Below are 1153096 nucleotides of genomic sequence, written 5' to 3'. Positions count from 1 at the left end.
AGGTGCTCTGATGTGTGTGTGTGTGTGTGTGTGTGTGTGTGTGTGTTAAAGCGTCCTTGACTGTCTTCTAATGCAGTGGTTCTTAACTCTGGATAAACTTATGAGTCACCTGGGGGTATTAAAAGTCCTGATGCCCAGACCGATGAAGTAAAAATCTTGAGGGGGAGAAGGATACATTTTTTCTAACTTCCAGGTGATTCCAGTGTGACCTCAGGTTGGAAACCACAATCTATGTTTAATATCCTGATATATTGATCTCAGATCCTTGAGTTGCCAATGCCGGGGCCTTGGGCTGCTGAAACCCAGAAGCCTTTTCCATTTATCCCCAAATGCCATGCAAATGACTTTTTTTTCCTCTGAGCCAAAACATGTAAAAGATTGAGAAGCCCAGAATAATGGGTTTGCTTACAATGCCATTTTCTTCAGATTTTTATTATGTTTAGTATAGCTTTAGGGTGATAGTTGTATTTTACGGGATAATTTCTAGTTTGCCCGTTTGTTTCACTGATTCAAGCACAAATTAAACATCTAGTTTTGAAGAATTGCTTTACCGAAGTGATAACAAAATATATTTGGATTTATTATAATTTACATGATCTGTTAGCAATCCCAAATTATTTTATTGACACATGGAATATGTTAGTAGTCCTCAGTTGGTGTCACTGAAGGACTAAGTAAGGTTTGCTATTTCTAATGAAAAGTTCTTTTTTGCTTTGGCATATGCCGGAAGCCGGTCCATCCTTGCTGCTTGACACAGTCGCTGCAGGGAAGAAACATCTGCACAGCATATGTTTCAAGGGACCTGGCGTATATGGCATACTGTTCTTTTTTTTTTTTTTAATATATTTTATTGATTTTTTACAGAGAGGAAGGGAGAGAGAGAGAGAGTCAGAAACATCGATGAGAGAGAAACGTCGATTAGCTGCCTCCTGCACATCTCCTACTGGGGATGTGCCCGCAACCCAGGTACATGCCCTTGACCGGAATCGAACCTGGGACCTTTCAGTCCGCAGGCCGACGCTCCATCCACTGAGCCAAACCGGTTTTGGCCTGGCATACTGTTCTTAATACGTTTGCTCCCCTTCTTAGCGCTATGTGTTTTAACCAGAATCACCTCCCCGAGAAAGGTTGTTTCCCCAGGTGGGGATGTTTCCCTGGAGTTAGGGATTAACAGGACTAAGGAAGGGACTAAATAAATCAGTAAAACCCCTTAACTAAGTGCCAGGCGGGTAGTTAATCACCTTAACTACGAACAATCAAGGCTTAAGCTACATAATCTTTACGTAGGCCATTCTCCTTCAGTTACTGCCTTGTAGCTTAACAGAACAGTAGAGTAGTGACCTTGGAATGGAGATAACAAACTAGCCCTAACCTTTGGAATAGAATGGATAGGATTAAAATCAACAGAGCTAGATAGAGATAAGATTTTTATCAAAGGCCAGATAAGAAACTATAAACATAAAACAAGGAACTGTAGAAGGTCAAGGGAGGACCCAAAACATACCATGAAATAGAGGCATGCTTATAGAATCGAGAAGTATAAAATACGGCTGTAACAGGACAATCGAGAGAACCTGGCTATGCTGATCATCTGAACGCTGTCATCAGTCTTCACCGACTCCGTCCACACCTTTGGGAACCCCTGGACCACTGGGGCTGGACCCCGGCAGGCATAAGCTGAGCATTAAGATAAGACACATCTTAGATCCACTGACCTTAAATCTGATTTTGAATAAACTGAAGACCTCAGTAGATATTCTTGAATATATACATACACAATGAGAGAGAAGTGGGAATTTTTTTTTTTAAATCTCCACCGAAAATAATAATGTGATTAGTCATGTAAAATACAAAACGCTTTGAAAGCTGAAGTGGGAGGCTGAAAAAAACTACCTTTCTCCACTTCTGAGACTCAGGTCTACAAACACACGCACACACACATGCAGCGTAGGCATGCTCATGAATTAAAAGCAGGAGCCCATAAAGTCCATTTGAAAGTCATTACAGTTCAGAATAAAATTCATGATTCGTACTGTCATTTTACTTTTCTCCTCCCCCTCTCCCTTCCCTTTTTTTTTTTTTCTTTGTTCCAGCTAGTGTAGGCACAGCTCCCACGAAGGTGTACCTGAGGCCATTTAGAGGCACTTCCTTCCTAACTTTCATTCTTTCCTTCCCTACTAGTGACACCTAGTGGTAGCGGCTGGCATGAGTTTTGTTACCTACGGCAGAAAACTGGCTTTTCTTCTGTGATCTGGCCCCTCAATATCTTTGCAGATAGTTTCACTTGTCCCTTCTCACCTTTGAGCCCCGTTCTTCTGCTCTGAGCATGGGGCTGTTTCTAGGCAGGGTTTTCCAGGACTAAGTCTTTCCTCTCAGAAAGGTTCAAAAACTGCCTTCAGTCCTAAGCCAGTATGTCTTGTGAGCTAGTGAAAAAATCTGTGTGCTGCTAGTTTCACCACAGGGAAGTTTGAAGAATATCCATCAATCTGGATTTCCTATTCCTTCAAACCAGAAAAAGATGATAACATGGCCCTTATTAGTCCCTGGGGATTCAGATTATGAGCAAGTGAGGGTGGCTCTAAATGCCACCTATCTGCTTATGACTTGTAGATGGAAGTCTGCACAATATTCATACCTGCCTGATATTCCAACCTGGATATTGTGGCAGAAAGAGTGGTGCTCACCAAACATCCCATCTACTACCCCATGTTTCCCAACCCCACTTACAGGTGAATGAGACCTGATGGCTAGTTTTGGCCAATGGACTGTGAGTGAAAGTGCAATGTCACTCCTAGACTTAAGCATAGCAGAACTGATATGAGACTTCTCCACTCACCTCTTTTTTCTGTCACAACAATTGACATTCTAGACCAGCACTAGACCAGTTTTTTTCAGTCGGATCTCACGGACCACCGTGAGACTGCTGTTCTAGAGGGTAGAGCCTCCACCAGCCTGAGTCCCTGAGTGACTATGTGGGAAGGAGACTACCCACTCCCTCCCCCAACTCACCAACTTCTACCAAGCTATAAATGACATGTAACTTAAGTGCAAAATAAACATTTATGGTGTTAAGCCACTGAAATTTTAAGATTTCAGTTTATTATTGCAACATAGCATATTTAATCTATCTCATACATAACTGTCTCAAATTTTATGTGTTCAGAATTGAAATAATTTCCTCCCATAAACATACCTATACTTCCTTTGTCCCTGCCATCTCCATAAGTGACAACATTGTCCATCTTTGTTGGTTTTGTTTTTAACTGTTCCCTTTTAACCCTAATAGGGGATAGAGTCCTAGAGTGTTAGTCCAATTGAAATTCCTTTACATGAGACCACAGGGTAAGGCATGTGAGTTCCTGTCTAATACTCCACAGAGCCTGGTGTTTCTGGTCTGGGTGTGCTGCATTGAGGGAGGGTCTAGAGAGTGCCAAAGTCTCCACAGCTGCTGCGAGGGGCATTTTAAGTCTTGAACACAGAGGCTGATTTCAGCTCCTCTTGTTATGGAATGAATTAGTTTTATGCAACTTGCTTGCAGAGGTGATTCTCCAGTATTCCTCACCTTTGTGCCACCTGGGTATCACCTGTGCACATTTTTGACTCTGCTGTTGCTATTGCTCCATCTGGTTTCCTCTGGTCATAGGGAGCAAGAATACCTCTGCCTCATGCTTTTACAGACAGTGCTTTTCTTCTTCTTTTTAAAAAATATTGTTGAAAGTATTAGATCATTCTTTTTCCCCCATTAATCTCTTCTAGCCAGCTTCTGTCCCCACCCCACCCCATTAGGCCCTCACCACACTATTGCCTGTGTCCACAGGTTATGCATACAAGTTCATTGGTTGGTCTCTTCCCATCTGCCCTTCCCTGCCTTCCCTCTGAGGTCCAACAGTCTGTTCATGCTTCTATGACTCTGGGTCTATTTTTTTTTTTTCTGGGTCTATTTTTGATCATCAGTTTATTTGGTTCATTAGATTGTACATATGAGTGAGATCATGTGATATTTATCTTTCTCTGACTGGCTTATTTCGCTCAGCATAATACTCTCTAGGACCATCCATGCTGTTGCAAATGGTAAGAGCTTTTTCTTTTTTATTCCTGCATAGTATTCCATTGTGTAAATGTACCATAGTTTTTTTATCCACTCATCTGCTGATGGGCACTTAGGCTGTTTCCAAATCTTAGCTATTGTAAATTGTGCTGCTATGAACATAGGGGTACATATATCCTTTCTGATTGGTGTGTCTGTTTTCTTGGGATATATTCCTAGAAGTGGGATCACTGGGTCAAATGGGAGTTCCTTTTTTAATTTTTTGAGGAAACTTCATACTGTTTTCCACAGTGGCTGCATTCCGACCAGCAAGGGACTAGGGTTCCCTTTTCTCTACAACCTCGCTGACACTGCCTTTCTTTGGTTCTGGGATTTGCATGATGCAATATGCCTTCAGAGCTTCAGGCCCCTCTGCTGTGTCCTGTTCCTCCTGGGAAGGCTCAGCTGTTTCTGACAGGTTAACTTGCTTCTTTCATTGATCTCTTTCTCTGCCACATGCACTGTGTGCCAAAACTGAATGCCTTCCTTGCTTCCTTTTATTTTCCACTTTTTTCTAGCCCAGATTTTTTTCTGAGTCTGCATAAATAATGCACTGTGCAAAAACAATTCTTCCTAAAGTTGGATCGTACCAATAAGAGATAACCTTCCATCAGGCCAACATCTGAGCCAGACCTGTACTTGCTCTGGTATTGTCCAGCCGACTTTACTTTAGTGTGTGTCATCTTGGTTGTATCTTTTCTAGGACCTAACTCAACACAATTCTCTTACCTGTTCCCTCAGGTATAGGCATTACAACTACAATAACTATCACTTTCAAACTCACCTATAAACACTGGGTATTTAATCCTGGTTTTCCTCGTCTTCTTCCATAAAACTGTCCAAATTTCTGTAACCACTTATATCTGCACTCGTCTTCAAGGAAGTGTTTCCAGTGGGCTAGCCCCAAAGGTGGGGTTACATAGTCGAAATGTGATTGCTAGAGGCTTGTGTATATGTGTGTATGTTTTCTGTTTGGAGATGAGGACAATTCCCAAAGAAAAGGTTATTGTGAAGAGGGCAGAGGCTCCTAAAAGATATCCACTTGGAGAGTCATTTTGTATAGTAACATATTGACTCTGAGAGGTACTTCTGTAAAGAAACCTGTTGGGAAAAGATGAATAAGTTAGAAGATACCATAAGGAAATATTAAGAAAAATTAATAATGTGGGATATTCTGCCAGATAACTGGCTTGGTCTCTTCAAAACACAATACCTTTTTAAAAAGGTCATGGAGGGAAGATGGTGGGTTCTCCCTGAGGAGGGTGTTTGTGCTTTAAAACTGATGCTCTCCATCCACCTTCCAGGCGTTGAAGTCCTTGTTGAAGTCCCTGCTCAGAGCCTCTCACAGCGGAGTTTTTGGATGTCTTTGGGAGGAGAGACAACATGAAGACGAAATAAAACACCTCACAGTGTGGTCTCCATGTAGGAGCTCATTGTTCCTGACTCTCTCCTGTGACAAAGGACAGAAGGGAGTGGCCTTTTCCTCATTTCCAGCTCCTTCTGACTGTGAGTGTGAGGTGAGCTGATTAACAGGCTGTGCGGACTCCTTTGAAGGCACATTCTGGGACTCCTCAACATATTGTCACCTGAGAAAACAACACAGATCCCTATCAGGAGCAGGACCAAATGGCTGCTTCTCAGGAACCGTTGACCTTCATGGATGTGGCCATAGATTTCTCTCAGGAGGAGTGGGAATGCCTGGACCCAGTTCAGCGGAAATTGTACGTGGATGTGATGTTGGAGAACTACAGCAACCTGGCCTCCCTGGCTATACCACCTAAAGATAACCAGGCCTTTATGCCAAAGCCCGGAATACAAGATTTATTCTCTGAAATAATACTCAGTACACATAATGGAAATAGCATTTATCAATGGATTGAACATTGGAAAAACTTTAAGCAAGAGTCACATCTCAGTCATCATTCAATTGAGCTTGCACAGGACCATTATAAAAGTGGAGAAGTCTTGGACCAAATGTCCAATCACAATATACTTCAGGTTATTCCTATTGTGAAGAAGACACACAAAAGAAGTAAATGTGTCCAGTCTTTTCAGCAATCACCAAATTACAATGAACAAGAGCATATTCATACTGGAGAGAAGCCTTACAAATGTAAAGCATGTGGCAAAGCCTTTAAGTGTCATTCATCTCTCATTGTTCATAAGGGAAGAATTCATACTATTGCAAAATTTTACAAACTCACGGCAAATGGAAAAGGTTTTAGTCAGTCCTCAAGACATACTCGGCATCATAGAAATCATACGGGAGAAAAGTCTTATAAATGCTCAGAATGTGGCAAAGCCTTTACCCAGCACTCAACCCTTAGTATTCATCTGAGAATTCACACTGGAGAGAAACCTTATGAATGTAAGGAATCTGGCAAAGCCTCTAGACGGTCCTCACACCTTACTTACCATCAGAGAGTTCACACACGAAAGAAGTCTTATAAATGTAGAGATTGTGGCAAAGCCTGTTGTAGCTTCTCAGATCTTACTAAGCATCAGAGAGTTCATACTGGCGAGAAGCCTTATAAATGTAGAGAATGTGGCAAAGTCTTTAGATGGCCCTCAAACCTTACAACCCATCAGAGAGTTCATACTGGACAGAAGCCTTATAAATGTAGAGAATGTGGCAAAGCTTTTATTGATTCCTCCAACCTGAAAAATCATCAGATTGTTCATACTGGAGAAAAGCCTTATAAATGTAGAGAATGTGGCAAAGCATTCAGTACATCCGCAAAACTTAATCATCATCACAGAGTTCATACTGGCGAGAAACCTTATAAATGTAGAGAATGTGACAAAGTCTTTAGCTGGCTCTCAAACCTTATTACCCATCAGAGAGTTCATACTGGACAGAAACCTTATAAATGTAGAGAATGTGGCAAAGCTTTTATCGATCCCTCTAACCTTAAAAGTCATCAGACTGTTCATACTGGAGAAAAGCCTTATAAATGTAGAGAATGTGGCAAAGCATTCAGTACGTCCACAAAACTTAATCAACATCACAGAGTTCATACTGGAGAGAAACCTTATAAATGTAGAGAATGTAGTAAAGTCTTTAGCCATTCCTTCACCCTTAATCGTCATCAGAGAGTTCATACTGGAGAGAAGCCTCATAAATGTAGAGAATGTGGCAAAGCCTTTAGAAGTCCCTACTCCCTTAATATACATCAGAGAGTTCATACTGGAGAGAAGCCTTATAAATGTAGAGAATGTGGCAAAGCCTTCAGTGAGTCCTCAACACTTAATCGCCATCAGAAAATTCATACTGGAGATAAGGCTTATAAATGTAGAAAATGTGGCAAAGCCTTTAGATGGTCCTCAAATCTTACTGCGCATCAGAGAGTTCATGCTGGAGAGAAGCCACATGAATGAAGAGAATGTGGTACATCCATTGGCAGCTCCTCAAACCTTACTGCACATCAGAGAGGTCATACTGGAGAGGAGCCTTATGAATGTAAAAATGGAACAAAGCTTTTCACCAGTGTTCCTGCCTTATTGTACAGCAGAGCTCATACTTGAGAGAAGTATTACAAATAGGAGGAGTGTCATAAGTCCTTGACCAGCAGTGAGAACTTACTGAACATTACAGAATTCTGCCTGGGAACAAGCCTTATGAATGTGAAATATGTAGTAAAGTCTTTAAAAGCCGTTCATGTATTACTGTACATGAGAGACTTCATACTGAAGAGAAATCTTTCAAATGTAGAGCATGTGCAAGATCCTGTACCTGTAGCCCAAAATTTACTGGATATCAGAGACTTTTATAGTGGAGGAAAGCCTTACACTGTAGAAAATGTGAGAAAGCACTGGCTGGCTTGCCTGAGTGGTTTAGCTTGGATGTATGAACCAGGAGGCCAGGGTGCCATTCCTGGTCAGGGCACAGGCCCCGGATGGGGACTCAATTCCAGGTATGGCTCTTGCAGGAGCCAGCTGATTAGTAATTCCCTCTCATCATTGATGTTTCTATAGCCCCCTCTCCTTTCCTCTCTGTGCTATAACAATGCCATCTAAACCTCTTCCTCCTCCACATCAGCCCTTCAGGCCCCTATAGCTTCTGTTCAGTAGTTTGGAATTTTATTAATGCTATAACTGACATCAGAATTTGGCAAATATATTGCTTTATATTCATGAAGTAGGAAGCCCACCATTCAATTTTTATGCTGGATTCTAAAGTTTTGAATGTTATTAATTTTTGGAATATAATAAATTGGCTTCTGTGTACTTTATAAAAAAATAAATAAAAATAAAAAGGTCAGGGAGGCTGTTTTAGAATAAAAGAGACTAAAGAATTTTAACAATCAAATGTAATGTATGGACTGTAATTATATTTTAGTCCAAAAGAAAAAAATCTTTACAAATTATATTGAGGACAAAAGATAAAATTTGAATTTGAACTGGGTATTGTGATATTAGGAAATTAATGCTAATTTTCCTAAGAGTGATAATACTTTTGTGGTTATGCAAGCATGTCTTAGGAGGTACATGCTCAAGTTTTCAGAGGTGAAGTGTAAGCATATGATGTCTGCAACTAATTTTCAAGTTATTAAAAAACAACTAAATATATTTAACAATGTTAACATTTTAAAATGTTAACTGTTGAAACTCAGTGGTGACTGTGTGGGTATTCTTTTGTATTATTCTTCAACTTTTCTGTATATTTTGTAATAAGTTAAAAAAGGAGAGAAGGGCTATTTAACCTACTGTTCCAAATACTCAACTATAAAACTATTTTTTCTTTTATAATGTATTAATATGGAAGCCTCTGCTGCTTCACAAAATATTCTGTAGGACACATTGGTTTAGGGTAGGCTCTTAGTACATTTAAGAAATATAGAATAATAATAAAGATTTCAGTGAAGAAGGAAATCTTAAAAAAATTCAAAATACACTTAAAAATCTCCATCCAGCTAGCTGAGGAAATGTTTACTGTATCATTTGCAAGGAAGCCTCTCTAAGGAGTTTCAAGCTTAACAGTGGCGTGACTTCACTGGCTAGATGAATGAAGGTTGCAGGTTGCAAAGTGGCTCTTGAATGTCCAGTATCCAAATCTTTTCTCTTAGTGTAACCTTATGGATGATGGCATAGGCTAAATTTTCAATCACCTGTATCCTTTGGTCCTTACTTAGAGCACTTTCAGAAAGAGAGAAAAATAAAAATGTATAGGCATTTGACACTTCCCATTAGGGATGAAGTTATAAGGACACCTAACAGTTTTCTGTGGCGGTAAATTTGATGTGCTAATTTGGGCTACAGATGCCCAGGTATTTGATTAAATGTTATTCCTGGGTGTGCCTGGAGGGTGTTGATGGGAGAGATTTGTATTTGAACAGAGACTGAGTAAATCAGATTGCCCTCCCCAGTTTGAGAGACTGAATAAAAGCAAAGGTGGAGGGAGAGGTACTCTCTTACTGACTACTGAACTGGGCAAGGGACCTGAACAGACACTTCTCCCAAGACATACAAATGGCCAACAGATATACGAAAAGATGCTCAACTTCACTAGCTTATTAGGGAAATGCAAATCAAAACTACCAGATATGATCTCACACCTGTTAGAATGGCTATTCTCAACAAGCCAAGAATAACAAGTGCAAAGGTTGTGAAGAAAAAGGAACCCTATTCATTGCTGATATGAATGTAAACTGGTACAGCCACCATGGAAACCAATATGGAGTTTTAAGCATAACGAATATTTCTTTTTGTAAATCTCTCCATATGCCGAACTCATATGATGAATTATTCAATAAATATGTGTTGAATGCCTACTCTGTGTTGTAAGAGTTTGGAATATATAGGGTGGGGCAAAAGTAGGTTTATAGTTGTGAGTGTGAAACAAGTGTATTGTATTATTATTTATTAATCATTGTATTTTCTGTAGAAACAACTGTAAACCTACTTTTGCCCTCCCCTGTATCAGTGAAACAAAGACCTGAGAGAGCATTGACTCTGCAAGTGAATTTTACCAATCTTTGCCCCCTTCTGCATCTTAGTTTTGCGTTTGTGCATGTACAGGAAACACTATAATGGAAAGCTTTCAGATTCTCAGCTGAAGGACACTGGCAAACAAGTGGACATATTGCTCATAAACGCTGTAGAACCAAGGACAGTTAATGAGGAGGGTACCAATGAAATCTCCTTGACCTTGTTCTCAGCAATCCACACCAATAGACACTGCTTTCATTTTTTAAAAAGTAGTTTTACATGTACATGCAGCATTCTGAGGCTTCAGCTTCCTTCCTAGCTGCAAATCTTGAGGCTCCCCAACCTGGGACAGTGAGCCCTGCCCAGACCCACCACTTGGTACTTCTTTCCTCCACCTTAGAGGCTGGTCTGAGCTCAGGGATAAATGCCTTCTGAAAGTCGGCATTTTTGAAAGGGACTAAGGGAAGCTTTTATGTCTCCCTCTGACAAGTCCAGCTTCTAATGAAGTGGAAGCTAGGTTGTAAACAAAGACCCACACTTGCCGAAACCGGTTTGGCTCAGTGGATAGAGCATCGGCCTGCGGACTGAGGGGTCCCAGGTTCGATTCCGGTCAAGGGCATGTACCTGGGTTGCGGGCACATCCCCAGTAGGAGATGTGCAGGAGGCAGCTGATCGATGTTTCTATCTCTCTCCCTTCCTCTCTGTAAAAAATCAATAAAATATATTTTAAAAAAAGAAAAGGAAAAAGACCCACACTGATTTTCTTCTGAGAAAACACACCATCCCCCACCTCACCAAAACAAAAACAGCACTAATTGTGTTATTTTACGAATACTCCGTGGCTGTGAAGTAACCGCACAATTACATTTCTCACAGTACCACTGGTACAATTTCCGGGCTCCTGGGGAGAGCAACGTGGGGATTTTCCTCCTGGAAAGAAAGGCAAATTGGTCCCCAAGGTATACTTGGTAGAAACACAACTCAAAATAAGTAAAAACAGATGATAACCCAGCAAATAAAAGCTTGGCAGTTCAGCTAAAACAGACGATGTTATCCAGAAACCTATGGGAGCGTAAAAGAACTTAAATTTCCCAAAGTCTTGCTCCCTCGTTTCCAAGTCGGAAAATGTGAACAGGAACTGAAAGGTACCGGAAGAATGTAGGGAAATGTAAACATTACAAATATATATCAGGAGAATGGAGAAAGTGGACAGCTTCGGTGTCCCTCTCTCAGAGACCCTCCAGTCCGCTGTGATCAGAGGCGGTGCCGCGGCGACAGATGGCCCGTCTCTGGCCACGGACCCCCTAGAACGCGCTTTCGCAGGAGCAGGGCAGCGGCCAGGGGGGTGGCGGCGGGGGGCGCAAGCAGCCCTTCTCCAGCTGCTCCCGCCGAGCGTGGTGATAATGGGGATGGGGCCAGCGGTGGCGGTGGAGCACCTGGTGGCCTTGGGGCCCCTCATCGTCCTCCGAGACTCCCCCCCGCACGCAGCAGTCCGCGCCCAGGCGCTTCCGAAGCCGCCGCCCGAGCTGGCAGTCTCCCGCCTGGAAGAAGAGGTAGACGAAGGGATTGAGGGCGCTGTTCGCCACCCCGACGAGGCGCAGGGCCACCGCCAAGTCCTCAGCATCCCACTCTCCCACCGGTCCCGACGACCACGCAGCTGCCAGCCGGGCAGCAAAGTAGGGCAGTCCGCAGCCCACGAACAGCAGCGCTAGAACCAGGCTCATCTTCAAGCTCTGCACTTTGGCGCGCGGTAGCGCGCTGTGGACCGGGGCTTGGCCAGGACTTGACGCGGGCGCCGCGGCAGATGGGGCCGGAGGCGGGCGCTGCCACCAGGCGCAGATCAGGCGGCTGCAAGCGACGCCCAGGACCGCGACCGGCGCCGCGAATCCCGCGGTGGCCTCATAGAGCGCGTAGACCTGCAGGTGCCAGCGCGGCAGGGGCGCGAAGATGCCGCGGCAGCGATGCTCTCCGGGCCCGGCGCGGGCGGCGGGGGGCGCCGAGGGGGCTGCCCCGCGCACCACGAAGACCGAGGGCAGCGCCAGCAGCAGCGCCAGCAGCCAGCCCAGGGCGGAGAGGGCGCGCGCGGCCAGCGGCGGGCCCTGGGGACGGCGCACGGCGCGCTGGCGCTGGAGGGCAATGAGCACCACCAGGTGGGCCGAGGCACCCCGGCCGGACACCTGCAGTAGCCGCACGAAGCGGCACTCGAGGTCGCTCGCGGCCCGATGCGACGCGCCCAGCAGGTCCCAGGCCAGCTGCGGCAGCGCGGTGCCCCCGCACGCGTACAGGTCGGCCAGGGCCAGTTGCACCAGCAGGAAGTCCATCTGGCGACGCTTGGGACCCGCCCAGGGCCCACCGCGGCCGCACAGGCGGCACAGTACCTTGGCGTTGCCGGCCACGGCCACCACCAGGATGGCCCCCAGGTAGACCAGGCGGCTAGGCGGGCCGGGCGGCGGTGGCCCCGGAGCGGGGACTTCCCGTCCGGAAGTCAGGTTGAGACCCCAGCCCAGAGAGAGGGGTGCGGAGTGGTTGGGCGCCGGCGACCGAGTTGGGAGGCTGAAGGAATGATGCTCCATTCTTACCTTGGAGGAAGAGCAGGGATCGAAAACCTTAGGCAGGGCGAAGGAAACCGAGGGGGAGGCGAGGCTGCGCGCGGCGCGATGCCGGATCTGTCAGTTCCCAAAGTTAGTTGAAGACCCACCTGCACAGAGGGGCAGCTGGATTCCGGTATATTTGTGCTGAGATGTTTTTTCATAGGTTGCCTTCGTCACTTGTCACTCGAATGTGGGTTGTACACTCGAGGAACACACATGATTCCTATTCTCCACCTTCTCCGTGTCTGCCCTCCCAGTCCTTCTCCCCTTCCCATCTCCGCCAACGCCCCCAAGGTGCCCTCGCAGGAGCCTCACACCACTGGGCTCTGGAACCTCCCGGGTTCCCCATTTACCTGTAGAGCCCATCTGGACAGAAGGTCGTTTTGCCGGGGCCGTTGTAAAGGCTCACCAACACACAAAAGATAAGCTCCTGACTGAGATTGTACCCCTCAAAATGGTTCCATGATTGCCAGTAGGAAAAAAGAAAAGAAACAAGAAACCAGTTTTGATGAAAAAAATTAAAAAAGGTTTGAGATGTTGTGGATCTGTACTAGCAGGAGAAAAACAAACACAAGAAACCTAACAGCATTTTGAGCAAAGAGGATCCCATCCTTAAATAAAGATGTATCTTTGGCCAACAATGAGAGAATTTACTTGGACTAAAGTCAGTGCCGTTTGGCAATTAGCAGTTGAAGTGGTTTGCAGATACCTAGTTTCAAATACTCATTACAAGAAGCAGAGGATCACAGCTGCTCTCTGGGTTTTATAAAATTCATTTCATTAGTCTGAAGAGGGCATCGACAGGTTTTATGCAAATGGTAGTACATTTGTTACTTTCCCCCTAATATTTTCATTCAGCGATGATGTGTCATCATGGCTTCTCCTCTTGATTCTGTCTTCCAGCAGGTGGGAGGTAGCTAGGAGGGACTACGCTTCCAATAAGCTTAGAGAAAAGGTGACTAAGAAAATAAGGCAGCCAAGTTTTAAAAAAGAAATTCAAGTTACAGGAAATGGTTTAGGATAAATGCTGCCTCTTATTTTAGCCCTCTATCTTCACAAATTTTAGTTTTCTTGTTAGAAGCATCTATTTGTCTTTTGTGCACCCTCCTTATTAGTCACCCTGAAAGTAGAATTCCTGCACTTCCTGATCTGGGAGTCTGCTGGGCTCACATTCCCAGGCTGAGAAATCATTTGGCACTTCAAGGTGCATGGGGTAGGAGGGCTTGGTTGGTGCAGGTGACAATCTTGCCATTTGCTGTAGTAATCCAATTTCCTGAGCTATTGTCCTTTGGCCAGAGACTTTATAATTTTCATCATCATATCACTAGTGCTTAGCACTGGGCCTGACACATGGTAGGTTTCAGGAAATATGTTTTGAGTTAATGAATTAATAGATATGCATTTGTTTTCATCCATTGTGCTGGGCACAATCAAGGATCATGAGTTGTATTTCATTTTATAACTTCTCCATTGGCCTTTAATCTAGAAGTTTCTTCTCCTTTTTCCTTTCATGACACTGATGGGTCTGAAGGGTCCATGGCACATGTTTTGTAGACTGTCTCTAAAGTTGTATTTGTTTCCACATAATTAAATCTGGATTAGACTTTTTGGGCAGAAATACTACATAGGTGATACTTTGTCCTCAGTGTAATCATTTCAGGGCACATAATGCTAGTTTTTCTAAATATTGGTGATGCATGACGTATAGGTTTCAAAATTAAGTATTTATTTTATTATAAAAGTAGTACATATTAATTGCAGAAAAATTAGACAATACAGATTAGCAACAAAACACTTAACATACCATGCAGATAATATTAATACTCAAGTTATATATTCTTGAGACTATAATGACTAGATATATATATATTTACAAAAATATGTAACATTTTGTATCCTTTTTTCATTTAAAATTATATTTGGACAGCTTTCTATGCCTATCAGTAAAAAATGTGGCATAATTATGTTTAATGTGAAATGAATTGCAATGATTTAAATAACCCCCTATTTTTGGACAAATGTTTTCCAGTTTTCACTTTAGAAATAATTCCCTTCAGATACATTCTTCCATTCAGTTATTGGTATTCAGTTATTCCCTTAAGATAAAGCCTAGCATGGGAATTGCTAGGGTAGAGCACATGCATTTTTACAGCAATTTAATACATGGTGCACAAGCAATCTATGTGTCTTTTTCCCTGTGATCCCACCAATAATGAGTCCCATCGTTGTTAATTTTTGTCATTCTCTTATATGAAAAAATAGTGTTTGTTATTTCTTCATTCTTAAAGAAATAAAACTCTCCATGCTTGGAAGTGAGAGCCAGGCATTGATAGTCTTTAAACATACTCAGGTGATTCTAATTTGCAGCAAAGTTGTGAACCATTGTTATAGATTGGCGGTTAACAAATTATGGCCCACAGATCGAATCCTGTGTTTTTGTAAACAGTTTCCTGGGTACACAGCCAAGCTCATTTGTTTACTATTGTCTGTTGCTGCTTTCATGCTTCTAGGGCAGAACTGAGTAGTTGTCAGAGACCATATGGCTCACAAAGCTTAAAATAGTATCTGGATTTTTTCATAGAAAAAGATAAAACAAAGAGGGATAGAGTTTCTTTGTCCACTGTCCTGTGCAGAATTTTGCTAGAATTTACTGTTTCTAGAAGGTTCTGCTTTATTGTGAAGGCTACTCCCTTTCACCCCCTGCCCTGCCATGACCTAATGTGTTAGTTTTCTCCTCCAATGTGATATTTGAAAAACTCTAACTCATATTAATTCAACAAGTACTAAGCTTCTACTATGTGTCAGGCACTTGGGCTACTTGAGGAAACAAGCAGGACAAAAGGCCATTCCTGTATGGAGCTTTCATCCTAGTGGGGAAGGAGGTGTGGGAGATACTATAAACAAATTAAATGTGCAAAACATACACCAAATTGGGTGGTGATGTTTTCCATGGAGAAAAATAAAGCAGGGAAGCCCTATGAGAAGGTAGAATTTGAGCAGTGACCTGAAGGTGGTAACAAAGTGAGCCGTGTGGAAATCTGAGGGCAGAACTGCGTTCCAAGAGCATTGACAAGCACAAAGGTCTTGAGATGGTGCATGCCTGGTGTGCCAGAAAACAACAGAGAGGTCAGTGTGGCTGGAGCAGAGGGAACAACGTGGCAGTGTGCCGGAGATAGCATCTGGCAGATCATTGGGACCTTATAGGCCATTCTGTTGGCTTTGGCTTTTACAGAGTAAGATGGGAAACCAGTGGAGCGTTTTGAGTATCCAGGGATGTGATTGGATGTATTTTAATAGAATCAGCCATGGGAAGACTCAGGGAGACCTCTTAGGAGGCTACTGCAAAATTCTAAACAACTGAGTGTGGTAGATTGTAATAGGATGATAGCAGTACAGTTAGTTAAAAATGAAGCCCAAATATTGTCTTCAATCCAGTTTATAGTTTGTGTTGATTTCACTGTTTCTGGCATTACGTAATTGGTCTTGGTCTTCCAAGTTTTTCTGGTTGTTAGATGCCATTTTGAATTAGATATTGTCCTTAAAATTAAATATACCTAATTATGATCCTGTACCTAACATACTTAAAATATTACGAATGCTTGGTAAATTCTAACAAGGGGTGCATATTAAAGGGTTTGGATAGAACAAGTGGATTATATTTATCTTTACATGCCTGTTTGTTCAGAACCACATTTCTATGATTATTGTTTTATTTTTTCCTAAAATTAGCACATACATCCACACCTTAGCTATTTTATGTTCTTTAGTTTTAATCAGGAGATGGAAAGTAGATTTGCATATTTTACTTTTAACCTTAATAATATAAGACTGAGATGTTTTTCTTAAGGGTTTTACATTAGAATATACCTGAAGTGAAATTTATTTCTCAGCAATTCATATATAACTACAAAGGTAATCTCAGACAAACTCACTGAAGACCATTAAGTCATTGTATACAGGGTAGCTTTTGTATCTGGAAAACATAAGATACCAACTGAAAAACTGCGAACAATAGGATGGTTTGGTACAAAATATAGAGAAATAAGAGTTTGCACAAATAAGCAACAACCAGTTAGAAGATATAATGGAAGAAAGATCCACTTAAAAATAGCACCACCACCATCAAATGGTAAAATAACTAGGAGTAAGCTCACCTCTGGCTATATGTTAGGATCATCAGCTGGAGAGCTTAATAAACAAAACGTAAGAACAAAACAGTGCCCAGCTGCCACCCTAAGAATTCTAATTCAATTGGTGTGGAGTGGGACCTAGGTGGTATTTTTTTTAAAGGTCCCTACTTTGCAAATATCTCTATGAAGATACTGATCTATTTTAGGAAAACTTAGAATACTACTGAATGTTATCATAGAAGATGTGAAGAAAGGGAAAAGCATACTCTATTCTTTGGAATAACTGAGTATCATAAAGAATTCAATTCTCCCTAAAGTTGGCTATGAATTTAATATGATTTCATGAAAAGACTAACAAGATTTTTCATTTTTCAAACTAGACACTCATTCTAAATTTGTATGGGAAATATAAGTTAGAAAGAGTAGCCAGGACAGTTCGATTTGTGTGGCTCAGTGGTTCAGCATTGACGCATGAACTAGGAGATTAAGGTTTGATTCCCATTCACATGCCCAGTAGGGGGTATGCAGGAGGCAGCCAATCGATGCTTCTCTTTCATCATCGATGTTTCCGTCTCTCTTTCCCTCTCCCTTCCTCTCTGAAATCAATAAAAACATTATTAAAAAAAAAAAAAAGATTAGCCAGGACAATTCTGAAAAACAAAATTGTTGCAAACTAGTCTGACCAGATATTGACTATCACACAAATTAGAACGGTCCATTGAAAAATGAAAAAATGTTCTGAAAGACCTCAAATGGCATTTCAAATCAATAGAGGGGAAGATAATTTATTCAATAAAAGATGTTATATAATGAAGTGGCATTTTCTAACCAATGGGATTAATGTTAGTTTACTCAGTGAAAGGTCAATTGGATAGCCATCTTATAAAACAAACTAAAGTTAGATCTCTAAATGATAACCATTCCAGATGGGTCAAGAAGGATGAAAAATAAAACTCTAAAAGAAGATAAGTGGGGAAGACCATTCTAAATATATGTGACACAAAATCCCAAAGCTACAAAAGCAAATATTCATAAATTTGATTGCATGAAAATACCAATTTCTACATGTCAAAAACACCACAACAAAGTCAAAAGATAAATTACAAAAGGAAAAAAAAACCTTTCCGCTTTTCTTACAAAGATCTAATATCTAAAGCATAGCTGTAATAAAGAAGGCCAACCATCAAAAGAAAAATGGGCAAAGAATAGAAAAATAGTACAGGTCATGGTAAAAGAAATTCCAATGGCTAGTAAGCATATGAAAATATACCTTACTCATAAAAATAAAAGTACTAATATATTTTTAATTTATCAGGTTGGCAAAGGATGTGAGGGCATTTCATTGCCGGATGAGAATTTAAGTTGGTATAATTTCTTAGGGGTAATTTGGTAGTATTTTGTGTAGTTTTGCTAGACATAGGTCTTGTACCAGCAATTTCACTTCTAGGTACCTAATGTTAAGTGGGGAAAGAAAAAGCAAGATGCAGAATACTTTTGTATAGTATGCTACCATTTGTGTGTGTGTGTGTGTGTAAGAGTATAAAATTTGTAGATGCATGGCCTGTCTCTAAAAGAATACATAGGAAGGTGGTTATAGTAGTGGCTCCTGGAAGGGGGACTGGGTGGCTGGGGGATGGGGAAAGAAGGGAAACTTCATGTTCACTGTTAACTCCTTTGTACCTTTTATATATAACACCTATTTTCTAAAAAAGCAATAATAAAGCTAGTCATATCCAGGGTCTATATCCCATCAATTATTTCAAATACTTGCACCACATAAACATATACTCCATGTCCCATCAAATACAAATAATTCATCAGATACCACCAAATACTCACAAATTACTATTTTATGGTTCATAAGTAATAATCAATAATAAAGTTATTCTACACCTTATATTATTCAGATCAATGTAATTTTATATTCTATTTGATTTTATCCTTAAAAGAGATTTTTTAAAAATATATATTTTATTGATTTTTTACAGAGGAAGGGAGAGGGAGAAGGATAGAGTTAGAAACATCGATCAGTTGCCTTCTGCAAACCTCCTACTGGGGATATGCCTGCAACCAAGGTACATGCCCTTGACTGGAATAGAACCTGTGACCCTTCAGTCCGCAGGCCGACGCTCTATCCATATCCTTTAAATACTTCCATTATATTGTAAGAAGTTGCTAAGAATGAGATGTTAATAGTAATCATTTTTGAAAATATATACTATAATTCTATAATGATTTTTTATTTAAAATAATATACATTCTTTACAAGTAAAAATACCTATAATGAAAGTTTACATTTAAAACTAACATGTAAAACACATAATTAATCACTATCTTTTAACATATTTCTATATAGCTCCAGAACATTATTTTCTTATTTTTGTTGAGATATTTTTTGGAGGAGTGTGGGTTTTAAGCCACTGATCAATTGCACTTTCATACTTTCTCGGTTCTTTCAGCCAGTCTTGATGCCACCTAAGATTTGCTATAACATTTGAATAGTTTTGCCCTATACTTTGTTTCCACTTGATAAACTGCTCTTTATTATATTGGTGGACAGAAGCAGAAACTTTAGGGTAGTTTATAATGGAACGAAGCTTCTGATCCAAAGAATAAGTAATTTCTGGAAACTTTGTAGCAATATTTGTTAGTTCATCTGGATCTGAGGTAATATCTGAAAGAAAAAAATTAAATACCTGTCAAAAGAATTACCTGAAACAAGAACATTTTTTAGAATGCCATTACTCTGTGACAGATGATGTTTTAGAATTTATTTTTATTTTCTGTTCCTCTTAGTATATATAGTACAATTATGGCCAGTATAAGTGGTAAATAATATACCAAAAGTTAAACACCTCTCTGAATGTTTGTTCAAATTATCTTCCTACCATTGTCCCACTATCCCATGTTTTTCTTATCCATCCTTTGATGGCATAAACAGCAAATCCTTATCACTAGTGAGCTGGCTTAGCTCTAATTCTTCCAGACTTTGATGCCTTGCTTACTTTGACAGGCCGAGAAAAAAAAATAGTATGCTTTTATTGTCCCATATCAATAACACAAACTAAAGAATTATTTTGAGTTAATAATTTTGACATTTGTAACAAGGAAGGAAATGTAGGGAGAAATGAATATTAATAATGGCATTTGCAAATAGTATATGCAAAAAGGAGGCAAGGGATAAATAAAACCTTAATTCTAATAATGCTGCTTTAAAATTAATTCACAAAATAGTGAAGCTAGGAGGCATTTTGCAGGATTATGCTATCATCTAGTAGTGTTGTAAAGCTCTCTAAGATACCAGTGGGGTCCCTCAGCCTGGCCTGTGCCCTCTTGAAATCCAGGACCCCTTGGGGGGTGTCAGACTGCCAGTTGGTAGTGCTGCCACGGAGGCGGGAGAGGCTCATGCAACCACAGCTGCGCTCGTGAGCCCGGCATCTGGCACCCATCGGTTAGCTGTGTGATGCTCCTGCTGTTGGAGCGCACTGACCACCAGGGGGCAGCTCCTGCATTGAGCATCTGCCCCTGGTGGTCAGTGTGTCATAGCAACCGGTCAACCAGTCAAACGGTCGACCAGTCACTTAGGCTTTTATATATATAGACTAGGGGCCCGGTGCACGAAATTCATGCACTGGGTGTGTGTGGGGGGGGTAGTGTCCCTCAGCCCAGCCTGTCCCTTGCCCAGGCCTGAGGCCTCCGGCAGAGGTGTCAGGCCTGGGCAGGGGATCCCCAGCTCCCCGCAGTTGCAGGCTCCGCCCCTGCCCAGGCCTAACGCCTCTGGCCGAGGCATTAGGCCTGGGCAGGGGACTCCCAGCTCCCCGCGATCTCCCGCTCTGCCCCTGCCCAGCTCCCCGCGATCTCCCGCTCTGCCCCTGCCCAGGCCTAACGCCTCTGGCCAAGGCATTAGGCCTGGGCAGGGGACTCGCAGCTCCCTGTGATCTCCCGCTCTGCCCCTGCCCAGGCCTAATGCCTCTGGCCTAGGCGTCTGGCCCGGGCAGCGGGGACCCGCAGCTGCAGCAGCCCCGCGATGGTGGGCTCCGCTTTAGGCCCAGGCAAGGGACCCCTAGCTCCCAGGACTGCCAGCTTCGACCGTGCCCAGCTCCCATCGCTGGCTCCAACCCTACTTCCTGCTATCACTGGCCAGGGCGGCAAAGGCGCCTGATTCTCCGATCATGGCTGGGGGGCAGGGCAAAGGCGGCCCCAGGGTTTCCGATCACTGTCAGTGGCAGGGGGCTTCTTCCTGCTTTCCCTTCCGCCTCCCTGCATTGTGTCTACATATGCAAATTAGCCGCCATCTTTGTTGGCAGTTAACTGCCATCTTAGTTGGCAGTTAATTTGCATATAGCCCTGATTAGCCAATGAAAAGGGTAGCGCCGTATGCCAATTACCATTTTTCTCTTTTATTAGTGTAGATAGGTAATAATCCTCTAGAACAGCTGAAAGCATGGTATAATGAGAGGGTGTTAACTACTGACTGGGAAAGATAACCATGAGTATCAGAAGACACCTTGATCAGAGAAAAACAGTGGTTTCGATCTTGAGTCTCAGATCAAAAGCTTTAGGGCACTAGCTCTGGAATACAGATGGTGATTTGCAAAGGATCTGCACCTCTCATGGGAAATCTTTTGTAGACTGTCCCATCATGAGAAGCAGCAGATATTCATGTAACAATAATTACTGGATCTGTTAGGCAACACTATGTAGGTCAGCTCATCACACATCATACTACACTTATGAAATATATGAACAAATTTACCGAATAGTTGAGGAGATACTGAAGCACCATCAGAGTAGGCTATATACTTCCACTGGTTAGTTCGAAGCATGTAGGTGGACGCATTCACATTGCATCCATGGAATTCACTCAGAATCCAGGGTGGATGTAGGCTTTTAAATTTATGTTCATTCTCAAACATTTCTGATGATAATGGCAACAAAGAGTATCCACTTATGTTCTGAGGCAAAGGAATCCCAGCAATGTCTATAACACAAATAATACAATCTTTTAAAATAACTCATTTTTTATCAGTTGGACATTCATTAATGACATCACTAAAGGTCACAGAGGCTGTATATGTATTTTATAAGTATTTTGCCTGCATCCAAGTGCTTATTCCAATAACCATGCCTGGGCATGTTAACTACTTTGAATCTTAGTTTCCTCATTTGTAAAGGGAATAATAATAATACCTGCATTTCATAGGCTTATTTTAGGTTTCAATATGATAATTTATATAAAATTCAGAGACCAGTACCTGGCACACAGGAAACCCCTAACAAATATTAATTTATATCATCAGTCCTTTATTTCTGAATGATTAAATAATCACAGTTGTTTCTCACATTTGTTCCATGAGATACTAATAACACCTATATAAGAAGGGGTTTATTAGTCACACATGTTTGCAAACAATGGTTAAAATTACATAGGTGAATTTACTGTAAATGTAAATTTATTGCTGATACATATCATAAACCTTCAGAGGTGGCATATAGTATTCCATGTGTCCCAAAGTTATTTGATGACAAAACTTTTTTTACCCCCAAGTAGTACCTTGAGAAATAGTATTTTGCAGAACATATGTTGATAAATCCCAGATTATACTGATTTGAGGAAAACTAATTTATTTTTTTCCTCATCAAATATAGGCATATAAACAATAGCACAAAAATGTCTAACTTAAAAAGAGGTAGTAAAAAGAGAGGTATTTATAATATAACATAATGTAAAAATTGCTTCTAAGGTGTCTTTTTAAAATTCAAACTATCTTTTTCCTATAGAAAAATTATTAATTATGGCCAGGTACTCAGGATAGTTCCAAAATGAGTCTGTAGTTGCCCTCTCCACCTTTTTTCTGGTTTCAATGTTCTGTGTTTTTAGGTCTAATTAAATACTTCTAATAAAACATAGAAAGTAATAAGTAGTATATCTGTATTGCTAGAAATTAAACAATCGTATCTATGAAATTATGAACCTGAATATCTTAAGTGGCTTATTTGATAGTCATATCCTGATTGTGAATCTCTGGAAGGAAAAATGACTACAAGGGAGTAAAGGCCAAAGGAACCTGAGGAATATTATCCTCATATTTCAGATATGGATTGACTCACAGAGGAGTTGCTCAAGATTATAAACAAGTCAGCAGGGCCTCTGACTACTTTGCTTACTCATGCTCCAGCATTATTACAAATAAATATTTATCGACTTACATTACTTACCAAGCATAGTAGGGTAAATATCCACAAGAGAAACCACATCTGGTATTTGTAGGTTGGCCTCAATTCCCGGTCCCATTATCAAGAGTGGAACATGGGCACTAGCTTCGTACATACTCATTTTATAAAACTGACGATGTTCCATGGCCAGCTCTCCATGGTCTGAGGTGTATATGACAATAGTTTTCTCAAGAAGATTTAACTGGCGAAGAGCCAAAATAATTTCACCTACAATATAATCAAGATAAATCTTAATTAGTTAATGCTTTATTCTATCATAATAAGCTCATCACAACTCTAGTAAGAGTTTGTCAGGATGCTACTTAACATCTGAATATTATCTACTGCTCCTAAGTAATACTGTTTCATGTGCCTGTTCCTCAGTGGACAGACGAGAGAGGAAGGAGAAAATATAATACCTATAGTATAGTTTCTTTATTTGAAGATCACACTGGCATGCTTTTTATGTCTCTACTAGAGGCCTGATGCATGAAGTTTGTGTAAGGGTGGGCCCTCGCAGCCGCCCTGGCTGCTGCCTCGGCCCTCGAAGCCCCGGCTTTGTCCAGAAGGTCATATGGACAGTCGTTCTGCTGTTCGGTCTAATTAGCATATTAGCTCTTTATTATATAGGATTAGAGAATAGGGGGAAATTTTTCCCTTTAGTGACTGTAATGAAAAAAAGACAGGTCTGGATATCAGCACTCTATATATGTCAAATAGTGAAAGAATTGATATCACACTGACCCATAATTACTCCCCAATGGGAGGAGGTAAGAGGGGTCAGAACTCCTCTTCCCTGCAACCCTTTTCCTAAATCCCCAATCTCCAGATCGTGCCCATGAAGGTGGTGGAGGGTTACGGAATTCCATTGTTGAAGAAGGACTGAAGTAGTATAGATAGTATATGAATGTGATGTAGCATATTCTTGGAAGGGGAATACCTGGACAGTAACATTCTCTGACCAGTCCCTGTTTCTTAGTGTCCTGAAACTTCCTCCTCATTATAATTAAGAATTACAGCAAGGCACAGTCCAGAGAGAGGAGTCATCCCTATTCTGGCAGTTCCTTTATCTGGGATACAGGGTTCTCTGTTTTATTTTTAAACACACACACACACACACACACACACACACACACACACACACACCAAAAACAATCACAGGTGATTCAGAGGTCCAGTCAGAACTGAGACCAGGGCTCCATGGAGTTATTTACAGAGTTCAGACAATCAGGATCTTTTATCTGGACAACTGTAATTTAACTGATCTTGCTTGCACTCCTGCTTCCTTTCCACAGTATTCCTTGTACCATTCTGGTGGATAGCTTTCTAAAATATCTGATCATGTCACACCCAGTTTATACCTTTTCCACAGTGTTCTATTGTTTAATTCTTTAGTACAACACACAAAGCCCCTGTCCACCCTCCAAGCTCAGTCCCCTCAGCTTCCCCTAACACCTGTAACTTTCACAACCCTCCCAACTTAGAATTCCCTGAACTAATAATAGTTTAGACTTTCTTGCCTCTGGACATATTCTGCCTTCTATTATTGAATGCCTTTTCTTCCACCATCTACTTGCTAAATTGCCATTCTTCCTTTCTGACCCAGCTCAAGCCTTTCCCCCCTGGTGAAGCAGTCCCCACTCCCCCAGGTAGAGTGAATCACTCTGTCCTCCAAGACTACAAATATAAAAAAGTAGTACCTTACTGTAGTTACAACAATATATTATCATTGCTGGTAAATGTTTACTGAGTTCTTACCATGTGGCAGGCACTATGGTTGCAAAGCTAGGCACTTAAAAATACAACGTTGAATAAGACTGAATGTCCCTGCCTTCATGAAGCTCATATTCTTCAAGGGAAATGGACAGTAGACAAGTAAATCAACAAAATAATTAAAAGTTATGATGTAAGCAAACAAGAGTAAGTAGGATGATGGGGCTGGTATACTAACTTAGAGTGGTTGGGAAGATATCCCTGAGCTGCCAGCTAAAGACTGACAATAGCTGTCAGCTATGTAAAAAGCAAAGGGAAGGCATCCCAGGGAGAGGGAACAGTGAATATAAGGCCCTCGGGTAGAGTACATGCCTAAAGGGTTTTTAATTAATACATGACTGTTTTTATAATATTCAACTTAATACTCCCAGTGCCCAACAGTGCCTGATTACTAGGGGTCACTAAATGTTTGTTGAACAAGCATTGTGAACAGTAATACCATAAATACTCTTTGGTAACAAAATCAGTTAGAGATTTAACAAGGATACAATATATTTCATAACCTTTGTAACTTGAAGTGAGCTGCTGCCTTTTTTTTTTTTTTGCCTGAAGAGACTTCAAGAGTTGTATTCCCACACTCCCTGCAGCAACATTACATCCTATTTCACTTTAGTAGACATGGAAGAATGGATAGCAGCAAACATTCAAAAGAGATTTCCAAGGTGCAAATGGGTGACTATCACTAACATCAGAAATTATATAGATATAATTCAACATTTGTGTGGATTTAAGGATTAAAGAAACTGACTCAAAATCTTGTATTTTAGAGTAAGCAATTGGAAGGTCCTTTAGACTCTTAATACTAATTATAAATGATTTATCCATATGGCTGTTTTGCTTTCTGTTTTATACTTTTTAAAATTTTCCCAATAAACGCTTTTTAAGAAACAGCCATTCACTTGTTCACACCTCAAGTTTACTTTGTACAGAAAAGGTGCTACCCATACTTCACTAATGCAATTACATTCTACTCCAATGTGCAGCAGAATAAATGATACTGTATTGTGAAAAGAACTTGTTATAAAAAGGTGTATTTTTTTTTTAAACCAGGGTTTCTCCACATGAACTGGAAACCGCCATAACTCTACAAGTGAGTAGGCAAAACACTTTCTTGACAATCACCTTATAGAGACAGGTTTGGTTTTGATCTGAATTAGAGAAGGAACTTCAAACTGATTCTGTACCAGAATACACTTGGGGAAGCTGCCTTGGCCTTTAGGTAAGTTTGCTCTGAGGGGCCTGGGAGAACGGATTTGTTCTGCAGCTATCAGTCTGGGCAAAGTCACAAGATGCTACAACTACACTGTCTAAGCTCCTACAACCTACGCTGCCTTACAATGACCTGTCACACGTGTATCTGTGTCTGGCTGAATATGGGCAAACTGCAGAAATGTTTAGGGTTTGGTTCCAGATCAGCACAATAAAACGAGTATCACAATAAAGTTGTAATCTTTTTGATGGTGGAGGGTCTTCCCTTTAATTTGTAAAAATGTTATCTGTGAAGCACAATAAAAAGAGGTATGCCTGTACTGATTACTGATTAAAGCTGGTAAAAGGTTTTGTTTCAAGCAGATTGTATAGCCTTCTATGACCTTTTCTTTGCATATGAAAAAATCTAAGCATTTATTAATTTATAAATAATTAAAATAGAAAAGGCTTTTATTCTACTATTAATAATGCAAATTATCCAATTTTTATATGTGAGTCTTATAATCCTAAGTTTGAAATATCTAAGCAACTGATATAAGAAATCATCTCAGGATATTCATTCAAGTCACCAACTAGCATAATCATGGTTTGTTGGCAAAATATTATACTTTTTTTTCATGTAATTGCTAATTATTATACCACCTACCAAGCATGGCATCTGTCTCAGCACACATAGCATAATAAAATGCTCTAATATTCTTAATTTCTCTTTCTGTAAACTTTCCAGTGCAGTTTTTTGTGTAAGAAGAGTAATAATCTATAGGGTGCATTTCTGACAGAGGCGACCACTTTGGGATTTTGATGGCATCATAAGACACCTAAAAAGGGGAGAAAAACAAAGTAGTAATGTTCCTCTCATCCACCAAGTATGTGTGGTGAACTAGACATACATACTTTAATTATTCAGGATAATAGAAAAGAATGATTATGAATCATGTACTGAAAATAGTAAAACAAATAAATTAGAAACAAATTGTCAATATTCCCACTAATAATAAAACAGATATATTAATATCTATATATAGTGAGATGAAAATTATTTTAAAAATTATACATGTCAATGAAAATGACATGAGCTATATTAGACAGTATTCTATTACAGAAAAAGGGTCTGAGAACTTTAAGATAGTTGTATAATCACTTCAAATTTCAGATTAACACCCTAAGATTGTAGACTTCTTTTCTCTAATAGTTCACTAGTAAAAATGGCAGTATCTAGTGAGATAGCAAAATATCTGATAAACAAATACAACTTTTTCATATATATAAATGCTTACAGTTTTGGTGAAAATGATTAAGATTTAAGTCATATATTTAAGTAACTTAAAAAAATTCAAATATCTACTTACTATTTATTTAAAAGTTATTTGACTCATTTCATTAGGCTAGTACTAACTCCAGACGACTTTTTTTTAAAGATGGAGCCAGTTAGAACTTTTTAAGAAGACATGATGTATTTGCAACTTGGACAGTATTTCCTTTAAAATAGGGTGCACTAAATAGTGTTTCTGATTAGAGTTGCTTAAGCAACTTAAATTCGATTTAAGAAGACATGTTTCAAAACACAGACAGTCCTCCCTCTGCAGGGTTCAGATATACACAGATTGCAGTTACCACAGTTTAGTGAGACACCAGTCTCCCAATAACGGGATTCAAATTTTAGTTACTATAGATATTAACTGTGAATCAGTGCATACAGTACAAACCTTCAGTCATGTGCTGCTAGCTACTTAGTCTACAAATCACTATATGAATGAAAGATGTGTATCAGGGACTAATCAGACCATTTCTTTCAAAGCCTGTCACTGACTGATCACTGCACGTCTTTTATCCACACACACAGACAGCACACTGTGCAGTTGTGCTGCCTCCCTGCCTCTTAGTGAGAAATCCATGGGACAGTGCATAGAAATGGATAATCAAAAGAGGGAGTTGGTTAACAAAGATGAATGTACAATAAATTAATAAAAAGTGGTACCACTGGAAGTCATAGAAGAAATAGCTGGCGTGGGAAGGCTGACACTGCTAGACAGGCAGTCCGAGGAACTCAGTGAACACACACTCATTGATGTAAATGAGGAAGGTCCTTGCAAAGAAAGGACAAACGTCCTAGCGGTAGTGACAGTGGCAAAAATCGTCACAGGAAAGGAACTCTCAGAAATAGATCACAGCATTGAAAGAGCAAAGGGGAAGATGTTGGAAGGCAATCCAAATTTAGTTATGAATCTGACAATATGCCACGATATAGAGAAGATGTTTGCTCGTATCTAAATTATACAATGAGAAGGCAAGCACTGTTCAAACTACTCTTGATATGTTTGTTTTTTTTTAACAAAAAGGCAAACACTTTAATTCTCAATGTTTCTAGTTACAATGCATTGAATAAATATTGATTTCACTGTTTTTCATTTCCCTATACATTTTTAACCCCAAATAAGAGAGTTTTAAATGTTTTGACAAATGAGTTGAGTCCTAGAAAAAATGGTCACTCTCCCAGTTGATTATGAAGATCTCTTTGAGCAGTTTCATCTGGCAGGGTCATTTTTTTCGATCCTGAACTGTGCACAGTGAATATTGCCTGCACTTAGAGAACATCTTTCAGTTTCTCTTTTAATAGACATATTATGTGCAAATGTATTCAATTCAGCAGTAGGTTTCTAAGTTTTAACACTTATCTTATTTCTATAAAATTGCCCCTTCAGCTTTTGTCAACCAGCTATTGGTCAATATGATTTAATGAGAATACTCAATATTTAAGTTTTTCTTTAAAAGTGATAATAAAAGAAACTGTGCGTAAATACCAGTGACATACAGATAGAATGTTAACTTCTAGTTTTGAGCACACGTAGTGTACTTACTTTCTTAAGCCAATAAAGAGATGTGTGAAATGTTGACGATCCAAAATTCTCTCCTGAAGATGGTGAAGGATAAGGGTGTGGTAAATTTAATCCCAAATATAGGACAAATGGTTGAGTGTGATTAACTGCTGCGTTTCTTAACCAGCTTACTGCTGTGTCTGTAGTCTTCCAGTCCCCTTCCATCACTCTTACTTTAGTCTTGTTAGGGATAAGATTAACCATAGGTCTGCCTTCTTGTCTGAGTAAAAAAGGGACATCCCTTGTCCATGCCTCCACACGATTGCTGGGGAGTCAAAAAGACAGGTATGCTGTAAGGTATGTATAAAGCTTTAAAAACTAAGCATAAACATAAGAAAGCAACATGGAAAATGATTTTCTTTTTTTTTTTTAACTTGACAAAGGAAACTTTGGTTTAACATTTGAAATTGAATCAACATATTTCACCTTATTAACAAAAAAAGGAGATACAATACCCATCCATGCATGGGAAAACTGCTACAAAGTAAGAGTAAAAGAACCCTTTCTTAACCAGATAAAAATATCTCTAAAAAGCTTAGAGCAAATGTTACACTTGATATTTGTTGAAATCTTTTCTCTGAGATTGGGCATGGCATGAAAAACAATTTTTAGACTCAGTCTTGTAAATGTTCAGATTAATAGATCTCACTAATAAAGTTATTGAGCATTACAAATTCAAAAACCAAGAAAAAAAAAGAATAAGATATTCATTCATCTATGTGTTCTTTAAAACTTAGCTTATTTAGAAAGGTTACTTTTTTTATAATAAGATATTTAGTAAAATAAAAGATGTTTTGGATTCCTATAACTTTTTAATTTTCTAGCATTTTGTCTTTTTGTTGTTGTTAGAAGGAGATAGAGAGTATTTCTAGCCAAAGCTACTATAATTTTCTCCTGCCACTAAATCTTTATATTTTTAAAATCCTACCTCCCAGGTGTACCTTATGTGTTTATGAAGTTTAATGTTTTAAATTGTTTCTAGCTTTATCCTTCTCATTATAAGAACAATTTTAACTATGATCTAAGCTGTCTAAACTAATAGTGATACAAATTTCTTATCCATTTGAAACTAAATATACTTTTATTAGCTGATATAAAAGATAAATGATTCAATCAATTCAATTTTTCTAAATATTTAGTCTGTTTTATCTAACTACTTGGAAAGCTAAGTAGCAATAGTTACTACTACTTGCTCTCAATACATGTGTAAGAATACTTAGCTGGCATAATTGTTTAGGAAGCAGTCATGGACATTTCTAAGAAGCTTGTTTTTATAAGTTTCGATTGAGGCAAGCCCCTGTGAAGTAACCTATCCATTAAGAGAATAGTTTTTAAAAAGTCAGATAACAATGTAGAACCAAAGAATATTTTATATCAAAACATAAACCCCCATATTAGGGGAATTTCAAACTACTTAAAATGACTGATGGCCCATAGATGAGCTAAAATAGAACTGTTATCTGCCTTTTGAAGACAAGAAATGTAAGCAGCCACAATAAAAATATAATTTTTTAGCAGGTATGCAATATATTTTGATAAATATAATGAAAAGTAGGATTCTGGTGGAATTATATCTAACAGTTTCTAATCAACTCTATCTAGCATATAGAAAGCCCTAAATAGTAAATTCTATAAAATTTATCATAACTATGAAAATAATATAGCATTGGTTTCTCAGTAAGTCGTTCTGCCATTCAGTCACTGGGCTTTTATTATATAGGATAATATTTTTATAATATCAATATACTTTATAATATTATTATACTTAACACATTATACATTAGTTATACATTAATTATACTGATTATATATTTTGTTATATATTTGTTATAAATATTTATGCAATTACATAATGCAAAATACTATATAATAACAGCAAATACATTTTAAGCAAAAAGTTTTATTTTGCATGAGTGTGGTGGTGGGTATGGAGGGATTTAATGGACTTAGGTTGTGAACTCCAACCTAGCCATTTCTAGTCTTCTAGTGAATTCATGACTATGGGAGCATCAATATTTATAACTTCAAATTCTGACATGATTATAGCCCTTAACAGAAATGTTTACTGCAGGTTAGGCTTACTTAAACAAAGGCAGCCTTTTTTATTCATGTCAAGAAAAATTTGTGGAATGCTTACCATGTGCCTAAATTCTGTAAGAGTTCTAGGCAGGAGTTTGAGGTGACTTCTTAACTACCAAAACGATATTACCACCTTGTATCTACTCAGGCATAAAACCCTTCTAACACTATACTTTTTTTTAAAAAAGGGCCTTATTCTACCTTGTGGAAAAAGCAACTGTGATAAAATAGTTTGGCTATGACTAACTCTAATGGTTTACTAGTAAATCTATTCACTACTTTTATATCAAAAAAGGGGAAGATTTCTTTTATACTCTCAATTTAACATACAACTGGAACAACTCTAACATTTAAGATTTTTGTAAGTTTTTGTTTTTTAATATCATACAGAAAATATAACCGGGACAAAATTCCATCAAATCTGAAAGATAAAGCAGGTAGATTGTTCCCCAGTAAATCTGTCATTAAGAATTTGCCAAGACGTCACTGCATAAGACATGTCACCATGTCTATAGCTCTTGGTAAAGGGGGACCCAAATGACCGCATTGTATTGTGTAGGATTGAACTCCTCTGTCCTGTCAACTGGTTGGGGGTGGGCACTCACCTAAGGACCACATCCTTAGGTCCTTCACCTGGTCAGCAATTTTGATGGGCTCTGGGATGAAATATGAGTTGGGCCTATCATTCTTATTTACAAAATTTGAATTTGGGAAGCAAAGTCCGGCAACTGGCAATTATCCATGAGTTGAGTAAAAGTCACAACAAAGGAGATAGAGCTTGAATAAAAAAGGGTCATGCAGGTCAACGTTATGGTAGGAAATGATGTAAGTGAGAAAAGACTAAGAGCCAATGAGAGAAACAAGTTATAAATCATGACTAATATGAAATAATACTGAACTCATACACTTTACAAAGTATACTTTACAATCATATACTTTATAAAGTGTTCCCCCTGATATTGCCAGTACCCACCTGGCACCACACATAGTTATTATAATACTAGAGGCCTGTTACACGAAGAGATTCGTGCAATAGGCATTCTCTTCCCCTGGCTGCCGGCACTGGTTTTCCTCCCGCACCCAGGACCCAGGCCTTCGCTCCTCCGGCCGGAGTCTTTAGTCTTTGCTGCTCCGGCTGGAGCCTTCAGTCTTCACTTTGCCGCTTCGTCCCTACATATGCAAATTAACTGCCATCTTTGTTGGATTAATTTGCATACTCTCCGGATTGGCTGGTGAGCGTAGCGGAGGGACGGTCAATTTACATGTTTGTCTATTATTAGGTAAGATTATTGACTGTATTCCCTATGCTGTACTTTACATGCCCATGACTATTTTGTAACTGCCAATCTGCACTTCTCAATCCCTTCACTTTTTTCACCCAGTCCCCTTACCACCCTCCCCTCTGGCAATCATCAGTGTGTTCTCCGTATCTATGAGTCTGTTTCTATTTTGCTTGTTCATTTATATTGTTCTTTGAATACCACATAGGTGAAGTCATAAGGTATTTGTCTGTCTCTGACTTATTTCACTTAGCTTAATATCCTCTAGGCCCACCCATATTGTCACAAATGGTTTTTTTTTTAATGTTTTATGTATTTACTAGAGGCATGTTGCACGAAGAGATTCCCCTTCCCTTGGCTGCTGGCACCGGTTTGCCTTTGGCACCCAGGACCCAGGCCTTCGCTCTGGCTGGGCTCCAGCTGGAGCCGGCCCCAGGACCATCAGGCTTCGCTCCGCCGCTTGGGGCCTATGTATGCAAATTAACCGCCATCTCTGTTGGGCTAATTTGCATACTCTCCTGATTGCCTGGTTAGTGTGGCAAAGGTATAGTCAATTTACATGTTTGTCTATTATTAGGTAAGATTAATCTTGTTTTTAATATAACTTATTTGTAAGTTCATATACAAATGGTAAGTTTTAATTATTTTTGGGCATATATTAAATTACCATATTTTATTTTATTTATTTATTTTTATTGATTAAAGTATTACATATGTGTCCTTATCCCCACTATGTCCCCCCACTCCCCTAACTCATGCCCTCACCCCTGGTGTCTGTGTCCATTGGTTAGGCTTATATGCATACATACAAGTCCTTTGGTTGATCTCTTCCCCTTACCCCCACCCTCCCCTACCTTCCCTCTGAGGTTTGACGGTCTGATCGATGCTTCTCTGTCTCTGGATCTGTTTTTGTTCATCAGTTTATGTTCTTCATTATATTCCACAAATGAGTGAGATCATGCAATATTTATCTTTCTCTGACTGGCTTATTTCGCTTAGCATAATGCTCTCTAGTTCCATCCATGCTGTGGCAAATGATAAGAATTCCTTCTTTTTTACTGCAGTGTAATATTCCATTGTGTAGATGTACCACAACTATTTTATCCACTCATCTATTGATGGGCACTGGGGTTGCTTTCATAGTTTGGCTATTGTAAATGCTGCATTGAACATACGGGTGCATATATTCTTTCAGGTTAGTGTTTTGGGTTTCTTTGGATATATACCCAGAAATGGAATTGCTGGGTCATAAGGCAGTTCCATTTTTTAATTTTTTTGAGAAATTTCAGTACTGTTTTCCATAGGGGCTGCATTAATCTGCATTCTCACCAAGAGTGCATGGGGATTGAAGTGGAAATTAAAAAAAAAATTTACCCAGAACTGCTAGAAAAAAATCAATTTACAGAAATAGCAGTCCAACTAAAAATAGAGAAAGTGCTAATTTGGGGGAGATCCAAGCAACTTTGTGTAAATATTCTGAGACAGTTTTGCTGTCATAATGGTCCATTTCTTCTGAGGCCTGACACCTTAAGTAACTTTATTCTACTACTATAAATACTGTTGGCATTTTCTCCAGAGAAAAAGGGCACTTTTAAGAGTCTATACAAGGTTACAGGGGAAGGGTTTGGATTTATAAAAGGCATCTTTCAAAGATTGAAAAACCTGGGTTCTGATTGGAGCTTTCATATACAAAAAAAGTACTGGGTAAAATAATGAGAATTATAAGGAAAAAAATTTAGTTAGATGGGGTTTTATATGATCTCAGACTAAAGTATGTATATTACAGGAATTTCAATTTGAAGATATGTTTTCCAAGTAAAGAGACCTTAAATTTTCAACAATTTAAACTTAAGGGTCTTTCATAAGCTGAATGTCCAACCAATATTAAGCTTTCTCATTTTGGTCTTCATTAACTGTAACTAAAATTTTACAGAGCTAAATAATATCTATCATGATTTTATAGGAATTGAAACCTCTTTAAGGTTTAATTACAAAATTTAAATTGTCTTGTCCCTGAAACAGTCACATTCAGGTTTATTTTCAGGCCGATCCTAAAAAATACAAAAAATTCACATTCCACCCTTCAGTATCTTCCAACTGGTAAACCCAGATATCTCTCTACAGTCATGGGAGGTTACTTTTAGTCAATTTTTAAAAGAATTTATTCAATCCCTATAATCTTCCTTCCTCTATATCTCCTTCTGCAATAGTTATTTTAAAAGTTAATTAGGAAATCTAGAAAAAAACAGATTAGCCAGAAGGAAATTTAATATCCTCAAATGGCTAACACTGGTAAAAGTAGGAGATAAACTCCATTATGGGCAGCTAAACATCATAAATTAAACTTTAGTAATTAAATGGAAAAAAAATCCAAGAATTGGAATGAGTTTGTAGGCACAGAACTATCACTCGTGCTACAGGAACCTGAGTAGGAGTCATGGTAGACAGCAATCTGAAGACAGCCCCAGAAGCTGCTTCTGCCAAGAATTTGCTAGTCATCAGAAGGGAGTTCTGGAATAACAAAACTAAACAAAACCAACAGCAGGCTCTTCCACTCATAAAATATCATGCTGAGATTGCACCCAGAATTATGCAAGCTGTTCTAGATACTGAATATCAATAAAGATAATAAGGTGTGTAGGTGGGTGGGAAGAGGGTCTAAAAGAGCTTCTAAAATGACCAAAGGAATGGATGTCTTTCTCCACTGTAAGGGAAAGAATAAAATTAAATCATCCTCAATATGGACAAAACTGACCTAAAGTTATAGATGATATCAGATTATAAAATAATAGTGGATATGGTTAGGTAAACACAGACTTATTCCCTAGCCTGCAGAGTTCTGAGGACCGAGAGAGGGCCCTGTGGTTGCTGTTCTTGACTTCTCTCCCTCTCCTCTTGTTCTCTTCGGTTTTATTTACAAAGCCTGTGATCCTGTTGGTCTGCGGGCCTGACAGGGATAGGAAGAGTGTTGTTAGCAGCCTATGATTTGATTCCTTTTGCTAGAAGCTCTCGCTTAAGAGTTTTTCCAAAGCCATCCTCTCACTCTGCAAGTAGGTCTTTTATTTTTTCATTTGTTTGAGGGGATTAAAATCGCCTCTTGTGAATTTGTGTGAGGAAAACATAAGCTATATGAATTGAGAACATATATAATTACAATGATGGTAAGATGAAATAAAAAAGAATTGGATTTTAGGTTTTAAACTTTTAGCTAGGAATGATAAGACAGTAGCTTGTTTAAATTCTCTTCTAATGCCACAAGAATGTAACTTCCATGAGGGTGGAGATTTTTGTGTTTTGATTACTACTATATTCCCATCATCTAAAAATAGTGTCTGGTACATAGTAGGTGGTTCAATAAATATATTAGCAGAAACCTTGATCTACTTGTCGGCCATATGACTGTGTGGGTACATACAGTACCCATGTAAGTAGAGTCCTGATTATTTATTTCAATTTCCTAAGCTCTGGTGGGAGAGTGAGCACAATGAAAATATGCTGCAACCTATTATTATTCTAAAAACCATCTCTGACCTCTGAAATACCAACTTTTCCTTTTTCTAATTTTAGAATTTCACATGAGAAAGACCTTAGGAAAATTAAGGATACTTAAAATATTAAAAAACTGAAAAACAGGATATATTCCATTAGTTGAAGATATATACAAAACAGTAATAATGGACGGGTGCTATGATCCTGGGTTAAATAGAACATCAATGCTAATCAAGTATTAAGCCATAGGTAGACAATGTAACTTTATTCCATTTACTCATTCAACAAACATTTAATTGTGTGCCTATAATGCACTAGCACTACTGGCGATGGGAATAAAGCAATGAAAAGGCAGGGTCCTTGCCTCCTCCAAGCATTATTATCACAAGAAGAATAACATTCAGATCATATTTTAACCATTTCACACAGAATTATGATAACAGGGAGTTCAAGTCCAGATTCTTTTTATTATTGGATTGATTGAAGGAACAAAGAGGAAGAATTTCAAATAAGATAAAATGAATAGTTGCATTTTACTTTGGATTAGCCTTATTTTATAAAAAGGAGTATTTTAAAGATAAATTTGTGAAACAATAAAATAACAGCAATGTAATGAACTTTAGAAAAAGAAAAAGTTATGTAAGTATTAAACTACAATTCTGGTTAAGCCATTTCTATAACAACACTATTTTACCTTGATTAAATGCTTACTTTGTGCCAGGAACTGTTTTGTATTATCTCATTTAATTTTTAAATATAATCTTATTAATTCCTTTTAAAATGGCAGTTATCCAATGAGGTGGGTATTATTAGTTCCAGTTACAGATAAGAACACCAACACTTAGAGAAGTCAAGTAACTTAAGGCCACAAGGAGGATAGGCAGGCAGCTGGGCATCTAACAGTTCTGACAGATTCAAAGCCTATACTCCTCCCACCACACTTACCTCCCTTCCCACCCTTTCTTTCTGCTGTGCTAGCCAGGCAGAGTAGGGGAAGAGCATTTTGCACGGAAGAACTATCTTGTCAACTGTCCAGAGGTAGTCAAACGAATTTTAAAGGATTAAAGGAAGACCAAATACACACTGAGGGAGAAAGTGAGTGGTTCTAAATGAGACTGGAGGTAGGCAGGGGCTAGGTTATTGTAGGGTCTTATAAACAATGTTGTGGATTTGGGATTTTAGCCAACCTGCCAAGATAAAAACCATTGAAAAATTTTAAGCAGGCAAGTCATTTGATCAAATGTATATTTTAAAAAGATCACTCTGACTGCCTTATAGAAAATTAGTCAGAAGAAAAGTTGGAAGGCCATTTCAGTAGTTTAGGCAAGAGATGATAGTACTTGGTGGAGATAATGAGAAGTGAATAAACTGGAGAAATATTTAAGAAGTAGAGCTGACAATATTTGGTGATGGATTAGAAGACAGTGGTGGGGAAAAGGAATCAGGATTACTTCTGGGATTCCAGTCTTGATATCTTGTAGATTTTGGGAGACAGAGAAGGAAAGAAATTTAACATTAACCAGAGAGCAAGATTAATACAGTTAAGTCCTCCCTTAACATCATTGATGGTTTCTGTGACTTTAGTGAAATGACATAAAACAAAACCAGTTTTACCACTGGCCAATTGATACAAAAAAGCATTATGTTCCTATGGCATCTCATCAACATCATGATGAAATGAGGAGTTTAACAAAAGGACATTATTGGAAGACCTGCTCTACTTAGTCCTTCTAGATTATTTTAGTATCTGTTTACCCAAAAGTCATTGTATTAGTTTCCTTGGGCTGCTCTAACAAACTACTACAAATGGCGTAGATTAAGACAACAGAAATTTATTCCCTCCCAGTTCTGGAGGCTAGAAATTCTGCAGCACACCAAAAAATACATTATTTGTCCAACTGACAAAAAGTAGGTACACTTTTGATTCATTCACACCAGATGGCTATTGTTGGGTTGGCTGTTGTCATTTCTTAAAATTTGATAATCTAAGGGAGAACAGGCCAGTGCCCATGAGTAAGTAGTCAAGTATTGCATGCTTTAAAAATTCTTGCAGCATACCAGTGTGCCTGTTGAGAACCGTAGCTCATAGGTTCTAGGAAAGAATATCCCCTTGCTTCTTCCTAGCCCCTGGTAACTCTTGGCAAGCTTTAGCATTCTTTGGCTTGTGATCTTTTAGCATTCTTTGAGTTTAGATGCGATCACTTCCAAATATGTCTCTTGTCTCCGCACCGTCTTCTCTGTGTGTGTCCTTCCCTCTTCTGATAGGACTAGGATTCACTCTAAATCCAGGATGATTTCACCTCCAATTGAATCTACAAACTGGATCTGTTTCCACATAAGGTCACATTCTGAAACTTCAGGTGGATGTGAATTTTTGGGGAACACTATTTATCTCATGACATGTTCTATTACTTTTATTGAATATATTTCTCTGGCTCTTATTGTAGTCATTAGCATCATCCTCATCACGACTATATTTACCATAGCCCTCAATTAGCACCTGTTAGGCAAGAGGTACTGCTCTGAGGTCTTAACATAAATTTGTGCCAGGAGTCACAGTGTTGGGAGACCCGAAGATTACACCTAAGTTCACTAGGAGGACTCATGGGGCCAGCAAAGAGTTTTACTCACTTATGATTTATTACAGCAAAAGGACACAATGCAATAGCAGCAAAGGGAAAATATGCTTAGGGTAATTCCACAGGAAACAAGGTATAAGTTGCCAAGTGGAGTCACAAAGGACACACCTAATTCATCCAGCATCTGTTTACGACAATATGTGTAAAGTGTTGTCTATCGGAAAGCTCATTAGAGACTTAATACCCAAGTTGTCATTGTGGCTGATTATGTAGACACCCTCTGCCGAGAACATACCAAAACTGCAGACTCCCAGAGCGAAATCAGTGTTCAGAATGAACCACATTGTACAAACACTCTAGGTACACAGTAATTCATTTGATCAGTTAGGGAATATAGAACACTCCTGAAATTCAAGTTTCCAGATGTCAGCCAAAGGCCAACTTTGAAAGCAGGTCTTTCTAAGGTTACAAGTTTCGGACCTACTGTGTTAGCTCTTTTCTGCATATATTATTTCATTTTATCCTTACAACAAAGAAATTAAAGTTCCTGAGCTTAGATAATGTTTCCAAGATTATACTACCACAGGTTAGTAGTAGACAGAGAAACTAGAATTCAAAAGTAGTTAATCTGTTTCTAGATCTCTACTATTATCAACCAGGCTTGACTACCTGGTTTTGAGAACTTAGTAAAATGAAAGAAAAAAAAAAGGAAGTTATAATAGACTCACATTAGAATGAACTCACAAAAACAAGTAGCAAGAAAACTGTAAAGTAATTAATAAAGTAGCCATTATATAACAAAATTTCAGTAAAAATAAACCATGGGCTAAACAAATTAATAGATATCTTAATGACCTTTAATATTTAAGAAAAAATTATCAGCATATTAGCAAATTTAATATTTTAGGAAGATTAAAGAAAGCTAATGTTTTAACCAATTAACACAATTGAGGGATTAAGAGATTTAATTTTACCTTATTAGAGAAATTTTTAAAAAGTCAAAAAGGGTACATTTTTGTGATCTAGCAGAGAAAAGCCTATGAGGACTATTTTTTGTTTTATTTTTTACCTAATGGAATGATGTCCTGAAGTATAGTCCAGCTTTCCAAATTTTTGTGTTTGGTAACCGTGCTTCTCCATGATATCCATCCATGTTGTATAATTTGGATCTAGGCCCTTAAAGTTATTCCAAGATTCTGTTAAGTGAGTGAAGAGGCCACTCCACATTGCTGGAGGGAAAAGAAGAAATAGAGATCAGTGTAAGCTTAAAAAATTGTGTTAACTATTAAGACAATTACTGCAAGAGAGAATAGAGTCTACTAGTTTAGAGCGCGTGCTCTGGAATAAAACATATCTGCATTAGATGCTTCACCTAACATTTCTGATTACCTCGGAAACTCTGCAAGGAGTTACTATTTCCATTTTACAGGTGAGTCTCTAATGCTTATAGTTTAAGTTGCTTAAGGTAAATACAGCTGGAATTAAATATAAGGCCTGTCTGATTCTAGAGTCATCTTTCAATCACAAAATAATCACTAAGTAGTTCATGATTAATTATCTCATTTTCTACAACTATTTATTCAATAAATCCTTCTTCAAATATTAACAGACCTAAAGAGAAAAACAGACAGCAATACAATCGTACTAGGGTACTGCAATACCCCACTTTCAACAACAGATAGAAAATCAGTAAGGAAACACTGGACTTAAACTACCTGTAATACCAGATACACTTAACAGACATTTAAAGAACATTCCACTCAAAAGCAACAGAAAAAATATATTCTTCTCAAGTACACATGGAACATTTCAGGATAGATCATATCTGAGGCTACAAAACAAGTCTTAATATATTTAAGAAGATTGAAATCATATCAAGCAATTTTCTGACTACAATAAAGAAAACTGGAAAATTCATAAATATGTGGAAATTAAGCAACATGCTACTGAACAACCAATGGGTCAAAGAAAACATCAAAAGAGAAGTCAAAATATATCTTTAAACAATTGAAATGAAAATACAACATTCCAAAATTAATGGGATGCATAAAAAGTAGTTCTACTAGTATGAAGGAATTTCATAATGATGAACATTTTTTTAAAAAATATATTTTATTGATTTTTTTACAGAGAGGAAGGGAGAGAGATAGAGAGTTAGAAACATCGATGAGAGAGAAACATCGATCAGCTGCCTCCTGCACATCTCCTACTGGGGATGTGCCCGCAACCCAGGTACATGCTCTTGACCGGAATCAAACCCAGGACCTTTCAGTCCGCAGGCCGACGCTCTATCCACTGAGCCAAACCGGTTTCGGCCATAATGATGAACATTAAGAAAAAAGAAAGAGCTCAAATAAACAATAACTGTATATCTTTAAGAACTAGAAAAAAAAAAAAAAAGCCCAAAGTTAGTAAGAGAAAGGAATAACAAAGATCAGAGTTGAAATAAATGAAATACAGACTGGAAAGACTGATAAAACTAAGAGTTGGTTTTTAAAAAGACAAACAAAATAAACCTTAGCTAGACTTTCCTAGAAAAAGAAAGGACTGAAATAAATACTATTAGAAATTAAAGGTAGATGTTACATCTGATACCACACAAATACAAAGGATTATAAGAGACTACAATGAAGTTATATGCCAAGAAATTTGATAACCTAGAAGAAATGGAAAAATTCCTAGAAACATACAACCAAACAATACTGAATCATGAAGAAATAGAAAATCTGAACAGCCCAATTATGAGTAATGAAATTGACTCAGTAATAAAAAACCTCACAACAAAGAAAAGTCCAGGAACAAAACTTAAAAAGAGAATACCAGTCATTTTCAAACTCTTCAAAAAAAAAAAAAAAGAGGGAACACTTCCAAACTCATTTTACGAGGCCAGCATTACCCTTGTACTAAAACCATACAAGAACAATACAAAAAAATATTACAGGCCAATATCCCTGATGAACAGAGATGCAAAAATTCTCAACAAAATATTAGCAAACTGAATTCAACAGTACATTAAAAGGATCATACACCATGATCAACTGGACTTTATTCCAGGAATATAAAGATGGTTTAAAATCCACAAATCAATGGATTGTCAGAAAGAAAAATTAAGAAAAAAATACCATTTATAATTGCATCAAAAAGAATAAAATACCTAGAAATAAATTTAACCAAGGAGGTGAAAGATATGTACATTAAAAACTGCAAAATATGGTTTAAAGAAATTGAAGAAGACACAAATAAATGGAAAGATAATATGTGCTCATGGACTGAAAGAAATATTCTTATAATGCCCACACTATCTGAAACAATCTACAGATTCAATGCAATACCTATCAAAACTTCAATGGCATTTTTCACAGAAATAGAATAAACCAGTGGTTCTCAACCTATGGGTCGCGACCCCTTTGGGGGTCGAACGACCCTTTCACAGGGGTCGCCTAAGACCATCGGAAAACACATATATAATTACATTTTGTTTTTGTGATTAATCACTATGCTTTAATTATGTTCAATTTGTAATAATGAAAATACATCCTGCATATCAGATATTTACATTATGATTCATAACAGTAGCAAAATTACAGTTATGAAGTAGCAACGAAAATAATTTATGGTTGGGGGTCACCACAACATGAGGAACTGTATTAAAGGGCCGCGGCATTAGGAAGGTTGAGAACCACTGGAATAAACAGTTCTGAAATTTGTATGCAACCATATAAGACCCCGAATAGCCACAGCAATCTTGAGAAAGAAGAACAAAGTTAGAGGCATTACACTTCCTGATTTCAAACTATATTACAAATCTATAATCATCAAACTAGTATGTTATTGTTATGGAACAGACACATAGATCAATGAAACAGAATAGAGAGCCCAGAAATAAACCCATGCATATTTCATCAATTAATTTATGACAAAGGAGCCAAAAATATACAATGGGGAAGGGCTAGTCTTTTCAATAAATGGTGTTGGGGAAAGTGAACCTTTATCTTACACCATACACAAAAATCAACTCAAAATGGATTAAACACATGGACATAAAGCCTGAAACTATGAAATTTCTAGAAAACATAGTAGGTAAGGTCCTTGACACTGATCTTGACAGTAAGTTTTTGGATTTGACACCAAAAGCAAAGGCAAGAAAAGCTGAAATAAATAAATGGGACTATATAAAATTAAAAGCTTCTGTTCAGCAAAGAAAACCATCAATAAAATGAAAAGGCAACCCAGGATTGGGAAAAATTATTTTTAAATCATCTGTTGAATAGGGGTCAATATTCAAAAAATATAAAGAACTCATACAACTCAATAGCAAAAAACAAGAAACAAACAAAAAAACACACTGATTACAAAATGGGCAGAGGATCTGAATAAACATTTTTCTATTGAAAACTTAGAAATGGCCAACAGGTACATGAAAACATTTTCAATATTACTAATCATGATGGAAATGCAAATCAAAACTACAATGAGATATTACCTTGTGCCTGTTAGAATGGTTACTATCAAAAGACAAGAGATAACAAGTATTGGCTAGGATATGGAGAAAAGAATACCCAGAAAACCCTCATGCATGGAGATGGGAATCTAAATTGGTGAAACCCCTATGGAAAACTGAGGAAGTTACTATGGAGGTTCCTAAAAAAATTACACCAGAAAAATCATATAATCAATCCAACAACTCCACTTCTGGGTATACATCTGGAGCAAATTAAGTCACTAGCTCAGAGAAATACCTGCACCCCCACGATCACTGCATTATTTTCAATAGCCAAGACAGAAACAACCTAAGTGCCCATCAAGAGATGAATAAAATCAATGTGATATCTATCTATCTATCTATCTATCTATCTATCTATCATCTATCTATCTATCTATCTATCTATCTATCTATCTAATATTCAGCTATAAAAGATCAGGAAATCCTGCCTTTTTGCGACAATGGATGCACCTTGAGGGCATTATAGTAAATGAAGTAAGTTAGGTAAAGTACTGAATACTGTACCATCTCACATATATGTGGAATCTAAAAAGAACCAAATTCAACTGCCTATGGTTGCCAGAAGTGGGTGTTGAGGATGGTGGGGGAGGAGGGGTGCGGGGGAGAGGAGTGAAAACATGTAAATTTTTAGTTAAATATGTTCTGGATATGTAAAAAAGTAACAACACTGTTTTTTAACATATCTGGCCCTTCATCATTGAAATGTAATTTATAATATAGTTCAGGATTCCTTTAATCATTGGTGATTATATAGTTGATAGTACTGAAAATGTAGGCAAAGAAACTTGTGACTCAAATCGCAGAGAATATCATGCTGGGAACTTACAGTCAAAAACAAATTGTTGAATGCTATTTATGAGTTCCAAAGCAACCAATCATGTATTAGAATGAGGAAAACAACCGTCAGAGAAGAGACAAAAGATATAGTATAAGAATGGCAGTGTTTTCCCCATTTCCCAGTTATTCATGGCTTAATGTCACAGAAACAAGTTTTGCCATTAAAATCATACCTATTTGTTAAGTTACTATAATAAAATGATTAGATTGGGATAGAAGTGAATTGAGCCTGAAGAGATGTAATCTGAAATAACATGGAAAACTTCAGATAAACCTGATTTATGACAAGTTCTAACTACTTTATGGTATACTCTGAAGTCCCCACCCAACTCCTTGTACTCTTACTGAAAAACTTCCTTGGAAATATAACTCTTCCAAGAAATATGAATATTTCCTCATTTGCTTGGTCAAAAGATTCTTAGTCACTCAATCATTAAGAAATGAAATAGTAACACATGAACTAAACACCCTTTTAAATGATAAAAATTCCTATTCTGGAAAAATAAATTAGAAAATCTAACCCCAATACCCAATACATACCTTAAAACCCAAAACACTTAAAATGTTTTTATTAAATGCCAAATATTACTTGCTATACTACTTTTGGGAATAATTTTAAATTGTAAAATCATTTTCAGTGTCGGGCCACTTTCTTCCATTAATATTAAGCATGTTCATACCTGCACGTGATGGGCAGCAGATTGGAGAATTTGTGTAGGCATTCAGAAAGGAAGTGCCATGTGCTTTCATGAAGTTGATAAAAGGAAGTTTCACTACCTGACTTCCTGGATAAAATGTTAGCCTTCCATCCTGGAATGAAGAAATGTAATTAACAACGATCGCATCACGAAACAAGAAAATTGTTTCCTTTAATTTTAACCTTAAAACTTATAAACATCAAAGGACTTCAATATGACCCTAAAATCCTCAACAGCTAAAAACAAGTATAGAAGGGTTATCAGTATCTGGCTCAAAATCCAGAGAATTTAATGCAGTGGTCCACTTAGATTCATTAGACTATAGTAAATAAATTAAAGGACTTTCTGAAAAAGCTCTTTTGGAGGATGATGGACTGATTGAACCAGTATTTACTGAGTATTTACTGTGTGCCAGGGACTATGAAAGATCAGGAGATACAATCTGGAGATAAAACAGAATCCCTGGTGCCTTTCAAGTTTAATCTGGTGGGGGAGGCTAAAGTATACTGGAAAATAAAATATGAATAATTACAAATTGTGGTATGTGCTTTGAAAAAAAAACCCGAGACACAGAATAACAAGGGAGACCTCCTCCAGATAGAGTGGACAGGGAAGGTTTTTCTGGGAAGTATGAGACCTAAATAATGAGAAGGACCCAGCCATCAATGGAAGTTTCTGGGTATGTTGTGATGCACCACCCATATTTCCTTTTAGAATCAGAAGACTGCCTCTGCTAAAGAGTTTCCTTGCCCAAGACCATGCCCCACCCTGGGAGCAGCCCCTAACTAATGGCCATCCAACATGCGGGTACACAGGCCTGGCGCCTCCCCCGACGGGAATTAGCTCTGAGGTATCATACTAGTGTGAGAACTACCCATACAGTCAACCCAGGCCTCCATATCTACAGCAAAAAGACCCAACTTTGCTCTGCACAATCCTGCGTCCTTCCTTTCCCTCTGATCTCAAGAGCACTCTCTTACATGTTACTCTCCAATACTGCCAGTTCCGTAAGTTTAGGTAACCATAAAGATTACTTTAGTAATATTCTCAAGTCCGATGGGCATATCCAGATTATGTAACTTTAATCATCATGGGTCAGTCCAGGAGAAAGGCCATACAACAATGGTGATGAAAAGCACTCTAGCCCAGCCGGGTGTAGCTCAGCGGTTGAGCATCGACCCAGGAACCAAGAGGTCACGGGTTCGATTCCTGGTCAGGGCATATGCCCAGGTTTCAGGCTTGATCCCCAGTGGGGAGCATGCAGGAGGCAGCCAATCAATGATTCTCTCTCATCATTGATGTTTCTCTCTCTCTTTCCCTCTCCCTTCCTCTCTGACATCAATAAAAATATATTTAAAAAAAGGAAAAAAAAGAAAAGCACTCTAGTACCAGACAAGCTTAACACCAACTCTCTATGTAACCACACTAACTCCCAGGGATAATGAACAAATGTCATAATTAGTAACCAAACATCTGTCCAGGCATTGGTTTTAAAATCATGGAATAATACTAAGTATCAGGTAATATTGATAGTAACATTCTGTTGATTGATGGCTTGGGGAAAGTTTCAAAAACTGTTCAAGTTTAGGATTCCACAACACTCACACAATTTCCCTGGAATATCATCAGGGAGTGAATCAAAGTATATCAGCTAATGAATTTAAATCAGCACTAACAGGATTATCAGATACCTGGGCAAAAAACAACAACAAAAAACAACACGTTCATTTTCTTCAATTCTCACGCAAACACAAATTCCTGCAAACTTGCGGTGAATTGGGAAATGACCGCTGGAAAACTAACAAGCTTTTGTGGAGATGCAGAATGTTATTTTCTCTACTATTAAATCAAACGGGTTATAGACTGATCGTTCATTAATAGTGGTAAAATGAAAAATAATAAATAGTGGTAAAATAATTTAATGAATCGAGGCTAGCAATAAAAAAATCAAAAGGTTTGCAAAGACGCTATCAGAGCACATGTTATTCACTAAAGCATTGTTTTATATGTATTATATGCATATCTATGTGGTGTGCTGTACGTGTGTGTATACGGGGCCTCAAGAGAAAATGCACTTTTTACTTTTCATCAGGGTAAAAAGTTTGCAAGTTTCAGATTCTGCTCCCCAAAGCCTGAAGCACAAGAAAGGCTGTGGGCGGGTAGCGGATCCCCGCCCTCCCCCGCCCCGCCCCCGCCGCCCCGCCCTCCCCCGCCGCCCCGCCGCCCCGCCGCCCCGCCGCCCCGCCCCCAGCCCCCCGTCCCCCGCCGCCCCGCCCTCCCCCGCCCCGCCCCGCCGCCCCCAGTCCCCTGCCCCCCGCCGCCCCGCCCCGCCGCCCCCAGCCCCCTGCCCCCCGCCGCCCCGCCCTCCCCCGCCCCGCCCCCTGCCGCCCCTCTCGGTACTTACAAAGGAGTCGCTCACCACTAGCACCACGTTAGGCGCATCGGGCCGCTCCTGAGCAGCTCCCCGCTCCTCCCCGTTAGTCCCGGGAGCTGGTGCTGCCAGCGCGGAGGCTGCGACCACCGACACGCACAGCAGCAGCATCGCAGAGAGAAGTTGGGAGTCCAGCCCCCGGGCGCCGGGCCCGCTTCCTCCCGCAGGGAAGAGGTGGGCGGGGATCGCAGTTTGGTTTCCTCCCTGCGCTGCAGCCGCAAAACTACAACTCCCATCGGGGTCAGAGTGAGCACATGCGCACAGGTGGACTTCTCCGCCCTGACTCATGTTAAGCCCTTTTAATCAAATACCGAGCAAACTATGCAAGTCACTGCCAGTCACGTGAGCCATGCCTGGGGAAATGCGCATGCGCTCGGTCTCCAGCCTAGTTTGTAGGAGGAGCAGCTGACCCAGGTGGGTTCGGGTCGCTGTCGCTTTGGCAGAAGTTAGGTTTGGTGGGCGGTGGAAATGGTTGAAATGAAAACGTAGAGAGAGCAAGGGTCAGGGGCTGAGGGTGCTCGTTTTGCGCTGAACAAGCGTGGCTGAGTTGTCAGCGGGACCGTGAAGTGGGAGGTGATGAGGTGGCGGCGCGTCTGTCACTTAGGTTGGCTCGGTGGCTCTTTGGGGGACCTGGGACTGGACCGCTGCAGGTGCGATCTGGTACCGTGGGGCCCTCGAGTCCATTCCCCCAGGGAAATCTGCAGTACTCCTGCCATCGCCGGTGCAGCTGGGATTTACTGAACTCGGGTGGGTGAGGAGCGGGGCCGGGGACAGGGAAAAGCTTCGGTGCGCCTCGCTTTCCGAGTGCAAAGGAGAGAAGCGAGCAGCTGTCTCGTGGCGGAAGAGGTGTGGTTCTGTGTGACGGGAGCGATTCACTGACGTAGGTTCGGAACCCCTTGTTTTGCTGCAGAAGAATCACAGATCCTTCTTGACTGTTGAAGTCCTTTGGGAAAATCTGGAAGAAACGGATTTCGGTCCCAGAGCCAAGTCCCTGATTTCATTGTCATAGTTGCAGGTATATAATTTGTCTTCATGTTAATCGCATCAGTATGACGGAAAGGAGGAGTTGCAGTACTTAGTTAACGTAAAACCAACTGTAAATACTAACATCTGTTTTTGCACAAAATAATGGTAGTAAGGGACAGACCTTATTTAATACATAACACTTATTCCGTTCTGAGGATTATACTAAACATTTATTGAGCACTTACTGTGTGGCAAGTCCTTTTACAAGGAACATTTCCCATCATCCTCACTTTCACCATTTTGCAGATGGGAAAACAGGCTTGGCCAGGTGAAATGACTTGCCCAGGGTTACCCAGGGAGCCAGTCTAGTAGGACTTGCATCCGAGGAATCTGTACCCTAACTCGCTGCGGTACTCTGTCTCTAGTTAGTTACAAAATGTCATGACATTCTCCTGGGCTTACTCACTGTTAGTGAAGCAGAATTATTAACTAAGCAGCATGCCAAAGATCTGGTAAATGCAGATATATACACAATAGTCTCTGTCCACAAGGAACGCTAAGGAAAAAAAAGTGAAATAATATTAGTACAACATGGAAGGTGATACAGGTATGTTCTTTCATGATCGGGATGTGTTTAAAATTTTTTTCTAAGTTAATTTGGAATGTTGAACACATGTTACCATCGGAACGATGTTGGCTGACATTTAGATTAATCAAAAATGTACTTTACTAGTATGGCACATTACTGATTCTGTGACCTGTATTTACTCTCTGTGACCTTGTCTTCATAGGACGTGTATTCTGAATTCCCAGTCAGGATGACAGGAATACATCTTTTTCTTTCTTTTTTTTAAAAAAAAATATTTTTAATTGACTTTAGAGAGAGAGGAAGGGAGAGCGGTAGGGAGATAGAAACATTGATGACAGAAAAACATCAACCTGCTGTCTCCTGGGGATCGAGTCTGCAATCCCGGCATGCACCCTGACTGGGAATTGATCTGGTGACTTCTTGGTTCATGGGTCTGCACTCAACCATTGAGCCACACCAGCCGGACGGAATACATCTTTTTCCCCCATTTTCTTCCCTTGACAATGTCAGTGGGGGCAAGGGTTGAATTGGACTGGAGTGAGATGAGTGTTTTCGGTCCCCAGACACATACGCTGGAAGACTCTAAGAGGCTTCTAGTCTAACTTCTCATCTGCCATTCAATTTGCCCTACATATTACTGCCAGTGGGTTGTCCAGTCTGCTTTTTCATTCCCAGTGATGGGAAACACTTCCTATGAGCAGCCATTCCACATTTGTACTGGTCTGATTTTAAAAGTTCTTATTTTGAGCTGAAGTTAGCCTTTCTCTACTTTTAACCATACATTCATCCATTTCTCTTCACTTTACATGAATAATCTCTCCTTTTAAACTACCCTTCTCACCTTTTCCCCCACCTGTTCCTCTCACCCCCAAAATCTTCCCCAGTTCCTTCAACTAGTTATTATAACTTCAGGTTTCTTCATTATTTTCATCACTCTCTTCTGCACACAGAGCATTTTTGCTAATCGTAACTTACTCTATCAGAAAAGGAACTTTTGAGATGTGAGTGTGCATCTCTGTGTGTGTACATGTATGTATATGTGTGTTTCAATGAGGGTAGGGGCTGCATTACATGTCTAAGTCATCAGTTAAAGTGGGGGAGGGAGGGAATGTCTGCCCTGGAACCATATAAGGCCCAGGAAATCATTTGGTCTGGCCCTGCCAAGGCATTAGGGGTAAGTTAATTAAATGTTTGACCAAATATAGCAGGCTAATTTTTTAAAAATATATTTTTATTGATTTCAGAGAGGAAGGGAGAGGGAGAGAGATAGAAGCATCAGTAATAAGAGAGAATCATAACCATCTGCCTCCTGCACACTCCCTACTGGGCACAAAGCCCACAACCCGGGCATGTTCCCTGACTGGGAATTGAACCATAACCCCCTGGTTCATAAGTCATTGCTCAACCACCAAGCCTCACAGGCTGGGCATCAGGCTAATTTTTTAGTTGATAATTTTGTCTGGCTTGTGAATAATGTTATAATTATCCAAATAGCCCTTAACAGAGAAAAAGGTTCTCCACCACTGATTTAGAGGGTGGCAGTAGAGAAGGAGTACAGGCATTATATATGTTGTGTTCAGGCACTTATCAGGTAACTGATGTAATCCTTACTTTACCAATGAAGAACTAGGCATAGAGTTATGAAATAAGATGCCCAGCGTTTAATGGCACTTGAACCCAGATCCATCTGGTTCCTAGGCCCCTTCTCAACCAGGTTATGACTTGCTTTGGTGGGTGGATATGGCAGAATGAAGGGACTGAAAAATCGGGTATTTTGTAAGAACAGAGTTGAAGTGACTGAGTAATAAAATAGGTTGGATGAGAACAATAATCAAGTGTAGCTGGAAGAGGGCTTAAAGAAGTTAGTGATGTGAAGAGTCAAGTTTTAACATTTATTTTACCTTCCCACCCCTTGTTTTAATGTTTACTTTCCTGAACATTGTTTGGATCACAAATTTTTGTTTTCTTTACAGTAGGATGCTTTTCTGTGGAACTAATCATTCAATTTAAGTATATTGATAGTATGTTTAGTCCAAAAACTCACTTTGTTCATCCCCACCTGCTTCATCTAAATTTTGTTCATTTCGTAGTTTTCAAGTAGCATATATATATATATTTTTTTTTTATTATTTTTTATTTTTTTTATTTTTTAAAACAACTCTGTTCAGCCCTAGCTGGTTTGGCTCAGTTGATAGAGTGTCGGCCTGTGGACTGAAGGGTCCTGGGTTTGATTCCAGTCAAGGGCATATGCCTGGTTGCGAGCTTGATTCCCAGTAGGGGGCGTGCAGGAGGCAGCCAGTCAATGATTTTTCTCTCATCATTGATGTTTCTCTCTCTCTCTCTCTCTCTCTCTCTCTCTCTCTCTCTCCCCCCACCCCTGTTCCTTCCTCTCTGAAATTAATAAAAAAATATTTTTTAAAATCTGTTCAGTTTTTCAAAACCACTCTATTCTCTCCATGAAGCATTCTGGATTAATTTTGTTTGACAAAATTTATTCCAGGGACGTCATAAAAAATACTTAGAATTTATAGTCATGTAGAAATTGTGTCAATATTTTACATGGCTATTTAGATGGATTTTTAATCTTAAAAAAAGTGATCTCTATTTTCATTAACTTATGAACTACAGTAATCTAATTGCATGATGTGGGCATCATTCAAAAATATTTAAAATCTTTATATGGCTTAGAACAAGGATCACTTTGGTGTAGTTGGAGGCTGCAAATTGGGTGTAACTATAGTAAGTGCTCTTAATTGTCCTGAATTCAAAACAAAGTAGTGCAGAAAGACAATTTTCTCCTTTGGCTCAGTTTTTATATTGAAGTTAGTGTATTTTGTGTTCCTGGAGTATTTTTTCAGAACTTGATTGTTTTTGGAAGTTCCTTTTATCTCCTGAGGCTACGGGAACATGGTTTAGACCAGCCGTGGGCAAACTACAGCCCGCGGCGTTTGAAATGAATAAAACTAAAAAAAAAAAAAAAAAAAGACCGTACCCTTTTATGTAATGATGTTTACTTTGAATTTATATTAGTTCACACAAACACTCCATCCATGCTTTTGTTCCGGCCCTCCGGTCCAGTTTAAGAACCCATTGTGGCCCTCGAGTCAAAAAGTTTGCCCACCCCTGGTTAGACTAATTTTGAAAGTTGGAGATTAAGATTAATGTCTCTTTGGGGAAAAAAGGAGGAAAAATTGTACATAATTATTTCTTATGTTTTAAGTTATTTATGAAAATTGAACTTGAATCTAATATATTTTTAAAAGTTCACGTTTTGGGTGTGTCCTACTTTTTATGTGCCTAACTGTTTCATATTTTACTAATTTAGATGGATAACGGTTAAGGAACAATCTGAAATTCAATGCAGAAGAAGGTAGAGCTAGTGATAATAGGTAAAAGGTAAGTGCTTAGAATGCTCAATAATAGGTAATTGGAGTCTACTTTTACTAAACGATTGTTTTTACCAATTCCTTCTATAAGAAAAGTCATCACAAAATACATTTAGACTTTTATTACATTTAAAGGTATCAGTTTTGCTTTTCTGTAATTACTTTCATTGTCATTATTGTTACTATTATTTATAAATGTTATTATTTTTGCTTTGTGGAATCTTTGTAGCTGCATAACTGAATATAGCTTAAGGTTCCATAGCTTTAAGTCGTGTGTATAGGATATATTATTCCATCTATTTATATTTATTAGTTTTGAGGTATATCATTGTCTGTTTGGCATGGTTGTCACTTTCTAACTTTTTGAAAGTGAAGTTGTTGCTACTTTTTATGCTTGGTATGTTGAGTGAAAACCTTTGCAATTGGTAGTAGAGAACTTTTATTGAGTGAAAATGTGCAAAATGAATGCTCTTATTTTTAAAAAGTCAGTTGAAATTGAGAAAAAGTAGAAGGAGAGGTATAAGGGGAAAGTGTGTGGGGCTGAGGAAGAAGATTAGACACTTGTAAGAGAGCTAGATTTTTCTTTAACGTGTTGGAAATGCCCAGAATGGAGGTAAGTATCCCAAATAGAGGAGTATGGGATTACCTGGAATTCTTTTGGATAGTAGGTTTTTACTTTGTGACAGGAAATGGGTTTGATGGTACCTAGTAGATAGTTGGTGCCCAGTGAAGCTTTGTTTGGAAAATGAGTGAATGAGCCTCTCCCTTCTCCACCCCACTTCCCCAAAAGAGGAAGATGTTTTCAGGGCTAGAAAGTAGCAGATTTTTTTTTGTCTTTAAAAAAGTTACTTAAACCCCTGAAACATACATATATGTGTTTATTTATTTATTTATTTTAGGTGAAGAGAGAGCCTCATTGCTAGCATATTATGCTAAATGCCAAATCAATGAAGAAGGAATAGGAACAGAAGAAAGCAGGATTCCACTAAAGCAAGAATAATTTTATTTACATAAGTAATTGTAGCTACAGATGGAGACATATAGGGATATGAAAAGGTATTGAACGTTAGTATTGGTTACCAGGAGAAGGATTGAGTTTGTCTCTAGTGGACTTGAAAAATAGCCTACTTAGAAACATTTAACAGCTCTGTGTTTGCTGCTATATTCAAGTCTAAGCTTGTCTGACTATGAAGGTCTGTAATCTGGTGCTCTCCTTTATCCAAGCTCAAGTCCTGTCTTCGCCATCTGGTAGCTGTTAATTACTTCACACCATACTTTCCTTTGAATTCCTGTTGCACTTGCAGTCATTAGTCCTAGTTTAGCATTTGATTCACTAATGACTCACATGCTTTAGCTCTTTCTCTTGGTTTAGAGAGGCCTTCTTTGCTATTTCTTTTATGTCATATGCTATGTTTACCTTGAAAGTGTTGGTTGGTTCTACTTTGTTCAATGTTGGGTGATAGAAAAGATGATGATATCTGTCCTGGAAAAGTTGTATTCTTCTGTTTGTTTTTGCTTGGCCTTATCTTGAAACTGTTTTTGTCCTTTTTTAGTTTGAAGTTTTTGTTATTGGATGTCTTTTTATTAGTTTAGATTAGATGTTATCATAATTGATGTTCTTTTCTTTTTAGTCTGTAGGTTTACCCACCAAAGATAACTTTGGCATGAAAAAACTTACTGTAAAATCAGCATTGAAATTTGTTGCCTGCTCCAATCAAGATTTGTAACTACGGGAAAAATCCTTCCAAAGTTTCCAGCTATAAATTTATACCAAGATAATTGCAAGTAAGAGGGCAGTTTCTAAAATAATAGCATATGAAATATGTTGCTTTACTTACATAATTATTGTAATTAGGTGAAAAGTCACTTTTATGTCAATTAAGGGAATTTGATTCTGGCTGTAGATAAATTGATTTTATGATACCTTAACTTTTATATTATTTTTAATGTAACATTCTTAAGTCAAAGGATTTTTTAAAATTCTATAACTTCTTTGATCTTGTGCTTCTACCTCAGCCTCTTTTGGATATAAAGGACTGTTGGTGTACCATGTCATCAAGCCATCTTCCTGATTCATTTTGCTGCCTTGAACATCTTTAGTCTATAATGACTTAACATTTATGCAGCTTTGTTTTACCTTCCTGATGATATTAGAGTTCAGTGGAGTTGGCAAAAATATAAATGTTTCTTCTTTTCAACATCAAATTGTAATTAAATTTGCCCTGTTTACTGGTAAATCAGAATAAGTTGTGAAATATCAGATATGTTAGTTTACTTAAAATTAAGCACTGTATCTTAAATGAAAAAATTAAATGAAGAAATACTTTGTCTACCAATTGATATCTTTTTATGACTGAAGTTCATGTACTTGCATATTCATCACCTTCATTTAAGTGTAAACATTGCATTTACTTCTTTTCAAAGATTACTATATTACTATAATCCTAAGTAACCCTTATTATGAAGAAAGTTAATATCCTGATTTATATATTAAAAAGACTTAGCTTAAAACAGAATGCTCTCTTAAACTCTTACATCAGAGTTACTGAAATTTGTGTTAGTGTTCATACTCTATGACTTGGGCTTATTCTGCTAATTCTTGCTTAGTGTAGAATTTAATTGAAATTGGTATGTGTTTTGAGTCCTGGGCCATAGGATCATCTGTGTTTTAGCCTACTATGTGGAGAGTAAGTATAATTCAGATGCAACTGAGCTTCAACAAATATTTATTAATATGTACACTTTGTCGGTCAAAAATCCCTGCGTATGTGAAAATTATGTTCTGAGGGGGTTGGGAAACAGATAATAAATAATATAATTAAGTAAAATATATAGTGTATAAAATATAAGTATATAAGATGATGATAAATGCTTTGAAGAAAAATAAATGCATTGTTAGAGAGAAGGTTAAGGGAATATTGGGTAGTTGTGAGTGGGATAAGGCAGGGTTGACATTTTAAATAAGGTGGCCAGTGAAGGTTTCACTGAGGAAGTGATATTTGAGTGGAAATCTGAAAGGTGTGGGAATAAGCTGTGTGTATATGAAAGGGGGAAAGAGTGTTCCTGGTAGAAGGAATCACATGTGCCTTTTTCAGATGGTTAAGTTTGCTGGAGCTGTGATAGGCAGGTTATTATTGTACATTCAGTCAGGCTTTTTATTTTGACAGAATGTCTAGCAAGGAAGTGAAGACTGCTCTGAAAAGTGCTAGAGATGCAATCAGAAACAAAGAATACAAAGAAGCTTTGAAACATTGTAAGGTAACTGATGTTTTGTTCTTCCACAATGAAAGTGTGTTACCTCTTTTTAAGCATTATCAATTCATGATATGTGAATCATTTACTGTTTATATATAACAAAGGTAGTAAGGTTATTTAGTAGAACGGTTAGAGTGGTTATGCTAGGATAAGCTGATCTGTTGCACTTAATTTTGTCTTTCTCTGTATTGGTAACTTATCAAAGCCAAGTTCTTAAAACCTGAATATCTCTTAGGTATCTTTTGATGTGTTTACTGTGGGACTCTACTGTATCTTACAGTTGTCATTCTTTAATAGTGTGTTGACATTTTAATTCTATTTGGTTTGTGGATTCTAAAGTGCCTTTGTATGCTGATGGGAATGTTCCAGCCCAGAAGGAGAAATTGAATGTGCAGGAGAGATAGAGGGAGTGGTAGGAGTGAAGTCCTTGGGAAGGTGAGAGAGGATGGAGTCCTGAGCTTAAGAGGAGGTTCTTTGAAACTTCTTCCATCTTAAAAGGAGGGAAAGTCGATGGAGACCCATACGCTGTCAAGATTAGAGATTTGGGGATGGGAAGATGAGGGTGATCTCCTCTGATGACTTCTATTTTCTTAATGAAATATAAGGTGGAAGTGGAAGAGGAGTTGATAGGAGGTTTGAGACAAAAGAGGTATAAAATAAATATTGTCAATAATATTGTGATCAATTTACACTGTGAGAGATGATTACTAGAATTAGTGGGGTGATTACATTGTAAGGCATAAAAATGTCAAAACACGATATTGTACACCTAAAACTAATGTAACCAATATAAGATTGTATACCATAAAAATAAATTTAGAAAAAAAGAGGTATGAAGTAGTTTTTATTCATAGTGGGAAAACAAACACATCATTTAATCCTAAACGATATGGAAAACAAGTTTGTGAATTAACTAGCACTTGGAATAGAGGCAGGCAGGATGGTTGGGTGTTAAGAACAGTCTTATTGTTCTTTTTATACCCAGTATTCTTAAGGGACAAGGGGATGCATTTGGTGGAAACATTAGTATTATTTGGGCAGCTTTAAAAAAATATACCTCATATTTATGACCCCTTAAAATTACTGATCCCGTCTAACTCCCTCTCTTGCTGAGGAAACTGAAGACCCGAGGTTGAGTGACATTTTAAAGATTGTCTAGATAGTGGTAGATCCAGATTTTCTGACCTTCAGGTAGACTGTCTTTTTTTGTTTGTCCATTACTTCCAAAATTTAATGACCTGCTCTTTTATTTTTTTAATCAGACAGTGTTAAAACAAGAGAAAAATAACTATAATGCCTGGGTATTTATCGGTGTGGCTGCAGCCGAGCTAGAACAACCTGATCAGGCCCAGGGTGCCTATAAGAAAGCAGCTGAACTAGAGCCAGACCAATTGCTAGCTTGGCAGGTATGTAAAAATATTTTTCCTCATATTATAAGAAAGAGTTATTTTCTCATTTTTAAAATTGCAGATAACAGCTTTATTTAAAAAAAATTAAACCTCCACTTAATTCCACATGAGAAAAAAATTGAAATTTATTGGTTTTTTTAAACCTGAAGATTACTTTTCAAAATAATGGTGCCAACGATGCTATTTTACCACTATTTACCACAATCCAATGAATTATTTACAAATGATGTTTTCTAAAACTAAAATAACATAGAAAATTTGCAATTCTCTATCTTTGAGTACAGGTTAAATTCTTTTTCTTATTTAATGGTCTTTATGGGTTTTTTTCTTACTTAATGGTCTCGAAATTTTTCATATTTAATCACTTTGTTTCATATCTTAGAAACTGTGATTAAAAGGAAGTGGTAGGCTCTGGAGTGCATGAACCCATTTGTCTCAGGTTTACATGAACAAGAGCATGAATGAGGGTATCTGATAACATGTTTATATAGGTGCTTGTTTTATTATGTACTGATTGGTATAAGATATCTAATCTTTATTGAAACAAATATGGCAATTTCTACAGACTACTTGGATTTTGTATTTGTTTTACCATATAAAAGTAGTGTTATATGGTAATGTCTTAGAGGTTAAGATTGTATAATAACCATTAAAATATATTTTTTTGTTGTGAAACATTTCAAATTTCAAAAGAAAAGACAATGGTATGAGCCCTTCTATGCCCATCATCTAGCTTCAATAAAAATCCTCTCAGCCAATTTTTTAAAATCTAAACTTTCCCCTACTCCCTTCTATTCCAAAGTATTTGTAGGCAAATCCCAGACATATTTCATTTATTAATTATAATTATCTTTATTATGAATAACCTTTATAGATTGTCACTTTAGCAAAATAAATGCAAGAACATTAGATGTTTTTGGAAGAGTAATCTCTACTACTTCCTCTTTTAGGGGTTAGCAAGCCTGTATGAGAAATGTAATCAGATAAATGCTAAGGATGACTTACCTGGTGTTTACCAAAAGCTCCTGGATCTTTATGAAAGGTAATCAGTATGTGGGGAAAGGCCAGTTTCTTTAAAAGCATGAATTAGAAAATCTGATTAAAAATATATAGAAATACTCTAAACATGTACTAGGAATTGGGAAACATTTTTCTTTCAGACTGTTATAGCAGAATCTCTTGATTGTGATAAGAATAGAATAAAAATACTCATAGTAAGAGGATTAACTAATTTGGGAATTTTCATGTTATTTTCAGTCAGTGTAATTGAAGATAATGTTTCTTAAATCTTTTCTTTTTATGAGAGTCTCATTTTATAAAATTTTACTGTAATATAAAAGCTGTAGTATGTACTGATTTAAAATAGTAACCGACAATATTATTGGGGTATTTAATTTTGGTGTTCTAAGCCTTTGATTGTTTTTATTAATTAGATTCAAAATCTTTTTTTTTTTTTATTCTAAGTGTTGACAAACAGAAGTGGTGTGATGTCTGTAAGAAACTTGTGGATCTGAATTATCAAGAAAAGAAACACATAGAGGTTGGCTAGTGATTTTCTGGGGTAGTATATTTCTTTTTAATAAAACCATTACTAGAAGAAAGCTTTCATTTAGCTTATGGGAAAATTTTAAAAATTGTTATGTAGTATGGTATTAAAATAATTTAGGGGATAATATAAATTACAGTGATTTGAAACTGTAAATTAGAATTCAAATTAAAGGTATTATAACTTCCAAACCTTTTTGAAACTGCAGGAATTAATAAAATAAGTAAAAGCATTATCAATAGAATACAGTGGCCTATTTGTTGGGTCTCTATAGCTGATACTATAAGTTACGATGATTGGGACATGTTGTCATTATTCCTGTGTCTACTCTGGTAGCTCAGTAATATTTCTAATATGAGGACTATGTAAATTTACCCAATCAACTTATTTTTTATGGAGTTCATAATAGGTGGAGTTCTGTGCTTTTGTTATTTTTATATATTAGCAGATAAAAATATTTTTATTTGTAGATTTTATTTTTCTATTGACATTTTTAGTATTTAAGATAAAATAACAATTTTAAATTTCCTCAATAGGTGGCTCAAACATGGCACAAATTGATAAAGATACGGCAAGAAGCAGGTGCAGACAACCAAGAGCTTCATCAGCTATGGAGGAAATTGACTCATTTGCTGGCTGAGAGTACTGAGGATCAGACTAATGAGACACAGCAATTGGTATTGACCTGTTTATTCCCCTAAATTTAGAAAATGCAAGCATAATGATATATTTACTTATTTATTTATATTTTATTTATTTTTTTGTTAAGCCTCACCCAAGGATATTTTTTCCATTGATTTTGAGAGAGTGGAAGGGAGGGAGGGGAGAAGAGAGAGAGAGAGAGAGAATGTGAGAGCGAGAGAGAGCGAGCGAGAGAGAGAGAGCGAGAGAGAGAGAGAGAGAGAGAGAGAGAGAGAGACGTCAATGTGAGAAAGACACATCAATTGGTTGCCTCCTCCTGGGCCAGATATCAAACCTGTAACCCTGTTAGGTGCACTTGACGGGAATAGAATTTGTGACCCTTGGTTGCAGGGGCTGACACTCTAACCATTGAGCACGCCATCCAGGGAAAGGGTAATAGATAAATGTAGAATATAGAAAAGTACTTTATGTCAGACTAGATGTTTTGTAAGTGTTTAATTTTAAATTTAGAGGCTCTTCCTGATAAAGTCAGAATTATTGGCCTACAGTCTCATATTAAGTCTGGACAGATTGAAATTGGTATTCAGGGTATCAGAATTTTACTCCCTTATAGGAATCCAAACTAGATCAATTATTTTTTCACTGTAAAAAAGAGACTATGAAATTGGCTTTCACAAATTGCTATAATTTCTAAAAAGTTGTGCCTTAAAGGCATGTTATGAACTAAGAGTACTAAATCACTGAGATTTAACAATTCAAGCAGAGTATTTTATTTAGAGTATTTATAATTCCATTTTGAATACTAAATAATTGAAAATAATTTTTAAGAGACTTAAAAAATGGGTTTTGAACCATAATTGGGAATATCTCCATTCTATTATTTTATATTTGTAAGTTTAAAAATACACATAGCTTCTTATAGTATGTAGCCACTCAGTGCACACTTTTTAAATTGGATTGAAATTTTAAATGTAAGCAATGATGGGCTCTGTATAGGGTGGGAAGCTCATTTCTTTGTAAATTGTTTCTTTGTTTGCTCATTAATTTGTTCTTTTATTCAAAAAATGTTTATCAAGTAAAAAACAAACAAACACAGAAAACAAAACAAAACAAAACAAAATGTTTCTCAAGAGCCTACTGTGTCGGGTGGGTATCCTAAGAGCTGGGGATAAGAATGTGAGAACAAGTTTTGCAGTTGTTTGTGTGTTGGTTTATCTGTGTATAGATTTAGTTGTGGAAAAAATTGAGTAGTGACAAAATTAGGTGATTTACCAACTTCTCTTAAATTATATCTTCATATTATGACATCATTATTTTCCTTGAAATAGCATAGGTTACCGGAAAATCAAACATGTACCAAAATAAGTAAAATGTTTTTGTGAATTGTTTATACTGTATCTCTTTAAGAAAGAGAATTATACTTATCCTAAAAATTGGCTTCTAACTATTAAAAATACAATAATCGAGTGTTTGAGGGTTATTCTCCACTTGGATGCTAATGATAACTGCTTCATTTAAGTGTGTTCAGAAGCAAGTGTGTCATCTAGTTTCCACGTGGATTGTTTACACGACCTTTTTTAATTTTATAAACCCTTGTGCTTGACTAAGTTAGCAGTAAAATTCTACTTTATTTATATGGTCTTTATACCGTGCTTTATAAAGAAAATTTTAGAAAGTAAACTGTATTATGAGTTTTCATTATAGAGGCATAGGAAATATTTTTAAAACTGTAGAACTTATATAACCAAATGAATGGCATCTTTTAAAGTGTTTGCCTTGGATCCTCGTATTGCTCTTCTGGCTCAAAACATTTAGGATTCTTCTTTTGGAATTTTTTTCAAAGTCAGTTAATGATACTGTATAAAAAATATTTTATTATTGTATAGTCAGTCATATTTTTGGTATTCTTTTACCAAAAGTATAACTTAACTTCATAAAACATACTTTAAGATTAAAAATTTGCTTCCATTAAAGATGTTCTAAAGAACATGCTGGTGATTTCAGAAGAGATTGTTTTAAAAATAATCTGAGCAGTAGCAGTTACATTATCCTATAAGGCTCTACTTCTCTGGTTGACTAGTTTGTAGGGAACAGCAGACTTATAAGAATGTTTCGTTAAATTAATGTTGCCAATTTATAGTTATTTCGTATTAGTTCAGTGCAGTCCACTGGCTAGTGGAGTTAGATTGTATTCCAAAACTTATAAATACATGTTTTTCCTCATTGAAATGATCAGGGCCATACCATAAAATGCAATTGCAGTTAATTGAGTGTATAGCTTGTGTGAGTCTTATAAGTTCAACTGTTTTACATTGTCATTTAAATATGCTACAGATAATAGTTTTTTTGTTTATTTGTTTCAGCTTTTAACTGCTTTTGAGAATGCACTGGATTTATCAGATAAGATTCCTAGTGAAGATCATCAAGTACTTTATAGACATTTCATTCAGTGTTTATCCAAAGTAAGTTGATTTTTAAAATCTCTAATGTGAGTTTTCTATTCTAAATAGGAAAGTGTCCAGAAGTATATTTTATTGCTACTTAAGTTAATTTTACTTTTATATTTTCAAGTTTCCTCATGAGACTGCTAGGTTGAAGAAGGCCTGCGAAGGAATGATAAACATCTACCCTACTGTGCAATATCCATTAGAAGTGCTTTGTTTGCATTTAATTGAATCAGGTAATTTCTTCTTTATTATAGTGTGTGTCCTAGAGGTGTGTGAATGTGTTGAGTTATGTTACTATGGATGTTACTAAAATTGTTTTAGTGCCTACCAGGTATAAGGTATTATTTCAAAATTTCTGGACATAAAAAGAAGTACAATGTAATCTTTGTGCACATGGAAAGACTGATACATATAAGAAAGTGTAGTGATGCATAGGAATTATGAGTTGTTGATCAGTGAAGTATTTTTGAAGGTGGGGATTGAAGAAGGTCTTGAATTTTCAATAGGAAGTAGATAAATAGGAGGAGGTAAAATGTACTCCTGATAGTTAGAGGACAGAAAAGAGGAGAGGTCAGGAAGGAAGGTTGGGAACCTGCAAAACAACACAGAAGGCAACCAAAGAGCATTTCTCCAGAAAGGAGATTTGCAACTGATGGTTAGGAAGCACTATCTTTTAAAATCTGAGTTATTGAATGGAACTTAGATTACAGTAATGGAATAAAACTAGGAAGAAGTGGTTAGCAGGTATAAAAAGAAGCAATCCAGGGACTTGACTGGCTGCATTTAAGGGAAGGAAGTGGAAGCATGTAAAGGGAAGGTAAGCTTTTAGAGGGGGAGGAGAAGGATAGCAGTAGTGTCACCTGGCAGGAGGGTTTTAAGAAAGGGCTAGTTAACATGAACAATGAACTGAGGTCAAGAAAGATGAGGCATGCTGAGACTTTCAGTACAAAGAGTATGATTGTGTGTGTGTGTGTTTCGCTAATAGGAAGCTTAGTTCCAAAATTACCGTTTCTTCAAATTTTTACAGAAGTCCCAAGGTATCTACACTAATAAAAGAGAAAAATGGTAATTGGTGTACGGCGATACCGTTTTCATTGGCTAATCAGGGCTATATGCAAATTAACTGCCAAGTAAGATTGGCAGTTAACTGCCAACAAGATGGCGGCTAATTTGCATATGTAGGCACAATGCAGGGAGGCGAAAGGGAAAGCAGGAAGAAGCCCCCTGCCACTGACAGTGATCGGAAACCCTTTGCCCTGCCCCCCAGCCATGATCGGAGAATCAGGCGCCTTTGCCGCCCTGGCCAGTGATAGCAGGAAGTAGGGGTGGAGCCAGCGATGGGAGCTGGGCACGGTCGAAGCTGGCAGTCCCAGAAGCTAGGGGTCCCTTGCCTGGGCCTAAAGCGAAGCCCACGATCGTGGCGCCCCCTGCTGCCACTGCAGGTCCCCGCTGCCCGGGCCGGACACCTAGGCCAGAGGCGTTAGGCCTGGGCAGGGGCGGAGCCTGCAACCACGGGGAGCTGGGGGTCCCCTGCCCAGGCCTGACACCTCTGCCAGAGGCCTCAGGCCTGGTCAAGGGGCCGATCCGGTGATTGGTGATCGGAGGGTGATGAGGGTCAACTCCTCTGGCCGAGGCATCAGGCCTGGGTGGGGGGCGGAGCCAGTGATCGGGGGGAGATGGGGGTCCCCTGTCCAAGCCTGACACCTCTGGCGGAGGCATCAGGCCTGGGCAAGGGGCCGATCAGGCGATCGGAGGGTGATGGGGGTCAACGCCTGAGGGCTCCCAGTATGTGAGAGGGGGCAGGCTGGGCTGAGGGACACTCTCCCCCCCCCCCCCCACACACACACCCAGTGCACGAATTTCGTGCACCGGGCCCCTAGTTTCCAATATAAGTAGACTGATTTTCTTTATTGTGTTGGCTCTGGTACCCATCCCTATCCCTTTTTCTGCTGTAAAAATTGCTGCTAAGAAAATAATGGCTATTTGGGTGGTGGACACATGGTGCAATAGATGGATCTTGTAACATAGAAACCCACACCTGAAACCTATATGGTCATGTTGACCAATGTGACCCTAATAAATTTAATAAAAATAGAGAAATTGATGGCGAATATTCACTCTTTTCTCTCTATGCCTGCTCAGCTATTTGTGGTTTGTACCTTTTCTTCATTCTTGACCTTTTCTTCATATGCCAGTGGCACAAGAGGATACTTTGAAATTTCTTCCAGAATTGAATGCTTTCTCAATAAGCACATTTATGCCTGTAATGTTGATTTGTCAAGTAAATGCATATATTCCAAAATCCAACAAAAATATAGAAGAAATAAGATCAACAAATATTCTGTAGACTTTTGCACCTAAATTCAGTATTTGACAAAGTTCTCTAGTAAAGAGATAGCAAAGGGATTATGCTGACTGATTAGAGAGTTAGAGAGTGTGTTGATTTATGTGAAAAAAAATTCTTAAAGAGGGTTTGGGGTGGGTATTTTGCAGAATTGAAGGAGAGTTCTGTATCCTGGCAAAGGGGAAGTGGGTTGGGTGGATATTTACACATATGGTACACCAAGGTAGAGTGCTTTTCCTGCTCAATATTTGGTTGTAAGAATCTGTGGAATGTAGCAGTGTAGGCTTAAGTTCGTTCTAATGTAAATCAGTATTCTGGAGTGGAAGTTTAATAGTTAATGCAGGAGAGTAGGAAACTGCTTAATGTTTCCTTTTTCCTTTTTATTGCAAACTTTTAATACAAACTTTCTGTGTATTAAGAACTTGTGAAAATCTCCAAGGTCTCTATCCTTCTCCAGAGTACTTTAGTATCTGGAATTTGCTACTTGATAGCAGCAGTGACTCACTGACTTCTCTTCTACCGGGGACAAATATATTTCATTCTTATTTGTCCTCCTTTGCATGTGGAAACTTATAGATTGATTTTCAAAATGCCTCAGTTAATAAAGCTTCACAAAACAAATAGTGAATGGCATTCACAGTAGTCATCTGATGAATGTTATTTCATGCTAAATGACCTTTTTGATTTATTTTATTTTGCTTTATTCCTGAAATGGGGGAGGATAAGAAAGCTTGGTTCTTTAGTCTGAAGAGCTTAAGATTTTGTGTTCTAGAAATATTAGAAAATCCAGGTGAAAATAAAGAAATGAATACATGCTAGTTTTCCCCCTCTAATTAGGTTTATTTAAAATAAAAATTCTATAGTAGTGATCAATTTCTTTGGGGTGTGAGAAATGAATTCGTTATTTTAAAAAGCTCACTTTTTTTTTTTTGGTAGTAAACTTTAGGAAACAGAATTTTCATAGGTATTACTTAGTATCTACCTTGAAACTCTTCAGAGTACCTTTATCCTTGGAGATTTAGTATTCATCAGCCCCAAGTCTGGCTTGTCTTATTGAGAAATAAAATTGTCAGTCTGTTTTAAAGCCATTAAATCTAGAATCTTGGAATCTTTTAACTGTTAAAAAGAGCAGATAAGTTAAATAAATGATGTCTTATCAGTTGTCATCCTCTACATTTATTTAGCTAGTATTTTCAACAGGAATTAATATGGAGAAGAGGAGGATTAAGGGTTGAAGCTGGAATATTCCTTATCTCTTTTTTAGTTCAATTTAATTTCACTTTCTTAAATTTATAGAAAGTAAAATGGATTTTTTAAATATACAGTTTGATTCCTTATCTCTCTACACAAAATCAGTTGTGTTATTGTTGCCGATGGTTTTCGGGAACACTATAGAGAATTCCTCTAAGTGCCATCTGGTCATATGTAAAGAATATCTTACACGGGGCTAAACATGAAAGTAATCCTTCCAAATCTCTTTTTGTTTCTATAATTGTACTCCCAGATATTAACAAAGGGGGACATGGTAGGAAAGTCTGCCTTGTTTTAAAAGTTTTTGTGTTCCTCCTAGGCTTTTGGAAACTATTTTCAAGTACCTATCTACACTTTGCTTACCTGTGTGCATTTTGTGCGCGCACGCACAGTTTTGGTACCTTAAATATGGATGAACATGGAAAGATGCACTTTTTATCCCAGGGTTTTTTCCAATAAGAACAGTTAGTTTAGCCAAGATATTAATAGTCTGTCATGAAGTATGTTTTTGTGGAGTAAGAGAGTTTTGACTCAGATGGGTGAAATTTTAATAGCCATTTCGTTTTCTTTTTTAAGACAGCTTTTGAGATTTAAGTTTTGTAGGTTTTGGTGCTTACAAATTTGGTATATGTATACTAATAACTTTTTCTTTTAATACCAGGAAGTCTTACTGAAGAGGGACAACAGTATTGTTGTAGACTAGTGGAAATGGATTCAAAAAGTGGTCCAGGCCTCATTGGTTTAGGCATTAAAGCATTACAAGACAAAAAGTATGAAGATGCTGAAAGGAACTTAAGAGAAGGTAAGTATACAGTGGATAGCTTGTAACATGAGGTACTAGTCAGTAGGTATTTATCTTTGGCCCTTTCTTTAAGGAATGTATATTTCAGATAGGAATGAAAAACAATGAACTTACATACTGGGGAATATGCTTAAGTTTGAATTCCAACTCTGCCACTTATAATTTCAACACCTGGGGAACTTAATTAAACTCTCTGTGTCTCAGTGTCTTCATTTATAATAATATCTCCAGCCGTACATTCAAATTGAGATCTGAATGACACATACAAGCCTGGCATTGGAAGGAGCATTTCAGGTCAAGAAATGAAATAGCCTGAGGGTAGAGGAAAGCTGGGCTTCAGGAAACTGCTTGTGGTTTGGCCAGGTTTGCGAATGAAGTATGGGAGCAGGAAGGGGCAAGAATTGAGGCTGAAGAGGGGCTTACAAACCTTGTTAAGCACCCTAGGGCAGTAGGGAACCAGTGGAAGGTTTTAAGCAGAGGAATTTCATAGTGACATTTGTATTTTTAGAAATATTCTCACCACAGTGTAGAAGATGCAGTGATCTGGGATAAAGATGATGGAGGTGTGATTAGTCCGGTGGTAGAGAAATGGATAGGTGCCTGGAAGCAGTGTGGCTTTGTGACTGGTTAGATGTGAGAGATACGGGAGAGGTGGGGTGGGGGTCTGATTTGTTTTTTGTTTTGTTTTATTATTGTTAATCCTCACTCCTGAATATTTTTCCATTGATTTTTAGAGAGAGTGAAAGAGGGAGGGGCTGGGGGAGAGAGAGAAATAGAAACATTGATGTGACAGGGACACATCGATTTGTTGCCTCCCGCACAGTCCCAGACCAGAGCAAGGGAAGGAACCTGCAACCCAGGTATGTTCCCTTGACTGGGAATAGAACCCAAGACCTTTCAGTGCGTGAAGCAAATGCTCTACCCTTGAGCAACATCAGACAAGGTGGGAGGAGTCTGATTTGTTGAGTAGATGGTGGTGCCATTCATCTCAGTAGTTACGGCAAACTTGGATTTTGTGCTTGCTTTTATCCTTTTAGGGTTAAAAGAAAGCCCTCTCTGCACAACTGGATGGTATCATCTGGCAGAAGCCCAAGTCAAAATGCATAGACCAATGGAAGCTGTTCTTTCATGCAATCAAGGTATTCTTGACATGTTTAAGTGTGGCCACCCTGTTTCTTTTCATGTTAAAGGAGAAAGATAGTGGTTTTAAAAAAACAGGTATAGCCTGGTGTGTCCTAGGGCCTTCACTAGTTCTTGATTCCTCTGATGTAGATAAGGAAAGGCATCTTGGAGCCTATCTGAATGGCATGGGGTAGAAAATCACAAAAAGTGATTCACTGCTCTGATACAGCTGGAGGCCCAGCCTCTGTAGTTGAGAAACAATTCACCCTGGTCCATTCTAATTCAGCCTCTTTTCCTTCCAGTATCCTTGATTTGCTTCTTATAGATGCATTGGCTAAGTGCTAACCTTTGGTATATAGCAGATAGGGATAGCCATTGTTGTGTTTCAGGATGTTCAGTTTTATCATGTTATGTGAAGATAAAGGTTTTAAATTTAGATCTGTTCTGTTTTAAATTCAAATATTTTCATATAGAGATCAGGGAAGAATTTATACTTAGCTTTAAATTATTCTTCATGTATATTGCTTTGGCAATTTATTCTTATTGTAATGGTAATCCTATCTAATAAAAGAGAAACATGGTAATTAGCCGTACGTCCGCTACCCTTCCCATTGGCTAATCGGGGTGATATGCAAATTAACTGCCAGCCAAGATGGCGGCCGGCAGCCAGGCTACTGACACGAACAGGAGGCTTGCTTGCTTCAGTGACGGAGGACTCCAACGTTCCCCAACTGCTGCTGCTGGGCTCTGAGCTGCTAAGAAACATTGTTACAAATATAGAAGCTAAACAAAACCCCAGCAACCTGTTTTCAGTCAGCCGGGATCTCAGAGCTGGAGTCACAACAAAGTTTCAAATACAGAAAGTAAACAAAGCCAGAAACCTGCTTTCAGCAGCGAGGTCTCACAGCTATAGCCGGCTCTCAGCTCCAGTGACAGCCATAAATCCAAGAATAAAAAAAAAAGGAAAAAAGGAGTGGTTGGGAGCTTCAGTCACCCGCCAGCCTGAAAATGGACCTCAGCCCCTCACCCAGACTGGCCAGGCACCCCAGTGGGGACCCCCACCCTGAAAGGGGTGTGACCAGATGCAAACAGCCATCATCGCCTCATCCAGGCTGGCCAGGCACCCAAGCAGGACCCCCACCCTGATCCAGGACACCCTTCAGGGCAAACCAGCCGGCCCCCACACGTGCACCAGGCCTCTATCCTATATAGTAAAAGGGTAATATGCCTCCCAGCACCGGGATCAGCGGAGCCATGAGGCCTCCTGGCCCCTGGAGCAACATGACAGGGGGCAGCGCCCAAACCCCCTGATTGCCCTGCGGCTCTGTGTGTGACAGGGGGTGGGGCCACAACCTCCCTATCCGCCATGCTCTGTTCGTGACAGGGGAAGGCGCCCCAACCCCCTGATCGGCCCTGCTCTGTGCCTGATGGGGGAGCTCCCCAACCCCCTGATCGGCCCTGCTCTGTGTGTGACAGGGTGTGGCCCCCCAAACCCCCCATGGGCCCTGCTCTGTGTGTGACAGGGTGGAGCCGCAACCTCCCCATCGGCCCTACTCTGTGGGTGACGGGGCGGTGCCCCAACCTCCCCATCGACCATGCCTTGAGTGTGACAGGAGGCGGCACCCCAACCCCCCAATTGGCCCTACCCTGAGTGTGACTGAGGGTGGCATCACAACCCCCTGATCGGCCCTGCTCTGTGCGTGACAGGGGGGAGCTCCCCAACCCCCTGATCGGCCCTGCTCTGTACGTGATAGGGGGGAACTCCCCAAACCCCTGATCGGCCCTGCTCTGTGCATGACAGGGTACGGAGCCCTAACCCCCCTGATAGGCCCTGCTCTGTGTGTGACAGGGTGCAGAGTCCCAACCCCCCTGATGGGCCCTGCTCTGTGTGTGACGGGGTGCGGAGCCACAACCCCCCTGATGGGCCCTGCTCTGTGTGTGACAGGGGGCAGTGTCCCAACCCCCTGATCGGCCAGCTCCGTATGTGACAGGGGTGGCACCACAACCCCCTGATCTGCCCTGCTCTGTGCATGACGGGGTGGCGCCCCAACCTCCCCATCGACCCTGCCTTGAATGTGACAGGGGGCGGCACCCCAAACCCCCAATCGGCCCTACCCTGAGCGTGGCTGAGGGTGGCATCGCAACCTCCTGATCCGCCCTGCTCTGTGCATGACAGGGGGCAGCGCCCCAACTCCCCAATCGGCCCTGCTCTGAGCCCGACCAGGGGCTGCGGGGCAGGCACCTAGGGATTGGGCTTGCCCTCTGCCACCCGGGAGTGGGCCTAAGCCAGCAGGTCGTTATCTCCTGAGGGGTCCCAGACTGTGAGAGGGCACAAGTGGGGCTGAGGGACACCTCCCCCCTCCCCCGCCAGTGCACAAATTTTTGTGCACCGGGACTCTAGTTAATTATATGTCTCTTAAAAAGAAAAAAAATGTGAAGTGATATGGTTGTCTTCATTCAGATGTCCTTAATTTTGTCAGCTCTGAAGAACATAGATAATGTTGGTGTGTCTGGTGGCAGTCTTCATCAGAAGAATCTTTGTCTTCGTTTGAAAGCAGAGGCTTTGATTAAACTCCCAGATAATGAATCTGCAGAGGAAGCAATTTGTACTCTTGACCAGGTAGATTCATCATCAAATTTCGCCCTTCAACTTACTTAGTTTCCAATCAATGAGGCATCAATCACTTTTTCCTTATTACAAGTATTTACTTACATAATTTTGTGTGAGAGGTATGCATTCACTTTTGTAAATCATTCACGTAATTGGAAACTCTTCAAGCTACATATTGGCTTCTTGGTTAAGTACTTACAATTCTTTTCATATGATACAGTTTCTCTCTAGTTCTTGCTCTTATTATTCTCTTCTATATTTTCCCTGTTATGTTACTACTTAATTATTGCTAATTTGGGATTTTAAATTTTTTCTTACAGAAAATATTTTATCAGTTACAAGAATAATTAAGGAGGCTAGTAGATTCATGGTAGAGAATGTTATTTCCTGGTTTTACTCAATAAAACAATTAAATAAAATTTATATTTTAATATTTTTGGTTCAAGCAATTTATAATTCCCTGGCAAAAAAACCTAACTAGTAAATTATGAATTATAACAACATAGTGTCTTTAAAGATTTTTGTCAGATAAAAGCACTTTTTAATCTAAAAATTACTTTACTCAGTATTTGCAAGGTTTGGACTTTTAAAAAGTCATTTTTTATATATTTCAAAGGGCTTTGCATTTCATATTATTTCTTTAGATTTGGCCCAGTCGTCAGCATCCTTTAAGAACTAATATCTTATTTTCTACTTGCCTTCCAACCAACTGTGTTTTGTGTGAATGCTCTGTAGAGGTCTTTCCAATATTATTTTATTACAAGGAAAACAAAAGTTTCTTTGGAGAACTGGTAGAGTCCAGGTCCGAGATAGAGGATGTACAAGATGAGCCCAGAACATCTTATAATGCTAGAAAGCAAGGAAACCTTAACAGGATCCCAGCACTGTGTCAGAAGAGCTCAGGAACTAGCATGAAGGATTCTCAGTGGCTGAAGAGTGGATAGTTTGAGTACAAGTAACTGCAGTGAATTGAAAGGCATAAAATCTGTTTAAATCCATGTGTTCATGATAATACCAAAAAAAAAAAAAAATCAAAGCATCTCCAGTAAAATAAGTCTTTGAAGGAACCAATTGAAAAGAAAGAATTAAAGCAGTTATCTTGCTTTCCCTATATGAACTGTTCCTAAGAATAATCAAATAGATAATGAGAGAAGGGAAAATTTCTCTTTGTTGAAGTATTCCACAAAGGAATGATAGGATGAGAAAAATAATCATCATTTTTGCAATCTGTAATGAATGACTAGATCTAGGCATCAAGTATTGATGGCTGCTAGCATCATGAAAAGACAGACAAGTAAACATAACCAAGTGCAAGTCCATGTGAGGTATTCTTGCCAAAACATCAAGCCTAACTCAGGTCAAGCTTCTAAACCTAAATACAGAAGATACAGGAGACAAAGGGACAGGTCAATGCCATGACAGTATCTTCTGCAAAAAAACAGATTACGAGAAGCTGACAAATGGCCCATATTTTTCAACAGTTAAATTGTAATGGAGGGGGAAAAAAGAGATGGAAGGGAATCCTAGAGATTAAAAGACACTTACGAGACCTATTAGCTACTTGAAATATTTGTACCTTGTTTAGATTTTGATTAAAATAAATAAATTACTCTAATGGACAATCGAGAACTTTAAATACTGACTAATTATTTGATGTTATGATGTATTGGTTTTGTTTAAATGTTTATAATGGTAGAATGATTATGTTATTCAAAAACGAACTTAATTTTTAGTTATAGATGCTGAAATATCAGATAAAAAGTTAAAATATGTGGAAACAATCTAAATAAGAGTGTGATGAAATGGGTGGAGGTACAGAGAAGAAAAGATTGGCTTTGAGCTAAGAATTTTGAAGTTGGATGATGAGTACATGTGGTTTTATTATACTCTTCTCTAATTTTTTATGTATTTGAAATTTTCCCTAATAAGTTTATAGATAATGAAAGTGTTAATAGCGATAGAATTCCGGACCTCGGTGTCTTTATTCTATGCTCTTCTATGGCCATTCTTTAATTAAAGCAAATATTGCTGCATTCTGTTGAAGGAGATGTGTGTAGCAATTCTTTGCAATTACTTTCCAGGTTTCTGATGCAAATAATATCCCAGGACTTTTGGTTCTCAAAAGCTTGGCCTATCTGAACAAAGGCTCATTAGAGGAAGCTTCAAAGGTCAGTTTTTTTCGTTCAAGGTGAGATTCTTTTAAAAAGTCGCCAAAACCGGTTTGGCTCAGTGGATAGAGCGTCGGCCTGCGGACTGAGGGGTCCCGGGTTCGATTCCGGTCAAGGGCACGTACCTGGGTTGCGGGCACATCCCCAATAGGAGATGTGCAGAAGGCAGCTGATCGATGTTTCTCTCTCATCGATGTTTCTGACTCTCTATCTCTCTCCCTTCCTCTCTGTAAAAAATCAATAAAATATATTAAAAAAAAAAAAAAAAAAAAAAAAAAAAAAAAAAAAAAAAAAAAAAAAAATAAAAAGTTGTTATTTTTATTTGGAAATGGAATTGACAGATATCTACTTCATAGATTATGGAAGACGTTCTCTCTTCTTACCCTGACCTAGCTGAAGCTCATGCCCTGGAGGCCTTTATTCATTTTACCAAAAAGGACTATCTACAAGCTGAAAAATGGTAAGGATATATAGATTGCTCGTAGATCAAGCCATATCTTAGTTTTTTACATTTTTCAAAAATTCAAAATAAATGGGCTTGATAAACATCTAGTTTTGTATAAATTTGATCTTTGTAAGCTTTATTAGTATTTTTAAGAAATGTATTTAGCATATAACTCAGTAACTATAAAAATTTCCATGATGAGTTTGAAATGTGATCAGCTGATTAGCATGTTCAGTAAGCAACATGATGTTTGGTGTGAACACTTGGCACATTGGCAGTGCTAAAGGCCATTGTGCTTTTTAAAGTGGGTTTTTTTTCATTATAATCTGAATCCTGAAGTAGTGACTTGTTTCAAAATCAGCATCCTTGAATCATTCAAACTTTGATTGCTTCAACTAGGAGTCTGCTATATCATACATATTTTAATATTCCTTTTTACTTCCTTTTGGTGATTTAGTTTTCAGAGAGCTCTTGAGAAAGATGCTGAAGTTGCTGAATATCATTACCAACTTGGGTTAACATATTGGTTCATGGGTGAAGAAACAAGAAAAGATAAAACAAAGGCTCTTACCCACTTTTTAAAGGTAAAGTAAGTGCTACTTTCAATTCTTAATTGAAATGGATTCATTATAAATTCAAAAATAATAATTATATAAGGTACTTAAAATTACTACTGAACTCTTTTTCATGCTTCATCTTTCACACATAAGGTTTTGTGAGAATGTTATATGGATTTTCAGGGAGAAAATTGAACCATAATAGTTACTTATTTAAGAATCCTGAGTTATAGAAATAAGACACTATTATCTCTGGAAAACATAGTTTTTAGGTAATTCTCACTGTAGTTTTATGGGCATATGAGCCTTATGTAACTCTAGATGTTAAAGTCTTATTTTGACTAATAAAAGCAGATTCATATAATAATTCAAATTTCACATTTCTTTAAACAAAGATAACATTTTTACACTTATAAGCAGTGACGGCCAGTTTTCATGTCTGTTTTAAATCTTATATTAGAGGGTGTTTTGGCATATTTTTATATATGTTTAATAAACCTGTTTTTTTTTCTTTAATCTGTGTATTTATATTTTGTGCTTTTAAAGGGACCCCTTCAAACAAACTTTAATATTCTATTATTATCAATTTTTAATTGGAAGGCTGCCAGACTGGATACATACATGGGCAAAGCCTTCTGCTATTTAGGTCATTATTACAGAGATGTAGCAGGAGATAAAAACAGAGCCCGTGGATGTTATAGGAAAGCTTTCGAATTGGATGACACTGATGCTGAATCTGGAGCTGCAGCTGTTGATTTAAGCGTGGAGCTTGAAGAGATGGTATGTCTAATAACAAAAACGCTTTTGTCTTTTGTTTTTATGTGAAGTGTAGAAATAGAAACATTTTTATATATATACGAGAGCAGGGGTCCTCAAAACTATGGCCCACGGGCCACATGCAAATACAAATATTGTATTTGTTCCCATTTTGTTTTTTTACTTCAAAATAAGATATGTGCAGTGTGCATAGAAATTTGTTCATAGTTTTTTTTTAAACTATAGTCCGGCCCTCCAATGATCTGAGGGATAGTGAACTGGCCCCCTGTTTAAAAAGTTTGAGGACCACTGTACTAGAGGCTCGATGCACGGAATTCGTGCAAGGGGCTTGGCCCTCACAGCTGCAGCGGCTTGCCTCAGCTCTCGCAGCCCCAGCTTTGTCCAGAAGGTCGTCCAGGAGGACGTCCGGAAGGTTGTTCGGCAGTCTGGTCTAATTAGCATATTACACTTTTATTATTATAGATACTTACACGTTATTATTTTTATTCTATTTTGTAGATGCAATGGAAATTTTTTTGTCACTGTTTGTAGAGTTAATTTTTTTCCTTTGGCAGACATTAAAATCCTCATCATTTATTGTTGAAACCATAGTTTAGTGTATACCAGTGTAAGTTTAAAAAATCAAGTGGTAAATGAAAATATATTTGAGTACTTTACATAAGTGTTCTGTATTTTTGTGATATTTGATATTTCTAATATTAGCCCTTTCTTCTTATTAGGAAACTGCCTTAGCTATCCTAACAACAGTAACTCAGAAGGCAAGTGCTGGAACTGCCAAATGGGCCTGGCTTAGGCGAGGACTGTACTATTTGAAAGCTGGTCAACATTCTCAAGCAGTGGCTGAGTAAGGCACCTTATTGTATTTAAACTCTGTTAAACAGCCTAATGGTTTCTTAAACTCCATTTGTACCCCAAATGAACTTTACAGGTTGCCTCTTGCCAGGTTGTGTTTTGAGGGAAGAAATAATAAAATTTAAGGTTGATCGGTTCTTACTATCTTCAAGGCACTGGAGTTGCAAAAATGGATTAAATGATGTCCTGTTGCTAAGGAGATAGCCAATCTAGTGAAGTCTAATAGTAGCATACATAGAGTAGGTTCTCCATAGAAATTCAAGGAATGATGAAAGGTGAGGTTATTACCTTTGTTCTCCCAAAGACATACATTTTTTTGGGCAGTGGAGACATTGGCAGCTTGAATGGCATTTGGAGCAGCTCATTTTTAGTCATTTGGTTTGAAGTACACTTAAGGGTAAATACAGTATGTATATTTGCATAAAGATAAAGTTGCTTCTGATTTATGTTAATATCTATAATATAGGCGTTTAAAAATTTTCCTGGAAATGGAATTTAATCAGAAATTTAAAGCATTATTCCTGTTTTCTAACTGTGATTATTTCTGTTTTGGTAGGATTGGTGTGGTTTGGAGATGAGGCATACTAAGATATATAGCTATTCTGGTAGGATAGGATGAAATTTTTCCAGATAGTCAAAAAAAGAAATTCTGATTAGCACTTCTTAAAAAAAGTTACTTTGTTCTTACTTATTTTGAAATTGTAACAAAATTTCTTAGTATTAAGAAATATTCAAAGCTATGAAAGGAACAGGTATACCTGCATTTAATAGCACTTTTACAAATAGAAGGAAGCATGGATATGTGTGATTCAGTTGAATTATTTATTTTATATTTTCCTTTCAGATGTGGAAGTAGTTCTATTACTTTGAGTTCTCTTATTGTTTCTTGAAATTTTAGTTTACAGGCAGCATTAAGGGCAGACCCAAAGGACTTCAATTGTTGGGAATCATTAGGAGAGGCATACTTAAGCAGAGGTGGTTATACAACAGCCTTGAAATCCTTCACAAAGGCCAGTGAACTGAACCCAGAATCCACATACAGTGTGTTTAAGGTGGCAGCAATACAGCAAATCCTAGGCAAATATAAGGAGGCTGTAGCTCAATACCAGCTGATCATTAAAACGAAAGAAGATTATGTACCTGCTTTGAAAGGTAATTTTTTTAATAGCTCCTTTGACTTTTGTGGTACTAAAGTACAAAATCCTTGGGTGAATTTCCTAAATGTATTCAGTAACTTTCAAAAAGGACTTCTTGCCCGGCCAGTGTGACTCAGTGGTTGAGCTTCGACCCATGAACCAGGAGGTCACTTTTCGATTTCCTCAGGGCACAGGCCTGGGCTTGATCCCCAGTAGGGGGTGTGCAAGAGGCAGCTGATCAGTGATTCTCTCCTGATGTTTCCATCTCTCTCCTCCCTTCCTCTCTGAAATCAATAAAAATATATTTAAAAGAAAAAAAAGTGCCCAGTCAGCGTGGCTCAGCGGTTGAGCATTGACCTATGAACCAGGAGGTCATGGTTCGATTCCAGGGCAAGGGCGGGCACATGCCCAGGTTGTGGACTCGATCCCCAGTGTGGGACGTGCAGGAGGCAGCCAGTCAGTGATTCTCTCATCATTGATGTTTCTATCTCTCTCTCCTACCTTCCTCTCTGAAATCAATAATATATATATATATTTATATATATATATATATATATAAATATATATATATATATTTTTTTTTAAATATGTTTTTATTGATTTTTTTACAGAGAGGAAGGGAGAGAGATAGAGAGTTAGAAACATCGAGTTAGAAACAGCTGCCTCCTACACACCTCCTATTGGGGATGTTTCCGCAACCAAGGTACATGCCCTTGACCGGAATCGAACCTGGGACCCTTGAGTCTGCAGGCCGATGCTCTATCCACTGAGCCAAACCTGTCAGGGCAATAAAATATATATTTTAAAAGAAGTAAGAAAAAAGGACTTGTTTAGTCAACAGTAAGCATACAATATGAACCTCTTATAGTGTTGCTTGTTATATAGATTTGACTTGTTTTATAACAGTGAGTAAATAGTAATATGAAAGAGATTTAACATTTAGACAAATATGATTGATATTGGATCTAAAATGGATTCTAAAACAAGAGTTTTCTATTATATTTTGGTAATTCACTATATCCTCAGTATATTATAATAACTAACCAAAACCATTACATATGCTTTTCTTATTTCCCTTTCCTTCTTGAAGAAACAGTTGAGGTTTAAATCAGAAATAGTGTTGGGAATCATTAGGAGAGGCATACTTAAGCAGAGGTAGCTATATAATAGCCTTGAAAATGTTTTAAGTGACATGAAATTTAAGCCTTGAAAACCTTTTTCTCAATTCATTAAAACTCAAGGAGAACTGACATTAATTAAATGTTTACTAGGCACTTAAGGAAATTGCTATTTCATCTAATCCTTATGGTATAGTTATATAGTTTTGAACATTTAAAAAATAAGATTTTGTTTTACAACGTTAATAAGTAATAAAATGATAGAGAGTGGCATTTAGGTAATATCCCCATTTTCAAAACTGAGGTTTTAAGTGGTAACTTGCCCAAAGTCAAGGAAATTCTTAGGTTCCATATGTAGTTTTTATTTTTTTAGTACGTGTTTACTCTAGTAGAGCCCTGTCATTTAAATTCCTTACTAAATATATGCAAGACCATGCTTTAAAATAATTTTTATAAAATACTATTCAGTTTTGTTTTCTGGAAAGTGTCTTTAATATGCTAAGTTTATTTTTTACATGTTTTTAACAACTACAAACTTATCTGGTTTTAGGTTTGGGTGAGTGCCATCTCATGATGGCAAAAGCAGCTCTAGTCGATTATCTTGATGGGAAAGCTGTTGACTACATAGAAAAAGCACTGGAATATTTTACTTGGTTAGTATTAATCTTATTATTCATTGGGTTTATTTTCTTAATATTATAATAAAGCCAAATTTAGAATAAATTCTATTTAGAATAAACATTCTATGTTTATTTTGTTATAGTGTTCATTATTCAGAGTATTAAGCATAAAGAATAACAGACAAACCAATTAATTCTACAACATATTCTAATACATATTGTATTAACTTAGCGCTGGAGAACAGGTGTAATTTCTTGCTCTCAAGTAGGTGACATGCTGGACACATAGGGAAAGGTGGGAAGGAAGAAGCTATCTGCTAGTGGAGCAGCAGTTCTGATAACTCTGGGTTAGTGTTCTTTCAGGAGGCCTGGCAATGTGAGTATCTAGAATTGGAATGAGCGGGAAATAGGGCTTCAGATGCACAATGTGCTTTCTTTCAGTTGTAAGGGCCTATTTTAGGCCTACTGGTAGGTCTAGAGGTAAAGGGAAATGGATAATCTGATTGCTCCTGGAGAGAACCTGTGCAGGAAAAATGTGGCGCCTAATAACAAGAAAGGAATCAGAGAAATTTGAGTAAATCTGATATTTTATTGAACTGAGCTGAGTAGAAGTGTTATTTGTGGTAAATGGCTTTAAAAGGTCTGCAAGTTAGACAAACATTTGAAGTGTTTTGCTCTTAAACGTCTTTCTGTGTGTCCCTTCCTTTCATTTCCTACTTGCCTTCTCTGCTCCTTCTTGATTTGGTTTCTCCAAGGTTGCTTTGCTTTGAATATGAACCAAATATGAAATGAAAACCTTAGCCTTTTTTCTCCCACTGATTTTTATTGCTACCTTTGAAGTCTCACATGAAATAGCTCTTTCCAAAGAGGGAGGTATTGTGAAGAAGGCATGCTTTGTTGGAACTATATTTAAGAGTACATGGTGAACCTTTGAATGATGATACTTGAGCTAAAAATACTGCCTTTCTTAGCTTGGGAAATTTTGTTCCGGGAAGCAGGTAGCACTCACAACCAATTATAAGGTGGCACATAAAACTTTTAAAGTGATAACCCCACCCTGGCTGGGTGCTCGGTGATTAGAGTGTCCCTTTGGAGTTCAAGAGCACATACCTGGGTTGCAGGTTCCTCACCCTGGTTGGAGTGGTTGCAGGAGGCAACCAGTTGATGTCGCTTTCTCACATCAGTGTTCTCCTCTCTTCCCTCTCTTTCATTCTCTCTAAAATCAATGGAAAAAATACCCTCCAGTGAGGATTTACAAAAATAAAAATAAATGATAATCCCCAAATTTATATTTACTTCTAAATTTAAAAATTCACACTAACACAATTCTTATGTAAGGGTGATAGAAGTTATTTCAGGTCACAGATATTTTTTATTGAACTTAAAAAGAGAGAAGTGTATAGACTGTTAAAATTGTTTCTCTTCATTTGTATCTATTTTCTTTTTTCATGCTGTCAATTTTAGAAATTATGCTAAGATATTTAGGCAAAGGAACTAGAAATAGTGTTGTCCTTCTTCCTGGTCATCGCAGGGGTTTTCAGTGATAACTGCAATAATTATTCCTACTTCCTTGGAAGATACTAGAAAATGATTTTTGGCTGGATGCCATGAATAGAAAAGGCTATGAAAAATGTTCCATCTGCTTGTCCATCTGCCAGTAATATAGCTGTTTGTGATAGCTGATTATCAAAATTTGGCTTAAATGAAATTGCTGTGTTTTATTTATAAGATCTCAAGAAGAGAAAAATGAAGAGAAATGTATAGCTGAGATTTTTCTCTTTCTAAAAAGAACTCCCCTTTATCATCATAATTAATATTGCTGTTTACTTTTTGAGCTTGTCTACTTGCTTCAGTAAATATGAGTTTTCACATTTTTATGTTTTGACTTTTGGAATTGGTCTCAGAGCGTAAAAGTCCTTTGGACTACCAAATATATTTGGTATGTCATACATTTACTAGTCGTCTTTTTTTTTTTTTTTGGAAGATCTGAAAGCATACACTTGAGTTTACAATAATCCACTGTGAAAAGACAGTTAACAGCTTTACTGCTTGGTTATTAAGCAAACAAACAAACACAAAGAACATAGTTTTTAAAAAGTCAATATTAAATATAAATTGGTTCTGAAAAACTTATTGATTTATCAATGTGATTTCTGCTACTTCTAACAAAAATAGTGAAGAGTACCAAAGAAATGTTTGTAAAGTTTCTGGTTCTTAACTTAAAACAATCAATTCTTTGCCTGGCCAATGTGGCTCAGCTGATTGAGTGTCATACACCAAGAGATCACAGGTTAGATTCCGGTCAGGGCATATGCCCAGGTTGTGGGCTTGATCTCCACTGGGGAGCCGGTGTTTCTCTCTCATCCATGTTTCTATGTCTCTTTTCCTTCCTCTCTCTCTCTCTAAAAAAATCAATAAAAACATTTTTAAAAATACACAAAACAATCAGTTCCTTCTCTTCCCTCTACCCTTCTTCCTATTACGGAGGTGATAAGGTATAATTCAGTTAGAAGGAATTTAGTAAATCATTCACTGCACTTAATTAAGGAAGTAGATTTTAATCAGGATTGTATGTATAATTTTTCTTTTTTAATTGTAAGTAATAATGAGGGAGATAGCCTATACTTTTTGGAAATAATTTAAAGGAATTATGCTTTTTTTTTCTCTCCAGGGCTCTGCACCATCGAGATGATGTGTCTTGCCTTTGGAAGCTAGTTGGGGATGCTTGTACCAGTCTGCATGCTGTCTCGCCATCTAAAGTGAATGTTAATGTTTTAGGAGTCCTTCTAGGCCAGAAAGAAGGAAAACAAGTATTAAAGAAAAATGAGCTCCTCCATCTAGGAGGAAGGTAATTTACAAAGATTGCCAGATAATGACATTCAAATTGAATAAGGGCATGATATCCAAACATAACATCCACTTTTATATTTCCATAGGTGTTACGGGCGTGCTTTAAAACTGATGTCTACATCTAGTACATGGTGTGATCTTGGAATTAATTATTATCGTCAAGCACAACATCTAGCAGAAACTGGCAGCAACATGAATGATCTTAAAGACTTGTTGGAGAAATCATTACATGTATGATTTTGATAATTTTTTCATAAACTTAAAAAAAAGTGCTCTGAAAAATGTTATTGATAAAGAAAATAACTTTAGTGTTTTTACATTAACCACATTTATCTTGATATATGTGCTGACATTCAAAGAGTTAAAAAAATAATTTAACTTTATTTTTCAGTGTCTGAAAAAGGCAGTGAGACTCAACAGTAATAGTCACTTATACTGGAATGCTCTTGGTGTGGTTTCATGTTATAGTGGTAAGAATTAATAACACTTCAATAATTTTAGAAGATTGCTCATTTCAGGTAATAAAGTTCAGTTCCATTAAATTCTCTATTTTTCAGCTATTAAAAATTATGCCCTGGCTCAGCATTGTTTCATCAAATCAATCCAGTCGGAGCAAATTGTGAGTGTTCTATGTGTCTGTCAATGAAAAAGGACTTTGAAATTTAGTGTGAATAATTTTCTGAGACTTCCCTGGAGACAAGAGACCTAATTTTTATACATATGTATGTATTTTAGAATCCTGTTGCATGGACCAACTTGGGAGTGTTATACCTTGCAAATGAAAACATTGAGGTAACTGTGCTGACTGCTTTGTCATATTAAAAGTAACGAACATTTCCTATACATGATCTCTTCATAATAGCACAATTTCTTGTGGAGAAATACTTCACACCTTGTTATCTATCCAGTATGCTCTCTAATATGCTAGATAATTAATGACATTCGGTTTATGTTATTGAATAATGAATGTGTAAGATTTATTTTCCTTTCCATACCACTCAAGAAATTTATGGTTTTATAATTATTTTGGTTTTCCATTTAGAGATTAAAACAATTCTATGAATTATTTGGGTATTTATTTTTTTTGTTTTTTGTTTTTATTTGTACACATGTAAGAGGAGTCCCATGTAGGTGATGTTGAGGGTAGGGTGATGAAATAAGGGAGACGATTAGTACTCTCTAGCAGCTTAAATTTAACATTTTTGGGGGGTGATTTATATTTGGTTTTAGCTGATATTAATCCCTTTATAAACCACAGTGTAATTTGTCATACTCAAACAGTTAGAAAATTGGGCATGTGTTTGTAGGTGATGTTTAGAAGTTTCTACAAACCCACAGACAACATCTGTACTGTTTTGTTTCAGTCAGCATATTGAAAATCACTGTTTTAAAGTAGTGTTAGTAATATTCTTAGGAATACATTAAGTCACAGCAGAGATTGCTTTAGAAGATTGTAAATAGAACAAAGAAAAATATTAATGTGTATCTTATTTGAAAAAATACATTATTTTTAATTTAAACAAAGCAAGATCTTAGTTAATAAACCATGGATGTGGTTTTGCGATAACATGACACATTAGCCCGCTAGCTTACTTTTTTAGAGGAAAAATAAGACTGTTTTCTGTCACACATAGATTATTGAGAAAGTGATATAAAGTAGCATATAATGTTATTTTTTGTATCAGGAAAAAAAAATGACATGCAACTTAATGTGCCCAAGTACAGTATCTTTAAAGTTTCCTGACTGCTTAGCACAGATTATGTCAACCACTCTTGTTGTCTAGTAGCAGTTACGTATCTCAGACTTTGTTGGTTGTTAGTTTTTATCCTCCCAGCTAAGCTCAAAGAGAGGGGAATAGATACAGCCTTACTTACTTTCTGCAAACCTAGGAAATATATGGGTAATTTGTTAAAAGTTCTACCAAATGTAAAGTGAACATCTATATGCCCTTTCACTGGGACGAGAATCCCTAAACCTGTAGAGAAATCTGATGTAGCCAGGAGTGTTCTGGTGGAACACTGATTTAAGTGTTGCTAATTGTGTTTAAGCAATTTTAAGTTCATACATGTATTTATGTTGATAAGTCTCGGTTTTCTTATTCTCTTACTTTATGATTTTTAAACATAAACAATTTAATATTAAATGTATAAAATGACTTGATGTATTAATTTTTGTTTTTCTGTTTCCTAGCAAGCTCATGAAGCTTTCAAAACTGCTCAGTCCCTTGACCCATCTTATTTAATGTGCTGGATTGGACAAGTAAGACAGCATTTAGTTATTAATAATTATGTTGACATAAATAACCTATTAATATAAAGTGGTATAAATAACCTATTAATATAAATAACAGTGATCATAATAATAACAGGCCCTTTGTTCACATTACTTCAATTGAACTTTTATCAGTCCTTTGAGTTGGTGGTAGTTGTTAAACTTTTTGTAGATGTGGAATTGAAGCTTAGAGATGCTAAGTATTGTGCCCAAAGTCATACAGCTTGTAATGATTAAGCATTGATTTGGGAGGCTTTTAACCCCATCAGTCTGACATTATTATGCTTAAAGAATAAACCAAGCGCTATATAATGCACATTTACCCCTCCCCCAAGTGAAAATTTACAATATCATTTTGATTGTTTTCTCATTTTCTGTAAAGTTTTCATAATTTTATTTGGTACTTGTTTATATGAGTCTGCCAACCCCCCCAAATTTAGACTTTTGTACTGCCAAATAGGAATCAGGATACTTGGTTGTGATCTGAGTCTATCACTGACTAATTTTTTTTTTTTTTACCTTAACAAAATTGCTGGATTCAGTGTTCTCACCTGAAAAAGAAGGGGATTATAAAGGGTAGCCTCTAAATCCTGTGTAGTTGAGAAATTAGTAAGTTGTTGATTTTATCTTATTTTTTGTTCAGCGAATACTAGAGGCATCACCCATATCAGAAAATCATTAATCTGGGTTTTGATAATTTTTATTGTACTTTTAACTTTTGGGTCTAATTCTAGCTAATTGGTGAAGAAGCAGAGTTAGCAAGGCAGACTTCCTGTTCCCGTTAACTGTGGTAGCATCTGGGAGCAATGGCATTACTATACTAATTTCTATGTAATTATTGGACACAAGGGGCTAAAGAATTTTCATTTCTAACTGTTCCAAGGGATGCTGCTGCTGCTGATCCAAATGTAGCACTGCTCTAGGTTCATTCATCTTAGATGTTGTCAGAAAAGCGTATATTTTTTATTTTTCAGATATTTTTAGCTCTTAAAAATAATTTATTTCAGGAAATAACTAGTAAATTTAATTAAAATATTAACAATAGAAGTGAAACTTAATATTAATTTTTTAATAATATTAGTAATAAATGATAACTAAAAAAACCCTGATTTCTTTAAAAGATAGATGGTCTTGAAAATAATTCTAAGATATTACATAGTCTCATAAAATCAATAGCATAGGTATACTATTTAAAATCCTGAGGCGGTTTTAAAAATGAACATGTGTGACTCTCCCCCGTATCTATGGAAACTAGGGGAGAGGACCTTCTTTTAAAAAAGCTACCCGGGTGAATCTGAGCTGACCATGTGATTAAGAATCCTATTCCAGACAAATACCAGTATGAATCAGTCAAGGGTGAGAGGAGAGGAAGGAGGTTGCAGGTGGCATTCTGAAAGCATTTGTCTGCTTAAGGTCCAATTTAATAAGTCATTCTTGTTCTCTGAGCCATGGGAATATGGTAGCGAAGACTGAACTAGAAATTAACTTTACTTTTAAGCACAGCTTTTTAACCTTTGTTTTTTACAGTTTCATTGATGATAATGATGATGATGGTGATGATTGATGATGATGATTTCTCCTTTTAAACACATTCAGAACCTCTTTTTTCTTTATAGGCCCTTATTGCAGAGACAGTTGGAAGTTACGACACCATGGATCTTTTCAGGCACACCACAGAACTCAGTATGCACGTAAGAATTTGAGCATTCTTCTTAGGATTCACTAATGAGAAAAGTATTATCCTTGTTGAGAAAATGGATACTTAGTGGTATCATGTTAATGACAGCACTTGTCTCTACTGTTCATTCTTTCTCAAAGGCAGATAAGCTATCTTTAATTAGAGACATCAAGATCTGATGAAATGACATTGGTATTCAGTAGATACAGTAGTAGTCATGTAAAGTAGAAACCGAGACTCTAGAAAAAATAAACATAAGATAAGGACTAACTTGGTTGATATTTCTAGATTATTTATGAAAGTGTTTTACGATTCTTTTGATTGGTAATTATTACTTTGACCTATGAGAATGGTGCTGAAAAGCAGCAAACTAAACCATCAGGCGGAGCTCTATTTTCTGCACTTAATTTATCCCATTTGATTCTTCTACTTAGGGTTGAAGCAAGTGATTTAAATATGTTCTTAGCTGTGTTATATCATAGTGAACCTGTAAAGGCACTTAACAGTGACTTAAAGAAAACTAAGGTGTGCTATTTATTGTATTGAATGCATTGTTTCATTTCTTCATTTTGTATTGGAATATTTATTACCCTATGTCCACTTGTTAACTTCGGCTTTTTTAAAGACTGAGGGAGCAATCGGTTATGCATACTGGGTCTGTACTACATTGCAAGATAAAAGCAACAGAGAAACAGAGCTGTACCGGTACAACATCCTCCAGATGAATGCTATCCCAGCAGCACAAGTTGTTTTGAGTAAATACATAGGTAAGGCACCTGTTATAGAATGGCAAGATATTTTAATAACTGTTGAAATAATTTAATGAATTTTTAAAATTAGTTAATTCCAAATTAAATATTAGTATTTCTTAAGACATGAATTTGCCTTTTCTACCCCCAGTGGCCAAGGAATCTACTTTTTAAACTTTAGTAAGGACTTTGAAGAGTGATGAAATGTTAGCTAATGATTCAAGATAAAAGTGATTTCCATGGCCCTAACCGGTTTGGCTCAGTGGATAGAGCGTCGGCCTGCGGACTCAAGGGTCCCAGGTTTGATTCCGGTCAAGGGCATGTACCTGGGTTGCGGGCACATCCCCAGTAGGGGATGTGCAAGAGGCAGCTGATCGATGTTTCTCGCTCATCGATGTTTCTAACTCTCTATCCCTCTCCCCTCCTCTCTGTAAAAAATCAATAAAATATTTTTTTTTTTAAAAAGTGATTTCCATGTTGCAGTGGAAACATTTTGGAGCCTAAAGGGCCCAAGTTGCTTCTATTCTAGCTCTGCCATTTACTTTTGCTACAGTCTTAGGCCATGTATTTTACTTCCCTTAACTTCTTTTAACCTTGGAAAGTAGAGATAACAGCACCTAGGCTGTAGAGATGTGAGAATTAAATGAGATAATGTGCTTTAAGTTTCAAACCCAGTGCCTTTAACCTCCCACTTTAATACCTGATTTTTCTTTAAGATACTGGAAAAATGTGTTTAGAAAAAGGATAGAATGGTGAAGTTTTATTAACCATCTATGATAATAATTTCCTTTCCTTAATAAAACTACTATTGAATTTTAATCTCCCCTCTATCATTTAGTAGCCATAATAAAACCCTGGGCATGTTACCAAATTTAATTTTAGTTTTCCTACCTGTAAACCCTACAAAATGTGCAGAGTAACTGGCATACTTTACATGCTCAAGAAATGTTAGTTTTGCTAGTATTTTTTAAAATCTTTTGACAAAATTAGAATAAATAAACAAGGCATTTTAATATAAAGAATCAAATAAATTGTGAAAAGCTGAAGAGAAAATGCCTCATCATAGATATTGAAGGATAGTAATACTCCTCCTGCATTGAGCCTGGGGCCCTTGAGGAGAATGCAGTTATTTTAAAGTCAGCACTTTGGGGCATCCACATGTTATTAGTATGCCAAAATGAATGACTCTAATGAATACCTAGAGCCTCTGTGAAAGCGTATGATCAGAAATTTCATTGAAAGGTTTCCTTACAGAATGGGTAACATTTATGAAGGATTTTCATAAAGGGTAAATCTTGAGTTTTCTGCGAAATTCCAATTCCTAGAGCAACAAACAAATTATTTCCTGACAGTTTTACACAGTTACATTTTTAACTCGATAGTGGAGTCATAGTGATAAAAAATTATTTAACAAATTCAACTACATGTGCTTAGCCAAAAATGAATAAATTAGGAGAGAAAAGAGGGAGAGCACAGTGTCTTCGTCTGTCCTGCTAGGTGCTTCAGGACGAGTGGATGGTAGGCACGGTCTCCGTTTACTCAGTTTGGCTCCATTTTGGTGCTCCTCTCCTTGTGTGGTAACTTGAGGATTTATCAAGAATAACTTGACTGTGATTTTCGCCTTATGCTTTGATGTTAGAATCTAACCATCGTATAAAGTATGATATGATTTGCTAGGGCTGACCAGCAGACCCTGAACAACAGATGAACAAATTGCTCCGACACAGTTTCGCTGTGAAAGAGAGAGCTATGGGATTGTCTGGCCAAAGGGACCAGGCAGCCTCAATTGTCTGCCTCATTAACCTTTTATTGCAGTTTTTAAAGGGTGTCCCAAAATTCACGCAAGAAGTAATTTTGATAGAAAACACAGGTTTATAATTAAAAATTGTAAATTTTTTATTGATTCATAAAGTGTACAGTATATGGGTTATGTATGGAATAGCATATCGGGTAAATGGCCTCCACGGCTTTGCTGGCACATATGCACTCTTTTGTTGAAATTTTGCATGACTGTTTTGCATAAATGTGGCTGAATTTCGATGAGGCTCTTTTTCATCTTGATGGCTTGGTTAATCGACAGAATTGTCGCATTTGGGGTTCAGAAAATCCATGAGTGATTGTTGAGAAACAAATGCATTCACACCGTGTCACTGTTTGGTGCGGATTTTGGGCTGGAGGCATCATCAGTCCATTCTTCGAAAATGCGGCTGCTCAGGCAATAACAAAAGAGTGCATATGTGCCAGCAAAGCCGTGGAGGCCATTTACCCGATATGCTATTCCATACATAACCCTATACTGTATACTTTATGAATCAAAAAAAAATTACAATTTTTAATTATAAACCTGTGTTTTCTATCAAAATTACTTCTTGTGTGAATTTTGGGATACCCTTTATCTTTAGATACTGAGCAATCTTGGGGGGACACGTGTTTACATTGTCCTCTAGGTAAGGATATCCAGGGATTAAGCATAAGGATTCCAGTCAGCACCCGGGGGTCTGCATGTGCAAAGACTTGTTTGGGAAGGTCAGGAATAATTAGGGGTGCTGCCTTCGACACTCCCCTAAGTCTCCCCTAAGTCAGAATTCTCATAAACAGGGCAGGCGGCCTTCCACACACTTCCCTTTTCTCAGAATGTCCTCCCTACAAACTTTCCAACCAAGTCTTGTGTGCTCCCCAACAATGATTATACCTTATTCTTTGATGTTAGAATATAACCATCACATAAGCTATGATATGATTACACTATATTTTGTTAAACACGAGGGATATGAAGGCTTGCTTCCCAATACAGCTTTTAATTAGATCAGATGTTTTCTTTGTACATAATCAGATGCGTGATTTCTTTAGACATGAAAATTTCAAAATGCTGCATTGGCAATACCAAAGTCATTCTCTGTTTCTAGTGTATGATACTGAGTTATTTAAAAAAAAAAAACATACATAGAAATTGGAACACAACCCCCAAGAAAAATTAATCCTGGGAAGGTTTACATGATTAGCTAAAGAACTGAATTTTCCTTATAAATCAAATGCATAGTTTTAACATGAGGTGCATTTTCAAGTTATTTTACCATTAGGGATAAAAATGTTTAAACTTTAAAACATTTAAAGTATGTAGTAACTGTAAATGTTACTGAATAATTTGGAAGAATTATAATTTGTAGTAACTATAAATGTTACTGAAAAATGTGGAAGAATTATAAAATGATTACTGGTATTTTATAGTCAAGATAATCAGACTGCTATTCTTAACAATGCCAAAGATTTCAAGATATACTCTGTTGTTTAAAATATTAAAGAATTGAAAATAAAACTAATTTCTCATAAACACAACCATTATGTACATGCAAAGAACAGATATTTTTGATTTCCAGAAAGAATTCCAAACTATGCTCCAGCTCTCACAATGTTGAGTTATTTAAACGAACATCTACAGCTGAAAAAGGAAGCAGCAGATGCACTCCACAGGTAAACTCCGCCTTTAACCGAAATGCTGTCCTTATATGTTAGTGGCCTTTTTTTTTATTTAGTCTCTCATGAAGAAGGTACTAAATAAATGTTTTCATTTTTTCCTAATCTTTTGTTATCTGTTATTACTACATCTATGAAGGTGAAAATACGCAGTTCAAATTTTCAGCTATATTTTGGTTTCTGTTCCTTAATCTGAGGGAGGGAGGGGTGTGGGAGGGTGAGAGGGAGAGAGAGAGAGGAAAAGGGAAAACCAAACTAAAAAACCCTCAGATTCTAATTTTAGAAAAATCCATCCCTTTAGACTTTGTCTAGCTTTATTAAATACATATTTATTCAGAGAAGAAATCAGAACATTATGTATCTGTTTGAGCCACTTTAATCTTCTCTGTATGTACCCATCAGTAAGTGTTTGTTGAACTGCTTTGGATCCAGCAGTGTCCTGGGCTCTGGCAGCTTAGCAGTGAGTTAAAACGGGACACAGGCCCTTTTTTCATGGAGCTCCTGTTCAGGTCGGGGAGACCCATGTAGGTCATCTGTGATGGTAGTAATTGCTAAGAAAGAACATCAAAGTAGAGGACCAGAAATTACAGAGGCAGGCAATGAATTTGAGATAGATTTTAAGAAGGGTGGGTTTAAAAGGAGGCAAATGAGGCCTGGCCTTAATGAAGTGAAGCCACAAGCCATTTGGATGTCAGAGCGCTCCAGGCAGAAGGAACAGCAAGAGCAAGTGCTCTGAGTCAGGGGTGCACTTAACATGTGGAAGAAACAAGGACATGTGCTCAAGTGCAATGACTAGACAGGAGAACAGTAGGAAAGGAAATAAACTTGAAGTTTTATTCTCTGCAAATTGATTCGTGAATAAGAAAATAACTTGATCTTGTGAGGACCAGATGAAAAGTTTAAAAGACCTGGTTGCATTCTTGCCCTCAATTTAAATAAATAGATTTTTAGAAGAGGCCTTGTTAGATTAAAAAAAAAAAAAATTGAGGTTTCCTAAATACTTTGCCATTTTTTTATGGATCTCTCTGTAGTTCAAAGGAGTAATCACTAGATGGTACTGGAGGTTATATAATAAAGTTATTTTTCCAGGTGTAAGTGGAGAGGATTATGAAAAACCACAATTATATTTCTTTCACTGTCACAATAAACTTACCAGTAAACAAACTGTATAACTATGATAGAATACAACAGTGAGCAGGATTTTTAAACAGAAAGCTAGAAATCTTTAGAGTGCTCACTACTTTTTTGGGGTACATATTATAATCACACATTATGAATCTGGTACTGGTTATACCTTCAGCCTAAAATGGCAACTCCACAGTCACTTGAATATGTACCACTCTTTCTTACCTGTTTACCACTGTGGTTTTTGCCTTAAACAGGTTTTTGAGGCTTGAAACTACAAATTAGGTATTAAATCTAACCAGAAGTATAGTTTTTAATACAGTACTGTCTCTATAATACTCTCTCTTAGACTTCTCTGGCTAATTTTTGTTTTTCATGTAACATCAGGGGGAGTAGAAGCTTTTCTTGGATGTTTCTTCCTGGCTAATCCCCTTTAAACAGAAAATAAAATAAAATGAAATATTACTAAGTATTTCATTCCATTTAGTTGTTAAACATTTCCCTGGTTGCCCAAAAGGGACTGAGCAGGAGAAGGTAAAAATCTGGGCTTTCAGCATGTTGGTGAATTAATTCTAAGCCTCTGAGGATTCCTTGTAACGCCTTCCTTTCTCTGAACTCAGTGTTGCTCACATATATTTCTGTATGTAACTGGTAAAGGCACATGAAAGCAATCAATTTCCTGATGTCCTAACTCAAACTACTATTACATAAATATTCTAGAGTGCTTTCTATGTAGTTCAAATATGTCAAAACTTAAAACATCAACATAGTTGTTTTTCCATTCTTAGATTAAAATTTTTGGAATATTTTAAAACTCACACATGATAAATAATTTCACTTATAAGATTCACTTTGTTAAAGTAATTTTCCTGACAATCTAAAATCTAAGTATTAAGTATTCTTTTGTGGTACCAGTTTAATAAAGTTTGAATAGGTGTTATAACTTAGCATTAATGAATTAGTAGAATTAAACAAAAGCAAAAATCTGTAGATTCAGTTAATGAAGAAGGGTGAAAAAATGCTATTGCATATAGACAACTTAAAATGCCTTTTTTTTTTTTTTAGGGCAATTTTGTTGTTACAGAATGCAGAAGACCAAGTTAATTATCATGATGCAATTAGAAATTATGGCAGATTGCTATGGTAAGCATGTTTTTCCCCCATTAATTCTGTGACCTACATGATATTTCTGGTGAAAGCTATGGAACTAGTGAGGTGATGACAAGTTTCGAGAGTAGTGGGCTGCTGACATTCCGCCAGGTATATAATTCCCATAAAGGCAGGCAGTGTTAACAGTTTTCTGTACCTCGGACAATACCTAACTCCAGTGTGCTTTATGAGGAGCAGGTTTAGAACTGATGGCTGTGGACTACATAAGAGAACATTTGGAAGAGAGGCAGTTGCTGTCTCTAAAGTAGAAGCCTAATTAATTGGAAGAATTGGGTTTATTCTGATTTTCTGTATATTTTAAACTGGGGATGGACATTAGGAATTCAGAAACATTCTGAATTCTTTTGAAATAGTACATAAAAATGTCTGTGTGTGTGCATTTGGTGAGTTGGGAGAGAGCCATATAGCTTCCTTCAGATTCTCAAAGACTTCTTACTTCAAAAAATATTGTTTTTTAAAGATTAAAAATGATTCCAGTTGTTTTAGAGGATAGAACTAGGACCAGAGAATAGGTGTTATGGGGGTAAGGTTTTAGTTGAAGCTAAGGAAGCATTCCTCAAGTTAAGAGCCGCCCCCAAATTGAATGTATTTATTCATAAACAGTCTAAAGTAGCTCTTTCCTTTATCAAAATATTTATCAAATTTGATTTTATTGATTTTAAAATTCTTTCACCTTTGTAAAATGAATTTTAGAAGCAAAGATTGCTTGTATTTTTAGTTCCCACCCACTCCCAAGATTAAAAAAGTTTTATGAAAAGATTTCCAATAACACATTAAAAATAGAAATGGCTTCTGGTTATTGTGATGGATACTAAGAATATCAAATATACAGTGTTTCTATTCCAGGTGATGGCAGTTTCTCTTCATTTTTAAATAAGCAAAACAAGTTATTTTTCTGTTATTAAGAAGTATTACATTTAGCATCAGATATAACAGATTTTTACTTTTATATCAATAAGTACAGAAAAGAGCATCTATAGTTTTATCTGTGGAATTTTAATGTTTCTATGTGCCCTCCAAACAAAGGCTAGCTTTGATTCTGACTAAGGAATTTTTTGACTTGTTTGGCTTGTCCAAGGTGCTGGAACAATACTTATGGGAGTAATATTTAATGTGTTAAGCTTAAAAATGTAGATTTCTGTATAAAAGAACTTGGAATTATTTTTATAATTTTGGATTTTAATTCAAGTTTGTTTTTTAAAAACACTTTGCACTTTAGCAAAACTAGTTATTTTCACATATTATTTAAAAGAAGCCAAGTGTGAAGTTAAATCCCCTTAGTATATCCTATGTGAAATAAGCGATACGCCTTTTATTTTAAGTTCTTTCTACAGCTTTAACTCTGATAGATGAAGTAAAGTTATTAGAAGAAACGTGGTATAATAATGTCTCTATATTTTGATGATGTAAGCCCAAATTATTTTTTATATTAAAAATAAATTTTGTTTTGCTTCTTAGTTCCATTGGTGAATATGATAAAGCTATCCAGGCTTTTAAGTCAACACCCCTTGAAGAGTTAGAAGACATCATAGGGTTTGCACTGGCTTTGTTTATGAAGGGTCTCTATAAAGAGAGCAGCAAAGGTGAGTATGTTGCTTAAAGCTGAAGATCACATCTTACTTTTCCAGGGTTCAGAGGAATTTGATCACAATGACCTTACATGAAGAAAGATGTAATATTGAGATGGGGTACAGGTTGCAATGTTTATGAACATCTGACTAGGAGTCAGGAACAATACCAGGAACTTGTTATCTGTTTGTCAGTTAGTAGGTTATTATGATGAATAGTCCTTATAGCAGTGTTATTATCTGTGTTTTATTTTCATTATTTAGACAAGGAAACTGAGCCCCAAGATCACTTATGGTTGACATGAGTTAGCATTTGAAAGCAGGTCTTTACTACTTCACAGTGCTTAAATGTAAATTTCTGATAAATGAAGATCTCAACCATTGTTAATAATAGTATATTTTGGGTTCTGCAAAAGTGATAATTGAGTACATTTTCACATATATGGGCCTAAACTCTTTGTGTGCAGCTCATTGTAAGGATCTATTTGATGGAGTTGCTGGTCTGCACATGGAATTTGGTGCTATCTCTGTGGCTGCCGGCCTCCACTTGTTTTGAAGATGGTGACTAAGAACTCTCTCAAGATTCTGAAGATAGATATTAGGGAACATCATATAATAATCCCAATGTTAGCCCCAGAATCACCTTGGAACAGCTAAACCAGTTAGATTATTACACATTTTTATTTCATCTGCTTGAAAATAAGGGAACAATAAGATACAATTTTAGTTAGATCTTTTGAAAAATAGAATTAGGAAAGGAAAAATCTGATAGATTGTCAATCAGGATTTCTTTTATATTGTTTCTGTTTGTTTTCAACCCTATATAACAGCCTATGAGAGAGCCTTGTCTGTTGTTGAATCAGAGCAAGACAAAGCCCACATCTTGACAGCTCTGGCAATAACGGAGTATAAACAAGGAAAAATGGATGTAGCCAAGACATTGCTGTTTAAATGGTATGTGTGGTTGATGTAAACAGTTAACATGACTAAATACTTAAATAATGGTTTCAAATTTGGAGCCATGTAAACTGAAGTTCGCAATGCTTTAGGAACTGTTTGGTGAACAAAAGAGATTAGACCCACCTGGTTCTGAACTGATGGTCACAGGTGGAACTAGAGATTGTGGCTTAAATCTTAGTCCTGGATCCATCCAGTCCTTCAAAATCATCCTGTGCACTGTGTTTTATTCATTCATTCATTTATTTATTTATTTATTTTTTAAATATATTTTATTGATTTTTTACAGAGAAGAAGGGAGAGGGATAGGGAGTTAGAAACATCGATGAGAGAAAAACATTGATCAGCTGCCTCCTGCACACTTCCTACTGGGTATGTGCCCACAACCAAGATACATGCCCTTGACCGAATCGAACCTGGGACCCTTGAGTCCGCAGGCCGACACTCTATCCACTGAGCCAAACCGGTTAGGGCTACTTATTTATTTTTTAAAAGAGTAATTTATCACCTGATCTAGTAGGATCTTAAAATTTTAATGAAGGCAGTTGTAACTGTCTTGTTTTTGGCCTTTTGCATCCCCAAAGAGATTTTTTCCTTTTTCAAGTTAACATGATAAAGTTAATTTAAAGTTGAGTCTTTTTTTAAAAAATGCTACCAATATAACTTGTATCTATTTCTATATTTTGAGCATAAATTGAAAATAACAGCCGATGATATATGTGGTTATTCATATAGTATTTTTTGACTTCTGGATTTTTTTTTTTTAGAAAGTTAATCTTAATTTTTTCAAAAGCAATAGATGATTAAGATAATGCTATTGGACAGTGGTTATCAACTAAGTGCTTTATTGGCATTTTCAGTGGTACAAATACTCACAGTACAGAATGGTTTCCCCATTGCAGGAAGAGTGCATCTCCTTCCCCCACCCATTATATGCTAATGACGCTCCTCTATCATTGTAAAAACACAGAATTACCTCTCTGCGTTATTTTGTAACGTTTTGAATATTTCTATTACATTTTAATAAACTGTTCAAAAAGTTTTTAGATGTTCTCCTTTTTTTATGGTACAACATTCGTAATCATTATTAGAAATATTAAGTTTTTTCTGAAATTTAGATATAATGACCAAAAAGTAAATTTGGCTATTGCTGCTTTGTGAAAGGCCAGATAGTCAGGGAAATTGCTGTTACAAGAAGTCAACCAGTTTGTTCTTATATTTATCTCAAAGCTGGGCTTAGTTTGGTGAATCATTAAGTAAATTGCTTTTCCTACTAGATGTTAAATATGTTGTAATAGATAGGTACAGACTACTGTATTTATAACTAATCAGCATTTAAAAAATATATTTACAGCTCTGTCTTAAAGGAGCCAACCATAGAGAGCCTTCAAGCCCTGTGTGCCTTGGGATTGGCAATGCAGGATGCTACACTGTCAAAAGCAGCACTTAATGAGTTATTGAAGCACGTCAAACAGAAAGACGATGATTATCAGAGGTGCCTTCTTACTTCAGCGATTTATGCGCTGCAAGGCCGCAGTGTGGCAGTGCAGAGACAAGCATCTAAAGCTGTTCACAGGTAAATTCTGTGCTTATAAACTCGGGGTTGAATTATACTTGATGAGGTGGTCTCTGGCATTTGGATCTTATTAGGAATATAAAATGAGGTGGTGCACATATACATTTGGAAACCAAAATGTGTTTTTTATGAAATTGCCCATAAACTCATATTATTTCATCTATGAAGTTTTTTTTTAAAGTCAGTTAATAGAGAGAGAGAGAGAGAGAGAGAGAGAGAGAGAGAGAACAGAAATTTTGCCCTTCTCAACTTTTAGTATGAAAGCCCTTACTAATTCTCAAGTTTGTGATGTCAGGTTGTTATAAGATACTGTCCATTTTGATGGCATTAAGAATATTTTGGCCACATAAGCATTCATTAACGCATTCAAAGTTTGGAATATAGAAACCTGTTCTCAGTAGCAGCAGTGGTATTTATCTTCAGCAGTAAAGTGTTATATCATGAGTTTGTTTTTTTTCCATAGCTCTCATCTCTTTATGTTTTCTTTGGACACATATATTACATTTCCTTAACCTTCCTTAATTAGATCTTATGGCTTTATAATCATTACATTGCTGTTTTTTTTTTCTTATTTTCATAAGGATTGTTGTATGAAAGATATATAAAATATGTTTTCTAAAAATTAAGACACTTTCAACCACACATAGACAATTATATCAAACTAGAGGCCCAGTGCACGAAATTTGTGCACCAGAGGAGGGAGGGTCCCTCAGCCCGGCCTTGTACCCTCTCACAATCTGAGACCCCTCCGGGGATGTCCAACTGCCAGTTTAGGCCCAATCCCGCAGGAATCCCTGCAGGATTGGGCCTAAACTGGCAGTCAGACATCCCTCTCGCAATCCGGGACCACTGGCTCCTAATTGCTTGCCTGCCTGATTGCCCCTAACCACCTCTGCTTGTCTGCCTCATCGCCCCTAACTGCTCTCCTGCCTGCCTGACTGCCCCAGCTGCTCGCCTATCTGCCTGATGGCCCCTAACTGCCTCTGCCTCTGCCTCTGCCCCCGCCGCTGCAGCTTCGTCTGGAAGGATGTCCAGAATGACATCCAGAAGGTCTTTTGGCTTTCCGTTCTAATTAGCACATTACACTTTTATTATTATAGATTGTTTCAGTTGTCTAAAGGATTTTAAGCTTAGGTACTAGATAAAATGCTGGTCGCTTGGACTTTTTTGTGGTTAAAGTAACTCCCATCTCTAAGCCCTCTGCTTTTGATGATCTCTGTAGTAACCCAGCTGATCCTGCTCTTTGGTCTCTGTTGTCCCGAGTGGTTGCTCAGTATGCACAACGTAATGCAAAGGTGAGTAATGTTCTAAATTCTGGCAAAAAGATTAACTAGCCTGTGATGTGGTAAATAATATAATTTTAAAGTATTAGCATTATAATTCTGCAAAAAAATTAACTAATGCAGCAAGGGAGTTCTGTTATTTAACCATAATTTCCAATAGTTAAGAAGAGTACATTGAGTTTCTTCCATGTACTCTTGTACTGCTTTGGGTGTTATGGATGATGCAGAGAATTAGATGGACTCTTGAACACATACAGATTATGTTAATGACTATGTGGTAAGATTATGCTTATAATGTTGCCACTTAATAAGCATTAGCTATTGTGTTTTGAATCCCCTAAGATAAATTTATTTGAAAGCTCCTTAAATATAAGAATACAAGAATTAGAACACTGCCAGTGTTTAAAAATGTAAATCTAAACAGGATTATCAATGTTCTATACAGGGTATTACAGACTGTACTTTAATTCATAAAAGCCAGATATTTTCCAGGAGTCAATGAAATATTTTATTAACTTCTATAGTTAATATGAGCTTTCATTATTTATTTAACTAGTTGGTAAACATAATGATAGTAGCTAATATGTTTTGAACACTTACTACATCTAAAAATTCCAATATCTGAAGTCTGTGTGGGCCTGTTCATTTGTTGTTCCTACTGGCTTTCGCACACAGTGACTTTGTTTACTTGATTGTGTATACTTGAAAATAATTAGCAGCCTAGAATTAATTTCTGTAGATAGAAATTGCACTTATTTCTGCCAGGTGCTTGAGAGCTCCACCAATCTGGAACCACCTTAAACAAAGTTGAGAACTTGAGGTTTCTGGACCAACTAGACTACTCTGTGCCTGGATTTCAAGGTCATTTGAAACCTGGTTTACTTCTGATTCAGCTTCACCTGAGGGATCTCAGCTTATTTTTATATAGGTTTCCTAATACTCCCCCTTTTTATGTGATTACTGGGCTTTGATTTCTGTCCCACTAGCCCACGAGTCCTTCAAAATGAAAATTCAGATTTGGTAGGATCTGCAAATGGCAGAAGACCATCATTATTAGACACTGAAAGGAATTAGTTATTATGTTCCAGCTACTGTGCTAGTCATTTTTGTGTGTTTTGTCGTTGAATCACAACCACCATATGAAAGTAGGTCCAATGAATGTCCATTGTATAAAGGAGGACACTTGAAGATAGAGATTAAATAACTTGTGCAAAATCACAGTTAGTGGCTATGGTAATGTGTAATCTCAGATATAACTCCTGAATCCTCCTCCTCTGCTGTGTTGTCATTCTTGTTTTTAACCCATCTTCTATTTGTTTTATATTGACATTTTTAAAAGTTTAGTTTTAGCATTCTTTATGTGTTAAAATACTGTTTTAAAACATTTCTGACACACTTATACACTTCTGATATTAAGTGACGATTATAGTATACTTCTGACTTAAAATGAAACCATCCTTATTTTTTTCCAGGTAAAATATGTAACTGAATTTTAAAAAATGAAGGATTTCAAGTCAACTTTATGAAAACTATTATGCATATGTTTGTTTTTTTTTAGTATATTTTTATTGATTTCAGAGAGGAAAGGAGAGGGACAGAGAGAGAGAAACATTAATGATGAAAGAGAATCATTGATTGGCTGCCTCCTGCAACTCCCCACACTGGGGATGGAGCCCGCAACCTGGGCATATGTGCCCTGATCTGGAGTCAAACCATGACCTCCGGGTTCATAGGTCGACTCTCAACCACTTAGCCATGCTGACCTGGCTGCATATGTTTTTCTCATTTTAGTATTGAGTTGATTATTGAAGCAATGATGAACTTCATTAACTTTATTCCTCTGAACTTTATTCATTTTACTAGGGAATATAGAAGTTTTTAAAATACTATATTTTTGTGAAGAAACCATGTTAGTTTATTTTATAATAGGTTTTATGGTCTCTCACCCCCATTCTTTTTTTCTCTTTCAGTCTTCCTTTTACAGTCTTTTATATTGTTAGAAAATGTGTATATTCATTTAGTATTATGTAAAATCATATAACTTTTAGATCTTTAATGAGCAGAGTTGAAATGATTATAGTAAAAAAAGAATTTTTAAATAAAAATATTAATCTGGTCTTTTAAAACAATAATAAGTTGATACTTAAAGGAGTTTAAAAGTTGTGAGTGTGATAAAACTGAACCTTTCACATACTTTAATGGAGATTTTTATCAGTTTTAAGTTTTATTTTAAAAAATTAATTCTTTTTTATTATAGGGAGGTGCTGTAGCAGGAAATGTGGCTCATATTCTGGACTCAAATCATGGAAAGGTTAGTTTGTCCTAGTAAAGGAAATGTTGTACTTGTTAAATAATATATTTGATAAAAGAATAATTCTTCTTCCTAGGCTTAGAGGTCACATCATATTCAATAAAGTCATACTTTTAGTCACTTTGAATGCAGGTAGCTTTGAAGAAAATTGGTTAACACCTTTCTTTTCTCTTGTGTAGAAGGCATTATTGTACACTGCAGTAAATCAGTTGGCTATGGGAAGCAGTTCAGCAGAAGATGAAAAAAATATTGCACTAAAGACCATTCAGAAGGCAACTCTCCTTTCTCCAGGTGAATATAATGCAGCCCACTTCATTAATTAGGATTCTGTTCATCTTTCACTTGTGATTTATAGGAGCAAAGTTTGTATTTTTATGAAATAAGACAAGGAAATTTTAAGAAAATATTTGAATATTTTGCATATAAATATTTGATTATCTACATTTGGCTAGTGGTAATTAAGAGGTAATCAATTATTGAAGCAGGCTCAAGAGAATGTTTGCTTGAAGGTAGTTTATTATCTGTTATTGAACATCTGAATTACATATTTTCAAGTAGTTTTTATTTCCTATCAGGCTTTAATAAGGTTTACCAATAGTAATAAATTACTTAATAAACATATTTAGTAATTTTTATGTGTAGTTACCTCCTTGAAGATTGGAAATATGTCTTCTGTGGTTTGAAATGCCAAAGTGCTAGCCTCACCCAAGCTAGCTCTTAGTTCTAACCAGCTGTGTCATGTATACCCCATCTATCACAAAAGGCACTAAGGAACTGCATGTGGACTGCATCAGCATTCTTCCACTGCCGCTAGAGGACTAGAATGTGCAGCAGTGTAGGGTTATGAGACATATTTTTATATATTATTTTTAATATGAAATGCAGCATTAAACAATTTATTTCCTTAGAGCACTTCAAACAGTTATTAGATCAGAATGCTATTGCTTTTGGCTAGGTACTGATGGGAAACAAGTATACAAAGAACAGGTTCAATGTTATCTTCACAATACATTGTAAAGATTCTAACTAAACTGCAAATATTAAATATTTCAGAGAATTTTTATAAAATAACCAGACCAATATCTTATTGTTTATTATGTCTTTTGTTTTTGAAATAATCAGAATGAAAAGAGACCCTAAACTTTTGAGTTTATTTATATTACACATTGGGTATGTTTCTGATTTTTGGAAGTGTTATCAAGCAAGTGTTAGATAGAATTACTCTCAATAATTCTTACTGTGGATCCGCAGTTACAGAAGATCTCTTAGCCTTTGATTGTGTTAAGTGGCATAAACTTTAGAAAGGTAAGAGTGCCCAAATAAGGTCCTCTCTAATGATGTTTTCTGATTTTCCTATATTATCTAGAGAAATATGTACCCAAGGAAGCAGAGTCATCATATAAGGTGCTTAAAGTAGGGACTGAATAATAAAGATGAGTACCTGTTTGAGATATGTCCTTGGAGTCCAATGAAAGTGAATATAATTGTAATTATATATAGTAATGCTACACCTTCTTGTAGATCTTTAGGTGAAATAAATACAAGGGATCTTTTCAGAACTTTAAATATAATCTCAAGAATTTAGAATTAAATGGGAGGAAATCCAGTTTCTGCTAGATTACTGTGATATTAAGAGGTATTTTTTAGCAAATTATATTTAAAAATTTATATATATATATATAATATTTAAAGTATTTATATTATTACTTTGTTTCCAAGGGAATTTGAGTTGCCGATTATCTATGAAAGAGTTAATGAAAACAGCAATTCTTTTGAATTAAGATAGAAGAAATATCTAGCAACTAATGTCAATTTGCACCACCAAAATCTAAATACTAGAAAGCCCTAAAGGAATTTGTTTTTCAGTATCTTAGTAAATCAATATTCAGAAATTGAATCCATATCAGTTGGTAGTACTGTAAACCTAATAGCATGTTCAGTTGCCTTGTTTTATAGAAAAATGAGTCTGAAAGGAAAAGCTGCCAAATAGTTAAGTGTCAATGTTAGACCTAAACCCGAAGCTAATACTAAGCCACATTATAAATTCTAGGGAATGGTCCCCATTTCCTTATTCTGGAATTTGAATATGTCTTATGTTATTTAAAATAAGGTAGTTATTATCTGGGACAGAAATTATTTTGTAATATGGAGATATGTAATTTTTTTGCAAAAGGTTTTCATCTGTATAAGATTCCTAATGTTTCTTGTACTATTAGCAGTAATACTAATAATCTATAAATGAAATAGATATAGATTTCAGACATTTGATAGGAAACATGCTAAATGGGGCAGTTAGATATGAAAAAAATGTATGCTTAAATGACTGTATTGTTAACTAGCACCCCCTTGTGGAAAATTTAAATTATTTATTTGCTTTTCAAGAGTAGCAAGACTAAAATATTAACCACTGAATTGAACTGCGAAATGTTCTTTATAAAATAAAAAATTATACAAATTTTAAAAACCTAAGTTCCTAGCTTCTTTTTTCACAACTACTTTTGTTATAAAGAGGAGTTTATACTCATAATCTCTTTCTAGGTATTATTACCTCCTTAACCTGCTTCTATCAGTCTTTCCCCTAATGCCATGAAGCTTCTATCAAGGTGTGGAGGAAGAAAGGAAAGATCAAATGAATGAAAAGATATATAATACTATAATTGCTTTCCTTGGAATGTTAAAGTGACTTTCATGCTTGGCTGTTAGAACATAGGTAAAATATAGTTGTCTTGAGCTTTTATTTTGGCTCAAACTTTTCTTAAGAACTGAGAAATTGTTACCTTGCTTTACCTATGACTAAGCCTTTAAAATGGACTGATTGATGAAATTGCGTGCTTGTATGAGACTTGTTCAGTGAAAGTGAATATAATTGAGCTTTCCACAGTAATATAGCAGTCTAGGCAACTGAACTAGCCTTGGAAGAAAAGCTTAATAGGACATTTCTCATCCTCTGATATGTTTGATAACAATGGCAAATGTTGAAGGATGAATATAGTAATGCATCTTCTGAAAACAAGTATAATTTAATTTTCTTTTAAGAAAATGGAATTTTTATAGATAAAAATAATTTTTGTGTGTGTTTGTAAACTATCTTTTGGTATTTTTTTTTAGTAACATGTTAATATTAACAAGGCCTCTAACTCTATTTTCTATGTTTAGGTGATCCTGCTATCTGGGCTGGGCTAATGGCAGCTTGTTATGCTGATGATAAACTGGCTCTAGTGAACAACACTCAGCCAAAAAGGATGGATTTGTATTTGGCACTGTTATCTGCTGTTTCTGCTTCCAGTAAGTTTAAAACAGCATTTTGTAATGATAAATTCAGGATAAAGTACTCAGAAGAATATCACCAATAGGTAGTGGGAACAATTATCTCTACACTAAAGGCTGTTATGATCTTATCTAACAAAGTTTAAAATAAGCCTTGAAAAGATTAAATTATTTTTAAGAAGCAGAATTGCTTACAGGACAAAACTTAAGAACATTATAGTAATACAAAAATATCTAGCATTCAACAAGGTAAAATTTGCATAGGTGTGTATCCAGTTAAAATTTAATAGGTGTGCAAAGAAGCAGAAAAATACCACCCAGAATAAGGGGGAAAATCCATCAGTAGAAACATATATACAAATGACACATGATAAAAATCTCTTTAGAATGTAATGGATTATTTAAAGCATGTATAGTAACAATACCACAAAGGGCAAGAGGGGAAAATAGAAGTATTTTGTTGTAAAATTTTGGTACTATCAGTAAAGTAGTGTAATATTTTTTGTAACTGGTGAAAGATGAATACTCTAAACCTTAAAATAGACACTAAAAAAATAGAGTTATAGCTAATAAACCACCAACGCAGATAAGCTGGAATAATAAAAACTCATCCAAAAGAAGAGGAAAAGGGAACAAAGAATAGATTAAGCAAATATAAAGCTCAGCGCACGAAATCACGCGGCCCCGCCTTCCCGCACTCATCTCCTAGTGAGTCTGGTAGTGGTTGTTCTGCGTTACGGCATGACGACCACAGGCCTTTTATGATATAGATAATAACACATTGAGTTAAACACAGCCATCTTACTAATCAAATTCAATATAAATGGCCTAAATACCCCACTTAAAAGGCAGAGATTGTCAAATTGTATAAAAAAGCAGGAGCCAACTACTGCCAAAAAGAAACATATAGACAAAATATAAATCTGTATTTAATATAAAGGTAAAAAGAGCCTAAAAAGTAAAAGGATGGAAAAAGATACATGCACCATTCCAACACTAATCAAAAGAAAATTGGAGTGGCCATGTTAATTTTGGACAAATTAGAATTCAGTGCAAAGAATATTTCAGTGATAACGAGGGTCATTTCACAATGGAATCAGTTCATCAAGAGGACATAACAAGATAGGTCTAATCTCCTTTCATTGCACTTTGTTTTATAGCACTTGCAGATACTGTGTTCTTTTCAAATGGAAGGTTCGAAGCAAACCTGTGTTGAGCAAGTCTTTCTGCACCATTTTTCCAACAGCATTTGCTCACTTCATGTCTCTGTCACATTTTGGTAATTCTCACAACATTTCAAACTTTTTCATTATAACTATATGTGTTGGTGATCTGTGATACTGTAATTGTTTTGTGGCACCGCCAACCACACCCATATAAGATGACAAACTTAATAAATGTTGTATGTGTTCTGACTACTCCACCGGCCCTCCATTTCCCCATCTCTCTCCTTCTCCTTGGGCCTCCCTATTTCCTGAAATAAATATTGAAATTAGACTATTAATAACCCTACAATGGCCTCTAAGTGTTAAGTAAAAGGAAGAGTCAATCAGTATGACAAACTTTATTATTGTCTTATTTTAAAAAATTGTCACAGCCACCCTAATCTTTAGCAACCACCATTCTGATCTGTCAGTAGTCATCAATATTGAGGCAAGACCTCTACCAGCAAAAAGATTACAACTCACTGAAGGCTCAGAAGCTGATTAGCAGTTTTAGAAAAGTATTTTTTAATTAATGTATGTACATTTTTTTTAGACATAATGCTATTGCACACTTAATAGACTACACTATAGTATATACATAACTTTTATATTCATTGGGAAACCAGAAAATTTATGAGACTCACTTTATTGCAGTAGTTTGTAAATGAACCCGCAGTATCTCTGAGAATGCCTGTAGTAAACATTTAGGCACTGAATAACAGAACTTTAAAAGACATAAAATATGCATGGTATTTCATAGTAAAATAGTAAAAAAAAAAATTTTTTGAAAAAAAAAATGCATGGAGCAGAAACTTACAAGTAAACCAAAAGGAGAGATAGACAAATCCACAATTATAGTTAAAAGTTCCAATACTCTTGATAATTGATAGAACAATTGGACAGAAAAATCAGTAAAGACATAATAAAGACTTGAACAAGACTGTCAACTAATTTTACTTAACTGATGTTTGTAAAACACTTCTAACCACAGTAGAATGCATATTGTTGTCAATTGTACAAAGAATATTTATCCAAATATATCGTATTATGGGCCAGGAAACAGGTGTAAATAATTGAAAAGGATTCAGATCTTACAAAGTATATTATTTAATACAATGAAATTAAATTGGACATCAGTAACAAAACATATCTGGAAAATTACCAAATAGTAGGAAACTAACATACTTCTAAATAATCTAGGTCAAAGAATAAATCAGAAGGGAAATTAGAAAATGTTTTGAATTGAATGAAAATTTAAAAACAGCGTATCAAAATTCTACAATGCTACTAAAGCACTGTTTTTAGGGGAATTTATAACATTACATGACTACATTGTAAAACAAGAAAGGCTTCTAATCAGTGACCTCACATTTACCTTAAGAAACTAGAAAAAGGAAGAGAAAATTAATCCCAAAGTAAGCAGACAAAAAGAAATAATGAAGAGCAGAAATCAATGAAATAAAAACAGAAAATCAACAGAAGCAAAAATTACGTCTTTGAGAAGATCAATATAATTGATAAACCTCTAGGCAGACATCAGGGAAAAAAAAAGATACTACCAATGTCAGGAATGAAAGGGTACATTACTATAGCCATTAAAAGGCTTTTGAACAACTTTATGCCATTAAATTTGGCAACTTAGATGAAATAGACAAATTCCCTAAAAGACACAAAGCTTACTTAAGAAGAGAGAAACTGTATAGCTTTACCCTATATAATAAAAGGCTAATATGCAAATTGTCCCCTTGACCAGGAGTTTGACCAGGTGTTGGGGCCAACCAGCCAACCGCCCGCGGTCGTTCCCCGTTGCCTGCCCTGCCCAATTGGCCCTGATGGGGTGGGCCAGCCAGACCCCACCTGTGCACGAATTCATGCACCAGGTCTCTAGTATCTGATAAAGACACGGAATTTATAGTTAAAAAATCCTCTCACAAAGAAAACTCCAGGACCACTAATGAATTCTACCAAACATTTAAGGAAGAAGTAATACCAGAAAGTTGAATGGTAACACTTTCTAACTTCTTCTGAGACAAAATTACCATGATAGCAAACCGGACAAAGACATTACATCATGATCAAGGGCAGTTTGTCTTAGGAATGCAGTGTTGCTTGACATTTGAGAATGAATGTCATTTACTATGTTAACAATTGTGAAGGATGCTAGACCAGTGGTTCTCAACCTTCCTAATGCGACGACTCTTTAATACAGTTCCTCATGTTGTGGTAACCCCCAATTTCATTGTTACAAATTGAACATAATTAAAGCATAGTGATTAATCACAAAAACAATATGTAATTATATATGTGCTTTCCGATGGACTTAGGCGACCCTTGTGAAAGGGTGATTCGACCCCAAAAGGGGTTGCGACCCACAGGTTGAGAACCGCTGTGCTAGACAAAGAGTATATATGCTTTTTTATTTTGTAAGAAATTTTAGAATATGAAAACTGATCTATTTTGACTGAAAATGATTAGTGGTTGTTTATGGACATAGGACAGGAGACTTTTGATAATGATGAGTATATGTTCATTGTCTTGATTGTGTGATGGTTCACAGATGTTTACTTATGTCAAAACTGATCAAATTGTACAATTTGAATATGTGCATATGTGCAACTTATTGTATGGCAGTTATATTGCAGTCTTTAATTTTTTCAATGAATTATTTTTACTTTTACTATGGATGTAGTGATTTTTAATATGTCACAAGTATGTGAGTTATCACAAATATTCCTACCATGAAACTTTTCAGAAACCTATTTCATGATAGGATAGTTTATGGTATTCCAGTGGTTCATATAAGTTTAAAAAATTTACCTAAGTCTTATTGTGATCCTTATTAGCAACTATTTACTTCTCTGTGAACACAATATAAATTGCAGAAAAGGTAACACTGACATTTTTTGTTTATAGTTAAAGACAAAGAATTCTTTGAAAGTTACAACAAATCTCTGGAAAAGTGGTCTCTTTCCCAAGCTGTCACAGGCCTAGTAGACACAGGAAGAATATCAGAAGCTGAAGCCCTTTGCACAAAGGTATTGTTATGGAATTGACCATTGAGTTTTATAGATTCTTATCCTATTTGGAAAATAACTTTAGATAGAGTACATGGTATTTAAAGAGCACATGGTAGTGTGGTGGTGGTGGTGGTGATGGTGGTGGTGGTGGTGATGATGATAATCATGATGATAGCCCCTAACATTTATTATTGATAGCACCCAACATTTATTGAGTATTTACCACAAGCCAGTCACTACATTTAGTAGTTTGTATTTGAATTTCACAATAATCCTATGGCAAAGGTATTTATAATTATCCCCATTTTTACAAATGGAAAAAATAGGGCTCAGAGAGGAATTTGCACAGAAGCTCACAGCTACAAATTGATGGAGTTGCCATTTGAACTCGCATTTGTTTGACTCTAGGATCCAAGCTCTTAATAGATTTTTTCCTTGGTACCTTTAGGGGGGCAATATTTTTATTTTATTTCTGCTTACTCTTTTCAGAGTGTAGTTTTTACATTCCTGAATAATAGGCTCTGTGAGTAAATTCTTAGCACCGTACCTAGCACATACTAAGGGCACAATAAATAATTACTGAATGAATAGATCAGTTTTATACATCCACTCAGAAATAATATAATGGGTTAGGAGAGTTTTAAGCATCACTTTTCCTGAAAATATTATGTTTCACAAATGTTTACCAGGGAGATTGTGTTGTCTTCCTAGAAATTTTTTTGAAAGAGCAATATAAATTTTTCAGAGAAAGAAGAATGGGTCTTTGAAGACCTCTTTGGCCCTTGAATTCTCTGAAAAGCAGAATAATAAATTTTCTCTTTTACTTAAGAAATTCCATCTCTGTTCAGTACAGGTTAGTATTTTATAGTGAGAGTTTAATAATCATAAATTGACAGTTGGCTATGCTCTGACAGAATAAGAAGTACTTTTATGAACCTTTCCTGTCATTTTGTTGTTCCAGTCTCTTACTTAGAAAAAAAAAGCAATCAAGTACATTTTAGAAATAAATACATTTAAGACTATGACCTAATTAGTAAAAAAAAATAGAAAGAAACATGTTACTGAGAGACAAGCTATAAAGGAAGAAATATTTAAAACAACAGTGGAAGGATTTTGGTAGAGAACTTTCTTTAAGTTCTTCCATATGTATGTATGGAAGGAGATACATATACATGTATACAACACACTTATGTATGTATGTACATGCTTGGTAAATTGGTAAATGGGTCATTTCTCTTACTCCCAATGTGTATGAAGTCTGTGCCTGATGGAAGGGCATGCAATGAATACCTAGAGGTTCAAGAAGATAAAAAATTATACCTCTTCCTTTTTTACATAGGATTGTTTTTTCCAGTAAGGTGTAGTGTTAGCCTTCACTGTTAATTTTATACTAGGGGCCCGGTGCACGAAATTCATGCACTGGGTGTGTGTGTGTGGGGGGGAGTGTCCCTCAGCCCAGCCTGCCCCCTCTCACATACTGGGAGCCCTCAGGCGTTGACCCCCATCACCCTCCGATCGCCTGATCGGCCCCTTGCCCAGGCCTGATGCCTCTGCCAGAGGTGTCAGGCTTGGACAGGGGACCCCCATCTCCCCCCGATCACTGGCTCTGGCCCCCGCCCAGGCCTGAGGCCTCTGGCCCAGGAATCATGCCTGGGCAGGGGACCCCCATCTCCCTCTGATCGCTTGCTCCACCCCCCGCCCAAGCCTGACGCCTCTGACCCAGGCTTCAGGCCTGGGCAAGGGGACCATCATATCCCCCCAATCCCCGGCTCCGCCCCCCACCCAGGCCTGATGCCTCAGCCAGAGGAGTTGACCCTCATCACCCTCCGATCACCAATCACCGGATCGGCCCCTTGACCAGGCCTGAGGCCTCCGGCAGAGGTGTCAGGCCTGGGCAGGGGACCCCCAGCTCCTTGCGGTTGCAGGCTCCACTCCTGCCCAGGCCTAACGCCTCTGGCCTAGGCGTCCGGCCCAGGCAGCGGGGACCTGCAGTGGCAGCCGGGGCCGCCGCGATCGTGGGCTTCACTTTAGGCCCAGGCAAGGGACCCCTAGTTCCTGGGACTGCCAGCTTCGACCTTGCCCAGCTCCCATTGCTGGCTCCACTCCTACTTCCTGCTATCACTGGCCAGGGCGGCAAAGGCGCCTGATTCTCTGATCATGGCTGGGGGGCAGGGCAAAGGCGGCCCTAGGGCCGCCTTTGCCCTGCCCCCCAGCTCTTAGCTCCCCCCTGGGTTTCTGATCACTGTCAGTGGCAGGGGGCTTCTTCCTGCTTTCCCTTTCGCCTCCCTGCATTGTGCCTACATATGCAAATTAGCCGCCATCTTGTTGGCAATTAATTTGCATATAGCCCTGATTAGCCAATGAAAACGGTATCGCTGTACGCCAATTACCATTTTTCTCTTTTATTAGTGTAGATATTCTTAGTTCTGTCATTTACATTCAGAACTTAAAGTTCTTAGGCTATCTCCTGAGAATAAACCAAGTGAAGGTAACATAAATCTATAATACATGACTTATAAATTACAATAATAGCATTATCAATTTTAAAGATTATTTATATGTAGAGTTTGATATTCCCAAGATGTTCAGTGTTTTATTTATTTTACTTTTTCAGTTATTTATAATTTTAATAAGTAAAAAGTCAAATTTAGATCCCCCCCCCCCCCCCAATATGGGGAATAGCTTAATTGCCTGTTACATTTAACATTTAACCTATTTTATGTATTTCTATCTGGGGTTTACATTTAGAATTTAAAAAGCAACCCTGATCAGCCAGCTGTTATCTTACTTTTGAGACAAGTGCAGTGTAAACCACTCCTGGAATCACAAAAGCCTCTCCCTGATGCTGTCCTTGAAGAGCTGCAAAAAACTGTTATGTCCAACTCAACCTCCGTTCCAGCATGGCAGGTACATCCTCTCCTTTCTTACAATGATCGCTGAATTAAAATACTCTGAATTAGCTGAGGTCAAGGATATGCTCCATTTTTAGTTGTTTTGCCTTTGAACTCACCATAAATTTCTCATTTTCAAGACTTAAAGGGTGCTGTGATTAAAGGCACTAAGGAAGTTGAATACTAATTTTGGATTTGTTGCTATAAGACTTTAAAGCTTTCTTAATTGTTGATTATAAGTTTTCTTAGTATTTTCAGCATTATTTTAAATTATCTTTTGAATGGGGTTTATGTAAGAGAGTTAAAGAAGTATTACAAACATTTTCACAATGTTACTATAATGATGTTTAATTCTGCCTCGAGAGGGCATATGTATTTTTTCCTTAGCTACTTTACAATTCACCCATGTCCAAGATTTCAATGGTAATTTAGTGCTTTTAGAAATAGTTATTTTCAGGAATGATGTCTGGATGAACAGATTGTCTGCCCTTTTAGCTGACTCTGGTTATCCACAATGACAAATACACAATGATGAGTATGTGCTTTATTCTTAATGATTTTAAAATATAAAAAGCACATGATTACTTTATTCAATTGATTATATTTCCCTCTGCATCCCAGAGGAAGTTTCAAAAGGGCTTTTTTATGTAGATTTTATAGAAGTTTATTTTACTACAATAGTTTTATATTCCAATCTATGAAAGATTGAACTTTTTCTTGTCCCTGCTTAAAAAGATTATCTAATGGCATTTTTCATGCTAGCTAAGTCTCCTCTTTAATCCTTGAAGAAAAATGGTGCTTCTTTTCTTCCCTTAGAGTAAGTTTGCCATGTGAGAGTTAAGCTACTTTAATTAAGGTCAACTGGATATTGATGACCTCACCCATATTCTTTTTCAAAGGTAAAAATGCCTTGTCAAATAAAGAGATAGTGTGTGCGTGTTATCATATAATTCACAAAGAACGAAGTGAAAACAATATTTAAGATACCACTCATTACATTTTTACATATGTATACCTTTTTTGTTGTTGTGTTCCTCACTGGAGGATATTATTCCATTGATTTTTAGAGAGGGTGGAAGGGAGGGAGGAAGAGAGAGAAACTTCTATGTCAGAGAGAAACATTGATTAGTTGCCTCCCACATGGCCCTGGGGGATTGAGCCTGCAATGCCCTTGACTGGAATCAAACCCAAGACTCTTCAGTGGGTGGGCTGACACTCTATTCACTGAGCCAAACTGGCTAGGGCTGTCCTACCTATATCAAGATACAGGGCATTTCCATCAACCTGCCTGCCTCTCCCATGCCTCACCTTTGGTTTCCCCCATTTCAAAGCAAGAGGAGGGCCTACTATTCTAGCACTTTTATCTAGTTTTGTCTGTTTTTGAATTTCATATAAACGGAACATTCTTTTGTATATGGTTACTTTCATTCAACATCATATTTAGGAGATTAGTTGTTCATGTGGCTATAGGTTTTTTTATTTCATTTTATAAATATACTATAATATATATTCCTTTTACTGTTGACATTTGGATTATTTGCAACTTTTGGCTATTCTGATTAATACTGGCTGTGTCCATCCTTGGATGCATCTTTTGTTGAGTCATAGGGTATATGTTCCTTTTACATATTGCTGGGGTCAATTTGTTAATACATTTGTTTAGAATTTTTGTACTTCTATTCATGAGAGTGTTTGCCTTATAATTTTTCATTCTCTTAAAGTTCTTGCAAATATGTATTCTGCAGTTATTGAGTATAGTCTTCTGAATATTTCATTTAATCAAGCTGGTTCATTATATTTAAACTAGAGACCCGGTACATGGATTTGTGCACCGGTGGGGTCCCTCAGCCTGGCCTGTAGGGATCAGGCCGAAACTGGCTCTCTGACAATCCCCCTAGGGGTCCCGGGTTGCGAGAGGGTGCAGGCCAGGTCAAGGGACCCCACTGGTGCACAATCGGGGCCTGGGAGGGACCTGTCTTGCCTAGTCCTGATCAGGGCCAATCTGGGCCGGCTGGCCAGGTAGGGACTGCAGGAGGTTGGCTGGCTGGGGAGGGACCGCGGGAGGGCTCCAGGGCATGTCCAGCCAGTCTCACCCAGTCCCGATTGGCTGGACCCCAGCAGCAACCTAACCTACTGGTTGGAGCGTCTGCCCCCTGGTGGTCAGAGTGCGTCATAGCGACTGGTCGAAGGATCTAACAGTTGGACACTTAGCATATTAGGCTTTTATTATGTAAGATATTCTATACACTTACTAATTTTTGTCTTTTTAAAAAAATCATTGTTGAGATAGGTGTGTTCAAATCTCCAACTGTGATTAAGGATTTGTCTATTTTTCCTTTTATTTCTGTCAATTTTTGTTTCATAAATTCTGTGTTATTAGGTGTATACAAATGTAGGAGTGTTATTTCTTCCTGTTGAATGCTATTCCCTCTCTTAACCTGGGATTTTTGGGTTTTGGGCACAAAACTTACCAATAATTTTAAAAAAGTAACTTCATCAAAGTTTATTGAATCTGTTGAAAGTAGAATATCACATTGTGTACTAAACTAAAACCCTTTGGGTGCTCCTTTTTTCTGTTTCTCAGTGGTTGGCACACATATATCAGTCTCAAGGAATGATGAGTGCTGCAGAGATGTGTTATAGGAAGAGTCTACAAGTCGCATCCCAGCAGGGCAGTTGGAATGGGAAGCTGTCGAGTCTGTTGAGGCTAGCACTGCTTGCATTAGAAGTCTGCATGGTAAGGCCTTATTATAATTGTGATCATGAAAATTGATTCTTTTATTTTTCTTTCAGGTGAAAGCTTTTTCTATAGTGATATCCTAGTGAGTTCCTGTTGTTTCATTGCCTTCTAGTGTGGTCTCCTGATAAATTTTGTATTTGGGCTCTTGGTGTCCATAAGAGTAACATAAACCCATAGACTCTAGCCAAACCTTCTCAGTGTTTGGAGGAAAAAAAACAAAGATTCCAATTTTAAGTTGGATTATGGTAGAATATACATTTTTGTTTCTTGGTGATTTAAGTTAGAATTAACCCAGTCACTCATATGTGGCAAAGATGCCAATAATTAACATTTTCACTCATTTCTCGGTTTAATTTGACATTCTGTAAAAGGGATATCTGGTAATTTTTGACTTGACATCCTACTTAAGGCTTATTAATCTAAAAGTATTATATGCTAACGTGGAAAACTCTCCAAGATAAATGTTTACGTTGATGTGTGGGGATGCAAACTGCAAAACAAGGTGTCTGGTATTTTATTTGGGTGTGGTATATATTTTTAAGAGTACATATCTCTGCATTTTGTGTATGTATGTACATATTTTTATATAAAAGATATGAAAGATACTTTGGATGATAAAGCACCCCCCTTTGGGGGGTCTTTAAGGAATGGTAGAGGATTTATTTTTTCTTTTATTTCCTTTGATAGTGTTTGAATTTTTTCTCATATGCATGTTACTTCTGTAATTAAAAAGTAAACTATCATTTTTTTTTGTTTTAAAAGATTAGAAGAAATTGTCGTAGACAGGCCTGAATTCACTCATACTTTCACAATAGTAATCCACTGTCAATATTGTTTACTTATTTTAACCAGACAATTGGCAAAGAAATATAAGAATTAGGACATTTTTAGCTTTGGTGCTATAGAGCAGATTTGGGGGTTCCTTAGGTCAGGGGACATGTTTTGGTCATCTTTGCATCCTTGCTTTACCACTCTGCCTTGTACCTAAAAGCTCTTCAATAAATGGTTTTTGAATAAATGCACAAGTAATAATGGTAGTCAATTTGAGGTGATTTGGGTGGAAAGAAATCATGGTTAATGGTAATTGCATACCACTAAATGTTTTGTTTTGTTTGTCCCACATTTATATTTAACAAAGGTCTTTGTGACGTCGGTAGCTGGTGAGCTGTGGAAGCCACACAGAGCACCTATAAATACTCTTAAATATGTGAACTGGAGAAGTACATATTCTTTTAGTCTAACATTATTTTTAGTTAACAAATTATTTAGTGTTGTGCTTGTTTTATTTGTTTGTTCTGAATGCTTGGAAATTAAATCTGACCTGGAATAAAACAATAATAACAAACATATCTAACACTTAGCTTGTGCTAGACACTGTTATAGTGCTTCACACATATTAACTAACTTAATATGTACAATAACCCTATTTTACAGATGAGGAAATTAGCTTGCAGTTTGTAATAACCTTATATACCTGCCCTAACCCCCAACTACCACCACAAAAGTGCTTTTTCTAAAAACCTGGCTCCTGGTTTTCACTACCTGCGAAACATTCAGCCAATTAAGCTGTTTAGAGTCTGCCCCCTTCACTTTTTTCTTTTTGTAATAGTGGAGATAATAACTGCTTCGCTTTCTTATAGAGTTATTATGAATATCAAATAACATAACATTTACAAATGTATTTGTGAACCTTAAGGCACTATCTAAATCAAGCACACCACTAAATAATTTTTATTAATTTACAAAAAATAAGTGAGACTAAAAGAGTGTAAGTTATACCAGTAAGATTAGACACCCAACAATTATTATAAGGAGATGCCATATTTCTATGGTGGCTAGATGCAGTGTGCAGAAGGGGTATATTAAAATCAGACTGTTTTATAAGCGCCTACTGTATGTGTGGTAATATATGAATAGGATATTAAACTGAAAGGTGTAGACTAGAAGATTGCAGCTGGAGAAGGATTGTGAAGACATTTCCTTAGAGGCCTGATGCCTTCACCATCTTCTCTCTGGCACATTTCCACACAGAAAAAAATGCCCACCAAGACGAGGAAGGAAGGGTTTTCAGGGAGAGGGAGGCCTTGGTGTGTTACCTTTGAGGTCCTGGAGGCACATGTCTAAAAGCACATGGACAGGTATCTGACGCCTTCCTCAGAAGCCATGGCTCTCCATCTGCTGTGGTAGCACAGAGAAAAAGAGTTGCTCGTGTTTTGGGAAGTGACTGCATGCTTCTGGGAGAGAGTGAATGGCAGTGAGTGAATCCCAGAGGTGGGAAGGAGCATATGTTCAGGTACAGGATGGAGGCAGTGAAGGAGCAGCATGGGACCAGCTGTGCTCCTGGCATTTCTCAGAGCCAGGAATGAGTGATGCCAAGGATGAGAGTAGAGTGGAGTTCTCTTCGATCCTGTCCAGTAGGGCCACCTAGAGGAGTGATGAGATCTCAGGAGAAAGGAAGCTAGAGGTTTCCAGATTGTAAAGATGTGAAAGGATTAAGTGGAATAACATACATTCACCCAAGTCAGAGGAACTTCAGATTAGCAGGACTGTTTCGTGGGTGTGTGTCCTGTGCAGTTGCACAGGGCTCCACACTTGGTTTAATTTTAATGTTCCACAGTTGCCTTCTTGAAAATCTTAATCATTTCTTAACAAAAGGCCCTGCTTTTTTATTTTGCACTGGGCCCCGGAGGTTACATAACTGTCCTGCAGGTAAGAAACTACTCATGAAGTTGGGAATCTCTGATAAAGCCAAGAAAGTCTGGATGAGAAAAGGTGCCGGGAGCTGGTCCATCCTTGCTGTTTCAAGGGACCTGGCATATATGGCATACTGTTCTTAATATGTTTGCTCACCTTCTTGGCACTATGTGTTTTAACCAAGGTCACCTCTCTGAGAAAGGTTGTTTCCCCAGGTAGGGATTTTCCCCTGAAGTTAGGGAGGGAATAAAACCCCTTAACTAAGTGCCAGGTGGGTAATTAGTCACTTTAACTACAAACAATCATGCTTAAGCTACATAATCTTTACTCCCTGGAATGGAGATAAGAAACGCCCTAACCTTTGGAATAGAGATTGATAGGATTGGAATCAACTGGTATAAATACAGATGTAACAAGACAACAGCTCTACAGAACCCAGACAGAACCTAGAAACAGAACCTAGACACAGAACCTACACAGAACCTAGAGACAGAAGAACTTCGCTGGAGAGAACATGGCAAAAGATCCTGGACAGAAACTGGAGACAGAACCTAGAGGCAGAACCTAGCGAGAGAACATGGCAAAAGATCCTGGACAGAAACTGGCCTCAGAACCTAGAGACTGAACCTAGCGAGAGAACCTGGCTGAAGAACCTAGAGACAGAACCTGGCTATAGGACCTGGATAGAACATGGCAAGAGAACCTGACTAGAAAACTGGTGACTGAACCTGGCTGGAGAACCTGGAGAACCTGGCTGGAGAACCTAGCAAGAGAACATGGACACAGAACCTGGCTGGAGATCCTAACCAGAACTTCGCTGGAGATCCTGAACAGAACTTGGCTGGAGATCCTGGCTAGAGATCCTGGCTAGGCTGCTGATCAACTGAACGCTGTCTCCGTGTCATTCCTTCTTCGCCGACTCCGTCCACACCTTTGGGGACCCCTGGACCTGCTGTGGTTGGACCCCATTAAAAAGGCTTTAATTATTTGTGAGGCCTAGAGAACTAAACATCTTACAATGGCACCAGTCAAATGCAGACTTCTGGTATTTTATTATATGGGCCTGAAACCACAATTAGCAAGAAAAAGTGGGACCTTTGGGAAGACGAACAAGCAATCTACTGCTGCCTGTAACCATATCCTAGCTGGGCGCTGAGGAAATGGGAGTGGGGTGCAAATATTACCTTTACTAGTAAATGAAGATTGAAGTATTGAAAGGAAGAGGACATTCTAATTATGACTGTGTTTATAAATCAATGTAAGAAAAATGGTTGTAGGAGTTATGGGGCCTACTGAAATTTATATCTAGGAACAGAGGAAAAATCTTCCTTATATAATAAATTCTAAAGACATAATGGGAGACAAGAATAAATGCATTCTAATCACATTGTTTAGCATACCAGTTACCTTATATAGTAATCTTTGGGCTAACTTTACAGAATTCTTTATATGTGGTCTTGGAATGTATAGGGTGTATTATAAAAGTAGCCAGTGAATTTGTGTTTTTTGTTTAAAAAAATATATTCAGAATAATTACATTAGTATGGTTTTGACATTTTTTTTTGCCAGGTGTGTCCAAAGTCTCATTGCTCCTGCCTTTATAGATTATGCCTCACAACCTCTGTTCTTTATTTTCAAATTCATTACCTTTATAGCTTCCTCTTTCTTAATTGCACAGATTACTATTGCCTGAAGTACCTTCAAAGTTTATTGCTCTTTTTCTTTTATCATTTAGTTTTTTTAAAGGATTATGCATTGACTCATTATTTTAACTTTATTAAAATGTGTATTCTAGCTACCTGTAATTATGAAATCGTGGTTACAATTTGAGTTTTTTAATGAAAGTTTTTAAATGCATTTTTCTTCCTGCATAATTCAGTAGTGTGTTCAAGTATTTCATTTCAGCCTTTCCTCTTGCCTTAGATAATTTTTGAAATGTGGAACTTTATGTTTATCACTTGTTAAATTTAGCTTTGTATATTTGTTGACCATAGACTTAGTAAGTGATAGATTTTATTCACTTATATAATAGAATAGTGCATTTTCTTTTAACAAATATTTTAGCATTTTTAAGTGATATCTCCTGGTTGAAACTTTCCTTTATTCCACTCTACTCTGTTATGTGGCTCCTTTAAGGGCAGGATCAGATCTCAATTGTTTTGTAGAATTATGCTCCCTATAGCATTTACATGGCAACTTGGACAAATAGGCATTCAATAAGTGAGAGTTGAGTTGCATTCGTTTAAGGTAAACATGTCAAAAGCTTTGATTTGATATTTGTCTTTTATTTTTACAGGCCAACATTTCAAATGATCACTGGCCATCCTTGGTTCAGGAAGCTACAACTGAGGCCTTGAAGCTTTGCTTTTGTCCACTGGCTATCCTTTTACAAGCTTTGTTACAGTTCAACCGCAAAATGGGGGCAAGGTGTGGGGAATCTTTAACTTTTATCCCTTGGAAATATTTCTTTACTTTTAATCCTGCTGGGAAGCAAAGATTTAGAATGAGTTTAACAACTTTGTCATTACTCATATATTTGCATCTACTTTAGAAAGGCTATTTCTAGTAACCCAATAAGGAAGAAAATAAAGCTTTACATTTGTTTTTTTAAAAATAGTTTGGTACACAAATATAGAATATGAGATTTGGCATGACAGTATTTTCAAGTGAAGAAGGCCTGGGAATTTGCTCTTTACTGTCTTAGGTTGAGCCATTTGTGTAATGTGGATGCTAAAAACAAAACTGAAAAGACCCAAGTTCAAGGCTGATTGAGATAAGTCCTTGTAGGCAATACACTATGAAAAAGGTAATACATGTTGAAAAGGCAGAGACATAAATAATGTGAGTTTTATATCTAGAAAATTCAAAAGTTTCTCAGATTTAAAAAAAATTAGCACTCTTTTTATTGGAGGGTGGGGATGGGGTCAGAAATAAATTTTTAAAAAGTTACTTAGTCCAGCCAGTGTGGCTCAGTGGTTGAGTGTCAACCCATGAACCAAGAGGTCCCTGGTTCGATTCCTTGTCAAGGCACAAGCCCAGGTTGCGGGCTCATTTCCCAGTAGGAGGCATGCAGGAGGCAGCCGATTGATTTTTCTCTCATCAACATTTTCATCTCTCTATCCCTCTCCCTTCCTCTTTTTCTAAAAAAATCGATAAAAACATATTTTTTTAAAAAAAAGGTAACATTAAATAAAAAAGAAACTTCAAGGTGATATGGATGATAAATCAGGCAAGAATGTTTCAAAATACTAAGAATAGTATCTAGCTCTAATCGATATCACACATAACCCACGGCAGCCATAAGTAAAACCATGGTTTAGAACAGTGATGGCGAACCTATGACACGCACGTCAGAGGGGACACGCGAATTCATTTTTTTGGTTGATTTTTCTTTGTTAAATGGCATTTAAATATATAAAATAAATATCAAAAATATAAGTCTTTGTTTTACTATGGTTGCAGATATCAAAAAATTTCTATATGTGACACGGCACCAGAGTTAAGTTAGGGTTTTTCAAAATGCTGACACACCGAGCTCAAAAGGTTCGCCATCACTGGTTTAGAAGCATACACTATTGGCACAGAATAGGTAGTGTAGACATAGATAGCGCTTAATGCATATAGATATATGGCAGAGACATTCAACATCACAGAATAGGAGTGAAGGAAGAATTAAGACATACAGCTAATCAGCAATTTCGTCACCATTTATTAATATTTATTTATGGCCAATTTTTATATAACTGATTTTACCAAAATGTTTTAGATTAGAATTTAAATTTCCTAATGAACTCCCTCTGATTGTGCTCAGCGTGGGTGACTTAGAGGGCCTTAACCCCCTTTCCCTCATAATACCTGTTAGTACCTCTCATAATTTTTATCGCCACTAAAATTATCCCAGATAAACATACAGTCTAAGAAAACAGTGTGCTCACTATGTGGTTTCTATGTAAGAGCATCGTCAAGACAAATTCTTTAGCTCCTGCTTCAAACCAGTGCTACTTAGAAGATCCTCCTGTTCAGCGGCTCTGAGTTACCACTGTTTATGTTGCTTCTACCAGTACAGAAGTCTTTGGAGTCATAGATGTTGGTAAATTAGGAAAGAAAAAAAATTAGAACACAGCTGTAAATCATTCTGTTATTACGTGAGTTCCCACATTGTACACATCCTGGAAAACATAAACTAAAAGCCTGATACTATACATTTAGGCTCTAGTATAGATGTTGAGTATTTTTTCTTATTCCACTCTACACTACGTATAATTTATTGATTTATTTATCTTCTTCCTATTTTCAAAAAAGATTAGAGGTAGAGCACTCTGAAGTGCTCATAAAATAGGGACCTTTTCTTTTTCTTTTTTTAAAAATATATTTTATTGATTTTTTACAGAGAGGAAGGGAGAGGGATAGAGAGTTAGAAACATCGATGAGAGAAAAACATCAATCAGCTGCCTCCTGCACACCCCCTACTGGGGATGTGCCCACAACCAAGGTACATGCCCTTGACTGATATCGAACCTGGTACCCTTCAGTCCGCAGGCCGACGCTCTATCCACTAAGCCAAACCAGTTAGGGCATAGGGACCTTTTCTTTATTCTATTTGGAATGAGCCTTAATGGGAATAATAACAGCAATCTGCTCTATAAGGTTGTGAATATTAAATGTGACCATATTTGTAAAACACTAGGCATACATAGCACGTAATAAGCACTGTATAAATGTTAACCATTATTATTAACTTTATTGTTATAAGTATAAGAAATTCATAATTAGCACCAGGTCTACAAAAGAATAAAAAAGATAATGTGTGTGAGAGACTAGTATATGAAATATTTTATATTAATTTGTATGCTTTGGACTAAATGTGAATATCTTCTTCCCAGAGAGACACGGCGACTTTTGGAGAGACTGGTGTATCAGCCTGGCTATCCCAAATCTATTGTATCAACTGCACGTTGGTACCTACTGAGGCACTTACATGCCAAAAATGATGGCGAGCTCATTGATGTAAGGCATTTATTTTATTCAGAATATATCATCTTGGACCTTTGTTGGAAGAGGGGTGAGGGTTGCTGTCCTCTGCATTGTAGGATTTTGGCAGCATCCCTAACCACTCTAACCACTGCATCCCAGTAACACTGTCCTCCTTCCTCCACCCAACTTGTGACAACCAAGATTGTCTTCTAGACATTGCAAGTATCCCTGAGCTGAAATTATCCCTGTCTGAGAACTACTGTTTTAACCTGTAGAAAGTATATCCTCCTCATGTGCTATGTAGCAGAAGAGAAGATAGACAGTTGTGCTCGGTGCTGGTTGGGGTATTTCTTGTGATTATTGCCGTGGAAGCAAATAGGTAGACAAGATTCATTCAGAAGTAGCAACATTTAATGATATATTCATATTATCTTTAGAAAAGTTATTTTACTACATCTTGTTTTTTCTATAAAATGCATGGAACAATTTCTGCTCTACTTCTTATGGGGTGACTCTGGTATCTATGTAAACATATATGCATGTATCTAAAATTCTTTTTAAAAATATAGTTTATATAATACATACATGTATTGGGTTCAGATTCTCATAACTTCAGCCAGCAATTTTTAAAACACAATAAAAATTAATGAGAAGCTTATAAAAAAATATCTACAGCATTTGAAATACTGTTTGCCTTTTAGTGAAACATATAATATTAAAGAAATATTAATGAAAACAATGTTAGGCAGAAGGCATTATAATCAAACATATTGCAAACCAGAAAGGAAGAACTTACATGAATCTTGGGAGACAGTTCACCATGCCTGGGTCTGTTGCATGCCTAAACATCCTATGAGCAGAGGGCCTGACTGCCCTTCGTTCCAGACTATCTTTTCAAGGGTGTATGTGTAGTGACAGCCATGGGAGACAGAGATGTGTCTCCCACCAGAGCAAAGGACAGGCCTGCTTACTGCCTGTTATAAAAGACTCAAGTCTCCTAGGCTCAGGGTTCCCCTCTTGTAATACACCCCAGGATGTATGGGGAAAATTATATGTGTCCATTCATGTCACCCCCGTGAGACTTCAAGGGCAAGGAGAACAGGTGCAAGTATGTTGATGCTCATGTCGGCTGTACCATGAGTAATATCATGGCAGGCTAACTTGTTACCTTGCGAGTAGGGCAAAATCTCGGTCTCTTCAGTGTTTGAAAATGAACAACCAAAAACTGTTAATAGTAGAATGATCAACTGAAATTAAATCTTCTAGTTTGTGGAATTGCTAAAAATCATCGAAAGCTTCTTAATAGAACCTAGAACTTGGATCCTGGATCCTAAACTGTGGTTTTAAAGGAGAACAATGTCATTTGTACAGTTTTATGCATAAAATGGTCTTTGGGGGCTAAGCATTTAGAGGTGACAGTATTGTAAACAAAGCTGCCAAACATAACCTTTAATTTTATACAGTGCTCATAGTGGTAACAATCAAAATATTGGCATCTGCACGAATTAAGCATTTGAATAAATTGTGCTTATCTCTGATGTTTGCTCTGGTTGAGCACTTTGTTTCAGCAAAAATGACTGAAAGATTGCACACAGTCACATTTTTTGTATAATTTAATATTGCCTGCTACTCTTAGGCATATTTGGCTTCTGTAAATCTAAATATAGATACTGTTAATGAATAAAATACTAATGTTCTTGTTTGTGATTTCCTACAGGTGCTGGTAAACAATGCCAAAACTCATGGAGATACAAGAGTGCTGGACCTGAATCAAAAACTGTCCTCACAATAACAATGTATTTTTTATATAAAGCAAGCAAAAAAAAGCTGTTAGAGTGAAACAATGAATCAATACTCTTCCCCAAAGCAACATTTTTTTTTAAAACTATGTGTTATTCATTGCTTTTTTAAAATCTAAAGATGTTTAAGTTCTTAAACTAGGGCTGTAATTTTCCACGAACTCTAATGTAACTTTAATCTGAAAAACAGCTTTGATTTTGAGAAGTCTGTAATAAGAGGAAAAACCATGATTCCCTTAGTTATTCAACACTTATTTGTAAAGCATTATTTTTTTCCATTTTCGCATGATGCACAATAGGATCTTTTTTGTGTGATCCCTTACAATAAAGCCTTAATAGCTGTTTCTAAATAATATGCAAAAGCAAATTAGCACACTATAGAATTTAGTTTCTTTTATGAATTTTTAGAGTTTAGCTCATCATAAAATCCAAATAATCTTATGACCTATTTTACTAGTAGTTCACCTCAGAATTTGTCCATAAAGCATGATATAAGTGTTGGTGAGTCTTAAATTGCTAATGGACTTGTCTATATAATTCAAGACATTCAGGTGTATGACTGCATTTAAAAAAGATGAATGGAAAATTTTGGAATATAATGCTGACAGTATTTAATCATGTAATTCCTTCAATTATGAAAATACTTGAATTTTCTGAAATAAAAAAATATAGTGTCTTATTTTCTTTATACTATCAATATCAGATATAATTTTTAAATTTCAAATTTTTGAGAGAACATTTACTTATTTTATTTCAGTTTTTCAAAAAGCCATTTATATATTTTTGAAAAAACTATATGTCACTTACTCTGAATTAGTGTTTTAAAAATGTTTTTAGACATTTACATATATTATTTATTGTACAAAAATGTGTGGTTGTATTTTATGTATGTAGTTTTTTCAAGCCAGCACCTTCACAATGTTACTTTGTGAGATAAGTTGATGATATTCTGTAATTAAATTTTACTTCGGAGGTTAATCTGTTGAACTACTTTTAATTTGATGAATTCCCAACTTTGGCTGAATATTCCATCATTCAGACCTAAGCAATTAGAATATTTAAGGATGGGGCCTAGGTCTCTGCATTTTAAGGGCATGCCTAAGAGATTCGTATGCCCATTCAGGTTTGTGCACCACTAGATTAATCCAATAATGATTCTCCCCTTTATTTCTTCTTTTAACAAGATTAGACAACTTGCCATTCTGCCCCCATTTATTTCTTATCCTCACGTGTGTCAAACTGATTCTGTGCTTTTAGCAGCCTGGCCTGTAGACTTAGCCCAGTTGTGCTGCGAGATGCCAGTGCAGCCAGTGCCCGAGCCCTCCTGCTCCCTCAGGACAGCACTCAGCCTTTACCTCCGGAGCAGGCTGTTCTCATCTGCTTAAATGCTTGGAATTCTAGGTCTCCATCCGCTTCCTGGGGATCACTTCACAAGGTAACTTTACCCATGGTGTGGAGTGGTTAGCCTTAGCTCCAGGCCTAAAATCAAACTGTTTCCTAGTTCTGGCCTCCAGGGGCCTCAGACCCAGGTTTTCTAGAGGGCAAGACTGGAAAAAAAACCTTATCAAACCTATCTCAGGTGATTCTTTTTGATATAGATGTACATACATCCTCTTCTTGTTTATTGCCTTCGTTTCAAATTATTGTCCAGTTACTATGAACCTTAAATCACTGTATAATTTTTACAGAGCTTACTTCATGCAGACATATGCTAAGTGTTTTAAACATTGCCATTTAAACCTAGTTAGCAAAGGAGAGTGATGCTAAACAGTATGCTTAAAGCAAAGGAAATTCCCAGGGAATCAGTACTATTAGATTATAGGAATTTTAAAAGTAGCTGAAATTTCCCTTCAGAGTTTAAACATAAGCTTAGAGAACTTACATTAAATCTTATTTCCTGAAGCACCAATATTTAGCATTTATATTATTTCATTGTTTTTGTTAGATTTTTTTTTTTTTTTGGAATTATAGTGCTTTTTCTGCTCATTTTTACCTACCATTTGGCTATTACTGATTAGACGTTTATAAACTAGGTTGGCATCTGATAATCATTTTCTGTGGTAGAAATACAGTTTAGCTTATGAGTAAACTTTTGGAACACAACCTGGGATCATATATTTTTTAAGGTGTATCGCATTAATTTCTGGTTAGGATAAAAATACAACCTTAGTTTAAAATGCTATACTCTTTCACTTTATAGAGTTGATAAACTTCCTTCAACTTGGTAATCTACATAGAATAGCATTGGACAGAAATACTCAAGTTACTGTACATTAAGGGAGTTAAAAGATGTACATTAAGGAACTAAAACAGTATGAAACATTAGGAAAATATTCACTGATAAGTAATATGTGGATATGAAATGATACATTTTGGTTGTCCCATAGTTCGATGTCTGCTTTGGGGAAATTGTATAGGCACAACCAAAGGAAGTATAATTTATGTATCAATCATTGTGACTTGCAGATCCATTTCAATTTTTGCACATTAAAAATGTGGAAGCGTCGTTTTGGCAGAGTAGACCCTTATCTCTCCAGGTCTTCCTTTCTCACACTTAATTGGCTGATGGGTGAAAACATCTTGGGCTCCCATGCTGCTTGTTTCCAGGTGTAACAGCTGTTGCTTATAAACTGACCTTCACTTTGAAAGAGAAGGTTTTTTTGTATGTTTTGTATTTTAAAAAGATACAGTGTATGTAAGATACAAGTACAGTAATCTTCCCACATATATATACTAATAAAAGGGTAATATGCTAATTAGACTGGGAGACCTTCTGGACATCCTTCCGGACAAATCCATGGTGGCGGGGCCAGGGCAGAGGCGGTTAGGGGCGAGTAGGCCAGAAGGGGAGAGCAGTTGGGGGCAAGCAGGCCGGTGCGGGGTGGTAAGTTGGGGGAGAGCAGGCTGGCAGTTGGGGCAATCAGGCTGGCAGGGGGGCAGTTGGGGGTGAGCAGGCCAGCAGGGGGTGCAGTTGGCGAGCAGGCTGGCGGGGGGGGGGGGGGCAGGTGGGGGGGGGCAGTTGAGGGCAAGTAGGCCGGCAGGCAAGTGGTTAGGAACCAGTGGTCCCGGATTGCGAGAGGGATGTCCGACTGCCAGCAGTCAGACATCCCCCGAGGGGTCCCAGATTGGAGAGGGTGCAGGCCAGGCTGAAGGACACCCTCTCCCCGTGCACAAATTTTGTGCAGTGGGCCACTAGTTGTGTGTGTGTGTGTGTGTGTGTATGTGTGTGTGTATATATATGTGTGTATGTATGTGTGTGTGTGTATATATATATGACTTTATACATACAGATAAAGCAAAAAGTCAGAAAATTTTCTTAACTAGAGTATATGCCTTATTTTTGGTTTAGAAAATATAGTCTCTTGCTCTGTTGCACTTAGAGACTATTCAGTTCCTAGCTGTCCCTGTCGCTATGTAATAATGGGTTTTTCCTTTCTTTGGCTGATTAGAATAGGAACTTTTTGAGTTGCAGTGTTTTAAATTCTAATGTACCTAAACAACCCACACAACTAAATTTTTTTTATAATTGCTAAATTGTCTTTAGACCTCAAAATGTTTTGAAAAAACCTAAGAATAGCATCTCTAATAAAGAGCTGTTATGAAACATTTGATATTTTTTATCTTATATTTTGAACTTAGAATTGAAAATACCTATTTGTTTTAGTGAAGGGAAATGATACCAGGAAAGGGATAATTAAAATTGGTATATTTGTTGAAAAAAGGAGTTGGATTCTACATTACATCACTGGACTCTTGAAATAATTTGCATGTTGATCTCTTCCCAGTTTGAATCAGTACAAAAGTTCATTTGGGCTTCATGCTTCACCACATACTTTCCCTATATATAATCCTATATAATAAAAGGCTAATATGCAAATTGTCCCCTCGGGAGTTTGGCCGACCAGGAGTTCAACCGGGTGCTATGACATGTGCTGACCACCAGGGGGTGGCGTGGAACAAAGGAAGGCCCTGTCTGACAGCCCGGGGAAGGAAGCAGCTGGAAGGCCCCAATCAACCCTGATTGCCAACCAGGCCTAGCAACCCTACCCATGCACAAATTTCGTGCACTGGGCCTCTAGTACCTATTACAAAAACGTGTTTAAATTACATTTTTCTGGAGAGAAGATGGATAATGAAAGAAATGCTTATTTTGACATTTCTGCTTGTGGTAGACAGACTAATAGCCCTCAAAGGTATCCATGCCCTAATCCTATAACGTGTAAATGCATGGCACAAGGGGTTATGCGGGTGTGATTGAGGGTAGGGACCTTGAAAGGGGGAGATTCTGAGTTATCCTGGTAAGTCCCTTTTAATTAAGAGACCTTAAAAATGTAGAGAAGTGAAAACAGAAGCCAGAGAGATTTCCCTTGCTGACCTTGAAGATGTAAAATAAGGGCAGCCTCTGGAAACTGGAAAAATCAAGGAAACTTTCTCCTGTGGAGTTCCCAGGAAGGAATGCCGCCCTGCTGGCACCTCGATGATAGCCTGGTGAGACCCATGTGGGACTTCTGTAGATAATCCATTTATGTTGGTTTTAAGCCACTAAGTTTGTGATCATTTGTTTTGGCAGCAATAGAAAGTTAATACATTGCTCATTGCATATACTGTTAAATGAATATGCATTCCATTGAATTTCAATTTCACCAGATCACTGAATTGGGGATCATCATCTAAATTGTTGCCAAAAGGGGGGTCATCAGATAAATATGAGACCTCTACTGTACAAAGGTAATTTATTAAAAGCGGTTACTGTGAAAATATAAATGTCAAAAGTAGTTGACTAAGAATATGTGGCTGTTCATTTCTGTAATACTATCTATTCTCACTCAACATGCTGCTTACGGCCCAGTATCACCAACACAGTTGATTAAGTATGTCATTCTCATTTTTCTTAAAAGAAACTGCATTAAATTAAACAAAACCTAAGTGGTATGTTTTAAATTTTAAATATTGAATGAGCATGTGACTAAATCAGTCTTATCTCTTGGCCTTTCATTTTAATGTGAATTTGTAAAAAGCCAAAAAAGTGAGCTACACTTCCAATGGCTGCATTCTGTTGTTCTAGTTACCAAAATTTCCTAAGTCCTAAGTGAGCTGAATGAAGCAAAATCCTATATAATCCTATATAATAAAAGCCAAATGCTAAGTGTCCGCTCATCCATTCAACCAATCATAGTGTAATATACTAATGATATGCTAAGGCTGCTCAACCTCTCACTATGACGTTCACTGACCACCAGGGGGCAGACACTCCAACCAGTAGGTTAGCTTGCTGCTGGGGTCCGGCAGATCAGGACTGAGCTAGACGGGTTGGACACACCCCGGAGCCCTCCCCGGCCCCAATCGTGCACTGGTGGGGTCCCTCGACCTGGTTTTCACCCTCTCACAATCCGGGACCCCTTGGGGAATGTTGGAGAGCCAGCTTCAGCCCGATCCTGCAGGCCAGGCCGAGGGACCCCACTGGTGCACAAATTTGTGCACCAGGACACTAGTACTGAAATAAACTGCTTGGTGCAGAACCTAAGAAGCATCAACTTTGGTTTTCATTGAACGGGGGCACCCCTGTGCTTACAAAACTTAGACTAGAGCCCCTTTCCAATGAGACCTCTACTGTACAAAGGCAATCAGCTCTAGGAACTAAGACCCTGGGAAAAAAAGTAGACCTATACTCAGTATTTTAATGGAAGCCAGCATGTGTAAATGTTTGAATGTAATTGCCTGTGCCTGCTACATGCCAAATAGGCTATACTTCCTTCAGAAAGATCACCCACATTCAGTAACATATGCCCATTGTTTGACTATCTGACTCCCAGATGGCTTAAATAACCTGAGTCTCTAAGAAAGCCATGTTTTTAATGCCAGTGTCTCCCTTATCAAACAAAATATGGTCATTGCTCAATCTCTATGGAGAAAAAAAAAATGCAGCATAGTTTAGTATTAGGCAATCAGGAGGTGTTTGGTTTTTTTTTTTTTTTTTGAAAACCAGTATAAACTGGTTTAAAAGTTCTCATCTTAATTGTCCTGGTCATTTTAATAAATTAAGAAAGGGAAAATAAGGTACACTTAATCTGTACAAGGACTATTTCCTGGCATCAGAAGTTTTGAAAACAGCCTGAAAAGAAGTATAGGGCACAGGGAAAAAGCCAGATGGAGCAGAAGTTTCCTTATGTGGAAAAAAAGATTAGAGAGAAAACACACAGCTGAGAAGGGAAATTTATATTTCCACAAACAGCTTCAATAAGGTGGAAATAAATGCATTTCTGACTTGCCTGAAGCTAGCACTGTAGTGCCTCAGAACAAGTATGGTTGGAAGACGACTTCTGTCTAGAACAAGGCTCAGAATAAAGTACTTATTAGCTCACTTAAACTGCATATACTAGTATACTTGTGCACATGGGAAATAAGCAGGCAGCAGTTTTGTGCACGTCAAGGAGGTTCTAAGAAAACCCACGTAAGAGGTAGCATTGTAGAGTATCTTGGTATGTCCCACTTGCCTCAGCAGAGGAGCCTTTTGTGCTTATGAGGTGGTAATCATTACCTACCAGGTTCCTGGTGCCACTGAGTTCTAGGAAGAAGCTCAGGAAAAAGGGAACCCTCCTCCTAAGGACTAACTTTGCAAATTTATAATTTCCCCAGCTTCATTTGCAAATTTAAACCTATGTAGGATAAGGAATTCTCTGTCTTCATTAGATTTTGAACTTTATGAAAGCTGAAGCCAGCAGTGAACGAATTGTTTTGGTGAATCCTTGATAACATCTAAAGTGCTTGCTGGCCCTTGCTTTTCTCTTTGGCTTTTCTAGCCCTTTCTCCCTCCCATGTCTTGACTACTTAGCACTTCCTTGGTTTTGAAAGACCTTGCCCTCCAATTAATCCCTATGAAGGTTAAAAAAAAAAAATATCCTCATAAAAGCTCATGGGTGTGTGTTTGTTTCTGAGGATTTTATATTGATGATGTGAATACTTAAAAGCCTTTAAGTACTAGGCGATGGAATATAGGCATAAAGACTAGCTAGATCCCTTTGGTGTAGGAGTGGTTTTGGGTTGCAGGGGTCGGTGGTCCAGCACCATTCACATGCCTCCTTGTTGGCACCTCCCACTTGAAGTCCATGTCTGATGGTTTCCCTTGTGAACAGAGAGCATTACTCTCCGAGAGGCAGCTGGGAATTGGATACTAATGGTTTTTACCTGACATCAGCACCTTGCCCATCTCCAGTCAATGACCATAATGTTTCATCGGCTGTTAGTCTCCCTTCTCAGAGACAATAGGAAGAAGTGCTTTTAAAGTAGAAGGATATTTCCTCATTTTAATTTTGTTCCAGGAGAAATCTGTATTTTGCACTTTCTGCTTTGCTCCACTCCTAGAATTACTGCAAGCCAAGATATTTCTTCTCATATATAGTAAAAGGACCTTTTGAACTCAAATATTTGTAGATACTGATCTTAATCAGAGTTGGACAAAGAGTACCATGGAACTTGTCTTTCCCATAAAACTCAAAAGCTTTATTTATTACTAGAGGCCCTAAGCATGAAATTTGTGCAAAAGTAGACCTTCACAGCCCTGGCTACCTCAGCCCTCACAGCCCTGGCTTTGTCCAGAAGGTTGTCCAGAAGGATGTCCGGACGGTCGTTCCACTGTTCAGCTGTTTGGTCGATTTGCATATTATGCTTTTATTATTATAGATTATTAATCAGTATAATTTATCAAGAGCAATAGCTACTAGGTATCAGACACTGCATTAGATGCTGTGCACGTATTTTGAGAAACAATATAGCAGAATGTTCACCAGCAAGAGTAGTTCTCTGAATTGCTAAATCCAAATCCTGGCTCCATCTCCGACCAGCAGTGAAACCCTGCATGGTTACCTAATGTCTCTGTCTCTAACGTCTGTCTGGAGTATTAAATGAGTTCATCCAATGCTCAGAAATAGCTCAACAAATGTTTTCTTAATTCTTCCAATAATGTACAAGGTAGGTATTTTTATCCCCACATTTTTTAAATCCTCACCCAAGGATATTTTTTTTATTATTGATTTTAGAGAGAGAGGAAGGGGGGAGGGGAAGGAGAGAGAAACATTGATGTGAGAGAGAAACATCAGCTGCCTCCTGCATTCGACCCAACCAGGGATCAAACCCATAACGTAGGTATGTGTCCCGACTGGGAATCAAACCCACAATCTTTTGGGGTATGGGATGATGCTCTAACCAACTAAGTACCTGACCAGGGCACTGCCTCCCCTCCCCCATTTTAAGATGAGGAAACTAAGACTCTGAAAGAACATATCGAAGTCACAGATAGTGACTGGGTGGCCCTGGTTTTAAATTCAAGTCTTTCATACCTCAAGTCTCTTTCAAAACTTCCAAGCACAGAAGTTTAGTTTATTTTTCTGTTTTCTCAGTTTGTCTACTGGACTGTAAAAGAAAACCTGGTTTATGACATACTGCTGCGCACATCAGTTTTTACTCACACCATTTATCTTAGGTAAATACCTTCTGAAAATGAAGTCGCAGAACTCTGCCAAGGATGGAGGGGGTGTTATGGAAATTTAGTCCATGGAGTTAGAAAATTTCATAACTGCGTATTCAGAGAAAGATCTGAAATAACAGACCTTGACCACAAATGTGTGTGACTCGACTCTCCTGGGGAGGGAGATGCCAAGCTGGGTAGTGGCCAAAACCACCTAATATTTTTCCTGGCAATGGTCCTGCTTCTCCCGGGAGGGCTCGCTACCCTCTCTTTGTGGGAGGAGATGCCCTTGTTTTATGGCTTGGAAAGGCACTCAGGAAGGTATTACAACCATTGCCCGCTGAGTTGTGTGGTTTACCCAACTTTTCCAGTTTACAGGGTCAGTAGGTTTTAAAGTATCACTGGTAGAACTCCAAGTCGATTGTTGGCATCATCAGGTAGCAGAAACTCCCACGGAAGACTGACACCCTCAAACGCCGCTGCTCCCTCTCCAGTGCTGCCTCCACACGCTCACCTAGGGGCTTCACGGTTCCTTTTCGGCCTGTCCTTTCAGTGCTTGGTGTTCCCAGAGTTCTCCCCGAGTCTCGGTTGTTCACTGAAGTCTTCATGTCCCCTTCCTTCACTCAACCCCAGACCATCCCTTCCTCACTCATAACCCAACAAGCATTTCTGTGCTAAATCCTCAGTTCAAATCTTTCTCTCATGCTTCTGGTGTTTATCTCTCACTCACCACTAGACATATCCACTTAGACATCCCATAGGCACTTCAAAGTCAATTAGTTGAAAACTGAGCTCATTATCCTCTTCCTCCTGTATCACCTCCCTCCTTCCCCACCAGATTTGCTTCTCCCAGTGTCTGTAATTTATTCTTCACGTTACAACCAGAGAGAGCTCTCTAAAATGCAAATCTGCCTTCATCCTCCTATTGGAAATCCTTTAGAGCCTAGTCTGGGCTCTGAAGAAAAAGGTCCATGTTCTTCAACATGAGTTATAAGGCCTGTTGTGATAGACACCCCACCCCCACCTCCAACGCCACAGCCTTCTCTTTCACTGTTTACTTCTCCACTCCTCTTCCCCAACCTTCACCACACACACTTTACCCTCTGACCCTTACAGGGTACCCACCAACATTGCATACACACTGTAACAGCTGATAGCTCAATTTTGAAAATGAAAAGTATTTTAATAAACACTGCCCTTATTATATTCCAAGGGTGTGTATACAGTTTTGCGGACACCCTATCTTCCTGTGTGCCCTTCTCTTGGTCTCCAGGTCTTTGCTCAGGCTGCTCCATCTGAGCCCCCACGTCTACCGATATCTAGCCCCTTTCCCTGGGCTAATGCCTACATATACATTAGAGCTTTCCATTTAGATCCCTTTCTTGGGGAATCTGCCTGATTCCCCATGTTTATGCCAAATGACTCTTCCAGGTGTTCCCATTACACCCATTATGTGCCCACATATCTGGAAGCAGAGGTCCCCTTGCCAAGGTTACGAAAAACTTTGAGGTTAGAAATTATTCCTTGTTCTAGAGCAGTGATGGCGAGCCTTTTGAGCTCGGCATGTCAGCATTTTGAAAAACCCTAACTTAACTCTGGTGCCGTGTCACATATAGAAATTTTTTGATATTTGCAACCATAGTAAAACAAAGACTTATAGTTCTTATAGTTTTGATATTTATTTTATATATTTAATGCCATTTAACAAAGAAAAATCAACCAAAAAAAATGAGTTTGCGTGTCACCTCTGACACACGTGTCATAGGTTCGCCATCACTGTTCTAGAGAATAGTGCAGAACATGAACAGTCAATTTTATTGTTATCAATTTTACTGCCTAATACCAGGCTCTACATTTAACATATCTAGAAGTTATACATGACTCAATTTTGTAGGAAACTAATTAGTGTTTTTGAAGTGCTTTTAAATATAGCACCTAGATTAAATCATGCTGGATGTCATTCATGGGAATTGTTGTATTCTTTTTTTTTTTGAATGAGTTAGCTCTTAGTTGCTCATAATTCTGACACATATTGAGTAAAATGAATCAATATTACCTGCTACAAATACGGGGATTGCTAGAAAACAAAAATCTCTGTGTCAGAAGTCGCAAACTGACAGCCCATGGACTGTATCTATCCACAGACATTCCCTCCTAGTTTAGGAACTATAATTATCCCTCAATACCCTCGGGGTGGGAAGGGTGGGTTGGATCCACGACCACCCTCCTAGCCCCCCAGCCCTGAGGTTACTAAAATTCAAGGATACTCAAGTCCCTTAAATACAATGGTGTAGTATTTGCATATAACCTATATTTGCATATAGACTACAGTAGGGTATGCCTACACATTACTTTATTCTCATGGATTCAGCATAGTGATTGGTGCATGGAACATTCAAGTTTTGCTCTTTTGGAACATTTTGGGAAATTTCTTTTTTGGGGGGCTATTTTCCACCCATAGTTCAGTTGAATCCACCAATGCAAAACCCATGGATGTGGAGGGCCAACTGTTGTTAATGCTTATAAAGGCAGTGGTTCCATATTGTCAGGGGCAAGCTCCTCAGCCAGGGACTTGACTCTTCTGGGTGTGGGAAACGGAAAGAACAAGCGGGTACAAGCAGGCAAATGGGACATGCTTCATTACAAACAAAGCAACCAACAACAGGCTGGTCAGTGGCAACTTATAGACAAGCTCAAAACAAGCGCAAATAAAAGAAGCTTTGTGCCAAATGCAGAAAGGCACGCTTGCGCAGTGCATAGCTTGCCGGGTCCTTGCTTTTGCACCTGTGTATAGCAAATTAGCCTGGAACATCCTGACTAGGATTCCCACGCTCAGAGAGGCCTGTTGCCTCTAGACCAGTGGTTCTCAGCCTTGGCTGCACATTAGAATCACCTGGCAATCTTTTTAAAATCCTGATTTCTGGGTCTCATCCTCCGGAAATTCTGTTTCTTTGTTGCTAATGTTGTGGCCTCACCCCATAACAAACAAACAATTTCCAGAGGATGAGGCCCAGAAATCAGGATTTTAAAAAGATTGCCAGGTGATTCTAATGTGCAGCCAAGGCTGAGAACCACTGCTCTAGACAGGGCGCCCACGTCGATAAAACCCAGATTGCTGGTTTCTCTTGAAAAATGAAATCTGGGGCAGTAATGGATTATATATATGCTAATAATGACAAGGAACTGCATAGTGGCTATTCTTTTTAGACAGGGCGAGTGGTCTCCAATTTGCCACAGTTCTTGTCATTCTTTAATGTATTACACCTGCCCTACTTCACCCGGTTACATTATGTAGATTGCTCTTTTTTATTTGTAGGTAAATAAAAGTGCATGTATGTAAAAAATTCATTAAGTTTTTAATTAATAAATTAATGAAAACCTCAGAAAACTTCTTTGCTTTATTGGATTTTTTAATACAGTCATCTCCTTTAAAAAGGTGGTAAGAAATACAGAGGCAGAGGAAGCAATAAACATCTCAGATATTAACTTTCTTCTTCTCAGCTTTTACCAACAACCCACTCCATTGGCTGGTGAAAAAGAAGACTGGAAAGTTTCACACTTCCTGGAGATCAACTATCTTACGGTGTAATTTCTTTAGGTCTTTCTGTACTTTATGTATCTCTAAATCCATCTTTGTTTTCTGTATTTGTTGGAGGGAGGTGAGAGAGTCATGAATTGATTTAAAACCTGAAAGAAGGTATGAGTATACTTGAACAATGCATTGGAACGTTTGTTTTTCACAGAAGTTGTTAATCAGCAGTCCATAAATGATCATCTTTTAATTCAAAGCACATTACATTTTATTAAGACCAGTCTAAAAATGTGTAACCGTTTCTTGTATGTCATGAAGATGCATTAGCAATAGTGTTTCAACTTGTATCTGCTTCATTGTGGAATTTTAATTCAATTCCTTTCTTTTCTTCCCCCCAAATATATTGCAGAATGAAATGATTCTATATTTCAAGAGAGAAATTTAAAATAGCTTTTTTTCTGTATACTTTGACAAGAGATTTGGATGATCTCTCTCTCTCTCTTTTTTTTATTCTTGTTACCAAATTGAAGGTAAAGACTTTTGAAATCTCAGATGAGATTTTAAACTTTCTCTAACATCAACTTGTTTGAGGGACCTAAAGAGTGGCCACCGGCTGCTGCACACTCCCCTCCCCCAGGACTTTGTAGCTCTCATTAAAGTCTAATTTTTCATGGTCATTACCTACCAGATATCAAGCTTCTTGGGTATAGCCCATTTCTTATTCACCGGAGCCTTTCACATAATCATTTCTCAACACATTTTTATTAAAGGCATAAAGGAGCAAACCATTAATTCAGAGTCCCTGTTTTCTAAACTCCCACTTAATAACATGCAGAGATTGCAAACTCCTCTTGAGCTCATGCTGTGGTTGTACTACTGGAATGAATAAAATTAAACCTCTGGTAGTGAAGTAGGAAGCACGGCCCTAAAGAAGGGTCAGGTATGTTTGGGACATGATTTCTGGCCAGATATTTCATTATTCTGATTTGGCAGTGGGAGTTGGGGGTAGAGGTGGTGAGGGTCAGATTTCCAGGCAAAGAATTTCACTTATATGCCAGCCACATCTGGCTGAATGAGACCATGATGGTTTTCTATGATACCTTCAAGGCACCTCTAGACAGGATCAAAATTAGGTAGACTTGACATACACTTTTCTGAGATCTAGAGGACAGAAAATGAGTGGGGCTTTCTCTAATGAAACTTCTGGATCCTGGTAATTCCCTCAGAATTGTGGCTGGAGGCAGATGGCTGCTCCACAGCACCTATCCACGTCCTGGGCTTTGACAAATTAGATGAGCCTTTCAAATTAATGCTCTTTGAAGTTAGCTCAGCTTGACACTGCTGCCTCCTTAAGAAGAAAGACAGCCATTATTCCGGACACTGTTAATGTATCTTTTTTTCTTATGTCTAAATGTCAGGGCTCCGGCCTGACATCTGTCCAGGCTTATTACCTGCAAGTTCAAGGTGGGGCATTGGATTTAGGCTCCTTGTTTTATGATACACCCACAAGCCATGTCTTGATGATCCCCCAAGGACCTTCCAGGTCCAACAATTCTATGAGTCTCTGATCTCAGAGAGAGAAACAAAACAAAACAAACAAAAAACCCCCTCAATTTATATACCTTCCCATGAGATGTTGACATTCTATGGCATATTTAGAAAGTTGGGTTAAATACAAAAGGATGTCACTAATGACGCGATCAGTTGCCAGCCATTAGCGCAACATAGAAAACTTAGGGGTTGGCTAGGAAAGGGTTGTTGTTCTTAATCAAAGGTACCACTCACCTGATTGACATTCACTCTGCATTTTCTCTAATTCATCCCAGATGTGCTTTTCCAGTTGGCTCATCTTTTTACACAGTTTATTTTCTATGTGCTTAACTTTGCTTAGTGCTGCATCCTGTGTGTGTGCGTTAATGAAATTCTCTAATTTGCTTGAAAGCTGCAGTAATTTTTCTCCCATTTTATTTTCAGAGTTTTCCTAGAAAAGATAACACATGATAAAACTGCAAACAAGAAAATCTTTGCGGCTTTGTAGTTCAGCTTAGAGAATGTTTTTAACAATATCACTTTTCCATGTTAAACATGAACATTCGAACAAAGTTCCCGTGTATCTAAAACTATGTTCCCAAGTATGAGAGTTCATCCCTTTGTCTGGCCTGGATCCTTTGTAGTTTCTGCAATTCCCTCCATTATGGAGGAAAAGGAGAGAAAGAGCTGTGGCCTTGCTGAGACGCCTGGAGGATTTGGAATTTCAGTCTAGTGTTAAAGGAAGGCATTTTAGATTCTGCTTGACACGCTCCTGGGACCTGCTCCTAAATGTTAGAGGCCTTATGCCTGAGCATCACTTCTCCCGCAGACAGCCTTCAGCTAGATCAGTGATTCTCCACCCGCTGTCCATTAGAATCACCTGGACCACACCTACCCCCACATTCTGGTTAACTTGGTCTCTGATGGAGCCCCCAAAGGATCCAGGGGAAGAGAGCTCCAGGTGATGCTAATTAGCTTCTCTGCTCCTCCCTCTGCCCCGAGGGAATGTGGGAGCAGGAACGGGCTGGACTGACTGGCTTGGCCCCTTTGGTTCTCCTGCCTCAGGAAGTGGAGTCCAGAGCTTCTGCCTGCAGCTGATCCTGTGGCCACCCAGTGCCGTAGGACTGGTGGAGGCATCTGCCTGACTCAGGTAGGACAACTGCGGGCCCACCGGGCTGCAGGAGTGGCCGCGCATGGCTAAAGCCCTTCTACCCAAGTTCCAGAAACACCTGATTTGAAAGGCTTGCCAGACTGGCAGCCGCTGAGGACCCTGGTGGCCGGCGCTGCTCTCCTGTGGGCGCAGCAGCGTGGACACCCCGCTGGCCGGAGCGGGAGAAGGGAGCCCTGCGGTGGTGTCCCCCAGACTGCAGCCTCCTCCCCCCACAGCCCGGGGGTGGGGGGACGGGTGGTCTGCGCAAGGTCTGAGCTGGAAAAGGAGTTCGGAAAACCTTCCATCGGCTCAGGCTCTCGGGAGAGGTGAAACGGCTGGTCTCAGGTACAAGGTCTCAGGCTTCGCTGTGCTTAAGCATCGCCAGGGCGCTGGCGGGGAGGCCTTGCAAGGCCTGTCTGACGCCTGGGCTCTGCCTTGGGACCCGGAATCTGGGTTTTTAAACCGTCTTTTGGTCCCTTGACTAGCGGTAGAGCACTTTCTGAGCAGCAAACAGGAGGGGAAGACAGGCGTCTGGATTCCTAGCCTGGGGCCCCACAGAGCAGTACTGACACTCAGGAGAAGCGCCTGGGCCCGGGGGCACCCTGGCGGTGCTGACCAGGCAGCGGCCAGCAGCCCCCGGGCAGAAGGGCTCCTCACCTGTTTCTCCTGCAGGAGCTTCAGACAGGAGTTCATGTGGCCCAGCTGGTCCTTGTCGTATTTGATGAGCTGGCTTTCTGTCCTTTTTTGATTTTTCTCAACTTCCTCGTACAGATTATTTGCAAGTGAGTTCAGTCTAAGGGAAGAATTGTGTTATATTTTAGTAAGTACACTTTAGTGTTGAAGAAAATCTGTAGGTTGTTTTCTTTTGTGTGTGTGTGTTTTCAGATGATGAGGGCCAATGTGGGTAGCAAGTACTTAGGGGTGATGTGCGGCCGAGGGAGCACACTGTGGATCCTGGCTGAGCGCGTGTTCCGCCCGGCTGCTGCCAGTACCCTCCATGTGCCCTAAAACACAGGACACAGAAACCCGTGCCACCAGGCAGGTTCCTCCCGGAGCCCTGGGCCATGCGTGTGTCTGGAAGCAATACTTGGCTGAGGCACCTGGGCTGGGAGTAGGGCTTGCCAGCTTCTGTAAAGGGTCACAGTAAATAGCTTAGGCTTTGGAGTCGGTCTCTTTTGCAACCACTGAGCTCTTGCTGCTGCCATTGCAGCCAGAAAGCAGCCACGGATGACACAGATCGGCATGGCTTAGTTATAAACAAGAAACGAACAAAGGAGCATGCTTGTCGTCCATCTAACTTTACATATGCTGAAACAGAAATGTCTTATTCTCTTCACATGTCATTAATGTAATTTTTTATTTAAAATTTATTAGAAAGTGTGGGAAACAGTCTTAGCTGTGGGCACATTGGCTAGGGAACCACTGCTCTACCCAGGCCGCCAGGAGGCTGGGAGAGGAGCTGGGCCAGACAGGACCTTCATTGTTTAAATGAGCAGAGAAAAGGCGGAGGTAGGAAGGGGGAAGGGGGAAGGGAGAAGGAGCAGAGCCCCAAAGGACTTTGGGGAAGCAGAGTGTTCCTTGGTTGTCTTTTCTGTCTCGGGTGAAATCATCAGTAAAGTGCCCATTGCCACCCATGGGTCCCTGTGAGTGGATTCTTTCGGGGCAGGGCTTGAAGAGGTGCTGAGTTACTCATGGGGGGCACACACAGAAGAAATAGGCAAAGGTGCAAGAAGGGACTGCTGGCATCCGGGTGATGTGCCAGAGGGATATTAAATAACAGAGAATGGAGGATTTAAAAAAAAAAATGGAAGTGGCAAAAGGGTTGGAATCATATATCATCAATTTGAAAAGCTACTGTAGAGTGGCTGAGGGTGTGAACAGAAAGGGGAGCCACAACTGGAATGACTAGGAAATACAGGACTGAGAAGAGGTGGGATGAGGGATGGGGACTGGCGAGTGGGTCCTGTATGTGTTTTCTGCATGTGACTTGCTCTTGGTGAGATGTCAGTTTCAAATTCCCTTTTAGACTAGGCAAAATATCAGATGGGTAGGAATAATGCATGTTGATATTGGAAATATTCATATTACTGTGGCTTGAAATAATAGTTGCTTTAAGAAAAAATTTACACAGATAATTTAGTGTGTGATATTTATCAATGAAAATTGCTTAAAACATGCTGGACATATACTGCATGTATATGCCTCTCTAGCTCTCCTGAAAAAGACCTTAGAACAGGGGTGGGCAAACTTTTTGACTCAAGGGCCACAATGGGTTCTTAAACTGGACTGGAGGGCCGGAACAAAAGCATGGATGGAGTGTTTGTGTGAACTAATATAAATTCAAAGTAAACATCATTACATAAAAGGGCTCGGTCTTTTATTTCAATAGTTTTATTCATTTCGGCCCGCGGGCCGTAGTTTGCCCACGGCTGCCTTAGAACCTAGCTAAGTTCCATGAGGGCAAGGATTTTACTTTGTTCATGGCTGTGAACAATGGCTAGAATATAGAAAGTTCTCATAAAGAGTTGCTAAATAAATGAACAAATGAGTAATTTTTCCTCATTCAATACCTTTTATTAGGGCTGTTCACAAATAAATCATAGACTTGCCAAGCTATTTAAAGATCTAATCTTTGATTTTCATCTTTCCCTCCCTGTTTCTGTTGGAAATATTAATAGTGATGGTTAAGGAGGGGTTGTTAAATCCTCAGATAACCCAGAGGTAGCTTTACAATTGAGAATTCAGCCATCACTGCTCACCTTTAGTGTGAAAATAAAATGAAAGCATTTACTCTCATCACAGATACAATATTAAAATCCCTCTGAAAACCAATGTGCCCAAGTAATATCTCTGGAAGGGCATGCCAGTAATTGAAATTCTGAAATTTAAATAAAGCCATAAAGAATGAATCATTACTTATGATTCTTTCATTACAAGGTTTTGCCTGTGATTGGAGACTCATTTTCCTGGTAACAATCAGAAGTCAGACTCTGTTGGTAGTTTATGAAGGCATTATATAAATAGCATTCTCCTTGAAAGACAAAAAGGATAAAAGTTTATGTAACTCTTGTTCTTTCCTTAGACTTTTCCCTAACATAACGGACATGATTTACCATGTGGAAATGACTATTCTGTAATTGTAGAACTTACAGTTAAAGTCAACAAGATGAATTATCTTGGTTTTCACATTTTAGTTCCCAAGGCCTCTATTCCAGTGGTTACGGGGATATTTCTACTAGATGTAGACATATATACATAGATAGGTGGATAGATGTATGTATGTATAGATAGATATTTAGACAGATAGACAGACAGCTTTTTCTTTATTTGTTCTCAAAACACAAAAGTCCAATTTTTAAATTATGGTCAGAAACCTCACTAGGATAATGTTGGCTAGGTGTGTGTTTTTTTTTCCCCTTAATTTTTATACAGGTTAAAATACACACCAAAGGTAATTATAAGGGGGAAGTTACAAAAGAGTAAAAGAAAATGTAATGGGATCCATAGGCACTGCAGAGCCCAGGGCAGAGCTGTGTGGAGAGTGAATGAATGATGAGGGCAGAGTGTGAGGCTTGGAGCAAACATCCTAGTGATCACCCCGGTATGGTTGGCATACACAAATGAGGACATGTCAGAAGCAAGGAATTAATTTCCAGAAACAATTTTTCTGCTAAGTGTATACTTATGCACCTTAAAGTAATTTCTTATTAATATTCTGTGATTTCTTATTAGTACATTAATTAAAAAGTAAGTCCAACTCTGCTCTGATAGCAGACTTGTTTCCTGGTAATTATTCCAAATTGTACTTGAGCTTAAGTCCCAGTATGTTCACAACATCATACCTTTCTGGTTCCAAGCAGATGTGATCTTTTATTTCCCTAAATTTTCATACAGGATTAGTTTACTAATAAGGGGAATCATGAGATGGAAGCATCAAAGTTTAACAAAATTAACCTGAAATTTGTCATCAGACGCTGTTCTAGCTGCATGACTGGGTAAATTTCTTAATCTCTTTAATTATAAGTTTCCTCATCTTTGAAATGGGGTGGGACCCACTCTACAGAGTTGGGTGAACATTTCTGTCTGCTGATATATTTCATTTAACATTATCTTAACTTTTGTTTTACCTGTATTTAGCTTGTTACTATGCATTTTCTCCCCAATTGTATGTGGCTATGATTATGTCTTTGGATATTCCAAAACACATATTATAGGTGCTCAAAACGATTCATTCATTCATTCATTCATTTATTCATTCATTCATTGGCTTCTATTTGTGCTGAGGATACAAAGATGAATGAGACAAGTCCTTGCCTTGTAGTTTGTTAGCATTTTCAAAGTTGTACAATAAAATTCAAGTCTATGCATTTGTTTCATTGACCAAATACTGTTTCTTTTTTTTTAAATTATCTTTATTGTTGAAAGTATTACAGATGTCCGCCTTTTTCCCCAATGACCCTTTCTAGCCCTCGCCTGCATCCCTGCCCCAGGCCTTCACCACACTGTTATCTGTGTCCATGGGTTATGCATATATTAGTATGCATACAAGTTCTTTGGTTGATCTCTTCCCACCCACCCACCCCTGCCTTCCCTCTGAGATTCGACAGTCAAATACTATTTATTTTCTTATAAATCACTATCACCTAGACAGCATCAGCAGTAGGAGCCATGTAAACGAGTGACTGGTAGGTGCCGCCTCTGCCAAACCTGCACTAAGAGACAGCTGTGTTTCATGAGGGCCCAACTTGCTCTATAAGCACTAAGCTGTTGGCTTAGGTCATTACTTAGCTGACCATCTAAGACCCTTCTGGAAGAAAAGAGGCTCAATGCAGGGTTCGAATTACAGAGCCTGTGTGTCACCTTTGTTAGGTCTAGTGATCAGTGCCAAAGTCCCAGGAATTCACTAGCAAACCCTTAGACAATACTGTGACCTAAATTCAATATAAAATATATTTAGTTGACCATTAAACTTGAATTTGTTATTAAATTTTCTAAATGGGAAAATTAAATTTACCCTTCAATGTTATTAAAATGCTTTTAATCTCTTTGATCAGAAACACATTAAAAAAAGAAAAACAAATTTTATGCACCATCTACTTTGATTTGACAAGTGCTCTGATTGAAAAAAAATAAAAAAGAGGCCTATCTCTGTCTTACATTCTCATTGAGGAAAATGCATTTGCAATATATACCTTGGTTAAAGGTGAATATCCCTGATGTAAATGAACCCTATAAATTGATTTAAAAATGATAATCACAATACAAAATTTGACAAATGATAAGAATGGGTAATTCATAAAGAAAATTCAAATGGTGAAGAGAATGCAAATGAAACAGAAGATGCTATTTTCTATTCTTTAATTGGCAAATATTAAAAAGAGAGAAATTCCAGTGTTGGTAAGAATGTTGAGAATGATCTGCTCATACTCTGCTGGTGGGAGTATAAATTGGTACATTTTTATAAAAAGTGATAAATACTATCTTTGATCTGGGAATCTTGCCTGTAGAAACAAAAGCACCTATATCTAAGGTTATCTTAGGATATATATACATGATAATTTTCTGTTTGTTTATGGTAACCATAAATTGAAAAAATCTATCAATAAAATAAATGATTGAATTAATTATGGCATATCTGTAAGTTAAAATATTATGCAGTTTTGAAAAATAGTATTCATTGATCTAGAGAGATATCCAAGCTGTACTGGAAGAGAGTAAATTATTGAGTAATGTGTATAGAATTAATTTTTTTAAAAAAACATACTTTTGCCTGGCTAGTGTGGCTTAGTGGTTGAGCGTCGACCTATGAACTGATTCCAGGTCAGGGCACATGCCCAGGTATCAGGCTCAATCCCCAGTAGGGGGCCTGCAGGAGGCAGCTGATCAATGATTCTCTCTCATCATTGATGTTGCTATCTCTCCCTCTCCCTTCCTTTGCAAATCAATAAAAATATATTTAAAAACAAACAAAAAAACTCCATGCTTTCTCTCTATATATGAGTAATTTATATACATATAATATACATGTTATACATAAATATAAATACACACAAAATATCCTCTTTCTGTTATATACAGGGTGTCCCAAAAAGTGTATATACACTTAACAGATGATAGCTCAATTGATGCTTCTTTCTTTTCAGATTTAACCCATTGGAATGAATAATTATTCAAAGTGTGTATACATTTCTTGGGACATCTTGTATTTATATTAAAAAGGAAGAAGGTATGTTAGCATTGATTACATTAAGAAGCTGAAATGGTGAATTTTTATTTCATTTTTGTTTCATTGTGTTTGTTACAATGAATGCATATTACTTTTTTATTGTTTAAAGCAGGGGTCCTCAAACTTTTTAAACAGGGGGCTAGTTCACTGTCTCTCAGACCGTTGGAGGGCCAGACTATAGTTTTAAAAAAAAAAAACTATGAACAAATTCCTATGCATACTGCACATATCTTATTTTGAAGTAAAAAAACAAAACGGGAACAAATACAATATTTGTATTTGCATGTGGCCCGGAGGCCGTAGTTTGAGGACCCCTGGTTTAAAGTATTACATATGTCTCTTTTTTCCCTGATTGACACTCCCCCCCCCCCCACTCCCACCCCCCGGACAAGCCCCCACCAGTGTTCGTGTCCATTTCTTATGCTAATATGTATACATACAAGTCATTTGGTTGATCTCTTACCACCCCCTCCTACTCCCTGCCTTCTCTCTGAGGTTGGATGATCTGTTCAGTGTTTCTTTGTCTCTGGATCTACTTTTGCTCATCAGTTTATGTTGTTCATTATATCCCACATATGAGTGAGATCAAGTGATATTTATCTTTCTCCGACTGGCTTATTTCATTTAGCATAGTGTTCTCCAGTTTCATCCATGCTGTTGCAGATGGTAAGAGTTCCTTCTTTCTTACAGCAGCGTAGTATTCCATCGTGTAGATGTACCACAGTTTTTTAATCCACTCATCTGCTGATGGGCACTTAGGCTGTTTGAAAATCTTAGCTAATGTAAATTGTGCTACTATGAACATATGGGTGCATATGTCCTTTCTGATTGGTGTTTCTGGTTTCTTGGGATATATTCCCAGAAGTGGGATTACTGGGTTGAATGGGGTTACTTTTTAATTTAAAAATGATGGGAAAAAAGTTTAAATAAAAAAGAGTCAATTGTGTAATTGACTCATTAGAACTCATAGATATTTGCTGGGGAAAAAAATCTGGTTTATAAACTTACTATAACCTACAGTAATACTAATGAAATTTTAAAACTTCATTATTTCAAGTGAGAGATTCAAGTTTATGCTATTACAAAAACTGCCTACATTCAGATTTAACTACTTAGATTATTTGTCTATAAGTCAGTTTCCCACAAGACTAAAGACAGAAAAAGGACACAGCATCACCAGCACAGCAGTTAGCCCTAGATCCTAAACATTGCCTTTCCCCCCCTTTCCTAGTTGTTAATACACTTCATCTCTTTAAGCCAGTCTTCCATTTCAGATTGTAAGTCCCATTCTCCCCCAGTAAAGTCAGTTCATAAACTGTACTTCTAGAAATGGTTTACTTTTCTTTGGTCATTTTTCTCTATCTTAATTCACAGCTAAATGAATTAGATGAAGCACCACACAGATATTTATTGAGCATTATCATTGTGCTAGGTCTTAAGAACATAATATGCTTTTTTTGAGTCTGAATAAAGTGGGTGTTTTCTCTTTATTCAAGACATTTTCTTCTCTGAGCTTTAGTTATGAGTACTGTTCCTAGGACACATTTCCCAATTTAACATCTCTAAAATTGGGAGGTGTCTTAAAGTTAGGTGTACTATGGTTTAATTGTTAGCTTCATGTCACAGAGGTGCAAAACTATATGGTACATCTATAGTCAGTGGCATGTAGATTTCTTGAAATATGGTAGAGATGGGGCGGGAAAATGGAGAAAGCTGAGTATTATTAGAATACCAGATTTGGTCAAGGCATTAAATCCAAGTGATGTGAGAGAGACAGGAAAAAAAACAAGGGTAGGGAGGGGCTGCGAGGCAGCATCAGCCGAGTGACTAGAATGCTCCTTTGTCTGCACCAGAGTCCCAGGAAATGTGGCCATTTAAACAAGCAAAGATTTGAGGATAAGGAGGCCAGAAATGTGAATATTTGTGGGTTCTTGTCTCCTTTACTGCTTTCTCCATTATATACGGCAAAAACTCAATTTAAGATGGGGTAGAGACCAGCCTTCAAAAGGGATAATGTAAAGGAGCAAGTCGAAGGTCTTAGAAAAAAATCTTAGAAAAGTATTTTTAAAAAGCTTTTGTAATCAAAGTTGTTTTAAAAATTAATTGATAATCGTGTGCAATTGATGTCTATTCAATAGTACTTTATGTTGAGGCATTTTAATACACAATTGATGATAAGTTAAAATTCCTCTATGGGAAAGATCTGAGTGAGTATATTAATTCAGTTGAGATATGATGCAAACAAAGAGAATGATGAAATTAATATTTTTTTCTTTTATTATGAATATTGCATAAGCTACTTTAGTGAGATATTCTCTGTATCAGTTTCGTTGCTTTATTTCTAGAACAGGTTTATGTTTTGGGATAGGTTTTTATTTAATGCCAATGCTTTCATTAGGCAAAACACTTTGGAATGCATTTAACAGAATTAAATATCTTCCATTTACTTACTTGAACTCCAAAAGGTTCATTTCAAGGCGATAATCCCCTTGGACCATCTTTAAATTTGAGGTTTGTTCAGAATTGGAAGCCTCTATCTTTCCTAAGAGCTGCATTACCTAATGAAAGTACAAAAAGGAACTTTTTGTGTGTGTGAGCAAAACCACTAGCCCTTACATTAATCATACTTCATTCCTAAAGGAGCCAGGAAGCAGACTTGAGTCTAAAACACATTTTCATTTGAAAATGATTTTTTTCAAAGGAAATGATTCAATAATTATAGAACCATCTCCAGGGAAAGAAAAGTGGAGTATTCATTCTGCTGTCTTTTAATATTTTTTTGATAATAGGCTGCCTAAGGATACACAGAAGCATACTATTGACATTAGTTTGTTTAGCTATTTGTTGCTTTTTTAAAATAATGTTTTTATTGACTTTTAGAGAGAGAGAGGAAGGGAGAAGGGTATATATAGAGAGACATCATTGATCAGTATGCTCCCTACTAGGGATCATAACTTGCAACCTGAGCATGTGCCCTGACTGGGAATCGAACTGGTGACCTCTTGGTTCCTGTGTTGGTGCTCAACCACTGATGCACACTGACTAGCTATTTGTTAATTTGATTATTTCTTTACTTTGTCTTCCCAGTTACAATGCAAACCACTATGTCCTCTACCACCACTATATCCTCAGTGCACATTGGATGGCCAACAGTAAATATTCACAAAATACTTATTGAATACTTGTTTAAATGTACAATCAGGGTCTGAGGAAAACACACATGAGTGGCCTAAGATGAGGCCTCAGGAATTTCCCGGAGGGATTCTGACATGAGCACAAGTGAATCCCAAGTGAAATGACTGTAGGGCACATCCAGCTAGGATGGGAGTGCCTTCTACTATGTCAGAAACATTGAGGACATTCCTTTAGGTAAAAAGATTGGATTGGAAAATCTAGACATAATCATGCCTGAAAGAATCACTGCTAAGGGGAATGAAGCTCCATGATTGGCTTTGGCCACACAGACTTCGCTCCTGCAACAGAGGGTCACCTGGAGGAGAGTAGCCACTTAACAAATCAGAGTTCTCTCAGAAGAGAAAGGGGGGAGCTATGGGAGGGTTGGAAGAGATAAATGGTGGGTGGGAAACCAATAGCACATGGATGGCTATTTATAGGAGACACATTTAAAACAGGCTTTTGATAGGAGGCACACTAAAAGGCAGTATTGCTTTAACAGTAAAAATAATATGCAAGTACATGCCTGGCAAACGCAAAGAAAAAGAAAGCAGGCCAGGCAATATTGTTAGATAAAATATGATTCAAGGCAAAATATGTTAAATCAACAAAGATGGTCACTTTTATAGATTAAAAGTAGAATCCACAGTGAAAAATAAAGTTTTGAACCTATATTTACCTTACACTTTGAACTAAAAACTAGCAGTTGAAGAATTACAAGGATAAACTAACACAAATGATATACTAGTGATCTTAAATGACTTTTCTTGACTCTTTACTGGTCAAATAAGTACAATATAAATAAGGATATAGAAAGATATGAAAAACAAAAAGTTTATTTAGTAGATTTACATACCAATCTGACTTGCAAACATTTATTCTTTCCCAGTGCTGACTGAATATTAGCAATAACCAAGCACACGTGGCTATAAAGAAACTTTCAAATTATTCCAAAAGAAGAAAAGCACAGACATTAACTTTAACTATACTGCCCTGAAACTAGAACTGAATAAGTAAAAGAAAAACATTCTGATCATCTGAATAAAACCCCCCACTTAGTTATGTTGTTAAATTCCAGTGTTTCACATGAAAATGTGCCTCTCGGATCTCCTATTACAAGGAGCATAATTGGCCAATGACCTTGACTGCTGAGCCTAAAACTCATCACCATGTACGCTTCCCACTGGCCGCTCCAGCCAATGCCTGAGTAGTATTCCTTTGATGAGTGACTGGCTCAAGGAACCTGATGAAACTTGGTTAACAGGGGGTTTCAGTCTAAGGCAGCGGTTCTCAACCTGTGGGTCGCGACCCCTTTGGGGGTCGAACAACCCTTTCACAGGGGTGCCCTAAGACCATCAGAAAACACATATATAATTACATATTGTTTTTGTGATTAATCACTATGCTTTAATTATGTTCAATTTGTAACAATGAAAATAAATCCTGCATATCAGATATTTACATTACAATTCATTACAGTAGCAAAATTACAGTTATGAGGTAGCAACGAAAATAATTTTATGGTTGGGGGTCACCACAACATGAGGAACTGTATTAAAGGGCATTAGGAAGGTTGAGAACCACTGATCTAAGGCCTTCCTTCCCCGTCTTTTTCACAGAAGTTGGACCTGTATTGCAGTCTGATATCTATCTCCATCTCCTCCTGCTCCCTCCCCATTTCCCTTCAGTTTTTTTCCCTCTCAATAAATCTCTTGCACATGTAATTCCTTAATGGTATTTACTTCTCACAGGACTAACACAAGTGTCAAAGTATAAATCAACCCTGCAATTGTAATTTAGGAAAGAATAATGAGAACATTACATATCAAAAGGACACAGAACATCTATAGAGGTAAATTTGTGGTATTTAAGGTTTCCATAATTATACAAGGCAGAATGAAGCTATATAAACGAATCGTTCAGTCCACAAAATTAAAAGGAGGATAATAAACTTAACCAAAGGAAAGCAGGAGGAAGAAGCTGACAAACTGTGGAAGGCAGAATGTCTCACAAAGACATCCATGCCCTCTCTGTGGGCCCTGTGACTATGTCATGTCAGATGGCCAAAGGGGATTGCAGCTGTGGTTAAGGTTGCAGACCTTGAAATGGGGAGACTATACTGTCTTCTCTAAGTGGCCCAATCTAACCACCTAAGCCCCTTAAAAGCAGATATTGTTTTCTACTTGGAGTCAGAGATTTGAAGTGTGAGTTGAATTTGATCTGCTATTGTTGGAGAGAGACGACATTGAAAACACCAGAAGGTAGGCAGGTAGCTGGAGGAAGATCAGTCCCCAACTGAGAGCCAGCAAGGACCCTCAGACCTACAACTTCAAGGAATGGAATTGGGACAAACACTTTTGAATGAGCCTAGAAGAGGGCTCATCCCCAGAGCCTTCCCGAAAGGAACACAGCCCTGCTGACACGTCCGTTTCAGCCTGTGCGCTCCTCGGAGAGAAGCCACCCTAGTCCTCCCAGACCTTTGACCTACAAAAACGGAGATAATGTATTTGTTTTATTATAAACCACTAGGCGTGTGGTTGATTTCTTATGGCAGCAATATAAAATGAATATACAAACATTTAAAAAATTAAGGAACAAAAAATTATAGGATTAATGTGTAAATTCAAGGGCTGTTTTTTTTTGAAAATGTAATAGGAAAAGTTTGTTATATTCTAAACATGAAGAAAAGAGAAAACAAAAATATTAAAATTAGGAATAAGAAAAGATGAAGTAGTTATAAATATCCATCATCCAAATAACATAGCAAACACATTTATAAAGCTGAAATTATAGATGAAATGGAAACTCAATAATTATAAGATACTTTAATTCTCCTTTCTCAATTTGAGACAGAAAAAGGAGGTACAAAAAAAATAGGATAAAAAGACCTAACGAATAAGGTATTTTTTATAGATTTCAACTGAACTTTGTACCCTAAAAGTACTGAGCATACATTCTTTTTATAACATGTACAAAATTTTACTCTCCAGCTATACACACACACAAAACTCTCAAAATATTCCAAAAACTAAAGCCAGCATATAACAAATTTTAATTACAACGAAATAAAATTAAAAATGAGTACTAGCATAACAAAACAGAAAATTCTTTACTGGGGGGGGGGGGAACAATAATAACTCCTCTAAACTATTCAATAAAAAGCACAATATGCAATTGCAAACTTTCTAGGAAACAATAATGAGAACATTACATAACAAACCAGAGGGGATATAGGAATGAATGAATGCTCAGGGAACATTTGCAGTCATAAATGATTATATCGGTAAAAAAAGAAAGAATGTAAATACACTAAGGCAAAAAGTCAGGAAATGAACAGCAAAGCAAACTGCAGGAAAGGAAAAAAATATTTTTATAAAGTCAGTACAACATTAATTACAAAAATCTGAAAATACTGCACAAAACCCCCAGAGACTAATCTCATTTATAAACATTGATCAAGATTTTTACTTTTTTTCTCCTAACTTAAATATTTATTAGTCTGGAAAAAGGACTCAGCCTGCATTCCACCCCTTCCCAAACCACTTCCCGAATCAAGGGACAGGACTCAGAGGAGTTGTTTCAAATAAGCCAGAATGTATCTGGGGAAGAACAATCATTCATTCCTGAGACCTGACATTACAAACATGTGTTTGCCAAGGAGAGAGGAGGGGGCCAGTGAGAATGGTAGATGGACTAGATGAGGGGAAACAGGATGAGCCCTTCTTTGTCACAGTTTGGGCTCAGGGAAGGGTTGAGATAAACAGGTATTTTTGAAAGAGGGGAGATAGAAGGAGAGGTAAAGGAAGGTCAAGGGCTGGTTCACCCTGACCACCTCGCAAGGTAGAAAGAAAAAGGGAGTTGAGGACTCAGCACCTGAGAGAGGAGAATCCCAGGGCTTCTTTTTCAACCCCACTGTGAATAGAGGCAAAAAGCTCTGCTTCCTTTCCCTTCAGGGAATTCAGAAAGGTCTGCCTGAAGGCAAGAAGGCATGGTGACAGACCTATAGTTCCAGCCCAGGCTAAGTTTCTCCTCATTCACTTCCAAAGGCCCCGCCCAAGAGAACCACTGAAATAAGAGTACAAGATTCTGTCCCTGCTCTCCAGGATCAAGAAAGGGGAGTGGAGACAAGGCACAAAGACCCTGGGTACAACGGTGAACATCAGTGTGGCCAACTAGAACAAGGGATGCCTTCCTTCACCTGGTAGCAGCTGGGCCTTTGCTAGCAGCAGGAACCACATCAAAAGGGCTCACAGAAATGGCCTGCAGAGCAGATCTTATTCCTAGAAAGTCGGGGGGAAAGCCTCAGTTGGTATGGCACCATCTTGGGTGGGATGACAGGGCAGCGGGCAGGCCACTCCCAGGACAGCACTTCTGCCTCAGCTCCCGGTGGTTCTCCAGACTAACCCATGGCTGGCAATCAGGGAGGAAACGTGGTGTGTTTCACATGATCAGACACTGTTTGCCATCGGCACCTGGTGGGCCTGACAGATTGAGGGCATCCAGGTCAAAGTTGAGGCCAGGAGGCATCTCCCCAGCCAGCGCTTTTGGAGGAGGGCCCAAATCCTGTAGCTGCTGCATCAGGTCCAGCACCGTCTCAGAACGAGCCTTCTGAGAGGCCTCACTGCCTTTGGGGGTCTCTGCTTCAAACTGCTCACACATCTTGCCCATGACACTGCGCTGTTCCTGATATTTTCCAAACTGTTCTGGAGGTCGAGATTCCCGGTGACTGCAACCATTCTGGATACTTTTCTGTGATCTCCTTCAGTGGTGGGTACAGCACCTCCCTGGACAGTAGGTTCTGCAGGATACCCTGCATGATGGGGAGGATGTTTCCTTCACCACCGCCTTCCTCCATGCCCAGCCCTTCGATGGCCTTGGCCAGCTCCTCTTCTGACATGCCTGAGTTCTGCATCAGTGGCGTTTTTGGCCAGTCCACTTCGTGTCTCCTTTAGCAAGAAGTGAATTCTTGTTGGGAAGTTACATCACTATCACTCTTCCAGCAGCCTGAGAGCTTTTGGAACTGCTCCACCAGGTGGGGCTCTTCCTCAGCCAACTCCTTCATTGCCTTTTCTACCTCTGCAGGGGCTTGGGAAGCCAGCTCACTGTCGAATGGTTCCTGGAAAAACTGCTCTGGGGAGGCGAAGAGGGCATCTTTGGCAGTGTCTCCTGGTGAGCATCAGGGGCCATGGTGGGAGGAGGGGGTCCTGCGGAGGGTCTGGCCTTATCGAAATCATCAAGAGCACTTTCCAGAAGTTCTTCAATTCCCGGCCTGCATCGGCCCCTACCCCACAATCCCCCGAGATTTTTAAATAAAATATCAGCAAACAGTATCCAGCAGCAGAATAAAAAAATATAATCAAGTACAATTCATTTTTTTAAAAAGTAAAGATGGTTTAATAATAGGAAATATATTAATGTGAATAATTATGCTAGTAAAACTGAGGAGAAACCTCTTGTGATTATCTCCACAAATGCTGAAAAGGCCATTAACAACATTTATAATTCTTAATTAAAAAATAAACAACCTTAATAAAATAGGAATAGTTGTGTATTAAGCATGTTTATGGAGAAAACTTACTTCCCCTTCATAAAGGAAACAGACGAGTAATTTCCGTTAAAATCAGGAACAAAAGCAGTAAGCCCACCACCCCTGCTCTATGATAAATATTGTACTGGAGTTATTAATAAAAGCAGTTATGAAAAGGTGAAACATTATTTGTAGGAAAATAGAAAAAGATGAGGTAAATTTCTTTAAAAATTATATGATTGTGTCTGGGAAAACAAAAAACAACTGAAAAATTACTAATATCAAGAAGAGAATTCACTAAGTTGAGAATAAAATCAATATATCCTTCAAATATAAAATTAACAACTAGTCAGAAGATATAATGAAACCCCATTACAATAAACTAAAATAAGATCTTGAAATATATTTAACAAGAAATGATACCAAAATCATATGAGGAAGATTTGAAACCCCTCTGTTAGGTTGGAGAGAGCCCAGGATCGGACACATGCAGACATGTGATGAGATAATGGACTCCCCCTGGCATTTCTAACAGATCAGCGTGCCAGACACAGATACTGAGTTCTTCCTGAATCAACACGACCCCCACACAGATACTGACTCCTTCCTGAATACCTTGCTGACCCCCTGCAACTGAAACTTCCTCAACTGAATACCTCAGCTCATGTCCCCGCCCCTCACCCAACCGCAGTATAAAAAAAGTGCCCCCCTCCCTGTTGGTGTGAATCCATGTGCCTTGTCTTTGGGGTCCGTGGGTCTCCCGGGGATGCAGTAAACCTTTCCTTTTCTTTTCTGATTCACTCGACTCTTTATTTCTTACGCCGCCTCCTGAGCCACCTAACCTAATACCTTCCTGACGGGTATAAGAGCAAACGGGAAACATTCTATATTTTTAGATAAAACACTCAGCATTATGACTATGTCAATGCTGAAGTTAATTTATAAATTTAATATGATTCAATAAAATTAAAGCAGAATGTATTTGTTGATCTATTTGCTGGAATTAGGTTGTTTTTAAAATTATGTGCAAAAACAATTATCACCAAGAAAAGGGAAAAAAGAAAGCAATGGAAGGGACTAGCCCTATCAGACATTAAAAATACTATAAGGTTTCAATAATTAAAATAATAAAGACACATCCTATTAGTAAGAAAAATAAGAAAAATTCGAATCAAGTATTTAAATGAAAACAATAAAACATTGAAAGTGCTAGGAGAAAATATGAGCAATCCTTTCAAGCCTTTGTGTAGGCAAACTCTTTTTGTGACTTGAAATTCCAGAAGCCACAATAGAGAAGATGGATAAATTCAGCTACAGATAGAGATCATATGCATGTCAAAAGACAAATAACAAACTGGGAAAATCTATTTGCAGCTCACATAAAAAAGCAAAAAAACAAAAACCTCCTAGAAATTTAGAAGAAAACTAGGCCAATAGGGAAATGGATAAAAGACACGAACAGACTGCTTACTGAAAACAAACAAAAAAACCAACACAAAACAAACCAGACAAATAGCTCTTAAATATGAAAAGATGCTCAATCTCATTCATAATAAGAAAAGCCAATTAAAACACAGAGATGCTCTCTTTTTCCTATGAGAATGGCAAAATTTAAAAGTCAAACAATAGTCATTGGTAAGCCAATGAAGATATAAAACATTTTACTTATTGCTGGTGGGTGTGCAATAGGGTAAAACTCCTGCAGGGAACAAGATCTTTCAAAATAGCAAGCACATGTACCTTTCACCCAGCAATCCCACTTCTGATATTTATCTTTCAGACATACCTACATATACACACAATGCCTTAAGTGCCATGTTAAATGTTCCAGCATTGTTTCAAAATATTGAAACAAACCAATGTCCCTGATGAGAGAGAGTGAAATGAACTGTTATATACAAAGGAAGAGTATGCATTTGTGTAAAAAGAATGAGTAAGCTCTCCATGTCCTGATATGGTGGACTTCCAAGATATATTTATTCAGGGGGAAAAAAGAGATGTTGCATTATAATATTTATAATATGCTATCTCTTGTGTAATAAAGGGGAAACAAAGAATGTATATTTTCATTTGCTTGTATCTGCATAAAGGCACATTGAGAGGATCCAAACAGACTGGTAAAAATGATTACCTATGAGAGGCATGAAAGAATGTGATAATTGGTAACAGAGGTAGGAGTGAAAATTCTCAGGATACATTATCTTATATAGTTTTGATTTTTGGACCATGTGTATGCATTACCTGTTTAAAAAAAAAACTAAGGAGAGAAACTACAGTCCAGGGTCACTTTGCTTTTGAATTTAGATACAGAATCAAATACTATACAGGGACTGCATCGATTTTATTACAGAAATGCAAGAATGTGTTTTACTATTGGGAAATGTAATGACACAGCACATGAGAAGTCCAAAAAAATAAACAAACCCAAACTGAAAAACAGTCAATATGGGGATTTAGACATTTGTTGATGTCTAAAAGGCATTTGGTAAAATTAAATGTTCAGTCCTAATGAAAACAAAGTAGGAATTGAGGGATATTTTCTTAACACAGTTAAAAATATATCAAATCAACAGCTAACAGCAAACAGCAAAAATCTTTCCAATATAATCAGGAACCAAATAAGTTTGCCTTCTATAACAACATTTATTTAACGATGTTCTAGAAGTTTTGGTCAAGCCTTAAGAAAAAAGTAATTAGGTATTAAATCAGAAAACCAGAGATAAATTTGTCATATTTGTTGTTAACAGAATTGAGTACCTTGAAAAATGAAGAGAGTACACAAAAAACGATTAGGAATAATTAGATGGGTGCATAGTGGGGTGGACAAGTGGCCCCAGAGGACTGGAGTAAATGTTGACATAGACCTAATGCTGTGTACTCCTGTGAACCTTCTGCTCTTGATAAGTCAGCTCCCAGAAGCAAAGAAGCAAATAATCAAACACCAAACTTTCATCATCCCCAATTTCCAAAGGACTTCCACTTCGTTCTGCTCAAACAACTTTAGAAGAGATGTGCTTGTTTCACATCAGGCATGTGACAAAGTGGGGCACAGAGACTTTGCACTGGCTCCTTTAGTGAAACCACTAACTGCAGGAGAAAGGGGAGAGACATTTTAGGCAGAAACAAACAAGGAGATAGAGGCCGTGCAGTACTGGAATGGGGACCTCCTTGCAGGTAGGTCAGTATCACTGGGTATAAAAGGTGAACCAGGAGGCACAGAGGGTGAGCTGAAGAGATAAGCAGGGGTCAGTGTAGAGGTGGCCTTTAACATCCACGCCAGTGATCTTGTATATTATTTTGTAAGAGGTAATACCCATTGCAGGGATGTAACGTAATCAACTCACATTTATGTTGGAACTTGAATAATAATAGCTGCCATGGGAAATTCTTTTGTTTATGATTCTCAGTTCTACAGTGTTTGAGGGAAACCCAGAGCGGAAGGAAGAAATGGCAATAGGAGAATCGAGTGGCGTACTTGATGGGGGGATGCGGTGATACATAGGGGACACTCATTAAATGCTTGTTGATTGAACTGACAGTACTCATGGTGTGTGGTCACGAGCTGTCATATTTAAACCCTTTGGAAGTAAAGAGTTCTTTTGAACAATTACCACTTGACTGAGCATTTTGATAAACTATAATGATCTTTAGGCAGTAACACATAATATAAGAATTCCATCATTTTCAGTTACCTTCATATCCAAGTTCTTAGAAACAGTTTCTAGGGAAGATATGAGCTCTTGAATTGTTTTTTCAATTTGCCGGTACTCGTGCCTGATGAAATGAATGTCTCCAGAAAGCTTCACAATGCTGGCGTCACATCTGGTGGCAAGATGGACATTGGTCATAACATTTTAAATACTACAATAGGATCTGTGCAGTCATTTGATGGCAAAAGTTCTAAAGTTCTTTGAATAATGAGTTGGTAGATGTAGGACCATAAATAGGACTGTTCTTAATTTTCTTCTTCTCTTCTTGATGAGATAGAAACCTGGCTGGATAATAATACCCTGGGCCAAACCAGAGAATTGAGTTGGACTAGGTGAAGACATTGGTGTTAATTGGGGAGAAATTTTAGATTTTTCAGCCTGTTGTTAACTCAGTCATAGGAGTGTCAACAGGTTTTTATATTTGGGGAATATTTCCTATATCCCCCCCCCACCCCCCCCCCCCCACAGAAGAAAGATAGAAATTCTATAAGTCAAATAAATTTTGAATATATTATGTATATATGCTAATTTTAGTTAAAATATTATGTTCAATTTTAATTTAATGTAAGAAAAGGTAACTAGTAAAAAATTTAAAAATTGCTGAGTTTAAGAGATATATATACATACACACACTGAGTGGCCAGATTATTATGACTGGCCAGATTATTATGACCACCCCATCAGTACAATGAAGTTAATTAGTTATGAAAATAATAATAATAATAATAATAATAATAATAATAAAACCTTTAGAGTATTTGCTTAGGAAGTTTTCAATATTCAGTATTTTTGGAAGTGTCAATGAAGTACTGATGGGGTGGTCATAATAATCTGGCTGGTCATAATAATCTGGCCACTCAGTATATGTGTGTGTGTGTGTATGTATGTGTGTGTATGTATGTGTATATATATATATATATATATGTATATATATATATATATTTATATATATTTTTTTATATTTTTTATTTTTTTTCACCTTATCCCTGAGTCATTAGTCTACCTATCTCCTTTTGTTATCTGATCATTTATTTTGGGGGAAACCCTTTTACCTCATATTTTTATCAAAGTAAAATATGCCTAAAGTTTAAAAGCCGGGGAAACCAAGATGGCGGCATAGGTAAACACCGGAGTTAGCTGCCTCGAACAACCACTTCAAAAATACAACTAAAAGATGGAACGGACATCGTCCAGAACCACAGGAAGACTGGCTGAGGGGAAATTCTTCAACTAGAAGGAAAGAGAACAGCATACGAGACTCAGAGGAGGCGCAGTGCGGAAAATACAAAGGTGCAAAGGTACGCGCGGAGTGGGCTGGTAGCTGAGGGCCCGGTTGTCGTTTTCAATTGGGAGGGAGTCTCAGATTCTGAGCTCCAGTTCTGGGTGAGTCTCTAGGGACCCAGACTCAAACGGGAGAAGCGGGACTGTCTGGCATCGGTCGGAACTCGAGTGCAGCTTTCTCTCCGAGGTTTGCAGCGGTTGCTGAGACTGTGAGAGGCAGAGCCTCTGGGGACGGGACTGAGAGCAGCCATAACTGCTCCCTCCACCCAGTCTGTTGATCCCGTTCGACCCGCCCCACCCAAGCTCTGCGCAGAGCCATTTGCCAGATAGCCTCAGGCAAAGGCTAGATTAGCACCTCCCTAGAGGACAGAAGTTTTCCCACTGCAGACACAGCTGATTCTCACAGCCAGTTGGCCTGGAGGTCAAATCCCCCTAGTATTAACTACAACAATCAAGGCTTAACTACAAAAAGACTGTGCACAAAGACTACTATGGGGTGCACCAAGAAAGCATAAAAAATGCAGAGACAAAGAAACAGGACAAAACTGTCAATGGAGGATATTGAGTTCAGAACCACACTTTTAAGGTCTCTCAAGAACTGTCTAGAAGCCGCCGATAAAGTTATTGAGATCTACAAGAAATCTAATGAGACCCTCGATGTTATGATAAAGAACCAACTAGAAATTAAGCATACACAGACTGAAATAATGAATATTATACAGACTCCCAACAGCAGACCAGAGGAACGCAAGAATCAAGGCAAAGATTTGAAATGTGAAGAAGCAAAAAACACCCAACCAGAAAAGCAAAATGAAAAAAGAATCCGAAAATACGAAGATAGTGTAAGGAGCCTCTGGGACAGCTTCAAGCGTACCAACATCAGAATTATAGGGGTGCCAGAAGATGAGAGAGAGCAAGATATTGAAAACCTATTTGAAGAAATAATGACAGAAAACTTCCCCTACCTGGTCAAAGAAATAGACTTACAAGTCCAGGAAGCGCAGAGAACCCCAAACAAAAGGAATCTAAAGAGGACCACACCAAGACACATCATAATTAAAATGCCAACAGCAAAAGACAAAGAGAGAATCTTAAAAGCAGCAAGAGAAAGAAACTCAGTTACCTACAAGGGAATACCCATACGACTGTCAGCTGATTTCTCAACAGAAACTTTGCAGGCCAGAAGGGAGTGGCAAGAAATATTCAAAGTGATGAATGCCAGGAACCTACAACCAAGATTACTTTATCCAGCAAAGCTATCATTCAGAATTGAAGGTCAGATAAAGAGCTTCACAGATAACGAAAAGTTAAAGGAGTTCATCACCACCAAACCAGTATTATATGAAATGCTGAAAGGTATCCTTTAAGAAGAGGAAGAAGAAGAAAAAGGTAAAGATACTAATTATGAACAACAAATATGCATCTATCAACAAGTGAATCTAAGAATCAAGTGAATAAATAATCTGATGAACAGAATGAACTGGTGAATATAATAGAATCAGGGACATAGAAAGGGAATGGACTCACTATTCTTGCGGGGGGAAAAGGGGTGTGGGAGATGCGGGAAGAGACTGGACAAAAATTGTGCACCTATGGATGAGGACAGTGGGAGGGGGGAGTAAGGGCAGAGGGTGGGGTGGGAACTGGGTGGAGGGGAGCTATGCGGGGGGTGGGGGGGCGGAAAGAGGAACAGATGTAATAATCTGAACAATAAAGATTTAATAAAAAAAAAGTTTAAAAGTCAATAATAACTAACAGGCTAATAATTTTAGTGGTTTCTTGCTCTGCCTTTCAATCCTGCTCCCTAGAGGCAAGTGCCGCCTTTACTCCTAGTTTCAGAGGCTCCTGGGACAGCCAACTCCTAAACCTTTTTGGAATTCTGTGGTGTAAAACTAAGTCATTTTCAGCTTATCACACAGCTTTAAAATTGGTTTTATTATGTCTCAGTTTTCACATGTCCATCTGTTTTCGAGGTTCTAATATTTCTATGCTGATATCTCCAGTCTTTGTGAATTGATGTTTTAAAGAGAAAATCTTTTTACTATAGATTTGTGGGGCTTTTGGAAGAAGCAAAATTACATGTAACTGTTCAGTCTGCAATCTGTTATGTTTCTTTTGGTCTTAATTTCTTTGAAACCTTGAACTCTTCCTGTGTTTTTCTGGGTAATTCCTCTTATAAGATATATTCATCAGTCTTATAGTTTTTTAAACCAATCTTTATTATCTATCTGTCTATCATCTATATATCATCGATGTTGTTGGTGGTGATTTTTTATGCCCAGACTAGATTCTTCCTAACTACCACTCTTACTTTTTATTTTTTAAAAAAATTATATTTTATTGATTTTTTACAGAGAGGAAGGGAGAGGGATAGAGAGTTAGAAACATTGATGAGAGAGAAACATCAATCAGCTGCCTCCTGCACACCCCCTACTGGGGATATGCCTGCAACCAAGGTACATGCTCTTGACCGGAATCGAACCTGGGACCCTTCAGTCTGTAGGCCGATGCTGTATCCACTGAACCAAACCAGTTAGAGCCACTCTTTTTAAAACGATTCTGGCTACCTGCAGATTAGCGAGTATGTGGTTTGATGGAGAGCAGATGATCATATCCTCTATGCAGGATCATATCCTTTCCCTAGTCAGGTGTGTGTGTGTGTGTGCGGGGGCGGGGGGGGGGCACATCTCCCCATTTTCTCCTCAAAAACCAGATTGTGTATCTCACAGCAGATCATTATCATAGATTCTGGGTTGTGACACTAGCCTCCTCTCCTTCCTCATCCTGTTGCACTTCAGCCAGTTTCTCTCAGGTATAAATTGGAGAGGAGGGAGGGAGGTCCTAGATGACGAGTAGTATGCTTACGTCTTCAGCTGCACCTCCCCAGTGTTCTGTGCTGCTGACCTGAATCTCGATAGGGACATCTCTTACCTCTCCTGTGAGCCACCCAAGCCCCTCAGTAATGGTGCTCTCTTCAAATTATTTGGCCTGCACTTTTCAAGATTATGAGCCTTGTTTTGAAGGAAATCATCGTATTTAAGGTATGAGGAGGACTTACAGTATTTGGTAAGTGTGTTCTGCTTGGGGTCATCGGTTGTGGCAACTTCCATACTAAATTAAAGATGCAGATTTTGCTTTCCTTTTATTTTTAACTTGAATGGAGACATCTCAAGTGAGAAGAGTGGAGTAAACATATCTGTACTATCTTTAATTAGAAGTCCCCACTCTTTACCTTTGAAAAGTTGACAATATCCATAATATCATTATTATTTCTTCAAAGGGGGTGCCTTTTGCTTTCAATCTCACATAAACACAATTTGTCATTTTTTAAAAAATATGTGGATTTGTCTTGGGATCCCAAGTAGTCAAAGGTGGCCAGAGGGTTGGCCTCCTCTGGCTGCTGCTGCAGAGGGTAAGTCAGAACCATCTCTGCGGTGCCCTTTACATGCTCGCCTTTTCCTCTTCTGTATATAGCTAATCTACTGAATAGAGGAGAGGGCTTCAGAAGCAGGGCAGACAACTCTGAGAACACCATCTCACTGGAAGTACTGGCTTTTAGACTGCCACTTTACTGGGATGGAAAATATGGTGTCAAATGTAAAACATAGTTATTCAATATGGAATTTGATTTATGAATCAATAAAATGTTTGCTAAGAATTAGGTTATAAAATCAACGTAATTTCACTTATGCCAAAATGTTAACTGAAATTAATGTGGAAAGACAGTAATTAATCTGCCTCAGTTTGTCCATTAGTCAATTGCATGTCAAAAATACAGACAAGGAAGAGGAGAGGAAAAGTGAATTTAAGTCTTAGGGCTTTCACCCAGGTTCTGTTGAAGACAGAACCAAATAGATTCTGACCAAATAGACATGACCAAATAGATTGAAGAAACTTTCATAAAAGGAAGACATTTCAAGGAAAAATAAGATCTTGTCTTCAAACCACTGCTTAAGGGCAAGGTAAGTAAGCAATTGTGTGGGAAGGTAAAGGAATAGGAGCCTCTTGGTTTTCACTCTTCCCTCAGACACACCAAATAAACTGCTGCTTGTGGATCAATTCCCTCAGAAGGAAAATATGGAAATTAGTTTAGGGACTCTTTACATATGGGATGAGTAAGAAAATATCTACATTGAAATGGATACGAAAAGCTGAGACACACTAATGCCACCAACTCCATCCCTAGCACAGTGCCTTGCAATTGGAAGGGAACCCCCAAACCCCAACTTCTTCCTGAGGAGTGAAGGGTTTGAACTACACATCAAACACTCCCAACTTTTGTAGCTGCCACCTGGAAGACTGGTTCCCAATTCTCTGAGAGCTAATGGGGTTCACGTGGGCATTCCCTGGGGCCACGGAAAACAAAGAGGTGCTTTTAAATGGCCACATTATTTTAAAAAATGGGCAAAGGGCCTAGCTGGTGTGACTCAGAGGTTGAGCATTGACCTATGAACCAAGAGGTCTCCAGTTTGATTCCCAGTCAGGGCACATGCCCAGGTGGCAGGCTTGATCCCCAGGAGGAAGCATGCAGGAGGCAGCCAGTCAATGATTCTCTCTCATCATTGATGTTTCTATCTCTGTTTCCCTCCCCCTTCCTCTCTGAAATCAATACAAATATATTTTGAAAAAATGGGCAAAGGACCCGAATAGACATTTATCCAAAGACAACATACAAATGGTCAACAGGTACATGAAAAGATAGATACTCAACATCACTAATCACCAGGGAAATGAAAATCAAAACCATGATGAGATATCACCTCAAACCTGTTAGGATGGCTATTATATAAAATAGAGAGAAAAATGTTGTAGAGTATATGAGCAAAGGGAACCTTTGTACACTATGGGCAGGAACATAAATTGGGACAGCCATTATAGAAAACAGTACGTAGGTTCCTCAAAAAACTAAAAATAGATAACACCCAGCAATCCCTCTTTTGAATATATCCCCAAAGGAAATGTATTCAGTACCTGGAAGACATATCTGTACTTTCATGTTCATTGTAGCAATATTCACAATAGCCAAGCTATGCAAACAGCCTAAGTGTCTGACGATGGATGAATGGAACGAAATTGTTACATACACACACACACACACACACACACATACACACACGAATATTTTCAGTCTCAAAAAAGAAGGAGATAGTAGCAGTTGAAGCATGTATTAACCTGAAGGGAATTATAAGTAAAATATGCTAGACACAGAAAGACAAAAACTCCATGATCTCACTTATGTGTGAAATCTAAAGAAGTCAAATATTCTTCAAAAAGTTAAAAATGGAACTCCCATTTGACCCAGTGATCCTACTTCTAGGAATATATCCCAAGAAACCAGAAACACCAATCAGAAAGGATATATGCATCCCTATGTTCATAGCAGCACAATTTACCATAGTGAAGATCTGGAAACAGTCTAAGTGCCCACCAGCAGATGAATGGATTAGAAAACTGTGGTACATCTACACAATGGAATACTATGCTGCTGTAAAAAAGAAGGAATTCTTACCGTTTGTAACAGCATGGATGGAACTGGAGAGTATTATGCTAAGTGAAATAAGCCAGTCAATGAAGGAAAAATACCACATGATCTCACTCATTTATTGATAATAAAGACCATCATGAACTGATGAACAAAAATAGATACAGAGGCAGAGCAACATCAAACAGACTGTCAAACTGCAGCGGGAAGGCTGGGGAGGGTTGGGGGGCAGGAATGGGGGTAAGAGATCAACCGAAGGACTTGTATGCATGCATATAAGCATAACCAATGGACATAAGACACTGGGGGGTAGGGGAGGCCGGGGGCATGTCAAGAGGGGAAAAAAAGGAGACATATGTAATACTCTTTGTAATACTTTAAGCAATAAAACAAAATTAAAAGAAGTCAAATACACAGAGGCACAGAGTGGAACGTGGTTATCAGGGATGAAAGGTGGGAAAAATGGGAAGATGTTGGTCAAAGTGTACAAAGTTTCAGTTAAGGGTGAATCAGTCTAGAGACCTATAGTCTACAGCAGTGATGGCGAACCTGAGACACGCGTGTCAGAGGTGACACGCGAACTCATTTTTTTGGTTGATATATCTTTGTGAAATGGCATTTAAATATATAAAATAAATGTCAAAAATGTAAGTCTTTGTTTTACTATGGTTGCAAATATCAAAAAATTTCTGTATGTGACACGGCACCAGAGTTAAGTTAGGGTTTTTCAAAATGCTGACATGCCGAGCTCAAAAGTTTCGCCATCACTGGTCTACAGCATCGTAACTATCTATATAATCTATCTGTATAAAAGGCTAATATGCTAAGTGTCTGACCATCTGTGTAATGACGTCGAGCAGCAACACCTGGCTTCCTCTCCCTAGTGATTACTAGCCTCAGGTGGAAACACTTTACACTTTAACCCAGTGGTTGGCAAACTGCTGCTCGAGAGCCACATGTGGCTCTTTGGCCCCTTGAGTGTGGCTCTTCCACAAAATACCACGTGTGGGTGCACACGTACAGTGCGATTGAAACTTTGTGGCCCATGCGCAGAAGTCAGTATTTTGTGGAAGAGCCACACTCAAGGGGCCAAAGAGCCCTATGTGGCTCGCAAGCCGCAGTTTGCCGACCACTGGTTTAACCAAATGTTTGGGAAGCGTTTTACTGTGCCTCATCTCATTTGATCCTCGCAGAAGTCCTGGAGTAGGTAGGTCAGAGACTCGGTGGAATCCTATTTTCTTTTCATTAGCTGGAAAATGGAGATTTAGAAAGCTTAGAAACTTGACCTGACTGAAAATAAGTAAGAAATGGTGGACCTTAAAAATGACTTCAGGTTTTCTCACTGTGCAGAATATAGTCAAACACTGCTGCAGTTAAATATTTTACCCTTTGTTCTCTCTGCTGATCTACAATAATAATGTGCTTTGTGTTGACATTTACTGCTGTGTTGCTGACAATTACCTGAAAGAGAAGTTGGGGTGCTTCACTGGGCTGGAAAAAGTTTACATCAGAAAGCAGGTCTAATTAAGCAAGTTTGTTTTACATCTATAAAAGGCTGAGTTGATTCGCGCATGCACAATACATGTAAAACTCTCGCTGGCGCCAATTGCACATGTGTGTTTCAATCTGTCAGTGTCGATTGTGAATTTGGTTGACACTTCTGTTATAGAGAAAGGGCGAATAGCAATATTAAAATATTTCTTCTAATTAATTTCCTTTCAATGTGCGTAAATTTGTGCACCGGGCCACTAGAATTTAATATTGAAGAGTCGAAATATGCTAAGAGTAAATTTCAGTGGCTCTGTTCACAAAAAAAAGCACTATGTGAGAAGAAAGTTAATTAGCTTGACTGTAGTAATTATTTTATGATGGATAAGTATATTATATCATCAGATTATACACCTTAAATATACGCACTTTTTATTTAAAAAAAAAAACAAAACTCAGAAGAATGAGCAAAGAAAGTTGTACATCTTCTCCTTGATATTATTTCATTCCTCTCTTGGCTTTAATTAAATCTGTTTGTTATTTTTGTCTTGTATTTAAGACAGGATTTATAAGAGTAAAATAAGAGTTTTGTAAATAGTTTGCAGAAGGAAATAAATGGTTGGAGTGTCATCAGTACACCACCAAATGGAGCCAAATCCCAAGTTTCATTCAAAACAGATTTTTGGCGTTTATCTTCTTTGCAAAATCATGGCACATCTAAGTTGAATATTTGTTGGTGTTTGTTTTATTATCTTGCTTCATAACTTACATAAAAATGATAAATTCTTTTGTATGTATTAAATATATATAATAAAGTAGGAATTTAAGATATTTTAAAAATATCCTATATAATAAAAGGCTGATATACAAATTGTCGCCTCAACTGGGAGTTTGACCAGGAGTTCAACCAGGGGGTGGGGCTGGCTGGCCAATTGCCTGCCATCCCTCCTCCTGGCCGGTCCTGCCCCTGATTGATCCTGATCAGAGCAGACCGGCCAGGTTCTACCTGTGCACAAATTCATGCACCGGGCCTTTAGTAAAATGTATTTATACATAGTATAGTTAATGATATATGCATATATGTATATATATATATAATGTATATATACAATGTGTATATATAATGTGTACATATTGTGTGTGTGTATCTATCTATCTATCTATCTATCTATCTATCTATCTATCTATTATCTACAGGTATTATCCTGTAGATTCTGTTTCCCTAAAGTCTGTGTTGTGTTACCTGCCCTGAACTTTCATGGCTAGAGCTTAGTTTAGGCCCTTAACATTTTTTACCTTTTTTTGCTGCCATAGGCTTCCTTCTTCCTGTACCCCATCAATTAAGTTACACTAGAATGTCACTACAAATTATGTCATCCATTTACTTAAAATTTTCCCATGGCTATATATAACCTTCTACATAAAATTCAAACTCTTTAGCTTGGCCCATGAGGCCCCTCATCATCTAATTCTGAACCACTTCTCTAGCTTTATCTCCTAATCTCCCATCTCTCCCTAAATGCAAATCCCAAAATATCAGAACTAAAATACCCTTCTCACAGGTAGGCCCTTGAACATGGCAGAATAAGTCATGCTTGGTTCTTTTGAACCTATTATACCTCCTATGTGAAGTACCTTTCCCACCCTTCTTTGTCTAGCTGACCGCTACCCAAATCATTCACAACTCATCTCAAGTGTCACCTCCTCCAGGAAGCCTCCTGTGCACCCCAATCTAATTTGGATATTCCCAGAGCACCCAGGTTTTCATTATAATGCTCACCTCATTACTTATATTTGTGGCTCTGTTTTCCCAAGTAGACTGTAAACAGCTATAGGAATGGGGACTGTGTTGTTGAATTCCTAACTCCTGTCACACTGCCTGGCATATAAGTGCTTAATATATTTTTGTTGAGTTGGATGGAGAAGTTTGTCTTAGGTATTAATCACCTAATTCTTATTTGGTCATTAACACTTCAGAGTTATTAACAAGATGGAGGTAGGGGTAATCCAGGAGTGAGGAAAGAGTTGCTGGCAGAAGAAGTAGAGATGGGAAGGTGTTCATGGTCAGCCATTTTTGATGTTTCTACCAGAGTGGTCCTGCCATTGTAAATGCCTAAAGGTATTTACTGAATGTATACCATTAGTTCTTTTGATTTAGAAATCTCATACATGAGGTTCAAAATTGTATGCATTGGCAGTAGATGCCTTTCGTTAGATTTTACATGTAATTCTTATATATTTTAAATGTTTAATGAGAATTTGATACCTTTGGGGATTTTATATGTGGTTATGAGGGTCTGTCTTTGGATGTTGGCATTTGGACATGAGGGCTGTAAAGACAAGAATTGAACTAGACATTGTGTATAAGGGTGCTTTTATAGAAACCTTGGATCTCACAGGAAGCATGAGGTTTTCAAATTCTATGACACACTTTTACAACTATCATCTCATAAGTCAAGCTTAATATAAAGACAGTACCTTGTTTGGCACCACATGGAACTTATTTGGGAATGAGAACTCAAGTGGCCAAGAACTGACTGCTAAACATTAATTAGTTAATGTGCTGCTTCTCACCTGGCTACTCTTCCTCGAAGGTCTCCAACTCCTTGAAGGTGTCTGCTGTTTAGCTCCTGTACTGCAAAATTAGTCCCTGTGGCCGCCTGGTCTCGGGCTCTTATTTGGTCTTCTAAAATCTGTAAGTTTGAGTCAAAATTCCTATTAATTTCTCTTCACACATGATAAGAAAATATCATTTAAAGCAAAGGTTAAACAATGGAATGCATTTCCTAGTTAGGCTGATAGTGACAGTACAATGTCAGAGAGAAGCAATCCCTACTTTATCACAGGGAGGCAGCGACGGCTTGATTCCGGCTGATTGTTGCCAGGAGGGAATGATGGTTTCACAGTGTTTAAACAGAAGCCAGAACTCCAGATTTTATGTTAAATCTCTCAGTGTTTAAATATTGACATGTTACTCAGACTCCGTCCTTAGTCACGTCTTCATTATGTCGTGATGTTCTGAAGTGGAGCTGACTGCTCTATACCACCAGGTTGGAGGTCCCAAGAATAGAATTTTTGAAATTTTTTGCACTAATAATATAAATATTAATTTAATAATTGAAAAAATTTTGCTTGCCCATAGAAAATAAAATGATGCCACTTAAACAAATTCCAGTGTAAAGTCAGGATATATAAAAATAGTTTATATTTAGTCAGAAAAAAACTGAGAATATACAGTGAGAATATGGGACTTTGGAAAACAAATTTGTGGTATGGAAAAGCATCCAAGTTTAGCTGCTGTGTATGACCAAGGCCTGAACTATATTTAAACTTGTATTTATGAATTTTTGGAGGAAAAGAAGACATTTTATAGCAAACAAATTATAGAAATTTCAAAGACCATATACAGAATCATAAGTTGGCAGATCAAGACAATTTGAGAGCAAATAAAGCTTTAATTAAAAACATAAAAGTGTCAAGAACACTAGCTAGAATTTTTTATTTTTGGTTTTTATTTGTTTTTGCATGTGTGTAGATGTGTTAGTCTGGGTTGCTATACATATTAAAAATACCACAAGTGGGGTAGCTTATAAAAACAGAAATGTATTTCTCACAGTTCTTGAGGTTGAAGTCCAAGACCTGGGTGCCAGCATGGCCAGGTTTTGGTGAGAGCCCTCTTCTGGTTGCAGACTACCAACTCCCTAGGGAGCTGTGTGGCATCTCTCTAATAGGGATACTGATCCCACTCACCAACATTCCACTCCCACAACCTAAGCAGGTCCCCAAGACCCACCTCCTAATACCACCACATTGGACATTAGGATTTCAAAATATGAATTTGGGGGGCACAAACATTCAGATCATAAGAGTAGGTGTTGTTATGCTTTATTTTGGTAGAGAACAGTGATGAAAGGGAACTTGCCCTACTAAATTTTATAAAATAAGGATAACTAAATCAGTGTAGCTAAAGAGATATGTATAGCTAAATAGATAAATGTAATGAAGTCGCTGGTAAATTTACAGAAGAAATAGGCTATACATGAGACTCAAAAATCAGTGGGGAAGGAATTTCACAAATGGTATTGACTCTCTGGTAACTTATTCAGAAAACAATCCATTTAGATCCTTATGTCATAACATCAATGTAGATTTTAGAAAAAATAGATTATAAATAAAATGTTAAACCATAAAAATGACAGATAATAGAGGAGATTATTTCATCTTTGAATAAAGAAATTTCTATTTTTAAAAGTAATGAGAGCAACCACAAAACCAAATATTGGAATGTTTAAGTTTATAAAAAGCTTATGAAACATTATAAATATAATTAAGATAAAAACAACCAGCTGGAAAAACATAACAGTCACTGCGGAAGGTTTCAGTGCTGTGCTACAGTCAGCATGCACCTGTTGCGAGAGCCAACCGCATTTACCTCTTCTCATCTTTGTGTTCAGTAACATACTGTTGGTATTCGAAATCAATCATAGTGAGAGTATTTACACCATGCAAACAGGCAAACACTGAAAATCATATTTTTATCACCCAGAAAGAAATTGATCACTGATTGTTAAACACTTACCAACGTACCACTGGTAATTATTCTTAACTAATGAAAAAGCACATCAAGTCAATAAGAATAAAAAAGCACTAACTACTCCCCCAAATAAATTCACTAAAGACATTAACAGACTATCAACAGAGAAAATGCAAATAATTATGTCACTTTTAAGAAATGAAAAAAAAAATCTCATTTCTGTCCCATCATATTAGCAAAGATTGAAACAATAAATCTCAATGTTGGCATCAGCACAGTGAAGAAAGCACATTCATATAATGCTAATGGAAGTATAAATAATGATAAACTTTCTGGAAACCAACTTAGAAAAACGCGTCAAAAGTTTTCACATCCCTTGATAATTCTATTTCTAAGAATATGTAGTATAGAAATAATCCAAATGCTGACACATATCTATGCACAAAGATATTTCAACATTAGGAGAATAATTAGGCAAGTTGTGGTGTATGTAGCATGCAAAGAGCTTTTAATGACATATAAAAGAGTTTATGACATAATTTTATATTCAAGATTGTGCTTACAAAAGTATTCTCAGCTTCCCGAATGAAATGTCTGGAAGGACTAGAGGGAGATACATCTGAATGTAGAGATTACAATTTGTTGCTGGAATTATGAGAATTTTTTCCCAGGTTTTAAATTTTTTCTGTTAAACGTTCAGAATAATTACAATGAACAAGTATTACTTTTGTAAGTTGGGGAAAAACACAATAAGGCAATGTTACACATAAAATTCTTTCCTTGAATTAAAACTTTTAAATTAATTAAAAAACTTAAAATGAGTTCATTTAAAACATAATTAGCTGGCAGGTTAAAAAAATAACTTGATTTTAAAAAGGAACAAGCAACTTAACTGTTGCAATTATGGTTGATTATAAAATTTTTTCATTCATTCTTAGATCTATCTTGCTGGCCAATTTGCAAATAGGCTGAGCTGGTTTAGATCCTTTTAAAATACTTGAAGCCCTAACCGGTTTGGCTCAGTGGATAGAGCGTCAGCCTGTGGACTCAAGGGTCCCAGGTTCAATTTCGGTCAAGGGCATGTACCTTGGTTGCAGGCACATCCCCAGTAGGGAGTGTGCAGGAGGCAGCCAATCGATGTTTCTCTCTCATCGATGTTTCTAACTCTCTATCCCTCTCCCTTCCTCTCTATAAAAAAAATCAATAAAATATATATTTTAAAAAATAAAATACTTGAAGAGTATTCATTCTTCTGCAAAATGCTTATCACTTGATAGTTATTTACTAAAGGTAGCCTAATTTCTTCTTCATAATATTTTAAAAACATATTTTTATTGATTTTAGAGAGGAATGAAGAGGGAGAGAGGTAGAAACATTAATGATGAGAGAGTCATTAATCTGCCTCCTGCGCACCCCCCACTGGGGATTGAGCCCACAACCTAGGAATGTACCCTGACCAGGAATCAAACTGAGACCTGGTTCATAGGTCGATGCTCAACCACTGAGCCATGAAGGCTGGGTTCTTCTTCACAATATTTTAACTAGATTGTCTTCAGCCTTTAAAACATGTTCTAATTCAGTTTTCTGCACAATCAGACCAGTCCTCCTCGTTTTTCTTATATATGCCAAACCTTTAATAGGATTATAAATATTTTGAGATTTCATAATTTTTGGAAAATGTTTCAGCTTTGTCTTTTTTCAGAGCTAATCTAAAATGATTATTATAGAAAAAGAAGCTCTTAGCAAAACTTCTAGAGATCTGGGAACATTTCTTCTCTTAATGCTAAGATTTTTTATTGGGGTATAATTAATATGTATTAAAATGTACAAATCAAAGTGTACATATGAAGATAATTTGATGAATATAATTCATCAAATAATTTCGAGGAATATAATCAACTATGTAACAACTACTCAGATCAAAATATAGAATATTCTATAAGCATTTTGATATTTCTGAGAATGCTGTTCTCTTTCCAATTACCAAGAAGTTTTGACTGCTAAGTTGGGATCTTATATGAGTACTTACCTGATTTTCTCATCATCTCAAAGGCACTGTTTCTCTTGTCACTTTCATGACCCTTTATTATGCCTGGAAACAGCTTCCAGGGATTTTACAAGTGGCATTGACTTTTAGGCCCTGGGGTCAATTCAGTATGTGCTCAGTACCAATAAAGTGCCTTTTAAAAGTTCACTAAGATTTTAAAAATTCCTACACTTCCTCAAGCGCACTATGGGGTTTTCCACACCCTGGAGATTAAAAGTAAATGAATAAACACAGTATTCTTAGCCTTAAATACAATGTCATAAGGAAGTCATTGATGGGTCAATCTCATTTTTGTTTAGTCCATTTGCTCTGATAAAAGGACATATGGGAGGGAATTGTTACCAATTATCATGATAATTCCACAGTTTGGCCAGCTTTCTCAACTGTATTTTATGAAACCCTTGTTTGGAAGTTGCTACCCCAGATTAGTCAAGCCCATCAGCACTTTAAAAACAGGGCTGAAATATCTGTAGTTAAAACCTGTCTATCATGGTTTAACCCAAGCATTTTCTTTTTTGAAACTCAAGTTTTCCTTCAGTAGCTTAAACTTCATTCATTCATTCATCTATTCAGGAGATATTTATAGTGCTGACTACCTATCAGCACTCTTATTACCTGGTGTGGGATTTAGCAGTGGACACAACAAAGTCCCTGCCCTCATAGACATTATATTTTAGAAGGAGAAAAGCAACAATAAACAAATATAAACTGTGGTAGTTTGCAATAAGTGCTACAAATAAAAATAATGAAGGGTTTAAGGGAGATGGTGACTGTTGGGATTGGGCGGGGGATGGGTGCTATTTCATAGCATGTCAAAGAAATCCTTTCTGATGAGGAGATATTTGAGCAGGGACCTGAAGGGAATAAAGAACATTTCATAGGAATTTCGAGGGGATGATGATTGAGCCAGAGTGAATAAGTAGCAAGTGCAAATGCCACGAAGCCAGAGTGTTTGGTATGTTCTAGGAAGAGCAGGGAGGCAGTATGGGCAGAGCGAAGGGGAGAGCAGTGGGAGATGGGGTCAGAGAGGTTTGGGCGGTCAGATTGTAATGGGTCTATGAACCAGCATTAACAATACACTATAAAAACCTCTATTTGAAATGACTGCATTAATATAATCTTGGAGATTTACACTAAGTTAAATACCTTAGTGCAATATTTGACATAATGTTAAAAACAGTTGTATTTGTTGTCACATAGATGTTCAACAAACATTTTTTTGAATATAATTTCTTGTAATTTTTGGCATAAATGAGCAGTTGGAATATTGAACTGTTTTCCTCAGAAGTAATTAAATTGTAATCACTTAAACTTAAAAAATAGCAACTCATTTCTATAGCTGAAAAATGACATTAATGGTTGATAGTCTTTGACAAGCAATGGGAACATATGGGAAATAAAGAGCTACCTCAATGTTTTGGCTGAGATTTTTGACGATGCTGGTGATGGTCTGGATATGATTTTCCAGTAACTTCCTGGCAAGCAGCTCCTCTTTTTGAAAGCCTTGGGTCCCCTGAAGACAAGCAGAGATGTCCTCTTTGATGCGGAAAGCTTGCTGAAGGAGGAAAGCTATGGTGCGCTCCTGGCTGTGCAGCTTGTCTTCTATCTGACTTCTCTGGGTGTTTGGAATGACAGGAAGGAAAGAATGACCCCTGGTCGGGAAAGGGAAACAACACAGGGCTGTTACAAGAATGAGTGTGGAGGAGCCAGCACCAGTACTCTGTATGCTCGCTTCTGTATTTTCTCACCTCTGTGAAGTCTGGTAGGACTTGAGCACCTGCATGGTTAGAATCTTGGTTTATATCTCATCTAAGAAGCAGTTCTGACCTACTCCTTGATCTTGTGGCATGCATTTTTCATGTTTTAAGCAGGAATTGTTCTATATCTTACCTATACTAATTCTGTACTGTGAGCAGGGCTGCTTCCTTATAGCTGTAAGAAATGAGAGCTCAAAGGCAAAGATTAACACATGAATCAGAAGTTCAATGAAGAGTAAAAGGAAAATACAAAAGGTAGGGCTATCTATCTATCTATCTATCTATCTATCTATCTATCTATCTATCTGGCTAAATGACCATCTGACTGGTAGCTATGATGCGCAATGACCAACAGGGGGTAGATGCTTTGACCAGTAGCTATGATGTGCACTAACCACCAGGGGGCAGACACTCAACACAGGAGTTGCCAAGCTGGGGTGACTTGGCAGTGGCAGTTCTTGGGTGATGTACCCTGGAACCAGAGGAGGGAGCCTGATTCTGGGGTGCGTCACCCGAGAACCACCTTCTCACAATCCGGGACCCCTTGGGGGATGTCAGAGAAAAGGTTTCGGTCCAATCCCCGCAGGCCAGGCCGAGGGACCCCATCTGCCAGACGGACCCTGCTCACTCTGCAGATTCCCTTCGAGCCGCAGAGCCACCCCAGGTGCAGCTGGCCAGGGAGGGACCATGGGACTTTGGCTCCAGGGCCTGTCTGGCCCGTCTTGCCCAGTCCTGCCCCACTGGCCACCTTCTAATTAATTTCCTTTCAATGTGCATGAATCCGTGCACCAGGGCACTAGTTTAGTAATAAGGTAAAGAGCAGAAGATCCTGATTGCCCCCATTGGCATTAGCATGTTACTCCTTCCTTTCACAGATAAACTTCTTGAAGGACTAGCTACTTTTGTTGTGTCTTTTTTCTTTAATTTACCTAGCTTAGTTTTGTGACCTAGTCTCTGAAGTCATACACCTGCATTTTTGCTTTGGTGTGTTCCTTAGAAGCAGGTCATTAAGTTCAGCTTACACGCTTGGGTAGGGGCAGTGGTAGAATTGGTCTTAACCTTTTAAAAAATGGATTTGTGGACATTTAAAACCAACACTGTCACCATCATGTAAATGGCTTCTGTCTCTAGCTGTTCCTTTCCCTGTACTCTGTTCTCCCTTTGCCATCAGTACAATGTTGCTAGAAAGCAAATCTGGAGTCATTCTGAGGTGAGGGTCTAGGGCCTGAGAAGTGATGGGGGTTCTGTGGGGCTCACAGGACAAACTTGGGGCCCATGGAAAGTGCTGCTGTCCGCCATGGCCAGGTCTACCTGTGACAGCCACAGGGCATCTCTGCTCAGCCCTGTTTGGTTCTTGGGGGGTCCTCTTAGCTCCAGCTCCCCAGGAAAAATCAAAGCTTTTAGCAAGCGAGAGCTGAGATCTAGAGTGAACAAGTCAGTAAAGCGAATCTGCCCCTGAACAACATGACAGCTGGTGAGGCAGAGCACAGGAAGAAAGGAAATGGGTTCCAGCTCCTGGGGAGTTTTAGTTCCTGGACTCGCCCTGGTCCTGACCAAATTGCTGAACTTGCATGACCACTGTCTCCCATTTTCCCTCCCTCTTCAAACCTCAGAGGTCCTAGAAGTGGGGGAATGAGAAAACGGGGAAACCGCCCGCGGGCAGTGGGCGGTAGTTTATACTGGTGACTGTGGGGAGATGTAGTGGGTACTGTCACATGCCAGGAATGAAGGACTTACTCCCCAGCTTCTGGGAGCACTGTCAGCCGACAGCTCTCAGCTATTAGCCTTCTCTGGAAGCTGCCTTGGTGAAGAAGACACTGTGCCAAAGGCCATGCCCACTTCCTACGGTGGGTCTATCTCAGAACAACTTTGAGGACCATCCCAGCTCCAGAGCTCCTGGGATCAGCTGATACTTTCTTGTATTCCATCACATCACTTTTCTTTCTTCCCAATTGTTTCCCTTCCTTCACTTCCACACATATGCATCCCAGAGCACTCCATAGTAAACCACTCTCTGCCTCTGAGCCTGTTTTCTGGGCAGCCCAACCTCAGTCAGGTGGGGAAGAGGGGCCACTGTAGTTCTGCTTTTGCTTCTCCCCTTATGGCCTTGGGACAAATTTCAGACTCTGACTAAAATCAGGCAGGGCAGAGACCTGTGTTGGTAAGAAGCTGAGACAATAATAACAACCAATTTGGGGAACAACTGACCTTGGGCTGTTGTTTCTACACTGTTCTACCTCCACATGCCCCAAGGTGGGAAAGCAGCTGCTCACTGGAGCTGACAATACTCCATTGGAGACCAGCATCCAGCTGAAATCTCTGGGAGCAAATGAACTCTCAGGCCAGAAAATCAGTACATTTGAGGAGCACAGTGTTTTAAAAAACTGGCCAACAGTGAAACAAGGTACTGGACATCAGATTCCTACAGAAGAGAAATAAAAATATATATACAATAAGAAAATATTAAAAAGGCTAATAAATGTATTAAAAGAAAAGAGACGATATTAGCAAAATAAAAATAAAAAACTAGAAAACATAAAAAAGTAAGCCAGTGGAAATATTTGGCATGAAAAACATAATAACTGAAATAAAGAAAAATTAAACATGGGGACAGAGGGATTAGCTGAAGAATAAACTAGAGATTTGGGAGACCAGATGAAGGAAATGTCTGAGGCAGAAAAAGGAATGGTTAAACAGTTTGGAGATAGCAAGGTCAGAGTTTGAAACTCATGTCTGTCTGACTCCAAAATCAAATGTTAACCTTATGTCTCATGTGTTCCTATCTTTCTAGGAGATAATCAGCAGCAGGGGACATAATTTGATTAACAGTACTCATGTGACCTAATAGAGTGGTAGCAGAATGACAGACAGATGTGTCCCCAGGCTCCATATCCACTCTTTCTTCTTCTTTTTTTGGTCTTGGCAGCTATTATCTCCTCTACTTTCCCTCCTAACAAAGACTGCATCCTCCACACATCAGCGAAAGGGGTCTTTCTTAAAGTGCAAATGACAGCACTTGCCTACGTAAAACCCTCTGATGTCTCACCCATTCTCTGAGAATAAAATCTTTGCCTGTCTTTCCAACCTCATCTCCTCCCACTATTGCCTCCATTCCCATTCATTCAACCACACAGGCCCTCTTTCTGTTCCTCACACAACAAGCTAGTTCCAAGCTCAAAGCTTTGGCACCTGCTGTTTCTTCTGCTTGGAAGGCTTTTCTCTGCAGTCACTCCTGGCTGCCTCCTCATTGTGTAGGTCTCACCTCCAGTGTCCTCTCCTGAGACAAGTCTTCCCCTCAGTCAGTTTCTATCATAATATCCCATTTCATCCTCTTCATAGCATTTGTCATTACCCAAACTTATCTTCTTTACTTATTTGTGTTTATATTCTTCCCTCCATTACACTAGAATGAAAGCTCCCTTTGGGCAGGCACTCTGACTTGTTCCACAACACTAAAAAGAGTGCCTGACACATAGGTGGTCAGTGAGTATTTGTTGACTGCCTTACTTCTCTAGCTGGACTGTTTGTTCTCTTAAGGCTCAGTTGCTGGAAAATTGGAGGAAAATGGTTTCATAAAGATATGGGTTCTAAGAGCTTCAAGGATTACAGTTTCCTCTCTTAAGCAGCATAAAATACCTTTGCCTGGGTGAGATTCCTCTTCCCTATCACTTGCACATCTGAGCAATGAAGAAGGCTTTGCTAAGGGGTTTCGTTAATCAGATTTGGCTCAAAATGTTCTTCTGGAAAATTACCAAATGGAGCCTCATCTAGATAAAATCCATTCTCTTAAAAACCCCAGAGTGCTGACAGTGCTGCCCTGGATGTATGAGTCACAGGCAGAGGGAGGAGGATGTCGGGCCCTGTTGATGGTGACACATAGCTTAGTGGTGGACTGCAAATTTGCTCATTATTTTTCTTGAGCTAGTGCTTCTTTCTCGCCTCTAGACAATCTGCAGCCTGAATTTTCCAGTGAAAGTGTATTTGATCTTCAGCCTCCAGTTCTATACAGAGACTTGTAAATTATGCTGCATTCTTCTCATTTAGATTTTCTCTGAGGAGTTCCCAGTGTGGCAGACACTGTAGGTTACCTTGCCGATAGTCATCCTTCCCTTCTGCCTGATTTGCTTCATCCTCCTGCCCCCTGTGTCTTTCAAGGGAGGCAAGCTAATCATGATGGTCCTGTTGTTCTGGGCTGGGATGCAGTTGGTTTAGGTAGGAGTATGTGAAGCAACTCTAGCCAGTGAGACTCCAGGAGAAGCCTGCCTTAGGGCTTCTGGGTAAGGTTTCTTTGCCTTCAAGAAGAGACGCACAGGAGGAAACTGTCCTCTTTGCTGGATGTTGTCATGTCAGTGCTGGATAACTGGAACTCTGAAAGCCACTTGGTCATGAGGGAAAGAGGATGGCAGGGAGGAAGGATAGACAACACTTGGGTTCTTTTTTTTTTTTTTAATATATTTTATTGACTTTTTACAGAGAGGAAGGGAGAGAGATAGAGAGTTAGAAACATCGATGAGAGATAAACATCGATCAGCTGCCTCCTGCACATCCCCCGCTGGGGATATGCCCGCAACCCAGGTACATGCCCTTGACCGGAATCGAACCTGGGACCTTTCAGTCCGCAGGCCGACGCTTTATCCACTGAGCCAAACCGGTTTCGGCAACACTTGGGTTCTTGATGATGTTGCTAAACCTTTAAATTAATCAAGCTCTAGATTTTTTTGTGTGAACTAATCAATGTCATTACATTTAAGCCATTTTGGTTGGAGGTTTTTTTTTTTTTTTTTTTTTTTATGTGCAGCTGAAAACACTGTATATCAAATAACTTACCAATAACAACTTTAGTTGCAATAGAAATATATCAGTTAGTCAGAATTTACTAAATGTCTACTCTAGTCCATACACAATATACAGTAGTTTCATCCCTCAAGGAAATTAGTCTAATTCAGTGTTTCTTATAAAGAAACTTGAATTAATATTGTGGGAATGGAGGGATGCTCTTAAAATGCAGATTTATTGGCTCCTCCATAGACCTACTAAATCATAATCTTGTGAGTGTGAAGGGGAGAGCAAGAATATGTATTTTAAATAAGCACTACTGCTCTGCTGTCCAGGGTTATGTGCCCTGACCAGGTGGCTCCAATGGTTGGAGTATTGTCCCATACACCAAAAGGTTGCTGGTTCAATCCCTGGTTGGGCACATGTGGGAGGCAACTGATTGACGTTTCTCTCTCACATTGTTATATCTCTCTTTCCCTCCCTCCCCCCTTCTATAAAAAATAAATAAGTTTTTAGGTGATTCTAATGTATTCTGAAGACTGAACAGCACTGGTGTAAGGCTGGTCATTGTGTGAATCAGTGAATAAAAAAAGGCAGGGTATATAATAAACTGCTGAAGTGTGAAATATGGAATATGAGCTCTCAAATTATATAGCTACTAGAGGCCTGGTGCATGAAAATTCGTGTACTCAGGAGATCCCTCAGCCTGGCCTGTGCCCTCTCGAAGTCCAGGACCCCTCGGGGGATGTCCACCTGCTGGCTTAGGCCTACTCCCTGGGGGATCGTGCCTTAGCTGTTAGACATCCTTAGCACTGCCATGAGGAGGCTCCCGCTACCACCGCTGAGCTAGCCAGCCATGAGTCAGCTTCTGGCTGAGCAGCGCTCCCCCTGTGGAAGTGCACTGACCTCAAGGCAGCTCCTGTGTTGAGTGTCTGCCCCCTGGTGGTCAGTGTGGATCATAGCGACTGGTTGTTCCCAGTTGTTCAGCCGTTAGGATCAATTTGCATATTACCCTTTTATTATATAGGATTCAGAAGCAGCCTGGCATGTTGGAAGGCAAGATAGACTGAGGGTAGAATATAGGTTCTACCACTTACCAACCAAGTGTTTCAGTTACTTCATCTTAAACCAGGGCCAACAGGGCCTACTTCACTGTATAGTTGTAAATTCTGAGATGACATGTGAGAAGCATGTGCCACACAGCTGTTCTGCTGTCCAGGGTTATGAGGGACCCATGTGCACTCACTGTTCCAGTGTGCTGTTGGCTGGCATCAAGATTGTACTAGAAAGAGATAAGGAAGGAGACCTAAGGCAGCAGAAGGGTCAGTGAAGAAGGCATGCCAGTCTGAGGTCCTGCCTGTCATGCTGGTTCAATGTTGTTGCTGTTGGGCACCCTGAAGACAGCCGCTAAGGAGGGCACACCGAGTGCTATGTAAATGTATTTGCCTGCAACCATGAGGACATTAAGTGACATATAAATTCTGGACTGTGGTTATTTCTTTTCCTAAACATTTGTATTATAAAGTTATCTTATTTAAGTGGAGGGTGTTTCGTTCTGAAATTTCTTTTTATACCTAAGATTTACTATTAGTTGGAGTGTTATTACCACTTACTATTGATGCTTAATGAAGCATCTAATGATGCTCTGTTTAGTTCTATCTACATGATTCCTACAAGAGGAACACAGCTTATTCCAGGTGTACCGGTTAATAATGGCAGATTTTGTAATCAAAGAAAACACGATTATGTCAAGAGAAACACAAAAAGTGGTTTATTCAAAGTAATGTCCATCGCTAGCTATACATTTCCTCCATCTTTAGGTAATTTGTGGATACTGTCCCAATAGAACTTTTCTTGTTTTGAGGCAAACCATTCAGAGACCCAATTTTCCACTTCTTCATACATTTTGAAGATCTCAGAAAGTGCATGTGCCATCAATCAGAACAAGTGGTAATCTGAAGGAGCAAGGTCTGGTGAATACAGCGGGTGGGTTAATACTCACAGGCAAGATCTTTTAATGTGTCTTTAACTGGTTTTGAAGTGTGTGATGGTGCGTCATCATGAAGCAAAATTACTTTGCCATGTCTTCTGGCCCATTTTGGTCATTTCATGATCAAAGCGTGGTTCAAATTGATTATTTTTTGTCAGTAGCGATCAGTATTAACAGTTTCACCTGGTTTTAGAAGCTCATAATACACCACTCCTTCCTGATCCCACCAAACGCAGAGCATTGTCTTCTTTCTGAATGATTTGGCCTGGCAGTCAATGTTGATGGTTGACCTGGATCAACCCATGATTTTGTGCATTTGGGATTCTCAAAATAAATCCACTTTTCATCACCTTTCACAATTCGATGCAAAAAAGACTTTCTTTTGTGCTGGTGAAGCAACATTTTACTGATGACTTTTCGGTTTTCCATTTGTCTTTGTTCAGTTGACATGGCACCCATTTTCCTTCCTTTAAAATATTTCCCGTTGCTTGTAAATGATTGGAAATTGTTTGCTGAGCAACGTTTAATCTTTCTGCAAGTTGTTTTTGAGTTTGACATGCATCTTCCTGCAATAATGCTTGTAATTGTTGGTCTTCAAACCTTTTCGGTTGACCTGGACGTTCTTTGTCTTTCACATCGAAATCATCACTTTTAAAGCGTTTAAACCAGCGTTCACAAGCATCTTGAGATGGAGCATGTTCACCATAAGCTTCCTGAAATATACAATAACTTTTTCTTCAAAATAAAGTAATGAATTAAAACTTCCCACAAATGCTTTTTTTTGGCACGAAATTCGACATTATTAAGCATAAAAATATCTATAATGTTAACACCTTCAGCAAATTTGACATGTGAAGTTTTGAAGCTTGCTGTCAATACAACAAGCTAGCATACATATCAAATTGCATATATATAACATATGTGTAACTCCACCTATTGAAAAAAATGCACATTATTAACCGGTACACCTGGTATTTCCCCCTGTTTCCATTTACCAGAAGAAAAGAGAATGTTGTTTTCCAGTCGGTTTTTCTAAATCAACAACTGGAAGCACACACGTGTGAAGTCTGTTTCCTCAGAGAGATTCCCAATGATACCATTGTCCAAATCATCAGATCACCCAAAGGTTAAAACTGAGGCCTTTTGCTGCCCCACAATGTGGCCACCATGATTCTTTCCCAAATAAAAACCATTCACTGCTTCATTCCTTCATATATGTGTTACATCAGTGGGACTTAATATGTAACTTTAACTGTGAAAGGAAACTTAACTGAATATTCCAGACGAGTCCAGATGGAGTTACTAACCACAGGAGGAAGAATTCCTGGGGGACTTTCAGAGAGAGACTTGGGAATTACATAAATCATTGATGATGCAGCTGGCAACTGAATCTGCACAGATTTTCTGCAAACTCTGAATTCTGTTTCTCAGCAGCTCGGTGTGACTTGCACGAGCTGTGCTGTTGCTGGCAGATGCGCCGGTGCATATAGCCTCTCACTTCTTTGCCTGTTCTGTTCTTGCGAATAGAGACTAAATTTACTTAGATGATTCTGAGAACCATTTTGGCAACCCGTAATTCTCAAAATACAAAAATTTGACAATTTAACCCCTTTTCCAGAACACAAAAGGGCATAATAACTTAAGAAAATTTTCATTTTTGTGAGATCTAATATATGATTAGTTACATGAGCAGTGCAGAGTCCTGCCATATATAAAGTCTATATAGTATAAATCTCTATCATCTATCTATCTATCTATCATCTATCTATCTATCATCTATCATCTTCCTATCATCTATCTCAGTGGTCAGCAGACTGCAGCTCACGAGCCACATGCGGCTCTTTGGCCCCTTGAGTGTGGCTCTTCCACAAAATACCACGTGCGGGCGCGCATGTACAGTGCGATTGAAACTTCGTGGCCCATGCGCAGAAGTCGGTATTTTGTGGAAGAGCCACATTCAAGGAGTCAAAGAGCCGCATGTGGCTCGTGAGCTGCAGTTTGCCGACCACTGATCTATCTAGCTATCTATCTAGAGAGTGTTCCCCAAAATGTATACACACTTAACAGCTGATAGCTCACATGATGGTTCTTTCTTTTCAGATTTATCCCATTGGAATGAATAATTATTCAAAGTGTGTATACATTTTTTGAGACACCCTGTGTGTGTGTGTGTGTAGTGAAATCTTACAGAACATTTTGATGCCTTACATATATAATTTAAGAGTGTGTGTATGTGTGTGTGTGTGTGTGTGTGTGTGTGTAGCAATGAAATTGAAAATATATTTTAAAAAGTTTCTCCACTGCTTATTTATAACCCCCTGGCAGATGGATTTTGGTGGCTACAGCAGCCTTCATTGCTTAGTTTTACAGAGGGCTGAATGCTCTAGGGAGGTGAGGGAGGCAATTCGTGTTTCTGTGGGTGAAGTCCGGGGGGGAAGTAGACCAAGGTCGGTAGGGTTAGGCCAGGACCAGGATTTGCATGGAAGGGCTTGGGAAGGAGAGGACTCCAAACTGTGGTCAGGCCAGGAGGAGACTGGATAAGGAGACTGATTGGGGGTGTTTTATGGAGAAAAGTTGTGAGGCTAACTCCTCTTGTTCAGTCCATTTAAAGTATAAAATTACAGAATTAATGATGTACCTGTTGTGATTTGCTTTCTTATGGAGGCAAGCAGGTTGGCGCGTGTTCCAGAGTCCTGTGTGACGGAGGGTGTGTGGACATCTGGGTTTCACTTACAGGTGAAATGAATGTGAACGGCAGCAGCAAATTGTTTTGGTGACTTTTGGAGTTCCTATGGCATTTTGTAGCACTCTTGAGACACTTTCCCATATTATCTTGCTATTGTGGAGGGTGTGTGTTATTTATGTGAGTCTGTAGGGCAAAGGACACTGTAGTTGGAGTCAGAAGACCTGGGTTCAAGTTCTGCTTCTGCCACTGACTACATGGAACCTTTTTTAGGTTTCCCAGAGGAGAGCGCCTTGTCGGTCCTATGGAGATAATGACTCCTGCCCTACCCAGTTGGCCCAGAGAATCAATTTATACAAGTGCTTTGTAAAGTCTACAAGTTTTATAGACATGCATTCTTATTATAGTTATTAGTAACTAGAGGCCCAACGCACAAAATTCGTGCAAGGCACTTGCCCCTCACAGCCCCGGCTTCATCCGGAAGGTCATCTGGATGGTCATTCTGCTGTTCGGCTGTCCGGTCTAATTAGCATATTATGCTTTTACTATTATAGCTTATTATTTGGTGTTATGGGCTGAATTGTCTCCCCCCTCACCCCCGCCATCCCAACAAGATATGTCAAAGTCCTAATGCCTCAGAATGTGATGTAATTTGGAAATAGGGTTGTTGCAGATACTATTAGTTAAGATAAGGTCATACTGGAGTCGCATGGGCCCCTAATGCAAAATGACCAATGTTCTTATAAGAATGGCCATGTGAAGACAGGGACCCACGGGAAGAACACTATGTGAAGACAGAGGTTGGAGTGATGCATCCACAAGCCAAGGAATGCCAGGGGTTGCCAGCTGTCACCAGAAGCCAGGGCAGAGACTGGAACAGACGCCCCCTAGGTCCTTCAGAAGGAACCAACCCTGTTGACACCTTGTTGGGCTTCTAGCCTCCAGAATGGTGAGGCGATAAGTTTCCGTTGTTTTAAGCCACCCAGGTGTGGCACTGTGTTTAGGCAGCCCTAGGAAACGAATACAGACGGTACACGATTTGAGGGGAGTTCCGGAGGAAATACAAGGAATGTATTATTGCACTCTCTTTTTTCTATATAGTGCGTCTAGTCAATATATCACTGTCATAAACACTATTTCTTTGTATCCCCACAACTAACCTGTGGCATAAGTGAAAGTTTTTCAATTTAGGTAAAAACCAAGGCTTAGAAATGATCAGTAACTCAACTGGGAAACATTGTAACCTGCCTCTTTGACTCTCCTATATCACATCAGCTTTGTTTAGACCAATTAGTAGATCTTCCTTTTGTATTTGCATTTTTTCTCAGATATAAGAGGTATTTATTATTCTGATTTTTAATATGTAACTTGCTCCCAGCATTGTTTAATTTTCACCCTCTGCTTGGCCCACATGTCTCATTGGAGTCCTAAGGATCCTCTCTGCTCTAGGGAACCGAGGCTGGCTTCAGCCTGACACGGCAGAGTTCTCACATTGAGCAGAAGCTCTTAGCTGTGGCAAGAGTCCAGAGAGGCTCCTGGGTCAGGGAGACTGAGCTTCACCTGGGCAGCACCTGCCCCGACTGATTTGGGGGAAGGTGTTGTGAGTAATGGCTTGTTCCTGCAGCCATGCCCTCCCATAGCCAGAGTCTTGCCCTTCACAGATGGGGTCAGTGAGGAGATGCAAGAGTGTGAAGAATAAAGGACAGCAGCATGGCTAATATCAGTGCCTTTGAGGTGCAGCTAAAATGCACTGAGACTAGGGGAGGGGCACCCATGGAGGAAGATCAGAAATCCATGACTGCATCACATCTCTGCTGCAAAGGAGGGGTTGGCGGTAACATGCCCCACAGTGTGTGTGCAGCTCGTAGGGAGTGTGGATAGAGGAGTGATTAAGAAAATAAGTTTTGAAGTAACATAGACATAGATTTCTGGGTTATCATCTTGGTTCTATCATATCGTGTGACCTTGGGCACATATTTGTCTCCTCTGAACCCCAGTGTCTTGTCTTCATCTTTAAAACAGTAGCATTATTCACCTCCTAGGGTTATTGTCAGGATTAAATAAGATGATTAACCCTGAGTAAGAGCTATAACAATATATGTGGTCAGTGGGGCCATGGGACTATTCAGTGGGAGAGGGTCCACCAAGTAATAATAAACTAACAACCCAAAGTGCCCCATGTATTCCTTTCTTCATAAGCTGTGTAGGCTATTTTGAGCTTTCTCACGTGGGAGCTAATTGTTCTCAAAGAAGGATATGATATTGCAAAACGAAACCGGAAAGATCTCCAACCTAACATGACTTATCCCATAGAAAGCTCAAACAACAGCGTTTTGTCTTCCTTTCTTGTGTACTGTAATGTGAAATATCCATCTCCATCGTGTAGCAACAAAAGCAATACATCACGGTCTAATAAAATATCTGCCATGGTACTAAGAAGAAGACCTTGATGATGAATACTTTTCAGACCCTGAATGCCATATTCTACCACAAAGAGAATCATTAATCATGGATTATTTTGCCCATTTGACTTACTGATAGTTTTATGTATCTAAATTTTAAATGCCATTCTTTGGATGTCAGCCAGACCTTCATCTTCCCAAAATGTACTACTGAGGGAATACCTGAGGTATATATTGGCGAAAGCCCAGCGCAGACAGCTCCTCATTACAAAGCAATTTCATTTCCCTCATCAAGTTAGCATCATAGTTCAAGTTTATACTTCTCTCCTTTTAATTCCAGCCCTCTTTGCCTCATTGATGTTTCTGCCACACTACAGGAATGTTCCTGCCTTAGAAACTTTTCTCTTCCTTAAGATGTCCACATGGCCAACTTCCTCATCTGGTCCCTACTCAAATGTCAACTTCTCAATGAGGCCTACCCTTGTCAGACTTTCTACAATGTGTGCCCCTTCTTCCTGCTAGAACAGAAGCTCCATGAGGGCAGGGATCTTCATCTCTTTTGTTCACTGATGGCTCTCCAAGTGCCCAGCATAGTGCCTGGCACTTAGTAGATACTCAATAAATATTTGTTAAGTGAATAAATGGTGATAACCAATTTTTGAAGACCAAAGAATCTTAGGGATGGAAGAGACCTTATAAATTATTTGATTCAATAGTAAGAAAAGTTTTAAGGAGTGTCGATTAAAAAAATTAAAAAAAAATTATGGGTGGAATTTGTTTTCCATTCAAAATTAAATCCCATGGGAAAATAATGTATGTTCTTAAATCTTAGCCATTTACTTTACTACATAAAATAATATTTATGAGAAATTGTGGGCAGAGTTGAGAAACAGAAACTAGAGGCATCTTTCTAATCTGCATCCTGGAAATGAAATCTGGGTCTTATCTTGAATAAAAAAGCCCTGGGGCTCAGGCTGCTCATCATCTACCACTTAAATCCTCACTCCATTTTATAGAGGGAGCAGAGATTGCCCAGAAAAGAGAAGACCTTTTACTTTTCTCAAGGTCACCTGTTGTTTGATGTATATTTTTAGAGCCAGAATTATTTTAAAGCTGCAGTGGGTCCTAGAGAACTTCTCATCTAACCTCTTCATTTGGCAAATGAAAGCGCCAAAGCCCAGAGACATTGTGGGACTGACTGAGGTCACACAGAAAATCTCAGAAAGCCCAATACTAAATCCCAAGTTCTCTGCAAACATTAACTGATGTACAAGAATAAATCCTCCTCTGACCAATGGAATGGAAAACAACAAAATTAATAGGCATTGCCTGTTGTGATCTCACCTTTTCAAACTGGAATTCTAGCATCTTTTGGACATTGCACATGTATCAATAGCACGTTATGTTTCCATGTCCCCAGAGTTGTCCCTCTTCTGTAGGCCTCCCCTGGATGAGCTCCAGGTGAGGCACTGTAAACAGCTCAATCAAAATTTTCTGATGATTAATTTAATATATTTCAAATTTTTCTGACTTTTGATCATGAAATGTTAAAAGATTTATTTGGTTTATTTGTAAAGTCATAATGAACTATGTCAGAACTTGTAGTAGTATGCCACTTATTGCCTATGCTGTATTATCTATCTATCTATCTATCTATCTATCTATCTATCTATCTATCTATCATCCATCTATCGATCTATCTATCTATCTAAAAGCCTAATATGCAAAGTGTCCCCTCGGGAGTTTGACCAGGAGTTTGATCGCTTGCTATGATGTGCACTGACCATTAGGGGGTGGCGCGGAATGAAGGAAAGCCCCAGACAGCAGCTGGCAGCCGGGGAAGGAAGGCCCTGGCTGGCAGCTGGCAGCTGCTAGGGACCCTACCTATGCACAAATTTCGTGCACTGGGCCTCTAGTTTCATTCATAAATATATGGGACCCTATGCAGGTTATTAAAGAGCAGACAGTAAAATCAGCTTGCCCTGTCAATCAGAAAGGAATAGGATAGAAAGGCTTGTCTTTCTCAGATTGTTTAATGTAGTCTCTTTCAAAAGCAGAGACTAGTTTGGATGAACTAAAGATCTTTTTCAACCCCTTTAGTCTCTAACTGAATCATTAAATACAGTAAGTAGTTAAAACTATAATTTACAGACTTACTTGTCAACATATTCAACTAGATCTGTAGAGTTCTTGGTTGACATTTTGACTGGAGATAATCTTACCTAAAAACAAAGGTCATGGCTTTAAAATGTACCATCGGGGAAATTCCTATCTATCTTATCCTTACATAAATTTTTAAATTTTAAACAAAACAAAAACTATAGATCATAGACCATCAGCCCAGTTAATCTTGCACAGGCCCCTTTTGTATTGCTGGAGACTAAAACTAAAGTCAAGTTCTGGGAGGCATCAGGGAGCTGCATTTCACAGATTTGGTATCATAGGAAAAACTTTTGGGAAAGGTCAAAGTCATAGATTATTCTTAGATAAATTTTAAATGAAATATCCTGTGATTATAATTATACGAGAGATGCAAATCAAAACGACAATGCGTTATCATCTCACACCTGTCAGAATGGCTATCATCAACAAATCAACAAACAACAAGTGTTGGAGAGGATGTGGAGAAAAAGGAACCCTTCTGCACTGCTGGTGGGAATGCAGACTGGTGCAGCCACTGTGGAGAACAGTATGGAGCTACATCAGAAGACTAAAAATGGAACTCCCATTTGACCCTGTGATCCCACTCCTAGGAATATATCCCAAGAAACCAGAAATGCCAATTAGAAAGGATATATGCACCCCTATGTTCATAGCAGCACAATTCACCATAGCTAAGATTTGGAAACAGCCTAAGTGCCCATCAGCAGATGAGTGGATTAGAAAACTGTGGTACATATACACAATGGAATACTATGCTGCGGTAAAAAAAAAGGAACTCTTGCCTTTTGCAACAGCATGGATGGAACTGAAGAGCATTATGCTAAGTGAAATAATCTTGTCAGAGAAAGATAAATGCCACATGATCTCACTCATTTGTGGATTATAGAGAACAACATAGACTGATGAAAAAGGACAGACCCAAAGACTGAGAAACAGCGATCAGGCTATCAATCCCCAGAAGGAAAATAGGGGAGGGCGGGGGTAAGGGGAAGAGATCAACAGAAGGACTTGTATACATGTATATAAGCCAAACCAATGGACATGGACAACGGGGGGATGGGAGCATGAGTTTGTGTGTGGGGGGGAGGTTGGGGGTTAAAGGGGGGGATGAGGACACATTTGTAATACCTTAACTAATAATAATAATAAAAAAAAGAAATATCCTGTGATTATTGGCTGCATTACTAAAGAAGTCCTTACAGAGTGAATTGTTCCTGATATGCTGAATTCCAAGGGAAATCAGCTAATTTTCTAAAAAAAAAAAAAAAAAAGCCCATACTAGAAAACTAGTCTATCAAAGTAGTTTTGTTTTCTAATAAAGCTGGGTGCCAGTTTATTATAGCCAATGAGAAATAAAAGTCAGAGCACAGTTATGTACATAACTTACTACTAAACATAGTTGACCATATGAATGCTTATCTATTTTTAAAAAATGGCATCTCTAGAAAGTTCTATTTGCATTAAAGTTCATAATTTTGCAGCATTTGTTGGAAGAAAGAGGATCAAAATGTACTTACTGTGCTTGCATATGCTATGAAACTGTTTTCAATTCTAATGCTCTTTTATTTTAAGTTTAAGAACAGGACACATTTTTATCTTCATTTTAATAACCTGTCACTGAACTAGATTCAATAGGAGAGAAGAGTGGAATTCCATCTCATTTTAAAACTTAAACAAGATATCTCCCTAGGATATTTTTTCTTGCTTTATGTTATTGTATACTGCGATGGTGAGCAGAATATGTTGAGACCCACATACCGAAATCGTTCGTTTTGCAAATGCTTAAGGAATTACCACTTCTTCTTAATTTAAGGCCTAAGAAACATAATTGGAAATCTAGCTCCTCCAGTGAAACTAAAAATAAAAAATATAAAAAAAGTAAAAGTCAATTACTGCCCTGACCGGTTTGGCTCAGTGGATGGAGCGTTGGCCTACGGACTGAAGGGTCCCAGGTTTGATTCCGGTCAAGGCCATGTACCCTGGTTGCGGGCACATCCCCAGTGGGGGGTGTGCAGGAGGCGGCTGATTGATGTTTCTCTCTCATCGATGTTTCTAACTCTCTGTCCCTCTCCCTTCCTCTCTGTGGAAAATCAATAAAATTTATATTAAAAAAAAAGTCAATTACCAACGAAGCTAACAACAGAAAGGCTCTCCTGGCCGGGCCGGGCCGGGCCTGGCAAGCAGAACAGGCTGGAGTTGCCATGGGCTTTAGACCTCTCCGCATTGCTGAGTGGCATCTGCTGCTCTGAAGCCTGGTCTTTCCCTACAGAAGGAATATAATGATCCACTGGGCCCAGGTCCATGTTGTGAAAACCACCCTCACTCCCTAGAGACCACGACTGGCCTGCTCTCGCTCTTGTTTTCACTGCAGTTTTCTGCTGAAACAGTGCTGGCCTGGGTTCCTCACTTTCTAATGCCAGCTGTTTCCTCCTCCCCCCTCCGCTGCTGCCCCTGGCCTGCAGGGGTCTGTGGTATTTCCTCAGCAGCTGGCTGGTCCCTGTAAGCGCGGCACCTAGTAGCCCTTTGTGTTTGTGGAATGAGGGAGCAATGATGACTATGTTGTCCGAGGACACTAAATTACTGGGTGGTTGTCGTCCTTTTTCCTTCTCAAGTGAAACAATTGGCTGCATATGTTTTATTTTTATTTTATTAATTTAAGTCTTATTTTGAAAACCATAAGTAGCATCCTCTTAACACACCTACAAGTCATACACTTTTAAACAAATGTTAAACCCAATAAAGGAGGAAATTTTTAAGCATATAGAAAAATGAAAGATGCAGAAAAAAATGTTTTCACTTATAATTCTGCTTTGAGCACAAGTCATTAACATTATGGCATATATATTTCCTCTATTTCTGTGCAACTTTTCATATATATAACACAGTAAATTTAATAACTTTGCTAATTGCATATAGGAGTTTCTGTTTCATCCCTATTCCTACAAGCTAGAATGTAATTACATAAAAATGCTCACAAACAATTTGATGCTTATTATGGGAATTTTTACATGCATCAGTTTTCACCTGTTTCAGAATAATACTTGAAAACGTTGTTGTTCTTCAGGGTTTAATTGCCTATAAAATATGTTCACATGTGTCATGTGATTTTATCAAAAGAATAACAGTTATTTTAAGTAACTGAAATCCTTTATTACAGAAAGAATTTAAGATGAATATTTTCATAGGTGATGAATCTGAGGATCAGAAGTAATGGATTTATTCAAGATCATATGAATAATGATAATAATTATATTACAGCTATTGACTGAGTCCTTCCTATATGCTAAGCTCTTTACCATAGTGGCCCATTCAAACTCCACTTCTTTGAATGACAGGCTTAATTAGCCCACTTCACAGAAAAAGAAACAGAGAGGTTAAGTCATTGCTGAAAGTCACACAGCAAGTGTGTGGTACAGCCACCAGATACAAAATATCAGTGCTTGACATTGTGCTAGCTTTCCAGTGCTCTTTCCATCACAAGAAGCTGCACCTGCCGGTCAGGTGTCATAGGAATTAAAAAGAAAAGCCTGAAAACACTTCCTTTTTTTGGATGTTCTTTTTTATTAATGGGGAAGCTATGACAAGTACCAGTAAAAGAAACATTCCATTTAGCTGATCTCTTTTTCATGTTACAGATACCATCTATACCTTGACTTTATCATAGTTTCTTTTGTATCTAACTAAAAAATAATCAATTTTGTTAATTTTTAGCATACATATTAAATGTCAGTGTAATGAATGTATTCGAAAGTTGAGCCTTTTTTGCTTTTTCAGAGTGTGTTGCCATTAGTCACTTTGTCAAAGCAGAAAAAAAACAAACCCAACAGGAAATGTGGGTAGAGTGAAAATAAAAACAACTTTTCCAGGATTCCTTAGAAGTCTCTAAGCAATGCTGAGCTTTAAAGAAGCTGAACAAAATATTCTGTCTTTAATAAGAATAGCTAAAAGTACTTACTTTGTTTTTCTGGTCACTGGTCGAGCCAGGCAAGGGGCCATCAGGTTCATCTGGCTGTTCCTCGGCAGTCGGGGAGACACTTTTGTTTATATCTGTATCTAGGCAACCAGAATTCTGAATCAGATCAGGAACTATGGCACATGAATTTCTGCAGTGGTGATTTTTTAAAAATTGTATTATTGTACATATGGCAATGGTTAAAGGGAGCCTTCCAATTTGGTTTGTACGCCCCTCTTCCCTGCTTACCTACCCCATTCGCCCCATCCCAGGACCCTCCAATCACACCTATAATCAGCTAGAAGAGCTTATCATCTCAGGTACTTCCATTATACATTTAGAAAACTTGGCTGAAATGCACTCATTTAGATCAAACTGTTCTAAAATAATATGGAATGATTTCTCACCCTAATGTGCCCAAACCATCCAATGGTTTTCTTTGGGATTTATTACCTTGTTTATGTATAACATGAAATATAAGTCAGATAGTAAAGTATGAGAAATTCAGAGACCTTGAGTAATCCATGAGATAAATACTTGAACTCATGGTGCTTGATTTCCTGGCTTTATTTTTTTATTGATTTGTTACTTTGAGACTTTAAAAAATTTTCTTTCTTTGAAAGCCAGAGTACTAAGGAATATTGATTGAATCCTGACTAAAGTCTTTCTATTTCTGGAGTATTTTCCAGGGTGGCTCAGCAGCATTGTGACTGCAGGAAGAATCTGTGATGTCAATGGGGTTGGCCCTCACTCTTAAAGTCAGTAAATTTCTGAAAGTTAGGAACTTGAAGGGTCTTCCTTAATGCTCATTGTCATAAAAATCACTGGGTCCTTCACTTCTTTGTCTCATTGGGTGGGATGTGGCCATTTAAAAACTGATATGTCATACTCTCTTTCTGATTTCACCTTCACAGTTTAGTAAGAGAATAGTTTCCATCAAAGTAGACAAAGAAAATTGGTAGTTACAAAATAGTCCGGGGGTGTAAGTTCAGCATAAGGAATAGTCAATAATGTAATAATTAGGTATGATGCCAAGTGGGTCCTTGAATTATCAGGGGAGGGGGAATCACTTTGTAAATTATATAATTATCTAACCACTATGTACACCTGAAACTAATAAAAAACACTTTGAATATCCACTGTAACTGAAAAATAAAACAAAATAATGAGCTAGAGGGATTAAAGAAAAAAAAAGTAGACAAAGAAAACGAATTGCTACAGTACATCCGAATCTTCCTCTCGTATGCTAGTTAAGGAAGTTAACAATTCTAGGCCACTAGGGGAGTTTCTAAAAGAATGCAGGAATGACAGGTGAGCTGGGACAGGGCTTTAAATAAATTAAACTGTTGAAGGGCATTGTAGGGGAAATTTTGTTCAGTTATTTGACCAAAAAAAGATTTGAATTATTTCAGCTCTGAAATATTTTCTTTAAATGAGTTACTTTTCAAATTATGTTGCTCTGTTTGGCTTGCTCTGAGACTATATGGTGCTTAGGATACTGAATTACAAACTTTTATTCCACAGATAAATACCACCCATAGGTTTTGGCTTCAATGGTATGTCTTCTAGTGCTAAACTAGGCCCTTAAAACTTAAGAAATACAGTATTTAATGATTCTTGAAGCAGTCCAAAAGGCTCATTTAATCATCCTAATAATAATTTAATCAAGTGTCAAGAGAGACTGACACACTTGTGACAGAGAACAGGTGGCTATGGATACCAAGAGAGTGAGACCTTGACTCCTGGTATTTACTTTGGGCAAGATTACCTCTTCAAGTTTCAGTTTTCTCATCTGTAAGGTGAGGTAATCACAGTGATCTCATAAGGTGGTTGATAGGATTCAGTGCAATAATACACGTAAACTTCCCAGCTGAGTACCAGGCCAGGAATCCACTAAGCTGGATCTATTACTAGTGATTATTTCACAAGGTGGCAATTATCCAAGAAATAGATACAAAGTCTGTGTGAGAAAGGAAAAACTGGATTTGACCTTGCTGAACCGCTTTCCTTAAATTCAGCTTCTAATCCATATGATTTGACTAGGAAAATGGACCCAAATGAAATGAGTCTAGCGAGCCTGTTTGTCTTTTAAATGGTTGCTTAGTTTTTAACAGAACAGTGCACATAATATATACCAGTATGTACCATTAAATTCCCACCTGCTGGAATGTACATGTTAAAATTCTTTCTGGAAGTCAGTGATCTCCAAAGATCATTTCTAATCCAGGCACACTAAGAGTATATGTGTGTGTGTGTGTGTGTGTGTGTGTGTGTGTGTGTGTATTCATATTATTCTAAGGCACAAAAACCAATAATGTTTAATTTTGATTTTAAAAACATTATATTTTATATATAGACATGAAGGATTCTTCGTGAGGTGGTGTACAGTGAAGGGGTTGGTTAGTGTTGAAGGTCAACCAAGACAGAACTGCTGTGTGGTGTTGTACACTACTCAACCCTAGGGGGCACCATTCACACAGTAACACTAGATTTCCACATTTGTTTCAACAATTTTTCAGGAATATATCAAGAAAATATCTTATTCTAAGAAAGTAGGTATTTCAGGACAAGTTTTTGACCAGTGGAAGGAAGGGGCACCCATTTCTAACTCACGAAAAGGGTGTATAGGGCCAGTGGCAGCCCCCTCTTTAACTTCCTTTTCTTTCTCTTTTCCTTTTGATGTCCCTTCCCACCTATTGCTCCAAATGGCTTTATGCCATTCTTTCTGGAAAGACCTCATTTCGACCTGGGAACTCCATAGGGCCTCACACCTTTTTGTGCTGTTCTAATTGTATCCACTCTAGTTTCCAAGTGAGCCTGATGTGTTTAGCAATTAACATTTTAGAAGATATCCCTCATGTTCCACCTCATGATTTTTCTGAGGAAGGCAGTGCAGATGTAAATATCCTGACTTTACAGATACAAGGAGATTCAGAGAAGTTAAGGGACTCGCATAAGTAAATGGTGAAAATCTGACCCAAGATCCCAAGTCTTCCGATCCTCTTTGTGCAACTTCCTTCCAGGGATGCATCATAATGAATTGTGCTAAGGTGCCAGTGTTTGACTTCCATTCGAAAGGGGTGCTCGCTGCTCAGTGGGTCCCTAATGCTCTCTAGCACTTACATTTCATTCCCTGGGTCCACCACTCTCCTACTCTCCTAGCAGACTCTGACCTCAAATTCCCCTCAGCTCCTCTCATCATCATCACTCGTAGCTGATGACCTTTCTTTTCTATTTCACCAAGAAAACCGAAGTAATTGGAAGGGAGTTACTACATCTGTGGACCTATATGAATTTGTGTCCATACAGTTTGCATCTTCTCCTGTTTCAGAAGATGAACCGTCTTTGCTCCTCGTTCAGTCCATCCCAGATGTCCTTAGGTCCCACTCCCTCGTACCTAATTAGGGACCCCGTTGCCCCTTCACCAGATTATTCCCATCACCATAACCATACCTTTCCCCCTTCTACCCACCTTAAGGCAGATAACAACCTTCTTTTGATCCTATATACCCTTCAGCTACCACTCACTTTTTTCCTTTTCTGCGCAGGAAAACTTCCCGAGGGTGTTGTTTGCTCTTCCCAATTTCTCCCTTTGCTATAGTCTGAATTGTGTCCCTCCCCAGATCCATATGTTGAAGCCCTCACCTGGGATGTGACTGTATTTGGAGATAGGATCTTTAGGAGGCAATTAAGGTTAGGTGAGATTTTAAGAGTGGGGTTCTAATCTTACAGGATTGAGGATTGGTGTCCTTATAAGAAGAAAAAGCAATCTTAATCTCTCTCTCTCTCTCTCTCTCTCTCTCTCTCTCTCACACACACACACACACACACACACACACACACACACACACACTGAAGGAAGTGTGAGGACACAGTAAGATGATAGTTGTCTATAAGCCAGAAGGAGGACTCTCACCAGGAACTGAATCTGTTGGCACCTTGATCTTGGACTTCCCACCTCCAGAACTGTGAGAATACATTTCTGTTGTTTAAGCTACACAGTCTATGGTATTTTTGCTAGAGCAGCCTGAGCTGACTAGAATAGTCTCGAAGCACTAAAATCAGGTTTTCAGTCTCACTCCTTTCATTCAGACTGCTCTTGGCAAGGTCCCCTGTGACCTCTCTGTTGCCAAATCCAGTGGTCAACTCTCAGCCCCTATCTTACTGCCCCATCAGCAACACCTGACAGAGTGGAGAGCTGGCTTCTGCTTGAAACTTGTTATTCACTTGGCTCCCAGGGCAACATGTCTCCTGTGGCTCTGCTGTTCCTTTTCACCGGTTTCTCCTTCATCTCCCTGACCTCTGAGCAGGTGGTCTGTCATCTCAGTCAGCTTCACGCTTTCTCAGAAGTCCTGTGTGCTGGGAACCCTCAGCCCCAGGCAAACCAGCAGAGCTGCTCACTCTACCTCTGAGCCTTTCCCCCAAAGCTGTTCTCCATACAGCCTTTCCCACAGCAGTAAATGACAACAGCCCTTCTCCAGTCGCTCAGGCCCCAGACCTTAGAGTTCTTCCGCATGCCTCTTGTGCTCTCTTACACTACTTGTTGGCCAGACTTTCAAAATATATTCAGAGTGGGTCATCTCTCACCACCTTCTCTGCTGCCACACTGGTCCAAGCCACCATTGTTTCTCCCTTGGATGATTGCAATAGCTTTTGAAAACTAGTCTTCTGTCAAACTTTCCCCCCATCAGTTATTCTCAACAAAATAACCAGGGATGTTGTCAATGTGAATAAAACTCACCAGCTCAAAATTCTTCAACAATTTCCATCTTATAAAGGACTAGAGGCCTGGTGCATGAAATTTGTGCACTCAGCGGGGGTGGGGGGGTGAGGGGGATCCCTCAGCCCAGCCTGCACCCTCTCGCTGTCCCGGAGCCCTCAGGAATGTCCGACTGATGGCTTAGGCCTTCAGTTGGACATCCTTAGGGCTGCCGTGGAGGCAGGAGAGGCTCCCGCCAATACCGCTGTGCTCGCCTGCCGTAAGCCCGGCTTCTGGCTGAGCGGCGCTCCCCCTGTGGGAGCACACTGACCACCAGGGGGAAGCTCCTGCATTGAGCGTCTGCCCCCTGGTGGTCAGTGCGTATCATAGCGACTGGTCATTCTGCCGTTTAGTCAATTTGCATATTAGCCTTTTCTTATAAAGGATAACGTGTTTCTAAAATCTACAAAAGCTTTCTGAGGCCCAGGCAATGGGTCCGCTCAGAGCCATCTGACCTCATCTCCTAGGGCTCTCCCTTGCCTGCTGTTCTCCAGCCGCAAAGGCCACCTTGGTACTGGGGAGATACTGGCAGGCCTTGCCTCAGGGCCTTTAATCTTGCTATTGCCTCTGCTTAAATGCACTTTCTCTGGGTAGTCCCTCTGCTCACTTCCGTTAGTCCTTCTGGTCTTTATTTAAACATCACTTTCTCAAAGAGGTCTTGCAGGGCTATCTACAATTACAGCTTCCTTTATATTCACACACTTCCTAGTACTATTTCCTACTGTATTTCCCCCTTAGCATTTATTTAATATGTATTTATTTTTCTTACAAAATGTTTCCCCTGTTGGAATCTAAGCTCCACAGGGCAGACCTTTTTGTCTACTTTGTTCATGGCTCTGCCCTAGTGCCTACAACTGTGCCTGGCACAGGATAAGTGCTCAATAAGCATTTGTTAAATGAATGAGTAGGTGAAGTCCATAAAGATGTGTAGACAAAATTCTACACATCAGAAGCACAGGTGACTTCTCTCTGGGGTTAGATGGGCGAATGTGACATGAGTTGTGAAGGAGTGGGCACTTTATTTGAACCTTGGAAAATATATTAGTCCATAACACCCAGGTGGCACTCAGGGTAATTTGACTTTTCTCTCCCCCCATAACAACCCTGAGGATACTTCCAGGCGTTCTTACTGCTTCGGACCCTCCACTGACACTTAGAAAGGCCCTTTTCTCCACCAGAAAATATTTATTATCTTACTCTCTTCCTGTCTGACTTTTAGCCAGTGGTCCATTAAAAAGGATCTGATGTCGTCATGGACTTCACACCCACAAAGGATGCTGCTGTAGTCCAGGCATTTCAAACATCAGTATGTCTAACACTTACCTGGAGAGTTTCTTGAACTGCAGATTCTTAGTCCCCTCTCCCACGAGTTTCTAAACAAGCTCATTTTGATCCAGAGATCAAAGGACCACACACTGAACAACGAAGAGGAAAGAATTTGTAAGGGTGGCATCCCTGAAGGCCCACAGCAAACGTAATTTTGGTCAGGGTCCTCTTTGGTGTTCCTCAAATTGCTACTGTCTTCCTATAAACAATCATCTGTTTGTCTGTCTGCCCACCCATCCATCCAGCACCCAGCCATCCAGCCGTGTCTCAGTGTCTTAGATTCCATGCGGATGTGAATTTTCCCACAGGGTAGCAGTGCTGGAGGAGCTTTCTCCTTTCAAACCACCTCCTCTCTCCTAATTACCATCTGCGCCTCCCCCAAAGCCAAACCGCAGCCTATGGGCAGTCTCTCCTAAGGTGCCAAGCAGCAATTTGCAGCCATTCCTACCTTGTGTTTATACCTGGCTGCTCCTCCTCCCCCACTGTCAGCCGGCTCTGTTTCCATTCTCTCCTTCCCTGTTACCACTTCTCTCTCTCTCACCTCTGAACAAACAGCCTGTCCCCAGACACCTAATTGTAGCCAAGCTACTGTGGTGAATTCCCACCTCCCTTAGCTGTGTCGTGTTTCCTGCCTCCCACGCCCACTGCTCTTTATCTGGCTTTGGTTAATGTCAGCCAAATACATTGACTAACCAAATTAAGAAGAGCGATGCATTAAAATATAATAACGTTGATAATTTACAATGAAATAAAATGCCGAAGGAAAAAATACACAGTAGAAAGGTGGACCCACCTTTGAACACAGTCTGTCATGCATATCCATATGGGCAAAGTCCAAAATAAGCAAAATACAACAACTAACAACACTGACAAAATTCCACCTGCCAGATAATACCATACAACGGTAGGTAAGCTAATAATTCAAAGACAATGACAATTCCAGTAGAGATTGATCGTGTTGCCACCAGATAGAAGAGCCATGAGATTCTGTGGAGGCAATAAAAGCTTGTGCTTGTTAAATTAGTTCATAGAGTCTCTATGCTACTGGCAGCAGGAATATTTATTTTAGCTGTTCCCGTCCCATGACTTATTTCCCTCATTTCTCTGCAAAAGAAGGGGAGGTTCCTTGCTCTGCCAGCGAGGCCGCGAGTGAGCCTGTGGATCCAGCAGGCTGCTCTAAAAACCCTACCTTCCTCATCCTTGAGCATGTCAGCTCGCCAGGCACAGGCCGGTCTATTTTTGTGCGTAGTAAGACCAGTGCCCCCAGCCATCCAGCCTAACACAAGCACAAGTGCTTCAAGGTGAACAGAAGTATCTGTTTGAAAAGCATATAAATAGATCTTAATCCCCAAATCAATGGATGTATTTTTGGCCCTAGGCATCCACACATTTAGCCAAGTGGCTCTAGGACAGAATTTAATATTGTATGTGTTTGTCCCATCAAGAGAAAGGGTAATGAAATCCATAAGAGAGAAGGTTTTCCTTGCTCTGAGAATAACTTTATGTCTCACCATTAAAATATGTGAGATTCTGTGCCATACAAAACTCACCCCTGAAACCCCCTCTGGGGCCCATTACTTCAGCATGTGCTACACACCCACATCTATTGGCCAGGAGGCCTGACCTTGCAGGAGTTTGGGTACCTTCCCTTTCCCCTTCTAGCATGGTTTATCTTTTAAAAATAAAAATTAAAAATAATTTAGTTAAAAATAATTTTGTCCAGTACATTTTTTCCCTAGAAATTTGTGATCAGCTTTACACAGGTATAGAAATAACCAGACCAAACTATAACACAAGGGGATAAAAAAGTCAAGCATTTACTGAATGCCTACTATCCACAGAGCACTGTGTGCATGTATTTGTATATTTATGGTTCAGGTAATTCTCACAATAACCGAAGCAGCTGAGTATCCCAGTTTACAAGTACCCGTTGAGGAACCGTCTTAGAATCACACAGCAGTGTGTCTGACAGAAGTCTGTGCTCTTTCTCCCTTCCCAGGCTACCTGTGTTTGAAGTCTCTGTAAAATGTCATGCTCTTCTGTCCCTTCCTCTTGGCATCACTTCTCCCCCTGGCCAGGCACCTTGTGTGTTAGATGCTCAAGTTCTCTGCTGAATTCACACAATCACTCACTCACTCATTTATTCTGGCAGTCAGTCTTACACACTTCCAAACTTTTATTGGCTGCTTTCTAAGTACTTTTCTGGGCACCGGGCATATAGCAATGAGTAAAACAGGAAAAAGCCTCTGCCTTCTCTGACATTCTACAAGGGAATTAAAATAAGCATGCGGGCTTTCATGATGAAGTGTGATAAAAGCAGTTTAGAGAAAGCAAAGACTCTGTGGCAGTCCAGAGGAGAGCAGGCGGCAGCCTATAGCGGAGGAGGAAAAGGGAGGACGAAAGGAAAAAGACTTCTTGGAAGAGGTGACCTGAGGGGAGTCCCATGACTCTGTGGGAATTGTCCCCCATAGAATAGAGGAAGCTCGTTTTCACTCAGTGAATGCCCCTCCTCATGGCAAGTAGAGCAGAGTGGCAGGAACAGGAGGGTTGATAATCAGATGAGGCTGTTCAAGTGAGTAGAAGCCAGACTCAAAAGGGGCTTGAGTCTTGTTTAGACAAACTAAGGACTTTAGAATTTACACTGCAGGTGGCCAAGAGCTGAGTGGCTGGGTCCTTGAGTCCCGTGGTTGTGCTGATGGGTTAGAACAAAGCCCCCAAAGAGGCTGGTGAAATGTAAACACAGGCGGACATGTAAATGCTGTTTCTGCTTCCTTGTGGAGGAACTCTTTTTTAAACCTTAAGACAATAATGTAAAACTACGATTGCTCTACCCGGTTTGGCTCAGTGGATAGAGCCTTGGCCTGCGGACTGAAGGGTCCCAGGTTTGATTCCGGTCAAGGGCATGTGTCTTGGTTGCGGGCACATCCCCAGTAGCGAGTGTGCAGGAGGCAGCTGATCGTTGTTTCTAACTCTCTATCCCTCTCCCTTCCTCTCTGTAAAAAAATCAATAAAATATATTAAAAATAAAACAAAAACTATGATTAAAATCTTGTGGAAAACTCCATTGAATTTTTTTTCTTTTTGTGTCTAAAATTGCATTGTATAAACCATTTGAACTATTTGGAATCTTGAGCCGCCGATTCCACATTATTGCTAAAGCCTTTAATTGGCACTTTGTTAAAGGGACTCTTAGCATGGTGATTTTGTTTTTGTAACATGAAAAATTATGCATGTAAAGTGATAAACTTCTCTGTCCAAAACAAAATAAAGACACAAAAAATAAACTCTGAAAAATTATTTTATATGAATTGGGGTTTCTCTGTAATTACTTTTATGTTTAAAATGTTATATTCAATTTCCATTTATATACTAGTACGTAGGTATGTGACTTTACGTAAGTGCATAAATATATATTGTAGAAATATCATAAAGGATTAATATACTGAATATGTAAATATATAACAAAGCATACAGGCAGAAACACTTAAAATCATCCCCTCTGAAATTATCACTGAAATAATCATTGTACATATTACAATGTGTTTTTAGCTTTTTTTATGAACATATACATATATATGTATATATGAGATCATATATATATATAATTCTACATACTGACCTTTTTATTTAAACTTAATGATATGCTGTATTTTGACATTTCACCTGTTGTTATGTATTTTTTGAAAATAGGATTTTAATGGTTGTAAAATGTACATTCTAGGGCTACCATAATATTATTTAATTGCTTTTTAATTTTTGGACATTTAGAATGTGGCCAAATATTTTAGTAGTGGAAATAATGATATAATATTGTGCACAAAATGTTATATATTTTTGTACACAAAAATTTTATATATCTCTGATTGTTTTCTAAGAAAGTAATGGGTCAAAGAGTAGGAATATTTGTAAGCATCTTGACACACACTGCTAAGTTGCCTTAAAAATTATTGTATTTTTGCAAAGTAAATTGAAAATATGTAGCAACAGACATAAAATTTTTATACCCAAATGCAAAAATTGCACATATTGAAATATGTTCTAGAGAAATATCCCAAAATACAGAGGAAGACATACAAACATGTTTATCATAGTGCTAAAATAACCAAAAAGTGATTGTCTTAATTGTTCAACACTAGGGAAATGCTGAGTATTATTTTGTATGATTTAATTATTATAAACATTAATAATGACGTTTATTGATAATTATTTATCCTATTTAAAATTTGGGTAATTAAGTGGATAACTGGGATGCAAAATGTAACATACAGTTTGATTTCAAATATGTTAAGAAACATTACAAAAGGATTTTTATCAAACTTTAATTATTTTGGGAAGGTAGGATTCTGAATAACTTTTTCTTCTTTCCAATTTACCATGATTTCCTTACCAATGTCCATTTGTGATTAAACTTCAGCCACATTTTCATGTTCTAATGCTGTGTACCACTTCTTACATTTTTTGAAAGAAATGATACTGGAATTCATAAGCGTTTGCTAGCTGCAAGCTGCTTTGAAGTAAGCAGGCTGAACGTGCCTGCTAATTCCAGAATGTTTCACAGATTCCACCCGACAGATGGACATGGGTTTAGGAAGGGAATCTTGGTTGGGTTCCTTACTTGCCGGAACCTCCGCTCCTCTTAGAAAGTAGTGGCAGGGGAAGTTCTTGTCTGATCTATTATTGATCAATGGATAAGTAGGCGGCAAAGCACTCCTGGAGCAAAATGTTCAGCTTCAGGCTGACAAAGCACTTTTCACTTCAAATCTCAAACTCAATTTCCATCAGTCAATAATCTGCTTTAGATTTTAGTTTGCTTTTATTTTTTAAGATGGGAGGGAAAATTATTTGATGAGACATGAAACAAGAAATGTTTTGAAGGGGATTCACTTGGAGACTTTAAACATTTTTGTACGAGATGAGGTGTCTCTGTAATTATTTTTTACATTTTATTTATTTTTGTTAATCCTCACCCTAGGATATTTTCTCATTGATTTTTAGAGAGAGTAGAAGTGAGGGGGAGAGACAGAGAGAGAAACATCTATGTGAGAGAGACACATTGATTGGTTGCCTCCCATACACTCTTTGACTAGGGCCGGGGATCAAACTTGAAACCGTGGTAGGTCCCCTTGACCAGAATTGAACCCAGACCCTTCAGTCCACGGGCTGATGTTCTATCCACTGAGCCAAACCCGCTAGGGCTTATGTTTTACATTTTTAAACTCAATTTACACATATATACATGTATCATTTTACATAAGTGCATAAATGGGATATCACATTTTTAACTGAGTCTTTTTTTTTCCTTTCCATTTTTGCTTCTTCCTCCCGCTAGCCCTTCACCCATGTTAACTACCTACCATGTAGCCTTAGTAGGAGACCTTTATAACTTCAGAATATGTCAGAGGTTTAAACACCCTTTTCCACTCAGATTTTTGGGTGAAGGTTACACTTCAACTGTAGCCAGGTTTGCAAGCTCCGTGGCAACGGCTCCTTATTAGTAGCTGGTCTGTGTGAAAACTGTACTCAGAGAAGTGTTATCCAATTTTAGGTTAAGAATTGAAGATCTAAATGTTTCTGGCAAGTAACCAGATTCATTGCTTCTTCAATTTAAAAATGTTCAAATAAATGTTCTATGACTTAAAAAATATCTTCCTGTGGGCATTTACATGGAAGGGCACAGGGAACTTTCTGGAGTGATAGAAATATTTTGTATTTTGACTGTAATGGTGATTACAGAGGTTTGTGTAGTCAAATCCTATTGAATTATATACTTAAAATGGGTGTATTTTGTGGCAGGTAAACTCTACCCAAAAAAATTCACTTAAACTCCGGGTTTTTAGAATTTGCTGTGAAGACATTGTGATTTCTCACTATAGTCTGCACCCCTCCCCCATCTGGATTGACATGTGGATTTTAAATGATGTTTTTTCCATGGGACTGTTTAAGGGCTGAAAAGTGATGGAGAAGCAAAGGTGGCTCCGCAGGTGTAAGGGTGTCACTCAAACAAGTGACATCAGCGCTGCTTGCATCACGCCTACATGGTGCCGCAGAAGCCACTCAGCTCTTTCCTCTTCTACGAGCAGCTCCCAAGTGGTGGCGAAAGATGTAGAACAGTGGTTCTCAACCTTCTGGCCCTTTAAATACAGTTCCTCACGTTGTGACCCAACCATAAATTTATTTTCGTTGCTACTTCATAACTGTAATGTTGCTACTGTTATGAATCGTAATGTAAATATCTGATATGCAGGATGGTCTTAGGCGACCCTGTGAAAGGGTCATTGGACCGCCAAAGGGGTCGCGACCCACAGGTTGAGAACTGCTGATGTAGAAGGAGGCAGTCCTTGTTTTGGTGTCATGGAGACAGAATCCAATTCTTTGTCTTAATATTTCTTTTTTTATTTTTATTTTATTTTTTTAAATATATTCCACTGACTTTTCACAGAGAGGAAGGGAGAGAGATAGAGAGTCAGAAACATCGATGAGAGAGAAACATCGATCAGCCGCCCCCCCGCACATCTCCCACTGGGGATGTGCCCGCAACCCAGGCACACACCCCTGACCGGAATCGAACCTGGGACCCTTCAGTCCGCAGGCTGACGCTCTATCCACTGAGCCAAACCGGTTTCGGCATGTCTTAATATTTCTATCTTCTCTCTCTCTCTCATGACTATATAAGCATAGATCAGCAGAGAAATAGGTAGTAGTTAATAAAACAAATACAATGATTTCTGAGCCAAGCATCTCTCAAACTGGTTGCTACAGTATCTCTTAAGGCAGTTTTACCTAAACTTAATTATGCTTTTTATTCTATTTAATCATGGTGAAAAATATACTATTTTTCAAGGAATGGCTTTATAATGCATCTCACTCTAAAGTGCTCTGTTAGAAACAGTGAAATTTTTATTTTTTATTTTTTAGTATTTTTATTGATTTCTGAGAGAGGAAGGGAGAGGGAGAGGGAGAGAGAAACATCAATGATGAGAGAGAATCATTGATTGGCTGCCTCCTGCATGCCCTACACTGGGGATTGAGCCTGAAACCCAGGCATGTTCCCTGACCAGGAATCAAACTGTGACCTCCTGGTTCATAAGTAGATGCTCAACCACTAAGCCATGCAGGCCAGCAGAAACAGTGAAATTTAGACTATAAAATGGATGAAACAATCTCATTTTCCCTACTCCCCAACATTTTGTCTAATACTGGACACTGTTCTTGAAGTTGTATGTTGTCGGGGAGACCCTGCCTTCCATCTTGGCTCTTGTCAAAAGCAACAGAGATGTGGTTCCCTGTATTCTTCATTGTTGCTAAATCACACAGAGGGTCCACTCATTCTGGCTTCAGGCAAAGCTAAGGAGCAGAGCAGTGTTCACTGGAAAGGAGATCCTGTGGGCCTGGGAAGTGCAGAAGGCAGGGGAAGAGTGTGGCCGCCAGTGGTCTGAAGGGGAGCTGGGCTGGGAGTTGTAAGGTATGTGGGAGCACCTGGGGGAATGTGGAAAGCCAGCTACCTATCAAATGTCTCTAGTCACCTCTCAACCATGTTTCATAATTAATTTTTATTATTTGTAAGTTCAGTTTTAAAATGTCAGTTTTGAGAAACAATGCAAAAATGTAATCTAATATTGGGTGTTTAACATAGAATAAGTAAATTTATGTAAATAACACTGAGTAAATCTTGACTAACTTAAATGTATTTAGTAGAATCTGGAATATGGGGGTTAGTTGAAGTTTTTTTTTTTCTTTTTTTAATATATTTTATTGATTTTTTACAGAGAGGAAAGGAGAGAGATAGAGAGTTAGAAACATCGATCAGCTGCCTCCTGCACATCTCCCACTGGGATGTGCCCGCAACCCAGGTACATGCCCTTGACCGGAATCGAACCTGGGACCCTTCAGTCCTCAGGGCGATGCTCTATCCACTGAGCCAAACCGGTTTTGGCTGGTTGAAGTTTTTGCTAATATTTTTGGTAAGTTCTTTTTAAAAAGCTCAAGAGTTTAGATAATTTAGCAAGTAAGTAAAATTAAAGGGGGCTATTGAAGATACTTATGAGAAAATACTTCAACTATTTTGAAGAAAGTAAGAAGAATTGATTTGTGTATGTATGTCTGGTACATGTATACATATATATTTACTTATTTATTTTTAAATCTCTTCAACAAAATCCTTGGGCATTCCACTGGATAATTTCTTATAAACCTAGTATGCTTAAGTAATAAATAATAAATAAAAAAAAAGATGTTTAGGTAACAAAATAAAATTATTCAATAATGCAGAGTTTCAATTTGTCCAAATTGAGTGAAAGATAATAAAAGATATTTACATTGTAACACTTAAATATATACTAGTATAACTGGGGACCCAGTGCACAAATTTGTGCACCTTGAAAGGAGCTGTGGGCCCTGAGGCTGCGGTAGGCACAGGGGCGGGTCTCGGCCCATCCTCTGTGCCCCCACCTGGCCATTCCTGCCATGGCCCCTGGTCCCCTATCTGCTGGCAGTCCCGCTCCTGCTGCTGCCACTCCCACATGCTGACAATGTGGAGCCATTAGGGCTGGCACCAGAAGCAGTGTGAGTGGGGCTGGCGCTGTCAGTGGGTGCAAGTGGTGGCTGCTGCCCCGATCACCCTCAGGAGCAGGGGGAGGTAGAGAAGCCCTCAGGGATGATCAGGGCTGGCAGCCGTAGCTTGCAACCACTGATAGCGCCAAGCAATTGGGACTGGTGCCGGGGATCAGCAGTGGGTGGGAGCGGGGCTGGTGCTGGCAGCAGGTGCGAGTACCGGACAGGACCACAGCACATGGGAGCAAAGAATTTTCAGTAACCACCAAAGGCTTGTCCCGATGACAGCGACTGGTGCCCTGCTTTGGTCTGGCACTCCCACTCACCTGCTCCACCATCCCATCATGGCTATGCCCGCCATGTTCCGCACACCCTTCCCCGGTGGTCAGCGCACGTCATAGTGACTGGTCGTTCGGTTGTTCCACCGTTCGGTCTATTTGCATATTAGCCTTTTATTATATAGGATAATAGTACTGACCAAATGATGAATACTGTCAAAAGTCATCCAAATATCCAATTCGAGTTTGTTCTTTCCCATCTCTCTGGGCAGCATGCTCTGGCTGAAGGGCCTAGAACCTGCTGACACACAGCAGGAGCTTGGGGCATGATATTGTGCCTCTCCAGGTCGCGGTCCCTGCAGGGGCCCTTCCCCTAGATGACTAGTGTGGTGGGTGTGCCTCCAGATGGAGCCAGTCATTTTTTAAAGGGCAATGCCTTCATGAACCACTGGGGAGTGTGCTTGGTAGTGACCTGGATTCTGAGAGGATGGTGGGGAAAGCCACTCTACTGGAAGCTGGGGAGGACTCATTTGCTCCTCAGAGTGAAGAGAACAGCTGGAATGTGTGCTAAAGATTGAGGAGAGAGCATCCAGGCATCGACCCGTTAGGGCTTGAGGTGACCCCACCTTTGACTTCACATCTTGGTTTCTAGATTCATTAATTACTTGGAGAGAATGGTATTTCTGTCTGTCTGTTTTGGAAACCAGTGAACAGTCATGGTTTTGTGCCTGGTTGATGTGGTGAGGCAGAGATCCAAGCACATGGATGTAGGTGCTGGACACAAGAGAGGAGCATGAGGAAGGAAGCCGCATCCACCTTTTTGTGTGTTTTTTTTTCTTTTTCTTTTCCTCCTTTTTGTAAAAAACCTTTGTGGGGTAATGACTCCAGTCTTACAATAAAGCAAAACCTGGAAAAGCGGAGCAGACAATGAAAACAATGTTAGAGCCTCGGTGGCTTCACTGTGTACTAAGTCAGATAACGTCCGGAAACTTCTCTATTTTAGACTTTCAAGTTTTATGAAACAGTGCATTTCCTTTATTGTACGATCAGTTGGAATAGGATTGTCTGTCACTTGCAATAGAAACATCCTAATTGATATAATAAAAAGTGTATTATTACCATATATGTAGATCATACTGTTTAGATCTTAGGTGTACAAATAAGTAAATGGCATATTTAGTTTTAAAAGCTTTGGTTAAGCGAGTCAAGGTATAAAACAGCCCACTGACTTTACTTGTGATATAGGCATTGAATCACTTGATGTGGACTAGTTTTTAATGTTTTAAATATCTTTTATGAATGGTTAGTTGTACATTAGAAAGTATAAAAAATTACCTCATCTTAGCAATACTTTTAGGTCTCAATTCCAAATTTATTTTTATATATTCACAGATTTTTTTCATATACTGATAAAGCATGATAAATGTAGTCTTGGATAAACTTCAATTAACTTCTCTCTCTGCAGTAGAAAATTCATTTCAGAATTACTCATAGTTACTCATGGACTTGTGGTGTTTAAGAGATGTGGATTAATTTCCCCAAAGTGCAAACTTAATCATTTTTCATGTACCTTTTATAATGATTCAGGTTTTTAAAGCTTCCGGAATGAAATGTTCCTAGTAACAAAAGTATTATTGGGCTGAGAACATAGGTAAAACCTTGCCATTTCAAGTACAACTTAATTACAGACCATTTGAACATTAGAAAGCTTAAATTTTCACCTCCCAACGGGAAGCAGTCCTGGGTATTTGAGCCCAGATCCATTTTCCCTACCGAAACTTTCATTAACCTTTAAGATTTGTTTTCTCATTTACTGAATAGCTGTGGCTTGTCCTATTGGAATCATACTTTTGCAGTATGATTCTCTGTTAGGCACTTGCTGTAAGAGAGAAAGAAATGGGTAGAGAGAAATTGACACATATGCATTCAGTGTTCTCTATTCAGTATTCTCCATTCAGTATGCACCTGTCCATAGAACATACGTATTTCTCTCTGTATACATGAGGAAGGATGGATTCAGGAAGCAGTGAGTCAGCCAGGCAGTTCTGGGAGGAACTGTACCAGAACAGGAGAGTTAATAAGCCCCACTGGTCACAAATGACAGCTAGGAAGAAAGAGCATCAGCTTTACTGCAAGGAGATGGAAGTGCCAGCTGACCCCAAGGGACATCTTACTGCACAGACTCTATGTGTCGCACTCCAAGGAGAGTCTCTAGCTGACTCTTCTGATTAGAGTGACATGTTTATGACATGACACAGGAAGAATAAACTAAGATGGGGCATTCTGTGACCAATATGTAAAGGACATAGGGATGGAAAGAAGAGGTTTCGGGGGCGGGGAGTTTAGAGGTGCTGAAAGGGAGATGTAAAGGAGGCGAGGAGCCAGACTCCGCACTGAGTTACGGTCTTGGCCTGGCTCCAGCTGGTTCCTAGCTCCCTGGAAGCAAGAATTTCAAGTAGGAATCTCATGAAAAGAATTCTGCCCTAATTTTGTACTTTTACTAGGAAAGACCCTGTCAAAGGTGGTTGGTTTAAGAACAGAGTGGCCAATTCCAGTTTGTCCAGGGCTTTTCTCGGCTTTTTGTATGGAGAGTCCCAAGTCTTGGGAAACCCCTCAGAGGTTGGTCACCCTAGAGTCCTGTGGAATGTGATGTGGGGCTGGTGGTTCAGGCCTTACAGACAGGTGCTCTCTCGGCAGAATTACTGGCCAGGTCAGGTCAAAGGAGGAGCAATGGGGGCAAGTGTGACAGCATGGTTCACGTAGGAGATTTACTTTTCCTCATTTCAATTTGAGTTTCTAGATTCCTTGATCCAAAGAAAGGACAAAGCCATGCTGTTGAGGTTTCAGACCACACTTAGGTAGCAGGAAGCCAACAGGCCTGTGCTTTGGTTCAGGGGACAGAGATGAGGGGATTAGAAATATGAGATGTGGGGGGTAGTAGTAAAGGCTTGGCTATGAAGTTTTTTATACCCCCACCTCTGACATGGAGTGAAGCTGGCTGTTGTCCAACTTCACTCTTTCTCCTGACAGGAAGCAAAACACATTTCATAGCTCCTGCTGAAAGAAGCCATCACTATTGAAACATGGACATGGATGAGACCGTCAAATTAAGAGAGGAAAAATTCCACTGATTTCAGCCAAGACATGTGTGTGCATGGGAAAGTCACCTGGAGGAAGTACATAAGGAGATAAAGTGGTGCCACAGAGCATGTTAGAAGCAGCTACCGGTCCTTTTAGAGAATAAAACAATTACACTCTTTCACTAAGAAAAGGCTTTGCAATGCCTAGGGTTAGCGCCTGGTGATGCAAATCCAGGCAGGATACACAGCTAAGGGAAAGGGAATCTGGAGAATTGCCAGTAAGCAGTGGTGCAGTAATAGTGGGGCGGGGGTATTGGGAGTGGAGTAGGACATAGAAGAAGAGCCAATTTACCTTTGAAGCTGTCTTGGTGGCTTAAAATTCTTCATTGGGACATGTAATAGTTTTTCTTTGAAAGAAGAGTTTTGTAGTCAAATATGGTTAGGAAACACCATTTCCCTTAGCTCCCTCTTCAGCATGTACTTTAGCATGTCAAACTGCTTAACTTTATTTTCAAAAGTTACATAACCACCTAATTTTAGTTTATTTTAAATTGAGAAAGAATTATCACCCCAGGGAAATAGCGAGCCATAGAACATACTTTCAGAAATACTGCCTTAGAGAATTTGTTTCTGAGAATAATCTCAGTGAATAGCTCAGAAAGGAATTTTCTGGAAATTCTCTTACGGATCAATGGCATCTTCATCAGTGGACTTCCACCATGGGACCCTCTCCCCAACCAGAGATACAGGACCAGCATCAATACCAACTGCTGGGGGGCTTGGTCTCTCTGCTAGACTCAAGTTTGACACCGGAATATCTGTCTGGTCTTTTAGAAAGGAAGGCTTGGTGCTCTGCATGACTGAATCTGTGTGCATCTTCTCTTTGAACAGACATTCAGAATCCAAATTCTAAAAGCACTAATCTAAATCTACACACACATATATATTCTACATGAGTGTTTTAGAAATGCTGCAAACAAGAGAGGAGTGAAAAAGGCAAACATAAAAATTGAAGATCAGAATAGTATTTAAAATTAAAAACATTATTACTTAAAACAGGTGTAAAAGTTCTTTCTAAAATTTGGATGGAATTAAAAACATGATGTTGGGAAAAGGCCCATGAGGAAAAGGTTGCTATTTACTTGGGAAAATGGCTGAATTAGTAAAATACAAATGTAGTTCCTACACAAAACAATAATCTTTATAATTGCTAACCTGTTGAAAGGGCAAAACATAGGAAAATTACTTTTATAAATATTTTATAACTAGAGAACTCTTTAGCTGAGCAGCTTAGACATAGTCTTTTAGGCTAGAAGCAATATACTCTTATTTTCTTATGATATAAGTAGGTTGTCCATCATTATTTGAGAATACTTTTTTTGTACTGAATTAAAAAAAGAGGAGGCTTTATCCAGATGAAAGTTATCAATAGATATTGATTAAGAATATTTAGGAGGAAAAATGTGTACTATTTTTCAAGAATTCTGAAGACTTATCTTGACTGAATTGTCTATTTCAAGATAAATGAAACACTGAAGAGGTTTCTTATCACTTGACTCAAGTATTCTGGAAAAATAGCTTCTGTCTAAGGGTAATGAGACAGAGGGGAGTTGGGGAACCTATGTGCTATTTATGGGATTGTCACATTCATACACAGGACATGCCCAGGAAAACTGTGAATGGTTGGTTGGTCTTGGGGATTTCCTTCTCCCCATCTTAGTATCTCCTAGGGGTCCAGTCTTTCAGTTCTCCAGCTGCCAAGGGTCCCTTCTTTGGTACTGCATGCTGGCCTGCTTATATAATGCACATTTCCTGAAACTTCACATTTTACCCTCTTTCCTATTTACAAGAGCAAAACATTGGAAAAAACACGCCAATATGAAACAGTAAGAAGATTTAAAAAATAGATTCTGGTGAAATACAAATAAATCATTAAAATGGTGATTTTGTTTACTGAAGAAATGTTAAGTGAAAAAAGATATAAATTATATGTATTGCATAATCCATATATAAAAATTCTCTATATACATTCTCTACACACACATATATTCTACATGAGTACTCTCTATACACAGTTACACATGCATGCACACACACACACTAAAATGTTAAGGCACTTATCTTGGTATAATTATAGTTGATTTTTGTCTTCTGTATGTATTTTATTCCAAATTTCCTACAATGAACACACATCACTTTCCTAATAAGAAAATAAACTGTTTAAAATAATAGAACTATCGGTCCATTTCTTTGAGTCCCTGTTTTTTGCTGGAGGAACTGAATTTATTTGTGCAATTACGTTAATATTTGTGGCGTAGACCTTGATTTTCCTGTCAAAAAGTCTGGAGACTGGCCCTTGCCCTCTGTGGTCAGCTGCGACCTTGTACAAGTTCCCTGGCCTCTCTGGGTCTCAGTCTTCTCATCAATGAAAGAAGTTTGGAGGCAACGGATGACCCCTGAGGAGCCTATTGCTATGACTCCCTCAAATAAGATACGGTCACTTTAACAGGCTTGGACATTTATCGCAAGGAATATATATAAATGATAAACATTTTTGTAACGTAAGTGGCAGTCTTGTATGAGAAAATCTGTGGGTTTGTGAGCTTTTCCAGGCCCTTTCTTAATACTTTGGTACAATGGGTCTCTAACGTGAGCCTGCCTTATAATCACCTGGAGCCTTGTTAGACCACTGGGCCCAGCCCACAAGTTTCTGATTCAGTGGGGCTGGGATGGGGCTGGAGAAATTGTGTTTCTAACAAGTTCTAGCTAATGCTGGTGGTCTGGAAGAAGCCAACCTAAAGAAAATATCCTGGTTAGGGGAAGGAATTTCTAAAACCTGTGTCTTTTTTTTTTTCCTTTCCCCAAATTATTAGGTAAGTGTTCTGAAGATTACTCAAGGATATCTTCAAAGCCCCTTTTAAATTTTAAAAATAAGTTTATTTGAAACATTATTCCTCTGGATGCTCTTAGTAGGACAAATGAAGAGATTAATGAGAGGCCTGTGTCTGAGGGTGGGGCAGGGACCAGAAAGTGCGTTGCTTCAGTTGACTAGAGTCTCTTGCATGTAGCAAACACCCAGTCTTTGATGAATTAGAAAGAAAGTGAGATGACTTTTTTGTGGAGTGGAGCACATTTAACCTGAACACCAGGATGGTTTCAGGATGTCACAGTTACTTGATTGGTACTGGGTAAAACCCTCACAGACATTTCCTCTTGCTTATTACTCAACTTAGGAAATCAATGTCAGCCTGTAGGTGTGAACATGAGTTGGCAAACCCAGACAGGGATGCTGATGAGGCAGCCTCCTCTGCCTGAGGGACTAGTTCCCATTCCAGAAATGACTCATGTGTTGCCACTTCCCATGTCTTTTGCACACACCACTCCGTCTGCCTGAAGTGCCTTGGACTAAGCCACTTTCCTTTGTTCTTGTTCCAAGAGCCCCCTCTAAGTGACTTTCACTTACCTATGTTACTGTCATTTTTCAATGGTGTGCTGTTTCTTCCAGGGAACGGGAAATATCGTGAATGTGCAGCTGGTCTTGGATTCAGCTGTGTATCTCCAGAACCTATTAGAGTATCTGGGAGTTGTTTTCTGTTCAAAATAGGGTCATGGATATTCAAAGACAAAATTTCACCTTTAATATACGTAAAAGGATCTATCAAACAAGACCATAACTCAAAAGTGGGCAAGCCAAGTGTGAAAGAGCAAATACCTTTGTACTTCCTTCTTGTTCAAACTAACAGGCCTGCAGGCCTCCTCTATTTCCACACGTTCTCAGCCCTCAGCTTCCCACAGTCTCTGGCTGCTCCAGGATCTGCCAGTGCTCTGTGGAAGTTTCAGGAACCACCTTGGGTTTCTCACCTGACTGCTCCCATGCAATCTCTGAAAGGGGATTTCATTGTCATTTTGTTCTCAGAGACAAACAGAGCCCCAAATTTTCACAAATAAATAGAATGGTGGGTAAAGTACTTGGTGCTTAAAGGAAGCTTGGAGATGTTTGATACTACGTTAAATTTTATTCTTGCTTTTAAAAGAAAGAATGAATATTTCCATGTATCTATGTAGCTATCTATTCTTACATTTGTATGTTATGTATAGAAAAGTATTTGAAATGATGTTTACCTCTTGTTAGTCACCAATAGTTTAGAAAGTTGGATTCAAAAGACTTTTTAAACACTGTTCTTTATCCTGGTCAGTATTGATTCTTATGTATTGTTTTTATAATTTCTATTTCAAAATTATGAAAGAGTGCACTGCCCCTGTAAGTGTTTAGAAGATCACATGCCTCATCAGATGTCAATATGGATTTATCTGTCCTGTTACTCAGATTCCCAAACATAGAAATGCATAGATGCAAATTACCAAGCCACAGAGTAGAAAGGCGGCTTGTATTTATTTATAGCAGTTTGACTCTGGAATTCCTGCTGAGCCGAACCTGGGTGCCCTCTCAGTCTGCAGTACATGGAGCCTCTGTGGGGAGGAAATCTGACACTTACAGGTGGACCGAGACGGGAATTATTTCAGTCAGTCAAGGTGGTTCTGTCTTTAGAATGAGTCCAAAGCAATGTTCTTTGTCAAACTTTCCCCCCAAAAGGCATGTGACCTCGTGGATGAGAAATAGAGCACAAGGTGGTCAGGACCCGACTTCTTTAGGTAAGACATGATGAAGGGTTGTTGTTCTAAATGTGCATGGAAAAGAATCTTTTACATTTTTATCTGCATGACTTTATGGGGTTTTGATGCTGCTCAGATAACAATATGAGTTGTGAGATAGAGCATCCTATAGGAATTTCCAAGTGAATATCCAAAAATTATAAGCTTATTTTATATAAATCAAGTTTGTTTAGAAAGTATAACTGAATTTGGTAGATTTTCAGTTCCAACTAGAAATTGTTTATAAAGAACCAGGAAAGAATGGCCGTCTGTTGACATGATATTTGAGAAGACAAGACTTAAATCAGCCATTACATTGTGACAAATAGTTTCAGAACAGTTACTATAAGTTAAATATAAACTTATTCTATATCTTGTCATCATAAAATTGAATATTTGTCTCTGTTTGCTATGAAGTGCATTCAGCTTCCTTAAAATATATGAGATACCAATTTGAGTAATTTCAATAATTGTTTTATAAGTTTCAAATGTGACTATTGTACAAATAGAAACCCAATTTATTAGAATGCTGCAAAAACTGTGTCTTTCCACTTAAAACTGTAAACTGTTTTTCATGGAAGGTTGATTTACTATACGAGGTTGACTGTTAATGATAATTAATGGATGGTATTATTAATCTATCTCAAATTAATTCAATTAGCAAAGAAGGACTGTAGATTTTCTTAAAATTAGACACAATGGAAGATATAACTCTTCTTTGTTTACAAGTACAATCAGGAGTCTAAGACATTAACTTTGACACACTATGAGAATCTCAATTTCTTTTGTATAGCATATAGTAACTTATACCCCTATTGAGTCAACAATACTCATTCGTATCAGATCTGACCCTGAAACCCAAGGATTTTACTGACCCATTTTGGTCTCATTACTTGTCTATGATTCAGAATTCTTTTTTGTTGTAATTTTATAGATAATTCCACTCAAAATGACTCAAGCAAAAGAGCTTATTAGCTCCCAGAACTATAAAGTCTAGGCAACATGCTAGGCAAGAGCCAGTGGTCATAGGATGGTGTTAGGTTTGGCTCTCTCCATCCTGGTTCCGCTTCCTCTGGGATGGCTTCATTCTCAGGCAGCTCCTCCCATCGGTGGTCAGATGGCCACTTAGAGGTCTAGACGATCATCTTATCAGTTCAGCAATCTCAGTGGAAACAGAGCTTCTATCCCAACAGTTCCAGGGAAAGTTCTGGATCTGAAGGTTATTGGTTCTGATTGGTTGAGTTTGGTTCAGCCCAATCCTGCCACAGGATTGAATTGTCATTGCTTTGCTCTCAAGAAGCAAGTTGTGTATTTTCTGTTACATGAATCATTATAAACAACAGCTTTGGGAAGGCACTCTAAGGCCAGTAATTATATGGATGAAACAGAAAGACTGTATTCCAAGTGAGGCTAATTTTAGCAGAAGTCAGATAAAAATGTTGTCAACAGCAAATGTGCTGGCAATAGAGCCAAAATTCCTGTTGCCAATGACTGGTTGATTGGGCTAGTCACTAGCCGCTAGTGGTTCGCAGGGTGGTCACAGAAAGCCAGACTGGACCTCCTGGCCATCCCAAAGATGCTTTAAAGTCTGAAGTAAGTGTATGGGGCTTAGTACATAATAACCTGAGACATCACAAGGAGAACTTGTGTAATCCTGAATTAGAAATTAACTTTAGAAATTAAAGTTGTGTGTGTGTCTGTGTGTCTGTGTGTCTATGTCTGTGTCTGTGAGTGTTCTAGGGAGAGGAGGGCTCAGGAACCTACATTGATAACTGACCCAAACTTCAATTTATTTTCTCATGGAGTAAGCTATTCTGTGAAGAAAAATCTCTAAATAGAAGGAGGAAATGTTGATTCTTACTATGAAAGCAATTTAGATGCTTTTAAAAAAAAATCCATGTTTAAATTTTGTTCAGGGTTCTGTTTTCTACAAAGGATACAGTATTTTTAGAAAATCACTTAGGCTCCTTGTAGATAGTGTCTCAACTCAGTTTACTGAAATGAATGTTACTGGATAATTAAACAAATGAGTTATTCTGGAAAAAGAAATTAAGGCTAAAAATGCAAAGGTAATTGGAAAAGAAATCTGCTACTGAAGAGAACTTTGGCATAAGAAGGAAAGGTGCAGCTAAATTCTCATTGCAAAGATGCCACATGTAGCTTTTTCTTTTTTTCCTTATGTGAAGAAAAGCAGAAATTCTGATCACAAAAAGTGTGAGTACAAAATAAGGTTTCCTCTATGAATCAGTTAAACCAGGATAATATAATAACCTGGCATCTGATTTATAAATTAGAGATAAGTTGACAGATAAACAATTTCATTAGTAAGCAAAAATATCAAAAAATCAAATTAGCCTAAAGAGAGTGAATCGACCTGTGATGGCAGTGAGATGAGTCTGCCTTAGTCTCTATCCATGGTCAGGCAAGACGGCCATTCACAGTGTGTTAGACAAACAACAATGGTAGAAAGAGATTAAATTTCTCAACATCCGCATGCCAATTTTAGAAATTCCCATAATTGTCTCTGATAGGGCTATATTCTCATGCTTGAAAAATCTCTGTGGTCAGGGGAATTAGTACTCAGATTGATCTACTATAGTGGACTGAATATCTGCAATCTGTGACTATGCTACCATACAACGTAAAAGGGACTTTGCAGATATGATTAAGGACTTTCATTATTATTATACTAGAGGCCCGATGCACAAAATTTGTGCAAGGGGCTTGGCCCTTGCAGCCCCAGCTGCCTCGGCCCTCATAGCCCTGGCTTTGTCTGGACGGTCATTCTGCTGTTTGGTTTAATTAGCATATTAGCTCTTTATTATATAGGATTTTTTATCCTTATCTGAGTATATGTTTATCAATTTCATTGATTTTAGAGAAGGGATAAAGAGAGAAACATCAATGTGAGAGAGAAACGTTGATTGGTTGCTTTCCATATGCGTGCTACCAAGGATCGAACCTGCAGCCTAAGTATGTGCCCTGACTGGGAAGTGAACCCACAACCTTTTGGTGCACAGGATGATGCTCCAACCAACTGAGCCACCTGATCAAGGAAAGTGAAGGATTTTGAAATGGAGATTATCCTGGATTATTTTGGCAGGCCCAATATTGTCACAAGTGTTCTTATAACAGAGAGGCCAGATGTTTTAAAGTTAGGGCCCAAGATGAACAATTAATTTATATTTAGAATAAAGCCAAGAAGAGTCTCTCTCACACTTCTATAATTGCCCACAATTATTTTTTAAGTTCAATGTTTTCAAGCTGCAGTTACTTGTGAATGAGATCAGTGATTTTTGCCACATTCAAGCTCCATCTTTTTTCCCATTAATTTTTTTGGCAACTAATTTTTTAACTTTACACGAAGGAAAGGCAATTATAAAAATCGATACATACATATTAAAATTTAAAAGTTTGCCGCCTAAAGTCATTTCAGGTATTACTAAGTTTTTTCAGATTTAAAACTTTTGAATACTCTTAGTTCACAGAGAGAATAGCTTTAATTAACTTTTGCCCTAACTATGCTGGTAATCTAAAAGCATAGACATCATGCGTTAGCTTCTAATAAAGGCAGAATGGTAAAATTTCCATTAAGAACAACAAAAAAGTTTGAACAAAATATGAAAATCATCTTTTGAAAGCATCAGAGAGCTACCAAGGCTGCAAAGAATTATGGGCCTAAGATCCAGGGTAGGTAAACCCAGAGAGGTGAGCTTGGAATTTTGGGCTGCTTTTCCAAAATTACCTACAAAATCCAGAAACGGGTGAGAACCTGAAGAGCTGAAGAGATAGTTCAACAGACTCTCGTGGCTGGGAGAAAAATGGAAGGAAGCAGGTCTCTGATAAACCTGTATGCATTGAATTGGCACTTCACAGATCCATCCACTGCCCAAGTAAGGTGTGTAGAAATTAGGCCAGTGCTCTCAGGTGCTGAAGCCCAGGTTCAAATAATTTCAACCCCTTATTGTTTTAAGCGAATCCTTCATGGTGCTAACCAGAAGTAAAGGTAAATTCTTTTTGGAGAAAGATAATGATATCATAGGGCTCAAGTTACATCTATTATTTTAAATTTGTGATAGCTGGCATTCAATAAAAAAGGTATAAAAGGAAACTAGAGAATTTGATAAAAAAAAATACTAACTAAAACAGATCCTCACTGGATCTAGATAATAAAATTCAAAACTATATAATTTCATTAAGGAAATAAAACACAAGGTTACAAACTTTTGCAAAGACCTAAAAATAAAATGAAATGAGAAATACAGTGGTCTCACTTATATATGGAATCTAATGAACAAAATAAATTGACGAACAAAATAAATTGACGAACAAATAGAAACAGAGGCATGGACACAAGGAACAGACTTGTCAGCTGTCAGAGGAGAGGCAGGAGGGGACTGGGTGAAAGAAGGCGAAGGGATTAGCCAAAGAACATATATGCATAACCCATAGACACCACAGTGGGGTGATGGCCAGAGGGAAAGGGGCAGGGGGCAGGGTGGAGGTGGGCAAAGGGGTGGAAATGGGGATATCTATAAAAATAAAGTTAAAAAGATAAAATCAATGGCTCCAAGGTTGTACTTTACAGAAGAACAGATACCACTGAAGGGAGAATTAATGAATAGTGCTAGATCAGAAGAAAATATTAGAATGAAGTACAAAGGAACAAAAGGTTGGAAATAAGGAAGAGAGTGAAAGACACAGAGAAGATACAGAGAAAGGTAATATATGTTCCACTGAAGTTCCAGGAGAAGGAGAAAAAGAGTGGAGCAGAGGAATTATTTGAAGATGCAATGCTTGAAAAATTTGCCAAAACTGATGAAAGACATTAAGCCTTAGTTTTGAGAAGCATTACGCCTCAAACAAGTTAAATACAAAGAAAATCAGACCTAAAGAATTCATGGTAAAACTGCTGAAAAATAAATGATGACGATATAGACTGGGATGTGTTCTTTATACAAGAAAAATCTGCAAGTTTTGGTGGATCAGAAATCATAAAAGCAATGAAATGATTCTAGAAAGCAAGCCATGGCTGGGAAACAAGAGGCAGTTTCTCAGATGAGGAGAGACTACCACTCCACTGACCGAACGCAAGCACTGGCTACTTTTTTATGCGCTGAAATTTCAATATTACTAGTAGCTTCCAGCTGAAAGCAGAGGAACATAAATTAACCCGTCTGTGCAGCATGTGTTTAAGTGTCTACATATGCCAGAGACATTTCTAGGTATTGGGGATCCATGGTCAAGGGTACACATAGCCTCTGCCCTTATGAACTTACAGTCTAAAAAGATGTGGAACGGGGGAAATAGGCCCCCTCAAAAGTAATCTAATTAATTCATTAATATTTAAAATTGTGATAGATGCTATAAAGAAAATAAAAAGGAACTGAAAGAATAGCTAGACATGATGACTTCAAGGATGATGAGCTGGCCATGTGAAGAGCAGACGAAAAAGCAGGGCCAGCGGTTGGGGTGTAAGCCCTGTGCATTTGCTCAGGGCACCGAACCTGAACAAAGGGTCCTAAGCCTTGTGTGAAGGCTGCTGTCTCTATCTTTAAGTTCTTGATAAGGTTGGAAGAAAAATGCCTGCATTTTAAGTTTGCACTGGATCCTGCAAAGAATGTGCTGGTTCTGGGCAAAGCATTCCAACGAGAAAAAAACAGTATGTTCCCAGACTTGAGGCAGGGAGGAGCTGGTTGTGTGAGAAGAATTGAAAGAAGGCCAGGAAGGCTGAGTGAGGAACAGAGTGGCAGGAGGTGAGGGCAGAGGGAGGCAGAAGCTCTGGCAGCTGTGGGAGTGGACTCTCTGTCACTGCCATGTACTCAAGTGTTTCCCGTGGCACAGGGATGACTCCCTTAAGAGGTTCTTCGGTGGAGGGCTTTCCAGATAATCCATCACTAAAATGGGGCTAAAGCCTTGGGTCACAGGCCAAGAGGAGATCACAAGCGGTTGGAAGAGAGCTAGCGCCTCAAAGCTTCCTGTCGATGTTCGCATCACCAGGTAGAGGCAGCTGGATCTGGATGCGGAGCCCACTGGGGCCATTGCTGGGATCCTAGCCTTTGGAAGCCCATTATCAGTGGTCGAGGAAGGTGCCAGCACCAAGTAGAGGGATCTTCAGAATTGACTGGGAATTGTTTTTCTCTAGGTTGTTGCTTTAAAGTAATGTTTCAAGTCCTGAATTCTTTCTTTATAGGCAACTTGGCATTTTAACAGAGCCTGTTTTGATTCGAAGAAACAGAGTGGTTCATAAGCTGATTGGCTGTTACTAAGTTATGGGTAGCAGGTTGTGCTATCAAGTGATGAGTATCTGAAATCACTTGTAAGTTTCAAGTGTTTCCCTCTATATCCAGGGTAGAACGTTCTAGATCATGTGTGAGAAGCAGCTATTTTTTAAAAAAATTCTTTAGCCAAAACCGGTTTGGCTCAGTGGATAGAGCGTCGGCCTGCGGACTGAAAGGTCCCAGGTTCGATTCCGGTCAAGGGCATGTACCTGGGTTGCCGGCATATCCCCAGTGGGAGATGTGCAGGAGGCAGCTGATCGATGTTTCTCTCTCATGGATGTTTCTGACTCTCTATCTCTCTCCCTTCCTCTCTGTAAAAAATCAATAAAAAAATATTAAAAAAAATTCTTTATTGTTGAAAGTATTACATAGGTCTTCTTTTCCCCCCATAAACCTCTTCTAGCTCTCTCCCATTGTCCCCTCCCCAACCCTCCCCCACAGGCGCTCACCACCCCATTGTCTGTGTCCATGGGTTATGCATATATGCATACAACTTAATTGGTTGATCTCTTCCCACCCATCCTCCCCTGCTTTCCCTCTGAGGTTCAACAATCTGTTCAGAGAAGCAGCTATTTCTAATTTCTCTCAAACTTGAGATCACCAGATATTCAGGAGACAGTGCTTTAATGGAGCTGTGTTAGAACTGGTGAGTAAAGAGAAGTTGCTACCCACTGCTAATTTCTCCACTTGGGAATCCAGGTGACCCTTGGAGAGAAGGCACAGGGCAGTAAGAAGGTCATGTTGGAATCACCTTGCAGGGCATTTCTCTAAAGTGTCTACATCTGAGGCCCCTCATCATTGGGGGCCCCTAGGTGAGTGGCCCTTCTGAGGTCCCTAGCCTTCAGGTGGATGTAGCAATTGAACTGGTGCAAGGAAGCCTTGGTAAGTTGGTGGACTTATATACCCTCAACACCTGCTGTTTCTCTATGAGGATGGGAAATTGCTTAGCAGGTATTCCTCTACTCATCTGAAGAATACAATTTATTATCAAGACTAATAAAAATGATACCTGCTATTGTTCACCACCCAGTGCCACATACTTTATGTACATTCTTGCACTTAATTTTCACAACAAATCAAATCCGTAGTTACTATCCTTCTACAGTTGCCAGAAGTGAATCTTGGAGAAGTCAGGTAAGTTACCTGAGTTCTCAATGCCAGTGAGTGCCAGCCTAGAATTTGCACCAGAGTCTCCCTGATGTCAAAGTTCATCCTCTCAATGATTATTCCATTCCTTGCCCAGGAAGTATCTTCTCCCGGTTGCTACAGAACTGGAGCAGAGCTGGGGAAGCAGTCAGCATTTGTCCTCTTCAAACTGGCTGATTCCTGATTGGCCCAGTACTTATAGGAAGCAGATGGAGCAGACACTAGGATCCTGCTGAGCTCAAAAGAGACAGTCAAGCCCTGCTCATTTAGTCTTTTGTACATGACATTTTGCTAGAATGGAATGGTATTAAAACCAGGGCACTTAAAGTCTTGGTTGAATGGATGTGTGCATTTGAAACCTAGATTGGTTGTATTATGTTTTTAAAATATTGGCCAGTTCTGCACAATGCGATTTGTTTTAAATACCAGATGGCGACAAATACCCAGGCAGATTGTCTCACGGTATATAGGATTTCTTGGCAGTAAACTGGGCATTTTGGGAGGTGTATTAACTCTTTCTGACCACTGAAGTGGTAGCTGATGCTTTTAAAAGGTTGACTCTCAAAAGGCTTCTCTAGAGTTAAAGACAGACTCAATCAGAGAATTCAGAGCCACTTCACTGTGTAAGTCATTATTAAAGTTAAGGAGTAAGTTACTTTCCAGGAAATTAAAACGATGTAATCGATATAAGAAAAGTATTTTTAACTTGGACTTCATGGTGATCATGGAGATGAGTGAAGATGATCTAGCCACACTGGCTTTCTGTCCCCTGACTTTGGTGAACCCTTTCCAGCCTCTAGACTTTTGTTCAAGTGTTTTCTCTGCCTAGAAGGTAGTCCCCTCCAGTTCCATAGTGTGGCTGTCTTTTTCTCATCCCCTTGGTCTCAGCTCAGATGTTATGTCCCTGGAGAGGACTTCCTTAGGTATTCCCCATCACTTACTCTTAACCTCTTTACCCAGTTTGTTTCTCACAAAACAACATTTTGTTGTGGTTGTTTATGTGTTTACTTCCTGCTTCCTTTTCTAGAATATAATTTCTATGAGGGCAGGATCTAGTGTTTGGCGTAGTGCTGTGTCTTCAGCTTTTTGACCGTAATGCCTGGCACGATCAGGGGCTCAAAAACATATTTGCTAAAAGAATGAATAACTGATTAATTCAGAGTACTTTAAAAATGTCAAATATCTTAGGAAAATCTGCAAATTTTATCTTTATATTTGATCATCATAGTTAATAATTATGAATACTCAACTTCCAAAACAGGTTGATGTTTTGATAGATTAGAAATAGCAAGCAGATGTGTAGTACTATAGATTTATTTTCTCTTTTTTGAGGAAAAATATAAAAGTGCATGCCGAAACCGGTTTGGCTCAGTGGATAGAGCGTCGGCCTGCAGACTGAAAGGTCCCAGGTTCGATTCCAGTCAAGGGCATGTACCTGGGTTGCGGGCACACCCCCAGTAGGAGATGTGCAGGAGGCAGCTGATCGATGTTTCTCTCTCATCGATGTTTCTAACTCTCTATCTCTCTCCCTTCCTCTCTGTAAAAAATCAATAAAATATATTAAAAAAATAAAAAAATAAATAAATAAAAGTGCAATGTCACATGTGATTCAGGGCAGAGAGTCTTGAAGCAATAAAGACAAGAGTTAGCCTTTATATTTGCCTGGGAGAAAAGAGTATGAACAGAAGAAGAAAAGTATGAACAGAAGCAGAAAAATATTACTACATTGAGCACTTGTATTGAAGGACTCTTGACTGAATTCTGACAGCAGAGATGAAAAGAAAAAAATAGCCTGAAGAACAGCAGTGAATGGAGAATAATATTGTAGTTTTTATCTGAACTAGATTTGAAAATTCTTCATTGTCTAATTATTTCTGGCAGATATGTACTGGGTTACATTTTATGAGTCCAGGCTAGACTGTTAGAAATAGGAAAATAAATCCAGTATCCTAGTGTGATTAGAGTGAAAGAAACAAAAATGATAGTGCAGGTCTTTCAAAGGAATTGGAGAGATATTAAATTCTATTGGACTTGAATTGAAAGCCTGAAACTCTATACTAATCTGGGTAAAGAAAAAGAACATTTAATTATACCAAGAATCACCAAGTTAAGAATGAAGAAAGGAAACAGATTTCAGGAGAGAAAACAATTATGTGGACTCGGTAATACAAAGTATTGCATATCTTTAGCTTGAATCTTTTTTCACAGTTGGTATGACACTAATAGTATGTAAAAATATTATGATAGATGGAGAAACTGTGTTTTTAACTATCCCAAATTTATCTCATTTGTTTCTATGCTTTTAAGACTAAACAACACTCACATTTTACATTAATGAGCCCAAGAATTTGGCATCTACATCTATCTTGGTACGGAGAAGAACACATTTTATTTGAAATATATTGCTTGCTTGATTACTATACATTTGCCCCTCATCTTCAAAGTGCTTCATTGCAAACTAAAATTCTCCTCCCACACTTTGTTTTAAATCCCACTGAAAAGCCAGGCAGAATCTTCACTGAAGGTCTTCTGCGCATTATGGCGCCAACTGTGAGGAATCCCATATGGTACTGTGATCTTCTCTCAGCTTCTCCAAGTCAGATTGCCCCAGCCACAAGCAGGACTTTAGCACTGGAAGGGCACTGGGAACTGTAGTGGGGAGCTGCTGTTTTGGCCCCAGGGGGCTCATTCTCCTTTCTTTGGGTAACAGAACACACTCATTTTCTATGGGGAATCAGCCCTGGACATGACCCAGGCCTGGCCACACGGCACCTCCTGTCCTGCTGGCTGCAGTGTTTGGTTAGGGTGAACACTCACTGACCTGGGACTTCTCAAGGAGCTATGCTTATGTTAGCCTGGAGGCTGGAAGCTACCATGTAAACAGAGCCTGCTGGAAATGAAGCAACACAGAGACAGAGAGAGGCTGTCCCCTGGCAACTTTACTTGAGCAGGTGAATTCAGCCTGTCACTTGAGTTCTGACTGAATGGAGAGTCACGTGTCCCACAGGTTCAGTGTTGGTTCATGGACCAATGATTGTCTGCAATGAAGTTATCACTCATTCATGGTGAAATAAGAAAAATCAGATTCAAGGCAATGAGTTTTTCAGAGAACTAGCTTTTCAATCTGAAGGACTGCTCCTGTTTCTAGAGTTTGGATGCTTCCTTCAATTTTTATTTAAAAATGTCCTTTCTTTGTGATAGCAGATGGTATCTTTTTTAAGTGTCCTCACTTGGTATATATGTTACGGTAAATAATGACAACTGCTGTAATTCTTAAATATCCATGGATTAACCCAACAAATTTCTTGTTTTCCTCAAGTGAAATCTGAATACAGGGAATATTACTTATGTTCACTCAGAGAACCAGCCTCGTTCCACCTTGTGGCTCTGCCCTCACCTAGGTCCCCAAAGTCTTCTGCATTCAGCCAGCAAGGGTAGCAAAAGAAGGAAGATTTAAGGAGGGAGCATTTTATTGGTAATGGCTGGAAGTGGAGCACATCACTTCTATTCCCATTTCATTGGCCAGAATTCACCATGTGGCCAAACTTAATAGCAAAGGAGGCTGAGACATACAGGTTAGCTGTGTGCTCAGGTGGAAGGAGAAGCAGGATTAGTGATAAATTACCTGATCCCTGCCATATTTGGAAATACTAACCTTTAGGCCTTTCAGCATATCTTCTTTTGTTCTTTGAAAATTTAGTACTGCATAAGATCCACAAACATTTGGTAACCACTGACCCAGTTCATTTTCTTCATTTTATGAATTACTACTGACCGTTTTTCCTCCAAGACAACTCACTTTTAAAATTGAAATAAATTTACTATCCTGAGTCTTTTGCCAAATAGCTGAACCCCTCCATGGTCCCATATCTTCAGTCTGGGTGACAGCCCCCACCTGGCCTTCCCAGGCAGAGTACAATGTGGGTAGTGGGTCTCCAGTAATGGGGGAAACGTACAATGGTTGCTCTAGTCCTGAGATTCGTTTATTGCTGCACTCCATCAGAATGTCCTTGGTCCTGGAATTTACATGGGTGCTGAGGACTCTGGGAGACTTCCTGAGGAACCTGAGGTGTCAGATGTAGTGCTGACTAAAGGCGGGAACTCACAAATGGGATTCCTTACCTCTGTTTGTTTTAGATAAGTCTAGCCTCTCTTTATATGTATGGTTTTCAACTATTAAAATATGAAACAGCCCTGGCCAGGTAGCTCAGTTGGTTAGAGCATTGTCCCCAATATTCCAAGGTTGCAGGTTCGATCCCTGGTCAGGACACATACAAGAATCAACCAATGAATGCATAAATAAGTGGAGCAGCAAATTGATGATATATTCATTCATTCTCTCTCTCTCTCTCTCTCTCTCTCTCTCTCTCTCTCTCTCTCTCTAAATCAATAAAGAAAAAATATGAAATAATTTTCCTTGTATCAATTAACATCATTTAGTACCTCTCATGTTACATGGTCCGCACCTTGGGAAATATTGCCTCAAGCTGACAGCTCCTGGCTGAATGGTGCTTAGACTTTTCCATTCTCCATACATTTACCCACCCTGAATCTCCTACCTGGGAAGTTCTCTTCTCTTCATTCCTTTATCCAAATTCTTTAGCTCCCAGCAAGGCCTTTTCCTTAACAAAACCTATCCAGCCCCCTCCGACCACAGGAGCTTCCTCCTCTTCTGGCCCCACAGATCCTCCTCATCTCCCCATGCATGTGCCTCCTGTAGCAAGACTGCACTGCTTCACCTTCAGTATCCTTGTCTATGGTTATTATTGACTTTTCATTGTCTCATATCATATAATCTCTATATCTGCACACATTTTGTTGATTAAATATTTATCAAGCAGCATGATAGAAGTGATAAATGAAGTTAAAAGGAAATAAAAACAGTGATATCTCAATCTATTTATTTTTGTTAATCCTCACATGAGGATACGTCTTCTGTTGCTTCTCAGAGAGTGAAGGGAGGGAGGTGGGGAGAGAGAAACATCAATGTGAGAGACACATCAACTGCTTGCCTCCTGCACCCACCCTGAGCAGGGTGGGAGTGAACTTATAACCCAGGTATGTGCCCTTTACTGGGAATCTAACCTGTGACCGTTTGGTGTGCAGGCCGACATCCTAATCACTGAATAGCACCGGCCAGTGCTCAATCTACTTTTTAAAAAAGAACCAACACTCATAAAGATGGAAAATACTAAGGAGGCAGATAACCCGAGAGTAGAAATAGGAAATACCAAATGGCTCAAACCTATTCCAGCATATTAACAATCTAAAAATGATCTAGGAAACAGAGTGAAAAATGGTAAGTCATAGCTAAAGGGTGATTGCCTTAATCCAGGGGTCCTCAAACTTTTTAAACAGGGGGCCAGTTCACTGTCCCTCAGTCTGTTGGAGGGCCGGACTATAGTTTTTTTTTAAAAAAAACTATGAACAAATTCCTATGCACACTGCACATATCTTATTTTGAAGTAAAAAAACAAAATGGGAACAAATACAATATTTGTATTTGCATGTGGCCCGCGGGCCATAGTTTGAGGACCCCTGCCTTAATCCAATAGAAAAATTGGAGGAAAAATTAAAAATACAATAAAGTTGAATTATTCTGTCCATACTCCCAACTGCTTGGATTACTGGATTTGTAGCATTGTTGGCCTCTTCCCTTTCCTGGAACATTTTCTTGTTTGTTGGCTCTTCAATTAAAGAAATTTCTGTGCTGCTCGAAGGTGGCCATAAAGGTCAGATGGGGAGAGGAGGCTGAATCCAAATGATGACGTGGCTGGGCTCTGCAGGCAGAGAGTTCACCTTGTTCCCTTTTGGGAAGTACAGAGGTGTCTTGAGCTTGTTCTCTCATTTCTAATGTCCTTGAGTTCAGTTTGGGTTTGAAATGGGCTATATATCTATACTAATAATAGCCTAGGTGGTCGGTAGGCCCTCATGCCGTCACAAGGAGGCTGTGTGTGCAGTGGGCACACACAGGTGGGTGGGACTGCGTGTGTGATGAGGCGCATTGGTGGGCAAGGACTTGATGCTGCATGTGTGCTGTGGAGGTGGGACCCCCAGCTCCGGCCTACCTCTTTGGGACAATCCATCGAGGAGCCCCGGGGTCCCAGGTCTCACGCAATTTCACGTGCCGGGTCACTAGTGTGTGTGTGTGTGTGTGTGTGTGTGTGTGTGTGTGTGTGTATTCAGAACCTGCCGAAAGGTACAGGATTCTATTTTATTTTCTGCAATTGATACCGTAGGAAAATATGGATTTAAAAAACTGGCAGATTTCCTGTTTATTTTATTTTTTTTATTATTTTTAATCCTTACCCAAGGATATTTTTCCATTGATTTTTAGAGAGAGTGGAAGAGAGAGGAAAAGACAGAGAGAAATATCAATGTGAGAGAAACACATCAATTGGTTGCCTCCTGCACATGCCCTGACCAGGGCCCGGGCCAGGGAAGAGCCTGCAACTGAGGTATGTGCCCTTGACAGGAATCAAACCCGGGACCCTGGGGTCTGCAAGCTGATGATCTATCCACTGAGCCAAACTGGCTAGGGCTACTGTTTATTTTGTTTAAAGGAGGAAATCAAATATTTGAAATTATTGGAGAAATTAGTAAGGGTTAAAATGTGTATATTTAGTTTTAAAATAATTTAGATGGGGTTGGCAAAGAATAAAAACTAAGAATTTTTGTTTGCTTGATTTTTAGAGAGGAAAGATAGGAGAGGGAGAGAGAGAAACACATCTACGTGAGAGAGATACACCTGTTGATCATCCTGACCAGCGATTGAACCAAAATCCAGATATGTGCCCTGACTGGGAATCAAATCTATAACCTTCTGGTGCACAGGAACAGGCTCTAACCAAGTAAGTCACACCAGCCAGGGATGAAAGCTATGCATTTTTGAACACTTATTTTATGCCAGATATTGTGATTCATTCATCCATCTATTCTTTCTTTATCAAATAGGAGATATGTTTGGTGGTTCAAAATTTGAAAGGTACAGAATGGTTCCCAGGGAATCTCCCTCTGTCTTTGAGTCTCCCACTTTCCCTCCTCAAATGTCACCAGAATAATAGATCCTGTGAGTCCTTATAGTAATATTTCATATATATATATATATATATATATATATATATATATATATATATATCAGACAACAGTATTCCTCGAGGGAAGCAGGGTGGAAGGTGGTAAAGGGAGCCAAATATATGATGACAGAAGATGATTTGACTTTGGGTGGTGGGCACACAGTGTAGTATACAAATCATGTGTCATAGAGATGCACACCTGAAACCTATTTAGCCTTATTAACCAATGTCACTGCAACATATTAAATAATATAAACAAACAAACAAATAAATAAAATACAGAGAATTTTGTTGCTTACATAAGGTCATGCAATGACTTACTACTAGAACTGGGTTTAGAAACTTGACTTTCAACTATTTCACACTATATTATACATGAAATGTGCTGGGGCTGACTCTACCTGGCCTTAACCTCAACTAGCAGGAAACGGGAAGGAAACAAGCAAGTATACCCATTGTTCTTCTCATTAGACAGTGATGATCCTCAGGCCTTTGAATATGGACAAGCAATCACATGTAAGTTCATAATAATGTTAATCAAGGATTTAAAAAAAATTAGGTGTATATAGCTTTTGTTTTCCCTAAAGAAAGAGGCAACGCTCCTAAGAATTGAGGGCTGAAAGGCCATGGTTACAGTGCAAAACATAAGAAATAGTTGAGTTGTGGAGAGCATACAAGACTACAACCTCCTTAAGTCATAAACTGGTTGTTCCATTTTAAAATGAATATTTGACTGTAAATAAAGTGTATGTATAATATAAAAGATTATAATAGAACCAACATCTGAAGAATTACCACCCAACACTGCCCACACCATTGCAGCTACCTGCATATTCTTTTCCCAGCCCACCTCTCTACCTTCCCCAGAGGCAGCACTATTGTGAATTTTGTGGGTTTTAAAATCAATTAGAATATATATATATATATATATATATATATATATATATATATTCCTAAACAATACATGATTTATTTTTGAAGGAGTTTCATAATTCCTAGAACATTACACAGCTTAATATTTGTTGAAAGAATGAATAAATCAATGAGTGAGTGGCACATAAGGAAGCTCAATCTATTCTCTTTCGTCAGCGATGGGAACTAGTACAGATGTGGTGAGTTACTAAAACCTCTTTTCTAAACAGTGCTCTTTTATACTTTCAAATGTATGTTGCTTTCAGTAACAATAGAAGACATTTCTATTATTAATAACTATTGAGAGTATAGTTATTAATAATATAGGACTCTTCACTCTTTATAGGCATAAAGATGAATATTGCTTAGATTTGGGGTATCTCAGAGGATCCCAGAACCTATTAAAAATAAAAAAGACTTTATGTTTTATGTGTCTAACAAAACTTTTCTCTTGTGAAAATGTAAATTATTTAAGTTAATCAAATACTGCAAACACTTATTACACTTCCCAAATAAAATGGCTAGATGTACCATAAACACACCAAATATAGCCAACACAATACGTTTCAGAAAGAAAGGTTCAGAAAAGGCCACATCTGTACTAAGTATGAGGTCATTGGCAAGTGTGACTAATTTTATCCCATTGTCACGGCCTTGCCGACAAGCTAATCAGAGAATGCACTTTCACTCAGTTGTATCAAGAACTGAAATGACTGTGTTTATTTCAAGGTCTTAGTTTACAATGCAGACTCATCAACCAGCAGCACTGTAATTAAGTCCTCAAGAAGTAAAAACGTTCTTTTAAAAAATGGTGTAGAATAGCTTGTCCTAGCAAGTTAGAAATAAGCAAGATGATTTAGGTGTTCAAAGCTAAAAACAAAACATCCTAAGAAGGTACTCCAGGCAGTTCAGGACTTTAAAGCTATTAAAAGTTAGCAAGCGTTTTTCTTGTGCTGCTTAAATGAATTTTTAAAAACCCCATACATTTCACATACAGTTCTTAGGTCAAATCATGATAAACATCAAAGAGGAAGGTAAATACAAAACAACAATAACATTACAATAACAGCATTTAACATTTATTGAGTACTTAATATGCATCTGGCATTGTTTTAAATATTATTTCACCCTCAAGTAGATAATATTACTAATCTCATTTTACAAATAAATAAATAGGAATAGAAATGTTAAGTAATTTTCTCAAACTCCCACCAGTGCTGAATGATAGTCAGAAATTGACCCATGTAATTTCCTATTGCTGCCAAAGCAAATGGTCACAAATTTAGCATCTTAACCAACAAAAATTTAGTATCTGATGTTTCTAGAGGTCACAAGTCTGACAAAGGTTTCCCTGGGTTAAAGTCAAGGTAGAGCAGGGCTGTATTCCTTTCTGGAAGCTCAAGGGGAGAATCCATTTCCTTGCCTTTTCCAGCTAGAGGCTGCCTGCCTTCCGGACTCCTGACCCCCTTCCTCCACCTTCAAAGCCAGCAAAGGCAAGCGGAGTCCTTTTCATGGTGTTGCATCACTCTCACCTCCCCACTTGCCTCACTTGTATACTTAAGGGACCCTTTTGATAACATAATTCAGGATGATCTCTGTATTGTAAGGTCAGCTCATGAGCAAAGTTAATTCCCATCAGCAATTTTTTTGGGGGGTGGGGGGGGGGTGGGGCACAATTCTGGATACCACACAGTCTTATTCCAAAGATCATGCCCTTAACAATTTCACCCTATAAGTAGAATATAGAAATGTTAGTATTCATAATTTTTGAAAACATGGTTTGCAGATTTTTGGTTATATATGGTCCAAAGTGAATATATCTTAAGAGAAAAATCATTGGAAATAATTAACTCAGTATTGTTAACTCATTGTTGCTTTAGTTGGAAATGTTGGTTTGTTGTAGGCATCTAAGCATGAACTATTTTCAGAATGTAGTCCATTAAGTAGACAGATGGCGCCCTCGCCACTGAATGGAAAGCCTGGGGGGCCAGCCACGTTCTGCTGTGAGAGAACGGCCTGTTTGTTCACCTGAGCAAGAGAAACTGTGCTTGACAGAGTTATAGGGGATCCTGCTGTGGACCTGGGCTGAATCCTCTCACTGTGGCGCCCCTGGGACTCTGATCCAGCCTGTTCAGCATATTTCTCCATCCGGATTTGTTCTCTCCCTCACTCTGCTATGACTTCATGGCATGTTCCCCTCTTCATTTTTCCCACTTCGCTGTGGAAGGGCAGGCCAGGCCAAGCATAAAGAATAAATGGTCTATTGGGTGCAGTCCAGGAGTTTGTGAGTCGTCAGGGGCTCTGAGTATAGGTCAGTTTTCTTCTCCATGTTCTTTTCGTTCTGTTCCCATAGTCTCATGACCTGTTTTTTCTTCCAGTAATGGATCTTGGCCTTCTCCTTCCTCTTCTCTTCTAGGGTGGCTGTCACCAACTGATACTTTCAGCCAACCTTGTGGCTTCCCAGATATGCAAATTTTTACATAGTGTTTAGGTACACAACCTTGAGGACACCAGAATGCACCACCTGCTTTTTTTTCCATCATAGGGCAACAGGATCCCATCAGACCTGCAGGGGGTCCAGGGCAGCCTGGCTTCCCTTGGTCTTGAGGGGCAGCGCACCTTGAATGGTCTGCCTTTGTTTTTGTAGAGGTTGCCAGAAACATTGATACCCTTATAGTACACGGCCACCATCTTCTGGCCCAGAAGTACCTGCTTGCTCATGATGGTCCCTGGTGGCCAGGAGATGGCATTAGTCATTGAGCAGCGGGACCTACCTCTCTGCCATCTTTGGCAGCCACCTGGGAAAGTCACATATTTATTATCTTACAGTGCAAGAGGTCAGAAGTCTGAGCTAAATTTTATGGGGCTATACTCAAAGTATCTGCAGGGCTGTGTTTCTTCTGGAGGATCCAGGGGGAGAATTTGCATCCTTGCTTTTTCCATCTTCTCGCAAACACCTACACTGTTTGGCTCGTGACCCCTTCCTTCATCTTCAAAGCACACCACTCCATCTCTTTGCTTCTGTTGTCACATCTTTTCTTTTGTCCCTTAGGTCCACTTGGCTAATCCAAGATAATCTCCCAATTTTAAGACTTTTAACTTGTTTTCTTTTTTTAAAAATATTTTATTGATTATTTTACAGAGAGGAAGTGAGAGGGATAGAAGAGTTAGAAACATCAATGAGAGAGAAACATCGATCAGCTGCCTCCTGCACAGTCCATACTGGGGATGCACTCATAACCAAGGTACATGCCCTTGACCAGAATCTAACCTGGGACCCTTCAGTCCGCAGGCCTATGCTCTATCCTCTGAGCCAAACCGGTTTGGCAAGACTTTTAACTTAATCACACTTGAAAGTAAGGCCACATATTCCCAGATTCTGGGGGTTGGGATGTGAGCATCTTTGTGGGGGCATTATTCTGTCTGTAGAAACTTTACATATGTAATTCTTCCAGTAGATAAAAGTTGTGAAATCTCTCCAATAAAATTAAACACGGCAACAGTAATGGCAGAGAAAGTAAATTGTTGAAAAGATCCAAGTTTAGGGACTGTTAGGGTAGGGTTAAGGTACAAGGTCAAGTAGGTAAGTACATTTTGGAAGCTGGAAGATATCATTGAGTTGATTGACTGAGGGGTCTTGTAGGAAGGGAAGGAAATCCAGGAGGGGCTTCATAGCTTGAGAGAAGAGTGAGATTTTCCTTCAACTCCTTACGTCTGTTTTCTCTTTAATATGGCTTATACATTTCATTAGCTCTCCCTCCCCCCACCAAATAAGTTTCAAAATGACTGCAATAAAAGGGCTTTATTTGATTTCTATTACTGAATCTTTTCCTCTGTGTTGGTAACACTACAAAATTGTTGTATTCAGGTCATAGCAGCCAGTGTTTGAACTCAGGGGAAATATCTGTGAGAGGTTGTCTACTCAGTACAGATTTCATGGCATCCCAAGAAAACTAATGGCATCAGACAGAGGAATATAAGTTCTTTTGCTGAACATGAGGTTAACTCTGCCCATAAATTTTTCCTGAATAATTAAGTGTTTTTATTCCTCTTAAAAAGAAATCCAGTGAAATTAAACCACTTTGACAGATGTTTTGTAAGTTGTAAAAAAAAATAAAAATCAGTTTGCTGTTGTTTTCTCATAGGCCTTAACAAAGATGGCCTTAAAGTTCCCTTAGCTTGACTAAATGTTAGACAGGCTTCTTCCTGACTCTAGGCCTCTGACCTCCCTATTTCTAGAGCATTTACTGTAGAAAATGTGTCATTGTAAATTCTTCCTCTGTCCCTTTGACACGTAAATCTTTTAAAAAGCCTCTTGAAGGTTTTATGCCCAGGAATGCCTTTCTCAAGAACCTGGGAGCCTTCCCTCTGAAATGTAATTGCTGAAGGCGACAGACCCCATCTCTCCCAGTCTCTGTAGGAGGGCAGGAGCCTAACTTTCTCTGGCATCTTGCTCCAATTTTGAAGGTGTGAGAAAAGTTTGCTTTTCCTTTGGGTAAGGCCAATTAGCAAACACAGGTGGCCTATGACCCCCCCCCACCCCCCACCCCATCCCATCCCAGCTCCTAAGAACTCTTCAGCCCTTTGTTTGGAGCTGGGCATCCACATGTGGTCTCTGCTCCCTCCCCTCTAGTATCAGAAGAACACAAACTCTCTGCTCATCTTGTAGGGTGAGATTTTTCTCTCTAACAATCTCCTGAGAAAGTCAATTGAATAATCATAAAGGAAGCGGGTATGAAGAGAGTGTGTTGGGTTAGCTGTAAGTAAAGAGAAAGTAGTAAAGAGCTATCATTTGATTTCTAATTTAAGTCACAGACAACTGCACTTGGATTTATTTCACCTAGTCCAAGGGCAGGTGGAATATTGTGCTACCTTATGAGCACAGGCTTTACTAGGGAAGGAATACCCCAGGAATGTTTTATTTTGTTGGGATTTTGGGGAAGGTGGATTTATTTAGCAGGGTGGTATTTCAGTTAGAACCTTAGTTGCAAATGACTGAAATCAGACTTCAAATGGCTTAGTCATTAAAAAAAATGATTGGCCCATGTAATTGAAAAGTCTAGGGATAATGCTGTGTCTGAAGCCCAAATATTTACCAAGTGCCTCCTATGTGTTGGACATTGTTATAGGCACAGGTGATAAAATACTTGTCAGTAAAACAGGTAGCATTCTGTAGAGTCTAGTGTCCATGTCATCAAGGCCTTTTCACTATCCGCTTGCTGGGTGGGTTCTGGGTTGCCTTCTGCTGGTGTGTGAGAGATCGAGAAGCTGGCCTGTGCAGAATGGGGAAAGCGAGGACCACGAGCTTTAACTTCCTAAGGAGACTTCCAGGCAGTCTTTCTCTGGCCAGGGTCCCATTCATCTATTCCAGAAGTGCCGGTGCTGTTAATTCCTGAGACTGTAAGAATCTGTGATATAAATCTCGTTTTAATCTCCAGAGCAACCTCCTGAAGTAGGTAGGACAGATTATTCTGTCATTCCCATTTTACAAATGGGGGTCATGTAGGACCAGGGCTAAGGAGCTCATTTCTCCAGCTAGAAAGAAGCAGGAGAAGGATTTTAATCTGAATCTTCTAGTTTCAAAAGTCACGGCTATTTCTCCCATGCAATATGTGCTCTATCTTGCCTAGCACCATCCTTCAGATAATAATATTTGAATGAATAAATTTGAATGGTCCTGGAGTCAGAACTGATGTTCAAAAAGCAATAACCATAACGGGGAAGACTGACAAACATTGTACAATGTTTTTCTTCACTTCTTTGTTCCAATCAATTGCCCATAATGACACCAGGAATAATGTATCTCTTAATAAATGGCTGAAGTTCTAATTATTGTAAATTTTATGCAGCATATTGCTCCAAATAGTAAAAGGAGTGCATGTTTTCTTTTTTGATTATATTTGCCCTAAGTTGTTTGGAAAGTAAATCCATTTTTATAGAAACTAACTGCTGAATTGGATTTGATTTGCTGAACAACTTTTATAGTTGTTTACCAATTCCTGAAAAGTGAGAATGTACCAAGGCTGTCCTTACCTTTGAGTATACGTAGATTGCAAAATATTTTTCATTCTTTATTACTGACTAATAGATTAATAGGTAATTAGTGGCAATGGATAAATGTCTGAAATGCTACTATTCATGGTGAGATTGGGCCCAAGCTCACTGTCATGGAGCTTCTCAGGAATCCTATATAAATAAAGCGTAATATGCTAAGTGTCCAACCTATCAGTCGACTGTTCAATCGACTGCTCGACCAGTTGCTATGACGCACACTGACCAGCAGGGGGCAGATGCTCCAACTGGTAGGTTAGCTTGCTGCTGGGGTCTGGCTGATTGGGACTGGGCGAGAGGGCTGGACACACCCTGGAGCCTTCCCGCAGTTCCTCCCCGGCTAGCCAGACAACCTCCCACAGTCCCTCCCCGGCTGGCCGACCCCCATCAGCCCCCATCAGAACTGGGCGAGACGACCCCCATCGGCCCTCAACTCCAGCCAGGCCGAGGGACCCCACCCATGCACAAATTTGTGCACCAGGCTTCTAGTATAGTTATAAAAATCTTAAAAACCTTTGGGTATTTCTCATGGATGATTATTTATTTAATTGATTTGGATCTAGTACACCTTGACCAATTTGATCAATTTCTCAAAATATATTAGTACTACCCAATTCTTAGCCATATACCATGTCATACATCATGCCTAGAGTTTTTTGTTTGTTTGTTTTTAAATATCCTATATAAATAAAAGCCTAATATGCTAAGTGTCTGGTCATTGTTGGCCATTCAACCAATCAAAGCATAACATGCTAATGATATGCTAAGGCCTCTCAGCTGCTCGCTATGACTTGCACTGACCACCAAGGGGCAGGCAGTCAACTGGTCGACCAGTCACTATGACATGCACTGACTACCAGTGGGCAGACACTCCAAACAGTAGGTTAGCTTGCTGCTGGGGTCCAGCTGATCGGGACTGGGCGAGAGGGTCAGACATGCCCTGGAGCCCTCCTGTGGTCCCTAGCTGGCTGGCGGGCCCTGATCAACCCCCATCAGGGCTGGCGGGCCAACCTCCCTTGGTCCCAATCAGGACTGAGTGAGACAGCCCTGATCAGCCCTGATCGCTGGCCAGGCCAAGGAACCCCATCTGTGCACAAATTTGTGCACTGGGCCTCTAGTATATATATTTTTTTATTGATTTCAGAGAGGAAGGGAGAGGGAGAGAGAGAGAGAGAAACATCAATGATGAGAGAGAATAATAGATCGGCTGCTTCCTGCATGCACCACACTGGGGATTGAGCCCACAACCTGGGCATGTGCCCTGATTGGGAATCAAACTGTGACCTCCTGGTTCATAGGTTGACGTTCAACCACTGAGCCACGTCAGCCGGACATGTCTGGAGTTTTAATAACAAAAAAAGAGGACCCAGTTCTTTTGTTTTGATATTAGTTGATGGTACTTTTTTGTTTTTATCAGTTTCAAATAAACATTAGTTGCATTAGGCTCGGAGTGCATTTCTCCTCAAGGCAAGTATCCTTGGATAAGTGAGTTACTGTGTAAATAGAGCAGTGTCTAGAAATCATTTCTGAAGACTTTTAAAATTTTTATTGTAATAAAATACACATAGCATATAATTTATCATTTTAACCACTTTAAAATGTACAATTCAGCGGCATTTAGTACATTTATAATGTTGTGTACCCATCAGCACTATCTAGTTCCAGAACATTTTCATCACCCCAAAAGGAAACTCAATACCCATTAAGCAGCCACTCTCCATTCCCCTGATCCTAGCCCCTGGAAACCACTAATCTGGTATTTGTCTCTATGGATTTGCTTATTCCAGACATTTCATATAAATTAAATAATTAAATACATGGCCTTTCATGCCTGGCTTATTATAATAAGTGTAATGCTTTTATTATTTATTTATTTATTTTTCTTTATTGATTAAGATAAGTGTAATGATTTTAAAGTGTATCCATGTTGTAGCACAAATTTCATTCTTTCTTATGGCTGACTCCCATTGTTTGTATATACCACATTTTGTTTATTCATTCATTTATTGATGGATATTTGGTTGTTTCCACCATTTGGCTATTGTGAGTAATGCTGCTATGAATGTTTGTATACAGATATCTGTTCAAGTCCCTCCTTTCAACTAGTTTATATATATATTTCAGAGTAAAATTTCTGAATCACATGGTAGTTTTATGTTTAACCATTTGAAAAACCACCACACTGTTTTCGTAGTGGCTATACCATTTTACTTTCCTGCTAGCAATGCATGAGGGCTCCAGTTTCTCTGTATCCTTGCCAATACTTGTTATTTACCATTTTTTGTTATAGCCACCCTAGTAGGAATAAGTGGTGTCTCATTGTGGTAACTTTCTGTTGCTTTTTATTGAAGATAAATGTACTCTCCATGCCACTCTGAACTGAGACATTCATTATAAATTGTAGAGCAAAGGTCATGTGAGTGGCACCTTGAATGGTTTCACTTGACTGAAAAGCTATCCAGGTGTGGGGGCTGGTGGAAGATGAAGCTGAAATATTGCACTGGGACTAGATTGTACATGGCCTTGAATGTTAAGCAGAGGCACTTCAGAGGGATAAAGGTAATTTTTAAGGCATGAAATGGAGTAGGGAATTAAAACAGTAAAAGGCACCATGATGTAGGCTGAACTGGAAAGAACAGAGGCTGGGAATGATTGATTACTCCATTGCTGAAGTAGTTCCTAGGACTCTAAATATGTCAATTGCCCATGTAGTACCAGATAGCACCTTACAACATCAAATCAGCCAGAATTGGTGGATTATTCCAGCATTCCACAAGAATGCCACATTATCCCCAGTTAGGTAGAGATGAATGTATTTGGAAATACATGTAGACTGTGAACAATTTCATACTCAGAAGTGTAGAATTCTTTCATTATAAGTAGGAATCTCTGAGCTGATGTACGCTGATGTACATTCATTGTAAATTGTAGAGCAAAGGCTCAGGTCATGCCAGCCTCTGGTGTTCTAGAGAATGTGCCGAAAACCAGGAGACTTGACTTGGACCCTGCTCAAGTACCTTACCTTCTCTGAGTATGTCTTCTGTCTTTAAAATGAGTAGACCATTTAGCTCATTGTGTTGCTGGGGAAGAAATTGAGATGATGCATGTAAAGTGATGATGCATGTAAAGCACTCAGCAGAGAGCCTGGCATGTAGCGGGTGCCCAGGACAGTGCCACAAAGCCAAAGATACTTAGGTCATCTCCCTTTTAAGTCAGTGCCTATGTTATGGTTCAGAGGAAGGCCTGTAAGAATAAAAATCATCCTGGAATGTATGAAAAAGATATGAGAGAGAGAGAGGGAGTTAAAGAAGAAAAAGGAGAAGAGGAGGGAGAGAAGGGGGAGAAGGGAGAGAACGACATCTTTGTCCAAAGAAAACCTTGGGTCACTGTGATGTGAGGATAACCTTGGAACAAAGAGCAGGTTGATGGGACCTGATTCAAGTCCCTATTATTCACCTTAAATTTGGCTCCTTTTTTATTGACATTAACTGACATGAACTAATCTGTCAGCGGAGATGATTTGCAGATTGTCTATGGTATAGCTTTTGTTTCATTGGGAAATTAAAATCCTTGTTAAACTGTGACTGCAGTTTATTCTCAGAGCAGACATACAATGGTAGGCAGGGGATTGCAGAAGCGTGTAGCACATAGCTGGGCCTCTATCCAGCTTGGTTCTCTTCTCTGAGAGAAAGAAGTAAACAACACAAGCAAGACAGAACACCATCCCTGCTGTTGGGTGGTGGTGATATTTATAGTTCTTGAAAGTGCCGATTTGCCTAAAATTTCTAACTAGGTATTTGCCAGAAAATGTGACATCCAAGGGACCAGGAAATGCAGTTCCTGGTGCCAGAGTGTGGCACGTCAGCTCCTGGCTGGGGGTGTTGGCTAATACTGTTCAGGTGGTTCCATTATTAATTACCCTTTCCAAGGGAAATTCCCAATGACTAATAATGTTAGCAGCTATCACTTGGCAAGTGTCAGGCTGGGCTTTTACATTTAATTGTCATAACAACTAAATGAAGTAGGAAAAGAAACTGAGGCTCAGAAAAATTAATTGGCTTGCACACAATCATGTGGCTATGATCATGGAAAAAAAATACTGTTCAAAAAGATGACTACAGTCATTGCATTAACATTCCAAGACAGCAATATATTTCATTTCCAGGGAAGAGAGCTTGTTCTGTTGTAAAGGAACCAACCACCAGTCTAAGATGAATTTTTACTGATTGTAAAGGAACTAACAGCTAGTCTAAGATGAATTTTGAGAAATGGAATGGCTCTGCATAATAAAGTAACAAATTTTTAGGTTGATCCTAGTGACTGGAGAGGAAGACAGGATTTCTGGATGACAGAGGAGTGAAGAGAAAGGAGAGACTGCAGGGAGACCAAATATGGCCAGGCACCTAGTAGCAAATCAGAATCTGAGGAAGAAAAGATCATCTGATTGGTCAAAGCATGTGAGATATGCATTAAATTCAAAGCTGTATTTTGCACTATGTTGGATTATTCTTGGTTGCAGTCGAAACGTAGTAAAACCTTGTTACACTTAAGAGTCTTGTGTTGCTAGGACTTTGGTTGTGTGGCTCATGTTTAGGGTGAACTAAGGAAGAGAAAGAAGAGCAGTTACAGGAGAGAAGGTATGAGGCGGGGTTGAAAATTGAACTCAGAGCAAGAATTTAAAGCAAGAAAGAATGGAAACTTGAAGATCTCTCCTAAAATTCTCAGAAATATTGGAGAGGTATTGGACCTCTCTTGGAGTATGTCATTGTATTTAAATAGTCAAAGAAAGCCTAATCCCAGAAAGTGAGAGTCTTGGACTTTTTTTGATCACATTAGTGTGTGACAGAAGCTACCTTAAGCTCTGCCTGTCCCCAAAGCCTAGTTCTGTCCACGTTGCTCAGTTGCCTGCACTGTGCCGACAGGATGAAAGGCAGGTGATTGATTTGCCCAGTCTCATACTCTGTCTTGATGTCTCAGGCTGGAGTGGACCCAACACTGGGGAATCTAAACGTTGAGCCACTGTCCTATCAACACTCTGCTAAGTGATGTCTATACCACGGTGAACAAAATAGACATGGTCCCTGCCCTCCTGGTTCTGGCCTCCTGAAAATTAAACTCTAACAAAACCTTTAAAATTATAACATTTAGAAGAATAATAATGAATTCAACCTGCGCTTTTATACAGAGGCTAGAAATTAAACCATAGATTTCTCATAAGCATTTTTCATATTAACCATTGTAGACATCATATATTTAAAATGTCATGGAAAGGAAGACTGTTAATCTGATGCCAGAAAAAAAAAGCCCCTTAAAAGACAAGAAAAAAAAAAAAAGGGATAGTCTACAATTGAAAAAGTCCAGGAAACTCAAGCAGATATAAATGGTTAACAGGTTGGTATTCAGGGATATTCCTGAGACTGGTATCAGTGAATTCATTCTCCTGTGGTGTTTGTGATTTAGAAATGAACTGCAAGGGATGCTGGTTGGGGATTGTCATCAGGCAGACTGGACCATCTTACATTGGCCGGTTGACCTCTAGCTGAATGGGGCCATACCTGTGCTTCCTGTCTTTCCTGCTGGGTTCGCTCTCTGAAGTCCTTGTTTGGACCTGAGTCACTGCTGCCCTCCTTTCTTTGTTGCTTCCTTGGCATCAGAGGATTTATGTATGGAAGATGCTGAACTTTCTCACTGGCCTTTGTTCTCTCCTCAGGCCCCCCAGGAGCCAAACTGGCTTCTACAAAGAAAAAAGATACTAATTTATTAAAAGCAAGAAACAAACCTGAGGGGACTTAGTGATCTTGTAGATAGTTAAATATATTAGAAGCTTTGAGTCATTTTCTTCTCGTACTTAATTTGACTAAAATGCAATTAGTATGGAATATATGCCAAGTTGTAGTGATATATATTTTAGTCTCACTTTTCTGGAACCCTTTCATTGGGTTAAAGTGCTTTGCTGAGGTATTGAGGATTCTAGTTTCTTAAGAGCTAAAAACATTTATTTCCTGTTAGTTGTTTTGGATTATTCAGATAAATTTAGCACTTAATGTGATTTGCTGAGACAATTGTTATTTACCTGTAAATGTGCTGTGCTTTGTTAGAATCAGGAAAAGCTTGTTTCAGCAATGGGGGAATAATTATCTCCAAAGTACAAAGCAGACACTAATCATAATTGAGAACTTTTAAAAAATCCTCACCTGAAGCTATTTTTCCTATTGATTTTTTAGAGAGACTAGAAGGGAGGGAGGAGAGAAAGAAAGAGAGAGAGACAGAGAGAGAGAGAGAGAGAGAGAGAGAGAGAGAGAGAGAGAGAGAGACAGAGAGAGAGGCATTGATGAGAGACACATCAATTGGTTGCTTCCCACTAACACCCTGACCAGGGCCAGGGATTGAAGCTGCAATCAAGGAATGTGCCCTTGATAGGGAATCGAACCCAAGACCCTTTAGTCCACAGGCCAACGCACTAACCACAGAGCCAAACTGACCAGGCCTAGAGCTTGTTTTTTTCTTTTGTTTTTAAGAGAGGAGGACAGGAGTAGTGTTTTATGTAATATATTGGATTCTCATGTTTGTTTAATTTATATTGATTGAATTTACATGAAAAAAGAAGGGACCAACTCCCAAAGAATCATGCTTACAACAATGTCCTTAGTTTTCTGATATTCAAAGAATATTCCCCAGAAACACTAGTCCTATGAGCTCAGAGCACATCTTTTATCTCAGAGAAACAACTTCCTTCATAAAGCTATTTGGGGCATTTTCCATGAACTGTGCCTGAAAAATATTTAAAAAAATATATATTTTATTGACTTTTTACAGAGAGGAAGGGAGAGAGATAGAGAGTTAGAAACATCGATGAGAGAGAAACATCGATCAGCTGCCTCCTGCACACTCCCCACTGGGGATGTGCCCACAACCCAGGTACATGCCCTTGATCAGAATTGAACCCGGGACCCTTCAGTGACAGGCTGACGCTCTATCCACTGAGCCAAACCAGTCAGGGCTGAAAAATATTTTTATTTTGCACTTGACTTTACTGAAAAAAAAACCTCAGGGAACATAACACTTTATTTCATTAATTAACTTCTGAATTTCATTAGCTTAGATATTAATGTTTTTCATAGTTATAATTTATTTCCTTTTACTTTTAAAATTTCTTCTAATTTATATTTCATGTTATGTTTTATATATCCTTCAAAGTGACCAAATGTATTTTGATGAAAGCAGACTTCAAATAAATAAACTAATAATTTTAAACAGATGCACATTATATTTTGCAGTCACTTTTAAAATGAACACCATTTTGTTACATATTTCCATATACAATATTAACAGTTTACCGACTTTTTATTTTAATGAAATACTGCATTTCATTGGTTGATGTATCATTATTTGTTTAACCATCTTCTTCCATCCCATGGTAAAGCACAGGTTTGGGGAAAAGAATGATGATCATCACCATTAACAGTATAATCAGGCATGTTTAATCCAGAATTGTGTACTTGAACATCTTTTCATGATGTCCTTAAAAGTAGAGCCACCATCTCTGTGAAGCATTTTCCCATCTCTCATCTCATTTGATCCTCACAGAAGTCCTGGAGTAGATAGATATGAGACTTGGTGGAATCCTGTTTTCTTTTCATTAGCCGGAAAGTAGAGATTTAGAAAGTTTAAAAACTTGACCCAACTGAAAAGAAGTAAGAAATGGTGGACCTTGAAAATGACTTTAGGTTTTCTCACTGCACAGAATATAGTCAAACACTGCAGTTAAATATTTTACCCTTTGTTCTCCCTGCGTGATCTACAATAATAATGTGCTTTGTGTTGATATTTACTGCTGTGTTGCTGACAATTACCTGAAAGAGAAATTGGGGTGTTTCACTGGGATGGGTAAAGTTTAGCTACATCAGAAAGCAGGTCTAATTAAGCAAGTTTATTCTATATATATAAATGGCTAAGTTGACTCGTGCATGCACGATACATATAAAGCTCTCACTGGCGCCAATCACATGCTTGTGTTTCAACCTGTTATTGTTGATCGTGAATTGGTTGACATTTCTATTAGAGAGAAAGGACAAATAGCCATATTAAAATATTTCTTCTAATTAATTTCCTTCCAATGTGTATGAATTCATGCACCGGCCACTAGTTGCTTTAATAACTGTTCTTTTTAAAGTCATAGTAACTTTTGAATATAGCCACCAAACCTAGATACTAGTTGTGGTTCTTTTTCTCCTCTACTATTTGCTCTCCTTGACACTGTGAAAACCCCCTTATTTATGAAAATTTCTTCTCTCTATTAAGTTGCATGCTCCTGATTTCTGAGCCTCTCCATCTATCTGTTGCTGGAGTCTGTTTTTCCCAAGACTCATCAGTAGTTGACTTTCTTTGCCTTTGTGAATTTTCTTCGCCCCAGTATTACATATATTTCCACAATTTCAGCTATTAAAATTATTCTGGTGACTTTGAAATATATTTTTAACATTTTTTTCTGAGCTCCAGATCTACTCTGAATCTTGAATATACTAAATACTCACTAAATATTTCTTGAATTAAATGTCTGTTTAAAAAAATCTCATTTATTCAATGGCTATTTACCGATTATCTAGTAAGTACCAAGCAGTGTTGTAGGTGCTTGGGATGCATCAGCTAATAAAATAAAATGACCAGCTCCCATGGCTTTTATGTTTTAATGGCAGTAGACAGACAATAAACCTTAAAAAAATAGAGTGTATGTGAGAAGCACTATGAAAAAGAAAAGATGAAAGAGGATGAAGGGAATTCTTTTTTATTCATGAAGTTAGCAGGAGTGGTGATGGGAAGAAAATACTTATAAAAGCCTTAAATAATGTAATATGGCTATTTGCCCTTTCTCTCTAATAGAAGTGTCAACCAATTCACGACCAACAATGACAGGCTGAAACACAAGCATGTGATTGGTGCCAGTGAGAGCTTTATATGTATCGCGCATGCACGAGTCAACTTAGCCATTTATATATATAGAATAAACTTGCTTAATTAGACCTGCTTTCTGATGTAGCTAAACTTTACCCATCCCAGTGAAACACCCCAATTTCTCTTTCAGGTAATTGTCAGCAACACAGCAGTAAATATCAACACAAAGCACATTATTATTGTAGATCACGCAGGGAGAACAAAGGGTAAAATATGGGAGAAATGCATTTTGGGTAGAGGAATAGCCATTGCAAAGATTTTAAGGCACAGAGTGCCTGGTTTATCCAAGGAATAGTGGTAGGAGAGAAGGTCACAAAGAAAATGAGAAATTAGGTTGTGTAGGATCTTGTCAGTCCCTGTAGAGACTTTGGCTTTTATTCTTAATGTGGGAACTATTAGAGAGTTTTGAACAAAGAATGACATAATGTATTTTACATGTTTAAAGGATCATTCTGGCTACTGTGCTGAGAATAGGCTATAGAGAAAAGGGTAGCACTGAGAGCCAACTGTAAAGCTATTGTAGTAATCTGGGCAGGGCATGATAGTGGCTTGGACCAGAATGGTAGAAGTAGTGTTGATGAGAGGTGGCCAGTTTGTGGATATATTTTGAAGAGAGAACCTAGAATTTCCTGATATATTAGATAGGTTTAGCCTGAGCAACTAGAAGGATGGAGTTGCCATCAGTAGAGGCTGGGAAGGCTGCAGGTAAAACAGGTTTGATGGGAAAGATCAGGAGGTTACATGTGGACACATTAAATTTGAGGCATCTATTAGATGTTTAAGTGGAGATGCTGGATAGGGGGTTGAATTATAGGAGTCTGGAACTTAGGAGTGATATTAGAATAGAAATAAAAACATGACCATTGGTGGCACATAGATAGTATTTAAAGCCACGACTCTGGATGAGATGACCAAGAGGATGAGCATGGATAGAAGAGACAAAAGGACTGAGGACTGAGCCCTGGGGCACTACAACTTTACAAGTTTGGGGAGGAGAGGATGGACCAGCAAAGAAGACTAAGACATTTATCTGTGAGGTAGAAGGAAAAGCAAGAGAGCACAATATCTTAAAAATGAAAACAAAAATTATCAGGGAGGAGAGAGCACAGTTGCATCAAATACTGTTGATAATTTGAGAGTGAGTAGAGAATTGGCCATTGGCTTTAACTGGGAGGTGGTCATTGGTGACCTTCACAGGAGCAGTTTTGGTGAAATTGTAGGGATGAAAGCCTGATTTGAGTGAGTGAATAACAGTGGGTGGCAGAAATTAGATACAATGAATATAAAAAAAAACTTTTGAATTGATGCAAACTCAGAGTGTGTAAAACTGGACTATCATCCACATCCTAAATCTATTTTTTCTCTAGAAATTATGTATATATATAAAACTTTCTTAATTAGACCTGCTTTCTGATTTAGCTAAACTTTTTCCAGCTTAGTGAAGAACCCCAACTTCTCTTTCAACCTCCAACCTCTCTGTCACTCATAGTCAAAGCCAGAGAGTCATCCTTTACTCACATCTCTCACTTGTTACACAAAATTAATCAATGAGCAAGTCCTGTCAATTTTACTGAAGAAGGCAGAAGGTACATTAGAAAAAATATGCACTTTCAATTCAGACATACTTAACAAGTTATTAATCTCTCTTAGCCTCTATTAAGAAGGATAATATTATTTAAATCCTAGGATTCTTGGGAGAATTACAAAAACTCATATATAAAGACCTACAATAAAATAAGATCTCAATATGTGTTAGTTTCACTTGCCCTTGGGTTTTAAGACTCTTCCTTTTTGTCACAACCTGAATCCAAGGCTCTAAGACCCTTGTTACTCATCTCCTTGTCATTGCAATTCATATCCATTCTCTCATCTTCTAGTTTTACCCTTTAAGTGTAATCTCTAAATCACAGCTCTAACCATGTCACTTCTACACCTAAAAATGACTCTAGTGACTCTCCATTACTTGGACATGCTGTATAAATTGAGCATACAGTATAAATTAAGTATGGCAATATCCTGCTTCTACATAATATATGGCTCATCCATCCCCAAACATTTGCCAAAGTACACTAGACAAACTAGATCATTTGCTGATTCTTGTTCATGACCTTACTTTTCTACTATTGTGCTTTTACTTCTTTTCTTTCCTCTCTTCTCCATTTTGCATTCCTGCTCCTCATCTCCACTGGTCAAACAAAATCTTATCAAATTTTCAAGGCTTAGCTTAAGAGCTATACTGGTTGTGGAAGCTTCCTGACCCATATCACCCCTGCCCCCAATCTGCCAGCCAAAAATTCTTCCTTTTCTATCCCTCCACCATCTTTTATTTCCCTTAAAGAAAATGAATCATTCTTTATTATTTAATAGTTATTTGTGCGTGTGTCATAGTTCCCTTTCTGCAAGGTCAAAGATCAGGTCTGACTCATCTTTGTGTCTACTTAGGACAATCTTTGTACTCTGGAAGTACTTATAATGTGTATGCTGAATTGATTTATTGGGTCCTTTTACTGCATTTTAAAATTTGAAATAGTCTTAAAAGTTACTCATGTCACTCAGTCTTCCTAGTTGTTCAGTTTACTACCAGAGAGAATAAATGATAAGAACAATCAAAAAACACTAAAAAAATAAAAGCTTTGGTTGAGGTAAATGCAATCCTACATCACGAAGTCTACTACAGTAAAATAGCAGAGTCACCTCTAATCAAGTTGACCAACTGATTTCCAAACTAAAATTCTTTTTTATTCATTGCATGTAAAAGTTATATTGGTAAAACAATTGTATTTACTGTTTTCAATGTGTTCAACATAAGTAGTACCTATTCTCTCTTCCTCTTTACCTCTTATTGATTTCATCTCTTTTCACTGTAAAGTTAAGTTAGTTAAGCAAAGCAATAAAAAATAGTTGCTTCAAAATAATTGGCACAGTATCATAAACAAAGATTGTTAAAATGCATTTAAAATTAATATTTTAAAACCAAACTTAGGTTAGTCAGTATTTGACAAAGTTATATAATACCAGTTTTACCATCTTTTATTTATAGATTTAAGCTGCGAATTCCAGGATGTGAGTCTGGCAATAACCAGCAAATCCAAACTCATCTCAAGAGCTTTTTATTTTTATTAATTGTTTGTCACATGGTCACTGAAAAGTTCATTCAAATTAAATAATATTTACTCATCTTGGCTGATTCTCAGGAGGAAGCAATATCTTCTCATGCAATGAATATGTAAATATTGGTATCTTTGTCTTTCCCCAAATTCATATGTTGAAATCCTAGCCCCCACCCTGGTATTTGGGGGTAAGTAGATTGGGAGATAATTAGGTTTAGATGAGGTCTTGAGGGGTAGGACCTTTGTGTTGGGATTAGTGTCCGTATAAGCAGAGGAAGAGACCAGATCTCTCTCTCTCTCTCTCTCTCTCTCTCTCTCTCTCTCTCTCTCTCTCTCTTCTCTTTCTCTTTCTCTCTCCCCCCTCCACCTCCCACCTCCCCAACCCCCGCCCCCTCTCTACTTGCCCTGTGAGGACACAGCCAGAAGGTGGCCATCTATAAGCCAGGAAGAGATCTCTTATGAGGAAAGGAATCTGCAGACACCTTGATCTTGGACCTCCCAGGGTTCAGAACTGTGATAAATAAATTTCTGTTGTTTAATCCACTCAGTCTATGATATTTTGTTTTACCAGCCTGAGGTGAGTAAGATAGTATCTATCATTTATTTTCCAAACAAAAATAGAAACACAACTTTTGTTTTTACTATTTTTACTAAAAACCTAGGCTAGTGAAGTTAACTGTGACTGCGCACACTGATTGACATTCAGGAAATGTTTCCTACGTGTTTAACATATTCCAGGCACTGGACAGATACTTTCACAGGCATTAACTCATCTGCTTTTCATGGTAACCTAAGAGGTGAGCATTGGTACTCCTGTTTTAATGATGGCAAAACTGTAGTTCAGATAGGTTAGTGATACAACTAGTCAATGGGATTGTTGACTCCATATGGAAAGCTCTGTTCTCTTGCATTAGTTGCTAGAATTCTAGTAGTCAGCACAGAGGTACTAGTATATCAGTAAATACATTGAGAGTAAGTAAGGGATAAAGCTGAATTCACACAAGGTCTTCTAATGCCCACTACATTATTTCCTGTATCAATGTATAGTTGATATTAATTAACATTAATATAGGTTATGTCCTACATTCAATTCTTTATTATTAAAAATGTTAAGGCTTTTCCAAATTGTCTTAAAATTTTAGACTGTTTATAGAAGGTTTTTATTATAAAGCCAACAAATGGATGTAAAGATCTGGCAGTTCAAAATTATGTGATGTGAGAAATCCTCTGTGCCTCATACCAGAAGTAAGAGTTAGGTGTGTTTTCTTCCAGGTGCCCTAAGTACACATATGTGGTGTACATATACCTACCTATACACTTTTAAGATAAAAATAGCATTCTCATGTTCTGTGATTTTTAAAATTTAAGTATATAGTATAGTTACTTGTCATATCTTGCAGATTTATTTTAATGGCTATGTGCTATTCCCTTGTTTTTAACACTGCTATTTGACTAGATCCCTACTGATGAATATTTAGTTTCCAAATTCTACTACTATAAACATATTGTAATAAATATACATCTGCGAATATTTGTCACAACTATCTGTGGGACAAATTCTTAGAAAAACTTCCTATTTAAGGAGACCAACAAGAAGATATAACCTTTGGTTGACCCGATAACTAAGCCCCTCCCCAGCCCTTGCAATGTAGTTCTGTCGACTATTCCTATACAAGCAGCTCTTTCAAGGAGGTCACCTTGCTGGTGTAAGGCATTGTTGAGACCAGCTGAACTCAATATGTGATTGAACCTAGTGAAGGCCTCTATGTAGACATACAAGATTCTAGTGGGCTGGTGCAGAGATGGACTTGTCCTGTGGCCACCACAAGACAAGCTTCATACATAAATTCCCTGCTTATTAAACCTTGTGAGGGGGCCAGGTTTAAAATACTAGAGGAACTCAGAGGATGTGAACCAACACTTCCTGGATCAAATGGTAAGCATTTTCAGCATCCTATATAATAAAAGGCTAATATGCAAATAGATCAAATGGCGGAACAACCAGAACAACTGAACAATTGGTCGCTATGATGTGCGCTGACCACCAGGGGGCATGTGTGGTACATGGCGGCTGTTGGCTGCAGCAGGATGGTGGAACAGGTGAGTGGGGGGTGCCAGACCAAGGTGGGGCACTGGTCACTGTCATTGGGGTGAGTCTCTGGTGGTTACTGAAAATTCTTTGCTCCCGTGCACTATGGTACCGCCTGGTGCTCGCAGCTGCTGCCAGTGCTGGAGCTGCCACTGGCAACCACTGTTGGTGCCCAGCACTGGCCCCGATTGCTCAGTGTCATCAGTGGGTGTGAGCGGCAGCTGCCAGCCCTGATCGCCCCTGAGGGCTTCTTCACCTCTCCCTGCTCCTGAGGCTGGCAGCTGCCTCTTGCACCCATTGCCAGCGACGGCCCCACTCACACCTGCAACCAGCGCCAGAGCTGCCACTCCTACCCACTGCTGGTGCCTGGTGCTGGTCCCAATTGCTTGGTGCCATCAGCAGGTGAAAGTGGCGGCTGCCAGCCCTGATTGCCCCTGAAGGCTTCTCTACCTCCTCCTGCTCCTGAGGGGCAATTGGGACAGCAACTGCTGCTCACACCTGCTGACGGCCCTGGCCACGCTCACATCCACTGCTGCCGCCGGCCCCAATTGCTCCGCACCTTCAGTGGGTGAGAGTGGGGCATGGTGGTGGCAGGAGCGGGGCTGCAGGCAGACAGGGGACTGGAGGCTGCGGCAGGAGGGGCTGGGCAGGGGCGCAGAGGGTGGACTGAGACCTGCCCCTGTGCCTATTGCAGTCTTGCAGCCCACAGTTCCTTTCAAGGTGCACAAATTTGTGCACTGGGGCCCTTTTGTGTGTGTGTGTGTGTGTGTGTGTGTGTAATATATATATATTTTAGAAGCCCAGTGCACAAAATTCATGCTCTGGGGTTGGGGGGGACTCTCAACCTGGCCTGCGCCCTCTTGCAGTTTGGGACACCTCAGAGGATGTCTGCCTGCTGGGTTAGGCCTGCTCCCACGGGAAGTGAGCCTAAGTCAGCAGGCGGACATCTCTCTCGCAGTCCGGGACCCCTTGTTCCTTACCACCTGCCTTCTCACTGCTCCTTACTGCTCGATTCGCTGCTCCTTAGTGCTGCCACGGAGGCAGGGGAGGTTCCTGCCACTGCCGCTGCCGCTGCACTCACCAGCCGTGAGCCCGGCTTCCTGCTGAGTGGCGCTCCCCCTGTGGGAACGCATTGATCACCAGGGGGCAGCTCCTGCATTGAGTGTCTGCCCCCTGTTGGTCAGTGCGTGTCATAGAGACTGGTCGTTCTGCTGTTCGGTTGACTTGCATATTAGGCTTTTATTATATAGGATATATACATATATATTAAGAGGGTAATATGCTAATTAGACCGGGCATCTTCCGGACGTTCTTCCTGACGAAGCCGGGGCCCGAGGGAAGCCAGCCCAGGTCCCAGATGCCTGGGGGAAGCCGGTGCCAGCAGCCGGGGGAAGGCCTACTCTTACATGAATTTTTGTGCATCAGGTCTCTAGTATATAACGTATATATTATAGCTAATTTACCTTTACAAATGTGTTGCTGTTTGTATTTTCACTACTAGCGCACGACAGTTCCTTTTGTAAAAAGCAACACATGAACAATGTAGAATCCATTTAATTTATCTTTCCCAATATTATAGGTGAGACTATGTGGTGTTTAAAAATTTTTGTATTATTGAAGTTGTTACCCATCTGTACTTTTTTTAATCTGTATATAGCTTATTTTCTATTCACTCATTTCTGCTAAATTTTCTATTGAGTTGTTGGTGTTTTATCATTAATTAGTACATTCTTTTTGAATGTTAAGAAGGTTTTGTTTTTTGCCTCTCATGTATGTTTTTGATATATGAGAATTTTGTGGGAGTGAAGTTTAATTTTCATTTGACCAGACTTGGTGCTTCCCAATTTCTTTTTTCTCCTCATTGATTTCTAGGTTTTCTATTGTAATAAAAAAGATCTGAATTCAAAGATTTTTAAAAAAATTATTCGTATTTTCTACTATAGTTTTAATCTTTAATAATGTTTTGGTCTATGATTCATGCATTCATCAAACAAATTTGTTGTACACCCACTGTATCAGACATCATATATTAGTGAACAAAACAGAAAAATGTCTGCATTCACTGAATGAGTTTGATTCACTTAGATACTCCCTTAATATATTCAATTTGATTTGCTATGCTCTTGTTAATTATTTTAGCATTGGATTATAGCTGAGCTGTTCAAAATTTATTTTGATAAAAGGATGAGATAGGAATCTATTTTTGTTCTGTTTTTCTCCATAGGATTGTCTATTTATCTCAACTAAATATTTTATCTTTTACTATTGGTTTTCAAGTAGCACCCTTTTAAAAAACTAAATACCTATAGGTACCTGGGTTTTTTTCTACACTCCATTCTGAACATTGAATGGTTGTGTCTGTTCCTGCACCGGAGTTATACATTTAGTTACTGTAGCTTTATAATGAACTCTGATTTCTGAATAAACTCATTTCCCTTTGATATCCTTCTTTAACACATTCAATCTTCCAAATAAACTTTGTAAGGATTTACTCATATTTTTTAAATTCTTGGTATTATGATTGGGATCATAGTGATTTTAAGGATTCATTTAAGTAGAAATGATTGCTATTCAATAGTGAATGTCCTCACCCAGGTGTTTTAATTTAGTTATCTTTCATGTCCCACAGTAGGGTTTTAAAGTGTTTCCTTGTGTTGCTCTTGGGTTTATCTTATTTTGTTCACTTGGTTTTTATTTTTTGTTTATTATATTTAACAATATGATTTTTTCTATTTTATTTTATACTTTCTTTCTGTAGAAAGCAAAACTATTGATTTTTGTAGATCAATTTTATGGTTTACTCCATTACTGGCTTTTATTGTTTTCATGTTTTTTCCTTCAGTTTTTCAAGTACACAATTATATTATCTATAAATAAAGAATATAAAGATTCTTTTCAATATTTGCACATTTACTCCATTTTCTTTTAAAAATACATATATTTTTATTTCAGAGAGGAAGGGTGAGGGAGAGAGAGATGAAAACATCAATGATGACAGAGAATCATTGATTGGCTACCTCCTGAACGCCCCACACCAGAGATTGAGCCTGCAAACAGGGCTTGTGCCCTAACTGGAATCAAACCATGATCTCCTGATTCATAGGTGGACACTCAAGCCGCTGAGCCACGCTGGCTGGGATATTTCATTTTCTTTTTGAAATACACTGTTTCACTTTTGCAGAGCATGTAAGCAGCTGTGTTCTTATTTGGGGTCCTTGCCTTTTCTTGACTTGCAGAGGATTGTCTCTATTATTGCTTTGCTCTAAGGCAGTGGTTGGCAAACTGCAGCTCTTTAGCCCCTTGAGTGTGGCTCTTCCACAAAATACCACGTGCGGGCGCACACGTACAGTGCGATTGAAACTTCGTGGCCCGTGTGCAGAAGTCGTGGGAGAGCCACACTCAAGGGGCCAAAGAGCCTCATGTGGTTCTCGAGCTGCAGTTTGCCAACCACTGGCCTATCTCATCCCTTGGGTTGTGGGTGTTGAGCTGAGAGCCAGGGGGCTGGATGAGGAAAATGGCAGATAGATGTCAGGGATCCTGACACTGGGAGCCAAGGGAGGCTGAGTCATCTGGGACCTTCTCTGGGCTCAGATTCGGGTGGGAGACCAGGTCGTGTGAGTGCTGACTTGCTTGTGAATGTCAGCAGGCAAACCAGGTCACAAGGGGCAGCTCCCTCAGAGCAGATGGGGCAGATGGCACTGCCTGTCCTCAGACCCTTTTATCTTTTATCCACATACAAATTTCTAAATTCAGAATTTCTAAATTTCTAAATTCTGAATTTAGAAATTTGCATGTGGATGTGACCTTGTCACAAACATGAAAAGGTCACATCGTCTTCCCATCCACCCAGATTCCTTCTTAGGAAGAGTAACAAGGGAAGAGAAAGCTACTTGAGGGACAGACATATTGTCCCAGGAAGACTGCAGGCATTTTCTAAAGTTGTCGTCTAAATAACTAAATCTCAATGAATGTTAAAATTTTATGTGTTTTTTTTCTCTCCACTAACCTCTGGTTGATTAGTGTTACTTTAAAAGGAAACCAGATTCATTACAAAAAACATAAAGGAGATGTATTTTTTCTGCACATCTGCATAAAAGTTAATAGGATGGATTTTTTTTTTCTCCCAATACACTGCTTATTTGCAATGTGAAACCAGCCCTACAGGTCCCTGGTCTTCTTCGGCTGAATTGTGGAACTGAATGAGAAGTAGATTCGCAAACACTGAGCATCATAGTGAATAAGGATGGCTCAAACCTAAGGCCCCTTAAAAGATGTTGCTGCCTATAATTACCTCATTGATCCCACCACTGACTTTAGAAGAGATCTGGGCCCAAGTTCCCTTGTATCTTGGGTTCTTAGGTGTTCTAGCAAAGGCAGGCTACAGTAGCTGTACTATCTATATAATTTCATGGCCAGAATTTAGAAATTTGCATGTGGATGATGGTAGAAGTCAAGGTTAAGAATAAACCTGGGGAATGGACTTACAGGCTGTAAATCAAGGTCTGAGAAACCTATTTCAGCCAATGTAGTTTCATTCAAGGTAATTTTCTTCATAAAAGACATTATACTTGATTTTATCTTCCCAAGGATGCTTTTATACACATTTAGGTACTCCATCTTTCCTTCCACTTCCTATTTTTCACATGAGATTCAGAGAGAAGTTCATCTCAGAATAAAACTCTACAAGAGTTACTTCTAACTAGTTCTTACTTGTGTATTTTCTAGGCAGGCATTTTTAAAACAGGGCTTGCCAGAAACGCAGCTACATTTTCAGGCACTGGTTTGAAATCAATCATGTATATTTCTTAAATAACCATTTTATCTCACTCAGAGAAAAATGTGTGAGTTAGGGGATTGGATTTGAAAAAAAGGAAACTCCAATTGGAACCTGGAAAACATCATGTGAGGAAGAAATAGAGGAGCAGTATGATTCTAATTAGCAAAATGGGCAGATTCAAAATAACTGAGCAAAGAGGAAGGGTCTGCCCGGTTTAGCCAGTCTCTCACTGTTCTCATCGTTAATGAGTGTTGGTCTGTCTTAATGCTGTTACTTTGCAACACTGAGCCAGGTTTGGGTTTAACTCTGTGAATGAGGCAGTCTGGGAAGATGTGTCTTTCTTTTGGTCTACAACAAGGACATGCCAGTCATGATGCTTTGGGCTCAAGGGAACTTGTGGTAAGCAGAACACCAAAGACATGCCTCCCGAAGACTCCTGTCTCCTAGCTACTCAATCAAATGCTAGTATAGTTACAGATGTAAAGGGGCTTTGTACATGTAGTTATGCTTCCTTTTTTTTTTAAAAAAAATATATTTTATTGATTTTTTATAGAGAGGAAGGGAGAGGGATAGAAGAGTTAGAAACATCTATGAAAGAGAAACATTGATCAGCTGCCTCCTGTACACCCGCTACTGGGGATGCACCCACAACCAAGGTACATGCCCTTGACCGGAATCTAACCTGGGACCCTTCAGTCTTCAGGCCTATGCTCTATCCACTGAGCCAAATTGGTTAAGGCTGTAGTTATGTTTTCTAATCAACTGACCTTAACCCCTAGAGTGCTGGGGAGCGCTATCGTGCTCCTCCTGCAGTGTCACTATTAGATGCTAGTAGCTCACTCTTTATTGACAGATGGCACCTAAGTGCAGATTACTTATGATGCCGAATGTTTGTAGTTCTAAAATTGGCCACTGGCATTTATCTGCCTAATTTTTTACAGGTACTAAGATTTTATGAAGTTTACTCAGATTTTGTAGCCCTAAAGCTTCGAAATGGCGTCCAGTTCTAAGTCTGCTTTTATTAGTGATGATGATATTGCTAAATATGTCAATTCTTGCTGTGAAGATGACGATTTTGTGGAAGATATTGGAGAAGGGTGTCCCTCTATTTTAACATTATATGTTTTGTTCAAATTTTTTTTCTACTAGTATTTTATAATACAATCAGCAAACAATATATGTCAAAGATGAAAACAAATGTAGTAAAGGTTTCCTTAAGTTCTTGAATATGTAACTTCATTTACTTGCGATTCATAATTTTTTTCCTAAACTGCTGTAAAATCACCAAAAATGCCTTGGCAATTTTAGCATAGTTCCTAGGATATTGGTTGGCACTCAAAGGGTTAAAATAGGAACATTATGCTGGATTATCCCGGTGGGCCCAATGTGATCACATGAGCCGGTAAAATTAGAAGAAAGTTGAAGAGTCAGTAAGAGATATGAGGCAGAAGAAGAGGTCTGGGAGAATTGAAGTGTGAGAAGGACTCAATCTGCCTTTGTTGGTTTTGAAGACTAGGAAGGGGGCCATGAGCCAAGGAATGCAGGCAGCCTCTGGAAGCTAAATGTGCCTCTCCCTCCCCCCATTCCTGGAAACCAGCGAGGAAAGAGGGATCTCAGTCCCCCCGAGGGCAGGGAAGTTAATTTTGCCGGCAATCTGAATGAGTTTCGAAGCAGATTCTTCTCCAGAGCCTCCAAAGAGGAGCAGAGCCCTCCCAGCACGTTGCTTTTTGTCTTGTGAGGCCTGAAACACAGGAGCCAGCTAAGCCACGCTGCACCCAGACTTCTGACTCACAGACATGGTAAGACACTAAATGGATGTTGCTTTAAGCAGTTAAATTTGTGGTAATTTGTCTTGACAGCAATGAAAGACTCATAAAAGTCAGCTAAAAATCTAGATCAATTAATTTTCTAATTAATAGTTAACAGATAACTACATGATGATAGGATCAGAGTTAAGGAAGGCTGATTCTGTAGCTCAATGACATCATCAAGAACTGGGGCTGTTCCCATCTCTTTTTTGCCAACCTTGGTGTTCACTTCATCCTCACGCTTATAAGGAGAAGACAGCCGCAGTTCCGTGCATTTCACCAAATGCCAAAACATGCAGACTTAAAAAGAAATCCTTTCGTGGTGCTTTTTCTTTATGAGTGAAGAAGTCATCACATGACTACAGGTCTGTGTCAGAGTCTCCTTGTTGTTCCCAATACCCACCTTCCTCTTGTTCCTCAGGAGCAAAACCCAGATTTTTAGCGGGACACAGGACTGCCCAGAAGAAAGCTTTTTATGACTAAGCATGGCCATAACCCTTGGATGTAAGAAGAGTTGGGAAGTAACCTTAAAGTAGCGGTTCTCAACCTGTGGGTCACGACCCCTTTGGGGGTCGAATGACCCTTTCACAGGGGTCACCTAAGACCATCGGAAAACACATATAGCATATCAGATATTTACATTACGATTCATAACAGTAGCAAAATTACAGTTATGAAGTAGCAACAAAAATAATTTTATGGTTGGGGGTCACTACAACATGAGGAACTGTATTAAAGGGTCGCGGCATTAGGAAAGTTGAGAACCACTGCCTTAAAGGAAGGTAGTTTTATTTATTTTTTTAAAATAATAAAGTGATAAAAACATCTCTCTTGAGGACAAGCTTAACTCATTGAAAATGCTGCCTACATTTGACTTTTTAAAAAATTTCTTTATTGATTAAGGTATTACATATGTGTCCTTATCCCCCATTACCCCTCCAAACCACCCACTCATGCCCTCACCTCCCTGTTATCTGTATCCATTGGTTAGGTTTATATGCATGCATACAAGTCCTTTGGTTGATCTCTCCCCCTTACCTCCACCCTCCCATACCTTCCCTCTGAGGTTTGACAGTATAATAGATGCTTCTGTCTCTGGATCTGTTTTTGTTCATCAGTTTATGTTGTTCATTATATTCCACAAATGAGTGAGATCATGTGATATTTATCTTTCTCTGACTGGCTTATTTTACTTAGCATAATGTTCTCCAGTTCCATCCATGCTATTGAAAATGGTAAGAATTCCTTCTTTTTTACCGCAGTGTAGTATTCCATTGTGTAGATGTATCAGTTTTTTAATCCACTCATATGCTGATGGGTACTTAGGCTGTTTCCAAATCTTAGCTATTATAAATTGTGCTGCTATGAACATACGGGTGCATATATCCTTTCTGATTGTTGTTGCTAGTTTCTTGAGATATATTCCTAGAAGTGGGATCACTGGGTCAAATGGGAGTTCCATTTTTAGTTTTTTGAGGAAACTCCATACTGTTCTCCACAGTGGCTGTACCAGTCTGCATTCCCACCAGCAGTGAAGGAGGGTTCCTTTTTCTCCACATCCTCACCAGCACTTGTCGCTTGTTGATTTGTTGATGATAGCCATTCTGGCAGGTGTGAGATGGTACCGCATTGTCATTTTGATTTGCATCTCTCAGATGATTAGTGACTTCGAGCATATTTTCATATGTCTCTTGGCCTTCCTTCTGTCTTCTTTTGAAAAATGTCTATTTAGGTCCTTTGCCCATTTTTTGATTGGATTGTTTATCTTCCTTTTGTTAAGTTGTATGAGTTCCCTGTAAATGTTGGAGATTAAACCCTTATCGGTGATAACATTGGCAAATATGTTCTCCCATGCAGTGGGCTTTCATGGATTGGTACAATCAACATCATCAAAATGTCCATACTACCCAAAGCAATCTATAGATTCAATGCACTCCCCATTAAAATACCAACGGCATATTTCACAGACCTACAGCAAACTTTCCAAAAATTCATCTGGAATAAAAAAAAAATAAACCCCGAATAGCTGTGGCAATCCTGAGAAAGAAGAAAAAAGTAGGTGGGATCTCAATACCAGATATCAAGCTGTATTACAAAGCCACTGTTCTCATAACAGCCTGGTACTGGTACAAGAACAGACATATAGATCCATGGAATAGAATAGAGAACCCAGAAATCGACCCAAACCACTATGCTCAATTAATATTCGACAAAGGAGGCAAGAGCATACAATGGAGTCAAGACAGTCTCTTCAATAAATGGTGTTAGGAAAATTGGACAGATACATGCAAAAAAAAAAAAAAAAAAGAAAAGAAAATAAACTAGACCATCAACTTACACCATACACAAAAATAAACTCAAAATGGATAAAGGACTTAAACATAAGATGGGAAACCATAAAAATACTAGAGGAATCCACAGGCAGCAAAGTCTCAGACATATGAGGAAGCAATTTCTTCACTGATACTGATCCTAGGGCAATGGAAACTAAAGAGAAAATAAACAAATGGGACTACATAAAAATAAAAAGCTTTTGCACAGCAAAAGAAACCATCAACAATACATTTGACTTGTAATTGGGTCCATGTAGGGTGTGGTCAGCCCAGTTGATGTTATTATCCCTATTTTAGAGAGAGGAAATGAGGTCCTGAAGACATCTGGCCTGCATTGGGAGCTGGGATGGCAGCCAGGCTCCACTGAGAAGAGGACCCCTGAAGTGCCATTTAGTTGGCACTTTAACTCAAATAGTCCCATAAATGTTGTTTTCGTGCTTGCATTTATGTCCTTGAACTCATCAAGTGGACGTCGTGGTTCTGTTCACAACAGTCTTGTTGCTCGCCCAGGGCAAGGGCATAGATCGGTGCGTCTTTGAAGTTTCTTTCAATTATTTTATTCTATTTATTCATGCATTTTAAAACTAGGAAGCTGTGTGTTTTTGGAATCCTGTGGACCTGGGATCTGTTAATTATACAAGAAGTGACCTTGCAAGATCACTTAATATGCCTCAAAGCCAGTTCCTTTATCTATAAAATGAGGTTGCTGTGAGAATTACATATGTTAAAGGAGGCGAACCATTTAGCATCATGCTTGCGTACCCCATGTCCTAACTATGTCTAGTCCTGCCAGTTCTATCTTCAAAACATTGCCTGTCTAGAATTTAACCAGTTTCACCACTTCTCACCTGCCCACTCACTCAAAGCCATCACTGCCCCTCACAGGTAGTAGCAGCTGCTGTCTAAACTATGTTCCCACCCAGTCCTCTCCTCCACTTTATTGTCAACATAGAGGCTAGAGTGAAACTTTAAAATGCAAGTTAGATTATAAAGAAACTCTGCTCAAAGCCCTCCAGTGGCTTTCCATCCCACCCAAGTCCAGAGTCCTCACTGTCGCCTACAGAGCCCTGCAATGATCGCCTCCTTAGCCATCTCTGCAGTATCTTCTCCTCCCATCCTGTTTCTCTGTTCCATATACTTTGTTTTCCTTATCATTCCTCACGCTGAGCAAGTTCCTGCTTCAGCCCCTTTGCATTTAATGTTCCCTCTTCTTGGAAAAACTTTCCTTCAGATTCACGACTTTGTTCCCTCCCTCACTTCCTTTGGGTTTCTGCTCAGATATTGCATTATCCATCACCTTCCCAACTTCCTCTATTTCAATATGTGATGCACATATTAATTTCATATTAAGTCAATCAATAGGTGTTCTGTCAATGTTTAAGATGGATAGTAAATCGTAATAAATAGAAGAGGTAACATTTATTGAAGTCTTGCTATGTGCCATGAATTTTGCTTGCCTTTGCAGGTGGCCATCTATCTTGTTAGTGTACTCTGTCGCCTGCAATAGGTCTTACCTCAGATGATACCTCCAACAAGAAACCTTTTATTAGTCAAGGCAGAAGTGACCTTCACACCTCTTTATTCCCCACAGGGATCAGATTGTACTATTCAGCTTCCCCTTGTGTTGTAGAGTTTTTATAAGTATCTTCTCTTAAATACAATAAGACATTTAATGACAGAGATCGTATCTAGTACAAATTTATATAATGCACAATTTGTAGGACAGCCTCACATTTTATAATCCATCTCAGATGTTTAGAAAGAGTTAAATATGCTCTCAAGTTGTGTAAATGAATTCACATGGATGGAGAAATGTGATTTGGGATCACAGATTTCAGAACCTGAAATCTCAGAGATAGTATAGTCAAGAAAAAATTTGGTAAAGAGAAAAGTGGAAATATTGAGGTATAAAAGACAAATAAATGCATCAGTATGAGACTAAAGGTTGAATTGTGTAGAGTTATCTCCATGGGTCCATGGGCCCTTATCATATAAATATGACAAAATTGACATATTTATAAAGAGTTCTGGAAGAAGTAGTGGTCATTTCTTCTCACTTTTCTACAGTAATTCTATATTTCTTTACTTTTCTTCTTTATACTTTGTTTACATGTCCTAGAAAAACTAATAACAAAATACTTTCCCTATGTTAACGAGAAGAACACTTCTGGATATTTGCTGTTTCCTTTTGGGCTATCAGAGAATCTCTATATTCAGGTAATTTTTTGTGGTTGTCATACTTTCAACTTGCCCTTGTGAAAAAGTCTGAGGCACTGAGCTAAGTCCTCAGGGAGACTTTCTCTATATACATAAGGTAAGAAAAAGTAACAATAAAATAGCAAAACCCCAAAACCCTTCCTATTGTGTTGCCAGATTTATCAAATAAAAATACAAAACAGGCGGAGAACCAAGATGGCGGCATAGGTTAACGCCGGAGTTTGCTGCTTTGAACAACTACTTCAAAAGTGAAACTAAAAGACAGAGGGACATCACCCAGAACCACTGGAACGCTGGCTGAGTGGAAGTCCTACAACTAGGAGTAAAGAGAAACGCACACGGACACTCAGAGGAGGCGCAGTGCTGAAGTCAAATTCTGAGGTGCGGAGTGCGCGCGCGGAGCGGGCTGGCGGCGGAGGGCGCGGTTGGCGTTTTCAATCGGGAGGGAGTCGCAGACTCTGAGCTCCAGATCCGGGCGAGTCTTTAGGGACCCAGACTCAAACGGGAGAAGCGGGACTGCCTGGCTTTGGTCAGAGCGAGTGCAGCTTTCCCTCCGAGCTTTGCAGCGGGTGCTGGGACTCAGAGAGGCAGAGCCCCTGGGGACAGGACTGAGAGCCGCCATAACTGCTCTCTCTGGCCCACCCTGTTGATCCTGTGCGACCAGCCCCGCCCAAGCCCTGCACAGAGGCATTTGCCGGATAGCCTCAGGCAAAGGCTAGATTAGCACCTCCCTAGAGGACAGAAGTTCTCTCACTGCTGACACAGCTGATTCTCATAGCCACTTGGCCTGGAGGGCAAACCCTCCCTGGAATTAGCTACAAGACTGCACACAAAGGCCACTAGGGGGTGCACCAAGGAAGCATAACAAAATGCGGAGACAAAGAAACAGGACAAAATTGTCAATGGAAGATCTAGAGTTCAGAACCACACTTTTAAGGTCTCTCAAGAACTGTTTAGAAGCCGCCGATAAACTTAATGAGATCTACAAGAAAACTAATGAGACCCTCGATGTTATATTGGGGAACCAACTAGAAATTAAGCATACACTGACTGAAATAAAGAATATTATACAGACTCCCGGCAGCAGAACAGAGGAGCGCAAGAATCAAGTCAATGATTTGAAATGCGAGGAAGCAAAAAACACCCAACCGGAAAAGCAAAATGAAAAAAGAATCCAAAAATGCGAGGATAGTGTAAGGAGCCTCTGGGACAGCTTCAAGCGTACCAACATCAGAATTATAGGGGTGCCAGAAGATGAGAGAGAGCAAGATATTGAAAACCTATTTGAAGAAATAATGACAGAAAACTTCCCTCACCTGGTGAAAGAAATGGACTTACAGGTCCAAGAAGCGCGGAGAACCCCAAACAAAAGGAATCCAAAGAGGACCACACCAAGACACATCATAATTAAAATGCCAAGAGCAAAAGACAAAGAGAGAATCTTAAAAACAGCAAGAGAAAGAAACTCAGTTACCTACAAGGGAATACCCATACGACTGTCAGCTGATTTCTCAACAGAAACTTTGCAGGCCAGAAGGGAGTGGCAAGAAATATTCAAAGTGATGAACACCAAGAACCTACAACCAAGATTACTTTATCCAGCAAAGCTATCATTCAGAATTGAAGGTCAGATAAAGAGCTTCACAGATAAGGAAAAGCTAAAGGAGTTCATCACCACCAAACCAGGATTATATGAAATGCTGAAAGGTATCCTTTAAGAAGAGGAAGAGGAAGAAAAAGGTAAAGATACAAATTATGAACAACAAATATGCATCTATCAACAAGTGAATCTAAGAATCAAGTGAATAAATAATCCGATGAACAGAATGAACTGTTGATTATAATAGAATCAGGGACATAGAAAGGGAATGGACTGACTATTCTTGGGGGGGAAAGGGGTGTGGGAGATGCGGGAAGAGACTGGACAAAAATCGTGCACCTATGGATGAGGACAGTGGGTGGGGAGTGAGGGTGGAGGGTGGGGCGGGAACTGGGAGGAGGGGAGCTATGGGGGGGAAAAAAGAGGAACAAATGTAATAATCTGAACAATAAAGATTTAATTAAAAAAAAAAAATACAAAACACTACGTTAAATTTGACTTTCAGATAGACAACAGATAGCATTTTAGCATGTCTCATGCAATATCTGGGACATATGTACACTAAAAAAAATTCATTGTTTATTTGAAATTCAGAATCCCAGCAACAACACAGCGCTGGTAACTAACTATTACGCAGCCAGCTCCGGGCAGTGAACTTCCACTGGACAGAAAGGCCCTATAGCCTCAGAGGCCAACCCCAAAACACTGCCACCCAGAGGCTGACCCACAAACTGACTCTTTGCTAAACACAAAATAAGGCAGTCTGGGAAACAAAAGCGGTCTGCTTTAAAATAAGGACTGTGGTTTACAACACAGAGGAACAGTGTATTGCAGGGAAACTCAACACTCTCCTGAATACCTGGCAGGTCTAAGGCGAGCCACACTGAAGAATAGAAGAACCAAGGGACCTTCACTACTGCAATTTTTTTTTTTTTTTCCCACCTTTTAACTAAGAAACCAATTTTTTTTTTTCTTCTTTTTTTTTCTTTTTTTTTTTTCTTTTCTTCTTTTTCCATCACCTGATTTTACCCTTTTAATTACTACCTTCTTATTTTTAACCAGTATTACTACTGCTACCATTTTACCATTTTTTAAAGTGCCATTTTATTTTCTCTTTATTTTATTTTGGGATTAGTGTTCTCCATTCTATTTTCATCGTTATATTATTGGTTGTTTCTAGTTTGCATTCATCTCCAGGGAGCTGTTGCTGGAATTTGTTGGGATTAATGGCTGTTCTATAGGAGTATTCTCCTCATATAAAAAGTCTCTCCCCCTCTTCCACTTCATTCTCTCTTTTCGCTCTTTTTTTTTTCTTTTCTTTTCTCGCTTTTATTTTCCCCCCTTCTTTTTCCAGATTTCATTTTTGCACTCCTTTTTTTTTGGTCCCTACTTTTCTTTTCTTTTTCTCTTTTATCTTTTTCTCTTTCTTCTTCCTTGTTCCCTAATTCTCTTAATTCGGTTGATCACCTTTATTTGGGGTTATTAATATCGTGAATATATTTGTGTATAGTGCCTGGTACGTGGTGCCTTGTTGTGTTGTATTTTGTGCCTTTAAATCAACGCAGCAGGTCCAAGCAACAGCAACCTCCTGAGCAACACACCCTCTGCCGAGGAACAGCAGCTGTACGTGAAACCTCGCCCCACCAGCCAGAAGAGCCACCACAGCTGTGAACAGAACCCACCAGAGGAGCTGCTGCCAACTGAAGAGCAGCTGCTACCGCAACCGCCCGAAGAGCAACCACAGATCAAGGAGTCACTGCCACCAAGGGAGCAACCACTGAACGACTCAACGTCTAGATATGTCAGTGAGATCAAACATGGGTAGACAAAGAAACCCCCAAAGGAAAGAGAAGGAGGACTCTCCAGAAAAGCAGCTAAGCAATACAGAGGCATGCAACATGACAGAAAAAGAATTCAGAATAAGGGTCCTAGAGTGCATAAACCGGATGGAGGAAAAAATCGACAACCTCTGCAAGAAGCAAGACGAAACAGATGAAAAAATCGATAACATATGGAAGAAGCTAGAAGAAACAGATGAAAAAATCAACAACTTAAGTAAGACCCAAGAAGAAATGAAGAGTGATATAGCTGCAATGAAAAACTCCATTGAAAGTATCAACAGTAGACTAGGAGAAGCGGAGGACCGAATTAGTGAATTAGAAGACAAGGAAGCAAAACACACCCAAAATGTACTGCAATTGGAGAAAAAAATTAAAAGACAGGAGGACAGCTTAAGGGAGCTTTGGGACAACATGAAACGAAACAACATACGAATAATAGGAGTACCAGAACAACAAAAGGATGAACAAGGATTAGAAAACCTATTAGAAGAAATAATATCAGAAAACTTCCCTGAGGTGGGGAAGAAAAAAGTCACACATGCCCAGAGAGTCCCAAACAAGGTGAACCCGAAAAGACCCACACCAAGACACATCATAATTACCATGGCAAATGTTCAGGACAAAGAGAAAATCTTACAGGCTGCAAGAGAGAGACGGAAAGTTACATACAAGGGCTCTCCCATTAGATTGTCAAATGATTTCTCAACAGAAACACATCAGGCCAGAAAAGAATGGACTGAAATTTACAAAGTGATGCAAAGCAAAGGACTGAATCCAAGAATACTCTATCCAGCAAGGCTATCATTCAAACTTGAAGGGGAAATAAGAAGCTTCACAGACAAAAAAAGGCTAAGGGAGTTTATCACCACCAAGCCAGCAATGCAAGGAATGCTAAAGGGACTGGTATAAAAATAAGAAATAAAAAGCTCAGAAAGAAAACAGCCACACAAAAACAGAAATGGCTACAAACAAGTACCTTTCAATAATAACTTTAAACGTAAACGGACTAAATGCTCCAAACAAAAGACATCGAGTGGCTGAATGGATAAAAAAACATGACCCATACATCTGCTGTCTACAAGAAACCCACCTCATTAGAAGGGACTCACACAGACTGAAAGTGAAAGGATGGAAAAATATCTTTCAGGCAAATGGAAAGGAAAAGAAAGCTGGGGTAGCAATACTTATATCGGACAAAATAGACCTCAAAGTGAAGGCCATAACAAGAGATAAGGAAGGCCACTTCATAATACTAAAGGGATCAATACAACAAGAAGATATAACTCTGGTAAACATATATGCACCCAATGCAGGAGCACCCAAATTCATAAAAAAACTCCTGGAAGATATCAAAGGAGAGATCGACAACAATACAATCATAGTAGGGGACTTTAATACACCACTGACAGCACTGGATAAGCCCTCTAGACAAACAATCAGCAAAGATACAGCAATCCTAAATGACTCACTAGATCAGATGGACTTAATAGACATTTTCAGAACACTCCACCCCAAAGCCAGGGAATATACATTCTACTCAAATGCTCATAAGACATATTCAAAAATAGACCATATATTGGGTCACAAGCAAAGTATCCCCAAATTCAAGAAGATTGAAATCATAAAAAGCATCTTCACAGACCACGATGGCATAATATTAGAAATAAACTACAATAAAAACAACCAAAAATACTCAAACACCTGGAAGCTGAATAGCATGCTATTAAATATTGATTGGGTTACCAATGAGATCAAAGAAGAAATTAAAAACATCCTGGAAACTAATGACAATGAAAACACAACAATCCAAAACCTATGGGACACAATGAAAGCAGTCTTGAGAGGGAAGTTTATAGCTCTACAGGCCTATCTCAAAAAACAAGAAAACATGGTAGTAAATCATCTAACTCTACAACTCAAAGAATTAGAAAGAGAGCAACAAGAAAACCCCAGAGTGAACAGAAGGAAGGAAATAATAAAGATTAGAGCAGAAATAAATGACATAGAGACCAAAAAAACAATACAGAAAATCAATGAAACCAAGAGCTGGTTCTTTGAAAGAATAAACAAGATTGACAAACCTCTAGCCAGACTCACCAAGAAGCAAAGAGAGAGGACCCAAATAAACAAAATCAGAAACGATAGAGGCGAAATAACAACAGACCCCACAGAAATACAAATGATCATTAAAAAATACTATGGACAGCTCTACTCCAACAAACTAGACAACCTGGAGGAAATGGACAAATTCCTAGAAAAATGCAACATTCCAAAACTCAATCAGGAAGAATCTAAAAATCTCAACAGGCCAATAACTATGGAAGAAATTGAAGCAGTCATCAAAAAGCTTCCATCAAACAAAAGCCCAGGACCAGACGGCTTCACAGGGGAGTTTTACCAAACATTCAAGGAAGAACTAAAACCTATCCTCCTCAGACTACTACAAAAAATTCAAGAGGAAGGAACACTTCCAAGCTCATTCTATGAAGCCAGCATCACCCTAATACCAAAACCAGGTAAAGACAACACAATGAAAGAGAACTACAGGCCAATATCCCTCATGAACATAGATGCCAAAATCCTCAACAAAATCTTAGCAAATCGGATCCAGCAGTACATCAGAAAGATCATACACCATGACCAAGTAGGATTTATCCCAGGGATGCAAGCATGGTACAATATCCGCAAATCAATAAACGTGATACATCACATAAACAAATTGAAAGAAAAAAACCACATGGTCATATCAATTGATGCAGAAAAAGCATTTGACAAAATTCAACACCCATTTTTGATAAAAACTCTCAGCAAGGTGGGAGTAGAAGGATCATACCTCAACATAATAAAAGCCATATATGACAGGCCCACAGCCAACATCATACTCAATGGGCAAAAACTAACACCATTTCCCCTAAGAACAGGAACAAGACAGGGATGCCCCCTCTCACCACTCCTGTTCAACATAGTACTGGAAGTGTTAGCCATTGCAATTCGGCAAGAAGAAGAAATAAAAGGCATCCAAATTGGAAAAGAGAGAGTAAAACTGTCCTTATTTGCAGACGACATGATATTATACATACAAAACCCCAGAGACTCCATCCAAAAGCTACTAGACTTAATACATGAATTTGGCAATGTAGCAGGATACAAAATTAACCCCAAGAAATCGGAGGCATTTCTATACACCAGTAGTGAACTTTCTGAAAGCGAGATTATAAAAGCAATCCCGTTTACCATTGCACCAAAAAAATTAAGCTACCTAGGAATCAACTTAACTAAAGAGGTAAAAGACCTCTACTCAGAAAACTACAGGACGTTGAAAAAAGATATAGAGGAAGACATAAACAGATGGAAGAACATACCGTGTTCCTGGATTGGTAGAATCAACATCATTAAAATGTCCATACTACCCAAAGCAATCTATAAATTCAACGCACTTCCCATTAAAATACCAACGGCATACTTCAGAGATCTAGAACGAACTCTCCAAAAATTCATCTGGAATAAAAAAAGACCCCGAATAGCTGCAGCAATCCTGAAAAAGAACAAAGTAGGTGGGATCTCAATACCAGATATCAAGTTGTATTACAAAGCCACTGTTCTCAAAACTGCCTGGTACTGGCACAAGAATAGGCATATAGATCAATGGAATAGAATAGAGAGCCCAGAAATCGGCCCGAACCAATATGCTCAATTAATATTTGACAAAGGAGGCAAGAACATACAATGGAGCCAAGATAGTCTCTTCAATAAATGGTGTTGGGAAAATTGGACAGATATATGCAAGAAAATGAAACTAGACCACCAACTTACACCATACACAAAAATAAACTCAAAATGGATAAAGGACTTAAATATACGACAGGAAACCATAAAAATTCTAGAAGAATCCAAAGGCAACAAAATCTCAGACATATGCCGAAGCAATTTCTTCACTGACACAGCTCCTAGGGCACTTGAAACTAAAGAGAAAATAAACAAATGGGACTTCATCAAAATAAAAAGCTTCTGCACAGCAAAAGAAACCATCAACAAAACAACAAGAAAACCCACTGTGTGGGAAAACATATTTGCCAATGTCATATCTGATAAGGGCCTAATCTCCAAAATTTATAGGGAACTCATACAACTCAACAAAAGGAAGATAAACAATCCAATCAAAAAGTGGGCAAAGGACCTAAATAGACACCTTTCAAAAGAGGACATTCAGAAAGCCAAGAGACATATGAAAACATGCTCAAAGTCACTAATCATCCGAGAGATGCAAATCAAAACAACAATGAGGTATCATCTCACACCTGTCAGACTGGCTATCATCAACAAATCAACAAACGACAAGTGCTGGAGAGGATGTGGAGAAAAAGGGTCACTTGTGCACTGCTGGTGGGAATGCAGACTGGTGCAGCCACTATGGAAGACAGTATGGAGTTTCCTTAAAAAACTGAAAATGGAACTCCCATTTGACCCTGTGATCCCACTTCTAGGAATATATCCCAAGAAACCAGAAACACCAATCAGAAAGGATATATGCACCCCTATGTTCATAGCAGCACAATTCACCATAGCTAAGATCTGGAAACAGCCTAAGTGCCCATCAGTAGATGAATGGATTAGAAAACTGTGGTACATCTACACGATGGAATACTATGCTGCTGTAAAAAGGAAGGAACTCTTACCATTTGCAACGTCATGGATGGAACTGGAGAGCATTATGCTAAGTGAAATAAGCCAGTCAATGAAGGAAAAATACCACATGATCTCACTCATTCATGGATAATAGAGACCATTATAAACTTTTGAACAATAATAGATAGAGAGGCAGAGCAGCCTCAAACAGATTGTCAAACTGCAGCAGGAAGGCCGGGGAGGGTTGGGGGGCAGGAGGTAGGGGGGTAAGAGATCAACTAAAGGACTTGTATGCATGCATATAAGCATAACCAATGGACATGAGACACTGGGGGATAGGGGAGGCTAGGGGACTGTCTAGGGCGGGGTGATAAAATGGACACATATGTAATACCCGTTGTAATACTTTAAGCAATAAAAAAAAAAAAATCACAAAAAAAAACGAAAAAAAAAAAATAAAAAAAATAAATAAAAAAAAAAAAAAGAAATTCAAATTTAATTGGGTGTCCTGAAATTTATCTATTAACCCTTCCTCCATAGACACCATTATGGTAGCCTGTTTTAATGTCTCCATGGGACTTTTCACTGTTAGACATTGTGTTTATTGTCTTACTCACACGTACTGGAAGATGAGCTTTATTAGGGTAGGGCCCTCTTTCCCTTGGTTACAGCTGCATCCCCAGAATCTATCAAAGAGCCTAGTACATAGCAGGTGCTCAATAAATATTTAAGTATTTGTTATAAAGGCAAGAAAAAATAGAAAAATGAAAAGGTTAGAGAGTCTGGTAACATCTCGAGGGCATACTGTTAGCTAGATGAGGTTGGAATAGGCGTGGCGAGGAAAAAGCCCAGGTAACTCTTCCATGCTTTCCACATTTAGGGGTGCGGAGGGCAATGGAAGAGGGAAGGGGCACTGTGTCACCAGCCTTTCAAGAGACTCTCTCAGTAGAATTAGAAGACCCGCGGATCAGTAGATTTGGAGAGAAGCAAAGTCTGAATGAGCTAAAAAGCCGTTTCTATTTGCCTTGGCAATGAAGCAAGTGAAGTAACCACAGGGAAATGCAATTCAGTGAAAAGAACAAGATTCCCTGCGTTTGGAACGGGGGTCAGAGGCAGTGCGCATCTTTCCTGTCCTCGGCCACCTTAAACTTCCTGCAACTTCGGGGCTGGCCTTATTGTCAGACTCCAGAAATCTCTAGGCCCTGATGGTAGGAGAAACACTGCACATATAAATAAAGAGCGGGGAGGGGTGGAGGGAGATGAAGTCAAGGCAGAAGAAATCTAACTCTCCTTTTGGACCGGAGCGCAACCGGGCGGGGGCAGCGGTGTTCAGCCCCAGAACTCAAGCGTGTTCATCTCGCCTGTGGAAGCTCGGCGTCCCGCAGGACCCACCGAAGGCGCACGGTCTCCGCTCTAGCTCACTTCATCGGACCCAGACGATGGCTGGCTGGTGCGTCCGGCGGCAGCCCTGAGCAGGCTGCGCGGGAACTGTGGCTGGAGCCTAGGAAGCAGTCTGGCTCCACCCGGCTCTCGCCGGCCCGTCCTCCCATCTGGGAGCTGCGGGATGGTCCAGGAGTCTCCCGCGGGGCTGCTGGTCCCGGGAATCTTCAGCCCCACGTTCCCGGTTGTGCGAGTCTCGCAGGGATCCAGTTGACAGGTGCTATCGACAGGGCACCGGGTGCCGTCCCTGGCGCACGCCCGGGGGCGCGTAGCCTCTGAACCTGGAAGCTACAAGGAGAGGGAGGCAGGGCGCGGCCTGGGGCACGCCGGTGGACTGGAGCCGTGGAGGTCGGAGCTAGAAACTTTGCAGGCTTGGCAGCCGAGACTCAGCGACAGAGCCAGCCCACCCGGGCAGGTTCCGGGGGGAGAGGCAGCGCGGGAGTCCCACGGCCGCAGAACCGAGGCAGCGGCGTCTGTCCCCCGCGCTGGCCTGAAGCCGCGGGGCGCTCCCTGCTTCTGCTGCTGCGCCCCTCGCCGCCGCCGCAGGGCTCCGGGAGGAGGCACAGCCAGGGAGGGCGGTGGAGCAGGAGGAGGAGGCGGAGGAGGAGGGAAGAGGAGGAGCGGGGAGTGGAGGATGGAGCCCCAGGCTGCCGCAGCGGGCTCCCCCGAGTCTGCCGCTGCGCCCTCCTCCTTCCAGGCCCGGCTCTGGAAGAACTTGCAGCTGGGGGTGGCCAAGAGTAAGGGCGGCGGCAGCAGCGGGCGCACCGGGGGCCAGGAGCAGCGCACTGCGGCCACCCCGTCGCCCTCCCCGCCACCCCCTGGGGGCAGGCGGGAAGCACTGGCCGGAGCGGGTGGCACGGGCGGTAGGTGGATCGGCTTCAAGAAACGGAAGCAAGTGTTAGACCGTGTCTTCTCCTCCTCCCAGCCCAACCTGTGCTGCTCCTCCCCAGAGCCTCTGGAGCCCGGTGGCCCCGCCAGAGGCGAGCAGGGGTCCACGCTGCGCCGCAGGATCCGCGAGCATTTGCTCCCCGCGGGAAAGGGGCCCGCGGCAGCGACCGCAGCAGGCGGAGCGACGCCGCCTGGCGGACGCTCCCCAGACTCAGCTCCCTCTTCATCCTCTGCTTCTTCTTCCTTGTCCTCCTCGCCTCAGCCACCTCCGAGGGGGAACCGTGCCCAAGATGAGGGTGCACAGCGTCGGGGCGCCGCGGCGCACTTGTGCCATCAGAAGAGTTCCTCCCTGCCAGGCACTGCCAGCCTGGAGCAGCTGCTGGAGCCACCTCCAGCCCCGGCGGGGGCAGAGCGGGCACAGAGCTCCAGGGAGCCTTGGACCCTGGAGAAGGGCGGGGAATGCGGCGGCAGCCAGGTGAGTGCTGGGTGCCCGGGCCACGCCTCCAGCTTTGGGGGGACCGAGATCCCGAGACATGCGAGGGGGTGTGGGTGCTCCCAGGCAAATCAGGAAAGAAAATGTCCCGCACCTGCTTAGTGAAGATAAGTCTTGCACCCCGACTTTACTTTGGGCAGAAATAGCTTTATGATGTGACAGTGAAAGTGGAAGCATTAATGGTCGCCAAACAGGGGAGAAATGAAGTTAGACATAATTCAGGGTACTTTTTGGAGGTCTTCTAGAAGGACTCTCCACCATGTCTCACTTTGTCAAAAGAAAAACAAACCCCCAAACGTGAAAAGGATGACAACCATGGATGATGGTGGTGTGGAGGGGCCAGCATTGGACACACATGGTTTGCAGGAAGGAATAGAAATGCGAACAGGTGACTTAACGGCAAACGCGAGGTAATGGCGTGGGGAAAGCCTTCGAGCAGAGGTTTGCTGACTTACCCACACTCCCTTCCTGAAACTTCCCGCGGCAAGTGGGTCGCTGCCCAACAAGTGAGCAGCCTGCGCGCGTCTCAGCCGAGTTAGTGAAATGTGTTCCTGTGGCCTTTTCTAAGATGGAATAGTCATCGAAGCGGCTGCGTTGTGAGCGCGCTGCCGCCTGCATCATGTTGACTCGGATCACGCAGGTGTATTCGGACGAGAATCCAGTAAACTTGTATGCAGGGCCCCAAGGCGCTCCACGGAGAGGCTGCCTGCACTCCCTCTGTCGTCTAGAGCAGTGGTTCTCAACCTTGGCTGCACATTAGCATCACCTGGTAATCTTTTTAAAATCCTGATTTCTGGGCCTCATCCTCCGGAAATTCGGTTTCTTTGTTACTAATGTTGTGGCCCCACCCCATAACAAAGAAACAGAATTTCCGGAGGATGAGGCCCAGAAATCAGGATTTTAAAAAGATTCCCAGGTGATTCTAATGTGCAGCCAAGGTTGAGAACCACTGTTCTAGAGGGAGGCTCTCCTTTTGTAAATGTTTATCAAATCTTTTATCAAATATCTTGAGAGTTCCATTCTGCCAGGGACCTAAAGAACTCTTTTCTTTCAATATATCGTACTTTATTTGAACTCAATATTTTGTCTCTGAATAGACATGTTAGATTAATGCTATGTACATTAAAACTAACTACAGAAAACATAAAGCTGTGTTTAGAAAGATAAGATATAGGAATAGATGTGCTTTCAGTTGAAACTCTTCATAGTTTATTAGTATGGTTTCAGAAAATAGAGCAGAGTATGAGTGTTTTATTGTTTAATAAACACAGTTGAGGCCAAAACCGGTTTGGCTCAGTGGATAGAGCGTCGGCCTGCGGACTGAAGGGTCCCAGGTTCGATTCCGGTCAAGGGCATGTACCTGGGTTGCGGGCACGTCCCCGGTGGGGGATGTGCAGGAGGCGGCTGGTCGATGTTTCTCTCTCATCGATGTTTCTGACTCTCTATCTCTCTCTCTTCCTCTCTGTAAAAAATCAATAAAATATATTTAAAAAAAAAACAAAAAAAAAACAAAACCACAGTTGAGTGCAGCAACCTGATGTTAGGTGATGTTGGAGGAAACTCCTGATGTTCTAGAAAATGTTTTTAGTTATTCTCAGAAGAGTAGGTAGGGATATTATTGACAAAAAGCTCAAATAAACCTACTTTTCCCTTCATCTTGAAAAAGAATTTGAGAAATCCTGTTTCTGGTTCCAAAAGTAAAGTTAAAAAGTCATTTTAAAAGGATGTTTTAAATTCAGTAAAGATGAATACTATGTATTTAAAAAGTGTGGGTTTTTTTTTTTTAGTGTGTACATAGCCTAATTATAAGAATTTTAGAGTTGGGGTACTGTTTACACTTGTTTTGATGAAATTTTGCAACCAAGAATAATAAGACAAATAATAATTGGATTAGATTGGATGGTAGAGATATCACTGCAAATGTTAACTTATTAAATTACTTTGCAGCTCAGTGAAGGAAGATATTTTCAAAGCAACAGCAGGGAATTCTGAATTGGTATTTATGTTTATTTTTACCTGAAAGTTTTCAGACACCATCAATATTTATTTCAAAAATGCTGCTGTATAAATATTCAAAAGACCTAAATCTATTTTGGAGAAGACACTAAATATTATTGTGTGTGCCTTCACCATATACTGGCCACTTTATAGCCATACATGGTTTAATCCCTGTAGCAGTCCTACATGATCAAAGTTCTTGTTTCCATTTTTATGGATTAGGGAACCAATACTTGAAGAAATTAAAATAACTTTTCTAGGGTCACATGATTGATAAATGATAGAGGTTTTGTAGTCAAGTCATTCTCCAGAATCTTTTCCTATGACTACAGTTACCTTTGACAAGTTTTAGAACTTATGTTTCTGAGATGAGTTCAGTCCTATTGATTAATAATACTTGCAAGTTTATGTATGTCCTGGAGTTTTTTTTTCCATCCCTAGAATCAGTCCTATGATGGATTAGCTATATTAACTTGTTCTTTGTTCTCTGTGATTCATTCATTGTTGCATATCTATTATGTCATATTTACAAATGACAGTCATACCATCTATAGTTCTAAAGAAGCTCTTAATTATAAAAAAACTAGCATTTTAGTGAAGACACAGAAGAAATAAAAAAGCTAAAATATCTTTCATAGAATAGGTGAAAGGTGGGTATAGGCAGGACAGTAAGCCCTGAGGGGCTTGTGCCTTGCCGGACACAGTCTTGGGGAGAGGCACTGTTGGTGGTTTCCAACATCTGCTAATGGAGCCTTGTTCTCTGAGAATTGGACAGTTTTCTCTGTCACGAGTCACAAATCCAGGTTTGAGCAGCACTTGCTCACTGATGCAGAAGGGAGGATTCCTGAGTCCTCTAAATACTTCTCTGCCCAACTCAACGGGCCCACTCACCTCTCTGAATGGGGAAGAGGAAGAAATAGGGTTGGGACCTGGAACAGGATGAGGACTCACCAAGGTGCCCAGGAGTAGGCTTAGCTCAGCAGCACCCTTCCAAGCTCCCTTCCTATCTCAGAGATCTTCCCTGGCACTCTGAGCACATCATCTGCAAAAATACTTGGGCATGGGACAGAGTGTGTAGCACATGTAGATTTCAGTTTTATTCACAGTTCACAAGAACAGATGGGAACACATGAAAGAAAAGACAATGAAAGCATAAAATCCATCTTCAGATGGCCTAGATAAAAAGAACTCTCTTTTAAGGGAGAAAGAACATTTGTTGCAAAAAACAAGACAAATTGCTCAATTTTTCTCTTGTTCTCTGCTTGATCCTGGCATCAGCCATGTTCTCCAAACATTCCCCACCTCTCCATCCCCCAGCCCAGCATGAAGCCCCAACAGCATATGTGCACATACTCTGACACTGGGTAGAGATGTCAAGCCAAAAATCAGATTGGGTTGCTGGGGCAAGAGATTTGGAAGTCAGTGCTGAACAGTGATTAAAACGGAACAAGCTACCTCCCATGCCCCTGCCAACCCTCGTGCTGTTATGTTTTCTTTAGCCAAACATACCTTTGCAATGCACTATAACACATTTGGCACTGTCTTGCATGTTATATAACATGCATTATTTAAAATAATCTGCTTTGGAAAAGAAAGAAACTCCTTTCGTCCCACTGATTCTCGTTCACGTGCCGGGCCATATTGTCACACCAGATGCATTTCATTTTCTGCAGCACAGATGGGAAAGATGCTTTCTCAATTTGTGTGCATATAAAAAATATGCCAATTTTATGTATTCTGTCTTGATGAGTTACTAAAATTATATTCTGCTAGAATCAGGGAATCAGTATTTTAAGATAAATAGTGAAGAATGAATATGTTGCATTTCTTAGTGTTTTAACAAAAAGCTTGTAGTGTTCATGAATGTTAAACTTTTATTGTTTTTCCTTTACATTTATTTTGTTAAAATTGTCTTCATAGAGGAATAAAAATGTTTTATTCAAGGTGTTATAGAAATGTTTCAAAACATAGTAAGAGGAATATTCATTCACTGGGATGAAATTCCTGAAACACATCTCTATGCCCTGACAAAAAGTGCCTGACAAAAAGTGGAACAATATCTTCTTACATTCAGTCTATATGTGAAATGGATCTCGCGTTATTAATTAGCTGACCTTTTAAAGAAAGCCTGTGTTTTCAAAAATTATTTTAAAAGGTGATTTGAGTTATTTTTTTGCAGTTGATTTTCAGGTATCTTTAATATTACTTCAAAGAACATAACTTAATCTTGGGAAGGTCCAATTTAAAAAAGAATTCCTAACAGAAATGATTAAAACCATTTTAAAAATCTATAATTACAAAAAGCTACCCCGAATAACGTTAGTAGCTTTTTCAAAATGTGTGTGTGGGGGTCAGGGGTGGGAGGGAGATGAGACATTAGGACATTTTGGAGCAGGCTGTGCAACAAACATTTTTGTTTGTTGTGTTGTAGTATTCTTGAAAAATACTGGGATCTTCAGGTCATTACAGAGGAAGGGAGTGAAAAGCATGAGTAAGAGGGTTACTTTAGAGTGAAATTATTTCCCTGTAACCTTTGGTTACTATCCTGGGTATCTGGCAGATTTGAGTAGAGGGTTGACTTCTGAGTGTGCATCATGCAGAGTGGTTGAGGGTGCCAACTCCTGAGTGGCAGATTGTTACTTATTAACTGTAAAAACCCATATTCTTTATAGTTATTTTGAATTTTTCTTGAATAAGTCTCCTTTTCTCTGCTGCATTAGGCATTGAATACAAAGAATGGAGTAAAAGAAAGGGCAAAATGTATGTTTGTCAGTTAAAAAAAATCAGGCAAAACAAAAAACTTCCTATATATCCCTATAACGTAGACTCCTATGGAGCCTGATATCAGAGTGGCTACATATTTGAAGAAATAGTTATAATTAAAGGGTTAAGAATCCATGGACTCTGTTGGAAATTTTTATTCTTAAGGCAATGTATTTCAAACGGTTCTCTCTCAGATGGAAGGTTGATCTGTGCATGGCAAATGATCAGTTTTTGAAGATTGCAAGTAGACATTCTCTCAAAATGGAAACCATAGTCTATCTTTGCCTTTAAGCCACATTTTACTCCTATTCTTGTATCGAAATGTAAAATAGCGTTTGATAAAAGAAAAATTCACATTTTTAGGGTTGCCTTTGAATAATATTTTCACCACACCAAATTAGAAGTTTGAATGTTTTCCAAAATATCGTTTTAGATTGGAATAGATTTTGCAGACAACTTCTATGTTGCTACAAAGCTGTTGCCAGACCCCTGACCCAGAGCAGATATGGCTGCACCTTCCCCTCTCCTCTCTTTGCACCCTTCTATTTTTATAAGGAAGCTGGAGGTGAGGGACAGGGATGGGGTCCAGCTGAGGCTGTGATCTCACCTGGTTCTCTCTGGTCTTGCATATATGCCAATTCAACTCAACAGTTTCCTGTAAAAACCATTGATTTAACCATTTTTAACAAATCCTCACTGGAGGATATTTTTCCCATTGATTTTTTTTTTTTTTAGAGGGAGTGGAAGGGAGGGAGAGAGAGAGAAAGAGAAAGAGAGAGAGAAAGGCAGAAAGACATTGATGTGAGGGAGACACATCAGTTGTTGCCTCCTACAGCCAAGGTACGTGTCCTTGACTGGGAATCAACCTGTGATCCTTCGGTCCTCCGGCCAAGGGTCTAACCACTGAGGAACCAGCCAGGCTGACTTAACCCTTTTGGTCATCACTCCCCAGCCCCTCTCTGCTCTTTTGGCCTCTCAGGCAGCATCCATTTACTCTAGACTCGGGCTGCTGCTTTTGTGACTAATAGCTGCCTCTGTGGGAGTCAGCTGAGCGAGACTCAGGGCAACAGGCAGGGACACCTTTATTTTGCAGTTTCCAGACCCCATATTATTTGCCTCTTTTCAAAGAAGTTAGAACGTTGTGAAGTGTTCTTATATCGGTTCCTCTCTACCTGACATTTCACTTTCTCTGGCTTCAATGTTTTTCTTCCCGGGTATATGCCAGAATATGAGGGAGAACTCTATGGAACTTGCCACGAAAGGATTGCTGTCTCTTGGACTGTCAGCCGTGGTTAGGCTACTTACCTCTGTCACAGGATTCTCCAGGTGGTGTGGCATTTGGTTGGCTCTTTGTTCTCTGCACTCGTACTACTTGCCATTCAGTTATTTCACTTCTCTTTCTTTCCTGGGAAAATTAAAACGAAAAAAGAAAAATCAGGGAATTTTTTTATTAAAGGCTTTTTATAATATGGTTTTTCACAATGAAGTTTAAACAATAGGCTTCTATGATGTTTTGATGTTTTGTGTGGCTTTGGCATATGCTGTACACACACACACACACACACACACACACACACACACACACACACACATTAGGCCCTTTACCAGGAATGGCTTATTCATGTACCTATTTTTTCACACACATAGTATTTTCCACCGGAGTCAAAGATAATCAGACTAACTCCAGTATTTCCCCACGTCTAAATTTAATCTGATAGTATTACATGTCAATGATAACATAGTATTTACAAGTGGTTTAAGTTTATCTAGTTTGAGTGGCTGTACAGTAACCAGTTCAGCCAAAGAGAAACACACACACACAGTTAGAAGACAGCTTTTGTGGTTTGCTACAGGTGCGTTTTAGCAAGGGAATGAGGAATCTTGCTTTGTATTTAAACTAAAGTGTAAAGAATGCCTGTTCTTTAGTAGAATAATCATTCTTCTTTAAGTATCTATCTTACAGCCACCATGGAAGAGAGGTCATTGAATTATTCCCTTAATCTTTTGAAACCTAGCTGTCACAATAACTAATGTTTGTCATTAGTATTTTCAAGCCTGGCCTGGCTTTACCATCACAAAGTGATCCTTACAAGCAAAAAAAATAATGAGGCACTTTGTTAAGCTTCTTTATTGATATAATTCAGCTTTTAATTAGAGAAAAAGTGAGGCCTTTAGGATAATAAAGATGTATTGTCATAATCACAGGAAGCTCACTTTTTGGAAATCACCTCAAAAAGAGGGTGGGAAAATAACTGAATTAGGAACCATGGGGTCCGGGCAGCAGAGCCTTTGTGCTATTTCTGTTAATGTTGCTAACAATTCTATTTTTTAAATTATAATTTTTATTGATTTCAGAGAGGAAGAGAGAGGGAGAGAGAGATAGAAACATCAGTGATGAGAGAGAATCATTGATTAGCTCACCCCTGCACGCCCCACACTGAAAATTCACCCACATGTGCCCTGACTAGGAATCAAAAAGTGACGACCTGGTTCATAGGTTGACGCTCAACCACTGAGCCATTCTGGGTCAGCGCTAATGATTCTTAGTGGCTTTTTATAAAAAAATTTTCTTAACACCATTTTATTACTTTATTCATTCTCTTAATCATATCTGAATTGCATCCTGAGTTGGTGTACAAGTGTCCATTTCACATTTGAAATTTTCTTTTTTTTCTTCCTTTTAGGAGTATAAATCTAATGTGAGTTTCAAGCAGCTACACAAATTTGTATTTGGTGCCAGAAATTTGTTGTGTGAACTAGTTTGCATAAGTATCCATGAACTTCTTCATAGTGATATCTATTGTGGTAGAGTTTGGCTTTTATTTCTTTGCTTTTGAATGAAGTTTTTTAAATCACAATGAATATTCATCTTCTGAAGTTGTATTACAGGAGGTAGGACACATCATTGTGGTCCTCCCAAGCCCACTCTGTACTGGGTTCTCTTGGCTCAATTGTTCTATCTTACTTCTGACGTAAGGCTAATTAGCAGGTGGGGCCATTTTAAAATAACACTTTATATCTCATATTAATCCTAGCTAAACGTACAGCACATCTATTATGTATTGGCACTATTCTAAGTGTTTTCTATGTCTTAACTTAATTGACTATCACACTTTCTGTTGCATTTTCTACATGAATAAACTGAACCACAGGAGATTAAGTGACATGCCCAAAGTCAGTATAATTTGAATACAGCTTGTCCGTCCCTTACGAGATACAAAGGAAGGCTGTCTGAAGTAGATTGTGCCTGAGACGCCCATCTTAGGGAAACAGAACTCCAAGTGGAAGTTCGGGATGGAGTTTTACAGCCTCATCTGCCTCCCCATCTCAGTAGTGATGTTACAGCTCTCCTTTGTCTCCACCATTTCCTTCCCATCTTTCTTATTTCGAAGTTTATCTTACAACAAGTACATTGAATAAAAGCAGATGTAGTGGAACAGTTAGAAGATTTTGGTATCAGGCTTAATCCTGGCTCTATCACTTACTTCTTGCTATTGGTAAGCTCTCTTAAGTTCTCTTTGATTGTTAGATAAAGATATGGCTAGCAACTTTCACATCCCAGTCCTACCTAAAAAAATTCTTCCTCACCAGGTACCCCACTAGATCAATATTTCTGTTATTGATTTGTTATTAGAGACACGTTATAAGTTACAGGACCCTTGTAATTATGCATTTTCTATATTCTATAGTCTCATCTCTTAACATAACTGTGGGGTGATTAGGAAGACTGCTTGTTGAACAAATCTAAAGCACTTTGGTCATTAATGCTTTCTTGTTCCACGAAAGGAATGGTATTAGTGGAAAGAAACAAAATAGGTCTGTCTGCTAGGCATTCTTTATGCAGTATCTATCTATATATATATAAAATCATTTATATATATATATATATAAAAGCCTAAGCAACTGTTACAACAGAACGACCAGAACGACCTGAACAACCATTCGCTATGACACACACTGACCACCAGGGGGCAGACACTCAATGCAGGAGCTGCCCCTTGGTGGTCAGTGCACTCCCACAGCCAACCTCCTGTGGCCAGCCAACCTCTGCAGCCCCTCCCCCCCAGCTGGCCAACCTCCAGTGGTCCCTCTTCCCTCCAACCTCCGCCAGCCAGCCGGCCCTGATTAGAACCTCCCATGGCCCCTCCCACCCTGGCTGGCTGGCCAACCTCCAACTTCCCCCTGGCTGGCCAACCTCCCAGGGCCCCTACTCCCCACCAGCTGGCCCCAATGGCCCATTGGACTGGGTGAGATGCCCCAATTGGCCCCGATCACCGGCCAGGTCAAGGAGCCCCCCCCCCCCCCGCCCCCCACCACCTGTGCACAAATTTGTGCACTGGGCCTCTAGTCTTACTAGGTGTACTAGTTAATGCGGTTTTTTTTCAATAGATGGAATTACACATATGTTGATATATATGCGATTTGATATGTATGCTATTTTGTTGTATTGACAGCAAGCTTCAAAACTTCATTTGTCAAATTTGCTGAAGGTGTTAACATCATAGATATTTTTACACTTAAAAATGTTGAATTTCATGCCAGAAAAAAGTATTTGCGGGAAGTTTTAATTTATTACTTTATTTTGAAGAAGAAGTTATCGTATACTTTGGGAAGCTTATGGTGAACATGCTCCATCTCAAGATGCTTGTGAATGCTGGTTTAAACGCTTTAAAAGGGATGATTTCAATGTGAAAGACAAAGGACCTCCAGGTCAACCGAAAAAGTTTGAAGACCAACAATTACAAGCATTATTGGATGGAGATGCGTGTCAAACTCAAAAACAACTTGCAGAAAGATTAAAAGTTGCTCAGGAATGTTTACAAGCAATGGGAAAAATTTTAAAGGAAGGAAAATGGGTGCCACATTAACGGAAGGAAAGACAAGTGGAAAACCGAAAAGTCATCAGTAAAATGTTGTTTCACCAGCACAAAAGAAAGTCTTTTTTGCATCAAACTGTGACTGGTGATGAAAAGTGGGTTTATTTTGAGAATCCCAAATGCACAAAATCATGGGTTGATCCAGGTCAACCATCAACATTGACTGCAAGGCCAAATCACTTCAGAAAGAAGACAATACTCTGTGTTTGGTGGAATCAGGAAGGTGTGGTGCATTATGAGCTTCTAAAACCAGGTGAAACCATTAATACTGATTGCTACCAACAACAAATAATCAATTTGAACCATGCTTTGAACGTGAAATGACCAGAATGGGCCAGAAGACACGGCAAAGTAATTTTGCTTCATGATGACACACCATCACACACTTCAAAACCAGTTAAAGACACGTTTAAAGATCTTGTCTGGGAAGTATTAACCCTCCCACTGTATTCATCAGACCTTGCTCCTTCAGATTACTACTTGTTCCGATCGATGGCACACACACTTTCTGAGCAGCACTTCAAAACATATGAAGAAGTGGAAAATTGAGTCTCTGAATGGTTTGCCTCAAAACAAGAAAAGTTCTATTGGGACGATATCCACAAATTATCTAAAGATGGGGGAAATGTGTAGCTAGCGATGGACATTACTTTGAATAAAGCAGTTTTGATGTTTCTCTTGAAATTATCATGTTTTCTTTGATTACAAAATCTGTTATTAACCGGTACACCTAGTAAATAAACATTAAAGATTAAATACATTATCTCACTTAAAACCTCATAGCAGTTTTGACAGAGTGGTGTTATTATTTGTGGCATTTTTTACCTGGAAAATGGAGAGATTAAATAACTTGTCTGTAGTCCTGGTTCTGTCCTAGTTAGTAAGTGGCAGAGCTTGGGTAACAGACATCTGATTTCTGCCAGGGCCATAATTCTTAGGGTACCCACTACTCCACCAATTAGTGAGGTCACATCAGGGCATTGCTATCAATTACAAGTGTGATAACTGATTGAGAGGTGTACAGAGACCTAGAGGAGTGAACTGTAAAAGGTTCCAACCTAATCTTGAAGGAAGGGGAGGGGCAGGGAAGACATTCCTAAAGAAGTGGCATTTAGGATGAAATAAAAGAAGGAATAGGAATTGGCCAGAGTTGGGGGGAGAGGGGAAGTAAGGGATGTGGCAGATAGTTCTGGGCAGAGGAAACCACAGCAGAAGGCACTTAGAGAATTGCCCAGGCAGCTGGAATTTGGTGAATAACAGGCCAAATGAGGAGGGATGGGTCTGGAATGGTTGGCAGGGGCCACATTATGCAAGGCCTTGTGGTCTGTGGGAGATTTTGGACTTACAAGTACTAAAGCAGTTTTGAGAGCCTGGGTGCTTGGCCATGAAGAGGAGAACCAGTTTCAGGAAAGTTCATGATCTTTGTCTGGGAATAGCTTTTCTTTGCCGCTATGTGTGGAACCACTTTGCACTCATACAGTTGCTTTGTAAAGAGATGGAGAAGTATGTTGGGGCTACCATTCTTTACTAAGACAATGGTATTTAAAAATGTCTATAAGAATTAGAAATACCCAGTGGAGGAAAATATCTTTCCCTCTGGAAAAACATGCCATTTCAGTCTTCCTAATGGCTTTTTTTACTGCGCTCTACTGGCAGGTAAATGAAGGCAGGAAAGGCACTCTAACTTCCCACTGTCAGTGCTCAGGGGAGAAATGCTCATAGCACGTTTCAGCACCTCAGGATAGATGAAAATGAGATGAAGCCCAGTGATCCAGATGTTACAGCTGTAACTTATGGAGAACATATTTGTCATGAATTTCAAATTTCTTTCCTGAAGTTAGAATGTAAGAACTTTGGAAAGGGATTCTATAAGGAGAGGTGTACATTTAAAAGTCTACATTGTTTGTTACCATAACTTTGGGGTGATTAGGAAGACTTCTTGTTGAACATAGCTAAAGCAAATAAAGATTTGATTTGTTTTATACTTTTCTATCTTTTTAGATAGAAAACCTAAATTTTATGTTTTCATGTACAGCCAACATTCACATTTATGAAACATATTTGTAAAGGTGCACCGAAGCAAGAAAGAAAATTTGAACTGTGTAAAATCTCACTGCTATATTTGTAAACACTATGTTATAGCATGGAAAAGAGGAAGTGTCAGAATTCCTCACTGAGACTATGGCAGCCATAAGCCAGCCTACAGCCTTTCTGTGAAAGCTCAGGATATAGATGCTCACATGTCTGGTAGGCAAGTGCACACGCTCAGGAATTGTACCAAGCCCTGCCCAAGGCAGCCTGCCAATCTGTGCTTGACCTCCTAGCCCCGTGGTTGGCAAACTGCGGCTCGCGAGCCACATGCGGCTCTTTGGCCCCTTCAGTGTGGCTCTTCCTAAGCCTTAGGAATAATTAAGTTAATAACAGTGTACCTACCTATATAGTTTAAGTTTAAAAAATTTGGCTCTCAAAAGAAATTTCAGTCGTTGTACTGTTGATATTTGGCTCTGTTGACTAATGACTTTGCCAACCACTGTGCCAATTACAGTGAAGAACAACCACCAGCCAACATGGGCTGCCCTAAGCACCCAAGCACTACCGCCACCTGGAGTAGGGAAGAACATTTGGTAAAAACTCAATGACACAGCCATGTCCAAGTCAAAGTAGTATCTACACCTTACATATTCTTTATCTGCTGTCATGGAAACCTGTAATGTGGTCTTTCTCTTTTTTGGGGCCTTTATGTAGCATTTTGCTGGAGTCATAACCAAGTAAGCACTATACAAACAGCAGGGAAATTAACATTTATTCTCATTTTGTTTGGGGATGACAGACACTTTTCAGAAACTGAGGAAAGTTGTTGCATTCTTCTCCTAAAGAAACACAATGTACACAAAACCAATATTATACACTCACCTTCAAGCAAGGAAGTCCATGACTTTCTTTTTTTTTTAATTAAATCTTTATTGTTCAGATTATTACATTTGTTTCTCTTCTTTCCCCCCCATAACTCCCCTCCTCCCAGTTCCCGCCCCACCCTCCGCCCTCACTCCCCACCCACTGTCCTCATCCATAGGTGCACGATTTTTGTCCAGTCTCTTCCCGCATCTCCCACACCCCTTTTCCCCCCAAGAATAGTCGGTCCATTCCCTTTCTATGTCCCTGATTCTATTATAATCACCAGTTCATTCTGTTCATCAGATTATTTATTCACTTGATTCTTAGATTCACTTGTTGATAGATGCATATTTGTTGTTCATAATTTGTATCTTTACCTTTTTCTTCCTCTTCCTCTTCTTAAAGGATACCTTTCAGCATTTCATATAATCCTGGTTTGGTGGTGATGAACTCCTTTAGCTTTTCCTTATCTGTGAAGCTCTTTATCTGACCTTCAATTCTGAATGATAGCTTTGCTGGATAAAGTAATCTTGGTTGTAGGTTCTTGGTATTCATCACTTTGAATATTTCTTGCCACTCCCTTCTGGCCTGCAAAGTTTCTGTTGAGAAATCAGCTGACAGTCGTATGGGTATTCCCTTGTAGGTAACTGAGTTTCTTTCTCTTGCTGTTTTTAAGATTCTCTCTTTGTCTTTTGCTCTTGGCATTTTAATTATGATGTGTCTTGGTGTGGTCCTCTTTGGATTCCTTTTGTTTGGGGTTCTCCGTGCTTCTTGGACCTGTAAGTCCATTTCTTTCACCAGGTGGGGGAAGTTTTCTGTCATTATTTCTTCAAATAGGTTTTCAATATCTTGCTCTCTCTCATCTTCTGGCACCCCTATAATTCTGATGTTGGTACGCTTGAAGCTGTCCCAGAGGCTCCTTACACTATCCTCGCATTTTTGGATTCTTTTTTCATTTTGCTTTTCCGGTTGGGTGTTTTTTGCTTCCTTGCATTTCAAATCATTGACTTGATTCTTGCGCTCCTCTGGTCTGCTGTCGGGAGTCTGTATAATATTCGTTATTTCAGTCTGTGTATGCTTAATTTCTAGTTGGTTCCCCAATATAAGATCGAGGGTCTCATTAGTTTTCTTGTAGATCTCATTAAGTTTATCGGCGGCTTCTAAACAGTTCTTGAGAGACCTTAAAAGTGTGGTTCTGAACTCTATATCTTCCATTGACAATTTTGTCCTGTTTCTTTGTCTCCGCATTTTGTTATGCTTCCTTGGTGCACCCCCTAGTGGTCTTTGTGCGCAGTCTTGTAGTTAAGCCTTGATTGTTGTAGCTAATACCAGGGAGGGTTTGACCTCCAGGCCAGGTGGCTATGAGAATCAGCTGTGTCTGCAGTGAGAGAACTTCTGTCCTCTAGGGAGGTGCTAATCTAGCCTTTGCCTGAGGCTATCCGGCAAATGCCTCTGTGCAGGGCTTGGGCGGGGCAGGTCTCACAGGATCAACAGGCTGGGCCGGAGAGAGCAGTTATGGCGGCTCTCAGTCCTGTACCCAGGGGCTCTGCCTCTCTGAGTCCCAGCACCTGCTGCAAAGCTCAGAGAGAAAGCTGCACTCGCTCTGACCGAAGCCAGACAGTCCCGCTTCTCCCATTTGAGTCTGGGTCCCTAAAGACTCGCCTGTATCTGGAGCTCAGAGTCTGCGACTCCCTCCCGATTGAAAATGCCAACCGCGCCCTCTGCCGCCAGCCCGCTCCGCGCACTCCGCACCTCAGAATTTGACTTCAGCACTGCGCCTCCTCTGAGTGTCTGTATGCGTTTCTCTTTCCTCCTAGTTGTAGGACTTCCACTCAGCCAGCGTTCCAGTGGTTCTGGGTGATGTCCGTTCTGTTTTTTAGTTTCACTTTTGAAGTAGTTGTTCAAGGCAGCAAACTCCGGTGTTAACCTATGCCGCCATCTTGGTTCCCTCAGGAAGTCCATGACTTTCAACCCACGGATTCCAGAACCCTTCTTTGGTACCCTTGGGGTAAAAGGAAAACCTCAGTGATAATTTTCACGAGGTAAGATGGCCTCGTTGGCACTAGAAAAAATTAAAACTTGAGTCTTTGCATTTTTAACGATGACCTTGTGTAATTATTTATCCCAGAACCTTACAGAGCCCATGATTGATTCTTAGGAAAGAATTATGGACTGGTGTCCTAGGAAGAAGTGCAGTCATGCCTACAAATAAAAAATCAGTTGTGTCCTGCAGCTGATTTGCTAAAGAGACCAGCATGCAATTAGAACCCTAATTTGGCCACAATTTGAGTTTCCTGTTAATATTGAGAAGTTGATTTGTATTCCCTTCTTATTAGTTCTCATATAAAGACTTCTGTGGGTTTGAACCACTGAGAAGTCAGATTCCTGTACTAGAGTGCTGTAGTCATGTACTGTTAGGTAAATGATACAGAGGGAATTCCCTATCTCAGGAGATACAGAGGCTTAATTACCTCACTGTAACAGCTGTTGGGATAATTGGTCTGATTTACACCAGCATTAGTGTGAACAGACTTTTGTCCTCTCACCTCTCTCTACTCATTTCCTCTCGATGATTACATGGCCATCTTTTAGAAATAAATGTGCTAGAAAATGTAAAAGCTCACAATCTGAAGTCATTTTGAAGAAAGAACCTTGTTCAAACCTCAAAAGTGGATAATTCAGAGAGATAAGAGTCTGTGCTGTGTGCTCTGGGCCTTGACAAATGGAAGTACAATGACTCCCTTCATAATAAACAGAACAACCACAGGCCTAACTCAGAGCTACTTGCCTGGAAGCCTGATTCTCTGCTTGGGCCAGTGGCCTTTGGGAAGGAAGATGGGTGGAGCTGGGGGCGGAGTGTAAACGCCTTTTGGAGAATTGATGCTTGGTGGAGCAGGATGAGGAGACAGACCTGCTTCCAGGGTTGGCTTCACAAGGGCCTATCAGGCAGGCAAGACTTGGGAGCAGGAGAGGTACTCGTGGTTCTCATCATCATCATGTGAAGAATGGCGATGCCCAAGGAGACAGATGGAGCCCAGGCATCAGGGATGTCTTATCCAGGACTCTTTCCTTGGAAGTGACAGGAGCTCAGTTTCTTCCTGGATCTGGCTTAGGTTTCTCTGTCTTTGCTCCTTACCGCCTTCTTTTCTTCCTTCCCCCAAATTTCTTGGCTTTGGACATCTTCTCTCTCAGATAGATTCTCTCTTCCTGGTGGCCTCCAGAAGTTCTTGGCCTATAACCTCCTTAACAGTTCTTGGGAGTGAGTCTCATTGGAATGATTCGGATCCATACTCTGCCCATCATGGCCAGGGCTTGAGGAGCGTGGCCAGGTCATGTGTGTACCCTTTGAGTTCAGGAGTGAGGGATATTCCAGCTAAACAATGTGGATTGAGAGTGGAAGGGAGGCAGGTTCTTAGAGGGAAATCAGATTGCTGTTGGCAGGCAAAAATCTCCAGTGTCCACTTGGGGTTTGGCCAATAATCAGCATTTGCAGAAGATGAGTGATCAGCCATTCAGAAAATCTATCTCTGAGTTGCTGGACCAAGCTACTGGACTGAGACACAGGGCTCATTCCAGCCCTTCTGAGGGAGACTGTTTTTCCTGTTATTAATATAAAATGAGCATAGTGTATAGAATAAAAAATATGTCAACTAGTTTTTTTATGCCTTCTTGAATGGATTATACTATTTATAAAGACAGAGTAATGAAATAACTAGTTTTAAAGTCAGCTGTGGTACAAATGATAGCACCCGAGTTAACCTAAAGTTTAACTCATTTATTGAGTCCTGGAATGTTGGAAAATAACCTATAAATCATACTCTACCTTAGGGAGATACTGATCCTTAGGGGATAAATACACTAAAGATACTCTCTCTTCTCTTTCTCAGAGCCTAGAATATAAACACTTCCTGATCATGCCTTCCTTAGAAGCAATTTCATTTAAACGAATATGCTTCAGAGGTTTTCACCTACTGTCCCTGTCATCACATTCTGGAAGAAAAAAAAAACACGTTGCCTTTAGAGGATCTGTGGTTTCAGTACAAAGGAAGAGAAGAAATAGTGCAAAAGAATAGGCAAGTTGTAGTCCAGAGCTCAGTAAGGCATTACCTCTCCACACCTCACATTTCTCTTCTGTAAACCTGGGAGAATAACATACCTATCTGATGGTGTTTTTAAGAGAGTCCACTGAAGAGTAGAAATTCTTGGCACATGTAAGGGCTCAGTATATACTGTTGTTTTCCCATGTCTCTCCTAACGCATCATTGCTAATAGTCTGTTGATCTCCACCTTTGACTTAACAAGTAATTTCTTTTAAACTCACACCAGTGTCTTTTTGAGACTTAAGAGATCATTCACACTTTAGCATAAATTAATTCGATTATATTCTCTCTAATTCCTGGATAGAAAACTATAAATTTGAATAAGGGGTGGAGTGGGTGAGATGGAAGTGAATGAGCTCAATCTATAGAATTTGTGGCAGTGACCTGGGCCTAGGTGGGTGCTACAGGACTTTGAACGTGGGAGAAGGTACTAAGAGACTGGAAAATAGGAGAGCTTTGAGTGGAGGGGCATGAGGAGAAAGCATGTTAACTAAAGACTTTCTTTGATGCAGAACTTTGTCATAGACTGGCTCTGAATATGGCAATGGACTGAGAAACTGCCATTTTCTCCTTCTGTCACTCATAATTCTTGCTCCCAGAACTTCAGCGGGAACTGCTAGTACCAAATGAGGCGGTCTCATCGGCAAGCCAGGCTCCTTTCAGGACATTACTTCTTGGGCAAATGAAGTCAGTAAACAGCTTCCTAGTGAACTTCTGGAAGCTCACCAGTTCAGGAAGCCAGGGGCTGCCTGCGCTTTACAGATGATATTTTTATAATTATTAGCTTTCCTAAACTTGGCACATTTTATTTTTTACCATATCTTAGACTGGAGGGTCTCAGAAGGGTTCACTTTTAGTTACTTTCTTTGCTTAATATATGCCTTATACTTAGTAGATACTCCACAAATGTAAAATCAAATTGAATAATTAACATATTTTTTGTATTAATTGAAATTTTTAAAAATTTTTGAAGTACTAGGATAATTGTTAGGGGTAGATGATATGACATAAATGGTCTTTAATTCTCTAATATTTATTGAATAGTTTGTTATTTATTAAAAATATCTCAAGGAACTGATTACCCATAAGTTTTAAAAATATTTTATGTTTCTTCATTAATTTTCTGATATTTGTACAATAGTGAACTTTTCCAAATAAAACATTTTATAAATCCTAAACTCTGTTTTTAAAGACAAGATTTAGTTACTATGTTTGAAATTGTCAGATCCAGACAATTACAATAAAATCTGAAAAATATCAAACAGATAAACCTAGCATAAGAAAGTTGAATACAAGCTTTTATTTTCCAAAGTTAAATAATCAGTTTCTCAAAATAGATGTTTTAATGTGATTCCTAATTTTTCTAAGCACACACTCATCTATCGATACGGTCCTCCCTCAGGTTTTTGTACTGGGAACCGATTTAGATGTCTTTATCTCATTGTAGGTCCTTTCCTATATTTATATTTTAGTTTTTATGTTGTTTCCTTTCACTTCCTAAAAAATGAGTGTAATGCTTAAGAATAATGATGCTTTTGGTATCCTTTAAAGATATTTACAGAGTGCTTGCCTAGGACTGTGCTAGGAGTTGTCTGCAGGAGTGCCTACTTCCCTTAACCGGTTCACATGTTTGATACGAAAAACTATGTGCTCTCACAGCCTCTTTGATTTTAGAGAGTGTTTTATTATAGATTTCATCTTTAAGAGCTTGATCCTCTTAATTTCATATCCACTGGTGAGAGTAAACGAGCAGGCAAAGATTTAGTGAAATAGACATATAGTGAGAACTTTGATGCTTCATTCACCCAGATCCCCTTGTCTGGTTAGTGGTGTGGCCACCACCGCATCCCCCGTCTGGTGGTTTGACCCCAGCTGCTGAGGTGATAGACTGTAATGGTTTCACAGCTGTGTCCCTCCCTGGTCATTGCCTTGACCACAGAAAAATGCCTCTCCCAATGTTGTCCTGCTACAAGGGGATGCTCAGAGCCAATGACTACATTTAAAGGCCCAGCCAGCCCTCTTGCCTTGATTGGGGAAATCTCTGCATTCCCAGCTCCAGGCCTCCCTGGAGGATCGTGCAGGCCTCCATGGGAACCTCCATGTGGGTCACCTTCTCCCTCTCTCTCGTCTGGCCTCGCTCACTTCCTTACAGGTGGATCTCCTGGGGCACCCCGTCACCCCAATACACCATCTGCATGCAGCTCTCCATTGCGGAGTCTGATAGACACCATTGCTGATTTTCTTGAAGTGACCTCTCTGTTTTGGGAGAAACAGTTAGAAGTCATGGAAACAGTGACCGCAGTTTTGAAGAGATGGTGACACATGGACATTTTGAAGACAATGAAGGGAAGTTTTAGTGATGGGGTTACACCCAGTCTTAAAATAGCATTTATGGGAAGATGAAGCACAGAAGTGCCAAAGGAGATGGGCGTTAGGTGGCACCAGAGGGCAGGAAGTTAAAGGAGATGAAAAATAATACAAATCTATAATTAATTATAGATTTAAAATGTTAAGTTTTTAAGTGTTTTCAAAGATCACCAAATGCTAATGTGGGAAAAATCTTTTTCAGTTACAAAATTACACTGTGGCCTGGAGTATCAAGTGCTGCAAAAACTTGTATAATAGCGTTCATATGCACTGTCGTTGCAAGGATCTGGAAATGGTCTTTAGCTGTCCAATGGAAGATTTCTGTAAGCGTTCCTATATTGTGTATCAGAAGGTATAAGGTTTTAAGGTGGTTAAATGAATTTCCTAATAGAATATTTACCTGGTGCATAATAGCTACTCAGAATGAATATACACACATCAGTGAATAAGGCTAGAAGCTGAATCCAAGTTCTGAATATTTTCCTTACAGTTTAAAGGAGCGGAACTTACTTAAGAAAAGTTGCTCAGCCCTAATCGGTTTGGCTCAGTGGATGGAGTGTCGGCCTGCAGACTCATGGGTCCCGGGTTCAATTGTGGTCAAGGGCATGTACCTTGGTTGCGAGCACATCCCCAGTGGGGGGTGTGCAGGAGGCAGCTGATCGATGTTTCTCTCTCATCGATGTTTCTGGCTCTCTGTACCTCTCCCTTCCTCTCTGTAAAAAATCAATAAAATATATTTAAAAAAAAAGAAAAGAAAAGTTGCTCAGTCTAATGGGACTTAAGATGCTTTGGTTATTATTGCAGTTAGAGCTAATGTAGGTGAATGAGTTATTTTGACTTTTTAAAAAGTAGAAAGAATCTATAGAAATCTATTGTTAATACATAATCAAAGGTCTGACCCAAATATGTATGTAGAATTATTCTTCACTCTGTTACTTTTAACAGAGAAAATTTGACAATGGCTCAAATTTTCATCAATAGGGGAATGCTTAAATAATTATAATAAACTCTCTGGGTTATTATGTGGGAGTTTAAAATGTTTTCAAAATGTTTTTGGTATGCATTTAAAATAAAATTTATTTTAGAACAGTGTTTGATGTAAAAAATATTGCAAAGGAAGTGCAGAGAAGTCTTAGGTATTCAGCCTCCAGTTTCTCCTATTATCAGCATCTCACATGACTAAGGGATATTTGTTACAGTTAATGAACTGACATAAGTACATTATTATTAACATAAAGTCATACTTATTCATATCTCCTTAGTTTTTACCTAATGTCAATTTTTTTTGTTCCAAGATACCATTGAGGACACCAAGTTAATTTTCATCATGTCTTTTTATGCTCCTACTGGCTATGACGGTTTCTCAGACTTCCCTCATTTTTGATGACTTTGATAGGTTGAGGAGCACTGCTCAGGTGTTTTGTAGAATGTGTCTCAATTGGGATTTGTTTGATGTTTTTCTCAGAATTAGGCTGGGGTTATGGGTTTTGGGGAGAAAGATCTCAGAGATCAAGTGCCATTTTCATCACATCTTATCAAGGGTCCATACTATAACATGACATCATGGTTAACCTTAACCTTGACCCCCTTGGCTGAGGTAGTGTGTGTCAGGCTTCTCTGTAAAGTCATCCTCCTTCCCACCCCACACACTGTACTCCTTGGAAGGAAGTTACTATGCACAGCTTACACTGAAGGAGTGGGAAGTTATGTTTTATTTCTTTGAGGATGGAGTATTTACATAAAGTATTTGAAATTTACCACAGGAAATTTGTTTGTTCTCCCCAATTATTTACTTATATCAGTATGAACTCATGGATATTTACTGTATACTTTGGGTTATAACTTAATACGAATTTATTTACCCTTTTGCTCAGATTGTTCCAGCTTTGGCAGTTGGGAGCTCTTTCAGTTGGCTGTATGCCTTTGATATACTCCCATCATCCCATGTGTTTGTTGCTTGAGCACTTCCTTACTTTCTTACTATGGATGCTCCAGGCTCATCTGATATGTTTTCTGCCCTCTTCCTAGAAATACTGTTTCTCTAAGAATCCGTGATTCCTTTTATTGGAGAATGGTATTAGAATCCAAGATCTGGGCCCTAGGTGAAATGATTACTATTGGGGAACAATGGCCTAGAAAAATGTTTATTATAATCCAAAATTTAAAAACCACATAAAACTTGATAAACAGTTATATGAATTGTGTCCATGTATATAAGACATAAATATAAGTTCATAGAAAAATAAAGAAAAAATACTAAAATGTCAACAGTTCATTTATCCAAGGGTTGTGAGGTTTTTTTTTTTATACTGCCCCAGTTCTGAATCATGAATCATCTACCTTGCAATTAGAAAGAAAAAAAAAAAAGCTGGTTTTTAACACTAAAATTATTTTTAAAAAGTAAAATGTAGCAGATCTTGTTAATATTACCCATCTCCCCAGGCTGTATCTTTAGTAATCATTAAGCTCCTATATCCCACAAGTTCTCACTGTATCCACCAGGAATTATGCCAGAAGCTGTTATTAACATCTGTTTTGAGGAGAATTTGAGGACAGTTAATGTCATGATGGAAATTTTCCAGTAAACCACGATATTGAGAAATGTTCTTACTGGTATTGAAATTATTGAGGAACAATTTTATTTCTTATGTCAGAGTTTCTTAAACTGCATTAATTGATAGTTTCTACCATATCTACTCAATACTTGTACAAAATGTATTTAATAGTTTTCTCTAAATTGATTTTTAAAAGATTTACATTTATAAAAACCTTTTTCAAGTTTTGTAAGTAAAAATCTCATGTCAAGAATAAAACATAGCTCAGCTGGCATGGCATGGTGGTTGCGCATGGACCTATGAACCAGGAGGTCACGGTTTGATTCCCAGTTGTGGCACATGCCTGGGTTGTGGGCTTAATCTCCAGTGTAGGGCGTGCAAGAGGTAGCCGATCAATGATTCTTTCTCATCATTGATGTTTCTATCTCTCTCTCCCTCTTTTTTCCTCTCTGAAATCAATATAAAATATGTTAAAAAAAGAAAGAAAACATAAATATAAAACAAAATGCAATGGAACAAAACAGTGTTATTAAAGTTAAAAGGTAAAGTGAAGGTTGTCCTGACATAAAGTCAACATGTAAAAATGCCCTAAAAATTCCTGCATGGTTTTGGACCCTACTTTATCACCTCAATCTTGATGTTTCTTGTTCTCTCCAGCTAACCCACACTGTTCTTACTTTAGAGTTTTTATTGGTCATAGCCTTCCCTGCTATGCTGTTTTTTTTTTTTTTCTGTCAGGAACATTTTGTTAATGTCTACTCATTTTCCAGCTCTCAGCTCATCCTCAGAGAAGCCATTCCCCATCTTCCAGACTCCGTCAAATCCCCAATTATCATCCTCTTCTTTACATACTCTGCTTTGTTTTATTGTTCTGAGTAGGAATCTTATAACAACGAGAGTATTTGATTGCCTATTTCTTTCCTCCTTTCCCTACACAAAGGTGTGGAGGGTATGAATCTGGACTTACTGTTGTATTCCCAGCTTGTCAGATAGTGCCTGGCTCATAAAGGAGCTCCCTGGATACTGAAATGCGTGAATAAATGAATATAACACTCCCCAAGGTTTTGAAATTATAAATTAGTGAATTCCATACTTCCCTTTTGAGTTTAATTTTTTCTCTCTATTCAATTTGTTTCTCTCCCAGATTATGTTCAGCATGACTAAGCAGTAATGAAGGATAGGGAATAAAAACCAGTTAGCTTTTGGTTCTCCTCAGAAAGATTTTGATGTTCAGGCTTTCTGGATCCTCCATTGCTGATGCTGTTCCAGTTATTTCTCAAGTCAGTGGCCTAACTTTCCTATAAAGTGCCTGTAATGTGACACAGAGAGAGCTTTAAGTCATTTAAATACATGCATGACTGTTAAAATAGGAAAAAAAGAGATTATCTATGTACCCCTTAGAGTCATTTTGCATAGCTATAGTGGTATGCTTATCAGGCTGTGGGCCACAATGACTGTTATAATTTTAGTAGTGAAAGCAGGGAGAAAAAGACTTTTAAAAGAAGTTATTTAGTCTACTAAAGAAATTATCTTATTACAATCACAGTTAATAGTGTACCGGTATTTTTCTTGTCTCTTTTTTTAGCACTGCTGCTGACGAGTTATGTTAGGGCCCAGTCGGAAAACACATACTCCTCTGAGCATTCGAAGCCGAGGGAACATCATGTGGGGAATTGGTTACACAGATGGTGGAAAAGCTGAGAAGCCAAACAAGGATGAATGGGGCAAAGCAAGAGTAGGCAGTCATTCTTACCTTTGGGCTGGATGGACAAAGGGAGGAGGTGACTGAAGCTCAGTGCTTGGGATCACCCAGTGAAGTAGGTACCACATTGGACTTACTGGGGAGGGGCCTGGAACCATGGGAGACACACACCCTAACCAGAGCCTCCTCCAGAGACATGGGGGTGGGAGGAGAAATACTCTTGCTTCTCCCTTCCGTCTCCTCTCTCACTGGCTGAACCCCTCAGATGCCAGCTGACATACATTCATCAGGAGTGTGCCATGAATAAGAGGAGGACAAGCACTGGGTCTGCTGGCAGACAGGCCCTGGGCCATGTTCCACTCCTGGTGGAAGGGGTACATTTTTACTCTCCCAGAGCTGCTCCAGAATACTCGCCTAGCACCTATGGAAAGTGTATTTTCCTTCTTTATTTTTTCTTCCTTTCCTCTCTTCTTGCCTCCCTCCCTCTCTCTCTCCCTTCTCTTCTTTTTGGAAAAATATCAAAGAATAAATCAAGAAATAAAGCAAAGGAGGAAAGATGTAAGTAGATTTAAGTGTCATATGGCAGGACTTGGTGTGTGGATTTTGACCCAAAGAGTTCCATGAAGTCCAGTGTTTAGCCCTTTAAGAGCCTCCCATGCTTCTGATTTGGCATCAGTGCCCTGGGCTACAAATGAACCACCTCCCTCTGTGCTCGTTTTTTGACTGAACTTCTGCCTGCTCAGTGCTGGGATGCACAGATTGCTTAGGGAGAGCAGTGACTCACTGATTTCTCTGGAAAATGGTTTGAGAAGATCTGGGGGCTAGTCCAGGATGCCTTTAGATGCTAAGCAAATTAGTCTGAGCCTTTAATTCCCGGTTCTCTGACTCTGTTTTTTAGGTACTATATAAACCTTTGTTCTCTGTACTCCTTTTAAAATAGGAAACGTGAATCACAATCCTCTAATTTTATCTTTTCTAATAAAAGAGTTATCATTGGTGCTTGTCATTGGCCCTTGTTAGTGTCCTCAGTGCATCTTTCCAGCCTCAAGCTTTAGGACCTGAAATCTTCCCATTATTCACAGGGATGGGGGTGGATCAGTGTACTGGGGGGACCATCTGACTGTACGTCATTTGGTTTATTTTCTCCTCACTCTGAGCAGAAAGCTTTTTGTTCTGTTTCCTTCCCAATCCTGCTATAAGGTCAGGAAATGAAAGAATGAATTCTAAAAATGCCCCCACTACTCTTTTCTTTAAGTTATTCAAATCCCATCAATTCTTTAAAATCGAGGTAAATTCTAATTTCCTAAAGTTTCTCTGGCTATTTCCATTTACCATCTAGATCTCCATCATTTATTGAAAACTGGCTCTGTGTTAGGCACTGTACTAGCGCTGGGAGTACAAATATTATTAGTAAGACACGGTCGCCGCTCCTGAGAAGTTTAAAGTGAAGATAAATCTATTTGTTCAGCTTTGGAAAGCTCTTTATAGGAATAAGAACTTCTAACTTATATAGTCTCTTTCAACTCCTATCAGTGTGAAACATAACAGTGGTGTTCAAACTTTCATGACCATGCCCATAGTAAGAAATATAGTTTACTTAACATACTGTAAATGCACCCATGTACACAGATACACTTTCAAATCTAAGTAACTTACTAGAGTAATCTTGATATTTTCCATTCTACTCCATTCCATTTTTAAAATAAAGTGGCTGGTTTTGACCTATTTTATTGATTTCATGATTCAGCAATGGGTTGAAACTCATAATTTGAAAAAAGCTGATATCAATATAATTTGGAATTATTATATACATCAGTGTAGCAGTGTTCCCAGAAGCTAATTGACTTAGGTAAAGCACAGGTCTGGTGAGTGAAAGTGTCAGGATTGGAGCTCACATCATGGAGTTATCTCTCCAGCCTCTAAATTTCCATGGCACCTATATAGATAATTAACTTGGCAATTAATATACACAGTGGTTTCTGAAATGCATATTTTATTGTCTTAAACTTTATGTTTTTGAGTTTAATTGATTAATATACTGAATTTATTATTTTGTCTCTTCTCATTACATTGTAAGCATCTTGTCATAGGAATCCATGCTTACATTCTCTTAAGTTGCCATCTTGAATCAGAGCCCCTGGAAGTTTCAATTTTTACAGGAACTTTCATGATTTCTTTGTGGGAATGGCATTTTATAATGAGACTAGAGGGCTGGGGCACAAAAATTTGTGCACTCGAGGTCGGGGGGGGGGGGGGTGGAAGGGGGGAGATCCTTCAGCTCAGCCTGTGCCCTCTCACAGTCTGGGACCCCTCGGGGGATGACGACCTGCTGGCTTAGGCCCGCTCCCCGGGGAATTGGGCCTAAACTAGCAATCAGACATCCCTCTGGCAGCCTGGGAGCTATAATCAGACATCCCTCTGGCAGCCTGGGAGCTATAATCAGACCTCCCTCTGGCAGCCTGGGAGCCCTCGGGGGATGTCCACTTGCCAGCGAGGAGCAGGCCTAAGCTGCAGTCGGACATCCTTAGCGCTGCTGAGGAGGCAGGAGAGGCTCCCACCACCACCACTGTGCTGGCAGTCGTCAGCCTGGCTTGTGGCTGAGCAGAGCTCCCCCTGTGGGAGCACACTGACCACCAGGGGGCAGCTCCTGCATTGAGCGTCTGCCCCCTGGTGGTCAGTGTGTGTCATAGTGACCAGTCATTCCCAGTCGTTCTGCTGTTAGGATCAGTTTGCGTATTACCCTTTTATTATATAGGATAGAGGCCTGGTGCACGGGTGGGACCTGGCTAATTTGCCCTGAAGGGTGTCCCGGATCAGGGTGGGTGTCCCGCTGGGTTGCCTGGCCAGCCTAGGTGAGGGACTGATGGCTGTTTGCAGGCTGGCCACAACCCCTTTATGGTGGGGGATCCCCACTGGGGTGCCTGGCGAGTCTGGGTGAGGGGCTGAGGGCCGTTTTGAGGCTGGCCAAGCCCCCCAGTGATGGAAGCTCCCAGCCTCTCCTTTTTTTCTTTTTTAATTCTGGGATTTATTTACCTTCTATAATTGAAACTTTGCTGCCTTTAGTGGAGCTCAGAGCCAGCCACGGCAGGCGGGAAGCTTGGCTTCCTCCATCACTGGAGCAACCAAGCCTCCTGCTCGCTCCAGCTCCGTGACCATGGCTGGCTAAAAGCAGGTATCTGGGGTTTATTTATCTGCTATAATTGAAACTTGTTGCCTTCAACGGAGCTCAGAGCCAGCCATGGCAGGCAGGAAGCTTGGCTTTCTCCATCACTGGAACAACAAAGCCTCTTGCTTGCTCCAGCTCTGTGGCTGCCAGCCACCATCTTGGTTGGGTTAATTTGCATATAGTCGCTCTGATTGGCTGATGGGCGTGGCTTAAGGCATAGCAAAGGTATGGTCAATTTGCATGTTTGTCTTTTATTAGATTAGATAATTTTTAAATCTTTTTTTGCAGAAAAATTACCATATTTGCTCTTAAAAGTGTACAACTTGATGAGGTTTTTAAATTTTTATTTATTTTAAATCCTTACCCAAGGATATTTTTTCCACTGATTTTTAGAGAGAGTAGCAGAGAGAGGGAAAGACCAAGAGAAATATCCATGTGAGAGAAACACATTGATTGGTTGCCTCCTACACAACCCTGATCGGGGCCCAGGCTGGGGAGGAGCCTGCCTGCAACTGTGGTACATGTCCTTGACCAGGAATCAAACCTGGGACCCTTCAGTCCACAGGCTGATGCTCTCTCCATGGACCCAAAACAGCTAGACTGATGAGTTAAAATATGGAGTCCCCTATAAAATCTTCATTATAATCTAGATGTAAAAAAAAACACACACACCATTTTGTGGATCCAGAAATTTCCTTGAGCCACTTCTTTTTAAAAAAATATCTATTTTTATTGATTTCAGAGAGGAAGAAAGAGGAACACAGAGAGAGAAATATCAATGATGAGAGAGAATCATTGATTGGCTGCCTCCTGCACGCCCCCTACTGGGGATTGAGCCCGCAACCCAGGCATGTGCCCTTGACTGGAATGGAACTTGGGGCCCTTCAGTTCGCAGACCGATGCTGTATCCACTGAGCCAAACCAGCTAGGGCCTTGAGCCACTTCTTAATCCCTCCCTCCCTTTATTCCCCATCCTAGGCTACTACTGATCTATGTCATTGTAGATTTAGTTTGCATTTTCTAGATTTTATATAAGTGAGATACATAGTATGTATATTTTGGCAGGCTAGATTTTTTATTCAGTATAAAGATTTTGAGATTTATTAATGTTTCAGATATTAAACAACATAAATAAATTTCAAAATCTTTATACTGAATTAAAAAAATATACTCATTGCTCAGTATATTCACATGTGGATATAGTTCAATTTGTCCTTCCATTCACCTGTTAATGCATATTAGGGATCTTTTCACATTTGTGCTGTTATAAATAAGATCAGAATTATAAAACATTATGGCTTCCAGTAGAATATAATCTTAATGCTTCTCACAATTCAGGGACTTAGGGACTCATTAGACAGACTGGCTTTAGATTCCAGGCATTAGAAAATTTTCAGAATCCCAATTAAATTTCCAAATGATTGAGTGTATACTTTTCCTTTTTGCTTTCTTTTATTTTTTTTAAATTAACACTTCACCAGAAATAAATGGGAACAAAAAGGGGAAAAAAGGTGAAGCGTGACATAACAAATTAGAAAAATTTAGTTTTTGTTGATTAGAGATGAATTTGTTCATTTCTTAGATGAAAATTGCTCCAGAGTTGTGTTTTAAATGAATAAGGGCTTTTTCATTTGAATGGAATACAGGGTAGGGTAAAAGTAGGTTTACAGTTGTGAGTATGCAAAACAGAGTTTAGTCTTGTATTATTATTCATTAATTTATTATATTATTTTCCATATGAACAACAACTGTAAACCTACTCTTACCTCACCCTGTATTAAAACATTTTTCTGTGGATTTTTCCACACTAAGCCTTTTGCATAGGCATTTTCATTCATAAAGATATTGATGTTCATTAAACCTTATACTCAATTTATATTTTTATATTCTCTGCCTATTTTCTCAGTGAGAGACCATCTTTCAGTTTTTCCTTTTTTGGTAAGTATGCCACTTTCTATCTCTTCAGACTATTTTGCTTTGCAGAGTTGTGTTTTAAATCTCCTCCAGAAGAGGAAATGACTCATTTCTATACAGTAGCATGTAGGTGTTGGGTGAACATCGCTGCTAGGTAGAAGTAGACGATAAAACTCCAGTGTGGACTTTTACAGCTACTAAAATCTGAGGGATTTAAACTTTCTTAGGAATTTAAATTGGAGGAAAAATCAGGAGTTGGTAAGGGCTCTGTTATGAGGTAGAAATTTGGGCAAATTAAAAAGAGGTATGAATATTATAAAATTGCTGATGGCTTACTGCAAGAATGATATAATCTTTGCTATGCTTTTTCCCTCTAAAACATTGACTAGAGACTGTGCACGGTCCAGCATAGCCCAGAAACATTGCAGGCCTGATGTGTCAGATCATCCAGATCTTGTTTTCTGATCCATCGTCAGATGTGTATCCATTGCACTACTGGTCCACACCTTAGATCTAATTTTAAGACTTCTAACTATTGGGAATTCATGGAATCTCCCAGGCTATGTGTTCTTCAGATTACTGTGGTATAAAGAAATGAGGAGGAGACAACCAAGATGGCGGCATAGGTAAACACCTGTACTTGCTACCTCACACAACCACATCAAAATTACAACTAAAATACATAAGAACTATCATCCAGAACCACGGGAAAGCTGGCTGAGTGGAAGTACTACAACTAGAGAGGTAAAGGAGAAAGTGCATTGAGACTGGTAGGAGGTGCAGAGGCGTGGAACTGGCTGAGACCGGGTGTGCCACTTTTTTAATCAGGAGGGAGATACAGGTTCCCGCTTGCTCTGAGCTCCAGTGCCAGGCCAGTCTCGGGGGTACCCAGACACATACGGGGAGAAACTGGTCTGTCTGGCATTGGGGCAGGAACGCGGGGGCAGCTTTCTTTCAGACGGAGGTGCTTGCAAAGGTCATTGTTCCTGTGCTGGGACCTTCCAAGTGCAGGGTTGACTGGAAGCCATTGCTGTTTGCTCTGCCCTGGAGATTCCCTGAGACCCTGCCTACCCAATTTACAACCCCACCCAAGCTGTGAACAGCAGCTTTTGCATATGAATGGCCTGTCCTTTCTCAGCCTAAAACCTGTCAAACAATCTGCAGCTGGGTCAGGGGGCCTCAAAGCTATCAAAAGAAGGCCACATTAGCACCAGCCTGCCTTGCTTTAGCGCTGGGCCTTGTCTGGGCACTTCCAGACCTGATACAAAGAGGAGGAATCTGCAGATCTCTCTGTAGTTCCTACTGGGTGGCCCCAGGCAGTGGCGGACTTTGCAGCTCCTTGGAGATTCAAGAGCCAGTGTACTCAGTGGTCAGTGTGAAACCATACCAGAATACAACTCTTCACATCCATAAGTGACACATTCAAGGGGCAGGCTCAGTGAGCACCAAAGCCCCAATGAAGCAAGTCCTGCCCCATAAGGGTATCTCCTGCACAGCAGCTCTTCCAGTGTAGACACAGCTGGTCCTCACAGCCAATTGGCCTGGAAGTCAATTCCTCCCAGTGATACCAACAGCAATCAAGGCTCAACTACAACAAGACTGTGCACACAGCCCACAAAGGGGTGCACCAAGAGTGTCCACCTCAGGTGATTGGGGAGGCAGAGACACTGGGCCCTGTAGGACATCTACTACACAAGGCTAGTCTGTCAACTCAAGGAGACTTAGTAGCTACCCAATACATAGAAACAAACACAGGAAAGCAGCCAAATGTGGAGACAAAGAAACATGTCACAAATGAAAGAAATGGAAGAAAGCAAAATACTTGCTATAGAGTTCAAAACCACAGTTAAAAGGTTACTCAAGAATCTGCTAGAAACCTCCAAGGAACTTAGTGAGACCTTCAAGGATCTTAATGAAAATGCCAAAAAAAATGGAAAAGGATCAGTCAGAAATTAAGCATACACTGACTGAAATAAAGAATAATATACAGAGTTTCAACAGTAGACTAGAGGATCCCAAGAATCAAGTCAAAGATTTGAAATATGAGGAAGCAAAAAACACCCAACTGGAAGAGCAAAAAGAAAAAAGAATCCAAAAATATGAAGCTAGTGTAAGGAGCCTCTGGGACAACTTCAAGTGTACCAACATCTGAATTATGGGAATACCAGAAGAAGAGAGAGAGCAAGATATTGAAAACCTATTTGAAGAAATAATGACAGAAAATTTCCCCTACCTGGCGAAAGAAATAGACTTATAAGTCCAGGAAGCACAGTGAACTCCAAACAAGAGGACTCCAAAGAGGACCACACCAAGACACATCATAATTAAAATGCCAAGAGCAAAAGACAAAGAGAGAATCTTAAAAGCAGCAAGAGAAAGACAGTTACCTACAAGTAGTACCAATACAACTGTCAGCTGATTTCTCAACAGCAACTATGCAGGCCAGAAGGGAGTGGCAAGAAATATTCTAAGTGATGAATACCAAGAATCTACAACCAAGAATACTCTTCACAGCAAAGCTATCATTTAGAATTGAAGGTCAGATAAAGAGCTTCACAGACAAGAAGAAGGTAAAGGAGTTCATCACCACCAAACCAGTATTATATGAAATGCTGAAGGGTATTTTTTAAGAAGAGGAAGAAGAAGAAAAAGGTAAAGATAAAAAATTATGAACAACAAAGTGGCAACAAATACATATCTACAAACAAGTGAATCTAAAAATCAAATAGTGAAAAATCTGATGAACAGAATAAACTGGTGAATGTAATAGAATCAGGGGCATGGAAATGTTGTGGACTGACAATTCTGGGGGCAGGGGGGGAGTGTGGGGAGGGTGTGGAAAGAGATTGGACAAAGATCTTATATGCATGTATGCAGTACCTATGGACATGGACAGTGGTGTGGTGAGGGCCTGGGGTGGGGTGGGAACCTGGTGGAGGGAAGCTATGCTGGGAAAAAAGAGGGACATCTGTAATAATTTGAACAATAAAGACTTTTTGAAAAAATGCAGCACAGTAAAAAGTTAAATAAAAGAAATGAGGAAGTGGGTTGTACAGTTATCTTCCTCTGCAGACTACTTCATGTTCTAAAAATAATGGCATTGTCCTTATTTTGGAGACGGTGAAAAGATGAGTTGCAAATATCACACTGTCTTTCAAAGCAGTTGCCATACTGAGACATGAGAATGAGCTTTACATGTGCGGAAAGGCTCATGTTAGCATTTTAAAGTACAGTTCTCACATGGATGGGGCCTATTGAATATAAGGGACAATGCTATGTAGTCACTATTTGCCTAATTAAAATATTTTTTGAATTTAAGGCAGTACCTAGAACCACACCTTATACACAGTATATACTTAATAAAGTTTCATAAAAATGGATAAGTTAAAAACTGAAAGATAGTGCTGAAAAATTTAAAGTTCCTCCTTGAGGTGTGACTGGGAAACGATGTTTTAAACTTTGTCATGCATAGAAATACATGGAACCATTTTGATTTTTTACAACTGTTACACTTTCATTATTTTATTTTGATCATTTAAAAAGTGTATAGTATTACATGGTAGCATCTCCTTGGATTTGTGCAGTCTGGTGATGAATCTGAATTTAAGAACGATATGTGAAAAAATGGAATAGCTGGTTGGTTTAAAATAAATTATGATAAATATTTATAGTATAAAATATCTACTAAAATGTTTTCTCATATGTGCTCTTAATTAACATGAAAAAAGATGTGTGACTCTAACCGGTTTGGCTCAGTGGATAGAGCATTGGCCTGCAGACTGAAAGGTCCCAGGTACGATTCCGGTCAAGGGCATGTACCTTGGTTGCGGGCACATCCCCAGTAGGAGGTGTGCAGGAGGCAACTGATCAATGTTTCTAACTCTCTATCCCTCTCCCTTCCTCTCTGTAAAAAAATCAATAAAATATATTAAAAAAAAGGTGTGTGTGTGTGTGTGTGTGTGTGTGTGTGTGTGTGTGTGTGTGTGTAGAGATAGCAAAGAAGGAAATATTTGGATTAAACTGGTCAGAATATAAGCTATACCTATGAAAAGAAATGTGAACGATAAGAGAATTGTGAGAGGGTTGTCTAAAGCTAGAGGGTTGTTTTGGTTAAATCCCAGATGGAGTGTTGCTAAAACTTCACTGTGCATGAACAAATTGGAATCTGTCTAGTACGTGCAGCTAGCAAAGATCTGTGGGCTGAACCTGCTCTCAGGTCTCAGCTTTCAGAGAGTTCAAGAGCAAATGCCCACTTACACTGTTTCTGTCAGTCCTGAACTTGTGTGGGAACACCAGGTTAGTATCATATCTCACCCATACAACATCTCTTACATATGCAAGGTATGGAATTCAAATTTAAGGTTGATGTCTGAATGTTAACTCTTAAACTTGAACTGATAATAGCCTTACGTACTTTTTATGTTAAATGTTGCTGAATTCCAAATAATTAAGTAAATAGAGGAATAGATGGACAAATAGCACAAAGCTAAGAGATATGACATTAGCTAGGTAACTTTATGAGGAATATTGCATATTTAAAAAAATAGATGTTCATAAAAATATTCCATTTATATATATTATAAGAATTTAAAAATAATATATGAAGCAATAATACAGATGAGATCAGATTATATTTCTAATCTTTTAAAAAATATTTCTAATCTTTATAGAATTCCTAATCTTTGTAGAAAACTTTAGGACTCAGAATTTCATGATGAAGAAAAATTGCACAATATTGTACAACAATATCCATGAGAAATTTTTTTAAATCAGACATAATAAGTAACATGAAAGGTGAAGAAGAAAAGTGGAATATCTGGAAATCTCAACTTATCTCTGTAGAAAGTGAGCATCTGCCTAGTAAAGTAGATGCAGCAGAGTAACTGTAGGAGCAATCTAGTGACTGTCAGCTGAGAAAAAAATTATAAAACAAGTTTAACATGAAATTAAAATTATTCTAATATTAACAGAGCTGATAAAGTCTCATAGTTATTCTTACAGTCCAGAAACTCACTGTATTATGGTGAAATCGACATTAACCTTGTGGCTAAATATGCAAGCCAGCGGGCACAGCCAGAACAAAGGCCCTGACCTGGGAGCCTGTCTGGGTGAAGGGAGCATGGAGGAGCCCAGCATGGCTGGGATGGGTGAGTGGGCGGAAGGGGAGTGGAGGGAGGAAGGATCATAAAGACAACACAGGGCCAGATCGTATAGGGTTTTATAGTTCTTTGTGAGCACTTTTGACTTTTCTTCTGTATGAAATATGAAGCATTGGAGGGTTTTGAGCAAAGTAACAGTATGACCAAGTAATGACTTAGGTTTTAAAGAAACCACTGTGGCTGCTGGGTTGGGAATAGATGGGGGAGGGAGGCGTGTAGAAAGCAAGCAAAGACCAAAGACCATAAGGAGCCTAATAGAGCAATTCAGGGAGAGATTCCAGCTTTATCACCTGCTGGACCCTGAGCTCATGGCACATGTACCCCTCTCCACCTCAGGATCTTTGCACATGCAGATCTTCTCATATAGTTCCCTTCTCCTTGCCATTCATCTTTGCCTCTTCCTGCCCTTTCCAATTTCTTTTAAACATCGCTTTCTCAAAAAAGAGGTCTTCCCTGACCATCTCTCAGGTATGTTAGGTGCATGTTGTTATGTAGTACCAAGGCTCCTAGTGATTACCCTGTCTGTAGCTTGTTTGTAAATATATGAGTAATGAGTGTACACACCTTGGAGTCTTTTACTCTATGTGGAATTTGCACCTCATGAGGACAGGAATTATGACATCCAACAAATTTGCTAGATGAGTGGTGAATGAGTAAATGCATGATTGAATGGATGACATAATAAAGTGGAAAGACAACCAAACTATTGAATAAATTGGGCTCCTGGCGTGGTGAATGCAATGAGGAGGGAGATAGGGTATAATCAAATGTAAGGAGCCTCACAGGAGGAGAGGTCATCTGTCTTGACCAGCCATTGAAAGCAATTGCCCTTCGCTTTTCTCATTTTCCTTGGTCCTTTAGAAGTTAGAAAAACAAAGAGAGTTGTAAACATGTAACTGAATCTGTGTAACTAGGAATGCAGGAAAATGCCTATGGCAAGAGAAAATGATTAGCAAATTCATAAAATACCTTTAAATTAAGCCAGATAGTTTCTGAATTAGGACATTCAATTTTTTATTACAGATCTCTAGGAGTGAATGCTGTTTGCATTTTATGCTTTATTTTCTTACAATTCAAATCCAGGTCTTATAATTCAAATCCAGAAATAGATTCACCAGGTATGTCCTGTGATAATAGCTTTAATTAAACTTTTATTAAAACCTACAGCTGTAAAATAAACCTCAAAACAAAGTAAATAAATATGAGAGGATTTATTTTTTTTATGGGCATTACCTGGAAGAGAGTTTTCCTGAAAATAGAATGCTTGGACAATGGTCATTATTATAGATTGGGCTGATTGTGCTTCAGAAAGTTTGTGAACTTGAAAAACTCCAATCCCCTGAACCAACTTAATATTTTCTGTGCTGTTTCCACCTGCCTTTAAGAGCGTTCTTCAGGGTGCTTGAATGTACATCATAACATTTTCAAACTTTTGCCACTGGAGGGCTCAGTGGCCTTTTTTAATGTTCTCTTTAGGAGACCAAATCTTATGTTTGTATAACAGTGAGACTCTGAGATAAATTTTCTTCTCCCTCTTTTGGGGAAACCAGTTTTTTTGTTTTTTTTAGGGGTGGTACATTTATGTGCCCAAGTGCATGCGTCATTACAGCAAAAAAGCTTTTGTAAGTGCCCTCAAAGATGGAAAGTCTTGTCATTGCTGCATGTAGACTGAAATCAGACTGGCTGCACTTATTTCTCTTACAGAGAATACAAGGAATCAAGATTATGCTGGGCATGTACATGTGCAGCAGCGGTGTGCCTGTGTGTGTGTGCTGATGGCAGTGTGGAGGAGAGGTGGAGAAGGGAGGGCTGGGAGATCTGCAGTAGTCCAGGAATTGTGATTAATGTCCTTGGGGTGGGAATGGGACTATTCTTAAGGACTAACAGAAAGGATATAGGGTGAGTGTTAGGACAATAGTGGCCTATTTCAGCATTCCTTGGTGCATATTCTCTTATAAAAATTGTAAGTGTGGTCCAATTTCTCTAGGGCTGATGCTGTAAGATGGATTAAGCAAAGGAATTCTGACATGGGTGCCACATCAGTTTGCACATAATTTTTTTTAATGATATTTAGGAGGATTGCAGGGGATAACAATGAGGCAGTATGCAAAAATTTGGAGGCGGTGTTGGTCCTCAAGTGGAAGTATAAAATCAACATAAATCAGAGAGTTGGAAATATCAGAATGGCTCTCTGAAATATGGTAAGAGTTAACTATAAAGTAATTGAAGAACTAACGTATTTAAACACAAATGATATGCCAATTAGAAGGGAACCTACCTGTGCCAGACCAAAACCTACATAGGCTTAGGAGAGAGTCAAGTAACTTTGGAGGGACTTGGCTAAAAACTAGTCAAGAAGACTGGTCAGAAATGTCATTTCTTGTGATTTCCCCACCATGTGATGGATGCTTATGCCTCTAGAGTTCTGAATCATCAATGAATTCCCCTTGTTTTGATTCCATGCTTATTCAGCTACATCTAGTTTATGGCCTGACCTTCATATATTTGCTTGTTGCAGGGAATAGCATTCAGAGCCATGTTTCAGTTATGACTGTCACATTAGCTCAGCATCTGCAAGTGTGGTGTGCTGAAGGAATCAGGTTCTGAGCTAGCGGAGTTGAGAGCAGGGCCCTGGGTTATGGCAAGGTCTCCAAGGTAAATGCCACTTTCTTAGGCTCTTTGCAGCTTGCCAGTGGTCCTGTCCTAATGACGACTCTCACTGCCCACCTTCCTTCCCATCTCAGAAAATCCCACTAAATGTTTCACAGAGTCTGAGACCAGGAAACTATGATTTTTGAAAGGAAATACCAAGTCCTTCAATTATAAAATGTTCTCATATTTTATTCATAAGCCAGAGAAAGAACTAGTGAGCATTTACTACGGGCTTAACATTTTATGTTTTCCACATTGTGGTCCAAGGCAATTTTGCCAAGAAAATAAAGTGGCCGATCTCTCTTCCTTGGAAGCTTGGTTTTCTTGTGGAATAACAGCCACACCTTCTAGAGAGGCTCCTTGAGTAGAGGACAGCCTGCCAGGGGCTTAGCTTCCAGCTTCTACCTCGCCTAGAGGAACTGAGGCAGTTCCTTTACTCAGTGATTTGTGCTCCATCCTTCCAGACTGATTTTCTTCTGGGTCGTCCAAGCTTTGCCCAATTTAATGTGTTCCTAAGAGCATATTTTGTAGCCACTTTCATCAGGTGTTTCTGGGGAGCTTCAGTCTGGGCTCAGCAATGGTGCCTGGTGGTTCTGGGGAAGCCACCACCTCTTCTAGATCGCCTATGTATGAATATCTGGTCTGACAGGGTGCCACCTTGCTGCTGGTCCTTAGAGGATCTTTGGGATTACTGGTTCAAGGAACATGCCATAATTATAAGGAAGAATCAGCATACCCAACTAAAACTGGCTTCAATAAGAAGGCCATTTTAAATCTCACTTAATGGCCCTGACTGGTATGGCTGAGGTAGTTCGAGTGTAGTCCTATACACTGAAGGGTCAAGGGTTTGATTTCCACTCAGGGCACATACCCAGGTTGTGAGTTCAATTGTTGGTCGGAGTGTGACTGAGAGGCAACTGATCAATGTTTCTCTCTCACATAGATGTTTTGCTCTCTCCCTTTCTCCCTCTCTCAAGTCAACGAAAAACATAACTTCAGGTGAGGATTAAAAATAATAATAAAATTAAAATCTCACTTAATGGGGAAATTTTGAAATACCAGGGTCAGTTGGCAGCTCAACAGCCCTCAAGGACTAAGGTACTCTTATCTTTTCCTTCTGGGCCCATTAGGGCTTCATTGAAGTCTCCTATCCTGGTCATGGGATGATTCTGGCAGTTCCGTTTGTCTTGTGTTTCTGGATGTGTTATATGCCCATGTGGTTCAATCACTTGAGGCTGATTCAGAGCATGGACTGGGCAAAGGAATTCTGACATGTGTACCATATCGATTTGGCATCTGCATATATTTTTGTATTTGTGAATGTGTGATTTTTAGCAGGGAAAAAGTGATGAATGTCTTTGTGCATCTCCCTTTTTACCAAGAAGGAAAATTCTTTCCATGATCATCCAGCAGACTTCATTTTAAGTTTTTTTGGTCAGAACTGGATTGCATGCCCACCTTTTAGCTAGTTAGCAGCAAGAACTTTTTATAGCCTCAATCTAGACCAATTGTCATTGACATCTAGGAATGGGCACATCATTCATTACTCAGCAGTCTTTTCAGAAAATAAAGGATGCAACATAAAAGGAAGATGGCCAGTTATTAACTATATTTTCCAAGATTTGAACAGAGAAAATTCATTTAAATGATGTTTAAAAGAATTTAGATAAAAGCTTTTGTGGTCTAATGAAAATAAAGGAATTTAGAATTACCAGACAATGTTTATATTAATTGATGTGGCCTGATTATACACTGGAGGCCCCAGAACACCTTTTGGGATTAAAACCCAACTTGCTGCCCTAGCTGGTTTGGCTCAGTGGATAAAGCATTGAACTGTGGACTGAAGGGTCCCAGGTTTGATTCCAGTCAAGGGCACATGCCTGGCTTGCAGGCTCAATCCCCAGTAGGGGGCATGCAAGAGGCAGCTGATCAATGATTCTCTCTCATCATTGATGTCTCTATCTCTTTCTACCTCTCCCTTCCTTGCTGAAATCAATAAAATATATCCTATATAATAAAAGGCTATTATGCAAATCGACCAAATGGCAGAATGACCAGTTGCTATGACATGCACTGACCATGAGGTGGCCGATGCTCAATGCAGGAGCTGCCCCCCTGGTGGTCAGTGAACTCCCACAGGGAAGCATTGCTCAGGCAGAAGCCAGGCTCATGGCTGGTGAGCACAGCAGTGGTGGTGGGAGCCTCTCTTGCCTCTGCAGCAACACTAAGGATGCCTGACTGCCAGCTTCAGACATCCCCCGAAGGCTCCTGGATTGTGAGAGGGTGTAGGCGACGTTGAGGGACCCCCTGAGTGCACAAATTTTGGGCACCAGGCCTCTAGTATAAAAATAAAACCCAACTTGCTACCAAATAGTAGCACAAATGGAAAGAATAACCAGGACTGTGGACCTCTTAACATTAGATGTGCCTCCTGGCTTACTCATTCCCATGACCTTGCAGGATTGGCAGAGACTACATAATAAACTAAAATATAAATTAGCTTTTTTTGTGTAGATTCATTGGATTTCCTCCATAGATGATTATGTTATCTGTGAATAAAGACAATTTTACTTCTTTTTATTGCCTTTTCTTTCCTTATTGTGCTGGCATGAACTTCCAGATAAATACTATATAAAAATGATGAGAATGAGCATCCTGTATTATATCTTGTTTTAGGGGGAAATCATTTAGTATTTCATCATTATGATGTTAGCTGTAAGGACTTTTTTTTCTTTGGGGCAAATGCTCTTTATTAAGTTGAGGATGTTTCTTTTTCTTATTTTGGTGAAAGTTTCTATTAGGAATAAATGTTGGATTATTGTCAAATGCTTTTTTTGCATCTATTGAAATTATTATTTTTATTGTTTTTTGGGTTTTTTTAGAGAGGAAGGGAGAGAGAGAGACCTGTTGTTATACTTATGCATTCATTGGTTGATTCTTGTATGTGCCCTGACTGTGATTAAAACCACAACTTTGGTGTATGGAAATGGCCAGGACTTGCATCTGTTGAAATTATCATATGGATTTTCTTTTTGAGTTTGTTTAATACAGTGAATTATATTAATTGTTTTTTAAATCTTATTTCAACTTTGCATTCCTGAGAAAACCCTCACTTTATCTATTGATTTTTATATATAAAAATACATGTGCTAAAATTTTGTTTTATACTTTACCATCTATGCTCATGAGACATATTGGTCTATAATTTTATGTTCTTCTATTGTCTTTATCTGGTTTGAGATCAGGGAAATGCTGGAAATATGTAGAATTAGTTGGGAAGTATTTCCCCCTCCTCAATTTTTTGAGAGGAGTTTGTTGTAGAACTCATACAATTTCTTCTAAATGTTTGCTAGAATTCACCAGTGAAGCCATATGGCCTTGAGTTTTCTTTGTGGAAAGGTTTCTGGCAAATTCAATTTCTTAACTAGTTCTAGGGCTATTTCAGTTATTTCTTTCTTCTTGAGTCAGTTTCAGTAGTTTGTGTCTTTCAAGGACTTTGGCCATTTCTTCTAAGTTGTCAATTGTGATTGGGATTATCATTTACAGTACTCACTCAGTATCCTTTCAGGATTTGTAGAATGTATAATTATGCCACTGATGGGTTTTAAATATCTATATTTATTCACATTATCCTGAAAGTAGACACAAACTTTCTGAGGCAAAGACAGACTATTATCACTTACAGCAGTAACTACATTGGTCACCCCTCTCCTTAGCATTCCCCTCTTCTTGGGAGATGAAAGCCAGAAGTCACACAAATGAACTGGGGTCTGAACTGTAGTTGAAGAGCTAAGAAAATTTGAATCTGAGAACTTATGTAAGTGTTGAGCCCTTCCCTCGTAAAACTGAAGACAAAGCCTATCGTCTTTGCTAGCTCCTATCACATAGGAATCAGGAAAAAGCTTTATATCCTGAATTTAGGTTGATATCTGAAGACAAAACATTTTCTGTCTTTGAGCCATTATGGCTTTTTAGTGTTACTAAGCTGCAGGGAAGTATGGAGCATATATATATATATGAAAAACATAGAGAGAAGGAGAATTAGTCTAATTGAGAGTTGTTAACAAATTTTATTTCTCTGGGCAGTGTAAACCACATTAAGTTGCAGAGTATTGTTTGGAAGTTGTCCACCTTTTTGTTAATTGTGGTACAAACACACAGATACTGCATTTTGGTATAAAGGGGCCATACTCTTTGGAAATGAGAAACAATAACTCTGGGTAAAGAACTAAGGGGAGAAATTCTCCCCTTTCTTTCTCAGAGGCAGCGTAAGGCTTGTGCCTTCATTTAGCCCAGTGGTTCTCAACCTTCCTAATGCCGCGACCCTTTAATACAGTTCCTCATGTTGTGGTGACCCCCAATTTCATTGTTACAAATTGAACATAATTAAAGAATAGTGATTAATCACAAAAACAATATGTAATTATGTATGTGTTTTCTGATGGTCTTAGGTGACCCCTGTGAAAGGGTCGTTCGACCCCCAAAGGGGTTGCGCCCCACAGGTTGAGAACCTCTGATTTAGACCAATCTGTGTGCCCCTAAAATTGTATTGATTCAAGGTCATTGACTTGCTTGGTTAAATTTGATTTGCAATTGTTTAAATGCAGAGAAATTGGACTGTGGACTGATTCTGGATGCTTCAGAGTACTCTGCATTATTTCCTAATAGTTGAATCTAAATATTCTCATAGACATTGATAGGGCAAGGATGAATCTTGGAAGTTCTTTTGGTTTTAGCAGGAACTTGCCTAGAAGACTAACTCCCATCTCTGAGAGGCTGTGAGGAACTGCTTGTATAACACAGAAACCTTATTCCAGGCAGAATTGGCTTACCTCCCTTCGGCCCTGTGGTTACTTGGTTATTCTGGGCCTACTGTGTTTGAAAAGTGAAATTTCATAACGTGCTCCTTACAGAAGCCACCACTTACTTCAACATGCCATTTTCCATGTTGCTAAAGATTAGAGTTTCCTCTATTTGTACTGCATTTCTCAAAGTTTGTACATGGTTTCCTGTTATTTAGATATATTTCCTTGAAATATATGAAAAAGTACCTAGAAAAACAGAAAAATGTTTCTATGCAAGCTGATCATAAATGTTTAGTATGATCTTTAAAAACATAGCAGATACACGGTTTTTAGGCAAAATACAGGTTATGGCTTAGAGACTTGAGAATTAATTTTTAGACTTATGATCAGGTTACCTTTAAAAAGGAACTGTTTATAGAATTATGTAAAAAAGAATTATGGAACCATCATTAACAATTATTAAAGTTTCTGGTTAACTGTTATAACCAACAATGAGCCATTTGTTACACAAGAAGTACCTGGTTCCCTCCCCCTTAAAGGGGAGTTAAATGAGTAGTTGTTCTCATAATGTTATTGCTATATAAAAAGGCACAATGAATATATATTATTTACATGTTTTTAGAATGTGAAAAGTTATGCATAAAACTTGTGGCTAAAATATTTAAATGGTTTGTAGTAAAGTGATTATTTTAACTGGTCCTAAAATTTGAATTTAATAAAAGCAAAGGCCTTAGTATGAAAAGCTTAAAGTTTTAACTTTTATTATTTCATAAACATTTTACTTTTCCTTGTATTTTGTGATAATATAAATAAATAAATCCCTGTGGTATAATAAAAAATAAAACCATGAAGCTGAATTTCTTAAAGTGAAAAAAATAGGAAATTTTATTCTGGTACCAAGCTCAAAGAAACTGTGTTGAATAAAAGAGTTGAGAATCTGTGCTTATTTAGTAACCAGAGACTCATGTTAAAATAATATTTAAAATTAGCAAGATTTAGATATTAAAATATGATTCTTATTCAAAACTAGTTGCCCTCCAGCATCTATTTTGTCCTTCTTATTTAGTAATAGACATACTAGATCCCCTAATTTTTAACTGGCACATGGATTACTAGAGTAAAGACCTTATTTTTCTGTTGCCTTCTAGCTGGACATGGCCATGTGACTAAGTCCTGGCTAGTGGGCCCCAGGTTGGATGTGCATTGCAGAATCAGCAGCCACCTGGGACTATGAGGGGGAAGCCACATGCTGAAGTTGGCGAAACAACACAATAGACAAAGCCTGGGTGCCTGCTATCATGGCATGCCATTCCAGACCGGGCATAATGACTTTCAGTCTTTTTCCTTCTTTTGGTGGAGAGAAATAAACTGTTTCATTCAATCAACTTATTTTCAGCTACTGGATCTAGAACCCTTATTAGGGTCCAGGGTTACTGATGGGTACATCACATCATATTACTTTTCTTTTTCATCACTTGTAAGATGATTTCCTATGTACCAGTAAATACATTATTTGGGGGTGATAAAGTTTAATGGTGTGTTCTTGGATCAACAACAACATAGAAGGCCTATCTCACATGAAGAACTCATGTGCCAGACCTCACTGATCAGAGAGCTCAGGTGGGTAGAACAGGTGAATGTGCCTGGCTTCTGACAAAAAGAGAACCTATACTGAGTTCATCAAGACCTTATACTCAGCAACCATTGTCTGTCACCCAAACAGATAAAACAGCCAGCATGTGTATTGGGGGCCAAGAGAGAATAAATATCTTCTGACATTAAAATGTTTTTATATTAAAACTGGGTTTAAAAATGGGTCAATATTTCCCAAAAGGCACAGGTTAGATTACAGCCGTGGGCAAACTACGGCCCGCGGGCCGGATCAGGCCAGTTTGAAATGAATAAAACTAAAAAAAAAAAAAAAAAAAAAAAAAAAGACTGTACCCTTTTATGTAATGATGTTTACTTTGAATTTATATTAGTTCACACAAACACTTCATCCATGCTTTTGTTCCGGCCCTCTGGTCCAGTTTAAGAACCCATTGTGGCCCTCGAGTCAAAAAGTTTGCCCACCCCTGGGTTAGAACATAGAAGATGGAAGTGTGGTGGGGGTGGCAGAGGAGGTGATGTCAATGTCTACTTCATTCTGCTACCACTGTTACAGATGGTATTACTAACCACAGAAATGTCTTGCTGTCCCCCATTAGTCACCATTGGGCATAGAGGACAAACCCGAAGCCACCTGCAGCCTCAAGCACAGCCCTCCTGAGACACATTATTTCTGTTTGGTCCATATGCCAAATCTGCCCGGACATATGGCTCTGCCTAAATGGGAGACAAATGTAGGCTTATAAAAATGCTTTGGATGAAGCAGGTTTACTTGGAATAAGCTTTGTTAATGGAACTTTGTGTTCTTCCAATGTTACAAATGTACAAATCTAAACTTCTCATTGGCACTTTCTAATGCAATTATAGATCCTCCCATATTTATTAGAAGTTTTATATATATTCAGCTGCTAGTCCCCCCTCCCCCTTCAAAGAATGTTGGCATGTTACTTGAATATGAAGACTTGAAAATGATTCTGGCTTGCATGTTTTTACATGCTGGTTGCAGCATCTATGCTAGACAGTATAATTTGACCCTTTAAAAAATGTCACTTTCTTCCATAGAGTTAAAAAAGAATGTTTTGCTTTTATTTAAAGCATGTTAAGGTTTTTTTTGCATAATTTTTCTTGCCTTTACTGATGCTTGCAACACTTCTCAATTTAATACCATCTGTGAATCCATCAGCTTGCTATTTACTGCCTCTTCTAGATCATTAAGGGAGATGTTATGGTAATAATGCTTTATTTACATCTCACTTTTCCAGGAAATGCAAAGTATATCTATAAAGTTATTGCATTAAACAATGGCATCCATGTGAGGTAAAAAAAAATTACAGTTAGGGAATTTAGGGAGCATTTTAACACTATTATGAATTATTTTAAGTAGAAAGAAATATTTTAGTGATTCCAGAGTTTAAGCATATCTGTTATTAGGTATTCTTGTTGCCCTGAGTCATTAAGGAAGTTGTTTCTGTAGTTTGATGGCTGTGTTATTACATGGGAGGAGGGAGTGATTGGATTAGATTGATGAATGAGTTTTATATTTTTTCCAAGCTCCCTTTTGGCCCTCATATGCAAGTCTTAATTATTGTGACATGGCAAAATGCTAATAAAGTTAGAGGAAAGAGAAGCAGGTAAAATGAATTATTAAGGATGATAAAAAATTCACTCTATTTTCTCTCTTTCTTTTAAATTACGGTGTTTCAACATAAACATGCTTCTAGAGACCTGCAGACCAAGTAATCCTTTGTAAAATGGGGAAAGTGAGAATCCATTTTGATTATTGAATGTGTTTATTTTATTTTTAATAGTGCCTGTGGCAATCAGGTTATACTTGGTTAAATGCATAAAACGATTAATCTCGTCTGTAGTTAATCAATATCTTTATTGACTTTTCCAATGGTGTAGGCCAGTTGTTGGCAAACTGCGGCTCGCGAGCCACATGTGGCTCTTTGGCCCTTTGAGTGTGGCTCTTCCACAAAATACCACGTGCGGGCATGCATGTACAGTGCGATTGAAACTTCGTGGCCCATGTGCAGAAGTCGGTATTTTGTGGAAGAGCCACACTGAAGGGGCCAAAGAGCCTCATGTGACTCATGAGCTGCAGTTTGCTGACCACTGGTATAGGCCATTAGCAGGTGTCTAAGGAACCTCAGCTCTGGTTTAGCCCCTCTTTTATCTCTGGGTTTGAATGTCAGAAATTAAATGTCATCTGTTAGCAACTCATACTTTCTTTGCAAGTCAGTTTAAGAACTTTGGTCTCCCAATTTAGATAATGCAGGCTATAGCTGAATTTAATTTGAGATCTATTAGTTACTTATTATGGAATTAAAGTTATATTCATCCAAGTAAATCATGTGGTGTTTAACAGGATTTCTAGCTGATATTTGACTTCTAAATTTATATTTTCTCTTATTTCTTCAGGTCATTAGTTAATTAGCTTAGTATTTATAAATTACCTTAACAGTGGAGAGTCATAAGAATATGAGGGGACAGTTAACAGACATCTCTCTCAATCTATATATATCTAATCTAATAAAAGAGAAACATGCAAATTTACATACCTTCGCTATGCCCCAAGCCATGCCCACCAGCCAATCAGAGCAACTATATGCAAATTAACCCAACCAAGATGGCGGCCAGCAGCCAGGGAGCTGGAGCAAGCAGGAGGCTTGGTTGCCCTGGCGATGGAGGAAGCCAAGCTTCCCGCCTGCCCTGGCCGGCTGTGGCCTCCGCTAAAGGCAACAAAGTTTCAATTATAGAAGATAAATAAATCCCAGATACCTGCTTCCAGCCAGCCTCCACTGAGTGCTTGGGTGGCTGGGGGCTGTGGCCAGCCTGCAAACAGCCATCAGCCACTCACTCAGGCTGGCCAGGCACCCCAGCAGGACCCTCCTCTCTGAAGGGGGTGTGGCCAACCTGAAAACAGCCCTCAGCCCCCCCTCACCCAGGCTGGCCCGACACCCCAGTGGGACCCCCACCCTGATCCAGGGCCCCCTTCAGGGCAAACCAGCCAGCCCCCACCCATGCACCAGGCATATAATAAAAGGGTAATATGCAAATTGACCCTAAATGACTGGGAATGACTGGTCACTATGACACACACTGACCACCAGGGGGCAGACGCTCAATGCAGGAGCTACCCCCTGGTGGTCAGTGCGCTCTCACAGGGGAGCTCTGCTCAGCCACAAGCCAGGCTGATGGCTGCCAGCACAGCAGTGATGGCGGGAGCCTCTCCCGCCTCCTCAGCAGTGCTAAGGATGTCTGACTGCAGCTTAGGCCTGGTCCCCGCTGGCAAGTGGGCATCCCCGAGGTCTCCTGGGTTGCCAGAGGGATGTCTGACTGCCAGCTTAGGCCCAATCCCCCAGGAGTGGGCCTAAGCCAGCAGGTGGACATCCCCCGAGGGGTCTCAGACTGTGAGAGGGCACAGGCTGGGCTGAGGGACCCCCTGAGTGCCCACATTTTGTGCACCGGGCCTCTAGTATATATATAAAAACCGAAGAGACCATTTGACCATTCGACCATTCGACTGTAGCTATGATGTACCCTGACCACCAGGAGGCAGACACTCAACGCACAGGCATGGAAACATGGAACAGACTGATGAATCTCAGAGAGAAGGGGGGAGGGCGGGAAGAGATTAACCAAAGATCTTATATGCATACTAGAGGCCCAGTGCACAGATTTGTGCACCAGTGGGATTCCTTGGCCTAGCCTGTGGGGATCGGGCCAAAACCAGCCCGGTGTACGGATTTATGCACTGGTAGGATCCCTTGGCCTGGCCTGCAGGGATTGGGCCGAAATCGCCTCTCCAACATCCCCTGAGGGGTCCTAGATTTCGAGAGGGCACAGGTCAGGCTGAGGGACCCCACTGGTGCATGAATCCATGCACCGGGCCTTTAGTATGATTATAAAATTTACTGAAGATTTTGGAAAGTGGAGTTTTTGTATTTGCTCACCAAGACACTGAAGAATTGAAGTGGATTTGTTTGATGGACTTTTGACTCAGGTTGCTTTGTCTAATGAGGAGGCAGTGGCTTCTGGACCTATGGTTTGTTCAGTACACTGAGAGAGGGCTCTTTGAGGATCATCCAAAGCTGACATTAGGTATCCTTTGTTAGAACAGCAATGAGACATAAGACCCCATGTAAGGTCCAAGGCAATTAAAACAGCCTCCCAAATTTAATTAATTTGAGCATCATCATCAGATTTTTGCCATATATACACATGATCTTTATTACTCATCTAATGTTTTTCATTTAAGTCAACTCAATTTTGTGGGAGAAGGAAATTTTATATTACTATCATAAATTGAAAAATCAGCATCTTTTCCTAAACTAGGTGGTAGCTATAAAAGTAGAATAAAATCCAAAGTATACAGTTCTAGCTAGATGGTATTACTGGGAAGCTTGATAACACTTTTCTCCTATTGAAATAAGAGTGGAGATATGTTAAAGACATCTAGCACCAAACTGAGATTTTTTTTTTCTTGGTATGATAACATTGAAAAGGAAAAACTCTGTCAATCACTAATTTAGAGTTTTTAAAGTACCCTTACCACATACAGTGATATCCTGGACCACTCTTTGGGTGGATTAAAGAAACAAAGACCATAGATCCAATAGCCTAATCAAGTCATTCATTCATTGAGCTTACCACATGCCTCCAAATTGGGCATGCAGTGTTGAATAAAACACACAAATCCCTGGCCCCCATGGACTAGCCATCAAACACAAATCTTTCCTTTCAATCTGTTCTATCATGCCTCCAGTACAGCCGTGGCCAAACTACGGCCCTCGGGCCAGATCCGGTCCGTTTGAAATGAATAAAACTAAAAAAAAAAAAAAAAAAAAAAAGACTGTACCCTTTTATGTAATGATGTTTACTTTGAATTTATATTAGTTCACACAAACACTCCATCCATGCTTTTGTTCCGGCCCTCCGGTCCAGTTTAAGAACCCATTGTGGCCCTCGAGTCAAAAAGTTTGCCCACCCCTGCTCCAGTACCACTTTCTCTAGTTTTTGTTTTAGTCCCAGCTTTTCTCTCTTTGTTATCCCAGCCCAGTGTAACTTATTGTGAGGCCTAGAAATTCTTAGGGTCCTTGTTCTCTTCTGACAGCAAACTAGTCCCCTTGTCTAGGACAGTCTTGGAACGTACCTTGATTTTGACATAATCTGTATATATAAAAGGCTAAGTGACCGGCCAACTGGCCAGTCGGCTGTTAGTTATGATGTGCACTGATCACCAGGGGGCAGACCCTCAACGCAGGAGCTGCCGAGCAACAGCAACTTTGCAGAGTGCCCTCTCGCACTCTGGGACCCCTTGGGGGATATTGGAAAGCCAGTTTCTGCCCGATTTTCACAGGCCAGGCTGAGGGACCCCACTTGCTGGAGGGACCCCGTTCACTCTGCAGATGCCTTTCGAGCCCCAGAGCTGCCCCAGGTGCCGCTGGCCAGGGAGGGACTGCGAGAGGTTGGCTTCAGGGCGTGTCTGGCCCCTCTCACTTGGTCCCGCCCCACTGGACACCTTCTAATTAATTTCCTTTCAATGTGCACAAATCTGTGCACTGGGCCTCTAGTCATCTAAGTAGACAATCCAGTGAATCTACAAAAAAGATACTTAAATATTTCAAGTTTCTTATGTACTTTTTGCCAGTCCTGTGAGATCAGAGGAATGAGAAAGCCAGGAGGCACATCTAATGTTAGGAGGTGCAGGGTCCTGGCTATTCTTTCTGTTTGTGCTACTATTTGGTAACAAGTTAGGTTTTAATCCCAACATGTGCTCTGGGGCCTCAAGTGTACAATCAGGCCACATCAATTAATATAAACATTGCCTGATGAAAGTGTTTCACTGAAAGTGGTCAATACAAAAGATATTTATTTTACTAATGTTATTTAGTATATTAGTAAGTGCTTTTCTAGGTTTGCATGTAATATCTTGTCTCCAGTGTTATTACCAAGCCTTAAAATTTTCTCAGAGTCAATACCAGTGAACTCCCCAGTTAAGTCTCCATTATCTTCATAGAAATAATTAATCACAGTGTAAATTATCTGATGTCATGAGAGTTTAATAACCTCATGTTCCATTTGCCAAAGGAAAGCAGTTGTGGCCAAGACCAGCTGTGCTAATACCCCCCCCCCCCCCATCTTTTATTGAAACAAATATAAAGTTGTCTGTAGTTACAGTGTAAAAATCCCCAAATTCCAGTTGTTGTCCTGACTGAATCTCAGAGTAATTACATAAAGTGCTTTGAGAAGAGGGTAAACCTTTCTCATTATCTTTCTAAATTTAGTTATGATCATTTTTGACAGCCTCTAAGGGAAGAAAAATCTTGAGAACTTTGATGAAAGCAAACCCACGAACAAATTTAAAAGGTAATGTCAGTGGTAAATTCCAGGAAAGAAAAGCTATTTATGGTGAATGCTGGGAATTTGAAAACAATACTAGGAAATACGAATGTGCTAGATTGCATGAGTGTCAGTATGTTTTAGAGTTTGTAATTGCGCCAGTGATCGTATTGCTGAGCTATTATTTGGAAATGAATCTGTCTTGTTGCTTTTTAAAAGCTTTATTGTGCATGCTTTCGATTGTGGGTTCCACTAGGGCTGCATACAACCTATGCAACCTGGGGTAGTCACTAAAAATGTGAGCTGAAAAAGAGTTGACTTCCTCTCTTTTTATTTCATCTTTTTCTTCCAGGGATAAATTCAGGAGACATGATACTGGCTGTACTCTTGTACATTACTAATGATAGTAATTTGGAGATGAAGTCTTTGAAAAACTTGGCATGTAAGACAGGGGAAACAGTTGCACCGCTTAGATTGAAAAGACAATAAGCACGTTTGTTTGCTGCCAGATTATCCATCAGCTTAATGCAGCTCTGCAATCTCTCACTTGGGTATGACAGTGTGTCTATAACAAGAATTTATAATCCTGCCATCTCACTCCCCAGTGTGTGTGACCCGGTCTCTGGTGAATGGCTGCTTCTGAAAGTGCTGTGATGGTGGAGCGGGCCGTGACAGCTGGTGGAGTTTCCTCTGAGTGCCTTAGGAGAAACTGATGTAGATGTTTCTGTGGGGTCATCCCAAAAGGCACCTGTGAGTCTCAGGAGCCTTACTCTGAGCTGGAGAGGTGCCAAGACAAGAGAATAAGGGTAGCTATGAAAAAAGGACAACTTACAGGTTGAAGTAGTCTCTTAGTAATACTCTGGAAAGTCAGGGAGTGACTTTCCCAGCTCTAGGTCCTTGGACCAAAGCCCAGGCTTCCTATGGACACATCATAGCAAGAATTCCTGTCAACAGAGCAGTGTCTCCAATTGTGCCTCACAAGGCAATTTACAAAGTCATGACTATGTTGTAAATTGCATTTAGTGTACATTTTTCTTCATTGGAAAAGGGATCTCTATCATAGAATACCATGAAAAAATGTTTACAACAAATGCCAAACACAGATCAAAGGGTTAATTTTTTGGTGATTTCTTTCCATTTAATCAAGGTAAACTCTTGATCTAACAAATTGAGAAATATATTAATTTGTGTTCATAAATATTAAGAAAATATTGAATTGTTTCAGAACTGTTATTCCCATTCCTTCAGGTAATATAAAGGTTTTTGTTTGTGTTTTTTAATTCTTTAGGTAATAAAACTGTGCCCAGGCTAATATTAGCCAAAGTGTTGAGGAATTCTCAGTGTATAGCCTCCTTTATTTAAAGATAAATATTATAATAGTGTGGTGAAGGCCTGGAGTGGGGGTCAATGGGGAAAAAGGGTACATCTGTATTACTTTCAACAATAAAGATAACTTGAAAAAAATGAAAATAAAGATTGTGAGCAGGTGAGCATTTAAATTTGGGGTGTTGAAGATGGTAGTTCTTAATTAAACAGACTGAGGGGAATATGCCCTGAAAGTGTTCCTGGGTCAAACTTTACTAGAGGCCTTGGCTGCAAAGTAACAGTGGATTATCTCTGTTATTTGCCTTTAACATTTTAAAGGATCCTTTACTTGTCCTTGAAAAACCATCACTTATGGGGGGATTGGTTGAAGAATGAGAGAAATAAGTGAAATCTGAAACAGTTTTAATCCTGATTACTAGCCAAAGACTCTGTAGCATTGCATTGGACTTGAAGCCTTGCTTTCCATTTTTCTTTATAGTATCTGAAATTCCTGGAAGGGCAAATAGGACAACTCCTGAGCTATGACTGAATCCCAAGGTAGAAACCCTATTTAAGAGCAAGTCCGATATTAAGATGGTGGAGAAGCTAACTAGCATTTAAGTTGTCCTTTCTCAGGTCTCTAATGAAATAACTCTGAAAATAAATAGAACATTCAAAATGGTTCTACTAACTTAAGAGAAAATCCAGGTAGATTCTGTTGACTTAAGCATGCTCTATTCCCACAGGATATAAATAAGAGGAGCCATGATTCAATGAGGAGTTGTATTCTTTCTATAAATGACCCCCCAAACAACAACAACAACAACAACAACAACAAACAACCCCACATGGTGGTCTAAATACTATTTTGTTTTATTTTTCTCACCTAACTAGAAGTTGGGAGGTAGGTGGCTGCTGGCTCAAGGATTTTGAATTCTGTCTAATTTAGGAGATTCTCTATCAGTGGGTTTGAATTTTGTCTTTGCTAACTCATACCTGTGTCTGTGGAAAGGTGAAGTTATCAGGAATTGGGTAAGTGGATGCAAACCTTCAAAGTTTTATCCTTTAACACAGCAGTTCTCAACCTGTGGGGCGCGACCCCTTTGGCGGTCGAACAACCCTTTCACAGGGGTCGCCTAAGACCATCCTGCATATCAGATGTTTACATTACGATTCATAACAGTAGCAACATTACAGTTATGAAGTAGTAACGAAAATAATTTTATGATTGGGTCACAACATGAGGAACTGTATATAAAGGGCCAGAAGGTTGAGAACCACTGCTTTAACACATTAGTGGAGTTTTATTTTGGGGGAGAACAAGTGCAGCAGGTTGATGAAAGGAACCTGGACTACCTTTGGTTCGGGCAAACGGCACAGGGAGATGGGGAACGTGGCAAATGCGTGAGGGCATGAGATGTATTGAGGACACGGGAATTCAAGGGACAAGGAGGAATCCTCCTTTCTCACAAAACCCTTTCATTCTCCCCTCCTCCCACTGTTTTCTGCTTGATTCACTAAAATGAGATCAAGAGTCATTGTGTATTGAACACCTGCTATAACCCAGGCTTTGCTTTAAAGGTACCTCCATGTCCAACTTCTGACCAATCCAACAACAGTCCTGGGGAAACTTAGACGACTCTGCATAGCAAAATGGTCTGTGGTGGTGTACTTAGTGTGAGCTCCCGCCTCCTTAGTGAAAATTAACCCAGGTGATTATGGAATTAGAAAAGGTATATTCATTAGGAGGACTTAGAAATTACATATAGAGAAGTTGTCCATTCCTGTGGCTGGGCACATGTATTTTTGGTAGTTTGTACTGAATTTATTTTTTCTTTGCCAAGTATTTTTTTAAAACAGAAGCAGAGAGAATTAAGTTCTGAGAATCTAATTACTTGAAAATTATTTCATTAGTCAACACGAGCAGGCATCAACTTTGGGGCCTTTACAAGAATTATCAATTACAGTGAGTCTCAGGTTGCAGTTCCAGTAGTTCCAGCATTTTCTACATGAATGCAATCTGTTTTCTGTATCCCAGAGGCCTGCGATGTTCCTTTGTGGTGTTCCTTTGCATGTAGTGCAAATGAATTATTTGATTATAGAAGTTAGCAGTTCAGTCTGTTTACTTCAAGAAGAGGGGACAGTTCCCTTGGGACAGATCAACTTTCACCGCTGTATTATTATGGATCACTTCTCTGAGAGATATCTGGTACACCACAGTACCCAATTTGTTGTGCTTTTAGGACTTTGAAGACCTTTATTGGATTGTTTCAGGTTTCTGATTGAAATGGAATTTATTGTAATTTTTCTAGACATAAATTATTGTGTGATAATTATCTTCATTAAAAACAAACTATGAAAGAAAGTATTACCAATGTTAGCTCATTATTTGCACTCTGTTTTGTGGTTTTGTTTTTTTTTTTAGCTTCATTAAGTGGTCTGAAATAATGCGGAAAATAATTAATATGCATTGTTGATAGAATTAATTAAGCATACAAGAAAATCTGTTTTTGTATTAGAGAACAGATTTTCTAGTTACTTACTTTGCATTGAGAGAAATTTATGAATGATAAGGTTAGGTATGTTTATATTTATTTTTAATAGAAAAATGAGGTTTGTTTCCCAGAAGAAGACTTAAAAATTAAGCAGAGGCTGGCTGATGTTGCTTAGTGGTTGAGTGTCGACCTGTGAACCAGGAAGTCATGGTTCCATTTCTGGTCAGGGCACATGCCTGGGTTGTAGGTTTCGATCCCCAATAGGGGGTGTGCAGGAGACAGCCCATCAATGATTCTCTCTCATCATTGCTCTTTCTATCTCTCTCTCCCTTTTCCTTCCTCTCTGAAATCAATAAAATATATTTTTTAAAAATTAAGCATAGAGAAAATTATTATATAACATTGTGATTTATAATTTTATAGATTGTCATTTAAAAAGTGGACAGATGGGTGAATAAAAATATTATTTCTCTGACAAAAAACACTAAAAATAAAGGTAACTCCAAACCAATAAACTCCATGTAATTAAAAGAACAATCTATTGTGAAATTTATAATAGATAATCTAATATGAATGACTTCACTGAAGTGTTAGTTTTTCTCTGGTGGTGAGTTACTAGTAGAGATAATTCAAATGGCCATTGATTCAAAGAAAATTTATGAAATTTATGCCAGTGATGCCTTGGAAATTCATAAATTTATATTTCTTGGTAATATAATTAACACACCGGAGAGGGTTTTTTTGTTTGTTTGTTTGTTTGTTTTTGTTTTTTTTTTTACTTTTATGTGGTAATACTTTATAACATCACTTGTTATAGCAGAGGGTTTTGGGTCTCCAAATGGCCTCAAACTAATTGCAATTAAAACTTGCAACTCATCTTTCTGTGTTTCAAACTATTATAAATTAAAGTTATTTATACTTGAAAGTCAAGCATTTACAGGAGGATGTTCCTGTTTAATAGTTTGTGCTCTCTCCTTTTCATACACTGCTAAGATGTTTTCTTGTGCTCTTTTGGCAAAGGGGGACGTTAGCTTAGCACTGCTCCCTGCCCCCCCCCCACACTTTAATTTCATTCTTTTAAAAAATCCTTAGTGTTTTTTTTAACAGCATCAAAGTAACAAAACTGGAAGAATTTGAATGCACAGTTATGGGGTCTATAGCAGGTCTTGAAAACAACCGTCAGCACACAAGTTAAAGCTGCAAGTCAGTGAGGAGACCTGAGCAGAGGGAGTCCAGTTTCTAGGTCTTACTCCTGATTGTATCTGAGGGTCATGAGGAGGAACTTTGAATAGAAACAACATCATAACTGGTCTTCTTTTACTCCTCAAAGTTGGTGTTGAATCTATAGATCAATTTGGGGAATATAGCCATTTTTACAACATTAAGTCTTCTTCTGATTTATAAAAATAGGATGTCTTTCCATTTGCTTAGGTATTATTTTTTTCAAAAATGTTGTATAGTTTCAGAGTATAAATTTTGTTAAATTCCTAAATATTTTAGTTTTTTATGCTATTATAAATGGAATTTTTTTCTTAATTTTATTTTCAGTTGTTCATTGCAACTGAAATATAATTGATTTTTATATAATCTTTTAAAATCCTCCCCTGAGGATATATTCTTATTGATTTTTAGAGAGATATAGAGATAGATAGATAGATAGATAGATAGATAGATGAGACAGATAGGTAGAGGTGGGGAACGGGGAGAGAGAGAGAGAGAGGGAGAGAGAGAGAGAGAGAGAGAGAGAGAGAGAGAGAGAGAGAGAGAGATATCGGTTGCCTCCTGTATGTGCCCTGACCAGATTCGAATCCACAATGTTTTGGTGTACAGGACAACACTCCTACTAACTGAGCCACCAGCCAGGTCTATGTATCAATCTTGTATCCTAAAATCTTGCTTAACTTATTTATTAAATCTAATCATTTTGTAATGGGTTCCCTAGGATTTTCTATATTTAAGATTTTGTCATCTGCAAATGAGATAATTTTACTTCTTCCTTTCCAATCTGGATGCTTTTTATTCTCTTGCTAATTGTTCTGGTAGGAATCACCAGTGCAGTGTTAGAAGTGAAACAGAAGACATCCTTGCTTGTTCCTGATCTTAGGGGGGTGTATACAGTCCTTCATCATCAAGGATGATGCCAGCTATGGGTTTTTTATGGATGCTCTTTACAATGGTGAGGATGTTCCCTTTTAATCCTGGTTGGTTGAGGGTTACTATACTTCCTCTACCTGGAATGCCCTTTCTTCTCTCCTACTTTGTATATCCCCTCTTATTCTCTAAGACCAGCTTAAATGTATCCACACAACAAAGCTGATCACTCTTTTTCACTACTGACTTGTAGGGATATAAGTAAAAATGCATTGGAAGAAATTGACTTTGAATCACTTTAAAAGGCTTTTTCAATTTGGAAAATGTCAAATTATGAATTCAAGATACTAAAATCACAGAGCCCCCACAGGTAATTCTATTTAACCTGTCCTGGTATTGATTTTACAAGTGTAAAACTAAGACAGTGAGTTTACATAAATAGGAATATATTTATAAAGTACAAATTGATACACTTCTGTTTGCACAGTTAGTAATCTATGCATTTGCAAAAATCTAATAAAAATGTGTCTAGAATAATCCAGATCTAAAATAAGAAATATTGAATATCCTGTGATAGAAAAGAGATTGTGAGCTATCTGATTCAGTGAAATGAATTTTTAATTAAGATTATATACTAATTGAGAGCTGAGGATTAATGGTTTTACTTACATGCATATTAAGTCATAATTCATTTCTGCCAGTTTTCTCAAATAGTGAAAGTATTGAGTTTTCCATCACTTGGGCAGATCAGCTTTTAACTTTGTTTTTGTTTTTTTGTTTTTTTAAAAATATATTTTATTGATTTTTTTACAGAGAGGAGGGGAGAGGGGATAGAGTGTTAGAAACATTGATGAGAGAGAAGCATTGATCAGCTGCCTCCTGCACATTCCCTACTGGGGATATGCCCGCAACCAAGATACATGCCCTTGACCGGAATCGAACCTAGGACCCCTGAGTCCACAGGCTGACGCTCTATCCACTGAGTCAAACCGGTTAGGGCTTAACTTTGTTTTAATGGCTTTCCTTCACTCATTCGCTTAACTTATCAATTCACTTATTCAATTAATTTAAAAAATATACATTTATGATTATTTCTATATGAGATGAAGATAAAAACATAAATCCCTATATTACAGGAATTTATAACTTATTAGGGAAATTAAAATAAATAATATAATATGCAGTAGTTTATAGGAACTTCTAGTTCAAGATGGCAGCCTAAGTACATGTGTCAGCTTCCTTTTGTCCCAACACACACACACTTGCAGACATGCACACACATGCACACACACAAAGGGGAGGCAAGGTGAGAAAGTAGTCAAATATATAATCATAGAAATTTAATCTTGTTGTTTATACTAACTGGTATAGTGTGTAATTCACAAACATAAACATAATATGCTTTCTCAAAATATATTACTATATACTTTGAGAAAACAAGAGCAAATGAAAGAACCAATAAAAATGACTCTAACCCCCCAAAAATAATTCAGGGAGCAAAGCAGAAATTAAAAATTTTAAATTAATTTCTTCAGAGATTCTAATATTTTTTTGCATTCATAAAATAAGAAAACTATGATAAATGACTATCAAAATTAAGAAAATCTGGGAAGATAAATGTAAATTAGTAGTAATCAATTGCAATCAAAATTTTGAATTGGCTAAATCACAAGATACTTATAGTTAAAAATAAAGTAAGAATCCGAAAGATAAAATCATGGAAACTATATTCAGTTCTTAAGACTTCCATAGCAAATGCCCTCAAACAGTATAAAACAACATTTTATCCTTTTGCAGACCAGAAGTATGAAATCAGGTGTCAGCAGAGGGGTCCTTCTAGGATTTCAGGAGAATCTGTTTCATGGATCTCTCCTATAGCTCATTGCATATTTCAAAGAAATTTTCTCCAGTTAAATTATGTAATTCAAATACAAAGCTTCTAATATATATATATTTCAGAGAGGAAGGAAGTGGGAGAGATAGAAACATCAATGATGAGAAAGAATCATTGACCGGCTGCCTCTTGCACGCCCCCTACTGGGGATCAAGCCCACAACACAGGCATGTGTCCTGACCCGGAATTGAACTGTGACCTCCTGGTACATAGGTCAATGCCCAACCACTGAGCCATGCCGACTGGGCCACTTCAAATATATTGCAAGCAGGGATGTGTTCTTTTTCTGGTGGCTTCTGCCAAGCCTTGGTGTTTCTTGTCTTGTAGATTCATCACTCCAAGCTCTGCCTCCATCTTCTCATGGCTTCAAAACCTAACAACATTAACAAGGTAATTTTCATGGCTAGAGAAGAAAAAAAGTCTCCGATATAATCTTTAACATGCTTCTGGGGTTTAATCGTTAGCACTGTTAACAAAATCAATACAGTAATGTGGCCCAGAATAAAAGAGATTTTAGCTTTTTCTTGAATATTCTCTAATTCCTCTCTGTCAATTGCCAGACATTTAATCCTGACCAATGCTGAGAAATAGGCTGATAATATTTACTGATATTGTCATTTATCTGTTGGTTGGTTTATTTTTTTTTGTTCTTTTACATTTATTAGACATCCATTTTGTGGTGCTCAGTAAAAAAGGAGGGTATGCCCTGCTCCCACTGATTCCCGGCCATGCTGAGACCCATCAAATTAAATTTTCTATCAGGAAACTAGCCTCGAACATACAAGTTTGCAAAAGCAAAAGTTTGATCTTTCTTTTTTTTTTTAATATATTTTATTGATTTTTCACAGAGAGGAAGGGAGAGGGATAGAGAGTCAGAAACATCGATGAGAGAGAAACATCGACCAGCCGCCTCCTGCACACCTCCCACCGGGGATGTGCCCGCAACCAAGGCACATGCCCTTGACCGGAATCGAACCCGGGACCTCTCAGTCCGCAGACTGACGCTCTATCCACTGAGCCAAACCGGTCTGGCTGATCTTTCTTTTAAAAGGAGGCAAAACTGTAAAAATTCCAGGCTAGTTAACTTTAATATGTTGATTAAAAATAGAATGAAGTAAATTAATTTATGATTTACATGAAATTTTAAAAAATGTACCATTTTATTTTAATTATACAAGTAATATATTCATTATTGTTATAGCAATAAATGAGGACAGATAAAATCTCCTTTGAATACCCCAATCTCTATGCATTAAATGTGTATGTGTATGCATGTATGTATGTATGTATGTACATATACACATATGGATAAAAAAGGGATCCTTATGTAAATACATATGTGACTGGGTGTGTGTAGGTGCTGTTTCTACATAATAAGTACATTTTTTTCATTAACATGTTTTGGAGATCTTACTATGTTAGTCCATATAGATTGACCTATTGTCTTAAATTGTTACACGAGATCTTTATTGAACTGGTGCCTTATGGGTGGTCACTTATGTTGCTTCTAGCTTTTGCTCTTACAACATGGTATTGACCTCCTTGTGCATGCTTCATCGTGCCCCCCATGTGAGGATTTCTGTAGGGTAGCCACTGAGTAGTCAGGTTGCTCTATTATAGGTTATATACCTTTTATATTTTGTTAGATACTTCTAAATTGCTAAATTGACTTGGGTAGATCTAATCTTATCCACATTATGAAGTATTAAATCTTAAAAGTAGGCTTTGTCCCTGCTCAGTTTAATTTCCTCAGTAATAAACTGTGGCCCTGTAGAAAAGGGGGGAGAAAGAAAATCAATATATTTGAAGGGAAACTTTGGATTTGAATTACATAATTTTCTTATTAGCAAACTTGGGAAAATTGCTTTGAAGTAGACAATGATCAGACAATGATCATTTAGCTATAGTTCCAACACCAAAAGCCAGGAATTAATAATAGCATCAATCTGAGAGTTTTTATTTAAGTTCTTCTGATTTGATACTCTTAATTTTTAAATGTATGGAATAAAAAGCAGACAATAAAACTGAACATAGCTTAAGAATAATGGGGACCTTGGGTTGTTTTTAAAAAGTGACCATTAAAACTAGAATCTTCTTCATTGATGATTCCATCCAATGATTCATTCCAGTGATGTTTAGAATGAATTCAACCAGCTGGATACTTTCCTGGCTGGATACTTTCCACCCCCAGCTCTCCACAGCCTCCTTCTCATTCTATAGTCCAGTGCAGACATACCTGCCCTCACTTTTCATACTCAGGCTGTTAGTGCTGAGTACTACACAAGTCTTTTGTATTCTGTAGAATTCTTTCATACTCTTGTGGGTTATACCCATTCTTTTTCCTTTCTTTCCTCACTAGCCATGTGGACTCCTAAAACAATGAACTGTGACTTGTTCATTTTTGTGTTCCCAGTAGGCAGCACTGAGCTTAGGATCCTAGTGGTTAAGAATGTGGGCCTCAGAAAGATCTGTGTTGAAACTTCGGTTCTGCCACATTCCACCTTTGGGTATTCTTGGGGAAGTTTCCTAAGACACATATGCCTCTGCTTCCTTTTATGTAAATTTGTGCTATCTACATTAAAATATTGTTTGGGGAGGATTAATTTTAATATCTCCATGCTTAGCAGAGTATAAACAGAGAAATGATGGCTGTTATTATTGTTTGTTTTTGAAATATAGTTTAAGAAGAAATAAGTATGTAGGAAAAATTCTTATGACTAAAAGAGGGGTCATTTATTATAAAAATGTAACACAAATTTCCCAGTCATTTTATTTTCCAATATAAGGAATAGATGTGAGTTACTTTTGTTTTCATCTGATAAGTTGTACCTCTCTGCATTTATTCAGCACAGACTTAGGGAGCTCAATGCAAAATATAGTGAGGTTTCTAAGATTTATGATTAATCTAACACTTAAAATTTGGCAGAGGGTACAGACTTAATCTTAACAGGGATGAAAATATCTAGGACTGACCCAGCACACCTAGTGTAGTGGTCTCCTATTCAGGCCCAATGTAGAGATTTCAAAAAAATGAGAGGTCACAAATTATGGAAACAACGGAACATTTTCAGAATTCAATCTTATGACTAGCACTGTCATCTTCCCAGATCTTTAATCCTCCTTTGAGAATCAACTCACACATCACTCTAACTTCTATACATATAAAATATTTATCCTTCCCACTAAGAGCTATACTGCTGTCTTCCACAATGGAATACTACTCAGCTGTAAAAAAGAAGGAAATCTTACCTTTTGCAGCAGCATGGATGGACCTGGAGAACATTATGCTAGTGAAATAAGCCAGAGAAAGACAAGTAACATACGATTTCACTTATATGTGGAATCTAATGAACAAAATAAAAACAAACTCATAGATACAGAGAACAGACTGGCAGCTGCCAGAGGGATGGGGGTTGGGGGTCTGGATGAAAAAGGTGAAGGGATTAAGCAAAGGAAAAAACCCTCATAGTTACGGACACTAGTATGGTGATTACCAGAGGGGAATGGGAGGGGGGGCGGGTAGTAGAAGAAGGTAAAGGGAGAATAAATGGTGATGGAAGAAGACTTTACTTGAGTGGTGAACACACAATACAATATACAGGTGATGTATTACAGAATTGTACACCTGAAATGTATATACTTTTATTAACCAATAAATTCAATACATTTTTTAAGAAAAGAAATTTGGGTCTAGGAATTATTTACCTTTCAGTTGAGTTATTTTATTTCTACTCCTCTTTGTGTTGTTTATTTCAGAGAATCCCAGGGCTCTATTGACTAGGCATTTGGATCCAAACCTGTACCTTTTCTATTGTGTATATTTCTTTTATAATTCTCTCCTTCCTTCTGGAAAAAATACAGGCCACCCAGAGAGCCCCTTTCTGTCATTGTTCTGCAGGGAGCTTCTTTTCCTATGTTCCTCGCCCCCTTTGCTGAGCATCTTCTTCTCTTTATTTTCTCGTTTTTTCTGTCACAATAATTTCTCTCCTCTATTTATTCTCTTAGAAATAGATATGAAATATTATCTCACATTTTTCGAAGAGAGACTTTTTATTTTCACATTCCCTCTGAGCTTCTGTGGATGGCAGTATCAGGTAAGGAGATATTGCATCAAAATTGTCACCTCCGGTCACGTTGCCTCGGGGGCAAAATAAGATTCTGTGAAGCTGCTGTGTCCCAAACCTTTCCCGGGAACAGCAAAAGCAAGAGCCTCTCGTTCTTCATCAGTCATTCTGTATCCCTGAACTGTCTTGTAGGGTGTGCTGTGATACGGACATCCTCAGTGCCAGCTCCTGCATTTTGGTCACCTGCCGTCTCTCGTTCTCAAGAGGCAAGGTCTTGTAGGCCTGGCTAGAGTCCACCTCACACTTCTGCTAGTGCCAAATTAGCCAACCTGCCTTTCTATGTTGAACCGCCTCTGAAAGTGTCCCAGCAGTTTCTTATTGCCAAGGCCTCTGCTCCCCCTTTTAAAGCCTTAACGGCTTGCCTTGTCCCTCCCATCCCGCTGGCCTCATTTGATCAATGGCCACCCCTCTTGCCAGGTCTTTGTTTCGGTGGGACTTCTCTATGTGTTTTGAAGATTCCCCCCATGCTATCTATGCCTGTCATGATGTCCAGCCCAAATGCGGAGCAAGCTATTCTGGTTGCCTTTCCTCTTGGTGGGTTCAGGTCTAGGTACAACCCTGAATATGGGGTTTTATTTATTTTCCCATGTGGGTATCATCAAATAAGGATCATTGCTATCTCCCTGATATTCGTTGAAAACTACGGTATTGGATAGTGACTGTATATGTCCCCGAATACCTGCGTCATGTAGGGGATTTTTGAAAGCAGACCCTAAGAAGGAAACTCCTAATGGAGAAGAGTCGGTGAGGTGAATATTTTAGAGGTGTATTTCTTGTTTTTCACTCAAATCATGCCTCTGGGTACCACCTGATCATAAGATAAGCCCTTCCCTGCCCTTTCCTTCTCACAGTTTCAAGTTCCTTTCACACTAGTAGATTGCTTCTCCAGGCAGTAGAGTGGGGTTAGGGAGACGTTGTAGGGACCTGGGTGGAAATCTCACAATGGCCACGTACTAGGTGTGTGATGTCAAGTGACATTTCTTAATCCCTCTTCCAGAGTTTCCCTAGGCATAAAATGGGCATGATAATAGCACCTGCCTCATAGGGCTCTTGTAGGGATTACTAAAGTTAAAATCTGTCTCATTATATTGAACCAGATAAGTAAGTGATAAATTCTTTCTACTTACTATCACTCCTATGCATCTGTGCTTCAACTGATAAAAGACTAAATTATTTTCTTGCGATTATGTACATTTGTTCTTTACTGGTCTGATCCTTGTATGTTTGTCCATGTTAATAGTTTATACTTTGCCAAAACCGGTTTGGCTCAGTGGATAGAGCGTCGGCCTGGGGACTGAAAGGTCCCAGGTTCGATTCCGGGCAAGGGCATGTACCTGGGTTGCGGGCACATCCCCAGTAGGAGATGTGCAGGAGGCAGCTGATCGATGTTTCTCTCTCATCGATGTTTCTAACTCTCTATCTCTCTCCTTTCCTCTCTGTAAAAAATCAATAAAATATATTTAAAAAAAATAGTTTATACTTTATCCTGGAGAATAGTCCTTCATACAAATATTACTTAATTAAAGCTTTTCAGTGTACTCGACAATAAACTATATTGTCTCGGGTTTGCAAAGCTCAAAATGCCTAAATTTTATAGTCTTAATCAGCCTGACTTAACTCTGTTTCACATTTGGTCTATTTGTTAAATTCATCTAATGCTTATTATGTAACTCTGTTCTCACAGACTAATGAAGATTGAGTAAGGTCATCTATGAATGAAAATCACTTGTAAACAGAAAAATTCTATGCCAGTATAAAATATATTAATACCAAATAGCCATATGGGCTATTTTCTGGTGAAAGTTAAGCAGCTATAGTTAAATTCATGCAGTCAAAAAAGCCTTGAAAATGATAAAAATGTGCATGAGATGTTTGCCTATAATTTGCTGATCAATGACCATGATTATTTATTTGCTTGTAAATATCTTTAAATATTTATTAAACTTTTACTATGTTTAACATGATTTTTAAAATATATTGAGTTTAGTAAAGCACAATTTTGTTGTCCTCTGACATTTATTAGGGTACAGTTTTGCGGAAAAGCAGTGACCCTCCCTTCATCCTTAAGATAAATCCATTTACACAGCAGGTGAGACCTTCTACACTTTACATTTTCTAGCTTGCAGTTTCTCACCTAGCTTACAGTCACTGGCAGAAGACCTGGCCAGCAAATAGCAGTCTATTCCCTCAGGCTGTTCCTGCTGACATGGAAAAATAGGAAGAGAATGCCACTGGAACCGGAATAGGCCTTTATAAATCTTGGCTTCAGTATTGACACAACCATTGTGCTTTAAAATCTTCTAATATTCTTTAGTTAAAGGTCTCTCAGGCCTCCCAGTAAGCTAAAAGAAAATCTATTTTATGGAAGGTGGTTTTAAATGCCTTTTAAAGACATGTAAAAGTATTGCTCGACTTCTGTTAATTTTTATTAATATTAAAACTTACCTCCTTGAGCATGTTTTTTGTATGTATGCACTTTCATTGTTTCTTACCAGTTCCTTAAAAGAGATTTTAAAATGATCACGATATATAACATGTTCACAATAAAACTAATGAATTTTTACTAGACTGTAGTCTAGTAGTTGGGAAAGAAAAAAAATCACAAATTAGTTTAAAAAGAAGCTAATATAGTTTTGTAACGAGAAGTTGGTCTGACTCTCAGCTTCTTGGAAGCCAGGTTATAAATGGAAATAGGCTGAAGTATATATTCTCAATATCAAATGAAAAAACATCAAATCTTAATGTATTATATTATGAATGTGGTTATACATACATGATTCCTCTACATTGGAAAAGTTATGCCAATCCAAAACATAGTGTGTCTGTTTTACTAAATTTGTATTTTTAGTCAATACAAATTAGATTAATGTGAAAGCTTTTCTCATTCCTGGGCATCCTTTATCTATGTACTGTATACACTTTTGGTAGCAGCAGGCTATGGAGGATAGGAAAAATTTTTGCATAGAGAAAAAAGTGAAAATTTTGAGAGCATATAATATTTAAAATATTGGCTGTATAGTTAGGATTCTGACTTGTTGCATAGTAACTAGCTGACTCAATAATTGGGAAGTAAGGTTGAACAAAAAATAAATGTATTTTAAAGTTTGGGATTTATATAGGGAATGAAGGTCTGTATCTTCACTATGCCTACTTAGATTTTGATTCCTAAAACACAAGTTGCTTTAAAAACTTAGCCCAGGAAAAATATTTTATGCAATAGGAAGGGAAGATTAATGGATTATTCAAACCAAATATTGGGGTGAGAGTCCACTCAGGAAACATACCTTTCAGTTAAAATGCATGTTACTGATACACTATTAACCACTTCAGAAAGAATAGTGGAAAAATATTTTCCAGGAAATGAATACACTTATTTTTACTTTCCTAGAAGTGTTTGAAAAATTAAAATGATTATGATATATGATCACAAAGGAAAGCAACTCATAGGGACTCGTAACTGAGAGCTATGAGATGAATAAGAGGGCGTAGTGGTAAAAAATAAAATAAATTTCTTCTTTGGGTGAAATGATGAAGACTTTGGTGGATGGCTTCTTAGATTAATTGCCTCCTTATCAGATTCACATGATAGAAAGTAGTGTGACTATAAATTGGAATATAGTGTATTTTCATTAGCAGAATTAAATCTTCTGTTTGAAACCTAGGGGCATTTAGAAGTTTCTTTTAAAAAATGTTTATTCTGCTTAAATTGAGTTTGAGTTTAAACACAGATAGATTTATGTGAAGCCTTTGTGCAGATATTTGAATAGTGTTCCTTGACATATTTTAATAAATCATGATGAGTAGATTCTGTGTTTTCATTATAAAAAGTAAGATGGAAAGAATAGAGGACATTATTTACTTAAAAATTTGTATGTATTTCTATTATGTACTTTCATCTTCTGAATCTAATAACTAGCAATAAAGTTTTGAGGTTTGTGAATTTGCTGTGAGTTATTTAACTCAACAAGACTTTTCTTTGTGTTTGACTGACTTGGTTTCCACACCATTATCTTACTCATTAAAACCAAATATATAAAGTAATTTTCAACTCCTTTGGCATTTAAGAATTTTAGTCCCATGGAGTAGTATTATTTATTTTTGTTTTCAAAGGTTGTCAAAACAAAAGTGAATTCTCAGAGTTTGTCAAGTATCCATGAGTAAATCTATCTCTTCTGTCGTTTCTTCTCAAGTATGCATCAAATAGCATTTATGTAATACTTAATATATGAAATATGCTTTGTATTTCATGTGCATTCATTCATTTGATCCTCTGAACAGTCTTGTCAGGAAGATAGGGAAGGAATTATTATTATCCTGATTGCCATGTTGGAAGTTAACAGTATGTTTGTCCTCAATTTTGCATGGTAGCTAAAGAAAGTTAATATCTATCTATCTATATATATATATAAAAGGCTAATATGCAAATTGTTCCCATAGGGGTTTGACCTGGAGACTGATTGCTTGCTATGATGTGCGTTGACCAACAGGAGGTGGCACGGAAGGGAGGCCCTGGTTGGCAGCCAGCAACTGGGGAAGGGAGCCCCCAGCTAGCAGCCAGAAGGAAGGCCCTGGCCAGCAGCCAGAAGGGCTCGATCGGCCCTGATTGCTGGCCAGGCCTTAGGGACCCTACCTGTGCACGAATTTCATGCACCGGGCCTCTAGTAGAATATAAGAGTTTATAAAGAAGAGGTTTAGCAGAAAGAAAACATACATAAAGAGCTTGGTGTATTGCTTTTAATAATGAAGAATTGATCCTCCAAATTAGATAACAGACTCTGGAATAATTGAATACTGTCTTTATAGTCAGCATCTCAGATATCTTTTCCTCATGCCTTAATTCCTTTCCTTTAAAAAATTAAGATGATTATGCATTTTCCTAGAATGGACTCAGCTGCATGCTAGTGGGAGATTCCAAGTATCTGGGCATCAGAATTCTATGGTGTTTCCAGAAGACAGTTGGTGGTGAGCTGTTTGTATCTTTTTCAGACTGTCCTTCCTGGTTGTAGTGTGCTGCTGGAGTGTTTGTGTTAAAACACATGCTGTTGCTTTAAAAACACAGCAAAATCGAGGCAGTTGAAGGCCATTAATAAGAGACTGATAGCTTCATCTTTTAAGCTTACTTTTCTCTGGAATGTATTTCAATCTCTTTGCCTCAATTTATATGTCTCTCCTGCCAAGTATGGATATTAAAACCACCAATCAATATTTTCCATGTCATTCAATCTCCCAGTCTATTTGTTGTTTCTCTGGAAGTGCTCAGTAATAAAAAATGCACAGTCACGGGAGGGCATGATAAGGTAGGTATGTTCCTGAACCAACAAGTTTGTTTTTTTACATCATAAGGATAACATTAATTAAGCATATGTGGAAAAAGGCAAATTATAGCCAGTGCAAAGGATAAGCCACCATCCACAGTAACTCACTTAAGAGTAAGCTTTAGTGTTTCCATTCCCCATGGTGCAAGGAGGTATGATAGCAGAAGAGGCTTTATCTTTCATGGACTTCTTGGCTTTATTTTTTAAGCTTCACTGAGATATAATTGTCTTATAACATTATGTAAGTTAAGATGAACATATGATTTTATTCATGAATATATTGTAAAATGTTACCACAATAAGTTTAATTAACATGTCCTTTACCTCACATAATTACCATTGTGTTGTTGTTGTTATGGTGAGAACATTAAAGCTCTACTCTCACAGCAACTTTCAAGTAAACAGGACAGTACTGTTAACTGTAGTCACCATGCAATGCATTGCATCTTGTACCTGAAAGTTTGTACACTATGACCAACATTTCTCCATTCCCTCCAACCACTCAGGCCCTGGGAATCATCATTCTACTTTTTATTTCTATGAGTTTGATGTTTTTAGATGCCACAAATGAGTGAGATCATACAACTTTGTCTTTCGCTGATTTATTCCAACCATGTTGTCCCAAGAGGCAGGGTTTCTTTTTATGGCTGAGTGATGTTCCTCTCTGTGTTTTGGTGTGTGTGTATGAGTGATTAAACTTCTCTACATCTCAATCAGTGTTTGATGTTGTTCCTACTTTTTATTTTATCCATTATTATAAGTTTGTAGTGATATTTCAGTGTGGTTTTCTTTATTTCCTTAATGGCTAATCATGCTGAACATCTTTCATGTGTTTATTTGCCATCTATATATCTTGTTTTGGTGAAATACCTCTTCTTGTCTTTGTCCATTATCTGATTGGATTATCTGTTTCTTTCCTGTTCAGTTTGATAATTCTTTATATGCTAATCATTTATTGATTATGAAGTGATATTTTGTATAATTATGGAAGAGCTAATTTTTAGAGCAAAGCGACCTAAATGAAGTGAAGAAATAAAGCATTGCTAAGATGGGGGAAAGGGACTTGGGGAGGTATTTCATGGAAGGAATAGCAAATGCAAAGTCCCAAAGGCAGGAATAAGCTTGGAGTGTCCTAAGAATGTAGTCCAGTGGAGCTCGAGTGAGCAAAAACAATCAGAAGACAAGTTGGAGAGGTAGGCAGAGGCAGATCATATCAGGCCTCATAGACCATGATGAGGAGCTTGGATTTCAGACTTCGTACGATGGGAAGCCACCAGAAGGTTTTAAGCAGAGGAGTGATATAATTTTATTTGTATTCTTAGATCATTCTGGCTGCTGAACTAAACTTTGGCTATGGGTCAGCTATAGGCGAAGCAAGGAAAACAGCTGACAGGCTTTTGCAGCAGTTCAGGTGAGAGAAAATTATGGTTTAGACCAGGGTTTTAGCAATAGAGATGGGACAAGAGGGGAGCTCCAGCTGAAGACAGAACTGAGCAGACTTGTTACTTGATTGGGTATAGGTTATGAGGAAAAGACAGGAATTAAAGATAATTTTTTAGGTTTTTGTCTAAGGCAACTGAGGGTGTGATAGCATTATATACAAAGAAAGGGAAGCAACAGATAGAAATAGAGGATGTAAAGTTCTCTTTTAGACATGATAAGTTAAAATGCCTGTTATCACCTATGCAGAGCTTAGGGAAGTGATGGGGCTAGAGATATAAATTTGGGACTCATCAACGAATGAAATAAATTGGAATAAAAAATAGTTTGTGAGTCCTTTCATATCAATGAGCTCATTTGATTTTCTCAAGGATGCAATAATGTTTTGAATAGGAGTCACCACTATTTAAAGAGAAGAAATGTAGACCCAGAAAAACTGTCAGAATTTGCTGTAAGAACTGGAATTCTTGACTCTTAGCCTGTGTGTTGTCTATTGTATCCTGATGTTCTGGTATCATTTTTGGAAAACAAGGGGGCACTAGCAATGTCAGTTTTTCCTGTTTTTGTTTTGTTTTATTTTTGAGAACTTCTTTTAACTTTTGTTTCTCTTGGGCTGAACTAAATAGGCTGGGCATATTGTTTAGTGGGTAGGAGTGTTGCTGGTGGAGGCTGAGCAGGTAGGAGTGGGTGGGCCTCTGACGCTCTCCTGAGGACACCTTGTTTATGTAGAGGAAATCTGACTGCAGGAAGGCATTTCCCTTTACACTTAAAATGCAATTGTGCTGAAAACCTAGACCTAGCCAGGAGCTATTTCAAGCAGACTTTACCAAAAGTCATCCTTTAGAATGCTGTAATATTTGACTTGAAAGTAGATTTTTCTGTAATAGAGGAGTCTTATTTATTTATTTATTTTTGCCTGGTAGGAGAAAGGTTTTGCTTTGGAGATTGATCTAAGTTTCTTCCATGTGCCCCCTGTTAAAAATGTACTTCAATTTTCTCCACAGCTGAAAATATAGTCTCATGAAGAATAGAGATGAAGGTACTAATATTTGTTGAATGGGTGCTAATCTGCCACAATGAATGCAAAACAAACCGAGTCTAAGAACAGGAGCTTGGTTTAAGCTTGCGCTACTTCCTGCATGTTTATTCTGCTAAAGGCAGCGAGTGTTCAAAGCTATCCCTCTTAATTTAAAATTCGCCCGACAGTAATGAAGCATGTCAGTTCAGGATGGCATTAAGAACTGGAGAGGTACCAAGTGCTTGTATTCAACACGGGTGACTGAATTGCAATCTCACAGGGTAGGTTTCATGTATAATTTTTAACTTAAAAACATTGGTTTTAAAGGACAACATGAGTTTAATTCTATTTTTTCCCCTTTGTATCTGAAGAACAAGTATTGTATTCTTTTCTTCAGTGGTATTAAAATTAACTTATTTATTACTTATTGAACTAATATTTACTTATTACTTATGCTGATTTACTTAAGCATGAATCTTGACATAAGCATAGCTATTTTCTTAACATTTGTGCCAATAACATATAATGAATGTTGAAGTAAGGAAGACAGGGAGACAAAATGAAAAAATAAAATAAAGGAGAACTCAAGGTCTGGCTCATACTATGAAGAGAGAAGAATGCAAATGGCTTTATAATAACCAAATAAAATATGTACGTGAACTTAATAAATACCCTGAAGACACTTGCCTAAGGCCACATTGCTATAAAGAATGTATTTTTAACATTAAGCTAATGCCAACCAAGAAATATCAATACATGGCATATATATTGGTACTACAACACACTTAATAAACATTATCGATCTAGCCCAAAAGGTCGCAATATATCCATCACCTTGGCAGCTGAGACCATGATCTTGATTCTGGGTGACAAACTTGGGCTTGTCTAAGCTTCTGCTTCACTATGCTAAATGTTTAAGTTCTCAAAAACCAATATAAAGCTAAGATATTTGGATCAAAATAGTAATTAGAAGAATGCATTTTTGATAGATTCGCATACAGAAAAATTTCTGATGTGTAATTTTTTAAACTCTGCAATATATTTTAACAGTCAACAAAATTAAAATTCTGAAGGTCTAGATCACATGGACTTGTCCAAAAGGCAAGAATGACATTCCTAATATTGCTTTCAAATTTTGGCCATCTTTTAGATATGACTTGGTAGCTAATCCTAGTTCCTGCCAATATTGTGCCTTTGCTGAGTAGAGCCAGAATATGGTGCCAAATGATGCTGTCAAGTTTGTATGTAAATCCTCAGGGAAAAGCACAATGTTCAGTAATGTTCACACTTGACAGATTAATGTTGATGATGGCATGGAATCTCATTGTTACAGAACGAAGTAGGCTATTATTGAAGCTGGGAGAAATGAAAGTAATCCAAACTTTCCCTTGCCACCAAAATGACACGTGTGCTGCTTTTACAGTGTTGCACTGGATCATGGCATTCCATTAATATTTTGGCTGAAATGTCTCATAGCAATGCAATAAGTCTTTTTGGAATAATCCTTTAAAATAGATTAATAACATTTAGCCACATGTGCTTGACTGTTTCCCTTATAGCCCATAAAGAATCTGAAAGAGGAAGTCATATTGCTTTGTTTTCTTTTTAAGTCTTTCCCCCTTCCTGGCTTTCTTCTCCAATTGATTTTAAGCCAACAAAGAAGTCTTGAAAAATCGTGTCACGCAATTGTTATATTTCTTTTTCAAATCAATTTAAATTATCTTTGGATAAATGAAAGGCAGTCTTCTCTTTTAAAGAAATGAAATTCTATTTATAATGGAACAGATGGAGATAAATAGATATAAATCTACATATATCTCTTATCACCTGGTCATGTCATTATTACCTGTCCCCCAATATGTTTTATCTGCCTTTCCATTTTCCTTCTAATACTACTATTTTAGTTTAGGTCCTCATTATTTCTCACCCAGGATAATATGTCTTCCTGCTTTTAACTGGTTCTCCCTTACTATTTGCAATTTGTCTAATTATGTCACTTCATCCTATCTAATAAAAGAGAAACATGGTAATTAGCCATACCTCTGCTACCCTTCCCATTGGCTAATCAGGGCAATATGCAAATTAACTGCCAGCCAAGATGGCGGCTGGCAGCCAGGCAGCTTGAAGCAAACATGAGGCTTGCTTGCTTCAGTGACGGAGGACTCCAACGTTCCCCGCCTGCCGCTGCCGGTCTCTGAGCTTGCAGTTTGAAACATTGTTACAAATATAGAAGCTAAACAAAACCCCAGAAACCTGCTTTCAGCCAGCCAGGATCTCAGAGCTGGAGTTGAAACAGTGTTTCGATTATAGAACCCAAACAAACCAGATACCTGCTTTCAGTAGCCGAGGCCTCAGAGCTGGAGCCAAGCCTCAGAGCTAAAGCTGGCCCAGAATAAAAAAAAAAAAAAGGAAAAAGAGGAGCGGTTGGGAGCTTCAGTCACCCCCAGCCTGAAAACAGCCCTCAGCTCCTCACCCAGGCTGGCCAGGCACCTCAGTGGGGACCCCCACCCTGAAGGGGGTGTGACCAGCTGCAAACAGCCATCATCCCCTCATCCAGGCTGGCCAGGCACCCCAGTGGGGACCCCCACCCTGTCCAGGACACCCTTCAGGGCAAACCAGCCGGCCCCCACCTGTGCACCAGGCCTCTATCCTATATAGTAAAAGGGTAATATGCCTCCCAGCACCGGGATCAGCATGACAGGGGGCAGCGCCCAAACCCTCTGATCGCCCTGCGGCTCTGTGTGTGACAGGGGGCGGGGCCAAAACCTCCCTATCCACCCTGCTCTGTTTGTGACAGGGGAAGGCGCCCCAACCCCCTGATCAGCCCTGCTCTGTGCCTGATAGGGGGGAGCTCCCCAACCCCCTGATCGCCCTGCGGCTCTGTGTGTGACAGGGTGCGGCGCCCCAACCCCCTGATTGGCCCTGCTCTGTGTGTGACAGGGTGCGGCACCCCAACCCACCCCCCCAACGGGCCCTGCTCTGTGTGTGACAGGGTAAGGAGCCCCAACCCCCCTGATGGGCCCTGCTCTGTGCGTGACAGGGGGCGGTGCCCCAACCCCCCAATCGGCCCTACCCTGAGCGTGACTGAGGGTGGCATCGCAACCTCCCGATCCGCCCTGCTCTGTGCATGACAGGGGGCGGTGCCCCAACTCCCCAATCGGCCATGCTCTGAGCCCGACGAGGAGCTGCGGGGCAGGCACCTAGGGATGGGGCCTGCCCTCTGCCACCCGGGAGCAGGCCTAAACCAGCAGGTCGTTATCTCCCAAGGCGTCCCATACTGCGAGAGGGCACAGGCCGGGCTCAGTGCCCCCCCCCCCCCCCGAGCGCACACATTTTTGTGCACTGGGCCTCTAGTTAATTATAAAACTTGAGTAGCTCCACATGACCCATAAGATAGAATAAAAATTAACAGCAGTGCATACAAAGTCCTTCATGATCTGTCCTCCTGCTTACCTTTTCAAATTCTTGTCCTGAGTTTTCCCCTTCCATGCCTTCATTCCATACTGAGCTATTTGCAATTCTCCAAATATACCATGCCATTCTCCTGCCTTCAATTATTCCCATATGGATTTCCTCCTCTCCCCCCCCCCCCCCCCCCGCCCCCATAATAACCTCTGTCTGCTTATCTGCTTGGTGAATTTCTCATTTGTTAATAGTCATCTTCCAGGCTACTTCTTCAAAGAAGCTCTCTCTGATCTTTTTTGGACAGAATTTGATGCTTCCTTTCTGTATTTTCATTTTATTCATGGGACTTTCCTTATCTGTATCTATATGGTGTACATTCCAGATAAATAACTATCAAATTCAGCATTCCTAAGAATCATTAGTGGATCTTAAATTCAAAGTTATGGGTCCTACCACCAGAAATTCTAATTCAATGGATCAGGATGAAATCCGAGCCTCTATATATTTATGAAATCCCCATATGTATCTGGTGTGCAACTACCTTCTAGGACCCTGGTTTTATTTTAGGTGTCTCTTTACCCTTAGAACATAGCACAGTATATAAAGTATATTATGTGCATTTAACAAATGTTTGTTGGGAATAAAATATAGCATCTTGTTTCTTGTGAGCTAACATACATAGAGATAGAATAGTTAATGTAGCTGGCACATGGTAGGTCATCAGAAAGTGTGGGATATTTGGACATCTGAATGAATGATTGAATGAATGAGTGGAAAGAGCTCAGGGAAGCAAGTTAAACTGTTAACAAAGCCCCTTGAATCTCTCAAATATTGCAAATATCACATATGATACCTGGACTTTGGGTAAGTGAGATTTGAAGTTAATTTGAGACATGATATTGTAACTTAGATTGTTTTTTGTTTGTTTGTTTTTACCATATGGACAGACACATGCTCTTATAAAGTTGACAACTGGTAAAAAATAAGCAGGTATCTTGACTGGAATTCTTCCATAGAGATGGTGTTATTTTACTTCTATGTGTTTGTAGACTAGGATGGTTGTTTTTAGGCAAAATATTTTTGCAAAACATAATCTTCTCAAGGATATGGATAAGTACTCAAGAGACACTCAAAAATTTTGCACCATAAAGAAAATAAAATAACATATTTAAGTTTTAACTATTTGCTTTTTAGCTTAACCATTTATCTAAAGTTACATAGGCTGTTTAAATATATGCCTTTTGAAAAATGCTGGGAATAGGCCTGCCTGCAGTTCCTTGGTGCTATTTTTTTTCCTGGATCTTTAACAATAATGTCCTTAAAATATACTAGATTTAATTTTTATTACAAAAACATTCTATAGTTCCAAAAGTATCATGGCCTTTGTAATTTCCATTTTTTTTTTACTGTACTTTTTATCTCAGCCAGGTCCTAGAATTAATTTGCACACAGAGAGTTGTAAAATTTTTATGGAATTGTATTATACAAAGGACTATGAAGAACTGAAACCTATCAAGAATGTTTTATGACTAAAATATCAAGAGGAGATTTGTAACAAAGGAAAGATATGACATGACTTATATGTATAACCTATGGACATAGACAATAGTGTGGTGGTGGCCTGGGAAGGGGGTAGGGAGGGTGGGTGTGGGTCAATGGGAAGGGGGGAATCTGTAATACTTTAAACAATAAAGATAAATTTAAAAAATACCAGTGGAATATATTTATCATTTTAGGATGCTAACTAAAAAGAGCGAGATGTTTTCATAATTCATATTGTATGGGTCTGTGTTTGTGGAATCAATGTATAGTCAATAGATAAAATTTTGGTTATGCATACTTAATGTCAATTCCATTTACTTACTTAACCAAAGACTTCCTTTAAATAGGATCATGTCTAATTTTTTCTAGGTGTTGTTGATATGGGAGGTATAGGCTTAGATGAAATGCTGATTTTGATGAACTAGAACAGGGATTGTAACATGTTTTCTGTGAAGGGTCAGATATCTTAGGCCATGCAGTGTCTGTCACATCTACTTAATGTTGTCATTGTAGCCAAAACAGTTCACAAAGGAAAGGGTGTGGCTGTGTAGCAGTAAAATGTTATTCACACAAACACGGAGCTGGCCAAATGGACCATGAGTTGTAGTTTGCTCTACATAATCATATTTTTATTCCAAAAATGAGAAGTGAGAAGAGGCCCTGATTGCATAGGGCTTTGTTTGTGCATTTTCTTTTTTTTTATTTAATATATTTTATTGATTTTTTACAGAGAGGAAGGGAGAGAGATAGAGAGTTAGAAACATCGATGAGAGAGAAACATCGATCAGCTGCCTCCTGCACACCTCCTACTAGGGATGTGCCCGCAACCAAGGTACATGCCCTTGACCAGAATTGAACCTGGGACCTTTCAGTCCACTGGCTGACGCTCTATCCACTGAGCCAAACCGGTTTCGGCTGTTTGTGCATTTTCTATTTATCTACAACTAGGAATTTTAAATTTTCTTCCTAGTATTTCATTAATTATATAAACAGAATATTTAGTAACAACTATACTGAACAACTAAATATATCATTAAAATACTAGAAAAAACTCCTCGATCAATTTCAGATCAATTCAAAATTTAAATTCAATCTATTTTATGCAAAAATAAATTAAATGCAAATCAGCCCCATATCATAGGGAGGGTGCTAAAGTTTTCTATTCCTCAGTTTTTTTATATGGGCAATTGAATTCCTTTGATAGAATAATATAAACTAGAAAATTAACTTTCAATATCATATCTTTATCTAGAGTCAGTGCATATAAATCCATGAAGTAAATTCATCAGTTATCTGTAAGGCACCCTTGGGTCCAGAGCCTCTAGCCTGCCACAGAGCTCCCCACAGCCTTTATGGCGGCACCCTCTTCTATGGAAAAGCAGAAACTAGCCAATTGGTTAATGTATTTGAATGCCTAACACCTACTTTATAATGTATTTGAATTTCTATAGGATTTATTAAGGCAATTTTAACCTGAGAAAGTATAATTCTCATTTATATATATTTATTTCACAAAAGTATTTGGGCACAGAGTAAATCTTGATAGCAATATTATTAGTTGCCTTATTAAGACGATGTGAGAGCTTTGGGTTAAACTTTTAGTTACTCTAAAAGCATCTCAAGGAGCTTGGCTGCTCTGGGAAGCCAGAATGCCTGAGAAAGTATGAATTAATAAAGGACCAGCCAAAAATGCATGAAAAAAATATGAAATATGAATTAATAAAGTTTTACCAGTATAACATAGGTTGGAGAAATTATATTTTATTATCAAGTCAGTGTGCTGAAATCTTTAGTTTTTAAATTGTGTGGTTTTAGTTGACCAGTGACATGGATATAACAATCTCTATATTTTTATAGAACTATTTGATAGTTAATTACAGGAGGAGGGAAAATATTTATAATAATTGGACAGATTTTGACAGCAGTCCAGATTTCTCAAGTTGAAATCACATTAGGAATGCATTCTGAAGTGAATCATTTATTCTACTTTCCTTTGTTCTTTATCTTCAGATCCATTATCAGGATGGCTGTGAAAAAGTAAATGAGAGTTTTAAAAAAATCCTGTAGAACATATCGTGCTAGTGAAGTGGTGTTTGTGAACAAGACTGGTTTTGAGTGAAGGTAGATAGAGAATGGTGATCATTGCTGAAACTTATCCACACTGGTGAGTAATGCATATGCAGTATAATTAAAACCCACAAAAGAGGTTTCCAGAGTGGTTGGGCATTTGATGCAGGATATCTCTAATTCACTTTGCAGTTGAGACCCAGCACTTATGAGATGTGTTTGTTGGCCCTGAAATGTAGCACAGACACTCAAGTGTGGTCATTAGCTTTCCATTGCTATGTAATGAATTATCATCAACTTAGGAATTTAAAGCCATGCTAATTTATTGTTTCAGTTTCCACAGGTCGATTCAGGCTACCTCTTTCCAGGGTCCTCCGACAGGGGTGGGCAAACTTTTTGACTCGAGGGCCACAATGGGTTCTTAAACTGGACCGGAGGGCCGGAACAAAAGCATGGATGGAGTGTTTGTGTGAACTAATATAAATTCAAAGTAAACATCATTACATAAAAGGGTACGGTCTTTTTTTTTTTAGTTTTATTCATTTCAAACAGGCCAGAACCGGCCCGCGGGCCGTAGTTTGCCCACGGCTGGCTTAGAATCTCTCTGGCTGTATCAAGGTCTTAGCCACACTGTGATTTGTATCTAGAGCTGGGGGTGCTCTTCTAGGTGCAGTAAGGTTACTGGCAGAATCCAGTTACTTGTGGCTCTAGAACTAAGGTCCCTATTGTCTTGGGGGTGCTCTTAGCTCCCAGAGGCCAATTCAGAGCCAGCCATGTGGTGATCTCACAATATGGCAGCTTGGGTCTTCACAGTTGGCTGGAGAAAACGCTCTCCTCTGTGCCACTAGAAAGCCTTATGTAATGTAACGTAAGCAAGCAGTCACTGTCCCATCCCCTTTGTCACACAGTGGAACCTAAGCAAGGGAAAGTCTCTTCTATCATATTCACAGGTCCCCCCACTCAAGGGAGAGAGGTTATACAGGGCATGAACACCAGGGGGCAGGAGTCTTGGGAGCCATCGTAGAATTCCGTCCACCACAGGTAATGTGCAGTTTAGGTCTCCTTCCATGGCTTTGAGGCTGTGCAGGTTCTAGCTGTCTTGTTTGTAGTTTTTTTTGTGTGTGTGTCTTAGAATATGATTAAACTTGATGGACAGTCTTAAGTTTTTGTCTTTGTTACAGGTTCCATTTTAGGCTCAAAGTTAAACAATTTTAAGGATTACAGTGTCAGTTTGCAAAAAAACAACTTATGATTTCCACCCTAAGTTTCCCTCTTTTATTAACCATTAAAAAGCAAAATCATACACATACTGATTTCATATGTTTAATATACACTTGAAGGAATTTTCTGTGCAAAGAGATTAGGTGAACAAGAGTTCAACAATCTTGCCAAAACCTTTCCTTGGAATGTAGGAATGTGTTGAGACTAATTTTCCACAAACTATATGCTCACTGCTTCTGGCTTTTCCCTCCTTATAATACGTACCTCTGTAATATGCTTTTAATTTCAGCTCAACATCTCCTCGCCTATGTCTTAATGTTCTAATCATGCAGTCCCATGCAGTCCTTCCTTATTTTTTAATCATTCATCTATATACACTGAATGATATGAGTAGAACTCTAAATAGCTAATTTTTCCTTAAAGTCTTAAAAGGAAAATTTGATTTTATTAATAATTATTGGTGTGGTTATATTCCTAATGCCATCTATTTTATTTCTGTTCATATAATTGAGTATATTAACTATTAAAATATGCAAGCTTATACTTTCTATTTGTAAAACATAGTTACACAGCCTAGTACCTAAATTATGATGACCCTCTTCCTCTCTATAAACCAGCAGTCGCTAACCTTTCAGACCTCATGGACCACCAGTGGTCCACAGAACACCGGTTGGCGACCGCTGCTATAAACCATATTACTCATCATATTTGTACTTTAACCATTTTTTTTTATCTATTGAAAAAGAAAACTTCAATTTCTCTAAGTATGATATCCATCAAGGATAACCCTAATAAATCATGGGAAAGACAAAATTATCACAAAATTTATCCATCAGAGTCACACTTTTCTTTCTTCCTTCCTTTTTTCCTTCCTTTCTTTCTTCTTTTTTTTCTTTCTCTTTCTTTTTTCTTTCTTTCTTTCTTTTTAAAATACACACCATTCTGGTACTTAATTCTGTTATGAAAAATACATCATAAAGTTAGTTTTTTGATATAATAGGTGCTCTAATTTTTATTACCATTCTTTCTTATTTCACTTATATTAAAATCACTTCATGTAGGAATTTTGGTCAATAGTCACAAAATTTTAGTTATAGGATTCAGTTCTTTGCCATAATTACACAAAGCCCTAGTCTTCTAGTTTTTAGTTAGGATCCTGTATAATTTCATTTTGAGGAAGTTAATTTATGTAAGTTAAAAAAAATTCTTAATTAGAATGTAAATGTGGTGGCAGCTGTCTTGTCCATTATGTTGGATACTAGAATTGTATAGCTAAAATGGGACTTAAAGTTCATCTCATTCTATTCCTTTATTTCACAATTGAGGAAATGAATACCAGGGGAGCTAACATCTGGTAGAAAAGTGGTCAGAGGTTGCGAATGGTCCCCTGGCCTCAGGTGTCTGTTGCCATAAAAACCTCCTTTTGCTGCATGAACACACTGCACTTTAGATTGTATTACCCAAAACCTGTGGGCTTCTTTCTGTTAGGAACGGTACATCATAGTTAAAGTTAGCTTTTCCAGTACTCTAGGCGCTCTGATTTCCAGTAGTTGCTCTAATTCTTTTATTTCATAGAAAGAAGCCCACATAATAGCTATTAGCAAGAAACAACTAAGTTCTGGGCATGCACCTAGTTCATTATTGAGGGGGACACCATGTGTCAAATATCTGTTGGTGGCTGAGGGACACAGTGTGACAAGACAAGCTTAAACACAATATAGGAAAAACAACAGCACCACAACCACCGCAACTCAAAGGTGTCTGTCCACAGCACCGCTGTTATGGCAGCAGTGTCTAAGCCAGTGATGGCGAACCTATGACACGCGTGTCAGAGGTGACATGCGAACTCATTTTTTGGTTGATTTTTCTTTATTAAATGGCATTTAAATATATCAAATAAATATCAAAAATATAAGTCTTTGTTTTACTATGGTTGCAAATATCAAAAAATTTCTATATGTGACACGGCACCAGAGGTAAGTTAGGGTTTTTCAAAATGCTGACACGCCGAGCTCAAAAGGTTCGCCATCACTGGTCTAAGCGCAGAAAATGGCAAATTTGTTTTATCCAAAAGGAATGTTTCTTTCATCATTAAAAATTATTTAGCATTTCTTCCCGGCATGATTTTTTAGAGAAGAGAGATAAAAAGTTAACTTTTTTAGAAGTATAATAAAAATGCTTTGACTTTAGAAAAACAAACACTAATAATTCAAAGGCTTCTAATTACTTTTCTGAGTTCTCTTTTCTGAGTGGAAAAAAATGCCTTAAAAACAAAGACTGCTCCAAATGAGGCTTTGGAATCCTGCAGACCTTCCTGGCAACTGAGAGCTTTTATTTCCTCTTCATGAGAAAGCATTTTGGCTCGCTACCTCTTGATCACTCTGCAGGGAGAGAACAACACAGCAGATCTAGGGACATGTTTTTCATTACTTTGAAACTTTATCCATTGCCATTTCACTGAGCTTTTCAAACTTCTACACAAACATTCATGTTTGGGAGCGTTTTCTCTCATTTCATTCTCTACTGTTGTCACCACACGATGTCAGTACCTGCTGTCCTGGGCACAGCGTATTGTGTACTTGGCTTGCTGAGCTGGTTAGTTCAACTAGCCAGGATTCAGTTTAGATTAATTGATCTTATATGTACAAAATGGTTAGCATAATTGCATATTGTTGGTTATAAGGATTGTGGCTGTTTTCTTTTGTTTCCTCTCAATGGAAATGACGGGAGTTACAGGACCACATGCCCATATCCATAAGGATGTGTGCTCATCTCCTCTTCATGAGATGACTGGTGAGGAAAAGGGATGTGTGTATTCTGTCTATAAAGAAAAGGCTGTTTGGGACCAAGTTCATGTCTTTGGGATCTGTAGCAGGTGTATGAGGCAGCTGAGCCAACCATGCACAGTGCATATGTTGGCATTTATTCCTGTACCTGATTAGTTAGCATGGTATCTTTCCCCTTTGGCAAACTCCACCCAGACACAGAATATAAACAATTAAGTCAAACGCTATCTTTCCCCTGCCATCCTGTCCTGCAGGAGTATTTGCCAAAAGAACAAAACAAAGGAGGAGAATTTAACTGTAATTCTTATTAATGAAGCTAAATAGATCTAGATTCACTTTCTGGGTTCAAATTAACCACTTATAAAGTTAATATTTTCTCCATATCTGGTAACATTCTCTAGTTTCTAAATAGAGAATGATTCTAGATATTATCTGTTTATCCTGTGATGAACCTCCAAAAGTTGGAGAGTTTAGGTCCAGGATGTGAGAGAGATCTTGTAACCTACACATCGAATACATTTTTCTGGCTTTTGGTTTTCAGTCTGCTGATCCCGAGACTTCCTGCCCAAGCTCATTTCCATTGCATGCCTAATTTGAAGATGCAAAAATAGTGGAATAGTATTTGAAATGATCCTGCTATTTTGATCAGATTTAAATTAGGAACAAATCCAAATCATTTCGCATTTCTGAATCTTACTAGGGTAATGGAGAGCAAGTGACATATTTAGGCTTTAGTTCAGTTTTTCTTTAGTTACTGTTTTGACTGTATTGAATGATTTTAGATTTTAAAAACTGGTGTTAATTGAATTCATAATCCAAAGCTTTTTAAAAAATGCTGTTTAGCTAGTTTTGAGAAAAGATAAATGGCAAAGTGTTATCTTTTGCTATAATGTAGAATATTCATCAGAAAAGACGTATATAAGTGTTGGCAACTGTTGGTTGTCTACGGAGGGAGCCATAGAGATGTGTGTGTGTGTGTGTGTGTGTGTGTGTGTGTGAGAGACAGAGAGAGAGAGAGAGAGAGAGAGAGAGAGAGAGAGAGAGAGAGAGAGAGAGAGAGAGAGAACGAGAGAACAAATGCACTTGGGGCTGTTCTGAGAGTGCTGGCCTCTGGTTGGAGGCATTGGGTCAAATGATGGAGTACAGAGGAAATGCCAGGGACTTGACCTCTGCTCATCTGTGTAGAGAAGGATTTATCCTGAAAGTTAAAACAAGTGATAAATGGTATAATCTCCTAATCCCAAATGTCAAGTCAGAGGGAAGGAGGTAAGAGGGAAAATAGGTTGAGATAGGGATACAGCATTGCAGAAATTCCAAGATGGTGTCAGTGGGCTGTATATAGTGATTAAGTCCATCTCTTGGGTGGAGCCCTTTCAGAAGCTATCATATGATAATAAGGTTACTGCAATAATATTACAGTTAAAAATATAGATCGTCCCCATGGCATCATTTTTTAGAACAGAAATTCAGTTGAACTTGAGTGCTCTACTTTCTTAGAAGAAATGCTAAATAATTCTAATTTTAATATTTTTGTGGTGTTAGAAAATAGTATAACCATATTACCTAGTAGAAAGATATTCAATTTATTAATATGCCTATTTGATATTTTATTGTTTTTGTTAACTTTTTAAGTCTTTGTTTTAATCCTAAACTAGATGGATATGACTGTTAATGAGGAAACCTCTCAGCTAAAGTTAAAGTGTTTACTCCTAGGCCTCAGATATGATTCATTGATTCTTAGTTAGACTATCATAGCATAAAATTCAATTATCTTTTTTTCCCCCAAAGCTGATCAGAACCAGCAGTTTATAAGGAGTGTTGTTCTGCTAGAGACTGGCTCCATGACAGCAGAAGGTATAATCTAATGTCAAGAGAAAAGAGAAAGAAATTAGATAGCAGAGACATTCTTACATTAACAATAAAATAAAGATGCTTATAATGTCCCAGCCATCAATAAAATTTGATTCACCATTAGATTATATACTTAAATATGGAGAAGGGATACTACATTTTAGAAAGCTTTCATCAAAAACGGTTAAAAATAAAAGCACTCCTTTTGTTACCTGAGGACTTGAAAATCTCCTTCCTAGAACTTTTATTTATGTAGAACAGTTTATTTTACAACTTTATAGCAAAATGTGTTGTTTGTAGAGAATTGGGCCTATTTAAAGACTGTAAAACAGGGAAAAGTTTTTGTTAAAACCTATACGTCATGGTACCTCTAGGTTCACATGAATCCTATATAATAAAAGCCTAATATGCTAAGTATCCAACTATTTGACTGTTCAACCAGTTGCTATAACATGCACTGACCACCAGGGGCAGACGCTCTGACAGGTTGGTTAGCTTGCTGCTGGGGTCTGGCCAAAGGGGACTGGGCAAGATGGGCCAGACATGCCCTGGAGCCCTTCTGTGGTCCCTCCCTAGCTGGCTGGCCCTGATCAGGCCTGATTGGGACTGGGCGAGATGGGCCAGACACACCCTAGAGCTCTCCCACAGTCCCTTCCTGGCCCCAATCATGCACCAGTGGGGTCCCTCAGCCTGGACTGCACCATCTCGCAATCCAGGACACCTCAGGGGATGTCGGAGAGCCAGTTTCGGCCCAATTCCCGCAGGCCAGGATGAGGGACCTCACCATTGCACGAATCCGTGCACCGGGCCTCTAGTAATTCAATAAAGAGGCACTGAGCTGCATCCTGTTCCTGTGTCCGTGTACCAGAGGTGAGTGTGTTCTGGTGTGTGGGCACCTGTGGGAGAAGGGACTGCCGTGACACATGGCGGTCAGCCTTGGCAGAGTAAAGTGGGTGCTCCTTAGTAACCCATAGTTTTGTAACTTTGGCATTGGCCCTTCTGTCTTTCCTATTAAAATTTTTAATTTTCTTATTATGAGGAAATATAATACCTTTTATTTGCACAGTAATATTTATGGTATATATTCTCTTCTGCATCTGTCATCGCTATTTAAAGCAGTAGGTTCTTTTCACTGGCTTGAGTCACTCTGACTTTAAGCTGCATGGTTACTGTCTCTTGCCATGACTTCTCTTCTTGCTCTTTTAAATATTAAATGTTAGTGTGCATAGCATAAAAGTTTCATGCTATACAGCAGAGGCTCAAGGTGGAAGGTCAGAGCAATCACTAGTCAGTGTTCAATGAGCTCTTCTCATTCCTATTGGTTCTAGAAAAATAGTCTCAATTTTGACACTGAAACAGGCTTTTAAGTTTTTTATTAAACAGAATTTAAATGTATAACTTTTAAAATATTTTTTTTATTGATTTCAGAAAGAGAAAGGGAGAGATAGAAACATTAGTGATGTGAATCATCAGTCAGCTGCCTCCTGCACGCCCCCTATTGGGGGTCAAGCTCACAACCTAAGCATGTTCCCTGACCAGGAATTGAACTCTGACCTCCTGGTTCATGGGTCTGTGCTAAACCACTGAGCCACACTGGTGGGGCTAAGTTTGTAACTTTTTATGACTGTGTTCTTGATTCGCAGTCCCTGATTATATTATATTATTTATTTATTATTTATTTTTACCCATGGTGACTATCATAATGGAAACACACAGTGGTAATTTTCGGTTTTCTGGGAAGTGAAGACTTTGAGCACATATGCCTGCAAGGAAATATGACACAGGACCTAAACAGAATGAAATTTCCAAGCATGCCAAGTTAGTTTTTTTTCTTATGTAGAAATCTCATGTTTGATTTCTAATTATAAGCACAAGTTCTATTTGTAAAAAGTTATTATTTTTCCTGTCAGCTTTATTTCTTGGCAGGCAATTCAAATTAGTATTACAATAGAGACACATGATAAGTTAGGATTCTTGTTAACTGGCGACTTGGCAACCAGGAGAATCACATGATGTCTTTCTGGAGACAGTGACCAAGCTCACGGCTGTGTTTTAAAATCCCTAATAATGGAAGCTAACACCGTGTATAGCCTCCATGAGGCCAACAATGGAGGCTTCAAACAATTATCTAATACAAAATTATAGGTACAATTCTAATGGCAAATCAATCTGAGTCAATGAAGAATGAAATTTTGAATATATTTTAAAAGAAATGATGTTTTAGTTCTTTTAATTCATAGTAGCTCTTCTATAAAAAAATTTGGGGGGCAGTATATGAATGTGGTCATTATTGTTTAAAATGAAAACTAGTTATAAGTAAAGTCTTATTGTGCTTATTTGGGTATTTTCTTAAAGTTTTAAAGTCTTTTTCTAAAGAAAAGCATTTTGACAAGCATCTTACTAGGTGTCTAACATGCTCTAATCATAATTCTGGTCTAAAGGTAAAAGTTATTATCAGTGGAAGTGGGGTATCCACCAGTGGAAGTAGGGGATCCCTTTCCCCACTGGATGCTGGGAGGCAGGTCCTTATGATATGGCTCTCAAGGCAGGATGAGTGATTTTTATTTGCATGGAATTACATTCCTGGGTTTGCAAAATCACAGTCCCCTTAATTCGGTCCTGGAAAATGTGCAGCTGGGGCTTCAGAAGATCTAAAGTCAAAGCCAGTGTCCAGAACTTCCGTTCCATGTTGGGACAGTGCAATTCAGCATTAGGCTAGCTTAGCTTGTGTTTCCAGCTGCAGTCCATTCGTCCACTGCATGTGGGGTCCACATGGCCATGGGCCATGCAGGTGAATGCCCAGAAGCAGGAATGAGAGAGCCCCATGAGCCATGAGCCATGAACCAAGAACCAAGAGAGACAATTACTTTGTTTAGGGCAGTGGTCGGCAAACTGCGGCTCACGAGCCACATGCGGCTCTTTGGCTCCTTGAGTGTGGCTCTTCCACAAAATACCACATGCGGGTGCGCACATACAGTGCAATTGAAACTTCATGGCCCATGCGCAGAAGTCAGTATTTTGTGGAAGAGCCACACTGAAGGGGCCAAAGAGCCGCATGTGGCTTGCGAGCCGCAGTTTGCTGACCACTGGTTTAGGGGATTATGTATTCCCAAATTTTAATGGGCTTGTAGTGGCCAAACCCATTCTGGCCAATGATCTCTATTCCCAGGTATGACTGTCTGGCATCTTCCCAGGTATCTCCCCTTTGTTGGACCCCTTCTCCCAGTGATCTGTGGGAACTGAGCCAGTGATTTCCTGGGGAGTGTGAAGTTGCAGCTTCCTGGTGAAGCTGCCCAGATGGCATGCCTATAATGTCTGGCCTCCCCTTTGTTCCTTTCCTATTATTAATAACGAGCTGATTGCAATGATATCATAGGTACTTGTGGGTTTTTAAAAGACAATTGTCTTGACTGACAATTGTCAGAGGGAAGGGAGATTGGGAGCTGGATGAAAGAAGGTGGAGGGATTAGGTAAAAAAACATATACATTACACATAGACACAGACAGCAGTGTGGTGATAGTCGAAGGGAAGGGGGTGGAGGGTAGCTGGAGATGGGCAAAGGGGGAGGAAATGGGCACAGAAATATACTAGTACTTTGCGTGGGGTGATGGGCACACGATGCAGTGTGCACATGATGTTTTATTGAGTTGTACATTTGAAACCTGTATGGTTTCGTGAACCAATGTCATCCCAATAAATTCAATAAAAGTAAATTAAAAATAATAAAAAATAAAATAAAAGACTGTTTTCCTGAGTAGCCAGCATATCCCCATTGGAAATTTTTTACCCTTTTTATTTGCTTGGTTAAGTCCTTTTAAAATGTCCATAAGTAAACCAAAGGTTAACTTTCTAATTATAAATTCCAAATGTGTAAGAACCAAACTAATGAGATTTTATTAAAATGTCAAATTTTAAGTATCTTAGTTGCAAGCTTGAGTAGGTTACAGTGAAAAAAGTTTCAACTTGGTACAATTCCATCTTTGAGGCTTTTTAGGGAAGAGAAATGGCATGGTAAATCACTCTCCCCTAACGTGAAGGGTATATCTGTGTTGGGTTATGTGCTAATTAAGATAAAAATTGTTGACCATTTTCCTTCTTAAGGAGCTCTCAGCTCAGCTTAGTAGTGAGTGGGGCAATCGCACTTGATGCTGCTCATGAGGAGACAGCTTTTTAAAAATATGTTTGATTTTGGAGAGGAAGGGAGAGGGAGAGAGAGAGTGAAACATCAATGATGAGAGAGAATCATTGATGGGCTGCCTCCTGCATGCCCCACACTGGAGATCGAGCCCGCAATCTGGGCATATGCCCTAACCAGGAATTGAACCAAGTTCATAAGTCGATGCATAACCAGTGAGCCACGCTGGGCATGAGGAGACAACTTTTGCGCATCTGTAGTTACTTAGGTTTAGGACAGTGCTCCTGGATAGGTAGCTACATGTACAAACATTTTATCTAGAAACTGATCTTTTTATTACTGGGGAGCAAGAATTCTTATTATCTAGTATCAGGCTCAAAATATCTTTTTTGTTAAGTTTTTCATATTTTCATAAGGTTGATTTTGAGACTTCTTATAAAATTCCCTTGACTAAAATAGTTATAGGAGGAAGAGAGAAATGTAAAAAGAAGCTCTCCTGTTCCCAGAGTGAGAGGCAAAGATACTGCAACAGGCAAATCTTGCTCTCACCTGTACTTGTTCTCATTTGACATGCTGCAATTTTTAGATCATTTTATTTCCTTAAGAAATTTGCATTTGCCAGAAAGAACACCATGCAAATATCTGTAAATCACTAATCCTGTTCCTTCATGTTGGGTATATTCTTACAAAGCTCCCTAGAATACAAAAACATTAAGAATAATTTATTTAGTTGTATTTTATTTGTTTTGACCAGGACACATTTCTGGCTGTTGGCATGCAGGCATTAATTCTTCTGTTCTTAGCATTTATATTTTGAACTTTGACATGAAGATCTAACTTTTAGGATGGGTGTACTGAGTCTTGTTTACATTTATGAATTGATACTAAACTAATGAGTACTGAAAGATAATATTTTAAAGCTTTTAGACAAGTTCTAAATTTTTTGAAGATTTAAACTAATTTTTTAAAGATAGCACAATAAGCAATTCTTTAAAATATATATGTAGATAAGTAAATATAAATAAACTTGCTGACAAATGTAACACTTCAGAAAAGAATCTAATTGAAAATAACTGATAATGGATTGTCCAGATACATTACAAGATACTAGTTAAAATATGTTACATGATTTTACATACATAACATAATGTAGTATATACCACTTTGTCCAGAGATTATGCAGATACCAGTTACAAATTGCTCATCCAGGTAATGCCAAAGATATACATTTTACACAGCAGAGGCAATGCCAGTCAAAACAAACAAAGCCAAACCCAAACAACAACAAAACAAATTAAAGATAAAGTAGATAATTATATATTGTGATAAGGACTCCAAAGTTTGTTACGCTGGGGGACAGCTAGTGGGGTGAAGGCAACAGGAGGCACAGCTGTTTACATGGATTGTCAGAGAAGGTCTCTCTGAGAAGGTGATATTTGTTTTGTGAGTTGAGAGGTGAGAAGGCTTTTGTTAGCAGACCTTTTCCTAAACTTTTCTGAGGCCCTGCCGGACCAATACATCTGCTCCACAGAATTTCTGTTTAAATAGTTTGTTTGTGTAAGTCGGCATTTTAGAGAGGAAAGCTGAAGTGAGGGAACAGCTGATTCTTTCTTTGTATATTTAGCTAACTTAGTGCTCTGTCAGATGGTTCTTGGCTTTTCTAGAAAGTTGCAACTGAGTATAGTGAGAAGAACCTGGATGGAGACTAACGAGCTTTCATTCTTGTTGAGCTCTGCTGTCACCATCTTCAGATCATGTAAATTCTCTGCACCTTATTTTCTCATCTAAAGCAGGATACCGTGGCTCTCTCCATTCCTAGGCAGCTCCAACACTGTTGCCATTCTAATGGGGGCCTGACAGGAAAGCCTGTGAGTGCATCTTGGTGTACAACCACGGTGTTCACTAGCAGACTCAGCACAGCAGTTCTCCTGAGAGGATGAGAGGGGCATTAATTGAAGTGATTCTGAAAGATGACCCCAAATGGGGAAAAACACTTCTCATTGAAAAATAAATTCCAAGTAATTTGAAAATATTTAAACCTGCATAATTGTTTATCTAGAACCAGAAATGTAATGTTTTTGGTAGAGCTTTCATTTAGTATTATATCCCCTGTAATTCAGTATTCATGTACTAATTCAGTGAACATTTTCTAATAACATGTTGCATACAGATCATCAAGTTTTCAGTTCAGGGGAAACCAACATGTTCACAACTTTAGGGGAACAGTCTTTCCTGATGGCTGAGTAAACACAAATAATACTATTCATTCATTTATGGTTTTTTATATATCCCACAAATTTGAAACAGCCTACAATAATGTATATACCAATTTAAACAAATAATCTGGGTGAGGGAAAATATAGATGGAATGGAAAGCAATGTTGGATGAGGGATCAGCAAGCAACAGAATTGCACAAAGCTGCTAAGGTTGAGATGAAATTTTGGTTCGGATCTTAGTAGTGACCAGGACTAAAAGAGAAGCTCAGTGTCCATAAAAGAAGTTGCCAGAGGGAAAAAGAGTGTGTGTGTGTGGGGGGGAAGGTGGGAGGGTTTGGAGGGGTAGAGAGGGTCAAATATATGGTGACAGAAGAGGATTTGACTTTGGGCGGTGGGTTCACAATGCAATGTATAGATGATGTATCCTAGAAATGACACTTGGAAACTGCATAACCTTATTAACCAATGTCACTCCAATAAATGTAATTTAAAAAAGAAAGAAAAAAATTCAAATTGAATGCAATAATAGGAAAAATAAAAAAACAAAAGTATGTCAACTCTTCAGGAGAGGCAAAGCCTTTCCTAGAATGAACATTTTAAATAAATTACATGGAATTTTTGTATTGAGGGATATGGCTTGATGACATTTACTGAACACTTTCTATGTGTGAGGCATGGTTCTAAGTATTTTACAAGCTTTTTCTCTTATAATCTTCACAACCCTATGAGCTAGGGACTACCATGTTATTGAGGTTAAAGCTAAGGCTTAGAAACTCCAGTAAACTATAGGTGGCATGGTAGCAGTTGGAGGTAGGGCTTGAAGAACTGCAGAGCCCTTCTCTTCGTCACTAGCTTATAGCTCCCCTGTGGAGTGTTCCCTGCCTCCTCTAGCAGGGAGCAAGGTCACAAGCAACAAGCCAGCAACAAATACAGCATTAGATTTTATAAGTCTGTTGCTTATGACATCTCTGAAGGTAAGCTTGGAGCAACATACTGAAGGAATTTCTGCTACAAATTGAGACTCAGTAAGTCAAATACTTAGCAATTGTTTTTGTTCACTGAGATTTAAAATCTAGCCTATCTTGATGAAAAGGTGGGATGCACTTTACAAAAAAGTCTTTGCAAAATACAATTTCTCTGGATGTGATCTTGATGACATTGATCAGGAGACGGTTCCAGGCAAGAGTCTGGAGTTACTCTGTTGATTTTAAGGGCAGATCAATGTGAGGCAGGAATGCTTACTGGCTACCGCTCTGGGTGAGAATGTCTAGACCTTTGTTAAATCTCTTTCCCCCACCCTTTCTTAACTGTGAGATTCCGGATGAGGTATTTATTGTCTCTGTGCATCATGCTCTTTGTCCAAAAAATAGGGATAATAATAGTATTTACCTTATTATATATATAAAAGGCTAATATGCAAAGTGTCCCCTCAGGAGTTTGACTGGGAGATGGGGAGTTTGATTGCTTGCTGTGATGTGCACTGACCAACAAGGGGTGGTGTGGAATGAAGGAAGGCCCCAGCAAGCAGCTGGCAGCCAGGGAAGGAAGGCCCCTGATCGCCAGCCAGGCCTATGAACCCTACTCGTGCACGGAATTCGTGCTCTGGGCCTCTAGTAAGATATAAGATTATTGTAAACATTAAAAAGACAGTTTGTGTAAAATCTACAGCTGGACACATTGTAAGCTCTCTGCAAGCTGGTGCTGTTCTTTTCTCCTCACTTCTTCTCCCTAGATTCCTCCTTTCCCCACTTTCCCCTCCTTGATTTTTTTCATCCTCTCCTTCTCTCTCACCAACTTCTCATTTTCCATCTTCCTTCTGCTCCTTCACCCCCAGCCCCACCCCAAGGTCACCCCAGTTCATCCTCTTGTCTTCAGTTGAGCAGATAGCTTGAGCTGACACCTTGTCATGAATCTGTTCTCTAACTCAGGTTCTTCTGAGTGGACAGAGCCATCCACCCAGGAAACCAACCAGAGGGGGGACAAGATCTGTTAGGAAGACAAAGGACCTACAGGGCTTTGAGTGTGGGACCTAGATGAGCGACTGAGCAGTTATCTCTGCTTGAGGTCACTCACACAGGAAGTGACATTTCTCTGGTTCTTCTGAAAGAAAAAGAATGGGTGCGATTGAAAAGATGGGGAAGGGATTTATCAATGCAGGAGATGAGGATAACAAAGTAGTTTAGAGATAGATTTTTGAAACCTACTCCAATTACATTGAACTCTAATTGCAAACTTCCAAATGCATGCTAGAGACTGACTCTTAATGTTTGTTTATTTTCAGATATAGAGAATGCTTAATAAACTGGCTTGAAAGATAAACCAGGCTATGTTTTTTTCTCAGTTTATTGAACCAAAATACTATAATGCTCACTAAACCTAATAATGATATTTCATTTGATTTGAGAGCTTGTTTATTTCATAGGACTTTCTGAATCCAAATTATAAATGTTAAGTCATAATTATCATTAGTATCCTCACTTTACCAGGATAATATTTGTTTTTCTATCTTTGTGATTTTTTGGTAATTCTGGTCCCTGAATGAAAAGTTGAAAATAAGTATTGTTATTCACTACATTTTTTCATAGTTATAGACACTGTCTCCATATTTGTTCTGCAAAAAATACATTTTTTCCCTTGGTTTTATTTCCCTACATTGGTACTGGGGCTGTGCTTGATCTAATTAAATATTGATTTTCACATATCCCAGTGTCTGAGTCTGACCTTTTTTCTAATTTTGAAAAGAAAAGAAAAGAATATTTCTTTTGCCATCAGAAAAGTGAATCAAGTCCATAGAAAAGCAATAGAGGTTATAATAAGCCACAATTGCTAACATAGAGGTTATGATAAGCCACAATTGCTATCCAGAGATTATGTACTATTTAGTCAAAGACAGTGCTTGCAATGGTATTTTTAAAATGGGGAAGAAAAATTATTTAATTTAATTATTATATTCTGTCTTAATTGTTAAAGTGATAGCCTTCAATTAATCAGGCCTCCTTGTATCAATGTCCTACTCTGACATTGAGATGACCATGCATTTCACTTTAACCAATAGGGTATTAGCAATATGTTGCAAGTAGCCTTGGAAAGCACTTGAGCTTTGAAACTGTGTTTCTCGTGCTGCTTTTGGAACCCAGGTGCTGTGTGTTTGAAGAAGCCCTGGCTAGTCTGCTGGAGACTTGTGGCCCAGCTAACAGTCAGTACCAACATATATGAGTGAGGTCATCTTAAACCATCCATTCCCAGCTGAAAATCTGTCTGATTGAAACTTCATGAGTGAGTCCAGCAAAAGGCCTGCCTGACTAAACTCAGCCCAAAGTGCCAATCCATTGAACTTTGAGCTAGTAAGGTGATTGTTATAATAAAACAAGATAGAAAGGCTTATTACACAATAGTGATGTATCGTATGCCATTTTTATGTTATCTTGCTTATAACATATATAAAGATATCAGAATTGAGGCTAGATTAAGTATCTGAATGCATTTAGTGGAATAATATTTAATAACTCAAGATATGAAAAATAGAGTTTTTCCCTGACTGGTCTGGCATCTTCCCATGCACTGAAAGGTTGCTGGTTCAATTCCTGGTCAGAGCACATGCCCAAATTACGGGCTAGATCCCTGGCAGGAGATGTGAAGGAGGCAGCCAATTGATGTTTCTCTCTCTCTCCTGTTCCCTTCCTCTCTCTCTAAAAAATCCATAAAAATATTTTAAAAAAAGAAAAATAGAGTTTCAAAAAGCATGTACTTACTAAAATAATTAAAACACTTGATTTTGAAACTAATAATTGTCTAATATTTACTTATTATTTACACTCTCGCCTATTTACAAAATAGATTTGAAGCATTTTATGTATTAAAACATGTAGACCCAAAGTAATAGGAAGCACACAAATTCATTGAATGGCAAATCTTTTTTTTTCATAGGATAAATTTATGACATGGATCTTAATTGCAGATAATAGGTTTTGAATTTTTTTTCTAAAAGATACATAGATATTTTTCTAATATACATTTCTTATAGTATCTCTTGAGAAAAGCATATGTATGATCAAATTTTATTTTATTTTATTTTCAGGTTTTTTAAAATTTCTTTACTGATTAAGTTATTACATTTGTGTCATTATCCCCACATTACCCCCATCCCCCCACTCATGCCCTCACCCGCCTGTTGTCTGTGTCCATTGGTTAGGCTTATATGCTTGCATATAAGTCCTTTGGTTGATCTCTCCCCTTTACCCCCACCCTCCCCTACCTTCCCTCTGAAGTTTGACCGTCTGATCGATGCTTCTCTGTCTCTGGATCTGTTTTTGTTCATCAGTTTATGTTGTTCATTATATTCCACAAATGAGTGAGATCATGTGATATTTATCTTTCTCTGACTGGCCTATTTCACTTAGCACAATGCTCAAATTTTAAAGCAGCTCAGGACCTCCTCAGAGGGACCTGATAACCAGGTGTAAGGATTTCCATATGAGCCAAAGAGGTTGGCTAGAATCAAGATACACACATCTCCAGTTTTCCCAGCACCTCACCTGCTTCCTGTCAGGCAGTCATCCCTTGAAAAGTGTGTGCAGAGTGGAAGAATGTATTTATTGAGCAGCTATTTGCACTGGGCCCATCGAGAAACACTGGAAGGACTACTAGTGAGCAAAACAATAATGGCTCCTGGCCTTGTGCTACATAAATAACAGTGGAGACAGGTTTGAATCAAATAGTCACCCATTCTATAACCATCCACTGTGATTAATGCTCCAAAGCCAAAATAGAAGGAACCTAACATATCTGGAAGTGACAGAAGGCTCCCCTGAGGGAGCAACGTGAAAGCTAGGATCTGTTTAGTGAGGCGGAGCTACCAGATGAAGGGAAAAATGGACAGCACACCTGGGAGAGGAAAGAGCCATTAACCAAGGTGCTGAGGCAGCAGAACCAAAGGCAGGGCAGTCAGGGAACTGCAGTAGGTGAGTGTGCCTGTGAGTGGAGAGCCAGAGTGCAGGTTGAGATGGAGGTGTGGCCATCCTGCCTGCCTCACACTCATTTCCTGCACGACGGGAAATTCCATCAAAACACTTCTCTGTTCTTCTTTTTTTTTTTTTCCACTTCTCTGTTCTTTTATGTGTCTTTTGAGTTTTCCCCATTAAGCATGCAATACTTTTTTTCTGGAAAAATGAGATTGTTTGTAAAAGGTAGCCCCATGAAATAGCTTCTAAAGATGTCAGTCTGTTAATTTTTTATGCCTTTGCTGCTTCTTGTACTTTATATCCTACACATCTCAGTACTTAATTAAAAATTTTAATTAAATCAGCCAGAGATTGAAAAACACAGGTATAAAAGAACAAACTCACTGTCAAATGTGATCATCCAAATGCTTCTTGAGAAGCAATAGTTATGTGCCCTGCCCCAAATGTTATATGCAGTCTGTACTGAAACTAATAACATTGTAGAATGTCGCTGGGGCTCTATTTCTTCAATTCTGGTGATTGTGCAAGGAGAGATTTTTATGGCTGTTTATTCTCTATGAAATTGTCACAAATCTTTGCCTTTTCAGGTTGAATTTGATTTTGGGTGAGAACTGCAAGTCATTTCGAACAAGGTTGAAAAAGAAAATAGATGATTGAACTAAAAATTAATTATATTGAAAAATAACATATAACTATAAGGTAATAAGACAATTTCTTATATGGCTCATAAACCAAAGATTAAGAAATTCTTATTTTTTGGAGAGAGAACCAAGATGGCGGCATAGGTTAACGCCGGAGTTTGCTGCCTTGAACAACTACTTCAAAAGTGAAACCAAAAAACGGAAGGGACATCACCCAGAACCACAGGAACGCTGGCTGAGTGGAAGTCCTACAACTAGGAGGAAAGAGAAACGCATACGGACACTCAGAGGAGGCGCAGTGCTGAAGTCAAATTCTGAGGTGCGGAGTGCGCGGAGCGGGCTGGTGGCGGAGGGCGCGGTTGGCGTTTTCAATCGGGAGGGAGTCGCAGACTCTGAGCTCCAGATACAGGCGAGTCTTTAGGGACCCAGACTCAAACGGGAGAAGCAAGACTGTCTGGCTTCGGTCAGAGCGAGTGCAGCTTTCTCTCTGAGCTTTGCAGCGGGTGCTGGGACTCAGAGAGGCAGAGCCCCTGGGGACAGGACTGAGAGCGGCCATTACTGCTCTCTCCGGCCCACCCTGTTGATCCTGTGCGACCCGCCCCGCCCAAGCCCTGCACAGAGGCATTTGCCGGATAGCCTCAGGCAAAGGCTAGATTAGCACCTCCCTAGAGGACAGAAGTTCTCTCACTGCTGACACAGCTGATTCTCATAGCCAGTTGGCCTGGAGGTCAAACCCTCCCTGGAATTAGCTACAACAATCAAGATTTAATTATAAGACTGCGAACAAAGACCACTAGGGGGTGCACCAAGAAAGCATAACAAAATGCGGAGACAAAGAAACAGGACAAAATTGTCAATGGAAGATCTAGAGTTCAGAACCACACTTTTAAGGTCTCTCAAGAACTGTTTAGAAGCCGCAGATAAACTTAATGAGATCTACAAGAAAACTAATGAGACCCTCGATCTTATATTGGGGAACCAACTAGAAATTAAGCATACACTGACTGAAATAAAGAATAATTTACAGACTCCCGACAGCAGACCAGAGGAGCGCAAGAATCAAGTCAATGATTTGAAATGCGAGGAAGCAAAAAACACCCAACCGGAAAAGCAAAATGAAAAAAGAATCCAAAAATGCGAGGATAGTGTAAGGAGCCTCTGGGACAGCTTCAAGCGTACCAACATCAGAATTATAGGGGTGCCAGAAGATGAGAGAGAGCAAGATATTGAAAACCTATTTGAAGAAATAATGACAGAAAACTTCCCCCACCTGGTGAAAGAAATGGACTTACAGGTCCAAGAAGCGCGGAGAACCCCAAACAAAAGGAATCCAAAGAGGACCACACCAAGACACATCATAATTAAAATGCCAAGAGCAAAAGACAAAGAGAGACTCTTACAAGCAGCAAGAGAAAGACACTCAGTTACCTACAAGGGAATACCCATACGACTGTCAGCTGATTTCTCAACAGAAACTTTGCAGGCCAGAAGGGAGTGGCAAGAAATATTCAAAGTGATGAATATCAAGAACCTACAACCAAGATTACTTTATCCAGCAAAGCTATCATTCAGAATTGAAGGTCAGATAAAGAGCTTCACAGATAAGGAAAAGCTAAAGGAGTTCATCACCACCAAACCAGGATTATATGAAATGCTGAAAGGTATCCTTTAAGAAGAGGAAGAGGAAGAAAAAGGTAAAGATACAAATTATGAACAACAAATATGCATCTATCAACAAATGAATCTAAGAATCAAGTGAATAAATAATCTGATGAACAGAATGAACTGGTGATTATAATAGAATCAGGGACATAGAAAGGGAATGGACTGACTATTCTTGGGGGGGAAAGGGGTGTGGGAGATGCGGGAAGAGACTGGACAAAAATCGTGCACCTATGGATGAGGACAGTGGGTGGGGAGTGAGGGCAGAGGGTGGGGCGGGAACTGGGAGGAGGGGAGTTATGGGGGGGAAAAAAAGAGGAACAAATGTAATAATCTGAACAATAAAGATTTAATTAAAAAAAAAAAAAAGAAATTCTTATTTTTTGAGTAATGGCATCACTGGAATAAAGATAGAGCCCCCTCCCTAGGGTGACTATTTCAGGAGATGGCATACTTATATAATTATAAATTCTGAAATACATGTTCAAAAATCAATTTACTTCACTTAATAAAACTTATATTCATTCATTCATTCATCCAATCTTGAATGTCTACTCCAAAACCAGCTTTATTCTGGGTGCTTGGAATACATCAATGAATAAAGACAGAGAGACCTGCCCTAGAAGAATTTACATTTTAGTGTGGAATTGAGAGATAAAAAAAAGTTACAAAGAAAATGAAATTAAGTAAATCATATAGTATGTTAGAAGTGGTAACTACTATGACAAAAAAGAAAGAGTAGAACAGAATTAGGGGTTTGGAAACCTGGGACTCAGGTGGCAGCTGAGGTTAATTAGCTAATAGCATATAGTTATATTGTGATCACATTATTGCTTTGTCCTCAATATAAGTTTATATGTTTAAAATGATTTCATCAAAACTCAAACCAGACAATTGACCTACCTAGAAGTAAATAAATATATACTTGTGTTAATCTGCTTGAGCTCCCATATCAAAATACCATAGACTGGGTGGTTTAAGCAATGGAAATTTATTTCACCACAGTTCTAAAGACCCGAAGTCCAGGATCAAGGTGCCAGCACATTCAGTTTCTGGTAAGAGCCTCTTCTTGGCTTGCAGATGGTTGGCAGATGGTTCTCACATGGTCTTTCCTCTGTGCTTATGCAGAGAGAGAGAGAACGAACACATTCTGGTATCTTTTCATCTTCTTATAAGGGCACTAATCCCCTTGGAATAGGGCCCCGCTTTTATTACTTTGTTTCCCACTAATTACCTCCAGTAGTATCGCATTGGAGCTTAGGGCTTGATCACATGAATTTTGGTAGGACTCAATTCAGTCCATATAATACTTGAGTCATTTAAACACACTAAAAAGATAACTACCATCAATTGAACAAGCAATTAGGTTGGGAGGTACAAACCCAAGAGTTGCACATTGGACTAATTTCCTAATAATTAATGGACATCATTCCCCTACCATCCTCATAAAACACATACATCCTAATGATTAATGTGTATGAAATTTCAGTGTTAAAAATGATGACCTTTTAAAAGGTTGGCTTTTTAAGGATAAAAGTTCAATGCACCCCAATTCTTGATTGCTGATCACTACTGAAGTATATTGAAAGAAAGATCTTATGTTTAACTATAATCTGTTCTATGTGAAGTAATACCTTTGATGTCTAGATAAAAGCACTTTTAAATTCTAAGACAAGATAAAAAGACATGTAGAAGATGAAAGTCATGAGGTAATGTAAGAAGAGAAAGAAATAAATGGGAGAAATATCTTTGAGGCCTCTAACAACCCTTTAGATTTTATTGAATCATTTGACTGAGTGGTTTTCATCATCATAAAATCCAGGATAGTAGGATTATATATTTATGAGAAATAATAGAATGTGTAAGTTCCACAAACATAGGAATTATGACTTTGCTTTTCTGTAAAGGCTACGATAATATTCTACTTTCAGCATATGTATCATAAATGATAGTGATGGAACGAGCAAGGATTGCAAATATGAGGATAATTTTAAAGAGAAAACATATCAGAATACAGTTTGGGGATCCTTCTCAGATTCAAACAAGAAAGTACTGCATTTCAGAACCTAAAGCATAACAGACATTCGATTATGGGTGTCCTGAAATATATTATCTGACTAGATATGGCCCTAATACTGATTTATTTGAAAAATAATCATAATCTTTGAGAAATTCCATGTTCAGTATGAAAAATGAATGTTTTAATTGAATAATGAAATATTTATATGTAACTCCCTGTGTATTAAAGAAATAATCAAATTCTTAAGTCAAATAATAACATTTTTAAGTAAGTTATATTAAAGTGCAACTATCTAAGGTGGAGAGAATACAAGAGAAATGTGTTATGTATTTTCTTTATATAAAGCACTGGAAGTGCTTTTGAAAGGATATTTTGGAATAATGCTGACCTGACTCACTACAATTTATTACTACGAATTTGAAATAGATGCTTAACACTGCCAGGCGATCCTACCCCTCTTATATAATAAAGTCACCTTCTCTTAGACAATGTTTTTACTCTTCTTTCTTCTCAAAACTCCAGAAACCTTTCCCAGTTGATAGTCTCCAAATATTTTCAGAGAAATAAATACACTTAGACATGCTGTACTTCATCTTCCCACTACCCAAATCTACTGACCTATGGCCCTGGCTGACTGTCTTCTTATGATGATGGCAGGCAAAGTCCTGCTCCATTTAGGCTCCAGATCCCAACCACTGCTCAGAGCTTGACTCTTGCAATGATCTCTTTCCCTTTTATTTCTGGATTTTTCCCCTTTTTTCCTGAATAATTCCCATTTTGCATATAAACGTGAATTAATATCACTCATTTCTAATTAAAGGAGCAAAAATTCCTCTTTCAACTCATGTTATTCTCCATCTACGTTTCCATTCCCTTCATAGCTTCAAGTGTTTCTTCTCACTCTATGCTTTTCTTCATCTCTTACTGTCTCAATATAGTAAAGTAGGTTTTTATTCTTACAATGTCACTGAAATGGCTTCTACCCAGGTCAACATCTTGCCAAAGCCAAAGGTGATGATGTTGATGATGATGATGATAATTAATAATAATAATAATACCACCTCTATAATGCCTACTGTGTCTCAGGCAATATTCTAATTACTTAATCTATATTAACTAATTTAAATTTTACTATCACCTTTATAAGGTAGGTATGATTATAATACCCATTTTACAAATGAAAGCACTGGAAAGCTAAATAACCTGACAGAGGTCTCACTGTGTAAAATGATGCAGCCAGGATTTGAACCTGAAGCCGTCTGGTTTAGGATTTCTCCTCTGACTGCACTGTTCTTTATCAATACCCTACTTCCCATCTCAGCAGCACTTAACATGAACCACTTCATCTCTAGTTCTCCGTGAACCATCATATTTTAAATTTCATTTTAATTAACTCATTAATTTTAATTTCTTGCTTTCTTGGTTATTCTCGCTGAGTCTTATTTGCTTGGTTCCTTCTTCTCCATCAGCCCTTCAAAGGTTGCAGTTCCCTAGAGCTGTGTTCTCAGCCCTGTTCTTTACTTTGCACCCTGGTCTCACAGTGTAGAGTCCCATCTCGACACTGCTGACTCTCAAATGTTATTTTTCCCCATGAGCTCCATCCAGACTTTACAGTCAAAAGCCTATGTGACTTCTCTGCTCTGATTTCTGTTAGGCATCTCTAACTTCACATTGGCCAGGACAAAACTATTGATTCTTCTCTCTGCTCACTCCTGCAAAAATCCCCTTCCCTCAATCTTTCAAGTCTCAGTGACAGAAAGGCCATGGAAAATGCATGATTATATCGAGTGAAAATTGAACCAGATTCTCTCCGGAGTGCTGCTGGGGATTCCGAGGGTCGGTTTTGGTGCTAAAAGCCTATGGGAGTGTTCTGGTAAGGGGGAGAGTGCCCCTAATGCAAGAACTGGTTTTCTGTGGCACATGTTCTAGCCAGATACATGCTGCAGATACTTTGAAATGTGTACTTGGACACAGCATCACGGCCCAGAGGACTGGGAATCAAAAGCAGAGTAGTCTCTAAGATGTCAGGAACGCTTTAAAGCATCGTTTTGAGTCCTTTGTTTAATCCATACATTTTGAATTAGATTCTCCCATTTTATAGAGTGACGTTTCCCATTTTATATTTTCCCATTTTGTAAAGACAGTCTGACAGATATTATATGTGTTCCCACACAAATCTGTCAGTTCACTCATCTTCATCCACCACCCCCTCCTATGGTTCAAATTTGAAACTTTCTGAAGCAGAGAATGCTAGGCGGCTGGAGGTAGTCTGGTGAAAACTCAAAAGTAAAAATTCGTCTTAAACCTTCATTTATTTGGAGTCCTAATCTACACCACAGCAGGCCACTGCTGGGTGGAGAAATGCAGGACTTCCATGGCCCCTCTGAGGCCACAGGTAGGGTACACAGGATAGTACTCTTCAATTTGTACGTATAACCCTTAAAATTCTTTTCTCCTTTGTGCATTTAGACATCAAAGAATGTCCCAGAAAACCCTTATCTGTACACTGCTACTTGGCTTTATCCCAAACGATCAGATCTTGTTATAATCCAAATTATTTCTGTAAACTAAAAGTATCATCTTGTTCTGAATGGTAAATTCTGCCTCTCCTGAAGCCCAGTGATGTTTTCAGTGAAAAGGCGGACCAACATTTCCCATGCAAAGAGGTGGGTGTTTTTCTTGCAAACCTCAGGATGGATGTCATCTCTTTAAGGAAAACTGTTTTCTCTTCTGAAATACACTTATGGATCCTTAGTGACATCTAAACTTTGGGTAAACCCTGCAATGAGTCTAAGCTCATAAACCCTGTTTGTAATTGTTGTTTTTTTCCCTAAACCAATCATTAGAAAAATCAAACATTTTACATATTATATTCTCTTTTCCCATTTTTTTTAAAAAAGAAGCTATTTTAGTTTTATTTTTTAATTTGCAGAGTTAATATATGCACATGGCAGTTAGCTCAGAAGGTACTTAAAGACAGTGAAGATTCTCTTTCCTATAGTGTACCTTATTACCTAGTTCTCTTTGGAGGGAATCAAGTTTACCAATATCTAAGTATATACAACACTCTACTCTTGACCTTTGAGGTTACACTAACATAATAGTTAACATACATCACTAAAAATCTGACTATATATTATACTTTTAAAAGTATAGACACTATAGTTATGTAAATAATGATATTAAGAATAATAAGTAGACATCATAAAAGAAAGTAGTTAATTCTTAATAAGTATGTCTTTCATTCTTTTCATATTTCTATAATGTTTATTTCATCTGACATGTTCTCTGCTAAGTAACTCATTTCATTGATTCTGAAATTAAAATGTTTCTTATAATTGTTGGCATCTTACAATTAGTTGGCAATGCTTTTATTTCTTAATGGCACAATAAATAAATATCTTAGATTGGATAAAGTATAATTTGACTTCTTATTACTTCTTGGGAAAAAAAGACAAATTAGAATTGTGGTAGATAAATAAATGAGGAGGGTTTGCTAGGCTTCTATTTAGACCTCCAAACAAAAATTAAAAACATTTAAAAAATTACTCCCAATCTTTAATAATTTTCAGACTTTAGGCTACATTGTGATGTATGTAACTAGCATTTAAAAATATAATATTCTGATTTTAAAATGTCACCTAATGATGTAGGTGAAAGACTGTGGAATAGTTCCAACACAACATCTAATAAGGTGACTAAGTCAGTATCTTTTTAAAATGCTAGTGTTTGGGCATTTATTCTAGATACAGATCTACTGATGTTAACTTGAGAACTGCTCTCTGGCATTATTCAGAGCAAAGTTTAGTTATTAGGAAAATGTCTGGCAGCACCTCCTTGTTATGCAAGGCACAGAAATGGTGTCCTCACCTGTACTGAAACGTGGAAAGGGATTTTTTTCTGTAAGACATTACAAATGGGGTCCAGTTGATAGTGTTCTACAGTGTGTGTGCTTCTTTCAAAACATTTGTTTTAAAAATGTTTGGCTTGGCACTATATGAGGTAGAGATGTACAGAAAAGGCCAAGGGAAATTAGATGTGCTTCCTCAGAGCTTGGGTCTGCTGGTATAGATAAGCTGTGTGCAAATAGCTAGAAAAAACAAATTGAAGAGGTAAACAGTGCCATAAAAGGTACATCAATAAAAGGAAAGACATGACATCCATCAGAAAAAGATAAGGAAAGCATCTCGAAGGAAGTATTTTTACAAAACTGATAAAAATTAACACAGGAAATTAATTGGTTATTTTGTCACAATTATTGGAAAAACAATGTTACTGATTTTTTAATAATCATCACCCAATAAGTGAAGATTTTTTTTTTCTCCATTGATTTCTAGAGAGAGTGGAAAGGAGGGGGGAGAGGGAGAGGGAGAGAGCTGATGTGAGAGAGACACATGGATTGATGGCCTCCTGCCCCAGCCTGGGATTGAATCCGCAACCGAGGTACATGCCCTTGACAGGGAATCGAACCCTGCAATCCTTCCATCCTTGGGCCAATGCTCTAACCATGGAGCCAAACCAGCCAGGGCTTACTGATTTTTAATGTTCAATTTAGGTAAGTTAGACCCTTTTCCAAGATCATAAGGTTTTTTTTGTATGTATAGTTTTAAGTAAAAAGTTCTGTCTACATCAAAACTCTTTCTGGGTAATCTCACCTTGTTTTTTTCAGAAGTATGACACTGTTAAAATGGGTGAAATTGCTTAAGGATTTGAGAGTGTGAGAATGCAAGTAACATCTGATATTAACTAACTATAAGCTAAGCTGAAAAATAGATTTTGGGTTTGGTAGGAAGTAGAGGGTCTCAGAATCATCATCCTGTCAGCCACAGCTGTGACAAGACTGTGGGACTCCACTTTTCCCTTTATTTCAAGCCTTTGGTTTTCAGCATGCCCTGTGGGAAAGCACCTTCCTGGTCAGATTTTCCTAGTTTAGTCCAAATCAAAAACTAGCGCCTCTATTTTTTTCCTTATTCTTTCTAAAGAGGGAATCACCATTACTAGTTCTTATAAAAGCATGCAAAATAGACAATAAACATTTCCATTGGTATTTAAATGATCATTTGAACAAAGACTTACTGGCCACAGGAGATTTATACCTTGTGTATTTTTTTAAATAAAAAGGAGGCACAAGTTTAATTTTAGTTAGAACCTTGAACATATAAACAGGTTTTAGGACCTCATTTAGTACAGATTTGTAAGGTGTTTCCAAAAGAATCTTGCACCTTAGCACCTGGAATTAATGCTTTTTCCCCCCTTCAAAATAATACAATCTCTCACATGGATTGCAGAAACTTAACAGAGACATAAATGATAGCAGAAATCTAAAGTCAGGTGTTATTTTGTAATAAATCTTATCACTCACCATAGTGACAGAATAAAAATGTCTTTTTAAATGCTTGGCTTGACTCTGAGAACTTCTGAATTTTGGCTGAACTTATTTTAGCCTAGCCAGTGACTGTGATCTTGGAAGCAAGCTAGACAGGGGAAAAATCTTCTATATATATAAAAGCCTATGCAACCGATACGACTGAACAACTGGGATGACTGGATAGACTGGATGACTGGCTGGTAGCTATGACATGCACTGACCTAGACCTTGCTGCTGGGGCCCTGACAGCCCTGAATCTGGTTCACCTACACCCTGGACCCATGCTGGAGGGAGGAGAGAGCCTGATTCCTTGTGGAATTGGCCATTAGTTAGCTTGCTGCTGAGGCCAACCTCTCGTGGTCCCTCCCCCCGGCAGGCCATCCTCCCCCCGCCCCCCTCCCCCCCATTGGCCCCAATCTCTGGCCAGGTAGAGGGATCTCACCTGTGCATGAATTTGTGTACTAGGCCTCTAGTTTAATAATAAAATTGATATGTTCTATTCCTTACTTATTGGCAGCAACTAGTATCAGAGTGTCTGCTTTGCCCATAGATGATAGTTAGTAAAGTCAATGTGTCATTTAGGGTTTTGCTAGTGGTTATAAAAAATAAACCAAAAAAAAAGTCAGTGTCTTAACACAATAGAAGTTGATTTCTCACTCACACAACACCTAGTGTGTGTGTTTCTGAGCTTTCCTGGAATCAAGGTTCCTTTCATATTTGGACTGTTGTTTGCTGGGGGTCTTGGAATCTTCGTGTTCAGGCAAAAGGAGAAGGATAAAGGACAGAGAAGAGAAGACACAGACTCTCTCATTCACTTTGGCTATTAAGTGACATATATCTCTTACACTTACATTCTGGTAAAATATGGTCCCATCTAGAATGCAGGGGTTGCTGGTAAATGTAACTGGCAAGGCAGCTGCTTCCCAGAAAAACACACGAAGTAAGAGTGGATAAGTTTGCTGGATTCACAGTATCTGTATTGTGGTGGTGGTGGTGTTGATGGTGGGATGACAGGGTCCTCAAATTTTGTTGCAGAGTAAGCTGTTTCTGCCCAGTGCAAGTTGATCCCACCTGATTAGAGAAGATTCTGTGGAAAGCCCAGTGGTAATTTGTTTTGAAAAGCCATGTTGCTTTGGGGAGAATATTTCATGCCCACTAGCTGAGTGTAAGAATTCTAAATCCAGTAAACCTACCTACTCTTTTTTTTAAAAAAAAAATTTGCATATTCCTTCTAAAAGGAAATGGGAATTTATGCAAAAGTACTTCTGACTTGTTTTGCTTGTCTGCAAACATTTGAACTGATGAAGTATTGTTATAAGTAAATTGTCTTCTGACAAAGGTATTAATTAACCTACAGCAGAATGTCACGACCAAGAACTGCTGGGCTGAGATATAAGGTAGGTGCATAAGAAAATGCTCCCTCAGGATACATATATAATACTTTAAATAATTGAAAAAAAAATAAAAGAAAGAGAGAAAGAAAGAAAGAAAGAAAGAAAGAAAGAAAGAAAGAAAGAACTCCCTCGTTGAAGTCAGTAGATTTGTCTTCTGATCTTATTTTCTGCTTCCGTGTGACCCTAGGCAAGTTCTCACCATCCTCAATAGTAAAATTAGACTTGAAATTGATGGTCCAGCTCTGACTCTTTCTGTACTAAATTTTTTTTCCAATCTATAGTTTAAAGACTTTGTAATTTAAAGGGATAGCCTGAAGGGGTAAGAGTAAAGAGAATATGGCTAGCAAATCAAGCACCTCACTTGGTGAGCAAAAATGTCCCCATCTCCTGAGAATTTGTATTCAGAATAAAAGATACTTAAAATGTAATTATTCTGATAATGATTTTACTAGTATCTGCCAGTTTGAGGGGGAAGGGCTTTTAGAATTTTATTGGGCATCTCAGCATTGTAAATTGACTCTAGTTTGTATCATTTTTATATTTCCAATGATATCTGCCTTGCTTTTTTTTGTTGTTGTTAATCCTCATCCGAGGATATTTTTCCATTAATTTTTTAGAGTGAATGGAAGGGAGGGGAAGAGACACAGAGAGAAACATCGATGGATTGGTTGCCTCCCCCATGGGCTGCCCAAGCAGGTCAGGGCCTGCCACCGAGGTACAGTCCAACCAGGGCCCTGGACTGCCACCGAGGTATGTGCCCTTGATCAGAATTGAACCTGGGACTCTTCATTCCCCGGGGCTGATGCTCTACCCACTGAGCCAGACCAGCTAGGGCCTGCCTTGCTTTTGCTCAAAGAGTGCATCCTCCTCTATTGGGAAATATAGGTGGTTTCGTTTTTTGTTTTCTGTTTGTTTGTTTTGGTGTTAGGGGAAACGTAAGTGGTCAAGACTGAATTTGTTGAATGTACATCCTTGAATTCTGGATAATCTATGAGAGCAGCTGAGCCTCCTGATGGAAAAATGTCATGGACCTTAGTATGTGTGCTGGTTAATTCAGACTCTTGGTAAATTTGTGAATGTGCTGAACATGTCCTTACAGGCAACCCTCATGTGCCAGGCATCCACTAATTTTACAATGAAAATAATTTTACTTCTTTTGTGATTCCTTGAAATGCCATATTAAGTGTTGTTTTAATTTTTTTTTAAGTAAAATCAGTCATGTAGTAGATACTGAACAATACATAGCTACTTATTGTTTCTACCAATTAATATTTCTTTCTGGATTTTCATTCTTTTAAGGCTATGTTGATTGTTTTAGATTTCTTTTAGCCCATGTAAGGCTCCTTCACAAATATTTATCAGCATTCACTATATGTGAGGGACCTTCTTACGTGTACTAGTGGATATTATGACCCATGAAACAGCACAGATGGTACAAAAGGGAAAAAGGGAAAGGTATGTGGTTGACTTACTAGTTGTTAGCAAGGCCATTCTTTTCTTTATGATAGATGGGATCACTTTTATAAAATTGATTTTATTTGAAGGCTGTTGGGATGCTTATTGGTCTACAAACTTTACAAGCTGCCTCAGTCGTTGAGGTTCCATTGTAATATCCCATCACCTTTGTTTTGCTCTTTTAAAATATATCGTTGGCTCATGTTTGAGCCATAATACATTAAACTTACTATTAATCATTAACACCTGGCTGTGAATTTTTTGGTAAGTTTGCTCGGTGCCAGCTAATGGAGAGTGTCAGTGCCTGAGACCTGGAAGGAGGGAGCTGTCCGGACTGTTAGCAAAGGGTCTTGATTTCCATCTGGTCCTCCATGTGTGGTCCAGAGTCAGGCTGGCTGCTCCCATAACTGTACCTGAAGCAAAGAGCACTTGAAGAGAGTGAAACATCCCTTTCCTAAGGGCAGCTCAGGTAAGGCTCAGTCTTTTAAAAAAATTCCTAGGATACTGGAGAAAGTAAAATAAACCCAAGGTATGGAAATAAAAAGGAATGTAGAGCACAGATGTCTTGCTTTTCTGAACTGTAGTGCACACTCAGATTGGTTTGGCTGATTCCTTTGCCCTGTTGTAACCATGTTATTGGAAAGTGAACTGCCAAATTCTCTTTTGATACAGCCATTCATAGTACCTCTGAATGGTGAGACTAAATGGACAGAAAATTGATTGAAGCTTTCCTAGCCATATCCCACCTGAGGAAAATTGCTTTTCAGGCTCCGTACCAGCATATCATTCTTCCTTGCTTAAGAATTGTGGGTGGTCAATTCTTGGACAAAAAGGAGATAAATACCTTTAGAATTTGGAGAATTTTCCAAATTAATAGAAGAGAGGGGCACATGGCAGCTGCAGAATAGTATAAAATAAAGCTGAGAGCTCAGAAAAGTTAGGGCTAAAACCAAACTTTACTTCTTAGTTTTATTTAGAGTTTTCTTTTCATCAGATTTATTTCTGTAAAAGTTATATGCTAATTCTTATTTTATCTTTTTTATTATGATCTACTTAAGAAATTTTTGTGATCAAGTGTTACTATTTATTTATAAATGGTGAATGATGTTAATACAGGATCTTTGGACAGGGTCTCTTTGGACAAAGCTTGAAGTTCTCAAAGTAAATCATTTTAAATACAAAACTATGCACATGAACTCCTAAATTATTGTGTAGTCGTGTTTCATGCTCTCTCTGAGCTATTTTTTTTATCTCCCTCATAATTAACACTCAACTAAATTTAATATGACTTTATTTTTCTATGTGGTTATATTTGGTATAGTGAGCTCTGAATACAGTATTCTCTATTATGTTTTAGAATACTGTTTTTAGATGGTAAATATTGCTTCTGATAGAATAGTGTCACAAGGACAATTTTATTCTTTGATTGTTAGTCTGAAAAACTACATAGCCAGTTTTATGTTTTCTAAAGCGTCCTTTCCACTGGAGTGTTATTCCCTCTCCTTGCCCTTCAAAATGACTGTTCTGGTCCAGTGAGATGGGGTCAGTGCAGACATCCATGATTTGTGCTTTCAAAACAGCACGTGGCCTGCTAACCTGGAGGGAACCTCTGAATCTTGGGTTTACTGCCAAACACAGAACTCCCATGAGATGAGCAACTATATTTCACTCCTATTGTAGTCCCAGCACCTAGCACAGGTCCTTGCTCTCAGCGGGTCCTCAATCAATGCTTGCTGAATTGAAGCGAATAGAGAAATATAAGCAAGTCAGTCAGGATTCTCTGATTTTCAAGTGATGGAAAAACCAGCCTGAACAAAATGGGAATTTATTGGCTCCAGTATTTGAGCTATCCAGGGATACACATCAGACTTGTCAGGACCCAAGGGTGTCCTCATTGTCATCAGTACAAGGTGCTTCTCCCTTTTTCTTTCTGCCCTGGATCCTGCTGTCCTCCATGTTGGCAAGCTCCCTGTATGTGGAGGCAAAGGGGATCCCCCCTGCCGCTTTGGACTTACTAGCCCCGACAGCTAGCCTGCTCAGGAGAACTGTCTATGTAGGTATCTTTAGCATAAGTCCTGGTCTGATCCTGGGAGTCTCGGTGGCCTTACGTGGCCTCATTGTCCCTGAACCCATCACTGTTTGCAGGGGAATAGTGTATTCTGGCCAGACCTGGGTCAGGAGCAGTCGCCTGTGGTCAGCTCCACTGAAGTCATATGTTCTAAGAATAGGGCATGGTGGTTCCCCAGAAAGATGCCTGCAGGTGATCACCACCCCCAGGAATTGTTACAAATAAGGAATGGTAGCAATTGGCAACAGATCACAAATGCAAAATAGATCGTAAGTTTGAAACTAGATTACTCTCCTTCTAATGAGCTCTATGGTCCTGGTACATTTGGTGTTTTTAGGGATTCAGTAATAGATTTAAGCCTCTACTTGGGATTGCTGGGCCTCTAAACCTACTAGATGTGGTGGGAAAATGTATTCTCCCTTCGTGGGGTGGAGAATATTGAAAGCCTAGTCATCATATTTGTTCTGGATATTGTGCCCATTGTGAACCAAATTATTCTCTTGAAGACGAAACGTGCTGGACCAAACATCTACTAGCACCAGTTCTGCTTAGTCTGACGTGTTCCAGCTGTTCCTGGTGGAAACTCATGCAGGAACAATTCCTGGACTTCCCTCTTAGCCGTGTTCCCAGGCTTGATGCTAGTGCCAGAAGCTCCTGCATGTCCCATTCTTCTCAAGAGGGTCTCCTGGAGTGTGAGGACGAGACACTGTCTTCCCTGCAGCCCAGCCTAGGTCTCTTGGGGACTTGGCAAAAGTTCCCAGTGTTCTATTTGAGTGTCCTTTTGGGGCTACAAGTGCTCGCATGCATTTAATTCCCATGAAAAGTTTTGAGGGTCCCAGCATTCCTCAGACAAGACAGACAAAAGAGGCCCCAATAATGACCCTAAGTTCCATGAGGAAGTCCATTTCTGAGGTAACACTACGCTGCATTGTCTTTACCAGGTACTGTCTTAGGTTCATGAGGTCAGGCTAAGTAGAAGCTGAAACTTCTGTAGAGTCATATAAAAAAAATGATATGACTCTTTTCTCCTCTTGGTTTGTAAATACAAGATGCACTTTCAAGTTGTCTGGGCCCTCTATCACTCCTGAGGTAGTACTTCCTGGTGACTTGTGTATTTGCAAATGTCTGCAGAAATCATACTAATTAAGAATATTGGAAAGTAAGGTTCTGCTGTAGCAGAATATAATAAAATTTCAATCAGCACTCAAAATACACTTGTTTTCATTATATCAAGATGTTGAGTAAGTCAGTATGCTACTTTTATTTTGTTATGAATATTTTTATTTATTAAAGAAGATTAATTGACCTTTAAAGAATTTTATATCACTTATTATATGAAAGTAAAATAAAACTTTTACTAACTGGTGGAATATATAGTTATGATAAAATAATACTGTTTCATTTATTTTATCAAAAATTAAGTTTGTTAATATATCCACATGAATGTAGCAATACACTGCGCCCTGGCTGAGTAGCTTAGCTGGTGAGAGCGTCCTCCGGATAGGACAAGGTTGGGGGTTCCATACCCACTCAGGCACAGACAGGAATCAACCAATGATTGCATAAATAAGTGAAAACAATTGATGTTTCTCTTTTTCTCCCTCCCTCACTCTCCTCCTTCCTCTCCCTCTCTAAGAATAATAATAACAACAACAACAACAACAATAATGAAATCAGTAAAGTAGCAATACAATGGGAAAATTTTCTTTTAGAAAATTAATTCAAATGCTATGCAAGAACCTTCTCTTTTAAACAGACCCTTTTAAATAAAAAGTTAAGTGGTAAGTGTTAAGTCCACACCAACAGGCGCGAGGCCAAGAGATGTTGTGAGAGTTTAAGAAATTTTATTACATTCTCTCACAGTGGGCTAAGACCAGTGTTTCAGTGTCAGCACCGGGGGAGTGTTTATGTTCTCTTACATAGGGCCTGGGTCAGGTTGCACCAGCCGGCTGGGGCAGCTGCCTGAGCAACAGGACGTCCTTGGAAGATAGCAAGATATCTGGTGGGCACACAACTCAGTCAGGGAGAGGGGAGTGCCTGAGTCAGTTGGGGAGTGTATCCTGTCTTCTGCAGGTGCAGGCCATTTGCTTCAAGCTATGGAAAAAAAAGTATAACAATATATTTCAGAAAACATGTCCAAACAGGAGAGTCAGGGATATACCAGGCGTACTGGTTAATAATGCAGATTTTGTAATCAAAGAAAACACAATAATTTCAAGAGAAAGATCAAAGTGCTTTATTCAAAGTAATGTCCATCACTAGCTACACACTTCCCCCCATCTTTCAGGTAATTTGTGGATACCGTCCCAATAGAACTTTTCTTGTTTTGAGGCAAACAATTCAGAGACCCAATTTTCCACTTCTTCGTACGTTTTGAAGTGCTGCTCAGAAATTTCGTGTACCATCGATCAGAACAAGTGTTAATCTGAAGGAGCAAGGCCTGGTGAATACAGCGGGTGGGTTAATACTTCCCAGGCAAGATCTTTTAAGTGTCTTTAACTGGTTTTGAAGTGTGTGATGGTGCGTTGTCATGAAGCAAAATTACTCTGCCATGTCTTCTGGCACATTCTGGTCATTTCACGATCAAAGCATGGTTCAAATTGATTATTTGTTGCTGGTCAGTATTAATGGTTTCACATGGTTTTAGAAGCTCATAATAAACCACACCTTCCTGATCCCACCAAACGCAGAGCATTGTCTTCTTTCTGAAGCGATTTGGCCTTGCAGTCAATGTTGATGGTTGACCTGGATCAGCCCATGATTTTGTGCATTTGGGATTCTCAAAATAAACCCACTTTTCACCACCAGTCACAATTCGATGCAAAAAAGACTTTCTTTTGTGCTGGTGAAGCAACATTTTACTGATGACTTTTTGGTTTTCCATTTGTCTTTCGTTAGTTGATGTGGCACCCATTTTCCTTGTAAACTATCGGAAATTGTTTGCTGAGCAACGTTTAATCTTTCTGCAAGTTGTTTTTGAGTTTGACACTCATCTTCATGCAATAATGCTTGTAATTGTTGGTCTTTAAACTTTTTCGGTTGGCCTGGACGTTCTTTGTCTTTCACATCAAAATCATCACTTTTAAAGTGATTAAACCAGCGTTCATGAGTATCTTGAGATGGAACATGTTCACCATAAGCTTCCTGAAGTATATAATAACTTTTTCTTCAAAATAAAGTAATGAATTAAAATTTCCCGCAAATGCTCTTTATTTTTGGCATGAAATTCAACATTTTTAAGTGTAAAAATGTCTATGATGTTAACACCTTCAGCAAGTTTTGAAGCTTGCTGTCAATACAACACAATAGCATACATATCAAATCGCATATATATATCAACATATGTGTAACTCCATCTATTGAAAAAAATTCACATTATTAACTGGTACACCTGGTACATCCTAACCATAAGTCTTCATATGATCATTTGAATTCATGCATGAATGCATGGATTCATCAAGATCCACATGAGGATATGATTGTTAAATGTGTAGTTCTGGGTATGCCTTCAAAGAAATAAGGGATTCTAACATTCCTTAATAATAACAATAATAATAATAAAAAATAATAATTATTATTATTAGTTTGTCTCCTAGATTTCCTAGCTAGTTACTTGAGCCTCCACAAAGTTTTATCTTAATATTCAGCATGATATTCTTCTTTTGTTTGTTTGTGGAAGATCTGGTTCAGTACTATCACTTTCGTGCTATTTTTGCAGTTATCAGGGTCAAAACAGTTCACCAAAAAAAATAAATAAATAAATGGCCATAGTAGACCAAAGAAAACACATGGCAGAAATACTGATCATATATTTTACTTTCTTAATTTACTTATAATATTTTAATTATTTCTCCTTTGGTTAGTTTTTTTCATTGTATTGATTTTTTAAAAATTACCACATTTACATATTCATTATATATATCACAGGTATATATATATATTTATAGGCAGATATATATGTATGAAGATATATATAGCACAGATATATATAGATATATGAGCACACACATATATATGTATATATCTCACATCAAACAATAAAAATAATAATAGCTAACATGTACTAAGGACTTTCTATGGGATATCAACCTCAACTTCGGTGACAGAACATAATGGTTAAGAGCGAAGATTCTGGACTTGGACTGGCTGTGTTTGACTCTCAGTCCTGCAGTTTACTAACTGGAAAGAGCTGCTGAAATAGCTCTCATCGATGAGAATATCTCAAGTATAAGAATTACACGGAATATATACAGCATATTGGAATGGATTGTTACAGGTCTAATTTTAGGAAACATTTTAGCACCACTTGAAGTAGCTTTCATTGGAGTACATGAATATGTAAAAATAATTTTTTCATAATGGATAATGGTGAAGGAGAAGCTTAGGGATTTCAGTCATTCAAAGGAACATTATTTTATGTTAATCTCATTTATAGTCTTTCCTATTTAAGGGTGCAGTTGATGAGAGACAGTTTAAAAAAGGAAGAAAGGGTCATTAGATGTTAGAAAAGATGGCCTAACTTTTCTAACCTAGTCAGAAATTTGATAACTTCTGAGGATTTTTCTTATGTTATAAGAAAACCCATGGCATCTATTCTGTACTTGTTCTTGCAGTATATTTTGGTGTAGCAGATAAATTTAAAACAGCTAACATGATAAAAGGGCATATTGTGCTGTTAATAGACACAAACTGAACACAAGTGTGAAACTTGAAAATATGGATCCACTGGTGAGGGTCCCTAGTGAAAAGGGTCCTGTGAGCCACCAGTTGTGAGACTGCTGATGCCTGGAGATTGGAGAGGTGTCCGGTGGTTGCTCTTGCTAAACTGAATATTGTAATCCATACAATAACAAAAGTTATTCAAAGTTTTTCATGTTGAATTTTGCTCCTTAATAGTTTTCACTGGGATTTTTATTTTCCCAAACATTTCAGTTTTATGGGATAAATTATAACATGGCTCTTAATGTATGATTGGACATTCAACAAATTTCAAACTTATGAAATTCAGAGCCACAGGGTTCAAAATAATCAAGTTGGAATTTTGAAAAATTGTGTGGTTGGGTAACTGAGTTTAGAGAGCTATTTTTAAGTTTGGGTTCCTTTAACAATAGAGAAAATTTCTAACTTTCACTTCTGAGACTTGAGGATGGGGTAAATCTAAGTATGCAATCTTTGTAATTTAATTCTATTTGGCCTAAGTTATATAATATTATATAATGATCATATTCCTTTTATAATTGGTGTCTAAGGCATTCATGTTGGCAGTCTTAAGCACTAGATGCAAGAATAGAAATGGCACTCTGATATAATGGAGAGGGTAATAGGAAGGTGTGGCATATAGAGACATTGGAGATCACAGGAATGGGCAGTGATCACTCAATATATCACTCAAATCTTAATGTTTAAAGCTTTGTCCGTAGCATTTCTGCATCCCCCCATCTCCCAGAATTAGCACTTCCAACCCATGATACTCATAGAACTTGATCCATTTCCCTATAACAACAGTGCATATTGAATTGTGGCCTTTTGCTTCCAAGGCCATCTTATCTACCAGCCTGGCCGCTCTCTGAGAGCAGGACCTAGGTCTTGTTACTTGGAATCCCTTATGTTGGAGAAGTGCTGACATATACAGAAGGCACTCAGAACTTGAAGAAAGTTGAATAAATGAAATTGTCTCACCATTACTTAAATAGCAAGTGTTTACTTTGATTGTCTTCTAAGACTGCTGCACACATTAATGCCAATAAAATGTAGCAATGGCTCCTCATTGCCTTTGGAATACTTTTAAATCCAAAGATATATGTGCTTATTACCACAAAACAAAACAAAAACCCCAATAATAATAGCCTTTATTGAATAAATGTAATATGCTGGCACTATGCTAGTACTTCACATAGAATATCTCGTGTCCAAGTACCAGTCATATCCTATTTTGCTGATGAGGAAATGAACACTTAGCTGAAATAATTTGCTCAGGTCCACATAGCTGATAATAGAGCAACCAGTAACAGTTATTCATATTCCCTTCCTCTACTCCAGTCTCATTTTTCTGGGCAGTTTTGTTTGTGGCCTTCTATACCTTTCTCTATGTTTGTATAGTACACCCCCCCCCCCCACACACACACACAACTTCAGCTAGTTACTTCTGTTAATTATTTTTAACACTCAGTGAATGAGTTACCTCCTCATGGAGCTTCTTCTAATCTGGGTCCTGGGAATCTCTCACATCATCCCAAACATACCACTGTCTCGGATTGCCACGATATCTTGTGCAAATATAATCTAATTGTTTATCTCCTCTGCTATCTTAGAAGCTCCTTTATGAGAGATACCATGTCTGTTCTCTCTGTACCTTGGTACTTAACACGCCATGGGCATATTAGATTATTCAACAACTATTTATTCAAATTGTGATATGTGCCTTCTAAATGTCTGGTTCTGTAGCAACCACTAAGGATCGTAGTGTACCAGTTAGCTTTTGCTGCATAATAAACCACCCCTAAACTTTGTGGCTAAAACAACAGCTATTTATTTAAATCTTAATTCTGCAAGTTGGCATTTCGTCTGGGCTGAGCTGGCTTTTCTTCTGGTCTGGGCTTGGCTCAGTCATGCATCTGCAGTTAGCTGTAGGGTCAGCTGAGGCTGGCTAGACTAGAGTGGCCTCTGCTTCTTCTGTCTTACCCCCAGCCAGCTAGCCTGGGCTTGTTCACATCAGCAAGTTTGTAAAAGCATGAAAGACCTCTTGGGCCCTATGTTTGGAACTAGCAGAGCATTAATGATGATGCATCCTGTCATTCAAAATAAGTCACAGGCTAGCTTTCATTTAAGAAGGAAAAATTCCACCTCTTTACAGGAGTAGCTGCAAAGTCACATTGCCTAATATGTGAATGCAAGGAGGAATAAAAGATTGTCACCGTGTTAGCAGTTGACCACATGTGATGAAAAGAAACAAACCATGGTAATTCCTAGCCTAAGAGAGCATACGATCTCGGGGATGAAATACTGAATTATTTGTAAGGTCAAAAAAATAAATATGCTCTTATATACTACCTAAAATTAGAAGCCATTGAAGCCATTTATTTAGTCTCTGATGGGGGTTCCTTAGATGAACTAACTCTTTAGCCTGTTTGTGTATAATTCAGGTTCTCTGTGTCCATCCTCTGCATTGGCACATCTGCCCAGCAGAAGGCATTCCCCACTGGAGACCTGGGAACTGCAGGGATAGTGGGATCACCTTCTGACACAGCGTAGATCTGACTCTAAGTTACTTCTCTCCACCAGGTGAACTTAGGGCTCTATAAACCCTGCCCTTGGCACACACACAGCCCATCACACACAGTCTGGACCAAGCTGGTGGGTGGACTAGGGTCTTGGTGGAGTAGGCAGGGAATCACTCACTCCCGTGGCTCTGCCTCAGAATCCCATTAGGTTTGTTGTACTGACCATGAAACATACGTACAGGAGAAACGGTAAGAGCAGAGGCTCTATACTGCGATGTGCATTGCTCTTCACACAATTGAACCCAAAGGATGTTTTCTCCCCTCTGTATGCTATTTTGTCTCTTGACAGACAAAATATCTATTTTGAAATAAGAGGATTTTGTTTCAGGATATAGAGCTTTATATACATTTATCAGGTGTGGACTTTTTGTTTATATTTTAATTTTTTTAAAATTCTGTATTATTCCGTCTGTGTTTTTTGACATTTATCTTGTTTGGTATTCTGAGAGTTTCCTGAATCTGTGGTTTGCTGTCTGACGTTAACTTATAGAAATTCTCAGCCAGGACTGCTTCAAATATTTCTTCTATTCTTTTTTCTCTTCTCCTTTCAGTATTCTAATTATACAACAGGTTACACTTTTTGTAGTTGTCCCACAGTTCTTGGATATTCTGTTCTGAATCTTTTTGTTTGTTTTTCGGTCTTTTTGTTCTCTCTTTGTTTTTCAGTTTTGGAAGTTTTTATTGACATAGCCTCAAACTCAGAGATCTTTCCTCAGCCAGGTCTTGTCTAGTAATGAGCCCATCAAAGGCATTCTTTATTTCCGTTATGGTGTGTTGTTGTTGTTTTTTATCTCTGGCATTTCTTTTTTATTCTTTTTTAGAATTTCTGTCTCTCTGCTTACATTACTCATCTTTTCTTGTATGTTATCTCCTTTTTCCATTAAATCCCTTAGCATATTAAATTTCTGATCTGAGAATTTCAATAACCCTTCCATGCCTGAATCTGATTCTGATACTTGCTCTGTCTCTATAGACTGTGATTTTTGCCTCATAGTACGTCTTTTAAATTTTGTTGAAAGGTGGACATGATGTGTGGAGTAAAAGAAACTCCAATACATAAGCCTTTCGTAAGTGGTGACAAGGTGTGAGTGACTGTACATATTGTGTTCAGGTTCAGTCTTTTTAAAATATATTTTTAAAAAATACATGTTTATTGCTTTCAGAGAGAAAGAGAGAGGGAGAGGGAGATAGAAACATCAATGATGAGACAGAATCATTGATCCGCTGCCTCCTGCACTCCCCCTACTGGGGATCAAGCCTGCAACCCGGCAGGTGCCCTTGCACATCCAGAATCCAACCCAGGACCCTTCAGTCCGCAGGCGGATGCGCTATCCACGGAGCCAAACCGTGTAGGACTTGGTTCTGTCTTTTAGGGAGCCCGTGCCCCTGGGCTATGAACTTCCCTACTGCTTCTCAGTTCTCGCTCCCACACCCCCATTCCCCTTTAGATGGACAGGATGGCTAAAGCGGCTGGACCTGGGTATTTCCCTTCCTCTAGGTCAGTCAGACCGCTCTGATTAACTGGTTTCCCTTAAGGGCAGGCCTCATTAGGAACAGAATGTTCCTGTTTATTTCAAAGTAATTGCTTCCCCCCTCCCTCCCTGCCCCCTGCTGGAAGCACGGGGGATTTTTCTTTGATATTCTGTGAAAGCTCATGGAGGTAAAACTCACAAAAGTCTTCCCCTACCCTCTTGACTAGGCCCATGGAGTTCGACTCACACGGAGCCACCAGCCCTTTGTCAGTCAGATAGGGTTTTCCTTTCCCTGCACTGGTTCCTGCAGAGGTTCCTGCTGATGGGTTTTTGCTCAGAGATTCTCTGGATCCGCCTGTCTCTCCAATATCTGAGGCATTGCTTTGCCGTGTGACTCCACTTCTCTGTCATATGAGAAGAGTTGTTAATTTTTTTATATGGTTCAGCATTTTGCTTGTTGGGATGGTGTGATAACTTCCAAGCTTCTTATATGCTGGACTGGGAACCAGACACCCCCTTCTGTGTTTATCAGCTGGAATACTTTGCAAAGAAGAGCTTCCTTCTACCCCCTGTTCTCTCTCAAATACCTCTGTGGACTCATAGTTTGGGGATCTTTTATTCTTATGGCATAAACTGTTTTTTTAGTGCGTTGTTGTTTTCTGGCATCGAATGTCCCAAATTCACCTTGTGCTTTCCCTGCCTCAGACCTGGAGTCAGTCATTTATTTAGGAATCTCTGGTTCCTTTTGGTGGAAATATTTGGAATAAATGTTTGCTCTATATGGCTGCATGCTCTATTTGATAAGCTGTTCGTTTGTTTCTATCCATATTCAATTTTAGTTCCTGCTTGATTTCATTCCTTGTTTGGGTGTGTCTTGCTTTCACCCCTAATGAATTGACTTGAAGTTCTGAACCGATTTGATAATTTTATTTCCAATATATGTGGTGATAAAATGGAAACATCACTAGTTGGTTGGGGTGTTATGATCTGCCAAGTAAGTAGGCAGTGAAAATCCTGGGGGACAGAGCACTCAAAAGTAGTGCTGGGAATGATGCGGTTATTTCATGAAAGAATAAGATCAAGTCCTTAGGACCCAAGGCCACAAAAAAACCCGTTTCATGAATGATTGATTTAGTCTCAAACAGTTTGGAAAGATAAGTACAAAAAGTGAATATCCATATTTAAAAAAGTAAACCTTCCACTGACCTATAAAATAGGATCTTAAATAAATAACAACAAAAACATAAATTATGTAGGTAGATAAAAAAGTCAGAAATCTCAGATGCCAGTAACTATAATGTGAAACTAATTGTGTCTCTGAACTCCTTAGCAGCTAACTAAAAAATGGGTACAGCTTTGATAATGTATTTTTTACCGTGTGATGAAAGGACCTTTACTTATAAAATTTTGCTGCTTGGTAAATAGAACCACTAAGCACCCGATTGCTTAGACTTAAAACCTAAGAATCATATTAAATCCCTTCTTTTTCTTTTCACTCTGATCTGTTCTATTAGCAATTCATATCACCTTTATCCAAAATACATCCTGAATCTTCTCACGTTCATCTGAGCCGACTGGGTTTCTACAGCACCCTCCCAACAGGTGCACCCACGCTGCTCGTTTGTTTCCTGCCCTCTAACCTGCACACAGCAGAAGGAGCATTCTATCTAAAAGAGATCACGTGACTCCTATAATAGAAATCCCCCAAATGGAGTCCAAATTTATTTTCATTGTTTCTAAAACCCTTCACTATTAGGCCCTCAACCAGCTCTTCAACTTAAAAAAAATGTTTTTATTATATTTTATTATGTAGCTTTTCTCCCCCCCACCAAAAACATCTCTCAGGAAGTCACAGTCTCCACAGTGTAAACGTGAACACTCTTGTGTGGCACAGGTGGAACACTGGTGTGTGCTTCTCCCACTTTACTTTGCCAAAGATGTGCCACTTTTAAATGCGTCTCTGCCCACAAAATCAGTGTGTGGTGAAGATCACATTTCTTTGCGGTCTTTAAATGGTTCTAACTCTGAGTCCCCATTTGGAGTGCCTAAGGTTCCACTTTTGTAAGTGTGATGGACCAGCCTTCCCCTTGGAGGTCTTGTCACCCCTCAGGGCAAGGGACCCACGGAACTCTCTTCACCGCCCCCTGTGCCTTCCTCTATTTCAAACCCACTGTCATCCCCCCTCCCCCAGTGTGGAATATTAATTCATTGCTTTCATGAGTTTAAATGTGCCAGAAGTCAAGTAGAGTTATTAACTTCAGGCTACTTCCGCATTTAGCCTTGCTTCACTCCAGCATGATAAACACAGAGCAGGGACTGCTATTGAATTTCCTGTTCTTGACACAAATATAAGAGACAGGAAAGAGCAGAGTAACCTAGAACTTGGGATCCTGAAGGCAACTTGAAAATGAGAGATCACAACACCTTCTTTTCCCAAGGGAAGCACTGTGATGGAGTTGTTTTCACAATTCCCCGAGTTCTCACTGTCTACAAATAAACTGACCCCTGTTCATTTTGACCTTACTACTCTGTCATTCACTTGTGATCTTTTCCTTCTAACTTTGTTGTTCTTTGCTATTATAGTGCTTGGAAGATGTTCATCAAAACAAAACACACACACATTCACACACACACACACACACACACAATCTCTGTATGCCAGGCACCTAAACCTCTTTGGAGGAAATGGGTTTTATAAAAATCTAATATAAATAATAAAAGAGAAAGTAGCCTGCCTTGGGAAGAAATAATTACTAAGAAGCAAAGCTGAAAAGGATGTGCAAATACCAAAAATTTGTTGCAGTGGAAATTTGGGAGTAGTTGTGTGTTACACAGGGAATAAAGAAATATTTTCCTAAATATTTAGAAAAAATATATAGTATTTTTTCTAACAAAAAGTGTGAAATCCTCAGAAATGGTAATAGCAAATATTATTCTTGAATATTGAGAAATGCTTACAATGCTATGCTTTTATATAATAAAGCAGAACTATGTTTGTATTTACAGTTCAGTATTTATCAAAGTCAGATTTTCAAGGTTTAGGCAAAACAGTATAACATCTCTTCATGAAGAAATGTGTGGTGATTTTTCCAACCATAGTTTCTTAGTCATAATGTGTTTTCATCAAAGATATCTCTCAATCTATTAGTACAAATTATTTTAACCTTGGCAAGTGAATTAATTGTGTTAATGTTTTCCTCGGATTCATTTAAGGGAAATTAGCAGTATTGTTAATTTGGCAGTCAGTTTCACAGAATTTACCTGTTATGAGTCAAGACTCCATTAAAGATCCTGATAAAGGATCTTTATTAAAGATCCTAATAAAGTTCCAGGAATAAAATACTTTGATAACTGATTTATTAAGTAAAATTTTAATGCTATTATAATGCTAAGAAATAATCTATCGCCTCAAGGTGAATACAGTTTAGTGGCAGAAATCCAAATGGAAAAATAATAAGAAAGGCTTGGGACATGAATTGATCAGCTTTATATTCTAGAAAAGAAATGGGGAATAAGAAGAGATAGAAGAGAGCAGGTAAGGGAAGCATCAAGAAGGTACTCAGCTACACATCGTATATAACATGCTACCCCAAAGCTTACGATAGCATAAATCATCTATTTTGTTCATCAATATGCAATTTTGGTAGGGCTTGGCAAAGGAAAACTATCTCTGCTCCATGAAACATCATTCAATTGGGAGCTAGACGATCCACTTTCAAGGCTTATCAAACACCTGAAAAGTTGCTGCTGGTCTTGGGCCAGGAGCTCAGTTGGGCTTCCTTATGGTATGTTAACTGGATGCTAAGAGCCAGCCTTCAAGAGAACCAGATAGACACTGTGCCAGCTTTTATGAGCAACTCTCAGAAGTCATACAGCATCACTTCTGCTATAGTCACAATCCTGTCCACGTTAAAGGGAAGGAATCTCTTATCACCTCTTGACAGGTGGAGTGTCCAAGTCACAGAGTGAGAAGAGCATGTGTAATGGGAGAGATCTGTGTGTGGCTTTCTTTGGAAGATACACTCTTCCATAATCTACCATGCAGCTAAACCTCACATCCCCTCACATGCAAAATATACTCACCTTCTCTCCCAAGACCCTCAAATGTAAATATCTGCTTGGAGTCCAGTATTTTATCATCTCGGGTCCAGGGGAAGAGGAGGCTCCTTCAGTGCAGCTCCTAAATTGAGGAATTGTGACCAAAAAAGAAAAGTTATCTGCCTCCCTACCTCCCACAACCAACTCCCCCCCCCCCCCCCGCCTACGGCTTTATTAAGGTATAATTGGCAAATGGAAATTATATATATTTATAGTATATAATATGCTATTTTGATCTATGTATACATTGTAAAATGAATACTATAGTCAAACTGATTAACATATGCATCATCTCACATAGTTATAATGTTTTGTATGTGATGAGAACATTTAAGATTTAAAATCTTGGCAAATTCTTAGTATGACATAGTATTATTAACTATAGTCATCATGGTGCACATTAGATCTCCAGGTCTTATTTATCCTGCATAAATGAAATTTTGTACCATTTAACTAACATCTCCCTATTTCCCCAAACCCCCACAATACCCAACTTTCAGTGTCTAGATAGGCATAGGTAAACTGTTGTAGACCCACTCATTTAAAAGGACTGGGAAAGCAGGAGACAGACAGCAATCACTGGCCCATAGCAATCATGAAATCCAGCCAGGCTCATCCTGCCAGTTTCCTCACTAACGTGTGGTGTTACTGTTGGGAATTGTCGCTCCTAGCTCTTGGTTCCACTCCCTAGGCTCTTGGTTTTGCCATCTGAGTCAGCCCTTACCTTTCATTAAACAACAAAAACAAAAACAAAACAAAACTGCATTTGCAACTAAATAGCATTCTCAGCCTATCTACTATTCTTAGAGTGTCCGTAGTGTTCAAAGTCCACTTTTTTTGTACTGTACTTATCTCTTTTAGTACAAATTAGTGGTTTCTATTCCAGGACAATTCTCTTAAATACTTTGTGGGCTAAGTTGAGAATTCTATGAAGTACTATAAGGCTAGGAAGAAGTATTACTAGGAGAATAAGCTATGTTTTGATGACCAGTCTACATATATATATGCATATATATATATATGTGTGTGTGTGTGTGTGTGTGTGTGTGTGTGTGTGTGTGTGCGCGCGCGCGCAAAATGGTTGGACTATTTTGGAGAACAGAGGCCTGAGAGAAAGAGAGGATTGTAGGTATGGTCCCTTTGTGTTCAATGCCAACTTATGCACTGGTTTAGTAGCATTCTCCCAGATGGCGGTTTCCTGAAGGAGTTTATGGACTGAGTCAAAAAGCAGGGACTGTGGGGAACAAAAGAGATCCAGGACTTAACGAGACTTTCTGAATTCAGGATGGAGTTACCTTGTTAGGCCCTGGATGAAAGGGTCTAAATTGGTTTAAGTGCCTCAGGAACCAATCAAGGCCTTTTCTCACCATTTAAGTAGAAAAGTTTTCTTCACATCTACAATATGAGTCAGGTGTTATTTTTACCAAATCAATTTCAAAGTATTATTCTCAATAAAAGTCAGCAATTTATGGATCTGAAAGTTCCATTTTAAGTTTAACAGAAAGTTTGGCTCAAAGTAGGCGGTAGCCACATCGATTTTCTTAAGTTCAATGTGCTTTTATTCTGAAATTAAACTTTTTCAGTTTCTAAGACAAAATGACCTTTATATTAAACTCTGGAATATTTGCTTCTCCCTAGATTTCTCAAAAATTTTCCAGTCTTTACCTCTCAGGACTTATAAATACAGAAATAAAAAACATTCCTTTCATTTCCTCTGCAGTAGTGAAGAAAAAAAAATAGAGGCTTGAATTTGACTTCCTCCTTATATGTATCTTCTAAGAATGATATATACAGGACTGTAGAATTTTATGGTTATTACTTGCTCTGTATTTCTCAAATACAGAAGAATTTCAGTTTCTCTAGTTGGTATATAAAATAAAGAGAAATGATTTGACATAAAATATTTCTTTCCCTTTGTTTCTATCCATCCTCCTGAAAAATTGTACTTACAGTAATACTGAGGTTAAAATTGAAAAATTTGAGTCTTTATTAATTCTTCTTAGGGAGCATTGTATGAGTAGCACAGATGAGGAGCAGGGACTCTGAAGCCAGATTGCCTGGGTTTGAATCCTGGCTCTGCCACCTGCTAGCTGTATAAACTGTAGGCAAGTTAATGAACTTATCTTTGCCTCAGTTTCATTATCAGAATAGGAATATTTTAATGCCCATTTCATATTATAAGGAAGAAATTAATTAAAATTTATAATGTATTTATTTTTTAATATGTTTTTTTAAAAATATATTTTATTGATTTTTTTTACAGAGAGTAAGGGAGAGGGATAGAGAGTTAGAAACATCGATCAGCTGCCTCCTGCACACTCCCCACTGGGGATGTGCCCGCAACCAAGGTACATGCTCTTGACCAGAATTGAACCTGGGACTCTTGAGTCCACAGGCCGATGCTCTATCCATTGAGCCAAACCAGTCAGAGCTTTATAATGTATTTAAAACAATGTCTGGCATATAGTAAGTGCATAATGCATGTTTAATGTGTTTTATTTTAAAGTGAAATAAAATGTACAGAAACAGTGTGGTGTTTGATGTGCAGGCTTTCATACCAACTCATGAATGGCCACATTAATCTTCTTAAGCCTTAGTTTCCTCCTTTTTAAAATAGAATAATTGCCAAAAGTAATACCTGCTTCACAGAGTTTCTGGGGATTACATGGGATCGTCTATGACAAGCACATAGCACAGTGTTTGCTTCCTAGGGCTAATTATTACAAATACATTTTGTGAGCTTCCTGACCCTGTTCATTGGGTTTTATCTTTAACAAGAGGCCCGGTGCACAAATTTGTGCACCAGTGGGGTCCCTTGGCCTGGCCTCTGCCCTCTCGCAATCTGGGACCCCTTGGGGGATGTTGGATAGCCAGTTTTGGCCTGATCCCCGCAGGCCTGATCCAGATAGGAGGGAACCTGATTCTGTGCCTTGAGCGTCTGTCACCTGGTGGTCAGTGTGCGTCATAGTGACCAGTCGACCGGTTGTTTGGTCACTTAGGCTCTCATATATATAGAGAGGGAGAGTCTCCACTTTATACTTCTAGGTCTATTTTGGACCTTCAGAGAACTAGGTAGGGGTGCTTTGAAAGGGATGGCATGGGGGCAGAGTGAAGGTAAGTGAGGCTCTAAGAGAAATTACTGAAGCTCCCAAGAGTCCTTGCAGGGTGGACCTGTTTTAGGGAATTTGCCACTATCCATGGTCTGGCCCCAAAACCATGTGGGCCCAGAACCCTTACTTGTCAGCAGTTCCAGAGTCCATCCGCCCCCCAGAGGTGGGCTCATATTAACAAAGCTCATACGACTAATGTACAGGATCAGAATGCCAATATTTCCATTTACAATAAGAAGTGAAACTGCAAAAATCTTAGAGGAATCCACAGGCAGCAAAATCTCAGACATATGCCGAAGCAATATCTTCACCGATACAGATCCTAGGGCAATGGAAACTAAAGAGAAAATAAACAAATGGGACTACATCCAAATAAAAAGCTTCTGCATAGCAAAAGAAACCATCAACAAAACAACAAGAAAGCCCACTACAAGGGAGAACATCTTTGCCAATGTTATCTCCCATAAGGGTTTAATCTCCAACATTTGCAGGGAGCTCATACCACTTAACAAAAGGAAGATAAAAAATCCAATGAAAAGATGGGCAACAGACCTAAATAGATACTTTTTGAAAGAGGACATAAGGAAAGCGAAGAGACATATGAAAACATGCTCGAAGTCACTAATCATCCGAGAGATGCAAATCAAAACGACAGTGAGGCACCATCTCACACTTGTCAGAATGGCTATCATCAACAAACAAGTGCTGGCAAGGATGCGGAGAAAAAGGAACCCTCATGCACTGCTGGTGGGAATGCAGACTGGTGCAGCCACTGTGGAGAACAGTATGGAGTTTCCTCAAAAAACTAAAAAATGGCCCTAACCGGTTTGGCTCAGTGGATAGAACATCGGCCTGCGGAATTAAGGGTCCCAGGTTTGGTTCCAGTCAAGGGCATGTACCTTGGTTACGGGCACATCCCCAGTAGGGAGTATGCAGGAGGGAGCTGATCGATGTTTCTCTCTCATTGATGTTTCTAACTCTCTATCCCTCTCCCTTCCTCTCTGTAAGAATCAATAAAATATATTTAAAAAAAATAAAATAAAAATCATCATTCTCCCCTTTAAAAAAAACAACTAAAAATGGAACTCCCATTTGAACCAGTGATCCCACTTCTAAGAATATATCCTAAGAAACTAGAAACACCTATCAGAAAGGATATATGCACCCATATGTTCATAGCAGCACAATTTACAATAGCTAAGATTTGGAAACAGTCTAAGTACCCACCAGCAGATGAGTGGATTAGAAAACTGTGGTACATCTACACAATGGAATACTGGGCTGCTGTAAAAAGGAAGGAACTCGCCGAAACCGGTTTGGCTCAGTGGATAGAGTGTCGGCCTGCGGACTGAAGGGTCCCAGGTTCGATTCCGGTCAGGGGCATGTGCCTGGGTTGCGGGCACATCCCCAGTGGGAGATGTGCAGGAGGCAGCTGATCGGTGTATCTCTCACATCGATGTTTCTAGCTCTCTATCTCTCTCCCTTCCTCTCTGTAAAAAAATCAATAAAATATATATATTTAAAAAAAAAAAAAAGGAAGGAACTCCTACCATTTGCAACAGCATGGATGGGACTGGAGAGCACTATACTAAGTGAAATAAGTCAGTCAGAGAAAGATAAATATCACATGATCTCACTCATTTGTGCAATATAATGAACAACATAAACTGATGAACAAAAACAGATCCAGAGATAGAGAAGCATCGATCAGACTGTCAAACCTCAGAGGGAAGGCAGGTGAGGGTGGGGGTAAGGGGAGAGATCAACCAAAGGACTATAAGCATAACCAATGGACACAGACACTAGGGGTGTGAGAGCACAAGTGGGGGATGGGTGGGTATTGTGGGGATAAGGACACATGTAATACCTTAATCAATAAAGAAAAAAAAAGAAGTAAACCTGCTCGGGCCTGATAGCTCGTGCTCCCAACCCGCCCATTTTTGCCTGTAAGCAGGCCACCTCTCTAACCAGGCTGTCAGTTTATTAATTTACTGTGCACTGGTGGGGTCCCTCAGCCTGGCCTCTGCCCTCTCACAATCTGGGACCCCTCAGGGGATGGCGTCTGGCACCCGTCAGTCAGCGAGGCAGTGCTCCCGCTGTGGGAGCTCACTGACCACCAGGGGGCAGCATCTTCATTGAGCACCTGCCCCCTGGTGGTCAGTGAGCATCATAGTGACTGGTCAACTGGTTGTTCAGTATTTTGGTTGCTTAGGCTTTTATATATATAGACAATGAAGCATAGCTGCTCAGTTGTGCCTCAAGTCCCTCAAATTTCCAGCAAGTGCTCCCTGAAAGCATTTAGACAAGATACCAACTTCTAATTAGAAGCAGCTTGGTGAGTGTGGAATCAGAAGGGCAGTTTGTTCTTAGACTCACAGGTAATGGAATCAGAGGCAGATCTGCAGTAAAAAGGGACATGCCACCAGCCCAGAGCATGTCTCTCAGCGTTTCAATGACCACTGCCTATGCTTGCTTCAGAGAGTGCTATGTACCTATTTTCTTGTCTGGACTCTGTCTTTCTATCAGATTCTTTCCATGCTAGAGGTTGTATTATTTAAGCCCAAGTCCAAGACTGGCTGTCCACAGGGCACATATGGCCTTCAAAAGCTTTTGCTTGTCTCTTACACTGTATAAAGACTAAGATTTAAAAATTCTGAGTATGCACATAACAACCCAGATCTCTAGCCTCTTTTGAGAAATCCAGAGAGCTGACCTACCTGGGCCTTCCAGGTCACTTCTCTGCAGCTGGGTAGAGGCTGTCCCCTTTACATGAGGCTTGAGTGCTCCCCTTCTTTCGGTTCACTGTGGTTCCTACCAGGTCCAAGACATTGATCTGCATTACTTACTGGTAATGTACATGCTTCTAGGCCAGCGATTTTCAACCTTTCTATCTCATGGCACACATAAACTAAGTACTAAAGTTCTATGGCACATCAAAAACATATTTTTTGCTGATCTGACAAAAAATAGATACAAATTTGATTCATTCACATTGAATGGCTATTGTTGTGTTGGCTGTTGTCATTTTTTTATTTGATGATCTAAGGAAAAGAGATCAGTGCTCCTAACTACATAGTCAGGTATGGCATGTTTTAAAAATTCTTGCAGTACACCCATAGCATACAGGTCTAGGCCTTTGAGTTTGCATCATTCTGACAATTAAAGTCGCCTTCATTTATCAATATGCTCTGACCTACTGCATTATTATTTCAAAGTTTAATTCTTTGATGGTAGTTTTATCTTCTCATTTCAAGGTTCATTTCAATGTCACCCCCAAGTATTGAGAACACATTTTAGTTTGTATGTCCAAAGGGTTACAGTGATAGGAAGACTGAAGTGTAAAGTTCATAGCTTAGAAGAAATCTTTCCTCAGGAAATATGTGATGCTGCTGGCCACCCTTCTCTGTTCCTGGATGAAGAATATTAAGGACCCCCATAGTCTATACTTTTAAAAAGGCTATAGAACCATCCTACACTGACAGAAACAGAATGTGAACTTCATATTTATTAAACAGATGAATTTAGATGCTTGGTTTACAAATGTTTTACCATGGAATTTTTTTCAAGGAACAAGAGCTTATTTTTAATGGCAGTGTTATAAATAATAATGGATACAGGAATATATTCCATTTGTTATGATTCCTAAGAACTACTGGCTATTTTTTAAACTTTGTCTCTAATGAGTGGAGACAATGCCATTGTGTAATTGAATTTCTGATTGTAAAAATCAATTTGTTTCTCAAGGAAGCATTTTTTTCCCAAATGAACAATTAGCCCCTTAATTTTTATTAATCTTCTAAGTAAATTAGGATTAGTTTATGAGTGGTCTATTTGAGAAAAGAAATCTGCTTGAAAAAACAGGAATGTCAGTTGTAGATCTTACTACTAGTATATCTCATACTCTATAACCATGGAGAGTTTTGCTTTGTTTTCTATTTTTAAAGCCCGGAGAGTGTTTACCATTGGAGAGGAAGGAAAGAGATGGAATAGAGAGGGGAATTTGGGGCCTTCAATTGTATCTGTAATATTTTACTTCTTCAGAAAATCTGAAGGAAACTTGGCATAACGTTAATGTTTTAAGTGGAGGCAAGAATGAAAGGAGAAAGTTAATAGACTCTGGAGTTTTAAGATATTAGGATGTTTAGGACAGGAGGTTTAAGCTGGGCTGGTGTGGGTCACTGGATGAGCGTCAACTAATGAACCAGGAAGTCACACTTCAATTCCAGGTCAGGGAACATGCCCAGAATTCAGGCTCCATCTCCAGTAAAGGGGTGTGCAGGAGGCAGCCAATCTATGATTCTTTCTCACCCTTGATGTTTCTGTCTCACTCTCCCACCCCCTCTCTGAAATCAACAAACATATTTTTTAAAAAGACAGGAGGTTGAATATATTAGGATATGTGGGCTTCAAGAATAAAGGAGAGCAGGTATTGCTCGACAAACTCATTAGTTTGTCATTACTGTGTAAATTCAAATTCTGATTAGCTCTACTAAAAATCAAAAGGACCCTGAATCTCACCTCAGACCTAAGCATCTTTAGCTGTGTAAGTTTTAAAGAGGAAATGCTGTAGAAATCAAGGGAAATACAGAAGTATGAGGTGGTATGCACATATCTAAGATAATGTGGAGATTTTGGAGGACTAGTGCAAGCCAAAAAAGCAGCAAAAGATTTTGATTTTATGTTAATTAGGAAGGCAATTGTGCTCAATTTAGAGAGAAGTTTTCCAGAGAATTGATAATAAGCAAGTTTATTTACTCCGATTCAGGACTAACAATTAATATAAGACATATTTTATACACATTTGGCTGTTATGTTGACAGTTGAATAAATCCAAGCTATATTTTATTGAGGTCAATAAAAGAGCTTTCAGAAGGCCAAGGAAAAAAAAATCGAAGACCTTGGCCAATGTTAGAAGGTACATTGGAGATTTTAATGCAGCTTGCTGTCTGTTCCTCTCTCTCTCTGTCCTATCTTTGTCTCTCTCTTGGCAAATCCTTTAGCCAGAAAAAGACCAAAGAATACATAAATTTGGGCTGGTAAAGAATGGAGACAGTGGGGCAGAGAAGAGCACTCTTATTTGTTACATTGTTTTTGAAAAAATAACACTGAATAGTAGTCCCTTTAGAGTGCAAATAAGGTAGTGCAATATGGAGGTATAAAATATTAGTTATTTTGCCGAAACCGGTTTGGCTCAGTGAATAGAGCGTCGGCCTGCGGACTGAAAGGTCCCAGGTTCGATTCCAGTCAAGGGCATGTACCTGGGTTGCGGGCACATCCCCAGTAGGAGTGTGCAGGAGGCAGCTGATCGATGTTTCTCTGTCATCGATGTTTCTAACTCTCTATCCCTCTCCTTTCCTCTCTGTAAAAACTCAATAAAATATATTTAAAAAAAAGAAAAGAAAACAATTAAAAAAATTAGTTATTTTATTTTAAAGAGTAACATATTTTCTCAAACTACTTGGAGAATTCATAAATTCATTTAATTTTGTAAGATTTGTGTAATAGGTAATACACTGAGCAATATTTGTTCTCCATCACTTTATTTCAAATTTCTTTCCCAGACATAACCACTTGTCCACAGTTGGTGTGCGGTCATCCAGGGCCTTTTCCATGAATTTACATATAAAAATGTATATACGATTAACTGGGATGATGTATTTTTCTGCAACATGCATGTTATTTCCATTTAAATGGGTAAATTTTTTTAGGGAGCTTTGCATGTCAGGGCATCTAGATAACCTGTTTTGTTTTTTTTTTTAATAGCTGCATAATATTCTGTAGTATGGTTAACCCATTTTTTATTTAACCCTTCCACTCTCCATGGCCTATTGGAGTTGCAGTTTCTCACTATTACATAAAACTCTGCAGCACACATTCTAGCACATCCATCATTACAGTAGAGGGTGGATGTGACTTTGTACATGGCCAGCTGTACATGTACAGTTGTGTTGTTTGGAATATGTCTTTCACATCTTTGACTGTATTTTCCTCTGGATTGGCTTCATTTCCAGACAACCTCACTTCATGTAGTAGCAAATATATCAACCAGCAATTCCAGGCTTATGTTCTACAAACTTTACAACTTTTTTCCAAACAATAACAAAAGTGGAGGGGTTGGCTCTCCCTGAATTAGCTGGGTCACATGCCCATTCTTGACCCTATTACTGTGTCTCTGTGGATAGTGTATATACTGATTGATTAGGCAGGGGTCACATAACCGCTTCTGGGGCCAATTCAAGATAGCCCAAAACATGTGAATTGAGGAGGAAAGAGTGGGTGTTTTGCAAGATAAAAATGAGGTGATGATAACATGAGGAGGAAGCACATATACTGGTCAGGCAAATATATCAATGTTCCCTACAAATGTCTTATCATTTTATGATTTTGTGAGTAGGAGAAAAATAGACATCCTTTTGCTATCCAGACTTATGTCATAAGGACCAACGTATGCTTATAAGTATCTTTCCAAATCTTTTGTAGAGTAATAAAACAATTATACTTACATGTAATATTATTGTACATGAAAATAAAGCATGTTATAGATTGAGGATCATTAACATTATAAAAAAGAGGTAATTTTTTCAGTGCAGAAAAGTATTATATAATATTTTGCTAAAAGTTTGGTGATATGATAGATCATTTGGCAAACTATAGCACAAATCCTATATTTTATTTATTCATTTATAAAACAGTCATTATTAAATTCTGCTATGTACTGGTCACCATGCCAGAGGCTGGGGATAAAATATTGTCTATATCAATATTTTACATTGGTTTCTTACATTATTGTTAAGGGGCACATATCTATATATATAAAAGCCTAATATGCAAAGTGTCCCCTCGGGAGTTCGACTGACTGGGAGTTTGATCGCTCACTATGATGTGCGCTGACCACCAGAGGGCGGTGTGGAATGAAGGAAAGCCCTGGCCGGCAGCTGGCAACTGCTAGGGTCCCTACCCATGCAAGAATTTCGTGCACTGGGCCTCTAGTTATAAATAAGTAAACAAATGAGTAAAGGAGAAAATTCTAGACTGTGATGCACTGTGAAGGAAATAGAGGATCATGAGACAGTAATTGGGCAAAGTCAATTCAGGTAAGGTGGGAGGGAAGACCTTTCTAAAGAGAGACTATCTGAACTACAATCTGAGGACTAAGAATGAACCTTAAGCTTTAGACTTATGCTGTCCAAGATGGTCACTGCTAGCTATGTATGGCTATGGAGCAGTCAGATGTAGCTAGTTCCAATTAAAATGTACCATAAATGTAAAATCCACATCAGATCTCTAAAACTAGTATGAAAATTGTAAAATATTTAATTTTTATATTGATTACATGTTGAAATTGTAATATTTTAGATATATTGGAATAAACATTAAAATTAATTTTACATTTTTCTTTTTACTCTTTTAATATGACCACTAAAATTTTTAAAGTTACATATGTGGCTCACTTTATATTGAACAGTCTGGTGTAGATAGTTTCAGTCTATTTGCTATTATTGACATGTGTATATTCTTTTATCTTTTTGTCCTTGATGATGATGTTGGCAATTAAATTTATGTAGTAGATTTTTCTGCAAGGGTGTAAGTCTGTCATATTTATTGACTGAGGTGTCCAAATATAGTGATTCAATGTGTGATCAAGCTTAATATGGCTCAGATTTAAGAGATGAGAGAAAACACAGAAATTTGTTACATTTACTAGAGGAGTTGTGGCATTAGTCATATTCCTTCAGAAATGTTCACGAAACAGATGAAGGAGAGCTTGGAGTTGGAGAGGTAGGCAGAGGGAGCATCACAAGGTAATGACAGCGTGGGACAAGATTTCTGTGGGGATCAGCAACAGCAAGCCATGAAGATCTATTTCCAATTCTCTACTTAGTCAAGGAGATTTGTGTTGTATAAAATTGCTTCCTCTTACACATTAAAATATAGTTTTATTCTACACGTTACCTTTTCACTGAACAGAATGTGAGTGACTTTAAGGTGCCTTTTTTTATATATCTGTGAGGGAGATGTCGATAAGTTCACACACATTTAATAACATTAAATGAATCTGCTGCAGATGTCAAGCAGAATAACTTTTCTTTGTGCCATTTATTATTCTCATTTCTGTTTGTGGCATGTGCCACAGAGAAGAGGTTAAATACTAAAAAAAAATGTATGTTTAACAGGTGAAATTTTAAGTGTTAATTTCTAAACACTTTAGGACCCCTCCAGTGTGATGTTTGTTATATAATCTAACAGTTTTTGAAGGAAAACTCTACCCCTACTGGTTTGTGAGAGAGTTGAGTCATATCCTGTGAACGTGAAGCAACGGTATTTAAACATGACGGGTTCCTCTTACTTTTTCATTCTAAGTCGCTGCAGTTCAGAGCAGCAAGTGCTCTCTGCGAAGAAGCAGCTAATAGTCTGGGAGGCGGATGGCCTCCCTTGCTGGGATTCAGTACGGAAAGCCTGAATATGCGGCTCTCTCGCTGGAGTGAAAGATGTTTTTTTCTTTCTAATCAACTATGCTAGACAGCTGCAAGCTGAAAAGTGCCTGCAATTTGCCTCTTATTTATAATAAGGTAAGTTCCACATTTTGGTTTACTCACTGTATTGTGGCAGCCTTGAATGAATGTGGCAGTTTTAGGACATGATTATGCCTCTGAAAATGCCTTCTGACAGGGTGGTGTTTGAGATTCTAATGCAAGTAATTTTAAACTTACAGTGCAATCCACTTGCAAACTACTTAATTTAATAGATATTCCTTTTATGATAGTTTTTTATATGTGCCTGGGATGTGGAAATGTTGTAGTAGAATATATATATATATATATATATATATATATATATATATATATATATATTTAAGTAGTACCAGGCCAGGACCTTTTTTTAAATTTATTATTATTTTTTGGTGCTACTCTTATCATCTTACGATCTTGCTTAAAAGTAAAACATGCATAAAATTTATATGACTATGCTTAGATTTTAATATAAATAATTATAGCCCTACAACTATGTATCTCCATTGAAGTAAAAAGTAGTCTTAGTAATCATTAGAAAATTCAAAGTTGAAAAGGAGTGGAAGTCTCTCGCCCCTTCAGTTTTGGTTTTCTATTTAAGTGGAAGGCCACTATAGTTATGCACTTCTGATTGATCTGTTCCTTTTAAAATGTGCATGGGTTTATCACCACTTTCTCAGTGGCTGTCAGAGACACTCAGATATAAATTGTGTGGATACAAACATCTGTGGATGGAGAAGTGAATTTCAAATTCTTTAAGCTGGGAGGTTGATGGGAAAGATAGGAATGTTGTCTTAGTTTTTACTTATTTATTATTATTGATTAAGGAAATGACATCAAATTAGAGCTAAAGGTGGTGTGTGGTGTCACATCACTTTGGACATTCATGTTTAAGGCCTTTTGATTATTTTGAGGTAGAAAAGGTTAATTTGAAAGATATTAATGAATTGAAGGGGGTTTATATATTTAATGACAATTAGCATGATAGTAATTGCCTCACTATCATGCTTAGAGATGGTTTCATTTCTATTCAAAGTTATAGCCATTACAAAATTGCTAGATTCAAACCACAAAATGGAAATTACTTTTTATTAGCTATATATTCAATAACTCATTTTTTTGTGTGCAAAGTAGTAGGGTTAATGAACTGATGGAAACCATGTAGCTTTTCTATTCTTTGAAGGGAAAGTTAAAATTTGTTCAATTTCCAAACATATTTGAGGACAGTATTCCAAATCTGAAAAGAAAAACTGTAAAGGAAATGACTTAGTGCTGTGAGAACCTTTGGGACCTTGCAGAGTAAAAAGGTACATATCCCAAGAGATTAGAATACCAGATGTTATAAAAAGAATATCAGACCCCACTTCTTGTTTTGCCAGGGCAGGGAGAGAGCTATTATCGTTAGTTAAGTAGTCTGCTTGAGAATTTTTCCTTATTATATATGTGAATTATTAAACATCAATAAAAAAGAATAGAATAGAATACATCTTTATTAGCATGTAGATGACAAAAGTATGTCTTATTGCACTTTGCATTATTTCAGATTAATTATGGGTTATACAAACTGTTGTTATGAATGATAACTCAGACTGATAAAATGTTGTAAAATTAAGGTTTTATAGTATGCTGTTTTGATATGGACTTAATTATTTATGACATTGTGCAGCCAACTGGTAATCACCTGATTAGATTAGCAAGGCATCTTGTTTCTGCCCTTTCCTTCCTGTCTCCCCATCCTTTGGCTGTTTTCCTGATTCTTTGCTCTTCCAGAAGGGGTGTAGGTAATGGGCAGGGAGAGAGAAGGAAAGGGAACAAACACAACGAGAGTAATGTTACTGTTTTTCATCTTTCATGAAGAAAGAGGTTAGATATATGGCAAAAATGAGTCTTTTAGAAACCTGTGCATTACAATTATTTAGGAAATTCCTTGACCTTTGGTGATGAAGGATAATGAACTGGATGCTTGGTTGGGACAATCTTACCTACCTTATAGGGTTGTTGCAAAGATGAAATAATACCATATCTGTTGTTATATTTTATTAATTGTAAAGTATTAAACATATTTCTGGGGCATTGTTTTTGTGTCTTCCTGAAGTAAGGAACTGATAAGACATCAAAGATACTCAGAATTCCACTCTGGATTCAGACTATTTCTTTTTAATAATGAGGGCTTCCTTTCCCCCCTCTTTGTAAGAGATCTTACCTGTGATTTTCCACCTTATATAAATATATTTTAAAAAGATATGCTCTAAAAATAAAAACCCAATTTTACCTAAGTCCCAGTACTGTCTTAAAATTTGCAATACCTCAAGGAAACTCATCCTCATGCAAAAGATATTTATTAAGTGGCAATTAAATTTTATTTTCAACCCCAAATCATCATGATTTCCCTCCATTAGGGACTGCATTGGCAGAAGCACATAGATGATATTTTTTTCTTTCTCTTTAAATATTTTCCTTTTAAGTAAGACTTTGAAAGATTCGTGATGAGGAACCATCAGGTAGGAGGGAATTTTTTTAATAGAGCATTTGTTCTGACTCCTGAAAATGAAATCTTTCTGGGTGGTGCTTTAGATCCTACTGTCTCTAGAGAATTCTGCTAGATAACAAGGCAGCACACTTGCTAAGAAAAAAGAAATAGGATGACATCCCCACCCACCTCTGAAAATCAGTTATGGGGATCAAATGAGAGAGTTGGTGTGAAAGTGCTTTTGAAATCCACAGAGCTTACAATATCTCTATCACAAAGTTATATATATATGTGTGTGTATATATATGTATAATTAGGCATTTGGAAGGGAATTTAGATATCTTATTATATTTTCTCCTTTCACAAAGAAAGAAACTGAGTCAAGACCTAAACCTGGGTCTTTCTGTCTGCCCACTTAGCTTGAGGTTGATTAGAAGGCTAGTGGTTTCTTGAGTCCTACTGCGGAGGGTTTTAAATAAGATAAATAATATTCATCAGATATTGATGAACATCCTTATAGGAAGGTATATCCTTGAAGAATCATAAAAGACATGTCTACAGATTTTATGGGCTGAGGATTTTCTGTTGAATCTAGTTGAATGGAGCATGGGTTGGTGGCATGTTTATCAAACTAGAAAATCTGACTTGTAATCCCTTAGCTCAGTGGTTCTCAACCTTCCTAATGCCACGACCCTTTAATACAGTTCCTCATGTTGTGGTGACCCCAATTTCATTGTTACAAATTGAACATAATTAAAGCATAGTGATTAATCACAAAAACAATATGTAATTATATATGTGTTTTCTGATGGTCTTAGGCGACCCCTGTGAAAGGGTCGTTCGACCCCCAAAGGGGTCGTGACCCACAGGTTGAGAACCGCTGCCTTAGCTTTTGCCACAGTAGAAGCATCCAATCCCTTACTCTGAGGAATTGAATTGCAGAAGTAAGTATTCACAATGGATAGGGGTAGGTTTTATAGTTTTAAAAATTATAGGCAGTATGGTGGATTTTTTTGGTGTGTTTGTTGAGAGTGGTTAGCAAAAAGGGATTCCCCAAGAGCTTACACTTAAGAAGAAAGTGGGAAAAATTTAAATAACCAATGAACTTTCAACCGTTTCTGTTAGAATTGATCTGGCTATTTTATTTTTATGGGACACTACTCTTTTCAGCGAGATGAGATGGGAAAAGATGACTTTTAATCACTATAGATGTTCATGACATATCTTACTGTACTAATGAGCACAATAGGTTTATAAAGACATTTGTTTTTTAAACCTTTTAACACTAAGATTAGAAGAGAGATTATCTAAAAGGTTTTGTTTTTGTGTTGGTGGTATTATTTGGGATCATTTCTTACTCCTAAGAATTCAAAATATGGTCACTATTTATTTTAGTTAAAATGTAACTCTTATGAAGGTATATGTTATTTTCATATCCTGTGCTCCAACTTGTATCTTCAGTAAATAAGTAGAATTTATTATCATGCTCTCTTATAACAAATCCTGGCCCTGCTTTGTTTTTTTTTTTTTGTTTTGTTTTTTTAATATATTTTATTGATTTTTCACAGAGAGGAAGGGAGAGAGATAGAAAGTTAGAAACATCGATGAGAGAGAAACATCGATCAGCTGCCTCCTGCACATCTCCCACTGGGGATGTGCCCGCAACCCAGGTACATGCCCTTGACCGGAATCGAACCTGGGACCTTTCAGTCCGCAGGCCGACGCTCTATCCACTGAGCCAAACCGGTTTCGGCCCTGGCCCTGCTTTGTAATAAAGTTTATGTTTCCTTTGATTCCAAGGTGAATCTGCTATGTAACCATTAAGAGATAAAGAAAAACAGATGTGATAAATAGATAAGTGTCTTAAAAACTTTACTGAATACAAATGCAATAGGATAGTGTGTGGTCTCAGGCACAAAGCCCTGGGATAAGAGTGTGGTAGGAGAAATCAATATTTCTTTGTAATATTGACCCCTCCTGTGGTTTTGGAGGTGACAGTGAAATTCTTGCCTTTTTCTAATTTTGTTTTTTTCTATCCACGAAGTTGAAAAAACATTTTAATGCCAGACAGTAGTCCCACACATCCCATAGGTGCTTGGTAAATATTGAGTAGTAACCCTGTGAACACTCAGTTGGGTGAAGTGCTTTGAACTCACTCCGAGTCCATGGATATGCCATTTGATAAGTGCCAAGGTTTGTAATGAGCATCCTTTGGAAGAAGCCCAAGTAAGAGAGCTTTGGAGATGGTTTGTTGGGTTTTAATTCTATCTTAATTTAGTAGAGATACTCAAATTAGTCACTTGGTCTCCCTTGAGTCATTGTAATGGTGGGATGGGATTAATAAAATTTATTCATGGTAATTTATAGCATACTCAAATATAACTAATCAAGTTCCAGATCATTCACTCTGCAGGTTTTTCTCCAATATGAAAATAATAATAATACTTAACATTTCAGTCTGCCTACATAATGGCTTTTTATGAACTATGTAATTTATGTCTTAAGACCACCTTGTGAGATTTGGACACTATTATTATTATTCCCTCTTTTACAGATGGAGAGACTGAGATAAAGAGAAGTTAAGTGACTTATCCCCGACATTACACAAATGACAGTAGAGTGACCAGAATTGAAACTAGGCATTCAGGCTTCAGAGCCTGGTTTTTAACTACATTCTATGCTTCCTCCCATTAGAATCCTTCATCCCAGTAATATGAAGTTTATAAAGTGCTACAGACAGAAAAAGAAATCTTTGCAATGCTACTTTATTTCATCATTTTTATGACTTCATTTTTGATGACTTAAACATTCTCATTCTTAGTGAAACTCACGCCTTTATGAACCCAAAATAAACTGAGGTTATTTGGAAATGCATGTAAGATGAGGCCAGTAATAATGCAAAATTTGTCTGGAATGAGCAGATATAACAGAGTTCTCCTAGGTGATCATAGCCTTTGGCAATGTGAAAAGATTTCTTTCTTTCTTTCTTTTTTTTTTTTGAGAAAGGGAGATAAAAACAGCTTTCAATGTACACATAGTCGACAGTCCCAGGAAAGCTCATGGGAATTTTTGCATTTAGAGGGAAGATTAATGTCATGTCTCTTTTTCTACATCCACGTCCTAAACATTTCCTGATGGAAGTCATTTGGGTGAAGGAGCACATTAAAGAATGGTAGAAGGAATTTAGTCCATTATGTAACTGGGTTCATTTTGATCTGCTTTCTCTAGAGACCATACAAATTATGCTTGAAATTCTTGGATAGTTTTCAAGCCTTCATTTTTCCGAAAGTCTTACAAACAAGAACTTGCTTTACAATGTTGTGTACTTTTAGTGCTACCACAGTGCCTAATACATAGTAGACTATCAGTTTGGCTTCCTGGCAGGTTGACTGGATGTGTGTGTGTGTGCGCGCGTGTGCGCGCGTGTGTGTATGGATTGCTGGGATAAACTGGAGCATGTCCAGATCTACTCCGAGTCATGGCTCATATACCTGAGACTGGATTGGAACCAGACTGTCACTGAGGATGTGGGCACAAGTGAGTGATATATGAAAGAATTTACCTCAGATAATATCATACTTTATCATGTGATGGTTTTCAATGTAGAACTGACATATTAAATCATTTCTTGCCACAAGCCTTTCCCACTATTTCGTAGTAGAGTTTCTTTAATGCACATAGGAACCATAATTGCTTTACTCCCTTGAATCAAAAGGTAAATGTATGCAGATATATACATATAATTTATATGCATTATACACATTCATAGAGAGATTAGGTAATAAAACTAAAAGGTCAAAGTAAATTTGAATGACTAATTTAATGGCTATGTCAAAGTTTAACTATTTTAGAATTTCTTGTGAAAAAATAAAAATGCAGAAAAAGCAATTGAGGCAGAGTGTCAAAGGAAACAAGGTTATTTTTTAATGCTTATTTGTAAAAAATACATTTTTCAATCTTTGAACAGAATAATTGTGGTTTCCACACAATTTCATTAGAGAGTTCAAGCAAAGAAGTTTGGGCAACAAAATTTGTTTATCATAATCTATCAAATGTGAGGGATGGTTTCCAAAATGTACTCAGGGCTAGTGACTAAGGGCTTGGGTTAGGAAATGCAACAGATTTCAAGAGAGAGTATTAATATGGTTATTGTTTCAAGTTTTCCAAGGGCAAAAAACCAACCAAACACAAAATATATCCAAGTTTTAGACAATGGTAGAAACTCTATTGGAAAAATTACACATCTGGCCTTGACCCAAAGCACTCATTAAAAACACAACACAAAAAAGAAAAAAAAATTGAATTGGCACAAAATCATTTGATGGGTTTTCTTTTCTCTGGTCCTAAACACAATAGCATATGTTCACTATTTGAGGATGTTTTATTCCTTTTTGTACAGGTGCCTTTTGTTATTAGAAATGCATTTGATTCCCATGACTCACTGTTTTCTGGGAGTGATTTTCTGCCTTATAAATGGCATATTCCAAGTTGGCAATTAGTGGAAAGGGTTATTACCTGTGGCCAACGGCACACTTGGTTTCTGCATTGTACAGTCTGGGCCTCATTTTTAATGTCCCTCAAATGAAGGATTCATCCTCTACCCTTCTCATATTTTCCAAAGAATGGGAATTATTTTAAGGTGGGATTATTTTTTTTTCACTTTCAACTCAGTGGTTGCTGGAAATCAATTCTGAAACAATCACTTCCAATTTTAGCCAAGTGGCTGAAAACTTTTTGCTAAGCTCATACCTGGAGTTTGAGAAATCTTCATGCAATAGCTGAATAGATGATAGATAGATAGATAGATAGATAGATAGATAAATAGATAAATAGATAGATAGATGATAGATAGATAGATAATAGATAGACAGACAGACTAATGGACTCTCAAGGTATAAATAGCTATGAAGAATCATTAATACACCAGACAAAAGAAGACTTTGTAGCCTTATTACCTGTTTAAAATAATTGATAAATTACACAGTATATTAGTATTCAAGACTTTTTGAAAAGTACATTGCAAGTCCAGAGGTATCCAGATTATTACCAGGAAGCCACTGATATCAATGTCTTCCTATAGTCACTTTCAAGAGAAGATATTAAGGTGGTATTAAGGGAAGAAGAAACAGAAAATGTTCCTATAAAGATATTTGGTCAAACACAACTAAATAGGGTTAAAATATTTGCAAGTTTTACACAATGGAAATAAATCTATTGCAAAATTGTACTCTTTCTGGACCCTACAAGGCCAGTGCTTTACAACAAAGAGCAGAGTCCCCATTTAGGTTATTTTTATATATAAGATGAACTAAGATCTGAAATCAACTAAGGTCTGAAAACGATTTGCTGCATTAAAATACTTTTCCCATTCTGACCTCTTCTCCATGGTGTCTATTATTTTTATATTTCCATGAAAGATGACTATGACATTTTACTATTTTAATTGAAGTTTTTAAAACAAAAATTTAAGATAAGTTAACTAACAACTGAACATAATTTTTATTTTAAAAGTATAGTTCAATAAGTCAAATTAGTTAAGAGTATTATATCAGCTGTAAAAGTCCCATCATTCCTTCCTTTGCCTAAGTAGCATATAATTCATAGAAACAAAACTTTGGAGTTAGAAGGTCCTTTAGAGATCAAGTAACTCAACTCTCACATTTTTGCCATGAAAAAAATTCTGGCACAGGCAAATTAAATGACTTTTCTAAGGTTATATATACCTTACAGACCTAAGCTAGACACGGGATTTCTAACACACAACTCTGCAAACTTTTCACTACGTGAGTCAGTGAAAGCATCATTATCTGGATTTGTATTCAAATGGTGCATTGGATTTTCACTTTTCATTACAATGTTAATTGTGCACAGAATAAATCAATTTAAGTTTGGCCTAATTTTATTTGGGCCACTAAACATTTTTTACCATATTTTTTAGAAGGGCATATTTTATCCACAGATTCTACATAGAAGCTTTTCCGAATACTTAAAAATTGATCTTTAGTTTAATCACTTGGCAGTGCAGATACACTTGTAATTGCAGAGAAAAGTTCACATTTAACCACTTGTGCATATCTAGGACTGGATATTGTTTTCCACCCCTTCCAAATTTCCAGATCTTCAAAATAAATGCATACATTAAACTGACAGAAAACTCCATAAATGCAATTTATTCTATTGGTAGACAATATATACACTTATTTGAATCATTTAACCAACTAAATTGAAATGATTACTGAACAATGCTCTATACTAATAACTGTACTTTGAAATCAAAGCAGTAATGCACTGGAAGTTCCCAGCCCCATAGCCTCTCTCAGCGTCTCCTTTGGGAGCTGGATGGACACACTCAGGAAGTAGCCTTTCAGATGCAGTGTCTCTACCTCCCCGGGGGAAGGTCCCTGAGGAGATGGCCCAGTTGCAGACCAAGCCAGCTAATGTGGTCTGACCCCCTTCTTTCTAGGTAAGAACCAGCAAAGATTGTGTCTCATTTGTTTTCTCATTTCCCACTGCAGTGGGAAATGAGGGAAGCAGGTTTTTTCCAGAGTATTCTTCGGAATGCTAGTTCTATGAAAATGGCATATTGGATTCCCCCCTTTGAATATTCACACTGAAGACAAAAGCCAAACACTTTAAAAGAGGGGTTTGTTTAATATTCTTTAACCCAATATATTCCAAACCAACCCACTTTCAAAATATTATCTATTCTCATCATGGAGCACGCTTGGGAAACGCAGGTTAAACATCCTCCACGTGACTATTTCCTGGGAAGAGGGTGGATGTGGGAGGTGCTGTTCCCTCAGGGTCTCTGTCCCTGTTGGTCTCTCGTAATGTGAGCTCAATACTGAGGATAGTTTTGACTTTGAGATTTTCACCTCATTTTCAGTAATGTCAGAACCACCTAAGATACTGTTTTGCTGAACTGGTTTTCTCACAAAACAAAGGAAGCTCGGGGCAGGGAGTGACAAACCTCTGAAGTGGGAGGCAGAGATTTCACAGAAATGCTATTTAAGGTGGATCTATTCTAGAGGGATGTACTGGCATTTTCCAGGTGGATGAGAGCACAAGCAGCGAGGCCTGCATGGCTTAGCATAACAGGCCTGGAAACTGGTTTAAAAGTCAACAGCAGTATCTTTGGAGTGTACTAAGGTGGAAAGAGGAGAATGGCTGCTGAGGAAGTCGGCCCAGGTCAGCTCATGAAGGCCTTTCAATGCTGTGCTAAGGATGTTAGCCTTCACCTTGTAGGACAGTGATTCTTCAATTGGATGGTTCATCAGATTCACCATGAATCTATTTCAAACTGTGTATACCGAGGTCTTACACACAACACAATATGATTCATTAGGTTAAAGGTAGAGCTCAAGAAAGTAAACTTTGGGAAAAGCACTCAGGTAATTTCAATGAACACATCTAATGAAAACTTGAGGCATCCAAAAAGGGTTTCAAGGCGGGGGATGCTGCAATTGGAATTTTGAAGGCTTTGAGGATGGAGGTTTGAGAGGTATAATTCTAAAGGCAAGGACACCCATTTGGAGGCTCTTAGAGCTGTCTGAGCAAAGGTGAGTAGGGAAACAAAGGCAGTAATGTGGGAGTGAGAGGGGCTGGATGCCACAGGTCTGATCTGTATCTGACCCATAGTATTTGGTGGCTGACCGAACGTAGGTGTGAGTGAGGAGTGTCCGGATTTCTGGGTGATGATGCTGACAACCAGGGCAGGAAACACGGAAGGGGATGCAAATCAGCTCCTGTTCATTCTTCACTCTTCCCTTCCCACCTACCACTTTGCTACCTGCGGCATATGTAGCATGGCCCTGCCTCAGAGCACCGACAACGTCTTTCATAACTTTGCAGCCATCAGACCTCTGTGCAACTGAGCACGTCCTTATTGAAAAGACAACAGAGAAGCCATGGAATATTGGTAGAGTTGTCCTAAGACCAAGGGGGCACTTGAAATATGGGAGTAACCATATGGGAAAACAGGTGAATGAGAATCTTTGTAGGGGTACTCACAGAATACCCTGCACTGTGAACCTAGTCAGGGCTGTGATTAGTCACTTTCCCATTCCATACTTAGAGGTTGAGGAGGTGGGGAGGCGGGTGGAGGAGAATAGTCACAAAATGCTTAATGAATTGGTGTTCTCAGTCCTCTTCCAAGCAAGTCGCAGCAGCAGAGAGAAGGTGAGCCATGGGTGTGGGTGAAGAGAAAACCAATGAAGTGAGGAAGCTGAGATTCTGCTGAATAACCAAAGAATAGCTTGGGCAACTGTCATTTTATGGGCGTGAACCCTTCTTTTGCCAAGGATACAAGAGAATTAAAAGAAACCATACTGTGAGGTTTGGTGAGTTCCCTGAAAGGGAGGATGGTTTATCTATACAGGATAGCAGGACTGGTAAAGGAAGGCCCCGTGAGCTGCAATGTGGCTGTGCGGTAATGTGGTGAGCTAGGTAACAAGGTGGTAGAATGCTTGAGAAAAAATCTCTCAATAAATTCCATAAAAACAGGTAATGAGTGGAGTCCAGATTTGTAACTGGAAAACCTGGGTTCAAATACAGACCCCAACATATATTGTGTGAATTTGAGAACATTATTTGCCATCACCAGGCTCCAGTGTCCTCCTTGTAAATTATAAAAAATACCTTCTTTGGAAGTAGTTGGCATAGGTTGGATGTGGAGTACAATGTGGGTCCCCTCATGCTGTCAATATTTCCACCTGATCAGTGCCCAAGCCAATTCACATTATTACAATTCCAGCATACAGTAGACTAGTGGTCTGTGGAGCAGTCTGTTCATGTGAGACAGTCTTGGGTGAAAATTGAAACAGGCTGTTTTGTACGGGATAAATTTGACAGCAGAGTGATTGATTAGATTGTTGTTTTCAAGCTCTTGTTTATGTTTTCTCAGCCTTATGTAATTTGTTTTGTTCAGGATTTATACAACGAGGGTTAGGAGGGTAGGATTGCATGCACTGCAGAACTGACAGAATGCTTCCTAATACTGATTTTACTGGAACACAAAGGAAGCTTGTGAAACTCTGTTCTAGAGAGAGGAGGGGAATGGGGTTTATTGGTGCCTCCAGAACCAAAGCCAAATATGCTTAGCATCAATATGCCAGTGACCCCCACAACACACACACACACACACACACACACACACACACACATGCACACTCAGGAGATTTGTAATAAGTAGTCTCATATTAGAGTCTAAGAAGTCCAATAGTTAAGAATCTGTGTATCAGTTAAACTGTAAAGGAAGATTTATTTTTCTCATGGACCTATTATAATTTCTTTAGCATGGAAATGCTGGAAAAGAGCACAAATTGATGGACTTTTATATGTACATATTTTTATTTATTCTGTTTTCGTGGGAGCCCAGCAGAGAAGAAAAATATACAACTCACCTCTCATGTGATTGGTAGATGTTAATAAAAATATAGTCAGTGTTAAATTTTATTTAAGACAGTTTATGTGATCCTGGATGTTGTTCTGATTTTTAGATTTATTAGTCTGTTCAGTGGCCACAATACTGTGAAACTTTGAATGTACAAGGGCCTCTATACCTCACATGCAAAATTCACTGGTTGCTTCAGTCCATTCTCTCCATGCATTCAAGAGTAAAAAATTAATTTTTGAAAGCTTTCATGCCAGATACTATGGGGACACAGTTAGCAGATGAAGTGTACATAGTGTATGCTAGCAAGGATCTTCAATCACTATCATGAATTTCAAATTATAAGCTTCGCTGAGTGATATTACATGACATAGAAGGTAATATAGAATATAATAGGGGATTATATTATTTTGATTATGGGCTCAGGAAAGTCTGCTCTTAGAAAGTGACTTTAAACTGAGACTAGAGGTGTATAGAGTTAATTTTGGATATCCCCATTGTTTGAAAGTTTGTTAGGATTAGAGAAAACTTTAAAGTACCCAGCACAGTATTTAGCACAACGGTATCCAGGAAATTCAGATCCACTCTACCTCCTAATCAGTGTCTACCCAGACAGGCAATTCTCTGGGCTGCAGCTGCTGCCTTCACTCTAGGTTTGGTGAGTTGTAGGTGAGTCCCAGCTTAGCTGTATACCTCCCTGGCCCACAACATTTCTGGTGGAGTCTCACTGAACATGCTTTGCGTATAAATTTCTGCACAGATCAGCTTTGTTCAGGATTTCCCTGCAGATATGAGCACTTGTTTCTCTCCTTTACCCTGCATTTTCCAGTCCATTCGGCTTGGCTCTGAGCCTCTGCCTCCTCTGCCTAGGAACAGGTTCATCTCCTGGAACCCCACTGCCACAGAAGACATTGTCATTTCCCAAATGAGAGATGTCAGCATGTTCCCCATTCACCCCACAAACCACCTTCACCAGGTCACATCCCTCCAATGCCGTTCATAATTACGATCAGAATGAACTTCATCTGCCCACTAGACTTTGTGGCTCCTACTCCTAGGGAGATGGGACTAATGCTCCATGGATTCAGTACGTCATAGCCCAGGCCTGCCTAGTCCTCTCTCCCTTGATGATACAGCCTTGAACACGGCCAAAGCTTCGTGGGTAGCTGGTGAGGTCCCAGCATGTTGCTCCCTGGGCATGGCAATACAGGACGCCTCCCAAAGCAGAAGAGACGGTAGCAGAGCTTGTATTAGGCTCAGACCACACTGGACTTCCCTGAGGAGAGTGATGCCATCATCTGGAGTGGGTTAGAAATGGACTGGGTTTGAATGAGTTGTCAGAGGTTCCCAGGGAATTATGAAGGAACGAGAGTCATTGTGGATGCACGGAGGTTTGGAGCTCCCTAAAGGTATTCCCCAGTCTGTACCATAGGACTAAAGTTCCTCCTAACAGAGAATGAGGGAACTAGAGGAGATGGAGCAGGCCTTGTCCTCAAGAGCCATCAAAGGGCTGGGGGCACTCCAGGCAGCAGGGAGCAGGTGCACTTCTAGCCTCATGGCTCCAGCACCTCTTCCCCACCCAGGGCGAGAAGCAAAACTGGCATCTGGGCTATCAGGAGAGCAGAACTGGCTTGTGACTACAGACTAGTGGGCCTTTCATGGACTTGGTGTTGGTCGGTGTGTAAGAAGAGAAAAGAGAACTTAGGTGCCAATCAGAGAGTGCTTTGACATGGTGGAAATGATAACCCCCACCACAGAGAACAGGAAGACAGTTTTGACAGTTTTCTTCTCTCTGTGGCTTCTGACACAGAGAGAAGAAAACTTTTTGTAGTTTCAAGGCTGCTGGGACCACTTATAGGAAGGGATGGTCTTTGTTTTTCTGTCGGAAGCTCCCACAGTAGAGAGGAGCTAAAGGACCAGGAGCAGCCAGAAGAGTATGCTCTAGGAAAGGATGCCTGAGCTGCTCCTCGCACGCGCTTCCTATTTTCAGAGTCACACATAGACAAGCAGATCAGATTCTGCCTTTGCAGGAAGGTTCCCTGGCCTATTCATCATAATATAGCATATTTCTACATGTTATTCGGTTGTTGTTGTTGTTGCTGTTCTTAAGGCCTATGATTTCAAAGGCTGGGTTGAGTAGGGGATGGTCCTTGTTAGCAGTTCCTTTATTATTTCAATTTATTTTTTTAAAAGTATATTTTTATAGATTTCAGAGAAGACTGGAAATAGGTAGGTAGATGATAGATAGATAGATAGATAGATAGATAGATAGATAGATAGATAGATAGAAATATCAGTGAGAGAGATTCATTGATTGGCTGCTTCTTTCACACCCTGCACTGGGGATAGAGCCCACAACATGGGTATGTGCCCTGACTGGGAATCAAACCATGACCTCCTGGTTCATAGGTCAATGCTCAACCACTGAGCCATGCCTGCAAGGCTCCTTTATTGTTTAATGTGATCAACTTGACTTCTGTCATGGAAGACCCACAAAGCCAGTGAAACTGATCTGCAAAGTTAGGAGTTCATCAGAATACCTATATTCTATGGACTTTAAAATGATTTTATAGTCAATTTCTGTACACTTACCATTCACTGACCTACTAATAATATAACAGAGCTCTTACCATGGCATTAATGCCCATGCATCACATCACCCCTTTCATTCTGAGTAACCAGAGTAGGCGATGAGAAAAACAGGACACATTTCGAGAAAACAGGTGACTACAAAAACAGGCACAGTTCTTTGGCTGTCAAAATTTGCTATGAAAATTAAGATTGAGAACATCGGTTTTTATTATGTACGTAGCACAGACTGTTCTGTTGTTTCACAGTTTAAGAAAAAAAGAAAACAAAGAAGAGTTACCTGTTAGTCTTGTGATCTTCTCCTAAGTGTGATTTGCTTTTAGCTATAAAATGCTACTACTGATATTACATCAGGCTGTAAATGTGCAAATATAATGTAAAATTTGTACAATTCCTTTTGCAGGCCCTGTATGTAAGTCTGGAGAGGGCAGACTAAATATAGTAAACAGGCAGCTGAAGCTTTGAAATATTTACCATTTACCAAATGTCCCCAGATATTACTATAGAAAACTAGTCCAGAAAGCTGCAGGGTCTGTGCAACTGCCCTCTGCCACCAAGACTTTAGCATACTAGACTAGACCATCTTGTGTTTGTTTGTTTTTATAATTTTAATTTCTTTTTAAAAAATAACTGTGGCCAAATTCCTACTTTCACTGTCCCCAAGAATTAAATATTTATTTTCTTCTTCCATTTCCATACTCTCTCACTTGTTCTCCTTTGCAGTAAATTACATCCATTTTTTCCTCATTGGATATTTCTTAAGAGAACCTATCCAAGACCTGATCCCTGTCTTTGAAAAGCTTACAGTCACATGTAGCTCGGTTCCTTTTGCAGTCTTGCTGTACATATAATTCATTTTAATTTGATTTGGTAAAGTAATAATTGAATAGAATATTTGCCTCTTTTCCCTATCAAAAAATGAAGTATTAAAAGATTAAATTAATTAAATTATTTGTTTTTAAATTGAGGTTAAGAAATGTTTAAAGTTTATTTTCACAAAGTATATATTTAAAATATTTGAAAATACATGCAAATATATTTTGTAGGTTAATAGTAAATATACTTTAGTTTATTTTTGTATAATTATTTTTAGAAAGTTAATTTTAATATATGATTTATAAATCCTTTTGAATTTTCTATAAAGACAATAGAGGAGATAATATATAGGTTAGAGATAGTTAATGAATAATATCAATTTTATTTCTTATTGTCTAAATTTTTTAATTTCATTTTCATCTTTACCACTATACTTAGGACCTCTAGTAAAATGTTGAATTGAATTGATGATAGTGGGCATCCTGTCTTTTTCTCTATTTCAAAGATGAAGATTTAATATTTTACCATAAACTGCAATGATATTTGTTAACCACTTTTATCAGATTTAGAGAGTTCTCTTTATCAGACTTGCTAGAATTTTTTAAAAAATTAATAGATATTAACTTTTATCAAATGCTTTTCCTGTATCTTTTGGGATGGATTTCTGGATTGAGTATTGTTGTTAGTGTACTGATGTTGTCATATTTGGTTGATCATGTTTATCTGTTGCAGCTATTCTCATATAAACTGCCATCAGTTTGCTTCATTATCAATTCTATTTGTAGTAGGTTATTTGGTTAACGCTATAGTAAAAGCATACTATATAGTAAAAGCTTAATATGTTAAGTGACCGGTCGTCCAGTCAGCCGTTCAACCAATCAAAGTATAATATGCTAATGATATGCTAAGGCCTCTCAACTGCTCACTATGATGTGCACTGACCAGCAGGGTACAGACAGTTGACTGGTTAACCAGTTGCTATGACATGCAATGACCACCAGGGGGAAGACACTCCTATTGGTAGGTTAGCCTGCTACTGGGGTCCAGCTGATTGGGACTGAGCAAGACAGGCTGGACATGCCCTGGAGCCCTCCTGTGGTCCCTTCCCAACTGGCCAACCTCCTACATCCCTCCCTGGCCCTGATAGTGCACTGGCGGGGTCCCTTGGCCTGGCCTGCGCCCTCTCGCAATCCGGTATCCCTCAGGGGATGTCAGAGAGCTGGTTTCGGCCCAATCCCGCAGGCCAGGCCAAGCGACCCCACTGGTGCACAAATTCATGCACTGGGCCTCTAGTGTATTTATAAACAGTTGTTGGAATCCTATAATTTTCCAATAATTAGACCTTAAAATGTGTTGTAGTTTGAATATAAACTATTCATCCATTTAGTGCTAAAGCTGATTTTTACATAATTAGGTCCACCCTGATGTTTCATTGTTATCAGTCTTTCTTGAACCTTCATTGCCCTGTCTCCCACTGGAAAGTAGAATAGGTAGGGTAGGTTGGCTGTGGAGTTAATTGCCTTGTTGCAATTGGCTTACTAGTAAGTTAACAACCTTTTGTGGATCACACTTTAGGGAACTGTAGGGGTGAACATTCTATGCTAAAAACTGAGGACTAGTGATTTTAACTGAATTACCCAAAGGGGTAAAGTCTTGAAGATTGTTATTGCCTCTGAGATGTACTTTCAGTCAAATTGTCTGGGCTCAAGCCCAGTCTGGGCTTATTGGTTATGTGAGCTTGGTCATGTTCCCTAACATCTCCTTGTCTCCGTCTCTTTGTAGAGTCATTTGTAAAGATTAAATGAGTCAATATTTGTACAATGCTTAGAAAAGTTCATGACACATAGTAAATGTTCAATAAACGCTCATCTTTATACTACTATTGACTATTTCCCGAAATTGCCAAAAACTTATTGTGTTGAATGTGCAGTTGAATAAATAAATGCCTGTATATATGCTATAAAAAGTAAGTATTGATATTTACTCACAATACTAGAAGAGGAACTACAAAACTGGAGGAGCCAGTAAATAAAGATATTACTAAGTAGGAGAGTCATTGGAAATCCTTATTTTCCAAACCAACACAAAAGAATTCCATTGAACATTTATGGGTTACTTTGTAAATATCATGGTTCCAGAGTGTGTATCAAGTGATGGCAATAAAAATATACTGCAGATTTACGTTTTCCTTTATATCTGTCATCTCTCTAAGGGTCTACGTCTCTTCTTATTTGTTCCAATTAGTACCGAGTAATTTTCTTCCATACAGTGGGGGTTTGACAGTCAATGACTTGCGGGTGGGGGAGGCTTTCACTGTGATAAAGCATGTCAAATCAGAAATTAATCTTATCTGGGAGTTGTTCTCTAAGTGGGGAAGGGTAAACACTTGAGGGGTGGGGATCTATTGTGAGTAGCAGATCTCTGTCACATCTGTCAAGTGCATGATACCTGGTCCTCAGAGATCTATGTAAGAACTGGAGGAATTTTCATTTTATCCATTTTTATGTCTTCTGCAGGATCTACACAGAATAATGATTGCTAACTTGAATCATGATTTATTCTTTTAAAAATCTCAAGAAGTTAATCTCAAGAAGATTACTGTTCTCTGTTCGAAAATTATTTTATTTAGTTTTATAGTAATGATGTATTGAGTTTGGCCTCTGGGGACATGGAAACATGTCCTGACTCCACTAAAACTAACTGGATGATTGTGGACAGGCCTCTGCAGCGGTGGGAGCATTACTCTTCTCATCCATTCTGTTGTATAGTGTCTTATTTCTTGAAAATGTTAGAGCAGGTTAAGATCACCTTAAGCTTTAAATATTCAATATTCCTAAAAGAAAAAAAAACACCCAACCCAGTATTTCCTAAACTTATAGATTAGAAGAATGATCAAAATCAGCCTGGGCTCAGTCAGCAGGGCAGTGGAGCCTGATCAGATGATTCTTATGACAGGCAAGCTTGGAACATTTAATCATAGAAGACAATTGCTTTTCACTGGCTGCCTAATGTCTTTTTTAGTTATGATTCAATCTTAGTATTACATAATACATTCCTTCTGCTCCAATATTCTGCTTTTTACCTTGGACCTGTGTGAATGGTTGATTGCCTCCTTGGATTCTCCTCAGTCTTTTGAGTTGTGGAGGCCATACCTGGGCACAGTATCAGTCAGCGTGATTGTGTTTCTGTTTGTGAATCGAAGTCCATCACCGTCTGCTTGGTACCTAGTAGGTGCTCAATAAGTGTCGCTGTCCTCCTTGTTGTGCTCCTTTAGTTTCTCATCTTCTTCTTTTCTTTCCAATTCAAAGAAAATTGGTTAGGTAGAGCCTTGCTTTTCAAAGTGTGGTCTGTGGACATCCTGGGAGCTCAGGCCTCTCTCCAGGTCACAGAGTCCAGTCTGCATTTTGAAGAGGTTGCCAGGTGCTTCCGCTGCACATTAAGATTGGAGAAGTAGGAATTAGAGGCTATGCATGGGGATTCTCACAGTCCTCACTGCTACCCCCAAAAGAACCCTGAAGGCCCTGATCTATGTTCTGTCACGGTTTTATATTCATGTGAAAATAGCATATTCATAAGCACATTCATACCTTGAGTTGTGTCTGCTTTGGAGTGCATGAATTTACAGGAACTGTGCAGCTTGTCATTCTGATTTAAGGTGGTGGCGATATGCTTATTTAAACCAATGGAAAGAACTCATGCTTCATATGCTCTTCTTAAAATCTGGAAAGAATTCTGTCACTTCAAATTTTGGTCTGCACTCCCCCAAGCATTGTTTTATTTCTCTTATTTAAATAATAATAATAAAAAAACTATGGAATATTCACAAGTATATTGTTTGTGTCTAAAAACATATCTATTGATATATTTCTTTGTCACATTTTACTTGCTGTAGTAACTTTCTGAGGTAAAGAAAGCTATAAAATGTTTTTCCCTGTTGAGATATTAGTTTATTTTCATTTAACTGTTGCAGGGCCAGAATTAAGTGAAAACCTCTGGATTTTCTCTTTGTACTAAAATTTGGGTTCAACTGGAAGTCTACTTTTATAAAACAAGCTTAATGAAATTTTGTGTTTAGAAACTATACCTTAAAAGTCCTATGGCGTGCCCAGCATTGCTCAGTGGTTGAGCATTGACCTATGAACCAGGAGGTCAGGGTTTGATTCTGGGTCAGGGCACATGCTGAGTTGTGGGCTCAATCCCCAGTAGGGGGCGTGCAGGAGGCAGCCAATCAATGATTCTTTCTCTTATCATTGATGTTTCTATCTCTCCCTCTTCCTTCCTCTCTGAAATCAATACAAATATATATATATATATATATATATATATATATATATATATATATATATATATATTTAAGTCCCATGGCCCAAGGCCCAATATCATAAATTTAAGCTGGGACCCCTAAGCAAACATGTTGAATAGTGCTTCCTTTGTTCATTACCCATTTGATTCCTAGACTCCACTACCCACAAGAGCCACAATCCTTTAGTCTGGGGTCCCCTCAGCCCACTGCTGCAGCTATAAGCAGATGGCTCTTAGAAGGTAGGTTTAGGTCTTAAGATGTTGTAGCTATTTGATTGGAGACTGAAGATCAAGAATCTAATTTGTAAACATGTAGTAAAGGATTGTCAGGAGAATGTTCAAACCGCCAAAACACTTTAAATAATTTCAAATCTCAAATTTTAATATGCATAACTATCTCTCTGGGCAAATTCCTGGATCCCATCCCCAAGAGTCTGGTGGTAACATGTTAATGAAGGATTAGTGGACCACAGTTTGAGAAATAGCCTGTTAAAATATTTGAAATTAATCTAACTTGATAGTAAGGCTTACCCAGAAAGTGTTTAATTTTATTTCCCAACTTCATAGGACTGACTGAGAAAATAACTTAATTACTTTCCCAAATTTTCAGAAAAACTTAAACTCAATGTTATGAATGCCTTGCAGTAAGGTTACCTTCTGTATCTGTTTGTACTTTTTCTAAGCTGTGTAGAGATAATATTGGAGACCCACCCTTTCATAACGACTATTCTACATTTTAACCTGTTCGGTTTTTGCATCTCTGGGTGAAATATTTTATCGTCCTTGCTTTCTCTTCCTCATTTGGTATTATTTCATTTACTTACACTATTTTAGAATGATTATCTAGCCTTTATGATATTCTTGTTTTTGATGTGTTCTTCTGAGGTCTCTGCTTCAACAAACTTTGCTCTTATTATAAGTGGGCAGTCATTCAAACCTCCTCAAAAGAGTTTTGGTTGTTTTCCTTGAATGAGAGTGTTGTTCCTCCGGGGGCAAATGTTATGAAACATAATGGGAAGTGCCAAACCCAGAAGTGCTTTCCTGGCGTTTTGTTTTGCCAAGAAATGAGCTAATGCTTATACCCAGCATTGTGAGCTCCTCACACTTGAGTTTGGTGAGGAGAGTAAGACTCTGGGGGTTCCAATGCTTCATTCTTTAACTAAAGATGATGCCATTAAAGAAATTAGAGGCGTGAGAGCTCAATGGCTAATGCCCAAACTTGGGAAGCTTTGCCACCAATGCCTTTTAGAATTCAGTTTGTCCCAGTATAAGAAACGTTTTTCCTTAATGCAACTTCCTGGCTATCCATATCTCTTTTCCAAAGATTGGAATAAAGTTCTTTGGAAGTAGACTCAAGCAACCATGCATCAAGAGCTCTTCTACTTAACATTTGAATTCCTCTTTCTTTTCTGCAAAGAGGAACAAATTAGCCTTGGTCCTGTGTCACTCTCTTCCTCTCCCCAAATCTGCCCTCTGCTGATAGTGAACCAAATTGTGGAACTCTATTCCTACTGTAACTTGCTATAATGAACACTCTTCTTAATTGAGGAAACTCTGAGTTGGACCCTCTAGTTACTCAGCCAGCAGCCATGGAACTCTGTTGCTTGAAGTCAATAGCAGGAAATCTAGAATTTGAACATCTTATTCCTATTTCTTTGGTGTCACCTTAGTTGCTTAGTAAGTGGGAAATTAATATGTGTTTTGGCCATGGTGAACTTTTCTGACAATGAGTTATCTATTTTAATAGCTTCTCATCTTCCCTCAGGATAGTAAGTGACATTTTGACTGGATTCTGTAACCACATTTATCATGATTATTTGGTATTCTCAGTAAACAACAGTGGGGATAAATTCTTAATGAAATTAATCCCAATGACAAAGGACTTGCCATTATAATGATTTGTGTCTTTTCTTCTATGGGGTGCAAATTCTAGTAAATATTAAGTCAGTCAAAATAATATTTTTTGTAAAAATTTTATGTAAGCCATATGTTATGGGATTCTTTTTGCCATCTTTAGTTTATGACAGCAATTACAATTAATGGCATGCAAAGATTAAAAGTACATCAGAAAATTACTCATACTCTGGCTCTTAGATAATCTATTATTTTAAAGCAATAAATTTTATTCGTTTGTCTAATTTGTTGGAAAGAGAGAAAAAGTAATTATGCTGCAGTTAGTAGATTTGTATTATTCAAGCACAAATATAATAAGCTCTCTGTACTCAATGTATTTTAAGTGCAGTAATGATCAGAAAGCTTACTTTGAATATATATCTTACTTAATAACTTTTCTGCTTAATATTTCATTACATTATATGCAACACCAAATGTATGAGTTCCCTAATGTGTGGGAGGCGTGGCTTAATCTATGTTTGTGTATCCATTCCCTAATGAGTGGATAGATGGATGGATGAATGGAAGGAAAGAAGGGAGGAAGGAAGAAAAAGCGGATGGGATAAAGAGGAAGAGAGGGTTGGCAGGCAGTTCAGAATTCATAATCCTCAGAAATAATGATAAGAATACCTTGACTTGGGGTCAAACTACTAACATGCCACCATTGTTAATTTCATAGGCGGTACAATGTTTTCATAAAACATAATGGTTATGGCCTTTTACTTTCTTTATTCTTTAAACCTTGCATTAAGTTGTTATTGAGTGGAAAAAAACTTCAGGCATACCTTGGAGATATTCCAGATGCTGTTTCAGACCACTGCAATAAAGTTGGTATTGCAATAAAGCAGGTCAGAATCTCTTTGTTGGTAGAGGATCTTGCCTTCAGTTTGTAAGAAATGCAACATCTGTGAAGCACACTAAAGCACAGTACAATAAAACAAGATATGCCTGTACTAGTGCTTATTAAAAGGTCAAAATTACTGAATTTCCTCATTTTTATTAATTCAGTGATATAATATTTCAGTAGCGGCCAACCAACCATGACATACCATATGCTCCCAGTTAGGAGCTTAGGTGACCAAAACCTCCTTCCAGGACTTGACTTTCAAAGGATTAATTGCCCATACTGAGGAGCAGCATTCACTGGGAGAAACGTGAGTCTGTGAGATGGTGCCTGTGGAGTGTCCCAGGGACCATTTAACCAGGCTTATGTGAGCCACTACACAGAGAAGATGTCCCAGGGGCCATGGGTACAGGCTTAGGTGTCACCTAGCAGCCACATTAGGCATTTTTTTTTTTCTGAAGAATGAAAATATCTCTTTAGTTAGTTCTTGGTACTGATTTTTAAAGTTCTCTTCACTTCACACAATTAATATGAAAGTAAAAATGTTGAAGCAGTCTCCAACAAAAGGGACATGATGCACAAGTTAATCACTACTCTCAAGCAAATCCTGAGTTTCTAGCGAGGAGAACTTCATGCAACCTGGGACACCTGTACAAATGCAAAAACAATGTCCTGGCAGCCTGGTTCCAAGCTGGTGCTTAGCTATTGCTAAGGCTTTGGAAATCCAATCCAGTCTTTGGAAATGTAAATAAACCAAGCACTGTGTGAATTATGCCACCATTGGAATAGTAAGTGAAACACTGTAAATTTGAATTTTTGTAATTTTTGCATATTAGGGTGGGACTGAACGCATGTTCATAGATGATCTACAAGGTGAAATGGAGACTAGTACATAGAAAAAATAAATGGTCTCATCCTCTACTTCCATAGTGGTTGCCACCTCTGGTTAATTCTCAGGCCTGTTCTGATATAGGAACCATAAATTGCACTTTAGGTCACAGGTATCTTTTCTATTCATTCCTTTAATGTGTATTGAGTGCCCATCATGTCAGATTGTTGTGGATAAATACTGGAGTGAACCAAATAGATAAAAATCATTGCTCTCAAAGAGCTTTTCTTCCAGCAGAATGCTGTTTGAAACACTGCGTTAGTGTCAAATACTAAATATGAATATACTATACTAGTAGTCTTTTATGAACTTGAAATCAATTGATAAGCCCTCATTAGGGTACCTGAGAATGTGAGTCAGTCTTGGCCCTGGCATCTAGGGATTTACAGTCCAGCAGGGTAAGTAGTGCACTGTGGCCAAGAGTTGAGATGCAGTAAGACAGTGACAGACATAGCCCAGAGTGGAGGGTAACTGACTGCAGGGAAGGAGGTATAGGGAGGGAGGGTGGTAGGGTAGGGATGGTCAGAAAGGCTCCTTTGAGGATGTTACCTTGTCTGGTGAAATTCTAATTAGCCTTTGCACACTCATAACTTGACATTTTAAGGTGAGAGTGGTGAGATAATATTTATACTGGTTCTCATATTCATTTATTCTTTAGTCCTTGAATATTTTTAGCATTTCTCCTGAAGGGCTGCGAAAAATAAAGAATTGAGTTGATCTATAAGGAGACTACTAGCATAATTAAGTAACATCCAAGATAAAAGGTAATATACTAGTAATAGGTACATTTGTTTCTAAGAGCTCTATCTCTAGAGGTATAGAGGGACAATCAAATTGTGAAATTAGGTATATATTTCACATTTATTTAGATGACTGTAGCTTTGTTCAAGGTTCCCATGCATCTTCTAAAGAAGTGCAAGCATGGCAAATTAGCCTTTCAAATGAATTCTTTTCAAGGTAATAATAGCAGTGAAATTATACCATCTCTACCTGTGCAGATTTTCATGTATTGCCTCATGTGGTTTGGTCCATGGAATGCTGTATGCTAGGAGACACGTTGCCAGAGTTCATCCTCTCCAAATACTGCCTTTCCTGCCATTTCTGGAAATATGACACAAATAGCTAACATTTCTTTAGGGTTTACTATGTCCCTGACACAATTATAAGCACTTCGCTACTATTAATGCATCACATTCTGGAAACCCAATGAGGCGTGACCTGTTTGTTATTATCTCCATTCAAAGGAAAACTGAAGTATACAGAGGTTAAGCCACTTTCCCATGGTCCCATAGCTAGAAAATGTGAGACCCAAGAGTCAAACTCAGGACACAGAGTTGTGTTTTTAACCACTGTATTATACTGTTTCTGAGAACTTTAAATATTAGACATTTCTATGTAACCATATATCAGAAGTTAGTATGTGTTTGCATATTAAAAACAAAGTCCCTATCTAATAACAAGGGCAACATAGCCTTTTAATCCCACTTGGCTCACACATGACCTCTAGCACAGACCCCCTTCACTCATGATGCTGGTTGACACATGACTCAAGATTCACTTCACTTGTCCTGAGACACTTCACCGAATCCAGAGGGTTTTTTCCCCTCTTACACTAGCTCTCCTATTCTGCAGAAGGAAAAAGAAGGAAAAGTGTGAGTGGAACAATATAATCAAGGGATTAGGAGTCAGGGTAGGAAGCAAAAAGGGACATACAGGACTCAAGAAAGAGGAAGCCTGGCTGGGCTGGAGGATAAATTGGTATTAGCAGGAAGTACTACTAAGGGGCTGGTGCGTGAGAAGATCTAGGGGGAGGAAAGCCATCTTGAGAAGTGTTAAAATTAATTATAAATTGAATTAAAATTTTGATAAATGCAAATAAATAATGAAATTTGTTGTTTAGTTTTGGAACCATGTAACTTTAAATGTGACCTTCTGCAGCAGGTTAGCTTATTGGAATTATCTGATGACATGTATTTTTGGTGTGGGGTATGTGGGAAACTCTCAAGTACTGTTAGTGGAAATGTAAATTGGTGGGATATTTTTAGAGGGTTGGTGATTTGACATGATCTCCCAAAGTTAAAAACACAACCCTTTGATCTAGAAATTCTATTGGGAAGAATTCACCCATCGATGGATACAAAAGTGTACACCACAATCTGCATAAGATGAAAGTTTTTGCAGCATTGTTTGTAATAGTATGAAAAGGTGTAGGTATGTGGGGAGGAGGCTGGTGTCCATCAACAAAAGCCTGATTAGATAAACTATGGTGTATCCATTTAATAGGATCCTAAGGGTCTGTTATAAAGGGCGAGGTAGATCTGAATGTGCTGAACATTAAACGATTGTCTAGATGTTACTAGATGAAAAAAGTGGAGTGTACAACAGAGCATACAATATATTCATTTCTATACATGTACATCTTTTAAAGGCATGTGCTAACTTCTTTTTCTGGAGGATACTCAAGAAAATGTTAATGGTGGTTACCATTGAGGAGAATCACTGGAGTTTAGATGGGAGATGGAGATTTTTACTTTCACCTTTACATTTGTGTACAGTCAGTGCATATGTTTTAAAAACATGACACCCTGAGACAGACAATGTGAATTCTATATATGGTGCTCCCAACTACATGTGTAACCTCTGGTTTAGCTTTGATAAGAAGATGGTCTATCAGTCTATTATTTTTTAACTGTGTTTTTTTTCTTACCGATCGCCATCTATAAATCATAACTCCAAGTAGATAGCAATTTCTGGATCTCCCACTGTTTTCTTGTAATGTTATGTCATTTACATTTGTTTACTGCTCATTCCTGACAGTTTCCTATGGAGCCATTTGACTTGCCAAATGTATTAATCCTTTGTACGGTGCATACCTGATACTTAACGATAACTTGATGCATTTATTGGCCCAGTAAATAGGCCTAATACCTATTTGATTTGATTGTATAAACAAACTATTCCTGACTGGCTTTGGAAAATAGGCCACTCGCTGTGAACATATTTGTGGGTATGCCAATTGTCAATCATTGGGAACTTCTCAAAGAACTGCACTAAACCGATAAAAAAGCAGCTGTTTAATATCTCAGTTGACGAGGCAGTGAGATTCAGAACCCAAGATAAGAACTCAGGTCTTCAGACTTTTGCAATTTGAACTAGAACTTCTGTAGAAAGTAAGATGTGAGCTGGCGGATAGTGTTCTGTCTTTGCAACAGAAATGGGACAGATTCTACTGTAGGTGTGAATATGTAAAAGAGCTTTAATAAAAGAAATGAGCAACATTTTTCTGTGATTTAAAAACCCTTGATATCAGAAATTTAAAGTACTTTTTCCTTAACCACAAGCAACCCTTTCCTTTTGATGTGAACTTTTAGCTAAGGAAAATGATATAATTAGAGTCTGAGAAGTTAAAATTGCCATCTAATGTCAAATGTCTAATTCACTCTCTGATTTTTTTTTAATCTGGGAAGAAAGTGCTAGCATAGTGGTTATAGCATGAGCTCCTGGTATTAGAACAGTTTGACTTTTACTTCCTCGCTGAAGCAAGTTACTCATCTTTTCTGACCTTCATTTTCCACATCTGTGTTACTAGGATAATAACAGTGATTATTTTTTAGGTGTTTGTGCAAAATAAAGGAGATAATGTTTGTGCTCCATCAATGTTAGCTGTTCAATCAGTTGGGATATTGTTGGTTGCAAGGAACAACACAACTCAAACTGACTAAAATTATAAAGAGAATTTATTGGCCCATATAACTGGAAAATATAGTGGTTAATTCAGTGGTTTAATCAAATTACAACAATCTAGTGTATTTATGTCTCTCCATCCAGCCTTCCTCATTATTAGCTTTATCCCAGTTTTGTTCCACTCATGAACCCAAGATGGCTACCAACACTCTCACGACAGGCTCCGTGTTTCCTCATTCTCTTCCAGGAGGATGACGAGCCTGCTTGTCCCAGCATTCTCAGCCAAGTCCAGAAATTGACCCTGACTGGAGGAGCGTAGGCCACATTCCCAACCCGAACCAGTCATTGGAGTCAGGGGGTTGGATTGGCCAAATCTTTGTGATATTCTCTACCTGTAAGCTAAGGAACAGCAGCCTCCCACAACCACACTGGTTATCAAGAGGAAACAGAGCTCTCCCAGGAAGGGGAAAAGTAGAAATACCTGCTTGGAAGGACATCAGTTCTTGCCACCATCCTGATCACTGTTATCCAGGCACCTTAACCACAACTGCCCAGGCAGGATTTTATCCGTGTCCCCACATGGGCTTAGGGAACACTTAGCTCCCCCCACCAAAAAACAAACAACAACAAAAACTTGTTAAATTGCTATTAGAAGTAATTTCACAGAAGGAAAGCACAGAATTTGCTTGCCAACATGAACAGTATACATTTCTGTAATAAGTCAAAGCTTCCCTATGCTGAATACCCATTAATGAGAAACATTTGACCGTTTTAGATTAACATTTTAATGCTAAACTATGAGATAATTTTAAAAAATTAGAAGTGACACTTACCATTTACTCATGATAGCACTTAAGTTTGGCAGTTTAGAAAACCTCTTTTTTGCAAGTGGTAGTGAAAAAACTCAAGCTATTGATCACTTTGCTCTAGCAAGGTTTTTTGGAATGCTTAAAAGTATCAATTAATTGAACAATTTAAGACACACATTTGTCTTTATTGTATTTACTTAGCTACTACAGTCAATTCTTGGTAATTTCCAGGATCTATAATTTATCCTTAGTACATTCTGTTTTAACATTTATTAACCCTAAGGTTTTATTTATGTATGGAAAACCCGTATAAAATACCTTTCTCTGTGGCAAACTTGTGTCCTGAGTAAATACAATGAACACTCCTCCTGTGGAATGTATGCCATTTTAGAATTCCAAATCTCACAAACAAGTGTAAAAGCATATTTTCAAGAGGAAATATAAATGTATTTTTGATTTATTGTCTTTCTTTATGATTCATGACTCGGCCCACAGCCCTTGCACCCACTGTGAGAATAATTGCAAATGCAACACTTTCCTCACAAAACCGCACTCAGGTGAGAGCATTTCAATTTATGGTGAAGGGTTCTGAGGATGTCTGAAAACAGAGAAATCTCAATACTTATCCCTGACAAGTGACTTCCTACAACTGCTCAGACTTTTCTCCTTTAAAGCACTTCCTTTGTGAATATGTCTTAAAGTTTCAACTAGATACTAATCTATCTTTCACACCGTGTAGTTTATGTTCTTATCTATAGTCATTTTGGGAGTACAAGGCAGGATAGAAATATTACATGTGTAATATAGGATACTAAGTGTTTCACATATATTATTTTACTTACTCTTTACGACAATTCTGTCAGGTCGGTACCATTTAATCCCCATTTTTAAAATTTTATCTTTATTATTGGAAATATTATGGATGTCCCATACCCCCCCCCCATTACCCCTCCACCCCCTCCAGCCCCTAGGCCTACCAACCAAACTATTGTCTGTGTCCATGGGTTATGAATATACGCATATAAATTCTTTGGTTAATGTCTTCCAGAACCTCCCCCACCCCACACACACTCTTCCTCCCTTTGAGATTCGTCAGTATGTTGAATACTTCTGTGTCTCTGGATCTATTTTGTTCATCAGTTTATTAGATTCCACATATAAATGAGATCATGTGATACTTGTTTTTCTCTGATTGGTTTATTTCACTTATCACAGTACTCTCCAGGTCCCTCCATGCTGTCTCAAAGGGTAAGAGATCCTCCTTTTTTTTTTTTACTGTTGCATAGTATCCCATGGTATAATTGTATCACATATTTCTTATCCACTCATCTACTGATGGGTACTTGGGGGTTTCCAGATCTTAGCTATTGTAAACAGTGCTGCTATGAAAATATGGGTTTCCTCAAAAAATTAAAAATGGAACTGCCATTGGACACAGTGGTCCCACTTCTAGAAATATATCCTAAGAATCCCCAAACACCAATCAGAAGGAATTTATCCCCATTTTTTTTAAAGGTGAGAACCTAAGCCACTGAGTGATGGAGCCAAAATTTAAAGAAGAAAAATTTGAACAGAACCTCTCTTCTTTTTTTATTAAAGCAAATTTGGGAGAATATAGATCTATCTCCTCTTTATACCAATGTGGAATTGAGAGTCAAAGAGAGTAAGTTATTTGCCTAATCTAATGAAGTTAGTTTTATGGAGGAGTAGGAAGTACACCCAAATCCTGTGACTTACAGCTTAATGTATAATTACTGCTCTACTCCTTCTCAGTTACCTGCAGTTTAAATGTTTACAGCAGCAGAACTAGCAAATTTATTTTTATGAAACATAATTTATATATGGCTGTACCCTTAAATACATAATCCTCAGTCTTCTCACCTGTTCTATGGTGGAAGGGAAAGGGGATGGTGAGGTAGATCAGGCTAATTTACCACTAACACGCCTTCTATGAAGTTTATCATTATACTTATTGAACAAAGACCGAATTAGAATAGTTGTGCCCTACCAAACACTAGGTTATCACTCAAAACATTAGCTATACAGAAACGTTTTGAAAATTAAACTGTTCATTTGAGTATTTTACAGAAAAGTTATGAAGATAGAATGGAGAATTTCCGTATACCCCACATCCAATTTCCCCTATTGCTAACATCTTCCATTAGTATGGTACATTTGTCAAAACTAATGAACCCATATTGATATATTAATATTAACTAAAGTTCATACTTTATTCAGATCTTCAGTTTTCAATTAAGGTCCTTTTTGTTGTGCCAGGATCTCACCAGGATACCACATTTTCTTTTGTTTTCATGTCATCTTAGGCTCCTCATGGCTATGAGGTTTATTCACATGTTCAGTCTTTTTGATGACCGTGACAGTTTTGAGTAGCATTAGTCAGATATTTTATAAAATGTCCTTCAGTTTGGATTTTCCTGATGTTTTTTCTCATGGTTAGACAGAGGTTCTGTCTTTTGGAAGGAAGACCAGAGAGGTAAAGTGCCATTCTCATCACAAACTGTCAAGGGAACCTACTAACAACTTATCAGTATTGATCAAACTTGAGCACCTGGTGGAGGCAGTAGTTTCTCCATATTGTCCCTCTTTGGAAGGAAGTCACTATGTACATCCCACACTTATAAGGTGGGAAGTTATGCTCAGAGTCCTTGAGGAGCAGAGCGACATAAACTGCTTTGAATTCTTCTGCACTGTAGACCTGCCTTTTCTCCCCCATTCAGTTACTTATTTGTTTAATTACTTATTCAAATAATTTGTACCAGTATGGAATGATGAATATTTATTTATACTTTGAGTTGTAATCCAATACTATGTTTATTTTGTTGCTCAAAACTCTTACACTTTTCTACCAGGGTTTGCAAAGATGGTATATATGTGCAGAAGCTTTTGTCTCAGAGGTTTTGTTTATGCAATTTGGTTTTCTTTGGGGAAGTAAGAGTATGCTTGGGAGCTCACCGAAAGATGAAAGTCAGATGAGTTAATGCAAATAAAATCTATCAGGTCTGACAAATATTACTGTAGTGAAATAGCAAGGATAACAGTGATTAAGTAATATAACAGTACTGGGAGCAGAGACAGCCGAGTGTGATTTACTTTCTAATCTCCGATTAACCAAAGGTGAACACTAGCGGCAGTGTATACAAAATATATAATTTGACATTAACAGGAAGAACCTACTTTGCATTTGTAAAATCACTTGACTCTTTATAAAACACTATAAATTACATTATTTCTTTTAATTTTGACAAGTCTATTTTTTAAAGAAGAGGAAAATGAGGCCCTTAGAGCTAAAAAATATCTTTCCTCTGCCTCAGACCAATTTCATAGTCCAATATAAACAGTAGGCCTGTTTACAGGTTTTTGTGATTTTTAAAAAATATGTATTTTTATTGATTTCAGAGAGGAAGGGAGAGGGAGAGAGAGAGAAACATCAATGATGAGAGGGAAACATTGATCGGCTGCCTCCTGCCTGCCCTACACTGGGGAATGAGCCCGCAACCCGGGCATGTGGCCTGATCTGGAATCAAACCATGACCTCCTGGTTCACAGGGCAGTGCTCAACCATTGAGTCATCCCAGCCAGGCCAGATCTTTGTGTTTTGACTTCTATAATCTCTTCTCTATTTTACAATAGCTTTCCTTATCACCTGCCCCCAAATAAGTACTTATATTAAATAATTTCTTATACTTACAAAGCAGTTTTATATATATTTATCTCATAATCAAAACAGTCCTTAGTAATGTATCTATTAGCCCATTTTTAAAGATTAGAAAACAAAGGCAGAGAGGGAATAAGTATTTTTGGCTGAAGTTACATGGTTGATATAATGCCTGCTCTTTATCATCAGAATTTGCCTCTTGTAATACAAAGGCTGTTTGTACAATCTAATTCCAAAAAGGAGTGATCCGTGTACATTGGGATGGAGAACAGAGGATTTTGTTTGCTTTCCTTTGGCACGGGTTATTTTACAAACTGTGTGTGTAGGTGGACAGGATACCAGCAGGAATGAAATGATGCTGCACAGAACAGTCAATTTAGCTGACAGGCCAAGGGTGAGTAATCTTGTTGTGGGAGTCCTGGAAAGGACGCTTAGGTTGCACTGAACTTCATACTTTTTGCAGCAGCCATTAAATATTGCCATTTAGTGGGTCCAAGATTTATAGGCCCATTTTGTTTGGCTTGGCTGTTGCAAAATAAAAATCCCAGAATTAAACCCAGGATTGTAGTTTGGTTCCAAAACAAGCCATTGTAAAGCTTGATGTGACCAGAGAATTAGTCTTTTCTGCTTAGTTTATTTTTCTGGTGAACTGAAGGCTAACATATTAATTATTACAACCACGCATCCCAGTTTACCAGAGACCATTTTGTTTATGTCTTTTTATGCCATCCTATATAATAAAAGCCTAGGTGGCATCACGTCCTCGTGCGACACCCTCGTGCGACATCATCACAAGATGGCCACCACAAATTGGCTGCATGCACAGTGGAGGCAGGGCCTGGTGGCTGCTCCATGTAGTGAAGCCTGGGGGTCCCGAGGCTCTGCGTGGCATGGAGGAGGCTGGTCCCGGTGTCTCCGCCACCTCGTGTGGAGAAGGCGGGTCGTGGCAGGGGAGGGCAGTTGTGGGCAATCAGGCCGGCAGGGGAGGGCAGCTGAGGATGATCCGGCCATCAGGGGAGCAGTTAGGCGTCAATCAGGCCAGCAGGGGAGCAGTTAGGGGGGGAACAGGCTGGCAGGCACAAGCAGTTAGGGGCAATCAGGCAGGCAGGCAGGCAGGCAAATGGTTAAGAGCCAGCAGTCCTGGATTGTGAGAGGGCAGTCGGAAATCCCCCGAGGGGTCCCAGATTGGAGAGGGTGCAGGCCGGGTTGAGGGACACCCCCCGCCATGCACAAATTTCGTGCACTGGGCCTCTAGTGTAATTAATAATAGCACTCCCTTTCATTCTTTACAGTATCCAAACTTGAATGATAAATTATATGGGCACCCTAACCACTAGCCTTTTTCCAAGTTCTTGTTGAAAATAGTCATAAAAACAAAAAATTTTCCTCACATAGTAACTGCAGAGCACTGACCTTCTTTGACCTCTGGGTAATGAGCTAGCACCACACAGGCATCTGTATGGGAACATCAATGAACACCGCATCGTACCCTGGAGGAAGAGGTTGAAGACACAGAGCAATTTCTATCTGTAGCCTCTCTGTGTGGCTTTCTCCCATATCACTGTCTGCTGACTGCCTATGCATTTACTGAGTTACCTGGCTGCTTGCTTGTTTCTATGCTTCCTTTGCTCATTCTTGTTGCTCTTTTTGTTTCTCACTCCGTTCTAAGAATCAAAGACTCCCTCCATCTCTCTCATACAAGGTCAAAGGAAGTAAGGAGGTGATGGGGAATCACAAAGATATCCAAGAACACAGATCCCGGAGCAGATGGCCCTCATGACCCAGAGCCTCTCCAGGCCTCCAAAGTGGCAGTGCATAGATCTTCATTCTCCTGCCTATGCAGTCATATGCTGCTTTGGTTAGTTGGTCTGTCTGTATGTCCTGCTATAAAGTCACTGTCTGCCTTCTACTATATGTATTTTTCCACCCGCTACTTCTGCTTGATTATAGCACCTATTTCCTGATTTGGGGTTATACAAGGGCCATTATGGCCTCTCCACTCTCTCTAATTGGCCCTTTGGCTTTAGGAGCCACTTTTAACTTTTATTCTCTCTGAACTCAGTCCAAATAACCTTTGCCTAATAACACTTTTGCTAGAAAACTCACCAACCAGCCTATTTATTGCCTAAGGGTTAGATACCAAGCTCTAGTCCAGGGGTGGGCAAACTTTTTGACTCGAGGGCCACAATGGGTTCTTAAACTGGACCGGAGGGCCGGAACAAAAGCATGGATGGAGTGTTTGTGTGAACTAATATAAATTCAAAGTAAACATCATTACATAAAAGGGTACGGTCTTTTTTTTAAATAGTTTTATTCATTTCAAACGGGCCGGATCCTGCCCGCGGGCTGTAGTTTGCCCACGGCTGCTCTAGTCTAATCAGTATGAACAAGGGGCAGGAAATTAAGTTTACATAGAATCAAGCATAAGCTGTTTTTTCAGGTGGGGCTGGAGATTACTCAGGCTCTATGACTGACGTACCAATTAGGTGTGCTCATTTGTTGCCATGAATTTTCTCCACTCTATGTGGTTTCAGTTTTTAAAGTCATTTATTCATTTGACCTCTAAATAATCATGATGTTCCTTTGGCAAGTGGATCTCTGAACTTCATTGAGCTCTGAATATCTCAGTGACTTTTAAGTTCTGTTTTTGAAAATTAAGTTTTGATTTCCATTGGAGATTTCACTGTACTAATATTTTCAATGTCATTGAAACTATGAGAGATGACTAAGTAGAAACTAGTAATGACTAAGTAAAAATCCTCAGAGACACTTCTTGATATCCTTGACAGGGTTGTTCAATTTTAGAAGTTGAAAATGTAAAAGCTTTCATAAATTTTAATTTTAAGGAGATTTTATTGACAGATAAGGTTAAAGCTAGCTGCATTGAGCATGGCCCAAGTGTATGAAACACATATAGAATAACTTAAGCAATACACAATCCCCTGGGCATGGCAATACTAGATAGAGCACCCAAGAAAATCTCCTGTAATACAGACATACTTTTCCTTCTTTGTGCAATGCTACACTAACTCTACTTCCTATTCACAATAAGGACCAACCACAACAAACTAACAGAGTAACCTCATTTTTTGCTTATAATGAAAAGCTACAAAAGGCCAGGTGGCACTCACAAGTTTGAATTCATCAGCACTTTGTATTTTCTATGGAACGCTTTCTTCACTTAGGGAAAAGGCCTCCTAAGCAGCAGAGCTCAAAGACACGAGGACCCTCCTATCAATTTCCACACATATTCTCCAGGTGTTTCAGGGTGTAAATAAGAAAAGTCTGGAAATTCTTCGTGGATGAGCCTTCTCAAAGACTGGCTTCTATTACTGGAACAATAGGTCAAGCCAGGCTGCATATTAAAATTACCTGAGGATCTGTAAGGAAAATGACTAAAACCTGGGTTCCCAACCCACAGTTCCCTGGTCCCTAGCCACAGTCCTCAAGTTTGAGTACTACTATGATGTATAAAATGAGGGAAAGAGAGTTAGGCTTGAGGAAAAGTAACATTACTATGGATGGAAACTGCTATAGTTTAAGCAAGCCAGGAACTGTAGAGACAGGACTTCTGCAAAAATGGTGACTTGCCCTGGCCGGTGTTGCTCAGTGGTTAAAATGTTGGCCCACATACTGAAGGGTCATGGGTTTGATTCCCGGCCCCAGTTGGAGCATGTGCGGGAGGCAACCAATCACTGTGTCTCTTTCACATCTATTCTCTCTCTCTCTCTCTCTCTCTCTCTCTCTCTCTCTCTCTCTCTCTCTCTCCCTCCCTCCCTCCCTCCCTCCCTCCCTTCCTCCCTCTCTCTCTTTTCCCCTCTCTCCCTCCCTTCCACTCTCTCTAAAAAAAATCAATGGAAAAAATATCCCTGGGTGAGGATTAACAAACAAACAAACACATAAACAAACATAATGGCTTGGTGGAGTAGAACAGGCAGATGCTCTGGTCATAATAATCCTTCCAAATGCTTTCTTTCTAATTCTCAGACTTCCTCTCTTCCACAGTTGTGTGTGTGTGTGTGTGTGTGTGTTTTCCTGACTTTCCCCTAGGTGACCGAATAAGGCCATGTATTTCACTTATGTTATAATCTACAACTTCAAACATTACATCTGCTTTTTGGCTTCAACAACCTCAAAGTTTGAGTGTTGTCATAGAAACCTCCCTGATCCTCTAATTGTACCTAGAACTCTGAATTTAAAATTTTGAGATTATCATTGTTTTTTTTACATTCCCACTAAAGATGTACAAGGATTCCCTCTTTTCCATATCCTCACTAGCATTTTATCTTTTTAAAAAATAATAGCCATCCTTACAGGCATGAGGCATGAGATAATATCTCATTTTGGTTTTGATTTGCATGTCCCTGATGATTAGTAATGCTGAGCACATTTTCATGTACTTGTTGACCATTTGTATGCATTCTTTGGAAAAATGTCTATTCAGGTTCTTTGCCCATATTTAAGTGTTTTTTTTGTTTGTTTGTTTTTTGCTACTGAATTGTATGAGTTCCTTATATACTTTGCATATTAACCCCTTATCATGTATATTGTTTACAAATATTTTCTCCTGTTTCATAGGTTATCTTTTTGTTTTGTTGATTATTTTATTTTCTGTGCAGAAGCTTTTTAATTTGATGTTGGCATACTTATATATTTCTACTTTTGTTTCCTCTACTTTTGGTGTCATATCCAAAATTTCATCACCAAGGTCAGTGTCAAGGAGCTTTACCCCCTGTGTTTTCTCCTAGGCATTTTATGATTTCAAGTTTTATGTTTAAGTCTTTGATCCATCTTGATTTATTTTTTGCATAAGGGTCTAATTTCATTATTTTGCATGTGGATATTAAGTTTTATTAGCATTATTTGTTTAAGAGGCTATCCTTATCCTAGTTTGTATTCATGGTGTCCTTATAGAAGATTAGTTGACCCTTTATGTGGGTTTATTTCTGGGCTCTTTACTGTGCCGTGCCAGCACAGCCAAAGGTTCGGTGAGCCTGAAGAGGGGCGGTAAAGAATTAAAGAAAAGACAGACAAGAGAATACAGCTGGGGCTCAGTGGATCTCCATGCCTGGTTGAGGACACAGAAAGACCCAGCCTGCAAGCTGAGGCTTTATTTTATAGTATGATCAAAACAAGGGTAGTGGTCAACCTGTTTATAATGTTCTTGTGAGTTTCACCTTGTTTTTGGCAGCACTTGCTGTACCTCCCACAGCCCATTAGCTACCTAGGAAGGAACTAGGGAGGGCTATAAGTTTAAGCTTAATTATGCTAAGGGGGCTCTGCCCTCCAAGCTGGGACTTGTTTGTGGCCCTGCCACAGGTCAGTCCAAGACTTACCCCTAGAGCCGCTCCCTACACTTTACTCTGTTCTTTTGGTCTATATGTCTGTTTTAATGTCAGTACCATAGCTGTTTTGATCACTACAGCTTTGTAGTATAGTTTGAAATTAGGAAGGGTGATGCCTCCAGCATTGTTCTTCTTTATAAAGATTGCTTTGGCTATTCAGAGTCTTTTGTGGTTTCATATAATCCAGCAATTTCATTTCTGGGTATTTAAGCAAAGGAGTTTGCACCAGGATCTTGAATAGACACCTGAACTCCCATGTTTATTGAAGCATTATTCACAATAGTCAAGATGTGAAAACAGTCTAAATGTCCATTGGTGGATGAATGGATAAAGACAAATTGGTATATATATATATTATCACGGTGGGGTCTCTCTTCTCCGTGAGCAGCACAGAAAGAGAGTGAGTAAGCAGCATGGAAAGAGAGCAAACCAGTTCTTTGAGTAGAGGCACTTGGGACTGAGAAATGAAATAGACAAGACACAGAAATAGAAGGAGAAGCGGGGACCGGGTGGGCTTCTGGCCTCTGATGGAGGGACCAACAGGGGGCCCAGCACCGGAACCACCTATTTAATTTATACTTGAAGTAACAGGAAGTTACATCACAACTGGGTAGGCCTTGAGTTTCTGGTGACATAGTGAGATCCACCGCCTTGCACCTGGGCTGGAAAGGTCAGACTGATTGACGTCCTTGCCTTTGGGCTAGGACCGCCTCCAGGGCATGGCTCTGCCTGAGCCCTGGGTTCAGTTGACAATATTTTTAAGAACGCCCATTGTGCCTTGCCAGGGCACAACGTAGTATCCCCCACAACATACGGCAGAATGTTATTCAGCCTTAAAAAAAAAAAAAAAAAAAAAAAAGAAGGAAAATCTATCATTTGTAATCATATGGATGGACCTGGAAAACATTTTGCTAAGGGAAATAAACCAGACACAGTAAGACAAACATTAAATGATCTCACTTAATGTAGAATCTAAAATTCTTAAACTCATAGAAGCAAAGAGTAGAATGGGGGTTGCCAGAGGCTGGGGGAAGGGGAAATGGGAGGTAATGGTGAAAGGGTACAATGTTTCAGTTATTTGGGATGAATAAATTCTTAAGATCTACTATACAGCATAGTGCCAAACAGCTAACAATACTGTATTACATACTTAATTTTCTATGGCAGTAGATCTCATGCTAAGTGTTCTTACCACACACACAAAAATTATAATGATGATGATTATGATAATAATAATAATAAAGAGAGCAGGAAGAAACTTTGAGAAATTCTAGATATGTCTGTGGCCTTGATGGTAGTGATGGTTCCACGTCCCCAAACTCATCGAGTTATATACACAGCATTTTACATATAAATCGTACTTCAATAAAGTGGTTAAAAGATAATAACACACATCTAAGTGTGGGACATGGCAGTTTAGGGAAAGGAGGGGTATATTTACATTTCTAATAATATGACACAAAAAATGTTAACTTGGAAAAAAATAAAAGATTTAAAATGACAATGTTTGTATTAGAGCTACAGTGTGCCTAGCATTTCAGATATATCTTTCCTAATACATACTTACATTTGGTAAGTTAAACATTTATTAAAAGGTACTTTATAATGAAAAATATATGTATTTCTAGCATCTCTCTATAACTGGCCTACCAGATTTCTTACTGGAACCATTCAGTGAGCCTGAGGAGAGATGCCTCTCTAGATCTACTTAAGTTCTTGATTTCCTTCTTTTGTGGAGTTGGCAATATCCTTGGAACTAGACACAGTGGTGCTTTCTACTGTGGACATTACCATTCTTCCAGGAGCTCAGCTCAAACTTCTGAGTTACTCATGTATCCATCCCCCCTCTCTCACACATCCTGTCAGTTAACAAATTCAGCTGATTGAATCGCCTCAATATCTTTCTAATTCATCTTTTATTTCCATTCTCACTGACAGATGAGGCCCTTATGACTTAAACTGGACTGTTATAATAAAACTTTTCAAATAATTTCTATATCCACAAGATTTCTCTGATCTCTTCCATCCCACAGAGAGAAAAGGCCTGGTTTTGTTCATCTATGTAATATAAGCACTTAGTCCAGAACAGGAAAGATGAAAGATAGGTAATACATGTGTGTTAAATGAGGCCTGGTTTATTGCTTCTCTCTCCAAAGGCCTGGGATGCTTTCCTGTTGCCCACAGGAACTCTTCTCAGCCTGGCGTCAGTGGGCACCAGTCATCCTTCCCACTGCATTTGTCACACATGCCAGTGATGCACCGCTGGTGACTGCTCACCATTTGGCTCATGCTGATTGTCTCATCCTTTCTTATTTCAAATCTTCACTTGTCAAAATTCATATTTTCACACCCTGCTCTGTTGTCATCTCTAGAGAGCTCCTCAGATTCTTTTCCCATAATAATTTGTCTTTCCTGTTCTCCTATGAACTTATAGCACAGTCTGCCCTTATTATAACTTTTGAGTGGATGAAGTTAAGTGCCAATGTTGATCAGTTGGTAATGGCAGCCTAGAGCAGTGGTCGGCAAACTCATTAGTCAACAGAGCCAAATATCAACAGTACAATGATTGAAATTTCTTTTGAGAGTCAAATTTTTTAAACTTAAACTATATAGGTAGGACATTGTTATTAACTTAATTAGGGTACTCCTAAGGCTTAGGAAGAGCCACACTCAAGGGGCCAAAGAGCCGCATGTGGCTCGCGAGCTGCTGTTTACCTACCACAGATAGAGCATTGTATTGAGGAGGATTCTAAGGTTATACTTAGGTTCCTCACAAAAGAAGGTGCTAAAACAGATTGGATGCCTTACTTCAGTACAGAAGAAGTTAGCAAACTGCCCACGGAATAGCCAACTTTGTTACAGATCCCCATGTATGTGTCTACTCAGCTAGATCATCTGTCCTTAGAGGCATATTTCTGTCCTCATAGCCTCTATCACAATTTCTGTTGAGTTGATCCTTAAAAACTCCATTCCCTGATTTTAAAAGTTTACAATCTAACATGGCCAATATAAATTTGTGATAGGATGTGATAATGGACAAAAATAAAACACAAGCATGTAAAGTGCTGATGAAATGGCCCTTGAAAAGTAGGTAGGAAGACATGGAGAACAGAGGGGCAAGGCAGCATTTAACCAAAGGAAATTAAATCAGTACCTTGAAGAGATATCTGCATTGCTATTCATTACAGCATTATTCACAAAGCCAAGATATGGAGACAACCTACACGTAAACGGCTGTCATCAGATGAATAGTCAAATAAAATGTGATGCACACATAAATACACACACAATGGAATATTTTTTAAAAAATTTTTTTTATTGATTTCAGAGAGGGAAGGAGAGGGACGGGGAGAAAGAGAGGGAAACATCAATGATGAGAGAGAATCATTGATCAGCCGCCTTCTGCATGCCCCACACTGGGGATCGAGCCTGCAATCTGGGCATGTGCCCTGCCTGGGGATCAAACCATGACCTCCTGATTTATAGGGTGACACTCAACCACTGAACCATGCCAGCCAGGCCACAAATGGAATATTATTCAGGCTTTAAAAAGCCAATTTATGTAAATTCAGTGAAGTTATCGTTTAACAAGATGTTAAATTCTAAATTTTTCAAAAGTGAAAAATCTAGTATAGTTAGAATTATCTTTGAAAGAAAAATCTAGTATAGTTAGAATTATCTTTGAAATTTCTTAACTTGCCCATAAAGTGGGAAGGTAGATAAGGGTAAAAAAGGTCAAATATATGGTGATGGAGGGAGACTTGATTTTGGGTGGTGAACACACAATATATTATAGAGGTAATATATTACAGAATTGTACACTTGAAACCTGTATACTTTTATTAACACATCACCCAAATAAATATAATGAAATTAGATGTATATATTTTTAAAATATAAAACCAGGTGCTCTATAAATTATTCACTTTAGACTTCAAGTAGCACTGAATAGAGCAATGAAAGCTACAAAGAAAATACATGCCGGGAGCCGGTCCATGCTTGCTGTTTCAAGGGACCTGGCATATATGGCATACTGTTCTTAATATGTTTGCTCACCTTCTTGGCACTATGTGTTTTAACCAAGGTCTCTGAGAAAGGTTGTTTCCTCAGGTAGGGATTTTCCCCTGAAGTTAGGGAGGGAATAAAACCTCTTAACTAAGTGCCAGGAGGGTAATTAATCACTTTAACTACGAACAATCATGCTTAAGCTACATAATCTTTACTCCCTGGAATGGAGATAAGAAACGCCCTAACCTTTGTAATAGAGATTGATAGGATTGAATCAACTGGTATAAATACAGATGTAACAAGACAGCAAGACACAGAACTTAGAAGAAGACAGAACTTAGAAGACAGAGCCAAGAGACACAGAACCTAGACACAGAACCTACACAGAACCTAGACACAGAACCTACACAGAACCTAGACACAGAAGAACTTCGCTGGAGAGAACATGGCAAAAGATCCTGGACAGAAACTGGCCACAGAACCTAGAGACAGAACCTAGAGACAGAACCTAGTGAGAGAACATGGCAAAAGATCCTGGACAGAAACTGGCCACAGAACCTAGAGATAAAACCTAGGGAGAGAACATGGCAAAAGATCCTGGACAGAAACTGGCAACAGAACCTAGCGAGAGAACCTGGCTAAAGATCCTAGAGACAGAACCTGGCTACAGAACCTGGATAGAACATGGCAAGAGAACCTGACTAGAACCTGGTGACTGAACCTGGCTGGAGAACCTGGACAGAACCTGGCTGGAGATCCAAAGCAGAACCTCTCTGGAGATCCAGACCAGAACTTGGCTGGAGATCCTGGCTAGAGATCCTGGCTAGGCTGCTGATCAACTGAACGCTGTCTCCGTGTCATTCCTTCTTCACCGACTCCGTCCACACCTTTGGGGACCCTGGACCTGCTGGGGCTGGACCCCAGCAAATACAGATATCTGTGCATTCAATTTTTTCTGTAAGATACCTACCAAGACACTAGAGGAGGGTGCAGGGTGGGTTAAAAAATGTCTCCTTTCCTATAGATTTTATTCTGGTTTTAGAAAGAAGGAAATCTATCTACAGTTAATATTTATTGTTAGGTTAGGTGGCTCAGAAGGCGGTGTAAGCAATGAAGAGTCAAGTGAATCAGAAAAGGAAAGGTTTATCGCATCCCTGAGAGACCCATGGACCCCAAAGACAGGGCACGTGGATTCACGCCAACAGGGAGGGGGCGCTTGTTTTATACTGTGGTTGGGTGAGGGGCGGGGACATGAGCTGAGGTATTCAGCTGAGGAAGTTCCCTCTGCAAGGGGTCAGCAGGGGTATTCAGGAAGGAGTCAGTATCTGTGTGGGGGTCATGTTGATTCAGGGAGAAGCCAGTATCTGTATCTGGCACGCTGATCTGTTAGAAATGCCAGAGGGAGTCCATTATCTCATCACACGTCTGCATATATCTGATCCTGGGCTCTCTCTGACCTAACATTTATTAATGGATTTGTTTATTTTGAAATAATGTATATGAAAGAACCTAATGAAAGCCTTAGAACATACTTGAAGTTTAACAAATGTTTGTTGGATTTTAATTTTGCTTATTAATTGGACCCACATACAAACTGTTCTTTGAAAAGTAGTTCAGAAGCCCTTGGTTGGCATCTTCTGTGTGGCCCAGTGAACAGCTAGCTGTTCCTCTCTTGCTGTTTACACTAGTTTCCAGACACCTTATCATAGTTCAGGAAATCTATATAAAGGAAGATAACAGTTTTTTCCCACGAACCTTGAAAATTAGTAACATCCTATGCTGGCTAGGACGTGGGAAATAGGCACTCCTAACTTTCAATAGGAGTATGAAGTATTTAAATCCTTTGGGGAAGATTTATGTTCTAAAAAAATAAAAGCCCAAGTCTTTGTAGTGGCATATAGTGAAACCAACTCAGATTCACCAGTAGGGAGATAATAAAAGAAATTATGGTATCCCTACACTGTGAAAAAATGATGTGTGTAAAAGAAAAGTAGATAAATCTATGTGTAGACCAGAAAAGTGCCATGATATTTTAAAATTAAATAAATTATAAAATAATAGACAAATATGCTCTTTGTTAGCAACAAACAAAAACTGAAAACTCAACCACAAAAAACAAACCTATATGTATATATATTTGTTTATATAAGAAGACAAATAAAAGTGTGGAAGGATATTATTATCCTAAGTAACCCTAAGGAGGTGGGACAATTAGATGTTTGCCAGAAGAGCAAGGCAATCATTTTACCTTTTGCTCCTCTGTTGTTTGAAGATGTGATCCAAATTAGTGGTAACAGGGAAATAAAAGGCAAAGGCAACTGCAGGATGTAATATGAAAATGGAGTGGATGGAATTTGGCAACTATTTGAATGTAGTGGAAAGGGAAATGAAGAAATCAAGGCTAGCTCATCAATTTCTAGCCTGAGTAACTGCGGGAAAATTCTGTCATTCATAGAAACAGAGATATCATGAGAAGGAGTAAATTCTTTCTTATTTGTTACCGGAGGAGAAATGATGAGTTTGAATTATCAGAGTTGTACTGTTTCTAATTTTAAATGATAATTGTTTCTATAGGAAAGCTTCTTTATCTTGGTCTTAAAACCTCAAGCAAAATGATGCTTTATAGTTGTATTTCATGTAAATTTTGGAACTGAAAGAATCAGTCTGGTGTCTAATATTTTACCTTATCCATGCATACTATTCCAAAACAAAAGAACATTTATTTTTTAATTGGAAAAAAATTATAATTTAAAATCATCTCAACATGTGAAAAAGTAATTTTTCCTGCTGTATCAGATTGACAGAAAGTATAAACTGTGACCTGTACAATTTTTACTATATATTTCTTTTGTGTTATTTTAATACTAGAGGCCTAGAGCATGAATTTGTGCACCAGTGGGGTCCTTCAGCCTGGCCTGCGGGATTGGGCTGAAACTGGCTCTCCAACATCTCCTGAGGGGTCCCAGATTGCGAGAGAGCACAGGCCAGGCCGAGAGACTCCACCAGTGCACGACTGGGTCCAGGGAGGAATGGAGGAGGTTGGCCAGCCAGAGAGGGACCACAAGAGGGCTTCCGGGCGCATCCGGCCTGTCTCACTCAGTCCCGATTGGCCCAACCCCAGCAGCAAGCTAACCTACCAGTCAGCGCATCTGCCACCTGGTGGTCAGTGCACATCATAGCAAGCAGTTGAGAACGCTTTGATTGGTTGAATGGCTGAGCAGATGACCAAACACTTAGCATATTAGTCTTTTATTATTAAAGATAGTTATGCCTCTTCCAGTGTATTTGTAACTCAATGACTATTAAATAAACAGAGTATTTTGTTGATATTCTATAGAAGTAGCCCTGAAAAGATTTTTAGTTCTAGCAATAGCTTGTGCACTTTTATTCCATAGAAAACAGCACTAGATATTGTCTCTATATTTATATTATTTGCTTGCAAATACTATCAAAATGCTACGTGAATTTATTTATATATAATTATATCATATTTCATGTTGGGGCCAAAATAAAAGTATGTAATTTACCAGGTTGAGCCCTTTTGCATAGATAAAGGAGTCAACAAAGTCACCGGAATAAATCATTTTAATTTTCAGCTCAGTTATGTGGAAATTAACTGCTCTTGCATACCTTTATTCTTTATTCATCATTGATTGTATTTTTACTTCAGAAACTATTCCTATGTTAGTTCTTCTTAGTTTAATTATGTGGGGCTTTCCCTGGGAAATGTTTTTCATATTGCATTTGTTATTTTTAATTTGAATTAATACAGGGATTCCTATAACTGCCATTTTTTTATTGAGTCTGAAGAATTTCATGACTTTTAAAACCTTCAGAGAACTGGGTGAATATGATGCTGTGTGAATTCACAAATTATATTGACTAATTCTTATAGTTTGAGTTAAGCTCTATATGCCCTCCCCCCCCCTTTTGGAGGAAAGAGAAGAAAGATAATTATTTTAATATTTTGTATACTTCTTGTTTTCCAGAAAATAAATACTTCTGGAACCAGTAATGCAGATGTCCCTCTGGCTGATCCCGGAATGTACCAATTGGATATTACATTAAGAAGGGGTCAAAGTTTAGCTGCCCGAGATCGAGGAGGTAAGGTCATAAGAAGAACATCACTTGGAAGTTTATTCTGTGTGTTTTTGACAAAATTCTTTTTAATGGTTGCTTAAGTTCAAATAAATTAACTATAATATTATAATTTTTAGAAGATTGGGTCCAGTGATGTGGTTTGAAATGTTATCTGACTCCTGTGACCACAGGAAGAGGTTATGATACAAGTTTGCAACTCTGAACTGGACCCAATCCAGACAGCAAAATCCCTAAAAAACTGCTGAGAAATTAGACTCTGAGTTATATGTAATTAGTGACACAGTTGGTGAAATAGGTGAGACAAATATTTGAAGCCATACAGAAGTCACTTTTGGCAGGCCTGACATTCTTTTTGCTGCAATGATTTGCTCAGTTGAATCGGCTAAACTTGCAGAAACCAGAACTAGTATCTCACCAAAACTTTGGTGATTCCCAGCAAGCAATTTTCTGAGACTTAATTGGATCTGACAGTAGTCTCATGGTGGCTTAAACAGATCTTTGTAGGCTATAATGAAGGAAAAGGCAAGGCATTTGGAATCCTTAGTTCCTGGATTCCAAATCCCAAGGCAATCTGATGAACTAGCCTGGGCTCCTTGAACCCAAAATTAGAGGCAGGACCAGAGATAGACCCTAAACAGACATTATAGCACCCTTTGCACATTTCCAAATATCAGCTATTTAGAATGTGGAGAACTGAGGGCCCCAAGGGCCCAGAATCCCAGAGGAAACTGAATCTGGTCTAACTCCTCGCACTGGGAAGGCGGAGAGTCCCTAAGCCTCCAACTCATTGTCAGAGCACCTGGAGAGCACTCCGGCATTACATGATCTTCTTTTTCTCATCCATCCCTATTGACATCCAGACCTAGAGAGTGGAAAGAACCAAATTAGGACTATAGTTTGTACTTTTATCTCCTGCCTCTGTAAGAATAAAATGGAAAAAAATAATATAATAATGTTTTTACACTAGAAACTATACAAATAATGGATTTAGTTTTTAAGGAAAAAGCAGTAAATATCAGACATTCTTAACGAATGAAGGTATGATTAGAATTGTTAAAATTTAAACACATGGGGGAAATTTTGAAAATTAACCATTTGACTTAATAACTGAGGACAAATATTTATTGACTTTTTAACTTCTTGTCTCAAAATAAGCTATAATTATATAGAGAAAGAAAATAATGCTATTAACATGGTTTTATTCTGCTATATTTATATAATATATTTTTTTAGTTTTAAGAGTTTTCTTCATTCCATTATATAACATCAATTTATCTAAAACAGAATTGAACCAGACATCAGGAGATCAAACTTTTCATCCTAGATGTGTCTTCCCAACACTAGTAAATACATATGCACACAATTATTTATTACAGCACGATCCTCAGCCTGGCCTGCAGGATCGGGCCAAAACCGGCTCTCCGACATCCCCTGAGGGGTCCCGGATTGTGAGAGGGTGCAGGCCAGGCCGAGGGACCACACTGGTGCACAGTCGGGCCGGGGAGGGGCGCAGGCGGTTGGCCAGCCAGGGGGGGATTGCAAGAGGGCTCCAGGGTATGTCAGGCCCATCTTGCTCAGTTCTGATCAGCCAGACCCCAGCAGCAAGTTAACCTACCAGTTGGAGTGTCTGCCCCCTGGTGGTCAGTGCACGTCATAGTGAGCAGTTGATTGGTTGAACAGACGACCGGGCAACTGGACACTTAGCTTTTATTATATAGGATTGTTTGCAATTATAAAATACCCATTAGTAGGAGAGGTGACCAAATAAACCATGGTGCATCCACATGATGAAATACTATGTAGCTGTAAAACAAAGAATAAGGAAAACCTCCAAGAATTGATATGGAAATAGTTACAGGATATATAATTAATTGCAAAGGTAAAGTGCAAAAGAGTATTGACAGTTTGTAATATTTCATGCAAGAAATGAGTGTAAGAAATTATGCATTATCTGCTCACTTGTTCAAAAAGATATATCAGAAGTAAACTCCAAAAACTAATGAGATTGGTAGCATATATAATATAGGTAAGAACTGGTGTCAAGAATGGAAATGGGAATGGGGTAGAATGAGGAAGGTACATTTCTCTGAGAAAATATTCTTACATAGTTCTCTTTAATCATGGCAATATTTCAGCACTGACTGACTGACTGAATGAATGAATGAATGAAATCAAGCTATGATGTGGGAGGAACCCAAAATGGAATATAGCTATAACTACACCTCAGGAGGATGGGGAATAAGATGATTAATATAAGTTATTATGTAAAACAGCATTTTAATTCTACACTCTAAAACTCAAGAGAAAAAACTAACTATGCACAAATAATGTACTCTAGAGCATGAGTATCAATTCTAACGCTACTTATTGTGTATGCTGAGGATGAGCAAATGTATTATAAATGTATTGTAGTTGAGTGTCAGGTTTCTCACTGTTGGAGAAAGAAGTTACAATATACAACAGGGGTCCCTGCCAGCATGGCTCAGTGATTGAGTGTTGATCTTTGAATTAGGGTGGTCATGGTTCAGTTCCTGGTCGGGGCACATTCCCAGGTTGTGGGCTCAATCCCCTGTGTGGGACATGCAGGAGGCAGCCAATCACTGATTTTCTCTCATCATTGATGTTTCTATCTCTCTCCTTCCCCCTTCCTCTTGAAAAATCAATAAAAATATATTTAAAAAACAATATACAATAGGAGAAAGCTGGGATGAACTTTGTGGTATTCACTGGTATCAGTATGAACTAATGGTTTTTAATAGAGATATAGGTAACAATTAAAATGGACAGAGGTGTGTGTGTGTGTGTGTGTGTGTGTGTGTGTAGTATATTGTATTTTCCTAGATCTGTCTCCTGGGAGGCCCTCAGAGCAGTTATAAAGGTGTAATCAACAAACCTTTGGCCCAGATCTTGGTTTCTAAATACAGTTTTCCCAATAAAAGTAAAGAGGGCTCCTGGAGAAATGGTTGGTTGCAGATGTAGGGCAGCAAAAGTACAAGATGAGCCTGGAACATTTTGCAAAGCCAGAGAGTAGGGAAGTACTCAAAAATTGATGGCAGAATGTCAAAATGATATAGAAGCCAAATTAAAGGAGCTCCTAATGACTAGAGCTGGAACAATTTTGGCAACAAAATAAATAATGGCAGCAATAGATTATAAATCATAGAATAATGTAAATATCTATGTCTTCTTACTAGTAAATCAATAATTGAATAAATAAATGGGCGAGAAGGCACAGCTTTTGCTTATGTTAGAATTGCAATGAGTAAATGTAGAAGGGTAAATAGAAATAGAAAACTGCCTTTTAACAAACAATGCAGTAACAGTTGTAGCAAAAATCACCAATTGATGCTAAATTTGTAGGTGCAAAATTACGATGAGTACAGGTATTTGCATCATTTCAAAGTACTTTTCCACTAAATATGTATGAGCTACAAAGAAGAAAATGATAACTTACAGTGGAGAAACTTGGAAGACACCACCTTTAGCAAGTACTTAAAGACAAAATCAGCAGCAATGAGGCAGACAGATACCATGGACCTGCTGATGTGATGTACTGAGAAAGGCACATTACGTCTGTGGGATTCCGTCATAATGCATAAAGCCATTGTAATCATGAGAAGACATCAGGCAACTCTGGCAAGATATGATGCCAGTTGTCTGAGCTGAGTAGCAGCTACCGTTTGCTCAGTCTTGTTCCACAGTTTTAAGTTTGGATGGCACTGTGCATGCACCTCTCCCTTTCTTAAAGGAGCAAATTATTCTCTAGAGATAAAAATAGGAATTGTGTCAAGGTAGAATGAGAGAGCCATGTTCTTAAGAAAAATATTACTTTATAGAAATGAAGAATATCCCAAAGTGTTTAAAATGCAATCTCTGATCCAACTTCACTATTTTACTTACTTGCCTGGAATTCATGAAATTTTTATTGGGTTGATATGAGAAGATAAATTAAACACAGGAAACAACCTGAATTAAGTTTGAGATTGATTAAAATTCATTTTAGACACACCTGTGAAAAACAAATGTGTTAAACATATGCTTATGTAGTTGGAACACTTTAGATCTGTGAATATATACCTATAGGATAACTAGATGTAGATTAATAGTTTGAAGTGATAAAATCAGTCAGGAAGAACTACAATGATGTAGGAGTAATAGTTTTGAGGGTCTGAACCAGAATTATGGATGTGGAAAAGGTGGTTCAGGAAAATGACCAGTAGCACCTGCTATTAATTGATGAGGAGGTCAAAAACAACAACTATAGAGCCCTGGCCAAGTGGCTCAGCTGGTTGGAGCATTGTCCCGTTCACCAAAATGTTTCAAGTTCAATTCCTGCTCAGGGCACATACCTAGGTTGCAAGTTTAATCCCTAGTCTGGGTATGTAGGGGAAGCAACTGATCAGTGTTTCTCTCTCACTTAGATGTTTCTCTCTCTCTCTCTCTCTCTCTCTCTCTCTCTCTCTCTCTCTCTCTAATCACTGAGCAACACCAGCCAGGCAACAAGAACATTTTAGATTTACCAGTGCTTAATGATACATGTCACTTTATAGATTTTTAATTTTGATAGCCTTGTAAAGACAAAGCAGTGCACACACTATTTTTAAGAAGTCCAGCATAAGTGTAGGAGAAAAGGTTGGGAAAGTAATATGGCAAATCCCTAGGGAGAGACCTGGCTATCCCAAAGAGGGCCTCAGAGTTGGTAATTCTGGGATTTATCTAAGCTTTGGGGCTGTAGCTGAAGAACTTGTGGAGAGGTCTAGAAAATAGGATGTAGCAAACTGGTTCAATAAAATTGGGTTTAGGACCTGTGGTATATGCAGAATTCTGCATTGACCCCTGATGATCTGTGTCCTTATTTATTAACCCCTTCCCTTTTAGTTTGGGTGGGATCTGAGAATACAATGGATATCACTCCCATAATTAGGCTATTTTATGTTAGTGTCAAAACCATGGAAATGTTTTGCAAATGCACTTAGTGCCTCTAATCATTGACTTTGAATTAAAAGGGAAATGGTCCTTGGTGGGCCTGACCTAGTCAGATGAGTGTCTTGAAAGGAACTGGTGCCCTCTTTGAGATAGAGAGCTTCTCTTGCTGGCCTTAAAGAAGCAAACAGCCATGTGTGGACGGAAAATGGAGAGGGATGGCCTCTAGGAGCTAAGGGCTTTCGTCGTATAGCTGCGAGGATCTGAGTTCTGCCAACACCTGAGTGACCTTGGGAAAAGGTCCCAAGGACCAGTGAGAACTCAGCCCAGCCGACACTTTGCAGCCTTGTGAGACTGTAAGCAGAGCTCCCGGTTAAGCCAAGCCTGGCCTGCAGAAACCTTCAGATAAGAAGTGTGTGTAGTTTTAAGCTACCTAAAGTGTACACTAGTAGAAAACTACTACAGGGTCTACTAGTAAGTTAATCAGAGAGACAAAAGGACATTCATTGTCTTTCCTTCTGTATTGTCCGCTTGTTTCAATTTTACTGGAAAATACTGTTAAAAAAACACTCTTTGAACCATTGGAATTAATCAAATCTTAAGTAGTTTCCCTTAATAAGGCTACAAGGTAGAGAACCAAATGAATTAACATGTGGAATTATTAGATGCCAAGTTGCTTTAAAAAATCATTTTTACCACACCCAATGAATAGAATTGCTAAAGAGCACTTTCATTTCACTAAAAGATTAGCATTTGGAAAATATTAATTCTTGAGGTAGCAATCATTTATTTGAATACAATAGAAATCAATTGTCACATTTCTAAATTGTCACATTTCTAAATGGAAATGGGGATGTTAGTGAAGGTTGAAATGACTCAACAAGGATACACTTTTATTCTGTGAAGACTTGTAAATCAGCCCAGACCCCCAAAAAGGGGAGGGGGGACCTCAATATCTGTTGGGATAAAGATATTCTTAAAAGGTAATTCTAGCTCAAGAATATATATGAATATAAACCTCCAGAGCTTTTAGTATCCATGGAAAGTAGATTAGAAGAAACTGCTTTAATCAATTTATAGTGAAACAACTTTAAAGAAAACAAGTAAATCAAAATATAAAAATAAACACATATCCTAGGCTAAGAGGACACAACTGCTGATACTTGATTACAATTCTGCCTTGTTGCAATGTGAGGAGTATCTTTAGCAAACAGGATAAATGTCTCTGACAAAGGCAAAGAGAAAATCAGTTATTTGAACTTTCTAATTTTTACATAGCTTCATAATGAGAATGTAATTAAATGTGAAAGGCTGAAGCAAACAGAGAAAGCCCATAAAACTCTTCTGTGTAAAACTGCACTCAACATTAGGAAGCTGGCCAAGTGATTTTACGTGTAACAGTGAAAGCTTTTGGGCTTTCATGGAATCATGCATTTGACTTATCAAAAAACTGCACTGCCTCTGAAACACAGGTCATGAGGTGCAGCTACTGTTTTCCATGCGTAGGCATTAAGTTGTGTGTTCAGGTTGTGCAGAGTCCCTAAGGCGTAGCCTAAAGTACTTCATCATTCAAAGACCTCCATTGTGATATTTTGCCCCTGAAATATTATCCCCTGTGCCAATCTAAAACAGATTCTACTTTCAATCTGTACTCCCTTTTAAAACTTTATAAATGTGGTGTTTTAAAAAAAATATATTTTATTGATTTTTTACAGAGAGGAAGGCAGAGGGAGAGTTAGAAACATCAACGAGAGAGAAACATTGATCAGCTGCCTCCTGCACACCTCCTACTGGGGATGTGCCTGCAACCAAGATACATGCCCTTGACCGGAATCGAACCAGGGACCTTTCAGCGCGCAGGCCAACGCTCTATTTCACTGAGCCAAACCGGTTAGGGCTAAATGTTGCTTTTTCAGAGTTTATCTTCAACATAGGTCATAAGAATGCCTCAGATACCAGGGGTAAGAAAAGGGTCACAGAAAAGAGTGTTAGGAAATCAGTTTCCAGCTCTGCAAGAAAAAACACCACACAAACTAACATTATGTCACATCCTGCATTTCTATAGCATTTTTAAATTTTTCATACGTTAAAAATTCATTCTGGCTCCAGAGATAGTTAAAAGTCAGACCTACTCTACACATGTTTTGTGAGTCAAGTAAACAGAATTTATAAAGTAATTGTCACAATCACAAATTGATAAAAAATTAGAGAGTAGGACTTGGGTTTGGAATTTGTTTTTTAAATGAAAAGCTTCAGAACTGGGAGAATTTATAAATCTGAGATATTTTGATGATGACAGTGTTGTTACCAATCCTTTGGGCAAGGCCTTTAATCTCTGTACTAAACTTCTAAATAGACATTGAAGATGTGAAAATCTAAAGCGAAGAGAGAAAAACAAATCTTATTTCAAACAATACAAAAATTGAAACCATTAATGAGTAGGGCTGCAAATCATTGTTGCATTTAATACGGCACTCATATTCAGTTATCAGCACTGCTGAATGATGTTTATGTCACATATTGATATTAAATGGTCTGTTTTACTGACCTGTTAGTTATTAAGGGAAGATGAGCTTTTATTCAGCCTCAAAAGAAGGTACATGGTTAAATTTACTTCTCATGCACTTTTCCCCCCATATTTTTTATTGTTTGATCAGATTAGTTTGTTGGGATAGTCTTTTAAGATCACTATAATTTGTTTGTTTTTCATAAAGTATTATTTTTTCCAGCTTCACTGAAATATAATTGACAAAAATATATGTATATTTAAGGTGTGCAATGTGATCTTTCAATATATGTATACACTGTCAAATAATTGCTCCAATCAAGCTAATTAGCATATCACATACCCTTTAAAAGAAAGTCTTTTAGCCTGGCTGGTGTGGCTCAGTTGGTTGAGCATCGTTCAATGCACCAGGAGGTCTCCGGTTCAATTCCCAGTCAGACTTGATCCCCAGTAGGAGACATGCAGGAACAGCCTATCACTGTTTCTATCTCTCTCTCCCTCTCCCTTCTATTTTCTGAATCAATAAAAACATTTAAAAAAAATAAAAAATAAAGTATTTTATTCGTTTCAACAAGTTTCCTTCAAGCTTTTTAAATTTTAAAATTTCTCCAACTATACTATAGATGTGCTTTTTAGGGTAGACACATTAATTTTCTACTGCTTTCCATGAGTTAAATAGCTTAAAACAATATCTATTTCGTAGTTCACAGGTTCTGTAGGTCCAGAATATGGACACAGCATAACTGAGTTCTCTCTGCTCAGAGCCTCATAAGGCCACAATCAAGGTGTCACCCTGGCTGAACTTTTATCTGGAGCTCAGGGTCCTTCCAAGTTCATTCTTGGTATTATTACTGGAATGAAGGACTGAAGGGGTCCATTTGCCTGTGCACATCAAAGTTTAATAAGACATGAACAGGAGTTTGCAGCCAAGAAAGTAAAGATTTATTAAGGAGATGGCACCATGCCTGGAGTCACAGGTAGTTCATGCTCAAATATCTGACTTCCTAATGGCTTCCAGGGGATGGATTCTATAGGGGTAAAATCAATTGGTCATGGTGACTAGTAGATTTAAGGTCATGGTTTCTACTGATTGGTTGGTGCTAGGATAGGGGTAATTGATCATTGCATCTGGTCCTGACATCTGCCATGGAGTTGCTGTGTCCAATTTTGCAAGGATTTGTTTTGTGTGTTTTTCTGCTTTCATAGGTCCAGAGCTAAAACACAACCAAGGCCAGGATATTATGTTGAGTTTGATTGAAAACTTTGTCTTAATTGTCAGTAGACCCAGGACCTTGTTTCTAAGACCAAGATTCTGGATGTTGACCAGACCTCATTGTCCTGGAGGCTTAATGATTAAGCAAGGGAGAGTAGGTGGGTAAATCAGGGCTCCAGGTGAGGCTAATTTGAGTTAAAGGGGAAAAAAATCAAAATAAAAGGCTAGATGAAAGAAAACAAGGTTTCTGCATGGTTATGCTATTGTTAGAATTCTTTTGATTGTGGTTGTAAGTCTACAGTCACTGTTTTCTTGCTGTCTGCCACTAGGGTTTCTTTTAGCTCGTAGAACCCAGTTTCAAGTCCTTTCCATGTGGCCTCTTCAATTTTTAAGGCAGCAATAACACATGTCAGATCCTCCTCATGTTTAAAATCTGACTTTCCTTTCTGCTGCCATATAGAGAAAATCTGTGTTTTCAAAGGAAAGTTGATTAATTTAGGTCTGCTCTAACAATCTCCCTTTTGATAAACTCAAAGTCAACTTATTAGTAACCTTAATTACATCTGCAAAATCCCTTTTGTCATGTAAATAGCATGATCAAAGACATGATAACTCATCATTCTTAGTCCAGGGATTGGAAGGAGAAATCTTAAGGTGCATTTTAGAATGCACAATTGGGAAGACATTTACCACCAACTTCCAGTAATATCTATCTCATTATGTTTGTGGCAAGCCATCAACATTTAGTAAATTCTCATTGATTAAATATAGTATTTTAATGACAAATGTTGGGTGCCAAATATCATTTGATGATAAGATAATACTGACATCAACAGGAGTCAAAACAGGTTCTGAAAATAATTTGTATTTGGTTATATCTATACTAATAAAAGGGTAATATGCTAATTAGATTGGCCATCTTCTGGGTGTCCTTCTGGACAAAGCCACAGTGGCAGGGGCCGAGGCAGAGGTGGTTAGGGGTGATCAGGCTGGCAGGGGGAGCAGTTAGGGGGTGATCAGGCCAGCAGGCAGAGGTGGTTAGGGGTGATCAGGCAGACAGGCAGGCAAGCGGTTAGGAGCCAGTGGTTTCCCGATTGTGAGAGGGATGTCTGACTGCTGGTTTAGACTAAACCGGCAGTCAGACATCCCCCGAGGATTCCTGGATTGAAGAGGGTACAGGCTGGGCTGAGGGACACCCCCTTCCATGCACGAATTTCGTGCACCGGGCCTCTAGTTGTATTATATGTAGCTTGCAAAACTAAATTTTAAAGGATGCAGTGTAGATATAAATATGAGAACTGTAAAAATTCACATTCATTTTATATGCATTATTAACCTTTAGGTTGGCTTTGTCAAATAATTTTAGACCAGCTATTCTTATATTTAGAAATTACTTTTAATAATTTAAGAACACAATAGACTTACTCTTTTATAATTGGCCCTTTTTCAGGTGTGGATATATTCTCTAATCAAAGGCAGATCATTTGATATTAGATAATGCAGTCTTAAAATATTTTTATCTATTTAATCATCTACTATTCTATTTTGACTTGAAGAAGAATACCAAGTCCTAACCAGGGATCTGTAGATTCCCACATGATCTGTTATCCCACAAAGCTCTGACTTCTTCCACTTAACTTTCTGGTCACCCCTTCCATCCACACGGGAAACCTTCAGGGCCTCTGCACTTCTGCTTCTTCTGCCTGAAATTTGCTTCAGGCCCTTTATGTGTCTGTAAGTGAGGCTTTCCCTCCACACCCTATCTAAAATAGCAGGTACCTCTGACCTTTACCTGTGGTTCTATGTTCCTTCGTGCACCTATCACCACATGGCGTATTTACCTCTTCATTGGCTCCTTGCCTGTTCCCCTTCACTAGAAGGAAAGTTCCTTGGGAATAGGGACTTGGTTTTATGCTCTGCTGAATACCTAGTGCCTAGCACACAATAAACATCTAGTAAATATTGTTGAGAACATGAATGTATTTTAGAAAAGAAAAAATATTCAGCTAGAGAATTTATAATACAAATCTTGTATTAAGAAAGAGCCTTGTCTTCTTTTAAAAAGTAGCAAAATGTTAATGGAAATGGAAAAGTAGGAAGCTTGGCAGGTAGGCAGAAGGCAAGAAAGAATGGGTTACTAAAATGTAGTGCTTAGTTTGGTCCTACAGTTGTTCTTAAACTTACCATGCAGACCTAGCCTTTTCCCACACCCCACTAGAGAATTGAAGGGGGAGTGAAAGCAAAAAACACCTACTATTATCCCTAATACTGTCTTTTCTTCTAGCAGAGACAACATGCTTTAGAAGGATAATTGCAAGTTATGAAGTCACTTGTCACATTAAACATTTATTAACTGTTTTTAGCCTTAGGGGCAAAGGTTTTTTCATTGTTCCTCAAGTATTTTAGTTACATGGTAGGTGTTAATATTTCACTTTGCTTATCATTTTCACTTGCTTATAAAACTTATATAATCATTGACACATGTCATCTTCTGGGTTTATATTCAACTGGGAGCTGTAGACCAGTTATGTGCCTGAGAAGAAGATAACATAGCTATTGCCAAGAAATGGCAGTCCTGGCAACAATCTACCATCCTAGTCACCAAATAACTGGTTCACTCTTTTTTTCTGAATATAGAAGACATTCACCTTTCCCCAGGGAAATAGTCCAAAGTCCCATGAGGTCATTGTGTCCAGCTCTACGTGCAGGATTTCTGAGTAAAAGAAAATCCTTTATCAGGTTCAAATGTGGTTCTTGGGAGGCCATTGAACTATTAAACCATCTGCCACTTTGTCATACACATCTACACTAATGCTGGCAGCCAGGGGAAGGAAGGCCTATTGCGCAAATCTTCTAGTCTAATATATAATGACCACAAGAAGGCATGGGACACTCATAAAAGTAACTTGGCTGCAGTAATTTTGAAATCCCGAGAAAGGCCACTTACCTGGAGAATGAGGAAATTCCTTAGTTAGAACTCTACTATTTGGAGAGAATCCTCTTACCCATTGTTTTCTGAGGCAACTGGTTCTACCGTCTGAGAAATTCTTCCTTATCTATTATTATCCTCTGTAGCCATATCTGAAATGGGTGTGAAAGAGCCTGCCCCCTTGGGCATATATAGCTTCACATTCTGCTTCCTGCTGGCACAAGATCAAATATCTCAACCAGCTAAGCTCCCTTTCTCAAAAAATTTAGTAGGCTTCCATGTGCCAGTAGCCACACCCAATGTTCTTTCGTAGACATACTCCTCAAACATGATTTATTCCTTTGCTCCTTTTTAACATATGGCAACTACCTTACGACCATCATGCTTGGGTGGGAAGGCCAATCTGACCTTGGCCACTAGGCTGTTTTAATGAAATTTTGTTGTTTAAAAGCTTTTTCAATCTTATTTTCTATTATTTGGGGCCTGAAGACAGTTTTTCCAATTCTTTACATGTAAATGAGCCTATTTTCACCTGAACTCATTGCTTTCTTATGATTACTTATGAAAGCCAACCAGTTTGAAAACTACACACCTTTCTTCCATGTTCCCTGAAACCTAGGTTCAACAGCAGGTGGTCTGCTTTCCAAGTTCTCACAGGAACAATATTACCAAATATTTACTATGGCCTAACAAGACTCTTTAGGCTCCCAGGGTTACCACTATCCACTATCTGACTGCTAAAGGCTATCCACTATCTGACTGCTAAGTCAATTTCATATATCTTAGGGATTTTTTTTTTAATAGCAGCTCACATTCTTGGGATTAATTTTTGTATTATTTAAAACTAGAGGCCTGGTGCACAAAAATTTGTGCACTCGGGGGGGGGGGCGTGGTCCCTCAGCCCAGCCTGTGCCCTCTCATAGTCTGGGACCCCTCGGGGGATGTTCACCTGCTGGCTTAGGCCCGATCCCCAGGGGGATCGGGCCTAAGCTGGCAGTCAGACATCCCTCTGGCAGCCTGGGAGCCCTCGGGGGATGTCCACTTGCCAGCGGGGAGCAGGCCTAAGCTGCAGTCGGACATCCTTAGTGCTGCTGAAGAGGCAGGAGAGGCTCCCACCACCACCGCTGTACTGGCAGCTGGCAGCCTGGCTTGTGGCTGAGCAGAGCTCCCCCTGTGGGAGCACACTGACCACCAGGGGGCAGCTCCTGCATTAAGTGTCTGCCCCCTGGTGGTCAGTGTGTGTCGTAGTGACCAGTCATTCCCAGTCATTCTGCTGTTAGGGTCAATTTGCATATTGCCCTTTTATTATATAGGATAGAGGCCTGGTGCACAGATGGGGGCAGGCTGGTTTGTCCTGAAAGGTGTCCCAGATCAGGGTGGGGGTCCCGCTGGGGTGCCTGGCCAGCCTGGGTGAGGGGCTGATGGCCGTTTTCAGGCTGGCCAGGCCTGGGGGCTGGAAGAGGTATCTGGGATTTATTTAACTTCTATAATTGAAAATTTGTAGCCTTGAGTGGAGCTCAGGGCCAGCCAGGACAGGCAGGAAGCTTGGCTTCCTCCATTGCCAGGGGCAACCCAAGCCTCCTGCTCGCTCCAGCTCAGTGGCCGCCACCATCTTAGTTGGGTTAATTTGCATATTCACTCCTGATGGGCTGGTGGGTATGGCTTGTGGGTGTAGCAGAGGTGCAGTCAATTTGCATGTTTCTCTTTTATTAGATTAGATAAGTAACATTAAGACCTGTCAAAGATAGACACCCACATCTCGGGGGGTTAACAAAATAAAAATATATTATTTATTTCAAACTTTATAGTGTAATGTAGATGGTGGTTCCATTCAGAGACTCCAGACTTGCAGGCCCTACCATCATCTAGGTTTCTAGTGTTGGGGAAAAGGAGATAGGATTGTATATGGAAAGATATCATGGGCTAAGCCTAAAAGTGGAATATAACTGACTCCTGCTCACATTGGCCAGAAGCCAGTCCTCAGTCACATGGCCACACATAAGTAAAAGGTCTTGAAAATGTAGTTTAGCCTGGCCAATGTTGCTCAGTGGTTGAGCATCAACCTATCAACCAGGATGTCACAGTTTTATTCCTGGTCAGGGCACATGCCCGACCCCTAGTAGAGGGCATACAAGAGGCAGCCAATCAATGATTTTCTCTCATCATTGATGTGTCTATCTCTCTCTCCCTCTCTCTTTCTCTGAAATCAATAGAAACATATTTTTAAAAAGAAAATGTGGTTTAGCTACTTACCTGAGAAGAAGAGGAAAAAAGCTATCAGTGAAGAGCAGTAGTTTCTGCCATAATTTATCTGTACACATAAAAGTAACTTTCCTTCCAAATATTTTGTGCAAAAACATGTTTTTACTGTATATTGAGTGTATCTACATAGTAGACATATGAGATAATAATAGAAAAGATGTCATAAGCATATTCATTCACCTTTATCATATGGTTTCTAGTTTTGTTCTGAGTAACTCCAATAAATCAATTAAGTAAAAAAACTCTAAGCAGATTGCTACTAAAATGAGATTTTTTAAAAAAGCATTTTGTAAAACCAGGGTAGATTGACCACTTTTTAGGAATAACAATGAATATCAATTACTATAGTTTGGGAAAGTAGCAATGGCAAAATGCTTATTGTTGTAGAAAGTATAGCATAATGCTTTTGTCATATTAAACTTTATGTATTTCAGAATCAGTATTTGACAATAAAATTAAAAGGAGATCCTTAGACTCATAGTGAATGACAGTGGAGGGAAAAGAGTGGGATTATTGAGTATACAACTTAAGTACTAGTTACTTTATTAGCTTCTGTTATTAGGAGATGATACAGGCACTCATTCATTCAGCGATACAGGAGTGTTTTCAGTCAACCAACACTTTTCTTGATCACATATAATAACTTAGGTGTTGTTGCCAGACATCAGAGATCAGAAATAAACAACGAGGCCTGAATGTGATAAGAGCTGTTATAGAGGATGTTTGGGGGCATAAGACAAGAACTTAGTAATGTCCATGGGATGAGTCAGGAAAGATATCCAAACAGCAAGGAGGCTTGAATTTAGTACTGGGAGAGGACAGAGGGCAAGGGGTGAAGAAGGGGCACACGCATTGGAGAGAAGCTATGGATTTGAGGTGAGGTATCCTCTAGATGAGTGGCCTGGTGAGAGATGAGTCTGAAAAATTAGTAGCAGACCACAATTTGTATGGCATACTCAAAAGTTTCAATTTATTCTGAAATCAGTAAGAAAGCAATGAAGAATTTTAGAGCAAGGTAGTAACATCAGATTTTTATGTCAGAAAAAATATCTAAGCCTAAGATTTCGGAGAATGAATTGGAGTGGAGAAGACTGAAAGCGGGGAGACTAATAGGAGACCATTACGTTTTTTTCTCACAAATTGAATATGTGAATGTGCTAAGGAAAGTTTTATTCAATTACCATGCATTTATGATGCCTTTTAATAATATTGTAATATAATTATCTTAAAATTCTTTCAGTTAATGACAGTAATCAATCAAGAGTCATAAAATGATTTTCAGTGTTATCACTTAGAGTTTTAATTGACAAAGAAGATTTTGTTTTCTGTTTAGGGTTCTAATAACATTTTTTAATGGATGTTTCCCATGGGGCCCCAATTATTTTCAGACACTTTCTTATACTACTGTTTATTCATGCAATGTTTATAGTTATTTATGGGCTAATTTTTTTCTTGATTTAACAAATCTAATAGAATTGCTATTTCTACACAACTAGGAAGGAGAAATCTGAAAATAGACATTATTTTTCTGCTATATGTTCATATATTCCTAAATAATTAAAGAAAGTAGTGAAATAGTAAATGTTTTCTCAACTGAAATGAATTATACAACATACATTTTCAACAGATAGTTTTTTTCTTGCAAATACTGAACTTTGCACTTTTCAAAAATATGCCAAAAAATTACTCATAAAAGTCAATAAATGCTGTCATTTACACTTTTTCCATTTCATGTGCTTGGAAGTGCCTTCTCCTCAAAGAAAGAAATTTACTTAGTTTAGTTCCCTACTACACTTTACCACAGCATTACTTTTAATGCATCTATGTGCTATATCACAGTAATGCCATTTAAGAAATTTAAAAACCACTGAAATACTCATATTACTCATTATGGAAAAAGTATTATTTTATTATTTTATTACATTAAGCCACATGTGATTATCAACCTCTGGCATTTGAATTTTAATATATTTAGTCATTTAACCCATGTAATATTTCCAGTGTTGGGCATTACAAATCTTCAACAAAAGTGAGAAGGAATGGAAGAACTTTAGGAAATGATTTTAACACATAAATATGGTACCTGTTTTGAAGATATGAAAATTATTCGTGAAAATTAATTTCCACTAAGACAATCTATTGCCGAGTATATTTTGAACATCACTGTTTTTACAAGCCTTTTTCTAGTATGAAGGATCTAATTATACTGTTACCTTCTTTGTTGTCTTCTTTTTTCTTCTTTTTCTTTCTTCTGTCTGAATGTGGAGTGGAGGTACAGTGATCACCTAAACTTAAAGACATTTTAAGACAAAAACCAAACAAACAGGAAACTCCATAGAATATAACGGAATTTATTATAGGGTAATTTACTTACAGGGATGTAGCATCGGAGTGGACAAAGGACCCTAGCAGTTCTGTGCTGCTAGACAGCTGTTACAATAAATGTTCTCTAGAACAGCTGGATACCAATGATTGACAAGACAAAGAACGCAGTATGGGCCGGGACCATACCTCCCGGTGGTGTTGTGGATCATTTACTAACTTAACATCAGTGTGATGGTCTCTCAGCTTTTATGTCTTTCTGGCCATTACTGACAGGAATCTTTATGGTTACATTGTGTAGGCTTGCAGAACACAGCTAATCATTAACTACAAGCCTGTGTGTGCTGGCCAGGACCAGTTAAGGCCAAAGTTAAATCAAGCATAGAGAAAGTGCAAGGTTTATAAAGATGGAGCTATTTTGTTCACACCAACAACCTATACATCCTCCTTCTCCTTTTTTCGATTTCTAATATGGGGACTGAGTTTCAAATCGGCATTGTTTTTATTAGGAGTTAGCATTATTGAAAAATCACGGTTTCCTGAAATGATAGGTTTGGGATAAGATTGATTTAAACCTGCTAACCAGGAGGCTTACTTATTCTGAGAATGGAAACCAAGAGACTCAGCATCCGATGGCTATTTACATATTAAATAGCTCTAATACCATTTTAAGAGAGGAGAGGCTGCCATCTTGTGTTTGCTGTGTTCAGTGCAGCACAAAAGGAGACCCATTCAAAGTTTAGTTCTGTTGGACTTAAATTTAGTTCTGTTGTTCTAGCCCAGTGGTTCTCAACCTTCCTAATGCCGCGACCCTTTAATACAGTTCCTCATGGTGACCCCAACCATAAAATTATTTTTGTTCCTACTCCATAACTGTAATTTTGCTACTGTTATGAATCGTAATGTAAATATCTGATATGCAGGATGTATTTTCATTGTTACAAATTGAACATAATTAAAGCATAGTGATTAATCACAAAAACAATATGTAATTATATAGGTGTTTTCCGATGGTCTTAGGCGACCCCTGTGAAAGGGTCATTCGACCCCCAAAGGGGTCACGACCCACAGGTTAAGAGCCACTGTTCTAACCAATCACATAAAATGTTGAAGTGCTTATCAGAGCCCTGGCTCTGAAAAAAATATGAAAATGAAATATAACATTGGCACATGTAATTTTTTCCTACATTATATAAACCACATAATTCTTCTTTTTTAAACAATTTGATCTTAGGGTACAGAAATAAACACTTGATATTCTAAATTTTTTGAAGCAAGGAATTAACAATAATAAAATATTTAATAATGTTTACAAATAAATTCTGAAGTGAACGCTACCTGATAAAATGAATATTGAAAAGTTGCTCTTGAATATGACATTAATAACAAAAGGCTGAATTTTATTTTAGGGCTAGCACCTCCTATTTTCTTCTCCCATGTTTACTTGCCTGCTTTAATTTCATTATTACCATAAAAAATGTTTTATGAGGGTCATGTTCCAGCTAATGACAATAAGGCACAGGAAAATGCATGAGAACAAGTGTGCAGTAGTGATGCCTTAACTTTGAATTTGATAAGTGTTAGTGCCATCTCATGGTTTAATGCAATATTGCAACAAATCAACACAGGCACATGAATTTATTGTTTGGGGGTTTTTGTGTTTTTTTGTGTGTTTTGTTTTTATACCAACAAACTAAAAATTTTGGTATAATATATTTATTAGAGATTAACCACATGTTAATGGCTTGGATTTATTGGGGGGGGGGGTTATTGTAATAAAATTCCCTGATTTCATTGGGAAGTGTATTACAGTAAAAGAACCTCCAAAAACATGAAACTTTCTGATCTACAAAATATAATAAGGTAGCATTTCCTAAAGAGAGATAGGGGATTATTAATCTTGAAATATGAGCTTAAGAAAAGTAGTCCCTATGGTCAAAAAAGTCTGGTAAATGCTGCATGGCCTGTCCCCTTCTTGGAGAGCCCATTTACTTATTGAAAGGTCATAAGGGGTTAATTTCCAAAATATGTAAAAGAACTTACACAGGAAGAAAACAATCCAATTAAAAATTATTGAGAGATAACACACATTGAAATAAAACTGCTAGAATAAAAAGAAAATGGGCAAAGGACCTGATTAGACACTTCTCCAAAGAGGACATGCAGACGGCCAACAGACATATGAAAAAAGGCTCAACATCACTAGTCATCAGAGAAATGCAAATTAAAACCACAATAAGATATCACCTCACACCTGTCAGAATGGCTACCATCAACAAATCAACAAATGACAAGTGTTGGTGAGGATATAGAGAAGAGGGAACCCTCATACACTGCTGGTGGGAATGCAGTGTATTATATAATATACATATTATATTATATATGTATGGCTATACTAGCCACTGTGGAAAACAGTATGGAGTTCCTTCAAAAAACTAAAAATGGAACTGCCTTTTGACTAGTCCTAATTCTGGGAATATATTCTAATAATCCCAAAACAACCATCAAAAAGAATATATTCACCCCTATGTTCAGAGCAGTGTTATTTATAATAGCTAAGGTCAGGAAACAGCCCAAGAGCCCATCAGCAGGTGAGTGGATAAAAAAAGATATGGTAGGGTTACACAATGGAATACTATGCAGCCATACAAAAGAAACTCTTACTTTTTGCACGAGCATGGATGGACCTGGAGATTATCATGCTGAGTGAAATAAGCCAGTGAGAGAAAGACAAATGCCATATAATCTTACTTATATGTGGAATCTAATGAACAAAATAAACTGACAAATAAAATAGAACCAGAGGTATGAATACATGAAACAAACTAACATAGGTTGGGGGAGGATGGGGGTACTACATGGAGGAAGGTGAACAGATTAGCCAAAGAAAATATATGCATGGCCCATGGACACAGACAACAGTGTGGGGAAGGCCAGAGGAAGGAGAGGCAGGAACTGGGTGTAGGTGGGTAAAGAGGGAGAAACGGGGGACATCTGTAATAGTGTCAACAATAAAATTTTTTTAAAAAGCTATAGAAAACAAATCCATTTAATTCTATTTTAAACCAGCATTTTCCAAATACGCTTGACCACAGAACTCTTTTTTTTAATGCTAATAATATCTATTCATGTTATCAGATAATAAATTGCTGAAGTAAGTTTGGAAAAGCACTTTAAAACATAGAAGATTACATGCAAAAGTTTTACTCCCTCTCAATTAAACAATGTCTTCCAATTCTGTAAGCTGTAATCATAAGCTGAAGGTTTTGAACTATTAAGGACTCTAAGTCACTAAAGGTCCCCTAAGTTAATAACTTGAAAACAATTAGAATATTTTAAAGAAACACGACTATTAAAACTTTAAATTTTAATGATTGTCCCAGAGGGCTAATCAATGGTTGCAAAGAGAAGTACAGCAAATTTTATCACATGAAGTGAAAACAAAGTGAGGAAAGTCAGGTGATTGGTGCCCATGAGTGTGCACATGACTCTGTCACTCCTATAGTTATGACTATGAAATTTGCTAACATATTTACTATCTCCAATCCAGGTCACCCTGTGGCCAAATCTTCACGTTAATAAAATATTTCATCATCATAACTTGTTTTCAGAATCCTAAAAACAGCCTTTCTCTTTCTATTATACCAATCCTTGAGATTTTTGTGCCTGTCACGGGCTAAAATATCTATCCCTAATCCTTAACTTAACGTTTAGACCTACTCTTGTTAGCTGGATTGTTATTTCTTCAGGCTGTTGGATATTTACTACCTCAAATGGCATCATGGATATGATGACAAATTCTGATTCTGTACTAAGTACTGAAGATCTTATAAAAGGGACCCCAAAGGCTCTGGTATTATAGAGCTTATTATATTTTAGCAGGTAGTAGCAGTTATGTTGATGCTTTCCAAAATGAAAGACAATAAATTGATGTAGGCCATGACTGGGAGAATACAAATGGGTACATGGGTTTTAATAACCTTCAATATATATTTTACAACACTCTCAATTCCCAGGATCCTCAGCCCTAAGTTGGGAACTGCTGTTAATAATAGTCATTTTTAAGTACTGAACATTTTTATTGCATTGAGTTCCCTAAAGAATACATTAAAACAGGTTATGATGACATAGCCTGCATTTACATTTATAAATATTTTTTAAAGTTTGTACCATAATGATAAAATTAAACTACCCGAATGGGAATTTCGCATGGGAAATTGGGATCATTATTTCATTATGCTCAGGTCTACTAGTAGGTGCATAAGAAAAAAGCCATTACATTTATTTGAGGAATGTGGAGAGTTTCGAGAGAGCCTCCAAGAGATTCAATAAGAAAAGCCAGATCCTATAAGGCACCGTATGTTTCCCGTATATATTTATGTGTCATTGAGATTAGGGGAGTGTGAGGGAGGGATATAGATAGTGAGTTTAAGGAGGTCAGTATCATAATTGTAATGCCTAATACTCATATGGTGCTTTTCAGTTTTCATAGGCCCACTCATACTTTCCTTTAAATCATATAGACATAGTAGTTACCAACTATAACTTCAGTTTGGGGAGAAAACTGAAAAATCAAACAAAATTTTATTATAAGGGCCTCGTATAAAGAGTTATTTCCTGAAGATGAAGGTTGTCACACACTGGAATAATTTACTTGGGGTCATTAATGATACACCTTCTCTAGGAATTCTTTTTTTTTATAATATATTTTATTGATTTTTTACAGAGAGGAAGGGAGAGGGATAGAGAGTTAGAAACATCGATGAGAGAGAAACATCGATCAGCTGCCTCTTGCACATCCCCTACTGGGGTTGTGCCCACAACCAAGGTACATGCCCTTGACTGGAATCGAACTTGGGACCTTTCAGTCCATAGGCCGACGCTCGAGTCTATCCACTGAGCCAAACCGGTCAGGGCTCTAGGAATTCTTAATAAGGACATAGACTCATTAGGCCAAGACTGGTCTCATTCATGAGTCAAAATGGAAAATGGTATATCTGTGTAAGTATGTAAAGGCCCTTCTCTCTTGCAGGTGTAGTAGAAAAAGCACAAGCATTAGAGTCAAATAGTCTTGGTTGCAATCCTAGCCATCTCTTGCTGGCTGTGTGTCCATAAGCAACTTACTTGACAGCTCTGATTTTCTTTATTATTTTGGGAGATTGGGAGATGTTAAGGGATAATCTCGAGAGGATTTCATAAACATTTGTCCCCTTCCCCCTGATTCCTTCCTCTGAGATCTTCATTCCTTCCTAACATGCTGAAACTGAAACTTCTGAGCAAAAGAGAATACGGAACGAAGGATGAAATTGAAGCCCAATTTGAGACTCATCTTTTTCTAATTACGCCCATTAAACTAGTATAAAATTTTAGCAGCATATGTAAGTCTAAAACTACTTAAATCAGCCAAGATTATGGATCATCCTTTTTAGAGTTAACCAGATGATACCAAGAGAATGTCAGATTAATCTCTATCATTTATAACATGAATTACATTTACATATGCAGCATGCAATAGAGTTTTTAAAAATACCAGAACAGGGTTACAGTATTGAGTATAGAAGATTGATAATGATAATTATTAGAATAAATAATTTACTGTCACTTTAATATTTCAGGAAAAATTTAGTAAAATACTCTTAAGCCCTTATTTTCCAGGTGATAAGCTTTGTTTTTATTCCTTGAAATACTTGTTGGTGAGTAGATGAGCTATTCTCTTGCCTCCATAGACAGGCATAATTAATATGGATCAATTTGCTTTTCTATATCAGGGACAAGTGACCCATATGTGAAGTTTAAAGTTGGAGGAAAAGAAGTTTTTAGAAGTAAAATAATACACAAGAACCTCAATCCTGTGTGGGAGGAGAAAGCGTGCATTCTTGTCGATCATCTCAGAGAGCCATTGTATGTGAAGGTGAGCCATTTATTTGTTTTTCACTAATGCAATTTGACATAAAAATCCCTGTTTAATGACTTTTTGTCCTGTCTCTCTGTCTGACAAGATTTTTCACCAGAGATGTAGTCTGCTGTGCACAATTCTAATCTGTGAATGATGTGATAAAAAATGAGATTGAAGGGGGGAGGAGGTGTGGGAGCATGTTCTTCAGGACAGTACCATTGCCAGTCAGTCATTTAGGAGGACTATGAAGTCCACCTCCTCCTGCTCTGTGTGGTCAACTGGTTGAGTGCATGTTGGGAACATATACAAACAAGTCTCCGTGTAAGCTAACAACAAGGAAAGCTTACACAGTAGCCAGCCTTTCTGATTAAGAATTATATCAGGGCATCTACCAATCCTGATTGCAAACCAAATGCTTTACTTGGAAAACAAGGAAGGTAAAGATAATAGGGGGAGAAATATTCCTGTCTCTATTGTATTATCAAAGATGAAAAAAAGTCTGTTCTTCAGCTGAATGTAGTTTTTCAAAGAAGGATTTAAGGAAAGGGTTACAACCCTAATTCCTTGTTTTAGTTTCATACTTGACTTTCCTTTAATTCATATCTCTAGGTACATATATTCGTTTTGGCTCCTATGTTCTGAGGACCCGTTCAGTGACTAAACCTTTTTCTATCTTTTCTACCACACCCTTCATCCTTTTCTCTAAATTGTTACAACTGGCACATGAGCCAAAAATCTCATATCATCGCTCTTTCAGCAGTCTCTGGACATCCTCCTTCCCCTCAACTCTCCATTTGTATTGCTTCCAGTTGTTTCTCTTCTCCACATAAAGAAAAAAATAGTCCAGGTTTTATTAAACTCATAGCATGACAATTTATAAGATCAATGAATAGAGCATTTCCTAAGTCTACAGTTGATAAATTTCTAGAATTCATTATGGGGAGAATAGACTTATTTCACATAAGAAATAGTCTCAAGTGGATTTAGCTAAAGGAAATCAATTAAACAGGATTAGTGAGCTGTACTTTAATATATACTATGTGGTGGCATAAGAATGGTTGTGAGAGTATCCATCACCAACTCCTCCCACAGAAGAGATGACCTTCAGGGACAGAGATGTTTCTCCCTTGTTCCTCCCTTCTAGAAGGAAAGAAATGTCTACATGAGAAAAAAAAAAGGACATACCTTCATAATCAGAGATAAAAAAAGAATTTAAGAAAGACAATTGGGATGTAAAGGAAATTTTCTTTCTAGGGAGGTTCAGAAGAGGTGAGTTAGAGCCGCTGCAACCATGAAGAAAATGGGTTGAAAAAGAAATCGGGGGTGAATAAGGACAGCACTGGACAGTTGGATCTCATTTAATGTCCCTAAGAGAAAAGTCGGGGGGAGAAAAGGAGTAACTTTTATTTACCTTTGTTGTGGATCTGTTTCTTTAATGGGATACTATGGTATGACAGACGGGTGAGTCTTTACAAATGAACTTCCCCAGCAGATAATTGGGTGAGTTCTTTCGCTTTTCTCTTGTATTCAAGAATGAGTATTACTCTATGTGAAAATCCAAATGTCAAAAATGCTTATTTCAAGAAATCTCCTAATTGGGTCAAAAAGAAATTAAAAACAAGAAAATGATGGGGGAAAAATTTTGTCTAGGTGTGAGAGAGCAAGAATCTATACACACAGATACACTTGTACTATAAATGGAGACAGTGACACTGTGTGCAGATGAACGACACACTGTGAACACAGAAGCTGGGAGAGAGCACCCAAGGGTTGCTTTTGTTTCTCTACTACTTTGAGTTCTCCGTGTACAACATTAAGTAGCCACGGCTTCACTGCTACCATACAGAAGATACACAGTGAATTGTAAGTTTTCAAGTTAAACAGAAATCACACTGGCCTCTCAAATACTAGTACAACCACAAAAATGATCATATTTTACTTTATGTATTATGTTATGATTTTTAATATGCTTTGATATTTTTTATTTGATTTTCATTTTCTGTTAATTGCATAGGGCTTCTTTTGAAAAAAAATCTCTAAATTTTTGCTTTATTTTTTTGTTTCATTTTATTCACTTTTTGCCTAACCTTGGACACACAAGGATCTAAATAAAATACATTGGTAGAAATGATATTTGAAGTTAGTAGAATTTCATGAAAATTGCATCATTTTCATGGTCTCCACACAGCCTTGTGTTGTTGACTGACTTGATTTTAATATAATGCCCACATCCTCCATGGGGGAGATTACTCTTGCCTGAAAGATTTCTTAGGGACTAACCAATTCTGTAGTGACAGGGAATATGAAAATGTATCCATGAACTGGATGGTTATAAAATATTAAGTGCACTACTTTCCCATATCTAGTCAGAGGAAAAAGAACCTATGTCTACCCTGGGGTCTGATTTCTATCGATGGAAAGCTCACCAAGGGAAATACTAGGAACATAGTTCTGGACGCAGGTTACAAAATCACATTAAAGTTTCAGTGTTTGTACTGAAACTTTCTAGTAAAGACAGATTTTTTTTCAAAAAATACTGGTACTGGATTTCTGCACAAAATAAATAAGATATACTTTGCAACTGGTTGAGATTTGTATAGCTTTTAGTTTAGTGGAAAGAAAATTTTCCTTCCATTCTGAATGCCTTCACAGTAAGGGCAGGAGGTGAAAACTATTTTGGAAAAAGGGACTAAAAAATCATTTATAATAAGGTAGGAGTAGAAGTAGGGAGTTAAAATGTGGTACTTCTAACTGGGACAGGAGCCTCTGGAGCCTGCTCTGTACCCTCAGGGATGCTCTGGCACATCTTAAACAATGGGGTAAATTCAGCATTCCATTTCCACTGAACTGAATTAAAATTCTCCATTGTCATTTCACTGACTCTGTTATCTAAGGTACACAGTGAAAACCCAGAGTTATAATGGAAGAGACAGAAATACTATAAAGGGGGAAATGTTTGTGTAAATTGTTGCGTGTTTGGCCTAATCATGAGCTTGTAACCTGGGTATTAAATTGGAGTGCTCTCTGGAATAATAGAAAAATGTTGATACTTAGGAAAACAGTTCCATCAGGGGCTATATTACTGTTTCTTAGATTGTCATTTTAACAAAAGTGGTAGTTCCTTAAATGACGCATGTCTGTTTAAGCTTAAGATATAAGATTGAGAAGGTACTATATGCTTGGTTCAATTATAGGACCACATTCCTGTCTTAGGTAAAATTATTCCTCAGTAGGTTTTAAGGGCCCTAAAAGGATGTCATATACCAATAATCTCCCACCCTAGCTGAACACAAGATTTTCCAGAAAGCTCTAAAGAATCTAGATGTTCTAGTCTCTTTCCTAAAGATTCTGATTCAGGACTTAGGAGATAGAGTCCATGTTTCTGTGTTTTAAAAAAACAGTAGTTTTTTCTGATGCACTGCTTAGGTAGGGAGTCACATTCCTAGACATTTACATGGAAACAACTGAACAGTTTGAATGGAAATATGTTTGCAGTCATAAACCACAGAGAACCCAGAAGAAATTATTCTGAAGTTAGACAATTTGGTATTATCATGTATGTTTTTGTTTGTTTGTTGTTGTTGTTGTTGTTGTTCTTTTGCATGATTCAAAAACACTTCCTAAATGCACGAATCAAGAATCTCCACTATTTTAGATTTTAAAAATCTATAGGAAAACAAAACAAAGAAACAAACAAAAAACATGATTGTACTTGCTTTTGCTTTATGGGCAAAGAACGTGAGGTTATTGAGTCTTGGGATAGAATAGAGTCACATCATAGCTGCCATTTACTGAGCATTGTATTAAGTGCCTGAGCTATTGTATCTCATGTATCCTGATAATATCCTTACAAGTAAGTAACTGCTATCATCTTTTTAAATTTTATTAAATTTATTGGAGTGTTATTGGTTAATAAAATTACGTAGGTTTCAAGTGAACAATTTTATAATACACATCCATATATTGCATTTGTGTGTTCACCACCCAAAGTCAAATCTCCTTCCTGTTAGGGTCGGGCAGGTGACAGGGGCTGTGAAAGAATTCACAACTAAAAGAAGAGATAGAGAGAGAAAGTTTATTTTACTTTCCACTAAGGAAAAGGGCCAGTGCATTGCTAATCAATACAGGACAAGAAACTAAAAGCAGCTTCCCCTTTTAAAGGGTAATGGCTGCTGTTGCTAGGTGACAAGTAAGGGAGGAGGATTTGGGCTGAAGTGAAGTTTGTTTTTCAGGAGACAGTCTGGACAGATGTCCTAGCGAGGTGTCTTATCAGTATTTCCCCCAAACCTATAAAACATGCTTAGAGCAAAAATTATGAAGAGTTCAAAAGAGGCCTGTTTGAAGGGAGGGAATAAGGGAATTTTCTACAACTAGAGACTCCTTGGTGCAAATTATCCCTGATTTGCAAAAACAGCAGGAAGGAGTGTTATGCAAGACTGTAGCCTTGAGAGTAGCTTATCTTGTCTTGCAGTTTGAACAGAGGGGCTGTTTGAGTCAGAGGAGCTAACAATCTTGGGGTCTCATTACCAGGTGCTTCTCATAAATTGTGGAAGGCTACAGCAAAGAAAAAGAAAGGCCTTTTTTCCTGTCCTTGCGCTTCTGTCACCATATATCTGACCCCCTTTATCCTTTGATACCTTCCTTCACCCCCCTCCCCTTTGTCTCTGGTAACTACCATACTGTTGTCTGTCTGTCTCATCTCCTTTATATAGGTAAATGAGTCCCAGAGGGATGCAGATTGCTATGTCCACTCAGCAATAAAGCAACATAGCTTCTATTTTTCACTAAAAATGATTAACTGCAATGGCCACAGTTAGGTTTTGTTTTGTTTCATTTCTTTGTTTTACAATGTCAGTTCTATTCTTTAGAGTTTAATTGTTCTTTTATAGTAACATGGTTATTTTGAAGCTGCCTAGGTATGAAAATGAGTCATGGATATATTTTCTGAGAAGAATCTCATATCTTGGGTCATAGTGTATGATCTGGGTACCTTCCCACTTTCTATTCCCATTAAGCCTCCTTACTTCATTCTATTGCCAGCTTCTCTTATACAAACAGCAGTTCCCATTATTCCCCTACGCTGAGATATTTTTCTCCATGGCACTTGTGACTACCTAACATGCATTTGTTTATTGTCTGCATCTTTCCCTTATACGGAAGACCCAAGTAATCAAAGACTTTGTTTGTTTAACTGCTATATTTCCAGTGCCTAGAACAGTACTTGGCAAATGGTAGGTGCTCACCAAATATTTTTTTCACATAAATGAATGAATAAAAATATGAATCATTCAAACCATCAAATTAAAACTCCCCCAAAGCCATTATTACCTAGGAATATTTCAGTAATTTGAGCTAACAAGTCCCCATTCAGGCTGATGTCAGTGGGAGTTGTTTTCTGTTATTTGCATAAAAAAGTATTTTAACTGATCCACAACCTAATTCAGTTTTTATTGGGAGACAATTGACTCAGAAGCTAAACAAATGCATTTAGTAGAATATTTGTTATTTTAAACTCATTTGAGAATGAAGAGAGGTGTTACTGAGCCCCCAGGCAATTTCTACCTAAATTTACCTCGTATTTCCAACACAATGGAGTGGAGGGTTCATGAAAGCAAAGATCCCATTTAATTGTTCACATTTGAATTCCCAGAACTTCACCCAGAGTTATGTTTGTTAAATTTCTGAAATTCAGTATAACAATATTTGAATCTGACTCCTTTCAATCCTGGGATTTAAGGGAAAGTAACATATTCTTTTTAAGTTTTGGATTCATTATCTGCAGAACGGAAACAATACCTTGTTCACTGAGTTGTGTAAGAATTAAATTTAAAAATCTATGTAATGCATTTAACACAGTGCCTAACATATAGTAAATATAGAAAAAAACACCATTCATCAGAATTAACTGTGCATATTGTGTAGTGGGAGTATCTTTTCCTTTTATTTATTTTCTATGCTCTACGTTTCTGAAGCTCCACCTAAAGCAGTGTTCCCTCTGACAAATGGTTTATAGAACTTGAACCAAGTAATATAGCTAATAATTTCATAACGAATGAATGCTGATGTTTCCATTTGGTCCCAGGTTTATGCCTTTGCTGGTTAATAGGAATTGAGAACTAAAGTAAACATCTAGCATTAAGACAGTAGGAAAGACTCTCACCATGAGAGTAAACAGAGTTTAAATGTTGAATCACCCAGCTGGGTTGTCTATACTTAACCAATTCGCTAGTCTCACAGCTCTTCACTCACATGTACAGGTGTACCCCAGGTGTTCTTATTGATTATACTTCACTATAGTCTCCCCAAGATTTTAAGCCTTGGGGTAATACAATTAAAAGAGATTGTACAAGAGAAATTTCTCTAATTTTTAATGTAAATTTTATGTTGTAAAGTACAGTACCGCAGCCACTTGCAAATACCGAGGTGGCAGTTGCATAGATGTGCAATATATTCATGTGATATGCCACTGAGTGATGACTAAAGCTCAGAAGTGGAATTGATCAAGGAGAATATTTATTGCAGGGGTGCTGTGCTTTCTACAACAAATGTACTTCTGAAAGATTGTAGGTAAATCAAATGACTGTAAATTGAATAATTGAAGAGGCATTAGGGGAACTTATTACTTAAATAAATCCCCTTATGACTCTTCAAATTTAAGAATCCTTTTATAATGCAAAGTATTTATCTTACTGTTTTAATATTGATTTTTTTCACGTGAAGAAGTACACCTGCACTGGAGAAAAAGCAGTAACTGATACAGGCTGCTGTGGATGCTGTTACCTCTGCTTCCAGCTTTCAAACTTGTACCAAGAATTGGGCACAGGATCACCGGGCTATGGATTCTCACATCCTGGAGAGTCTAGTGGCCTGGGTTGTCCTTTCAAGAGAGAACTTACCTATTTATACTCATATGCTCCAGTATAAGAGTATATGATTTTCTGTTTCAAAAGGTCAAGAAACACAGCTCAAACTTCATCTAGTAGCAGTTTTTTCATCTTAAAAATTTCCTTGACCTCCACTGTTTTTGTTTTCTTTTCAGTCCCTCTTCTTTTCTTTACAACACTTACCAATATGTGTAATCACCTATGCACTTCCTTGTTTAATGTGTGTTTCCTTCACTAACCTGTAAACACTGACAATATCAGTTTTGCTCACTACTGTTTTCTCAATGCTTAGCATAGTCTGACACATGATAAGTACTGAATCAATCTTGACTGAGAGAATGAATGAGTAAGAAAAACTTAAATACATAAAAATTAGCCAACTCCCATTTACTTAGAGCAGTGGTTCTCAACCTTCTGGCCCTTTAAATACAGTTCCTCATGTTGTGACCCAACCATAAAATTATTTTCGTTGCTACTTCATAAATGTAATGTTGCTACTGTTATGAATCGTAATGTAAATATCTGATATGCAGGATGGTCTTAGGCAACCTCTGTGAAAGAGTCGTTCGACCGCCAAAGGGGTCGCGACCCACAGGTTGAGAACCGCTGACTTATTATTATTTTTTTTTTTTTAGAAAGGCCCCTAACTGGTCTAGTTCTGAGCTTTCTCTCCAATCTCCTTCCACTCTCCATCTTTCTCAATCTGCTTCACCCACAATGGTTTCTTAATAATTATCCTTGAATATGCTAATTGCTTGCTGTTTCCTCCACCTAGAGTGCTCTCTCCTTGCTAACAGAGGTTAATCTTTCTCAGCACTGGGTCTCCATAAGAACACACTTCCTCCAAGAGGCCTTCCTGAACTCCCTATCTAAAATGACAGCTCCCAACACACCCCTTAGATTTTTTTTTCTCCATAGCGTCCATCACTAAACTGTACATGTCTATTTGGGTATTTATTGACTGCTGCACCTCTAAACATAAGGAAGTCAGGGACATTGCCTGTCTCATTCACTGCAGTAGGAATAAGAACCATGAAAAGCACAGAGAAGATACTGGGTAAATTGTTTTGACAGATGGAAGAAATGTTCTCTCTTTTCTTGACTTTTCTGTTGTTAGTCATGTTAGCATTTTCCCCTAGTCATTGCTTGTGATAATTAAATTAATTTAACTTAACGTTAATATAACATTACTAAATGCTTCAATCATATCTCAATTTTCACCTATTTGTATGCTTCAGTAATATTGTCCTATAATATTATAGAATTTATCTACAATGACCTGAGGCACATGAAGAACTTGGAATTACATTCTCATCATCTGTAGCTCAGTTTGGAAGACATCTTTGTTGAATTTCTTCCAAACTTACTCTGCCTTCCAGGAATGCTATGCCCTTCTGTAATATGAGGAAAATGTTCGAAGTCTGTGTTTCCCACATTTTTAATGATTTATTGTGTATTGATGATTTATTGTATTTTATTGTATTGTTATAAATCAATAACTTTAAGTAGGAAATTAAATACCATGTTCTTTGAATGCTTTCTGAGATCCTAGTATTACACAGCACAGAAATAAATTTTTAAAAATAAATACTAGGAAATGACATTGTTTAGGTGACATTGACAAAATCCAATACCAAGATGTTTTCATTTAAAGCTTATTTTGGAATTTTTTATAATAATGTCTTCTTTTTGTCTTCTTAGGTATTTGACTATGATTTTGGACTACAAGATGATTTTATGGGTTCAGCCTTTCTTGATCTCACACAGTTGGAGTTGAACAGGTGATCTTTGAACTGTCGTAATATCACTACACCTTGTTAGGAAGCTGGGCCAGTGTAGTAAATAATGTCAGCAGATCTGGATTCTAGTCGCTGTTTAGTCTTGTATGGTTGTGAGCCCTCATGCTAGGCAGACTTTCTTAAGTACATTTTTCTCATCAACCCAATGGAAGTAAAAACATCTTCCCTTATTATTTTACTCAACAACCATTCAACAGAAAAATTCTTGGATGCCTGCTTTGTGCCCCAGCACAGTGCTAAGTACCAGGAATCTAGAGATAAATGACACATTCCTTGCTCCTGCATTGCTTGTATGGTTGTAAAGGGGCATAAAGAAGATTATGCTTGCTAATCATATTTATTAACTTAAGAATCAGGCCACCATATGGGAATAAAACGTGTGCACTTTTCTTCAAAAACTGCAACTTATCACCTGAGCCAAAGTAATCACCAGTAATTTTAGGTTACCAAGGAATGCCTGAAAAGTGTAGGCAGCCTGGTTGTATTTGCTCAGTTACATCAGTTTGCCATTGCTTGACCAGTTGTAAAGTTATATTATTATTGCTAATATTAATTATTCTTTGTACCGAGTTATGGCCTTATATTTTTAAAAATTCATTTCAACATAGGAGCTAAGAATTGATTAATACTATGGAAGAAAAAACAGGCTCAAGCAGTGCTGAAATGGGTTGCAAAGGAAGCTGTAAAATCTTTGACGGTTTTATGGAGAAGGAATTCTGGTTCCGATGATCATGCTCCATCATGTGGCAGGAATAGAGGAAAGCAATATAATGGGCTAGATTACTACTCTATATTTCTATAAATGTAGATGTGTGGAGGAATATAAATTATGGAGACCCCTTAACTGTTACAGTCAGCTGAATTTGAGCACAGCTTATTGGTTTCCCAAAGATCATTTTTGCCTCAAACTTGACAAAAGAGGGGCCTTTCTGTAATTCCCACATGCCCTTCATTGCAACCGAAAGTGCAGGCTTGACCTAAGAATAGAACCCAAGTGATCGCTGGTTCCCCACCTCACTACAGTTGAAGGAAGTGTCCTAGATGGTGGAGTATGTAGTTCATTATCGTAAAAACTGAGCTCCAACTGGGATGGACTGTGCTGTAAAGACCATATTATTCTGTAAAGACCATATTATTTTCTCTGAAGACTTCTACATAAGGATATGCAAACTATTGGACTTAATCACAGAGCATAAATTCCTCTTCTTCTCTATTAAAGATAAAATTATTGTGAAAAATAACTTTAAGTAGAAAACTATGGGATGATTAAGAAAATAAAAAGATATGCAAGCATTTGGTGTTTATGTTGACACATTATTTATTTTACATATTAACTAATCATTCCATTTTCCCCAAACACTTTTTAAAATCACATACTGCTTTTGAAAATTATATATTTATAATTATGCTGTTGCATTCCATGTATAAATAAGTAGCCTCTGGGTGTAGAAAAATGGGTAATAATAGTAACATATAAATACTTATGCTACTATACAATGCATTAAGGTATTTCTTTGAAAGAAAATAATAGATGTATCATAAAGCAATTGCAAATGTCCTTAAATCTTTATCATGCAATCATTTTAAAAATGTAATGAAGTTTTTCCTATTAATTTGTATATGTAATCATTATAGGAAAACAAGTCAAACCAAGTTGTAAACCCATACACATACATGCCCCCCCCATATATATATATATATATATATATATATATATATACACACACATGCACAATATAATACTTAATATATATTTGTTAAAATAAAAAGAGTAAGTTTGTTATTACCTGAACATAATTAGCTATAACTAAAATCATATTGGAACAATTTTCATCACAATGATTATAGCATATATATATTATCTTTCTAACAGGTTACTTGTGTTTCAGTTAAAGCCCCTGATATTAGAAACCTGTTTATATTTTTAATAATGTCATTCCTTGACTTGGTAAATTAAGCATTATTTGAAAGAGTTTCCTAGTATTATAATAAACTATATAAGGTTCTCAATCCCAAATCCTCGTCCCAGTATTAGACTCCAACTGTATCATTTCCTAAAAGTTAAGCTCATTGTAGGTAAGGATCTTATCTTTGGTCTTGAGCTCTGGTTTTTACCCATATTCTAGCATAATGTGTGACATTTAATATGTGCTTAATACATGTTTTGTGAATGAAGTGAATGAGCAAGTGACTGAACAAGCAAAGGAACATTCCTAATTTGCCAACATTTCAAGATTCAAGTTTAGCGCCAAACGTTACACAGTCACTTGGGTTAATGAAGGGCATGAACCCTAATTTGTTAAATATAAATTAAAATATGGAAATAAGATATTGCCTATGCATTGCTTATTGAATCTATATTTTGCTTATTTTCTAAAAGTGAATGTGAGTAATAAATACTAAGCAATTCATAATGTCTTCCTCAGATACCTAACTATAATGATTGCATGATAAAGATGTAAGGACATTCTAAAGTCTTCTAAGTATTGACCAAATTATTTATTTTCTTATATTTCTGAACCTGAAAATGGTTCAGGCATAGGTTTAAAAAAACCTACAAAATAGAAGTACTGTTTTAAATACTGGAATTTCTTTCAAGTAATTAGACATTGTTTTTAAAATATGTCTGTAATATGTAGCAGGCAAAGTATATTTTGTATTTTCCTCTTCTCTCACTCATTTATTTACTCAATAGCATACTCCTGATTTTAAAAAAATCTTAAAGATGTAAAAGGAAAATAGTGGTCAATAAATGACCCTATTTAGTTCTATGACTCAAATTTATAGAAAATACCCGCCATTACATTCTGTGTGCTTCGAGATCATAGAGCAGGAACGTGTATGTTTCTCAATAGTGTTGTGGTTTTTTGGCCTTTCCCATGACCCCATGGCCTTTCTAGAACCCCATACAGGACTGAAACTTAACTAGTGAACCCAAGTATACCCTGTTGGCTCAAAACTTATTGGACAACTTAAATCATTGATGAAATGCTAATAACAACAAAATTGTAACAGGAGTGTAAAGGAAGACCAAAATATTGATATAAAATATATTTTTGGCTTATTCATTGAATAACTGTTCAGAATCTTAATATTTTCTGCCACAGGCCCACAGATGTGACTCTACCACTGAAAGATCCCCACTATCCTGACCATGACCTTGGAATCATTTTGCTGTCAGTCACCCTTACACCTAAGGAAGGAGAACACAGGGATGTGGTAAGTCGCCCCACAGCCTGGTAGGGCTGTTTTCATGCTCTCAAACTTGCCCTCTGGTGTCCATTCAAACACTGTTTGAATGTTGTGAGCCTTCTCTGAGACCAGAGGTAATAATAAAGAGAAGCAGCGTATGAAAATCTGGCCTGTCCTTTGTTTCTTTGAGTATCTTGGTATCACTAGTCCTTGTATATTGCATCTCTTGAACTCAAATCTCCTGTCCTATGCTCCAGATCAGAACCTCTTGTTGTAAATAAGAGACACATTTGCATCTTTTATTATCATTTGATTTACCCAGTTTCAGACATGTTGTGTTGCAGACAAATGATAGTGTTCATTCAGGGAATACATTTATTAATGAATTAAATATCTGGAGTTCTACCTGGAGGTATCCAGAACTTACCATTTTGACTATATTGTCAGGTATGCCATAACAAAGAAAGTGAAGTGAAATAACAGAGTTTCTGCTTTCTGGTATTTGTTTGCTGAATGACAAGTGAGTACTTTTAATCTTTTTGATGGACTACCATATCAGTGCTACCCATTTCCCAGCACTGGCTGTCTCTACTTCTTTGTACATCATGCTGCTGTGAGAAGCTGACGAGGGATACAGAGGAGCCAATTACTATATCACTGCTGAAGGGATATTAAAAATGGCAGGTTTGACCCACATTGGTATGCTGGCCAGTGCACTTTCTGCCACAATTTATCAGAGATTATTTATTAGACTCCATGTGCTTTTGTGTACCGGGAGCTACTCTCACTAGGTCTGATTGTAACATATTTTAGGAGTAGACATAATCTCTTAGGCAAGTTCAAATGTTCTTTCAGCAATGTGTGTGTTGCTGTCTTAAAATAAGGCATGATTAGAGTAGGTATATATAATTTTCTAAAAGGTATTATTGATATTTTCTCTAAATTGTAGATGAAAATAATGAATTGCATCTTCAAATTAGTGTTTTAAAATCATTGAAAAATTCACCCTTCTCAATAAGTACTTTTCTCTATCTTTTAAAGAATTAAACAGTAAATGCACATATTCATAGGTAATATTTAAGTATGATTTAAGTGTCTATAACTATTCAGTGAGGAAGAAATTTCTATTTTCAAGCAAGTATTAGCAAATAATTCCTACTGTGAGAACTTAGCATGATGGAAGAATATATGTATGTGTGCACAGGCCCATGTGTGCAGACAGAAGAGTGGGTGAGGACGTGGTACTCAATAAGAACCTACTATACACCAGGTCCTGTGCTAGACCCTAAGGATATAAGAGAACTTATATCCAGTGGAGAACTCGGGAATAAAAAAAATCACTGAAGAACTCATATGCTGACAGCTGTTTTAAGTGTCATGAAAGAGAGGCACGTGTTGCTATAACAGCAAATATAGGAGAAATTGTTTCAGTCTGGGGGATGGTGATTCTCTAAGGAGGTCAAGTAAGAGCTGAGGTCTGTTGTGCCCAGATTTCAAGGTTCCCAAAAAGCCCATCAGGGAGCCAGCGAGTCCGATGCAAAAGCAAAGAGTCCTCCATTTCAAACCTAGGTTTGGCTCCCCTGCCTCCCCTCTTACTGGCACAGCAGCAGGTGGCAGAGAGAGAGTGAGGCCTGATGGGATTGTGGGTTTTATAGTAAGGGCAGGGGAGGGGACTGTGGGCCCCGCCAATTGGCCAGGCGTGAGTTGGGTCTTGTTACACAGGATGTGGTCATAGTGATGGCGTGCACTTCCCTTGATTATTATTGGTTAGTCCAGAGAAATCCTGGGTGTGGCTAGCAGCGGCTTCTTCCCGTGAGGAAGCACATGGCACCGTCCCAAAATGGAGGACCCAAGGCAAGATGGAGGGCGCAGTCCTAGCCCCCCCCACCCCCAGGGCGAGCTGAACCCAGGCTCCAGGGGCCAGTCCGGTTGCTGGGGGTCCAGCAGATCGACCAGTTGCAGCCCAGACAGGAAGTCCATGTCCTCCATCTCGTTCCCGGGGGCGCCGGCGATCGCCTCCTCCTCCATCTCCTCGGGCGAGGGCACACGCCCCACCCTGCCGCCGCTGCTGCTGCCACCAGGGGCGGCGGGCGGGTGGCAGCCTGCGCCTGGCTCCCGCCGTGGGCTGGGGAGTCGGTGCCCAAGGCCGCCAGCAGCGTGGTCAGGCCCCGTGACGACTCGCCCTTTCAAGGTCTAAAGTATAAATAGGAGTTAGTAAGGCAAAAACGAGGAAAAGAGGCAATATTTTAACAGAATAAAACAGCCTGTGCAGAGGCCTTATGGCTAGAGGAACCATGCTGCATTTGAGGAATTTAAAAAGTATTGGAGCTTAGAGAAGGTGAAAGCAGAGTGTGTGGAAGATCATGGTACACGATGACAATTGGAGTGGAAAGGAATGCTCAGATTGTGTAGGGACCATTGGCCATGTTAGGGTTTGTGGTCTTTCCTCGGAGAGCAGTGGGAGCCATTGAAAAGTCTGTAACTGGGAAGTGGCATAATCATATTTGCTTTTTGAAAATAGCTCTGCATCTGCACGATAGGAAACCAATTAGAAGGCTATTGCAAAAATCCAGGTGGAAGATAATGGAAGTTTAGATCAGACCTGTCAGAGACAGAAATGGAGGGAAATGATTAGATTTACCTACAGGAGGTAAAATCAACAAAACTTGGTGATAGAATGTTTTTGCTTTGGGATTCTTTGGTATTTTAATGAAGAACAGCACTTCATACATGAAAATACCTAAGTGGCTGAGGTCTTGTATATCCCCGAACCATGTAGCTATTTGGGTGATTTGATGATGAAAGGTCTACTAAATTTTTATATTAAAGAGATATTTATTAAGTACTCTCACATCAAACTGAGGGCTGGAAGGAACAAATAAGTATCAAGTGATCTTATGATGGAACTGCTGTTTGTTCTAAATTCACAGAAATAGATGTCAGCACAGGCAAAGTAGTTCCCAACTCTATTTCTTCTTCAACAATTCTTGCAAAAGTCCTTCAATCCTCATAGCTGCTCAGACTTATTTAGGCACAATATCTTCCTAATTAGAAAAAATCATATAAAACAATTTCAGTGCCTGGTTATTGATCACCAGTGATTTCTCAAACATGAATAGGGAAGAAACAGGTGGGTTACATAAAACAGTTATACATCAAACACCTGGCATTATTCATCTTTTTTTCTTCCTTTCCTTTCTCTTTATCATATCTCTCCAGCACAACCAGTTCTTTTTGAAATCCTCATGTCATTTTCTTTACTTCAATTCCAGCTTTTTGGAAGAAATATTTTACTGCCAATTATTTTTCATCCACTGCCTTACTTCATATCTTTCCCCTTCAAAGTCCTAAATAGCACTGGATTTATTCTGTGCCAACTGAAAAACTGTCTTTTTGCCTCCTGTATTAATGTGGATTCTCACCTGTCTTCTCTCTTCTTCGTCAGGGAAGCAAGTGGCTTAGCCAGGACTCAGTGCCTCAGAAAAGGCCTGACAGCTGCAGCCTATACCAGGCTTGCCTCTGGCTGGTGAACCATCCTGACCTTGGCCACACCTGAGGAGCAGAGAGGAGGGTGACAGGTGTGGCTATATTGGCTCCTCCTCATGGGTGTGATCATGTGATTAGTAGCTGGGGACATGAGTTGGCTATAGAGAAGTGGGTCAAGAGGTGGGAAGGAAGGTTAAAATGTTCCTAATAGGAAATTCTATTGAACTTCTCAATATCCTGGTGAGTCTGATGTCCTAGATTTGGATCTGGGTTCCTAAGCATATGTTTTACTCAACATTTCTAACAAGTACATAATAATTTGCTTTTTTCTCCTTTTCTTTGGTCCATGTAGCAGTTCTTTGGCTATTTTATTAATATTTCTAAATTGTTAAGTAACACTAGCTATGAGGTTTTAAAACTATGAACAAGGACCATTTTTTCTATTTTGAAAAATACAAAACAAAAACCCTCTTACTGATTATCTACTAAGCATTGTGCTAGGTTCTATACCTTCCCCTTTTTTTTTCCTAAGTGTTCAGTAACCTGTGGTTACTTCTCTGGTTAAACAGAAACTCCTGATGAGGCTCTTTAAGGTTCTTCAATCACCAACAATGTTCCCTCACTTGTAACTTCTGTTCCAGCCATGCAAACTCTTGCAAAGCTCGCCTTCTCTAAGTCCAAGCTTTCTTCAATGTCACTTATACTTCTCCAAATGTATCTATACTATACTTCTGCTCACCTCCATCCTATATTCTATCAGTCCGGTTTTTTTAAAAAAACGTATATATAAATTATTGCTTCTGATTTCCTTATGATAACATCTCTCAAGACCTAGCCTCGCTTTCTGTACCTAATGATTGTTCAATGGGTTGTAGCTGAATATCTATGAGGATTTGAAGGAATGGATGCTTCTGCAGGAAAATATACTATGTTTTTTTTTCTTACTTCAATATTCAAATCCCTGAGGTTGTCACAAACAATATTAAATAATGATTTGTTTCCTTTTGAGTTCTTAAAATTAGTATGTTAATGATAATGTGCTTTAAATCAGTTTATATTGCTTGTCTCAAGATTTCTAAGGATGACAATGAATTAGAAGCAGGTCACTATATATTTTTTTCATTTTGTAACATGTTTTCATTAGCTAAATGCATTTCTCTGGAATACATTTGAATTTTCTTGGTTAAATCCAGCCAGAAATCCAATATGTCTTCAAATTAAATTTTTATATTCCTGAATACATAACATATTGCTACAGTAAAAATGACATGCTGAACTTTCACCCATTATCAAGGAACAAATCTTGTTTAGAGAAACCCTATCTCAAAATGCAGCAAACCAGGAATCAGTTAGTAATGATCACAATTCCATTTAATATTTAGAATGATATATGGGGATGAAATAGAAGGTGATTTTTTTTATTGACTCTCACACAGAAAAATTAGAAGAATTCTGTTCTCTTTGTTAACTCAGAAATTATTTAAACTTTTGGGACTTAAGACTTTATTTTAAAAGCCACATGTTTATTCTTATGCCTGTGTTTACTAAAGTTAACTTATGTGTATTAAAAATGGAAAATGAAATATGAGTTTCAAGAGCCATTAAGAAATAAATGCTAACAATCAAATAGGAAATAGAGCACTGATGTTAAGAAAATGCTGTCAAAAGTAGGAAAAAATGAGTAACTGGAAACAGAGTATTTTGCATCCGAAAGTGCTAAGATTTCTAAATCAGTTATCTTATGCGTTTTTTATACACTGTCAATAAATGTCATGAATAATGCAGTTGGGTGACTTCTCCTGTGTGGACTGCCAGTTCTGGAAATCAGTAAAACTAAAGAATGCATTGAAAAACCTATCAGCCTGCTGAATCCCCTAAGGCCTCTAAAATATGCAATGTCCAATCACAGCAATTTAAGAAATACAGTATAAGTAACAGCCAAAGTATTTCATAGTTGCTTATATTAAAATCTTCTTCATTGAGTTAATGAGTCTTTTTTAAAATCCCAGATGTGTGTATACATATATGTGCGTGTGTGTATATATATATAAGTTTCCAGCATTGTGTGTAGGAGAACCCAAAATTTTCATGGGGCATGCTGATGAGTTGCATGATACAACTGTCATTTCTGTTTGAATGCATGTCTTGTTTTTGAGCTCTTAAAAGTGTGTCGTGAATACATATGTGTCCTGTGTATGGTATTTTGGTCTGATGGTGTGTTTGAGTTCTTTCTGGCTCTTTTTCTAGCAGAGTTCAATCCACAACTTTCTTCATTGGAGAATTTGTGAAATAAAAGTGAGTTAATTTGTGTTATACACTCTCTTAGATAACCTAGATGTAAAAATTGCTTGGCTAAAGCAAAAAAAAAGAAGAAGAAGAAAGAAAGAAAATTCTAAGAAACATATGAATTGACCCTAATTGGCTTTTAATAAATTAAAAATTTTTCCATGTTGGTTTATTTTTTATTTTTTCCTGAATTATTTCATAGCTAACATTTGAAAAAACATCCACCTATAAAAATGTGATACATATATTTTATTATATGTGTATAAAATAATATCTACTCATTCTGTAATTTCTTTCTATAAAGCCATGTAATTGCCTAAAAAACCACAACAAAATATAGAAGCACAAAGTGGATTGAGATTGTGGAATCTTTAAAAAAAAGTAATCAGTTTTGCAGCTCTATCACAGGCCATATTTTTATGCTACTTATTTATTTTATTGGCTTCAAAGAAAGTTGAGCTGCTAATTAATTTTTTTGATTATACTCTAATGATATTAGGTAATGACACTTTCAAAAACAAATTCATATGTTTCTTAGCTGAAGATCATATAGCAAAAAACAAAATCTTCTTTTTCTATAATTTGCTTCATCTCCTATCTTTAACATTCCCCAAACAATCTTTCTTTTCTAACATGTTTCAAAAATAGCAAAGGAAGCATAATAGTATGTCTGTTAAATTCACTTTTTTAAAAAATTTTTCTACTGTTTTCAGTTTAATTGAATATACCTTAACCCAACCATCTAAAGTAAAAAGAAGACTTGCGAGAGGGATACGCAAAGTTATTATTTAGTTATTTGTTTTGGTTAAAGAAGCAGAAATATTGTTATAAGATCTAGGACCATTCTGAGAGTCACTGGATCTAATAAAAAACTCAAGATACTCAATCAAGAAAATAATGAATTGGTTCCCATAAATGCCAGATCTTTCATATTTACACTTAGGAAAGTTACTACTGACTTTTTGTTTGTATCAGTGCCTCAATCTGAAGAATAATACCATGCCGCCTGTTTGTAAAGCCAATTTTGAGAGGCAGGAAAAATACCAACCCTATAGTTCGTTTTACGTTTTAATAGTATGCGGTAGTTCTGAGTCAGGAGATGTGACTTTGCCAGTAGTAGTGAATCCGTATACTATAGAGTAGCATTACCCTGAAATTCAACTCTCTCTCATGTTCTTAGCTTCTTTTTTTTTTTATAGTATAACATTTCTTACAGAATGGAATTTTATAAGATTCTTGGGTACTAGATGATGATGACAAATGGCCATGAGTTAAGAGATTTTACTTTTCAATTTACTTATCTTAATTGTTCTGTTTATTTGACTCAAAACATTGTCCTTAGAATTAACATTCTTTGTTCCTTGAAACTCTGCTGTCTGTGAAAGTTGAACATTTATTTTCTGACTCCTAATGGGACTGTTTTTATGAATATGTCATACTACAAAAATGTTTGGTTTCCAATTACCTTTTAGTGATGATGGAAAGTGGTAGTGGTGATGATGATGATGATAGTTGCAATAATTTATTTTACATCAACAAAAAACATTTACCACATGTCCATTACATGAGCATCTCCACAACCCAGTGGTGGGTTTTGTTACTTTAAAATGAATTGGACATTAGTACTTAAAAAAAATTTAAAATAGTTTTATAATAGTACTTAATAGCAATGCTTTGCAGTTTCCTGGCTCCATTTGGGGGAGGGGGGGAAATGGGAAATTATAACCTTAGGAAATCTATTATTCTTCCCTATTTTCATCAATATTTAACTCAGCAAGTATATAGAGAAAGTATAACCCATAAAACCACTATTTATATAAAGTAGGAATGTATCCTTATCTTTGACAATTTTATGCTTTTCTCACTTTCTACTCTAGAAACGCAACATAATTTCCATATCTTGGTTTAGGCCAAAGGTTCCCTTTTTATATAATTAAATCTTGTATTAAAAACTTTTCTTTCTTGTATTTTTGTAAGTTATGAATGGTTTCTGAAATGGTTTTACTTTATAGTGAATCCTGTTGAAAGAGATATAGTTCTTAAAGGTATCAGTACATGTCCTTGCTACACAAATATGGCAAACATTCCTATAAGTTATATTCTTTGCTCCAAATATTCCCTATTCTCCACTTCATCTGCCTTAAGGATAATAAAAAGCTAAGAGAGGGTATAGAGGTTAATTAGAAAGTTAATACCTCAGTGTTTATTGAAAATTTTTTAAAACTGGAGAGCAAATAAAATATTCTTTGGATTTTTATGACTTACTTTATACAAAAGACCAATGATCTTGGGCACTCATCAAAAACCACCATAACCTTAATTAAAACTTGTATCCATAAATACATCTTACTAAGTAAGACACACACACACACAAACTCGTCTTTAGGTGTGTGTTATGACTAAACATTTAGATCTACCAATAGCCATCACAATGTGCAGCATTTTTCTCCATTGAAAGCACTTACAGATCCTGATGTAAAAGATTAAGCAGAGGCAATTCTAAGATGCCATCAAAGCAACAGATCTGAAGGTGTTTGAAGAGAAAAAATTATTATAGACCTAGTAAAGTCATGGTATATCCTCAACCTGCACCACCAAAAGGAACAATCGCCAATCATAAGACTGTGTGTTTTTCCCCCAGTCAACAATTAAGATACTTAACATGTTCCATTCTATTTAAAATGTACTGTCCCTTTATTTTTTGTAAAAAATATATATAAGTAAATAATAAAAAAAATGAACTCTCACCAGAAAGACTGCTTGAATGTTAAAGGTGCTTCTTCTAGCTGTATGTGAAAAAAATTTTTTTGTCTTTTATAGTTTGTTGCTGGAAACTGTTTGCTGTTTAAATGTTAAGCTTCCTCTTGAAACCAATTGGCTGCCCTATTCTGTACCTGAGTGATAACATAATTAAAATGCTTTATTTCATTTGCAGACAATGCTAATGAGGAAGAGTTGGAAACGATCAAGTAAGGTAATGCTTAGCATGTGATCTTTCAGCTTTTCTTGTTGAGAACTATCAGTCAAGCTGCTTTCCCAAATCTCTCTCATACATCTTCAAATTATACACAGGATTTCATCATTCTTCAATTATTTATTTTTTTCATAAACTTTCAGCAAACCATGTGTTGCTTTTTAAGTAAATAGAAATCACACTGATCAATTGCACCCAAATCATCCTCTTGCTAATCTCTGGTCACTTCTCAGCACCATTCTCAACATCTGGTTTCTGTTATCTGTACCACAGGGTCTAGAAAATGTCTGCTCTAGATCAGGAATGAAATGATGAGGCAAGGGTAGGAACAACTTCAGAGAGAAGGAAAACCATGGAACTTACTGTTTCTGTTCACCGAAAAGTCAGCCTAAGTTTTTCTAAACCCAAAAACCCCTGAATTGCTACATCTTTGGAGTGTATAATGAGAACAACTTTCCATCGCTGCCTCTTCTCACTTCAAGAAATAAATACTCTTGGGAGTGAGAGGAGTTTATGGCTCCTATAACTTACTAAGCCCTGGCTCTTATAACTTGTAAAAAATATAAGATGTAAACTAAGCTTCTAATTTGTTCAGTGGTGGTATCACTCTTGGACACAAATAAGCACCAAAATGAAATGGACTTTTATGTGAATCCTCCTTAAAAGAAATCAAACAGATTGTATTTGTAAAAATCTTGTTTGCTCAAATTTCTTAAGTCAGTACTCATATTTACTAGTGACTAATTTTTTTAGACCCTGGAACGTGACAATCTTTTTTCTTCCATTCTGACTGAATCATGCTATTAAATTTTTCTTTGATTTTGCCATTTTTATTATTGTGAATGAAGAAACACATTTCAAAATGTCTTCGCACTTATGGTAATGTCTTAACTTGCTTCAATAAATATTTCTTCCTATACATTTTCTTCCTAATTTTTGTAGAGTTAATAACCAAAAGATAATGTGGTTCACAAATAAAGATTTAAAAATGCAAAACATTTTAAGGAAAGTTGCTGAACATTTATGATTTAGTGTTCACTGTGTTTATATACTGACCAAAATAAAGCTTCAAGAAGTCTTAAGGAAGTGTTTGAACTGTTCATATTTGTATTACAATTTTTTCATTGTATTTCAAAATTAGTGTTGTATTAAAAGTATATATCTTTTAAAAATTCATGCATTTCGCTTTCCTCATGCATTTTCTATTTATGATATAATATCTGTATAAAAACTTGTAATCCATTAATATGTAGCAATATTATCTCTTCCAGATGTAATTAAGATATAATGTTAGAGCAGGATATTATGTAGTATTTAGTATTAATTGGTAAGAATGATCCATTTTATTGTAGTATAAAAATAATAAATATAAAGTCTTTAAATAATTTATTTTATCCATATTTAATTTTAATGATAAATTAAGTAAACATAAATCTACTTTACCTTGGCTCTACAAAAATAAAAGTAATAATAAATGTCTAATCTCCACTATTTTTATATATAAAAATTTTTGAGTTTTTATTTATTATTAATAATCCATTTGTACATTCAAACTGGTACTTTTTTTAGCTTGCCATTAAAGATACAGAATTCCTTGTGTCTAACTCTGCACTCATTGGGGTATGCAGTGGATTATTTTTAGTGTATATTATAACATGGATTTTGGGTTTTTAGCCTAAGGGATTTCCAAATTTATAAAATTTAGTGGGGATATAGAATTCTGAATAAAAGAAAATCAGTTTACTCATTTGTGTTTCCTATGAGAACATACTGAACACTGATAATTCATGCAAATTGTCACTGTCCCTTAAAACATTTTCCATATTTGTTCATATTAGTGTTACAAGAGCAGAGAGAGAGAGACCACATTCACATAACTTTTATTATACTATGTTGTTATAAGTGCTGTATTTTATTATTACTTATTATTGTTAATCTCTTACTTGCCTAATTTATAAATTAATTTTTATGTGGAGGAAAATAGCATAGTATATATAGGGTTTGGTACTATCTGTGGTTTCTAGTATCACCTGGGGGTCTTGGAATTTAACCTCCACAGTTAAGGGGGCACGACCATAAATTGTGCTTCCTGAGAAACTAAGAGATAAGTAACTATACTGTATAGTTTTACGTTACTGTTTATTATGTTACTGTTTTGTGCAAATGAATCTCTTTTCTAGTTATTTCAATCTTCTCTAAAGGTCCTTGGCTAAGGATTTTTTCCTCTTTTATTTTTGGAAAGAGGATACACATTTTTGGCATTACATTCAAATACAGGTATCTTATTTTTTATACAACTATGCTCAAAGTCAAAGGTGACTTTTTCATACAAGTAGGTCATTTTATTCTTTGGAATCTTGATTTATGGAATGAAGTCTTTTGCTTTTTTACATCAGGGCTGTGATCTGCATCCTATCTTTGAGCACCAAAAGTGAATATAAATCTGAGAATTACAAAATTTCTGACAAAGACTTACATATCATTAGATAATGTCATTATTTATTCTCTCCACTAAGGAGCTCTTTTCATTTCCTTGTATTTTCTTCAGAAGTAACCTTGGAGAGGGGAAAAGCTAAATTGGCATTGTTTGTAATATGCGCATCTCCCCTACACAAGCAAATCAGCTTATGGACTATCTCATTACTTATATATCCGCTTGTCATTTTCTTCGTCTTACCAATAATGGATTCTTTCCATGGAAATCTTATTATTTGTGGCACTCATATAACATGGGGTTGTGTTTGCTGTTGGAAATAAGAGATGAATAGCCAACTTGATGGCAAGGAAATTGTAATTGCTGTTCAGGACTGACATGTATTATTTGGATAAAATGTGTTACCACCTAATAATGAGTAGAAAAAGAAGTATACCTAGATTTACCTCTATATAAAATATATGCTATATTTGAATGGTATGTTAACTAGTAAATAATTATGAATTCCATAACATCTCCTCTCCTAGGGATGGTAACATCCTTTAAAACACTTATTCTGGTTTTCTATTAGCATAATTTCCAGCGTGTATATTTTTAATTCTCCCCAGATTCAGTTATTATAGAAAAACGTTATTTTAAGAAGAAAGGGATCAATGTCTCCCTAAATGTAGGCAACTGGATAATTATCCTGGTCAGAGAGTTTTACTTACGTGACAAATGCATTTGGCAGAGAATGGTAACACTTTGAGTTAGTGCAAAATTTTATTCTATAAAAGAAGCTTATCATTGATAATTTATTCTGAGGTTAAATTATTCAACAAAAAGGTTTCATGAGCTCAGAAGAGAAGATGCATATGTATTTTGTGAATAAATTTTATGGGGTCAAATAAATGGAAAAAATTATGAAATAATTGCCTCTATCAGAGGGTAAGCAGGAATTATTTTGTACTCTATTGTGTGTGTGTGTGTATTGTGTATATTAGTATGTGTGTGTGTTCATGTAGAAGAATGAGTTTATCAGTGGATGTGATAATAATAAACTTATGTGCTTTCAACAAATCACTTTAATTGTATGAGAAATAACCATTGGGATAATATATACACGCGTTGCAATTCATATTCTCAACAAAAGCAGTTTAGAATTGTTTTAAGAAGAGTTCATCCTTTGAATAATATAATATAGACTATGTGATGATGTCTCATTAGCATATCTCCTGTTATTTAATGGCTTATTTTTCAAGTAATATATCTTTTTATAAAGATTTTATTATAATCACTTAGCATAATTTTAATGAACTATAAAACACTTTATTCACTGGTTGAATAAAGCAATTTTTAAGACTTTGGCAAGAATATTGTTAATTTAAACTAGAGAATAGTTTCAACTTGGTAATTCTGCAGGGCATAGTTAAACCTGACACCTTGGATGACACATTAAAAATGCATCAGTGAAAACTTCTAAGTGCTTTAATTTAAGAAATGGTAGAGAAACAAATGAACACATTTTTAAGTATCTCACACAGTGAGCCATAGTAAAAAAAAAAAAAATAAGTCATTGTTTAACAATTATCAGGCCCTTTCTACAAAAACCTCATCTACTGATAATAAATAGGTAATATTTTAAACACTGAAAAAAACAGAAACTTCCTTGTTTGTTGATTCTCTCAACTGTGAGTGACCAAATTGGCTTTCCTTTGGTGCCTCATTTCAAAGTATTATGTTTATGTATATGAAAAAATGAGATGCTTATATGTTTTTGAAGGAAGTATGAAATTCTTTTTAAAATCCTTATTTTGTCACTATTTATGCTCCTAAATTTTTGTTATTTAAAAATGCTATAAAGTCAATCTCATAATGAAGGCTTCTGAGATTCAGATTCTGAAATGCAGCAATGAACAAAGGGCAAATAGCATGAACATTTCTAATATAAAAGACTGTATTTTTACCTCAATTAATTAAACTCCTAAAACTTAAAAAATTCTGATCAGCCCTGGCCGGTTTGGCTCAGTGGATGGAGCATCGGCCTGAGGACTCACGGGTCCCAGGTTCGATTCCGGTCAAGGGCATGTACCATAGTTGCGGGCACATCCCCAGTGGGCAGTGTGCAGGAGGCAGCTGATCGATGTTTCTCTCTCATCGATGTTTCTGACTCTCTATCCCTCTCCCTTCCTCTCTGTAAAAAAATCAATAAAATATATTTAAAAAAAATTCTGATCATTAAACCCCCCAATTCATCAATCTCATTTTGCTCTTTTTATACCAGTCACATAATTAGGTCATTATCCTCTGTGTCAATTAGAGGAAGAATGGAAAGTATGGAGTTGGTGAAGTTTCAATATTAGTCACCTTAGAGCACCTGACACTTAAATGAATTTACAGTAATTATAGATGCTAAGCGGTTGTCTTATTTGTTTCAAATATCTTGAGTCTAGAGCCAAGACTTTCACATCCATTTAAGGCACCTTAACACATTTTACATTAAGATAAAAGTTACTGTTAGTTTCACAGCCTTTGTTATTGATTCTGGGGAAAGTATTTGTGTAAGGAGACTTTAAGCAATAATTTCTTGAATGTGATACTTGAAAAATTTTCTATATGTTGCTAACTATGCTGCTTCATTTTAAAAGAACTGGGAATCAAAGTAAGAAAAGAATTGGCAATACAAAAGAAAACATGCATCTTTTCTAAAAATCAGAATAAGGTTTTTGAGTTAAACAATAGTATAGTATAAAAAGACAGCAGCCATTTCACCTAAGGTTTATGCCCCAATGCCCAAATATAAGTATATTCCTTAAGGATTTTTTTCAGAAATTGATGTGACAATGTGCTAAGTGTGACAAATGAGAACCATACTTACAAATGTAAATGAATTATAACTCTGTAGTGATAGTAAAACAGTCTTAAACTCAAGATTTTTTCCCTATGACTTCTGACATTAATCATGCTACCTGACCAAACCTTATGCAAGTAGTTTCAAGAAATAGATTTCATATAAAAAGCACAGGTAGATTGTATAGGTGATCTCTGATTTAATTCTACTTTTAAATTTAAATTATTTAAATTGCTGCACATCCTAAAGTAGTCTAGTTCATTATTATTTTCTGACTAGAGGCCCAATACAAGAATTTGTGCATCAGTGGGGTCCCTTGGCCTGGCCTGTGGGATCGGGCCTAAACCAGCTCTCTGACATCCCCCGAGGGGTCCCGGATTGCTAGAGGGTGCAGGCCAGGCTGAGGGACCCCACCAGTGCATGATCAGGGCTGGGGAGGGACCACGGGGGGGCTCCAGGGCATGTCTGGCCTGTCTTGCTCAGTCCTGATCAAGCTAACCTACTGGTTGGAGCGTCTGCCCCCTGGTGGTCAGTGCACATCATAGCAACTGATTGATTGGTTGACTGTCTGACCCTTGGTGGTCAGTGCATGTCATAGCAAGTGGTTGAGCAGGCTTAGCATGTCATTAGCATATTATGCTTTGATTGGTTGAATGGCTGACTAGATGACCGAACACTTAGCATATTAGGCTTTTATTATATGAGATATATAAGTTTTGGTATTACATTTGGAAGGAATATATATCCTCACCCAAATGAAACTCCAAATGATTAATAGTCAACAAATATTTATTGAGCATCTGCTATGCATGAGGCATCATTTGAGGGATTGGACCAGTACAATCTTAGTTGCTAACACAAAATCATGGAATAATCAAATAAGTTACAAAACTACTTCCTCTTCATCACTACGTCAAAGGTTGATACTTTCCCATAACTATCACAATTTCCCCTTAATTTTACTGTAACCAACATCTAGAAACAGCATTAAAGTTTAAAGGGTACATATAATTTAAATTTTCTGTTTAAAAGTAAGTAACTATGTTTTTTTATTTTCTAGAGTTGAATTGGTTTCACATTATAAAATCTCAGGATTAAGTAATAAAATACCCAATATGAATGCACTGCTTTGTTTACAACCCAATAACCACCCTTCTCAGCATTAATTTCTTTTTAAATTTATTTTTGGAAAGCTCACGTTAACTAGGTCATTTATATTATATATACATACATAATAAAAATAGGAAGATTTAGTAAAAAATTAAACCAAATTTGATTAGGTGTGTGCTTATAAGTAAGATTTCTGCTATTATTCTTTAAAAACACTCTGAAGGTCTATAGTGTTTTGTTAACAGGAACAGATATTATCTGGCTTATTTAAAATTCTTAAAATATGTTTAAACAGTTCTTTGTAAAATAAAATGTTAGACTTTCAGGTTCATTAATCAACACTTGAGAATTAAGAGGTAAGTAGACTTTTTTTAAAAAATTACAGAAATAATCCTCTCTATACTTAACTACTATTGATATCACACATGAATAAGAAAAGCTTTAATTATTTCAAGGAAAGAAAATTTAGTTTGTAAAGACCCAAGGTGTACTTAGAATATATAATTTTGGGGTTTTTTAATTGTCTTTTGTTTTATTTTTAATTTTGGAGCTTTTATTTGTTTTGATTTTGTTGGGCTAATAAAGTATTCTCAAAAGCACCTCAAAATTTAGCTAAATATTTGTTTATTTTTAGGATCTCTCAAACAATGAAGTGGTTGGATCTTATTTCTCTGTGAAGTCTTTCTTTTGGAGGGTAATGTCTAAATCTTTTTATTAAAAATCTTGATTTTTGGTTCTAAATAGTAATTTTAAAAGTTAAATATGAACTAAGAAATTTACTTTTTAAAATAGGCTCTCAAATGTATTCATTTGCCTTCTTTATTAACTTTGATTTTAAGTCATTCATATGACTGATTTATTTCATTTGTAAAATCCAAGAACTTCATATACTTAATATATTGCTTGAAGTCACTTCCTTGTGGGACCAAATTTATCTCAAATTCTTAACAGCTTAGAGGCCCCCAGGCCTTGCAGGAACATGATGGTGTCGTCTAAATGGTCCATTGAGGGTCTTAACCCTTCTTTTAAAATCTGCTTCATCTGTTTGAGAAAATTTTCTTCTATTACAGTAATTTTATTCTATATAGATACTAGATACTTGGTGTTCTTTCTTTGAAAAATCTTATAAATTAGAAAACAGCAACACTGCTTTTGATTTAAATAAAAAAAATAAAAATTCTACGGAGAATTTGTTTTAAATGCCATTGCAATTTAACATTATTTACTCTTTCGTGACTTAAACATAATGAACTCTCATCCTTTATTTCCTCTACTATAATTTTGCATTGTGCACAGTATGATTTATTACTAATGCACTTATGATTTTGCTTGCAAGAGTTTTTCTCTTTGAAAATTCACGCTTGATACGTGACTCTCTTAGCAATTGATATTGCAATGAAAACGCTACACTGGTAGGTCTTTGCCATCTTCTTTTTTTGGCTCTTTAACTGCTCATGACTGAGAACTACCTTTCACTTTTAGAGTATTAAGATTTGTTGTAGTGTCTCTTAAGATGACTGGCAGGTACTAGATTAAGTCATGCACTGACTTGACCAGCGAGCAAGAATAAGCCACATCTATTTATTATCTGTACCTTCCACACACAGTTTTCTTCAGAACCTTTTATTGTCGTGAGCTTATTTTAATTATTACAGCCTCTTCATTTCCTTTCAGTTTACTGCTGGCTGCCTTCATTGATATAATTCTGTATCTTTGCTAAAATAATAATAATTCCTTTTATATGTCCATGAACAGAGTAACTGCTTTTGAATTGTCCCATTATCCTAAATAGAAAATGGATTTTTTCAAACATTTGTCTTTGTTTTCTTAAGACCCACAAACATGGTGAATTCACATGGCATACTCCTTTGCCAAGAGAGCAGAATTCAGGGGTGTTCTGCATTGAGTTTGTTCTTTATGCATCAAATGTGCAGACTGATTATTATGAATGAAGTCTTGTCATCAGGACCAACTCCATAACTGATAGTTTTTAAGGATTTCCCTTTCAACATCTTCTTTCCATTTTGCTACTTCCAAATGAGTCTTCCAGTTATCAGTACTTCCCACTTGGTTGCATTCATCCTTAAGTATTCTTTATTAACCTTTCTCAATCCTTGAACTATCTCATTTTAGAATAAGAAATATGCATATTTAGGAGGTAGCTTTTTTTTGTATTTTAGGTATAGTGATCTAATGTCCTTTTTTTTCTGAAAATAAGTGACAGATTGAATCATAAAGGCTGAACCTTTAGGAGTCATTTATTTTGTCAATGAGGAAACTAAGGCTCAGAGAAGCGAGTCCATTGCCCTGAAGTCCCTCAATGATATGATCAGGACCAATGTTTTTCTCTCTGAATGTCATAGAAATAAATGTTTTGGTGAAGATTTAAAGCAGCAGAGTTCCTTTGGGAGTCAATGGTGAATAGATATATGATGTATAAATTGAGTTGCCTCTTGGTTTGTCTTTATGGACACCCTTTCAAATTCTTCTTGCATTGTATGAACCTTCTCCATGCTTCTTAGGCCCCCAGTGGATGGATGTGTTTGAGGGCTATGATGTAGCTAATGTTTGAGGTCCCATTTTACCAAATCAGTGACCAAGTCTCTGTAAGTCAAACCTAGAATTTATTGTTTCACACCATATTATTGGTGAAAACTGATAGATTACTTTTGCAAATCAACAACATTATAACATATATGATGATTTTTATTAGTGTATATTTGGGGCAAATATAATAATAGATTTAGAACTTTTGTTTGGCCACAATTAAGTTTAGGGAGGGTAGTTAAAACATCTGAAGTAAATATAAATACCTTCCTGACACTGTAAATTGTATCAAGAAGCAATAGAAATAGGAAAGAAACTTTAAGGATAAAAACCAGGAGAATTTCTCTAAGGATTATAGTGTCAGTGAATCATCTTCTAAGAATAAAAGGGATTGAAAGCTCTATTATTAGACGAGATACTTCAAACTAAGCTGCACAAAGCACTGGGAGGGATTTCTGTAAAGGCAATCCTGCTTTGAGAGGGTGGATGGCTGTAGAGCAAATCTACTTGTTGAACTTCATCATCCAGGTGCAATTCACAGGAATAAACTCAGCAGGAAAAGGAAACGATAGAGCATGCCCGTGCCTTGGTATTGAGCTAATAATTGCTCCACACTCCAGGCTTTGCAGCACAAAACAGTCATTCTAGGCTGTCATTATCTTTTCTTTGTAGTGTCTCAGCGAATCATTTAATTAAATAAAAGCATGTGCACCCTCTGTGCTAAAAATAGGGGAAAGGACTGACTCCACACACAGCTACTGTAAAGGCACAAGCAACGTCTTTCATTCCAGATTCACAGTGTCTGGGTCTCATTTGGAAGGATTAGGTTGTGTGCAGGTAATAAAACCCAGAATAACAAAAGCCAAAGATTATTACCACATTTCTGGAGATTAGTATAGCTGAGTGTTCCTATAGCCACATGTTAAGTCTAAATAGATTTTTTTGTTTTGATCTGTTTTTTAATCAGGATCTAGAATAATAGGATATCTCCTGATACTAGTGATTCAGTTTTTCAACAAATGAAATTAATTAACTTTATTAACTAGGATTGGAATATTTGTGTTCTCAGTTTATATGCAAGAGTCTACAACTTCACCACCTTATTAATAGACATTGGGCTATAATTTCTTATGGAATACAGTTAATACTCAAATGCTTTACTAAACATTATATGCTACAGTTATTACCACCTGCTGACTTCTACTTCTTCTAAGTCCCTGATTAGCCTTTCTCAATAATTAATACCCAAGAATGTATTTCCTTTAAATGTAAGTTAAAATATTTCAACAGATCCTGTACAAATTAGTTTCTTTTGTATCATGAACTTAGGCTCTGCCTAAAAAATAAGATATCATGGGAAAAAAGAATCAATTAAGTATCAGCAACCACAGATTTAAATTTCAGCTTTGCCAATCTGTAGTCATTTGGCTTTGAGTTGGGTATCTTTTCTGTGCCTCAGTGTTTCGTTTTTTTTACCTTAAAAATACTTGTCATGGAAAACACTGGAGCATGAAAACTCTAGCACATAATAGCTGCTCAGTACAAGTTTGTTTCTTTCTGTGTGATCTAATCTATCTTTCAGACTGGCCTAATCTAACCCTTTCTTTTGATGTTGTTAAACCTGATAGCTCTCATCTCATCATACTGTTGTTTGGAAACGTCTAGCTGTTCTAGAAGTCATTTAATACAAACTTTTAACTCACTATTTCTTGATGTTCAGCTGTATCTTAATCCATCTCTTGCTGCTCTTGGTTATAACAGTGAAGGGACATTTGGGTTGTTCTTTTAGTAACAAAGGCAAGTGTTATGTGGAGCAACATTTCTATTACTTTAGATATACCTCTTTAATCATTACAAAATATTAGCATGTGGGAACAGTTAACATTGTCATAGCTTTTTTCTGTTCATGTAACAATTGTTCTTCTAGAGCTTTATCACTTTATTAAAAATATATACACACATATATAAGTGTATATGTGTGTTACAAGTGTATAAGTATATATGTGTGTGTATATATTACATATATTATGTTTTTTCCCCATCATCATTTATCCTCATTCCTCCTCCACCTTATCACTTTTTTGACATTGGAAACAAAAGCTATTATTGGAAACAGTCTCCAAAACTTTTTGAAGTGGCAGACTTGGGAAAATGATTCTTTCTGTGATTTATTTTGCTGTTTCTTTTTCTGCTACACCTATTAACGAACACCAGAAACCACCCAAGCGGGATGCATCACCATATAATCTCTGCCCTTTATGTTCTTGACCACTGCAGCATTTTGCTACTAAAGAAAATAGTGGCTGGAAGCTATATCATTGCATTGGCATTTATCTTCATTTTGCCAGAAGACATTTCCTGACAGTGATTTAAGAAGCAAATAAATATTTTTTTTCAAATAATGTTTTTTGAAGAGTAATGCTAACCTCTGACTAAGGCGAGGTGTTGCTAGGGGCACCAAGCTTTCCCGTACAGCTCTGACCGTTCATTTCCATCCAGACGTGCGGCAGGCCTGCGTTCCCTGTCCTGGGCTTCTGCAGAGCAGAGCTTCAGAGTGCTTATTACCAAAACGCACAAGTAAGTTCCACCATTCCGTTTATTTACTTATCTTCTGAGTTTGCATGAGCTGTGAATTCTCATGCCCAGCTTACTATTCTGAAAACCCACTCCCTATCCTCACCTCTTCTATGCATATCATTAGGAATTGAAATCGTGTATTTCTTTTTAAGGAATAATATACATAAACTAATATTCTCTTTAAAATGCCAACTCACTAAATTCTAAAATCCTACTAAAGGTAAATATCATTGACTCAGACTTTGAAATGTATTTTGTTGCCTGGCATCCTGATATCCTTTAGGAAGTCTGAACTGGGATGAATATTCCCTTTGGGAGAGGATGTCTCACTTCTGTGTGTGGGAGTCACATGGGTCACATGTTGGAAATATACATGTGACTCTGCTCCACAGAAACTGATTCTCATCCAGGAGGATCAGACCCTCTGATTTCTACAAATTGCCCACTAAAACACCACTGCTTTCTACCTTTTGCAGAGCTGGTTCTTTGCTTTGAAGCTAGGTTGGTCTTCCATTTTATTTTTTCTCCTCTTTTCTTTCCCTCCTCTAATAGAATTCTATTTCAACAAGGGCATAGTTGAAAACAGTATCTTAAGTAACTACTAGTAAGTACCAGCTGTAATATGTTAATTTTATTGAGGGACATGTATTTGTTTAACGCTCCTTGCCCTTTAGCTGCTCAAAAAGTAATTTTCAGTTGACTGGTCAATATTTCAATTAATATGTATTATATTGATGTATTTTATGAGGGAAAAAACATTAACAAAGGAAGGAAATAATAAACAAACTTCACCTAGTTTTTCAGTAGGTCCCTACTTCTCTCTGTAAACCCTCCACATGTCTAGATCAATATGCTTTCCTAACCAGTAAATTTAGAAGCAGGACTAAAGAAGGTCTTTAATTAGCATGCATCATATCCATGCCAGTGAGTGGATAATTTTATAATCATAGTGATTAATTATAATTATGAGAACACAGGAGAAGGCCAGCGTGCATACACCTTAGAACTTCTAACACAGCAGTTCTCACACTGAACATGGGTCAGAACCTCCTGAGTGAGGGCAGGTGCAGCCAGAATGTGGGCCCCACCCCCAGAGCTTTGGATTCAGTTGGCCTGAGATGGGACTAAAGAATCTGAATTTCTAACAAGTTTCCAAGTGACACTGATGCCATTGGTCAATGGACTACTCTTGGAGAACTGCTATACAGGGGAAGGAACCTGAACAGAGCAGCAAGTAGACTCAGAGGTACCTTGGAGACTGAGTGGTTCTTAAAGGTTTTTCTTTCTTTAGTTTTGGAATTCCACTTGTCCCCACCCATTTGATGAGCTCTCCAAAACTTCAACTAAAAAATATAAGTAAAAGTAATAAATTGCTATCTTAAGCAGGCTAAATCTTTGTTTATGGAATATATTTTTTTCTATGCAGGCCCCTCAACACATACACACACCCTCCCCAACCACCATTACCCCTAACACACACAGAATTGCTCTCTTAGTACACTTGGGGCCATGGAGTACAGTCCGGAAAACCAAGATAAGAAAGCATGCCAAGTTACATAGTCAGAAATTGCTAGAAAGATGCATGTGTATATGTATTTTAAGCACTTACCTTTTTTACTGTTGGTAGTCTAACTTTATCTCTTCCCCCATACCTTATAATTTTATTTCAAGTTCTTCCACTTAGACTAACTACTTATCTGTTTCATGTCTATGCAGTTAATCAAATCATAGCTACATTAATGGAGTTCTTTTTAAAAGAGTACCATTTAAACAAAGAAAGTTGAAGAAGGAAAAATCACTTTTAAAAATGATACCTGATTAGTGTGTCTTTGGAGTCCCTCCCCTATTTGCTCTTTAAACCTTTTACAGAGATCAAGTTAATCTCCGCATTCAGTAGCCCTGTTTTTGTATAGAAATATTCTCTCTACCCCTCCCTCTTAGCTCCCCAAGTTGTTTTGGAAATGTTCTTCCAAGTTACAGAAAAGCATTTTGTAACAATGAATGAGAGTAGGTAAAGCCTTCATTAAGTTCATCTTATTTCTGTGAAAACATGAAGAAGCCCATGGAAAGTATTCTTTGTCCTTCCACTCCATGTCATGTTCTTGTTCTCATGTGAAAGATGGGAGGAGGAGCATGCGAATAAGGGTTTCAGACATGGTACCATTCAAGAACCTAACTTAGCCTTGCTGACTGCAGATGCTGTGTAACCTACTGTTATTTTACTGAGTGTTATGTATGGCTTCTGCTTCTAGAGTGCATAGAAAATGTCATTAAATATATTCATCAGCTGGAATATTGTAAGTATGAATACATGTGCTTATATAATAATGCTGTAGAAGGTGATTTCATGTATCAGCCATGTAGGAAAATCTAGCCTGGAATTTCAAATATATTCAACTCATTAAACTGGGGGGTGATCTTTTAGCAATCTTATACTTAAATGATTCTTTTAAACCAGGAGAGAGAGTCTGCCCTAAAGACAAATATTGGGAGAGGCTTAGGATTAAAGGTCAGAAATGCTGGGTTCTAGTCACATATCCTCTATTTATTAGCCAAACCACTTATTTCTGGGAAAGCATGAAGGATCCCATGGAAAGCATTATTTGTCCTTTCCACCCCATAAGTCAACTTCTTGTACATCTAATTCCTCACCAGTAAATTGGGAATAGCAGTCCTTGCCTTCCTGCTTCATAGGATTTTAGTGGAAACTACAGGACACAATGTACACATATGCACTTTTAAATTCTAAAGCTCTCTATAAATGGGTAGTTTTTAATTCCTTGGTCTTCGCTAAGATAATTATTTCTTCTTGCTTGCCAAAAAATGCGTTTTCTTCTTTCCTTCTTTGTCACTCTTATTTTTTAACAAAAGTTTCAGACTCAAAGTTTAGAATCCTATCTTTAAAGTCCACTGTCAGAGGCGGTCTCAACTGTAGTGGAAGGGGAAGGGTGAATAGACAGACAGATGCTGAAATTTATTGCTGCATTATATAATAACTAGAGGCCCAGTGCACAAAATTTGTGCATGGGTAGGGTCCCTAGGTCTGGCTGGCAATCAGGGCCAATTGGGGCCTTCCTGCTGCTGGCCAGGGTTTTCTTTGCTCTCTGCCACCCCCTGGTGGTCAGCACATGTCATAGCAAGCGATTGAACTCCTGGTCTCTTGGTCAAACTCCCGAGGGGACACTTTGCATATTAGCCATAGATAGATAGATAGATAGATGATAGATAGATAGATAGATAGATAGATAGATAGATAGATAGATAGATAGATAGAGATAGAGATATAGATAATGAGTATGAAATCTTAGAACTAAAAAAACCCCCAAACCCTGAAGATCGCTCGGTGCAATTAATTCTAAACAATTATATTAATCTGAGAAATCCCTGATTCAAAGACAATCCAATGTGTAAAACAGATGGGAGCAGTGGGGCTCTAGGTGAAATGGGCATGGAGTCCTGTGGAAGTTACAGGTGCCCCATGAACCTGCGTCGCACTTCAGAACGCAGTGGAACACTGCTCTTGGATCTCACAGAGGTGAGGAATGTGGAGGCCAAGGTCCATGTTGCTATCAATAAGGTGGAACCATGAAGCAATGTTGTTCAAAATTTGCTGATCACCAAGGTAGGGAAGTATATAATGTGCTTTAGAAAGCTCTCCACTGAAATGTTCAAATATTAAAAGTATTATCTTTTAAAGAATGTAGTTTTCATCTTCCTAATAAAAGCCCCTGAAATGCATGACTTTTGATGAGGACAGATAAAAATGTCTGGCATTACTATGATGTAGAATAAAAATAGTAATTCAAAGTGGAAGGGGGAGTTATACAAAATAGGCTATAACATTATAATGTTACATAGAAGGAATTGGGACAAAAAATGGAGCTAATTCATAATTTAGAAGTGGAATAATATGAAGTTGAGAGAAAAGTTGAATTTTTTCATGAAATGACGATGAGTGAAGAAAACATACTTGACAATATGAAAGAAATAGCAGTCTCTGTGTTTCTGAATCCAGAATGTAAAGATTTTAAAATATAGCCACTTTTTCTGGCTTGTTTTATGAGCTATTTAATTCAAAGAGAACAGATAGTCATCTTTAGTAGACTTGTTAATTTTCATAATTTCAGCTTTGGTTCACTGACTTGAATATTGTGACTCAGAATTGAGGATAATAAAAAACATTAAAGAAAATATTTAAATACTAGAATGAGAAATAAACATATCATACCTGCCAATATAAGTCACATGTGTAATTTTTAAAATTTGTATTGCAAGTTTCAAACATAGGCAAGACATTTTGTGTGGACATATTGATTTTGTCTTTTATTGTACCTTAAATACTTCTTTAGTGAGCTGAAACTCTTAATATGGCAATAAAGACTTTTAAAAGTGACTGGAACTTACAACTAACCTTACAACTTAAAACCACTTGTAAAATCCATTTTCAACATGAAAAAAAAGATATTAAAAATCCATACATAATTAAAAATTAATATCACAGTGTGGATAATATTATATTTCATATTTATATTTATTTTATGCTAATCTTGACACAGGCATATTTGATACATGTAAATGTTCTCTGGTATTCTTGAAGTACCTACAGCTTGTAATATAAGGAGCTGAAAAACTAGACTTTATTTTGAGCACTCACCATTATTACATAACCTTAAATTTATCATGAGATGATAATATAGTATTAATAATTGCATAATTAATAATTAATCCATAAATAATTTTTATTTAAAATTTATAACTACCTCATTTTTATTTTTGAAAAATTGTTACAACATTGGAAATGGTAATGCCAAATGAGGTGTTCTGGTATAAAACACTATAAGCTAACTCTCTTTGGAAACGGTAATGCCAAATGAGATACTTTGGTTTAAAACACGATAAGCTAACTCTCTTTTCTTTTGCCAAAATTTCAGACCCAAAGTTTGCGTCTGTCAGATGTACACAGAAAATCACATCTTTGGCGAGGAATAGTCAGTATCACGTTGATTGAGGGGCGAGACCTCAAGGCCATGGATTCCAATGGGTTGAGTGACCCCTACGTGAAGTTCCGGCTTGGGCATCAGAAGTATAAGAGCAAGGTGACATGTCTCTTTGTGTTCCTGGCGATATTTGGAAAGCAGTGGTTAGTTAATAGCTATGCTTTGGAAGATGAAAACTTTTAAAAAATGCTTTACAGAACTTCTTTGAACGTCATGTCAGCAAAGAAGACCAGTAATTGTATTGCATCTCTTACTTTATGTGCTGTGGGACCTTGGGTAAACTACTTAACTTCACTCTGTCTGAATTTCTTCATTTATAACACAGGAATAAACGTAGGAACTATCTTTCAAAAAAAAAAAAAAAAGGCTGCAACAAACCTAAGTCAATGCCTGGCACATAAAGTGTTCAAAGAGTATTGGCTGCTCTTATTATTGCAACAAGTATTAGTATCAGTGCTACAAATGCATCATTTTACGTGCCATAACAATCTGTGCAGATTACTCTGAGTCATTTTATTCAAACTGATTTTCACCAGTGCAAATTGAAAGTTGTTTTAAAATTTATTTAGAAAACAAAGAGTCAAAATTCCCTCTGTGGCTACTAGCAGTGAGAAATGGCCATCACTTTGCCTCTTCATGCCCTAATTTCCCCATCTGTAAACATGAGAATTAAAATAGTGCCTACTTAATAAAGTTATTGTGAAGAATGAATGAATATGTTACACATGTAAAGGGCTTGGAACACTGCCTTACCCATAATAAATAATAAGTGGAAGTAGCAGGAGGAAGAGGAAGAATAGCATCAGTAGTAATAAGTATATTGTGTAATACCAATTATATTAGTAGTAATAATATATTAAATAACCATATTGTTATATTAATGAGAGGAGTAATAATAATTAGCAAAGTCATAGTTATGTTTGGGACACATGCCTTATCTGTGTTGTATTCAATTTCAACCTCTTTAATGACCAGCTTTATAGACATCAACTTCATAGACAGCTTGGGACAATTGATCACATCCATCTCGTTTTAAAAATCACATTCTACCTCCATGGGAATATCTTGGCCTTGACATCACTGTTTTCAGGAAGTTTTGATAGACAGCCTACCTCGGTTCCTTCTGGCCCAGGAAGTTTCATCAGTAGTTAGAGATATCACAGAGCTTACTTGTCTGAGGTAGTGAAAACTGCTAGCGCCCTGATCAGTTACCTTACTGAGTGCCCCCATGGAAGGGGAGGGCATAATTTCTGACCTGAAGGAAACCAGATAGGAAGGGCAATCCTAAAAACGAAAACTGAAAATTTAGGCACTTTATGGCCAAATAAGTAAGATAGACCAATCCCCAAAATATCATAGTCATTCATCCAAGCCCAGTTATGAGTCACTTGAATTATCATAGCATCCACCCAGTGCCATCTTTTTTTCTGCTATGGGCTTAATCACATGTTTTAAAGAAACTACTGATTCCAAAAATAGGTATCTATGGCCACATCTGTCTCGTCCTTTATCAATTAACATCATTTCCATGTTCTGGTAGGCTTCAAACATTACTTATTTTTATAGTTCTGCTCTTTAAGTATGAAATATGAAACCAGGCTATGGACACGTGTCGCTCTTTGCTCTTTCTTCCCACGATCTATTGCTGGTTAATTTCAGATGATGAACTTTAAAAATTGTGATTCATTTGCATTACCTTTGCACATAACATACTTCATTGCTTTCAGAGTCTTCACATCGGAAGATCCGTCTCCCATACATTAAAAAGAAATAAAGCCACCACATGCCCTCCTGCTGAAATGAAAGAACAGGGAAACAAATGTGAATGTTGTTTAACCCAATGGGGAACGGAGTTTTACATCAGTATGGGTCACTTGATTCATTGATTCCACCCAGTGTCTTATCTGAATACGTGAAGTTACAAAATTGCACTTCAGATAAGATATCTTTCTTGTATGTGCAACATGGAGGTTATATACACACATATTCATATTAACTCACAAACATTTCTGACATATTGTTTTGGGGAAAGAGATCTGAAGCTCTAATCAAAGACTTGAGCTAGAGTCTAGATAACTAAAACATAATGACCCAGGATGGGTCACTTGGTCTCCAGGTCTCAGTTTTTCCATATATAAAATGGAGATAATACATCAATGCTCTAATTCTAAGATATAAGTTTACCTGGCCACCCCAAAGCTACTTGTTTTTCCTCCTGTTCCCATAGAACTTTATTTTTTTTAATGTATTCAGCTCAAGAATCCCCATGTGTAGGGAAGTAAGAAAATAAAAGAAACCCTGGGAATCATCATCTTTCTTTATTACGAGTTATATCTTTGTGTATTAGCTGGTTATGTAAAATAAATGCTAGTGCCGGAGTGAGCTATTTCACTTATAGACTGTGTTTTTGCCTTTTCTATGTAATACATATCTCTCAACTGTTATTCATGATGAGGAGGGGTGACTTTGGTTTTCAAGACACATCCTTCAGGGTCCTTTCAGACAATATGCAATAAAGATGCTAATGACTCATTTTCAGTATTTCTGGAAGCTTTTGTCAAATCTCACACTTACATGCTTTTCTAGACAGTACCTAAAGTTTGATTTAATGTCTCAAGTTACATTGTATTAAAGACTGATATGGGTGAAACAATAATGACTGTTTTGGTTTTGCAGATTATGCCCAAAACTTTGAATCCTCAGTGGAGAGAACAATTTGATTTTCATCTCTATGAAGAAAGAGGTGGAATTATCGATATCACTGCATGGGACAAGGATGCTGGGAAAAGAGATGATTTTATTGGCAGGTTTGAGCAATTTTATATTTTTGGTTCACCCTAAGGGGGGAGAATTTTGTTAAAATAACATTTGCTTTAATTCTGGTTATTGTAAATGATCCTGACTATTTTGAAAGAAGGGATCTTATCGTAGTAAGGCTGTGCTTGGGTGAGCTGAAAACTAGGTTTGAAAACTGACCAGTAGGTGGCAGTTTTGACCAGTTGATGGACAGGCGATCCAAACTTGATATCCAGGAATTTTCTCCAGATGTCAGAAACATTGTGCGTAAAAGTTATGGGAGTTGAGAAAGAGGAATCTCACTTGATATAAGATACTTAAAGGAACAAAGAGCATATTCATAGTCTGTAAAGTGATCTGAGATTATATTACTTTTCATCAAGCATATTGTGACCATAAAATGCATTGTTTCCTAAAAGTCCCTACAAGGCAAAGAGTCTTTATAATCTCCTGCAAGTTCATAAATTGGTAGAGTTCCCAAGTTTTAGTGAAGGAAGCATTAAGTGGGGCAGATCCATGTTAATCTGATAACGCGGTGAAGAAAGGACTATTCTGAGGCTCACATGACATTTCTGCACGAAGACAGAGTCACTTTGAATGCCTGCTTGGTTACATGAACTGTTTTCTCACCTTCAAAGCATATTTTTATATTTCTTGATAGTTTTATATGTGTCTTTATAGCAAAACACTGAAACCTGCCAATACTGAAATCAAGGATGCTGTACAGAAGATTCTGTTAGTTCAGGAAATTCTTTCCTCATTGTAGTTCACATGATTCCAAGTCTGTAAACATACAGCATGCATACTAATAAACAGAATTTTATGCTAGAAAAGCAAAAACAGGATCCAAACCAACATATCTCTATCTATCTATCTATCTATCTATCTATCTATCTATCTATCTATCTCTGTGTGTGTGTGCGTGCGTGTGTGTGTGTGTGTGTTATTCTGATCTATATTGTTTCCTTCACAGGATTTAAAGTGAGAGGTCAAAGATTAGCTTTCATTAACCTTTAATATTTAGCTTATATGATGAAATGAGAAAAACACTACTGTAACCAAATAGTATGTTACATTTCAATCCTTTTAAAAGGGTAGGCCTTTGTTGCATTTTTTTTTTCCCTCTAGTGAAACACTATTCTCAGATTTTTCTTGAAGTTTATCTTGTTCTCTAGATAACTACCAGTTTAAATAGCAGTATACAGTTGTTAATATTAAATACATTTTATTATAATTATTGTCTATATTTGTCTCCCTCAATATACTGTGCGCTTTTTCAAGTAGATATTATCTAGATTTTCTTGAATAATTAATTTATTTTCATTATTTGTAACAACCTTAGCTATATTTAGTGACCAAAAGATAATTGGAGTCCATTGGGCGTGGCTCAGTTGTTGAGCATTGACCTGTGAACCAGGAAGTCACGGTTCAATTCCCAGTCAGGGCACATGCCCAGGTTGTGGGTTGATCCCCAGTGTGGGGCGTGCAGGAGACCGCCAATCAATGATTCTCTCTCATCATTGATGTTTCTCTCTCCCTCTCCCTTCTTCTCTGAAATCAATGAAAAATATATATTTAAAAAATAAAGATCATTAGAATGACTGCCACATGCAACTTGCTATCTTAATCTTATTACTTTTACTCCACAGAACATTAGTAAAATCATTAACTCCTCTTCCCGGTGATTCATGATGGTTTTAATGGGCTGGCTTTATGTCCCCTCTACTCAGAACTTCTGCTATCCTGTTCCTTGCTCTCTTTGAGCTGTGCTAGCCTCTTTGCTATTTCTCAAGCACACTGAACACTCTCTCACCTCAGGACTCTTCCCTCCATCTGTAAGACTCTTCAGGTGTCCACCTGCCATGTTTCTTTACCTCCTTTAGGTCTGTGTACAAATGTCATGTCAGGGAGGCATCCATACCAAATCTATTTAAACTTGAAACCCCTTTTCCTAAATACTCCCTCTCCCCTATCCTGCTTTGTTTTCTCAATTGAAGAATCACCACTTGACATACTGTGCATTTTTTAATTTATGTTATCTTTTATTTCCCATCACTAGAATGTATGCTCTATGTGGGTTTTGTTCCATGAGGATTTTGAGTGTTTTGTCCAATATGGCATCTTTGATGCCTAGAAAAGTGTTTGGCACACAATAGGCACTCAATAAACAGTTGTCAAACTTTAATGTAAATACCTGAAGCTTGATTTAATACTCAAAATTATGGTTCTTCCTTCTCTAAATAAATACTCAATTTAATACCAGATATTAATGAAAAGGCAGTTAGAGCAACGTGCCTTAGTGGAAGGTACAATTATACTTTATACTTCAGTATAATTGAGGAAAGCTATTTGAATATAAAGGGGAGAATTGATGAGTTAAAATGTGAAAGTGCCTGAGTAATCTTTATACTTAAAAAGTACTGAATTGTTTTTTGAAGGAAAAAAAAGGTAGCCTATACCTTTATCAAGTTACATATATCATAGATGTTATGACATCTAGGCAGTTAATGCCCTCTGGTTGTTAAATTTTATGCGAAAAATAAATTCACCATTTAAATAATAATAATGATGTTTTACAACCTAAAGGGCACTATTACACCATCAGCGCAACATTAGGCAATAATGAGGGTGGTTCATACAACAATTTTCCAGATGCACAAAGTAAGGCAACTGAAGGTTTAAAGGTTGCCTAGTTATTTTGAAACTGGATGATCTGACTCAAATCCAGGACTCCTGACTCTAAAGCCCATGCTCCTTTCACCTTGGTTTTCTATTCAGAATGTTCTGAAGCACTGAAGTGCTCAATAAAATGCTGAGTAGTCAGTAAACCAGCTTGGGTTGTGTACATCATACTGTAAGTTTAAACAGCAAATTCTGCCTGTCACTGAACTACAGATGTCAAATGAAGGTGAAATAATGTTAATCTGCAGGTAATTATTTAACTTTCTGATCACCTGCATTTTGGCAGGCAAGACGGACTGCCACCTTTACGATAATCAGCTAATAAATCCTCACGATTGTTGCACTTTTATGCAGAGCAGTAATCTGAACAAATTGGCTGCTGACAGCTGTGGTAAATTGCCAAGAATGAGTGCTGTCAGAAACAAGTTGTTTTTATGAACATGCAGAATAAGAAATCCTGTGCCAACCAATTTTATCCAGTTGGAGTTATTTGTGATCCAATATAGCAAGATTTATAGCATTATTTATTAGTGTGTAAAATATTTGTTTATCTGTAAACTGGCATTGATTTGGGGTACATTTATTTTAGGTTCGTGAATTGCTACTGACTTTATTTGTTGCATTGTTATCAGGGCTGGGGCTGCCCATGACAACAAAGATGTAAGCTTGAGTAGAGAGCTCTATGTCAACAACATTTTTATTAATGATAAAGGGTAAGAAAAACTTCTTCCAAATGGGCAACTTGTGGGCGAAAAACAAATGCTTTGAAATTCTACAATCATAAAACTAAATCTGTACCTGAGCACTTCATGCTGAGAGAGAGAAATGTGGGGTGTGCAGGTGCACTCACTGGTGTATTCACGTGTAGTGCGGCAAATGAGGAAAACAGCATTTGATTGGATATTAACCAAATTAATGTTTTCCGAAAGTTGAAGGTCAATGCATTTGAACATTAAGCATTCTATAGATTCTGATTTTTCAATGTTTCTTATTTGCAATACCAGTACTACAATAATTCTTTTACTTCCCATGTAAAAAAGAGCAGGAGCAGTCCTGATGCATTATTAATCTGAAAGCACATAGATAGATCATCAGAAAGTTCTATACTGAAGAGAGTTCTTTCACAAAATCATAATGTTTCACCATTTTTCTTACTAAGGATTGAGTACAATATTTCATTAGGAAGATAGACAATATTTAAGTAAAGAATGGAATGTGTCATTGATGTTCCTCTTGGTTTTTCAAAAACTCAACCTAAACCAAATAATATATTAAGATTTTAATCTATTTGCTTTTGTGGGTTACTATTTTTCCTTCAAGATTTTCTTAGAAAGTTTATACTCACTGCAATATTTCTTATACAATGGGCAAAGTTTCCAAAGTGTATATTAAATAGTTTGTCTTTGAGTCACTGAGTGGGAAATTTCACAAGCTTACAGAAGAATGCTCTGATAAAGTAATGCCCCTAAAAGATGATTGAATGGTGACAACCTCTGACAGGAGAAAGGTAACAACAGCATTAGCATTTTACAGTGCCAGACATGGCATAAAAACTGCATAATTGTGAAACTTGAAACATTTTTAACAGTAACATATTGAATTCTTTATAATGCAAAATTCCAAAGAATTAGGTATTGTATTGATTTCTAAGATTTTATAACATATCATGTATTATTACTTTCACTAATATAAAATACAGGGTGTCCCAAAAATGTATTTACACATTAACATCTGATAGCTCAATTTTGAAATGTATTTTAATACATACTACCTTTATGATTATTCACAAAGTATGTGTATACATCTTGGGGGACACCCCATAGTTCTCATATATTAAGAAATCTCAAAAAAAGCTTCATAGTTCTATTATTAAATTTGGTCAGAATTATATAAAATATGTTTTTAATAAATAACCCCCACCAAAGAAATTCAATGAAGTCTTGTGTTTTTATTCTGAAGGCTTTGCTTTTAAATGTCTTGCTAATCATGATGGCTTCATAATATCATTAGCTAATACTTCGAGGCACAACATCCCCATAGAAGTTCATTGTCAATGAGAGTAGATGAACATTTCTATTGCTAATATTCTTCTGGATAATTTTGACTTGTCTTGGCTGAATTCCAGTTAGACCTGATGGTAGCACCTTCGGTGTGTAAGTCGGAAGGTGGCTGACAGGGAGCTCTGCTGGAAGCGTCAGCTCTGCATATTCTTGTTTATCATTCTGCTCACTTGTGCTTGTTCAGTTAGCACTCTCTCCTACCCACGGTTTACTCACTGGGATCTTTTAAAGCAAGTGGTATCCATCTTGTGAAGATTAGTTCAGTTACATGTAGATTACATAATCTGTAAATCCACTTGCCAGGGCATATGTGAACTGCAATTTAGTGAAAGCAAGTCAGCAAGTGAAGGGCCACTGTCAACCCCTCCAGGTTATGCAGCTCCTAATTTCCCCTCAAAATACTTGCAGGCCATACGCAACATATCAGATATGTGGGCCACCTGTGTTAATGCATGTGTAAAATATTTATGAAATTTGATTCCTCTCCTATTTTTAAATTACTTAAAAATACAAGTACGTCTAACATTTATGTCCTCTGTTAATGGAGGGGAACGGTTGCTAATGGGGATGAATTTTTTGCGGTATCCTAAGAAAAAGAATTTTTCTGAGATTCACACCAAAGGATGGGATATAATAGAATGCTTTAGTTCTGTGGATCAAACCCCTGAGTTCCCAAGGTTTCATTTCCATCCGCCCTACCAGGAAGAAGTCCCATGTTGCCTTTAGCAAGGCTAAAAACAGAATTTCCCGTCCTTGTTTGCACAGTCCAATACAGCATCAGGCTAGCTTGATTTGTGTTTGCCCGCTGCAATCCATCAGTCCATTGCATGTGGGGTCTGCAAGTTCACATGGCTATGGAGGAAACATGGGCGAATGCAAGGAAGCCAAGAGCGAGCCAAGAGCACAAGAGTCATGAGCCGCAAGAGCAACAAGAGAGCAAAAAGAAAGAGAATTTCTTTGTTCAGGAGATTATGTATTTCCAACTTTTCATGTGCTTGTAGTGGCCATGCCCATTCTGGCCAATGATCTTTGTTCCCATGTGTGACTGACAGACAAGTAGCTTCCCTGTGTCACTCCAACTTTACTGGGCATGTGTCTTCCTTTTGTTGGATCCCTTCTCACAGTGTTTTGCTGGGAATAGGCCAGTGGTTTCCTGGGGAGTGCAAAGTTGCAGCTTCCTGGAGAATCAGCCCAAAGGATATGCCTATAATGTCTGGCGTCCCCCTTTGCTCCTTTCCTATTATTAATAACTAGCTAATTACAACAGTATCACCTGCACCCCAGTGGTCTCACACATGTAATTAGCATCCAGGTTGCACAAGACTGTTTTATCTGATAGGAATATCATTGGCCACTAGCTCAGGTATGGCAGATAAAATGGCAGGGGAGGAAATAGGTGATAGAAACACTGAAATTTCTCTCTTTGAACTCGTAGGGGAATATGTCCCCAAATAAATATTCCTTCCATGTGGCTAGATAAATGCATAGAGTTGTGTTTTTGTTTTTTTTTAAAGTGCAAAGAACTTTAAGCTTTCCTATGGGAGACAGGAAATGTAGTTTGATTTCTTGCTATCACGTAATCTCTCTGAGTCTTAATTTCCCCATTTATGATTACAGTAGCTCTGGGATCTTCAGTTTTGACTTTGTTTCAATTCTTCTATTGATTGATTGATTGGTAAGTTGGGTTCAGTACAGATAGTAAGTTTTGTAATTTTTCAATATCAAACTAATAAGGCATATGTGATAAAACTACAAACTCTGTGGTAGTTCTGAAAATTGAGATGTGAGAAACTAGAAGGCTTACAAAAAACTGATTCCCGAAACCTAACAAAGACCTGACAACTCAAATACTTAATAAATAGTGAGTAAATGAATGAGTGAGTGAAATAAGTGTTGGAAAGAAATTTTTCTAGGAAGACAATATGGGAGTGGTAAAGTGGGCGCATTAAATGCCAGTTCCACTCTGCCACTCTGCCCTGGGTAAATTTTAGCCTCTACAATGTCACCTCCTTGTTTGTAAGTACTTTAATACATACAGCGCACCAACTATGTTCCAGGTGCTGTGCTAGGTGCCTACCCTCAACGTGTGTCAGGATATTGACAGGGAAAGACAACTGCAGGTTATTTAAATGAGAATTAGTAAAAATTAGTGAAGCAAAGATAGATAGAGCGGTTGTCTTGTTCAAACACAAAGAAACAGTTGAGCCCTAGCATGGATGGTGAAAGAATTACAAGCTGTCTGGAATGGTTTAAGGAGCGAGTCAGCAAGTGACACTCAAGCTGAGGGCAGGCTGTAGAGGGCACCGTTACCTTGCTCAGGATATTTCACAAGAGGTGGGCAGCCACGGGAAGAACAGGGGCAGGTTTGCATGTTAGACATCTGTAACTAAGGGGACTGAATGGTACCAATGGTTTTTGCCTAGCCCATGTCCCCTAGAAACAGAGCTTGAGGCAATGAGTAAGTGCTGATACTTTATTGGGAGGTACCGTCCCAGCCACAGAGTGAGAGAGAGAAGACGTGAGGCAGGGAAGACTAGGAAGCAATGTAAGGTGATATGTTACTGGGCTGGCCACTGTTTCCCGGGTTTCAGAGACACCGCTGATTGCTCAGCAGGGGCACCTACTTGGCCACATGTGGACAGGCAGTGCGGTGAATTTCACTTAAAATTGCACCAGAGGATTACTCCTGAGCACAGTTTTTAGATGAATAGGAGATATGCATAACCTCAACTAGCAAAAAGAACCTTGAAGTCATTAATACTCTCTTGTCCAATGTATTTGTATAAATAGACATTTTCTGCATCAGACTGATTAAAGTCAGAGTTCTGAAACATTAAATATAGGACAGGACCTGAGACTATTTCTATGAGTACACTCAACATGGAAAATTTAGTTGTAGCAGAAAAGCATAATCCTCCCTATCTACACTAATAAAAGAGAAAAATGGTAATTGGCGTACGGCGATACCATTTTCATTGGCTAATCAGGGCTATATGCAAATTAACTGCCAACTAAGATTGGCAGTTAACTGCCAACTGAGATTGGCAGTTAACTGCCAACAAGATGGCGGCTAATTTGCATATGTAGGCACAATGCAGGGAGGCGAAAGGGAAAGCAGGAAGAAGCCCCCTGCCACTGACAGTGATCGGAAACCCAGGGGGGAGCTAAGAGCTGGGGGGCAGGGCAAAGGCGTCCCAGAGGCCGCCTTTGCCCTGCCCCCCAGCCATGATCGGAGAATCAGGCGCCTTTGCCGCCCTGGCCAGTGATAGCAGGAAGTAGGGGTGGAGCCAGCGATGGGAGCTGGGCATGGTCGAAGCTGGCAGTCCCAGGAGCTAGGGGTCCCTTGCCTGGGCCTAAAGCGAAGCCCACGATCGCGGCGCCCCCAGCTGCCACTGCAGGTCCCCGCTTCCCGGGCCGGACGCCTAGGCCAGAGGCGTTAGGCCTGGGCAGGGGCAGAGCCTGCAACCGCGGGGAGCTGGGGGTCCCCTGCCCAGGCCTGACACCTCTGCCGGAGGCCTCAGGCCTGGTCAAGGGGCTGATCCGGTGATTGGTGATTGGAGGGTGATGAGGGTCAACTCCTCTGGCTGAGGCATCAGGCCTGGGCGGGGGGCGGAGCCAGGGATTGGGGGGATATGATGGTCCCCTTGCCCAGGCCTGAAGCCTGGGTCAGAGGCGTCAGGCTTGGGCGGGGGTTGGAGCAAGCGATCAGAGGGAGATGGGGGTCCCCTGTCCAGGCATGATTCCTGGGCCAGAGGCCTCAGGCCTGGGCGGGGGCCAGAGCCAGTGATCGGGGGGAGATGGGAGTCCCCTGTCCAAGCCTGACACCTCTGGCGGAGGCGTCAGGCCTGGGCAAGGGGCCTATCAGGCGATTGGAGGGTGATGGGGGTCAACGCCTGAGGGCTCCCAGTATGTGAGAGGGGGCAGGCTGGGCTGAGGGACACTCTCCCCCCCACACACACCCAGTGCACGAATTTCGTGCACCAGGCCCCTAGTAAATTATAATGCTAATTTAAATATTATTGGTTTCAGAGTTTTAAAAATTCAATTTGTAAATTTTTCTTATTTTATTATCTTACTAGAGGCCCGGTGCATGAATCTTCATGCATCGGAGGGGGCTGACCCTCAGCCCGGCCTACCCCAGTCCGGAAGCCCTCAGGGGCAGGAGGTGACACCCCTATCACACCTCTGCTGCTGCTGCTGCCAGCAGTGCAAGCCTAGGCCAGCCCTGGTTACCTGAGCGTTGGCTGGCCCTGAGCAGATGGGCACCCGCCATCGAGGCTTGCCTGCTCCTTGGGCTGGCCCTGGGTGACTGGGGGGGGTGAGGGGAATGGGGGACTCCAGAGGCAGGTGCTTGGAGCGGCCGGACCCACCTGGAGGTGGGCCCGGCCGTGCTGTGTGCCTGCTGCCCTGGCAGGGCTGAGGGGACTGGGTGCCACCATCTTGTGGCTGTGGGTACCACCGTCTTTAAGGGCGTGGCAACAATTAGCATATTCCCTCTTTATTGGCTGTGGACGCCACCATCTTTGTGAGGGTGTGATGGTCAATTAGCATATTCCCTCTTTATTAGATAGGATAAAACTTACAGCTTTCTTTCCCAGTGTATATATATTTAAAGCATAAAAATTACATAATTCCATACTTTAAAACTGAGATAATTGTTCTGTCTAAAATGAATCCAGTTTAAGAACCACTGCAAACAGCACACACTTCCTCCTGGGGTGCATGATTACTTAATGACAGACTGGTCAAGAAAAAAGAAAAAGAAAAAAAAAGCCTAGATCTTGGATTCCAGAGTCCCAAGTTCAGGTCTTGGCTCTGCTAATAACTGACTATGACTTCTCTGGCCCTCAGTTTTTCATTGGTAAATTCAGGAGATTTCAAGGACCACAAATCCTTATGTCTATTTGAACCAAGAACAGAATTAAGTGAAGTAGGCCAGTTATAAATAATGACAGTATTGGGAACAGTAACTAAGTCAGAGGACATTTATTCTATCTTTAAAATTATTTAACTTCAAAACTTTAATACTACAAGGAAAAATCAACAAATCCCTGGACCAGATTTGGTCTGAAAGTTGCCAATTTGCAATGGCTGGGCCAGATTACCTTTAGAGCACCTTCCCCAACTCTAAAGTATTAAATGCAAAAACTCTACTATAAACAAGGAATAGCCCAGCATCTGTATGACCAATGTGAAATGGGAATAGGCATAGAAGGAAACCCCCCAGAAAGCTTCAATTTGTTTTGTGTTTTATGAGTGATACAGTGTCTCACCAAAGAATAAGGCAACGACAGGACAGGGAAATGCGTGATCAAAGTGAGTGAGAGACCCTTCTTGACACCAACTTTATCCAACCAGAAGTACTATCTGAATTGTAATCTCTGTTCAATTCTTTAACCCCTAGAGTGCCAGGGAGCGTGATCATGCTCCTCCTGTCTTTCGCCAAAAGTGCCAGGAGTGCTATTCAAAAATTTTTTTCTATTAGTATTTTATAATACAGTCAGCAAACAATATATGTCAAAGATGAAAACAAATGTAGTAAAGGTTTCCTTAAGTTTTTGAATATGTAACTTCATTTACTTGCGATTCATAATTTTTTTCCTAAACTGCTGTAAAACCAGCAAAAATGCCTTGGCAATTTTAGCATAGTTCCTAGAATATTGGTTGGCACTCAAAGGGTTAATATCATACACCTAATCGGGTCCAAAGATTTATTCACATTCAACAAACTACAGGCGAGGCACTGTACCAGATACTGAAAAGATTTACAGAAAATGATATTGATGTTTTTCTTTTATTAGAGAATACATTTGACTGGCTGTTTTTTTCCATTGCATTTCTTTTATGCTCAATTTGTTCCAGGTGTCATTGACCAGAACTTAATTGCAATTAAAATGAGAGTATTAGAGCCCTGGCTCGGTAGCTCAGTTGGTTAGAGCATCATCCTGATACACCAGGGTTGTGAGTTTGATCCCTGGTCAGGCACATACAACAATCAACCAATGAATGCATAAATAAGTGGAACTACAAATTGATGTTTCCGTGTGTGTGTGTGTGTGTGTGTGTGTGTGTGTCTTTCTCTCTTCCTCCTTCTCTCTAAAGTCAATAATAAAAAAAATTTTGAATTAGAATATTATATGGCATTTGATATGTCCTTTCATCCTTTAGAGTTTAAAAGACAGCATGAGAGTATATTGGAATGGATGTTGTATTTACAGAAACAATCAGGTTATTTGACATATATTCTAACTTTAAGAAGCCATTTTTCAGACTTGCCACAGACTCTAATTTCTTTCTTTCTCCATAGTTACCATTTAGCACACACACATTTTTCTGTCACTGACCAGGGTGTTTCCTTTCTTTCATTTCTTTTTTCCATTTCTTGCATCCATATTCCTCTTCCTCCCAATTGTTTCTAGCCCCAATTATCTCTGCTGTCACTTTTGATAGGCAAAAAGAAAAGGTAAATGTCAAACTTTGGATTCAATTCCTAAAATCAGTCATGCTTAAAAAGATGTTTGAGCACAACTATAAGCTTTGAGGCCCTATTCATAATAGTTTAATTTAAAAGCAAAAACAATAAACAATAATAAAGTGAAGAAAATGAGCAAAAATTTAATTTGTCCCTGATAGCTGAGCATCCTGTTTCTATGTTACCACATTGATTCTTGTAATTGGCTATTTCCTGTTTTAAATGCCTTTTATTCATATCTGCCCCTATCTCTCCGTTTACCGGCCTTGTGGTTACCACAGTATCTTTCTCTTCCAAATCAATTGTCCTTTTTATGAAAAGAGCTTGCAAGGTGTTCAGCCCCGAGAGTGGCTTGTGGTCCATGGGCTGCCACGTTATGAAACTCCCAGGATGGTTCTGCTACATAACACTTGATGTTTTCAGACGATTGGTTTGCTTTTTATTTAGATTTATAAGTGCTCTATGAATAAATTGGCATGGTTTTAAAACTGTAAAACGTATGGCATCACCAGAGTGCATATTCTAATCATTGCTTTATACATTATATTTATAAATGAGGGGAAAAAACACCCATTGGTTTAAAGGTGATACAAAAATTCAGACTCACGGTAGCCTTTCTGTAAGCAAGGCCCCACTGACCTAGGCCTTCCAGGCATTGGAAGTCCCTGCCGATTTATGAATATGGTGACAATGGGCAGTAAGTGAATCAGATAAGCACGCTTTTGTATCTTACAGGAAATCAGCAATTAGACACTAAGATAGTCAGGGGCTGAATTTTGCAAAGAAAGTCAGCTGACATGAGGGATGTATACTTCCAATGGTCCAAATACTATTTCTATTGATTTACTTTTCACATTGCTATGAGCAGCCTGAACTTCCACTGTTTGATGTTGGGGGGGAAAAAGCCACTTGCTAATTCAAAACATTTGTCTCCAGGTGCCAGGTCGACCTGTCGGTCCTCAGTAGGGAACAGACGCACAAGTTGGAATTGCAGCTGGAAGAGGGTGAGGGACACCTGGTGCTGCTGGTCACCCTGACAGCCTCGGCCACAGTCAGTATCTCTGACCTCTCTGTCAACTCCCTGGAGGACCAGAAAGAACGGGAGGAAATATTCAAAAGATATGTACGTATGTAACCCTCCCCCCTCAAGGCATGTGTGACCAGTGAGGTTATAAATAATTTACCTGGAGTGACGGAAGTACATCTGAAAAGCTGTCTGACAGATCAATCAGCAGGCGCAGAAAACTGGGCAAATGCAAATGCCACGCTTATCTTTGCAGACGCATTTGCATTCCCCACCGATGTCTAGACACCAGGTCTTTTCTAGAGCCTCTTCCAGAGCAAGGTCTAGATTCTGAGATTCTCCTCAGTGATTCTGTCAGGCAGTACAATGACCATGCAGGGAACATCCTGTAAAGGAAAGTTAAATTTACACAATATTACTTTAAAATTAATTCATTGACTTTTTGTCATTGCAATCCATATTTCTTTGTCTTTCCAAGTTTGAAATAGAGTCAGTGGCACTTAAATTAATGAGTAGCTTGGTAACTAGAGGGTATTCTGAGAAATCATTCTTATTTTCAACTGTTTAGAAAAGCCTCACTTGTTCCTTTACTTTTTTAATTGAATATGAAGGATAATCAAAAGGAAGCCTCTTTACCTTTAAATCAAGTGTAGAGTGAGGGGTTGGAATAGTGAGTCACTAAAATAAGTACCCTCTTCCATTTTCACCAAACCAAAATATTCACAACCAAAGCTGCCTCTTTTCCAGCATCCTCACACTTTCTATTTCCCACCATGTAGTTTTCTTGAATCAACAGAGAGGGGAGCTCTTACTCCACCATTCTCTCAATGGAGGCTCGGAAAGTGAATACCTCAGTACCCATGAAACAGGGGGAAAAGCTTTTCCACTTAAAATGACAAAGCTTGTATTGTACGATGCTGCCAGGTGTTTAGAAGGCTCCTCTAGACACTCAGCTATGAAACCAAGCTCTGACTAACAAAGGACCGCTTAATATTTTTTTTAGATTTTTAAAATATTCCTATTTGCTGACTGACATCCTTTCAATAACTGAATTTAATAAAGATGTACCTTATCAGGCTGTGCAGATAACATGAAGTGCTGGTACTAATGCTCTACAATATTCTTCAAACAGATTAGCAGTCTGTGCACTTCAGCAAATTTATTCTGGCTATCTCCACTGAATCAGCTGTCTGCTAATGCTTGTACAACTCATCCTCCAATGGTGTCCTAATAAACAGTTTAATGAAGGTGACTTAGCAAGGCTAAATAGTATATATTTTTCAACTACCTAAGAGCCTAAGGTATTGTGAAGCATCTTCTAATACATAATTGCAATTATGAAAATTGTTTCACATTTTGGTACCTACCAAAATATAGTCTGCTGTTAGCAGAAGAGACCCTCATGGATTAAAAAAATGTAAAGGAATTAATATATGTGTTAATATAAAATTATTCTAGGTATTATAATACTATATTTCTCAAATTAATATTTGATACTATGCCAAATTTTGGAATAATACTGCAGGCTAGGTAATTAGAAATAATCCAACTATTATTGATTTTTTTTTTTTTCATTTTGCTGGATGGGGTTCCTTAAATTGGTCATTTCCATTCAGAATGTGAATATTTGTTTCCACACCTTTTTTCAAATGTTATTATTTCAATAAAATGTAAAATATTATGTGGATGTTCCAGCTAATTCTCAGATTATATTCTTCTCATTATATTAAAAAGTGAACCATATTTATACATACTTTTTTTTTAGCCCTAAATTTCAAGCATAGGCCTGTATCTGTCTCTACAGACATACTTGCCAAAAGCCACTGTATGCAATAGCTCATGTGTTATAATTAGGCATAGCAATACAAGGGCAAAGCCCTATATTTTAAGGTTTCAATGTGTTTCCTTTTTATTATATAGATTATGAGATGGATGAATGAATGCTGTATCACATCTGAACTATCACTTGTTTTAGAGCAACATATAAAGGAGGTTATTGGGGAAATTATTGATATGTTTTCCTGTGAAAACATGTGCATTTTTGAAAATTTAGGTTAGATTTAAGAATTTGGTTGTGGTAAGGAAGTAAATGAATTGGCCCACTCTCCTATGAAAGAGCCTGCAAAGGCTTTCCATTGCTGTCAGTCAGCGGTTCATTGCGGAGCACTGAAGCCCCACAAATTAAACAGACATTACTGTGTGAGCCATTATTTGATCACCACATTCTGAAAAGATGGCTAATTCCATTTTTTTTCTTTTTCCCCCCCTTCTTTTGGGGGGAGGAAAGCAGGGAAGGTCAATAGGGGGCGAGTAGTAATGGGTGGTAGACCAAGAGCGATTGTCTGACCTTTTCAGAACGGGTATGCTGAACCCTTGCTCCCCCTTGTCACAGTTTAAAAACCAGAGGAGCTAGTTTAGAGAAGAAGTTGTTAGCATTCCATTTTTATTATGACATTTCACAGTCATCTGATTTAATGTCCCTTGACCAGATTGTCCACCGTGAGACGATGGGCTTGAAATGTTATTTAGAGCATTGATAAAAGGTGAGCGGTTCTAAGATGACAGCGAGTCATAAGGCTGGTGGTGTGACATTAATTTTCTCCATAACAGAGATGGAATAAGACGTCACGGTGACAAGCTGTCAATCAGCCCTGGCCCCTCAGAGCATCTCGATGCCATAGGATGGGGCATTGCCTCTCCCGTAATAGAGCTGAACTGAGATGCTCTCCCTGACAGCTGCTGCGGCCATAGAGAAAATATATTATACAGCCTTTCATTAAAAAAATAAAGAGGACTCCTCTCCAGAGCATTTCAATCTTTTCCCATCTATTGAGGGCTGAAAGGATTCACAGCAAATCATGCATTCCTCTACTATGGAAATTTCTGGCTTCAGGAGCCATCTAGGTTTTGAAGCCTTCTGAAATAACCATAAATAACAAGGCAGGAATACCTCTTGACGAAGCATTACTTAGAGTTGTAATTTTTTTTAACTGGTATATTTCGGTCTTGGGCTTTTTGGGAATTCTTATCATACTCAATATGTCACTAGCCTAAACAGCTGAAGTTCACAATAGATGACTGAGCGTCAGCTGATTCAAGGGAATGAAACCCACAAACAATAATTACCTCTCCAAAAGGGAAGCAGAACACCGGAGCGGGAGCCCCCGAAGCTGTGTCTGTGCAGTGTGGTTAGCGGTACGAAGCGATTCTCAGACCCGAGGACTGATGTTTGTTTCAGTCACAGTGGAGCTTGGTTCAAATGGCTTAAGAACAGGAACCTTTTCGGAAAATTCTTCCCCACCGTTAGGACAGGAGGCTGACCTGGCTTACAGCACTCAGTGAGCTCCGAGATAAGAAGCTTCCCAAACCTGATCGTGACCGCATTAGGGAGACGACATGCCTACAAACCTCTGGATTCTAATACTGCTGTCCACAGTTCCCACTTCAGGGCCTTGTTTACAGTAATTTAAATGGGGAGAGAAATATCTTTTTATTGAATACCTATTATCCAGTAGCTTAAACTGTTTGGGGAGATAAACAGCCCTTTAAAAACAATAAAAGATTAAGAGCTAATCCTCGGGCTAAACACCTTTTTTTTTTAAAGTTAGGTTATGAGATTGCACATATATCTCATTTCCTGCTCTTGATGTGAGGAAGTCATAGCTCCAGTGTAAACAGTGACTGGTCATATGGGACTGATAAAGTTAATATCGCCGTAAGCTTCGCTTCTCAGTATTCTCACATGCTTAATACAGGATGCAAATGTTCTTTGGTAACATTTGAATAGCTAAGTTTAATACAAAAGTATGCTATGTTCCCTGGTCATAAAGCATTTTAAAGATTATGATAAATACTTTGATTTACTGAGTAGAAATGCTGATCTTGGCATAAGAAAAATCCTATAATTTGTAAATAAACAAATGCATATAAAGTTCTATAGGTTTATTTTACTCTTTAAGTATTTGTGCCCATTAATTAGAGCTTTGAATTACTGTATTAGTATCCCTATTTTAATTCTTCTAGTACTATACTTATTAAAACACTGCCATTATTAATTTATGAAATTAAATAGGTATTATCATCTGGGTCTGATTCTATCACAATTTCTCTACTTCTACTTCCGTACATACTACATTCATAAATAAAACTGCAAATTTAAGAAAAATTACTCTTCACTTTTTAGCTCATTTTTAGTGGTCAATTTTATTTATTTATTTTTATAAATGTGTGATTTAAATTGATTTTAGAGTGAGAGGAAGGGGGAGGGAAAGAGAGAAACATCAGCGCTTGCCTCGGGTACCCATAGCAAACCCCAGATACGTGCCCTGACAGGGAATGGGATCACTGGCAATCCTTCGGTGCACAGGACAATACTCAACCCACAGAGCCACATGGTCAGGTCCAGTTTGATTTATTTTTGAGGATTTTATGTCTTCTACCTAAAAGGTTTATAGAATACCTCACCAAGTCTTTTAAATTAAATATAGAAAAGTCTTTCAATAATTTAACCTCCATTTAGCACATGCAATTTCCAATGCTCATTAAGGAGAAAATAGTAGAAAATATAATTAATTTAATGTTGACTTTTTTACTCCCAAAGTCTGAAGTAGTATATAACCAACAATTTAAGATTCAGTATTAAGAAGCGTGAGTCTCCAAACCATCATACTCATGAGAAGCTTTGGTAAAGGAGATCAAAGGAAAAAAAAAGCAGTCATATCCTATTTTATAAGTTATTGTTCACTAACTACCGATAATTATTTATGGGGAAGAAATGTTGTGGGGTTTAAATGTGTGTGTATGTGTGTGCGTACGTGTGTATGCACACATTCATAATGGTGGAAGGGTAGTCTGTATTGAAGAAACACCAATATCCTTTGAATCACCTAAGCAGCATCCTGAAATCAACCATAAAACTTACTGTTTTCTCAGAACACTCTTTGAGACTGTTTAGGACCTTTCTTTTCTAATACTGACGTTGGGGTCTTTCAGAGCCCATTGCGGATATTTCACAACCTGAAAGATGTGGGATTTCTCCAGGTGAAAGTAATCAGAGCAGAAGGATTAATGGCTGCTGATGTGACAGGTAAGAAATGATGCAATTGCCCTGTTGTGTGTACATATAAATATAGGTGATACAGACTTAGATGTAGATATAAATAGAAGTCAAGCACCATGCAAGGTCTTTGGCATTTAATGACTGAACTCTTCGGTTTACCTGGTTGGGTTATCAAAGTAGATAATATAAAGTTTCAGTGTTGATCTTACAAAGATTTGCCAGCCACCAATTTTTATATTGCCAGTACATTTTAAAATAAGGGTAATATGTTAAAATATAAATAATAAAAAATAAAATAACTTTTGAATTGTTGTCTTCTCCAAAGTTCAGTCAGCATAGGGGGGATTTTTCTTCCAGCTTTTGTCATTTTGGAGTAATGCTGTATCTTCTCTCAGGGGGTATCACCTAAGATGATACCATAGCATCAACACAAACATGCATAATATTCATTGCATAACTCATTGAAAAGTTTAGATGAATAATACTCAATTACTTGGTATGAACTCTTGGTATTTGGGTTGCTGATCAAATTTCTTAGTTGCCCAAATTCCTTAGCACATTCCAGAGATAATTTTGGATCTAAGCTAAGCATCCACATTGTTCTACATATTTTAAAACAAGAAATATGTCTGTGAAAATGCCAAAATTAGTCTTCTCTCTTAAAGCTTTCTGATTTGGGTATTGCTGTTTCTATAACATATTAATTGGCTAATGGTAATTATTTTATCATATTCCAGAATTAAATCATTATTTTGAATTTGCAAGTATGTGATCATTCATTAATTGTCTAATTTCACAGGATTCTGGGATGTTTACTCGTATACAATTTCTTAAATTGTCCATCTCAAAACAGATAATAAAAAGGACTGATCTAACCAATTTTTATGCAAATTAAACTGTTTTTGAAAGAAAGATACACTTATTTGTGGAAATATGCTTACCATTATATGTTCAGCCAGTTGACCCTAGAATGGTAGCTGACTCATTTGAAGGGGAGAAATGACCCTTCTACTATCTAAAGGCTTGTAAATCCATTACGTGATGAGTGGAACCCTTCTTTAATTCATCAAATCAAAACCTAATTAAAAGATCACATGCCTTAAAACTAAAATAGCAGATTTCTGCTCAAAAACAGCAATATTTAAATAATTTCATATTGCATATTATCAAGAGACTATTTAATGTGTGATAAAAATTAAAATGTTGAGAGTTTACAGTTTCTTTAAAGAGGTAATTGCCAACTTATTTGTAGGCCAGAAGATAATAACAGTTATCAAATATTCTTTCAAAATAGGCCTACCTGAAAATAGCAGGAGAGAAGGTAGTTTGTCATCTTTCTGGATTTATGCTGACGTGGCTCCTGGTACTAAATAATTAGTGACTGCTAAGCTTATTCATTTTCTTTTTTATCTCTGATGTAGTTGTAATCAAATTAATCTGGACATGATGATTTCTTTTTTTATTATTACTATGCTGCATATATTATTGGAGCTAATAGTCAATGATAGATAGATGATTGGCTAACTACTCGTTTTCTGTTCACTTTGGACATTAACTTGATGACTGGCACAGGAACACAGTATTGCTTTTACCCCAGGGAGGTTTCGCCTAGCCTGCGATTCCCAGGTAGATTCGGGAATTCAGGGCAGTGACATTCTCTCTTGGGAGACACCTTCACTTTCCTTCAGGATTTTCTGTAGGGGAGGGGAGCACCCAGTGTTTGGCTGAAAACACCTGAAGATAGAGAGAAAAGCCTAGATAATCAGTATCTCAGAGGGCACCTAAGTGATCTGAACTATTACTGAACATTTATAGCGGGCGCAATAATTTGTTATAGAAAAATTCAAGTCCCATTTACTTTACACGCTCAGCTACCTGCCCATTGCACAGGTTGCATGCAATTATGTAGCTTGTTTTTCCTGAAGAGAAGCTATCATTACTTTCAAAACTCATGAATATGCACACTATGTTAACCCCGTTGGCCCATATGCTACTATGAAGGTTAAAGTACAGTCTTTCAATGCTGAGAAAAATAGATATATTTCTTTCCAATGTTTATAATGTCCTAATATGTAAATGAATGTGAATAACAATAGCCTTCTTCCTAGGAATTCAGTGAGACATAATTTTTATCTGATAAAATAAACGTTAATTTGGGGAGTACTAAATAACAGATTCTTCATTTTTCCCCCGCCAGTTTTAGGGATATAAATCTAATGATTTCTCATTCCACACTGACCTTATAATTTAATGTGCTCTGAATTGAACAAGAGAGATGTTGAACTATTCAGGGGCAAGAGGATAATTCAGTCTTTGACCTTGCTCACTCTTGGACCTTTTGTGGTCTTTATGACATTTGTGATGGTGGCAGAAACTGAGGAGTATATATTTACATCGGAAATATCTGAATACAATACCAATTTTTAAAATAATCCTTACTTCTGAAAAGGATAAAGATTTATATACTGATCCTTCCTGGTCTTTATCATTAAGGTTGGGGCACAAATAAGCTTCTTATATACTTCATCTCTTACTTGTTCAAAGAAGTACTTAAAAAATGTGTTGTATATCTTCATGGATAATCATAGTCAGGCTCTACAAGATATTCAGCAACACTTTTTTAAAAAAAAAGGGAATTGAGTCAATGGTGCTGTCTTCAAATCCGCAAATTAGCATCCATTTAGGAGCATTGTGGATAGAGAGGGGAGATTTAAAATCTCTGATAACTCTCTGTGCTAAGTGAAGAGTATTTTCTGATATAAATGAAGCTATTACTATTAGATGCCCAGTTGGCTTCAGAACTTTTTTTTCAATAGACAAATCGAACAAGACACACTTATATTTGACCAACTTTGCTGTATTTTAAAAATATTTTTAATGATCCAAAAATAAAGTTAAACTTCCATAATTTAAACAATAATTTTAAATTACAGTATTTCATCATTTAACATGAACACAGGAAAAAGAGAGGCTATAATCTTTTAAGTAGCCATCAATCTTACCGCACTTCCAAAGAATTTTTCCCTTTCAAAATGTAAAATTTTTCTTTTGTTACAACACATTCATTGAGAAACATTGTGATACTGTATTAACTCTGTGTGAATAAAGAGCAATTGAGACTCTTTGAATGAGTGCGCATAAAGCACAAATTACTTTTTAATGAAGCCCTCAATTCTTTCCCTTTCCACAGAAAGCCTATAGCCTTGTTCAGCTGAGCACCACTACAGTGGGTCACTTCAGTTAAGCCCCCAATAAACTGTTGATCATTGAGGGTAGTTTTTTCTTCAGTCTCAATAGCCTAGTGTTGGACAGTGCACTTCAAATCATTAAGGTTAATACAGATTTTAAAAAGAGATTAACTCTGGTGGTTAAGGCCTCAATTTACAACTCCCACACATACACATGCATTGAGCAAGGCACAAGAGTGGATTGAAATTTCAGTCAAATTGTGGGCTGCCTTTCACAGCCTGAGAAAGTGGCACTCTGGTTTTCAAAGTTGGTCAGCTGAACTCTTTGGGAGGGAAAAAGTTTGATTAACTGAAAAATACTGTGCAGTACAACTTACTTACCTCTCAGGCAACCAGTGGAAAGGTCAGTGTCTCTCTGTGCCATCAAAGCAAAACCTAGAGACTGCCTGGCCCTGTGTTCACTGGGGAAGATTCTCTCTCCCAATAAATCAAGTGTCCTTAAAACTGAATAGATTGTGAGAGGAGAGAGACCAATGCGGGGGGGGGGGGGGGGGGGGGAGAGCTATTTATTCATTTATTTATTGTTGGTGGAAAACAGTTCATGGTGGAATTTGCCTTTTCTAGCTTCTAATTATTCTTTTCTTTGGACGGGTCCTAATTTCTGCTTTCAGCAGGACATATAAAGTCTTCTATATTGAGTGAGGCTTTCTTTGCAGAATATTTAGACCTGGCCGATTAGTTCGTTCTTTTAAGTTCTAAGAGAAAAGAATTCTTTCCTCAGCCCCTCCCCTGAGCTCCCAAGGAAGAGGTCACGGTGTCCCCAGGGATTCCAGCCACTCAGTTTCAGAAACAGTGATATGGGAGCACTGTGAAACCCTTTCAAAAGATGCCCTACCTTTTCACTCTGTTAAAAGGTGCTCTACTCTAAAGCTTCTGCACCCAGGTGAATTGATATATCAAATGAATGAACCACCTCATTCAGGAAACGAGAGGGAGAGAGAGAGAGAGGGAGGGAGAGAGAGAGAGAGAGAGAGAGAGAGAGAGAGAGAGAGAGAGAGAGAGAGAATTTTACAGTTAACATAATCTGTCACTGAAATGGTCCGTTTAAATGAGCATATCTTTTTCTAAAGCAAGGCTCTGAATATAGACTGTGTTCAGCTCACCAGTCCCATAGTCTGGAAACCTAGTAGTTATTAAGCGCGATGTTTACTACCCCTTTATTTGCACAGACTTCTCTCATGTTTTTTTTTTTCTTTAGGAAAACCATCTTCATTGTTGGAAAATATTTAAGTAGCAAAACAGCAGAAAAAGACATGCTACAGTTTCCACCCCCCTTCCCCCCAGCTTCCATGAGAGTCTTATTATCTTAAGAAATAACAGTTAGCAGCTCAGATTCATTAGCAGAGCTAAATTTAAGCCCCAGTTGACAGGCTGCCTAGAAAACATTTTGTTTTGCTGTCTGTGGGCTTTAATTAAGATGTGTTCAATTTCAGTCCTCTCAGTCTAGCCCTCCCCCCTCCCCAACTTGCTGTGTCACAGACGGGCGATCAGACACTTTTAGATGGTCCGGCCCATGACTTTGACCTTCTGCGCAGTCCAGCGTTCCCTGGGGAACCGTTCAACTCATGAGGTCTGATTTCACACTTCCAGGATGCCTCAGCTCTCTTAACAATGACAGGGAGACAAAGCCCTTTAGAGCAGGCCGCATGGGGACTTGTTTAAATTGGAAACCAGAGAGGAGTCAAGGAACAAGGTTATGGGCTACAGAATAGTGCTTTTAATAAAGAGCTCACAGCTCTGGCTCAGCTCAAAGAGGTCTACCTCTGTACAATTAATTGAGCCATTTATCTGGAGCATCTTAGGCCTCTACTTTCTCACAGAACTGCGTGGTAAATATCAGCGAAGAAGCAAATGAGATATGCATGAAATGAATTTTAACACTTTGATTACTGTGCCTCCAGTCTTCATTAAAAGTAAATTTATTTGTATTTCTGACCTCATTATCAGTAAGCTGCCTGCATTTTTATTGGTTGCTGTGATTTCCAGCTTGAGTGTGTCATGAAGGTGTATTTTATACAGAGATTTGGATTTATTATTCTTGGTATTTTCCCTGAACATTATGAGTCTATTCAGAGAAAGAAAGTGAAAAGGTATCTGTACAGAAAAAAAGCAAGTCTGTTCTTTGAAAGTTTTATGTACAGTTGGAGAAATGCTAAGCACATATACATACTATTGTCTTTTAAAAATTAATTTTTGTGGTTTGCTCAAGCAAATTGTATAAGACATATGCAATTGTTGCTTGAGTGGCCCTCAGAATACAATAGGTTTACTGGGAGAAGTAGGTATGTTGCTTCTTTTACAAAATTGTAGCAGTTTGAATTTTTAATAGCTGGTTACTCGAATTACCATTATCACATTCAATAACATTGATTATATCTGATAAATGCAGCCTTGGGTTTTATGATCATTATTTAAAATCTGTGTTAGAAGAGGAGAAAATATATGTCCTTTAAATGCTGCATAGTTCCATTAAAAGTACTATAATATATAAAATATAGGGGAAGTCCTTCATATTTGTAAATTAACAGGTGTAAAATCATTAACCAAATAAAAGGGGTTATGTATGGATGTCATTCTTAATTGTTAAACGTTTACTGTCTGAAAATCTGAAAATTATACTGCTTGAAAAAAAACCCTACATCTTACACAAAATGTATTGAAAATTGCCTAAGCAGCCAAAACCGGTTTGGCTCAGTGGATAGAGCGTCGGCCTGGGGACTGAGGGGTCCCGGGTTTGATTCCGGTCAAGGGCATGTACCTGGGTTGCGGGCACATCCCCAGTGGGAGGTGTGCAGGAGGCAGCTGATTGATGTTTCTCTCTCATCGATGTTTCTAGCTCTCTATCTCTCTCCCTTCCTCTCTGTAAGAAATCAATAAAATATATTTTAAAAAAAAGAAAATTGCCTAAGCAAAGTATACTTTATTCCCGTTATATAACAAGTAGAGGCCCGGTTCACGAAACCTGTGCATGGGTGCGGTCCCTAGCCCTGGCCAGCGATCAAAGCATGAGTGTCTGGCATGGAAGGGCAGGTCCCAGCTCACCTCTGGGCCCTGGGCAGTACCTCGGCCACCCGGCCCCTGGGCTCTTCCCTCTACCTGAGTCATGGTGCCCAAGGCCCCATGTGGAGATGTGGTGAACGTGGCCGGACGCCGTGGGCTGGGGTGCAGCGTGGGCCGGGGTGCAGCGTCGGCCTCTGGGCCGCTCAGTGGCTCCACACGGAAGCCGGGCGGGCAGCTCGCTCTCTCCCGGCCGGCCTCGCAGACCAGCTCCTGTGCGGCGGGCGGCGGCGCGTGTCCCCACGTCCGCCGCCCTCCATGGCGTTTATCCAGAAGCAGCAGCAGGAGCAGCAGCTGCAGCTCTACTCCAAGGAGTGGTGAGCACAGGGCCGGGTGGCTGGAGAGGGTCTGCGGGTGGAGAGTGAAGGACCCGGCATGGTGCCTACTCCGAGGCCACGGCCACAAGCACGCTTGGCACCTTGGCCGGGGCTTCGGCCAGAGCTCAGGGTCAGGGTGGAGGCCGAGACTGATCGGGCCGAGGCCACTGGGGCAGGGCAACAGGGGCAGTGAGAGCAAGCTCGGCGGACACCCTGCATTCTCACCACACTTCCATCCCCGTCACCCCCGCCCCCAGGTAACCAGTGAGAGGTCACAGCCCCCTGCCCGGGCACACGGGAGGTTGGTTGCCACCACCCACGCCCAGTTCCCCAGCCCAGCCCAAGGCTCAGCCCTGATCTGGCAATCAGGGCCTGCTGTCCAGGGGGAGAGGCCAACTGCCACCATGACAGGCGGGCAGTGGGCCTGTTGGGGCCTGCCAGCCGGGGGAAGGGACCCGGGAGGTTGGCCACCAGCCCCAAGGAGGAAGCCGGCCCTCACCCCCCTGAGAAAGGAGCCATGTCTGCCACCACCCACCCCGGGTTCCTAGTCCCAGCCTGGGGCCCAGCCCGGATCAGGTGATAGGGGCCTGCTGGCTGGGGGGAGGACCACGAGAGGTTAGCTGGCAGGTCCCATCCGGTGAAGGGGCCTGGGGACCAGGGTCAGCTCCTTTGTTGAGTGTCTGCCCCCTGGTGGTCAGTGCACATCATAGTGACCACTCATTCCAGTCATTCCGGTCGTCCCTTGTAAAGGTCGCTTAGGCTTTTATATATATAGCTGTTACCCCGTTTGCTTTTTAATAATTAAGCTTATCGAGAAGACTATAAAGCAGATAGTATACTTTGAGAAGAAATCTCATCCAATTTATAATGCATCCAACACCTGACATTTTTATCATTATAATATACCTAATTTAGAAGGCAATAATATCACACACATATATGTTAAATATCTTAATACTACATAAATTTCTTTCCTAAGAATGAGACTAATGAAAGAATTAAAAGTAATGAAAGCAAATCATTGTTTTCATCATTTTATGTCACCACATAGATATAAAAGTTGCTTCATTTTTATAATTGCATTTTAATAATCATAATCTAATTATAGAAATGCAAAAGTGTCCTATCAGTTGATATAAAAATAGTTGTGAAAAGAGGAATTAGAATGGTAATTTAACACAAAGACTGGTGAGGCCTGCGTATGAACTAGTGTTTTACAGGGAATTGCAGAAATCATGTGTGATTCATATGCAGGTCACATGGTTTGAAGATACCGCTCTGGAAGAATAGGTAGGATGACAAAAGAGATTAATAATTGGGTTTGATATGCTCTAGAGGTGAAGGACTATGGGCTGAAAAAGTAGTGGTCCCACTATCAATGGCAAATGAGGGGAGGAGAAATACTATAAAATAATTAATTGAGTTCTGTGGAACTAAGATTGCAAAATGATCCTCCGAGTAAAGAAATGGAGAATTGCTGATTTGCTTTAGAGGGCTAGTGCAAGATTTCACTGAGTGCTTGAAGAAATGCTTTCAGATGCTAGCACCATTGTTTAAAATTAAGCTATCATTTATATTTTGTTACATGATGATACAGTTGTGTAAATAAGCAATGCCTCTCCTAGAAAATTGGATTTGAAAAATGCTGCAGAGAGCATCTGAAAAAAAATTACTAGAAGAAAATTTGGATTATATGATAATACAGTTAGACACATAAACAGTCAAGCCCAAAGAGTGATTGTATGAAAGGGTTGATGTCAGTGGGGATGCCAAGCACAGGAATACAGGGCTCTGTCCTTGGTATAACCCAGCGTTTGAAATGAATAAAACTATTGAAAAAAAAGACCGTACCCTTTTATGTAATGATGTTTACTTTGAATTTATATTAGTTCACACAAACACTCCATCCATGCTTTTGTTCTGGCCCTCCGGTCCAGTTTAAGAACCCATTGTGGCCCTCGAGTCAAAAAGTTTGCCCACCTCTGGTAACCTGTTAAGCCTATTTACTAATGACTTTGAGGAGATAATTGGCTGCTTCTTTATCGAACTTGCTGAAAGGATAGTTAATTCATTTGATATGAGCCCAATCTATATATGTATATTATATATATTATATATCCATCTGTATACACAACATTATATAACAGGCTTAATTCAAACTGAAATAGGCTTAGATCAAGAAGATATTATTAAAAAGTACAAATGAATATAGTCAATAATATTGTGTCAAGTTTACATGGTAACAAATGATTACTAGAATTAGTGGAGTGATCACATTTTAAGGTATAAAAATCACTATATTGTACACTTGAAACTAATATAGCCAATATAAAATTGTATACCAACTATACATAAATAAACAAACTAATAAAAACACAAATCAAAGTTTTTTTTTTAAATATGTTTTTATTGCTTTCAGAGAGGAAGGGAGAGGGAGATAGAGATAGAAACATCAATGATGAGATCATTGATCGGCTGCCTCCTGCATGCCCCTTACTGGGGATCAAGCCCGCAACCCGATCATGTGCCCTTAACTGGAATCGAACCCGGGACCCTCCAGTCCGCAGGCCAACGCTCTATCCACTGAGCCAAACCAGCTAGGGCACAAATCAAAGTTTTAACTGGGTACAAAACAGTGATGTCTTGTTTTAACAGTAGGAAACATAGAAAACATTTTAGGGTTCGAATTAAGGTTTTTTTTTTAAAAAAATGTATTTTTATTGATTTCAGAGAGGAAGGGAGAGGGAGAGAGAGATAGAAACATCAATGATGAGAGAGAATCAATGATTGGCTGCCTCCTGTGTGCCCCACACTGGGGTTTGAGCCCACAACCCCAGCATGTGTCCTTGTCCAGAATCGAACCTGGGACCTTTCCGTCTGCAGGCCGATGCTCTATCCACTGACCCACACTGGCTAGGGAGAATTAAGTTTAAATTCCATGAGAGTGAATTACACATGCATCAATTTTGTTCCATTGAATAAAAAGGCAATGTTGATAATGATACTCTTCTGGACGCATCTTCATCTTTAAAGAAAGATATTGACAAACTAACTAGAATATATTCTCAATTGGGATATCTGGTGTTTAAAGCCAACTCTACTGAGAATAGTTCAAGGAAAATGATAATAATAATAATAACAACAACTAACATTTGTTGAACCCTTATCACATGTCAGACACTACCCCAAGCTTGGTAAAAGGATTATCACCACTAATCTCATTGCAACCTAATTAGATCCTGTTATTATTCCCACTTTACAAATTAGAAAACTGAGACGTGGAGAGGCTAAGTAACTTCTTAAACTGGCGTGCCGGGAAGACACCATTACAACTGTTTACACTATTCCTGCTTTCTGTCTGCAGCTGCAAGGTAGACTCCACATACTCAGTTAACTGAATCAAATGCCCACTCATAGTGGTATATCTGATTGGTACAACCTAAGTTACATCTGCAACCCCAGCTGCAAGAAAGCCTAGAAATGTCACTTTGGCCTTGTGGCCTCTCTAATTCTAAAGAGATGCTAGAAGGTAGATAGAATATATGCTCAGCAAGGCATCCACACTAACTAGTACAGGAGGGTGGGTAATGAACATTAGTCAGATACTAAGTAACAGATGCTGTGCCCCCTTACACCCATTAATTTATTTAAATTTAAAAGTTATTACAGTGGGAAAGGCATAGAGTAAATAAAAGCTACAAAGACATAGTTTTGTGCACAATGTAAAGAAGCATTTCTCAAAAGTTATAATTGCCAAAAACTAGACGAGAACATTCCAGTGGAGGTGTTCATTTCCTTGTCACTGGAACTGTTGAAACAGAGCCTGTATGACCTCATGGTTGCAGAAATGTTCAAACCCGAGATGACCTTTTGACCTTGGCTTCTAAGGCTGCTCTCCTGGCCCTCAGAATCTGAGTTTTTGCAGTAGGTTCCAAGATGAATAACAGACTTCTGAGTGAGTGCATATTCTGTAGAAGAGAAATCAAAATGACAAAGATATCATTCTAAAGACAGAGCTTGACAGATGACAATTTTCAGCTTTATTGCCCCAAAATATATAAAGATTTAATCACTTGATATAGTACTTAATTTTTTTAAGTTTAAAGAATTTTATTTCACTGCAAGAGGTCTTTTAAGCTAACTACTTATGGGGAAGATATCTGAAACATCAGACTTTTCTGTGGAGCACCTAATTGAATATATATTTACTGTAGGTCCTAAAGTATCTACAAGAGCTTGTAAAGACAAAAGAGCTTGTAATATATTTTTATACTCATTTTAAACCAAACAATGTGTTCCTAATCTTGGAGTAAATACTTGAATATCATTTCTATATTACATATTAATTGAAAATGAAGTAGTCAAACATTTTACCATAATTATCTAGATTCTTAATAGCTTAGACATAATTTCTTCATAGTCGCTCCTCAAAATTATAAATTTCATAGTCTTCCTTTTCTTACTTTTCAAGTTTATCTGTTTCATTGTATTTCTTAGTCTTTCGTCATAAATTTTAAGCTTCCAAACATATACCACGATGATTCAATTCTAAGACTCAAGAATGCATCTAGTTATACACAATAAGTATAACTAGATATACTAGAATGTAAGTATTCTTTTGCAGCTATTTTCTAGATTCCAGGGGAAATGAACTCATATTTACACAAAGCTTTATTTCCATTGTTCTTTGTCATGGTTCTCAAAGTGTGGCCCAGGAACCTGTGGCAATCTCCAAGACTCTTCCAAAGTTCTATGAAGTCACAACTACTTTCATAATAAGACTAAGATGTTCTTTGTTTTTGTTTTGTTTTTTCACTTTCACTCTCTTATGAGTACTCAATAGAATTTTTCAAAGTATATATAATATTTGATCACTCAGATGTTAGCATGTCATGAATTTATTATGAGGCCTATTCCAACCACCCTAATTAAATTTATAAGCTGTGCCCCTCCTCAACATTCTTCAAACCCCTAATCCTGTTCTATTTTTTTCTGTTTTGTATTAACATATATCACTCTTTAACATACAACATAATCTAGTTATAATATTTATTCTCTTTCTCTTCCCTCACCACTGCAAGTAAATTCCAAGAAACCAGAGACCTTTCCTTTTTTAAAAATTGATATTTAGAGAGTGAGGCAGGGAGAGAGAGAAAAACATTGATGTAAGAGAGAAACATTACTTGATTGCCTCCTGTACCCACCCTGACCTGGGGTTGATCTGGTAACCTATTGGTGCATTCGATGACACTACAACCAACTGAGCCACCTGGCCAGGGCCAGAGACTTTTCCTTTTTTGTTCATGGGCCAGTCACATAGTAGACACTCAATAAACACTTGTTAAATAAATCAATATATAGTTTTATTATAGTCAAATTTTTTATTTTGTCCTCCTTTAGGCATTCTAAATTGATTAGAATGATTGATTTAAATATTGAAATCATATATGAATAGTTTTATTTCATGATAATAAGGAGGGCATCATAAAGTCTTCAATATGAAAAAAGATAGATTAGATCTAGTGGGCCAACAGCCACAATTCTAAAGGGTCAATTTTCCTGCCACAGCGAAACCTGCTCATGACTGAATGAGAAAAGAGAAGCTCTATTATTATTATTATTATTATTATTATTATTATTAAAATACATTTTTATTGCTCTGCCGCCTCCTGCACGCCCCCTACTGGGAGTTGAGCCTGCAACCTGGGCATGTGCCCTTGGCTGAAATCGAAACCTGGGACCTTTCAGTCCGCAGGCCGGCACTCTATCCACTGAGCTAAACCAGCTTGGGCAAGAAGTTCTATTAATATTGTTCAGTCTCTGAATCAGATCCACTGGGAACCTAGGGAAGAATATCAGTTAATGTAATTCTACCAATCAGACATTTAAAATATGTTTAGGTCAGACAGTGAAAAGGGCTAAGGTCACAGCCCCCACTCCTGTGATAAGGGGAGGATTGGAAGATGTCTCCAACATACATTGTTTTTTGTTCTGGTGGATCCTATGAAATTTCCTCACCTATCACATTGGTACATGTTATGGTTGAAATTCCAGTTTGTAGAAAGGACAGATGGCAACCTTGATTATAATTTTTTACTTTTTATTTATTATTTTTATTTTGAGGAAGGGAGAGGGAGAGAGAGATAGAAACATCAATGATGAGAGGGAATCATTGATTGGCTGCCTCCTGCACGCCCCCTACTGGGGACTGAGCCCGCAACCCGGCATGTGCCCTTGACCAGAATCAAACCCGGGAGCCTTGAGTCCGCAGGCTGATGCTCTACCCACTGAGCCAAACCCACTAGGACATTTTTTTTTAAAATTAAAGTATAGCTATTTCAAACTGTGGCAACTAAGGAAATTAAACCACAGAGCTTAGTTTGTGCAAGGTGGGCCCAAAATAAAAGGCCCCTGTGGGTATGAATTGCTTTCCAAGCTGCTCAAAGCCTTCTGTGTTTACAGAGACATGGCAACAAAGAGGTGGTCACTGGTTTCCTCCCCCCTCCCCCCCCACCCCATTTTTATATAACATCACATCCTCAAGCAGACTGTGCTACTTGTCAGCAGCAAAACGACCCTGGACAAAGCCCACCACTGATGGATCAGGATTAACTTTCTATTCTGGGAGTAAGACTATCTCATTCAGTATCTTCTGAGTGACTTTAATGTTCAAACCAGTAGTTTGCACAAGCTGAAGTCATTCACTTGCCCATAAAACAGGTAGCAATCAAGCAGGGGTGGTACAGACTTTCCCACAGTTCTTTATAAGTATGTCAGTGTTGTGACCTCAAAGATCAAGAGCTAAACAGTGAGAGAGAATTAGCCAGTCCATGCACCTCATTTAATCCTCAAGGCCATTTTGAAGTTCGCCAGAAAGGATGCCCATTGGAGATAATTCTGACATTTGTTTTTATTGTTGTAGGAATGCCTTTTCACCATCAGAAGAATTGAGATAATAGAGGATATGCTTTAAAATCTGTTATAGATTTAGTTTTATGAGTTAGGGTAAAAAAAAAAGTATTTTTCCAATTTTAATTCCCTTGGGAGTTTTTCACCTATAAAAAAATCTAAAGAAAAAAAAATAGCTTCATGTATTTGCATTACAGAGACCCAATGAAAAGGATACACAAATAGATTTAAGCTAAATATCCCTGATTATAAATTGTTAATCTTGTTTTTATATAATTGTCTTTCACGCCTAAAATTGCTAGTGCTAGAGGTGTGTAATCACCACAGATCACCAGGGCCATCTCCATTGGGGAAAAGTCTTCCCTTCCTTTCCCCTTCCTGTTCTAGTATTAGAGACTGAGTCGCTTCCTTCTCGTTGCTGCTCTTAAACCCATCCCTTACCTTTATTACAGTGCTTACAACCCGGCTTTATGATTGTGTATTTGTATGTCTATCATGCCCACTAAATTGTGCATGCTTTGAGGGTTGGACTATGTCTTAATCAGACTTATAATTCTGGGGTAGGATAAAGAGCAGACACTTAGTAAGTAATTAATGCTTCACAAGGTATTCCTATTTCTTCCCAGAAACTTGTCAACATGGAAAATTGCCATGTTCTCAAGGAAAGCTAAGATTCTCTGCTAGCTGTCATAGCACTTCCTGAGACCAGCCCCACGGCCCTCCCCCTCCCCCAGCACTGCTGCATCTCCTATCTTGCATCCAAACCCAAATCCCCAGTTTCATGTACTACAAAGGGCAGGAATAGGCACTTTTTGGCTAAAACGGTGGACGTTAAGGAAGATCCAATCGGTACTCATGGGTCTGCTTTAGTCTTATGACAAGAATGAGTTAAGAGGGAAGCAGAGATTATGTAAGCAGTGTTCCCATACATTTAGGCTCTTTAAATAGCCAAAAATTATCAGAAACAAAATACCAATTTTGGATGCTGCCTTTATTATTTTGCACCCCTAGCCATACTGCACTGAATAAAAACATTACAGAGCATGGCAATGCATCACTCTCTAGAGCAGGGGTGGGGACCGTCCAGCCCTCAGGCCACAGAAGGCCTGTGAAATTGTTTGGCCTGGCCTGGCCCTGCCAAGGCATTAGGGGTGAGTGAAACAAATGTTTGACCAAATATAGCAGGCTAATTTTTAAGTTGGTAATTTTGCATGGCCTGCAAATGATGTTATAAATATCCAAATGGCCCTGGACAGAAAAAAAGTTTCCCACTCCTGCTCTAGAGCTTTACAGAGTACAAGGCACTTTGTAGTCATCAACACTCCATCCTGTAGTCAACCTCGCTCGATCAGCAAGCAATGCAGCACAGCACAGGGCCTAACTGGAATGATAAAAGGATGAAAGGAAGGAATAATTAAGGAGATAATTAATGGTTAAATCCATCACTGGTATTTCTGTGATTGTTTTCATTTATTTAAGTGGCACATAATCGGGGCTGCAAAATTTAAGAACTGAAAAGCCAGTCATTTAAAGCATCATTTAGCAAACCAGATAAGCACATTAACTGTGTGTAGCCACTTTTTAAAAATAAAACTGTAGTGTATACTTTTTAGTAGTAAGTTTATAGAATTCAGTATTGTACGTTTACTACTATTTTGGTTGAAATTGCTGTTAATTTTATTGCCTTTGAATCATGCAGTGGCAAACGGATAGTTTCTAAATTGGTCAAAAATAACACACTGTGAAGGTAATGACATACTCTTGGCATCCATTACTGATACCTGTAAAAAGATAACTTTTTATAGGGAAGGGATAAATAGAAGGCAATGTAAAATTGCCTACTTTTCCTCTTTGTCAGATTTTAGATATCCGGTCTACGTACTTTATTGAATACATCTTGACCATGGGAAAAAAAAAACACAGGCTTGGCTAAGGTCAATGAATTGTGTGTGTTTTTTTAAATCTCCAAATAATAGTATCAGGTATAATAGATTGTTCGATATTGACATTTGCAAATCCTGTTAGTTTTACCTTCAAAATATATCCAGAATCTAACTACTACCCATCACATATTATTGCAGTAGCCTCCTAACATTTCTCCCTAACACCTCACCTCCATTGCCTTCGCTCTATCCATTCTCCAAATAGCAGTAATCAGATCATGCCTCACATCAGCTTAGGGCCCTCCAAAAGCTTCCCCTTCCACTTAGAGTGATAGCCATATTCTACAGAGGCCTGCCATCCTCTTCGGACCTCTATGACCATGTCATCTATCGCTGTCCCTGGCACAATCCATTCCTCAGTCACACTGGCTTCCTGGATATTCCTAGAAACATCAGACACAGTCACTTCTCTGACTTGCCATGACCTGTTCCTCTAGGTAACCCAAGGCTCACTTCCCGCCTCCTTCATTCCTTTGCCCATGTCACTTTGTCAATGAGACCTTCTTTGGCAGCCACTTTAAAAACTGCACTTACATACCAGCACTTCTCATCATCCTTTCCATTTTTATTTTTCTCTATAGTATTTACCACCTTATAATACACTCTAAAATATTATTCATTATCTATCTTCTTTCCGAAGGTAAATTTCTTGTATCCATGGTTGTTGTTTTTTAATTGTTTTATGCACTTATATCTCCTCAACAATAGAATACCGCCTGATACATGATAAGTAATAAGTGTTTGTTGAATAAATGAATCCTATCGAATAAAGAGGGAATATGCAAATTGACCGTCGCACCATCACAAAGATGGTGGCGCCCATAGCCATAAGATGGCAGTGCCCCATCCTCTCAGTCCTGCCTGAGTTCCCCCAGTCCTTTCAGCCTGCCAGGGGGCAGCAGGCACATGGTTCAGCCGGATCTGCCCTCAGCCCCCCAGCTGCCCACGGCCGGCCCGAGGCGCAGGCATGACACCTCAGATGTCAGCTGCCCAGCCACCCAGGGTGGGCCCAAGGCACAAGCAAGCCTCTGATGGTGGCTCCGATGGAGCCTTAGCTGCCCAGGGCTGCCTGAGGCTCAGGTAACCAGGGCCGGCCAAGGCTTGTGCTGCCGGCAGTGGCAGCAGCAGAGATGTGATGGGGCGTCACCTTCCCCTGATTGCCAGGTTGCCTCCCACCCCTGAGGGCTCCCAAACGGTGAGAGGGGGCAGGCCAGGCTCAGGGACGCCCCCCCTCCAGTGCATGAATTTTCATGCACTGGGCCTCTAGTCTATGATAAAAATGTTAGCCAGTTCTTCCTGTGTGTGGCCTACTAACTACTAAGTTATGACATAGCTATTTGGAAACGTCTTACCTAGTGACTTGCATTTAAATATATTTCATTGTAGGAAACAGGGACCATAGGGATAGGGCAAGGGCTCTGCGGGTCAGATAGACCCAGGTTTAAAAAACAGCTCCACTACTTATAACCTATGACCTGGTGAGCTACATAACCTCCCGGCCTCAGTTTCCTCATGTGTGAAATGGGGATAGTAAGAGTTCCTTTCCCATGGAGTAGTCGTAAAATCTTTAAGCAAACGAACATAACACATAATATTGGGCTTATAATAATATAAAACCCAGTAAATGTTTGCAATTATTATAATAATAAGCATTACAACTTCTCTTTATTTGCTATTTTTTTTGTAAAATATTTTACAAATGTTTACTCTTTTGAGTAGGAGATTTAATTCAAAATATGAATTATTCCTTATATTTTTTTGTACTTTAAGGCACATTTTTATGTTTTAAATATTTCTGCTTCAAAAGACATTAGTTAAAGCTCTTATTTATTGATGCCCTGATAATGTGCCAGACATTCTGCTAGTTATATTCTAACTATTATCTCTGCAAAGAGCCATTATTGTCACTACTTTTTACATAAGGGAAAGGCCCAGGATTATGGAGTTAGTGTTCAATCCCAGTTTGTTCAGCCTCCGAAATTTAGGCCTTTCCCCCCAGGCCTCCCACTTTGAACTTCAGTTTCTTGCCCGGTGCTCTTGGAAGTACATGGAGTGTTTGAGAATTTGAAAGGTGTGGTGTGGCTCAGGTGAGGGGCTGTAAAGATCTTGAGATTGGAAGTAAGACGGAAAGGCTATCTCTCATGCCATACAATGTGGATTTTAACCTGTAAGCTCTGGAAAGACATCAAAGGTCTTGAAAATAAAGTTTCAGAGAAGAGTAAAATGTCAGAACTTTCCAGGATTGTTCATGTCAATGACCAGAGTTCAGTCTTTCATAAAACTGTAAGCACCTTAGGAGTGATGGATTTTAGATTGAGAAAAATCAGTGTAAATTAAAGCCATCTTAAATAGGAATTTGGTCTATCTTAGGCAAAGACTCTCTTAAAAAGATGTAAGTACCGCCCTAACCAGTTTAGCTCAGTGGGTAGAGCATTGGTCTGCGGACTCAAGGGTCCCAGGCTTGATTCCGGTCAAGGGCATGTACCTTGGTTGCGGGCACATACCCAGTACGGAATGTGCAGGAGGCAGCTGATCGCTGTTTCTCTCTCATCGATGTGTCTAGCTTTCTATCCCTCTCCCTTCTTCTCTGTAAAAAATCAATAAAATATATTTTTTTAAAAAGATGTAAGTACCATTATATTCCACAGAGTGTCAAATGACATGGCCTCTTAATTATATTGCTTACCCATTTCAAGTTATAAGATAAGTGCAGATAGGACAATATTTTTGATAATGATAGCATGCCACTGGAAATTAGAATAGCAAAATGACTGAGAAGTGGCATCAATGAGTGCTCAACTTATTTTGGGCTCCTCTTACTTTAACACCTTTGTTCCAATAGAAAAGAGTGACTGAGAGAATTAAGTAATGTGATGATAGATGACTAATAATGGTTTTCCCAAGGAATTGCTTTGAGAAATAATTAACTAAGAAAATGTGAATAGTCACTGCCTTGTGGGCATAGGGTTTGATAAATATATTTGTTTCTTAACAAGATGTGGGAAGTGTTAAACATTAAGAACAGATTTAGTTTCTTTAAGATCTTTTAGCCAATCACTAACTCCAGATCTCTTTTTGTCACCAAATAAAGATACAGTAACAAAGAAGGTAGTGATTTACAAGAATTTCCATGGGGTAAATTAAAAGAATTGAAAACTCTGTACACAACTGAATATAATTCCTGTGGAAAAAATCAAATGAAGATTTTCAAACTCTACTTGTATATGTTTAAAGTACATTTTTCTCCATAGATATTGGTCTGTGGAGTTAGTCTTGTGTTTTGCTACTGGAGAGGTGGTACAGTTTTGATTGAATCTATTGCATATTGTTTATCACTTGAGGGCAAGTAATACCAAGTGAAATGAGCCAGAAGAGTAATTGAAGTAAAACAAGTGAAAATAGGGGAACAAAAATACCCCAAATTGCTATCTTTATATAACTTTTTTTACTGAATTAAGATTAACATTAATGTATGAGAAAAAAATCAAAGGAAATCCAAGAAAGAGTATGAGTTACACTTGTCTTTTAAGTACATGCTTCCAAAGCTAATTATTTAATTAAAGTCTTGTCTAAGGTGAAGTAGTTTCTCTTTTGACAAGGAATTCTACCATAAACATGGCTTTAATTTTCTCTCTCATTGTTATAGTAGATATGTTTTAACCTTCCAACACTTTTATAAACTATTTGAGGTTGTAGTTTATATTTTCTGCTCTTTTGTTTATACTATAGTCAGTACTCACGAAGCTAGGTGGAAAGACGATACCTCATATGACCCTTAAGAATAAGTAAGGCTTTGAGAACTGTTTGAATGGAATTTTTATGCTTGTACATGAAATATATGGGAGAAAATAAAGTTGCTCATGTGCCAAATAAAACTTATTACAATGTGTTTTAATGAATAAAATATTCTTTTTTAATACAATTTTCCATGGTGTGTGACTATGGTTGCAGGTAGGGCAAAAGGAATGAAGGTGGCGGGGGGGGGGGGGGAGGAGAGATAACATTCTAAACCACAGGTAAAATTCACACCACACCTTGAAGACTTTCAGTCATCTAGTCTTTATTGAAAATTATTTGCAAGACCAAAAATTGAGAAGACTACTATAATGTTAAATTATGCAATTTTCCTGGGGTATGTGAGGCCACTGAACTAACACACATATACTAAATCTCTTTTTTAATGTAAAATTAAATTAAAGGTGAGTCAAAGTTTGTATGGCTCATTTTAAGAATTATAACATGGAAAGTAAATACCTTGCTATGTGGGAATACATAGCTTATCTGTCACTGATAGCTAATGAATTCTTTCCTATTAAAATTTAATTGAAAATCTTCACTGATATTTAAGCTTTCGCAGAAGTGTAAACTACTGTGACTACAATTCACAATTCATTTAAAACAATTATTCTTTATCATTAAAGTTAATAATATTCACATTAACCTCTTATGTAGTCTAAATCAATATTGTAGTTTAAAAAATATGACCTCTGAACAGCTTTGTCCAAATATTGATTTCATTGTCATTTGTATAAGGTATCAAACAAATTACATGCTGCAGTAATATCATTAATGCTGCCCCCATAGAGCCTCTGACTTTATGAGTTCTTATAATACAGCTCGTGACATTACAAAATATTGAGGACATCACATAATATAATTGCTGAGTGGACGATATTTGAGTATGGAAATACAGACTTGCTGTAAACAGATAACTTGCAAATCCTTTACTCCAGTGGACAAAAGAAATAGAAATACTGCTCTTTACAATGTGGATTGGTTGTTAAGTTTAAGTTTTAAATAACCAATTTTTTTTTCTGCCTCAGAGGGGTCTAATTTACCTTCTTGTGATGCCTTAGATATTTTAGAAGAGAATCTTAAATTAGATTTAAAAGTTATAATTCTGAAATATAACAGTTTTCCCAAAATCAGCTTGTTTAGAAAGTCTGTTACAAGTTACAAGTTAGTCAAATAAGTTGAAAAATATATGGATAAAAAGAGAGGGCCTGAACCTTTCAAGTGGTCACTACAGAATTAAATAAAAACTGACATGGGGATGGGCATGCATCATAATTAGCCATTATATTATTATTTTTGTAAAAAATTATAAATTGAAATACTATTAGTTATATAATTTGCTTTCTTTTGCTTTTTTTTTTTCTGGTTCTAAATTTCATTGAGTCACAATGGTTAACATCATCCAGTTATAGCTAACTCTATTTTGATGTTGTTTTAATTTTTTAAAAAAATTGTACCTCACTTTTTGTGTTGTATAAAAATGTTTAAAAGAGATGTAGTCATGATTGTGACACTCTGAGCTGTGGGTGCTATTTATACTAAAAATGTTCTCCCCAAATCTCTTGTAGGTAAAAGTGACCCATTTTGTGTAGTAGAACTGAACAATGATAGGCTTCTAACACATACTGTCTACAAAAATCTCAATCCTGAGTGGAACAAAGTCTTCACATTGTAAGTAGTAATTACTTTGAGCTTATTTAAAAAATGGTGCCAAATGATATTTATTTTTGAGATTTTGTGTGTACATTTATTCTTAACCGATTAACAGCTCAGTGCATCTGGGCTGCCTTTCCTAGCAACAATGAATATCATAATTGCATCACTGTCCTGATAGTGAAACCTGGGGAAAGGGTTTGCCATTTTTCTCTTGTTTTCACAGATATTTTTTTTTAGACTGTGTTTTCTGTATGATTTGACTAAGGATTTTGCTCCCTTTAACTGAATTGCCACACTGCTTCTTCCTTTTATACTTCCTATTGAAATTCTCCTGGATTGCACTGACACCAAGGAGGACAAAGCTCTATTTGTTCCATTGCTCAAATCAGCAAACAATCCCGTCTCCACTTCAGCAGATGCTTTAGTTTTGGCTTGTTGCATTTTAGCACAATAAGAATATTAAGTATTGGTCTAGGTACCAAAACACCCTATGAGTTAATTTTCCTTTTGTTTCAAAAAGTTTATAAGCCATTTTGATTATGTACTGTAAAAGCTGCCAATGCTACACTATAGTATCCCCTAAAATCGCTGTTGTTGTTGTTGTTCCTAAACTGGGCTTTTAAACTGAACAAAGGAAAACTCCAAAAGAAGTGCTTCTTAAAAGTTTTCTAGCATAGGGTGTTTTTTGTTTTTTGGGTTTTTTTGTATTTGAAAAATTGCTAAATTCCTTACTAATGTCTTTTAATGTCTCTGCTTAAGAACCAGTAACTAATCAAATTTAATTATCTGACCAATTTATCTTTAAGGAATTCCTCATTTTTATAAAAGATGAAAGCCCTGGTCAGGAGGCTTGTACTTCTTAGAAGGTTGTGGAGAGTGTTTTTCTCTGGAATGCATAATTGAATGAATAGGTTTGATTATTATCAAAGCCATTAATTGATTGTGCCCCGATAAAGCCTGTTCTCACATGTGGTTGCAGTCTTTCAGTAATGAATATATTCATTTTTGTCTTCTCTTAATGCATGTTTTCTTGGTAAACAGTTTGATCAGAGAATAAATGCTGTCAACAATTGGGGCTTATTTTTCCAGAAACAAAAATATGAAGAGCTTGCACAGTTGTTTATTAACAAATGTTGTCTTTGGAACACAATGGAACACTATTTAATTTCTAAATCCTAGGGTGGTATAGTGGCTATCAATGCTACATTTTCTCCATTCTGTTTTCTGTGTTAGTTAATTTTTACTATAAACCCAACAGAAATAACTCAGTGTTTTCATGAGAGCTGTAAACAAAAAGATGTCCTATTATAATTTTGAAAAACACACAAAATTAACTATACTGTGACTCTTGATAATAGCAAACCTGATGGTGTTTTATGTAGGGTAATAGGAAGATAGAAATTATTGCAATAATGAGAAGAAATAAAAGTCTAAAAAATATCAGTGCCACATATTGGTGGTTTGTTGTTGTCTTTTTAATAATTTATTCTGTGGCCATACAGGTGGAAAATTATATTTCATTAAAGAATTAGAACTTGAAATTATGTTGGTGCTCAAAATTCCAGATAATAGAACCATCATTGTAGTCTACTAAGGTGCATTGTGGGAAATTCTATCACATACCAAACTACCTTGTATATGTGTGTATGCAAATAGCATACATAAAAACATATACACACAGAATCAGCTGGAGCTATCTAAATTTTCAAAAGCATTTTTATTCTTGTTCTCCACTGATGAAGTCTTTTTTCCTTTATATGTTTATTATGCAGCAACATTAAAGATATCCATTCAGTTCTTGAAGTGACAGTTTATGATGAAGATCGGGATCGAAGCGCTGACTTTCTGGGCAAAGTTGCGATACCATTGCTGTCTGTAAGTTTTATGCACCTGACACACAGCTCTGTGTTGCTTTTGCTCAAGGAGAAAAAAAAAAAAACCGTCAGCTCTATATCTGTCATTTCTCAACCAAGGTCTGTAATAAGAACACTAAAAATTTTAACATACTCAATTCACGGCCATGTTGAATCCCATGATAGTTAATTTTTCCTGACAGACTTGATCCTGGTAATGAACAGGTACTTGTCAGAATTGCCACAGTTGTTTTGGGTTCTCTGTCAGTTTCAGCAGCTGGGGGTCAAAGGTCACCGAGGGAGTGTATTCAGTGGAGACCGTGAGACAGACGGCTGTCATGTCCTTTTCCCGCAGATTCAAAATGGTGAACAGAAAGCCTACGTCTTGAAAAACAAGCAGCTGACAGGGCCAACAAAGGGGGTCATCTATCTTGAAATAGATGTGATTTTTAATGCTGTAAGTCTTAACTTTGGCTTTTTTGTACTGCTAAAGAGTTCAGTTTCATGAAAGCTTTTGTTCCTGATTTGTAGAGAATTTCTGTCATTCCTCATTTTCTCTAAACCTTGATGTATCCTGGAGAATACGCTTCTGCCACTGCCTGGCACACCCACACTTTCTGTTATGTTGGCGGCTGCTGCTACGGCTGAACTGGGGCCGCTGCCTGCCTGCGTAAGCAATGTGCATGCATGTGCCACTGTATACATTTATATTTTATGAGCACAGCAGCCAGGCCTTTGAAACTTTAGAAACTATTGCAAATTGAACTGCATGAAAAACTTGTAAACATTTGTACTATATTAATCCATAACAGACACATTATGTTGATGTATAGGTGAAAGCCAGCTTACGAACATTAATACCCAAAGAACAGAAGTACATTGAAGAGGAAAACAGACTCTCTAAACAGGTAAAAAGCAAGGAAAGATTAATCCCTCTGGGAAGACCTGATTAATCTGTAAACATCTAACTAAATTCAAATAAACTTTGGAGGTATGGAGGTGGGGAAGGCTATACAATTTTTTAACATCTACTTATGTGAAATGACTTTCTTTTTTTTCCTTCTTTTTCTCTCTTCCCTTCCTTTCCTTAAATGATCAAACAAGGGCAATACCAAACTAATAAGTGGGATGGGGGTGGTCAAAAAGGAAAGGGGATACTGTAGACACTGCATAGAATGGATATGTATTCATGCATTAGCAAAAGAATGATCATTTTGAGCATAAAATACAATTTGATTGCCATGGAATGTGTAAATGAGAACACCAAAAGCTAAGGTTCAAATATATGTCCAGACCACCCACAGGTACGACGCAGGTGTGTGTAAAGCGAGCCCAGCATAAAGCTCTTCCCTCTAATCCACAGGAGAGGGGGCTCCATCTTTTAAGGGAAACCTTCTTAATTAGATTTTGACTATGATCTTTTTGAAGTGAACTTTTATTGACATTTTCAGCTAAGAAAATAGAAAATCAGGGACTCTGATTTTTCTGTCATGAAGAAATTTTAAATTAGGCTTGATAGCTTGTAATTAGACTTATAGTTTTAAATCAGGTTTGAATCAATTTAAGAAAGACTACTAAGCAACCCCTTTAAAAATGTTTACTTTTAACTAACACAGCTAAAATAAAATGAATTTGATATGTCTATAGAGTTTGCAGAACTTATTTGTGTTAAAATATTTAATAATTTCTTGTGCTATTAGAAGACTAAAAAAAATTTATTTTTAATCAAATCAATCACCATAAACAGTGGGATTTCAGGTTGTTGAAAGACAATATATGAGACAAATTCAATATCTGTCTAAATAGAAATACAGATTATATTTTTCCATAATTATAGATAAAATTTATAAAAGCAGCTCTTAAAGTAAGTGATCAGGGGCCCAGAAGGAAAACAAGTAGGGAGACTCTTAAATTTGACTGAAAGGAATTTGAATTTAAATAACTTATTAAAGCTGGTATGCATGTACTTGCATCTATATTTACACATATATATTTTTCCAGATGGCCTCAGTAAACTTTACATTGCTACTTTGAAATACCAGATCAGCATTGAAGTATATCTGGAAGTAACAAAATATTAACCTGCCTACATATTATTCTAATTATTAACATAGCTGTAGATAAATTTTTGAACAACATCTAGTATATGGGCTGTTCTTTTTATAATTATAGTCATGCCTTAATTTAAAATTTTAATTATGTCAATTATTATATATCTTTTTTAGTAAAACATTTTGTAAAGCACTTGGTTGCCATAAAATTTTCCCTAACTCCAAAATTATATGAAAATATAGGTTAAATATATTGTAGAAAAGAGAAAGATAGAGATAGGAGAGAGGGAGGGAAAGAGAGAAAAATGAGAATATGATAGTAAGAAAGGGAGAATCCTACTAAAATGGTAGGGGGGAAAATGTTTTCTATAATAAAGTATAATATTTGGCAGGATTTTTCTCTAAGACCCTAAATAAAAAATTCCAAGTTATCCATTTCACTTTGAAATAGCCTGAAATTAAAGCACTTACAGAATCTTGAAATCTCAACAAGATTTAAGAGCTTAACAATATATTTAAGGTCTGCAGTAAGTAGCAAAAAATGTTTTGAATCCTTTGGAGATTTTTTTTTTCTTTTGAACAAAGGTAGTCCATCCTACCTGATAATATTATTTAAAGAAATATATTTAGCTAAGAAATTGCTCTTATAATTCAGTCTCTCCCACTTCCTCCAGAGATACTTTTTTTCCTTTAACTCATGAGCCAAACTGCTTGGTATATTCTTACAACTTTATTAACTTTCTGAATCCTTTGAAAATCACAGTAAGCTTGAAGACTTTGCAATATATCTGATGGTTTTTAGTCCTGTAATTTCTAATAATATCTCATCTTCATTACAGCTGCTACTAAGAAACTTTATCAGAACGAAGCGCTGTGTCATGGTGCTTATAAATGCTGCATACTACGTTAATAGTTGCTTTGATTGGGACTCACCCCCAAGGAGCCTTGCTGCTTTTGTGGTATGATCATACTGTATTACTTACATTGTTATTCATTAAATTCAGTAATCATAGCTGCATGTTTCTGTGGCTATAGTAACAGTTATGTTGATGTGGCCATTTTAAAACTCCTATTTTAAGACTTGACTGGACAGATTTGCCGTGGGCAGAACCTGATGGATTGTTCAAGGTCTGAGTCCAAGAATACCCCCCTCCCCCCCCCCCACAGACTTCCGGAACACAAGACATCTCCACTGCCAATGTATAATTTTCTCCATGACAGCTAAAAAGTAAAATTTTATATATTGCATAATCCAAAATCCTAATAGCAGAGCCAAGAAAAGTCCTTGGTGTTAAAAACATTAATATAATTTTGACCATGCTCATTTTAATTGTATTCATTCTATTGATATATATTTTTTCAAAATATGAAATGATTGACAGTAGAATGCTAGATGGTAATACTTTAATATGTGGATCAATTGGAAGTGGATGTGACCTATGTAAGCGGCATTTTATTATTTCTGAGATTTCCAGTCTTCACAAAGGCACCAGTGAGAATTTGATAGATCCAAATAGTCTTCTAACAATGTTCATCTTGTAGCCTTTTACTCTGGTTATTTAAAAACTGCTGAGGAGACCAACTTGCAAAACTAGAAAATCCAAAAGAATTCTTTCCTCTGCGCTTTAGCGGGAATTTTCTGCTTTCATATTATTTTTGCTTGTTCAGGATTTCAGTTTGAAGTTTAAGTGAAGTTTTTCTTTTGAAATCCTTTATTTTATTGTCATATTTGTTAGAATATGAAGACCTTATGCTTCCTTATAGTTGCCAGTTTAGCAGAATATGACTTTATTAGGGGGTTTACATGAAGAGCCTTCATTATAGTAACAAATCAACATTTTAGTATTACCATTCAAATGAGTGTGTGCACATCTGTTTAGTACTTTGAGCTCTGTCCTCCTTTCAGACCTTGTATGGGACTTTCATTAATGTCTGAGCACATGGAACAAAGAGTGTGTATGTCCCTTTATGTTGTAAGTTACCAGAAAGTTAGGCAGCCGGCTTCCCATAGACATGTTGTTGTCTTCTAAAGAAAGAGATTGTCATCATCGTTAAGTTTTAGAAAGGAAACTGCTCTTTCAATATTCTTTTATTTAGTTCTTTCACATATAAAGTACATAAGGCGGGGTTACTGTTAAGCAAACTTAATTGTGATTTTTCACTATCATAGAGGTACTTTGACATAAATGAGGAAAAATGACATTGAGTTTCTTTGTATATTTTATGCTATTATGTGCAAGTTCCATGGCATCTTATCAAAGACACAATATTCTAACAAAATATTATGCTGTTATCTGTGATTCGCTCCTTCCAAAGTCATTCCCGCATAGCTGTTTACAAAATTGGAAAAATAGAGAAATCTATGTAATTATATAATTTGTTGAGGAACATTCCTTTTTAACACTTTAGCTTTACAATGTGTTTTGTAAGTCATCAGAAAAATTCATCTGGCTTCTAGATGTCACTCATGTGCAGTGAATTCAAGATGGCAGACTTTGTTCAAAACTTCTTTCTGATTAAAAAAAGTCAGACACCAAAATTTTGAGAACCTTAGGTATATGTACATGATAATACTTGAATGATTTCACTGTAGGAGGGTCAAAGTTCACTGCATAAGAAAAGTAGTATCTCTTTTAGCTGGTGGTCAGCTTGTGAAGCACGCTGAATGCAAGATGCTTGCAAAAAAGGGAGGGAGGGCACAGTAAAGGTAGGAAAAGGGACTGCTGCTGATGATGAGAAAAACGCCAAACTAATATGAGAACACACAGTAAGAGTACTTTTGAGAAGAAACGATAATATTAACTGTTTCATTTTAAGAAAATAAAAAGCGCTGAATTACATTCTGCTGAATTGTGATGAAAACAACAAATAACGAAACCAAACTTCACTTATCTGAACTGAGAGTTCCATGAAAATGGGCACCCTGCCTGTTGCACCTGTACTCCACCATCCCCTACGGAGTATCTCGCATTTAGTAGGCTCCTATTATAAAATGGCTGTCTAAATCAATCGACCAACCAATGAACCAGTATGAAAATGTTTCTTACGTGGAGAAACTCTTTATACAGTGATGCCAGATAAATAAGGGTTTGCTCTAATAAAGCTGCTTTTTAAATGATGAAAGACATAGCTTCATGGTGTTGTAGCAATTTTCCCTAGACCTTCCATTTTATATTCTAAACTATTTTATAATCTATCAATCATCTATTTTAACCTCAGATTTAATTCTGATGCAAAAAGATTCTTATATAATAGTAACAGCTAATGTTTATTAAGCATTTGTGTGCCAGGGGACTGTTTTTCAAGCACTAGTACATGAAAGTGCTTGTTATGTATTAATCAATTTAATATTTCCTTATTATGAGTTAGATACTATTATTTTCCAATAGACAGAAGAAAAAACAGAGGCACAGAAAGGTTAAATATATTGGTCAAATTCACACAGCAGATATTATTTTCTTTCTAAGAGAAATTTTAAAAATGTACTGTGTAATCTTAGTGTTACAACAATTCAAAAAAAAAACTTTTGTAGGATTTTATTTACCTTATAGACATTTAATGATGTGAGTACTTAAAAATGAAATGTTTCAAGGATATCATTGCATAACCAGAGCCTTTTTAGCACAGTTTATTGAAAAGAACTGCTTTCCATTAGGAGAAGAGTGTGAGCAGCACCCCATTGTTACAAACATATTGTTCCCATCATTCCCTGTGGCTGGATCATGAGTCTATTATTATAATATTGGTTCCACTTGGCCCACTTTTTCATAAATGCAGCTGCCTCGTGGAGCATGTGCGTTTGTACCATTATGCGGCTTGGTTTTAGGCCCAGATCAGTAAACTTTATAACTTTTAAGTGCCCTTTTTCTACTCCGTTTTATTCTTCTTTTCTAATTTACTACCCAAAATAAAAGTAGAATAATGAAACCAAAATGGAAAAACGCTAACTTTTTGTCCTAATGTCAAGTGAAGCGCAGAGGATGAGAAGCGCGGGGTTGGAGCTGCGCTGGCCTCTCCAGCGCTGTGCCGGTTTGCTGTGGGGAAGCGTCAAAGCCAGCTGCTGACACTAGGAGCTGAAATCGGCCTAGAAGGTGATGGGGAAATATAAGCAAACACGTTCCTGGGACTGTCCTTGTTTTTGTGCTGTGAATTAGGTTTTTAAATTTTACTATGAATATTGTATGCCTGAGAGCGAACACAGACGGATGTGGCGCAGAAGGCCCGGCTTGTCTTTTGGAAACATCTACTGCAGACGTGGAAATGTCTCATACACGGGGCCTAATTTTCATCAGGCTCTTGACCAGACATTTGTGTTCTTATGGATGTCAGTGGGTGCAACATGGGGTGAAAAAAGGAGTGCGCATTCTCTCTTTCCAGTACTGTCATTTCTCACTGTAATGAGCACAAAAATAATTGGACAACTGAGCTATCAGTAAAAGGACACACTTCACTGTGCGTCAAAGAATTATTTTACAGGACAAACTTTAATCTTTAAATGTGATTGTAGATAATTTGTGGTACCATCTGTCCATTTGGAATTGTTTTAGCCTTTTCTGTCATTATACAGTAAGTGCCGCTGTGTTTAACATTAACATTTGATATTTTACACATTTAATTTCTGTTCTGCTGTGTGGTCCTTGGGGAGCGGAGTGCTAGTGCTACATGAGAGAGACACAGTATTGATCAGTTAACATTTCAGCTACATTTATGTATGTCGCAAAATTAATGAAAATGCCAGACAAAAATGTCAGAGTGCACAAAAAGGTAGAATTTAAATTTGGTAGTTTAATGAAAAGTTTAAGATGTGCATTATCAAAAATGTCCTCTTGCCTTTAAAGCACAGTTCCTAACAGATAACTACAGGGAGACACATATTTTACTTAGAGGAACAATGAACATGAATTATGAAGGGATGTCAACTCCTCAAAGTACCTTGTGCTCCAACACGGTGTGTTTGAATGCTTTACCGTTACTCGTAAAATACGTTTGTTTCTGCTCCTGTCTGGAGGGCTACTGGCTTTAACCCTCTATCCTGACCAGCCCACGAGGCAGACTTCACACTGAGCTTCTCTCGCTAGCTTTTCCTTGGTATCCATGTGTGTGCTCCTTTTGCGTCAAGACTGAGAAGTCCCTCTCCAGCAATTCATCGAGGCCACTCTGGTTCATTACTCGTGCCTTTCTGGGTCCTTTTCAAAGGCCTGGTTTTCCTTTGCTTCCAGATAATTTGTGCTCCACCTTCATTCAATCCCCATTTTAGTAAAGGATCGCACTCGGGACAGCTGAAAAGCTGGGCCATTGTGCAGGAAAAGAGAAAAAACAGAGATGATGTATGCAAAGAATGACATGAGGCAGCTCTGTGTAGCCAAATGATTTTTAAAAAATGGAGGAAGCACAGGCAGAGGAGGAGGAACTGACTTGCAGAGGCGATGGGATATCATATAATGCTCTGAAGACAACAGGCCCCAAGGATGCCTTATCCTGCTTCCTGTGTGGAAAGCCCGGTGCTAGTAAACAACATACGAATTTTTCTAAAAGTTATTACAAACAATAAGGACATTTTAACGGGCCTTCACGTTCAGTGACTAAAAAGGGAGCGTCGCTTTAGGGAGAAATAGCAATGTGAAAACAACGGCATGCCTATGTCACCTGTAGCTCCTGTCTTAGCATTAATATTACGGAGCAACTCAGGGTGATTGTACCACATATGGGAGGTCACCTTAGTCTTGCAATAGAAACTTCCACCTTAAAAATGTTAGAAACATCAGTAACACTACACTAACAAAATTATGCTTCAAGTCCATAGCAATTTTCAAATGATTGTAATGGAAACTTTAGGTTGTCGTTGCTGCAATTTTATTTTAGGGTTAGCAGAAAAACTGGAAATATTTCAGATGTAATTTTTGTTACTTCCCTACAATAACAAAGCAGAAGGACCTCTGAAAATCAAAGAAACAAGTACTAAAGCAAAATTATCTATAACTGTTGGTCCTACCCCTGCATTGTTGATTTTTCCTTAAGTTATGTAAATCTAAACTTCCAAGCCCTTCTTCATTTATGTTTTCCGCTGACATAAACACTTACTAAGTTTATTAAACAATACTTCCAAGTTGATGTATACAAATTGTAAAGTTACTTTAAACATTGTTTCACAACTGTGTGAGGAAAGAAAAAGAGCCTATATAGAAATTCACTGACTTAGAAGATAGTATACCTCCAAAGTTGCCTAAAATTTCTTTTACAAAGTCAAGGATTATTGACACCAAGAAGATTATAGTACTACAATTTTTTTCAATAATAGATCGTATGCCCAAATAATATGGATATGCTGGCATATCAAGTTGATACTCAAAATATACATTTTCCTTAAATTTACCTGGATTAGAATAATTTTTTTTCAAATATTGGCCTATGAAAAGTTAGGTTTGCTTAATTGGTGCCTCTCACAAAGCACTGCATATAAATTCTTACAATTGCATCTAAAACCACAATTTGGAAGTAAATTGAGCTTTAGGGTTGATCACAATTAGCTAAAATCAGCCCTGAATCAGGAAATGTAGCACATCAGATATTAAAAGAACAAAGCATTTTGACTAGATTTCTCTAATCCTTTTTGAGGAATGATGTTCTAGTTCATTTTGGAGATCTATTTAAATGTATAATGTTTAAAAAAATAAATGTATAGTTTTTTGTTTTGTTTTTGTGGCTGTTATATATACAGATACAGCACTCCCTCAAATCACTGCTTAGTTCTCTTTAAATGATGCCAATGCATTTTTAAAAATTATTTTAATAGATATCAGCAAAAACGGTCTCCTGCTCTTGGAGGAAGATAATCACATAAGCCACTTTCTGAAAAGCTATTCCTTTTAAACTCTATTTTATATTTATAAGAAGAATTTAATTCTTATAGCACAACATACACATTCTACTACCCTCCTTTGTCCTCTAAAGCAGGAAGATGCTATAATCTGGGGACATTTTCTTCCATGGGTGAATTAGAGAAAAAATAAAACTATTTCGCTTTTTCTCAGGTATAGTGCTGGTGTGCTACATTAAAATCAACCATGAACCACAGATATCACCAAAATAACGATGATACAATACTGAATCTAGGAATTAGCCTTCTCATAAAGCTTAATGGTATCTGCAATGAAGGTTTTCCATAGTTAATATTCTATACAGTTCCTACCAAGCAGACTCAGGCAATGCTTACATGATTGCCTGAGTGTAGTGCCTGTCTTGCTGTGTGGCTGCAGTTTCACTTCACCTCTTGCAGCCTCCTTGCATTACTTATCACATATTTTCAGCCTCAGAACCTTTATGAGACCCTTTAAAAAAAAAAGGTGCATTGTCCATATTTTATGACAGAATTGACTAAGGATCAAAAATTATAAAATTATAAAATCAGAGCTGTCTCACTGTCTGTCCCCCGATTCCTAAAGCAAACTTCTTGCCCTATGAAGAATTTTCTACCTGCCAGCTTTAATTTAAAGTGTTAGGGACATACATTCTGAACAAACTAGCAAGCCATATTCCATTGCAAAATATTTTCATATAAAGTGACTTGCAAAGAAAAATGTTTAAATGAATGAGATAAATATATAATTTATGTTAGTAAAATTTTGGAAAATAAGAGTAATCACTTCTGAAAGATTGTAAATTATAATAGTAGTAGAGTCATTAATATACTTTAGACAGTAAGTTCACTCTCCATATATTTTTATGCTAAATACTAAGGAATAGGAATAGAATGCTTTCTGTTGTCCCATTTTTCTATTTTGACCAGTTATAAAGATATTCCTTCGAATTATGAGTGTATTAGAGTTAATTTACCAGGTGAGAAGCTAACCTGAAATGTTGTTAAGGAAGTTGATCCTGTTTTTCATTGCCCCTTTTCTAGTCATCTTACCACATTTTAACATGACAGTCAGAATTGGATGTAAAGACAGAAGTCAGTCTTGCCACAGTAGGGTTTGTTATGACTTCTGCTTTGCGGTGGTGACTGAGGCCCAATACTCAGCAAGTGTAACGTTAGAGATCAGTAACAGAGTGGAGATGAGTGGCCATTTCTCAGGTTCACACAGTCAGCAGCTACAGGCTCAACGGGAAAAAGTGAAGAGCAAAATAGAGAAAGCTAAGAAGCAAGGAAAGATGGAAATCATATCAAGTGTAAACAGGTAATTGGATAAAAATAAAACCCTGATTTTAGGGATAGTATAAAAAATTTAGAGATAACACTTGGCTTTTTAAAATCTTAAATCAATGCTTCTCAATTCTTTCTTTTCCAGATTCTCCAAATAAGGAGAAAAAAAATTAAATGAGAGAAACTAACTGCTAAGGAGTCAGGAGTATTAAGTTTCAAAAGACCACAAATCATAGTGATATGTTAAGATTTTTTTCTCAATTATAAAAAGAGAAAGATCTCATGGACATGAACAACAGTGTGGTGATTGTGGCGGGAACAGGGGGTTGGAGTTGGAAAAGGGTATAGTGGTGATAAATGGTGAGGGAAGAAAATATTAAAATCAAATTAAAAAAAAAATTTTTTTCTCTCTTCAAAGACCCAATTTTTACACCCTTGGTTGCCATACAGCCTCCGTTGAGAATGCATGCTCTAAATGAAGTTTAATGTGAGTTTAACTATGTTTACTTTCATGCTGTTGATGATAAAATTTACTTTGTATTTACTATAGTTTGCATACAATACAAATTATCCACATACATATTCAGTCTGCAGAAAGAGAATTTGTAATCTCTATACAAAATCATCGACTACATTGGAGTCTAACTAAAAGAAAAACTTGGTTTGCCTTCATATAGAAATAAATCTTCCCCTTATGAAAACCCATATGAGAATTTCTTCTTTTCACCAGATCCATGGGTGCATTGTTGTGCTTCACTGAAATGAAGAAGTGGGGTGAACATTAATTCTGGCCTAAGTAATATAACCTCTCTCATTATGAGGATTTGATGGGCTTTGTCCATACTTTGTATTATATTTATGACTAACAGATAATCTTTATATTCTTAAATGCATATCATTATGTCAGAGATATGAAAGCATACTTCATTAGGCTCAATTACCTATTAGGTCTTCATTGGAAGGGCAGGAATAAAGATTGTGCAGTAGGAAAGTCATTTGAAACAGTAAAGATACCTGTTCTACTGGCTATTCTGTATGACAGTCCCCCGGTTTCCCATAGGAATTAATAAACTACTATTGCAATACTATGTAAATATATGATGTGATATATCCCACTTCACCAAATACAAATAATTCTGCATTTTCCATGAATATCATTCTATACAGTTCCTACCAGGCAGACTCAGGCAATGCTTACATGTTTCAAATACAATAGAGCATCCAGATTTGTCATAAAATATTGGTTAATTGAATATTTTTCCCTTAATCAATTAGAAAAATATTTTTTATTTAATTTAAAATAATAGATCACGCCCTAATCGCTTTGGCTCAGTGGATAGAGCATTGGCCTGTGGACTGAAGGGTCCAAGGTTGGATTTCGGTCAAGGGCAGGTACCTTGGTTGCGGGCACATCCCCAGTATGGTGTGTGCAGGAGGCAGCTGATCAATGTTTCTCTCTCATCGATGTTTCTAACTCTTTATTCCTCTTCCTTCCTCTCTGTAAAAAAAATCAATAAAAATATATTTAAAAAATAAAATAATAGATCACTATGGTTTAAATCCAGTCCATTAATTACCATAAATTAGTATACGGAAGTTATGTAAAAGAAGTGTTATATATTTGAAGTGATATTAGTAAAGTGATGATGGCTACTCAGAGAAAATTAATTCATAAATATAGATGCTCAGATAACTGAGTTCACCTTTTCTAGATAGATGGCAATAATGAAAACTTATCTGGTTTTGTTTAAATTATTTCAAATGGAATTTGGTTCTTCCATTGCAAAAGCCTATTGTATCCCTCAACTAGGAAGCTGGTATTTATAAGAAAGACCTTTTAAAACCTAGGGGCTACTAGTTTATCTGGGTGTGTACTGTTTCCTTCATTCTTAAAATTCTCAGGATATGAGCTTCCTACCACAGTTTTATTTCTAACTCCTATATTTTTCATATGGGCTCCCAACTCCAAATTTGAAGAGGTAAAAGTCTGTTTGTAAGACAGTTGCTTAGACCTTGGAACTCATTTCCGGATAGAAGCAATGTCGTAGATTATGACATAGAAGCACTCACAAAGCCTATTGAGCCCTTCCTAGAGAATTAGCAGTAAAATAGGAACATTGTATGTAAGAAGTAGATCCAGTGGAACACATCTGTTCAACCTCAGCTTCAAGACAGAGCACCTTTCTAGCGGCAAAGGCATGGGGCCTACAAAGCTGGAGATTGTGGAGCTTTGAAAGGTGCAGATAAAGTCGTAGGATACTACAGTGGGAAAGGGAGCTTAGAGATCATTTACAGTAGAGGAAATTAAAGTGCTAGAAGGTAAAGGGACTTACTGAGACACTCACTCTATTTCTCCCCTACTTGCTGGTAATGGAGGCCACACAGACAGCAGCACTGAGAAGATAAGAAGGGCAAGGAGAGAGACAGACAGAAAGACAGGGAGAGGTCTGTCTCTATATCCTGAAGTTCATAAGTCAAGTTGTCCTGAATTAAGAAAAACCAAGTGTCTGGCATTGTTCTCTAGAGTTCTAAGAGTGTAAAATTGGTTTACCAACCCTTGGTATTTCTTGTTTGATTTGGGAGGGCTGGAACGACCTCCTTGAATTAGTAAATCTGTGTTCACTTTGCTCAGCATTATCCCTGCAGTTTAAGTAATACGTGTGTATCTTATGTCTTGATAAATTTTTCTGTTAGTTGAGGTCATACCACATTAAAGCTCTCATAACACTGCAGATCTGAGTATGATAATAAAGACCTCTTAGAGTGCACTGTGTGTTTAAATGAGATACATTTTAGACAAGTAAAAAAATGTCATTTGGCCTCTCAGAAGTATAAGTTACTTATTCCCAAAAGTAAATGTAGACTCATTAAGAACATATTTCCCAGGTTTCAAACATATATTATCACTGAGTTGTTTAAACAGTTTAAACCATCTATATTGATCCATATTGATTTAATTGTAGCTAAGATGAACCTGTACATGGCCTATATTTCCATTAGACTAAATAAATGCCATTGGGTGGTGGGGGGGGGGGAGTATATGTATTCTGAATTATTTAGAAAAGCTGGTGATCCAGCTTTATTGTATTGCTCTTATCCTAAAGTAATAATTTGGGCATATTTTGAGATATTATTAGAATTTGTAGGGTGTTGCCCACTTCATTATATAAATTATGTGAGGTATAGTTTGCTATAAACTTGGTGCAGCAATTTATTGCAATTGGAGTTACTGGGGTGAAGAAGGCTAAATTAAATCATCTGTATGAAATTCTCTGAAGTCCTTAACCACAAGGGCCTAGGGATCATTCAGGCTTGAGTAATGTACAAAATCACAACCACACAAATTTTGGTTTCTGAGAGCTATGTATTAATCTTGAAAAATTATTTTGCTTAAAATTCTTATTTGAAAAAAGTCTATGTTGGACCTAAGAAAGAGAGATAAATCACAGGGGAAAACATCCCGTCAGTGTTTGCTGAAAATGCATGATTTTTCTTCCAAAAATATACAGGAGACATATTTAATAATACCTCAGTTCTATTTCTAATTGACTGGAATGTTTAACCTAAGTTTAAGGAACTAGGAAATAAAATAGATTGTAAACTTAAAAATGCCATTTGTCAGTATTTTTAATCCATTACCAGAAGCAGCGACAGGAAATAAATCCAGGCTGTTCTGCCTGAGATGTGCTTTCGTTGCCATTAACAGATCTTCCCCGTTTCCATGCACACTCAATAAAACTGTGTTGAATGACTGACTCAGATGACTTCGGCGGCAAAACTTGAAGTTAAAGCTGTAATACTGTAACAGAAACCCCCAACAGTAGTATCAGATGAAGCTGAGAATGAATGTAGTATATCAGGCATCATAAAAGGGTAAATGTGGGGTACATTTATGCTCACCTCTATCTACTATGAGATTCATACATAAGATTCACACTCATTATTTTCGTCATCTTAATGAGATCAGTGTGGGAACATTTCTTGGCTGTCAGAAATGGGGCACTCCATTATTTCTCCTTCCCCTCTGCACTTTTAAGGGACTTGTAATATTTTCTTGGAAGGCCGGAAATGTTAACTGTTTACAGCAGGCAGCCCCAGAGTACAGCATAAATAGGACTTTAGGTAGAGACCACAATGTTAGTCTCTCTCTCTCTCTCTCTCTCTCTCTCTCTCTCTCTCTCTCTCTCTCTCTCACTGTTTTTCTTTTATGTGTGCACTTTTATTTATTTTTTCCAGATTTTTCCCATCTGCCCTATTTCCCACTGGGCTTTCTTGGAAAGAAGGGAAAAGATGTTTTCTCCATGTGGAGGAAAATATGGTACCTGCCTATTACTTCTAATTGCTATCCTCCTTCTCATTGGCTCTATTGCCCTAATTGATTTTGCACACAGGCTTCTTAAGCCAAATCTGAGTGTACTCGATTCATGTGTCCAAGTCAGACACACGTCTGGCCTTGAACTGAAAGAGGTAAAATGGGCAAGGGGCCAACTTCTAATGCATCTTATCCCCAAATTTTCAGATCTGTCAAGAAACAGTCGCTGCTTATAATTAAAGTGCCAGGAAACATTTTTATCATGATTTTAAATCACGAGTCTCCTTTGTCCTTAAGGACAAGGCAGTGGGAACTTATGGAAACAATATTTAAGCCGCCTGGGCTATTATTAATTTCCTTGGTAACCACACTGGTTCTGGTCTGTGCTCCTTTAGAGGAACTCATGTGTTGGAGGATTCCCTTTAACGTGATTGAAGAATTTTAAAGTAGGCATTTTTAATATTTGCTGCCCTCTTAATTATAACTTGTTTAATGCACCACTGTTAGCACAGGGATTATGAGTTAATAAAAGTGTCAGAGTATTAGTGAAAAAAAAACCACTGTGTAATTTTCCCCAGGTAATGATTAACAGCATAAGGCTATATTAACAATACTCTTAGTGTATACTTCCTAAATGTATTTGATTCTCATCTTTTAGAAGGTAATTTTGTGCTGAAATCCAATAATAAAATATTTGAGTGATTTAGTAAGCTAATTAATGTAAAATTCTTAGGTGCATGCATTTTTTCAAATGATCTGCATTACATTGCTCTGTAAAACACCATCCTTTTCTAAACTGAATCTGAAAGTTTTTTGGGTTTTTTTTTCTGAAAGTTTTAAATGTTAGCTTAATACTCACCAGAGCAACCTTATTGAGATTCATACAGAGCTTATTTATCTCATCACGGGTTATTTGTTAAAACAGTCAAAAAATGAAATTAATAAGCCATTAGGTCATTATTACGTAATGGTTTTGCTCACATAGATAAATAGGTTTCTTTTTTCTCTCTTTCTTTTTAAATAATGTCTTTCTGCCTTTGTTCCGTGGCTGCGGCAGGCTGTTAGCATGTATCTTTATACTATCAGAATGAATGAGATATATCTGTATAAATTATTGATTCACTTGAGCTTACCTCTGTAATTCAGAGCTGAAAACTCTGGCAGCTTATCTAATAGAATGATATAACGAGGAGACTGAAGTTACCTACCACAGCAACAATTGCCAGTTGGGGGGTCAAATGCCCTTTTACCTTTATACCTGAACACCTGCAAATTGAGCTGTATCCCATTCAGAATTTTAAGAACAGGTCCATTGTCGCAGGAAGTAGAGTTTGTTTCTCGGAGAAAATTATGCCAGTTCTAGTTCTGAATGAAAGACAAGGCTTTTATTACTCAAGGGATATTAGGGCTGACTGCTTTTTTGAGAAAACAAATTTGCTGTAACTTTATCTGTAATTTAGTCCTGAATGGGTGCAAATAGACTGCACATTGTATGGTGCAGAAAGAAGAAAATAGGGGTTTGTTAAAGCCGTACAAGGACTATGTAACCATTATATTTCCGAGGGAAGTCTTATCGGAGTTGCGGGTTATAAGGGGGAATATTTTGGTTACAGCCTTAGCATCAAACACCTGTTTTGAATTTTAGTTTAGAATGACATCGGGAAAGAAAGATTTTGTCTAACACTGTGGATGATGAAACAGCCAACTCCTGAAAGTTACTATACAGGTTGTCTTTGACTTCAAGACTGGCCCTGTCCAGAACCTTCAGAAATCATTAGAATCACTCTTCGTGAGGTTGAATGTTAGACTTGGAGCTGGTTGGAGTATGTTGCTTTGTTTCCCTTATACAAGAAGATTACATTCATAGGTTTATGAACCCTTTCAAATTAAAAAAAAATCTTATATAATATTCTTTGCCCAAGAGGATGATTCAAGCCTTGCCTAGGCTGAGAGCAAGATGAATGTTTTGAGTAAGAGACAAAAGTATACTTCACTGGATGAGCTTCCGGGTCACCCAGAATGGGGACTAATGGATCATGTATTATTTGGAGAAACTCATCCCTCAAGTGGGTCACCCACTCCTTAGCAAGCTCAGTAGTTGCCATAGAAACACTCATTTTTACAGTGTTATAGTTGATCATAGACATAGAACCAGACTAGATCATCAAACATCTTAGCCATATGCTTGTTCTAATCTCCAACTCTTCAGTCTATTAGCACATTTTCTATTAAAAATTTAGTTGTATTAGGTCTTCATTAGCTAGCAGTTGCCTTAATTGAATAGTCACTCAATTATGTTCTTCCCCCATCTCATTTCCACTTCCTTTTAAGAGTCCAAGTAGAAATATATCCAAGAACTTTCATGAGCCCTATTTCACTAAAATTCATGACCCCCATCCCAAACAAGCTAGTAGAGGTTGAGCCAGGGTTTAATACTTAAATTTTTCTTGCTATGTTTTGGCATAGATAACTAGGCTCTTGGACTTTATTAAAGGATTTCTAGTGTTTCTTCATTGAGTAAGAAGAGGAAAGAAGTGTTAAATGGTAAAGGCCATTATCAATAATGTCTCTAGGATGTGACCACCTTTCTGCTCTTAAACCAATCCCTTCTTTCACTATTCTCCAGTCTCCCCACCAGATACACATCTGAGCACCTCATCTTCCTGGGATTACTCCCCATGGTTTGCTTTATGGTCTCTGCTACCCTTTGCCTGTGTGTGCCATATTTTATGTCACTGAAATTAGTGACCTGTATCATCAGGTGATAAAGTCTGTTATCTACAAGTGGGAATAGGCCCACCTCTAGATAACATATGCACATCTTGTCATTGGCCTTATGGACAAAGTAGTTCTGATTTTCCTTGCCACTCAAGTCTTTATTCACAAGCAGGTGTAAAAAGGTTGTAATTGGGATATCAGAAAGCACATAGAGCATGAAAATAGACCCAGTCCCTCACACCGATGCTCTTCTTGGTTGGTGAGACTTGTATCTCTGCTTTCTTTGGAACAGTAAAGAAGAGAATTGTCCATAAAGGCTTTTTGAGGTTGGTAGCTTCATTGTGCTTTTCTCTATGTAATACAAAATAAACAAAGGCAGGTACCCACATAAGAAGTGCCACAAACCGCACTTAGCTTTTAAAAACATAGGGTTTAAGTTTCCCTGCATAATGAAGCAGGATAGCTGCAAATTTCCAGCCATCGGCATGGCACATCAAAAGGAATGGTACAGCCCTGGCTGGTTTTGCTCAGTGGCTAGAGCGTCAGCTTGCGGAACGAAGGATCACAGGTTCTATTCCAGTCAAGGTCATGTACCTCAGTGGCAGGGCCCTGGTCAGGGTGTGTGCAGGAGGCAACCAATCAATGTGTGTCTCGCACATCGATGTTTCTCTGTCTTTCCCTCTCCCTTCCACTCTCTCTAGAAATCAATGGGAAAATATTCTCAGCTGAGGACTAACAAAACAAAATAAAAAAAGGAATGGTACAATCAAAGTCATACTAACATTCCTGCTGCTGTCCATTGTCTGGAACAAGGTAGACCCTTTCTCGGGCATCTATCCTTGCTGACCAGGTCTTTGCGACTTAGATTTGTAGGCTGGATTCAGTGTAAGAATATAAAATGTTTCAAGGATGACAGATTATATATCTGGTTTCTTCTCCTCCCCAATACCTGTGTTCACCTTTATAGCAATGTTTTTTCCAAAAGTAATGTGGTTTTAAAATCATTTTAAGTTGGCCAAAATAAATGATAAAAGCAAATATTGGATTCACAAACAATAGCCTTTATTGGTTTGTGACAAGTGATCCATCTTTTTACATTAGTGCAGCTTTCTGAACCAGATTATTTTTCATAATTGATAATTTGTGAGTCATATATTTGTTATCTGTTCTTTTATGGCTTTGAAAATAGTGAATGATGCCAAAGATCACTGTGCTTTTATAAAGAAAATTATTTTAGTGTAGTTTATTGGCTGGCATTTTCTGAAAGTATGTTACCAGTAAGCTTTTCAGAGAATGTAACAAAGATAAAAGTAACATCCCTTTCTAGCAAGAGACCTGATGGGTTTAGCATTCATAATGATAATGTGGATTTAGTTTTAGAATTCATTCATGTCTAGCATGAGAACAACGAAAAATACAAATAGAAAAAAATGTCAAATGCAGTTTTGCAAGCTAAGAAAAAGGGTATATTGCATATATGGGCAATTTTCACAATACATAATCCATATTAAAACAACATATAAATACAGTCGGCTATCTTGCTATGAGCATTACAATTGTGCCAAAGAATAATGATACTGTATCTTATGATCAATAATTTTAGGTGATTTTGATAGATAGCTTTAGGATAAGTATCTACCAACCATAATACAGTTCTTATTATTCATCTTTATACCAAACCTTCTTAAATGCAAATAGGAAAACCTTAATAATGGTTTATAATTATGTTATGGTAGAATTAGGACTACATATGAATTTATTTGCCCCAGGTAAATAATAATAAAGCCTGTATAGTCTATTTTGTCTAAGAGGGCAATATTAAAAATTTTTTCTTTCCTTTAAATAATAATTCTCTCACACATTCTGAACATTTTCACTAATTCTGTTCACGGTTATACTGACTGACAAAGTATAAATCAGTTGGCAAGTAACAACACAATTTACTGAGAACTATATAAGAAGAAAATATTGTTAATGAATTAAATATTAATTTCACAGAGAATTTACTATTATCTGCTTTTAGAAATTAGATGGTTCATCTTTGATCTTTATTAAAATTTTTCCTGAACAATTTAATTATAGAAAACTGTTTTTAATAAAAAGATCAACTATTTAATTAAAATAAAATTGAGAGCATTTAATCATTACATAATTGCATTATGATTATATACAATTAAACTCCATATATAAAACATTTGCTCTTCAGGAGGCTTAAGAGTAGGGGGGAAACACCTGTAGGTTGATGCCTTCACCACTCCCACTTTTAAAGTTATAGATTCTATAACACTCATTTATTACATCACCTAATTGCTTAAAATTCATATTTTAATTGGGGAAAAATGCTGAACCATATACAGTTGCTATAAATCAGAATATACTAACATATATATTCCTAGTACAATTACTTTTTCATTGCGTATTTTGTTGTATTTGAGCACTTAAATGGAACTTTACCTAAGATTATAACATCTAAGTATATTTAAAGATATGTTGTAAGTAAAATTTTACTATCCAAAACCAAAATCCAATGATAAAGAATAGTATTCTTTCTTTATTTAACCTGAATATGTCCTAAGTTGTGTTTAAAATTAAGGATGTGTAGGACATCTTATCAGATGGGCAATCAGAATGTTTGAACTATAAAAATAACAGTATTAAAGAATGGTAACTTTCCTTTCTGAATATCTTAGAAAATGGTGACAGTAGTACTTAGCATCTAAAACAGTATGAGAAAGAATTTGTTCTACCTTTTCAGATGTTTCATTGGCTTCATTTATAGCATGTGCAGTAATAGTGGAATATGTTTATTTGTACATATGGTGTGACAGATTGTTGATGTGTTTTAACCATAATATATTATTCAGTTTTGAAACCTACTCTCCTTAGAGTTGAAATTTCTTTATACTTGAAGGGAAATTGCATTTCTAATAACATCATTTTCAAGATCTACATTTTAAAAATCATTCTTTGTATTTTAAAATATGTGGGCTGCTATATAAATTACTAAGAATTCAGCATAAATTTTATGTTTTCTGGCAAATAAGAGTCAGATTCCTTTATTGTGAGATGAACTATTATCTGACTTCATTACTACAGTATTTGATATTTTCTTAAAGAAGTAGTACTAGTATAGTTTAAAATATACATAATCTTTAAATTACTCAAAATACTGAAAGTAGATCATTATTAAAAACAAATGAATTTTAAAAGCTATATAAGGTCATGGAATATGCAGTATAAATAGTTCCCTCCCCTCATCATCACCTCCTGATGAGATTTGTTGGGGGGAGACCATGGAAACTAATTCCAAATTTTGTGATTGATCACTGTACCACAAACAAACAAAACCATCAACTTAGATTCTGCATAGGACCTATATTTATTCAGTGTACATTCAGAGCTATTAGAATATATCATTGAAAGAGAACTTTTTCCCTACCAGAAAAACATTTTACATTTTTCAGAAGATAAATGCCCCAAAAGAAAAGAGTGGGAAATAATAGAAAACTCTAAAACTGGACTATAGTTTTTTTTAATTGTCAATATTTATCCCAATATTTATTATGCAATCTTACATGCTCCTGGTCTTATCACCTTGTCAGCAAATAACTTACGTGCCATTGTAAAAAAATGTTTACCTCTTTCTCCCCTCCACCCCAATCATATTGGATGTCATTCTGCAGTTTGGCCTGTAGGTAGCAATCTTGCACCATAAAAAGCTCTCCATTTACTCATTATTTAGGCTAGAAAAGCTTATACCATTAGATCTGTTAAATGTAAGCAGTGTTATTTGCATAAATTCCAGACTTTGATGATGGTCTGTGGCCTACAGAATATTTATGCAGTTGTTTGGCCTTGAAGTTCACGATTTTGCTCAGAGGTCACTTTACTATGCATCGTGACCCCATGTAGGGGGGAGACAGCCAAATGGCTGGGTACATAACCTGAAATCTTGAAAATCATAAGGCCTCTTGTCTGAAACATAATGTTTTGTTTCTCATACATCCCTTCATATAACAGAGAAACCCATTAGTCTTCTAAAATATAGAATCATATTTTAGTACGTATGTAGCAAAGATGACGAAAAGTGCTTCTGAAGTCAGGGACTCTCATGTGCAAGGTGGCGATTGCTGTTAACGTTTCAGAGCTTCACCAGTTAGACCTCTTTAGTCTTATTTCTCTGTTCTCTTCTAACTAAGAATAGCTACAAGCCAAACAAACGAACATTATTATTGTGATTTGTTACTTTTAAACAAATACTACAAAGTGCCATTGCATATATATATATATATATATATATATATATACACACACACATATATATATATTTTAATGGCAAAGAGGATCATTTCCTTTCTTATCCGACATTTTTTAAGAACTGATAAGTATATTAATTCAAACAATTGCAATGCACATACCAAAATGTACCTTTATTTCTAATTAATGGATTGAAAATAGGGCATGATGTTTGTAAACTTGAAATATTAAAAAATATTAAAAAGTATAACTTTTGATTTCTTTCAGAAAGATGTTCTCTTTTGTTATCAGGGCTATTTGTCCAATTTTGATCTTCTTTCATTTGTTCCTTCCTCTCACTAACTAAGTGCCCACTAAGTGTCCAGGCTCTATTCTAGATTGGGTTTCAAAATTGGTTAGGACCTGACCGTGAAAACACTTACATTTTTATTAAAGTCACATCTTACTGAGGATGGAAACCGAGTTTAATTACAAGGAAATCTTATCAATGTATTTTACTTTCAGGTTAATATTTTATACATATGAATGTCTAATTCCATGTTATTTTTTGTGGAGCTCAAAAAATTATAAACCTTCATCCTTATGTATATTCCTTTGCTACCTAGGAACTTACTGAATTTTAGAGAATGGAGCTTGATTTATTTCAGGGATCCTTTGAACAAATTGTTTCTGAATTATTGTATTTCTTAATATAGAATATTATATTTAAATGAGTGAGAAACTAACCTTTGATCATCACCGCTATATCATATATCTCAAACTACCGGCATTTCAAGTTTCAGCTATTGACCAAATTGATAGCATGATACATCTTATTTTGCAAAAATTGCCCCATAGTCCTAGAAATTGTATCTCATCAGTTATCAACTTTGCTGATAAAACATCAACTACTTACTTTTCTAAAGTTTAAAATTAATCCAATCATAAGAACCTTGTGGCTGTGCTTGCATTTTGGACCTGTCATGCCCACTCTTTATTATACTTTCAGAGGTTACAGAGTGCAGTTTCGGGAACAAGAAGAGCGTATTGTTTCTGAGGAGCGGCCTTTGATTCCATGGATCAATGGTTATTAGAGCTGCAGCTGGTTCACAGCAAATATTCACATCTTAAGTGGTGAGATAGAGAAGTCATTTTCTCATAGGGTAACCCCTAGGGCTGGGGGTAGGGGAGAAGCTCAGAAAGAAGTAACTTTAGTGACTAAGAAGTTTCAAACTGGGATGAGAAAAAATAACTTTAATATGGTGGGCAGGCTTATTCATTTCTTAATGTTACACATTTGATTTTGAATCCTTTATTTTCCCAAGACTTTCTGATTATAAGAGCCAATGACATATTCCTTTATTAGATGTAGTTGATTTACATGTTGGTTTTAATCAGATTCAGGCATACTGTGGAAACATTATTTTTTAGTGTGCTCTTTTTAATCCTGAAAATTTTTCCTAACAATGTAGATCATCCAACAGTCCTTCTCTCCACCTACTCTCCACCCCTCCCATATCCAGGCTTAGGCTAGGATACCAAACACGTGAAGGACCTGCAGTTTCAAGGGATCAGTTCTTATCTGAGCTAAATGAGGCTGAAGTTGCAGATGAAAATAGAAGAGTGGAAAAACAGGTGCTTGAGCAGGTGGGTTTGTGATCTTTTGACATTACACTGGTTCTCATAGTTTTAGAATAATCACAAGAACAACAGAGCCCCCTCTGTTATAGAGAAGTCTGGGGCGTCCTCACACCAGGGCATGACCTTACGGGGTGATGAACTTGACTTAGTGGGGATGACATTTCCCTCTCTCTTTCTAGTTTGCCCCAATATACATACAAATGCACACACTGCTGTCTCCTAATACAGCCAGTACAGATTTCTGTTTTATCCCCAGAGATCTCTTCCCATGTGTAGGAGAGGACACAGAGGACACAAAGAACTCTGTGTTCTTTGTCAAACCCAGGAGATCCTATTTCCAGGGGAATAACATGGACACATCTCAGAACGAAGGAAAACATCCGGAATTTTGACCTTTTATTTCTTCACTTTCTCAGAAGAGAAACAGAAATATAGAAAAAGACTTAGACCTGTCACCATATTGCTTCTCTTATAATAGCTCAAGAATTAGAGGGTTCCATTTTGAGAAATGAAAAATTATTACATTTATTAATAAGACTGTACCAGCCACCTCCTCGGCAGAGTGCGTGGAACTTTGGATAAGTTCTTAAAACAGTGCTTCTCAGCCTTTGATCTACGTGCACATCACCTGGGGGTCGTGTTCAAACCCAGATTGCAAACCTCAGTGGACCAAAGGTAGATCTTTTAGGTGATCCTGATGTTTCTGGTTGAGGACCACACCTTAAATAAAAGCTTACAAAAGGTCTTAACTCAGACAAAAAATGTCACGGCCTACCACATAGTTTATCAAACTTTAGCATATTGCAGAATCAACAGGAAGGCTCTTAAAAACACAGAAATCTAGACCCCAGTCCCAGGGTCTCTGATTTGGTAGGATGGAGGTGGGGCTCAGGTATTTGCAGTTTTAACAGGTTTGCAGGTGATGCTGATAATGGTGCAGGGACAACACTTTGAGAACCACTGGTTTTCTATAGTCCACTCACCTGGATGCTCATTAGAATCACCAAGGATGCATTAGAAGAACACACACACACACACACACACACACACACACACACACACACACACCCTCTGTTTCTGTCTTTCAGTGACTCTGATGTAACTGGTCGTGGATAGGGCTCAGGTATGATTAGTAAAATCTAACTACCCTCAGGTTATTCTAATGAGAAGTCAGGATAGAAAATTCAGCTGGTTTCCTTCCACGAAAGGATATATAACACATTGGAAAGGGAGAACTAAACCAAGAGAGGAGAGGAGGCAGAGTTGCAAAAGGCCGAAGAAAGAAACCAGATATTGCTGGAGGAGAAAGACACGGTAAAGATCCTTTTTTTTTTTAACATTAATACAAAGTAAGACTTGTGACTGAAGGAGGTTCAGAAAAATGTTCTTAACGCCTAGCATTTGGGGAGCTGCCAGGATTTCACCAACACTGACATCCAGACACTCCTCAATCCATCTTCCTCCCTCCGTGCCTCTCGGCACCTTAGACCAGAAGGGAAAGCAGCCTCTAGAAGTGGCATCTGTAGAGTTTTAGTTCTTTTGGAGCAGATGAGTGTAGCTGTAGACGGCAATTAATGAAATGAATAAAAATGAAATGTCCACACATTTCTTAAGATATTTAAAAATTGTTCTTATCTCTCCAACTCCTTTTAAAGGTGAAGAACGAAAGCTTTGTCAGTTCTCAATGTCTCTTGATGACAGTGTTAATAGGGGAACGTCCAAGAAGCAGATTGAGGCGAAATATAGGAAGAGGGTGATCTTTCATAGTCCTTTTTGGTGCTTGGTATCTGTTCTATTTAGAGTAGATTGAGCAGCTGCTTCCAGCTCATCTTTTTTAACATTTGGAGACATGGCCAAAAAAAAAAAACCACTTTATTTTTGCCAAAACACAACCTTTCTCTCTACTTAATAAGGTTTCATCATTCAGATATGCTGGTCCCACATTGAAAAGTCCCAGAACCCACAAATTCTCCTCCAGTATTGTGTCCAGTTCAAAGCAGTCTCTCACTTGCATTTACATGACACATGTAAAGTTTTGTGTCTTCAGATTTAGTATTGAACATTTATTTTATACTTTTATTTTTATATAAACCACTCTATAAGTCATAGAAGGAAGCACAATTAATGGCCCCCAAATCATTGTTAATTTGTTGGTTTAAAAAAAGATACTGAAAATAAAACCTCAGAAACCACTCTAAACTTATTTCTTACGTATAGTCCCACCCTTAAATTCTATTTTCTAGGGCAGAGTTGGCAGTGACATTGTCTGCATTCTCCCACTTCTGATGCTCTTTCTCTTGGCAGACATTATAAATTAATCCCAGCACGTGTGCTTGCGCACATGCAGGTATCACATCTCAATAAAACAGGCCAAATTACCACCGCCAGTTATTTAGAGTTGGTTCTCAAGATGAACTTGTTTTCTGTTCCCTAATTCTTTGCAAATGTGTATGTCTTCACTCCTGGGTTTCAGCTTATAAAGAATGGAGAAAAGGTTGTATTTATTTTTTTATTCTACTCAGGATGTGGTAGAGAGCTTTGTACATAACAGATACTCAATGTCAGTGCATTTTTGTTGAATTTTTTTTTTTTTTGCAAGCTAGACTAACCTGATGGAAAAATATACTTAACAGAATATTTTTCATGGAGGTTTTATTCTTAATAAACCATGTCTCAACTTAATGGAAAGCAAAATATAGCCAAATAGAATTACCCTTAAGAAAGATTTCTAGCTATTTTGGATACAAATGATACAACTAAAATAAAAAGTGGATTCTCACATCTAAAGTAAACATTCTCTCCCCTGAAATCCTTTTTATGTCGTTATAATTTTCTTTAGTAAACCCTTTTATCAGGGCAAGAAATCAATGGCAACTCTCTAAATTTTCACAAAGCCTGATTTAATGGGGTTTAAACTAATGGTTTTTTTCTACATTACTTCCATCATGTTTCAGTAATAAAAAGCAAGTTGCAAAAGCCTCACTATTTACTCAGTTGTGATATTTCACTATCATTATTAAGGACATTGTTTATTCATAAGATAGCATCCATAACATTCACTTTGAGAAAGAACATTTTTAAGTAGTTAGATGTATTCTGCCCTGATCATATCACAAAGTTTAATAAGAAGGAATTGTTTGTGGCCCTTTATTCCTTGATCATTTTCCCCAAGACAGTACTAATTAATAACTTTGCTGAAAATCTACATAAATCAGGAAGATAAGATAAAGGGAGAAGTAGACACGGAGAGAGAAGTTTGCTGTTTTTTTTAGATGACACAATCCATATGTCAGCAGTTAATGAAGAGTTTGTTTGCTTATGAAGTAAAACACGCCCTTTTTCTTAGTCGCAACCTATAGACTCTGCTTGGGGGGAAGGGAGGGCATATTTTGATGTGGAAGGAAACATAACATCAAGTAAAAAGCTTTCTTTACTGGATTACTAATGGTTTCTCAATAACTTTCTCTAATGTCTTTAGGGATGGGAGGGGGACCTTAGCACCTTTTGGTTTTGCAGCTGTTTTTACACTTTTCTTTCCTCTTCTTTCCTCCCACATTTACACAAAAACCTTCTCGAGTCTCTTTTAAGCACTGCAGCAACTAAATCAATCCTAAGTGGCAACCACTTCTAACAGCGCTGTGTATGACTGTGTTAATTAGCTCCAATAGATTATCCCCCGGTGTGCGTCGGGGTGTTGGTGGGAACTTCTCAATGTGCACAGAGTGCTGAGGATTTCATGTTTATTTTCATGTACTGAGGCAAAGTCTCAGTATGACTTCAAATTATCTCCTTGGGGGTGTTTTTCTTGAGCTAATCCTGACAGAATCTTTCTGTCAGATATGCCCATCATCAAGAACAGGAGAACGGTGCACATACAGGAACCTCTGTGCTCGGGGCTGTATGCAAATTTAATGCCCGGCTCATTTCTGTTTCTCTTACATGGATGACAGACATTTTAACAATGTGTTCCACATTTCCCCCTGGGAATCCGGTTGGATTCCTATATGTATATGAGTGCATATATACATCCATTTGGAATGTGTCTTTGACTACGGCGTTGGGAACATATATACATACAAATGTGTTTATATATGTACATATAAGCACATTTATTATCAGTAATGTGGATATTGGGATGCATGTGTAAGGATGGGAAAGAGTCAAGCAGCTCTTGATCAGATGTGTCTACATCCCAGGGAGACTAATCAGCTGCTGAAAAACGGATAGGGTAGAAGGACTGATAAACAAATCTATTCCGAATGCACTTCCACAACATTTGGGGTGGGAGTTGTGCCACTATGAAATGATGAGTAGCAACGGCATAGAAAATCAGTTTTGTTTTTCAGCTGTTTTAATAGAAAAATGTTGTATCCTTAGAGCTTTTCCAATCTAAATGCCAATCTTTGTGATTGACCATAGATTTGGGACTTTAGTTATATTTTGCCAATCTATTAAATGCTTTCTTTGCAATGCCATTGTTTTATTTTTAGATCAAAATTTCAACCCCAGGGATGTGTCCTTGAATCTCTATCTTCATTCCCTAATGAACAGCGCTGGCATCCTGGAGGGACAAGGGAAGGACCCATCTTCTAAGCCTAGGATGCATGCTGGAGAGCCAGCTCTATGCTTTTCTGTCTCCTGTAGCACGCTAGTGTCAAACGTGCTTCTCATATTGAGCACTAACAGTGTGCCAAGCACTTAGACATTTTATCTGAAGTGGCCAAACCTAAGGTGCTACTTTCCATCAACAACTTCCCCCACCCCCAAAAAAAGACAGAAAAGGGAGGCCACCTCAAATGAACACAGATGCTCATTAAAAACAGCTTGTTTGCCCTGCTGGTGTGGCTCAGATGGCTGAGTGTCAACCTATGAACCAGGAGTTCATGATTCAATTCCCGGTCCAGGGTACATACCTGGGTTGCCAGCTTGATCCCCAGTGGGGGGCGTGCAGGAGGCACCTGATCAATGATTCTCATCATTGATGTTTCTATCTAACTCTCCTTCTCCCTTCCTCTCTGAAATCAATAAAATATATTTTAAGAAAACAGCTTAATATTCAAATGCAACTTCAAACCTAGCTATCTTTCTGATAGTAATACCACCTTTCTATAAATTAGGAGGTATTACTATCTAGATTATATTGCAAATACTAGATTATTTTCCTCTAATAGGAGTACTTATACTTGTGATAGTACTCCTATTTTAGAAATGGAAACTAAGTCCAGTGAGTTTAAATCATTTGCTCAATAGCATATGGCTAGTAAGCCCTGATCAATCCAGGTATCTTCTCTCTCCCAACCCAAAATAAAAAATAAAGATAAAACAAGAGTGACAGGAAAAGAATGAGAGCCTTATGAAATCTAGAGCAGCCCAAGAGATTAAAAGCCCCAACCAAGTGACCCTCATAGGTCAAAATATCTTCTCACTTTGTAAGCTCTTCTCTTGGGAGACCCAAGCATAGCTTTTCTCTCACACTCACCTTCCCAGGCCCTTAGTGTTGCAAATCAGGAACAAGAAAGGAGAAAAGAGGATGTGATTTGTCATCTGTTCCTCTCTATCCTAGGCTTCTTAACATCCTGTTTTCCTATTCAGCCATTTACATTCTTAAATGTGAAACAATTCTCATTGTTTTTTCCACTATCAGACTGACTTAGGTGGCTCTGAGAACCCCTCTGAGAGTTGAGGAAAGGGGGATTTTCCTTAGCTACATTATGGGGTTGTGGCTACCGTGTGTTGGCCAGGTTCAAGCCTCGGACTAATGAAAGGACAGGGTCCTCTCATTGCCACGTGCAAGTCCCAGCTGGAGGGCAGGGCCCCCCCAGCACAATCATAGCCAACGGCTGTGGTTGTAAGCTTGAACCTATGGTCCAAACACGTGGCCCCACCTGCCTTGTGCTAGAGTTCAGGTGCATGTAGTTGAGTAGGGTTGAAACTCACGAGAATGCTGTAAACAACGTGATCACGCCCCTCCTTTGCCTCGTGGCATCTGCTATAAAATAAAGACAGGGTTTGTGGGCGCTGTTGTTGTCTCCTCATCAGGGAGGCAGCATCCCACCGAGACCCAGCTATTATTCTCTTGTCTGTCTTTTCCTTAATCCTTTCACTCCCCCAGTTTACCTTTGGTCAGAACGTTATTTGAGTTCTAGGTGGGTGTCACTTTGAACCCAACCCAGTTGTAGCATATGCGATTCATTTTCAGTGATTCCAGGTTTATTCAAAGGGCTTGGCTTTGTGTCCCTGATGGTGGTCAGATGCAGCCATATTTCTAGTGCTTAGCCTGAGGTCATTATTCTAGATCTCTAATTATTACCAGAGGACATAATTAAATACTGCATCGAGGGTATAGGAAGTCCTAGAATTTGATGTGTAAATTAATTTCTTTCAATTAAGGAGAATGAATATTTATTGAGCATGTATTATATGCCTGGCAGTGTGCAAGTGTCATCATGTGATCTTTATAATCATCTCTGAAGGAAAGTGCTGTTATTTTAGCTGAAAGAGAAATTTGTCTAAGATCATAGAGTTAGAAAGTGCTAGAGCCAGGCTTCAAATCCGTTGTTTGGGTTTGTATCTCAGTTTTTTCCAAATACCCCATCCATAGTGCAGGGTGGACACCCAAACCAAGGAGGCCTTCCCTGGGCCTGAGAGAGACCATTGCGAGCAAAACATTTTTTAACATTATCTTATAATGCTTTGAAATAAATATGAATTAGCCATTCCATTCTGAAACATTTTCATTTCATTTATTTTTTTTAAATTACTGCCAATTAGAAAAAGAAGTCTCCTATTTGCTTAGTCTTATTTTGGCTTACCTTCAGCAAACTGCTGTGTAAACCCTGGAGGTTTTTTTAGTATTCCAGTGTGAAAACTTTACTACAGGGAAAATACTATATATTGTCTTAACATCTTCCTATTCTGGGTTAGCATGTACAGTAGAATCTGAGAATAAAGGGGTATTTATCCAAAGGCATGGTTAGAGTTGATTATAAAATTTTCTGGATATTCAGCTGTGATGACTGCAACGTGTTGATAGCCAAGTACCAATACTGGGTACAATCTGGGTTTTGTTTCCAAAGATTGAATTTTGACCTCTTGCATTTCACAGTGTGCTTGCTGACTATAGGGATGGCATCTGAGAGGAGTATGCATGAGAGGAACACATGGCTTGATTGGTTAGTTGGCTGATTGGTTAGTTGGCTGATTGGTTAGTTGGCTGATTGGTTAGTTGGCTGATTGGTTAGTTAGCTGATAAGCAGGCAAGAATAGATCTTCACAGTATTCCTGCCTAGATAATTCCAGAGAAATTCAATACCATATAACTAATTCTAGGAAAAATACTGATGGGATTTTGTCTTGAATCACACTTTTGTCTTGAGTCACATATACTACTTAGAGAATTTAACATTAACAATTCTCAGGATCCCTTTAGTCCAGCCAGTCCACACCTGCCCCTACCCTTACAAAACCTCCCATCTTTTTCCTGTCCAGCATCACATTATTGTCTTTTCTCTATCCCAGTTCATCACATCTGCTCCAAATGTATATATATATACACACACTCTCTGGTTGTTACAGTTGCCATAGGTTAATTATGAATTTATTTGTCCCCTCAATATTTATTTATTGAGCACCTCCTATATATCTGGCATTATGCTGGATGCTTAGAAGCAGGTCTGGTAATCTTATGGAAAATTTCAAATTAAGATGGGTAAGGACTTAAGGTAATGCCCTTAAATGTCCCCACTGCCCAGACTTTTCTAATGCATTTTACAGAAGTTTCTATAAATGACTTCCCAGTCATTGTTCTGACTCTGATCCAATGTGTCTAATAATTTAGTTGAGTCTTCTCTGAGAACCAAGAAAATGATCTTGGTCCTCCGTGCCTCCCATCTCTCTTCCATATCATAGGAGTTTACAGTTTAGACCAGCCACGGGCAAACTACGGCCCGCGGGCCGGATCCAGCCCGTTTGAAATGAATAAAACTAAAAAAAAAAAAGACCGTACCCTTTTATGTAATGATGTTTACTTTGAATTTATATTAGTTCACACAAACACTCCATCCATGCTTTTGTTCCGGCCCTCCGGTCCAGTTTAAGAACCCATTGTGGCCCTCGAGTCAAAAAGTTTGCCCACCCCTGGTTTAGACTATAAGTTACAGCAATACCATCATGACACTATTATGGACTTTGAGAAACTTTTATGGAGCAATCCTGTGTGGAAACAGCTAACCAAAACATAGCAGTTAAGTAACTGTCCTTTTGGAATTAGGGTTGACACCTCTGTCTTAATGAAACTTTTACAACATATAATATTCTGGCAGGAAAGATGCTGGGTAAGTGTAAAGTATGATGATGGCTGCTGCTGTTGCTTGTGTGACATTTGGACAACTTAAACCATATGGCCTAAGTGTAACTCTAGATAAGTGTATAATTTTAGGTTGATTCTGTTTCAGAGAACTTGGAGGTCTGTTTGAATTAGGAGCCAAATCAAATCCCAGAAACAGGTGTATTTCCAAAAAAAGGAAGGGCTATGTGTTGCAGTTGACCCAGTTAACCAATCACAGCCTTAAATCAAATAGTGGTATATAAAGGAATGTTTAAATATTATTGCCAAAAGTCCTGTCCAAGAGCTATGCCTCAGAATGTCTGGCTATCTGACTGACTCCTTGCAAGCAGAACATAATGTTAAATATACAGAGTAATACTTTACCTTACTTGTGCATGAAGAGTCAACTGACTTGAAGGAATATATATATATATATATATATATATATATATATATATATATATATATTTCAGAGAGGAAGGGAGAGGGAAAGAGAGATAGAAACATCAATGATAAGAGAGAATCATTGATTGTCTGCCTTCTGCACGTCCCCCACTGGGATCAAGCCTGAAACCCGGCATGTGTCCCCCACCAGAATCGAACCTGGGATGAAGGCTGATGCTTCTTCAGTATGAAGGCTGATGCTCTATCCACTGAGCTAAATCAGCTAGGGCAAGGGGGCCTTATTGAGACTCATTCTACTTTAAGAGATGACTTATCAATTAACCAGTCTCCCAATTTCCACCCTCAAACCTGAGGGCTTCACACTTCAGATATTTACTTTTCTTATCCCTCTGACTAGAGAGAAGCCTTAAAGAAAATTAACAAGCAAGCTCAACTCCCTTGTGTGCTTACCTAATATGCCAGGCGTTGTTCTAAGGACTTTATAGATAGTAACTCATTTAACCCTCATAATCTCATGAGGTAGTTAGTTACTCCTGTTGTTCTTACTTTCCATACAGAAGAAGAGGCTGAGGGACAGAGAAGTGAAGTAATTTACTCAGGGACACAGAGGTGCTAAGTAGTGGACCATGTACCCGAACAGACTAGCTCCTGTCTTTGTCCTGAGCCACCATGCTCTGCTACTCCTCCAGGGACACCGTGACTCATTTTTACTTTTGTTAAATCACAGAACCTTCCTGGGAAGAGATTAAAAATCAGATTTTCAACAAGGAGATTTGCTTTTAGAGGGGGAAACACTCTCAGATTGGCATTACTAATAATAATACAGTAGAGCATATTCCCAATCAAAACCTCTTTGCTTCCCGAGATGCAAATGACCCCATAATTTTAAGTCCTTGATTTTTAAACCACAGAGCAGAATCCAATAATTACCTTGCTTATCTTCTTTTGTGTAAGGGAAGCAAAGATGTTATAAATAGGAAGTTGCAAATTTTATCAGCTCCAGTTATTATAAGAAACTAAGGTTGCCGCTTAGAACAGAACCATGAGCAATCAGGTGGGTCCTTTAAATCGATTCCAAAGACAAAGGCCCAGACTGTGAAATCAGAAAATCACGAGGGAAAGGGAATTTCATAGCAAAAGCCTTCCAGCATTACATCTCAACCCTGAATGTCTTTATAAAGAATCTAAGTTGATTCCAGCCGCCATGGTAACCAGAAAAGCTCTGGAGACTGGAGGAAGTGAAGAAATATAGTAATGAAAACCCCTCAACTCCTAGAGTGCTTTCTGTCCTTGCCATTCATTCCTCTGCTTAACAACACAATGTCATATTTTATGTATCAGTCCTACATGTGTGTTTTTTCTCCCCAACCAGATAGTAAGCCCTTGAGGACCGGTCAGCACTTGTATACCCCTGGCACCTCTCAGTGGCGCAGTGCAGGCATACAGATGGGCTTGTCCTTTCATTCGTTTCTTCCCGTAATCCAGTTTGAGGAACTCTATTAAGGCAAGGGCAAGTGCTTTGACATAAGACAGCCTGGATGTAAATTATGACTCTGCTAAAAATGATTCCAGTGATGCCGTGGTTATGGGAGGTCGTGATATCACAGCTCCGCAGAAGCAACTTTTTTAGTGGGAACATGTGATGGGTCAGGCACCCACAGAGTTAGGACAGAGCCAGGGTTCACACCCAGGCCATTGTAACTCACTTCTTCCTGTTACATTTCCCACCTTTGATAACTTATCTAACCCCTCTGACCCTCTGTTAGCTCATTTGTCAGAATAAGAAAACTCATACCTACCTTGTAGGGTCCTGTGAGATTAAATTAAGAAAACTGGTATCTATCCACTGGACCACTCCCAAGTTTACTTTCCCTCAAAGTCCCCTCCCCAGATCCCAAACCTTCAAATCTGTGCTTTCATAACTGCTAACTAAACCAAGAAAGGTGATGTGGAATAACCTTACACTATCACATAATCCAGTTACTATGTCCTCAAATGAAGTTTTATTTGGGCATAGATTATAGTGTTAGCTTGTTTCTGGAAAAGACAAAAAAGCACTGAAAGAGACAGAAGAGCATATGCCCTGACTTAAGAAACTGCCAGGTCAGTGAAAAATGAGTATTGAGCCCTGGTCAGTGTTCTCAATGGTTAGAGCATCGGCCTGCCCACCAAAGTGTTGTGGGTTTGACTCCGGGCGTGCATGTAGGAGGCAGCCAATGGATGTTTCTCTCCCCCTTCTTCCTCCCTCCCTTCTACTCTAAAAATCAATGGGGAAAAAATATCCTTGGGTGAAGATTAACAACAACAAGGAAAAAGTATTGAGTGAAGCCATGTTAATGAGATGGGAAGGGACCCCTTTCACAGGCTCCACCCTCCTTGCACTATGCGGATTGTCACCTCTGCAACCTAAGCTCTTCAATTCTAGAATCAGCTGCCTCTGGATTGCTATGTGCTGTCTCCTTGTTCTTGATTATTGCTACCTGGTCTGAAAATGAATTCATTGCAACTTTGAGATTTTTATAAACAAAAATTACTAAATATCTTAATATCTGAGCCCTTCATAACCCTCATAAGGCTTACAGCAATTAGAAACTAGTTCTAGTTTCAGCCTTGAGAGGCACATGTCCAGGGTTCAGTATCTTTCTGTGCATTATAGACTATATATGTCTTGAAAGGATTCTAGAATATGCTAGAAAATTCAGGAAGGACAACTAGCGCTGGGGAGTGTTAAATGTTTTTCTTCCCTCCCCTAAAAAAAAAGTCAACTATCTGTTCGTCTGGAACTCCTCTCTGTTGTTTCTTCACTGTGGACTGGACAGGCAAAATCATAGTTAGGAAAGCTTCCTCTAGTTTGCAGGGGTGAAACTTTACTGCCTTAAAGCCTACATTTCTTACTTTACAAACTTGTCACAAACTTTCACCATAATGTCCAAGTCTCCCCTAAAGATTGTGCAAAGCGAAAATCAAAATTCTTGCACAGCTTTAATGATGACATCAGTGGTGAGAAAAAGATTATGCACGCACATACACAAATCCAGCTGGCACATGAGCATAAATAACAGTTTGGTGACAGCAGAAAAGTATTGATGCCTTTCAAATTTGATGTCTTTCCCTGAAGAAATTTGCTGATTTGCTGTGTTGAATTTAGGATAGTTCTCTCTTTTCTTGATAAATCTATTTTTTTCTCACTTTCTTAAGTTATTATGCATTCGTAAACTGCATCTTGAAAGATCATAGTTGTCATCACCCACCCGTATTTTTCTTCTGTAGATAATCTAGGGAACTTTTTTAACCTTTATTTTGGCACTTGATGAATAGCAAGATATTAATACATTTAACAGAAATGGGGAAAATAACTTGAATAGCCAACATCAGAGCTCCAGGGGAAAAAAAGTTTTGACAGCACAAACAAAGTAATATTACTGGTAATAATTTAGGAACATGCATATATTAGTATGCCTCTAATTTAAGAGATAATTATCTTTGTTTTCATTCTTAAAAACAAATTTGTGTTTTTTTTTCATTAAATATAAAAATGGTTCCACCTTCTGTTATGCCCAGAATTCAAGATCCCCAAGAAACCACGCCAGGGAGCCAGTCCGATGCAAAAGCAGAAGGTCCTTTATTGAGTTAGCTAACCCGACCCGGGCCTCCAGTCGACGCAGCGACCGGAAACCGAGTGCTACTCACGAGAAAATCAGGGCTTTTAATAGTGAGGGGAGGGGAGCTGACTGTGGGCCCTCCAATTGGCCAGGCGCCAAGTTGGGTCTTGTTCCCGGGCGTGGCCAGCAGGGGCCTGGACCTCCGGGAAGAAGGCACTCCTCTGCCTCTGCCCCAACATGGAGGATCCAGGGCAAGATAGAGGGCATAGCCCTCGCCCTTTCATTCCCCCCTTGTCTTGGAACTTCTGGCTCAATCATGAGACAGACTGCACTTTTATTTCACCGTCGCTAGGGGCCCATAGTGAGCACACAGAACTATCAACTGAACTATTCTTATAAGCTTAACAAATGGTCCGGTGGAAGGGAAAGAAATCATTTTAGCTTTAACAACTTCTATTGAAATAGGATTTTTCTTCTTAAAATTCCTCCATGGCTATTAAAAAGCCAAATCAAGATTAATTTATTTACTGTCCTGATGTTTGCATAAACACAACAAGAATGGTAACTGACTACCTTTGCTGGAATTTCATGGTTGAACCTTAATGTGCCCCGTAGGGCCAGGAAGCCAAGCCATCCAGCTGCCATCATGCCTGCCTGCAGTATCTGCTGAGTTAGGTGAATCCCTCACCTGTAGCAACTCCACCTGAGCCCACGCTCCAGGCTTTAAGGCCCATCTCAGTAGCCCTCCTACTCGTTGCGGCCCAGAGTGTGTGGGGGTTCTGCAGGGATGCAGAGGCATCTTTACTGCTCCCCTTCTACTCTTACCAACCGCCAGTGATGGTAGGGCATGGGCCTGACGCTCCAACGCCAGCCATTTTCAGGGCTCCCAGGCAGGATACCAGGCTTTCTTCGTGGCATTCTTAGTGGCTTCAAGTCTTTAGAGCTCAGACAGGGCTCTTTAAAACATGATACTCCAGTCAAAGTTTTCCGTTAATAAAACCACTATTAGGAACCAGTCTTACTGAATCTATGCAAAGACACGTACTTACTTAGCATTGCCAGATTTCGGAGGAATTACATAAGGAGAAAAACATACTGATTTACTCTAAGATTTTCTGACTTTCCTTGCTAATTTCTTTTCATGGATTTAAAACAAAACAGTAACCATGCCTCAGACTTTCTAGTCTAAACAGGCTTTTTCCAGCTTTACTACCCCTGACATGGGCATGGTGACTCAGGCCTGCAAGACAGTATTACAGGCTGTCAACTGTTAGCTGTCTCTCAACAGAGACCAAAACCTGATGGGCACCCTTCCCTGCCCAGTTGGGCACTTGTCCTCTTGGCAGCTAGACACCCTTTACTTTTGGGGGTCACCCCACACAGCTCCCTTCCAGGACAGCCAACATACATTCAAACCTGCAAAAGAATCAAAAGTTAATATAACATATCAATACAATGAAACATAATATTGGCATCATGGCTGCTTCAGGTGGCCAAATCTACCACTAAACATGTGATTCTATATATGGTCCTTGTCTCTTTGGAGCCATGTCCATGAAGATGCAGGCATTATCTAAGTGTATTACACAGTATTGTGGGGGCTCCTGGTGACAGGAGCGATCGCGAGTCATGTTACCGGCATCAGGCAGGTCAAGCACTCCGCAGCTTGAACTTGAGCGGGTTGTGTTGATCTTGATCAATCGATGCTCCATTTGGTGATGAAGTCTTTCCGGATGGACCCAGGTCGTGACGCCGTCTACCTTGAGAGCGGTGGGGGTCGTCAGCACCACAGTGTCTCTAGGGTCTCCCGGTAGTGCCTTCTGACGTAGACCCAATCTCCTGGTCTGTGCTGATGAGGAGTTGGGGTTGGGCTAGTCTCGTAGATGGCGCGGAGGCACGGCCAAATGTCCTCGTGCGCCCTCTGGAGCCCTCTCAAGGAAAGAGTCCTCCTCTCTTGGAGAACTTCAAAGTACCAAACCCTTCCAGTACATTTGACCAGCTTCATTCCCACCCACCTTTACAGATTCTAAGGTCCATTGTTTTCCTTTAACCAGCAAGCTAAATGACACTGGCCTGTATTATTTAATTCAGCACAGGCAGGGGGAAGGGCCCATGGAATCTCTGCCCTGAGGAACTGCGAGCCCCACCCTTAAATGTCCCAATCAGACTAGCTTTTAAATCTACCCCAGAATTCCAAAATCCCAACCTAGCACAGACATAAACAAATACAGTCTTGGGATCTTGAGCAGGTAACAGGAACACCGCCCAAGTCCCCTGATGGGGGCCTGACAGGAACAGATGTGGGGGCCTCTCTTTCCCACATCCCAGGATGGGATTCTTGACCTATGTCTCATCCAGATAGAAATGGTACTCGTATTGAACAAGGAAATCAAGACTAAATAGACACGATAACTAGATACATTTCCCATTAAGAACTTTGTGGTGCATGCCACATTTATATCACAAAATACCAACAAATCAGTTTCAGTTGTGTCAAGATACAGAACAAGTCCCTGAACAGAGGCGGTAGAAAACTGCCTAGGAATGCTTCTTTTCCTATCTTTCTAAAAGATAGGCTAGATTCTTTTAAATCTACATCAGTAATCCATTTATACAATCCCCTAAAAGTTAAAGAGGAAGGAAAGAACCATTCAATGTCCTTCAAGAGGATTAAACACGTTGGATCCTCTGACGTTTCACTTAACATTTCTTAGGTGATTAGCAATACATTTTAAGGGACACTGAAAAAAGAAAAATCTTTCTTGGGTAACCTAGGTAAAACTTAGGAAAACATTTTCAACACTTAAAAACAGTTCTCAACATAATAGGATTTAGTCTTGACCATGGAATCAATTACTCTTAATTTGTGTATGATATATGTCTTTTAAAAATGTCTCTATCTACAAGCCTTTTAAGAAATACGAGCTCTATTGTCGGCTCTTATAAAGCCAACTGCTCAAAACATTGGTCTATCATACCACTGAAATTATATTAAGACCGTGATTGCTAATTTATTAAGTATTAAATAAATCCGCGAGGCTAGCACACTTTTTGCCCCATCCGCATTTCCGAGGTAAAACTCCGCCTTAAAACTCCACCCCTGAAATTCCATCCTGCCCCAGTGAGCAGACACCCCCCTTGTGATTGGCCAAGTCAGAGGGCGGGGCTGTTCCAAGATGGCGGCCCCCAGGGGCGCGGCAGGCCATGCGGCCAACATGGCGGCTGCCAAGTCAGGCAGCTCAAAGTGGCGGCTGTCTAAACTGTTCTCTAACAGAAAAGATGATTTCCTTATTCTCACAATAAACAAGGGAAGAGGAAACCAAAATTCCTAAAAGATAGATGGCCAACATTATATTGTAGACAAACAGAAATCTCATTAGCTGTTTATACCCTTTATAATTATCTTAAAGAATATTAAGTTTAAACTGGTTTTTGTATTAAAAATCTTCAGTTGAGGTCACAAAAATCAATCCTCTCTTCTCAATCAGATTAATAAGCAAAGGCATTTTCAATTAACAGATTAACTTCTATCATTTAGACCTCATATTAGGCATATTTAGATCAACATTTCAGTATTATAAATTTCAATGCTTTTAGATGATTTGCACTTAAAAGTTTTAAGTTTCCAGCCAATAAGCCTGGCATAGCTGCTAAAATGGTCACAATTTTCCTGTTGGGGAAGTCAAGAAACAAAACCATATTCACATGCAAACTTGACCATCAACTTCCTGGTGGTACTTGCCTCAGGGCGGGAAATTTCAAAAGCTACTTTAAATGGCCTTGAGAAACCTGCCTGTATTTCTTTCTTAGGTTCAACTTCGCCATTTTTAAGACCAAAACATCCCCGGTTTTTTTATTCTGTACATAGCAAAAGGTCAAGTCCAGCTCAAAACTATGCGCACTCGTTTTTAAACTGGCCTTTTCCCTTTACATGTGCACAGAAATCCCGGATGCATTTATAAATTTGTAAACGCTTTTCAATTACAAGAAGGATTTTAATTTTAGAATACTTGGGGAGGGGGTGACCTGTTTCCACAGACCCTCACTCAGGCAGCCGCCCGACCGCCACACAAAGGAGGGGTGAGAGCAGTCCCCCTCCCTCCACATTCATACACTTTCACCAGACATTCATTCAGAGTTTAAACAATCCATTCAATTCCTAACAACTTCCCCATTCCTGAGGGAGCTCTAAAGCCTCCCCCAATCTCCTTGAAATTATTAATCCAGCAAGTCCACAAAACAAAACGGAAACACAAACAACTAAAGGGCCCAAAAAAGTACAGCCTTCCAACTCCATGGAAGCAAACAAAACAAAACAAAACAAAACGAAAGCCAGACGTTGGCTGCGCGCCAACCAGCAGGAGCGACCTGCCTTTTCTCAGATTGAGGGGTTCATACAGACCTTCCGACTCCGCGGAAGCAAAATTTCCCCTCTTCAGATGGAGGATCTGGGCGCCCCCCGACTCCTCCTTGCCTGTCTCAGATTAAGGGGATTCCTACAGACCTTCCGACTCCGCGGAAGCAAAGCTATACCCCTTCAGATGGAGGAGCGAGGCGTCCCTCGGCTCCTCCCACCTGTTGATCCCGTGCATCCACTCAGATCATTATTACAGGCATTTACAGGCATTTACAGATTTCAGAAGTGAGCTCACACTGGATAGATACACAGAACACACGACATCAACAAAACAAGAGACCTACCGCGGTCAGTCAGGCCCTCCGGACTGGGCATCCCATCGCTGGTGTTGGGGATCCCGGCGAGCCCCCAAAATGTTATGCCCAGAATTCAAGATCCCCAAGAAACCACGCCAGGGAGCCAGTCCGATGCAAAAGCAGAAGGTCCTTTATTGAGTTAGCTAACCCGACCCGGGCCTCCAGTCGACGCAGCGACCGGAAACCGAGTGCTACTCACGAGAAAATCAGGGCTTTTAATAGTGAGGGGAGGGGAGCTGACTGTGGGCCCTCCAATTGGCCAGGCGCCAAGTTGGGTCTTGTTCCCGGGCGTGGCCAGCAGGGGCCTGGACCTCCGGGAAGAAGGCACTCCTCTGCCTCTGCCCCAACATGGAGGATCCAGGGCAAGATAGAGGGCATAGCCCTCGCCCTTTCACCTTCTAGCAACCCCTTCATTAAAACTGTGCAAATAATTAAAACAAAGAAATTACCACATAATTGGGCCATATTATGCATAATTTATTACACTTTTCCAGTCTTTACATAATAGTTTATTTGTATAAATAATTTTTATAGTAATCTGGTGTTGTATAGAGAGGATACGGTATCTAGGATAAAAAAAAAAGCAGTGTGATTAGTTGATGAGGTGTTGACATTGCCTTTATTTTATTATAATATAGTTACACAGGTCGATTAGCATCTGAACATTAGAATAAATCTGCACACAATTAAAGTAAGACATATTGCAGAAAAGGCACTCAGAACTTATGGCCTGATTCAATAAATTCTGGCATAGCTGAAATTTTGCTTTAAAAAAAATTACTCACAGCTCTTCTTTTGCTTATATTTTTTGGATGTGTTTTCTTGGATTGTTTTTTCTTTACCTTTAGAAAGATATATATAACTCTCTGGGGTGCACCATCCTACTGAGATAACTATGTTCTTAGATGCTCGAAGACAAAGATGAACAATTCACTTGTGGTATATGGTTATCTCATTACATCTACCCACACTGTTGTAGGGTATTGCTTGAGCTGCAGTGAACTGTTTGCCCTGCTGGCAAACAAGCCCCTTGCAGCTCATGACACGTGTTTTAACTGTTATTTAGGCTAGCTCTTCGCAGTGAGCCTGAATATGCCCTTAGGCTCCCAATGAAAAGAGAGCTTAATGATGTGTCAAGAACTGCACTACAAGGGCCTACAATAAATTTAGACTTTGTAAGTACAGGAGCCAACAGGGCAGCTGAAATTTAAGGTAGTGTTCAGAATCAGACCACTTGTCATGAAGTCATTCTGAAGGCAAGTGTGTGTGTGTGTGTGTGTGTGTGTGTGTGTGTGTGTGTGTGTTGTGTTCAGATAGCCCAAAGAAAGAGAAGAGAACCTGTGTCAAAATAACTGAGGGAAGAAGCCAAAGGATAATAGGGGACTGTGAGTCAAAGAGGCTAAGAGGAGATTTTCGAAGTAATTTATAGAAGGAGATCTAAATGTTGTTGATCAAAAAAGTCATGGGCATACTTCCCCAGCAAAAATAGCCTTAGGTAGAAATGAAGCTGTGAGAGCTGGGGAAGAAATGGCTCTGTCTTCTTGATGTGGGTGTTGGTGGTTACTTGAAAACGTTCTTGTCATATACAGAAGAAAGTAGAGGTAGAACTGGACAACTTTTCTCCTTTGGCAATGGAATGAGGAGTATCCTCTCTTAATTTAGTTTAGAACAATAGCTTATGCAAGGAGGACTGTATTATAAAAACTCCCAAACATTTGTGTAAAGAGATGCAGACCTTTTATTTTCCCAAAGCAGTTGTTGAATAATGAAGTCAAAGCGGAATTAATTAAGGATATCACAGAAACTGTGGAACCCTTGGGATTGCCCCAGTTTTTAGAAATCTTTTAATTCCCTAATCAAACATCAGCAGATTCATTAAAGAGACTTTCCTAGGTTGCTACTTGATCCATAAGTACTTCTTCCTTAGAACTTTTCCCTTCTCTGTAGCCTGAATATTATTGACATTAACAAATTTCTTATCTTTTTAATGTTATTTGAAGAACTAAATACCTATATCTGCCACCAGAAAATGTATATATTCATCTCATGAAATCCTTGTGGACATTTATACTCTTAAGCATCTTAACTCAAGTTTAATTTATAAAGAGGATTCTTATTTAAGCACCTCTGACAAGATGGAACACCATGCTCAATGGCTAAAATGTCAGGTGTCTGTCAGCTGTGAGAAGAAAACTTGCAGTGTGTCCTTAAAAGGACATTCAAAGATTATTTCTGACATTAAGTTTAGGAGTTTAAAAACTAATCAAGGGTCTTCTAAAAATTCTTTGTAAGCATATTTTTATTTGTATATTGTTATAAAAGATAAAATAACTTCTTTATAATTTGTTGCAAGTTGGAAGCATATAGCAGTGGTTTAGAGGCTCCTAACCTAGTGATGAAAAACTGAATGAACCTGAACATGCTATGTAGGCCCAATCTATGCTGTTTAGAGACATTCTTGACTTAATGTCATAAACTCTGAACTCTATTAGCCTATAAGCATATAGTAGTGTAGAATATTTTTTGGCATTCCTACTTATATACTTAATTCTCAGTCTTTAGTCTACTGACAATGATGGCTGCTTTACTGATATTGGTGCTGAGTAATTAATGTGACCCTGCACTTCAGTAGCATACACTTGAAAGAAGAAATCTGTGGCTCCATGTGTTCCTGCCTAACCCAACAGCACTCAGTAAATGTTAGCTAGTTGGCAGCAGCAGAATGAAAATCCAGAGTCTTTTCTTTTTTTATATGTAGATATGGACCTCGGTCTGGATTTAATTATCTTTAACTTGTTAATGTTTTACCACTTATAAAGCATGTTCACATACATTATCTTCAAAGCAATCTTGTATGATTGGTTGGGTTACAGTTTACCCAGAGTAGCCCACATCATGGGTGGTGGATTTTGGGCTAAAACGGGGACCAAACTCAGTCTTGCCTCACCATTTTATAGTTCCTCTCAATTTAGAAGAGCCAATGCAAGTTAAGAAATGATCCATCTTGTCTGTGTCTAGAAATCTCTTCAATAGAAAGAAGGAAAGAAACCCAGAGTGTGAAATGTTCACTCTAAACTCACATTTCCTCCATGAAGAACCAACTTAATAAAAACTAGATTTGATCTAAAAAATAAGAGAACTCAAAGAAACGTATGTTTGGAATGTCAAATCCAAATAAGACGTAAAGAAATTAGTAATTATAGGATGTGAGGGCGATCTGGCTGCGACATCTGTCACCCCATTGATCGCCAGGGTTGATTCGGCTGATCTGGCTGGCTAGGCGGGTGTCCCCCTCCTCCCTCACCGATCCATGTGCATCCCTCCCGAAGCTGCGCGCTCGGTCGAAGAGGACGACCTTCCCCCCCCCCCCCCCCCCCCGAGGAGAGGACCCGTCTTCGGTCAAGGGTATACGAGTAGCTGCGCTCCCCTGCTAGAACCTCCAAACAAGCTCTCAAGAAATTAGTAATTATATAGCCTAATTTTCTCAAAGACTATCAGTATGACAGATATTAAATCTTAAAGGTATTTCCAGCTGGTAAATTTACAGACACCTGCTAGTTCCAATGTGAACTTCAATTAAGCATTCCTTAATCAATAACAAATCATTTAAAATTTCATGAAAAAAATCCAACAACCTTTATTTGAAAAATAAATCTTAAACATAAAAGTAAAAGGAGGGAAGCTCTTTTCTAATATAGCAAGGGCTATTTTTAAATTTTTTGAGAGTTCATTATAAATTCAAATTTTAGGGATAACTTATTCTAATGTATATAAGCCCATATAAATAGGTGTACTTCTTGAGAATGATTTTTCACAGTTACCTTTTATTTCCCTACCTATGGAATGACACTAAAAAGTGATATATTTTGGTCTGGCATTAAAAAAACACAGAAGTTGGTTTTGATTTTGTTTATATGCTTGAATATTCTTTTTGTTTACTTCTATGAATGGTAACAGAGATGAACTTATTTGCAGTGAAAAAAATACCAGGCTCTTTCCTGCAAACTAACATTATGAAACCTCATGAATGCTGCCTCCAGTAGCTCAAATGCAATAAAGACTATCTTCCACCAAGTGGTAGAATCTACTTGGGTTGAGAGCAGAAACACAAAATGATAAATAGCAATAGAGAGTAGCATATATCTGTGCAAAGAATTCTGAGAGTTCAGACTATTAAACATGTTTGAGGCAGAGTTGTGAACACATCCCTTCCCTGTCCTGTGTCCTTCCTTTTGTCTATTACCTTCATTTTTTTTCTATCTTATTTTTCTCTCATCTACTTTTACTTGCCCCTTTACTTCCCTTTTGGGGTATTTGCCCCCATCCTTTTTCTTTCCCCATGTCTTCTTTTATTCCCATTCTATTGTGTACATCTCTTCTTGTTAATTGATCATGATATAGAGCTAAAGAGGCACATGCATAGTGGTTAGGAGTTCAGATGCTGGAGTCAGCCGGAAATCTGGTTCTACTATGTGAATGTGAGCATTTTACTTAATCTCTCTGAGCCTAATATTCCTCATCTGTAAAAGGGGCTAATACTATAATCTAATTTATAGGATCTATAATGATTCAAAAAGAAAATATCATGAAATACCAGTTAGCATAGCTCTTAAAACTAAATGGCTAGTAAGTGCAGACTTCTTATTTGAGTTTTATTATATCCTATCTCATTCCAAAAACAATAATAAAAGTAGGTTACAAAAATATATGCAGTATAACAGTTCAAGTGTAAATAAAGGAAACATGCTGAAGGCCAGAAAGTGGTAGGATATGCTAGTGGGGTTGGTGGCACATTAAATGCGTAGCTCAAATACTAGACAGAGGAAGGTCAAAATTTGGGATCCAAGTGTCCCAGACAGTAGATTAAGGAAAAAACTATCAGTTACATGACTCACATATTCTTAATACTTTTATATTAAGCTCATCAGTTACTCAGTGATAGCCCCACTATTTTCAGTACTAAGACCTCAAGAATTCTTATTTAAGAATCTCCATAAACACACACACACACACACACACACACACACACACACCCCTCCATAAAGTTGACACTGTATAATGTAAACAAAATCTCCAGAGTTAAAACAATGTGGTATTTTATAGAATTCTTTCTTCTAATTCCCTTCAATAGAGGCTGCTGCAACACCAAAATGTATTTTAGTCAAAGCAACTCTAGTTCTGTATACAGAGCATGATATTTGCAGCCAGACACGCTTTGATTTGAGTTGTGACTCTGCCATTTACTTGTTGGGTAGTCTTCAGCAAATGATTTGATGGGGCCAGGACCACTTCCCCATCTGGAAAACAAAGATATTAGCCCCTTCTTTGCATGATTATTTTAAAGATTATTACTCATATATGAAAAGCACCTAACTCAGTGAGAGGCACATGACCACAAATTATAACTTATTTTGTGATGACATAGCCATGGGGTTTAAGTATGTGTTTCTCAAATGGTTTGGCTAAATCCAAGATAAAATTGAGAATATCTAAAGGGGAATGTATGTCCTTTAGGCAACCTTCTGTAAATACAATTTATCATGACTGATTTTTGATAGGCACTGGGCAGCAAGCATTCAGCGTTATCCTCTTTTGACAAGCACTTGGAGTGCAAATATTCTGTTGCCAATTAGGGACAGACCAGGCTTTAAGCCTCAGCAGAGATGGGAATATAGTTGACAACTCTTTTAAAAGTTGAGAAACCGAACCAAAACATAAGTCTGTAAAATGCCACCTCGCCTCCACATGGACACAGGCTGAGAATGGGACAAGATTTTTCTCACAAACCTCAAAATTCTATGCCAAAGAGCATGACTGTGATTATTTTAGCCTGCAAAAATGTTAAAGAGAGTGTTATGAAACTCCCACTGCCATAGGCATAAGGAAGGTCCTATTAGAACACTCATAGAATAGCTAACCTTAGAACTTCCTGTGAGTCCTCTGCCTAAACTTATTACCCATAGATGATAAAATCCTGTTTAAAGTGGTTAGCTATAAGTGAAGGAAGTGTTACAGAGCATCTGCCAAAAGTAATTATTTGAGTTTTAGCATGATTAATCTTAATGCACTTTTTATAATACTAATTAAATAGTAGCTGTTTTTTGTTTTTTAACTCACACATATTTTGTGACAAAGAGCCATAACATCAATACTTTAGGAAATGCTTTTTCTGTCTTCTCTTCTCTTCTCTTCTCTTCTCTTCTCTTCTCTTCTCTTCTCTGTCATAAGAAATGCCATTAAGGTACAAATTTAAGAAGTGTGGGCTAGTGTGAATGAGGGTAGAATACATCCTATTTTATCTCAGTGGAAATTCCTACCTATCAAGACAACTTGCCCATAAAACCCAACTCAAGATGACACAGTGTGTCAGGCCCTATAGGATCTTTAATCGTTGGAGACCCGGAGGACCTCATGCAGCTTATCCACAGTGAATTCCTGTCCATTTTGAAAAGTCCCAGAATAAACCATCTGAAAGAATGTTGTGTGTGGCCAGTTCCATAAAAAATACAGTTGTCAGTGGTAGCATACTGTGCCTAGAATCTACCTGCTCCTCAGATAAAATTATAGCCTGAGAAGTTTGACTTCAAATTATTATGGGGAAACTAGCCCAGAATGCCTAATGATATAAAAGAGGCTGATCATTTTGGAGAATAAACAGTCACCTCTTTTGAATGAGCTGGTCACATTGGGCCTATTGCCTAAAATTAGATTTGATATAGATGTAAAACCTGCAGGGGTTAGAAATTACCCTTAAGCAGACCTGAAGGTAGAAAATCTTTTCTGGAGTTTTTGTTTATCTCAACTTTTTTAAACTGTACTGTGTGAACAGTGTTACTAGAAGCCAATCAGAAACACGGGAGGGTAAATTCAGAGTAATCTCTATTGCTAGAGAATGGGGGAAAGAAACACAGCCATTGAATTGAGATCTCACTCCATTTACACCTCAGGAAGCCCTGTCCCAAAAATAATCCCTTGTCCGGCACTCAAAGAACTAACAGACAAGCTCGCTTCCTTCTATAGAGTTTACCTAAAATTTCTAAGACAATGAGAACAATTAAACTTGGTTGTTCTCTTTCAAATTATATTGTACCTGATCATCCCACTTTGACTTGTCCTAGTCAAACAGGTACCAGGAAAGTAAGCTCCCCATTTCCTAGAACACAGAGGGGTTAGGAGGCTGTTTTAATTTACCAGGAGGCTATTGAAAAGAAGAAAGGAGACCTCCCTTTATTAAAGTCTCTCCCACATAATTGCAGTCTCTTCCTTGACTGGGGAAAAAAAAAAAAGGGTTGGTGGCATTAAAGCTACCAGGAAGAGAATAACTGACCCTCAGCATACTTTATCTGTTTTATCGTCTGTTCTCTGGGGAGCCTCTGGGGCTTTATGTGAATTCTATCCAGGCTTTGATGGTGTTAGAAAAGGAGTGATAACCTTTGATGAATGCCCACAATGGTTCATTAAATTAACTGGTCACCAGAAACACTGCAAGAATAACTAAAAATGCAGATTCTAGGGACCTGCTGCCTCAGATTCTCATTCAGTCAGTCTGGTGGGGGCTGGGAGTGGTGGATGAATTCTAAATTTTTAAAAAACTATGAGAATTACATTGAGATGTTTGAATTTTTGAATTATCATTTTTACCTTCTTGTGTGTGTGTGTGTGTGTGTGTGTGTGTGTGTGTGTGTGTAGAAGGCTAAATACTTTCAGATAGGTGTGGTAGAGGCTCAAATGATTCAATCAGAGCTCAGCTTCCTGTCATTTCTTGGCCTGGTTTTGGCTGTGTTAGCATTGATCTTAGGCAGGATTTCTCCGAAGTGGTAATTGGCACCATCAGTCTTACATTAGTCTAGCTTTTAGTCAGGAAAAAAAGAGAAGTTCTCTTTTTCAGTAGGCCCAAAGATGCAGAGTTGAGTTTCACTTGTTTTGATTGGCCAGTCCTTGAACCAGAGACTATGACATGGAGCCAGTGCAGCTCTCATTGAGCAGACTTGGTCAAATGTCCATCCCTTTGCAGCCAAAGTTGGAATCCACTCTGTCAGGAACCATCAGATAATGAGGGTGGTAAAGGGCTTCCACCAGGAAGTTCAGGGTGCTGAATAAAGAAACAAGAGAAGTCAGCTACAGATTGATGGTGGATGGGCCATCCATCTTAATAAAGACAGTAACCAACAATTATGAGGATAGGAACGACCACATGTAAATAATAAACGAACTTATTTTTGGTAGGGCATGGTGGTCTCTCACTCTCTCCTCCCACCCTAACTTTTTGGTGTTGCAGATAAGTCAGACTCATAACTAGAACTCACCTAGAATTGAGGATAAAGTATAGCAAAAGAAACAATAATGAAAGTAACACCCAAAAAGAAAGCCAACACCGTAATTTTTTAGATACCCAGTGCATCAGGGAACTAAGACCTTTGTAATTTTCAAAAAGATGTGGAATTGAAAGGTTATGATTAAGCAAACTTCAACCACTCTGTGGTAGGCCAGTTACATTTTAGCTGTGCCAAGGCACTGGGTGAGTCTGGAAGATGTGAGAAGATACGAGATTTTCAGCAAGGTGCAGGATTTCTCTGTTACAGGTTTTCAGTACCAGTTATCAAGAACATTTCTCATCTTTGACATCTTTCATCTTGAACACAGTCTTTTACATGGATCTTAAAATCAGAAGGGAGAAATTCTTAGATTAATAAAAAGATGTCTTTAAATCATATAAGAATTTTTTTACCTTTAATGAGTTTTAAAAAATATATATTTAGGATCTCTTTTGTGATCTTGAAGAGAGGCTAAAAAAATTGTTTAAAATCCCGTCCAATTTGCCACCTTATTTCTGGAAATAAGATAGTGAGGTAGAAATTAAAAGTTAGGATGAATATACATGCTAGAAAATACTTTCTTCACCCTAAACTCAACTTTTCTTTCTGCAATATGGGAATAAAAATAATTAAAAATTATAAAGGCAAAAAAAAGTTAAATGGTCCCTTAGGGCATAGAAATGCTTAGATATAATTTTACCTTCATGGTAATAATTTTACTTAATTAAAATTATTTAAAGCAGGCTACATTTTTAATTTCTATTAAGGAATAATAAAATTCCTTAACTATATTAATAGTACTATATTAATCCCATGTAAAATTATTACTTTAGAAGTGAGATAAACTATATCATTAAGAGCATTTAATGAACTTTCACATTATAATTGAATTGATATTTCCATTCTACAGTTGAGGGAGAGGGGCCTATAAATAATCACTTAATATTTATGAATACATACTTCTCAAGTAATAAATAAATAAAAGTATAGATAGATATAGATACAACATAGCTATAAATACACACACATGTTATATCCACATACACAAACATGTTCTTTTCATACACACACTTGGTAAATGTATACATAACCTATTTTCCATGAATGCTGAAATATTTCAGCTGATTTAAGGTTCTCATGCATAAAGTTTCTCAATAGAAAAACAGATTTAATCATTTTATGGGAGAAATAGTAGAACATATTTTTTCAGCCCTTTCGATTTTCCTTTTTCACAGTGTTCCCTTTTAGGTTCTGTGGGAACCAAACCAGAAAGTGTATGCCAGTTACCCTTTATTTTGCACAGATTACGCATAAATGAGAGGGGAATTATAAACCTGTAGAGACAATCCAGAGAATTTCATGATAAGATTGTATGACACGTGTTTTTGTTTTAAGGGAGTATATAGCCCTCTCTTTGACATCAACCCCAATCCGTTTACTTTTGCTGTAATTTGCATTGAGGGGCTCTTTTCTAGTCGATATTTAGAAGCCGTACAACCTCTTTTTTTTCTTCTCCTCAAGATCAAGCTAGAGCTAGAAAGAGGAAACATACCATTTCCTCTCTATTACACTAGTAAACATTGAATCCAGGGTTGCCACTGAGTTGATGCCTTTATTAAAGCAAGAAATGCGACAAACACGCCTGGACAAAAGTGTGGTCAAACATGCCTGAAAGGCAAAGCCGTAAATGAAAGGCACGCAGAGTTGCCACACCAGGGAGCTTCTGAAAGGTGAGCTGAGTTTTGCCCAGTGTCATGCACTTGGAGGACAAAGCCACACCTGTCGTCCTGGGAGATAGAATAGCTCTGTGGCACTGACAGCAGAGCAGGGAGCCCGTGTAGATTGCAGCAATTGATAGAGAAAATGGCTGTAAAAACAATGGGATTCTGCCAGGGCTCACCTGCTTCTCCTTGCTTGATATAATTTAGTTAACTTACGAGCACATGTATCCAACATTGTCGTGAAAAAAAAAAAAATTTAAGAAATGTATGTAGCAGTGTGGGAAGATACAGGATTATCCTAGAGTTTTAAAAGTGCTTGAATACAAACAGTTGGAAGCGGTTTTCAGATTTATTTCGCTCTGCCTGCTGTGTTCAGCAGTTTTCATTTCTTTTTTTCTTGATGTAATATGCCGAGCAAAAACAAACCCAATCAACCAAAGGGAGCTGCTGACTGGTGCTGACCAGGAAAGAAAACAAATCCCTCCTTACGTTTTCCTGCTATTTTTGTGGCTGGGGGTGGGGGTGAGAAGTTTTACCTCCTGATAGGTGATCCTGTAGGTAACTTGGTAATAGAGATCCCTGAAGAATTCCAATGAAAGCCGAAGACTCTGGGCCCAAATTAAAAGGCCTCCCCAGCATGACTGCAAAGCAAGAGAAAGAATGTCATACTCCGCAGTGCCTTCTTCCGGGCAGAGAAGATGGCCTTGTATGCTCTATTCTCATCCTCTGGTGCTAGCGTGTTCTGTTTTGCTTTATTTGACTTTTTGTCTTTTAGCCAATTGCTCTAAGCCAGTGATGGCGAACCTTTTGAGCTCGGCGTGGCAGCCTTTTGAAAAACCCTAACTTAACTCTGGTGCTGTGTCACATATAGAAATTTTTTGATATTTGCAACCATAGTAAAGCAAAGAGTTATATTTTTGATATTTATTTTATATATTTAAATGCCATTTAACAAAGAAAAATCAACCAAAAAAAATGAGTTTGCATGTCACCTCTGACACGCGTGTCATAGGTTCGTCTTCACTGGTCTAAGCTGTCCTTCCTCCCCTTTCTATCCCCCCCCCCCCCATATCTTTTCTGAGTTTTCCTTAGCATTGTTTTTCACACCTTTCAGACATTTCTTATTTTTAAAATTGATCATATTTTTATGGGAATTTTGAACTATTTGTATAACTATCTCACCTTAGGGTGGGAGCATTTTACTACCATTTTTCATCGCCTGCCTCTAGGAACTTGCTGTCCTAACTATAATTAGCAACGATTGATACTGATGTTTGCTTTAGCTATTTCCTAATAACCTTTGCAAAACTTCTCAAAACTCAAAAGGAGTAGCAACTGTCCAAAAAGTTACCATGTACATAATGTCATCAACTAAGATTTTAAATATTTTGAGAGTGTTGGCAAGATATATCCAAGATCTATGATCATTCCGTGCCTTGGCCTAGATTCTCTCAGTTCTTTGGATTAGAATTTACCTTCACAGAAGTTATTGCTTATTATTTTAACAACTTTAATGAAGTATAATTTCATATATATATGAATTTCATATATATATACACACAAGCCTAAGCGACCATGACAACCAAACGGACGACTGAACAGGCTGTGTGGGGCAACTTGGCCGGCACCAGGGTTAATGAGTGACACATGGGGCGACCCTGCTGTCAGGGGGGTGGGGTTAGTGAGGGGCGACCAAATGACAAAACAGCAGGCTGCGTGGGGTGACCAGGCCCACGGGGTGGGGGGGCAGTTGGGGGCAACCAGGCCAGCAAGGTGGGGGCAGTCAGAGGCAACCAGGCTGGCAGGGGGGCAGTAAGGGGTGACCACGCCGGTGGGGGGAGGGCAGTTAGAGGCAACCAGGCTGGCGGGGGGCAGTTGGGGGTGACCAGGCCAGCAGGGAGGCAGTTAGGGGCAATCAGGCAGGTAGGCAGGTGGGCAGTTAGGAGCCAGTGGTCCCGGATTGTGAGAGGGATGTCCGACTGCCAGTTTAGGCCCTATCCCCAGGATCGGGCCTAAACCGGCGGTCGGACATCCCTTGCGGGATCCCGGATTGGAGAGGGTTCAGGCTGGGCTGAGGGCCCCCCATGCACGAATTTCATGCACCAGGCCTCTAGTATACCATAAAATTCCTCCATTGTAAGTGTGTAATTCACTGCACTTACTAATTTTTAGTAAAATTACAGAGTTGTAAAATCACCTCAAAAAGATTCCTCATGCCAAGTACAGTCTCTCCTGTTCCCACCTCAATAAGTGATTTACCTTTTCTTGACATTTCACATAAATGGAATCTTACAAGTGTGGTCTTTTACATCTAACATTTCACTTAGCATCATGTTCTGAGTCCATGATGTCATGGACTATGTCAGTAGTGTCTTCTTTTTATTGTTGTCGTGTTCGATTGTATGGATATAGCACGTTTTTATTAGCCACTCACCAGTTGATAAACAGGCAGCTTGCTTCTATTTTGGGAGTATCATGAATCACGCTGTTATAAATGAGCATCCAGGTACAAGTTTTTATGTAGGCATATGTTTTTATTTCTTTGGGGTAGATAACAAGGAGTGAAATTATTGCTACTTTTGTTTGTTTACCTTTTTAAGAAACTGCAAACTGTTTTCCAAAGTGACTGCCTCATTTTAAGACCTCGCCAGAGTTTGTTTCTCTATATCTTCACTATTTAGAACTTTCTACCTAGATTATGTTTATTATAGTGGGTGTGAAGCAGTATCTCATTGTGGCTTAATTTATATTTTCCTAGTGACTAATGATTCTGACCATCTTTTTTTTTTTAAATATACTTTTATTAATTTCAGAGAGGAAGGGAGATAGAGAGAGAGAGAGAGAGAGAGAGAGAGAGAGAGAGAGAGAGAGAAACATCAATGATGAGAAAGAGAAATATTCTCCTTCTATCCTCCTGCACGCCCTCTACTGGGGCATGTGCCCTTGACCGGGCATGTGCCCTTGACCGGGAACTGAACCCGGGACCCTTCAGTCCCCAGCCCGCTGCTCTATCCACTGAGCAATACCAGCCAGGGCCTGACCATCTTTTTATGTGCTTATTAACCATTTGTGTGTTTTCTTTGGCGGAATATCTATTCAAATCTGTTGCTCATGTTTTAATTGGGATTATTGTCTTTATATTAAGTTTTACATGTTCTTTATATACCCTGGATACAAGTCCTTCATTAATATGTATATGATTTGCAATTCTTTTCTCCCAGTATATGGCTTGTCTTTTTATTTTCTTAATGGTGATTTTTGAAGCACAAAAAATTTTTAACTTTAATGAAGTCTAAATTTTAGAAACATATTTAGGTTGTGCTTTTGGTATTATATCTATGAATTCTTTGCCTAGCCCAAGGCTACAGCTATTTTTTCCAATGTTTTCTTCTAGAAGTTTTATAGTTTTAGCTCTATAATAATTTTTGTATTAAGTTTTGTATATAATAATTTTATTAATTTAAAGGTAGATCCGTTTACATGATCCTGCTTATTCCCACAAGTACACCGGAAAGTATCATTGGAGAAGTTTTGAAAACAAGTGGAAAGGGGTAATTTTTCAGTACATCTGACCTAATCTCAAATTGCACTAACTTTTGATTAGTATTTAAATATACTTTTTGAAATCACTACCTACTAGTTGCCCATACTTTTCTTTGACAGGACGTTAAATTCCAGAGAGCTCCAGAACCCTCCTAAAGCTTGTGAGTAATATAAACGTTGAGCAAAGTATAGCCAATTGAGTCACTGTCCTAACAATAAATATCCAAGTAAATCATCAGTAAGAAACTGATAATAATCCCAAGAGAGTTTAACATCAAATTTATCTCATCTGATTATAGGATTCTGCCTCCCTAATTAAATCTTCTTTTGTTTAAACAGAATGCACTATTTAGTTATTTGGGAAAACTGATAATGCTAACACACTACTAGAAAAAATTCAGAAAATCTTGATGAGAAAACTACTCAAAGAATTAAGTGTTGGGAATCATACATCAGTACCACGTGGCTGAACAAAATGCGGAAACTCCCAACAGGTCATTTTTATTTTTTTTAAATATACTTTTATTGATTTCAGAGAGGAAGGGAGAGAGAAATAGAAACATCAATGATGAGAATCATCAATTGATCAGCTGCCTGCTGTGTGCCCCGCCCCCCCCGCCCCACACACTTAGGATCGAGCCCAAAACCTGGGCATGTGCCCTGACCGGAATCAAGCTGTGACCTCCTGGTTCATAGGTTGAAGGCTCAACCACTGAGCCATGACGGCCGGGCCCAACAGGTCATTTTTAGAAGTGAGGTTTTATAGGCAAATACAACAACAAAAATGTCTGAAAGACAATACATGTCAATGCAATGAAAGCTTTTCTGAAAATGAAATGGCCTTCTTTTAGAACTCTGGAATCCTAAACTACCAGACATTTCAGGAACTATTTTAGCTGAAAATGAGATGAGAGATTTTTCTTTTTCGTAATTTTTATTACAGTGGAAATGGTTTTTTGTATTTCTAACAGTTTGACAAGAGCTAATTACAATGCGCTCATCTGTTTTGTGGACTAATTTGAGCCATCGGGCATCAACACCATAGACATGCAGCAGCATTGCAAATGATACGCATGCTTCCTTTGCTCCAAGAATTTGTACTTGCTATAAAAGAAAACAGATTTGGACAGCCCTGAAAAAGTTGGGCTTGGTTTGAAGAAAACATTTCAGAATTACATTAGAGCTGGCCTACAAGTGAACTAAAAATACCTGCTCATCTCAGTGGTCTTGGCCCAGGGCCTTTCCTTTTACTGTAAAAGTCAGGCTGTTTGAACAGTTGGAGTTCGGCTTGCTTGCTGTCTAAACTAGTGTTCTCTGATAACTTCTGTTACCATTGAAACACAAGCCCTGTTGCTTTTAAAAGAATGTGTAGAGGCATGGAAAATAGCCAAGAGAAATGTATACTTAGTGTGCAAACCTCTAGGCTTCCCATACAGTAACTAGACCACTTAGACCTGTTAAGAAATGGGAGAAAGACATTCATCAGTAAACATTACACAGCAAGGGTAAAAGATGGAGTGGAGGAAAGGAGGCTGTTAAAAGCAGCCTAACATGATTATTTGAATTGCAAAGAGAAATGTTCAGACATAGCTAGAGCTGCTAAACATAACTCTTGAAGTTTTTCCAGAACAGAGGGATTGGGGGGAATGAGACCAGTGAAGGAGAAAATTAGAAAATTATAAGACAGAATGGGAGATGAAGTTTTTCAGAAGCTGGTAAGATAGCTGAAATATATGATATTATTAAGTCTTAAATCTATTTCTGAGGGTGAACCTTTAAAAACATGCTCTGACTTTGGCTCTGTGATTTTAATATTGAAATGAAGATATTAAATCTGGACAAAGAATAACCAGCAGTAACTGGGATGTTACATTATGAAGGATTAAAAAGATCAGAAATCAGTAGTAGCCCAAAGAAGATAGTCATGATAAGCTGGATGTGTCTGAGTGAGATAATTTGAGCGGGGATGAATCAGAATGGTACCAACTAGCCCAATACTTGGCAGAGTGCAACCTCCTGCTTACCAGCTACTGTACAAAAAGCAGTCACTATAATGGATCATCTGCTTTTTTAAAGGCGTTCCTCCTGTTCAGTGATATAGAAAGGGGAATGTAAAGACTGCAGGACTAATTTTTAAGGTAACTTGTAACACAGACTTCACTAACATGTGTTTGGCTGGTAGCTGGGTAGCCTATTTCCTGGCACTGTATACAGAACAGAGGGAGTTTCCCCCCATGAGCAGCTCAGTGCCAGCTGTTGCTCTAAATATTGTACCTGCTCACCACAGAGATCGCTTTAATGCCAGATTTTAAGCTGAGAGAAAATTTTACGTTTTGTACATCAGTAAACATTGGTGTCAGATTTGCGTGTCTAGACACAGCATTTGCACACACAAAGAGGGAAGTTGATCAATAACCTACTTTGAAAATAGTAATGGTTACAGATCTATTTCTTTAAACATGTAAAAGATAACTATCTTTAATAAGCTCTAAGAAATCTTTACAGAACTTCTACAGTCATAGAAAATATGTAGAAATGGTGCATTTGCATGACAATATCCCTAAATACAATATCACATTTAACCCAACAATTCTGTTAATTTTAAATGATAGTTTGTGAATTTAAAAAGACATGAAGGGATATTAGAAAATTATATAATGATTGGAATAGAATGGGGGAAAGGGTGATTTTTCATTGGCACTGGAGCCACACTGTCAATAAGATAAAAATTGTGAAACAACATTAAAACACTTTTTTTAGCTCAGAAAACAATTACAGCATGGACTGCTTCTTACCTATACTAGTGAGATGGTCATGGGTCCTTCCAGAACCTGTTGGATTCTGGAGAAATGGAAAACCAGAGAAACACAAGCTCCAGTGAGCTTAATAGCCTTACCTCATCCTTACGTGTTTCTTCAATGTAGTCCTTAGGTGTTTTTTTAAGAGGATTTGTTATTTGATACCAGCAACCTCTTCATGAGCCAAGTAATACCAATTCACCAATTCCACTTAATTGTCCATATTTGGTCATTTATAACAATAAATATGTGTTCATCTGTAACCTGCAAAAATGATTTGGCATGCAACCTGATTTTGAAAGCAGAATTTCTATGAACAATAAAGCTATTAAAATGAAAAAAACATAACTGTGTTTGGTACCTTGGCAGGCATGACAAACTTCTAGGTAAAGTGCTAATTTCTAATGAAAGGGACCTCAGAGAATCAACATTCTCTAGGCATCTATAACCATTTGTAGCTTTCATTCTACATCCAAACTTTGACTAACATTGAACTCACAACATTGCAGGGATTTATTATCAGTCATTCATATGTGGTTGATGTGATGCTCCAGTTGGACATCCTCTGGGCTGTGCATTTTGGAGTTGTCAGTGTTCTCAGAGCAAAGCCAACGCCTTTCTTCTCTGACTGAGAAAAAATGACACAAAATATCAGTGCAACTTGTAAGCTGAGTCAGAAAAATAAAATATCTAAATAAATAAACAACTTCCCAAGCCTTCTGGCTGGCAGATTCTATTGATACAATATTTCCATCAAAGAAAATAGTGTGCATTATGCTGTCATTAGCTGACAGCACCATCTTTGAGGGTTTTTTGGGTCCATTTTGTTGTGGGGATTCTTCAGTAGGTGTTTCCATGGGTCATGAGTAAGACATCTTCAGATGAGTCCTATCTAATTGTCACACTTGCTTCTTTAATAGATAGAGTCAAGCCATATATTTTTTTAAATTAAATCTTTATTGTTCAGATTATTACATTTGTTCTTCTTTTTTCCCCTCCATATCTCCCCTCCTCCCAGTTCCCACCCCACCCTCCGCCCTCACTCCCCACCCACTGTCCTCATCCATAGGTGCACAATTTTTGTCCAGTCTCTTCCGGCCTCTCCCACACCCCTTTCCCCCCCCCAAGAATAGTCAGTCCATTCCCTTCCTATGTCCCTTATTCTATTATAATCACCAGTTCATTGTGTTCATCAGATTATTTATTCACTTGATTCTTAGATTCACTTGTTGATAGATGCATATTTGTTATTCATAATTTGTATCTTTACCTTTTTCTTCTTCTTCCTCTTCTTAAAGGATACCTTTCAGCATTTCATATAATCCTGGTTTGGTGGTGATGAACTCCTTTAGCTTTTCCTTATCTGTGAAGCTCTTTATCTGACCTTCAATTATGAATGATAGCTTTGCTGGATAAAGTAATCTTGGTTATAGGTTCTTGGTATTCATCACTTTGAATATGTCTTGCCACTCCCTTCTGGCCTGCAAAGTTTCTGTTGAGAAATCAGCTGACAGTCGTATGGGTATTCCCTTGTAGGTAACTGAGTTTCTTTCTCTTGCTGCTTTTAAGATTCTCTCTTTGTCTTTTGCTCTTGGCATTTTAATTATGATGTGTCTTGGTGTGGTCCTCTTTGGATTCCTTTTGTTTGGGGTTCTCTGCGCTTCCTGGACTTGTACGTCTATTTCTTTCACCAGGTAGGGGAAGTTTTCTGTCATTATTTCTTCAAATAGGTTTTCAATATCTTTCTCTCTTCTTCTGGCACCCCTATAATTTTGATGTTGGTACGCTTGAAGCTGTCCCAGAGGCTCCTTACACTATCTTCATATTTTCGGATTCTATTTTCATTTTGCTTTTCTGGTTGGGTGTTTTTTGCTTCTTCGCATTTCAAATCTTTGACTTGATTCTTGTGCTCCTCTGGTCTGCTGTTGGGAGTCTTTATAATATTCTTTATTTCAGTCAGTGTATGCTTAATTTCTAGTTGGTTCTTTATCACAACATCGAGGGTCTCATTAGATTTCTTGAGGATCTCACTATATTTATCGGCGGTCTCACCAGTCTTTTCGAGGGCCTTACTAAGTTTATCGGTGGCTTTTAGACAGTTCTTGAGAGACCTTAAAAGTGTGGTTTGGAACTCTATATCCAGCATTTTGCTTTCCTCCATTTCTATCATCTGTGTCCTATTTCTTTGTCTCCGCATTTTTTATGCTTTCTTGGTGCACCCCCTTGTGGTCTTTGTGCACAGTCTTGTTGTAGTTAAGCCTTGATTGGTGTAGGTAAAACTGGGAGGCATTTGACCTCCAGGCCAACTGGCTGTGAGAATCAGCTGTGTCTTCAGTGGGAGAACTTCTGTCCTCTAGGGAGGTGCTAATCTAGCCTCTGCCTGAGGCCATCCGGCAAATGCCTCTGTGCAAGGCTTGGGCAGGGCGGGTCCCAGGGGATCAACAGGGCAGGCCAAGCGAGCAGTTATGGCTGCTCTCAGTCCCGTCCCCAGAGGCTCTGCCTCTCAGTGTCCCAGCAACTGCTGCAAACCTCAGAGAGAAAGCTGCTCTCGAGTTCCGACTGATGCCAGACAGTCCTGCTTCTCCCGTTTGAGTCTGGGTCCCCAGAGACTCGCCTGGAACTGGAGCTCAGAGCCTGAGACTCCCTCCCGATTGAAACAGACAACCGCACCCTCAGCCGCCAGCCCGCTCCGCACACACCTCCGCACCTTTGTATTTTACTTCTGCACTGCGCCTCCTCTGAGTCTCGGTATGCTTTTCTCTTACCTTCTAGTTGTAGAATTTCCACTCAGCCAGCCTTCCTGTGGTTCTGGGTAATGTCCATTCCGTCTTTTAGTTGTATTTTTGAAGTGGTTGTGCGAGGCAGCAATCTCCTGTGTTTATGCCACCATCTTGGTTTCTCCCAGTCAAGCCATATTTTTTGAAAAGGCATGAATGTACTAAGATTGTGGACTTTAATTTTCAGATAGAAAATTCAAAAATGCAATATAGAATTTCACACAGTAAGGAATTGGGACTTTCTGATATGTATTTTATAAGTAGTCTCAGTAAATCTGAGTATACAATGATTTTTCAACACTATCAGTAAATAAATGAGCTGAGTTATAGTATATGCATTTGATTAAAAGCTGTGCCTTTGAAATCAACCCATTATTTCATTTTTTCTAATCCTAATCATATACTCATTATGTCACCAGAACAGGCATAGATGGTTCTGCTGACATAATTCGTCTAATTAATATAAGGAATCATTTGGTAGAGAATGTACTTTGATTTTATTTTTCTCTAAACACATAAATATCCCCCCCACACACACACACACACCCCAAAACAAAAGTCTTGTCAGTTTGGTGTCTGGTTGAAACTACTCTAAGAGCAACCAGCAGAGGGAACCATGTCAGTTCTCATCCGATATAATAAAAGGCTAATATGCAAATTGACCAAATGGTGGAATGACCAGTCGCTATGACACGCACTGACCACCAGGGGACAGACACTCATGTAGGAGCTTCCCCCGGTGGTCAGAGCACTCCCACAAGGGGAGCACTACTCAGTCAGAAGCTGGTCTCATGGCTGGCGAGCGCAGCGGCAGTGGTGGGAGCCTCTCCCATACATGAGGCAGCGCTAAGGACCCCTTGGGGGATGTCTGACTGCCGGCTTAGGCCCGATCCCCTAAGCCGGCTGGTGGATATCTCCTGAGGGGTCCCAGACTGTGAGAGGGTGAAGGCTGAGCTGCATGTATGTCATGCACCGGGCCTCTAGTTCTGAGAGAGGAGAGAAGCCACTGTATATGAACATGTATATGAGCATGATAGGCTCCATGGGGCATGACCACAGGAAATAGCAGAACAAGTTGGAGTGATCTAGTGGGTCTCAGGTTGTCACCAATTCCCTGCTGCTGTTTATTTTAGAAAATTATCCAAGCAAATCAAAGCCTCTCTTCAAGAGAGCAACATGTCAGCCCTAGCTGGTTTTTCTCAGTGGTTAGAGCAACAGACCATGGACCATAGGGTCGCCTGTTCAATTCCCAGTGAAGGACACGTACCTGGGTTTCAGGTTTGATCCCCAGCCCCTTCCACTCTCTCTAACAATCAATTTAAAAATATATCCTTGGATGAGGATTAACATCACTACCACCACCACCCCCAAAAAAGAGAGCAGCGTATCATACTTTAAAATTGCCTTCAGAAGTCTATCATGATATATCATGATATTGGAACTAATCAGGTTAATTTGCCTATCTTCTCTCCCTGTTGAATGGTGGTAGTACAGACTTTAGAACAGGTGGTGATGCCATCTGGCTATTTAAATCAAGGTGAAACCACCCCCTTCCTGAAGGTGCAGTTGTGAAAACTCTAATGATGTGTGGAGCTTGACTTAATCTAGAGCGAGTAGATGGCAGAGAAGGTTCACCTCCAGTTCTTCTTTAGGCACATTGTTAAGAAATATTAAACATTAATAGATGGAAAAAGGGAATCTAGTGCAGATGCTTATGAGTGAGCACAGTTTTCCCCTCTAATACTGTTTTACTCTAAATCCTTAAGTCATAATTCATGTCATCATCTAGGAAATATATCTAGCCTTCTTTCTTCTAACTTGTATATATATTCTTTAAGTTAATTGTAGGATTGTCTATGTGAGTAATTGTCAATGTTTCTCAAAGAGGAGTGTTAGCATTTGGACAGGAAAATTTCTCCTTGTAGTGGTCTGTTCCACGTGTTTGAGGGTGTTTCATACCCTGGCCCTACTCACTTATTGGCAGTACCTCCTCTTTCACACCATGCATTAGGACAACTAAAACATCCAAACATATTTCCATGTGCCCTTGGGGAGAGAAATGTCAGCACAGCTTTCAAATGTTTGAAAGTTGACCCTCTTCCCTTCCTTCTCTCCTTTCTTTCCTTGTACCAAAAGGGTTTAAGAAGGCCATTGATAGGATTAATTCACAATAGTATGTTCATTTGCTTCTTAATATGCTCTTCAATCATATTTTTCATTTAGGAATTTTACAACCTCCATGATGGCTTTGTCCCACCTATATTTGAGGTCCCAGTTGACATTCTCTAGCTTTCATCTTTAAGGCTAGTCTTATTGGTAGAGGTGAAATCGTTTCCTTTTAAGGATTGATTAATTAATTAGTTAATTAATTAAAAATAACATATATTGCTAGGTAACTTTAAGTTTTTATTTTTTAAAGCATTGTTTGGTTCCCGCAAAAGCAAATATGCATTTATTATCTTTCTAATTTGAGGTCTTTCTCACATCAGAGAATATATCTATACCAAATGTTCTCTGTTAGGTTACGCATATATGTATTTTTTCTATATTTCCTCATTCTATTTTGTCCAAAAAAGGTATTTCTACATTTTATTTTATCTGAAAAAGATATTGTTGAATAATGAAGCAGAGAAACCTCAGAAAGTGAAGGTTGGGTGAAAAATGGGTTAATACTGTGAAGGCCTGGGTGTAAATGTGTTAAGAAAAAAAAAATGAATTGAAATTAGGGAGGAAAAAGATTTTCTAAAAGGGCCATGAAATAATTAATTGTTTTGTAGGAGATGGCCTTTCCATGTAGGCAGAGAATTTTTTCTTCACTTCTTTCTGAAGAGACAGTCAAATAGAGAATCTCATCTCTTAATTAGAAAGAAAAATACTCATCAAACACATCTCATCACTGGAGAGCTAATGATCCACAGCTGTTAGTCTGAAAGGGCAGGCTTTTTCCTGAACAGTAGGAAGTGTTAATCATTTTGGATGAGATTTCTTTTTAAAATATACTGTAGTTTGCAAAAGAATAGGATATTCAATATTCCAACTTAAATGGTTTTTTTGAAGTGCGCTCCCCCAGGGATACTGTCATATGTCGCACCGAATGATCATTGAATGCAGGCGTCCTCCACTGGACTTCAATGAGGCATCAATAGCTGGGACAATGTGAATGGCCGTGCCTGTCTGGGACACTAAAAACCCCAGGCTCAAAGAAATAAAAATCATGCCTGTCTTGCACCTACTAAGAAATGTTGTTATAAAGTCTTAATATTTCAAATTGTTCATGTACTTTGTATATTTACCTGGTTTAAACCTTAGCCCACCTTAATTAGCTTCTGAGTAGAAAAGGTTTTTTGTTTGTTTAGTCTTCATGAGAAAAAGGGCTTTTTTTTTAATCTGTAAAAATATAATTGGCTCATTCATTTTCTAATCTTTGCCTTTACAGCCACCTTGCTAACCCTCTTCCAAACATTTTGGATAGAAGAAAACCCCATTTAATAGAAACTTTGTGAATAGCCAACTTTTGATTATTCAAAGCCAAGTGAGAGAATGAAAAAAAAAGGTGTGTGTGTGTGGTGGGGGGGGGGGGGGAGGAATTGGCTTCACAAACCTTATTTCAACCATTAGATTTTGACCTCTTTTCCATACCAAACAAATTTTACACAGGAAGTGGTATTCCATTTCTTTCCACTAATGAAAAAGTAGTTATCCCAAAGCAAGATGAAGGAAAAGGAATAGAGGAACAGAAATCTGCAAATTGAATAATCAGCTCCTAAATAATTGATACCTCCAGGGCATCGACATTTGCTGTCAAATCCTTCTCCTTAGAAGCAGTAGAGCATTGTGGGAAGAGCACACAGGTTGGGAATCAGAAGACCTGGGCCTGCCACTCTGCAGAGGGTCAGCTTCCTCATTTGTAAAATAAAGATAGTCTGCCTTCCCAGCCTTCCTCTCAGGACTTCTTGCCTAAAGTTCATTCTGTGCAATGTGATATATGATACATGATAGGACAAATTATGTTATTTACCTTTCAGTACATTACAGATTTTCCAAAAAGCCGTTCTGAGTCATTATGATTTAAATATAGATTGCTCATAAAGCCTGGCCCAAACAGATAATGAAGGATTCCATTCTGTGACATTGATGCTAATAGCATTGGCAAGATAACATTAATTTAGATAAAAGGTATGTAGATTTAAAGTGGGGAAAAAAATTATAGACAGGAATTGACATTTATAAAACCACTAGTTCAGAACAAGATTCTTTTATATCTAGGGGCATGCAGTTGTTAAAATTTGTTAACATTTAATAACTTAATTGTTTCAACTTCAGAGTTCACAAAATCCACACTGTATGCTAATGCCATTGACTGGTAATAATGAGTTTCTGTAAAGATCTGGGGTTTTTATTAGTAAAAATTTTAACTGCAGCCCCTGTGTTTAACACTTATGACATCCTTCCAACAAATTCCTTCCTCCCCCACCACATGCATTCCTCTAAGGAACACCACCCATCCTCTTTAACTGCTCAGAGAACAATTATTATAGTGACTTAACTTGTATTATTAGTTCATAAAATCTCTGTAATTTTTCAGAAATAATTTTAAATATGGAAAACATTAAATTGATAGTATTTGCACTTATATAGTACTTTGAGTTAAAATATTTTCACATATATTACATCACCTCTTTCCTACAGCCAACCTGTGAAATAAGCAGGGATTATCATCTCCATTTTACAGGTAATAGACTAAAATAAAGGAGGATAACTGACTTGCCCAAGGTCCTATGATGATCAAATAGCAGAAATAAAATTAAAACCATTTTTTCAGGCTTTTGGTCCATACCACATTGTCTCCTTGGAGAAAGAACATGTATCACTTAGCTTTTTCTTTATAAAACAAAAACACTCCAAATTAGTAGTTTAAAGGAACGACCATTTATGTTGGGCTGATTCTTTGGGTCAGCAATTTGGACCATGCTCTGCTGGCATTTCTTCTGTTCTCAGCAGGATTCACTCCTGAATCTCTAGTCAGCTTCTGGCCAGCGAGGCAGCTTTACTTCTGGATGCTGTCCGGCTCTCATCTGGGGAGATGGAGGTGACTGTGGACATGTCTTTTGTCGTGCAGCAGGCTAGCCTGGGCTCATTGACATGGTGGCTCAAGGTGCTAAGAGTGCAGAGGGCAAGGCCTAGTGAGAAAGTGCTTTTAAGTCTCTGTGTTCATAGTTGCTAATTTTCCCTTGGCCCAAACAAGCCATATGCCCAATCCCAGTGTCATTATGGGAGGGCATTACAAAAGGCATGTACTCAGGGGGACATAAACAAATGGGGTCATTATTGCATGCAGTTACCACAAACTAAATATAAAAATACTGAAAATGGCACTCATCACATCATCTTTTCCTGCTGTAGCTGACATGGCATCTTTACCTTAGCTCTTATGGTTGAAACAATCATTATCTATAGATTCTAGGGAGATATAACCAAAGTCATGAGTTGCAAAAAGGGCCCAAAGTTTTATATGTAGTATGAGCCAGTATGTTCCTGCTTATCATAACACCTACTGCTCATTGAACATCTTCTAGGTGTTAGGCACTAGGCTAATTCCATCTCAAATCTTCAAAGTCAATGCTATAATTTCCATTTTTTCCGATGATAAACTAAGAGAAATCTAGTGACTTGCCCAAGGTCACCTAGCTAGTGACTAGAGAGCTTGGATGCAGACATGGGCCTGATGCAGACATCCATGCTCTTTCCGCTACACCACACTGCAGCAGCTCCTGAGGGATCCCGTGGTCAGGGCTGGAAGTCCAAGGCAGATTGACAGAGAGCTTCTAACATCTGGGATAATGGGTAAAACTCTCAGTATCCGTTTTCTAATGAAGGAAGTTATGTGTACTTATTACCATTTGACTAATGTCTCATGAAGATTTTCTGCTGTAGATTTCTAATTGTATGTTATAACAGCTACCTTGTGATTTCAAAAAGAAAACCACCAAATTTTTGGAATAGTTTTAGTCCATGTTGTTGCTGATTACTAGATTTCATTCTTTTTATTGCTGAACAAGGATAACTAATGTAGGGCTAGGTGTTTCATTTGGAACGGGGGCATGAGTTCCATTAAAGTAAAATGTAGGTAGTGCTCTGTTTACTTATTAAAAGGATGGGGAGAGAGGAGAAAGGTGGGAAGAATATGACAGAGAAAGAAAAAATAAAGGATGAATGCCATGGTGATGGAGTCAAAGGAAATTAAATACTGTGCAAATGAGTAAGAGTCCTTATTACCTAACTTAACAATGAGAAAATTTAGAATCATCAAGTTCTCTTTCCATGTCCCATACAGTCAAAAGGGGGTTCTGAAAGTATTGGGTCAGGATAAATGCTAGGCATTTTATGGTTTTTATCTATTCTATGGATATGTCAGTGATTTTGTTTTATATCTTTGATTTTTTAACTTCATTTTAGCCCATTATACCCAACCCCCCCACCCACCCACCCATCCAAATCTATGAAAAAGTATAATCAAGGACATCCTGCATTTTCTTGGGCTTCCTGGGTTTTCTCTGAGCTGCCCCTTTCTCCTGTGGCCCTAAGAGTTATCTTGGCTTTTTGTAAGAAAGAGGAGAGGATCAATATTAGTGCAGGTGGGGCCCAAGGAGAAGAGAAGCTCAGTGTGGAGAGAATTAACTAATCAATGTTCTTCTTCCTCTAAAAGCTCTCTTTGTTAGGAATTCACCCACCCACTACCAAGTATGAGAAATATCACTAATACTATAGTGAACGATTGTTGTTTTTTTTAGTGATTCTTAGCAATATGAGACTAGAGACCATGTCATTTCTTAATTTGAACACCCAGTATTACTTAGCACATAATACGTGTTCAATAAATTCATTTTATTTTTAACATATGAACTTTTGAAGTCTGCAGTTGGATATTCAGAAAGAAAAAATGTCTTTGTATTTAGAACTTATTCAAATACCTTGTATGTATGTATGTATGTATGTATGTATGTATGTATGTATTCATTATGTTTTTATTCCTATTCCACTATCACTTCCCCTTAGGCAACTATAAGCTTGTTTTCTATGTCTATGGGTCTGCTTCTATTTTGTGTATTCATTTATTTTGTTTTACTGACCCCACATGAGAGATCCTGCTGTATTTGTCTTTGTCTGACTTTATTTTAGTTAGCATAATACCCTCTAGGTCCGTCCATGTTGTTGCCAATTACTAGATATCATTCTTTTTATTGCTGAATATTATTCTTCTGTATATGTGTACCACATCTTCTTTGTCCATTCATCAACTGATGGACATCTAAGCTGATTCTACATATCTTAGCTATTACTATTAATGCTGCAATGAATGGGGGTGGGGTGTATGCATCTTTGCAAATTAGTGTTTTTTTTTCTTTAGATGTATACCCTGAAGTGGACTCGTTGGGTCATAAGGCAGCTCTATTTTTCATTTTTTAGGAATATCCACACTGCACTAATGTACAATCTTCTCCCATTCAGTAGGTTGTCTTTTCATTTTGTTAATGGTTTCCTTCACTGTGGAAAACTTTTAGTTTGATTTGGTCTCATTTGTTTATTTTTTCTTTTGTTTTTCTTTCTTGAGGAGAGATATCCAGAAAGACATTGCTGATGTCAGAGTTTGCTGCCTAGGTTTCCTTCTATCGTTTTAGGTTTGACATTTAAATCTTTAATCCATTTCGAATTTATTTTTGTATATAGTGAAAGAAATGATCAATTTTTGTTTTCTTTTTTCTTTTTTTCTTTTCTTTCTTTCTTTTTTTTGTTTTTTTTGCAATTACGTGTCCAGTTTTCCCACCACCACTTAGTGAAAAGACTATCTTTATCTCATTGTGTATCTTTGCCTTCTTTGTCATAGATTAATTGACTATGTAAGTGGGGATTTATTTCTGGGCTCTATTCCATTGGTCTGTGTATTTGTTTTTTTGCCAATACCATACTATAATGATTATTGTAGTATAGTTGATATCAGGTTGTATGATACCTCCCACTCTGTTCTTCCTCAAGATTTCTTTGGCTATTTGGGGTCTTTTGTGGTTCCATGTATATTTTAGGATTAGTTGTTCTAATTCTGAGAATACCATTGGTGTTTTAATAGGTGTTGCATTGAATCTGTTTATTTCATATAATAAGGACATTTTTAACAATATTAATCTTTCCAATCCTTTAGCTAGGTATATTCTTCCATTTGGTTGTGTCTTATTTCATTTCTTCTTTGTATCATAGTTTTCAGAGTATACACTTGTTTTTTTTAAAAGACATTTTCAACATCATGTGCTCCCTGCTTAGTTACCTAAACAGTAGATTCTTAAAGAACACACAATAGGGAAAGAAACTATTTTTGCACTGCCAGATCCATAAAACTAATGCAGTTTCTTCCTTTGTCTCCCTCCTATATTTTTCTCCATCCTGACTTCTAGTGCTCATGTTGTGAGGGCATATCAATAACCTATGGTTTTCATGAGAAGTGCTGTGTCTGTTCTGAGTGCTATATTTTAAGAAAGCTACGGATGTATTGATTTGGATGTGATGAGAAGACATCTGCTATGTAGAATGTCAGAAACCACACTTTGTAACTGGTAGTTGAAGCAACTAGCGATGTTGAGCCTAGAGAAGAAACTAACATGACAAATGTCTTGGTTTCTTATAGGATTATCATATAGAAAGTTTATTCTATGCACATCTAGCCTACATCTAACACCAATACATGGACACTACAAGGAAATTTATTCTGAGCAACAACAGGCCTCTATCACGAATGAGTAGACATTACAAGGGGATATATTCAACAGGTTAACAATTGTTAGGATTGGCAATACTTAGCAATGGAATCATATGAGGCCAAAACACACTGAGTCAAGTGACTGTCCCCGGAAAAAGCAACCGTGTAGGAAAGACTGTGGTCAGTCCATAATACACAAGACAGTTTTTGACTGCATTGAAAGGATAGGAGAATCTTTATGTGCCTCAGAGAGAAATTTGTTAGTGGCATTCCAGGTTATAATTCTTTATATATTTTCTTGAATTCACTTGATTTTATACAGTGGCTCTCCAGTACCTTTACTAATACAAATAATTAAGAAGACTTATGTTAAATGACTTGGAAATCCAGGATCCATTTATTCATTAATTCAGCAAACATATTTATTGAGTACCCATTGTGCCTCAAGCACTACTGTTCTAGGCTCTGGGGATAAAACTGAGAATGAAAATGTATTAATCCCTACCCATAAGAGCTTATGTTTTAGTGATTACCTAAAATTTATAGATGAATGTGTAAAGAATTAGTATGAATTCTAACCAAAAATAATTTCTCTTTACATGTGTTGATGATGGCCAAATTTGCCTTAATTCACTACCTGAATAAATAATTATCTCTTAAAAATACATTTTAATAGAATCATAGTCATCAATTACAATTATATCATCTTTATAAATATTGTATCAATTTCAAAAATTAAAGGGAAATATTTCCTTCTCTGGAAGTCTTTTTACTTTTCTGGTGAAAGAAAAAATATGGCTCATATTTGATGCTTTTTTTTTTTATTCAGGAACTTGAATCTATAGTTACCATGTAATTCTGTCCAAAATTTATTTCTTGGGTTACTAAAGCATTATTTATGCTTTTGGTGTCTATCTGGCTCATGAATATCAAATAATTCAGTAAAATATATAATTTTCAAAATGTAACATTTGAAAAACCCTGATTGATACAGTAATATCATAAAGTCACTTTAAATATTAGGGAAAGTATGTTAGAGGTGGTTAGATCTATAGACCTCTGTTTAGAAATGAAAACAGTGAGGTAGAGTGACTTTCCAAGGCTCAGAACCTGTCTTCTGACCTTTAGGGGTCTGTCCCTCCACCTCTCCACACAGGCTCTTTTTCTCTGCCATTTGAATAGACTGTAGACTTGCTCAGGTTTATTAAGAAGACTGCAAATGGCCTGTGCTGTTGTTCCCGACACTAGTGTTCTCAAAGTAAAGTTCCTACCCCTTCAGGCCTATCAAATGCAAGGTGTCTGTGTTACCATCTGGCTCAAGTTCCCAGTTCTACTATGGTGCAGCTAAATCCTAGCAAGCAGATGACTTTCTAGTTTTCACTATTAAAATATGCATTACCTGAGGACCTTAGTCAATAATTAACTTTCTGAGTTTTGTAAGGTATTGATCTCACTACACAATAATGTGTTTTGAGCACTTACTGGATGCTAAGCAGTGTGTTAAATCCTTAAAATGTTTCAGCTCTTTAATTCTGACAACCTCTCAAGTAGATCCTCTTGTCATCCCCGTTTTACAGAGGAAGAAACTAAAGGGAAAATATGCATGGCACCAAAAGGTATAAGGCTAGTTAGCATCAGGAGTAGGATCTGGCTCTCAGCTACCATCTGACTTAACAGGACCTTAATGTAGCAGCAGCTGCCACAGACCCAGAAATGTCACTGATCTGTCCAGCATTATAAGAGCCTGGTGGGGATGTGGGAGAGTCACACTGTATAGCCAATGCTAGTTATTTGCAAGGCAAATGCTCTTAGAATGGTTCCTTCTGCCCACCTAGGTGAGTTCTTAATCTAAGGTGTCTCATAATTTAAAAAAAAAAATCATTTATATACTTAGAGAAGTAGGTAGTTTTACAAGATAATAGAAATAGACATTTAAAAAGTTTCTCTGGCAAAATTATTCTTTTTTTTAAAAGAGCTTTTTGATTTCTATGGTAATGCTGAATGGTAAGCCAACCCTTTTTTTACACTTGTTGGTAGCAGTGCTTTTATTCATAATGTGAAATCTTTGAGGCTCTCTTGTATAGACTTGGTATTTTCATCTGCCTATTATGCTTGTGACATTGTATTATCCAAGTGAGATTTTTTTTAAAGTCCCTGATATTAAGTAGGGATTCTTTCTTTATTATCAAGGCAGCTAGACCAGCTATTTCTGACAATGTAGTCTCATTTTGCTGACTTTTTTTTTTTTTTACTTTATTTTGTTCAACCTAACAATAATTTCACTGAAGGAGAAAAATTAAAATTGCCTCACTGACAATGTAATGATATCAGTTTTTTCTTCATAGAAATGAAACAAAGTAAAACTCTTACCTGTGACTTTCCAGAGGTCACTTGTGCTTTTAGAAAAATGCCTACCAAGTTTTAAGGCTTTGTTTTCAAGATCAATCTTTCCATTCTGAAACATTTTGTTTGTTGTGTGTGTGTGTTTTAAAATGGAGTATTGATAAGAGAGTCCATTTAATGAAACTGAGAGCTGACTCATCTTTTTTCCTCTCTTTCTCCTCCAGCTCTTCCTCTTTGTTGTGTGGAACTTTGAGCTCTACATGATCCCGCTGGTGTTGTTGTTACTATTGACATGGAACTACTTCTTGATAATATCAGGGAAAGATAACAGGCAACGTGACACCGTAAGTCTCTATTTTCTTAATTTGTCTGTGGTTTTGTTCTTATTTAAGATTAACATTGAGTTTGGTTTTTACAAACCAGAAATTCTGCCCATAAATGCTCAGTTTGGAGAAAGGTTTTTATCCGTTCAGAACTAACAACTCTTTGGTTCTAACACAATAGAAAATATTCACTATTTCAACATTACTCATCTTGATAGGAACAAAAGTCAGGAGCACACCGAAGGATGAGCTATGATTTTTAACTCTAAATGAGTTCTTCCAAATGATTATTTCTTTCATTCTCTTTGTTGTTATTTTTTGTGTTAATAAATTCTGAATTAAGACATAATATCACAAAATTACTAGTGACCAGACCAAATGAAATGTATTGTATTTAAGGCATTTCTCTGTTGTCTGTCATTGGAATGAAGGAAGGATTGATGATGGTGGTTGGCCTGGAAAAATACATAAAGTACCTAAATTCAATAAACATTCACAGAACTATAGAAAACATAGTTCTCTGTGTCAGGGTGTATCAGGATACCTGCTCAAGGATAAAGAGCTTTCACTTAACTTAGGGGAAGTTATACTGAACCCCTGCCCTTTCTGGCATTTTTGAAAGTTTTTAGGATGTGTGAGACTACCTTCTTTCTCTGGAAGAGAGTTTTAGCTGAGAAGCAGAAGCTAGTCACATAATTACATTTGTTCTTCTGCCAACCTTCATTCCTCTTAGATTATCTCAGTTGCTATATCCTTAGCAAACATACAACTTCAAAAAGCTTTCTCATATGTAAATAAATGGGGGGGTGCTACTTTTCCAAGTAGGACATTTGTAATTTGATAACTCCATAGACAACTATTGACAAGAATTTATAGTTTTGTAAAACATGAGAAAACTTGGTAGTTATATGTCCTCATCAGATTACATAGATTTTTTTTTTTACTTGCCATTAAGAGTCTCCATTTGATTTATAATCAGGACTTTTTGCCAGCTACTGTGTCCATAATAATGCAGAAATAGTTATTTGATCATCAGCTTAATAGCATTATGTGATATCTATATGTATAAAAGCCTAAGCAACCTTTACAACCAGACAACCGGATGACCAGCCAATAGCTATTATGTGTACTGACCACCAGAGGGCAGATGGTCAATGCAGGAGTTGCCCCCTGGTGGTCAGTGTGCTCCCACAGCAAACCTCCTGCATTCCCTTCCCCCGGCTGGCCGGACCTGGTAGGCCCTGATCGCAGGTCAGGCCGACGGACCCCACCCGTGCACAAATTCATGCAGTGGGCCTCTAGTGTTATTATGTTAGCACCATAATGGTTACAAAGACATACCTGTGACAAAATAATTTCCCTTTTAAATAACACAGCAAAGCACACTTTAAATTATAACACAAGCAAAACATACTTCCAATGATAACACAAGCAAAATATACTCTTTAAAATAATTTTCTTTATCAAAATAAATGAAAAATCCTAATGCACAACCATCAAGTACATGGCAAAGTCCAACAACACCATTGTTTGTATATCTCACTAGATTATAAATGTGAGGGAGGACAGTCTGTTCATCTTTGTACTTGCCACTGTCTCTAGCACGTGTTTTGCAAATTAAAGATGCTCAAAACATTTTTTATAAGGTTTAACAAACTAAATGCGAGGTTGCTAATAGAGATTTTAATGGATAGACAGCATTGACAGACAAGAAGTTATTATTATTGGCAAGGATTTTATGGATATATTTTTAAATTGCTCACTGAGAGACAAGCCCCAAATGCCATAAGCATTGGTGTCATGGGGACTCAGATACTTTTGTCAATTAATACGGAATGTTTTCTTTAAGAAAATAAGACTGTCTCAGACAATTGCTTTCTTGTCCCATTTATTTCTGGGAGATTGTTGAGGGAGAAGAATAACTACTTTTCATTCAGTTGCCTTGAGACAAATTTGCAAATAAGATTATTTGCAAATAGAAAAAAGTGGTAATTTAGTTTCAGCTTCCTAATCCTATAAGGGGGCATATCTTCAATATGTAGTCATTAGTTTAAGTATTCTTGGTGAAAAATTCAGAAACTATAGACTTTTCTTGTTATCTTCTCTTGAATATACCTGCTCTAGCTGGAAAGGTTCACTTCTAGAAGGGAAATAATAATATATAATGTATTCCCTTGTACTTAAAATTCCCTAAGAATTTTTATAAAGCTATTGAGACATTATATATTATGTAAGTTTTTCTACTTCCTTTCTTCCCCCCAAAATATAACTCCAAAATAGTATTTGTCAAATCTTTCCTTTTAGGCACATCTCTAACAGAATCCCCCTTTAAGCTATGGACAACATTTTATTCCCAGCACAGCCCACTGTGAAACATTGAATAGTCTAACTTTCATGGAATGCCAACTACACCCCATAACTCCCAGTAATTGCCTTTTATTTGCCCCAAACACACATTTCCACATATTCTGTTCTTTCAAGGCACCAGAGCAGCAATCACAGCGTTTCATTCAGCTTCTCATTCACCGGCTCAGTTGAGACCTTATGTAACTCTTAAATCCAATTTGTCTAATTATGTGTTTCTGCCATACCCAGCTGTGCATTTGAGCTGGTTGCTCCTTTTGAAAAGAAACCTGGATTATACTTTGCCGGTTACAGATTTTATACATATACACATACACATTCACGTACACATACACATACACGTGAGCATACACATGCACACACATACACATACATATACACGCACACATATTCACACATCTGTAAATTAAGGTAAAGTGTTTGTAGGGTTGCCATGCTGTGCTTAAGAGAACCTCCAGCACAGTGCATAGCCCGGGTAGAATAGTATTTTGTCCTAAGTCCTTATTGGTATCCCAAAACAATGCAGAATTTTTTCAGCTTGTGTGAAAATTTTAGGGAATGTCTGAAGTGCATTAGTCATACTGTTGGCTTATTCCAAACTATGAAACTTTCTTTTGGGGAGGTGGTGGGGGGGAGGTGGTAGAGAGAAAGAGAATATGAATGAATTATAAACGAATTTTCTGTCACGAAAAACAAAATGGTCTGTACATTCAGCTGAGAAAATTCAATTAGGGTGAAAATTGTAAAAATATATAAATCAAAATGACTTTCTGGTTTGTATAGCAAAGAGAGAAAAGGAAATATTTCTTACATAAGAAGTTAAAAAGAGAAAAGAGCCCTCCCTTGAGAGAGGAGAATCCCGCCTCAGAGAATGAACGAAATGGGTTAGCCAAGCAGAGAGGGGCCCATTGCACCCCCTGTGAGATGGGTATCACTATCACTACTTTACATCCAGGGGAGCAGAGTAGAGAGGTTCAATAGCTTAGCCAAAGGCACACGGTTAGAAAGTGAGAGAGGGAGTGTTAGAACCTGTCAATCTGTGTGACGTGTGCACTGTACTCCTTACCACCAGTCAGTCCCATCTCCTCTTGGGGTTGTGGTTTGCTACATCCTAGGTCTCCCTGGGCCCCGCTAGAGCAGGTTTCTCACTTGAGTTACAGAAAAGCACTTACTCTACCTTGAAGCAGACTGATGGAAGGAAACCCCTTATTTCCCTCACTCCACCACCCCATATCCTTCTTACCTCTCGTACAGCGAAACAGAGCAGATATTTGTTAAGCAACTTTTATGTATCAGGTATTCTACTAAGCCTTTTAGAGACATCACCTCTTTTTTTGTTTGTCTTTCAATTTTGTTTTTAAATGTATTTTTTATTTTATTCATCACCATTTATGCCCTATATGCCCTTTTCCACCTGCATCTACCACCCACCCTGCAATCACCACACTAGGAGACATCATGTCTTTTTACTCTTTACAATAAGTGTATCAAGTAAATTATTCTAAGTGGTGTTATCCTCATTTTACAAATGAAGAAATCAAAGACGATAAAGAATGAACTCCATAGAGTAAGTGGGGATGCCATGTTCTGAAACCCTGGCTATTCCCATGCTACAGGCTTGGGCATGACTTTCCCAAGGGATCATTTTCTAAGTGTCCAGACCTTTACATGGAATCCCAGGTTTCCTGAAATTTCTTTTTATGAGGTACCCAGTGACCTCTCAAGAACTAGTGCTGTTTATCTGTTTGATCCCAGGTGACCCCAATAATTTCAAAAACATTCCTGACCTGGAGGACTACCTTCCATCCACCCTGGTGATCATGGGAGGAGTAATTAAAGCTGAATCCTTCACATTAGTAAAGAAAGTCTTTGAATATCTCTGACATACAAACATTTTTCAACAGCACTTTTAAATTACACTTCAAAGGAACATTCGTTTTTAACTGTTATGATATTCTTCCCACATAATCTCAGTTGCCTAATCAATGAAGGCATTAAAACTGAAGAGTAGGGTAGATCAATGAAATCATTTCTGACTCAGGATCTGACTGTGACACAAATGGAGCCAAAGTCTGCTTGCTAAAATACTTAGTAAATACTGAAGGGTTTGCTAGCTCCCTCAAATGCCAAAAACCTTGGTGCTGCTTTTCTCTGCTTGAATATTGTTTTTTGTTGGATCTCTTCCAATTAGGCCCAGAGCACTTATCTCTAGAAATGCATACAGCTTATAAGAAGTAATTTTTTCTCTTTTAAATATATTAATTTAAGTATATTAGGGTAACTTTGGTTAATAACATTATATAAGTTTCAGGTGTACAGTTCTATAATACAACATCTGTATATTGCATTCTGTGCTCACCAGCAAAGACTCTAATCTTCTTCCATCACCATATATTTGAATCCCTTTACCCTATCAACCTCCCCTTCCCCTCTAGTAACCACCATACTGTTGTGTGTATCTATAAGGGTTGTACTATTTGTTTGTTTGTTGCTTTCTGTTTTATATCCTACGTATGAGTGAAATATTTTTCTTGCCTTTTCCCACCTAAAATTTCACTTAACATAATACTCTCAAGATGCATCCATGTTGTGGCAAATGGCAATATTTTGTCTTTTTTATGACTGAGTAGTATTTCATTGTATATATGTACCGCATTTTATTAAATCATCCACTAAAGGATACGTAAGCTATTGCCATGTCTTGGCTATTGTAAATAATGCTGCAATGAACATAAGGTACATATATCCTTACAACAAGTGTTTTCAAATTTTTCTAGTAGACACCCAAAAGAGGGATTGCTGGGCCATGTGGCTGCTCTATTCTTAATTTTTTAAAGAACCTCCATACTGTTTTCCATAGAGGCTGCACCAGTTCACATTCCCACCGGCAGTGTACAGGGTTCTCTTTCCTCAACAGTCTCTCCAGCATTTGTTATTTCCATCCTATTGATAGTGGCTGTTCTAATAGATGTAAGATGTATCTAATTGGGGTTTTGATTTGCATTTCCCCTATAGCCAGTGAGGTTGGGCATCTTTTCATGTATCTGTAAGGCTTCTTAGGAAAAGTATCTGTTCAGGTCCTTCGTCCACTTTTTAATTAGACTGTTATTGTTGTTGAGTAGTATGAGTTCTTTGTATACTTTGGGTATTAGCCCTTTATTGGAGGTATTGTTTGTAAATATCTTCTCTAATTAGGCTGATCGCCTTTTTATTTTGTGGATGGTTTCTTTTGCTGAGCAGAAGCGCAGTTTGTTATAGTCATAGTCATTTATTTTTGGTTTTAATTCCCTTGCATTTGGGATCATGTTCACAAAAATCTCTGAGAACAAGGTCCACAAATTTAATGCCTATGTTTTCTTCTATATATTTATTGTTTTCAGGTCATATATTCAAGTCCTTAATCTATTTTGAGTTCATTTTTGTATATAGAGTTAGATAGCAGTGTAGTATCATTTTTTGTATATGGCTTTCCAATTTTTTCAACACCATTTATTAAAAAGGATTTTCTTTCTCTGTTGTATGATTTTGGTTCCTTTGTCGAAAATTAGTTGCCCATGTATGCATAGGTTTATTTCTGGACTTTTAATTCTATTCCATTGGTCTGTATACCGGTTTTTCTGCCAATACCATATTGTTTTCATTATTGTAGCTTTGAATTCATGGAGTGTGATACCTCTGGCTTTGTTCTTTTTTCTCAGGACTGCTATGGATATTCAGAGGTTGTTTTGGGTTTTTTTATAGTCTTATACAAATAGGATATTTTGTTTTATTTCTTTGAAAAATACCATTGGAATATTGATGGGAATTGCATTAAATCCTGTATATTGCTGCAAACAATATGGCCATTTTAACTATGTTAAATCTTCCATGAACATGGAATATCTTTCCATTTCTTTGTGTCTTCTTCAGTTTCTTTTAACAATGTTTTGTAGTTTTCAGTGTATAGATCTTTCACTTTCTTAAGTTTATTCCTGGAAGTTTATCCTTTTTGTTGCAATTGCAAATGGATTATGGGTTGTTGTTTTTTCACATTTTTTTCTAGTAGTTCATTGATAGTATATAGGAATACACAGATATTTTTGTATACTCATTTTCTATCCTGCAACTTTACTATATTTGTTTATGTTTCTAATATTCTGTGGTGGAATCTTTAGGGTTTTCTATATAGAATTATGTCATCTGAAAATTATGACTGTTTTACTTCTTCATTCCCTATTTGGGTACCTTTTATGTCTTTTTCTTGCTCTAGCTAGAACTTCCATTACTATGTTGAATAACAGTGGTCAGAATGGGCATCCTTGGTGTGTTCCTAATCTTAAAGGAACAGTTCTCAGTTTTTCACAATTGAGTAGTATATTACCTGAGGTTTGTAATATTTGATGAGGTACTTTCCTTCTCTATCCATTGTATGGAATGTGTTCATCATAAATGGGTGTTGTATCCATGGTGAAATACTTGAATAAATGAATTATTGAATAAGTGAAATATTCCTAGCAAAACCTAAAGAGACTGGCCGAAGCTGAGCTGAGAAGAGAGGACTCCTATGTAAAGCACTTTGGATGTACAGTCAGACCCTCTGAGCTTCATCAGGGCTTTATCATTCAGAGATAGTGGCATAGACCACAGCCTCCTGTGTTTGCATCTCAGTACCAGAAGAGAACACATACTCACTCTTAAACAGAAGCAGCACTGAGTCATACAGCCTGTAAACACATCTAAAAATGGATGATCACTCTCTTCTTTTTCCTGCTTATTTCAAGAGCAATTTTCTCAATTTTTTCAGAAGGTCACCAGCTTGCAAAAAATACAAGGACATGAAAAGAATCAGACCTTTAGCTTTCCAACAGAATCACTAGCATAAAGAAGTAGAAACCAACAGCCAATCAGATGTCAGCAGAAAAGTTCATCCGCTGTGACCCCTTTCAAAGCTGTTCACCAACTGCTTAGCTATGCCAACTGCTCACTGTACAGATTGGTCTCCCCACACACTGATGACCATCACCTCATGTCCCTGGACATGGACCAACAGGCTTTCCACATTTTATCCATTCTTTGCCACCACCATGCTACCATCCTCGCTCTCAGTAAATGACCAGGCCTTCTACTTTACAAAATCCCCTCAAACTCCAGCCCCTGAAACCTCCTTATTGTAGGTTGCCGATAAACCTATTTTTAGCAAATAAAAATTCAAATGCCCTTTTAAGTAAGAATTTCAGATAAACAATGGGAGATGTTTATCTATCTACACTAATAAAAGAGAAACATGGTAATTGGCGTACGACCGCTACCCTTTTCATTGGCTAATCAGCGAGATATGCAAATTAACTGTCAGCCAAGATGGCGGCCGGCAGCCAGGCAGCTTGAAACTAACATGAGGCTTGGTTGCCTCAGTGACGGAGGACTCCAATGTTCCCCGCCTGCCACTGCAGGCCTCTGAGCCGGCAGTTTAAGCAACATTGTAACAAATACCGCCGGACTTCAGCCAGCAGATTCGCAACATTGTAAGCAAAGGCCAGAAACCTACTTTCAGCCGGAGGCCTAAGAGCTGGAGCCAAGCCTCAAGCTAAAGCTGGCCCAGAATAAAAAAAAAAAAAAAGAAAGAAAAGAAAAGAAAAAAAGGAGCGGTTGGGAACTTCAGTCACCCCCAGCCTGAAAACAGCCCTCAGCCCCTCACCCAGACTGGCCAGGCACCCCAGTAGGGACCCCCACCCTGAACCAGGACACCCTTCAGGGCAAACCAGCTGGCCCCACCCATGCACCAGGCCTCTACCCTATATAGTAAAAGGGTAATATGCCTCCCGGCACCGGGATCAGCGTGACAGGGGGCAGCGCCCAAACCCCCTGATCGCCCTGCGGCTCTGTGTGTGACAGGGGGCGGGGCCCAACCCCCTGAGCAGCCCTGCTCTGTGCCTGATAGGGGGGAGCTCCCCAACCACCCCCCCCCCCCCCACGGGCCCTGCTCTGTGTGTGACAGGGTAGAGCCATAACCTCTCCATCGGCCCTGCCCTGAGTGTGACAGTGGCGGCACCCCAACCCCCTGATCGGCCCTGCTCTGTGGGTGATAGAGGGCGGTGCCCCAACCGCCTGATCGGCCCTGCTCTGTGTGTGACGGGGACAGCGCCCCAACCCCCTGATCAGCCCTGCTCTGTATGTGACGGGGACAGCGCCCCAACCGCCTGATCGGCCCTGCTCTGTGTGTGACGGGGACAGCGCCCCAACCCCCTGATCGGCCCTGCTCTGTGTGTGACGGGGGCAGCGCCCCAACCCCCTGATCGGCCCTGCTCTGTGTGTGACGGGGACAGCGCCCCAACCCCCTGATCGGCCCTGCTCTGTGTGTGACGGGGGCAGCGCCCCAAGCCCCTGATTGGCCCTGCTCTGTGCGTGACAGGGGGTGGCGCCGCAACCTCCCCATCGACCCTGCCTTGAGTATGACAGGGGATGGTGCCCCAACCCCCCAATCGGCCCTACCCTGAGCGTGACTGAGGGTGGCATCGCAACCTCCTGATCCGCCCTGCTCTGTGCATGACAGGGGGCGGTGCCCCAACTCCCCAATCGGCCCTGCTCTGAGCCCGACCAGGGGCTGCACCTAGGGATTGGGCCTGCCCTCTGCCACCCAGGAGCAGGCCTAAGCCAGCAGGTCGTTATCTCCCGAGAGGTCCCAGACTGCAAGAGGGCACAGGCCGGGCTGAGGGACCCCCCCGCCCCCCGAGTGCACAAATTTTTGTGCACCGGGCCACTAGTACTACTATAATAGTCACCAGTTATCTGAAATTCCTCCTGTATTTTTTCTGGCAACATTACTCCAAATTATTTACTCCTGTATTCTTACCTCAATACCTATAGGAAGATGGTAGTTCGGAAATAAAATTCTGACTGTTTTCATCTGCTACTTTGGTCTTTCCACAACACCTTCAAGCATGACATAGAAGATTCCTTATGAACAGGCTCCAGCCAAACCATAGCTGCAGCTTTATCTCACCTGTATTCCAGGAGAATCGTTTGTGTGTGTTTTGTTTTTTAGTCCAGAATGAGCAAAATGTGGGAGTAGTAGGAAGACAGGAGTGGGAGAGAAAACTACAGAAATGAACCAGAGGGTGCCATGTTCTTTTGTAATCTCTTTCACCTGAAATCAACCATTCATCAATTGGGAGAGCATGAAGCCAAGACTCAGATAGGTTATGTCAGTTGCAAAGGCTCACGCAGCACAGTGTGACCTAAACCCAGTTCTAACTGGTTCCCAGATGAGCGCCCATTACACAGGCTCCACATAACACAGTAGGAAGCAGAAGAGGACAGATGCTTCTCTCTTTGTATTGATGGAGAAACTGAGGCCTAGGATAAGGCAGTAACCTCTGGAGAGACAGTGATTATTATGGGAGTAGCACTGATTGAGACACACATGGTGGCCCAGGGAAGGGCAGCACAGCCTGGGTCTTAAACTTAGTGGAGGTGCACGTACTGCACCAGCTCTGAGCAGTCCTGGAAGCCATGTGGGCCCTGGGGGCAGACAGTACAGTTGCCCGGCCTCAGCGTAGTGTGTGGCACCATGCTGGACAAGTGGCTCGGGCACTTGAGTCCTTGCTGTTGGAGCCATACATTACAGTGATTGAGGTCCAGCCAGTACAGAGATTGAGTGGCCAGTGGAGGCTCAGCTATCCTGGGGCACCTTCTCAACCTGCACTGTGAGCTTTTAGGGGACCCTGGCTTTGATGAGCAGGTGTTGGCTTCTATAAGCCATGAGGGTTAAGGCCTTTCCATAGAGGAGGGGGTGAAGGAGGGGCCTTCTGTCTTAGAAAAAAGGAAATGTGGCACAGCCTGAGTGCCTTTTATGCTGTTCTTTAAAAATGTGTTCATGAATCTAATGTCTGTTTCTTGCTTGACATACATATTTTGTTTTGTCAAAATTGAATTATATTAAATGTACTATTAACATACCTACTTTTTACATTCAGCAATATATATATGAAATATTCCTCAAATTACTGGAAAACCACATTTTGAATGTTTTTGCCGCCCATAAGGTTTTAATATTTTATACATATGTGCTTACATAATTACCAGTTATCTCTACCATTTTCTCTGGAGAACCATCCCTGACTCCCCTCCCTACCACCAGCCCACCCTACCAACACGCTCTCTAACAGGTTAAGTGAACTCACCCCTCTGAGTTCCCATATCCCTCTTGCTGTATTTTAATAATCACTGCTGGTCTTCCTCACCAGCCCAAAGTTATCCTAATTATATCTTCCATTTCTGTATCTAATTCCAGCACAGAGCAATATGTCTCAGACATAGCAGGATACTAGCTGCTCAAAAATTGTTTGAGGGATAAGTGGTCCAATCTTTCTTTCCAAATAAAAAATTGTCTAAGTTTTATGCCTAATTATTTCCATTCAACAACAGTTTATTGAACATTACAAGGCACTGTGCTGGCTGTTGTTCAAAGATGATTAAGCCCTGGTTTTGCTCATGATAGTTTGTATTGTAGTGAGGGAAACAACTAAATCGACTACATGAATAGAATAGGCACAGTGATAGAGGGCTGTATATAATATGCAGAGTGTGCAGCCAAAAGACATTCAGATCATCCCAGATATATGTGTGTGCTGCATATATAAAGAAAAGGGGTCTAGCCCTGACCGGTTTGGCTCAGGGGATAGAGCGTTGGCCTGCGGGCTCAAGGGTCCAGGGTTCGATCCCGGTCAAGGGCATGTACCTTGGTTGCGGGCACATGACCAGTGGGGAGTGTGCAGGAGGCAGTTGATCGATGTTTCTCTCCTCTCTATCCCCTCCCTTCCTCTCTAAAAATATCAATAAAATATATTTTTTAAAAAAAGAAAGAAAAGGGGTCTAGCTATCTGCTAGACCACAGCTCTTATTCCACACGTCAGTCCGTCCCTTTCACCCAGTAACTAACTCCATGTTTGCCTTTAATACTTCTTCAGTTTATTGGCTGTTCTTCTACTCTATTCTCAAACTGCAGTTAAACTTTAAATGGAAAAGATAAAATTGTGGAATGGTAGAAGATGAGTGTTACCTGTACGTGACAATTCAGTTCACATAGAGAAAGATGTAAAGATAAACACTTCTATTTTTAAAAGTCAATTTACTAAGGACTTTCCTCACAGGAACGTAAACTTCTTGCTTTATATCTAATAGGGTTCAGGAAAGAGACTTAGAATTTAAAGTTAGTGATAGCTGCCATAGAGGACGTTTATAGTTAATCTTATATTTTTGTTCCCCACGACCTTCCTGAATCTCTTCCACTTTGCTCAGATTCTCCAAAGACCCATATGAGAATATAACAAGGTAAAGAGATGCTGTTCATTTTTTTAGAGGATTTCTGCCCTGAAACCCAGCTTCTTTTCCACCCAATAAATTATCTTTGGCATCTTTGAAGGAAACCTTAAGATCTTGCCCCATAAATGGCTGATTGTCTCTTATTTGAACCCTAGTTGACCCCTGCAGTTCAGGAACTCATTGGAAAACCAACTTCTTAAACTCCCCTCAAAGCCTCCCATTGATCCAAAGAATTCACCATTCTAGAATGGTTCTCTAAATGTCCAAAACAAGCATTTATCCATATGTCGGCCATTTTTTTAATCTCTGTTACACTTCCTAAAGATCTGCTCCCACAATCTTGTGAATTCTATAATCAAAGAATGTGACTTAGAAAAGGAGGAAAAAGGATACCTACAGTATTGTTCTCAATTCTCAGGATAGATGTGTTATCCTATCTATTTCTAGTGATGTCCTGTTTGTTATTTCTGAATGACTTTGCATACTGCTCTTTTCAGGTAGCCAAAGCTCTTTGCAACTTTATGGTGAGGAAGGTAGGATGTAGGGCCAGCAGAAGCACTTTCTTAGTTTGCTTCACTAGTGTTGAGCATTATACTCTGTGTGGTGGGTACTGTTGGCAGGTGGTCTGTTATCCTATTTGTGTAGAGTTATTGCCCCTGGTTTGGAAAGGTGACAGGAAATTGCAAGACCTCCATCAACAAACCAAAAGTGGAAGCCAAATGATATGTCTTTATCTGCATGTGAAAAATGTTTATAAATCAGAACAATTATTAGGAGTCCAATAATCCTGAGAGATTTGTATTTATTAATCTTTTTAGTGTTGCCTGAAATACAACACTAAAGTCTTTAAAGCCTTTCCACCCCAGAACTGGAATAGTACACATAGGTAACCCAACTTCAATATGCCTTCAAAGGCATTTCTGTCATTTGTTACTGAACTTATTTCATCATTCAGAAAATAATAATTACTATATCATATCATTTATCTTTTAAATTATCAAATATTTTGTTAGCAAGTTTAAATAAAAGGAAATTTGCCTAACCAAATTTTCTAAGTTAGTTACATTCAGATGGGCAAAGTGAAACATCTTTAAAAGGAGTGCTGTCACTACACATTTCCAGTAGGTAGAGGTTAACACCTCAAACTGTGAAATTAGAAAGACCTGGGATTAATCCCAGACCTTCTATCTGTTACCTAAATGAATTTACTCATCCCCTTAAGTCTCAGTTTTCTCACCAGTTACAAGGTTGATAATGCCTTACCCTGTCGAGGTCTTATGATGATTAGAGACAGTTAACATACTGTATCAAGCATATAGTAAGTGCTTAATAAATGGCAATTAGGCACACAACCCTATATAAAATAGGACAATCCAGTGTGAGTATGGAGTTTAAACACTATATAAGCCACTACCTTCCTTGGAGAGTTGTTCCCTTGTAAGTGCTATTGGCGAGGATGGATTTCCATGGCCATTAGTCATTCTTGGTTTTGAGGTTGTAGACAAAGACAATAGCATTGTCACCAAAAGATTTCCTGTCCAGCCAGTGTAACTCAATGTTTAAGCATGAACCTCTGAACCAGGAGGTCAGGGTTTGATTAGTGGTCAGGGCATATGGCCGGGTTGTGGACTCGATCCCCAGTATGGGGCATGCAGGAGGCAGCCAATCAATGACTCTCTCTCATCATTGATGTTTCTATCTCTGTCTCCCTCTCCCTTCCTCTCTGAAATCAATATATATGTATATATGAAATACAACACTAAAGCCTGAAATACAACACTAATATTATATATATAAAGTCTATGATCCCCCTGCTATGTATATGGAAGTCACACAGGGACAAAAAAGTAAATTTATCAACAGAAAAAGCAGATGCAGATATTTGACCAATTTTCTACAGATTAAAGGTTCTTGGAAACTGAATTTTACAGAAATACTAGAAACATATGCCATTTCACAGATCATGTCTATAAATATTTGAAAGAAACATTTTCTTGATTATTGTTATACAAATCTACAGCATGCACAATGCATAAACACAAAGGCTGCCTCCCTACCCCCAGTGAGTAAAAACAGGGCATTTCCCTGAAACCATCACTAAATTTAAAGCAAAATACTTTTTCCTAACAGTTTTTCTCTGGACGTCAACTAAGAGAAGGGGAAAGGTAAACCTATACTAGTGTACCAGGCCTGGGCACAGGGACTAATTTTAATAAATCAGAATAGGACATGAAAATGTCAACTTAATCAAGCATTTAAATTTTATTAATCAAGCCTAATTTTTATGAGTGCAAATAATCACTGAAGCTGGACAAATTTGTTCTCGATTGCATCAGAAACATAATTTTAATATTTAATGGACTGATGAATTTAAATAGAGAATTATCTTTATGAAACATGCTCTTCATAATTTGCCATTAAATGAGAAATAAAAAAATCAACATAAATCTTACATAAAGGTTATTTAACTGAATGTTGGTACTATAAGTATTATAAATGCATTATGCACTAATTTAGCAATCACACAGTACACTACATAAAGCCGAAATGATAAGTGGACTGGGCCTGCTTTTCCTAGAATGTGGAGCTCTTGTGTTGTATTGTGGGAAGCTCACGATAAAATGGGTATGGAGGTTTTGTGTGAGGTTTCATGAACATTCTTTTCATTCAGGCTTTTATGCTACAATTCACCATTCACCACAGACATTCTTCCAGTTCAAATGTAGGTCCAAGCCCACAAGGGCTGTCCTTTGTGAAGTGATTATTCTTTACAAAGAAAAAGGATAAAAACTATTTTTCATTATTATTTATAGAAAAGGGATATAAGGGGGAAAATGAAGTTTTCTGACTATATGATTTGTGACATTCAAAACATGCTTCATTTTTGAAGTTAGATTTTTTGACAATATTCTCAGGCCTCAAAATATTCTAGGCACAAGAAAAAAATCAAATTAGCATCAGAATATTTTTCTCTTCAAATGTCCACCGATTCCCCTGACCCCCTTCACTACTTCCAATATATTCTTTCAAATAGGCAGTAGCTGTGAATTTTTGTAAAAAGTGAATCAAACCTTATAAATTTTCCTAATGTTAATCTCCAAGGTAAATGATTTTTTCTTTTTTTTTGGTTTTCCAATCCTATTCTTTAAAGGTCCCTGATGTTTCAAAAGTGTAGCATTTTCCTGCATTGCATGTGCTAAACTATATATTTACCTGACAAAGAACTTCTTGCCTATTGTGGCTTTAATGCTCCCAGAACATATAAGATGGGGTTAGAGCAAAGGGCATCTCTGGGAAGACTGGGGATTGGAGGACATGGTGCTCACAGACGTCAGAGCAGCTCCTCTTGCTTTGCAGAAAATGTTTTACATAGGCAATGCAGACTCTTCATTAGACACAAAAAATAAAATTCCTTAGGTTGTTTTTAATATTTAAATATTTCAAATTATTCCTTTTTTTGTTACAAATTGGTGACTCTGGAATGGAAATTTGATTTTATATAGAGAGGCTTAGATACATAATTTTCCTTTTAATTTAAATATGTTTATTATTAATGGAAAAATGTTTTGCTTTACAAATATTAAATTTTATCAAAACAGATGACTTATAAATCTAATGGTTATCTTTTCATTTCATTTGCAAAGCACATTAAGCAATTCAATAATTTGACCTTTTGTGTACATTTTTAACCTGAAAAATAATATAGTTTCAAGAAAGCATTATTATTTAAAAAGCATACTGTAGGTTAATAGTTGACCTATTTCCCCCAACTGAATTGAATTAGTATGCAATATCCTAAAAACAATCAAGATTAGAATTTCCCCTGCAAGCAAAAATACAATACATTGTGAAGCCTTTAGATGGAGACATAGTTCAAATAACCACAAGAATTCAGTTCACAGTGCTTTGTGTAAGTGTAAGAATGAACATTTAAGAATACCGAAAAGGAAATACAAGAAATTCATTTAAGATGCTTATACTGATTATAGAATTTATAATATATTTAGCCTCTCTTAATGGAAGGGTTTTTTCTGCGTATTAGGCTGACACTTAAAAAGTAAAAGGTTACGTACTCTTGGACAGTAAAGTAAATTCACTGTCCTTGCATCTTACAGCAAAGCATATTACACTGCAAATAAGAATGCTGCTGTTGATGATGCAGAATACAGGCTGTATGTAATCAGTGGCATGCATCAAAAGTCATCTGAAAGCCACATTAAAGCCACATTTCCTATTAAGAATCAGACTAAATTACAACATGGCACTTCCCAGAATGAGCCAAGGAAATGCATTCTGTAAGAAGAAATAATTGTATTTGAGTGTCTCTGTAAAAATCGGGAAGTCTTTTAGCAGTAAGTAATAATGCTTTTCTTTTTAGTCTGCCTTCTTTTGTACTACAATATATTCAACCTCACGGCAAGTCTATCACACTAATTATTATTACATCTAGTGGCTCAGTTATCTTGATGACAACTGTGGCTGAAATACTCCAAGGTCAAATTCTTAATAGCGTGAATCAGACTAAACAGCCATCATATATGCATTTGCTTTTGAGATATACTCAATGACACAGTATATCCCAGACCTGTTTATGAATCTTACTAGTTTTTTTCAAAAGTGGGGTAAATTATATGTACACACCATTCATTTCGTAAAAGTTCCTCCTCAAAAATCCCATGAGAAGCACATGTCCTGTTCTGAAAATGGCAGCATGGGCTCACCTACAAAAGTCTTCAGCTTGACCTCCAGTGCTTCTAAGAGATCTGAAATAATCTGAGCAATTATATGCATCTTCTCAGCCCCTGTGATACTTAACACATGTAATAAATCCACTGGCACACAAATGCATGCTCTGCTTGGATTCTGCACACATGGAATGGAATAAATGGACTCCAGACCATGTTGAAGATGCTACTCTCCCCAGATTCTTCCACGTCTCTAGGGTGGAAACGGGCATTTACTTTGCAGTGTATCCAAATAGCATGTGTGCCATTTGGATGTTCTATGAATATGAAATTAAATATGAAACTTCTTCCTTTTGTGACAGTTTTCTTTTTAATTTTTAACATCACAGTTGCATATCAGGACAGTAGTGATTTCTTTAACTTAATATGTTGGGGTTTTTTTTTTATAGACTGTTTGAGTAAAGCGATTTGAATTGTGCAACTGTTCATTCTGAACACAGCAAAACATCTACTTAACTCAAAGATTATTTCCTAGGAGAAAAGTAAACATACAAAAGAAACTGGTTTGTGTCGGCTTTGGCTTTTGAGGGTTTTGGGCTTTGTGGTACTCGAGATAAGGCTAACATAACCAAGATTCTTTGGGTTCCTTTTTGTTTAAAGGGGTATAAATTAGTGGAAGGCTTTATCCCTGGGAAAAATCATAATATGACATGTTTTAATACTTATTCATGGAACTTTAAACCCCCTTTGAAAGTTTAGTCTAAAAACTTGCAAACTAAATTGATATTAAAACCACTGTCCCATAATGATGTTAATTTGAAGTTTACCGAATTCACTTTTCCTCATCCTTTCACTGTCTTGGTCTTCCTTCTCTGCATCCGTCTGATTCCTCACTTATACATCTTTGTCTGGTGGAATAATTCTGAACATGCCATATTTTTATTCAGATTACCAACATTATTATTATTAACATTTTCAGCCAGATAAAATTTTATTTCCTTGTAAATCATAGTGTTTAGCTATATTGAATTATAATTAAAAGTCATAATGTTAAAAAGAACTGCCATACAACTATATAAAAAACATAGATTCTACAGATGCAGTTTTGTTCCATTTTGAAAATATATTTTTTCAATGTACAGCCACATATTATATTTTATATGGTAATGACAAATGTCCAGCAAATATGGACTAGGAAAGGAGAAATGTGCTTTTAAAAATAATGTTATCTGCTTGTTCTGTGGGGCTGTAATGTAGCTGGCATGCTGCATTTGGGGCTGTCTATGTGTGTTTTTAAAAATGTCATCTTTATTAGTATTACATTCAAGGAATAGTACCAAGAATCAGTTTCTTTCAAGACCTTCCTCCAGTGTGTGGCATATAAGTCTGTGACGAGCGACATTACAGAAGGTCATGTCACTTTTAACTGCTTGCATTACATCTTTCTGATTTCCCTGGTGCCCTTCCTTTGTTTGATTAATACTACTTGTTTTCAAGCAAGGTATCAGAAAGCATAATTTGGAAAGAGAATTCTAGAGCCCATCTAAGTTATTCCCCCTTAAGAATAAGAGCAGGGGGGGAAGAACAACTACTGTAAAAATGTATGTTTTCTAACCTATGCATTTTTCTCTTCATTATTTTCCTTAAGGAAATATGTATTGTTATTGAATTATTGCTGACAAATGTTTGGGCAACTGGACTTTGTATACTTGAAAACAAAACTAAGTAGTCATTTTCTTTTTTATTTGGAGAGAAAAGGCTGGAATTTGACACTAGGACTCTTTTATTTTATTTGTTTTCCTTAGTTAAGTGTTAAACTCTAGCACTCTCTTTCTAAATAATAGGTGTTATTTGAGTTCTCTGGAAAATGTTGCAATTTTGTGCAGTCATTAAACGTACTTCAGTGATATATACAGTTTGTTTTTAAAAGCTGTTTGCAGTTTCTGTATTCATTGTATTTGGCCAGGGCTCATGTCTTAAAGCACAGACTAGCTTCTGAGGCACTCTTGCCTTCAAAGCCATCTATTTCATTGGACCATTAAAGCCTGAAAATTAGTTGTGAAAGCATTATCATTTTAATTGAAATCTTTATCCATGCTTCTACCTGTGCCCTTCTATGTGTTTCTTAATGTTAGTAAAACATGAACTGAAATTTTGTATGTGGTTAAGAACACTGAATATTTTTCCCAGAAAAAAAAAATGTAATCTCAGAAAATAATGTTTAAAATATTATTAAATTAATATTATTTTTATTTTTATTAATAGCAAACATTGTTGAGTACTTCAATACGGGAACTTTGCTAAGCACTTTAAATATACTATCTCATTGGATCCTTGATTAACACGTGGAATAGGTGCTATTATTATCTCCATTTTTCAAGCCACCTTAAACTTCACCTTAGCAAAATATAATAGTGGGATACATTCTGAAGCAACTTAGAGGCATTGATAGGAAAGCCACCTGTATATTATAAATCCTCACTTGTAGATATTTATGGTGTAACATTAAAAGGGCGCTGGAGGAGGGGAAAGCCCTCACTAGAGCACTAAACACAACACAAAGGCCTCCTGCTAACACAACACTCTTCTGCCAAATGTAAAAGCAAATGGTTGCATTGGGTTGTGCCGCCTGCACATTTGTGGAGCAATTGTGCATAACCAATTACCCACTTGTGAAGGGTAAGAACAGTTTTGGTTTCACAAATGAAGAGCCTGAATCTGCAGATCACTTTGAGTCATTCTTGAACATAAGATTTGCAGTTGATTGGTAAAATGTGTAAATTAAACTTTTGATTTTTTTATGGTTCAGTAATATTTTGAATTTTTGAAAATCAACTAGAAGATACTGGAGATCGCCTAGTTAGTATTGAGCAGTGGTTGAATCAACCCATGAACCAGGGGGTCATGGTTCAATTCCTGACCAGGGCACATGCCCAAGTTGTAGGCTGGATCCCCAGTACTGGACGGGCAGGAGGCAGCAGATCAATGTTTCTCTTTCATCATTTATGTTTCTATCCCTCTCTCTCTTTCCCTTCCTCTCTCTGAAATCAATAAAAACATATTTTCTTTTTAAAAAAAGATAGTAGAGGTCTCCAAATCTTAAAATGAAGGTTAAATATTCATGGATTGTATTTCCAGGCAACTATTCCAGCCATTTTGAATATTTGCTTTTATTAATCTGCATCATTGATTAGGTATAAGTCTTCCCAGGCCAGCTATTTCTTCTGTGGGATAAATGATAGGCACTTTACTGAATTGTGTTCAAGGATACGAAGAATAGATGATGCATTCATCTATTCACTCTCAAACTTCTTGAACACCCACTATGTATCTTGCCATCTCTTAGGCACAATTTAACACCACCATTCTGTCTTCCTAGCACCTGCAGGATGATAGTAAGTACTAAAGAGGGGAGGCATATAATACATTCTTAATAACTTTTGAAAATATTGTTGGAGTTTGTGCACAGGAGTAAAAGTATAGTATTTATTTTTCTTAAATTTTTGATAAATGACTTTGCATGGGTAATTTTAGTAAAAAAAAAAAATCACTTAATCTAATGTATATCAAATCATCGTATGGTGTGGGTCAGTTGGTTGGAGTGTTGTCTCATACACCAAAAGCCTGGGGGGTTAGATTTTTAGTCAGGGTACATACCCAGGTTGCAGGTTTCATCCCTGGTCAAGGAGCATACAGGAGGCAGCCAATCAATGTCTGTCTGTCTGTCTGTCTGTCTCTCTCTCAAATTAATTTATAAAATTTATGTTGTATACCTAAAATAGACACAATTTTTATTTGTTTATTTTTATAATTTTTTTATTTTTCAATTACAGTTGACATACAATAGTATATTAGTATATTAATATACAATAGTATATTAGTATATTATACTAATATACAATAGTATATTAGTATATGACATATAATAGTATATTAGTATATTAGTACATCAGGTGTACAAAATAATGATGAGACATTTATAGTCTAGTACCCAGCTGATACCTTACACAGTTATTGCAATATTATTGGCTATATTTCCTATACTGTTCTTTACATCCCCATGACTATTCTGTAACAATCAATTTGTACTTCCTAAGCCCTTCCCCCTTCCACCCATCCCTCCAACCCTCCTCCCATCTGGCAAACATAAAAATGATCTTTATATCTATTAGTTTGTTTCTGTTTGATTATTTTTTTAGAGTCCATATATAAGTGAAATCATATGGCATTTGTCTTTCTCTGTCTGGCTTATTTCACTTAGCATAATATTCTCTAGGTCCATTTGTGTTGATGCAAATGGCAAGATTTCATTCTAGCTTATGGCTGAGGCGTAAACTTTTTAATCTATTTGTCTATCAATGGCCACTTAGGTTGATATCGGGAAAAAAAATAGATAAGTGACTAAAACATCATTTTATTAGAGATACAAAATTATAATCATTTTTTAAAAATCTTGTGAGAGGTGAATTTTTTTCTTTTTCTTTTCTTTTCAAACTGGGTAGGGGTTGAGAGGTTGCTCTCTACTGTCCCACAGTCTGGTTTAAGTTCTAGTTCAGCTATTTGTGAAGTGAATTCTTTAGATGCAACATATATACTGAAATATTGTGACTGCTTTTCCTATTTAAATTTCCATCACAAATAGTCCAGTTTTGAATAGCCTGGCATATAGCACCTAATTATTGTTGTCTGTATACTTAGTATATGAATACTTAAGCATTTCAGCAAATTAAAAGTCAACATGAAAAATTATCTGATAGTCCTCATTTAAATTCTACTGGGTTATAAGCCTCTTTAGAGCTGACATGAGTAGAGATGAATTATCTAGGTGTTCCTCATTTTGTATTCCCACAGTACCTAGCACTGTGTTCCTTGGACAAGGGGATTTATAATAGTGCTATGGAGTGGCAGGATATAGTTATAGAGAGAAGGTCAAGAATCCTTCTTTCTTGCTGAGGCTGAATTGCTTTGTACATCCCCAAATAAGTGTAAACTCTCACCAGATATTGGAAACAGATATTGTGCTACTATGGTTTCTTCAAAATGCTGAATGTCCAAACGAAGGAATTCTACCATATGATAAAATATTTAAAGTATGATATTAGGAACCATCTCACAGGTTGTCAGATGCTGTGAGTTATCAGTTCTGAAGGCTTGTTTTTGGGCTATTCTTTTAAAGCAGTTAATGCTTTTAGAATATCTGAGAAAAATTATTAGAATAACTGGGATTCCTGACATATTATCTTAGTTTATGTAACTGTTTGCATAATACAGTCTTAGTTATTGAAGTTTTCATTCAATAATTAAGCATATTCCTGTTTGTATCAGAAAGTCATGTGAGAGAAGGACTGGTGGTCTCTATCTTCTAAAGTTATGAGCTTTGGGAGAAAGGTTAAAATATTTGTTAATCACTATTCTATCAAGTTTATTCAGAGATGGAGGTACAGACTAGATAAAAAATTAAAAGGTCACAATAATGAGAATTGACATAAATAGAATCATAATAAATCGCCACTTACTTGAATAATGCCCCCACCAATTTTTTTTAATATATTTCATTGATTTTTTACAGAGAGGAAGGGAGAGGGATAGAGAGTTAGAAACATCAATGAGAGAGAAACACCAATCAGCTGCCTCCTGCACACCCCCTACTGGAGATGGCCCGCAACCAAGGTATATGCCCTTGACCAGAATCAAACCTGGGACCCCCCTCAGTCCGCAGGCCAATGCTCTATCCACTGAGCCAAACCGGTTAGGGTGCCCCACCCCCCACCCCCCGCCAATTTTTTTAGTTGTTGGTTTCTATGGGATATGTTTTTGTGTGTAGGTATGTAAAACCATAATACAACACCTGAAACAGGTTGAAGTTCCATTAATAATGGCTGTACGCCCTGGCAGGTTTGGCTCAGTGGATAGAGTGTCAGCCTGTGGACTAAAGGGCACATGCCGGGGTTGTGGGCTCGATCCCCAGTAGAGGGCGTGCAGGAGGCAGCCGATCCATGATTCTCAGTGTGGATGTTTCTCTCTGTCTCCCTCTCCCTTAGGCCTCTCTGAAATTAATAAAATAATATTTAAAAATAAATAAATAATGGCTATAGTTATATACTGATTGAGGCAAGCAGAAATTATGTGGTGAATCCGAAATGACTATTCCATTCTGCTGAGGTAGGTAAGCCAGGAACCATTTAAAAGACATGCATGTGCCCTAACCAGTTTGGCTCAGTGGATAGAGCGTCAGCCTGCAGACTGAGGGGTCCCAGATTCGATTCCTGTCAAGGGCATGTACCTTGGTTGCGGGCACATCCTCAGTAGTGGGTGTGCAGGAGACAGCTGATCGATGTTTCTAACTCTCTATTCCTCTCCCTTCCTCTCTGTAAAAAAATCAATAAAATATAAAAAAAAGACATGCATGTATACCCACCTACATACATGCATATCCACCTATATTTATACATATTACACATGTTTGATTATTGACTATATTTCTAGTTTTCAATAATAATGTTCATTCTTGTTATAAAATCACAGAATTAAAGTTAGCATATGAGATAATTCATAAAATTAAAAAGTAATACAGAGATAGTTAGAACTTGACATTTATACATAAGAATTAAAATTTGAGTCATGAGAGATGATGTTAGTTTTATGCCATTGATCACCAGCACAAATCAATGAACAGATATAGTTCTTTATCTTAGAGTTTGCTGGAAAGTAAATTAAAAATAGCAGAGCTGTTTTCTGCTTAGTTATCTAGCTCCAAATTTAAAGTGCCTAATTAATATAGACAGCAGTGTAGGTAAAAAGGAAATTTCCTGATTTAAAGCATCTCTCAAATTATGTTCATTTACCTTATGCATTATTTCAAATTGTTTCAGTTGTCACAGAATATTTCACACAATGGGTTTTCCTGACTGGGATTCAGTTCCCTGGTTTTAATCAATTAAAGGCATGGCATTTCCCTCATCCTTATCTCTAGATCAAATATTCCCTCTCCGTGCTTCTGTTTCAAATGTTAATAAAGTTTTCATTTCCAAAAGGTTCAAAATGACAGAACAAAACTCCCTCTTTTAAGAGCATGAAAACGACTTCTGTTTCTGTCTGCAGGTAGTGGAGGACATGCTAGAGGACGAGGAAGAAGAAGATGACAAAGATGACAAGGTAATTATCTTTCCCAGCACTTGGGTACCTGGGGATGGGGAAATGCAGGCCTGACACTGTTCTCACAGACAGTTAAAAAAGGAGTTGAAGTGTTCGAGTCCAGAAAATTGGACAGTGCTGTTTATCATCCTAACAATGCCACCGCATGTTGCAAAGAGGAGAGAGGGCTATAAATCCTCTTCGCTTTTGTCCAGAGCTGGGTCAAATATTTTTCTGCTAGGAACAAAAAAAAATAAAAAAAAATAATTCAGCTTGTCTGGAACTTGATAGCTCGCGTGAAGATAACGGCAGTGACAACTGTTTTTGAAGGGCAAAAATTTGTCCTATCTTGAGTATTACAAATCAGGCTACACTTTGGGGAAAAGAGAGAAGAGAAAAAATAGCAGGCTGCATGAGCCGAACATGGATATTGTCATCTGTAATTTTCGAAAAATTGCTCATCAGAGGAACACATGTGAGCGGAGGGCATTTAAATAATCCCAGCGCTACTGCCCCCTGCTTAGACGTGACCTGGAATGGCCCCATGGCTCCTTGGTCAGGAAAGTGTGGTCAGAGAGGCCCATTTTTCAATTGCTGGTTGGCGTGTGGATGGTGACCACGGTAAATAACAGCTAGCTTCTGGGACTGCTTGGATTGGTTGTCCCCTGGGGAGAGAGGACAACTGGAGGGAGGAATTAGAATGACCTTGCGCCACTGCAGCCGCGGCTGGGGTTGGAAGAACGGCTGTCTGTGGCAAGGAGGGCAGCGATGCTGGTTTATAGTGCTTGGGCAGGTCAAGATCTAAAATGGAAAAAGTCCTAGGGTGAGATTGGGAGGAGGGAGGGAGGCTATCATTCATTATTTCTGTGCTGCTCAGCATCTAAAACCAGATTTTGACCTTCACCAGAAACTATCTGAATTCTGTTCTAGTATAGCAGTGAAATTTTTTTGAAGAAAGGAGGAAAACAGTGTATCTTCATTTATACCCTTGACCTTTGGTTCCAGTAGAGATGTACAGTTATATTTTAGTTTAAGATTTTGTGTGCTGGAAGTTAGCATTGAAAATGTCAAAAAAAATTCACAGTGATTAGTTAACTCCCAAATGATTTTTTCCCTAATATTTAATGCTTAAAGGAAGATGGAAACACACACACACACACACACACACACACTTTCTCCCTTCTAATGTGATTTCAAACATTTTTAAATTGATAGAGCTTTTATGTAAAATTTTTCTTATGTACATCATTTAGTCATTAGTGACATCATCAAATATAAACTAACAAAAATCTTTCTGCAAAAACACCTATGTGCTTGTTTTTAATGTTAAATAACATGAGCATACACTTATGGCAATAAATGATATGATTTATTGTTAAGGTCAGTGGTAGAGCTGTAGAGAGACTGTATTTTAAGGCAACATGCCAGCTCTGAATCATCATTTCTCTGCTGATAAACACTGAGCTGCCATCCATTTATGGCCATTCTCCCTCGCTTGTTGCTGCTTTATTATTAAAGCTACTATAAAGATCCATTCTGACAGCGGGCATTTCCCCAGAAATGTTAATAAATGGAAACCCTTAGTGAAGTCTAGTACTTCAGTGTCCTGCTTGAAGTCAGCCTCTATTTTATAGCCAGTTTGTTGGTATTCTATACCACTAATCCCGTCTTTATGGTCATTTTTTAAGAGAGAGGATGTTAGCCGTGGGAAATCAATAGCACACCTGGTTAACCAGCTTACCAAAACATAGATGCCAAGTAGAATACACCATGGTGGACATAAGAGCAGATCTCTGAAGTGGCATCTTTGTGATCCAGTGTTTGGTGGTCTGAAATTGATAACGCCTTGCTAACTCGTTTTTAGATCTAGTTTCTAAAGTTGATTGAAAGGAGTGCTTAAATTACTATGTGAATTCAACTGTATTCTTCTGTACAGAATGCCAACGAACAGTGTGTTTTCCATCTGAAAGGACTGTGAGCTGACTTTCATAAATCCAGTTCTTTATTTGAGTGATATATAAGGAGGTTTCTCTTTTTATTCATAATGCAATTTATAGCATAAAAATCACATCTGAACAAAAAGAAAATCTCAAATGTAATAACTTATAACATACTTTAGGGGCTTGCATGATAGAGAAGAAAACCTTAGAGTGGATATTTTGAAATACAAAGTTTTTACTCTAAGAAATGGAAATATGAGGGGGTCCTTCAAGTTTCTGTTTACCAGCTTCCATCTCTTGACTGGCTCTCGCAGCGGTAAATTTTGTAAGTCTTGGCTATCAGTGTGTCTGAGTGGGAGAAGGGTAATTTCCTACTTTTAAAAATGCATTGGTTCCTCTATTTAAAGTTTGTGTATAGAGTCATGCGTAATGGAATTTCATGAGAAAACAAATGTATTTTTTGCCATACGAGCAGGTGCTGACCTCTCGCTCTCATTATTTCTCTGTTTTCTCATATGGTATAATATTAGGGTCAGGTCAGTGGGTCCTCTTATAGGATAAAAGTAAAAAAGATTAATAAATGTGCCAAAGCCTCACTTTAATTGAACCTGAAGCATATGTTGCAAGTATGTAAAATATGTCCCAGATGTTTCACCAGGGCCAGTGTCTTGGCTTTCCCTGATTACCACAAGGCAACTATTAGTCCTCTAACCTTTGGACTTGGGGGTACATGGGGTATTACGTGGCACAGAATGAGAGCACCTGTTTTCCATTCCGCAAAGACCCCTGGCAGGCTTTGCCTAAGCCTATCCATATGTTTTCACTTAGCAGATTGTTGGGCGATTATGAAAAGTGTCTTTCTTTAGAGCCAACATTGATATTAGTCACTCACAATGAAAGGGCAAGTCATTGGCTACTTGACAAGGTCCGTGTGGGCATAAACTGAAGTCATTTATTTCATTTGAGCTTGGAGTGTTTTCTCTCAACATAATTATATAGATGGTATAAGAAGTTGAAGCAGACAAAGCTCTAATTACTTAACATAGTGCTTTTATAATAGCTTTTCTCTAGTGCTGACTTTAGCACCTGGGAAGACTTTGGTTAAAGTTGGTAAAAGCTAAGTCATGGTTTACCTGAATCCTCCGACCTTGAAGTTTTGAACATTATGGCCTTTTGAGTATTTGTATGTGTGTGTGAGTTCTTCCTTTTTACTAAAACAGCTAACCATTATTCAGCTGAGGGTTCGTGATCCTCAGACTTATTCCAGAATCCATTGTTGGCATTTACTTAAATCTAAATTTCAGTGGCTTTTCTCTTAATTCAATTCTATAATTTTCACAAAGGTAGAGAATATAGGTTTTAACTGGTGGGTTTTAATCATTGACATTTTGATATTTTCACTTACCTGCATTACGTTAAGCTTTGCTGGAAATGCAGTGTTTCCTGAATTAAATGTTAAAAGGACATCACATTGTGTTCTCAGCTCCCTTTGATGTAGAATATTTTTTTCTGCCATCAACCACAAAGTCACAGTTTGTTCTGATTTTGACCTGACACCAAATCCTGCCTTTGTGGTTAACAGACTCTCAGTAAGTAAGTTTTAGTAAATTACCTAGGAGGAGCTATCAACAAGCCATTTAATAGTGACTTTCACTATGTTGTATATAATACAGTGGTCAATCTGCATAATGTAGACATATAATTAATGAATATCAACTTTCGTGTTTGTAGCCTAAAAAGTTTAAGCATGTTCCCCATGGTGTGTCTTACCCTTATAATAGGATCCAGCTGCATATCAGGAAGCAGAAGGTAGGATACAGGTTTTCCTTGGGAAAAGCATGAATTCAGATGCGTGGCGTTCTACTGTTTTTTATTGGTAAAAGATATTAAAATGTCCAAGCACTTATGCTCACATTACTTCTCCTTTACCTTCAACTGCTATATCAGGGTTGCTGTGTATCAAGATAGCTGGATGCCTTGAATGAAACATATCTGAGTTACTTCAAAATGCACAGATTGTCTGCTTTAATTCTTGAAATCCGTGTTTTCCAGTTTGATTCTCCAGCCCAAAGCATGCATAGACATCTTTGCATCTCAAATCAACTGGGAGGGAGAAAACGTTGTAACTCTCATATATGATATGAGAGAAGATTTTAATCTAACAATATGGCATTTTATGTTATTCAATGAAATAACTTCGTGGAGGGAAAACAGAGCAACACTTTAAAGAAAAGCAGGGAAACAGGATATAAGAAAAAGGTCTTTTAAAAAATCCCAAGTCTCACTTAACTAGAATACCATTTTATTAGTTTGTTAGTTTTCTATTGCTGCACAACTACTTAGAGGCTTAAAACAACTAATTAGCCGTGAGTTTAGTAGGGCAGAAGTCCAGGCATGGTTCCCGTGACTTCTCTGCTCAGGCTCACACGGAAGCCGGATTCTCACCTCCAGGCTCTACAGAAGAATCCACTTCCAAGCTCATTCAGTTTGTCCACAGAATTCAGTTCCTCATGGTTAGGAGACCGAATCCCTTATTTTCTTGTTGGCTTTCACTCTTAGTGACCACTTTCCACTCTTAGTGCATCCCCTCCACAGTTATAGCCATCAGTGGATCATCTTCCTTGTGTCAAACCTCTCTTACACTTCAAAACTCTTTCTTCAGGAAGAGCCTAGTCCCTTTAAGGGCTTGCTGATTAGGCCAGGCCCACCAAAGATAATCTCCCTTTATTTTTTTTTATTTTTTTAAAATATATTTTTATTGATATTTTACAGAGAGGAAGGGAGAAGGATAGAGAGTTAGAAACATCAATGAGAGAGAAACATTGATCAGCCGCCTCCTGCACACCTCCAACTGGGGATGTGCCTGCAACCAAGGCACATGCCCTTGACCGGAACCGAACCCGGTACCTTTCAGTCCGCAGGCCAATGCTCTATCCACTGAGCCAAACCAGTCAGGGCGATAATCTCCCTTTATTAAAGGAACTGTGCCATCATAACCTAATCACGGGGAAGACAATCTTATCATATTCCTAAATCCCCTCACACACAAGGATTATACAGGACATATACACTAGGAGGAGGAATCTTCACAGCCATCTCATAATTCTGCCCAATATACCAATCAAGACCCATGCTCTAGAACAGTAGTTCTCAACCTTCTGGCCCTTTAAATACAGTTCCTCATGTTGTGACCCAACCATAAAATTATTTTCGTTGCTACTTCATAACTGTAATGTTGCTACTGTTATGAATCGTAATGTAAATATCGGATATACAGGATGGTCTTAGGCGACCCCTGTGAAAGGGTTGTTCGACCGCCAAAGGGGTCACGACCCACACACAGGTTGAGAACCGCTGCTCTAGAACAAAAATGGGACAATATCTGTGTTCGTTGTATGTGTTTATTGCTAGGTCACGACATAACTATTATTCAAGAAACAAATTAGACATGTCCTTTCAAAGATTATAGGAAATATCTCATACCAGAGGAATAAACAGGTATATTTCACAGTCATAGCACAATATGTTCTACTTGCTTATTATCTAATTCTGCTCCTGTGTGAGGGGAGCGTGGGCAAGCAACCAGCACCACGGGCTTTTTCCCTTTGTTGTCTCCTGGGTGGAAGAGCAAATAAGAAAATTGGCAAAAGGTGGGGATGGGGTCATTCCTTCTTTTGGGGGCCTGTTGGTGCTTAGACCCATTGAGGTCACAGCCCACTGACCTTGAGATGGTAGAAACACTTCTGCTTAATCTAGAATCACAGTAGCATTACAGCTGGAGGATACCTGAGATAGGTGGGCGTCAGAAGGCTGGAAGCAATAGGTGTTCTGCCTGTACACATGCACTTTGCATCCTTGTTCAGGCTTCAGCTAGTGCTGCCCCCAAGCAGTTCTGAGGGCAGAGCCCAAACGCCTCACCTAGCTGAGTCCCTGGTGAGAGGTTCCACAGCACTGTGACTCTGGCTGGGGTATCGGGGGAAGTTTCCAGTAGGACTGAGATTTGGTTGATAGCTGGTGTGAGCCAGACTCCTTAGCAGAAGTCTGGGGTTAGGGGCCTCTGACAGCAGAGGCACCCAATTGTTTCTCATCCCAGGACTCCCTTCCAAGGCCGGTGGAACTTAGGAGATCCCATGAGATCCACTTTCCTCCCAGCATCCCTGGCAGTCAGCACATCCCAGCACATCTTCTCCCTGCCTCTCCTAGTTGAAACTGGTTTTACAATGAGGAATCGGGGTTCAGCCAAACTCAAGTGAATTGCCAAAGGTGATATAGACAATAAGTGGCAGAGTCAGGATTAACACTCAGGTTTTCCAAGATTGGCATCTTTACCCTTCCTTAAGACTAGGTTTTCCGGGGGTGGTGGGAAGGGGGGTAGGAATCAAGTACAGATGCAGATGACCTCAAGCCTGATCCTTAAATATTTTGGTAGTACAGTCAGGGAATAATCATCCCCCACTAGGGGCTGGTTACTTCTGATTTCTACTTCTCACTGTTCCCTGGCACTTTCAGTCCTTTCCCACCATACTAATTGATGGGGGGTGTGATAGGCAGAATAATAGCTCCTCAAAGATGACCTTGTTCTAAACCTTGGAACCTGTGAATATTTTACACTGCATGACGAAGAGGCATTGAGGTGGCAGCTGGGATGAAGATTGCTAGTCAGCTGACCTTACAGTTGGGAGTTATCCTGGGTTATCTGTGTGGACCTGATCTAACAAGTATCCTTAAAAGAGGAAGAGGCCATCAGAGTGTCTGGCAGTTGATGGCTGCTTGCACAGCTATGGCCAAACCAATGCTCATGCCCTCAGGGCAAGAAGGAAGAGCTCTGAAATACCTGGGTGAATTGAAGGTGGAATTCTCCCAACAACTCCTTGCCAAATGACAGGTGGCACCAGGTTCAAGCTCGCCAAGAGCTGAGCTGTTTGCAAGTCCATTGCCCTTGTTATCACTATCATTAAGCAAACTCAGAACCTCAGAAGTTCTACAAGCCCCCGTGTCTGCAGCCCAAGAAAGTGCGTGCCCTGCACCGCATGCTCAACAAGCACAAGACCCAGGATGAGCAGTGGAAGTACACTGCCAAGGCCAGAGCCAGGGCATTATGAAAACACAAACTGACTAGGGTGGGGTGAGGGGGTGGTGAGTTGCTGTATTGGCTTTGAAAATGGAGGAAGAGGGTCACAGGCGAAGAATGTGGGTGCCTCTACCAGCTGGAAAAGGCAAGGAATGCTTTCTCCCCTGGAGCCTCCAGAAAGAAATATAGCCCTGCCCACATCCTGATTTTAACCCAGTGAAAACCACTTCCGACTTCTGAACCGCAGACCTGCTGCGATAACACATTTGTGTTGTTTAAGCCACTAGGTTCATGGTAATTCGTCACAGCAGCAATGGGAACTAATACAGGGACCTTCCAGATGCCTTTTCTATACTTCTCAAGAAAAGACAACACTGTAAAGCACTAGATCTGGGCTCCTAATTTTTCCTTATTAACTTAGTCCTACTCTTCAACATATCTGTGGCTACAGGTTCTTCACTGAATAAGAGAAAAACAGTACCTAACAAGTTGAATATTTTTATCCAGATTGCTTCCGTTTTTATTCTAAAACCTTGTCCCAAAATGAGAGTGGGTTAGTGCCCATCTCCAGTGCAACTGGTCCCTTTACCGTTTAGATAGCTTTATTTTTCAATAGAAGAATTTCGCTTCCTCACAACATTTATTCTGTTCCTTAAAATGTTTCACTCTACAAAGCACCACGGCAGAGGGTATTAGCCTTATTTAGGCTGCAGACACTTTGAGAGTCTAAAGACAGCTATAGACTTCCTCCTCTGAAGAAAACGCATAAAAACATGTATACAAACTGTTTAATACCATTTTTTGTCATGGAAATTGAATTATTTTACAAAGACAATAAAGTAACTTTATAAAGGCATTTTTCTCCGACGCTTATCACCTTCCTCATGATGTTAATGCCTGAGATAAATGCAAATTTTGTAAGTAAAAAAGTAAGCCTCTACAAGAAGGCTGATGTTTGGCTTTGATATTGACATTATGGAGTGGTTTTTGACATAGCAATAGGCTTGTTTACTTTTGACATCTGTTTGACTATGACTTTTCAGTTTCATGGCAGTGGGGGTTGAAAACACTGACTTGGCAAAGGAAACAGTCACAAACAGCATGGGAGCCCCTGTGGCTTTATTAGAGGAGGGCTAGACATGGAGGGATTCTTGGAGTTCTCCAGAGTCCTTGCTGAATCCATACTGTGTCAGTGAGATCATCCTGTGAAAAGTCTGCATCGTTAGTGTGCTACATTATGTCTTTTAATGAGGATTAAGTATTCATGGTTTCACGATAAGATCACTGGAGGCAGAATTAGCGTTCAAAGATATTATCTAATGGTTCCAGCTGTCTATGGGTTTCTATCTGTAAACAAACTGGCAATGTTTGTCGCTCCTTGCTCTACTTTGCCAAAGCACTTACCCAGCCTTGGAATGTTCAGGTGGAAAACTGCCTCCGACATGCCCTTCCAGCATGACAGTTGAACTAAAAGAATGTAAGTGGAAAGAGTTACCTAGATAATTTGGCAAGAATATCCACCCAGTAAAGCAGACTAGGAATGGACTTTTTCCTATTGAATTATTCTGATAATTGGATTTCCTCTGCCTCAAAGAAAGCAGAACTTTTCCTCTGAAGGGCAACCAAACGCCTCACGACAGGCCCTCTGGAAAGCAAGTTAATTGCTGTATTGCAGCAGTGAGCTTCCTCCCGTACTCCCATTTCTTGACAAAACCTCTCGAAATAGCAGCATGTCAGCCCTGGCTCTCAGGAAGTTGACAATGTTCGTAGGAATAGACACGATTTTTTTCAGGGTTGCTGGCAGAGTCGTTGACACCGGCTGACACCACTGCATGTTGCGATGAGGAGCATGTTTCTTCACCAAAGCAGCAGAACCAGATGTGTTGCCAAGCATCACAGATGCTCCATCTGAGCCCAGAGTGCCAAGATTTTTATTCTGCCTGAAAGTTTGTTTGGCAAAGAAATCCTTTACCATGTTAAAGACATTGACTCTGCAGATTCTAAAAGGAGTTCATGAAATAGGAATTCTTTGCCTGTAATAAGTTGGCTATGCAAATAGAGGTATCTATTTTCATCAGGTTACATGCAAACGAGAAATATTAAAGCAAATGTCAGAAATTCTCATAGTGTTGACATCATTTGATGGGAACATGACTTCAAATGTGCGCTTCACCAAAATGTTTTCAGTGGCATGTGGGTTATTTTTCTTGGTGATATGCTGAACTAAAAAAACTTTTTTAACACAAGTCTTTTTTTCTTAAGGAAAATCCAAAGCCAGGTAAACTCTGAGTCTTTAACAATCAAGATTTTTTTTCTATTTAAAAAATCCACTATGTCTAATAGATGTCCAAAGTAGGCAGTGAGAGGTCTTCCTTCAGTTTTATTGGGTCCATGCTTCTATTATCCGGAATCTTGTCACAATACTGTACTTTCTGTGTTTCATTATACTCCATATTTAATATAAAATAAATAGATATGAAAACTGTATGATACTTTTTTAAAAAATTTCAACTTAAGTTAGACTCAAAGTAAACACAGATGTATGACTGTAATCACGTTAGCAGGGTGTTTTCTTAAATGCCTGTCAACAAGAAACTATGCTAAAGGATTTAACGTGTTAGTGACAATGTCACCTGTTTGTCTTTAATAGCATCTTTGGCAGATTGCTTTCTGTTCAAAATATCATTCCCCGCCTCATGATCTCAGGCTTTGATATGTAACTCACTCATGCTAACCCATGCCACTTCCCAGTAGGACTAGCAGGAGTTAGCCTTGGCTCTGTGGTCTCTCTTTTCCTTCTGAAATAGAGCTGGAATGGTCCACTTTGGAGGTCTTCGTTTAGCCTGGGTTCTGGAATAAAGATGTCACAGCACCTACATGGTCCTGCAGTGTGAGCAAAAAACAAACCTGTGTTTCTATGGGCCCCTACGATTTTGAGGTCTTTGTTACTGCAACATAAGTTAGTCTAAGCCAGTGGTCTGCAAAATACTGACTTCTGCGCATGTGCCACGAAGTTTCAATCACACTGTACATGCGCGCCCGCACGTGGTATTTTGTGGAAGAGCCACATTCAAGGGGCCAAAGAGCCTCATGTGGCTCATGAGCCACAGTTTGCCGATCACTGGTCTAGGCTGATAAATACATCATTCCATTCCACCCACTCTCTGTGAATCAATGTCTTAATATTGTAATTTGAAATAAAACATTAATTTTTTTTTAAAATAAAGTCAGTCTCAGAAAGGATTTAAAATTTTTTTCTTTCGAAGTTCACAGAACTACCCCAACCCCTTGAAGCCCAATCTCAGATATAGGTTTAACCATTTTGCTGTTTGTCTCTCTAACTGAAAAATAATACTTTTTTCCCCATTAACATATATATTGAGGACAGATCACTGAGTAGACAAAGATAAATGTGACACAATATGGGCTTTCAGTAGTCACTGCCTGATGGGACCCTGGGTTGTTATAATACAGTGAGGAAAAACGTTAGGAAAACGTTATGAACAGGATGGGGACAACAGGAGGGTGACTATCTTCACAGAGTTGTCAGCAAATGTTGCATAGAGGAAGTAGCACTTTTTCTTGTCTTGAAGGATGAATGAGGATGTAAGAGGAAGTGTAGTATGTAAAATCAAGAAGTATATGGTGTAGTATGAACATAGAGTACAGGCGGAATTGGAGGAAATGACACTGGAAAGATAAATTGAAGTTTGTGAAGGCAGTCATGTGATGTGGACATCAGGCCTCCCACCAGCATGTCTTGTAGCTCCTTTTTCATTCCCTCCCTCTGCTTATATTTCTCAGGTACAAAACCAAGTTGTGGATTGAAAGTACATTTCTCGGTCAGCTCAGGGAACTCATGGGTCTGCCTCGCATTCAGCCAGCAGAGCACCTAACCCTGTCCCACAGGGCTCTGTCTCATGCCATCTGGTTATATGACAAAAATGAGAAAAGGGAAAATGGAGAGGGGAATTGAGGCAGTTGAATGTGTTGAGTTTTATTTATATTTTAATTTGTTTTGTCTCCAAGACTGCCAATCTCTGAAATTAGAACAACAGGCAGTATGAGATGATTGTGTTGAGTCACGTGATTCTCTCAGCTTAGTGGAAGGGAAGGTTCTGCCCCCACAAGAAGGGTCATACTTTATGGATTTGTCTTGTGTAAAGTCTCTAATTTCCCAATGTATTGAACCTCATATTAAGTTCCATGTATTATTGTTAAAGTCTTCTAGAAAAAAAGTGAACCATGAAAAGGTATTAATAGCCAACGGGGGGAGACGGGGGGAGGGAGAGAAAGACTGAAGGTTTTACCCATCATCTAAGGAATTTGAATTATATTCTCCAAGCAATGGGGAATCAAAGGCAATTCAAAAGTAGGGAATTATCATGGTGAAATTTGTGCTTTAAGAAGAAAACTTTCGCAATAGGACAGAGGATGGAATAAAAAAGGAAATAATACTTGGAGTAGAGAAATATGTTAGGAGGTGCCACAGTGGTCCCAAAAAGAAATAATCGCATCTTTCTCTTGAATAGTAATAATGAGAATAGAAAGAAACAAATTTGAAATCAATTTTTCATAGTAAATATAGTAAGATTATTGAAAACAAATTTATGTTTAATAGACTAGGGACATTTTGGGTGCAGATGACCGGGAGATGCCTAGCTGAGATATCTTTACATTTGTGTAGCACTTCACATGTTTCAAAGGACTTTCCCTCCCTTACCTTATTTAATGTTCACCATAACTCTGTGTATTGGCTTATCAAGAATCATTCGCATGGCTTAGTATCAGCAAGATTAACTTGGCTGATGGGGTAGTAGCTAAGATTAGAAACCAGATGATGTTTCTAATATCTAGAAACCAGGTATCTAAAGTATCTAAAACAGAGAAGTAGTTGAGCCTAAACACAAGTTAACTTACCTAATAGAGAAGAAGCTAAGCTAGGAATAAGGTAACTTGTCTGATGATGAAGAAAATGAGATCAGAAAACAGATCTTCTGATTAATTTTCCTTCCCACTCATGATGTAGCAAAGCCTGTTGACCCTCCTGGAGATGACAACTAGGTCACTTGGAATGCAATTTTGCATAGCCATAGCTCATTCTCATCAGTATATTCAGAGAAAGTGTCCTTTATGCCTGCCCAGCCCTCTTTTCCCTAGGCACTAGGTCAGTGATGGTGAACCTATGATGCCGGGGTCCAACCCCAGCGGGTCCAGGGGTCCCCAAAGATGTGGACGGAGTCGGCGAAGAAGGAATGACACGGAGGCAGCGTTCAGTTGATCATCATAGCCGGGTTCTCTTGTCAGGGTCTCCTGCCAAGTTCTGGTCTGGATCTCCAGCGAAGTTCTGGCTAGGATCTCCAGCCAGGTTCTGTGTCCATGTTCTCTTGCTAGGTTCTCCAGCCAGGTTCTCCAGATTCTCCAGCCAGGTTCTGTAGCCATGTTCCCTCGCTAGGTTCTCCAGCCAGGTTCTGTCCAGGTTCTCCAGCCAAGTTCAGTCACCAGGTTCTAGTCAGGTTCTCTTGCCAATTTCTGTAGTCAGGTTCAGTCCAGGATCTTTTGCCATGTTCTCTCCAGCGAAGTTCTTCTGTCTGTAGGTTCTGTGTAGGTGCTGTCTTCTTTCTGTCTCCTAAGTTCTGTGTCTTGCTGTCTTATTACATCTGTATTTATACCAGTTGATTTTAATCCTGTCAATCTCTATTATAAAGGTTAGGGCGTTTCTTATCTCCATTCCAGGGAGTAAAGATTATGTAGCTTAAGCATGATTGTTCATAGTTAAAGTGATTAATTACCCGCCTGGCACTTAGTTGAGGGGTTTTATTCCCTCCCTAACTTCAGGGAAAAATTCCTACCTGGGGAAACAACCTTTCTCGGAGAGGTGACCTTGGTTAAAACACACAGCGCTAAGGGGAGCAAACATATTAAGAACAGTATGCTATATATGCCAGGTCCCTTGAAACAGCAAGGATGGACCAGCTCCCGGCACTATGACATGCGTGTCAGAGGTGACACGTGAACTCATTTTTTTGGTTGATTTTTCTTTGTTAAATGGCATTTAAATATATAAAATAAATATCAAAAATATAAATCTTTGTTTTACTACGGTTGCAAATATCAAAAAATTTCTATATGTGACACGGCACCAGAGTTAAGTTAGGGTTTTTCAAAATGCTGACACACTGAGCTCAAAAGGTTCGCCATCACTGCACTAGGTCTTAGGAGAGCATTTGGAAAAATGATGGTAATCGGACCTTGTACAGTGCCTTTTACCGTTTTAGTGTGCTTTTAATAAGTAAACACAGATCCAATGCAGAAACAAGAAGTATCAATGTAAAAGGAGACAAAATATATTTACTGCCTCAAAAGTTGATTTAGAGGAAAGATATTAAAGTAACCATGCTTATTCTGGTTTTGATCTAGGAGTCATTAGGAAACTATGATGCTGGAGGAACATGGGTCAGTTGAGAAGCAGTTACTATTGTCACTATTTTTTAGATGAAAAGATTTACACCTCTGAGACCTAGACTAATTCACTAAAAGTGACAAAAGAAGTGAAACATCCAGACTTCAAACTCGTCTTTCTCCCTCTAAAGCCCATTATATTTTGCATAACAGCACACACACACACACACACACACACGCAAATTAGTGATCTAAAGCAATAATTTACCATTCTTTCATCATTCAGTGGGTTGACTGGGCTACCTGACCAGTTCTTGCCCAAAGTTCTCCTGTGGTTCTAGCCAGATATCTAGGGGTTATGGTCACCTAATGGCTCGACTTGGCTGAATATTCAAGGTGGCTCTGTCTGGTGATTAGAGGTTGTTTGCCAGCTTCTCATAACATGGCAGTTGGGTTCTCAGAGGGAGACCCAAGTGGAATCTGCAAGGCTTTTCATGGCCCAGCCATGGAAGTCCCAGAATGTCACTTCTGTCATATAGTATTAGTCAAAAAACTCACTAAGCCCAACTTAGATTCAAAGAGAGGACAAATTCTATTGTACTTTTTATTTTAATCCTCACCCGACAATATTTTTCCATTAATTTTTGGAGTGGAAGAAAGAGGAAAAGACAGCGAGAAATATCGATGTAAGAGAAACACATTGATTGGTTGCCTCCTGCATGTGCTCCAGCCAGGGCCCGGACTAGGGAGGAACCTGCAACCAAGATACGTGTCCTTGACTGGAATAGAACCCGGGACCCTAAGGTCCGCAGGCTGATGCTCTATCCACTGACCAGGGCCAATTGTACTTCTTAATCAGGAGTATCAAGGCCATTCTTAGTAAGAATCTAAGGAATGGGAGATATTCTGTGGCTATCTTTGGAAAATAAATCAGCCATACTTCCAGAGCAAATGCCTCTCTATTAGACATCTTGTAGCAGAAAGGAATATGAAGCCAGGCTTATCAGCACATAGGGCTGAATTAGGTTATCTCAAAAATGAAACAAAGTAGGACTTTTAAATTGCCCGATATATCCAAGTTTTATTATCCTACATATTTTTATTTTATTTTAATTTATAATATGAGAAATACCCAAGAATTGTATGAATTGTCATTCTTCTTGCTGAAATCTCAAAGGCTTCTTAAATCTTTTGCTTTGCTGATAGATAAAGATTTAGTTCCAAAATTTCATCTTCTACCTAAGCTCTCCCTTGAAGCTAGTTGGAGAGTAGGGAGAAGTTGTAAAGAATCATTTTTAAATTCCTAATTAGCCCAGCCAGTGTGTGCCTCAATGGTTCAGTGTTGACCTATGAACGAGGAGGTTACAGTTCAATTCCTGGTCAAGGCACATGCCTGGGCTGCAGCCTGGATCCCCAGTAGGGGGCATGCAGGTGGCAACTGATCAGTGATGCTCATCATTGAGGTCTCTATCTTTCTCTCCCTCTCCCTTCCTCTCTGAAATCAACAAAAATTATATTTTAAATCCCTATTAAATTGTAATGGACATCCATTGCCCTCCATTCATGAACGAGGGCAAAATGCCACTGCCCTGTGTCCTGGAGGTTAACCAGGCTTTACTTGCTTCCTGGCTGCCAAAAGTAAAAAGTCAAGTCAGGAAAAAAGATTAGAAAATGTTTTTTTAAAACATAAGCAATCCTACTTTATAGAAAATATAATTTGAAATCGCCAACAGTTCACATCTGGTATTTTACTAATTTTTTCAGGGACATTTCTCATAGGATTTAAAAGATCACTGATATCTCTAAAAATTTTGTTGTAGAAACTATAAGTAGCTCGGTCAAGACTCTTTTCAGGGATCCTTGGAGCTAACATTTTATTGCTGGAGTGAGGTAGCATATGTGGATGTTAAAAATCAATATCTGGCACATTGTGCACATAAATGCTATTTCTTGGTTCTGGTGTCTTAGCTGAGTATTCTGATCAGCAGTGACTTGGGAACAGGGCCAGCATCTGTATTCTCTGTGATTCCATGCTTGAATATTTTGGAGACATGCAAGGAAATATGATAAGCGAACATACAGCTGTTGCAGTCTGATAATGTTAAGATTTTATTGATTATCCAACAGAGGAACTACTCTGGGTATTAACGTTTGCTTGTCACAGCCTGCAGTGCCTGGGGTGCTTGAACAAGTTCTTTTTTCCATTGAGCTGACCTCAAAGTCACATAGTTTCTGAATCAAGGTCCTCAGATTTCATACTTTGGCAATTTCTTTCCTTTCTAATGGGAGATATTAGAGAAAATGTTTCACCTTTTGCACCATGTAATACCAAATCAGATCAAAATTCATGCACAATTATGTCAGTAGAAATGTAATAGTACAGGCTGGCTTATCTGTAGATAACACATGGAAAAATAAACTTCCACAACTGACATATTTGCTTGATTTTTTTCTTCAGATAAATTATTTGTAAGCAATCTACCTGAAGAATGTAACTGGAAACTGGGATATATATATATATATATATATATATATATATATATATCCAGTTTATATCCCTCAACAATGAAATGGTTGCTAAGTATTCCAGCTCTGTCATTCTGCCTCCTCCGACCAACCCCTTTCTCTTTCTAAAAGTTACTGGATAATGAATGCAAAGAAAGAACAATAGAAAGAAAGAAAAAGACATTTTGCATTAGCTATATTTATTAAGATAACTAACAACTTTCGGAAAACAAAATTTACATAAAACACTTAATATGAAAATGCCATTCGTTGATAGTTAATGGGATTTAAGTAACACAGGTTACAGGGCAGTCTACCTGGGAATGATGTTAGGCTGCCTAAAAAGCATTCATCTGTGTTTCTCTTTTATAATCAGAAAAAGTCAAAGCCCATCATTAATCTGAAGTCTTCTTGAAACCAATTAAAATAATTTAAGATACGTTGTACTGCAAATGTGCTTTTTAAGTGTTTTAGACTTAGGATGTCTGAGGAATGTTGTAACCCCTTTTAATGTTACTATTTATATATAACTACCATGTGTATAGTATTACACCTTTAATGCACTGTATTAGCTGTCACTTGAAATTAAGTGCAGGCGTGTTCTTTTTTGGCCTTCAGTTTCTCCTACATTAAACATTTAAATAATGATACCAGTAGTAAAAGGGTAGGTAGCATTCCCAGTGGAAACGGGCTGCTGCATCTGGTTGGGTTGTGTTCAGGTTTCTATGTGAAAGATATTGTAATATCAGAATCTCTACGTGTTTACACACCTGGTATCCAGAACTCTACTTGATGTCTTTTCTTGAGGAATTAATGGAATCAAAGCCTATGGTAGGCATGTTTGACAGATATTCCTTGCCTGTAGAGATCTGGTGATAATTCCATCAAAATTTGTCCCTAGTTGATCATATATCTATGCATTTTTATATCTTTGTGGTTTTTCACCAGCTCTGTGCTTGCATCAGTGCCTTCATTAGAAGGTCAGGTTTTGAGGATTTAGTAATTCACCTTGAAAATGTACTATAAGTTGAATGTATCAAGCCTGAGTTTTCTCCACTCAGCATGAATTTCACAGCGTTAAAAAAAGCCAAATCCATATCTAAAATAATTGTTTATATCTGTTTTGCATTATATGAGGAAAGATAAATAGATGCTTATTAATTTCAGGTGCTCTTTGTTTCCATAAGTCATGTTTGCTTTTCATATTTTAATATTGTGCAGATTTTTCTCTGTGATGATAAAATTGTACATTTTCCAAACATACAGAACAATTAGTTTTAATAAAAGAAACTATCCAGATGGAGCCACCCACTTGGAGGGGTTATAGCTTATACTAAAACAATCAATATGAAAATTAAAATTCCTTGTGTTTGTTTATAAATATTCCCCTCCTCACAGTCTAAATCATAGTGATATAACTTCCTGCGTGGGTCTTTTCCCATAACGACAGATAAAGGGGTAATATGTTAGAAAGAGATGACTTTTTATCAACTTTGCCACTTATAGGTATGTGTGCATCTATTTACACACTCTGCACCACAGAAATAAAGGTGGAAATTTCTGATTAAGTAAAAAGAAATTAAAACATGGTATTTTCTCATTCAGTAGGAATGATTCACTCCATTCTTTCACATATTCATGCATGCATGCACTTAATAAATATTTGCATACCCATGACAAATAATCTATTTTTCACACCAGGTACTGATATATTTTAAAAGAATGTAGTGAGTTTTCTGTGTTTTTAAAATTTTGTTAAATTTATTGGGGTAGTGTTGGCTAATAAAATTATATAGGTTTCAAGTACACATTCTATCATACATCATCTATATGTGTTCACCACCCAAATTCAAGTCTTCTTTTGTCACCATATATTTGACCCCCTTTAACCCTTTTCTACCTCCCCTCCACCCCCTTTCCCTCTGGTAACCACCATACTGTTGTCTGTGTCTATGAGTTTTTGTTGGTTTATTTGTTGCTTTCAGGTTTATATTCCATATACGAGTGAAATCATATGGTTCTTGACTTTTCCGTCTGACTTATTTCACTTAGCATGATATTATCAAAATCTAATGAGTTTTCTTTTCCTTCATTCCACATCACTCTCAGGAATGCTTTATATCAATGGCCTTCATTTATGCCCCACTTTTGTTCTATCTTAATTCTTCCTTTGTGGCTTCTATTACAACACTTTACTAAACTTGCTCCATGAAGACATCAATAACTTCACTTGGTGTTCTACCAAAAATGTGTTTATCCCATTTCCTTCTTGACCACCATTTAACATCTCTCTACACTCTTGTTGCTTTATTCAAACACTAGAGGCCCGATCCACGAAATTCGTGCAAGAGTAGGCCTTCCTTCTCCCAGCTGCTGGCATCGGCTTCCCTCTGGCACCCAGGACCCAGGCTTCTCTCTGGCCACCAGCAGGCACCCAGGCCCTGGGTTTCCCTCGCAGCCCTGGTTTTGTCCAGAAGGATGTCTGGTCTAATTAGCATATTATGCTTTTATTATTATAGATTGATTTTTATCTTTGTCTCAAATGTTTGGGTGTACCTCCCAATTTTGTTCTTCATCAGAGAATTAATATATACCCACAGTTTTAACTGTCACTTCCGTGAATATAACTCCAAAATCTTTATTTTCATTCATTTATTCATTCATTTATGCAATAATATATTATGTACTTAGAATGTTCAAAGCACAATGCTAGGTCCTCTAAGGGATAAAAAGAGAAGTGAGACCTAATTCTTCTTGAGAGCTAAAAATCTCTGGTATGCCTTTTGTCCTAAGTCTGCTGCCTCTTTCACCCTCTTGGACATTGAAAGTTGTCCCTTCATAACCCCAAATTCAGTATATTTCAATTTTAACTTGAATTCTTCCTCTTAAAATACTTTCCTTTCCTAGCTCATGGATATCTACCAATAGCACAATTATTTTACTCATGAAGACTCAAAAAAATCAAATCCTCTTTGGTGATTCTCTCTGCCTAATTCTATAGATATTGCTGTTGTAATATTCCTCATTTTTTCCCTTAATTTTAGATTCTCTTGATATGCTATGCCATGCTGTCTACATGAAATGCCCTTTCTGCTTATTCAAGACCCATCCATTCTTTAAGATCCAACTGGAATCTGCCTCCTACCTCAACCCCAGCCAATAGTGAGCTCCACTTCAGAACATATAATGATGCATTTGTTCTCCTCAGTTGACATTTATTATTTTTATCCTTTCAATTTTTTGTAGACATGTGTCAGGCATTGTGATAAGCACTTCATATGCATCATCTAATTTATTCTTCACTATTGAGTAGGTTCTATCATCCACATGTTGCAGATGAGAAAAATGAGACCCATTTTTCTAGGCTAATTGACTTGTCCAAGGTCACAGAGAAAGGCTGGAATTAGACCCAATTTTATCTAGACTTCAAAGGCCATGATTTAAACCACTATGCAACATTGTCCTATGACATTTACATGCTATTTATTAACTCATCTCATTTAATTTTACTGTGTCTTGATTCCACAAAAACATAAATTCTAGTACCAGAAATAAGTATTATGGTACATATTATGCACAACGGTAAAAAAAAAAAAAAGTAATCCTTCAGTTGCGTATGCAATAAATAGAAAGATAGCTATAAATGTAAAATAGCAATTCAGTTATGAGTCCCATAACCACTCAAACTAGCCATATTGAATACTAGATATTATTTAACAAAAGAAAGGTTACTGTCAAATAATCTTCATTTCTTTATTTTGCCAATATCTTCCTGATATCCTCTCTAACATCAACACCTCCCATTAAAAAAAAATGCATCTACCATTCCCAATAAGATAGAAAAAGAAAATTTCTACTTCCTATGCATATAACTCATTCCCATCCCCAGCTACTACCTTTGTTGCTATAGATGACTCAAAACCAAGTGCAGTTCCTGTTGTCAGAGCTCCAGTGTGATCCCATTAATTACTCTCCTTTTTATTCCCATAACTGCCATCCAAATTCAAGTTCCCCATACCTGAATGAGACACATTTCAGTCATTCTCAGCAATAACATATATTAAGAATGTTGCCAACAATACTGAAGTTTCCTTCCTTCCTTCCTTCCTTCCTTCCTTCCTTCCTTCCTTCCTCCCTTCCTTCCTTCCTTCCTTCCTTTTTTCCTTCTTTTCTTCCTTTCTGTCTAAAGTTTTACATATGTCTCCTTTTTCCCCGCTTGACCCGCCCTCCCCCCCCAGCCATTTCCACCCTGGGCAAGCCCCCATCGCCCCAGTGTCTGTGTCCATTGGTATACTGAAGATTTCTTGAGGCAACATAGCATAGGCATTAAGAGTACTGACCCTGGTACCAGACTGCGGTGTGGTCTTGGGCAAAGTACTTCACCTCTATCCCTTAGTTTCCTAATCTGTAAAAGGTAGTTAATAATAGTCCCTGCCTTAGAAGGTTGTTAGGAGGATTAGGTGAATAAATATGCACAAATATTAGTACAATGTCTGACATAGTAAGAATTTTATTAGTATAATATGATTAGTAGTATCATTACTGTTAGCAGCAGCAGCATTATTAGTGCCCAGGAAGATGGTCATATTATTAAATGGAACAGAAGGTCTGAATAGGAACAGATTTTAGAGGGGAAGAAAACTATTTCTGTCTCTCAGATACTGAGTTTGAAATGTCATCAAGGCATCAAACTGGGTATTTCAGCAGATATTAGAAATAGAAATCTCGCCATGGTCAGTTTTCTCAGTGTTTAGAGCATGATCCTGTTGGCCAAAGGGTAGTGGGTTTGATTCTGGTCAAGAGCACATACCTCAGTTGTAGGTTTGATCCCTGGGCCCAGTCAGGGCACACGCAGGAGGTAGCCAGTCAATGTGTCTCTCTCACATCAATGTTTTTCTCAATGTTTCTCTTCCTCTCTTCCCCCTCCTCCCTCTCTCCCACTCTCCCACTCTCTCTCTAAAGATCAATGGAAAGAATATCCTTGTGTGAGGATTAAAAAATAAAAAGAAATAAAAATCTGGAATTCAAAGAAGAGGTTATAGATAGAGACTTAAATTTGAGAAGTACTCATTAGAGATAAAAGTAATTACTGAGACAGGTTTTTGAAAGTGAAGAGGGGGAGAACTAGAACATTTTTGTGAAGAATGCCTCTATTTAAGGGGCCGGGGAGGGTGACGAACGGAGCAAATGCTGAGAAGAAATCATCTGAGTGGCAGGAGGGAAATGAGAAGGTCTCTCTCTATCATGGAAGCCAAAAGTTTTGAAAAACATCACTAGAATTAAATATGGCAAATGCTCATGGGAGATGAGAACTGAGGAAAGCATTATGAACATAGCAGGGGTGGGCAAACTTTTTGACTCGAGGGCCACAATGGGTTCTTAAACTGGACCGGAGAGCCGGAACAAAAGCATGGATGGAATGTTTGTGTGAACTAATATAAATTCAAAGTAAACATCATTACATAAAAGGGTACGGTCTTTTTTTTCAATAGTTTTATTCATTTCAAACGGGCCAGATCCGGCCCGCGGGCCGTAGTTTGCCCACGGCTGACATAGTGGTTAGATCAGTTATGACACTAGTGCTTATGGTTCCCCTAGAGTGGTGAGAGCAGAGCACAAGGCAAATCAAACCAGTTTGTATGAACCGCCCTTCAAAGTGGTTTGACGCTGAAAGGGTAGAGGAGAAACAGGAACTTGTGGAGTGTGTTTTGGTAATGGAGAACTCGTGCTATTTTAGAAGGAACCAGTAAGGAAGGCTGAGTTTCAGAGCTAGAGGATCAAGACTTCAGGAGAGACAGGTTTGGGTGGAAGAAAGAGAAGAGCAGGGATGAGTTCCACGGAGAGATTCTGGGTGAAAGGGTGGGTGTTGAGGAAACACATGTGGCCTCATCTCTTTCCAGGAAAGTGGAAGAAATAGTCGCCGATTGTGAGTTGAAAGTTGAAATGGAATGCTCTGGAGAAAAAAGGAGGATTGAAAGAATACTTGGGAGGGATGTAATTGCCTGTCAACACAAGATAAATGAATGGATACTCAAGTAATTGTGAAAGCCTGTCTGGGGCTATATGACATAAAAGGAGTATGTAGCGCCAACAGCAGAACAGTTCACAGCCCAGGGTGATTTGTACAGAAGCAGGGTAATACAGAAAGGACATAATGACAGGTACAATAAAGTCCATGGGAGTGAAAGGACAGGAAAGCCAAAATTGAGTGGATGGGATGGAAGAATGGTGAAGAGTTGGAAGGAGGAAGCCTCTTAATCAGTAGGATAAGGAAGGCTTGCCTACCAAGCGAAGATATAAATGGCAGAATAAGATGATTATGTTACTCTGAACACTTTAAATTATATTTAAAAGTTAAATGTACTGTGACACTTCTGAAAGCATCAATTAAGCTGTTTGATAAAGAAAGTTTAATTTTGTAATCCATCTTTAACTTTTCACCTATGGCCTTAAATGAAGTCTGCATTAAAAGAAGACAAAAAGTTATCAGAGGGAGTTGTGAATTATAGAATGACATCTACCATATGTTCCTCAGTCTCTTTCACTAATATTGCTTAGCATTTTGAGTTTTAAAAATAACACAGTTATTGGGATTTAAAACTCTGTGGATGCAGAATACATATTTGAAAATAAGACTTTTTACTATGCATAGCCAATTATAGTCCACTGAGAAAATAATGGGTTTTTCCAATACATTTTTATTATGTACTTAACTGACGGACTTTCCAAGCTTCTTCATAGGCATTCCACTCCATCAGCCACTGTACATAATATACTTCTTAGGAATCTACTTAAAGTTGTATTTACCTGTGAGGCTCAATTGGCTCCAGGGGATACAGATCTTTTTTCCTTGAGTAAATTATACATATTTTAGAAAACTATCTAAAAACGTATTTACCTCTTATGGAATTCTGGCCTCAAGGGTAATTAAGAGCAGTTTTTAAAAAGCATAGGCAATGCACTTTAGCTCTCTCAGGTAAATGAGATATCTATAATAATAAAAGTGTAATATGCTAATTAGACCGGACAGCCGACAACCTTCCGGACGAAGCCGGGGCTGTGAGGGCCGAGCCCCTTATACGAATTTCACGCATCAGGCCTCTAGTATTTTATAATCATCTAAGAACAATTTTTCTCTTCCTTACCTTCTCTTTCCCTTCTCCTGTAACTATCACTTGCCTCTTTTATACACATATTTAGTAATTATTTCAATGCTTCCTCAGATGCTGCTTTTCTCTGGGGGTCAGCACACCAGTTATGCTTTCCTTCCATTCTATGTACTGGCAACTATGCGCAGAAGAAGTGTAGTCCACTCTCTATGTAATTTCTAGAAGGGACGTTACTTTATGAAGATCCAGATTCTTCCGCATATACATTTTCTTTAGTCTTCATATTCTAAGAAGGAGTTTTCAATATTGAGGGATTTACTCGTAAAGCTAAGAGTAGAGTTTTATTTGCTAAGAGATACATCACTGAATGAAAACTATATTTTGAGTTTATTTGAAAAAAATGGAAGAGATATCTGAAAGTAAATATGCAATAACATCATTGTAGTTATTTGCAAAAAGTAACTTTGTACTACAATCATTATTAAACCTAAAAAAATGAAATTTCTTAGAAATACATGTTTTTGCATTTAGCTATCTTGCACTTCTGAATATTGTTTACATGCTGATTACTTTGTATAATTGAATAATGAAAATGCACAGCCCATTCTTTCTTTGTCCTAAAAAACTATTAAAATGGTTCCCCCAGGAAGAAAGCAGTAGGAAATCTGTGACAATAATTGTTAGGTGGTTTGTGCAAAAGGTGTGAGAATAAAACTGAAAACTTGGGGAAAGGTGTTTTCTAGAAACTGTTGGATGAATGTAAGGAGTAGAATAATGCCAGGTTTATTTATCTTCTCTGCCTCTGAGAACGTCCTTTACATTTCATGACGTGGCTGTGGGTGACTGTCACTGCTGTATGCCCTCTTCCACTGTGAGGTCAAGGTTCCTCCTGGTCTCTTCCACCTCAGGGTAATTGGGACCTGAGAGTTTATCCTGCCCTGTCCAAGCCAGTGCAAGCCTTTAAAATAGATCCTCTGGATTTAGGGCTTGTAAACCCTCCCTATTAAAATATTTGCAGTGATTGATAAGCCTCAAGACTTGGATGAGGGCTGTCTGTTGAGTTCGTGGCCTAAATCCTAACTCATCAACTTTCCTGCCTAAATTAGTCTTACAACTCAGGTGACCAGGGGTCTTGGTTTGCCTTAGCAGATCCCCGTTTACACTGGTATCCTACTGTATATTAATAGTGGCCAATTTCACTTTCTGAAGTGTCTTGGTTTAGATCGAGGGTAGGGAACGCCTGGCCTGTGAACCATGTAAGGCAGTGGTTCTCAACCTTCCTATTACCGCGACCCTTTAATACAGTTCCTCATGTTGTGGTGACCCCCAACCATAAAATTATTTTGTTGCTACTTCATAACTGTAATTTTGCTACTGTAAACAATATGTAATTATATATGTGTTTTCCGATGGTCTTAGGCAACCCCTATGAAAGGGTTGTTCGACCCCCAAAGGGGTCATGACCCACAGGTTGAGAACCGCTGATATAAGGGCCTACAAAACCATTTGGTCTGGCCCTGCCAAGGCATAAGGGGTGAGTTAATTAAATATTTGACCAAATAGAGCAGGCTAATTTTTAAGTTGATAATTTTGTATGGCTTTCCAATGATGTTATAAATATCAAATGGCCTTTGGCAGAAAAAAGTTCCCCACCCCTGGTTTAAATGGTAAAGGATATAAATGGCCTTTGGCAGAAAAAAGTTCCCCACCCCTGGTTTAAATGGTAAAGGATATATGATTTCTCTACTCACATGAGTTCTTTGGATTGAGGTAGTTTTTTTCCACCTTGGGTGCTTTTGTGTTTGTGATTTTTATGTCTATGAGGAGTTGTTATCTTTTTACAACTCAACTGAATTTGAGGATTAATCTTAAAGAAAACGCCCTAGTTTTCATCAAAGTCATCTAGGGACCATTTTAAAACAGAGATTCTTTAGCCCCACCCCAAGAGATTTGAATTCGGTAAGGATGGAGTGAGACCCAGGAATTTTTTTTAACTAGGTGATTCTTTGTCACTTTAGAGTTTGAGAACTTTTGTTTCAAGCACCTGAAAACTCAGCCTAGCTGTTTGACCCCTAACCTCTGAACTCAGGTACATACAAAGGCATATCACTCCAGGGTTCTCTGGTGAACATTTGGTCTAGTTGATCAGCTGCGGTCTGACTGGGTGATACTGACAGGTTTGAACAACTAATATTTCCCCAGCTGGCTTGGAGGGCTTGTCCTCGTACCTTGCGTTAGCTGGAACTCAGGTCATCATTTTGGATGAAATTCAGGCCAAAGAATTCTTTCCCAATTATCTAACAAACACATAAACACTGCTACATCCAGGAGAGTTAATTGATATACCTGAGGAAGCTATGTTGAATATTTTACAAGGTGAGTGGTGAGTAGGGATTGAATAGTGGTTCGTTTCTAAAAGGTTGATCTTGGAACAAAAGACAGATCATTAAGTGATTCAGCTCCCCCACTCTGCATCCCTTCACGCGCGTTACGCGCGCACAATCAAGGCCGCATGCCATTCAACAGCAGCTCCGTTTTGCTGACACTCTCAAAGTCGTTTTTTTTGACAGCTGTCAGGGCTCTGCACAGTTTATGCATTCCTTCTGGGGACTGCGTCCTCACACCCCACCAGGCAGGAGAAGCATGCACCTGAACAGAAGGAAGCAAGGACACTGGCCTCCCAAAGATCAGGGCTGTAGGCCTCGCACATATTAACAAACTTGTTTACATTCTCCGGGTCATTTTTATTAGTTTTTCAAGGGCACCTGTAACAATTTTTTTTCCTTACATCTTCACCCTCTTCCTCCACCCTACCTTGACCCCTCTGTCATACACCATCTTCCATGTCTGGGCTCTGTAGAAGGAAATTAAACTGTGATTTGGTATGCTAAATTTCCTGAACTAAAAACTATAATTTGCAATATTATTAAGTCATCACTGTCATGGATTTCAATTTCTTTCTGTTTAAACCCCTAACTCCAGCATCGCTCTTTTCAATTATCACTGAAAGGAGAAAAGGAGAGAGAAAAGCCCTTGGTTGCTCTATTGACTGATCATGTCTATCCAGAAAGTTGAAATAGTATGTTTCCTACCTCGGAGTCTGGCCAGTTTTCAGTTCAAAGCCCACAGTGCTTTCATAGACACAGTGCTTGCTAGTGTCTATGGACACCTGGGAAAGGTCTGAGGCTTCTTGAGTGCTGCTGACAGCTTGGGCCAGTTTCAGGAAATGGAAATTCCAACGTCTACTTCCAGAGAAGCCCTGACCAGGTTCCAGTCCTGGGTGATGAGGGATTTTCTTCCTGGACTGCCGTTCCCAGTCTTTATGGAAACACCTAGATATTTCCTGTTAGCTGGTAGTATCAATGGCCTTTGCAATAGCCAGAAGCCTACTCCCTTCTTTGCTGTATTCTCTATGTTGCTGCTCTGAGTTAAGCATCAATATTTTCTGCAGGAGTGGACCAGTAAGGATAGGATTGATTTCGCTGCAGTGATGACTCCAAATCTTGGTGGCTCTGAACCTCAGTGCTTTATGTCTGCTTATGCCATGTGTTCATCACAGTGGGCAGGGGGCTTTGCTCCTTCCCTTGGCTGTCATCCTCACCTAGGCTGACAGAGCAGCTGCTATTTCACTAGTTACCAAATCGAAAGAAGAACCATGGCAAAGCATGCATTGACTTCTAAGGCTTCCTCCTGGAGACAACACAGACCATTGCTGCTCACCTTTCATTGGCCAATGCAAGTCACTTCCAGGAGCTAGAAAAGTACAATCTTACCACAGGCCCCAAAAGAAAAAGCCAGAATATTTGGGCAGGGCCTTCATGATGACTCCAAAGGAGTAGGAGTTGCATGAGTCTAAAATAATGAAGGGAGAAAATAACTATAAAAAACAAGTCTTATCTACCCAAAAATATGTCATTGGAGCCATTAATAGCTTAATGCTTCCCCCTTCACTTAAATAACTTTACAAAAGCAAGGTGCAGACTCCCATCACTGTTGGGAAATAGCAATGTTGAAATGTGATCACAGGTTCCTATGACTGCCCCCTGCTGGGGTCCAGCCCCAGTGGTTCAGGGGTTCCCAAAGGTGTGGACGGAGTCGGCGAAGAATGTTTTACACGGAGACAGCGTTCAAAACTCTCTAGCTTTCCTTAGTCTCCGTGGATCTTCCCTGTGCCTGGCTGAGGCCACAGAGAGAGAGATCCCAAGGCAAGCTGAGCCTTTATTTTATAGTGAGAGGTAAACAAGGTAGTGGTTTCCGTTAGTTACACAGTTCTTGTGAGTTTCACTTGTTTTTGTTCTTGTGAGTTTCACTTGATTACACCATGGTTATACTTCCCGCACTTCCTCAGCCCATTAGCTTCCCAGATAAGATCTAGGGAGCCTCATAAGGTCAAGCCTAATTATACTAAGAGGACTGTGCCCTCTAAGCTGGGAATTGTTTGTGACTTTGCCCACAGGTCAGTCCGAGGCTTAACCCTATATCAGCTCCCCACAGCCCCCTCTGTGGCTGCCCAGGCATGGACAGTAGCACAGGGGAGGTGCACTCTTTGATATATCAGTAGTGTTCTAGGGAATAAGGGAACTGGAATATGCTATATCCTCTCTTTGTTTCTCACTCATCAGGTCTCCACTGAAGAATATAGATTTTACCAGCTGGTTGTACAGATCTGGGTAATAGTTCATTCAGGCTCTGGACTCAGATTTTCTCGATTTAGATCCCAGCTCCATCATTTACCAGCTACATGACCTTGGTAACTTGCCTAACCACTCTGTGGTCTCAGTTTGCTCATAGGTCTAGTGGATCTAGTAGTAGTAGTTACTTTACAGCATTGATAAAATATATGTATAGCTCCTGATCCAAGGCTCCACCAATGTTCCCAAACAGGAAATCGCTTCTCCTTTTCTTATTCACTTTAATACAGTATTACAGGTTCTGAAATTTAGGGAACCTCTCTCTTTTTCCACTGCTTTGACAAAATATTTTTAATATTTTTTGTTCTTCAAAAGCAGGTTTCCCGCCACAGGACTGTATATATCTTAAGTGCTAAGTGGTGTCAACTATTAAGACACCATTGCAGGTGTCTTTTGCCCAGGGAACCACAGCAAATGCTTCTGTCTACTCAAAGAAAAAAAAATTTCTTTAGTCTCCTTGATGACAGATTGGACTAGCAAAAATTATACAGGCTGGCGAGGATTCTGAACCTCCTTCAAGGTTGATCTAAGTATTTAAATGTGATGCACATCATCTATTAAGATATGGACGCTGAGAATCAAAACCCAGGTCATGACAAAAGCCAAGGTCAAGAATGCTGTGAGGGCCACAATTACAGCGTCCGTTTGAAGGATAGCTATTTCTTGACCTTCTGTGTCAGCTCCTGTCCCAGACTCTGACTGTGTTGAGTGCTCCTGCGTGGGCAGGCCAGGCTGCTTGTGGTGGTCCTCTGTGAACCGTCAGGGCCACAGCAGCCTGTCTTTACCCAGGAGAGTAAAGCATAATAATAGGTACAAACTACTTCTCTCATTTTTGTTCTTAGTTTGTGGGCCCAAGAGAAAGCTTGAAATATGTTGCAGTATTTCAAGAAGAATTTCTTGAAAACTATTAGTTCCATCACAGAATCCTAAGACAATAACAGAGAAATTTAGAGTGCGCGTGACAGTGCCCAAGAGGTGGCGTGGCCCTGACTGGTCTGGCTCAGTGGATAGAGTGTCGGCCCATGGACTGAAGGACATGCACCTTGGTTGTAGGCTCAGTCTCCCATAGGGGGCATGCAGGAGGCAGCTGATCAAGGATTCTCTCTCATGGATGTTTCTATCCTCTCCCTTTCTCTCTCTAAAACATCAATTAAAATATTTTTTTAAAAAAGTAGATGTGCAAGGGAATAGTAACTATATTTTCCAGGAAATTCCAAAGCTATTAATAGAAGGAACAGAGGTCACAGAATAACAGCTTGTCCACAGATTTCAATCAACAATGCAGAACTAAATTTTTAGAGCATGGGGCCAAGGAGGTCAAGCAACCATGGGTTTTGTTCTGTCACCACAAAGGCCCCTCTAACCATGTCAGAATGTCCCTGGCAAAACAGGAGCTCGGCACGGAGCCATGTGTCACTCTGAGGAATCTTGCCAAGGGACTGCTGTCCTGACAGTGTTTTGGAGCACAAACCCTGCGTTTTAACAGCACGAAGTCCTACCTGTGCGTGCCACTGTGGCACGTGATTGTCTGGTCTGGGAAATGCAAGATAAATAAGGAAACTGAGTTTAAAAGTCCATTTACCTCTGGAAGATCCAGAAGTAGAATAAAATCCACATGTATACATCTAATTGTCTGAGTTAAAAATGACCTAATTTGACAATAGTATCAGATCTTCCTTATGGCTTCAACAGCTTAATTTATTATGGAGTAATTATCCCAATTCAGTTAGTATTAAAGACCACTAAACAACCAATCTGAAGGCCTGGATTCTAGATCTGCCTCTGGTGCAGTCTAGAGCAAGTGGCTTTTCCTCTCTTGGCCGAATACATAAAACGGGTTATTTGGACTAGAGCAGAGGTCAACAAACTACAGCCCATGAGCCAAATGCAGCCACTGCCTGTTTTTGTGAATAAACTTTCATGGGAGCACAACTACATCCACTTGTCTACTTAGTATCTATGGCTGCTTTTGCACTACATTGGCAGGGCTGAGTAGTTGCAACTGAGGCTGTATGTCCTATCAAACAAAAAATGTTTACTATAGAGCCCTTTACAGAAAAAAATTTACTGACTCCTGGATTAGAAACTAAGCTATATTTTCTGTTGCCTCATCTGCAAGATGGGAGTACAAATAGTACCTCTTACTATTATAAGGACCAAATTCTATTTCTTTGTACAGTTCCTATATAGTAAATGTTAGCTAACATACAATTATAGCATTGTTAATTAAGTGGTGATATGACCACTATCAGAACTCTAGCAAGCCCAGCTGCAGTGCTCTGCCTGGAAAGGTTAGGATGCTAGTTTACCATGTGACTCTTGGACAACTGGGGTAACAAAACCCAACATAGGCAGACAATATTCCATAGACTGACTGTATGTCCAGCCTAAAGAATGCTGGAATATCACATTATCTAGTTATTAACTGGGTATTTGAGCCAACTTTTAAAGGTGAAGTCAGATTCAGAAGAGCCAAGATAGGAATCCAAAGTATCCAAGGTCCAGGGAAGTAAGATGCCCGGGAAATAGGAGCAGTGACTAGAAGAATTTGACTAGAGCAAAATAATGGGATATGAGAGTCATGAATGACAGAGCTAAGAAGATTTGTGGGGGTCAGTTTGTATAGTTCCGAGCACTGGAGCGAGGAAGTAGGGAAGTCTTTTATGTGCATTGAGTAAGGTTTCTAAACTTGAAAGAATTAGTATTTCTAGAATAATTTATCTACCTTTGGTACAGAATGCATTAGTGAAAAAAGAAACAAGAAGTTCACTTCATTTTATAGAGATGATTTTCAGTTAGGTCTAAACTGTTATTACAATTATAAGGATGTTTTATATTTGTTGTTTATATTTTTTCTTGCATCCCTTTCTGAAACTTCACTTAAGCCTACTTTAATGAGTGCATTTGAAATAGAGTAGTAGCTAAATGCACAAATGTAAAAATGAATTCATGGTTTTTTCCTCTTTATAGCTACTTAAAAAGCATCATTTTACATGTACTTCAAAAAACATTGATAATGGTTTTTGTTTACTTAACAACACTTATTGAGGGCCTACTGTGTAAAAGATAGGGGGAAATTAGTAAAACACAGGTTCCGCCCTCACAAAGTGGGGAAAAGTGACAAAAATAAGTTAATACAGAGCCATACGTAATTTGAGTTTTCAGAGGGGGTGAGAGGTTGGAAGGGCTCTAAAAGTGTGACACTATTAACTGTCTACCCAATGCCCATTTTCCCTTGCTAACAGGAGACTGGTTTTATACATGATGCCAAAGAATGGCTAAATACTAATTTTCTAAAGTTTCATTACAGCTACAAATGACCATCTGATGAAGTTCTTGCCAGATATGTTTTGTGGAAGAGATGTTTTCTGGGGGGTTTTGAAAAGCGTGTTACTTTCTTGATAAAAAGGGCAGATATTGCTGGCTCCATCATTTCTCTTTTTTTTTTTCAGTTTTGAGTGTGGATGTAATGCCTAGAGCTGAGGTAACCATCCTACCACCATGAGAGTGAAGAACATGTGGGAATGAAAAGATAGTTCTCGGGGCCCCAATGATGTCTTTGTATGAGGAAAATGAACTCTGTTACCTAAACCATTAGTCGAACATTCTGTTACTTGCAGCTGTTCACTAGAAGATTCACTGAGTGTAGTTGACTCTGCTTATTCATTCTTATAAACACTCCTACAAATATTTATTTTTCAACACATTTATTTCCGTAAATATTTTAAGCCTCTACTATTTGTCAGGCACTGTGCTAGATGCTAGGAATATAAATGTAATGATTCTGCCCCAATTTCACTCTGCAAAAGTACCTGATGCTTTTGTTGAAGATACTTAGAGAGCAATAGAATGTCTTTTCTCTCCACCTCTCTTTCATGTCACTCTAACTCCCCTCCATCCCTACCCCCTGAAAAGAAAAAAAGAACAAAAAAAAGAGAGACTCAAAGTGAAAATGATGCCAGGAGGACCCAATCTATTTTTATATGTATTACACATGTCTCCTCCCCATTCCCTCAGATAACATGGAAAGTAATGGTTGCTCTGTAAGAATAAGTCAAGAAAGGCAATGTAACTCCTTTATCCTGTTGTGTATCTTGAACCACAGAGCTCTCTCTCAGCTCTGGCATCGCCGTGGAATCCCCATCTAGATACCACAATCCGCTTGGGGAAAAGTCTAGTTCACTTGTGGAGATACTGTTCCCAAACAGGAAGCGGGTCATTGAGCAAGTCCTCAAACCCGAGCCCCTGAACTCCCTCCTGGACCTCGCGGTACCTGGGTTTGCGCGCAGGCTGAGCCGCAGCTGGCCTGCGCGCGTTTCTATTTCATGCAGGTGGGGGTACCTCACAGCAATGCTCTGGAGTCTTCCTTCTCATCTTGGCTTTCACCACCTTAAAAGCGAGTGGTTATCTGACAGGAAATGCGTTGTGTTCAGGCTGTGTCTTTGATACTGTATTTGGGGAAAGGAGCCGCACATAGGTTTAGTCAGTCTTGGTATCAAATCTGTGGATGTAATTTAATTAAGAGTTACTGTTTGGTAAGAAAACCCAACTGCTTCAGAAGTGGTCATGTGGCTTAGATGCCGCGGCAGTGAGGCCACTCACAGCTCAGGGTGCCCTTTATCAGAACCCCACGAGGGGCAAGTGAACCCGTCCTTTTTGCCTTCCTTGCATCTGCTAATGCATCATAACTGCCCTGTCATCCCAAAACCCGAGTTTCGCCAACAACTTCTTTTGCCTCTTCCTCTTTGTCATCTCACTGCTGCTGCCTTAAATCGGGCCCTCATTATCCCCTGCTGGAACTAGCAATGGCCTCCCAACAGGCCTCCTCAACCCCAGGCCCCTGCCATCCAACCCGCATCTGCTTCCTATAACCTCTAGCACAAAGGATCCATGGAGTAGGGACCTTTAAAAATCAGATCTCACAGGAAAAAAAAAATGGAATTTGAGCTTCTCTTGAAAAATAGGAAGTTTCTGGCAGCACTGGGTCTGGGTTCACCCGTGGCCAGGATCCAGGGGAGCTGTGGTGGGTGTCCCTGTTCAAGGTGCTTGTTCTCTCGTCCAGCCTGGCCTATGCAGCCCTGGAGTTTGTGTCCCTAAGAGCAACTCACTGGCACCTGTCAAAAAGCAGGTTTCAGATTCTCCCTTATTTCATTGCACTTTCCTGAGGCTGTGGCTTTGTCCTTTATTTCTAGCTTCTTTGCTGCCTGCGCCCCTCCCTAGCATGAAATCAATGTTTGGCATATCAGAGACCCTCAATTATGTTTTTAATGAGATGAATATAAGTAAGTTGGCAGGCTGGCTAATCAGCCCCAATTTAATAGTTCTCCAGATCTAGTTTTTGGGTTAATTTTAGTGTAATAAGTTCACACTTAGTCCCATTTGTAGAAAAATAGTAGGAGTGACAAAGCAGTGAATAATTACTCAGATTTTTTCTTTTACATTGGATTACAGTGATGTTTTCATTAGACTTTCATGTTTGTTGGTAGATGATAAAATCACTTCATTGTGATGTCTTCCCTGCTTCTACTAGTTACCATCTCCCCATCTTTCTATGCCTGTAGATAAGATCCTAAGGATATATTAGCCTGTTGTCTTCTGGGCCAGAGCTGAGTATTATTACCTTTGTATCACTCGCACGCAGCATACAGCCTGGTGGATAATAGGTGTCAGTATGGTTTCAGTGACTGACTTATCGAGTACATGCACAATAGATAGAAAGGTGATCTAATTGACATTTCCTCAGTCTGACATGAAGGGACATAGATGCTACTTCCTCAAGTTAATCAATGGTATTGATAGTTTAATATAGTATTTTCTTTATATTTCCCTCCACTTAAGAATTTAACATTAAGTTCTTAAACACCAAAGGGATATTCTGTTGTCCAGTCCTTGGCAAAGCCAAGAAGCTTCAGAAATTCCTAGTTCTTCTTTTGGAGGGCAGTAAGTGGGTTCCTTAGCCTGAGCTTAGGAAGCCCTGGGGAAGGCTGTGTTTGAGCGGATGGTCAGCCACCATCATTCCTGGCTCTGCTCCAACTTCATTGAGACAAAGGACTGCCATGGCACCTTATTGTCTTAGTATCTATCACCAGGCCCCAGAAATGAAAAACCAGTAGAAATACTTAAAACTAATAACAAAGATGTGCACTTTCTACTACAGCCAGCAGCAGAAAGTAAAAGTGTTAGAATAATTTCTCCTTATAATTTTCCACTTTCCGTAACTTTTACCCTAATATTTTATTGCCTTAATGACATTCAACATTCTGCCTTAAAGTGCACAGCTTACATGATACACTTTAAACATTCTGGAAATAAAATAAATGCTAACATTTATGGAATATTGCTGTGGGCCAAGCACTGGGACGAGCATTTTAATTTCATCACTCTAAGAAATGGGTATTACTGTTAACCCAGATCTTACATATGAGGCGACTGAGGCTTAGAGAGGTTATGAAACATGTAGCGTCACAGAGTGGAATTCCAGTTCAAGTCATGCAGACATTTGCCCCCCTACTCTCCCAACGTTCTGCTCACCCAGGTCACTTTGCAGAAATTCCCATGCAGGGAGGCCAGTGACTCTCCCCAGAGGAAGTGGCTAACGTGGTGGCAAGGCTGCTGTTATTCAACTATCACTGAAGCATCTGAGAGGAAGCCAGACACAAGTTCAATTAAAAAAACCACAATGTACGCAGTACCATTAGCAGAGCCTCCCCAAATATCTGTCGGGTCTGAGTCCTGAGCTTGCATTATTTCCCTTTTACATCATCCAGGATTGCGTTTGTACTGGACTCCGTCTTGAATTTAGCACCATAATTATTAGTATAAGAGAAGATAAGTCACTCTATTTACTAAAAGCATACGCAAATATTTTAATGTTGGAAGCCAGAGTCTCTCTTAATGTCTTCTCTTCTACTTTGGTTTAGGAAGGAAAGTACAATTAGAAATGCATAAAGGAGGGTTACATTTTTATCCTTCTATTGTGAGAGATCATTAATTCCTTTTTTAATTTAAGATTTTGATTTACAAGGGTCACTACGTGAGAGTATCTCCAGAAGCTAAGTGTTTTCTGTGTAATAGCTTAAAATTTAAGTTTATATATAAAAATAATTTATTTCAGAGAGGAAGGGGGCAGGAGAGAGAGAAACATCAGTGATGAGAGAGAATTATTGATCATCTGCCTCCTGCACACCCCACCCTGGGTATTAAGCCAGCAACCTGGGCATGTGCCCTAACTAGGAATCGCACTGTGACCTCCTGGTTCATAGGTTGACTCTCAGCCACTGAGCCATGCCGGCCGGGCCTGACAACAGGATTATAATAAAGACTCTAGTGGACTCCTCAGGGTTCTCTCACATGTATGGACTGAAGATGAACAGTGAACACTTCACACCTCAGGGAGGGAGGAGATGGTGTCAGGATGGCTCAATAGGTGCTCTCGGTCCTCAGGCTCTTGGCAGCTTGCCCATCAGTTTCCTCTAACCCAGTTCTCTTGATGTGGTTCTTGGCTTTAATCCAGCACATTGATTTCTCATCCTCATACATAATGATAATTTGTGTGTTTCTACATCCTATGTCCTCACCTTCTCCAGGAAGTCTTCTTTGATTAGTCCTACCCACCTGATAATCACTCCCCCGAAAATTAATGGAAGCAAGATTCTCAGGTATTTGACAGCAGGTAGGGGTTGTTCAGCTCCTCAGGGACACAAAAGTCCCGTACCTTCAAGTGCCTGGCTTAGGACACTGCACACAGTGGGGACCAGGAAATACAGACAGACTGACTAAATAAACAGAGGTAGGAGCCTCTATCAGAATGAAGCCTTATGTAATCTGCATAAAAATTGCTAAGGTACCAGGAATAATTCATATTAAAATTATAAAATCCAACAGAAGGAGTTTCTACCGCTTATAACCACACCAGATTTACTCCCAAGGGCAGCTTATTCACTGAGAAACCTGACTCAGCAGGTTTAAATTATTCCTTTTGAGCCACTTAACTTCTGAATTCCCTCATTCAGTGGCTTAAACTAGGCTTTAATACTGCCTGCACTCAAAACATTTGCATGTAATTGCAGCAATAGCATGCTTTCCTGTTGCCATCTGAAACATATTCATTATCAGTATCAGGCTTACATTGAGAGTTTGGTTATTTATATCTAAAAAATCAAATTCAACAAAGATAACTGAAGGCATGTAAGTAGATTTTTCCACTTTTTTATTGTAAGAATATGGAGCCTGTAGATACAAAAATTCAAATCCTTGGCAAATCTTATTTTCAATGACTGTTTGTCTAGAGATAAATGGATATGAGTAGAGAAAGTTATTTTAGGAATGATAAGTCAACATGAATTTTATTTTTGTAATATATATACACATATATTTTCAATGTGTATGATTCAAGGAAATATTGTGTCTGGCAAGTAATTGCTGTAGCACTTCCTGTGATGAAGAGATTTGAGCCTTATAAAAAATGTATTTAAAACTGTCTTAAACCTTATTCCACATTACGGAACATTAAGATCCTGTGGTATGCTTTTAACTAGAGGGTTAAAAAGGAGGTAGGGATGCCAGGGGTTTATCCATTTCATGAAGACCAACACCAAGCAGTCTTCCTATTAGAGTGCCATGCCATTGTGGGCACATGTGGCAAAGTTTAATACCTTTTGTTATTCCAGGATGTATTTAAATTAATTTAAGAACAAAGTGTTTCCCTAGGTCCCCTAATTGTTGTGGTAGTGGTTTTAATCTGAACCAGCAGTGTGCTGGCTGCCTTAGGTGATGTCACAGAAATAAATGTTGATTTCATGCATCCTATGTGCTGTTGATCAAACCACATTCTTGCCTAACGTGTTTGTGAAACAGTAAGTTTCTTTCTTCAAAGTGGAAGGTTGTTGCTTAAGATTGATGTAGTTTAAAGATGGATAGTGACCTTTGAAAAGTACCCATAAATCACAACTGACCCGCAAATACAAAGTGAAATGAATAAATGAGACAAATCCTTGCCAGTATCAACCCTAACTTTCACCTTAAATACCCAGGTAATCAAAGAACTGCTCTCTTAGCCTAAATCAGTAGGAAACATCATGCCAGTTCTCCTCCTCCCTGAATATGCAGATCTATTGACATGAAGCTACTGCTGCTGTTGAAAAGATCACATGTGTTTAACGAGGGAAAGATGACAGGGTGATCCGAAGCCGCACCTGGGAGTCATCTGCAGCCTGGAGAATGAGACGCTATTGGGATGGGTGGATGCAACCCTTCAGTATTTACTGAGCTTTGTATTCTTCACTGAGCTGGGTGCAGTGCGGAGGGGAGTCTTTAAAAACACACAAGAACAATCGCTACACACAGGGTTTTCCAGCACCAGCACAGTAACTGTCTACAAGGTCGCAGACATAATCAACACGAATAAGAGGGTAGTAAAAACAAATCCAGGGTAAAGCTAACATCACAGACAATCAAGCTTAACATTCATCCCGGGGAGAGGTGAAAGGACTACAGTCTTCAAGGAAGGCTTTCCTGCTGGCACTAGGCTTGGAGCTAAGCCTTGCAGATGGGTGGGGATTCCCCAGGTGGAGGGGACAGATGAGGCCGGGAGTTTCAGGCTGGGAGCTCAGTACAGGGACAGGCTGGAGGTGTGATGTGTATTCTCAGAGTGGTCACACGTGGACCTCTTGCTAGAATTCAGCTTGCTGAGCAAGTTCAGAATCAGTCACTTTGCATCAGCCCAGATGCTCCTATTGGATGTGCTGCAAAGCAACTTAGTTCATATTTTTTAAGCAGGGAAATGACCTGATTGGCAGTGTTTAGGAGGCGTTGGAGAATCTGGTCAGGAGGCTGGGACCACAATGGCCAGATAAGGTGAGGGTGATCTGCACAATAGAAATTAAGAATAAAAAGAGAGGTGGTTCTGCTAAACAGTGTTTAGGGGCTAAAACATTATAAGTTATGTAGACAATGGGAGTTATCCGTAGTTTCTAATGTTAGCCATGAGTTAAATTAGCACAATACTGCTTCAAGTGTGAGCCCCTGCAGTTTGCTGAGATGCCACTGGGGGGTGAACGTGCATTATTCCTGGCTTTAGATGAACAGCTCTTTAGGTGAAAGGAGTTTAGCTAATTTTGAGAATTCAATTTCTAATTGAATAAAATTAGATTTTCTACTAGTAAAATATACCTTTATAACCTTTATAATTTATGCAACTAGTTATTAATAAATGAGAAAACGGAACTAACTACTCGGTGGTAGTTATTTCAAACATAAGAACCTGTGTACAAATTTAAAGCGATCTATATGGCACTCCTACAGGATTCTCTATTTTATTTTAATTTTTCCTGTTGGCTTACTCAGGAAAAATTCTTACTTAGCATTCAGATAATGGCAAGTATCTTTGGTAATAAATACAATCAAACTATTTGGGTGCTTGGAGGTTTGGAAATCATGCTTCATTCTAATATCTGAGCTGACTGCTCTGGGTTACAGCCTAGTTCCTCACTGTTGGCCTAATGTGTTAGCGAAGACCCTATCTGGCTGTGCTTCTACGACTACCAGGGAGCTCAGTGAAAGTGTGTCTTACATGCCCTGTCTCCCTCGTGATGTTTTGCCTGCCCATAAGCATCCGGAAGGCAGGGTCCATGCCTGTTGGGCTTAGAACTCTATCCCAGGCCCAGGCTGATGTGCAGCACAGAGTAGACCCTCAGTGAGTTAATGAACTCTTCCTTCTAGTCAAAGGCAACAACGCAGTGTCCTTTCTACCTGAGCTCAGTCAGTCGGGTACAGCTGCATAGTATTTTTGCCTATCAGGCAATCAGAGCTTACCTCTATTACCTTCTGAAAATGAATCAAAAGAAGTTCATGCAAAGATATTCATGTATCCTTTTTTTCTGCAATCTTTTATTTAAAATATTGTCACATACACACTGTGACAATATATTCAGGCTGGGAGCTCAGTACAGGGACAGGCTGGAGGTGTGCTTCATATCCATCACCGTGTCCTGGCTGTGGAGGAAGAGCTAAGAGTTGTTTTAGAAATAGGGTAGGAACTAATGTTTTAATCAAACATTTTACTTAACCTTACAAATAGCCCTTTAAGATGTGGGTCACCCCCCATTTCCTTTGTGTGGGGGTGGGATATTGTCGGGGATGCTGTGACCATCCTAAGAACACAGTGATTAGCACCTAGGAGTGCTGATACCGAATATACACAGAGCCCCTCCGTGACCTCCAGAATTGTGTTCTAAGGAAAGAAGATGGAAATCTTCTATCGATCTCATTGCTGTGCCTGAGGACACTGGAGAACTTATTGCATTAGTATGGGTTTTGGATGTTTGCCTAAAGCCACAAACCTTTTGATGTCCACCTTCGAGCCCTGAGAAATTCCTCATTGCTCGTATAATTCCCACCAATCAGATAAAGCAGAACTTTTAACAAAAAAATCTTTGCCCTCTCTTGCTCTTTGACTCCAATTGGATTTAAAAAAATTCAAATACTAATTTCACAAAATGATTTTCTAGTGTGTTCCAAATAATTTTTAACACTCTCTAAAGCAGTGAGTTTACTTAAATAATAAAGTAGATGAGAATGATCAAATTTGTTATATTTGGAGTAGATAAAATCATTCTATAAGCAATTATGCACAATTCAATTTATTTAACCATTATAGGTTTAAAATGTCAATATGTGAAAAAAGATTTATAAACCATACTTGGATGATTTGACTAATTTTTTTAAGCAACTAAAATGCTGGTTATATTTCTTAATCAAGCTAATACAGGGCTACGAAGAAATATACAAACCTTTAGATGGATGAACATTTCATACTGGCAGAAAAAGTCACAGCAATCAGCAGTGTTAAAGAAACATTGCCTGTCATGAACCCTTTCTATAAGGTGATAATACTGCCTTTTAATACTTTTTAAACTGTTTCTTAACTGCAATCACTGGGAATAATTTTCTCCCCGTGTGGATGGAACTTACAGGACATTATCCACCAGGTGGCTCTTCCATAAAATGACCTTACCTTGCTACCTTGCATCAATGACTTTACATTTTTAATTGGTATTGCCGGCTACCTCTACTAAGTTAATAGGAATAACTAAATGCTAATTTACTTAAGAGAAATATTTAAATGATTCTCAGAAATAGAAAAAACAAGCCAGAAATTACAAGGAAAATTTTGGCCTTTAGATTAATACATTGAATAATAAAAATTCTTTTTTTAAAATAAATGTCCATTTATAACATCTATTCTGTTTCCCCCAGCTATGGTCTTTCTGGAGAATGAACTTCTATTTGTATTTCTACAAGTAGCAGTTTGGCTTAGATGAAATATCTAATTTATAATACTGGTAGATGTGCCAAAAAGTCACACAAACCAGAATGTTCAAAATAATTTCTATCAACTCTGAACAGTGTGTTTGAGGATGAGCAGATTGTTGCAACTTTCTTGCTTACAACCAAGGCACATTTGTCAACAGAGGCATTTAAATGTTTGTGTTTATCTGATAGCACAGAAACAGAAAAGATCAGGTAGGAGGAAAAGTCAACATTTATTGTAACCTATCTCCCAACACTCAATAATAGTCACATGGTAACATTTTTGAAAATTTACTAAATACCACACAGTAGGGGAAACCCTTTATAAATTAAGGATTAAGTTACCTTATTTGACTCAGAACAATCTTAAATGCCTCGAACTACGTAATGCCTTATTAAGCTCTACAAGAAAACATACCAAAAATAATTTCCTTTGTCCTCCTGGAATGTGCACCCAATGGAAAGAATTGGAAGTAAGGCCACGCCCTCTTGCAGTGGCACATGTCCCACTTCCTTCCCATTGGAGACTTTCTTATGTTTCTAAAACGTTCTTGATTTTATGTTGGTCAGCATCTCCTGCAATCAGTGTGTGCATGTGTGTGTTTGTCTTTGGCTAGAGTTGTTAACATTAACTGTGGTCCAGAACTCAAAGTGTTGATTTTATTACAGAGGTTCCCAAGTGGTGATGAGTATCTATTTCTAATTCCCTTCTGAACCATTTGGGAGTGGGGGTTAGCAGGGAAGAACGGGTGTCCCAGGATGAGAGGAGTGCAATTTACAGACAGCTGGCAGGGGCACTTTTGTGAGATGCCCGATGAGCTCCACCCTCAAGGTATGGCTTGGACACTTGTCTCTGGGTCATCACCTGTGTGCAGGGCTTTCTCTGTCCCCAATTCTTTCCAGCTTCCATTGAAACAGTTCCTCTTATTTGATGCTGGGATCTCCAGCACAAACAGGACTGGGTAAAAGGTCCACTCAGAATATAGACTTGAGGCATGGTTATTTAAAGAGCCAGGACTAGGAACACACTTTACTAAAATGAGAGCAGCTTGTGGTGGGACAAATAGTCCTTTAATATGATATGATCAGTCAGATACAAATGGGTCCACAAGCCAACAAAGCTCCTTTTTGGCGGCAACGAATAATTCTGATAGACAGTATTAATGTTCACATACTTTAGAGACTGGTTCTCTGCCACCTCAATGAAACAAACCTAGATTACCTGTGACCTGACCACATTCTAGACCATTTATCCACTTACTTAGCCGAGAACTCTTAAGTCTCCCTAGAATTCAAGAGCCAGGTATAAAAGCAGGACTTAGTGAGAAAGAAACAATGATAGACCCATATATTTTTGTTTGTAGGTGCCCAGTTTTGGCTCAGATGCAGGCTGGATCGCCTCAGTTATTCTGAGACAGGGCCTGCAAAGGTTGAAAAGAAGGGCCCATTTTCTCCTTATGGGAACAAATCATGGCTATCAAACACAACAGCGGCTTAGACATTTTAACTGCAAGGGACATGACATACTTTTAAGCTTTATAAAAGGGGGTTAAATAAAAAACTGGCTAGGCAAGATGAATAAAATTCTTTATTAAGGCAGTGAAAGAGATTGAAATGCAAAATCAATAGCAAGTAGGACACTGCAGAGCTCCTATGATTCCCCCCCACAGGGTCCAGGGACAGACCTGAGGACAGTGTATTTGCCAATGAGAAGACACTTTCACACCTGCTGCTATCTCCACCCACTTCCTCCACCCACCCACTGCTGCTGCTGCTCACTCTCAGCTGATGCGTTCACCTCCTGTATCACTGAGCAAACAAGCAAATAGGAACTCCCAGACCTTCACATCTTTCTTCTGCCAAATCTAAGACCAACTTCATGCACCCCTTCTCTTACCTTCCCTCCGGTCACAGGGGCGGAGGGATCCCTGCTTCTCTCCACTTGGGCTCTGTCCCACCCCTTCCCAAACACAATGTTCCTGCCCTTGGTGCCCCTTTCCTGCAGCATCCCTTCCTCCCCTAAAGGACATCATTCCAAGAGCAAGTGAATGCACCCTAGAGTAGCGTTTCTCAAACATGGGCATGCATATGAGTCACCCAGGGATCTTGTTAAATAAAGACCACAGTTGGAAGTCAGGCTGTATTTCCCATCTTTAAAGTAAGTCCCCTCTTTTGACCCAGGCGTTTGCTCTGTAGCACCCTCCCCATTTCTTAGCAATGCTTCTGAGGGAGGTGTCTGCAGTGTGTCCCCTTTCATTCACTCACTGCTCAGTCTAGCCACAGCTTCTGTCCCCACCACTGAACTGAAACATGTCAATACACTCCTTTTGTCAAATCCACTGACACCTCTTGACCTGACAGCGGAGTTTCAGAGATGTTACCTCTCCCTCCTTCTGGAAATACTTTTTTTTTTTTTTTTACTTCTATGAAGCCTCTTCCTAATTCTTCTACTTCAGTCATTTTCATTCTTCCTTCCTGGCTCCCCCTCATCTGGTCAACAGCTTTGTGAGTCTGTTCTGGGCCCCTCTCTGTCTGTATTCTTTCCCTGAATGACTCCTCCTATTAGTGTGATCTGAAGGACCTTCGACATGCCAAGGACTTTCACATCTGCATCTCCAGCCCTGACTCCTACATCCATCCACCTCTTGATATCACTTCCAGCATACCCACCAGACCCAGTCGCAGCTCTCCCTCCACTCTTCTCCAGCTCAATAAAACCAGCCTCATTTACCCAGTTGCTCAAGCCCAAAACGTAGGCAGTTCCTTGATTTCTCTTTTCCTCTACTCCCAGATACAATCTATGAACATGTCTATGGTGACTTTACTTCCATAACATTCAGTATGTCCACCCTGGTCTCAGCTACCATGCCCTCGTGGACTACAACAGTCATTTCCTATCTTGTTTTCCCTCTGCAATACCTTTTGCCTAAAGGGCTTTTAAAAATGTAAATTAGATCATGTGATTCCTCTGGTTGAAACCCTGATGGCTTCCCATCACACTGGTGACAGAATCTCCGCTCCTGACATCTTCCTGGGCCACTCCCACCTTTGCCTGGCCACCTGTCCCAGGCACCCTTTATTTCCTCAACAAGTTAAGCTGGTTTCTCCCGTGGAGCATTTGCATCACCTACACTGGTTCCCTGGGCTGCTCCTGGTTGCCTCCTGGTCGTTCAGAGCTTGTTCTGGTTATTGCCTTTTGCTTCTAGGTTGATCCCTCGCCCTTTCTCCTGAAAACCACATTTCCCAGCTCCCTTGACAATGGCTTTTGGGGGAAAGAGGGAAAAAATGACAATTTCTTTCTCCCTCTCTCTCTTTCCTCTTTGTCCTCCCCTGGCCCCACCCACCTCCCCACCTCTGAGTCAGGGGGCATTTTCTAGGAGTGACTAGGTGCTGGGTCCCCTCGGTGTGTAGCTCCCCACCAGAGTGAGACAGCTTCTCCTCCATGATCACAAATACTGCTCAGCAGCCCTGTCCATGGCTCCGGCTTCTGCCAGTGGGTTTGTGTATCTAGCATCTGCGCCCCAGAAATATCCCCTTTGTCTGGTAGTGGCTTCCTACATTCCTAACATCTGTCCTAACATTCATTTGATTCTCAGTTCTCCCATCACCAGCGTAGCTGCTTCACTATGTTAAATTCATTTGTGTGAAACACCTAGAACAGTTTCGATTTCTCTGACTGAAACAGCTCCCAACCACACGGTTCACTCAGGGCAGCCCTCTGTCCACCGGCTTGCTCTCCAGCACATGCACCTACTGTGAGTCTCTTCATTGCACCTTCACTTCCTGCTATTTTTCTTCTTGATTTCTCTTTGTTTGGTGCTGTCTTATTTATCACTGTATCCCCAGAGCCTAGAAGGGTGTCTGATATGTAGTTGGCATTCAATAAATATTTATTGAATAAATTAATAAAAAGAATAGACTTAGATTTAGCTCCACAGGATACAGCTCAAATAGGGAGATGATGCAAATGGAATGAATGATAATCAGGATTCTAAATACAAACTCCAGGACAAAAGAAAGGAAAATAAGAAACATTAGGGGAACAAAAAAAGTTACCCTTTGAGAAGAAAGACAATTAATGGGGTGATGGAAACATTTATTTAATATCTATTAATGTGCCAGCTGCTTTATACGCATGGCTTCATTCTGTTCCCACATCAACACTATCAGGTAGAGATGATCTCCATCTTACTGATGGGGATACTGAGTAGCTAAGAGGTTAAGTAACTTATACAAAATCACACAGCTGTGAATGTACAATGGGCTTCAAGCCCACAACATCCATCTGCCTGATTAGTACCAGGCCAGGCAAGTACATCACAGCCTGAATCCATGTCCATCCTTTTATTTTATAAATGCAGAAATTTAAATGCCAAAGTATAAACTACTATTTCTGAAGCACATATTGTATCCTATTAAACTGATGGCCATCCCCAGTGAAATAATTTGAGATTTTTTTCAAATTGCTTCCCAAGGTTTTCTTGCCCTCTCCCACTGCCTTCCTCCTCTCCCCAAATACACTGAAAGACAGACTATAATCCATATAACAAAGTAAAGAACAATGTTGCTGTGAGCTGGATAAAGTGGGCCTTTGGTGCTTTCTTCCAGGTTGACCTCAGAAGCCCGTTTTAGTGTTATTTAGTCTGCAGTAAGGAAGGTGTAGGACAGGCCCGCCCCATGTATCAGCAGCATCCCATAGAGCAAGAAGTTGTTCAAGTATGTGCTCCATATGGCATCAATAGAGGAGGATGGCATAGTTCCCTCCAAATTCGCCAGGCCCTTTATTTGTACCAGCATCATCTCTGTTTTGTCCACTTTCATTGATGAGCCCTATTGTCTTCTTAAGGAAGACAACTGAGTTCTCAATCATGTCTTTGATTTTTCTAAATTGTGCCAAGGCCTGAAAACGGTAAGGTATGTTATATTATGCAGTTTATAAGGTCAATGAAGGGGAAAAGCCCCTAATAGTAGAGCAAATCATTTTTTCCTCATGCTGGCTTTCCCTGTTTGGTTGTTCAAGTCAGGCCATTAACATGGCTTTGCCCTGATCTGTTCTTAAGAGTTTTCTCTATCCCCAAACATCTTGCTCTCAGAACACCGAAAACTTACAGCAAACAAACAAATCATGGAAATTAAATAGCAATAAAACTGTTGTTGGCTTCATATAAAAAATATTATCCAGTATTTAAATGGCGATTATTTCCAGAAACTTGGCAACTGTAATCATACAAATGATGAAATTGATTCCAGTCACAGTCCATATTTGTTTGGAAAGGAAATACCAGTAGTGTTTGAAAAATGGATTATTAAAGACCTTGGTTTTCTGAAGGTGGCTCATATGTTCTATTTGCTAACACAGCATCTTGTTGGGGGAAAAAGAAATAATAAGTGCAGCTTTTCCCTACCCCAGATTATTTTCACTACAGATCTTTAGAGCAGGAAATAAAAAACAGCTAATGGTTCATGGGGCATGTGGAATTAGTTTAAGCAAAGCTGAGCCCTGATCCTGCTGACCGCCTCCTCTTTCCTGTGCTGTTTTGTCTATGCCGGCCTTAGAATATGTCAACAAATCTCTTTTAAGCTCAGATGGGAAGAAAGGATGGTGATTCTCTCTCTTTCTGTAAGGGAGTAATTTGCAACAGATGTGCTTTTTTAGAAAGGTACAAGTTTGTCTTGTAAAATATTTGTAAAGAAAAATAGCCTCCGGATTTCACGAAGTAATCCTGACTTGGTTTTGGAGATGTCACAAAGAGCATTGTTTTTATAATACTAATATGATTCTTTTCTCACACAATTTGATTATAGCTCAAGATTAGTTTTTGGGAAGAGCCAAGTTTAAATATCTAAAACAATATAGTGAGGAAATACCATATGTGACTTGATGGCTTTTTGACAGTGACCTGAAAGGAGCCCCATTTCAGTCATGAGATGTTGGTGAAAGTCCCTGAAACTCTTTTTAACTGGTAACAAGATCTTAACTTCTCCAAACCTCAGTATCCTTATCTATACAGTGGGGGAGCCACCTGCCCCTGCAATCCAAGTGGTAAGATAAATGAAAAATGCTTTATAAATCATAAAAAGTCCTATACAAAGGTAAATGAATAAATGATTGTTTTCTTAACAAATCTGTTCAAGAAAAAAACCTTTGAGGGTTCCACACTTTGTGTGTATATCCTTTTGTACATATAATAAAACTAGAGGCTCTGTGCATGAAATTCATGCACAGGTGCGGTACCTAGGCCTGGTCGGCAATCGAAGTGCGAGTGTCTGGTGTGGAAGGGCAGGTCCCAGCTGGCCGCTGGGCCCTGGGCAGCACCTGGGTCCCCCCACACGCCCCCTTCTGCTTGAGTCAGGGCGCCTGAGTCCCCACGCAGAGATGCAGTGAGCCTGGCCAATGCTATGGGCCAGGGCACAGCGTGGACCTCTGGGCCACCCAGCGGTGTCACACGGAAGCTGGGAGGGCATTGCACTCCCTTCCAGCCAGCCTCGCAGACCGGCTCCTGTGCAAACCCGCAGGGAGCCTGATTGTTCCCTGTGGCTGCAGCCCAGCTCCCCCAGAAGAGGCTGCGCAGATGTGGGGTGGACTCCTCGTGGGCGCCCAGCACCTGAGTACAGGGGCTTCCCCGGCATGCAAGCCCTGGCACCCCGAGGGAGGGTAGCAGGGGGAGTGAGAGCGAGCTTGGCAGACACCCCGCATTCTCAGTGCACCTCTGGCCCCAATCATCCATGCCCCCAGGTAGCCAGTGAGAGGTTGGGTGATCAGGGCCTGCTGGCAGCCATCTGTGGGGCGATTGGGCTCCTGCTCGCACCCACCTTGGCCTGGTGCTGCCCACTCACCTGCTTCACCATCCCACCGCAGTCCCACTCTCATTGGACCTCCACTGCTGCCCGCTGCCAGCACCATGTTGCCAATGCCTGCCATGTTCCATGCCACCCCCTGGTGGTCAGCATGTGTCATAGTGAGCGGTCAAACTCCCAGTCAAGGGGGCAATTTGCATATTAGGCTTTTATTATATAGGATAAATAGTTTTTAAAATTAAAACTCTGCACTAGTAAGTAGATTAGCAACAAAGCTTATGCTGTTTGAAATTAAATAAGTTCTGGCCCTGATTCAGCCATAAGGCTTGTTGAAGGACAAATCACTGGTTCTAATGGGAAGTTTTACCTGCATAGGCACATTTCAAAACCCTATGATAAAAAGGTGTGTGCCTTATATGAATGAATATGACTAGCATTGGCCTAAGAAGAATACGTAACTTTCAGCAGGGAATACTATAAACTGAGAAACTTTCTGCTCAGTTTTCTTTTCTCCCCCAAATATTTATTGTTAAGAGTATTACAAATATCCCCCTTCCCCTTCCCATTACCCACTCCTCCTGGTTCCTGCCTGCCCCAGGTCTTCACTACCCTATTGTCTGTGTTCATAGGTAATACATATAAGGTCTTTGGTTAATCTCTTCTCTTCCCACTATCTCCCCTTCCCTCTAAGATTTGTCAGTCTGTTCCATGTTTCCATGCCTCTGGTTCTGTTTATCAGTTTATTTTGTTCATTAGAGTCCTTGTTCATTTATTTTGACTTTTAGATAGATATGTATTTATTGCCATTTTATTGTTCATATATTTTATCTCTTTTTTTTCTTCTTCTCCTTCTCCTCCTCCTTCTTCTTCTTAAAGAATAATCTTCAACATTTCATGTAATACTGGTTTGGTGGTCATGAACCCCTTTAGCTTTTTGTCTGTGAAGCTCTTTATCTGACCTTCAATTCTAAATGATAGCTTTGCTGGGTAATGTAATCTTGGTTGTAGGTCCTTGCTATTCATCACTTTGAATATACCTTGCCACTCCCTTCTGGCTTATAAAGTTTCTGTTGAAAAACCAGCTAACAGTTGTATGGGTGCTCCCTTGTAGGTAACTAACTGCTTTTCCCTTGTCGCTTTTAAGATTCTTTGTCTTTGACCTTTGGCATTTTAATTATGATGTGTCTTGGTGTGGGTCTCTCTGGATTACTCTTGCTTGGGACTCTCTGTGCTTCCTGGGTTTGTAAGTATATTTCTTTCACCAGGTAGGGGAAGTTTTATGTCATTATTTCTTCAAATAATGAAGGTTTTTCAATATCTTGCTTGCTCTCTTCTTCTGGCACCCCCAACGTGCAAATATTGGTATGCTTGAAGTTATCCCAGAGGCTCCCTACAATATCTTCATATTTTTGGATTCTTTTTGCTCTTATTGGGTGTTTTTTTCCTTCCTCATACCCCAAATCATTGACTTGATTCTCAGAATCCTCTACTCTACTGTTGAATCCAAGTCTCGATGTACTTTCTTCTTCACTTCTGTAGTTGTAGGACATCCATTCAGCCAGATTTCAGGCAGTTCTGGATGATGGTTGTTCTGTATTTTAGTTGTAATTTTGATGTGAATATGGGAGGTGGTGAGTAATGGCATTCATCTACTCTTCCATCTTGGTCTCTCGGCTCAATTTTTAAATGCCATGTCTCAGGTGAGAAGGCACCAAAGAAGAGGGAGCGTAGACTGCAGTAGAAGTTTGAGCTGAAATATTAGGCAACTGTTTCCTCATGTGGGGAATGAAAATAATACCTATTATTGTAAGGATCATGTGACTGTTGGATCATGTAAAATGGCATGTATATGATAATCCATGATCCTATTAGATGACAAAGAAGTTATACAAACATAAAGTAATATTCCTGAGATATATCACAAATAAGAAGGGAGAAAATCCTGTCATCTTTATTAAGATTTAATAAGGTTTAGCATTCAAAAGTTTTATAGTATTTCCTTTTTCACTCTTTGAATTGTTAACGTGTATTGAGTACTTCCTATGTTCCAGACATTTGTGGTAAATGCTATAAATGGGTGAAATTCATTTAATTTTATAACAATTACAAATATAGGTGCCATTATTACCCCCATTTTACAGTTGAAAGTAAGTAAATTGCTCAAAAAAATCACATAGCTAAGAAAATAATGGAGGTGGGACTTGAACCATGCTTAGCAATAGAGCCAGTTAGTCAGAAACCTAGTCATTTTCTAAATAAGCTCGTAGTCATCTAGAATAGAGCACTCACAGCCTTCTCTAAACTCTCAACTGCCCTCTCAGCTCTGCATTTGAACTCTAACCATATTAAGACTCCTTTATCACTCACTTATTTTCCTCTCTGGTTACTTGGGAACAGCAGCCTCACAGCTTGTTGTGGCTTCTATCAAGGATAGTCTAGAGCCAGGCTAGCCCTTTCACTTGGGAGTCCTTGTAAAAGCCGAGTGTCTCATGGGACCAAACCTGACATGGGATAATCTATAAAGCCACTCACTGGAAAGTGCGTTTCCTGCCTGCTGGCAAGGAGATTAAGTCAAAGGTTTTGATATTGATAGATAGTCCTAATCTTTTAAGAGCTTTCAAGTACTAGCAGGACAGTTAAAAGAACTTTTCTTAAAACATTAGGAAGAGGGAGATTTGCCAGTCCCTTAGGACCTACAAGATGAGGGGCTTCAGTAGCAAGAATTGAACTTCAGGGAACCCTCTCCCTGACCATAGGTACATCCCTGGACGCTATCTGTAAGGTTTATTTACATTTGCATTAAATGAAAATGAAATGTGTTATGGACAGCCTTTTACAAATAATTATTTTGGCTTAATTAGAAGGTAACAAGATTAGTTAACAAGTTTTGTTTTTGCCTTGGGTTTGTCATTTTTGTTTCTGATCCAAGATGTTTTCCTTCCCTTCCTCCCACTCACCCCCAAGCCCTAGGTCTCCTCATCCCCCTTCAGTCTCTGGAAGTGTCTTTTCTACAAGTCTTACCCTCCCTTCTCCTTTCGCTTTGCCTCAGTCTCTGCCACTCTTTTCTCTTTCCTTCCCTTCTATCTTCTTGCTCTTTTCTCCCTTTCTTTTCCCTTCCTTCTTTCTTTCTGGCCTTTCAGCATAACCCTGACAAGTGGCAGCTGCCATTTCAAAAGTGCCTATTGTTTACACTGTCCAGCCTAGAAGACCCTTTTTATTTTAAGTTACTCTTTATCACAAGACACTTTTTTATAGGCCCACAGTAACAATATTATAGGAAAAACAGATTGTTTTAAAGTGTTAGATTTTACATAAGAAAATTCTTAATGAAAAAATAAATTCCTGAAGAAATGTGATCCCCCCACCCCCTCTGTCAAGAACAAAATTATCGAGTCATGTTTCTCATGGCTTATTTCATGAACTATTGAACAATCTATCACATTTGTTAAACACATGTCCTCTCATCACTGGCCCCATGGTTGTAGCTTCTGCATGGAATAAATATGGCTGGTGCCAAATAAAGTTGTTTTTGTTACTTCTGGACTTCAATTCTGCTGCAGTAAATGACAATCTTGCCATTTCAGAAAGGAATAGAGTAGGGTTGTGGCTTGTAAGGACACTTTTAATGTTATATGCAAAATGTATGACATTAAACTAACAGGCCAAGGCACAACTACATGCGATTAAAAACTGCACTGTAGAAAGTGAGTTCTGAAAAGCATAGGGCTACCTTGCACAGAGGAAACAAAAAATTAAGACCAGGCAAATGCTCATTCTGCACAAAATATGTGCAGAGTCAGCAGAAGGGGGACAAAGATTTAATGTAACAAAGACTCTACCATCGTTTTCTGAAATGGAATCTGCCACATTAACATTATGTCATCTGGGGCAACACTGAACATGTGTGAAAGGTGTCATATACTAGGTATTTGGGAATTCAAATATTTCAAAATTTTGTTTTTAAAATATGCATAAATAAAAATAATCTGAATTCTTTTAATAAGAATTTTTAGCCATACCTTTAATACTACTACTGATACAATACTTATTATAATAATTATAGACAGTGTATTTGTACCCAGCATTGTACAGAGAGCTCTACATCTCTTATTTTAGTCGTCTTTAAGACCCTGAAATGCAGATGTTTTTGAGAACTGTTTTATATTTTAAAAGAAAAAAAAGTTTTAAATGGCGTCCATCTGTCCTCTTAACCTGAAATATATCTCAGAATCCTTTAATGTCTCAATAGAGGGTTCCTACTTTTAAGGTTAATATGAGGAAAAGAGCCAAGGCACCAAGCAACCTGGGTGGGACTTGATAAAGTAATAAGAACTGAGTAAGACACTGAGAAAAGGTTCAGTAGGTCAAGGTTCTCTGTGAGTTGCTAAGCTTCTGTGAGAATTTCAGTATTCTAGATTTCATGCTGAAACATAATTTTCTGTATGTGAAAAAAAAAAAAAGGAATAATGGCACAGAGAAAACATTTCATCACTTTGTGTGCATTTATTCAATTTATAGCTCTTATCAAATATATTTTCCATGGGTTAGAAGTATAGATCTGAGAGGAAGTTTGTTTTGCAGGACATTTTCCTGAATGAACTAAGAAAGTTGTGCACCAAAACTATCTTTAGCATAAAAAATAAATCACATCAAACAAACATATTCCAAACACAACTGTACACTTTCTGCTGTGTGAGGCTATATTTGCTCACAGAAGAGCTATAGTCAATAATAAACTATAACAGTTTCTCATAGCAAGTATCAATCTTGTCACTTACCTTTTGCCAGAAGCTACCTAGCAAGTAGACTTTAAAGGAAAAGCAAAATTATGAACAAGATTAGCTCTTTGGGGTGGCAAGTCTGAATGCCTCTGCTAGGAAATAAGGTGAACAGATGCCCTGGTTTGCTGGGACAGTTCCATGTTACGCTAGTTCTGATGTTAAGATTTAACAACTGTCCCTGTCCCCCCCCCCCCCCCCCCCCGCCAAACCTTGCACTCTTAAGACAATCTCACCCTAGAAAGTGAAATAACAATTTTATAACATTAATATTTCAAGCAAACTTTCTGTATACCTGCTGTGACTGATAGAGCACAGGTGTTCAACAGACTCATTTTCTATAATGTCAACAGGGCTGACAATGACCACTTTGGCAGGCCCTACGTAGCATTAATTACCATTGTAGGATGCATGAGGAGCCTACATCCTCAATACATATCTCAAAACCTATATTGTTGGCTTCTTGTTCCCATTTGGAACAGAATTAGTGAATGGAGGCACTTGTCATTTGGTTTGAAATCAATTAACAGGATTTTCCAAATATGTAAAACTCTCCTATAGATTCTTTAGGCCTTTAGATTTTCCTAAATATCGCAAAGCCAGGAAGAAGATACTTCCTTGGAAAAATACAGTAACTATCTGTTGTGATATGTGATAGTAAAGTAGGTGACAATTAAAGAATCATTGTATTTCATGTTGCAGTTATTGATGTTTTATAGACTATTTAAATATAATAAGATTTTAAAAATTATATAGAATCATTAGAAAAAGTTGTACAAAATAAATCTCACGTTCTCAGATTGATAGTTCTAACTCTTTTTTATGGGTAATTTTTTTTTTACATCTTCAAAAAGAAACCTTAATAATGCTTTTTTTTTTTTTTTAAACAACCAGTGAGACTACCAGGCCTCTGGATGATTAACTACCCTATGATATTTCTTTCATCCAAGCTGGTTTATAAAGGAAAGCAAAAACGACAATAAAAGAAATGTACCAATTTATTCTATACTAATAAAGTATTGAACATTAGTGAAAAAAGTATGAAATATTGGAATGCAACACAGAGCAATTCTATTACTCGTTGCAGTTTTGGGTCATATACCGTATATAAAGAGTAATTACTTCACTGGTTGGAGACCACAGTGGAGGAATACGGAATTTGATGAAAGATTTTAAAATAAAAATTTTATCCCAAAGCATTTGCTTTTCAAAACTTTGCCAACAATACAACTATCTTATTTTGGGTTTGGGTGGCAGGGGTGAGGATCTAGGGAGTGGGGTGAAAGTGCAGAACAAGAATGAACAGATTTTAAAAACTCTTTAGCCAATAATTATACATCAGCACTTTAGATTTTAAAGTGTATACAAAATATAATCTTTGTGAGATGCCTTAAATAACACATCTTATAAGGATTTTTGTTTTCCTTATTCTCTTTAAACAATATTTTGCAATTCATATTAGTCTATCAGTTGTATGTATCATATTAGTGATTTTTACTTTGTTATTATAAACAAAACTGCAAAATTTTTTCAGGTGTTAATTGAATATAGTGAAAAGCCCATTCCTTGATGTCATATTTGTTGCTAATTTTTTCCCCCACTTTGCCTTTTAAATTTATGACTTTTGGCATAATGTTTTTAATTTTATGAAACTTTTGCTGTCAGTTATTTTCCTTGGTGATTTCCTTTACTGCTTATATGCTTAGAGAGTTCTTTCTGATCCCTAGGTCAGTAAATAATTTACCTGTAGTTTCCTCTGTTTTTATAAGTCACTTAGTGTTTCACTTTTTAATTAATCTAGAATACATTGGGCTATTTTAGATAGATGCTAAGATAGATTTTGGGCTATCTCAAATAGATTTGAGGCTCTATTAAGGTAGGAATCAACATAATTTTCCCCAAACAGTTAACACAGTTACCCATAACATAATACTTCATTCTTTATGATGGATTTGTTGTGCTTTAATCATACACGAATCTCTCCTTCAGTGCTCATCTTTCATACTTTAAATATTTAAAGATATAGTACAATAAATGCCTTCTCATTATTTCTCTTTTTCAAAATTTCTTGGTTATCCTCATTTATTCTTCTAAACAGATTTTGAGTACACCATTTCACTCCACTCCAGACACATTGGGATTTGTTTAAAATTGCATTAAACCTGTACGTTCAACTGAAAAAAATAATACATTCTTTTAATATTCAGTGCCTCGATGCAGAAACACAGTACTGCTATTTTCTTTATATAGATTCTGCACGTCTTGTTAAGGTCATGCCTAAATATTTTATATACTAGAGCCCCTGTGCACAAAAATTTGTGCACTGGGTGGGGGGGGGGGGTCCTCAGCCCGGCCTGTGCCCTCACAGTCTGGGACTCCTTGGGGGATGTTCACCTGCTGGCTTAGGCCTGTTCCCCGGGGAGGGGGGGTGGGGATTGGGCCTAAGCTGGCAGTCAGACATCCCTCCGGCAGCCCGGGAGCCCTTGGGGGATGTCCACTTGCCAGCGGGGAGCAGGCCTAAGCTGCAGTCAGGCATCCTTAGTGCTGCCGAGGTGGAAGAGGCTCCCGCCACCACCGCTGTGCTGGCAGCCGTCAGCCTGGCTTGTGGCTGAGCAGAGCTCCCCCTGCCGTAGGAGCACACTGACCACCAAGGGGCAGCTCCTGCATTGAGCGTCTGCCCCCTGGTGGTCAGTGTGTGTCAGTGACAGTCGTTCTGCTGTTAGGGTCAATTTGCATATTACCCTTTTATTATATAGGAGGATTTTTACTGCTATTATGAAGGAAATATTTTTCAAGTCATAATTTCAAATAGGTAAGACACTTTTCTCAATGAGCTTTCGCTGTATAACCAACATGCTTCAATTTCAGCTTGATTTATTCTGTATGTAGAAAAGTATTTATAAGAGTACTTTACTTCATAGACATAAATGAACTCCGTACTTGAGAGAGGACACTGAAGGCCATGAAGATGATTACAGCAGATTAACTTTGTAATTATGAAAGGAACTAAAAGGAGCCACTGGTTATCCATTTTATTCTAAAGTGTAAAATTGCATAGGTGCAATTACACATTTATTTTTATTACTGAGGAGGGAAAAAAGACAAGAAATTGATTCACCCATGTCTGTAATAACAAGTAAAAGGCGAATTGAAGATAGTGGGGACTCAGAGTACCTAATTTTTCCTTATACTTTGAGCCTAATGCACCTCATCTACCTCATTGTCTGACAGTCCATTGTGGCATAAGCAAGATGAATAATGTAGGCAATATCTTCTATGGGAATTAAATTAAAAACAAAGGCTCTAAGTAACCGGTATCTAAAGATCATGTTATAAAACTGGTCCCCATGTCCTCAGTCCCACTGGACCCTGTTGTCCCTGGAGGCTGCATACACACCTGTCATTCACTTGCCCTTGGCTTTGAAGGTGGCAGGATGCCAGCCTCAGCCAAGTGTTCACAGTGCAAAGTGCTTCAGAGACTCCTCTGAAATGAAAGTCAGTATGTAAATGTGCAACATGACGACATTATTATTCTAGCTTCCTGGCGGCTTTCAGCAAGCACTGCCTGCCACATGAGGTCTCAAGTGTTCTGGCACAGCGTTTGAAAGAAGTTAAAGGAATGAAATTGGAGCTACATTTTCAGAGCTATTCAAGCTGGCATGGAGGAATGGAGTCATGGAATCAGGGTTGGATGGTCTCCACCAAACAGCCCAGGCGAGTGCCTGTGATGCCAGGCTACTAAGCAGAATTTTCAATCGTGAAAGGCCACCAGTATTTCTTCCTCTGGGTCTAAAATTACAAAATGTACACACCTCCCCCAGGCTCACACCATTCTCTGGGTGCTTTCTGCTCAATCCCCATCCACCCGTTCCCTGGAGCACACCAGTTTGCTTAAATCCAGCGTTAAGTTTTAAAACGAAGAACTAAGTACAAAGAGGAGAAAAAAGTTTAGTTAGAACCCTAATATAGCATAAGCTACTGTATGACGTCTGTGGCTATTATTTTTCAGAGGGGGCCAGGCTTATTGTATATCTCATCTGTCTTCGGTACTACCCTAGAAATTGTCCACTTAGTGGATTTTAATTGACTTTGTCATTTAACCAATCAGAAAAGATATATGCACCCCTATGTTCATAGCAGCACAATTTACAATAGCTAAGATTTGAAAACAGCCTAAGTGCCCATCAGCAGATGAGTGGATTAAAAAACTGTGGTACATCTACACAATGGAATACTATGCTTCGGTAAAAAAGAAGGAATTCTTACCATTTGCAACAGCATGGATGGAACTGGAGAGCATTTTGCTAAGCAAAATAAGCCAGTCAGAGAAAGATAAATATCACATGATTTCACTCATTTGTAAACTATAATGAACAACATAAACTGATGAACAAAAACAGTTCCAGAGACAGAGAAGCATCGATCAAACCTCAGAGGGAAGGCAGGGGAGGGTGGGGGGAAGGGGGAGAGATCAACTAAAGGACTTGTATGCATGCATATAAGCCTAACCAATGGACACAGACACTGGGGGTGGGGGGGTGGGGGGGGGTGAGGGCATGAGTGTGGGGGGGAATATATTTATTATTTCAAAGAAGAGGAGGGAGGGAGAGAGAAACATCAATGATGAGAGAGAATTATTGGTTGGCTGCCTCCTGGACTTCCCACAGTGGGGATCGAGCCTGCACCTGGGTATGTGCCCTGACTGGGAATCAACCATGACCTCCTGGTTCAAAGGTTGATGCTCATTCACTAAGCCACACTGACTGGGCAACCTTGTTATTTTTGTTTGCAGTTTTCATTCCTGTCAGGTCGTCTAATTTGTACCCAGCAGTCTCTGCTGATGAAATATCTGAAGCTAAAACCAAACTCAGGTGTGTGGGTGGTGGGGTCAAAAAACAAGGTCTACTAAGTAGTGAATCATGGTGGGTCCAGCGTCAGCACAGATCCTGGTTGTGGTCATTCTGAGACATAACCTATCTCTTAAACCTTTATACTTTCTTTCCCCCTGGCTGACATTTTTCTGTTCATCAGGGCACCAGCAACAGAGTCTGAGTGCCCTGCTTTGCAGCTACCTTTTATACTAGCACAGCTCCACAATAGTGGCTACTCTTCCTCCTTCCCCTCCCTTTATATCCTGAATTCTCAAGTGATCCTTGTATGTAAGAAGACATAGAGTTTAAGTTTAAAAATGTTAAGACAGGGACAATGCAAAGAATTCAAGCACTGAAGAATACCATTACTCACACAGAACCTCTCTTTTTATTATGTTTTAGGACAGTGAAAAGAAGGGGTTTATAAATAAAATCTATGCCATTCAGGAGGTATGCATCAGTGTCCAGAACATCCTAGATGAAGCGGCTTCCTTAGGCGAAAGGATAAAGAAGTAAGTGATGCTGACACGTGGACCCTGGACTTCTGTGGAGACAGAGTGTCCATTTGTTTCTCAGGGGGTGAAATGCCAATTCGTTTTGGCAGGGGACACTCCTTCTGGATGATCTATTGCTCAGTTTCATCATTATTTTCTTTGTTTCTGTCAGTCTTTGATTTTATGAAAGTTCTGTCAATTTCCTTCCTGAAATTTAGAACATATTGGTTGGAAAGAAATTATACTTGTAACTTTGGAGAAATAACACCATTCTAAATTTTAGCACATTTTCACAGTGAAAGGCTTTGTTCTTAAACAGAATATCAACTCATGATAAAAAAAAAAAAAAAAAGCAAAATGAGGATTTCGGGTAAGGAAGACACACATTTTATTGTTGGCTGAGGTATATTTTCAAATTAAACTAAAATTTTTTGAAAGTGATATTATATATAGCACCTTACCAAAATATACTTTCAAATTTGTGTATTTATATAGCTAATATATTATACATGAAATAAACTAATGCTCGGCCATTAAAAATTTTCTAATTCTGTGGATTTTTAAAAATCACCTTTATTTTTTTGAATAAAAATATCTAATGCAAAGTTAAGAAACATTCTTAATTTTATATTACTTGTGTTTTACTTGAAATACTTTTTTACTCATCTTTTTAAAACAACTGTTTAATTATAAAAACAATAAGGTGATTTACAATTGATTATCAGTAAAAATATACTAAGGCCTCATACTACTACTGAACTATATACAAATTGGCCCACTCAAGAAGGGGTGCTGTATATCCAGTTAAGCCTACATTTTCCTAGTTTCATATATCCACTCATTGTTTATTGTTCACAACCCAAAGTGTTCAGATTTGACTCTGTGGGCGTAAGTTGAAGAGGAGTAAGTTATTTAAACTAAAGGTTTGAGTCATTCATTTAGTGCCTTTGATGTTTCAAGGGATAATGAGTCTTATGTAATTTTTTTGTTTAATACATTTCCACACATGCATTGATGCTGAGTTTCCACATTCTTGTATCACATTAGACAGAACAGCCTCCCTCTCACTCCCAAATGTGCCCCAAAGCAACAGTCAGTCTTAGACTTCTGAAAATTGATTCCCACGTCTTTCTTTTCCCTTCTTCCTCTCAATTTTTTTTTTCCTCCATCCCTAAGAACGTCCCCCTGTTCTCCACACCCTGTCCATGAAGCACAGGGTGAAGTCCTAAATGGGGGCTTTCCCTACTGAGTGTTGTCCTTTCTGAGGTACGCTGGGTGTTAATACCTGATGACAGCATCTCATTGATACCAGAAGACCCTGGGTCAGCTCTCGGGCCAGGCTAGTGAATGCCTGAGGGAAAATGGTTCTTTATCTCTCTCAATGCTAAGAGACCTCAGAACAGGTGCTGGCTGGAAAACATGAGGGCCAGTTGAAGCATAGGACCAGATCCTGGCTGTGGACCAGCCTTGTGGTACACGGGGTTTTGTAGAACTTCCATAGGTACAGTAGTGATACAGGTATAAGTATAGGCTGAGGTGCAGCCATCTTCTCTGCACAATCTTTTGAATATCCAAAAGAGAAATTCCCCTATAGTCACATGGAATATAATGCATCTATTCAGAAAGCAGCTTCAGAAGCAATATTTAAGTACAAAGTGAAAAGTCTCTATAACTGCATTTTGTTATTAATTCCAGAACTTTCTTGAATGGGGATCATATTCTAGATTTAGATTCCACAATGCATTGTGGGAAAAGGACAATCTTGTTTCCCCTGACATTAGCTATACTGGTAAGGATTCTTACTCTTCCAAGAGGAGAAAGAAAGAACACAGGGAGCCCTTCCGTGAAGCTGCCCAGAAGACGGGTTTTCTGAGGGAAGAGCCAGTGCCCTTCACAAGGAACAGTGTGATGGATGGCTCTGAGCTGAGCCCCAGGAGAGCAGGCAGACCCTCAGCCTTCTGTTCTCTCCACAAGCAGCAGAAGCAAGGGAAGCACAGGTGTAAGGGAGGGAAGACATGATTCTTTACCTGGCAAGTTATAAGTCGCTCACTCTAGCCATGGGAGGAAAATGATAAAGTCCAAAAAGCCAGACCCTGAAAGTAACTGAAAACAAGACAATCAGACTGATGCAACTTTGGTTGTTTTACTAAAAAAAATTTTTTTTAAATATTAAACATTTGACCTCAGGATACAATAAGCAAGCTATATGCTACAAAACTAAGGAATAACTCCTAAGTTATGCTGAGACACAGTACTGGAAGAAAATCTCTTAATAATCATCCTTTATTGGATCGAAAACTGCCCAGGACAAACCCCACTCTGAGTGAATATAACACACATTACCAGGAAATTCGAACAAAAACACTAACATTTATCCACATCACGTACAATTTCTTATTCCTTTAAATATCTTTTGAGGCCTAATCCCTTACTGATAAGAAATGCTACATTGCTAATGTTAACCTTTCATTCAGTACTTTCAACTGGACGGTCCCATTCCTAAGCTGGCTGGCCATCGTGGCCCTCTGTGCGTTCACAGTTGTGCTGTACTTCATTCCACTGAGATACATTGTCCTTGTCTGGGGTAAGTAAAGCCTTTTTCTTTTTTTTTACTGTCTTAGCTGCTAAGAACAAACTATTTTTAAGGGATGAATTATCCTGTCAGTAGTTCCGTATATTTATGGTCATGAAGCTACTCCATGATGAAAAGAGACAGGTTGGTTAAAAATCACAACAGTATAACGATTTAAGTCTACCTGCAAAACGCATTTTTCTTATCTGGCACCATAGGCTCCATCATACTATAAACATGTTGCTGTGCAGATTCTTCATATATCAAAGAGTAGCTCGGTCTAGATATCACTCTGATTTATTTTCACCACTTATATGTAAACAGAGGCATTTCGAGCCCTATGGTGCATTCAGGACAATATGCTTTTGTGCTATGGTGCTCTGTCTTGTGGAAGTGTCTGTAAATATGGTACTATATATGGTCACCTGTAGGATACAGAAAAGGGTCCCTGTCATTGACAGGCTGCTTAGGAACAAGAAACCTGCTTTATGTGTACTAAATAAGAATGCTTCTGCAAAAACCCCCTTTAAAAATAGTTTCGGGTCCTAATTTTTAATGCAGTTATGCCGCATGCCAACAGTTCTCATGTACCAAGTTTCAGCATTCTTGATAGTTTTGAGGTCCCCCCCACCCATATCTGACAAAACTCTTGGTTTGGAAAATTCAATTCTTAATCTCTAAGACTGACTAACATATAAAACTATGACATTAATTATATACATACATACATATATACATATACATATGCATATACACACACAAGACTGGGTAGAAGTAGAATTCTCTACTTTCCCCTGGTCCCCACACACCTAAGCTTGCTAAACCTATATAAAATGCTAAGAACTGAAATGGGCCTTAACTCCAGACAACATGTGCTCATACAACAAAAAGACCAAAGAGAATGTTTTGTTCTTTTCTTTTTAAGGCTTTAGCGCACTATGCTGGAATAAAGGGAGAAGGGGTCAGATGTCTCTAAGCCCTCCAGTTTTAGGATTCCTTTCTCCCCACTGTTTTTGGTCTCTTTTCCTATCATGAATACGCCCTCTTACCACTTACCATAACCATACCCCCGTATCTTGGGTGGGGAGTAGGGTAGTGGGAGTAGTGACTATTTGTTCTTAATTTCTATAGTTTAAATAAACAGTTTCACCTAATACAGTACTTCCACTATGCTAGGGAAGAGGCTTTTTCCACCATGTTCTTTTTCCCTAGTGTCGTGGTCGGCAAACCACGGCTCGCGAGCCACATGCGGCTCTTTGGCCCCTTGAGTGTGGCTCTTCCACAAAATACCACGTGCGGGCGCACACGTACAGTGCGATTGAAACTTCGTGGCCCATGCCCAGAAGTCGGTATTTTGTGGAAGAGCCACACTCAAGGGGCCAAAGAGCCGCATGTGGCTCGCGAGCTGCAGTTTGCTGACCACTGCCCTAGTGTATGCTCCAGCCCTCATCTTGCATTCCTTTCTCTGATATTTAAAACAGATGCTCTTATCGTGAAGGAATTAGAGTAGAGCATTTGGCAGTTTATTACCTCTAACCAACTGAGAGCCACTCCTGCCATCTAGGTTGTGATAGGTGGTGAACCTCTGGTTTCATTTGCCCAGGTTCTTGGAACCTGGAGACCATGGCAGACATCTAGCTCTGTAACTTGGGAGCCACTGGCTGTCTTAAATGTAATTTTTAGAGAATGTGTTTGGGCCTCTTGTTTCATTCACTGAAATGAAACAAGAACAGTATTCCCTTAAGTGGTACATGATTGCTGAAGTACTAACCAGAAGTTTCAGAAGGACCTCACATGGGGACACAGGAAGAGAAGAAAATCATTCTGCTGCAGACCCTAAAGAAGAGCCACAATGCTCTAGCTTATGGCCCAGGTCTCACCAGACCACTGCTTTCATATCAAGTTGCTTATGTATTTCTATGTGCATGTTTGGTAATTTAAGTGCAACACAAATTTAAAAACAGACTTGTCACATTGAAATTCTACATTATCACACAGAATATGTAGGATAGATACTTCTAAGTTTTACACATTATTTTTACATTTCACCTGCATTGACCCTTTATCCACATTGACTCTTCAGGTAGTACAGAGGATTAACTATTGAGTAAGTTAGCATGGGTAGATGTTTGTCTCTAATGATTCTTGGCTGTTGTGATCCAAGTTAGTCAATCATGGCAGCATCTTTTGCAAGAATTTAAGGTACACTTCTTGTAATTTAAAAGAAAAACTGGTTTCTAAAAATCCCAATGCCAGAGATACATTTTTTTTCTTGTGATGAGAACTTTTGAAATGTACTTTTAGCAATTTCAAAAATGCAATTACAGTATTATTAACAATAGTCACCATGCTAGTCATCAAATCCCCATGACTTATTTATAACTGGAATTTTCTACCTTATGACCCCTTTAGCCCATCATCCAATTCCCTCTTCTAGTAACCACCAATCTGTTCTCTGAATCTATGAGATCATTTTTGTTTTAGATTCCACGTGTGAAATCATACAGTATTTGTTTTTCTCTGACTTATTTCACTTAATGTAATGCCCTCAAGGTCCATCCATATAGTTGGAAATGGCAAGATTTAGTCCTATTTTTATGGCAGAATAACATTCCATTATATATCACATTTTCTTTATCCATTCATCCATTGATTGACACTTTGGTTGTTTCCATTATTTTGGCTATTGCAAATAAGGCTAAATGAACATGCAGTGCATATATATTTTTGAGTTAGTGTTTATTTTATTCAATTAAATACTCAGAAGTGGAATTGCCTGATGATACTGTAGTTCTATTTTTAATTTTTTGAGGAACCTTCATACTGTTTTCTGTAGTGGTTGTACCAATTTACAATCCCACCAAGAGTATACAATGATTCCCTTTTTTCCACATCCTTGCCAACACTTACTTTTTTTTTAACAGGTGTGTCATTTTGGTTTTGATTTGTATTTCCCTGATCAGATTCCTGTTGGCCATCTGTATGTCCTTTGGAAAAATTTCTATTCAGGTCCTAGCTCAAAGAAGATATACAAATGGCTCAGTTGGTTGGAGAGTCATCCCATATACCAAAAATTGTGGGTGTTCTCCCAGTCCAGGCCCATACCAAAAGCAACCCATCAATAAAAACATACACAAAAACCACCACAATGAGATATCACCTTACACCAGTAATAATGGCTATTATCAACAGGACAAGAAATAACAAATGCTGGTGTGGGTGTGGAGAAAATGGAACTCTTGTGCACTATTGGTGAGACTGTAAATTGGTATAGGCACTACAGAAAACAATATGGAGGTTCTCCAAAAAATTAAATTAGAGCTACCATATAATCCAGCTATTCCACTTCTGGGTATTTAAAGAAATCCAAAACACTAATTTAAATAAATAAATATATATATATAGTGGTACATGATTGCTGAAGATCATATATATATATATCCTAGGGGTCCATCAGTAGTCAAATTACTGGTACATATCTATATAATGAAATATTAATCAGCCATAAACAGGAATGTAATTTTGCCATTTGAGTCAACATGAATGGACCTAGGGAGTATTATGCTATACATTTTTCCTATATATAGTAACACTGCTGTATTATATAAAGGAAAGTTAAGAGAACAGATCCTAAGAGTTCTCATAGCAAGAAATATTTTTCCTTTCTTTGCTTTGTAGCCCTATGATAGATGTTAAATAAGCCTACTGTGATAATCATTTCATATGCTATACACCTTATCCCTACATAGCCAAGTATGTCAATTACTTCTCAATAAAATTGGAAGGAAAATAAAGCTAGGTAGTTTGGGGGCTTCTCTCTCATGTATAAGTCTTTAAAAAGTGGGGATGCCTGATACGGGGCTCAGATCCTATGCTCCTCAGGGAGAGGCTCTGGACTGGAATTCCCTCCAGACTGTAGGTGCTGCACCGGGCGGTGGGGTTTATTGTGACATTGTGCCGCAGACACTCCTACCTGTTTCCTTTGGGCCTTTTCTTGTTCATCCAATGTGTAGTATTCACTCAGCCAGTTTTCAGAGAAAGTTTTCCCATAAGCAACTATAGATCTGGTGTGTTCATGGGAGTTCAGGATCCTTTTATACCGCGATCTTCAGAGCTGGTGATAAATCCTTTCTCATTTAAAGTAACTTCGAAATAAAATCAAGGTCTTCTACACATTTAGCCTGCATAACAGTGACACCTCCCCGCCCACACACACTTTATCTTTTGAAAAAGAGAAAATCAATAAATGAGACTTCTTGCCTTAAAAAAAATCCCAACCAAAAATGCAGGAAAATTTTCATCATAGATGGGACACTAAAGCAAAGCTGCTACGTACAGTAACACTGAGGGGAGAAGCAAATAAGGTCATTGACTATTCTTGTCAGGTGGCTTTTGTTTCCAAAATGCAAAGGAAGCCACTAAAATACAAAGAGAAAAACAGCATCCATTGGATTGGGAAGGAGAGAGGAAGGGTATAGGGAAGGAAGAAAGACAGTAGGATTTATTGGTTCATTCAAGGTTAAATGGCACCTTAATCTAGAGACCTTCGAATCACTTTAATACATTTGCCAGAAATGTGTTTTCTACAACAAACTTTGGAGATTTCAACAATCTATCACTTTTTCAGGCATCAATAAATTTACAAAAAAGCTTCGGTGTCCCTATGCAATTGACAACAATGAACTGCTTGACTTCCTTTCTAGAGTCCCTTCAGATGTACAAGTGGTATGTAGATTTCATTATTACTACTACTTTAATGTCGGGTAGCATTAGTTTTTACCTTTATATTCTTTTAATTTCAAAGGTTTCAAAGAGACTGGTAAAGTTAATAAAGCCTATAACTGATCGTGCTGTTGAGAAATTTAGCCTACTTGGGGTGCTAACCTAGCAGAACTCATAGAGAAGAATGGGGAATGAGAGGAGTTGCATCAAGAACCTACCAGAGCCGTCAGGGACTAGGAAGGTTCAGCTGGAGACTGTGAAGGGAAGTCACCATGACCTGAAGGGAGGAAACAGGAATATTAGATGATGAAAGCAAAGTGTGCCAGTGGACATTTGGAGAAAAACACCTCTGCGCACAATCGCACAAATTGAATGAATTTTAAAGATGCATATTTGAAGTCAGTGAGTGGGGGAGAAGGCTTTTTGAAGACTGGAGCATATCTCAATTCTTTAATGGGTATTGATTAACCTGAAAGGATTTTAATCAACTATTTTCAAAGTAAAATGAGAAATGTTTTTAACAAAATCTTGAAACTGGGTTACAGTGATACCCTTTTCCTTTGTTCCAATTGAGTTTATTTAGTATCAGACATGAGAGTGAGCTGGATATTAAACCTATATTAAACAATAATCTGTAAAGAACCATTATCCATCCCTTCAGAATAGATGAGATGGTTTTGCTTTTAATGTTATGTCTTATGGACAGTGAAAACCCAAGTCTGTTACCAGAGGTCACATCGGGGCTCTCGTGTAGCTCCTGGCAGGACTTCCCTCAGACTCTTGCTGTATCACTCTATTGTTTTCTGTATCCCAGCTGCAGATCTCATACAGCTTCCAGAGTGAGCACTTTTTTCCTCCAAGCAGTCTTTCCTTCCTTTGCCAGAAAGTGGCCACCTGACCAGTCTTTCTCTGAACTCTGTTTAAACAGGTGCAATACCAAGAATTGAAACCAGATCCCTCTCACAGCCCATGTAAAAGGAAGAAAAACAATCTTGGCTAGCTAGCTCCCAGCACTGAGAAGACCAGCATCTGCTCGGGAAGATAAAAAAGCCTTCCAGCCTCAGCAGCATTTCCTTTCTTTCTTTTTATTTATTTTACCTCTTAAAAAATGATCGTGAGAGTTTGTAAATAGTGTATAAGGGCATATGTCTTTGAAAATATACTTCCATTGTACAGAATCAATTTGATAAAAAGTTTACTTACTGCTGTATGAAAGCCTTGTTAGTGGTGGCTAATAATATAGCACACTGGAACAACAAATGTAAGAATGGTAACACTGGGAGACACACACTTCTCTAATTACAAGTGGAAGCACCAGATTAGATTATATGCTTTGTTTTGCCTGATGAAATCTATATACATGTTAAAGTTTTTTTCATGTGACTATTTTTTATCTGAAAAGTACAGTACAGTTTTCTATGTTTTACACTTTTTGAAAGGGAGGAGGGAGTCCCAAGACGTGAATAATGGAACAGATGCATTTCAATTTCACATAAATTCTGATTTCAGATCCTGACATTTATTCCTGAGCAAAGATTTAGATATGACTAGGCTGACTTTAAGCTAATGAGTGAAGGTATATTCACCACTCAAAAGAAACTTCTATACTCTGAAATCCTACAAAGAAAACTTTCCTCTATCATTCCATCTAAAACCTTAAAATCTCTACAGGATTACACATAAATACTGCCAGGTTTATAAATGAATGCCTATCTGAATTTTTATACCTACCACTACTTTAATTTGTATCAAGTTAGAAAATTAGCAAAATTTCAGTAAACATACTAGCAAACTAAATCCATATTGCTTTTGGTGTCAGATTATACCCCTGTATATCTAAAAATATTTAATACTCACATGTTCTCACAGAAAAAAAGTTATGTGCTTTCTCATTAGATTACTGAAATCTTTAATGCATACTATGATTGTTGTTATTAGTGTGAATTGTAATGTAGAGGAGAATGCAGTGTGCTAAGTGATATGCCAATGTTTCATTTATAGAAAAAAATATCATTCTTGAAAATATGAATGCATGAAAACCTTTTGTAAAATAAACTGTGTATGGGGAGGGGGAGTTTGCCTTTAAAAAGATTTCACTACTTACTATAGAATCTATATTTAAAAATTGCATTCCCAAGACTCTTGTGGTAGTTTTTCTATTTAACTTCAAGTGAGTATACCTCTGGAAAGAGAAATAATTTGGTGAGTATGTCTTACCCCCTCCCGACTTGGTAGGGGATTAAGCTTGCCTAAAATTGCTACAGAATGTTTTGCACTACTTTATTAATAATAGATTCAGATAGGATGAAGATGGGGGTTGTGTTGGAAAACTGTAGAAAAGGCCGAAGCAAGAAACATATATCTCTCTCTAAATTCTTTAACAATAAATTTAATCTCATCAGAGCTGATTTTTTAAAGTATTTTTATTTTAAAGCTATGTTGTTAAATACTATTTCTTATGATAGAACTATTTTGATCTGTTTATACACTATGGTTGAAAGATTGTCAATTAAATCCCTTTCTATAGAAAGGCTTTAACCTCAATAAGCTCCATTTAGTGCATCATGTTTGTAACGACATGCTTATATTCGCACACTATCACTATATGTTGCTAAGACAATACTCCATGAAGTTGATGTTACTACAGAAAGTTTGCTGATAGGATAATTTGTTTGAAATTACCTTTGATTACATCTTGTGTGAGGTTTACATTTCATGCTGACAGTGTCTGCTCAAATGTCTACAAGCCTGATATTCTATGACCCCAGATGTACTTAGTGGATAGTAACCATTAACGGATTAGTAAGTTTTGTTTCATTCTATGAAATTTCAGATGTTTAGTTCAATGGTAATGTTGACTATACATTCACTGCATTAAATAAAAAATCTTTTCTAAGTAAAATCAGTACTCCTTTTTTTGGTGGCTGAGGGAGGATTGTGTGCATATTCTTGTAAGTGACACTTAGAGAAACTCATGTTTGGTTTGGACATATAAGGCTTTCCCTGAATCCTAGACTTTTTACAAAATTCAATACCTTCTGAGGGGTGAGCACCCAAGGAAGCTGACAGAGGAGTAAGAACGCTCTGGAGGCATGAGAGTGATATTCATAGGAGCCTTCATTGCTTTTAGAAACTACTACATTCAAGGCTAAAAACAAGAGACTATGTCTAGTAAAATTTTAACTCTTTCCCCTAAGTGAGGGGTTTACAGAGCTGTTTAACTTTAGTTTTGAGAGATTTGCCATGTAAATATTTCAAGATGTCTGACACCTATTTAGATTGCTAAATACAGAAATCATGTGAACTACTAAATATGTTCCTCAGTATTTTTTAATGAGTCAACTCATTGAAGGTCATTCATATTCCAACTATCATACTTCATAAGAAATGCATATTTTAACTTTTTTTCATCTATAAAAAGAATTCAGTACTTCTGGTTCATTTTGGTACTGTTCCACAGACTCAAACTGATAGATTCTGTAGGGATTCCAAAATACTTTTGAATCATTCTATGCACAAGGAAAATCTGAATAGGCAGATTCTTTAGATGACTTTGCTCTGTGGTATGTTAATATTGAGTACCTACTATATGACTTGCCCTGTCATAGGCAATGATCACCCCAATGACGGTGCATTAAAATCAAATCTGGAGCTAAAGTATAGTGAGAGCAAAATTTAACTGACATATTTCTGAAAGTATCTTTTATAGAGTTTTATTCTGTATTTAAAAGTGAAGAAAACTTCAGTGGTAAGCTCTCTTACTCAGGGACTGTAGGAACTTTCCCCCCCCATTTTTATCTCAATATCCAAATGTCCCTAATACTGAATGTAGTCTACTCTTGTATTAACAAGTCTTACTTCGAAGCTTTTAGTTTCTACATATGTTAAATGTAACTGAATATTTGACTTTTGTACTCACTTAGCTTAAAAACAAACCCCCCCAAAAAATATATAAGGCAGCTAATGCTCTAGAAATACAAATAAAGATAGCCACCATTACACTTTTTGCAAAAGCCTCAGATTATTATTAAGTTAATACTTATTTAAATTCTGGGACATATATCAAGTGTGAGTGTGAGTATGTGTGGCCAGATGCCTATTCATTTGGTTAGAATATCTAGAATCAGCCTTTTCTAACTGCTCAGACAAGTATGAATTAAAACCACAAGAAAATAACATAATGAATACTTACAATAGTGTCATGAATTAAAACCACAAGAAAATAACATAATGAATACTTACAATAGTGTCATTCCTTTAAATTATAATTCTCTTTCCTAGGATGACTGATATAACTCACTGAAGACAACAACAACCCACATACATTTTTTTTTTTTTAGTGAAAATGTAACCTCTTATACCTCAGGCTTTTTACATTTGTACAGTGGCAGTAACATCATAAGATTTATTCTAGCTGAATCTCTGAGATTTAAGAAATATCAAGGAAAATTTCTCATTATGTAAGAACATTATGGAAATAAAAATGTCACATGCTACTGAAACTAACAACACTATGAAAAGTTTGCTGAAAACATAATTTTTACATTTGTGCTTTTACCAAAGGATTTGGATTAACCCTCACCCCCTACCCCAAAAGTGAAACCCAATATATAATTGGTCTCAAGTAAGTTTCAACTTATTGGTATCTTCTGTCCTTCACATTCAAAACTGACAATATAAAACTGTTCTATGCACAAGCAATGTTTTTGTAGACAGGTTTATTTATATTATGGTTGTGTCTCCAAATATCACTGAAAAATTATGACTCCATTTTTAAAAAGGAAACCAACTAGCACAGCTGCTCTGCTCAATTAACAATGTTACTCTAAACCAGGGGTGGGGAACCTTTTTTCTGCCAACGGTCATTTGGATATTTATAACATCATTCGAGGGACATACAAAATTATCAACTTAAAAATTACTATATTTGGTCAAACATTTAATTAACTCACCCCTAATGCCGTGGCAGGGCCAGATCAAATGATTTTGAGGGCCTCATACGGCCTGTGGGTCGGATGTTCCCCACCCCTGCAAGTTGAAACCTTTTTTTTTTTAAATCAAGCTAAACAAATAGTTATGAAAGTACCTGTGCCAAAGTATTTTCAGTTGTAGCAAAAATAAAATAATTCTCCCAAAGAGAAAAGGAATGACCAACCTGAAAGTCAATGAGCAAACCTTCAAACCACCTCTTAGTTTCTCAGGAGGAATGCATCTGATGAAATACCAAGATCTGGTTGAGTATGGCTGCTGCTGCTGCTGCTTCTAAGGCAAGGTGATAATATAAGCTCATTCCACTTTCTAGTCAAAGACAAGCTTCAGAATGCCAAAAGTCAACTTGAGGCATGCTATCGTAACAGAGTTCAAAATGGTAACAAGTTTAGGGGAAATGCTACCTGTATAGCGAAAGGTGCACACCTGGCCCCAACCACTCTTAATTGTCTCTTGATTACTGGAAACATACCTGCAATAACAGTGAAGAGAAATTATAGTTACAGCTGGACCACAGAAAAAAAAGGTAAGGGGGAGGAAATGCCATTACTTGTTCTAAGTTCAGAGATCTTCTTTTACTAAAGCTACTCAAAGAAGTTTAAACTCTACATCATCTCCACAAAACATTCTTCCTTTTATATAGTAGTGAGTATGACAATTACAAGTCAAAATTTGTGTCTAACATGTAATACTGGAACCATGGAAAACAATTTATTGGTGTCAAATTTGATAAAGATTGAAATATCTATTTTCTACTGTACAGCGAGGGATGTTTGTGATTTTGTCTTTGTTTTATAATAAGGGAGGTAGATCACTCAAGTTCTGACCCAACCTTACATAATGGCATATCTACCACTTACCTTTTTCCTGGAACTCTTAGACTTCAGATTCCATCAACACAGAGAACTAGCAAACCATAGCAGGGTTTTTGAAGCACATGGGAACGCACCTGGAAAATCCCACATACTATGAATACTTAAAATAGTTTTAAAACAGACCAAAGTGGTGTTCTACTTTATTTAAAGTTGCTGAACAGGACTTTATAAATTTCCTTGGATGAAAAAATGCATTTTTAGGTAACAGAGAAAAACATTTTTTTTTTGGGCGGGGGGGAGGGAGAGGGGATATCACAAAACATTCAGCACTTGATAACCAAGAGTCAGGGAACTGAATCTTATGGGGTAGGGTGCCAGGTACACACCATCCATTCTTGTGGCACTCTTGACGCTAACACAAAGAACACACACCAAGTTACTTGATTTCCCACGATCTCTGACTGTGATACATTCCTGGGAAGTAGGTGAGAAATCTCCCCCTAAAAACACCTTGATGTGATATTCTCTCCAGCATTCTGTAATTATGATGTAGGTACCCAATGCATTTATAGAAAACAACTGTTAAAACAGTATATTTTCATTGTACTACTTAGAATAGTACCTTAAAAGAAGCCGTTTCCCTGGCCTTCAAAGAGGGGCAAAATAAGAATCTCTGGAGCACTGTAGGAAGATACTTTGACTCAGATTTCTCTGTAGATGGCTGGCTGTTTGTACCTGCACCAATGTTATAAATAATAAGACCTACATTAACACGTTAAGCGCCTAGCCTGTGTTGTCTTCCGGACAGAAAGTATAATGTCAGTCACCGGTGACTGACTGGGAGCTTAATGAGCTTAACACATTCACTGTGTTAAAAAGTGAATGTTTTGCAGATCTATGATGATACAAGAAAAAAATTCTCTATTTAATATAGTAGTGAACTCCTTTCAAAGTCATTTAAGGTACAACCTTTGATAAGTGTAGCCATCATTTAATCTTCCTGTCTCACTGCTTTTTGGTGTTGAATCTGGGGTGGGGGAGACAACCCACCAGAGGAGAAGTAATTTTGAGGTTCCATGGATACTTCTAAAGTCAGAAAAGGTGATAGTGAAGACATGTATGACTCCACAAGGCATCTGCATGAAATTCAACCTTTAGTAACTTAAGAATCCCACTAAGGAGTCATGACTCACCCAACATGGTGAGGCAATACTTACAAGGGAATTACAATAAAGATTAAACAAGTATATGAGTGACAAGATAAGCCAGATTTACTCTCAAAGGAGGGGCATACAGTATAAGTGTGTTACTTGAGATTTGCAATAGGTAATATTATGTTTAATTAAATCCTACACTGACGAAAAGTGGTATATTTTAAAATATACTTTATATTTTAACAATCCAGTAGATGCCAGTTTAAATATGACACCTTTAGAAAACTTCAGGACTGATCCTCTTACCTATATCAGGAGCATTACTTTAAAAAATAAATTGGCTATTGGTATTAAAAACAAATATAAGTTTCATTACAAAGAAATTTGGGGAAGTGAAAATGAAATAGTCAAAATTATATCACAAACACAACCATTATTAGCAATGCATTTGCTTACAATCCTTTCCCCTGTGTGATCTTAGAGAAAATTTTAATTACATTGAAATAATTTCTTTTTAAAAAAATAACTAAAATTAGTCAATAAAAATATCATGGAGTGGAACCAATTCAGCCACTTTTTTATCAGCCACTTTTTGTAAATGACTTCGAACCTCCTATTAAAACAATTTCCTCCAATAACATGACAGTAATAACTTAAATGTATTTTGAAAAGAGTAAAAGAACTGAAATCACGAGAAAATAAAAATGAGAAATCTTGATTTGCCTAAACTCGAGAAGAAGACTGAATATTACTAGTCAAAATATCCTATTTCTGATGATACCTTTAAAACTGGTATTTTTTCTTATTTTTTGTTTTCTATAGAAATTCACTTAAAAGACCCTACCACAAAAGAATTACCTTCAACCTTGATATATTAAACATTAACATTTTTTCAAAGACACAATTTATTCCTGAGATTAGGAGATTTGCCTATATGTCTTACATCTGATTTTACACCTTTCCTAACTTCTCAATCAATATATTAAACAGCATCTAAAAATTTTAACCCTTTTAATTCCTTTAAACCAGAATGATTCCTACCCACTTTCCCCCTCATCCCTTTGCTCAGTTTTCATTACAATTCTTTTTAGTTTTCATAAAATGCTCTTTAAAATGTGTATTTTAATTCTACCAAATTTCAGTTATTGCTTTAATTTTGTCTCTAGGATGCAAAAGAGAAGCAATATAAAATTTTAAAAAATACATTTTCAGGATGAAGTCGGAACAAAAACCTATTATAAATCAAACAATTCTGGTCACTAGAAAAATTTATCAGTGTCATGACATAAACCATTGCTGACCTAACCTTTAAGTTGAGAAGTACTGGCAACAAACTAAGTTCTTTTTTATCTGTCACCACTATAAGATTAATGATTTTATTCAACATGACTATTTCATTTGAAGATAGAAGAATGGAGAATCATTGGAAATTTTAGTTCATCTACTATTAAGATAAATGATAGCATAATCGGTGTAAATTCAAAGCTGAACTCCAGATTTTCAGTTCAGTACAATTTACCTGCTGGAAGTGCTAAGCACATTTTTAAAAAATGTCCATTCTTTGGTAGAACTAAATCATATGTTCCAAAGGAGTTAGCCATTCTCTATTAATGTGTAACACCCATTATGCATTAAAGTTCACTTGATCCAATTTAGATACTTTTGAAAGGAAGTAAATTAGATTTACCAAATCTGAATTAAACATTCTATAAAGCTTTGGGGGTCATAATAAAAAAAATGGAGGAAATAGTTCAATTTTAATTGGAGACAGCTTGTGTTTAAACAAGGAACTTTTATTACTTTTTTGGTCTATGTTAAAGGCAATATTATATAAATAATATATACTTATTAGAAATATGTTTATATTAAGTTTAATATAAATATTATATACTTATTAGTTTTTATAAGTGATTACTAGTTACTCTGCTAATTACACTGTTTGATCATAATTCAGCAGGTAGTTTAGAAAACCAGAAGAGTTCACTATTGTTTTAAAAATGAAAATATATGTGTATATTCAATAGTACAAAGACAGCATTTAAAAAAATCAGTCAATTGTATCTAATACTAAGGGTTATATACTATATTTCAAGATTTTCATGTTTTTTAAAAATGATAAGTGCATCTATAACCAAAAGCACATAGCTAAGCTAATAAAAAAGACTTACAGTACTGAATTCAAATATAAAAATATTAGAAAATATTTATTAAAATATGCAAAAAATGTAATTTTATTTGTAATTTATAAGTACATCCAAAGAGATTATTAAAAAGCTTCTTTTTCAAATAATTTAATAGAATTTTTCCCCCTCTAAATATTCACATAAATTCACGTCTCAAGAAACAAAGATGTTTATGAGTCTTTGTTGCTTGGTGCTTTTATAAACTGGAAAACATGATTAAAAATGTTTTGGATGTTCTCAAATATTTACTTAAGAGGGAAAACTCTTTTCTAAACATCTAACAATCAATGATGTCAAAATATCTTACGTTTGTTTCTTCTGAAAAAATACTCTGTTAGTATTTTTAGGATTTGTAGTATCTTGAAAGATGGATGCCTGGAACTAAATAAAACAGTACCACAACTTTTTCTAATTAATTAAGTAGTCTAAAAATATTTAATTCTTTATCAGAGCAAGCAACCACCAAAATATATCCTCCCAAAATTCATTTTAACATACAAGGGGAATTTTTTGATAGTTAACTATTGCATTTCTCCAGTTTTGACATCAGCAGCCATTAATTTCAAGGATGCCATCACTGACCTTTCTAACTCAATCCACATTTGTTATAAAAACAATTATCATTCTGAATTCTGCAAACTGCACGTCAAAAAGAAGTGTGACTGGTGTGGAAGCCACAGGATAAATGCCTGAGGGAAGGAGTGCCTCATGTCACTCAAAGATGACCCCTTCCTACTGATTAAGGAGCAACAGTGACAGGCTCTCATCAAGTTCATCACTTAACTGGAAAGGTGTGTAAAGTCATATGGATTGGACATTCCACCAATAATGGAGATATTCATTTCATTTAATTCTTTGTAACAGCATAAACAAAACAACAAGCATTTCCTGGCATTTATATAAACTATACTAGCATTAATGCATTTGTGTTTACCTAGGAATGAGTACTAGTTCATTAAGAATGCAAAAGCATATCCTATGTTCTATTCACTCTAAAATAAAATTGCTAAAATCATACTGATCAAAGGATTAAACTCTTAAACCTTTGTAATATTCACATTTAAAAGCTAAAACAGAGCACCATTAATGCAAATTTTAGAAATGTGCAAAACTGGAATTTATTCAATAGCCTATACAGAAGACAATAAAACTAACAATATTTAAGGCCAGTTTACCTTCCTAGACTGTACACTTTCCTCCTTTCATGGTGGACAGCCCATCAAGCACACCACCTGGTAAGTAACAGGTGTTCAAGAAACGAAGAATTTAAGACAGTGGTTAATTTCACACTTGATTTATACGAGGATTAATGTTTTCCTAGTCATCTTGGAGTTAATGACAAAAAATGTATATACTTCAACCACTTTATTGTGCCTAAGGAATTAAGAACTAACAAGCTAGAAAACTCTAATTTTAGAGACCCTTCCTAAGGAGTTTCTGGGACCTATTTTAAATTTTTTATATTCCAAATATTTGTGGGGACTATGCATAATGAAAACTGAATTTCAATAGCTCAGAAATCTCTTTTTCAAACTATATTGAAATAAATGCTTTTATGGGCTCCTTAAAAAAAATTCCATTGAACTATGATATGAATTATGGCAGAGTAAAGTGAAGAACAGCATTACCCAGCCTATCTTCAGCCACTAACTAAAAAGCCAGGATTCGAAGACTATGAATTTTTATTTACTTATTAAAAATTTGACTTCCTCCACCTCTAAGATAGATTTGAGGCAATTCCGTTTTCTAAATTGTAAGAAATTATATTGGGAATGTTCTCATTGCAGGTTTAGTTAGGTTCATATACATTTATTGGTATTGCTAACTAGGCCACCGAGCATAGTAACTTATGTTGGGCCAAGTTGTGCTTCTGCAGAAGTGCAAAGCTGCAACACCTTCTTAAAGACAGAGACCTCAATGGCCTTAGAGTGTTTAATACTTCGTGTCATCATGGCTTGTAGAAGTTGGCAATTAGGAATTCAAATATACTAATTGCAACTAAATGAGTATTTCTTTGGAACATTAAATTTAAAAAGCTTTTTCTTAGCAGTGCAAAACCATAACTTTTCACTTAAATAATTCATGATAACTAAAAAAGGCAGGTAAGAACTAGAAAGGAAGTAACTTTTATTAGTGCTGTATCAGGTGTTAGCACTAACAATTCTTCACAACAGAGATACCTGGTGTTATCTCCATTTGATAGGTAAGGAAACTAAAGCTCAGAAAGGAACTTGCTTAGTTACCAGTAAAGAAATTAGACAAGGATTTAAAACTAAGTCTGATGTCAAAGTCTATATTTTTAAGTTTATATTAGTTTACAAAGCAAATGTTATTCTGGATCCTTTCAACTAAAAAGTGGTTACTCTTTAGAATAAAAATGTTCTTATTCATTATCTGGGGAATCTATGAACATTTTAATGTTCCTTAATGTCCTCATCACTGGCGCTTTGGCAGATTAAGATTAAAAAGAAATTTGAGCCCTAGCTGGTTTGGTTCAGTGGATAGAGCATTGGCCTGCAGACTGAAGGGTTCCAGGTTCAATTCTGGTCAAGGGCACATGCCTGGGTTGCTGGCTTGATCCCCAGTAGGGGGCATGCAGGAGGCAGCCAATCAATGATTCTCTCTCATTATTGATGTTTCTATCTCTCTCTCCCTCTCCTTTCCTCTCTGAAATCAATATATTAAAAAAAAATTTTGTATGATGTCACATTTCAAGGCTAACTAGAACTAACATATTTATAAGTATGTGTAAAAATAGAGAAAAAAGCTTTGATTTTAATCAGAGCTGATATACTAATATAGTTTTCAGTTTAGATTATAAACTCAATAGTAAAGCACTCAGCATTTGTATTTTATTAAAAGATCTATTTCTAAGATAAAATTGAAGTGTGTTTCTTTAGCAGATTAATTGCTGGAAGATCATGAATATAGTTACATAAAAGCTAAATGTAAGTTTTAATGTTTCTTTTCCAGCTGTATCACAATGTAACTATTCCCACTAGTGAAGCAACTCCAATTTCAAAAGTGGCTATTATCCACACCCTTTCTTTTAGTTTTACAATAAATAGCTATTATGAAAAAAAACTGCAAATTGAAATGTTATTGCTCTGTAAATTCATACTGTACATTAAGATTTTAGATAATCTGAAATCTATTACTTAGCTGTCACTTATAATCTTAATATTTAATAAAACTTATTAAAGAGAATGTTCTCACTTATAGAGTATTGGTTACACAGAGTAAAAACACTTTTATGTGAACTGATATAATAAAATAGATCAAGGGATCATATTGTTAAATTCTGCAAATCCACTGCACTTAAAAAACAAAAGAATTATTGTAATTTTAGAAATGTTTATTTTAGAAACACACAAAACTAAAATAGATACTTTAGTCCAAGAGTCTACAGAGAAGAAACAGCGAACTACATGTTTATAGGTGAATATTTGCATGAATATCCTTGCCATGATTCTAAGACCTGGAACACCTGGAATAGAGAACATTACAGTTTGATTGGAAAAAAAAAATATTTAAATTAAAAAAATTTTTACATATACAATATAAATAGATAAATAATATCACTTTTGGAACAAAAATAATCATAAAGATGAAAGAAAGTAGTGTATATCAAGCAAAACTATTTTTTTTTTACTTTTGAGTCAAATTCCACACTGGAAAAAGACAGAAAAGCCTAAACTATAGTTTTGTACAAGTTGTTTAAGTGCTTTTAAAATTCATACAGGATGCAAATTCTGTCAATAAATCAAAGCAAAATATGTTAATGAGCAGGTAAATGACAAAACAAACTGAGCAGGTTTAGAAAGTTGACTCATTTTTTTTGGCATCATCATGAAAACTCTGTGACTGACCGACACATCATTTCCAATGTCACAAGTAAGGCCTCAGTGTGTACTCCAGGACAGACTTTCAAATTCTCAGGGAGTTCCTTAAGAATATTTGGGAGTTTCAGCAAAGTCTTTATATTTTTACCATAAAGATCCAACAACCAGTCAGTATGAGCACTGGTGGTTTCCTTATAATTCTTACAAGCCATAAGCATTTCATTTAAATGAGTTAACCCTTTGAAAGCTAAGAGGAACTCTGAAGATAAATCAAAAATTGAACAAAAATTTAGCAACATCCTACTAAGTAAAAATGAGCCGAATTCAAGTTGCTGGTGGTAAAAATGTTTCTCTGTTTGTGCGTGAAAGTTCTCCACTGTATCTTCTATTTTTGTGATAGCAAAGAGTTCTTCCTTGACTTGAGATGATAAAACATAATCCAAGGGCAGTTCCCCCTTAGAGTTCCTTTGCTGTAAGAGCACTGGGCCTGTGAAAAGAATGCAAAATGTTAAACCATTTTTATTTGGGCAGCTTAAGAGCTGTTTTCTCTCTCCTTTTATCTAAAGCACCCAGGACTCTGTTTACAATCATATTTTGTACTAATTCATGTTGACATTAACTGGCTATACATATTGACTGACTAAAGGTATGTTTAGAGAAACCAAAATTCTAGTCCATTGCCTAATGAGAATTGCCTAAGTAATATATATGGTTATAATTTAAAAAAAACTTTTATGAAACTTCATAAATTGTCATCTTGAAATAAAAATTTCATTGTTCCTAGAATACATTAACTAAAATATTCATCTTAAATTGTGTAAGAGTCTTAAAGTATCTCATAAATCAAGGGGAAAAGTAGTGCCCCTTCCATTGATGACAGGTGATTGCAGCAGTGCAAAGGCTGCAAAACCTTGCACAAACACAGAATCTTTCATTATCATTGTTCATGTTCAATTTTTAGTATAGGTAACTGATGTTAAAAAAATAAAGTGTTAACTCTTCTGGGTCAAACTCAGATTTCATCCATCTATTCTAGCTAAACCCATCTTCTAACCGTCTACTTAGAAACCACTGGCAATAGAGTGTGTCCTCTACATAGTAAAGGATGATGAAGGAAGAGCAAAACAATAACTCCATATTTGGTCACATAGTAAAGTACAGAAATATTTGTATATATGTCAGTCAACTCTTATAATTATTTATATACTTTGCCATAAAAAAGAAAGTTTTTAGTATTAGCAGGCAATGAGGTCTTACTATATAATATAGATCATATTGACACAGAAAGAGCATAGTTTATACCTACTAAAATTTTTAATGATGTGATCAGATATATGTGGGGGTCTATATAAAATATATTTCATATAAAAGATCAACCACTGATGATATGATTCATGTGTAATTTATGAAAAAGAGAATTCTAAATCAGTATTACGCTTCTTTTCATTATGTTGATATTTCAAAAAAATTGCTACAAGTTACTCCTGTTAAAAGAAATTACATTGCCTGGCTAGTGTGGCTCAGCGGTTGAGCATCAACCTATGAACCAGGAGTTCATGATTAGATTCGTGGTCAGGGCACATGCCTGGGTTTTCAGGCTCGATCCCCAGTAGGGGGCATGCAGGAGGCAGTTGATCAATTTAATCATTGATGTTTCTATCTTTCTCTCCCTCTCCCTCTGTGAAATCAATATAAACATATTTTTAAAAATTACCGAAACATTGCAGACACACGAGATACCAAAAAAAGATTTTGGAAACACAAACTCTTAAAGTTATTGCTCTTAAGACTGAGTGGCTCACAATGAAAAAGTAATATAGTTATTAAAACCATGGTATCAAAGCATTTGACAAGTCCAAACTTAGAATATGACTAAAGCAAAGATAAGTCTGTATGATTAACAAAGGACCTTGATAAATGCAAGTACAAGTAGATTTCCTCTTAGGACAAGGGACTCATTTTAACCAAGGACCCTAGAAAAATTCACATTGGTGGGTATAATCCTGTTCTGAAGATTTGGACTTAATATAATAATGGCTGTTATATCACTTAGAATATTTGAAGCAAGGCCAAATATTGGCTTGGGATGTCAGATACACGGTTGAATAGAAAAATAAAACACTTAGAAGAGAGAACATTATGTTTCAATAAACATATAGTACTAAAAAATGTACTGAAAAATATATTTATTACAAAATGGTGTCAGTAAAACACACACATGAAGGCCTTTAGGGGGCAGGAGAAGACTATAAATAACCAAATATCTTAAGCTGCCAAGCTGTACAGCCTTTCTTAGACAGAGATATAGTGTAAAAAGACTTCAAAAGAAAATATGCTTTTTATTTTCATGCAGAATCAAACAGCTTTAATTATGAGAGAAAGAAATTTTAAATTTCAAGTTAAAATTAGTATTAAAAAAATCCCAGTACATCTATATAAATCTTTACTTTTGCATTGTAAGCTAGTCATCAGTTTTCCTTTGTTTTTCCTTTAAAATGCAAATCTGCTTTGAATATTTTGATGTAAAATTTATATTATTAAGTTCATATATAAGAAGAATGTCATTGAACAGGGGTGGGGTAATGAAAGCAAAGATTAAAATATCAGCAGAAAAAGCAGTAGGTGAATATAACCTCAAGTTGCCTCCATTACCAAATCCCTGCACAACATTTATTACCTTTTAAAAATCTTCCTACTTTAACTTAATTGACTGCAAAATGTGAATGAAGATATTCTAGGATACTTTTTTTTAATAGTCTGTAAAGAAATGACTCATTAAAAAAAATTGAGTTAGCAGTTATATATAGAAAATGAAACAAGAATGAAAAATCCAAGTAATCACAATTGAACATTTATATCCATTTATTAATAAGATAATAAGATTTCAGAAATGGCTATTTCACAAAGACATTACACACTTTAAGTATGAGGATTAATTTAAAACAAACACACTCAATTAAAAATACATTTTCATACACAAACTTAAACAGGCTTAATTCTACAATAAATAAATAAATATTATGAAAAGGCTTTTAATTCCGTCTTAATAAAAGGTGCTCAGATTCTAGGAGACTTTTCTTCTTTATTTTTTCATTAATATAAAATAAAGCATCTTTCCTTACAGATCTTAAATATATAAAATGCTATCTACCTCTGAGAGATTCATAAAAAACTGGATAATTTATCAAAACCCGTTTAGCATAAATGCACTCACCCCCATGCTGGAGCAGCAGCTTGCCAATTTCTACATGTCCGTTTGACAGTGCATCATGCAAAGGAGTCACCCCGTCCACTTGAGTGAGCAGATCTACCTCTGGACAACGTTGCAAAATTTCCTGGACACACACTGTGTTGCCATAGTTACAGGCTTCATGCAAAGGCGTCCAGCCAGCATTGTCTACATTAAAAATCAAGACAAGTTTTAAAACAGCAAAAGTAGGACTTTAGGTAGTGAAGTAATGATACTCTACTTCTCTTGTCAGTGCGACTTTCTAGGTGCTTCATATACAAATAGAATGCTCTGATAAAAATGCTTAGGGTGCAATCATATTTATAACTGTAAGGAAAATAAATTTAAATATATTAAAACAATTTTAGAACACTGATGTTGGGATCTGATCAAAATATGAACATCAAAAAATGTTTCTGCACTACTAGCTATAAATCAATTTATAATAAATTTCTTGGTTTTGCTATTGGTAATATTTTAAATATATGTTAGGAAAATATACTTAAATTATTTTTCTTAACACTGACATTTAATTATTTAATATCACAAATATTAAGATATTGGATTAGATCACAAAGATTTAGAACTTACCTTTAACATTAATGTCTATTCCTGGCAAAGAGAGAAGAATAATCAATTTCTCCACTTGGTTATTTATGCAAGCTCTATGGAGGGCTGTTTCTCCTGCCATAAAATATTAATAGATTATTCCAGAGAAGACAAGATAGCAACTAAAGAAAATAATCAAAGGGCATGAACTAGGAGATCTGGCCCCATAACATAATTTATTGAGTATTCCTTTTCACTGGTTTAAACATCTCACATTAAATAAAGAGGGGGAGGGAGCCCCACCAATCCACAGAGCTTCTGTTCTATCAGCAATTCAGCAATGAAATTCTACTGCAAAAGATTTAACACAGGCATTGTCTCCCCATAGTTCAAGGTTTAAAGCTTCAATCCTGCTATAAAACCCCAAATGATCAGAGAACACCAAAAATACTAGGTTTTGTAGCAATAAAAGTTTAAAGTGCAATTGCCCTCTCTTAAATTTATTCATGAACCTACGTTAAATGTATGGCTCTTTTTAATACAGCATTTATAGCTTAATTCAAATGAATGTTTCTGGCTAAGCACGAGTGCCTCTACACACTCAAGAACTTCAAATCCATTAGATGGTTTGCTGCTTCTCAATAGGCTGTCTGGCTTGGCTACAGCAGCACAGAGAAGGAGAAATGGAGGAATCTTAATATAAACACACACACATACACACACACACACACACACACAAATCCCTAGCACCATTTAAAGCCGAACAAGAGTGACAAATAGAATGGCAAAGTTTTTTCTAGGAGAAAAGCAATTAGTGCCTGCTGGCTAAAATAGTCTACATCTATCAATGCTATAACCAAGATTAGTAAGATATAAGTGATCTTTTGAAGTAAGGGGAATAAAAGAAAAAACTTAAAAGTACTTAAAAACAAATGAAATACTGAATCAAATTTTTTCTTGCTGTAAAGTACTAAGCACATTTTCAGTGTTGTGTTTTATAGACTATCTCTGTAACTTCTACCAAAACATTCTTTTACATACATTGAAAAGCTTTTAAAGTTTTTCTCTACTACTTTTCAATTTTCTTTTCCCTCCCAGTTCCTTCTGCTGTTCAGCCTAGTCATTCATATTCGTTTTACTTTCTGACACAATAAACAAAGAAAAAGGACACTGTTTTGTGATGTTAATACCTGAGTTTTCACTTAATACATTTTTTTTTTCACAGTTCGAGCCAAATGAGCAGTTATTTTGAATTTTTGATATGCAATTATGAACTTATATCATGTTGAAAGGGTATAACAGCTTCACTATTACACTTTCCACTGGCGTCATAATGATGTTTGAATTAAAAAGACAATACTACACATAAGAGACTCAGAAGTTTACTTTGACCAAAAATAGACTTGTCAAAGGTAACTTGTATTGGTGAGGTAGGAGATGCCTAAGTAAAAGAGGTGCTGGAGTGAATTATTACAACACTATTCTTGTTACTCCATCCTTTAAGTACTGAGGTTCCAGTATAGTTAGAACCAAAAGCCAAACACATTTCATAGTCTGGGCTCAATGCCTGGAAGAAAAGAGTCCATATGTTTAACACAGCTATGTAACATAGCCTAGTCCTCATTCTTTGTTCACAAAATGTCTAGGACTGAGAGAGATGAAGACTGAATTATACTTTCAAATCAAAAGACACTGATCCTAAGCAGCACAGGTTGAGATAGAAAAAGTAAGGAGGGCAAGTCTGGGAAAACCAATGTGAGCTATATACACTGTGTTTTGTATTTGAGAGACGGGGAGAAAAGAAGGGAAGGAATACTCTATTATACTGGGTATTAAAAATTACTTTCTTCAAATAAATGACAGTTCAAAAAAATAATACTTTTCAGAAAAATGTTTCCTGGACCTACTCTAACAGTTAAGTTCAGGTACTCGTCAGGGCCAGTGTACAAAACTTGCAAATACTGATTACAACCATGAAAAGTTACTAGCATATATTATTTGAGACATTTGAAATACCTTTTAAATTAGTCTTGTGGAAATTCATCTTTTTTACTAAAGAGGGGCAATTCTCCTTAGAACAAGACAATTCTCCTTCTGACTTCTTTTTCCACCTTTTTAATGATGAGGAACATTTACCAAGGTTCAGTTCTCTGAAAAGAAAGAAAGAAATGTAAAAGCCTTTTTTTTTCACCAAGGCATGGCAGTATACATTAGATGGTGAGTATTTAAAAAAATCTGGCCCTCTTTTAATTTAAACCCTTTTATTCATTCAAATCTTTACTGCTTTCTATTTTTACATTTATTTCTACTGTACAGAAACAAATTTTATATATTAATTTTTATATTATTAACTTTGTACCCCAACTGCCCACTGAAAAGTTTATGAATATGAAATGTCATGTAGAGAAGGACCAAATAAATGATATTTGGCAGAGAGAATAAAGCAAAATGCAAAAATTAAAATGCAGGCCTCTGCTGCCCATTCTTGGTTTAATATCTGATCCTATTCTCTTCTTTCTAAAAATATTTCTGGTTTTCTGAGTTTTATATAACAAACTTCTAGAGAAAAGTTTCTCATTTGGGAGGTAGCTATTATACCAATTAAAAGTAGCTCACATGACCATATATTCTGAAATCCACCTTTATTATATTCAAGTAGTAAATTAAATCATAGGACAAAAATTGTGTGAAGCAATAATGTAAGGAATAGTTTTATTTCTTTTGGAAAGCATTTAATCTTATAGAAAGAAAGCATGTGCCCTGAATTAAAGAAAGGGAAACTCTGGATCATGTGCATTTATAGGTATAAAACTGAGTTTCAGCTAATCAATATAATTCAGAAGATTTCACAGATAACCATAAAATTTAAGGAATGTTTCAGAAAAGAGCTGTCTCTAAAACAAAGCATATTTGGCATATAAGCATTACACACCGTAATTCTGGTAGCCCTTCAACTTGTTTCCGTTTAGCGCCATTCAGCATTAGTAAGGCCCTCTGAGATTCAAGACAAGGCCGCTGTTCTTTTTTCTTTAGTATCTGCATCTTTCCAATACCATGCACACCAGTTTTCCCCACAGCTGGCAAATATGAATATAACTATTGAAAAAGAATAATATATTAGCTTATCCACCAAAAAGACCTGGGAAGCAGTAAAAATTACTTGATTCATTTCACCATATAATTTTGTTTATATTTTCTTGTCTTCATCACTATGGTTATCACCCAATCTAATTTGAACATGCTAATAAGAAAGCTATGAGTTCCACATATGACGTACATAAAAAAAATGCCTTCTTAAAAATTACTTTTTCAAATTCAATTGTGATGCTCATTTAGAAAAGTTCTTTTGATTAGTCTTATTCCCAACCTGTTATAATTCATTTGCATATTTTAAATATTTATGGTTTATGTACAACTGGTATTTTGTCACTTCCATTTTAGTAATGTCTTCCTTCAACAGAAAACAAGTCTGGAATAAACAGAATAAAGAGTGCAAAAGTTGTTAAAGACAAGGATTGTTGCAAAAACAGATTTGCCCAATCTGACCAATTAAAAACAATGTTTCTCATTTGTTGAAGAAACTGCTGGAAATACTAGATATTAATGAGGTAAACCACTGCACCACTGCCAAGTGGTTTGTCTGGTGTGGCTCAGTTGGTTGAACGTTGTCCCATGTGCACCAGGAGATCTCTGATTCGATTCCCAGACAGAGCACATGCCTGAGTTGTGCGCTCAAACCCCAGTCGTGGGGTGTGCAGGAGGTAGCCTACTGATATTTCACTGATGTTTCTCTCTTTCTCCCTATCCCTTCCTCTCTTTCTAAAAATCAATGTCTAAAAGAAAAAAGCCAAGAAAAAAGCTGGAAAAAACTTGGATCAAATGTAGCTTACGTGTGTGTATATACAGAATAAACAGGAACCTTGGGAACCATTTGTAATTTTAAATACCATTAAACACTACATAGAATATTTTTCAGGTCTAGGTCTTTTTTTTTTATTAAATTTATCGGGGTGATATTAGTTCATAAGATTATATGGTTCCAAGTGTACATTTCTATGATATGATCTGTATATTTCATAGCGTCCCCACCACCTAAAGTCGAATCAATTTCTGTCACTATATATGTGGCCCCCTTTACTCTTTACTACCCCCTCACCCTTTTCCCTCTGGTTATCCCATACTGTTGTCTGTGTCTATGAGTTTCAGTTTTATGTCCCACATATGAGTGAAATCATATGGTTCTTAGCTTTTTCTGGCTGACTTATTTCGCTTATCATAATATTCTTAAGTTCCATCCATGTTGTCATAAATGACAGTAGTCTTTCCAAAAATAATAATCTTATGTGCTATGGCAAATGATTAGGACATGAAGATTCTTGTTCTTTTTCTATATCAATCCTTAATTACTCTCAAGTAATTAAACTCTCTATTCACTAATTATTCAATTATTACATACTCATATACAGATTTAAAGATTTATGATTAATATGCTATAATTATTAGAAACAACTAAGAATATTTTAATGTTGAATTTACGGACTCACTTCTTGGAAATTAAAAGTGGTGCTTACCATTTTCTGAAGAGAGAGTGGCTCAGAAGAAATACTGATGGAACTCTGTAAACACAACTTTTTAAAAACTGCCTCTGCAACAAACATTTGAAGCCAAGAGGAGGAAAAGGAACAAATGAAAATCTCTAATTCCTGTGAAGAAAAGTCTGTAGAAAACAAGAGAAGTAAATATAGTTATTGCTACACCCGATAAAATTTCATTCTATAGACTATCTCCTTCATAGATTTTATTCATGATTTCTACACCAGTAAAATTCACCCACATAATTTTAAACCATGAAAAATAGGTAATATTCCTATTCCTTGCCTTTGATGAGAAATTGTTTTATGGTAATGTTCTCACATTTGAAACAATCATTACTTTTTATTATTTTAAATAAAAGTCTTGAAATTATATATGTACATCTGAATAGACTGATGATATATGAATAGATAGACATGGGATTTATTACTATACTTTCCAATTAATGTTCAAGATCTCTTCCCACAACAGGGTTGCACCTTTGGAAAACCAGTACTTGTTTTTTACATGGGTACAAGTGTATTTAATTTGCAGTGATCAATCTTGAGCTTATAGGAAGAAATAAATTATACCCCTTCCCTGACAAAACCCATGAATCCTGACACTGCAGAGAAGGAGAAAAAACAGAAAAATGTAACACAGGAGAATGTATAAGGATTTCATAGAAGTTTGTGCCCACCCTACTATGGTAAGTGGGAAGAAAAGTATAAAATTTTAAATGACAAAACAAAAACACCAAGAATCTCAAGTCTCTTCTTTCCAAAATTCTCCAATAACATGGAAATGCATAAAAGTACACATGACTCAAAGTGATAAAGAACTAGAGTGACTATTTCCCAAGAAATATATTTAATATGATGAGTTCTCCACTAATACTACTCTCTGTATAAGAGAATGGATAACAAAGTGGAATGATAAAGAATTAGAAAGACCAATCAATAGGACACCAAAGAACTAAAATTAAGCAAAAACAAACAAAATAAAAAAGTTGTGGAATATAATGAACAACATAAACTGATGAACAAAAACAGATCCAGAGACAGAGAAGCATCGATCAGACCTTCAAACCTCAGAGGGAAGGTAAGGGAGGGTGGGGGGAAGGAGGAGAGATCTACCAAAGGACTTGTATGCATGCATATAAGCCTAACCAATGGACACAGACACCAGGGGGGTGAGAGCATGGGGTGGGGGGGGGGGGCAATGGGGAGAGAATAACACATATGTAATACCTTAATCAATAAAGAAAAAATGTTGTGATATTATACAATAAGGCAGATTAAACTACAAACACTAGAAAAATATAGAATTAGAAAAAAGTCAATAAAATTAGCAAAATAAACATAAGTTGAAATACATTTTAAAAATTGGATAGAATGGCCAGATAGTTTTGATGTTCCAGCCAAGATGGTGGAGTAGGTAGATGTTGTACTTGCCTTTTTCCACCATCATGTCAAAATTACAGCTAAATTATAGATCCCTGAAAACCACCTGAAGACTAGCTGAACAGAAGACCTATAGCTAAGGAAATATAGAAGTCATCACATGGAGATAGACAGGAGTAGGGAAGATCCAAAGGGGCTGGTCCTACACCCATGTGCGGCAGTAAAGAATTGGGTTTGCTGTGGCGGTGAAATAAGGGATGCCAACCCCACATGGGACTGACTCCCCAGCCTGGAGCACCAGGGCCTGGAGGAATATCCAAAACATCTGGATGTGAAAATCAACAGCACTCCATCTGTGCAATGGAGGGCTGCTGTAGACCCAGGCTTCCTCTTAAACAGCCTGAGCACACTTGTTCACAAACACTCGCCCTAAGTTCTAGCAAAGGGTCAGCAGCTTGAATAGCAAGGACCATGTTTTGTTTCATTTTTCCACTGCATTTGAAGTGTTTAGATCAATGACTGCTAGAGGGCCAATAAAAATATGTTAAATAAATGAAAGGAATAGAAACATTTTGACTGAGACAATTAGTAAATCATAAAAATTTAATTTGCGGAAGAGGTTTGAAGTATGAAGGATAAGAATAGAGATTTTAAAAAGGAGAAGAAGGTTTGGAAAAAATACTTATCAGCAAAAGATGATGATGATGTAGGCTAACAAAGGCAAAGAAAGCTTTATTAAAGTTATCTAAAAATGTGAAAAATACAGATTTTGATAATGTTTTCTTCCCACTGAAGAGAAAAAATAAGCTTAGAGATATGCAAACTATGTCTTGTTGCCTATTATTATGAATAAAGTTTTACTGGAACACAACCATGTTCATTTATGTATTCTGTATCACTGCTTCTTACTGTAACTGCAGAAGTGAGTAGCTGGGACAGAGTCTATAGAGCAAGGGTGGGGAACATCCAGCCCACAGGTTACAAATCATTTGGTCTGGCCCTGCCAAGGCATTAGGGGTGAGTTAATTAAATGTTTAACCAAATATAGCAGCTAATTTTTAAGTTGATGATTTTGTATGGCCCAAGAATGATGTTAAAAATATCCAAATGGCCCTTGGCAGAAAAAAGGTTCCCCATCCCTGCTGGAGAGTTTGTAAAGCCAAAACTATTTATTAGCTGGTACTTTACAAAACACAGTTTGCCAATCCTTAGTTTAAGCCAATACATCAGAATTTTCAAGTAGGCATAAAAAAAGAAAATTCTGATCACTTGATTATCATATATAAAAAGAATAGAAGGAAACTCTGTTCAAAGTGTTTAGAAATAAACAATCCTCTATGAGGGATTGATGGACACTTATCTACTAAAATATCTTCTGCCTTAATTTTACATAAAACAATTAACAACTAACAACAATTTTATTAAACTAAAATTAATTAAATAGATCTGAATCTGAGTAACTTCATAATATAATTTTTTTTTCCTTTTGGACTAGGAAAAACTAAAACATCCAGTATGCCATAAATGAGAAAGATGGACCAATATCTTCAACTAGAAGTTACAGAGCAGCCAAATTATAACATCTTTACTAGTGACTTAAGAAAAGCAAAAAATAGTAACTGAGCTGAAGAATAATACAAAGGAATATTTTTTTAAAAGAGGGAATATTCTCAGAGGAAAAAAAAATTGGTTCATCAAAATATTGACAAAAAGAACATTATTAGAACATCTTGTTCACTTTTTGGGACAAGTGTTTTATTATTCTACCAGCTCTATAATAAACACTTTAATTGTCATGTTAGCAATGGCAATGTTAAAGTCTAATTTTAGCTTAAGTCAGTTACAGGCTCAAACTTGTTGGGTTTAAACTTGTCATGTGAAAATTGGGAATAACAGTGGATAACATCATCTTCCTTTAAAGTGAAGAGAAATTCAGAATATGAGTAAAAAAAGCACCACAACTAATGTACCCCATTGATAGTAGAACCCTGTTAATATAAAGGTTCATTATTTCATGCTTTTGGCTAAAATATATTTCACTAGATACTGGAAACAACACATATAACTATATTGTTGGTCTCTAAAGCCACTGCTAATCCTATCCTGAGCTACCAAAATCAAATAGGTTTCCACTATGGAATTAAAACAGGGAATCCCTTTAACTGAATGTTTAGGTGTCGTGCAAGCAAATACTGTCAGAATCCTGCTGTATTTAAAATGGGAAGAAGGGAAAGAAAAGGAAAAACTACCGAGTAGGAATGGTGGGAAAGAAATGATAAGAAAGGGTTCTGAAGGAAGATTGAATTTGAGCTATGAAATGTTAAAAAGTCATGCAACAAAGGACAGCTACTCCACAAAAGGAACAGTAATCACCCCTCAGCTCAATGAAAAAGAAAGAAAAAAGAAGGAGATAAAATGCTTTAGATAAAAATCTTCTAACCTCAGTAGTGTAAGAAGAGACCTCACTTGCAGAGGGCATTACTGAATAAATCCTGAGCCCAGTTATAACCTGGATTCTTATTCTAGATTCTCTTTACAAAGTATTAAAGTGATTGACAACATATCCAAGAACTTTTTCTTTTATATAACACAAAGGCACATTAAAACACATATAACAAAACAGAATATTTTACTTGGCAGTCTAAAATATTTTTAAGTATATACAAATCATCTTTTATATTTGAGGGCGAGAAAAAGCTCACTTGGTTTAAAATATGTTCATTTGAGGAATTTAGGATTACAAAAATAAAGATAAAAATACAGATAGACAGGAATAAAAGGATTCATAGTTCCCTAAACTGGCTTTGTAGTTTAGGAATATACATAAGGCCTTATATGGAAGCTTCCCTTATTCTGGAAACCCAAAAAAGTTAGGGAGAAATCTTTTATAAGGTGAGCACTAAAAATGAGTTTTGTCACTACACTGCTAAAATAATATTCTTCCCCCAACTTATGTGAGAGAAAACCTTAAAGTAGATAATGGAAAGAAAGATTAAGAAACATATATACAAATCTATTACTTCTATTTGCTTCATCCATGCTCATCTGTTAGATTACCGTACTCAATGGGGCAAAAAATAGTAGCAGCTCTTTATGTATAAATAGAGGCCGGATGCACGAAATTCATGCAAGGTGCTTGGACCTTGCAGCCCTGGCTTCGTCTGGAAGGTTGTCTGGATGGTCATTCCGCCATTTGGTCGATTTGCATATTAGGGTTTTATTATATAGGACTAGAGGCCCGGTGCACAAAAATTTGTGCACTCGGGGGGGAGGGGGTTCCCTCAGCCCGGCCTGTGCCCTCTCGCAGTCTGGGACTCCTCGGAGGATAACGCCCTGCTGGCTTAGGGCAGAGGGCAGGCCCAATCCCTAGGTGCAGTCCTTGGTCGGGCTCAGAGCAGGGCCGATTGGGGAGTTGGGGCGCCTTCCCTTGTCATGCACAGAGCAGGGCGGATTGGGAGGTTGCCATGGCACCCTCAGTCATGCTCAGGGTAGGGCCGATTGGGGGGTGGGGCACCGCCCCCTGTCACACTCAAGGCAGGGTTGATGGGGAGGTTGCGGCGCCACCCCGTCACGCACAGAGCAGGGCCAATCAGGGGGTTGGGGTGCTGCCCCCTGTCACGCACAGAGCAGGGCCCATCAGGGAGGTTGGGGCTCCTTACCCTGTCATGCACAGAGCAGGGTCAATCAGGGGGTTGGGGAGCTCCTCCCTATCACACACAGAGCAGAACCCATCAGGGGGGTTGAGGAGCTACCCCCTCTCACGCACAGAGCAGGGTCGATCAGGGGGTTGGGGCACCGCCCCCTGTCACACACAGAGCAGGGCCGATCAGGGGGTTGGGGCACCGCCACTGTCACACTCAGGGCAGGGCTGAGGCGAGGTTATGGCTCTACCCCGTCACACACATAGCAGGGCCCGTGGGGGGGGGGGGGGAGGGGATGGGGCGCCGCACCCTGTCATACACAGAGCAGGGCCGATCAGGGGGTTGGGGCGCCGCACCCTGTCACACACAGAGCTGCAGGGCGATTAGGGGGTTGGGGAGCTCCCCCATATCAGGCACAGAGCAGGGCTGATCAGGGGGTTGGGGCGCCTTCCCCTGTCACGAACAGAGCAGGGCCGATAGGGAGGTTGTGGCCTTGCCCCCTGTCACACACAGAGCCGCAGGGCGATCAGGGGGTTTGGGCGCTGCCCCGTCACGCTGATCACGGTGCCGGGAGGCCTCTCGGCTCTGCTGATCCCGGTGCTGGGAGGCATATTACCCTTTTACTATATAGGATAGAGGCCTGGTGCATGGGTGGGGCTGGCTGGTTTGCCCTGAAGAATGTCCTGGATCAGGGTGGGGGACCCCACTGGGGTGCCTGGCCAGCCTGGATGAGGGGATGATGGCTGTTTGCAGCTGGTCACACACCCTTCAGGGTGGGGTCCCCACTGGGGTGCCTGGCCAGCCTGGGTGAGGGGATGATGGCTGTTTGCAGCTGGTCACACACCCTTCAGGGTGGGGGTCCCCACTGGGGTGCCTGGCCAGTCTGGGTGAGGGGCTGAGGGCTGAAGCTCTCAACTGCTCCTTTTTTTTTTTTTTTTTTTTTTTAATTCTGGGCCATCTTTAGCTCCGGCTTCAGCTCTGAGGCCTCTGCTGCTAAAAGCAAGTATCTGGTTTGTTTGGGTTCTATAATCGAAACAATGTATAACTCCAGCTCTGAGATCCTGGCTCGCTGAAAGCAGGTTTCTGGGGTTTTGTTTAGCTTCTATATTTGTTACAATGTTTCAAACTGCAGGCTCAGAGGCCGGCAAGGCAGGCGGGGAACGTTGGTTTCCTCCATCACTGAAGCAAGCAAGCAAGCCTCATGTTAGTTTCAAGCTGCCTGGCTACTGGCCGCCATCTTGGCTGGCAGTTAATTTGCATATCTCGCTGATTAGCCAATGGGAAGGGTAGCGGTCGTATGCTAATTACCATGTTTCTCTTTTATTAGATAGGATTATATAGGATAAGAAAAATTATACAGCAATAGGTATATAAAAAAATGTTTTAACTAGTGATATAACCGAAGTTAATACAACTTACTTTAAAACGTAACTATTCTGATTCAATTTATTTCATTTTTTTAATACTGTTAAGTATTCATTCAAGAAGAGACCTAGGAACTGTTCATATGGCATAGGTAAGGTTAGTGACGCACATGCTTTCTCCTCAACTTGAAGAACCAGAAGTATTAAAAGGTACTGAAGAGTTCCTACCATGTGAGATTCAAAAGCACCATACATAAACAAGCAATATTTCTCTCTAATGAAGAGGATAAAATGATAAATGATGTGTGTTGGGGAAGGCTCATGGAACATTTGGAGGAGAATAATAAAATTACATATACAGTATGAACTCAACTATATAAAAATGCTTAGAAATACTAGAAAAACATATATTAAAAGCTCAACAGTGGTTATTTGTGCGGGAGCATTCATTATGGGTAATTGTTGCCTTCCTCTTTATATTGTCTACATGTATGTGTGTGTGTGTGTGTGTGTGTGTAAATATTTTAAGGAAAGCTTCATATGAAGATATGTTGAAGATTACAGACTGCCTAAAGGAAACTCAAAACTAATTTCCACAATGGGTCTAAGAAAAACAAAGCACAGACAAACTTACCATCACACAAAAGGGAAACATAACTTCCTAAGTCATCAGACATGTGGCGCATCACATTTCTACCCATTTTAAGACCAAGGAAGATCCAATAATCTATTGCTGCTCCAAGAATTCCAGTCAATAAGTAGGCTAGTTCATGTTTGAAGACCTAACATTAAGATGAGAAATGTATTATTAAAATAAAATATATGAATTCTCAGTATTTATTATTAAATTATATCCAATATTACCTTAGAGATGTATAGAGATCATAGTTTTAGAAGTATGAGTGTGGTTTATATTATCACTTCTATAATAAAAATTATTAAATTCCTATAGCAAGACATACAAACCTTACTTATTTATATTAAGTGTGCTTTACCCTACTGTTTAAAAATCTTTCTAATACGTCCGGCCGGTGTGGCTCAACTCATATTAGGAGGTTATGGTTTGATTCTGGTCAGGGCAAATGCCCATGTTGTGGGCTCAAACCCCAGTAGGGGGGCATGTAGGAGGCAGCCGATCAATGATTCTCTCTCATCATTGATGTTTCTCTTTCTCTTCTCTTTCTCTTTTTCTTTCTCTCTCTCTCTCTCTCTATCTCTCTCTCTCTCTCTCTCTCTTCCTCTCCCTGAAATCAATAAAAAAATATATTTTAAAGAGTCTTTCTAATACATAAGCTATAAAAATGAAGTATAGAAATAATATTTTTAAATATTTGATTGAAATATGAACTCTTTATCACGATGACATTAAAACTATGTCACTGAAATGCCTGTATTTTTGGTATTTTGTCTAGGCATGAAAAAAATCACTAAATTAACAGTAGGGTATAAGGCATGTGAAAAGGTTTTAATAACTATTAGGGTATCCAAATAGATTATAACTGCTAAATTCTGCCATCATACTACATCACACTATGCCTAATAGGGGATTAGTGACAGAGAAATCTCTAGCACTTTGAACCCGCAGTGACTACTGGGTTATTTCTTTTGCCCTTAGCAGACAAGGCTCTTACAGGTATATATACCTATAATATTTCACTAAGGTATCATTCGTTATCGCAAGAAGCTACTAGTTAAATAATTTTAAAACTGAAGTTCTATTTCTGTTTTTTTTGTGCAAACAAGGAGAGTGCTCAAACAGCACAAACATCAGGCATGTCAAACAATGTTTACTGAGGAAAAAACCAGTCAGGATCCTTAGTAGGTGTGCAGGCCCCCTGTTGTCCTATCACTCTGTGGAGCAAGCACACTGTATTCTCTCAGGCTAGACATTAGAATCTGGGCGACAGACTCTGAAGAATGGGGCCACGAGGATTTTCAGTTTCATGATTAGGGAAGCACCGCTCTTCCTCTGAAATGATCAGGGACCACAGTACAGAATCTTGACTGCAGCCTGATCCTGACAGGTCAGAATTCATGAGAGGGTGTCGGCACCACTTCCTCTCCTGCCTTGATTAGAGGACTGGATTTAAGCCATTGCAGTTATAGTTGTGTGACTTGGGAAGCAAGCAGCAAGACTGGCCTTAGTAAGCTGGAAAATTACCAATGTCTCCTCTGTACCCTGGGAGGGTCCAAGCATTGCAACTGACCAGAACTGACTCCTTAACCACTAGGTCTTAGCCAGAACTTTGCAGGAAGCCAGCTTCATTCCTTGTAAAGCCAACGTGTACATGGATCACTCTGAGTAAGTTTTACTTTTCCTGGTTCAAGTTATCAAGAGAATATAAAACAGAACAGTGAAAATCTATATTTAAACAAGCAAACTGATCATGTTAAGATCCATGCCACAGAACTGTTCCTTCTAATAGAATGTGAATCTCAGTATCAGCCAAGACAATACTCAGAAAGAGAGAGACTGGTAGATTTTGATATCTCAAAGTACTCCCCAGCTTAAGCAAATAGTAAATCAGAATCACTTCAGATCCCTGGTCATAGGACGCTAAATAGGTAAAAGGGAGGTTAGCCCACAGAGCTAATAAGCCTCAAAGAAAACCACAATCCAGCACTTCCAGCAGTTAAAAATAACAAAATCAACCAGTTGGGACTTTTCCTCTTTCCTTACACAAATATATGTACACATGTACCTGACACAAGAAAATACCAATATTGCTTAATATTCAATTTTCCCTGATATTACCATTATTAAACAGAAATAGGTAGGCCTTACAGTACTTTCAAGAAATAACTGTAGGTCCCCTTACCATGATTAACAAAGATCCTGCCAAAGTATTCTTATTTGGGTGCCATTAGCTAAACATACATAACATATAGCACATATCCATAATAGAAAATTTTACATAAAAAGACACTTTCAAATCCAGGTTTTAGATCCTTTTATAATATACTCTTAACTATGGCATTTAATATAAACAGAAGGCCAAGACACTGTGCTATGGATTGTATTCACTGTAACTTTAACAGGGTATAAACAATGCTACTATTTCTAGCATGGTGGATATATATGCTCTAGAAATGGATTAGTGAAAAAAACAGCAAATAAACCACCAAAATAGAAAAGTATCATGAAATACTAAAATGACTGCTAAAACTTAAAGAAAAGAACATGAATACCCTAAGAATTTAAAAAATGAAAGATAACAAGATTTGCACATATGACTTATTTACCTTAGAACTCCTAGTATGTTAAAGTTTATTACCAGACATTCTGTCAATACAGTTTTCTATGATCAGCCAGTACAACTAATCTCCAGTTTAGAAACTTGGCAATCATGCAAAAATTGACTAGCATAAAATGTAGAACAAACTAGAATCTTGGACATCTGACTCTCAGGTAGGGCTGTCTACAATATCCCCCTGCAACAGTTGACAAACTGCTCCTCTAAGATCTCTGTCAGGAAGATGTAAACATAATGCACACACTGTGCCTTTTCCTGTTTTAAACACTTGCATTTGAATGAAACCAGAGAAAATATGCTACAGTAGAGACTTGGGCTCTATTAAGGCTTTGCCCTAACAGGCTGTGATATCTTGAATAAGTTACTTAAACTCTTTATCTTCAAATTCCTTAATTTTAAATGTAAACTGGGTTCCATTTCTACCTATAATTGTAGGGCTATCATGAAACAGAACTTAAGGACATCATAAAGAAAAGTAGGTCTAACCACCAAGCTTAGTAAAATTTGTACCTCAATAACCTTGACACAATCCACCTCTGCTCTTTGCCAAGGAAAGCCCAAAGCTTTCTTAGATTAATGGCAATGAAATTCACTGCCATGGTGTCACTCAGCAATACTTGCTGACTGGCATTATGACAAAATGATATTAGCATAAACTGAGGAAATCTGTCTAGCTAATGACTTAAATTGAATGCTTCAACTTAGCAAATCAAGAAACAAATGCTTTACAGCACAGAAAATGATATCTGTGAACATGCATGGAATTCTTGAAATTGGAAACTGCCAAAAAGATTTAATTAAGTATAAGACTGAATTCTAACAGATAAAGTAACATAATACAAACAGTTTATATGAACTTAAGCAATTAAAATGAAAAAATAAAGTATTAATTTGCAAAGTTTAAAACCAGTTCGCACTTACATCCGATGCAATAATTTATTGCACATTACTTCACAAATATGTTGACTTTATTTATAAATTTGAACAAAAATCTTCAAGTTAAAAATCTATAAATCTGTTACTACTGACATCAGTATTTCCTGAGTAAATTCTTTTTTTGTTAATCCTCACCTGAGGATATTCTTTCCATTGCTATTTTTTTTAGAGAGTGGAAAGGAGGAAGGAAGTGGGGAGAGAGATAGAAATATCAATGTGAGAGAGATACACTGATCCTGCATGTGCCCGACCAGGACCTGAGAACGAACCTGGAACCCAGGAACATTCTTACCCATGATAGTCCTTTGGTGATTTAGTAAAATTATGAAAACATAAGTTTTATTACTGTTTTTATTCATAAGTGAGCCATTTCATTTATATAATCAAGTGGATAAAAAATAAACATTAAAAATGAGGACATATTTTCTACTAAAGTACACACAAAGGCAAATGAAAATTAATAAGAATGTTTTTAGTTTTAGTTTAGAAGTACTATCCTCAACTGGCAATGAAGTAGATAGTTCTATTTCTGTTGACTATTTTAAATTTATATACATTTACATAATCATATTTCTTTTAAAATCAGATACATGTACAAGAAAATGGCTATTCACCTGATTAGTGTTACTAGTATATACTAGGATTACTTGATCACAAAGTCTAGCTACACAGAGAAATAATTTTCCATTTCTAATGTCAATTAAAAAATAGGACCCTCAAAAGAATTTTCTTCTTTTAAGCATGCCTCAGAAAGCCCTCTAAATAGAATTTTTAAAACCCGTAAGGGCTTCTGTTTCTGATAAGGGAGGCCTCGATAATTCAGATAAACACTATTACAAAAGAAAACTAAAAATATTGAATAAAATAGATAAAACATCTTCTGCAAAGATATGAGAAATAGTTAAGCCAAGATCAGAGGGAAGGTCAAAACCAAGTGAAGCACTCAAAAGTAGCCCTAAGAATATTTTCTAACTCCAGAAAGAGAGCTGAGATACAGCAGTGTGGTTTTTGGAGCCTTGGGAAAATGGAGTATAAAAGTCCTAGCCCAAGACTTTACACCTAATACTCTTAGACCCTGAAGAATTTCACCCTCTGAGTAAGTGAATCAGAAGCAAAGACATGCATTTGTAACCCTGTACTTCACTTGGACTGTACAGGAACCCTCTAAATTAGACATTGGATTAGGGTAGTCATGAACTGGTAGGGATCTGGCAGAAACAAACAGAAATTTTCTTTGGAGAAAGATATTCTGTCTTTGCCACAAAATTATTGTTACAATTTCTGAAATGCAATTTACAGCACACAGTAAACAATAATTAGCTTGCAAGGGAATATAAAATATGTAAAAGAAGCAAATAACAAAAACAAATAAAGGAGGTCCACAAAGACTACAAATATGGAATTACCAGACAGAGACTATAAAATAACTACTATTGCCATGTTCAAAGACAAAAGGAAACCTTGAAAATTTTGTAGGGAACTAGAAGCCATAAAAACATGTCATAGTAATTTGGAAGTAAAAAAGTCCAAAACTGGAAAAAATATTCAAAGTATAACTGTCATGTTTACCAACATATTAGACACAACTAAAAAGAATAGTGAACTAAAAATTGGATGAAAAGAATTATCCAGAATGTTCCAAGTATATACACAACTTGAAAATATAAATAAAAGGGTAAAAAACACAGAGGATACAAAGAAGAGGTGAAATATTGGAATTTTAATAGTAGAGGAGAGAAAATGGATCAGAAAAATTATTAGGATAGAAATGATTTTCCTTACTCTCAACATAGAATAGACTTTATGGCATTTGACACAAGAGCTCTCCACCTTACTACCTTGCTTACTGATCCTGAAAAAAAATTACCTAGCTGGCAATTATGATAATTTATCAGTAATGAATAATAACAAAGCATAACTATATATAAAGCAGAAACTGTTACAAAAATAAATAAATAAATAAATAAAATAAAAAATCCACAAAGTAGATTCAGAAGAGTTAATTAAACAATTATCAAACTTGATAGAAAACACTGTAAAACAACAGAGAAAACACATTTTCGCCCCTAATATTTTAAGGAGTAAAAAATAAAAAGTTCAATTAATTTCAGAAATCAGAAATCATGTACGGCTCATTCTTTAACCAAAATTCACTATTAGAAATGAACAACAAAAGCATAGACAAACCAACAAAATCCATTAATAGTAAGAAAACCCATTAATTTAGATGTTGTAAAACACTTTCTTAAAATAATTCTTGGATCAAAGGGGAATTCATTATTGAAAGTAAAAACTACTTTGAAAAAAAATAAAATAAAAGCAGCCTAAAGTATCAAAACCTATGGAATGGATCTCAAAATGTACTCCAAGAGCAATTTACATTGTGTATGTAAAATGAGCCCTAGCCGGTTTGGCTCAGTTGATAGAGCATCAGCCTGTGGACCAAAGGGTCCTGAGTTCAATTCCATTCAAGGGCACATAACTAGTTTGCAAGCTTGATCCCAGGACCTGGTGGGGGCATGTGCAGGAGGCAACCAATTGGTGTGTCTCTCTCACATTGATGTTTCTCTGTCTCTCCCCCTCCCTTCCCCACTATCTCTAAAACAAACAAACAAAATCAACAAGAAAATATCCTCAGGTGAGGATTATCAATTACAACAAAAAAAGAATAAAATGAAAAAAAAAAATCCAAACATTCAAGTACAAGAGACAGTAAAAGAATAAAAAAATATATATGAGCAGAAATTAATGATATAACACACGAAAAAGTAGGTTAAGTCCCAAAGGCAGAGATCATTTTGAATAGGAGAAAGCAACTTTTATAATGCACCCAAACTGTAACACAATATGTTGCCATGCACTTTACATATTTTACTGTATTTAACCTTTCCAACTATCCTTCACTAAAATCACTCTATATTAAATTTCTAATGTCAGGCAAAATCTACCTACAAAGAAATAGTTCAGGAAATAACTTAACATCCAGAAAGGTAGTTTTAAAAACAAGTAGGAATTTTTATTAACACACACACAAAATTTATAAAAATTACAGGTTTCTTGGGAATAGAAATGTATAAAAGTAAAAAATCTAGAATGCCAAGTAACTATAGATTTCTTATTAAAAATCAAATAACTGTCCCTAGCTCCTGCATCCAAATGTGAGATGACAAAGAAACATGTTTCCAAAAATCTTTTACCTTAAAATTAGACAAACTAAATAGAAAACAATGATATATTTGGTTCATTTTAATATACTCAAGTAATTGAAAGAATAAAGAGAAGAAAAACATGTACCATTCAAAGATGTACTTTTTTCATAAACAATTATTCATTTATAAGTTAATCCTACTTACATCATTAGACTTGCATTTTTCCTTGTGAGAATATATAGTCCACTCCAAAAGCATATATACTGGTCTGGTCAATAGCCCAGAGGTCTCAATTCCTGACCAGAAGATTTCAAGGAGAATTGCCTTTCCCGTTATTTTCAGACTCTGAGAATCTGAGCAGTCACACAACCTAATGAGAATATGAACAAGAATTATGTCAGTCACACAACCTAATGAAAATATTAACAAGAATTATGTATTTACTAGTGGCCTGGTGCACGAAATTCATGCATGGGGGAGGAGGGTCCCCTTAGCCCAGCCTGCACCCTCTCTAATCGGGGACATCCCTCTTGCAATCTGGGACTGCTGGCTTCTAACCGCTCACCTGCCTGCCTGCCTGATCGCCCCTAACTGCCCTCCCCTGCCGTCCTGATCTCGCCCCAACTGCCATCCCCTGCCACCCTGGTTGCCCCCAACAGCCCTCCCCTGCTGGCCTGATGTCGTCACTAACTACCCTCCCCTGTAGGGCTGATCGCTTCTAACTGCCTCTGCCTGCCTCATCACCCCTAATGCCCTCCCCTGCTGGCCTGATCTCGCCCTCAACTGCCCTCCCCTGCTGGCCTGGTTGCCTCCAACTGCCCTCCCCTGCCAGACTGATCTCGCCCAACTGCCCTCCCCTTCCGGCCTGATCGCCTCTAACTGCCTCTGCCTCAGCCTCAGCCGTCAACACCATGGCTTTGTGTGGAAAGAAGTCGGATGTCCAGAAGATGGCTGGTCAACCCGGACTAATTAGCATATTACCCTTTTGGTAGTATAGATAGATTATATAGGATAGGATTGCTTAAATGGGATGGGGGAAGCCTTTTTCAGCAGAAGGAGATGCTCTTGACAGACAAAAACACATAATCCCTATATCTGGATCGATAGCTAGCCATATACACTATACTACTAAACTGGTCATGAAAAAATTGAACCACTTTCTTACACCTTACACCAAATAGCTGTTGCCCTTAAAACCCCTCCTCAGCCCCCACCTTAGGTTCTGCCTTCGCAGGTCACCCAGGTTAGGTTCTGACTGGTCGGTTTCTATGCCAGTCAGCATCAAAAGCTCTGCCTCCAAGGCAGCCATTGGCTACTCACACTTCACCCAGATTAAGTTCTGATTAGTCTGTTTCTATACCAGTCAGTGTCTTTGGGTCTACCTCTGGGCCTGATCAAAGAGGAGAGGCTGATCAGCAGCCCGCGAGGCTGGGAGAGAAACAGAGAGGCAACAGCTGATTAACAGCTTCCACGTAGGCTGGGGATCAGACCACTACAGGCCTCTCTCTGGGCCTGATCTGCAGGCCCCTCGGCAGTCAATGCTGGATTGCTATGCTGGCACCACTGGCTGCAGTCGGTGCTGGGTTGCCATGGCTTCCAGTGTTCAGTTGAGCCTTGGTCATTGTGGACTTTATGGACCCTAGCTCTTTATATGTATAGACTAGGGGCCCGGTGCACAAAAATTTGTGCACTCAGGGGGTTGGGGGGTCCCACAGCCCGGCCTGTGTCCTCTCACAGTCTGGGATCCCTCGGGAGATAACGACCTGCTGGCTTAGGCCTGCTCCCAGGTGGCAGAGGGCATGCCCAATCCATAGGTGCAGCCCCTGGTCAGGCTCAGAGCAGGGCCGATTGGGGAGTTGGGGGCCACCCCGTCATGCACAGAGCAGGGCGGATTGGGAGGTTGCGATGCCACACTCAGTCACGCTCAGGGTAGGGCCGATTGGGGGGGTTGGGGCACCGCCCACTGTCACACTCAAGGCAGGGTCGATGCGGAGGTTGCGGCGCCACCCCTTCACGCACAGAGCAGGGCCAATCAGGGGGTTGGGGCGCTGCCCCGTCACGCACAGAGCAGGGCCCATCATGGGGGTTGGGGCTTCGTATCCCGTCACACACAGAGCAGGGCCAATCAGGGGGTTGGGGCGCTGCCGCCTGTCACGCACAGAGCAGGGCCCATCAGGGGTTTGGGGCTCGGTACCCTGTCACGCACAGAGCAGGGCCCATCAGGGGGTTGGTGCTCCGTACCCTGTCACGCACAGAGCAGGGCCCATCAGGGGGTTGAGGAGCTCCCCCATCACTCAGAGTAGGGCTGATAGGGGAGTTGGGGCACCGCCCCGTCACACACAGAGCAGGGCGGATCAGGGGTTTGGGGCACTGCCCTCTATCACCCACAGAGCATGGCCGAACAGGGGGTTGGGGCGCCGCACCCTGTCACACACAGAGCTGCAGGGTGATCAGGGGGTTGGGGAGCTCCGCCCTATCAGGCAGAGAGCAGGGCTGATCAGGGGGCTGGGATGCCGAACCCTGTCACGAACAGAGCAGGGCAGATAGGGAGGTTGTGGCCCCGCCCCCTGTCACACACAGAGCTGCAAGGTGATCAGGAGGTTTGGGCGCTGCCACCTGTCACGCTGATCCTGGTGTCAGGAGGCCTCGAGGCTCCGCTGATCCTGGTGCTGGGAGGCTTATTACCCTTTTACTATATAGGATAGAGGCCTGGTGCATGGGTGGGGGCCGGCTGGTTTGCCCTGAAGGGTGTCCTGGATCAGGGTGGGGGTCCCCACTGGGGTGCCTGGCCAGCCTGGATGAGGGGATGATGGCTGTTTGCAGCTTGTCACACACCCTTCAGAGTGGGGGTCCCCACAGGGGTGCCTGGCCAGTCTGGGTGAGGAGTTGAGGGCTGTTTTCAGGCTGGAACTGAAGCTCCCAACTGTTCCTTTTTTTCTTTTTTCCTTTTTCATTCTGGGACAGCTTTAGCTCTGAGGCTCCAGCTCTTAGGCCTCAGCTGCTGAAAGCAGGTATCTGGTTTCTTTCGGTTCCCGAAACTCTGTATCAACTCCAGCTCTGAGATCCCAGCCGGCTGAAAGCTGGTTTCTGGGGTTTTGTTTAGCGTCCGTATTTGTTACAATGTTTGGAACTGCAGGCTCAGAGGCTGGCAAGGCAGGCGGGGAAAGTTGGTTTCGTCCGTCCCTGAAGCAAGCAAGCCTCATGTTCGCTTCAAGCTGCCTGGCTGCTGGCCGCCATCTTGGCTGGCAGTTAATTTGCATATCACCCTGATTAGCCAATGGGAAGGCTAGCGGACGTACGGCTAATTACCATGTTTCTCTTTTATTAGATAGGATGGTCAGTATGATCACTATAGTTATTAGACACAGTATCTTGTCAGTAGACAAAAAATAAATTCTAGCTAGGGACTAGGAGGAAGGGAGGAAAAGGGAGATATCTGTAATACTATCAACAATAAAAATATATTTTAAAAGTTCTAGCAATTTCTGAATAGAGCAAGGTCATAATACATAAAATTTATCTTTAAAATAAAAGCCTAAGCGGCCATTATGGCAGAAGAACCAGAATGACCCTTCACTATAATGTGAACTGACCACCAGGGGGCAGACTTTCAAGTCAGGAGCTTCCCCCTGGTACTCAGTGCGCTCCCATAGGGGGAGTGCCACTCAGCCAGAAGAGAGGCTCATGGCTAGTGAGTGCAACAGCGGTGGCGGGAGCCTCTTCCACTTCCGCAGCAGCGCAGAGGAGCAACGAGCTTAGCAGTAGGGAGCAGTGAGCAGGCGGGCGGGTGATAAGGAATGAGGGCTCCTGGACTGTGAGAGGGATGTCCGACTGCTGGCGGGGAGCGGGCCTAAGCCAGCAGGCAGACATCCCTCGTGGGGTCCCAGACTGAGAGGGCGCAGGCTGAGCTGAGGGGATCCCCACCCTACCCCCACCACCAGTGCACAAATTTCATGCACCCGGGCCTCTAGTAGTTTTAATAAAGGATACCATATAAAAAAATGTCCTGAGTTCAACATAACGACCAACAAGTACACATAGTAATCTAACTTTAAGAGCATACACAAAACTTATGATTATTACAGATTCAGTGTTAAAACCTAAAATACAGCTTTTTACTTAAGCATTCAGTTACTTAAAATTCAAAAGTATATAAATTACGAAAAATAAAAACACTCTCACATACCCAAATGTATAAGCTGGTGAAAAATTAAAATCTGAACTAAGGATACAAAAAAAGACCTCTATTGCCACTTAAGGACTGTGTGTAGAAATATGTTTTAAAAATAAATCTACTTCAAACTGGAAAACTAGGTGATTTTTAAAAAATATGTATATAGCCCTAGCCGGTTTGGCTCAGTGGGTAGAGTGTCAGCCTGGGGACCAAAGGGTCCTGGATTCGATTGTGACCAAGGGCACATGCCCAGGTTGAGGGCTCAATCCCCAGTAGGAAGCATGCAGGAGGCAACTGATCAATGATTCTTTTTCATCATTGATGTTTCTGTCTCTCTATCCCTCTCCTTTCCTCTCTGAAATCAATAAAAAATATAAAAATAAATAAAATATGTATATAAATGATTATAAAAATGGTATGTAAAACAATGTAAATATAAAAAAAGTGGTGTGTTTTTTTGTGATTAAAACTTACTTTTGACTCAGTTGTCGTACTTCACTTTCAGCTAAATTGAAGAAAAATTTGAGCAGTGTCAGGTAAAGTACCTTAGAGCCAGTAATATTTTCTGAAATCTGATGACAAAAATTTTCATTGAAAAGGCAAGACCTGAAAAACATGAACCCAACAAAAATACAAACAATTTATTGAGTAATTTGTGGACATAGTATTTTTTCGAGTATTACTGGAATTGTAATAAAATTTGCTTCAACAAAATATAAAGCAAGGTCAGTAAAATTTATTACTATTTTCTTCCTTTAAAAAATTAAATCATGTCAAGTATTTCATAATATTACATTTTTAATAATACAGGTCTAATTTCTTTTTCAATGATAGTAATGTTTAATAACCATCTGGTACTCTCCCTCTGTACTCTTTATATCACTGATAAAGAATAAAAAATAATGAATTTCATTAAACCCTTTTGATTCAGATGACCAGCTATACTCTCAATATATAATACTCTCCATAATCCCCCTCTTACTCAAGAGAATTTTATTTTTCATTATTTAGTACAATGAAGATTATTTTAGGGCTAATTTTTAGAGTTCCAAAAATTTAGCATTTAATTTCTTTCTGACAGTAGTCCTGTCCAACAGAATGTTCTGTGATGATGGACATGTTTTACTGAACTGTAAGTTGTGCAATGAAGGACTTAAATTTTTAATTATCTAATCTTAATTAAATAGTTACATAAGACAGTGGTTACTGGATTGGACAACAGAGTTCTATAGTAGTTTTCCAAAGAGAATATAATATTACTCAGGACTATAGATCTGAAATAAATAGAGTTCTAGGCAACTATTTACTACAATTTTATCTAACTTTATTATCAATTATATTAATGATATACTTGTAACTTTGTCCTTCTATCTCTACCTTCCTCAATTTCTGTTTGAATACCACATTCTCAGGTTAGGAAGTTTCTTAGGAGGTATTAAATTTGACAATTCATTTAATATTCAAATCTTTTCTACAAGATCCTCCATGCCCACAATCAGTTACTCAGTGTATCTGAAAATTTCCAGAGATGGGTACTATAGTATCCTTTCTTAAAAAAAAAAAAAAGTACATTATAAAAGATTTCAAATATATTAAAAAGTAGACTAATATCACCCCACTCACCTGCATTCATACCACTTCTCTAGGTTCTTTTCCCCAACCCTCATCAAACCCAATTATTTTGAATCAAAATCTAGATATTTCTGTTTATCAAAAAATATACTTTAAGCTGTCCAACTTTCATTTCCTGTAGATTCAATTAATTCATCCAAACATTTATTAAGCAATTTTTATGTTTCAGGCATTAAATTAAGCACTGAGGTTAAGGCTTAAAACTGAGCATCTACTCTTATGTCAAAGATTTCTTTGGAAAGAGCATACTGGGGTACTCTGAATATAAATTAAGAGGAAAAAGTGAAATCAAGGTCAATAAAGCAGGTATTACAATACTTTTACATAAGAAGCATTTAGGGCTTTTAAAATAAAGGCAATGACAGTGAAGGAAGAAACAGATTTGGAAATTAGAAAGATGTCAGCTACATACATAAAGCATATATCCTCATATCCTCTACCGTGCTAGGCTAATGCTATTGTGTTAGAATTGTATTTTCATACCAGTCACTTTCAAAAGTGAAAAAAACTGTTTGTTATATTTATCTTCTTATCCGTGAAGTGTAGCACAGTGCCTGGCTCCCAGTAAATATTCAATAAACATTTGCTGAAAGAATGCATTAAATGCATGCTAGCTAGTAGTTTACTAGGTGTACCAGTTAATAATGTGGATTTTTTTTTCAATAGATGGAGTTACACATATGTTGATATAGATACCATTTGATATTTATGCTATTTTGTTGTATTGACAACAAGCTTCAAAACTTCATATGTCAAATTTGCTGAATTTGTTAACATCATAGATATTTTTACACATAAAAATGTCAAATTTCGGCAGAGACTACGCCATCTTGAAGGGGAGAGTGGCTGTGATCAGAAGCCTAGCCTTATCTTCCACCAGAAAGAACTCAGACCCCTCCCAGGACCCTACAACCACAACACCCAGGGACCAGCTGCAAACCCACAAACATAGGGTCTCAAGCAGAGCGAATACGCGACGCAGATGAGCCCTGCACCTTCTCAGGGAAAGGTCAAATATTGCCTAGAGAAAGTCAATGCAGGTGACAAAGAGCTACATAACCAGACACACAGAGAGGAGCAATCATGGGGAGACAAAGATACAGCCCGCATACGAAAGAAAAAGAGACATCACCAGAAAAGGAAGTAAATAAAATGAAGGCAAGCAACATGTCAGAGAAAGAATTCAGAGAAATGGTCATAAGGTCGCTGAAAAGGTTGGAAGACAAATTTAACAATATATGTGTAAGAACCAAGAGGAAATGATAAACCAAGAAGAAATGAAAAATGACATCGCTGCGATAAAGAACTCAATAGAAAGCATCAACAGTAGAATAGAAGAAGCAGAGGACCGCATCAGTGAGCTAGAAGACAAGGTAGGAAAAATACCCAGGCAGCGCAGCATCTAGATAAAAAACTTAAAAAACAGGAGGAGAGCCTAAAGGAACTTTGGGACAACATGAAACAAAACAACATCAGCATAACAGGGGGGCCAGAAGGAGAGGAAACTGAGCAAGGAATAGAAAACCTGTTTGAAGAAATAATAACAGAAAACTTCCGTGATATAGGGAAGAAAAAACTTATACAAGTCCAAGAAGCTCACAGAGTCCCAAATAAAATGAACCGCAAAAGACCGATGCCAAGGCACATTATAATTAAATTGGCAACAACCAATGACAAAGTAAGAATCTTAAAAGCAGCCAGAGACAGACAGTTATCTACAAAGGATCCCCCATCAGACTGGCGACTGATTTCTCAACAGAAACACATCAGGCAAGAAGGGAATGGAATGAAATATACAAAGTCATGCAAAGGAAGGGTCTGAATCCAAGAATACTATTCCCAGCAAGGCTATCAATCAAAATTGAGAGTGAAATCAGGAGTTTCACAGACAAAAAAGGACTAAAGGAGTTTATTACCACCAAACCAGCAATGCAGGAAATGCTAAAGGATCTGCTGTAAAAAGAAAAGAAATAGGAAGCGAAGAAGGAACACAGGCATAAAGAATAAAAATGGTGACAAACAAGTACCTATCAATAATAACTTTAAATGTAAATGGATTAGATGCCCCAGTCAAAAGACATAGGGTAGCTGAGTGGATAAGAAAACATGACCCATATATCTTCTGTCTAGAGGAAACCCAACTCAGAACAAAGGACTCACACAGACTGATGGTGAAGGGACAGAAAAAGGTTTTTCAGGAGAATGGAAATGAAAAAAAAGCTGGGGTAGCAATACTTATATCTGACAAATTAGACTTCAAAGTGAAGGCCATAACAAGAGATAAGAAAGGCCACTTCATAATACTAAAGGGAGCAATTCAACAAAAGATATAACTCTGGTAAACATGTATACACCCAATACAGGAGCACCCAGATACATAAAAAAACTTCTGGAGGATATCAAGGTAGAGATTGACAGCAATACAGTCATAGTAGGGGATTTTAATACCTCACTAACACCACTGGACAAATCCTCTAAACAAAAAATCAGCAAAGAAACATCAATCTTAAATGACTCACTAGATCAAATGGAATTGACACCTTCAGAACATTTCACGCCAAAGCCACAGAATATACGTACTTCTTAAGTGCACATGGATCATTTTCAAAGATAGACCATATCACAGGAAAAGTCTCTTCAAATCAAGAAGATATAAATCATATCAAGCATCATCTCAGATCACAATGGCATAAAACTAGAAATCAACTACAATAAAAACAATCCAAAAAAATCAAACACCTGGAGGCTAAATAGCATGCTATTAAACAATGACTGGGTTACCAAAGAGATCAAAGAAGAAATAAAAAGCATCACAGCAACAAACGACTATGAAAATAGAACAATCCAAAATCTATGGGACACAGTGAAAGCAGTCTTGAGAGGGAAGTTCATAGCTCTATAGGCCTACCTCAAAAAAAAAACCAAAAAACGGTGGTAATAAATTATCTAACCCTACAACTCAAAGAGTTAGAAAGAGAGCAACAAGAAAAGCTCAGTATAAGCAGAAGGAAAGAAATTATAAAGATCAGAGCGGAGAAAAATGACATAGAGACCAAAAAAATAATACAAAAGATCAACAAAACCAAGAGCTGGTTCTTTGAAAGGATAAACAAGATTGATGAACCTCTAGCCAGGCTGACCAAAGAGAGAGAACACAAATAAACAAAATCAGAAATGAAAGAGGTGAAGTAACAACCGATCCCACAGAAATATAAACGATTATGAAAAAATACTATGAACAACTCTCTTCCAACAAAATGGACAACCTAGATGAAATGGACATATTCTTATAAAAATACAAGCTCCCAAAACTCAACCAAGAAGAATCAAAAAACCTGAATAGGCCGATAACTACCGAAGAAATTGAAATAGCGAACAAAAATCTTCCAGCAAACAAAAGCCCTGGTCCGGATGGCTTTACAGGCAAGTTCTACCAAGCATTCAAAGAAGAACTAAAACCTATCCTCCTCAGACTATTCCAAAAAAATTCAAGAGGAAAGCAGACTTCCAACCTTTTTCTAAGAAGCCAGCATTACCCTAATCCCAAAACCAGATAAAGACACCACACAAAAAAGAAACTACAGGCCAGTATCCTTGATGAACATAGATGCTAAAATCCTCAATAAAATTCTAGCAATCAGATTCAGTAATACATTAGAAAGATCATACATCATGACCAAGTGGTATTTAATCCAGGGATGCAAGGATGGTACAATATCTGCAAATCAATAAATGTGATACATCACATAAACAAACTGAGAGACAAAAATCACATAATCATATCAATTGATGTAGAAAAAGCATTTGACAAAATCCAACACCCTTTCTTGATAGAAATTCTCAGCAAAGTGGGAATATAGGGATCATACTTCAACATAATAAAAGCCTATATGACAAACGTACAGCCAACATCATACCCAATGGGCAAAAACTAAACCCATCTCCCCTAAGAACAGGAACAAGAAAAGGATGCCCACTTTAACCACTCTTGTTCGACATAGTACTAGAAGTACCAGCCATAGCGATCAGACAAGAAGTAGAAATAAACAGCATCCAAATTAGAAAAGAAGAAGTAAAACTGTCCTTATTCCCAGTTGACATAATACTATACAAAGAAAACTCCAAAGACTCCATCAAAAAACGACTAGAACTAATAAATGAATTTGGCAATGTAGCAGGATACAAAATTAACACTCAGAAATCTATGGCCTTTTTATACACCAATAATGAACTCACAGAAAGAGAAATGAAAAAAAAAAAAAAACACGCAAAAAAACAATACCATTTACCATTGCAACAACAAAATTAAGATACCTAGGAATAAACTTAACCAAGGACATAAAAGACCTGTACTGAGAAAACTAAAGGACACTGAAAACAGAAACAGAGGAAGACATAAACAAATGGAAGAACATACCATGTTCATGGATTCGTAGAATCAACATCATTAAAATGTCCATACTACCTAAAGCAATCTATAGATTCAATGAAATACCTATTAAAATACCAATGGCATACTTCAAAGATATAGAACAAACTCTCCAAAAATTCTTCTGGAATAGAAAAAAGACCCCGAATAGCCACAGCTATTCTGAGAAAGAAGAACAAAGTTGGAGGGATCACAATATCAGATATCAAGCTATATTACCAAGCCACAGTTTTCAAAACTGCCTGGTACTGGCACAAGAACAGACATATAGACCAATGCAACAGAACAGAGAACCCAGAAATCGACTCAAGCCATTATGCTCAATTAATATTTGACAAAGGAGGCAAGAGCATACAATGGAGTCAAAACAGTCTCTTTAATAAATGATGCAGGGAAATTTGGTCAGATATATGAAAAAGAATGAAACTAGACCACCAACTTATACCATACACACAAAAAAAAACTCAAAATGGCTAAAGGACTTGAATGTAAGATGGAAAACCATAAAAATCCTACAAGACTCCCTAGGCAGCAAAATTGTAGACATTCGTTGTAGCAATATCTTTACAGACACAGATCCTAGGGCAAGAGAGACTAAGGAGAAAATAAACAAATGGGACTACATCAAAATAAGAAGCTTCTGCACAGCAAAAGAAACCATCAACAAAACAACAAGAAAGCATGGGAGGAAATATTTGCCAATGTTATCTCCGATAAGGGTTTAATCTCCAACATTTATAGGGAACTCATACAATTTAGCAAAAGGAAGACAAACAATTCAATCAAAAAATGGGCAAAGGACCTAAATAGACACTTTTCAAAAGAGGACATTCAAAAAGCCAAGAGACACATGAAAACATGCTCAAAGTCACTATCTGAGAGATGCAAATCAAAACAACAATGAAGTACCACCTCACACCTGTCAGAATGGCTATCATCAACAAATCAACAAATGACAAGTGCTGGAAAGGATGCAAAGAAAAAGGAACCCTCCTTCACTGCTGGTGGGAATGCAGACTGGTGCAGCCATTGTGGAAAACAGTATGACGTTTCCTCAAAAATTTGAAAATGGACTCCCATTTGACCCAGTGATACCACTTCTAGGAATACATCCCAAGAAAACAGAAACACTAATCAGAAAGGATATATGCACCCCTATGTTCACAGCAGCACAATTTACAATAGCTAAGATTTGGAAACAGCCTAAATGCCCATCAGCAGATGAGTGGATTAGAAAACCACAGTACATCTACACAATTTATATCCAATAAATTTTCTTAATTTTTAAAACAATATGCAAGCTTAGCATTTTGTTAAAAAATAAAAACAAATAATGATTTGGCTTTCTGTGAATCCATTTCAGGCATTCAATAAACATGTTTTAAATCAGCGGTTCTCAACCTGTGGGTCACGACCCCTTTGGGGGTCAAACGACCCTTTCACAGGGGACGCCTAAATACATCCTGCATATCAGATATTTACATTATGATTCATAACAGTAGCAAAATTACAGTTATGAAGTAGCAACGAAAATAATTTTATGGTTGGGGGGTCACCACAACATGAGGAACTGTATTAAAGGGTTGCGGCATTAGGAAGGTTGAGAACCACTGTTTTAAATAAACTGATTGACAAACATGACCAATTCAGACGTGACCTTTCTATAAGAGTTCTGCAATAAATACAACACAAACATTACATATCCACACATACAATAAATTTTGAAAGAAAACATTTACTGCTTTCATGAATTCCTAAAAATCCAACATAACTACTAAATTAGATCCTCACATGTGAAATTCCTTACCTGATAAGCACTTCTATTAGGGACCATGCTCCTTTCATACAAGTTGGACATTGAAACAATTCTAAGTAATATCTTGACATCGTTGGGGACTTCCAAGGAGGATGCAGGTGAAGAAGAGCTGACAATATATGAAAGTATCGACCAGAAAATGTATCTATATTATCCTATTGTTTAAAAATAAACAAACAAATCAAACACTTTAGCCAAAAGTATACTTTCACCAGCTAATTCAGTCTAAAACTATAGTAACTATGGCCTAACTTTCTTGTTAAATAAATTTATTTGAGCAAAAGATCAGATAGAAGTATGTAGCTAATTAAATACTACAACATATTTATGTACACTCTAAATATCTATCTAAACATTAGATCAGGGGTCCTCAAACTATGGCCCGCGGGCGACATGCAAATACAAATATTGTATTTGTTCCCGTTTTGTTTCTTTACTTCAAAATAAGATATGTGCAGTGTGCATAGGAATTTGTTCATAGTTTTTTTTTTAAACTATAGTCCGGCCCTCCAACTGTCTGAGGGACAGTGAACTGGCCCCCTGTTTAAAAAGTTTGAGGACCCCTGCATTAGATAATACTAGCTTTGGGGACTAACTTATATGAAATGCCCATTTTACTTTTAATGATTAGAGTGAGATAAGAGTTCCAAAATGTGATCTGAAAGGAACTAAAGGTAAGAAGTTTTTCATGCAACATTCTTTCTTATCCCCAACATTCATCTGACATAGCTTCAACCTGTTATTTCTTCAATTTGGCACCTTGCTTTTGAACATGATTAAAAAGCTACCTTTGAAAAGCTATTCCTATTGGTTTTCACAATTTAAAAAGCATGTTATCTATACTATAAATAAAAACGGTTATTATCAATGTACTAAAGGAGTCATTTACCAAATGGCACTCTAGGTCATTGTAGTGTAATGTTGTCTATTTTCACTGCCATGACACACACACACATAAAAAAAAAAGATAAAATTTTTTCCAAGATAAAATTACCTTGGAAATCCTGAGAAAATAGTAAGTTAAAAGCACTCAGAGTAATACCTGGTAAATTGTTTAAAAACAGAAGAGAAATAGTAATAAATGGGCACCACATTTCCTATTAAAATGAGGCAAGAAGTACTGAAGAGAAAATTAGCTGTAAGCATACAAGAAACGAAAAAATTTTCATATTTTACATTCTTTGAAAGACTGTTCTTACCTGTAGAATATTCTCTAGAAGAGCATGAAGAAGGCATACAGGAGGGATATAATGTGCTTGCAAAGAGGAAAGCTCTTCAATTGCTTCTTTAAAAAACTGGCCTTCGATGAGACTTTCAATTAAATTTAATATACCTCTGGGAATTTCAGCATTTTTAGCCTAAGAAAGGAGAGAATCTATGACTCATACAAGGTAAGGGTAAAATCCTGGGATCAAATCTTGAATTATCAAGGAGCCTTAATTTCAGCATCTGTAAAGTGACAATAAGTCCTGACTTTATAATTGATTGTTACATGGTTCAAAAAGGATGATTTATATAAATGTGTTTGACAACTATAAGGCACTGCAAAAAATATATTACTGCTTTACTTATTCTCTGTTGCCTTAAATAGTAAGGGGAAATACTACCTCTAAAAGAAATAATTTAAAAGGCATTTGCAAAGTCTGGCTGATGATGAGGAAACCTAAGTCAGAGCTACAATTACACATAATTCTTTAGGTGCAAAATTATTTTTTATTTTTCTTTTAAACTTATAAGCAAACTATGTCTATTAAGATATACTAAATATATTAAAATTTTTCAAGCACCATCAATATTTGCAAAAGTAACAACTGCATAATGTCATTAAAAATCACTCTGAGAATGCACATTAATACAGTTCTAAGAGTTCCACGAAATATATTCCCCTTGGTCAAAATATTTTTAACAAAGCAAGATAACCACTTTGAACTAGTCAAGAATCAAAAATACTCTAAAAGACTACATGGAATAAAATAATCATTTTAAAGAAGTGAAAAAGTATATAAAAGATATATACATTTTTAAATATATTTTAATCTATAAGTAGTATTTATAAAAGCTATAAAATATGAGAACAGGGATACAAAACTCATCTATGATGAGCACAAGGTTTTAATTCTTGTTATTACATTTTACTACCATATAAAAATGTTTGAGGCTTTGACAGACAGTATTTTTAATTAGGAAAACTCCATTTAAAATTTAATAGGGGCCCTGAAGTCATCTCAATACACCCAAGTGTGGGTTTGGCACATACAAGAATCTACCAATGAATTCATAAATAAGTGGAACACCAAATAGACGTTTCTCTCTCTGTCCCCACCCCACTTCCTCTTTCTCAAATTAATAAATGAAAAAAAGGAAGCTTTGTGGGCAGACAATACATTCCTTTACATCAAAACACTAAAAATAACAAAACATAAAGCTCACTTTTTCCCCATCACCACCATACTGCAAGCCCCTTACCTCCACATTGTATACTGGTTGTTTATCTATCTTAATGCAGCTGTATCTGATAGCCTACAAAATATCAATTATATAATTAAAATTTAACATTTTTTTGGTCAAAAAATACATTTCAGTTTACAAACTTCAGCCAAACTTACAAAACAAATTTTGATACTCATGTTTGCTCAGGCAAGGGACATCTGTCATTTTAGGGTAACGGTACTCTGATGAATATGAACATTCTCTATTTTCTCCTTCTAAATTAAAATACCTTAAAAGGCAAAGTCATATTTACTATGAAGATCTGGAGAGGTCCACTGTCCTCACTATTTTAATAATTAGAAATATGAATAGGGAAAACATTTCATATAAGGGTCCATAGAAGAAAAATATGCAGTCATGTTTTCTATAAAGTCACATATATACCTTCCTCTATTCTTATAAAATACCTACAATTATATATTTGTTTAAAATATTAAACTAGAAAAATATCTTCCACAAACATAAAGATAATATCCTGATTATATGAAAAGCTAAAAAATTTACCAAACCATAATTTTTCTTGAGCTTATCAGATAGCAGAGGCCTCTTAGTGCAATCAGCTAAACTGAAATATGAAGAAAGACAGGAGCCTCCAAGGAAATGGGACATGAGCACTAATTTATCTGAAACACAGCATGGTAGAAAGAGAAGGCCTCCATTAAACGGGTAAGAAAGTTTCAGCTAAAATTTCCACCACTAGCTACAGGTCAAGTGAGGGCTGCATGAAGACAGCAGAACCCCTGGGAATCAAAGACATAAGGGGAGTAAGCACTCAATGGAAGTATTTTCTCCAAGGATCTCATCAAGGGCACATGGAAAAAAAGGAGACAGGATGGGAGACTAAAGAAATCTTCCCTAGGCCTGGGCAAGGTGAACAGCAGTTGCTATGAGAAAGGCAACAAACCATGTTACATATAATTTATCTGTAATCATGGAGGTATTAGCAGAGAATGCAACATATTTACTAAGTGGCCAAATAATTACTGTTCATAACAAATTAATGAATTAAGAAAAGTATTTTAAGAAACATTAAACATAATAAGGAGCCATTTATTATTTTTATTAATTATTATTGTTTTGGATATGTTAAGAGAACAGGAAACGATACAAAATCTTTAATATGCCAAGTTCTACCTGAGTTCTATATATGTGCTTCCTTAAGGCATTTTTTATTTCAACAATATCCACATTTGTCCTGATATCCTTGGTTTTTGATTCTTTGGCATGATCAGCAAAAACAGAAATCTTCCTTTCTTTCTGCATACATGGAAAAGTACATTAGACAGTGTACTATACAGATAGTGTCAACACAAGTGATTAGTATCACAATGGACAATATAATGCAAGAGCACATCCATTCAGTGTTAACCACAGCAAGTATCCTTCCAATCATATTATATAAAGATTATACAATGAAAAAAAAGTTTTTAAAAAGCAGACAGTTCGATTTGGAAAGTTTTACCTGATACTTACATATGTATTTTCTTAAGGTATTTTTCATTTTATTTAGCCTGTCCCAAATCTTTCCTAGAATCTCTTGTGTTTCTTTGTTGCCATGCTCACGAAAAATATGATCCATTATTTATTTACCTTTATCATTCTCTAAAGAACCTCCTGAATATATGTATACAAATTTAAATCTACAATAAAAGCATAATATGCTAATTAGACTGGACATCCCTCCAGATGACCTTCCAGACAAAGCCAGGGCTGTGAGGGAAGCCTGGGTCCCAGGTGCCAGAGGGAAGCCGGCTTGGTGCTGGCAGCCAGGGGAAGGAAGGCCTACTTTTGCACGAATTTCGTGCATTGGGCCTCCAGTTGTAAAATAAAGTTATAATCTAGAAAAATTAACTCAAGAAGGATCCTGTTTTAAAGACAAGCTATCTTATTAAAATGGTCTAAATTATTCTAGAAAAGAGAACGATAAAAACTAAACTTTAGACCAGAATGTGTTAACCAAACTACATACACATGTAATCTTAAGGTACTTTTAACAATTTTAGCTTCTTTTTTCAGAACATTTGTTTCATTTTTTTGTTTGTTTTGTTACATTCAGGCAAAACAAAGTGTATTTGAATATCCTGATTATTAACTCAAATTTCTTTGTGTATATGTAAAAATACTTTCATTGTGAACCAAAGTTAACCATAACATTATGTATATCACATCAGATTAACTGAAGAAGGATTTCCTGTAAGATGTGCAGGTTAATATTTAACATAGCAAGCAATCATAAAAATCAGACTATATATGTCTACATTACACTAGGGAAGAGCCAGAAAAAATGAAAACTGTTTAGCTTAGCTTACAAAGTTTTACCTGATCTCTATATGTATGTTCTCTTAAGGTACTTTTAATTTTATCATGTTGGACGTCCTTCCTGGAATCTCTCTCTTTTTCTGTTTTGGCTTTTTTCCTCCAAGTATAACTCCTTTGAATTTCTTCATCCTTTTTCTTAATTCCCTTCTACATGTATTTAGACAACAATTAAACAAAGCTTAATATATGTTATAAAATCCAAATAAATTTAAGATGAGTCTGACTTATAACAAAATAATACATTTTTAAATTAATTATATATAAATACAATAGGAAAACTCATCCACTGGAGGGAGTATACCATAAGAAACATATTTTAGAAAACAGTTGGGTATTGCTGAGTACAACTGAACATGCAGTCCTTATTCCCAACATAGGAATTCTACTCCTAGGAATATATCTATATTTATATATCTATATAAGCTATAGAAACTCTTAAACATGTACACACCAAGAGTCATGGAAGAAAATGTTCATACTGCTCATGGCAGAAATGTTTATAATTGCAAAGATCAACCAATTAATCAAACACCAACAAAAACAAATCCAGCAAAAAAGCAAGTCACAGAAAACTATAAATAACATAAACTTTAGATTAAAAACTGTACACAAATGCTTTATAAAAACTTTTGTACATATAATTAAAAATAATTTCATAAATAACATATATAGCAAATTTAGAAAACAGCTGTAAAATAGAAATTATTTTTAATTTGAAAGATCTTACCTGATTTCTGTATATGTGCCTTCCTAAGGCATTTCTTGTTTTAATAAATTTCAAATCTTTATTGGACTCTCTGAATTTTTCCTTTTTGTGATGTTCAGTGAAAACAGAACTAACATTAACATCTTCATCATGCATTTTTTTCTGCATATTTATAAAAATATTTTAGTTACTGTTGATTAACCATGACCTCAAAAAACCAAAGCAAGTCACAACTGAAAAACCCACTCAAAAAGATAGGTTTTGGTGTCATCACCCTCCAGGGAGCATGTCCACCATGACTTCCCTCTCAGGCTTACCTTATACTCTAAGGGTCCCCATGAGACTTACTGCAACGAGGGGAGCAATAAGCAGCAGCAGCTTGACCCCAGCTGACACCCCGAACCTGTCTCCAAGGCCCCCTTTTCTCTGACTTTTCCATGCACCAAAGCAGCCCTGACCAGCCTCATTTTTTTCCTATAACATTTCTAGTGAACCAAAGCAGCCCTGCCTAGGCTCTCTCCTATTGATTCTTCTATCCCAAGACCTTCCTTGTTTCATTATCCCCAGCTTTAATAAACATGCTCTCAAAATAAAACAATTTAAAAAGGTTTTGTAAAATATACATATGAGATTAAAGAGCCTTGTGAATTATATTACATCATATTTATACTAAGATAAAGCAGAAAAATATAGGTTTTTAGTTTATAAAGGCTTACATTGTGTTTATATACACATTTAATTAGGTACTTGCATTTTACTAACTTAATCTTTCTGGGAATTGCTGCACTTTTTTCCTATTTGTCAGTCAAAACTGAATATGGTTATCTTCATTATTTTATTTTTCCAAATGTTTGTAAAAATAATTTAGGCTGTAGATCGAATAGAATCTTGCCATTATTAGGCATATAAAATGAAACATCTCAAAAAATCATATTAAAGAACATAGGTATAATAACATTAAACAGAATAAGGTGTATCACAAACTATATTTTTATTTTATTTTATTAAGACATTATTTTAGCCCTGGCTTGCATTGCTCAGTGGTTGAACGTGGACCTAGGTGGTCATGGTTTGATTCCCCATCAGGGTAACTTGCCTGAGTTGAGGGCTCGGTACCCAGTAGGAGGCGTGCAGGAGGCAGCCGATCGATGTTTCTATCTCTATCGCTCTCCCTTCCTCCCTCTAAAATCAATAAAAAACCATATTTTTAAAAAGCCTCAAAAAGTCTCTTATTAGGACAATAGAGGCACGGTGCACAAAAATTTGTGCACTCGGGGGGGGGGGGGGGTTCCTCAGCCCGGCCTGTGCCATATCGCAGTCTGGGACCCCTCGGGAGATAATGACCTGCTGGCTTAGGCCTGCTCCCGGGTGGCAGAGGGCAGGCCCAATCCCTAGGTGCAGTCCCTGGTCGGGCTCAGAGCAGGGCCGATTGGGGAGTTGGGGCGCCTTCCCCTCTCATGCACAGAGCAGGGCAGATTGGGAGGTTGCGATGCCACCCTCAGTCATGCTCAGGGTAGAGCCGATTGGGGGGCTGGAGCACCGCCCACTGTCACACTAAAGGCAGGGTCGATGGGGAGGTTATGGCACCACCCTCTGTCACGCACAGAGCAGGGCCCATCAGGGGGGTTGGGGCTCCATACCCTGTCAAGCACAGAGCAGGGTCAATCAAGGGGTTGGGGAGCTCCCCCCTGTCATGAACAGAGCAGGGCCGATCAGGGGGTTGAGGAGCTCCCCCCTGTCACTCACAGAGTAGGGCCAATAGGGGAGTTGGGGCACCGCCCCGTCACACTCAGGGCAGGGCGGATCAGGGGATTGGGGCGCCGCCCTCTATCACCCACAGACCAGGGCTGATCAGGGGGTTGGGGCACCCCCACTCTCACACTCAGGGCAGAGCCGATGGGGAGGTTATGGCTCTACCCCATCACACACAGAGCAGGACCAGTGGGGGGGGGGGGGTTGGGGCAACACACCCTGTCACACACAGAGCAGCAGGGCGATCAGGGGGTTGGGGAGCTCTCCCATATCAGGCACAGAGCAGGGCTGATCAGGGGGTTGGAGTGCCTTCCCCTGTCACGAACAGAGCAGGGCCGATAGGGAGGTTGTGGCCCCGCCCCCTGTCACACACAGAGCCGCAGGGCAATCAGGGGGTTTGGGCGCTGCCCCGTCACGCTAATCCCGGTGCCAGGAGGCCTCGTGGCTCCGCTGATCCTGGTGCTGGGAGGCATATTACTCTTTTACTATATAGGATAGAGACCTGGTGCATGGGTGGGGCTGGCTGGTTTGCCCTGAAGGGTGTCCTGGATCAGGGTGGGGGTCCCCACTGGGGTGCCTGGCCAGCCTGGGTGAGGGGATGGTGGCTGTTTGCAGCTGGTCAACACACCCTTCAGGGTGGGGGTCCCCACTGGGGTGCCTGGCCAGTCTGGGTGAGGGGCTGAGGGCTGTTTTCAGGCCGACCGAAGCTCCCAACTGCTCCTTTTTTTCTTTTTTCTTTTTTCTTCTGGGCCAGCTTTAGCTCTGGCTCCAGCTCTGAGGCTTCTGCTGCTGAAAGAAGGTATCTGGTTTGTTTCGGTTCTACAATCGAAACAATGTATAACTCCAGCTCTAAGATCACGGCCTTGCTGAAAATAGGTTTCTGGGGTTTTGTTTAGCTTCTATATTTGTTACAATGTTTCTTAAACTTCAGGTTCAGAGGCCGGCAAAGCAGGCGGGAGAATGTTGGTTTCCTCTGTCACTGAAGCAAGCAAGCCTCATGTTAGTTTCAAGCTGCCCGGCTGCCGGCTGCCATCTTGGCTGGCAGTTAATTTGCATATCTCGCTGATTAGCCAATGGGAAGGGTAGCTGTCGTACACCAATTACCATGTTTCTCTTTTATTAGATAGGATGTACATGTAGTTAATCACAGAAAGTAGCTGTCTTCTAAGTCACATGAATATCAATTATACTTTGGAAAAGCCATAAAAAATTGCAAGAACATTTTAAACTCTTAGAAAGTTTTACCTAATTCCTCCATATATAGTTTTGTAAGGTATTATTCATTTATGAAGTTTCAAATTTTTCCTAGAATTCTCTTTATAAAATTTTGAAGAGGTGCAATAAAAATAATTTTTCATTTTTTTCCTAGTCACATTTTAAAACATTTTAGTTTAGACTAATAATAATTACTAGGCTAATTAATGATTTGGCAAATCAACTAAAGAGTCTGTTTTATAAAACAGTATGAAATTGAACTAATCATGCCTTTTTTTGGTTGTTGCTATTTGAAAATTTGAGACATATGTTTATATCTATCTAAATATATATATTATCTAAATACACACACACACACACACACATATATATTAGAGGCCCGGTGCACAAGATTCGTGCACTGGGGGTGGCGGGGGGAGGTCCCTCAGCTCAGCCTGCGCCCTTGCATAGTCCAGAACCCCTCGGGGGATGTCCGCCTGCTGGACGGACATTCCCCGGGTATCAGGCCTAAGTCGGCAGTCAGACATCCCGCTCGCAGTCCAGGGCTCTCGCAGTCCAGGACCCCTTACTCCTTACCGCCCACCTGCAGCGGAGGCGGGAGAGGATCCCGCCACTGCCGCTTTGCTAGCACGGCTTCTGGCTGAACGATGCTCCCCTTGTGGGCGTTCACTGACCACCAGAGGGAAGCTCCTGCATTGAGTGTCTGCCCCCTGGTGGTCAGTGCGCATCATAGCAACTAGTCCTTGTGCTGTTCAGTGTATTTGCATATTACACTTTTATTATATAGGACTAGAGGCCTGGTGCACAAAAATTTGTGCACTGGCGGGGTAAGGGGGGTTAGGGGGGTGTCCCTCAGCCCCACTTGTGCCCTCTCACCGTCTGGGACCCCTTGGGTGATAACCACCTGCTGGCTTAGGCCTGCTCCCCAGGTGGCAGATGGCAAGCTCGATCCCTCGGTTCCTGCACCGCCTCCCCGGGTCATGCACACAGCAGGGCCGATCCGGGGGTTGGGGTGCTGTCCCAGGTCGGGTTGCACACGGGACACCCGGGTGGGCCGGCAGATCGCTGCTGCCCCACACGGCCACCCTGGGTTGGGTCGCACACGAATGCCCGCCGCCCCGGGTCGCAGATAGCAGGCCTGGATGGTGGCAGGGCAGGCGGGATGGCGCTGTCCCACCTTGCCTGCAGTATGAAAATTAGCTGCCATCTTTGTTGGCAGTTAATTTGCATATCATGCTGATTAGCCAATGGGAGGCATAGCAAAAGTATGGTCAATTACCATGTTTGCAATTATTAGATAGGATATGCTGTCCTATACATATATGTGTGTGCATATTATATATAAATATATATATATGCTGTCTTAAGGTTCATTTTCTTTGCTTTAAGTTCCAAGTCCTTCCTATTTTTTGTTTTCTATTTTAACCAAAATAGAATTCATTTGTGTCATTTAAAAAATTTTGTTCTATATGCAGTAACATACTTGAATTTAGACAATAAATTATGAACATATATATTGCTGACAAAAATCCTTTATGAGACACGTTATATTAAACATAGAGAGAAGTTCTAAGTAATTACCATGTGTTGAGATTACACTATGTATTAGTAACTATGTCTCTATATACATATAGGCATTATTTCAATTAGAATCTCAAAACAGACATAAGGTAATATCTTAATATGCTCAAATCATAGACTTTAAAACACTGGGTTCAAATACCAAATGTGATTCTAATACCCATGTTATTTCTACCACATATTACCTCTCAAACAATTTTATAGGATCCAGAAATGTACATTATTTTAACCAATAAAGTTTTACCTGGATTCTACATATAGTCTCTCTGAAGGAATCATTCATTTTAAGAAAATCCACATCTTTCCTGAAATCTTTGTTTTTTTCTTGATTGCTATGTTTAGTACAAACAAAATTGGTTTGGGAATCTTCATCATTTTGAATTTCTTTCTGTATGTATGTAAAAATGGTTTAGGCAATCAATTAAGTATAATTTCAATGTAACTGTACTTCTTATGGTATTCAACATTATCTATAATTGCAAAATACTTTGACAGACAAACAAGTAGATAAAATGCTCTCTCCCAAATTAAAGATTATTAAACCCTAGTGAATTCTTTCAGGGAAATAGCATTACAACAAAGGTTGTGAATAATAAAATGATTTCTGTGTATTTCAACAAAAGCTAGTGCCTTGTTGCTCTAGTAGCAATGCTTTTTACAACTAATCATTGACAAAACTATTTTATCTAGTCTCTGTTCAAATCTACATCAAAATTTTTCAGATTATAGATTACATCTCAAAGTATTTTTCAGTTTTTTACTGATAAGACTTCTCATTTGCAAGAATATCACAGAGAGGAAAAGAGGCTGAGTAATGGCTGAATTCACAGCTCTGATTTTATCTGAATAGCAATAAACAATTAACTTCACCCAACTCTATTTCAAACATATTTCTCTTGCCAAGAAATCCAAACTGATTCACAAACCACCTACCACTAATTTAAAAAATACTTGCATATACATAATTCTGTTAGTAGAATAAAAAGTTGGAAGTAAAGATGAGTGCATGACAATTCCCAAAATGTATTTATGAAAAGGCATTCAGAGATTCACTATCTTTACACAAAGAGTATAGAAAACCACTGTCCTCCTAGGGAATAATTATGATATAAGCCAAAGTGTGGTAAGGCTTATGGTGTGATCTTTGGTTCCCTTTCACATGTACAAAGCTTCCTATGTGGACACGAGGACCCTTTAGCAGGCTACAATCCTGCAGAGAATGATACCCGAGAGTAGCTGACAAAATTTGTTCAATTATTCAGACAAGTGAAATAAAAACTAAGAAAAATGAAAACATTTATTCCTTCCAATTCCTAGCATGAAGAAAATAATTACTCTGAATGTACAAAGAACAATTTCTGTTGTGGACAACTTGAAGTGAAATCAAAGTTGTAGACAAAAAGCTTGACATCAAAATGGAATTAACTATTTTCTCCACAGAAGTGATCATAGAATGCCTTTCTTATTTGGACTGAATAATAATGAACTCCTAGCTATCTATGCCAGAACTTATAAAACAATATATTCTAAAATCAAAAATAGAGATTATTTACTTTTTTTAGTTGATAAACTATTGCTTCCCTCCGAATTTGAATCTGAATGTTTTCAGATTACTGCAAAGACGACTGTGGGTAAAACATACTACAAATTACACTTTAATCATTTCTTTCCATGGAAAATAAAAATTCAGATACTTTTACTAATCTATGTAGTTAAGAATGACTTTCATTCTGTTGAAAGTTAATTCTACCTTTAAACTGTTCAGACAGATAAATCAGGATGCTTCTGGCTGCAACAGAAAACCTACTCAAACTAATAAATATGGAAATGTACTGCCTCACAGAATGGCAATGTGGTCTTAGCACTAAGGTTTCAGGGTTGGTTAATCCAGCAACTCAAGTATCTCACAAGGGTCCAGATTCTGTCTCTATACTTCTCTATCTATACAGTTAGTTTTACCCCAAGGCTACTTTTCCTCATAATCAAAGAATGACTGCTAGTGGTAACATTTAGGTTACATTTTCCCATCTTCATATCTTGTAGGAGCAGGCTGCCAGTGGCTCTTTTCAGAATGAAGAATAAACTCCCAGAAACTCTTCTATACCTCTTTTCATGTTCCATGGATCAGAACTGGTTCAAATGGACATTCCTAATCCAATCACTTTCAAGGGCAATAAAATTGTTTATAGTTCAAACAGGTCTATCCCTTGAGCTAAAGTAAAATTTCCACTCTACAATGCTGCTATTCAGTAAGGAAAAGATTTATAATAATAAAAGCGTAATATGCTAATTAGACTGGACGTCCTTCCGGACGAAGCCGGGGTTGCAGCTGTAGGATCGAGGCAGATGCAGCGGCTGCGAGGGAGGGATGCAGGCAGCTGCCGCAGCTTCGAAGGCCTACTCTTGCCCGAATTCCATGCATCGAGCCTGTAGTAATTATCCTATCTAATAAAAGAGAAACATGGTAATTGGCGTACGACAGCTACCCTTCCCATTGGCTAATCAGCGAGACATGCAAATTAACTGCCAGCCAAGATGGCGGCCGGCAGCCAGGCAGCTTGAAACTAACATGAGGCTTGCTTGCTTCAGTACGGAGGACTCCAACGTTCCCCACCTGCCTTGCTGGCCTCTGAGCTTGCAGTTTAAGAAACACTGTAACAAATATAGAAGCTAAACAAAACCCCAGAAACCTGCTTTCAGCGAGCCGTGATCTCAGAGCTGGAGTTATACATTGTTTCGATTGTAGAACCCAAACAAATCAGATACCTCCTTTCAGCAGCAGAGGCCTCAGAGCTGGAGCCAGAGCTAAAGCTGGCACAGAATAAAAAAAGAAAAGAAAAAAAGGAGCAGTTGGGAGCTTCAGTCGGCCTGAAAACAGCCCTCAGCCCCTCACCCAGACTGGCCAGGCACCCCAGTGGGGTCCCCGACCCTAAAGGTTGTTTGAACAGCTGCAAACAGCCATCATCCCCTCACCCAGGCTGGCCAGGCACCCCAGTGGGGACCCCCACCCTGATCCAGGACACCCTTCAGGGCAAACCAGCCAGCCCCCACCCATGCACCAGGCCTCTATTCTATATAGTAAAAAGGTAATATGCCTCCCAGCAGCGGGATCAGCGGAGCCGAGAGGCCTCCCAGCACCGGGATCAGTGTGACAGGGGGCAGCGCCCAAACCCCCTGATCGCCCTGCGGCTCTGTGTGTGACAGGGGGCAGGGTCACAACCTCCCTATCGGCCCTGTTCTGTTCGTGACAGGGGAAGGCGCCCCAACCCCCTGATCAGCTCTGTTCTGTGCCTGATAGGGGAGAGCTACCCAACCCCCTGATCGGCCCTGCTCTGTGTGACAGGGTGCAGTGCCCCAACTCCCCTATCGGCCCTACTCTGTGAGTGACAGGGGGAGCTCCCCAACCCCCTGATCGGCCCTGCTCTGAGCGTGACAGGCGGGAGCTCCCCAACCCCCTGATGGGCCCTGCTCTGTGCATGACAGGGGGGAGCTCCCCAACCCCCTGATCGACCCTGCTCTGTGCATGACAGGGGGTAGGCTCCCCAACCCCCTGATCGGCCCTGCTCTGTGCGTGACAGGGTACGGAGCCCCAACCCCCCTGATCGGCCCTGCTCTGTGCGTGACAGGGGGGAGCTCCCCAATCCCCTGATCGGCCCTGCTCTGTGCGTGACAGGATACGGAGCCCCAACCCCCCTGATCGGCCCTGCTCTGTGAGTGACAGTGGGCAGCGCCCCAACCCCCTGATTGGCCCTGCTCTGTGGGTGACGGCGTGGCGCCGCAACCTCCCCATCGACCCTGCCTTGAGTGTGACAGGGGGCGGTGCCCCAACCCCCCATTCAGCCCTACCCTGAGCGTGACTGAGGGTGGCATCGCAACCTCCCGATCCGCCCTGCTCTGTGCATGACAGGGCGGTGCCACAACTCCCCAATTGGCCCTGCTCTGAGCCCGACCAGGGGCTGCACCTAGGGATTGGGCCTGCCCTCTGCCACCCGGGAGTGGGCCTAAGCCAGCAGGTCGTTATCTCCTGAGGGGTCCCCGACTGTGAGAGGGCACAAGTGGGGCTGAGGGACAGCCCCTGCCAGTGCACAAATTTTTGTGCACTGGGCCTGTAGTATATATATAAAAGGATAAGTGTCTATCTGTCTGACCAGTAGTTATGACACGCACTGACCACCAGGGAGCAGACAATCAACGCAGGAGCTGCCATGATGTGCACTGGCCATTTAGAAATAAACGGCACCACAGACCTGGCGCTGACAAATCAACACTTGGCTTCCCCCAAGTGGGACACAGGCCCCGATACCACCCCGGAGCGACACCCCACCAAATCGCAGCCAATGCTGCCAAGACCCCATGGCCCATAGCCCAGCCCAGCTTGGAAACAGTCGTGGTGGGCTCCAAATAATGATGTCAAGTAGCAACACCCGGCTTCCTCTCCCTAGCGACTAGCATCCTTAGAGTTTCTTCAGCCCAGGAACATGACTTGCTTTATAGCCAGGTGCAAACATTTTATACTTTAACCAAATATCTGTGAAGCATTTTCCCATGCCTCATCTCAATTGATCCTCACAGAAGTCCTGGAGTAGGTAGATAGGAGACTTGGTAGAATCCTATTTTCTTTTCATTAGCCAGAAAACGAGATTTAGAAAGTTTAGAAACTTGACCTGACTGAAAAGAAGAAATGGTGGAACTTGAGAACGACTTTAGGTTTTCTCACTGTGCAGAATATAGTCAAACACTGCTACAGTTAAATATTTTACCCTTTGTTCTCCCTGCGTGATCTACAATAATAATCTGCTTCATGTTGATATTTACTACTGTGTTGGTGACAATTACCTGAATGAAATTTGGCGTGCTTCACTGGGCTGGAAAAAGTTTAGCTAAATCAGAAAGCAGGTCTAATTAAGCAAGTTTCTTCTATGTATATATATATAAAAGGCTAAGTTGACTTGCGCATACACAGTACATATAAAGCTCTTGCTGGCGCCAATTGCACACATGTGTTTCAATCTGTCATTGTCGATTGTGAATTTGGTTGACACTATTATATTATAGAGAAAGGGCAAACAGTGATAATAAAATATTTCTTCTAATTAATTTCCTTTCAATGTGCATGAATCCATGCACCAGGACACTAGTATTAGTATAAAAAGAGAAACATAGATTGCTTGAAGAGGTCTTTGAAATAAAATCAATAAAACTTGGTAATAGACAACTGGGAAATAAGGAAAAAGAAGGTTTTAGGGTGATTCCCAGATGTCTAACATAAATTATTGAACACTTAGGGTACCTATTGAGATGAGAAACACTGGAGGAGGAGCCAGTTCTTCTTGGAATATCAAGGTTCAGTTTTTAGACATATAAGGTTTCTCTTCTATCTTAAGTGACCCCTCTTTAAGATTCTTCTTCGTTTAATTCCAGAGGGTTTCTTCCATTTGAACTACTTAAGGAGTAGTATTTGTACAGGAAGAGGGAGTTAGAAGAATAGAACAGAAAAATATTTCTAAATCCTTAGAAGTAGCTCCCTTTTTTTCCAAATGGTACAAAATAACCCCAAAATTCTCATATGATACTATAGTCCACTGTTATTTTATTTATACCTACATTAAAACCCTTAAAGTTATTTTGTAGTAAATATCACTAAAGCACTTGAAAACAAACGTAGAAACTCAAAATAAGACAATTTTAAATTTAATAAGCAAGTTTCTGTTGAAATTATCAAAAGTATTCTTGAATACTTAAATAACTGAGAGCAACTGCCTTAAAATATGTCATTTTAATTACCTTTCATTATATTTTCAAAATTCAGAACATAATTTTACTATGTATCACTGTATCATTATTTTATTTAAAAAAACATTTGAAAATGTCTATTATTTATTTTACTTACCTCTAACAGAAAATCCCCTAGATACTGAATTGGATAAAATGGACCCTTAAAGTTATCTTTTTCTTGCTCAGCCTTGATTCTTGCATTACTGGCAATTACATGAGTTATTCCAGTGGGTGAACTTTTTGGTAAAATAACATTTGCTTTTCCAGCCTCCAAAACTCTAAATAAAAATGTAAACAGTTTAGAAAGTATTTTTTAAATAAATATATTCAGTCAAATTATCTAAATCAATAACTTCCTTAGAGTAGTGGTGCAATTTCTGAAAGGAGTTATATTCTTTTGGGGTATATGAGTGCCATGAAGGATAATTATTGCAATGATTATAAGTTGCTCAAGCAAATGTTTAAGAAATTGGGCTATTCATTCTACTTATCAATTTCTTGATATGGGAGAAATTAAAAGCCAAGAATAGTAAATTCACTTCTTAAAGAAAAGTTACCTTAATAAGCCAAAGAAATAATGAAAGAAGTCTAAGGAACGAGCTACTTCAGAAGGCAACATACCTCCAAGGAAATCATTCTGAACCATACACACACACACACACACACACACACACACACACACACACACAAATGGAACTAGTTGCCAACCTTCTTCTAATAATTAGGTTTTGAAAAAGGTAAACATTAATCTATATTAAGAAATACTTTACATTTAGATTCAGAAGACACACATACAGACATGCATATCCCAAAATCAAGAAAGTTCTGATTCTGGTTAAGAATTTAGAAAGCTACAAGAGAACACTGCTACCACCTAACAATGAGAAAAAGCCAAATAAGCTACAAAAATTATAATTTTTCCTGAACCTGTCTGAGAACTAAGGAAACAAGCCAATCAAGAAACTAAATTTCCATAGATTAATAAGCAGGTTTGTGAAGAGACCGGACACCCAAACTATTTCACTTTGCCAGAGCGCAGGAGAGAAGTTATTAACATAAAAACTGGTAAGAATCAAGAAATTTTTAAAAATTTAAGGCCAAGTGAAGGTAGCATGGCAGTTTAGTATAACTAGGAGTCCCTAGCCCTCTTACTTGCAAACCTCTTTGCCACAGACCTCTATTAAGTATTTGTGGAAGAGTGTTGGAGCAGGTAACAAAGGAAGCCCCTATTGGTAGCACAGATGGGCCATCTGGGTATGGCTGCCACCAAGTAATAGACATAAAACCAGATCCACTTCCCTGGATCCTTCTCTCATATAAGCAAAAGCCTTAAGCTATTTGGGTAAGGTAAGAAAGTTTTCTATCTTCAGAATTCAGGAAAGGTGCACTGCTTGTGTTGGAAGAGGAAATAAAACCCACCTGCCTCTGTGGAGGGATAGGAAAACCTGCTGTGCACCCCAAAACAGATTCACTGTTTCTGTTTGAGGGATAGAAGCAAAAGCCATCTGTCCCTGGAAGAGGGGCAGGAATGCCACTAGGGTTTAGGATCCTGCACCAATACAAACTAGAGATCTAATACTGGGTAATGGTTAAAAATTCTTTCTTGCCAAAGGCCCTGCCCATAGGTAGCAGGCAAGAATATGGCTACCTGGGGGACCAAGACACAAACACTGAGAAAGTACCAACCAGGAACTAAGAACACAAAGAATGCTTAAGAAGAGAGCTATCCAGCAGAACTGACAATCCACACTTCCTTAACCCCACCCCATAAATGAGCAACAAAGCCGGAGACAAACAGTATGGAGAGAGAGTCCTTTCAGGGGTCCTTTTAAGATTCGTTCAGTAGTACAGGCACTACCAAAAGCTCAGAGTGAAGAAAACTAATTAAAATCTTTCTAGAACCCCAGGCTCCACACTAAGCCCAAAGAAACTGTAGCCCATTGCAGCAGTAAATTGAAATAATGCATTGAGGGTGACTATAGCATTAACAAAACAAGCTCAACCACCCCTAACCAACTCGATCACCCCTACTAACTGTCTTATAAAAGAGGTAGAATATGTTTTTGAATATAAATATTATTTACCTCTTTTGTATGTGATGTCTATGCATACAATAAAAAAATACAAGACATACACGAAAAGCAAGGGGGGGGGGATTACTGTCAAGAGATAAAGGAATAAATAGTAGAAAGATGATCCAGATGATGAAATTGTCAGAAAGTGACTTTAAAATAACTTTGGCTGACATGGTAAAGGATATAGGAAAAAGGTGAACAATCTACATGAAGAGATTGAAGAGATAGGGAATTTAGGAGAATATTTAAAAAATGGTAGAAATGAAAGATACTATATCGAACAGACAATCAAACCTCAGAGGGAAGGGGGGGGGGGACACGGCGGGGGAAGAGGGGGGAAGGGCGTGAAAGATCAACCAAAGGACTTGTATACATGCTATAAGCAGAACTCATGGACATAAACACCAAGAGGGTGAGGGCATGTGCTGGGGGGATGGGAACGACTGGGAGGGGTCAATGGGGGGGGAAAGGAGACATATGTAATACTTTAAACAATAAAGAATTTTTTAAAAAAGATACTATATCAAAGAAGGCGGCTTATTAACAGACTGCCCATAACTGAGGAAGGAATATCTGAACTTGATGATAGGGCAACCGAAATTATATAACTGAAACACAAAAATTAAAAAAACAAACAAAAAAAAACAACAAAGCATGCAAAAAATGTGGGATAGAACCACTTGGTCCAAAATATAGAGATAGCACTCCAGAAGGAAAAAAACACAATAGAGTAAATATTTAAAAGATAATTGCCAAGAATTTTCCATAATTAGTATGACACACTACAAAAAACAAAAACCTGAATGTGTTCAGGAAGCTCAGAGAACCCCAAGCAAATAACAAACACAGATAACAAATAACAAATAAACGCACACACACACACCTGGACACGTAATCAAAACATTAAAGAGCAAAGGACATATTGTTTTTTAAATTTTAATTTCCAATTGTTCATTACTAGCATATAAAAACACAATTTTTATATAGTGAATTATCCTGTGACCTTGCTAAATTCACTAATACAATAACTTTTTTTCAATAAATTATGTAGTATATGGCCATGACTTTCAGGATAAAAGCAATTATTTCACATTTTTTCTTTACAACTCTAGGTTCTTATTTATTTTCTTCGCCTTATTGCACTGGCTAATACCTCTAGTAAAATGCTGAATAGAAGTGGTCACAGTAAGCATGCTTTGTCTTGTTCCCAATTATGGAAGAAAAATATCCATGATTTTAAGTTTAGATTTTGTCATACATATCATTTACCAGGTTGAGGTTATAAAATTCTTAACAAAATATTTGCAAATAGAATCAGCAAGTATTAAAAATGAATAATACACCATGATAAAGTAGAATTTATCTCAGGAGTATCAGTTTGGCTTAACATTTAAAAATTGACAAAATAATTTAGCATATTATCAGAATAAAAGACAAAAGCCAATTGTCTCAATAGATATATAAAATTTTCAAAAAAGTACATTTATAATAGCATCCTAAAACAATAAGTACCTAGGGTTAAATTTAACATAATATGTGCTAAACTTATGCAATGAAAACTATAAAACATTAATGTCAGAAATTAAAAAATGATTTTAAAGAAAGAAATTTAAAAATACTTGAAGGAATATACAATTTGTTGAGAGAACAACTCAATATTGTTAAGATCTCAATTCTCTCCAATTTGATCTTAACTTCAATCCCAATCACAATCACAGCTTGTATTTTTGTACAAATTGATTCTAAAATGTGTATGGAAATATAAAAGATCCACATCACCAAAACAAATTTGAAAAAGAGAATACTGGAGGATTCATACTACCTGATTTAAAGACTCATTATAAAGCTACAGTAATTAAAACAGTGTGCTGTTAATATAGGTAAAGACAGTTATCAATGGAACAGAATAAGAAGTCCAGAAATAGACCACAAAAATACGGTCAACTGATTTTCAACAACGCCAAGGTAACTGCAAAGTAACTGAACCCTCATACGATGCTAATGAGTTTGTAAAATGGTACAACTACTTTAGAAAATGGTTTGGCATTTTCATATAACGTTAAGTGCACAATGGCCATTTGAGCCAGCAATTTCATTCCTAGGTATTTACCCAAGAGGAATGAAGACTCGTCTACCTGAAGACTTGTACTCAATGTTCATTGCAGCTTTAATCACATTAGAAAACAAACAAACAAAAAATGCCACAAAAGTCCATCAGTGGTTGAATAAATAAATGGGTTGTGATATATCCACAGAGAATACCACTCAGCAACAAAAAATAAAGTGCTGATTCACACAAAGTACATAAATCTCAAAATCAAATGCGTATATACAATATGATCCTATTTACATAAATCACTAAAGGAAAATAACAAATCTAATCTACAGTGACAAAAGAAACCACTGGTTATCTGGTATTGGTGGAACAGAATTAAATGTACAAGGACACAACAAAATGTTGTAATGTTAATGTTACAGATCAGAATGTAGTGGGTTAACATAGATGTATAACTTTGCCCAAACTCATCAAAATGAACACTTAAAATGTGTGGATGTTACTATCTATAAATTACACTTCAGTAAAGGTGACAAAAAAAGTCTTTCCAACTCCCCTCCACCAAAAGTCATGGCAATCTTATAATTAGTTTACCCAATAAGAAGCCTTTTAAAAAAATGATATAAAAGATTAAAAAAAATGAAATGATAGAAACAGTATTAACCATGAAAAATGCACTACATAAACCCAGAACAAAGCCTCTGTGATAACATAGTATTTCATCTGCAAAAATTAAAAACTGCTTTAAAACTTAAAAAATTTGTTTGACTCACAGAAAAAATGACATGGAAAGTAAAATAAAGACCACAAAAATAATTTAAAGTAATACTATAAAATACATTTTGTTCCATTAGATAGATATACTTAAATGTTAGAATGGCTTAAATAGGAAATCAAAGAGTAAACCACATGGCTCATTTAAACTAAACTAATAATAGCAAAGAAATAGAGAAAGGTATTCAAGCAAACCAAAACTGTTTTCTCATTAATTGCTTTAGCTTTCATAAGGTCTTATCTTACCTTACAAGAGAATCACTTCGCTTATCAGCTCTAACAAGGAGGACAACTTTCCATCTGTGAAAGGCTCCGGGAGCACCAGTGCGTTTCAGTTCTTCACGCCATCTTTTAGGTGCAGATTGCATTTGAGGTGAGTAATGGGAATTCTTTTCAATTTTATATCCCCATTCGTAAGTTGTTTCATCAAGCCATCTACCACTTTTGGCACTATGAATTATGTAGTCCTTAGTTAGTACCCACTTCCCTAAAAAGTAAATAAGCTGTCAATAAGAATTTTGTTCTGATAAGTGGTAAACAATAAAAACCAAATATCAAATAGAATTTAATCTTTCTGAAAACTAAAGACACAAATAAATGGAAGCATATACTGTGCTTATGGACAGAAAGAATGAGCACTGCTAAAATGTCCACACTACCCAAAGCCATCTACATTTTCAATGCAATCCCTATCAAAATAGCAATGTCATTTTACACAGAACTATAACAAGTGATCCTAAAATTTATTTGGAACCACAAAAGACCCTGAATAGACAAAGCAATTTTGAAAAAGAAAAAAAGTATATTACAAGGCTATAACAATCAAAACGGCGGGGTACTAAAGTAAAAACAGACATATAGATCAATGTAACATAAAAGAGAGCCCAGAAAGAAACCCATAGCTATAGGATAAACTAATTTATTATAAAGGAGTCAAGAATATCCATTGGGAGCCCTGACTGGTTTGGCTCAGTGAATAAAGCGTCGACCTGCGGACTGAAGGGTCCCAGGTTCGATTCCAGTCAAGGGCATGTACCTTGGTTGCAGGCACATCCCCAGGAGGGGGTGTGCAGGAGGCAGCTGATCGATGTTTCTAACTCTCTATCCCTCTCCCTTCCTCTCTGTAAAAAATCAATAAAATATATTAAAAAAAAAAAAGAATATCTATTGGGGTAAAGAGATTATCTTCAATAAATGATGCAGTCCCATTTGTTTATTTTTGTGTTTATCGTCTTTGCTTTACGAGATATATCCAAAAAAATATGCTAAGACCAATATTTTATTGCCTATGTTTTCTTCTAGGAGTTTTATGGTTCCGGGTTTTATATTTAAGTCTTTAATCCATGTTTAGTTTATTTTTGTGTATGGTGTAAAAAGTGGCCTAATTTCATTTTTTTTCATATATCCACAAAACAAAAAAGCAACTTACTAAATCAGAGAAGATATTTGTAAATGATATATTCAATAAGGGGTTAATACCCACAATATATAAAGAACTCATACAATTCAACACAATCCAATTAAAAAATGAGCTGAGGACCTGAACAGACATTTCTCCAAAATATAATGTTGTATATGAACTATAATTGGAAAAAAATTAACCTTATTCAACATGAGACTCAAACTATTTACCAACATCATCTTTGAATGATGTTGTGTTTCCTAAATTTTTTTATGAGAGGCCTATAACATGACTGAACATTGTATGTAATCTTTCCTATAATTATAATTGTTAGTAAATAAAATACAGATATAAGGCTTAATAAAATAAAATGTGGTATTACTTAAACTATAATTATTATTATTAAACCCTATTTTGGGTTAGATTTATATTCTTCCTCTTATGCTAAAACCTTTTCCCATAATGTTTATGGCATTCTTATGCTTTGTAAAACAATTTATTGAGTTGGAGAATTTTTCAGGGTACTGAAGTAAAAACCATTAGATCAGGGTATCTACAAACATCCTATAGTTGCTTTATTTGGGCATCAATGATGTTTTTAAACAGCAGGGACAATGTATGTTTTCATTTGTGGAGTTAATAATGAATCCAAGTGTTTTTATAATAAGTTACTCTAAAAATGGTAAATTCACCTGAGTTAAATACATATTTTTTTTTTGCAACCAGCAGACTATTGAGAAGCCAAATCAATCATAGAGAACTATAAAAGAAACATCAATGGTGACAAAGAGAGAATTTAAAAATCTTCGAAAAATAAAATAGCATGATCATTGCTTCATAGAATGGATGAGAGGGGAGGCAGCAGTTGAACAAAAACATTAACTATTTCCAATGATAGATCAAAGAAAAGAAACCTGGCTGACAACAGCTGAGATTTCAATAGGTATTTTTTTTTTTAATTTTGTGCCAAAACTTTCACTTAAAATACTTTTTCTTATATAAAGTATTTACATGAAAATATTTGTTGAAGGAAATATTTCTGCCTATTTAAATACATTTCTCATGTATTGCAAAGTTTTACTCAGAAAAATACAACAAAAAGTATGTCAAATATAAGTATTTTCAGAAAAATGCCAACATAAACATACCATCTTCCTAGTGACTAAGGTACTTTTTCTTTAACATGAAGATTTTTTTTTCAAAGATGGATGGAAGGCCGTTAACTTACCTGCTGCACAAGCCGCTAAAAATTTTTCACTCTTACATAGACGTTCAGCTATAAGATGTGTACAATTTTTATATTTCTGGAACAAAAAATCCACATGAAAAAAAATGTTACTAAGGTAATATTTCCTACATAACACATTCTTCTTATTCTTACACTATTATGGGGGCATTTTATCATTTTTAGGTCCGTACTTTAATTTTAGTTATTTTACATTTGGTAAGTAAAGTTTCTGTACTCACCTCACTCTTAATAAAAGTACAATCTAGTGTTAAAAGCAATTTTCCTAGAGCTTCCTTTTCTTCCATTTTAAATCCTGTCATCTGAATGATATGCTTTGGGGCACCATCTTCCATCTAACACATACACATAAAGAAGATAACATGTTAAGAGATATTATTCACCAGGTTGACTTTATTATCTTTCCTTATTTATGAGTGCTAAAAATAAATGCTGAAACCATTAGATCAGACATATAATGAATTAAACACATAAGACTTAATTATAAATACCAATATTAAAATTGCTTATGTAAATAGAAATTAGTTTTAGAAGTTAATCTTCTCAAAATGTGACCTTAAGTAAAATGAGATTTTTTTGTCTGATTTGAACACTGAAAGTTTGCATTACTTTCCACTAAGATACAAATAAATGAATGTAATTCTTCAGAAATATATACAATTACATATTAATTATGTTATATAAATATTAGCATAATATTATCTTCATTTTAAAAGCACTGTTTTTGCTAAGAGCTTGTGAAGTACACTCATTGACAATGAAACTTAATCAGTTTTTATACTGATTTTTAAAGTCTGTGGACAGGTATTAAAGAATATGTATAAGTTATTGGAGAAACTGATAAAAACTCATGGTCCCACAGCCTTTACACCAAATAATTTAGTATGGTAGGTATAAGTAAGAAGCCTGGATCCCATTCCCAATCTACATTTAACTCATTACCTACAAAATAGACCTAAAAAAACACATGGTTTTCAAATTTGTTTTGATAGGGACCTTAATCCATATTTAAATGCAGTTCACAAAGCAAGTTGTATCTGAGGTGGCACATTTATTAGACAAGAAAACGCATGTTTCCAATTATAATACAATTTTTTGTTTACATGAAGTTATAACTTAAGAAGTAGCTCCTTAGAGAAAATTTAGTTTCTTATTACTGACTAGAGGCCAGGTGCACAAATTCGTGCATGGGTGGGGTCCCTCAGGGTGGCCTGCAGAGATTGGGTCCCAGCTCGCACCCCCAGCTTGCTCCCCAAGCCTTGCAGTGCCACAGCCGTGCTGGCACCCACCTTGGCCTGGTGCTGTCCCCTCACCTGCTCCAGCATCCCATCTGTGGGGCAATCTATCGGGGCTGCCCCCCACCCCCCGGCTCCCTCAGCGCCTGGGAGCCACATGGCAGCCCCACCTCCCACCGCTGGTCACTGTCTCTGGGGTGATCAGTCAATGCCCGGCTCCCTCAGCGCCTGGGAGCCGCGTGGCGGCCCCACCTCCCACCGCTGGTCACCGTCTCTGGGGTGATCAGTCAGGGCCCGGCTCCCTCAGCGTCTGGGAGCCAGGCAGCAGACCCACCCCCGCCTCCCGTCACTGTCTGCGGGGTGATCGTCGGGGCGATTGAGCACCCACTTGCACCCACCTTGGCCTGGTGCCGCCCGCTCACCTGCTCCACCATCCCACCACGGTCCTGCTCTTGTCAGGGCCCATCGGGGCCAGCAGTGCCTCCACTGCTGCCCACTGCCAGCGCTGGGTTGCCAACACTCACCATGTTCTGCGCCGCCTCCTGGTGGTCAGCACACATCATAGTGAGCAGTCGAGCTCCTGGTCTCCGGGCTGAACTCCCGGTGAAACGATTGCCCAAGGGGACAATTTGCATATTAGGCTTTTATTATATAAGATGAGGAAAGTAGGGGTTAGAGCAATTGGGGCAACTTCCCATTTCTCTTATCAATTTTGCCACAAAGCTCTACATTAGTATTTAATGTCATTGACAAAGCAATAGTATTTGCCTTCTTTCAAGGCAATTAAAAATAATTTTACATTTGAAATTCTTTTTAAAAAGTAAACCTCAAAAATTAGCACTGTTTGAACCCAGGACTAGTAACAGACAACTGGTGAAGTAAAAAATGTCCTCTACAGAAAGTCTATTTTCAAAGACTAAAATATATACATGTTTATTTTAAATATATATGGACCACATACAGTAATGTTTGAAAGTATAACTATAAACAAATAAAGCATTACCCACAGTTAAAAGTGACCAATGCTTCATTTCCCTTGCTTAAAGTTTCTAAGAGGAAAAACTTCAGTGAGAGTAAGAACACTTCTGGTTTTTCTCTACCCTTCATCACTCTCTGGCTTAGAGAGGAGAAATTACTTGAAAGAACTAACTGGATATGCTTTGCTCAGCATATCTGTATATTTGCAATGACGTTCCTATTAATGCTTTCTGACATGTCCTAAGGAGCTGCCAGTAGTGGCCTGTACTGACTGCCTGGGTGGGTAAATCAATTCAGATGTTATATACTAAGAATCACACTGCAGTTGTATATCAAAGTCACCTCCTCCAAAATAATTTTTATTCAATAAAAAAAGCTGATACTTTGACCTCAATATACCTGACTTTCATATTTCTCTATTGATTCCAAAAGAGAAAAAAAGGGTGTAATGTATTAACCCTCTAATATCCTAAAATTCAAGATACAGAATAGAAAGTGTCTTTATCCCTTTGAGTGCCAACCAATATCCTAGGAACTATGCTAAAATTGCCAAGGCATTTCTGCTGATTTACAACAGTTTAGGAAAAAAATTATGAATCGCAAGTAAATGAAGTTACATATTAAAAACTTAAGGAAACCTTTACTACGTTTGTTTTCATTTTTGACATATATTGTTTGCTGATTGTATTATTAAAATACTAGTAGAAAAAAATTTTGAACAAAACATATGTTAAAATAGAGGGACACCCTTCTCCAATATCTTCCACAAAATCGTCATCTTCACAGCAAGAACTGACATATTTAGCAATATCATCATCACTAATAAAAGCAGACTTAGAACTGGACGCCATTTCGAAGCTTTAGGGCTACAAAATCTAAGTAAACTTCATAAAATCGTAGTACCTGTAAAAAATTAGGCAGAAAAATGCCAGTGGTCAATTTTAGTACTACAAACATTCGGCGTCATAAGTAATCTGCACTTAGGTGCCATCTGTCAGTAAAGAGTGAACTACTAGCATCTAATAGTGACACTGCAGGAGGAGCGCGATAGCGCTCCCCGGCACTCTAGGGGTTAAGGATAAAGTTTTTCACCGAAACAAAATTTTTAAAAAGTTACAAGGATCTGGTCAGTACAAAATCAGAAAGTGTACATAATGAGGCCTGGTGTCTTATGAAATAATCATACACACAAAATACTATCATCAGTAAATAAAATGCATATAGCTTCTTGAAGAATCATCCAATTGCGTTAATCATCCAATTTTTTAAACCATTTTCATGGGTTATAAATAACACAGCTCTTGAGTAATAATACCCAGTAATATAGACTGGTAGTACATAAAAACTTTACAAACATGCTATTTTTAAGAAATAATGATTTAGTCTGATGCAGAACAGATATTGGCACACATACAATAAAGCCACATGTGGGTTACAAGGCATATGATCATAACTAGGGAGAAATGCTTTCATTAATTCTAGAGAGTTATTATTTAAACAAATCATTTAAGCAAATTTCCTTTAGAAAATGATAGGCCCTTTCAGAAATACCAGACAAGTGAAATTCATCTGTGAATATCACCTTGGTATTCAAGGGAAAAGGCAAATCTAAGTGTTTTTAGAGTTCTTGAAAGTCATTTTATCAGAGAAATATGTGTTTTAACCATACAAATTTTTACCTACTACATGTATTTTATTTATGTATTCCAGAGTTTAAATAGCTACTTAGGAAGCTATTTCAAGAAATGTTGTCAAAGAAGGGAAGTTTAAAAACCTAAAATCTGGTGTAGAGAAACCAGTGTTAAATAATTAGCATATACAGAAAGCAATAAGAAAATCACTGTAATGTTACAACTCAAACAATTTTATTTAACGTTGTCCTTTAAATTTTATCCTTCTGATTCCTGAGATTTAAATGTATGTTCTATAAACCTGTGAGAAAAGCAATCGATCATATTATGTTCCTCTTCTAGATCAAATTAATAGCTATTATATAATTTGAATGTTTATCATTAACGAGGTGACATTTTAACATATTTTGGTTTAATGCAAAAATGATTAAGTTATTAAGACTTACTAGAGTCAGTGTATAATACAGTTTTCATCTTAAATTATATTGTCTTTATAATGGGATATACCCAATTTATATTTAACATTTTCTGTCAAATAGTTCACAGTAAAATAAGAACAGGACCACCTGTGCTTAATAGAAATCAGGAAAGGCTTTGTAAAGCAACTAGTTTCCTCTGAAAAACAATTAAACATGAAACTGAAATTAAACAAGCAAAGAGGAAATGGAAGAAACACAGGGGGAAGAATAGAATGTCCTGATTCAAACATTATGAAAATATGAAAATTAAAAAATAATAATCAGAATATACATTTACTCACAAGTTTATCAGAAAAACTGGGCTATTTGCTAAACTTTCACAAAATTTTAAATCCCAGTGATGGCACACAGTAAGTAGTACAGATTAAAAAAACAAATTCCATTAACCTAATCTAATAGCTTCCTATAATAAAATGATCTATTTGAAGCAAAAGCATTTACAATATATTCAGCAATTCTTAATATCATATCACATGACAAACTAATAGCCTAGGAGCTAGGTCATAGATCTAATTCACACAGTTTCATGAGAAAATTGTTATCTATATATATTAGACATAGACATATATAAATATATGGACAGATTTTTGTATTTATAAAATTAGTGGTTTAGTGGTTCTTCCTATGACCCTGCAGGATTAAGAAAACAATAAATAATCGTCTAATCTAATATGTAATAAACCCAAAGAGAGCACTATACAAAACTAGTGTAATAACTATCAATGACCCAAATAATTCCAAGATCTTAAAAGTAGGGTCAAGTTTTTTGTAGAAGATGTGTTATGGGGTATGGAGGATCAAGAGCTAACTTCTAGAAGACTTCCAACACAAGAAAGAAAATAAATATACTGCAATGCAATTGTATCAGTGGCATTTCTGGGGAAATTATATACTTTTCTAGAACTTACAGGAGGTGGTCCTTCAAGATTACACAGTAAAAGGGAAAAACCAAAACGAGCATTTACTTAACAATTAAATGTTATTCTTACTGTCAAAAAATAAAAATTATATACTAGATTCTTAAAGAAAATGCTCTGTAGTAATTTTGTAAAATATTATAGTAATTTTAAAAATCTGGTCACTTACCTTGAACCATTTAATACACAAACTAAGGAGATAATGATTGAGAGCAGAGCTGGCATTTATGCAGAGCAAGCAACTGTCTCTGTGGTATGGACTTTCCCAAAATATCTCCCACATGGGCCTATCCCTGATGCCTGAAATTCCTTTGCAGTTGGTGCCAGTCAGAAATGCAAATAAACCTATAGCATTCATCGTAATTAAGAACATTATGCACTAGCTTTTAGGTCCTATAATTCTTTATGACACATAGCTAGAACACACTTTAAAAATATGACACATAGCCATAAAATGTTGAAAAGTAAACACGGAGAAAAGTAGAGGTAGGAATACAGATATGAATATAAATATGGTCCAGGAGGGAGAGGAAAGTGCAGGATGCAACAGTTGGGTTAAAGAGGAAAATGTTGCCAAAAAAAAGGCCTAGAGAGATGCTTACAAGAGGTCTATGGTAGAAAAATAAGGAGAAACTTTTCCTAATCTGCATTATAATTTATTTTATGAGCAGCCATGGTGTATCATACAACTTTGAGAATATAATGTATCTTATAAGTTGTATGCTATTAATTAAGATAACAAAGGGATTTTTAAAAAAGTTTAATTTATAAATTTGCATCTAAGAACTAAAATTTTTCCTCAAAATAAGTTTTATCGATTTGTCTTTTAATTAACACATGCTTATTAAAGAAAATTTGAAAAATACTACAAAGTATATAGAAAGTTTAAAATCACTTCTAAATTCCTTCACCCTGTAATACCACTGTTAATATATGGGGAAAAGGAAAGGATTTTGACTTGTGTATGAAAAGATATATATCATGAAAATTAAATATTATACAGTTCTGTACCTTTTTATATAAAATTATATCGTGATCACTTTTTCCATGCCACTGAATATTCTTCACGGTTTTAAGGCTCTAATGTTTTAGGGCAAACAAGTAGTTTCTTAATGTTTGTTATTCAAGTGAACTATTTTAATTTTAAATCTACTTTTTTTTTATTTTAAAACCTAAGGAAAATAACTTTTATACTCCCCTCTAGGAATACAACCAATATTGTTACTTTGAATTCAAGTTTGGAAGATTTTCATGCCTTCTGTTACCTAAGAAATTTAGCTGGGAAAGTAAAAAAAGTTCTAAAATTAAATAGGGTCAGTAAAGTGTTGGATCTTTGTTTTAACCAATATTGCAAAAGGTAGACATAAATCCCAATACTCACACTGTATGAGTCAAATACTATTTGGCTCTGAATGCTATAACATCACGTGGAGTTTAGGAATTTTGTATTCTTTTGGCTTTGGCTGAATTACATTCTGGTGGCCTTTAGATTTTCTTTTTTATTTTTTTTAAAGATGTAGCGTCTGTTTTCTGCCACATCCTTCAAAGGTATGGGATGTGTGTGTGTACTAGAATATACAAATATAAATTTATTTTACTAAGGTCTCCAGTGGCAAGACTTGTGGGATGTTCTAACTTCAATGACATTATTAAGTAAAGAAACAGTCATGACCAGGCTCTTAGATGGTAGATTTGACAGTACAGGAAGGAAGTGGAGAAGCAGCAGCACAGTAACTGTAGTGAGGAAGAATTAAGCAGCTAAGAGGATTTATGGAGATATATCCAGTACTGTACAAAAAACAGACAGATCTGGAGATGCTAGCTTTAGGGGTAAAGGGGCCCTTAAGGAAAACAAGAGGTATGACAGGGCAAAAATAATGAGTGGACAGTAGATATTGGTTAGTCATGGGGGCAGGGGGGTGAAAGTCACACCTGCTTCAGTATACTAAGAACTTTGCATTACTTAGTAGGAGCATGAGGTCTAAGGTTGAACAAGCTGGATTTCAATTGAGCTGTGATCTAGGCACTTCATATATTTTAGTTCATTTCCTTCTCAACAATGCAAGCGCTGTTTACCCTTCATATACAAATTAAGGATATTGGAGAACCTGAGACATTAAGAAACTAGCTCAAGGCTACACAGCTAGTCAATGGTGAAAACAAGATTCAAAAGCCTAAATCTATTTCTGCAGAAGACTGTATGCCTTTCTACAACATCACTAATTATCAGAATTTTGTCTAATACTTTTAACTACAATATAATTTTACAAAGCAATCTATTTTCAGTTAATGCAAGAGAAAAATACATTGCATGAAAAGGAATCTACTATGAGGGTGGGGAGACATTTAGATAATATCACTGAAAATATTTATAATATAAAATAATTTCAGAAAAATAACACTAATATCTAAAATTTCAAAGCATTTCTAGAAAGTCAAGAGTGCCATTTTTTAATAAAAAAAAGTTTTCATTATTTCTCTCAAAATAGATTTGGTATTAATCACCAGACTAATTCATATGGGCTTTTCTTCTTCGTAAAAAAAAAATTTTTTAACTATTACTCAATGATAAAGTACAATTGCTAACTTTGAAAAAGTGTATTGTTATTTCAAATAATTTTGATATAAAGTAAAAACTATGTGAACGTAAAAGTTTTAGGGATATTTTTACTTTTAAGCAGCAAGATGTCCTTCAAAGGTAAGAAACAGTATATAGTGTATTTTATAGCATATTTAAGGAGAGTCAATCACAATAGTAAATATTCCATTTTAGTTATATTTTTGAAAAATATGATTCTTCACTATCTTTAGCTTTTATTATTCGGAAGATCTATGGAATTGTTGATTTTATTTTTAAATTATTTTCTTTAAATAGTGAAAAGACTATCTTAGAATAATCAAGACAACACTGTCTAATTAATGAAGCCATATATTTGCTTTTCTAAAACCTAATGTTTTTAGACATTAGTGAAAACTGTGGATACCTATTATGAAATCTTCAGAGTTTTGAATTTTGATTATGAAAAGTACCCACATTTGACCACCTTTTCAAAGACTTCCACATGATTTATGTTTTCTGCTTTAGGGAAGCAGGAAAATATTCAAACATATAAATGAACTTAAGTACATAAGGCAAGAGAAACTGTGGATTTAGAGAACAGCTCTAAGTGGGGCTTATTTGCATTATTGAAGACTGGCTTTACAATATAAACTTATACATTCAAGTAGTTGAAAAATTTATACATTCAAGTATACATTTACAATGTATATTAACCTTTGGGTTAACTTAGAAGACACGATCAAATTCCCCTTATAAAAGTCTACCCCAAACTCTCAATTATGTACTGAACAACTGCAATACAGGTTAAACTTTTTCTAAAATGGGAACATCTTGCCTATCAAAAGATACTTCTAGTGACTGAGGCATAACGTACTAACAAACGAAAAAGTTCACAAGGTGCAGTGCGTCATTCATACACTTAAGTACTGCTTTAATTTTAATTCCTACGGTTTCCATGGTAAAATTTTCTTTTTATTTTGTTGATATAGGATAGTCATTTGGTTAAAAATAAAGAGCTTCCAACATCAAGCTCCATCTAATTTCTGGGTCCAATTCTGATATGGAGTACCTGCGACAGGCCAGCTTTTTTTGCCACTATTTAATCAGAGGCGTTGGGAGTGGAAGAAACCCCAGAATTACCGTTAGGTCTTGTTCCCAGCCTTTTAGGTCGCTAAAATATTATAACCCACAGGAACACGGACCCTCCCCACCTTCAGGGGAATGCGCGTGTGCCTGTGTGTGTGTGATCGTTGCAGACGTATCGTAGTTGCTGCACTACCATTTGAACATGTTTAAAAATTCTCCTAGGAAGAAAAGAATGACACCATTTCCCCCGTCACAGGGAGGTGGGCCTGGGAGATCCCCGCCACCTGCTGTGACGTGAAAATACAGAAAGCGGCCAAGAAGCTGGGGTTCTGGGAGAAGCGTCCCAGTCGGTTCTATGGAAACGAGAGACGCCGGTGGCCTAGCGCCCGGCTGGCTGGAGACCGAGCTGCTGAGCGGCGCAAACAGGGGCGGGGAAAACGCTCGGGCCCCCAAACAGCAGAGAGGGGCTCGGGGCCATTGCCTCCCCGGCGCCGGCGGGGCAGGGCGGGGTCTGCCGCTACCGCGCACCCACGCGGGAGCCTAGGCGCCGCACACCCCCGCCCCTTCCTAGCGTCTCAACTGAGAACGGCAAACTTCGGGGGCACAGAGGAAGCATCCCCACGGAGTCAGGGTACACTGTATCTTCCGAGTGGAGGCCCTTTACCTTCCAGGCCGGAGTGTCTGGCTTCCTTCAGGCGGTAGCAGGGGTGACAGGGGAGAAGACTGCCGACTGCCGCCGCAGCACTGGCTGCTCCGCTAATCCGGGCTCTGGGAAATAATTTCCCGCCGCGCGCTCCGTGGTCCCGGAAGCTATTGGATCACTTCCGGTTGGTTGTCAGTGACGCTATCCAGCCGTTGTCAGGTGGGCTGGCCTGGCTCCTGCTAGATCCGCGCTGGAGGTGGGATAATGGTAAGTGATTTTTACGCGTTGCCTCCTGGGCCTGGTATTTCCGGTCAGGGCAACGTACGGCATCTTGGCTGGACCAGGGAGCGAGCGGGCGAGGGTTGCACCAGGAGTCCCCATCCATCCATCCATCCATCGCTGTGGTGTTTAGCCCTCTATACTGCTAGAGAAGGCCCTGGGAGCGCGGCTTACCTGCTTCTCCACTTGCAGTATCCAGCCCCAAGTTGGAAATTGACCTCCGGTCTCCAAAAGTCCCTCAGCAAGGGTGACGACCCCGTGTACCGCAACTCGGTTTACTGCCGAGTGTCTCTACTTAAATGATCAGAGAGTGTTCTTACTCTCCCGTTGTTGGCAGGGTTTCTCCAGAGCTGATTTTTATTATACTTTTCCTGAATACCGTTTCCGTTGCCCTGGGTTGCAGTGTCTGAAAAGCAGGCAGTCCTGGACACCTTTTACAAACAATTTGGAAGTGGGGTGTGCGGGTTGTGCCTGATCTAGAATTCAACATCCTCGCAGCTGTTTTGAATTAGGTGAGAATGGTCTTTATTTTCCTGGCTGCTATGAGCTCATGAGGTAGAGAACAAGTTTAAAGTGTAAACCGTGGGCTTTTAAATGCATGCTTTACTTTTTGGAAACACCAGTGATCAGGAAACAGGTGCACTTTCTTGGAAGGTGTCCTGGCTCACCGCTCCAGGCTTCCTCAATCAGGAGAATTTTAGATGGAGGTCCGGGGTAGCCAGAAAAGTTGTAAAGAGGCAAGGTGCTCTCATTCAGCCGATGATTTAAAACAAAACATGATGTAGTAAACCTTGGCGACTCTTGTCTTTCTTGAGTAATGCAGTTTCCTGAGGTAAGCAGTTTTCACTCACCACCTTATATTTAAATCACTTTTTTTTTCCCTCCAGAAAAGCCAGCTGATTTTTTTTTTCTAAAACAGCCAATTACAAAACAAGTTCCAGGGATAACTTTACCATAAAGAAAAATGCAATAAATATGTCCAATTGAAGGCCTCTGATGCATCAGCAAGTGCCTTGTTACTTTTTGAAAGCAATGCACCATGTTTTGAACAGCACATGGACCTTCTAATCTTAATACTAGTTCACCAAATTCTTATAATCTCCTTTCATCTCAGTTTTGCCATTTTTTATCAAATCTTGTGTTTTCCCTTTATGTTTCCCATTGTGAAAGGATTGTAATAATTTAATGGACGTTACATGTTTCCATATAGCAACATGTGTTTAGACAGGCAGTGATTTTGTAAATCATTACTCTTGATTTGTGGTATCTCCTGTCAAATTAATATAGCCAATCACTAATACTCACCACAAACAGCTATTGTCTGCCAGACACCATACTTTCATTATTTTATTTAAACCTGCTACAGTTCTACAAGAAAAATCATATCCCTATTTTGCAAACATTTTATATTGAAACTCAAAGATGTGTTACTGAGACTCAAAGACATTCCCACAAATTATACAATTAAATGGCAATTGACGTTTGAACCCAGACTACCCGACTCTACACTTGGGCTCTTTTACTGTGCTCTCTACTTCCTCTCATAATAATAACAGAATCATTTTCACTCTCAGGTAAAATTGGATAGATAGTATATCAAATTCTTGTGCTAAGGAATTAAGAAGTTAATTTTTTATGTTAATGTTTTAAGGATTAAGGAATGTTTTAGGGATTTTAGAAATTAACATAGGGTATGACTAATCAGATTATATGAATAATCTGGTTTCTGTGTTGATCCTTGGCCAGTTTTATTATCCTAATTCAAACAAATATAAGCAATCTAAGAGATTATCAGTATATTCGTGATTCTATGTCCAGAGTATCAGCTATCTCTTTAGGCAGCTTTTTATACATATTTACATACATATATACTTATGCATGTGTGTATATGGAGAAAGAGAATGATCACAAATTCATGAAATTAAACTTTGTACTGCCCTGTCAAGAACTGCTATTTGGTGGTTATTAGCAAAACTGTTCTTTCCTGCTCATATAACCTTCAGACAGATGGTGATTATCACATATTTTAAGGGAATATGCTTAATTAAACATACCCATTCCAATATTCTACTTAATGTAGAGAAATAGAAATAACCTAATTGTCAGGGAATTCACTAAAATATAGTTGAAATGACCAATACTAGAAATAACAGAACTTAATTCTAAAGAGTATCTTGTTTTATTGAAAGTCTCTCTCTCTCTCTCTCTCTCTCTCTCTATATATATATATATATATACACACACACACACACACATATATCTCCCACGTTCAAAGGCTGTTAAATTGCATTGTTTACCCATATCTTCAGAAAAAAGTCACTTCTGTCGTGGTAAACAACGTGCTTCCCTATTTATAATGTTCTGGCCCTCTAGCAACTTCAGTGCGAAATTATAGCTAATTTGCCTACAAACATCAGGTGGTCATAATAATCTAGCCACTCAGTGTGTGAGTGTGTGTGTGTGTGTATAGTCTCATTGTGATGTGTACTTTATTATATTGTATTAACTATATGAAAGATATTTGCTTTGCATGCCCCATAGGTAGATCTCAGTGATGTTTTTTTAATTGATTTTAAAGAGACACAAAGAAGAGAGAATGAAAAAGAAAAACATCGACTTGTTGTTCCACTTTATTTATGCATTTATTGGTTGCTTCTTAATGCCCTGACCAGGGATTGAACCTGCAACCTTGGCATATCAGGACCATGCTCTAACCAACTAAGCTACCTGGCCAGGGCAGTGATACTTTGTTTTTAACCACATTTCAGTGCTTATGAAGGTTGAGATATCAGTTTTTTCATTATCTCGCACCCAGCATCTAGCACTGTGCCCAACATATAGTAAGTAGGTGTTCAATAAACACTTATTGAATGAACAATTCCATTTTCAAATGTGCTGTTCTTGTTTTTATCTTTAAGTGTGTTTTTTAAAAGGGACTTACCACATAAATAAATGCATATTTATTGTTACTCACTTTGCCCTCGAAATATGTCCACGTCAGTCATCTAAAAAAGGCAATGGTGGTATCCTGTAAAGAAGATTGGACAGTGAGATAGGCTATAAGAGAATACCTAATATTAATATTGCTTACTTTCTGCTATTCAGTGTTACATTGAATCCTCACAGCACTATAGGGTTTTATTATCCTCCTCCTACAGATTGAATAACTGAAACAAAGATAAGATCTGTAAATCGTTATAGGTTATACACAATCTTGAAGTATCAGACCTGTGATTTGGAACAATGCTGACTCTAAAGGCCATAGTATTCACCACTTTACTATACTGCCTCCAATTGGGTTTTAATCCTGGCTCCTCCACTAACTAGGCACATGTATACACAGGAAATTTTATTTCTCTGAAGATCGTATTTCTCATCTATAACATACAGGGGTGGCTTAGATGATCTATCAAGTTTTTCCTAGCTCTAAAATCCTCTGACTCTAGTTGGCTACCACATATTAACTGAATACAGCAATTCTAGTGTGCTAGAAAACATGAGTGGAGTTTTATCTGTACTTACTGGTGTCTCCAACATTGGTAGATGTATAGTTATGTTCTTGTAATAGAAAGAACAAGACCAAAATATTAAAACACACACATACACACACAATCCTCAGCCATGCTTTTTGCCAGTAAGACCCCAGTAAGTCAATGAACTTGTGAGCCTATGTTTTCATATGTAAAACAGACCTATGAAACTGCTGTGAGGGTTAAGTGAAATGATACACATAAAACCTCAAACACACTGTCTGACACACAGTTGCCATTAAGTAAATATTGATTCTCTTTTCCCCTAATCTTGTGAGCATAAAAGAAGATTGGTGGATATAAAAATGCTTTATAAATTAGCCAAAGGTGACAAATTTTTCCTCTTGTTATATACACAAATAGGTATTATGAGCAACAATTTACATATGACCATTGAACACAAAACATGTTGGCAACACAGACAAAAAATTTTGCTTCCAGGAGGACAAATGAGGAAAGACATAATGATGAAGGTAATGGTGAGGATTTCGGTAAAGGGACAAGATGGAAGAATTCCATTAGAGGATGAAAAGGTGTCAGAAAAGAGAATAGTGACTAATTCACTTCAGATAAGTAGAATGGGTGAAGGCTAATAGTAGAGGTAAAAAAGCTGAGTTCAGGGCAAGCGCTGGATAGCAGTGTGGTCAGGTTCAACATATTAGGCTTCTTATAATAAGCAATGATTTGTGGGTATAACCAGGATAGTGTGGGAGGCTGGGCTTGGTATTTAATTTCTTTCTTGTAGAAATAATACCCATTTGTTACAGAAATACAAGAATATACAGATAAGCCAAAGAAAAAGAAAGAAATGAAAACTTGCCCATAGCTCCACTCCAGCCCCAGGTCTTCACTTGCCCACTTACCACACTGGGTCCACTCTTGGCTGGGGAACATCTGCCTCTTTCCAGTGAACTCTGCTTAGCTGGCCCAAAGGTAGGAGGTGCCTCCTAGGGCCATTTGTCCCCCTGTTTCTGGGCCTCCACCCTGAGGGGATGTGGACTCACACTGGGACTGGTCCACGAGCATATAGTCCGCAGGGTGGAGGCTGGGCACTGGGACCCAGCTGTGGTGGCAGTGGGGTTCTGAGTCTCTCTCATGGTCTGAGGTTTTCTCACCTCTTCTTGCTGTCTTCTCCATGTCTCCTGCACCTGGCTGATGTCTGTGACTCTAAGCAACCACTTGCTCCTCTCTGAGCCTCAATTTCCCACCGAAAGTCACGGGGTGAACTGGATAGAGGACCCGTAAGCTCTTCCTTCCCAGGAGTAACTCTAGGATCCCCTATGGTGGGGTTAGACTTAGATCTGCCTCCCCTTCCTGTGCCCTGCTCCTCCAGGATCACCCTTTTCTGTTCCATGACTTTGTGATGCCTTATCTACAGAAAACAAAACAAGAAAACACAAAAATCCCACCCCCTTTCCAGCATTCGAATACTGTGGAGTTCCTTCCAGGCTGCTCAGCATCCGTCTGCCAGGCATAAGGCAGGCTCTTGCTAGGCTGTGTCCTTTCATAGGCTGGGAAACAGGGTTTTGTCATTAGAAGTAATGATTCTGCAGACTGCTGACTCACCTTCTCAGGTGAAGACTGGTTAAGGGAAGTTTTTGAGTGGTGAACTCAAAGACCGCAGTTGAGTCGGGAGGCAAAGGCAAAAAATCAGCATAATTAAATTGGAAGTGGGAAAAGAACACTGCCTCCCAGCTGTCATTGTTGATATGTTATTGGAGACAGGTGTTTGAAATGATGCTCCTGCTATAGCCCCTCAAACTTTGATTAAAATACAGGGAAACAAGGGGAGAGGCAGCTCAGGAGATATTCTCAGTGCTAGAATCGTGCCTATAATATTTGTGCTTACTCATACCCCACCCCCAGAAATTAAGAACAAGCATATATAGTTGTTTAAATCCATTGCAGATTTTTTGCTGAGTAAATTTCTCATGAAAATTATCTAAAACTAAAAAGAAAAAGACCATTGTAATTTTTATTAGGCAAAAGAGCATAATGTGGAACAGCTGAATTCAGAGACCACATGAGCATGAACTCAAATTCATGAACTTATATAATATGATCTTGAAGAAGTTACTTAAGTTCTTTGAGCCCCAATTTGTTCATTTGTAAAATGATAAAATTAACTTTATGAATTTATTAGGATTAAATGTGATAATGTGTGAAAGCACAGCGGCATCAGAAAAACTAGAGATTGATCTCATGTTTTTGTTGTTTAATAAAGTTGAATTGCTTTAAAATAAGGTCTGTGGCTCCAGTTGTGAAGTCAAACAGACTTGAGTTCTAATTCCAGTTCTATCACTAGTTGTGAAACACTGGGGACACCGGGAAAGGTACTTTTCTACTCTTTCCTTATTTGTAAAATGGGAATAGAAATAATGTCTTTATAGGGCTTTTGTGGAGATTAAATGAAATAATGATGAATAAAGTTTAATATGGCAGCTGGACTTGTAAGCACTTTATTTGCTCAAATTATCAAAGAAGCAGATGCCAAGAGAGGCTTAGATATGCAAGAGGTTTTTTGGGGAAAGTGCCTATGAAAGATAAAGGCAAAGGGAGCAAGAGTGGGAAGAAATTGCTTTCAGGCCTCAATGCAGGTCTGACAATCTGAAGCAGAGGAGGAAGGAAGGCAGGGGAGGAGGAGAAGTAGAATCTCAAACTGCTTCTTCAGCCAGGCCCAGGAGCAATCCTGGAGCTAACGTCACGTTAAAGGAGAGCCGTGTCACCCCAGCACTTGGCATAATGTTAGTTATTAGTAAAAATAACAGTTGTCACAAGCTGTCATTTAGAAGTGTTTTTAAATTTCAACTCTTGATGTTTACAGCCTGTCCCAACCTCCCCTAAGGAAAGTACAATCCCTGCTGCCACACATTGACCTTATCATTTGAGGCACATATCCTCAGATGAAAAACTTCTTATCTCTCTATATATAATCTCTCTATATAAAAGACTAATATACTAAGTGTCCATCCGACCGGTAGCTATGACAGGCACTGACCACCAGGGAGAAGACTCTCAACACAGTAGCTGTGGAGCTGCAGTGATTTGGCAGCAGTGGTTCTCAGGTGATGCACCCCAAAACCAGAGAGGAGGGAGCCCGGTTCCTCATGGGGCCACATGATTCCACCTTCGGGCATGGGTTATGTTGTTGCTGGGGCACTGTTGGCCTGAATTTGGTTTACTGCACATTTGCTTTTGCAATCCATACCCTGTATGACAGCAACTTTGCAAAGTGCCCTCTCACACTCCGGGACCCCTCGGGGGATGTCGGAGAGCCAATTTCAGCCCATTCCCCGCAGGCCAGGCCAAGGGACCCCCCACCTTCCAGAGGGAGCCCACTCACTCTGCAGACACCTTTCGAGCCACAGTGCCACCCCAGGTGTGGCCAGCCGGGGATGGACTGTGGGAGGTTGGCTCCAGGGTATGTCTGGCCTGTCTCGCCCAGTCCCACCCTGCCAGCCACCTTGTAATTAATTTCCTTGCAATGTGCACAAATCCGTCCACCTGGTCACTAGTACTTTATAATACTTTTTTTTTTTTTTTAGCCCAAGAACTGTTAAAGGAATCAAAAGATGTCTTCCAAGGACAGTTGAAACATGCAAACAGTAGCTAAGCAACTGATTTTTTGATATTACATGATTAGACACAAACGAGTCTAAATTTCTAAATTCAGCTGTTTAAATTTTTAAACAGCTGAGTAATGTTAACATCCATAGCCTGAACTTGAATTTCTATTTTCTTTCTTAACAAAGATACCTCTGTGGTTAAAAAGATCAAGATATTATAGTTTTGTGCATCTGGCTCCCCTACCCCATTGTTGTTTTTAATAAGCAATTATAGAGACCAATCAATTCAATGCTTTTCAAATGGCAGGTCACAGCCCTATCAATTTGGTGACTATTAGCTTGCATTTTTGTTTCAGCTATGTGTGGCTTCAGGTTTTGGACATAAAATGTGTTTGTTACTGTGAATCACAGTTGAATTTTAAAGCAAAAGATTTAAATTAACTTCATTTATCTTACATTAGGACTAAAGAGGTGATTTAACTTGTCCACATAACTCAGGAAACATGTGACTTGAACCAGAAGCTAGGTCTTAAGAATCTAAATTTAGAGCTCTTTCTTTTATATCATGCTTCTAGGAAAAGCCTTCTTATTTCCAAGAAGAGGCTTCTTCTTTGCTCTACTTAGAGCACATAATCACTGTTTTCTAATTGGTTAATCTGATAGGTTTTTTTCCTGTCACTTTCATTATTTTTTTGCTAAGCTCTCCTCTTCCCTGCCTCTGGCCATTAGGTGTAAGAGGTTGTTTTAGCATTCAGCAGCGGTGCTGAATTTACTATCCATTTTTCCACTGGGGGAGCACAGCTAATGCAGCAGTTTAATACTGACCTGATTTAAGTTGTGTGTGTGTTTTCTTTAATCCTCACCCGAGGATATGTTTGGATATGTCTCCATTGATTTTTAGAGAAGCATTGATAAGTTGCCTCTCATACTCACCCCCACCCGGGATCTAACCCGAAATCTAGGTATTTGTCCTGACCAGGAATCAAACGGGAAACCTTTTGTTGTACAGGACGATGCTTCAACCAACTGAGCCAGAGCTAGAGTTTACCTGATTTAAATTTAGGATTGATGGAAGATCTTTTTGAGGCGCATTATCCTGATGAGGTCTTAATTTTTACTAATTTCAGTGAATATTATTTTGTGCTTCATTGTCATGACATTCTTTACCCATTTTCTTTGCTTTTTTAGACTTCAGCTCACCAAATTTTTTTCAATTTTAAAATGCAAGTTTTTTATATAATCACATAATTTATTCCTCTATAATTTTAAAAATATCAAATTTTTTTTTATTTTCTAGCACATATTCATACCTACCCTTAAAAATTCCAAGGGGCAATTTAGCAATGGTGAGCTCTCTCCACTAATATTCAGAGATTAGAATCCGGAAGAGTTTGAGAGGGGGCTGTTTGTAAAAGGAGCCCTCTTCCTAGGCCTTTTGTGTTGCCTTCTGTCCCATGCTCATTGTTTTGATTGAATTTACCTGGTAAAATCTTTCTGGGCTTTCTCATTTATCTAACTCAACAGTTCTCAAATATTTGGTTTCACAAGTCCTTTGCATTTAAAAATTATGGATGACCTCAAGGAGTTTTAATGTATATAACTATATCTACTTATAGTTATTATGTTATAATTTTAAATTTATTATTTCAAAAAGAAATAATAAAGCCATTACATGGAAATGTAAGTAGCATTTAAAAAAAACCACAATATTTTTTTTCCAAAACAAAAATTGTAATGAAAGGGTGACATTGTTTTACGTTTTTGCAATCTCTTTAATGTCTGGCTGAATTCACAGATCTACTTCTGCATTCAGTTTGTTATGGGATGTTGTTTTGGTTAAAGTGAACAAAATCCAACCTCATCAGACATGTAGTTGGAATAGAAAGGGTGTTTTAATGTCCTTTTCACTAGAACTTTAACAAGTGATAGTTTCTTAAAGTTTAATTACAGTGTGGCTTCTGAAATCAGTTAACTTTTTGTGCTGTGTTACTTTAAAATCCCTTAGTTTGGCCCTAGCTGTATTGGCTCAGTGGATAGAGCATTGGCCTGTGGATTGAAGGGTCCCGAGTTCGATTCTGGCCACGGGCACATGCCCAGGTTGCTGGCTCAGTCCCCAGTGCAGGGCATGCAAGAGGCAGCCGACCTGTGATTCTCTCTCATCGTTGATGTTTCTCTCTCTCATCATTGATGTTTCTCTCTCTCTCTCCCTGTCCTTTCCTCTCTGAAATCAATAAAAATATTTAAAAATAAAATAAAACAAAATCCTATGGTCTGTCTTGAACTTTGGATGAATCTTTGCAAACACCTGATTTTGTTACATAATGCATTGGCCATATGTAAAACATTGATTCATTGAGGTACGCTGATCTTTCAAATCTTAATGCACTTTATTATGCAGTATCAAAAAAATGCATATGTTAATATCACCAGCTGTCTCATCAGGAAATCTTAAAATACTAGGAAACTGTCCTTATGACAATATGAATTATCAAAAATTTTTATTTTTGCTTTGAAAGTTCTAAATTTATCACTGTCTAATCTTTTCCTTGAAATGACAGTCAAATTTGGTTGATTTTTGAGAAAAATCTGGCATACTCAAAAATTAGTAATTCTATTACTAATTTTAATAGAATTACTAATTTTAATAGAATTACTAATTTTAATAGAATTACTAATTTTTACTGCCTCATCAAAGCCATTAAATGAACCTGTCATTCTTTTTTTTTCCAATTGTGTGGGGGTGAAAAATATGACTACTATAGTAGCCAGGATAATGACTACCCTAAATATGCTTATATTCGAATCTCTGGAACCTGTGACTATGGCAAAATGAAATTAAAGTTGTTAATTAGTTTATCTTAAAATAGAGAGCTTATCCTAGATTATCCAAATGGGTTCAATGTAATCACAGTGGTTCTCAAAAATGGAAGAAGGAGGCAGAATAGGAATTCAGAGTGATTCCAAGTGAAAAGGTCTCAACCCAGTTAGGTGGCTTGAAAGCGGGGCAAGTGGGCTAGGGGCCAAAGAATGAGAGCAGCCTCCAAAAGCTAGAAAATGCAAGGAAACTGGATTCTCCTCAGAGCCTCCAGAAAGGAATGAAGTCCTGCCAATCATTGGTTTAGTCTAGTGAGACCCAATTCAGAATTATGACCAAGAGAACTGTAAGATAATTTGTGGTTTTATGACAACTTATAGAAGCAATAGAAAAACTATTACAACTAATACAGTTTGAGAACTGCATTTTGTGCTAGGGCATCATTGCTTTTGCACTATTAGTACAAATGTTAACCTAGCGAAATGTCATATAGTGTCTTTTATGAAAATAGTTTTGACCTTGAGAACCCCCTAAAAGAATATCGAGGCTCCACCAGGGATCTGTGTACCACACTTTAGATTTCTTATTCAACTCTTTCTTTGTACTTCCTCTGTGTCAACCACTAGCTTAGGTTCTGGGATGCAAAAATAAAGAAGGCACAGTCTCTGTTTTAAGATTATAATCTAGTGTTTGAAAGTGGTAAGTAAATCAGTGGTTGCAGATTGCATAGAATGACAAGTACCCTGACTGATATACTGTATATTCAAGGGAAGGAAAGAGACCGAATTAGTCTTCATGTGCTTGCATTTGGTGGGAGAGATCACAAAACTAAGTACTAGTGCATAATGCAAAGTGCTATTAAGGAAATATCTCTACTGACAAGGCAAGGGAGAGACCTTTATATTCTCATTTAGCAGTAAATGGGGTTTCATTTTCTCCACATCCTCCCCAACACTTGTTATTTTTTATTTTTCGTTTATAGCCGTTCTGGTGAGCTGTGAAGTTGTATCTCATGTGGTCTCAATTTGCATTTATCTAAGGTCAAAAAGATTGACACCTTTGATTTCTTCTAAGGTTTTTATATATGTTAGCATTTATATTTAGGTCTCTGATCAATTCTGAGTTAATTTTTAAGCATCTTTTAATGGAGTCCGACTCCATTCTTTTGCATGTTACTATCCAGTTGTCTCAGGAACATTTCATGAAAAGGCCAATCTTTCCCTATTGAACTTTCTTGAAACCCTCATCAGAAGTCAATTGGATATTGTATAGGTTTATTTATGGACTCTCAGTTCTATTGCATTGATTACATGTCTGTCCTTATGCCTATCCTGTTACACAGTCTTGATTATTGTTGTTTTATAATAAGTTTTGAAAATGGAAAATGTGAGTTCTCTAACTTTGTTCTTTTTCAAGATGTTTTGGTTACTCTGGATTCCTTGCACTTCCATATGGATTTTAAGATCAGTTTGTTAATTTCAGCAAAATAGGCAGCCGGGATTTTGATAGAGATTACATTCAATCTGTAGAATGGGAAGTTTTGCCACATTAACAATATTAAACCTTTCAATCCATAAACATGGACTTTTCATTCTTTAGGTCTAATTCAGTTCCTTTCAGTGATGTTTTGTAGTTTTCAGTGAACAGGTCTTACAGTTCTTTTGTTAAATTTTTCCTAAATATTTTATTCTATTTGGTACTATTGTAAATTAAATTGTTTTTCTAATTTTATTTTCAAATTGTTAATTGATAGTATATAGAAATACAATTGATATTTGTTTACTAATCTCATATCTTGCAAACTTTGTTGAATGTATTCATTAGCTCCAATAGTTTGAGGGTTTTGTTTGTTTTAGGATTCCTTAGGATTTTCTACATACTAGATCTTGTCATCTATAAGTAGGTAGTTTTACTTCTCCCTTTGCAATCTGGATATTTACTTTTCTTACCTAATTTTCCTGGATAGAACTTCCAGTACAATGTTGAAGAGGAGTGCTAAAAATGGACATTCTTGTCTTGTTCCTGATCTTTAGGGAAAAGCTCAGTCTTTTACCATTAAGTATGAAGATAGCTGTGGGTTTTTTATAGTTATCCTTTATGGAATTGATACAGTTCCCTTTTATTTCTAGTTTGTTGAGTTATTTTTATCATGAATGGTGTTGAGTTTTAACACATTTTTCTTTGCATATACTTAAACTGTCATGTGTTTTTTGTCCTTTATTCTATTAATAAAGTCTATTATATTGATTCATCTTCCTGTGTTGGAGTCAACCTTATAATCCTGGGATAAATTTCACTTAGTCATGGTGTATAATTCTTTTTTATACTTGTTAATATTTTGATTATTTTTGTCTCTATATTTCTAAGGGATATTGGTCTATAGTTTTTTGTAATGTTTTTGTCTTTTTTTGGTGTCATGGTAATACTGGCCTCAGAAAATGAGTTGGGAAGTGTTCTTTCCTCTTCCGTTTTTTGGAACAATCTGTGAAGGATTGGTGTTAATTCTTCTTTACATTTTTGGTAGACTTCACCAACCAGTCATGCCATCTGGCCTTAGGCTTCTCTTTGTGGGAAAGTTTTTGAAATTAATTCAATCTGCTTACTTGTTATAGGTTTACTCATACTGTTTAAATCTTCCTCACTCATATCAGTACTTTGTGTCTTTCTAGGAAGTTGTCTGTTCATCTAGGTTATATAATTTGATGACACGATTGTTTTAGTATCTCTTTATAATCTATTTCTTTAACATCAGTAATAATATCCCCTCTTTAATTCCTAATTTTAGTAATTTGAGCTAAAAGTTTGTCCTTTGAACCTATTTTCAAAGAATCAACTTTAGTTTCATTATTTTTTTCTATAAATTTTCTATTCTTTTTATTTATTCCCAGTCTAATCGTTGTTTCCTTCCTTCTGCTTGCTTTGGGTTTTGCTGGCTTTTTCTAATTTCTTAAGGTTGAAGGTTAGTGTATTGATTTTAGATCTTTCTTTTTTAATATAGGCAGTTAGACTAAGTTTTATGTTCTTGTGGTGTGTTTGTTTGGCTTTGTTATTGGGATAATACTGTCATAGAATGAATTAGGAGGGTTTCTTTCCTTTGTTTTATGAAAGTCTATGAAATGTTAGTATTATTTTGTAGAATTTACCTATGAAGCTCTTGCAACTTTTCCTTGTAGGGAGATTTTTGAATTAGCAATTTAATTTCTTTACTTGTTTTAAGGTCGATTCCATTTTCACATTTCTTCTAAAGTCAGTTTTAGTCATTTATGTACTTTTTTTTGAGAAAATAGAAAAGTTTTATTATAGTAACAGTAAGCAAACAATTGAAGTGGGAAGGGGAAGCAGTGTGGAGATGACCCACCTAGCAGTAAGTAATCAAGGTGTGGGGTGATGGAGGTGCGGTGGCAACAGTTAATTTCACAAGAAAAGGAAAGAACTAGTTATTCAGAAAAGTGGTTACCTTGAGGTTGCTCAAAGACTTTCTACAGAAACATCTGAATACACTGAACATTGTTCTCTTAGCTGTTGAATCTCTGTCTTTTACTCTTTCTGGCATTTCACTTAGTTGAGTTCTGAGAAATCTTTTTTTCAGACAACTCTTTTTTCTTGAGTTGTCAGATAATAAGGAACTATTTCAGTCCTTCGAAAGAATGTAATTCAACAAATTTATGTTCATTTAGAAAGAATTCTATAAGCATTTCTAGCTATCCATTACCGAATGCAAATAATTGATTTCTTTAACCACATGGGTAAAAAGATCATTGTCATCCCAAAGGCAAAAATGTGGAGTAGAAGCCACAGGCAGAGATTATGTGTCAATCTAGAAAGACTCTAGAGAATCATTGTCTTTTGGTCTCCTGCATTCCCTTTCTCTTTCTCTAAGAAAGAGTCAGAAGATAGGGAGCATCCATACTTTCTACTTTGGAATTTTACAAATTGAGAATGTGTCTCAGCCCTGTTAAATAAATCAAACAGATATCTACCAAATGCCAATAAGAAACTTTACTAAACACCCAGTCCTGCGAACTTGAAGAAAAGAAATAGAGAACTCTGACTTTGGGGAATGAGTTATATATATGAGAAGGAACACTTGAAAATATGCAGGAAACAGATTTTCAAAAAGCTTAAATTCCCTCGAATAGAATTTTAAAAAAAGGTAAAGTGATCACTGTTATACCTGTGATTATGTCAAGTATACTAGTATCTTGCTGACTCTCAACTTCATCTCTGGCTTCTTGCAGCCTTTTTAGATGGCAAATCTCCCTTTCTGCCCATTCCCTCTCCATTTCTGCCTTTCTCTTTTCTTGCTCCATTTTATCCTTCAGGTTTCTGATTTTTTTTTTTTTTATATATTTCTCTCTTACTTGCCTTTTCTCTCTCTCCAGTTCAGCTTTGTATTTTTCTTGTTTCACTTGAATCTGTTTCTGAATCTCCTCCTCAGCCCTTTGGTACATCTCATCAGTGTAGAATTCTCCCTCATTCTGCATCACCATGCGCTGGACCAGGTCCAACAGCTGTGCCCTCTGAGCCTCCTGCTCAGCTCCTGTTGCCTTATTGTTGAACTCACAGTGACGACCCCTGAAATGGTCCATTAGATCTTGAATGCCTTGTGGAGCTTCCTTTAAGTAATCATGGAACTCCATGCCATCCGGTCATCTTTCCGGGTGAATAAGAGAATCATGTATCTCCTAGCTTGGGATCCAAACATTGACAGCATCTTCTCCATGGCCTTTTGTTCTTCCTTTGTATACCGGCCCAGTGGGACCACCAGGAGCACAGCATGAGGGCCAGGGGAGTCAGGAGGATGCAATTAGCAATCTCCCTTTGTGTGTCAGCATCCTGTGCCTCAGTGTCGAAAATGCCAGGTATGTCCACGACAACAACTTCTCTCCCATTCCACGTGCTACTTACTCCCTTTCTGACAGACCTTAGTGATGGATTTTGCTGCCATGCTGGAATGAAATGCTTTCTTTCCAAGGATGCTGTTCCCCGTGGCACTTTTTCCTGCTCCAGCCTTACCCACTAAGACAAGTCGCACTTGTGAATCTCTGGGGTCTTGGTTTCCAATCCCATGGCCGGTCCTGAATTCACTGAAGTTGAAAGGAGTAATGTCCAATTGAACTGCCAACATAGTTTGAATTTCCGCGGCTGAGGTGCGGGAGAAGGTGCGGACTTGTGGAGTCTGGGGAGAGGTTGGGGAGAGGTACCATTTATGTCTTTTTAAAGGATATGTCCATTCCTATTGTGTAGACATTAAAATGTGTCTATTTTGTTGGCATAAAGTTGTCCATTGTGTTGTCTTATAATCCTTTGATTTTTGTACGTTCAGTAGTGACATCTTTTTCATTATTTTGATAATTTGTATCTTTTTTTTTTTTTACCAGTCTAGCTAAAGGTGTGAGATTTTGTTGATCTTTCCAAAGAACCACCTTTTCATTTCTCTGTTGCTTTTATCTTTTCTATGTTATTTATTTCTGCTTTCTCTTGTGTTGCTCCTCTTCTTGCTTTGGATGTGGTTTGCTCTTCTTTTTTTTCTGGTGATTGAATCTTATCTATTTGTGATCTTTCTTCTTTTCTGAAATAGGTGGAATTAATAGGTTTCTTTCTAAACATTGCTTTTTCTGTATCCTATAAAATACAACATGTTGCCCTAGCCGGTTTGGCTCAGTGGATAGAGCATCGGCCTGGGGACTGAAGGGTCCCAGGTTCGATTCCGGTCAAGGGCATGTACCTTGGTTGCGGGCACATCCCCAGTGGGGCGTGTGCAGGAGGCAGCTGATCGATGTTTCTCTCTCATCGATGTTTCTAACTCACTATCCCTCTCCCTTCCTCTCTGTAAAAAATCAATAAAATATATTTTTTTAAAAAATACATGTTATGTTTTCACTATCATTCAGTAAAAAATATTTTCTACTATCCCTTGTGATTTCTTTTTGACATTGTTTTGTAGAAGTGTGCTCTTTAATTTCCAAATATTGGTTTTTTTTAAAGATTTACTTTTGCTATTGATTTCTAATTTATTTCTGTTGTATTCTTAGAACATTTTATACTTTCATTTATTGAGACTTCTTGTGACGTGGCATATAGTCTATTTTGAAAAATGTTTTTTGGAATTTGAAAAAAAAAGTGTACTCCTCCGTCACTGAGTGAAGTAATCTATATATGTAAGTTAGATTGGACAGGGGGACAGTATTTAAATATTCTAAACTCTTGCTGATTTTCTGTTTAATCCTGTCCATTCCTGAGAACAGAGCTTTGAAATATCTAACTATAATAAATGATTTATTTCTTCTTTTGAGTCTGTCATTTTTTTCCTCCATTGATCTTGGTGCTTTGTTTTAGGTGGATATACATTTATATCTTTTTTATGTATTTTTCCTTTTATCATTTTGAAATATCATGTTTTCCTCAAATATTTCTTAAAGCCTGTTTTGTCTAATATTAGTGTAGTAACATCAGCTCTATTATAGTTACTGTTTGCTTGGAATATCCTTTTCTATCTATTTTTAATCTATTTTTTATATTTGAATATAAAATGTCTCATAAATGACACATAGTTGGATCTTGCTTTTTTTTTTATCTATTTTGACAAGTCCTGTTTTTTAAAAAAAGGTTTTTTATTTTAGAGAGAGGAAGGGAGAGGGATAAAGAGATAGAAACATAGATGAGAGAGAAACATCAATTGGCTGCCTCCTGCACGTCGCTGGGGATCCAGCCTGCAACCCAGGCATGTGCCCTGACCAGGGATCAAACCAGTGACTTCCTGGTTCATGGGTCACTGCTCAACCATTGAGCCACACTGGCTGGGCCTGCTTTTGATTGAGATTAAACCATTCACATGTAATGTGCTTATTGGTATAGTTAGGTTTACATTTTCCATTATACTTTACTTTTATATGACTCCTCTTTTTTATTCCTTTCTTCTACCTTCACTGCTTTTTTTGTATTAAATAAATATTTTTAGTGTATCCACTTTTAAATTTCTAGTGTAACTTTACCTTTTAAAAAGTTATTTTCTAAGTGCTTGCTCTGGAGAATACATTCTACATTTTAATTTACCACAACCAACTTAATACAATCTAGTTAATATCAACTTAATTTTGACAAAATATAGAAACTTTGCTCTATTGTAGGTCTATTCCTTCCTCCTTTTTCTGCTATTACTGCCATGTGTATTATATCCCTACATGTTATAAACTAAATAATACATTGTTATAGCTATTGTTTTATACAATCTATGCTTTTTTAAAAAAATCAATGAAAATAAATGAAATAATATTTCAGAGTCTTTCATATTAACCTACATTTTTACCATCTGATGTTATTTCCTTTTTTTTTTGCTTTTAAATATATTTTTATTGATTTTTGAGAGGAAGGAAGAGAGAGGGAATGGAAACATCAATGATGAGAGAGAATCATTGATCAGCTGCCTCCTGCACATCCCACAGTGGGGATCGAGCCCACAACCCAGGCTTGTGCCCTTGACCAGAACCGAACCTGGAAGTCTTCAGGACCAGAATAGAACCTGGAACTCTTCAGTCCACAGGCTGACGTTCTATCCACGGAGTCAGACCGGCTAGGGCTGGTGTTATTTTTTTATAGATTGAAGAATTTCCTTATTTCCTTTACTATTTAAGACAGATTTGCTTGCAGCAAATTCTCAATCTTTATTTTGTCTTCAGTTATTAAAGTGATGGTTTTATTTTGCCGTCAACTTAAAATATAGTTATTCTTAATATAGAATATTTGGCGGACAGTTTTTTTCCTTCAGCATTTTTAATTTCTCATTCCACTGACTTCTGGCCTCCATGGTTTCATTGATGCTTACCTGTGTGTGAAGAGTTAGTTTTCTTTTGGTGCTTTTAATTTCTTTGTCTTTGTCCTTTAATAGTTTGATTGTGTTATGTCTAGATACCTATCTCTTTATATTTGTCCTATATGGAGTCCTTTGAACTTCTTTGATGAGTAGATTAATGCTTGAGAGCATATTCAAAATGGCTGAGTGCAATTATCAAATCATATCTAATTTGATATATTTTTGTTCCTTATTCACGTATTTTTTCTACTCCTTTATCTGTTCCCTCTCCCTCTGGGATACTATTAACAGGTTTTTTGATATGGTTATGATTGTCCCAAATGTCTCTGCGTCTTTGCTCATTTAAAAAAAATATTTTTTCTCTCTATCTTTTTTTTTTTTTCAGATTGGGTAATTTACATTAACTCTCTTTAATTCACCAATTCTTTTTACAGGTCATTTTGAATATGCTCTCAAGTCCCTCGAGAATTATCTTTTCATATATATTGGACTTTTTAACTTCAAAATTTCCATTTTTTTCAAAAATTTCTGTCTCCTTACTGAGAATCTTTATTCTTTATTCATTGTTTTACTTTTTAAAATATGGTTATCTTTGGTTTTTTAAACAGATTTAAAATAGCTGCTTTGAAGTCTGTTTAAATTGAACTTCTAAGGACACTCAAAATGTTGCTATTGACTGCTTCTCCTCCCTCCCCCATTTCTTTGCATGCCTCATAATTTCTTGAAAACTGGACATTTTTAGATCATATATTGACACAACCCTGGATTCTGGTTTTGTAATCATTGAATGTTGTTGTTGCTTTGTTTGCTGGTTTCTTTGTTTGGTAATTTGCCCAAACTAAATCAGTGGCATCAATCTCCCCTGTGATGTATGGCCACTGATATATCTGGGCTTTTTTGTTTTTAAGATTTTTGTTTTGAGTTTTACATTTACCTTCCTAGGACTTGCCCCTGTGGCTGTGTAGCTTAAATGATAAGCTGATGGCTGGGCAGTGGTTGTGATTAAACACTTCAGGTCAGTCAGTCGTCTCTCATCTCCTCGCGAATCTCTGTAATAGAGGAATGCATTTAAAGTTTACAGTTATCAATTGTGCCCCAGTTTTTGCTTTCTGCTGGGCTCTTTCACATTTCCTCTGTGGCCATGGTGGTTCAGCCAAAGCAATCTCTGCTAGCTTTGTTCCTCTTCAGTCTCCATTGCACATACTCAGCCTTAGCCAAGAATATGCTTGCCCCAGTTATGACCACGGCCTTGGGCTAATAGAGGTGTGTGGCTCTCCCTGCTTGCTGGCTTCTTAGATCTTCACTTCCACTGACACCATCATGGGCTTAGAAATTACCTACCATTCAAACTCAAGTGAGCCCCCTTTGACCACAGCAGATACATTTCCAGGCCTGTGATCTTCCCCACCCTGGGAGGACATCTGTGCTGTCTGAGCTGTGGTTGATGGTTATAAGAGTAGCTCCAGGCCAGAATGCCACAGGGTCCTCGTGTTCTTACCTAAAGATTAGCAGTTTTTCACATGTGAATGTTTCTCAATTTGTTATATTCTTTTGGTCAATTTCTAGAGCACCAGAATAGTTGTACTTGTCAATTTTGTCTTGCTCCTTGGTTTTTTTCTTTGGAAGAGTATTTGCTAATTGCACTCGGCCATAGGTAGAAGTCCTGTTTATGGTCTTGTATTATGTATACATTTTTTTTTCTTTACTCTCTTAGGATGATGGGAAAGTTACACTATTAACTGATTTATCTCTATTTTCTTTGGAGTAAATTTTTGTTTTACATTGATCTCAAATGTGAAAAAAAAAGATTTTTTTGAAATGCCCAGTGGTCCTTGGCTTTGCATTCATATTAGAAAAGAGAAAATAAAAAAGCTGCCTGGAAATTATATTTGGGTGGCACTGATTTGACTTGTATGCTTTGCTTTAGAGTGAATAGGTGGAACCATGAATATACCTGAAGTCAGAAGGGGCCTGAAAGAGGCCGTCTTGTTTTGGGAGTACCTATATTTATGCTATGTTTTCTACTTTTCTAGACAATTCATTTCCTCAAACACAATTCATTTCCTCTCATTTACTTTTTTTTTTTTTTTTTTAATCAGAGTAGATATTTAACTAAAGACAAAAAGAAAGTAGTTGCTTGTATACAAAGATAGGGGAGGGAGAATCAGGACAAATCTTCAAGTGATTGCATATTTTAGCTTCACACCTTACTCCACACTCTGCCAGGGATATTAGCTCATTCTTTTAATTGCAGTGCTCCCTGCACACATTCTATCATTTGGCTTTTCCTGCTCTGTTTCTCCTATGAATGTTCCTTCATCTGTCTTACATGTACAAATTTGTACGGAGGGCTTGCTCAGTCTCTTCACCATTATGGATTTACATCCTCTCCCCCCACCCCAACACACACATTTATTATCTTTTGAAGAGGATTGCTAGAGGGAGATGGAGAAAAATACACAATCAGTGATCTTCTTAACCAAAAATTTTGTGCACATATTTTTAAACTAGAGACCCAGTGCACAAAATTCATGCACTTGCAGGGAGTGGGAGGGATGAGGGATCCCTCAGCACAGCCTGCACCCTCTTGCAGTCCAGGAGCCCTTGGGGGATGTCCGACTGATGGCTTAGGCCTGCTCCCTGTTCTCTTTGAGCCCGGCTTCTGGCTGAGCAGCGCTCCCCCCTGTGGGAGCGCACTGACCACCAGAGGGAAACTCCTGCATTGAGCGGGATCAGGCCGAAACCAGCTCTCTGACATCCCCTGAGGGGTCCCAGATTGCGAAAGGGTGCAGGCCAGGTCAAGGAACTCCACTGGTGCATGGTCGAGGCTGGGAGGGATGCAAGAGGTTGGCCAGCCAGGGAGGGACCACAGGAGGGCTCCAGGGCATGGCTCCAGGGCATGGCTGGCCTGTCTTGCTCAGTCCCAATCAGCCGGACCCCAGCAGCAAGCTAACCTACCAGTCAGAGCACCTGCCCCCTGGTGGTCAGTGCACATCATAGCGAGCGGTTGAGCGGCCTTAGCATATCATTAGCATATTACACTTTGATTGATTGAAAGGATGACCAGACGACCGGACACTTAGCATATTAGACTTTTATTATATAGGATGGTTGCAATGCTGTCTGGATGCTATTTTCACCTCTCCATTTTAGCATGTTCTACATTGCTGTACTTCATAATTATTGTTTGTAGTTGATTATGAACATACTTTAATGAAACAGTTTATTGTGTTTTTATTATTATTATAATGGTTATTATTTTTAGTTATTGCCTCCTGTTTCCTTACCCTTTCCTCCATCCCACCATTGTGTACATATACCTTTCCTCAGGTAACCAATGTTAACAACATTGACAGTTTGTGAAACAGTAAGTGCTATTTTCCTTTGGTCAAACTGATTGAAAGCTATCAAGAAGGATAGTTCACCCTAGAGCAGGCTGACATTGTCATCAAGAAAGTAATCTGAGTTATTTGTGGGGTTTCCAAGAAATGCTGTGATTTCAGCTGTGGAGTTAGGTGATGTGTTGTATCTCTATAATGGCTTCCCTGTGTTGGCATCTCCACTTTAGTTCTTCAGTGGAAGTGAACCATATTCCTTGTAATAATTCATCTGTTTCCTTTTGTTCAGATTCATTTCCCCAAGTGGTCAAGTTGTCTGTGAGGGTTTTGTCTGTTTCTGATAAACTGGAAATCAGCCTGGGATAGTAGATGTTAGTAACATTGAAGCACTTATTTGTCAGACACCAAAGAAAAGCCAAAAATTATATTTATCAAAAGGAACACTTGCGCCCAAACCGGTTTGGCTCAGTGGATAGAGCATTGGCCTGCGGACTGAAAGGTCCCAGGTTCGATTCTGGTCAAGGGCATGTACCTGGGTTGCGAGCACATCCCCAGTAGGAGATGTGCAGGAGGCAGCTGATCGATGTTTCTCTCTCATCGATGTTTCTAACTCTCTATCTCTCTCCCTTCCTCTCTGTAAAAAATCAATAAAAATATATTTAAAAAAAAAAAAAAGGAACACTTGGGATCTTCTTCATATCGGTTTTCTAGTCAACCTAGGCCTAACTAAAAGAACAGTTTGGCTGATTATGGATAACAAAATAGTCTTTTCTATTAAAAAGTACATTTATTGCTTATTGCTTATTTTTTTCTTTTAGTAAAGCAAGATAAAGAAGTATAGATTTTTGAAATGAAAAAGTAAAACTCATCACTTATACATAATGTAAAACTACAGAAAATAAAGAGTTTAGTAAATATCCTGGATAAAAATATCAATATACAAAAATTATACGGATACACATATAAACAAAAATGAAAAAAGCTTTGTAAACAGATATTGTCTAAATTAACATTCAAAATATGAAGTGCCTAGGAATGCATCTATCATAACAAGAAATATGCAAAACTCCCTTGGAGAAAATAGAAAAGCATTACCTTGTGACAATAAGACCTCAATAAGTGTAATGATATGTACAATGCACATGATGGAAAACTAAACGTTTTGCAGGTGCCTAATTTGATCAGTGCAATATCAACCAAATTTTTATCTGTTTTGATAGGGAAGGGAGAATACTTGATGAAAGAGTCTAAAATTATATGGAAAGACAAGGGCCAGTAGCTAAGAATAACAACAGTGTACGTTGGTTCAGGGAAAGACAAGTAGTCTGGTGGAACCTTACTAGTGAAAGTGTATTCTGTGGACCAACCCACAGCATTGGTGGAGTTACCTGGGAGCTTGTTAGAAATATACAATCTCAAACCCCAACCCCAGATCAATTGGATCAGAATCTATTTGAACAAGATAACCAGAAGAGTGGAAAAAGATGGTTTTAATAAATTGTTATGGAGGAACTGGCAACTAAACAGGAAGAAAGTAATTGTATTGAAAGGCACTGCTTGTTTTATGTCCTGCAACCTTCCTTTACTCTCTGTGATCTACATTTCTTTAGGGACATTTGAAAAATCAATGAAAATAAAAAGAATGTTTTGAATATGCATTTTCATAGGAGCCTCTGTTATCCATGTGCTTGTAAGCTGTAGATCACCTTGTTAATAAGGTTTTCTTAGGTGCTCCAACTTCAGCATGTCTTTATGTATGTTCAGTATCTCTTAGATCTAGCTTGTATGTCATAACCTAATGATAGTACTGTCACTACCAATGTACAGAACTAATGTTGTGACTATATCCCCTCCATTGTAGCAGTGACAAAGTATTATCTAATTATTTTATAGGTGTGTTTTGTATATTTTGGAAAAAACTCTGCTGAAGATCCTAAAGAAAGGGTAGTTCTTTTACCAACAAACCAGAAGAAAATAACTTTCCACCTACTTAGGACTGGAAGACCAGCTCATTCTTAGCACCTTCTGAAACAAAATTAGGTAAGAAATGTTTTCATCATATTTCAAATAATTTGTGCCTCACCCACTTCATTTCCTTGAAGGCTTCTATAATTCTATTCCTTTGGCCTCTAAGAGAGAATACAGCTCACATTTTCCTTTAGGAAGTTAGTGTGCCAGCCAGCTGTCAGCCTTATGATGCGCCTGATCTCCCATGTCAGGGGAAGCACAATTCAATTTTAAACTAAGTCTGCGCAACAGTGCAGCAGGGCTGCCAGCATCTCCCTTTATGTCTCTTTCTTTGAAATTCTTCCTTCCACCTGAACAGTATGGCTTTATTTTTAAATTCTTTGTATGAGATGAAACCAACCACTAACTAACTTTGCTTGTCTTTAGTTAAAAACCAGAGAATTGAAAGAAATAATCTGTAACTATTTCTGCAACCCTTTCTCATTTCTAGAAAATAAAGTACCACTGCTTGTTTAACTTATGACTTGTCTAAACATGTTGAAAGCATTGACTATAAGGCATAACACTCAGACTCTGAAAGGGAACTGTGAAAAGTTCAGTCAAAAGGGAAATGAAGAATAATTTATAAAAGGCACCACAGATAATGATGCCAGCCAGTTATTTTAAAATGCATCCATCTCACCTTGTAATGAATTAGATTTGTCAATAGCAAATGTTTTATGCACCACTTCTACGAAAAATGGCGTGCTGGGGCTGCAGGGCTTTGAGGGTGGCTTCTTCAAAGCTTTACAAGTATCCTCGATTCAAAGACTTTATTTAAATAATATATATTAAAAAGTTTATTTAAATAATATTAAGGTTGTGACACAAACACCAAATGACAAAAATCAGGAGTTTCAAAGCAGAGGCTGACATGCTATCACTATTTCACACAGTAACTGTTTTTCAAATGAGGGGTGTACCAGGCTGATTTGGGGATTGTGTGTCAGTTTAACTTTAAATTTTCTTGTTATTTTGGTTGTTGTCACAACCTTAATGTCAGTTTTTCAAATAGGTTTCTACATTTCCTTTGGTTTTGAGGTCATTAAAAAATGCATATGATAAATCTAACAGGCATAAATAGGTCACACGGAAGTGGAATTCCTTGCTTCTCGGGTGTGAAGAGACAGCTAATACCTGCCTTGTAAGTGGGGAAAGTTAGCTCAGACATTTCAGTGAATTTCTGTTTTTCAGGAATTCTATTCAGACTAATATAAACCCAAATAACAAGACATGATGTTGAGATAATTCTGTTCACATTCTATTGTTCCTGTACCACTAATGCTAACCATTTGATCTTGGTGGTTATCACCTCTGTAGATGTTAAAAACCACAATTGATACTTATTTCACTAAAATTACAAGTTAAGCTTGATAATTATTTCAATTGAAGAATTCTTTTTGGAAAGACATTGAGGGGAAAGAGGAGGGAGATTGTCAAGGGTGGGGAAAAAAAGAGACGTATGTAATACTCTTTGTAATACTTTAAGCAATAAAATAATTTTTAAAAAAGAATTCTTATTCAGTGTAGTTGAGTGTAGGTAAACACTGCCTTAAATTTTTTCATATGGCAGTCCTTTTTATAAAGCACTGTTATGCAGAGTTTTGAAAATAAAATCTTGCTTTCTAAAGTAACACTTGTTACTTGTGTTAAATTTTTCTCTAGTACCACACCAGACGTTAAAGGAGCAGCCAGGAGCATTCTGTAGGGAAAGACAGAAAGGGGAACGAGGAGGGAGAGAATAATCTACTTACCCACATTCCTCTCTCTCTTTTTTTTTTATTCTTTTGTTCAAAATGAGCTGCCAGGGCAGGTCTGCATTGCCTATGCTGAATCTACTTTTAATTTAGAATAAATATATTAGAATCTGTCCCACAGTTGTCTTTTTCAGCACCTGTGTTAGAGAAATAAAAGATGAAAAGAGAAGCAAATTGTTTATTGATCTTTTTCTGCTGACTCATAAAGATACTAACCAACCCAAAACACTTCCATAGCTATCATCTCCTCTTTGCTTGAGCCACCAGATTTTATCCTTACTGGTTTTTTATCAATGACTGGGAAAACGTTAATCGTTTTTTTCTAGTGTACTTCATTTCTTATCTCTTTATTATATACTAGGGGCCCGGTGCACGAAATTCCTGCACTGGGGGGGGGGGGAGAGTGTCCCTCAGCCCAGCCTGCTCCCTCTCACATACTGGGAACCCTCAGGCGTTGACCCCCATCACCCTCCAATCGCCTGATCGGCCCCTTGCCCAGGCCTGACGCCTCCGCAGGAGGTGTCAGGCTTGGACAGGGGACCCCCATCTCCCCCCAATCACTGGCTCTGGCCCCCGCCCAGGCCTGAGGCCTCTGGCCCAGGAATCATGCCTGGGCAGGGGACCCCCATCTCCCTCTGATCGCTTGCTCCACCCCCCGCCCAAGCCTGACGCCTCTGACCCAGGCTTCAGGCCTGGGCAAGGGGACCATCATATCCCACCAATCCCCAGCTCCGCCCCCCACCCAGGCCTGATGCCTCAGCCAGAGGAGTTGACCCTCATCACCCTCCGATCACCAATCACCGGATCGACCCCTTGACCAGGCCTGAGGCCTCCGGCAGAGGTGTCAGGCCTGGGCAGGGGACCCCCAGCTCCCCGCGGTTGCAGGCTCCGCCCCTGCCCAGGCCTAACGCCTCTGGCCTAGGCGTCCGGCCCAGGCAGCGGAGACCCGCAGCTGCAGCGGCCCCGCGATCGTGGGCTTCGCTTTAGGCCCAGGCAAGGGACCCCTAGCTCCTGGGACTGCCAGCTTTGACCTTGCCCAGCTCCCATCGCTGGCTCCACCCCTACTTCCTGCTGTCACTGGCCAGGGCGGCAAAGGCGCCTGATTCTCTGATCATGGCTGGGGGGCAGGGCAAAGGCGGCCCCAGGGCCGCCTTTCCCCTGCCCCCCAGCTCTTAGCTCCCCCCTGGGTTTCTGATCACTGTCAGTGGCAGGGGGTTTCTTCCTGCTTTCCCTTTCGCCTCCCTGCATTGTGCCTACATATGCAAATTAGCCGCCATCTTGTTGGCAGTTAACTGCCAATCTTAGTTGGCAGTTAACTGCCAATCTTAGTTGGCAGTTAATTTGCATATAGCCCTGATTAGCCAATGAAAACAGTATCGCCGTATGCCAATTACCATTTTTCTCTTTTATTAGTGTAGACTAGAGGCCCGGTGCACAACAATTTGTGCACTCGGGGGGAGGGGGGTCCCTCAGTCCGGCCTGTGCCCTGTCACAGTCTGGGAGCTCTCCTGAGATAACGACCTGCTGGCTTAGGCCTGCTCCAGGGTGGCAGAGGGCAGGCCCAATCCCTAGATGCAGCCCCTGGTCGGGCTCAGAGCAGGGCTGATAGGGGAGTTGGGGCGCCAGCCCCTGTCACACTCAAGGCAGGGTCAATGGGGAGGTTGCGGCGCCACCCCCTGTCACGCACAGAGCAGGGCCAATCAGGGGGTTGGGGCGCTGCCCCCTGTCACGCACAGAGCAGGGCCCATCAGGGGGTTGGGGAGCTCCCCCCTGTCACGCACAGAGCAGGGCCAATCAGGGGGTATAGGAGCTCACCCCTGTCACTCACAAAGTAGGGCCAATAGGGGAGTTGGGGCACCGCCCCCTGTCACACACAGAGCAGGGCGGATCAGGGGGTTGGGGCGCCGCCACTCTCACACTCAGGGCAGGGCCAATGGGGAGGTTTTGGCTCTACCCCATCACACACAGAGCAGGGTCCGTGGGGGGTGGGGGGGTTGGGGCACCGCACCTTGTCACACATAGAGCAGGGCGGATCAGGGTGTTGGGGCGCCACACACTGTCACACACAGAGGCACAGGGCGATCAGGGGGTTGGGGAGCTCCCCCCTATCAGGCACAGAGCAGGGCTGATCAGGGAGTTGGGGCGCCGAACCCTGTCACGAATAGAGCAGGGCGGATAGGGAGGTTGTGGCCCTGCCCCCTGTCACACACAGAGCCGCAGGGCGATCAGGGGGTTTGGGCACTGCCCCCAGTCACGCTGATCGTGGTGCTGGGAGGTATATTACCCTTTTACTATATAGGATAGAGGCCTGGTGCATAAGTGGTGGCTGGCGGGTTTGCCCTGAAGGGTGTCGTGGATCAGGGTGGGGGTCCCCACTGGGGTGCCTGGCCAGCCTGGATGAGGGGATGATGGCTGTTTGCAGCTGGTCACACCCCCTTCAGGGTGGGGGTCTCCACTGGGGTGCCTGGCCAGTCTGGGTGAGGGGCTGAGGGCTGTTTTCAGGCTGGCGGGTGACTGAAGCCTCCAACTGCTCCTTTTTTTCTTTTTTCTTTTTTTATTCTGGGCCAGCTTTAGCTCTGGCTCCAGCTCTGAGGTCTCTGCTGCTGAAAGCAGGTATCTGGTTTGTTTGGGTTCTATAATCGAAACAATGTATAACTCCAGCTCTGAGATCCTGGCTCGCTGAAAGCAGGTTTCTGGGGTTTTGTTTAGCTTCTATATTTGTTACAATGTTTCAAACTGCAAGCTCAGAGGCCAGCAAGGCAGGCGGGGAACGTTCGTTTCCTCCGTCACTGAAGCAAGCAAGCCTCATGTTAGTTTTCAGCTTCCTGGCTGCCGGCCGCCATCTTGGCTGGCAGTTAATTTGCATATTGCCCTGATTAGCCAATGGGAAGGGTAGTGGTCGTATGCTAATTACCATGTTTCTCTTTTATTAGATAGGATATGTACAGTGTTGAATTTGAGAAATTTCTAATCATTTTCATTTGGGATGATGATGTGGAATTTTCTCTTCATTTCTGGTCCTAACTTTACTTTTCCTACTCATCGAATCCTCCCGTATCACATCATTATTAAATCATCACAATTCTAACAAGTAATATTTTTTCTAAGCCCCAGTCCTCAACAATAAGAGGTAACTAGAAGAAAAAAACAAAAACAAACAAACAAAATAAAGAGGTAATCATGCTGCATTGTATAGTGGTTTGAAAGTGTATACACTTGTGTATAAAGGTTTTGGCTAAGTTCTCCAAACTCATTAAAACTATACTAGTGCCCTTGTTTGAACAAATCATTATTATTATTTTTAAAAATATATTTATTTTTATTGATTTCTTACAGAGAGGAAGAGAGAGGGATAGAGAATTAGAAACATTGACGAGAGAGAAACATCGATCAGCTGCCTCCTGCACACCTCCTGGTGGGGATATGCCCACAACCAAGGCACATGCCCTTGACCGGAATCAAACCTGAGACCCTTCAGTCCACAGGCCGACGCTCTATCCACTGAGCCAACCGGTCAGGGCCAAATCGTTATTATTGTTCATACTAATACAAGTTCTGATTCCTATTTGATAAAAATGAAATTTTTAAACAGAAATTCAGAGGAAACTTTCTAAATTCAGAGGAAGCTATCAAATAAATGAATTGTAACTCAGTGTATACTGTAATATTAAAAAGTTTTCTGACAGAGAAACTAAATATTATAGGCTCTTACAAATTCATTTTGGGCACTTTCAGATTTATGCATTTAATAAGCTGGGTAGTTAATCTGACATATATTTAATGTCCTTTAATGAACGGTGATCACGTTCTAGTGACTCCTTGGCAGAGAATGATGAACTTTTGTTTAGTGTTTATTCTCCATTTAGTTAATTCTATAAGTGTCTTTCTAATGGGGTACAATATATGCTTTTAATAGTTTTCTATAATATTAAGAGGTAATATGCATTGAGTATTTTCTATATGACAGTGACTGTTCTAAGTACTATCCATGGATTATCTCATGTAATCCCCATAAAAATTCTTTAATGCTATCACTTTTATAAATGTTGTGGGGAACATGAAAGGAAATATTACAAAACTAGTAAATAATGGAAGTGAGATTCAGACACAAGTAGTGTGACCACAGAGCTCCCACTCTAAGCCCTCACTACTCAAAGTGCGATCTGCTGGCCAGCAGTGCCTGGGAACTTGTTAGAATTTAAAATCCAAGGCCCACCCTACTGAAGATCTACATTTTTAAAAAATATTTTTATTGATTTCAGAGAGGAAAGTATTGGAAGAGAGAGATAGAAACATTACTGATGACAGAGAATCATTGATCAGCTGCCTCAGCTGAGGCACAACCCTCACTGGGACCAAGCCTGCTACCCAGGCATGTTCCCAGACCAGAAATTGAACCATAAGTCGATGCTCAACCACCAAGCCACATTGGTTAGGAAAAATCTACTTTTTTTTTTTTTTTATCCTCACCCGAGGATAGTTTTCCATTGATTTTTAGAGAGAGTGGAAGAGAGGGGGAAAGACAGAGAAAAATATCAATGTGAGAGAAACACATTCATTGTATGTGCCCCAGGCCATCGAGGAGCCTATAACCGAGGTACATGTCCTTGACCAGAATCAAACCCGGCCCATGCTCTATCCACTGAGCAAAACTGGCTATGGCTACATTTTAAACAAGATTCCTAGGTTATTGGGAACCTTAAAGTTTGGGAAGTACAGCTCTAAACCATTATGCTATCCTGTCCTCATGAACAGAATTAAGTATCTTTTAAAACAGATTTGTATTTTATGCACAGTGTGTTACTGAAATCCCACCTTTATGCTATCTTGGGCATTCCTATCTATACTAATAAAAGGGTAATATGCTAATTAGACCGGGTCAACCAGCCATCTTCCAGATGTCCGACTTCTTTCCGGACAAAGTCATGGTGGTGGGGGCCAAGGCAGAGACAGGGGCGAGATCAGGCTGGCAGGGGGTTAGGGGCAATCAAGTCGGCAGAGGAAGGCAGTTGGGGGTGAGATCAGGCCTGCAGGGGAAGGTAGTGGGGGCAAACTGGCCTGCAGGGGAGGGCAGTTGGGGTTAGCCAGGCCGGCAGGGGAGGGCCATTGGGGAGACCAGGCCAGCAGAGGAGGGCAGTTGGGCGCGACCAGGCCAACAGGGGAGGTCAGTTGGGGGCATGACCAGGCCAGCAGGGGAGGGCAGTTGAGGGCGACCAGGCCAGCAGGGGAGGGCAATTGGGGGCATTAGGCAGGCAGGCAGGTGAGCGGTTAGGAGCCAGCAGTCCTGGATTGTGAGAGGGGTCCCAGATTAGAGAGGATGCAGGCCAGGCTGAGGGATGCCCCCCCCCCCCGCACCCCCCCCCCACCTCAGTGCACATATTTTGTGCATGGGGCCACTAGTCATAAATAAAGTACCTTATATAATGAGCTCTAATAACTAAACATGAGCAGGGATCTAAAGTTGACCCACATTATCTTGAAATCAATTATATAAAGAACAGAAAAAAACACCCAGATTATAAACAGCAAGTCTTTCTACAGTGGCAACTAACTTCAACATCGGAGACTTTCTTACAATCACAGTGAAGCACATTGCCTAGAGTACAGACTCTAGAGACAGACTGCCTGGATTTGAATCCTGGTTCCCACTACCAGCTGAGGGGCCTCAGGAAAGTTACACAGCTCCCTACACCTTGCCTTCATCATCTGGGAAGTGAGGGCCAAAGGGGTGGGTAGGTACTTCACAGGATTGTTGTGAAGATGAAATGAGTTAATCAGTAAAGGATTTAGAACAGGGCCTGATATGAGGTAAGTGAATACATGTTAGCTACTTTAGTTGTTATTAGCTATGCTTCCCAGCTTGAAATAGAATAGATTCATATCTCACTCTTCTTGGTTATCAATTGGTAATAAATTGACAAATATATTTGTTAGCAGAACTCACCACATAAAGGCATATTTTTGCTGTTAGAGTCTAAATTACAAACTTTAGTTTCTGTATTTTCTGAAAACTATCTCCTGTGGCACTTTCTACCTGTGACTTCTGCTAAATGTCACTTGTTTGTGGTACTTAACCTGTTAAGATCAGTTCCAAATCAGAATGAAATGTGTTAACAGTATATTGAATTTTATTATTTTTTAATTAAAATTGTTTAATGTTGACATTATTGCAGCTGTCCTCTCCCCCACCCCTTGGGAATAAAGATCATGGTTGTAAGTTCATTTGGCCAACTACTTGCATAAGCAATACAGAAAAAATTAGATGGATAAATAATGTTTGTTTAAAGGCTGAATGCTTCAAGAAACTTGTTTCCTTAGGGATGAACATAATTCTGAAATTAATCATGGAAGTCTTTAGGAGAATAATGGTTTTCTATGCAAATACTCACTTAGCAACTTTTCAAGAATACATCTATAGTATGAAGTGAGATTGCATGTTTCTGGAAAGTACCATTTTGAAAACTGATTTGTTAAAAGGCACTGAGATCAAAATACTTGGTGAAAACAATGCCCTGGAAAACTTTTAAATTGCCAGCTTCAGGACCCACATCCAGAGTTCCAGTTCACTGGGTCTGGAATGAGGCCCGGGTACTTGAATTTTTAACAAGTGACTGGAGTAATTCTACTTAATCTTGAACTGCACTTTAAAAACACTGCAGGGACATCGAACAGACTGTCGTCAAACTACAGCGGGAAGGCCGGGGAGGGTTGGGGGGGGCGGTAAGAGATCAACCGAAGGACTTGTATGCATGCATATAAGCCTAACCAATGGACACAAGACACTTGGGGGATGGGAGGGGAGGGGAGGTAGGGAGGCCAGGGGAAGGTCAAGGGGAGAAAAAAAAAGGAGACATATGTAGTACTCTTTGTAATACTTTAAGCAATAAAACAAAATTTAAAAAAAAAACAACACTGCAGGAGAGGAAAATACAAATTGGAAAAGGCTTTTGCTGACTACTCATTTCTTTTGGCAGCATTGCCCCCGTGCTACTTGTTTTTCCCATCCTCTCACCCTCTTACTTCACCTTCTTTGGCTTTTCTCCCTCCTCACGTTAGTGTTCCCCATGCCAGTCCTTAATATTCTGCTTTTCTCTCCTTTACCCTTTCTCAAAGAACATCTCTTCTGGATTTGCCGGTCATATCTCTGTAATAATTCTACAAAAAACCACAAAGGTCTCTTTGTAATCTAAAATCTCAGCCAAAATGCAGATGTTGAAATCAATTTGAAGGCTGTGGCAACATTTAAAAAAAAAAAATAGGAAGAGTGGGGAGAGAGGAAGAAAAGGACTAGAGTAGACTAGAAAATATCAAAGGAAGTATTAAGGTTAAGTAATGTTTCATGAAGCTTTTGTTTAAGATATGTGTGTGCACACATACCCATTAGATGACAATGCATTTTTTGGATTATAGTCCAAAAAATTGAAAGACACTGTCTGAGTCTTGGTCTTCTGAACTTCCATGTGACATTATGTTTCCTCACGCATTTCCCTCCTATGCCTCCTCCATTTCGATTCTGGACATTTCTATTCATATAATCCACTCAGAAATATCATGCCTATAACTGAATTTATAATACCTTCTTATCACAATTTTCCTCCTAAGTTTTAAAATTCTATTCATAAATTATCATTCTGTCATCCAAATGAAAGTTTCAGCATTTCCTTTGTAATAATTTAGCCGTTGCTACATAAACTTCCCTATAGCTTCATCTCGCTACCCTTGCCTATCCTAGGGCTATAACCAGCAGAAAGCCTATGGACAGCCATAGAGTTACCCACTCCTCAGCTAGCTTCCTGAAGCTAGCATGGAGCACTGCCTGGTATTTTTTAGCTACCTTCGGTTTTCTGGAAATCTTTTTATGTTATGCCACATAGAGCTAGATTATCATTTTTTATAGATACATAAGTTCCATTTTATGTATGTCATATTGTCATTTAAAGTAGCACATCATAATGACACCCTATCATATATACAGCTTGCCCAGAATAGTCCCATTTTATGCCTTTTGTCCTAGCATTACAAATGGTTTAGCATTTGTCTCAGACTTTTTACTTTTGAATGAAATATTATTTAAATACTTGCATGTAAATAAGCTAGGTTAGGTTTAGGTAGGCCTACACTTTGTATTTCCACACTGTGACACGATCTCATATGTGAGATGCCAGCATAGCGAACGGAATTCTCACTTTAACATATGGTTAAATTGGCAATAACCCATTCTCTCTTCCAGATCCTTTCCAGAGGTAATACTATATGCTAACACATCTTTTTCAAGGGCAGCATGAAGGGTGCTTGGTGATAAAGTGAATGCACTCTGGCATGAGCAGAGTGATACAGCTAACTTATTCAGCTTTTGTGTGATGGTGATGGCAGAAGGATCCTATGCTGCCACTTCCGCTGGCCACTTGATGTGCCAGCCAGTTGTTCTGGACAGCTGCCCTAGCCCATGGATTGCACAGTTTCTCAGACTTTATTTAATCTTGCCATTGAGGGAATACAGTCTGGACTTCGTTGCCACATGGTTTTCATCATGTATCATGTAGTATAAATCCACAACTACCTATTTATTTTATTATTGGGTAACACATTTTTATTTTATAATAACCCTTTTTGATGACAGCAATTAAAAAACACACACCAGCCCTGACTGGTTTGGCTCAGTGGATAGAGTGTCGGCCTGCGGACTCAAGGGTCCCAGGTTCGATTCCGGTCAAGGGCATGTACCTTGGTTGTGGGCACATCCCCAGTAGTGGGTGTGCAGGAGGCAGCTGATTGATATTTCTCTCTCATCGATGTTTCTAACTCTCTATCCCTCTCCCTTCCTCTCTGTAAAAAAAAATCAATAAAATATATTTTAAAAAATAAATAAAACACACACCAGTACAAATTTAACAATTACGATTTGCTGAAAAGAATTTTCATGTGTAATTCACACATGAGGGGGCTGTAATGACATCACTGATCACGTGAAAGCAAGAAGACATTAGTCTGCTGAAGAAGATCAACATCAACTACACAGTCTTCTTTTGTTTTGTTTTTTATAGCAAAGGTGGAGATTTATTGAAGAAAAAATACAGACTCCCACGTGGGGAGAGGGAAAGAGTCCCACAGAATGGACTCCCACGTAGGGAGGGGGAAAGGGTCCCTACACAGTCTTCTTTTAAGACCATCCCTGCAAATACTACATTTCCATACCTAGCTGCAGAAGGTACATTTATGTACCATTCTGTGAAACATGACTTTTCATTTATATAAAGTGATGGTTCTCTCTTAATTTTGGTTTCACATTTTCTTGTGCATGTATAAAAATGTGAAACAATAACTGTTAATGTATTGGCTCCATTAAAAGAAATTTATCAATAGTTAAATGATACCAGTTTTACATGAGTATCATTGGATATTTCTAATTTTAAAAAATCAATTCCAGTAGTTCTAGTTTTGTGTCTAATTCATGGGATCGAAGTAAAGCGTTTAGAAATTTATCCTGTAAAAGGTGAAGCACTTGACATTATTGTGAATACTGTTATAATTTGTATTGAAAACTGCAACATGATAAAATTATTTGGTTTTTGTGATGTTAAAAGTATGTTGTGGTAGAACATAACATCATGAACATTTTAAAAATGTAGAACCTATGGAGAGAACTATACTTGAAATATATTGTGATGCACATTGTAATTCATAATAGCATCAAAAACTTTCAATATCTACCAACCTAAATAGAAGTTGTAGTTGTCAAAAAGTACAAATGTGCTTATACATACACAAGATAACCAGCCTATAGATTTTTGTGATCAGACCGATGGAAAGAAAACAAAAATGATTTAAGCATGGCAGTATACGCTTCCTCTCTTTGGATTTTAGAAATGTTTGAGACTTTAAAAATTGTGTTGTGTCCTACCACCGTATTAAATACTCTTATTAAAATGTCCTCTCAATTTTGGTTGCAATTTATTCAAAACCTATTAGAAATCTGTAATTAAAGCATTTATTACATGGAAGGCAAAAATTTAGTTTCTGTGAAGCTTTTAGAGAATTGCAATTATTGGGGGGAAAAACTCACAAGTAGGAAGACGTTAAAATATATCCCTATGAAATCATAGTGGGAACTAAATGAATTAAATGATGATAACTTGAATGGTATATAAGATTTAATTGTGAAATTCCAAGATTTTGTTTTGAATTATATAGACTTATGGGGAAACCCTTTTGGTGGAGCTCATCTTTTTAACTGAATAAATTTAAATTCTAATTCAGAAGAGGATGACTTTTCTCCTGGTCACTTAGACTTAAAGTCCTGCTATAAACACTGATTCCTCTCTTTGTTTTACACAAACCATTCTGGTGGTAGGCTAGAGAATGAGTTAGAAGGAGGTAATACAAAATACTGTAAGGGAGACTCTTTAAGAAACTGCTGCACTAATCCAGAGGATGGAGTTTTAATCTACACAGGAGCAATAGGAGATGAATGGATGTGAGAGAGTTAAGACTGATCATTTCGCTCTGAGTTTGGTGAGATAATGTTGGAATGTGGGAGATGACTCTCACATTTCTGACTTGAGTATATAGGTTGATAGTAGTGCTGCTAACTATCATAGGGACCTCACGAAAAGAAAGAAGTTTCAGAGAGAAAATAGTAATGTTGTTTGGGAGTATGCGAGTTTAAGGCGCCTATGGGACATCCAAGGGAGTGATGTAGCATGGAGTGGGATAATTAGAACAGGAGTTCCCACACACAGGTTATAGTGGTAGACATGAATGTAGATGAAATTGAATAGTCAGAAGACAGCGGGAAAGAGAAAGAAAGGACCTGTACAGGAAACTGGGCTCTGGTATTCAAGATAGAGTTGGGGGAGAAATCGTGCTTGAATGGCCAATGGATTGACCTTTGGAGAAGGAAGACCCTAATACTAGAATTAAGTATAGCAAACTGAGGGAACACGACATTTGGGAATTGTGAGGTTCTAATAACTATAGGAGAAATCCAGGCCTAGCTTAGACAGGAAATGTTCCAGAAATATTTTACCATTTGAAGTTTCTAGACTTAAGTTTAATAAATCAAACTTCAAAGACATAATTGTCCATCATGTAGTTTTACACTACAACTTTTATTCTAGTACTCTTCTACAAGCTTACTATTCATTTTTACTCTGACCTTTGGAAGTTTTGCATTGTGTATGCAAGGATACATTAATTAGTATAGAGTGGACTTTTTAATATCTTGTCAAGAACATCAGTTGTGTTATAATTTGATACATAGAAGTGTTCTAGAAATTTGACTTTGAAGTCAAGTCAGTCTAAAACAATTTAAAAGTCTCTTTAGATTTCATTCTTAAAACCTGTTTCTCAATGGTATCGTGGAGTACAATTTTAACTTTTTTCATTTCATTTTAGTTATGGTCTGTTACTTTTCAAAATTACATCAAGATGTGTTATTTGTCTTTAGACATGTTTAGTCATTAAAGCACCTAATTTAAGTAGGTTTTTATTCCTGCAACCTATGCCTCCAAATTATCTCTTATATATCCATTTTGATCCCTCAGTTTGGGTATATGATTTATCTTTTAGTATAAAAATGTTGAGTTCTTTCATCACAATTACAGTCATTGGTCTGATAATCCTGCGAGTCATACTATACAAAACAAGAAGCTCATATCAAACTCCTGGCAGGTTTAGTTAAAATTAAAATGCATGCTTAACTGTAGAGATTGTCAAGTGTGGAAATAATATTTGTCCAGCTGGACAGCTTTCTTTTGTACTTGCTAAATGAAAGTTGAGATTCTGTCTGCTCCTTGAAAGCTTCTGTGTCATGAAGGTAATTTGGACTGTTTGTGGTTTGACAGGGATTATTAAAATCAGATGAAGTGAAGGGAAGCAAGTGTGAGAAAGCAAAATTGACACTGACATTCTCTATTATTTGCAGCTTGGATCATGATGACTATGTTGATATGATAGATTCACTGTTGAGATATGTTAAGCAGCAAATAAAGTAAAAAGCAAGTATAGTGATGGATTTTTAGATTTAACATGAAGAAATCCAATATTTACTTTCACTGATTGCTTTTTAAATAGATTTTTCAGGTCATTTTATATGAATTTGCTTTAACCAACAACGAATTATCCTATTGAACTAAAGAATTAAAAAGTGTACTGCAAAGGCAAGATTAAATATTAAAGAAATAGATCACTCAATTAAAATAATAGAATTTTAAAACTGTAAGAGTCCTTAAAGATTATTATTATTCTTTTTTTTGTAGATGGAAACTAGGAAGAGTTTTAAGGCATCACATTTAAATTTCATTTGATAGCTTAAATGTTAAATTCTGATATTTCATTACAAGTATATTTTCTAACCATTCACATTTTTTTAAAAAATGATTTAAGTCACCTGACTGGCGTGGCTCAGTGGTTGAGCATCGATCTGTGAATCAGGAGGTCCCAGTTCGATTCCCAGTCAGGACATACGCCTGGGTTGAGGGCTCGATCCCCAGTGTGGAGCGTGTAGGAGGCAGCTGATCAATGATTCCCTCTCATCATTCTCTCTCATCGTGTTTCTATCTCTCCCTCTCCCTTCCTCTCTGAAATCAATAAAAAATATATATTTTTAAATGGTTTAAGTTGTTAAAAGGCATTTATGGTTTAAGCCATAATTGTAGAAACCTTTTCTTATTTAAAGATAATGTACAAATTATGTTATTATAGTTATATGTTGCCTACAAATAGTATTATGTGCATTAATGAAGTAAATGGCTTCCACAAATGTGATTTTCTCCTAAAACATCCTTAGTAGAGGGAGGTATAGCTAGGAAGTTATTTCAAGATGTCAATTAAGGTTAGTGATAGTATAATAATGTAATTAAATGTGAAGAATTATATATATAAAAAAATAAGGTAAAGAGCCTGGAGTTGTCCTATGCGTTGTGGAAAGTCTTCAGTGTTATTTAAACAGGATAGTGAAAGATCTGATTTGATTTATAAAAAGAGAAGTCTAATGCCAGTATTCAGGGTAGATACCAACCGGGTGTCCTGTGATTCAGCTCAATTCAATTCTAACACTAACTACATGGAGTTAGTGCAAACTCCAAAGTTAAAGGCTCAATCCCACAAGACTGCCCCTACTTCTTCCTGGCTCACTGCAAATTTGGGGGCTCCCACACCCCTTCTCAGGTTCACTAATTCATTAGGATGATTCAAAGAACACGAAAGCACTATACTTCTGATTACAATTTTATTAGAAAGGATACATTCCAGAATGGCCAAATGGAAGAGATGCATAGGACAAAGTAAGGAAGGGGGTAGGAGGAGATGGGGGGAAAAACCAAATATATATTTCTCATTATGCCACAAGATGTGAGTCCTGAAGGCGAGATAGGAGATTTCTTCAGCAGGAAATAACATCAGTTTGAGAATACTGGTAGCAGACAGAGAAAAATTTGAGAGCATATGGTGACCATTTAAGATACAGAGAAAGAAAGGGTTGAAGAATTTGATGACTATTTAAGACAGAGATCTCAGCATTTATGTACCATATATGGACACTCCAGCATCTCTCTTTTGTGTGTTTTTGTTTTTATAACTGGTTAGAAATGTAAAAACCATTCTTAGCTTGCAGGCCATAGAAAAAACAGACTGTACCATAGTTTGCTGACCCTGATACTAATACTAGGGCAAGGGAGGGGAGTTTAGGGTGCTGGTGACTCCATAATATAGGAAGAGAAGCGAGTTTAAGGGAAAGATTTTGAATTAAGTTTTGGACATGTTGATTTCATGGGACCTTTGAATCAGTGAAGTGGAACTGCCTAATAAGCACTTGAAATATGTGTGTGGGTTTTGGAGGAAGAGGTAAGGTTAGAGATATAGACTGATTTTTCAGCATCGAGATAATAGGTGAATGAGGTTGAAATGAAAAGCATGTGGAATACAAAAGAGGACCAAGAACTCCAGCATGAAATGGATAAGAAGAAATTTTTCTTTCCCTCCCCTAGTCAGGCAAGGGGAAAGGAAATTTGGGAAGACTACAAAATGAGAACTAATAGGAAGAGATTGTTTTTGAGGTCTGAGAAGAAATATCCAGTAAATAAAAATAAAACAAAAAATGTTTAAATTAAATGAATTTAATAACTTTAGAAAAAAATGAATCTAATATTGTAAAATTACATTAAAAAGAAGGCAGTGGCTTTGAATGAGGCATGCTCAGGGAAAGTATTTAAAATGAGAAGCTGGTCTACAGAGATCCCTGTGGCGAATAGTAGTGTTTAATGGCAGAGATGAAAGAGGAGCCAATCAAGATGTTTATTAGTTTAATAAAATCTACTCTGGTTAATTTAAGCAAAAACAAAACATAACAGAAATGTTACTCTTGGGCCGAGGAGCAGGGAGAGGGTTTATTGTGCATCTCACAGAACCAAAAGAAAATTATATGAGCAGTCAGCCAGTTAGAGGACAGAAACTAACAGTTACAGGGGCCTCAGCCCCCCCAAAAAAAAATATATATATTAATGCACCTTCTCTTGGAAGGCTAGAGTTAACTTGATGGCTACCACCAGCAATTCTTTCCCTGCTTTCATTCCCAATCTCAGAATTCATTTAGTCGCATTTGATGGTTCAGCTTGGGTCAAATGTTTAAGCCTGGATCAATTACTTATGATCAGGAAAGCTGAATGGGTCCTCTAGCATAGAAATGGACAACCATTGTATATCTGTGTATAATATCTCAGATTAAAAAAAGAAGATATTATGTGAGCTTGCCTACTAGCTAAAGTGAATAAATGTGTGAGAGACAAGAGACCTGGGAACCCATGATACTTAGGAAGATTGGCAAGAAAGGAAACAACTGTAAGGAAGGAGTAGTTATCAATACCAAATAGTGCAGAGATTACGTGTGATAGGAATTAAAAAATATTTGTCAGTTTCAGTGTAAGGAAATAGGCAGAAACCAGATTGCTCTGGGTTGAGAAATGAATGTCAGATAAGCATATAGTAGGAAATATGGACTGCAATTTTGAGATGCTGGGCTATGAAGGGAAGGGGGTCCTACAAAGGGTTCTGTTGGTTTCTAAAGAGCAAGAAACACAAGCTTACTTATAGTTAGCTGAAAGGGATATTGATACAGCATGTGATAATCGATGGAGTCAAAACTCTGGAAATCATAAAAGGGTATTTCAATGGAAATAGTAATTTATCAAATTAATGTTAAGTTAATAATATTTTGAAAATTTAAGTGAATAGTATCACGTTAATATAACCAGCTAATTAATAGTAGTAACATAATACTAGTAGGATTTTTAGGAGAAATTCTTAAACCCTTGGGACATACTTTAAGAATCCTAATTTTTTCAGAAGTACCCATTTGTATCCAACGTACATGCTAAGTTCAAATCATTCTACTCTGTTAAAAGGAAATTCCTTAAAATGTAATTGACATCTCATAAGCTATGTATGTTGTTATTCCCACTTGATACGTAGTACAACTGCCTTTTTAAAGGTGTTCCATAACTTAAACTTTTTGCTATTGCAGTTATCCGGTTCTCCAAACTACTAAGGTTTTATTGCACTTAAAAATTCATTCATTAATCATTAGTTCCATGATTTGTGACATTATTTAGGTCTAACCTCAAATTGTGTGATAATTTTATGACTTTTAAATTACATGAAATATGTACATGCCAAGTTACAAAAAATGCAAAAATTAAAATTTGTTTTCACATATGGTTTCACTGTTATATTAAAGCAAGAGATGGCTAGGATTGCATGTTGAAGATTATAAAGAATTATTAAAATGAAAATATTTTCTAAAAAGAGCAGTACTTTGAAAACTAAAGAAAGCAATTTCAGGTTTGGTGAGTAAAGCATATGACAATTAATTCAGTTTGCTTGTCAAGTTGCAATAGTGTATTCTGACTGATCCTATCAATTTCTACTTCATACATACACGATGTAAATTACTAATAGAGGAGTTACAATGAAATATTTTATAATTTATTGAAGGAGATTTTAATAGCTGTAGTATGTTTATATAAGTATTTACTGACTGTATATTAATATTCTAACCCATATAATTTTAATAGTCAGAACTTCCACAATTATTTGTGGAAAATATAGTAGTCTGTGGAGGAAAACCTAATATATATATAGATCAGAGTTGAAAAATAAATTTGAATAGAATAAGAAGTTTTTTATTTTCTGATTTAAGACTTTAATGCTTAAGGTATTCTAAATGACTATCAACAAATTGAGATTTGCTTAAATTGTTTCTCATTCTTTGGGGGAGACTAAAATATTAGGATTTTAACTTCCAGTAACTGATGAAATAACTTACTGATGACTTTGAATTATCACAGGGGAAGATCTAGCCTTAAAAAAAAAATCTGGGGGAGGGATTATATAAGTTTCATAATAAAGAAAATTTATAATGGTCCTAGGGGACACTGTCAAATATATAAGGCAGTAAACAACCAATACAGAGGCATTTTATATATAGTTTTGTGATTAAGGACAGCCTTTGAAGCAGTCTAAATCCCAGCTTTGCTACTTCCTATCTAAGTGACTTGGGGCAAGTCATGAACCTCTCTGTGCCTGAGTTTCTACCTTTTTTCAAATGGAGATTATAACAGTATCTATTGCATAGGATTATAATAGGAATTAAATGAGTTCGTATATATAAAGTACTTCAAACAATGCATAGCCCATATAAAATACTACGTAAGAGTTGGCTATTACTAACATTAATATTACTTGGCCCTCATACCTATAAATTATATCTCAATGAATGAGTTCACTGAACCAAATAAAATTTTCAAGATTTAGTAAAAGTTAAATTTTGAGTTATATAAAGTTGGCAGGACTTTGTGAATGATACAGGAAGAGTACTTTCTGACTAAATATAAATGGGAAAGTAAAAATGAACCAGGCCTGAAAAGATTGGTTCAGGTTTAAGAATAATGATCTGGTCAAAGTTTATTTTCACTTCGTTTTGATATCAAACCAGCAACTCAAACCAATCCAGCAATAGAAAGAACAACACAGATAATATAAAGAATAAGAGATGAGGATACAATGCCTCTGAAAATATGATTCTCTAATGTCTTCCTTTTCCTTCTGGAGGCACAATGGCCCAACGTCCATTGGCCTCAAAAATTTTTGTTGAGGGAAGAATGTGGCAAGTCAGAGTAGCCCAGAGACATGGGCTAGTTGCTTCTTAGAATATTTTAGGGAGATTGAGTTTTGCAGGCAGAAAAGCAGTACAGGGCATCTATTTATTACCATAGAATAATATCTTGATGCCTCACATTTCTTGTTTTTGCATATTATTTCTTGCTATGGGTTCTACTTTAGCTTTCCATGTAGCAGTCCTGGAGAGCTAAAGTGGCTCTGAGAGTCCAAGATGCAGGAAAAATGATGGGATTGACAAACAAAATAGTCCATTTTAAGAGTGAATTTGGGTGGAAGGGTTCAGAAATATGTATGTCTCTTATAATTTCTTATAGAATACAACAAATTTATTGCTAGAAGAAACCTCAGGGCCTAATAAATCCATTAATTGAGGAATGTGAGCCCCATCCTTCTTGAGTAACTTACCCAAATGCACATAGACATTAACAGAACCAGGATCAGGACTCAGATCTATTGCTTCTTGGTTCAATAATGTTTATAGTTAGATGTGTTTTATCATAGTGCAACATTTTGAAACTTCTTTAGTTTCAGGTAGAATGTGTAATTATTTTTAATTAATACCAACACCCCACTTCCTTGCCATGCTCTTTCGCAGTATTTATTTTAGGTTAGAGAGCATTGTTGAGTAGTCAGACTTCCGGTGAGCCAGAGCTGGTGGACACATTCAGTCTACATTGAGTTCACAGAAGGTATATGACCCACCTCACTGGGCTTTTCCACAGAGGAAAGATCACACAGTCCTATTTTTCCCCTTTACTAACTCAGTTGTAGTGTGGATTTCTTCCCAAAGGTTCAGTCTTCTTTTTAGTACTTTTTAACATTTATTATTTGGTTATAAGAAGAATGGCACTCCAGATTTTTATTGTTGAAGAAACAGAAAAAAAGATAAAATAAGGACTCTAACCATTATATGTTTTAAATGAGAGAGAGAGAGGGAGAGAGAAACACCCTATAGTAGAAAAGTATCATTTTGAAATATGTTAAAAGATTGGTGAGATTCCAAAATTATTTTTCTGGGGTTTCTTTTGATCACATAAACTATATTTTTTTTTATTGCTTTATTGTAATGTTTTCTGGCAGTGCTTATAATATGCTCGTATTTTCTTATAGTCACTGTTCTTAGGAATTTATAACTCAACTGTTACATTTTGCCTACGGCTGAAACATGATCTACAGATGTTTGGCTTAGATATAATTCTTCAAACATAACTCATTTTTACAGGCAATAATTAATATTAGATTGGATTTTCATACGTGTTTGAAATATTAAGCACTGTGTTTTTAACCGTATAAAGTATTTCGGAAACATTATAGGAGAATGAACATTTAAAAACAATGTTGCAGAATAGCAATTTCAAACACAAAGTTATTGTACTTTAAGGAGGTGCAGCTCCCATTTTTGATTTATCACGGAGTAAGATAAGAGACTTCATTCATTATGTCAAATTATTATAATCTTCCTGATGACAGTTTAATAGTTGGAAATACAGGAACATAAAGAGACTGTAAAGCTATATCCTGACCTACAAATTCACCGCCTCTTCCTTTTCTTCCCTAAATTTTATAGTTAGTTCTACCTTTCTAAAATTTCTAAAATACCCCTGGAGTATTTGCCAAATTACATTCATCCCTTAATAATTTACTTTTCTGTTGTTGAAGTCATAGTTACCTTTTAGAGAATAGCAGTGATCTTTCTATGGGCTCCTTTTTTTTTATGGCCTTATTCTTTTTACTATCTCTGCTCCTTGTAAAGAGAGACTGTCCAACCTTTCCATTCCATCATGATGCCCAGCAATGGCAGACACACTGTGGCACAGATAAGGAAATGGGAGGATTGGCGCCTATGCCCATGCTAATTGGTGCATGCTTCTTTCTCACCGCAGTCCTGCAGGGATCACTGCCAATTTAAGAGACATTTTTAAATCCAAACTTCAGCATTACTTACCACAGTCTACTCTATTTATTTCTTATGTTCATCTGTGCATCACTGTTTATTCAGGTTGATGTTTTCATCCCATTAGTTATATTTTGTCCATCAGGTTTTGTTTGTTTGTTTTATTTTTTTAATATATTTTTATTGATTTCAGAGAGGAAGGGGGGGGGGAGAGCGAGCGAGAGAGAAATATCAATGATGAGAGAGAATCGTTAATTGCTGCCTCCTGCACGCCCCCCATTGGGGATCAGGCCCACAACCCGGGCATGTGCCCTTGACCCGGAATCAGCCTCCTGGTTCGTAGGTCAACGCTCAACCACTGAGCCACTCCAGCCAGGCTGTTTGTTTTTTAAATCCTATCACACAGCATCTTAGTCTTGCTGCCTTTTACCTAAAAGGTGACTCTTGCTTCTCTTATCCTTCATCACCATGGAACCATATAAATAATGATATGGAAGCATCACAAGATGTATGCCAGTCCCATGAAAACTCTGAACCAGCATCATTCTGCTACTCCATCTTGTCACAGCTTTAATGCAGTCTTTGTGTTTATTGATTAACTTCTTTACTGAGGTTAGATAGAGAAAAGTCAGACAACCATGTAGATTGGGAATCCTTCAAAATCATGATTCCCAACCTTATTTGAATGCTCAACATGTTTCAGTTTATTATCAGTTTTCTCTAGAACTGATTTCAAAGAAGGACATAAAACATACATTATCAAAATAATACAAGAAACATTTTCTTTTAACAGTATTTGGAAGCACAAATAAAATAATACAAAAAGATTGGTGAAGTGGTCATATTTAATCAAAAGATATTTAGGAATTATGTAAGTTTTGAAATAGATTTTGAATAAAATGATAAACACAAATTGCTAAGAGAGAAGTTAAGGATGGAAGATGTCTCAAATGAAGAGAGATAGGGAATGTAAAATAAAAAATTATAAGTCCCACTGAGAGCAGGGGTAATTTCTTTTTAAAATATTTTACCAAAGGCTGGTATGCAAAGTGTCCCCTCGGGAGTTTGACTGGGAAACTGGGAGTTTGATAGCTCGCTATGATGTGTACTGACCACCAGGGGGTGGCGTAGAAAGAAGAAAGGCCCTGGCCGGCAGCTGGAAGGCCCTCATTGGCCCTGATTGCTGGCCAGGCCTAGGGACCCTACTAATGCACGAATTTTGTGCACTGGGCCTCTAGTTATATATGAAATGATAAATACTTATTGCAAAAAAAAAACAAAGCAAACAAAAAACAATTGAGGGAATCAATCTGGTAGACCTAGAGCAGCTTGTAGCAAATATATACCCCTGGACTACACGGCTTGAACGGGCGGCCCATTCTTGGGTCCCCCTCCCCTTGCAAGGAGTCTGAATCTGCTTGTAATCAATTTTCCATACTTTTGCTTAAATCTTCTGGTCCGTAACTCATTCTTCAGTGTCGTGAGACACGACCCCGAGAAAAACACCTCTGCTCACCGTTCTGGTTATCAGTTAGACAGACATGAGCAGAGCAAGGATGATGGGACAGATACAGAAACTAGATGCCTAGCAAGGGGCAAAACTGAGAAGATAAGAACCTTGCCCCCAGAGAAACCTTTCCTCCCCTAGCTTATTGCCGGTCATGTGGTTTAGATCTTCCCGCCCTGACCTTTTCCTCCCTAAAGATAACATCCCTAAAGATAACAGTTGTATTTCAGCTCCAGGGCTAGAAAAGCAGCAAAACCAGGAAAGTGATGCCATGGCTACCTCAGGACCAGCTACATTGACTATTGAACCTCTGCCCTCGTGCTGACCAGTCAGTGGAGACCACAACCGTGAAAGATCACACCCTCCCCTGAGACTTCCCCTAAGATTTCCACTTACCAGAGAGAGAAATACACTCAGAATGAAGGGCCCAATGTGCACTCTCCCCAGGGGAGCAGGCTCACCCCATTCCCTTTCTCCTTCTTTAGGGACCCCATGAGACTTGCAACCAGGGGAGCATTGGGCAGCGGCAGCTTGTCCTGAGCTAACCCCCTGAACCTGTCACCAAGGCCGCCTTTTCTCTGACTTTTCAGTGAGCCAAAGCAGCCCAGCTCAGGCTCTCCTGTTGCATTTTCTATGTTCTTCCTTGTTTCACTGTCCTAAATATATTTTTAGCTGCAGCCAATAAATTCTTTCTTATTTTGCTGTACTTTGTCTCTTGATTGAAATCTTTCCTTCAAGAAAACAAGAGCCAAGATCTTGTGGTCTCATTGGTAACACTATCAGTCATCAAAATATTTGATAAGCACTATTGCATGCCCCAAAATAACATATCCCTAAATAAAATAGTTCATACACTGTACCAACTCATCCTTCTTAATCTGTCCCATTGCCCTGACCCTACATGTTCACATAGCACTTCTCACCATGTGATCTTTTATAGAATCTGTTGATGTGTTTCTAAAATGTACCTTCTGCACCCGAATAAAACTCCGTAAAGGAAGGGACTTTCACTTGTTGCAGCTATATCCCAAGCTTCAACTGCAATGCTTCTTCCTTACCAAACATTCAATAAATATATATGGAATGAATGGGTGAATAACTCTTTGATAGCGGGGAAAAATGCATATCTATAAAAAGTAGCAAATTTAAGTTTTAGTTATCAGAGAGGAGATTTTTTTTGCCTTTTTCTTATATGAGTAGGGCCGGGGTATCAGGCAATAACAGTTCTGAGGTTGTCATTTCCAGGCTAGCTTGTGGGTAAGAGTGGAAGGAAGGTGTTAAATTCTTTCTGCATCAGCCTTTGTTCACAGTGGCCTGTGAGGCCCTGTGATTTCCTTTGCAGTGCTGGGTTACAGTGGGAAGCAGCAGGCTGTTTATAAGTTCTCTCTGAGGGGTGCTGTTTTGTTCAGTTTTCAAACTAGAGAAAAGTGTGAAAATTAGGTCACACCTCATGAACTTTAACAAAACACTCTACCCAGTTTACTAATACCCTAGTTCTTCTATTGCTATATTTCATTTTCCCTAGAAGTGGGAATTACTGGTTTTGATTTAGAATCACATCTTGAGGTAGGTTTTTCCCTTTATTTTGAAGTGACTAACATGTTTTTTATTCTTGTTCCTCAGAATGGATTGGGGAGATGAATATTCCCATAATTCCTTTGACCTACATTGTTTGTTAAATTCATTTCCTGGAGACTTGGAGTTTAAGCAGATCTTCAGTGATATTGATGAAAAGATAGAACAAAATGCTGCAAGGTAAATATTGCTAATTAATTAAAACAAGTTAGTTTCATGTTTAATTTACACAAACGTTACCTAATCTAGTTTTATTGTTTTCTACTGTTAGATAATTTTAGTTTTTCATTGTCATTAATTTTGCTGGGGAAAAAAAATGATGAGACTTTCCTCCCTAAAATTTAATGTGATTTTTCTTATCTGATTAGTACTGTATTAAAACTATATATATATATATATATACACATACATATACATATATGTGTATATATATTGGCATTGACTTTGTTATAGGTAGAAGTGCAGTTCTTGGGATGCCACAAGGAAAACAATTTTCTGAGGTCCCTCCTGAGGATGGGGATTCATGGAAAGCTTTATTGATGATGTAAAATTAAGGGGTTCCCTCGAAAGTCTCATCTCTGTCTGTCTTGCCATGGAAGAAGTCCAGTCTTGTCTTCAGCAGGGCCAGAATGAAAGCCACTGCACAGAATTTCTGCTCCATATTAAATCCAGCATCCTGCGTGCCATGTTGCTGCTTATGGCCATATGACTACTGTAGGCGAGCGCATGAACACAGGGCGAGTGCAGTTCACAGAGCAAGAGGGAGCACAAGAAGAAGAAAAGGAAACTCTTTGTCTGGGGATTTTACCTTTCCAGGATTTTGTGCACTTGCAGTAGCTCCATTCTCTCAGCCAATGATCTTCTCCCTGGCTAGTCTGAGGTGACCTTCCCTACGTCACTTCAACTTCACTGCACATGCGTCCATCACCCCTTGTGCCATGCGATTCACAGGGAATGAGCCAGTGATTCCCTGGGGAACATAAAGCTATGGCTTTCTGGTGAAGCTGCCCAGATGACCATGCTAGATAGGACAATAACACCTTTAAATAGATAAAACTTATTGAATTGCTATTAATGATTTCTTAGATTTTGCCAGTATTGTTGGCCTGGATTTTTTAATATGTTTAGAGTTAAACATTGTTCTTTGATGGCTAAGCACAAAAATTTTAAACTGAGATATTAAAATAAAATAGTAGTATAAAGCCATGGATTGCTTGAGTTGCTGAAAACAGAATGTTAAAAATAAATTATTTATATGTAATGTTTGTCATTTTAACTCTCTTTCTCACTTACTTTGGGAGGCTAGTGACTCTACAGAGAATTGTTATGCCATATCAGTCTTCATTACCTACTTCAAAAGTGTTACCAAACACTGAGGGGAGCTAGGGCAGCTAAGTAGTTTCCCATTAATACATGTACTTTGCTAGGATAGACTTTGTCTTCAAATGTATTTCTGGACTCTTGAGTCAGTTTACTTATTTGAATCTTTTTGGTCAAAGATTCTAATAATTCCCCTAATGTAGGTTATAAATATGAAGCCACAGTAAAAATTTCTATTGTAGAATGATAACATAGAATTTCCTTCTTAAAAATTTAAGGTATAGTTATATTGAATTGTCAAAGAACTGAACCAAGCAAGTGAAATGTTCCTATAATATTTTCCTCAAGTTTTATATGAGAATGTGGTTAATTGTTTTATCATTATATAAATGTGCATAGATAACAAATTCAAAAGATAGCATACCCACTGAAATTAGGCTCCTACACTTCCACAGAAACTGGGAGATACAGGAGCTATCTCCTTGGTGTTTGCATTTGGAAAAGATGGCTCCCAGGTTCTTGAGATAGTCCTGGCTTGGAAAGTTGACAAAAGGCCTATCTAGTCTTCCAAGGGATACATGTCAAAGAGATGGAAAAGTGCTTATAATTACAAGTTTCTCAGGTAAATGCTTTTAAAACAGGAATGGAGGGAAATCTTTGTTCTTATTTAAAGCAGAGAGAATTAAGTCTCTTATTTTTAACTTGTATTTGCCCTTATACTATATGTATATTTTTAATTTAAAAATTATACCCTTATATTCTATGTCACAGTTGATGAATATAATGTTTTGTTGTTGTTAATCTTCACCCAAGGATGTTTTTTCTTTTTTTTTTCTTTTTTTTAAATATATTTTATTGATTTTTTTACAGAGAGGAAGGGAGAGGGATAGAGAGTTAGAAACATCCATGAGAGAGAAACATCCATCAGCTGCCTCCTGAACACCCCCTACTGGGAATGTGCCCGCAACCAAGGTACATGGTTGTTGTACCTTGTTCTTGACCGGAATCGAACCTGGGACTCTTCAGTCCACAGGCCGATGCTCTAGCCACTGAGCCAAACTGGTCAGGGCTATGTTAATATTCTTTTTTTTTTTTTTACATTTTTTTATTGTTTTATTACTTAAAGTATTACAAAGGGTATTACATATGTGTCCTTTTTTTTTCCCCGCCCTTGACAATCCCCTGGCCTCCTCTACCCCCCAGTGTCTTATGTCCATTGGTTATGCTTATATGCATGCATACAAGTCCTTCGGTTGATCTCTTACCCCCCTCCCTCCTGCCCCCCAACCCTCCCTGGCCTTCCCGCTGCAGTTTGACAATCAGTTTGAGGTAGCTCTGCCTCTGTATCTATTATTGTTCATAAGTTTATAATGGTCTTTATTATCCATGAATGAGTTAGATCATGTGGTATTTTTCCTTCATTGACTGGCTTATTTCACTTAGCATAATTCTCTCCAGTTCTATCCATGCCGTTGCAAATGGTAAGAGTTCCTTCTTTTTTACAGCAGCATAGTATTCCATCGTGTAGATGTACCACAGTTTTCTAATCCATTCATCTACTGATGGGCACTTAGGCTGTTTCCAGATCTTAGCTATGGTGAATTGTGCTGCTGTGGACATATGGGTGCACATATCCTTTCTGATTGGTGTTTCTGGTTTCTTGGGATATATTCCTAGAAGTGGGATCACAGGGTCAAATGGGAGTTCCATTGAATTTTTTTAGAGAGAGTGGGAGGGAGGAAGGGAGTGGGGGAGAGAGATATGAGAGAGACAAATCCATTCATTGCCTTCTGCACTTGCCTCAATCAGGCCTGGGATTGAACTTGCAACCTAGGTATGTGCCCTTGGCCAAGAATCAAACCTGCAGCCTTTTGGTGCCTGGGCCAGCCAGCACTCCAACCACTGAGCAACACCAGCCAGGGTTATGAATATAATTTTTAAATTTAGCATGTATATGACTTAACCATCTTTTAGTGTATGTTATAATCTATGCTATATATAAATATAAGATAGCTATATTGAACTTTAGTTAATTATATACTTAGATAATTTATATATTTATATATTACATGACAGAGTTTCTAACTCAAAGGAAATTATAAGTGAAAATAGGTTAATAAGTCTCTTATATAAATTTCAGAGATAGTTATATTAAAACAAATTTTTAATATTTTTAAAAAGATAACCTTAATTCATAATAGCATTTAGATTCCCTCAAAACAAAACCAGCCACTGAACTCTGATGCTTTTGTTGTAGACTGCTTCAACTTTATTTGCTAACCCATCTGTAGTCAATTTCCCTCCTAGTCAATAAGAAATCATATTTAGAAGTAAAACAGTGATTAAAATACTGTATTTGCATTCATAAATTGTTATGGAGGTCAAAACTCAGATGTTGGTATTAAAAAGAAAATATGACAAGGAATATAAGGATATAATTTTTAAATTAAAAATATTTTATTGTCCATATATTAAAACAAACCTTGAGCAGAACCACCTCCAGTGACCATTGATCTTTACAGCGCATAAAATAAGGGAGTAGCTGTATGTACTGTATGCTACATTTAGAATCAAGTCTATTTTTCATCAAATTCAATTATGTTTTTATTATACTCTAGAGAATAAACATAATAGTATAGGGTATATATATTTTTAAAAATAAAATACTGAATAATAACTATAGTGCAGAAGAGTGTAAATCATTTATGCACTCATTTATTGCCTTCTAACAGAATAGCTTTTAGAAAATTGTATGTCATGACGAATCAGTTATGCCACACTTACAATGCAGTAGTTGAATTACCTTTGGCATTTTTTTATTTGAACAGTTCTATTTATCTCTCAGTGGTGTACATTGAATAAGAAATGTACATTTCCATGATATGGGTTTTCCCAATACTTTTTAAAGAAAAAAAATTATTAGTAATTCATTTTTAAAGATGGTATTTTTATTTCCTCTTTAATTTTTAAAGTTGTATTTCTAACAGTCACCTTGAGTTCTAAGTGTGAAATCCTTCCTTTCTTCTTAATGTCATCAGGTTTTATGAGCCACAGGGTCTATGCTTCCCCAAAGCAGTGATTCACCAGAATGGACCAGGGTGCCCGAAGGTCACTGAACCTTCACCTGCCCTTTAAGAGGCTGTCATTCTCTCAGATCGTTTTACTTTTACATCCTTGGTTCTATTCAAGTCAGAGCTAGGTGGCTCTTAGGTCTGACCGTGGAAATCAGTGAGAGTGAATTATTTACTTTCAACACAGATCAAATTTGGGGAAAAGAGGCTAAATAACTGACCAAAGAGGAATATATGAATGTTGTACCCACAGACTCAGTGAGTTCAGTAACTGAAAAGTGCAAACACAGTGAAATATTTTTTTAACCAAAGGACTTGTATGTATGCATATAAACATAACCAATGGACATAGACACTAGGGGGGGTGAGGGCATGAACAGGGGAGGGGGGCAATGGGGGGATAAGGACACATATGTAATACCTTAATAAAGAAAAAAATAATTAATTAAAAAACTGGGAAAAATTTTTTAAGCTGAATGGACCTTATTAGTTTAACAAGATATTGGGGTATAGAAGTTCTCTTGGGCTCACAAGTGACATAGGACAATTTTTCTCTTCTTAATGTGCAGTTGAACAGATAAAATTGTATCATTAAAAGTTTATGTACCTTCTATTTTCTAATTATAGACAATCTGTGTGAACCTCACAGGACATCAGTTTTGCTGGTCCTGGTACAAGACTACTTTTTTTTATGTAAAGAAAAAACAAATGCTGCCATCGATAATATTTGTCTGAATCTAGGAGCTCTTTTGTGGGAGTGGGGTGGAGGTGGTATTAACTTTTTGTGACAGAATATTGGATACATGGCTTCTATAAATTTAACCACGCTTATTCATAGAAGATACCTATTCCATAGATTTCACTTACTTCTCACATAATACTTCAATGTTTGTACTTATATATGAAAATTTTCTTTAGACTTTCCACATGATGGCATAAAGGTCTAAAAGTAACCAAATCAAATCTTCAAATATGCTATCAACTTTGGGTTTGTCATGGCATAACCACAAATCTGCCAGTGGACACACACACACATTAATATATTTTATGACCAAAGAAAATTATGTTAATGAGATATATCCACGCCGTTCCTTGAAGCTGTAGTACATCCTTTTTCTTTGCTGTGGAGTATTCCATTCTACAGTTTTGTTGTTTCAAGTCCAGGGCTCTTCTAAAAAATCTATTTTAGCTGGGGGACTGTCTAGGGCGGGGGGATAAAATGGACACATATGTAATACCCTTTGTAATACTTTAAGCAATAAAAAAAAAAAATACTAAAAAAAAAATCTATTTTAATGTTTAAATTTCTCATGCTATAAAAATAATCTTTAATCTCTGCCATGATACTGCTACCCTGATTTTAAAAATAAAAATTTGAACTTTCCATGAAAGCACCCATATGTTTTCCAAAACGTTTATATAAATTTCTCATAATTTTTGCCAGTGAAACATTTTTTTCCTTTTAACTATTTTGTGACTGAATAATAAAGACTGTGTGTTTTAAATCATGGAGTGTTTTATAAAAAAGCTTAAGTTTCAAGATTTTATGTCTCTTCTCTTTTTCTATTTCTCTCCTTATCCTCAACTGCACCAGCCTGATATTAATAGGCTCTTGTGCTTATGTTGTTTTTAAATATGTTTGTTTGATTATAGGACATCCCATCCTTTGGCAGTATGATGGTGCATATATACATACACACATATATACATGCACATATACATACACATACATGTGAGCATAAATGTAGTTGTGAGCAAAAAAAAATCTTATTTTTTATTATCCAAATAAATATAGTTTTAAAGTGACATGGCAGTAAGATTAAATATTCAGCACTGAATTTTCAGGGGTCAGGGTATTCGAACTACAGTGATTCAATTAATTCTCTTAAAACATTAAGACCCTTGCATATAATCTTTTTTTTACAAGGAGAAGCCTTTTCTTTACCTCCCACAGGTACATTTAGTGGCTTCCTCCTCTGCATTCCCTTAACACCTTATACATAACTCTTACCAAGTCTTACTGTATTATAGTTATTTATTTACATGTCTCTCTCACTGGACAGAATTCCTTTAGGGATGGGACCATGTCTTATTCGTGTTTTCCTCTCTAGATTACAGTGCCTAACACATAGTCACCGTTTAGTTAATGTTTGTCAAATATGCCTTCATTCAGTAAGTAATTTTTATATTTAAGGAACCTAGGTGTGAACACTGAATGAGAACATTACCACAGGTCCCTTTTTAAAAAGCATACTGCATATTGCATTTAAAAATGTTTTATAAATTGATTACATACAGCCACTCAGTAATGCATCCACTTGCACACCTCATTAACTTGGATAATTCTGAGTCATTATAATTAAGAACTTTGGGGTTCAAATTTATTAAGAAATGTTGAGACATGAAAAGGCATATAAAGTACTATAATAAACATTCATACACCCACTATTCAGTTTAAGGACTAAAACATTACCAGTACTGCTAAAGCTCATTGTGTACCTCTAACCAATCTCATTCCACTTCCATCCCCACCCTGGGTTTGGTGATGTTGGTCATTCCAACACATTGCCCTACACTTTTACCACCTATACTTGTAATCCTGAATACTGTGTAGCACTTATGTCATAGTTTCAATCTACTATATGGATAGTATCACAATGTGGTATTCATTGGTACCATTTTCCCCTCGACATTTTATTTGTTAGATTCAGCCATGTTGATAACTGTATTTCTACTATTCTATGGTTCTATTCTGATGAATTAATATAATTCACCATTCTCCTGTTGATGGATATCTAGGATATTTTCAGTGGCTTAAATATTACGAGTAATGTTAAAAAGATGCTTTAAAACGTCTTTGTGTGAATGTCCTTGGCGCAAATTTGGATATTTAAACTATTTAAGGAAGAGATTCTACTTCTGTTTTAGATTTTTTACATTTTTGGCCTAATGCTTGGGAACTAACAATAAACATGCTAATTAGATTTATATTTGTGTGGTTAATTTCTCATGACTAACCTTGCTTCTAAAGAAAACTTGAAGCAACTTACAGTTAAATAGAAAACACTTAAAATAAAGTCAAGTACCATGTTTTTCAGAAAACCTAGAGTAAAATCTGTATCCTCTAAGTCTAAGGTATGTAGACCTCTTCCCACGCAAGATTACTATCCCCATATTACTGTCATACATAAAAATATTACTACTGTATAAAAAATGTTACCTCTTAGATGTTGAAAATTAATTTTATGAAATTCTTTATTGTTTAAAGTATTACATATGTCTCCTTTTTCCCCCATTGACCTCTCCCCGGCCACTCCCACCCCCTAGCCACCACCACCCCCACCCCAGCACATGCCCTCACCCCGCTACTGTCTGTGTCCATTGGTTATGCTCATATGCATGTATACAAGTAGTACTTTGGTTGATCTCTTACACCCCCCCGCCCCCGACACACGCCTTCCCTCTGAGGTTTGAAGGTCTGTTTGATGCTACTCTGTCTCTGGATCTATTTTTGTTCATCAGTTTATGTTGTTCATTATATTCCACAAATGAGAGAGACATGTGATATTTATCTTTCTCCAGCTGGCTTATTTTGCTTAGCATAATGCTCTCCAGGTCCATCCATGCTGTTGCAAATGGTAAGAGTTCTTTCTTTTTTACAGCAGCGTAGTATTCATTTTGTAAGTGTACCACAGCTTTTTAATCCGATCATCTGCTGATGGGCACTTAGGCTGTTTCCAAATCTTAGCTATTATAAATTGTGCTGCTATGAACATAGGGGTGCATATATCCTTCCTGATTGGTGTTTCTGGTTTTTGGGATATAATCCTAGAAGTGGGGTTACTGGGTCAAATGGGAGTTCCATTTTTAACTTTTTGAGGAAACTCCATACTGTTTTCCACAGTGGCTGCACCAGTGTGCATTCCCACCAGCAGTGCACAAGGATTCCTTTTTCTCCATATCCTCGCCAGCACATGTCATTTGTTGATTTGTTGATGATAGCCATTCTGACAGGTGTGAGATGGTACCTCATTATTGTTTTGATTTGCATCTCTCAGATGATTAGTGACTTTGAGCATGTTTTCATATGTCTCTTGGCTTTCTGTATGTCCTCTTTCAAAAAGTGTCTATTTAGGTCCTTTACCCATTTTTTGATTGGATTGTTTATATTCCTTTTGTTAAGATGTACGAGTTCCCTATAAATTTTGAAGATCAGACCCTTATCGGATATAACATTGGCAAAGATGTTCTCCCATGCAGTGGGCTTTCTTGTTTTGTTGATGGTTTCTTTTGCTGTGCAGAAGCTTTTTATTTTGTTATAATCCCATTTGTTTATTTTCTCCTTAATTTGCTTTGCCTTAGCAACTGTATCAGTAAAGATATTGTTATGCTAAATGTCTGCTATTTTGCTGCCTATGGCTTTTCAAGATTTTTATAGTTTCCCGTCTTCCGTTTAAGTCCTTTATCCATTTTGAGTTTATTTTTGTGTATGATGTAAGTTGGTGATCTAGTTTCATTTTTTTTTGCATGTATCTGTCCAATTTTCCCGACACCATTTATTGAAAAGACATGCTAAAATCCTCAACAAAATTCTAGCAAATTGGATCCATTAGAAAGATCGCACACCGTAACTGGTTTGGCTCAGTGGATAGAGTGTCTGCCTGCTGACTGAAAGGTCCCAGGTTCAATTCCGGTCAAGGGCTTGTACCTTGGCTGCGGCCACATCCCCAGTAGGGGGTGTGCAGGAGGCAGCTGATTGATGTTTCTCTCTCATCGATGTTTCTAACTCTCTATCCCTCTCCCTTCCTCTCTGTAAAGTATCAAAAATAAAATATATTTAAAAAAGAAAAAGAAAGTTCGTACACTATGACCAAGTGGGATTTATTCTTGGGATGCAAGTATGGTATATTATCGGCAAATCAATAAACATGATACATCACGTAAACAAATTGAGGGGGAAAAAATCACATAACCATTTCAATTGATGCAGAAAAAGCATTTGACAAAATCCAATACCTTTTTTTGATAAAAACTCTCAGCAAAGTGGGAATAGAGGGATCATACCTCAACATAATAAAAGCCTATATGGGAGAAACCAAGATGGTGACATAGGTAAACACCGGAAAGTGCTGCCTCCCACAACAACTTCAAAAATACAATGAAAAGACAAAAAGGACATCATCCAGAACCACAGGAAGGCTGGCTGAGTGGAAATTCTACAACTAGAAGGAAAGAGAACAGCACACTGAGATTCAGAGGAGGCGCGGAAGTAAAGTGCAGAGGTACGGAGGTTCGAGCGCTCGGAAAGGGGCTGGCAACTGAGGACGCTGCTGTCTTTTTGAATCAGGAGGGAGGCACAAGCTCCCGACTGCTCTGAACTCCAGTTCTGGGAAGTCTCTGGGGACCCAGGACTCATACGGGGAGAAACTGGACTGTCTGGCAGCGGGCAGAACTCGGAACTCGAGGGCGGCTTTCCCTCAGAGGTGCTTGCAGCAATTACTGGGACACTGAGACACGTGGCCCCTTAGGGCAGGGCTGAGGATCAGCCAGAGCTGTTTGCTCCTCCCTGTTGATTCCCTGAGACCCCGCCCCACCTAGGCTGTGGCAGAGGCTTTTGCATATGAATGCCCTGGCCCTTTGCAATCTGAAAATTACCTAACAAATTACAGCTGGGCCAGACAGACCCAGAACTTCCAAGAGAAGGCCTAAGGCCCCACAGCATCTTGCATTGCTTCACAGTTGGGCCTCATCTGGGCACCTCCAAACCCCCAAAAAAGGAAGGGGAATCTGCAGATCTCTTCGTAGCTCCTGCTGGGTAGCCTCAGGCAGAGGCTAAATTAGCACCTCCTTAGATCCAAGAGCCAGTGTACCCAGTGGTCAGAGTAGGACCATCCAGATTACAACTCCTCAGATCCATAAGACACACACTTGAAGCAAGTCTTGCCCCAGAATTTCTCCCACTGCACACACAGCTGATTCTCACAGCCAATTGGCCTGGAGGTCAATTCCTCCCAGTGATAACTACAACCATCAAGGCTTAACTGCAAGAAGACTACAACAAAACTTTGCACAAAGCCTACAAAGGGGTGCACCAAGAGTGTCCACCTCAGGTAATTGGGGAGGCTGAGCCACTGGTCCCTATAGGACACCTAGCACACAAAGCCACTCTACCAACACAGGGAAGCATAAAAAATGCGGAGACAAAGAAACAGGTCACAAATGACAGAAATGAAGGAAAGCAAACGACTGGATATAGAGTTCAAAACCACAGTTAAAAGGTTTTTCAAGAATTTTCTGGAAACCGCCGATAAATTTAGTGAGACCCTGGAGGATATGAAAAAAGCCCAACTAGAAATTAAGCATACACTGACTGAAATAAAGAATAATATACAGAGATCCAACAGCAGACAAGAGGATCGCAAGAATCAAGTCAAAGATTTGAAATACGAAGAAACAAAAAATACCCAACCGGAAAAGCAAAAAGAAAAAAGAATCCAAAAATATGAAGATAGTGTAAGGAGCCTCTGGGACAACTTCAAGCGTACCAACATCTGAATTATAGGGGTGCCAGAAGAAGAGAGAGGGCAAGATATTGAAAACCTATTTGAAGAAATAATGAAAGAAAACTTCCCTTACCTGGTGAAAGAAATAGACTTACAAGTCCAGGAAGCGCAGAGAACCCCAAACAAAAGGAATCCAAAGAGGACCACACCAAGACACATCATGATTAAAATGCCAAGAGCAGAAGACAAAGAGAGAATCTTAAAAGCAGCAAGAGAAAACAAGTCAGTTACCTACAAGGCAGTACCCATATGACTGTCAGCTGATTTCTCAACAGAAACTATGCAGGCCAGAAGAGAGTGGCAAGAAATATTCAAAGTGATGAATAGCAAGAACCTACAACCAAGATTACTTTATCCAGCAAAGCTATCATTCAGGATTGAAGGTCAGATAAAGAGCTTCACAGATAAGAAAAAGCTAAAGGAGTTCATCACCACCAAACCAGCATTGTATGAAATGTTGAAAGGTATTCTTTAAGAAGAGGAAGAAGAAAAAGGTAAAGATAAAAATTATGAACAGCAAATACATATATATCAACAAGTGAATCTAAAAATCAAGTGAATAAAAAATCTGATGAACAGAGTAAACTGGTGAATATAATAGAACCAGGGGCATGGAAAGGGAGTGGACTGACAATTCTTGGGGGTAAAGGGGTGTGGGGGTGCAGGAAGAGACTGGACAAAAATCGTACACCTATGGATGAGGACAGTGGGAGGGGTAAGGGCAAAGGGTAGGGTGGGAACTGGGTGGAGGAGAGCTATGGGGGGGGGGCGGGGGGGAGAGGAACAACTGTAACAATCTGAACAATAAAGATTTAATTTAAAAAAAATAAAGCCTATATGACACACCTACAGCCAACATCATACTCAATGAGCAAAAATTAAAACCATTTCCCCTAAGAACAGGAATAAGACATGGATGCCCACTTTCACCATTTCTGTTTGACATAGTACTAGAAGTACTAACCATAGTGATCAGACAAGAAGAAGAAATAAAAGGCATCCAAATTGGAAAAGAAGAAGTAAAACTGTCATTGTTCGCAGATGACATGATATTGTACAGAGAAAACCCCAAAGACTACATCAAAAAGCTACTCGACTTAGTAAATGCATTTGGCAATGTCGCAGGATACAAAATGAACACCCAGAAATCTATAGCCTTTTTATACACCAATACTGAACTCACAGAAAGAGAAACTAAAAAAACAATCCCATTTACCATTGCAACAAAAAAATTAAGATACCTAGGAATAAACTTAACTAAGGAGGAAAAAGACCTGTACTCAGAAAACTATAGGACATTGAAAACAAAGATAGAAGAAGACATAAACAAATGGAAGAATATACCGTGTTCATGCATTGGTAAACTCAACATCATTAAAATGTTCATACTACCCAAAGCAATCTATAGATTCAATGCAATCCCCATTAAAATACCAATGGTAATTTCACAGACCTAGAAAAAACTCTCAAAAATTCATACGGAATAAAAAAAAAAAAAAGAAAAGAAAAGATCCCGAATAGCTGCAGCAATCCTGAGAAAGAAGAACAAAGTTGGAGTGATATCAATACCAGATACCAAGCTATATTACAAATACACTGTTCTCAAAACTGCTTGGTTTGGGCACAGACATATAGATCAATGGAACAGAGCAGAGAACTCAGAAATCGACCCAAGCCACTACGCTCAATTAATTTTTAATTTAACTTTTACCTCAATTAAGGGAGATAAATTGTCAGATTACATACAAAACATTCATTTTAAATTTTGAAAATATTTCTTTTGTATAATAATCAGGCAATAAATCTTTAGACTTCAAACAATTGCACTTTGAAAATAAGACCGTAGTGAATGGCAGAATGACAAGATGGTTAGCCAACTAAAAAAAAAAAAAAAAAAAAAATCAGTTGCAGATGAGTTCTGACATTTTGAAGTTTGTGACAGAATACTTTTAAAAGAAAGCGCAACTGTCTTAGTGTCTATCAATGAGGGAGGTCCTCTGAAATGCAACTGCTCTGTCTCTATATCAGTGCTTGGACAAATTACTAAAATGTCTAGCCCTCTATAGGCTTTACTGTATCTATAAATTGTAGTTACTGGCCTCTACCCAGAGTCAGAGGTTAGAGATTAGCCCAAGAGCTGAGTCCTTACTGAAACAGATGTGTTAGGTAGACTAACACATACCATTTTGTGTTCCTTCAATACCATTTTCTCTGAGCTCATTCCAATTCACATTGCTGTGATCTATTGGATTTCATTGAATGTGACACATGAGGATGCTATAATAAAGACTTTGATAAAGGGTTTCTAGAGTCAAGGTGCATGTTTAGGGCATTGTGTTTCTTAGTCCATAGAAGTTGTTATGAAAGTTAAGAAAATATATTCCGGCCGAAACCGGTTTGGCTCAGTGGATAGAGCGTCGGCCTGCGGACTGAAAGGTCCCAGGTTCGATTCCGGTCAAGGGCATGTACCTGGGTTGCGGGCATATCCCCAGTGGGAGATGTGCAGGAGGCAGCTGATCGATGTTTCTCTCTCATCGATGTTTCTAACTCTCTATCTCTCTCTCTTCCTTTCTGTAAAAAATCAATAAAATATATTTTTTAAAAAAAAAGAAAGAAAGAAAATATATTCCGATCTCAAGTCAGACTTAGAACTGGCATCCCTGAATAAGGCTGTTTCACGAGGAAATTGAGTACCCTGTGGTCAAAGGAAGTGCTGTTTTTCTTGTAAGTTCTTTGTTTCCATGGAAAGGCTCTCTGGATCACAGAGTGTATTTGTTTCAAGATAATTCAGTTTCAAGTCACTCATGCTCAGAAGTCTCCTGAAAAGCCTTCCTTCAAGTTTTATAGTGAATGTTTTATAGGCAACACATACCTGATGAATTTTGAAAAGTCATTCATATGCCATCAATTTTAATAATCAGAGCTGGGTTTCCAAAGCCTACATGGTTCTGTCATATGGCATTTGTAATTAATAACAATGCTATTTTAAAACAGTAAGAATATTTTAATAATAAATCTTTCTTAACACTATTAAGAGGCAAATGCTTAGCTGTAAATTATGGGTTGAGGAGATTCAGCTTCAAATGAATTTTCCTTTTTTTTTTTTTTTTTTTTTAAGCTTTCTTGCAGTTTAGATATGCTGCCATCAGGTGGTAGTAATATGTCACATCCATGTGGCTCCACAGATGACATTCTGCTTAAGGTCACCAGTTTAACCCACAAAGATTTATAATCATGAATGTACAGATTTTTATATAAAAAATAGAATAACATAGTATATCTATTTCATATCAGAGCTAAGGATACTTTGAATGAAACTTTAAAAACTGGTATATATTGGAAGGTTCAATTGGATACATTTTCTCTGTTCCTAGTTGTTTGTTTATTTAATGAAGATTTAGAAAACATAGAAAAATAAAATTAAAAGCACCAAATTTTATAATTCAAAGATAATTGCTTTAACCTGTTGTTTCATTTCCTTGTAGTCTTTTTTAATTTGCAATATTCAGTATGTTTTTGTTTTTTGTAGTAGAGTTCAATGGCAGGAAGAGTACTTAGCTATCGTAAGAGTGTATATACAGCATATATATTTTTCAACTTTTAAAATGACAAGCTGATGGTATCTGCTTTGTGACCTCTTAATATTCCATTTATTGAAGTTTTTCATAATTTTATATAGTCATTGCCTGTTAGTAGACTATGTACATTTCTGGTCTTCAGCCATCAAGAGTATTTTGTCTCTGCCTTTTATCCACTGCCTATCAAGAAGACCATTATTTCATTGTATCTATACTTCATATTTGTTTTAACACAAAAGAATTTCTAATTTATCTCTGAGCAGCTAAATATCTTGTATTTCCTCTATTGCATTTGAAATGAAACTTCCAGAAAATTTGAACTTTCAGTTTCAATTATGATTGAAAATATATAGTCTCTTTGTTATTATTTCATATCATATGAATGTTTTATAATTTTATAAATTGTATGTGATCAGGTACCACATATAAACATTTCAGGGCCTGTGATATTATGAGATGAAGCTATTACCTACTTTCTACCAAAATAATTTTTTCTTTTCTTTTTTATAGCATAGAACATTGCATTAAAGAAATACAGTCCGAAGTCAACAAACAATGTCCAGATGTGCAGTTGCAGACAACAACTGACTGTTTTGAATGGTTAAATAACTATAATTATAATTCATCCAAGTCACCTTCTGTTCCCCATGGAGATCTGATAAAATTTCTCAAAACACTGGTAAAAAATGTATACATATATATCTTTGCTTTATAGTGGAGTGGGATGGGTGAACAAGGAATACAATTTATTCAATTTCTATTTGTAAATAATATTTATTTTAGTGACCAAATTAGCTTGGCATTTCTAGGGATTGGGGCTTATGTTTTGTTTTGTTATTGTATCCCCAATGTAATCCAGTGAACTATTTGGGGTTTTTTTTCTATGATTTTTATCAATAAAATGAAGTTTTATATAAGTGGAGATTAAACATAACTCTTGGTTGATTTATAATGTAATGTATACCACAAAGTATATATCTACCACATTTGTTTACCAGAAAAGTTTATATTGCTTACATTTTGTGTTCCTTCAATACAGTTTTCTCTGAGCTCATTATTAAGCATAATCAGATCACAATTGATTGCATCTATTAAGTAGCCTTGTCTTATCATTCCCTTCATCCTTAACCTGCAGGTATGCCCAGTTATTTTCAATCAAGGCAGCAATTTCTATGAAGCCACTGTTAATTGATAGAGAATTATTACATTGGTAATTTCTTGATACTGACGACCCTCTATGTTAAATAAGATTTTGTAATCTTCAATAAAAACATTTATTTTATGACTCCTGTATCCACAAAGGTGGTTAGCTTGCAAAAACTATTTCCCAAGAAACAGCACAAGTGTTAGAAAGCAGTATTTCCATAGCTATGGTTTTGATTTAATTTAGGGGAAAAAGGGGGCACCGTTTTTGTCTAAACATCAAACATTGACTAAGGCAGATGTGGAAAATATCTTGAGGTTGTAGATGGCTTAGGATGATAGAATCAGATGAAAATAGTTTTTGGCTGTTGTTATTATTGCAGATGTCTCTTTAATGTTTAACAAGTAATAAATGAAAGAGAAAGGAAGACTATGTGCCCTGAAGCCTTATTCTTTTAAGAAAATCCTCTCACCCATTATCTCTTGAAGGTGGAGCCTTGAAGAATAAATATGGATATAGTTATTCCTTTAATTTCTATTAAGAGACATGTGTATTGAATTTCATTAATATTGATGTAATAATGCTTTCTCATTTAATTAAAAGCAAAAGCTTTTAATTATCTTTTAATCTGTCACACATAAGTCATTCTGTATTCACTGCAGGGCAAAAGCTGCCTTAGTTTTGCTCAAATTCATTAGACTGATAGACTTATTTGAGATCTAGGTTTTTTTCACATAATTGATCATGTTATTTTGAGGGAAGAGCACATTATTAAAACAGATCCAGATTAAAATGACCTTATTATCAAGTTTTTACTTGATAAAGTTGTCCATCATTTGTCCAGCATTTTTCATACAAATATTTTTTTCATAGAAAATTTTCTATTTATTACTTATCTAGCTGTTTAAATAAGAAACAGAGGTCCTCATTATAGCAATTATCCTGAAGTTATTTTCAAAATGTAAGCAATCATACTAAATACATATTTTAAACCTCTGTAATCTATTATACTTGATCAAATATTTACAGTTATTTACCACCCTCTATTTTAAATGAGAAACCCAAGATTGCAGCACTAATATGATTCACTTGCTTTATAGAATTTACTAAAATACTGATGTCCTGGACTCTAAGGACATTTCTTTTCCATAAGTATCAAAAGAACTCAATCCATGGAGAAGAAAGAGAAGGTGCCGAAAGGCCAGTACACTTTATGACTCCACAGAGTGTAGCAGGTTGAATGGGGACAAGGAGAACAAAGCTGGGGATTCATGCTGGATTCTACACTTTATTGTGTGTGATGTTTAGAAAGTCACTTAACATCCACTTCAGTGTCCTTATCTGTAGATTGGGATTTTAAATATCTATGCTACATTTCCATAATGAATAAGATAGAGACTGTATAGAAAAGTGCTTTTAAAACATTTGTTTTTATTGATTTCGGGAAGAAGAAGGGAGAGGGAGAGAGAGATAGAAACATCAATGATGAGAGAGAATCATTGGTTTGCTTCTTCCTGCACACCCACTACTGGGAATTGAGCCAGCAACCCGGGCATGTACCCTGACCAGGACCAACTGTGACCTCCTGGTTCAAGAGTCAACACTCAACTACTGAGCAACAGTGGCCAGGCGAAAAAGTGTTTTTTATATTATAAAATACAGTATTAAATCAGACATTACAGTGCTTAGAATGACTGAAAGCACATTCCTGGAATTTGTCGAGGAGTTGTAATCTGTGGTATCTTTGTCAATAAAAATTTCAAAAACTTCCTGATCTTATGCCATTTGAGCCTTGCTTCCATTTTTCTTGCATTCGGCTTGTTGCTACCTAGAGAATATAAGCTAATTTCAGTATTAACTGAAATACACATAATTAGGGAAGTCATCATGTAAAGGGAATGTGTACATGTAAAATTTAAAGTCCAGAAAGAAAGTAATTTTTTTTGTCCCTTTACTTTTCATAATTACACCTACCATTGTTTTCTCTCAGCATGAAAAGTATAATGAAATTCTCTCATAGCGTCTTTTGGGGAATGATTCTGAGAGTATTGTTTCCCTATTTTGACTTAGTTATTTCTTTGGAGAGAATTGAAATTTTCTCAGATTAATTTCCAAAGTAAAATCTTTCTTGACATGGCTCTCACAAAGGAATTTAAATGAAAGTTAAAGTCTTTAAATGTGTTAAATTTTATTTCTCAGGATGGCAGCTATTAGTAACCCCTGGGCACATGCTATATTTAAAGGTCTCCATTTTTATATTCATTTGGAGTTTTATATAAGTATACTCATTCAGGCATGAAAATTATCCACCAGCAACTAATTAGGGTGTGATCTTGAGCTTATTTTAGGAATACACTTCAATTGATATTTTATTATAGGTTTTTCTTTAGAATTTTCGAGCTGCGGTTTTTATACTACCTACATTATATCAGTGGTGGATAACAATGAAGGCTAAAATCTATATGTCTAGAAATCTAATTGAAAATATAGTTCATCCTCTGGGCTTTGCAAATTTAAACAATTCATAAAGCTAACACTCTAAAATGTCTGACCTGATTAAATGTCAAATGCAAAAATAAAAAAAAAAAGCCCACCTTGAAGAGCATCAGAGTATTAATTCTAATTTGAAATGAATTATCAAATTTTATATGACTGTAGAAATCTTTTTTCCTGCTACTCCTTTAATTAATCACATTTCTAACGTTATAATTTCCTTCCATTAGCAAGATTTGTTGAAGAATGAACAAAATCAAGAAGAAATGATATTGGATTTACTTTGGGACCTCTCCTGTCAGAGCAGCATTTCATTTCCATCAACTCTAAGTTGGACATCTTTCCACTTCCTCTCTAGGACTTCTCTTCATTCTGTTGAAGATCATTCCTCTATGGATGTAAAGTCTATATGGGATGATATCAGATTACATCTTCGACGCTTCTTAGTGGGCAAATTACAAAGCCATAATGAAATAAACAATTTGCAGCAGAAAATTCTGTTGAAAAATCAGTGCATACAACAACTCTTGTTTCTTTATCCAGAATCAGAAGTTATAGTCAAGTATCAAAATATACAGAATAAACTTCTGCAGAACTGCTTTCCTTCTTATAGCAGGGAATCAAATTTAGATGTAATGGTTCATGGATACCAAAGTACAATGCTTAGGTTATACTCAATGATAGAAGAGGATTTTAACACACTGCATGAAATTTTAGCTCCATCCTCAACAGTGAAATTCATTAAAGAAACCTACCTGGATACTGTTACAGAAGAAATGTCAAAATTTCTTGCAAATTTTTGTGAGCTGCAGTTCAAAGAAAGTGCTGCCCGAGTGACTAAAACAAGCAAGAGTTCCAGCAGGCACAGAGGAGCAGTGCATGCTTTGGGTTAGTGACTTTTAAAATTTCTGTTTGTCTTAACTTAAGGCTTTGATATCTTTAATTTTCTAACATTTTTCTATTTAGTTAAACCTAATTGAAAACTTGAAAATAAGTAAGAAAATAAATATTATGAAATTTATTTACACATTTTTCATATGCATTTCCTTTTCTGTAAGTATAGTAATAGAAGTGTTTTCTTTCCTGTTGTTTAAATTATTAAAACTAATGGAAATGTAAGACAAAAATATTGCCAATAGGAACTTTGGTTTTTTGATTGCATAAATTTTTCAATGAAACTGTGTGTCTGTGTGTATATACACAGTGCATATACATATAAACACACACATATATCTATATAATGGAAAAGTATTATTTTTAATCCATTGTATGTTCCAAAGCCGAAGTATTACTACATAAAAAGAATTCTTGAAAATTTGTTGAAATTGGCATTATTTAGAACTGGAGGTTTAAGATTATAATATTTCAGTCAGTCAATTCCAATAAAGAGCTATTATGAAATACTAATTATAAAATTATATATAATTGGTTACAGAGGCATAGCAATTTAACTACAGCTGATTTTAAAAGTTCCTTTAATACTGCTATAAAATATATACAAATAGAAGATGATTTGAAAATCCCTAATTTTATTCAAAATAGAGACAAAGGAAAGAAACTATTGTGATGCAATTAACTCTTTCCTGTCATCATTTAAATTTCCCACCAGTGGAGAAAAATCAAGGTAAAAAACATAATTATTTTGAAAATTATGATTAGACATGCTTTTACATAAGACTCAGGTATATTTCTAAATAGGTTTGTAAACTATATTTTTTAAGTATTTGAAAATTATCATTTGCTGAATTGCTATCTTTGACTTCGTGATCAGTTTATACAAATTTATATAGCTCACTATATTTTTGCTTATCTTCCTTAATAAAATGCAAGAGTACCAAATTACTCTGCTATATGAATTTTCAAATAATTGAATGTTTTCTCTTGAAATTTTCTGTTTTCCTCCAGAAGTTGTAACACATCACAAAGTAGAGCTGCGTCAGCCAATTTTAGGTGATGTCAGAACATAAAATAGGTTAATTCAGGAACAGTGCAATTTTACTCAAAGCAAATAGATTTTCATTTTAATTGTTAACACAAATTTTAAAAGCACTACATGAGTATACTTATTTTCTAAATTTCTTATATTCTCTAAAAGAATTTCTGCTTTCTTATAACGTGTTTTCCATGTGAAAGTTTTTTATGTGCTAAAAATAGTTTATAACAGAAGAAAAGATCCATATGGTTGAAAATATGTGTAAGTTATTTGGTGTCTTTAAGGCTGATATTAAGGTGTTTTCCCATTTGTGAGAGAAAACTATGTATGTCGGCTTTAATAACAAAATTTGAAACATTTTCCACAAGTCCAGGTGCACTGATCTTTCTCAAACTCCTTTATCTGAACTTTGGTATAAATCACTTGTTACATGAATGAGTTCCATATGTCAAGCACTGTGCTAAGTACATTACATTCCTTATTATCCTAATTTCATAAACAAGGAAAGCAGCTTAGATTAGCTTGCCCTGGATCATATTGTACAGAGGCAGAATTCATATGGAGATCTTTATGTCTCTAAGACCTATGTTATCAACCACTATGCTATTGGATCTTTTCTGAAAGTGTATAACTAAATGCTTGTCATTTGTAAGAGAAATTTTAAACAGTACTGTTTGGGTGGGCTCCCTGAAAATTCAGTTCAGCTCTAAGCCAGCCATTTAGCAGCTACCAGGTCTAAAGTTCTGAGCTAGACATATTAAAGGAAAGAAAACGAAATGAGTAATTGCCGCTAATGCTGTATATACTGCTAACCCAGCTCCAAATTGATCAACATTACTAATATTTGACCCAGTGACCAAATTTTATTTATTAAGGAAATACAGTTTAAAATGAGTAAAATGATAACAATTTATTCATATTTATTAATAAAACTTATGATAATTTATTTTAAATAAAATCTAGATTGGTTTGAATGGGTTGTATGTTATATTATCTTTAATATATGTTTACTAGAGATCCAGTGCACAAAATTCGTGCACTCTGGGCCGGGGGGGTGGGTGGGTTGTTCGTCAGCCCAGCCTGTACCCTCTCACAGTCCAGGAGCCCTGCGATCCATTGCCCCAAAGAGGTAAGCCCTGCCCACCCGGCTGGGGCTCTGCGATGGATCACCCCTGCAGTGGGAGGCCCCACCCACCCGCTACAGCCCATCTGTCAGTGGCCTGGGCCTCCCTCTTTGGGGCGATCATTGAGCTCCCCAATTGATCAATTGCTCTGCCAACCAGTGGCCTGGGCCTCCCTCTGCAGGGCGCTCATGAGGCAATGGCACACACCCCCCTCCACCAATTGCATCGCACCCACCTTGGCTAGCCTGGCACCAGTGCATGTCATAGCATGGTGGTCCAGAAGGTCATCTGGATGGTCATTCTGCTGTTCAGTCGTTTGGTTGATTTGCATATTACACTTTTATTATTATAGATATCTTTATGCTCACCAAGGCCTTGATATTTTTTCTGAAACTAAAGAAAGACATTCCTTAAGTAACAATAGCTAACATTAGTTGGGTCAGACATTGATGTACATTATCATATTTAACCTTTCATTATCTCAACTACCCAACAGGCTAGGTACCATTATTTATTATTTGTATTGTATAGTGAGAAAACTAAGGCATGGAAATATTAAGTAATTTACTCAAGGTTCCCAAGTGAAGCTAGGATTCAGACTCAGGTCTCTCTTACTCCAGAGACCTTACTCTATGACAGTGTTCTACTGCCTAAAAAAACAGGACAGAAATAGCGCATTCCATTAAAAACACTCTTCTGTGTGCTAACTCTACTTTAGGGTCATCTTTGTTTTACTTTTATCTAAACTATCTTACACTCTTCTCATTTGAAAACTAAATAATGCCAATTTGAAAGTTTTTGCTTATAATTCCTATTTTGTGATCTGTTGATATATCTTAAGCCAGGGGTCCTCAAACTACGGCCCGCCGAAAACATTTATCCGGCCCGCCGGGTGTTTTTGCTGGTGCTGCCTGTCCTGCTTAGCAGCTGACTCGTCCCGGACCCGCAGTGTGCATGTGTGGAATATCTGAGGGACAGTGAACTGGCCCCCTGTTTAAAAAGTTTGAGGACCTCTGTCTTAAGCTATCCTGGTATGTATGTGAGCCTCTTTGTTTCAAGATTTATTGAGATATAATTAACATCTAACATTGTATAAGTTTAAGATGCACAGTGTTTTGATTTTATACACATATATATTGGGAAAAAGTTACCATTGTAGCATTAGCTAATACCTCCATCACATCACATAATTAGCATTACTTTTTAGTGGTGAGGATGGCAATTGAGATCTACTCTTTTAACAGTGCTCAAGTATATAATATACTAGAGGCCCGGTGCATGAAATTCGTGCACGGTTGTGGGGGGGAGGGGCCCTCAGCCCAGCCTGCAACAACGCCAGCGTTCCTCACCCCAGGCTCTGGCCAGAGGCCCCTCCCCCACTCCACACAGCCGGGGTGCGGATAATGGGCTTGTGTCACCAGGGGCAATGCAAGCCCAGCGTCCTGCACCCAGGGGTCCCTCCCTCCCTCCGCGCAGCCGAGGAGCAGATGCTGGGCTCGCATTGCCAGGTGACGCTGCCAGCGTCCCGCCCTGGCCGCTATGGGCACCGCCATCTTTGTTGCGGAGTGATGGTTAATTTGCATATTACTCTTTTATTAGATAGGATTATTGCTAATAATAATAATAATAATTCAGTATATTTGATTACCAGAACTTACTTATATTCTAACCCAAAGTTTATACCCTCTAACCAATATCTCTTCTTTTTCCTCATCCCTTGATAACCACCCTGATACTCTCTGTTTCTACAAGAAAATAATCAAAAAGTCTAACATTCAAAAATTGTTTCCTTAAGGAATTTGTGGTGTTTTAAGTTCTTTCCACTAAATGTTGTATAATCTGTGAAAATTATTTTATTAAAAGCTATCGGAAAAAATGACTGACTGTATATGTGTATGAGAGGCGGGTGTATGTTATGTGCTTGAGTAAATATGTAGTATTATGCATAAGTGCATATATCTTTATTTACCTAAAATGTTTTCTGCTGCATGGACTCTATTTTTCTGACCTAATTATTCACCATTAAATGTTATGAGGCCTCAGAATTTTTGTTCTAAAGACAGTAAGACAAGAAAGATGGAACATATACTTTGTAAGAGAACATAGATACAATTTGAGTTCTATTTTTGCTTTCATACAGCAACAATTAGCAAATACTAAATTGCACTGAATTATTGACTTCCTCCCTTTTTAGAACACCTGTGTGTTCTTCCTAAGGGTGGAAAGAATATTTCACTTGTTACATCCTCTAATTATGACATTCAAATACTGAGGATGATAGATAAAAATGACTCATATTTTGGTTTCTCCTGGGGGGTCATAGGTCAGTTTGAGATTTATATACCTTATTAACCATTCAATCACATTTTTAAAACTGATAAACTAAAAAAGAAAAGATTAAGATACTGAGATTTTAAAATCATATTTTTAATCTGGACAAAGAAATTGTCTAAAGCTATAAGTATGTTAACAGCAGAATAAAAATCATTGCAAAAATACTGAAAAGTTTAGACTAAAATTATTCTAAAAGTGGACAAATTCACTTTGCAACTATTCTATATTAAATAAAGAATATGAACAAATAATAAACATGAGGTTGCTGCAAGCCAGAAGGTCACATTCTATAGAAAGTCAGTTACTAACTCACTATGGAACATTCCTGAAATTTTTCTGAATTCTGTTCTCTGTGAAAATTATTTGTTACTCTATATCTTGAACTTATGAGCATAAAAGTAAGTGCTAATTCTTAGGTCTCTTGTTTTATATAAAAACTAGAGGCCCAGTGTATGAAAATTCATGCACTGGATGGTGGATCCCTCAGCCCGGCCTGCCCCCCTCACAGTCCGGGAGCCCTCAGGGGCAGGAGGCAACACGGCGATCAGGGGAAGGCGATGACCCCATCACACCTCTGCTACTGCCACTGCCGGCAGCACAAGCCTCGGCCGGCCCTGGTTACCTGAGCCTCAGGACAGCCCTGGGCGGCTGGGGGGCTGAAGGGACTGAGGGACTTCAGAGGCAGGCATGCCCCATTGGGGCTGAGGGGACTGGGCACCACCATCTTGTGGCTGTGGGCGCTGCCATCTTTGAGGGCAAAGCAGTCAATTAGCATATTTCCTCCTTATTGGCCGTGGGTGCCACCATCTTTGAGGGTGGGGCAGTCAATTAGTGTATTCCCTCCCTATTGGATGTGGGCGCCGCCATCTTTGTGATGGCATAAGGTCAATTAGCATACCTCCTCTTTATTAGATAGGACATTTATAGCTGTTTATATGTCATGAATCTCTAACTTCTTGTTTAATAAATGGTGGGACAAAAAGTTCATAGTTGTTCATCTATATATATAAAAGCCTAAGTGACCATTACGACTGGTCGACTGAACAACTGGTCGCTTTGACGCGCACTGAACACCACGGGGCAGATACTCAATGAGGAGCTGCCCCCTGGTGGTCAGTGGGCTCCCACAGCCAACCTCCCATGGTCCCTTTCCCTTGCCAGCCGGCTCATATCGGCCCCAACTGGGACTGGGTGAGACGGCCCTGATTGACCCGATTGCCAGCCAGGCCAAGGGAACCCACCTGTGCACAAATTTGTGCACCGGGCCTCTAGTGTGGAAAATAATACAATAATTAGTAAATAATAATATAAGAATAAATTCTGTTTCATATACTCACAACTGTAAACTTACTCTTGCACCATCCTGTATGGTCATTTTCCAGTGGACTCTGATAATGTTGAATATTATTCAATTAACATTTTTTCTCAGGTTCTCAGAAAATGTAATCTGTGGCTCCTATTATTATTCTGTTATTAGGATCGAACTTTTTTTTTCCCCCTTACATTTTCAAGAAAAGAGAATAAAAAGAAAGATTGGTAAGATTCCTTTAAAAATGGAATCTTTTTAACTGGAGACTGAGAATTTGAATGGTTGATCCAACACTGCAACCTTCTTTATTAGGAAAATCAACTTGGAAAATGTACATTATGATAGAAAAATTTCATCATAATTAAATATAAGTATGAAAATCTTTGACCATCAATGTTACATCTAAGTCAAATATTTGGTATAAAGCATCTTTTGTCTCAAAGTAGTTGTCATTTAACATCTTCACCTATAATTTTTGAACTTGAGAAGTCTGTGCCTTTTATACATGGGACTGTTAAAATTCTTTATCTAAAGAGGCATTTTCTGAATATGGACTGATCTCTCTGCACAGGGATTTATACAGGCGAAACTGCTGGTAGCTTTGAGAGTCATCCAGTCAGTCCCCCACAAATGGAAATAGAAAATAATTCTTGGCTTAAGGTAAAATGTTTAAAACCTATAATAGATTTCCAACCAGAAGTCCCTTTGCCTCTGTCCCGCTTAAAATTTAATCTCTATTCCTTTGTTTAAACATATATTTTTAATTTGCTTCTGGTCTTACCAAAGCATTCATACGAACTTTGATGGTTGGGCTATCTGAATGAAGATCATGTAAGGAAATGAAAAATTATTGAAAATTATGTACAGTATATTGTCTCAATCTAAAGCAAAACTGGTCCATGTCTGTTTGAAATTTCTTTGCAACATTGAGTAAAAAAAATATAAAACCTTTGCCTATTATTTAGATAAATGTAGTCTACCCTATTACTAGTTTAAGCATAATAACAATAGGAAGTACCAAGTTAGCAGATAAGAGCCAGTGAGAGATGAGAATCTAGTAAGGGTTTGTAATTATGATGACAGTGATATAAAAGACTAAATAATTTGAATTTTTTATATTTTAGATTTCTGTAACATGATATACTGAGCTGATTTAAGGATAACTGGCATTATATTGTTGGTCCTCCAAGGTAGAAATTACTTTCAGTTTAAAATTCAGTATTAGCATTTCTTTTAGCAAGAAATAACAGTGCTAATTATAATGATTACTGGAGTAAAGAATTACTGAGGTTTGAGAAATAATCTATCCTAAAAAGAAGAGAAATTACCTGCAAATATTATGAAGACCATTGTCAGAGAAAGTTATATTATAAAATTGTTTCATAGTGTCTTCCTAAATCTTTTTTCCAAATTATACCAAAATCAATTATAATCATCATTTTAATGTTCTTTAAATTTTTTTAAAATCTTTATTGTTGAAAGTATTACATGTGTTCCCTTTTTCCCCCATAATAAAATCATAACCCTTCAGCTATTTGAAGAGGTGTACTTTTAATGGGCATTGTGCTTATCGTTTTTCGTAGTCATGGTTACAAAAGCCATAAAGTTCACAGTGATTGGTACATTGGTCTAGTTAGTGGAGCCTGAGCCCTCAAGAGAAATAGGACGATACAGCATTCACATCCCTTTGAAGATTTATCATAAAATGAGAATATTTCTTGCTCAGCTTTATAGACAAAAATTACTGCACAGATTTGGGTGAAGCCTATGGGTAGTCAGTCCCTCTAAAGAGACTTGTGTTGTCTTTATTGAACTTGAACAGTTGGCCTTAATATTTCATTATTTGGATTAAACATATACAAATTTATATAAGCTTTCTATGTTTATTGATGAGTGATAATCTTGTGTTTTGCCTTATTTCTTTGACATATACAGTAGAGAACAAAATATAAAACATTTGTAGGGATTTGAGTTACAAAAACTACATACTTTCTTAACTTTTATGACTATATCTGAAAACAGAATTACTAAAAACAAAATTTAGTGAAGGTCATTTAGTTATGAATCAATGTGAATTTGGTTTTTTATTTTTCGTTAAATTTTGATAAAGGTTTCTGGGACACAAAAAGGAAACCAGAAGTCAGACAGATGTCGGAAAACATTAAATACCCTGATAAGGTTTGCATCCTTGTGGTTTTCTCTGCTGTCCTGATAGTTCTTTAAGGTTCTGTCATTTTCAATCAACAGAGAGTGCATTTGATCAGTATATCTGATAAACTTGTCAATGCCTCTAAAGCAGGATTCCCCAACCTATTCAAGTCAGACCCCACTGCTTCATTTCAAGTATCATCTTGATAAGACAGAGTCATGTCACGGGCATCTGTGTATAGCCAGCTCAGTCTACAACTAATTTGTGCAGGAAAAAATTAAATCAGGAGGTAAATTATTTCATGATTGCTCATTCCCAACAGAGTTGGGCATCATTCTGAAGAAAATATCAAATAATTGGTTTCAGGCCGTGTCAGACACATGCAATTCCCTTCTCTAATGGCTGTGTGTGGTAGCAGCAGGCCTCAGGGGTCAGCAAAGAACTGGAAATAGCTTAGTGCCAGGCACCGCAATAGAGAGACGGAGCACATAGGAAATGAAGTGGCAATAAGTACAATCCATAGGGGAAATGTGCTTCACTTGGAGTTTAATATATCGGTTCAGAATCTGGCAGGAAGCCATGCAACAATTGTTTACCTTTTTGTCAGCATCTGCATCTGTTCTGTTTTGTAAACAGCACTTAACTCTCAGTTGGTAAATGGTGGAATCAGTAATAACTGTTAAGGGATTTCCTTATCCCCCCCCCCCCGCCTTTTTTATATTCTATAAAAAATAACAAATATAACAAATGTACGCTACAAACAATGTTTGCCTTAGATTAACAAGAAACAGATATTAACAAGGTCAAAAGGATTTGGTCGGGATCATTTTATAGCTTCCTAGGTTTACAGTAATTATATCTGTGTGATTTGAATGTATTTTGTAACCTATCCAAATTAAACTGTTAAAAAAATGCTAGCAAGCAGTAATGAAGATGATTTTTTACAATTATCTTAAGTACTGTTTATAGAAAACTGCCGGCACTGTTTGTAATAATTTAGTTCTGTGCAATATTGTATATTACAGCTGTTATGCAGAAATATTAAGTTGCCTTTTTCAGTTTTAGGAAATTAGTGATTGTATCCAGCAGTACTAATTATTTTAAACATACAGTTATTAAAAAAAAATTACACACCACAGTGAGACATAAAAAAGGATCTATCTGTGACTAGTGGCTATAAAACTAAATGTATCATTAGTAAATGCAAAAGAAAGAATAACACTACTCCTAAGTTCACTCTCTTCAGGGACACGAGAAGATGGATGCTGTCATAAATGCAGGATTGTTATAGTAGTTACGGCATCACTTAGAGTGAATATCACCAAGATCAGAGGAACACATTATTGCTAATGGGATTTGTGCATGCATCTCCCCATGTACTACTGTGAAAATTTGCTCCTTAAAATTTCCCCATACACAATTGCTAAGTTTCCTTGTTTTTACTTTATAAAACTACTTCATATCTCATTTAACCCAAACCTAATTTTGTTTTCTTCTGTTTTTACTTATCTAATAAGCACTAAATCTTGAGCTTTTCGGTTAATTTTTCTCAATGTATGACTTCTTTAATCTTTCATTCAGTTATCATAAACCACAAATAAAATTTGGGCACTTAATTAAAGTTTATATTCTTCTCCCTTTTTTTAAATCTTATATTTCAAAGTGTTTGGTATGAATTTTTTCAATTTTCATGGCATCATTTTGCTGTTTCACTTTTATCTAAATTATTTTGGCCCACATTTGTTGGTAGCTCATCATATGTTTTTATTGAATAGATTGAATTAGAAATTACAATTTGGTTTTTTTTAAATATATTTTATTGATTTTTTACAGAGAAGAAGGGAGAGAGATAGAGAGTTAGAAACATCGATGAGAGAGAAACATCGATCAGCTGCCTCCTGCACATCTCCCACTGGGGATGTGCCCGCAACCCAGGTACATGCCCTCGACCGGAATCGAACCTGGGACCCTTCAGTCCGCAGGCCAACGCTCCATCCACTGAGCCAAACCAGTTTCAGCAGAAATTACAATTTGGACATTTGGATACTATCTTTCTTAACTCCTCTTGAGACTAGATTCTGAACTTTGGCTTCATTTTCTTGATTGTGCATATTCATTTATTTGGCATGCTGTCACTGTATGATTAGTTAACTGATAGTAATATACATGCAAACAAACTATATGTACATTGTAAATTCAAGGTTATAACTTAGAATATCCAGATTTTGGTGCTTTCATCATCATCTGAATCATAATCCAGATTTCATAAATTTGGACTTCAAACCTATTTACTTGAATGAAGTATAGCATGTTTTTAGGCTTAGAAAGTAGAAAAGAGTTGCTTTTTGTAAGTGTACATTCTATCCTAAGATAGAGAACCTACTTTACTAAATTCATTCCATTATGACATTTACATGATTCAGTAAAAATGAAATAATATTGAACACTATTACTTAACATTATGTAATGTATGTAATTTGTACTTTATTTTTTATTATTGAAAGTATAGAAAGATTTGTCTCCAGATTAGAGTATGCCATTGAAAACCATATACAAAATTTAAAAGTCAATTCTCATCTTTTATAATTACTTTCCTTACCAAGAAAAATGGTCACATGTTATCAAATATCTCTACAAATTTAGAGAATATAAAGGTGACAGACTTTAGCCTTCATTGTCTGTGCTTTGCCGCTTTAAAAATCTACTTGATAGAAATCATCTTTTTTGCCATCTCATATTAAATAAGTCACACCCTACTAGTAATCTTTTAACATGCAAGTTTAAAATTGTTATGGTTGAAATTTTCATATCAAAGGTCAAAATGTTCAAAGTTTTATAATTCCTAAAATAATCCAAGTGGTTATCCTGCATTATTATGATAGTATTAACTATCTCTAGCAGAGCTTGGAAATTGTAATGGTTTTTATATATTCTGAAGGAATATGTAAGGCACTCATGGAGTGATGGGTGTTGTCTATGGATCATTAGCTAATTTAAAAAATTGATTCTTAAAGGTACTCCTTTGTTGTATTAGGTGAAGGCAATAATCATTATTCCCCAAGCAAAGGGAAAATTAAGTGCTAATTAGCAGGTTATGAAGTGTGCAATTGTAGTTAGAGCCTAAGCAGTATTTTCCCATTGGTAGCAAGTGCTATCTGGGGACACTAGAGTCAACAAATTGATTGCTGATAACTAATTGTGTTTCCAAACCCTGCAAAGTATTATTAAAGGTCATGTTGTTACCCAATACCATAGCAAAGCTTGGTATTGAAATCTTAACTTGTAATAAAGTTTGAATTTTTCTCCTAAATTATTTTAGAGTTTATCCTATGATTATTTACATGTATGTTTATCATTAATTGGACCTTTTCCTTTAAGTACTTGAAGTTTTTATTCAATTATAATTTATTTCCATGTGTTTTTTTTTTTTTTTTTAATTTATGATAGACCTCTGGGGGGGGGGGGCGGGGAGATAAATGTAGCCCTCTTTATACTAATTTGAAAAGAAGTTGCATGTAATTAGCTTTCATAGTCATCACATAAAATTGCTTAATTATCTATGTTTTCACAGTTTGGGGCATCTAATCTTCATTGGTGATGTGACGGAGCTGATGTATTTCATGCTTAATTATTATGCCATATATTTGTTCTTGAAAATTGGCTTTTAAGGTATTTTAAGTTGGTATCTCCATGAAATATAGGGTTGAGTACTGAGATTAACTTTTTAATATCACATGGACATAATTCTAAATGTTAACTTTGATTTATAATTCCTATAAGAGAATTCTGAAAAGGCAATCTCTGTTAATATAGTTTGTGTTTTCTCAGGGAAAGAACAGGTTTGTACTTTTTTCCCCAATAGTTAGACTTCATAAAATCTGGTCTTCATCTTGAAACACTCACAGAAAGGATTGTTCATCTCATACCACTTTGGAATCACTCATGCCACTTTGTGATAAAAACAAAGAGACATAGCTGCTTCCCCAGTTCATCACATCTAGCCTCCCAGCCTCCAAGTGAATTCCAAGCAAAGAAGTCTCACTTTGGCATCCTGGAAGTCTCCGCTCTCCAAACAACTGTAAATGGCTGCTTTCCAATCCTTTTACTTGGTAGGAGTGAAAGCAAACTCCACCAGTGATTAAAGAGAGGGACTTTACAACTTTCACTCCAGTGTATTATATATTGTCCCTTTTGAGACAAGGACCACAGGGCAACCTTTAGTCTTATACGAAATTCCCATTTCTCGCTGAAATTTACTTCTTCTCTGATACTTCTTCTTCAAACACTTTGGAGAAATGGGATCTTATCAATGAATGCTTTCTTTAAGGTATCTCTAAGGGCCTGATAATATTCTCTTTATTTCGCTTGTTAAAATTAGAGCGGTTTGCAAGCTCATCTAATTGAGGCTCTTTTCTCCTTTATGCTCCTTTGAATTTTAGGTGTCTCTGATCATAATGCTTGGTACACAGGCTGAAAGCATAGGCATCTCTCACAGCATTCCTTTGCAGAGCCCTGTCACTTTGGACCAATGGTGAGGAAGTCTGGCTCCCTGGAAGATGCCAAAAGTTGGAAAAATCAGAATAGACTCTTCCTCATTAGGAAAATACTCATATTTGCTTCTCAAGTGGCAGGGCCTTCCTTCTGAACCCTTAGGAGAAATCAGGGAGGTTCTTGAATTGAGTTTCTCTAAAGATAACCAATAAGGGATAAAGGAATGCTTAATGGATGAGTAAGAGCTTAGAAGCAGGACTAGACTGTCAGATAGATAATGGAGTGTGAGTGCTGTGGAAAGAGCTAGAGCAGAGATGAGACATTCCTGCTGAAGACCGGCCTTAAGGGGAAGAAGACCTTAAGGGGAAGACTGCATCCTGATTTGTAGGGCAGTGGGGTCTCCCCTGGGGCCTTCCCAGTTAGAGAAGAACCCAAAGTTCTATGGTCAGGAGAGAGGAGGTGGGCCAGAGGAGAGGTGGCTGCACTTCCAAAATGAACACCGGGAGCCTTTCTGGAGCCCTGGTTTTTTTGTTTGTTTCAGAAATAATAATACAAATTTGTGAAAAAAATGAAAGCCTTGAATATGTTTCAAGAAATGATAAAATTGAGATCGTTTAGATTGGTCATGAAAATGTTATGGGAGACTCATTCATCTAAGAAATTATGTGAACGGGGCCAGATTTACATTGGCAATGGGAAGAAAGAACAACTAGGATTTTGAAAACACATTATAGTATTTTTACTTTTTGTACAGTCCTTAGTACACAATTAAATATGTAAAGTTATGCTAAATTATAGACACCTAACATAAAATGAAAATAAAGTGATCTACTGCTAGAACTACATTTTTAAGGAATGATTTTATTACTTAAAATTATCAGAGTAATAATTTTTTTTAAACTTAAAACCACCAAATATATATTAAGGAGAAAGTAGAGTCCTCACATTTTTTCCCCTCCATTCCCAAGCCCCAGGATCACCAATCTTACTTAAACTTCGTTGAATATTCTAGAATTTTGTTATGCACATATAAGAATTAATATATAAATCTGTATTTTAAAAAATGAGATCAAACTAAACATATTGTTCTGCAATGTGCTTTTTTTCATTAATATTTCATGACCTCCTCCCCTGTCAGTGCAATCTGGTCTGACATTCTTTTCAGTAGCACCGTGGTATTCCATAACATAGATGTAGCATGATTTATTTGCATATGGCTAAATTTAAAGTGATTTTATCTGATTTGTTGACTCACTGGATTTAGAAAAATATCAATTTTTTTTCTTCCAAAAAGGAATACATGCCCAATGTTATATAAATATAATACACATACACACATATAAAAATGTGTGTGTGTATGTACACAGTTTAAGTATATAAAGTAAAAATTGTTAGATCTCTTTCACCTCTCTGCCCTTAATTGTAGCACCCCAAATTAACCCCTATTAATGGTTTGGTCTGTACCCTTCTACACTTATGCATGTGCATGTACTATATCTCTACATTCTATAAATTCCTCTACAATTTTTAAAAACTTACTATATCATGGACCTCTTTTGTCTCAATATGCACAAAATGATCTGCATTATTCTTTTTACAGGCTGCGAGTCATTGTGTTGTATGATTATGTAATTATTGATAGATAATCGGACTTTCACAGTTTCTTTTCTTTGTATGCTCATGTTAGTTGAAAGTTTTATTCCTAGAAGTGATAAGTGATATTCCTGAGGCAAAGAATAAGCTAATTTAAATTTTGATAGGTAAATTAAAATTGCCCTCTAAAACCAATATATATATATATATAGTCCCAAAATTCACGCAAGATTTGAATTTTGCTTGAGCATTAACAGCAATAACAACAACAAAAAATAGAAGCCTAATTTTACTTAGTTTATTGAATCAGATTCTAATATCTGTTGCCCTTTGATTTCAATCCCTTCAATTTGATCAGCATTACCAAGTACTAATTATGGCCCAGGAGCAGGGACAATGAAGACCAATGAAGACCACGGCTTTCCGTATGTGCCAGCAAAGCCATGGAGGCCATTTACCCGATCTGCTATTCCATACATAACCCTATACTGTATACTTTATGAATCAATAAAAAATTTATAATTTTTAATTATAAACCTGTGTTTTCTATCAAAATTACTTCTTGCGTGAATTTTGGGACTATATATATATATATATATATATATATATATACACACACATATATATATATCTACACTAATAAAAGAGAAAAATGGTAATTGGCGTACGGCGATACCTTTTTCATTGGCTAATCAGGGCTATATGCAAATTAACTGCCAACTAAGATTGGCAGTTAACTGCCAACAAGATGGCGGCTAATTTGCATATGTAGGCACAATGCAGGGAGGTGAAAGGGAAAGCAGGAAGAAGCCCCCTGCCACTGACAGTGATCGGAAACCCAGGGGGGAGCTAAGAGCTGGGGGGCAGGGCAAAGGCGGCCCCAGGGCCGCCTTTGCCCTGCCCCCCAGCCATGATCGGAGAATCAGGTGCCTTTGCCGCCCTGGCCAGTGATAGCAGGAAGTAGGGGTGGAGCCAGCGATGGGAGCTGGGCACGGTCGAAGCTGGCAGTCCCAGGAGCTAGGGGTCCCTTGCCTGGGCCTAAAGCGAAGCCCACGATTGCGGTGCCCCCCGCTGCCACTGCAGGTCCCCGCTGCCCGGGCCAGACGCCTAGGCCAGAGGCGTTAGGCCTGGGCAGGGGCGGAGCCTGCAACCGCGGGGAGCTGGGGGTCCCCTGCCCAGGCCTGACACCTCTGCCGGAGGCCTCAGGCCTGGTCAAGGGGCCGATCCGGTGATTGGTGATCGGAGGGTGATGAGGGTCAACTCCTCTGGCTGAGGCATCAGGCCTGGGTGGGGGGTGGAGCCGGGGATTGGGGGGATATGATGGTCCCCTTGCCCAGGCCTGAAGCCTGGGTCAGAGGTGTCAGGCTTGGGCAGGGGGTGGAGCAAGCGATCAGAGGGAGATGGGGGTCCCCTGCCCAGGCATGATTCCTGGGCCAGAGGCCTCAGGCCTGGGCGGGGGCCAGAGCCAGTGATTGGGGGGAGATGGGGGTCCCCTGTCCAAGCCTGACACCTCTGGCGGAGGCGTCAGGCCTGGGCAAGGGGCCAATCAGGCGATCGGAGGGTGAAGGGGGTCAACGCCTGAGGGCTCCCAGTATGTGAGAGGGGGCAGGCTGGGCTGAGGGACACTCCCCCCCCCCCCACCCAGTGCACGAATTTCGTGCACCGGGCCCCTAGTATGTATATATATATATATATATATACACACTCACTGACTTCTAAATATAAATATTCAGAAGCATAAATATCTAGGTTGATGCATGTGTTCATTTAGACATCAGTTCATTATGATTTTGTGTGTGTGCTAAAACTTCTATGCTTGCCTGCCTCCTGGATTATCAAGGTTATTGCTTCCTTGTCAGATATCCTACATGGCAAAAATAAAAGGTGGGAAGTGGCTGGGCAAAGGGATGGAGAGGAACTTAATGCTCAATGTCTTGGAGCTTTGCAGTCAGACAGACTTGGCTTTGCATTCTAGCTTTGCTACTCGGCAGCTGTGTGGCCTTGGATAGATTGCTTGTCTTCTATGAGTGTCAGTCGTTTAATCTATAAATGATAGATTTATAGATAATCAGAGATGCAAATGATAATAAAACCTACTTCATAGTGTCTAAGTATTAACGTTGTTATTATATATAGTGTCTGGCACAAACTGAGCACTTCATTATATCATTATTTAAAACATATACATATATACATAAATACATATACGTATTAATGTTAAACTGACAAGGTGACTTACCATCACATATCAGTACGGTGTTCCTAAATACCACTGTAATAAAGGGCTGCATGTTTGTTATTTCTAAATCAATTTCTCATTGCCTACTTCATTTTCTTTAAAATGCTTCATATAATGTTCTCTGGAAGTGCTGTATTAACTTTTTCAACTTAAATAATGGTCATTGAATGAGACTGAATTAAAATAATAGAGGTACTAGGGATCTCTTTTGTTTATCCTCATGACTCTGACCATCACAACATGTGAGTGACTGCCCCGTCCAGCTCCAGCACTGACCCCACCCCACACCTTCATGCTTCTAGAGCTAAATGCCTGCTTGTTTGGTCCCTCAGATGTTCCACAGGCACTTCAAACACAGCATGGATAAACGAGAGCTTTTGATTCCCCTGATCTCTGCTCCTCTTCCCCAGTTCAAGTTAATGCCACTAATAATTTCTAAAGCAGAAACTGTAACACATCTCCCTGTCTGCCCCCCTTCCTCACCATCAAAATGATCCCCAAGATTATTTATTTGCTTCACCCCTTGAATATTTCCAAGTCTATTTCTTCCTCTCCATTCCTGCCATCAAGATAAAGACCAATTTAGGTCTTTATCACTTCTCTATTTGGGCTGTTAAAATGGTTTGGTTTTGTTTTACAATTGAATTCCTTACCATTACTTGTAGTTTCCTCCAAAACATCTGCCCAGCATACACCACTCTCCTGTGTGCAGCTCTTCAATGGCTCCTCATCACTGTCAGCATAAAGCCCCAACTATTCAGTATTAGAAACCAAGCCCTCCTTCACCCAGCACCTGCCTTCTGCAGCCTCATCTCCTGCCTCTCCCCACCTCATATTTCTCAGTCTCTAGTAACAGTGAACTGACAGAAACCCTGTCAGTTCAGTGTTGTGTTGCTGTCTCCTACCTCTTTACCCTCCTCCTTCCTTTCTTGGCTAATTCCCATTGATCCTTTATGACAGCTCATGTGTCATTTCTTCCAGGAAGTTTTATCTGAGCTAGAGCCCTTGTTCCATGCTCCCACAGCATCTCCATATGCCTTTCTCAAAGCTCTTAGCATATTCTATTAAAATATCTAATTAGGGGTCTGTCTCCCCATATGGACCCGAAGCACCTCAAGGGCAAGTATTATTTATTTTCCCCAGCACCCAATCCACTGCCTAACACACGACAGGAGTTCAATGAATATTTCTTAATTGATTCATTTTCTTCATTTCCTTGAAATAAATCAGTATCTGGAAGTGTAATGTACTAGCCAACTAATCAACTTATTAATTGAGCCCCTACTATTTAAAAAATATTCTGCAAAGATTAATAGGCATTCCAAAAAGTAGAAGAACCTTGCTTCCCATCTAGACTGAGAAATAAAATATGAATATATAAAAAGCTGCTGGGAGTTATGCAGACAAGCCTCAGTTCTGAGAGAGTGATTCCAAGAGGTCGAGGTTCCCTTCTGACTCCCCTGCAGGGTGATCAAGAAGAACTGGGACTGTGTTGGTTGCAAACGGACAGTATCTGAGTAGCAGAAAGCAGAAAGAGATGAACCACAGTGTTCACTTTCTGCTGCTTTCCTATAATGCAAAGCAAAAATTGGGGGGCCAGGTGGGAGCCCAACGCAAAAGGAAGGACTCCGCTTGTGCCCAGGCCTTGCCGTCCTTTTATTCAGTTTGGGATACACCTATAGTCCTTAGGTAATTTCCAGTAACAGACAGACTCTCTTATCAGTAAGGATTTACATGACTATCTGGTCGGGAAGTTGCTTCAGCTACCATTGTCTCTAGACTAAACAGTCATTGCATAGCTCTGACCTTTGCCAGGGCTCAAAGGTCACCAGCATTCCAGGCTCATGGTCCACACCTCTCTGTTAGTGATGATAATAGGGGGCTTCCCACATTCCTCAACTCTGCTTCTAGTGCTAAAAATGGGAGGGGCATTTATTGAAGAAGAATGTGGTAATTCACACAATGTAGAGCTAAACAATGAAACCTCTGGAAGAGTAGAAACTGGAGGATTGCTAGAGACCTGAGCAACTTGTAATTAGCTTTCAAGCTGTATTTCAGCATCTGTTGCTTTTGTTTCTCCCAAATGCGATGACTTCATTCTCAGGCCAGTTTCTCCACTCAGTAGAGTATGTACCCCTGGCAGCTTCCTGCTCCCATCCTAACCGCTTTCCTGTTAACCTGTGTTCAAAATGTCTTAAGGGGGCCCTGGCCAGTGTTACTCCGTGGTTAGAGTGCCGGCCTGTGCACAAAAGGGTCTCAATTTCCAGTCAAGGGCGCATACCTCGGTTGAAGGCACAAACCGTATGTGTGGGAGGCAACCAATGGATTTCTCTCTCTCACATCGATGTTTCTCTCTCCCCCTCCCTACCTTCTACTCTCTCTAAAAACCAATAGGAAAAATATCCTCAGGTGAGGATTAACAAACAAACAAAACAACTAAGTCTCAAGGGGGATCTCTGATTAGCCAACGATCAGCTTATCCCCAGAAAGGGAAAAACAGTGCTGGGCAGACAAAAACTGTGCCAAATAAGCAGATAACTGTGAATGATGTGATAGATAGCATAAGGGCAGATGACAGAGTCTTGAAAACCAGTCTTTGATGTTGGAATTATACATGTTTGTTCCAGTTTTTGAGCAGAAAAGTAACTTGAAAGAAGTGTTTCAGAAACAGAACTTGTCCAGTGATGTATAAGACCTCCTGAGCTGGGAGAATAAGAAAACCTCCTAGATGATCATTTTCGCCCAAGAATCCAAGTGTGAATTTTGATGAGTGTTTATACTGAAGCAAAGCCTTAAAAATTGAGAACAGGACTGCTAGGTGGGAGGACACAGAAATCATGGAGAGGTGTCAGAGTAATAGTTCTCAGAATGTGATTTCCAAATAAGCAGCCACAGCATCACCTAGAACATGGCACCACTCTAAATTCTCATCAGGCTCTCCCCCAGACTCACTCACTCAAAAACTTAGGGGGTAGCCTGGCAATCTGTGTGTTAACTGCTCTCCAGGGAATTCTGATACTTACTACAGTTTGATACCAATAAGGTGCATTTCAAAAGCTACATTTGAGTTTTGTGACCTTGAGCAATTTCTTTGACCTCTTCATGTCCTGGAGGTAAATGCTAATATTGGTGCTTTACTCACTAAGTTATATGATTAGTGTAAATATACAAAAAAAAACACCCAAAACCCAAGTATTTTCTATTATTATTATTGATGGAGCTTGTTGTTTGAAAGACAGAGGAAAATAAAAGGTGATTCCTAGAATTGGCTGAAGTATAGATTGGCTCTAGTTGATGGCCCAAAGTGGTCTGTATTATTCCAGTATGGATCATACAGATTCAAACTGTTCATAGAAATTGCTTCCCGACATTCATACTTTGTTCTTCCGGTAAAATCTGGTGTTGCTGCTGTTTTTCACAAAGACTATGTTTCCTTTGTTCCTCCCTGATAAGTCACTTACCTTCTCTGAGCCTGTTTTCTCCTCAGGGTTCCACTGAATATTAGAAATAATGCGTATGAGGTTTTTACCGTATGGTGTGTGTCCAGTAAACGGAGCTGTAGTTCTTTGACCTCCATTTCATCTTTTCTCCTCCCCGCCCCCCATTTAACCAGGGTTTCTCCCTCTGCGTGTCAGCTTCTCTGTGACTGTCTTGCATTCTTCCTGTTCTTCTCAGGGCAGAGCTAGCCCTTTCTCTGAAGGGATATAGTTACTACTTTAAGCTTTGCAGGCCACATGGTCTCTGCCTCCACTACTCAGTTCTGCTGTTGTATCACAAAGCAGCCATAGACAAAATGCAAACAAAGCAGGGAGGCTGTGTTCCAAAGAAACCTTGTTTGTGGGCCCTGAAACTTGAATTTCATATCGTTTTCACATGTCCTGAAGTATTCTTGTTGTTTTGATTTTTCCACTCCTTTTACAAAGAGAAAAGTCAGGTCAGCTCACAGACCATTCCAAGATGCATCCCTCACACTGTATGTGCCAGCCTCCCCCCAGCCTCTCTCTGCGTTTCTCTTTTTCTCCCTGTCTATCTACTCTTCTCTCTCTTTTGTGTCAGAACCCAGTCACCAATAACACTGGACCCAAATACAATACAAGCAGATTTTTAAGTATTTGTGTTTGTTGGACAAAGTTTTATGTTTTTTATTGTAGCATAAAAATAAACTAAATCAAAGATTTGTTTATATCTTCAAAAAAGCAACTTAGGTCCAGTTGCGTAAATTTTCATGTATTTTCTATTTACCTTTCTTTTTTAATTTAAAAAAAATGTTTCCATGAAACAAACCATATCAGAATAACAGAGCCCAGGATCAACCATTTGTATCAAAATATGATGGCAATCAACTGATATTTTCTTCAATTAATTTTTTATCCATATACTTTCTTAGCTCTGAATTCTTCTTCTATGTTGAACCTAATACAGTTCTTCTTGCCTGAACTTAAATAGTTAAAGAGAGATAAATATACTTTGAAGAGACAGGACTGGCCACAGGGAGCTGGTGGTGATTGCTCTGAGCTGTGGCCCTTGTTAGTCACCCTGTCCTGTTTTCAGATTCGCTCTGAGCCTCTCTCTGTCTATCTCCTTTCTGTCACAAGGTGCCTAATACATGTATTATTTGCTAATTTGTTGAATGAGCAAGTAAAACCCACTTTAAAATGCTATTTGCAGCTCCTAGGCCTTTTGAGGCAAAAGGGTATAAAAGATAGTATCTGCCACCAAGGTGCTCCAACGTTATATTTGAAGTTGGAGGGAAATATGTCTTTGCCTTTTGGGTTAAATAAGTATTTCTTAGGTGAGGAAGGCAGCTAAAAAGGTAAAATTGAACTATAGAAGTTCTTCTATGAAGAGCCCTCACACCTGAGAAGTGGCTTCCCTGCTCTCTGTTAGAATGCTGAGTTCATGAGCACAAATTTCCGGGTGCGTACAAGAGATTTCCATCACCACTACAGCTATCATTTCATATTCGTTTTAACATACAGTCGTTAGGTATTATAATCTGCCTACTTGATAAAAATAAAATAAGTGTAAAGAGTATCTTATTCTTTATTTTTTAGTATAAAAAAAGGGAAAAAGTCCAATCTCTTTTGAAAGGTTTATGATTCAATTAGAAAATATATTAGGAAGCACACTCAGCAGGTGTCAACCTAAATCCATCTTTTTGATGATAGCTTTATTTTTATTCCAGTGCTAAATTTTTAAATTAATTTTAACGTGTTATATTAAGAGCTGATAATGGCACATCTTTGTCATCGCATATGTCTTTAAAAGTGAATTATTAATTCTCAGGCACAACCTTAGATTATAGTAAAAATGATTGTTAACTTAGTTTAAGTGTTTTCCATAGGTTAATTTTTAGTCGTGATAATAGAAGTAACACATATGAAAAGAGATAATGAACTGAACTCGAGCAAAAATTGTGACCAAGACATGAATATTAGGAAAATATGTCATTAATAATGTGCCATTAGCATATATTACTTAGAATTTAAACCCCACTTATTACACTGTAGATGTCTTTTATATTAAGATCTTCCCTGAAAGGGTCAGCATATCTAAGTATTTATAACTGGGAGTTAAACTAGCATAAAAGAAAAAAAGGTCAGTTGAGAAAATATTCAGAAATTTGTCCAGGGTATACAATTCTCAATCTTGGCTGAATTCAAAGGTAAGCCATTCTTTGATTAGCATCTTCAATTAACAGTGACTGTATCAGGAGTCAGGTATTCTCTCTCATGTTCTCAGTCAAAGAAAGCAAAATAAGAGGGAAAATAGGAGAGGGACAGGAGTATCATACCCTTGGCAACTGAGAGAGAAGTCCGATCCCTTGCTAATGTAATACTGACAGCTTTTGCCAGAGAAGATGGAATAGAGTGTGGGAGAATTTTGTTATCATTTAACAGTACGTGTAGGTAACATCCAGTGGTGCCAGTGCTGGCCTGGGAATCAGAAAAGGGTAATAACAGAAGTAGTTTCTTTTCAGTTTTTCTCATTGACCCAGAAGAATAGCTTCCAGGTCACTCTGTTGCCACTCCTTTCAGCCAGTTAGGTTTCTCTTGGATGGCGAAGCAAGGATATTTTTGCTGCGTGGGCCCCTCCAAAAGGAGCAGCAAACTTCCCTGTCACGTGGGGGCTTTTAGTGCGTTGTCAGGATTTATTCCAAACACGGTGGTTCTCTCTGTCCATGTGTCTACCTGTCTTTAGATCACTATTGCCGATCCTGTCAATGGCTGCAAAATTTAAGTGTAACCACTATCTTGGCCTAGTAGGCCCTAGGCCAGTGATGGCAAACCTTTTGAGCTCGGCGTGGCAGCATTTTGAAAGACCCTAACTTAACTCTGGTGCCATGTCACATATAGAAATTTTTTGAAATTTGCAACCATAGTAAAACAAAGACTTATATTTTTGATATTTATTTTATATATTTAAATGCCATTTAACAAAGAAAAATCAACTAAAAAAATGAGTTCACGTGTCACCTCTGACACGCGTGTCATAGGTTCGCCATCACTGCCCTAGACCAATCAGAGAAAGAAGTTACAGAAAATGCAGACATAATACATAGTAGCAATTCATTCTTTTTAATAGAATGTTTTGGTTGTCATATACCACTTCCAAAACAGTGGCCACTTAGGATTAGTCTCTGTGTTTGTCTAAGTTCCTGAAAGGGTGGACCATTAGTTATTCCTCATTTTTTAAATATATATATTTTTTATTGCTTTCAGAGAGGAAGGGAGGGGGAGAGAGTGAAAGAGAAACATCAATGATGAGAGAGAATCATTGGTTGGCTGCCTCCTGCATGCTCCACACTGGGGATCAAGCCCACAACCTGGGCATGTGCCCTTGACCGGGAATCAAAATGTGACCTCCTGGTTCACAGGTCCATGCTCAGCCACTGAGCCAGGCTGGCTGGACTAGTACTCCTCATTTTATCCCCTCACCTTTGGCAGGGACTAGGTCATAGTTAGCAAGAGAGTTAGTTGTCTGTGTAAATGTTTTTTAGATTTTATTTTATTTTATCACTTGAAAAGAGTAATAAGATTATTAAGTAGAAGCTAAATGGGACCTATCTTCTTGCAACGGGAAGTAGAAGTTTTTAGGAGTTGTAAGTCTCCATAGTGGGAGGACAGGCTATGGGTGCTACTTCTTATAAAGTCAGACAGACCAAGGAAGAGATACTCAACCAGGAGATCAATCCCTCAGGCCTCAGAGGACCTGGGACCCTCCTAGAATTATATTCAAAGCACTGTTTTTATGAACATCAATGCATAGCTTATATTAGATTCTCAAAAAAGATGATGACCACACACTCACACACACACACTCAAAAATACCCAATGTTTTAAAGGTTGACACATAAAATAAGCAGTGGAAGGTTTTGGAGTGGGACTACCATTCAACTTTATAAATGTTTAAGCTTAGAGATGGAGTCCACTATTGAGCAGCAGTACTTAAAGTAGTTAATAATGATATGACTCATAGGTCTCTGATGTATGTTTATTGTTCTTTCTTCCCAAAATATTTCCTGTTTGGATTGACATACAGTAGTTAATGTTCAACTCATTTAATATTAGTATTTTACTAAAGAAACATGTTAATGGCAGGAAGAAAGAGCCAAACAAAACGAGTAAAAAGCAGTTAGTTTTGTCTCTGACACTCAGCAATATGTATATATTTTTAAATATATTATTGATTTTTTACAGAGAGGAAGGGAGAGGGACAGAGAGTTAGAAACATTGATGAGAGAGAAACATAGATCAGCTGCCTCCTGCACACCCCCTACTGGGGATGTGCCCGCAACCAAGGTACATGCCCTTGACCAGAATCGAACCTGGGACCCTTCAGTCTGCAGGCCGATGCTCTATCCACTGAGCCAAACCGGTTAGGGCTATTTTTTTAAAAATCATTCATTCATGTAGATACTCTGATGAATAGTGGGAATGCAATCATGGGGGAAAGATCTTTGTCTTTCAGGAGATTACAGTTTCTGGAGACATCTCCCATACTAACAATTAGAATGCAACATCAAGCTAGAATGAAGGTATGATGTGCCGGGTGAAATGGGAAGGAGCATGGAGAATAGGAAACTAAGCTGGTCTGGGATCTGAGGCAGGCTTCATAGAGGAAGTGACTCCCCTCAGTTACTGCTGTAAGATAAACTTCATACACTATTGAGGCACAGAGAGACCAAGTAAATGTCCAAAGTCACACAGCTAGTAGGGAACAGTGCCAGGACTTTAACCCAGGCCATCTGGCTCCTAATTCTACATGCTAACTACTCTACTCTAAGGCCGCTTGTGCCACAGGTAGCGGTATTATAAATAGCAGCATGCCACCTAATAAAACATGAAGGGGGTGGTGAGGGGCGGGGGGGGGGGGGTGGGGGGGGGCGTACAGAAGTGGGGAAACCAGAGAGAGTTGGAGGAATCCAACTTCCATCTTCCAAGAGTTAAATGTTTTCTGACTTCAAATTCAGATTCATTAACTGCTAGGAGGCTCAGCTTCCCCTGTAATCCTCTCTCCAATCTCTCACCACCCAGAAGAGGTGTTCTGATAGCCATGGAAATCTAAGTTTCCATATCTTCATCTTGTGTTGGGTTGCATTTTCACTCAACCTCAAAGATAACAACTTCATGCTTTTAATCATTTATTCACTCATTTATTTACTCAACTTCTTTAACAGTTTTGCCCTGACTGTTCTGAGTGGTACCTATGGAAGCTTCCTCAAAAGAGATCAAGAAACAGTTCAGTTTTTAAAACTAAGGTGGAACTATTTCTTATCTTAGTTTTACCTCAGATGCTGTCCTAGTCAATCAGATTTGAAAAGTAAGTTACAAAAATAATGCTGGAGAAAAAAGGAAAGAAACAGCTTCCATTACTTCTTGGTGTTTGTGACAAAAACACAAGGGCATGGTGCTTGTATGCCGTTCCTTCCCCTGCTACCCGGTGCCCTGGAGGCAGGTGCTCAGGGAGGCACAGTACTCCTCAGGCCACTGCAAAGCCAGTGTGCTCCCAGGTCCCACCTTCTCTCAGGAAGTCACTTGGGTGATGGCAAAAAAATGCTGCTTATTTTTGTGCCTATGTGGTCCCTCTGGAACAAATATATTCCATTTGGATTATGTCATGAATTTCATCTGAAATAATGAGACTCTCAGTACCTTTTGTGTGTCATCTCTCTTTCACATCACTTGTCTGGTGGCACCAAGAATACTTCCTCACTGGAAATAGATCCTTTCACATTCAATAATAGGGTGGCTAGTGTTCGTTTTTCTTGGGAAAACAAAAATGTGCGCCTTTTATCCTATTATACTGATCCACCAGCTTCAGATTATCTGATTTTCTAGCTTCTCATTTTCTCCTGTATCTTAATGCTATTATTAACAAGAATTCTGTTGCTAATGGTTTTGAAAAGCAATATATGTGCTTTCAGCTACTACCTCTATTTTTATGGTTTGTCTGATTTAGCTGGACTTTGATAATTATTCCAAATGCTGCTTTGTTGTGGATCAAATGTGAGGAGCCCTAATGCCCTTCTAGATTTATTTTCAATGTCCTTACTTTTTCTATAAGAGAATGGAGTTAATATTTTAACTATTAGCCACTAGATGAAAAATACCTCTAGGTGTATATTCTGTAGTTTATATCATATTTTTGAGTTTATATTTTCTATTTAATATAACATTATTCTCTCTCTCTCTCTCTCTCTCTCTCTCTCTCTCTCTCTTTCTCTCCCTCCCTCCCTCTCTCTTTCCTCCCCCGCCCCCTCATTTTTATGTATTTACTTAGGACAATAGTTCAATGAATATCTGTGCATATTTTTTTCATGATGAAATTTTATAAGAGTATAATCCAGAGCAGTTTTCCCTTAATTTTTTTTTTTTTTTTGAAATCCAAGATGTTAATAAATGTATTGGTAAATGCATTCTTTGGTCAAAAAAGTTTGAAAAACATTATTTAAAAATCACATTATTATACAGGTAAATAGAGACTTTAACATGCTAATTTGTATTGTGAATCACTTTAAAGATTATTTTCTATGCAGCAGTTCCCAAACCTATTTGATCATAGAACCCTTTTCAAATGATTATCCATTTGAGAAATGCCCTTTAACAGGACAGACATTAGTCCCTGCGAGCAGCATAGAAATAAGTAGCTTTCATCATAACCATCATGAAGAAAAATTTATATTGTGTTCAAATACTTTAAAATAATAGGAAAGCAGAGAATTTTAAATTTTAGGAAAAAATTTATTAAAATTGTATAGAGGGAAAAAAACCCAACTATCTAGTTATTATTTACATGACTTATTCATTGTTAGTTGACAGTAAATTAAAGTTTTACTTTAAAATAGAAATTTATTCTTTTCTCTCTACTAGTATTAGGATTTAGGAGAAATTTTTATTTCCTGAGAATCATAGAACTCATCCTACATAAATCAGCAATCATTATTTCAGATATTGCTGAAACAATGATTGATGGCCAGCTAAACATAGTTGCCTATATATAAACATAAATGTCCAAAATGTCTTGAAGCAAAATATTTCCATAGTGACAAACAAACAGGCAAACAAACAAATAAGTAAACAAATACAACAAATAAAGGCCAGGTTGGCTTAGAGGAGGAAGGAGAACTGGATTATATCCAGATGAGGTTTTCTGTAAAAGCTGACTTGGAGGAGAGCAGCAAACAGAATCTTAAAGAAAGAAAAGAGATTAATTTAGTGATTTCTGCTGAGAGAAACTTTTCTAATTTGGTTAACAGTGAAGACTCTGAAGAACAGAAAAATAGATATGCTTAGGCAAATAGAAAGCATGAGCTAAGGCGTGATGATTAAAACACTAGTCCTGCCGAAACCGGTTTGGCTCAGTGGATAGAGCGTCGGCCTGCGGACTGAAAGGTCCCAGGTTCGATTCCGGTCAAGGGCATGTACCTGGGTTGCGGGCACATCCCCAGTGGGAGATGTGCAGGAGGCAGCTGATCGATGTTTCTCTCTCATCGATGTTTCTAACTCTCTATCTCTCTCCCTTCCTCTCTGTAAAAAAACTCAATAAAATACATATAAAAAAAAAAAAAAAAAAAAAAAATAAAACACTAGTCCTGTGAGATACTGTGGGGAAAGTAAGAGAAATAAGTTTGGGAAATGCTATTTCAGCCTTTGTGTTTAATTTTGCCTTAATTGAACTTTCACAAAATTAATTTATAACAGAATTATTTTCCCCATAAGTTAAGAATCCTCACAATACTCCTTGGGAGAACACTGAGCTAAGGGTAATAGGAAATAAGGACTGCTAGTTAATGCAGTCTATCATTATCATTGCTTCTTTGGGACAAAAATGATGAAATTTAGGTCATACATATTATTCTGTCCTCTCTCATTGTTAATTTATAAAGATAAATTGAATTGAAATGGATTTATCTTTCAATATTCTTAAATTTCTGAAATATAAAATACTTCTAAATCCAGGATATGTAGGTAAGACTTCTTCAGGTAGAATCCTCATACCCTATATAATTTTTAAATAAGTAGCACTATTAGATTATAGTGTTTTGACTCAATTTCTTTTGTGGGAAGCAGGGGGAGCTTTTTTGCTTAGTTTATAAACATACACAATACTTCTGATTTAGAACTGAGCTACACAAAACCTTCTTAAATATATATCATTTCTATTAAGGAAGTAGGACAGACTCTTAATCATTGAAAAGTGGGCTTATAAGCATTTACTTTTAAAAGCAACATCTTTAAGATTTAGAAGGTTAAACAAACCCCTCCATCTCTATGAACAAAACTGAACAGAGATCAAATAGAGTAGACCGAGTGAGAATCAAGCAACTGCTAAACTAATGGTAATCTATTTATTCTCTTTTCATTTTTATTTTTATTTTTTTAAATATATTTTATTGATTTCTTACAGAGAGGAAGGGAGAGAGATAGTCAGAAACATCGATGAGAGAGAAACATCGATCAGCTGCCTCCTGCACACCCCCCACTGGGGATGTGCCAGCAACCAAGGTACATGCCCTTGACCGGAATCGAACCTGGGACCTTTCAGTCCGCAGGCCGACGCTCTATCCACTGAGCCAACCCAGTCAAGGCTCTTTTCATTTTTAGGTCATGATTTTAATAACAGAATCTTAGCTATATATATTGGTTGTATGTGTTCTGTTCTCTGGCTTTCCTATGGAAGAACAGTAGATGTGAGTAGGGCTGTTTAGAAACAGACTTTGTATGTAGGACTAACACGAATTAGAGATGAAACAGAATTTTTGTAGGTACTCATAGATTTTTTTCAAACTTTTTTTTTTAACTCTTTAAGAAGAGAACTGCCCTGTCGGATGGCTCATTTAGTTAAAGCATTGGCCCGTCCACCAAAAAGTTGCGGGTTCTATTGCCCGTTAGGGCACATACCTAGGTTGTGGGTTCTATCCCTGGTTGGTGCGCATATCGGAGGCAACTTATCGATGTTTCGTTCTCACATCAATCTCTCTCTCTCTCTTTCTCTCTTCCGTCCCCTCTCTATAAACTAAAAAGTAAACAAACACACATTTCCTTGGATGAAGATAAAAAAAAAAAAAAAAGAATAGGACTAAATTCCACAGTTTAAGTTGGTTGACAGGTTTCTCTCATATTATCTGCAATGATACCATGACAATTTTGGTCCTCAGTAAAAAACTGTTGTATGGTTACAAGTTTGTTGTAAACATTTTAAAGTTTATGAGTTACCCATACAATTGCTATGTTATTGGAATCTTCCTTCTAAATCCATATGATAAAGGTAACCAATTTTTACATGGAATCATCAGAACTAACACTCTTAATTTTTTCTCTCCAAAGGAACTTGATGTTTATTTTATACTAGTACTCAACATTTTCAGTTTGTAATTAAGTATCTTAAGAAGTGGCAATAATAAAGAAAGCATTCTTTAAATACTTGAAAACTTGGTCAAAGGTGCTATTTGGTGAGGTCAGTCTTGGTCTCCATATTCTTAAAAAGTTTAAGATATTTTTCTATCATATTAAAATTGTAGTGTGACTTGAAAGTAGCATGATTATAAAAGGAAAATAATCAACTTTTGTTTATTTTAAGATGTACTGTTCTTTAGAAAGCAATAGATATTACAATTATTTTTACAGGTTAATTTTTAAAACAAGGTTTTCATGAATTATTTAGTCTAGCTTCAACTACTAAGTCAATTTGCTTGTTATTAGTGATATAGTAATGACACTTCTAAGATCTTGAAGATTTATGTATTTTATCTAGTCTTTAAAAAATCTTTGTTTTAATTTCAGACTACAAAAATATACAGATTCCTTAAATGTTACTATTTTGCCACATTTTCACATTTGCATTCTCTTTCTCTTAAAACTGTTCTTTTCCCTGAACTGAGAATAGGCTACAGACATTTGCCTTTATATACTTTAATGTATATTTCTTAAACAAAAGGGCATTCTCTTTCATAATCACAGAATAGTTATCTAAATCAGAAAATTAAAAATCATGCAATAATAGCATTGAATTGTAGACATTACTCAGATTTCACCAATTTACCCCAATAAAGTCCTTTATAACAAAATAAAATACTAATCGTGTATTAACTTTTATACTGATGAGAGAGAGAGAGAGAGAGAGAGAGAGAGAGAGAGAGAGAGAGAGAGAGAAAGAAATAGAGAGAGAGAGAGAAACATGGATTTGTTGTTCCACTTACTTATGCATTTATTGTTTGCTTCTTGTATGTGCCCTGATTGGGGATAGACACCCAACCTTGGTGTATCAGGGCAACACTCTAGCCAACTGAGCTACCCAACCCCGGCCTGATTATGTATTAATTTCAATTGTCATGTCTTTTTAGACTTCTTTGAATAGATCATTTGTCTAGTCAAAACCTAGTCTGTGTTTCTGACACAATACTTTGGAAGAGTATAGATTAGCTATTTTGTAGAATGTCCATCAATTTGGATTTGTCTTAAGTTTCCTTGTGACTAAAGTTGTGCCAGACTTTTTTAAAAATAAAATTGTATAAAATGTGATTTTACAACAACAAATCACATTCCTGTTTATACTCTGAGAATAAATACATATTTATTTGTCATATTTGTATTAAAGAGATTACTCATCTCCCGTTTCCCAGGAGAAAAGACTCTCCCAGGAGACTTTACGTGTATTTCTTAAAGAGCAAACTTGGTTAATTTATTGAAGATCTAATTAGATTTGATTGTTTATGTAGTCACATAGGTTATTATAGCATTTACTGAAAAAACAAATACAATGTACTATAGTATTGATCTTCTCTTTTCACAGTTACTCCTGAATGCCCACAGAAAGGACAAAATTTTTTTATTTCCTTAGATGAACTTGAATTCTTATCACAGCTTATAAAATCCTTTTTGAAGCTGGAAAAAAATGTTCAAGAATTGTTTGAAGAAATTTTTTTATCACTCAAGATACCAAGGAACAATAAATCAGGTAACATGCCCTTTTGTTTAAATTGTAAATCTATTATTCTCCCTATTTTTGCTTCCAGCTACTGAATCTATACCATTACTTGAAAAAAATTTTTTTTATAGAATTCTTTAAAGAAACATAAAGCCTGAGAGAAACATTAAGTAAAGAAAATTCTATTAAACCATAGAATTACATTTTTATCCTTTACACATGGCAAATTCCATAATTCTAGTTGACAAAGCATTATAAGTCAATTCCAGATAATTGCCTTTAACTAAAATCAGATCTTTTTTTTTTTTTATTCGAAGAAACACAGTCTGGCCTATGAAAAAAATAAGCAGACTTAATGATCTAGTAGCTCCTCTTCTACGACTAGCAGCTGGATGACCTTGAGCAAAAACATTTAGCTTCCTTAAACCTCAGTTTTCTCATCTTCCCAATGATGGTATAGGACGAACATACATTTCTCTTTGTTTTCTTTTACAATTAGATGCTTTATATTGCAATATGTTATGTAGGGCTATGAGAATTAAATGATTTATTGTATGTGAATTCTTTAAAAGAAACTCTAGCATTTCATAAACAATAAATGTGTTGTTCTAATAGTAATTAGAATTATATAATATGTTACTTTAAGTTTGGTATAATAAAATCTTTTAGAAGAAAGCAGTGCCATGTGTGTTGAAGAATGTTTCTAAAATTAAAGGTAGAATTCAAAGCCATAATATATTCTGTGTGTTCATATCTATACTTATACAGATTTTCACCTACATCAGAATGAACAATACAAAATTATCTTTTACATGATACCATATATCATTTGAAGGAATAAAAATAGATAGTGGCTGTATTTGTGAAACAAAGTTAGGCAAGCAAATGAATCTGAAATTTCAGAAGCTGATGTCTTAGAAAGGAATTACACTTGCTTTAATATATTTACTTTTATATTTTTAAATTTACTTTGTCTGGGTAAATAATGTTAGAAAAGTGATTGGGTTAAAGTTTGTTTTATATCAAGCATAGCTTACTAGCCTTCTATGTTTCAAGTTAAGTTTAAGTAATACTATTAAATTATAAAGTAACTAATGTAGAGCACTTTTCCAAATTTGGAGATAATTTGAAGAAAAATGGAGATGGATTATACTGGTAGAATTTGGATGCTGACAAAGAAAAACAATGAAAAAATAAAAATATGGCACAAAATGTTAAAGTTAAAAAACAGAATAAAAAAGTAGATTTGATTAGGAAATCATGTGAGCCCTAGAGGGTTTTCTAGAAGGAACTGACTGGCTATGGAGAGATCTGAGTAAAGAAATATGACATCCTAATTTTTTATTGCAATGTTGATTTCTCGAGTGGTTGACACTTGGTATAGATACTCATACATTATTCCTGGCTAAGATTTGCCATCCCTCATCCACATCTGTAGCAGGTCTTTTCTGAGGTGTGGATAAAGAAACAGTGCATTTCAACAAATCTAGATCCTACCCATTTAGTCTCATCTTGTATTGGTCCTAGGCCAGACCTTAGAAAATTTAGGTCAATTCTGAGAACTTTATTCCCCTTAAGAGCAACAAAAATTGAAAATTAGAATTGTGTTAGAAAGGTATTGTAAAGATGTAAAACTGCCATGGCCAAGAATTGAAGCAAAAATTTGTCATAGTGATTTCAGAAAAAAAGAAGAAAAAGTGGGTTTGACGTCATTAGATTAAAATTAAGCAATGTTGAGATTTGGCAAATGCTGTATATTTAAGAATAGCAGTTGCCATTATTGAATAAATCAACGGAGAAAATATATTATTATGCCACAATATTACTGTCTTATTCCAAATTTATCATCATGGCAGATAAAAGCAACTTCAGCCCTAGCCGGTTTGGCTCAATGGATAGACCATCGGTCCTTGGACTGAAGGGTCTTGGTTAAATTTCTGGTCAAGGGCATATACCTCCGTAGCAGGATCAAACCCCAGCTCCATTCAGGGTGTGTGTGGGAGGCAAACAATTGATGTGTCTCTCACATGAATGCTTCTCTCTCTCTGTCTCTCCCCCTCCCTTCCACTCTCTCTAAAAATCAATGGAAAAATATCCTTGGGTGAGGATTTACAAAAAATAAAATAAAATAAAAATAAATACAGCGGGGCCTTGACTTACGAGTTTAATTCGTTCTGAGACCGAGCGCGTTAAGGAGCTTATTAAGGAGCTCATTAACTCAAATTATTCTGTCAATTCAATGCAAAAAATCGGCCAAGAGACAGCTGGTATCTCAAAAAACTCGTTAGACGGGACACTCGTAAGTTAAGGCCCCACTGTAAAAGCAACTTCAATATCACATTAATAATAGTGTACTATAGAAATATATTTGTGGATTATCGAACATAGTTTGGAATGAATTTTGAAGGACAGGAATAAGAAATGTCTAAGTACTAGAGCACCCCTTGTGATATATATCTTTTTTATTGTTAAAATTTTTATTTTTTCGTAACAAAGCCAAGATTGATTTAATCTGACATAACTTTATGGCTCCCTGAAAATAATGATCTTGGAGGAAATTGTCAAGAAAAAAATGTTTTATTGTGTGTAAGCCAAGCTAATCAATTTTTATCAAAAACCTTTGTTTTGTAAATCAGAAAGGAAAAGATTCCTTGAAATGGATGATTAAAGAAACCAAATGTATCTTAAGTTATCCTGATAGTTCATCTTTTGCTTAAAAATCTTGTGTGGGAGAGAATGGGGGAAAAAGATCAAGTCATTTGGTTTCCTGTGTATTTCTTTGATTGGAGCATATTTTGCTAATAAAGATCTTGGAAAGAGTTACCTACTATGTCTATGTAACCAAAACAGTGTGATGAAAGGTAAGTTTTTGTGTGTATTTTTTATTGTCCAGATGTTTTAAAAATATCCAGGTGCTTAACATCACATAAAGAAAATATAAAGATGTTTAACCAAATAATTTACTTTTTACTTTGATGTTTTCTACTATGTTATAGAGTTAGTCAAATTGGCAGTGTTCTTAGTAATTTGAATATGATTCAATAGATGTTATAGAGACACAAATTTGTTTTTGAGAAATAAATGGTATTTAGTTACATTTATTTGCTTTTATGGGTCATAATTTGATGGTTTTCTATTTTGGTCATTTCAGAAAAAGATAGGACATTATTTGACGGTTACTGTATTTCTTTTAGGTGATTATATCTTATGAAGTAGCTTCAGGTTTGATTCTTTCAAAATAAAGTTGTTCTTCAGGCAGTTCCTCAAATTTTCCAAAGGTGGCATCTGAGATTTATCTAAACCAGGATTTCTTGGCCCTCATTTTTCTTTAGCCCCAGCAATGACAAAGAGCAATGGCTGCTTCAATTGGATGTAAGAAGAACACTTAGGGTTTGTCTCAGAAGAATCAAAGATTTCAGATCTTCTGAAAGATTGTTTGTACTCTTAGGGGGTCTTAAGAGGGGTCAAATGGCTTCTAAGAGTTCCTTAGCTAGATGGTTAAGGGATTGTATTAGGGAGGTGTATGTAGTTAAGGTAAAGAGGCTCCTAGGGTTTGTAAAGCTCATTACACTAGGACTTTAGCTGTTTCTTGGGCAGAGAGGTCGAAGGCTTCCACATTGGAAATTTGCAAGGTGGCCACCTGGGCTTCTCTTCATACTTTTTCATAGTATTATCTCTTGGATGTAGTCTCTTCTACAGATTCAGCTTTTGGTGGGAGGTTGCTTGTGAGCCAGAAAAGAGCAGTGAAGAAAAGAAAGACTTGTAGTTTCCACTTAGAGCTGCCAACAAGGCAAGTTGCTTTGTAGTATGCACAATGGGAGCCTATGAAGACCAATTTGGGTGTGAAAGTGGATGTCACAGGGAAGTACTGCCAACCTCTACTCTCCATGAAAGAAAGCAACAGTGTAGGAACTAACCAGAAGTGTAAAATGAACCACAGTGAACTCTGCGGGGAAGGCTGCTCAGCAGCTACCATTCCTGTGATGCTCTGCACTCTACTGAGGTCCTTTACTTGGGCATGCTCCTAAAGAAATCAGTGTTGACTGCATGCAAATAACCTGTATTTTAGAGCATTGAGTCCAAAATGGGCTACCTTCTCTAGACGATGTGAATAAGTGAATAGGATTTTTAATGTATTTTTAAATAAGTGAAGTAATTTGTCACATGTTCACAGAATTTATGAAGTTTGACAATGTGGAATTTTGAAGCTGACCATTTTAAATTCCAAACAAACATAAAATGCCACAATTTGTTAAAACCATGAGATATTTTATTAGTGTAGAGTCAATGTTACGAATCATGTCTTAAAATGATTCTTTTTGCTTCTCTATGTAGGATTCAGTTTTTTAAAATCTTTTTTTAATTTGGAGGGAGACTATATTATAAAGATTATCAGAATTGTTTGATAATTCATTTTCTATCTTACTATAGAATTGCCCATCAGCAAGAAAGGCTTGGGAAGCTTATCTTCTTATTTACTAATCTTGAAAATAGGCAGATGGTTTATGTAAATATCAAAGCATGTTACTTTGAATGAATAAGCATATTGTATTTAGAGTGTAACAATAAATAGAAGATAATTAACTTTTTTCATAAACTTAAATTATAGCTACACAACAGCAGATAGCTATTTCCAGATATAGATTTGCAAGCTTATACTTCAAACTAGTGTTATTATTCCAGTGTAAATACCTTTTAAATTGGCTGGTTTTGTGAGCTATCTGTAGAAAAGCAAAGTGACATTAAGAATACAGGTGTTGCTCCTTCATGTCATTCACTTGATCTTCATTATTTTTTCTTCTTTAAAAATGTTTTTTAAATAATAGTTCCTCATATGGTAAAGCAGTTAAAGAGGACAAAAGAATATATGCTGAAAAGTATGTCTATTTCTATTCCAGTTGTCTAGTTTCACTCTCCAGAGGCAACTACTTCCATATCTATCCCTATGTTAAAATAAAACAAAATCTGTACATACTATGCAGAGATTCTTTTTCACTAACAGTTATGTAGAAACACCTCATTCTTTCTAACAGCTGAATAGTTTTCCATTGGTGCATTTAACCAGGTTCTCACTGATGGACATTTAGGGTTTTACTTTCCTGTTTATTTGCAACCACAAACAATGATATGGCAAATTTTCTTGAACGATGTCTTAATATTGCACATGTATATCTGGATGATAAATTTCTAAAGTGGAATTGTCAAGTAAAAAAGTATGGTCATTAAGAGGATGAAAATACTAACCATAGACTGAGAAAACTATTTGCAAAACACATATCTGATCAAAGACTTGTATCATATATATATGATAAAAGTATATATGATAAAAGTATATATATATACTTTTAAAATTCAATAAGGAAACAAAAAACTCAATTTAAAAGTGAGGGGGGAAAAGTGAGTCAAAGATCTGAAGAGACACCTACCAAAGAAGATATACAGTTGGCAAGTAAGCGTATGAAAAGATGCTCCACATCATATGTCATCAGGGCATGCAGATTTAAACAGGAGAGCACACTACACACCAATTAAAATGCCTAATGCTAGAAACACTAACAGTGTCAGTTCTGGCAAGGATTTGAAACAACAGGAACTCTCATTCATTGCTAATAGGAGTGTAAAATAGTATAGCCTCTTGGAAGACAATTTGGTTGTATCTTTCAAAGCTAAACATTGTCTTATATGATCCAATAATCATGTTCCTAGCTATACACAAAAATGGATAGAAAACTAATGTCTACACAAAAATCTGCACACGAATGTTTGTAACACTTCATTAATAATTGCCAAAGCTTGGAAGCAACCAAAATGACTTTCCTTAGGTAAATTTGATAAACTATGGTACATCAATACAATGGAATGTTATTCAGTAATAAAAAGAAATGAGATATCAAGCCACGAGGAAACATGGAAGAATCTTAAATGCACATTGCTAAGTGAAAGAAGCCGTCTAAAAAGCTTACATATTATATGATTCCAACTATATGAGATTTATGACATTGTGGAAAAAACAAAAGTATAGGGACAGTGAAAAGGCCAGTGGTTGTCAGGAGGAGAGAAAAGGAGAAGAGAGGTGAATAGGTTGACCACAGGGGATTTTAAGAATAGTGAAATAATTCTCTATGATATAATAAAGGTAGATACATAATGTTATGCATTTGGCAAAGCCCATTGAACTGCACAACACAAAGAATGATGTGCAGAATCTAAAAATGCTCTAAAAACTAAAGTCTATTAATTTTTTTAAAGTATGGATATTTTGAGAGTATCAAGTCAATTTTTTATATCTGTTTTGCTTGCTAATGCAGAATTGTTTATGTGATTTAGATCTTTTGAAAAAATAATTCATATTTTTAATAACTTTATAGTTTCCTTTTTCTTTTAAAAAATATTTTTATTATTTGCATTACAGGTATTCCACATTTCCACCTCATACCCCCTCCTCCCAGCCCCTGGCCCCCTGCCCCAGTCTTTCATTGCCCTATTGTCAGTGTCCATGGGCTATTCCTATAAGTATATAAGTTCTTTGGTTTATCTCTTCTTGTCTCCCCTATCCCATACCTAGGAATAAACTTAACCAAGCAGGTAAAAGAGCTATACTTGGAAAACTCTAGGACACTGAAAAAAAGAAATAGAGGAAGATGCAAACAAAGGGAACCATATACCATGTTCATGGATTGGAAGAATTATCATTAAAATTCCATATTACCCAAAGCAATCTATAGATTCAAAGCAATCCCTATTAAAATGCCAATGGCATACTTCACAGAACTAAAACAAATACTCTAAAAATTTTTGTGGAAACAAAAATGACTCTGAGTAGCTGCAGCAATCTTGAGAAAGAAAAACAAAGTTGGAAGAATCACAATACCAGATATCAAACTATACTACAAAGCCATTGTAATCAAAACAGCCTGGTACTGGCACAAGAATGGGCATATAGACCAGTGGAACAGAACAGAGACCCCAAAAATGGACCCATACCATTACAGTCAATTAGTATTTGACAAAGGAGGCAGGAACATACAATAAAGACAGTTTCTTCAACAAATGGTGTGGCAAAAAGATGAAACTAGACCACTAACTTACACCATACACAAGAATAAAATCAAAATGGATAAAAGACTTAGATGAAACAATAAAAATCCTGGAAGAAAACATAAACAATAAAATCTCAGAAATCTCACATAGCAGAATTTTTATCGATGCATCTCCTTTTTCTTTACTTAAAATCTTTGATTAATCTGGATTTTATTTTAATGTTAGAATTGATCCTTATTTATATGTATTATCCTCTTCTTAAGAAGACATTAAAATCCAGGTCAGAGAGAAAATATTTTAGGTTAACTGGAATAACACTGATCTAAAACCTTCTTATCCTTGTTGTGATATTTGTTGAGAAATGAAGTAGGATTCCTAAACTACAGTCCATGGGCCCTTGAAGTTCATGAATGCACTTTACAAGGGGTCTTAATTGTGTGTATCTGTGTGTCTGTGTGTAGTTCCCATAGATTTATATTGTGCATTTTGGATGGAGTGTTCTCTCACTTGTATTCAAAGGTGTTCATAAATCCAAAATGATTAAAAAACACTGGAGTTAAGGAAAACTTTTCCTCAGAATAGATAAATTCTGATAAGTTTTCCAAAAAGGATGTTATCACCTACCAAATAATCCCCCTAGGGAATGTTTCAGTCAACTGTGTTACTTAGGAATCATTCATGATTAATTTATAGAACCATATTTAGAAAAAAACCCCCACAAAATTGCCAGATGGATATATTGGACAGAAACCTTACTGAGAAGAATCAGTAAGATTTTCAAAATTTGTTTGCTCAGGACATAAGGAGAAACGGACTATTTCATATCAAATTATATCATTTATATCAAATTAAACTAATTAATAGAGCCTTATTGGAAAAGTGGAATAATTTTTTTTTTTTGGCATATGTATTCATTTTTTCCCCCAGGGAAAAGATTTCCATAATTATAAAAACTGAGAACTTAATTATAAAAGTAGAGAAAATTTTTTCCATTTTAGGCATTAGAGATTATTGTGTTTTAAAAATTTATTGATTAATATAAGAGAGAGAGAGAGAGAGAGAGAGAGAGAGAGAGAGAGAGAGAGAGGTCAGTGTGCGTCATAGCTATCAATTTGTTGTTCTGTTTACTTGTGTATTCATTGGTTGATTCTTGTATGTTCCCTGACTCAGGATTGAACCCACAATCTTGGTGTATCAGGACGATGCTCCAACCAATTGAACTACCTAAACAGAGCTAGAGATTATTTCTTATCTGTTCCAGTGTTTGCATTTTTCCAATGAATTATTGATATACTTATTAAGAGTCTAATTTTTCCTGATATGCTGATGTTCACCCATGTACTTTTATTCTTCCTTGTTTCAAGAAAGGAAGTATTGAAGTGCTAAGGATTACCACCAGTTTTAAAATGCAGTACTTTAGAATTTAACTTTTTACATGAGCAAGGAAATAAATATTTACTTTGTATTCTTAACTTACTCTACATTATCAATATGAAAATGAATTAATAAACAGATCCGTATTTAACAGATTATGTATGTATGCAAATCAAATATGAATGTAAATAATACAAAAATATCATAAGTTGAATGTCTGGAAGAACTCAGTATATTTTGATACTGTCATTATTGTATGGTGACATCACCCTACATCTTATTGACTATATTCTCAGCATCTTGATATGCATGAACCAGTATATGTGTATATAGTATAAATAGAGTTTTTCTACACAATTAATTTTAACCTGACTCTATTAATTACATCTAGTATCACTTGTTTGTATTAATGTATGTTTGTATGTTTTCTTTTTTATCTATTGCATAGGAATTTTGGTCACATCCAATAGAGAGACTATAATAGAGAAACCTAGAGCAAATGAAACCAATATTTCTTCAGAGCAATTGCTACTAGGAAAAGAGGTATGTGAGGGGGAAAAGGGAAGTATTTCTTTATTCATATACTAGAGGCCCAGTACACGAATTCATGCACCAGTAGGGTCTCTCAGCCTGGTCTTCAGGGATCAGGCCAAAACCGACAGTCCGACATCCCCCAAGGGGTCCCAGAGTGCAAGAGGGCACTCTGCAAAGTTGCTGTCACTCAGCAGTTCCTGTGTTGATGGTCAGTGCACATCATAGCTACTGGCCACTCAGCCGGTCACTTAGGCTTTTATATCTATACTAATAAAAGGGTAATGTGGGGCAACCAGAGAGAGAACCAAGATGGCGGCATAGGTTAACGCCGGAGTTTGCTGCTTTGAACAACTACTTCAAAAGTGAAACTAAAAGACGGAGGGACATCACCCAGAACCACTGGAACGATGGCTGAGTGGAAGTCCTACAACTAGGAGGAAAGAGAAACGCATACGGACACTCAGAGGAGGCGCAGTGCTGAAGTCAAATTCTGAGGTGCGGAGTGCGCGGAGTGGGCTGGCGGCGGAGGGCGCGGTTGGCGTTTTCAATCGGGAGGGAGTCGCAGACTCTGAGCTCCAGATACAGGCGAGTCTTTAGGGACCCAGACTCAAACGGGAGAAGCGGGTCTGCCTGGCTTCGGTCAGAGCGAGTGCAGCTTTCTCTCCGAGCTTTGCAGCGGGTGCTGGGACTCAGAGAGGCAGAGCCCCTGGGGACAGGACTGAGAGCCGCCATAAACTGCTCTCTCCAGCCCACCCTGTTGATCCTGTGCGACCCGCCCCGCCCAAGCCCTGCACAGAGGCATTTGCCGGATAGCCTCAGGCAAACGCCAGATTAGCACCTCCCTAGAGGACAGAAGTTCTCTCACTGCTGACACAGCTGATTCTCATAGCCACTTGGCCTGGAGGTCAAACCCTCCCTGGAATTAGCTGCAACAATCAAAATTTAACTATAAGACCACGAACAAAGACCACTAGGGGGTGCATCAAGGAAGCATAACAAAATGCGGAGACAAAGAAACAGGACAAAATTGTCAATGGAAGATATAGAGTTCAGAACCACACTTTTAAGGTCTCTCAAGAACTGTTTAGAAGCCGCCGATAAACTTAATGAGATCTACAAGAAAACTAATGAGACCCTCGATGTTATATTGGGGAACCAACTAGAAATTAAGCATACACTGACTGAAATAAAGAATATTATACAGACTCCCGACAGCAGACCAGAGGAGCGCAAGAATCAAGTCAATGATTTGAAATGCGAGGAAGCAAAAAACACCCAACCGGAAAAGCAAAATGAAAAAAGAATCCAAAAATGCGAGGATAGTGTAAGGAGCCTCTGGGACAGCTTCAAGCGTACCAACATCAGAATTATAGGGGTGCCAGAAGATGAGAGAGAGCAAGATATTGAAAACCTATTTGAAGAAATAATGACAGAAAACTTCCCTCACCTGGTGAAAGAAATGGACTTACAGGTCCAAGAAGCACGGAGAACCCCAAACAAAAGGAATCCAAAGAGGACCACACCAAGACACATCATAATTAAAATGCCAAGAGCAAAAGATAAAGAGAGAATCTTAAAAACAGCAAGAGAAAGAAACTCAGTTACCTACAAGGGAATACCCATACGACTGTCAGCTGATTTCTCAACAGAAACTTTGCAGGCCAGAAGGGAGTGGCAAGAAATATTCAAAGTGATGAACACCAAGAATCTACAACCAAGATTACTTTATCCAGCAAAGCTATCATTCAGAACTGAAGGTCAGATAAAGTGCTTCACAGATAAGGAAAAGCTAAAGGAGTTCATCACCACCAAACCAGGATTATATGAAATGCTGAAAGGTATCCTTTAAGAAGAGGAAGAGGAAGAAAAAGGTAAAGATACAAATATGAACAACAAATATGCATCTATCAACAAGTGAATCTAAGAATCAAGTGAATAAATAATCCGATGAACAGAATGAACTGTTGATTATAATAGAATCAGGGACATAGAAAGGGAATGGACTGACTATTCTTGGGGGGGAAAGGGGTGTGGGAGATGCGGGAAGAGACTGGACAAAAATCGTGCACCTATGGATGAGGACAGTGGGTGGGGAGTGAGGGCGGAGGGTGGGGCGGGAACTGGGAGGAGGGGAGTTATGGGGGGGAAAAAAGAGGAACAAATGTAATAATCTGAACAATAAAGATTTAATTAAAAAAAAAATAAAAAAAATAAAAGGGTAATGTGCTAATTAGACCAGATAGACTGGACATCTTCCGGACATCTTTCTAACAACGCCAGGGGCATGGCCAGCCTGCAAACTGCCCACGGCCCCTTGCCCAGGCAGGCCCCTCCCCCAACAGGGACCCCCACCCTGATTGGGGGCATGGCTGGCCTGCAAACCCCTGGTGCCCCCAAGTTCAGGCTGCCCTGCCCCCCAGTGGGTACCCCCACCCTGATTGGGGGTGGGGCTGGCCTGCAAACCACTGGAGCTGTCACTATGAGGCACACTGACCTCCTCTTGGTCCCTTTCCCTGGCTGGCAGGCTCTGATTGCCTGATGGCCACCCGTGGCCGGGGTGGGGCCAGCAAGCAGGCGGGAACAGCAGACCTCTCGGTTCCTTCTCCCACCCATCAGGCACTGATCACCCAATGGCGAACAGGGAACCGGGAGTGGGTGGCGGCAGGGGGCGGGGCCAGCTGCGGGCAGCTGGGGAAGATGGCCCTGATCACAGGCCAAGCCTAGGGACTGTACATGTGCATGAATTTCGTGCACCGGGCCTCTAGTATATAGATAAAAGCATCATCATATGTCTGTGAATCCGTTATAAATAAAAATGTCTTGCATTTTCCCTTTGACACTAAAAGAAATAATTCTTGGTTGAAAATTGGCTTATACATTTTGACGAAAATTGAATAGATACACTGCTCTCTTGCACAATCTGTTCCATGGACAGATTGCGAGGAGGGAGCTGGAAGTGAGGAGGTCTTTGTTCTCATCCCAACTCAGGGTCTACACTTTGAGAATTTGGACTGTAGATAATTGCTGAAAAGGGAGAAAATGGAGATTCAAACAGAAAGGAAAGAGGAAGTAATAGTTTGAACTGGTCTCTTAGTTTAGTGTGTCCAGCATCTCCTATTTGTGCTCAGATCCATTACCACTCTTCTGCTGCTCTGTTCTGTATTATAGAGAATTACATCTTCCAGGCTTCCTTGGTTACTATGAAAGTTTGGTCAATGAAATGGAAGACCTGGATGGTAGATGTTAGAGAAAAACCCGAGTATTTCTTCCCCTCCTTTGTTTTAGAGAATATCTTTATGTGTTTATTTTTATTTTTTAGAGAATATCTTTAGTAGCAGTATCTGTGACTCCTTCATTTCCTCCATGGGCTCTGCTCCCACCACACATCCTCCCTCCATGATTCCAGCTCCAGCTAGCAGTCTTGCCTTTAGCTTTGACTGGTGGCCCCACAAACTGCATTCCATAGATAGTCCTTTTTCTTTGTTCCTCCAGCCCTTGGAGTAATACTGGCTTCCTGCTGCATTCTTATCTGTCTTGCTTCACAACCCATGGTTTGGCTCCACACAATTTCATCACCTTAGTAAACTACATTAACTTTTGTTTTCCTGTTGAAATACCTAGAGTGGATTCTATTTTCTGAGTGGACCTTGACTAATAGTAGGTAAACATTTAAAAAGGTATAAGGACATAGGATTTTAACAGGTTCAATTTAGAAAGCAAGAACAATACTCAGGAAACTGCAAAGTCATACATTATGCTTTAACCAAAAGTCAGAGTAAGTATTAAGAAATTAGCCCTGACTGGTTTGGCTCAGTGGATAGAGAGTCGGTCTGTGGACTGAAGGGTCCAGGTTCCATTCCAGTCAAGGGCATGTATCTTGGTTGTGGGCACAACCCCAGTGGGGGGTGTGCAGGAGGCAGCTGATCAATGTTTCTCTCTCATCATTGATGTTTCTGGCTCTCTGTCCCTCTCCCTTCCTCTCTCTGAAAAATCAATAAAATATATTTTTAAAAAATGGAAAAAAGAAATTAGCATTAGGGTAATGGAAGAAAGGGATTCAACAGGTACTTACTTTGTGCACAGAACAGAAAGCCACATTAGTTCCTCTTTCTTCTTGGATCAACTAGTAAATATTCTCTATTTTAACTGAAATATTTTTGGCGCCAAACATCAGATGAGAAGAGTAGAAGAAAACAAACACTATTTTATGAAAACAAATAGACTTCTAGGAGGGCATTTGAGTAGTGAAGATTTTCAGTTTTCTTTTTAAGAGCAGCTATTAATGTGCTTGGTTTTCTATATTTTGAAAAGAGAATTCAGAATGGCCAAGATATTATAATCACATATAAATTATCATGGACTAGGGTAATCATCATTGTACACACACACAAAAATTACCACTGCAGCCATGGCAATTACTGGCAACTTTCACCAGAATATATTTTCTTGGGTGAATGAATGAATGAATGAATGAATAATTTTAATGAACTGATATGACCTCATTGAGAGAACAAAAACCAGAGTTTTGTTGTTGTTTTTAATTTTCATGGAGGTGATATTTTTTTTTTTGCATTTTTGTCATAAATGTGTCCCAAGAAATACTATTCTATTACAAGACTATACCCACGGTACTTCTAAAGTTTCACTTGTTAGAAAGGAGATTATATGAGCTGAGTAGATTAAAATACTGAATAATTTTGTGTAAAATAAGATGAGAAATCTGTTCTAAGGCCCTCTGATGTTAAAGGTCCAAATAAACTTTAGAAGTTCAATTACAACTTAATTATAAGCATCATGAGAATGAAAGCCATTCTTTCTGATCATAGAATCATGGAATAATAGAATTTTCATTCTAGAAGAAGAATCACCTTTATTACTTTGTACAGTATATACAAAAAGCATTAAATTAATGCTGAATGGGATGTGTGTGCAAGAAAATGAAGCTAATGATAATAATCTTAGTAATTTTAGACTGAAAGAGACCATAGAAGTCATTGAATTTAGCTCTTATATTTCTAACAAAAAAGTTGAGACCTAGGAAAATAAGTAATTTAGTCAGTAATATTGAACCTTAAGGTCTTCTGAAGTTGGAGTAGGTAAATTATTACTATTAACAAGATTACATTAAACAGGGAGTTAATTCTAAGCATAGGTTCAGCCTATTACCTATAAAGCTTTTAGTACTATAGAGAACATTAGAGGACTTGGGGGAGATAATACATTCATAAATATATTGCCATATGAGACAAAGACCAAAATTTTTAAAAAAAAGTACCAGTGTCCACTCTAGCCTCGCTGTCTCCCAACACACAGAGTAATGCAGATTGTTTTAATTTTTCATTTTCTGAAACAAAGTAGTGCCATGTATCAGTCTGTGAGTGGAGAAACTAAAATTCTAAAGATGTAAAAGTCTGGAAAGGTGCAGTGGTGTATTTTCTGTGAGAAATTTGTATTTCTTATTGCTATTTTTTCACTTGTCTGGATTTCTGAGAGTGAAAAAGAAATAAAAGATTGAATATAAAATGCTGTCTTATGTTGCAATACTTGTTAACAATAAACTATAAAAAAAGACTATAAAAATCTAATTTAGACTTTATTAAATATATTGAATTTAAAGTTTGCTTTATGTGATAAATAGTAAGAGTAACTTTCAGCTCTCATAAAGGTGGTTTTATTGAACTATATTTAAGAGATTAAATTTTGAAAAAAGTTTTTTATTAAATCCACTGATGAATTAAAATGAAATGTCAGTATATTACTGTGTGTAAAGAATGCACATGTTTTTCTATATTGCTTTATTCACGGGGTAATATTTTTTAGGTTGTAAGGGTGCCTTTTACAGTTTATCAAAGAATACCTATATTCAACATGCTGAATGAAAATAACAACTTTATATTTATATAACAGTAGAAACACTTGTTGAATTAAGATGAATATGACTTCATATACATCTATATTTCAGACTACTCTACTAGATTTTGGCTGGAGAAGTGCATTTAAAGAAGTGTCTCTTCCCATGGCACACTGTATAACGACAGCAATAGAAGATTTTTCCGTAAAAATTCTCCAACAGGAGCACAATGAAAGGTCTTCAGCTGTGACCTATGCTATGAACCTTATAAATGTCCAACAAGTTTGGCAAGACAGCTGTGTGGCTCCTGAGGAGGACCAACCAAAGAAAATTGCAAAGGCAAGAATCAAATGAAATCCTTTCAAAACTGTATGTAGATCGGCATAATGAGTTTTGTTGTTTGTTTTTTAATATAAGCCATTGCAAAGGGGAAAACGGTGGAGCCTCTTGCCAAATACTTAGCACTGAACCCAATACCAGTTGTTTTCTCTGGTATCATGGGCCACTGCTGGTGAAAGGGACTTAAACCTGTTACTACCTTGTTGCTCCATGAGTCTTGGGCAACTAAAGAGGAGGCCTCTGTGACTTCCTGGGGAGCTGGGAAAATGCTTGCTTGGGTTTATCTTTTTTATCATTAGTATTTTAAATCCTTATTGTAGAGAGTATTACTGATGTTCCCCCTTTTTCCCCCCTGTTGCCCCCCTCCACCCGGTTTCTACCTGCCCCAGGCCTTCCCCACCCTACTGACTGTGTCCATAGGTAATGCATGTATGCATATAAGATCTGTGGTTAATCTCTTCTCACCCCCCTCCCCTCTTTGAATGACTTCACTAGACATTTAGGAGATTGAAGGAGTTACTGTCTTTTATTGGTTTAGGCAACTTTTTTTTTTAAAATATATTTTATTGATTTTTTACAGAGAGGAAGGGAGAGAGATAGAGAGCCAGAAACATCGATGAGAGAGAAACATCGATCAGCTGCCTCCTGCACATCTCCTCCTAGGGATGTGCCCGCAACCAAGGTACATGCCCCTGACCGGAATCGAACCTGGGACCCTTCAGTGCAGGCCGATGCTCTATCCTCTGAGCCAAACCGGTTTTGGCAGGTTTAGGCAACTTTTAAATCTTTGTTTACCCCTAATGAGCACTGCATTTCATTAGCATCAGTCTGACATGTTTACATGTGCTTTGAGAGTCACAGAACATAATGAGAAAATACAAAGTCATCATGCAAATAGATAAACACCGTTACTCAGTATGAAGCCCACACTGAGTTCAGCAACCTATAATTTAAATGTTTTTTAAAAGGGAGGTCTTAGAGATGGCCTCCTATTCTGCTACTGCCACCCTGAAACTCCAGAACATTCCGCAGGGAACACCATTGGCTAATCTAGAGTAGAGGCAAGTTTTGACTTCTTATCCACCACACTTTCTCTGCCATTAAGAAGTAGATTCATAATAACTAGTGAAAAGCTACACATATTACTTCTAAAAGTTGCTGACTCCTTACCAATAAGGATGCTACATGAGGTTATTTCTGGTGCTTCTAGATTTAGTTAAACTGATATAACCTTATTTTAATGTGATGACTAATCACACTTTATGAAAATTTAGCAAAAGAAAATTAAAAGAAATTCAAAAATAATCCAATTATATTAATATCAACGGTACTTTTTTTTTTTTAGCTCTATTAACTGCAAATAAAACTGTTGTCATGTAAAGTTACTTCCTGAGTTTTTCATGATGTCTGCAAGGTAATCTTTTTTGGTATTTCTTTATCTGACAGTTAACTTTCTACAATCAATGACTACAAAGTTGTGTGATTATATTTATGTTTGATGCCAAATTCATTATTTAGGAATTTGGCTCCCCTGTACATAAATTACACGGTGCTGTCAGAGTACCAATAACTCAGTGCTGCATTCATTTCTCCCTAGTTTTGTTCTGACATCATGGAAAAACTTGACACAATGCTTCCACTGGCTCTGGCATGCAGAGATGGTTCTTTCCAGGAAATTAGAGCACACTTTGCGGAGGCCTGTTGTAAAGTGGCAACAGCTGTCCTAGCGAGGCTGCAGGAGAGAAGCCAGGCGTTCCCTTCCCAAGCTCCCCTGGAAAACCTGCACACCGCACTCTCCACGGCGGTGTATGTCTCCCAGCATTTTACTCGATATGATAATCTGATGAAAGACAATACTAACAAGTAAGTGCCATTTCTATTAAGTGGATGGCCATGTTTACAGTAATGTGTAATCCTTGAATATCATAGGAGTGAAATTTTGATGATGGTCTTTGAGGAGAAAATAATTAACATGGTGAATTATTTTCATTTCTCTTGACTAGGAAATGTCAAAAAGGTGGAGCATGGGATATATTAAACCAGATGCATAGATTCTAAAAAAGATACGTATTTTTCTAAAGGTTCATTCAAAAGACCCATGCATTTTCCACATTCTAATCAGCAGCAATGATTTTCTGCATGCTGTTATGACATGACCAAACACGTTTTACCTTGTGAGGCACAAGGTACTGCCTACACTGTAAAGGAAAAAATAAACTTATTTTTGTCTCATGTATACACAGTTGGGAAATATGCACGCCTCTCTTTTGTTTCAAAGTCAACAGGATGTTGGGAGCTGACATAGAAAATAAATGCATTTTAATCTATTCTATTAACTAATGTGAACATATTATTTCAGAACATCAATTTAGTGATAAGCTACCTTTAATATTTGAGGAGAAAGTATCTGGCAGTCTTAATTCTCACATATTAGTACTCTAAAAAGATTATATATATGTACAGAAAATAAAAATGACCACAGGTATTATCACATGGCCTTCCTGGCTATCCTTGTACTTTCTAGAGCAGTGGTTCTCAACCTTGGCTGCACATTAGAATCAACTGGGAATCTTTTTAAAATCCTGGTTTCTGAGCCTCATCCTCCGGAAATTCTGTTTCTTTGTTATGGGGTGGGGCCACAACATTAGTAACAAAGAAACAGAATTTCCGGAGGATGAGGCTCAGAAATCAGGATTTTAAAAAGATTCCCAGCCAGGTGATTCTAATGTGCAGCCAAGGTTGAGAACCACTGCTCTAGAAGCTAGCATGGCCCCTTGCAAAGGGAACAAGCATGTGGACTTGGCAGTCCACTGTGAGCCCAGGAATCTATTCTACATTACTTACTCAGCCTTTGCAGTTCCTTAGTTATGAGAGAAAGCATACTATAAATAGCTAAAGATAAAAGTAAAATAAATTTAGCTTGATGTAGAATATAACTATGGTATTTCTTTAATTCTCATAGTCAGATGTTGTGATTCATACTTGAATTTATAAACAAAATGTGCCAGAAATCACTTCATTTCTGTAGAATATTTTAGAACTGTTTATGAGATAATTGACATCTACAAAATTACAATTTTTAAAATAAAAAGAGTATGTTTGTGGGACGTGTGATAGCTTTATAAAAGTTGATTCTGACAAATGCCTCTGTTCTTTATAATAATGATAACCTAATGCCTAAATAATGCACTGATCTCTAATAATAGGCTTACAAAGAATACTTTTATTTTTGAATGATGTATTGACAATGCAGTTTGTCTCAAGTTGAAGTGCATATTTGTGGAACAGCAGATGTACATTTTCAAAAGACTTGCAAAACAAAGACCCGCTTCCCCCCAACCCCCCCGCTTTTGGAAAGTGAATGTGGACGTAGACTCAGCATTAGGAGGAAATGAATGATTGATATCTAATAATCAGAACCATTTGTAGTACTGGAGATTGTTACCTCCTACTACACAGGCCTTAAATCTCTGTCTCTTTGATCATTCCCTCTGAGCAGACCCATATTCCTGGTGCCTGTCCAGCGATATCAGGAATTCATCAACACTCTCCAGTTTCAGGTTACGGACTACTGCGTCAGAGTTTGTGCTACAAGCATTTTACAGGATGCTGAGAGCCACCACTGGGATGACTACAAAGCTTTTTATGAGGTGTGAAGTTAAGTTTACTATCCCTCCTTTTTACACAAATATGTTTTACTGCCTACCTGTTTTCTGGCTAATTAGAAACATGAGCTCAGCATTACTAACACACGAAGGCTGTTAGGATAATATTTTTTAAATATTGAATTTGTACTTAGGAAAAACACTGTTTTAAAAAACCTGAAATAATTAGACATCAGAACTCTCCTTATGCTTAGAAATAAAAATAGTAGCTTCATTTGAGCTACAGTGTTTGAGTGCTATATAATAAGTTGAAATATAATGGGATGCAATGAAAACTAGAAGAGATAAGAATGCCAAAATGCCACAACCTTGTACTTTTCCCCAAAGGGAACAGTTATAGATATCCTTGCTTTTTTTTTTCTTGTTATGTATTTCCATCTGTGTTTGATGAATATATTTTATTAAGCAGTTTTATTCTTTATACTTATTTTTTCCTTCTCAAAGTATGTTCTTATGAGTGTGTTTTAAGACCCATCTTTGCCGGAGCCGGTTTGGCTCAGTGGATAGAGCGTCGGCCTGCGGACAGAAGGGTCCCGGGTTCGATTCCGGTCAAGGGCATGTACCTGGGTTGCGGGCACATCCCCAGTGGGAGATGTGCAGGAGGCGGCTGATCGATGTTTCTCTCCCATCGATGTTTCTAACTCTCTATCTCTCTCTCCCTTCCTCTCTGTAAAAAATCAATAAAATATATTTTAAAAAAAAAAAAAAGACCCATCTGATCATTTATAGCTTACCTATTTTCATTTAGCCCATGTTTTAAAATCCCAAGTTTCTACTGAATTCTTCCTAATGATTCCCAGTGCAACCAAACCTACGTTCAATTAAAACTATTCAGCATCAGGCTTCGTTAGTTTCCCTTCCCCTAAATTCCATTGATTATACATTAGCCACAATACTTGAAATTTTTTGAAGTTGATTCCAGGGCGGGATGAAACATTTATAATACCTTAATAAAAAATAAGATAAATCAGGGTTTTAAAATAATTTATCAGTCAAGCCCAGCTTCATTAGCTTTCCCCATTTACCCTTTCCTCTGCGTTGAAGCTTATGATTTTTGATTTGCTTGATTGTTCTCATCACTATGGAGCACTGAGAAGAACAGAGTGGAGTTTTATTCAATGGAGTCACTCTCACCACCTTCATGACACTGAAGCTTCTTGTGGCGCCGTTTATGCCTGAGTTATTATCATAATAAATGTTGCCACAGCAGAGAAAAGCAAATAATAAGAAGCTCTTTTAAGGGACTTTCCACTTCTTCTAAGACCATTTCATCTCTCCTTTAGAGGCCCTTCCTAGGTAGCTTTTCTTTTTTGCAAGAGCATCCGTACAGACTTTTCCAAACCTGCCGTGCTTCACACAGCAGTGAGCAGAATGAAAACGAGAAGGTGCTGTAGTGCAGCTGGTAGTCTGAGAAAGTACTGGTCTTCTCTCCTGGAAGCATCGCAGCTTCCTTATTTGCAGAGGTTGAAAATGAATCCATCTCATGTTTCAAACGATTTCAATATGTCACTGTACTAATGAGCAATTTTATATGATGTTTTCATTGAAAAACAGGTATTAGCTCACTATTTGTCCAACATAGAGGTATGATGTTTCCTCCTATGCAAATTGGGAACTAGAAGAAGTATACAGTAAAAATAATAAGTGGATGCATTTCAAACCTGTTATTGAAGTTACCAACTATTTAAAAAACACACAACAAATTACCATGTAACATGCAGCTCTTAGATCTTATGACAATGCTTTAACTTCAAAGACAGAAATAATGAGATAGTTACCCTGTGATTACATGGTACTGTAGCTTCCATATACTTACATGGTCAGTAGTTACAGTTTAATTGCAGAGTGGTTGTTATTTCTGCTCAGAAAAATAAAGTGACACTGCTTTTCTATTTACCAAAAATAAGAACCTTCTAAAAATAGCGCAGATTTTAAACTGTTTTGATAATGGAGTACCTGACATGGTTTTATCCCATTTACTGCACCCCCTTCTCCTCCTCTCCCCATTATTCCATCTGATTTGTGAAACAGGACTAGTTTTTGGCAAGGCTGCTTTGGGAGGAAAGGAGATGAAATCTGCCAGACTCAAGGCAAAGAGTAGGATAGAGATCGCAAAGGAACCTATTGCCATGTTCAAGCGTGTAGGAAAGAAAGAGTGAAGTAATTTACAAGATATGAAACAATATTTGCTCATGTTTTGTGAAATCAAGTGAGCCCTAGACACATTATTTCCATTTTCTAAGCTGTCAGGTTGAGAGAGTCAACGAGTTCGGTATCTCTCTGATGAGGTGCTGGTCAGATGGCACAGTGGGTGTTCAGATTACATGTTTAAAACTGAGCATTTAGTATAGTTGACATCTGCTCAATTTTAGCAACTTGTGTTTTCCAACAGTCAAAGAATAAAGAATTGTCTGTTCAAAGATAATATTGAGTGGCTTATATAATAAAGCCCAGCTGCTTGTTTCCTGATATATAATGTAAATAAAAGCTCACATCTGTTTACATTGTAGTGGGCCTACAAAAATAACAGATGTTTACTAGCAGAATACTTTTGAAATGACAACAAATAGAGAAACAGGTCAGGAAAATAAATGAATCACATTTAGTTTAATGAAAACCCTTGCATACATTGAAGTTATACACATTTTGAAGAGAATTGTGTGAATGATGACCAGTTTGAAATGTAAAGTTGACATTTATGTTTTAAAAAGTCTTAAAAATAAGTGTTTTTCACTTTTAGGAGAAGAAATCTGTGTACCTGAAGTTATTTTAATTTTTCTCATTTATTGCGTAAAGGTAGCTATTAAAGACATTTTTTTATATTTTGAAAAAAGAAAAATCATGTTGGCCACATTATTATAAACATCTACCTATCTATTGCCATGAAAAATGTTAGTGTAAACTATTCAGATATCAGCTGAGGTCAGTTTTGCTTTAATTAACATACTACACCACAAGTATAAGAAAATCTAGCTGTAAAACTTTGTTCTTACTTTAGAAATTTTAAAACACATTCTTTATTGCAGAACACAACAAAGAAAGCATAAGGAACTATAATTTTGTTACTTCTCATTAATTTTGTAATTTTTTTTTCTTAATAGTTTTGATACACATCTAGTCAGAAAGTCAGAAGCCAGTGGTCAAAGTCCCCCCGCCTCCTCCCCCCTCCCCCCAGTTTGAATTTGATTCTTTGACATTTGATGCCCATTTCCCACTTAAGAATAACAGTTCTACTCATTTATAAACTCCATTTGAAAGTCAGTCAATAATAACTATACATTATTATTATGCAGTGATTATAAAAGATTTTAGTAATCAAAGAAATTACCAGAAGAATAATTTGTAAGGAAAACACTAATAGTAGCATATGCCTAAGAAACTATCCCCTGTTGGTGTATGAGAACAGATTTTTTTAGATGACAGTTGTTTGAGAAATATAAGCAGTGGGTAAGACAAATTTTAAGTCGAAGAGGATTGCTTCGAGATAAAATGGGAAGTTTTACTAGCTTAACTTTTGATATAGTAACATAATCAGTATAATGTTTGAAGAATGCATTCTACTCTTTTTCTATTTCAAACAATCTTTTGATCTGTTTTGAAAGAAAATGAGGTCAAACTACTAGCAAACCTCTCTACGAGCAAGTTAACTAATTAATGCTTGTAAATCACTTGAGGCTATCTTCTCATTTCTGCCTGTTCCCCTTGGCCTTGCCACTGTTGGGTCTCCCTCTGTGGTCAGGGAAGGTTTGTCACACCAGAGATCTATAAGGGGATGGAAGGCAATGAGACTCTGGCCCCTTGGAAGTATAAAGTGCTGTAAAAATACTAAGAAATAATGAGATCTGCCTAGACTTTACAAAAAAAAAAAAAATAGTAAAACCAGACTATTATAGTATTTGTTTCTAGTACTGTTATTAAAACACCATGAATAAAGGAGCCTAATGTAATAATCTTCAATAGTTACCCATCCCCTTGGTTTCATGCATGTTGATAAGCATACAGTATGTAAGTTAGTGTTCATTTCATTAAAATGTGAAATCTGAAACATTTGTAAAATGATCTCAATGATGCTAATACTTAATTTAAATAATTAAATTTTAATTATAGAAGAATCAGCCCACTATCTTAAACTAGCATGACATGTTTAGCAACTATAAAGCCTATTGCTTAAAAGCAAATTTTAAACTGCAGGCCCGGAGTAGGTAAATCAAGGATATGCTAGGTGAAATGCTTGCAGGCTGGATTTTCATTAGAATATCTAGTCTTGTGATTGAAATAAAACACATGTTCCTTTGTCAGTAAGGATGTTTTACATCTTGTCAAAAATCTTTCTTGGTCATCTAGTGTGTCAAACTCTCCAGCTATTTCCTTTCAGCCTGAACTAATTAGGTTCATAGAAAGCAAACTGACATTTTGGAAGATGTGATTCCATTGTTTAATGTGTGTTGTTTTTGCCAGGGGGAAAGATGCTCCTTCTCACTCCAGATGTGGCATTATTTCTTCTGGGCTCTTCATCATGATCTCTGGACCATTCTACCCCCCAAGTTAGCCCAGAAGATTCTAACAGAAGTTCTGGAGAAGTCTTTGGGTCTACTGGCCTCCAGATATGCTCGGGCCTGTCCCAGTTACAAGAGAACTCCGCAGATAAGGTACCTGGCACTGTGAAAACCATTGCCTTTCAAGAAAACCTTTTCACCATTTACTATAAAGTAGAATGTAATTCTGAATCTCAGGACATGACTCCTTGTATACTTGACATGTTTCTAACATCTGAAAGGAAATCATATTCAATTATCTTGAGATATTTAAGAGGAAATATGGAACTTGAGTCAAATCATTTTGCTCTTTTTTCTTCTTAAAATCATGTGTAGAAACCACTTGTTTCTAAAAAATGATTGAAGATATATGTCGATATATATCTTTATTTTTTAACCTTCATATATACGAAGGTTAATAAATAGATGAGAATATTAAGGCACTAAAATGGAGGAAAAAAAGCGGTGTTGTGATAGAGCAATGGATTTGACTGAGGTTCTAAGCCACCAGGGGATTTTAGTTCTTAGGGTTTTTATTTTTTAAAGCCTTTAAGTAGTGTGTCTTCATTAAGGAAACTCCTTTGTCATTTTTCTCCTTAACATATTCTAATTACTTCTTTCCTTTATTTTGTTTCTTCCTTTTCATTATGTGTAACTAAAAGCCAGTTCGACAATAAGTGAAATCACAGAATATAGGAGACAGAGTCACTGGATATTAAATTAAAGACTGAATTATAGTCCAATGCCACAAGTTATCTATGCAATGAATATTACAAAAATGTGCTTACATGACAACAAGTCTATATGAACAGAAGGCTTTGTTTTATAGATATTCCGACTAATGTGATAAAGACCTGCCTTTTAAGTATAGGTATAGGTACATACAGATATTTTAGGAGGAACCTGCAGACCTCAGAGGCTTTTTATTTGGCAGTAGGAATCATTTTCTGATCATGTTCTTGTAAAGCAGATTGCATTTGAAGGGCATTTAGGTCCTGCTACAATGTTTCATAAATATGGTATTTCACACAGGCTGTTTTGAATTACTGACCAAGCTTTTTTTTTAATGAACTCCAAAGAATAGATGGAAAATTCCTTTTGAGAGCAAAGAATACCTTCATTCTTTTTCCTTATGTAGAATAAATCACTTTTGACTATGAGGTGGCAAGTCATTATAAGATGTTTACTATTAACTCATGAAATATGTAGTATATTTAATTAAATAATTGTACTATAGAGACTTTTGGTTTTTATTTTCTGGTTACATAATAATGCCATGCAGAACTAGAGTGATTTCTTCTAATTTTTCTACATAAAATAAATTTATTTATTTATTTATTTTTAAAATATATTTTATTGATTTTTTTACAGAGAGGAAGGGAGAGGGATAGAGAGCTAGAAATATCGATGAGAGAAAAACATTGATCAGCTGCTTCCTGCACACCCCCCACTGGGGATGTGCCCGCAACCAAGGTACATGCCTTTGACCAGAATCGAACCCAGGACCTTTCAGTCCGTAGACTGACGCTCTATCCACTGAGCCAAACCGACCAGGGCTAAATATATTTATTTGTATGTTTAATCCTAAACTACCATTCATTTTGAAATCAATGTGTGTGTATGTGTGCATATATTTTAGATTTGAAATTACTTAATTAGCAAGTAGAGTAAATGGATGCAAACACAAACCTTCCTAAAGGTGATTATTGATGTGCTTAGTATTCCAGTAGCCTCCAACTGTCAAATACCACAACCATATTTATGATCTACACTAATAAAAGACAAACATGCAAATTGGCCATACCTTTGCTATGGCTTAAGCCACACCCACCAGCCAATCAGAGCGACTGTATGCAAATTAACCCAACCAAGATGGAGGCTGGCAGCCACGCAGCTGAAACCAGCAGAGACTTGGTTGCTCCAGTGATGGAGGAAGCCAAGCTTCCTGGATGGCTCTGAGCTCCACGGAAGGCAACAAAGTTTCAATTATAGAAAGCAAATAAATCCCAGAATAAAACAAAAAAAGAAAAAAAGGAGAGGCTGGGAGCTTCCGTTGTGGTGGGGGCTTGGCCAGCCTGAAAACGGCCCTCAGCGCCTCACCCAGACTTGCCAGGCACCCCAGTGGGGACCCCCCCACCCTAAAAGGGGTGTGGCCAGCCTGCAAACACCCATCAGCTCCTCACCAAGGCTGGCCAGGCACCCCAGCGGGACCCCCACCCTGATCTGGGACACTGTTCAGGGCAAACCAGCCAGCCCCCACCCATGCAACCGGCCTCTATCCTATATAATAAAAGGGTAATATGCAAACTAACCCTAACAGCAGAATGCCTGGGAATAACTGGTCACTATGACACACACTGACCACCAGGGGGCAGACGCTCAATGCAGTAGCTGCCTCCTGGTGGTCAGTGCGCTGCCACAGGGGAAGCTCTGCTCAGCCACAAGCCAGGCTGATGGCTGCCAGTACAGCGGTGGTGGTGGGAGCTTCTCCTGCCTCCTCAGCAGCACTAAGGATGTCCGACTACAGCTTAGGCCTGCTCCTCGCTGGCAAATGGATACCCCCTGAGGGCTCCCGGGCTGCCAGAGTGATGTCTGACTGCCAGCTTAGGCCCAATTCCCCAGGGAGCGGGCCTAAACCTGCAGGTTGTCATCCCTCAAGGGGTCCCAGACTGCAAGAGGGCACAGGCCAGGCTGAAGGACCCCCCTCCCCCAAGTGCACAAATTTTTGTGCACCCGGCCTCTAGTCCTATCTAATAAAAGAGAAACATGGTAATTGGCGTACGACCGCTACCCTTCCCATTGGCTAATCAGCGAGATACGCAAATTAACTGCCAGCCAAGATGGCGGCCGGCAGCTAGGTGGCTTGAAACTAACATGAGACTTGCTTGCTTCAGTGACGGAGGACTCCAGCGTTCCCCGCCTGCCTTGCTGGCCTCTGAGCTTGCAGTTTAAGAAACACTGTAACAAATACAGAAGCTAAACAAAACCCCAGAAACCTGCTTTCAGCGAGCCAGGATCTCAGAGCTGGAGTTATACATTGTTTCGATTATAGAACCGAAACAAACCAGATACCTGCTTTCAGGAGAGGAGGCCTAAGAGCTGGAGCCTCAGAGGTACAGCTGGCCCAGAATAAAAAAAGAAAAAAGAAAAAAAGGAGTGGTTGGGAGCTTCCGTCACCCGCCAGCCTGAAAACAGCCCTCAGCCCCTCACCCAGACTGGCCAGGCACCCCAGTGGGGACCCCCACCCTGATCCAGGACACCCTTCAGGGCAAACCAGCCAGCCCCATCCATGCACCAGGCCTCTATCCTATATAGTAAAAGGGTAATATGCCTCCCAGCACCAGGATCAGCGTGACAGGGGGGAGCTCCCCAACCCCCTGATAGCCCTGCGGCTCTGTGTGTGACAGGGGGCAGGGCCACAACCTCCCTATCCACCCTGCTCTGTTCCTGACAGGGGAAGGCGCCCCAACTCCCTGATCAGCCCTGCTCTGTGCCTGATACGGGGGAGCTCCCCAAACCCCTGATTGCCCTGCGGCTCTGTGTGTGATAGGGTGCGGTGCCCCAACCCTCTGATCGGCCCTGCTCTGTGTGTGACAGGGTGCGGCGCCCCAACCCCCCCTCCCCCCCCCCCCCCCCCGCGCCACGGGCCCTGCTCTGTGTGTGACAGGGTAGAGCCATAACCTCCCCATCGGCCCTGCCCTGAGTGTGAGAGTGGCGGCACCCCAGCCCCCTGATCCGCCCTGCTCTGTGGGTGACAGGGGGTGGTGCCCCAACTCCCCTATCGGCCCTACTCTGTGAGTGACAGGGGGGACCTCCACAACCCCCTAATGGGCTCTGCTCTGTGCGTAACAGGGGGGAGCTCCCCAACCCCCTGATCGACCCTGCTTTGTGCATGACAGGGTACGGAGCCCCAATCCCACTTATGGGCCCTGCTCTGTGCATGACGGGGTGCTGCCGCAACCTCCCCATCAACCCTGCCTTCAGTGTGACAGGGGGCGGTGCCCCAACCCCCCAATCGGCCCTAACCTGAGCATGACTGAGGGTGGCATCACAACCTCCCAATCCGCCCTGCTCTGTGCATGACAGGGGGTGGCGCCCCAATTCGCAATTGGCCCTGCTCTGAGCCTGACCAGGGGCTGCACCTAGGGATTGGGCCTGCCCTCTGCCACCCGGGAGCAGGCCTAAGCCAGCAGGTCATTATCTCCCGAGGGGTCCCAGACTGCGAGATGGCACAGGCCGGACTGAGGGACACCCCCCCCCCCCGATTGCACAAATTTTTGTGCACCGGGCCTCTAGTTTATATATAATATGTGATATATTATTAATATACTAGAAGCCCAGTGCATGAAATTCAGGCACGGGTAGGGTCTCTAGTCCTGGCTCGTGATCAAGGCCAATCAGGGCTTTCCTTTCCCCGGCTGCCAGCCGGGGTCTTCCTTCTACGCCACCCCCTGGTGGTCAGTACACATCATAGTGAGTCGCCGAACTCCTGGTATGTGGAACTCCCAAGGAGACAATTTGCAAATTAGCCTTTTATTATATAGAATGTATATTTCTTCAACACTGAATATAAAAGAAAAATGGAGAAATTAAATGAGGTCTGTAAAATTAAATTGTACACCAAAATAATATTTAAACAGATCTTTGTGTCCCTATTAAAACTCAACAAAGATAGAAACAAAGAAATGATATAGCATATTTGCCCCAAATTTATGTACTATTGGAAATTTCTTACACTACATTAGTGCTTCTGGTGTCATTTCTTTCGCATCTCCCACATACTTGGAAAACATGTGACCCACCCATGTAACTTTTTTTTGACAACTGCTATTTAGATGAGGAGAATTGTTCTACTATGAAATTTTTTCCTATTTTATATATATATACTAGAGGCCCATTGCACAAAGATTTGCGCAATAGGCCTTCATTCCCCTGGCTGCTGGCACTGGTTTTCCTCCAGGACCCGGGACCCAGGCCTTTGGTCTGGCCACAGCTTGTCTTCTCCGCTCCAGTGGAGAAGCCAAGCCTCTTCAATCTTCAGTTGTCTTCAGTCTTCAGTTGTCTTCAGTCTTTGCTCCATGCCTGCATATGCAAATTAACCGCCATCTTTGTTGGGTTAATTTGCATGCTCATCCTGATTGGCTGGTGGGTATAGCAGAGTGATACCAATTTGCATGTTTCTCTTTTATTAGTGTAGATATTAATATATATATATATATATATATATATATATATATATATATACACACACACACACACACACACACTAGAGGCCTGGTGCACAAAATTTGTGCACTCGGGGGGGGGAGGGGGGTCCCTCAGCCCGGCCTGTGCCCTCTCGCAGTCTGAGACCCCTCAGAAGATAACAACTTGCTGGCTTAGGCCTGCTCCCGGGTGGCAGAGGGCGGGCCCAATCCTTAGGTGCAGCCCCTGGTCGGGCTCAGAGCAGGGCCGATTGGGGAGTTGGGGCGCCACCCCCTGTCACACACAGAGCTGCAGGGAGATTATGGTGTTTGGGCACTGCCCCCTGTCATGCTGATCCCGTTGCCGGGAGGCCTTGCAGCTCCGCTGATCTCGGTGCTGGGAGGCATATTACCCTTTTACTATATAGGGTAGAGGCTTGGTGCATGGGTGGGTGCCAGCTGGTTTGCCCTGAAGGGTGTCCTGGATCAGGTGGGGGTCCCTGCTGGGGTGCCTGGCCAGCCTGGGTGAGGGGATGATGGCTGTTTGCAGCTGGTCACAGACCCTTCAGGGTGAGGGTCCCCACTGGGGTGCCTGGCCAGTTTGGGTGAGGGGTTGAGGGCTGTTTTTAGGCTGGGGGTGACTGAAGCTCCCAACTGCTCCTTTTTTTCTTTTTTTTTTCTTTTTATTCTGGGCCAGCTTTAGCTTTGAGGCTTGGCTCCAGCTCTTCGGCCTCTGCTGCTGAAAGTAAATTTCTGGGCTTTGCTTACAATGTTGCGATCCTGCTGGTTGAAGCCCGGCAGACTAAAGCAGGTTTCTGGGGTTTTGTATAGCTTCTATATTTGTTACATAGTTGCTTAGAGTTGGATCTCAGAGGCCTGCAGCGGCAGGCGGGGAACGTTGGAGTCCTCCGTCACTGAAGCAAGCAAGCCTCATGTTAGTTTCAAGCTGCCTGGCTGCCGGCTGCCATCTTGGCTGGCAGTTAATTTGCATATTGCCCTGATTAGCCAATGGGAAGGGTAGCGGTCGTATGCCAATTACCATGTTTCTCTTTTATTAGATAGGATATATATATATATATATATATATATATATATGTATGTAATAGCAAATTTACTTTTAATCTGACTTTTCTTTTACTGAATGTAATTTCAATGAAAGTTTCCTGAACTTCTTGAATAGAATCCTGATAATGCAAAATAAAAACATATATTTTTTAAAAGCACCCCTAAAACTCCTCACTGTTATAGACCTCACAATCCCTAAATATAATGGTATTATGGAAACATGACCTAGTTTTGATGCCTTCTGTCTTTGATCTCCAAAGCTCTGATATCTGAACAAATATTTATATTCTTATATATATTTAATACAAAAAATATAAAAGATAGTATATATACCAAGTAGAAAGGCACTTTTTTTAACGTAATTTCCTTTTTTTTCTTTCTAATAGACTTGATATCACAACAATTTTAATATGCACTGAGAACATGTTATGGTCAGTTTGCACATCTGTACAGAAACTTTTGAATCCTCATGAATATATAGATGATAAAATTTTTAAAATTTATACCCATTGTAATAATCTGTTGACAACATTAGTCATTTTGACTTCACCATTAACTGACTTATATCAGTAAGTATCAAATATATTTTCTTTTTCGCTATTACAATATAGAAAATAATGGGATTTAACAGTTATTTTCATTCTATTTACTGAATTGTGTAAGTAGTAAGTACAAATTTTTTGAAGTATGTTTTTTATATTGTGAATTGGGCTGTTGTACAAAACTAACACTAACCAACAGGGGTTTCTTCATTCTCAAAGCAAGTTAGTCTGAATACTGTGTTATGTCTCTATTGGTAAATTTCATTCAGTTCATAAGGCTCCAATACAATCAGGACCATTTTAAGCTTTACTCTTTGAGTTATTTAAATGATCAAATTATATTAATGAGTTGGTTATTTCAGTCATAGCTTGAAACTCTATGAAAAAATAAAATTATATCTAATGGCTTTTTAAAAAATATTTTTAGCTTTTAATTTTATATAGATTGATTTGCTCTAATAAAAATTTAACATTAAAAATTTGTTCTAAAATATGCCCAAATCTGGAAGAGACTTCATAGTTCCACACTGTCAGTTAATCTACCATAGATTTTCACTTTTAATATTAGGCTCTAGTGTCTGAGCTCGTAATTGCAAGTTGAAATAGGACTAAGCAATTACTGTTTAATAATGTTGATGTAGTTTACTTAGCTAAATAAGTAATATTTAGGGAAATTAAAATTTCTGAACTACTTTTCTGGTTTATTTTATTCAAATTTGTAATAGAGAAAAGTTTGGGGTAGATTTTCTAATATAGTAATATAATTTTGTTTAAACCCTCCTCCAACATAGTCACTTTACCTTGAAAAACTAGATAATTTCATATTTTATTTCTTGGATAGTAAAAAATTAGACATACAGTATTTCTGTTTTTTAGGATAAACTAGGTAAAATATTCCTTTCTTAGCACTCCGATAAGGGCAATATATGAATCGTGGTTTTCAGAAAATTTTGAGGGTTTTTTTTTGTTTGTTTTATTTATTTATTTTTTTTAAATATATTTTATTGATTTTTTACAGAGAGGAAGGGAGAGAGATAGAGAGTTAGAAACATCGATGAGAGAGAAACATCGATCAGCTGCCTCCTGCACATCTCCTACTGGGGATGTGCCCGCAACCCAGGTACATGCCCTTGACCGGAATCGAACCTGGGACCTTTCAGTCCGCAGGCCGACGCTCTATCCGCTGAGCCAAACCGGTTTCGGCGTTTGTTTTATTTTTGTTAGAATTTCTGAGTAAATAACTTGGATTTCAATTTCCCGTAATTTTCACCTGCTGTTTGACTTTCAACTAACCCATTGTTTATAGATTGTTCCTTCTGGCATTGAAAATTAATTTTAGAAATAGAGAATTCTTTTAGAAAGGGGGAGAAACAGTGAGATAAACTATTAGACATTTGGGATTAAATATATAATGGTTCATAATCATAAAAACTCAAGGTCTGAAATCCATAGCAAATCTTAGTAAACTGAACTGATTTACCATATGAAAAAATCGTTGTGTTCTTAGTTAAATGGGTCATTTCATCTAAGGGGAAGGCCCTGTGAAAATCAGGAACAAAGTTGACAAATTTCATGGATTGGTCATGGTGAGCAATATTGAATTTCATGGTTAGTCACAGATGAATAGAAAAATTTTAATCCCCAATGCATTTGTAAAACAAATAAATTATTATCAAAGATTGCATATTTTAATAATAATAATGTAATATACATTTATTATTGTTAACCTATAGCCTTTTAATACATTTTTAAACAACTATGCAAGTACTCAATTCTCTGTGATTTGTGCATTAGATATTGCACTATAACCTCATTCAACAAATTTAAATTGCTAATTTCAACCAGTATTATAGAACATTTTACACCATCTACTGCCTCTGGTTTTTCTTTATAAAACAGATAGCTATGTTGCTTTGAAGTATGAACAAAAATCTAGATATACTTTAATTCCTTTTTAATCTCACTTTATAAAAATTTTCTCAAATTTCATACATTCATGTTGGTTTAAATTTTATGTTTGTCTTCCAAGATTATAAATCCAGTCTTTAAAATATATTTTGCTTTTGTGTTGGCAAATAAATCTACAGGGCAGCATGTTCTCACCAATTAGGAAAAAAATGTACAGACATTACAAGAACCCTATTGACTTACTTAGCTTCCCTTCATAGACAAGATATGAAGTTGTTATAAGTATTTTAGAAATAACTATATTTCCACCTCACATTAAAAAATTAAACTACATGCTTTGAGGAAGTGGTGAAAAGTAACAATAAGATGTTGATAGTATTGACTTTTTTTATAAACTATACCTAACGTTTTCACTCTATTCAGCGGTCGGCAAACTGCGGCTCGGCAAACCGCGGCTCGTGAGCCACATGTGGCTCTTTGGCCCCTTGAGTGTGGCTCTTCCACAAAATACTGACTTCTGCACATGGGCCATGAAATTTCAATTGCACTGTATGTGCGCGCCCGCATGTGGCTTGCGAGCTGTGGTTTGCCGACCACGGTTCTATGTAATATGGCTTTTTAGAGGGTGACTGCCTTTATTCCAAGCAGTTCTGACAGATAAATTGAATGTATTTTCCTTTCTGAGTTTAGTATATGACCACTAAATCCCAGGTCAGGAATATATGATTTTAAAATCTTTTCAGGAAGAATGAAACCTGTTTGCAAAAATGTTTGTTCTTTTTTACCCTCTTTCGTAGATTTCTTTTATAATGTTGTAAAAGGAGCACTTTAGGTTTGCCCTCTAGGGCAGTGGTTGGCAAACTCATTAGTCAACAGAGCCAAATATCAACAGTACAACGAATGAAATTTCTTTTGAGAGCCAAATTTTTTAAACTTAAACTATATAAACTCTCTTCCTCCTTCTGTCCAAAAAGCGCGCTCTCTCTCTCTCTCTCTCTCTCTCTCTCTCTCTCTCATCGAACCTCAGGCCCTTCACCTTCAATCCACAGGCCAACGCCCTGAGCCAAACCAATCTGCGCTCTTCTCCTCTCCTTTTTTTTTTAAGGCATAAGGCAGAGGGTTTTCAAGCCATACCAAAAGGAGGAACAAAGAACTCTACTTCTCTACTTGGACACAGAGCAGTCCAAGTAAGACCCCAGAGGCTTGAAATAGTGTACAAGTTGGGGAATTATGATGTGTTCCAACCATAAAGTGAAAGAAAGGATGGAAGGAGATGAGGTTGGAGAAAGGGGTCCCAGGCTGTCCTCACATGGAAGTCATTACAAAGCCTCTCTTTCCCACACTCCCTCTTCACTCTCTTTCTCCCTTTCACCAGGTTCACCTATTTGCTTTAAAATAACCCCTCAATTGAAAAATTGAAAACAACTCAGGCCTTAGTCAGGATTTTCACCTTTATCCTGAGAACAATAGGAAACCATTTGGCAAATGGTTTATTGTCATTGCTGCATTGAGAATGGTCTGAGAAGCAATGGACAAGAAAGATTTGGACAGAGCAGTCAGGTGGTGATGGGTAAGAGAGATCATGGTGAACTGAAGTGGTGGTAGCAATAAGATAGAAGGAGTATTGGACAGGTGTGGAAAGTATTTCTAAGGTAGAATTGATCTTGCTGATGGGTTGAATGATCTTTCACCCTCTCTGCATCCACCCCTTTGGGCATTTAACTTTGAAGTGTCCTCTGCCTCTGTCTCAGGACTTGTCCATGTGCCTGGCTTTGGGTAATAGAATGAAGCAGGAGTGCAAGTATGGTGCTTATAAGTCTACAACTCGAGAGGCCTTGCTCTTCCTTGTGTCTCCATGAGGATATTCCTGAGGTAGCCTTCTGGCATGGAACAGATATGTGGCAGAGACTGGAAAAGCCCAGTCAGCCCAGTTGAGACTCGTCTAGATCAGTGGTCGGTAAACTCATTAGTCAACAGAGCCAAATATCAGCAGTACAACGATTGAAATTTTTTTGAGAGCCAGATTTTTTAAACTTAAACTGTATAGGTAGGTACATTGTTATTAACTTAATTAGGGTACTCCTAAGGCTTAGGAAGAGCCACACTCAAGGGGCCAAAGAGCCGCATGTGGCTCGCAAGCCGCAGTTTGCCAACCACGGCTCTAGGGAAAGAGACCTGCTGAAACATAAAATATTCACCATGTATTTTCTAAAGTGCTTATCACTCGTAGTTCTTTCATAAAGTCGTTAAACTACACATTCAGAAGTGTAGTCAACGTGCATTCATGCATACACTCAGACAATGGTTTCGTATCACATTGTGCCTGCATAGAATGCTAGTTGTAATTTGTACATAACAAATTAACAAATTAATTCTTAGAATTTTATCATTTAGTTTCAACTCAATTAATGTTGTTGCCTCCCTCGCCCCTGTGATTAAACACAAGGAATGCAATGCTGCAAAAGAGGAAATAACCTGTCTTTAATAATTTCAGGAAGTCTGATAAGTTTTAATGATAAAAAATATTTTGATGTGTCATATAAAGACTCTTATAAGTGGAAACTTTTTGAAGGTATACTGTCTCCAATGTTTTAACATTTAATAACATGAAAGAATATACAATGTACCAGGCAAAGGCCGAAGTCATCACAACTAGGTCAGAATGGAGATCACTAAGCCAAAAGCAGCAGAACTGTCTTAGAGTTCACTTGGTGTCACTCATATGGCTTTTGAATGACTAAATTCCAAGGTATCCCAATGTTGTGTCTCTAGTTTCAAACTCATGCCAGATCTTTTGAAGCTATGTTCTTCTTAGGCATTTATTTATTTATTTATTTATTTATTTATTTATTTATTTATTTTTAAATATATTTTTATTGATTTCAGAGAGGAAGGGAAAGGGAGAGAGAGATAGAAACATCAATGATGAGAATCATAGATCAGCTGCCTTCTGCACACCCCACACTGGGGATCGAGCCCACAACCTGGGCATGTGCCCTGATAGGGAATCGAATCGTGACCTCCTGGTTCACAGGTCAATGCTCAACCACTGAGCAATGCTGGCTGGACTGTTATTTATTTTTAAAAACTATTTCAGAGTGCCTCACAAAACAAAATATATTGGTCTAAAACTTTGTTTTTTACACCTCCAGAATGTCTGGAAATCTTTGGAAAACAGTTAGGTACTTCCTAAAAATAGAAAGCATAGAATATGCATAAGTAAAATGCTGAGTATTTGGTCATATGACTCAGCAATTTTACTATAAGTTTATACCCGAAATAAATAAAAACATATGTTTACACAAAGATTTGCACACAAATGTTCACAGCAACATTTTTCATAATAGAACAAAGTGGAGCGAACCCAAATGCCCATCAACTGATGAATGGATAAACAAAATGTGGCATATCCATGTAGGAGAATATTATTCAGCAATAAAAAGAAATAGAATACTGATAGATATTACAACAGAGGTGAAATCAAAAACATGCTAAGTGAAGAAAACCAGACATAAGAGCACACAAATTTACTAGAAATGTCCAGAATAGGCAAATCCATAGAAACAAAAAGAAGATTAGCGGTTGCTTAGGGGGAAAAGGGAGAATGGTTAGTACCTGCTAATGGGTGCCGGGGTTTCTTTTGAGGCTAATCAAAATGCTCTAAAATTAGATAGAGGTGAAGGTTAAATATATTAGAATCCATTTTATTGTAAACTTAAAATGGGCAGATTTCGTGGTATGTGAATTATATCACTCAACAAGCTGTTAAAAGTGAATAAAGACTGAATGGAAATAAAAATAACAAATACTTAAAATGTAGAAAAAAAAATGATGTCTGCAGGATGCAAAATAATCCAGAAAGTGAAGTTTCTTGTCTTTGCTATTTTGTTTAAGATTAAATGACTGACTCCCTTTGTTCCCATTCCCTCTAAACATTATTTTAAGGGAATATTACTATTTTTAAAAACCCACAACACTGAAATCAAACAGCTTTATGTATGGTCCTAATAGGGTAAAAACACTGGTAAAAGGCTAGTAATTAACTTTTGAGAGGGCCTTTGTTCTGAATCTTTGACTAGCTGGTTTCTGCTCTGTTCTCAGGGGTCAAGTCTTATTCTATCTCTCTACCATATGTTCTCTTCTCAACCTGCCCCTTGGCTGTGTACCACCCAAGACTGCTATTCACAGATGGCCCCCAAATTCATCCTCCTTTCTGCAAAGCAGGGTCTGACAATACCTTTTATTCATATTTCTTTTTTTATTTAACCAGTAATTACTATGGTTGACCTTTAGTATGGTAGACTATAGGCCAAGCATTGTGCTAGTCATTTTCTAACTTTAATTCATTCATCATTTTCTAACCTCGAAGAGTTATTTTCATCATGAGAAACATAAGCCAAGGGGACAAAAGAAATATGGGGAACCGTGTTTTACTTCAAGTGTATCTTTATTTCTCTCACTTAATGAAATTTAGGCAACTACTTACAGTCCCAAGGGTAACACTGGTTTTTTTTTTTTTTTTTTTTTTTTAGGAACTGGATTCTTTTTTTTTCTTTTTTTAAATATTTTTTATTGATTTTTTTTACAGAGAGGAAGGGAGAGGGATAGAGAGTTAGAAACATCGATGAGAGAGAAACATCGATCAGCTGCCTCCTGCACACTCCCCACTGGGGATGTGCCCGCAACCAAGGTACATGCCCTTGACCGGAATCGAACCTGGGACCTTTGAGTCCGCAGGCCGACGCTCTATCCACTGAGCCAAACCGATTAGGGCGTAACACTGGTTTATGAAAGCAAAGCAGTGACTTAATATTATGTCTAAAATGGTAAAGTAGATGGAATTTGGCTGTCTCTACGTATTCGTGATTAGTTGCTTGTGATTTTAAGGCAATCAGAAAGGCTCCATGGCCTCAGTTATCTCAAGTATTCCAAGGCTTTCTCAATAGTTTAGTTTCAAACCAGTTCTACTTCTTGACATTTTTATTTACTGAGCACCTCTAATAGCTCAGGCACTGTGGTAGGCACAGATGATACAAGACATCTGACCTGACCCTTGGGCTGCCTTGTTTCCATGTTGGAGGTTTATTTCATTAACATTATATATTGAGACACAATTCTACTGGGAGGGCAGCCAAAAGCAGGTTGGCATAAGAGAAGCGTAAAACCCAGCCAGCTCTTTAGTTTATCACTTGTTCTCACTTTTTATGTGCATTGGATTTATTTCATTCTAGCAGCTGGCTGCATAAGCCCAAGGAATAAACCAATTTATTAATGCAAAAAAGGAAGGAAGATAGCATAATTGTAGATCTGAGGACCAGGAGGCTGCATCTGGGGTAGAGTGCTCAACTGGTAAGGTGTGATGAGGCCAGAGGCAGTATGATATTAATGGGAGAGAAGGGGCCTGGGTTAGTTGATGTTGGGAAAAGGGCAAAGGCAAAGAATGTCCCATATTCATTCTACTACCTTAACAAAGCCATCTTTACAATATGCTAATTTGGGAATGTGAGTACATGTAGTCTGCTTCAACCAGTAGACAATTACTTATTTTTAAAGGAGTATTTAAGTTTGCTATGTCAAAATTCTTTTGTGTCTGGTGAAAAATATAATTCCATAGCTCAGACAATTGTATTTTACTCTTCACTATGAATTATTTAGAGTATCCTCTCTTTTAACTGCTTACGCGAATATCATTAGAGGTTATCTAATAGCTAGCTCATCATTTCATTCTCCCATTGAGGCTTGTGGGCCAATTTCCACCCTGTTATACTCTCCAGAATAATGAAACTAATTTGGGATCTTGCTGTGGAATTAAATGCTCATACAGATCCCACCCCCTCTGAGACTATAAACATCTGCCATTACATTTCTTATAGCCAAATAATCTTACTATTACCAGTACAACTGAGAAACCATCAGTGAAGTAAAAGAGGTTAGGTACTGGCAGAAATATTCTGAGAAATATTAGATTGCCAGTGGTTTGTAGTCTAAGAAAATTTGGCACCAATAACCATTCCGTTATTATTAGATCTTCCATTATTTTTCTAAACTTGAGGATAAAACTGTAACTAGGCAACCGTTTAGACTTTTAGCAATTTCACATCAGTTTTGAGATGGTCATAGACCGTAAGGAGTATTTACAACTGTCATTATACCAATAATACCTTACATACATTGAGTCCTTATTATATACAACGCACTTGGCTAAGTCCATTATATGCATTATCTGAATCATCACACTGAGGTGACTGTTATTATTATCATCCCCGTTTTACAAATGAGAAAACTGAAGTGAAATAAATTGAAAAACAACATTACACATCTAATAAAAAGCACACTCATGGTGCAAACCCAGGCTGTCTGGCTCCAGAGCTCCTGCATGCCTTTAAATGATCTTCAGTGGCTAGCTGAACATGACAGAGAGCACATTCTAGGAAAGGTATTTATTCTTAGAGAAATAGGGTGGCTCCAAATAACTGGACACATGGTAATTTGTGCAAAGAGCTCAAAGAGGTAGGCAAAGTAGGCAGAGGCTATGATCCTGCCGTCTCCAGTTCCTCCTGCTCTTTCACACCGAGCCCCTTCTCTTTTGTCCCATGTTTCCCCCCAGTCTGTCACTGCCTTTGAGACTCACTTTCTTTCCACACCCTTTGCTGCATCTCCTCTCATTTTATACCAGGTCCCTCCTTTTTTCTAGCCCCCTGGCTATTGCATGTTCCTGCTCTGCACCTCTCCTTCTTGGCCTCTCTACCCAAGACTCTGGAACACTGCTGGCAGAAAAGCACTCAGCTGTCCTTTTATATCTTTTGACAATATAAAATCCCATTTTGTCCAATCTCTAAAGAGCTACCTGTCCCATCACCTACTTTGGTCAAACCCCCTACTCGCCCCCATCCTACTATTTGTTAGCAGATGGCCTTGCCCCTAGTACTTTTCTGAGAAAACCCAGACCATCATGAGTGCACTTGAACTTCTCATCTCCATTCATAATAATGATCTTGATCCCTACTCACCTCGATATCCTTTGGTAGGTGATCAATGTATCTTTTTTCCCAAGCAAAGCAAATATTTTCACCTAACCACATTTACATCCATTCCACAATGTTAGAATATTCTTTCTACTCTGGTTCTTCCCCAATCTCTCCTGCATTAAAATGGATCCCTTCTTGCCTACTGTTTTTCCCTCCTAAAAATATAGTTTGTGCTCATAGTGTCTCCACTTTGACACCTACCATTCACTCAATACATTCATCATTTAGACTTTTAACAGAATTGCATCACTGCACTTGCCCCCATATTGCTAAACAAACAGCATGGGTCAGGTTATCCTTGCATACCCAATCACTAACTCCAGTTTTTGTTTCTCCATTTCCCTATTCTCTCTGCACCTTTTGACACTATTAACCATTTGTCTTTTTTGGCTTCCCTATTGTCACTGTCTCCTGGTTCTTTGCCTACTTCTCTGATTATTCCCTCTTGGTTGCATTTGAGTGCTGCTTTTTCTCACCTCACCCTTTAAATATCATTGTGTTCTGGAGTTCTTTCCTTGACCATCTTTTCATTTTACACTCTTTCTTTGGGTGACTTCACCCATTCCCTTGGCTTCACTGTCATGCTAATGATGTCTACGTCAGTATCTTCAACCCAGATGTCTCTTGTATAGGTTAGATTAATAAATCCAAATTCCTGTTGTATGTCTCTTTTTTAATGTACTTCAACTGTCTGCAGCTCCTTCAACATATTTAAAACTTAAGTAAATATCTGCAAGTCATCTTACAGATCTTCTTTTTCCTCAATTCTTCTCACTTCTGCTTTTCCCTCATGCCATCTCCAACCACATGTCGTTAGGGGATGAATATTGTTAACCATATTAATTTAATTTATATTGACATTTGTCTCCTATTCACTATCTCCTCTGTTTCTAACTTTAGGACCTTGCCATCTTCTACCTATCTACCACAGTATCATCTTTATTATCTCCCTTCCTCCAACCTTGATCGTCACTAGTCTATTTTCCTCACTTGTACTCAAGTGACTTTTCTAAAATGTAAAATAGGTGGTGTCACTCTGATGTTATAAACACTTCAGTGAATGCTCATTGCTGATGCAAAATCCAGACTCCCTAGAAAAGGATATCCTGGTATCCTGACTAGCTTCTGCTTATCTCTCTAGTTCACACAATGGAATGCATGGAGTAGATATATGACCACCTGATTTTGAAACCTATTTAAGGAGTTTTGTTCTATTTTGAAAATTAATGAGAAAATGGCTTTCAAAGAGGAGATGATATATTAAAAGTATAAAAAAGTCTAAGTATATTTAATTAGAAGGTGTTTTACTTGACAAGATAAATAGGAGAGAGTCAAATTTAGAAAATGCAAAGGCACAAAAAGCAGGATGTGAAACGAAAAGCAGGGACTGGCATTCAAAATGAAATTCTATTCTACATATTATCTAAAAGATGCTATTGCTCCTATACTTTATAGAAAGAGAAATAGTACCACTTCAAACAATTCCATTTCTCAAGTGGTCCCATTGTCGCTCTTAACTCCATGTGGGCAAATACAGCCTCCTGTTACTATAAATTTTTTATTAACCAGACTATCTACTAAAGATTTTATGTAGCAAATCCTTTTGTATTACCTCAAAATTTATTGTTGAATTTGGGCCAATCTAGAAAAATGTTAAAGTCAATTCTCCAAAGATAGTTGGAGACCAGGTAGTCTGGCCAAATTGTTCATATTTTGAAATAAAAATCAAATATTCTACAGTTAAATTCTTATTTACAAGCTCTCTGTAGGCCTTTAAGAAAATACAAAATTAATTATAAATTTTCATTAATTGTTTAGTTTTTGTAAATCTCTTTAAAGAGTAAAAAGAGGAACCTTTATGCTAAACATTTTTACATTAATGAAGCAAATGTGACAAAATATTGCCATTTATTGGATCCAAATGAGGAGGGAGAGATAAGAGGTATTCATTGTACTATTATTCTTTAAATATTTATTTTTGACAAATTTTTTTTGACAAATTTTATAATGCGAGTTTTAAAAAATTAAATGATAATGGTATTGTCATAACCTTCCCAAGTGTAAGGATTGTTATGTAGAGGCCTCTGACTCACCTACTGGCATAAATCCCAAGTGGATGATATGGATGCATTGTCCATTCTAGCACAATACAAAAAATCATTACATTGAATACTAAGTAAAAATAAAAACTGTCAATGGTCTCCATAGTTAATGCTTCCTGTATACCCTGAAATAATTTTTTTATTTCCCCAGGGCCTTTCAGCATGACATAGATGATTCTGCTTCAGATTCCTTAAAACCACTTTTTAAGCAACCATTACATTGGCTTTCTTGCATATCACATTTCCATCCTTCTTCACTCAGGTGAGAACCTCTAAATGCTATCCTAGTTATAAATCTATATTTTTAAACTTTAACGGAAACTTTTATCCACAGAGGTAAGTGCATCTTACAAAAAGAACTTACAAATTTTTATAATACCACAGGTAAGTAAAGAGTATTGTTTTTGTTTTGTTTTTAGATCAAATATCCAAGGCACAGGCCTCCTAATTATTCTACTAACTTATAGCTTTACTGATATAGCAGGAAAATGGAGTTTAGTTCTATTTTAGCTAATCTCCTAGTCATTTAAAAATTCATCCTTCTTGACTCATAACTGGGGATTTGGCAGTTCTCCAATTAATTATCAAAAAAGACAGCAAAACTGATTAATTCATGTAACTAACTCACAGCCTTAGTAAAAGTAGAGAGAGGAGTAACTCTTAAAATTATTGATAGGGTAATTCACTTTTATTATTTTATTAGCAGTATTTACTAGTAAATATAAGAAAAGTCACTTAAAGCATGAAATGTACTTCCAGAGTAATCTGATGACATTTTGTGGCATCATGTAGAAAATTAGTTTGATTCTTTGCTAAATATATCATTAGAAAGTATCTTTCCTAGGTATCTGTGAGTAACTAGATTATGTGTAGCTAAAGGACATATTGTTAATCCCCATACATTCTTGATTCACCTAGGAAATACACTCTCAGTGATTTCATCATCTGAATTGTCTGACTGTATCTTTCTCTTGAGGAACAAGAGTCCCACCCATAAATAGAGGGTTGTGAGAATCTTTTTCTTTTTTTTTAATATTTCATTTATTTTTTACAGAGAGGAAGGGAGAGAGATAGAGAGTTAGAAACATTGATGAGAGAGAAACATCGATCAGCTGCCTCCCGCACATCTCCTATTGGGGATGTGCCCGCAACCCAGGTACATGCCCTTGACCGGAATCGAACCTGGGACCTTTCAGTCCGCAGGCCGACGCTCTATCCACTGAGCCAAACCGGTTTCAGCTGTGAGAATCTTATACACAAAGTTATTATAGACATAGCAAACATGTATGATTTACCTGTTACATGCATATCCTCATATAGTTAATGGGGACTCCAAGATCAATGAGACACAGACTTTACCTTCAAAGACCCCAATGTATTGTTGTTACTTCACTTAAATGTAAAACTTTTTCAACATCTTAATTCCTTAGGGTTGATCCCTAGAAGTGGAATGCCCTCAATACTCTGTCCACTTGCCTGTAAATACACACTTATGTCATTGAGAATTCAATAGCCAATATTTTAATATTCATTATTGGAAAAGTAACAAATTAAACAACTGGATCTTTTACAGTGTCAGTTAAGCAAACAACCTGGTCATTTTGATGACTTCCCAAACTTCTAAACATGTTTGTTCTCCATATTATTTTCACATTTGTTTTAATCCATTTGTATTACCTGCTTTTATCTTAATCTATAAGACTTCCACCTCTAGGCTTGCTCTGTTCAGTCCAGCTAGAGGCCTGGGAAGTCAGCACAGAAATGGGTTTTCTACCTTTCAAATAGCTACTTGTTATAATTAAATTCTTTCTCTTTTTCATACCTAAAGCCAGCATAAATGTAGTAAGACATTTCTTTCTGCTCTGTGTAGCAACCAATCTCCAGTATTATCCTAATAGAAAGATTAAAACATGGGGTGGCTAGTCAGACCATAGTAGAAATTTAATTTGATACTAGCTTCTGGAGGGCATTTTAGTAAGCTGTATTAAAAACCTTAAAAACATTTATGCCCCTTTATTCAGCAAGTCCATTTCCAGGAATCAATCCAATCATAAAGAATTAACCAGCCCTGACCGGTTTGACTCAATGGATAGAGCGTCGGCCTGCGGACTGAAGGGTCCCAGATTTGATTCCAGTCAAGGGCATGTACCTTGGTTGTGGGCACATCCCCAGTGTGGGGTGTGCAGGAGGCAGCTGGTTGATGTTTCTCTCTCATCGATGTTTCTAACTCTTTATCCCTCTCCCTTCCTCTATATAAAAAATCAATAAAATATATTTAAAAAAAGAATTAACCAGAACTGTTGACAAAACTATATGTAAGGATGTTCAAGGAAGCATTATTTGTGAATGAAAAAAATGGAAATAAATATCCCACACTATGGAATTAGATAAATCAATTATGAGATGGCCATATAATTGTCTAATGTGGAGTCATTAAAAAGATTGATTTAAAAAATATTACATGACAAATCATTGTGATTTATAGTTAAGGGCAAACTGCAGGTTAGTAATTATGACATCATCAAAGCTGTCCCAGTTTTTAGAGTGAACTGAATACTAGACTTGAAAAGTGCTTCATGTATATTATCTCTCTCAAACCTCACATGGGTCTGTGAGGTATGCACTTATGTGCTTCTTTTGTGGAGACTGAAGTAATAAGAAGAAAACAAAGCTGGGAGCAGACTCTGAACCTAGGTTTGTTCCCTTTAAAGTTCAAGCTCCTGACAACTACACATCCACCTTTCAAAGGGAGAGCAGTTCAAGGGGATGTTAACAGGTGTGCATGGGAAATCTAAGATTGTTAGTTTTCCATTATGTACAGTCATTTTTTATGGTTCAACTTTGTGGAGTCTCTGCATGTAGAGTGTTTATTTCCAAGCCGGGGGGCGAGGGGGGTGGGGTGGAATCTAGTAGGCTGATTCCCCAAACTTGCAGAATAAGAGAACCCCTACATTCCTGAGGATGAACAGTTATTAGAAGGTGGGATACTATTGAGAAGTAGTGAGCCTTAGCATTAAAAATGTATGTATAAAAACAAGCACTGAGAGGATATATACTAGAGAGTTCATAGTTTTTATTTTTGTATAGTAGGATTGCAAACAATTTTAATTTTTATCTGTATGGTTTTCTATATTTTCCAAATTTCTTATAACAAAACAATTTCATTTTATTAAGATAAAATCATTTTTAAAATTAAGAAGAAACCCAATTTTTATTGCTCTTTTGTTCACATGATTTACCATATAATCTCTGTACAGATGATTTCTAGGTCTGCATTCTAGCTCTGAGCACTTGCCTTTACTGGAACATTGCATGTCCAGCGGCCCATATTTCTTGAATGATCCACTGAATTACTAGAAACCCAACGTGATGTCCTCAACTGATCCTTCCACACATGGTGTCTTTTCTTCTAGGAGTGTCTATTCTTCAGTGCTTTGGGGCAGAACCTTTAATATGGTTTCCACGTGGAGTGGCTTCTTTGCCTATTCCTTCAGCTGACTCCTCCTTCCGAGTTTTCTTAGAACCATCCTTTCTCTCCAACCCATTACAACAACCTTAGTCCATTTTATTATTGTTTGGCATTTTTAAGATACTGCTCTCATTCTACCAGTCACCGGCTCAAGAACCTAAGGTAGCTTCTGTTTCACCCACACTGTCCATTCACGGCTTGTTTCCTGGCGCACACAAGAGATTCCTGTGCTCCAGCTGTCACTCTCCTTGCTTGTCTTCAACACACAGTTCTTTCATACCTTCAACCTTTATTTATTGGTTATTATCAGATCCAGGCCTTTTATTTGTGTAGTTTTATCTCCCAGAATGCCTTTGTCTCTCCTTTACTGTTCTAAATTCTCCATGTAAGGTACAGTATGAGCCCCCACTACACTGAGTGCAATATTTTCTGACAATTATTGTCTAAGAGGTCTATATAATGTGCTTAGAAAGACATGGTCCATGTGATTTATGATTCAACATGTTCAGAGCAGTGATCTAGTCCAAGTAACCCAGGGCAGCAATAATAGTAATTTCAAAATAACTCAGGTTCTTGGTTAATATCTGCCAGACATTGTGAGGGGAATTCCTAGACCACCATCATATCACCTTAAAATCCTCTGCCTTGTCATCCATCTCTCTCACATGTATCAGCTGCTTCAGTGTGTCTTTTACCCCAAACTGTTATTCAAAACTCCATTTTTCACCTTAGCAACTAAAATGAACTATTCAGGAAAATAAATGGGCAGATGAAGACAAACTAAAAGTACATTGGCTTTTCTTTTTTGAAAGGGGGAGTCTTAGAGAAGAGGTGAATGAAGTATTTAATATTATGGAGGATCTTAGTAATTTATCTAGTTGTTTATTTATTTATACATGTGCGTTGTTTCAGGAAGAATTTCAGTCAGCTTTCAACAGTATTAAATATATTAAGACTAGAGGCCGGTGCACAAAAATTCGTGCACTGGAGGGAGGGTCCCTCAGCCCAGCCTGCGCCCTCTCACAGTCCAGGAGTCCTCACGGGATGTCCTACTGATGGCTTTGTAAGCTACAGTCTGGCCTCCCTCTCTGGGAGGCAACTGGGGGCCGGCCAATCAGGGGATGGCACCTCCCCCACCACCCCACCATTGATGCCCGGCCTCCATCTGTGGGAGGCGACCTGACAGGATACAGTGCCGGCCCCCCTCATCATCCCTCTGCCACGGCTTGTCACCACCCCCTCCCCATTGCCATTCCCTCCCTCTGCCCACTGGCACATGCCTTGGCTCGCCTGGCACCACCTGCTCGCTGGCCCTGCCCCCCACCGACTGTTTATTCAGCTGTTTGGTAGATTTGCATATTAAACTTTTATTATATAGGATGATGAACTAAAGATAGGTAAAAAGGAAGAAACAGAACAAGGAGGAAGATTGAAATTATTACTTAAAACGATAGTTACAAATGTAAAACCAGTTGTATGGGCCATAAATTTGTCTATAAGATTTCTAGAGAAAATTATAAAGTATAAACTTGGTTAAAAAATAGAATTTTCATGTTCTCCTAGAACCCCTGGATCAGAGTTTAGAAGACTTTGCTTTAGGAAAAGTAAATGTATTTTCCAAGCAATAAGTAAAATGTGCTGTATTCATTATCCCTAACAATAGTATAGGCTAACAATGTGAGTTGATTTAGAAAGGGTAATCAGTTTCATATTACATTAAACAAAGGCATGGAGAGAATATACTAAGCTCAAGGTTAATGCTATGACACCATACTGTCCTTTTATGTAATGTTTGTCAGAATACTATCTTATTCAATTATACTATGATACATTGTCATGCTTTATATTATTTTCAAACTTTCACCTTCTTGCGTATTTTAAAATATTTCCAAATATTTTTCAGGTCTTTCTTAGCGAAGTAGGTCATAACTGCACACTGAATCCAATGAGCACACTCAGTATGAGTAAATAGTCCATTTATTTTATACTATCATTTTGTTTTATGATGGCAACATATGTTTTGATCTGTGGCCAGTCCATTCTGAGCTATAGATACTTATTTCTACTATACTTTTGTTTCTATTATGCTTTTACTACATGTAATCCTGTTTTAGATTTATATAGTTTTGCCCCTCCCCTAAATATATTAATCTGTCTTTGACTTAATTATATTGTAGACTATGTGGATCTTTTATTCAGTTCACCAATTTGTGCTTGCTTATTCTTTCAATAAACACATGTAAATTTTTTTCTCCAGGTAAGGCATTGTGGTAGGTGTTAATAGTAAGAGAAAAGTTAGGCAGTGAAGTTTGAGACAATGTTCTTTTCCTCAAATAGTTACATATTGGTGAGAAATAACATCTTAGTGACCTGCTTCACATATAGTACCATTGTCCAGTTTCTCTACCTTGAGACACACTCTCCTGAGGTAGTCTCCCAGTTTTCTTCATTTTCTGTTTCTGTTTCTCTGTCTTCTTTGCAGGTTCATCTGCTTTGACCTGGCCATTAAATATTGAATATCTTCAGAGTTCTATCAGTTTTTCCAGGTGAAATCATACATGCCTGTGGCTTCATGTACTACCTATGTACTTCCAAAATTCATATCTCTAATGTTAACCTCTCCTAGGACTACAGACCCATATATCTATGGGTGCCAATAATATATGAATGTTTGAGTATTCACCTGGAGATTACGAAGACACCTCAAACTCAACATGACCCAAACTAAATTTAGGAAATTCCCCTTCAATTGGATCCTCTTCTATTATTCCCTATTTTGGGTAATGGTACATCCAGGCAATTGTAGAAGCCAGAGACCTAGGAGGCCAACTAAACACCTCCCTCTTTCTGTCCTACTATATCCAATCCATTATTAAGTCTCATTGATTTTAACCCCAGATATCTGTTATCCATAGCACCACATTTGCCATCAACTTTCTCCTAACTATTGCAATGACCTCCTAGTTTTCTTTCCATATGTATATGGACTTCCACTTGCAATATTCTCCAAACTGCACCAATAGATTTCTCGCACCCAAATCTAATTTCAAAACTGAATTTTACAGTTTCACACATATGGCTTAAAAACCTTCCATGAATTTTTCTTTTCTTTAAATATATTCAAAAAAAGTTAGCCTGCCCTATAAGACCTACAGAGAATGGATTACCCACCTCTGCAATATCTTCTAATACCACACTACCCTGGATTCTGCTTTCCACACCTTAGCCTTTTTACATTTTTTTTTTTTTTTGCCATGCCATGCTCCTTTCTGCCATAGGATCTTTGCACATGCTTTCCTCATTCTTTGAAATGTCTTCTTCCTCTTTAACCTAGTTGATACCAACTTATCTTCCTATCTCAGCTCCAATATGACTTCTATAGGAAAGCCTTTCATCAACCCCAAAGATAGTTCACTACTTCTTACTATATCTTCTAATAGCACCTTTTGCTTTTCCTACACTGAGTTTTCATAGCTGTAACTTTATGTATATTTGTATGATCATTTAAATTATATATGTACTCTCCTCTAACTTCCATAAAAATAGAGACTGATTTTTGCTTACCATTGTGTCTCCATGGCCCACCACATAGGAATTGGCCAACAAATATTAGTTGAGGGAATGAATGAAGGAAGAAACAAATGTGTTCAAAGTAGTATTTTATTAGATACTAGAGGCCCAATGCACAAAATTTGTGCAAGGGTAGGCCTTTGCAGCCCTGGCTGCAGGGGCCCTCACAGCCCCACCCCCACCCGCACCCACCTTGGCCTGGTGCTGCTCGCATCCGCGCCATATACCCTTGGTTCCCCGGTTCTGTGAAGCCCCCTGATCAATCACCCATAGAGGGTGGACTGGGCCTCCCTCTGCAGGGCGATCATGGAACTCCCGCCCCATCAACCACCTCTCCCCCCCCCTCCCCCCCACCCGCCAGTGGCTTTGGGCCTCTCTCTGCAGGGCAGTCGTAGGGCAATGGCGGCCCCTGGAACAATTGCCTCACACTCGCCTTGGCTGAGCTGGGCCAGCGTGTCATAGCATGGACATTCGCACAGTCATTCTGCTATTTGGCTGTTCGGTCGATTTGCATATTACACTTTTACTATTATAAATTACCATATTAATTGGTACATTGAGCTGTTTTCACACATTTGATCTGAGTAGTAAAGCTCAGTCATGGGAAGCATGGTCTTATTGAGGAGATGTCTTCTAGTATCCTGAAGAGAGAACATCTGGGGAGGAAGATGAAAAAAGAGCTTTGCCTCCCAGCTGCTGCTGACAGCTGTTCCCCAGGACTGAGGAAAAGAGCTTCGAGAGCTTACAGTCTGATGAGGTGCCAAGCTTTGACATGGAGCCAACAGGCAGGGGAGAAGTAATGAGAGCTTTTTAACACCAAACCTCTTAAGTGGCTGTTCATGAGTGCGGATGGACAAGCAGCTGGATCTTTGAAAGATTATCAGAGAGAAAGTCACGTGCTCATGGAGCAGTTATTAAAAGAAGTGAATATGTCAAATGAACTAGGTACTGAATGCACCTAGATATCTTAAGGTTTACATATTTTTTTTCTATTATGGTTTAGAGGTTCTTATGTCAATAAGAACACAGCAATGGAACCAGCAATGAGATAATAGAAGAAAACTGGAGGTTTTCCCATGAGACAGATGTAGTTTGTAGATGCATAGTTTTGTAGTCGTGGAAAGTGAGTTAACCTCTGTGAGCTTTAGTTTTTGTGGACTATATGAAACTGTTTATATTTTGGTGAGGAAGTTGAGACATAAATACAATACAATCTTGCTGATCTATTTGAAAACAGCAGGCGATATCATCATGTGCTTCTTGCATCTTGAGATATCTTATTTCTTTAACTTCTGAGATACTTTTATGGCAGAGTCATGAGGATTAAGTGAACTAATGTGCCTACATGGCACTCGTCACATAGGTACTTACTAAACAATCCATCAGTATATTGTGTTAGTGAAGAGCTGTATGTTTCAAGAAGTTGCAGATTTTATCAATTATCTAAACATGTTTAAAGGACCCACTACAAGTGTGATAAAGTATAAAAAATATTGAACTGCTTCCTCATGGGGTTTCTGCACTTATCCCAAGTGTGATGCCAGGAGAGATCTTTCTTTTTAAAAAAAATATATTTGTATTGATTTCAGAGAGGAAGGGAGAGGGAGAGAGAGGTGGAAACATCAATGATGAGAGAGAACCATTGATTGGCTGCCTCCTGCACACCCCCCACTGGGGATTGAGCCCACAACCCAGGCATGTGCCCTTGACCAGAATTGAACCCCGGACTCTTCAGTCCGCAGGCTGACGCTCTATCCACTAAGCAAAACCAGCTAGGGCAAGGAGAGATCTTTCTTGATCTCCCTGTAACAGGCTATTAATTACCAGTAGATGGGGACCAATAATATCTGAAGCTCTAGCCAAATTACTCTGCTCCTCACAAGGAGAGGCTGAGGTATTCATTAGTGTCCAGGGTCTCAGATGCTAGATTAGCCTTCAGAGTCCAAAACTGATACCTGAACTGTAATATTATTTTAAAAATTAAAATTAGATTTTTAGAAATAGGATATGCTAACTTGTATAACATTAAAGTATGGAGCTAAGGCTATGACTTTTAAGTACTAATATCTTTGGGTGATTTGGGGGAAATGGGGTCATCTCAAGTGAAAAAGGTTAATTTGCTAAAATCAGGAAATATCCTAGGTCTCATAGGTTGAATGCCTACCCTCTAAGTTGTACACTAGATAGTGTAGATACAACCAACTCTGAAAAAATAAGACTCTTTGAGTGTCCCATCTACCTTATTAAACAAATCCTCTGTATAAACATTCAGGCAATTTTCTGTTTAATTTATGTTTATTGGATCATCTTTAATTATAAGGCTCAGAGAGACTTGGCTATACCCATTATAGAGATTAAAATATATTCAAACATTTCCAATGCTATAGCCACATATAATTTACACAATCTTGGTTAAAGTGATAAAATATTTTGGGTTTTTCCCCCATTAACTTTTTTCGCAGGTACTAAAGTTATTTTCTTGGAAAAAATATGACAAATTTGCTTTAAAGATCTGTCTTTACTTATTTTCCTAGAAAGATTCTGAAGAATCAGTTTTGGAAAGCCAAGAGTAGTAACAGTAATTCAGGGGCTTCTCCTCCGCTTTTATTTTCCCACTTTAGGGCTTTTACTCTTAGTTTATCTTTAGTTGTGCCCTTGCCTTTGTTCTCTGAATCATGTAACTTATGGTCTCTGGTATAAATTTGGCCCAGGAATCCTTGACAGGAACCATCTGGTTGAAATCAGTCCCTAGATACCTTGAATAATATGTCTCCAATTTGGGAATAAGCCTTGAGACCACAAACTTGATTTTGGGTCAAAAACATGGTATCTTCAATCAGAAGATGAAATAGAGCCAACATCCTCAATGCTGGAAAATACAACTGACCCATCAAATAACAACCGGGTTGAATAGACAGAAACCTGGAGTAGTCGAATGAGCATAGGTTTTAAAGTCAGAAAGACCTGGATTCAAAGTCCAGCAGCCACATTTATTAGCTAAATGAACATGAACTTGTTTCTCAAAAATCCTGAAACAAGGATTAAGTAAGATGAATACTAAGTGTCTCCACTCATGTGGATTTCCCCAAGAAATGGACCCTTACACACGGATTTAAGAGACAGTAATTTATCTTCTAAATGGAGAAAACACTGGAAGGGGAGTGAGTCAATGAGACAAAGGAAGAGAGGAAAGAAAGATTAGTATAATCAAGCCAACCACCAAGGAGTAACCAGAACTTAAACCTTCTGGGGAAATTCTTGAAACCAGTGGGAAATTCACATCTGAGTCATCCCACCAAAGGAGCAAGGATACTGAGATACTTACACAGCAATTTTCATACATTTTTGATTGAGAGCTGCCCTAGAGTGTTAATTTGCTGGCACTTCCAGCCTGTTTTCCTGGGAGGTAGAGAAATACAAGTTTTTACAGTCAGAAGTAGTCAGGCCAGTGTCTGTAGCAGTAAAGGCAAGAGAATGTGGGGAAATGGACCTCTGCTTTGGTCTCCCCCTTGCACCATGGAAATCCACCCATTCCCCATGTTGAGTTCACTCAGTCCTGTCATTGATTCTTCTCAGTGATGGCTGGTCAAAATGTCTTCTAAAAAGTTATTACAGTAGAGTTAGTGGGACAAGCTAGAGTATCCCCTGCTGCAGTAATTTCAGGGTTTGCAAGTGATATTCATTATTACATTCATCTACCTCTTAGTTCAACTTCCCTTTACCATCAGCTAATTTGTGTTGTTGCCCAGTGGAGTCACTGAGACCTTACCTATCCGAATATGGTTACTTCAGTCACCTATTTATGGTGCTTACAAGTCATGAAAGCAAAAAAGAGAATCCGTTGAACTACAGACATACTCCTTCCTAATCACCTTATGATAGCTCACCATGATAACTAGGGTTAATCTAGCTTCTCATGATAATTAAGGTTAATCACCCTTGCCAGTTTAGTAACTCCTTTCTTTGACCCATAGACTGCTGGCATGGGAAGCCAACGATGCCTAGATGGCAACTATAACTTAAGTTTAGTGGAATTGTTAATGTTCCCCTGATAGAGGACCACCACAGAACCAGGACCTCCACTCCTGCAATGCCTACAGGGCTTACACACATTCCCCAAGTGGATCAGCAGGAGCACTGGTGAGAGTGGCTCCTTCCACTTTCACCTGTTAGTTCCCCAGTAGTTGATCTATTGGGGACGCAGTATCACATAATGGCTTATGGTTCAAAGTAAGTATCAAATCCAGAAGCAGAGTGTCCTAATGCCATCCCCAAGCTGTGAATTTCAGAGTGCATTCCACTGTTCTACTAGTTTGGCAGCTTCTATGTGATTGATTATATATATATATATATATATATATATATATATATATATACACACACACACACACACATATATCAATGAATCCCATGGTCATGTGATCTGAGCAGTAAGGCTTCTCATCTTGCAGTGGGAACTCAGCTAGTGTGCACTAATAGAACTAAGATTTTTAAAAACTTTCTATTGCAGTATGAGTACATATTTTTACATTTCAGAAAATACAAGTGAAGTAAACACACCTGTAGACAGCTAAGATTTTGTTTGATGCTTCTATAAAAGTAATTTGTTAGTTTCATAAACCAATAATGATTGAATCTCATTATTGTATCACTGCTTACTACTGGATTTGAAAAATTCTTTAGGTCAATTCATTCCCTAGAAATGTTGTACTTATTAGAGTATAAGTCTAATATAACCCAGCCATAAATTCATCCTGTCTCCCAATACAAGATTTATACATTCCAATGGATTTATACATTTTGGTTCTCTTCTTTGTATTATAGTAAAATTCAGCATGTACACATTTGATACATATATAAATATATATAAAATTCCTCTTTCTGTCATTTTTTTGCGAGGCTAATCTCACTTTCACAACTCCACCAGCTCAAAGGATGAGGGAACATATGCTTCTCCATATGCCCAACACAGACTCCTCAATGCATTTATTACTCGGAGCTTGGAGACTGAGGAATCTTTGTAATATTTTATTTTTTCTCATAGTGAGTCATTTTACTGTACATTTCAAAATATGTGATAAATTGAAAGATCCCAAAATTAAGGTACATTTCAACAAACAGTTTCCCATCTGCCAAATGAGAGGTTTTATTTATAACCAGGTATTTAAATACAGTGGAATGAAATTACACTCAAATTATTTTGCTTTATTACATGTTTAAAGGGCTGAGCATAAACACTAACCCCTCTAATCTATTCTCCATACTGCAGTCAGATCAGGAAACTCATCTGCCTTAAACTCTTCAGTGGGTCCCAAATCCCTACAAATGAGGCCCTCTATGATCTGTCTCCAATCTCTTTCTTCAGATTGTCTCTCAAAGACCCTCTTCCCCCTTTCTAGACTTTATCAAACTGGATCTTTCAATTCATTAAATGTATTCTTAAGTCAGCACTCAACTCAAGTAAAATGTGTAGGAAATGTTCAAAAACTAAGTCCATTTTAATATATCACTTACAACCAACTAGTTGCTTTTCATCTACTGAACCCCAAGAAAGTTTCCAGAAGTTAGCCCTTGGAATTTAGGAGAGAAATAGGGACAACAATTGTAAGGATCTGCTTCAGTGTTTCCATCTGAAGGGCTCTCCTAGTGGATTCTTCCCTTTGAGAATCTTTATAATATTTTATTTTTACCATATTTGAACTACTGCAAGAGGCAGACCAATTTGGGAACACCCAGGTAATTCAGAGCACCGGAACTGGTGGACTCGGTTCCTCTGCATCAGAGTTTAAGTAAATAACTCCCTCCTTCTCTCTTCCCCACCCACCCGGAGCAGGAGTTTCCGTAGCTAACATTGCCCCACCAATTGTCCAAGGAGTTTCCCTATTTCCAGTTGTGTTTATCCGAGTCTCACATGGGAAGTCTGAGTTGGCCCAAAGTTCAGATGCAGGCTGAAGGATTTTGCGCATCATAAGGTTGTGTAATGATCCAAATGCCAAGCCAAGCCAAAGAGTAGGTGCTTTGAAACTTCTTCATTTTTATCTTTGGATCCTCTCACTTTCGCTTAAACCAGCTTTATGGCAAAGCATCAAAAAAAAAAGTTGCTTTGCTATTTATGAGCCTACTTTTCAATCAGCTAGGTTCACTAGTAGATTTGGAGGTATAAAACAAATTCTTGTGTCCTCACAAGACTTGAATCTTGTATAGAGAAAAGTTTTAATTGATTAAATAAAAAAGTGCTAAAATGTGTATGTTTGTCATAAGTGCTTTAATTCACAGTGAGATAGACCACTGTGGAGAGAAATGTTTAGTGAAGACTTTACAGAGAAAGCAACATTTTTTGCTGTAGATTGAAGGATGGGTAGAGTTAAGTAAAGGACTATTGCAGGGCTGGCAGCCACAGTGGACCCGAATGGGCACAAAGGCTCAGAGTCAGGAAAGATGATGCCAGCTGGGTCTATCCTTACAAACTTGCACCAGAAAGCACCTCTTACCATAGTGGTTCTCAAATTTTAGCATACATCAGAATCTCCTGCAGAGGGTTGGTTAAAGCACACATTTCTGAAACCCATCTCCAGAATTCAGATGGGATGAGGCCTGGGAATTTTCATTTTTACAATTTCACAGGTAATGCTCACACTGCTGGTCCAGTGCCCATGCACGAAAACTAATGGTTTAGACTATGTTGATAACTGGATGGTTCACCATTCACCACTCCGTAAATTTCATGTTGAGATGATCCCATAAATTGTTTCTCTTAGCAATACCCTTTGTTCTGCCTTTTTCCCCCCACTGTGAAGTTAGGTCCTTTCACTCACATGCTCACATTGCCCAATCATACCTTTTCTTCCCAATGCCACCTTATTCCCATAGTCCTTATGGCTGCGACCAAACTGAGTTTGATCATTTCCTGCCTTTTTGTTGTTGTGGTTGTAAGCTGATTTTAGATGTTGTGACCTTTAGCCAATCTAAACTTTAAGATTTTAGAAGGAAAACATGAATTATGTTATCAGTTTTCAGTTTCTACTTTACTTTCTTATCTCCTGCAGATCCATTAATAAATGAACGTGGTGATATGGTAGACCTGACTTTGATTTTCTGTCCAACACTGATGATAATTTCCCAAATAGAAGCTTATTTGCCTTGGAATTATTTCTCTTTGATGAAACAATTACCCAAGTTGGTAGCAGTGTGATTGTTAGAGTGGTTCTGATAATTGCATGCTGATTTAAGTCTTTACATATTAAATAATTAGATTATGGTTGACCCTTGACAGAAACTTTGAATTCCTTTAGTTTTATCAGCAATCGTAGTACAGGACAAATTACAAAGCAGTGAAAACCCATTGAAACTTCTTGCCATGAATAATAAAAGGAGTTAATAGCACCTAGTAGGCACTCATATAGTTGGTATATGAACAAATAAATGCATTCTAAATAAATGCATAAATTATTTTTATTTGCTCCATGAAACTAAAACAGACATAGTTCTGTGAAATATAGGCATGGTGATTTTGTATCAGTTTTAAACTTGGCAGGCTACCAAATGTTAATTTGCTTTTAGCTAGTTGAGATTAAATGTATTCCTTCCCTGAGCAACCCTAAAGTAAGCAAGCATGAAAGCATTTTCCGAGTAATCTTGGAGGAATTGACATTTAAGGGAGTTAGCATTACATCTGTACTTTAAGGCTATTAATTTCATAGATAAATTAACTTCATTACTCCATCTTTATCTTGCATTTGAAAGGACTCCATCAGCTGGACAACTGACAACTGAGGGTCAATTGAAACTGCTGTTAGCCCAGCCAGGTTGTAATTGGAACCTGCTTCTGGAAACTCTACTGCATCAGGATGGTTTTTTGCTGAAAATCTTGCTGAAGAGCTCAAGTGAGTATTTGTAATTATGAAAATGTCCTCAAAAAACCCAGTCGTTGTTTGAGTTGAATGAAAATGTTTTTCATACTTGAATGTTGGCAGAGGGATGTAAACCAATTCACTGTATCAACAGTCAGTGGGGTTAGCAGCAGGCAAAATATTGAATTGCTTTATAGAACTCTGGAAATATTTTTTTTCAGGGACTCTAAATGAGAGAAAACAATATTTTTATATAATACTATTCTGTCATAACTAACATTATATAGAAGTATATAAATGTATCAATATCTGGTGTTTAAAATGCCTAAGTAAATTATAGAAGTCTCAATAGATCTAAGAGAGAGAGAGAGAGAGAGAGAGAGAGAGAGAGAGAGAGAGAGAGAGAGAGATTACATTAGAATCACACTAGAAATTTCAGTGCTTGAAGAGCGCTTATGTAACTTACAAACAAGCAAGCTGTGGCTTAAGCCATATCCATTGGGGCATGGAGACATAATCATGAGAAAATTATGAATGGATATTGAGGAGTAACCGAAGACCATATTTCTCTTAATTAGATTTTTTCCCCGCTGTAAGTGCTATTTTAGAAAATGATTAGTAATATTATGCCAATCTAACATTATATCCTACTGCTCTCCTGCTACACCTGTGAATAGTTTTCTAACCATTTTCACATACCCCTACACATTTCTCCTTCTATACCACACGAGGCTAGATTGATCTTTCAATCACTAGTTTCCCAAATCAAAATTGTTTTTTTCTCTAGTCCCCCATCACTAGGACCAAATCCATGTCCTTCAGCCATTCAGATATGATCCAACCCTAGTTTTCTAACCTTGTTTCCCACTATTTTCTTGTTCTCTCTCTCTCTCTCTCTCTCTCTCTCTCTCTCTCTCTCACACACACACACACACACACACACGCACACACACACTTCAGCCAATGTCCCAAAGACCCAGGCACATGTTCCCTGTATAACTTGGCTCACCCATGTTTCCTAATTGACTCACCATGACGACTTGGTTTCCACCAGTCTGCAAGGACCAGCTGATGTTCCAGATGTTTTAAGGCTCCAGTTCACACTGATCTCTTCCTTGCACTTTACAGTATCCATTACCTTCACTTCTTATTTGCTCTTAGCACATTCTGTCTTATATTGTTACTGTACTTGTATATGAATGAGGCAAATGTCACCAGGCCCTTCCAGCCTGTTGGTACAGAAATGATATCTATATCATTCCCCTGTCCAAATCACTCCAGTCATTTCTGGGAATTTTTTGGTTTCTCAGATCTGCTCAGGACCAGTTTCCGATGTTTTTCTTTCCCACCCATCTTGATGTTTGCTTCCCAAAAGCCACTTAGGGGAGGTGTCTCATTGCTGATCCCTTGTGAGGATATTGCTTCTCCCCTGGTGCTCTCCAATCCTTAAAATTTGTGGTGTCAGTATCACCACAGCATCTCAAGCTTCACTATTTTTTACACACAAGTTTGGAAATGACCTGAATGTCACCTTATTCCCTTAGATCCCCAAACAATACTGTTTGGGGCTTACACCTCCCAGGTTCACTTGGAAGCCATCTCTTCAGCTTCAGGCTGTAACTCCACTCCCCTAAAGGAAAGACAAGTGCTTCCTCAAGTAGCCAACATTTATTGTTGACTTGTTTAGGTGTCAAGCACTGTGCTAAGCATTTTACATTTGTCGTCTAATTTGGTTCTTATCATTCTTATATAATAAAAGGGTAATATGCCAATTGTCCCCTCAACCAGGAGTTCCACTGGAGTTCGACCAGGGGGCGGGGACGGCCTGCCAACCTCCTGCATTCCCTCCCTTACCCCCCCCCCTTCCCCTGGCCTGCCCAGCCTGATTGGCCCCGATCAGGGCAGGCCGGCTGGCCCCCACCTGTGCAAGAATTCGTGCACCGAGCCTCTAGTAACCTTATAAAGTATATACTATTGTTAAAAATAATGGTATTAGAGATTAAGATAATGTTACTTGCCCAGAGATACAGAAAGCTGATAGATAAATGGTGGATAGACCTGGATTTTGAACCAGCCAGTTTTTTTTGCCCCCTGCTTCCTATACAAATACTTACACATATTAAATCCTGGAGTGGGCTAGGAGTATCAGGAAGAACTGCAATCTGTCTGCTCTCAGGTTGGATCAATCAGGACACTCTGATACATGTGTATTTAACTGGTCTTTCCAGCTAGGAAGTCAGGGCCGATCAGAGATTTTTATATTCTTCCTCGAACTAGAACAGTGCTTTAATAGGGAAAGTCCAGTAATTGGCCAGTCAGTGATCAGTTAGGACATAAACTATAAAACAAGGTGGCTACATGACATGGATAGTCTCTGACACAGCTGGAGAGTTACTCTAATAGAATTGTTGAGACTCGTGGGTGTGGTCCCAGAAGAAAAATGGTCTCCTATTGATAGAGTTATATAGAACAACCTGGAAAATCAATTGAGATCAAACCTTTTCACTATACTGATATAGTCACCAAGTACAGAAAAAATGATTGCAGTTAAAAATATTTAACCATGTTTTCCTGCAAATACATCTCACATTTACTTATCAAAAGTATTAGATCCACCTCCTGGTGTGTATTAGAGACTTCAGTTATCAAAGGTACCATATAATGCCACCTTCAGTTTGGTTCTTATAGGGTACACATGTGTATTTACCCAGTCTGCTCAAATGCCCATCATTTTTTACAAATGCTATTGGGTGTTTGATTAGGGTTACATAGCCACTCTGGTATTGTCTTGTATTGAATTCATTAGCTACTTTAAATACTAAAAGGATGAAGTGACAGAATTTACTAATCAATTGATTGACTGACTTATTAAGTTCTAGTGGAAGCCTTGTCACTTTAAGTTAGAAACAATATACTCATGAAACCTTGTTAACCAGACAACGATGGAAATTATTATGTAATAAAAATGAGTTTGTGATATTTTTGCAGAAGTTTTCTTTCATTTGTTTAGAAATCTCGGGGTATTTCAGAACACCATTTGGTAATTTAGAAGTTTAATCTTATTTTTAGGAAAGCAAAATTTTAGAATAAAATATGCTGAATTCGGTGCTTCAAGCAACCTAATTATCAGCTTTCTTTTTTTAATGGGAGAGTTTTTCTTTATAAATAGTGTCTTTTCAGTCTAAGTGATAAAATTTAACTTAGTGTTAAATTGGTTCATGAATAAGAATAAAGAGATTTCAGCAGATTTTTATTATACATATTTTAAAACAAGGTTCTCTTTATTCACTAAACAGTTATTAAATTCTGTTAGGTACAAAAATTTTTTGATAGACAACCATAAAATAAAGATGAAGACGTGGGGTTTATCTTTTAGTTAAGGTGATATCTGTAGCATTTGGGATGGCTCTATGAAAGTGATTTATTAGAACTTCTATTTATTTTAAAAGAGTCAGCAGAACATTTATGGAAAAACTACCTTGTAATATGAGGTGCAGAAAATTGCCAAATTAAATAAATGAATTGTGAAATTTTAATTTATAATATATGCTTCATAGGCTGCAGCTCCTAGGAAATAGAATCATGTTTTTGCCATAGATAATAATTCCATGTGTAAATGCAGTATTTTGAGGGAACACTTACACTGCTAAAACTTGATAAAAATAAACTGATTTCACGTGGTAGGTGGTTTATAACATTTGTTGGCTACAGTTCAGTTGGCATGAGAAGGTAAATGTTGGTTTCATTTTTAAATTGGGCCCCCTTAAATTTAAAGAGAAAATCTCTTTACTACAAATGTTTATAGAAGACTTTAAAATTGTAAGACACTATTGTGGATTACTGACTTTAAAAACCCAGGGCAATTGTTTTGGTAATTGCCTCACTGAGGCCACATGGCTTAAGCAGTTTCTTACATGTGGCATCAAAGGAACAAATATTTGGCAAATTTCCCAATTGTTAGCAGGTGGCCTTTTCCTGTTATGTGACATTTGAATGAAGTGTGACTAACATTCTTTCCTTTGCCCATTGCCCCAAGAATGATTTCCAGTGAAAACTTCTTGGCTTCTTGTAATTTGCAGTTGTAATATAATAACAACAACAAACTAGCAAATACATAATATTTAACATGTTCCAGACATTGTTTGTAAGTGCTTTAAATGTATTCACTCACTGAATCCTCACAACAATTCTGTGTAGGAGGTACAGTGGCCATTTCCATTTTACAGATGAGGAAACTGAGACACATAGAACTTAAGTCAGTTATCTAAGTCACATAGCTCTTAAGTGGCAAAGAAAGATGCGAACCAGACCACTGGCTTCCAGAGACTTCTTCCACCCACCACACCATGCAGCATCCAGGCAGAGCCACAGAACGTTTACCAAATCGCAGGTGGCACAATTCATGGGAGCTATCAGGAGCCTCTATAATGGATCATCTTGATGGTACATTTTGTACTTTCAACCTTATAACAAAGTGCCTAAAAATAATCAAGAAACAGAGCAGCAGAAAATTCTTGCTAAAAGGGCTGCCATCCCTACCAAGCGGTGATTGACGTAAAATGAATAAATTCAAATTTTCTTATGTTATAGTTAATATTTTCCTGATCTTTTGAGTTGTGAGAGGCATCTTATGGATGAAGCTTGGTATTCTTGACTTTCAAGTTCGTATAAACAGACCACCTGGGGGAGCTGGTTAAAATGAAAGATTCTGACCCAATAGGTGGGCCTGAGATTCTGCATTGCTAACAAGCTCCCAGGTGTGCTGCTCCTGCTGCTGTTGGTCCCTGGACCCCCTTTTAAGTAGCAAGGTCATCCAACAAAGTATCTGTTTCTATAAAAGGCAAAAGAATTGAGTATGTGGCTTGTCCTTCCAGTGTATTAAAGACTTTTAGAAAGACACAATATACTTAAGACTATTTCTAAATCATTTTATCAGGAAATTCACAGCAGTCAGAAAGCACGGTCTTATTCAAATACAGATCTGATGATGTCACTCCCCTGCTGGAAACCTTTTAAGGCTGCCCACTACTTATCTAGTAAGGACCCTAATCCTTGAGGTAGGAGCAATGCCCATAGTTCTCTGGCCGTGGGTGATGTGTCCAGCGTATGGTGTCCTGCTGCCCCAGCTTAGCAAGCTCCAGCTCATGCACATTGCCGTCCAGGTTGTGCATGCTAGATGTGTAAATCTCTTCAGGAACAAGGCAGCTGCTCCAGCACCAGTGACCTTTCAACTGTCCCATATATGTACCAAATTCTTCCCATGTGCAGAATTCTTGAAATAGGTGATCTAGAATCTTCTCACCCACCATATTTTGGAGTAGCATGTCTCAAGACCCATCAGCTGTATTCTATCTGAACTTTATTTATGGACACTGAAATTTGAACTCACATGGTTTTTGCATGTCTCAAAGCATATTATATTTCTAATGCGTTTTAACCATTTAAGAGCCATTCTTAGCTGTGGGTCATAAAAAAAGTGGGTGGCAGTCTGGATTTGTTGACTGGGCTATAGTTGCCAACCCTTATTCTAGAGAACTGTGCAGCACCCAGGCTCCCAGGTGGCTTTCTCACTTCTTGGAGTTTATTTTGTTCATTAGATTTCACATATGAGTGAGATAATATGATATTTGTCTTTCTCTGACTGGTTTATTTTGCTTAGCATAATAATCTCCAGGTCCATCCATGGTGTCTTAAAGGGTAAGAGCTCCTTTTGTTATAGCCAGATAGTATTCCATTGTGTAATTGTATCACAGCTTTTTAATCCACTCATCTACTGATGGGCACTTGGCCTGTTTCCAGATCTTAGCTATTGTAAATAATGCTGCTATGAACATAGAGGTGCATATATATATTCTTTCTAATTGGTTTCAGGATTCTTATTATATACTAGAGGCCCGATGCCCAAAATTAATGCACTTGGGGGGTGGTCCCTCAGCCCAATTGCAAGGGACCCCACTGATGTACGACCGGTGCCAGAGAGGGATGTGGGAGATAGGCCATCTGGGGAGGGACCGTGGGAGGCCTCCAGGGGGTGTCTGGCCCATCTCGCTCCGTCTCAATCGGCTGGACCCCAGCAGTAAGCTCACCTACTGGTCGGCACATCTGCTCCCTACTGGTCAGTGCACATCATAGTGAGCAGTTGAGCAGCCTTAGCATATCATTAGCATATTACGTTTTGATTGGTCGAACAGCCGGCCAGACAACCGGACACTTAGCATATTAGGCTTTTATTATATAGGATTCCCAGAAGTGGGATTGCTGGGTCAAACGACAGTTCCATTTTTAAGAGGAAACTCCATACTATTTTCCACAGTGGCTATACCAGACTGTACTCCCACCAGCAATGTATACGGGTTCCCTTTCTCTATCTCCTTGTCAGCATTGTTTGTTGATTTATTGACAGTAGTCATTCTGGCAGGTGTGAGGTGACACCTCATTGTAGATAGCCAATACACATATGAAAAAATATGCTGCTTTTCTTTATCCACTAAAGAGACTAGCCTATACTTTGGTAGTCCTTTCCGATAAGAGCGTTATCCTGTATAATAAAGATGTAATATGCAAATGGTCATTATGCCATGAAGCATAATGACTGACTGCATAACGACCAGATCACGGATCAGCAGGAGGGTGGAGCAGCAAGCTATAAGTGAGCGGTGGAGAGCTACAGGAGGGGGCAGGGGAGCAAGCTATGGGGTGGGGGGGGATGGAGGGAGCTACAGGAGGTTGGGGCAGTGGGTGGAGAGCTATAGGAGGGGGCAGGGCAGCAAGCTATGAGGGGGACTGGGGGGCAGAGGGAGCTACAGGAGGGCAGGGCAGTGGGCGGAGAGCTACAGGAGGGCAGGGCAGTGGGCAGAGAGCTATTGGAGGGCGGCAGTGAGCTACTGGCGAGCTACTGGTGCATGGATTCGTGCGCAGGGCTACTAATTATATATATATATATATATATATATATATATATATATATATATATATAATCAGTTTGCTAACTTGAGTTGTCTAGCAGAGGGACTGGCTACCTTGAATGTTAGTGGCTATCCCAACACTGAAAGATTTCAAAGAGAAGCTAGGCCACTATTTTGCAGGTGCTAGAGGAATTTCATTTACTCACTCATGAAACATTTATTCATTTATTGACCAGACACTTACTAGCCTCTCTGTAAGGCACCTGCCGGCCCATGATATAATCTCATTATGTTTCTTAACCAGATATAACTTGGTAGAAATCTGTGGGTTCAGGAGGCAAAGTTTTTAAATACCTCCTTTGGCTGTGCTTTGTTATTCTTGCCAGTGCCTACTGCTAAAGCAAAATCCCTCTTTGCTCCACAAATAATTCAGTTGAATTAAAATAAAATCCAACGTTGGTGACTTGATTAGCAATCATTTCTTTTCCAATTGATTCTCTTAGTAGAATACCCCTTGTGTTCCCACCTTGCTTCCTTACCCTTAGAACTGCTCACCTAAAGGGCTTGCAGTTAATTTGAGTCCATTTGCAAACATTAGAGCCATGATTCCTAGGCTCAATTTTTTAGTAGTCCAGCTAGATGCAATATTAGAAAAGGGTTTCATGGTCAAAAAATACTGTAAAAACACTGCTTACTATATGCTAAAGTTCTTCTTGGAGATTTATAGGGCACGAATAACTAAAGACTCTGAGAAGTCCTACAGAAACACACACACACACACACACACACACACACACACATCTAATATTGTTGAAGCCAGCATTTCCAGAACATAAGCACTACTCATTAACATCCCATGAAATGCACTTTCAAAATCTCACCTTATAGAAACTGTGGAGGGAAACTCTAGTAGATACAAGCAGATACAGCCAAAACTGTTCCCAAAAGTTCTGCCTAGGTACATTTATAAGTATGTAAAATAATACAAAATAATTTTTAAACATACAGAATTCTATACAGATCAGTTTATCAGTTTTCAAGGAATTGGAATCAACTGCCCAAGTATAAACTTTTACTGAAGGTAGCTATTTTCTTGATGATTGAGAGTGTTTTTCTACTTTATTGTGTCAAGTTCTTTAAGACTCAGTTCCTTCATTAGTTAAAAAAAAATGGAGATGACATTCACCTCATAGAGTTTTTGTGAGGTTCAAGACAAATTGAAAAATCTATGTAAAACACTTCACTTAGTGCTTGTACCATTGTGGGTATTCAGTAAAGACCTGTGCCCCATCTCACTATAATCATAGCACTGAATTGAGACAGTGGGTATTCAAGAGAAATCTGATATTTAGTGTTTATTTGGGTACTGAAGAAAACAGCATAGAATAAGTTGTTAGTGCTGCACTTCAATTTGTAGATGAGCATTTTAGGATAAAACTTGGGAAAGAGGATCCCTAAAAAGAATGATTATTTTGTCTTCATATGTTTAAGACCCATGACATGGGATTTTCTTTTTAAAATTTCAAAATTTGCCAAAATAAGAATAGTTTTAGGGAAAAAAAGTAATAAAGAAGGAATATTTAATTGAAAACAAGTAAATGGTAGGTCTTTATATCAATTGTTAGGCTTTTATTTTAAAAAACTACAAGATTTTCAAAACTATTTTTTTAAGACAGGTTTCAATTTTATATTTGTTAATTTCTCAAATGGACTAGTGCTTCCCTAAAGCGATTTTCATGTGATACTTCACCCCCTTTTCCTCAGGTATTAATTTATTGGTCTAGTGTTTTAGGTTTGGAGTCCTTGTATTGTATGCTACACTTTCTATTCTTGCATTTCTCTCTCCTACTGTCTGACATGAGTCTCTGACTCCCTTCGGTTAGGGATGCCTGTTAGTGCCTGGTTAATTCAGCATCCCGAAGCTCATGGCACACTCTTCCACAGCATCGCTGCCAAATCCATTTCAGTGACTCAGCAGGAGCTTGTCATTAACAGCATTCTCGTAGAAAGAAAACATTAAGCAGTCTTGGAAAGCAAAGTGCTAGCGCACCATGTATGGTAAATCTTTGGTGGCAATAAACAGAGTCTCCTGGTGGGTTGTGGTGGAGTTCCTTGCCCGACACCACCCTTCCTTTGAAGCACTAAAAAGTTCATTTTTCAAAAGGAGTTTAAAATAATGACTGCAGTGAAAGGGCCCTCCAGTGTTATTCAAAGACAATCTGTTTCCAAATCTTGCATTTGTTTATATAATGTATAAACCATTTGGTAGATAAAGGAGAAGGCAGATGGAATTCAAAATAGCAGCTTTATTATTGGTTAACCCTGGGTCAGAGAATATGGCTTTAAATATGTGGCTTGTCAACACTGCTCTCCAGGCTAAACTTATCCCTCCACCCCTCCAGCCACCCTAACTTCCCCCTTACCTCCTACTAAACCACCAGCAGAGCCGAAATGGATATTAGGAAAGCAAGAACAAGAAATTTCCTCTACACAAAGTCTATGGTGCTATTTATTAGTTTGCAGATAACATTGAGTTCTAGATCAGCCGTGGGCAAACTACGGCCCGCGGGCCAGATCCGGCCCGTTTGAAATGAATAAAACTAAAAAAAAAAAAAAGGACCATACCCTTTTATGTAATGATGTTTACTTTGAATTTATATTAGTTCACACAAACACTCCATCCATGCTTTTGTTCCGGCCCTCCGGTCCAGTTTAAGAACCCATTGTGGCCCTCGAGTCAAAAAGTTTGCCCACCCCTGTTCTAGATCATGAAAATCAAATGGCAGAAATAAAATTATCAGGAAGAAACAAAGTGATGAGCTTCTAAATGAGCAAGGAAAAGAAATGTACTCATTACAAAATAATCCTATATAATAAAAGAGAAACATGCAAATTAACCATCCCTCTGCAACACTCAAGCCACGCCCACCAGCCAATCTGGAGTGAGTGTGTAAAATAACCCAACTAAGATGGAGGCAGCCATGGAGCTGGAGTGAGTAGGAGGCTTGGGTTGCCCCTGGCAATAGAGGAAGCCAAGCTTCCCGCCTGCCCTGCTGGCCCTTGGCTCTGCTCAAGGCTACAAAGTTTCAATTATAGAAGATAAATAAATCCCAGATACCTGCTTCCAGCCGCTGTGGCCTCTGCTCAAAGAGGGTCTGGGAGCCTGGGTTGCCAGGGGCAACCCAGGATTCCAGCCGACCTGGGTTCTGCTCAAGGCTACAAAGTTTTAATTATAGAAGATAAATAAATCCCAGAAAAAAAAAGAAAGAAAAGAAGGACGGCCATCAGCCCCTCACGCAGGCTGGCCAGGCACCCCAGTGGGGACCTCCACCCTGAAGGGGGTGTGCACAGCCTGAAAACAGCCCTCAGCCCCTCACCCAGGCTGGCCAGGCACCCCAGTGGGGACCTCCACCCTGAAGGGGGTGTGGCCAGCCTGAAAATGGCCCTCATCCCCTCACCCAGGCTGGCCAGGCACCCCAGTGGGACCCCCACCCTGATCCGGGACACCCTTCAGGGCAAACCAGCCGGCCCTCACCAGTGCACCAGGCCTCTATCCTATATAATAAAAGGGTAATATGCAAACTGACCCTAACAGCAGAACGACTGGGAATGACTAGTCACTATGACACACACTGACCACTAGGGGGCAGATGCTCTATGCAGGAGCTGCCCTCTGGTGGTCAGTGCTCTCCCACAGGGGGGGGAGCTCTGCTCAGCCACAAGCCAGGCTGACAGCTGTCAGCACAGTGGTGGTGGCGGGAGCCTCTCCTGCCCCCTCAGCAGCATTAAGGATGTCCAGCTGCAGCTTAAGCCTGCTCCCCGCTGGCAAGTGGACATCCCCCGAGGGCTCCCGGGCTGCCAGAGTGATGTCTGACTGCCAGCTTAGGCCCCATCCCCCGGAGAGTGGGGGACATCCCTCGAGGGGTCGCAGACTGCGAGAGGGCACAGGCTGGGCTGAGGGATCCCCCTTCCCCCGAGTGCACAAATTTTTGTGCACCAGGCCTCTAGTCTAGATTATATTGATTTAAGATATTTAAGTATGAGAGAAGATATGAGTCATTACCTTTAATTAAATAAATGGTTACATTATGATACTGAGCATGTTATTATTTCACTTTTCCAGTCCAACCTATAGATGCAAAAGTATAGGAATTTTTTTAAAAATATATTTTTTATTGATTTTAGAGAGGAAGAGAGAGGGAGAAAGAGATAGAAACATCAATGATGAGAGAGAATCATTGATTGGCTGCCTCCTGTGCACCCTGCCCTGGAGATAGAGCCTACACCTGGGCATGTGTACTGACCAGGAATCAAAACATGATCTCCTTGTTCTTAAGTTGCCACTCAACCACTGAGTCACACTGACTGGGCAGGACCTTTTTTTTTTTTTTTAATTTATTTGTATTGTTGAAAGTATTATGTATGTTCTCCTCTTCTCTCCCCATTGACCCCCCACTTCTCCCCAGGCCTTCCCACATTATTGTCTGTGCCCATGGGTTATGCATATGTGCATATAAGTTCGTGATTACTGATTTTTGAGGAAGTTATAATAAAACCAGAGGAAGGCCTTAAAGGGCAAGTAAGATACCTCTAACTTTGTGAGAATTCCTAAAATAGTTTTATTGAGAAATCAGTTGATAAACCTCTTAATTCTGAAATGATCGGGCCTACAGGTTTGAAAAACAAATTTAAATTTATTTTTAGAATTGGTAGCATAATTCTGAGAACACTATAAATGTGAATATTCCATGAATTTTATGTTCTGAATAAAGGGTATAGTAGTATTCAGAACACAAATTGCAAAAAGAGATACAAAGATTTAACTAGTTTTAAAGAGATTTTAGATAACAAATGGGTGTATATAGAATGATTATATTTGTCATTTAAGCTACACATACCTATATTCATTTATGTATTTGTATATAATCTTAATAAAATACTATACCAAATATAGTGAATATCACTTATGAGTAGAATTTTAGTTTCCCTAATAGCCTTTTTTTATGATTTCTAGAATGAATGTGTATTACTTTTAAATGAAATAAATGAATCAAAATGTTTTCTTAAGGAGAAAAAAAACATTTTTGACATAAAAGGAAACTAGGGATGCTCATCAAATGACTAGTGATGTCATTGTGGTCCTTCTCACAATTTTTCTTCTACATATACCCATGAGTATCTCAGAAACAATACTGGGTTAGATGAGCCATTGCTCTCAAAGAATGTGGCATTTCTCTTACTATTAATCAAATGCATTTTTATAGCATTATCCCAGGATAAGTTATAAAAAGGTAATCACATTCACAGATACCTATCTTACTAAGTCATTTCTATTCTTTCCAAGAACGCACCTTTCAAGAACAAGGTCCTGATACAGAAAATACTGTGAAGCAAGTACCCACGTTGGTGGAAGCCATCTTTAAAATACTATATTACTGCAATTTTTCTCCACAAACATTTGGGAATGTTTTTGTGAGTTACATGGAAGAAGAACAATTATGGGACTTTTTATATAACAGTCCAGGTATGAGAAATCTATAATTTTAAAAGAAACATTCTAATGCTACTTAAATGTACATTTAAAGGTGTTTTAAAAGTTGTAATGATACCAGTTTTGCTGGATCTGTTATTTGTAAAATTTTATCATTGTTTTTGGTTTGTTTGTTTGTTTGCTTTTTCAGACTAAAGGCTTCTTTTACAAGTCATTAGCCATTAGTTCCTATCAAAATTAAGTATACTTGAGACAAGGTGGGGGGAGGTGAGAGGAAAAATTATGTGATGCAGACTATTAGGGAATGTTCTCTCATAAAAATTTAATTTAATATCTGCCAGAGATTATGCTTTGCTATTTAACATATAAGACCCTAGTAAGATGTGAAAATATATCTTGTGACTTTAGGGTTCATTTATTCAATGAACTGATGGATAAAACTAATGGTCAATTTTCTTCAAATGTAAAAGGCACTTATTATTATGACAATGGTGCCTCTCTCTAGAAGGCATCCTATCATTCCTTTGGGGAAAATATATTTTCCCATTTGTATTGTTATGCCTGTAGCTAGAGCAGATAATAAAGAACAGTTACCGTACCTGAATAGGAAATGCTCATGGATTGCCCCATGTTCAGGGCCAGGTATAAAGATTCTCACATTGTTTTCTTGACTTTAAATCTCCATACTTAATATCTTGGTAAAACAAAGGATGAGAACTTAGACAGTGGTTATCATGTTAGTCCATTAATCAATTACATCATTTACATTTCTCTTTTCTTAGCATATCAGTTATACTACTTTTTTTACTTTATAAAGTGGTTGCCCTAGAGTTTGCAACATATATAGAGAAAGTTTGAAACTAATCCAAGTCTACTTTCAAATAACACTATAACAATTCACAGGTGTGTGCATACCTTATAATAATAAATAATTCTAATGTCTCCTTCCCATTTCTTGTATCATTGTTATTCATCTCACTTATATATAAACATACAGAAGTATAAACATATGCAAATACAATCAATGTGTGAGTTAATACATTGTTGGTAATTATTATTTTGAATAAACTTATCTGTTAGATCAATTATGAATAAGAAAAATAAAAGTTTTAGTTTTACCTTCACTTATTCCTTCTTCAGTGCTCTTTATGTAAATTTGAGTTTCGACATATATTATTTTCTTCCTCTGTAAAGAACTTCTTAACATTTCTTGCAAGGCTAAGTCTACTGGCAACAAATCCCCTCAATTGTTGTTTGTCTCATTTACTTTTGAAGGGTCATTTTGCAGGATATAGAATTCTAGGTTGATTTTTTTTTTTTCTTTCAGCACTTTAAATATTTCACTTCACTCTTTTCTTAGTTGCATGGTTTCTGAGAAGTCAAATGCAATTCTTATGTTTGTTCCTCTAAATGTAAGATGTCTTTTTCCCTATGGTTTCTTTCAGGAGTTTTTTATTTATCTTTGATTTTTCTATAGTTTGAAAATAGTATGTCTAGACATAGTTTTTAAAGTATTTATCCTGCTCGGAGTTCTCTTAACTTCCTGTGATTTGTGTTTGACATTAATTTGGGGAAATTTTTGTTCATTATCATTTTAAATATTTCTTCTGTGTGGTTTTTTTCTCTTTCCTCTATTTCCATTATACATATGTTACACCTTTTGCAGTTTTCCCATAGTCCTTGGATATTCTGTTCTGGTTTCTTTTTTCTTTTTTTTAATTTTTGTTCTCCTTGCTTTTCCGTTTTGGAGGTTTCTATTGACATATCCTTAAGTTCAGTGTTTCTTTAATCAGCTATGTTCAGTTTACTAATAAGCCCATGAAAGGCTTTCTTCATTGTTGTTAACAGTGTTTTTGATCTTTATTATTTTGGGAGGAGGGGTAGTTCTTAGGACTTTCATCTCTCTATTTATATTGCCCCTTTGTTCTTTTTTATGCTGTCTATTTTATCCATTAGCACATTTAACATATCAATCATACGTGTTTAAGTTCCTTAGTCTGATAATTCTAACATCTTTGTTATGTCTGTTTCTGATGCTTGCTTTTTTTTTCAAATTGTGTGGGGTTTTTTTGTTGTTGTTTTGGGGTTTTTTTTTGTTCATTTGTATATCTTTTCATTTCTATTTTGAAAAGCTGGACATAATATACTGGCTATAAGGGACTACTCTAAATAGATCTTCAATAATGTGATGGAGAGGTGAGCAGGGAAGGTAAGCTATCTATAGTCTGATGATTAGGTATCAGTTTTTTAGTGAGTCTGTGCCTCTGTATGGTACACTTCATAAATGTTTCTCAATTTTTTTCTTCCCCCTTAGACAATAGAGCAGCCGTGGGCAAACTACAGCCCGCGGGCCGAATCCGGCTCGTTCGGCTCTTCTATCCAGCCTGTGGAGCCGAAAGAGCGGAGGGTTCTCTTGCTCTCCCCTCCGCTCCTTCACCAGCAGCAGTGTTAACATGTATTAGTTCACACAAACACTCCATCCATGCTTTTGTTCCGGCCCTCCACTCCAGTTTAAGAACCCATTATGGCCCTCGAGTCAAAAAGTTTGCCCACCCCTGGAGTGTCTCTGTTTTAATAATTTCTCCTTTGAGCATGCCTTAAGAAGAGTGCTCTGGCCTATTTCAAAATGTTTCTTTCCCCATCCCCATGCTGGAAGGACTAGGGACATTTACTGTGGGAAACTAGTGGCAGCTCCCCCTCCCCAACAGGGTCTTTCTGGAGTTTTAACTCTTAGATTTCTCTAACTGAACCTCCAGCAATTCATCACAGTTCAGATTTTCCCATCTTGGTACTGCTTTTCATGGTGGTTTCCGCTTCTGAGTCTTCACTCCCAGTCAGCCATGACTCCCTGTATTTGCCTGTCTCTCCAGTTTTCCTTGTGTCTTCACCTCGTACCAATGCAAGAAGAGTTGTTGATTATTTTTATCTGTTCAGCTTTTTATTTGTTGTTAGGACAGAATGGTGACTTTCAAGCTCTTTTTATGCATTCAGAAATGAGGCCTTGCCACTTATTCTCTTTCCTCTATTTCCTCTTCTCCCATTTCTCCTTTTTTTTTTTTTATCTGTATCTTATTTCTACCATAGGCATCTGTGGCTATTGTTTAATCCTCCCTTTAGTATCTCAGTATCAAGGTGTTGCAGAACCCTGAATCAAGAGAAAATTGGGCAGCCCCAACACTGTAACATTGCAAGAAAACTTTTATCTTAGGTAACAATTTTTTTACTACCTACCAGTTATTTTACAAAAATTAATTTCTATAAACTTTAAATAATTCTTTGAGATAGAGCGATTATTTTTCTCTATTATTTAAAATATTTTAATTTAACTTTAGAAGGAATAAACATACCCTTTTAACAATAAGAAATAGGGTAAATTTTGGCTCTCTAGAATTTTTAGATACCTGAGATTATTTTAATCCATGACTCCAAAGAGTTGACCCAAAATGAATATTAATTTTAATGTAGAAAGAAGGTATCTTTATGTTTAATTCAATGAATTAAAGTCTCAAAACATCATTCAAAAGACAGACATCTATATCTTCCACCATTCTCATAAAGAGCAATAGCTTACCTGATGATGATTGTGTCATGTTAAAAAATTAAACTCTGAATATTTGCTATTACCCAGATCTTCTTCTCCATAGTTGTTTTAACAATAGCTTGAGTCACTTGAGAAATATCACCTTGAAATTTTAGAGAGAAAAAAAGATATAGGTGCTTTTCTGTATTAATTCAAGTGATGGCCCCAGCATTTTGAAGTTATATTTTTAAAATCTTTTATTGCATTTATCACACAGTAATATATCATAGTTAGTAATACAAATAATCTATATATATAAAAGACTAATATGCAAAGTGTCCCCTCAGGAGTTCGACCGGGAGACCAGGAGTTCGATCACTTGCTATGACATGTGCTGACCACCACAGGGCCGCACAGAACAAAGGAAGGCCTTGGCCGACAGCTGGCAGCAGGGAAGGAAGGCCCTAGCCAGCAGCTGGAAGGCCCCGATCGGCCCTAATTGCCGGACAGGCCTAGGGACCCTACCCGTGCATGAATTTTGTGCACTGGGCCTCTAGTAAGAAATAAGTCAGGGTAGCAGAAAGAAGGGAAAAAGAAAGGCAGAGGTAGAGGGAAAAAGAGAGAGAAGGAAGGCAGAAAATTTAAAAGAAGAAGTAATGGAAGAGGAAAATCACTATTAACGTTGAAAAGTATATATTTTAATTTTTATGTGTGTATGTAGATATATATTTTTAAAATTACATGTCATACTCGAATCTGCTTTTATTTTTATACTAAACAATACATGGCTTTATTGTGTAGATAGATTTACCTTGGCTAATTAAATAAATTACCAATTATTGGACATTTAGATTTTTTCCAATTTTTATATCCTTTCTATAACCATAATTAATTTCTGAGAATAAAGTTATAGAGAAGAAATAAGTGAATTAACAGGTAAGTAAAAGTTAGAGCTTTTGACATTATTGCCAAATTGTCATCTAAGAAGGTCATTTATATGTGCAGCAGTTGAGTTCCAAACTACCAGGAAATATATTCAGTGTTATTTTACTTTCTATTCACTTTATTATCAAATTTTTTTTTATGATTTCTAGATTAAAAGCTGCTCTTCTTTCCTATATTTATATTAGATCATTGAGAAACTGAATTCCCAATTGAATAAGGCACAAAATATTGCCATATTCTGCTAACTATAATATGCTATCTGGTTTTGAAGTCTCAACGTGCATGGAGTCTGAGCGAGAGGTCATCCGATGCTTGAGATTGGCACTGACCGATGCTGTCAAGGACATTATACAGCAGATCACATCTGTGATGAGCTCTAAGAGAAACATCGAGACAAACCTAAAGAAGCATAGTGTTCCTGAACGCCTGTGTGAGATCATTCCAAAAGAATGGAATTATATTCCAAAAGAAACCAAAAGGAAAGAATCAAGCAAAGGTATATTTGTTTTTCTGTAAGAACACATTTTAGTAAAATGCTGAAAATAATAAGATTTGTAAATGACATTAGTCTTATTTTTTTTTTTTTTTTTTGTTTTTTTTTTTTTTTTTTTTTTTTTTTTATTATTAGTTAAGGAATTACAAATGTGTCCTCATCCCCCCCCCCCTTTAACCCCCAACCTCCCCCCCACACACAAACTCGTGCTCCCATCCCCCCGTTGTCCATGTCCATTGGTTTGGCTTATATACATGTATACAAGTCCTTCTGTTGATCTCTTCCCCTTACCCCCGCCCTCCCCTACTTTCCTTCTAGGGATTGATAGCCTGATCGCTGTTTCTCAGTCTTTGGGTCTGTCCTTTTTCATCAGTCTATGTTGTTCTCTATAATCCACAAATGAGTGAGATCATGTGGTATTTATCTTTCTCTGACTGGCTTATTTCACTTAGCATAATGCTCTCCAGTTCCATCCATGCTGTTGCAAAAGGCAAGAGTTCCTTTTTTTTTACCGCAGCATAGTATTCCATTGTGTATATGTACCACAGTTTTCTAATCCACTCATCTGCTGATGGGCACTTAGGCTGTTTCCAAATCTTAGCTATGGTGAATTGTGCTGCTATGAACATAGGGGTGCATATATCCTTTCTAATTGGCGTTTCTGGTTTCTTGGGATATATTCCTAGGAGTGGGATCACAGGGTCAAATGGGAGTTCCATTTTTAGTCTTCTGAGGTAGCTCCATACTGTTCTCCACAGTGGCTGCACCAGTCTGCATTCCCACCAGCAGTGCAGAAGGGTTCCTTTTTCTCCACATCCTCTCCAACACTTGTTGTTTGTTGATTTGTTGATGATAGCCATTCTGACAGGTGTGAGATGATAACGCATTGTCGTTTTGATTTGCATCTCTCGTATAATTAGTGACTTTGAGCAGGTTTTCATATGTCTTTCTGCCTTCTGTATGTCCTCTTTCGAAAAGTGTCTATCTAGGTCCGTTGCCCATTTTTTTATTGGATTGTTTATCTTCCTTTTGTTAAGTTTCATGAGATCCCTGTATATGTTGGAAATTAAACCCTTATCGGTGATATCATTGGTAAATATGTTCTCCCATGTAGTGGGTCTTCTTGTTGTTTTTTTGATGGTTTCCTTTGCTGTGCAAAAGCTTTTTATTTTGATGTAGTCCCATTTGTTTATTTTCTCTTTAGTTTCCATTGCCCTAGGAGCATTATCAGAGAAGAAATTTCTTCGGCATATGTTTGCGATTTCGCTGCCTGTGGATTCCTCTAGTATTTTTATGGTTTCCCGTCTTACGTTTAAATCTTTTATCCATTTTGAGTTTATTTTTGTGTATGGTGTGAGTTGGTGATCTAATTTCATCCTTTTGCATGTATCTGTCCAATTTTCCCAACACCATTTATTGAAAAGACTGTCTTGACTCCATTGTATGCTCTTGCCTCCTTTGTCGAATATTAATTGGGCATAGTGGATTGGGTCAATTTCTGGGGTCTCTATTCTATTCCATTGATCTATATGTCTGTTCTTGTGCCAGTACCAAGCTGTTTTAAGAACAGTGGCTTTGTAATACAGTTTGATATCTGGTATTGAGATCCCACCTACTTTGTGTTTTCTCAGGATTGCTGCAGCTATTCGGGGTCTTTTTTTATTCCAGATGAATTTTTGGAACGTTTGTTCTAGATTTGTGAAATATGCCATTGGTAATTTAATGGGGATTGCATTGAATCTATAAATTGCTTTGGGTAGTATGGACATTTTGATGATGTTTATTCTACCAATCCATGAACACGGTATATTCTTCCATCTGTTTATGTCTTCCTCTATCTCTTTTTTCAGTGTCCTGTAGTTTTCAGCATATAAGTCTTTTACCTCCTTAGTTAAGTTTATTCCTAGGTATTTTAATTTTTTTGGTGCAATGGTAAATGGGATTGCTTCTGTAGTTTCACTTTCTGTAAGTTCACTATTGGTGTAAAGAAATGCCATGGATTTCTTAGCATTAATTTTGTATCCTGCTACATTGCCGAATTCATTTATTAAGTCTAATAATTTTTTGATGGAGTCTTTAGGGTTCTGTAGGTACAGTATCATGTCATCTGCAAATAAGGACAGTTTTACTTCTTCTTTTCCAATCTGGATGCCTTTTATTTCTTCTTCGTGTCTGATCGCAATGGCTAGTACTTCCAGTACTATGTTGAACAGGAGTGGTGAGAGGGGGCATCCCTGTCTTGTTCCTGTTTTTAGGGGGAATGGTTTTAGTTTTTGCCCATTGATTATGATGTTGGCTGTGGGTTTGTCATATATGGCTTTTATTATGTTGAGGTATGATCCCTCAATTCCTATCTTGCTGAGAGTTTTTATCAAGAAAGGGTGTTGGATTTTGTCAAATGCTTTTTCCGCATCAATTGATATGACTATGTGGTTTTTCTCTCTCAATTTGTTTATGTGATGTATCACGTTTATTGATTTGCGGATATTGTACCATCCTTGCATCCCTGGGATAAATCCTACTTGGTCATGGTGTATGATCTTTTTGATGTACTGCTGGATCCGATTTGCTAGGATTTTGTTGAGGATTTTGGCATCTATGTTCATGAGGGATATTGGCCTATAATTCTCTTTCATTGTATTGTCTTTATCTGGTTTTGGGATTAGGGTGATGTTGGCTTCATAGAATGAGCTGGGAAGTGTTCCTTCCTCTTGGATCTTTCGACATAGTCTGAGGAGGATAGGTTTTAGGTCTTCCTTGAATGTTTGGTAAAACTCCCCTGTGAAGCCATCTGGCCCCGGGCTTTTGTTTGCTGGAAGCTTTTTGATTACTGCTTCGATTTCCTCCATAGTTATTGGCCTATTGAGATTTTTAGATTCTTCCTGGTTAAGTTTTGGAAGGTTGTATTTATCTAGGAATATGTCCATTTCCTCCAGGTTGTCTAGTGTGTTGGAGTAGAGTTGTTCATAGTATTTTCTAACAATCCTTTGTATTTCTATGGGGTCTGTTGTTATTTCTCCTCTTTCATTTCTGATTTTGTTTATTTGGGTCCTCTCTCTTTGTTTCTTGGTGAGCCTGGCTAGAGGTGTATCAATCTTGTTTATCCTTTCAAAGAACCAGCTCTTGGTTTTGTTGATCTTTTGTATTGTTTTTTTGGTCTCTATGTCGTTTATCTCCGCTCTGATCTTTGTTATTTCCTTCCTTCTGCTTACAGTGGGTTTTTTTTGTTGCTCTCTTTCTAATTCTTCGAGTTGTAGAGTTAGGTCATTTATTCTCATTGTTTCTTGTTTCTTGCAGTAGGCTTGTAGAGCTATGAACTTCCCTCTCAAGACTGATTTTGCTGTGTCCCATAGGTTTTGGATTGTTGTGTTTTCATTGTCATTCGTTGCCATGATGTTTTTTATTTCTTCTTTGATCTCACTGGTGACCCAGTCGTTGTTTAATAGCATGCTATTTAGTCTCCATGTGTTTGATTTTTTTGGATTGTTTTTGTTGTAGTTGATTTCCAGTTTTATGCCTTTGTGGTCTGAGAAGATACTTGATATGATTTCAATTTTCTTGAATTTGAAGAGACTTTGTCTGTGACCCAATATATGGTCTATCTTTGAAGATGACAAATGTGCACCTGAGGAGAATGTATATTCTGTGGCTTTGGGGTGAAATGTTCTGAAGATGTCAATTAATTCCATCTGATCTAGTGAGTCATTTAGGATTGATGTTTCTTTGCTGAGTTTCTGTTTAGAGGATTTGTCCAGTGGCGATAATGGGGTGTTAAGGTCCCCTACTATGATTGTATTGCTGTCAATCTCTCCCTTGATCTTCTCCAGAAGATTTCTTACGTATTTGGGTGCTCCTATATTGGGTGCATATATATTTACCAGAGTTATTTCTTCTTGTTGGACTGCTCCCTTTAGTATTATGAAGTGGCCTTCTTGATCTCTTTTTATGTCCTTCACTTTGAGATCTAATTTGTCAGATATAAGTATTGCTACCCCGGCTTTTTTTTCACTTCCATTGGCCTGAAAAACCTTTTTCCATCCCTTCACCATCAGTCTGTGTGCGTCTTCTTTTCTGAGGTGGGTTTCCTGTAGACAGCAGATATATGGGTCATGTTTTCTTATCCACTCATTTACCCTATGCCTTTTGACTGGGGAATTTAATCCATTTACATTTAAAGTTATTATTGATAGAAACTTGTTAGTCGCCATTTTTGTTCTTTACCGCTGCGTTCCTTCTTTGTTTCCTGTTTTTTCTATTTACAGCAGACCCTTTAGCATTTCTTGCATTGCTGGTTTGGTTGTAATAAACTCCCGTAGACCATTTTTGTCTGTGAAGCTCCTGATTTGACCCTCAATTTTGATTGATAGCCTCGCTGGGTATAGTATTCTTGGATTCAAACCCTTCCTTTGCAGGACTTTGTATATTTCATTCCATTCCCTTCTTGCCTGATGTGTTTCTGTTGAGAAATCGGTCGCTAGTCTGATGGGGGATCCTTTGTAGGTAACTTTCTGTCTCTCTCTGGCTGCTTTTAAGATTCTTGCTTTGTCGTTGGTATTTGCCAATTTAATTATTATGTGCCTTGGTGTCGGTCTTTTCGGGTTCATTTTGTTTGGGACTCTGTGAGCTTCTTGGATTTGTGTGAGTTTTTTCCTCCCTATATCAGGGAAATTTTCTGTTACTATTTTTTCAAACAGGTTTTCTATTCCTTGCTCCGTTTCCTCTCCTTCTGGCACCCCAATTATTCGGATGTTGTTTCGTTTAGCATTGTCCCAGAGTTCTCTTAGGCTCTCTTCCTGCTTTTTAATTTTTTTTTCTAGAAGCTGTTCTGTTTGGGTATTTTTTTCTACCTTGTCTTCTAGCTCGCTGATACGGTCCTCTGCTTCTTCTAGTCTACTGTTGATGCTTTCTATTGAGTTCTTTATGGCAGTGATGTCGTTTTTCATTTCTTCTTGGTTTCTCTTCATTTCCTCTTGGTTCTTCTTCATTTCCTCTTGGTTCCTACACATATTGTTGAATTGGTCTTCCATTCTTTTCATCCACCTTATGAGCATTACTCTGAATTCTTTCTCTGACAGGTTGCTTGCCTCCATTGCCTCTATTTCGTTTACTTCCTTTTCTGATGATGCCTGTTTTTCTTTCATATTTGGGTTGGTTCTTTGTTTCACCATGATTTCTCTTCTCAAGGTGTTTGGTTATGTAGATCTCTCTCTGTTGCGCTGATTCAAAGGCACAAAATACAACACAACAAGGCACAACGTACAAGGCACCGAACTAAATGCATTCACGGTCTTAATAACCCCAAATAAAGGTGACCCCCCCCCCGAGCAAAGAGAATTAGGGGATAAAGAAGAAAAAAGAGAAAAATATTAGAGAGAAAAATAAAAAACAAAAAGGAGTGCCGAAATGAGATTGGGAAAAGGGAGAGAAAAAAAAAAACAAAAAAAAAAACACAAAAAGACCAAAAAAAACAAACAACAACAACAAAAACAAAAACAAAAATTAAGAGAATGAAATAGAGGTGGGGAAGAGGCTATTTGTATGGGGAGAGCGAGGGATTGGAAATTAGATATATAAGTAGGGTGAAATTTAGACAGTGGGTAGAAAGAAGGAATAGGTAAAATCCAAAGCAGGAATAGGGTAAGAGAAACAGGACAACAAAAGGGGAAAAGTGAGGAAGAGAGTTTTGGCTTAAGGGTAAATGTGAGATAGAGAGAAATGATGCTAAAGGAACGATGAAAATAGAGTGTAGAACACTAATCCCAAAATAAAATAAAGAAAAATAAAAAAAAAATAATAAAAAATAAAATGACCTTTGAAAAAATGGTAAAAGGATAGCAATAATACTGGTTAAAAAATGTAGTAATTAAAAAGGTAAAATCAGGTGATGAAAAAAATAAAAAATAAAAAAAATAAATAAAATAGGTTCTTAATGAGATGGTGAAAAAAGAATTAAAAATATATATATATAAAAATATTCGGAAGTGAAGGTGCTTCAGATCTTCCACTCTTCTTTTTGGCACGCCTCAGTCCTGCCAGGCATTCAGGGGAGTGTTGAACTTCCCTGCGATACACTGTCCCTCCGTGCAGTAAACCACAGACCTGAATTTAAGGCAGGTTGTATTTTTTTACCAGACTGCCTTTATTTGTGATCGCAAAAGAGACAGTTCGTGGCTCTGCCTCTGGGTGGCAGTGTGTCTGGATTTACCTCCGAAGCTCTAAGTCCTCTCTATCAGTAGGGTTTTGTCCTCTATGGTATTTGAAACTGATTCGGGAAAGACCACTGCCCAGAGCTGGTTCCTTGCCACTGTCCGCTGTTTCCCAGGCTCCCCAAAAAGAACTTTCCCCTACAGGCTCTGCGAATGACCCCAACTGGGGAATCCCATGCGCTGGGTTTAATAATCAAATGCACGGATCTAAGGGGAACTGTAACATGAGCCTGATAGTTGTGCGAATTCGCAAGCCTCCACCTTCCAGGTCTGCGCGCAGTCTCCGCGCGCAGTCTCCGCGCACTCACTCGCCCCTGGCACCAAGCAGCCAGCAGATTGGCAAAGTCCAAGGCTGCTCCTTTACATCCAGTCCAGCTATGGGCTCATTTTTCGCGTTCCCTTCTGCCAGCAGCCCTGTGGGGCCCCTTCCCCACTCGCGGGTCACGCTGGTCCCAGCGGCTGCGGACTCTGTGGGGCGCAGATTCCGCCCCGCGCGCGCGAGCTCGGTCCTCCCTCCAACCCGAACTGCAAACCGCACCTTTAGGGGATGTCCAACCTTTCTGTGAGAAGAAGCAGTGCTCGTCTGAGTTCACGCAGTCACGCTGCTGGAGATCCCTTGTTTCCAGGTTAGTAGCTGGTCTCTGGATGCCGGCAACAATCACCCAAGATGGCGCAGTCTCCGCTGCTTAGCTGGCGCACCAGGAGAGGCTTCAGCCGCAGTCTCCAACCGTCCTTTTTTTTCCCTGGGGGGTTCTCAGTCTTTCCTAGCTGCAGACAATCTCTCAGCTGAAAATCCTCTACCTATTCGGGCTGAATGTTACCCGTTTCAGCTGCTCACCCTTATCTGCTCCAGGACAAGGCACAGGACACGTCCGCTTATACCTCCGCCATTTTTCCTCCGACATTAGTCTTATTTTTACCATGTATATTTGGGACCTGTTATTTTCTTTTCTGTGAGTCATATGATCAAGGAAACTAGAAATGAAAATGACTCAAATGGCCATTTTCTTTATTTAACTACCTTTCTGAAATTTCTGTAACATTTTGTGTCCATGCAGTAATCAGATTAGTCACATGATTTTGACTAATTTCCTTTAAATCTACTGAGTAATATAAAATTCATACTCTCAAGAGGATCGCTATGATATTCAGCTTTGTTATTCTTTCCTTGAAGTTTTTCCCCTCAACCACCAATTATAACTATCTTTCCTCTTGTTAACATACTTATATATGTGGCTTTTAAGTAAAAAATAGCACACCATTTAGTAACCACATATTTTTCTGACAGGGTATTTTTTCCTCTAATACCGAAGGTTTTGAATTTAGTGCATTATTCCTATTCAAGGCAGTGCATGTACCAAGTGTACTTAAGAACCATCAGTTACTTACATTATTAATTGACTTTATTAATCAAGTCCTCTCTTTTTTAAATGGTTTATTCCTACCTAGATGTTCCTATTTTATAAGAAATTCACAAGATTCCTTTGAATATATATTATGTATCTATCTGTATTCATGAATCTGCTTTAGGATTTTTAAAAATATAACTTTCCTTTTTATATTCATTTTTGATAATTATTTAAGACCTCTATTAATGGATGCTTGCAGTTTGTTGACGTTTTTGAAAAAAATCAAGTTGTAAACTTTTATTACAAATTAAAAATGAGGTTCTTAAAATTTTCAACTTGATTAGACAAGAAACAATTTTAAAACCTTTAAAGATATATTGAGAAAAAGCAGGCTTTTAAAAACACACGTTTGTCATTACCAAAAAAAGACAGCTTTAGGTAAAAATAAAAACCTCATGCTACATAAATAATGCTGATAGTTCTAATTATCTGGTCAGTGGGCAAAAAGCAAGCACTTACGGTCTTCAGCTCCAGACTTTTATTCATTTCTTGAACAAATGAAAAGCAATATATTCATCTTTTAAAAAGAATATTTTTTCACTAACTCTAAAGTAACTGTCAACAGTAAAATATTCCAGCTGAACCCACTCAAGTCAATTGAAGGGACTAGCCTTTCTTTCTTCTTCATGAAGATCCTAAATAATATGGCTCTTATCCAACAACCTTACATTAGAAACAAATCAATTATCTATCTGTGACCTTTCATAGTAATGTTTTAATTCTGTCCAAGCCCTATTAAACTGCCTCTGAATCTAGTAAAGCCATTTAATTGAAAATGGAAAATGTCACCTTTTCATTACTTAAGTTCTGCCTTGTCTAAGTTCTTGCCATCACTCTTCATTCTAGCTTTTGGATATTTCATAGATTTTGAACAATTCAGGAGGCATGACCTATTGCTAACATAGCACATCATAAGAGTGCCACCATTTTGCTTGTGGCTTTCTAGTCATTCTATTCATGAACAATTTTCTTTCTAAAAACATTTTGAAATTCTTCCATAGCAAATTAACAACCTCTGGTTCCAAAAAAAAAATACTTTGTAGATCCTAGTTCTTGTGGTTTTCCTTACTAAATAATCTTTGTAAAATGATCATTAAGAGTTAAGTACAGCACTTCTCCATGAAGGGGTGCCAAGTCACATAATTGTATAAAAGACTTTATAAAGCATTTAGTGCATTCCTGGTGGATATGACAGTAGGAGAACACCACTGTTCTTCATTTCTGCCCTCTTTTAGACTGAGAGTGGTCAACCTCTCTTTTCACTACCATGTACAAGAAAGATAATATTTTACATGCCAGATATTGTCACGTACTCTTTCAGTAGATATTTCCTAGGTGAATCACTACTACTACTAGGCACTGGGGTGGAGGCCAGAGATAAACTTTAAATAAGATATCTCCTCTTGGTGCTTGAAAACTTGTATTACTATTTTCAAATAGGTACAAACATTTTGGGGGATGTGCAAGACAATTCCTTGTTGTGTGAGCCAGTCATGTGTTGGGGACAATATTGTTGGATAGTGGATAGACAGGGTAACTTCACTCTTTCATTAGCTTTTAGCATACAGTACTGAATTAAGATTGTCCTTTGCAGTTCAGAATCTAGTTTTCACAAAAATGAGTCATCACAAAACAAACCAGTGGCTTTAACATATTCCTGTAAACCAACAAATCAAATGCAGTTTAAAATTAATGCTGAGAAAGCAAGAAAGAACAAACAAGGCTAAAGTGAAAAAGCTCACACATTTCTATTGTTCACTTGATCTTAGCCAAAAGGCCGAGAAGTGATCATTTCTATTCTTAGCATGAGCTCTTTCTCAGCCATAGTATAAGGAAAAACAATAATAATCTCATCAGATTTGGCAAAAAAAAAAAAAAAAGGAAATGTGTGGAAAAACCATTTGAAATATAGCTTCCCTTACATTGATGTTAAATATGAGACCTTCCTAAGTGAGTATTGTGCCTTGAGATGTTAACTAGTAGTAGTTTCAAGTCATCGTGATTAGCAAAGGATTTCAAAACCAAGCATTCAAAACATAAAGACACACCGCTAATAGTTTCCAGCAATGTTTTAAGTCAAATGTATTTAATCCAGTACTTTGCAAATTTTGTTGAAGTAAAGATAAATGTTTAGAGAGCTTTTTTGAAGATTATGACTTATTAAAAGACAAATAGTCACTAGCATAAGGAACAGTTGCTCATCCTGACACAATGAAAACGACAGAAAATGGAAAACACGATGGTGACAAACAAAAATGCACACCTTTATTTCTTTGTCAGCAAATACCATTGCATAGAAAACACCAAAGCTTCAAAGAAATAAATAGTACAATAAATTATACAAAGTAGGAGATTTATGGAAGAGTTGAATGAAAGTTCAGCTGTTTCTTATATAGATCAGCTTAGGTATTTGCTCCCTTATTTCAAGAGGCAAATCCATAAAGAACTAGTTGTTTTGTTTCTTTGTCAACAATTAAATGAAAAATATACTGGAGAACATATTTTCTTAGCAGTAAATTACTTTTTAAATAAAAAGAATGCTTTATGGAAAACTGTTGGAGTAACTGCTTTAACTGAAACTGGATTCTGGAGAGAATACAGGTAGCACCACAAGGAAAGTGTATACATTGTTCACATGCAGATAGTTGAGAAAGAAATTGATGGCAAAAATATACAACATGCTATCAGAAGTCATTAAGGGAGTTTATTTTATTAAAAAACAAATATTCATTTTATAAAAACCGCCATCACTTATACAAATTTTATGCTGCACACTTTAAGAACTTAGAAATAGAATTTTCTAACATGATTAAAATATTTCAAATAAGAGTTTAAGTGATTCTTGAACATTTTGCTTAAAAATACAAAAACAAAATATTTTTCAGTTTTTTTGCAAGAATAACTAATTGACATCCTGAATGATGAATAGTTATCAGTCACATTTCAACAACATCTTATACCTATTTGGTGGCTGAGATTGAAAAGCAAGTGCCAGGTGGCTCTATGTGTATATTCAGGTAGTGGTTTTCCCCCTGTGACAGCCATTAAAACCAAGTATGAAAGCAAACCAAACTTTGAATCATTTTTCATAGAGTATTAAGCCTAGATTCAAAAAATAAGAAAGCATATTAAATCATATTATCCTTACTCAATAAATTATTGTTGATATTTTATACTATTAGTAAAAATTTTTAATTAATTTTAAGATATTATTTTGTCTTTATCTCATTCATTGCAAATTTTCCTTGTGCATATTTTTTAAAATATATTTTATTGGTTTTTTTACAGAGAGGAAGTGAGAGAGATAAAGAGTTAGAAACATCAGTGAGAGAGAAACATTCATCAGCTGCCTCCTGCACACCCCCTACTGATGATGTGCCCACAACCAAGATACATACCCTTGACTGGAATCAAACCACAGGTTGATGCTCTATCCACTAAGCCAAACCGGTTAGGGCTCCTTTTGAATATTTTACAATACACAAAATATATCATTGTCAGGAATAATATGCATTGGAAAAAAGAAATGACAAATATATAAATATAGATGTTACATTGCATTAATTCTAAGACATAAATTTTCGTTCTTTATCAGCTTCAAAATCAGGTTGGCTCTTAAAATATGTTACATATATGTGGCTAAGATAGAAATCAGGTTATTTAAATAAAGACAAAAATAAGTGGCATTCTTAAAAGATCCCTCTTTGGCGTGTTGTTAACATCATCATAGACTAAGAGCCCCTGTGATTAGTAGAATGAATTTATTAATTTGTTATCAGCCTAAAGGTTCTGGTACTGGCATTTGCCTTAAGCTTTAATGAAGTAGTTGGGGATTTGAGTACCTGGAGTGCTCAGATTTAATGAAATATAAGAAGTTCAGGTGTGGCCGAGACCGGTTTGGCTCAGTGGATAGAGCGTCGGCTTGCGGACTGGGGGGTCCGGGGTTCGATGCCGGTCAAGGGCGTGTACCTGGGTTGCGGGCACATCCCCGGTGGGAGATGTGCAGGAGGCAGCTGATCAATGTTTCTCTCTCATCGATGTTTCTGACTCTCTGTCTCTCTCCCTTCCTCTCTGTAAAAAATCAATAAAATATATTTAAAAAAAAAAAAAGAAGTTCAGGTGTGAAGAGAATTGCAATCTTACCTGAAATCTACAAATGTTTACTTGGTGTCTGCAGTTAAACCCTCTCTAGTATAAGCAGAATATAAGATACTAGAGGCTCAATGCATGAAATTCACGCAAGGGCCTTGGCCCCAGCTCCCACCCGCCACTACTGCGGCCAGGGGCCTCTGCTGCCTCTGCCACGGCCCCCGCCCGCTGCGGCTTTGTCTGGAAGGAAGGAAGTCCAGAAGGATGTCCAGTCTAATTAGCATATTATGCTTTTGTTATATAAATAATCTTTTAACTCAAATAAATGACAGTAGAATGAGGAGTATGAGACACAGACACATAAAAAAGCATAAAATTTAAAATAATTTAAGAACACAGAGAAGAGGGCTCACAAAGGAGTCTCTTAATTTGTTTATGTTTTAACCCTTTTACTTATGTTTTAACCCTCATCTAAGCATATATATTTGAATGAAAAGAAAATATTTATTGAGAAACTATTTTTTACCAAGTATCTAAGTAGTTTATGAGATCATTCAAATATATGTTGGACCTAGCTTACAAGTTAAAGAAAAATGTGCTCTAGTTAGTTAATTTTTAAGATGATTCTGAAGGTGTCATGAATTTTTGAGTCCAGACATATGTTTTCCAAGAGCTTTGCACTTTATAGAGCAGATTGACTTATTTAAATCAAGGTAGAGATACCTTGAAAAATTTATTATTTTTGTTCAGTAAAAACAAATGTTTTATTGAAGGACTCAAAGCTATGTTCTTTTGACTTCTCACTTAGTACCAAGGTTCAAATTAATTTATGTAGATAGTGGATTAACACTCTGTGCCCAGCTTTATGGGATACTCAGGAAGCAATGATTTTCCCCATGTTCTTGAGGAACTTTTAGTCTACTGGTAAAGGCAACTCATAACATAAGTAATAATATAATGTAAACAATAATAGATGATAATACAAAATATGGTGGACCATGGCACATTATGGATCTAATTCCAATATAATCATATGAATAATAAATATGTTCAAATAAATTCATAGAAGGAGAGGACTTTGAAACAAGAGTTGAAGAATGTGGGTGACACATGAAAAGAGAGGGCATTCCATGTGAGAATGATATTCAGAAGCCTAAAGAGGACCAACCCAGTTTGTGAGGAAAACAATGAATTTGGTTTTAATTATACTGAGTTAATGATGACTAGGGCAGAGAAATTGGATACCCAACAGGGAACTAAAGTCTTAGGATTGCTACCCTAGAGAAAGGCCAAGATTGAAGATTCTAGAGTCATCTAGAAAATGATTCTCAGACAGGGAAGCTTTTGCCCCCAGGAGATATTTGGCAATGCTTGGTCGTCACAACTGAGGTGGGTGCTACTGGCATCTAGTGGATAGAGGCCAGAGATACTGTTCAAACATCCAACAGAGCCCTGACCAGTTTGGCTCAGTGGATAGAGCGTCAGCCTGCAGACTCAAGGGTCCCTGGTTTGATTCCGGTCAAGGGCATGTACCTTGGTTGCGGGCACTTCCCCAGTGGGGAGTGTACAGGAGGCAGCTGATCGATGTTTCTCTCTCATCAATGTTTCTGACTCTCTATCCCTCTCCCTTCCTCTCTGTAAAAAAAAATCAATAAAATATATATTTTTTTAAAAAAAACAAAAAACATCCAACAGTGTCAGGACAACTCCTCATTATCCAGCCCAAAATGTCAATAGTTCCCAAGTGGAGAAGCTCTGATATAGAGAGGGAGCATCAGCTAAGTCCTTCAGAGAAATAACACTAAGCAAAGGAGAGTATGCAGAATCATCGGTTAATGAACCACAGACTTCTTAGCTTGGGCTGGAATAGGAAGGGCGTGAAGGGTCTGCTTTAGATGGGATGGGGAGGCGGTAACATTTGGGCAAAGAACTAAAGGAAGTGGAGCCAGTCTTGACAAGAGACGAAATGATTCTGGCATGGACTCCAAGGGAGCAGGAGAAAGGCTTATGGGAGTGTAGACCACAGAGTCCAGCAGCAGTGCTCTGCATTTATTACATTTATTAGTTGAGGACAGCTGGGCCCTTGAAACCCACGGTCTTAATAGATAAAAATATAACTAATAATTCTGAATTTTCTCATCTTTATTTATAGGAGAGAAAACTAAGTTTGACATTTGGGAAATTTTAGGCAGTACTGCAGGGGACCCCAGTAGAGTTCTGTCGGAATATGTCAAGCACTTGTTCTTCTCAACAATTTTCTCCACAAAGATTAGACGTCCCCACACAACACTCAAGACAACACAGTGATGGAACACAAATGCTAATACTAATCATACCTTTTCTTTCTTTTCTTCCCCAGGCTTCACAAGGCTTGCTGCTCAGGCAGTATCTATTGTAATCAGCAAGTTACCTACGGTGATTGCATGTTTGCCTCCCCCAATTAAATACTTCTTTTTTCTGTCTGAGAGAAAAATGTCAGAAAACTTTGTTGACTTGAAGAAAGCTAGCCTGCTTGTCTGGAACTTGATTGTAATTATATGTCGGATATTTGAGGATGGAAACACTGTGGAACTTTTAACAGGTGCTTCCCTTGACAGATGGAGTAAAGAGAAACTCAGTTTAATCTGTGTGTGTTTGAAAGGCATCATGGGAGAGCAGACAAGTAGCCCTAATCAAATGACCCAAAAGGTCATACAGAGCATTGAGCAGCAAAAACCCAACTGGATTAAATGCCAATTGCTGAAAGCCAGGAAATTGAGCACCGAATGGTAAAGCAATGTTTTTTGTGTGTTTTTTTTCCACTAAATGTTCATCAAATACATTCACAATAACAAATTATCAATAAACAGCAACAACAAAATATTGTCAGATAGGCAGCAATGGTAACTTCATGGGAATTTGATGGATATCAAAAAAAAGATAAATATTCCATTAAAAACTGGATTGTTAGACGTTCCTTGTCTTATTAAAATTTGAGACCCATTGATACACTGGAACATTATACCTGTTTAGTCACCATCTTAAGGTTTCTGATTAAAGGGGTGGTAGTTAAACCAGGAGAATTTGGTTTCACTCCTTTTCAGTGTGCAAACAGGTATCTAGTGGATAGCTTGGAGCATTTTGTAAATGGATTGGGCATGGAGATTAAATTAAGAAGGAATTAATGGATATAAAAGGCTTTTTATTGCTTTCTGTGTACCTGATTGTCAAAAAGGTACACATTTTTCATCTGGTAATGTAAGAATCCCAGAGGGCAACTGGGGCATATCACACTGGAGCTATAAACACACCCAGCTGTTTCTGTATGAAAATGTCAGCCTTCTCATAGGTTTGTCACCAAGAGCTGAATGATTTGTGGTATTGCTGACATTTTTAAGGGTCCCTGCTGAATTTAAATATGTACATAGAGTCCTCCCTTCTTCAGTGTAGGATTGCATGATGTGGATAAAGGAATCACGGCTCATATGGCCTGCAGATCACTAAGTCAGCCCCACCTTTTCTTTTTTTTACACCACTCACACACACACACACACTGCCCCCCATTCTTTTAAAATATACTCATGTTGCCAGCAGATACAATTATAACTTTCTTCCTGAAACGACTACAAGTTGCTAATTTTCCAAGCACATGGTAGTGATAAAGAGCTCAGGCTTTGGAATCTGATAGACAAATACAAATCCCTTGTACGTGGGCCGTCTTGTGCAAATTATGGAATCTTTCTCAAAGCCTCATTTTCAGGGATGATACCGACCTGACAGAGTTGTTTTGAGAAATTAACATCCATAAAGTTCTGAGCATCAAACTTAAAACTAGTAAGCATTTGACCCTGGTTGGATGTCTCGGTTGGTTGGAGCATTGTCCTGTACACCAAAAGGTTCAGGTTCAATTCCCGGTCAGGGTATATGGGAGGCAACCTATTGATGTTTCTCTCTCTCCCTCTCCCTCTAAAAAAAAAAATAAAGTAAAACAAAACAAAACCAGTAAACATTTGTTATTGATAAACTCTACCAAAATACATTGATTGACCTCACTGGTTACTTTTATGATAACAAATTACTCTTTACTGGTTTATATTAATCTGTAAAACATTATGTTAATCCAAATAGGGACATGCCAATAATCATGATTTTCCTGGCCTTGTCATACTGATTTCTAGAAATTTAGTTCTAGGGTGTTCTGTGGGTAAAAATAACAATAGCAGTCAGGCAAAAGCTTAGTAACATTGACAATGACCTTCTTAATCTTTACATTTGTATTTGATACCGATTTACAGGCTTTAATCCAATGATTTAAAGATTAAGGCTAGATGCTATTCTCCATTGCAGTGGTTATGAAAGGGAGAGAGTAAGAAGAGTAACAGTAGTTGATCTGATTATAGTTCTGGAGTTAAATTGATGGTACTGCTGATTTAGGAGGCTCTATAGCAGTGGTTCTCAACCTTCCTAATGCCGCAACCCTTTAATACAGTTCCTCATGTTGTGGTGACCCCCAACCATAAAATTATTTTCGTTGCTACTTCATAACTGTAATTTTGCTACTGTTATGAATCGTAATGTAAATATCTGATATGCAGGATGTATTTTCATTGTTACAAATTGAACATAATTAAAGCATAGTGATTAATCACAAAAATAATATGTAATTATATATGTGTTTTCTGATGGTCTTAGGCGACTCCTGTGAAAGGGTCATTTGACCCCAAAAGGGGCCTCGACCCACAGGTTGAGAACCGCTGCCCTATAGCAGTAAGATCAGTTTCAAGTATGTCTCAGTCATACACCTGGGGCCACATACAGGAATTCATTAGTAAAATTGTTTCCTTAAAAGTCTATTTTAGTTTAAGTATTTTACAAACAATACCAACACATCTGGTATCTCCTATGTAGGGAGTTGTCTAGCTAACATTGGCTGTTTAGCTATCTGTTGCAACATGCAACCAAAATGACGAGTGGCTGACTTTTAAAAATGTTTGACAGCCCTCAAAGATTCTGAATATATATTACATAATCTTGTAATTAGCACAATGTTGTGTCTTTCTCAATTTCTCAAGTAACATCAATATTTTGAAAAAACAGATTTTAAAGTTATTATTATTTTAAAGTGATTTAAAGTTACATTTATTTGAAAAAGCGTTAGATCTGGCTTATTCATTGACTTTAGGTAATTTCTTACAGGATTTGAGAGCTATAGAAATGTTTCTTCTTTGATGTGAAGTTGAGTATCTGGTATACAAGTAAACTTTCAGCTCTATATAGTTCTCATAAATCAATGATCATTTGTGTCATAGATCTATACCAGGAGGAAAATGTATTTTAAACAATGATGTCTGTGTATAGGTGGAAAGTTGCCTTGGCTTTACCATAATTTTTTTTTTAAGTATGAGAATGGAAGCATTTAAACTAAATAGTTCTTCTGTTAAGATCAATGAAATCTTAATTTTCCATGAAGCTTTTCTTGGAACTACACAATATCGTTTAGCTCGATTTCTTTCACTTGCATCCAGATTTAACTTTGATTTTATGGAAATTGTGCAAATAACCACAGTGGAAAGGTGGCAGCTGTAAGCATTGCTTGTCTTGCATCCTGCCTGAAAGCATTACTATTCATTAAAATAACCTTCACTTTGTAGTAACACGCAAGCTGTAAACAGTCAACTTAGATTCTGGAGAACACACAGCCCCAAAAGTAAAGAAATGTCTGTCTTTGCAAAGTAATTTGTCGAGTTGAAGATTATTGTTTTTCATCATGGTGACCCTGACTTGGCTGGCTGGGTGCATATACAGATTAAGATTAATGCAGTTATTCCTTGGCTAAGGTCTGCCTCTTTCAGGGCACATTCTCCCTAATGACATGATTGATATGCAGTCCCAAATCCAGAGAGGAACTCATTAATCACAGCATTGACTGAATCCAATCATGTGCTTCACCTGCACAGTGATGGACAGGAAAGGATACAATTCCGGGGCTGACACTGAGGCACTCCTTTGTCAGAGGACCTCAACTTTTTCAATGTCAGCCTGTGCAAACCCTGATGAGAAATTTTGCTCGCATCCTATAGGCAGCTTCAAAACATTGACAGACTTCTTTTACTGAAACGAGGTCTTTTTGTTTGTTTATTTGTTTGTTTGTTTCAAGACTTGCTCTAGCTAATGAAAATCTCTAGGAGTAGGGTTTGCTTTATTTTTTAGCAAGGCCCATATGAACATAAAGTTTTTGGTGTGTTTTTATTTTAAGAAGGATGTTTTGCAGCTACATGTGGAAGCAATATAAAAGTTAATGTCCAGCAGCTGGGTATCATTTGGTTCAGTCTTCAGGTCAGCGGCACTGACTCTTAGCAGAACTAATTTTATAATCATGGCAAAATCTCAGTAATGAACTGCAGTATATAGCTGATTACACCACATTAAATTTCGTTTAGTCTGGGGAAACAGTGGAAAAACCATGCGTTTTCTTTAGAATATTTAGATTGCAAAGCCTAACAGGATCCAAATAGAAATTGCAATAAGAAAATTAGTGTGGAATATGTATGATGTAAGTTGAATATCATGATTTATTTTGCACTTTTGGGGAACTTTTAAAAAAAATGTATGCCATTCATTATTACTATGTAAATAATGTTTAAAATCAATAATAAGTATATGAGTTCTTACATAACAGAAATATTTCCCAAATATAACTTGAACATTCCTGGGGTAATGGTAATAGATCCTTTTCCTAGAAGAATAATCAGGGTAGTGACTTTTACTAAGTATCTGTTACCAAGAAGAAACAGGAGAGGGAGGCATATATTTTAAAGAGGCAACAAGTGTCAAAAGGCCAATTTAAAACACCCAGTGGTAAGCACAGGGCCAGGAAGCACCCAACCTATATTCAGCATAATAGGCTCTCCCTTTGACACTTTAATTAGTCTCTAATGTGTTCTAAGACAGGTGTAAAGAGGAATGGACCAAAGACAGAATGCCAAAGCTATTTCTGGCATCAGAGTTACTTCTTTATCCTCAAAGAGAAAATACAAATTATTTCTTACATGTTCTTAAAAAGAAATGTTTTGTTTTCATCCCATGATTATTGGCAATCTCAACAATTGCAGTAGTGGGAAAATGTTTTATAGGTAGGGGTGTAAATGCAATAAAGAAATGTTTGAAAAAGAAATGATTCCGTTTTTAAAAAATGTTTCAGAGGCTTAGTTCTAAGGCACTGTTTATATGAGCAGCAGCGGTGTGGGAAGGCTTACCTATTTGAGCAGAGTCTTTATGGGTGCTTTGATACGAGACTTGCATCGACTCTCCACACTCAACCTCTCTGATTATTTTCCATCTTTACAATTCTTTATCACTGATATGTCTATGCGTTCTTTGTATTTAGGGCATTTATGACAATAGAGAAAAGTACAGCCTTAGAAGAAGGAGATATTGCTCTTGAACTGACTGAGCAGAAAATAAACATGATGGTCCTGGATATCTGCCACAAACCAGGTGGCAGCGAGTACCTGAGGCAAATTTATCACATCATGCGGCTCAATGAGGTAGGGAAACGGCCTTTTTACCGAGCAATTAGGTGTGTACTGGCCTGAGGCAGCGTCTGCTGGCAGCTAAGGGTTAGTCAAGGAGGCGATAATACTTCTTAAAGTCAATACCAAACTCAATATTGCATTATTAATAGAATATATTCAGCCCTGGCTGTTCTGCATTTGTACAGCAAAAGCTTCACCGAAACAATGTAGGTTTTATTTATACGGTTTAAACAATAACACGGCTCATAAACTCAGTTCAGTTCTGAATCCTATAGACTAGAGGTGTAGTTTGGGAATTGCGTGTTTGTGACTGTTAAGCCAATGTTAAAATCTGGTATTTGTGAAGAATTTTCTGGAGAGAATTTTCTCTAGCACTTCTCCTGTAGGCGTCATACTTGTGTCGGTGAAGTTGGAGATTTCTCACATAAAGAGAAAACTTCGGAAGAATATTGAGCCATATTCAGGAGCAACTACTTAACCCAAGAAAATGCATTAATGCACAGACACTGGTTAGAACCAATGTTATGCTTGTCCACCTCTCAGCAGGGTTAAGCCTCTGACCTTGCATGCTTCAGGCTGTTCTAGTAAAAATGTGAAGAGCAGCATCTGTTATTTACTTAAATGATACATCTGTGCTCATCGAATGAGGTTTTTAATTTGATCATATATATATGAATTATATGACATCTAATGTGAGTAGAGTTATGTTTTTATTTGCAAACAGATGAATGTATTTTTTGGAATAGTAAAAATTGTATAATATGAATTATGTGAAGATACACTGTTTATGTCAATGAGATAGGCCTTAAAGACCCTAAGTTTCTAAGGAATTGAAACAAAAATGTGGGGTGTTTGAGTCCCAGTTCATTGTCTCATGAAATCCAAGAATGAAGTCAGAGGACAAAAACACTTAGTGGAACTGAAGAATATTGAAAGAAGCCAGTCCTGGAAAAGGTGCAGCTGGGGTCCCAGGAACAGCCCTGTGTCCAGTCTTCTTTCCATGTTACAGTCATGTGTTCAAGTCTATTAGTCCATGTGTATAGTCCCACACGGCCATAAGCCACGCGGGCACAGGGGAGCATGTCTCCTGCGGGAGAGGAGGGGGCCGAAGCAAGTACATTTTAACCTAGGGGTGGGTACAACCTTGCTAGCTCCTGATTGGTCTTTTCAAAGAATTCTGCCATAGCAACATCCTTGCGATTGGTTTATACCTCTTACTGTCTGATGATTGGTTATCTGCAAGCTGCCTGTCTTAGCAACATCCATACATTTTAAAGTTTGTCCCCTGTATGCTTCTTTCCTTCCCTGCCCTGGTGGGTTGCCTTAGTAACTCTGCCTGGTTCGGTTCCGGTTCTACTTCCACCTCCCTCCCCCCAAGGGCCCCGCGTTCCCGTCGACGTAGCTTCCCTCTGTCTCCTACGAAAGAAGTACATTCTCTCACAGCACTTTATAACTGAGCCATGTAAATATTCTTCCCACTATTATCTATCTGAAAGTTACTTCAAGTAAATCTTGTTTCCTGGCTTTTCAACAGCTGATCAGCCAGATATGGACAGGTGCTGTAATCGTGTATTCAGCGGTCGCCTGAGAAGGAAGGGCGGCGTGTGTAGCTATGAGAACACGGTGCCGTCCCTGACGGGCTAAAGCTCAGGATGAAGTTGTTCCAGAGTCATGGAACCCCTTCACTCTTGCTAATTAATCATCGTTCACAGCTAGTGGTGGGTTTCTACTCGCGGAACCTGGGGACTCTCTCACTCCTGCCCTTGGCTAACCGAGCGACCTCCGCTTCCAAGTCGTGTCCCCCACTGGCGTGCCCGCCCGGCACCCACACTGCTGACCGCAGAGGCGCGGTGCCCGCCGGGCCCACTCGGGCCTGGGTAGGAGGCCGCTACAGTCATCCTGAGGTCAACACTGGCTGCTGGTATCGGTGGCCAAACGGAGAGGCCGGCCCTCTTGGTTAAAAGGCTTGTAACTCGAAAAAGATGAGTAATCACCGGTAAATAAAATCAACACACATCGAGTTGGCTCTTCAGGACATTCCAAGGCTGTTTCCCCCGGACAGCGGTGGAACTCAGGCAGTTGTTCCCAACAGGTTAAGCCTGGAGGTAGAATGTGTGACGACCCTTTCCCGAGCCACCAACACATTTTGATTAATTAAGTTCAAAGTGATGGTGGTTCTTTCATTACAGCTGAATATACTAACTGTTATGGCAAGGTCTAGCAGATGGGGGGGTGTCGAGCTAAGCGCTTGGTGGTTTGCGGTGCCCAGTGAGACTTGGTGCTGCTGGAGGGGGAGATGCAGATGGAAGGTGGGGCTGGAATCAAAGGACGTAGTGAGAAGTAGTGAGAATGTCGCCTCCTTACTGCTAAAGCAACGCAGGCATTAAGCCCAAATAACAACACAAGCATGATTAAGTGACTGGTGTAATACTTATGGTGGTGAATTTGCATGGTGATGTTTGTTGATTCGATGAGTGTTTCACAATGAATACAATGGGTGATCTCTGTTCCTGGAGTTATAGAGGAGCAGCAGGAAAAAAGCACAGTGGACTGAGACCAGAGATGTGGCTTCTGCCACTCACCCCTGAGTGAACTTGGGCTTGTCCATGACCTTTCAGAGCGGACCACGGAATGTGTCACGAGCTCGAGTTTCTCTAACTTTCCTGTGCCAGCCAGTCTCCTGGGAAATCTGGTCAGATTCTGATTCGGTGGGACCTGAGGTTCTGTTCCAACCAGCTCCCTGGTGAGGCTCATTAGGCTCATCTGTGCATCTGACCTAGAGTAACAAGGGTTTTCTAGGTAACGTCTGAAGTCCTTTCCAACTCTGAAATTCTGAATCTAGTCTTAATCCTAATCTTGGAGAGAAAAAAATTATATTGTGACATCCTAAAAATTAGGACAACAGTTATTTATTGCATGACTTGCTGATTAATAGTACACATTTGATAGTTTATCAGAAACTTTCATTTTTATTTGTTTTCCAGAGAATCCTATAAAATAGATTAGGGTTGCTCATCTTATTTTATTTATGGATGGAAAAACGGGGAAAAATGCTTTAAATTGACTTTTTTTTTTATTGTTGGCCCTATTATAGGTGTCCCCCATCTCCCCTGTGCCCACCTTCACCATACCCTGCCCTCCCCTCCCTTTAGCCCTCACCCATACTGTTGTCTGTGTCCATGGGCTTGTGTATATGTTCTTTGGCTATTCTCTTCACCTTCTTGCATCCAGTCTGCCTCACTCACCTCCCCCCCTGAGACTGTCAGTCTGTACTATGTGTCCATGCCTTTGGTAGATTGACTATTTTTGCTCAGGCTAGTACTGGCAGTTAGGGGATTGGAATTACATATTTTGATCTTCTTTTGTACCTTGATATTTTTCAGGCCACAGCATGGAAATTGAGTTTAGGTGCATGTATTATAATCAATTCTACATAGAGTGAGGCTGCTTGTCATGAAATATCAGAGTACTTAGCACTTCGCTGAGCATAGAGTAGATAGCAACGACACTTAATAAATGAATAAGCAATCTTGTCCTGTGAGTAATCATGCACCTGAGTTAAGTTTTGGTAACCAGGGATGTTAACACATGAACCAATGACAAGACAATGCCTATTAAAAAGACTCTGATTTATCAAGCATACATTCCTTACGTGAGAATTTGCTAAAGGGTTTTCTAATCTATTCTATATATCAGGTGAACCTGTTTTTGATGGGTTTATTGCAAAACTGATTAGTACTCTGCTGTGTTTCTTCTGAAAATGTATTCTGTCCTGAGGCAAGTAATACACTGTAATCGGCAAATGTGCTGAAAGAGTAGATTTGGATATTGATCGGTTTATTTTGAAAGAGAATATATGCTTCCCACCACAACGACTTGTAATTTTTTTTCCCTTGAAGGAGTATTTAAAAGAACAGCTGTTTTCTATGAATGGTTCAGAGGAAAAGCCATTACCCATCCGACCTTTAAAAACAACCTTGAGGAGTGTGGAAGATCAGCCTTCTGCCTTTAACCCTTTCCATGTGTACAAGGCGTTCAGTGAAAACATGCTAGATCAGGTATGTAATGGTAAATCTAATTTAAATGTGTGATTTCTTTACACTAGTAAAAGAAAATGGCTTGTGTTTAAATATTTACTCATAAGCCTCTTTTCTCTGAAGCAAAAGACCTTATATTTATTTATATGGTCTGCAAAAATTGACTTTGAAAAGTTATTTTACCTTCCTCCTATTTGTCAAACTGATTCATATGTTTGGTCTGTAAAATTTAGCTTTTGACCAGGTCAGTTCACCGTGGGCAGAGGGAACATCTGTTTGGCTGTGTCTACAGAAAGACCGAAAAACCAGGCGTTTTGTAACAGTCTTCTCTACTTCTCTTCCCCCCACCCCTACCCTGTAATACCCACACTCACATAACACCTTGGAATCTTTATCAATTTACCTAATTTACCAGCTAAGCCATAAAATAGTTTACAATTAATTCTAACTAGAGCATTGAGCTATTTTAGGTAGCATGTGTAAATTCGCATTTTAAAATATATTACCCTACACACATTCCTGAATTTAAAATGAATTTGCTAATGATCCTAAAGTCGGGATGTTTGGAACAAAGTCACTGTGATAAACACCACACATTTTTAAATGTTGGATTCTGCCATTGTTTAAGCTGAACGTCGCAGTAGTTATATTAAAAACATCACCTTTATGCCAACGTATTTGAAATCTGAAGTTGCTTTTGCTTTATTCATTCTTTTGGCGACTTTTCCAAGAAGGCTCTTGACAGACTATTTGAACTAACAGGGCAGAAGAGAAGGATTGCTTGACCTAGAGCTCTGAAGAAAATAAGAATTAAAACAATGGCCTAATTCGGGATGCAGATAATATTTTTACCATGCCAGTTACAGCCCTCGTCTACACTCATCAATACTGTAGTAGAATAAGACCTTCAAATGCTGACAACCCGGGGCAGAATCTGCTGCTCTATGACAGGACTGGAGTGCTCCATTAATCAGCAGGTGACAGGGCAGAGTTCTTGCTGGATTTTAAACATCAGCCTGGACTCTTATCGTCAAAACTAGTTTAAGGAGTTTAAACATCTATGATACTTTAAAGCCTAATATATTGTATGAGTTTGAGCTTATTGGCTGCTTTCCTGTACTGTACATTAGATTACTCTAAGCCATAAATAATCATTGTGGCTGTTAAATTATCCTCACTTCATTTAAATAAATGGCATGTTTTATTCAGTTCTGAAACATGAGATTATCTTTCACAGTAATTTTTCTCCTTGTTCTGTTGTGAAATTATCTATTAAATTAGAAAAAAAGAATCACTTATTTTATTTACATTTATAGGTTCTAATAATTTCCCCTTTAAAGCATTTTCTTAACCAAAGAGATAGCATTAATATCACACTGTAATTAAGCTGTGTCTATAATTTGTCATAGCACTTCCAAGTTTGTTTCCTTTTTTTAAATCCATAACGAGAGAGAGAGAGAGAGAGAGAGAGAGAGAGAGAGAGAGGAAGGGAGAGAGAGAGAGAGGGAGGGAGAGAGGGAGAAACATCAATCTGTTGTTCCACTTATTTATGTACTCATTGGTTAATTCTTGCCCTAACCAGGAATTGAACCTGAACCTTGATGTATTGGGATGATGCTCTAGCCAATAGAGCTACCCAGCCAGGGCCCTAAGTTTGTTTTCTTAATCAAACTTCTGGGTACTTAAAAAGACTATAAACTGATGTGTGAAAAAGTTACCAATTATTTTTCTTTGCTTTGCAAAGAGTCACCCTCTCAGAGAAACTTGTTGGGTAAAAGCCATTAGCACTTGCAAGAAAAACGACTCAAGAAATTGATTTATGTTTTTATAAATAATGACTATATCTCCAAATGGATTTATAAATTAATTTCTGTCTCATTGGAATAAAAACCTTCTTCTGTGGACATGATTGATGTTATCTGTCTAAGTCCTTGTTCTGGACCCCCCTCCTTCTTAGTTAGTCTATCACAGCTGGAGCTTTAATTTACTGATCATATTAACTCTGATTAATAACTAACAATAGCGTCTTCTCATTTATCAACAGTCAGCCATCACAAAATGGAACTGGAATTGGTCAAACTTGCTGCCAAATTACCTGGGACTGGATAAGATGACCTTCAGTGTACTGCTCAGAAACAGGTAAGACTGAGGATTTGAGGGATCTGGTTGGGGGTGGAGATATATATATATATATATATATATATATATATATACACACACACACACACACACACACACACACACACACATATTATACATATTATCCTTCTTATATAGGTGTCTATAGGTATGTATATATCTGAAATTATATGAAACATACTTTCTAAATGTTGTTTTTACATTTGCAAAATGTAAACATTTGCAAAAGGCAGTACTTTTTTTTTCTGAAAATAAATTAGTTGATTTTAGTTTGAATTTTAAATATTTTGACTGTGTATATAATAGTCCAGTATTGTAAACTCCAAAAGTTATTGACTTGCATGTCATTATAATACTGTGCCTTTGTTTACAACAACTTAATGAATGCACACAAAATGCCAAGCCAAATCAACTCTTCTAACCAGGGGAAACATAAGTAAAACTGTCATGATTGAATTTTTGCTGTTCAGCCAGTTAGTTTGGCCCTGTCTTGCTATTTGGCTCTCTCAGTATATTACTTACACACACATGGGCATACATATACACACATACCTCAGAACTACCAAATGAAATAATGTGCGTTCAGCCTAGAAGTCTAAACATGTAATTTATTTTGCACAAAAGTATAAACATTTTTCTTTATATTTTGGGTCAATTAATATAGTTTTTTAAAATACTTTTAAAGTTTTCAGTGAAAAGTGTAAGGTATACATTTTAAAAACTGGATTTCTCTATTAAGTATCACATTTTCACATAAGATATATATGTGTGAGACACCTTTTATTGTTCTAATATCTATTTGTTTATAGCTGCATCTTTGTGACATAGAATGTATTTCTATATTTTAAAAAATATATATTAAGTATCATTTTTCCTGAAAGACAGTAATGACAATGACATAAGTACAATTCAATTGTCAAATCATCCTTCAGAAATCTGGGTGCCCAAAAGAAAATATCTTGAGAGAGAAAAAGAGAGACCAGTATTTCCCAGATTATTGTTACTGTTGTTGTTTTCTAAAGGCAATTTTATTGTCAATAACAGCTGTTGCTTAGATGTGTGGTCACAGTGGTATTCCTAATATTTTACCCCTGAAAGAAGTTCACCACCCACCCATCATGGACAAAGCTGAACAATCCAGAACAATCCCCATCAAGGGCAGAGCTTTCTCCCATCGAGCTTACACCCTGGCAGGCAGTAGTCCAGAATGCACGCTGTTCGTGCACTAGCCCCCAGAGGTGTTCCTGTCCTGTCCCAAAGTTGCTTAGAGAGGTTGAAGGTTGGAATGGTGGAAGAGAGGCCAGGTCTTGTGTTGAACCAATGGTTACATGATGTTTATTCAATGCTAAATGTCTATCTGGAAACAAATTAGTAAAGGTAAGTCATTTGTTCCTGCTATTTGGAGAGTTTGGGGTTTATATATGTTAACTGCATTATATTTTGCTAAGTTTCTTCAGTGAATTGAGGCTTCCAATCCACTTAATGGTACTCTATTGGCAGTACATCCTTCCAAACTTACTGCATTTGCTCTGAATAACATTCACTTTTATGTGAATTTGTGTTTGCACCAAAATTGCATATTGTTATTTTTGTTTAACAAATTTAGATATATTTAAATTAGGTCAATAGCTATTAAAATCTTTTTCCCTAAAATATTACTGCAGGAGTGAGTGGAAGAAAAGAACTTACAAAAATTTAGCCAGAAGTAACAGGTCAAAAACAGTTCTCTTGGAAAAGGATCATGGATTTTTAATAGAAACAGCTAGAATCTCATCTTAATAAGAGTCTTAGATTTTTAAAGAATGGCATGAAAAGATTTCTGATCCAAACTACCACACACCACAGCTACAATGAATATAATTGATCTACTTTGGAAGGATGAAAGACACCTGAGAGTCTTTAATCTCTTTAGCACTTTCCCATTTATTTTCAGAACATTAGTTATAAGACTTGATTAATCCAGAAATGGTAAGAAAATTGTTTCCGGTGTTTTCTCTAAGAGACTCTCTTATTTGAACTTATCTAAAAATGATTTTTTAAAAAATATTGCATTGAACTTTTGACAACATGGTTATCTGAAAATAGTTATTTGAAAGTGAAACTGCAGAAATTTGTACTTTTAGAATGAGAGTTACATGTGCCATCTTACATCCTCTGCTCACTATCAGGCCTCATCTCAAAACATTCCCCTCCAGTTCATGAGTTTGAATTTCATTGCCTTCTTCCTGTTCAATGGATTCTCTAAGATCTTTCCCATTTTTGCCGTCTTTATAATTGCAGTTCCCTCAGCTCTTCACATGGCCAGTGCGGGCTTGTCCATGTGGGGCACGTTACCTCCTCAGAGAGGCCTTCCCGTAACCCTAACCCCCAGGGTAGAATACAGACTCCATAAGAATAGCACAGAGCCCATCTTGCTGTGTGTCTTCAGCACCTATAACATCCCTTGGGCATATAATAGTCTCTGAGTAATATTTGTTGACTTAATTTACAAACAAATGAAGAATAAGAATGCAGAGAATAAGTCAGCTCCTGACAGATGAGCTCAGTGTTGGCTTTCTCTAAATGTGATGTTTGATCAATAGTTATGTAGGTATCAGTTGTATACCCTGGAATAATCTCAAGTAAAACATTATCTGCATGCATATTCATTCTCTTCATTTCCCACAATTGGGTGAAAATCAGGTTAATTAAGCTCTGCATGGTTAAAATGCCTATTATTATTATGTAAAGTTTGGCTCAGATTCAAAGCACAAAACACTGGTCTTTATTTTTAATTAATTGATCCAATTCAAGCCATAACCTCTTCAGCAACAGTCTGTTCTTTACTCCTTGGTTCAGTTCTTCTTCGGCATTTGAGCGACATAGAGTTAGTATTTGTTAAATGAAACTAAAAATGCAAGTTGAACATTTTAAGATGGAGTTAGCTGACAAAAGTATTCAAGCAAGCCTTTGTAAATTTGTGACTTTTTTTTTTTTCAAGACATTTGAGGAAATATGCAGTTGCTGAGACCTCAGGAAAAAAAGATATATATTAATGATATGTTTTTCAACTTAGAAAGTTTGCCATTGTTTAAAAAAAAGGCTTCTTAGAGGTTCAGAAAATCAACATATATATCAGCTCCACACCTTTACCTTTAATGCTACATAAGATTGTGCATTGATCTTTTGAAATTATAAAGGAACTTTTCCCAGTTTCTTACTATTAGTTTCTTGCTTGCTTTCTCGCCCTCTTTCAAATCAGCCTTGTGGATTGCCATTTCCATATTGTTTTCTTTGTCGCTGGAACAAATTTATGTGTCCCTTTTCTTTTTACCTTATTTATTCCAGACTAATTCCCAAGAATTGTGGTGTTGAAAATAATCTGTGAATACAATGGAATGCTATGCTTTTTAACCATCTAAATATACTGCATATGAGCTTGGCTTCGAGTTGAGCAAACATAATTAAACATGATGGCAGGAACAGCAGAAGGGGTGGTGGTGGCAGATTCCTGGCCATCACTTTGGGGCCTTTCCAGGGGACAATAACCATATGTCTGAGAGGAAACAGAGGTTAGAAAACATGTTTTAAAAGAGTCATTGATCTGTAGAGTTGATTGTTTGCTTTTAATAGTAATAATTGTTAAGGTTCCTTTATACTCTGTCGGGTTGTAGTGTGTGTGCCCTGTGGTGTGTAGAGAGTAGAAAAGACTGCCTCTGGCCTGTCACTGCCCGCACAGCACTCTCCAACGACCGTTCTCAGGCAGTGCTGCCATTAGCACTGTGTTGCTCACAGCTGTGAATTCCTGATGTAGCAGAGGCTGCCAGTTCTGCAGAGGCGGGTTTCAGAAAAAGGGGAAGCTGATTTTATGAATACACACCTCGGGACCATTACATATGCCATGACATTCATGCTTTAGCTCCTTAGGAAATCCTTTTCTTCCTACCTCCACCAAAAGGCCTCAGACTAGTGACTCTCCTCACATCACCATCTTCTCAAGCAGGAGCAGGCTTCCCTCCCGTCCTGCAGCCCTAGCGCAGCGTGTGTTCTGCAGAGATCATTGAAGGCTTATTTCAGATGTATACATTTAACACTCTGATCCTCGGGATTCCCACAGGTTAGGGTGCTAGTACATGAACGAGACAAACCCATGCATGTGTATTGGTTTCTGTTTGACGACTTGTCTATGTTGTCCTTTACGGTGCATAAAATACTTTCACTCAAATCCCCTTTGACGCTCAGTTCAGCTATGTAAGAGAGACAGATACCACAGGTTGCAAAACATTAAATGACATGCCCAAGGTCACTGATCTCAGATGACATCTGGAACTCAAAATGAAGTCTCCTTACCATATCTGGAGCTTTATCTACCACACCATATTTCTAGTCAAGGCTTCCCCCCCTACTTTATTTAGATATAATTGACATGTTCCATAAAAGTTTGTGTTGATTTGACACACAGATATTGTGAAATGATTACCATCATCTTGCTAACACCACCAGCACATCACATAATTGCCATTTAGTTTTTGTATTGAGAACATTTAAGATCTAGTCTCTTAGCAACTTTCAAATACAGATGATCCCCAGCACACATTGATTTAATTTAGATTTTTCAACTTTCTGAGGTGGTGCAAAAGTGATATGCGTTCAGTAGAAATCATACTTCAGATTTTGAATTTTGATCTTTTCCTGGGCTGGCGATATATGATATAACATTCCCTCATGATGACTGAAGCAGCAGTGAGCTGTAACTCCCATCAGGCATACGATCAGGAGGGCAAACAACCGATACAGTGTGTTCAGTGTGTCAGCTGATTTTGCCCAACTATAGGCTAATGTAAGTGTTCTGAGTACATTTTAGGTGGGCTAGGTTAAGCTATGATGTTCAGTAGGTTTTCCACTTGCAATGGGTTTATCAGGATGTAACCCCATCATAAGTTGAGTAATGTCTCTATTTCACACAGCCTTATTAGCTATAATCACCATGCTGTACATTAGATCTTCATCTTAGAACTGGAAATTTATACTTTTTTATTAGCTGTATATTCACTATAAAAATACTGATCATGAGGACGGCAAATGGAGAGAGCACTTGCCATGGCTGGCTTGTTTTAATGAATTACATGCACATGTTTAACTGTGAAACCTTAAAATAACCTTGTAAAACTAGGGCCATGTTACCATCTTTTTCTGGTGAGGCAGAGAGCTCTAGGAGCTGCTGCTCAGCTTTGGGCTCGCATACATCTTCTTAACCACGTCTCTCTTCTGCTTCTCCAGAGCTTTGCTTACTGTATTCACTCAACAAATATTTTGGAGCATTTACTTTGTGAAAGGCTTTTATTTCAAATAAAGTAACAATTTGCTGGAGAATGTCACATAACTCAAAGGGTCCTTGAGTGCTGCTTCACAAAATCCTAATTCATTTTTAATTTTTACTTTGGTTGTCACAACATTTGTCTCCTCTCTACCTCCCTGTATCTTCCTCAGGAACTGGCTTCCCACCACCACTCTATCAGGACAATAAAGCCATCTAATGCAGGGTGGGGCAAAAGTAGGTCTACAGTTGTGAGTGCCAGAAACAGAGTTTATTCTTGTATTATTACTTATTAACTATGGTATTATTTTCATATGAACAACTGTCAACCTACTTTTGCCCCACCCTGTATAAATCTCCCAACTTTCCTTCCCAAACCTCAGTTTTGTTTCTATCATCTCCAGTCCTTTGTTTCTTGTATCTAAGTTTGAAGAAAGAGAGCTTTCTTCTAGTTGAAATTTGAGAGGTAAGTTGACTTTTTAGATTGTGGAGGGCCTGAGGGCTAAGATGTTTGGACTTTACTAGATTTGAGGGAAACACCAAAGCCTTTGTACATAGAAGTGACAAGAACAGGGAGCTTCTTTAAGATATTAATAACAGCTGGGGTAGAGAGACAGCATAACTAAAAAGAGGGAAGGCTGGGTTAGAGACTATAGCTAGAGACAGAGGAAGGGAAACCACATATCAGATATAAAAGATGTTTCCAAGGAAGCCTGGCAGCTCAGCTAAATCTATCCCTATTTTGTAGAAGAGTTAGGTGTGATTCTTTCTCTTTGAAGACAGTGGCCCAGGTATTCTTTAGGTGGAAGGAGTGCCATCCTTACCATTTCTTCAAAGTGCAGGAGTTGGTTCACATTCTCCAAGCTGGTGCTAAGATGGAATTAGAGTGACAAGAGGTTTTTTGTTTGTTTGCTTGCTTGTTTGTTTCGGGGGGAGATAAATGATAAAGAGTAGGAAGGGATAATAGGCCAAAAACAAACAAACAACAGCACCCTTCAGACCGAGTTACAGATCTGTACTGTGAAAGGGGGTGGGGGGTTGGGTAGGAAGAGTCTCAGATAGCAGGGTCATTCTAAAAAAGTTTTGACAAGGCCAATGGGACACCTTAAGCTAACGTCACACACTGGAGGAGTCTCATGTCCTTCAGGACTGGGCTGGCGCTAGCATCTCCACCGTACCCAGACACTGACCGTGACCAGCTTGGGCGAAGCATGGCCTGAGCGTAAATGTGATGGGAAAAGCAGAGGAATAACAGCTGGGGCCATTAGTCACCATGCTCTCTGCAGCAGATGTGCATGGTGCATTTCCATGGCTACCCTGGTGGGAATACAGAGTGATTCTTAGATATGGAGAGATTTTATGTGCATGTGTTATATAAGTTAACAGGAATGTGATTTAAGTAAAGGTCTCTATTACTTCAGTGAGGTAGAAATCAGACAACCTAAATAAATATTTTAAATGCTATTGACAGAAATGCAAAATTGGCAACATTTTGATGAAAGGAAGGTATATTAATTTTCTCAATAGCAGCCACCAGAGAATTATTGGCTTGTCAAGTTAAACCAAAATTCACTTTGTAATGAATTTTCTTCTGCCTAATTATGCATTCATGTACTGGCACTTTGGAGTTCTTGCAATGGATCAAAAGCTATTAAAAACTTGCTCATATGGAGTACATTCCTTTTTCAATAACTATTCTTTAATTCTTCCTCCTGTCAAATCTTGTTCAGACCCCAAAGCATCTGAGATGTCTTTCTACAAAAGTTTTAGCAGGGGTTCCACCAAGGGTAGCTGTCATAAGCCCATTGATTCAGTTTGAAGATGAAAAAGCCATTGACTGCTTTCAGGCTAATAGGTCATCATGGTGTATCTCAATTTGTTTATGTTCCCATATCAGCATACTAGTAAAGAGAGGATATTATCTCTTTCGAGATATTTTTATTGTGACAAAATTATAAAAAGTTAAAATGTATATTAAATATAACAAATCTGAATATCTAATAATATTGTTCACTTTATATATTAATATTTATAGCATTTTTATTATTTATCACAGTACTTCTGGTGTCCTATATACGAAATTAGTCTGAATACCTATAGTATTTTCTTATACTGTAAATGAAACTCTCACCTTTATGTTCATTGAGTATAAAGTTCTAAATCTGATAATAATATGAAATCTGGAGGGGAAATTTTTTAAATCAAGATGATTTTGTATTCAGATTATCCGTATGAATATAATTTTGAAATGTATTTTGTAATAATACACATGTATTATTTCAAATGGTACAGGAAGATAACTATATATATAAAAAAGCCAGTGACCGTAACGACCATAACGACTGGTCCCTATGACGCTCGCTGTAGCCAGCAAAGTGACCCAATCAGGGGGTGGGGCTGGCCCAATCTCCAGCCCCTCCCCCCACCCTGATCAGGGCCAGGGCTGGCAGGCCAACCACCCATGTCCCCTCCCCCAACCCCAATTGGGAGCGGGGCCCATTGGGCAATCACCTGTGGCCCCTTCCCCTAGCAATCAGGGCAGGCCAGCTGGCCAACCTCCCACCATCTCCTCCTCCCAACAGGCCCAGCCCCTATCTGCCCCAATTGGGGCTGGGCTGGCTGGACCCCACCTGTGCACGAATTCATGCACTGGGCCTCTAGTAAAATATAAAAGTTCTGCTCTTCAGCTCCCAAGTCACATAAATCCCACTCTAGTTCTAACCATTTGAACCATTTCTGTTTTTATTTTGGTTGAAAAATATAAGGGATATGCTATACCACTAATGTTTAAAAATTTATCAACCTAGCCCTAGTCAGTGTGGCTCAGTTGGTTGGAGTGTCATTCCTTACACAGAAAGGTTGTGGGTCCTATTCCTGGTCAGGACACATACCTAGGTTGTGAGTTCAATACCTCATCGGGGCACATGCGTAAAGGTAACCAATTAATGTTTCTCACAGGGATGTTTCTTTCTCCCGCTTTCCTTCCCCTTTCTCTAAAATCAATAAGCATGTCCTCAGGTGAGGATTAAAAAAAGTTATCAACTTAATATTATTGATTCCTTGAAATGAAAAATACAGAATTTTACTAATGCTACCTCCTACTCTCCTTCAAGCTCTGCTAGCAAAATTTTAATTTCATTTCACTTCTTCTATTGGTCACATTTATGTGATATATTATAACCCCTATTTTAATCAATTTGGGTTTTTAAATATTTCATTGTTTATATAAAGTCAGATTCACTCTTCTTGGTGTATAGTTCTGAGTTATGACAAATGCATCGTGTTGTTTAACAATCCTCACAATCAAACTCACTCAAAAGGCCCTCTTGTGCTGACCCTTGTAGTCGGTCTAACTTCATAAAGAAACTGTATCTTCCCGTGTTTTACGATGCCTGTGAGAAATCCGATGCCGGGCTGATGCTTTTTCCCCCTTTTCATCTCCCTGGATGCTTTTGAAAAATAACTTTTTCCTCCTGGTCATTCTGAAATGAGGTTATGTCTGTGTGTGTCTTTGGTTTCTCTTGGTACTGAGTAGAGCTCTTCAATATTGTGATTTTCTTCAGATTTGGAGATTTTTTTCCTTATAATATTGATTATTCTCTTTGCCTCCATTCCCAGTTATATTTATATAGTTTCTGGAATTCCCATTAAAGACAGATGTTCTGATTTATTGTTTCCTCAGATATTGCAAAAGTTTCCTTTGCCTTGGTCCTCCATTCTCACACTCTCTATATCCTTCCCACCTCTTTTTCTGCAGCCAATTCACTCACTTCAACAGCTTTAAGGGATTATTCCAGGGATCAAAATCAAATGCCGTTAAGGGCTGGACAAGTAAAAGTAAATATGTGACCGCAAAGTATAATACAAAAGGGGAAAGTGAGTACATACTTAGGTAAAAACATCCAACTTCTATCTTTAAAAATGCTATGTTAGCAAGATAATGCATGTCTTCAGAATGGATTAGGCTCATTAATATGAACTTCTAAATCTATGCCCAAGTCATCCGTAGCTCTAGTTCTAATTGTTGAATAAGATTCCAGATCACATACACTTGGATTTTTCACTGTAATAATATTTTAATGTAATAACTCTCATTTTATATAGAAGCTCTAACATCATAATTATCTTCATTAGAAACTGCCTCCTCCTCTTCAGAGTTGTGAGATTCCAATTTATGGCACTAACATTTTTCTAGCTTCAGCCTAGAAACTTTGAATCACTTTGCAGTTTCCATTTTTGGTCATTTATATCCTGTTACACACCAAATACCCTCTTAACATTTCTCCCAGCCATGACTTTTTATCTCCTAATGTCCACTCTTGAAATCCAGTGTCCTCATCCACTGATGCCTAGACATCCTGCTTATCCTTAACTTTTAATCATTTATCTCTGCTGGATTAAGGGGTTTTTAGTTTTTAAATGTTCCACTATTATGAAAACAAGTAGAAATGAACACTAACATTTTAAAACACAGAAATGGTATGTTTACAATTGAATCCCACCATCCTGTTCCAGCTCTTCATTTCTCCTCCTTCTCTTCACATATACACAGCACACACCTCCTTTTGCACAGCCACGATGAGGGGGTGTCAATACCTACAATTGTGAACTCTACATTTCTCACAAAACTAGGTTTGCCATTCATCCGGGGGAAGGCATAATTTTTATTCTCAGTGACAGCATTATGCCAAATTAATGCAGCACAATTTAGCTAGCCTTTCCTCTATTACTTCCAGATTTTTCTTTGTTTTGTTTTTTCATATCACACTCCATGAATGTGTAGATTACTTCCTGATGCTGATAGAATAAAGGTGGAACACAAAAAGACACAGGCAGACTTGTTTTACAAATTACCAAATAGTCCAAGGAGTAAAAGCTTGAGTGAAATATAGAGATTTATAAATATATATATATATTTATAAATATATATATAAATATATAAAAAATATATATAAATATATTTGCCGTTCTTCTGCTTCAAAACTGCAATGTGGCTCCATTGCCTGTAGCACTAAATCCAAACTCACCTCCAATTTCAAGGCCTCCTTCTTCTCCTCCCATTCACTAAATGCCTCCTTTAACACAGGTCCATTTGCCCATTCTGGACCATAATAACCCATGCTTTAAAATCTTTCTCCACCAGTTTACCTAAGCCTAAGCCTCTTTTTTCTTAGCTGTATAAGAGATCATAGCAGCATCCTTCTTTTTCTGAGTGGACAGGTCAAAAAAGGTTAACTCCCAGCAAATTTTCAACACAAGGTCTGGAACATAGAGAATGCTCTATAAATATTATACAGATGCTTTTGCCTATTATTTAGTCCTCTCTTTTAGAATAGTTATTATGGTAAACATGAGGCCAGGGACAAAATAGGAAGACACAGTTCAAGCATCCTGATAATTGAAAAATGGGCAAGGGAGGACAAAGGAAAAAAAGCAGAAATGAGAAAAAAAGACATCTAGGGCACTCTTTATCAGTTGCTGGCTGTGTGTGATGAATGGATGCAAGGTGGGAGTTGAATTTAGAAATGATGTCTGCTATTCCTGAGCCCAAGGCAGGGAAGGTGTGGTCACAAGGTCAACATTTGACACTCAATAAACATAAAAGTCTGTTGTGCACCAAGTCCTGTGTTCAGTTCTGGATTTTGAGTTACTCAGAAATTAGGATCTAGACATGGATATCTGAGTAGATGGTGCCAGAATTCATGATGGAACTTTATCATCCCTCAGACTGTCATCCCCCAAGTTGGCCTTCCAAGACTGTTCAGGTTCACCATCAGGGTCCTCTCCAGTCCGTTAGCTCTCAAAAAGCCCACATTGTCCAAGTTCCCAGGGCATTTATAGACCGTTGCACATGTTCATGTTCAGCATGGGTTATCTTGTGATGTTCACTAATGTTTTTTGGTTGTCTCCTCAGATAGACTCTCAGCACAAGGAGAGCAAGCATCTCGGGCTCTTCTTGCTTGACACTTAACACACAGAAAACAGTGGTGAAAGCATAGGGCTGTACAGGTCATGCTTTTTGCCTCCCGGTCTAAATTTACTGTTTCAGAAGGATTTTCATTTGCTTTTAGACCTTTTTGAGGTATAGAAGGGATCACTAAGACAAAGAGGCTTTGTTAATTCATTTACTAAAAACTTTATTAAACTATTTTAAATTATATCAAATGCTCATTAGAATTTAAACAATACAAACGTTATGTAAAGTAAAAGTTACTAATCTCTTTCTCTGCCTCACCATGTATCTTTTGATTCCACCCACCTGAGGTCACAAAGCTGACCTTTTCTTTTCTCATTTAAACCTTCAAATGAAGTCATCATTCTGAATAGAATTTTTAAATAAAAAATTATCAGGATAAATGTGATTTAAAAAAATAACAGATAAAAATAGAATATTCAAGTAAGTTTTCTACAAAATAAAAAATTATCTAAAGTTACAAAGAGATAAAGGATCTAGCCATTGACCTGGAAGCTGGTGGATCTCTTATTGTCAAATAATTGATATTCCAGGTTAATGAATTAAAACCTATTAATAGAGCCCTAGGATAAAAGAATTGGTCTGTCTTCAGAAAGGAGTCAGTAACCTGATTACGATTTTGTTGTTTACATGTGTCATTTGCCCAGAAGGCTCTTTTCCTCAGGATTATGTCTTTGCTGTATGTGTTCATCTAACACAGCCCAAAGCCAGTCATAAACATCTACTTATCCATTTCAGCAAATCAGATCTGTAAAGAAAGATAGTTAGGACTGCCTGGAAAAAAAAAATCTTTGTGTAAAGGACAGTCCAGACTCTTGTTATTTTATTATATAGGGAACACATTTGCTAGCAGATGAAATAAAGTATTAAACCCACAAAATACAATGTTGCTTATAAGAATACCTCCATCCCATTATTCAGTCCAGCAAGACTTTGAGTAAATAGGAGGCTCTGTGACTGTTAATTCATCCATCCATCAAACATTCACTAGGCACAGCAGATAAAGAAATGAGCCAGACACAGCCCCTGCTGTCAAGAATACAGAATCTGGTAGAGGAGACAGACTAAAAAATCAGTGGTTATAGCTATCCTAGAGGGTCATGCTAGTTACCATAGATGTTCAGTAGGAGATCACAGAGGAGGGAGACTAACTCCTCAATGCAGGGACAGTCAGGGAACATACCCAGGAGATGGGGATACTTCAGCTGTGTGTAGGTTGAACATGACTCAGCCAGGTAGCCAAGGTGAGAGGTGGTCTAGACAGGGTTTGACACAACCTAGGAGAGATAGTATGTTTTATCCAGGTTATTTTGGCTAGAGTAATGATCTCTTCGTTGCATCTTTCACTTTGAAATCAGTCCTATTTGCAGCATAGAGACCCAGTGAATGAATGTTAGGCTGCTTAGGACAAAGTCAAATGCTGACCTGAGTGAGGGGTGGTGGGAGGAGAAGGGGACAACTGTCCGATGTGGGCCTGTACGTGGAAAATGTTGAAAGAGCTACAGATTCTTCCTTTTGAATCCTGGGCCTCATCTGAGCCTGAAGGTTTTCAGGCATGTGTGAGCAATTGCGGGGCTGTGAAATTCATAGACCAAATGGCCTTGTAGTCTGTCGCTAAAATTCTGTTTGCTTTCTATGGCTCAGATGGGATGTACCTTTATGAAAGCACTCTTGGTGCATGATTGATGGCTCTTCAGACAAGATGTGCTAGTTTAATACCAGTCTTGATCAGGAATGAGAGTGCACCTGATTTGTCCTGCTCTTCACCTCTCAGTGTGCTTGCAGCTTGTTCTGGAGCTGTGTGGTTTGTTCTTTACTTTCTCTCTTAATGTTGTTACCTATAGAGGTGGGAATAGCCACAGGTGGTAACAGCACCTCCACGTCAGTGAGTTCATGTTTGTTGCTCTGAACTGGCCGGTCTGAGATGGCCCCAAACTAAACTTATAGGCCCCCGGGTCTCTGGAGAAGACAGTGTGTAGACTGATATCTTAAAGACTTGTTCATTTTTCCCATTTTTGCAAATAGTCTAACAGGAATTTGGGGATTGAATTTTTATTTCAGCAAAAGTACGTACATTTCAGCTATAGATGTTTGTTCCTAACAGCTCTGAGAATGTGGATTATATGTGTGATTTTAGTGCATTCGTTGGAAATAATGTTATTTTTCACAAAGTAGAAACATTCGTAATTTTGCTACAGGGAAGAATATTTGCGTCCTCTCACACATTTTATTTAATAATTTTACTTCTTTAAAAGCAAAACAGCACACAATTTGAAAATGAAATTTCCCTAAAGTGTTCAGTTTGCTAATATGTTTTTCATTTTCTTCATTATGCTATAGTGGAATGTTGCCATGCTTTGAAGTGTGCAACTGAGCTCCCTGGAGGCAGCAGATGGTGTGACTAGCTGTCTTTTGGTACAGGATTTAGCATGAGATTGCATCTAGGACTGGCTGAGACGGGGGCCCTGCCCTCAAAGAGCATTGACTTTTGTCCTAATTAAATCATTTTAACATTTATATGAATTATTATTTTTAAATATGAAAAACCCTGCAAAGCTGGAAAGGTTTTGGTAGTTTTTTTAAAGCACCCCTTTTCTATGTTTATGTAAGGAAGTATTTTATCTAAAACAATTATATTTGCAAGTGTGTTTTCACCGTATGTATGCCTCATTGCTAAAGGACCAGCTGATCTCATTCGTGGGTGGGATATGATTTTGTTGGCATTTCCACCCTAGTCTGTGATCCAGTCTTCAGCTTTGAAAGTCTGGCAATTTGATTTCATATAGGAATATTGAGTCACAATAACCAAACTCACAACAAATTTTTGCAAAATCAGAGTTTTATTTTACCAACTTATTGTGAAAAATACAACTTCAAGCAGATTGGTCATTCTCTCTCATGAGATGAATTGACATCATAGGTTAGGTTATGGCAACAAAGTTTGTTTAGGAGGTAGGAGTAGACCCTTCCTTATTAGGACCTGATTCACATGTTGCCAGTCATGGTGTCCTTGCTTCTGAACTGTGTTAATTTTTTATTCTTTCTGTGAATTTTTAGTCCTCTACTGACTAGCCTCTTATATCATCTCTTTAAATAGAACAGTGCAGGAGAGAAAAATCTTTCCCTCTACCCCCCCTAGATCAGAAAACTGGGTCTATGAAAGCTGTGGACAACAGGCAGATAGATGGACAGGAGAAAAAGTAATACTTTTTAAAATATGTATTTGTATTGATTTCAGAGAGGAAAGGAGAGGGAGAGAGAAATAGAAACAATGATGAGAGAGAATCATTGATCGGCTGCCTCCTGCATACCCCACACTGGGGATTGAGCCCACAACCCAGGCTTATGCTCTGACCAGGAATCGAACCATGACCTCCTGGTTCACAGGTCGACGCTCAACCACTGAGCTACGCCAGCCAGGCAGTAATACTTCTAATATACATGTACAGGGCCATTACAGGAAAAAAATAAAATATCTCACAAAATAGTAAGATTTGAAAACTTAGATACCACCTTAATGAGGCAAGGGGAGAAGGGATGTAGTAGGCCTCTTAGGGGAGAGTAAATGATTTTTAGGAAAGATGAATGGGTCCTTAGAAGAATAACGGGAGGTGTGATGGTTTGTGACAAAGTTTGGACTGGTGTGGACATCTAGTCTTCTCTCCTGTGATGACTCAGCTTCCCTGGTTGATGAAACTCTCAGGGAGGGGATTTATGTAACCACTGAGTTGTTTTTGGAGCATCTATCTTCAGGCAGATAAAGGGAGTTCAAAGAAAACCTCTCTCTGCATTTGCTGTTTTTCAAGTGCCTTCAGAACTAATTAATCAATATACCAAAGCAGTGGCATGTCCTGAATTCCTTCCACAGCTAATAAGCACGAACTTGAAAATGTAAAATAATTTTATCTTGAGGGCAAACTCCAGGAGAGGAGTGTTTTTCCAGTAGTGCTGTGATCTATTAGCAATGTCTGCCACAGACATAAGAAAAAAATGGTGATGCATAATTAAGTGACTCACATTTGCTCATCCTGGCTCAAAGCCTACCTTAGTATATGGAATCAAATCACACTCTGATTCACATTTAGGGACAGCATTCTGCAGTCTTGGAAATTATTTAAGAACATGCTTTTAAAGCTGGAAGAAATCTTAATTTTCTTATTTTATAGTTGAGACAACATTTGTCTTAAGGGACTTACTGAAGTTACAGAGCTAGTAACTGAGCAATGATTTAAACCTAACATTTCTAGCTCCTAGTGGTCTAGCTTATTTTCTTATAAACCACAGTAAAGATCTAAGAATCCCAAAGACTGACAATTTCATTTTCCAACTTAATTTGATAAATTGCTTTGCCCTGGTAGGATTAAGATCCTGATTATTTTAGGTCAGCAAAATAAAAATGAGGGTAGCTATATAGACCAGCTAGCTATGCCTGATCTGTGGTGCACATTAGAATTATTTGGGAAGAGAATTAAAAAAACAAACAAACAAAAAACTACCAATGCCCAGGCTTCCAACTGACCAATTAAATAAAAATCTCTGGGGTGGAGGACAGTAGTTGGTACTTTAAAAAAAGTTTTCCATGTGATTTAATCCAGGATTGAAATGACCACTTTGTGAATGTTTAAAGTCATTGTTGCACAGAGAGTGGACTGGTGATTGCCAGAAGGGGATTGGGTGAAGAAGGTGAAGGGAGTGTGGACATGGACAACAGTGTGGTGATTATTGTGGAAAAGGGCAGAGAGGGGATAAATGATGATAGAAACAATAAAATAAAATAAAAATAACCCTAACCAGTTTGGCTCAGTGGATAGAGCATCAGCCTGCGGACTGAAGGGTCCCAGGTTTGATTCTGGTCAAGGGCATGTACCTTGGTTGTGGGCACATCCCCAGTAGGGAGTGTGCAGGAGGCAGCTGATCGATGTTTCTCTCTCATCGATCTTTCTAACTCTCTATCCCTCTCCCTTCCTCTCTGTAAAAAAATCAATAAAATATATTAAAATAAAAATAAAAAAATAAATTTAAAAATAAATAAAAAATTTAAAAAAGAGTAGTAGACTATTAAATACTTTTTATTCCTTAATTCTAAGAACAGGTATCAAATGAGAAATTGACAATATAGCATTTATTTTAATGATATGAACAATTATTTTCAGATTATTCCATGGCAAAATTAAGAAAAACATTTATTTTTATGTCCTGGATAACATGTATAGAAATAGTATTCACTCCTTATTCAGTCAATTTCAGTCTTAGAAGACTTCATACATGGTGGTAGACATCTGAATAACTGCCCAGAAAGTCATGCAAGTATGCCCTTCGACTGCAGAGGACTGCTCACTGATCATGTAGAGTAGACAGTGACACAACGGTTTTGCTACTATACGGATCAGAAGATGAGCATTGATAGAATGGAAGCTTTTGGTTTTTACTGCTCATTTATTGATAGTACTGGGAGTGTCGTGAGTCCCTCTGTCACTTAAAGGTAGCTAAACCTTGTACTGTATATGTAGCTACTGGAGGGGATGCTGGTCGAAGATCCAAGTAAAGAATAGCATATATTTACCTTTAAAATGAATTTTAGTATTTATTTAAGGACTGTTGATGTTTGAAAATTCATAGCGCTCCAAAAATGAAGCCATAGTGTGAAGCCCTGAAGAGGACAAGGTTTCTATCTTGCATGTTTCCTTAGTTTACCATGACTTTGCCCCATACTAGACTTCTTGCAGTAAGCCTCCAGTATCCATTCCCCCTCCCTCCCTCTCCCTCTCTCCCTCCCTCCCACGCCCTTCTTCTCTAGTTCACAATTTATTATAAGAGGATAGGGAGGAAAATAAGTGTTTTTGTTTTAAAAGGCTTTTCAATCTCCAGAATAGGACTGGGGACAGAGCAGCTGCAGTTCTGCCTTGCACTTAAAAAGTTGTAAGTACACCAGACACGCTTCATTCAAATGGACCATCTAAAGGTGAGGAACTTGAAATAAGGCTCAAACTTTCCTGATTGGAGTAATCATTTATAGATAATTAAAGCTTAATGGATATCTCACCATGAACTAGAACTTTTCTAGATTTGAGACTGTGTACAGCAAATGAGCTGGCATTGTAGAAACCCTCTTATAGCACAGAGAAGTCCAAATTATCACTCTAAAAGTCGACACTGAAATGTGTCCCTGAGGAAAGCTTTTTGTGTTGGTCTTTGGATTGGCAGGTTATGACAAAACTACATTCATGTTACTTGAATACATCTTTTGTCCAGTTTTACATGCTTTTTTGACATGTCTAGAAAATGACATATTGAGGTTTTCATTAGCTTTAGCCAGGTGTGGTTTTCTTATGGAAGACACCCCAGCAGGACTGCAGTTTAAAGCGAATAAACCAGTGAAGCTCAGAAAGGCCATTGCCCTCCTTCAGATGGTAGCAATGAGCTGGAAGACTCATTAATCAACCACAGAGTCACAGGTGTGATGGCTGGCCTACAAGCCGCCAACAGACTGTGAAAGTCACATCCGACAGGCTAAATTGTCAAACTAGACCCATCCGTAAACATTCTAACATAGCAAAATCCCAACTCTTTTGTCGCTAAGACAAAATGAAATGTTCACTAGCCTCCACACCTTCTGTGAAATGTTGCTTATTTTATTTTACAAAATTCAAATTTCTTGAAAAAGAGTCAAATTTTGCATTATTTTATTTTATAAAAATGTTTTAGTGTCTTTATTTTTCTTAATGCTTATTTACTACTCTTCTTGATTTGAAAAATTTGTTCTTGTGCTACATGAAAGGGTGGAGGATGGATTTGCCTGTGTCAAAGCTTTATCAGTTGTGAAAACCACTTTTTAGCATGTGTGTTAGCTTCAGTTGTACCATTCAGAAATGTTTTGTTCATAAGGAAAAGTCTATACATGTTTTAGTGAAAGGATGATGTAAACTACATTTTTTAACTAAAAGAAATTCTCTACTCCAAGTTAATTTGCTTTGATTTTTGTGTTCTCTTTCTTTTGATCTTCAAGGAATAATCTTTATTTTGTTTTAGTTTATTTTTTTTAATGGCACATCACTAAAGATGTCAACTTAAACCTTAAATTTTAATGTGTGGTTTGGTCAGGAGACTTGCAAAAAAAATGACAATAAGCTTTCAAATGAATATGTAGTTTATATTTGGGTTGGAGGTGAAATCCGGTAAAATATATGGGATCCCTTTGAGTAAGTTTGACAGTCCCAGATCTATTTTGTAACTTCTATTTTTTATTTTTGTACAAAGGAAAATTAATACATAATATCAAATGATTCATATTTTCCCCCTCACTGTAATTTCATTTTATTCACTTTAAACACATTGAATTGCACATTGGTGCTCATTGAGCAGTGGAAACAAATTAAGCATGGTGCAGTTATAAGTTGTGCAGGCTCTCTAGAACCTTGCCCCTCGAAGCTTGTCTAAGAACGGCAGCGTTAGAAATGCAGAACCTTGGGCCCCACTCAAGACCTACCAAAGGAAAATGTGCATTTGTATAAGATACTCAAGTGATTGTTGAAGTTTGAGATGCCTTAGGCTAAGGTGAGTTGGACAGTTCTTTTCTCTTATTAATTTTTACCTGCCATTCAAATATCATCTGAATAAATACCCTTATAATGAGAGCTCTCATGTTTTTAAAAAATCCAAACTGTATTGATTTTCTAAATGTTTTAAGCAATATCAAACTCAATGAACACTAAGTTGAAAATGGAATTAAAACACCTCAATAACATTGTTTGATGTGGGATTTGATCCAAACATATAGCTAAGAGAACATTAAATATACAAAGGCCAATGGTATTATACAAAAGCATCTAATATTGGTCTGCATATATTATACCAGTATAGGAAAAGGCAAAGTGTACACACAAGTGTTACTTGTTCATAAAAAAAACTTACTATCTTTCATCCACTGAAAAGCAATTGATTACTAAATTCTTCCATGGCTTCATTTTATCTTTCATTCATGTTTTAATATTGAAAAAGCAGAAACATTCTTTAAAATGTTTTAAGTATGTTATTGTTTAACTTTTTTTGAGTTATTTCTCTGTGTGTGTGTTTTTTAAATATATTTTATTGATTTTTTACAGAGAGGAAGGGAGAGAGATAGTCAGAAACATCGATGAGAGAGAAACATCGATCAGCCGCCTCCTGCACATTTCCTACTGGGGATGTGCCCGCAACCCAGGTACATGCCCTTGACCGGAATTGATCCTGGGACCTTTCAGTCCGCAGGCCGACGCTCTATCCACTGAGCCAAACCGGTTTCAGCTCTCTGTGGTTTTTTGGGGAAAAAATACGAATAAATATTTAGACTAAATGGACTAGAATGTCAAAAAGCTGATAGAAATCTCACCTTATATCCTTCAGGAAGTCATACTTTAATTCACATTCCTTGTCAATCTCTGTTTTGCCAAAATACTAGTATATATACTAAATTTCCATAAATATTATGATTACCACTCTATATTGACCTAAAGTTACTATGATAAGTTACTTGAAAGGAACTATGCAGGGGCAGGGGAGACTTTTACAACTGGAAATTAAAGAAGTTCATTTGTGGCCCATTTCATGGATGCCTAAATAAAACTGAAGAAGAAAAAATAAAACCTCTGATATTTCTACAGTTTGTATATACCCAAGATTCTCCTGGGAATCTTGGATTGGGGAGACATCAAGCTGATTTACTCTAGGTGTAGATACTTGCAAACAGGAAGCGATCATTAACTGCTTATTTTGATTTAAAAGTGGTTGGAGGATTGATAGCAATACAGGAATGTAACAGAAAGGGAAAGGAAAAATTGAATACTGAGAAGTGACTCAAGTTATACGAATTCTATTTCATCTGTAATCCTTATTCACTGAATATGTTTAATAGAGAACAGTATATAAGACAATGTGATAGATTAGACAGTAAAGTATCCTATTAATAAAAGCCTAATATGCAAATCAACCAAACTGCAGAACAACCAGTCACTATGACATGCACTGACCACCAGGAGGTAGACACTCAACGCAGGAGCTGCTCTCAGCCGGCAGGCCCTAGGCCAGCTAAGGTGGGTGTCAGTGGGCCACCCCCAATTGCCCCATTGGTCACCCCACAAAGGGAGGCCACCAGCAGCAGTGGGGAGCAGGGCCAGCTAGTGGGCGGCCCCAGGCAGGCAATGGCAGGTGCCAGCAGGGGCCCCCGGTTCGCCCCAACAGTCGCCCCACAGATTGGCCCTGATCACCAGCCAGTCCTAGGGACCCTACCCGTGCACGAATTTCATGTACCGGGCCTCTAGTTTAATAATATAATAATAAAGATAAAATTTCTAATTAAGACATGTGTTTGAAATTTTTATTTATAAAATACAATATTCTATGCTCATATTAACCTCAAAACATTTGTTTTGAGCATCTTCATAAATTTTCCTCCTTTACCACCCTTTTTTGCTGTCTATGTATGTCAATGTATAATTTTTAGCAACTATTCTATTATTTGCAAAGACTAGAAGAAAGGGCTGTCAAATCACAAGTCTCCCCATTGGTGAAATATATGACTGAATTGGCTTCATTTTAATGGAAATATGCATAAAAAGATATTGTCATTGGAATCACTGAAAAATATGCTTTGAAGTAAGCCTAATGACCATTTATTTTTTATCTATATTGTTAGTGGCTAATAATTTTGTTATTATTTTAACTTAGTAATTATATACCCCCCTTAAAAAAAGAAAAAGAAAAAGAAAATGTTCTCTTTACTTGTCATAATAAAACCTCTGAGAATGGCATTTAAAAACACCCAGACTCCTACCAATAAAGTGTAAATAAAATTAATAATAAAAATATATAGTGATTTCGACTGGTATAATTACATGGGTAATTTAGCAGTAGATTTCGATGAAACTGGAAGCATTTGTATGATGTACAGTTAAACTCCTATAAATAGTATATAGAAAATTAAAGATTCCCAATGTCTTTGGATACAAAAGGAATTATAAAAATGTTAAGTAGTAGCAGTTCTTAACACATTGTTTGCGGGTAGTTTTTATCGAGCGCTAACAGGTGGTGCGGGCCATTTTTGCTAATTTTTTGCGCAAATGGCAACGTTCAGTAAAATTACGATAACTTTAGTTTACGTATTTATACGTTACCCGCATTCTACCGCTAGTCTATAAAAAATGTATTAATACGTGTCCCGTGCTCTACTACTACACTGGTAGAACGTATAAATACGTAAAACGTGTAAACACATTTCCCGCATACAATGTGTTAAAAAGTAAATATTCTCTTTCATTATTCTGATAACCAGCTCTTTAAAAATATTTGACCAGTGTTATTTCATAACTTTATTGTCTGTTTACATTTTAAAAATATAACTTTATACCCCCACAACAAAGTTATAAATCCAGCCTTCTTTGTTTTTACATTATATCCATTAAAATGAAAGAATGAACTAAAACTTCTCAGGAATAACTTAATTTGGGGCAATTTTCAATTTGATCTATACTCTTCACAGCTGGTTCCATACAAAAATATTCTTGACTGTCCAATTATAACAGATTTAAAATGTGAAGAAAGTTGTCTTCTAAAAGGGAGAAAATACTTGACTGGCAACATGCTGTGTATTTTTACATGAACTTTTAATTCTCAAAACTTTCTATAAAATACTTGCCATGTTCTTAAGTATCAAGATAAGAGAATAGATTTAAAGAAAGTAAGAATTTGCACACTTTGTCTATACATGGCTAATCTGGAATTCAAGTCCAACGCCTGTAGTTAACTCCAAAGGTGTGTCCTTTTCATTATAGACTGCTGGAAAAATACAAGTTGTAATGACATGCAATGTGAATATTTTGTTTTCTGTGAATATGCATGCCATATATATGTTATTGTAAACATTTTATTTTAAAGTATGACAAACAGGAAAGGACACAAAACTTAAATATGAAACTTTATAAATTGTCATAAAGCAAACGTTTATTTACCCACCATTGATAACCAATGTCCAGGAGTAGAACATTGTCAACACCCTTGAAGCATCCCCCACACTCCCTTGTAAAGATTATCATCTCCATCCATGTACTGTTCAGTGGTGTTAAATGCATTTGCATTATTGTACAATCATCACCACCATCCCTTCCCAGAACATCTTCACCTTCCCAAACTGAAACTCTGTACCAATAAACAAAAACTCCCCATTCTTCTTTTCTTCTAGACTCTGCAACTACAATTCTATTGTCTGTCTCCATGAATTTGACCATTCTAGTTACCTCAAAACCATTCGTGTATTACCAGGATGAAACTCAGTTCCTCAAAAGTCTTTGCTTTCTCTTATTTCCAGGCATTTTCCCTTATAATGCCTTTTGGTTGGTGCCCTCTTATTCTACACATACTTCCACTGGCTAAATACCATTCATTCTTCTGGTCTCAATTTTAGTATCATTTCCTATGGGAAATGTTAATTTACCTAGGACTAGGTTAATTAACTCTGAAATGCATCTCACCAACTCAAGGTGCAATTTGGGGCTCATTGGCCTGTCTGAATAGCAGAGTTAAGGCCTAGTGGCAAGAGGAAGCACAGAACTTTTAAGAGCTGGGAAGCACCTAAAGTGGAAGGAGTAAAGCATGCATGGTGGCAAGCATTCTCTATGAGTCATAGAGAGAAATTCTACAGGTTTTGAAGTGCCTTAAGGTTTGCAACCTTAAATGAAGAATCTTTTTAGTGGGTGAGCATGGATGGGGAAATTAACATGATCAGATTTGCATTTTGTTATTAACTCTCATATTGAACGTATGTTAGATACTTTCAACTTTCAGTATGCTCAATTAATATTTGACAAAGGAGGCAAGAGCATAGAATGGAGACAAGACAGTCTCTTCAATAAATGGTGTTGGGAAAATAGGACAGATACTTGAAAAAAAAATGAAACTAGACCACCAACTTACAACATACACAAAAATAAACTCAAAATCGATCAAGGACTTAAATGTAAGATGGGAAACCATAAAAGTCTTAGAAGAAGTCATAGGCAGCAAAATAGCAGACATTTGTCGTAGCAATATCTTTACCGATACAGCTCCTAGGACAATGGAAACTAAAGAAAAAATAAACAAATGGGACTACATCAAAATAAAAAGCTTCTGCACAGCAAAAGAAACCATCAACAAAACAACAAGAGAGCCCACTGCATGGGAGAACATATTTGCCAATGTTATATCCAATAAGGGTTTAATATCCAACATTTACAGGGAACTCATACAACTTAACAAAAGGAAGATAAACAATCCAATCAAAATGTGGGCAAAGGACCTAAATAGATACTTTTCGAAAAAGGACACTCAGAAAGCCGAGAGACGTATGAAAACATGCTCAAAGTCACTAATCGTCTGACAGATGCAAATCAAAACTACAATGAAGCACCATATCACACCTGTCAGAATGGCTATCATCAGAAAATCAACAAATGACAAGTGCTGGAGAGGATGCAGAGAAAAAGGAACCTTCCTTCACTGCTGGTGGGAATGCAGACTGGTGCAGCCACTGTGGAAAACAGTATGGTGTTTCCTCAAAAAATTAAAAATGGAACTTCCATTTGACCCAGTGATCCCACTTCTAGGAATATATCCCAAGAAAACAGAAACACCAATCAGAAAGAATACATGCACCCCTATGTTCATAGCAACACAATTTTCAATAGCTAAGATTTGGAAACAGCCTAAGTGCCCATCAGCAGATGAGTGGATTAGAAAACTGTGGTACATCTACACAATGGAATACTATGCTGCTGTAAAAAAGAAGGAATTCTTACCATTTGCAACAGCATGGATGGAACTGGAGAGCATTATGCTAAGTGAAAAAAGCCAGTCAGTGAAAGAAAAATACCACATGATCTCACTCATTTATGGATAATAACATTATAACCTGATGAACAAAATGATAGTTACAGAGGCAGAGAAACATCGAACAGACTGTCAAACTACAGTGGGAACACTGAGGAGGGTTGCGGGGGTCGGGGGCGGGGGGAGGTGAGAGATCAACCGAAGGACTTGTAGGCATGCATATAAGCATAACCAGTGGGCACGAGACACTGGGAAGGGGAGTGAGGTCATGTGGGAGTGAGGTGAGTAGGGGAGGCTGGGGGAAGGTCAATGGGAAAAAAAAAAAAAAAGGAGACATATGTACTACTATTTGTAATACTTTAAACAATAAAATAAAATTTTTAAAAAACTACTTATCTTTTTAAGTGAATAAATGAAGCCATAAATGTAGTGTAAAAATCTAAAGTTAGCCCTGACTGGTTTCGCTCAGTGGATAGAGCATCGGCCTGCGGACTGATGGGTCCCAGGTTTGATTCCGGTCAAGAGCATGTACCTTGGTTGCGGGCACATACCCAGTGAGGAGTGTGCAGGAGGCAGCTGATCGGTGTTTCTCTCTCATCGATGTTTCTAACTCTCTATCCCTCTCCCTTCTTCTCTGTAAAAAATCAATAAAATATATATTTTTTAAAAAAATCTAAAGTTACAAACAGATGGATAGTGAAAAAGAAGGCCCCTTTCATGTCCTCAAGCTATTCAGCTTTCCCCTACAAATTGTTGTTTGCTGCTGTTAATTCTTTTAATGACTACTCTGAGTAACTGTAACTTTATATAACATATTTAATCATAGTTCTTAGTCTTATCTATTGACTCCCACAATGAGCAATGATGAAATTAATATCTACAACTTTCTCCCTCCTTTTCTATCTAACCTTCGTACTCTTTACTGCCTAATTTTAATTGAATATGTTATTTATCTTGGTTCTTTTACTGTTTATAGTTAAAGAGCTGTTGTAAATAATGCTGCAATGAACTTAGGAGTTAGTGTTTTCCTATTTTTTAGTTAAATACCCAGAGGTAGGATTGCTACAGTTCTATTCTTAAGGGTATATTTTGACCTCTAATATATAGAAGATAAAGAAAATGTACTTCCTTAAGTTCAGCCTTATTTCTCAGTTTTTGTCAAGATGTTTTACTTATATTATTTACAAATCATGATGGTTTTAACATTTACATTGTTTCTGAACCATAATTCTCATAGCTATTTTAATATTAGTTGTATATTTAAATGGATTCAATTATCATTGTCATCCTTTGATCATGGTTTCTCCATTTATCTCTCATCTGAAATTCAGTCTTTAGCAGTTTGAGATGGGTTCATGATAGTTGTCATTCTTCAATATTGCACATTTAAATATTCTTTGTTGCCTTTATTTTTGAATGACAGCTTAACTGGCTATTTACAGGGTGTGGAAGGTGTGGCAAAAGTAGGTTTAAAGTTGTGGGTACACAAAACATAGAGTTTATTCTTATATTATCATTTATTAATTATTATATTATGTTCTATACAAACAACTATAAACCTACTTTTGCCTCATACTGTACTTATTGGCTAACTAGTAGCTCAGTGCACGAAATTCGTGCACTGGGGTAGGGGGGGAAAGGGGACCCCTCAGTCTTGCCTGCACTCACTCTAATCTGGGACCCCTCAGGGAATGCCCGACTGCCTGTTTGTGCCCACACTTTTAACAGATGACAACTCCATTTTTGTTTCTTTCTTCTCGTGCTAAAACCATTGGAATTAGTAGGTATTCAAAGTGTGTATACATTTTGGGGAGACACCCTGTATATCTCCAGTCAGCGGTGAAAGGAACCAACAGCGGATTTGGAACCCTAAGACAGGGAACCTCGCTCACTCCCCATATGTCCCCCCAATTCATTTTCCACCTTCGCGGGCAGCGGGAGAATCAATGTTTTCTCTCATTAACTTGGAAAAGCACGTCCTGTCACCCGCTGCCTGGCAGGAGTGTGCTAGGCCCCAAGCAACTGAGGCTCAGTCAGGGCGGCCTTCGCTCATGGGCGCCAGCACCCAAAGTGCACATTCCTCCTCTGCAGTCACCCTAACTATCCCACTGTTTCACTGAGAGGACGGAACTCCTTGCCGCCTCTGGGTTCTTGATCTTAAATGCTGACCGCTGACCGAAGGCACCTCAGAGAGGACTGCCCGCGCCCACCAGGTGTGTGTGTCTGCACCTGCTCTCACCTCAGCACCTGCATTAGCCCCACAGAGGTGATCTCCTCACTGCACTGGCCTCCGAGGGAACAGGGTGTCACCCCTCCACCCTCTCACTGTCATCTCACAGGTGCCCACCCTCAGCACCCAGAATACCCAGACATTCTCCAAAGGACATGAGCATGCCGGAGGGGACGTGTGCACATCCTGTGGGGGACTTAGGCATGCTGGGGTTGATGGAAGTGCGGCGGAAGGGCGGGGGGAACTTGTGCCTGTCTTGGTCTGGGACTGTTGCAGGCGCCCTGGGGGATGTTCGCATGTCAGGGAGAGAGGATGTGCGCACTGGAGGCCTGTGGCTTCACAGATTCACAAACCCCTGTGGCGTGGCCAGGAGGATGTCAATCTGGCCCGCCATAGTGGCGGTCCCTGCGATCACACACCTTCTGGGCCAGGAGGCAGGACTTGCGCAGCCACTCCTCTGCTGATGGCCTGCAGGCGCTACTTCAGCTCAGCTTGCAGGCTCCGCTTGGCGCACTCACAGCTGCCACCGCAGCCATGTGGGGAGTAAAAGCCGCCCTCCGCCAGCCTGCCTCCCCTGCCCAGAGGCTCTCCGAGTGCTGCCCACAGGCCTGGAGCGGCCTGGGTGGGGCGGGACACCAGTGCACGCTGCTCACCTGCCTGGAGTGACTGAGGCAGGGCAGAAGCCTGGCGTCCCGCCCCGCCCCAGCCGCTCCTTGCCTCCACTGGCTATGCACTGGCCTGGAGTGACCAGATCTGGGTGGAAGCCAGGCATCCTGCCCCACCCAACCCCAGCTGCTCTGTCCCTGTGTGCGCTGCCCACAGGCTGGGATCGGCCGGGGCAGGGCAGTGAGGGTTGCCTGCTCACCATCTTTGTCAGGTTAATTTGCATATTACGCCTATTGGCTGGTGGGCGTGGCTGGTGGGCATGGCTTGAGCATAGCAGAGGGATGGCTAATTTGCATGTTTCTCTTTTATTATATAGGATGTTTTGTTTCTCAGAAGACTTTGTAGCCATAGCTCTACTATTTCAATACATAGCTTTGGAGCCAGCCTATCTTTTCTTCCTTCAGAAACTTGATATTTTACCTGAAAGGTGAAATAATTATTTCTTTGTCTTCAAAAATCAGTTCTGTCACCAGCATGTCTTGGGTTTTATCATTCTGTGTCAGTTTTCCCAAAGACATGCATCCTTTTGATTTGTATATTTAAATATTACTTTATTTCTTCTAAGTTTTCTTAAATTATATCTTTAGATATTTTCCACACTGCATTAGTTTAATTCTTTTCTTTAGGGGTACCAGTTATGCTTATGTTGGATTTTCTTCAATGCCTTCCATCTTTTTATCTTTAGTTGTTTGGTAATTTCTATTTTATTTTCTTACTTTTCTGACTCCTTCTATGTCCTCTTTTTGCTGTTCCAAAATGGCCTCCAAAAAACAAAATAACTTTAATAAATACTTAACCCATTGTACGCCATAAGCGTCTGTAGATGCAAGCAGCAGACCTTCCCCACAAGCCACACGCGTCTATTAAAAAAAATGTGTTCCCTAAGTGGCAGTCCTGACCAACTTTAAAATCATTTTTTGTGAGAATTTTCAGCTGAAAATATTCAAGAACACCTGAATTGTAATATATTTATTTTTATAATATTCACTGCAAATTGATTTTCTTAAATTAAATTCAAAATACCGTGGCACGTGGGGATGATTTCTGTTTTGGACACATGGCGGTTAACTGGTTAAATAAGGTGGCTAAATTTTCAATTATTTGTATTGAGAGTTGATGGCAGAATATATTTTCATATTCTTCTTGTGGTTCTTGGAAGGTGCATAGTAAAATTTTTTCATAATGTCCTACAATCTGTTTCTAAAAGACATACTCAAGAGAATAATAACATTTACTTTAGACTTATGACTTTGCTTTTTATATCTGTATGTATAGTCATATGAGAAATATATTTTGCTAATGTAGTATCTAATTATAAATAGGTGAATTGTATATTATTGTTATCCCTGATTAAAATTATTGCTTTAACATTTGAAAAGATTTAAGTCTTATTATTGTAAAGGTATATCTGTGATCATTTTTTCTAGCTTACATTGTAATGTTTATTTTTATATGTATAGTGTATTTTACTCAATATATTACATTATAATTTTTACTTTATTATTTATCAAATCATCTGTTAGTCTAAAATATTAGTAAATAATATAGTGATAATGAATTATTTTACACTTTTCATCTTATTCTTATTTTTTAAAATAATGCACAGTGGCATTTTTTATGGCATACTATTTACTCAACTAAATAAGATCCTTTTAAACAATACCAAGAGAATGCAATATCAACTTCTAAATAGAGACTGTTTATTGTTCTGTATGATTCCCTATCATTAAAGTGAAGAATGTGGAATAATTTTAAAACATAAGTATTTATGTCCATTTCAAATTTCAATCTATAAATACTATCAAAGAAACTTATTGCCACTCTAAGAACAGTGTGAAACTAATGGAAGACGCCTGAGAAATTTTTATGTCCATGAATTTTTTTACAATTGCATGTAAATTCAAACTCATTTTTACAGGGCCAGCTTTTATATATTCTTTATAAAAGAAAAATAAATTGATTCAGTTATAAAACAAAAATACCTCTGAGTGTAACTCAGTAATGTGTGCATAAATATGGTCTTAGTACTGTGTCAGGAGAAGTGAATCCACTATGATAGTTACTGTCTGTAAACTCTTAATTACTTTAAAAAATCAGAAATGAGATACATATGAAATATTGATCATTAAACAAAATCTGAAAACATGAGTTTTTATTCTCTGGGAAAACTCTTGACAGGATTAGTTTATAACCAAAATAATATAGCTTTTCAGATAAATATTTGAAAAGAAGGTTGAAAATAGAGAATCAAAACAGTACATTTAAATCTGATATTTTTATTTTTTTTATTTTTTTATTTTTATTTTTTTTAAATATATTTTATTGATTTTTTACAGAGAGGAAGGGAGAGAGATAGAGAGCTAGAAACATCGATGAGAGAGAAACATCGATCAGCTGCCTCCTGCACATCTCCCACTGGGGATGTGCCCGCAACCCAGGCACATGCCCCTGACCGGAATCGAACCCGGGACCCTCCAGTCCCCAGGTCAACGCTCCATCCACTGAGCCAAACCGGCTTCGGCAAATCTGATCTTTTTAAAAAATTCTTTATTGTTTAAAATATTACATATGTCTCCTTTTTCCCCATTGACCTCTCCACAGATGTTCCCACCCCCCCAGCACATGCCCCCGTACCCCAGCACATGCCCTCACCCCCCTACTGTCTGTGTCCATGGGTTATGCTTATATGCATGCATACAAGTCCTTTGATTGATCTCTTACCCACCCTCCGGCCCCCGGCCTTCCCTTATAGGGTTCGATGCTTCAGTGTCTCTGGATCTATTTTTGTCCATCAGTTTATGTTGTTCATTATATTCACAAATGAGTGAGACACTGTGATATTTATCTTTCTCGACTGGATTATTTCGCTTAGCATAATTCTCTCCAGGTCCATCCATGCTGTTGCAAATGGTAAGAGTTCCTTCTTTTTTACAGCAGCGTAGTATTCCATTGTGTAGATGTACCACAGTTTTTTAATCCACTCATCTGCTGATGGGCACTTAGGCTGTTTCCAAATCTTAGCTATTGAAAATTGTGTTGCTATGAACATAGGGGTGCATGTATTCTTTCTGATTGGTGTTTCTGTTTTCTTGGGATATATTCCTAGAAGTGGGATCACTGGGTCAAATGGAAGTTCCATTTTTAATTTTTTGAGGAAACACCATACTGTTTTCCACAGTGGCTGCACCAGTCTGCATTCCCACCAGCAGTGAAGGAAGGTTCCTTTTTCTCTGCATCCTCTCCAGCACTTGTCATTTGTTGATTTTCTGATGATAGCCATTCTGACAGGTGTGAGATGGTGCTTCATTGTAGTTTTGATTTGCATCTGTCAGACGATTAGTGACTTTGAGCATGTTTTCATATGTCTCTCGGTATTCTGAGTGTCCTTTTTCGAAAAGTATCTATTTAGGTCCTTTGCCCACATTTTGATTGGATTGTTTATCTTCCTTTTGTTAAGTTGTATGAGTTCCCTGTAAATGTTGGATATTAAACCCTTATTGGATATAACATTGGCAAATATGTTCTACCATGCAGTGGGCTCTCTTGTTGTTTTGTTGATGGTTTCTTTTGCTGTGCAGAAGCTTTTTATTTTGATGTAGTCCCATTTGTTTATTTTCTCCTTAGTCTCAATTGTCATAGGAGCTATATTGGTAAAGATATTGCTATGACAAATGTCTGCTATTTTGCTGCCTATGGCTTCTTCTAAGACTTTTATGGTTTCCCACCTTACGTTTAAGTCCTTTATCCATTTTGAGTTTATTTTTGTGTATGTTGTAAGTTGGTGGTCTAGTTTTACTTTTTTTTGCATGTATCTATCCAATTTTCCAACACCATTTACTGAAGAGACTGTCTTGTCTCCATTCTATGCTCTTGCCTCCTTTGTCAAATATTTTTTCCATTTATTTTTTAATATTTTTAAATTTCTTTATTGATTAAGTTATTACATATGTGTCAAATATTAATTGAGCATAATGGCTTGGGTCGATTTATGGGTTCTCTGTTCTGTTCCATTGGTCTATATGTCTGTTCTTGTGCCAGTAGCAGGCAATTTTGAGAACAGTGGCTTTATAATATAGCTTGATATCTGGTATTGTGATCCCTCCAATTTTGTTCTTCTTTTTCAGGATCGATGCAGCTATTCTGGGTCTTTTTTTATTCCAGATGAATTTTTGGAGAGTTTGTTCTAGGTCTGTGAAATATGCCGTTGGTATTTTAATGGGGTTGCATTGAATTTATAGATTGCTTTAGGTAATATGGACATTTTAATTATGTTGATTCTACCAATCCATGAACACAGTGTGTTATTCCATTTGTTTATGTCTTCCTCTATCTCTTTTTTCAATGTCCTGTACTTTTCCAAGGTAATTTGCCTCCTTAGTTAAGTTTATTTCTAGGTATCTTAATTTTTTGTTGCTATGGTAAATGGAATTGTTTTTTAGTTTCTCTTTCTGTGAGTTTATTATTGGTGTATAAAAAGGCTATAGATTTCTGGGTGTTAATTTTGTATCCTGCCACATTGCCGTATTCAGTTATTAAGTCTAGTATTTTTGGGAGGGGGTTTAGGGTTTTCTATGTACAATATCATGTTATCTGCAAATAAGGATAGTTTTACTTCTTCTTTTCCAATTTGGATGCCTTTTATTTCTTCTTCTTGTCTGATCGCGTGGCTAGTACTTCCAGTGCTATGTCGAACAGGAGTGGTGAAAGTGGGCATCTCTGTCTTATTCCTGTTTTTAAGGGAAATGGTTTTAGTTTTTGCCCATTGAGTATGATGTTGGCTGTAGGTTTATCATATAGGGCTTTTATGATGTTGAGGTATGATCCCTCTATTCCCTAAAACTCACTTTGCTGAGAGTTTTTATCAAGAAAGGTTATTGAATTTTGTCACATGCTTTTTCTACATCAATTGATATGATCATGTGATTTTTCCCCCTCTCAATTTGTTTATGTGATATATAATGTTTATTGATTTGCGAGTATTGTACCAGCCTTGCAAGTAGGAATAAACCCTACTTGGTTAAATTTGATTTTATTGCTATCAAGTGTGGTACTTTACCAAGACTCAGCATAAATGAACAAGCAACTGTAGAGTACATATAATTTTGTCCTATTGAGCGAAGAATTAGCAAAGTCATGATTTCTCAATATGGACACAAACATACCTGTAGAGACTGACAGAAAGATAAAAATAAGTTTTTATTCCCCCTCTCTCATACTGAATTGCTTATAGAACAAGAATGAAAATCCAAAAGGTAGTGTTTTTCACTGCATAAAGTAATATGAAAGTTCTGTGCTCTAAAGGAAATATAAATAAAGGCAAAAACATGTAGCATGAGTATGGCTATATTAATAATTTTAAAAGGAACTAAAGATTGCATAGAAATATGCATCTTGTGACTTAGCCATGTGGCTTATTAACATTTGCTAAATATCAATGTATAGAAAACCAGGACTCTTAGATCATTTAAAGCAGTCTTGCTAGAAATCTCAGGGTGGTATTTAAGTCTGAGAACTATAGGTATCCTCAAACACAGTATTTAGCTTCTGCGTAGAGCACTTAGCATATTTCTTTTTTCTCTATAGTTTTAAATGTGTGGGAACATGTGATCAGGGTCCTTTTTATATTCAAAATGGATCAGCTTCTGTCTAGAAAGTGTCTTATTGTCATGATGTCACCACATCTCAAGATTTGTGACCTTTTGCACCATATGGATTCTTGGTAGTCCACGTCCTAGCTTACAGGCCAGAGTGCTTTTGTGCCCCCGCTAGAGGGTATCAAAGGCTTTTGGACTGGAATTTCAAGTACCAATAGATTTGGAGAAACAAAAAGTAATTTTTATATATCCTAAGGACCGCCAGATGTCGCAAAGGCATCATTGATGAAATGGTTTTTATCCAAAATGTGGCACTTATATAAGGAATACTAGTATTGTGTTTGAGAGTCGTAGAGGCCATAACAGGTCAGTGAAATGTCCTTCAAACATTTGATTTTTACATTCAAGAATGGGCCCAGATGAAAAGATAACCACATATTTGACATTGACGTTACTACCATTTAGACAACCGATTCAATTGCCTTAGTCAGTAGGATCAATCAGTCCTTTATTACTTTGAAAAACCACAGAAATATATATATTTTCTTTTAAAAAAAAAAAAACGCATGGTTTGGAACTACATTTAACCACTATATTTTAACTATAAATATTAAATATTGTGTAGAAATACATATAAACTTTTGTAACTTTTCCTACCCTCTAAGTTTAAGATATCTTATGAAATGTACAAAATTATAATAATGAAAGAAATGATGCTGAGTTAAATTCTGCTGAGCCAAATTGTCAGTTTAATAAGTAAAACTTGGAAGCAAGCATTTGATGATTGATTTTCTTTGAGACAGAACAAGCATGATAGTGGGGAAAGTAATTTTCCTTATGAGAGAAAATATAGTGTTTTTTAACATGTCTCTACTATGAATGGAAGCCTTGTCAAAAAAAAAAAACCAAAACGGAGCAACACATAATATCTTTAAAAAGGTGAATTAACATAAGTACATCACTTATTTATATATCAAATTTTATACTTGTCAGTTTTATTCAGAATGCCATGAAGTTTATTTCATAACAATGTATTATTACCTTTGTTATGTCCTGAAAAAAATCTGATATTAACAGTTTTGTAAGTAGATTATAAAATATATTCAGTTGAAGAAATGCAATGATGAAAATTAAGGCCAACATATGTAGTCATGTGCAGGTCTTAGGCAACTCCAAGTAATTTTAAGTACTTGAAATACATTATTCAACAGGTAATCTGCTGTATATTTGTATATAATATGCTGTGCTTGAGAATACAAGAACTGTCAAGATAAAAATAAGAAACATGCATCATTCTAACTTAATTACAATTCATCAAAAAATTCCTCTATTGTATATACTGCAGGGAGATGTGTAAACTTACTTATAAAAATAAGCATATACTAAAGTTAATTGAGATTTGCTGTTAGAATTTTTTGTATATAGTTTTCTATTGCTTAAGGAATACACACACACACACACACACACACATAAATCAACATTGTATATATATACTAGTACAGCCGAGTATTTGGTTTACATGTACTCTTACTGCACCTATTTTATAGTCACATCCATGGGAAAATTTAAATGATGAATATGAATTTGTTTGTAGAGGGTTCTTTCCAAGTTTGTAAATGTACATTTATTTCCAATTGTGTTTTCTAGCTATATTTTGTAATTCTACTTAGCTGTGGATATATTATTCCCATTTGGAATGAAATGTATAACAACATACGGAGGACATTCTCATGCTGTTTTTCTGGATTTAATTAGTAAGCAACCGGTGAATCTGTGGTTCCCATTACATTTGAGTATGTCTATCGTGAGTCCATGTTCTGCGTGAAGGATGATCTCTATTTTATTCTAAGACTTTATGTATATTTAACCTTTAATTTGACTAGCAGGTTGTGTGATTTACATAAAAAATAGATCAGCTTTGAATTCACTGAACGTTATTGGTATAACATAATCAATCATCTCTAAATGTTAATGGTGTTAAAGAGCAATGAGAGCATATGTCTTATATTTGTAATCCTGTGGGTTTACGACATTATTTAGGACGTCTAAGAGCATTAGATCATGGCATTTCTCTGTGGTTATGGACTTAAATTTTTTGAATGGTGGGTATCATTCTAATAAAGTTGATGAATCAGCCAAATATAAGTTCTTTATTTAAACCATGAATTACCTAAGGAGTGTTTTGATGACTAGAACATTCTTATGAAGGAAGGTATATATACAATATAGTACTTTAAATGCTGTGACTTTGTCTCATTCTCTTTTTACTATCTTTTAATAAAATATGACTTTCATTGGTGTTATCCTAATTACATCGTACACACAATTCCTCAATGAAATAAAAAGTCAATATGTGAATGACAGTAGTGAGGGAAGAAAATAGGATTTCGAATGGTAAAAAGCCTGTTCTGGTAACAAAGACTGAATCAATCCCTGTGTTGTATAGCAGCTTGATCATATCTTTAAAACTGATAGTAACAAAGAATATTTATTTGTAACCATACTATTGTAGGATTTATTTGAAAACTCAAATCCCAATTATCAGGAAAATTGCGTCCTCTTTATCTCACAGAAGGGCTTACTGAATCATAGCATATTTGGTTATTAGGACTATAATATTGTTACCTTGCTTGAAACACATGGTCTCTCTTGATATACAAGAAAAAAACTGAATCCATTTCAATAAATTAATAGGGATGAGAATCCCAATCCATCCTTCTTTTCAGAGGTTCGCATACATTGTAATGAAATGCATTAGGAGTTTCCTTCACTTGAAATCCAAATGAGACCCATTTTGGCTCACACCCTGACAGTCTCTTTTATAAGCATTGCTGTCTCCTGTTCTTGTGTGGGCCCAGTAAAATGCTTCCTTTGTGAGATGCACAGAGACAATATAATGCTACGAAAGACGAAGGTGTCAAAACACCAAGTTAGAGGCAATCTAATCAATGCCTCCTGATTTAGCCTTTGAAGGCTCTCTTCATTAAAACTCTTTAATGGTGAGGCTTATCTTGAGGTAGAGCTGTTACTTAATATTTTTCAGTGTCATTCTTTGGACAGTCATTTGTACCTTTTAAATGTATTTTCAGTATTCATTGTTTAGTAAATTGGATGTCTTGTTAGCATGGTGGTGGTATGAATGACTTGCATCAAAATGATTGAAGGTAATAGTGTATGAATTCTTGGTACATTTTTCCCTATCCCTTTATCCCCATCTTTTCCTCTAATAAAAAATCTTTATTTCCTTTGGAAATGTCAGGTGTAGGATGTCATTTGATGCTTTCCAAAAACAGACATTTATACCATTTGTCATATCCAATCATATGAAATCTAAAAATAACACAAAGCAATTAATTTCTATTTGAGAGTAGTTTATTACCATTGCCATCCTTTTACTATATACACTTTTTAAAATAATTATATTTTTATCTAGAGCTTTGGGGTAAAGCAATGAGAATCTCACTAAAGTGATGGGGAAAATCCCAAGATGTCCCATGCTCTCCTGAGTTTTTGTTTCTCAATAAGTATATTAGAAGTGCTGAGAGATAGAAGAGGAGACATGTAATGCCTACCAATACGAGATAGGATTGTGAACTTAGGAATAATGTCTATATCAGACATCCTTTAAAATGTTCTGTTTTCTTAGGTGTAAGTAAAAATGTATAAAATATAAAATGTTTTGACTCTTCAATTCATTGGTCCCCTCCCCTAGTAATTTGTTCAATTTAATAATTGAAAAGCTTTAAATTTTCTTTTATACATGGACCCTATGGCATCATGATTTGAAAAATATATAGAGAGAATACATTGAAGAACATCTTATTAATGACATATGTGTGTATTATACTTAGACCTGTTTTATCCACACACAATGTGTGTGGAAAGCCATATATATATACAGCAATGAAAATACTTTCTTGTTTTTTGTTTGCATATTTACAGAATGTATAGTCTTTCCTATAGACAGATTTAACAAATACATATAGTTTTGGACTAGAAAATTATATCGGTCATCTAAAGAATCTGAGAAATCAGTTTAATTTATTTTAACATGCCCAACTTAAAAAATATATATATTTAAATACATATATATGTATATATTCACAAGATGCCCTTACTCTTCCTTCCACCCCAATCTACCATTACCAGTAAAAATAAATAAATGAAAAAATTCAGAAAATATAAAAAGATAAACATTATAGAATTTATGCACACAGTATCTTGAAAATGGAGACAAGCTCAAGCAACTTTGACCTGATTTTTAAATGACTACTGTGGTGACTACAGCTGCTCTAGCTTAGTAATTATTTGTGATAGGTTGTTTTTGAGTCCCATATGATTAGGAGCTCCAGGCTCAGCTATCTCATTTGCTGGCACACAAACAGATTCTTCCAGGTGCTGAAAATTAAATTTTAATATATTATTTAAATATTAAGAGAATTACTGTTTCAGTAATTTTACAGCTACAGCTGGAGTGCAAGGCATGCCTGTAGAATGCAGTGTTGGACATATAGGAAGTTTATAGTGATTTTTGAAATTATTAGCTTATGTAGTTAATTAGATGATGGCCTTATCTGGCAGTTAGTTAATATATGGGTGTCAAAAAAAATGTATATATACTTTAACAGCTAATAGCTCAACTGATGTTTCTTTCGTTTCAGATTTCCTTTCAGATTAACCCATTGGAATTAATAACTATTCAAAGTATGTATACATTTTTGGGGACACCCTGTATAGGTAACCTTACGTTTCGGTTGTTTTAACACCCTCTAAATTATTGCAAATTTTTTAGTTTGCATGTTGGCTATGTACAGAGAACTTATTTATGACACAGAAATTTAAGATTGTGAAAGGTAGATGGTTAAGAAATCTGTGCTTCTTATGTTTTTTTGTATATGTAGTATCCTGTTCTGAAAGGGGTTTTATAGCCTGAAATATTTTAGATCTGTTATTTCTCCTTTTCAATAAGAACAAACTCAAAGTTGCTAGAAATTAGGGGAAAAGGCAACAAAATTCTAGTCTTTTAAGACCCAAGAACAGGATTCATCATTAGCATGCTTCTTGAATTTTTTTTCTGTGGCTTTTGACCTGTTCAAATTATGTAGAAACCAATTTTAAATAATGTGTGTGTTTTGGTAAGATGTCCATAGTTTGTTTGGAATTTAGAGTAAGAAACAAATTTAATAATGGACTTTTATAAGTTGCAATCATTTGTAACCTAATTTGTATGATAAAATCTTTTCTAGGCATTATACACATTTCAGTTTACATTTAAAGAACCTCTGTTTTGCTAACATAAATACACTTTGCTGGCAGAATCATGAGCAAACAGCCTGTAATATAATTCCATGGCAGCTAATTTTACTTGCTCTGGAGCCAAATCACTTAGGTTCAATTCTTAGCTCTGCCACCTTCTAGGTTTGCACAGCCAACCTTTCCATGCCTTAATGTTTTCATCTGTATAATGGAGCTATTTTGGAATTGTTAGAAGGAGTAGGAGAATTTATCAAATAAAAGATTACAAATAGTACCTGACACAAAGTAAGCACTTTCTATTAGCTTTTTTTTTTTTGTAGTATTCATGCCACTAATTTTAAATTCATGGTATAAATAAATAAAATGCAATGCTCACTTTTATAATTCTTGAAAGATTTTAGCATTTATTTAGAAAACTTCTCATAGATAGTCAATAACTTTGTTAATTAACTCATTAATATAAATAAACTCTTTACCCTTGGGATTTCTATTTTATCTACGCTTAGAATTTCTAGTACACTTACATTTTCACTCATAAGTCCAGATATAGTGTGAAACACTGTGACACACACTGTCAAGGAGTAAATTATTTAACAAAATCTTTGTAGGAATAGTTATATAATTACTTGTTAAATCTCAGAACACATTTTAAAAATATAAGAGTAAAGAATTTGTCAGTCTTTTCTTCATTTTTTCTTCTCCTAGCATATAATACTAGAAAGTACTTACTTTGAACTGATGAACAAAAACAGATCCAGAGACAGAGAAGCATCTATCATACCATCAAACCTCAAAGGGAAGGTAGGGGAGGGTGGGAGTAAGAGGGAGAGATCAACCAAAGGACTTGTATGCATGCATATAAGCCTAACCAATGGACACAGACACCAGCGGGGTGAGGGCATGAGTTAGGGGGTGGGGGGGTAATGGGGGGATAAGAACACATATGCAATACCTTAATAAAGAGAGGGTGGAAAGGTCTTAACTGCTTTTGAAAAATTCAACTGGTTTTGAAAATGACTATAAGAAAAATCATGCAAATCATATTTTGAAAGATAGATTAAAAGCTATGTAGCAAATAATAATAATAATAAATAAATAAATAATAAAAGCTATGCAGCATAGCATTTTTCCTCTGTAAAACATGATTTTTATGTGTTGATACGAGTTAACTACTATTTTTTCCATTGTGTCAAAATGAACAATTAACATACATGTACTGAGTACCTTCTGGATCAGGCCTATTTTAGGCTCAGAGTGGGGCAGTAAAGAGCAAGTTTACACTCAAATGATAGAGTAGATAGTAAGCTGATGAATATATAAAATAATGTCAGGTAGTAGTAAAGGCTATGATATAAATTAAAGCATAGATGGGTACGGAGGGTAGGTGACTCTTTAGATGGACAGGAAGGGTAGCCAGGGAAGGAATCTATGAGAAAGTGTATTTGACCTCAGGGAGAAGCTATGAATATTTCTGGGGAAGAGCACATGAGACAGCACATTCCATTCTGTTCAGAGACAGAAACAAGCTCCAAATGGTGTAGGAAGAGCAAGAAGATCATTATGATTGGAGCTAAATGAGTGAGGGGAGAGAGAAAGGGGAGGAGGGCAAAGAAGCAGTCAGAGACCAGATCACACAGGAATGCTTTCATTCTGAGTGATAAGAAGTCACTGGAGAGGATTGAGCTTGAAGAGTAGTAGTGGGACCTATACTTTTAAAACATTGTTCTGATTGCTATGAGAAGAAGAGAATGTAAGGATGAAAGGGGTGTAAAAGAAAAATTAGAATGCTGCAAAAATAGTTTACATGGAATTAGATTGACGGAGAGTGTAGGAAGTGGTTGGCCTTTTCCTCTATTTTGAAGATACCGAGTTAAACCGTATAAAAATAGAAATTGAGGATTGCTGTTGGATTAAGTATGAGTTGTGAGAGGAACAAATCAAGGATATTTCCAAGGCTATTGGCACAAACAACTGTGTGAATAAGGGTGTGGTTTATTAGGTGAGGAAACATGGAAGAAGATTGTGTTTTGGGGTTGGGGGGTGATCAAGAATTTACACAGTGCATCTGAGTTGCCTTTAAGACATCTAGGAAGAGTAGGAGATGGATGTAGGATATAGTAATGTGGAACTCAAAGGAGAGATTGGAGTTGAAGTTATTGTGGTCATGATCATAGTTCAGAGGTTATTTATAAGACATGATGGAACTGATTAACATCATTTTGATTGAGATCTGAGGCCCAGGGCACTTTAACATTGAGAAGTTGGGAGGAGAAAGATCCAGTTAGGTCAGTGGTGAAGAAATGGTCAGTGGAGGAGAGAAAAACAGGAGAATGTGGTGTCCTGAGAGTCACGTGAGGCTCTCAGAGAGCGGAGGGAGTGGTCAAGGGCCACTATCCATCTCCCTTGAGCCCTTACCTTTGTCACTTAGATCACAAATGTTCACAGACAGCCCGTGGCTTTGGGGGACCCCTGCCTCTCCTTTTCAGTCACCGCACTTTGACTTGTTCCCTTTCTTTTCTCCCTCAGTACCAGCTCAGGTGCTGCCAGCCACAGAAGTGCACCTTTCTTACACCCAGGCTCCTCATGGTGCTCTTCATTTTTCTCTTGGGCGGATATAGGATTAACCCCAGACAAACTTTGTGGGAGCAGAAAATGGGCCCCGTCAGGAAGGAAACATTCCTCTTCAGCCTTTCCTCTTGCTCCCCCTACCAAGGCTGCTGCAGCGCCGCCATTGCAAGGCCTGTCCTAATTCTTCCACCTCCTGCACCTGCCACAGGTCCCAGCCTGCTTAGTTCTTCTGTTTAACATATTTTGGCCAATATTTATTAACCCTTTCTTATATGCCAGAAAATAGGATATCTGCTCTCTGCCTTCATTTTTATTCCTGTCCTGGTCATTTGAGTTTGGTTCTTCCTCTAAACTGGCATCTGCTCTCTGTGCTGTCAGAGCCCAGGCCATTGTAGCACCCTCTCTTTGCAACTCCACAATGGTTGGTGGGAGAGCCTGGAGTCACCAGCAAGGGCAGATGTGTATTTTCTACAGCAAAGTCTCCATGCTTGGTTATTAATCTTGTGGTAAATTATGGGTCAAATGGATTTTTTTTCTGAGGTAGTTGGGGACCACCATATCATATTAATGTTGTTTCTATGATAAAATATATTGTTTTAATAAACAGTTTACTTACTAATAAAGTTTCAAAATATAATTTACATTTGAGGGACTGCTTTCTGTATTTATAGCCATCTTGCCATATTTTATATTTGTTATATGTACATAGATATAGCACACATGTTTTATGTATAATCTATAATACACATAATTAGTAATGATAAATCTAATAGATAATTCAGGTAATCATTTTCAGAAATGTGAAAACTAAAATTTTATATCAAAATTATTTTAGATTCCTATTAGTTTTATTTAATTAGAATTTATTGAATCATAGAACTTTTTTTTTTGCCTTGGATTATCTCTAATTTCTCTTACTTTATAAATTTATGAATTCAAAAGAATATTCCAACACAGAAACAAAAATGGCATATAGGAATTAGACATTTTTAAGTTAAATACTTTTTAAAGAAAACATCTAACATCTTAAAAATTAATTTTTTATAATTTAATGTAATATATTATAAAACTAAGTTAGTTATGATTGAGTGTACATTTGAAGATTTTAAGGAAAAGTGTAACTTACATGGCAAAATTAATCTGCTTGATTTACATTTTTAGAATATAGAGAAAATAGGATTCAAATACAATGTGTAGATATTTTAAAGCACATTCGCATCTGTTGTCTCACTTTCGCTGCACAATATCCTAGTAGGAGGGCTGATATTAAAAAATCCCTATTTTATAAATGAAGACGTCATGGCTCAGGAAGGTCACTTAAGGCCTGGGTGCTAGTGAGAAATGTCTGACCTTGTCATTTCAACTCCAGCTCTAGGTCTCTTTTCACTGCTCTGTGCTGCCTTACATTTTCCGAGGTAAATTGCCTTTAGGTTGCATCCCTGTGTTGTGGAATGCGGCATAGGTTTCAGTGGCAGCACGTTTAGCTTTCATTTTGGCTTACCGGATGCCTCTGGAGCTGATTTAAGCCTTGAGCACCAGTCCGCGAGCCACTCTGCATTTGGAGTAGATCTGTGCAGTGCTGAGCAAGACAAGAAACTGACTTCATCATGCTTTGTATTTTCAAAATATTTTAAACACTTATGGGCAAGGCTTTCCTTTTACAACCCAGCATGACAATATGGTGCTCCAGTGAGGAGTAGGCACTACCGCTTCTGTATCTTTTAGTCACATCAAGGAAGTTTCTGCCACCCCATGTGAGACTGGGAGCACATGGAGGGCTGTGCCTTCCACGCTCTTAGACTGTGGGGGAAGGAACCACCTGAACCTACTTCCTCCCTGCGTCGGGGTTGTGGCTGTTGATGATAGAGAGGTGAAACAACTACTTTACCCGTCTTACTGTCTAATTTGGGAATAGGAAAAAGAAATAGAAAAACGTTTCTGTTCTCTTTTTCCTTTCTCATATGACTTTTTATCATGGTCATAAGGTAGAGGAGAAATGAAATGAGGTTCTTTCAAAAATGGTTTTAATATAAAGAGGTCTGAACAGAAGCATAACCAATTATTAACTTTAAGGTGGCACTTTTTTTTTTTTTTAGAGTGGTTAGCTTTGGGGATAAAGGGAAGCTTTCAAGATATTTTTTGGCTTTCCTGTGATAAGACTTAATTACCTTGAATTTAAAAAAAATCAAGGAAACTTTTAAAAATTGTTATCCTCTTTGAAAGAATGCAAGGAAGATATACTTCATCAACTTAGAAAAACAGCTAAAGCCTTATTTTGGAAGAAGAGTACATCCCCCTTCCTCAGACTGGACTGTTTCTATATGACCCTTAAGATAGCCAGGTGAGGTGACATGTATGCCCGGACCGCCCAGGTATGCGCTCACCCTCCAGGAGAGCTTCAGGAGGCCACCGCTTCTCATGGGAACTAGACGTTGATTTGGATTTACTGTCTTCACTGTGGGTTTTTTTTATGAAATCGAACAGGGAAGAAATGTTCTCTTATCAATAGAAGCATAGATGTCCTTTGCTAGTCCCCTGCAGTTTTCCATGTAACAAGGAAGCCTTTTTTCTTTTCTTTTCTCTTGGTATTTTAGAAAATACTACACTTCAATTTCTGAGAAAAAAAAGTAATATTGCAACTGGTTTAGTAACATAACCTAGAATAAAACTTATAATTTGTCATATTATTTAGGTCATAGTAACAAAAGTATTATATAGGCAGTTATAATAGAAGAGTAGAAATTAGTAATTGCTAATATAGGCTTGGCTTTTTTTTAACTTTTGCTCTAAACACAAACTTTTTATTTAATATGTACAGATATAAAGCCATATTTAACAAGGGAATACTCATGTATTATAGACACTCATTTCCATTTGGATTTAATTTGTGTGCTGACATTTTAAAGTTTGAGTAAGATTGATTTTCTCAGACAAACCCACAATATACATGGATTTGTTTGATCTTATTAAATTGATTGTTTTAACTCAAAATTAAAGAAAGTAGTACCATTGCCAGTTAATATCAAAAGGCTAAATTCTGCATTTTGACATATAACATAGTAACAGGTACCTAATAATTGAAATATGCTAAAAAATAGTTTACAGAATAGAAATATCCATCTTGCTTTTAATAATCCTCTTATAATGCGATTGCACATTAGGTCAGATCCTTGAAACTGTCCACTGTACATTGAATTTCATTGTTCCCTGAGCCCCGCATTGGGGAAACAATAATTAATATAACTTGGGTTGTATATTCGTGAATAAATTAAGTTTCAAAAATAATTACAATTTATATCATATATTCAAGTATTTCTATTTTTGCCTTGTGTTTCAAGTAAAATAATAAGAATTTGAAGACTGCCATTGTTAGATGATAGTGATCTATAAAACTTATGTTTACCATCCATCCTTTTTTTCATGCTCAGTAATTAAAAATGGCTATGGGCATTTTTTATCCACTGAGATTTACCAACTGCTATAGCTTTCAACATTTACAGAAAGATTTCTACACCTGCTTTTTTTATGAAATAACCAAGTATCAGAGCAGCTTGAAGTATTTTCTTTAAAAGAAATAATAATAAGTTTACCTCTAGGCCTCTGGTTTTCAGCAGATAGAAAGCACTATCATTAGCCTACCATCCGTTTTAATTTGAAATCCTAAGAACAAAAGTCATTAATAAGTCCTTTGTCATGGATTTTAAAAAAGAAGACGCCTTTTTAGTATTTGTATGTCATCATGCCAGGCCTAGAAAATTAGGCTAATTTATTATTTAAAACACTGGTGGGATTCCTAATTGCATTCATCATTAGATATGACACGTTTAGGACTGAGAACCATATCCAGTGAGAATTTTCTAGTTTGAATTTTGAAAAAAAAAATATTTTTCAAGAGATCCCTAGCTATTGCCTGTTACCATGGCAACAGTCCTATTTGTCTGTGAGCTCTGTCCGCTGCCAATGAGAGAGCAACATCAACTAAACATACGAATACATCAAAGACAAATTCATATGCTCAATCTGATCAGCTCAATTAATGTAAGAACAGAAGCTGAAGGGGGTTAAAAGAGGGCACCCATTCAGGATAGATGAAGCCCCTTTTAGCAGAATATACACGCCGGCCTTTTGGGGGAGGAATTTAGCACACTGTCAAAAACATTATCAGAAAAAGAAAGTACTAGGCCTCCTACACCTAACAGATATGAAGCTGTCAGACAAAGAATAGCACTATTCATTAAATGACACTTATTTTCTCCCACTTTACAAGAATACAGCGAACAAAACAAGCAGGGGAGCAGCTGAGAAAGACACTTTTTTCTCTTGCTAGTGATGACAGACATGCGGCAATTATGGTGATAACTAAGGAATACTAAACCAGAGGCCAGCCTCCATTCTGTTTATCACCTTAAATTTTATGTTACTAAATTTGCATGCAACTCCTGTCTTTTATTATTTATGTCTGGGAAAAACTAGATGCCTTTGTTTTTAACATGGTGCCTTGAGTTTTGTGTAGCATACCTCTATACTCTGTGAATTCTATCACTTTTCTTGTTAAATGGCCATATCAAGTTGAAATGCTTTTGAAGTAAGACATTTCCAAAGCACAACAAAACTGCTATTATCAATGAGAGGTGTGTTGTGGGGCCTGGGGGAAGGGGTATCTGTGTTCATTAGTGTAAAGGGAGATAGTCTGCATTACTTCTGCACGTTTTTAAAGAGATAGAGCAAAAGTTATATTAATTGCCATCTTTGCTTTTATGCTTCATTTTACATGGTGCTATATGGTATGGTGTGTGTTTAATACTCCCTTTTTTCTTTCAAAGAAGTTGTAGGTGGTGGGTGTAGAAACTGGTTTGTAGGGTTTGTAATAGGTACAGGCAAGTAGGAGTTCCTGGGAGATTGCTGCCTTTTAAGAATTTTATGCTTAAACCATGATGATCTGATTTAAGGTCTATTATCAATAGTCTGCTACTTATATCTGCATGATCGTGGGCTGATTGATACTGACTTTGTAGCCATGTGCTCCATAATGCGCTGTCAGGAAATGCTGACAGATGCAATGAAAGAACAATAAATGTGGGGCAGCCGTAATGTAAAGGTCCAGCTAGGCTGTATGAAAACTGATAGCTGGGATATTGGCTCCTGTGTTACCATATACACCAGCCCCTTTGAGAATTTAGCTGGTGAGTGAATTAAAACGGTCTCCTGATACTCAGAAGGGAGGGAAAAAAAGATCTTCATTTAAGGAACTTGCCGACTTTGCCAAAACATTGCTTTATAAGAACAGCGCCAAGATTTTTTTAAAAAAATTCTCTTACTCAAAAATCTAGGCATGTCTGACACATCTGAGAAACTATTTCTTAAAAGTCAATACACACAAAAAAGCACTATATCCACCTTTTATGATACTTAATCTATTTGTATATAATTACAAAAGAAGACATTTTGTTAAAACTCCTATTTTAAATGTAAGGCATTTGATACTTATTTTTTAAATTCTTGATCTTAAACTTGGTGCATGAATATAGCTGGCATTTTGCCAGTGCAGGTTTTTAACAAATAATTAGGATGAGAAGTCAACTTATTAAAGCCATAAAAGTTACTCTCTTCTTCCTGGTCTTAAAATGTAGCTTTAAAAAAAGTTAGTTGGACTATAACACAATACGTTATCATGCTTTTTCTTGCTTACCTATTATTTTACAGATAACCTCTGCTTTCTTAAGTATCACTTAATAATTGTTAGTATCTAAAGATATAATCAACTTTCCAAAATTGATGTCTCAAAGTAGAATCCTAATACATTTTTTAAAAATCGTTTTTTCAAAAGTAAAATTATTTATGATATCTTCAAAAATAAAAATAGACTCATGTGTGACCTTAATTTTTCTTTGATTACAGAATGTAATACTTATATATTTTCAATACTGAGCCCCTTGTATTGGCATGAATTAAGGTCAAAGCTGCTGATAATTTTGATTTATTTCCTTCATTAAGAAAAGTAAATGGTATCTTCTTTATTTACAAAATTATCTAAAATGTTTTGGAGGGCCCTAGAGAATATACTTTGACTTGAGTGGAGGGTGATAATAATTTGCTTATGTGAATTTAATTTTTGATCCAATCTTTTTTATGCTATTAATTTGCCACATTTAAAATGACATTTAAAAACAAAGTTTTAAAATGAAAAAAAAATTATTCAAGCAAGATTTCAAAGATGCTGTCTTCTCAGAGTACTCAAAAAATAATCTAAGTGGGTCATTGACAAAACAGGCCTAGACAGACTGTGACTGTATACATTCAAGAGAAGGATTTTTTTTATAACATATTATTGACATAATAGATTAAGTCATCATTACTGACTGATATGCAAAGGTCTGGTTTAGAACTCTTCTGTGGATCCTCTTCAGCACACAAAATATTGACACAATAGATGATAATGGCTCCTTTGGAACCATTAGGGTCCATCATGTCAGGGCCGCCTCCAACATTTCGTAGCAGGTATCACACAGACTCATGACATGACAGATCATAACAAGGCCAAAGGAATAATTATCATTCCTTAGGTTATACTTGGGAATTTAAAATTTTATTAAAATTACAGGATATTATCACCAATGTGAATTTTAAATAATTCGTTAATTATATTCTATTAGTAATAAACATGGGATACACATACACATACACCATGTATATTATACATTATATAAACAAACCTGATCACATGCAGTTATGTACACTTTTCCCTGTCTAGGAACTTAAGAAGTTCACACTGATTATTATGAATATTCATAAAAAGCCATTCATTTTCAGCCTTATACCTTTTATGCCAAGAGTCAGCCTCGAGCAAATCTTACCATCCTGGCCTAGACCTTTGAAAGCAGAGAGGCCTAATGGAAAGAGTGGCAGAGCTTGAGTGACACTGACTCTGACAGGCAGGAGCTCTGGTGGGCACCCATATAATTAGATCTTTTGTGTGGTCTGGTTTGCTAAGGCAGAACTTATGTTTTACTAACAAAATCCTTTGAAAAGAAACCTCATTTCCCCAAAGTTTAGGTTGTTTGCCAAGTAAAGAAATGAAAATAAAATCTGCAGAGAAAAATTCCCTGATAGTTCTGGATGATTTGTATTATCTGCAGTGTAAAAGATGCAGCGAGTGACGCTGGATTGGCTTGCAAGGAAAACATCACGCTTTTTCTTTTCATGTGAATAGTTTTCATTGTGTTGAGATTAGAGGCAAATAGAAATTATATTATACAATGTGGCAAGCCATTAGCTTTCCATAAAAAAGAAATTTTATCTACAGTGAAGAGCTTTTGATCTTGAAGACTTTCTAAAAAGCTTTTTAAGTTTGATTTTTGGTGGTGGTAGTTTGTTATTTGATGTAAGTGTTGGTAACAGTGTATGGAAATTTTATCAGGTGGGTTCACTGTTTGCATGGCAGTATGTCGCAGTTAAAGAATGCCCTTTTGGTATTTTCACTAAGATGTAAATTCAGCTTATTCTTTAAAGCTTTAATGAATATAAGTCCTAATCAGAGCATATATATGTAAAAAAATAGCTTTCTTACTTTTATTGGCCATACATTCTTTTTCCATGGTTTTTGCTTTTTTCGGATACTAAGCAACATCATAAGCTTTAAAAAAAAAAAAAGCAAACAAACAAAGAAACAAAGCAATTGCTTTGAACTTACAAACTCATTTTGACTCAGAAAATTCCCTTTCCTTTATCTTCAGCACTCTAAGAGAATTGGAATAGGCCAATGCACATTTTCTGTTACTGAAAAAATGCAATGGCATAAACCTATTGCACACTGGAGGTCACCCTTGCTATTTACAAATGTTCTACAATTTTACAAAACAAAAGTAGGTGCTGCATTATTTTAATATGCACCACAGTTTGCATATTTTGGTATAAATACATGGATGTTATGTGTATTCCATCTATAGTTAGTCATATTAAGTGCAATTAAGGAACCCATTATAAAAATCTTATGGTTGTCTGATTTTTCTGATGAAATAAGCAAATGACAAGGAGCTTTTCAAAACAAAACTAGAAGCTTTCATTATATATTATATGTAATGGATTTTGAAAATCTTTCCTAATTGTTAGAACTTTAGAATAGAGTTTGTAAGCATTTCTTATTCAATAATTTGTCAGATTATTTTTACTACATTCATTTCTGGGGGTAACTTTAGCTTAGTAATACTTACAGCTTGTTGATAAGAAAAATTACTTCTGTAGTAATTTTATTTTCACATAATTTATTTTGGTATGCTAAATAGTTGACCATGTTCTACTGTTTTCCCACCATGTTACTTTTACATTTTTATGTCCATTCAAAATAAAAATAATGACATGATTTGAGTATAAACAAAAATTTATTGCTTAAAAATCTACTTAGAAGCAAGGACATATATAAAAACAAATTTATTAAACTCAGTAAGAACTCTGGTATTTGCAAATATCTCAATAACAAAACATAAAACTGAGGAGGAAAAAAACATTTTGCCTTCATCTTAAAGTCGTTCAAAATTGGAGCCTAAAATAGATTGAGAAGTATCTGATTCCATTTCAGTGAGAAGAATATTCTGAAAATGGAAGGGTTCATCATCTGGAAGCTGTAATGAGCAAAGTGTAACATTTACAGGGGAAAATACATGTTATCTATTTTTTTCTTAAGATGGAATAGGAATGCCTTGAATTTTTCCTGATACATATTACCTCGGTATACATAGCTAGTTTTCATTTCTTCGAGTTCTTTTATTGCACTTTTTAATCCTTCATGAGAAAGGACTCTTCTATCCAGTTTCATAAATGTTTAACACAATACTATGTCAATTATCTGGTACAAGAGTCAGAGGTCAGAAGTGAGTTAAATATAGGAAGATGCCTTTAACAGATTCGTATGAGGTGGCAGGATCAAGGGAGCAGAGGACACACCATCATGCGCCCTAGTCAAAGCCTAATGACATCCAAGGGTATTTGTCCACTAACAGCAACTCGAGCCTTCTCTGCTGTTTATACCACAAGGGGCTTCGCCCACTCTCCTTGCCTCTCCTTATTTAGGGTTCATTGGAAGGAACTGATGAGCCATAACTCAGGCTCCAGCTGGTTGATTTTTACAAAGAAACAACTGCATAGCATCTTCTTTTTTTCAACTTCCTTTCTGAGACATCCTATGTCTCAAATCCCCCTTTTTAATCTAGTCATTCTGTCCATTGTGGAGCGTTGGATGCTGAATGTCTCCGTGAAGCCTTTCCCAGACACCCCTGCACCAGGAAAATCTCTCACATGCAGACAGCGTAGCAGAGTATCCCACTCATTTTGGATTTGATATGTGCATCATTCAGTTGTTATTTAACCAGAAACTGTGCGTTCATTTCACCCCATCAGTGAGTTTGTATATCCAGTTGCAGCACTATGTCTCTTATCCCACAATCCTTACTGCCGAACACAGGACGCTGAGCAGCTGGAAGCAATCTCTTCCTCCTCTGACGCTCCTAGCCCTTCTTCAGCACCACTTCTCTGACTGCCATCACTTCATACGTTGTATTATAGTTATTTAAGAATGTGTTTTATCTCCTCAGCTACAATGGGAATTCCTGGGGAGCAGAACTATGTCTTATGCATCTTTATATCCCACACTATAATCTCTAAAACAACCACATGTAGAACCATGTTTTCAGTTAAATTTTTTCACCATCTTAACTAGAATTTAGTGAATAGCTTTGTACAGAGCACTATGCTAACTGCTGAGGATGATACAACATAAAGCATTATTGTCTATACCAAAAAGGAGCCTAAATACAGTGGTGAGAGTAATGAATGGAAAGAATGCAAGAACATGACCAGAGCAGAGTGAATGGAAAGAACCCAAGTTGTGGTTGAGAATGGAAGTGGCCAGTTTTAAGCTTTCAGTTGGATATTTGCTGGTATGGTGTATGTTGCCTTTAAGTCCAATGTCAGTGGCATGGTCCATGGTAAAGACTTCTCTCTGTGGGAATCAGAGAAGAGCCTCAATAGAAAAGATTTTCATGCAACACCATCCCACTAAAAAAAGGGATGGCTAAAAGGCTGCTTAAGCTTGAGAACCCAGATCTATCACAGGCCAGATTGAAGGAAACACTGCACAAAGCCAAGCACTCACATGTTGGTTGAATGAGTGAATAAATATGGGTATTCACTCTGATGTTTACGGCTGAACAAATAAAGAATAAATAATCCCATCTTGAAACATAAGCATTCTTTGTATTCATCAGGGAAGTTTGTGCTTTATATATTATCATAATAAATTTCATTTTCCTTCTGGAATTTTACTAACTTCCCTTTACTTCATCCAATAAACTGGGTGGCTGCTTGATCTTTGAAAACAATACTACTAGATTCAAAGCTACTTAAAAGAAGAGGCTGCAGCTAATCATTCTCTCTTACACAGGTGCTTAAATTCTTACTTAAATTAGTTTTAGAATAGAAAAGAAATTCCCAGTATGAGAGATATAAAGCACTCTGTTAGGTTCTGAAGGAGTGACTATCCCTCCAGTACCTGAGGTCAGAGTATCTTGCCCTTTGCAGAAACATTCCATGAATGCCAGATTTAATTTTATTTTACTACTAGAGGTCCAGTGCACAAAATTCGGAGGGGGGTCCTTCAGCCCAGCCTGTACCCTCTCCAATCCAGGACATCTCAGGGGATGTCTGACTGCCTCTCGCAATCCGGGACCACTGGCTCCTAACTGCTCACCTGCCTGCCTGCCTGATCACCCCTAACCCCTCTGCCTGCCTGCCTGATCACCTCTAACCGCCTCTGCCTCGGCCCACACCCAGGATCCAAGATTCCCTCCTCTGGCCGGTCACAGGCATCCTGCACCTGGGTTTCCCTCTCTCTGGCTGGCCACAGGCACCCAGTACCTGGGCCAGCTTCACCCAGGCCGCAGCCGCAGGCTCCCAGAACCATGGGGCGGGTGGCTTGTCCCTCTCTCGGGCCACAGACACAAGCACTGGTGCCCAGGGCCATGGGGTGGGCAGCTTGTCCCCCTCCCAGGCCACAGCTTGGCCGGTCCCCATTTCTCTCGCATGAGCTCATTTGTGCCTGGCTGGTCCCCATTCCTTTCTCGTGAGCTCATTTGTGCCTGGCTGGTCCCCATTTCTCTCATGTGAGCTCATTTGTGCCTGGCTGGTCCCCATTCCTCTCTCATGAGTTCATTTGTACCTGGCTAGTCCCCATTCCTCTCTCATGAGTTCATTTGTGCCTGACTGGTCCCCATTTCTCTCACGTGAGCTCATTTGTGCCTGGCTGGTCCCCATTCCTCTCTCATGAGTTCATTTGTACCTGGCTAGTCCCCATTCCTCTCTCATGAGTTCATTTGTACCTGGCTGGTCCCCAATCCTCTCTCATGAGCTCATTTGTGCCTGGCTGGTCCCCATTCCTCTCTCACGAGCTCATTTGTGCCTGGCTGGTCCCCATTCCTCTCTCCCCAGTGTTGAGTGTCTGAGCGGTTACAGCATGATGGTGTGATGACCATCTGCATATTAGCTCTTTATTATATAGGATGAGTAACACCTGAATTTTTCTGTGTTGTGGTGATGCTGAAAGATTTAACATTGAAAAAAACTTTAAAATCTCCAATCACTCTACCATGAAATGATTAAACCCTTGCTTATCTGTAGTGAAAGAGGCACATCCTCTTTGATCCTGTAGCTTTTTTAGTTTACCCACAGCAGTTTGATTCTTAGTATACCTCCTAAAGAAGTAACTCTATAATCCCAATCAATAAGGATTTCCTGAAAGTATGATTTCCAAAAAGAACTAAAGGAAATTTAAAAAATTGGGAGTGGGGAGATCCTGCTTTCAATGTCACTGTATTTGGCAGAAAAAATTTAATTTAATGAAAATATAATATATCATGTATTAAGTCCCAAATGGAGATTGTACGAGGATCCAGAAGAAGAAAGTATCTCTTTTCGGTAGGGGAAAGAGTCTAATCCAGAATGAAGTGGAACTTGAGCTGGAATTTGGAGGATGGACTCTGGTTCAGAACGGGCAAAAATTTACAAGGATGGTCATTAGCATAAAGCAAATGATGTAAGCAAAAATCCCAAGGCAGAACCATTTTTGCCATATGGGGAGATCACAAGATGACCTGTAGTACAAGCAAAGTAGGCTGGAGGTGGATTGGAACCAGATCACAATGGGTCTCATGTTCTGCAGGAAGGAACATCCCTTTGATTCCTTGGGCTTTGGGGCACAGTGAGGGTAAACACAATTTTTGAACTTTGAGTTGTTAACCATAGCAGTTGAAGGACCATCATGCATCAGACTAACAAGGATGAGTTAGTGAAGGGACCATAATCAGGAGCCAAGATGAAAGTGAGAAGAGGCACCGTCAGGCACAAGGAAGAGCGAAGGCCGTTAAAAATATACTGTATTCTAAATGGAGTACTTTTTATGCTTTTCTTCATTTTCCTAAACCATAGCCCTCTACACTTACCTTTATTTATGCAAAAAAGGAAGATTACACTTAAATATTATAAGGGATGAACAAGGGAATGCAGACTACAAGTTTTTAGAAAATTGACCTGAGAAGATCATATTAAATTTTTTATCAGCATCTTGAGGGAAAGGGTAGCAAGTGTTGGTATTGATCAGAGTGACCTGTAGAGATGGTTACAGATACATAAACCCAAGCCCAGCCCAGGAGGTACCTAATCAGGATGCCTTGGTGTCTATATAATAACTCTCTGAAGATGATTTGGATGCATACTAAAGTTTGAAAACCAGGACTGTGTGTTCTTTCTATCATGCTTTCTTCTCTTATTATTAAGGCAATTACCATTCTTATGGAGAGGAGTGATGGCTGCAATATCCATACTTCAAGATTAATTAATATCAGTATTGTTAATGACATCTTGATAAGTTCTCTTTAATATCTCTGTATTTTCTCAGTGATCCATTAAAGATTACTGAGAAGGAATGAGTTTAAGTAGCTTTATTTCCAAGTTTAACTGAAGGCTGGGTGACTACAAGGATAGAATTTAATACTAAACCTACCAACCTGGTCAGGATTCTTAACATGCTGTGAAAGTTCTATCTACTGGGACATTTCACTCATGTGAAAAAACATGGCTGTTACTTCCATGGCATTTTTATATGGTTCTGGAATTTCCTAGACAATTCATTATACTAAATCACTTTGTTAATTCTTAAATGATGAGGGCATATAAAAACCAAACAGATTCTTTTCCAATGTCTTTATCATCTTCTGAGTTCAGGATTTTGTAGTTATAGTTGTATAGTTTTGGTTTGGATGACTCTGAAAGGCAATAAAATATAAACATATTCTTGATTTGGGGAATTAGTGATGTAATTAACTTTTCTAGGAAATAAACTGTCAATTGAATCTCATATTCCTATTTTTTATCTCTAAATAAAACCTGTCATATGGTCATATATTTATGTTATATACATTATTCAAATTGTTATCACTATTTTGCTTTATTAACAATTTAAGATTTCCCCTTTATGGATGTTTTAAGCATTAAGATCCTGGGGCTATTGGGGAGATGGGGCATGCATGGTTCGTGGAGAGGTACTAGTGCGTATAGGCTTCTGATAGGCAGAACGTGTCCAGAGCAGCTTTTAAGTTTACTAAAATAATTTTCAGTGTGACATGCTATCACTTATTAAAATTAAAAGTGATTGCAGAGTTAGACATTATCTTTGCTTCTGGCACTGTCTGAATCTCTTGATATCTTTGGATCTTTCCATTGGTACTTGCATAATCATCTTTTACATTCACAAATAAGTTACCGAGCCTCTCTCTGTGTTGATAGTCATGAAAAAAAAAATTTAATTGAGTTTAGCATGTCAGAACACTTTCTTGGGTTTTATGTTTGATATACCATGCCACGGTTTCAATGAGTAAAAAACTGCCTCCTTGCATATTTATTATGAATTCTCAGTTAGGGAGATTTTGTTACACAAGCAGTTGCCTTATTATTTTTTACACCTGCACTTTGATATTACAGTGGTTCATTGTCAATAGACATAACAGATCAGAAGTGGCAAAGCTAATGAGCACACAGGTTGCCTTTAGTTCATTTTACATTGTGAAATCCTACTGGGGAATAGGCTGTAAAAATTGGGGGAGGGGTGCTGACATTTTATAAATGTCATATGTCAATCCTACATTGTGGTGGTTGTGAAGCACTGCATTTGATGGTATCATAGTCATATGATTGGCCATTTTCACTAGCAGGCAATGAGGTGTTTTTTTATTATAGCCCCAAAGAAATGTAGGGGTGTGTACGTGTGAGGGGTTTGGGGAAGGAGGGAGGGAGGTTTCTGTTTTATAAGTTAACTGTCAGCCTTTGGGCCTGTGTACATGAATCAGGAAATATTGGTCATTTTATTAATATACATAAGTAGAAACAAAATTTTGAATAATTTAAAGTAAAAAAGTAACATGAAAACTTAAAATTTTATTTTCTACTATATAATATTTTGATCTTAAAACAACAAAAATTGTGATATTTTCTAGTTTTATAAATTGAAATTGAAATTTGTATTGGAGGAGAAAGTAGTCAGAGCATATTATTTAAACTTAGCCTTTATTTATTTATTTATTTATTTATTTATTTTTGTTTAAAGTATTATATGTCTTCTTTTTTCCTGATTGACACCCCCCTCCATCCACTCCCACCCCTGAGAGCAAGTACTCACCACCCCAGTGTCTGGGTAGCCTTTATTTTAATGTATGTGTTTAAAACTTGTTTATGGCAGAAAATGAGATGTAATTTCATTGGTTATTCCTTGGTGCATGAGGGTTTGGATTTTGAGAATAAAGGGAAATACATTACTAATTGCAGAATAATGTGTCTGTATTTTTATTGCTTTTAAGATTTTATGATCTTGTGGTAACTATAGAGTTATGAATTCAGAATATAATAGCAAAGGGTAAGTGGAATGTTTTCAGTTCTGAAATGCCTTTATTTTTAAACTAATTTAAAATTCTAATTAATTAACTAATTTATTTATTTATTTATTTATTTATTTATTTATTTATTTATTTTAGTTCTCACCCAAGGGCATGCTTAGAAAGAGGAAGCGGGAGGGAGGGGTGGAAGAGACATAGAGAGAGAGCGAATGTGAGGAGGGAATCGTTCACGCCGGACCAGCAATAGAACCTGAATCCCAGGTATGTGCCCTGACCTGAATCGGCAACCTTTCAGTGCACAGGATGATGCTCAACTACCTGAGCCACTCCGACCAGGCTCAGATATAATTATTTTAAAATTGGAAAATTTCTTTCCTTCAAAGCCAGTTGTGTGTGTGTGTGTGTGTGTGTATAAAGTTGTCAAAGAAATCCTTGAATGGCTCACTTTTGTCATTATCTGACCAATCGAACGCATAGACAAAGCAAAAAGGGAATGTGTGACATTGTGGCTGAGAGGGGAAATAACGATGACACAGTTAAAAGAGATCCAGCAAGTCTTCAGATCTACAGACAGTTTTATCAGAAACATCATTGACCAGGTCAGCATCTCCCAGTGTTACCTCTTTCTAGTTGGCATGGGTCTCCCTTCATATTATCCCCCCTCTTCCCAGACTGAAAGGAGCAGTACTACCCTGCACGTACGCAATGTCTTATCATCATCAGGGAATGATCCCCACTCATGCCACAGGGAAGTAGGCATTATTTTTTCCAGTTTCAGAGAAATGACTTGTCCTGGTTTCATAAAATTCGTAGGTGGCAGTGACAGGGGTGTACTATGACTTATAATTTCTACCCCAGTACTTTATCTGCCACACCACGTGTTTGCCCCATTAATATATCCAGGTTTCTTCCAACACAATAGATTTTTATGTAAACTTAACAATTCATAACTTGAAGCAAAGGTGAGGTTTATTAAATATCTCCTAGGCCAAATAAATGTGTATCACGTGGGCCCTGTTTTCTGGGTCTGATCTAATTCTGATTGCAGTATTCAATGCTTATCTTTCAAAGAATGTGAAAAAATCAATTGCTTTCTAAAATCATGATATTAGAATATAACCTTTTTAATGAATCTTGTTGTAACCAGGTTTCAACCTGGTGTCTTGAGTGTGTGGCACAGCTTGGGAGCTCCTGCCCTGCTTTATCATGGACAAGTTAGGTAGGGGTGGAGAGGAGTCTCGCTATGGATAGATCACCACAGCGTTCTCTTCTACCGTCCACTGGATGCTTTTTTTTTTGTTGCTGTTGCTAATCCTCATCCAAGGATATTTTTTCCATTGATTTTTTTGGAGTGGAAGGGAGGGGAAGAGACAGAAAGAATACCGATATGAGAAAGACACATCAATTTGTTGCCTCCCACACGCGACCCAACCGGGGGCTGGAGATAGAGACTGCAACAGAGGTACATACCCTTGACCAGGAATCGAAATCAAACCCTTCAGTCCTAGGGCCGACACTCTGACCACTGAGCAAAACCGGCTAGGACAATCATCCACTTAATGCTTTTAATAACTGCATTGGAATTGTGAGCTTTAGTGGAAAGGACAATGGGAATGATTTGTCTTAGTTGTGATGACTCTGTTAACTTGCCAAATTTGAGCATTGTACTTTATGGATGCCAGCTCTTCTTTATAATAAAACAAATATATATTTCCAATTTAAAAAATTAGCCACTCAAGAATTTAAATTTGACTTTTTGTGAAATTTTTACTTAAAAGGCAATTTTTGGGAGAAATTATAGAATCACATTTACTAATAAATACTGGCGTCAATGCCAGAAACATTTTAGTTTATTTTTTAAGGAGGAGATGGTTTGTTTTTATTGCAATTGAAAATTATTTCAAATGTATGACCTCACTTCATTGACTAAATAAAATAATAATATACGTTTTAGTAAATATATTCTTTTTCCATCTTTTGCTGAAATCTGGGGTTAGGATTCCTAATTTCATATTTTAAATTTAGGCTTATGATAGATTTGAGATATAGTTAGGAAAAGTTGTGAGATATATTCTAACTTGCGAAGATTTAGAAAATTCTTATATTAAGTGCAACATGATATTTCTTTTAAAACTGAAAGTACCTAGAGCTTTTGTGTGGTAATAGTTAGGCCTCAATTATTTTTCTTTTTTGTTACCAAATTGTCTCCTTAGCAAATATGCATATATGCAATTGTGTGTTAGTTTAGTAATTTTAACTTGTCTGTCAATGTCTTCTTTTGAGAAGTTGATAATATTAGTTTTTATTTTAAAATGTAGTTGTTACCTGACAGAGCTTGTTACTCTTCCATCATCTGAAAATAATTATAAGTTTCATTTTCATTGAAGGAGGCAACAATTTTAAAATATCTTTTTCTCATAAATGCTAAAAATAAGAACTTTTTTGGCAGTATTATTATAAATAATCTGCCTAAATTATTAGCTGTAAATATGTTGTTAGAGACTTGCCAAGAGTAGACAACCCATTAATTTTTTTGTTTGTTTAAAACTATCCAGTTCTGTTGTTGGGTAAGACAATTTATTCATACAATCATATAAAAATCATATTTAATAAAGAACAATCCAAGGCAAAGAGAAAAAAAATGTCTTTATCCATAAGCAATCAGATGAGAAATGGATTTTTATCCAGTCAGATCCTTTTAGTCAATGAAACAGCATTTTCATGCATATTGCACTCAAGTGATAATTAATATAGTCTAATTCAGGACATGATGCCTGAATTGATGTACTGTCATCAATACCCCATGTTAAAATCAAACCTTGACAGGGGTTTAACACCCTGGAACAGGTCATCATACGATAATACTCTTTGCCTCTCAGTATTTGTCTTCAACCAAGCAAAGTATTACAAGATAGGGTAAGAAAAAAAAGGGAAATAATTACAAATGAAGAGTGACGCGGGCTGTGAATAGAGCATATGTTAGGCTAGGCAGAGGCATCAGTGAATTATATCATTTCATGATGAAGCGGCACTGGGGCTGAACGGGCCTATTTTAAACCTTGATGTATTTTATCTCTACTGTATTTGGACTGTCATCTTTAGAGAAAGACTTGGTGTAATTGAGAGTCAACTTCAATCTGCATGACTCATGCATGAAGTGGGGGCCAGATGAGCACTGCTGTGGAGGCCAGGGAAGCTGCTAATCAGTTAAAATGAGCAATCACCTTTTATTCCTTACAGTTACAAATGCATTCTGTGAAATACAGTGTTCAAAGTTATGGCTTACAAATGCCATTCACATTAACAAAGTTTGGGAAGTGTTCTAATAATTAGGACTTAAAGAAAACTAGCTCATCTTAATGCTCATTTTAGAGGAGATGGAATCAAAACTTAGTTTATATTAGGCTTTCCTTGTGAAAAGTGATTAGATGTAATCAGCATGATTTGGTCATAATGTGCTTTTATTATATTTGATTTTATTTGGCTGTTTTCCTAAAATCTTTGTCCTTTTTGTACATATTAAGCTACACACTCTTAACACCCACTCAAATGCCCTCTTCTTTCTTGAAACTTATCTTGATAACTTCTGCCAGAGAAATCACTCCATTCTCTGATTCCTGTAAGCACTTAGCTTCACAGCTGGAGTCCCTACATGCTTCCTCTTATACTAGGATGTACAAGCCTCATCTCATCAAGGAGACTGTACCAGTAAGCTCCTCAAGGGTACAAACCCTAAGTTCACACTGTGTATCTACCGCAGTTCTAGGTATTCAGTTAGATGAGTAAACAGTTTTGTTTTGTGGGTATACCTATGTGATAAATACATTCTATTAGATTTGGGAATAGTTCAGCATTCTCACATTCATCCCTTTCCAATTAATCAATCAACATTGCATTGTTTGGTTTGGAAAAACTGTTAATTGTCTGCCTGATGCTAAGTTGGAGGCTAGGGATAAAACTGAGTGTGAATGGTTACCTCTAGTATCTGCATAGAATTTACATTATTTTTCTTTCTATCCATAAATTATCTTCCCTCATTATTGGAAATTTAGCAGGAAGTAGCATGAACTCAATCTTAGATTCCTAATGGAGAGTTTCAGAAGTGGCATGGGCTATGCAAAATTGTTCTTAATAAAGAGGGTCAGAAAACCTATGTAATTCTATAGTAGGTCTAGACAAGCCATGTTTCCTATGCATTTCCTGTTACCCACTATTAATGTTCTAGGAAAAGTAAAAATCTATCCATACCAAAACCAAGTGCGTTTCTGCTCACTTCAAGGCTGCTGACTTCATGGACCCAAACCATCAAAGTAGGGAGCATTGCCGTCTCCCCCTCTTTGTCCCCTGCCCTCCTCTGTCTTCTTTCTTCCTCCCCCTAGGGGGGGCTACCTGCCTATTGTTTTCTTGCTCACCTATACCAGGAAAGTACTGAAAGAACAATTAGCAAGATCTGAAACCATAGTCATCATTCTGTTTAGCTATGGCCTTTGAGCCGCACCTTTATAAAGGCAAATGCAAATAGATCTTGCTATTTTTTTCAGACTTTGGAAAGTTTTATATAAACTTTAAATAATAAATTATCGCTGTTTCCTGTTGTAGTGTAGTATATGTCTAGTGAGAGCATATGTTCGTGTTCATTGTCTTTAAAATATAATTGAAATATATGTTACCATCTCATTTTAACAATTCTACAAACCCCCAATAATTAATTTTCTTAAAACTTTGATAATAAATAAATTTAATTCAAATAAATTAATGTATACTATATCATAATTGGGGCAATTGATTCAGATCAAATTACAAATTAAAAATATGTATAATTGGGAGCTATTTCTCACTTCTTAGGAAATGCCTTATCATATAAAAATGAATAACTAGATTTTATCATTTTAATATGATTTAAACCAATGTTATATATGTACACTTTTACAAAGGAATTAAATTTTAATCTTCAGGGAGAAAGACAGGGATTATCTGACTTTAGTGTATGACATTTTTTATCTTAACACTTAAATTATTTTGAGGTATAGATAAAATATTATTATGATCTTCTAATATATGACTGGTTAAAATATTTTATTTGGTAATATGTGCCATATCATAATACCAATATTGTCACTTAAATTTTTAATAATACTGCTATTCTTAAGCAAAATATAACAAGAAGTTTCAGGGAAATTATATATATATATATATATATATATATATATATATATACATATATATATATATATATATATATATATATATATATATATATACATACTAGTGGCCCGGTGCACGAAATTTGTGCACGGGGGAGGGGGGTGTTCCTCAGCCCAGCCTGCACCCTCTCCAATCTGGGACCCCTTGAAGGATGTCCTACTGCCGGTTTACAGGGATCGGACCTTAACCGGCAGTTGGACATCCCTCTCACAATCCGGAACTGCTGGCTCCTAACCACTCACCTGCCTGCCTACCTGCCTGATTGCCCCTAACCACTCTGCCTGCTGGCCTTCTCGCCCCCAACTGCCCCCCGCCACTGGCCTGCTTGCCCCCACCTCCCCTCCCCACTGGCCTGTTCGCCTCCAACTGCCCCCCTGCTGGCCTGCTCACTCCAAACTGCCCCCCTGCTGTCCTGATAACCTCCAACTGAACCCCACTGATGGCCTGCTTTCCCCCAACTGGCCTCCCTGCTAGTCTGCTTACCTCCAACGGCCCCACCCCCCACCAGCCGGATCACCCACAATTGCCCTCCCCTCTTGGCCTCTAACCGCCTCTACCTCAGGCCCGCCACCATGGCTTTGTCCAGAAGAACATCCAGAAAGTCTCCTGGAAGGTCTCCCAGTCTAATTAGCATATTACCCTTTTATTAGTATAGAGGCTTGGTGCATGGATGGGGGCCAGCTGGTTTGCCCTGAAGGGTGTCCTGGATCAGGGCAGGGGTTCCCTTGGGGCATAGGGTGGCCTGGGCGAGGGGCCTGTGGTGGTTTGCAGGCTGGCCATGCCCCCTTCAGGGTGGGGGCCCTGCTGCGGGGGCGTGGCCAGCCTGAGTGAGGGGCTGAGGGTGGTGTTCAGACTGGCCACACCCCTTTCAGGATGGGGGGTCTCTCTGGGGTGCCTGGCTAGCCTTGGTGAGGGGCTGATGGCTGTTTGCAGGCTGGCCAAGCCCCCCAGTGGGGACCCTCACCCCATGAGGGTGTGGCCTGCCTGGGTGAGGGGGTGAGGGCTGTTTGCAGGCTGGCCACACCCCCTTTAGGGTGGGGGTCCCTGCTGGGGTGCCTGGCCAGCCTGGGTGAGTGGCTGATGGCTGTTTGCTGGCTGGCCACAGCCCCGGGCAACCCAGGCTCCCAGAACCTCCTTGAGCAGAGGCCACAGCAGCTGGAAGCAGGTATCTGGGATTTATTTTGTAGCTTTGAGTGGAGCCCACAGCTGGCCAGGGCAGGTGGAAAGCTTGGCTTCCTCCATTGCCAGGGTCAACCCAAGCCTCCTGTTGGCTCCAGCTCTGTGGCCGCCACCATCTTAGTTGGGTTTATTTGCATGCTTTCTCCTGATTGGCTGGTGGGCGTGTCTGGTGGGTGTAGCGGAGGTAAGGTCAATTTGCATGTTTCTCTTTTATTAGATAAGAATTTGACCCCAATTGCCTGTTTTATAATAATTTTGTCTAGCCCTTGCCAGTGTGGCTCAGTTGGTTGGAATATCGTCCTGTGCACTAAAAGGTGGCAGGTTAAAAAAATAAAAAAAAAAAAAGGTGGCAGGTTCAATTCCTGGTCAAGACACATACCCAGTTTGGGGTTCGATTCCCTGGTCAATGCTTCTCTCTCACATTGATGTTTTTCTCTCTCCCTTTCTCTCTCTCTCAAATCAATAAAAACATATCTTTGTGTGAGGATTAAATAATAATAATTAATAATAATAATAATAATAATAATAATAATTTTGTCTAGGTCAATTGTCCTTAAAAAATTAAAGTTAATTTTGTTTTAGGTATGTGCCTTCATGTTTCAAATGAGAAAAAGGTACAAATATTTAGTAACTTTTACCAGACAAGCTGAAATAGTTAATGACTCTAGTTAAGAAATTCATGAGTGCTGATACCCTGTTCCTTACTCTGATACATTTCAAAAATAAATTCTCTCCTTTTACCAAGGCTCCTTGAAACCATTTAAAAGTTCATAATTATTATTAGTCCCATTTCTTTTGTCTTTAGTATTAAACTTTTAAGTGTTGAAATAAAATTCACATTAGAAATTCCAAATCATGAAGGTGAGTAGAATTCACCTTAACAATTTAATAGATGTGAATTTGAGTAATATTATATATAAACGTGAAACAGGAAGGGTTTATGCATATTAAATTAAGAATGAGTCCATAGCTATCCAGCCTGCGCCCAGTCATTAGGAAGTTGTATAGGTTAGCTTGTAGAAATTTGTTCAGTTAAATGGGGGTGGGGGAAAAGAGGTGCTCTTAAAACTGAATGGAAACAAACAAAAATAAAGCCTTTTGCCTTATAGGTAATTGTGCAATATGCTGAAGAGAAAGTAGTGAGTTTATACAACTGAGCTACCTGCTTATTGTTCACCTACACAGTGTAATATGGCGGTTCCCTTACCTCTTCCATGCCCTCATAACCAATAAAAAAGGAAAGGTTGGGTCATACCAAATATTTCTCATAGTGACACATTTTTTATATCTTCACAACTAACTACCTTGCCAGCTGATTCTCCTGCTTCTCACATATAATATGAACATATTCAAAGGAATCTCACTGCTGATATTTTCTGGAAGGAGGCATATCATGAGTTCAAACACTAAAATACTCAAAGGCATCTGACTTTGGCACCAGAACCTTTCTAATGCAAAAGTGACATAAACCTACATAAGTGAGATCTGAGACAGGAGGTGGGGAGAAAAAGAAAGATAAAGTAATCCAACAAATAACCTGGAACCTCAAAAATAAAATGCACAAATTCCCCGGGGTAGCTCAAATGAGTTCTTTCAGTTCCAAAATGAAGAGTGCTTAAATTCCACATAAATAAGCACTGCCTTCTAAATTCTAGGCAGTCTTAATTGCGGCTTCCTCTGAGCTGACAGGAACTTGAAGAGATCAGCAATTTCCACTAGTCTTCTAAATTGTGCATTTTTATCATAACTGCAGCATGAAAGAAAGAAGAAACTAATGACGTCAGTCAGTGGCATGAAGTTCCTATCTAAGTCAGTGGCACACTGAGCACATCTGACAGCGGGAGGAGATCATTCTTCACACCCACATTCTATACAACACAATTACTTCTAGCAACAGCCATAAAGTGAAATAAATAATAACAGTGAGGATGGTGATGTCTGGAGGGGAACATATATAGTGAACTTTTTTTTCAAAATTTCAAATGATTAAACCTTGGGCATATAGTCATGTCAATAAAAATATGAATTATAAATATTTCAGCACCATATAAGGAAAAAGACTAATAAATGCCTTTTAATTGCATTGACATATTTTTGGAAAAAAGGAAAAGCATCTTTACATTTAAAAAAAATTTTCAACACCAATAAAAACTCCAAGTGGTCATAGAGATGAAGAGATTGAAGTAGTAAAACAAGTTCTGTTTTTTCATCTCTATCTCGCTGTGCTATCTTGTTGCGCTGTTGTAAGTTATTTTCAATCCACTGTTTAAACACAGCGATATGTCATAGCACAGGAGTTGGAGACACCAACCGCACTTGAAGCCAGATTGAACAATTTGGAGTGGTTATAATCCTACTCTTGAACTTAGTGTTGCAATGACCACATGCAGCTGGGCTTCCATATGTCTGAGCCGAATACATAACATTTAAGTTCTCTGACTTATTTCCATGTTGAATAAAATTGTTTTTTAAAGGCTTAGTAATAAAAATGTACTAATTTTTTAGAGGTTCCCATTTTTTTCTTTTTCAAGTTTTTAGGTTGTCTATTTATTCTTTAAATTTTATTTTTCACTTACAATTTACATTCAATATTAGTTTGTTTTCATTTCAGGTGTACAACATAGTGGCTAGACAATCATATACTTTAGAAAGTGTTCCTCCCACTATTTCTAGTATCTACCTGGTACCATACATAGTTATTTGAATATTATTGACTACATTCCCTGTGCTGTAGTTTACATACCCATGACAATGTTGTAACTACCAATCTGTACTTCCACTAAATTTCAAACCACAGTCACTCTCCCTTTCTTTCGGTATAATAGTCATTTCTCTTATCTTTTCCTAAAACTGTTTACATTATTAGAGTTGTGTAAGAAATAATGAAAACTCTCTGTCTTCTGCAGTACTGTTTTTAGCAAGCGACGGAAAGAAAAGTTATAGAAAATATCTCTGCTAGGAGTATTCCTGTTCTTAGCCAATGACCTTTCAAATGCACTATTACCCCCAAACGGTACAGAAAAAGATAGAGGAACAAGGACACAGGCCTTAAATTTCATCTGTAACAACAGAAGTTCCCTAATATCAGTCAGTCAATTAAGGAGGCTGGTTGATAAGCATTACACCCACACATTGAGGGCCATCACGGGAAATGTGACTCACTGCCAATGCAGCTCATGTTTAGAGTAGGCCTTTAATTCAGAAGCCTTAACACAACTTTAAGAAGTAGTTGATAGTACTGTAATCATTCTTATATTTAAATAATCTCTGGTGACTGTCAGAACAGTCCAGGTTCCACAACTCTTGACAGAATTGGCATATTGTTTCACTTGGCAAACAGAGTGTTTAAAGCTGTTTTTACAAAAGTTTCCATTATTTTTATAAAAGCTGCTACAGAATTTAAGCTATTTTCACATTTCAAACATATGTGTATTTGTTTGTGGACAGATAAAACCAAAGAGAAAATAGGAAAGCATCCCAGGTTTTGAGCTAAATTTCTACCCAAATAGGTGTGCGTCAAAAAGACTTGTAGCTAGCCCTAACAGGTTTGGTTCAGTGGATAGAGTATCAGCCTGCAGACTGAAGGGTCCCAGGTTCAATTCCAGTCAAGGGCATGTATCCTGGTTGTAGGCACGTCCCCAGTAGGGGATGTGCAGCAGGCAGCTGATGGATGTTTCTAACTCTCTATATCCCTCTCCCTTCCTCTCTGTAAAAAATCAATAAAATGTATTTTTTTAAAAAGACTTTCAGCTAGAGCTCTACAGATTAATAAATATCTCTATTCATATTAGCTAAATAGACACCGGATTTCTCCAACTCGAATTTTTCTTACAGTGTCTATATCCTTTAGCCATAATCCTTTTCTTATAACCATCCTGTAAATATACCTGAAACTCTATTTGGAATTGATGTTTTAATTTTTATTTTATGATTTTACGATTTTTTCCCTTGAGAGAAGCCCCAACTCTATTTTAAATATTTTTTTATTAGGAAATTAATGTGAATCAGAGATGAGAGAAAAAAATCTGAGCTGGGGATGGTTGACAATTAAGGACTTCGAGAAATGCTCTAAACTACCCATCCCTGGGCTCACTGCTGCGTTTCCTGCTTCCAGCTAGAACTCTCTCGATTTCCATCATTTTAAGTTCCCCCTTCTAAAAATCACTGGGTAAAAATAGAGTTGGGCTAACTCAATTGCCTTTAACCATTTTTCTCCAGAAACAACCTTCACAAGGAAGGTGAAGGTTGTTGTGTCCTTTAAACCTTCCTCTTTGTGATCTTGGTTAAAGAGTAGAACCATTCTCAGGAGGCCCCATGTGGTTGTAGTGCCCCCAAGGACATAGATGTCTGAGGGGTTCCTGGACAGGCTAAGTTGCCATTTGGCCTGGCACCACCAATAAGATAATTTCTAAAATTTATAACTTAGTGATGACTATGAAATGTTTAGCACACCTTTCTAGAGATTTGGTGAGTGGGAAGCAGATATTTCACAAAGTTTTTCATTAAGATGTTCAGACTGAAAGCTGTCCTTAATATAATAATTTTCTTTGGCTTCTAAATATATTTTGGAGAAAGGAAAAAAAATGCCTTATTTTAGTTCATCATTTCTCAGCACTTGAAATTTTAACATGAGTAATATAGTCTTGTATGAACATATAGTAATTTTTTGAAAAGTCCTGATTGGACAAATAAGCTGTTGAACATATTATCTCGGGGCCTCAGAATAATTATCCTTATTTTCCAAACAGAAGGAAGACCCAGCAGCTGAATTTTCCCCCATTTTTATTCATAAAGTGATAATTAGTGAAGGTATAAAATCTGGCATGCCAGGATTCAGGAAAGAATGTTTGTTTGCATTTAAGCATCTAGTTATGTGCTAGTTGCCTTTTATATTTCAAGACAACATTGCAGACCTTGGTTTGGATGTGTCTGCAAAGACTGGTGTGTGTTAGCATTCTAGCCAGAGGTCATCTGAAGACTGACCTGTATATTTGTAGCTAGAGGTGATGTTGGTAGAAATGGTTTTGTAATAGTTACCATTTATTCAGGGTCTTCTATGTGCCAGGAGCTGGTGGCAGAGGGTTTATATACATGATCTCATTTCATCTTCCTGATTACCATTCAAAGTATAAGCATTATTATTCTCATTTAACATATGAGGAAACTGAGGCTCAGAGAAAACAAGTTATTTTCTAGAGCATACAAGGCTAATACAATTGGGGCCTGTGCCAACTCCTATTCTGGACAAATGAAATCCTGGAACTCCAGGTGTGAGGTGAGCACAGGGACATGTGGGACTGGCCTCCAGGCTGTAGGGGTCAGAGTCATGGGTAAAGCAGGACAAAGAGTTGTCAATTCCCCTGCTATATGCTATATGGACCATAGCATTAGGCTACTGGCCTTTCAACCAAGCACTATCTAAGTCAGTTTTCTGTTATTCTCTCTGAGATTTGTGAAGCATCACTAGGTGCCAGTACTATGGGATGCAAAGGCTGTCCCTGGCCTCAGAGAGCCTACAGTCCCAAGTGGGAGACTGACACATACAAAGATATTACTCATTCATGGTGTTTGGTCACTGTATGTATATATCACATATCAAGGAGCAAGGATCTATAGGAGGTGGGGGTGGCAATTATTGAAGGCTTATTGAAAAATTTATCTGAACAGAATTCTGAATAACAAGCAGTAAATATACATCATGGACACATACATGTATATGCACGCACACACACACACGTATGGTGTTTATGAGCCTTGATATGCCACTTTGTCCAAGTCTGTTCATCAGAAAGAAAGAAAAGAAACAAATTAATGTTGTCAGCATTCAATATTTTGCTTGGTTTGACTTTGTAGCCATGTTGACACTGCACTTGATATACCCTTGTCCTTGGTAGCATGCTGACTTCTTGATTAGGGGTTTCTGTTTTGCTATCAGCTCATTAGGCAATGTGCTGCTCAGGTAGCAGAATTTGATTATAGTTTTCATCTTTGCTTTCTGAACTGCTGTGGGTTGGCTCTGGTGTTGACTGACATGTGACCTCTGCAGTGTTTTATTTGAAAAGTTTCCTTCAGAACTTGCAGGATAGACTAACCCCCCCACTTCAGCCCCGGCTTCAGGTTTTCTTTACTCTTTCTGATCATGGCTCTCTGTGCTGTGTTTAGGAAGGCTAAGCCTATGATTACAGGGCTGCTTTATCTGGAAGCTATGAGAAATGGATCAAAAGTGGTTCAGCTCAGGCATGACTAGTCATTACCTAATGGACTTTTCAGTCTTCATAACCCTCTCAGCTCAGTTCTACTTGGACAAGAGCTAGAGAAGTTTAACATGCTGACAAACTTGAGTTCAATCCTTTCATAAGGTCAACATATAGACAATAGTTCTCTTCATCATTGACAACCTGAAACCAAATTATCTGCTCAAAACGTTCAATGGCCTCTCTCTTTCCAATAAAGTATTTCAGTATGCGGACCCCATGCTCAATGCGCATAGTTTTGGGGTTTTTCTTAATATCTTGGATAGAGACATTAGCAGATACAGTTAAGAAAATGAAATTGGACTAGATTTTTTTTAACTGGAATGTTAGGAAATTGATGGTGCGAATAAGTGTAAAGAACATATAAAAGCCAGAACGTATTTTAAAATAACAATTTTTAGTATTTATTGTTCATTCATTGAATATTTATTAAAGGCCTACTGTATGCCTGACATTGCTTTAAGTACTTGGACTATATCAGTGGACAAAATAGACCAAAATTCCTGCCTTAATATGTTTATTACCTTCTAAAATTATCTTCTTTTCTTTGGAGAAGTAAATAATTATTTTAATACCCAGACTGAGCTTTAAGTTCATGTAAATAACATGTACAGCTTTTGATTTTATTTACTTTACCAATTTGACTATCTTGCATAATACCTCTAATTTTTTTTCTTCTCCTGTATTCATTCATTTAACAAATATGTACTGAGCACCCAGTGAGTGTGAAACACCAGCATGCCAGGATGGAGACCTGCCTCAGGACTCTCACAGTCCAGCAAGATAAACCAAGACTTATACACAATCAGCCATACAGGAATTAATACATGATACATTTAGTAAAAGTCCTGAAATGTTTCTACAGAGTTAGCGGGGAGCTGGGGCAGGGGAAATAGGAGAGATGAGACATGAATGGGTTGATCAAGGAATACTGCACAGAGAAGGTAACATTTAAGGTGGACATTTGGGGAGCTATTATTGGGACATAGCAAAGGTTAAAAAAAAAGGCAAGATGTATTTAAAGAATAGCAACACAAAATTGGCTGGTGCATATTAGCACTGGAAAGTTGTATTGAATCCAGATTGTGGATAGAATTGAATGACAAGTTACAAGTTTGTACTTACTTAATAAACATTCGATAGAAATGAAGGGAAGGGAGGGCACTGACGAATTTTTGCTATAGAAATGACACTAAATATATCATGTCTAAAAGAAGCTAATACGTTGTCTGCAGGACGACTGGTCCAGGCTAAGCACACTGTGGTCATTAGAACAGAGAAGATTCTGTGTGGTGGCATCTAACACAGTGTGTTAAGGTGTAATTATTATTTGGAACAAGTCACAGTGGAATGACAAAGGCAAAGATGTCAGTGGACTTTTCAAGCATGCTACTATCTTTCTATAATTTCAGAACATAATTCTTTCAAGGTGACACCTTTATTAAAGACAAATCAGTTATACTTAGATATTGGGAAACTTTAAAAATTTGAGAACATGAAAGGTCTGAGAGGAGAAAAATATCAAATGGGAAAGTGACTGGTGATTCATGTCTCACTAATTTATCATAGGGAATTCAGCTCAAATGTGTAATTTTCATATAAATTGTATGATATAAGTTTACTTGGGATTGTAGTTTTAAATGTCACTGTTTTCTGTTTATGTCAGATCCAGATGAATAATTATGCACCAGTAGACTGTTCAATCAGCAAAGGATCAATTATTTGTAGTCAGTATATAATTGAATAACTGGATGGATTCCTCACTTAAAAATATATCATCACTAGATTCCATAAACACTTAGAACATCAGAAGAGTATTTCCGTGGTGCCAATTTAGGCGTTCAGTAATCGTGTTTGTGTTTAATTGGTAACCACTCTCTTCTTGTGAATGTTTATTACATCAAAAAGATGTGTTAAGCTTAAAAAGTCATAAGCTATACATGAAGTTATTTCCTAGTTTGGAAGCAATTGCTTTTAAAATACTAATTGGACTTTCCAGGAACTCATTAAGAAGACAATTAAATAAATTATTAGGGAATAAAAAATAGATTTTAAATGTTTAAGTTAAAATATATTTGAATTTGCTAATTGCTGTTGAAATTTTGCCATGTCTCTAATTGGTCTTATTTAAATAACAAATTAAGTTTTTCTTAAAAAGTATTTAAGGATTTGGGTATTTTAATGCTTTTATTAGTTATATAACATAAGCATATATCTTAACCAAGGCATGGCTTTCATAATTATTCTTTAAGAATCTACTTTATTCCTATAGTGAGTTAATTATGGATCATTTAACATGAGATAAAAAACAGTCTCTACACAGAATAGCAGAGAAATTGAAATTCCATTTTCAGCATTATTATTGATTAATTGTGCCAATGAACAAGTCACATAAGTTCTACATAACCTCAATTTCTCCACCTGTTAAAAGGAAATAATATCTGTCACAAGATATTTTCAGGGCACTTTGGAATCACTAGTATAAAGCTATTCAATAAATCAAAAGAAGTATTATTACTCATCTAAAATGTAATAAAAGAGTTTTTTAATGTAGTAACCAGTCAGCTCAGATTTAAAGATAATCTCTGATTTTAGAATTTCTTCCTACTCCTGCCTTTTAGTCTTGAATGTTTACACTATTTCCTTGAAGCTTTGATCCTCTGGGGGTAATTATTGCATTCTTCTGCTTTCTTGAGAATCATTTTATTTTATGGCTTTCCTTAGCTTCTATTTCAGGTGCTTTCTTCTGCATTTTACACACCCTCTCTCCACCCTCAGAATTTTAACACCTTGTGTCACTTTTGTACTCTGTACTTCTTATATTTTCATCTGAAAATATTCCTTATTATTTCCTTTTCTTTTAACTAGACAATTGTTTACCTTGAAACTGGCTACACATTTGAAAATTAAGTTAAAGTTATTTGCTTGTCACTGGACATTCCTACAAACATTTCTTACAATAAAGTGGCAGGTTGCATTTTATGAAAAAGCAACCAGCTGAAAAGCAACTTGGTTTTGAGGATGAAACTGACAAAACAAAAATTAAGAGTTGAAATTATTTGAGAAAATCGAACGGTAACCGAATTTAAATATTTCATATCAAAAGAATTAACTGAATAAAATTTCCTAGTTGGTAATTTCCTCTCCTGTGCTAAAATTGATTTGTGGTTCAACTTTATTCATATATTAAATTCATATCTATGCATGAGTCTGTCTCTGAGGTCTGTATTCTGTTCCATTCTTCAGTTGGGCTATTTCTGTGTATGTTTGGTATGACTTTTATTATTATGACTTTATTGTGTAGCTTAATATCTGGCAGGACAAGTTCTTCTTTTCTAAGGTGTACTTATCTGTGTGTGGATATTCCTCCATATAAATTTTAAAGTAAGTTTGAATTCTTTAAAAAATATTCAACTGGAATTTTAATTGGGAGATACAATATTGTATTAAGTTGTATCTGACTCTGTCTTATATATTGCCTGGTAAAGTCAAGAAGTGCAATAAGATGACATTTTAAAACCTTTCAGTTTTACCATTTGCCTGCCATAAGTGCCTATAAACCAACTTTAAAATCATTTTTTGTGAGAATTTTCAACTGAAAATATTCAAGAACACCCGAATTGTAATATATTTATTTTTATAATATTCATTGCAAATTGATTTTTTAAATTCAAAATATCGTGGCATATGGACACGTGGCAGTTAACTGGTTAAAACAAAGTCTCTGATTCTAAATTAAGCAGACAGTGCCTCCATTCGTTCAGTGGATTACAGTCTAATTTAGAATGTCCTCCACCAGAAGAGACAAAAATATTTGGGATGCGGCTTGCTCACATTCTGTTGGCAGATGTGCTGAGATGACGGAAGGAAGAGGAAGTCAGGGTGGGTGGGATCACTGGGGAAGACTTCTTGATAGAATTCTATGTCAGAGGTGGAAGGTAGGGAGAACATGGAATAAGGTGAGGACAGGCAGTTTTAAAGAGAGCAACATAGGAAACCATGGAGACCACAGGGAGGTGTCCACATAGCAGCTGCTGAGAGTCACCCAGGAGAGGGCAAGGGGGATTTCCCCCTTAAAACAGTGGTTCTGCAGATGAGTAGATTAAAAAACTGCGGTACATCTACACAATGGAATACTCCACTGCAGTAAAAAAGGGGTTCTTACCATTTGCAACAACATGGATGGAACTGGAGAGCATTATGCTAAGCGAAATAAGCCAGTCAGAGAAAGATAAATATCACATGATCTCACTCATATATGGAATATAATGAACAACATAAACTGATGAACAAAAACAGATACAGAGACAGAGAAGCATCAATCAGAACGTCAAACCTCAGAGGGAAGGTAGGGGAGGGTGGGGGTAAGGGGAAGAGATCAACCAAAGGACTTGTATGCATGCATATAAGCCAAACCAATGGACACAGACGACAGGGGGTGAGGTCATGAGTGGGGGGGTGGGGGGGATAAGGATACATATGTAATACCTTAATCAATAAAGAAATTAAAAATAAATAAATAAAACCGTGGTTCTGCATAAGGGTTACTTTTGCCGCCCCCCCCCCACCCCCAATCAGGGACAATTGTTAAATGTTTGCAGATAGTTTGGGTCATCACAACGGGTCAGAAGGGATTGCTACTGGCATGTAATTGGTAGAAGCCAGGAATACTGATAAACATCCTACAATGCACAGGGCAGCCCTCACAACAGAGAATTACCAGCCTAGATTGTCAGTAGTGCTGAGGTTGAGATTCTGACTTCCTGGGTCCAGGATGGGGCCTTGGGCATTAGCCTCTTAGGCAACTCTCATGTGCAGCCTAAGTTGAGAACCATTGTTCTGGATCCCTGTAGTTGAGAGGGAGAGGCAATTTGATTTAATGAATTATATATTTATACTCTTTACTCATGCCATCTTTTAGAAAATTCATATTTCTGTACTCTAAATGACACAAAGTACAAGGTAAAGCTTTTGGGTATGGCGTGTGTGTGTGTGTGTGTGTGTGTGTGTGTGTGTGTGTGTGTGAATTCTATTGGAATTCAGGATGATTGTATGTAGTTAAGATTTCACATTCTCCCCCACCTCCAACAAATGACCCCATGCTCAAGTAATGACCTCATGACGTCTTGTAAATGAATCCTATAGATGCCTACTTTAACTCTATTTATTCATCTACTAAAGTAAACAATATTTTTGTTGTTTATGGCTTTCTCTCTTCATTGAGATATTTAGAAGGATAGTGTTGCACAAACTGAATTGTCAATATTTTTGTCAAATGATACAACTATTTATTATGGTTTGGACATCATCTTGCTGAAAACACGGATGTAACTTGTTTTCTCATGTCCTGGAGTTATGTTATTGATTTTGAAATGGGCTCCCATTTCCAAACTCCAAATCTATTGAGCAGCTGGTAGTGGTTAGTGACTGACTGCACCAGCAGTCTCATCTTTTTAGCACTGAAAATTAATTTTTCTCATCTTGGCACATAAAGAACTCAAGTGTGTTCTTACCTCATTACCTGAGATGTTGCAGTGGTACCAGCAGTGGGGGTAGGCAGGTGATGGAGCAGCTCTTTGGGCATCAGAAGTGGCAGCATTGAGATGTTATGCATAAAGAAATTAAACCAGGAGAAGGCCCTCACCCTTTATGGTGGAAATAAGAGACTTATATTCACATGGATTCCAAATATCTGATAACAGTGAGTATAACATCAAAGGCTCTGGTTGGCATTCTCCTTCCCCCTCAAATGGCACATCTATATGGGCAAAAGAGGAGCATGCTGTGCCAAATACTCATGGTAAATGAATAGTGAATTGCTCCTCATAAAAAAATTGCAGCTGAGCTCCCAGAGCTCGCTAATCTGTTCATCCCTAAATCGTTATCCTTTATGAATTTACATGTAGTTAACAGAGGCTACAACAAAAATGTTTTCGTTTCACCACAGGGTAAGAAACTGTATTTCTGGTATAGTGGAGAGAGTTTTGGACTGGGAGTGGAGAAACCTGGGGTTTGATTCTGAATCTACCAAGCATGTTGTTTAATGCTCTTTATTTTATGATCACTAGGCATTACTCATCCCTCACCTGGAATCTGGTAAAAAAATGTCCCCAACTGTTTTTCAGAACTCGTTTTATTCTTCTTAAATCCACCTTCCACTCTGCTGCCAGCACGACATTCTAAAATATAAAATTAATCCTGTCACTCCCCAGGCCGCCAAGTGGGCTGTGCAGTCTGAGTTTCTCATACAGATATTGTCTGATGCTTTCTGTTCCCTGGGTCTCCATTCATGATTTCCTCTCTGCCTGGTACATATTTGTCTGTTTTTCCTAGATAGTCTTCGTCATGCTTTAAGATGCATCTCAGGCTCCCGTCCCATCAGCCACAGAAGCACAGGAGCCTGAGGTTTGGGGTGTTTCGGGGTTGTCCATGACCTTGTTTCAGCCACCAGTAGGCCACTGCATTCTGTCATTCCCAAAGGGCTAATGTGGGCATGCTGCCACTCTGCACTTTTCTCATGTCCTTGGGATGTGAATGAGCAGACTTGGTTGCTGATTCTTGCAATGATATTAATTTCTTGTAGTAATTCTAAAATTCTGTGATTGTGTTTCCTTTCACCTCAGTTAACACATAAATCAAGGTGAACCTGAATCTCCTGAAATATTAAACTTCTCCCCAAATTAACCAAGGGAGGGAACTATGCAACTTCCTTATTCTTGAGCACTTATGATAGGATTTCAAGCTTTTTACTTAAGGTAGCAATTAAAGATGTGTGTGTGTGTGTGTGTGTGTGTGTGTGTGTATACTTATATTTAAAGATATATGTACTTACCAATTCTGTATATAAAAAGAGCTAGTGAATAATCTGCCAGTAGGTTTTTAAAATTTTGTGATACTCCAGTTAAAGTTTTTATTAGTTATCTATCACTTCACAGACAGTGTGAAATAGATACACAGACTATGTTACTTTAACCACACTTTTATAAATAAAGTTGGGAGCACGAGTTTTGTATCTAAAAAAAATGCATCTCAGAAATCACTCTTCCACAGAGCCAGCTAATTTAGGTGCCCTTCCTCAGCTTCCCTTCACTTCACACTGCATGACAATTACCTGTTTAGGTGCTGGCCCTCCGATAAAGATGGTGGTATGCTCTTTGAAGACAGATAACTGATTCTAATGAGCTTCCCTTGGTATCCAGCGTGATGCCTAGCAAAGAATGGGCATTCAGTGGGGAATGGTATACAAAGGAAGGTGGGAAGAAGAGGAAAGAAGGGTGAGGACAGAAAGCAGAGGGAAGGGATGTGATGGAGTAAGATCAATCAAATAGGATAGGAAATATAAAAAAGAAAGGGAGGACGGATGATGGGTGATGTAGTTGGTCTGTGGTGATTTCTAAGGTCTAGTCCATTTTTAATATTTGTGACTCTATACCATTACAATATTCCATGTAAACCCTACTCTTTCCATGCTGTTGTACATATTGTGCCACGCTCATCCCTGCACTGTCCTTTGAGTTTGAATGGGTTGTCTAGCAGTGAGTCTGATAGAGGGCAAAATCAAGACCAGGAAGTAGATGTTCAAACCTCTCTAAAATTTGCTTTTTCGCGCTAAACGTCGCTGATCTCTTTTTGAGATTTTTATAGTTCGTGTGAGTCTCTTGGTATCTTCTAAGCAGCTTACTTAGATATTATGCCATTTGATATGTAAATAGTACTTATTTAAGAATATATAAGTAGAAAATTTGGTAAATTTTTTAGAGCTTATTGTTAATACTTTATGATCATTAATTACCTAAAATATAGGTGACTCATTAAACCTACCCTTTAAGTGGCTTAGGCTAATGTGTATAGTTCTGACAGGGCAGCATGTTATATTTCATTTTGATAAAAATAAAGGAATAGTATTAAAATAGCTAATTTATATTATGTGACCATTTGATTCCCATCTTAGAGAAAAACTAAGGGTAAAAGATAGGGAAATCTGTAATTTATGGAGTGACTTCCCAATCAGAGGCCCACATGTGTGGGAACAAAATTGAAAATTGAGGAAATTATTCAGATAACTTAAGAAAATGCAGACTTGTCATTTATGCATATCTAACTTTCACTATCTAAAAAGATATATTTTAACATCATTTACTATCAAAAATCTGACTTAAGAAGTAGTGATCATTCAAGATCACTTAACATAAAACTTATTTTCACCTACAAGATACTATCATAAATATGAGTTGCCTAAATTCCTGGACCCTCAGTGCTACAAGAAACTTGGATGGAACTCTAAACTCAGGGTCCCTGACTAGAAGAAAAAGCTCAACTAAACAACTGAAATTAGTGTCAATAATTTTTTAAAGTGCTTGATAGAATTATATAACTTCATGGTTAGACTTTATCTTTTCTGGGTCCTTGAAAAATATAGCAAACATTCAATAGTATAGATTAGTGTTTCTAAACTTCAACTTTTTATACCTAATTTGTATATAAAATACTTAGAAATCAATGCCAACAAATTGTGAAATGTTGCAACCAGAAATACTTTAATGTACTTATTCCCATAGTACATTAAGATTAATTATTAGGTGCAGTTTAACTCATCAACTCAAGGAAAGTGTTTTTACAACTTCAATTCTTTGCTTTTACATATTTGGACTATTATAAAATCAATATGTCTCATTGTCTTTCTGGCAGAAATAAAGTCAACTTTAAACCTGGTTGACTTAGTGGCATATTATTTATTTCTGTTTCAAATTCATTAATAAGCTAGGAACCACTAAGCAATTCAGTGTCTCACTAGATAGGATCATAAGATAGTTCAAAGCTAATTGTTACATCCTGTACATTTTTATCGCATTTGTCAGTACGATATTTTTATACTGATTTTAAAATTCAATAGCATAGCATAGCAGAACTAGAAAAATTTTCTTGATGAATTTGTCAGAGTCAAAATGCTTAATTCTGTTATCTGTAAGTTTTTAATTACTATATTGAAGTTTAGTCCTCCAGTTCATTCAACCTTCTGTTTTGATAGACAAATTTGATCTTTCCTAATGCATTATGTTCTTTTGAGTAAGAACATAATTTAAATCAATATGTAAAATTAGAAGAGAATTAAAATTTTATATAGGCATATAAAGAAGAGCTAGAATAATAAAGACAGATTTATGAGAAGTAGAAAAGAAAGTCTGAAATAACAACAAGAAAACATACTATTTTCCCCACACTTTTTTTGTACATCTTTTCCAACTATTTATTTCCTGCTATTTATTTGCTCAAGCGTCAGTCATCCTTTAGAGCCATTTTAAAGGAGGCAAGCACCATCCCCAGGCTTTCTACATTCCTCAAGGGCTGGTTGGCCTAGTTATCTGGGCTCATCTCTTTGATAGAAATTAGTCACATTTTATTATAGTTATTTTTACTTGTTTCTCTCACTTCTCCAGAGAAGGGGCCATGTCTTATTAATTATTGCATTTCCAGGTCTAGCACAGTATCTGGCACATAATGCTGAACAAATTTATTATAATAAGATTCATCTATTTTTTTCTCATCTGAAATAATGTTCACATTGATATTTTCTAAAAATACTACACAGGCATTTCCCCAAACTAGTCATTGTCAAGCAGAGAACAACCTCACTAATTAATAATGGCTGGAGTTTTCTTGAACCTTCTAATCTGATATATAAGTGGCAGAACAAAAATTATCATCTAGGCTTGTCAAAGCTCACACTCTTTCTGCTACCCCTCTGGCTTCCCATGACAAATGGCCTTGCATAGCAAATGTAGTCTTTTCCATATTCTGTGTAGAAAGAACACCTTTACTCCATCAATCCCCTTTTCTCAGGAAAGAAACAACAACAACAACAAAAAAAAACCCACAACAACAACAACCTGGGCATTTGGGAAGCCCACTAGGTAAATATTAAAGGAAACAGCTATAAAGCCAAAAGTAACTAAGACAATAAATAGCACAAAGCAGGATATTGAACAATAATATTTGCCATGCCTGTAACCACTCACATTCTTAGTCTAATTTTCCTTCCCAGTTTATGTTATTTCATTAGACTCTGAGTTAGACTTCTATACATTACTACACACTTAATAAAGATATTTCATTTTTCCTGGTGCGCTTCCAGAGACCTTGCATGCAGGGAAGGTTTTATGGTCCTGTGCGGTGCAGCAGATGTCATTCCATTTGCCTCAGTCCTGCTGACATTTGGAGATGTGGATTAATTGAGCTACAGAATGAAATTTAATTAAAATTAAATACAGACTTGGCCATTGTATCTGTTCATTGCCTGCACTCTAGTGTGCGTGTATGCAGGCAGCGCCATAGTTAATTTGTTTAATCAGGATGCTCTGTGGGGGAAGCTGCACTTTGTTTTATGCTGAAAGGCTGAAGGTGTGGTGGATGCCAGATTGGCATTCATTACACACAATGCGAGCTGTGCAAATGATGCTACTGATGGGCCCCGGAGGGCTACCTGAGGGAGCAAGGTGGCTCCGTGTGAACCTGAAGAGGGACAACTTGTCATAGGCAAGGTTTAGCGATGGCTTTTAAACTGGCATTTCAGGACCACAGGAACCTCGTCTATTACCCATTAACATGTTGCCGTAGTATTTGTCCATTCAGACATGTATTCATCAACTAATTCAACCAAGATTTCTTGAGGCCCTGAATTTAAGGTAAGCACCATATTTCTTCACATATTTTTTAGAACAAGATGATATAGATGTTTAAAGGTCATTCCAAAGTAAGGAAAAACTCTTATTACTTTAGGTTCTGATGAGATTGTATCAGAGCAGATAGGTCCATCCCACCCTTCCTTTGGGATCCTCTGCAAAGCCACAATAGGAAAGGAACTCTATTCCAACAACTCTCCAAAGGACAAAGGAGGACTTTGGGTTTTATCTTCCTATCCCCCTTTCTAAATTAGAAGCTTCTTGTCAACATGCTTTTGATTTTCAGAAATGCTAGTGCATCATCAATCTCTACAGTGTGCTCAAAGACACTTTCTTGATGTTGTCAAGCATGTGTATCCCTAGTTGGTGGACATGTGCTGTTTTAGCAGTCTAGCATCACTTTCTTCTTTTTGAGGCAAGCGTATCCTGTGTCTGCTTTGGGAAATCTCTCCTCCCACACCTATGTGCCTCAGGTAAAGGAGAGTGTGCTGAAGACCGAGCCAATCGGGGCATTTGATCCCCTTAGCCTCTGAAATTGGTTCGGAAATGAGCAGGTGAGCCACACCAGCCTAATCAGGGCCAATAACACTGCATTCTAAGGCTTCGATTTCTCTTCTGTTGTATGGAAAGGATGCAACTCATGAGCTCCCTTTTTCTGCAAGGGAGGAATTGTCTGAAGATGGAGCCAACCCAAAGAAAGCTAAACTGAAATCAAGAGAATGATCCCCTGTTATGCTTCAAAGTTCTGTTGCTGCTTTGTTATCTTAGCTAATGAGTTTTTTAAAGTTGATTTGAGATGGGCTTTCTGGCTCTTAACATGCAAAAGAACCATACCTGACCAGCCTCATTATAACTGTCCTGTAATGTTGGAATCACACTAATGACACTTCCTAGTCTGTGAGCTTTAAGGACAGGAACTTTGCCTCTTCATTTAGTGATGTATCAACCAGCCAGTGCCTAGAACAATAAATACTCAAGAATTATTTTGTTGACATAAAAGAATAAATGTAAATTTATGTGATTATGTGACAATGCCAATAAATAATCTTTGGCTTTGTAATAAAACTAATTCAATTGACATATTGCTGACAAACCCTGTTACATTCTCTTTCACTGACATTCATGACTGAAAGGATCCTAAATGATTGTTCAACAGTTTCTAAGGGTGAGAGAGCTAGTTCAGTTACATCATATTAATAATCAACCTTGTATTGGTTGTATATATGGCTGTACAGAAGTCAGTTCCTAACTACTTTGTGGTGATACAAAGATGTGAATACCAGACAACAGGGACCATTGAGAGCCATTGTGCAGGCTGCCTACATGGGGGCCCAAGTGAAGCACAGGGTCTGACAGGAAGTATAACAGGAAATTATAGAAAATTGCATAGCATGGAAGACAACATCTGAATATTACTTGATTTTAACCCCTTAAAGGTGAAGACCTGAAAATGTGGCCCAGAGGGGTGCAACTTTCCCAAAATCAAACGAGTGAAATCAGACCACTTTAAAGTGGTATTCCATGCTCCGTCCCATTCCTGCTTGTAATTCTGGCATTTCTGAGTTTTTACATTAGATACTAGAAAAAAAAAACTCGAAAAGGGAAGTTTGCAACCCTATTCTGCTACATATGCCAGTATTAACTAATCTTACCACCTGGAAATTGTTCTTTATATTCCCTATATGAGACATGAAGGTTCTAAGTTCTTAAGAATTCCAAAGTAAGCTTTTTCTCAGTTGAGTTATGTTGCTTCTAGCTGTGGACTTGAGTAGGCTCAATAAATGAGCACACCATGTTCTCTGGCACATTTTTCTCTATTCTGTACCAACTATACCTATTTTATATGCACAACATCCTATTCATCCTTGGAGTTTTGGTAAAGTAAGTCTGATATTTTTTTCTCCTTACATATATTGTTTATGAATTTGATCCTGCTTTTTCCTAACTCTCTCCATTTTCCATGACTACTTCATCTTAACATCATTATCATCTAGTATGTTAACCTTGCATGTGACAGGGGCTTGATAAATATTTGTTGGATGGACCAATAGATGAATAAGGATATGACAGCAGGTTTTTTGACCGTTTCACATTCTAATTTTAGACTTAATTTATTCAACAAGTATTTATTGAGCACCCACTATGTACATGGCACTGTGCTATGGGGTAAATAAGTGGTCTCTAATAAGTTTACATTAGAGTTGGAAGAAGCAGGTTTGCACAGATATAACTAGACTGCCAGGCTAAAAGCAACTTATGACATAAGACGCATAAATAAAGTGTGAAGGGAACTCTCAGGGAAAAAAAAAAGATGCTTACTGAGAAATTATGTGCCATTTATTCATCAGAGTGCTTCATTTTTCGAAATTGGGCTTCTGGTGTCTGTCTGTGCAGGTGTGGCTGAATAGATAAGCAGAACATGACCACCAACCCTTTCCTCATAGAATATGTTATAAAGATTCTCCTTTGATCGGGGGCTGCAGCTGCGATTTGCCTCTTCATCTCTTTTGGCCCAATGCCTTCGCTCAAAAAGAGCCACTCTGTTTCTATTTGTGGCAGCGCAGACCAGTCTGTCACTGCCGCGGGTTCGCGGCAGTCAACAACTTTGCCACATGTTCTTGACATTGTAATTCAGTGCTCCTTTGAAGTGTTGCTCGTGCCCCCTCCCCTCGTGGTTGCCCCACTTCACTTCCCTGTGCGGCAGCTGCTGGAGTGTTCCTCTGCCATACATTTCCCACCCCCGCCTGCCCAGAGGAGCTGTGTTGGACAGCACAGCCCCCGTGCTGGTCGACTGGCCACTTTCCAGTTTTGTGCGGTTGTGGTCCAGCCTCCCAGGAACATGCTGTGTGGTAGTCTTCATAAAGCGTTTTCTAAAGCGATTTAAGGGAAGCCCAACAGTAGTTCTTAAAAATCTTCCCTGGTATTTGGAACCAGCGAGGGAGACATTTTTTCTGTGAGTCCTCTTTTATTTGGAAATTTTAAGAATAATTAATCCTGCTTCCATTCAAAATAGCTTCAGTTGACATGTCTCTGATGGAACACCTCATTGCTTTCTGAAATTGAGTAGGATTTAGTCCTCATTCACTTTGGTAACAGCCAACTATTTGAGGCAGCCCACAAAAGTGAACCCCTATTCATATAATGAGGCTTACACAATCACAACCTTCCTTGTTTCTTTTGTATTATTCCACTGATGCACTAACTCACCAGTCTTATGTTAAGCATCTATTGCAGTGGCTCCCAAATTTTTTGGTCTGGACCCTTTTCTGTTCTTAAATATTACTGAGGATGTCAAAGAACTTTTGTTTATGTAGATTATATCTATTAATATTTACCATGTTAGAAATTAAAACTGAGATGTGCTTAAAGTATTTGTTAGTTCACTTGAAAATAACAAATTATTTACATATTGGCATAAAGAATGTTTTATGAAAATATATTTTCCGAAACAACAAAAAAATGAGAGAAATACCATTGCTTTATATTTTTTTTCAAATTTCATTAATGTCTGGATTAATACAGCCGGATTCTTATATCTGCTTCTGCATTGAATCTGTTTTGATATGTGGCTTTGCTTTGAAGTAAATGGGGGGCAATCTGGTCTTACACAGATTTATAGGAATACTTTTATTTCTAGTTCAGATAATTGAGGCTATTCTTTTTAATAGTGCCCAAAACTCACCAAGTGGTGGCTTCTTAAAGGTTAACTGCAGCCCTGACTGGTTTGGCTCAGTGGATTGAGTGTCGGCCTGCAGACTCAAGGGTCCCAGGTTCAATTCCAGTCAAGGGCATGTACCTTGGTTGCGGGCATATCCCCAATAGGGGGTGTGCAGAAGGCAGCTGATTGATGTTTCTCTCTCATCGATGTTTCTAACTCTCTATCCCTCTCCCTTCATCTCTGTAAAAAATCAATAAAATATATATTTTTTAAAAAAGGTTAGCTGTAGTGGGGAATCTGAAACCATGTCTTGGATTTCGAATGGATCTTTTACCATGTAACATGTAGTAACCTCATGTATTATCCATTTGGAAAATATCGGTTCACTGAGTTATACAGATTTTTAAATGTTGATGCATTTCATTATATAATGTAAAAATTTATAATTGTTAATATCACCTGTGATCTCATAAGAAAAATAATTAAATATTAGGAAGCTGTCAAGTTTGTGGTGGTAGATACAATTTTCCAAAATTCTGATTGTGCTTGAATGTTTGAGTTTTATCATTGGCAACAAATATTGTCAGTTGCTTTTCTTGAACTAGCTGTCTCACTTTGTCCATTTTTTAGAAAATACCTACCATATACCTGTCAATTGTTCTTTCAAGTAAAAGTGGTATTGCATGACAAAGGTGGCTAGGTCAGCCTGCAACTCAATCACAGGAGTGCCTCCTCTAGACGATCATTGTACCCTGGTGCGCAGTGGAAGTGCTTTGTGTGTGCGCTCTCTTTCATCACACATAATATTAAACAGTGTGTATTCAAGGGTCTTGATTTAATAAAATTGATTATTTTAACTGCCTCCTCACAGGTGTCCCTAAATCAGACTGGCATTTGTTTTGTTCTGTTTTGTTTTTTAATACAAGCTCATGGCAGTGAAGAGTACAACAGGCACCAGTGGAGAGTGGTGCTTCTGCATTGGTTTGTAGGAAGGCACAGTCATTTTACTCACCACTGCTTTTGCACCATGAGTGCAAATTTCAACACTGTGAAAAGGCAAATCACACTTTAGTATGATTATGAAAATTGTTTTGATTTTTATGGGCCCTGAAAAGGCTTTTCAGAGCTCATATAGGCCCACAGACCTCACTTCAAAAACCTCTGGCATACTGTCTGCATAGAATTGTAACCAAGAAAAAAGCCAGAAACTTTTATGATATAATAGCCTGCTTTCAAAAGGTTTATAATTAAGCTGAACCAAATGAAATTGCCATTTTTGTAGGTCCAAAACTTTGACTATTGTCAATTTCATATGGTTTCATCTTTAGAAAAAATATACTAGTCTGTGTGGGTGCATGAGAGAGAATGCATGTGTAATGAATCATGTCATACAATGGTGTGGATCTAGGAGAATGGAAACTAGTACACAATCTGCCTGAAATGCAGAGCATTTGAGTTTCTAAGTTGAAGAGAGATGTACTTAGAAACTTCATACAGGTAGGAGAGGCAGAAGTAGGGGAAATAGTGAAGCTTCAGAAGTGGATATAAATGCAAATAAAGGTTATTTATGACCTATGTGAGGCACAGAGCCCCGTCTCTGAGGCTTGAAAAACAAAGAAGAAATGTTATTGGGAAAGGAATAGACAATTTGAAAGAGTTCTATAATTGCCATCCCTACAAAGTTCACTTTGATGTAGAAAAACGCCATAGTAGACAATGCTTATTCCACACATATTGATCCATTTGTTCATTCCAAACACGTGTAGGAGTATTCAGTGACTATCAGGTGCCAAAGACTGTGCTAGGCACTGGAGGAGTCAAAACTCATATTTTAACAGTGGAACTCCTAGTCTACCCATTGAACCAGCTTTGTGCTTTGATCACACAATAGTGATGGTCCTAGAAAGCTGGTCAGGACACATTGCTATGTGTCCTTAATGTGTTATCAGAATGCAGATGAGCAATCAATTAATTCAGTTTGGGTGGAAAGAGAAAAAATTGTGTAGGAGAGATGACTTGTGAGATTGAATGAAAGGAGTTCTAGGAGTTGTCCTGTTAGAAACAAGGGAAGGCATATGCTGGACTGAGGAAATTGCATTCTCAAAGAAAGGCACAGAGATGTGGATAAACTTGGCACTGTTTAAAAATAGAGAGTGTGGTTCATCATGGTGAGAAAGTAGGAAACATAGGCAGTGTGGTTGGAAGTAAGACTGCAAATGTCAAGTGGATTCAGATAGCAAAAATCCCTATAACCTATGCTTTGGAAAGGCCCTGGAGACTTCCTCATATGCTATCCTGGCAATCAGAGGATTATCCAGAGTGGAGGTACTACCGGCCTGGAAAACAGAAGACTGAACTAGAAATTACTAAGGACGGGGATCCCTGCAGTGCAGCAGCGTGAAAAGAGCAATGTGGGAAAGCACTGGAAGAAGAATTAGTAAAATACTGTAAGCAACTGTGGAAAACAAAAAGATAGTAAATGCTTGTAGCTTGATCTACTAAGAACTAGGTAATGGCATTACAAGAGGAGACATATTGGAGAAAAAGCTCTTGGGGAAAGAGAACAAGTTGGGGATGCATTGAGTTTCCTGTTGGGAACTCAGGAGAAAGGTCAGGACTAAAACATAAATTTGGGAGTTGTTAGTGTGCGGGTCATTGTTGAAGAAATGGGAGCAAACGATCACCACGTAGAAAACATACGGAGTGGGAATGGAGCGCCCAGCACGGGAATCACATTCTGGCATACGTACGGGAAAAAATGGATCTTACGTGGGAAAGAATGAAGTAAAAAGCCAAGTTCTCTGGAAAAGAAGTGATGGGGGCCTACACTCAAGTGGCAGCAGTGGAGATGCAGGGAAAGGAGCCGATAGGACAGACCATTGGTAGAAAACTATGTGTGAAGACTTGCGTTCTGGAATTGAAGGGGGGGAAATGAGCCAGAGGCTATTAGTATTACTGCAGCCGGATGAGAAAGACAAGCAGGTCTTCCTATGCTATTTTCTCTGATTGGATTATCTTGCTTTTTCTATTTCAAGGTTTCTAAAGTACCTAGCGGCCTAGAACTCACCAAAATTTTCCTGAAAACTGCACATGTGTGAGCCCTATGTATAACTCAGCAATAATGTTTCTATCCCAAGGGCCAAGGGGAACCTCTAATATGTTTCCCAGTGTTCGTTTATGCAGACCATAGTAACTCTAAACTAGGTCTGGGATGGAGTCCTCATAACACCGCAGAGAAAGGAGGTTGAGTCTCCCTTTGGACAGAATAAAAGCACTTTTTTGTTAGGGAAATCATCCCCCAATCCCCTGGTTCTCATGCTTACATTCTGACCCTCACTTAGAAAGCCCTTCACATCTATTTCCCATTTATTATCTCATTAAAGATCAAGTGAAAACCTAATATTCACCATGAAATCTACCCTTATTTTTCTCTTCCCATTCTGATAATTCCCATATTCCACAGTTATGGGGATTTTTCTTCCTTGCACTATAACCCTGGGCTGGGGGGCCTAGTGCAGAGCTGGGAGGGACCCCTTGCTCCTCAGAAGACCTCTGCAGCCAAGATATACCACCCAATTTTTATCCCTCACATGTGAGTGTGGGACCAGCCCTTTCCATGTCTCCACCCCTCCTACTAGTCTTGATGTTACTTCTTTCATTCCCTGGTTGTAGGACTACCTTTCAGTCAGATTTCAGGTGGTTCTGAATGATGGCTGTTCTGCAGTTTAGTTGTAATTTTGATGTGGTTATGGAAGGTTCTGAGAACTGTGCTAACCTAGGCCGCCATCTTGACCAGAAGTAAGAGAGTACATATTTTAGAGTTTAGTTTAATGTTGGCAGAGTTGAGCCTATATATAAATTACTAATTGGATCCCGGCAGGATAAAAGTGTACTCAAATCATTCAACAAATGGAAGCAGCAGACAGCTACAAAAGCAAAACAAAACCATGTGAAAGCAATATTAAGTGTTAATATGAGCAGTAAAAGTGGAAATTTATGGTAAAATACTTTTTTTTGGTAATTCCCTTGTACAATTTTTGCTTAAAACCTGCCCTGTTTAGGCTGCATAGAACATTATTTTATAGGTGACCATGTTGGTCTTTGCTTTCTTAACCTGTCAATCTACCAGTATTAATTTGTATATATGGTTAACCTTTCCCATTTTCTCTGGGTGATTCCACTTCATGTTAATCATCTCAGATAATAATTTAATTTAATAATGCTTAAGGATTAAAGCTGCATCCCTATGTATTCAGTAATATTACAAAAGTGTTATACACTATTTTTAAACTGAATTGTGCTATTATCAAATATTCTGAGTACTATTATAAGATGAGATAGGAAACTGTATCATAATTAAAACAAAAATACAACATTTTACTTAACTTGAAAATGGAAGCTTGGATTTTTAGTATTTTTATTTTATAGTGAAAGCACCTACCTGATTCTTACTGTTGATTTCCTTTGCAAAATTGCCCATTGAAAGTCCTTTTACATAGATGAGTGACAAATCATACCAGCTTAATGCTGTTGAGTTCTCTCACTGTAATTGAAATCACATTAAAGACAGGTATAGTACCAGCATGAACTACAAACACCTCTTCATTCAAGGAGAGAGATCACAGTAAGCAGCAGAGACCAAATTACCTCTGTCTATCTTGTGCTGTCCTATACTTCTGTAAATAAGAAATGTACTCATGTTGAATATATTCTGACTTCAGAAACTTGTAATTTGAAATTAGAGACCTCCAGCACTATTTTGGCAAGACTTTTAAACCTGGACAACTCCCTGCTGTTATAAAGACTGACAGTGCTTCTGAACCGTAACAAGATTTTATAAGACGGTTCTTACTAGAACCTGTTTTATATATGAACATTCTTAAAAAGCTAATTTCTTTTCTCCTTTTTGCACTGCAATCCACAAAGTGTGACTAATAATAGATTTAAATTTGCTAAGTGCATTCACTCCTTTGTGCCATCATAAAGAGAATCTATTACTGTAAAATTGAGGCTTAGTTCCAAATTGCGCCATTATGAAGTTTTCTTCCAGCAATGTTTTGTCTCTAATACACTTCCCTCATTGTAATTCTATTGCAAACCTGATGTCTAGCATCAAGTCTCACAATAATTATTTTAAATTGCTACTAGGAACAGTAGTCCTGGTGGGATATATTACTACCATTCTAACAAGATGAATTTCAATGCACTTGTAACCATATTATAGTATATTATGAAAGAAAGAAAATCTCTGAGTTTTATATCTATGGACATGCATGTAACACAAAAACAATTTTTATAAATTTCTAAATGCTTTATATTAAACTTCTACTTAAACTAATTATAAGTCACAAGAACAAATTAGGATATCTAACTACATGCCCCATTGATATTATGCTGAGTGACTTGAAATGAATAAATAATTATAAATATAAAATAATAGTAATGTGTAGAATAGTTATGCATAGTAATTATATATTTATATGATATATTTTAATGATAACATAAATTAGATTACCATAGAAGAAAGGCACAAGTTAACTATTAAAAATGAAGCTGACATAAACTTTACTTTTAATTTCATCTTTCCCAAGTTTTTAGGGTCATTTAAATAAACTACCCCCAAAAAATTATTTCAAAGTAACTTATGGTACAATAGAAACTTCAAAAAATCATATTCAGCAGTCTAAAAAATTAAGTCATTAGTTTGTTAATATGTCATAGGTGGGAATGCTACTAGAGATCAACATGGAAAGCACTGGCAGACATTTGAAGTCACCTGGAAACTTCAGTGATTTTTTAACAGTAGTATTCTGAAATATACTAAGTGTCTCATGAATAATTTTACATCTTTACTGAGAGCATTCTAAGCTGCACCTTACTAATAAGTTGCCTACAGACCTACAAATAATTCATTGAGAAGATGATCACCTTAGATTTACTAAACGCATGAATCTTCAATTTAAGGCATAACAATTATTGTGAAGAAATAGTAGAGCCAGTCTTATCTGTTATAGATAAAATAATGGTCAGGGCTCAAAAGCTAGTTCAATCTGTAATTTAAATAAGTTGGAACATAAAATTTAGAAGAAACTCCAAGTATCAATTCTGTATCTGCAGGAATTCTCTTTTTAAAATGTTCACATACACCCCAAATGAAAATCACTTAGCTGCCTAACAAAATTTATAGTTACTCCCTGAAGTCAACCAAATGGGAAAAATAAATCTGCATACTTTATAGAAGGGGCAGTTGAATTTACATGAACAATTTAGCATTTTACCTTAAGTTATAAGAGAATGAACTATATTATACACCAGAATGAACTATATTACACACCAGCCAGCATGGAGCTACCAATTGAGTAGTGAGAGATTACACCAAAATGCTACATGCCCTTCTTTTTATAATAAAGTGGTCCACTGTTATGCAATAGCAACCATTCTGTAGTGTTTCCAGTATAAAGAAACATCTAGAAATATATTTGTATGTCTGGACATTACCTTGTAGAAACCTAAGAAGGTTATCTTCTCACTATTAGGTCACTTCTCAAATTATTGATACTATTTGGAAGCTTAATTACAATCACTTTTCAGTGATCTAAACCTGAAATCACATACTGTTGATTAGGAAACATTGGTATTTGTCCATACATGTGTCATTACACTTGCTTTCACTCCTTTATATATATAAGCATGCATTTTCTTAAATATACTATATATTACTGGAATAAAACAGAATCTAAGGTAAAAATGTTCATTGTCAACAATGTTTTTGGTCATAGATCTGTTCCTGAAGTGATAAAATGTAATGCATTATTATGTGGACAAATGCTTCCCTAGAACTAAGTGTAAGATTACATACCACACTTTCAGGTTGGGGGGAAAAATCCAAGTTAATAGAAACATGATTAGAAACAGAAGGTGTCTTGGCTCTCAATTTTGTTAATAAAAAATACCCTCATAAACTGTTTACAATTTTCTACCAATACTGTGTCTTTCCTTCTTTTGAATTATAAGCTTTTTTTTTGGTAAGATTCATATAGAATCAAGTGTTTAGAATAGCTCAGAATAGCATACCAAATGAGTATTTCCCAAGAGCATGACTGAAAAAATATTCTGACCCTGTGCTTATCAAGCCTTTTGAAATCATTACTGAATTTTAAAGGCAGATATAGAAAGCTGTTATTTTTAATATCATATGCATGTTCCCATTCTTTTACATGTCTTGACAATAGAATTTTGAGTTAATTCTTTGAATGCTGTGTTGAATATTCACCAACAATTAATTTTATAATTGGAAATGTATTTCCCCAGCCTCCAGGTGAAATTGATTTTAGGGGATTATATGCTATATTGAAGATTTTCAGAAGGAAAGAACCACTTAGAAACTTAGCCAAAATCCAAAAATCTTAAAGGACGAAGAATATCAGATCTTTCTGAAGTTCCTGAACTTCACGATCCTGAGTCACCTGGATCACTTGCTACACTACAGAAAACAAGGGCTCTTCCTGAGTATTCTGTTTGCACAGACCTGGGCTAGGGACTAAGAACCTGTGTGGGGTTTTGCTTTGTTTTGTTTTGTTTTGTTTTCAATCAGCTTAGATGCACTGAAAAGCATTTGATTTATCTCAAATCCAACTTTTTGTATTTAAGGCAATTGAAAGGAAAGAAAAAAAAACATTCAAGGGTTTGGGCAATATTAACTTGATTTTGAGAACTAAGTGAGCTGATGACACAAATCTAAACAGAACCCAATTTTCTATCATTTCTCCCCCTGTGTCTGTATTTGTGTATGTGATTGGGGTATTTTGGTTCAAAATAAATTTCCCTTTTTAAAAAGAAGCTTAGTTAAGCATAGCATGTGTCTTGACATGATGTGTTTGATTGACAATGAATAAAAATAGTTAATTTACATATCCCAGAAGCACATAGCAAAAGATCATAAACCTGTAAAGGACCCTAAGATTTCTAGTTTAGCATACTCCCTCCTAGGAAGAACTACCTGTAATGTCTCTTAGGAGGAGGATTTTATTTCATTTCATGTATCTCATAGAAAGGCGTTTTCTTAACTGCCCTGTTAATCTCTTCCAAAGCTCAATATAGAAATATTATAATTAGCAAAAATTTCTTAGTTGTCATATATGACCCTTTCCTTTCTTGTGCCTTTTTAGAAACAAAATATAGCACTTTTCATTAATTTGAGTATCCCACTAATTCATAAGGCATTGAACTATCCTAATTAATAAAAGTGTAATATGCAAATTGACCAAATGTTAGAACAACTGGTTGCTATGACGCTCACTGACCACCAGGGGGCAGATGCTCAATGCAGGAGCTGCCCCCTGGTGGTCAGTGCGCTCCCATAGGGGGAGCTCTGCTCAGCCAGAAGCCAGGCTCATGGCTGGCAGGTGCAGCAGTGATGGTGGGAGCCTCTCTCCATTGCAGGTAGGCGGTAAGGAGTGAGGGATCCCGGACTGTGAGAGCCCTGGACTGTGAGAGGGATGTCCGCCTACCAGCTTAGGCCTGATCCCCCAGGGGATGTAAGCCAGCAGACATCCCCCAAGGGGTCCCAGACTGCGAGAGGGCACAGGTCAGGCTGAGGGCCCCCAACCCCAGTGCACGAATCTCATGCACCGGGCCTCTAGTATATGTATAAGTATACTTATTACAGAGATGAGTATTCTTAGAAATGAACACATGCTAGAGATCTAGAGTAGTGAGTGATTCATACCTATTTATTTATTTATTTATTTATTTATTGGAAACAGGAACTCCTTTAAGTTCTAAGAAAAGCCCTCTGCTCAGAAACATGCAATATAAGTCTATATACCTCCAAAATTTGCATATCCTTTCAGGAGGTGCATGGGCCCTAAACGCTTTCTATGTTAATAAACACTAATCTGGTGGAAAGAGACCATCCCCAAAATATTGGTGCCCAATGAAGTTTATCATTCATTAAAGAGGCAAATTATCGTCAAAGCTCATATGGTATAAAGCACTAATTCATTAATATTTTAAAAATCAAAAGGTGAAAATTGAGCTGTATTGACCACACTATAAATTCGTGTAGCATGAAAGTGAGTGCTATATTTCACCTGAGAATAAGCATTAAGTGATTTTAATTTTTTCCAGAGTGTAACAAAGTTGAGCAAGAAATGTATGCTTTCTAATGACTTGTACAGAATATCCTATCTAATAAAAGACAAAAAGGGTAATTGACCATACCTTCCCTATGCTTCCCATTGGCTATTCAGGGTGATATGCAAATTAACCACCAACAAAGATGGTGGCTGGCAGCCACGCAGCTGAAGCGAGTAGGAGGCTTGCTTGCTCCAGTTATGGGGAAAGCCAAGGTTCCCCGCCTGCTGTGGCCCAGCTCTGAGCTCCAAAAGCAACAAAGTTTCAATTATAGAAGCTAAACAAACCCCAGATACCTGCTTTCAGCCAGCCATGGCCTCAGAGCTGGAGCCAGCTCTCAGCTCCAGAGACAGCAACAAAGTTTCAACTATAGAAGGTAAATAAATCCCAGAATAAAAAAAAAATTAAAAAAGGAGAGGCTGGGAGCTTCAGTCGCCAGCCAGCCTGAAAACGGCCCTCAGCTCCTCACCCAGACTGGCCAGGCACCCCAGTGGGGACCCCCACCCTAAAGGGAGTGTGGCCAGCCTGAAAACAGCCATCATCCCCTCACCCAGGCTGGCCAGGCACCCCAGTGGGGACCCCCACCCTGAAGGGGGTGTGACCAACTGCCAACAGCCATCAGCCCCTCACCCAGGCTGGCCAGGCACCCCAGCAGGACCTCCCACCCTGATCTGGAACACCAGGGCAAACCAGCTGGCCCCCACCCGTGCACCAGGCCTCTATCCTATATAGTAAAAGGGTAATATGCAAACTGACCCTAACAGCAGAAAGACTGGGAATGACTGGTCACTATGACACACACTGACCACCAGGGTCAGACGCTCAATGCAGGAGCTGCCCTCTGGTCGTCAGTATGCTCCCACATGGGGGAGCTCTGCTCAGCCACAAGCCAGGCTGATGGCTGCCAGTACAGTGGTGGTGGTGGGAGCCTCTCCTGCCTCCTCAGTAGCGCTAAGGATGTCCGACTGCAGCTTAGGTCTTCTCCCTGCTGGTAAGTGGACATCCCCCGAGGGCTGCCAGGCTGTCAAAGGGATATCTGACTGCCAGCTTGGGCCCTATCCCCCAGGGAGCAGGCCTAAGCCAGCAGGTGGTCATCCCACTAGGGGTCCCAGACTGTGAGAGGGCACAGGCTGGGCTGAGGGGCCCCATCCCCTGAGTGCACAGGTTTTTGTGCACCGGGCCTCTAGTTCATATATAAGAAAAAACAGAGTGATTATCCCTAACCACTATAGAAGTCAGTAATAAGACCAGCTTTTAGATTTCAGAAGGTTGTTCTTTTGGGGATTCCAATACCAAGAGTTTTAATGGTAGACATGAACAGGAAGGCAATGACTGTATTGAAATGAAAAACTTGGATTGGCCCATGTCTGGGGACATGCACATTGTATCTTGAGTTTGCTGCTGAATTTGCCATTTCCCTCATGGATAGTATAGGTGTTAAAACCTATTTCCAAAATAGCAACTCATTTCATAAAACAACTAGAGGCCTGGTGCACGAATTCATGCACATTGAAAGGAAATTAATTAGAAGAAATATTTTAATATTGCTATTTACCCTTCCTCTATAATAGAAGTGTCAACCAAATTCACGATCGATAATGACAGATTGAAACACACGTGTGTGATTGGCGCCAGCAAGAGCTTTATAGATGATAGATGATAGATGATAGATAGATAGGTAGATAGATAGATAGATAGATAGATAGATAGATAGATAGATAGAGATAGATAAACTTGCTTAATTAGTCCTGCTTTCTGATTTAACTAAACTTTTTCCAGCCCAGTGAAGCACCCCAACTTCTCTTTCAGGTAATTGTCAGCAATACAGCAATAAATATCAACATGAAGGAGATTATTATTGTAGATTACTCAGGGAGAACAAAGGTAAAATATTTAACTGCAGCAGTTTGACTATATTCTGCACAGTGAGAAAACCTGAAATCATTTTCAAGGTCCACCATTTCTTACTTCTTTTCAGTTGGGTCAAGTTTCTAAGCTTTCTAAATCTTCATTTTCCAGCTAATGAAAAGAAAATAGGATTCCACCGAGTCTCCTATCTACCTACTCCAGGACTTCTGTGAGGATCAAATGAGATGAGGCATGGGAAAACGCTTCACGGACATTTGGTTGAAGTATAAAATGTTTCCACCTGTCTATTAAGCAAGCCATGTTCCTGGGCTGAAGAAACTGCAAGGAGGCTAGTCACTAGGGAGAGGAGGCCGGGTGTTGCTATGTGACATCATTACCCAGTGCCCACAGCCACCATTTCCAGGTTGGGCTGGTCTGTGGGCTGCATTTTGTGCCATGAGATCTCAGAAGCATTGGCTGCAATTTGGTGGGTTGTTGCCCCAGGATGGTGGGGGGGCCTGTGTCCCACTTGGGGGGAAGCCGAGTGTTGCTTTGTGGGCACCAGGTCCACGGTGCCATTTCTCTGTAAATGGCCAGTGTGCATCACAGCAGCTCCTGTGTTGAGTGCCTGCCCCCTGGTGGTCAGTGCACATCATAGCACACTTAGCATATTAGCCTTTTATATACTATAGATCCCAATAGTCCTTGACTTGATCCTTTACTAAGAAAATCAAACCAAGTCAATTATTATGAGGGAAATGGAATTTTTGAAATGTTGTAGGTAAATTGATTTTATCCTAAAGATCAATTCAGGCATGAGAAAAGTACAACTCAAAAACATCTTATGAATAATATTTTACACAATATAAATATGTGTACTTATCCTCTGCCACCCCACCATCACGTGTTTTTCTCCTCTATAATACTGAGCCACTGATTTTCTCACAGCACCACTTCCCTATGGACAACATGTTACTGGGTTGCACAGGGAGGTCTCTACCTTCCATAGCTGCACCAAGCTGCCTCTTTGCAAGCATTTTTCTTAAGTGTGTCATCTCTGTCAATCCTCTTAATGCTTGGTATCCAGGATATGTGTTGGATATTCTTACAAAGCTTCTGCATGTAATATGTCAGACTAGAATTGCTATAATTATAGAGGCTCAATAGGAAGAATCCACTTTTGCCCACCATCATGAAGCTTATCTCATACCCTATTTTGCCATTCCCATAGGGTATGAAGTCTTCTATTCTCCTATTCCCCTTCAATTAAATGCCATAGTAATGAATAAATGTTTATTAATACATATTAACATGGATTCAAAGAGATTTAAAACATGGTTTGGTCCCTGTGCTTACTATCTAGTTGGGAAATTAGAGCATGAAAAAAAAATTGATTAATAAGATGAAGTAGCATAGATTTTGTGAGATATGATACCCTCTAATTTATCTGTTAACAAATCAAAATTTACATATATTTATATTGCTTAAAGGAAGATACATCTGTACTCTTGACTCACCACAACTTTTCACTAAGCTTGTGTCTTCTAGCATAATGAACAATAATGTGACGATCTGATGACATATAGCTGTGATTTGAGGCTGTTTCCATAGAGGCAGAGCAGCCTCATTGGTACTGTGGTGGAATGAGATACAGAAGTCAGGGATTCTGACCTTAGACAGTTTTGAGCTTTGTCATCTGTAAAATAAGCTTAATTAAACTTGCCAATATCATTGAGATGTTATGAAGTCTAGCTAATTAAAGCCCATTAAATGTTTTAAAGATATAAAGTGTTTACTTTGCAGTCATAAACAATAAGCAAAAAAAAGGTTTTATATGAAAATACTAATTTTTGTATGATGTTTGCTAAAATGGATGCCCCTAGAGCCTCATTGGAGGGATGAATTTGCACTGATCCATTCACACTTTCATTTCCTTATTTTGGTGACGAATAGCACTTAACACAAGCTGGATACGATTGGGCATTCGTCTGTGACCATAAAGCAAAGTTAATCTAACTGGTCCCCCTGGAATTGAAACAATGACCTAGGTCTCATTAACACTATCAGCTAACTGAGCTAATTGGATACCTCATTGATAATAATATATTTGGACATGGTTTGGTTTGTTTGTTTGTTCCCAAAGCTTTCCCTAGGTTTAATTTCAATAACTCTAAAAAAATTAGTTTGAGCAATTAGAGCCAAAGGCAATAAGCTAGATATTATTAGATGTCACTAACATCCAAGGAACTAGCTCCAACAGTCCTGGAGTCATCAGTAGGCTCTTGACCACGCTAAGAAAGTGAAGTTGGAGAATGACAAGGCTAATAAACCCAAGTTTCTCCCATTAGGAAGGGCTCTTGTGCATCTCTTGCTCACTAGGACTCTATTGGCAGAATTAGAAATTGTTCTGGTCTCTGTATCCTTTGGCTGCTAATAAAGTAACAATGAGGATGCATTGTGCTACAAAAAACAGTCCTAAGTACTAAGTAATTAATGCCTCAACCCCTGAGCTCGTGAAGTCTCTCTTGGGATTGATTATATCTTTCGGCTGAGAACACGAAGGGAGCCGTAATGAGGAAGTGAGATTAGGTGGGACCATTTCTATAATTCTTAGTCCTTTGAACTTTCAGGCAAGGTTAATATACATACTATGTCATGGAATGAAACAAAAAATACATGATGTTGAAATATTTCCTTTAGAGAAATACGAGAGCAATAGAATTCTGCAGTGCTAACAGAGTAGCATGTAAATCTTGGGGTATATACTTCAGGTTTCAAGAGTAATGAATGGCCTATTTGGCCCAAACTAGGTAAACTTAATTCTGCAGAGCTAAATACTGGAAATTAGCTCCATGATGTATTAACTCAAATAATAATGTTCCTGACGTTAAAAAAGATGAAAATTAAACATCTAGTTATGAATACTGTGTCTGCACAATGTGCCGCATGCGCCGCATGTGTTAGAATTTCTTCTCAGTTCTTTTTTTAATCTTTTATTCATAGCATTGCAGGTGATGAAAAATTTATGCCTTGAGTCTGGCATTGAAATTAAATGCAAAATGAAAACAGAAGCAGTTTATACTGACAGCTTAAATATCTTTATCTAGCATACGGTTGCACTATAAAAATCACTGGGTGACTTTTTAAATCTTCTACATGCAAAAAAACCAAGAGTTGTACAATAATGAATAAAGTTACATATCTAAGATATCAACAGAAAAGTTGTATTTTATTAGCACTTTGTTAATTTCATTTTGCTCTATTTCACTGTTTTTGTTTAAAGGCATAGACTGATGAATATAAGCTTTTAGAAATACTGCACAACTTCATCATTGATATTAATTTCTCAGAGTTGCAGGAAACAATTGATTTTTGTAGTATATTTAGTGAGTGTGATTTCTCTGGTAGGTTTATATCTTAAGCTGAATAGAAAACATAAATCTGTACCTAAGGTAATTATGCTGTAGTAAAGGTTAATTATTCAGGTGAATCAATTTGTTCATCACTATATTAATATGAGTGATGCTTTGGAAGAATGGCAATAATTACAGTAATATCCACAGTTACTGGGTGTGTGAGTTTTCAAGTGTATCTCCTTCCTTCGAACAGTTGCAGGTAATTCTGGACACGTTATTTTATTAGTCACAACTCTGTTCACAAAATGAGGTTCCCTGTAAGTGGTTTCTGTTTTTCTAGAGATGCCGAGTCTTTTGTCCTAGGCATATGTGTGTATGCTATGTTGCATTCAAATGTTCTCTGTGGCTTTTATTGATGCACTAACATTGAATCTCAAATAGTTACCTCATAATGTCAATTAATTGAAGAAAATAAGTACCTCTTAGTTTGTGAATAATTCACACAGGTTTAGGATACATTGTCTAGATAGAGTATATATGTATGTATTTATGAGAATTTAGGAAATAAGTGTAGAGTTATTTAGCATTTAAATAAGTAAAGCGTGAAATTTAGAACTGTCTACAGTTACAGAAAGCACCGATACTAAAACAGCCACTTAGATTTCCTATTTAGAAGCCTTCAGCACATAGCTTAAAATATTTTACCCTCATTCATTTTACCCTGATTTGTAGCTTTTGTCTGCATGTTTTATGTAAACATACTGTGTATAATTATGCAGATAATTTTATACAATATTAATTGTGCTAAAAGTGCAATGAAAGTTAATTCAGTAATTCATTTACATTTCAATTATTTTAGTGGCATAAGATTACCAAATCAAATTGAAATATCTCTGACCATTATTATAGTATGTAAACTACTTTCAATACATTTTTTGATCCAACATTAAACATACTTAAAGAGTGGTGCCCCAAAGCCCTGACACAACAGATATCAGATGTTGAAGTATGCTTCATACCTGCTTTCAGCATGGGAATTGTCGAGCTGGCCTGCATCTTTGAAACGAAGTTGATAAGTTCTATTACCTGTTTTTATAGGCAACCTATACAAAAAAAAACAGATGCATTTAATTTATTTCTCTTTAATGTAGGAAGAATAAGTCAAGGTTTTTATTATGGGAAGCGAGTGAATATACTAACTTTTACATGTAAAGATAGCATCTAAAGCCACTCTCCAAATCAGCAAATTTCAGGTTAGCATTTGTTTCTTATTTCTTTCATCATGTACAGATTTAATATCATCAGGAATAAATCTAAACTGTTTGCTTCTTTCCTCCTAATTCCTGAAGCAATGTAAAAGCCTAGAGAGGTTTGAAGTGACAGGATTACAAGCAGTCTTTTGCATACATGGCCTTTAGGGATAAGCGGCTACCTTGCATCTAATAAACAAGAAAGTGAATTCGTTGAATAATGAATTAAGTGGCATAAGTTGTGATAACAAGGAGCAAATGTAACTTCAGACGAATGGTATTTGCTTTGTGTGGGGTTATCTGAGAGGGCTGATGCTCTGCCAAGGGAGACTGAAAAAAGGCTCATTATATTAAGATGTTATTTTACGAACAGTCTAAAATGGTCTTGCAGACCCCACTCCTCCCACCCCTGTTTGCTGAACTCCTTTGTGTGCTTCTATCAAATCAACCACCTCCACCAGGGGGATAACTAGGATTCTTTTAGACTTGAGTGTTGTTTAAAAAGAAAATTCCTAGTGTGTTTTAGATGGGTCACTCAACAATTAAAGAGAGATGTCTAATTGGTTCCTCCGTATTAGGGTCAGCAGCTGGTTACAGAATTAAAGGTTGTGGTGCCCCCACTGCATCGTTCTGAACCAAATTAAATTATTAATCTACTCTGCTTCAGTGTAGCTTCATGGGGATTCCCAACCTGCCATGCTGAATGAAACAGAACGACCGCTTTACATTTTCATTATGGAAAATTATATTTTAAATTGCAAATGCTCTCCTATTTAGCTTACATTGCGTATCTCATTGGATATGTAGAAATGTCTCCGACAATCACTGCTTATAAGTTGTTTTGTTAATTTCTAGTTGTAGTTGGAAACTATGAAACGACCAAAAAAGGTGATTTGCATGCAGTTCCAACTCTCTAGCCAGAGCTAATTGAGCCATGAAAAGCAAAGTTCAGAGACTTAGGGGGCCATTATCTTTGACTCTTAAATTCAAAAGATATAATTAAATAAGTGTGTTATAGGAGGCTTTGTAATCTAACATGAGCTTCAAGATAATTCAACCAGTTATTTTCATGGCAACACTTTCTGCAAGGGATCAGAATCCTAGTTTTTGTGATCATTTATAATTATTTTGATTTTTTTTGTTACCTTACTCTAAAGTGAGTATTATCTTTGTGAAAAAATGATAGTTGCATTCAGTTTTCTAATAAAGTGTTAACAATGTCTTAATAATGATATCCTATTATAATAATCTAGTTTGCTCATTTATTCATCAAAGCATACTTACTGGACATCTCCTATGTACCCAGTATATTTGAAGAGCCATGCAAACCAGTGGAAGTGAATGAGACAAAGTCACTTCTGTTGTGGAGTTTACAGTGGAAATAAATGGAACAATAAATAAGTCAATAAATAAATTAGCAAGTAAATAACAGAGCAGTGTATTAGAACAGAAGCAAAACAGTATTCAGAGAGTAACCAAAACAAGAGACCTTTTTAGACAGGATTGTCAAGGAAGGCCTCTCTAAAGAGGAAGCATTTTTGCTGAGACCATAGACGTGAGAGGAGCATTCCAACCAAAGAGACGAGCAAGTGCCAAAGCCCTGCTGAGGGAATGAGCCTGGCATGCATGAGAAACAGAAAGAAGCAAAGTAGGCTTCCTGGGCATGCAGCCTGGGTGGTTACACAGGGTTCCATGCTGAGAAGGGCCCCATTTAATGCTCTCCTATCACCATCTTGGAATTCTCATGTTCCTATAAATTACGCAGCCAGTCTTGGAAAGAAATCTAATATAGTTAAAGTGGGCGGCAAGGGTGCACCTGCATGTGTGTGTTGGAATGGGGCAGGTGTGCATAAAAAAATAAGGTAAGTGATATCACTAAGCATTAATATAGTTTATGAAGGATTAGTTGCACTTTACAATGCAGCCATTTTTGTCTGCTGTGTAGAAAGTGGAAACACTATTTTGTTCTATATTTAGCCAAATCTTCACATACGGATGATAAACTCCTCAAGGGTAATATTGGTCTCTTCTGTGTATTGTATACACTTCATAGCACTGTGTGATTAGCTACTCCACAAATACTAATTGCAGCTAAAAGGAATTTGCCTTCTCTTTTAACCCAATAGGGCTTTTGAGGGGGTGGAGCGGGGGTGGTGAATAAAGCATTTAGTGTTTACATTTGAATTCTGGTTTCCTCCTGTAGTTAAATTGTAGTACCAATTTTGTATGACCTTTTGACAGTCAGGCCAAATCATATCAAACTGCTGATCCCCAACCATATTTTGGACTAGAAAATGGCATTTTCAATAGCAGATTGAAATTGCAGGTTACTTAAGGAGGTAAATAGAAACCTGACAGGCATCTTTGTAACCCCTGCAGGATTTATTTAAAAGAGGAATAAACAATTAGTGCAGGGCTGTTCATTAACGTACCACGCTGAGCAGGGCTGTCAGGTCCGCACCCATGGGCCTCCTTAGAGGTGAATCCACACTGCAGCAAGGCCTTGCTGCCAGTCAGCAGCTGCCCTCCCCCAACAATGGAGTCTGTGACTTGACACCCACTTTCTACTACATTCTGCATTATAGCAAGTGGTGAGTCGCCAGGAATTGCTACTGGAGTAGCCTAAGTCCACAGCATAGTTCAGAGTTTCAACAAGTTACAGGGCTTTGGTTGACATGTTGTTATTTACTGATAACCTTTCCTCTGAGCAAATCTATTTGCATTTGTTGATGGTTATGAGGATTTACCCAATGAGTCCTAAGTGCAATGACATTATGGAGTCATGTGACAGAATCTGGCTAGCAGGGTTTTATGTCATGAGGATTTCTCTGATCAGCACAAAGAGGTGATTTTATAATTCAAGCTGATAAATTCTCAAAAAAATCTGTGTGAGGTGCTTTTGCTGTTTGCTTCTTAACTCTTCTTTTGGTTATTGGTTCTAAATAATTATTGTCTTTTTTGGTTATTGGTTCTAAATGATAATTGTCAAGTTGCTTACTGGGTGTTCTTTTGCATTTTAGCAATACACTAAAATCCATTAGTTTGTAGTTCTTCCACTTGCATGCTCTGTTTCTACATTTTATTGCTTTCTTTGATTTCCCAAAATCTCCTACATTTTGAACATTTAAACCTAACCACACATTTTTGAGTCAGTAATGGGATTATAAATTACTTCTTAGTAACCTAACAAAAATGAAAAACTCCTAAGAAGACTTAGTCTTACCTCAAAAGTATTTCTTAAATATATTCATTATTTCCCTTTTTATTTTCCTAATAATTGTCTATAGCCTTCTGCTGACAGGTGATTACATATTCCAGAACCTTGAAGTACAAGGTTGTGTTTGATTCTTTTTCTATGTTCAAGCTACACAGGACCTTCACATTATAAAAAATGAAAACATGTCTAACCATTTGGATATTGTAATCTATATAGTTTTCCTCCTGAACTTTACACTGGCACCAGAAATATTCCTCAAATGGATGGATGAATGAATGAATGAATGAATGCTCTCAAGGAACTTATGGTCTAGTGATGGAATCAGACAGACAATGGTAGCAAAATAAGATGAGCCATTCTAAGGGGAAGTTCAGGTATTTACAAATGTTTAGAGCAGGCACTTGTAATCTGGTTTTGGGAGTCAGGGAAGGCTTCCTGACATCTAAGCTGAAATTAAGCCTCTATAAAAGTCTGCACATGTCGCATTTTTCACTACATTCATGCAACCCTAAATAAACGGCTGATGTACTTCAAGATTACTTTTCACAGAGCACCATGCCCCTTCCTGTGTTCTGCTCCTTTCAGTTTTCCATTCCCAAAGCACCTGTTCTCCTCTCTGTCTACACAGGGCTTGTTTAAACCTTTCATGCTGCTTTATTTCCAACCCAAAGTTGTGTGCTCTGTGATTGATTACATTGGACACATAAATTGTGAGAAAAGATGTAAATAATGTGATAAACCGCTATGCTAAAAGACAGCTTTTAGAGACAAAGTTCCCCTAATCCAAAGGAGTGACTCTAATGTTGGGAGTTTCAGTGGCTGTGGCAGGTGAATGGAAGGTATTTTTTGCATCAGGAGCTTCCCCCATATTCCACTAAGTAGCAAACTGCACACATTTGCCACCATTTTGTACCTAAAGAACCAACCTTCTCATTTATTCAATGGGAAAATAAAGATAGGAAAATGAAGAAGGGAGGAAAATTTAAGAGGTTTATGAAAGAAGTGGAAATGTAAACAAGAAAATGATCAAATTTCTTCCCCCTTCGTTTCCAACTGTATTTCTGCTACTTCTTAGAGTAAGTGACATCTTCATTCTACAGCCACCTTCCCCAGCTGAGGCAGCATGACATGGTGTGGCGGGAGCATGGGCTGTGGTGCCATAGAATTTTGGGTTTGAATCTTGGTTTGGCTACTTGCTAACAGTATGGCCTTGGGCAAGTCACTCAATCTCTCTGCACCTCAGTTTTGCTCAGATATAAAAACATTAATACCTCACTCACAGAACAGGTATGGGGATTATATGAGATAACTAACATCTGCTATACATATGTGTTATAGCAGAGTGATCGTTATAATGGCAAAGTTCTACTGGAATAGTTTATGAACAAAGGGGACAATTACCGTAAAAGTAAACAAAGTAATAAGTACTGGGCAATTTTAATTTTTAAGAGAATTCCTGTGGAGTTTTATTTGCTTATTTAATATATGCGTCCCACCTGCCCCAATCCCCCCCCCCCCCCAAACCCAGTTCAGGTGTGTTAAATTAAAGCCCGGTAGAGGAAGAAACTTGCTCTGCTATGTGATAAGCTTGTCAGTGCTAATGCTCTGTGACCAGAGATATACTGTTGACTTCTCTCACAACATGTGGTAAAAACTATTGCTCTGGGAATCCCACTTCTGAGGACAAGACACTCTCTACACAGGAGAGACGCTCTTGTCCACGGTGCTACTTAGGAAAAGGCTTGGCTGTACTTCTTCCTGCCAGGAGAAAAGGTAGCTCACGTTTATTATGATAACCTCACATTTTATTGTCCCATCAAAACAATAAAATGCTCCTGAAAATTGTTCCCAGGCTCTGTTTTTATATAGATGGGGGGAAATCTCCTTGTTGAACTGAAATACCGTTATTATAACTTTGCTCACTGAGTTTCTGTAGAGCTTGGCTTCCCAGACAGATGATGAATCTGTGTCGTGCGGAGTTGAGGCCACATTGAAGCCTTTGTAAAGGACCAGTTAACTTGGGAAGCTGCCGAGTCAGAACTTCTCAATAACCTTCTAATAAGAGTTCAAAGAGAAAGGGGTAAACTATTCCCTGATTCTCCATCTCACAAAAGTCAACAGTGAGGATTGTGGTTTCTTAAGACCTCTTTTATACTTAGAGATGGATCTGTGAGCGTAGAGATTGTCTTCACCACTGTGTGTGATAGACTGGCATTTCAGCCACATAAAGTTTTGAATTCCCTCTCTCTCTGTATCCTGCCTGCAGAGGTAGTTTAACCCCTGCGTACTAACTCTGACAGAAGGTTAGATTGTCCCCCTGGGAATATGAAAATATTTGTAGCTAGAAACAGACTGACTTGCCCAGGTTCAAATTGGCTTCCCTTTCAAACCTAGGAATTCCATATTTTATTGTGATTTCTCTGCTTAGAAACTGCTGACAGCAAGCTTCAGTTTTAGACCACTCATTTCTCAACCAAAGTCTGGGTACACTCAACCAGAACAAGCGTTTGCCAAGGGATTTCTTAAAAATTTGGAGGTACTTTCAGTTGAGACTCCTTTTGACATATAATTGTGATTGCTGTACAGGAAATTTTCATTAGATAGCTTGCAAAACCCTGCTTCATTATCTCAGAATATATTTCTAGAATTCAAAAAATTAGAAGGCTAACCCTGTGCGTGGTAGTTACATGCCTCTGTATTGTATCCTTACCAAGGGACCAAGCCTTCAATTTCCTTAAATATGAGGGAGTGTTTCCTTTGAAAGATAATTTTCAATGTTAATCAGCTTTGAACAACTGGTGTGCTTTGGATTCTACAGGTTTTATGACAAACCACTTGGTTAAATTTACAAATACTGAGATTAGTATGTATGTTAGTCTTAAAGAATTATTTGATGAGGGATGTTAAATGTGTGCATAAGTACCCAACATAACCGTAAATCTATAAAGTTATGATTGTGTCAGTGTATATATGAACTAAGATTAGAATATTGATATTACTATGGTTTCATATTATCAACCTTTAAAATAAAACAGCCAGTTATTTTATAGCAATAACAGCAAAATGGGTTTTTTGGGGAATAGCAGAGAATTGCAATTCGGGACAAGCAAGCTGTGGAAAAACCACATGCCAATCCAAAGAACAAAGGATAGGGGCTTGCTTGCATTAGGTTTTAGGAGGAAGTTGGGGAGGGCTGTTTGAACAAAAGTTCATTGGAGAAGAATAGGAGTTCTCATTGGCTGCAGGCAGCCGTTAGTGCATTGCTGCTGGGGCAGGGAGGGATCCTCCACCTTTTTAAAAAAGCAGATGAGCTTCCCATGTGATTCGTGTTCTTCCTTCTTCCTGCTGGTTATGTAGGCTGCAAGGAGTGGTCCCTACCAGAGATAATTATGTCTTCGGGGCTTCCTAACTCCATTTCAAACAAGGTTTCTTTTATTTACTTTCACAATAATAATTGAAGGGCTGAAGTATCTAAAGTTTACTGTCTATTTTTTGTCAGGCACTTTATGTTACTTATCACTTAGAGACCTCATATCCGTTCTGATAGCTGGGTATTAGTGTTTTTATATTGACCAAAACTGAGGCCCAGAAAAGTGACTTGACCAAAGTCATACAGTTAGTAAGTGACAAAGCCAAGTTTGAAACCCCCAACTCCTTCCTCCCAGCACAGTGCTGTCTCAATCAGGTAAGGCTACCATAGAATAAAGATGCTGTTCATTCTAAGAATAGCAGAAATACAGTTGGAAGGAATGACAATGTTCCCTGGTTCATAAAAGCACTTGGGCAATAGCAAGGACAGATGGGGGATGACTGGAGGATGACTGGCACCATAACAAACCGGGGAGATTATCCAGAGGGCTGTGTGGATTAGTTCAATAAGGAAAGAGCTGAGAAGCAGAAAAGATCGTAAAATATCTCTAGAGAACCAAACACACATATCGCAAATGTTATAAGACAATTTGTAGTTAATGCTTAAATTGTGTAGTCAGATCTCTAAATGCGTCAGATACTTAAAAGGTAAAGAGATTTGAGGGCTAGGTTAGTCAGAAAGTCTGAGAAGAGCCAGTCTCTTAATCTTAGAAAGATGGTTGCAGATAAGGAGGATGTTTCTAGAGGTGTGGGGCAGGAAAGCGAAGGCCAGAAAAAGTGTGGCCTCGTAACACACACACACACACACACACACACACACACACACACACACACACCCCCCTCTGAGTTTATGGATGTGGGATGGGGTGGGAGGAGAGGACCGGAAGCACTGTGAAAGCTGAAGAGAGGGGTTGATGACCCACTGAATGGAGCATGTGGACACCCCCTCTGTTTGGGAAGTGATGCAGTAGGAAGCATTAATCAGCAGCTTTTAGTCAGTTGGGAAGATTTAAGAGAGACTGGGATTGTGTTAAGGGTTATTCAGAAAGCCCTTTTAGAAGGATGTGATAATAATTCAGGGAATTATGCATTCATTTTGATGGTCCTTATTTTTAATATACCACCTAGAATTTAGATCATGAAGCATTGTAATGACAAGTTACATTTATAGAGATTTTGCTATGGGCATGACAGTCTGCTAAGCATTTCACTTTCAGCTAATCTCAACAACTATCTATGAGGTATAGAAACTTCTAATTGCTTGATTTTCCCTCAAAAACAAAAACTGAGTTAGTAAATGGCAATGGCCAGGATACCAAGACAGGCAGTGTGGCTCCTGATTGATTATCCAGAATTCCATGCCCTGGCCCACCACCTGGGATCGTAGGTCAATCTTAGTTTAAAGTCCCTCAGAAATGTCAAACAATTGTTATTTCTCCACATGCGAATGTTACAGCAGACATGTATAAGTTCCTGCTGCATGCACTAATATAACAGGTAAGAGTTTGAATATTCATGGGCATTGTTCTATGTATTTTATGTGCATTATTTCATTTAACCTCACACCCTGTACAGTAATAATAGTCCCAATTTTTAAGGAGAAACTGAGGCTTCAGTTGGTTGTATGACTTGCCCACCATCACCTAGCTAGTAGGTGGCAGAGACAGGTTTTCTATCACAGTGTGATAAGGGAAGTAGAGAAATGCTGAAGTAAGAAATCCCATGTGAGTGAGGGAATAAGAACAATGTACAAAAGGGTTGCGTTGGAATTGGTATTTCAGGGATGCACAGGATGGCAGAGGATCAGAATGGGAGGGTGCTGGCAAAACTGAAGGTAGAGTGACCACTCATGTTAGGCACTCAAAGAATTGTTAAATGAATGAATTGGTACCTGCAAGAAAGTGTGAATGAATTGGCAGGAGCTGCAAAAACATGGTGACAATCATAAGTGAAGAGAGAATAACAAGTGACACTGCAAATGCAGACTCACAGGGCTTAGCAACTGATTGAGATTTGGGTTAAAGGGAACCAGTGAAAGAGAATGTCTGCACTTAGACAAGTTGGATTTGAAATGGAAGACATATTTTGAAATGTTCCTCAAAGAATGGAAAGTGGCATCTGGATTTTGGAAATAAGGTCATCAGACAAACTTGTCAATTAACTTGGTAGCTAGTATTGCAACTAATGAATTTTAGAAAAATAATTGAAATTTGAAAACACTTTTAGGCCATTGCTAACTTTTTTTATTGTTTAAAGTATTACATACGTCTCCTTTTTCCCCTGATTGACACCTCCCTGGCCATTCCCACCCCCCAGGACAAGCCCCCAATGTAGGCCATTGCTAATTTTGTACAACATTACCTTTGCAAATAATTGAGTTATTTATATTAAAAGAGAAGGTTGAGAGTGACAAAGTGAAACAAAGTGGTAACAAAAATAGCTCTTCATTTCAAGAGAAGTGCCAGGGTTCTTGTCCCAGCATCAAGAAGGGTTCAGGAATCTGGAGAAGGCCATGCAAAGATTAAAGAGTCCAGAGACTAATAAAGAGTCCAAAGATGAGATATAATTTTGAAAGGCATTGGGGGTCAGAGGAGCTTAGCTAAAGGAGCTAAGATCCAAGATCTTAAATCTAAGGTCTTAGGTTCTCTCTTCCCCCGGGTCCCATGCTTTTTATTAACACAACTTGTCCTGAGGCGAGGCAGAGATATACACTTCAAAGGGTCAGGGTTTGGTACAGAGTCCATTGTCAGAATGGGGGAATTAGCCTACAGCTGTTCAGGTGTTTGGTCAGTAGAAGGCAATAACATGTAGATTAAGATGCCCTTTAACTGTCTGGCAGCCACAATCAGTTTCCTATTCAGGTTTGGGGAAATGCCTTCAGCCATTTCCAACAGGTGACTACATGTGTGACTCAACCCTGTTGAGTCCCCAAGTCTCAGCAACCTTTTGATGAAACTCTTGAAATTATGACATGCTGGAATTGGTCTCTGGCAAGAAGGTTGTATTTGCACATTTTATATAGCTGCCTTCCATAGTTTTAGGATTATATACCAAGTGAATGAGATTTAGCAAAGAGGATTTGTGACCAGGCCAATTAGAGCATTTCCTTTTAATGTTGAAGTTCTGGGAAACTGATTTACATTGAGGAGAAATTTGAGGTAATGTTCTGGGAATGTGAGATCGAAATGTCCAGTCTGTCAAAAGTCTTTATGAGAATTGTAAAAATTTTATCTGGAATTTAATCATTAGTGTCACCTCTTTTGAACTCCCCAAATATAGGAAGGTTTTGGGTTTGGGTGTTGACATGCTTAAAATCCTTTACATGAACTACTGGAAAAAGAAACGATGATGATTCATTCAAAAGTAATCTGTTCATTCATCAAGTAGAAAGAGCTATGCTCTAGCAGGTAGCTCTCCTTAAATAACTCAGCATCTCATAGTCTAAATAAAAGCCGTGTTCACAATAGTTAGGACACGTGTCTAGGAAAATATGAACAAGAGGGAACTTTTGGCAAAGTTAAGCTATCAGTAGATACAAATTGGGGGGCTTTGATTCTGTCATGAAGTGAAGGCTTCAGATGTTAGTGATGGCTGTAAAACAGTCCAGTATGGAAACATCTTAGATAAAATTCTTGTAATTTTTTGGCCAGGAATCTAAAACTTGTTTCAGTCTGTGGCTGTTGTGCCAAATAAGAAAGCACTTTGCTGGCTCTTTTTAATAGAAGGGCCAAAATGAGATAGATTGGAAATATGTAATTGAACAGCTAGGCAGAATCTCAGGAAGTTGGCCAAACAAGATTTCCAAATAAAATGTTTGGGACAGAAAACAGGGATGGACTTTGCAGATGTTGGATGAGTTCCACCACCCATCTGTGCAAAGAGTTACTTGGTATCACATCAGCTGAGAGCTATGAAGTAGCACAAAACTTTCAGGGGTAACTTCATTGTTAAATGGGTCCATTTATTTACCAGGCAGACCTCTCTTTACCAAGATAAAGTATCTGAATGTATCTGCATTTCCTGTGAGAAACAATAATGATGACCAAAATTATTTAAACATGAAGGAATTTCATCAACCGAACTATTACCTCAGTGCTAATGCATTAGCAGTCAGTGAAGGCAGATTAATTTACTTACGGTGAGCTAAGTGCATTCTTGGCTCACAAAGGGGCATCATTTGCTCACTTAAGCCAGAGATCCCATTTTTGACGGCAAATGTCACTGCCTGGATTTCCCTTTGACAGTCTGGCAACCCTGCACCCCTGTATAGTATCCATTTATTTGTCTTATTTTCAGCCAGATTAATCCATTCTGTTTTGACAAGAAGACTGATGGGTAATTGATAACTGTGATAGACACAAACAGAAGAGTTGGATGCTGAATAATTCAGCACTTTTCAGTATCAATAAGAGAACAGGTTGAAGAATTTGTGTCTCTATTTACACTTAAACTAAACTAAGTCAGCCCAGACATTTATGCTGCCAGTCTATCAGAAAACCAAACAGTGTACATTCGGTTTCCACCCGACAAAATGTTTTATAAGCTTGTAACAATATGTGTGAAGCTGCCAGAATAATAAATAGGTACAGCAGCCCATGCATGCTAATGTTATGTTGTAAGCAGTTTTGTTGACAAGTGCTAATACTTCTTTCATACTATCATCAAAAGCAGCTAATACAACAGCCATTATTTGCTGGCTTTCCAAGCAAGACATGATGGATTGTGACCTTAATATGGGTTAGCCGAGTTTTGAAAGTTAAACAACTTGCAATAAATCATAGAATTATTACAATGCAGTTTAATTGGTTAAGGACTGTTTATTTCCTAAACAGGGTGAAAAATTTCTGTTTCGGCACTTTTAATTTGCAAAGTGCATTTTCATTATGAATGGCAGTTTAATATTCTGCTCTTTTGTCATGCAAAATATGCAACACACAGGCAATCTATTAATTGGACAAAAATGCATTGCAAGCGTAAATTATCCTTTTTATATATCATCACTTGTGAGCTTTTACATCTATTAAATGTGTTAAATGGAACATAGTTAAAGACTGTACAACTTGCAGGCTACTTCTGAAATTTAAGTCAAGCTTCAGGATGATTTAAATGACCTTTATTTTTGGCAAAATAAAGTAATTAAGTAATTGTAAATATAAAGGGCAGCTTAAAGAGTTACTGCTTCCTTAGGCATAGGGGCATACGTTGCATTGATTCAATAGTCTCAGGAAACAGACAGTAGCACTGGTTCATATTGATATGTCTTGAGAAATGGAATCCACCTCAGTATTTACTTCTTTCTTTGCTACAGTGTAATTTGTAGAGCAGAAATTTTCATTGGCAAATGTGCAGAAAAAAGGTGAGTAAGACAGTAGCACATTGATATTGCAGCATAGCTCAGCATAATGGAATAGTCGCCTCCATGTGTTTTGGTTCAATGATGTGCCTTTGCATGGGGCTATTTATAGCACAGAAGCAGTAACAAAATACTTTGTATAGGAATGTTGATATGACATATGCTCGATTTTAAGAATGCCAGATATCTCAATGTGTTCCTGTGAGACTGCCTTAAAATGTAAGCAACCTATTCATTCACACGCAACTCTGAGCCCATTTCTCATATTTATTGACACCTGGGCAGACCTTTGATAAACGTCAAGCTTTCACTGGCTTCAAACATTTTACATAGGTTGGCCCAGCTGAAGCAGGAACATTTTTGTGCTGCCAAATCTCCTTCCAAGATATCAATTGTCAGCAATACAAACAGAAAGTTAAAAGTATACTTCAGATAGGCATTCCATTCATTTTTCCTAGAGGAAGAAAATTATTATGTGAGAATGTGCATTCTGTTGTTTTAAAAGAAAAACTAAAGAATCATTCAAAAAACAATACATTGCCCTAACCAGTTTGGCTCAGTGGATAGAACGTCCGCCTGCAGACTGAAGGGTCCCAGGTTTGATTCCGGTCAAGGGCATGTACCTTGGTTGCCGGCACATCCCCAGTAGGGAGTGTGCAGGAGGCAGCTGATCGATGTTTCTCTCTCATCAATGTTTCTAACTCTCTATCCCTCTCCCTTCCTCTCTGTAAAAAATCAATAAGATGTATATATTTTAAAAAACAATACATTAAAATAAACTGTCTAGAACTTAAATGATGAGAAAAGTGGAGATCAAAATTTGTGCAAATTGAGGAAAATTGTTAATCTTTATTGATGGTATACAATGATGTAGCACAATGATGCTTCAGGTTAGTAAGAGACTTCATACTAAAAGAAAGAGAAATCTAGTTACAGGATTTTAATATTGCACTAATGTTGTTCATTCCCTCTCCCATTTAAATGCCATGCTTACCTAAGCTTTGCAGCTTCTCTGTACCAGAAAAAAAAGAAATGGGGAAGTAGCAGATGGGAGAGAGGGGTAGAGGAGAAGGGGAACGAGGGAGAAAGATGAAGAGGAGAGAGGGAGAGGGAGAAAGGGGGAAGAGGGTAATGGGAAAGATGGAAGCGGGAGAGATTTTTGCTTTATTCTGTTGATTGTATTGTTTTGCTATCACTCATGATTGCTAAGGCAATAATATACTGACCTATAAGTAATATATAATTATTTTGATCAATTATCATTAAGCATCGCAAAACACTAAATTTTGATAGTGATTTAATGTTATAATTTTATATTCTGAATTTTATAGATAAGAAAATATCAGAAAGATAACCAATACTTAGGAAATATAGGTAAATATCATCCAAATTCTTAACTTATGAAGCTAATAGGAAGTTGAATTGATTATACTTCTTCCTGGGCTACTTTTCAAAGGCATTAATTAAGACTCACTCTGTATTCTATGGAAGGATTAGATTTCCTGAAAGCTCAAATACATAAAACTGAAAGTACAATGACTATAAACTTAATAATTTTATCAATATGATTTTTTTCAGTTATCATTTTTTAAGTTGTTTGATTAAATGTATTGGGGTGACAACCTATATAATAAAAGGGTAATTTGCAAATTGACCCTAATGGCAGAAAGACCAGAATGACTGCTTGACCCGTCCCTATCAGGCGCACTGACCACCTCTTGGTTCCTCCCTCTGGCCAGCAGGCTCCAATCGCCGGATGGCGAACAGGGAACCAGGGATGGTTGGCGGCGGGGGGTTGAGACTGGCTGCTGGCAGCCGGGGAAGATGGTCCTGATCGCAGACCAGGCCTAGGGACCGTACCCACACACAAATTTTGTGTGCCGGGCCTCTAGTTGCTTAATAAAATTACATAGGTTTCAAGTGTACAGTTCTATAATAAATCATCTGTATATTGCATTGTGTGTTCACCACCCAAAGTCAAATCTCTTTACATTTACATGTGACTCCCTTTACCTTTAACTACCACCCCCCACCCCTTTTTCCCTCTGATAACCACCATACTGTTGATGTGTCTGTGAGTTTTATTTGTTTGTCTTATTTAATCAAGTGTTGTTTTCAGTTTTATATCTCACATATGAGTGAAATCATATGGTTTTTGACTTTTTTAGTTGTCATTTTCAACTAACTTTTCAACATATTTTATTATTAAGTTTCAAACTTATAGAAAAATTTAAATAATTTTACAGCAAATACTCAGATATCCATTACTTTGATTCTGCTATTTTACTATATTTACCCTTTCACGTATCTATCCTCTGTCTACCCATTCGTCAATCCATGTTATTTTTTTTATGCATATCAAAGTCAGTTGCAGCCTTCAATACACTTCTCCCTAAATACTACATTATCATTAGTATACTAGAGGCCCGGTGCATTGGGCGGGGGCGTGGGGGGGGGCATCCCTCAGCCTGGGGGGGTGGGGCATCCCTCAGCCTGGCCTGCACCCTCTCCAATTTAGGACCCCTCAGGGGATGTCTGACTGCCAGTTTAGGCCCCATCCCGCAGGCAGTTGAACATCCCTCTCGCAATCCAGGACCACTGGCTCCTAACCACTCACCTGCCTGCCTGCCTGATTGCCCCTAACCACTCTACATGCCTGCCTGTCTGATTGCCCCTAACTGCCTCTGCTTGCTGGCCTGATCGCCCCCTAACTGGTCCCCTGCCGCCTGGTCGCCCCCTAACTGTCCGGAAGGAAGTTGGATGTCCGGTTGACCCAGTCTAATTAGCATATTACCCTTTTATTAGTATAGATCATTAACTAGAGTGCACATTATTTTTACTGTTCTTTTCTTTTGATGGTAAATCTACATATAATAACATGCACTAATCATAAGTGTAGCATTTGATAATTTTTAATAAACCTTTAGTATGCTCCAGCCATGTTGATGAACTCTATTAGGTGCCAACATGTAATAAGATTCATTGAATGTAGAAAACTCAAAGGCCCAGTGTCCAGACTGCTCACCATTGCTAGGGTGAGCTAACCTACAGGGCCACTTCCTACTTGGGACATTCACTTCTGAAAGTCTCAAGTTCATTCTGTTTTGCTAGTTTATATAATAGGGCTCCACAAAAATTACTATCTGGTGTGTACCTATTATGTGCAAAGCATTTGGCTAAATGCTGTACAGAGCACAAAGGGGTCTTAAGACAGAAGCCAAGGTCTAAAGTCCATCAAAGAGCATTTAGTCAAGTTGTGTGCTACACAGCTGAAGTGAAATAGTACAAGATTGAATATGCTTAAAAGCCAAATCAGTGAGCAAGGAAGTTCCAGGGAATTCAGAGGGAGGAGTAAGAATGTCCCGGAGTGTTGTAGAGGACGCTCTAGCTCCCACATCATCTATCTATCAGCAAGCAGAGTGACCATTTAAAAAGTAAACCAGGTCCCGCCAACTCTCCTTGCTTAAAACCCCTCAATGGCTTTCCATCAAACTTGGAAAAACTGCCGTGAGGCCCTGTGGGATGTGGCTTCCCTCCCACCTATCTCTTCTCACTTCCCACATCCTCCTTGCTAGCCTTCTTCTCCTCAAGCATACCCCGCTCGCACCCCCCACTACAGCCTTTCTCTTGCTCCGCTCTTTCCCTGGAACACTCCTCCCCCAACTTTTAGAACAGCTGGTCCTTTCTCATCATTCAGGTCTCACACCAAATGCTCCCACTGAAAGGTCTTCTCAGCAGAAGGAAAACCACCCAACCACCCTGCCCCAAGTCAAAGCATGTTTGATGCAGGAGTAGACTTGGTTGGCTGTTGCAGTATCATGGGAAATTTGTTTAGATAGTTTGTGCACAAGATTATTGGAGGAGCATCTGAATGAAATTAGCAATAAACTAAAAAATCAAAGTCACAAAATTAAAAGGAAATGTAGATAGGACTTGATGAGTATCAATATGTGAATAGAAAGGCAAGATATTCAAGTTTGAAAACTAGAAGAAATAGAAACTCTAGCAGAAGTAACCACTATTGATATCAGACTCTTCTTGGATTATTTATCATGCAACATTTGTATAAGGGCACAAGAGAGAACTGAAGGGCTCAGGAAATTTATTTTGGTACTGTAAATAAGCAGGGTAAGTTTATAAGCCTATCTAAAACTTTTTGCTATAGTGAAAGTTGTTAACATAAATGAGATCATAAGAAAAACCTCAAATTATTCTTTCTCACGAGTGATTATATTAGTATTTAACTTTGGCTATTATTTGTAAGTCTGATGCAGTTACTTGACTATTTAAACCTGAATTTATAAATGCATAAAAATAAGATTTGCAATAAGAAAATGTTAATGAGTGTGGTGACAGCTGGTGATGATGGGTCAAAGGCATTTGAGATTATATATTCGGATGTCCTTAAGTTTTGCAGTGTTTGGGACCTTCAGAGTCTTCAATGACGTAGGTGACATCTATATTAGGCAGTGTCTCTTTCAACCTTTTTTATGATATAACATTTATTTCTTTAGTGTGTCCATCACATCAGAAATACATGTACAGCTGAAAAAAACCCCTGCAAGACTTTTCAGTGTTACCCAGTTTATGAAAGTGCCCCTATGGATTTGAAACCTTGAATACTTTTGTATATGCAACTCAGAATAGCTTTTGTATATATTACGTAATTTTGTCATCACATTAATCTGTGAGATAAAATTGCCCTTAAATCCAGAGGGAAAAAACTGAGACTCGGTGATTTTATTTCTTCAAGTTGTTGGCACAGCTTAATTATTAGTAGCTATTATTTCTGTGCCTGGAGAACTGAGACAAAGCATCTCGGCAGCAAATTATTAAAATCCTCATGTTCTTCTACTTCCTCTTCACTGCCCTTCCTTAGCTGCAACCCCTCCTCCCATAACCTATTCAGTACTTCATCAGCCCTATAACTTTCCTGGAAAGTTATATTCAATCATGGGCAAGCAGAGAGTCTTTAAAAAAAATATAGGTCGTTTAAAAAATGTTACTAGCATGCTGACATCTTCATAAAAATTAGGGATCCTTGAGGTGTCAAATTGACTAATGCACAAACACCCGAAGAAGCTCAATATCAAGAAATGGAAGACAAACTTAAATACCTACCTGGGTTTTCATAGGTATGACCTACTCCCGTGAAAAGGCCATTTTAATCTCAAATTTCTATTACTGTTTATCATCCAAAAACATTGTTCACTAATGCCTCAAAACTATACAAGAGTTCCAGTATTTCTCAAGGAAACATGTCAATATGCTACTTAAATGTAGAAGAAATAAGTTTAATTTGCTTAGGACATTTGATCTTTTCAAAGCTGCTCCTAAATGCTATGAAAGAGAAAAAATCATAAAATGCTAATTTGTAGATTCTCTATTCTTGTTTCTTGTTCTTGGTTCTACTGTGGTCTTAGGCAGAATTCTGTCAATTAACAAAATCACTTTTGTATCCAAAATCCTATTATTAAGTACTAAAAATGTATAATTTTGAAAGTTCAAATAATAGAATTTTGTATAAATATTTATATATTTAATGTATGTAATATATACATAAATGCATATGAATAATTTTATATAAAATAATAGAATTATCCTATATAGGATTTTGGTCCATACAAATCTTACCTATTAGTTATTAATATATTTAAAATATTCTATCACACCTTGATCCCTAACTACTTTATACATAGGCAAATCAATTTATTAAGAATGGGGAAAAATATTATTTTTTTCTGTGAATTATGCAAGGATCAGGTCTACAGTAAGAAATATATCTGTATGAATTTTTTTCATTGCATCTATGGAATATCTCACAACTTTTTATTAAATTGCAATTCCATTACTCTTTATTCCCCAGGGATAGAAAGAATGCACTTTGTTTTTTGGCAAAATAAATAAACACCCTGAGTTGGTAAAAATATCAATTACAAAAGTGTCTACTGTAAAAGTCACATTCATTTTGTTTGTTATTGCAAGTTATTAAAAGGCTTCCAGGCATGCATATATAACCTGAAAAACAGTGCTGGATCTATCATATTAAATTAAAATCTCCCCATAAAAAAGTAAACCCAAGTAGTTTATCAGTTAGGGAATGTCATGCCACCCAGAAGTCAATATAAGACTTTATTAAAACATAACCAAAATGAAGCTCCACAAGAACCCTCAATGGAAATTGTTCTGCTTTAGATTCAAATGTGGAGAGTAAAAGTATATCAGCTGACCTTAATTTCCTTAAAGTAAAAAAGAAAGAAAAGAAAACAAATTCCACGACCAATGACTGGAATTACACTAGAGAAAGAAAATATGGCCTCATAAAGGCATATGTGAAATATAACCACAACCTAATCAAGTAGGACAAGTCTCTGCTTTCAAAACAGACATTCATGCTCTCTAATATTTGTCCTTGTGCTGAGTTTCTTGGACCATCTGTCTAATACGAATGCACTTCTTAGGTCAGTGATGGCAAGCGAACCTTTTGAGCTCGGCATGTCAGCATTTTGAAAAACCCTAACTTAACTCTGGTGCCGTGTCACATATAGAAATTTTTTTATATTTGCAACCATAGTAAAACAAAGATTTATATTTTTTATACTTATTTTATATATTTAAATGCCATTTAACAAAGAAAAATCAACCAAAAAAAATGAGTTCACGTGTCACCTCTGACATGCATGTCATAGGTTCACCATCACTGTCTTAGGTCAATCCCTGCAATTTTATGTAGCTGCCATTAGTTGGTGGCCCAGCTCATTTTCTTGTCTTATAGGCTTTCTTTATGATTTACTAGAGGCCCAGTGCACAAATTCATGCACAGGTGGAGTCTTGAGGGTGGGGGGGCGGGGCCGGGTTGCGATGGGCCCTCTGGGCGGGCGGTGGGATGCCCTTGCCACCCCAGGATCTGGATCCGTCCTGCTGACGTTTGTGCCAATTGTCAGGAGCCACCTGGCAGCCGCTTTTATATCCTTTCTTCTTTGTGGAGCATCTAGGAAGGAGAAGTGGCCATGGTGCCCGAGGCTGACTTCTAGGAGGCTGGCAGCGCTGTCAGGATCATAATGGCAGACCGGTCAGTCGGTGCCTGGCCCATTCTCTGGCAATTGGACCTGAACGACTACTGAGGGAGTGAGGGGCTGCCACTGGGCTGGTGGGCCACCGGGACAGGTTGGTCAGCTGAGCGGCGCTCCCACTGTGGAAGCGCACTGACCACCAGGGGGCATCCCCTGGTGGTCAGTGCGCATCATTGCGACCATTCAACCTGTTGTTCTGGTTGTTCGGTTGCTTAGGCTTTTATATAGAGAGATATTATTAAATAGTCTTTTCATGATAGTTCTCTATTTTTTCCCCTGAAGCAACTTGCACATTCACCTGTACAAAATTCAAAAGATGCGCTCAAATTTTGAGAAGCAGGCTGTGCTATAGTTAAGATAGTTTTCCAGATACAGTTCCCAGCATGTTAACTGTAACTCTTTCCATTACCAACCATTTGTTATGTTCCAACCATGTAAAATGAGTGTTATCATATCACATCTCAAAATTAATGTTCTGCATTATCATGCTGACTATAAAATATTTCATGAAATGAATGTCTCATATATGTGAATAATCTATAATTGAACATTTACTTGGTCTCTAATATTTTATTTAAATAACACCATGATTAAAGCCCTTAAGATCTTTGATCATCTGGATAAGTAATGATTAAAATATTAAATATATATCATAGATAATAAAAGGCTAATATGCAAATCAACTGAACGGCACAATGACCAGTCACTATGACGTGCACTGACCAGGGGGAAGACGCTCAATGCAGGAGCTGCCCCCTGGTGGTCAGTGCGCTCCCACAGGGGGAGCACCGCTCAGCCAAAAGCCGGGCTCACAGCTGGCAAGCACAGGGGCCATGGCGGGAGCCTCTCCCACCTCTGTGGCAGTCGGATATCCCCCTGAGGGCCCCCAGACTGTGAGAGGGCACAAGCCAGGCTGAGGGACCCTCCCCCCGAGTGCACAAATTTTGTGTACTGGGCCTCTAGTATATATATAAAATATAAGCCCAAAATCAACAACCATTTTCAAAGAGTTGTATAGAAAAGCAATTTCCCAGATAGTTAGATTTTTTTTTAAATTCTATTACCATCAGCCTTTCTGTTTTCTTGTATACCCAGTGAACTACAAAAAAACAAAGTTATACATATGCTTTTAAAAAATTATTTGATTAGCTTTAAAAAGAAACAACTCCTCTAATAAATAGTATGAAGTCTTTCACACTGCCTCCCACATATGAAAGACATGGAATTGCTTCTGCAAAACAAAAAGGGAGTTCTGCATTTATGGTGACAGGTGTTTAAGGACACCCCACTATGCTGCCTGGGTAAACTTATTCTGGCATTTAAATGAGAAGTGGGCCTATCAGGAGCAATTTCATTCAGCACAGAGGTCTACCGTCAGGCCCTAGCCTGCCTGCCACATACAACTCAGATTCATGCTATGACTTATTTATGGTGAAGAAAGCAAAGTAACTGTGAGCCCAGACAACTTTCGGGAGCAGTATTCTCTATGTGGTGACTGAGTAACCAAGGCCACCTCCACTTTTGAATCTGCCATCTCAGCCCGCAGCCTCTTTTGTTGCCATGGCCATGGAAGAGTCACTGGAGGGTCCCTTTCCACAGCCAGTCAGATGCTTTGACACGTGGTGAGTCTGCTCAGAGTCCACAGGCCAGTACCAGTCACACGGCTCCATCATAACAAAAAGGGACACCTGGACTACTTAGCAAGCATGACTGTCATTGTCACAGACTTTATAATGCCACTTGTCTAGTTGTTGTTTTTTTCCTCCTAGTTTTTGTCATGGCTATTCCAAAAATGTGGATGTTTGAGAAAAACATTTTTTAAATTAATTTTTATTATAAAAGCTGATATGTATTTTCACTAGTGGTGGCTGAGGGAAGGGTGGGGAGGGGGGGTGAGCAAACTAAGTTGAAAAGTCTCAGTGAAGATAAACAAGACAGTCATCAGTCCTGGCCAAAGTGGAAGCAGTCTGCTTTCCTCTAGCAATAACTTCAGCGTTTCCAGGTTTATGATTTTCTCTTCTTGTCTCCTGAATCCCAGAAGTAGCTGCCATTTCTAAAGATCTTTTTCTCCTATACTTATATTTATACATCTGTAACTTGATTCTCCTTGTCTGAATCTAGTAGAACTATCTATTTCACACACAACTGGTATGTTCAGCTTTTTTCGTTCAGGAGGTTATACAACTTTAGTGCCTTGCACACTGAGGGTACTCAGTAAATGTATGTAGACAATTTGATTATGTACATAGCACATGTAGATTAAGGCTATTGACTAAGAAAAATGTAGGCAGAGGAGAACTCAGAAATATAGTTGGGTCTCATACAATAATTAGAACAAAATGGAGAGTGAGTTCAGTCAGCTATTAGGGCAGGATGCAGGCAAAGCACAATCCTGGTGTGGAGACAGGTCCAGGGCCTCCTTAGAGATAACAGGGAAAGCAGCTTCCCCTTGAAGGGAGTGAGACTGGGACAGCCCATGAAAGGGAGAGTTAATCATCAGCAGGACCCAAATGAGAGTCCACAGAGAGGCATACATCTTCAAAGTACATCTTTGGACACCCAGGGCCCCAAGCTAACCTGTTTATTGTTTGCTCCTGTCCACTGTTAGGTCGTATTGCTTTGCAACTCTTCTTTAAACCCAGTAATTAGCAGAAACATTGATAGTCATCACTTCATGGCTCAGTTGCCCTTTTCTAGTTCACATTAACTGAAGTAGGGAACCATAGGCCTTTGCTGATAAAGATTTTAATGCTGTTTAAAGAAAATTTTTTTAAAGTATTTCCTTCTGACAAATTTATATTCTGATAATATTTTATTTGTATCTTTTTAAATGTCATGACAAAAAATAGGTTTGATTTTGAAGATAATCATTTTGAATAATTAACCATGCATCATTCTAATAAGCAGAAAATAATAACAGGTTGGACATAAGCTCTTATGAATGGAAAGGACAAAGTAAAAGACTCTTGGAAAAATAATACCACCTGATAGGTATTAAGATGAATCCAAAAGAGGCCTTTTCTATGAATCAATCTTCAACTAAAGCATTTTAAATGCCTCCCATTAGAAAACATTCACATTTCTTCAAGACAACAATTGTTAGCAAGCAAATGTTGTTGGTTAGAGAATCTTCAGTGTAACAATTAAAGAAGACATATGTAATACTTCCTAAAAAGAAAAATATACTTTCCTTAATCTTTTCATAACACTTTCTGGGTCAGAAAAAAATCTTAGACAGACTCAGAATATCTGCACAGGAATGCTTACAAAACTGCTTGTGGAGTTTAACATTCATTTCACTTGGAAAATGTTTATAGAGTGATTGACATGACAGAGTTGCACATGTGGCTCCTGTCCTCTGAGAAGAGCTTATAGGGACAGGACCGGTGGCAAACTGATAGGGAGCGTAACAGACTTATTCCACTTGCAGTTAGTTTCTCTGAAGACCACCAGCGGGACCTAACTGAGAGCTCGCAAAAGGGTGCAGTCCACTGGAAACACATTTCTTAGCTGCAGAGAGCCCAGATGTGGGCCTCAGGAGACATGTGCCCAGATAGGGCCTCACAGATGACTTGAATTAGACTCATAGTGCTTCTTTACTTATTTATTATTAACTAGAGGCTTGGTGCATGAAAATTCATGCACTGGAGGCGGGGGTCCCTCAGCCTGGCCTGCCTCTCACAGTCCGGGAGCCCTCAGGGGCAGGAGGCGACCCTGCGATCAGGGGAAGGTGATGCATCATCACACCTCTGCTGCTGCCACTGCCGGCAGCACAAGCCTCGGCTGGCCCTGGTTACCTGAGACTCGGCCGGCCCTGGGCAGCTGGGCAGGCTTGCCTGTGCCTCAGGCATCAACTGGGCAGCTGCTATCCAAGGCTTGCCTACACCTCAGGCCGGCTCTGGGGGGCTGGGGGGCTGAGGGGACTGGGGGTCTCCGGAGGCAGGCACGCTGAGTGGCCGGGCCCACCTGGGACAGGCCTGGCCTTGCTGCACACCTGCCGCCCCAGTGGGGCTGAGGGGACTGGGTGCTGCCAACTTGTGGCTGTGGGTGCTGCCATCTTTGAGGGTGTGGCAGTCAGTTAGCATATTCCCACCTTATTGGCTGTGGGCACCGCCATCTTTGTGACAGCATGAGGGTCAATTAGCATATTCTCTCTTTATTAGATAGGATAGTCATACCCTTAAAACCACTTCCAGAATCAAGACAGTGAGCATTTCCAGTGTCCTTCCAAGTTTCCACATGTCCCTTAGTAATGTCTCCTACCTACCTCTGCCCCTTTCCCAAGCAACCACAAGTCAGCCTTTAGTCACTACAGATTAGTTTGTAATATTCATTTTTATTGCTTTATTTATTGTTTATGCATTCATCTGTTTATGGACATTGGGGTTTCCAGTTTTATTACAAATAAAGTCACTATGAACATTCATGTGAAAATACAAATTCTTAATAGAAGCTGACTCAAGGATTTGGTTTAGTTAGTTGTCCCTTCTTGTATAAATTTACTACTTTTAACAATGTGAATATATTTTTATAATCTCATATAGCTTGTAATATTTTAAAAGTAAACACTGGTTTCCTTTATAACTCATGATTATAGCAAGGTAATATTTATAATCTGTTTCTGATATGTCATTATTAAAACTGTTTTTGCCTAAGGTTAATTGCTTACTATGTATAAAGCTTAGTGATCACCAGTGCAAAAGAAAAAAATGGGTAGGAGATATATACTATATAAACAGTAAGAACCCAAAGTTGAGTAAAGTGTATGTCATAACAACAACAACAATAAAATCTATAGGTTAAGGTCATAGGAATAATATCCTGTTAAAAAGTAAGAAATAAATTCATTGCGAACAGGAATTTAATGGAAACCTTGATGTATGGATAGGATTTTAGCAGGTGATGTGGGGAAGAAGTGTGCAGTGGGAAGGAACATAAATTAGAGCCCAGAGGTGAGATACATGGGGTAAATTCTTGGACAAATCACTCCAATTTTATCATAGCACAGGATCAGCTCTATGGTATGTTAGCCTTTTCCTCAGACTTCTTCTGGAATGTTTTATTCTGCTCTTTGATTTAGTTCAATAGCCATTCTTTGAATGCTCATGAAGTAACAAGCACTGTGCCAAAGCAAGGAAATAAAAGATGAAAAGGTATGCACATTCTTTTCCCTCAGATCACTTACAGTGGGGCAAATACTTTCAAGTATTATAGTTTCTACAGATATGTGTGGAATGCTGTTGGATGGACAAGAGCCCCTAACCCAGCCTATGGAGTCACACAAGGCTTTCCAAAGCAGGATGGTTGAAACTCACTTTAGGTGGATGAGTAGGAGTTATGTAAAAAACAAAAGTAAAGGTGTTCAAGGCACAGGGGGAAAGGCATAAAAAAAAAGCAAAAGGTGTGAAACAGCACTTGAATTTGGAAACTACTGATAGTTCAGGATTCCAGAGCATTCTAGTAGTTTCTAGTGTCGTTACTGCTCTAATCCTTTTGTTTTTCTATGTTTGTTTTTTTGATATGGACTGAGATAGGAATATAATTCTATGGTTCCTATTGTAGGCCCACATCCTTAATCTAAAAACTTCAGAGTTACTAATGGTGTTCCATTCCCTGAATACATACATATTTATGTTAAGCATTATATTGTTAGTATAGTGTGTGATGATTTTCTAACCAAATACACTCTATTCAATGTTCTCTAAATGTCATTACTTTGACTCAGTGAGCCCCATGAGTATATATTATTGGGCAGTATACCCAAGAGTTATAAGAGAACACAACAATGCGATGTTTGAAGAATTCCCACCTTCTTGTTTTGATAAGAAAATCTATTGCTCTATAAGTGACTTTAATTACAATTTGTACCAATCCTAAATATCATGTGCTTCCAGTCCCATTATGTTCTCAATACTGACACCTACAATCTCCATAATAGAACAAAAAAAAACACCACTGATATCTGAATATATGAAAAGCAGAAGAGTTCTTCCTAGACTGCAGTTCTCTTTTCTACCCTGATCTAATAATTCTCTATCCTTGGAATGTTTTAAGAAAGTAAAATTAAGCCAAGTTTGTTATTTTAAAATATAGGCTTATCTACAATATGGTATTTATAACTAAACATATACTATATATATAACTAAATATATGTAACTAAATTCATACCATGCTGTTCTGAGGGCCACTAGTTCAGCCCTAGATGATCCTGAGTTTGTAAATATCATCTGGGACACCAGGGTTTCATTCACTACTTGTTGTTCTGAAGCTCGGTATTTATAACTCCTCATTGGTGGAGCTCTGCTAACCTAGAATGGAAGCTACTGTGTGCAAAAGAAGTGAAATCAGATACCACTGGCAATGTACATCTGCACATTCGTAAGAGTGAAGTTCTTTATTGTCTTGCTAAGTTCTTTGATTATGCTATTTAGTTTGATTTTAAATCAATAAAAGATGACACAGGAGTCATTTGAAACTGTCTATGCTCACCAAATAAAATGGAAACTTAGCCCTAGCTGGTTTGACTCAAGGGTTAGAGCATCTCCCACAGACTAAAGGGTCTCAGTTTGATTCCTGGTCAAAGACACATACCTCAGTTGCAGGCTTGATCCCCTACCCCGGTCGGAACACTTATAGGAGGCAACTGATCAATGTGTCTCTCTCACATTGATGTTTCTCTCTCTTTGTCTCTCCCCTTCCCTTCCACTCTCTGTAAAAAAATCAATGGAAAAAATATCCTCAGGTAAGGATTAACAAGAAAAAGTATTTTAATGGAAAATTTTAAAAATATGAATAATTTACATTTGAAATATTTCCTTCAGTTATCTAGATATTTGAACTCTGACATGTTTGAATAAATCTTTCATATTCAACTCCTACATGTATGTACATTAAAAGAGGAGGGAAAAGCCTTTGAAGTATTCATATTTTCCTGTATCAACATTAACATGTCATAGTATTTTTTGTTTTATGGGACTCATTTCCAGTTGATACAGAATTTTTAAAGTGAAGATAATCACAATAATTAAGGAGTAAATGTGTAAATGAGGGCCTGATTTAAGTTATTTAATTAACATAGATTTATAGAAATTTGGCAACTGAGAATTAAAATATAGATTTTAATCTGTTTCTGTACTTTCCAGTTTCCCCCCCCCCAAACTATCACTAAAGAAAGGACAATAGTATAGATTTCAATCTTTTTGCTTATATGACTGGGCTAAGTTTGAGAAACACAAGACTACTTTGTGTTTAAAAATTATTATTTCAGCCACAAATCTATGGGGGACATGTGTGTGTAGCACAAATCCTTGCTATCTAATATATTTTAAATTTCACAAGTATACATTCAAATCACACAAACATATCCATAGTATTGACAGCAATCATTGACAAGATAGCCTAGATCAAGACAGTCATTGGCTAGCAAATGTCACCTATGTGTTATGTAGAGTACAGGCCACATGTTTATTTATTTATATATCAGGTGATCTCTCCTCTACGTTCCCAGTATTCATTCAGGAATGGGCACATAATTGCTAAAAAGACAGCAATTTTTATTTGGGTATGTGTGTGCAAGTGTGTGTGTGTGTGTGTGTGTGTGTGTAAAAGACGTAGTCACATCTCAAAATATAGTTTGGGATTAGCTTTATAGGAAATAAAATGATGCAGGAGTTAAGAAAGATGAAGAAGGTTCATTTGGATCAACTGTGAGCAAATGAGATGCAGTAGGGAAGTGGTTGCAAACAAACAAAAAAAAGAGATAAGTCTTACTTGAATAGTCCTAGACAAATATAAGATAGGAGAAAACAGCCACTGTGCTTTAACAGAGGACTCTGGAAATACTGCACAGGGTGGAAAGAAATAAGGCCTTGAGCAGGCAAGACTTCCTATCACAAGGACCACTCACCATGTGAAAGGAGTTCACCATGATGATATGTGAGTGTAATCCAGATGAAAAAGGTAATTTGGGAGCACAAGAACATTATGTCTCCAAACACTGGAAGATAGTAGTGACTCATGCTAGTAAAAAAAGAAACGACCAGGAATTTTGTAAACCAAAATGTCTATGATATGGGGAAAGACATTTATGCATTTGAATCACCGGTACCAAAGAGAGGCATTTTAGTGTACTTTTGTTGTTGTTGTTGATTTTAGAGAGAGTGGAAAGAAAAGTGAGAGAGAAAAGTATCAGTTGCCTCCTGACCAGGGATAGAACCCGCAACCTGGGGATGTGCCCTGGCCAGTGTTCTTAACCACAGGTGCCACTTTCTGTGGCAGAGGTGAAACCTAAGCTAAATTAAATGAACGTGAAACTACACCAATAGTTTTTCTAAAATGGACATTATTTGAAAATTTAATTGGGGAATCATCTCTGGCTAAAGACTCAACAAGGAGATGAAAAAAACAGTCCACTAAGAAAGCTGGAGAAAATGGAAGTTAGGAGCTCAGGTAATGATCTTTATTGACAGTATTTTTCCCTCTTCAATCCCTAGGTGGTGGTAGACAAGATAGGGCAATAATAAAAACTGCTTCATTTTGGAGAAATGACCAAAATCTAAGTCACTATCATATTTAAAATAATTAAAATATCAGACATTCTTTTACTTGTACACTACATCTTTGTTTAGTATTCTGTCAGATAAAGCCTCTTGTCATTATACTGCAGGCAAAGCTCTTAACAGGGAATCTCAAATCCACACCCTAGACTTAATTTTTTTTAATACAGTTTCCTCTTTGATCTACTGCATCTCTGAATGTAATTATGAGGTGTAACTTAATGCCTTGCCATTGTATCTTTTGCTCTTCTTGCTCTTTCTGTAGTTTGTAAAAAAAAAAAAAAAAAAAAAAAAGGCGGGGGGAGTGTTTTCTGTGTCTTTTAAAGTAAGCTCATTTTCCATTAGTTCATTGAAAGGTGTCACCTTCTACTTCATGTTGCTCCTTGTTTCTTTTATTCTTTGTCTCCTGAACTGACACAATTACCATCTCTACATTCTGCACATATAGCTTGTAGAGTGCGTTTCCTAGGAATATCATTTCAAAAGTGCCAGACATAAGAAGGACTCTAAAGCCATTTTGAGTTCTCTGTTACATCTCCTCATTTGCTTCCTTCCTAAGGAGATTTTTGATTTCTGCCTGGAATATTCTTATCAGCTTAAAGGTATGCAGCATCATTATGTTATGAAGATTTTCTTCAGCAGCAAGTGCACTAACCTTGAATGAAGCAGTTGCTAATCGTGTTGCACTAAGCAAATAAAAGTCAGAACCGACCTAATCTTGCTTGCCTAATATCAGTTTCTGCAGACTTCAAGTGTAATGTTCTAATCACTGGTGCAAAACAGCCAATTAATTGGCTTTCCCTACGTGTTTTTACTGGCCAAGATGCATAGGGGAGCAGTGCGTTCGGTCATAATCATGCTCCACAAAGATGGGAAATGTTCCCTTTGAGCTTCCAATCATTAGGCCAGCTGAAGCGAAGGCAAGCCCATTGACAAGTGAGAATGGCAATAATTTATTTTCTATTGATGGGTTGTGACAAATCATGTCAAAGCAGTGGCTGCATACTGAGGGGCTCTGCTAAGGAAGACTGTGATGGGCAAAGATGAAACCCTTCACAGCTCATTTAGTCCAAATGTAGCCACCTGGGTGGTGAATCGGTTCAACATACCAGCCCAGGCATTCCAGCACAAAATTAGATCGCTAACAGGCAGGCCATATAGGGGTTCCTACCAGGCATTAATCAACAGGGTTGAGCTGTCAAAATGCAGAGTCTGAAATTAAAAAACACCAAAAGGATAAAAATGTGGCAATGCTGTCAAAAAAATCAAGAACGTGATTCCAACTGCAGGATTCTAACCACCATTAAAAAAGCTTAGTAGAAAAAGAATTATAAAGGGATAAAGAGAGGTATTACCCCTGTGGAAAATTGTCCTAAGGTTTTTACAAATGTTAATTAGTAAAGCAGCATGTAGATTTCTGTAAGCATGAGCATACCCCCTTTCAACTTAATACTGACAGGCCAGGTTGCATATGAGTCCTCCTTACCTCCCCACAGCATAGTTCATCTCTTATTTAAATTTCTTTTCTACCCCAACCTACTGATGTGCAGAGCATTTGATGTCTCACGCTGTTTCAGAATATAGACACTTCAAACTCGGCAGACTTCTTGGGCGAGCACAGCTTATTTTCTGAACACTCTTTTTGGTAGAAGAGAGATTCCTTGCATCTGGAGGTGTGAACTGTTCATGGTGTGTGTGTGTGTGTGTGTGTGTGTGTGTGTGTGTGTGTGTGTAAAAGAGAGAAGGAAGAGAGAGAGGGAAAGAGAGAGAGGGAGAGAGAGGGAGAGAGAGAGAGAGAGAGAGAGATTAAACTTTATCAGTATTCTTTTAGGAGCTCATTATCTGTTTTCATATTAGGAAAAGTATTTAATGTCATAAACAAATCCAAACAACCAGACTTTCTGAAACTAACCCAGTTTTCAGTGCTTAGAAAAAATGTGCAGAGGTTCTACTACATAAAAATAGAGTCTAAGTCTTGAAGAATTGCTCTCCCCACCCCACGTAGGTGTTTCTCAAAGTGTGGCCCATTGCCCACACACATCAGAATGATTAGAGTGGTCATTAAAAATGCACAGACTGACCTCAGACCTACTGCAGACAAAGCTCTGAGATGGGTCTGGGAAATGGCTTTCATCAGGATACCCAGCATGATTCTGAATGTACAGTGAAACTGGAAAACCACTTTTTCTTATATGAATAAGCCCCAGTCCATTTTTAAGTAGAAACACTTCTTTCCACTGCTAACACATCTCCCCCTTGCTCAGCCTGTACTGCCTTTGTTCATAAACTCTCTAATATTTTCATAAACTCTAACATTTTCACATTTCCATGTCTTTGACCATGTTATGTCCTTCATATGCCCAAGCCCCATCTTTCCCATCCTCTGAGAATCAACTCAAATGCTCCCTCCTACATAAAGCCTTCTCCACGTTCCCAGCTAGATGTGAATATTTTGGCCTCCCTGCTATCCTAGTTGTTTGCACCTTTCATAGCATTAGCAACTCTGCCTTCTATTGCAGTTGCCTGTACACATACGTCATTTCCCACTTAGTAGCTTGTCCAATCCTTGCGGAAATGCCTTGTATATCTGTTTATACCTCATATCAATGAACTCATCGCCTTGTGCCATATGTATAGTAGATGTCTGTAGAATTGCAGTATTGAATAATAGATGTTAGTTCATTCAAATCCATGCTTTATACCTTTAAGTCATTCACAGAGATAAGTGCTTTCTCTTACTGTGTACTCAGAATTCTCATTAGAATTTTGGAGTGGGTTTTCCTGTAAGCAAAAATACATGGGGTCTGTTATTTTGTTAGTTGGTTGGTTTTACTTAACTGCACTTTGTCTATGAAATGTTATGCTGATTTAGATTTTCTAAATTAGATTTAATGATATTTTCTCTGAAAGAATATTTGTTAATATTTTAAGCCCTTGGTTGAAACAGATATATAAAGTGTATTAATTATGCTTGAAAATAAATTACATTATAGTATGCTACTTTAAACCATTTGTTTTGTATTTCAGATATTCAGTAAAAAAACAGGCAGTGTATAGCCTTAAGTACTTATAATTGTGTACAATGATTAATTAGCAGTTGATGGCTACAATTTTTAACTGTGTCTAATTTGATTTAAGGCTGATATCATAGACCATAATATAGCAGAAAACACTGTTTAGATTTCCATGAGCTACGGAATAAGTTCAGCCTGATTGTAAGCCAAAGTTGTGTTTTACTTTGAGCCTCCCTATATCCTGGAAGTATAGAAGAGATATTCTTGAAAGCAGTATGTCAGTTCAATCCATGTTGTAATTGTTTTTAAAACCCCTTTTCACTTTGATATTGCTATGTATTTAGGCACCACAGAACCATGGGGAAAGAATGTGTGCAGGATACTTCAAACTATTATACTTGAAAAAATAAAATAATTCAATCCAGTGTGAGCCAAACCTGTTCTAGTCATAATAGCCCTTTATCTACCTCAGTCTTCAGTTACAGACACTCTATATGAGGAGCATGAGCTGAGGAGATACCCCACACTTTCCTTCAGTGCCAAAGATAATTAGGGCAGACTAGAGTCAGGGTGGGGCTGTTGGAAAAGTTCTGAAGGTCTGGGAAACTATGCTTTTAAAAAGAAGATATTGTAAGCTTATCTCTTTCTGACACCTTGGGTTGTTTTAGGACTGATATAAAAAGTGCTTTCTGGGACCACACATTTCATAAAGTTTCTTTGGCAGTTTAGTAGTCATCTCGGTGGATTTTGCTTCAACTCAGTTGATAATTACAATAGAACAGAGAATGATACTGCATTTTTATTTATATTAGAGTTCTTGCCCATGGGCACCTAGGGAGCCCCTAGATATAACTAAAACCGAATTAGGAGAAAAGAACATTGCTGATTCAATTTCTGAATTGGAGAGTAAAAGAAACATAATAATTGCTGAAATAAAAACATGAAATCATTTCAAAATAAATAACTAAAAAAGATACTACCTTTGAAATATGCCTGCTACTTCTCCAAGCAAAACAGAACACTAGCGTGGTATTTTCTAAAATGAGCCAGTTTGATCCTCTGCTAATTCCTCCATTTCATTCCTTTAAAACTATTTTCACAAATAGTCCTAGACAAAAATGGTTGATGAGACTTTACGAGGGGCCTAAAGGAATATGATAGATAAGCACTGACAAAGGGAAAGAGATGAGAATCAGCCAGCCCCTTGGTCTGAGTTTCAGGAAACCTTTGATGTGTGAGAAATATTGGGGCACTGAACAAAAAAGTTCTTAACATTGACTTCATGGTATTCATGGTACAAGAATTAGAAGAACTCTTAAAGAAAATAATAAAAGTAAAACTATTGCTTTCTTTGAAGAAACCACAGAACACAAACAAAAGACAGTCCATCCTTCAGGTTTTCTAATTAGGTGACTAATGCATGAAACTAGAAAAAAAATGGAACATAATCAAAAGACAGATGAATAATACATTCTAAAGAAGAATTGCACAGAGAAATTCAGGAAGTGTTAAAAAATTAATTCTCCAGAGTCCTAATGAAATTGCAGATAACATGGCCTCTTAAAAATAATCAGCCCTAGTCAATATGGCTCAGTGGATAGAGCAACAGCCTGTGGGTTAAAGTGTCCCGGGTTTGATTCCGGTCAAGGGCACATACCTTGGTCGCGGGCTCAAACCCCATTGGGGGTATGCGAGAGGCAGCCAATCAATGATTCTCTCTTATCATTAATGTTTCTCTCTCTCTCTCTCTCTCTCTCTCTCTCTCTCTCTCTCTCTCTCTCCCTCCCTCCCTCTCAGAAATCCATAAAAATATATATTAAAAAATCAACAGAGAGTTCAATGATACAGTGAAATAATAGAAGATTGATATTGAGCTGAAAACTCAGGAAAGAAATGAAGGAGAAACTAGAAATCATTATAGACATGAAAGCCCCATTAAAGGCAATACAAATTAGGAAATATACTCCTGAAAACAGTCATGGAGGTCAGAATTGAGAAATAAAAAATTAAGTTAGGAAAAAAGAACAATGTAAAAAATATTATAGCGATGATAGACAAGGCAGAAAGGCAAAGGAGATCCAACAATCCCAAAATTACTATTTAAAAAAACAACAGCAAAGCAAATGGAACAAGAAAAAATAATATACAAGAATACTTTCCTGAGGAAAGATTTAATCTATATATTGCAAGGTCCCTTTATATTTGGCAACAACTGAATACAAAACAATGAATACCAAAACATATGATAATGCAATTTCCAGTCTTTAAGGATAAAATTATATGGATATACTGGCTGAGAAAGTAAGTTATGTAAAAGTGGGGAAATCGAGTTTCAGGAAACCTTTGATCTGTGAGAAATATTGGGGCATTGAACAAAAAAGTTCTTAACATTGACTTCATGGTATTCATGGTACAAGAATTAGAAGAACTCTTAAAGAAGATAATAAAAGTAAAACTATTGCTTTCTTTGAAGAAACCACAGAACACAAACAAACAAAAGATAGTCCATCCTTTAGATTTTCTGCCTGCTGTGACTAATGCATGAAACTAGAAAAAAATGGAACATAATCAAAAGACAGATGAAGAATACATTCTAATTGATGCCCTTGACTGGAATCAATCAGTTTATGCTTAAATTCTTCAAAACAACACAATGTCAGAGAACAATGGGGCCATGCTATCAGGTTTGCAGGGCATGAAAATATGATCTAAGAATTTCATTCAAAGACAAGTTATTTTTTAAATATAAAGACAGCATTTTCAAGTAGGTAAGAATTTAGGGATTATAACACCCATGATGATGATTATTAGCAAGAGATGAATCAAAATAAAACACTATGTAAAAAATACCTAAAATTAAACAATCATGAAAATCTTGTTATATGGTTAAATGTTCTAAATCTTGAGAGTAGAAAAAAATAATTATATGCACATATGTGCACACACACATATATGAACTATTGAGGGATGAAGGAAGCAGGGAAGGGGTGCGAGAAAACATTAATATGTTACAATTAGCTGTTTGAAGTGCTGACTTCAGCCACTTATAGTTCTTTCATGGGATTTTGTTCCTATATTTAAATGATTTTTAAAAAATATATTTGTATTGATTTCAGAGAGAAAACGAGAGATGGAAATATCAATGATGAGAGAGAATCCTTGATCGGCCGCCTCCTGCACCACCCCCACTGGAGATTGAGCCCACAACCCAGGCATGTGCCCTGACCAGAATGGAAATGTGACCTCCTGGTTCACAGGTTGACACTCAACCACTGAGCCACACTGGTCAGGCTAAATAAATTTTTAAGGAATCTAATAATTTAGTGGAGAAAGGTTTCTTGGAAGTCCAACAATTTTCTTTTATTTTAATAGTAAATAAAATAATTTGATTTGTTATTTACTATTAAAGTAAACATTAATAGAATTATTCCATTAAAAAATATTTCCATATCTTTTCTTTGTCTGGACATAGATGCCTGGAAAGACATTCACCAAATACTGAAGTTATTTCTAGATGGTAAGATTCTGAGTGATTATTACCTGCCCTCTGGAGACTTGAGCACATAAATAATTTTATGAACAGTTTAAATATCCAGAAAAATAGATATGAATTAATTACTGAGAAAACTGGAGCATCTTTCTGCTGTTGTCTTTTGTATAGTCTTCCTTTAAAACAAAGAAAGAAAGAAAAAAAGGAAAGGTAAAAACCATTCAGTCAGAGGAGCACAATGTTAATCTTTTTAGGAATTAACAAAGGAAGCTAAAGAAAGTTTTTTTCCATGAAAAGCTTACAATTTAACTTGATAGTCCTTAATTTTTTGCATTCGTTTGACTGTGATGCTAACTTTGTGTAACAGAAAAGGATTTTCACAAAATTTAACTGATATCTTAGGAAAGCTCTCTTATTCCCTCTTCACACATAATGCATGGCTCCCTTCTCCATGTAAATTCGTAATTTTTTATTTGGAAATTATTCCAAGTATAAGGCATCATTTTTGGAAGCTACATTAATGTGGGCTTCAAAGGAAAATTTGTCCATTATACCTTAAGAATATATTTTAGTATATGTCTCAAGTCATTATTTTGGTTTAAAGGAATCCTTGATTGAATTGGCAATTTTCAAAGAAATAAAAGTTTGTCATATTTGCATTACCCACATCGCCCCAATAAAATAAGTGAAATTCGACTCACATAATGTATCCTAGATTTTGTAAAATAATTTGTTACTATTCTATAAATCCTTTTAAGATGAATCAGTTAAGTTTTTCACAGATTAGCTAGTTATCCAAATGTTTTGTTTATAATTAGCCAGTTTGATTCCCCCCCCCCCCAAATAAATTGTCATGTTTGTGGCATTCTAATTGTATAGTTGCAATGGAGTTAACTTTATTTTTTATCATTTTCATGAGAGAAACTAAAAAATTTTGAAGATTTTTCATGATTGTCAAAGCTCCCAGCTTGATATATTATTTCTTAAAATTTATTTAACAAGACAGGATGATGGAAGGAATCAGCAGTTACCTAGGCTTATTAGCATAAAATATATGGGAAAGAGATGAGCTATATTTAATGTGATGGGTAACTTAATATTTGCACAAATCAGATACTGGAGGATCTGCTAAATGGGCAGGCTTCCATTTGATTTGTGATCTAGTTTACTTATTTATTTTTAAATTTAAACATCTGATTACTTTCTGTATGCCTTTACCCAGTATATGTCTTCAGTTTAATTGCAGAATTCAAAATGCTTTCTTAAAATCATGAATGTTTATTTATTAAAATTAATCATGATTGATGAAATCATAAAGATCTTCATTCACAGTGAGGACTATTAACACTCTTTAAGTGGATAATTACAAATTGCTTACTGAGGCTGCTTTTACATCTTTTAGTTTTGTATATTATTTTGTCCTCCAAGGTAAAATGACAGAGTGAGCATATTGCATAAAAACCAAGATCATCACTCTTTCACTGTCTATCAATCAGTTTATGCTTAACCAAGCATTTATTTATTAGTTCTTAATGGTAAGGGCTACAAGGTTACTACACCTGAGAGAAAAATCTGTAAGACAGGCTTTCTAATTAATCACTAGGAGGGTTCAGGAAGTTCTCGCTGTTTCTGTAAACTGAAGCATTTATGCACCTTCTTCCAAGTGTCGAGCACAAAAATGGCAGGTAATGCTTTACTTCTCAAAGTTTCTTTACTTCCATTAGGAATCAGTAACCCTTTACATATTTCTCTGCATGTAGACATGAACACCATTCATAAAACTAGGGCCTTTGTTCACCTGAGGACAGATCTGGACAGTTCTAAAGAAACAACAGTGGAAACAGTATCTTAGGAATGATACTAAAATGCCACCCAGTGTGCCCTGAATTCAAGACCACCGCCTCAGAACAAAAGGCTCTGAGACAGCGATTGAGAGCAGCAGAAGCTGCTAGTCAGGAGGCACCATGCCCAGCACCATTTGTGGCTCATCAAGTCAGCTGGAGCGCTGTTCCACTTGGTTTGTTCTACTAAGTTTACAAACAAAAACTGCAGTAACATTTGCAGCAGTACTTCAGGTGAAACCATAACTTAATTGACACGATTGGCCTGGGTCCCTGGGTACAACAGGGATCGATAAAATGGCAACAAGTCTCGCCATGTTTACAAGTCTGTTCTCCCTCCAGTTGTTGGCATCTGCTTTGGTGTTTGTTTCCTGGTGCAGAATCGTCTGCAGCCAGAAGCAAAAAGCATTGCAGATCTTAACAGCCTGTTTCTCCTGTGTCTAGTAGGTCCCTGACATTGGCAGGGGTCACCACCCGAGCCACATTGCTGGCACAATTCATCTCCTAAACACAGTAAAGTTTATTTCATGAGCCCAGCACATGAAAATAGCACACAGAGACGTGCCTTCCCTCTGCCTGTGGTCCTGCAGCCCAACGGGCAGGACATCTGTCCTCCATCTCTGCCCATTTATGCAATCCTTACGTTCACATTTTAGTTGCAAGGACTGCAACAAACAGTAGCTTTCCAGTGTTTTGCAGCTATGTAGGTGCTTCGCCCACTCCTGCAATGCTAAGAACAAGGCTTTGGGCGTGAGGTCCTTCTGCATTTCAATCAGAGAAAGGTACCTTCCTCAATGGCGGCTGCTCCTGTCTTGTCCACACAGCCCAGGATTCTCTGGGTCACCTCAGAGCCTCAAGCACTTGCCCTCTCCACTTTAACCAAAACAGCGCCACTGTTCGTGGTTTTCATAGCATGTTTCCACAGAATGCTTGTTATGCAGATGTTGCTAGTTTAATAGAAAGAACTCTTTCTAAAATTCAAAGAACTTAATCACCTAAGGTCTTTTTAAATATGTTTAAATTCAACATTTCTGGGGAAGTAGCAGTTCTGAGGAGCAATGGAAGTGTGATCTGTATGTGGAGAACATAGCAGGGGGAACAAATCAAGAAGAGGAGTTTCTGTAAAAGGGAGCACAGGAACAGGAGTGGAAATTAGAGTTGTGCTGGTGTGGGAATTTTTTTCCTTGTGGGTTGGTTTAGTTTGGTAATCACTAAAATGAGAGGTATAACTTCATCTAGTTTGCAGGCAGTGGTCATGAGTTCAGTGCTAGTTCTGTCTTATGGACTGTTGCACACTGGCAAAGAGGTTCCAGCAGCCTGAAAGCAACCCTCCCACAAAGAGGCAGGTGCTGGCCATTGGTGGTCAGGATGTAGGACATATGGGCAGATTTCCAACAGCATCTGACACAGTTGTCATTTAATTTATAGATACTAATTTATAGATACCACTAGATACTAATGTAGCCACATCCTGTTGGAGAAGAAAAGACTTAAAGAAGAGAGCTGTGAATTGATGACTATGGCTGGTAACTAAATTTGCTTGAGGTATCCTATATAATAAAGAGGTAATATGCAAATTAACCCTCACACCCTTACAAGATGGCTGCCTACCACCAGGCCAGCAGGGGGGTTAGTGAGGGATGACCAAATGACTGAATAGCAGGCTGCGTGGGGCGACCAGGCCATCAGGGGGACCATGAGGGGTGACCAGGCTGGCGGGGGGGGGGCAGTTAAGGGAGTCCAGGCTGGCAGAGGGGGGCAGTTAGGGGCAATTAGGCTGTCAGGGGGGGAGTTGGGGGTGACCAGGCTGGCAGGCCGTGCAGTTAGGGGTGATCAGCCTGGCACACAGAGGCAGTGAGGGGCAATCAGGCTGGTAGGGGGGGCAGTTAGGGGTGACCAGGCAGGCAGGCAGGTGAGCAATTAGGAGCCAGTGGTCCAGGTTTGTGAGAGGGATGTCTGACTGCCAGTTTAGGCCCAATCGTAGGGATCGGGCCTAAACCGGCTGTCAGACATCCCCCAAGGGGTCCCTGATTGGAGAGGGTACAGGCTGGGCTGAGGGGACACCCCCCCATTCACGAATTTCATGCACCGAGCCTCTAGTTAAAAATAATAGCCTGACGTTTAAATTTTAATTTTATACAACTTTGTATTACGTGTGACTATAGCATATACATGTCTTTATTGTTGATTCTAAAATATTTCAAATTGGATAAAATTACTATTTTTTAAATATTTGGTAATAGCTTTTGTGTTCTATATTGATAATATTAAATCATTAATTTAAAATATATATTAGAATTTGTTGGATTTTTAATAGAAATCACTGATGCTATATTTATGTATTCCATTGTTTATGCCCTATCTTGTTTAGAATAGGATTTAAGGTAATAGTTATATATATTCTCCAGATTATAACCCAGATTCTTTCATAGGGAAAATAAATCAAACTCAGGAAATTAAAAAATTAGTTTAAAGAAACTGGACTTTAAGAGCAGCATGTTTTGGTCTCCTTCAGCCCTTGTGTTTCTCAGATGTAATCCCCCTAGTTTTCACAGCCAGATGTTATGAGGACTACTTTTCCCACACTGGTGCTCCGGGCTGGCGAGCCCAGTGTGGGCCTGGGACCCCCTCGGGTGGAGCCTCTGCAGCTGAGATATCCCTCCCAATTCTTAATCACCACACTGTTGCTTGGGACCTGCCCGTTCCACATCTTCACCCCTTCTACCAGTCTCAGAAAGGCTTCTTTATATCCTTAGTTATAGCCCTTCTTTCAGCTAGTCTTCAGGTGGTTCTCAAAGGAGGTTGTTCTATAATTTACTTGTAATTTGGATGTGTTCCTGGAAGGAGGTGAGCACAGTTTACCTCCTTTGCCATCTTGGTCAAAGGTTTGTGTTATACCTTTACACAGCAGCAGTGCAGTAGGTTTATTTATAGCAGCATCACTACAAACACATGAGCAATGCTTTGCACTGGGACATCATGATGGCTATGAAGTCACTAGATGATTTTGCAGCTCCATTTTAATCTTTTGGACCACTGTCCTATATGTGGGCCACGGTTGACTGACATGTCATTATGTGGTGCCTGACTGTATATCAAACTCTAAGATGAGTCCCTGGCACATTTTAAGTCTGATATAAGCATTTTCTACTAAATAAATACAGAATACAAAAAACTGAAAGAGTAGTGTGCGTAATGGTTCAGAGCGTCAATAGAGCCAGACTGCCTGAATTTAAATCCCAGCTCTGCCATTTGCTAGTTGTGTGACTCTGAACAAATTACTTAACCTCTCTAGGCCTCAGTTCTTCAGCTATAAAATGTGGATATACTACTAACTATCTCTTAATTTTGAAGATTGAAAGAGTCAATACATATCAAGTTCTTAGTATGTACTTAATAATGAACAGCCATTATTATTAGCTCTGTGAGTTACCAATACGGCATTCGGATTGCTAGGGATCAAATGTATCATCCCATTTTATAGCTTACACGCACGGGCAAAGAGAGGTCTCTCCTGGGTCCTAGAAGCTTCTTTCATGTCCTTACCTCTTCACAGTCAGAAGTAGGATGATGGAGCCCTTTCTCTCACCTACCTAAGTCTGCTCAGATTTCTTCTCTAAGACATACCCTTATCTTTGGTGATTGTGTGTACTGACCTTATCCTTCAGATATACCCCTCAAATTAACTGGGGGGTGAGATTTCTCTTAGAATAGAAACCATATATAACCACCTTAACTTACCATTCATATAACATAATTTAAGCACAATAAAAATGAAGATAATATAGTCATGAGTGGAGGAGAAGAAAAAGAGAACTTTGTTATTGGAATTTAAGGATCATAGTTCTAAAAGATCCTGTCTCTAAAAGCAGAAACATGCAGGTAAGCCAATTCCACATCGAAAAAGTCTGGAAATAGGTTGTTATGGCAGAGTTAGGGCTTTTCAAGGCATGGACAGTGTACCTGAGGGGAAGGAAATCTTGCTGTCGCTTAATCCTGCACTCAGCTCCATTGCCCCAAACCACCATTCCTTGCACTTAGTTCTCTTGTATTTATGGCAGGTAGCTCCAGCCTAATTTAACCTATCATCAGACAAACATTCTGCCACCAGCACACACAAGGGTAGTTAAGAAAAAGTTCTTGTCAACTGGATAAAGAACTGCCTTTGTATCCCAATCATTTGGATGCCTCAACTTCCAGATGTTCTGCAATCAGCAAGTGTCCACATAAGATACTTCAAATAGTCATTTTCTCAAAATAACAATCTATAAAACATAAATAGTAAATTTCTTTTTACCATAAAAGAAAATTAGATTATCAGGAACAGAGGCTATAAATCATATGTGATGTCTGAACTTTTTATGTACCATAATAACTAATCACTTGGCTATCAGGGCACTAGGGAAATTACAATAAATTATATTTCGTGGGGTATGCACCACATGAATGAAGCCAAGAATATTATAGAAGTGACCTTCACCTTGGGTGATGTCATAGAAAAAATGATGCTGCCCTAATAACTTCATAGGGTTAATTAGTTTCGGAGAACACACAAGAGGCAGCGATGTCATAGAGCTTTTTTATTTTCTTTCCCGTGGGAAGTTGGGCTAATAAAAATGAAAAACATTTCAAGTAGCTGAGAAAGAAAGAAGAGTTGCACAGAGTTAGAAGGAAATACTTTAGTTCTGTCCCCTTAGAAGGCCTAGTTCTCTTTCTCTGTAAACTGCAAATCTTATTCTTTTCTTGTGCATCTTTTCCCATCAACTTGGGAAACTTTGAAATGACTATTGTTTCCAAAACCTATTCTGACAATGGATTTTTTTCTAATTTGCTGATGAACATGAATCCATTCAATCAGATAGGGACCTCTTCAGATAGGGAGACATTTATCTGTATAAAATATGTGGCTTTGTTTAGTCTGGCCACTTGGATCCCCAGTGGGGGTGGAGGTAAAGTTTCCACAGTCATGCTGATTTCAGATGAATAGGTTTGCTGGTGTCAAAGACAGGCTGTGGCCTTCCACTGGCATCTGGGGTACAGAAGGCTAATTCTTCTGAATAGAGCCATTGATGATTACATTTGGGAGAAATTTAATCAGAGAGTAATTAGACTTTAATTCTTACAAAAACTTACAATTAATTGGACCTTTTATACAACTTTTTTTGTTTGATTTAAAGTACCATGTAGGTCAGTTATAGAAACTTATTTAAATATGGATTTAATTAGAATTGTTTTATGATTTTAATGAGTCTTAAAAGTCTTTTGATGAGCAGCTTGTATAATTATGGTATTTAAAATGATTGAGTAAATGCATACTTTTATAATTTACCTTTCAGGAAACTGTATTTTTATGGAGGCTATTTTTTTGCATGATGAATTGTTTCATTTCATGTTCAGTTTTTGTGGGGATGGGTGCTTAGCCCTGCCTCTAATCACCCAAATGTTTCCTCTTTAGAATGAAATTAAACTTTCACAGAATCAAAAGCATCAGGCCATAGCCCGACACTACAGTTAAATTTAGTCACAGAAATAATTTTGTTTTTATTTAAAAGAGATTGAATTACTACTAAAACTTTCAGGTGGGCATTCAATTTTCTTACATAATCACATACAAACAAGTTACCTGAAGACAGCTCTTTTCCTTTAGAAAAAAAAAAAACAACTGTGATTTTAGGGAAATGACTTGAAATCTTTAAAACATGAAATGCAGTAAGTATTGAGCTGTCAACACAAATGAATACTTTTAATGTGCTGTCAAAACAAATGAGTACTTTTAATAAACATGAAACATTTGTAAATTAGAAAAGAAAGGAAAACATTAGATACTTGCCTTGAAGTAGGTCCCCTTCCTACCTATACTAAATCAGATAACTACCATTTGAAATTTTTCTGCTGATGAGGAAAAAAAATAGTCTAGTAAGTAAGTAATATTAGAACACATGTTTTTATTTTCCATTTTTAATGATATTGTGTTCTAGCCTTCACTTTTTTAGTTTAGGTCAAATTATTTACATGTGTTTGGAAATCAATCAATACAGTTTACCATATCAAAAGAATATAGGAGTAAAACCATATGGTCATTGTAATAGATGTAGTAAAACATTTGACAAAACAATTTCTTGATAAAAACTCTCAGCAAACTAGAAATACAAGTGAACTTGCTCAACTTGATTAAGGGCCCCTATGAAAAACCTACACCTAACGTCATACTCAAAGATATATATATATATATTTTTTTTAAATATATTTTATTGATTTTTTACAGAGAGAAAGGGAGAGAGATAGAGAGTCAGAAACATCGATGAGAGAGAAACATCAATCAGCTGCCTCCTGCACATCTCCTACTGGGGATGTGCCCGCAACCCAGGTACATGCCCTTGACCGGAATCGAACCTGGGACCTTTCAGTCCGCAGGCCGACGCTCTATCCACTGAGCCAAACCGGTTTCGGCAAGATATATTTTAATTAACATTTATTGAAGGGTCTGGCCAGTTCAATAAGACAAGCAGAAAAAACAAAAGGCATGCAAATGGGAAAAGGAGAAGTAGATGTATCCTTATTTGCAGATGACATGATTATACAGGTAGAAATCCCTAAGGAATCCAAAATATAGCTATTAAATCTAATGAATAAATTTAAGAAAATTGCATGATACAAAGTCAAAATAAAGGCTTGCATTTCTATATATTAGTAACAAATAATTGACAATAAAAATTGTTTTAATCTCCATTTAAAATACCATAAACTTACTCAGGAATAAATTTTAATAGAAGATCTGCAAGACCTGAAGACTTAAAATTAAAACAGATCGCAAAAGGTAATTTACAGAAAGTAAAGAAATAAATAAATGAGAGATACTATGTTCATGGACTGAGGATTCAATATTTTTATGATGACAATCTTCCCCAAATTGATCTATAAATTCCATGCAGTCCTAATCAAAATTCAAGCATGATTCTTTGAATAAATTGACAACATAATTTACAATTTATACTAAAAAATAAAGGACAATTTTGAAAAAGGAGGACAAGATTGAAGGAATTGCATTACCTGATTTGAATACTTACTATGAAGGTAAAAATCAAGACTGTAAAATTTGCATAATAATAGGCATATATTAAAATAAATCATAATAGAGAGTCCAGAAATTAATCCACACTTTCATGGTAATTATATGATTTGAGAAAGATACCAAAGTAACTTAATGGAGGAATAAAAAAGTCTTCAACAAATGGTGCTAGAATAACTAGATGTCTCTATGGGGGAAATATTAGCCTTGATCCTTACCTTATACCTTCCACAAAGATGAACTCAGAATGAATTTTAGGCTTAAATATAATAATGTAAACTACCACAATTATGAAGAAAATATAGGGGAGAAATCTTTGTGACACTAGGTTAGGCAAAACTTTCTTAAATGGGACACAAGCATGAACAATAAAAGAAGAAATGAAATAAAAATGGACTCTCATGAAGATGAAAAACTTTGATTCTTCCAGAATAATTAGAAAACAAAAATGCATGCCAAGCGTGGAAGGAAATTTTCACAGAACATTTCTGACAAAAGTCTGGAACCCAGAATATATAAAGAACTCTTACAATGCAATAAGAAAAAGACAATCCCATTTTTAAAATACAGGAAAGATTTTAACAGTAGTTCACAAGAGATGATATACAAATGGCCAACAAAAATAGGTAAAGATATTCAACATCACTAATAATTAGGGAAAATGTAAATTACAACCACAGTGAGATACTTGAATGGCTAAAAATAGGACTGGCAATAATAAGTGTTGATATGAATGTGGAGTAATAAGAACTTCATATATTGCTGGTAGGAATAAAAAATGGTATAGCCACTTTGGAAAATAGTCTGACAGTACTTCACAAAGTTAAACATATATTTATGAAAGAACCCAGCAATTTCACTCCCAGGTATTTTACCCAAGTGACGTAAAAGCACATGTCCACACAAATATGTGGTTGCAAATGTTCATAACAGCATTATTCAAAACAGCCAAAAAAGAATGCAACACAATTATCCATCAACTGTTGAGTAGATAAAGTGTGATATAGCCCTACTATGAAATACTTCCCAGCAATAAAAAGAAGCAAAATATTAGTAATTTAAAAACATGAATGAATCTCAAAAATGTGTTAAGTGAAAGAATTGAAAACAAAACACTAGGTACTATATGATTCCAATAATATAAAATTCTAGAAAAAGAAAAACTCTGACATAAACTACATCAAATGACTGTAGAACCAGAGTTGGGAAATGTTATTGAGAGCAAAGAGTCATGAGAAAGCTTTTTAAGATGAGGGAACTCTTGCATCTTGATTGTGGAGATTAAATCATTTTAATTCAACTATATGAAATTAGCAAAATCTGTTAAACTGTTCATGTAAAAATCATTAATTTCCATGTATGTAAATAATACTTCAATAAAAGGCATTTCTAAGAAGGTTTACATTTGCAATTTCCCGTGAATTCAAATGGTATAATTCCTCTGAGGTCTCTTATCTGTACTATAGCCTTTCATCTTTAAAGATTTGTACTAATTTTATATTTTTAACTACAGAATTACAAATAATATTTAGTCAAAACATATGAAATATAAACCTATTACCTATTTAACTATTTAAATCTTTTATTTTTATAGAATATGACAAATAAGGTTCAAAACTGGCTAAAAGCCCCCTTCTTATGGAAATGCTGGTTTTTTTCTTGCTTCCTTTTTTTTTAATTCTTTATTGTTTAAAGTATTATATAAGTCTCCTTTTTCCCCCATTGACCTCTCCCCAGCCACCCCAGCCCCCAGCACATGCAATACTGCTCTTTTAAGAACATACTCAGTGGATCCTGGGTTTTGGTGCCAAAAAATATAATCATATAGAAGTTATTCTGTGATTTTTGTAGTTTCTTTTCTTTGTTTTTTTAGACTGTAAGTAATTCCACCTAAGAACCTGATAATGGAAATGATGATGATTGATGGGAAACATACAACTAAATGAGATTACAAATCATGCTGCATGGGCAATGTGATTTTGTTCTTTTGTGATTAGGGCATCTAAGAAGTATATTCTTATTCATTTGCCTTTCTGTGTACATCTTTAAAATGCCTTACCCTAACCTTACCTACCTTGATGCTCAGTTTAATCACCCTGATATGAAACTACTAATATTACTTACAGAAAGTCAAATGTTGTAGAGACGAACCATCTACTAACTAGAAGTTAATACAGGGTGTCCCAAAAAAATGTACACACATTTTAATAGCTGGTAGCTCAATTCTGAAAATGAAATGTATTTTAATAAACACTGCCTTTAGAATTATTCAAAGTGTGTGTGTGTACATTTTGGGTGACAACCTATATATTAGCCAAAATGGCATCTTTCTAATATGGTTATGCAAATGCCAAATTTACTGCTTCTTTTTGACTTTCACTCACTCTCTCATGAAGTGTCTCTTATCTTCAATACTATTTTCTGAACTAATACTAAATTACGACAGAGAAAACAGCTTTTCAAAGACGTTGGGCCTAAGCAGAGTTAGTCTATTGAAGATAATCATCTTAAATGAATGACTATGATCTAAAGATGTTATCTAAATAACTATGGAATTGCCTGATTATTTTATATTTTGCTTCCTATTCATTATATTTAAGTTTTAGTATATTTATTGTATTTAAGTTTTTTAGTATATTTCATATATTTTTTCTTTTTAAAGAAAAAATAATTCCCCTGGCTATTCTATGCTGGGTAAATTAACTAGCACATATAGAATTAGGAATTTTCATTTTAAATATACAAATATATACATAGGATTTATAATGAAAAGACATTAATGAAATTAGTAATTTTATACAATTAAATTAATTGTATCTCCACAATCAAGATAGAGAAGAAGTTCCTTATCTAAAAAGTTTTCTCTTGCTTCTTTGCTCTCGATACCATTTCCCAATTCTGGCTGTAGAGGCAGTCACTACCTGGTCTTATTTTAAGCTGTTTCAAGGGGTTATTTACTAGTGGATATGAGTTAAAGAGATACAGTCCTTTATTTAAACATGTATTTTCTAAGAACTTTCTAACAATTCGATCTGAACTTTTATCAATTGCAGAGGTCTGAATGCTTGCAAATTATAATCAGTGCCTCAGTCTCTTCCTATTCTAGGGTTCTAAGACTCCTTCTCCTGCTTTGGAATGACATGTTCTAATTAAGTTTCTAGAATAACTTAACTCTGAGTAATTCTTCACACGTTTGTTTCAACACTTGGTGAAAAGTCTTTATAAAATGTGTTACCGCAGTGTTCTATCTTGTTATCCTGGTGTACATTGTGCTAGCTTTGTTTTCTTTGATGACTGAGAATGTTGTAGTAACCTGGGAGTTACCATCATCTCTCAATATTAATGTGACTGACAAAACAATCAGTGTAGAATGTGAGGGAGTTTAAGTCCTGTCATTTGCTTTAAAAATAAAACAAAACAAAAAACAAACTCCCTGTTCTCAGTTTTCCTTGCTTTTCATCATTTTCTCCTCCACCGCCCCCCCCCCCCCCCGCCCCAACTCCTAGTGGACTCCTCTTCCCACTGTCCATCCCTAATTCCATCAAGAGGTTTGCCGATCTGAATCTGAACTGGAAAAAAAAAAGCCAGTTTTCTTTTGCTTCTTGTCTTCATGCCCTCTAACAGGGTTTTTCAGATATAACTTTTCTTCTTCCTATTCAACAACTCTGTACCCTCCCTGCCCCCAGTCATACTCTTATTGCATGTCTGCATGGATTATTTGAACAACCTCCTTGTTTACAGTCTCTTCTAATTCTGATCCACCTTTGTATTTCACTGTTAAACTAACCTTATACTCCAGATTTCATTCTTCAGTTCAAGAACTTGCAGTGATTTTCTATTGCATGACCCAGTCCAAACTACTCCCAGTAGGTTTTTAAATCCCTCCACATATGGTTCCACTGTATGACGTCAGATTCATTTGTTGCTCTATGGACACAGGCCTTCTCCCTGCCTCTGAAACACATATTCCTACTCTCAGATCTTTGCTTAACATGACATTGTTGCTCAATCATCCTTTCTCTATCCAAACTGAAGGCATCCTTCAAGTACCACTTTCTTTGCAAAACCTCCTCTGGCACTCCTGTTCATACAAATCTTTACTCTTTTTCAATTTCTAGTGAATGGAGAACACTTTGCTCTCACTAGCCTCTTTTCCACATATAAACTCTGTCTCTGTGCTGGACTGTAGTACCCAAAGGTAGAAACCAGATCTTAGACTGTATTTGTTTCCCCATATTGCCAAGTACAATGTAGGGCACATAGGATATACAGTATTCCTAACTTTATAATGTACTTTTCACATGCGTTTTTTTCACTTACTTTATATTCCATAGATTAAATAAACATAATTAAAGATCTACAGATTTATTTATTTGTTGTCATGCATTCCTTGCTTATGTCAACAATACTGTCATTTGTTCTAAAGATCTCCTCTTATCACTTTTCTTCCAAATGTAAATGTTATTCTCTACTTTATGAGGTCATTAAGTATGGCTATTGATGCACCAGTAAAGACAAGAAAACATAAAAACAAAAAAAGAATTATCTATATTATATTATATAAAGCCAAGCCTAACCACTAGGATTATGTAGAATTTTAAAATTTTTAAATGAACTATACTTATATGAAAATAAAATAGACATCCACAATCACTTATCTGAAATTCTAAAACACAAAAATCTCTTAACCTGAAATTATTATATGTTTATAGTCTTAATTTATTCCACTTAAAATGAATGTTTATACGTTTTGCTACAGATATATTATGCTTGGCTATAGGGAACTGCCTTAGACTGTTGAGAATGTTACTTAATAAACAGAATATGTGTTGTTTTAGCTATCATCCTATACTAAAGGCCCGGTGCATGAAAATTCGTGCACTGAGCAGGGGGAGGGGGGGCCCTCAGCCCGGCCTGCCCCCCTCACAGTCTGGGAGTCCTCAGGAGATGTCCTACTGATGGCTTAGGCCACTCCCCGGCCTCCCTCTGCAGGAGGCGACTGGGCTGATCAGGGGAAGGTGCCACCCCCATCACCCTGCTGCTTCTGCCACTGCCAGCTGCCTCGGGCCTCATAGTTGCCAGGGCTCACAGCTGCCTGAGCCCACGGCTGCCTGAGCCCCGGGCCTCACAGCCGCTACGGCTTTGTCCGGATGGACATCTGCCCTAATTAGCATATTACCCTTTTATTAGTATAGATAATAAAAGCCCAATATGCTAAGTGTCCAGTCAACCAGTTGGCTGTTCAACCAATCATAGCAACTAATGATATGCTAAGACCACTCACCCACTCGCTATGTCGTGCACTGACCACCAGGGGGAAGTCGACATAATATCTAGACGATATTATGCTAAGTGAAATAAGCCAAAGACAAAGACAAATACTGTGTGCTCTCACTTATATGTAGAATCTTAAAAACACAAAATAAATGAATAAACAAAGCAAAACAGAAAGTGATATATAGCTATAAAGAACAAGTTGATGGTTTCCAAAGGATCAGGGATGGGAACTTTTTAAAAATTAGAGATGTTATTGACTATGGAAAAGATGCAGCCTGACCCTTCCTTTTAGACTAAGAACAAAAAGCAGATAAGACATTCTAATACAAGGAGTATGGGGTATATGTTTATGTGAGTTGTTAATATGATTAAAGGCAGAAGAAAAAGGTAGAGAAACCATAAATGGGATGGCTAGTAGGTTGGCTTTCCAGAATGAGAATGCTTCTAAGAAAATGGCAAAAGAACTACTTTAGTGCAAGGACTGCGGCTTAAGCACCCTGGCATATCATGTGTTTACCTTGCTGCTTGGCCATTAGTGAATGTTCAATAAATGTCCAATAGATGGATGACTACTAAATGAAGCTAAGAATCTATATATATAAAAGCCTAAGTGACCATTACAACCAGTCAACCGAATGACCAGCCCCTATGATGCAAACTGACCACCAGGGAGCAGACACTCAATTCAGGAGCTGCCCCCTGGTGGTCAGTGCACTCCCACAGCCAACTTCCCACAGTCCTTCCCCCGCAGCTGGCCAACCGCCCATGGTCCCTACCCCCAGCCAGCCCCCAACGGCCCTGAACAGGACTGGGTGAGATGGTCCTGATGGCCCCGATCGCTGGCCAGGCTGAGGGACCCCACCCATGCACAAATTCATGCACCGGGCCTCTAGTGGTAAATATAATAGGCAAACATTTCTGAATTTAATTGTTTAAACTTGAAAAACAAAACTGCATCAAGTTTAGGATACTCGCAGAATGAGTCAGTATAATTTTGTAGAACTAAAATTTCTTTAATTCCCATATTCTAAGAGCACTGAATTTTGAATGAGCCATCTCAAATTTAAATTCTAACTTGGCCACTGGTCACCTGTGTGGCATTGGTACAAATTATATAAAGAACCCATTTTTCTTAGCTATAAAATTTACTCTGAATACAGTAAGTCCTCACTTAATGTCATTGATAGGTTCTGTGACTTTAAGCAAAATGACATATAACAAAACCAATTTTACCATAGGTTAATATATCCTATATAATAAAGGTGTAGTATACAAATTGTCCCCTTCAGCGGAGTTCTTCCGGGAGTTCAAACAGTGGGCGGGCTGGCCTGAGGAAGGGAGGGAGGCCCCGCCTGGCAGCCAGCAGCCACTAGGGACCTATCAGTGCACGAATTTTGTGCTCTGGGCCTCTAGTATATCTATATATAGAAAAGACCAGCAACCAGAATGGCATAACGACTAGAATGACCAGAACGACCGGTGGCTATGACGTACACTGCAGCAGCCAACCAGCCTTATCTGGGCTCCTATCAGCCCGCCTCCCCTCCCCCTGGGCGGCCCCACCCCCAATCGGCCCCCAACAACCCGATCGGGGGCAGGGCCAGCCGGCCAACCTCCTGTGGCCCCTTCCCCTGCCAGCCCAGCTTGATGGGCTCCCATTGTGCTGGGCCAGGTGGACCCTACCTGTGCACAAATTCATGCACCAGGTCTCTAGTATACAAATAAGAGTTAAGTTCCTATGGCATCCATCAATGTTAAAATGAAACAATATTATTCAAGGACCTGCTCTAATTGTTCTATGATTAAATGAGATAATATATATGGAAAGGATAACATAGAACCCAATGCATGGTAATCCTACCTTTGTCCTCCTGGCTTCCTCCCTTCCTTCCTTTCTCCCTTTATTCCTCCCTCTGTCCCTCCCTTCTTTATTCCCTTTCCTTCCCTTTTCTTCCCTTCCCTTCCCTTCCCTTCCCTTCCCTTCCCTTCCCTAACCTTCCGATTTTCAAAAGAGCCAGCTCTGGCTGTACACTTGATGTAGCCTGAGCCTGGGTCAGAAACAATAAAATAACAAAAAATTCTCTGCCTTGCTCTTCTGTGCTCAGATCCACAAGAAACATTAGGGCAGAGCAGGAGGGAAGTAGCTACAAGGAAGGCTGTAACTACTGAGAACCTGTTCTACACCTTCCTAGAGATTAACACTGTGCTACTTGGCCTATTAATCATGCATTCCTCAAATAATTGCTGAGCAGTATTACTAGGTACTTCACTATCTTATGGAATTATTGAGATAATATATTCATTCCTGTCCTCAAAAAGGTGAGGAATAACATGGTAAAGGACACAGAAGTTTAAAAAAATAAGTGCAAATAATCTGTCAAGGTATGTAATAGTAGATGTAAAATCACACACCTCTGTATTTTCATAAAGGAAAAAAATAGGATAATTTCCCTGGTGGAAGCTGAGGAGACTAAAGACAGAGGTGAACAGAGAAAACTTGGCCAGAAAGGGGATATTTTAACCTATAACCTGAAAGATCAATGATTCACAGGGAATAATTTGATGTTCTCTGGAATGTACAAAGGATGAATGCATGCCAGCAGAGTGCAGGGGGAGCCAGCTAAAGGTCTTACTCCAGGGTAGGATGGAAGAAGCACTGTGGAAAATAAGGCTGCATTGTGAGTAGGAATCCCATATAATAAAAATATAGTATGCAAATTGTCCCCTCAACTGGAGTTCTTCTGGGAGTTCAATCAGAGGGTGGGGGTGGGGCTGGCCAGGGGGAAGGGAGGGAACCCTACCAGTGCATGAATTTTGTGCACTGGGCCTCTAGTCAAATCATAAAGGGATTTATATATAGTAATCAGAAATTTAGCATCATTCTGTCAGCAGTGGTGAGTCACTAATGAAGAGCCATTCAATAGAAGCAACTAGACTTGAGGCCGCAGAGACAAAGCAGTTCCCTACAGCTGGTGTCCAGGAGGAAGAGGGAAGACAGAAGTTAGTTAAACCTAACCTGGAGATAAAATTTGTCCCGCACTAAGTATTATCTAAATCAAATGAAAACCTTTAAAATCTCTTAGCGTTTTTCCATCTTTAGCTGTGGTTAAACTATAAAGTATGAAACTGATGCATCAAATTTTAATAAATGTTTTATTCTTTGCTGGATCAAGTTTTCAAAATATACTGGTTTCCATTCTCCCTACATGCCTGTAGTTTTGTCCCCTCCTAGCTATCCTCCTGGCTAGAGGTGTCAGGCATGTCTCACAGCAGTAATACATTAGATTAATAAAGCAATTATTTAATTGACTTTAATTTCATTGGCATCCTTAGTAGCTAAAGGAAAGGAATTCAGTAATTGTTTACACTTGTAAAGTCAATATTATGGTTTAAATTATAGCCTTTGGATGAATTTGAAAAATGAAGCCTGCTAATCCTTAAAACAATATTTACAGAGGACTCTTTGCTTTTGTAGAGAATAAAGGGAATGGAAACAAGAGCACATAAATCCGAAGGGCTTTTAAATATTCATTTTTGCAATCAGCTTCACTGGTTTACAGGCCACTGACTTCAAAATTGTGGAGAAATACCAAATCTCTTGCTTTAATTTTCCTGTGAACTAAACTATTGCTTCACTCTCTTACTTTCTGATTGTGGAGTATAGGAATTCTAGATATAATGCTTACAATGCAAATATTCTCCCTCAACAGAAATATCTTGGGAGATATACTAAAATTCGTATTTCAAAAATGTAGACATTTTGGGTAGGTAGCTTCTGACTTAAAATGCTCTCTAGCAGCCCCTAATAAAACTCTTCCAACTATCTCATACAGTACAATAACTCTAAAACCTCTAAAACTGATAAAAACCCACGACTCCAAAGTCAATCAGTACATTTGTTGCCAATGGTTGTCTGTGAATAATAGGATGATGGAAGTGGTCCAGATAAGGCTCTCCTATCTGGAAGATGAGTGATCCAATGAACCCAAATGGCACTTGTGAAAATATATGCTGTGGCTTGAGGGACAGTGAAAATCACTTTGGAAAAAAATCAACAGAGAAACATGCTTAAGATGGGGATCAGACAAAAATGTTAGAACACTGTGCTATTCTCAGTTCCTGCTATAAGGCATAGCCTCTGTGAACAAACTGAAGAAAGCCTTGGGTTACAAACTGTAAGGCAAAAAAGAGAAACAATGAGATACAACAAGAGGCCAATGAAAATGAAAGTGGATAAGACTTGGAGGGGGAAAAGGTTTAAAACAACCCTACAGAAAATCAAATTAACAATATATAAGACTTAGATAATTTCAGTAGAAAATAGATTTAAAACATTCAGGCAAGAAAAAAAATAAAGCAGGTTACGTAAAAAAGCAACAAAAATTAGACTGGCCTTAAACCTCTCTGAAGCACTAAGTGCCTTTAAATAGTGGCACATATACAATATTTTTTAGCGCCATCTTTTTTTATTGTGACTTACGGAAGTGGCAAAAGTAGTGCACAGGTTTCCCATGTACCCTTTACCCAGATTCCCCTTATGTTTACCATCTTACAAAACCAAGAACTCATATCAAAATTAAATTAACCTTGGGACACTAGTAACTAAAGTACAGAATTTTCTCCTATTTCACCAGTTTCTACTAAAGTCCTTTTGTTATTTCAGGATCCCAGATTGCATTTGGTTGTCACATCTCCTTAGTCTCCAGTCCGTGGTAGTTCCTGAGTCTTTGTCTTTCATGACCTTGATACTTTTGAAGGGTACTGGTCACTTGTTTTGTAGACTGGGCCTCATATTTGGTTTGTCTGATTTCTCATGATTAGATTAAGGTCATGCATGTTAGCGGCCATGTGCCCTTCTCAGTGCATCATATCAGGGACTAAGTAATGTGAGCATGTCTATTACTGCCAATGCTTGGTCACTTGGTTAAGCTAGTGTTTGCTAGGATTCTCTACTGTTGTTACTATTTCCCTTTATAATTACTAAATATTTTGGAGGAGTGCTTTGATCTTGTGCAAATATCCTATTTTTTAATCAACTTGCACCCACTAATTTTAGCATTCTTTGTGTGGAAATTATTGTCATGGTATTTTGATTAACCTGTTTCCCTCATTCCCTCATATTTATTAAATTGGAATTGTTATTTAAGAAAAGCTGTCACTTCTCCCTCATTTATTAAGTTATTTATTTATATTAGTATGGATTAGGATGTTTATTATTTTGTTATAAAGCAGTGCTATTGTTACATATTTTGTCACGCATGTTCCAACTTTGGCACCTGGCAAATTTTCCAGGATGGCCCTTATGCCCATTTGATATGCTCCCATCCTTCTTTTTTTTTTTTTTTACCTCCTTATTTTCTGATGCTTTAGGCTCATATTGTATTTTCCTTGCCCCAGCCCTAGAATCAGCTATTTTTGCAGAGTCATCCTTCTTTTATTTGGGAATGAAATTTAGAAACCAAGATTTAGATGTTGGCTGTGCTTATTGCTACTGGGCTACTTTCATACTGATATCTCCAATTTTAATCCAACACAACAGAGCTCATTCTAGACTTTCTCTTATTTGTAATTTCTTTCTCTGACAGTGAGAAGCCTGACTTCCATTTTCTAAATTTACTTGTTAAGTCAACCATAGTATATAAACATACATAAAATATCTTTAAAAGCATCCAAAATACCTTTAAAATCTTTTTTTTAAAAATTTAAATCTGAAAAAGTAGTTTTAGATTTCCTAATCCATTTCTCTGTGAGGAATAAATTACCAACTAGAGAACAGCGACAGTGAACAGCTGGTTTGTTTGTTGTTTTGTTGTTAGCCTTAAAGTATTCAGTCAAAACATAGCTTTTCAGAGTTTCATAGCTCAGCTCCTGTCTCTCCCATCCCCTTCAGTGTCATTATGTGATTCGTTTGTAATATAGTTAGATTCCCTTGTCACATTCTGCTTTCCAACCCTCTTTCCCCCCGCATCCTAGTTGATTGTATTGTTGTTTTCATACAATAAAATTCATTTTCAGTGATTTACAGTTTAATGTGTTTTAACAAATGTACAGAGTCATGTGTCCACCACTATAGTTTCCTACAGAACAATTTCATCATTCCCCAAAACAAGAGTTACCCCTTTATAATCTCTCCTCTGACTCCAACCACTGGCTGTCACTGATCTTTTTTAAGAGTGCCACATAAAATGGAATCACACAACAGATAGCAACTTGATTCTGTCTTATTTTACTTAGGAAAATGCATTTAAAATGCACTCAAGTTGTTGTGTGAACCAACAGTTTGTTCCTTATTATGGATGAGTGTTATTCCATAGTATGAAATGGTTTACGGACATCTGGGTTGTTTACAGTTTGGGGCTATTGTGAACAAAGCTGCCATAAATTTGTATTTACAGGATTTTGTGTGAATGTAAATTTCCATTTCTCTTAGGAAGACACCTAGGAGTGGGATGGCTAGGTTATATGATAGACATATAGTTATCTTTTTAATAAACTGCAAAAACACTTTCCAAAGTCTGTGCAATTTTGCATTGCCACCTGTCTATTGCATGTTAAGGAGAAAACTTGCAACCTAAGACGTATATGCCCTCCTAGGTGTTTGTGTGTGATGGCAACAGAGTCTAATTACTCAAAATCTTAAAGATTATAGCACCAAATGCCCTTCTTGAAAGAACTTACATAAAGTCATACTCTAGCCAACTGAGAGAGAAATAGTAATTAAGAACATGAAAAAATCCATTCCTAATAAACAAAATCTTAAGGAAAATAAATGAAGAAAGGATACTGCTTCTCTTTTAAAAAAGTGTATCTAAGAAGACAGATCACATCATATAATATATTTTTTTAATTTATTGCTTAAAGTATTACAAAGGGTATTACATATGTGTCCATTTTATCCCCCTGCCCTAGACAGTCCCCTAGCCTCCCCTATCCCCCAATGTCTTATGTCCACTGGTTATGCTTATAACACATCATATAATATTAATTATAAAACCAGAGCTGAGGAAAAACCAAGATGGTGGCATAGGTTAACGCCGGAGATTGCTGCCTCGAACAACCACTTCAAAAAACAACTAAAAGATGGAACAGACATCATCCAGAACCACAAGAAGGCTGGCTGAGTGGAAATTCTACAACTAGGAGGAAAGAGAATATCATACCCAGACTCAGAGGAGGCGCAGTGCTGAAGTGAAATACTAAGGTGCGGAGTGCATGCAGAGCGGGCTGGAGGTGGAGGGCGCGGTTGTTGTTTTCAATCGGGAGGGAGTTTCAGACTCTGAGCTCCAGATCCGGGCGAGTCTCTTGGGACTGTCTGGCTTCGGTCGGAACTCGAAGGCAGCTTTCTCTCCGAGGTTTGCAGCGGTTGCTGGGACTCTGTGAGGCAGAGCCCCTAGGGATGGAACTGAGAGCAGCCATAACTGCTTGCTCCAGCCCGCCCTGTAGATCCCCGGGGACCCGCCCCGCCCAAGCCCTGCACAGAACCATTTGCCGGATAGCCTCAGGCAAACGCTAGATTAGCACCGCCCTAGAGATCCAGCACAGAAGCTCTCCCACTGCAGACACAGTGGACTCTCATAGCCAGTTAGCCTGGAGGTCAAATCACCCCCGGTCTTTCCGACAACAATCAAGGCTTAACTACAACAAGACTGCGCACAAAGAACACTAGGGGGTGCACCAAGAAAGCATAAAAAATGCGGAGACAAAGAAACAGGACAAAACTGTCAATGGAGGATATTGAGTTCAGAACCACACTTTTAAGGTCTCTTAAGAACTGTCTAGAAGCCGCCGATAAATGTAGTGAGATCCTCAAGAAATCTAATGAGACCCTCGATGTTATGATAAAGAACCAACTTGAAATTAAGCATACACGGACTGAAATAACGAATACTATACAGACTCCCAACAGCAGACCAGAGGAGCGCAAGAATCAAGACAAAGATTTGAAATGCGAAGAAGCAAAAAACACCCAACCAGAAAAGCAAAATGAAAAAAGAATCCGAAAATACGAAGATAGTGTAAGGAGCCTCTGGGACAACTTCAAGCGTACCAACATCAGAATTATAGGGGTGCCAGAAGAAGAGAGAGAGCAAGATATTGAAAACCTATTTGAAGAAATAATGACAGAAAACTTCCCCCACCTGGTGAAAGAAATAGACTTACAGGTCCAGGAAGCGCCGAGAACCCCAAACAAAAGCAATCCAAAGAGGACCACACCAAGACACATCATAATTAAAATGCCAAGAGCAAAAGACAAAGAGAGAATCTTAAAAGCATCAAGAGAAAGAAACTCAGTTACCTACAAGGGAATACCCATACGACTGTCAGCTGATTTCTCAACAGAAACTTTTCAGGCCAGAAGGGAATGGCAAGAAATATTCAAAGCGATGAATACCAAGAACCTACAACCAAGATTACTTTATCCAGCAAAGCTATCATTCAGAACTGAAGGTCAGATAAAGAGCTTCACAGATAAGGAAAAGCTAAAGGAGTTCATCACCACCAACCCAGTATTATATGAAATGCTGAAAGGTATCCTTTAAGAAGAGGAAGAAGAAGAAGAAAAAGGTAAAGATACAGATTATGAACAACAAACATGCATCTATCAACAAGTGAATCTAAGAATCAAGTGAATAAATAATCTGGTGATCATAATAGAATCAGGGACATAAAAAGGGAATGGACTGACTATTCTTGGCGGGGGAAAGGGTGTGGGAGATGCAGGAAGAGACTGGACATATATCATGCACCTATGGATGAGGACAGTGGGTGGGGAGTGAGGGCGGAGGGTGGGGCGGGAACTGGGAGGAGGGGAGTTATGGGGGGGAAAAAGAGGAACAAATGTAATAATCTGAACAATAAAGATTTAATTAAAAAAACAAACAAAACCAGAGCTGAGAGAACCAAGATGGCAGTATAGGTAAACACCTGTACTTGCTGCCTCCCACAACCACATCAAAATTACAACTGAAATACATAACTATAGTCCAGAACCACAGGAAAGCTTGCTGAGTGGTAGTACTACAACTAGAGAGGTAAAGAAGAAAGCACATTGAGACTGGTAGGAGGTGTGGAGGCGTGGAACGGGCTGGTCCGGCACACAGGTGTGCTGCTTTTTTAATCGTGAAGGTGATACAAGCTCCTGCTTACTCTGAGCTCCAGTGCCGGCCAAGACTCTGTGGGACCCAGACACATACAGGGAGAAACTGGACTGTCTGACATCTGGGCAGGAACACAGGGGTGGCTTTCTTCCAGACGGAGGTATTCGCAATGGTCATTGTTTCTGTGCTGGGACCTCCCCGGTGCAGGGCTGACTGGCAGCCATTGCTGTTTGCTCTGCCCTGGAGATTCCCTGAGACCCCGCCCTACCCAATTTACAACCCCACCCAAGCTGTATGCAGTGTCTTTTGCATATGAATGGCCTTCTCCTTTCTCAGCCTAAAACCTGTCAAACAAACTTCAGCTGGGTCAGGGAGCCCCAAAGCTATCAATAAAAGGCCCAATGCCCGCACCAGCCTGTTTTGCTTCACAGCTGGGCCTTATCTGGGCTCTTCCAAACCCAATACAAAGAGGATGAATCTGCAGATCTCTCTGTAGCTCCTGCTGGGTGGCCCCAGGCAGTGGCTGACTTTGCACCTCCTTGGAGATCCAAGAGCCAGTGTACCCAGTGGTCAGTGCGAGACCATACCAGATTACAAATCTTCACATCCATAAGTGACACACTCAAGGGGCAGGCTCAGCGAGCACCAAAGCCCCAATGAAGCAAATCCTGCCCCATAAGGGTGTCTCCTGCACAGCAGCTCTCCCATTGTAGACAAAGCTGGTCCTCAGAGCCAGTTGGCCTGGAGGTCAATTCCTCCCAGTGATACCAACAGCAATCAAGCCTTAACTACAACAAGACTGTGCACCCAGCCCACAAAGGGGTATACCAAGAAGTGTCCACCTCAGGTGACTGGGGAGGCCAAGCCATTGGGCCCTATAGGACACCTACCACACAAAGCCACTCTATCAACTCAAGGAGACTTAGCAGCTACCCAATACATTGAAACAAACACAGGGAAGCAGCCAAAATACAGAGACAAAGAAACATGTCACAAATGAAAGAAATTGAAGAAAGATAAATACTGGATATAGAGTTCAAAACCACAGTTATAAGGTTACTCAAAAATCTTATAGAAACCTCTGAGAAACTTAGTGAGACCTTCAAGGATCACAGTGAGAATGCCAAGAAAATGGAAAAGGACCAGTCAGATATTAAACACTGACTTAAATAAAGAATAATATACAGAGATTCAGCGGTAGACTAGAGGATCCCAAGCATCAAGTCAAAGATTTGAAATACGAGGAAGCACAAAACACCCAACCAGAAAAGCAAAAGGAAAAAAGAATCAAAAAATATGAAGATAGTGTAAGGAGCCTCTAGGACAACTTCAAGTGAACCAACATACAAATTATGGGGGTACCAGAAGAAGAGAGAGAGCAAGATATTGAAAACCTATTTGAAGAAATAATGACAGAAAACTTCCCCTACCTGGTGAAAGAAATAGACCTACAAGTCCAGGAAGTGCAGAGAACCTCAAACAAGAGGAACCAAAGAGGACCACATCAAGGCAAATCATAATTAAAATGTGAAGGGCAAAAGACAAAGAGAGAATCTTAAAAGCAGCAAGAGAAAAACAGTTAGTTACCTACAAGGATGTACCCATACAACTGTCAGCTGATTTCTCAACAGAAACTTTGCAGGCCAGAAGGGAGTGGCAAGAAATATTCAAAGTGATGAATAGCAAGAACCTACAACCAAGATTACTCTACCCAGCAAAGCTATCATTCAGAATTGAAGGTCAGATAAAGAGCTTCACAGATAAGAAAAAGCTAAAAGAGTTCATCACAACCAAACCAGTATTATATGAAATGCTGAAGGGTATTCTTTAAAAAGAGGAAGAAGAAAAAGGTAAACATAAAAAATTATGAACAACAAAGTGACAACAAATACACATCTATCAACAAGTTAATCTAAAAATCAAATGAATAAAAAATCTGATGAACAGAATAAACTGGTGAATGTAATAGAATCAGCGGCATGGAAAGGGAGCAGACTGAAAATTCTTGGGAGGAAGGGGGTGTGGGGGTGTGTGAGAAGAGATTGGACAAAGAACTTATATGCATGTATGCAGTACTTATGGATGCGGACAGTGGGGTGGCAAGGGCCTGAGGTGGTGTGGGAACCAAGTGGATGGGAGCTATTGAGGGGGGTGGGGGGAAGAGGGACATCTGTAATAATCTGAACAATAAAGGTTTAAAAAACAAAACAAAAAACAGAGCTCTTACTAAAATCAAGAGGTGATGGAATTCCTGATCTTCTCATTCAGATTGTTTTAGAATTTCTGGCTAGTGTAGTAAAACACAAGTCAGAAGCAATGAAGTAACTGCTGAAGAGTAAAATGTTAGTAATTGCAGAGTATTCTTAGAAAACTCAAAAATGCCGCATAAAATCCTCTTAAGCAGAAATCATTAAGGCTATGAAACACAAGAAAAAATATCAATATCCCAATAAGAAATAGATGAGATAGTAGAAAAAATTCTCTAAATAATAACAACATACACATCATAAAATTTCTAGTAATAACCCTAACCAAAGTATGCAGGATCCATATATAGAAAGCTGTAATTATTGAAGTATAAAGGACCTGAATATTGACTTTTGTAATACTGCCATTCATTAATTCATTCAATTAGATTACTTTGTGTTTGCCACAGATAGAAGTTTCATAAAACAAGGAGCAATAATTGTCATATTCAATGTGTTACCCCATGCTTAATATATTGCCTGACTCATAGTAGACATTCCAAAAATATTTATTTTGATATACCAATATTTGATTCAATCTGTTTTATGAAGTTTGTATAGCTTCTAAGACTCATTTGTTAAGTAGCATAGTATTTTTTGAAAGGAGTCTAGATTAGTTAATTATTGCCTAGCACATAATAATAACCATCCATTTGACCCCATTATGTCTCATGGTTTAAAGTGTAAGTGCCCAGAGTCCTACATTACTATCTTTCTTCACTTTCCCTCTCTAATATTAATGGATTCCACAACACAACACAAGAATATTAAAGCTGAGGGAAGTTTGGGGATTTTAGAAAGGATTTTTCTCTATAAAGAGGTTGGTTATACTTCATCAATTCAATTTTCAGATCCCATAGTCAATTCCAGGTTAGTAGCAAATGAATGGGGAATGGAATTCTAGTTATTAAAAAGAATAATAAATAAAACAGAAAAGAGATCCAGAGAATGTAGGAGCAGGTTAACACAAAATATTTTCCAGTCTGCAATCTGAACCTTTTATCTGAACTCTTTTCTGCTTTCTATGTAATACAGAATTTAAGGTTAATAATATACAATATTTCATTGACTGATAGTTTACTTTCATAGTTTGACATTTTTCCTTGTATTATTTGATTGCTAATATTTTCTTACATTTTTTTTATTTTTTCCATCACCATTTATCCCCTCAATGCCCTAATTTTTTTTTTTACTTTTTTTTTTAAATAATGGGATGATATAACATTGGTTAAAGTTGGCTGAATAGCTGAACCACAGCTGAAGATAAAGCATTTTCTTGATGATTCTTATCATTTCCCAATGTTTTATTATCTATGGGTGTGTGTTTGTGTTTCTATGTGTTTGCTGGGGATGGGGCCACTATGTAGTAATTTCTCTGTTGTGCTTTTAAATAGGGACTTCCTATGAACACTAGTAATGGTAATGCCATAGTTATTTATTAGAGAACTAATCTGGATTTTATGGAGATGTGTGGAAGTTTTGTGAAAATGAAATTAGAGATGCAGCATGTCTCAGCAATAATGAATCTGTTTATGTGGTATATGCAGGCTTAGAGTTAGAAAAAGCAATTTTTCAAACTCAGTGCTTTTTGATGGTGAAGTGTATATTCCTTTGGGTCATTAATGTACTATATTCCCAAAGTGTTCTCTGGTCAGAGTTCATCCTCTAGCTAATGGTAAAGAAGAACTGGCTTATGACGGGCTTTTTATATTTTCTAATGATAATTCTGATTTGTTAGGTAAGATCCTCTTGAGTATACAATACTGCTTGTAAATGAAAGAGCTGGCAAAGATCTTGTGTTTTTGTTTGTTTTTATTTTTTGTGAGTGAATTTACAACAAAATTAGATACATTAAACATCAATAGACATTATTGGTTTTACTGCCTATTGCTGAACCAAGATAGATTTTAACAGTAAAGAAAATTTAATAAATTTGAAATGGAAATCAGAATTATAATGCAATAGCAGGAACTCATCACAAAAATTTGGACATCGATGGGGATAACTTGTGAAAGTTTACTGCCTATAACTGAATTTGACTTGCTACATTTTGGACAAGTTCATAGGTTATGGTAAATAAGATAGCTGAACAGGGTAGCAATAATTGGAATGATTTTGTATACTAAATATCTCAATGTCACCTGTTTAGTTTTTAAATGCTTCCCGGCTTTTCCCTAAAAATAATATGACATTCACCTAGCCAGTGTGGCTCAATGATTAAGTGTTGACCCATGAACCAGGAGGTCGTGGTTCAACTCCCAACCAGGGCACATGCCTGGGTTGTGGGCTCGGTCCACAGTGCGGGGCATGCAGAAGGCAGATGATCAATGATTCTCTCTCATCATTGATGTTTCTCTCCCTCTCCCTTCTTCTCTCCAAAATCAGTAAAAACATATATTTTTTTAAAAATACACCATTCAACCTTTAATTTGTATACTAGTAGCTACATACAGAAGGAAGTTGTTTAAATTGATCAATAAATGGACTCCTTTTGGAAATTAAAGTTAATGTCAGTCAACTGGTACTAGTACATTTGAAATTAAACTTTATATTACAAAGATAAACTCAGAAGAGAGGAATAAAAGGCAGTGCTGTAGGGCTGTGAAGGTAAGGAAGATGGCTCTCAAAAGTTAGTGACGCCTTCGCTCAAGAAATCAGGCAGCTGTGCTGCATTATTCACCTGGAAGTCATTGAAAGCGGTAACAGAGTATTTGACTTACTCTGGCTCCAAAAAGCTCTGGAAATGTCAGTCAGAATTTTCTGTATACAGCAATAGCTATAGTGAACCCACTGCAAAAAGAAAGCATTATTAGACACAATCACACCTAAACTGTGATGACAGATGTTAAAATGACTATAAACAGTTAAAGGGGGAAAAGGGTCACAGACAGTTATCTGAAAGCAACAAGACAAGGATGTTTGGAGAAATAATCTATTCACCAGAGAATGATATGATTTTAGGGTATGAGCGATAATGGGTGAGATAATTGGGAAGCTAGAGCAAAGGGAAAGTTTTTAATTAAATTGACAGCATATATAGGTATTTTCTCAGAGAAAATAGCAGTGATCTGAGTTGGGTCCCACTTAGTGAAAGTGCTGCTTTTAGAAGATGCCTCCTAACCTAGGGCTAGAAACACGGCATAGCTTTGGGGGCAAGGCTTCCCCCTGACCCCCACTGTCTATCTAGATAAATACCATTCAAATGATGTGTTCATCCCCCAAATGGTAATGAAATAGGGAGAGGGCATCAAGGGTGATAGCTGTGGGAGTTAGTCAGTGTATAAAATCTGCTTAGCAAGGAAGATGTTTCAATTTTGGGGGAAAAAAGCCATAAGCATTAAAAGAGTATTCATGCTGTGTTCCTATTATGACACTCATCGGCTTAAATGATATATCAAAGGAAATGGACTGATAGGGTTGGTAATTGGATGGAGTAAGAAAAAGCTGAATAAATGAGCAAAGGACAAAGTTTTTTTTTATTATTTAAAAGGATTATAGTTTTTAGATGTTGTCTGACCTCTTAAGTCAGGAAGAGGGTGAGGATTTTTTTTTTTTTTTTTGCGCAATACTCATATCTGAAATAGTATCACGTACATTTTTAGCTAGTACTCAAACAAATTCCATATTCTATACAAATGGGGAAATGCAATTCATAATTGACAAGGTATGAATTTTTTATACTTTAAGCCATGAGGCTGCCACATCAACAAATGTAATTCCTTGGCAAATACATCTTATGTTTATATTTATGAAATGTACACAATTGACACAGAACTCAAAAGGGAATAAGTAAGCATTTTATATATAAACTTTGATTTGCAAACTCCATTCTGGGAAACATTCATTAAATTAGAAACAAGGAAGGAATGCAAGTAAAATGTGCTTAGAGTTTCAATTTATCTTGGACTTGGTGTTACTTTTATGCATTTTGCCACACCTGGACTCACTTTGGTTGAAAAGTGTTTGTTTGTTTTTTAATATATAGAGAACTACTCTCAAAAGTTAAAACGATAAATTATTAAAACTTAAAATTCATCTACATTAAAACTTAAAATTCACCCACATTGCAGTGGTGATTTCGTGTTAAATATCCTAAGCTGAAATAGCAAAAAGTGATCAAGACAAGAATCTTGGAAGGAGTGACCAACTCTGAGCATGTGATGCGCCCCACATTTTGTGTAGCTATTGATGAGGGCACCAGAGCTTCCTGAAAGGGCCATAAGATGAAATACTTTCTGGAAATAACTTTGATGTCCATTTGAATGAAAACTCTGTGAGGGTAAAGGTCTTATTTATCATGCCACTCAACCCCCTTGATGCCAGCATGACATTAGAGAAAGCTGTACTTCTTACTAGTTGCCCAGGAGTGAAGAAAGGGAGTGAGGAGGCAATCCTTTCACCCGGAGGAGCTGAGGCAATGCCAGTTATTTTGAAAGGCTCTAATCTGCCACCATTGTCAAAGCATTGCAACTCAAGTGGGTCTGACACACTCAAACCATATAAAATTATGGCCTGGCACATGGGGTGGTTTTTTCCCCATCAATTAATTTTCTGACATATGCAGAGTGGATAAAAAGTGTTATTAAACTGTGAGCTCCAGGAGAGCAGCTCACATTTGACTTACTGTTACAGAAGACAGACAGAGAGAGGCATATGTTGCAGTAGACTCACTATATGGGTAAGGGCATTTAACTCTGGAGCTAGCTGCTTGTGTTAGAATCCTGGCTCCACCACTAATCAGCTGTGTGACCTGGGGTAACGCCTGGTCTGTAGCTGTAATGATAGTTAACCCACCTCATAAAGGTGTTATGAGGGCTAAATGAACTAATGTATGCAAAGTACTAAGAATAGTGAGTGCCTGGAACATGGAGATCACTAAATAAATATTAGCTATTATTATACACTCCAAAGCCTTATAGTAAGTAGGCATTCGGTAAATACTTTGATTACTGAATGAATGAAAGAACTTTGGAATCTATATGAATATGAACATATAGGCAGTGACTTAATGAAGAGTAATGGCCCCATAACCATGTAGAGCTCTGGACTCTAGAACAATTTTAATCTTTATAAATTCTTAGCTAATTTCAAACAAAATATGAGCCAAGAATGTATTTCAAATCCTTTTCTAAACACAATGTTGCTATTGGTAACAGAGGTTGCAAACAAGCTCTTTAGCCATTGGACCACGTGTTTAAAAATGGAGCTTTCATTCAGATTATTATCCCTATAAGTGGTTAGGGCCTTATGCCAACCACTGTTGCCAAAACAAGACTGTTGCCTGTGTTGGCATCAGCTTTACACAGTCTAGTAAAAAAGCACTCAATTTTTTGGAAACTTTAGAGTTATAAATACATAATCTTTTCCTTCTTTATGGAAAGAGAACTTTTCTCATTTTTAGTGCAAGAATAATGTTGCTTGACACAGCTTAAATACCTTTTAACATAATAGTTTAATAAATGGAATAGACAGAGCATAGTCCATGAACATTTCTACAAAGCACAGTCCATGAACATTTCCAGGTATACCAGATTTAACTAGAAAAAAAGACATTTTTTCTTTTGATTCATTAAATTATACATTACTCTGAGAAAAATCAGCAATGTGGTTCTAGCAGTCCTAACACTTCTCTCAGCAAAGGGCATTTCTTCTACATCAGCACTAAAAGCTGGCCAAATAGCATGACCTTGGTGTTATATCTAAACTCTTACAATTTTAAAAATCCACTGGTGGAAGTGAATTCTCTATAGAGATATGGATGATTAAGTAGTAACAGAAAAGTTCAGCTTCCATTACTACTGATGGCTATGCTTCCGTTTATGTTTTCCCTAAGCCATAACTATTTAAAATGTTACTGTTAGCATTCTTGGTTGTCCCATTTGTCAGTATATAATTCTCCCACTTAAATATATAGAACAAATCATATTAATTAAAATAAATTGGTTAGGACAGTTAAGCTGTATTGCAGATTGTCTCTGAAGGCTATAAATTCAAATTAAGGGTTTTGCTGCTTGTTCCTGAGCTTGGAAACAATCCATTAGTAGTAGCAAAAGAAATCTACTACCTTACAAAAGAACATTCATTTAAATTCCTGCAGAAATAGCTGTATAAACTGCAAATATAGCTAGTTATCATAATTATGTAACAAACTAGAGGCCCGGTGCACAAAAATGTGTGCACTTGGGGGGCATCCCTTAGCCCAGCCTGCCCCCTCTAACAATCTGGGAGTCCTCATAGGATGTCTTACTGATGTCCCTGTGGGGAGCGGGCCTAAGCCACAGTCTGGCCTCCCTCTGTGGAAGGCAACTGGCCGATCAGGTATATAGATACTTTCTGAAGGCAGCACAGACTCCTTCCTTATTTCTTTCCTCTGCAGTTGGAGAATAGGGGACTAAAAGGTGGAGACAGAGCTGTGGCCGGGCCTGGGGCTCTTGTAGGCAGCAGAAAGGAGAGGGCTGGGGAAAGTCTAGACATGGTTTTCTTCAATTGTCCTCCCTTCCTCTGGGCCCCTTGCTCTGTTCTTTCCTTGTCGTGGTGGACGCTTGGGCCTCGGACTGACAGGAGCCCAGTGATGGTGGAGTTCAGCCCCTTCACTTCTCAGCTGAACATACAACCGCCTCACATTCCAAGTGGAGCTGTTTTCAAGTGGCTAAAGTGCTGGCAATTCATGCCTCCTGGCCTTTCCCCTCTCGGGTTTCCTCCTTGGGTCAGTTGCAAACTTCACCAAGATACTGAAGCAACTCTGCCCTGGTAGTTCTGCACTGGCCCCTGCCCGGGCCCGGCTGGGCACTCTTCCTTGAGGTCTCTGGGTCCACAGTCTGAGCTCAGGGAGGTCACCCAGAGCCCGTTCCCCTGGACAGGTGGGGCAGGAGGGCTAGCTTGAAGAGCTGGAGGAAGATGGCAGAGTAAGAATTGGTATGAACCAGCGCCTGCTTAGCCAGACTTCCTAAGCTCCCCACCGGGCCCAAGCTGGGCCCCTTCCCCACATCAGGAGGATCCCAGCTGAGGTCCCCTCCCTGCACCCAGCGCTCTCCTCCCTGTTCTACCACTGAGGGAAGGGAGCAGCTCACCTGCTCTGGACCCTGCCAACCTGGCAGGCTGAGGCACAGGCAGGGCAGCCTAGGGTGCTGGTGGCTGCGAGCCTTCTCCCCCTCCCTGAAGCGTGGGGCGGGGTTGCAGCAGCTCACAGCCGCCCCTGGGCACCATGCATGGAGACACCGCTCTCCACTGAGCCACCGTCCGCCCGGGACCTGTGGGGGTTGGGGTGGCCTCGGGCTCCCACTGGCCCCACTGAAGCCAGACTTGGCTTGGCCGGCCACCCCGACCACCCAAAGGCTGCGCATGCCCCACGGGCCTCATCGCCCTCATGAATCACCGTGGTCCGGCCGTCCCATCCCAGGAAGTGGCCATCCCGATCGCCATGGCTCACTCCCTGGTGCAGTTGGGCCTGCCCAGCACGCATGTAGGCAGGAGCTGGGCCTCTGAGAGGAAGGAGGAGGGATGCACGGGCCAGGGCAGAAGTGGGTAACTTGATTGTGTAAACACAGCCCTCCCCACGTCATGCCTGCCCCTCGCACTGCATTCCCGAACCCCTGGGTGCCCCTGCCCAGCACTGTGCTCTCAGGCCTGGGGTGAGGGTGAAGGACCTGGAGTTGTGGCCTGAAGGCAGCCCTCATTGGCTTGGAATCGCAGTGGTCGATCAGGGAGGGATGCGGGGTGCCAAATTCCACCTCTCTTTCTCTCTCTCTCTCTCTCTCTCTCTCTCTCTCTCTCTCTCTCTCTCAGTGGGCCCCGTGTCCCTGGAGGGCGGGCAGGGCTCAGGCGAAGGCAAGTGATGCCGATCACCTCACCTGAGCCCCTGCCCGCCCCGGGGTCGCAGACAGGAGTGGGCCCCCACCCCCAGGTCGCACATGGGAGCCTGTATGGCGACTTGTGCTGTCCCGCCCTGCCTGCAGTATGCAAATTAGCCACCATCTTTGTTGGCGGTTAATTTGCATATCACTCTGATCAGCCAATGGTGGGCATAGCAAGGTATCATCAATTACCATGTTTGTCTATTATTAGTGTAGATTCTTGGTTGAAACAAGGAACCAAACTGCTAATTAATTATGGCGAGTATTGATATTTAATAGTCTAGGCATGGATTTTAATGGACATACTATATTTATTTCTATATGTTTCTCTATATACTTATATCTATTCTATTTATTTCTATTGGTTATATATTAAATATATATAATATTGGTATAATAGTGGGTGGCAGAGGTTCTAAGTTGTATACTATATTAACAGTGATATGTTTTTGTAAAATAAACCTTATTTTCTGGATATTAAAGTGTTAAATTAGGTGAAAACAATTTGTGAGGACTTGGAATAACTCACTTGGTTATTTTAAGAAAAACCTATGTTGTATAACTTCCCAAGACAAAGATGTGACCACCATGTATAGTAGTCAATAAAAATGGAAGGTCCTTTACATTTCATGGAAACCTCTATAATAACATTTTTTTAAATCTGTCTTTAAATATGAAAGTAAGCAGTACAAATCAATGATATTACTAACTGTTCTTGACCTTTCTTCGTGGATAAATTTCCGTAATGCTTTTCTATTTTCTACTGAATTCTCCCCAAACTAGCATACCTTAATTAGCTTGAGGGAATAACTTAATTAAGTCATAAAATAAGTTTATAAAGCTCTCTTTGCTCCCTTATCAAATCCATTCATTCCCAAATGCCCCTACAGAAAATGGTATAAAGCCTTGTAACTCTCATGTAGGACCCGTCTTATTTAACTATTGAGATTCAATACCAAGTTCAAAGAAAAGCAAAACTTTTAAAGTGTTAAAAATTGCACTGTTAAAAAGAAGGAGCTCTTACCCTTTGTGACAGCACATATGGACCTGGAGAGTATTATGCTAAGGGAAATAAGCCAGTCAAAGAAAAGCAAATATCACATGTTCTCACTTATATGTGGAATCTAATGAATAAAATAAACTGATGAACAAAACAGGTCCAGAGACATGGATATGTGGAACAGAATGACAGATCTTAGAGGGGAAAGGAGTGGAAAGAAGGGAAGAGATTAACCAAAGAACATATATGCATAGCTCATGAACACAGACAGTAAGTATGGAGAAGGCCTAGGGTGGGGCAGGGGCTGAGTGGATGGGGGCAAAGGAGGGGGAAATGGGAGACATCTGTAATACAATAAACAATAAAAAAATTGCAGTGTACAAGGAAATTTTTAATTATTCTATTTTAGAGAAGATAAAGCTAAGCAATAAATAAATTATCTAGGTTACATGAAATGAATAATGTTGATTTCTCCATCTCCACTAAATGTATGCTATAGGAGATGGACTGGACTATATACTTTTCTGAAAACTTAGCTTTTAAAACATTAGGCAAAAGTGATTGTGGACTGGGATCATCTGGAGAACATATCAGAAAGAGGGTAGGTAAGTAAGTATGAATTGTAAAGACCTGCTTCCAGAGGAAAACACAACTCTCTAATTCTGTGGTTTATGTGGATAAAAACGGTATAGCTACAAAAAATAGTGCCATTTATATTCAAGGTGATTACATTCAAAGCTGATTTTGCGGTTTATAATCAATTTCCCATAACTATTCATGAATCATAATACCCAGGAATGTAGAATAGCCTTGTACCTGTCTCCTTCTTAAAGTTTGTCCTTTGAGACTAAGTGTGATTCAGCATTACCTTCCTATAGAAATTTCTTTAAAGAAGAACATCAAATTCTATAGTTTTCAATTGTACCATAAAATTTAATAATGACTTTATTGCTCAAAAAATCAGGGTTCTTTCTGTCATTAATGTTGCTACCTTTCCAATGACTTAAGAACAAGAATTATTCCCTAAAACTACCTCAGACTACTTCACAAGGAAGACACTGTGTTAGAGTATGTGTGTGTGGGGGGGGGGAGGGGTGTATATAAATGATGAATATAATTGGAGTGGAAGTGAAAATTATAATCAAAATGTTGAATTTAGAAAACCTGGGACAAAAATGAAGTTTAAAGAGAGATGAATTACAGATGGAGAGACAACAGCTGACTGTGTGAGTACACGTGAGGCTTACCAAGGGAGAAGAAAAGATGGTTTAGGACTGAGTCCTGAAGAAATCTCACATTTATAGGACAACAGAGAAAAGAGAACAGAGACATCCTTTTCCCCTCTGATTTGAATTTTCCTTTGACGCCAGTCTGTGCTGTTGTGCAGAGGAGGAGGGAAGGACAAAAAGGTTTGTTGGAAGAGAATAAAATCCAATATGACTTCATTTTTCACTCCTCAGCTACCAACTGGTAGGACAATTTGAAATCATTAATTTGGCCAGATGGTTAATGTTGTTTAACAGTACAATTAACTAATAAATAATTGTAAAGCACTCTGTAAATATGAAGTACTACATAAATGTTTAATAATAACATTAAATCAGGACACTTATTTCAAGTTACATTTTATATGTTTATTGGTGTATCAGGAGAAATGCCAATAATATGATTGAATGCCATCATTATAGAATGTATTTGAAAACTACAATGAAGGGATTGTGGGAAAACAAAAGTAGTCATGGCCATGCTAGGCTGAACAGAATGAACTATTGTGAAATGAAAGAAAGAAAAGAGGGAACGACAACATGATCATAGAAATGCATAATAATTAGCATTTTCATTTTACCCACATAATTTATAAGAAAATTTGTCAGACAAAACGATGTGAAGGGCACAGAGCAGGAGAAGGAAAATCAAGGCAGGAGCTCTGGGGAAGCCAGTTAATACAAGTAACTTGAGTCTCATAATTATCAACATTTCATGAATTCAGAGCTTACCTAGTCTTTACAATAATGCATGAGACATATACTGTTAACATCCCCTATTCTACATATAAGAAAACTGAGGTACAAAGAGGTTAAGAAACTTGCCCAATATCACACAGTTAAAGGCCGTCAGGATTCTGCAAACGGTTTTACTTCCCTAATAAGTAGGACAGGTGCAGCCTGTGTGCCCCCTTCTCCATTTTCCTGCCTCAAAACAAGGACATGATGCCGAAGTCCCAATAACCATCTTGGAACCATGAGATTCACAGAGATGTCAGCCTTGCTATGTAACCCATGCTGGCACCTCTGGATTTCTTGTTATATGAGAAAAATAACTCCCTATTGGTTTAATCCACCAGAATCAGGGTTTCTGCTACTGGTAACTTTAACCAATAGGCCAAATAATCATGACAATAAGTTATCACTCATTGAGTGTTTGCTGTGAGCCATGCACTATTTTTATTTTATTTTATTGATTTTTTTTTTTTTTTACAGAGAGGGATAGAGAGTTAGAAACATCGATGAGAGAGAAACATCGATCAGGTGCCTCCTGCACACTCCCTACTGGGAAAGTGCCTGCAACCAAGGTACATGTCCTTGATCGGAATCAAACCTGGGACCCTTCAGTCCACAGGCCGATGCTCTATCCACTGAGCCAAACCAGTTAGGGCAAACCGTGCACTATTTTATGTTTTATGAGTACACAGTCATTTCATCCCGATAGCAAGTCTATAAAGATGACACTTCAATGTTCACATTTTGTTGGTAAGGAAACCGAGGTGCAGTATCTGGCTTTTCCACAGCCACATCTTTTAAAAGGGATTCAAATCCAGCACCTGGCTTCTAAACCTCCCCTCTTTAGCAAACCATATTCTAAGCAGCGAAATACTAAAACCATTTCAATTAAAATAACAAACTAGATAGAGATGACTCAATTTTATTTTGGAGATTCTAGAGCACATGCTTCTCACCAGGGATGCTATTAACATTTGGGAAGACAACTCTTTATTGTTTGGCGTTGTTGCATATTAAAGATGTTTACCATTTCTGTCTTGGGTCCCAAAAGCACTCTCAAGATGGTGTTAAGCAGTAATACTCTCCATATTTCCCCGTAAGGAGGCAGTGTCACCCCTGGTTAAGAACAGCCATTCTGACAAGTGCTGGCGAAGATGCAGAGAAAAAGGAACCCTTGTGCACTGCTGGTGAGAATGCAGACTGGTGCAGCCACTGCAAAGAACAGTGATCCCACTTCTAGGAATATATCCCAAGAAACTAGAAACACCAATCAGAAAGGATATATGCACCCCTATGTTCATAGCAGCTAAGATTTGGAAATAGCCGAAGTGCTCATCAGCAGATGAGTGGATTAGAAAACTGTGGTACCATCTACACAATGGAATACTATGCTGCTGTAAAAAGGAAGGAACTCCTACCATTTGCAACAGCATGGATGGACCTGGAAAGCATTATGCTAAGCAAAATAAGTCAGTCAGAGAAAGATAAATATCACATGATCTCACTCATTTGTGGAATATAATGAACAACATAAACTGATGAACAAAAACAGATCCAGAGACAGAGAAGCATCCATCAGATGGTCAAACCTCAAGGGGAGGGGAGGAGGAAGGGGAAGAGATCGACCAAAGGACTTGTATGCATGCATTTAAGCATAACCAATGGACACAGACACTGGGGGGGTGAGGGCACGAGGAGGGGGAGGACAATGGGGGAATAAGGATACATGTAATACCTTAATCAATAAAGAAAAAGAAAAAAAAAAGAACAACCATTCTACAAGAGCATGCAGCAAACATTCTCTGTAAAAGTCCAAACAGTACATATTTTAGGCTTTGTGGGACATTCAGTCTCAGTGGGTCTTAGCCACAACTGCTAAACTCTTACATTACAGAGTGTGATCAGTCACAGGCAATACATAAACAATGAGCATGGCTGGGTTCCTATCAAACAATTCTGATGCCATTTCATAGATGAGAATCCTGAGGCACAGGGAGGTTAATAAACTTGCCCGAAGGTGATTCAACCCAAAGATAGAGTCACTCCAGGGACTATGTTCTTATTCAGGATACTGTTGAGTTCAGAAATTTTAGATACTTTTCCTAGTAGAAGGCACAGTCAATGCCTCAGAGAACTCCTCACACTCCCGATTCTGGCCTTCCTCCTCCTGTCCGCTGATGACTGCTCTTTCTTACAGTAAGGAGCCCCAGGACTTGCTTCTGTGACAGCCTGTATCCATACTACCAAGAATATACCTTATGCTTACCCACTCCCCAGGCGTGACTCTCCTAGTTGGCTCTGACACACAGTAGCCACAAAGCCCTGTTGTGTTAGGATAGGAAAAGAGATACCCTAATCAAGGGTGATCCAAGCTCCCACATCTACCTATGCAGGAGCCACACAGTTGGAACACATTCCAGAGATAGTTAAGATTAAGGTACAGATGAGTTGGGGGGTCTTGTGAGATTTGCTGCTCATCACTAAGACACAACATATTCACTGCCACCAGTAGGAGTAGGGGTCAAGGTACAGTTCCTTTTCAACAGTAGGCAGGTGGGGAATTTAGCAATAGTGGAAGAGAACAGGTTATCTAAGTCAGGAAAAAACAAAAATATAATTACTTCATAAAGCTGATTTAGGCAGAACTTGAATATGCTGGTTCTGACATTTTTTGGTTTCTGTAGGGACATGCTTCCACTATAGATTTTAAATATATAGAGGAAACTAGGGATAGATTGCCCAGTCCATTGTGTTTAACAATTGATAGATTATTTTCTCTTCCAATAGTTTTTTTTATATAGTTGTTCTTTAAATGTGTTAACAAAATCTAAAACTACAATGGAATTAGAGATAAATTTTTCTTAAGAACTTAGAGATGTGAAAAATAACAATGCTTGTGATAAACATACATTTCAAACCCCTAATGCTTCTAATCACTGAAAGTAAAATATTAGGAGAAATGTAGTTTAATACTTAGTTTCTCCTATCTTTATTATAATTTCTTATTGTCTTATGAAATGATTTTTTTCTGAATAAGCACAAAAAATATGTAAGAAATTTGTGGTAGGTAAGTAACTTTGCCTAACATCATTAATCACTAACAGCTCTATTATACTGTGAAGTGCCTGTAATTGTCATGAAGCTTTGATTCTATTATACATTCATTTATTTT

At 38.1% G+C, this 1153096-nt stretch overlaps 7 protein-coding genes, 1 long non-coding RNA gene and 2 pseudogenes across 19 annotated transcripts in view; 3 read left to right on the top strand and 7 right to left on the bottom strand.

Moving 5' to 3' along the window:
- Positions 1-11319: 11319 nt before the first annotated feature.
- GPR150 (G protein-coupled receptor 150) lies at positions 11320-12588 on the bottom strand (the record flags this gene model as incomplete). Its single annotated transcript, XM_081090609.1, has 1 exon — positions 11320-12588. The coding sequence occupies one exon, from the start codon at positions 12586-12588 to the stop codon at positions 11320-11322; it is 1269 nt and encodes a 422-aa protein (XP_080946735.1).
- Positions 12589-18957: 6369 nt separating this feature from the next.
- ARSK (arylsulfatase family member K) lies at positions 18958-46914 on the bottom strand. Its single transcript, XM_081089611.1, has 8 exons — positions 46681-46914; positions 44259-44388; positions 39307-39466; positions 28793-29075; positions 26581-26752; positions 22956-23180; positions 21493-21717; positions 18958-19410 (listed from the first exon to the last, which is right to left on the bottom strand). The coding sequence occupies exons 1-8, from the start codon at positions 46816-46818 to the stop codon at positions 19103-19105; spliced, it is 1641 nt and encodes a 546-aa protein (XP_080945737.1). The 5' UTR covers positions 46819-46914; the 3' UTR covers positions 18958-19102.
- A 162-nt stretch (positions 46915-47076) lies between these two features.
- SKIC3 (SKI3 subunit of superkiller complex) lies at positions 47077-121328 on the top strand. Its single transcript, XM_081088729.1, has 44 exons — positions 47077-47121; positions 47618-47722; positions 51588-51658; positions 53280-53433; positions 54816-54906; positions 56166-56309; positions 57263-57354; positions 57777-57852; positions 58395-58535; positions 60864-60962; positions 61072-61180; positions 65204-65344; positions 66382-66483; positions 68947-69086; positions 71159-71245; positions 71602-71705; positions 72148-72274; positions 72848-73027; positions 73744-73868; positions 74775-75028; positions 76681-76783; positions 79422-79598; positions 79687-79831; positions 79992-80070; positions 80158-80219; positions 80336-80392; positions 81792-81860; positions 83489-83563; positions 84176-84317; positions 87677-87770; positions 89964-90041; positions 91527-91651; positions 92467-92590; positions 93948-94169; positions 95392-95464; positions 97710-97763; positions 97943-98054; positions 100920-101048; positions 105149-105270; positions 108001-108159; positions 110728-110880; positions 115874-116004; positions 118461-118584; positions 120269-121328. The coding sequence occupies exons 5-44, from the start codon at positions 54817-54819 to the stop codon at positions 120341-120343; spliced, it is 4695 nt and encodes a 1564-aa protein (XP_080944855.1). The 5' UTR covers positions 47077-47121; positions 47618-47722; positions 51588-51658; positions 53280-53433; position 54816; the 3' UTR covers positions 120344-121328.
- A 10863-nt stretch (positions 121329-132191) lies between these two features.
- Positions 132192-216906, bottom strand: FAM81B (family with sequence similarity 81 member B; the record flags this gene model as incomplete). The annotated part of the gene is given in 15 exon segments (XM_081090255.1): positions 132192-132501; positions 134132-134327; positions 135684-135819; positions 143704-143810; positions 153646-153775; positions 164489-164607; positions 169904-170147; positions 179657-179667; positions 179670-179711; positions 184261-184262; positions 184265-184325; positions 188222-188369; positions 206897-207092; positions 209675-209866; positions 216687-216906. Coding segments are annotated over 15 exon segments (1938 nt in total). The 3' UTR covers positions 132192-132367.
- LOC308518065 (peroxisomal biogenesis factor 19-like) lies at positions 148867-153499 on the bottom strand (annotated as a pseudogene). Its single transcript has 2 exons — positions 153429-153499; positions 148867-149707 (listed from the first exon to the last, which is right to left on the bottom strand). The product of its transcript is annotated as a peroxisomal biogenesis factor 19-like (transcript).
- A 49407-nt stretch (positions 216907-266313) lies between the features above and the next one.
- Positions 266314-708574, top strand: MCTP1 (multiple C2 and transmembrane domain containing 1). 8 transcript variants are annotated; one of them, XM_081088721.1, is made up of 23 exons: positions 266314-268486; positions 445062-445176; positions 467097-467239; positions 475810-475889; positions 479015-479126; positions 487807-487845; positions 494854-494913; positions 499266-499343; positions 504275-504439; positions 507017-507147; positions 519287-519473; positions 524367-524460; positions 545271-545373; positions 547131-547233; positions 547567-547668; positions 548045-548119; positions 550102-550221; positions 617829-617948; positions 641378-641431; positions 698287-698396; positions 700853-700962; positions 705578-705675; positions 706601-708574. In XM_081088721.1, exons 1-23 carry the CDS (start codon positions 267758-267760, stop codon positions 706670-706672), a joined length of 3000 nt encoding a protein of 999 aa, XP_080944847.1. In that variant the 5' UTR covers positions 266314-267757; the 3' UTR covers positions 706673-708574. The 8 variants fall into 8 exon arrangements, with proteins under 8 accessions (XP_080944847.1, XP_080944848.1, XP_080944849.1 ...); XM_081088726.1 differs by lacking the exon at positions 266314-268486 and adding an exon at positions 400220-400416; XM_081088722.1 differs by lacking the exon at positions 499266-499343.
- Positions 698252-711134, bottom strand: LOC308517536. Of its 3 annotated transcripts, XR_013995847.1 has the most exons (5): positions 711066-711134; positions 710828-710934; positions 704924-705949; positions 700406-700471; positions 698253-698585 (listed from the first exon to the last, which is right to left on the bottom strand). It is a non-coding gene; the product is annotated as an uncharacterized lncRNA (long non-coding RNA). The 3 variants fall into 3 exon arrangements; XR_013995848.1 differs by lacking the exons at positions 710828-710934; positions 711066-711134 and having other exon boundaries at positions 698252-698585; positions 704924-707452; XR_013995849.1 differs by lacking the exons at positions 710828-710934; positions 711066-711134 and having other exon boundaries at positions 698252-698585; positions 700406-700481; positions 704924-705767.
- A 7492-nt stretch (positions 711135-718626) lies between these two features.
- On the bottom strand, positions 718627-776529 carry SLF1 (SMC5-SMC6 complex localization factor 1; the record flags this gene model as incomplete). Its single annotated transcript, XM_081088720.1, has 20 exons — positions 718627-719142; positions 721870-722052; positions 722476-722568; positions 724450-724583; positions 725366-725529; positions 727005-727150; positions 734048-734195; positions 740957-741122; positions 745401-745532; positions 752795-752958; positions 754003-754161; positions 755270-755323; positions 756428-756550; positions 757613-757759; positions 758340-758480; positions 763111-763254; positions 768757-768919; positions 773793-774033; positions 776177-776252; positions 776416-776529. The coding sequence occupies 20 exons, from the start codon at positions 776527-776529 to the stop codon at positions 718661-718663; spliced, it is 3174 nt and encodes a 1057-aa protein (XP_080944846.1). The 3' UTR covers positions 718627-718660.
- A 9381-nt stretch (positions 776530-785910) lies between these two features.
- KIAA0825 overlaps positions 785911-1153096 on the top strand; it is a 373094-nt gene continuing 5908 nt past the window's right edge. The window contains exons 1-19 of the mRNA XM_081088719.1: positions 785911-785990; positions 833025-833156; positions 848019-848187; positions 851376-852033; positions 882613-882777; positions 891611-891705; positions 897659-897886; positions 899484-899749; positions 901386-901536; positions 906010-906200; positions 912721-912903; positions 924066-924176; positions 938697-938836; positions 951053-951232; positions 955936-956160; positions 970221-970629; positions 975228-975387; positions 979275-979433; positions 981457-981551. Of these exons, the coding sequence (XP_080944845.1) occupies positions 833026-833156; positions 848019-848187; positions 851376-852033; positions 882613-882777; positions 891611-891705; positions 897659-897886; positions 899484-899749; positions 901386-901536; positions 906010-906200; positions 912721-912903; positions 924066-924176; positions 938697-938836; positions 951053-951232; positions 955936-956160; positions 970221-970629; positions 975228-975387; positions 979275-979433; positions 981457-981551 (3716 nt within the window). The 5' untranslated portion in view covers positions 785911-785990; position 833025. The remainder of the gene's footprint in view (positions 785991-833024; positions 833157-848018; positions 848188-851375; positions 852034-882612; positions 882778-891610; positions 891706-897658; positions 897887-899483; positions 899750-901385; positions 901537-906009; positions 906201-912720; positions 912904-924065; positions 924177-938696; positions 938837-951052; positions 951233-955935; positions 956161-970220; positions 970630-975227; positions 975388-979274; positions 979434-981456; positions 981552-1153096) is intronic.
- LOC308518508 (GTPase IMAP family member 4-like) lies at positions 800035-801041 on the bottom strand (annotated as a pseudogene). Its single transcript has one exon. The product of its transcript is annotated as a GTPase IMAP family member 4-like (transcript).

This window comes from Myotis nattereri (genome assembly GCF_964212035.1).
Source record: "Myotis nattereri genome assembly, chromosome: 4".
Lineage (NCBI taxonomy): Eukaryota > Metazoa > Chordata > Mammalia > Chiroptera > Vespertilionidae > Myotis > Myotis nattereri.
This window is presented reverse-complemented; position numbering and strand designations above follow the sequence as displayed.

What these genes read in the sequence shown, in the direction of transcription:
- MCTP1 (XM_081088721.1), top strand. Translation starts at nt 267,758, where the DNA reads ATGGAGCCCCAGGCTGCCGCAGCGGGCTCCCCCGAGTCTGCCGCTGCG. An exon ending in AGAGATGATTTTATTGGCAG is followed by an intron (nt 507,148 to 519,286) that starts GTTTGAGCAATT and finishes ATTTGTCTCCAG; the next exon opens with GTGCCAGGTCGACCTGTCGG. An exon ending in AATGGCTGCTGATGTGACAG is followed by an intron (nt 524,461 to 545,270) that starts GTAAGAAATGAT and finishes AATCTCTTGTAG; the next exon opens with GTAAAAGTGACCCATTTTGT.
- SKIC3 (XM_081088729.1), top strand. Translation starts at nt 54,817, where the DNA reads ATGTCTAGCAAGGAAGTGAAGACTGCTCTGAAAAGTGCTAGAGATGCA. An exon ending in CCTCCGTTCCAGCATGGCAG is followed by an intron (nt 108,160 to 110,727) that starts GTACATCCTCTC and finishes TCTGTTTCTCAG; the next exon opens with TGGTTGGCACACATATATCA. An exon ending in TTGCATTAGAAGTCTGCATG is followed by an intron (nt 110,881 to 115,873) that starts GTAAGGCCTTAT and finishes TTATTTTTACAG; the next exon opens with GCCAACATTTCAAATGATCA.
- ARSK (XM_081089611.1), bottom strand. Translation starts at nt 46,818, where the DNA reads ATGCTGCTGCTGTGCGTGTCGGTGGTCGCAGCCTCCGCGCTGGCAGCA. An exon ending in CTCTTTATTGGCTTAAGAAA is followed by an intron (nt 26,753 to 28,792) that starts GTAAGTACACTA and finishes TCCCCTTTTTAG; the next exon opens with GTGTCTTATGATGCCATCAA. An exon ending in TGAGACAGATGCCATGCTTG is followed by an intron (nt 23,181 to 26,580) that starts GTAGGTGGTATA and finishes ATTATATTGTAG; the next exon opens with GTGAAATTATTTTGGCTCTT.